This window comes from Cygnus olor, chromosome 1 (assembly GCF_009769625.2).
Source record: "Cygnus olor isolate bCygOlo1 chromosome 1, bCygOlo1.pri.v2, whole genome shotgun sequence".
NCBI classification, from domain to species: Eukaryota; Metazoa; Chordata; class Aves; order Anseriformes; family Anatidae; genus Cygnus; species Cygnus olor.
This window is the reverse complement of record NC_049169.1, coordinates 65,631,786-66,785,218: the sequence shown is the minus strand read 5'-3', so window position 1 is coordinate 66,785,218 and position 1,153,433 is coordinate 65,631,786. Positions and strand designations below refer to the sequence as shown.

Below are 1,153,433 nucleotides of genomic sequence, written 5' to 3'. Positions count from 1 at the left end.
TTTCATAAGTCTCATTACTTAAGCCAAGTACTGAGCCTGGGAGGAGCCTGACTCATAATATCAACATGTTTAGTGTTGTCAGTATTTTTACTGTATTCAGTATTGGATAAGCTCACTGTCACACCTACCTTTTCTTTCATTTTAGCTTGAACATCAGAAGTCTTCAAATCTCAATTCGGATTTTGAACCCAAAAGTCCAGCAATGATTAAATTTTAATCAGGTCCACCAAGCAGATATGAACCATCTCAAGTGAACAATGAAAACCCCTTCACAGGTAAGCAACCCAATGCAAAAGGAGCTATAAATAGCATAAAAGCTCCAATTGTTTTCTTTTAAAAGTAAACACGATTGTTTCAAACCCAGGCATTTGCCAAAATGAACCAGAATACCCGTAATTACATCATAACACAAAAGGCAACACAAATACCCCTTTCCTGGGGTAATGTCATCTAATCGATTTAATTTTACATTGTTAGTTGTGCTGCAGTAGTAGAGGCAGAGTATCAAGGCATTAAACATTACTTGTCCTTACATAGCTTTGAAAATTAAGCACTAAAACTGAAGTCTGAAAACTTTCTTCAGAACTCTGTGGAAGAACAGAATCGCACTAAGGCACATATTTCCATCTAGGCACGCAGATCTGCAAACCCACATTTTAAAGAAATGAGTTTCTTGTGAATTATATTTCAGTCCTTGTCCTTTTTGTTTTCCGATGAGGCACAGTGAGCTGCAGCTGCTGCCAGACCTCTGTTTATGCAAATGTGAAGCAATTCCATTTCCCATTAAGTAAATGCCACAAAAAGTGACCCTTTTAATTAGCTTCAGGTTCATTTCCAGAGGACCAGGGGTCAGAAGAGCAGAAAAGCCAACAGAAGAAAAAGCGTATGGACAGCTCGGTTCTTGAACCCGTAACTTCACATGAAGTAGTTCAGACTGCCTTTTTCAGCAATGTCTAAGCAAGGCCACAGAGATAACTTGCACAAGCCATCCTGGGCATACGGTCAGTGCAACTCCACTGTGACAGTCCACGTCTCTGTGAGTCCAGGGCCATCACCAAAAGGCAGGAAGGTGCACTTGGGCATTATCACTCTAGGTATTATGAATGGAGCCTCATCACCAGCAGTCAATATGCTTTCTGCCATTCTAGCCCTGGAACAGGCTCTCCTCACTAGATCCAAGATTATCTTCTCTATTAATGACAACTATTATTTGTTCATTAACATGCTTCAGTAAGAACAGCCTTCAGCTCTGCAGCATGGGTATGTGCTCTGAGCAACAGAGGCATCTGGGAGAAGCAACGAGCTGTCTGGAGTTGTCAGAAGAAAGATTACAGCAGTGGGACAGCAGATGCTGCTGGTAAGAGGAGAAAAAGCAAACAAAACTCCCCTTCAGTTAAGCCATTTGTCTTAAGACAGTGATCCTGCTTTGAGCCTGTTTTGTCCCTTTACTTCTCTCCCAAGGTTCCCTGGCCCATTTCTTCACTCTACTTCTCTACATTTGATAACTCTGCATTGGCCATAGCCTCAGCACGCTCCTTACTCCCCATATCTAAAAAGAAAAAGATTCTGCTAGCTTCTAATGAATTCCACCCAACTTTTTCTCACTAAAAGTGCAGATATGCTTGTCAGCCGTCTTGTACAGAAACAGGCTGCAGACTTCTGCCTATCCATTCTTCTTTTCATGTAGGGAATTTTGTATCTCAAAAATAGCCAATTTCAAATCAATCTGAAAGAATAGCTCAAAAGCTGTTAAATTCTTTCAAGTTTAAAAAATAAATGTAAAAAAATGGATCTAAGGACGGAGGTGTAAATCAGCACCCATACTGAGGGCAAGGCTGTAGCCTGAGTTTAGAGGTTAACTGTGCCGTCTGACCTTCCAGGTAGCCAAGCAGCACATCACATTATTCTCTCTCACTCAGCCAGTAGCTGGGCCATACACAGAGACTGCTCAAGATGTTTTTCATGGGAGAAAAAAAAAATATACATATATATATATGTGTGTGTGTGTGTGTGTATACTTTTTAAAATACTGAAATTATAAAATCATAGGGGAGAAAAAAAAAAAGAAAAAAAACCAGGCTTTACTAATTCTATCATAATCAGGCTAATTTCAATTTCATATTTTTAATTCTGTTAGTAGCCACCCATTCTCAACTTACCTCAGCAAAGCACCTAAGCACAAAATTCCCAGAGAGCAGGCAAGCCAGAAGCTGAGCGGAACCCAGCAGCAGCAGCCCCACAGGGCTGATAACAACATCCCCAGAAGCAGCCCCAGACACAGCAAGCAGAAAACCAAGTCCAAGGTCCATTTGTGGAGTCCCCTCAGGAGCAGGGAGGGGACAAAGTCAGGCAAAGGACTGCAGACATGCAGAAAGGCACACTGGAGGTCCCCATCCAGGAGAGAGTTACCAACAGCACAAATCTAAGGTCCACCCAGGAGGCAGAACCAAATGCAAGGCTGACAACCAACACTCCTACAATGTAACCTGGCTGGGGCTGAGCCTAAATGGGGCTCCTGGATGTGCATGGAGGCCTCAGACGAAGGTGGTCTGGAAAATTATAACCTATTAGCGCCCTCAGGGCCCTCACAATGAGCACCTGTTACTACCTTTTCTAGAGACTATCACAGTAAGTAATACGTTGGAGAGAAGGTAATTTTCAGTATTGTGTTATTTGGAAGCAAATTCACTCGTTCTAACCATAAAAGTCATAGCTTTAGAGCTTTCACTTTAAAGAAGCAAGAGGTGCTCACCTCTACATTTTAGCCAAGTAACTCCTTCTTGGAGCCTCACAATTAATGTGGGATGACTTGCTTTTATTGCACTGATAAACACATTCATTGTCAAAGCATGCACATTAGATTACTTCGTAAACTCTGAAAACAAATTCATACACAAGTCTTATCGCAGATAGATTCTCTAGTAATCCATCAAGGATTTCAAAATTAAATCACAAAGACAGTCTGACCATGCGGCACAACTTCTGGAGGAAAGCTTTAAGGTGGATCACCCCTAAACCAAGCCATCCTGTCCAATATATTCGCATTGCCTCCACAGAACTGGATTCAGGAGTTTATGAGAGGTCTTAGAGAAAGAGAGACACAAGTCTCTTAGGAGTAGGATCCTGTTAATAAACTGCCATGGTCACTAGGAGCCCTCCAAAATTACTCAGACCCACTAAGGAGATCTGACCCCTCCAAAGCCCCTAGCCCCACAGCTCTGACTCCCCATCCTTTTGATTTCAACCCTAAAGTCACTGAGACTTGCATGAAAGTTGACGGGGAACAGATAATACACCTTCATATCACGCTGCAGTGTCATCGTGAATCAGGCCTCTTTTTGTGATAACCAAATGAGCACTTGGAGAAAGAGAAGATGAGTAGGGGATGGCAGCCATGCTTGCAGGAAAAGGGATGCTGTTCCTCTCAGAAGAGTTATTTAGATGTGTATCTCCCATTTCCAGTAGCATCTACTGTGAAAGTGGCTGTTTTGCAAACATTTTGTAGTGCCAGTACTGTGAGATGCCCAGTAACTATGGCCCCCTTATCGCTAGTAGCAGCTGCCTTGATGAGGCTCTATGATACAGAGGAAACTGCTGCTCTGCAGTTTTCTAGATCTACTCCCGCACGTGGGACTAGCACGATAGGTGAGCACAGCCCATTGCAACACACATCACTGGGGAAAGGCTGTCACTTGTACCGAACCTAAACTACGGCATCCATCTGGTGGTTGAAGCCTTGCGTGGGCTCAGCTCTGCTGCGGAGGGAGAACTTCTCCCTGTGTGCACCCCACGGGAGTCGTCAAATGGTGGCTTCCCAAGGGGAGACAGCACTTGAGCACTTAGTGCCGATGTTAGGGCTGAGAACAGCACTGTGCCTCTCCTCTCCTCCATACTGGGCAGAAAGTTGGGTTTGGCAGCAAGTCCTCTCAGTGCCTTCTGCAGACACACACAGATGCAACAACACATTCACTCACACGCACAGAAGAAAAATATGGAGTTATTTTCATTAGGAACAGGGAATGTCTCTTCGAAAAAGATGGTGCCAATTAGAGAGATTTGTCACTGTCATTTCAAACAGAGCCTAGGACAAGCTGTGCCGCAGGAAGAGGACAACACAGTGAGGGACCAGAGCTTGAGTACCTAGGCAGAGTCATTATAGGGCCAGTGAATACAGGAAATGAAAGATTTCCCAACCAAATCCTGGGAATTTTATGTTTTAAGCAAGTTCTCAAGCTTCAGTTTTAATTGTGCTTTTACTTGGTGCAAAGCAGTTTTAAAAAGCAACTTAGGGGGAGAAAATGAAGAGACACAGTTATATGAGGCTTGGGACATTTGGAGCTAAAATGCTGACTGTTGTCTTGGGCAGCTCACAAACAGTACTTACGCAAGCTGGGAACTGTGCACCACTGCCAGTGTTCCTTTAATTCCTGACCTTTTCCTGGACGTCAGATGGGAATGATTTTTAGTCTATCCGGTCTGGACTGAATTTGATCCCGAGCACCAGGGCAAGGGAAGAAAAAAAGTTTATTCTTTAAAAGTTTTACATACTGGATGCTTAAAATTTAACGCTCGCCCCTTAGAGCTATATTCCTAGTTCAGAGCTGGTAAGAAGCAACATGTTTTTTGCTTTAATCCTTTCCAAAGACACATTCCATAAATCGTTAGCATCCTTGCCAACCACTCAGTCTCTTAGTGAGCCCACATACCAGCTTTAAAGTAAGCTCTTCTAAAACCAATGCAACAGTCCTGTGGGTTAAGTTTATATTATTTCCAGATTCGTATAGCTGCAGGCTCCTTTTTAAAGTTGCAAATGATAAGTCATCTCTTTGTTGCCAGTACTTTTCTTTTTTTTAAAAAAAAAAAAAAAAAAAAAAAACTTTGTTTAAACGTTGTTCACTGATGCACGTAGTGAAAAACAGACTGTACTAGCTGTAACATAGCTGTACATGCTGTAGCAACAGGGATATAGTAAGTATTTTGCAGCAGGAGGGGTGAAGAATCCCTGCTTGGACAATTCAGTCTATTAATAACTCCAGTATAGGTACCACTGCTTAAAAACAAATTGAAGCACAGCAACAAAAGCAATATATTGCACTGACACAGCACCTCTCATCTCGAAATGCACCAGTCGCATACTCTCAACAGCATAACCACAAGCTGGCCAAAGCAGCTATTCTAAAAAATACAAGGGCATGAGGGACTTCCCTATCCTATCATGCCAGCTACCCACAGAGAATAAAAAAAGCATAATACAGTCACTCCTCCTTCTGGCACACTGGGGTTAGGTAAAACGTTCCTGTCTGCTCACTGATGCCTTCATCTCTCCCTGACCTGACCAACACAGAAAGCAGGGAAACTGGAAGCAAACACTTTAGCACACTGAAGTCCTCTTTTTTTTTCCTCTTTTCCCCGATAGACTGTAAAAAATTATTGTAAAAATGACACCACATTAAAATTAAAGCGTAGAAACATTAATGTGTGAAATGCTCCTCTTTTCACCTGCCTCGCCTAGTTTTGTCTTCTGCTGTCTCCACCAGTGCTGCCATGGCTCACCAAAATTCAGGCTGGGTTTGAGAAACATTTGCTTCTCTCCACAAGGGGAGCTCATTTTCTCCTACCCTCTTGGAAGCCTCCAGCTTCCGCGGGTTTGAGAATCAGGTGCTTTCCCCAGCCTCTCTCAAGAAGTAGGTACCAGAAGCAGAAAAAAGGAAAAGCAATTGCAGGAAATGCAGGGGAGCGATGCTAGCCCCTGTTTTCAGATCTTAGTCCATGGGGCCTCTTCCACTCCTGCATGCTCCCACAGCCCACACCAGCACTGATCCTTGGCTGTCAGTGGGAACTCTTGGTTTACTTAAAGAAAAATCTGCTTTTACACTCCCAACTGTCTATCTATGTGTAGAGCTGGGCAGTGGTACCCATAGACGTGACCAATTTTTTTTTTTTTCAACAATATATGCTGCAAACTTATCAGTCTCCAATTTAACCTTGAGAAACAACAGGGAATTGGTACTGGGAGCTCCAGTGAAGACTGGACTGGCACTAGATGGCATTTGTCAGTGTACTGTGGTTATCAGTATGCTGTGTTTGACCCTTTTTTATGGATCAGCTGGGAAACCAAAGCTCCCATGCCTGCCTGTGAACTCACACTGTGGTTCTGCAAACATTTATATAAACAACTTAATCCCGCATACTTGACTGGTCTCCTAATTGAATATTTGCAAGACTTTGACCTTCGTGTAAACTGACTTCGCAGGAGACCAGGCAGCAATTTCCATGCATTAAAAGACAAGACTGGCATTAAAATACCAAAAATCCATTCTCTCCATGCTTAAATTCACCCTGAGTTTACCTTTTATCCCTTGAAACAGAGAAAAGAGAAGAAATGACAGGATGCAGAAACAGAGGTAGGGTCAGACATGAAAGCAGAGCTGACTGACAAGCACGCAGAGTGCTTCTTTGCTCACCCCGTTGTACTGTCTGATTGTTTGGGGACCTCAAAAAATCAGGAATGGAACATCTGTTTCTAAAATTCAGATCTCTAAGCGAAAAAAGTCAGAGGGTTTCTTTCAAAGTCCGATTCAGCTGATTCCAGCACAAAGCAGAAGGTAGAGCTTCCATGCATAATTAGCGTGAATATTGATTGACCTTGGGCATACACAGGAGCTGCTGGAGAAAACTACATTAGCGTATTGTAAAGGTAAAGCATTGCTTAGCAGGCTGTGGTATAGCAGTGAAGTCGTGTAATTATCTTGCAGGAAAAACGTGTGAAGAAGCTTGCAGACAATGCTTCCTGCCAGTGCCTCAGGCCAAGCACTGGAATGCTTCTGGGATAAGGCCGGAGCTGGAATGAAGCTATTCCCCTCTCATTTCCCTTAAATGGTGTGTCTGACTCACTTCAGTTGGGGGACATGCCTTGGTTACTCACCGACTGTTTATCTAAATGTTAACCATGTGATTAAAATAACTGCTTCATAAATCCCCAGATCACCAGGAGCCATGCCCTGGTATCTCTCATGCTGATGTAAGTCCCAAGAGCAGGCCTTGGACACGCACTCGCTTGCATGAGTGTTTGCTGTCCGTGCTGCGGACGCAGCTCTTGCTACTGGCCACGGGACGGAGCAGAGCCACCCTTAGCCTTCTTTTGGTCAGCCTGGGATGGCATCAGGTCTCCAAAGGGATCTCATGGGTCACCGTGTGAACAACAGGAGGGTCCTGTGGTTAACCCGCTGAGGCCAAATGGGCTCAGACCCTTGTTGAGCCATAACTTCAGGCTGTAGGATGGTGCAGAAAATTCTCTTGGACTTTCCGTTTCAGTTCTCTAGCTGCTCAATGGAGAGAAGATCTTTTGTTTCCTCCTTCCACCCCTGCAGGCTGTAGCTTCCCCATTAGCACCAGTCTCTTAGTCATGTGCGAGCACGGCACGTCCGGGTTGGGGTTTCAGACGGGTTTTTGCTGCAAGTGCAGTTCTAGTGATGGTGTTCAAGACCCACATCTGCCTTTGTAAAGCATATAAAATATATGGGCCCGATATTTTTGGCTTCATGTTCTGCTGGAAAATCTGTAAATTTGGTGCCAGTCATTTCTCCCAATGCTACAGGAGGAGAGAAAGCTCTCCTAGCTGCAGGATGCTGACTTGCTGTCCTGCTGTTCTGCCACCAAGGTGAATAGCAGGGCAAAAGGCTGGGAAAGGGAGTGCTCCCCGAGCTGCAGCCTCAGCTGGATGCACGGTGCCACTCTCCAGAGCTAACGGGGCCAGGACCCACGAGCGCATGTGCTGGGACTGAGAGGGCACTAATTTGTTGACAGTTAACAAAGCCGATATCCGAGGGATGTGTCATAACATTGCAAGGAGTACAACTAAAATAATGGAATGTGTTTTCACTTTAGATGGTGTATTTTTGGCTAATGAATGCAGAGAAAAACAAAGGATGAGTCCTTATGAGAGGGGGAAGTAAAACCCACTGCTTTGAACCCTGAGGCTAACCCTCAGAGAAGGGTATTCAGTAGTATTCGCCGAGACTTAAATCACAGATATCCAGACATGTGGAGAAAAGATAAAGGCTCATTACCAAACCCAACCAAGTCCCAGTGCTGGTACGAACTCCCAGTGACATCCATGGGTTTTGGATTAGGCCCCTAATGAGCTGCGTTTATCCCTTCAACGCTGTAGTTGCTGGAGGTGCCAAAAGTGGATTGGGGGAATATAAAACAAGAGAGAAATTCCCACAGCAGCACTGAGCTCTTTAGCTGGTACTTGTAGAGAGCGCATTTCTTTGCCAGCTCCATAAAGCAGGACTGCTACAGGGGGACTCATGACTGTTTGCTTTATCCATACTGCACCACGTCAAACGGCGCGCTGGGTCCTTGTTACTTGTATGTCAGCTTCTCCCCAGTGGCATGACCTAAAATAAGGCTGCCAAGGCTGTTCGGCATTTTAAAGTGACAGAACACAACATGAACACCCGTTAAGCTCTCTATTCAGCTGTGTTTCTTAAACGTGTTTTAGATGGTGGGTCTGGCTTACTTAAGGAGGAGGAAAAAAAAAAAAAAAAAAAAAAAAGCCGTGTCTTTGTTCAAGTACTGTTCTTCATTCTAAGCACAATGGGTTGTGGTTTCTTGTCCCCACAGTGCAACAGGTTTTTGACACAATGGATGGAAATACTAACTCACGGCTTTAAAATGGTAACAGATCACACTCTTGGGACTAGCATTTGTTTTTGAACTCAAGCAGCATAGACATTAAAAAGATTCATATCTCTTGACTTTGTCAGGTACGTGCAAAATAACTGTGTTTGTCCTGTCCTGCAAGATCTCATCAGGAAACACATCTGACACTTTTATAAAGGACAATATTTGCTAAATTTTCATTCAGTGTGCACGGTGGATAAGCAAGCTCTGGACCACCTTTCACCTATGCACAAAGCTGCAGCTGAATGACAAAGCCCCATAGTGTTGGTTGAGCATCACCCAGCATTATCTGTATTGACGTATCTTGAGTTCGCTCTCCAACAGCTGTAGTCCCGAGCAGCGTGCGTGGTGCAGAAAGTCTTGCCTCACAGTGCTTGCGCAGTGCAGGCCTGTCAACATCAAGGAGGTCAGATACCAGCATGGAGAACCAGCCTGTTCATGCATAGCCAGCCAAATGCATCCATGGTGGGATCTTCATGAATGTGCAGCAGCCACTTTTCAAACTTAAGTGTGCCTGGCTATTGTAGGTGCGCTGATTGATCTGGTATTATATAGCAGCCAGATGTCTAGAACTGACTAGGTCACTAAATTGCCAAGATAAACAAAAAGCTATTTCCAGAAAGTAACTGGGTTGGCAAGTCTACAACCTGCAGTAAAGGAGTCACGAGTCCAACCCATCTTTTTAACATAACTGCTGATCACCATCATCTCCTGCCAATGGAGGATGAAAGAAATTGCTCATCATCTTTTCAATTAAGTTATGCAGCTACAGTACACACTCTACAAAGTCTCTAACAGCAGAAGTTGCTGTCACAGAGAACTGCAGGGCAGCAGGCATTTCAAAAGTGCACATATCTGTCTAAGACCACTTTAAGAAATCTGGGAGAAATTCATACTGCACACTACTGAGTCTACTGACTTGAAGTAACCAGTTACCACCCTGCCAACTGCAGTTAAAAAATACACACACAAAAACAAACCAGGAACCCCTGTCACACTCATCCAAGGATGCATTACACCGAGGCTGGCAAATTCACAAACTGCTGTTCATCATAACATAAGCAGAAAAAATGAGTCATTATGGGGGAAAATGCAAAACATCATGGACAGGGGTTCCCCATTTAAAGGCACCTTTCAATCAACCAAACTTTTCTGTGTGGCCTGCCATCAGGTGTTGTGTTCAAGAGGGTGGTGTGATCTCAAAAGCATCCTGGTGCCCCCCGCCTGGTACCAAACTCTTTCTGGGGAGGGTTAAACAAACACACATATGGGCAGTCTGCTAATACATGTAGTTTCTGTGGAATTAGGCTGTTGGCAGATAAATGCAGTGCAAGAGATCCTGTGTTGCTGTGTGGGTATACACAGGGTGCTCTTCTCTCCTAAAAATGCCCCATACCTGCAACATCATTCACCGAAGATGTAAAACCACAGCCCTACATCTGTGACTGCGTGCAACCCCACGTCCGTGACTGCACACAACCCCAAATGTTCTTTTTTGCCCAAACCCATGGTTACAACAACACACCAGAACAAGTCCACTGCTTCACTCTGCCTGGTCTGCGTTGCAAGGCCAGCGCAGCGCAGCCAGCGCACACCAGTGAATTTTACACACAAGCTCACTCATAGTCATCTTACTATTTTGAGCTGACCAAAACAGTTCAAACAACATTAATCTCTCGGGGCAAAGCACACGTTGAGGTTTAAAAGAAAAAGCACTTTGGAGTCATCCAAGCACACACAAAAATGCGCTCAATTGTGCACTGTTGGCCCATCTCTGCAACCAGGGAAGGGCTGACACCACCCACAGAGCCTGGATCAGATCCTTCTCCTCAGGGCTCAGTTTATCTTCCAAACACAAAACCATTTTCCTGACCAAAACAGACAACAGAGACCTTTTTTCAAGTTGCTGCTCCCTGTCCTGTCCTCATGTCACCGCTTAACGCTCTCCTGCCCACAAACAGCACCTTCTCACTGGTATTCCCTCAGCCCTTTCTAGGAAACACCTCTCTGCTGGGTTTGATGATGGAGCAGGACTGGTGGCCCCTTGGACCTCTAAGGGACATATCATCAGTTACCTTCTCTGTTTGGAAGCTCGCCCATCCAGCAGTGGATTCGGTAAGGGAACAGACAGGGCTGGAAGGCCCCATTTCCACACAAATCACTATGTACGGACACTTGCCTACACTTTCTGCTTGGGGAGATGCTGGGCAGCCCTCAAGACAGCTGGGGCTCTACCTGAGCCTGTTTTCATGAGGACATGGACTGTGACCCCAGTTACAAAGGGCCCTCAGCCCCTCACTTCTGCTGGCTCATGCCTGACTCCATGCCAAATTTTGACAGGATAACTTGGGGAGCACTCTACTGCGTGCTGCTGCTGGATGCAGAGGGGTTCTCACTCCCCCCATAGATTTCTACTATTGCGTTGTCCCTGTGGACTGCATTTTACCTGTGTATCCTCTGCCCTTCATCCTGTGGAAAGTTACCAGGAGCAAAATTCAGATATTCTCATCAGTCCTACCTGCCTTCTTCCCCCTCAGATATGTGGTCTTTGAACACAGTCCTTCCTGTAGCCCCTGGGCTCTTGTCCTCTCCCCACTTATATTTGTGTGATGCTGCCATAGAGTGGACATTATCACACATTTGAGTCTCTGGACTCCCTCTTGAGTGCCTCTGGACTGCGGTCAATACAGTTGTGGCTGCTTGCTAAGCGGTAGGCTCCCTGCACCAGAGTCATTCCTCCTCAGCTCTGCCCCCAGGCTCGGGCAGTCTGTCTGGTCACCAGCATTTCTCAGGTCTGCCTGGTGCTCAGTGCTGCTACGTGGTGCTGGGAAATTGCAATCGCTTTAAATCAAATGCTGCGGTAGCTCAGGATTAGCAGGGAGAGTTTAAATATTTGACTGCAGAGAAAGATATTTCCACCCTGAGCTGGGAACTGTTTCTCTTCATCAGTGGCAGGCCACATCAGACGGAGTGTTGCTCACTTCCCCTGGGTGCCTCTTGTCCAGAGGACAGCCCTTGCGGTAAATGTCCCTCCTATAAATACCGCAGGTGTGACAGCAGCTCCTCCCCCATGAAGGTGTTTTGGCCTAGCGGAGCCTGCTGGGTGGGGTGCAACTGTGGTACGGGGCAGCACCACCGCCAAAGAGGGAAGGGGCGAGCAGCCTCCCTGCCTATGTAGAAGTGAACAAAAAGCATGCAGAGGGTTCAGTCAAACCAAATGCTACAGGCACCTATTTCCTTCATAGATGCTTTTTCTTTCCTCTCCACGCTGGCCTGCTGCCTCAGCCTCCCATCAGGCACCTACCACTGCTCCTCACCCCAGCCAGGGCTGCCTTAGGCCTGCTCCTCAGGCCTGTTTCTGTACCCAGACACAAAGCAGTATTGGCTGGCTCCGGACACTCTCAGGCAGTCCTTTCTGTCCCAACAACCTTCTTCTCACAGAGAAAACCACTACCTTTTTTTGTTTTAATTTGGTAATTTTTATTTTGCCCCCATACCTGGCTTCAGGAATAACTGATGAATGACTTCAACATTTCAAACAATCAATTTTGGACAGAGATCAAGTAGGAAGAGGGACAGTAAATCATCAGGAAGGTTATTGATGATGAAATACATATGGTTAGGGAGAAAGACTAATACCAGAGTTACCTCCAGCATCTTGGCCCCGCTGACCCACAAGGCAGCATTTCATGCAACCATCAGAGCATCAAGCTGAAGATCAGATATACTCACATGGTGAATAAAATACTTTCGCAAATAGCTGTAATGCTTACTGTCCTTTGATCCTTCTCCTGCCTCCCAGTATGCTTATAGCTATTTTAAATCAATCCCCTGATGACTTCTCAGGGACAGGAGTAGTGTTGCCCTATAGCCATGGCATTCAACAAATGTTCCTCCATAAATAAATAAGCTAACATAAAGGAAAGGAAAAGCAAAAATTCAAATACACTTTGGAATGAACAGGAGAGTAGAAAATAAAATAAAGAAAGCCCTAGAAAGGGACAGGGAATATACATGTCTGTAGGCAGAGACGCATAAGAAATAATCATAATACAAACAGAGGGACTGGAAGGAAAGAGGCAGTGAAACATAAGATGCCAGGGAGCAAATGAGAACCAGAAATTCAATCAAGATTAGAAAACATTTTTATTATATTTGGCATTAACAACGCAAGCCCTGTAAGTGTGGTTAAGATATAGAAGAAATATCTATAATACTCCATTGTGCATTAATTTAATATCAAGAAAAAAATTCACATTCTCTGAATACGATGCCCACGTGCTGCCAGCTACCCGCTGAGCCAGTAGGGTTTCTTGAAGTCCTTGCCCTACTCCAGGTCAAGCATGCTTTCTGAAGACGGTCTTGGTTCATAATGGAAAGGAAATAGGAAGCACAACTGTCATTCTTCCTACACACACCAGTTCTCTGGTCGTTAGTATTGGCAAGAGTAGTGGTTCCTCTGCCTGTGCAGTCACACAGGGCACTGAGCTGGAAATGGCTTGACAATGGCAGTGAGGTCTGGGGGCTGGAGAATGCCATACCATGAGGTCTTTGGGAAGGGAGAAGCCAATATCCCCTCCTGGGTACAAGCCCCTGCTGATGGGGGCTTCTGCAGCAAGGGGCTGGAGCCACAACTCTGAGACACTGCAGGGGGTTCCCTTCATCGAGGCCCCATCAAGGGCAGAACATTATCCAACAGCACAACTCTGGTGCATTGTGTGTCCACACATTCAGTGTTTTGGCTGTTCATACACATGTGCACAATGAAAGTGTGCACAGAGGTACAGGACTGCAAAGAGCAGAAGCAGAGAACAGTGATGGACCACCAGCATCCAGGTGGCATACATGTGCCAGGTGCATTTACCAGGTGGTGTGTATTTCAGTATGCACTCAGCAATTGGGCTTAGGCGATTATCCAGTAATCTGTGACTTGTGGTGCCCCCAAATGCTCCTTTGTTGTAATCTCCCAGTCTGCAGGAGCTAGCCTGTGGCGACTCAGAAATGGGGTTTGAGCAGATAGCACTGAGGATTTCTAGTTTTACTAGCTAAATCTTTACCTTGGCATTTCAAATGCTCCCTCCATCAGGCCTCTGCCACTTGAGCTAGCGGAGGAAAGGAGACATGGTGGTGGAGGACACAGCATTTGGGAAGGGAGGATGTGGCAGCAATTCCCTCTGGCTTCTGCATTGTCTGTAAAGCTGCCCCTGCCTTGTAGACCTGACTGCAAACAGCCAGAGATGGCACTTTCCTGCAAAGGGTGCAGCAACACCTACAAAGGCACCCTGCTAAGACACCTCTGCCTATGACCTACAATACCTTCACTAAATACAAACATCACAGCTTTAAGGATTATTTGAATGTCTTCCCAAAGCACAGAGTCCAAATGGGAAATGAAAGAATCTCACTCACTTTCTGATGCACATAAACTTTCCCTCCACATTTCTAGCTTCACAAGAAGATACAAAGCACTGGATTTCGAGGTCACTGCATTTTAATACAGAGAAATCTGGCACCAGCCCTGAACTTTGCCCATCCTGAGCATCACTGATAGAAACCCATGCCTGGATAAAGCAGCAGCAGCCATTTCTTCCGCGCTTCCACCTAGTAAAATGGATTTCATGCAGAGGGATCCTTTGATGTAGAACATACCCAAAAGAAGTTTTTTTGCTTTTAATGTTTGGTCATCGCAACTCCACTTTTTTTAAGTTTCCCTTACAGGGAAAAGTTCTGAATGCTTTGCATTTCAGGGCTTAGTAGGCAAACTTTGGACCTCAGCTAGCCAGTTAAACAATGAGTGAATGGTATTCTCACTCTCTCTTTCTCTCTCCTGCCCAGCTGATGAACATATTATGTAGGATCTTGAACAGTGGTTGAAGAGAGGTTTGATAAATGCAGAGCTGAGTACATAGTGGAGACTTTCAAGTGGTTGTGCTGATGCAGTAATTTCATAGCTTGCTCAGTTCCAGCCTTTAACTTCAGTGCCAAGAATCAATGCCACGTAAAAATGAAAAGTCTAAAATAATTTTAAAATACATACACACAGAAATGCAATACAAAATATAGCTAAAAATAAAAGAGCAAAAGTAAGCAAACAAGGAATGCTCAAAATGGGCACGGCATTTTCCCCTGGATCAAAATTAAGCCATACTTGCCACCCAGTCCAGTGAACCTGGAGTGGATCTGGAAAACATTAAAGATTTGGAATAAAAAATAGAATTGAAAAATTATATTTAAGTTTGGTTACTAATTAAAATAAACTGCAAAAATAACAGCAAAGAGTTGCCAATAGTATTTGTACTTTTATACTGCTTCCAATACCCTGGGCCAAATTGCCCTGTTTAGTCCTTTGAAAGAGTAGAACATTTGAATAAGAATGCATAATCAAGTTTAATACTGTAGAAACAGTGCACAGGAATAAAACCATCTGCTCTATGTTCTCAAGCTTTAAAGCCAAGTACCACTAATATTAGCTCTTGATGTTTTAAATGATCGTCATGGCACCAACTCGATCTCAGAGAAAGGATGAGCCAGGAGCAACCTCCGTGCAGGCTGTGTCCTCACCAACAGGCACAGTCCTGGGGGGCTGTGACCACCACGGGCAGGGCTGGAGGCTGGTAATGGGGTCCATCAGCAGCCCCAGGCAGGGTGAGAGATCAGTCAAATGTGGGTTCATCCAGGCGGTCCCTTTGGGAGCAGCAGGAGATGGGGACGGAGACAGAGCTGGAGGTGAAGCCACCTGCAACATCAGGCCAAGATCCAGGCAAAAGTCAGGGCTGATGGCTTGCATGCCTGCAGTATGGCTCAGGCTCAGACCTGACCAGGCTGGAGCTGAAATAGAGCCCCTGAACCCACAGGCAAAGGGTGAGGGTTGGAGATCCCAGGTGAAGTTGGTCAGGGCCATTAAGGCTCACTTTGTGCCCTCAGGGCTCTGGCACTTCCTACGCTATCTTAATTTAATGCATCTTCTGGCCCTTCAGCTATTGAGTGGGTAGATGGTCATGGCAGGGCTGCCCTTCAGCTGCAGCCACCACTCCAGCAGCAGTCAAAGCATCTTTATCCCTGCAACGAAACAGAGGAACATCTTCAGCATTGGTCCTTTCCCACATGCCCCAGCCCAGACCCTCCCCTGTACCCATCTGTGTTCCAGGTGCCAGAGTCCGGCTGCCGTGCCAGGGAAGCCACGGCACCAGCGCCAGGGTTGGCACATGGGCCTGGGCTCTCCCTCCTGCTGGTGGGAGCAAGGAGCAAAGAGCAAGGAGCCACAGCAGTGACCTGCAAGGGGTATTGGAGGGAGGGTGAAGAGAAAGGATACAAGCAAGTAACTTGAAGAAGGGGTGTCATTGTACTGATTTTGCAAACATGAAGGATTTTTGCCTCCTCAGCCCTGCATATTTGGAAGTGTTGTTATAGTCTTTGAATTCCCAGAAATTTTGGGTTCCAGTCATGTAGTTCCTGAAAACAAACTGAAATATAAGTCTCAGATCAGAATAATCAAAATATGAGCATGTATGAATACGAACCACAACTTTATAGCATGGACACAGTTTTGTCTGCAGCAGTTGCCATACAGGCTGGGGAAGGAGGGATTTTGCATCAGTCATGTCCAGAGCCAGCTTGTTGGGCACTTTCCCTCCAGATAGTATTTCAAGAGAAAGAACTTTTTAACAATGCAGATGATTTGTGAGCTCCATAAAGTTCCTTTGGACTTGTAAGGAAATGTCGTCAGATATCTAGTCTTTCTAAAATGGATGTTTAGGATACCAAAAGAGAAAATCAAAATATCTAGGGTTTTTTCTTATTTATATTTTTTAAAGCACATTCTGAACGAAGTGGAGTTCTGCCTACTGATTTTCTGTAGACGGCTTGGGGCTGTGATTCCATCAGCTCAGCCAAGGTCAGAGAGAGCAGGGCAGAGCCCAGCTGAGAGGTCTCCCAGGGGAAACCCTGGTGCTGGCAGACACTTTGGCAGTGATTCCCAGGCAGTCCGGATCAGAAGTCTGTAGAGCATCTTGTGGCTAGAAACTGGGTCTTTCACATGACATTAAAGATGGAACTTGTGGTCCACAAAGATCCCCTCAGATCTTTTGTGACAAGAGGAATCTGTCCTGATTCCCATTCCCACATGGCAGGACTCCAGATAGCACAAGAGACACAGAGATCTCAAGCTGCTGCTTGATTTTCAGCAGGACTTGGATTTCAAGATACCTGGCCTATTCTCTTTTCCTGTATTTGTTTTATTATTTGTCCTAAATATCTGATATTTCCAGCCTGTCCCATGCAGAAGAAACCATATGAACAGCTTCTTCAGATGCTCTGTCTCAGCACTTCCATTGCCAGGTCAAAATATCAGAGAAAATGTTCCCGAGTGGTCTACAGGGTAGGTTCGATCCCAGGTTCATCCAACTATGTCAAGGGAAGTGAACATCCTCCAACACAAAACCTTCAAAGGACCAGAGATTCAAAAAACTTATCTGACGACTGGTTAATTTTTACTCAGGAAGCAGAGGTATGTTTTAAAAAGCTCCACAGACAGTCTCTTTTGCCCTTGATGAATTACATGCTCTCTGGTACATTAGCCATTCCAAATGTCTGCTCAGTACCTGCCACCCCAACTGTAACATCTTGCTTTCTTCTCCCCAGGAGCTCTGTAAATTCACTGTCCTTCTCTTGTAATCCATCTTTCTCATTGCTTCTGTCAAGGAACCACTTGAGCTTCTTTAATTCACCCACTTTTTCCCAGGCACAACTAAAAGCCTTTGGTTGTGTTCCTGACAGGAAATGCCTGGTTATCTGTTAGGTAAACTGCAGCATTAAATACCAAAAGCTTCCAGGATAGTTTTCTGTCATCTAAAGGCAGTTCTCAGTCCAGTCCTATTGTCCCCTGTTTCCTTAGCACAATTGGAGCATCTCTGACCTTTTTCTGAACCCCATGGCATCGATTCAAGAACCATCCAGGCAGCAGCGACCACAAGTGGCACAGATCTCCCCAGGGTTCCCACCAACTCCTGTGCTCCAGCAGAAGGCTCCAGCAGTCAGATCATTTGAACGCTTCTCCTTGCAGTTCTTCACCACAGTGCATTCATTCCTCTACTGTCAGGTCAGAAAATAAGCACTCTGTCAACTCTCACACTTTGTTTTAAGCTGCCTGTCTTTTACACTCTGAATGCATTTTGTGCTGCCTCGCAGGAAGCATAACACTTCATAGACAGATTTCCACAATCTCTATTTCATCCTGAACTTTTCCCCATCTGTATTTCCTTCCCTCTGTTTTTCTCCATTGATTCCTTAGCTCAGGAAGGCAGATCCTCAGTATATCTTCTGATTATTTTTTTTTCTGATATCCCTTAGGCAGATTTCTGATTTTTGTCTTTTTACCTGCAAATGTTATTCTGCTCAATAAGACAGCAATGCAGATCTGGAGTTTTTGATGACAGCATTAAAGACCACAAAGTTCATGACAGTCCATAGGTTAGAATATGAAAACCCCTGATCAGGCTCGTATAGTCAGGGGACACATACAGTGAGACCGCAACATTTTTGCTTTGAGCTGTGAAGGTCACACAAGGCCACCAAACCGTAGAATTGAAGAAAACATTATCCTTAGAAATAGTAAGCCATGACCTCCTTCCACTGTGATGTCTGCAGGGACGGTATCACTGACAGATGAACTAAGCTACCTCATAGACAGAGCAGTGAAGTGATCTAACAGCACGAAATAACAAAAAGAACTATCTCAAGTGGAAGAAGCCAAGAAGCAATGTCAGTCCAAAGCTGCACAGTATGAGAAACCCAGTGCCTGGCCTGAAATTTGGCTGAGACAGGGCACCAGGACAAAGACTGCAGCAAACATCACCTGGATGCTACTCAGCATTTGCTGTCAAGAGGTTAGTTTTGTCTCTGTCACGGAAAGCAGGGTTTTAGCACACAGTTACAGTCGATAGCGCTAGACAAGACACAGCACCATGTCCTGGACTGGCACATTTCCTTCAGCATGGTGTGCCATAGGAGTCTTCCAGGCCAGCAGTGGCCCAGCTCCCTCCTCCTTACATCAGGACAGCTGCCAGCACTGCACTGTGCGCAGCTGAAGGGGGAAGGTAAAACTGGGACCAGGCTTCCTGTACCACTGCTTCCAACCCTTCCACCTCAGAATTTATAAAAATGAAGTCTTGTTTTTCAAGAAAGTGGGAAAATGCTACTGTGCAAAAGAATTGCTCTAAGGTTATTTAATAGCCTGGAGTACTGCATAGGTACTGTTATGCCATTTAGTGCTAGACTAATAAACAAAGCCACAAAGGCCCTGGCAAAAGCATTGAGCTAGTCCTTATAAGCCCCGTATAACTTTGGCCATAACAGGCACAAAATAGTACTGACTTCTTTTTATGCTTTTTATTTGGTGGGGGAAGGGAACGTTCCTTATTAAATCTCATCTCAAAATAAAAAAAAAATGTTTTCACTTAAAAGCAGAAAATCCTGTTAGCCATGGAAGCCCTATGTATTTAACTTGTATACTTTCAGAATACATATATTTTTTAATATATGGCATATATATATCTATTACATGAGCTTAACCAAACTCAGAAGTAATAACAGGAGTTTTCAAATAAAATTAGGAAACTTCTACCCAAAGAAAATGGCACTTACTGTGCAGTCAAGTGTCCCTGCTGCTACCATGCTACATAGCCATCACATCTGGTTGAAATATGCACATCATGTTGTCACCACTCCTTAAACCACATGCATGCTCAGATGGAGCAAACGGGTCTTGATCGTGCTGCTTCCAGCCTGACTGTGCACAGCCACACATGAGGGAGGAAGGAAGGTGAGCCCAGCAGCAGTTTTGGGCACTCCACCAGCAGAGACACCTCACCAGACACAGCTACCAGCCTGGATGATGCAGGTAGAGAGAAGGCTTCAACGCCCAGCAGGACCATGATGCGCAAGCATGGCTGCAGGGAAAGCAATAGAGAGAGGAAGGTGCCTGGTGTAGGTCAGGCCATGGGGTGCACCTATGGGGTCTGCCAGACCCCTGGGTCTGGCCCAGAGAAAGAAAACTGAAAAGAGCAGTTTTCTTCCATGAGTATCAAATGGGACCCCAAAAACAAACTCTCCTTCTATCTACTTTACAGTCACAGTTTTAATGAATTTCTTGTGGAAACAGGGAAAAAGAAAAGCAGGAATATGACATGAGATATGTCTGGCAAGGGTTAGGCAAGATGGTCTCGGATGTGGAAAGGCACAGCAGGAAGGAGGAAGGAAAGGGCAAATCCAGACCTCTCTGAGCCTCCTGGGGTGTTCAGCAGGCACCAGAGCAGCTCCTGAGCATCCCCACGCTGGCACATCATGTCTCTGCTCTCATCAGTGCCCAGTAGGATGGGGCCTCTCTAATATGCCTCTGGACAACTTTATTGCATTAAAGATCTGTGAGCTGGTGCCGTTGTGTTCCTTCTTTTATAAAAGAGGAATGCATTTTGGCTGCTGAACAAGAACAGTAAAGATGGGCTGTAACAGGTATGGTTAAAGTACTTAAACCAGCTTTTCTCATTTTATCTCTTCCCCCTCATTTGCTTCACATAACAAGTAAATCCACCCACTGAATATAAACACAAATAGATTTTCATGGGAAAGTTCGTTAAAAAAAAAAAAAAAGCTCTTCTAAGAATTTAAAAGACATGTCAACGAGCATCTGTGAGGTAAAATCACTGTCATTCTTACCCTTCCAGCAAAATCAAACTTAGAATCTTCCTGGGTAATTCCCATCTTTGCATAGGTCAAATTCATAAATTACATTTATTTTCCCCAGGCTCTCTCCACAGCTAAAGCTAAGCCAGGATGAGCAATAAATTTACTCACTAGATAGAGCAAAAGTATCTAGATAGTAGAAGGCATGTCAAAGTACAATAACGTGAGTCTCAGCACTGGGACAGTGAAACTCTGTTTGCAAGGTTTGGAAATCCACAGGCAGTGTTTGTTCTTGTCTTTGAGGCTTATTCCAGCAATGTCAATGTCACACTCAAGTAGCTAAGCAATGATCAAAAATCAGGGGGGATTCCCTGGGTAATACTCATATGGTGAAGCTCGTCAAATAGAGCCCAAATCCTGCCACCCATTTCCTCCTTAGTTCCCACTCTCAAGAACGGTGTTATTGGGAAGTCCAAGTGACCTTTATAAGGCAAGTTCCCACTGGCTTTGTTTCCTGAGGAACAGTCATCTTCTGTGGTGAAAGCACTTTTCTTCAGAGCAGCCTCGCCGTGCAGGGATTTCTCCCTGTTATTGGTTACAGACACACTTCATGTGCTGCAACCCCACGGCAGGGAGTTACCTTAGTTTTTGCTTGAAGGCATGAAAGGCACCTCTGTGTAGCCATTGGTGACTCTCCCTTGCAGGGATAAATGGTATTTACTGTCATTAAATAAAGCCCTCTTCGTTATTACCAGCACAAAGGGTGCAGCATGGAGTAATGTCGGTTCAGAGGTAAGAAAGCTGAAGGATTACAGTGCCTCTCAGGTTAGGCACTACTGATGCTGGAGTGAAAATTTCTGCAGGTTCTCTGGCAGCTGCAGGTCAGCACAGGCAGTCAAAGCCACCGCTGGGGCTTGCTTCTGTTTTGCTGAAGCATTAGGTCTACAGTGAAGACACACACCCCTGAACCTAAAGAAGCAGCTGCCCATATCCTGCGAACGTAACATCCATGTGGCTGCAGGAGGACAGCCCCAAGGCTACACCCAAGAACAAACTCATTTGCCCTTCAGAAACAGCATCAGAGCTCTGGCTCTGAAGCAACCTGCCTGCCCTGCACGGGGATGCACGTGCCTCCTGCTTCATACACACAGATATTTATAAGAAAACCTTGGACTTTGGAACTCGCTCATATTCACATGGCTGCTGTGTGGCACTTCCCATGCCCATGAGGATCTGATAAATGACTGGTGCAGGTACAGCAGCATCCAGTCCTTCCAGAAGGGCCCAAATATCAGCTGTCACAAGGACATACAGGATTTTACAGGCATCTCCCTTTAAGCTGCCCATGACCCACACAGACATCATAGGCCATGCCTGGATAGAACCCTCAGCACCATGCGCTCCGCCAACAGGGGGGCAGCCAACGTGGCCACAGCCCAGGGAAGGACAAAACCCACTCTAGAGCCACTTGTTGGCCTATAGAAAAGAAATGCCAAGCCTCGGGATCTGTGCTGGCTCCTCCAGCCCAACTTTCTCTGCCTCAGTGGCAGGTCAGCTGCCACCTTTCTCTCAGCCACTAGCTGTCACCAGTCTACTGATCCTGATGCCACCCCCCTACCCATGTTCCAGGCTAACTGCATCCTCCTCCTTCTCCCCTTTTTTCACATTGGCAGAAATTGCGGATTTCCTAACTGGAGACTCAGCAAGCCATTTGTCATTTGACTTTTGACACTCCAGTCTAAGACAAACTTCTGGTATGGAAAATATCGTTCTGCAGGGATGAGGTTTAACAAAAATACAAACAAGTGAAAACAGGATCTAGACAAGACTATTTGTTATTTTTTATTATTTTATTTTTATTTTATAAATGTTAAGCAATCTTAATTATTGGCCTTGTGGTCAACTTCTACTACCTGTGTCTGCCACAAAAGGAAATAACAGGACAAAGAGTAACCAAGTCTACTAGCACAGAAAGTCATAAAATCCTACAGAGTCTAGTTTATACAGAGTATAAAACCCTACCGTCATGTTCAAAATAAATTACACACTGAGGTTCATTCCTCCCCAGTGTTTGACAACCCAAAATTAGAGTGAGTCCGGTGAAGAGTGAAGAGAAAAAGCCACCTTTGTTCCCTGACCATAGCCATGTGTAGAAACAGCAGCTTATTCCATCCCAGGGCCATCTGACCTTTCAGCTGTCTTTGGAAAGCTGCAATTCTGCAGAAAGATATGAAGTCCCTCAATATGGAAAGCAGTTGATGTGAGAACAATGTTTTGGCATGATGACGTATATGCTGCACTTTTAAGAAAAGAAAAGACAACCCATTGCAAACATTCTTTGTGGGATGAAGATATTCTATAACATATTTATCTGCCTTGCAGGGAGCTTTAGCAGAGAGACTTGCACCCAGGAATGCTGTTTTGCAACAGCAGCCTTCCTCTTTGCCACCTTCCTGTGAGAGAATGACATATTTGACACAACTCCTTGATAAATAATATTGCATCTTGGGAAGGCTAAATTATAACAATTAATTAACATGCAGAACAAGATGCAAACAAAGACATAGAAATGTTGAAAAAATGCCAAGTATTTTTGTAAGAGATTACAAAACCTTTTTTTTCCCCTTTTTTCCCCTCACAAAATGTTTTCCCTTTGGACAAAAAAGCCTGGACTTAAAAATGAGTTTTCTCCTGTTTTCTTAAAACCATTTTCTATTAAAAAAGAATCTTTGAAAACCACTTCCCAAAATCGTTTCCAGTTTTTATAAACAAAATATTTGTACCCCAAAGTTGTGGTTTCTCATTTCATATTTTTTCTCCATGAAAAAAAAACACTTTTGTCTCTGAAACACTCTAAGGGGAAAAAAATTTAATCAGCTCTTGACAATAGTAGCGCATGCTGGTTTTTCTTTAAATATGCTTGCTCCTGTCTGCTTTTTATAGAGCCAAGCACAGGTAGGCTTGTTGAGAGACTTCCAAGTCACACAGGAGATCGTAGAAGAGGACTGCTCCTTCTTCAGCATCAGGCAGTGTGCAGACCTCAGAGTGCTTTATGATCTCTTTTATCTCAATAAGTATCTGTATAAATAATGAGACGAGGTTTCCGACTCGTGTTTGGTTGGCTTCTCACTGGCAAAGTTTATATTGCCTTTAGGGGTCATACAAGGGGAAGAGGTACATATATTCAGTATAGTATGGCCTTTGGGGAACTGCTTTTTATCACCAGCTATTACGCTTTTGCCTTGTTTTATGATTGTTGGTCATGCATCGTGCCTATTCCTCTGATAAATTTAGAACCCACTTAAACTCCTGCAAGGGTGAAGGATTCACAACTTGGGCTTAATTGCTTGTGACCTTGATCTCCAGCTTTGCATATGAAGTTCCCGAGCCCCGGTGAAAATACTCTATGGGAGGAGAACTGAAAAGAGACTGACCCAGAAGAGGAATTCTTACAACATGTTCAGAAATCAGATAAAATCTTAGCAAAACCAAGTGTAGATGCCAAGCAAGCAGGATTGAATTGATTTCATATGGAACCTGCTGTTCTTCCATTCTGCTGCTTAAAGTGCTTGTCTCTTTTAGCTCACTCCTGCTGCCCAGGAGCTACTTACAGAATACCTTGCTTGGTTGGTTCTTATTTGTATTTACCTAGCTTTACAGAAAAGCCCTGAGAAAGGAATCCTCCCATCTTGCTGCAGGCTCTCTTCAGCATGTTCCCATGAACATGCAAGAACCCACCACACCTGGAAACATCCCAGCCCCTTACAAAGCACACAGCAACTGCTCCATAATCATCAGAAGCAAAAAAACTGTGCAAGGCTTTTTAAAGGTCTGCCTGGAAGACCAGTAAAACAGTTATTTGGGCTCAATAGCAAAGCAAGGCAAGTGCTAGTAATGCCAGTCATTTCTCACAGCCAAAGAGCTCCAGATTGCCTCCCTGCTTCTCCAGCCCAAAATAGATGGGATAATACTCAGGGAGGGGAAGAGGAAGCTACTGGTGTTACTGCTATGGCTGGCACGGTACAGCCCCTTGAAAACCCTGCACTGCAAAACTCTGGAAGCTTCTTATGTACAGTGTATAAATGCATGTGCTGTTATAAATATGCATATATAGAGATAATTATCTGTTACCTCCCTTGACATTTTTCATGCCTGTTCTTAGCCTCCCAGGAAAAAAAAAAAAAAAAAAAAAAAAAGAATCCTTTGGGTTTTGAGAAATTCAATTCGTCTCTGCTTGTCAGTGCAGGGAGATGGAAAGTGTTAAAAGGCTTTGTTTTGTTTAAAAAAAGGGGGGGGAAGAAGGGAAAGGAAAAGAAGGGAATGGAAACAGGCACTTTTAATGGAGTAAGAATAGTGTACCCAAGACATATGATTTTCCATTACAATTAGTTGTAGTGTTATATATACAAGAGTATACTATATATATATATACACTCTTACACTGTAGACTAGAATTCTCATTTCAAAAATATTTTAACATTGAATATCTGGAAATACTTTTCTGAGAAGAAATTAGCAGATGTTATAGCTGGACCCATCTCAACAATTTACTAAAGGTCTGAGGAGTCTGGGGAGGTCCCCGCTGACTGGAAGCTAGCCAATGTTATACCCATCTACAAGGGCACAAGCGGAGACCCAGGAAACTACAGACCTGTCGGTCTGACCTCAGTACCTCAAAAAATTGTGGAGAAGATAATCCTGGGTGCTAATGAAAGGCATTTAAAGAGCAAAGCTTTTATCAGACATAGTCAACGTTGGTTCATATGAACGGAAAGTCCTGCCTTAGTAATTTGATCTCCTTCTGTGGTAAGGTCACCCACTTAGGGGGTGAAGGGAAGGCAGTGGACATAATCTTTCTGGATTTTAGTGAGGCTTTTGATACCATCCCTCACAGCATCCTTGTGGACAAATTATCCAACTGTGAGATAAAAAGGTTCATGCTACACTGGGTGATGCGCTTGGCCCAACAGCAGAGTTTCAAGGTTTGTAGTGAATGAGGCTACATCAGGCTGGTGGATGGTCACAAGCAGTGTTCCCCAGGGCTCAGTTGTAGGGCAGGATGTGTCCAACATTTTTATCAACAACCTGGATGCAGAAGTTGAATGCATACTCAGCACACTTGCTGATGATACTAAACTGGGAGGTGCTGTTGGCCCTCTGGAGGGATGAGAGGGCGTGCAGAGGGATCTGGATAAATCAGAGCACTGGGTGATCACCAACAGCATGAAGTTTAACAAATGTAAATGCCAGGTGCTGTGCCTGGGACGGAGGAATGCTGGACACAGGTACAGGTGGGGAGACGAGTGGCTAGGAGCAGCTCGGCAGAAGGGACCTGTGGGTGCTGGTCAGCAACAGGCTGAACAGGAGCCAGCAGCATACCCTGGCAGCCAAGAGGGCAAAGTGCATTAACACAGCACAGCCAGCTGGTCAGAAGAGGTGGCTCTCCAGCTATATTTAGTATTGGTGTGGCTTCGCCTTCAATACTGTGTACAGTTCTGGGCTCCACAATACAACAGGATGCTATGGTACCTGAATGCATCTGGGGGAGGGCACCAAAGGTGGTGAAAGGGCTGGAAGGCACGTCCTGCGAGGACACTGAGTTGTCCCATGTCTGGAGAAGAGAGGCCAGGAGGCGACCTCGCTGCTCCCTGCAGCTCCCCGAGGAGAGGAGGTGCAGAGGGAGGCGCCGGTCTCTGCTCCCTGGGACTGAGCACAGGGCGCGCAGGAACGGCACAGAGCTGCCAGGGGAGGGTCAGGTGGGGCATTAGGAGAAATGTCTTTACCTTGAGGGTGGTCAAACGCTGGGACAGGCTTTCTGCAGGGGTGGTTGATGCCACAAGCCCCTCGGTGTTCAAGAGGCATTTAGATAATGCCCACAATAATATGCTTTAACTTTTGGTTGTCTCTGTGGAGGTCAGGCAGTTGGGCTAGATGGTCTTTGAAGGTCCCTTCCAACTGAACTATTCCAATGCCTAAAAGAATATAAGCCTCCAATTGTATTATTTGTTCTCTCAGGCTAATGAAGCGAGCCAAGTATCCTCTTCTCTTTCTGCTGTACTTTTATATCACCGTATGTCCCATCGAATAGTGCTGTGCATGTGAGAGCAGTGTGTGCCCCAGGGTGCTTCTGCACCCTCATTGCCATATGGGTTTTGTAAACGCAAAAGACCAAGGTTGTTAGTGACCCAATGCAGAAGATTCACCTTCAACTTTTAAGAAGTTCTTTCTAGGACCTGTCACTGCTTGAAACAGGACAGTTTGTGGATTGTTGCTTATTAACATCAGGTAGGTATTCACCATCTCCCCTGAACAAAATCACCAAAGATACAAATGAAATGTTACTGTCAAGAAGATTTGAGCTTTCAACATGCAAATCTCTTACCTGTGTACACACACTGCATACAAATAGCCACTGACAGACTGTAAATTTCTAAAAGGATCAATGGAATCAGGATTGAGCCTTTAATTAATAGATGCATCCAATTATACTGACTGCAGAGCAATAGCAATGATTGAATGCTGACATTAATACTGTACAATGTTCTGCAGCTACAATTACATCAATGAAAACCTTAATACACTAATTTCCTGAGTCAGCTTTATTTACTTAAAGTGGTTTGAGCTTGAGAAATGTAACTGAAAAACCATAACAAATGCATATTTCTTGGTGGTTTGCCTAGATTTGTTATGCAGCTGAATTCTAGACACTGGTCAAATGATTCTTCATGGGTATTGGTCATAGGCCTTTCTTTTATAATTTCCTGTTACATTTTTATTTTGAATTTGAAATTGTCTGTCCTGAGAATTTCCCTTGTGGTTATTTCATTTTAATCTGAGAAATCCACGTGGGCATTTTCTGGAAGCTAAGTACGCAGATCTGAATGCTTTCTCCATTACTCTGATGGCAGCTTTCAACACAAGAACTTTGTAAAACATGTAGCATGTTGATAACGAGAGAAGAAAGCCCAGTTCCCTCTGCCTTGACCCATCCCCCCCAAGCCAGGGGACTACCAGATAAACAGCGACGCAGTAAAAAACATTTGACTTCCTAAGAAGAAATGTGGATGTGTTGCTCTCCTGCATCACCCTGTACTCACCTTAGCTTAATTCTTCTGACTTGTGCAGTCACAGCCTGGAAACAGGAGAAGCATCATGTCTGCAAGACATCTTTTGACATCTTTTTTGGGTTCATGCACGCTGTAGCTAAGGAGCAAGAGTAGAAGGGGGCCTGCGGACATCCCCTTGGGTGTGTTTGGGCAGCGTATGAGGCTGCCAGGCACACTGGAGCTGGCCTCACGTAGGGTGGAAGAGAAGCTGCAGCCATAGGATCATAGAGGTTGGAAAGGACCTACAAGATCATCAAGTCCATATATGAGACCAAGTTTGCTGACAGACAACAAATACAGCTTTGGAGCAAACAGAGCATTAACGTACCCATCCATGGCTTTATTTGTGCGTGTACATGTTTCACCTACCTAAATGAACTCTGCAGCTAAGAAACCAGCTCTAATCAGGCAGAGGGACGCCTCTGAGCAGATGTAGACCTCTGTGAAACAGATGCTAAATCAAACCTAGTCACACTGGAGCTCCCTTAGTCACTAGCAAGAGGTAAACAGCAGGAAGACACCATTAATCTTACCTAAATGAAATGTCCAAAAGAGGTCTGATGACTCACATCCTGAAAAGGCCTGTTACTCTGCTGTCAATAAAAGGAAACAAGGGAGATCCTTGCTTAAGTGGGGATATTTAGACTGCAGACATATACAAGGAGGTGAGGTGAAGCCTGTCCCACTGGTAAAGAAAACAGCATTATCAGGAACATGCCCTGAAGTGCTGCATCGCAGCAGACAGTTCTTCCTCCAGATCTAGCTTTGTATCATGGATGTTTAACTTGAAAAAGTCTCTGGCCATTTGTAAGAGCATTACAAAGATTTGTGAGAATGAGCTGCGTGCCTGTTGCAGAGCTGGAAGTGGTCAGACTGCCCTGTTTTAGGCAGTGTTCAGATGTTCACTCAGTTGTGTGAAAAAACTCTTGAAGCAATATTGACTGGCTCCCTCAGCATTATCACACCAAACGTAACATAAATTGTCACCAAAGACTTCTAAGCTTCACCCTCTTTACATTTTTTTTTTAATGCTTGTAACAGTTCTTGTGGTGATGAGAGGGGACACAAATGCAGTATGTATGTATATATAAATATATTTATGGATTTCTTCACCATGTCATAAGTGCTGGTCCCTGACTCCCAGGCTCCCAGGGGATGCCTGCTCTCTCCACTCTCCCGTCCTGCTCAATACACCACAAAGCAGTTTCTGGTGTTATCCACTCCTAGCGGGGCTCGTAGAAAACCCTTTTGCTTGCTCTGATTAGTGGTGTTTCTGTGGAATGGGGCGCTGCTGACAGGGCGCAGGGTAGCACGTGCTCTGACGCAGCGAGCAGAGCCCACGGCAGCAACTGGAGCCCCAGGGTGCACGCGCCTGGGCGAGGAGAAGGGCACAACCCCACGCTGAAAACAAATTAATCTGCCCTTCAAGCACACGCACAGAACTGCTGCAAACAGGTGGAGTGGAAACCTCGAGCTTTCTCAAAGGCCTCTCTTCATTACTCATGGCTTTGTTGGGTGAACAAACGAGCTGGAGTTCATGGCTATGCAACTTCTGTGAGGTCTAGCCCTCTTCCTGTCTGTCCATCGGAGGCTGCCGTCGTTAATGGGACAGGAATCTAGAAAGAAATGCGCTGACAAGATACAGAGGTTGCATTTTAAAGTGGGAAGTCTGCGGAGAGCCTGATCCTCTGCCTCTGTCAGTGGGACTTACACCATTTACTGCAAGGAGGAGGATCGGGAGCCCAGGTTATAAAAACCGATGTGAATGCAGCAAAATACGAGTGCAAAACACTAGGTCCATTATTACACTTTCAGTCAGGAGTCCTGTCGCCATCAGTGTGAACATTAAAGCCACGAAGGCGAAGTGTTTAGGAGCTGGACCTGCCTGAGAAAGGCAGTTCCTTGCCTCATCATTCCCCTCCCACGCTGCCACCGGGAGCTGCAGTAGGTCACGTTTCCACGCTCTCTGCATCTAGTCAGACAACTCTTCGAGTGACCTGTTTTTTTCAGAAATGCTGAGTTCAGTGGAAATCACTGCGTGCAACGCTTAAAAACAGGGACAGCAGAGGCAAACCTAAGCACCTTTTGAACCAAAACCAAACAACTGGGCTTTCTGCAGCCTCTTCCCTTCTCTCCATGAAAACCAAATGCAAAGCTATGCAAAACTGGAAAATAGATTGCATGATGTTTTTACAGCCCTTTGCTTAGCCTTTTGGGAGTGCAGGCACATCTAATATAGCACCACTAATATTTCTGTAATTGATTTTTCCCTTCATTAACTCAACCAATTCTTCTTCATTCCTGGCACACTGTCCTTGGATCCTGAAGGAAATAATATCAGGTGGCGTCTGTAAGCAAGCGTGACACATTTTCAGCGACATTGTTAAAAAAAGACCTGATCCATGAGGTGATGAGCAACCACAAATCTCACCAGTGGTGGTGGAGGCACAAACTGAAGTCTTTGGCAAGTCAGAGCAGTAAAAATCATTTGTCACGTAGCACCGCTGAGCCCACACACAGCAGAAATGCATTGCAACATACCCTCATGCTATATCCAATTGGTCCTGCTACACAAGGAGTTCTGCTGTCAGCTCTGGAAAACTGCTGTGCATGAGAGGCTGCTTGTGGGACAGCGAGTTTCACTGGAGTAGCAGAAAGAACAAAATGAGTAGAGAAAAATTAAGGAGATAGGTTCACTTAATGATTCTCTCACGTGGGTGGCTTTCTCCACGTAAAATACAAACTCCTCATTTTCCCCTGTGCATCACAGGAATGCAGACAGGACCATACAATGTAAAGAGTTATCCAACTGGAAATCCCTAACAGATCACAGCATCTCCCAGGCTTTTTTGGCCACACGTCCCTTTCAGACGCATTCTGTACTCCCTCCCATCTCTCTCCACCTGAGCACCTCTCATGAGCAGCTCTGAAAATGGGGGCCACAATGCTGAGGAAGGCGCTGTGGAGGTGTGAAGCACAGGAGCTGCTGGAGGAGGTGCAAGGAAGAGTGGCTGAAGGAAGAGGTTTAGGGCAGGGCCATGAGCCTGTGAAGCTGGGAGAAGCACAGTAGCCAAGGGGATCACAAAGCCATGCAGTGACTCTTCCCCTCAAACAAATGTAAAGGACCTCAAGAGTTTCAGACAACTGGTATTAGTTTCTTTACTGCATAGATAGCAGCTTTTTACCCAAACATTTTTCGCACTTGCTGGTGTTTTTCATTCGTGTCCCATTCTGAACAAAGATGTAACAGTATTTCCAGGGGGCTCTGACCAAAACTGTTTAATGCTTTTCAAGCTGAGAAATCCACACCAAAATCCAAGCTCCTTTGGAGTTCAAGTCCTAAGATGGCAGCAGGGAAGGGCACAGAAGCTGAATGAGGACTTAGAGGAAGATAGGAGATAAAGTGCTTTGAGGGTATCTCCTCATTTGGCAAACCCTAACATCCTCCCTCTCCTGCTAGCTACGTGAGTTTGGTGAACAGTGGCACCTTCTGGAATATTTCTGTTTAAAGCCATGTCGCAGTCTGGACTTGGACGTTACAACTCTTGAAATTGGATTATCTGTATTTCTGAAGACAATCAAGTTTTAAAGCTTAGCTGAACATTTCTTTTCTCTTTTAAATCAGGACTGGGAAGAGGGGAAAGATTAACTGCAAGCATCGCTTCCTTACCATTTTATGTACAAGAAGTGAAAATTACATCCATAAGATAAATGCAATTGCAAGTTACACTAAGTTAAAACCTGGACGTTGTTGACAATGTCAACAATGTCAACTTAACATTACTATTGAAGGTCATGCTTCATTTCATAAATAACTGCCTACATTTCTCAGGGTGATGTGAACCCAACATATTTTCTTTATACACCACCAATATTTATTTTTTCATGAGCATCTTTAATGCCCAGTCTGGGACGTGAAGATAGTGCCAAGATGGCAGCACACACACTTGCCATACGACCGCCACTGCTCAGTACAGTGCCTGCTCACGTTAAATTGCCAGCTTAACACAACTGCAAGGCTGTCCTCTGCAGCAGAGGGAGGGAACTGCTGAGATTCCTTCTATGCCAGCAATACCCACTGCAAAAGCACTTGCAAGGAGAACTGAAAGCCAGAAGCAGGGCAACAACACTCCCATCAGAGAGAACCCTGCTCATATTGTAGGTTCAGGCATGTCTAAAACACCTTTGTATTATACTAAATATAAAGAAGGTTTGGATTTACCAACATTACTATGAACTGTCAAAAAGATATTTAGTCATGGAAATGATGGGAGACTTCAGCCCCAAACTGTCAGATTCTCAGGCACTTATTGAAGAAATAAGAAAAAGCTGAACATCGATATTACTAAATGCTTGTAGGCAAGTGCTCTCAAAATTGTAGAAATTTTTTCAGAAGAGTTCCACTCATATTTAGGCACCGAAACAAGAGCCAAACTGTAGAAGCAAACCCCAAGCTAGAACTTCCACATCCTACCAAACAAGTCCTCTTGTCATATACTGCAGCCCTTCAACTCCGAATGAAAGCAGCACAGCCATGTGAGGCAGCAAAGGTCTCATCTCCCCATTTTCACAGGTGAAAGAAATAAGTGACTTGCCTGTGATAGGTACTTAAGGCAAAACTGAATCCATAACTTCCAACTTTCAGTGAAATACCAAACCCCTAGCATAGCCTCCTAATGAATAATAATTTGCTCATATAACTTAATCCACTTGTTATGCTTAAAGCCATGTCTTACTGAGTCCCTAATTTAAGAAAAATCAAAATGCAGGATTCCTGTGCTTCAGAAAAATCACACTAACAAATCACATGTCCTAGTTAATTCACAGCAGGAACCCTCACTGTTATTTTTCATCATCTTTCTTAATGAATCAAACCCTCACAATCACGTATTCTGATGCACTAGGGGAAGTAAAAAACATTGAGGTTACTTGATATACCTGAAATTTCAGTTCTAAGGTCTAAACAGAAACTCTGCCCACTTCAAATGTAAAATACGTTTGTAACTTTTTCAACTAAAAATACAAACTTCGCCACCAAAATGTTAGCATTTTATAGGCAAATACCCAAATTTCAGCAAAACAAACCAGGATTATTTATAAGAAGTGCTGATATACTCTCACTTTCTACTTTATGAAGAGGACTTTAGAACAGGAAATTCAGATGTACGCTAACATAAAACCGACGTGAAGAGAACATACCACCAATATACAAGTTATATATTTTTTTTCAGAAAGTTTAAAGAAAAGAAGAAAAATCAAGTGCAATTTAACCACTTATTTATATATGCAAAAAAATAACCATGCATATTTGTAATCATGATTTGTATGTTTGCCTCTGGTATTGCCAACATATGCTACTTAATCATAAAACATTGTTCATCTACTGTATAAGACAACCTCTGACTAGGTTTAGATCAAGCCCAGTCTGGCATCAGGGAGAATTAAAATTACGGCATGTAACGTGGACTCAAGACAAACAAAACGTACCTGTAAATAAGAGAAAGTGTGCAGCTCTTAACAAAGAGGAATGTGTCACCTTATATTACTAACAATCACCTTGCATAGGTACCATAGTTATCCCCAATACTGAGAAGTGGCATTGAAATAATCACTAGGTCTTCTCAGAAACCTCTTATCAACAGCGCGTGTGAAGGATTTACAGCTTTGCAGAAGGTATTCCTAGCTGCTAGCTGTGGAAATTACTTGAGCCAACCACACCAAAGAGGAAGCACAGAACACAAGGTTTTCAGTACTGAAAGACAGTACCTTTTGTGTCAGTACATCTCCTAAGGCTTTCACCTCAGAAAAACGAGACCAGTGAAAGTTTATTTTGTTTTATTACTGCCTGACAATAAATGAGTATCAGTTGCTACAACAGTTCATTTGATCTAGAATTTATTTGTGCACATACATAAAAAAAATCTCTTGTAGGGAAATGCAAAAAAAAAACCAAAGCTTGCGAGTTCTGTATCACACTAAGCAGCACTTTTCCACGCTAACATGATGCAGAAGGATGTGATATTGTGGCCTGTAGTACAAGAGTGGGAATTAGCTTTGCTGAGGGCTTTCTACCAGCTACACCTACAGACTCACTCTGCCTAGGTTTGTCATATCTGTCAACATGATCCTTTGGAAAATGAGGACAAGAGCGTCTGGAATCAAATCTATGAAACACACTGCACCCTCCAATTTTTATTTTTAAGGTATTTGGCACCTGCTCATTGCTGAGCTTCCTTTCTCATGCAACAGTGACTTCCCCCACCTCTCCTGACACAGGAAAAGACATTAATATATTAGTATATTGATATGTTAATACTAGATCTATTAATACTATGATAATACTACCACTGACTGAGATCGTGTGGTTTGTTGGGTTTTTTTGGGGGGAGAGGTGCAGGAGTGGTGTGTTACATGTCTGCTAATACCCGCCTTGCTCTTGTTGAATTTATCTAGTCCACTGAAGCTGCTGATGCAAGAAGTAGGGCTAATCATCAATTTGTACAAGCATCCTAGATGATTGCAATTAATTGCACACCAGAACTAAGCCACCTTTGCACCATTTGTTAGACTTCAGGGTGTTGGCAAAGCCAGAAGGTGCTGCCTTTCAAGAAAGGTTGAATATTCCCTTTGCTCTCCCTACAAGCATGTAGAATTAGTGCAGAATTGCTGCTGCTGCTTTCCCCACACACTTACCACAATGCACTTGCTCCACCTGTTGTCCACTTGCATTTCTGCACATCCATCTATGGTGGTAATCAGTGTAAGAGCAATTACTTCGTCTTTAGGGATAGTTATGGATCTTGACACCTGTTTGCTCACTCCTAGCTTAGCCAGTACCACTGCCTCCTGTAGAGATCCCAGAAAGCACAACCTGCAGCTAGGAAGAGCCAGACCGTTGCAGATGTGAGCTGTATAGAGAACTAGCTCAGCTTTAACTACAGCAGTGCATGAGCACACAATGACCAGGAGACTGACAGGCATCTGTCAGAAAATGTGACTATGAGGCAACTCCTCAAAGCATCCCTGGTTTAGAGGATGAGATTAATGGCAAACACATGATCTTCCCTTCCAGCACTACTGCTTCTACTAGGTTAGGAGCAGGAACAAGGACACTTCCACTTCACAGCTTTGGCAGCATCAGGGTCCCCCGCAATGTTCAGTTGTGCTGCTTGATCCTAACAGCAAGAAATGACTGACAAGGGAAGGTTGTACTTCAGCATTTGATGCCACTGGGGCTCAGACTTTCTCTACAAGAGAGAGTTTTCCCATCCAGTTAATACATACTAGTACTTTTCTTTCATGCAAGTGCCAGACAAAAAGCACAGAAAAGCTGATGTACAATGCTGAGTGAGCTGGAAGAAAAAAACCAAAGTGATATTATGGTAGACAGCATCTCTAATGCCAGAGGTCCCCACAGCCGCTTCCCCTGGAGTCTGACAATTGCTGTATCTACATTGCCACGAGAGTTGTGGTCGATACCTCCTTTCAAAACCAGCAAGCAGACATGATCTTCAGGCCACTTTATTACTGCAAGCTCAGCTTTACAGCACAGCAGTATCTACTGTCTGGCATCTGCTGCCCTCCCCTGCTGTCAGCATAACTTGAAGAGCAAGAATAGAGCCTCTTCTTCCTCCCTGCTTCCTTCTGAGGGATGGGAGACACAACAGGACTGCTAAATTCTGCTGGAACAGCCCTGAGAAGGCCTGGGAGCTAAATAAGTTCTTACACTCCTGTCACAGACAGCCTGCCAAAAAGACACTGAAATCGTCACGTAATGTGAAAGTCAAGCTCCCTTTTGTACTCATCCCTACAACCTTTGGCCACTGTAACAGAACGAAAACACAGCAGCCCCTGTTTTACACAGCTCTCAAGGGGGAAGGCTTACTTCTCCCCAAACCTCAGCAGTCCCCATTTGAATCCCTGGGGTTTGTTTCCACCATAGCTCAGAGCTTTGAGTAGCAGCAGCACTGTTGACACCAGTTTTTTTTTTTTTCTGCTGGTGGGAATTTAAGGCTGAGGAAAGGTTGTGGCCAACACAGAAGACAGACAAAGCAATTGCCAAGTGCCATTTATTGTGAACTTTGCAAGCTGGCAGCTCTGAAACAAAATGACAGCAAACCTGGGGAGGCAGAACTGGATTGGTTTGGCATTCAGTTCTCATCAATGCCAGAGACTAAAAAAAGCTTTGTAAATTTTGAAAACGTGACTGAACAGTCTGTCTCCTCACCCTGTGCAGACTCCAAGTTGGCTGCAGCAACTCTTTCACACTAACTTTGAATAAGAAGGCAGGTAGGACTCAGCCAAGCCAGTCTTTAGATATAGTCTTTTCCCAACACAGGAAAGAGTGGGCATAACTCAGGAAGAGTTTGAGGTATAAGTAAGGCAGAGTTTAACCAGGACAGAGCAAAGTACAAAAGGTGATTGGTGTGGAGGATAAAGGGTGTGGGGAATGTTTTAACATCCGTACACGTTCAATTAGTTGGCAGCACTACCACACCAACTCAAAAACATTAAATAGCAGTATGCAAATAACTGACAGGTTTGCTCTATTCCCCACCCTTAATACCATCCTAAGACTAGCTTTTAAAAGGTCATGTTCGTCAGTATGCTTCTGCTTTAAGCCACAGTTGCATCTTCCCCATTTCTACCTGAATGTTCCACCTGTAAGGCCTCTACTGCCTCCCAGTGCAATACATAAGGCCTTCTGCATGAAGATCAACAGCAGACAAAAGCAGCCCTGCAGTCCCCTGCACTTTTCTCTGGAGCCAGAACTGTGCTTGACAGTCTTTGGAGAGTCAAGGAGCTGGCTTCACGTCCAGAAGCTACAATTTTAGGCACACCATCAAATAGTGATTATTATAAAAAGCAAACATGGACAGTGAACATTTGTTTCGCTCCAGTGCTCTGGAACTAATTATGTTTAACTTGCTATTCCTATGCAAATGTCCACATAGTTTCAAACAGGTATGTGTTCCCTTCCAGCCGGACTTCTTCACACATAAAGATGAGGCAGTGTTTGCTTTAACTATTTTTATCCAACTGACCGCATGATATGTGATCAAGTACTGCTTGATATGAGCTCCAGACCCCTGAAGGTCACAGCTTTATTTACCTATCCATCCCAGAAAGGTGGCAAAGTGGAAGGCATTAGAAGAAAGACAGACTGAAGCAAAGTTAAGTTCTATTTCAGGTGAATTTATTGAGTTATAAAGAACCTCTCAGCTCTACCATGAAAACCTTTACAAAAGGTTTTCAAAAGTTATTCTACAGCTATTACTGCTATTGAACCACAAGTTAAAAATACATAAGTCAATCCAATCAACCACATCCATAGCATCCATTGTAGTGACACTGGTTACCTCCACAGGACTTCGAGGCGTACTCAAACATGCAGAAGAGTGTTTTCCAACCACTGATTTATAAAGCCAGCAGCAGCAAGATTCTCAGTTCTTCTAATGTAGCTATGCCTGAAGAGCAGACATCCTTCCTGATGCAACTGTTGAAAGCTGGTTTCTTTTCAATATACATGTGTTTTATGAATCAAATTTAATTACAAGACTACTCAGAAACAAGTACTGCAAGGTGTTAAAATAATCTTAAAGAGTACAATGAAATCCCCAGTTGGTTCCACCTGATACTTTTGGGAGGTGGTATTGCTGCCAGATGTACATGTAAAATCCTGGCATCACAACCAAAGCAAATGAAGTCCAACCTCCCAGGGCACTATCACTATTCCATCACTATTCCTGTCTTGATAAGCACTGCAGAAACAGCACTACCTGAAAACATCACTGTTCTTTTCTTACCATCCATGGATCTGGAAAGGCTGTTTTCAGTCAACTCCATCCAGCTGCAGAAAGAAATGTAAATGCTCTTCACAATGATCCACCTTCCCATTCCCCAGTGCACTCTCAGAGGATATCAAACATCAATGCTCTCTTCTGTTAGAGAATATCCCAGTTCAGCTGACTTTTTCCACATATACTCCCAGCTGTTTCAAGCCCTCAAGAAGTCCTACATTACAATACCACAATGCCAAAAGGATACAGGCACTCACAGCCATGCTCTGTAAGCTCACACATCCTGATGCATGCAGTTCCCAATGATGACACGTGGCTAGGTTTGCCTTGTTAATGATTCTACAAGGAATTTTACTTGGTAAGAAGATTTCATACATTATTGAATGTTTGAGGAAACATTCATCACTTCAGTGCCAGTGGTCCTCCCACACGGCACTGACAGGTAAATGTTTTCTGATCAACAATGCAGCTCTACAACACTGACTCAAAGTATCAATTAAGATGAGTAACTATGCACAGAAAGCTAAAAACCCAGAAAGAAGTCAACCAGTGTCACAAATCTAGTAGCAGGAAAGCTGCTAACAGGGTTTCAGAGAAAAAATGAATATCCTGACTTGTACAAAAAAGGCAACCTACCAGCTTTATGATCATTACCATCTTTATGTTTAAGAAAAAACAAGTAGTTTGTTCCTATTGCAAGGGCTACAAAATAAAACAAGTGAAGCCCAAGCATTGTTCAGGTAAGAGAAGCTACAATCTAGCCAATAAGTCTTTCATGGAGTACAGGCTACACTAAGGTGAGCTGGTATCTGACCTGGAAAGGCTCCCTCCATATAGCAGGGAGATTGTTAGAAGCACAACACCATCACACTGCTCTCCTCAAAGAGCAAGAGCATCTTCACACTCACAAAGCAAGCTACAAAACTGCTCACTACAAATGAGCTACTCTAGGATTTCTAAAGTGGTTATACCATCATAGCAAAGAAATTCTCATCAGCTTCTTGGATTTGTAGCTGGGCCATGCTGAGGACACATTCAGTTCATACTGCATATACAAGTGCCACCCATGCTGGTAACTGAGATCAGAATTCAGATGCTCAAATGTTGAGACATTGAGTCAGACCTAAATATAAGTAACAATAGTTTCACATTTGCAAGTGAAACCAGAACTACCCTGCCTGAACACTGTACTACACCCAATAACAGTGAACCGCTCATGCCTAGCACCAAGCAAAGAAGCAAGGTCACTGTAGGAATCCAGCTATGACTGTGAGGAAAACTTTAAAAGAAACTACTTCCAAGCACTGCAGCATAACCTTCCCTGCTAAGCTTGATAGCTGTATGAGCTGCCCACAGTAACACACCTTACACATCTTACCCATCACTTCCTGCCCTCCAGAGAAATCAGTACAAACAATGCCACAGCTGTATCACTATGGGACAGATTTATCTGTTCCTTGCAACTCAGGAAAGTTTGGAGAGGGGTTTCATACATAAAGTTTCACTGAGGTAAACATGAATGATTCTAACAACTGATCAAGTCTCTAATACATGTTATTTATGTTTCAAAGCTATTCAGGTTGCTCATTAAGGACTAAGTTATCATTTAAACATAGAGCAGGAAAACTTGTACTTAGTCTGTGGTTAGTCTGAGTTGAATCTCATTACTGCCATCTGCAAAATGCAGTCATGCTAGGCTTTACAAAGATGGTGAAAGAGGGATATCTTCTAGATTCCTTAAAAAATTGAAGCATAGTGTAGTAAGAATTGTGATAGCTGTAACAGTCACAACACATTACAAAGTTCACCTCTGGACCATGAACTGGCCTTGGGAGACCTCCAAAGGAAAGAGGGTTGTACAGTTGAAAGTGTTCTGAAGGACTGCCATGGCCATTGACAAAGAATCATACTGGGTTACTGTTACTTGACACCGCTCCGTCAGTGAAAAAGTGTCAGTGCCTATAACAATCTGGACTTAATTAGTCCAACAAGCTGGTGCTGTACAGCGCTTTTCCCCTTAACAGATCAGCTCTAGTTATGGGTAGATGGCAATATCATATCCCTTTTTTCTGCCCTGGGCCTTCCTCAATTCAAGAACTAGGGCAGACCGCCCCACAAGTTTCCATTACCCAAATGATCTCGATTTCATTTTTCAGTATCCATAACCTCATGCTGAGATTTCAATTCCAGTTTCTGAAAGGCAGACGGTTCATCTGCCAACCTGAGACTCAGTTATCTCTTCCAATTACTTAGTTCTTGAAATTGAGACTTTCACACAGTGCAACCTAGCAGTCATACAGAAGTCACTTACTACCATACACTTCGAAAATAATTGTGTTCATCAGTAGGATTTTACTTCTCAGTAGATTTTACTTTCCCTTGATCTTCCACTTTTTTGATGGCAGCTTGGATAGCTTCCTGATCACCAAGAAACTGGTGAGGGCCCAGAGGTTGCAGATTCTCATCAAGTTCAAGAAGTATGGGCACACCAGTGGGGAGAGTAACATTCATGATGTCCTCATCGGAAATGCCTGCCAAAGAAAAAAACAGTTACAGCTAGTGAACACGTTCCTAATTGTATATGTGCTCAGCCTTATTTCCAATATTAACCCATCTTAAAATGATCAAGAACTGTTTCCAGCCTCCAGCAGCACCAGCAGCTGCTGAAGGGTCAGTTCCCAGCTAGACCCCAGCTTGGTTAGCATTTTAAGAACAGCTACAGGAGGGAATTTCTGACAAGCCAAGGACAATTACCTCATTTTCTCATCTACATGTGAACTGAACAGGAAGAAACTGCCCTTTAATATAGGGCACTGGGGACATAGGCTCTCCTCTACATCTTCACAATTCATACACAATTGGAGAGATTATAGTCTACATGTTATTCCAACATAAAGCCCTCTGATAATTAACCAATACAACTATCTTTAAAGACACAGGATACAGTTAGTTTGCATGAGAAGCCATTGGAGAGAGAATTTAAGAGAAGATATCTTAAATCAGTTATCTTAAATCAGTATTTAAGTCTCCCAGTATAGGGATCACTGCTCACACCTGATTTCTCAGAAGCATGCTTATGACTGTTTGCCTACAGTATTACCACCAGAATTACTAGATCAGGTCACTCATTTCCATTTTCATATGAAGGAAAGAGGAAGAGAAGGAAGAAAGTCAAATTATACAACTTAATGAAACAGAAATGCAGGAAAACTAAAAATAAGGTATACCTGTGGAGAAAACTCCATGCATTTTCTGGGGCTCCAATCTCAATGAAACCTCTGATTATGTTGACATCAAGCACAAGTCTAAAGCATCCAAGTGAGTTTTGAGACCAAGCCTCTAGTAAAATTTTAAAAAGTTTAAATGTTCGCATTAAAGAGCAATGACTGGAGACATTACTCCTGATGACATCAACTTCCTTCTGTCCAGAATTGAAGAATATCAGCATTTCCCCTTCCATCTCTGCTTTAAGAAGCACTTGAGGTTTCAGCCTGCCTGCTGTTGAGAAGTAGGACACCTTCAAGTAATTCATGCTTACAAAAAGCACACAGGCTTCTAAAAAACAATGACTCCATATAAACTAAAGGACAAGAAAACATTCTCTTGCGCAGCTGACAAAACAGGTGGCTCTCTGAACACATGGGTGTAAATTTACCAGTAATTTTCACATTAAAAGAGCAGAGCCAACACATTAAGAGAAAAACAAAATCTAGCCATTCAGCAACAGTGGTATGACAGCAGGTCAGAAAAAACAAGTAATCAGGAGGTGACAATCATTTTATGCCACCACCCTGAGACTACACAAAACATTTGCAGTGACCTGTTCTTGTTTTGGTTAGACCAAGCACTTAGTTTAGCTGCAGATCAGCTGTTTCAGAAGGAAATGGAGCAAGAAACAGATAAACCCCTGCAAAAAGCTCCTTGTTTTGTACTGAGCCACCAGTTCATCAAGAAAGCCACATACTCTGCCAGTTGAATCGATCCCTGTATACAAGGGTAAATTCACCTGTTATAAGGAGTAGAATCCCAGGCCTACATAACAGCACCAAGGAGCATCTACAGTTTTGTAACCATGCGCAATGGGAAAGTCCATCTACCAGGCACAAGCATTTTGCTCAAGGACTTTGGTTTGCAAAACAAGCAGCCAAGCTGAGATCTTATTTTCAGGATTCTTAAACACAGATTTTAACATATGTCACCATATATCCACACAAAAAATCTGGCCCTAGGAAGTGTTCTGCCCACCTCTCATTCAGCCTCCCAGACTAAACCATCCAGATTTAAACAAAGCAGATGAAGTCATACGGGAGAATTTAGGCAAACCACAATGCGGTCAGCTGTCAGGATATTTAAAGGTTTCCTCTAAATCTGGATTAAATAAAAGTGGCTGTTGCTACACAGACTCAGAAATGCATTTTACCTTTGTAGCAAACACAGCGACCACACCAGAGACAACTAGTGTGGATGTACAAATAAGAAGTACAGCCTGGGATAAACAAGTTGCAGCAAGAATGTTGGCTTTCTCACTGGGATTTTTCCTCCAGCGGAAGCATTGCCTCACAGGCAGAAGGCTGGAGCTCTGGGTTGAGATGGATGAAAATCCTAAAGAACCAATAATGTCCTGCTGCTTTATTTCAGCATTGTTACTCTATTTGTATAGCACTTCTGTCCAGCCAGAGAGATGTTGATCAGGCTTGACACAAGCCCCTCAGTTGCAAGCAAAATGCCCAGAGAACACCCCCTAGCAGGCTAGGAAGACAGTAAGAGATCACATCTTGCTCTTGGAATGGCCAGAGTGTAAGCTAAACTGCTATCTGGTTACTTCATGTGCTTTAACTATAGCACAGTGACCTTTTCCTGCATTTCACTTGACCTGGCCTGTGTTACAACTGCATCCAATCTCATACACGAAGAGTGAAGTGAGGACAAGAATTCAACTGCTGACTACAAGGTGCAACAGGAAATGAGACCATTGAAGCAACAACACTCTTCCCTCTAGTGTAATACTAAAGCCTAAGTATCCTTCAGCAGGGCTGAGTCCATGCTGCTGGAAGCAGATTTTCCCCCAAAGAGGTTTAATCATTCCTAAGGAAGTAATCATGAGAACAGACACTACCAAAGTACTCAGGGAGCCTTCTTTAGGACCCCAGATAAAATGCTGACTGGTCAACTGCATTTTTCAAGTGGACATTCTCCATGTTCTCTTGAGCACCTCTTAAACATTGGTTCTTTATTAGCTGTACAGCAGGAAGCAATTATGTACATGATCATAAGAATTTGTTATAGCACTTAAAGATTTGTCAAAGTCACATTCAAAACTATTCCAGCTCACTTAAACTTCATTTAACTGAACTGGATGATCAAACAGGCTCCTACTTTAAGATGTGAAATACACAGGGGGAGACTTTCACTGGTAGGCAGTCCTTCAGTATTAACTTCACAGATCTACTACAAAGTACATTTCTCCACAAATCTCTTCAAGCTTCAAAGTTCACTTGTATCTTGTAGCTCTAAAGTACTAGCACTCTGGCAAGTCCTGCAGAGGCAAACCACATGTGGCTTAAGTTTAAGCACCTACAGCCAACTCCCACAAGAGATGGTTCTTCTCCCTCCCCCTCCCATGTTCTTCCCAAGTCTTCCTCCCATTCTTATGGTCAGAGCAACAAGAGAAGCACAACATAGTTTGAAGAGCTGGTCAAAGACCTTGACTGGAAGTTGGCTGAATGGCTGAGCTCTGAGGGTGGAGACCAGTGGTCTAAAGACTAATTGATGATCAGTAACTAATGGTGTACCCCCGGGATGGGTCCAGGCCTGTTCAACATCAGTAATAATCTGGATGATGGGGCAAAAAGTGTACCATCAGATGACAAAACCTGAAGGAGCAGCTGATAAACCAGAAGGTCTTGTTGCCACCCAGAGGAACCTCAACAGGCTGAAGTGGGCCAGCAGAAGCTCATCGAGTCCCATGAGGAGAAGTGCAGAGCCCTGCCCCTGGGGAGGAACAGCCCCAGGCACCAGGATGTGCTGGGGGCCGCCCAGCTGGAAAACAGCTTGGCAGAAAAGGGCCTGGGGGTCCTGGTGGGCACCAACTGAACATAAGCCAGCAACGTGCCCTTGGCTGACACTAAGCTGGGCTGCATTAGGCAGAGCATTGCCAGCAGGTCAGGGAGGTGATCCTTCTCTACTCAGCACTGGTGAGGCCGCACACAGTTCACTGCTGGGCTACCCAGCATGAGACACATGGAGATACTGGAGAGAGTCCAAGGAAGGGCCACAGATATGGTTAAAGGACTGAAGAATCCCATCTCTCCTCTGATGAATGGAAGAGCGTGGTGCAACTATTTAGCCTGGAGAACAGAAGGCTCAGAGATGATCTTATCAACGTACATAAACACCTGAAGGAAGGGTGTAAAGACAGAGCCAGGCTCTTTTCAGTGGTGCCCCGTGCCAGGACACTGAAGGTTGTCTGAACACTGGGAAGCATTTTACTGTGCAGGTGCTGGAACGCTGGCAAAGGTTGCCCAGAGAGGCTGTTGCGTCTCCCTCCTTGGAAATCTTCAAAAGCCACCTGCACATGGCCCTGGGCAGCCTGCTGTAGGTACCCCTGCTTGAGCAGGGGGCTGGACCAGATGACTTTCAGGGTGCCTTGCAACTCAACCCATTCCATGAACATCTGTTGAGAACAGCAACACCCCTCCTTCCTTGCCTGTTAGCTACACTTGAGGACAGATGATTCATCTAACAGATGAAAATTCATCTACAATGGGATTGCTCTAGAAGTGCTTTGTATTTGAGATCCAGATCAGGTCCTGCATCCTTCCCACAATCTTAATGATAATATTGAAGCTGTAGTCTGAAGTTAAATACCCAGGACCTGATGCTGCCCTCCTTAAAGGGGTGCCAGCTGCATGCAGGCTGACAGAAGACCTAGCTTCAGTGAAGTAGCAGAAGTAGGTTGTGTTATAATCTAGCTCTTGACCTTTACAGGATCTAATCTCACTGTGCAGACTTTGGGAACAATAGGTGGGCTACCACCATTGCTGCAGCATATCATCAACATGCTTCACCCTTACATCTGCCGACCTTTTCTCCTATGTCAATAGGAAATGAGATCCTGATCATGGCCTGAATTTGACAGGGGCCATTACTGAGGCCAATCCCATGAGATAGATCCATGTTTCTTCTTACACTACAGTATTCTCATGCAGTAGAGGAGTCACAGCCTGCCTTAAACTCCTCAAGCAGTCACAGATTAGATCTGATACCAACAGCATTAGCTGCCAGCTATGCCATTAGGGTGAGAAAGGCCCACAGTCCTTCAGAAGTGACCCAGGCCGCACTACCACAGCCAGGAACTCACAGCAACACTGTGACCAACAATTCTGAGCATGCAACTCTGGAGCCTACCAGCATACACCTTGTTCTTGGACAGGGCTTTGGCAAAAGACCCCATCTCTGGCTGAAGCACTGTTCAGAGTCCCTCACACAAGAGGCCTGGTATACTAATATTACTGCCTTTCTGTCAGGTAGCGCGCTATGATGAACTCTTCCCTCTACTGGCCTAAGTTTGTGGAAAAGATCACCGCCTTCTCACAAATGTGCCCGAAACCAGTCTGCTCAAGAAGACGCGACTCCACAGGTCCTCCTCACACTCCACCTTTGGAAGTCACTAACAACTGGTCTCTGAAGCCATGCCCTCGCAGCTCCAGATCTGGGTCAGGCTGTTCCAACCTTCCTGTACTACCCACAGGCACTTGTCACACTCTTCCCTGAGCAGACTCAGCCACCAACAGGGCAGAAAGCTACCCACTCCTTGCTGGTTTTGCCAGTTTAGAGGCAAAGCTAACTCAAAAATGCCCAACAAGCTCACAAGAAAAACAGGAGCACAGCCAGAGAGTGGGATGATGCCACTCCTTTGCCAACTTAATTGGCAATGATTACTAGCATCATCACACAGATCACCTGCAGATGATGCAAAGATGAGTATTCTGAGAGGACTAGACAAGCCTAGTCACTATGACTGGGATCTGTCACCAATGCTGTATCTTTGTGACACAAAACAGCCACGTGTCTGTCTCCTTGGTGGCATTTATCATATTCACAGGGCTTTTACCTACAAGGACCACTGCCCAGCATCCTCACCGGAGGCCACCAGCACCCTCTGGGACAGGTCACTCAGCCCACAGGGACCAAACAGCAAGCTCTGAGAGCAGCTGCTGTTTCTGATCTGAGTGCATACAACATGACCATCCAGTTGCTTTTTTTTTGTTAAATACTGTTTTCAGCAAGGCTACAGCAATTTTACTTTTAAATCTTCTCACATGGAAACTGTGACAGATCCCACAGACATCTCACTTACCCTACTGAGGTCTACCCTGAGCACTGAGAAAACAAAGTCCAAACCTACAATCAAAGGCTTGTTCGCCTGACATTCCACTGCTCTGATGATTTTTGTGTGCAAGGGGAAAACAGCCGCTTTTTCGATTAAAAAAACATTCTGATTCAGAAAACTGAATGCCTGTTTTGAAAAAACACTTTGAAATAGGAACTTCAAGGATAACTTGCAAAACCTTTGAGAAAAGGCATGAAGTTTCACCTCAAAACAACTGAAGTTATTTCATCAACTCTAGTTGAGTGAAAATATTTATTGCCATTTAAAGCTTGAGCTACAGCTTCCACAATTAACTTGTTACTAAGATACCCAAGCAGTCATTTATGACTGCTTCTTGAAGAATTTGAAGCCCATTTTCTCAGTGCCCCAAAAAACATGGCTCCAGTGAAGACAGAGGAGCCAAGGCACTTCCCACAGGTATAAGACAGTTTGTTATAAAAAGCCCCCACAAAATAAAGCCCACTCCACAGTGGGTGCTACAAGTACAGCAGGCTAACAAACTTTAAACACTGTTGGATGAGGTCCAGCTCCAGCAAGGCTCCAGAGCAGCTCACAACCTTTCAGGAGAAAGAGAGTCATGAAAACAGACAAGGCATCTCTTAACTAGACATAGACTGGAGATAGGCAAAAAATGCAGGTGGCAATATCAGGTCTTAAAGTTCTGCTCACACCACCCTTCAGGACAGCTCTGCAGCAATCCAGATCCCCACTGCTTAGGGCAGAGAAGAGCCAGCACATCTCTTGTAATTGCTCCTGTGTGGGAGCTGAGGTAGCTGATGGACAGTCCTTGGTGAAAAGAACAAGATCCTCTGCCAAGGATTCCTCACATTTAACTATGCAGGCATGCACTGGGAGGGATGAGGTATGGTCCAATACACAAAAATCTGTTTTGTTTGGTTGTTTTCTCGTTTGTAGTTGTAATGTGGGCAGCTCTTAAGGAATTGCACCTAATTTAGGATATCCACAGAAAAGCTTTGCAGCTGGCTCTAACTTACTGCTCTCACTGACCTCAATGAGAAGAAAACCAGGCACATTTTAAAAATAATGTTTATCAGTTGCTGATGCTGTCCCCTCTAGTTTTGGTACATAACTGCATGAAGAGTTGCCCAGGGTTTCCGCAGAAAGTGGCATCTCACACCTAGACAGCTTGGCCAGCATGGCTTCCTGCACTGCTTCAGTTCTTAGGGGGCAGGGAGGGGGCACTGGTTGGGAGTCCTCCTGTCCCTTTATCCCCTCTATTTTTAAAATCATTTCACATACGGACAGCCATCCTGACCACATCAGTGGAACCAGCTGAACCAGCCTTCCTCCCACATCCGAGGGACCAGTACCCAAGACAGAATTTACTGCCTCTGTAGACCTGGAAGCCACCTGGGTGTGCTTATCCTCTGGGCTTTTGACTCCCACTACAGCATCAGCTGCACTGACTGTTCCAGCATGCCTGAATGCAAAACATGCCTTACAGAGTCAGAGCTATGAAGGTACACGGAATTTAGAGCTAGAGAAAACTGAGTGGGCACAATCCAGTTTGCAAATATTCACAGCTATATCCCTAGCAGACTGCTCTCATGCACATGGTAGTCACTAAATTCTACGCTGCCCATAGAGAAATGAATACACTTCCTTCCAGTTCAGGATTGCTTATACTAGAAGCCATGTTATTATAAAGAGGTGGGAGAGAAGGAATAATCTAGAAAAAATAAATCACTTTCTTTCCAGGTCCCAAATAATCAACTTCATGCTAAGCTACTAGCTTAGCTGTTGACTGGCAGGCATTTTCTGTATCTGGAAATATTACAGTACATTCATAAGCTTCAGCAAGTACATACTTCCTACAGAACTCCCTGTCACAGAAGCTTTTAAGAATCACCAGGACTGAATCCTTAGAAGAAGGAACACCACAATAAAGTCAAGAACACATCCTGCAACCCAAGAGAGTTTTTTCCACCATGTTAAAGCAATGCTTGTTTAATAAACAGATTATGACTTCAACCCTTCTGGCAAAACAGCTGAATAAATGCAAAAACCAGTCTGAAGAGTTTGTCTAGACTAACCACAAAGTTAGTCTGAATACACTTGTTTAAAATGAGCAGCAATAAGAGGGGGAAGTGGGGTGCTCTTCAACTATGTTAACCCAACTGATTCTTCCTCACCACTCTTCAGCCCCTAGTTTGAGTCCTGTTCCAGTAGGTCAACTTTTCACTTTCTCCTTGTAGACCACAGAAATTAAATGTTACATTGTCCAGATGAGCAATACACTGCAGAGAAAAATGCAGAACTCCACACAGGTGTGTAGGGGGAAGAGGGGAAGGCTAAGAGGAAGACCCTTACCTTCCACGTGCTTGAGCAGTGCCCTGCTGCTGTTGCCATGAGCAGATATAAGGATCATTTTGCCACTTTTGAGTTCTGGCACTATCTTTTCATTCCAATAGGGAAGGAGTCTATCAAGCACATCTTTCAGACTTTCAGCCTTTGGAAGATTATCCTGGGAGACATCACCACATTTATACCGGCGGTCATTGTAGATCTCTTCATAGTAGGGATGAGATTCAGTTATGGGAGGCGGGGTAACATCATAGCTTCTCCTCCAGATTTTCACTTGCTCTTCCCCATGATTCAGAGCCATCTCTGCTCTGTTGAGACCAATCAGCGCACCATAGTGGCGCTCATTCAGTCGCCATGAGCTCTGAATGGGGACCCACTCCTGGCCCATCTCTTCCAGAATCAGCCATGCAGTCTGGATGGAGCGCCTGAGTACAGAGGTGAAGACAAGGTCAAACTCAAAGCCCAGGGCTTTAAGGTGTTTGCCGCAGTTCTGAGCTTCCCTTATCCCATCACTGCTCAGCTTCTGGTCCACCCAGCTGCAGAAGCGATTCTCCTTGTTCCAGGCTCCTTCCCCATGTCTTAGGAGAACAAGCTTGTACTTAGCCATGGTGGTTGCAGCTTGGCACAGATGAACACAGGTCTGGCATCTAGCAATGAGGCATCTGGGCATAGATGAGACACACAAACACAACCCACAGATAATGCATTACAAGTATTAATATGGCAGAAAAGAGCAGACAACTATCAGGATCAAAACAACCAAAGACTAATGTCTGATGAGTATGTTTTTACCTGTAAGGTCTCCTGGATTTGAATTCCTTTCCACCCTCGCATGTGAGGAAAAGCACCATCCTCCATGCAGCTTGCTGGGACAAGCCCACTTACCCAATTGATTAGTGGTAGATTTGTGCAAGGTATTCCTGCCTACGGATTTCCATCAAGTGCTTAAATAGAGCCTCATTCAACAGCAGTGGCTCCCAATCAGAGAAGCAGACCTCACTCTGTGGTGACTCATGAAATTAGAGGCAAGACATGGAGACAAAGGTTGAGAGCTGCCCAGGCCCACACCAGCTCCAAGGGGATGCAGGCACACAGACACCAACTGTGAGACTCAGCAATTGGAGAGAGCCACCACAGAACCTTATTAGCTTTCTCAAATGAAATTTGACCATAATTATGCTCCACATAACTTGCTTCGTCACATTTTCTCCCCAGCACTCCTCATCTGCTAATCTCTCCTCTATTTTTCTCCAGGCTACCTCCTCAACCATTCCTCCACACTCAAATGCCACAAGACAATCCTAGGATGCGATGCACAGCTAGTGAGCCCTCATCTCGTGGAACCCAGAACGCATTTCACAGTGTATTCCATCCCTCTGCCTGACTTTAAAGCCCATTTTCCACTTCTGTTCTTACAGGCTGGGATTTATGATTCTACTTTTTCCCATAGGTAAAACTGGCATTTTGTCTTCAATAAATACAGCTACACATCCATGAGGTCAAACAGCACCTTTCTCTATTTCAGCTGACTACACAACAGGAATTCTGGGTTGTCTTCCATGGGTGCTAGACTATGACCTAACTTAGGACTGGATTCCCAGAAATTAAATATTTATGTAATATTTATAAATCAGTTGGAGCTGCTTCAGTCACACTCCATGTGGCTCAAATTCAGACCCATCTGTAGTATGAGTTAAACCCACACAGCCTGGGTTTTGGAAAGCACCCACTACAATATCAGCATTCATTTTTACCAAACGCTTTCAAAGAGCATATAGAGAAATTGAATTCATTACAGCCAACATCAAAGTATTGAGGCCAACAGCATCTCAAGCTCTCCTTTACACCCACAATCACAGAAAAATCTAGGTTGGAAAAGACATTCAAAAGAATCCAGCTACCAGCCTGACCCCATCGAGTCCCATCACTGAACTACGCCCCTCACGTAAAGAGGGCGTCTCTTCTCTTAAAAACCTCCAGAAGTGGCAACTCCACTTCCTTGGACAGTCTGTTCCCATAACTGACCACCCTGTCTGAGGATCTTCCCAATGTCCAGTCTAAATCTCCTCTGGAGTAACCTGAGACAGTTTCCTCATGTCCTATCACTTGTCACTTGACAGACTGACACCCTCACTGCAGCCTCCATTCAGTAGTCATAGAGAGTGATGAGGTCTCCCTCAGCCTCCTCTTCTCCAGTTCCCTCAGCCACTCATTAAATCTTGCTTTCTCGTCCCTCAGCAGCACTGAGTACAGAGGAACAGTCACTTCCCTGGTCCTGCTGGCCACACCATTGCTGATGCAGGCCAGGACAATCTTGGCCTTCTTGGCCACCTGGGCATGCTGCTGGCTCACATTCAGACAGCTGTTGACCAGCACCCCCAGGTCCTCCTCTGCCATTCTTCCCCAGGCCTGTACCACTGCATCAGTTTAGGACCCAAGTACAGAACCCAGCACGGAGCCTCGCTGAAGCTGTGCTCGGATGCGGCCCATTGATCCAGCCGATCCAGATCCCTCTGCAAAGCCTTCCTGCCTTCAAGCAGATCCACACTCCCACCTAACCTGATGTTGTCTGCAAACTTACCGAGGGCGGATTTGGTCCCCTCATGCTGAGGATTGTGGAAAGCGTTAAACAAGACTAAGGCCTAGAAAACACCCCTGGTGACCAGCCATCAGCTGGCTTGAACTCCATTTGCTGTGGCTTTGATTTCTTCACCCTATACACCCATCCAAGCCATTCACAGCCAGTTTCTCCAGCAGAGCACTGCAGTAACTGGTGTCAAATGCTTTACTACAAGCCAGGTAAACACCACCCACAGCCTTTCCCTCACCTACTAAGCAGGTCATCTTGTCACAGAAGGAGATCAGGTTAGTCAGGCAGGACCTGCCCTTCATAAACACATGCTGCCTCTTTTTGATCATTCAATTGTCCCATATGTGCCATGCAATGGCATTCGAGATGATCTGCTCCATAACCTTCCCTTGTAATGAGGTCACACTAATTCCCTGGATCCTCCTTTCTCACTCTTCTTGCAGATCAGAGTCACATTTGCTAATTTCCAGTAAACTTGGACCTCCCCAGTTAGCCAGGACTGCTAATAAATTACTGAAAGAGGCTTGGCAAGCACCTCCACCAGCTCCTTCGGTACCCAGACTTAAAAACATTCAAAGATGTAGTAGGTCACCCCATTGGATTATAGGGATTATTACTCATCTCCTTCCCTGTCAGTCTTCCAACTGAGGAGGCTGGGTACCCTGGGAACAAGTGGCCTTTCTAATAAAAAAGAAGGCAAAAAAAGACATTAAGTACCCCAACCTTATCTTTCATCACTAAATTTCCCCTCACATCCAATAAAGTATGGAGATTCTCCTTAATCCTCCTTTTGTTGTTGATATAATAAAAGCATTTAATTGTCTTTTACTGCACTAGCCAAACTGAGTTCCAGCCGGGCTTCAGCCTAATTTTCACCCTGTGCAACTTGACAATAGTTCTACAGTTCTCTCGTGTTGCCCATCCCTTTTTCCAGGGTACATGAACTTTTTCGTGTTCAGTTCCAGAAGCTCTGTTCAGCCATACTCATCTTCTCCCCCACCAGCCTGCCTTTTCCCTGACTCCCAACCAGACTCAACCCTTTCATCACCACCACTCAGCTCCATGCAGCCAAGGCATTCCCTAACATACAGGGCTACCCCACCTCCTCTCCTTCCCCATCTCTCCTGAAGGACCCCAAAACCCCCACCCCCACCTATCTCCAGACAGGCAAGCCATCCCACCACATCTCACTGAGGCCAATGATACCACAGCCCTGAGACTGAAGTAAAACTTCCAGTTCCCCTTATTTCCCTAGCCACATGCATTCAAGTAGAAGCACTTCAGCTTGGTTCCTAATGAAACTTATTTGACAGAGTAGCTGACATTCCTTTGTGCTGCTCTTTAGGCACTCTGCTGCTGGTCTGACCCCTTCCTTGGCTCTGGGCATCCATTGCTGGCACTGGCATCAAACCACTGAGTCAGTGGATTGAGCCACCTGTGCTCCAGAGGCTCTTACAGAGATGCTCCAAATGCTCTGTAGTCCTCTATGATATACCTTGGACTGCTTGACAGTGTTGTTGGTGCCCACACTAAAATAACAGTGGACAGTGATCTGTGGGTTGTACAAAGCGCAGCAGTCTCTTGGCATCAGCCCTAATAAAAGCCCCATAGGCAAACCTCTTGCAAGTAGGTCAGATCAACAAAGAGCCACCTCTGATCCCTGCAGAAGAAAGTTCCCTACTACTATTATCCATCTCCGTTTCTTGGTTGGACTGGTCATTATAGAGTGAACAGAACAAGCTGGCTCAGTCAACACCCGCATCTCCCTTGACATGACTGCTCCTCCTCTGCAGTCCAGTGGTTCTGCAAGGGCAGAACATAGGCCATAGAGTCACACTGACAACGGGGGAAATCTCTTCCTCCTGCTGCTCTTTGCTGTAAGAAGCTTCCATTGCTGTTTTTTCAGTTTAACTCCCTTCTCTAAGGGCTTGAAGACAGGTTTCTGAGTGAGTTTGCTGCAGATGACATATGGAACCACCTAACTCCTCCTCAGCTTTCCTGATATTGCAGCCTTCTCACCACCTCCTGCAGGAGGCCCTCTACCCAGAGAGAGATTTTGCAGGCAGGTTTGCTGCCCACCCCACCAAAAGGGAAAGGTCTGGGCACTTTCTGCAGTCTGAGCTGCACACTGCAGCCTGTCCCTCCAGCAGCTCTGTCTGAGTGGAAGTATCAAGCAACTCTGGGGGAGGTGGAGGAAACCCCAGACGGAGCTGCAGCCTTTACCCTCAGTCAAGTGCCCACCACTCTGTCCAGACAACTGTGACCCTGCAAGTGCCAGTAAATACACAGGGTGCCACACCTTCCTTATGCTTGTTTGCGGTCACTAGCACACCCCAGAGCTGCCTATTCTTCAAGTGGTAGCTTTCACAACCCATGCAAGGGTTTCCAGGAGGTCACTCCACTACCCTGGGGCTTCCCCGGCTCAGGAAATCACCCTGGTCCAGCACCCGAACTGACCAGCTCCAGAGCAACATGCCTCACCATGTGAGGAAAGAGCATACATCACACAAGGACACCATGCAACAGCTTCCAACTACTGGGACAGCTCAAGGGCTTTGTGAAGCTAAGGGCTACCAGAGTTTTACATAATATCAGCAGGTGTTGTCTGATAGACAACAGACCGTTGGTAAATACAAGATGAAGTCTGATCTCACAGTGAAGAGACTTGAGTTTTATGTAGCACAAGGAGCATCTCAGTTGAAATCCCTTGCACGTCCTGCTTTTTCCACTCAGTCATCAACTGCACACTATGCAAAGAAATCAACTTATATTAAGATGTAGTTGTCATGTTCTATCAGTCAGATATAGTAGTGATCCATACCTTATCAGATACCAGCTTTACAAGAACTACAGACAGCACTTCCATCCAGAGCCAAGGTACTTTCTCCAACAGCCCACAGGTACCATTAAAAGTTGCAGCATCCACAGCAAAAGCTAAACAAAACACAGCCCCCTAGAAAGCTGCATCTCTGCAAATACCTCACTGTTCAGATCAACTGTATTATCCACAAGAACAAATCAAGTCATTTGCAAGACTATGTTAAGACTGAGTACAAAAAAAACAAGATCCAACAATAAAGGAGATGCACCTGTTCACACACATTCTTATTCAGGTACTTTGGGTCTGAAAAAAAAAGCAGCTCAGTGAATTTAACGAAGAAAAGCCTTATACAAAGACCTAGGACCACCTGAGGACTATAAACTCCAGCTCAGTTATATAAAGGATTGAGAATCACCACCCTTTAGAAAGGACTGGCAGTCACAGGGCTGCTTGAACATCAGTACACTTACGGAAGCGTTTAGCTACAAAGCCTGAGAGCCAGGCACCGAAACAACCTTACTCACCTTCCCTATGGCAAAGGCACAGCCCCCACAGATCCCAGCAGACTCGATAGCTGCTCTGCTTTTCACAGGGCCCCCAGACACTGGGCTGTTACCTGCAGGAGGAGCACACACCGACCGCTCGCACAAGGGAGCCACAGACGGCCACGCCATGCCAGCCACCGCTTGCTTTCGGGGCTGTACGAAAGCAGAGCGCACCCCACACACGGGGCCGCACCGGAGCCCCCGGCCTGCCCCTCACGGAGCCCCCCGACCGTTAGCTGCCCCCTCAGGCCGTTAACGGCCGCCTTACCCGCAGGAGAACAGGGAGGCAGCGGCCCGCCCGTACCGCCTCGGCTGCACCCCACAACTCTACCCCCACCCTAGCCGCCCTCCTCCCGCCGCTGAGCAGTTGCCCCCCGAGCTCTTCTATAAACCCCCGGCGTCCGCGCGCCCGTGACGCCGGGGAGGGAGCGGAGGGCGCGATTGGACGGCCCGGCGGATGAGCGGCACCCAGAGCCAATCGGAGCGCGCCGGTGGGCGCGGCCGCGGGAGGGCGGGGCGGCGGGGCGGGAGGTCACCTGTGCCGGAAGCGGCGGCCTGGGCGGGCGGGCGGCGGGCGGCCCCTGCACGGCCCCTGCGCGGCCCCGGGGCCAGCACGGAGGGAGGGGAGGGGCGGGGCGGGGCTTCCCTGAGGGGTGGGCTCGGGCCGGGAGCAGGCCCAGGGATGGGGCGGCCACGGCCTGTGGGCAGCGCGATCCGGGGCCTCACCGCTCCTGAGGGGAGAGCTTCCCCCGACCTCTCGTCTAAAGCTCCGCTCTAGTAGTTTGAAGCCATCCCCCCGTGTTCTGTCACTGTCTGGCCAAGCAAAAAGTCCTCCATCTGTTTTATAAGCCCCCTTTAAGTACTGAAAAGACACAACGAGGTCTCCCCGGAGCCTTCCCTTCTCCATGCTGAACAGCCCCAGCTCCCTCAGCCTGTCTCCATAGGAGAGGTGCTCCAGCCCTCTGATCAGCCCCGTGGCCTCCTCTGGGCCCACTCCCACAGGTCCATGTCCTTCTGGTGCTGGGGGCCCCAGAGCTGAACGCAGGGCTCCAGGTGGGGTCTCACAGAGCAGAGCAGAGGGGCAGAATCCCCTCCCTCCCCTGCTGGCCACCCCTCTGTTGATGCCGCCCAGGACACAGTTGGCCTTTTGTCCACCACCCCTCAGCTCCACCTGGTGAAGAGGAAGGCTGGTGCTCCACGTTGTGTGATCGCACACCTGCCATCACCCTGCCTGCCCTGGATCACACCCGACGCCTCGTGCACCAACGTGCACAGTTCTGGAGGTGGGTCCGTGGGTCCAGCACGGGCAAACCAACCGATGGAGCCCATGAGGTAAAGAGGCAGAGATACTAGAGAAAAATAGGTATTCCTGAGCCTGAGGACCTCAGTATCTATGGGCTGTACTTCAGTGGGTAAGAATGCAATTAACAGAAAGATGCATTACAGGCCAATATGCAGTCACAGCCACAGGACACAAGCCAGGACCTCCACGGCCATTAAATGCATAATCTTATTACCGCTACTCTTTGAACAAGATCGTTTCATTAGCATGGCAAAAGCAGCCAAGTGATTTTGATTCGCATTTCAAACTACACAAGGACCGACAGTCCAAGCCATATCCTGTTCCCGACTTCTTGCAGACAGCTACGCTCCTTTGGCAGCAATTATCTCGTGGACCAGCTGGGCTGTGTTTTTCAGGGTCTCTGCTCTGGAACCCTTCCAGGCCGTAGCAGATGCTTTTCACTGGAATGTTTATTGCAGAAGCAGCAGCTTAGGGAACTCCTTTCCTCAACACACAAGCTTCTGCTTGGGCACCAGAACAACTGCATCGCACTGAAGAACGGCCAGGATCTGAGCGAGGCAGACACAGAAGAAAACAGGGTTGGAAGGAAGAAAGGCAGCTAAATGACTGGCAAAAACTGTGGCAAACAGGAGGATTCTGTACTGATTATGCTCAATGCCCTTGATACGTTTTCAGAGAACAGTTCTTTTGTTCAAAGCTAGATCGTCTATTTGCCATAAAGCACTGCAGACATCCCCATAGGAATTTCCAGAACACCCTGAGCTCATTGTTTAGTGCTATTTGATATATGAGCTGACTTCCTTAATAATTTCATCTTCAAAAGAAGTTTCTGTAATCAAATCCTCGTATTCTTTAATAACTCTAAACCTTCTCTCCAAAGCTTCCTCCTGGGTGTTTTTCTACTATGTGAAATCGTGTCTTCCCTCCTAGGTTGTCCCCACTCCCTTCCTCCTCTGGTTGCTGCCAGCAACATGACCTTTCTCCTTGCCACCCAGATGTGTGCCCAGGAAATCCTAACCCTTTATTTCTGCATGTGTGCGTACATTCAGGCCAGTTTCAACACTTTGACAGGTTTTCCTCTACGCAAGTTCCAGATCCTGTCTTTTTTTGTCTTTTATCCATGCTATTGTTGTCTCACATTTCTAGGACTGAATCATTTCTCTGCCACTTATCTGATGGTCCACTTCCATACAAGGCCAAATTTGTATTGAGAGAGGTCTGGGAGAGGTCTGTGTGATAACCTCCCTGTTGGCAGGACAGTGCTACCCAGGAGGGATACCCTTCCTTACAATATACCACAGCCATCATATCCATACTTGCCTTCAGCCTCCTTGCCTCTTCTTCACATCTCCGCTTACTCAGTTATTCTGGTTTAAATGACCACTTTATTCACTGCTTTCTCAATCACCTTCATTTTCTTTTCCTATCTTGCAGGAAGTCCACAAGCATCACATTTTCACCCAAGCCTGTTCTCTAAACCCTCTTATTTAGCTGAGTCCCATGAAAACCTGTGTGCATTCACATACTTGAAGCTTTCCCTTGTCCCTGAGACCACAGCACATTCCCGTTGGCCTGAACTTTTTCATACATCTCTAACACACCAGGTTCTGGTCTATAGTACAAGGACAACAAAGTCTTCTCCATCAGAGCTCAGAGAGCACATACTGAGTAAGGACACACCAGTCCTACACCTGTCTTTTTGTTACAGCCACTCACCGCATCTTGACTTCATCAGACAAGTGGTTCTCAACATTTTTTTGGCTCATGCATGCATGCCTATGCGTCAGTAATTTTTCATCACACACCTACCCCTATTTGCCAATATATCACACAACCACATCTTAACCCAAGCCTGTTATTAACTAAAACTTGGGGGTATACCTGACAGAGCAGTGAGGCTTCCCCCACACACCAATTAGTCACTGAATTAGAATTTAAGCTCCTCAGCAAATGGCCTCTTTCACCTTCTGTTTTGCTAGTGCCTTATACAATGGTGCTTTCAGTTGTAAATACAGTGGGGCTTTCATCCTGTTTGGGTATGGAGGCAATATATAGCTTCACGCATCTGAGTGGTTTCTCCTTGTGTCAAAACCAAAAGCGTAAATCCATGTGGAAGACAAGTAAAGTATTCTAGTTGGTTGGAGTTTTTTACTTTAACTCCATTGCCTGGGAGAAAAATCTGTTCAAATAAAAGGATTGAGTGGGTAAGCACTCAAAGTAATCTCACATTTGTTACCAGCATTGTAGCTTTAGTCTTTAAGTGAATGTATATGTTTTTCTGTATCATGAAGTACGGAATAAGTGATAGACTGATAAAAAGGAAAAAAATACATCAAAGCCTTCATTTCATTATATGCAAAACAGATGGAAGGAAGCTGCTATGTGCTGCATCGTACTCCAAATCCAAGACAGGGAATTGAATTTATGTAACCCCTATTGCAAGGCTTTGGTAATGTGAGTCTGAAGTATTAATTGGTTGTGCTTTGAGGAATGAAGGGAGTCCCTGGAGATGTTCTGGAACACTTTTCTGAAATAAAACATGCCTTCTGTCTGTTCATCTGAAATCTTAACTTAAAAAATTATTTTATTTCTGCATATCCCAAGTTGAAATCATACACATGGGGAAAACCTTACATTCTCACTGCCCTCAAAACCATTGCAACAGTAAATGAGAACAGCCCTGAGACATCTTCAGACAACCACCTTACCACAAACACCAGGTGCCTAGATGCTACAGTAAGGTGTGTGCATCCCAAGGCTCTGAAGGAAAACATTCAAGTTTAATGGCATACGTTCCAGCACTTTTCTACCTTGTCTAATTTCTTTTCCAAAACACATCCTATATGCCTAGATACACTTGATGTATTTTCTAAAGTAAATGTAAGATGATTAAAACACCGATTTAGAGAGCTAAGGAGATTACAGCAACTCCCCCTTGTCTCAGACACTGGCCTGGCAATTGCTTTTGTACTCCTTCAAGGCAAAGATATGCAGGTATCCAGCCCACATTAACAGGTACAGTTCTAGCCCCAGAACAGCTCTAAAATAAGTTGTACAGGATGCCAACAGCTGGGAGAACAAAATTCTTTCTCACAACCAAAAGTTTTCCCATTTTTAAACCAAGAAATGCATTCTGAAGATCTACAAAGCTCATTGAATTTTTCTGTTTTTGGAGAGTTTTACATTGCAGCTTTTGGTTTGGGGCATTTCACTGTTTTCTAGTCACAAGACTGTACAAATTAACTTACTGTATCAATATCAAAAGAGAGGGAAATCCCATGATGAATCTGCTTTTTTTCCCCGCCATGATAAACAAAGTGCTGCAGACATCAGACGTCAGTAAAAAACTGTCTATGAAGAGATAACTCAAAAGGGGCTCCTCTAAAAAAAGAAAGCAGCAGGGTGGTGTCTAGTGAAGGCATGATAAGTTAGTTAAAAAACAAACTGGATACTGCTGATACTAGAGCATGGTAACAGCACGTAGGAATCTGGGCAAATATAACCAAAAGAAAAAAAAAAAAAAAGGATCTCCAGTGTCGTAGGGAACAGAGAATGTAGAGAATGTAGAGACATATTCGAGTTTGCTTGTGCTAATGTCCTTTTGTTAGAAATTAGCGGTTCATCTTTAAAGAGCTGCTTAGCAGATTTTACTTCCATGTTACAGTGACCAGTAGGTTAACCAGGAACTTGTGGGTGTGCTTGTGCCGAGCTGTCTCCATCTCTAATTATAATGTCTGTTTTCTCACAAACACTCTAAAAATCACAAAGATTTGTCCCGTGCTGCTCTAAGTTTCTTTCCATGGTATGTGGCTCTCTTGCAGATACCAGTTTACAAGAAAAAAAAAAAAAGAAAAAAAAAAAAAAAAAAAAAAAAAGCCTGACTGATGTTTAGTTTGGTTTTGAATTGAGCAAAAAAAAAAAAAAGAGTTTTCAATATAAAAAATCTGCCCTGTGTGTCCTGGTTGGAAAAAGAGCAGGACTGAGTCACTGCGTTCTACCTTACTGTAACTTCTCAGAATGCTGTGGTGTTGCCCCTGACTTACAAAAGCCAAAAAATCAGGCCTTTCTTTTGCAGGACTGTTTCCCAGGCAACTTTAGGAGTTAAGTCCCTAAATCAACAGCTGTATATCACAAGTTAATTCATGCTCCCTCCCGCCCCTTCCATTTCTTTAATGAAAAAGCCGCATGAGTGGAAAGGTAGCTGGGACTTCCCTTTCATGCAAAAATATCATGCTTGGATGGGGAGCCAAGATTTCCAACTTCCCAGAATTTTTCAAGTCTAATTTTCGTCTCACACCTGCTTTGCTCACATGGAGATCTATTAATTTAAATCATTTTGTGTCTGACTTTTGTTGTTTTTTAATACGGGATCACTCTTTTCCTCTCTATTGCCATCAGATCCAGCCGTCCACAGAACCTGGAAAAAATAGTTTGCCTATATTTCAGCATCTCCTTTTTTTACATTAGAAAAAATGCCAAACTTTTCTGCTTCCCAGAGACACTAGGCACAAGCCAACATTTGACGATATGAATGGGTCTAGTACTTACTTAAATATTAAGTAATGCTGCCATTATTCTTTCTGTGCAAAACATACCAAATAGGTTACTGAGCTCAACTCAGTGGATCTGTGAAAATAAATCCCAGGCAGTATGGTCCTGCCCTTCTTAAGAAGGCATTTGCAGAAGTAGCATGTATCTGATAAGGAACTATTATCTTTTGTTTGTTATAGTACCTCTAGAAGGATACCACAAAATGAGGCCTATGCCATCTGACCAAGGTCTCATGTCCTTTCACAGGTATTTAGAAACTTTAGACACAGAGAAGCCACTTCCTCTGGTCTGCTCAGTTTCATCTAGTTCACCAGGGCTGCTGAGGGCACACGCAGGCCAAATTTACGTTCCCAGCTTCTGCAGCAACCCACACCACGTGTGGCCATCACCTCTTCTCAGCCCCTCAGGTTCCTCACATGTTCTGGTTACGAGTGAGTGTCCCCAGGCAAAACAACAGCTGGAAGCATCCTGCCAGAACAATTTGCAGTGCGTGGCCTCCTCCCTGCACACCCTGGAAAAGACCAATGCTGAAAGAGCAGAAGCCCATCTGACCAACCCTGCAGCAAGCCTGGAACACAGAGTGAAATTAGTGAAGGACAATGAGTCAAAATTTTCTGGGAATCACTGGACCTTCCACATGCCCACTAGATGTTCACGTTGTCCATGGGTCCTGCCGTGTGACAGGAGAAAGACCACATGAGGCTCTGCCCACACATTCACAAAACATGAGTGACTTACCTAAAACAGCCGGGTTCCACCGTTGTGTATCAGTTCAGGTTATAAAGCAACTTCCATACAGCTCTAACTGAACAATTACACAGTGGTATTTTTCGTGTTGTTCCTAATCAAGATGAACTCATTGTTTTTACTGTGGGCTTCGTTTTGTTTTGGTTTTCAAACATGAGGAAAATATTTTCAACACATTTGTGTTTCACAAATGGAAAACATACCTTCCTCCGCTGTTAAAGCATTCTAAGCATCCCTTTTCTTGTCAAAACTAGATGCAGCTGATTGCTAAAACTTGAAATGGAGCATGAAAATATTTTTCCACGAGGACAATAGCCTCCACTTGGCAAGAAAAATAGCAGACTGTTCTCAAAAGTGACGAGTTTTGGAAAACTTACAGTCTGTGTACATGAGAGAGGAAAATCTCATTCCTTTGATAACCATGCCTACCGACAGACATTTACTGGACAGGAATGTAGGTGTGGGACAAGCAAATTTTCAATTTGTAGATGAACTGGGTTTGGAGTCTGGCCATGGTGTCCTCCTTATTGTCCTTCAGTTGCTTATACCCTCACTGCAAAGCCCACTCTTCCACGGAATGAACTGAGGAGGTTTGGCCTTTGCTGATGCTTTGGCACCTGCTCTTTTCACAGGGATTGACTTGGAGAAGATCAGGAAAGAATCTGCCGGTCTCACATTAAGCCACCTCTCCAGTCTATTATCAGGAGCTTTATTTTTATGAGTTTGAGAAAAGACACGCAAGACACTGGCATGCTTGCCTTCCGCGGCAACCAGTCCTGGCCTGTGCAAGGAAGTTGCAGTTTAATTAAACCAGCTCAAAAACTGATGCTACTAAATTAACGCTAACTCTGTGGGAGGATAGATGTTATTTTACTGAAGAGTGCTTTCTACTGTTTCAACTGAAGTGGTAGGAATAGATTTAAGTTAAGGCAATATACAACGTACTTCAACTGATATGTGTCCAAAAAAGGCATTTGCATCAGCATAATGAAACAGCACAAGATTTTCATGTAAACAAGACTCAGAAGAAAATGTAACCATATTATACTTTGGGAATACTGTGAACATGCCTTGTTTTGCCTTTCTCTGCTGTCAACACCTCCTCCGTGCCTCCAGGGGTCTGCTCCCTGCTGCCTGACAGTTTTATTAACTCTCTCTTCCTGCCTCATGTGCCCTCAGGTACCCACTTGTTGGCAAGTTACACCTCGTTTTTAACACCGAGCTAAAATTTTAGCTTCCTCCAGTTCTGCTAAGTTAAAAGGCTTCTCTTCAGGATAGTTACAAGCTCATGTTCCAGAGTTCCCCTGCTTCCTCTGTTTAAAGCAGTATTCTCTAGTACAGCCTCAGAGCCAGACTTGTTGGAGCTTCCTTGGAAGCCGAAACATATCACTTGAAGCTCTGTGTGCTGTGGTAGTGTCAGAATGTGTCTGCTGCTTCTTGGAAGTTCATCTCTCCACAGGGTCACACAACGGCACCAAGGAAAAATACAAAAAAGGCCATAAACCACTGTAAGCAGCTCTGCTTTCTCAGCCTGGCACAATATCCCAGCCCCTGATCAATCAGCTCTTCAATTGAGCCTTCCCATTTACACTACAGAGTGGGAAAAGTGCTTGGGAAAAGGTCAGTTCTTACTTTTCTTGCTGTCCTTGGTTCTTTCCCCCAGATGCCAGCATGCACAGGCCAGCACTGTGATGGAAATCCTGTGCAATTTTGTCTTTCTCACTGCTGGAGCCATCACCACGACTGCATTGTGCGCTGCAGAGGGAACAGGGATGTCTGGTGCCAAAGCGCTGGAGAACAGACACAGTACTGAAATCCTGACATCCATCCACTCTGAGGACATCAGCGCCAATATATAAAGTAGGTGATACGGAGTTTGGCATTTGACTGGCTGAAGAAAGGCACAGCTGATGCTCTTGGTGTACCTTTTATCAAACGTACTGCTCCAGTCCCATTGAATCAATAGCAGATCTCCCAGCAGAAGTAGGCTCTGGACACAAATGTGTACTTGACACCCCAAGTCTGTAACATGTGTGTTCCTTTCTAACAGCTGTAGACAATCTACAATCCCCATTGATCGCTGCAGTCAAAACAAGCTGGAGGTGCTGAACACATTCGAGTGCTATCAGTTATAAAAAAATCTAACTATTCCAGATGTTGGACAGTCTTTCTGCTTCCCCTGGGATACACGACATTCCCCTGGGATATTGTAAGTTAAGTGCCTGGTTAAGAGGAGGTGGAAAACAGACTGGATTTCCTCCCCACGCATAACAATTCCTAGAAGCACTGTTTGGGAATATTTTTCCGACAGAGCAATGAGTTCAAGCAGGAGAAGCAGTCTCACTCATTTCAGTGGAAAACACAGCAAAGAAAAGAATTTTTTTTTCCAATTTAAGGATCAAACAATTCAGAAAGTCGGTATGTTAGTGATAATTGCTACTTTCCTCTTCAGAACTCAGATTGTGTCTCTTGAGACCCTACCAGAAAATTTTGGTGCCTTATATTCCTTACAAATGTAAGCCACCTTCAATTCTTTTTTCTTTTTATTCTCTTTAGCAAAAGGACCTAGGAAGAGAGATTTCCACCTTCTCATTATTACAAAATCTTCAGAACACAATATGCAATTCCATCTGCTAAGATATTACTGAAGAAATTCAAAAGCAGCGATTGTCACACACAAGTTTAACTCTGCCCCCATGTGTGCAAACATTAAAATACACTCTCCCATCCATTATCTGGCTCCTGTGTTATTTTTGTGCAGAAGGATGCATTAGTCTGTGACGCTAATTCTATGTGACTTCTACAACGATCCTGTAGCTATAGATCACCTTTTCTCTTCTACACTCATCTCTCTCTGCATTGTGAAACTCTCCTCTATGAATGCACTGGTCATTAAAAACAACCCATAGTGATGTGCCTGTAGCCTGTACAAATAAAATGGCAAAAATTAAAACTGAAAAGAAAAGATAGGCCACTCTGGAATTTACCAGAAGAAGGATGGGCCTGTTAAGATCCTAAAAAAACAGAGGACCTACTTTTCCTTCCCAACTTCGCCACGCGTGCCCTTCAGCACGTCACATTTCCCCCATGCCTCACGTCCCAGTCTGTAAAGCGTAGATAACACCACCTCCGGATGTCTGGGTGGAAAGGAACATCTTCTTCCCCTGTAAAACCATGCCGAGGTTTCTCTCGCCGCCCAGCTGCCCCAGCACATGGGGTCTCCGGGCTCTGCCGGGGGGCCCAGTGCCAGGCACCGCCACCGCTGCGGGCTCTGGATGGTGGGCCCGGCCCTGCCTCGGCCTTTGGTACCCAGCTGAGGTGGCCTCGTGCCCTGCCTCAGGACTCCTGTTTGCTGACTCATTTGAGGGCACCCCCGGCTTTACTATAATGCCAAGTCACGGGGTGAAGTGCCACTGACTCAAACACACTCTCGGTGAGGTAACCAACAGTGTGAACTTCAAAAGGGTGTTGCAAGAGCCCCGCGTGTATCAAGAGCGAGGTACACACGGGCAACAGTGGCATGGGGACAAAGTGCGGCAGGGGCAAGCCCTGCACAAACACAAACCCGAGGAGGGCACAGCTGCCCTCAGCCCTCATCTTTTGATAAGGAACTGTACTGGGAGGAAAGGTCTGCAGAGCGTGCTGTAGCACATCCTGCCGAGGTGATCACCACAATGATTTTTATTTGATATCAGCTTGCACATTAACTGGGGTGAGTTGAGTTTACAGTGAATAAACCACAGCCTTGTTGCTGGATACAGGAGAACCTGGAGCGCAGGCGCAGTTCCACCGTCTTCCCCCACCCTGGGCCAGGACCCGTCACTATTAAAGGCCCTGGGCAGGAGGCAGCTGCAGCAGCACCTCCAGACAGCACACAGAGCCATGGCGACCTACGTGCAGCTGAACACCGCGGCCAAGATGCCCCTCCTGGGGCTGGGCACCTGGAAGGTAACAGCCTCAGAGAAAAGGAGCCGCTTTGCAGAGCCCCCTGCACAAAACTCGGTTCCTCCTGGTCCAGCTGTGGAGCAGTGTCCTGGCGTTGGGGCATCTGCTCTGCCTGACTGCGGGGCTGAGCCTGTGCAAGTGGGGCTGTGGAGAAAGGGCTGGGGGTTGGCATCATGCCCAGGAGCCCATGTTTCTGCAAGGAATACTGTGCGGTATTCCATTTCTGAAAGGAATACTGTTCTTGACACACACACAAAAAAAAAAAAAAAAAAAAAAGGAAAGAAATGGGGGGGGTTGCTTCCCGTAGGTTAGGGTAAGGTGGTTTTCCTATTCTTATTTTGCTAGGAAATTGATATTTAACATGTATTGTTTTGAGATTCTTAAGATTCCTTTATTATTTTCAGTCCCTACCAGGTACGGCAAAAGCTGCAGTGATGGCTGCTATTGATGCTGGGTACCGCCACTTCGACTGTGCCTACGTTTATGACAATGAGAGCGAAATCGGGGAAACGATCCAGCAGAAAATAAAGGAAGGTGCTGTGAAACGAGAAGACTTATTCGTCGTCAGTAAGGTATGGATCAAAGCAGGAATGAGGGAATGCTTTGCCTATGCTATTTTCAGAGTAGGAAGCTTAAGCGTTAGAACAAACTTTACAGTGTAGGATGAAGCACCTCGCTGGATTGTGAAGTTACCTCTTACTTTGGTTAAGGCCCATTTCAACCACTGTTTTGTGGCTTGTCTTATATTTTCATGACTTTGACATCTGAATTTTTTACAAGAAATGTATAAATGGTCAAATCTGACAGAAAACTTCTTTTGAGCAAATCCATCTTTTTCTACACAAATGTAATCTCACAATAAGAGGTTTTACTACAGACCTATCTGATCACGTGTCCTGCCGTAGTGGACACACTTACAGCCTGCAGTGTCAAAAGCCAGTCCTGTTCACAGAGCAAGCCCCCTTTGAAGAGCAATAGGATGTCCTAATTCCCCATGGCCTCCCAAAGACAACAAGTGTTCCTGTCCTGTGTAGGACAGCACACGACAGCTTTAACCCAGCAGCTCATGGTGTGGCTTGGCTTTTTGTCTCCAGCTGTGGTGCACATTTTTTGAAAAACCTCTGGTGAAGGGAGCCTGCCAGAAGACTCTTGCTGACCTGAAACTGGATTACCTGGATCTCTACCTCATGCACTGGCCTTTCGGCTTAAAGGTACAGCAACAGCAACTCCATTGACTTTCTTTCTTACATTGAATTTCCCACATGGGGGAGCACTTCAGAACTGCCAGTCATGCTTACACCACTACTGCTGTTTCAGTCCAGAAAGATCACGCGTCTGTTGTGTACGTGCACCAGCACTGCTCTGGTGCCTTTCATTCTGCTCTACTCTGGCCACTTGAGATAGGCTCTTGAACTCTAATGCTGAGACTGCTGCTTGCACGGCATCCTCTACCCTCTTGATACTGGGAGAGGTGGACCTAGCACTCAGGTCAGATATTCTAGCTGCAAGCATGAGTTACACTGCTTTCCCTTTTACAAATCCAAAGTATTTTAATCTCAAAATTACCCTGTGCAGGAAGGAGGCTACACTTTGCTGCCTGACAGAAATTCTTTCTTATGCAGGTTATAGAACCACAGAGCAAGAGTATTTCTGTTTTCCATATCTGTCCTTAATTACCGAGTCCTTAATACTGCATGTGCTTCAAAGGATATGTCACTTTGTGTATATACCTAGCATTACCCTCTCCTTTCTGCTACAGCCAGATGAAAACCTCTGTTCAGTCTAATGCTTCTGAGCTCTTCAGCTTCATTTCGTATGCTCAATATTGTTTAAGTTTTCTTTATGCAGACAAAGCAGTCCAGTGAAACTGCATTCCCGCATAATATTGTTGCGTCAGTAGAAAATTCCAATCATTCAAAACAATCTGTCCATAGTGTCTACTTACAGGCTTTTCAAATTTTCCTAACAGAGCAACTTAAACAGTGAGCCTCCCAATAGAAAGTCTGTGCGCACGGTCCCTTTTTAGCAAATCTACTTAGAACTTTAAGGTTCGCAGGATCAAAACCAATCCTCCATACACCTTTCTAAAAATGAAAAAACAAGCTATTATTCCTAAACATTTCCAATAAATAATGGAGCAATATATGAACTGAACACATGTAAGGCTCCAGAATACTGTTCTGAGTAAATTGCTTCCCTGCATACATTTTATTTATCATCATTTTGATGGATCCAGCAGGAACACCTGCCTTTATTGGATCAGATGATGGCAAAAATGCCATGACCCTGCATAAACTAAAAATATATGACTGAAAACATAATTAACTTATGATGAGAATTAATGTGTGTGGGTTTTTTTTGTTTGCTTGTTTGTTTTCATGCACTATTAGTTTAACTCCTTATATTCCTATTTGATTTCCTTACAAAGCTAGCTTCCCAACAGAGATTGTTACAAGCATTTTTGTTCCTCACTGACAGGCAGGAAAGGAGCTGTTTCCCCAAGATGACAAAGGTGTGTGTATACCCAGCAACTCTGATGTTCTAGAGACATGGGAGGTAAGTTCAGCCACAGCAGGAGTCAAGCTTTCTCTGTCCTTGACAGTCTCTTCCACATTTTCATTGCGTTCAGCAGTCACTGAGCTGTCATCTCATGCGTGTAATTTTTTTTTGGAAGAAAATCAAGTAATACAAGGTAGCTTTTCAAAACTTGCATGCTTAGTCAGTACTACTATTCTCTGAGCACCTTACCCAAGTGCCTAATCCACAGTGAACTAAACAATCACTTTGAGGGGAGCTGCAGACCAGTCTGAAATTACAAAATCTTCTTTGCTTGACCATAACAATTGTAAAATTGCCTTCACCGCAGTCCTTGCACAGTTCTTGAACCGCTCAAAAGCATTTTGCAGGAATAAAGACATTTTAGGTTGTGATCTCGCCTACAGCCTGGGGCATAACTCTCCAGTTCTTGCACGACAGCAGATTACTGAATATCACTGTTCTTTTCCTCATGCAACCTGGTGTGAATTGGAATGACACTTTGAGCTTGGATAAGATGGCACCCATTCTTCCCTTAGTGAACATAGCAAGCCTAAATAGTTATTTTGTTCTTCTCCATAAAGGGAAACAATCCACATCAAATCATCTTCAGGAATGTCTTGTACACCAGATGATGACTTTGCTCCTCTTTCTGTTAGGCCATGGAAGAGCTGGTGGATGCTGGTCTGGTAAAAGCCATTGGCATCTCCAACTTTAACCATGAGCAGATTGAACGAATCTTGAACAAACCAGGACTGAAATACAAGCCTGCAAACCTCCAGGTAAGCTGGTAACTGACCTCAAGTGAACATTTTTCATTGACTATGAAGATCTGATCAGTTGAATGAGGATACGGAAAAAGGGAGAACAAAGTGGACACAGCATGTACTCTAAATCCTGCTCTATAGATATTTCTGGGTACAAAAAGGTCTTGAATACTTCACTTTTTTTCTCTCACCTTGCTGAACCACTGTTTATAAATGCTGGAGTATTTTCTTGTGAAACATTATTTCTGGAAGAATAAAGAACCCAGAGCTATGTTTTGTGAAACCCCTGCAGCCAAACTGTATAGAAACTTCATATAAACATAGGTGCCTTCAATACTAAGAATGCATATTATCACCCACGCCATTGGCAACGATGATAAGCCAGGGCAAAAGGCAGCCTCTAGCTGTATTACAAAATAATCTTTGGCGCACAGCAATACTACAACAGTTCTGCCACTGTCAATCTCTGTACTCTTGTGTTTCAGATCGAATGCCATCCATACCTGACCCAGGAGAAGCTGATCAATTATTGCCAGTCCAAAGGGATCTCTGTGACAGCATACAGTCCTCTTGGCTCTCCTGACAGGCCATGGTAAGACGCACTTCCATTTTGCAAGGGAGCTGGCAGGGATTACACTTGAAGCATTGAGACTACAAGTGCTCCATTAATCATTCATCAAGATACAGATTCCTGTTGCTGGGTTGGCTCTTTCTATGGAGGTTTCTTGCCACTGGTCTTTCTTTCTTCTGTGTAGGGCTAAACCAGAGGATCCTTCCCTTCTGGATGACCCCAAGATTAAAGAGATTGCAGCCAAGCACAACAAAACCCCAGCACAGGTGGGTGGGTGCTGAACTCTTTGCTTATCAGGAAGTGCTACCTAGGCCACAGAGACAGGAGTGATTTGAAATGCAGCTCTGTGAAAGTAGCCATCGCTCAGGCAAGCAGCTTTTGAACAGGCTCAGCCTCTGTGGCAACAGGAGCTGCCTTCTGTCTGACTCGGTGGTCTCTTCTTGCAGGTTCTCCTTCGCTTCCAGATCCAGAGAAATGTGGTTGTGATTCCCAAGTCCGTCACCCCCCAGCGCATTGTGGAGAACTCCAAGGTGGGTGATTACAAGTGGCCTGGGTACTGCCCTGCAGGGATGGCATCCCTTCCCCCTGCAGATTGAGCAGGGATCCTTTCTTAGTTTTCCCAAGCTGACCTCCTCAAAAACGAGGACTGTTTTTTTCTCTCTCTGCATGTTTACCTATACTCTGCTGAGGGCTAATCTATTGCTACAGTTGAAGAGGTGAACAGGGCTTATGTGAAGATTCCTATTCTGCGGCTTTGTGGTTTAAGGATTAACCAGAACTTGCTTGGAGACCAAGAGCAGTGAAATGGCAGAAAAGTCTCATATAGAAAAACCAATCTTCGTAAAATCATTCTTGTGTACATAAAAAAGTTGTTCCTCTATCTTTTAAATCATTCATCCATGACTGAAAACCTCCACAGTGGATCTGCTGTCTAATCTTGTTTGTCTTCACACTGTTCAATTTGTTCAAAGAGGTGATTTTCAGCTTTTTCTCTTGTTAGGTATTTGACTTTGAATTGACTAAAGAAGAGATGGCAACTGTTCTCAGTGTTAACAGGAACTGGAGGGTCTGTGGGATGGCACTGTAAGTGACACTGATTGTTTACTTCCAAGTCTTACATTTTGAATAACCGTTACAAGAATGTTTACGTCACAGCTACTGGGAAGCATAAAATTAAGTTAATTAAAAAAAAAGAAATCATTAATTCAAACCATAGTTGGTTTGTCCCAAAAAGTAATTTTTCAAGAGAAGGTTTAATATTTTCATTTTAAAAACAAATACCAAAACAACAACAACAAAATACTCATTTTGAATTCAGTTTTCCAGAGACTCTCTATAACTTGAACTACAAAATATGGTGCTGGGTGAGCATTTTGCCTTTGTTTGTATTAGAGAAATGAGGACACATATCTCCACATATTCTTTCTGCAATTACACAATTCAGATTTTCCCTTGGTCACTCCTCCATGCACCAAACATGCCTCTTTCCAACATTTACTTCATCCGTGAAAAGAAACTTCCCTTTTTGATTTCTTTCAGGGCCAAAACTCACAAGGAGTACCCTTTCAATGCAGAATACTGAAGATGTTTGTAACATGGCCTTCACTAGACCTCTGGTGTCTCCTCCAACTTTGAGCTATGTATCCAGCTTTCTTACTGCATCTGCCTTGCTTCTGCCACTGAAGTCAAAGGATACTTATTACATCGATTTTGTTTATTTTTGGAAGAAGGAAAGAGTAGTGTTCTACAGAACAAAATGTGGGATGTAATAATTTCTGCTTATCAGAAGAGATGATTATTACTGAAATGACTGGGCAGAACTGCTAAGCAGAAGATGAGGAGCTTGAACCACCATTCACTGAGTGCCTTCAGCCTTGCACCAGCACAAACCAGAGGCTGAGAAACCACAAGAAAAAGCACACATCCAGCATTTCATCAGAAGTGTCCCATGTTTTAAATAAAAATAAAATGTGAAAACATTACTGGCTGAAAGACTGGTCAAGGAAAAAAAAATTCTTTTTGGCGTTAAATAAACCATATATGAATGTTTATGCTCTATTCTCACCTGCCTACCCAGGGACGCATAGACAGGTCTGACCACAGCTAGCGGGCAGCCAGTCCTCACAGAAGCCTTGCCAGGCCTTCTCCCACTGCCCTCTTTGGCCTCTCCAGCCCCAGAGGACGTATGAGGAGCCACAGGTCTCAGCAAGCCAGGGACAATGGAGCCTGGCACCTCGTTTCACCATGCACTCCTGCTCCAGAGTATTCCTGGCAAGGGGAGATGGGCTGCTTGTGGGTAGGTCTGAAGGGATCAATTGCACAGCCTCGTCACCTTGCACTTAGAAGCTGTCAAAGCAGTCAAGGTTTCCTGAATAACACTGTCTTGCACGCATTTTACCCCCTTTAATTTCTGACTTAAGAGGGGTGCTGAAGGACAGTGTTTACTGTCAGTTGTTCTTCCTTTCCACTGCATCCTGCTGGACAGGTGCCCAAACACGGCTATAAAGTTCTATACTGGGTTTAGCGGGAAGATCGTAACACCTTCTGTTAGAGAAAAGAGGCACCTTGAAGACCTCTCCCACATTTCCACTTTCAATTCAGAAACATATAATCCAAGACCCCTTGTTTCTCAGCTTCCTGAAGGAAGCAGCCCATGAAAACCTCAGCTATCTCCAGGCAGAGGAAAGACATCCGTCCTGTGAAAAAATATGCCATATTTTTGAACCCAGAGTACAATATTTACTGTGGTGTGGGAGCCAAAGACTTAGAGAATTTCCACCACCCTTCACAAGCACCCTCCTTCTCTTGGAAAGCTCCTGCTCAGACTCTTGCTCCAGCTCCCTGTGGATCCATCGCTGCTGAGCACAGCCACACAAACCCATCCAGATGCTCCTGGGCCAGCATAGGCATTTACTGCCCGGTCTACCCAAACCCAAGGGCCTCCCTGCTCTCACGTGTAGGGTCTATTCTCTCACCTCTGGGCACAGACAAGAACCTACTGAAGGCAAGGACACACCTGAGGGGTTCAGGCACCTGGCTGAACCAGGTCTGGGTGTCAGAGCTGCAGGATGAGGAGCAGAGCTGCTTGCCTAGGGCTGGCAAATTACCCTGGGTCTGCCACAGACAGCAAGGGCTTGTGCTCAGTCTCATTTCTGGAGTTTCAGTTTTAGTACGCAGTTTGCCACCAGCTCACCAGATGAATAGCCAAATACTGGAATTATCAGGGATGAGTCTTCAGCAAACCTCCTGGCAAGAGGCTGAGACGCTTGTAGCAGTGCCTCAGAGCTTGATCCTGATCTGAGCTCAGTGCGTGAAGGAGGCCAAGGCCTCAGTACTGCACTCAGCCTCCAGCCTCCTGTCTGTGTTCCTGCCTGACAAGCATCCAGCTGAGGCACACCATGTAGCGAGACAGCATCCCTTTATCACACGCTTCTTTCCCAAAGGCCTGCCTGCCGTCTTTGGTAACCCCAGCGACACCTTCAGGAGGGAGAGAGCTGACCGGTCCTGGGTCTTGGCATGATCAGGGGAAAGACCCATGCCTACAGGGCTCAGACAACAATGGAAAATGCAAATTTTATGCCCAAAGCGCTCTGTTAAAAAAGAGATGTCTCCCATTCAGGAGATCACTGGGGAAAGCCAAGCACTGGCCTTTGCAGGAGGACATCGACAGGCTGCTAAGGAGGCAGCACAAAAATCTCATTATAAAAGGTCAAATCCCAGCTCCCAGCCGTGCTCTCCACAACTCGCGTTACCATTTCAGTTTAGGCATTAGCAAAAACATCTTTAATAAGGGTAAGGGGCAGGCAGGCAGGCACTGCAACTCCTCCCACAGTGATTTGATTTTGGGTTGGGGCTGAACCGCCTGAGTGGTCTGGCAGCTGGACTTGAGGATGTTTGTATTTAAAAATAAATAGAATAGAATGAAATGACATGAAATGAAAATAAAAAATAAAATAAAATAAAATAAAATAAAATAAAATAAAATAAAATAAAATAAAATAAAATAAAATAAAATAAAATAAAATAAAATAAAATATAAAATAAATAATGGATTGGGCGGCGATGGCAGCGGGGCGAGGCGCGGGCGGCGATTGACTGCCGGGCTCACGGGGCGGGCCGCCGCGGGGGTGGTGCCTCCCGTAAAGGGCCCGTGCAGGAGCTGGGGCCATGGCGGGCTGCGTGAGGCTGGGCGCCGCCAGGCTGCCTGCCGTGGGGCTGGGAACGTGGAAGGTGGCCGGGGGGGACCGGGTCCGGGCGGCACCGCAGGGAATGGGGGGGCTGTGGGGGCACCGGGCCGCTGCCGGCCTGCGGGGTGCTGCGGGGAAAGGCGGCTGTCTGCTTGTTTCTCGTCGTGGTCTTGGATTTCTGGGGGGTGGGCGAGTGGGGTTTATTTGGGGGGGGGTAAGGGAGGTTGGGGGGGGTGTTTTTGGTGGGATGGCTGCCTGGCTTTCTGACTTACTGGGAGCAAGGCCTGCGTGTGTTCTGGTGGACGTTCCTCAGGCGCTCTCCTTCCCCTTCAGTCCCCGCCAGGGAAGGTGGCAGCTGCGGTGATGGCCGCTATCGACGCTGGGTACCGCCACTTCGACTGCGCCTACGTGTACCAGAACGAGAACGAGGTTGGGGACGGGATTCAGCAGAAAATCAAGGAAGGGGCTGTGAAACGAGAGGAGCTCTTTGTGGTCAGCAAGGTAGGGGCATGGGGGCCTTGGGGCAGGCCCCCTTCACCTGTGGCATCCTTATGGTAGGAGACCAAAGGCTTGGAGACCCCTTACAGAATTGTGGTCGGGCTCCCAGTACCACTTCTCGTTCCACCCCATCACCACCACCACAGTGATGTTGCTTGAGTCTCTGCTGCCCACTGGCAGTGGGTTTTTGTTGCAGCCATTGGGTTGGCAGAACCAATGTGGCAATGGCACCTTGCTGAGGTTTGGGACAATGTAATCTGTTCTGCATGTGTCCCAAGGAAGGTGTGATTGCTGGGTTTTACTTCCCATGGTTATCAAGGAAAATGGGAGACTTAGCTGGATTTCAAGACACTTTCTTGCCTGGGTAGAGTTGGTTCCATCTTTGTGACTTTTCTGCATTTTCATGGCATTACCTGATACTGATGCAGGAGTTTCATGCATAGTCAGGTCTGACAGATATCTGCATTCATTTAAAAGCCTCCTACTGTAAAGGCAGACCTTGCCGAAAAGGGGATGGCATAAATAGTGTCTTCTCTAATAGAAACAGAGGTTTCCTTGCCTGTGACCCTATTCAGTTACATGTGGTGCCACTGTACGTGCTGCCCTTACTGTTATGGTCCAGTCCTGCTCATAGGGTAAGCCCTGTCTGAAGAGCAATAGGTAGCTTTAATTCCACATTGCCTCCCAAAGAAGGAGTGCTTTTCTCTTGTGCAGGACATCAGAGGGCTTTAACCCAGCAGCTCATGGCGTGGCTTGGCTTTTTGTCTCCAGCTGTGGTGCACGTTTTTTGAAAAACCTCTGGTGAAAGGAGCTTGCCAGAAGACTCTTGCTGACCTGAAACTGGATTACCTGGATCTCTACCTCATGCACTGGCCTTTTGGGTTGAAGGTACAGTAACAGTAGGGTGCTTTTTCGTGACTGGTGTTTTTGAAGACCTATATGGCTTTATAGCCCTTTAATTGCTCTCACTAAGTGTTGCATGTACCAGTACTGCTCTGGTGCTCAGCTCTACTCTGGCCATGTGAGCTGGGCTCCTGATCTCTATCCCTGAGACTGCTGCTTGCATACCCCTGTCATCCTAGGAATGACAGACCTGAAAACTAGGGCATGTCTCCCAGCTGCACGCATAAGCTGTGCTGTTCTCCTTTTTTCTTTTTACAATTCCCAAGTATACTCTGAAAATCATGTTTTGTGGAAGGGAGGCTACGTTTTGCTGCCTGACAAATTCTTTACACTGCATGTTACAGAATTGGAGCAAAACAATGTTTCTGTTCTCCATTTCTGTCTTTAACCACCGAGTCCGTTGTACAGTATAGATTGTGTTGACCTTTGCTGTGGGAGCCCTAGTGTTGTTCCACAAACCTTGTGTTTCAAAAGATGAGACTTCGGGGGGGGGCAGCTAAGTTTTTTCAGATAACCAAAGCAGTAGATTTCTCAGTTTAATTATTTCTAATCTTAGCTTTTCCTTCCTGCTACAGTGTGAATAGCCTCAGTCCTACCTGTTGCTTTGGAGTTGCTCAACTTCATTTCATATTCCTTTTTAGCTTTGTCAACAAAGCCATGAAAGTGAAGCTGTCTCATGGCAGCAGCAAACTCAGTTGTGAAACACAGTTCTGCCTAGGTGTCTTTATGTAATTTGTACACAAAGGCTTTTCTAACTTTCCGGCATTAGCAGCTTTACACTGAGCTTTGCTACAGAATAACTGTCACAGTACATAATACCTCTTTTCAAAATATCTAATTTAGTAGAGACCAAAGCTACATGTACTCAGTACCTAACGAGGCCCCACCTGATGCCCTTCTGGAGGAAAAATAAATCTTCCTAAGAGGTGAAAACGAACAATTCATGAAGTGACCATGTATGTTACTCTAGCCCATGGTTCTGAGTGGTTTCTTTCCCTGCAGGTATTTGGGTGAGTCATCGTTTTGAGAGGCCCAGCAGAAATATCTGCCTTGATTAGGGTAATTGCTGGGCAAGCATACCTTAAATTCCTCGCTTTCTCAAGCAGGAAGAAATAATTATAGACAAGAATTAATATTCTTACCTGCACTGGAAGTTTAAGCTATCATGATCCTGAGCTCTTATGGTATTAGGCAAACTTGTCAACAGATTTGCAAGCATTTTCTTCCTCTCTAACAGGCAGGAGAGGAGCTGTTTCCTACAGATGACAAAGGCATGTCTATACCCAGCAATGCTGATATTCTGCATACGTGGGAGGTAAGCACAGCCACAGTGTCAGAATCACGTCTGCTGTCCTCAGCAGTGTTAATTCAGTGGTCACAGAATAGTTAGTGCATGGATGCAGAATTAGTTGTAAAGAGTTTACAGAAGTACATTGAAATTACTTTCATGGGAGCTACAGAGCAGGCTGAGGTCAGAAAAAGTTCTTTGCTTGGCCATAACAATTGTATGATTGTTCTCATGCAGTTCTTGAACTGCTCAAATACATTCTGAAGAAATGAAGAATAGTTTGTGATCCTGCCATTGTCCTACAGCATAGGTCTCCAGTGCTGCCACAGTAGTGGATTGTAGACTAGGGGTGCGCTTTTCCTTGTGGAACTCAGAGTGAATTTCTCAGTCTTCCCAAATGAGATTTGGGGCTGGGTGCAATGGAGGACATGGTGCAAATATTACCAGTACCTACGCTTCCCCAAGAGAATCAAGTTTGGCAAGCTCAAGCAGTTCTTTTTTGCCCTTCATGAGAAGCAAGAAGGAACATCAGGAAGAATGTATTCAGGCCCTGTCTTGAAACCTGAATAATGACTTTATTCCTCTTTCTGTTAGGCCATGGAAGAGCTGGTGGATGCTGGTCTGGTAAAAGCCATTGGCATCTCCAACTTTAACCGTGAGCAAACTGAAAGAATCTTGAACAAGCCAGGACTGAAATACAAGCCTGCAAACAACCAGGTAAGCTTCTAAGCAACCTCAGGTGACTTGTTTTCAGGGATTATAATTCAGGGATTATAAAGATCTGATTACAGTTGAACAAAGATATGACAAAAAGGGAGAACAAAGTGGACGCAGCATGTACTTTAAATCCCACTCTATGAATACTTCTGGGTATGAAAAGAACGGGAATACTCTTCTTCCTCACCTTGCTAATCCACTTTTAACAAAGTTGGAGTATTTCCTTGTTTTCCTGGTGAAACACTATTTCTGGGAGGATAAAGAACCCAGACGAGAGGTATTCTGTGACTAATCAATATTTGTGAAACCTCTGAACAAAATCCAAAAAGCAAATAAGGACTCAGTGTAAATGGTGGTGCCCTATAGAATTAGAGGCTTCTGTTATCACACAGACCACCTGCAGGGTGAGATGAAGGCAGCCTGTAAATGAGAGATTAAGATTCAGAAAAGTCGCTGGAGTATTGGGGACATAACAGTAGTTCTGCAACTGTTGGTCTGTGCTCCTGTGTTGGCAGATTGAGAGTCACCCATACCTTTCCCAGGAGAAGCTTATCAACTATTGCCAATCCAGGGGGATCACTGTGACAGCATACTGTCCCCTTGGGCGCCCTGACAGGTAACTTATAAATGTGTTAGTGTGTTCTTGGTTCAAATCATTCAGATTAATTGGAAGAGTTATGGTGCATGTATGTGTACATACACACATCTAACAATTACACATCTCTCTCCCCCCCCCCAAAAAAAATCATGCTGGGTAGAATCTCTCTGCAGTGATTCTTTGCAGTTCCCTACTTATTCACTCTTGTAGGGCCACACCAGAGGAGCCTCCTGTTCTGGATGACCCCAAGATTAAAGAGATTGCAGCCAAGCACAACAAAACTCCCGCACAGGTAAGTAGGTGCTAGACAATGGCTACTGCTTCCTGTAACAATTCTTAATGAAAAGAGACCTCAAGAGAGGCTACAGAGCCTGTGTATGTTCCCTGTGAACTATGGATGTCTTCTGTAGTGTTAATAAGCAATATCGCAGGCTGCATAGTAAGCAACCTGCATATGGCTTTAAAGAGATCTTTTTCTCTCAACAAGAAAGATTTTTGAGCCCTCTTAAGGTGTTACTTCCACTCTCAAGCCCTGTTGCAGATAATGAAAGCCTTACATAGGTTGCTGAAAGTCCACGAGGTAAGAAAAGGAATTGACTGTCCCAAAGCTGAATGGGAAAGGAGGCTTCCCCTGTGGGGCTCCACCATTTCTCTCTTTGCTTGTTAGGAAGTGCTACCTAGGCCACAGAGACAGGAGTGATTTGAAATGCAGCTCTGTGAAAGTAGCCATCGCTCAGGCAAGCAGCTTTTGAACAGGCTCAGCCTCTGTGGCAACAGGAGCTGCCTTCTGTCTGACTCGGTGGTCTCTTCTTGCAGGTTCTCCTTCGCTTCCAGATCCAGAGAAATGTGGTTGTGATTCCCAAGTCCGTCACCCCCCAGCGCATTGTGGAGAACTCCAAGGTGGGTGATTACAAGTGGCCTGGGTACTGCCCTGCAGGGATGGCATCCCTTCCCTCTGCAGATTGAGCAGGGATCCTTTCTTAGTTTTCCCAAGCTGACCTCCTCAAAAACGAGGACTGTTTTTTTTCTCTCTGCATGTTTACCTATACTCTGCTGAGGGCTGAACTAGAGCTAAAATGAAGAGTGCAATTGGTGAAGAGAGGTTGATGGAGGTCTTGGAAACTGTGCTGAAAACCTTGACATGCAGTCTCCTATTCTGCAGACTGTAGGTGAATTGGCATCAGGGCTTGCTTGGAGCCCAAGTGCAGTAGCATGCCAAAAAAGTTTTGTATAATATCAGCAGTGTCAAGAATACTGGTGTCAGTAAAGCACACTGCTCCTCTCACTGCTAAGTCAGTGGTGTCTTCCTGATGTTGGGACGTCAGGATTTCAAAAGAAACATAGCTGGATGTATTGGAATATGGAAGTCTTCCAGATGTTTCTTTGGAATTGGAGAGAAATGCAACCCACAAGTAGAAGCATCCTGCAACACCAAGTGCACACCAAGCTGCTTGGAACAGCTGATGCATGTAACTGCAACTTATGGTTTTTTGTTTTCCCCTCTGTCTTGAAAATGCAAAGAGAATTCCTTTTTCCCCACACTCGTGAAGCCATTTCTAACATCCCTTCCCCTGTGGACTTGTTCTTTAATTTTGTGAATCTTGCTTCCAATCTGATTTGTTCAAAGAGGTGATTTCCAGCTGTTTTTCCTTGTTAGGTGTTTGACTTTGAATTGACTAAAGAGGAGATGGCAACCATTCTCAACTTAAACAGAAACTGGAGAATATGTGAAATGGTCATGTAAGTGACAGATTGTCTCCTTCAAACTCCTCTCAATACCCTTTATTCTGAACTCACAGGTGCTTGTGTAATTGTTTAAATTGGGCATGTTTTTGAAATCTGAATTCATAAGGGAGACTAAACATCTATTATTTAGCATCTTAGTAGCTGTATATCTTCACTGTATTGCCTGAAGGATAAGCCTAAGTCATAGTATGTACTTGTGACTTCTTTCTCCAGGAAGTGTGTAACTGGAATTCTAGAAGGAAGGGTCTAGTTAATAACTTTGGCTACCTCTGTATTAGAGAAGTGAGCATTAGGCAGTTTTAAACTCATGATGATTTTTCTGTTGTTGAGATCATAGTAAACTGATGTCAGCTTTTCATAGGTGGTTGGGGGAGGGAATGACTATCTAAACTGCAGTATGAGCTGCTGCTTGCAGATGTGCACCATGGAAACTTATATCCAGACAAGGCCTTGGTTGAAAGGCCACAAACTGCTATCTTATCTGTAAGCAGTGTGAACTTTGTTTTTTTTTTTAATCCAGAAGTGACTTGGTTCCAGGACTTCTAAATGCTCACTGCCTGAATAACAGGCAAAGACTTGCATATGTTGTTTGTGTGCCACTTGCACACTGGTAAAAGCAGAAGACATTCAAATTAATTCTGCTGTTGCGCAACAAGTGACACATCTGCTGTAGTTTTGTACAGCATTTATTTTATCCTTGAAAGTAATTTTTCATCTTTTGTTTTCCTTCAGGTGCAAAAATCACAAGGAGTACCCTTTCCATGCTGAATACTGAAGATAGTTTTATCCTGTCCTCCTGCCTGCAGGAGAGGGCCTAACAAGCTTCTACCACTGCCTGGGGTGGTCCACCATGTAGCTTACACACTGTATCTGTCCTGTCAGCAAAGACAGTATATATATTCAGTGACTGTTTGGGATTTTCTTCTTTGGTAGAAGAAAATAGTAAAATTGTTCTAAAGAACAAAATATGGGCTATAATAACTGGCTGTGATAATTCTCTACTCATTAGATAAGTGTGCTTACCTGGCTGAAATAGCAAAGCAGAAAACATTAAGAATGAACTAGCAGTTGATTTTATTTTATTTTTTTTAATCCTGTCTAGTATCAACACTACTTAACCCTGTAGGGTAGGGATATGTGAGCACAGAAGAAAGATATATCCTGAAAGAATGAACTATATAATCATAGCCTGAAGATGAAAGACAATGATTAACTTCACTTGCAGAGCACAGCCCAAAGCTCTTTGAAAAGAAGAATAAATAGGAAAAATGTCTGGACCTACAGATGCATACCAGTTTATACTGGCTGTATTGCAGTCACATCCTTTACAGGCCAAAACTGAACACTGATTGGATTTGTATACTATCACATTTGGATTTGTATACTATCCAAAATTAAAATAAAAAAAGATTACAGATTACTGATGGTTTGGGAGCTCTTGTCTAACATGAAAAATTGATTTATTTTTTTTTTATGCAAGGGCATTGGTTTGCCATATGAAACAATTATACATTTTAAACTATGTCATTGGAGCTCCAGGATCTTATCTTGATCAAGATTTGAGTACCTCAGTATAGTAAGCTTTGGTTGACAGAACAATGCGGACAAGATCAGTAGAGTATGACGTGCCTTAGTATGGGCTGCATAGCAAGAAGCAACAGGAGACCAAAACCTGGAAGGCTGTATGGTGGTACTGCTGCAGACTGATTTGTTTGGTAGCCTGTGCTGACACTTCCTATAACGAGTAACAGTGAGGGAGGGAGAAGAGAGAAACAGAGGAGGCAGCATTATGCTGATATCTAACACTGCATAGAAGTAGAGGTTTCAAGGTGGAGTGAAGTGTTGATGCTGAGCAGCTGCTCAGAGCCTGATGCACTCCACTGAAGTGAGTATCATGTTCCCTCCAGGCTACACTGGCATGGTAACAGACAGACCTCATTTAACTGTAACTCATTTATGCACATGAGTAAGGGTGGTTTCCTTGAAAAAGCCTGTCCCTCATGGCCACATGCCCCCAGGCAGCCTTCCTGTCGGTAAAGATTACAGGGACTTGCCTGCTTCTGTCATCTTGATTCTTGCTCTTCTCTGATACGAACCACTGCTCGTCTCCTGAAGCTATGATTTTTGGTAGTTCAGGATTATTGAATCCAAATGTCAGCAAACTTGAATAAGCATCCTGCTTCAGTACAAAACTGCACTTGATCAGATAAGATTCTTCCTCACACGCACACAGACTTCCTTATCTCCAGCATTCATTGTAAGGAACCCTTGGGCATTTTACCAAGCATGCAGTTTGCATGATTTCCCAGGCCAGCTGATACACAGTGACATGTGCCGTACTTCTTTCCCAAAGGTGTACCGCTGTCTGACAACCCCAGCCATGCCGAGAGAAAGACCTGATGGCTCACGTGTCTTGGCATGATGAGGTCCCACACCAATAGCCCCAAACAGCAATGCAAAATGGCAAATCTTCTGCATCAAATCCTCTGTTAAAAGGCTGAGACATGTCTCATTCAAAAAATGATTGAGGAAAAAATGAATCAATCAAAAAATGATTGAGGAAAACCAAGCACCAGTCTATGCAGAACATCAACTGCCTGCAGAGGAAGCAAGACAAAAATCTCAAGAGAAAATAAGAGGAAGATCAAATTTTATTTTCCATCTGTGCTCTCCACCTAGTCTCATCATCTGTCTCTTTGGCATCACCGGTTCACTTTGGTACTGCCCCCATACAAAATCTGACTGACTCTGGGAGTTCCTACACCAAGAGTTCCTACACCTGGCACTGAAGCGTGACACTGCTGGTACTAACAAATCATCAGCAAAATACCACTAGTTCAAGCATTCAGAGGCAAACTGGTACTTCAGCTGGTCTTTCGGCTGCTCTCAGCAGATCACAGGCATGGCATACCATGTCGTTTTCAAAAATTTTTTTTCTATGTAAAAATTAGCATTCATCAGCAAAAAAAGGGATTGCCTGTTAAAGATATGGATGCTCATTTTGAAGTTTCAGACTAGGGTGACTTCTCTGGAGGGAGATTATCTTTGTCAGGATAAGTCCGTATAGCTCCTGCCAATAACTAAGGTCAAGCCAGAGGTCAGGCATGGAAAATTGTTCTCTTCGAGCCCAGCTAACACCAGTTAGCCCACCTCCCTGGCAGTTCTCACTCTTGTGCAAACAGCTTGCTTTTAATACTGTTGGCAGAACTGAGGAACAGGCTCAGGCTAACTGCAAGCTTTCCATTGATTTCACTGACCCCTGAACCAAACCCCAAGAGACTGAGCACACACTGAGCACATTTACAGAGAAGGAATCCGGAAAATGGAAGGGTAAACACTGCATTATATAACTGTTTTCTGATACAACTGAAACACATCGCATCCTGCTGGGGATGGCTGTGGTGCTGACACAAACCAGGAAGAAGATTAAAGAGACAACCAATTAGCATGTCTGCCCTCAGGTAAGTGGAGCAAAAAGCACGACGCTGCAAAGAACCTGGACATCTGCTGTGGGAGAGGCACCCAGAAAAAAATGCAATATTATACTCCCAAATAATGGACTAAATTCTGACTAAATGGATTAATGGACTAAATACCTGACTAAATTCTCCAAGTGCGAGCAAGCAGCAAAGCCTTCCAGGCAGCCCTAATGTAACATCCTGGACTATCTAGTGGATCCTGCAGGTAAATGTTTGTTTTCCTCACTGTGCTGTGACACCTTCAACGGAATGGCATACTGTTATCCACAACATTTTAAAGCCAACTTCTAATGTGCAATTACAGGCCACCTATTGTTTATTTATACACTTGTACATTTTATTCTGAAACAGTCTGCACCTGCCTGAAAACAGAGGGACAATGTGATGAACATCATGCCACTCATTAAAAACCCAGTAGTCTGCAACTTAAAAAAAATAATAAATTAGAAGAAACGTCTCCCAACATTCAAAATAAAGTTCTTTTAAAACAGTGTTTTCTATATTACTCCCACAGAACAGCCCACTTTTCTCTCCTGTGATGATGTACAAAGGCTGAATTCATCCCACATTTGTGGGGGAACGGAAGGCTGAAAGCTCCCAAAACCACACAGGCTGCATGTGCTGAGGTTTCTCTGCAGGAGGCTGGTCGGCCCCCACTATTTTGGGGGACACGGTGCTCCCCCGGAGGGCCTCTCTGAGGCTCTCTTGGCTGCCAAAGGAGCCGCTCTGACAGCGCAGAGAGAAGTGGTGCTTGCCATGGGGCCAGTAGTGGTGGCAGCAGCCTGCGGCCTGTCATGGGGAGGCACAACCAGCGAGACTCAGCACTGCTGAGTGCTGCCTCTGTGGCAAATAATCTAAAATGTGGGGCAAGGTTACTTTGAGTTCCTTGAGTTGTCGGCTTTATGAGACAATTTGGGTGTTTCAAGCAGGTTCTGACAGAGATTTGCACAATTGTTAATAGAATGCAAAACCAAGTGGTGATCTGTGCAGTGCCTGAAAACAAACATTACTGGGTTTGTCTAAACAAGGCATGCTAGGGTTTCTTTGTATATAGTTCTTATATACCCTTTCAGCGGCATATAGATATATATCTCATAGATACATACACAAGTGCATCTCTAAAGGAAGCAGCTGGTGTAACCGTCCAGCTGCAGGTGGGACTTGCACAGCGGAGGAGCTGAGGCAGAACAGGGCAGATGGCTACGGTACAGACCAATGCCCCGCTCCACCAAACTAAAATTCTCCAGCAGGGCAGTTGCTGGCTGTTTTTCTTCTCAGGAATGGCAGCAAGGAGCCAGAGCTCCCTGGCACAAAATTCGGTTCCTCCCAGTCCAACTGTGGAGCAGTGCCCTGGCGCTGGGGCTTCTGCTTTGCCTGCCTGTGCGAGTGGGGCTGTGGAGAAATGGCTGGGGGTTGGCTTCAAGCCCAGGAGCCTGCATGTATAAGATGAATATACTTTTAAGAGCATTGTATGGCAGAATTCTTCTTAAAAAAGCCTTTGAATGTGTTTCTTTCGTAGGTAACTAGGAGAGGGCACGCGTGCTTTGATTCGGGATCTTAACTATCTTTTTTCAGTCCCCAGCAGATAAGGTAGAAGCTGCAGTGATGGCTGCTATAGATGCTGGGTACCACCACTTCGATTGTCCCTGCATGCACCAGAATGAGAATGAAGCTGGAAAGGGATTCAGCAGAAAATCAAGGAAGGTGCTGTGAAACGAGAGGAGCTCTTTGTGGCCAGTAAGGTAGGGAGCAGGCAATGTAGAATCCAGGGGAGGACCTGCTTTGTATAGAGCACATTCATAGGAGGGAATTCAAAGTGGTAGGGAAAGACTGTGCTGCAGCATGGAGCAATTCAGAACACAGTTCAGACCAAAGCTGACAAAAACTTCTTATTTTCACTTCATCATGTAGGCAGTTATGCAAGATAGGCTCCACAGTCTCTTTTATTCCCACAACTGTTCAAAATACATAATAAACTCAAGCTGTCGCTGTCCCAGAATGGGTACTGTTTTTTTTGCTGTTGTTGTTTTCCTTTTTTTTTTTTTCTTTTTTTTCCCCCCCATATGCGAGAAATATTAGATTTGGCTCATCACAAAAACTATTAACTAGAACACTATCTGCCTATACTAAGTGGCTTGTATATATCTTAACTGATGGAACAGGATTGTTTTTTCAGTTTACCACCACAGCACATCCTGCCTTCAGTGTCAGAGGCCAGTCCTGTCACAGAGCAAGCCCCCTTTGAAGAGCAATAGGATGTCCTAATTCCCCATGGCCTCCCAAAGACAACAGAGTGTTCCTGTCCTGTGTAGGACAGCACACGACAGCTTTAACCCAGCAGGTCATAGTGTGGTTTGGCTTTTTGTCTCCAGCTGTTGTACATGTTTTATGAAAATCATCTGGTGACGGGAGCCTGCCGGAAGACTCTTGCTGACCTGAAACTGGATTACCTGGATCTCTACCTCACGCACTGGCCTCCATTGACTTTCCTACGTGGGAGAGCTCTCCAAAACTGCCAGTCATGCTCACAGCATTACTGCTGTTCCTGTCCAGAAAGATCATGTGTCCGTAGTGTGCACCAGCACTGCTCTGGTGCTGTTCATTCAGCCCTACTCTGGCCACTTGAGGCAGGCTCTTGAACTCTGATGCTGAGACTGCTGCTTGCACGGCATCCTCTGCCCTCTTGATACTTGGAGAGACAGACGTAGCACTAAGGTCAGGCCTTCCAGCTATAAGCATGAGCTTGCTGGTTTACTTTTGTCTATGTATTGCATTCTACAAATCCAAAGTATGCTCACCTGCCAATGACTTAGCTCCCTCTTTGTGGGAAGGAGAGCTGTACTCTACTGTCTGACAGTAATTCTCTCCTCTGCATTTTACAGAATCACTAGAGGAAAGAAAATGTTTCTGATTTCTGTCTCTCTCTTTAATCACCGAGTCCTTAACACAATACAGATTGACCTGACATTTGCTGTAGGAGCCTTCGCATTGTTTCACAGACCCTGGATTACAAAAGGTGAGACTTTCAGACTGCATGCACTTCAGAGAAGCTGGCGCCTCAGCCTATTTCTAGCCTTAGCTTTTCCTTTCTGCTACAGCCAAGTCAAGAGCTTCATTCTATCTCTTGCTGTTGATCTTGTCAACTGTACATTGTACTTTCAAAGGTGTCGTGGTTAGCTTTATGTGAACAAAGCCACTGAGTGAAAGTGTCATGGCTTTATACTATGACATCTACAGAACATACTAGGTGTAGAGCAATATGGAGATGTGGAGATACAGCTCTACTCTCATACAGTGGGATGTGATTTTCCTCGTGCCACTGACATGAACTGAGGATCCCCACAAAAGAATTGCATGTGTGCAGAGTGTATCTTATTCCACAGGTGTGACTCACCACAGACCTAACCTACATGCTCTTCGTACCTAAGCATTTCCTTATATTTGTTTTTAAATAGAAAATGCCATAACCCTGCATGAAGGATGCAGACAAGTACTAGTGTTTCCTGTACTAGACATTTAAATTATCATGGTCCTCAGCTGTCTCAGTATTAACCTAACCTCCCAACAGGGAATGTTTCAAGTGTGTTCTCTCACCGACAGGTAGGAGGGGACCCTTTCCCATAGTTGACAAAGGCATGTCTATACCCAGCAACACTGATGTTCTACATACGTGGCAGGTAAGCTCAGTCACAGTGGCAGAACCAAGTTTTCGGTCCTCAGCAGTCTCTTCCATGTCTTCATTGCCTTCAGCAGTCACATCTTGTGTGTTGATTTCATGGTATACAAAGTAGCTTTTCAGAACAAACTTGATAATCTTCAATGGAGCTATAGACCAAAGGACCTGACTAATGATCACAGTTGACTTTACCACAGTCCTTGAACTGCTCAGATACATTTTGCAGGAATAAAGACATTTTAGGTTCTTTTCATGGCTACACAAGAGCAGGATATTGAGTGTAGCTGCTTTCCACATGTAACTTGGCATGAATTTCACCATCTTAAGACAAGAGCCTTTGGGCTCGAGTGTGACAAAGGACATGGCACAAATGTAGCACAAGCCCCTCTTCCCTCAGGCTTTCCAAGTACAAACAGTTGTCATTTCCTCTCATGAAGAGAAACAAGCCGCATCAGAACATCACCTTCAGAACCTGTCCTCTATTCCAGATGACGACTTTGCTCCTCTTTCTGTTAGACCATGGAAGAGCTGCTGGATGCTGGTCAGGTGAAAGCCACTAGCGTCTCCAATTTTAACCATGAGCAGGTTGAACAAATTTTGAACAAGCCTGGACTGAAATACAAGCCTGCAAACAAACAGGAAAGTGACTGCTAAGTGACCTCAGGTGACTAGTTTTCAGGGATTATAAAGATCTGATTGCACTTGAAGCCGGATATGGAAAAAGGGAGAACAAAGTGGACACAGCTTACACTCTAAATCCCACCCTACGATTATTTCTGAATATACATAAGGATGTTTTGGATCTCCTGTATCCTGACAGGGCTGAAGTTGAGGGACACAGGTTACAACCAGAACTTCTCAAAGGTCCTTATTTGACCTGCTATTAGTGAAAGAATCAAGCTCCTACTATTAGCAGCTTACTGCTTACACAACGCATGCATTTCTTCCTTCTCGTGTGTGTGCACGCACACAGGCACATGCACAACTTGCTGAGTCATGCTGCTGGAATAAAAAATGGGAAGTCAATTTTAACTATATGTGCAGCAGCAGAGCATGTATTGACACTAGAGGCATCCTGGTATCTGCCCTGAAAAACTTATAATTATACAATATAAATAATATATATACATATAGTATTTATTAAATATAAATTGTATATATACATATACATATATTAAAATCATCCTACTCTTTATCTACCTATAGCAGTCCTTACCCTCTTGGATGCAGGAGCTACACACCTGCTGCCGATGCTTATTTCTCCAAGTCACCTTGTACAGATTCGACAGAGTCTTACAGTTCTGAATTCACTAATTCTCGTAGCTTTACTATGAGTACTAGTCTCCTGAGATTTTCAGTCCTAAGATACATTAACATAGACTTCCTCGGCTTAGTTACCAAAAAAAGAGCAGGCTGAAAAGACAAAATGCATCTTCATCCAAACCTACAGAATCCCTTTACACAAAGTCACAAAAAGGGGCTTTTATGACAAGAACAGAGAAATTGAGATAATAGCAGATGCATCATTCCCTTATAATCTCACTCTACAATTATTGCAGTATGTACAAGGCACAAGGGTTTTCAGTATTGGCTAAATACTGCTTAGATATCTCAGAGAACCACTTCACAACATTCCTTCCTGGGGTGAAGGAACCCAAAGATAAGCTCCAGGAAACCCTTCTTCCCCAGCACAAAGAGCCAGAGATGCAGGAAGCCTTACTGTAAGTAGGCGCTATACAAAACTAGGGCTGTATAATATCCTGCAAAGACTGGCACACTGAAAAAAATCAGCCTGTAACTGCATTGGACAATTATCCCTGCAGCAAGTTACATCAGTTGTATTATTATCAATGTCTGTACTTCTGTGTTGACAGACTGAATGCCATCCATATCTGACCCAGGAGAAGCCGATCAAGTACTGCCAATCCAAAGGGATCGCTGTGACAGCATACAGCCCCCTTGGTTCTCCTAACAGGCCATGGTAAGACTGATTTGCAAGTAGCAAGGATGTTGGCATGGATTGCGCTTGAAGGATTGATACTATAAATGCACCATTGATTGTTGATCTAGATACAGGTTTGTGTTGATGGCTTTTCTCTGCGTAGGGCTAAGCCAGAGGATACACAGCATAAAGGACAGCTAATGACAAGGGATGCAAAGGACAGCCGCGCTCTTCATTCCCTGCGAACTACGTTGCCCTCCTGTGGTGTTAATCGGTACTGCAGGTACTGGCCATCAGAATTTCACGAGATGCTTACTTGGATTAAGTGGAATATGAAAGCCTTGTAAATCTTCCTTTGGATCAGGACAGGAAGATGCAACTTTGAGAAATGGAAGCATTCTGCAATACAAAGGGCTCACCAAGCTTCTTGGAACAGCTGGCACATAAAACTGCAACTTCTGATTTTTATTCCCTCTGCCGCTGAAGTCTTGGAAATCCAGAGATGCCTCTTTCCTTTCCCTCCTTCGTGAAGCAGTCATTTCTTCTCACTAGCACACTCCAACGCGGACTTGTTCTTTAATTCTGTGAATCTTGCTTACAATCTCTCATTTGTTCAGAGGTGATTTCCAGCTGTTTCTTATTGGGTGTTTGACTTTGAACTGACTAAAGAGGTGGCAACCATTCTCAGCTTTAACAGGAAGCGGAGAGCCCACATGATGAGCACATAAGTGGTAGTGTTCACTATTATTTTTCAAAACCCTTAATTTATGAATACCATATACACATTATGTCTGAACACTGCCTAGAATGCAGAGAACCTGAATGACAAAGGGACACAGGTGTTCCCAGCATAAAAAGGGCTCATACTTTCCAGTAAAACAAATCTGGAATAAATTAATTCTACAACTATACAGTTTGGATCCTTCCTTGGTAGCTCCTCTAATCACCCAGTACAGCTTGATACAAATAAAATAAAATAAAATAAAATAAAATAAAATAAAATAAAATAAAATAAAATAAAATAAAATAAAATAAAATAAAATAAAATAAAATAAAATAAAATAGATGGCTGAAAGGAATTCCTTTCATTTCAGGGGCAAAACTGATGAGGAGTGCCATTTCAATGCAAAATACTGAAGATGGTCATATCCTGCCCTCCTCTGGAGCTTGACCTAACATTCTTCCTACCAATTTATCCAGCTTTCTTATTGCATCTGTCCTCCTGCTGCACATGAAGTCACAGGATATGTATTCAGTGACGTTGTCATTTTTTTTTCCTTGAAAAAAAACGACACAGAAAGTTTGTTCTAAAGAACAAAATGTGAGCTGTTATAATTTCCTGCCCAAACGTGGAGAGACCTTGAAATACAAATTCACATTTGTACTCAGTCTTGCATCAGCGCAACAGTCAGAAGACAGCAGCTGGGAGTACTGGGTAAAAACCTCCTATGAGGAATGTGAAGTAAAGATCAAATTCCTGAGGATGAGGGAGACAACCAGGAATTTCACCACTTTAAAACTAACTTCAAGAGTTTGTTTGTTTGTTTTCCCCTAGTGTACCCACCCGCCACCCCCTTTAGCCCTCTCCTAAATTTTCCTCATGCAGAAAACATACAGATGCATACTGGGCAGTAGTTTACACAGGCTTTCTTCTGTGTGTCAAAATACAACAGAGTGGTGACTTTCTTTTGGATACAACTACTTCAACATGTGTTTCACGTTATTGTTATCTGTGAAATTCTATCCTTACGTAGAAAACTATTAATGAAACCAAACTTGTGCACGAAATTTCATTCAAATGCCCCTATTTAAAAAACAAAAACAAACAAAGAAAAAGCCGCAAAATTAATCTTTAAATGCAACAATGAAATAATTAAATTTTTGCCTGATCAAAAAGATCTTCTGCTTTGAAAGTCTGAGTATACATGCTTTTGCCTAGACTAGAGTTAGGAGTGAGACAGGATGCTGGACCATGTGTACAACTTGGCTGCAGGAATTGAATACTTTTCAATGGTCAATTATTTTCATGAGTCCAAGATTCTGCTTTTTGTAGACAGAATTGTTTTTTTTTTTCCCAACTAAAACTTCTTTCCAAAAAAAAAGTGATATACACCCCCCTAGGCCAAGAACAAAATGTGACTTTTGCTCATAAGTCACAGGCAGCTGCTAAAGGCTCTGTGTGAGATTCATCTTGCCTAACTTTAGGTGCCTAGACAGCACAGGTGCAGACACTCAACAAGCACCTTGGGGTCATCCTCCAAGCTGTAGTCACAGCTGAGGGATGTCTGAGTGAAACAAGGCAGCAGTGTTCAGTGTGATTCATCACACCCACAGTACCAATACCGCAGTCCCTGCATAACAGCTGGGAGCATGGAGAATTTCCACCCATTTCTAACACTTTTTCCCAGGTCAACGATACTACTGGGCTCCCAGCATTATCCTTGGCCATGCTGCAGATTTCACACCTGTCTTCTGGCGTGCTCCCCTCAGTACAATACACAAAGACAACACACAACATCCCAGCAGCTTATCAGGCAATGCCAGAGGGGCGTTAGTAACTGCCCAGCCTTTGGGGCTTTTGGGCCATGGCATCAGGGATCACCACTTTTTCAGGGTCCTTTCCCATTTCCCTGTAAGCACAATCCAGCAGTGCAAGCAACTGCAGTTAATTACTTCTTTCTTCCCTGTGAAGGGAATATACAGCACCTGTGGGATGAGTGGGATCAGGCCATTGCCCCACACAGCTCTTGACTAGCAGATCCCAAAGCCCTCCTCTCTTGTGCAGGGCACTGCTTGCAAGCAGCACGCAGCCCAGACTCCACAGGGCTCTGCTCTCCCATTACAAAAGCCACGTCCCAAAAAATCTGCAGCAATGGCATTTCCTCAACATTTGGCTGGTCCCCAGCATTTTTTTTTCAAGCACACACAGCACTTGGGATTAACAGACAAGCCCAAAGACAAAAAGCCTTGTTAACTCCAAGGAGATGAGAAGCAACCACAGCATGCTGCTGGTCTGATAGGAACTCAGTACGAGGAAGAGGCCAAGGTCTTCTCTTTATGCCAGAGAGAATTTCCCACTGCCATTGGTGACTTCCCCCAGGCACCCACTTTTGCTGAGATTCCAGCTGGAAACTGACATGCTGTCACTTCAAACCACTGATTTTGGCTTTGTTTGCACCTGTCAGTGCCTACAGCTGCAGACCCTTGCAGCTGTCCTCCTTACAAGCAGAGATGGTTTGCACCTTGTGCCCTTGCCACCCCCTGACTTTGTGCTTTTTCAGCAGGCCACACAGCCTCTGCTGGTGAAGCCCACCATCTCCACAAGGACATACCCACTTCCTTTATTTTGGGCCCGGTTCTTCCCAGATACCAAACACTGCTGGTCTCCGAAGTCTCCGCTTGTGGTGAAATTACTGAGTGCAAAGTCAGCCAAACAAACCAAAAAACTCGTGATACTACACATCCTGTTTTAGTGAGAAACCTTGTGCACAGATCAGGGAAAAAAGAGAAGCCCTTCCTGCAGTGTGCAGCTCGGCATCTGCAGCTGAGGAACAGGCAGGCACGGCACCAAGGACAGGACCTGCAAGCTTCGCCAGGCTGGCTGCCACCCAGTGACACAGGCAGTGCTTCTTCCTTCCCCAAGGCCCTGCTGCCTTGTGACAGCCCCAGCAGGGCCTCTGGGAGAGACAAACAGCTGGAAAATGATTTGCCTTAGAGGCAAGGGAAAAGCCTCCCACTCACAAGAACAAAGAGCAGGGCCCAGTGCAGAACTTCAGCCCGAGATCTTTTGTAACAAGATGGAGACATCTCCCCCAGCTGAAACCACCAGGGAAAAGCGAACTGAAACGGTAACACACAAGCACAGGGTTATATAAGTGCCTTGTGATCCAAGTGAAAACACATCACATCCTGCTGGGGACGGCTGATGGCACTGACACAGAACAGGAGGAACATTAGAGAGGAAAACCCATTACCTTGCCCGCCCTTAGTTAAATGGAGCAAAAAATTCAGTGCTGCACAGAGCATAGGCCTCTACTGTGGGAGAGGCACCTGAGGAAACTCCCCACGAGCTCCTATGGCCAAGGCTGGCTTTTTCCACTGTGCTGCAGCCTCCACCAGAACAGCACGCGCTTGTCCTCAGGGTTTCAACACCAATGTCGGACGTGCCACCACGGGCTGCCAGCACATATGCGTGCAATACAAATTCATTTTGTTCTGCAAGGCACTCAGCACCTCCCTGAAGACGGCGGGGCAATTCAGCTACGTTGTCACGTACTAAAAACTCACTGTTCTCCTGCAGCTTTCAAAACACGTTAAAAAAATAAAAATCCCAACATCCAAACAAAGCTCTTTTTTTCTTAAATCCTGCTTTTCCTAAACGACCCCCGGACACCAGCGGGAAGGGAAGGGAAGGGGGCCCCAGGCAGCGGTCCTGGGGGCTCAGACCCGGCGCCGCCCCCTGCCCGCCTCCCTCCTTCCCTTCCTCCCTGCGCTCCGGGGCGGGCCGGGTGCTATTAAAGCGGCTGGAGGGAGGCTCAGGCGGTGTGTGTGGGGCCATGGCGACCTATGTACAGCTGAACACGGCGGCTAAGATGCCCATCGTGGGGCTGGGCACATGGAAGGTGACCGGGGGTCCCGGCCCGGGCGGCGGCGGCGCGGGGAAGGGGGAGGCCGCGGGGGCACTGGGCCGCTGCCTGGCCTGTGGAGAAATCTGCTTTTTTTTGCTTTGTTTTTCGTTTTTTTTTTTTTTTTTTTTTTTTTTAAAGGGTGTTTTTGGTGGGATGGCTTTCTGAATTTTTGTCCTTACTGGGAGCAAGGCCTGGGGTGTGTTTCGGTGGGCGCTCTTCAAGCGCTCTCCTTCCCCTTCAGTCCCCGCCAGGGAAGGTGGCAGCTGCGGTGATGGCCGCTATCGACGCTGGGTACCGCCACTTCGACTGCGCCTACGTGTACCAGAACGAGAACGAAGTTGGGGATGGGATCCAGCAGAAAATCAAAGAAGGGGCTGTGAAACGAGAGGAGCTCTTCGTGGTCAGCAAGGTAGGGGCCTGGGGGTGTATGATGTCCAGGGAGAATGGCTTTTTTGTGGTAACCCCCAGTTCTAAGCTTCTTCCTTCACCCCCACCTGCATGGAGAATTAGGTGGGATACTGTGCTGAGTACAGGAGTGATACTTTGAGCTTTTCCTAGCGCTGAACTTTACTGTTGTCTTTTATGCAGCACCTGACCCTGTAGTGGGTAGCTTTTAAATAATGTCTTAATTGGTTGAGGCTGCTTCTGCTGCCTGCAGTGACCCCCTTCAGTCCTGTGTGTATCCACTGCCTCCACTGGTCTTGCTATCGTGGGTTAGTCCTGGCCACAGAGCAAGCCTTGTCTGAAGAGAAATAAGATGACCTAATTTCACACTGGCTTCCAAAAGAGAGATCTCTCCTGGTCAGGACAGAAGCGTTCCAAGAACTTTAGCCTAGCAGCTCATGGCGTGGCTTGGCTTTTTGTCTCCAGCTGTGGTGCACGTTTCATGAAAAACATCTGGTGAAAGGAGCTTGCGAGAAGACTCTTGCTGACCTGAAACTGGATTACCTGGATCTCTACCTCATCCACTGGCCTCTTGGGTTTAAGGTATGGTAACAGTAATGTACCTGGCTTTCTGTTATAGCTGGCAGTTTTGAAGAGCTATACAGTGTTACAGCCCAACAATGTCTCCATCTGAGAAAGATAATCATGTGCCTGCACATGAGTCAAGCTGTTGATTCCTGCTTCTGAGATTCTTGCTTGCACAGCACCTTCCTCTTTTGATTGTAGAAGAGGTAGACCTAGTAGTAGGGGCAGGTTTCCCTGCTGCAAGCATAAGTTATGCTGCTCTCCTTTTGATTACTGCCTCTGTGTTGTCTCTTACAAATCCAGAGTATGCTCAACAATGACTTGGTTCCTGCTTTGTGCAAAGGAGGGTGGTACTCTGCTGCCTAACAGAATTTTTTTCCTCTGTGTTTCAGACGCAGAGCAAGAGAGTATTTTTCTACTTCCATCTGTAATCACTGTGTCCTTAGTATTAATACAAATTGAGTTGACCTTTGCTGTAGGAGCCTTAGTGTTCCACAGACTTTGCATTTTAAAAGGTTTAAGCTTTTTAGGTCCTCACTTTAATGTGCTACATACAAAGGAATTGATGTCTGCTTGAAAATTTCGAAGCTTAGTCTTTCTGTTACAGCCTGATCAAAATCTGTTTCCTACCTGTTGCTTCTGAGATCCTCTGCTCTTTGTGCTTTTCACAGCATCTGTATCTTTTAAATTAGACTAATGTGAACAGAATTATCAAAGTGAAAATGCATTGTGGTATAGTAAGGTATCACTAGAAAACAGCTGCTTTTGAAAGTTCATAAATTATAGCCAGCCCTAACTGGGACACAGGCTGTTGCAACATTCCCTTTGCCAGCAACTGAAACAATGAGTCTCCCTGTGAAAGACCTGTCAGCAGATATGGTCCTTACAGACTGATGGTCCTAGGTCTTAAGTGGGTCCTTACTACAAAAATGCACAGCTCTTATGTGAGCATAACAGTGTATTTTATTAAAATGCATAACACAGGAAGTAAACTTGTAAGCTGGAAATAATTCTACAAGAGAACTGTCATGTTTCCCATATGTATTTTGGTGAGCCAACGGACTTTGCTGTGTTCAGTAAAGTACTTCTCTTTGAGATGGCTGCTGACAAAAAATACCACAAACACACGTGAAGGCAAAAGAAAAGACTGAAGAATGTAGATTGAGTGTTAGTATTTCGTGCGCTAAGTTTGTGATATCACATTCTTCAGCCAGTGTTAACCAAACTTTTACAACAGAACGTTTCAAGTGTTTTCTCACTGACAGGCAGGAGAGGACCTGTTTCCAACAGATGACAAAGGCATGTCAATACCCAGCAACACTGATATTCTACATACGTGGGAGGTAAGTCCACCCACAGCAAGAGTCACGTCTTCTGTCCTCAGCAGTTTCTTCCATGCCTTCATTATCTTCAGCAGTCTAAATTGTCTCTCATGCAGAACTACTTGAAAGGACTCACTGGTACAATGGTGGATAGTTAAATGTTGTTTCTCATTTCAAGTCATCAGGAATTCCTGCAATCTCAAAGAATGAATCTTTGGGCTTTGAGATTGGAGATGTGGAATAAATATATCAGTGCTTTGTTTCTCCCTCAAGACATGAACTCTTCATATCTAAACACTTATTTTGTCCTTTTCACAAAGAGAATAAGCCATGTTAGGAAAAATGTCTTCAGACCCTTTCATGCATATCAGATGCTGATTTTTGCTCTTTCTATTAGGCCATGGAAGAGCTGGTAGATGCTGGTCTGGTAAAAGCCATTGGAATCTCCAACTTTAACCATGAACAGATAGAAAGAATCTTGAACAAGCCAGGGTTGAAATACAAGCCTGCCAACAACCAGGTAAGCAGTTAAGTGACCCAAGATGAAATTTTTTTCTGTTTTTTCAAGGATTACTAAAATCTTATGGCATAAGGTTGGAGTTCCTGCACTACTGCTTGGAAGTCTGGCAAGGAGCAGCTCCAGAATATCTTATTTTGGAGGTGGAAAAAATCCCCTGAGTTTAAATCTGCATTTCAGTTGAGTAAAACCCAGGATGTGTACAAAAGCTTGGTAGAGAATTGGATGATTTTCCAACTGTTCTGTGGAGAAGCCAGTTCCTGTTGTTGATGACTTGGGACTAAAGGAACTGAACAGGGAATGCTTTTTGGACTGCTTACAGATTTGAGGAGGGTTGGGAGGAAATGGACTTGGAAGGTAGGCTGTTAAGTAAAATTGTTCAGGTATATGGGCAATACTTAAATAAAATCTTAGGAAAACTCAGACTGCAGAAGACTCCAGGATATAGTGTAATGTACAGCTTGGAGCAATGTTGTCTGTGACACTAGATCAGGTTACCTTGGGCTTTATCCAGTCAGTTCTTGAAAATCTGCAAGGCTGGAGACTGCACAGCCTCTCAAGGCAGTGTGCTTGTGCTCTACTGCCTGCTCCCCCCTTGGTAGGATTGGGGAAGCGAAGGGAGTTTTCTTGTATCTAGTCTCAACCTGTCTTGTTTCAATTTATGCATGCTGTCTGTTTTCGTCCCACCATGCACCACTGAAGAGCTTGGCTTGACTTCTGATGACCTTCTTGTAGGTATTGGAAAACTGTTACTAGGAGCCCAGAAGCCTTTCTTCTCCAGGCTGAACAAGCCTAATTCCCTCAACCTGCCCTAATACAGTAGGTGCTCTGGCCCCCAGCCATCCTGCTGTCCCTCTGCTGAATTTATGCCAGTTTCTCAATCTTTCTTCCTCTGAGAGGACTGGGAAGGGGGCAACCTGGGCACTGTATTCCAAAGGTGGTCTGACAGATGCTGAGTAGAAGGGGGTGATCACTTCCCATGACCTACTGGCTGTGTTCCTGTTGCCAGGGATGACTACTGGCTCATTTTCAGGTCAGCCTGCCGTGGCTTCCAGGTCTGGCTTCCGGGTCCTTTCTAGCAGAGCTGCTCTTCAGGCAGTCAGTCTCCAGCCTGTGCCATTGCTGGGGGCTCTTCCTTCCAAGGTGCAGGGCTTTGCATGCAGCTTTCTTGACTTTTATAAGGTTTATGTAGGACTTTTCCTGCTGCCTGAGTAGGTCCCTCTGAAGTGGCAGCCCACCCTTGAGTGTTTTGTCTGGTCCACTTCTCTCTACTGGTCAGTTTGGCATCACCTGCAAACATGACAAGATCATAGCCCATCGCAAGTTCTTGAGGAAGACAGGTCCTTTGATAGATACCTGTGTTTTTTATCTAGTCTTATCTTAAACTGCTCCAGTTATTGAAGGACTGCAGTAAGTTCTTGATACTGAATTACAAGAACTGGTTAACTTACTGTGATAGCTTGAGCATATGTACTAAAAAGAGATCATAACACCTTTCTTCAGAAAGCTAATGGGAGTGTTCTCTGCAAGTCTGTCCAGTGTCAAACAAGCCTTGTGACAACTGCAAAATTCATAATTCTGCACTAACTTCATATTCAGTCCAATCTACTTTTAGGAAGCTTAGTCTTATCAGACCTACCACACCTCATTGCCAAAGAACCTTTCACTGTAGTTGGTAATTACTCTTCTGTCACTTGTATAGGGGATGTTGACCTTATGTCTCTTCCACGCTTCTAAGTCTGCTCACCAATGGATCTTGGTCTCTGTCCTTCAATACTTACTGCTTCTGAAGAAACAGTTGCAAGTCTGAAACTCGTCTTAACTCTTACCAGTTAGCCTAATATAAGATTATAGTGCTTCCTGCAAACCATTTCTCTTTGAATAGTTGGAATTACTGGACTCTAAATGAAATGTCTACAGTGTTGTTCTTAACTATGAATGCAGTCAGTATACAAATTGGTTTCATTCATGGTGAGATACCAGTTTGGCAAGCCAGTAATTACATTATGATAATATTACTAATTAGTCCATGAAGGAAATCTGAGTCAAGTATTTGATCATTGTCAGTGTGTATTGCAATATCTTAAAATACTTATTTAAATGTATCAGAGGCTTTTCACCATGGCCCAAACATAGCACTAGATAATGCAACTCAGGAGTTTTTCAACTAGAGTTTAGGTGGGCAGGTAAGGATGATTTTGCCTCACTTGTATGGTCTGAAGCTTACCTATTGAATAGTGGAGAAAATACACAACTTGGCTAAATGCTCTGTTATTCTGAGTAGATATTGAAGTACAATAAATATGTATAATTTGCCTAAAAACTGAGTTGTGCCCTGTTGTGTCTAATATTTCAACATGCTTCAGAAGAGAAGCAGCCATGCAAGCTTCTGATAACAGCAAGCACCCAGAACCATAAATAAAGCAGGCAAGGGTGTAATCTAATCCCATGATTTACACTGTTGCCACCTGCCAGTAGCATGTTTCTTTGAAAGCTTGAATGACAGTGTAGTCAAAAAAGATTGAGTTTGCCTGCTAAAAGGAAAAGTACTGCTCCCTGGTGTGTAATTATCCTGAAAGTCCATTTATGTAAAGCAGCAAAATTTCATGTTCATTCACTGCTGCCAGATACTTGGATAATGTCTGTTCTGTACTGCATATCAGTGTATTAACTTGCCAGAACACAGATCTGGTACACTAAGTCTGTATTTTGTTACGTAGATAGTCTTCTGGAAACTAATGGTAAGCACAAATGCATTTCTAAAAATTACATAACAAAGAGTAATCTGAAGATCTAAAGTCTTTAGCAATTAGTGGCTACTTCCAATATTTGCAGACTGGAAATATTCAGCATGCTTATTGACATAAAGCAGATAAAAGGAATGAAACAATGCCTGTATTGAGGCAGTATGGTAGTTGTAAAAACCTAATGCTTTTACAACATTTAATTAGGTAAGAGATCTTTGTACTCTGTATCGGTCTGCTATCCCATTGCTATGATTTTATGGTACTTCTGTGTATCTCATTGAACTGAGATGAACTCCACTTCAGGAGTTATGAAGATGATGATTCCATGTTAGAAATAATACGGATCAGGAAAGTTTTAAGAAAATGGTGTTAGTTCTTGGACACCTGCACTTGCAAGGAGAATTACTACAAATAACAGAAAGGGAATGGGGATATACGGAAACAAATGCCGCATAATATCATGTGGACTATAAATTACAATGAAAATCAACCCTTGGATTTTAAAAAATAATGAAACATATGAAAGTAGCTGTGCCACTGTCAATCTCTGTACTCTTGTGTTTCAGATCGAATGCCATCCATACCTGACCCAGGAGAAGCTGATCAATTATTGCCAGTCCAAAGGGATCTCTGTGACAGCATACAGTCCTCTTGGCTCTCCTGACAGGCCATGGTAAGACGCACTTCCATTTTGCAAGGGAGCTGGCAGGGATTACACTTGAAGCATTGAGACTACAAGTGCTCCATTAATCATTCATCAAGATACAGATTCCTGTTGCTGGGTTGGCTCTTTCTATGGAGGTTTCTTGCCACTGGTCTTTCTTTCTTCTGTGTAGGGCTAAACCAGAGGATCCTTCCCTTCTGGATGACCCCAAGATTAAAGAGATTGCAGCCAAGCACAACAAAACCCCAGCACAGGTGGGTGGGTGCTGGACAGTGGGTACTGCTTCCTGTAACACAGGATTTGTTATTCTTTAGAACAACTAATGACAAAGGATGTAAGATGAAGAGCTTGACTCTTCGTTCTCTGAGCTGCGGTGTTATGTAGCAATGCAGCTTATTACATGGCCTGAAATGCATTCTTGAAAGGGTTATTTGACTATCAACAAGAAACGTTTTCTTGACCCATCTTCAGATGTTTGTCTTCCCATCTTAAGCTGGTGCAGAGAAGTGAACACTTGTATAGACTGCTAACCTTCTAGGTAGGAAGGAAACAAGCCTTGTATCACAAGACTGGATGGGCTTCCACAGGGCTCCACTGCTTTTCTATTTGCACTTCAGAAGGTGCTGCTTAGACTCAGGTACAATTTGAAATGCAGCTCTGCTGTAAGTGGTTAGTTGTGCTGAATTGTACAGTTTACAGCAAACAGCTGTTGAAATAGCGTCTACTTTTTTGCAGAACAAGAGCTGTTCTCTCTCAGTGGTATGCTCTGCCTTCTCTCTGACTTAGTGGTCTCTTCTTGCAGGTTCTCATTCGGTTCCACATCCAGAGAAACGTGATTGTGATTCCCAAGTCCGTCACCCCCCAGCGCATTGTGGAGAACTTCAAGGTGGGTGATTACAAGTGGCCTGGGTACTGCCCTGCAGGGATGGCATCCCTTCCCCCTGTGGAGCAAGTGGTCCTTTCTTAGCCTTCCAAAGTAATCCTCAGATGAGGACTAGAGTTTTTCTTTCTCACATTACCTATAATGAGGGCTAAGCTAAAAACTGAAACTGGAGAGACAACGAACAGAGATGCATCCTTCACAAATAGTGTTGCAGAATGCCTCCATCCTCTAAGTGCTCAACAAGCTTCTTGGAACAGCTGGCATATAAAACTCCAGTTTCTGAAGCAACTTCAGAACTTTCAAATGCTTCCTTCCCTCCTTCTCCCACTGCTAGTGGAGTCTTGGAAATCCAAAGGTGCCTTTTCCTCTTCCTCCTTCTTGAAGCCACCAGTTCTTCTCACTTAGCACCCCTCCAATGTGGACTTGTGCTTTAATTCTGTGAGTCTTGCTTAGTCTGGTTCAAAGAGGTGATTTCCAGCTGTTTTTCTTGTCAGGTGTTTGACTTTGAGCTGACTAAAGAAGAGATGGCAACTATTCTCAGTTTTAATAGAAACTGGAGAGCCTGCGCAATGAGCACGTAAGTGATATTTTTAAACTGTTAAGTTGTGTCACAGTTTTGTATACTAGACCTGTTTAAGGTTCAGGATACTCAAACTCCATTTCCAAAGGGTTCATCTTCAAAATATTTTTTCACAGTAAAATTTCAGATGTACTTATGAACCAAACTATGATGATCATAAAGTAAACTCAACGTTCATTTTGAGTTCAGTCTGCAAGAAGCCTTTTGTAGCTGGAATTCCAAGAGAAGGATTCTTGTTCATAACTTTCATTTTGTCTGTATTGGAGATAGGAGTATGAGGCAGACTCAAATTCATGATCAACTTTGCTTGTGGAATTTTACGTTGTCTGTCCTAACTTTTAGGTATGTTATAAAAAAGGCACACTATGAGCTTAATGGGTTATTGGGGAAGGGGGTGAACATTCAAGAAGTAACGTGAGGATTTGCAACTTAAAAGCCTAAAGCTAGATATGAAGTCTTTGAAAGATTGCAAAAAAGATCCTCTAGGCAGTAGACAGTAAAACCTTGAATTGGTGATCTACAAAGTGTCTAGGTCCCACAGCCTGAAGTGCTCAGCCTGAACAACAGGAAGGAAGATACTTGAGAATCTTTGTTTACAAATGAAATGCATCTCCAAAGAAAACAGAAGTCTGAAACTGACTCTGTTTATACAGTTCAGTTCCTCCTCTGATGATTCTCTGCAGGGATTACAGCTGCATGTAGTATTTTTCAGCTGTTAGAATAATCTTTGATTTCTTTCAGGTGCAAAACTCACAAGGACTACCCTTTCAATGCAGAGTACTGAAGATAGTTTCCTGCCTCTCTCCAGACTTCTCAGATACACTTCTGCTGTTGCCTTTGAGTTGTCTATCTAGCTTTCTCACTGCATCAACCCTCTTTTTTGCCCACGAAGACGCAGTGTGTGTACCCAGTGACTTTGGGTGTGGTTTTTGTGGCTTTTGTTTTGTTTTCTTTTGAGGAAGGACATGCTAAAATATTTCTGAAGAGCACACTGTGTGGACTATAGTAGAGTGTCTTTGCCAAACTGCATGTCTGGAATTGGTAAGCAAAAAAAGTTGAGAAAGTTTGAGCTACTAGTCACTCTTACTTTGGAATATTGTGAATTGTAGCTAGTGATGTTTCTTGTCTGGATCTTGTCTGGAAGGACCAGGATATGACAGATTTTGCATAACTAAGTTGAGGTCAGATATTTTCTAACTACTTCTGGGTTTGATTTTGTCTTTTTTTGTAACACTCCATGCTTTTTTTCCTCTAATTGGAAGTACCAATTGATTTAAGTATAGCAGTTGCTACATGGGTAGCTCTTTGAAAAGTGTATAAGTCGTGTTTCTTGGTGTTATAAAAGCTGGGTTTGCTTATAATAAAATATAGTTTCATTACTGCGTGTAATGAGATGGTTATTTCAGCAGTGCTCTTAATGGTAGTGTAGAGTAGCTGTATTATGTTAGCTGTCTGGTTACACAACTGCAAGGAAAACTGTCCCCCCTAGAAATCACTGCAGTTGACGTTAGCTTCTCAAGTGTAACCTGCTAGCTAGCTATTGAACTCATGCTACTGCTTGTGGAATGCATGAGTGTTATGCATTAGTGTGTATCAGTGGCCACAGGTTTACCTTTGGCTATTGAGTAACCTACTTGAGCCTCTTTTTAAATACTGCTCTTCCAATATGTCTGACAGTTAATATACTAATGTTTAAATTAATGTTTAAATCAATCTTTATTTTACTAAACTGGCAGTATATTTGGGCTAGTAGAAAACTCATTCCTTTAAAGACATTAAGCCTACACAGAATCCTATGGGATGTTTTAGGTAAACAATAGAAAACACGCACCTTCCAGGCAGGCAGCACGTGATGCAGGAAAGACTTCTGTGCTTGTACAAGCAACAGCTGCAAATAACACAAAATGGATTTCCAAGAAACCTCCTGCATCATGAGCTGGCAGTTCAAAAGCTTACTACCATGTTTTGGGAGTACAGAAGTAAGCTTATGGCCACATTTTGACACATGAGATATCCTCTGCTTTATTTTTTCTCACAATACATGCTGGTAAAGATTCTCAAGTTGTTGCCTTCTGAGAGCTGCTTAAGTCTATTCACTTTAGACATTTAGACAGATGTAAAAATGGTGGCTAGTGTTGGGGTGACTTTCTTGAGTGTTCTCACAAATTTCTTTACAAGGTCTGAGTTGATTTAGAGTGTGAACCTTCCTCTGAAGGAGGGTGTGTAGTCCTGACAGGAAGAGCATTCTTTCTGAAGGGATGAAGGAAGGAGATAACAGAACTGTTAAGGCATGATTACCCCTAAGCAGTGAGCGTAAGGTATGCTGTGCAATTACGGAACCAGAATCCTACCTTCAGGTGAACTCTGCTAGCTTGAAAGGCACAGTAATAAAACATTACTGCCCAGTTAATGCAGCTGTTCTCAGAGTATTACCCTAAGTAAGCTTGTTTCCTGGTTCTGACAAAAAAAAAAAAAGGTACTGAGGAGTCATGCTAATTTAAAACTTGCCTTTCTGATGAATTGAAACAACCATTATATGGGGTGGGGGGGGAGGGTACACCACCTTTGTTATCCTCAAATGCTTTTTAAAATCTTTCCAGTATAGCTGAGGTCAGACTTTGTGCAATACATATTTGGTCAGAATAATTTACAACAGCCTCACCAGACAAGATTGAGTTAACTTTAAATGCAGCAGGGAGGGAGGAGAGAATTAGTGTCTGACTCTAAGCAGTATTCTTCTCCATTGCTGATTCTCCTAACATAAATTGATTATAATCACTGTAAATTCTGGTCTTAAAGGCAAATACAAAAAGTTTCAGCTCCAAAAGTGGTTCTGTGTATCTATAATGCAATAAATAAAAGCCTAGAGGCATCAAGAAAAAGCAGACCAGCTAATGTTCTTAGATTAGTCTGAGCTGTGACAGAAAACTGTTTGTGGCGGTGTTGACTTGCTTGGAAATATCATCTTTGTGCCAAGTGTTCCAGCAAGGAGTTATATTGCGGATAAGGGACTCCAAAATAGTACATCAGGCTCTGTTCATTTCCTCTGTTTTCATTTCACTGTAACTTTATGGAAGTTTGTGCCTGGAATTTTTCCATTCTCTGAGTAGGAATTTTTCCATTCTCCAAGTAGGAATTTTACTGGAGAATACTTTCAGACAGACAGCCCTGCAGCAGAGGGAAGGACCAGCAAGCTCTCGGAGAGGAGTGGTATTGTAACAGGCTTTCTCTGTATTTTGCTGGATGACCTAAGGGGGAAGAATTTGGAAAGGGTCGTTCTGGGACACAAGGCAGTGCTTAACTAATAGAGGACTTGGATGCTTGGTGAAATATGAGTGGGAATAGAGGATAAACAAATATCCAAGGGAAGAAACAATGATGCCTAAGCTTGAACAGAAAGCTGGCTGTTGACAGAGGATGAAGAGTAGGAAGGGAGCGAGAGAGATCAATGACAAGGTTTTCTCTTTTCTAATTTTTAACTTTCTATAATCTTTCTATAATTCTTCAAGGCCAGTTATAATTAAACAAGGCTGAAATGGGAAGAGCCATTCTTCTAGACTACAGCCAAGTCTTCATTTAATTTAAACCCCATGCTTGGGCCACTCTTTCTACATAGCAGGGTAGAGATTTCCTTTCATCTCCTAAAAGGTAAAGTGGAATGATCAAAGAATATGATATCCGGAGCCTAACATTCCTGCTAACTGAGTTCTTCCTGCTATATCTGTTCACAGCATTTGTTTTTCTATTGTGACTTGACGGATCTCTGGACTTCTGATCAAAGAAACTTTTAAGAACAAATACAATCTTGTAGCTCTTACAATGAAATGTTTTTTTTGTTCTTTCTCAATTTAAGGACTTGTAGTTCAACTCCACCTTGTTGACATTTTTAACTAGATTTTCTCAGGACACCACTGCAACAGCTAAGCTAGTGTGGTACTGTAGGACCCCTAGGAAGGGAAGTCCAGCTGGCTCACAGGAAAAATTAAGAACAAGATGTGATCAGTCCTAGGACCTGTAGAATTAGTACTTGCACTCAAAATTCATGTTTTTTTTCAGTTGCACTCTTACTACTTGAAATACTAGACTAGCAGGTCTTTTTTCATGTTAAAAGAAGATTTCTCTGAGAGAATAGGTGCATTTCAGTAGTAGCCAAGAGCAGTGGTGAACTGGTTTATTGGGGAAATGGGTACCTTTTCAAAACCCAAGTTTTGTTTGGGTAGCAGAGGAGAATACAAGAAGCTGCCATCAGTATCAGATTTGAGATGGGATACCACCAACAGTCTTACAGGTACAGTATATTTCAGCATGCAATTAACATTGCTTTGGGAGACAATAGCTTGACTTTTGATATTGGAACACAAGCCTGGCTGGTTGGAACCACTCCGTATATAATGCTCTGTAACTTAGTCTTTACTTTCCTCTGGGGAAGACAAGGCTCTTCCTGCTGTTCCTGAGATTGACCCAAGTGCATATTGTAATGCTTGTGCAGAGCTGTGAAAACTGGGCCACAGGAAACTCCTCAAGATACTCCTTGTATTCATGTATTCACCAAGGTGAAGGTATTACTAGAAAACTGAGGTCTTTGGGGCACAGAACAGTTGACTTGGGACAAATAACTTTCTTTTTAATCACTTAATCCCTAGTTTATCAACTGTAAACTGTCAGTAGCTATTTGTAACACACCAGACATACCCAGCCTTGTCCTTGATCACTTAAAGTATAGAGTTGAGTCTTATTCTGGCAGGGCCTTGCTCATTTAAATGGAGAAGCCACTCAAAAACCCTTTCACAGGTCACGTTGCTCTCGCATTTTAATTCATTAAAGTGTATGGCATGGGACCATCAGTACAAACACTTGCAAGACTACATTTTGCTCAAAGTCTTCAGAAAATCTAGACTGCATATTCACCTTAATATAAGTTTTCTTAACTGATTGTTTCCTTAAACTGTTTTACTTGACATGCAGTTATTCTGCTAGAATAAGCCTGACTACAACTGATAGCTGTTCATAAAAACAGCTGAACTAAACCAGATTAAATGTCTACCAACTGCAGCATCCTATTCAACTATGGCCAAAACCAGTTTTCTAAGGTGAGTAAGTAGAGTGTTATAGTAGTGTTCACTGAATAGTCTGACTGCAGTTTAAGGTATTTAATGTTTAACAGCCATTGGTTAACTTCCTTTTTCAGTTACCTTGTGAATCTTATACTCAAAGGGAATAACTTTTACAACCACATGCTTTTGTGAAGAATTGCTGTCTTATTTGTTTGGAAGTTGTCTGCTGCAAGATTCATTTGATGCTCCCGACTTTTGTGGTGGAGGAGATAGCAGCTGGTGATCTCCTTTCACATTTTCCAAGCTGCTCCAGACTTTGTAATGTTCTGTCATAATTCCTTGCATTGGTGTCTGATCAAGAAGAGTCTTAGCCTACTTTAATTGCTCCCTATTGAAATTACTCCTGTGCTATTGATCATCCTATTAAGTCTTCTATAAATCTTTCTGAGAGGGAAGTATGGGCTAGAACTCTTTGTGCAGGACTGAATGCAAAAAAAGTTCATAGTGGAACAGATCTGCCTTAATGTTTCTTCTCATTCTGGTTGCTTTTGAATGATACTGAGTTCAATACAAATTGTGGAAAAGCTTAGAATTATATTAGATGGAAAACCTGAGCAGCAAAATGTTCTGAATTTTACCTGTTGTTCCTTAGCTATGTTCCCATGTTTTTCCTCTAAAACATGGGCATAATGTTATTTTTTCACCCAGCCCCTTTGGAACTGTTAATGAAGGGCTGACTATACTGGAACAGATGAACTGCATAATAAAAGCTCAAGTCATGGGACAACATGTGATACAAAGGCAAAATGCTAAGCTAAGCTATCGTCCATTCATTGGGTTCAGTGTGGTGCTACGGATAACCTCACTGCTGACTCGCAAAGATGTAGCTGAAGGTTTGCTTTAAGAGCACTGTCATATAGCTGATGGAAACTGATAATGATTTGGGATAATTTAATCTTCTTGCTGTAGTTCCAACAGAAAGTGGGTGACTGTGTGCTGCTGAGGAAGTAGACACATGGGAAGAGGAACTGCTAGTCCTTCAAGGATCTTACTCAACTTCTTTCCTCTCCTGTCAATTGAATTTACAATAGCTCTAAAAGAATCTTAAGTTTTTCCTTGCCTGTCTTGGCGATTCTTATTTTCTTCACAAGCAGGTTCTATGTAAAGCAAAGGCTGAACTTGCAAAAACAGAAGAGAACAGATTTTTGGAATCCTCAAAACTGAAAAAACTGAATACAGGGTGATCATGCTTAGTGGTTTCCTCTCTACAGGTCTCTGTAATTAGAGCAATGCCCTGGTGACACCTGTTGGAATAAGGGAACTGGTGAAGCAACGAAAGTGTGCTTCTCAAGCAGCCCACAGCAGGCTTGCTACTGTTGTGGGCTGCTGTGAGGCACCAGTAGTCTGACAGAAGGATATCTTGTCTTTAAGTTGTATGACTGCAGCTGTGCTGCAAAATAGAAGATACTTTATTGTCCCATAACAGATACCACCCAACTTTTTTCTCCTACCTCTGGTAAAGTCTCTGCAGGTGGAAAAAAAAACACAAACTATTGTCTGTAAAAACAAATGAACAATCTCTGGCTTCTAGCTTGTTTTGAATTTTTTTTACTATTATATGGCTGCTGTGATCATGTAGTCTGACTTCCTGCCTACTACACTCTATAAACATCCTGTAAATAACTTTGATACTTGTGATTAAGTTGGAATGTTGTTAAATTCCTCTGAAGCAGAGTATGTTTCAAGATAGGCTGTGCACCACAGCCTTGAGTGAGCATTGCTCCTCCTGCTGTGGATTGACAGCCTGACTGCTGCTTCAGAAAAGCTCCAGCTCTCCTCTCAGAGTATTTCTGACAGAAACAAGGCCACAGTCTTCAATCCTGGGAAGCACGGCCTGTTCCATGCAGCTTACTTTCTAACTGGGGTTATGATGATGTACTGTAACTGACCTTCTCAATTTAGCATATTGGGGCAAAAAAAAGTCTGTTGCAAGCATCTTTCTGTCCATACTACTACACTAAACTGTTTGGGGTCAATGGCTGATGCATGTTTCAGAGCAGCACTTTAATTTCCTACAGCAACTCTTCTAATTTGACAGAATTGCTTTCCCAGTTCTAGGGCACCTGTTATTACAGCATTTTGTAAGTCTAAAGTAGCTAAAAGATATGTCGTCATTTCCTTTATAGACTTAAAAACCTCAACTTCAAAGAAGATCAGCTGGCAAAGGATATCCATGAGGTCTGTATCCTAGCCCTGAACCTTAATTACATAATCATCCTTCCTCTCTGCAGGCAGTGCTGGTCCACATTGTCCTACTGGACTGAAAGAGCCCAAGGGGCTTACAGGAGTTTTGTGGGTGAGAGTTCAAGAGCAAGAAGTCTTGATTAACAGATACTTCATTAAAACTTGAGCAGATGCATGGGCTGCAGCAACACTGACTCCCCACCCCAAAACCAACGTTCAGTAACATCCTTTGGGTCAAAACTCAAAATGGTATCAAGGGAATGATATAAGGGTGAAAACCTACTCCTGGCTTCTAAAAGCTGCCCAAATTGTGTTTGTTAAATAAGACTGCTGCCAAACAAAATAATTCCTGTGTCCTTTATCAGACTGAATTTGCTGGGAGAGATTCACACTCTGAACTGCAGGTATTCTACTGATAAAGGCAGTATTTATATACTAGTGGATACAATAAACCAAACATACGGATCTCCTAGTAGTTTGTTAGTATTTAGCAGTTCATAAAAGTGGAAACCTCATTAAGAAAACTGCTCCAGAAATATAACTTAGTGTCCTCTGAAGTGTTGTCAATCATTTACAATGAAATTACTGAACTTGGTAACAATCTAAAATCACATTGTCTACTCATAATTAGTATAACATCAGAAGACTCTGTTATTAACAACTAAAAACTAGTTAGCATGTTTTGACCTGTTGTCCAAAAATATAAGTACTAGGAGAATCTTTAGGTTTCTTTACAGTTTGTCATGATTTGTTTATGATGAAGGCTGCTTTTCACATGTCCCAGGGGTTGAGGATTATTAAACTTCTTTAACTGTCATTACTAAATGCTAATACAATATGTATTTTGTTACAACTGAGAACAATTACAAGATCAAAGTAAAGATACAGATAAAGGAGGGATAGAACTGTAGTTGATACTAAAGAAAGCAAACTCATGCCTGCTTGAAGTTTACTCCTCAGTAGTCCCATGAACTATGTTCTTCCATCTTGTGCGATACATATTCAACTTCTGCTGTGATTTAATATGCCTGAAGCACTACAAATCACTTCAACAATGAAATATAGTCCTTCTGATCCCTGAAGGATCTGAAGATAATGCCCACATTAGTCCTCCAAAAAGATGGTCCTTGGGGTTTTTGCATCAGAAAGAGAGCATATGATTAAAATGCTCATATCATATAGTCTTAAAGCTGAGAAAAAAAGGCTTTCCCCCCTGCCCCAGTGAAAGCTCTCCAGAGCTAAAACTGTGAACTGCAATAAAAACAAACCCTGCTTACCTTACGTAGGGTAGTGCAAGTTCATGCTCTGTAACCTTCACATATGCCAATGACCTCGTTCTCAGAAGATAAGATAACGTTTGCATAGTGGAAATTGCCAAACTTCTCTGCAATATATATATACTCTCTTGTGATGAACTGCAAGTTTGCAGAATTCTATTAGATAAGCGAGTAAACCTAGGGAAACAATAAATGGCAGATCTTGCTAAGTCTGTATATAACTGTTCTGATATCTAGATGCTGCCCTAATAATGTTGGCATAAACACACAGGCACAGCTTTTCACTTCAAAAAAAAATTTGCAACTCATTCTTAAAATGGAGTTTATTTACAGTGACTGTCTGTTACATAAAGTAGCCAAAGAAAACAAGAAAAAAAAAATGCCCTTTTTTTTTTTTTTTTAGAATTTCCAACTGATTTTGATTTTCAGGCATTAGTCTGAAATCCATTACAGGTGTCTTAATATACAATGTCCCCGCATATTAGAGCATGGACAGTGCTCTAATAAACGCTGGTGCTGGATTCCAAAAGATACGGATGTGTCAGGTATTGGCTAAGGTTACCCCTTTCTTTAAGCGAGGCTATCAAAGTATGTCTGTTAAGAGGTTATGCAATCCAACATCCAATCCTGCTGAAAGACAGAGGAGGAGGGGAAGAGGGAGGTACTCGCTCACTTAATGCACAGATTCGGTATTGCTTCTTGAAGGTGAGGAAGGTTTTCATCTCCTCTTTAGCCAATTCACAGTCAAACACCTGAAAAAAAGATCCCAAACAGCTGGTTTATACCAATTTGCAAAAAGACAAATATAAGTTCATTTGCAGAAAGAATACCAAAAACAGAAGTAGAAAAGTGTTGTATTTGTTGAAGCACTAGAAAGCATGTAATGGATGGGTGTTTGCAGTGAACAATGAAATAATGTCAAAGTTATAATGCTGGTGGGAGCCTAATTGCATCATTTTTACATCACCAGGTGGAAAAGTTACTATTTCTTTCTTGATCTGTTTTAATGATAGAGTCTCAGGTCCTTACTTTTAAAATAATATCTATCATTCATAAAGAAGTAACCTGCATGGTATCTGACAAACAAAAGTTTTTTGCAGTTCTAGGTGTGAAGGGGATACTTTGTTCCACTGGCAGAATGGATTTCTCTGTGTAAGACTAACACCGCTAAGAATTTTGTATGGTACCCTCTTACCTTAAAATTTTCCTCAGTATGGTGTGGAGTGACAGATTTAGGAATTACACTCACATTTCTTTGATGAATGAGCTGGATGAGCACCTGAAAGAACAGAGAATTAAAGCTGAGAAGTTCTGCCCATCTTCTGAAAGCTGAAAATCATACTTGCCTACATGGCTACAGGGAGCAGCTCTACTGATGATCAGAGATGATTTACATAGGAAAAACACAGAAAAAGCACTAAAATAAGCACTTCCTAATTATTGCATGAAGTCATTTAATTGTTGTTTTTCTCAAGTTGAGATGACAACATGGGAGTGCATTGAACAAGAATTCATAATTGCCCAGGGTTGCTGTGTGTAGAAGTGGCTAGTGTGCCAATTACAGCCCACCAGTTAAAATCCAGACATTGGTGATCATTAACAATCATCTAACACTAGGTCTTTAAAACTAGTCTTAGAATATTTTTAAAGTGTTACATTCCGGATGAGACAGCTGGAACTCAACTTTCCATAAAGTCTTTGTAAATAGTTATTTTGGCACAAGTTGGAAAACTACGTGTTGCAGGGGAAAATACAATGAGCAGTGGGCAGTTGTCCCATCATTCATAAGCACGGTTTCTCTGGTAAGTCCCAGGTCAGAGAAAGCCATGGAGACTGGAATAAAAGCAAATTTCTTCAAGTCAGCCATTTAAAAACCTCAGGTCTCAGCAGGACATCATGCTTCCTATTTTTGCAAGTGTGTGGCGCTTTGGCTTTTGTTTGTTTGTTGGTGTTTTTTTAGATCAGAAGTTTTCTTATGTGTTTAATAAGCTCACCAAAGTTCAATTAAGAATTATCTTCACAACTTTCACCAACCAAATGATCCTTTTTCTCCTAAACATGAAGATCTAGTAACAGCACAGGAGCGAATTAGTGGACTGGATATCACAATAAGCATGAGAAAGGTTTCTGTCTGTCCTTTTTAAGAAATTGTCAAGCATTTTTCTAGTTATATCAGTTTTACTCTGTAAGGGCTTATCAACACACTGATTCTGGTCATTATATTGGCTCCAATATATGTGTGAGAAGTCGTCTCACAAAGCATTCTTACCATGGCCAGTTGGGTGCTCCAAGGGACTGGAGCGTATGTAGTGACAGAGATCCCCTTGGACTGGCAAAACTTAATCAGCTCTTCCTGAGGAAGGTATGGGTGGCTCTCAATCTACAAAAATAAGATAGTTTCTTCAAACACAGAAGAGACTTCAAGGTTAAACATAGGTATGGTGACCTACTAACTCCACATCAGCTTTGAAAAGACTGCTCTTGTGCAGTTACATGGTTTTTAAGAGTGTCAGCCAGTATTCCAGATTGTTTCCCCTTCTTCTCAACCCTGCCCAGAAAGGCCCGATCTTCATACATTAGTTTCCCTTTACAGCTCCCTGCCACACTTTTCATAACTTCTCACAGTCCCATATTAATGGACTCCAAGCTCCAGGTGTCCACGTCCAGCTGGAGCACCCACCCATCATCGTATCCAGCCCTACCTATTCCAGTCCTGCCCGACCCACCAGTGGTGTAGCCAGCTTCGATCCCTGCCAGCACATGGGATGCATGTGGGGGCACCAGGAGCAGAGAGGGGCAGCCTCCTGCCCCACAGCCTCAGCTGCAGAGCTCAGCTCCCGGCCCGCAGGAGCCTGGCACTGCAGTCAGAGGTAAGGTGAAGCTTTGTAAGCCAGCTGCACCACAGGCTTGTGTAACTGCAGCTTCCTGTGCAAGTGAGGGCACAGAACAAAAGTCCTGCATTTTCCATTGCTTGATAATTCAGCCAAATACAGGTGTATTCTCACAGGCATATCAAAAAGCACACCCCTGACATAAAAGCATGGCCAGACACGTTCTGCTAAATGCAACACCACAGATGGGTATGATGCAAGTACTGACGAGGTGAAGAAGAATTTACCTGATTATTTGCAGGTTTGTGGTTTAAATCTGGTTTGCTCAAGAGCCGATCTGTCTGTCTACAGTTGAAGCTGGAGATTCTGATGGCTTTTACCATTCCTACACATCCACCACCTCTTCCTTGGCCTAGAAATAGCACAGAATCAGATTTGTTATTGAATTAGGATTTTTTTTTCCCCATAAGGAAAAAATGCCTGCAGAAAGACTTCAGTGAAAACTCATCACAGCTGGGATGCTCTTGTGATGTGGCATTTGTACAGCACAGTGGACATTGGGATCCTGGTCAAAGACTCAGAGTCTCACATCAAGTGTCATCATACATAAAAACAACAGCTCTATTCCTGATTAACAATTATTACACTGTAATTATTTTAGTGTAATGCAGCTATTTTGAAATGCTATCCCTAAGTAGAACTTCTTTTCCAAAATATGAGTGTTTTTTTTTTTTTAGAATAATTCCTCAGCTAACAAAATAAATATCCCGTAATAAAAAGCCTGTAGTTGGAACAGAGTGGCTGAACAAGGAGCTATTTCGGGAGAGCCAGAACAGAGAACCTGATCCTCACTGCTGATGAATTTCCCAGGGGAGCCATACCACTTAGCTGTGGCTGTAGAGCACAAGCAGAGCTACACTCCTGCCACCTCCTATTTTCTTTCACACTAACAATAAAACAGTTTGACAGCCTTAATTAGCTTGGCACCTCCAACATAGAAGAAGCAAGAGAAAATTTATTTACTGCCTTCAGAGCAGAAGATACACCTCTAGCAAAACAGAAATCCTATTCATTTGAAGTTGCTATCATAAGCAGCAGCCTGACATGACCAGGTTTTTCTTTTAAGTGAGAAACAAAATCATGCTTTGTTCTTGGGGTCAGACAGACGACAGAAGGGGAAAAGCATCGCTGAATTCTTTTGACTGGCGAGTCTCTGGTCCTCTTTTGACCTGGCCATGCTGAGCACGGGAGGGGCAGAGGGCCCAAACCAACAGCAAGCAGAAATTGGTGCCTGCGCCCAGGTCTGGACTCATGCACCCAGCCACCAGGACCGGGCAGCTCCAGCTGCTGCAGGGCGCATGCGCACAGCTTCCCTCCTGCCATGCCCACCCAGCAGTAGGCAGAAAAATACCTCAATTTTGGCAAAGTGAGACAAGAAGAAGCCCCAGGGCACAGAGCAATCGGCAATCTGGGATTCTTCACGTTGGAAATTCTCCCCAGGCGACTCCCAGTGTGGTCAGTGGGAAGTTTTCAGGCTGTTATTTCAAACTAGCAAGAATTTTTCATCATGTCAACAAACATTCCTCCACATATTCAGAACATCTGTACCACTGGGAACGATCATACCATTGCCATCTGCAGGAAATAGCTCCTCTCCGGCCTGTCATTGCAAAAGAAAAGTGTGTTTAAGGTAGACTGAATCATAAGTAGTTAAAGGAATCACATAGAAGTCCAGCAAGCAAGTGGAGCTGGAGACGGTGGATATCCTGGCTTATGTTTGTGCTGGGGAGAGAAGTGGCCAAGAACACTAAACTGTATGAGCACGGTAATCTTCAAGAAAATCTGTCTCTGGAGAATCTGTCCTGCAGGCAGAGGAAGGGCAGACACTTTTATGTGCTCCAGTCGGGTTGTGGGAAGTCTGGGGATGTGACACAATGGGGAAGTGAGGATTTATTTAACCCGGGGGTAGAGAGAGAAGAGAAAAAAGGGAATTCACAACTGTTTGATCCTGGATAAGCAATGAACAGCCAAATCCCAGGCTTTAAGAGGAATGTGATATGGATGGCGATTTGATCGGAAATGCTGTGCAGGACATGGAAATGCTGTGCAGGGGAAAATAAGGTGATTTTGTACTACGAGACCTATCTTCAGCAGCCATGACTTTACCTTTCCTCCTGGGCACGCCGTACTGAGGTTCATCATTATGTCTTAATGAGGTTTAACAATGCTCTTCATTAGAGAGCAATAAGGACTCATCCAGTCCCAAAAGAAAAAGTGGCAGAGCCCCGACAGGGCTTACGGGAGTTCAAGCCTCATACCTTGAATCCCATGGGCCAGTGCATCAGGTAGAGATCCAAATAACCCAGCAGGAGGGCAGCGAGTGCTTTCTAGCACCCCTCCTTCACCAGGGACTCCTCATGGAAGGTGCCCCACAGCTGGGGGGACACAGAGCCCAGGAGCTCCTCTCCCAGCCTCAGGGCTCCAGAGCGTCCCAGGCAGGGAGGCCACAGAAGCAGCTCACGGTACGGGACAACTCATTTTGAGGAAGGTGCGGTTCTGTGCACCTTATTGTATTTGCAGCAATACCTGTCTGCTAAGTAAAATAAGACAGAGAGGCTCTAAAATTACAACAGTTTAGACAACAATCAAACAAAACGAATTAAAAAGCAAAACTGGTTTTGATTAAACCAGTTTTGATTAAAAATCAACCTGCCAGTTTCCAGCAGATAGAAGTTACTTTATTTTTCCTACCATTGTTGTCGGGGGGAAAACCAAAACAAAACATAACACCCGGGAGTTAACAGGCTGAGCCCGGCAGCGCAGCGGGAGTGACGACAAGTACAATAGCCAGGCTTCCTATCTCAGAGGCAGCTGAGAGCATGGCCTCAGTTCCTGTCTCCATTGCTGACAATGGTTATCGACTACAAAAAAATCTCTCCCACATCAAGCCATTTTTTTCAAGAGTTGACCTCTCCCTTCTCTCCATCCACAAAAGGCTTACACCTGACAGAAAGGAGTTAACTCCCAGCCTGGCTCCATTTGCAGGCTGGGACCTTGTCTCTCCTCCTGAGAAGTGGCCTCATGTGAGATGAGTTACTCAAGGACGCACCTTACTGACAATAAAGAGGTCTTCTCACCTCAAAACGCCCTCCTCAATTTTTTCTCATAGTGCATCCTTGATCTCACTCTCATTCTGGTACACGAAGGCACAGTCAAAGTGGCGGTACCCAACATCAATAGCAAACATCACCACATCTCTTGCTTTTCCTTGCAGAGACTGAAACAAGAGGGGAAGTCACCTAGTCGGTATGTAACAGAAAAAGAAGTTTGCTGTCCTCCAAATCTGGAGACTTTAAACCCCAAAATGATGAGGTGCTCTATTTTGGATCTTGCTTTTGTTGGTTTTCCAGAATAAGGTGAACCCTTTGGCACTTGCCACAGCAGTCACAAGAGGTGCCCAAGCTGATCTGCCTTTTTATGAGGATTGAATGCTCACATTCAGACAGCAAGGTATCTTGAAATAAATTCTAACTTACGCAGAAATAAAAAGCAGTTTCAGTCTGAGATACTAGCAGCCTAAGAAAATGAGCTGTCCCTGGAAAGGCTGCCGGCCTTGCACGTGAACAAGACGCCTCTTGTTGCCACAGAACAAGGGACACAAGAGGACTGCAAACCATTACAGACAGTGCCACCTCCCGGGGAAAATACACAACACGGGATGTGAGACCGAAGTAAATTACTTCAAGTTCTTGGCTCAGAGACACCGAAGAGTTGTTTGATGACTGCACACCAGTTCTGGAAAATGGCACTTGAAATGGAAACATGATTCAAAACCAGAACCACTGCCTACATTTAGCTTAATAACATCACCTTTTAAAAATGATTTCAGTTTTCCAGGTATTTCCAAACAAAGGGTGCTTGGTTGGTCCACCTTAATTCAAAATGATATCACACGGAAACCACAGCAGGATTTGGGGTTCTTGGTTTTGCTTGTTTGTTTTTTGCATGAGGCTACACATGACCAAGTACCAAGTTTAAAGTTGCACAAGTTTTCATTTTTGCAGCCTTTCCCAATCCCACCCCTTCTGATGTATAAATAATACTGCTCTTTGTGTGTCATGGGAAAGCAGACTAACAACAACACCTTGTAGACAACACAGCAGGGAGTATTTATCTCTGGGTGCTGCTGGAGCACGGGGAGGCTCTTTGCTGTGGATGCCCCATCCCTGGAGGTGCTCAAGGCCAGGCTGGATGAGGGTTTGGGCAGCCTGGTCAGGTGGGAGGTGTCCCTGCCCATGGCAGGGGGGTTGCAACTCAACGGTCTTTAGGGTTCCTTCCAACCCGAAACACTCTGCGACACTGTGCAGGAGAGAGCTCCCTGGGAGAAACCACAACAGCAACTGTGCTGCTTTTGAGTGGAGGTGAAGCCAGTGGAGGACAATGGTGACAATACACCCTGTCATTATGTAAAGCAAGATGTTTTCAGGAAAAATAATCTATTTTATATTACAGTGTGCTCACTGAACAGGACTTCAAATTTGTGAAATCAGGGTGACGGGGTAAAGAGGATGCCCCGTTGTTCCACCAAAACACAGGGAGTTGCAGCACAGGTTGTGTGGGTACCTCGATATCACAAAGCTTTGATTAATTAATCTCAGTAGGTTTAGGCCATGTTTTCATTGCAGTAATATAAGAGATTTTGTGGTGACAGAGATCACATGAACAAAAATTTCCTTCTGTTAGTGTCCTAACAGGTTCCTTCAGAGAGTTCATGAATCCTAGCATTAGCGGCCTCACACAAGGCACTTCATTTAAAATCTATTTATTTACGTTTAGGCTTCTTAGTATCTGCAGACCAATCAAGACTGAAAGGGTTAAACGAACTGAGCCCTATTTGCACTTAAGTTATGCAATAATTAGCATCAGCTGACCAAAAAATATAACAAGAAGAATTTAACATACTTCCATGGTAACTTAACAGTGTGTTATAGACTTGGCAGCTTACAATTCAACATACTTAGTTTCCAGCCTCAAGTTCAAGGGACAATCCACTTTTTTTCTCTCTTTCTTAATAAGCTCACTTTCACCCCTTTTAAATGCTTCTCTCCTTTTATATTTATAATTCAGTACATCCTTAAATATTCTCTCTTACCTAAACCAAATACATTTCCACAGTATTTGCAAGTAAAGAGCTACCCAAACTATTTTTCTGCAAAGTGCTATGTATTCATCTGTTGTCATATGGAAAAGTTATCCTCGGTCTCTAAGGAGTTCACGTAGATTCCCATTTCCAAATCCACCACTCATCACTTAAATTCCCATATTTACATATGTTCGTCAAAGATGATACCTACACAGCATGCTAGGATACTAATACACAGCACCAAGAGCAAGAACAAAGACAAATAGGCTAGACAGATTTTTTTACTTCTGCAGTATGTTTTTTTGTTGGTGGTGGTGGTTGGTTTTTTTTTTGCCTATTTAAGAAAAAATCTCCTTGTCATCACTACCTGCTCACTTCACAAATTTTCTGGAGACAGGTGTAAAAAGCCTTCAATACCTGAAATATTTAAAGAGGCAAGAAATACCCTGTAGAGGACTTGGTGCATTTTCCTGACCCGAAGAGAAGATGGCTGGAAAAGTCTTCTGCCTATCTCAGCCATTTATTGGTGTCACCTGTGTGACCAGAGGCATTGCCCCTCCCTCCTGCCTTGTGGTTGGCTGCAGGCAAGGAAAAAATGAACAGAATGAATATAATAAGTGACAGAAAAAAAAGGTATTTTGCCTTTATCTCACCCTTTGGAGAATGTCAAAATTTACTGCAGACTTCTTCCGTGTATTTGTTGGGTGAATTTGTTGTGCGAGTTACACATATTGCATTGACTGAGGTTGCAGCTTTTTGTATACCTCATAGTGTATGCTTTTCTGCAAGAAAAGTGATATTTGAGGAGTTCACACACCCCCGAAGAGCCATTTCTGGTCTCATCTGACTGCTCCCAAACATATCACCAGAAGGCGCCACCAAGCTGTTTGTCTTAGGAGGAAGCACAGTTCTGCCCACAGGAGGGATCAAGTAGCCAAACCTTACCATCAAAATCACGGGCTTTGAAGGGTTTCTGCCTGATCTAAAGCCCCTCTGTAGTTTTTGCCCTGCCCCTTGACTGAGGTTTTACTGTGGAAGTGTCAGATTTATCAACATTATCTTTTCTCTCAAAGAGGAAATAAAGTTTCTTTGGTGTTTGCCATCAATCACTGCACAAGAGGTGTTCACTCAATTCATACATATTCCATTACAAGCAACTTTTTTCTCAGCTATCCATCATTACCATTTTTGTCATTCTACAGATCTTGGAATCTCCAACTCCTTGCTTACCATACAAAAGTAATTTCTAATATCAGAAAATACAAAATTTTCAGCCTCAATTTAGGAATATATCAGTCCAGTGATGATGTGAATTCACACCAGTGAAGGTGCATTTACGTTTTCACTAGGATTTCTTCATCTGCTCACAGAGCTTCATGCCTACAGATAATATTTCATTTTGGCATAAGATTCTGAGATTGAATGATGGCTTATCTGTACTATAATTTGCTGCATTACACAATATTTTAAAGTCAGATATTAGCTAAAAATGGCTTTTCCTCTTCCCATTCATTTATAATCTTCCTGCATTTCTCAGGATTAATATTAGCATTCCCAGGATGTAATATCATCAAAAGTCAAACTACTTGATTGTTTGACACATTTTAAATGTTCTGATAATTGTTTTTTTTGGTATCTTTAAAATAATCAAGTAAACAATGGATTATTTACCATTCAGCTGTTAATGACAAACTTTTGGAGCATTTTGACATTTCCACTATGCGATTTGTCAAGAACCACAGAGAAAAGATGTTCCTTTTAAGCAAGCATTCCCCCCACTTGAAAGAAGAGCTAAGGTATAAATAAAACTTTGTCTTTTCAAGATCCATTGTGTTAGCTCTGTGTGATTCTTCAAAATCAAAATTATTTTATCTACAAGACAGATGATCAATAATGGCAGGTGTCGTGATCCTTGATGTTGTGTTAGTGCTACTTTATAGCCTTATCTGTTTGTACACTGTCATATATTGGATAGTTTACCATTCACAAGGAAAAAACTTTTGCATAAATTGCATAAAAAATTACAAGGCTTAGGAAGAATAGCAGTCTATTCTGGAATACCACAAGCTTCTCATTTTTGTAGAGTGGTTTTGACCCCAGCCTGGAGGTTTCAGAGCACTACCCAAAATTTTGCAAGAAATTATTTCAAAGATATGAGTGGTAAACACTTATTTTTATCCAGCTATTTATGAACTTTTCCTTCCTTGACACTTCTTTGCCTATTACAGCAAAACCCAGCCCCAGGGTAACACCACATTTCAACAGGCAGAGATGCCCAGAGACCCAGTGCAGGTCACTTCATTCAAGCACCTTTTGCTGCACGCAGATCCTGCACACAGCATATATTTAATCTGAAAGCATAAACCCATTGTCTTGCATTTAGCACACATAAAAGACAGCAAAGTCTGAGAGGCCATGAGGTTGAGCATGAGCACATTCAGCACCCCCAGGACAGACACCCACAGAGCCCCAACAGGCCAGCAGCCATGAGCCAGGTGGCCAAGCTCAACCCTGCTGCTGCCTGCAAGAGGTCCCCAGTGGCACCAAGCTCCAGTCCTCCAGCACCAGATTTCCTTGAGGACTTTGTACATTTGTACATTTTTGCATCTGGTAGTTCTCCTCTTGTATCCCCAGTCGTTGCTGGTGCCCATCTCAACCAGTAGCGTCTTCCTCTGCCTGCAGCCTGACATTTTCTGCACAGCTCTATGCAGGAGATGTTCTTGCAGCTCCTTCCTACACCTTGATCTTTTCCACAGCAGTCAGCACCTCAACCCTATGTCCAAAGATTTTAATCAAGATGTGCGAATCACTGCAGCTTTGGGACAAGCCAAAGGATAGCCTATTAATGAGAACCCCTAACCAAAAGAGAAGCCCTAATGAGAGGGACTCCACCTTGACCATGGCACTGCTCTTCCAGTACCAGCGCAGGCCTGGGGAGCTGCACTGCTGCCCTGGCAACACCTCACTCAGTGAGGCACATTTCCACACTGAAACAAACTATGCATCCCACCAGTGGGAGGGCTTTCAGTCATGAGTCTATTTTGGAAAACAATACTTAACTCCCTTTCTTATTTAACACCCTTTCTTAAGTCTGCCTGAAGGTTGTGGTTCACTTTGCCTTTAACTTCTTCTTCCATTTTTCACCACCCATATTCCTGTTTGTTATGTTTTCTTAATTCAGGTAGATTTACCTCACAAACATTTCCAGTTTCTTGACCACATTTGTATCAGAAATGTGTTCTCTTTTAAGCTCTTTAAAGCATTTGTGACTCCTGGGCCTACTTTTGCAGGCAGGTGCCTGTTGTCTGCCAGCTTCAAGCCAGTAAAACATAAACCAGCCAGTGTGGGAAACAGCAAGGGATCAGAGCTGAATAGCCCTATATTGAAACAAACTGCTTCATAAAATACCTCTGAAAGGTTGTCTGAGGTTACTGTTTGCACTTGAAAATGCTGCCCTCCACCTACAGCTTCAGTCACAAGCTGCGTTGCCAGAAGAAATGCCAGCTGCTGGGTTCCCTTCCCCTCAGGTCCTCACAGCTCTGGGAGACCATGGGCTGCAGAGGGACAGCCTGCACCACCAGGGACCTCTCCACAGGCCACAGGGGAACTGCTGCTGCATGCCTGGAGCGCCTCCTGCCCGCCTTCTGTACTGACCTGGGGGGCTGCAGGGCTGGGTCTCATCCCTCTCTCCCAGCTGTGTTGCACGGCAGTGTTTTTTTTCCCTTTCTTCAATCTGCTCTCCCAGTAAGCCCATCCAGTGTTAATTACTGGCTCGTCTCTGGCCAGCAGTGGGTCACGTTGGAGCCGGCTTAAACTTGCCCCTATCTGACATGGGGCAGCTGCTGGGCCCTGCTCACAGTGGCCACCCAGCTAATACCAAAACCTTGCCACGTAAACCCACTACAATACATTGCTACGATTTCCCTGGGCCTGAGTTTGGGCAGGGCAAGAAACTTGGGTCCAATGAAAGGAGGGCAGTAAGAAAAAGCTGCCTGAAAGGAAGAGCTATAGGAAATGCCTGAGGGCTGTGGCTGGCTTCAAGAAAGGCAAAAAGTAAAGCTGCAGTTCAAACCATAGGCACCAGTGTGAACCCCAGGTTGCTGACTGAAAGCTGGCTTTTTATGTGACATCCCTCTGAGGACAAGTGAGGACTGCACTTGAGAGCTCCTCAGCAAAGGAGAACCCTGTGGGAAGAAGATGCCTGAAAACTACAGCTCGTCCCCAGGAGTGCTATCACGGGATTCATTACTGGGCTCTATCAGTCAGACAAAACAGGTTATTGTGGTCTGCTATTAGTTATCAGTAAAGCCATTGTTATTAAAATTATTAGTAATGCTAAGTCCAAATGTGTATTACAGACTTCATTGTAGTTTAGAGTAACTACAATCTTATTAACCCCTGGTTTTTTATTCCATATTAGGATGGCTCCTTTCTTGCAGACCTTTTTTAAACATAGAACGCTTCTGTTCAATGTTTCTGTGTAAACACCAGTGATAAATAGTTAATAAGTGACTCCTGTGAATTAAAATTATACTGGAAGTAAAACGTCAAGGATTGTTTCTCTTTTACTTCCATACATAATTTGGGGATTTGCAACATATAGAACCTTTAGAGACTAGGTATGATATATCATCATATAACATCAATACATACATATTTATTTAAAATTTTCTATTTTTTAATGTGTTTGTTGAAACTGGGGAATATCTGGATCTGGGCATGAGTGCCAGAGATGAAGCAGATAATCTGTGTATTTTACTACTGCTCTATTGCTATGTCACAGACTCTTTCCCTTAAGACTCAGTAATCCCAAAACAAACAAAAAAAAAAGGAAATGAAGATTTACCAGAATTTAGAGTAATCTCTCCACCCATTTATTCCCGGCTTTATCTTGCTTTTCAAGGACTTTGCTACCTGTGCTAGCTTTCATTTGCACAGTGACTCTAGCATGGGGCAAATAATCCCAACTCCTTTGAAGGGACTCTATGGCTGTGTTGGCACTTCTGGCAGAAATCCAGGAGGTGCTTTTCCATACCCTGCCCCTATGTAATGTGGACTCCACATTTTATATATATAAATATATGTATACAGCTATTTTGCAGGGTATGGAATCTCAGCGCAGACTGTTTTGCCTAGCATTTAATTCCATGTACTTAATTAAGAGTCATTCATATGCAGTTTATCTAGCGCACAAACTTTGCTGTGGATGCAGAGGCATCCATGGTGACTTTTTACAAAAGCAGCGCAGGTCTGGCGGAGTTTTTGAATCTATATGCAACGCATTTTGCACACTGTCACTCCTCTCATGGCCCGGCTGGCTCTGGAAGCAATATAAGCTGACAAGAAACCTGACAATAAAGCCCTTATATCTCCAGTGCAGGGGCCAAGTGCCCTGGGAAGGTTTAGTCTCATTTTCTCAGCTGTTAGTTATATCTTGAATACTTCTGAGGTGGAATTGCTCCAGTGTATGAGCTCTGCAAGTGTGGCCCATAGCCTCTCAGCAGCACTCTCTGCTGTGTTGTACAACAGAGTGAAAAGGGTGGAAAAGGAAAGCTGTATTTTTTACACAGTGCAACCCTTATTTTTCTTCAAATGCAGTTGCTGTATTTTAGTTTCCACACACCTTCCAGGCATAGCAGTTTTTCACAGGGCTCACAGTCAGTCTTCCTCAGCATATGTCTCCCAGACACAGTCTTGTAAGCAGTGACCCCAAATTTGCAATAAAGTGAACTACAGCATTGCTTGTTATTAAGTACCAGTAACGAGCTCAGCCTCTTTCTGTATATAATGCTGTGGACAAGCAGCAAATCTGTGTCATCCTGAATTTTGGAAAGGGCAGGCAGCAGTGAAGAGGTCAAAGAGGAACATGATATTTAGAACTAGAGAAGTTAATCCTCTTCATCCTTAGAAACGCACAGTACCTAAGATTGTGTTTACTGTTAATTTTAATGTGACTTTTCATCATGGAAATCAAAAGGAAGGAGACAGAGGTTTCATATCAAGCTCAAATAGCTCAGATTTGATCCCACTCATCCTTGGGCTGTGTTTCAGAAAAGCAGTCCCGAGGCCCTGCTATGCTGGCAGTAGCAGCGTGTGCATGTCGGGGAGCAAGTGGGAACAGAAGTGTTGTGGCCAGTGCAGAGCCTGTGCCAGGGCTCTCAACATCCCCTCTTCTTCCTGATCAATCCACTGCATGCAGTGTGTGGCTCCACACCTGGTAAGAACTACAGGATGTGTTGATGCTGATCAAACCTGTGTTTGCTTTGTGCTGAGCAATGAAGCCTACCTGTCAGGTCCACAAGTTCCCCTGCCTATGGGTTGACCCCAGAGGTTGCTTCTTCCCCTCCCAGCCTCATGAACACGATGTTCAAGGCCAGAAGTGATATAGGGCAGCTGTAATTTTGGATCAGACAACAGTGAGAAGAGACAAATCCTGTGAAAGAGCTGTGCAAAGCTCTACCTGGAACCTTCACTCTGTTTTGAGGGCTGCCTTTGAACTGAGGCCCCCACCCATAGTTCCTGCTCCCTGACGCTTCCTTGAAAAGACTGCAGAAGAATGGTTATGGGCCAGAAAACCTCTAACCTCAGATGGCTCTGATTCAAGTTCAAATAGATTTATTATGATGATGGAAGCATTTCAACTGTCTAGACCTCAAGGACTTGCAGTCTTTGGGGACCCTCGGTTAGAGCCTGCCATGGTGAAGAGAATCAGTCTCGGTGTTTGTTAATCCAGGCCATGAACTTGGACAGTCCTGACGTGGGTACAGCGCTCATTTTACCACTTCTGCTCTGGGACCGGTACCACAAAAAGCACAGGGTGGAGAGCTTAGGGTTACTGCAGAGTTATGGTAAACTGCTAAATCTCTCTGTCTTTACCAGCCACAGCCTCTCTACATGTTTAGAAAGCCAGCCAGTGCAGACAAATCACATAGCATGTGTTGTCTCTTACAACATCTCTGTTCTCCCCCAGGTGTTCCAGCAGTTGATACGAAAATGTCCCCAAGGAGCCCTAATTGTTAGAAATACCTCACTGTGGCTTCCAGTATTAAAGATGTAAGCTTTGTGCCTATTTCTGTCTACACCACATTTGGGACTTGACAGCTCCTGGCTTCCAGCACGTAAGAGAACACCACACTCACAGAAATGCCTGGTAGTGGGGTTGTGCTGTTGCTGGGGATAAGGCAAGCTAATAAGCAGTGGGAACTGAGTGGCCCTTACTGGGCAATTTATGATTTGAGGGAAAAACAGACCAAGAACAATCCAGAAAGCTTATTTTCTAGGGATTTTATCCCATCATGTTTTATTCAAAGAACAAAAAGCATAGATTTGTTTTTATTGAGAAACTAACTAAAAAGATTCTTAATATATCTAAGCAATTCCTTCCCTACCAGGTGCCATACCTTTAAAGTCATGTATGATACATTTGAGGCATTTTTTTCATAAACATAGCTTGTTTTTAAATTTCAGGTTATATCAAATCAGAAATGTTCTTTTAGTCTTTTGACATATTCTCAGTTTCTGGAATTAAACAGTCTTTCAGCTACTTCACATATACAAAGTGATGGATAAAGCAGACCAGAACTTGATTTTCTTATTCACCAGTCACAAGGTATTTTAGAAGGAGTATAAATCATTCCTGAAAGAGAACAGGCTGGAAACTCTCATGCTGGTGACGAAGAATAGATTAGGATTTCTTAAAGCAGAATGAACAGTGTAAGTACAAGAGAGTTAAACAGAATAATGGACCTTGCCAATACGGTGAAATAAATACCAGCCAGCTCATAATAATTTAATTCTACAGCTATGATCAAAACTGTTGATTTACCTTCCATATACCAACAGAAAACGGACATGATTTGGGACTTTCATCATAATCAAAAAAAAAGATTATATATAGCTGCTGAATAAATTAGTAATTTTTAAATGCGCCCAGTCCCACAAAAATAGCACCCTTGTAAAGATACAGTCAAAGAATACTGCTAGGCTAGAAGGTACTTTTAGGTATCAAACTACGGGAATCACTGACCCTTTCACACTGTGGTAGGTCAAGACTTACCATGACAAGCGCTTTAAAAGCATTGTAACCAAACTTTTTAACTTTCCTCACAGATGAATCTTATGATGAGATTTTAGAACACCACTCTTCTGATTGCTGCGTGATACTGACCTTCCTTTCTAACTCTTCCTTTCTGCATTTTTCTTCCAGCTGTGTAGTCTTCCCATGGGAGCACAGGCTGGACCAATAACACAAAATGACAGGATTCAACAGAAGATTTTAAAATGACTCATTTTTTTACAGACTTGCTCTCTACAGAATATTTTCTGCTTGGGGGACATTTCCACTGCATGGGCAGAGAAGGAAGGGAGAGAGCAAGACAATTCTTGCTGGCAAAGAGCTGAAGAAACACAAAAATTCCCAAAGTTCAAGCATATTAGGCTTCTCATTTCGCCTCTTACCACATTTTATCAAGTGTATTGCACAAAATCACTAACTACCTTCAAAATTTCTGGATGTCACTATGAGTATTTTCCTCTATAGAGGAAAAAGAAGGAAAAAAAATGCCTGATAGGCATGCTAAAACAATAATCATCTAAATAAACACATACAAACTCATCTCCCAAATCAGAACTACTACAGTAGCTCCTGATTTAAAAACACTTTATGCTGACACCAACTTTCAGTAACATCTCAATCCCTGCAGTGATGCATTTCCTTGAAAGTCTTTAGGAGCAAACATCACTGACGCATGTGTGATAAGGACCCTGGTCCCTGTTCCATTTGTTTCCTCAAGACTTTGGGGTCCCCTCCCCATCATGCCAGCATCTAACAAGGCCTTAAAAGGGCAGAGTAAGCCTCAAGATCACATGACCTTATGGCTATCATGGCTCTCTAGCCATAACATATGCCTTCTTGGAACATCATGAAGACTTTCAGGACAAAAGATTCCTCTGTATTGGAATCTAGGCATCAGCATTCAATAAACTGCTAAATCAGCAGAGACAAGGACTATCTTTACTATTATTTAAGAGGAAATTAATATATAGAATTACACAAATATCAAGGATACAGTAAATAATCACATGACATGAAAGAAAAAATTTCTAGATGCAAGAGCTCTTAGATCCTTCCTCCAGCTGAGTTTGTCCTCCATTTCCCTTATTAAAAAAAAGGTGAAGGCAGAGGTCATAGGCTGAGTGCAGGTCTTTCCTGTGGAGCATTTTTACCCATCCATACTGGTACACAGATGCTGAGCTTCATGGACAAGGAACAGCTTTCCAAAACACTCTGATAAACCTGGATAAACCTATTGGGGATGCTTTTTCATGTAAATCAAGAGATAGGCTGTTTGTCCCCTGTGGAAGAAAAGAAAAAGCATAGCAAGGATGTTTGAAGATCTTGGTAATCTTAGTTGCAAGCAACCTCCCAGGTTTTCTCCTAGTCATCCTTTTTGAGATTTAGGTCAGCAGAAGTGGTTCTCCCCAGTGTTCCTATGGCAGCTTATAATGCTAACCCCCTGGCAGCGCTATAGCTTATAGGAGGAATTCTCTCTCTCCATGCTCATTGTCTTATGATGCATCAAAACACAAAGCATTGAGAAATCCTGACTGATGTACCTAACTTTAGTCAGGATCGAGGGCGACACTGGTGACAATCATAAGTAACAATACCGCTCCTGCAGCCCCATTTGTGACTACCCATTAATCCTGCAGGCTCAAGGTACAGCCGTATACAGGTGTATCAAGTAACCCGATTGCAGCAATGCCCCTTCTACACTTCTGTATTCTCAGCTCATGCTAGGCAATATACAGTTGAAATAATTTGTTTTCCCTCCCTTTGCTACATCATTTTCCAGACGCCAGAGAAACATAGGGTAAAAACACAGAGGCTCTCACTTACCAGTTGAGGTCCGAATGTCCATACGTACATTTAACATCATCCCATGATACCTGAGGAAAAACACACAAGATGAAGGTGGTAAAAACTCTTAATGGATGGGCATACAGTGACACAAGTACAGCAGTCCTCATGAGGGTGACACAAGTCATACTTTCAGGAACTAAAAACATTGTAATAAAGCGGTTTGCTACTCCTACTTATGAGGAAAATCAGTTCCTTTGCCTCTATTGAACATACATGAAACAGATCTAGAGTACATAATGCAGGGCATATGGTCAATGGCTGTTTCTGCAAAACGCAGGCCAGAGCCTGAGGTCTTTTTTGTACAGAAGCTAGAGCCATTTTGCCCTTAGCTCAGAGTATGCTGTAGCAGAAGAACAAGGTGCACAAAGCTTTGCAGCTTCAGCTTTCTCTCCTGGTTCTCTTTTATCAGCAGTCAGTCAGACTAAATAAGATCTGGAGGAGTGTCTGGAAAGCTACAAAGGAAATGTGGATTTGTGTCCTCACCTGACAAACGGTAGAATCATTGAAGCAATACCATTTGCATTCTGTGAGGCTTCGAATATAGGCACAGTAATGTCCAGAATTAGTTGACCCTGAATGAGCGACAACAGCGAAAAGCTCATACTGCCAGGTAGCCTGTAAAGAGCCACAAAGAATAACTTTCAGTGAAGCAGTTTTCATTTATCGCTGCTGAAGAAAAGCAGCAGCCAGGACAGCAAGAACGTGCGTCTCATGAGCAAAAATGAGAAAGATTAGATCTGCCTAGAGTACCCTGTCTTTTATACTGTTACCCTCAGCGTTCTGCCCGCCTGCTGTGGACTGGCAGCCTCCCTGGAGGTCACAGCAATGTAGAAAAGGCAGTAGGACAGCAAAGAGGCAGTAAAGGGGTGACAAAGGTGCTACGCTGCAGGCAGCACTGCACCAGCAAGGTTTTGCTGTTGCCACACTTTCCCTTGTTACTTCTTAGTAAGGCGAAGAGACCCACACTGTGGCAGATCACTCAGCTGCTTGGCAAAGCTGTTGTCTCCCTGCTAACTTCAACTCTGTGACAAACAATAACGTACAGGAAACCACCAGGAGTGAAATTCCCCTGTCTTGGGCTGCCAACCTCTGCAGATGGTATGTCTGGGGCTCACTGAGGCTGTCTTGCCACAGAAGCCGAACCCCAAGTTGCCTCTCAGGCAACATCTGGATTTGGCCCATCCAAATCGACTGTGTTTAAGTATTTTGGTAGTATATTTAGACATGGAAGAAAAAAAGTTATGCTAACCATTCTCGGAAAAAGAAAAGGTTTTATTTCCGTAAAGCCTGTTTTCTGTCCTAATGGCAGAAAGCTCCAGTTATGGTACCTTTGGTGATTTAATCTAAGCACAGAAACTTGAATAATGCCTGAAATAGCCAGAACCATGGGATGTGAAACAACTCCAGACACGGGTAAAGACTGAGATGTACATTTCTAAGACAGGTGCTTTGAATTGAGGTGAGCACTGGTCTGATCTCAAACTTTATCAAACTTGAGCAAAGGGGAGAAGAAAATCTACCTCTTTCAGAGAAGGCATTGGGAGTATCTCACCTTTTCACTGTCATGTGCTTGGCTCTGCTGTTCCGTCAAGACTGCATTGAAATCAAGTTCTTGTGGGAATGGCAGACAGTGACTAAGTTTGTGGACGTCGGTTGATCTTTCAAAGCAGAAGCGCTTTAGGTGTATGGTCAGGGTCTGTGGCAGATGTACTAGCTTCATGCTCTGTAAAGCAATAAATAATGCGATTTAAAACCAAGGAGCAAACCCAGGGGAGCTTGGATGGAAACAGCCATTACCATCAAGTGAATGTAGCATAGGGAGCAGCTGGTGCTACAGTGAATGAAAACCAACTGCACTGGACAGCAGGTGCCAAACCTTAGTAGCCCATCTATTCAGAGGAGACATACATGTAATAAAGCTGCGATGACCAAGTTTCTCAACTTCAGCATGATCAACACTGAGCCTTAGGTGTCTCATGGGCTGCTTCATTTCTCATCTGCTTTCCCAGCTTCAGGTTGGTAGCACTCCCATGCCTGTTCCCTCGGATCACTGACCCATGGACTGGAAGATGATGGTGCTAAAGACTGTTTAGGCAACCAAAGCAGCCACAGCATATAATACAGATGGTGCAGCATGCTAGATAGCTGCCACAGCCAGCAGGCTGTTCCTACACTGGAGTGCTGCAATGTCTGGCTACAGGCTCTTCAGAAGGGACAGGCAGCACAGAAGGGGTGGTGGTGTGGCTCTCTATATTAGAGAATGTTTTGATGTTGTGGAACTTGAGGCTGGGAATGATAAGGTTGAGTCCCTATGGGTTAGGATCAGAGGGAAGGCCAACAAGGCAAGCATCCTGGTGGGGGTCTGTTATAGACCGCCGAACCAGTAGATGAGTGGTTGGAAAGCTGCCTGGCAGAGAAGGACCTGGGAGTACTGGTTGATAGTCGGCTGAATATGAGCCAGCAGTGTGCTCAGGTGGCCAAGAAGGCCAACAGCATCCTGGCTTGTATAAGAAGCAGTGTGGCCAACAGGGCTATGGAAGTGATTGTCCCCCTGTACTCGGCTCTGGTGAGGCCGCACCTCGAGTACTGTGCTCAGTTTTGGGCCCCTCGCTACAAGAAGGACATGGAGGTGCTCGAGAGAGTCCAGAGAAGGGCGACGAAGCTGGTGAGGGGTCTGGAGAACAAGTCTTACGAGGAGCGGCTGAGGGAGCTGGAATTGTTCAGCCTGGAGAAGAGGAGGCTCAGGGGCGACCTTATCGCTCTCTATAGGTACCTTAAAGGAGGCTGTAGAGAGGTGGGGGTTGGTCTATTCTCCCACGTGCCTGGTGACAGGACAAAGGGGAATGGGCTAAAGTTGCGCCAGGGGAGGTTTAGGTTGGATATTAGGAAGAACTTCTTTGCTGAAAGGGTTGTTAGGCATTGGAATGGGCTGCCCAGGGAAGTGGTTGAGTCGCCATCCCTGGAGGTCTTTAAGAGACGTTTAGATGTAGCCCTTAGTGATATGGTTTAGTGGAGGACTTGTTAGTGGTAGGGCAGAGGTTGGACTAGATGATCTTGGAGGTCTCTTCCAACCTAGACGGTTCTGTGATTCTGTGATACACCATGAAAACTGGTCATGTTCAGAAGGAATTTCTCTCTTGAACATCTTGTCTGTGAAGATTACTTTGAGTTGTTTTGCTATCTGCTGGGTTGGCTGTATTCTTCAGTGGCAAGATAGCTGATGTGTTCATCGCTTCCTTAAACCTGAGCACCACAACACCACCAATAAATAGATAAGGTCTTGGGCAGGTGGGTCGATAGGCAACCACAGTGCCTGGTGGGGAGAGGCAAGCCAACATCCTTGTGACGTGGTCAGCAGAGTTCTGTGGAGGATGCCAAACTGACAGCTCACTCCTCCCAGCACTGCCTTTGCTGATATTACTGCTGCTACCACCAAGACATATGTATGCACCGTGGCCTAGGAGGGCAACCCACTCCTGAAAATATTGTGTAAAGTCCCCTCCAAGTCTTGAGCTGAGGTACTCTCCCCTGCACATCTCTCTCTTCAACGTGCTTGTCTCTTCATGAAACAGCTAATTCATCTGCTGGCAGAGACCAATACTGTAAGTGCAAATCCCAATGGAGAGGAGGGGAGAAAACAAATCACCCTACGGTATCCTACTCTTAAGGGTATGCACAGCACCAGTAGCATATTCTTGTCTAACCCTAGGTGACTTCTATTAAAACCCAGGAAAGCATTCTTTTGTCACTAGAGCTACATTCACAGCACAGATCTTCCTAATCAGAAAGATGCACATGGCCTATACCTAGCTAATGCTGCCATGCAGGCAAATCTTTAGGTTGCTTATCTCCCCTTAAATTTATATGGTTCAGTCCTTTCTCCACCCTTCCCAGTCCTACAGGGAGTTCTGGGTACAAGAAACATACGGGGAAATACTTCTCTGATTACCTGCAGAAAAGGTGTTTTCTTTTCACAGTATTCACAGAAACACATGTTGTGACCAGTCAACTCTTCTGGGTGGAGAAAGCATTGCAGACAGTCCTCCTGAGAAGACAGAGGAGATTTCTATTTCTACTTTGTTTCACAGGGTACATGCAAACAGCAAAGCTACAGAAGGCCTATTTTATTCAAAGGACAAAAGAATGCAAAATACTTTTCTCTCCTTTATCATGAATTAGAGTGAAATCAAGTACTGCTAGTTGGATTTTTCTGCTCGTTTTTCATGTTAAAAAGGAGATTTTGCCTGCCTTGCTTTCTTCTGATTTGTATACTATAAGTTAGACTCCTTCTTGAACAACTACACAGGCAGTTAGAAAATATGACATGTTCAGTGATCCGTACACTAAGCAGCAAGTGGCACTGTAAAACATGCTAGTCACAGTAGCATTAACACATTCAATTTTTTAACCAAACGAAATAGGAGGAGGATTTGGTCATGTCAGCCCATACAGGTACTTCAGTTTTCCTTTTTTGTTTAACTTGAGCTCTAACAGCACAGTTTATTTTGTTTTCCTGCACACAGGAGAGTGACAGAAGCAAATCACCTTTATTCTTCTAAATACAAAGATGGAATTCAGGAAGGAAGTTTGCAGGAAGAAGACTTACTGGGTATGAAGACTGGCTAAGGCAGAGCAGGGAAGTTTAACCAAATGCAGAAAATTAGACTGGTGGACATTCTGACCCATCTGTTTATAAGTGACTTGTGACATTAGATGCCTTAATTTCCAAAAGGCCCTGCTTAAGATACATTAGGACTGGAAACTCTCATTTAGCACTTAACCTCCAAAACCAAAGAGCCTTTAAGTTGGGACACCCAAAACCAAGAGATTCAAAGTCACTAGTGACTTTTGAAAATGATCTTCATTAAGCCACAGTTCTTTATCTTCCACCATCTGAAGTCAGCAAACAAATGACTGCAAAGCTTCCCTTTATACAGTGATCCTCGTATTATAAGTGACTATACAGTCACAGTCAGACTATACTGACTAGGCATTCACATATGTACACATGCCTACACATATACTCTGTGCCAAATCACTTCTATTGCAGTGTGACCGGATGTCCCATACAGGCCAGGACAGTCCTAAAATAGACACTTGTCCCATTATGTCACCATGGGAAAGAATATCTTCTTTGTATCAACAAAAATATCCCCAAAACATCAACAAAGTAACACCAACAGAAATACACTGTTCTAGCTCCAACTTCAGAATGAGCATGTTTGAGAAATAGTTGTGCGCCTTTCACCCAGGACACGCATTACACCCTATCTCCCTTTTCATACTCTAGCCCTGAGAGGTCACCTGTTCTTACCCTTGCATTGGGTAAAAGTGAGGCTAGATCCCAGATTAAGTCCTTACCCTATATTCTAGCCCAATGCAAGACCATAACCCCACCGTGCAGCCTGGTACTGGATCATCCCCACCATGTTCATTTTCTTTAAATTTGATAGTGGTATATTGTGGCAAACACACTATAAACAATCAGCTCCCTGTGTATCCCCTCTTCCCTAGCTCTGGGTGTTACATCATGTGGTGTTTCAACAGCAGTTAAAAAATTAGTATACTGCATTGCACAAAAAAGGCACTGATGCATGAGTGTATTTTACACCTATTTAAAAGCCTCAGAGGTTCTGAAGGAGGTTCCTTTATCTTGAAACAGTACAAAGTAGTCAGAATAAGGTTCAGTTGTCCACTGAAGCTGAAAACATCCACTCCCTATTTGTTGCAGCACCCACACTGCCACCAACACTGCTCTATCTGGATATCAAACAGCAGTACCAATTTAACAGTAAAAGGGCACTACACTGGGCAAATGCAGTGTGTCTGGCCAAGGATTACAAGTTGTCTAGGGCACTTCACTGCGGTAGCTAAGCTGTCACAGGTGTGCATCACTGTGTAAGTCTGAGACTTATATTTAGCCAACAGTCTTCTCAAAAAGAACTTTCAAGGACTTGGATCTTCCAACCCCAAAATCGAACAGATTTTTTGGAGAAATTGAGAACCCCTCAAAACAAACAAGAAATGTGAATGGGAAAAGGTCACCTCAAAACCCCAGACAGTCTGCAGAGACTCTAGACGAGCCCCAGGAAACGCCAGTCCTGCAGGGAGAAGACTCCCACAGTGAATAGAGGAGAATCTCCTTCCTAAGGAAACAGCACTGCCACTGATCTTACCAGCGTCTTCAGCATGTGGGAATTGGAATCCAACACTGGAAGTGGAAGGGTTAACATGTTGCTATTCCTCTTCATTTCAGAAAAGCATATCTGACAGGCCAGGTGCTCCTGTACACAGATAGTGTACAAATCACTCAACTGTGTAACCTGGAGAGAGTAAACATAGCCAAAACATGGTTGGTGAAGAACACAACAGAGGTATTTCCCCCTGTGGGTGGGAAGGGCCGTGTGGGCATGTCACTTCACTCAGTGTCACTGCTTTAAGGCTTGAACCCAGATCTGACATTGACTTATGCGGACAGGGCACTTCCCACCATTTAAAGGAGAACAACTCCTTCCCCTCATCCCCTAGCAGAGGGAAGAGATACATCCTATAACAAGGACGGACAGCTCAGTGTCTGCTTTAATGCAGTTTTATTGTTTTGTTTGGAATTGCAACAGGAGCCCATCTTCTGTATGAAGGGAACTGCGACACTGGCTTGAGGAAGAGTCACTTTTCTCTTATTTTACACAGCTCCCCTGGGAGGAACTGTCATATACATAACGTACCAACAGTGACTAATACTAATGAAATGCACATAGGTGACTTCAAAGAATGAAGGAACTGTGTCAAGACATGCCAACTAATGCTTACAGAAATTTGGGAAGTAACGAAATGCGTGTTGAATAAATTTGGTGTTGCACGAAGATCAACTGTTTTGTTTATTAATAAACTCTCCCATTAGAAAGAAGACCCTGACACGCTCTAAAGATAGGATGAACAAAAGTTAACCGTGGTTCAAACTGATGAAGCTTATGAAATCAAGATTGTCCATTTGAAAGATGAGAGGGAAGATCCAGATGGGAGATAATTCCAAAAATTTCATAGGATAATTGACAATGGATGGGATTCTTCTTAGAGAAGCAGAAGAAACCGCACATGACAAAGGCTAAAGAGCCTGGTGTTCATTTCAGTGACTGTCCTTACCAGGTCTTGGTCTTTCATCTGCCTCTTTACCAAGTTCCAGAGAGTCAGAAAGAGGTGGGCAGCATCATGTTGCATAAACACTGGACAAACAGAAAACACAACCTTGATCAATATTATTGACAGCAGCAAGCACATGCTTCCCACAGATGGCAAAGGTAGACTCATTCTCTTTAACCCCATTAATCCAGTGTCCTGTTCCATTGCCACCCTCCACCAGGGACAGAGCTTAGACTGGAGACAAGCTGTGGTGGCTTCATGTGACCTGAGCAGGCAGGGGGAAAATATGGGAGGGCTTGAGTGCCCCATTGTACAACCCAGTGCAAAAGGAATGTCCCTGTCACTTAGACACAGAGCCTAGCATATAACGAGTACCTACTGCAGGACAGGGCTTTGATGCCTCATTGAGTTGAGGGGTTGCATTTATTTGAGTCCATCTTACAAGCAATACAGAGAAGCTTCTGTTCTCTTTCTCATCTTCGCTACTCCACGATCTCCCCCAGTCCCTTGCTAAGGCTATTACACTCCTGAGTGATGAGACAAATGATATGGAGACCTATCCATACATCTCAAACACAGAATTGTACAAATTACTTAATTCCTACCCAGGGATAAAGCATACAATTCCCACGCAAGAAGCCAAGGATGATACAGTAATGTTATGCTTTGGCTTTCCACTCTGGCTAAACTGGCATATTGAGAACCAAAGATGGTGGGATACAGCTCAATGAATGGGTTGCTATAAAATGTCTCAAAAGAGAATTACTTCAAAATTCAACTTAGGGAAACAAATCCATGTCCATGAATACAAAGAACTAGTGTTCTCAGCTCATGAGGAACACAAGCTCTGGGAACTGGGCAAAAACTACACATGGTTTAGCAAAACCTTTATATTTCTGGACTACCTGAATGCTTGATAACAGGTGAAACAAATTTTGTGGAATAATTCAACACCCTGAGATGGAAGTGCTTTCAACTTCCCTGAAAGTCTGCAAGACTTGCCAAAGGTATTGACTTCAGCTGGTTTCTGTTAAGATTACAGGCATCCCTGAACAAAGAAATCTCAGAAAATATACCTTTTCTCATGTCTACTAGCACATCTGTCATCCATGCAAAGTACCACTTGCCAGGATATATAACTTTATGAATCACACCTGAATTTTAACGACGAAGTGTCAAGCTTTACAAGCTCTGTTTGGGCATCTCTCTTTAACTGAAAGAGAGAAGGCAGAATGCAGAGCCATTCAGTCTCAGATGGAATTATATAAACAGAAATATATTAGCTCATGTTCCCACTTCACATAGATCTGGGCTGGCTACTGTCTTGTCCCTTTCAGTGTTGCCCTGTTTTGTCTTTTATAAGATAAAGATCAGGGCATTTGTATGCAAACTACCATCTTTATTTGTACACATAAACAGACCCTCGGTATCACATCCTCACTGGTCACCTGTGCATTCAACACTCTCTCTCCTTCAGGCCCATGTCCGGGTGGGAGGGTAAGCCAGCGAATTCTTCTCTTAGCATTTATAACAACAAACAAGAAAGGGATCCTTGGGAAATTGGGTGAGCTCAGTATCTTTTCCACATGAACCCTTCATTCTAATAAGAAATACTATCTGTTTCACTGTTACCATATCAGTACTGTAAGACAAATCAAGCTGTAAGCTGTCCAGCCTATGCTCTGCACAGCCCTTTCATTCTCGCCAGCATAAATAGCTGAGTCTTCTCATCCTTTGGACATCAGCAAAGATATCTGGCAGGGCTTTTTTTCCCTTCTTCAGAAGTAAGACACAGCACCTCACTCACAACTGGGAGGCAGCTATAAAAAGCACTACATCATCAGCTACTTATTCCTCATGTTTCTGAATCCCTCAATGAGATAACAAAGTCTGCACTGCTTGCTAATGCTTGAAAACTAATATCCCCAGTCTGCAGAAAGAGGTAGACATGAGAGGGAGGTTGCTTACTATTCACTCTGTGTGTTGAAAGACAGATAGCAAGATCTGTGGGAGAAACAGCTTTCTGCTTGCCAGACTGCATCTTCTCCAACAGCAAAAGCATTTGGTATGGGACATTCTTCCTCTTCAGTGAAGCATATGGGGGCACTGTGATCCTATAAAGAGAAGAAGTAACATGAATGGTAATCAAGCAGCACAATGGAGAAGTATTAGACACCACACCTGAAGGAGCAGAGGTGTATGGCACAGATAACAAGCAACTCCAGAAGAATCAGAATGGGCACATTTTTAGCAAAAGAAGGAAAAAGGGAAAGCCCCCATTCCCTGTTCCTCTGCACAGCCTGGGGGGAGGACGTAGAAGAGGGTAGATGTGGGAAAGGTGTTTTTAGTTTGCTTTTAGTTTGTCACTATTCCAGTCTGCTAGAGATAGAAAATAAATTATATTAATCTCCCTATGCTGAGTCTGTTTTGCCTGTGACAATATTGAGTGATTTCCCTGTCCTTATCTCAACCCTTGGGCCCTTTCCATTGCATTTTCTCCCCCTTTTCCTTTGAGGAGGGGGAGTGAGAGAGCAGCTGTGGTGGAGTTCAGCTGCATACCAGGGTAAAACCACCATATCCATTTCCGAATAAGAGGCAAACTGAGCAGGACCCGAAGTGCCTTCCATGCTCTAGAAGCAACGTTAGTTACAGCTGTTTTCAGAGCTGCTCTTGCCTCCCACCTATTCTTTCCTTCATTTTCAACATACCCCTAAAATTTCATGGACAGGTATATCATAATGCTTGTATTTCAACCATATGCCAACTGGGAATCTCTTTATCCTCTCTAAATTTATTGCAGTCAACAGTTTTTTTCTGAGCCTTTCTTCAAATAACAATGGTAACCTACAGCCTACATTATTTAGCTTTGCCCATTCATGACATTTATCTTCTATGCATGCCTGTAAATTTTCTTCTTCCCGCTCTGCACACTGGCGAGTGTTCGAAGAGTGAGGTACAAGTCATAAAGGCTCCATTCAGGACTGCAGCATTCTGATGTGCAAACATCACAGGAATGAAAGATGACTAACAAGTCAGACTGCAGCCTCTACCTTTGTAGGCCCTAGTCTGTACAAGAGAGGCACAACAGGCAGAGACCTTGCTGAGTGAGTTGAAAGCACCTAACACTCCTGATGAGCCAATCTTTCAAATGTACCTCCCACACAAACAAGGCACAGAGACAACAGTGCAACAGGAGAGCTATCTCAGGTAGTTCAAACAGGTGGTACCTTCGTAGTATCCTAGTGAAGTGTATGTTCATGAGGAACACTTGGAGTAGAGAGTTCAGACAGCAGGTCTGCCCAATGTTGTAAAGTCCAACAGCTCCTGTAGGCACAGAAAAGAGGAAGTGAGTTCAAAGATAGGTACAAGAAAAGAAAGTGAAAATCATTTAAGGGATGGTAAACTCCTTTTTGTACATATTCACCCATCCAGTGCACAGGTCCAACATCTTGCTCAGACCTTAGAGAGGGTTCAGCCTACGTTCAAGTAGATAACATTTACTTTTGTTTGGCAACTGACAGGAAAAATCCAAGTAAGCAAGGATCCTGATACTCAGATGTCTTCCTTTTTTTTCTTTTGTCTCAGTTTTGAAGAAAGGAACTAGCCTGAGAGAAGTGGAAAAAGTCAGCTAGAGCTGTTCACACTGCATACAAAAGAAAAGGATATTCTGTGCCCCAAAGCAATATTAGTAAATTACAATCAGAAATTGTGAAGTCATCACCAAAGAGAGAGAGGGTATGGAACAGAAACTCAGAACAACTGAATTGCATACAGCTAGTGGTAATGAGGGATATATCTGAGACAGAACAGCATGTACACCTGAAATACTGATGACAGCCTTTGGGAGGCCAATCTAGTGATGCAGCAGAATAACCAGGACCTTGTCCATGGTTTAGCAAATCTTGAAGCAATGCTGGCTGTGTTTGGAAAGGGGACAGCATCTAGGTGTTTTCAGCTGCAGTAACCAAAATGAGGACTTCAAAGGGGAGAAAGCGCTGAGATCCTCATATAAGTCCTTCTCAAAAAACAAAATGGTTACTTGGCAGTACAAAATGAGAATCATCTGCATATTCCTCAGCAAAGAGGTAAAGAATAGGAGAAGTTGAAGCCTAAGGACAAAGAATGGAACAGAAGGCACTACAGACAGAAAATATGAGTGAAAAATAGGCAAAGCTTTATTACCATTTTTTAAGTCTGCCACACCAAAGACTAATGGTAGCCTCTGGTCTTTAGTCTTCAGCTCTTTGTTTTCCTCTCTATCATCTTCTTCTTCTGCCTTCATGTTCTCACTTAGTGACAACTCTGGCTTTTTGCTCCTTTCTTGACGTCCACTTCTTTGGCCCATCAACAATACGGTACTACGACAAAAGGACTGCAGAAGGACACAGAAAAATGGGGAACACCCAGAAACACAAGATTTGTCTTTGTATTCGATATTTTCATGATGAAAAAGCTGAAATGTCAATAAAATTAGTATGATTACTGCAGTGACATTTGGTATGTTTGAATTAGTATGGATATAGTAGCTGTGCAGTATATCAGCAAGGTAAGAGACATGGAACTGGATGGCAACTGCACATCCTGTATTCCTTGTATGACTAAATAAATGGCCTTTCAATTCCACAGAAACAGCCCCACCTAACCTGGGAACTCCAGATATACCTGTTCAAGAATATTTGGTGAATAAAATAATTAAAATTGTTCAAATACCAGATGATGCAAAATTTCTCTGTTCAGTAAAAGCAATGCCTAAAGTACCCTAAGTATTCAAAGGGGCAAATTTCACCTTCTCTACCTTTTGATCTGATAAGAATTTGTGGTTTTTTTCTGGTTGGGCTCTTCTCTGCATTGTTTTTAAGTGCCCTAGTCACAGCTCTAGAGGGGCACCTTGCACTCTAATTTTTAAAAGCATTTAAGTACCTAAGTATCATTTTTGTTTTACAGTCAGGCAAAGGAACTGTTTAAGAGAACCATTATAATGCCTTGATTTTAAGGGGAGTATTGAATGGACCATTATTCTGACAGTCTCTTATGACTCGGCTACTGGCTCTTTAAATAAAACAAAAAAAATCACTAAACTAAAGCAAAGTAATAATACTCAAGCAAAACAATATTATAAATGCTCCAATGCAATTAAACAAAAATGAAACATTTTTAAGAGCCCACGTCCAACGTGGAAACTGAATCAGGAAAAAAATGGTATGCTTATATGCTTAGGGAAACATTCACAGAAGGAAAAAGAAGGAAAAAGAAGGAAAAAGAAGGAAAAAGAAGGAAAAAGAAGGAAAAAGAAGGAAAAAGAAGGAAAAAGAAGGAAAAAGAAGGAAAAAGAAGGAAAAAGAAGGAAAAGTCCCATATGCTCAGGAATCATTATTACACAAATACTGAACAGCATGTAAAATGAACCTGAGGCCACTCCAGGTGCAAAAAAAATGAAGAAAAGCTACCAAGAAAGGGAAATTACCAAAAAATCCTGGTTTTGCTTTTCATGAAAAGAAATTTTTGTTTCCAAAGCTTGTTATTTTTCAGGTTGACTCTACCTAATAATGTTATATTTCAAAGTTTATGAAAAATTTATGATGGAAACTAGAAAACTAGAAATTATTTTTTCCCCAATTACCATTTTTAAGCTTAAGTATATTTTTCCCAACCATCCTTTATCAAAATTACTTTTGAACTCAAAGTGTCATACACCCAGATACACTAGATAAAATCAAATTTGCTGAGGAGATTTATTTGGGAAAAAAAAAGAAAAAAAAAATCAGGCATTCAAAGATAGATTCAAAAACATTGCTCTTTGTATTGAAAAGCAACAATTAGGATGGCTATGTGGGAAAAGTAAAACTGGATTTCAATTTCTTCTTCTGCAAAACACTCTGAACTCATGCTGCCTTTTCCCTGGGAAGCAATTTAACCAGGCATTCAGGTGTAGCTGGTGTAGTATCAGCAAAAGTATCAGCAAAAGTAATACCCACAGCCAGGGGGGACGCAGGAGGAGACAGAAAGGAGGGGAAATGGTCAGCAGAGGAGCTGAACAGCAGCAATGGGTGTGCTGGGGATGAGCAGAACTTGTAAAACACAGTTCTTGGTAGAATTAAGGGCAGGATGAACGAGCAAGCTCAGGGCTAAGAAGCTTTGGGTGATTTGAGAAATAGGTAGAAAGATAGTAGGGCAAGAAGGTGCAGGGGTCTACAGAGATGGCAGGATTTGAAGGATTTGGCTCTGCGGTTCAATGGAACTCTCCCCCAGGCACCCTGGCACCACTAACAGGAACCCTGGGTTGGGAGCAGGGATGGGAACAGAACTTTCCAACCCTTGCACAGAACCGCCTCATTTCAGCTATAAAAAATACAGTATTGCTAAGATTTGCCATGACCTTCCTTTTCTGGCATAACTGTATAAAAAATCTGTTGCGTGGGCATGGGACCTGGGGAGCAAGCAACCCGATTTCTCCCCTCTCACTGGAAGAGCAGGGACCCTTCTCAGTTTCCTTTGCAGACGAGGGGGGTGGCTCAGTACCACTGCCTCAGCGCACGTGGCTTGGCCAAGCCAAGCGACCATGCTAACTACGGGCAGCAAAAAGGCGGCAGTGACATCCACCTTGCATCCTCCACCCCGTGATCAGTGAGCCCTCTTGCCCACCCTCTGCTCAGCCCAGCGTCCTCCATTTCGCTCTCGCTCTGCGCCAGGTCGCTGGCCTGAGGAGGGCCTCTCCGTCCCTGGTTGTCAGTTACTCTTTCCTAGCGTCACCACTTCTTTCCCCTCACAGTTATCTCACAGGGCAGGCTGCCAAAGGCATGGACCTCAGCCCCGAGGAGATGGTGGTCCCCGGGTGCTCCCCAAAGAGTGGCTGCGGGGATGGGATGGATCGGAGCCCTTCACCTCCATGCTTCTCTTCGACACCACTGTGATAAGACTTTTCACTGTTCTGTTCAACTACGTGCTTGTCCAGCTCCCTTTTTTATATATTTTTGTCCATTAAAGAATATTGGTTGAAACAGAAAAGAGAAACCATTCTGGCCACTACAAACGCCCATTACTTGCGCTCCCTTGACGACATGCCCAATACCCTAGCAGATTCACCAGCTCAAAAGTTATTTTCATCAGTTAAAAGAAATACAAATGACCAAGCTGACGCGGTAAGAGTTCAGAGTCACCAGAGCTCCGACTCCGTGCGTGCGGTCATTTAGCCGTCCACCCGCGGATCGGGCTCCCCGACCCCGACAAGCAGCCACAGAGCTCTCTCACACCTCCTACCTCGCGCGTTTGGAGCCTCGGCCGACCCTCAGCGACCCCCCGGAGCCGCGGGCGGACCCTGGGGGCCGGCACGGCGCACATCGCCCCGCTCACCTGCGGGCCGGCCGGGCCGAGGGAGGCGCTGCCGGTGCGGCTGCCGCGGCGGCGCTGCCTGAGGGAGACTGCGGGGAGGCGGTGGCGCCTCGCCGCCCTACTCGCCGGCTGCGTCAGAGGGCAGCAGCGCCCACTGGGCCGCTTAGTTTTGATTTCCCGCTTCGCTCGGCCCAGGGACGGAAAGTGAAACTTCGCGGAGCCGATCGTTGCTCTCCCTTCTCGCCGCCAGGGACGGCCCCGCGGCGGGCAGAGCCGTGAGATGGCGGCGGCTCGCCGACCGCGGCCCCGTAGGAGAAGCGGGGCCGAGCTGCGCGGACACCGGGCTGGGACAGAGACCCTGCCGACCCGGGGCCCCTCCGCTACCTTCGCTTGCCAGGCTGAGCCTGCTTCGGTTGGGAAAGAGTGGGTTTTAACGGCACGGGGAGAAACTGAACTCTGTAGAAAGCAAGCTGTTCATCGTCTTTGGCTGCTCCTCAGGAGGTGTGTGCTGCGTTCCTCACCTCACAAAACTAGGCGTTTGTTAGCACGGTGTTTGCTTCTTGTAGCAGTAAAAGCAACAGGAAAGCCAAACTCTTGTCAAGGCACAGAAGCAAGAAATAGCTCGTTTAAAATAACCCCAAATAAGTAACCGTCTTAGAAACTTAACCCACATTCCAACCTAAAAGCCTCAGGAGTTTACTGCTTATGTGGGCTATGGTCCACAGTAGGATAGCTGAATGGCAGCACTGTGGTAAACAAAAATACCCCAGCAAACCCCTGTGCCACGTGATGTCTGGTTTCAACAAGGCCAAGGATGTCCAAACCAGCAGAAGTGCTTGGGTGGCTGCTCCTCTGGTGTGTGTCGGGATTCCTGGCCTTCCCCTTTCTGGCTGTCAGCAGGACAAACAGAGGGACACAGCGCGCCCTGGAAGGGGGCTTTGCTTGTTGGAGGATGGCCATCAGCCCGGCTTTGCTCCACATGAGGAGGCAGGAGAGTTTAGAGCTGAGTGATGCTGCCCTGCAGAGTTCTGCTGACTGGAGAAATGGTACAGGTGAAGTAGGGGATACTGCTATGCGTGTGAAATAGATGGAGTCTCTGGGACCCCAGAAGTGAGAGTCCCCTTGCGATTTGGCAGGGCATACCTGCCTACCCTTTATCCAGGAGCTCCAGCAGGCTGAGACAGCTGGACAGTCTTCAGAGAGGGCCAAACCCTCAACCGTGCCTCTATCTCCACCTGTAAGATTGGGTTGGCAATCCCCATTCCAATGAGGGAAAAGGTGTTGCTACCTTCCACAGGCTACAGGGAGCTCCTGAAGGCCTCTGTCTCCCTTTCTTTGCTTCCTAGAACCTCACTGATGTCTTTGGTATGCCCCTTTACCCCTCAGGAAAGCCCCTTCTTTGAGCTACTAACAAACTGAATTTGCACATGCTGTGCAAAAGCCTTCAGCTGTTGTTTTACTAATTTACTAAATTCAGTGGATGTTACAGAAAAAGAGAGAGAAAGAAGGGAAGGAAGAAAAGAGAGAAAGGAAGGAAAGAAAGAAATGGTGAGGAAAACCATGGCTTAACGTACCCCTGCCTTGCAGGCTTCTTCCTGTGCAATAAAAATATTTCACAGTTAGAGCCAGCACAGCTGCTGAGGAGTCAGAGCTCCTCAGCTATGGCAGCACTGGCAGTAAAAAGCTTCCTGACCCGCCACACAGACATATATGGGTAGCTGTAGAAGCTGCAGGCAGAAGATTACAAATGACTCAGCATCTTTCTTGTGGCCCAGGTGGAGCCTGTTGGGAATGATTTAGTGGTGTTCACTTTCTATTCCTAGCTTGCGTGGAGTCTGCCTGATAGTAAGGAGGAAGAGAGAAAGAACTGTGAAGCCATAAATTGCCTAGAGACAGGTAAACCACCTAAGCAGATTGCAGATTGACACCAGAGGTTAAATAGGAGCTAGGTCTAACAGATCTGCATAAACCAGTGAGGAAGTGTGCAGGTGACATGGCTTTTGGTAACGATTCCTCTGAGAGCCTGGGTACTAGATTAAGAGGGCATATGTCTTGTTTAAGAATATTTTAAGGTTTGCCTGTGGAATCTGGTTGTGACACTCCACTTCCAAAACGGGTATTGGGCAGAAATCTGAGCCTGGGAGATACTTTGAAAAAAGCTGCTTGCTTCTGATAACTGCCACAGAACTTCTACAGTAGATAAAATAATCCATAAAATAGATAATCAGGATGTGATTTAAAAAGCACTCAGGGAGTTAGGAACTCCACCCCCATTGTTTCAGAACACATGAAGTACTCCGCACTGGATCAGTAACTTCAAGTTCTTCATTGCATCAATTTCAGTAGTTTTTCAAGGAAGAGGGCAAGGACTTCCTCTGCCATTTTTTTTGTCACTTTTTTTTTTTTTGTCTTTAACTGTGTTTCATGTACAAAATTTCCTGTTTCTGGTCTTGGTCCCAATTCAGGAAAGAACTTTGAGGGAATCCATTTAAGAATCTAAATACCATCAGTTTGGGTAATACTTAATCATGTTGCTTCAATTTAAGTACATAAGCAAGTATATCATGAATAGGGATATTCTTCTAAAGAGAGGCATTTCTGGTACTCCATAAGTACCTAGTTTATTTTAATGATTTAGATAATTAAATGCATGCAATGCATATAGCGTGTACAAGTTTTATGTGACGTACTGCAAACTGTAACTGCCAACAGAAATAAAAATCACAGAATATCCTGAGCTGGAAGGGATCAATCTCTACATGAGGAAGATCACATAATCACAGTACAGTTAAGGTTGGGAGGGACCTCTGGAGGTCGTCTGGTCCAAACCTCCAGCTCAAACAATGCCACCCAGAGCAGAGATCACTCTGGATGGCAGCACAACCCTCTGGCATATTGACCATTCCTCCCAATTTTGTGTCATCTGCAAATTTGCCAAGGGTACACTTTGTGTACAGTTCTGTTCAACATTTTCTTTAATGATTTGGATGATGCTGCCATCCAGAGAGACCTCCCTTGGCAGGCAGGAGAAATGGGCTAACAGAAGCTCATCGAGTCCCACGAGGAGAAGTGCAGAGCCCTGCCCCTGGGGAGGAACAGCCCCAGGCACCAGGATGTGCTGGGGGCCACCCAGCTGGAAAGCAGCTTGGCAGAAAAGGGCCTGGGGGTCCTGGTGGGCACCAACTGGACATGAGCCAGCAACGTGCCCTTGGCTGACACTAAGCTGGGCTGCATTAGGCAGAGCATTGCCGGGTGGTCAGGGAGGTGATCCTTCTCTACTCAGTATTGGTGAGGCCACACAGGGAGTCCTGTGTCTGCTGCTGGGCTACCCAGCATGAGACATATGGAGATACTGGAGAGAGTCCCATGAAAGGATAGTTAGGGACTAATGAAAGGCTGAGACAACTGGGACTATTTAACCTGGACAACAAAAGGCTCAGGGAGGATCTTATCAATGTACATAAATACCTGAAGGGAGGGTACAAAGAAGATGGAGCCAGGCTCTTTTCAGTGGTTTCCAGTGACAGGTCAAGAGGCAATAGATACACACTGAAACAGAAGGTTCCATCTGAATGTTAGGAAACTTTTTTATTGTGCTGGTGACGGAGCACTGGCACAGGTTGCCCGGAGAGGTTGTGGAGTCTGCCTCTTTGGAGATATTCAAAAGCCGCCTGGACATGGTCCTGGTGACTGTGCTCTAGGTGTCCCTGCTTAAGCGGGGGATTTGGACCAGATGGCCTCCAGAGGTCCCTTCCAACCTCAACCATTGTGTGATTGTCAGGATCATTAATGAAGATGTTAAACACAGCTGGACCCAGTATTGATGCCTAAGGTACACCACTAGTTACTGGCCTGCAACTTTGCATCTCTGATCCCCACCCTTAAGGCTTGGCTGTTCAGACAACTTACAACCCGCTTCACTGCTCATCCAGCCTGTACTTCAACAGCTTCTCTATGAGGATCTGACCAGAGACTGTCAAAAGCCTTACTGAAGTCTAGGTGGGCTATACTCACTGCTGTCCCCTAGTCTACCAGGCTAGTCATTTCATCATAGTTTATCAAGTTAGTCAGGCACGACTTGGTGAATCCATGCTGTCTACTTCTGTTGGTTGTCTTGCTGTTTATGTGCCTGTAAATGGTGTCCAGGATTAGCTGCTCAAGGATCAAGGTGCCACTGACCAGCATGTAGTTCCCTGGATCCTCCTCCTTGCCTTTTTTGAAGATAGGAGTGACATTTGCTTTCTTCCAGTCTTTGGGCGCTTTCCATGATCGATCAAAGATTATCCAGAGTGGCCTCGCAATAACCTCTGTCGGCTCCCTCGCTTGTGGGTGCATTCCATCAAGACGTTATATCTAGATAAAAAGTTGCTGAGGGTTCTCCTAGTCAAGAAAGATTGTCATTGCCTAGGATGTGAATCCTATCAATACAAAATCTTTGATCACTACTTTGAGTGAACATTCAAATGTCTGTATTGCATACTCGCAGGTGGTCTGTTAAGTGAACATTGCCACAGATGGCAACATGGTCTGCTGGGTAAAGTAGAGAATGCCGCTTGCAGAGGAAGAACCATTCAGGTAAATACTTAAATGTGTTATGACTCAATAGGGATAATGTAAAATAAAATAGTGTTTTTTTGTTTGTTTTAAAGAGGCAATTTTCTCATTTACAGAATTTCAGAGACAGAAAAAAATATTTCACCTGCTGCAGCCGTAAAGCCTTGGACCCAACCAAAAGGGATATTTGTTTCAAAACATAGGTATTTATCCTCCAAATCTGGAAAAAACACACTGCTTTAACATTTCTGATTAAAATGTTTGTTTTATCAGAAATGGTGTTTCAAAGAAACAGAGGATAGTAAACCACAGAGCAGAGGATCCATTTCCCCGTTGTCATTATTTTTTGCAATGCCAACAAGCAGAAGGCAAAAGTATGTCAAATTTGAGATTTGTAAACTGTACTGTTTCACTGTGCTCCATTATAAGCTGGTATATATTGGATTGTAGTGTTTTTACTGTATATTAGAGCTTGAAGAGGCTTACATTAAATGTGCAAGGAATAAGAGCAACACTTTGTGTATTGCTGGGAGTGGTGGGACATTACTACAACCGATCATATCTTACAGTGCAATTTACTTGTGGTTTATGGAATAAAAAATGTCCTTACATGACCCCTTCTATATTTCTGTATATTGCACACAAAGGGGTGACGTAATGGTAGAAGTGCAGTACAGTGATACAGAGAAAATTCTGTGCTCAGTAGGAGCAAAGTATATTTTAAAATTACTCCCCATCATTTTCTTCTTCAAATGAGTCAGTTCCCACTTCTTCATAGTCCTTCTCCAGGGCAGCTAGGTCCTCACGAGCCTCTGCAAATTCTCCTTCCTCCATACCTTCACCCACATACCAGTGCACAAACGCTCTCTTGGCGTACATCAGATCAAACTTGTGGTCGAGCCTTGCCCAGGCCTCTGCAATGGCTGTGGTGTTGCTCAGCATACAGACTGCTCGCTGAACCTGGGCAAGGTCTCCGCCAGGAACTACTGTGGGAGGCTGATAGTTGATCCCAACCTGGAATTAGGAATATAAGAGAAGTAAGAAAAAGTGCAGGAAGCAGTCACAGAGTAGAAGAAAGTGTGAGTAAAATTACGGATGCTGCAGTAGAGGGGTGCCACTATCAAAACTAGTGAATGGCACCTGCCAAAAAAAAAAAAAAAAAAAAGGTTATACATAGTTTGATACGTGATCATTTTAATAGCTGTTTAATGCACACTGGCAACTTCCTAGCTTTCTTAACAGCTACACAACACTGAATATACAGTTTTACCAAGATGCTCTGTACAAACTAATGCAGAAAGTTGGTACCTGGTTAAAAGTGTTCGGTTTCTTAAACCAGCTATTTGAATGACAAATGTTTTCCAATGTTAATGTCCGTATTGTTGTAGAAATTATGGTTCTCAGCACTACTAAGTACCCAAAGGAGACACGCTGTATAAGATTTCTGTGTGGGAGGGTTAACTGACAGCTTCCATAATATCAGTATTACCTTTATCGAATGTATTAGTTTTGGTATTTCCTTAGTTTTAGTTGCTGCTTCAGAGGGGACACTCACTGTCTTTTTCACATTCAGGTCTGAAAGCAATACTTCTTTAGATTTTAACTCATACACTTCAAATATCCACTTAATTAAATATTTACAATTCTGTGTCAATGGGATGTCATTAGGAGAAAGGGCACATTTTATACACACACACCTTTCTTAAGTTCATTCTTCTCACTAGTGAAAAGCATGCAAGATCTAAAACTTTAAATACAAGTTTTCAGCTAGACTTTAAACGTTAAAGAGAAACTCATGGCATTCTCACCTTGAAGCCTGTAGGACACCAGTCAACAAACTGGATATTTCTCTTGGTCTTGATGGCAGCAATTGCTACATTGACATCTTTGGGAACTACATCACCTCGATAGAGCATGCAGCAAGCCATGTACTTCCCGTGTCGTGGGTCACACTTCACCATCTGGTTGTTGGGCTCAAAGCAGGAGCTGGTGATTTCAGCCACCGAGAGCTGCTCGTGATATGCTCTGTCAGAAGAGATGATGGGGGCGTAGGTCACTAAGGGGAAGTGGATGCGTGGGTAGGGAACCAGGTTTGTCTGGAATTCTGTCAGATCCACGTTGAGGGCACCATCAAAGCGCAGCGAGGCAGTGATGGAGGAGACAATCTGGCTGATGAGTCGATTGAGGTTAGTGTAAGTTGGGCGCTCAATGTCCAGGTTTCTGCGACAGATGTCATAGATAGCCTCATTGTCCACCATAAAAGCACAGTCTGAGTGTTCCAGGGTGGTGTGTGTGGTGAGGATAGAATTGTATGGTTCCACCACAGCGGTGGAGACCTGAGGGGCTGGGTAGATGGCAAACTCTAGTTTGGACTTCTTTCCGTAATCCACAGAGAGGCGCTCCATCAGCAAGGAGGTAAAGCCAGAGCCAGTGCCTCCACCAAAGCTGTGGAAGATCAAGAATCCCTGCAGTCCAGAACAGGCATCTGTCTAGAAACCAAAAGAGAAAGGTGTAGGAATACGGGCTGTAAAATAATGAAAGATTACGTTTGCTTATTCTGAGGTGAAGGAGAGAGCAGTCATCAGCAATATACAGGACATGTTTCAGGTCCTTCTTGAGAAAGAGTTGGTGATAATCCTGTTCTTTGCTTCCTTCGCTGGTTCAATTTTTGACATACAAATTAGCCTCTCACCTATAAAGCTTCTTTTTCTGAACTTCACGCTTCTTTTAGTTATTCTAACTGAAACCAGCAATGTACCTAATCCAACCTTCTATATCAGTCTTGGTGCTCTAGTCCTGTGCTAATGATGAAGAATTACGTATTCAGAACCATCTTTTAAGAATATCTGGAGCCATACAGCCGGGAAGTGGACTTCCTTCTCTTGGATTAGTAAGGATGCCTCTGTATGTCTTGCAATTACTTTACTAAACTGTTAGTTTGATTTGTAGCTAGCAAGCTTCCTGTTCTGCACTTCTTCCTTCAGCAGAACCAAACTGCTACTACAAAACTACTGGGACTTACCAGCTTACGAACACGATCAAGTACCACATCAATGCTTTCCTTGCCAATGGTGTAGTGGCCACGAGCATAGTTGTTAGCTGCATCTTCCTTTCCAGTGATCAGTTGTTCTGGATGAAAAAGCTGCCGGAAGGTGCCAGCCCGCACTTCATCTGACCAAGAAAGAAAAATTGTAAGAAACTGCGTGGCTGTGCTCCCCTGCCAGCAAGTTGGCAAGCTTTCAGTCATGGGAGGTCATGACCCAAAAATGACCAAAAAAAGCAGGTGCTGGAGAAGGGAAAACTGTTTCCTAAGAATGTTTTCATTGTTGCATTCTGTTGGTTTGTTGTAGGACCTGTATCCATCTGCAAAAGCTGTTCTTTTCTCAAGAACTTTTGACCAGGACAAATCACAAGAAAAACAGTGTGACTTGGAAGAAGAAATTCAGGTTCTTCCCAGGTGCCCCAATTTTTAGAAATCTCATTTTTCCTGGAAAGAAACTGTCAGCCTCACACTTTGAATCCAAAGTGGAGAAAAAAGCAGAACTCAGACGGCAAAAATATCATGATAAACAAAACTAAGAGTTAAAGGTTTTTGCAAAGAAAAGTCATAAAAACCATGAATACTAGCTATTGAACTGCTGGTGATCCTTTCTAGGTTTGTAACACCTATAGAGATAACAGAGTCATGACAGAATCTGGCATTCATTGTCACAAGAAAAATAATTTTATTCTGTCTGATGGTAGAACAAGATACAAAAGGTGTGCTTCTTTCTTCTGGTGGAGACTGGTGATGCCATGGTGACATTAGGAAGAGTAAGCTCTTTTCCATTTTCCAGGAATGTAAAAAAATGTTTATTTTTATACTGACCTACTACAGTTGGTTCCAAATCCACCATTACAGCCCGTGGCACGTGCTTCCCAGTGACTGTTTCATTGAAAAACGTGGTAAAAGAGTCATCGTAGTTGAGTTGACTGTTCTGGTCCCTGAAGGTGCCATCCGCCTGAATGCCATGCTCCAGGCAGAAGAGTTCCCAGCACGCATTTCCTATCTGAACTCCAGCCTGGCCGACATGAATAGAGATGCACTCACGCTAGGGAGAGAGAGCAGAGAGAGGGTCAGGAAAACTAATGTGCATTAATATTCATTATTCCTAACAGTTACTTTTTCGCAGCTTTTCAAAAAAAATGTTTGTCACTGGCAGCGTTTCATTTGTTTGTTCGACCTCATGACTACAGTGAGACTGTACGCATACAGACGAAAGGTTGGGACAATTCTTTAAAAATGGAGCTCTGTGTGCAGTAGTAATACATAAGTACATGAAAGCAAGCTGAAAAAAATATATAATTTCAGATACACAAAACCCACCTTTCCTCCTACGGATTGGCTATGCTGAGGAACACGTCCCAGCTGAGTTTATTTTTACTTCAGGCTGGAACCTGACACAGCCATATGGTATTTTTCAACCGTATGTAACCCAAGACAGGTGATGTCTTTGGATCCTTTTACCCTCTGATAGCACACCAGAGTGGAAACTTGGAAGAACTCCTTTCAGAAGTATTCACCTCAGGAAATGATTTCAGATTCTCTCAGTTGAAAAAAATGTTCTTTCAAGCTCCTGAACCAGCTGTGAATTTTACACTGCGGGTGCACTGTTTATTAAGGCAGTGTCACTGCATATAATGTGCTTATTTACATAACTTTGAACATAGTTCTTGTGGTAGTTTGTAACGTTAATGAAAGGGAAACAACGTATGTAATACCAGGCTAAACTAGGCAGATGCCAACTGCTGAAAAGCCTTTGCACTTAGAGTACAAGACAATGAAGAACCTGGTGCTGGATTTCATAAGTTCGGAAAAAGAATCATAGAGCAGATACTTCTGAGTTGGTCCAGACTTTTATGACATTGAGTGAAGGGAAAGGAAGTTTTGTAAGTAAGGCAGTTTCAGACCGCATGGAGTTTTTCAGCCTCGGTTTCTGCTTTGGAGCAATTTTAATTATAGTCTTCTGAACTCCACCTTTGTGATCTCAATAGCCCTGTCTATACCAGTGAGTGGAAAAGTCTGGGTAGCCTGTACTGATTGATAATTAGCACACACTCCAGCACAGTTTTGGCTTGTGCCAGTTCATACTTAACCAGACAATGCTTAAGCACCATTCAGAGGACAACTTATTGTTAAGAATTGTTTCCAGAGAGCAGCTCATTCACCACTGCCTGACTTTGGAGGGGGAAAGAGATGCGTAAGTATGAAGTGGAATATGCTACCTCATCTCAAGGCCAGAGAATGGTCCCCACTCGTTTTTAGTTTGTAATGTAGATATACCCAATGACGTAAGAGCAGATGTAGCCAGTTAACTTTATTATTATTATTATTATGTAACTGCTTATCCTGCAAACTCATCCTGTGACCTGACAGTCAAATATATCTTCCCCAAACACTAAATCCTCAGGCAGAATGTATGACCAGCAACGTCTCTGCAGCAGTTTTCTTCACAAATTAGCAATAAATAAGCACATTTTTTTCAGAAGCAAGTGGAGTTTTAGAAGTCACCACTGCCACACGTAGTCATCCTCAGAAGTTCACGTGAATGTGGAAAATCAATCTAAATATTTCATTCAAGGAAATATATTATTTCTATTCACCGCTCATTTTTAGGTTGCTGACTCTGAGAATTCATTTGCAGCAGCATATGCAACATGCTCTGAAGTGTACTTGTGCAACCTTGTTTTTTTCAATTCAGTTGTGCAAAAGTATCCGAGTTATTTGAGTACTGATGAGTATTCATCGACTGGTATATTGCAGTAGAGTCACAATCTGGAGGATTACTCAGGAGAAACTGAAGGCAAATTTGTGCTTAGCGAGTTCAATTAATGCTGATTTTGCACAGTGCAAGCTCTTGCTCTTTGTTTAGATCCTAATGTGAATCTACAAGGCTGACAGCAAGAAAAAAAAAATCTTTCCTTTTAAACAGAAATGAGGCAAGCTGACTTTTTAACAGAATATCTTTTTAGAGCAAAGCTACGATTAAAAGTCAAGCAATACTTGGAACCATTTTTTAAAATCAGTAATCAATCTTTTTTTTTTTTTTCATGGATGGAATAAGTGAATGTTGCCTTAGAAAGTTGATATCGTAGATCCTAGTATAAGACTAGAGTCGAAAGCTGCAGAACGAGTTCCTTTCCTTTTAGACTGAGATTCCAGGGGCACTGGTTTGAAGCAGTACCTCAACTCTGCCTTTTGAGCCAGGATTCCTGCTGTGACTCTTGGTTTCAGCTCCCACCTTCTCCTATCCCAGCTATCATTTGGAAATATTCTGACAAGTAGAGAAGACAGTTACAAAGAGATTTAATTTTCCATAGTAAATGGCTTTAAAATAGATGTCAGACTTTTAGCAGGAAAAAGCGTGGGCCTTCTTCAGAGTCACAGGCAAAGTAAACCGATCTCTACGTGATATTTAAATTTTGAGCAGACTCCAAACTCGTATTTCGCATTGCATCACTAATGTGCTGGGACCTATTTTACAAATTGTGGACCTGACCTTTTATCCACCAAGAGACAGTAGAAAGGGCCAGGTCTTTTGTGAAACTAAACCTGTGACTGCTTTGATTGTTAAAAAAAACAGATTACTACCTGGCCTAAGTATTTACTGTAAAAAGACAGGCTTTAGTCTTGCAGATGTTCACTGCTATTCCTGAACCATACTCACTACCCTAACTCTAGATGGCTTGGTCTGTCTTAAGGCATGACAAACATACAGAAGTGCGTACCTTGCCTGTGAAATGAGCGCTCTCATTTTGGATCTAAAGCTGTACTGGCAGAAAATAACATAATTCTCCACACCAGAATAAGACTCAGTGCTAGGCATAAATCTGTACAAGGTGATTTTTTTTCCACTTTATAAGAGGTTTTGAGATATTTCTATGGATTTATTAAAAATCTATTAAAAATATTTTTTATTTACTTCAGCACATACACATATAAAAACCTTCATGCACTCCAGAAACACACGTATACGTTGTATAGCTATGAACAGTACGGCCATTGGGGGTGAATTAATATAAAACAGACACAAAGGTAAGTAACCTTTCTGTTTTATTTCTAAAGGATTATTTCATACAAAAATTAACTTGTCTTGAGAAAATATAGTCACAACAGAGAATACTAGAAAGCAAAGACTCCAGATCTAATTTATCTTATAATTCTACTAATTAGAGACTCTCTGAAGAATACGGTGGATCGGCATGCCTTACTGCCCCAGTGAGGTATTCTGACACTCCTGTCCTTTATGTTGTGAGTAGTGAGGGAGATCAGACTTTGTGGCACAAACCACTGATAATGGCAGATCCCCCTGATTGCCCTTGCCCATAATCCTCCCAGTCCCTGTATGGGGATGTGGGTGATCCCACACATCCCCCCTTACCATGGTGTCTCCAGAGGTGTTTCCTTCCTTCTCGGATCAGTGATGGCAGTTCTTTGCAGGAGCTCAGCTTTGAGCTGCAGGGCAGGAGGCAGCCTGGGCCAGTACCGGGCACCTGCTGCTGCACTTCAGTGTCACAGTGCTGTGGGGAATAGGTCAGAGACTCCTCAGTTCTGCCTCCTGCATCACTGCCTCCTGCCCTCCCAGCCACCCCACGTATGCAAATTCATCCAGATAGGCAGGGCTCAGATCTACCCCAGATTTCAGATTTAGTCCCATCTGGTTCTGCATGATTTTTAAATTTGAGTGCAGCCATGTAACACGCCTCACACTATGCTTTCTAACACCTGAGTACTATACACACACGTCACATACAAGAGATATGCCATCCCAATTCCCTGTTCTGACAGCACACCAAGAATCATTCCTAAATTCCAATACAGAAGATCAAGAGGGCATAAGGAAACAAATGAATGGAAAAGAGAAGGACAGAAGAAAAAACAAAAATTGAGAACTGGAAAATAAATATAGTTACCATTTTGAAGTGTGCTGTACCAGTGCTCTTAAATGCCGGCCTGAGTTATTTCTGCCCATACTCCAGCTGCCTCTCTGTTAGCGTTTCAGTCCTTCTATTGCTTCTCTTTCTATGTACAGCCATCTGGGCTCTCAGCAGTATGGGACAGCTTTCAGTGTAGAGTCTAACTTGTCTGTCGAAACACAGAAAGAAATTTGATTCCCATTGCAGTGCTTATTGCAAGAAATAGCTGGAGGCATCACACAAATGTTCAGACACCAAATTAGGGCAGTTGCCTCCACCTTTTTATTTCGTCCTGCATTAGCTCAGCACTGGGAAGAAGAAGCTTCTCTCAGTGGAGAAATCCTCATGATTTCAATCAACTCTTTGGTTACAAAGAGAGAGGCACTCTTAATTACTTGAATCTGAGTATTATGTATCCCATCTTTAGAAATATGCTATTTAGTATGATGTTCGATCAGCACAAATTTAAATTTCCAATTGCTAAATTTTAGGTTAATCTACTTTGATATGATATTAATAGATTGTTCTGCCGCTGTTGACAACCAGCATCTAAGTATATTCTGCTTTAATGCCTACATTTTAACAACATGAAGTAGTTCGTGCTGTTTTTTATAAACTCACATTTACTTTGATATATTCTTTGTGTGTGTGTGTTCTTTACAAAAACCTGCAAATCCCTCCTCTGATTTTGGCTAGGAAAAGCTACAGAGCTTTCTGGAGCCATAGATGTTTTTTACAGAGGAAGAATTCTCACGATAATTTCTGTCTGCTTCCTCTCCAGAAAGCCATCAGATCGTCATAGCTTTAAGGCTGAGGAATAGATTGCTCTAACGTTCTCCCAGTGGAACTTGTAACATTCCAGTCCAGCTCCAGTGTGCTAGGCAATCTGAAACGTCAATGCTCACAGCACCACCAGAGGTAGAGCTCTGTTCAGAGAATCATCTCAGGAAAAAGTCTCACAGCAAATACTTTAGACAATCCACTACCCAGAACCTCTTAGGCATTCTTTGAGTCAACGTGTCAGATCTCACAGCTACAAAAGCACTCTGAATTACTAAATCATTCGCAACTTAGTCCATGTCTGCACTTTCTCTGGTCCTCCATTGCCCTTCTCCTCTCTTCTGAAGTAGGCAGTGAGAGCACCTCTTTGAGTCAGTGTTAATCACTGCTCTGCCCATACCACTCAAACTCAACTGTCCCAAGACCACAGACTCGCCAATCTTGTGTTGCCCAACAGACTTGGGCGTATCATTTTTCACGAAGTGTGGATTTCCTTATGTTGTGCTGTCCACCTGTGTTTCTGAGTGCTTAGGCAGAAAGTCCTCGGTCTTGAATTAGAGGGTAACCTGAAAGCACGGCGTGGGACTGTGCTCCCAGGTACCAGTGAGTTTCTTTGACTCCAGAGTGGGCCTCTAGACTTTCCCCAGAGAAAGACCAGGCAAATGTCCTGGGCCTGGATTCTTGGAAAAAAGTTATCTTGCTCACTGCTGTCATTCAACCTGTGTGGGCAGATGGTAACCTGGCCTCTGGGCTTAGCCTTCCTCACACAGGGCATGTCCCATACAGGCCTGGTCACAGACTGGACTCAGCTGGAATGTTTGGACATGCCTGAAGGGCTTCTTGTGCTGTGCCATAGGTGCCCTCCAGAGCCACACAACAGAGCAGTGCACTTGGGAGTTATCATCTCCAATCATTTATGATACTAGCAAAATCCACCTCTTAGAGAGATTTTAAAAAATAAAATAACACTCTCATACAAAACCCTACACCTTTTTCTCTATTTAAAAATAGCTACCTTTCTGAAAATAGATTTTTTTTAATAATCTAGAGCTTAGAAGTACTGTACAACAGATCCTGAGCTGAGAACCACTAAGTCCTGTGATCTATCAGTTCTCTTCTGACTAGAGAGCAAAATAAGTTAACAAGCAAATGAAGGATAGTAACTTCTTTATCTCATGGAAACCATCTCCTCTGCCAGATGTGCAGCCCTCCCTGCAGATACAGTTATCTAAGTGGCTCGCTCAATAGTGGAAGAATTGTAGATCAATTCAGAACAGTAACGTGCCATCTTACAAAACAGTGCCCTCCTAGGAAGTTATTTAGTGATTATATAAAAACCTCTCTTGTTTTTAATTTTATGCGTGTGTAGACAGTACATGGTGCATGAAAGTCTTTGCATTTCCCACACACTGTGATACCTTCCTAAGTTAGATGAATGAATCATACAAAGGCTTCCCTGTGTCCCTTTTAGAACTGTATCCTGTCGTTCTGTTGCCACCTACTGGGAGAATGGACAGCATCTCGTTTCAGGGTTTTGTGGTTTAGCCCGGCTGGCAGCTAAACACCACACAGCTGTTCGCCCACCCTCCCCCCTCCCTCTCTGGGATGGGTGAGAGAAACGGGAAAGTGAAGCCTGTGAGTTGAGATAAAGACAGTTTATTAAGACAGGAAAAATAATAACAATAATAATAATAATAATAATAGTATTAATAATAATAATGTGTACGAAATAAGTGATGCACAATGCAATTGCCCACCACCCGCTGACCGATGCCCAGCCTATCCCCGAGCAGCCGGCCCCCCCTCCACCCCGGCTAGCCACCCCTATATATTGTTCAGCATGACGCCAGATGGTATGGAATACCCCTTTGGCCAGTTTGGGTCAGCTGTCCTGGGTCTGTCCCCTCCCAGCTCCTGCTGCATCCCTAGCCTGCTCGCTAGCAGGACAGAGCAAGAAGATGAAAAGTCCTTGGCTTGGTGTAAGCACTGCTCTGCAACAATTAAAACATCAGCATGTTATCAGCGCTCTTCTCATCCTAATCCAAAACATAGCACCCTGCCAGCTACTAGGAGGAAAATTAACTCTGTCCTACCTGAAACCAGGACACAGGGGTTTCTGGAATCCTAGTCTAGTATTTCAGTATCTAAACAGGAATCAGCTATATTGATAAGAAATTGCAGAATCATCTCCCATGGTTTGGGAATTTCAGAACTACAGTTTTTAAAATAAAGACCAACCATTCATTTTGCAGATAAAAAGACAAATTACATCAATTATGTTTCTGGATATGCCTGCTTTTCTTTAAGACCTTTTAGCAAACCTAACAAACTGAGCTACCAGAAAGGAATCAACATTTCCTCTTAACAGTTTGGGCAAAACATAAAGCAGTTCTGTAGCCCTGCTGGAATTGTAGGTAATGAACATATGTTTCAGTGAAAATACTGTTTTTTAAAAAATAAATATATTTATTAAAGTTCAATAATAAATCCAGCATTAAAGAGTGGTATATATTAAAGGCCTGTCCATCCCCTCCAGGTGTCTCTTTGTCAGTATTATGGGAAACCTTCCAGATAACCATGGAAGCAAGTCAGACATGCATGGCAAGACAGACATAATGTCAGCACAACAGGCTTATTGTCTTGCTTCAGGTGTTGTTCAAGCACAGCATTGCTTGTCAGGCAACCCAAACATTCAGGGTTTGCTTTACCTTCTATTATGCTTTTCCTCCCCTCCTAAACAGTTGCACAAGCCTCTAGATTTTCACCACTGTCCCTGTTCTCCTGACTTTACACCTTTATTTGGTAATTTCAGCTTTAGTTACTACCCCCAGCAAGCTAACAGCCCCTTCACTTTCTGTTGATTCGAGCAGAGTCCATAGAACTCCCCTTTCACTATATGTAAGGTCTAGTAGCTTCTCCTGCCATTGCCTCATTAGTTTAGATGTAGGTTAGTGCTAGGCAGCCACTTTTCTTCTTCCGTTGTCTGCAACATCCAATAGTTTCTCTTGTTATCTTGTTACCGGTTTTACCTCAGGCCACAACTGGCCATCTGCCGCCTGAACAATATATTGTTCTAAAATCCATGAAGCCATAGCTGTTCTTAGACATCCCCCCTGTATCTATAACACACATTCTTTGTCATGGTTCTGTCTTGTTCTATCTCAGTAAGTCTGAGGGAACTGGTAATGCTTCTGTCCAGCATGCCACAAGCTGGCCATTTGAAGGCCTTTGACTGTGTCATGGATACTATTCATTTAGGAATTACAACAGAACTGTCTGCATACTTTCACCTCCAGACCAGCCTAGTTATGATGGCTACGCAGTTGCTGCACAAGCATATAGCGCTCTAAACCCCTGCTCCAGCAAGGAGTCATCCAAGTTGTGTCCCTACTCTTGGCAGCTGGCAAAATCACACCTTCTAACCACCCCACACTGTGGATTGTGTAGAAGCAAGGGAACTCGGACTAGGTGTGTGTTCTCAGCACTGACAGAATTCTCATTGCATCTTAAAGTATGACAGCTTTACAAGTGTATGTTTAGAATTAATATGAAATAAAGACTGAGAAGTTCAGGTAACTCTTCTTCACATAGCGTATGTAGCAATTTTGTGGGAAGTTTTGAAGCAACAGAATTCCTCAAGTAATATTACAGCTGCATGAATGTATCTTTGTGTTGAATAAATGACAGTACAGAAGACAGAGGGACTCTTCCTTCCACAAGTAAACCTCCTTTCAGGATATATTAGCAAGAAATATGATGGCTGTTGCGTTCTAAGGCAAAGTGACTAATGATTAGCTAGTTATGTATCCTGCACTTGCTGTCTTGTGATCTCACAGTGGACAACTCACTATTTACAGTCTACTAAGGTGCCAATGGACTTGGTATGTGTGAGAAAAGTTAAAATGCAACCACATGAAATAAAGAGACATAGAGACAATCTTATGCACAGAAAAAGGCAGATTAAATTTTAAGGTTGCCCTGCATCGTTTTCTTCCTCAAATGAATCGGTTGCTACTTCCTCGTAGTCCTTCTCCAGGGCAGACAAGTCTTCTCGGGCTTCTGCAAATTCTTCTTCCTCCATGCCTTCACTTACATACCAGTGCACAAACGCTCTCTTGGCATACATAAGATCAAACTTGTGGTCGAGCCTTGCCCAGGCCTCTGCAATGGCTGTGGTATTACTCAGCATGCAGACCGCTCGCTCGACTTGGGCAAGGTCTCCTCCTGGCGTAGCCGTGGGAGGCTGATAGTTGATCCCAACCTGCAAACAACAGTAAAAAAGACAGTTGCAAAAAAAGAGTTACAAGAAAAGGGATAAAAAGAGAAAATAAACAGGTTAAGAAAATTGTAGAGCCACTGCTGAGCGGAAGAAAAAAAAAAGTAAGGAAAAACCCAAATTATGTTGGTGAAATAATCCCTGTCAAGTCTAATGTCATTCAAGACATGTTTTGTGTGCAAGTCAGTTCCTACTCTCACCCAAGACCCAAGTAAAATAAAGAGCCACTGACCAGAACAGGATTCTCAATGAAGAAAAACACAAGAATGTGTTGATATGCTTGACAAAATTGGCAAAAGTGTCTGTTCATGGAGATACTGTAGAAATGTTTCACTTACCAACAATGTATTATTGATACTGTTATTTGTTTTTTTTTTTTTTTTTTTTAAATCTCATCAAGGACACTCTCAGCAGTGTCTTTAGAATGTAAGCCTTACCTTAATCTTTCTTTTAGAATGCAATATTTTAAGTTTAGAGTCTTACAGGGTTGACGTTGTCCCAGTAATGAATATAAAAATAGTATATACACTCCCATTTACTTAAAGGTTTATAAGTCTGTGTCAGTGGGATGTCATTAGGAGAAAGGGCACATTTTATACACACACACCTTTCTTAAGTTCATTCTTCTCACTAGTGAAAAGCATGCAAGATCTAAAACTTTAAATACAAGTTTTCAGCTAAAATGAACCTGCTCTTAAAACATGAAAGAGAAGCTCATGACAACCCTTCTCACCTTGAAGCCCGTTGGACACCAGTCAACAAACTGGAGGGACCTGTTGGTCTTGATGGCAGCAATTGCTACATTGACATCTTTGGGAACTACATCACCTCGATAGAGCATGCAGCAAGCCATGTACTTCCCGTGTCGTGGGTCACACTTCACCATCTGGTTGTTGGGCTCAAAGCAGGAGCTGGTGATTTCAGCCACCGAGAGCTGCTCGTGATATGCTCTGTCAGAAGAGATGATGGGGGCGTAGGTCACTAAGGGGAAGTGGATGCGTGGGTAGGGAACCAGGTTTGTCTGGAATTCTGTCAGATCCACGTTGAGGGCACCATCAAAGCGCAGCGAGGCAGTGATGGAGGAGACAATCTGGCTGATGAGTCGATTGAGGTTAGTGTAAGTTGGGCGCTCAATGTCCAGGTTTCTGCGACAGATGTCATAGATAGCCTCATTGTCCACCATAAAAGCACAGTCTGAGTGTTCCAGGGTGGTGTGTGTGGTGAGGATAGAATTGTATGGTTCCACCACAGCGGTGGAGACCTGAGGGGCTGGGTAGATGGCAAACTCTAGTTTGGACTTCTTTCCGTAATCCACAGAGAGGCGCTCCATCAGCAAGGAGGTAAAGCCAGAGCCAGTGCCTCCACCAAAGCTGTGGAAGATCAAGAATCCCTGCAGTCCAGAACAGGCATCAGCCTGAAAAAACAACAGGAAAAGTGAAAGAATAAGTGAGCGTATCTTAAATTACACCTCAGATAGAAACAGCAATACCCGTATGGATGCACAGCAAAACGGTTAGCAGTTTTACCAGGAAATCCACATCATCTGTTTTCCCCTATAAATCTCAGGCTAGTGTATCACTAGAGCAATATATATATATATATATATATATTTTCCTAACAATAACAATGGTACAGCAATATTTGAGGTTTCCCATTTAAGTCTTCCACTCATATGAAAACTAAGCTTGGACATTGAGTAAACACATTTTTCTGTTCTGAGCCAATGACAGTAGTAAAAACAAAATGAGAGCCACTATCAAAAAAAATGTATGACATGTTACATCCCCTCCCACCCACCAAGTGTCTTGCTTCCAATGTAATAGTGCATACCAGTTTGCGGATACGATCTAATGCCATGTCAATTTTGTCTTTGCCAATGGAGTAGTGGCCACGTGCATAATTATTTGCTGCATCTTCTTTTCCAGTGATCAGCTGTTCTGGGTGGAAAAGCTGCCGGTAGGTGCCAGTCCGCACTTCATCTGAACAACAGAGAAAATGTACAAGCTTAGAAGAGAACCCTCAGGTGAATTATTAGAAAAGATTTGCAAGAGTAAAACATCTTTCAGGACACTCCTGCTTTCTGATTCTCCACGCTCCTGTCTTACATATGAATATGAAGAAAGCATTTTCCACAGTTAGCAAAAGAAAAATAAAATCACTCACACACACAAAAGACTAGAAAGGAACCTCTTTAAGTAGGTTAAACTGTACTCATAACCAGTGTGGGTTTAGACAATAGCAAACTTTTGATTTTATTATTAGTTAAGGCATCCATGACAGAATCAGTTTTCGTCTAGTTGAAGGTGTCCCTGCCCATGGCAAGGGGATTGGAATTAGATGATCTTTAAGATCCCTTTCCAACCCAAACCTTTCTACGATTTTATGATCATTTCAATTGAGAATAACATATTTTAGTAATATTTGCTATTAAAATCTTTGAATATTCTACCTGGAGGTCAGGATCATCCCTAAAGATAAGGGAGAGTCCTGCTATTCAGTGATCTGAGCTTTGCCACACAGAAGAGTTAATTCATTTCAATGTTCCAAGATTGGTTCCATACTGACCTACTACCGTTGGTTCTAAGTCCACCATAATAGCCCGGGGTACATATTTTCTAGTGCTCGTCTCTCTGAAAAATGTGGCAAAAGAGTCGTCATTGCTGGGTGGGTCGCTGAAGGTGCCATCTGGCTGAATGCTGTGTTCCAGACAGAAGAGTTCCCAACACGCGTTGCCAATTTGAACTCCAGCTTGGCCAATGTGAACAGAGATGCACTCGCGCTATAGTGGGAAAATAAGGGGAATGGTGAAAAGAAACAATGAGTATCCTAACAGCCTATAAATTGATTCTATCTGAAACCCCAAATAAACCAATGATTACAAAAAATTTCCACAAGGCTGGAATTAACAAAAAATGTTCTAACATTTATTTAAAAATAGGTAGATAAATATTTTGTCGTGTGCAGAAAGAAACACTAAGGACAACAACTAGAGATTTGCAACTGTGTCTACACATGATGTAGAGTATGTACATGGCCTATGTGTAAATGCTTGTAAGCCCACACAGATAGAAAAACTGTATATAAATATACAGAATAAACTATAGTAGGTCCCAGATGAGGAATAGCAGCCAAATCCTGTTGTCTGGGACAAGGTACAGCTATGCTGCCTTACTGACATATAGAGAAAGCAAAGGGAATGAAGTATCTTCTAATCACTAACCTTCTATTGAACGTGTGTTAGGTGCAGAATAAATAAATTCATAGAAATTAAAGTAACTGGAATTAAAGTGTCCTTAGTAGCTTAATTCATTCAACTCCTGATTGTTTCAGCTCATTCCCTGGGCAATTTTAATTCAATTTAAGAAAAGTTGACTCTTATTGGAAGAGTTTTCTACTAGATTCTCAAAACTGACTATGCAATCTAGGGAAACAGTGTTTTCTGTAGTCACAGAAACCCATCAGTTTGTAATCTAAGTGTACCACTGTGGCACTGATTGAAATTAGGATCAAGTAAAAAGCAATGAGGAGACCAAAGTTATGCAAATTCGAAAATACTTTAGCACGGTAATTGTCATTATGCAATTAATTTCATTATTGTGCCAGCTGCATCTATTTGTAGTGTTGTTCCATAAGGGGGAAAAAACAAAACCAAACAAACAAAAAAAAACATGCCTCTGCGTGCTTGAGGAGAAACAGGACTAGAAACAAACGCTAAGAGAGGTTCTCCTAGTGCTTACTAACCTCACAAGAGGTTGTGGTAATCTTTTCATTTCTCAAGAACTGCTTTTGAAACCGGGCTTGACAGGCTTTTAATGAGATTCACCCAATCTCTCAATTGCAAAATCTTGGACACAGTACAAGAATTACAGATTTTTCCCTGGTTTAGGCTACTCAAAAAATGTAGAGATGCCTAGAAAGATCACAGATTGTGAACACCCATCTTTGGTCCCCCTCCTTTAGTCACGGTTCTAATGCTGAAGCAAAAAAAGTCCCTTCAGCCTTCCCACCTTCACTCAGACCTTGACCAGAGTAGTGAGGAAACAAAGGCTAGACTCATGGTTCCTTATCTCATAAAATAACCTGATTCTTTTCTTACCATGGTTTCTCCTGTGTGTTTCTTTTCTGGATTGGATGCAGAAGCGGTGGTTACTGATGTTTCTACTGTTGTACAGGCAACCTGATGCAAGGGGGGCAGCGCATTCTTTCTTTGCTGGCGGTGGCCTGCAGCATCACAGTGTAGGGAGGAGAGGTCACAATCTCTCCCAGGCAACCTTCCCATGGCACCCGCTCCAGTTACACCAGTAGCCTGCTTTCACCCAGCCCTATAGTCTGTTGTTAAGAAAGTCTTCCCAGTTAGTTCTCCATACTAAACATTAGTAAAAAAATAAATAAAAAAAAGTTGCAGCTGATGTTAGCAGCCAGTATTTTAACAGATAAGGCATGTCTTCACAAATAACTGTTTTCCTTCCTTAAAATGCTTGCTTACAACTGGTGAATATGCTACTGGTAACTCATTGTAAAGAGTAATCGTTTCAGAATTTCTTCACTAATACTTTCAAAAGGTGGCATTTTGTGTCTTTCTGACAAAGGTGACTGTGTCCTCCATTCAGCTGCAGTCAACTTGCGTAACTTCCCCCGATTGAAATGAGTTGGGGAACAGGTTAGACTGTAAGGAGTTCCACTTGATTGGCTATTTCATCATCTGTGGACAAAATACACAGGATTATCTCCTGGCCTTCTTTTCTTTGTGACACCTGTTTAGCTGATCATAGACAACTGTTCTTCAACCCTTCAGCTGCCTACAGTATGTGCCAATACCAGTTCTTTGCATCCAGCAAGAGGATGAAAAAAAAAAAAAGCAAAAGACTATCATTTGCTCTTACTTCTGGAGATACGAGCAGTAAGTTCACATACACATGGCAGGCACGCACATTCTCTCTGAACAAGCCTTAAATCGTAGGATTCCTGTGGAACTATGCACGGCTACATCTTTTCCCTCCATGTTAGAATGACAGCACAGAGAAAAAACGCAGCTAAAGATAAGTAACAGGTACTTTATTCTCAGTAGTACTGATCTTGGCCATCCCAAGGTACACAGAGACACTTAAATATTAAAAATATATATGCTGCATCTTTCACGGAAAGTAACTATCACTCTCTGAACTCCTATGAAAATGCAGACCTGTTTCTACTTAATTAACAAGTCCTCTGCTTAATTCATATATGCCCGTACAATGCAGACACATACTGAAACATCTCCAGAAATTATTTCAAAAATCTCTAGTGTCAACACATTAAGTACAAAAGCTTTGATACACTTAATCACAGCACAAATAAGCAACTCTACAATGACGTAAATAATTAGTCATTTTATTGTGAAAATTAAATATTGCAGGCTTAGTATTAATTGCAAAAAAAACAGATTGCTCATTTCTGCCTTCTTCCCTCTCATAATGAACTAAATACAATACAAATGCAAAATCAGCAGTACTCAAAAGAAGTGAAGGTTGCTAACCTGCAACTAAAATCAAGTTGAAGGTTAAAGTTCTGGTTAACGAGTGGCTGTGATATTTATCAGAATTTTAAAAAATAGCGTATGGTCTGTGCAGACCACTGATCCCAAGCCCCAAAACGGGCAGCTCTGCCATGTAACTGAAAGTATTAATCGAAATCTGGAGCAAACATATGTTTTTTATCTAAACAGTCAAGTGTTGTTAACAATTTGACCTGACTTCAGAGGGAAGCTTACTATTTTATTGACTTATTATTAACTTATTTATTAACATAAAGTATGTAGAGCAAGGCCTTACAAAGCAAGTGGCCAGTAGATACAACCTAGTCACTTTCTGGAAGAACTCAACTCCAGCCAGACCCTCTGTGTTTGATTCTACCTGGTTTTCCTGTCAAGTGTTGGTTGCAAGGAGCTGTAGCCACACTGACAGCTGGATTACAAAAATCACCTAGCAGTATCAAGAGCAGCTCTTCCCTATCTACAGAGTGTATAAGAAATAATGCTTCACCATATTAAAAAGTTATGTGCTGCTTATCCTGATGTAAAGTCCTACTGGAAACAAAAACGTTGAGGGGAGGGGATAACTCAAGGAGGGGATATCTATTGGGATAACTCAAGAACTGGACAAAATTATTTTAGCAGAGGGCACACAGCATAATGACACCAACAGGCTGCTCTCCTTGTAAATGAAACAGAAATAGCTGCCACCTCAGTGTATAGCTATTGCCAGAGACAAACAATCCATTTGAAGGGGGCTACTGTTGTAATACACTGCAGTGGGATACATATAGGCTACTTTTCACAAGTTTGGTGTGTTGGATAGGATTTGCCTGTCAGAAAGGTGGCTTTGTTTCCCATTTTGTAATTTTGACTGACGTCAGCGAGCCTGAATCCTCTTGGCACAGATGCTAGGAAGGCTGCCTATGTTTGCCACAACGGCTCCGTGCCTCTAAGTTGTTCTCTCCAGCACACATAGTTTGCTTCAGCAGAAGCCATATTTAAATAATCTGCACTCTCTCCTTTGGCATTACTCACTGTCAATCTATGATAGGTGGATGGAGAAGAAATCAATTGTTTTACTGCAAATCTCCAGTCTCTGCCTGAGGTGGTCAGAAACGGGGTCAGTCTGCTAACAAACCACCTGCAAATACAGCAATTTTCTTGCTACAGTTTTGGGAAGGTTTGGGGGATCTCAGAGAAATCTCTTTCTACCTCTTAATAAGCTTTTGTTGTGAATGATAGGACATTGCTAAATGTTTACCATGTAAATCATGACTTTGGATGTAGGGGTGGGAAGATGGGTTCTAGACACACAGAGACTTTCTGACATCTACATAAACAAAGCAAGAGGTAGGGAAAGAGTAAAACAATGCAACAACTTCAGTTGTTGTTCAACTAGACAATAATATGGAATACAGTTTAAAAAAATAAATCTATTTCCTTACCACTGCCACGTGCTCCTAAGGATTACTGCACATCAGGCAAGCACAAAGCACTGTCATTTGCATTTAAGAACAGCAGGTGCAGCACCACAGTATTTGTGGCACACCACCTAGGTTTTCTGGCTTAGATATGACTAAAATCTAGGGCGCCTGTATGAGGAGGTATCAGTCACAAGAGAAACCATGGCGTTCAAAATGCAACAGGCTTCATCTTCTGCAGCGTTTTTCTTCCACAGGCTTGTCCTACATCCCATGCTGGATGAACTGGGCATTTTAGATGTCTTCAGGCCAAACAGAATATTCCCCTAATTACTGGTACTCCACTGCCTTTCACAGTCATGCTTCCAGGAATGTGATTTCAGTTGTTCAGTGAACTGCCTGGTATTTGCAAGGATGGAACCTTCTTCCAAAACATCTCAGGGAGCATGCTTCCTAACCGTCCATACAACTCTCACTCAAGAGCTACATCCAAATGAGTGCCTTAATCAGTTATAGATTATGGAAGGCGTGGCTTTACCCTAGAGTTGGACTGGTGTTTAACAGACAAGAAAATGTCAGAGATACTTGGCGTGGTTTCAAAATTCATATACCACCGTTCCCTGTCTGAAGAAAGGAAGGTACTGCTACACGGGAGTTCACAGGTAGTCATCTCCATTAGGACACAGATCTCAACAGTCCTCGAAGAGCCTCATGAAGTCCTCGAGACAAGCTGACACTTCCGCAGCAGCAGAGAAAAACATGTTCTGTGGTGAAATACACTTAATCTCGAATTGGAGGCCTATGGATTGGAGACAGTACAGCTGCCCAAGCCTGTCGGAAGAGCTGGACCAGTTTGCAAAGGAATGGCAATGATGTGGGAGAAGCTGTGGAACAAAACACAAAGCAAGACAGTTTTACCTTTTATAATGAAAGGCCAAGAAATACCAAACATACTGAGAAAGAACTAATCCAACTAGAGTTAATGGAAACCTTGACATCTTATTTCCTCCTGCTCAGTTCAGTACTTGGGCCTTCACCCCAGGCACTACTCCCATCCCCAGCAAGGTCTCTTCAGTATTTTCCAGTGGACTATCTGCAGAATAGCCACGGAGCGCCCACCACACAGCAGAAGGAGTGTCTCCAGCCAAAGAAAACACCCACCCCCTCCACACCCCAGCAGCCACATCTACGTCATGGGACCAGCCCGTTCTTCAGTGACAGCTCCAGCCACTGCTTGCAAGGCTCCAGCACAAGCAGCTCAAAAGCATGACTACACTGCTGCCCTGGGCAAGTCTCCGCTTTCCTGACAGGACAGCCCTAGGAGGCAATCACTCTTCCAAGAGACATTCACCTTGTAGCACCTCAAGGTGGCAGAGGCTGAGTCTAGGACAGCCCAGCCTGCCTCTCGCAGTCAGTGCCTCGTCTGTTGGAAAGAACTGAGGATGGAATAACGGTTGATAGGAAACGGACTCTTGTAGAGCTGCGTCTTTCTAGATGGATTGCAACTGGAAGCGTTTGAAACAAGCCCAAATAATAAGTTCCTAGCCAGTTTTTGTGTCTCCCAGAGATGAAACATTCATACAGACCAAATCTATTAAAATCAACAATTTTCTTCTGTAGCCATTAAGGGATAAAAAAAAAAAAAAAGGAAATCTTAATACCGTACCCGGATCTAATCTCACTACCACAAGGTACAGCAGAAAAGTAGCCAAGAGCATCTTTTTGTAAGGAAGTAAATAGAAGTGGCTTGACATGGACCTGAGTGCTCTTCGTAGCAATGTCAACATGGTTAAGAGCTTTTGGGACAGAGCACCTAGAAAATGAGAACAGAGAAGCTGTTATGGTAAAGTTAAAAAAAAAATCATACAGATACTAGGAAATTAATATAAATAAGGTAAGACTATTCATATTTTAGTTGGCCTGAGATGTTTTTGTGGTTTTAGTGTTTTTTGTTGTTGTTTTTTTCTTCGTTTGTTTTTTTATTATTATTATTATTTTGGTGGTTTTAAAAAGGGAACAGAGAAACAGTACAACTTTATGATACAATTCTCCATACATTTTTTAAGCCATCAACTTATACCACAGTAGTTGCAGCTTCTCTCCTGGGAGATAAAGTGATTTACAGTGCTGGAGAAGCAGAGCTTTAAATGCCAGATGTGGATTCTTCAACATGGACTTGACTTCTACTGCAGAAGTAGTAGAGAATACAAAGAGCCAACAAAGTGCCTTTATAGGATGGCTAGTTAGATTTGTTTTCCTTGGCACAGCTTTTTTTCTGTATTTTTTTTAATATATAATAAATTTATTACTAAGCATTTCAGAACCTGGAAAATAATTCTCATCTCTGAGCATTGGTTAGACTAAATAGGTTTTTTAATTGTCAGCAAACATAATTGTCTTCCATTTCCTTCAGTGATACCGAGCAGGACTTCGTCATGGCTGGTATGGCCTGGCATCATTATTAACACATACTTAATTCTCACTACCTTTGTTAGGGAGGGATGAACAGGATTGGGTAGGTACTACTGCAAATCAGTTCGAGCCAGATGTGAAGAGTCATTGCACAACTGTATGTGAACTGAAGCCACTCACTCATTTAAGGACGTGTTCCATAAGATGGCTTCGGTTGCCATCTCACTGGTAAAAGGACACCACCGCTATATAACCATACTTAAGGAAGAAAAAGCAATGGAACGGCTGGTAAGAGACTACATTGCTTCTTTCCAAAGCCACTGCTCTGACTCTGGTTTCAGACAGCAGCAAATGAGATGGCTTCAATGATCACAGGGCCTGCAAAAGCTTTTACTTTTGGAACTCACTTCTCTTAATGTGCCAGTGAGAGTTTGCGGTCTGTACACACTGCAAAGTCCTGAGTGCTTGTGAAAGCCATCTCACCAACAGCTCTATGGCACAAACAGATTTTCTGGGATGGACCATCACAGACTATAAGGAAGAGGGCAGACAGTTCATAGGTACTGACACAGAACACACAGATGTTGATGACCAATCATAGTCCAGATTGAACTATTCTGGTAATCTTTAAGATATGTGTATCTCTAAAACTTTAAATAAATTAAAAAATAATAATAATAAAAAAAAGGAGTACAAACAAGAGGGAAAGCCTACCCAACACAGTCTCTGTTGCTTTGTCTTGCTTCTCTTCATCAGTTGAGTGCATCTCTTCCTGTTGAGTCCACTGACATTGGCATTCACAAATGGACTTGAAAAATGCTAGCTTCTGCTCACTGTTTAAAACATCACAGCTGTCTACGAGCTCTTCTGCCCCCTTAAATAGGCCAAGTGGAAGCAACACACGCAACAGATAGAGCTCCAGCAATGAACCATACTCAGGAAGGCTCTTATTGCTTAGGTCTCTCAGCCAGCTACTGCCAACCTCCAGCATCACCTGGGGCTCTCCCACTTTGCTATACAACAGGATACTGCAACACAAGAAAGAAATAATAGAAAACAGTAGCATTGTAAAAGTTGAGATTGCTTGCAGTTACTACCCAGAAGCAGCTATGGTCACAGCATGTAGCAAGGTTTGCACTTGAGGTACAGAGACATTTCCCAGGGGAGCAGTTCTCCCTCAGAATCACCCTTTTTGTACTTCATTGCCTTCAAGCTGCCAGCTGGCATGCTCCAGCACACACTGGCCCAGACGTTCCCAATGGCAGCGAGAGCAGGCTCACTACATTTAGCACCTGATTATGAACCCAGAGTAAAAAAAAAAAAAAAAAAAAATTCTGCAAAAGAAACAAACTCAGTTTTTTTTATTTTATTGTTTTTCTTTGTGAGAACAGGTCCCATGTTCCACTTTCATCCTTGCAACCTGCAAGGTGAAAACATCACACAATATTCAAGTCTGTCCCGCTTTTAAACTTAACTAACACAGGCCCTCTGCATGCGGCAGCCACAGACCCACACTCACCACAGCTCCATAATTTTTGGAGGCAGACGTTCAGGGACGTGGTAATACCGCAGGAGCCACGACAGAACTTCTCTCCACCGGTTCATCTCAGCCAGAGCCTGAATGCCCACGACACAGAGGGAGCACTTCACTTCTGCAGAACTGGTAACAAAGACAGACATGTAAGTGCTTCTTATAACCAAATTTCCCATTGCATCCCTTCTTACGAGCTACTTTAGCTAGCACTTTATGGTTCTGTACCAGCAGTTTGCCCCTCCCTTCCCTCCTCTCCTCTACCTCTACTCCCCCTCAAAAAGGGGAGCTCGATAACGCTCTATGTGCCCAGTCTGTACCTCTAGAAGCAAGCAGGGAAGGTTTCTATGTATGTTTGAGGGATGACAGGCATGCAGAGTCTTTTATACAAAAGACTGGGTTTACTAAACGCAGAAAGCCCCTAAAACCGCAGACCACCCCCATGAGCAGCCCCGGACACCCCGGCGGGCAGGCCCGCAGTTACTCCCGCGTCCCGGAGCCGCCCCCCTCACACCTCTCGGGGCCGGTGTCCATGCCGGGGCCGGTGTCGGGGCCGGGGCCGGGGCCGGGGCCGGGGCCGGGCCCCAGGCTGCCGCAGCCTGCCTCACACCGCTCCAGGGCGGCGGCGAAGTCGCGGTGCAGCACCAGCAGGTCGGCCGCCTCCTCCAGCAGCGAGGCGGCCTGGGCCGGCAGCGGGGACCAGCAGGCGGGCGGCACGCTGCTCATGGCGGCGGCGGGCGGGCTGCCGCTGCCGCCCTGACCGAGCCTCGCCGCCCGCCGCCCGCCCGCACCCAGATCCGGCTCCAGCGCCGCCACCACCGCCCCCCCCGAGCCCCCCTCGAGTGGGACGGACACGGGGAGCCGCCCGGGCACACAGGGGCCGCCCTCTCTCCCTGGGAGGCCGGCAGAAGGCGGCCGCCACCGCCCCCCGGCGGCGCGAGGGCTGACCCGGCAGCCATCTTCTGTGCCGCTCGCCGGGAAATGTAGTTCCTGTCAGCCTTGGGTCGCGTCGTGGCGAGGGGCGGTTTCTGACAAAATTCTGGCTAGAGAGCGACCCAAGGGTTGTTTATTAGGGCCGCTCGTTCAGCAGCACCCTGGAGATAGGTGCTGCCCCAAGGGAGGACCGCTGTGCCACAAGCATGTGCCTGCATGCGACAGCTTTATTTAGGGTCAGGGCACGTCTCTGGCTTTGTCTCGGTGCTAAGCGTTAAAGGGGTTAACCGAAGTGAAGGGGAAGCCCTTCTTACTCGTCTGGCTGCCAAGGGGAGAACGACTAAACCCAAAGAGCAACCCTCCACCTCGGTGTCGTAAGCAGCAGGGGGTCAAAGTGCCCCGAGAAGGTCACCGCTTTGTCCCCTCAGCGGCCGCAAGGTGTCACAGCAGCACAAGCATTGCCGCCTGCCAAATTCAAAGGTTTTCAGGTGCTGCTTTGGAGCAAGGCGATAAAGTTGTGGTCCTGTGGTTTTCCTCAGCATAAACAGCCAGCGGGAGAAGGGCTTTGGAGTGCCTGGTAGTGGGGGAGCACTCCCTGTGTGCTCCCGCACATGGCTCTCTCTGAAGCTCGGCTTTGCCAGCAGGATCCTGTGTTGGACAGGCATGTGCCTTCCTCTGCTCGGGTTATAGAATCATTAAGGTTGGGAAAGACCTTCAAGCTCATCTGGTCCAACCATCACCCTACTACCATGTCCTGAGCACCAGGTCCAACCTTTCCTTGAACACCCCCAGGAATGGTTATGCTCCTCTGGCATCTTTTCTTCAGCTACCCAGCGCCCGCTGCTTTAAGCAAATTAAACTATTAAATGGAGTTGGGTAATCATAACAGTATCTCCATCAGTACCCTACAGGCAACAATATAAAATGTTTCACATTCTTCTTTAACTGGTATTTTAAAACAATAGGGTGTCTTGGTTGCAAAATAATTATTGCACTCTGTGAAAACTCTCTTCAGAAATGAATGTCTACAGAAGAGGCAGGATTTATTATACTGTTTTGAAATGCTGATCCCCTACTATAATTATTTAATTAAATAAATCAAAGTTACTAATGCAAAACATGTAAAAGAGTGAAGCACAGTTTTTAAAGGAAGTTTCCATGCCATTTCAGTGCTGGATATAGCGAACAAAGTGTGGGGAGAATCCATAAAAATTGGTGCTAACTCTGTAAGTGGCTGCTTACAGGTGGCAGGACCGAGTGCTGGCACCTCACGGTGATGGGACGAGTGCTCTGCAGCAGCAGCAGCTTTCACAAGGCGGTGCGTGCTTGTGTGCTGTGCTACGAGCTGTGGAAGAGGCCCCAGACAAATTCAGCCCATTTAAGCCACAGCACAGAAACGTTGCAGAAGGCAGGGCCGAGCAGTTAAGCAAAGGCAGGGATAAAGGCCGTTCGGGCTTCTGTTACTGTTGCTTGGCTCCTGCAATTTGGAAAACAACATTCCTTTTTGGGAACTACAAGTCCCAAAGTGCACTGTGGGAAGACTCTGGCTTGTACCAGCTAGTGCCCAGCACAAATTCCCAAATATGGATAAGGAATCAATTTTGAAAAAGCCTCACACTCACCAAATACTCCTCACTGAGATGCTGAAAAGGAGCGAGACGGCATGAAAATGAGGTGAGTCTGCAATATGCAAAGATTTTGTTCGAGAATGTCTCTTGGGGAGAGCAGCCAAGAATATTCTGTTCCTTAGAAGGACAGCACTGCGGTGCACAGGCGATACAAGAACTGTGGCAATGGAAGGGACTTGGAAGTGGGATTGTTGTTTCAGGTGGGAAAGTAAGTAGCAGGAGCTGCTGTGCTGTGGGGTGAGTCAGATCCTGTTTTCTTGCAGATGCTCTTTTTTAATAAAGAACTATGGAAAGATACATGAGCTGCAATAACACTGCGGTAAGTTAGAGGCAGAGAAGGGCAGGGGAGAGGTAGGAGCTGCTCTAAGCAGCAGTTGCAGTGTGGTTGGTTAAGAAGCTATGGTGGAACAAGTAGCCTTCTAATAATGATAATAATGGGTAAAATTAACGTCTCTGTAAGGCATGGCAGAATGTTTTTGTACTTCATCCGTCTTCCTAGAGGGGACAGTGTGGTGCCTTGAAGGCCCAACTCTTACCGTTCCCTGGCCTGCAGAAGATGGTAACGCACAGAATTGTTTAACTTCAGGAACAGTTACCCATTTACTAGCAATCTGTTGATGAGCCAAACAAAATTCTTCCACAACAGAACCGTCCCAGGGGAGGTGAGGGATGCTCGACCTCCAAGCCTCAGAAGAGCGAAGCCCCAGCGGCCTCCCTTCATTTCCCTGGCACTCTCCTTGCAGTCCAGGTGCAGTTTGTGGCCCTTATTTCTCGCTGCGATTGGGCACAGCCGCTCGGCCGGCCCCACAGCCTCCTCCTGCTGTGTAGGGCCATGGCACGGTGCTGCAAATGCAGGAGGTTCGGCCGGGACGGGGAGCGAAGCGTGAGGCGGTTTGGGCTGGTAAACTGAGCTGTCACGTGCGGACGCTCATCACCAAATCAGAATGACGCTGTTTTTCCAGCCTTCCCTAAATGAGAACGGCACAAACTGTTTTTAAACTGGAAGAGTCACTCTTATACCTGAATTAGCCTACGCAGGAGGACTATTCCCCTACAAAAATATTGGAGGAAGTCAACATACTTGACTGTGCTCCTGCTTCCTGGATAACCATTTATTGTAACCAGAAAAGCTAAATTCAAGCAAACTTGCCTAAGAAGGAGCATCATGGTGGATTTTGTGTCGTGGGTGATGAGGCCTGGCTCCTTGCCTCTGGTCTGAAATCTAGGATTTTTGGTTGCGGTCATCCTGATTTTATACTGGAATAGAAATGAAGCGAGTTGCAGAGGGGCCTTGTTTGTGTCTTCATCAGCTGTGAATTCACAGGTTCCCCTCCTCCCGCTCCTGCGAAGCAGTTCAAGGAGAGTTTAGAGTTACAGGCACCTGGAGAAGGCCTCCTGAGGCAAATCGCCTCAAGTATTAATCCAGATCTGACCAGCACGCGGTTACAGGGTCAGGGAGCTGGCAATCAGTCTTTTCTGCGGTCTCTTCTGTGTCAGTAGGTTGTTAATACAAGATTAGCAGCATTAGGGAGGCTTGGAGCTAGAAACTGTGAGGCCCTATGATTTGATTTGAAGCGAAAGAAACACCTTTACATCCATACAAAAGCACACAGCAGAGCTGCACGTTATAAAAGGCATTATAAGCACAGCTGAAGGAAGCACAGTCTCTAGGAAAGCTGTGGAGTTTTGCAGGACTTCGTAGCTATATATAAGGCAACAAGGGCCACAGAGAGTGAAGGTCCCAGCGTGCAGCGCTCCATCTTCACCACCACGTGCTTTTGTTTGGGTCTGGCTAGACCATTACATGCTGGAACCTGTAATTTGCTTGTAATTTCCACGAGCAGTGCACCCCTATTAAATATGAAGATAGCTGGCTGCAGTTCCCTTCAATTAGCCCAAACTCAGGGCTCCCTCTAGCTCTTGGCAGGCTGTCATTAGAGCCCCCGGTTGTGTGAAGGTGAACACTTTCCGCCTGTGCATTGAACAGATGGCCAAGCATGACCTTCTGCTTTCTATTTTACTTAGTATGGGACAGAATCAAATGTATTTTTTTGTTTTAAACATAGAACTACTAAGAGGTGACTCACCTGATTTTGAACCCCCCTGCTGGTGTTCCTAGCTACTGTTTTTTAAAGCACTCGCCTCTTATTTTGGCTGCATGAAAACCCATATAAACAACAGGCAAGGATGGTAGAAGACAGGAAAGAAAACTACAGGGGTACTCGTAGCTACAGTCCGGCTGGGGGTGTTGCATGGCATTGAAGTGTGAGCAAATCCCCGCTGTAACCTTCACCGCTGAACCACAACCACTGTGTAAGGTGCAAACACTGGAAACCAGAAAACTGGAAACGCAGAGTTGTTTCCACAACTTGTAGTAACTTGAGTTTTTCTTAAATAATGGCAAAAGCTTCCCGAAACAAAGGGTGATTTTGAATTGATTACGCCTCTTTCTTTGTTCCATGTGGAGCAAAATGCCAGACTTGGCAAGGCAGCAGGCAGATCATAACAGCTGTTACTTTTTATTTCATTGTTACTGTTATAATAGTAATAATTAGTGCTGGGTGGGGCATTTCATAGCTTTAAGGTGACCAGTTCGGTTAAAAGCCTAAGGCTTCTTCTTTTCTGCAACCAGTTATTATCTGTGAGAAAACACTGAAGGCTGTCATCAGCGTGGGTCAATTAAATCCTGTGTGCCTGGCAGTGCATCTTTTTGCTCAGATTCAGAGTTGCATGCCCTTCTAATAGTTAATATCTCTTCGTTGAGCCCCACCTGCTGAAATCAGTTGTTATCCATTAATCTCTATCTTTCCTCTTTTTCAAAAGTGAAGTGTGCTCTCATGGTTGGGAGAAACACTTGACAAAGTGAATCCTGAAAGTACTGATACCATAGGGCAAATAGGAAGAAAGAAATGTATTTTCTCAAATAACCTATCATATCATTTTGACTTAGCTTCATAACTCCTCAGTACGTGTCTTTTTCAGTGTTTTTAAGACATCTGTCCCCGATTTGAAAGTTTACTGTGACCTCCTGTCAATTCCCGCTACGAACAGATCCTACATGTTCTACATTTTGAATTGGAAACTGCAGCAAACATTACCGACGTTAACAAACTTGTTCGTGTCTCAGACGGCTGGTCGTGGCTCTTATTTGTCTGGGTCTTGTGATGCCCATGGAAGTTGCAGCTGGAGGTTGTTTTAGGAAAGCTGGCAGCACTGCAGAGTTGCCTGGTAACAGCATCCATCGCTCTGGAGAGGAGAGGATCGGCTGGGAAGGGACCGTTCACTGATGCAACCTCTGCGTCTGCTGTTCCAGGGCAGACGTACCGCTGTGCACCCCTTGGGCACCGGGGCCGCGGCAGGCAGGACGTCTCTGATTGCTGTTTCACAAACTTGAGAGAGTAATTAAGAAGCCACTGTTTATTTTATTAATTTGTCTCCAAGCTTTTTTTTTTATGTAGGTAATGAAAAAGCACCATCTCTCTTTTTTGGGGTGGGATTTTCCCCGTCCTTTGGAAGATCTGCATGCTATTTTAGGGCGTTACTGGATTGAGAGGTATGATTCTGGTTTATGTAAAATTAATGCCTAGAGCAGCATATTACCCCCATTTCTCCTGCGAATTGATGTTCTCTTTACCTCTGCCCCCTTCTTACTTGCTGGTCCTTCTCATCTTTCTCAGCAGCGTCATAGCAATACTGGATGCAGACGAATGTAGGATCAGGTGTCCAATTAGTTTATGTCGACTTAAACATACTTGTTTACTTCTCGGCACTGGGGGAAGGGCAGCCCGCAAGGAATCCAACGGCTGTCTCTCCTGGAGGTTTTCAGCTTTAAAAGCAGCCTGAGCAGCCTGAAAGGGCAGGCCAGAATTTTCTAGCTACATTTTCATTCCAGATGCCTGTTCATGGAGGAAGTTGAAAACTCAGTCTGTATTACCAAATCTGAAATGATTTCTCATTTAGGGTTAGATCCAAAATGTTTATTTCCAAAAAGTGACTCAGTGTAGGCAACCTGAAAGAACTTGCTTGAAATGTTATGGAAAAGCTAATAAACTGTAATTACTATATTTTGGAACTCTACCATAGATCAGGACAGTTGCGTTTCAAATATTTTTGGTTTAGTCAAAGTGAACTTCAGGCTATAACTTTCCTGTCTCCAACTGCAGTCACCCTTTGGCAGATCTAGCTGGGGGAATTCAGCTTGGTATTCCCACCACAATTAACTCTTACCCCGGATCAATGCTGGCTTGTCTCTGGAAAGCAGTAACACAACAGCGTTAGTGCATGTCAGCCACTTCACTGTAGAGACAGCAGCCGCTTTTAAACTACTGCCGAGAAGGGTTTGGACCAAGGTGGCTCGTGGCTCTGCACTGAAGTGCTTGCAAGATCTTTCCCAGCATTTCCAGTGTGAGAGCGGCCTGGCTGTGGGGACAAGGGCTTCGGGGAGCAGCAAGAGCGGGGCTGCTCCGTGGAGGAGGACACGTCGCGAGCCCAGGGCAGGCAGGGGCAGTGCCCTCTGACCAGGGTGCAGTCACACCCGCGGGATCCAGAGGGCTGACAGCATCAGGCGCTGATAGCAGCACCAGCACCAGAAGGATTAGGATCAGGGTCCACGCCAGGAGTCCAGTGGGGAGCAGCTGGAGATAGGACTGCAACACAGGTCCAAGGTCTGCCCAGGGGAGAGTGACAGCACCGCGGGCTCGTACAGCTAGAGCAGAGCTCAGGCCAGACCTGGGTGCCCAGAATGGAGCTTAAATGGAGCCCGCATCCCTGGACACAGGGAGCAAGGGGCAGGGTGGGAGTCCCCACTGAGGCTGGTCGGGGCATGGAAGGTCTGTCAGTGCTGTCAGGGTACCGGCCCTGACACTGACTTCCTAAGCTGCTCCAGGTGTCTCCAAAATGATTGAACAGCTATATAGTGTAGTCATTTTTAAAGCAGTTCTACTGATTAATAGACTTGTACAAGTGTCTTGATTTAGCTGAAAATTAAATATGTCCTGGGAAGGTACATGTCAAGCATTAAAATTATCCCAAGTCATCTTAGACGCAGAGTTCATTGGCTAGAGATTTCTTCCTGTACAGTTGTTCTCTCTCTGAACATCAGCTTCTCTTTTCATAAAACAGAGATAATATTTTCATTGTCTTTACTACCTGGTAGAAGGGTTATTAGTTTTGCAGATTATGTTGTATTTATGAAGTGTTCTGAGAGCTTTGGATGAAAAGAAATGAATTAAGGTAAAGCGAAGAAACAGAAGTATGCTGTGGCTGTGTGTACTAGCAAAAGAAAATTACTCATGAGCAAAGTAATGGAAACGAGACTCACCCATAAACATTGACCAGTCCCATGGGGATGGTGACTGGGGTGGATTCTGCCAGAGACTCAGAACTTAATTTTTGCACTTGGGGACAGAGAGTATCCGCCCTCATGTTTCTCATGAGGTGTATTTGTGAGGAAGCACCAGAAGGGTAGTAGACAGCAGAAGATTATAGCTGCATGCAGGTGTGTCAGGCTGGCACCAGGAATACAACCAAGTCATGAGGGTGGAGGTCACTGCAAACAAGAGGGAAAGTTTAGAGAAACAGGGGAATCAGGAGATCATGCTAAGTTTGAAAGGGAGAGTGGATGGACAGATATGACTGCTGGCAGCCTTGGCAATTGGGAACAGAACCGTAAGTAGCTCAGATTTGTTATTTGTGTTCAAGAACACTTATTCATGCCAGGACTCAGCATCCTGTCTTTCTCGTGTACAATTAACCAGCAGTTAACATTCCCTATGTGCTGTAAGCTGCCAGAACAATAGGCCTATTCTAAGCTCCCCTTGCAAGAGTGTCTCATGCCAAAAGGTGTGTTCACCAGAAGAAACTCAGTTCTAGAAAGATACTCAGATAATTTTAGGAGATGGAATCAGTGCATGCTAAATCCCCAAAGGAGGTGACTCGCAAAATAGTCTTAGCTCTGTAAATCATTACCAAAAGCTAGGCTAGACGCATTAAAACACTTTGCATAACACACACAAACTTTGTGACTTCATCCTCCAAACCGCTGTTTTTTGTTTTCCTAAGTTTGCTGTGATCAAAGCTGGTTCTGTGCTCTCACCGCTCATGTGACAGTGGAGGATTCAGACTGGCCAGAAATAGGACAAACATGGGACTAAATTGCTAGAGCTGCCTGAATCATAGGGTTAGAAGAGAACTGTGAAGCACTTACTAGGCTGCCTTCACCACTGCTCAGCAAGTCAGAGGTTAACAAAGAACCTTATTCTTTGAAAAGATAATTGACACTGAAAACAAGTCAGCCATCCCACAGCCAAGTAAGCCCTGGAGATCATCAATTTTTGTGAACAATAGCTGCTGATGTTCAGGATTCAGTGGGTTAAGTGGTTAATCCTATACAGAAAGCTGCATTCATAATGGCATTTAAATGGGGGGAATCCACCCAATTTGACCCCTAGAGAATTGCTTCCTGCTGTTACACTGATGGATATGTCTATAAATACCATGGTAGCCATCGGCAGATAATATCTTGCAGAGTTGAAAAGCCTCTTTCTACTAAGTGATACATTGATCTTCATGAAACAGCAGCAGCCTGGGTTATTGAGCCACAGAAACCAATCCCCTTGCTTTCACAGGGTGACTAGCCAAAGAGAAGGAAGATCCATATATTATTTCCTTCTTCATTTGATGAAAAAAGTCAAAACTGTTACATACTGTTTCTTCCTCCTGCCCAGTCATCCCCAACCAGGCTGTTTCCTTGCATTATGTATCAGGCAATTGTGGATCAAATCATCAGCCTTTTGCTGCAAATCGATCCAAACTTAGCATTTGTTCATCAGAGGAATCCACCAGTCCTGACAGTTCTTAGCATAAGTGTTGATGGTCATGTTTTTTGTTGTTGTTGTTTATTGTTTTCTTTAAAGATCAAAATCCTAAGGTTTTTAAGCCTATCCTGTCATGATGCAAGGCCTGACTCATAAATGTGTACGTCTCAGAGGTGCTGGTACTGCATATGTATGACGTGCTTACGCATAGCACGTAGACTTCAGCCCCATTCTCCATGCTGCCTGTTTGGTCTCCACGCCTGCACGTGCAGACAGGCCTCAGGGCAAGCATGCCACTTTTCTGGTGTTTAACCAGCTCTCCTGGTGTTCAGAGATGCCAGCAAACCAATGAATTAAAATGCATTAAGTGGCTCAGAGAGATTTTGCTCTGAGTTTTTTTGTGTATTTCTTCCCTGTACTTGTCCACTTGTTTCCCTCTGCTTTTCTTCCATTTTCTTCTCTGGCTCTTTGCTCCCAAGCTGCTGGCTTGCTGCAGATCCCATTGCCTCTCAGCACTGGGGACTGTGCCCGCACCTGTGCTGGGCAGGCTGCTGGACATCACTGCAGGACTCACCCGGAGAAGGTGCGAGTGGTCTTCCAGACATGCCAAGGGCCAAGGTGAGAAGGATTAGAAGAAGCCAGGACTTCATGGTCCCCCCAAAACCGTGCTCAGAGCTGCTCACAATGTGAGGATATGGAAGAAAGGGGCATTGTGAGGGCAAATGCTTAGGGTACTCTCCTCGCCTCTCTCCCTTCTCTCACAAGTTTTGGCCTTCCTTCCCCTCCCCACGGCCTGACAGCAGCCTTCCCAGAGAGCTAAATTCTGTCTTTAGCACTGTGCTTGAGTGTTTCTGCTTAGAAGTAGTCCTACACTTGCCTGGCAGTGAACTAGGCAAGGGAAAAAGGAACATTACAGGGACTTTGTTTCGGGACTAGTCTTTTGCAGCTTCAGTGTCTTTGAATGCGAGACAGCCTTTTGCTTCAGAAACTTGAGAAGGAGTTAAAGTAAACTGGAACATCAGAGGATGATCATGCGATTCAACAGCTCTGCCTGCCCCAGTTGCTCTCACAGTTGGGTCTGCCGATCTCAGAGACTCAAAGAAATGAGCTGTCATTAGCTCTGAGGAGCCAACACGCTAAGAAAATGGTTCTCCATTTTCAGCAGTATCAACAAAATTGTTTACCAAGTTCCAAAGAGATATATTTTTGGCATCGCTGTGGCCTGATTTGGCCTGCTGAATGTTACTTATGAGTAAGGAGGAAAGAACTTGACTTGACTCTCAGTTATAAAGCAGAATTTGTATGGTTGACAGCTATAGAAAAACAAAGCAAACCAAGTTTTTGTATGTTTACCTCATCTGATCTGGAGAGACAATGACGATGGGGCCCACTGCTTTCGACTGGAGGGATACGTACTGCCATTTTTGTAAATCGCGTCTCTGGTCTCTCAAAACAACCACAGCTTGAGACACCCAGGATGAAACATCGCTTGTACGTCTAATTGTAAGTGGCCTACTCAGAGTCACACACGGCTGTGGAGAAGCTGGAGGGGGGCCTCAAACCTCTTTTCTAAGGGTGGAATTTCTGTCACAGGCAAGCTTCCTCTTTGTCATTTGAGGCCGCATCAACTGCGACTCTGCAGTGGTTTGTAGTCTCTTTTATGTCAACAGAGCCTTGGTTTGGTTTTCTAAAGAAACGGCAGAACTGAAGGTATTTCCAGGACTCAGCCTGGACACCGGTCTCTCTTTGGGGGGAGCCTCAACCAGCTGTGGTCTCTGCTGAGGGAGGAGAGCGGAGACCCCTGCAGATGTGGTAAGGGAACAGCTGCAACTAAGGCTGGAACCTGAGCCTGGTGGCCTGGTGAAAATGCTGCTAAGTGGGTAACCGGGCACAAGATCTTCACTCAGGTTCCGTAAAAATACACGTGGCAGCACCAGGAAAGCTACACTCTTCAAAGAGCCAGAGATGCATGGTGTGGCTGACTGCACAGTTTGGGCTAGAAATAGTAACTGTGGTAGCACTGGCTTCACCCTGGCTGCTGCCTAGGAAGGGCAATATGGAAAAGAGCAAGAGCATGGAGAGCAACAGCAGTAAAATAAATAGTAGCCTGATGAATCATTCATGCCAAGGGTTTATACAGTGCTTTACCTATCCAAAGCACTGTGCAAAACATTAGCTGGTTAACCTTAGTTAATAATGCAGGTCATTAAATGAAGTGGAATGAAAATGGTTAGAGGAAGTGTGGAGTATGAAGGCTTCCTGAAATGATTAAATGATTTTGCTGGCTTTGATGGAAGGAAAAAATTTCTTCCTTTAGGGTTTCAGTGTGTTCACAGTGTAGGTGTTATTATTGCAGTTTTAATAACCACCTGCTTAATTCCCTGGAATAGATGACATGCAGCATAGCCAAAGGTGTCTTGTTCGCTTGAATAACATCTGCAGTTATATGAGACTAATAAAAATAAGAATTATCACCAATCCTATGTTTCAGGGGAGAGAATGATGGCCAGCTTCTTGGAAGAAATCTTATTCCTTCAGCTGTTCACTAGCAGGATTATTTTTTGCACATTCCTTTGCAAAAGTTAGCATTTGCCTTTGCTGGGAGATGGGATATGGTTATGGCATGACCTACTGCTTTACCTTAAGCAGTAGGGGAAGATGAAGCTGTTCTGTCACTCAGTGCAAAGGAATCATCAAATGAGCGTGGCAAGCAAAAGACTGAGAATAGTGCAAGTGAAAGCTAATGTTTTTAACGGGCTAAATCATTTCCCTGCAGCACGAAGATAGGAGTCTTTGGCAGAGAATCACTATGCAACTCGATTCCTGGCTGTGACATATTTAGGCTTGCATTATCACCTGCTGCCCACACGTATGTGGCATAAGCTCCTCAGAGAACCTGCGAAGAGATGCATTTTCAGTCAGCTGACCTGAATCACTTCTTTGTTGATGAGCCCCTGAAACTGCTGGAAGGAGAAACGTTTCATGCCAGACCAGTATAACCTCAGACCAAGCACGTAGCACTGATTTCCCAAATTCAAAGGTTGACTGACTGTATCGTGTAAGTCAGGTTTTCAATGTACCTGCAACCTGATAACTTGGTATCTCGCACAAATACAATGCAAGCAATTGGTGCTGCAGATAAAGCCAACAACCTTCAAGAAAGCAGTGATATAATAGACTACTAATTGCTTTGATACCTTTGCTACCCTCCTTATATAGGACTACAAAAGTTTGCATTTCCTTATCACCCGGGATACTGTCACTGTAAGCAATGAAAGCTATCAGACCTCCTTTTTTCTCCTCCTTTTCCTCTGTCTAGCTCTCCTGGGGATGGACAGTCCTGGCAGCTAGACCTGCCCCGGGCTTTTGCCTTTTGTTTTCCTGTACTTTTCTTTTGGCACAATTCAGAAGTTTTCAGTGTTGTGCTTCCACAATCACATGCTAAAATATTTGCACAGCTGTCTGATGACAGAAAAGGGGAGAGAAAATCCATTCCTCTGTTATTTGAAAATTAAAAAAACAACAAAACAAACAAAACAACCACCACCAACAACAAAACCACCACCACCAACAACAAAACAATCAGTCAAAGAAAACCAACAAAAACAAACCCACAACCAGAGTTTAGCACAAGTCAATTGTAAAAAAATCTTCAGTTTGTTCTGCCCTTTCGCCCTGTCTGGTTTTCCCCATGTCCTTCGCCTTTCTCTTCTCATACATATAAACCCACCCTTTAATGCTTCTCTTAAAATGCTCAGGGTTCAAAAGCCCGTGGGACTCCACTGCCCACCTGTGTGCACTCCTTTCAGCCTGCTCCTGGAGTACAGAAATAGGACCAACTCCTACAGGCTATCATTAGGCATTCTTCAGGCAAAATTCTGACTGAAGTTGGTGGAAGTTTTGGCAGAAGGACTGTAAAACTAATTACATTCCTCCCCCAAGTATATATATTGCATGGTGATGAGAGATGAGAAAATACTGCCTAGAAAGAAAGTCCATTAATAAATGAGAACTAGATGTGAGGAAGAACAGTTGATTGAATTATTTATAATGCAGTTATAAAATTGCTGAGTTGCTGGGCTTTCCAGAAACCTATCAATAACAGGCATGACCATAGCAGCAGTTAATAAGAGCACAGACAAGCAGGAGCAAGGATCTCCATGAAAATCAAGTATGGAAATGTTTTGCAAAAAGCCTAGCATTGCTAAATCATTTAGCACAGAATGTATTTTAGAGAGGTGATAACTCTCCAATGGCCTCGAAAACTCATTGTGAGTTTTTACCAGCAGCGTACCACAGAATTTCAAGCAAAAACTGAGGAAATGTGGTCCCCTCTTTTAAAAATAGAAAAACAGCATAGGTACTCCCTGATAAGGCTAACTATAGATCACAGTGAAAAAATGAATTATGTGTAAAATGTGTGTAAAAAGTATCACTTGGTAGTGACACTAAGAGCAAAAATGAACGTCAGTATTTAAAAGAACAAATCTCGCCACAGATTTTTTGTCAGAGTTACCTAATTAGCGACCAGTGATGACAGCAGATACGCTATGTTAGACAATTTGTTGCAATGCCTGGAAAATTCAACTTTCCAAATCTTTGGTGCCTAAAAGAAGTAAAAGTGAAAAGGCCAACAAGACCTTTTCCAGCCTTGACATCTCTAATTCACATGCATGCACTCCCACTGCAAACAATCCACTCCCTTCCTACACGCATAAACACACTCCCTGCCTTTATCCTGCCCTTGGACCACACACACGTCTCTATCCGCTTTCTGCCTTTCGCATCAGGCACCCTCCTCCCCCAGACACAGGAACCCCTTCTCTGAACCAGCTCCTCAAAGAAAGGTGTGTTTCCACCCTGGTCCACCAAGTTTGAGGTTTTTTTAGGGGCTTATTGATGTCCCCAGTCACAAACTCCAGACAAAGCAGTCCTTTCTGTGAGGGAACTTCACACCCAGGAATGTGGTCTGGACATTTATGGACAAAGGGACATTCATGTTCCCGCTCCTGTTGCCTCTTAATCCTAAAGGAAGAACAAATGTGCTGACGTTAGCCTTCCAGCTCGGTTTAGGAAATGTGTCCTGCTGCAGATGTATGTTTACGGTAGCTCTTTTTTTGTTTGTGGTTTGAGAATGAGGTGCATAGGCACAGGGACACGCTCTCTCTGTGCTGGCCTGCATTCAGCAGTCTGAATGTCATTTCCAGCCCGTTAGCCTCTGCAGCGTTCCGCTCGTGAAATTAGCTTGATGAGGCAACTGATGAGAAAATGGTGCTTATTAGCTGCTGTCATTTTTATGCCCTCTTCCATAAGTAATGGTACAGCAACCCTCATGATCCCATTAAACACTTACTTATAGCTAGTGCTCTGACTGTGAAACGATAAAGCCAAGGCTTCTCCGTGCTGCAGGCCAAGCCCAGCCACCTCCTCTCCCCTACATCCCTCTGCAGCTTTCATAACCCCTGGTAACCCAGCACTCTTCCTTCTCAGGATTGTCTTCTTCAGGGGACAGCTTCATTTTGAATGGCTTCGTGCTATCACACCCAGGGGCACCAAGACTCTTCCACCAAGCCAAGCATAAAAATGTCTGGGGGGGGGGGGGGGGGGGGTCAGCAAGACAGATATATTTAATTATATGTGCCAGCCAGCATTTCCCCTATGTAAGATTAAGTGTGCAGTTCAGTTTCTGATCTAATTCCATTCTCATTTAAAATCACTGAGGAAGAAGGCATAAAATGCCCACTGTAATGCAGATTTTTATAACGTGCTTTCATAATTTCAGTAACCTCCTGTCTGTATGGAACCAGATGCTCGTAACTCTGGATGTACTCGTAACTAATTTTTGAACAAGCCACTAAGCCACCATGCAAGGACCGGGGGGGTGCTGTTAAAGCCTAGCATCTTCAGTGTGAAGGCTCCAGACTTCCTGGGACCATCCCTAAATGGGCTTACCTGCTTTGCAGACATACTTCTACACTGCCCTGTCTTGCAGCCCTGTCATGGCCACCACTGTATTTGGTGATGTTCTCCAAGTCCCATGTTTTAGAATCACATAAGCACAGGAGAAATGTAACTTCTCCTAAACCAAAATAAATTACAATTTTCTTTTAGCGTTGGAGAAAAGCTTGACAACTGAGTCTGAGGGCAGAAGCAAAGATGAGTAACAAGACTTTCATTGTCACTGTTATTAAAGTTGGAGATTTTTGTAGCCCACTCACAGTTTTTTGAATTTGGTTCAAGTCTTTCTAACCCTTCTGTCTGATACTGCTGCTCTGAGCAAGTCCCATCTCTGCTGCTTCAGATTGCATTGGGAAAAAAATGTACTTAATCGCCTGCCATGGTAGAATCTTTAATATCTGGATTTTGGCATCGGGAGGCCTGTTCCTATCCAGCAGGTTATGATGAGCCACCGTCAGGGAAAGCTCAAACAATTTGAGTTAAAAGTGAGGACAGGAAAGTTAATGTGGGTTTTAACTGCTGCATGTTTGTTTTTGTCCCTACCACCTACGTGTATAAAGAGCTGTGTTTGTTATGGGCATCATGAGACAGGAAATCTATCACCTTAAAAGAAGCACTTGGCATTAGGAGAGAATAATATGGAAAGCAACAAAGAACCATTAGTGACATTTTATTAAGAAGATGAGATAAATAGTCTCTCGCAAACAAGTGGTATTATTTAACTATCCAAGGATTTGCTTTCCAAAACAAGCCTTCATGAATTGTTCATTGTCCAGCAAAATAATGCCTGCTCTGCAGTCCTGACTTCTCCTCTAAATAGAGCACAGAGTCTGTAGTCTCTGTGCCTGCGGGCTGTCCTACCACATTACTAATAATATTTATGTCAATGCTGTAATAAAAAATATTTTAAATAAGTAGAAAACAGCAATGTTAAGACTGAGAAAGGATAACGTGAGGACGCTTTAGTTCAGGAGACAGGAACAAAGGAACTCTGCCTGCCCTACAGATTCCCCGTAGCTGTAGACGGGGCCTCACAGACACACTTGCACTCACTCATGTTGGCAGAGAAAAACCTGGCAGAAAAATACCCCATTACTGCCTCAACTGCTCGTTCACCTGCTCAGAGACAGAATTATACCACCCTGTCCTAGCTGTTCTTCAAACACTGGTGGGCATGCATTGATGCTCAGATGTTTACCAGAACAAGGTTCCTTTTTCCCGTTTCACATGACACAGGGTTTCCCAGGGGAAGTGACGGCTCCCTGGGGATGCTGCCAGCTTTGCTACACCATGCAAACGAGATGGGGATCCGTGAGGGGAGCAGCCAAAGGTGCGCGTGTGGGGAGGAAGCACTCGCTGTCTAGAACAGCCTTCCTTGAGAATGGGTGGCTTACCCTGGTCGGAGGCCTCGGAGGAGGAGGAGGGGGGGGCAATGCAAGCATCTGGGGCTCCGTTGCCGCTCGGCTCCCACCAGAGACCACTGCTGCGTTGCCATGGCAGTGGTGACGAATTGGCAGCCGGAGCCAGCATCGCCCATCTCCCCCAGCCCCTGCGCGATGATGCTCTGGGAAAGACGCGCAGAAGGAGCTTTGCATCCCGGTCCCCATCTCCTTTTTACTTCGCCTTCGCCTTGCAGAGCTAAAGAAAGAGAGAATTGCCTGTGCAGGCTCCCCAAGGAGAAACCCGTGCGGAGGCAGGGCCCGAGGAGCGGCGAGGGGCTCTGATTTGGGCGCTTGCCCTGGCAGAGATGGTCAAACTATGAGCACCTGTCGGGGAGGAGCTGACTTGTGCGAGAAGAGGGTCACTTTTACAGCCTTGCTCTGTGAGTACTGACCGCACTAGCCTCCCGTGTCTTCCACTGAAAATGTTATTTATCGTTTCTTAGCGACTATAAAATTCTGTTTTTCCCTGCTTTTAAGGGGAGGGGTTTTCTATTGTGCTAGCTCCTTTAAATAGTCTCCACACAAAATCTGTGAAGGTGCTACTGCTGGATTTTCTCCCCTAGGCATGAAGTCCTGCAGGGGCTGGCCACTTGCAGCAGGTTTCTCACCTGCTGGCACCAAGCAAGCATAATGAAATCCGCATGGCAGTACCTGCAGTTTGCAGTAACAGCAGCACAATCCACGCCTTAATGCGTTGGTAACAGGTTTTGCATCCTAGCCATCTGATATAGTGCTATCCAAAGATCAGCTGTTTCATTTAATCCACAACTCCAGCCTTTGTTATACATACTCATTTGTTTTTGTTAAGATGAAGAATTTTAGCAGTAAGCAAACCAAATGCTGCTTGGAACAGGTGCAGAAAGAGTATTCTTCATATGTAGGATAGAGTTACAAATAATTTCTGTCCAGTGAGCCAAACAGATGCATCAGATAAACTGCTGATAAAAAAGAACGATTGTATTGGCACAGATCCACCACACTCCACTGTAGCACATGGATATCATAGGCAAGCATACAAACAGACAGTAGGAAACATACAAAAGCCATGTGTGAGATCAATCTAGTATAGCTAACAATAGGCATCTCTAAATGTATTAGGGCTACAGAGCAGTCTGAGAACCAGTTTTAAATTCACACTAGCAAAATATTAATTGAATCTCAAGATCCATGAGAATAATATGCTGCTTTATAAAAAACAATTATGCATTGAAAAAAAAAAGGGGGGGTTAGGAAAAAGAAATCAAAGGGATCTGGCACACCATAGTTCTGAAATCTTGGTTAAACTGCAACCCACTCGCATGCAAGCTAAGGGGATTTTTTTTTTTTCTCCAGATGAATTTGATGCTTGTTCTGTTCCTTGGCCAGACAGCAGCACTGGGGCATCTGTAGCTGTAATCTCATTAAGACTATTAGGCTGTGCTTGTGCTTGTGTTCTGTTGCTGGCATGGATTTAGGCAGACAGATGATCCTCAGAGCATGGATGGCTCTCACAGTTGAGAGGGGATGGGCTACACTGTTTTTCATGAGGTTTGAAAATATTACAACTTCTGCTTTGGAAAGGCACTGTTTGCAATCCAGCCGGAAAAGCAAATAGCAACAGGTCCACTCAGTCCACACACAAAAGGGAAATTTATGAACATAGTTTCTGTTTGTGGTAATGGGAGTCACATGTGTAAGTTCTCCACACAATGAAGGCAGAATACACTCCCTTCAGTGTGTAAACAGCATAAAGATGTGCCTGTGCGAGTGTTGGCATGAGATGCTGGACTACAACAAGAAAAACAGAAATCAGAAATGAATTATTTGTTCATTTTTCCACCATGAATTATTTGTTCATTTTCCACCCCAAGAACCAGTTCTGTGTTCTGCTTTGTCCACTCTGTTACAACTAACACAAGCACTGTAGCTTTTGCTTTTTTTGGAACATTTCACCAAACTTTGAAGTATTTTGATGGTAAGGTATGTTTCTAGGGTCAGACACAAATTCTCCTCATTCCATTTAATTACATTACTCTTCATTACAATTCCTTAGGACTTCTTAAATACCTGTTTTTCCTTTTTGCGTTCCTGCATCACACAGATATTAGCAGCTGGTTATGTTCCTCTTCAGCAGTGGTGTTTAAGTACTTCTGCATGTAACAGGGTTTCCAGCCCCTCTGTGAACTCTGCACATGCAGACCTCCTGCACATAAGCCAGTACCGGTTTATGTCATTTGTGCATGAGCCTCGGGAAGCCGTCTTCGCTGAATGAATGCCAGTGTACCACACAGTTCATAAATATGTAAAAGTAATGGGCCCTATCCCAACAAGCTCAGATTCAGAAACGTTTAGCAGATGTTCTGGCTGTGGGGGAGGAAAACAGGAGATGAATAAATACAATACTGCAATAACAAATACTTGGTTGATGAAGCCGTACATGAATTAGAATGACAAACACACCCTACCAGGACTTTGACCTACCCATAAAACAACATCAACATGTTTTATTAATAGTAGTTCCACGTTTTCAGGATCAATAAAGTGACTTCATCGATTTACTTTCCCCTTTTTATTAATACTACTCTAAACAGTGATGAATTTGGATGGAACATAGGTAGAGTCTTTTTTATAGCTTGCCAAAGGACAGATCTAATACTACTCGTAAAACAGTGAGGTTCTCAACGAGGACTCCAGAGCCTTTTGCTAGAGAGCCTAACCGTGGGTAAGTTAAGAGCTTGAAGAAAACTTCCAGACTTGTTTGAGAATCAGGCCTGTTGGTTATTTCTAGACAGCAACACAACGGAGCTGCTCTACACAGCTTGTTTAGAGGAATAAAATGATGTTGTTTTAAAAACAAGTATACAAAACATTGCTCAGGCTCTTTCCTAATCCAAACTCAAAATAGTAAACATGCCTTATAGACCTTAATGCATGCTGTGTCGAGTAAACCAGACCCAGGGGAAGCCCTGCACAGGCAGCTCTTGTGCAGGACTTATGTAGCCCAGATTAGGTCAAGAACCAATGAGGTGTCTCGGTGATGATGTTGCAGGCCTTGCTTTCTATTCTGCTCGACCAAGATATGTTTAAATCCATTTCTTTAGTCCTTCTCAAGGACTAGCTGAGTAAACGGAACTGCTGTACTCATGATTTTTTGTTTAATATATTAATTGCATAGCATGACAACAGTTGTCTTCTTGCATATTTACATTTTGCTCATTAAAAAGCCCTTGTCTTTCTGCTTTAGGTGATCTTGTACCTCTTTACACATCCAGGTGTTCTATAAGCAACCATGAAGTCAAAATCATCTGGGTTACTCTTCCTTAGTGTCCTGTACAGTTCTGGGAGGGATTTTTCTGCCCTTGTGTAGCCTTTCTTTTTTCTCTACTTAAAAAAAATTATAGTACGGTGTAGTGAAGTGAAAGTTGTGTGTTTCTCATTAGCTTCTCATATGCCCACAGCCCTGAGTAGTAGCAGCAAACCTGACTGCAATTTTAGATTTTACTACTTGGACAATCTATGAACAGTGAAATTACCTGGAGTGTGTATGGACAGACCCAGAACCTCTAAATTCCTAAAATACTCCCAAATGCTCAGTTTACATTCAACATTCAGCAGATTTGCATGTAGCTGCAGGGAAACTTTCCTTATGAGTTCCTATCTGAATGTGTATTTTCTTAGCCTGAAGGATTAGAAATGTTTTTCTAAATGCTCAAAGTTTACTGGATCAGTGGGCTGGCTTTTTATTGCCCTGTCAAGCTGGAGGAGTTTTGACCTAGAAAAGCCTTTACGTTTACAGGGTGAGCCAATAAGTACTTTTTCAAAGTGAATTAGACTTGTATTTGCTTTCCTGTAATGAAACACCACTAGCAGTTTATTTGGAACTCAGCTGCCACCCTTGCACACAACATCACTCCAGATTAGTGTGGACTTGTGTGTTCAGGTTGGCGGAAAGGGTTAAATATTTTCATTTTATAAATACTACAGTTACTCAAATGCTCATGCGATAAATATCCACTAGCATGCAGGAGGACGTAGGGTGCATGATGACTTCTGCCTTGTATTTCAAAGACAAATTGAACACCTGTGTTATTGCTTAGGGATTAAGCTCGTTATGTTTTCCCCAGAATTGGGCAATTTTTCCTGCTAACGGTTGCAGCTGATGCAGAAGACAGCAAATTTTAAGACCTCTGTAGACTAGATTTTCTCTGCTGTCCCTTGGTTTCTTCGGGAAACATTGCTTCTTTTGGAAGCATTCAGCAGCTGGTTTGTATACAGATTACTTTTACATAAAGGAAACATGCTTTAGCTATGCAAGTAGATGTAAGCATCAGAAAATAAGGCAATATAACCCATCAAGGAGATCCCACATTAAATCACCTCCAGCAGGCAGCAATTTAAATGCAGTGACTTTTAGCAGAAACACTTCTGTATAGGAGACAAAAGTTCTGGTTAATGGAGAGCATTTCAAATGCTTCAGCAGTGCTTTGCTTTCACATTGTTGCCTTGACTTTTACAAAGTGACATGGACGTGGAAAGCGCAGGAAACCCTCTAGCACCGTAAACATCACGCTAAGATGTACTAACTGGAGGGGTGTTTGCAGAACACACCAAGTGCTCCTTCCGTTCAACATAACGGTGGTAAGGCCTCATCTGGGAGCACGCTGCATGCTGTTCCTGGCAGTGGAATTCAGGACAGACATGGACTAAAGTGAGAGCCTCCAAAGATGAGCATCACGAATCACCAGAGGTCTCACAACATAACCTAGGAAGACAGATAAGAAGAAATGGCATTTAGGTCTGGAGAATATAATAAGTGACACAGTAAGTCTTCATGCAACCAAAAGGCTGCTGCAAAGGTTAAAGGAACAAATGTTTCCTTTGTCTTTGATGGGTAGCATGAGAAATAGATTTAAATTATGGTAAAAGGGATCCAGGTAAATCACTATGGAAAAACTAAAGGCAAAAAGAGTGAATCATGAGAACAGAATGGCTCGCCTGGATAGCCTGTGGTGTCTGCAGCGTTGGAGGTCTTTAAGGGGTAAAACAGATGGGGCAGAGATGCTTTCACAGGGATGGAGTTCGAGGACTTCTCAGTAACCCTTCCAGCCCTGGAATTCAGTGATCGCCTCCTCATCTGAAAATTCCCTTGCTGTTTTTACTCGTTAGTTCTCAGTATTTGAAGAGGTTACCAATTCCCACAGGACTGGCCATGCACCTGGCAAGTTCTGAGTTTTGGAAGGCTGTCAACAGAGAATTCAAGATTCCTTGGCCATTTTTACTGTGAAAATAGCTTTGATATCATGGAGAAACTAAAAGCTTCTTTGGATTTTCTTCTGTAACTTGCCTTCCTTGCTATAATCCTTGTCTAACCGGGAGCAGCAGCTGGCCCTTGTGAACCTTCAGTTATTTTAGAACCTGAATATATAAAGAAGGCAGGCCCTATTTTTGTATATATTGATTTTTTCAAAATGGGGCACTGTGCCATAACCTGACCTTATTTTGAGCAGCTGCAGCTCACCTCCTTTTAAGAGCTGAACCCTGAGCCACAGTGTTTTTCCCTGGGTTGGTTTGGGACTGCTGCCTCGACTGCTGGTCAGCTTACTGGAGGTGATTTCTGGAGCATGAGGCACCCAGTTTTATGGTGCTTGCAGGCACTTGTTCACAGGGAATCGCTGCTTTGCTGACGCGAGGTGATTGTTATCTAGCCCAGTGCAAAGCAGCAGTACTGTAAAGGCCTCAGGGAACAGACAGCGATGGGCTCACCTTGCACATCACAAGCCTGGAACATCAGAATTCTGCAAGGCTGAGCTGCAGGATTTCAGTTTTCTTAGCTTGTTTATACGGAGTAGCCATTTTGTACCGATTTCCCAACCCCTTGCTTTTGTGTGCTCTCAAGGGTGTGTTTTATTAGCCTAAAGTTCTGTATGGTATTGCCTTGCACCCTCCTCCCCCTCTGAGCACCACGTGCGCGCAGTAAAAGGAGACATGCAAAGGAAGCACAGTGCTTTGTTTTTGCTTTAGTTCTACTTGTTTAAACCCTTCCTCTTACAGTGCATTGTGAAAACTCCTCTGGGAATCTGACAGCATAATGATGCAAATAACCCTGTCATATGACTAAGCCTCTCTGTTGCTGGATTCCAAGACACCAAGGCAGAACGTTCAAGTCTTGCTGTGGATGGCACAGGCAGCTTCATTCTTGAGTGCAGATGGATCTCCAGTTCCCTAATGGGAATTGTTTGGGTCCTAATTAGCATTTTACAAAATTACTGTTAAACTGACAGCCCTCCTGATTGTTCAGAGGCAAAGTGCCTAGCCTGTAATTAGTGGACACACTGCATGCAATGGCCTCTTTAAGAACATTTAAAAATGTCTTCTATATTGCCATCTGTGAACCCTCTCCTCCACCTACTTCCATCTTGCAGTAATTTAACACATCCTCAACCTGCATCTTTGTTGAGAAAAGCACCTCGATCTTTTGGTTATCAGCAGTTAATATGAGCTGCTGCCTCCCCTGCAAAGAACTTGGGTGACTTCAAAGGGGGGAATTATCCACTAACTGCAGGTCTTACTGCCCCTTGGCACCTGCACGTGGACGAACATAGGCACCTGCTCAGGTAAGGACAGACATCTTTGCCAGATTTTCCACCATGTAAGCTGAGTCAGCTGGCTGTGGCTCTCAAGTGATTGCAACCGGTAGCTCTAATTTCTATGCTCATGGAAACTCCATCAGTAAATAGGGTGGGCTGAGCCAAGTTTGTATCAGCCAAAGGCTTTCCTCCATCTGTTCTCAGACAGGGATATAGATAGTGATTTGGGAATTGTGCACTTCTGGCTGATATTTGTCACACCACAGCACAGTAAGAATTTCCTCTGCCAGGTCATGAGCTCATTTGGTGCATCTCTTATGAGCGGTATCATTTTGGTTTGTATCACATTATTGCAGTACCTGACTGCTTTTCAAGCCAAAATCAAACCCCAAATCTTTAACAGATTATGGAAGTCAAAAATTCTCTTAAGGTAGGGTTGGAAAAGTGTGGCTTTGGTATGAGATTAGAACTGTATGGCTCTGGATACAAAAGGCGTTTGAAATACCTCTGCTGGAAAGGCCTACGTAAAGGAACATTGGTGTACTTTCATATTACCATTGCTATTATCATATAATCCTGGGTTTGTACCCAATTCTTAATTCCTGGATTATTCACAGTGCTTCTGTATTGGTTTGCATTCTTGCTCTGTTCAAGTGCACGTTAGCTGGCTCCCCTGGCTCACGGGCATAGTCAGCTGAGTGTAGCAAAGACAATTTATATACATGTACTGCTTCTATACAGTAAGTGGTACAGACAGGAGTGAAATATATGTAAGTGGTACAGAAACATGTAAGCGCACACAGATGTGGGTGTATGTATATACTGAGTGAAGTGCTCTTCCTGACAGCCAGTTCAGATACAGAGCATCCAGCCTGGAAGAAGTACTTTGAAAGCATTTAAAAAAGCAAACGCGTGTATACCGATAAACCTACCTATATGCGTACTAAACATCAGTAGGTTTTCGGTGCTTTCCTGCAGGGCAGGATTTTGTCAGCTCCCTGCCCACCCAGCACGTCTGCTGTACCAGTGTCACCCGAGGGATTAGGCAGTACTTGGGTCTTCCACGCTGACTCAGTGAGCGGGAGACAAGGTCAAGGGAGGCGGCACGAACCCTCTGACGCGATCTCACTCGCTCCATAGCGCGCACACGAGGCCCAAACGGGAGGGTTGCCATGCCCACGGCTCCGCGCCTCTCCCAGCCGGCCCCAAACACAAATATATTTAACTCTTTCTCGACATGACCCCGCAGGCATCCACCCGGCCATTTTGAGGCCCCCTTTGCCACCGCCCCGCGCGCCCAGAGCCGCCCGCAGCGTTTAACGTCGCCGCCGCCGCTTGGGGCCCTCCCTCAGTGACCCGACCGTCAGCGCCGCACTCCCACCCCTAACGGCCGCCGCGCGCGCGCCCCCGCACGGGGCGCTTTAAACGGTCGCGGCTTAGCCCCGCCCTCTCCTCATCGCCCCGCCCCCGTCGCCCCGCCCCGCCCCCTTTTTTTTTTATCCCCGCGCCGCCAATCCCGTTCGGCGCGCCCCGCCCCGCCGCCAATCACCGCCTGGTCCCGTCCGATTCGAGCGCGGAGGGGGGTGGAGGGCAGTACCATCGGCACGGCGCGGGTGGGAGCGCGGCGGGGGGAACCTCGCCGCCCGGCCGCGTGGCTGTTACCGTCGCTGCCTCCCCCCCCGCCTCCTCCCGGTGCCTTTCGGAGCTCCGCGTACCCGCGGGTGGGGCGGGAGAGGGGCGGAGCGCGCGCGGGGGGAGCCCCGCCCCACGCCCTGCCAACGGCCGTCGGCGGGCAGCGTCCGGCCGCGGCATGAGGCCGAGGTGAGCGGGGCCGGGTGCCGCGGGGTGCCGGGAGCCTCCCGGGGCCTCCCGGGGGCTGGGAGCGGGTCCCTGCCCGGCGCTGGGGTGTGCGGGAGCGGGCTGCGCGCTCGCTGGTAGCTTCCTTCTGCCTGGCGCCGGCACGTCCCCGGGCGGCTGCCGGGTGGTGCGCTGCGGGGCTGCCTTCGGTAGGGATAGCGCCGCGTGGGGCTGAACCCCTCGGTCACGGGGTGTCGGTGCTGGGCGGCGGATCGAAGTCGACGTTGTCGCTTCAAGCCACCCGAAAGCCCACCGTGCGCTCGTCGGCAGCTGGAAATGAGCAGTTCGCGCTCTGGTTAGGAAGTGGGTAGGTTTGCTCCCAGCTCGGGGCCTGCTGAGGTACTGGGACTAAGAACATGGGGGTATCTAAGTGCTTAGTACATTGCGCTCGTTCGTACCCCAAATTACAACTGAAAGGTATGGCTAATTGGTGAGCTTGGAAATCCGTTAGTCCTTCAGGTAGTGGTCAGGGAGTCTCCTCCTAAATGATACAGGATGACCATGAAGATTTTCCTTCCAAGTTGCGTTTCAGTATTTATGGAGAAAACAACTAACAGTTACGGTGATCGTGAATGACAAGTATCCGAATTTCCATCTTCAGTAGGTTTGAATGTAAATCCTGTTCCTGCCTAACACTCCGCGTTGGGAAAGTGTCCGTATGTGATTGTATATCCTCGTTGTAAACCTAAACACAGATGGCTGAGGTCAGGATGACGTTTTATTTTAAGCTCACCTCTCAGGGTTTCAAATGTCCTGCTTTTAACCTCACTCTGCTCACGCTTAGGAGCATTCTGCAGGCGCGCCGCGTGTGAGAAAGCCGAGATGGTTTGCAGGTGCAGGTTGCTTTCGATAAAGACTGCAGCACTGCTGCTTCTCTGAGCGAGTCAGCTATTGGAGTGCGTGTGGTGGTGCTGAGCTGGCGCTGCGCTGCTCTTGGAGAAGGCTGAGCCAGAGCTGGTCCTTAGTTGGACGTGCTCCGCTCTTGCAGGATTCCAGAGTGGCTTCAGTCACTTAATCCACTCGTGGATTACCTCGCTTTTTTTATTCCCCGCCCCGCTTCGCAAACACAATGGCCGTACTGCCAGCGTAATTTTAAAGCGGTATTCGGAGTAGCCTGAGTTAGAGGCAGAGGGAGAGCCCTCCGTGCTGGTGCCGCCTTACTTGGGCAGCAATAGAAACTTCTGCTCTGACTGTCCCAGGAAATGGCCAGCGAGAGCAACAGCGCAGCTAATGCACGGGCTTTCTTTGGTGTTACAGCTTTAATTCAATGCTAGGACTATAGAGAGGGCTTCGGCATTTTGATCCTGGTGTCATCCAGCTGTGACAACAGGCTGGTCAAAGCTTGTTTCAGCCATGCAGCATCCAGCACTGATGCTCTAGGAGTCTGTTCGCTGCCTGTTGATCTACATCTAACCAGCCTCGGGTGGAAACATCCTTTCACTGATGGCTAAAATCTTCCGTCGGTGCAGCTCTCAGTCAAGGGTCCTCGCACCAATTCCCACATACTAGTAAAGCACGTGTGTGCTATTAGGGCTTGTCTGAACTACGTGTTCTGTTATTACATGGGCGTGACGTGCGGCTTTGCCAATACACTGTACCACCGCTCTGGTACTGCTGAAATACTCCTAACGCAGATGTAACCTGAGAGAGTTTTCCTGGGCAAGCATTTTTACTTCCGCAGATGCTAACAATAATCTCGCCTTTCGTTTAAAACGGGGAGGAGGGGGCGGCTTCCAGTGCTAACTCCAGGCTTTTTGTCCAGTGGCTTTGGACACGAGCTCCATCAGGTGAGCGTTTCCTGCATTTTTCTAGGTCTCCCAGCAGTGCCAGAGCCTGGAGCTGACCTTAGGCATGCTATCTAGCAGGCTGTAACTGAGATGTCAGCTGTAGAGATAGAGATGCTGCTTGTAAATTCGTGGGTGGCAGTAAAGCAGTAATGGTATCGATCCAGTGTTCATTCTGCAATGTGGAAAAGATGTGATAAGGCGCAAGAGACGGGCACTGTTTATTTGTTAGGAGGGGAGCCCAAAACAGCAGGCAGAGCAGACATAGGCACATCAAATCACCACCCTTTCCTTCCTTTTTCTCCTCCTCCCTCCCCAGCTGAACGACATGTTCTGTTATAATTGCACAAGGGAGGGAGAGAAAGGGAAAAGCGCATTTGGGAGGATGCAAGCACATGCTCTGAGTGTATGTGAGAGATTGGCACATAGCCGGGGTGTGAAAGCATTCGGAGTCCAACTGAGTGTTTGGGACGCGCAGACACTGAATTACTTGTTGTCTGTTCCTCCTAATTTTGAGGTAGTTGGGATGGGTGGTTGGTAGGGCTCTAGGAGCATTTGGTTTCTTTGAGTGAACAGGAAATCATGACGTGGATTGTACCTGTACACGTTCTCCTGCCCATATCGTATCTTGAAGGAGCGCTGTGAAGCTCTTACGTGTCTTGTGACAGAAACTCAGTGCCCAGACATGGGAAGCAATTTAAGGAAAGGAAGGTTGCTCACCTCTGTGGACAGTCTGTCCTTTACTCCCCCTTCCTTTCAGTTTATTTCTTTTTTGGCTTAGCATCAAGAGGAAACTCAAATATGTCTCTCCTTTATGTTCTGAGGTACTGGAGTTGTCTCCATTCAAATGTGTTTGGTGCGACTAGGAAAGGAAATGCGAGTTTGCTGATCTTAGACAGCAGTAAATTAACAGCAGAACTGTCTCAGTTTCAGGAAAGAGGAGTCTATTTCATCCCACAGTTCTCAAGGAGAATTCATAATCTTTCTGCTAGAGGTGTGCAGTGGCAGCACAGCTTCTTGCTGAAGGCAGAACATGATTGCTCCAGCAGAGATCAGCTGTCCTGAAACTGTTGTTTTTGCAGTGGACAACATGAGAAACTGCCTTGCATTTTTGAGAAAGCATGCTGACGAAAGCTATGGAAATAAGGAAAACCTTTTTACCGCGTTCCTTTCTATCAGCCTGCCATTTCTGCCTTCTCCCTAGATCTTCATCTGGGTTATATGTTAACCTTTCTCCTTTCTTTCCCCGATAGTGTCTATGAGATACGATCTTTTGTGTCTAGCCACATGGTTAAAACTAGTCTAGGCTGTCCTTGCTGTGTATATGGATATTTTTTTTGACACTCAACCATTCAAAACAACGACCATTTTTACTGCAAATGGTGTTTTTGCATTTGTTTGTTTGCCATTGAGGATTTTAGCAAAAAAAATGCTAAATGGTACGTGGGTCCTGCAGGCACTGGCACAGGCCAATTTTCTTCTTGGTCGCTTTCTGCTGGCACTGACAGTGGCATACTATGGAGAATTTGACATGTAGTCCCAGCTGTCAACACTGCCAACCTTCAGGCATCTGCTGAAGCCTCCCTGTTTTCTGTCTTCACCTTGCTCATCCCGAAAGAGGAGTGGCAGGTACGGGTGCTTTTCTCCCACCATGCAAGCGAGTCGTGTAAACGCCTCTGGAGCTGTCGGCCCCGAGATCTCCAGGGGGTTTCTTCCTGCCGACCCTGCCCTGAACCACAACAGCAAGGCAGCTGGCCGAGCGGGCCACTGCGTTCTGTCCTGAACTTGTTTTTTTTTTGTTTGTTTGTTTTTTTGTTGTTTTTTTTTTTTTTTTTTGCTACACTCCCTTCTTTCTTTGAATCCACTTGTCTGGCAGTCATCCCATCCCTTGAATTGGAGCCTGTGTGCAAGAGGTGTTTTCTTGCTCTGCTTCTGTGTAGCATACCGCACAGGGGAGTTCTGATTTAGCCTGATCTCATACGTTATTGTAGGGTACAAAACAAAACTTCAGTCCTGCAGTTTTCCCTTTTTTTGTGCAGTTTCTAACATTAGGAATGTTTGTCTGATAGTATGGGTCTTTCGCTGTGTTTGTCTGCAGCAGTATTCCAGTCATACAGCTTAATTAAAATCTGGGAAATAAACCACTTATTGCATCAACTTCCTCTTTGGCCAGCAGGAAAATTGTTCTGTATTACTGCTTTCTGCCCTGCTGTTTGGAAATAATTCCTCTGAATCTGCAGTGCTTTGAAGTGAGGCAAGGCTTGCTGGGAGCTGCTGTGGTTGAGGGAAGAGGGCATTTCAGAGCATTGAGGACTTTATATTAAAAAAAAATAAATCTCTTCCTTTCAAGCTTTCCTTTAGTTACATCCTTTCTCGTTGGCTGCAATATGCTTTGGAATGAACTTCATGTGATGTCTAAGGAAGTCTTAGGGTATAATCCTCTACTCTACGTAACTTTTGAACTGAAGTGGCTTAATGGAGGGTATAACTTTTAGTGATTTCCCTTTAAATTATTAAGATCTCTACCCTAAATCTGTGGGGAGACTTATTGCTGGAAGTTAAAGTGTAGGCAGAACAGCAGCATTTTTGTGGTATCATATCTTAACTTGCTATCTCTGCCATGCAAGTAAAAATGCTTGTGGCCACGCAAGCCCTATCTAACATCTCTATCTTTTTATGGCCTTGGTAGAAGGGTGGTGGTTGTAATGGGATGGTTGGGAGGCCCTTCTTGCCCTCCTCTTAGTGTCTCTAAATGTGCAGTGTGGACTTGCACAACTGTTAAAGCAGGCTTCTCTTTTGTTAGGTCCTATAAAAAGGTTGATATCAACTGCTTAATTTCTGTGAGATGCTACAGCTTGCAAAGATTTGCATCATTTAACACTTGTGTTTTTTCAGGGCGCAGTAAAGAAAAGAATCTTGAGGCACCAGAATTGGCTCAAACCCAGTTAAAAGCACAACTGGTACCCACCCAGTGATACTCATGTAACAGACTACCCTGGATCTGGTGTTGCTAAGTATCCTCTTAACACTTGCAACATCATGGTCTTGTGACGGAAGGAATAGAGGGGAGATGGGAGACTCTTCTCCTCTGTTGTGTGATCATCTGCACAGAAATAAGGCAAGTGTGAGCCTAGGAGTCTTGCTTTAAACAGCCAAATGGAAGAACGTTTCGCTGATCTTTTCTGTAGAACAAAGTTATTTCCAAAGTTAGGCAGTCTGTGTGCATTGTGGATGGGACTCCATCTGCTGGGAACAGCAGAGAGAGAAAAGCCACCTTAGGCTGTCAGGAAGGGTAAACAGTCTGGGGACTGTGGCCGGATTCCAATGACTCGCTTAGCCAGGGAAATCACTAATTAAGTGAGGCTCCCGTTGAGATTTTGGGAGAGCTGTGCCTCTTCCTGCACTGATAGTAAAGAAAGATGAGCTCAGAGTTAGTTGCCTTTGTGTATGGTTTCCTTGGTGAGCCTGGGGAGGTCAGTGCCTTGCACCTGGTATTTCGTCTGGATCTCCAAAGTGTTGTTTGACTTCCTTTGGACTTTGCAGGGAGAATAGGACTGCTCACGCGTCCAGATAATGTAGGGAAAGGCTCAGAGTCAATGACACCTGGTCTGCTTCCAGTACTTCAGAAGAAGAGAAGTTCGTGCATGTGAAGGTAGATGGAGGAGTTACCCAGAAGCAGACAGCCTCAGTAGCTGATCTCTACTATTTTCCACAGTGATGGTATTTGGTGTTCCCTCAGAAAAGGCAGGTGGGCTACAACTGGCACCATCGCTCTATCTTAATACTTTTCATGTTGCTTTTGCATTGCATGTAAAGCCTGTTGCATTACACTTATGCCTGGAGACCCACCCAGGACTCTGCTGTGCCAAATGCTGTGTTAAAACATAGTAAAAATGTCCCTGCTCTGAGTATTTTTTTGCTTAATAAGGCATATTAGAGTGGAAGAAAGCAGATATGATTTTCTGTTGATGTTTAGAGCAGTGAATGCTGGCAAGCTTTGAATTTGGTGCATTGAGTAGAATATTATTTGATAGTGGATTTATTTCAGGATGTGAGCCAACCTTCCAATCATCCTGTGGGGCACTTCTGAAGCTGCCGAATGTCAACTCTGTGGGCTTATGGGGAGGTGTGTGTCTATGGGAGGTGTGTATTTCTGAATGGTCTGGGAACCTTTGTCTTGTAATATCTGGTCTGCATTCAGTTCATATGTCCCTGCCACATTCTGCTTGTTGTCTAGCTCCCCTCAGCTTGGTCACCCCTCATGACATTGAGTGGACTTGCTCCTGAACTGCTCATCAGGCAGCTCTTTGTGCTCATAGCACACTTCTCCTGGAGCTAATGTCCTTCCCAGACAGTTAGCGATGGGACTTCCTACAATCAGAAGAGGGTACGGTATTCCAGCTGGCTGGCTTGTTCCCCGAGCCAATGCCACAGTCTACTGATCCTATCCTTGATGCAGTTGTGGTTGTCAGTGTGTCCACCGTGTGGTTCGTGAGAGGAGGGAGGAATCTCCTGATGCACGTTCCTTCCCTGTGGGACAGAAGGGGGATCCTTCTCGTGGTGCATACAGCGTGTAGCTCCTCTCTCATCTCCCCGGGGTCAACTTGTTTGGGTTTTGACTCTCCTGTACCCTCCCATCTCTTGTTCCTTCGCCACGCAGGGACAGCCTTCTGGCCCTGGTTGGGCTGAACGTCAGTAGTGCTGAGGAATGGAGTCTGGCATCCCAGCAATGGTGGAGGGTTTCTGGTGTCTCACCCTTGCATGTCACGGCACGGTGGCACTAGAAAACTGGCTTTTTGGGTGCCTCCAGAGCAGAGTGCGCTGTTTAGGTTCTTTACTTGGTGCTCCTTTTGGTTTTCTCCTCTTATGCGTTTTCCTTCCTTTAACCTATTGTCCTCTTTTCTGTTTCTGGTCTCCCCCAGCCACTTGCTTTTTCCCCCTGGGCCGTTTACTGTTCTACCCTTCTTTGGTGCATGGAGGAGAAACTACTGACTTTTTTTTCTTTAGCAATATCTATAATCCTATTTCTAACTGGGGGAGCCAGTGGGAACATAAGAGCAGGGTATGTCTCATGGACTGGATTAGCTGTGCAGCTTGTTGTATTATTATTATTTTGAAGTGAATCAGTTAATGTTAGTTTAGAAATGGTATAGTCCCAACTGTGATCTAAAACAGCTAAATTGCTTGGAGAGTGTCACTTGAGATGTTTGCTTCCTCTGTAAGAGAATTCTTCTGGTAATGTGCCCTTTTGTGGACGGTTGTCTAGATGTCTCGTCAGTCTGGAGAGGCTTGTTTTTAGTGCTATCTGCTCTCTGGAGAGTTTATTTTTAAATAGTTGCTGAAGCAACAGTCTTGTAAAATGCTGCAGTGTTAGGATAGAAAGAATTAAAGTGTTTAGTAATCCTTCAAAAGGGTAGAAATAATTGTTTCTATCTTCCCTTCTCTAAGGCTAGCTGAAAGCATTGGTGAAACCGCGTTCTAGTAGAAGACTAATTTCAACATCTTCTTCCTTAGAGCCCCTCTGTTTCAGTTTGGGAATGTCCACCTTTTAAACTAATGTCAAAACCAAATGTTTGAGTCCAGGAACTGCTGTCCACTGTCCTTCGCTCCTGCTATAAAAACATGGCTTATCTTCTCCTGTGACGAATTCTGCCAACCTGAGATGGGCTGTGTCTTTAGACAGTCACTGTGGTCCTTGTAACTCCTACAAAGCAGTAGAGTGGCGCTTCAGAAGCCAAATCATTTACTTTTTCCAGAAGAAGTATTTTGTAACCTTTCCTTCTTTGTGCCAAAAACCCGGGGTCTTTGCTGTTTACTCTGTGCCAGAAAATCTCAAAGAAAACACTTTTCAAAGAGGTCAAATCTCCTTATGCTCTGTTCCTGGGGCATTGTAGGAGCTTTACATTATATCATTTTCTTGATCTACAGTTCTCAGTTTGGTTGTATCAGCACGACAGTTATGCTTAATGAAGCTGTTGATTTTATTTGGAATCGTGTCGTGTCACTGGTGAATCAGATGATGTTTGCGATTGCCTTCGATTAATCAGCACAGACTGAGTGATGAATGGACTGAGAGCAGCCCTGAGGAGAAGGACTTGCGGGTGCTGGTGGATGAAAAGCTCACCATGAGCCGTCAATGTACGCTTGCAGCCCAGAAAGCTGACCGTACCCTGGGCTGCATCAAAGCAGCGAGGCCAGCAGTGCGAGGGAGGGGATTCTGCCCCTCTGCTCTGCTCTGTGAGGACCCACCTGGAGCCCTGCGTTCAGCTCTGGGGCCCCCAGCACCAGAAGGACATGGACCTGTGGGAGTGGGCCCAGAGGAGGCCACGGGGCTGATCAGAGGGCTGGAGCACCTCTCCTATGGAGACAGGCTGAGGGAGCTGGGGCTGTTCAGCATGGAGAAGGGAAGGCTCTGGGGAGACCTTACAGCGGCCTTCCAGTGCCTAAAGGGGCCTGCAGGAAAGCCGGGGAGGGACTCCTGGTCAGGGAGTGTAGTGATAGGACAGGGGGAATGGCTTTAAACTAAAAGAGGGTAGAGTTAGATGAGGTATAAGGAAGAAATGCTTCGCTCAGAGGGTGGTGAGGCACTGGCACAGGTTGCCCAGAGAAGCTGTGGCTGCCCCATCCCTGGAGGTGCTCAAGGCCAGGCTGGATGGGGCCTTGGCCAACCTGGTCTGGTGGGAGGTGTCCTTGCCCATGGCAGGTGGGTGGAACCAGATGGTCTTTCAGGGCCCTTCCAACCCAAACCCTTCTATGATGATTCAGTGATGCAAAATGTCACCTCCAAATATAAAGGGTTGTCTTTTTTCCAGGTCTTTATTCCTTTGCTGCTCTATTCCTGTGGTCTTCAACTATCACAAAAGGCCCTTTGTTGTTCATTTGGCTGTTAAACTGCATTTATTTTATGCTTCATCAAGCTCTTAACGAGCTCTGGGTTTGTAATATCAAAAGTCTGGATCTCCAAGGGTGAGAGAAGCTGACAGGTTTCATAAAATTGTAGGGAAGAACCACCGTACGGGAGAATATCCCAGGCAGGCAAGGCTTTTTTGATGGTAGAGAACAATGGTGGTAAATTCTTTATTATGCATTTATGCAAACTTTGATAACTCACAGGCATGATGCTTTCTCACAGTCAGAGTCTCCAGGTGGATTCCTCTATGAGGCATAGTTCTTTGGTCCTAGGCTGTTAAGAAAGCAAGGGATTTCAGAGCCATGACGTACAACAAAAATGAAAAAGAAGGTAATGAAAACAGAGGAAAGAACAAGCACGGCCGAGTATGTTCAGGACATGGAGGTTTGACTTGGCCCAGCAGGCCGGTGTTTGGTGCACACTTGCCAGTCTTGGTTCTTCCTTTCCTTGTTGGTGTCACAACAGAGATGGATCTTGAAGGGAAGACTCTGCAATGGACTGGAAATAAAGTGCTGTCAGATGAACACAGTAAATCAAGATGAGTGCTAATTTCTTCTGTTAGATTTGAGGATGAATTGCCTTACAATGCTGTGCTAATTATGGCAATTGAGGAAATGATTCACAAGAGTGGGCAGCTGAGCGTGGTCCTTCTAGCAGCTGTCTTAGCTTAAGCTAGGTTGACTTATTTACTAGAATTGTTTCATTTGCTACAATGACAATTGCAAGATCTCTGTTTTAATTTACATGGCTTAGCTGGAGTCCTTTGACACCTGGCAGGAGAATGGCACATCCTTCAGCCTGTCTGCAAAGTCAGGCATCCAATTTGGCTGTATGTGGAAAAGTTTCTGTACAGGGGTGTGGACTAGAAGTTTTTTTCAGTGCTGTAAGTTAAATGCTAGGCTGTGTAACACAACCAAGATATTTAGTGTCAATAGTTTCACTGCATGCTGCTTCATTTTACTGGAGCTTGCTGCTTACTTCGTTGTGGAGGCAATAGCCTTGCAATATCCCCGGTACTGGGGAACCTGGCAGTGGGTACATTTTGTGATCGTGCTCTCAAATGCAGTCATGACTTAAAATAAGTAATACTTAAAATGCGTTTCATTCAGTTATCTCAACTCTCTGCCCCTATTTCCCCAAGTAGAATGCAAAAGATCAGTGTTCCCCTTGGACGGAATAGCTCCTGCTGTGCGTTACACAAGTTGCTCTGACCTACTGGAGCTTATGCCACAGATAGGCACAGCAAACACATGCAGGGTCTACGGAGTTTCAGTTATGGCAGCGAAATCTTTGGGTATCAAGGTCACAGCCATGAGATTAACTTGTGTACAGCAGTCCCTTCCATGGAAAGGAGTGGTTGGTAGATATTAACTTTTTATAAGCTGATGACATTCATGTACTGCAGAAAGATTCTCCGTTCCGTGAAGGTCTTAAAAACGGTGTCGATGTGAACCCCAGCCAAGCCCTTCAGCTCCGGGATCAGAGGGGCTTTTCTTTAGGAGTAGAGCGGGGGGGGAGCACGATGGGCTGGCCAGGCTTTTGGTAAGCATGCTCTAATTTGTGTCAGTCTGCTGGGGCACTGAAGCTGAGCAGTAGTCCGCTGCTCGAGCGTGTTCTCACCTGCACACCAGCTGCGGCAGCTTAGAGTGGTGATAGGATGTTGCGGGTGGAAATGACCTTACTTTTCTGCCAGGCAAAGCCCTGACAATCAGGAGTTAAAACTTGGAGAGGAATGAACTGAGGTCAGCAGCACCAGCAGTCTGTTCAGTAAATAATTTTCTTTGTATACTTACTCCATTCTTTCACTCATTATTTGCTCCACTTATTCTTTTCCCTTCCTACACACACACACACATGACTTTTTCTGGCTTCATTATTCTCTCTTGCCCTAGTTATTGCCTTCCAGAGGCCACTTGTCACTGTGACCCTCCCTCTGGCCAAGGAGCTGCCGATGATAGGTTTCCTGTAAAAGAACCACCCTCGAGCTGGGATGGACACCTACATTCAGCGCTGGAGATGCCAGGCTGTTTTCCAGCTGCTCTTGCGAGTCCTCTTGCTCTGAGCACTGCAGTGGTTGCACAGAAGGCAGCGCGCAGGAGGCAGAGTACTGTTCAGCCAGACACAGAGGAATCAGGAGCTGTTTCCCATCTCTTTTCCCCCCTTGGGGGCAGGCTGTGAGCTCCAGGGTGAGTGAGCATCTGATACGTGGCATGTGATGTTCCAAAATGCAAGGGGAAATCTGTTAAAATAGCCATGCTGTTACTGAGAATTTAGGTGGTTGTAGGACAAAGCATTGGTTAATGGTGGAGCCTGCGAAATACAGCAGGCTGTGATGCTAGTGCTTGGACGTGATGCTATGAAAAGAGAAAGCTTTAAGGGTCACGGATCTGAGGATCCACAGAAAACAGCTAGAGGAAAAAGTGTGATTTCTGGGGTGGGGGTGGGAAGTGACCTTGAACGTTTGTTCAGTGAAACAATCCAGGTGTGACTGGTGTTTAGGAAATTATTTTTTGGGAGGCCCTTTTGTTGGGGTGGGAGCAGTTCAAATGTTCCTATAAGTGTTCGGAGATCCATTTTGATTTTTCACTGCAAGTGTAGTACCTGCATCTTGTCACTTTTGCACGTGATGCTGTAAATGTTCCTGTCCCCAGGCTTCTGAAAGGTGTGCCAAATCTCTTTTTGTGGGCATTAAATTGACCTAAGGCCTCACAAACAGGAAGAAATGAATGTTTAGCAGGCATAGTGTAGCAATTGCATGGCAACTATTAAGACGATGGCCTGTGTATAATCGTACATACACCGGGGGCAGGAGGGGGGCTCTGGTCTGCGCTGCTCAGCCACCTACAGCCTAATATTCTTGCCTGCCGTTGGAGCCTCTGTGTACCTCTCCTTTAGGGCACTGTCGTCTCCTTCATTCTTCTGAGATTTTTATGCTTTCCATTGTGTTTTCGTAAATGAAAAGGCAGCTCTAGAAACAAACAAACAAAATTCCTCTCTTGCTTGCCTTGTGGTTTTCACTTATAAGAATGATTTTCCTTTCACTGGTATGGCAGTATTAAAACCGGGACTCTTCTCAGCTAGACTCTGTTGCTGCAGAGCCAGTGGGGTCAAATGAATGTAGTGCTTGCTCTAAGAGTTTGGTTTTTACCCCCCTTGGTTTAAATACTGATAGTAGTGAAGTTAGGGATCTGAAGATACTAAATCAAGACAACTGTTCATTGTTCTCTAAACAGACTTTACATGCAGCTTTCCTATAGCTGCATTGTTCAGTGAAGTGCTTTACTTTTCAGTAAATAGACAGGCTTTAAGGCCCTCAGGTTCTTCACATCTGAAACAATAGACGTAATCATCAAAGCTAAATACAAAAGGAGAACAATTACAAAGGGCGTATTTTTTAGGAGTGTCTTGGGCAGCGCTCCTACCTCCAGCTGCTTGTTTTTATCCTGGGGTGCTGTGTCCTTTTCTCCTCTTGTTGTCACACAGCGCAGCTGTCTGGGCACGCATGAAAAGTGATCAGAAAACTGATCTCGGTTTAAAAATAGCCTTGCTGGAATAAAAGATAGCGAACCTGGTCAGGTTTGCTGTGCAGTCCTATGGCTGTTGTAGCGGCATTCCTGGTCGGGTGGGATGGCTTGGTGTGGAGTGGTGATGGGGCTACTGTCAGTACTGCCTGGGGGGGGGTGGTGGGTGACAGAAGTTGGGGTTGTTGCTTGATGGTATGGATTGTATTTGGGGGGATGTGCTTTGGATACCTATGGAGAAAAGGAGGTGTGGAAAGGCTACAGTGTCTATGAAAGCGTGAAGCAACAGATGCAAACTAATATGGGAGAGAAAATATGGCTAGTGGTTGGATGAGGGACCGCAGAAATCACTGTTTCTCTTGAACCATTCCTATTTTTCTGGTTTAGGGTTTTGGTTTCAAGGCTTGTGTTGCAACCATGTTCTGTCTTTCTAGGGTCCAGGCTTCTGCGACACCGTAGCTTCCCTGTTAGCTGGTGTCTGCTTTCCCTCGTAGCTCAGTGAGCTTCTTCATCCGTGCTTGTGCACTTCGGCTCTTATCAGCTGGTTTTGTAAAGAAAAATCCCTCCTCCCTGTACATGACCTCATAATAATACTAGTACTAGGAAAACGTATGCTGCTTGCTTATTCTTAATTATTACCAAATACGTGGAAAAACTTGAGGCTTCTAATAACTGAAGAAATAACTACGTTTTCCTGTGAATTGGTGATCAAAAGTGGTTAGGCAAAATGATTGGAATGCTACCAAAAAACAAATAAACAAAAAAAACCACAACTAGTTCTTAGATTCTTGATACTCAGTCTCTTTGGGTTACTCTGAGACGTTTCTAGCCAGATAGCTCCTCTTTGTGATCCTTTCAAAGGGCTTTGCATTGATCCAGGAGGACACGTGCTGTGGTGAGGCCTTAGGATGGTGCTTTCACGTGAAATTAAGTAGGAGCACCCTGTGTGTCAGAGGACTTGTTTATAATGGGTAGGGTAGAATGGACGAGAATAAACTCTTGCTGCACTTGGAGAGTGAAGCGAGGTGGTATGTCTCGCTGATTGAATGGAGTAGCCTCTTTCAAGAATGGGGTTTCTTACCTCTGCCAAGCAACTCAAAGCAAGATCCCCAGTGGCCCCGTGAGGGAGGAGTCGGTGCACTCGTGAAATAAGTGCTAGTGAAAAACTGAGTCTGAACCCTGGTGGGTCCGAGTGTTACTCAGATGTACAAAGTCTAGAAGAGAAATTGAAAGGAAATAAGATTGGAAAGGAAGGATCCAGCTGTCTTTCCTGTTTCACAGCAGTTGCGTGTGAACCAGGGCAGAGTGCACAGGAGATACTGATAGTTGCTTTTCTGTCGTCCTCCTGTACTTCGCTCTCTAGTTCAGATAGACATTTGCAGCACTGCAGGATTTCTGTGCGTAGCCTGTTCTTATCAGGAAAGTAGTGTTACCTTTTAAACTAGTGAAAATAGTATTGATCTGACCTTACGTTGGAGTTCTTTCATCTCCAGCTGTTCCAGCCATTTTACGAGGGGAATAAAAGCCTGCGTCCCCTCTGTTTTTGAAGGGAGGTGAATGAAGTGCAGGGTTATCGTACTGTAGATGACCTTCATAAGCTCAGATACAGCTAGGATAAGCATCTACGTCTCTTCCTGTTCCTGGGATCAGTACATTAGGAAGGAACTTCTGCCTTGCAGATGTGATATACGTGTTTGAGGGCATGAAATAGCAGCTAATGCATATACTAACGAAGCCCTACATCTGTTTTTACATATGCATATGGGTATGAATTTTCAAGATAGTGTGGGTGTGAATAGATGCAGGCCTGGGAAAATTGTGATGGCTTGTAACTGTGCCACTTGGCGCATACAATGTGTACAAACAGAAACTTGTAAAATAGTATTCAAAGTAAAATAATTTCTACCTTCTCTTCCTGTTTGAAAAGAGTCGTGAACCCTAGTATGCTTTTTGTGTTGTTTTTTAAGCATAACTAGCACTTGCTGAGAATCTCAAACACACACACCTGCACCCACCCTTTGTGGTGTTGGGGACTTTCTGAATGGGAACTGTTGTGTGATGTTGTTCACGTCCCCAAGTAGGCAAGCCTTGTAATGGTACAGGCAGGAAAGTGAACAGCATTAGTGAACGCAGCAACCACGCTTAATATACACTGTGATGTAGAATGAGTGGCTGGTGAAGTTGGCATGTTGAGAAAGCTTCCTCTAGGGGTGTATGCATTGGCCTGTTTTGTGACAAGGCTGCATCTCCTCTTAGTGCTTGGTTTTGGTGGTTTTGTTTATTTGCTTTTGAGATTAGTGATTCGTAGTTACTTCATAAAATCTGATCTGCTGAAAGCTGTAGTTTGATTACAAGAATTTTTCAGAAATCAATAGTGTTTTATTTGCTGTTAGATCTACAGTGTTATTGAAGCACCTCTTTAACACCTGTAGCACTTCTGAAATTTCCATCGTACTTGATGGTCTCTGTGAACCACTTTTACTCCTTTAACAAAGAGCAAGAGTATCAGTAATTGATTCTGAAGTCTTTCTGTTGGTGCTACTATCACTGATGTAAATGTTGAAAGGCTACTGATTCACAGGGAGGAACACAGGCCGTTCGGTAAATTCCTTGATTTTACTACCGAGTTGGTAATTGCAGAAATAGGAATGCAGTGTTCTGCTCTCTTATTGACTCTTGTATTCTTGTTTTTAAAGGTGTTTGGCCTTTTATGAGGAATGACCTAGTGGAGACAGCTTGTTGTGCTTCTAGTATTCACAGTATCTTTTTTTTTTTAACCTGTTGGTTCGGTGATATTTGTCATTTTTTGTCTGAAAGTTCCTATTGTTTATGCTTCTAACCCTATCTCTGAAAGCTTCTGCTCCTCAGGCCAGCTGTGAGTAATTAATTAGGCAATTCTGTAATTATGTATCATTAACTGCTCTTTCAGGAAACCAAGAACCAAGCATTTCTGTTACTACTGACTTTGTCAATGTAATACACATTGAACTTGAGTGCCAAGGATGGACTCAATTGCGATTCTTCCCTCTGGGGTCCTGTTCCTGCAAACTCCCAGCTAATGCCTCTTAAAAAACAGCTGTCAGCTATATGCAGGAACTCAGTCCTTGAACTCCGTATAAATTTGCCAGTCTTCTCAGCTGAAACTGGGAGCTATACTGAAATATGAAGTAGAGCAGTTTTTGTACAGGACTAGTTTTGGCAGCAACGCGTGAGCCATTTTCATACTGTAGAAGCTAGTAAATTAATAGGCAGTCAATAACAGGAGTTTCAAACTTGAACTGAATTGGAGTTGATATTTGAGGGTCAATATATGCCTGCTCACCCATTTTCCAAGGCAGTGAGTGATCCTGTTGTTATTGCAGTACCTGCTCCTGGTGTAAGACAGCCCGTGCTGCACCTGGCTGTGGTGTTTCCTAGTGGATGGATTTCCTCTCGTGAAATTGCTATGCCCTAGGGGATACTTTTTCAGTGTTGCCTAGTACAATGGGAATAATTTCTTCCCTGTTTGTTCCTGTGTTCCTTTTTTTTCTGGTTGCACTGAGTTATCTGCTTCCAAATTAAATTATGGAGATGACTTCCACAAGCTGTCAGGTGGCGTCTGAGAGACCTTTCTCTGTGTGCTTCAGGTCAGCCAACAGAGCAGAGGCAGCTCAGTTGGCCAGGGCTAATGTATGGAGACTGTTAGAGCTCTTGCTGCTCCTACTCAGCAAATTAATAGGGATGAAATGTAAGAGTAACGAGGAAAAAAGAACTAGGTATTACTGCATTCAGAAAGGGAAGTGGCCAGAACAGCTGTATGTGCCTTCTGTCTTCTCATGCCAGCTCATTCATTTTAGTAAACCTGACTTGTTGTCTCTTATTTTTATCTCACTTTTGAAAGACTCCAAATTTTTATAACTGTTTTTAACACTTCTGATTGAGAGATGTAGATTTTCCTATATAAGTGCTCACTTCTGGTTCTGTAGAAAGATAGCTAGTGAATCATTCCTAGAGTAGTATTGACACTGGTGATGAGGCATGAAAAGAAATTAAATGACCCATAGACTGATGACTGTGTTTTCTTATCTGAAGAGCACAAGGGACAAATATGAGAACGTACAGTTTGACAGCTGAAGGAAGTGCGTATGGTGTGTTGGGTTTCGTTTTTTTTTGTTTTTGTTTGACTCAGCTCTGTCTTTTTAGAGCACTTAAATGAGCAAATGACTTGCTCTTTTTCCTGACCTGGCTTTTTTGTTCAGTCTCAGCTGAGGTGCATTTCACAAACAGATTTTGTGGAGGATTTTTTGAATGGCTGACTTGCCAGATGTGAAAGCACAACTTGGGCTGCTTTGTTGGTAAACAGTATTAAAAACAAAACCAAAAAAGAATAAAAACTATAGCAGCGAGGGCACACAAATTTTTTAACTTCTCTCCTGAAGACAGAATTCCTTTTCTTCCTCAGCAGCTAGAAAGGAGGCCACAAATCTAAGCTGGAGCTCGGTGTCTTGACTGGAGGCATATGAGGTATTTGTTCTGCACTCAAGATCTCTGGTTAAGGGCAGGTGAAAGGCACCTTTCCCAATTCTTTCCTGCTCTGATGTAGCAGCCCAAGAAGCAAGAATGTTGTCTCCCTGTTTGATAGGGTTCTTCATCTGTCATAGCCCCTAGGGCTTTCTGGCATGAGTAAGTTGTGCAAGAAGTCTGTGAGACCAGGCAGTGGGTTCTGTGGGCAGAAGATAGCTTCCCTATTCCTTTTGAGGATGAGTTTCAATATACTATACTGGTAGTCATCTCTCTCCAAGTGGCGTTCCTCATGAACCTGGATTCAGATGATCCATTGAAGTTGTTTTGGGACCCTGGACAGACGTCAGCTTCATGCTTCCTCTCTCTTTCTGGTATTGAGAGTGAGTTGTGACTTTTCTACATCCCACAGAAAAAGCTGCATGACCAGAAGTCCAAGGCTCTGGCCCAAGTGAAGTGTGAGGCTTCAAAATACAGAGAGAGAGCCTATGGTTGGTTAACGGGAAGGCAAAGCCCCACCATAACAATTTGTTAATTGCTAGACAGCTTCCTTTCTGCAGAATGCTTATCAGAGAGAAAGTGAGTAATTTACTTAGTGATTTTCCTCCAAATGCCAGTTCCATGACATAGCGGAAGCAAAACTTCAGACCTGGGCTCTGAGAGGAGAGAGCTGCAAAGAGCTTGCAGCGTTTCAGGCCAAAACTCAATTCACTTTGGTATTTCCTGGTATTCCTTCAGTCTCATGGCAATAGGAACTTTCTCAGACGGTCCAATTCTAAGTTGAAAGCTTTTTTTTAAAAAGCAGAAAACCCCGTCAAGTGTTATCTTTCCTTAGTCTTTAGTGAAACACCTTTGGCATAAGAGGTTATCTCATACACAGTTGCAAGTTTCCTCTACCTTTCCATGAAAAAAGCTACTTAGAAAATGCTTAGTCTTTGTGATGTGTTCATAAGTCGTACGTTCTGACTGTGAAAAAGGCAAGATACTGCCATTTCCTATTATTGTTGCATAAGAGTCCAGAGCAGCGCTACCCAGTGCTTGCAGCTTGCATCCCTAAGGCTTTTTATTGTTTTCTTTGTGTAGTTGTATATGTGCAGCAGCAGATGCAGCTTGAACTTTGATTGCTCTACTCCTTTCCAGACCACTTGTGTTTTTGGCTATGCAGTGGCCGTTCATTTGGCACATTGAAATAATGCACTTATCTCGGATATCTTGTTTCTCTGAGAATGTTGTACTGCATACAGGCTTCAAGTAAATGTGTACTGTGCTAACGGAGAGAGTGAAAACTTTCAGTTTTATACTTGTCAGCTTGACAATGTGTCATGGTTTTTTTGTTCTTTTGCATAGTTGGTTTTCTCCTGTGCTGAAAAGGTATTTACAAACACTCCTAGAACAAGTGAGCGCACTGAATTTGGAGAACTTGGAGGGCATGCGCGCCAGCTCTACTAGCTTCCTTGAAGCTTCTTGTTGCAAATCATTGCTGCAGTCTGGTTTGTGGAAAAATTATGTTCTTTTCTGCTTGCAAGGTTCAAACTTTACAGCTGGGGAGAGCTCTTCAATACCCAGAGGCCTGGGGCATGTAGTGCTGCTTGGTTCTCCCACTATGAAATAGAAGCAGAGGCACCAAACAGCTTCGTGTGACTTTGTAAGGTTACTATTCCCTGTGACTGAGGACAGGCCTGTTAATATTAGCCCAGTTCTGACATAAATGACCTGTTTTTAAGTATTTCTTTTGGCAATAATGTGATTTAAATCCTGTCTAAATAAACCTTGTCTACAAGCCTTGTTTCAAATCGGAGAAATAAATTTCAAGCATACACTAAAAGTATCGTTTTGAATATGATGGGACAGAATAAGTTGATGCTAAAGAAAGCTTGTGTGTACCTGATTTTGTTCAGCTATTCCTCTAAATAGGAAGGGCATGACCACTTTTCTTTGTTAGTAGCGAGGTGCCAAATTGTAGCACATAGCATCTTGCTGACTGTGCAGATAACAACCCTTTCTTTTCCCTTCCTATTCCTAAGGAGTACCCTAATGTTTGTGGTGGTAGCTTATGTGCTAGGGCTGTCTGCTTTACTGCACCACAGCCCATAAACCAAAACAGCTGCTGTGCATCATGTTCTCTTTTGTCTTTTTCCTACCGTGAGAGGAAAAGTCCATGTTTGGAGCGCAAAGCACCCTGTGCAAGGAAGATAACAGTAGGGTTGATGTTTTTAGGAGAGGGCTTGGCTCTATCGCCAGCTGCTGTCAGCTTGCCCTGGACTTTGTTATGAGACAGATAGTGCTTTTGGAAAGCCCGATCTCTGGGTCTGTATGTCGAAGTGCTGCAGGCTGGCTGGGGAGAGCTCCATTTGCACAGAAAGCGTTGTGCATGCCTGCTCTCCCCTCAAGTGGGGCACCCTGTAACTGTTCAAGTGAATTTGTGCTGCTAGGGAGGAGGTCAGGACTGGCGTCCACAGGACAAAGAAAGTAAGATGGATGGCATGGGCTGAGGCATGGGGTGGTATGCAGAATGAGAACTTCATGGTGGGTGGTTTTACACTGGAATTTGAGGCAAATGTCCTTGATCCTACTTTGCCAGAAACCTTCCTCTCGGTAAAATAACGTGGATACCTGTGTGGTTGGAGTTGGTTCTCACACAGATCAGGTGTATTGATGTCATCCCAAATAGTGAGGATGTGATGTTCTCCACTCCCTCTTGGTGCACGTCCAGCACCTCAGGGGTAGCCTTTCTGGGAATAGGTGCAGTTCCAGCAGGAGCGGCCTCCTCTTCATGGTAAAACATTTCCTACAGGACTTCCTAGAGGGCCTAAGGAGAATAGGATTCAAATGGTGGTGAGAATTGGTGGAAATTAGGTGTGCAGAAATTTTAGGCTCTTCAAAAAATACTAGCCATGTAGGCTTGAATCCTTGGAAGTCTGGGACTCCAGACAGATCAGTTTAATTAGGAGGTAACTTTGAATTAGGAATTGAATTAGAAAGAAACTTTTAAATTTTTTTTTGGGGGGGTTAAAAAGTGCTTTCACAGCCTTTATATTAGGTGAGCTTGATAGCCTCTCGAAGATTTTTGTATATGCAATAACTTAACTTGAAATTTGTTTGGCCTTTGAAGGCCATAATAGCCTCATCAGGGCACTGTTAGTGTCTGAATTTAATATCTTCTGTCAAACATGACAAGTCTAGCGTTGTGTGGTAGTTCTTGAGCAATGAAGGGAGGAGAAGGGTTCTAGAGAAAGAGCAAAGAGTCTCTGTATGAGTTCCTGTGAAACTGTTACTTTGCAGTTTAAGATGTATGTTGCAGGAAGGGCCACCTATACAGGCACTCTCCTGTCTTGTTTTCCATGTTACCTTGGATATCTTGTTCTGAATGCTGGGGGCCCTGGAAGGGAGACTGCTTTGTAAGGTGCACTTTCTGAAATTATATTGCTGATAATACCTAGTGGATAGAAATAAATTGATCCGTCTAGGTAGAGAGATCTCTGGACTTCCTGGTGGGATTCTGATACTGTAAAAATATGAGGAGCTTTCTGCAGAGTTGGATGATCTGTTTTACGGTAATTGTCTCTGCTCTGTTTGCTCAGTTATGGATGGTGTCCTGCAAATTGTTGCCAGTGAACTGACAGTCGCATCCTCTCTGCAGTTCAGGAGGCAGGAAAGGCTTGCTGAGGGGAGAGCGAGGAAGGAAGCAGAGCAGTTCCATAGGAGTTTGTCCGAGCTGAGATGGCTGTAGTCCTGCTTTGCATGCTCACTTCAAAAGGTCCCAATTCATGTCCTGGTCACAGGGGTTCCAGGGTAGAAGGTAGAGCTTGAAGCTCTTGCTTATAACTCCTGCATCTAATCGTGAGTGTGCTTACGTTCTTTGTTCCATATTTTTTCTGACATTGGTGCTAGTCATTTCCATCTGAATGTTAGGTTAATGTTCTCTCCCAGGTTGGAGAGATGTGCTCCTCTTGGATGTGGCCAGCTGTTAATTCTCTAAGTTCTTGATATAAAACCACCTATGTAATTCAATACATTATGAAGGAGGTCTGCAAATACCTCGTCTACTCATTGCCTAGGCAACTTCTGGTACCATCCCTCCTCTGAACAAATCTTTAGCTAACAGTTCTTTAGATGTTGCAATTACTTGTTTTGAAAATCTTAGGGAAGATGGTCTTTCGTGACTTGTGTTTAAGTACAGGCAGAGGTTGAGTTCCTGCCTCTCCCACCTCCCCTCATCTTAGAGCAGGCAGAAATACGGAAAAGACAGTACTGTTTCACTGCCTTCCACTTGGACTGTTGATATAATCCAGGGCTTTGTCCTTCTATTAAGGTCTTATCACTCTTATTTTTACCACTTTAGAAGGTGAAGTAACCTCTTAAAAGCACCTCCGGTCCAAACTGTTTATTTAATGCTTCCTGTAAGGCCTTCCTTTCAGATTGAGTAATGCTACCAGAAAGACCCTAAAGTTTAGGGCACAGTGTCACAGTTGTGTGGGAAAGTAGCAGGTTTGCAGGAAATTTATTGAGGGGTTTCCAAGCACTTGTGGTACTTCCTGATAGAAACGTTTGGGAGTTGCACTGGATCATGAAGAACTGGGGAGGTTGGCTGTGCTCTCCAAAGACACTTCTTTAGAGCATCACCGAAAAAGGCCAGGCACACGATACCAGTGGACCCCATCTTTTAGCTGATTGCTAGCTTTTTTTCCTTCCCAGTTTGATCTGGGCTCAGGCTGACCTAGAGACTGGCTGTAGATCGAGCTTTTCCTTCCCTTTTGAATTCAGGGAGGCATATATTTGTCATTTAATGGTATTAGTCAAGCAAAGTCCTTGTCCGGATCCTTGACTTAGTTTAAATAAATAAAAGTAAATATGCCCCCCTTAAGCTTCTGCTAGTCTGCGGGAAATGTGCATTAGTGCAGGGGAGGCTATGGAGGCCCTTTTCTGACCTTAGTACTAGCTGCAAGTTGATCACAGACCTTTGTTTTTATGATATTTAATATGAAGCCAGAGGTTTCGTTTAGTTGATAGCCCCTGGGTTTCTTTGGCCAAGCAGTAGTGAGTTCAAATTTTATATGTAAAAATGTTGGCTTTTTTGCTGGTTGAAACTAAAAAAGGAGTAATGCAATTTTCTTAAAGTATTAATATAACATTTGTTAGTGGAGCTTGGTAGCCAACACTGGCATACAGTGATTCCTGAATTATGTTAAGTCTTGTTTTGAAGAGATTGGTAAAAATGCAGATCTTTCTAGCTTAATGCCTTAATTTTGAAACTTTAAGGTGGTTCACAATTTTGGCCTTTAGACGCAGTTTCAAACTGTTCAGAAAGAGGAAAAAAAAAGATAAAAGGAGATAATCTTTGGGTTGTTCAAAAGTAGATGCAAGATTAAGATGTATAGTTCTAACTCTGAAATAATTATAACCTAGAGTTTGTCTACCATTGCATGGAGACACCTTACTGAAGAAATCACAGAATCATAGAGTGATTTGGGTTGGAAGGGACCTTAAAGATCATCTTGTTCCAACCCCATGCCATGGGCAGGGACACCTCCCACTAAACCGAGTTGCCCAAAGTCCCGTCCAACCTGGCCTTGAATACTTCCAGGGATGGGGCATCCACAGCTTGTCTGGGCAACCTATGCCAGTATCTCACCACCCTCATTTATAATGTTGAATATGTCTCCTTGAGACTGGTTATCTTGAGTACATCTCCCCTGCCTGATGTGGCCAACCATTCATAGAATCATGTAGGTTGGAAAAGATGTCTAAGATCATCAAGTCCGTTAGTTAACGTAGCACTGCCAAGTCAACCAGTAAGTCATGTCCCTAAGCACCACATCTACACATCTTTTATATACTTCCAGGGATGGTGACTCAACCGCTTCCCTGGGCAGCCCATTCCAATGCTTTACAACCCTTTTAGTGAAGATTTTTTTCCTAATATCCAACCTAAGCTTCCTCTGACATAACTTCAGGCCATTTCATCTTGTCCTGTCTCTTGTTGCTTGGGAGGAGAGACCAACCCCCACCTCACTACAAACTCCTTTGAGGTAGTTGTAGAGAGTGTTAAGGTCTTCTGTGAGCCTTCTTTTCTCTAGGTTTAATAATCCCGGTTCCTTCAGTCACTCCTCATAAGACTTGTTATCTAGACCCTTCACCAGCTTTGTTGCCCTTCTCTGGACATGCTCTAGCACCTCAATGTCCTTCTTGTAGTGAGGGGCCCAAAACTGAACACAGTACTTGAGGTGTGGCCTCACCAGAGCCCAGTAGAGAGACACAATCACTTCCCTAGTCCTGCTGGCCACACTATTTCTGATACAAGCCAGGATGCTGTTGGCTTTCTTGGCAACCTGAGTACACCGCTGGCTTATATTCAGCCAGTTATCGTCCAATAACTCCAGGTTCTTTTCTGCTGAGCAGCTTTCTAGCAACCCTTCTCCCAGCCTGTAGCGTTGCATGGGGTTGTTGTGATCCAGGTGCAGGACCCACACTTAGAATTGTTGACCATCGTGGAGTTGGCCTCAACCTATCAATCCAGCTTATAAGTGCTGAGCCTTACACATAAATATTCGTCATGGATGGGGAAGAGACTTGAGCTTCTTAGTCATATGGTGGAGCTGCTGCCTCTCAGCTTGGTTCCTCCCTTCAGGAGTTTTGTGGTGCCCAGGTAGCAACTTCAGCTCTAACACTGGTTTAATTCTGTGCCAGTGATGCAGGTACACTAGGCATATTCTGGGCTAGATCCCTTAGCTGGGTGCTAAGATATAAGGTAGTAAGTAATGCTGTTTTCTACTTACGCATGAAATAATTAGTGATAGCTTGAGTCTTTGATTCTGCAGCTATGGCAATCTTTATCTAGTCACGTTCTGGAATAAGTTGGATTCATCTCAGATGAATAACGGTTGCAAACTGCTTGCGAATATTATGCCTTTCATACCATCAATTATTCTTAAATGGTAAACAGTTATTTAAAAGAGTAACATGCTTAATAGTTGCATAAAAGCTTGTATGAAGGACATAGCGTATGGTAAACGTGAACTGTGGTTTTGCAAGGTTTTGAGTCTTGGAACTGCTGCTATGATTGGTATTTAGCCCCCCAAGTAGCCAGGGTAAGGGGTCTGTGTGGGGAGCAATCTTAATAAAGTTCACAGGGAGTAAATATTTGATTCTCAATATCAAATAGCCAAGGCTTGTGCTCTGTAATATGAAAAAGGGGTGTATGGGGGTGGGGGATCCACCTCCAAAAGAATACTTTGGATATTGATAGCATCTCCAACCACCCCCAAAAACACGTTTCAATGAAATGAAAATAGTTACATGGAACAGCTTTTGACAAAGAGAACAAGCCCAGAAATATGACCTTTACAGAGATATTTTTGACAGGACATTTTCATGAGGCTCTTGTACTAACCTGTTCTTCCTTGCTGGAGTAAAAATGTGAGGTATGCAGACCGTTTTTTTTGTTTTTTTTTTTGGAAACACTCTGCTGAATTTGGAAGCTGGAGGAGATGAATGTTTACTCTTTGAATCCCAAAGTGTCCTTAACACAGCAGGGCTAGTATAGTCTTACCCGCTGAATTGTGCATCAAGAGGCAAAGATTCAAGGTACCAGCTCAGCTGTTCCTGCCCTGCCCTGGCAGCAGTGGGAAGAAGGCTGCTGGTTGCCAAACAGCCCGACAGGAGGGTCCCTGGGGCTGTAACCACCTGAAGGCACCAGCCTCCTGACGTGGCTGTGGTGAGGGGCAGCTGTGTGTGTGTATCTGTACATGCACATAAATGTGCACACCATGAGCTCTCGTGATCTGCACGTTCCCCATTGCATGAATTGGAATTGGGGTTGTGTCTGGCCATGGAAAGGAGCCATCCTGCCTTTTGTTCCCTCTCACTTCCTTGGTGTGTTTCCTCCTTTTCCTCTGTCTCTTCTAAACACCCCTATTGTGCTGAGCTTCAGATTGGGGAGGGTTTTTTTTTCTGTCATTGTCTTTTTATTCTGGAGTCTTGCTCAGTGCCTGTGTCTGGTGCTCTGGTGTTGCAGCTGGATTTTGTTTCTAGAAGCCAGCAGCACCTTCTTAGGTGTAAAATACGCCTTTGGCTAGACAGATTGTGTAAAACTTTCTTGTTAAGTGCCAAGTGACTTGTTTTGAACAGCAACACACTCAAATTCAGATGTTTCCTGTTCTAAAGAGCTTATTTGCAAATGACATTGCTCTTCTCGTAACCTTCACTTTGTATCCCTCAGTCTAAAAATGCTTACTGCTTGTGTAGTATTCCAAGGACAATATTTTACTTCTTTTCAGCAGGAGACTGATTTTTTTTTTTCCAAATTGCGATTCATGTAATTGTTTATAAATGAGAAATCGTGGCTGGAGGTTGAACACTTGAAAAGATTACCTTTGTGAAGTTTGTTACGTATTTCAACACTTCTTTTTTTTAAAACATAAATATTCATGTGGTTTCTTCCCTGACCTGGTAGGCCAGTTTTTCTCTGGGTCAAGAATGGTTCAAAATGGCTCATAAGCTGCTGCAAATTAAGACATAACTCATGTGCTGGTCGTCTTTAGGCCCCTGAGGCAGCAGTAGTGAACCCAAACTCTTTATACTGTGTTTTTTCCTTCTGCCTTCAGACTGTTTTCAGGATCAAGCCATTTCTGTCTGCTTGTTTCTGTACACTGATCAAACAGTGTCAGTTCCAGCATCTAAACAGCTCCTGGAATTAAGACTTGAAAGGCTTGTTCATTTACCTTGTTTTGTTTAGTTCTGTCAAGGTTAGTAACACATCAACTCTGGAGAAAGTGAATTCACGTTTGTATTCACAGCTTTGGAGAGAGCAAGTTCATGTCTGAATGCTTTTTGGAGAGACACTTCAGAGCAAAGTGCTTATGTAATGTGATTTGTTTTATTTGCTGTAATACAGAAGAAGGAAGAAACTATGCGTGGCTCTCTTGTAACACCCCAGGCTTAGCATCTCTGTGCATATAAGGTGTGTTAGCAGAGAGCTTTTGTATGTTGGAGTAACCTCCAGGAACATTATCATGGGTGCATTTCCTGCTGTGTTTGGTGTGCTCATGGATGGGACTGCCTTTGCCATTTACATTTGTAGAGCTCACCATGTGGCCAGGCAAAAAGCTCAGCCTGGAGACCAAGAGTGCACAAACTCTGACACTTGAGTGTTCTCGGTGTTCTGCTGCCAGAACCTTTTGGGTTCGGGTCTTTTTGAAGTGTCCTCAATCTTACTCCCCATGCCACCTTCAGAAGCTGGTGAGGCAGCTGCGCATCCCTGTGCTTGAGGATGGTGAAAGAGAAATAACAAAGGTGCTTGTTTGAAGGAAAAAGAAATGCCAGCAGTCTGATATTCCACTTCCTTAGGCCTAACAGAAGAATTGATGAGGTATTTGAGTGGCACCTTTTGATCAGGTATTCAGTGTAGTGAAGTGAAGCCTGTAACTGGGGTTTTGGTATTAACCTGAGCTGAGACCGCTGGCAAGAGCCTGAAGAAGAGTGCTTTCCAGTTCACAGGGCTGTGGAGTCTTGATAAATCACTTGTTGGCAGACCGCATTGCTATGGCATGGGTGGAGCCTGTCTCGCTGCTCTGTTGCCAGTGTCTCTTTATTTCAGGGTGCTAACTAGGTCTGTAAGCAGCCTTTTCATGGTTTTTTTGGTCCTCTTTCTGTTGCCGTTTGGCAGGTGATCTGCAGTATGATGGCGAGAAGAGGTTTTGTAGTCTGTTCCAGGATTTGCCCAACCCAAAGAGCCAGAATTGTGCTGGCTGGCTGGCGCTGAATTCATCCCACCTCTCCCCGTTGTTGATCATTCCTCACTTTACAAGCTATTTGAAAACTAACATTTAACATCTTCTATATGTCTAAAGACGATATTAAAAGTGCATTTACTAGCTCTTCTGTTTTTTCTAGGGGAATAACAGCTGCCGCAGTTAGAGAAGGCTCCATTTTAAGAATTCCCCCTATTCACAGGTTACAGGCTGACTTGGCACGGCTGCTTGTTGACATGTGGAGCACTTCATTTTAGGGTCATCAGTTCAAACGCAGCCATGGTCAGCAGTGGAGGAAAGCTGTTACCACGGGAGGTTTTTTTTTTTAATGAAGTGAGCTGGCAATCTGTCAGGCTCTTAGGGCACGAGTTTCTGCAAAACTACCATAAATGGTACTTGCAAATAACCTCGGAGTCAAAGAATTAAGCAGGTGTCAATGATAATCCAAAGAAACGAAGTAGGCACACAGGGAGTAACAGGCATTGAGCAGTCATGCTTGTACAGCTGATAAATGAGGTGTTTGTACATTCCTTCACCAACTTCAAATAAGAAAAATCTAGCCAGTAAAGCAGCGAGAAGCCTGTAACTATATTCATCTACGTTTTACTGTCCAGATAAAAATAGAAACCTCTAATGATAATGTTGCCGGGTAAGCAAGGCACCACTAGAGCTGTGCTTTCGTGGTCAGAATAGGCAGTCCTTGAGTTCCTTTCGACTTCTAGACAGCCTTTTCTGTGTACCAACATATCATTTTATTATTATTATTATAAGTTCCACTAGATCTTGCAGAGCTCCACTTAGCTCTGTCTTGTATGCCCTGTTCATCGGAGGTGCTGTTTGTTGTGGTGGAATTAAGGCTGACTTTTCTTCATTGTAATTAACTCTAAAACCTCTGTTGCCCTCCTGTGAACTCTGCATGGAACTGCCCTTCTGTGTCACTCCCCTTCTGCTTACTGGGGACTGAAGGGTGTGGTGGGACTGTTCTTCTCTCCACCTGTTTCCATTGTTTGGGGTTTAATTCAACAATTTGCTTGAGAAGTTGAGGAGGCTACAAATGCTTCACCACACTGACAAACGGTATTTGCACTGTCATTTTCTTTCTGGAGGCTGCCTCCTCTGCCCCACTCATTCTTTTTCCTGCTTACCCCCACGTTACTCTCTAAGCCTAGCTAGACAACTCCATTCATACAAATCTAGCTATTCCTTAGGGATTAAAAACAAATCAAAGTAGCTGGCCCTGAAGTTTCTTACTGAGAACAGTGATTCTAAAAGCTGTGCTGGCTGGAGATGTGAACTTGGAATAGGTCTCAAAACAATTTTATTTTTCCTCTTCTTCATCCCAGTCTTGCCACATTGTGGTCAGAAATCATTTTTTTAAGTTCATGATGATTTGGGATGTTTTCTTTGACTGAAATCAATGTATACGCTGAAACATACACTCCTGGCATGAAATCATCCACTCTAGGGAGAGCACAACTGCCACATCACCAGGGCTCTGTCTGACCTCACCCCGTGTGTGTGTGTGTGAGAGATGGGGAGAAAAAATAAATGAAAGCATTCAGTTTCCACTGAATGCGTGCATGCTCTAAGAACTTGAGCTAAGAGTCCTTAAGCTCACTCGTATTACGCTTGAGTGCTGTTTCTCTTGATCTACCCTTGCCCTTTAAAATCCCAGATGATAGATTCCTGCTTTACACCTGCACCTCTCTCGTTATCTGCCGGAGGGTGCGTGCTTTAATGGCTGAGCCAAACCCTGTGCTGCTTTGATTGGTAGGCGGTGACGTAAGTGTGCATAATTCAAATGCATCAATTTCCCTGGAGTGCAGGACTGAAAAGCAGGAGGTTACTCAGCAGGATGCATGCTCTCGTTCTGGGGGAATAGTGAAGAAAGGGAGCAAAAATGCTGGAGCAGCTTGCTTTATTGTACCACGTAAGTGACAGCAGCAGCGGCTGAGGAGAATTCCGGCATGCTCAGGGAAGGTCAGATTTTGTGCTGCAGTCAAGCAGAGCTCCTCTTGATGAAGGCTTTGTGGAGGCTGCAGGATCTCTCCTTTAAAATGGTGGCAAGCTGGCAAAATGTGGGGATTAAATAGAGACTGGGAATGCATATAGAGACTTGAGGCTGAATACTAATTGTACAACACTAATTGAATGTAGTTGTTGCTTTATTGTGTCTAGCACTTCTTGCGAGTAATCCCTCATCTTGCTGCTCTGAAGATGAGTAAATAGATTTTACAGTAAGGACAGAATGTGCTTTCTTGGCAGCAGGCTTGTTTCCCACTGAATTTGTCTTCCTGTTTCTATAGAACTTCTTTCTGGATCTTGGGTGCACTTTTTACCCCATATTGCTTGTCTTTCATGGGCACATGAAATGCCACATGACAACCCCTGCTGATTTGAAGAAGAAAAAAGGCTAATTTGGATGTGTAACTGACTCATAACCCTTTAAGGGATCTGGAGGACCATGTATTTTGGCTTTGGAAAGAAATGTGAAAGGCTCTTGTAGAAATCGTAGTTGTTAAGCAGTGGTTGCTTTTTGCCTGCTTAGGCAGAGCTTAATTTTCTACTTCCTTACAAACATATAATCACTGCGCTATCTTTAGCTGCTTTGTGGTACAACCTCACCTCGTGAAAGACAGAACATCACAGACAGTTTACATTTTCCCGAACAAAACATACTCAGGAGAGTAGGCTTGTTCCAGAGCTCTGCTCTTTGAGCAGCTTGCTGGCTGAAGGTGGTAAATCAGATATGTTTTAAAGCTGAGTGAAAATAATCTATGGAAATAAGATATTTTCTTTTTTACCTTTTGAGGGCCAAACTTGACTCTTTTGTTTAGAGAAATTCTCCACTGTGAATAAAGTATGTAAACTTCTGAAGCCTTGCTTTAAATTCTCAGAGAACCAGATTGTCACATTGAAAAAGGACCACGAGCCAGAGCCTTAACCTTGGTCCTCTGAAAATTTTCTTAACTAGAATTGAGCATAGGTCAAAACTCACCATGACAAGGTCCTATAATTCCTTCCATTTTACTGGTCCTGTCCCTGTTCTAAGTATTGATTTGAATGCTGAAGAAATGCTTCAGGCTTAGTCTTCATTCAGAAATTGTGTGGAAGTCTTAGTTAAGACACGATATCAAGTGAGAACAAGAAAAGGAAAAAAAAAAATTGGTGGGAAGTGCTTTTTTTCTCCAACTGAACCTGTACATTTACTTAAACAAAACTACAAGTTTTGTTGAAAACTTTCATGATACTTGCTATATTTTTGATGTGTGGGTAGAAATGGCCTTTTACCTTTCACTATTCTAATTCCTAAAGTCTCTTCTGTTCTAACTAAAAGACAAGACATGACATCTGCAGTTAACAGGCAAAGGTAAGTTGCTCTAACTTGCTCTTTCCTGAGGTACTATGTGATTAATATTGAATACAAATGATTACACTGAAAACCTGAACAGCTACAATAACCTTTTGCTGACACCGTTCCTAATTTAAGTTGGCTTTATTTGTTACAGACAAATTAATTCTCTACGTAGAACAAATGCATTCCCAATAGAAATGTGTGGATTTTGCGTGGTTGACCCTTAGGGAAACTTCTAGGAGTCTTTGAAGTGAGGACCTGAATGTCCAGTTATTGTTGGAAAGCTGTTCAGAAAGCTGTGTCACGTAAAGTAAAAGCATGGATGCTGAAAAACTGACAGGGCTGTGGAAAAAAATACATATATGCAAAAGTCTGTGCTGTTACTTGAATGAGTAGTGGCAGTGGCCATGTTTGACTTAAGGTGAGATGTGTTAATGCTCATCAGCTCCTGGGATTTAGTTATAGGGTTGGGTCGACCAGCTGTGTTCACATGCAGTTTTGGCATGCTTTCAGCTGCCAAAAGAAGACTTTAAATAAATAAAAAAGGCAGTGACTGGTAAACCTGTGGTAATTGCATGGGAACTGTTGTTGTTTGTTGCCATAATTATACTGAATTGTGGTTCCTGGCTTTGAGTGGTGGAAGGGTAGGCTGAGGAAGGAGGGCTGTTTGGTGTACTGACGCAATTAGACCAGATCACAGTGGGTGGTATGGTACAGCTGTGATTTTGGCGTCTTTTGACTTCTGAATATATGGTAGGTGTACACCTTTATGATTCATTTTGTCTGACAGTATAAAGTTTTTGTGTGTTTTTTAAGTTTAAAAACCTGTTGCTTTGGTAGCTAGTAGACATTTTTCTTTCCATTTTACGGGGTGGGGACACAAGCTCTTGCAATAAAGTGACACAGTCATGAAGCTAGTAACTACTTATAACCTAGATAAAGCAATTCTTTTCCTCCATGAGCTCTTTACCCAACATAATGTATGCCACCGTAAATGGGCTATGTAGATAGTCTCTTGTATGCCTGCTGTGCTTTGACTTTTCCTGTGCTTAACTCTACCTCTTCTTCTGAACAACTCGCATGGAAAGCATGCCCATCGATTGGCACAAATACCAAATATTCCTTGTCTTGATATTCCCAAGGAAATGGGAGCAAGATTGTCTCCCATCCTGCTCTGTAGCTGTGTGTATGAGGGCTTGAGGGAGAATGGCTTGGGACACTCAGGTAGGGAAAAGCTCGGGTATTTGTGCTGACCTTTTGAACTCATCTGTTCTGCCAGGCACCCAACCTACTTGAGCTCTAAAAATGTTAATGGATGGTGTGGACAATATTGGAGCTCCAATGTGCTGTGTAAACACTTAAACATCTAACATTGGGATGCTTTACATCTCACAAGCTTATTGCCCTCGCACGAAAATAAAGCTGTGGATATATGTCTGATTTTCTCGCAAAATTTTAGGAAATGTAATTTGGACAGCTAAGGTTTATTTCTATTGTTATTTCTTTAAACAGTCTAATTTTAAATGCCTTGAACAACAGACTTCCACAACTTCCCTTGAGCGTGTGCCAAGTTGATATGAGAGCGAGCATTCAGTTTGTTCCCCAGTGCTTCTGATGTGGGTGTGAGCTTTTCTTTACTGCTTTGTCACAGTTCCTAATAGCAGCCCTTTGGATCGCCCGCATTGATGTTCCTCCATGTTTTTTGGGAGCCAGTTAGCTGGAGTCCTTAAAAGCCAAAGTAAGGTCCTGGAATGAAATTCCGGTTACAGTGCAGCTGGTCTGTGCGGAACAAAAAGACAGTGGTGAAACTGCAAGTTTTTAAAGCTGAAGTACAATGTGGCGATAGTAAGAGAGTAATCAGAAACTTTCTTATAGAAGTAAGGAAGATGAAATCTCTGAGTTTTTAGAGGCATTTCCTTAAAGTGTCCTGAGTGGCTAAACTCAGTGGGAAGTTCTAGGCAAATAATTCATATTCTGTCTTTGGCAGTAAGCAGGCTGGGTGTTCTTGGCTTTGCTTGTACCACTTCTAGTTAGACTTAGTGGCACTGCAACTAAAAACAAACAAAATATTTTCCTCTGACAAGACATTGTTGATTCGTAATGATTTTTATCAACTGTCACTGACTTTGAAAAATCAGAGACTACGCATCTTACCCTGTGCTCCCTAGGATGTAAGAATATATCCATAGGGTGTCTTTTCAAGGTGTGCATAAAACAGCTGAAGATCACGCTGTTGCCCAAGGGGTGGTTCCCATCTTGTCACAATCCTTGTGTTTCTTTTCCTATTCTGTTTCTGTTATGATAATTGCACAGCCCTGTGGGAGTTGGATCAAATCTCAGATCTGACTGAACAAGCCAGTCTTGTTTCTTAGGTTAGGGGGTGGTGGTGGTGGTGTGGTCTTCAGGTGAAACTCTTTGTTAGAGCCAAGATGAGGGGCGGAAAGGAGGAAAGGGAAATGAATCCCTTGAATCAACGGTAGCACAGCCCTAAATAACTTGAGGCAAGCATGGATCTGTGCGTGTGGAGATGCTGCATGCATGTGCTGTTAGTTATTGCTTTGAATTGTGCATTAACAGGAAGGGCATGTGGCTAGATTTCCGACCGCAGAAGTGGTGGAGTTCTTTTCTGCAGTATCATTATGTACTTAATACTATTGAGCGATATGGTTTAATAAACCCAGTGAAACCACAGGACTCAGGGAGAAAGCTGTAAAAATCAGGAACTGGTTTTGATGAGCAAGCATGTTGTCTTAGGGGTTTTTGAAGGCAGAAATGTCTGTTAGCACTTCTGCTTTTATTGCAGGTTCTGATTTTTTTGACACGTTTGAGATTATATTTGAAGGGTTCAGTTTTAAGAAATGTCCACTTCAGTGTTTTGAATGAATATTGAAATTTAGCGTGAAAGCATATCAAGACATTAAAGAATGCTTAGTACGCTGTATTCCATATTCTCTTTTTACAGTACTATGAATGTAGGAAAAGCAAAACAATTGATTCTTCTAAGAGATATTTACAGAGTTCAGCGTAGCTCACTTGCTGGTGATGGATAACAGAGCTTTTACCTCAGGAATCTCTAGTGCCATTCCAGGGCGGTTACTGGTGACTGAAATAGCCTGAGAAGAGAGTCCTTTAACTCACAGAATCAGCAGCTGATTTGGGAAGGTTTATCTGCCCCCCTCCTAGAGACTATTCCCTGTTCTGTTCTTGGCAATCTCAAATGGAGAGATGGTACTGAAAGGAATCCCTCTTCTGTCTAGGAGGGTTCCCACTTCACTGCAGGATCTAAAAGAAAAGGAAGGAAGAAAAAAAAGAAAAAAAAATGGCTGTGACATTTCCTGCTATTCTGTTTGTAGTTGATTTAAGACTAGAATCTGCAAAAACCATTTTGGTTACTTTATCTCAAAACTGAACATCGTATCGTTATGATATATTAAGCTATACCTGTGCACACTATATAAGCTATGTAGTTTATTACATAAACTGTAACTATAAATGCCATGGCATGTTTAACTCTTTCGGTGAGATTTGCAGTGCTTTTAATAAAAGCTGTAAACAAATCTGTACTCCTAAAATCGGTATGCTTTTGTCTCAGTAAACAATGAACTTGAGAACTCAAAGAAGCATTGAAGTCATTAATTTGTTTGAACTTAACTGTGGTAAGGAAACAACTTTTTGAAACTAAGCACTTCTGTTCCTTTTAAAATCTTAATGGCATATTCAAAGGCCAGGGGTTGAAAGGGGGCTTGAAGAGCTATGCCAGGATGAATTTTAAGGATTGCAGGAGCTAGGAAGTGTTTAAGAATTTGCAGAGCCCTATTATATCTCTGAGAAGTGCTTTTTATTTACTTTTGAGGAGATGGGTCACTAGAGAAAAAACTTAAGTCTTGAGTAGAATAAATTATTTGATAATTACAGACTCTCTCTTTAAATGAGAACAACCTTGTTTTTAAAAATCAGGTCCCTGTGGTAAGACTGCCTTACCTTTTTATCCAGAGGGAGGGTGGTTATCGTATGCAGAAGTTCAGTGAACGCTTGCACAAGCAGCAGCTGATCTCTTTAACCTAAAACACTTGAATTATTGTGCCATAACAAAAGTTTTGGCTAAAAAGTGTTGTTTGGGATGTTTTCTTCTAAGTTTCAACATAAAGTCAGGGTAAGTTTATGAACTGGGCAGTGACAGTGTATGGTAATAGGGCAGCTGAACTTAGTCTAGCTCTGCTACCTGGGCTGCGTGCTGTGAGAAGGGAGACTGATCCTGGGCACCACTGAAGTTAGGAAAGCTTTCACTTGGTCAGTGCTTGAAGTCTCGTCTAGTAGAAGAAGGCTGAAACAAGCTGTGTGGAACAGGGTAGTGAAGTATGTTCTGTATCCCCCAGCATCTGTTGCCTCAAATAACCACTGCCCAGGGCATGTTCTCCCATGCAATCAGAGTTGTCATTTACATGGCACTCAATGAGTTTCAGGCTAGTTAATGGAAGCAGTCTGTCTGAATCCTTCTTAGGCCTTACCCCCTTAGTGGTGCTGAGGTGATTAACTTCACTTTTAGACTGCTGGCTGGAACTCTCTTCCAGCTTTGGCCTGATAATCCTCTCAAATCCTGTTGCGAGACCCTCTTATAAGGGTACAAGGAAAGGAAGAAGGACCAGGGATGTATGAGAGCTGACCTGGTAGAGTTTTGTCAGGCCAGCATGTGTGTAATAGATTTCCACAAAACTAGGCTTTCTTCTTAATCAGCTATTTGTAAAACTGGTTTCTTAACCTGCCTTCCCCCATAATTGACCCCGTTTTTTCTCCAGCAAAATGTCTTGTTTTCCCAAGTACTTGTAAGTAGCTACCATTAACTGCCACCAGAAACAACTTCTCATCCAGGAGGTGAACCTCATTTTAATGAATGCATTCTTCATGTAGCAATATTAAAATAACAACCCTGCAAGAGCTACAGCCTGATTGCGCTAAAATTGAATGATGGGTCTTTGAACAACCGGATTCTATATCTCTCCTGTGTTTTAACTCATCTTTGCACATTGCAAGTCATCCAAAATCTGACTTTACAAAGACAAAGGTAGAGAATTTAACTTTAAAGGTAAACATTTTTATTTCCTGTCTGTACATCAGCATTACATTTCCTCACAGCCCTGTAGCACTGACAGCACAGGATAAGAGAATAATCTCTGGCTTTGAACTATCTATTTAAAACCTTGTGGTTTAGTTGCCAACTGAGAGGCTATTCCCTGTAGCCCCACTGCCAGGAATTACACACTACCCTTGGAAAATTGGCGGTGTGGTGGTTGTTGTTGTTGTTGTTGTTTACCAATATCCTTTTTGATGTCATTAGGTGTCTTTCATGCTGTAACCCATAAGAAACTCCATGTCCCCTGTCAACAGCTGGAGCAACGTGATGGACTCAGTGGTTTCTTGAGGTTCTTGTCAATGTTATTTTTCTGATTCTTCAGAGCTTTTTTACTGCAAATTCAGATGTCACCAAATTTGACCAGTAAGAACCCTGTTTGGGGAGAGGGGAGGCAGTTCAGTTGAACCCTTGGGCTATATGTTAAAGAAGAATGTGAAATGGGATTCAAAACTTCAAATCTCAACTACTAGACAGTAGTTTTGTGTGTTATCTTCATGGGTTAAGCTCTTCTGTTTAATGTTCTATGAGACATGGGAATAAATACTTCACTTTGTTTCAAGGTAAGAAGGAAATCTGAAGAGGTTTTGAGTTTCGTGATTATAGGGGAAAAAATGACTTGCTGCTTTTGATTCTCTTGGCTTTACCTTTTAGGGTGATGTGTGCTGGGAGCATCTCTGCTGTCTAGTATTGCTCCCATTACATAAAAATTAATCTGCCTGGAGGTTAAATATGCAGTTCTGTCTGCAAGGGATATTATGTTAGGTTTAAAGCGTTCCTCGTGACTCCATCCTTGAGGTGCTCAAAACCTGACTGGGCACAGCCCTGAGTAACCTGCTTTAGCTGACCCTGCTTTGAGCAGTGGGATTAGGCTAGGCAATCTCCAGAGGTTCTTTCCAACCTCAATTATTTGGTGGCTATTTGACTCCCAAATTTTTAATTTGACCCACTTCTTAGGAGTTTTAAACAGGACAGATCAGTGCACTGCCTTAATCAACATCCAAATCAACATACCTAATTTAGAAGAGAAAGGAAATGTTTCTTCTCCAGCCAAACGTGCTGGTCCAGGGAAAGGTATCAGCATGGCAGGCTTCTAGTTACACACTGCCAGGGTCAGCATAGTACCAACTCCTGTTGTAAAACTCCTGGAAGTTTCTCTATGCTAAATCCTGTCTGTAGGAGAGTTTCAAGAGAGTGAGCCATCCTGCCTGGATGCTCCAGCCAGATAGCATCTTTTTTCTTGTGAAAGAACAGCTGCATCTTGTTCACTTCATGCTGTCATCACCCCTTGAAGCTTGCTGTGTCTGTGGAGATTTATTTATACCCAGAACTTGTTGGGTTGAACTGAGGTAGGGCTGAAATGATTATGGGCACAGGTAGGTGTGTGATGTCTAGTTATTTGGTGGGAGAAGGAAAAAGAAAAATCAGCTTAGATAATGGATTGAGCTTGTTTGCAGATGTTTTGCATCCACATCTACCTTAAGGCATGTAGCTGTTGTATGGTAGAGTCAACTTCTTCCACAGGTTCCCTGCACTGCTTTGAATTCTTCCTGGGAAAATAGCATTTAATAGCAAGGTACCTATCTTGGCCATTTTGATTAGGCCTCACTTTGCTATTAATTTACTTACCTATGCTTATGTTAATGAAATGTGGTATAACTAATGAACAGCTCTGTGCTGAAAGTGAACTGCCTTGTCCCCAGGAGTGAAGCTATGTGGGAGTCTAATGCGTGGATACTGCCACACAGAGACAGGGAACGCTAGGTTAGGCACAGTGCAGAGGTGTGTGGTTACCGCTGGCATTCTCTCCAGTGTGCCTTGCGAGTTACCCAAATACTAGGTGTTGAGTCACCTTATACACAAAGACAAGCTCCATACATCATGCTGGCCGCCTGCTTTCTCCAAAGGTAGTGAGTGTGGGCAGAGGGGCGTTCAGAAGCACTTTGAACAGGTAGGAGCCCAAACTGCAGAAAGGATCACCTGTTGTATCTGGTGGACACTACTGTGTTATGCTTGTCAGGGACATACTTTCATATCTCTTACAGCTGGGTACTGTAAGCTGTTTGCTGTTTTGTTCTCTTTCTCTAAGATAGTAGCACGTCTCAATCTATGGCTGCTTATAAATGTGCCAGCAACTCTGGACTGGAATAATAAAGACGTGTAAACACTGATCTCTCTTGGTAAACTTGGGACCCTTCCGATCTGCTTCTTGGCTGTGTTTTTGTCATATCTGGTGGGTTGGCCAGGAGACTACTGGAAATGAAGTCGCTGTTACGTGGCATATATGGAAAAGGGAAAGTCGAGCTCATTTCGGGTCGGGTTGGAGCAGTCCAGAATTAACTACATTGTTAGTGTATGTTAGCTGTTCTTAAAAGCAAATCAAAGACACTGAACAACTTCTTTTTTCTTTGGAGATTATGGACTCTTGGCCACTGTAGTACATGCTTGGAGCACCAGAACAGTACTTATCCCTTAAACTTCCTGATGTAATGTGGTGAACTCATCTTACTTGTATAGCTTGTAGTCGTCTTACATTCCTTTATTAGCTGCAGGAACACGCACAGATGTGGCATAAATTGCCTGTAGTGTTTCTTTGCATAGCATCTTTATGCCTTTGGGGGAAAACAACACTCAAATTTTGTCATCCAAAGTAAACAACATGCAGAAGTGTTTAGTATGTTGCTTCTGCATCCTGGTGAAGTACCAAAAGCACGGGGATTTTTTTGTTTGTTTTTAATTGAGCTTTTTGAATCTTTCCTGTCTTTCCCAATAACTAGTTTGTTAACAGCACTGTTTTTTTCAGCTTTACGCTCATGAGAAAAGTTCTGGAAGTCCATTGCATTCTTCAGCTTTCAAGGCTGTTATTTTTTAAAATAGAGGAAGAAGTGGTATTTCATCCATCCTGGCAAGGAAATGGGGTTTCAAATATACTAGGGTCCCCTCCCTCCCACTTCTTCCCTTCCCACCCCACACAACACATGCATCAGTAAGAGGACAGGCAGTTACAGAAATGGCTACAACATCAGCTTCTTTGACAGAGAAAACTTGTCTTTACGGAGCTAAAGGCCTTGAAAGCTGATAATTTTACACAGCATTATGAATCTTTAATAAAGCTTTTCTTTTTTGGCTATACATAAATGTCTGTGGTTGTGGTTAAGATCACTTGATTCTGGGTTGGCACATTAATTGTGCATATATTGTCACGTCTGTGTATGTACAGTAAAATGAAAGCACTGGACTGGTTTGTGTGGTGTGTGTTCCTTTTCAGTCTCAGAAAACTGCATGCTATTAATAAACTGAGCAAGTCTTTTATTGCCTTGGTCATTTCTCATGGGAGAGCGCTCTAGAGCTTTGTGTCTCTGGTTTCAAACATTGATTGCAGTCTAAAACCTAACACACATTTTTACTCTCCTGGCAGAAATGGGTCAGGAAGCAGGGAAGAGCTGAGCTACACCTTTGTTAGTTTGATGAGCCTGCCAGCCTTCCCCTGTCCCTGTAGGAAACAAAACTGTAAATACTTCCAGCTGAACCCTTGTCTATCTCCTGTTAATATTGCACCTCTTCTCCAGGGAGTTTGCTGCAGCCAGCTGTCATGCTTGTTTCTTTCCCAGTCTGCTCCGATGGATTTCTGATAGCCCTGCTGCTAGGTTTCAGCCTACTCGTGTTGCTTTAGTTAGTGCTTGAGGTTAGCCAGTCTCCCATGTATGGCTTCTTGCTTCCCACAATAAGCTCATGCAGAAGTGAATCCAGCGCCCTTCTTGCTAACGAACATGCTGTATGGTCTGTATGGGGCATCGTGTATTCTACTGAATGCATCATGCTCTCGTCATGTCAAACACAAGTACCTATACGTGAAACTACTTATCCTTAATGCTGCTCAGCTGGGAAGATGAGTGGTGCTTGAGGTGCTGTACCATCTCAGAGCATCTCTCTGGAGCAGAAGGTAGCAAATTGTAGTTGAAAGGGGAAGGAACTAGTGTCGGGGGGAATGGGGGTTGTTCACCTCCTTTAAGGATGAGGGGCTGTGGTGATACTCTTTTGGGACTAGCTTGATCTTTATATTGATATTCTGTAGAAAGAACTCAAGCATATAGGATAGAAATGAAATTAATGAATTGTCAGGAAAGGGGTGTGCTGTGCAGTAGTCATCACGTTGTGCAATATCCTTGTGGGAACTCATCGAGCCAAATGCACATTAAAACTATAGCCCTTCATAAAATGGCACGCACCCCTCACAAAATCTCACAAGAAAACAGCCAAAAAAACAACTCCTCCCACCCCAAACATAACAATTGTGCAGTCCTGCTTGGGAGGCCGGCAGGTGTACACATGGGGAAGGATGAGGGAGCAGGCGGGTATGTAGATTCCAGTGGTGACTTCCAACCTAATTGGGAACAAATTCTTTATATTACTTAGTCTTTAAATTGGACAAAAGCAAGCTTTCTTAATAGGAGCGTGTACTTCTGCTAAACTAATGGTAAATATATAAATACTACTTAGTTGCTCACTTGTGTTAGACAGTAGGAAGAGTGGTTTCCAGATGCCGAAAGCCCCAGGTTGCTGTGTCTGGGGAGGAACTTGCAGCTAACCTTGTGGTAGCAGCACAGGATCACTGAAGAGATTTCTAGGAAAGCGGCCGCTGCCGCAGTGAAGCTCTGCCACCGCTGCTGGCCAGTGCAGGTTTGCAGAGGCGTGCTGTGCTGCAAGTCTGTGCTAGCTGACTGAGCCTGAAGGCAGCGGATGAATGAAGCTGAAGGAAGTATCTCTTAATTTCAGTCTTTCTCTTCTTAAAGCTACCTCGTTGGTCTGATTCTGAAGTTATTACCTGCCCTCAGGTAAGCCAGCAGCAGCTTCTTGGTATTTCTCCCGGAGAGAGTCATAACTGTTACCTTTAGTCTCTCTTGCCCCTTCTTGCTGCATTTAAAAGCAATTTGAAAAAAGGCCAGTCTGGCTAGTGCTCAAATACCAGATGGGGGATGATGTTATGAAATGAGGAATTATGGAAATTATTCAGTTTGAGCCCAAGGTCTAGAATTGAATCATCTGCCAGTGGAGATCCTGGAATGCCTCGTAAGACAAATTCCAGCCTGCAAACAGCAGAGTGCAAAAAGAGGTGCATTAGGGCTGTCAAACCACAGTGGACAGTTGTTGTTTCACAGTAGGTAGTTCTCTGTGACCTATAAAGGTGGGCTGCTAAAGAGGCATGTGTCGATATCTTGCACAAGAGGTAATTGTAGGTCCCTCGATGGGGGCTCTCAGGCTTGCATTAAGTGAAAAGAGTGCTCACGCCCTCTCATATCTCTGCAAGATCGCTGGGAAGTTCAGCTCAGGATATCTACCTCAGACCCCCAGATATCCTTGCAGAGGAATGGCCTTCATCCAAAGAAGGATGGAATTAAAAAGACGATAGAGAAGTCGTTGAGGATGAAAGGCAAAGAGAGAAGCTTTTATGTGTGCTTACTACTAGGAACAAATTCTGCTGAATGGCATCCTTGCACTTAGATTGGATTAAATCTCTGACTAATTCATACCAAGTCTTTTCATGTCCCCACCAGTGCAGCTGTATTTGAGCAGGCTAGTAATGTCTGCCTCTGGAAATGATGACTGCCATCTTATTTCAGAAACCGTGCTTGCCAAGGCCTCAGGGAGAGGAGAGCAAATCACAAAACCGCCTCCACCTCTTCCCTCTGTAACTGATTTCCTAACAGATTTTCATCTGCTCTAGGCATTGAGCTTGGCACTGTCTTTGCTGAGGGAGGCATCTCTTGTGTGTTCGGTGGCTTGGGGGGAATCACTCTGGCCAGTTGAAACGGGTTCAGCATTTACAGAGAGTCAGATGTCCAGCCAAGTGGTGAACATGCTTCCTGCTTACTATTTTTAAGCTATGTAACAGTATGTGCAAATGATACTTACTTATGTCCAGAGTAAAAAGTTCGACGTTACGGGTTTTGGTTTTTGCTGTACTTGGAACTCCACCTATAACGGGGATTACCTTGAAAAGTTTTGGTATGTCTTATTGCATGAGAAAATTATAGTTTAGCCAAAACGTCAAATGGGTTTTTGCATACAATGTATTCCTGTCTCCTAGTAAAAGCTTTCCTGTTAACTATGAGGTAAATGAATGATGGGAAGCATTAGACACAGGATTGTGCAATAGAGAGTTTTCATTAAGCTGCTAGATTGGAGCAGTTGTTGACAGGCTCATAGTGAAGTTTATTAGTTGATATGGGTTGGGATTTGTTTGATTTTATTAATATTAATGTTTATTGTTCTTGTTAAAGATCGTGGTGTTTACCAGAGTGCAAAGGGTTGGGTGTTCTTACCTTTAGAAGGGGAAAGGTTTACATGGCTAGGTTTATCAAGGATTAATACTAAACTAAGTTTAAGATACTGTCCAATCAAGAGCTCCAAGATGCACGTACAGTAAGAAAATGCTTTGAGAAAAGGGTAGGATTGAGATTTTTTTTCTTGTCTATGGGAATTCAGCCTGGGACAGATTATAGAAAATGTTTGGGGTACCTGTGGAAGAGAGCTTAGTGGAAAGGTCTAATTTATGAAATAAAAGCTATGGGATTATTATGTATGTGCGTGGTTTTCTTCCTGTGGGCTAATGAATTGGGCTTTAGCATTGTCTGTTGAACGTGTTCAGTATCTTCCCTGTTATCTAGAAGCCCCATGCCCTAAGAGTCTAGACAAGTAAGTTCCATCATTAAAACCGGTGTAGCTCCGTGTTGCATCTGCTGGGCATTCCCAAGAAGAACATTCAGAATTTACTGGGAACCAGGCTCTTCCTAGTTCCCTTCCAGTCCTGCTTTGTGGCTCGTTCAGACTGCTCAGTCAGTGCTGCTGTTGCCGAGGTGTGTAATTCTCTGCTTTTGCAAACCGAAATGGAATTGCCTGTTAGCATATTATGGTCTAATCTAGTGTCTAAAGTGCAAGGACAAAGCAAGCCTGCAGAGCATCAAGAAACAGCCTGCTGCACCTACCCTAGGTTGAGTCCCTTGCCAGTGCTGTTTCTGTTCTTAGATATGTAGACAAACTACACAGCACATATTTTTGTGCACAACCTTTAAGGAGAAAGGAAAGGTAGGTGTGTAGTGATCTGGGCTACATGAGCAGGGTACACAGATCAGTGGTTATAAATATGCCATGGGATGTTCTTTGGCAGCAGTGAAATTTAGGGAGTCAGCCTGGCTGATGAGTTCGGGTTTGTCGGGGGCAGTGGCAGATCAGGGCATGCGATAGTTGGATGTATGGACGATAAGTGACAAGTGAAAGCATGTGACAAGTAGCGAGTAAGATGCTGGTCCTGTTCTGCCATGAGCCCTCGAGATGTTGCTCTTGGTTGGACCTTTGTGGTCAAGGGAAAGGAGGCAGCAGTTCTGGAGAGCTGGGGTTAAGGTCCAGTTCCTTAGGCGTTTTTTGAGCTCTGTGTAAATTTTGCCTCACAATTAAAAAGGCTAGGGTTGCACCCACGGGTTACAGCATGGTCCCAACCCTTCCTGGACTTTTCCTAGAATAAGCTTTGGGGTTTGTTTTGTTTTTAAAGTTCAACAGCCTCTAAATGAAGTGGTTTGTGGGTTGGAGTAATCTTTATGGCTCTTTTATTCAAATGTCTGTTTACTTGGGTTTCTTGGCTCCCAAAATGGTCTTGCAAGGTCTACATTAGGAAGAAAAATCCAATTTTTTTTAAGTCACTCTGCTTTCCGTATTCAGCATTCCTCCACAGAAACAGGAGATAGATCCATTAAATAATTCATCTGAAATGCTCTGTACATGTACTCAATCTGTGGTGCCTTAGCTAGTTGTTGAGTGTGCGTGTACGATGGATTTATGAATCTTTTAATCCTGTTTCCTAATTCCTTTCTCCTAAACCACTTCCTTTGAGAAACTGCCTGCCTCTTTTCCACACCCATAATAGCTGAAAGTTGGAAGCAGCACAAATAAAACTTGCTTTTCTGTGTACATTTTTAATGTCTGTAACTGGAGTATTTGTTCTTTGATTTGTGAGAGCCTGGTATGTAACAAACCACTGGGGAGTGAGCCTTGGAGTTAAAAGTCCAGGCATCCACCTGTCTTGATTAGAATAAATGCTGACACAAATGATTAATTTTTTAGTTTTTTTTCTGAGCTGCTAAGGTGTCTCTCTCAGTGACCTAAATGAAGGAGGCTTTGGTAAGTTGGGCCACGTGGTTCTTTGCAATTAATAATCTTTACTGACCTGTATAAGGCAAAATTAGAAGATAAAAGGAAGAACTGAAGCACATAGGTGGAGACAAGTGCGTATAATAGGAGGCATAAGCTTTCTGTAGTTCAAACATGCACTACATTAGATGCTAGGCTTTTTAGGTTTCTAGATTTCATGTGAAACATTGTATGTGCTCTTTAAAGGACAATATTTTTTTTTCCTTTTGTTATTGTGGATCATATGTATATGTCTTTTTGTCTATGTCAATTATCTTTCCTGCATTGTTGTTTGTGATTGTTGCAGTCTGTTTTGGTAGAAGGTTCTGGCAAATAGGAACCTTCACTCATATAATTAAAAAAAAAAAGTTCATATGAGTCTTATTAGTTAATTTCTTTTATGAGATTTCTTATGTTCTTTAAATATATATATATATCCAGACTCTATCTGTACCACTGTGTTGTGGGATAGCTTGTGGTGATCAGAGTGCTGGTACAACCTAAAAACCTCTGAGGACTTGGATCCCCGGGCTGCAGAAGAGGTCATTAGTGTGTTTTGTAGCCTCCAGTCTTCTTTCTGCTCAAGCGTTCTAATGGGGTCAGAACAATGCTCCTGTTCTCTCATGTTCAGCAAAGCTTTTCTGAAAACTTCTTTTCCTACTGTCGTAGAATGTTGGCTCAGAAAGATGAAAATCTGTATCCTGTACCATGTCAAAAGCTTTTATGTCTGGCTGTGCTAAGCTGACTGATTTGCTTTTTCTCCATGTGGAGTCTTAGAAGTAAAGTTTTGTGAAAGTGTCATTCTAGTCATTTCTTATAGGCCTTTTTTGTATAGGAGCTTTTCCTCAGATAGCATTTGAAGAACTCCAGGGAGGAAAATTTGCAAAACTAGGTAGGAACTAACTTTAGGATGGGTTTCCTTGTTGAAAGGTAACATCAAGAACAGCTTCAAAGTACTTCAAATGAGGGAATGACGTTCAACCTCCTTACCTTGTGAAGCAGTGGAGTAGGAAGACTCCAGGTGTTTCAGCCCTGTAGTGAAGTCACGTTCACCTAGTGCAAAGCCATGGCACGCAGCGTAGAAGTTGGGTTTGTGTTGCTCATCAAAAAATACCGGCGGTCTGCCTGCCTGCAGGGGTGGGGTATGGTCTTTATGGGAATGATTTTAGGGCTCCCTATATTGAAACACAAGGATTTGAGTTTTGAGGGTTTGTCCCAACAATTTGTGGGAGATCCATGGATTTTACCACACAGGTAACGAGTGAAGCTTTCACTGTCATGTGTCTTTGGCTTTGGGAGGCTAGGAAAAGGAAGTGTTGCTCTCATCGGCCTAGTAAAGCGTTGGTGCCTAAGGCTTCTGAGGCAGTTGTTCACAAGGGAAGGGTGGCAAGTTGTGAGATAGGTGTGAGTCTCTTGGCAAGGGTAGCATCCTCCGGTATTTACTGTGATAAAATCTGGGAGGAGGTGGAGGCAAAAGCTGGCACTGTGTTGTAGTGGGTGCACCAAGAATGAGTCTTCGTGAAGAAAGATGAACTTGTGTCCTGGAAGTGCATGTTGCCCTTTCTCCCAGAGCAGGAGGCTTGTCACAGAGCACCTCGTTGCCATGCAGTCTGTGAAAGAGCGATGATGATGTGTAGCTGCCTGTCTTTAGTGCTCTCTCACGCTAGTGTTTAAGATGGTCTGTGCCAGGAAGAATTTCAGGAGGTTTTGTGGGAGATGCATGGATTTCACCATGCAGGTAACGAATGAAGCCTTTGCTGTGAGATGCCTTGAGGTTTTGGGAGACTTGTGAAGGGAAGTGTTGCCCACATCATGTGTGCTAATGGGCATGCTCCAAAAAGTTTGTTGTGACAGTTTTGATTCTAGTGAGAAGTGCTACTGTTTACTGAATAAAGGCATATTTTCTTCTTTGAGAAATACATTTTATTTTGCTGTGCATTTGGGGTTACAGTGCGGTTCTTTACAGCATGGTGACAGTTCCAAGATGTGTCCCCAGCTTCTCAGTCACACAGTTGACAAGTAGGTTCTAGGTGAGAAGGGATCACTGCATTGGTTACTGCTGGCCCCATGTGAAGGTTTGTGCTGTGACGGATCTCCCTGGTACGTGGCTGTGTCACAGGTATATTCAGGGAGTTAAGCTGGTCCGTCCTGAAGCTGGTCTTACAATTTGACAGCCATCCGGAAGGCCTACTATTTCCTTACCCATTCGATAAGGGGGCAGTTACCTCTTCCTCTTCCATGGTGTCATTTCTTTGTCTTCTTTTATTTTGTTTGGAGTTTTTGGTTAAGCACCCTTTATGATTCAGAGAAACTGGCTAAAATGGTCAATGGGCATATAGGACTTGCAGTGCCTAAGCTAAGCAGCTTTCCCCCAAAGACCAGAGGGAAAATCCTAGGTAGAACTTTTTGGGACATTGATTCTTATCAAATTGAGGAAAGAAGACAGCTGATCTGTTTCTTGGCCTCCTTTTTTCTATGTTGGCATTCATTCAGTATAAGGACTGTGATTTGATCAAAGAGAAGTGTGTGACAGAGCAACAGAATATGTTTGCTGAATTAATGTAAATAAAAGGTTTCATTTTGTAGGTCTAATGTTTTTGGTAAACATTTTATGGCACTTAAGAACTGGCTAGTAAAGAACAATCTACATATTTTTATTCAGTACCTTCATATAAAATTGGGAACCAAATATCTGTAGCTGCCACTGTATTTGTTTCCATGTTCTTGGATGTAATAGTATTTCTTTTCAAATCATTACTGGACTGTTTTCTCCATGTGACAGTTCTGTGTGACCTGTTCGTACATATGCCTTGATCTTCTTATTAAGAATGGGTTCTTGTATTTGCAACAAGTTTGTATCTGATTTCTCTTTCTCCTACTCTTGCTCTGGCTTGATGGGATGAGGAAGGAAACAGATGGAGACCCAACTGATTCACCCCATTGTGGTGGACAGAAGCCCACTAAATCAGGTTTGATAAGTGTATATAACAGAAACATTTATTGCCCAGTGTATTTGCTTGAATGTCAAATTTTATGAATGAGAGCAAATCTAAATACCATCTTAAAACTGTACTGACATTCCTTTTTTCCATCTGGTATAAAAGGGGAAGCTGCAGACAATGGCAGCCCCACCCTTTTGTCCTCCTGCTTTCTCATTTCTTGTCTGCACATAATATGGAGCTAAAATAATTGCTTTTTTTTTTAGCTTTTCTTGTCAAAACTGTCCTCTTTTTGCCATCTGTTCCACAGCCTTGCAGCCACCCTAAACCTGCACTTTTTGATATCTGTGATGACTTAGAATGTGATGAACATATTGTAGCAAAGGCCATTTCTTTAATTTTAGCTAAAAGTAAAAATAAATCAAATCCTGGAAATGGAAACAGAGCTTTTTCATTTGTTGGAATAAGGACTTTCTTTAGTGTGGTTTCCTATAGAAGGGAAGCTTATGGGATTGAGTTGTTCGTCCATCTGCTTTTCAGTTCATCCTTAATAACTTTGGAACGATTTCATCCAGAGTTGACAGGGAATAAAAGTCTTGAAGGTAATTGATTTCCTACAAGAAAACTGGTGGCTGGGTGGAGGAGTGGGACAAAAATAGGTGTCCCCACTGTCTGCAGCATAAGCTTAACAATATAATCTGTTCTTAGGCTTTTGCTAGCCAAGTTGCAAGTGCGTGCTGGCTGCGGTGCTACAGTAAGCTCAGAGTTTCCAGAGCGTGTTACTGAGCCTTGCTTAGGCAGAAGGTGAGGGGCCATGAAGGGGAGGCAAGGACATGGAAAGTGGCTGGGCAACTGGAAATATTTTGGAAAGGATGAGATCAATGGGCAATGGGGCTCTTGGAGCCACTGGTAGTTTTACAGTTGAAGGACCAACTTGCCTTTAGGTTTCGTACAGTACCACGCTTTGTTGATCGCTGCCTTCTTAGAGCTTTGTCTGTTGAGGGTACATCTGCAGCATTTGCCCAGCTGTGAAACAACCAGAATATAAGCAAGTACTTGCATGGTGCTCAGAGAAACTCAGCACTCAGAAGTGGATCGGGGCAGTTACTTTGGCAAACGTTTTATCCGCTTGAAATGCTGTTTTGAGCTGGACAGAACAATCTGTGAATTTAGATGGAATTAAGTCAGTAGTTACAGCTGGAAAAAATGGAGGAGAATGCTGGAAAATACATTCCCATACTAAAATATTTTACTTTTCCAGGACTAAGTCATTAGTTAAATGAGCACTTTTAACAAAAATCTGGATTGAAAGTGTAAGGGAGGTGATTTCTAGAATGGCACCGTATTTGTCTGGAGTATAGGAGCCCTGGATTTGCAGGAATTTGAATGTGTACACGCAAAATCACCCACGTGTCACTTTCAAAATCCCTTCCTGTTCCTTCCATTTGGTAGAAGGAGGGGGTGAGCATTGCAGGCACTGGACTTTCTTTCTCATGCATGTGTTTGGTAAAATATTCATATTCATGCATCTGTGGTGACTGTGGGAAGGGGAAGGAAGCAGCACCTGGAACTATTCATTGTCTGTTTCTCTGTTTTTCATTGGGTTCCTTTGTCCTGGGCAAGAGCTGGAGATCCTGAGCGTACTTGCAGGCATGAGTCAGTGACAACCTCTTGCTATTATTGTAAATAGCAACATGAACGCTGTTCTTGCATGCGTTTTTTCACAGGCTTTGTCTTTCTCTCCCAGCGCTTCAGCCAAGGAATTTACAGAGCTTCTGAGTCAGCAATCAGCTGCCTCGAGACAAAACATGCAGGATACTGCAGGCTTGCAGGAGAGCCAACAGGGCATACAAATACCCTGGAAACCTGGCAAATAATTCCTGCCTGCCCTTGCTTTGCCTCCTGTAATTTCCATGCTCTCTAACATGTTGCTCATAGGTTCCAAGCGCTTTGGGTGTTTACATCAAGAATGCGGAGTTCTGAGGAGTGACTAATTGCAGTCACTGAAGCCTCTGTACTTCACCTGTGGGCATAACTGACTTAACAGCCGGTGTGAAATGGGATGTAGGCAGTATAGTGAAATTAACGTGCCGCTCTGGTTGCGCCGAGTAAAATGACCTGCTTTGGCAGGTGTGTCGCCTGGCTTGGCAAGCCTTGAACACAGAGCTCTCGGGGTGGATTTTAACTTGGAGGCCTCGCTGTGCAGTGCAGAATCAGCGCCGCTTCACTCCTCTGCTGAAAGTACAGCAGGAGCAAGAGCAAGAGGTGAAACCAAAGCTGTCATCACACCTGGATATATCAGTAATGGACTGTGGCCCAACAGGCTGAAATTGCCACTCCACTGAATTTAGGTCGTGTAACTTCTGTTGCTTATTCTTAGGAAGAGTTGTGTCAGTCATCTGAAGTGCTGGTGTAAAGTGAGCGTTCGGGTGGCAGAGTGCAAGAGACAGGAAATATAACACAAAATAGTATTCAATGTGAAACATTGTGCTGGTGGTAAATGAGGCATATGGCTTTAGATTGTAGGTATCTTGTTACATCTCTGTTACCAGATGCACTTAAATTACTCCTTCAACATAAGAGGGGATTTGTTGGGGCTCTTTATGACATTCTTGAGAACTGAAGAGGAGATGCAGGCTTAAAGCACAGTGTCTTAGAGAAGTGGAGCAGTTGCCCTGAGGTGCAAGCCTGGAGTACATTTCCAGCTTCACAACAGTGAAGTTAAGATCAAAAAGAAGGAAAGTATTTCGTTCCATACTGCTTAGTGAGCAGTGCTGATGTGGACATGACACCAGTATCAGCCAGTCAGAGAAACAGCTTTGTTTGTACTGAGTCATCTAAGGCAGTTGACCTGATAAAATCAGAATCACTTTCTCTGGTATAACCAATTGTTATCCCGTGACTTTTGCAGGAATTTTTATTTTTATTTTTAATAATGAACGGTTTGGGGATGTAAAGGCTTCCAGGTCTCCTTTGCTATTTCTAAATTTAAGCAATAAATACCGTGTTAGGTTGGAAAACAGGAGTGCCTACATAAGCTGCTGCAGAGCTGTCATACTAGAGGGGAAGAGACATGAGCTGTAATGTTTGACTTGGCTGCCTGTCTGCTGGAAGCAGGAAAAGAGCTGGTGAGAATCTAAAAGGTTTTATCCGAGTCCACATATTTCCTTTTTCACCTTAATACCCTTTGAAAAAAAAAAAAAAAAAAAAAAAGGAGAAAAAGCACCTCAGAAATGTTTTCACTTTCATAGTTCCAGTATACGTTCCCATGCTGCCCTCCCCTACCTGAAGATTAAACAGAAGTATTGTTTCTTAGAGGGCAGAGTAATTGTTTATATCTTATATGTATGTACTTCTACATAAAAGGAAGAAAAAGCTTTATTATATATAAAAGATAGAGAGAGAAAAATAGCTATTCTTTAAACAAAATCTGCTGTTTGTGATCCAAACAATTTGTACTTCTGAGAGATCCTACAAAAGCAACTAAGCATAGCAGACCTCCTGTTAGCATATTTCATCTGCTGAGGACACCAGCTACCACCTGAAATGCTGTAGGGATCTGCATTTCAAAAAAAGTTGAAAACCACAAAATTGAGGAAATAGTCTGAGAATTCCACACAGAAAATGCAGCAGACAGTTTGCAGTTTGCTTTTAGGCTGCTTGCTTACTGAGACAGGAATATACCCACAGACTCTAAGTGAGGCAAGTGTTTATACTGCTTGATGCAATGCAGGTGGGCATTTTTTTCAGTCTTGATATCTTTTCTTAAGCGTTTGATTGCTGTTAGGTCTAACTTCTTTCTAGGATTGCAGCAGCCCTCATTGCATTTGTCATGTCGTGTACAAAAGCACTGTTTGCAAGCACTCTCAAACAGAAATACCAGTTGGTGATATGCCATTCTGTTTCCTCTTCTCTTTATCATGGATAAAGACATGTTGTTTTTGAAGGAGAGGACCAAACCTTCTTTTACTGATGGAAATCTAACTCCTAAAATACTTGGGGGTAGTTGTGTTTTCAAGAGCAGCGTGTACCCATTGCTGTGGTATTAACACAGTGATCTTGTTATCACAGTCACTGCTACGTTATTAAGTCTCTATCTTTTGTTTCAAAACTTCTGTCTGCTTCCAAAGATACCTAACATCTGCCAGTTGACTTGTAACTTCTCTGCTATTTATATGTAACAAGAGTTTTAATAAAACTTTTTAGGTGTACTGGCTCAGGTAAAGTATTCTGTGATTTAACAGAGAAGAGATGTGCCACTGCCTGAAGAGAGCCTTGGTGGGCTTTGGAAGGCCATGCTTCAGTGAACTCAGTCAGGACTCCTTGGGGTATTATTGATCAGTTGACTCATTTAGGACTTTCTTCATTAGGTACTGAGAATCTGGGCTCTGAGTTTAGTGGGCACAGACATCATTTTGGAAAGAAAAAAAAAAAAAGCAAAGAACAAACTCAGTTACATTTTCTTCTTTTTATTTCATAGGTTGATAATGCTCGTAAGCCAGAGGTGAAAGTGTCTCAGCCGAGCAACACTGGGAAATCTGGCAGACTGGAAGAGAACAGCTGCCCCCCAGGGCAGCTGCTGCGTGTGAAGCATGGAGGAAAGTAAGAACGAGAAGGTGAACCAGGCTCATGTTCTCTTCGACAGATTTGTCCAGGCTTCAACATGCAAGGGGACTCTCAAGGCTTTCCAGGAGCTCTGTGACTACCTAGAACTAAAGCCCAAGGACTATCGTTCTTTCTATCACAAACTCAAGTCCAAGCTAAATTACTGGAAAGCCAAAGCCTTGTGGGCCAAATTGGATAAGAGGGGCAGCCATAAGGACTATAAGAAGGGGAAAGCATGCGCCAACACAAAGGTAAGGAAAGTGATCCTCTGTGGAGATGTATTCATGGGAGTCAAAATGTGTTTTATGTTTTTTGTGGCATCAATACTATAAGTGAGATTGAGTTATAAAATCTTCTTTTGTAGGCTTGTATCTTGGTAGTTGTTTTTTTGTTTGTTTTTGTTTGCTTGTTTTTTAAACTAGATAATAACTGGGTTATGAAATTTTCTGTTGGGGTTTAGATACAAAATACGTATGTCTGGATTTTTTTGAAGTGCATCCCTTTTAATTTCTAAAAGTCTCATGTCTCTTGATAAATGCTAACTTGCCTGCCAAATTGGCAAAATGTTCAATTTAGCATTATTTAGGAAGCAATTGCTTGAATTTCAGAGAAAAAAACAAAACCACAATGTGGAAACCATACCAATTCCTTTTAAAAGATTGGTATGTGTGGTATTTACTGTAAGGAATTTCTGCTTTCATGCACCTCTTCCAATTTATTTTACCTCGATTGTTGTGAGCTGGTATTTGTGCTACATACACCCTTGTTTGATGCTACAGTCTGAGCTTACTTATTTTGCTACTGAAAGACATTTCTTCACATCATTAAAAATGTTTATGGAGTAAGTTATTTTTGCAAGTAATCATACACTTCTTTTAAAAAAAAAAGGAAGATAGTGTGGAATATAATAAAATTATAACAGGCTTCTGTCCTCCTTCATTGAAGTTAATATACAAGAGAAAGAAAAGCATCTATTAACTTTTTTGGAAAAAGAGATATCTTAATTGATAAGAGAAATTAATGACTAATTCACCTAGTAGAGAACTGAGGGGGATATAATCCTGTTCATGATATAGTCAGTTGTTTCAGATGTGAGGACTGAAGTTTGATTTCCAACTAGATATTAGAAAGTTATTTCCTTGATTGTTTCACTTTCCAGTTACCATTTTCATATAGATGGTGAAATTCATAATTAAGTACTAAAATAACACTTGTATAAATCACTGATGGACCAAGGTCCATTTGTCCTGGCTGTTGTGGAAATAATGCGGAATATAAACTTAAAAAGTTTATAATTGTTACTTCAAATTATAGATAGCAGATGCATATAGATCAACTTGGAAAACAATGAAACAATTAGGCGGTGTTGGTCATCATTCACACTGAGCTGGTTCCTTCTAGAGGAAGGGGAGGGTAAGCAGAAGAGAGAAAGTAAAGGAGAACAGAACAAGGAGGGGAGGCAGGTCGTATTTGCCAGTGTTTCTGAGAAGCCATTGGTGAGATGCTCAGTAGAAATGCAGGTAAAAAGGGTGGCACCTGTCTGCCCCAACCCAGAAACATATAGGACGGTGGAGTTGGGATTCAAGTCATTTTGAGCAGTGAAATTAGGTAGCTGAGGGGAGGTGAAATTTAGTTTAAAATAACATTTTATTTGTTAGTACATCTTAAATTTAATACATACCTTTGATGATAAATTATTTTTGTATGGCATTAAACATAAACTTTGTTGAATATTTTTATATAAAGAAATTATATGTGTGTGTATTATTTTTATATTTTTCATATATATTTCTGTTAATGACTTGCTTCCTACCCTAGTGGCATCTGCCATTAAAAGTTTGTATGTAATTCTTAAGAGATAATCACAACTATTCAAAGTAGAAGCATTCTGGGAACTGAATAATGTCTGATTTGATGTCTCCTGCCTCACTTAGTTTTATTTTCCAAATTTTTAATGTAATTTACAAACCACTAATTAAAAATACAGAAATATAAGTGGGCATGTGGAAATGATAGAATTTTAAACAAAGCTTAAGATTTTACCCATGTTGTTAGAACAGATACCGATCATTTCCTTAGTAAGATTGGCTTCTATGTATTTCAACATATAGCAGTTTTGAAGATCTCATCCTCTGGCGCTTAGTTCCCACTTGCCTATTTATAAGTTGTGTTGGGGTGAAGTGCCATGACCAGAGTTGGGCACTTTGTACATCATGTGGCCAGTGTCCCGGTTAACCAGAATTCAGATAATTGGGGGTATAGTTCATGAAAGCAAGATTTGCGTGTGATGCTTTGTTCAAGTGTAAATAATTGCAAACATTTACACTAGTCCCTTTATTCATTTAGCCTGAGCACCTCAGAAGAGAACAAGAAGATGATTCTCCATTCGTGGACTTCTTTCTCTTTGTTGATTATACAGAGAATACAGAATTTCAGTTTGCCTTTTATGTTACATTACCATGGTGTTGTTACTGGCAACTAAATATAATTTATCTGAAGGATCTTGAGCAAGATGTGTTTGTGAAGGGTGAGATTGCTTTAGCACTCTGCAACAGTTGTTTGGAGTCATTGTGGGGAAAGGGAAGAAGGAACGACAAGAACTGCCTTTATTGACTTGGCTGTGCTTGGCATCTCCTGTGCCTGCTGCTGCCTGTGAAAGAACCAGAACTTAGGTTTCTATAAGGGATTAGAAACTGGAGGAGTCACGAGAGGTGGAAAAGGGAACAGAATATTTTCTTCTGATTTTAATTGTCCCTACAACTTGCTGTGTTTTATAACAGCATTTTTTAAAACAAGGTGGCAAACTTGGCCATGAGTGGCTTTGCTGAGTATCATGTATTTTACATCCACAACATCTAGAGTCCTAAACATAAACTGGATATTAACCACATCCTTGCGCGTGGGGGAAAAAAAAAAAGCTTGTAGGAAAAAATGGTCTTTACATTTCTGTGACAAAATTACAGGTAATTAGTTTTTAATTTGATTACGTAGACCTGAGTTTGAATAGTCTGATTTTAGTATAATTCATTTTGTGTTGTGTTCTCAATTGTAACTATTTTATACTGGGAAAGTTATCAAAGAATAGAATTCGCCCATCTCAGTGTGGTCGTATTGTTATTGAATGCAATCTCTTTGAAGATTGTAGTTGTCAGATTAGCAAAATTATTACATGGTTAAATATGACACAGCCAGTTTTCTTACAAGTTTTAAAAACAAAATTAAGTGATGTTGGGGAGTTATACTTAACCCACAGTATTGAACTGGAAGAATGCACTAGATCTTAGCTGATTGTCTCTTTAGAAATTCCGAGTCGGACACGTGTTCAATATTCAAGTCTATTTTTGAATCGCATTGCTAATAGTCCAGTGGTTGGGCTGCCTTTTTGACATATGCCTTCAGGTCCCCAAAGCTACTAAATAAATAGTGCCGTTATCCTTCCCTTCTCTATTCTCTAGACTTGGATCTCTGCCCTTAGGTTTGTATGACCTGTTACATGATACAGTAGCCCTGTTAGAATTTGCATGTCAGTTGTTAATTCTTTACTGCTGCAACCTGAACTGTTTGATTATCATTTAGGCTTTATATTTGTCATTTCACTTCATTTGCAGAATATACGTCCTAGCAAATAACAGGTTAAAATGTGGTGACCTGTAGAAATTGACATATGAGGACTATTAGAGAACAAAGATCTTTGTTTTGGGATAGGCTGTTTAATCAGAAGGTTAGGTTCTGAGTAAGTTTTAGCATCTTTAAGAATTTCTCAAAGAGTTTTCTTGTCCAGCTGTAAGGGTATGTAAGGATCTGGAAAATACTCACATGACAGCAACAGTCACCACTTTGGTGGCTTTTTATTTGGTGGGTCTGGCTTATAGTCAATAGAAAAAAAAAAGTACAAAACTGGTACAACAAAATGGACTGTGCCCTATATTCATGTGAATACATACGGACATGCCATCTCTCTCTGTGGACTTCAGTTCCCCTAGGTGAGAAGTGTCAGCTGACTGTCTTGGATTTTTAATCTTAAAATATCTTGCTGTATTCTTCTGTTTCCCAGAAAGTACTTCCAACACTAGGTATGCAAGTATTTTACATTCTCAAGTCATGTATTAGCCTCTAACAGTGTTTGTGAGCAGAGTGGAAAAAGATGTGAGGTGAAAGACCTTTGATATGACAAAGGTTACATTGAAGAAAACGTATTTTGATAAAAATGCTCTTGTGACACAAAGTTTGTATTTACTTACCTGGAGGTTCCCTTGCTGCAATAATAGAAGCACCAGCATACGCCTAAGTTAGAGTGCTTTGACTTGCCTGCTGTCTGTGCTACTCTAAGTGATGATGGTTATAAAAGCATTGTGTTTTTCTGCAGTAACCGTTCCTGTGCAGCTCAGTGTTGATGAGGAATTTTTAGTGTTCTTGAAGACTTTCTCAAGAAAGGCTAGCTCAGGCCTTGGAAGAAGAGAGGAAAAGGCTACTTTCCTCTCAGAGCAGAAAACGTGGTTGGAAAGTGGAGGAGAAGCCTTCAGAAATATTGCTGTTCTCCACGTGCTTATATAGCTTGGAGAGCACACCTTGGCAGCTCTTCTTCAAAGAAGGGTTGGAAAGAGGCAGGTTACTTGCCTGTTTCTCCAAACTTTTCATTTCTCTGTGATATATTTCATTTTCAGGTTGCAGGTACTGCTTGAACGTATCCGTGCCAGAGCATGGCAGGTAACAATAGAAAGACTGATGCTAGGATGCTTTGAACCTATGGTAAAAATACCTTTTTCCTCCTTGGACTGTGAAGTTATTGTGTACTTGGTTGCTTTGCAGTGTCTGATAATTGGGGCTGGACCTTGTGGCCTTCGCACAGCCATCGACCTGTCATTCCTAGGAGCCAAGGTGGTGGTCATAGAAAAGAGGGATGCCTTTTCCCGCAATAATGTCCTGCACTTGTGGCCATTCACAATACATGACTTGAGGGGTCTTGGCGCCAAGAAGTTTTATGGCAAATTCTGTGCAGGATCCATAGACCATATCAGTAAGTACAGCCGCTGCTAGGTATGGCAGCACTTCTTCTTCACAGGGGAGAGGTGGCTGAGGGCAGGGGGTAACTCATTGAAATGCATCCTGCACCTGCCACTGCTCTCACATCTGTATGGTGTAATGCAGCATTACCTTTGCGTAGCACAGTTTGGGCTAGACCCACACGTGAAAGAAATAGGTCGTGCCATGGAATGATCAAACGTACAACGTATATCTGGTATCTTTTATAACTGCTAGTTTCTGAGACCTAACTTTTTCATATACTGGAAAGTACATCTAAGGTTCAAAGCTTTTTTCCCCCTGATGGATCGCTTTCCTATTTTTCCTGTTACATTCCTGCAGCTGCCACATTATTCTGTTGCTCTTGAACATTGTGTGTGAGGTGTTTTGTTTGTTTGTTTGTTTTTTAATTACTGAATGTTTTTGAACATTCTTTTGAATGTTGATCTGGAAAATGGAGGAGCAGTTTTAACATTGTTAAATTTTGGAAGAGTGGTGAAGACGTTTTCAAGAACGCCACCATCCTCTGAATAGATTTTAATTAAATAAATGTTTGCACATTGAAATGGAGAATAATTTTGATAATTCTCAAATTCTGAGAAAACTTTCTCTTTTGAAAGCTGCACAATTCAGTAGGGCAAGAGCTACCATTTTTCACTTCTTCTTTCAAAAATTTACCAGACGGGTTAGTTTGCCCACCAGTCTGTGTTCACCACAGGGCATAAGTGGAAGTATAAATTGAGACAAACATAGTAGGTAAGATTTAGCTTCTTGTTCAATGCAAAAGCTTTTTTTTTCTTCTTTTTTTTTTGAGGGGAAATGAATGCTAAAACTGAAAGACTTTTTAACTTTGGTCTTGCAGATTTATTTTTCTCTTCCAATTTCTTGTTATTTTTATTCTGCCAATACTTTGTCATCTTCTTTCGTATCTCAGCACAGATGAAATTTGGTATTTAGGTGGAGCACTTCTTCATTTCAGTATCTGAAATGTGGCAGCAAGGTGTTTTCCTTCAAGTTAGTCGTTTGCCACACTGTAGTTTTTGTACCTGCTACCTACGCTAATTTACGTGGAAAGAGGTGATGAGGAACTTGTTATGCCCCCACTAACCCAAAGGTGTTAGGAGTAAGATGCAGTTCAATATTACAGCTAACTTGGTCAAAAGGCTAATTATCATCGGTGACAAAAGTGCAGTCCTGCTTGTGCTCTCTTTAATGCCTCTCCTGCAGTGCATGTTCTGGTTATTTCCCTTGTTGTTGATTTGGGGGCTGAAACGTTAAAAAAATATTTGCTTTCTTGGGGAAGGACTGGAATTTCCGCTACATGGAAGTTTCTTGGCATGCCGTAATACTACACACCAGTGCTGCCTGGATGAAGTGCTGGGAACACAGTGGGAAGAAGAAAGCAGCAGCTAGCCTTTAAATCAATTTATCAGTAACATCAAACAGAGATGTGTGCACTTGTGCTCTTTCCTTTTTCTCTTATTTCTCTATCATCTGCTTTTTTTCAGGTATCCGTCAACTCCAGCTTATCCTTTTGAAGGTTGCCTTGATCTTGGGAATAGAGATCCATGTCAATGTGGAATTTCAGGGGCTTGTTTACCCTCCAGAGGATCAGGAAAATGAAAGCAAGTAGCGTTGAAATGGGTACTAGAGAAAGGGGAAATTGTGGTAGGGGGCACAGATTACCACTCCTTAATGTTGCATATGACTCTGAGTCTTTTCCTCATGCTCCATTAGTGAAAGTAATCTTCAATACACTTTTGCTTGAGTTTTTAATAGGCTTTATTCTTTCTAGTAAGGCAAAATCACCTGAATTACTAAGCAGAAATAATCCAAAACACAGTAGGTTCTAATTCCTCTGAACATATTTAAGCCTATTACACTTAGAAAGTATCTTTTTAAAACAACTCTTTCATTTGCATTCACGGAGGATATTTATATCCGTGAATGATCTTTGTTATGCTGTTTGCATCGCTGTGAAACCCACTGTCCGATTGCTGTGAGAGATAGTGGTTTACTTGTCTTTTGGCATCCTGTTAATTGAATAACTAGTAGAGAACCTATAAAGGTTTTAGTGATCCTTAAAGGTAATAATCAGGGAGCGGTTACTGGGGATGTCACTGCCTAGCATAGTGCATTCTCTGATTCACACAGAGTGGCTGTGCAAGTCAGCAATAGCTCTTGTCAACAATATAGCTATCCTGCAGTGTATCTTTATTGACAATGTGAGAAAGGGATTATGGATGTGTTTTTATATATTTGTTCTACTATGTGCATTGTTTATTTTGTCATTAACCTGGAGTTTATCAACAGGAATAGGTTGGCGTGCATTGGTCCATCCAAAAACCCATCCAGTATCAGAGTATGAATTTGAAGTAATCATTGGAGGGGATGGCAGGAGGAACACCTTAGAAGGTAAGTGTCCGTAATTCTCTTTAAAATAGAACTAATCCTTAAATTAGTTAGAGCAGATACGAAGAAAAAAGACTTCAAAGTCCTGATCAAAATCTAGAAAGACATTTGACTAGTGAAAGGAAATTAAAAGTCCACGTAGAAATCTGTTTTTATCAAGACATGTGGGTCATATTTTTCTTCTATCTATCCACCAGCAAAAGAATGAGATATTTGACCTGAATAATTTTTCCCACCTTCTTTCTTTAGCTAGTGTTGTAGCTCTTAATTTTGAAAGTAGGAGTTGAAGTGCTAAATATTCTTCTGTGTAGTAGAGAATTTTATCTAGTATTTTGATGCAAATTACAGTTTTTGGGAAAGAGGTAAGAAAGAGAGGGGGGAGCTTTTTTCCTAAATAAGAGCCTCTATTTTTCTGATGAAGCAATTGTTGCTTTCTCGGTGGAGGAGTTTGTAATATATCAGATCCAATCTCTCCTTTATTTTGTGAGGACACCTATCTATGGCATGCTGAGTATTCTCTGAAGCTATGCTCTATTTTTCAGCATTACTACTTTACCTTTCCCATAGGGTTTCGCCGAAAAGAGTTCCGTGGTAAACTAGCGATTGCTATCACAGCAAACTTCATCAATCGCAACACCACAGCTGAAGCCAAAGTAGAAGAGATCAGTGGTGTGGCGTTCATATTCAACCAGAAGTTCTTCCAGGATCTACGAGAAGCCACAGGTTTGTCAGCAATTGCCAAATTTCCAATGAAAACTGTTTGTCTTTCTTACTGCAACTTTGTAACTCAGGTATCACAATGTTTAATCAATAAACAAATGACTTGTGCCAGGAAGTAAGTCATTGCTGTCTCTCTTTGAAATCTCGCTTCCCTCATTTTTACAGCTGTTCTATACATCTGTACAAAGCAGATGTGTGTCATTCAGATGTGTGTCATTTTGTTCAGAAATGGAGGACTTATTTCCGTGAGGGTTTTCAGGAAATCAGATCTGCTCTTAAGAAAAGCCTGAATCCTGAGTTTAGCTTCCTGCACTCCACATCTGCATACAAACCTTAATGTGATGATAAATGTATTTTTGAAAAAAATTACCTATATACAGGTGAAATGCTCTGTTTGTGGTTTTGTTGAAGATGTAATTTTTAAACTCATCAAAAGCATGGGAGGAAGTTGCTTGGCACTCTCTCTAAGGTTTTCTAACCATGTAGTTTCAATTTTCTTTCTTCCAAAGAGCTCATTTTTGCACATACTGTGTAACATGTTCCTTTACTATCTTGTTCTGTCACAAGGCATTGACTTGGAGAACATTGTCTACTATAAAGATGATACACACTACTTTGTCATGACTGCCAAAAAGCAGAGCCTGCTGGATAAAGGTGTAATACGGCATGTGAGTATTAACTTTTATATATTCTTTATGTACTAAGATTGTGGGACAGCTTGCTTTTAGTATGCTAAAAGAGGGGAAACGCACTCTTATTTCACCACATGATGTTTTTATACAGGTGTAATTTAGAAACAAACATATGTGATTAATGCCCTTCTGAAGTATTTTCAGCCATGAGAAAAGTGCTATAAGACCTACCCTGTCTAAATTTGTATCCTTTTGTCAATTTGAGGGTTTTGTTCGCAATAAGGTAATATATGTTTAAAGAACCTTTGGTGGCTTATTTGAACTTCTCTCATTTAATGAAAATGAGAATGCAGGGAGTGAAGAAATTCTTGGACATTTACCTCCATCTTATTCTGACAGAAGCAGATTTAAAAGTAGTTTGGCCACAAACGAATACATAAGGAGTGAGGTCTTGTGCATTTTGTGTGAAGAGAAATGCTCAGAAGTTTCTTGGCCCTTTCACACTCAGAAATGCCAGTGGGACTGATGACTGTTTTCAATAAAAGATTTACAAATTTTTCCTTGGAATTAAGAGCATTATTAGGGATGTAAGAATTAAAGGGCAAACCTATATCAATGAATTTGTAGTGGATTTTTTAATGCCAACAATTCTATGTCAGTCTTAAAACAACCTTTTAGATTTGGCTGTTTCACTTTTACTTGTCTCTCTTTGGCAGGATTATGCTGATACGGAGTTACTACTCTCTCGGGAGAACGTGGACCAGGAGGCTTTGCTAAACTATGCCAGAGAAGCAGCTGACTTCTCTACTAATCAGCAGCTGCCTTCACTAGACTTTGCCATCAATCACTACGGGCAGCCAGATGTGGCAATGTTTGACTTCACGTGCATGTACGCATCAGAGAATGCAGCTCTGGTGCGAGAGCAGAATGGCCACCAGCTACTTGTGGCACTGGTTGGGGACAGTCTCTTAGAGGTTTGTGTTTTAAACTTAATGTGTGTAAACAGGGAATTGAATTGTAAGCATAAACCGTTGCGCCCATCACTGAAATGTGTGCTGCCTATAAGACAATTACTATGAGGAACACTGCTGTTTATTATATAATAAAGTGGGAGGTTTGAAAGAAGGGAGGCATGTTGGGAAAACAGAATATTTAGGATGGTAATGATCATGCTTAAGAAAATATGTGCAGAGATTTTTCTGAAGTTATATCTATTCCATGTGCTTCTTATTGGGACAATTATACTTGCTGTGGGAACCTACTCTAGGCCTGTTAATAATTAGCATTTTGTAGTTGGTTAAAAAGTACAGTATTGAAGAGTAGTTCTTAAGATACTCCAGGCTATGAATAGCTGTTGGCAGTAGAGGAACATTTGGCTTTGAGGAAGCTCATGGACATTCACCATGCATCTAGCTTCCTCTAGCCCAGTGGGAGTAGAGCTTCAAGCTAATTACTGAGCAGTAATTTCCCAGAAGATTACCCTCTATATTCATGGTATTCGTTTAAAATTTTCTCTAACTGATGTTTTTCCTTTCTGTTCTTCTTTTTGGAAACTATTATATTAGCCATTTTGGCCAATGGGAACTGGAATAGCCAGGGGATTTTTGGCTGCAATGGACTCTGCTTGGATGGTACGAAGTTGGTCACTCGGAGCAAGTCCTTTGGAAGTTCTTGCAGAGAGGTAGTAGAAAAAATGCTTACACTTTCAGTTCTAATCTCATCCTCCAACATCTCATCATTTATTCCAATTCCTTCTAGTGCAAATATATTGATAAGAGAGGAGATACAGATTTTCACTGTTTTTAGAGGGTGCTTGTGCCTATAATTAAATTGAAGAAAAAAATCCAAAGGAGCTGATAAGCTGAAGTATATTTACAGAGGAATAAGAAATGCTGAAGCTGTTCTTGGTCCTAGTTTTACAAAGCAGATTAGGTGAAGAGTCTTTTCTTGGTGCTTATTGGTATTACATGGAGAAAGTGAGCCTGACTTACTGTCACAAGCCTTTCAATAGCAAACTGGATGAAGATGTAGGTGCCTTTAAAGTACCAGAGACAACAAAACTGTTTGTCGTTCCCTATTATCTTGGAAATATCTCTTATGATTTTCTTAGCAGTATTAATAGTGATGCATCTTTACAAATAAACTTTTTTTTTTTTTTCCTAAGGGAAAGCATTTATAGGCTACTGCCTCAGACGACCCCTGAGAATGTGAGTAAAAACTTCAGCCATTATAGCATTGATCCAGCCACCCGGTATCCCAATATCAATGTCAACTTCTTGCGGCCACAGCAGGTAACTAGAAGAATTGTGCTTCTGAATATTTGTAATCTGCATTGTCTTTTCGTAGGTGAAACTATGCCCTTGTTTTGGGACAGATAACGACCTGACTGTGGCAGTATAATTTGGAAGCAGTGAGATGCAGATATATCAGACAAGAGTCAAGCTCTTTAATTCCTCTTTTGTCTAGAGTTTAGGAGTTGTAAAATGTGCTTTTAAATCATCTGTATTTTTGATTTTGACAGTTTTAACCATGCTGTGATAATACTTGAAATCTATAAACATGTGTGTCTGTGCATACATTTTCTTTGTACTAAGTCTAGTATACCAGTCTATCATTGCAATTTGGTATCCACTGAGCAGCAGCAGTCATCCGAACTATTCAGCACTGACAAATTGTCCCTTGTTCTGGAGTTCTTGAGCTAGACCTTTCTGCTACATAAGAATACTTGTCTTCTTTCTTTTGCCTTGGGATGACTCCTTCTTATCCTCCTGCCCTTTCTTTGTGGATGTTGGGTACATAGCATGTTGGTCATTTTAATTTTATTTTTTTTGCATCATTTTAGGTACGCCACTTGTATAATACAGGAGACTTGAAAGACATTCACCTGGAAATAGAGAACTTCGTGAACTCCAGGACACCAAAGCTGACTCGGAATGGTAGGCCTTGTTACTGCTCCATTCCTTTTGGTATTCTGGGGCTGAATTAGTGCAGGGCATGTGGAGCAATGTCACTAGTATATTGTTTAGTCAGGCTCTTTTGCTGTAGAAAAAGTATCCAGCAATTGTTTTGTCAGCAGTCTGATTTTTTGCCAATCTTTCAAGTTTCAATTAACATGCAAATATATTGTTGTTTACCTAGTTTCCTTGCTTTATAATGCTGCAATATTTCTAGAACATGTCATCTTATACAAGCATTGCTTTTCACCTCCCTTATCCCTATAACAATGTCCTTACTTAGAGTGCAAGAGGCTTGCCTGAATTCACTCTAACAGTAAACACAAAATTCTTATAAAAATAACAGAAGTTATTTCTAGTACAGTCTTTCATGTTTATGCTTTTCTTTACTTAATCTCATCTCCTAGCTTAACTAAATGGAACCTCACTTTACTTATGTTATTCTGAAAGCTAGTTGCCTTCTGAGAAGCATTTCAGTATCTGTCTACTTGGCCTGTACCCTGAGGGGTATGTTGAACATTTCCATTTGCACATCTTGCCTTTGAATGTCCAGATAGCATTGGGGTCTCTCTGAATGGTGCTTTGCTGCTGAGCCTGCTTTCACTGCTGAATATGTAGTCTTTGGATTTATTCTTTGGCCTGCAACCATGTCCCTTTAGGCTGTAATCTTGTCAGATCTTGCAGTAAGGCAAGGTCAAAACAGGTCAGCACTTCTAATGGAAGGCTTTCAATAGGAAAGAAACAATTGCAAAAGTACATTTGTAATTCTTGCATTACAAATAGTGTATCTGGACTTCAGAGAGCATTGTACTACTGTTTATCCTTTTGATAATATTTAAAACAAGCCTTTGTGACTGCTTTATAATTCCTGGGGCTCTTATACAAGGGCTGGGGTGAAATGTCGGGCAAGATATAACTTCTATAATTACTTTTTAGCAAATGAAAAATCCGTTCGTGGATTTAAAATAGATATCATAGCCTTTAAAAATAGTAATAATTTTGTCCTGTTACCCGTTGTAGACGAGCATATTGTTTACACGAAGGTTTTATTTGCCTATTCATATTTTTTATGATGTAGTTAAGATTCATGTAAGAGATTTTGTGTGTTTCTACTTAACAACATGATTTCTTACAGAGTCTGTAGCTCGCTCTAGCAAATTGCTCAATTGGTGCCAGAGGCAGACAGATGGGTACGCTGGTGTAAATGTTACAGATCTCACGATGTCATGGAAAAGTGGCTTAGCTTTGTGTGCCATTATCCACAGATACCGTCCAGACTTAATGTAAGTAATTGGCTCTTTGAAGATCTGGGAAGGGCAAAATGTTAGTTATATTTCAAGCAAATACGATTGAGAGTGAGGCAATGTGTTTGTGACTTATGAAGAAATGGATTGAAATTAAGTCAATTAAGCCTGATAAAAGCTAATGTGCAGTGATTCACCAGCAGAGTGAAAGGTCATAATAGCTTGATGAATATGAAGGTAAATGTGTTGTCATTTTCTTTTCTGGATGGTTTGACAGAATTAAACTTCAGACTGGTACTGTCTGGAATTCATTATTGTCAAACAGCTCTTCTCTGTGAAATTAGTCAGGAATAGTTGATAGCTTCAGTTAAATTTCTTGTGAACAAGTCTCTACACAGACCTTTAATCTCCTGTTTGACAGTAACTTCTTAAAAACTTTAAGGCTGCCCTTTACAGAAGTAGTGACTCACTACCTGAATGTTGCTGTTTGTAAACTAACATGTTGTTTGGATGAAAGAGAGGCCGTCCTCTTACACTATATATTGAGTAAAGCAGTAGCCCCATTCTAGAACAGGAAAACAGTGGCTGGCAGAAGTATTAGTAGCAAAGACTCTGGTAGTTCAATTGAAATCTGCAGTGACTTCAGCTTCCCAAAGGGACATTAGAAAAAATAAATGCCAGAGATGTAATTAAAGGCATAATCCAGTAAAAAGCATGCTAAATAATTGTGTGGTTATTCCCTTCCATGTGCACTGAATTGCTTTACTACCAGTGCACTCAAGTTAACTGAGCTACTCTTTTTAATAGCTATATAACTTGTGAAGGGTTCAAGTGAAAGTATTCTATACTGTGTTGCTTTTCAGATAGTTCATATAACTCTCCATAAGCTATGTAACTTTTTATAGAGTTTTAGCTTTGTTTATATATATATATATATACACACATATATATATATAGTTCTACAAGTTTTGGAAAAAATAGAACAAAATAAGGGGTCAGTCGAGAAAAATGGGGACAAAGAGAAACTTCATTTAGGACTTAATTTAGTTCCAAGCACATAAAAGATTTTACATACAGGAAAGCGGTAGAGTTTTCCAGCAAAGGAGGAAGTGAAGATGTATTTCAGGAAATAATCAAGTTCTTAAGAATTAAAAATTAGGTTTATTGGAGGAGCAACAAATGAAAAAAGAGTTAAGTTTGAGTCAAAGTTCACCATAATTAAATAGCATCAACTCTGCAATACAAAAGGTATGTTGACAAGTAAATTTGGGAGATTTCAGAAAAAAATGGCAGTGGATCCCTGATTTCTTTCAGAAGACTGATTTCCACTTGATTGAGTGCATGCCCTCTTCCTGCCCTTTGCAGAGACTTTGATTCTTTGGATGAACACAATGTGGAGAAGAATAACCAGCTGGCCTTTGACATTGCTGAAAAAGAGTTTGGAATATCTCCCATTATGACTGGAAAGGAAATGGCATCTGTTGGTGAACCAGATAAACTGTCGATGGTGATGTACCTCACACAGTTCTATGAGATGTTCAAAGACACCATCCCCTCTAGTGGTAAGGAGTTTGGGGCAGGTCTTTAAGATTTAAAGACAGCTGCAGAATGAATGTGTGAGCTTAAGTTGTCTTTGTGCTTCTTCTACATGTACTTATACTAGTCACTCACTAACTTTACATTACAATAAGATGTCTTATTGGTGTTTATAAAGACAAGAGCAAAAAGAGGAGTTAATAAATACAAAGTAATGGTCTTAAAAGTTTAAACTCACTTCACTATTTGACGACTTCTCTGATCTCTTGCTATTATTTAGGGGTTCATCTGTCTTCACTAATGTGAAATCCCTTGATAGTATTTGTTTAGTAGGTAACTTCAAAATACTGGCCAAATTTTATATCTATTTTTTACCATCCATGAGTGGTGAGAGTGACTTCAGGCCAATGAGAGGCAGGAATGAAAGATATTTGATTAAAACTGTAGGATATAGTTGCTTAACATAAGTGAATATTGCCCATCTCTAAATCTTAATAATGTAAGAGCTTTTTCTTTATTACTGATGATCTTAATTCAAATTCTAAGATATATCTGATTCACGTCTGTAATTCTGGGGGAAAAAATAAAAAGTGTGTTTAATAGCCATTTAAAAATACAGTCTATATCAGTTAGGTATTATTTGCAAAACTCTGAACTTTTGTTACTAATACTGATAATCATGATGCTCTTCAATTATGAAAGTAAATACAGTATTTATTCTGGGTGTTTATAAAGCCTAGAAGTAGAACTGATTTTGGCAAAATGAAGAAAGAAACATATCTGAGAAAGCTATTAATTTGGGACTCTTTACAATTATTTTGTGCAGAGTGCTTAAGGAAAAGAGTGGTATATTAAAAAAAAAATTGGTGAGTCCTTCAGTTGTGTTTTTAATAATACCACTGCAGAAATAATTTCATGGCATTTCCTTGTCCTACCTGTTTTTGCTAACAGATAGTGTGGACCTGAATGCAGAAGAAAAAGCTGCCCTAATTGCCAGTACCAAATCTCCTATCTCTTTTCTCAGTAAACTGGGACAAAGCATCTCTCGGAAACGTACTCCAAAGGTAACCATACCCCGGTCTTGATAACAGCTGTGTCTATTAGGCTGCTGTCCAAGTAGGTGGTACTACAAATGGATGTGTCTGTCTGCTATGTATCTACAAAAGACCATATGTTCTTCAGCTCTTGTCATGAGACAATACATGACTTTTAGAATTACATTGGTAATATGCACTCTCAATTGGTGGTATACTTCGGTCTTAAAATCCTAGCTTTTTGGTAGAATGTGGGGATATACTTTGTATTGGAACACAATTGATTGCTCAGTTCCCAGTTTGTTGGAGGTGTTGAAGAATGTCAGGTAGAGTTTCCAGTATGTGAAACCCCAAAGTGTGGGGTGGGATGACGCGCAACAGAAAAAAAACACCTTTCTTTAAACAAATGGGGAATGACCTAGAGAATTAATCAGTTACAAAACTTATTTAAGTGCACTCATGACATTTGTCTCAGACCAGAAAGGTATGAGAATCCTTATCTTTGTTTTCTTTCTTTCTTACTCTGTTTTCAGGACAAAAAAGAAAAGGAACTGGATGGTGCAGGAAAGAGGAGGAAAACCAGCCAATCTGAGGATGTAAGTATTATAGTAAGGAAGGTGTCAGGGAGAAAAATATACCTGGTACATTTCTTTGTTACCATTTCAGTCCTTTCATTTTCTGTATCCAGACTGGGCTTATGTGGGAATTTCTAAATTAAAATTAATTCTTCAGATGTTATGCTTTGTTGTATTTATAGAGGAAATATTTTACTGATGCTTATGAAAGAAGAGTACACTACAAATGAGATATTGCAGTTGCTCCGTATTCTATTTTTATTGTAATTTACTTTGATTTGGTGAGTGCACCAATAATAAAGTTTCATTTAGTAAAATCATGCAGTAGAGTCAGGGATTTCATTCATAGTTGAACTGTAGTCTCAGTTAGTGCAAAAGGCATACATAACCGCTATGCTCCGCAAGGTAATCCTTCAGTTCAAGTGCTTATAGCCAAATGGGTACAAGTGAGCTAAAAGTTAGTACTTAGAATTGTCAGTGAGGGTTGAAGATATCACTTTGCTTTATGCCAGCAGATTCATGAGTGTTTCAACTGTGGTCTCTCGGGTAGTTAACTGTGTCAAGTAAGGTTGGAAAGATAGTTTATCAGAACATTTGATGGCATACCAAAGACAATTAAAATGTGAGCTTGCAAATGCATACCAATAGATTTGTTTTCTACACTGTTAGAAATCTATTGCACCAAAGGGTAAGAGAGAAAAAGTCGTCTGGATGTATCTGTTAAATTTTGATCTCACTGGTTGATAGGAGGACGTCCCTCGAAGCTACAGAGAAGAAAGACCTACATTGGTGAGTGCCCTGACGGAGAGGAGAATTGATGCTGCCATTGGGAATCAGAACAAAGTCAAGTCCATGGCAACCCAGCTACTGGCCAAGTTTGAGGAGAATGCACCAGTGCAGTCCTCAACCTTACGAAGACAGGTATGAGATGGTTAATAAAACACTGTATTTTGGAATCATGGCAGAAAATCATGAGTAATAACATACATTCCTCAAGACTGGATGCTAGTGGTGCTCTTGTACTTCAAAGGCTGTCCTGGGGAAGAATGAAGGTTACTCGAAAGAGAAAAAAATTACATTTAGGAGTATGGGATGGAGAGCTTCCTAATGAAAGTCTACTTTCCTGTTACTGACAGTATTATGTGATCTCTTTCAAAAACACCTTACCAGCAATTAAGTTTCTTGTATAACTACTTTTGCTGTTGAAAAGCTTTCCAGGAACATCCCATTTCTCACCTCCAAGAGCTATCATTTAATTTCCGATTAGAACATTTTCATGTCAGGTTATATGTTTGTTCTTCTGAACTGTGATTAAGTATTTTTATCTTTATGTAAGCACAGCAGATAAATGTCTGGGAATTTCATTGCAATCAGGATATTTATATCATTTCAAGTGAGGCTTCCTGACAACTGCCGGTTATTCAGGATATTATCTGAACTACTGCAACTGCAGGGTAGTCATCTTTGAAGTGATGCCGAGTCACTTCAAGATGTTGCTAAGCTGTGTAGTGTCAGCAGTATAAGGCTCGGTATGGTTTAAGTGCCTGAGTTCGTGCTCTGCTGCATAGTCTATCCTGTGCCAAGCTCTGTGCTGCCCTGGCCAGATTGTGAACAGGACGTTATCTAGCTACTTTGTCTAGTTCAGGTGTATGTATGCTACATTGCACAGTGGTGTTGGTAGCATAGCATAATCTCAAAACGGTGACATTTATTTTACTGTTTACCAGTCAAATGTTTCCTCAGCCACTGCATATTGGCTGGAATAACCGGGCTGAATTGAAGAAACAATGAAAATAAAGTGAAGGTCAAAAAAGAAGTGCAGTTTCCCATTTGTTGATGTCTTTTCCCTTTTTATATATGACTGGCTAAATGAATTCTCCTCTACCCTATTTTTTGTTAAATGTTTGTCTGTCTGATTCTGTCTCTCATTCCTTCGGCTTTCTTCGAGTTTCCTTTGCTATTCTATCATCCCTCCTTGGTCCCAACCCAATTTCCCTACAACCTGCATACAGCAACCTGTCCTGCCTTATCAAGAACGTGTTCACAACCAACCATCCAGCAGACGAGAGCAGGGCCGACTAGCTCCCATGCCCCAGTGGAAACAGGTAAAGAAATTGATTATGAATATGATATGTTGCCTGCACCCAACACCAGCTATCACTATCCTGTTTTTAAACCAGTCCTTTTCCAGCAAAAACATCCTTTTTAATGTGTGAGTCCATTATTTTAAATAGTTTAACTTATAATGAATAAAATCAAAGTCTGCCTTTGGTAATAATGCATGGTTTGTTGTTTCAGGAGGACTTAGTCAAACTTACCTTGTTGTCTTTTGCTAGTTTCATCTTCCTGGGTCTTCAGTGGATGTTTCATCAGAAGCCTTGCCAATAAAGCAACGTTGTATTGTCTGGAGTATTTCTAGATTATTCTCTTAGAAAACAATAGAGAATAGAGTAGACAATTATTGCAGCCAATGAGGTTAAAGATGTCATGCCATCTGTGGTATTAAAGCTCTTCATTGGTGTAAAGAGTAAAATTGATTGTCAGTTTTGCTGTTCATGTGAAATATTAAGTGTTCTGCAATTAGAAGAGACATTTCAGTTTCTGTGGTTTTCCTTTCTCTGTGACAAACTTAGCTTTCCTTGCGAGCTTCTCACCTTCATTGCATTGCAGATTCCTGTATTACTGTGGATTAAGTAAATTTTAGATTCTCTGCCACAAACAGTGACAGAATAAGGAACAACAGAAGAAAGATCAGTGGGTATCATATTTTATTTTCTCTTTTGTATGTTTTAGCCCATTGTCATTACCGGTATTTTTCTTTCAGCAGTGCACTTTGAAAGCAAGGCGTGTGACAAACAATCTTTTCAGGCAAACAGGGATACTTATCTCACTGGCTTCCTCTGCTTCCTCTCTTTCCCTGTGCAAATCACCTCCTCTTGTTTCTGAGAGTGCTGAGATATATTTTCCTGGCAGCCATAATTTAGAGAAACATCTGTTTCTTTCTGGTTGCAGTTTAATCATAGCATGCTTTTGGAGTCAAGAGGAAGAAGTTTGGAAGTTCACTTTTTTGTGTGTTTATGGATTCATGGTGAACTTTATCCTCAAGGTATTCAGCACAAGTAGTGCTTCATGTCACGACCAGTGCCATGATCTAGAACATTTCTCTCCAAAGAAGACCCAAACGAGGGGAATTGTCAGTAGGACTGTCAATAGAGTCTTAAAAATGTCAATATTACATTTAGGTTTCCAGAGTCATTCTTTGTTCTTCAACCTTCTCATCAAAATCTTCTTTATAAGCTAATGAGGACTTTCAGGTGGATACTCATCATCCATGATTAAGACAGATTTCAATTTTTAAGAATACTTCCAGGTATAGGGGAGAACCCAAAGAAGTGATACAGAAGAAGTGTATGTGGCTGTACATTACCAGGTCAGTTGATGAACACGGCTTATGTCACCCTCCTTTTATTCAGCAGAGACATTGATGGCTGTCTGTGGGTGCTTTTTCCCTCAGGATTGGTCCTGAAGTATTTGCTTGACTTTTTTCTTTGATGAGCTTTACTGTGTCAGCAGAAGATGGTTGGTTCTTGGATCCAGAGTTCATTCTGGATTTTGCAGTGTTTTTCATCTAACAATGAAATGGAGAAGAATAAAAGCGGGCCTCAAAGATGCACAATATGCAGAATACATTAGGATCGAAGAAACAGTTTATATGGTCCCTATTCTAAAGGTTCCTTAGGACTTGCCCAGGGAAATAAAGGACATCAATGGTCTTCACATAAAAACTAATTGGGAATATATAGGACCATTTCTTCTGGACTGATCAGAGATCAGCTGAGGCTGGAAGCCATGCACTGACCCAAGCAGCCAGCTTTGTCAAGCTTGGACAGAAATCCATGCTGTGGGAATTTGTTGCTGAAGCAGTGCTTCAGCTGACTGCTGAAGATTCTTAATTCTGTTTGCTTAGGCACAAGGAATCTGACTGCTGTGAGACTGCGTGTTACTTCGGTACTAAAACAGCTTTCTACAGTGACGTTAGGAACTAACTACAAAGTTATTTCCTGGGCCACAGATCACCAGCAGTGGAGTTGGGGCTGGGTACCAGTCCATGTTGTTGGAGATGCTGAACAGCAGTGGTATGGCTCCTGACAAGGTCTTCAGGGGGGATTTGTGTTTGCTAGAAAGATCTGCTCATGAAGGTATGGTAAAGAGTCTCTTGTTTGGCACAAATGTCAGAGTTCACAAGCAGAATCTTCTGTTCAGTGATTCTGCATAAGATATATCACATAATGAAAGACTTCTACTGAGGAGTCCTTTGAAGAGGAGCAAAGCAGTTCCCGAAGGGGACAAAGTGGTGACCTGCTTTTGAAGAAAACAACAAGTTGCCTCATATACTTGCCCGCAGGCAGAATGCAGTTGAGGTCCTCAGGGGTTCTTGGGAGAAGGACAGTTTCCTGTCTTGTGATTGATAGGTTTGGTCCTGCATCTTGGAAGCTGCATGGAAGAGGAAAGTGTACTGCAAAAGCAGCAAGAATAATTATAGGAGAGAACTGGATGTTTGTGTAGGAGGTGGTCTGGGTTGGACCACCAGTTTTTTTGGAGAATTTACATCTGCCTTAGGCTGTGGCTTGTCAGTGTCTGTCAGGTGGACTTCGTTAGCTGTCCTTGCTTATCAGTTTAAGTCTGGAATTTTGCTGTTCCGTGGAGTTAAAGAGTTACCAGCCAAACAGTTTCAGTTTATAATACAGAGTGTCTCTGTGTCTGCTGTAGAGGTGGGATAGGGATGGCTTGGTATGACAGAATTCCTAGAAAGAGTGAAGTCTTGGCAGAATCTGTTCTGAAGTGGTTTTTACTTTCATCACAAGACCTTCTTGTTATCTCTTCTGAAAAGGGAAAACCTTGAAAGGATCAAGCACGTTAAAAACCTCCTCAGTCTACTGCTGTAAGCATTCAGTGTGGCCTGCATTTTCCTCCTGAATTAGATTGTAGTGTTTGATTTGTTGAACTACAATTTGGGAATGCTGATCTATGTTGTCAAAACTGGGTTCATGCTACTGTGAACATCTCAGCAGCAGCTGGTAATGCGTGAAGGTAATGTTTGTGTATGTGCACAGGAGAAACGTGCAATTTTTTATGTGATATGGTATCTCCTAAAAAAAGCTGGATTGCGTTTTGTGGTATGGTGGATAATCTCAAATTAACCTCTAGTCGTGCTAAAATATCTTCCACGTTGCGTTCTGTTGCTTTCCATTTTCACTGCTTTTGGGAAAGAGCATCTCATCAGGGATCATGAAGCTATTGGAAAGCCATGTAGTCTATCCAGAAGAGTATCTGACTGGTTATGGTGTGGGAGACTAGCCCTTCAAACTGAATTTTGTCCTGGATTCCAGTCTTTGAACTTATGGTCTTCGGCATTTTTCTGCCATAGTTTCATAGCCTCCTAATAACAAGAAGGTATGTGTGTAATGCACAGGTGTAAATCACTGATGTGTATGAAGATGCTTGTAAGATAGAGATCACGTGTTGCACAGCACAAATCTCTTCTGCCTCTGGACATCTGATGCTTGTTCTTTCAAGAGGATTTCCTGATATGTGATAAAAGTGTGTTGGTAAAAACCCTTCTCAGTAATTCTATTGGAATTGTGATTTTTAAAGATATGTAATATGTGAGATGACCAGTCGGCTGGAGCTGAAATCTCAGCAGAAGAGAACTTATACCAATGATTTCTGCAAATACTGTTTTCCTACTTAATTTCTCATTTAAATATGTTAATAAGTCTTTCTTTCCTTGTTCCTGTAGCCATCTTTGACTTTGCATGCTTAGAGGTGCATCCTACTGGAGGACTGAATATGTGCTTCATATACCCATACAATGTTATATTCCATGATCTGCCGTGGAAAATTACACAAGTTTGGGAATATACAGAAATTTCAAATGCAAACTAGGCCATGGTCGGATGACAGTCTGTGAACAGCTGTAGTGATTGAAAATGTTACCTCCCTTTCTACTAGAGATTAGTGCCTTCACAGCTGAGTCTTTTGAATGCTCCTCATCCACTTCAGTGCAAAATCACGTGGCTTAGTTTAAGTTGATTGTAGCATCTGTTTGAATTACAGTTGACTTTTTTGGTGAAGGGGAAGAGAACACCCAAACAGATGTTAGCACCAGCTCAGCTGTCAGGACCATAATGAATATCTATAATATCTTTACACAGCACGCTGTTTCTTTGGAGGCTATCTAGCAGTGATTCTGGATACACAAGCATTTCTTTTTTCAGTGCAACAGTTTCCAGATATGCTCCGGTGAAAAGAAAAGGAAAAAAAAAGCAAGCATAAGATACATTAAATATCTAGAAATGGTGGAGCAAAGACTGTACGTAGCGGGGACATAAAGAACTAGCAAGGCATGTTCTTTCGGTATATAAAAATGAGGACATATATGCATTGTATAGTATTCAGTTTATTTAGTATGGCTACATACTGCCTTGAAAGCAGCTGTATTTCTCTTCTAGTAGAATGGCAAAGCACAGTTTAACTCGCCTGAGACGGTTTAATATCTGTAAGGTAGAGAAGCTGAGAACGGGATAATGTGACTTGAGTTGTATTGCTAATAAGCTGCAAGCAAGAGTAATCAGGTCAACAGGACGGATATTCTTAAACATTGCAAGGCACAGCACTAAGTAATTTTTCACGAAGCAACAAGAGCAGTCCAACTCTGCTACCAAGAGTTTCAAGTTTTACGTTTGACTGAGCATAAGACCTTGACTCAGAAACTGTTGGTTGAATTGATTATTGCTATAACTACATGTTTATTAGCTGTCTCTAGAATTATCTGTCAAATGGATGTGTGATCATGTGAATATGGGTGAAAATTTTCTCTCTTTCAGCTTGGATAAAATGTGGCTTTAGGTCATTCATAAGAGCTACGAGCATAGGATCACGGTCTCTAAGCTTATGCATTCTAGCCTGTCTTACAAAGTCAAGGGTAATGTTATCGTAGCTTTTCTACCATTATTATGATTTTTTTTTCTTTTTTTGTTTTAAAAAAAGATGAGGAGTAAGGAACGTTGTCGGACCTGCCCCAAAAAAGTGATCATGCTCTCTTCTTCCACTCCACCTTCCTCTCCACCGTATCCCAGGCAGCAGGTGATTCCCTCTGCATGCTCTGTCCCTCTCTCTTCATTACTGCTTTGTACAAATGACTAAATCAGTTACCAGACATCCCACTTACAAATATATTTCCAATTTTCTTTTTTCAGAGGGTGATAGGGCTTCTTCAACCTCTTAGAATAGAAACACAGGTCAGCATTAGCTCAGAAGAAGCATCATTTTGATGATTGTCTAATGCACTGGAGATTCTGAGACTTTACTCTAGGGTAATTGGTAATTACAGTAGCCTTCTTCAGTTTTGAGTTGCAGCAAAATAGAACGGAAATAAAAGGGCCACGTCTACCTTTAAGGTATACATACGCTTCTTAGAAATTCAGTAGGTGTGCTTTTGTCTAAGTATTAGAACTTGATCCTGTATTACATATAGATCATTCACTGGCCAAAGGCTCCTTTTTTCTAAACAGAAGTTAGTATGTTTGGAGTAGTTCAGGGTTGGAAATTGCAACTTTTCTCCATCTCTGTTCTTTGTTTATAGAAGTGTGACTGAGAATTCGCTCTTGTATCCATGAAACTCTTTCAGATTTATTGTATGAAGTCCTTTTTTTGAATTGTTGTTGTGGCCTGCACATGTCCAGTTTGGTCCTTCAGTTTCCCCCACATCCAGGCCTTTGTCTCGAGTTTGTTTTCAGTCTGTCTTAGTTTGCATTTGGAGTTGTGTTGTTCTGAACACAGTATATACATGTGAATCAGATGTGTGTACACATGTATTTGTTGTCCTTCTAGTTAAATATTACCTGAAATCTTTAAATATCTGTCTCATTTGTTATACATGGTCATCCTGCTTCTTTGAGTTGTCTGTCTTTATTTTTGTTCCATCTTCCTACTGCAGTAATAAATTCTCCTCCTTCCTGATCAGCCCTTAACTAATGTTTAGTTGATAAAAAGACAGCTACAGTTCCATAGACCCAAATAGATTTCCCCAAAGGTGGAAAATGTTTCTTTGCTGAGCACTTGTTTTTCTATAAACTCTACTTTTAGCAGAGTGGAAAAGGGACATTCTTGAACATATTGTTTGACTTGTCTTACTGCTGTGGTTTCTCAGAGTACAGTTACATGTTGCATTTCAGCTGCCCTCACTACAGCCTCTGGACCACACTTCCTCTGCTGCTTCTCCTATGTCAGATTTGTGCAGACTAGTTGGGTCTGCTTACCAAACTGATTTACAATTGTTCTAACAAAAAAAGCAGTTTGTTTTCTGGCACACTGTGGACAGCATGGTGCAAGGAAGGATTCAGGAATGCACATCTGGGTAAAATAGGTGGGGAAAGCCCTTTTCATTAGCAAAACCCACATCTAAACTGAGTTGAGTGTAATGAGAAATTGTATCATTACAGAATGATTGTGGTTGAAGGGACCTCTGAAGATCATCTGGTCCATCCCCCCTGCTCAAGCAGGGTCACCTAGAGCATGTTGCACTGGATGGTATGCAGGCAGGTTTTGAATACCTCCAGAGTAGGAGACTCCACAACCTCTGGGCAGCCTGTTCCAGTGCTCTGTCACCCTCACAGTAAAGAAGTGCCCTCTCATATTCAGCTGGAACCTCCTGTGCTTCAGGTTGTGCCCATTGCCTCTTGTCCTGTGGCAGGGCACCAGACATTGTGATAGATTTTCCCCAAGCTTATGATAGAGAAACTAAGTTAAATATTGAGATTTATTTTTTAATCTATGGTGTGGCAGTCACTTTCCATATTTAAAAAATGGGCTTTCAGTTTCTGAGGACCCTTTAGCTCTGTATTTTCCCTCCCTGTCTTCTCCAAGTATTTTGTTTGTTTGTCCCGTGACTCTCTCATACTTGCCTAGTTCAGTCATGAGAGCTGACTGCTGCTGGGTCCAAACGTACGTAGACCATTTTCTACCTCATGTCCTATAGGAAATGTTTTTGCTCAAATTAAAAAAAAAAAAAAAAAAAGGCATTGTCAGCTTCCTCCTTTTAACTCAGAGGAATTTTTACCTCCTGTGTTACAGAAGTAATCTGTTAGAACCAGTTGAGGAACCTGCCTTTGGAGACATTTTCTCTTCCTTATTCTTTTTCTGAAATAGTCTTGGCCCACACCTCATAGCGAGTCAAATGGATCTATGTGCTTGTTACACTGATGTCTTTTAAAGACTCTGCACTTCTAATGCATTCATTCTACCAATTCCTTTAAACTTTCTATTTCTTTCCTTTGATCTAACATCACAGTAGATGTTGAGTGTCTTACCATCTTTATTGTACTAATTTTATTACACTGCGGTTAACAGATTTAATATGAATCTATATGAACTTTTTTTTTTTTAATATCTTCCCTATAGGAACCAAGTCATTATTGCCATTTTTAAAATATTCTTCTCAGTAAACTGTTTTTCTATCATTATGACTTCTTTTCTGCCTACTTTTTAAGAAGAATCAAATTCAGTCTGTTTTGACTAGGAAGTTGGTCTGTGATTGTTATTAAGCTCATAATTTGTTGCCTGCAGAGAAACAGGGAACCTGGTGCTGACTATCTTGGGGAGCAGAGTCCCAGACAAGGAAGGGTAAAGAGCATGAACAAATGGCATGGATTCTGATGACACAGCTGTGTGCAATACACGGAGCAAATGTACTGAGTAGTGAAGCACTTATCCTAATGCTGCTGTTAACACGCTGAAACTGCTGAGAGTCAGTTAGGAGCAGTCAACTATTTCTGCGTGATGCCCACACGAACGCATAACAAGCCTTCATCAACAGTTTGCTATATGCTTGTATTTTGCCATAGATTTGGCACTTAAGCTCTTCCTATTCTTCTTTTTCTCTTACACCTCTTTTTGAAGTATGCTGTGGCTGTAGCAGAACAAGAAGAGTTATGTTTTGTGCTAATTCATGCGTACATGGTTGCACTGTGTTCACTGCTTGCTTTCTGGATGGTTAAACAACTGGCATTCCATCCTGCCTCCTACAGGCCAAAGTAAAAGGAAAAATGATTAGGCATTATTTAGTATAGAGGGTTGAAGCCTTCTTAACAATGAAATATTCAACAGCCTGTCTTAATGATTCAGTATTATCCAGAAGCATGGGAAAAGGAAAGATAGGCACTCAAAAGAATTGGTTGATTTGAATTCATATTGACAAATTAATTGACATTCCAGTAAAGGCTTTTAATGAATTAAGTCATAAATGGTAGCCAACTATAAAACTGTTGTAACTTCAAATATGTATTCTACACAAAAGACACTTGTGGGCTGAATGTTTTCTGACAGGCAGTAGAAAATGAATAAGCATGTGTCTGCAGTGACACAGAAGCCCACAGCTTTACAATAGGCCCTAGTTTTAGTGAAAATGATCTAGTAGGAAGGAGTAGGTGGAACCGAAAGCAGCTGAAAATAGAGTATTATTAATGCGTTTGAATGGGAAAAGTGCTTCTCATTGATTGGGTGTGAACCCAGTTTTCTGTTCTGCTTTGGAGAACAGTTAACAGCATGTAGCAGCACTTGAGCTTTCTTGACAGATTAAGCCTGAGGTTTCTTCACACACACAGTTGTAGTTCCTGGTCCGTTTTGCTTTTGAACACTACAAACAAATTAGCTGAAAGCTGTATGATGTTGCAAGTGATACTCTGTCCTGTACAGCAGGCCAAAAGTCAGGTCTTTGTTCCATGTCACTATGTGCAACACACAACAGTTCAGCAAGATTGATATGAAAGACCAGAATAGCAGAGGTGTCAGATATAGTGCCTGGGGTGTGTTGACACAATGGTGCAGTAAGAACAAGTTACTAGGACAGAAGATGCAGAAGTAAAATCGGCAACTTCTGTGCTAGTTTGATTTTGCTTCGAACAGCCAGTCTCATTAAACATCCTCTCTTTTATAACCACAGCATTCTCTTTTTATATACAAGCATCTTTAAAGAGCTTATTTAATTCTTTATGAACACTGAAATATATTGCCCTAAAATGTGTGTTTCTGTGCAGAAAATCTGAGAAACACAAATATGTGCAGGTGTAGATGTGTAAAGGAAATCCTCAACAAACAAGCACTAGGGTGAAATAAATTGGTGAATAAGTTCCTTTGTGCATGATAAAGTCACATCTTGATGAAGAGTGGTTTTTTGTTTGTTTTATTTTGGGTTTGGGTTTTGTTTGGTTGTTTTTTTTTTTGTTTGGATGGCAATGCCAGAGAGAGGCTAAGCGCTTGTTTGATTTTGGCTGCAGCTGTCCTAGGTGGGAAAGTTGTGAATAATGTCTAATTCAGCTGATTTTTTCTTAGCCTGGAGTGTCAAAATTTAGCTCTTCATTAGAACATTAATGCAGTACACAGTGGAAATGAAAACAGTCTTCGGTAGGGAGCTTCTTACTGCTCTGCATGTGAATTTCCTACCTTGCGTCTGGCATTTTGTTGTCTTTTCCTTTGGGGGATTTTTTTTTTCCTGGTTTGTTTACTTCTTCCCTCCTTCCTTATCTCACAGAGATCTCCTCGTTTTTTTTCTGATGACCAAGTGCCTGAGAATGTTGAACAAAGGGCATGTCAGCTGGCTGCCCTCCTGGAGTCCAGGCCTGCCGCAAGGCATCAGGTGACTACAGCCCTGCCTGTCTGGCGTCCTGCATCAGGGGGTGATTCTGGGTACCACTGATATCTGTGCTCAGAGGGGTGGAAAAATTCACCAGAATACAGGGACCATTGCCTGTACACAGTCACGTGGCTAAAAAGAGAAGATCATGCTCATTTTGTGTAGTATTTTTATCATGCTTGCTGGTTTTTAACTCTTTCCTTGATGAATGAGAATGTTTCTGTTTCACAAAATAGTATAAACAATAAGGTAAAAAACAGCCGGCAAGCTTCAGAGTGCATGCTGAAAAGCAGCTGGACCATGGATCAAGTCTTCTCACAGTGGTCATTTACCAGTCAGTTGCTCACCAGATTTACTTGCTTCTGGAAGCAAGAACATCTGCGTTTTCCAAGCATAACTGCTGGCTCTGAAGTACTACTTCTGTGTCCATATTTCCTGTATACTTATTTCCAGCAACAGAGTTGGCAGCTTGTGCAGATTTTCTTTGATTCTACTGTACACTTTTGGTTTGGTTTGGTTTTGTGTTTAATATTCTCTCCTGTTTGTCTTCTCTGGCATAGGGGAGCATGCCAGTTTGAACTGTGCCTTCTTTTGTTTCTCGTTCCTAGCTGTTTTCTGTTACCTTCAACAGCCTTTGGCAAACTGGAGAGTGCCTTTGGAAAACACCATCTACATAAGTGATTATTGTTTCAGAATTTATGGTTTTGAGTTAACTATCCAAAACCAAGCTGTCTTCTTGAGCAGGAGTATAAACAGTCCCAGAACTTTTGTTGGTGGGCATAACTTTTCCAAGGGATGTCAAAAGGGAATTTATAACAATTAGGTCACTTTAAATTGGTGTTCTTTGGGGATGCAGTCTTTGCTGATGATTAAAATCAGTGAAGCTGTTCTCCAGGAAGGCAGAATAAACCTTTGGCTGGATTTGAAATAGGCTGTTGGGGACATAGAAGAAACAATGAAAGACCGGGTAAGAAGACTCCTTTAAACATATTATCATCTATTTGTTAATGGGTGATACAACCGAAGATCTCAGTCACGATCCAAGGACAGCATGCTCACATGTATTTCATTACTCAGTTGAAGTAATGATACAGAATTAACACAGGGACCAAAACATTTACTTCCTACCTTTTGTGTTGCTCTCTAGTACTTCTAGGCTCTTTTTGAGGATGGAAAAGATTAATAGGATTACACTGCAAAGAAAAAAAAAATCTTATTGCTGTATAGTGCAGAATTACGGATGAGAGAAAATAAAGGGGAGATGTAGAACACAAAGTAGAGGATAGGATAAAGCGGGTAAGGCAGAGAGGAAAAAGAAAACATGTTGGAACACTGCAGACAATGATAGATTATGATGTGGGATTTAAGGAAAGAAATCAAGAAAAAGTAGAATAGTAAGAGAGAGAAAGCAAAGTAAGAAATTTTCAGAAAATCAATTTGGTTAAATGTTGATGATCTTAAGTACAGAAAATTGGTGTATAAAACAAACAGTTACATTTCTGAAATCCCAGCTATTTTACATTTTGCCCAATAGATTTAATCTTGAAGCTAACCTATTCTAAATTGCCAGAAATAGCTGTTTTTGTGGGTCAAGCAGCTATACGACATTTAGTTTTCCTTTTTATAACCTAAAGCATAATTTTCTTTTTTAAAATTGAAAGTGGGTCAAATATTTGAAATTTACATAATTTTTTTCTTCCAGATAGAAACTGTACATTCCTATAAATTGCTACCAGCACTGTCTGATATGTTTAGCTCCCAATTTTTTTTCCTATTTACATTAAGTAGGTTCTTGGGAGATGGGCATTAATGAACTATAGAGATAATGAGAGAGGCCAATTTTTGGGCTCTTCTGTGAAAAACTGGTTTCAGAAGGATGCGCATTCTCAGTTTGGGATTTGCTGTTTGCCATTTGATGAGCAAATCATTGAAACAGCATTTAACAGCAGATTGCATTTTATTGTTTCATTCTTTTTAGCATGATGTTTCAAATCTGCTGACATTAAATGTTATGTTGGAAACTTGATGCTGATTACTGGCAACGCATACAAGTTAATTTCTTTCTCTTCCACCCCTAAGGAGAGCAGGCTTTTGGTTTATATAGTTAAAATATAGAAGAGGTCTCACATGGCCTGAAATACAATCGTAGTGTCTTGAGCCAGTAATACAGAATAATGGGAGGTTCAGGAGGAGCAGAGGAAATTGATCTGGGATCTGTGCCAGTGGTTTAGTTGGTTGGGTTATAGGAGGCTGGACATCTGTGGAAGTAGGTAACTGCTTCCAAATGGCCCTAAATAACTTAAAACCAAATAAAGAGCAAATTAAGAATAACTTACTCTGGCTCACTAGGGAGAAAAAGACCCTTGTAGGACAACTTGGAAAAAATGTCCAGTGCATCTTCTCTCATAATTACTTTTTTTGCTCATGGGAAGAAGGGCCTGTTTTTGTTCTCATTTTCTCCTGTTTTTCCTTCATAGTCATGTATGATTGCTTTGATTTTTATTTTATTTTTTAGCCTGAGACTGAACCGTCTCGTCGATTCTTTGTTGACCAGTGGGAGCTCTCCCTTAGCCTCCGTTCTTCTAATCGCCCTTCTTCACCTTCATCTGACTCTCTTCGACAGGTAGCATTAGCCTGAGCATTGCAAGGTGCACTCAGCTGTGTCTGCTTGCCCCACCCAGGGACCTACCACAAGAGATGGCTAGGCTTGCACTGCTTCACCTGCAGAATGCAATATCTGTGCATATTCATGCACAAATGAGAAACCAGAGGCAGCCTGTTACATAGCTTGGTTATTGTCAACCCTAAACCAGTTTGAAACTAAGTATATTTAACATTTGGTGCAAATGACAAGGCTTCTGCTACATCCCACTCTCAAATCAGATTTTTGAGCACTAATGGTCTAGCTTTGGAGTAAAGCTTTCTTGTTTTGCTTGCTGCTTTTCTTGAGAGTTTGGGCCAAACTACAGAATATGTTGGTGTGTATATGCCTAATGGATAGTATGAAGTAGAAAGTACTTTGGCTTTCTGAAAAATCACTGGGAATTTGAACTAGCTGCAGTTGTCATGTGTAAAACAAACAACAGGAACTTGATTTGACCTAAGCTGAAGTGGGTTCAAAATGTTTCAGAACTTTCTACATCTTGAAGGCATTTGCCCAAGGGAGGAAAGATAAAATGCTTCACTAAAAATCCAGTATTAGGCCAGACGTCATGTATAGTAAAAAAAAATATCAGAAACACAGAGCCCAAAATCAAAAATTCAGCAACTAAATTTCTCACACTAAATAATCCATGGTATTGTGAGTTAATATTAGCATAGTCACTGTTCAGGCACAAAACTTTATATGTGTTGGTCGAAATTTAAAGATCCTGAAACACCTGCAATTAAGGTTGGATGAAGGTTTCAAATCAAAACTTGTTCAGTAGAAACCCAGTTTCAGCTAAAAGAAAGTTTCTGTTAAAAGCACCCGCTTCCCATGGAAGAGCTTGAATTGTCTTTTAAGAAAACTTAAATATCCTCAAAGGTTTCCTTTTAGAGGAAAATGGAAACCTCTTGGCCAGACGATCATGGTTGCCAGTTTCAGATCAATGCTAAATGAAAGGAAGAAAAATTTTCCAGTGTATTCCATTTTAAATGTAATATTTGACAAAATACAATATATGACATTGAAATACAACTGCACATGTGTGTGCACATAAACTGAGGAAGAATATGGAACCCTGAAATTTTTGAAAGACAAATCATGGTTTTTCTTGTATATATAAGTACTGCAAGTGATCTACATTTTGGGCTTGAATTAGTATACAAGCCTGTAAGAGCAGTGAGTGTAAGTTCTTCATGGTGAGAAATAAACCTTCTTTACAACAGTGACACAACGTAATGAATTAGGAGTAAAGCAATAGCGATGATAATCTTTGATGGCTGAGCACACCATTTTTAAAACCATTTCCCCCACAAGTACCCATTCTGTGTGTTTTGTTTTTTGTTTTTGTTTTTTGTGATGCATCCTGCTTTTCTCTTGTCTGAACATGTGAAGGTTATATACGTTTCTAAAAGGCTAATAACCACGCTCATGAAATTTTTGCTCTTACTAATTGTGGGAAATAACTAGTGTGCTTCAAACAAGTTCTACTATGGGTAAAGGGGGTTTTGAGATAAGACTTCAGCCTTTTCCTTCAGGTTACTGTTATATCAGAAGCCAGTGTGTGTCTCTGCTCTTTCATTTGCTGAGGAGACTCCAGCTAGAAACGTTCATAATACTTCTTAGTCTGGAAAAGGAAAATTGCTTGACGTGCTCCTTGCTGCTCTGAGTCAAATACATGGTGTTTGCAGTGTGATTAAGCTAACACGGATGTAACCACATAATTTTCCTAACTATGTAATTACTGCTGATGGCTGATTATTTCCTGTGAAGAACATTTCCTCCGCTCCTGCAGTGACTGAACTTGGCTTGCAAACACTCATTTTGTACTGTGTAAGGTAATAGCCAACCTGCCTAGATTTCTCGGAATACTGGAGGGTTTTTAAGTATCCAATTCTGGAGACAGTCAATATCCATGATGGAGAAAAGCCTAGTCATAAAGCCATGTTCACAGTTCAACAAATGCGTGTTCCAGGTGTATGCAGGTATGGCTTTAATGTGTTGGATGAGGTTCTTGCCTCTTTTTCCCTATAAACTTCTATGTATTTTTAGCATTGGAAAAAATTGTATTCTTGAATCACTGTGAGTTCATGATTTAAGGATTTTTTCCTGCTCTATGAATGCTCTGTAAACGAGTCCTTTCCTAAGGATTCCTAAGGCTAAGCTTATAAGTATATTGTGCTAAGCATATAAATATGTTGCAGTCAGCATGTTACATTAGACTCTGTGACATGTCTTCTAAAAGATTTTTGATTGTGATGCCAATTTTACCTGGAACGTAAAATCTTTACCTATATTTGCTTTTATCTTTGAGAAGTGTATATGTTCAGGTTTCCAGGTATGAAATACCCCACAAGCAAAAGTAAGCTCTGATCTCTTTATCATCTTAGTATTTCTACAGCACATACAGAACGCAAAATGCAAACCTTCTTTTTCATGGTTGCAGTTGATATTGGACTGTTCTAGTGATTATTGATGACACTAGCTTTGCTGTTACTACCTGTCACTTCATATTGTCCACAGTTTTGGCATGATTTCACCTCTCTGCACCTTTTCACCACCTAACCTATTATCTTTTCAGTCATTTAAAAATTTTTTTTTCTTTTCTCACTTCCCTTTTGTTTCATTCCATCCATCTGGTAGAAGTACATAAAGATGTACACAGGCGGCGTGAGCTCATTAGCTGAGCAGATAGCCAATCAGCTTCAAAGGAAAGAGCAACCCAAAACCCTTCTAGACAAGAAGGAACTGGTAAGACGATGTACAGAAGGTGACGTGTGTTTGTGATTAGATGTTCTGTAGATCCGAAGTATTGTGAGTGTCTGTTTGTTAGCACAGCTGATGGAATCTATAGTAGCTTTGTGAAAGGCTTCACTTCCCTTTTTCCATCCCCCCTCACTCTTGTTCTGGTTTTCTTTGCAAAATGTTTGAATTTAATCTCAGTGTCTAAGGATTGTGTATGAACAGTTAACAAACTGCCGGTCACATTCATGAAGATGTGTTTGGTCCACTGGGGCTACTTCAGCATTATTGTTTTCTGGAGGAGATACCAACTTTGATAATGAAGGTCTAAGAACTGCTGTTTGAGGGATTTCTAATGTTTTTGCCTTTCCGTCATATGCCTCCTTCAGTTATTTACTTCAAGGTCATATTTAATAGTACTTGTGTTCACTCCCCAATCCAGAGCTTAATTTACTCTTCACAAATGTAGGTGTGGTGTCCTAGGACTTTCTTCACTGGACTTCAAGGTTAGTTTTTGGTGTCCTGGCTAAAACTGATTTGTGTCAAAGAACTGCAGCACCCATGTGTCAAAGAACAGCAGCATCCAGATGCTCCTGTATCTGCAAAGATGAGGAGAAGATATGACGACACAATCTTGAGAGACTGGACATGCACAAATTTAGTCATGCCTATTTCTGTCTAGGGCTCACTCAAAAAGGAGTTCCCCCAAAACCTGGGAGGCAGTGATGTCTGTTACTTCTGCCACAAGCGAGTCTACGTGATGGAGAGGCTGAGTGCTGAAGGCAAGTTCTTCCACCGCAGTTGCTTCAAGTGTGAATACTGTGCCACCACTCTGCGATTGTCATCTTACGCCTATGATATTGAAGATGGTAAGAGAAATTGCTTTTTTGTCAGAATACTTTTAACCGTCTTGGAAGTTTGGTGAGTTAGGGAAGGGAGTAACTTCAGTTCCAAAGACACACACTCTTAAACTGTTGAAACTACATGGATAGATATACCTAAGAATATAATCAGATATACCTAACCAGAAACCAGAACAATATGTCAGGAGATGTAACTCATTTTGTCATCCAGAAATTGTGCATGTTGAAAATAATGATTTGAAATCACACATCACTTTTGAAAAGTAACTTTTGTCAAAGGGTAGCAATGTGTTGCATTTGTTGCTTGAACAGGAATTAACAGAAATTTCACATTTTCTGAAGAAAGAATGAAGTAAAAAGTGTCTTAGATAAACCTTTATGTATATCAACAATATTCTTTCACGGCTGTCATTTATCTTTACTCCTATCTCAATAGGAAAACATGTACAAAATGATGTAAAACTAGTCAGATATTAGATGGAAAGGATTCTATACCAGAAATGATTGTGTATAAACCAAAATAAGTGAAAAAAAGTTCTAGAACTAATCCTTTTCCACATTCGTTGAAGCTAAGATGAAGTAAAAATTTCAGTAAGCTGTATGCCATGGAATGGAACTCCAGAGTATTCTGTGCAGACTGAAAAGTTATGAAATTGATAGAAACCTTCTGTCGGTAGCTTGGAAGATTTTTTTTGAAGATATTGGGTAGGATAATGCCCATGGAAACATCAGCTAGGCATAAGGAGCAAAAAAGAACCAAAATAATGTATCTATTGATGATGAATTTTATAACAACCCTCAGTAATGGACTTGCTCTGTCACGAAGGATTGAGGAATCAAACCAGTCTCCCAGTAAGAAATAGAATGCATTATTCCTTGGTCAGAAGGTCAGCAGACTTGGTTTATGAATTTAAAGGGGCCAATGATAATTTCAAAGTCAACACGTAAAAGTAACAGCTTCATCAGTAATCAAAGTTGGGACAAAGCATTTTTGAGCACTGCTGTTATTTAGTGCATTCAGAAGTAATGGAGTATCTGATTAAATGTTTAGCAATAACAGACGGAGTTCTGTCAGCTCTATGGGCTGAAACAGTTCTTGCCACCAGATTTAGTGATTCCCTCTGCCAACAAGCTTACATACATAGTTATGGCCAGATAGCTTCAGTGAAGCAAACAGAAAGCTTGGAGTCTTAGCACACTTATAGCATTGATTCTGAAATAATAAGATGCTTAAGTTCCATATGCATATGTGTATGAAGAATATGTCCAAACAGAAATATGTGGTATCCTATCCAGTCTAATCATTGTGAAAATCCAGCTCATATTTCAATCTGGGTTTTCTCTGAGAGAAAAATAACAAGGTATGTGCACATAGTTGCTATTCATCTAGTTCTTTTCACTGAAGAGCATTCAAAGTCTGAGAATTTTTATATAAGAGCCTTTCTGTTGTTTCTCTTTTCAGACATTTCCCCCTGAAACAAATTGAATGAGCAGTTTTCTGAGTCAATATTAACAAATGTTTATTTAAACATAGACTTCTCAAAAGATAACATTTTCCATTTTTCTGTCATAAAAAAAATCATTAGAAATTACTGTGCTAATACCAGTCCAGAGAAACTGGGGGAACCAGCAAAAGTCAAAGTATTGAATTGAAATGCATTAGTAAAGTTGTAGGAGTAGGAATTCACAGAAGAAGGGGATGCTGTGAGCTGCAGACATTGAGCAGGATACAGTAACAAAGGTACACTGGCAAATAGCTGTGCTAGCAGTTTGCTCCTATTGTTATTATTTGCATTAGAGTATCACTAGTGCTGCTTTGGCTTCCTGATAGCGTTCAGATAATGGTGAAAACCTATCTAGGCTTCTGGGGTGTTACTAAATCAGTAGTGTCACAAAAGGTTTGTGAAAAAGAATTGTTGCTTGATTGTTCTTTCCACAAGTAGCCACTGTGCATTTTCAGAGATGGCTCTTTGGGAGTTAACACCATCCTCTCCCACTTTCCTCTGCTGGTTGTATTCATTCTTGCTTTTTCCAAAAGTGCTTCTGCCAGCTTTTCATGTGATGATTTCTTTGTTCCCCACACACAGCCGCATTGTTAGCATGTGATACCACACAAGCCTCACAGCTTTGCTTTGGTGTTTGATAGGATATTAAGCTAAATGGCTGTTAGGCACCCAATAGAAAGGAGGCTAGCTAGCAGGGGGAGAGAGGAGGGCTAGAGTTAAAACTTCAGATAGTGTTTGTCTCCATGCATACTGATTAAACTAGATGAAGCGAAGGGAAAGGCAACAGGAAATAAGTTGCAGTGAGATATACATTTATATTGTGTTAAGCTGCTTCGTTTTCATTGTTGACCATCATTTGTATTGTATCTGCAGGTAAATTCTACTGTAAGCCTCACTACTGTTACCGACTCTCCGGTTATGCTCAAAGGAAGAGGCCAGCAGTGTCAGGAAAGGTAACTCATTATTTTCATCTAAAATGTCAAGTTAATAGATTTTGATTCTTAACATTGAAAAAGTAAATGTTATTTTTTATTATTCAGAAAGCAGAAAAATTCAGAATGCGTCAAGTTGCTTTATGTCATGGTGTCTTGCAGTTCTATAAATTTTACTTAAAAACAGTTTCTGTAATTATCACTTCTCTTTTCATGATTATTATAAAATAACATACTGTGCCATTCAGAACAGTATTTTGATCTGCTTTCTTGTTAAACAGAAATGCTTATTCAGTTCATTTAGAGATTAGAGGAATTCTGTTAATGGTTTTATTTTTCCTTAAGATGAAACATATTATTTGCATTTCCTCTAAAACATGAAGTTCTGACCCATCTGCATAGGCTATAAAGAAGACCTTTGGTCTTTTCTAAATGTTTGCTATCTGTTAGTGGGAACCTGTATGGAAAGAAAGGATATCCTTTCTACTACACAATTGTAATGGAAGCATTTGTGCTTTAAACATAGGACCAAGACCTCCCCTGTATTGCAGAAAAATGTCCCTGCTTTTGTCTATACAATCCAAGGCATGTTAGACTTAATTTGTCTCTTCAACTCACTTTTCAGTATTTTTGTGGTACTCCACGTGAGCAAGAGTGAGCAAACTATATGGTAGTCTCTTTGCATTCAAGTTCTGTTAAGCTTGCATGACACAACCTGTCTTTCTCCCATTAGATTATATTTAACCTCTATGGTGGTGATGGTTGTTGTCTTTCTGCCTGTTTCTCGGTTGTTTGTTTAGTACATGCTAACTTTTGGGATTTATCCCAAAATTTGTGCCATAATGTATGCCAAAAAGAAAGACCAAAAGTGAAACTTGTATTATATTCCAGATAAGCAGACTTCAGGAATCTCAATGCTTTGGCTTTCTTGGATATACAGCTTGTTTTGGGGGGCTTAAATAAAGCAACATATTGAGAGGGAATGTATTTGGTTCAGACCTTGCCTTATGTGATGATAAAAGGGTATTTTAGTTGGAAGAGGGATGTCTTCCTAGTTCAGTGTTTTCAGTACATACAGCCTCATACGAAAAAAGAGGATTTTTGATGTACTTCCAATTTGAATATGAATTTAATCCTCCCCTCTCCCATTCTTATAGGACACCAAAGGACCTCTGCAGGACGCTATGGCAAGTGATGGAAGTGGACGGGCAAATTCCATCTCCGCCTCAGCAGAGAGGGCCCCAGGTAGCTCCGCTTCCTTCTTTAGCAGGGTGGTGCAGTACTCTCTCATCTTCTTTGACAGAGTTAGGGTGGCAAGCCAGCGCCTGCAAAGCACAGTTTCCTCGATTGGGCACCAGGTAGCCCAGAACCCTTTGGACTCCTTTTTCATGTGTCAGCTGATGGCTTTTGGGGTTCCCTTTCTCTATGTCCAGTCAGAGGTTCTTGTGCAGATCTTAGGGGAATTCTGTGGGCAGTCTGCTGACCAGTAAGATTTAATGTGACCCAAATTAAAAAGCTGTATAACTTGTGTGATTTTGGGGTGCCATGTGAATTTTGTGCGTTATGTGAAAGTCTCAATATATTATTATTTTGCATTGTGGCTTTGAGGGCCTAGATTTTCAGTCCTTTCAAGGTCATTATCTGAAATAGTTCCAGGAAAACACAGATGCACAGTTAAGGGTCTCCTCTGAGTGGGCCCAGATAAAGAGGCTTTGTCTGTAATGTATGTATCTTGATGTTAGTCAAGTTAAAAGTTCTTTTGATACACTGGAATGACTTGCAAACTGGATTTCTGTGTTTGCTTGAAATCTGGGAGTGGTTTCTCATTCTCCCAAGCTTTTCTTCATTAATCTGGTACTTGAATGGGGAAGATCCCATTATCTTGGGACTGTGTCTCCTTTGGAACTCTGGGTATCTGTGACAGCTAATGGGATCGGATTCCTTAAACTTCTTGAGTTTTGTGGTGCTGGCAGGTCATGGTGCTCTTCCCTTACTGCCAGAATCTGTGCTGCTCCTGGCCACGGCTTTGGAAATGGGGTAGTGAATGTGTGTGTCTTACTGTGAAGTATTTTTGCCTTTTAACTTAAAATTCTAATTCCTTCTAACATGGGAGAAGTGTCTCTGCTACAAATGCTCGTTCACCCAGCCCCTAAATGTTTATTTAGTGATGTAACAAAGAGATTTGATTTCTAGTATTGGTTCTAGAATACTATGGAAAAACTAAATCAGTTGCTTTTAGAGGGAGCACATACTTCTAGCAAAACTTTGAGAAAAGAATGTTTTCACAGTGCTAGTTGAGAAAAGATCTTAAAAACATACAGGTGGATAAAAATCATGCTTATGTTTGACTTTAAGTATTATTCTTACAAGCCTTTCTAAGATGGAAACTGAATGCAGTCAGACTGAAATTCATTCTTACTGCGTGCAGTTGATTCTTTAAGTAGTTATTTTCACGCCTTCCTCTGTCATTGGTGTGGAATTTCCATAGGGCGAAATGGAGGAAAGCAAAAGCATTGTGAAAAATGACATTTGCAAAATGCCTTGGACAGATGGGATAACTATACCATTTTTTGTACTATTGGCTAGACAATTAAAATTGTTTTCTCTAAAGGTGAAGAGTTTTTTTGTTTTTTTTTTTTATGTGAAGCATATTCTTTAAGATATATGGAAAAGATATTTCTTGGAGCTGTTATTCATAGAGTATCTCATATGAGAATAAGGCAGCTTAATGGGATAAAGCTACTGGTGATGAAAAGTAGAAAAAAAGCATTTAACTGTATATCAATTAGTTTTTCAATACAATTGTTGTCAAAGTCTCCTTCTTCTGATTTAGTCCTTCCAACTAATCAAATTTAATTACGTTTATAAGTGAGCCTTCAGTAAATAGCATCTGAGTGATCACAAAGTAGGACAAACAATAGGCCGTGGTTTGCTGTGGTGGCACAATTACAAGAACGGTAATATTTCCAGAGAAGTAAAATAGAACAGACACTATTTTATCAAAGAGCAAAACTTGAAATCTAGGGCTCCTGTTTGCTTGCTGCTATTCTAAAGCAGTGCCTGACTGTAGCATCATTTTTAATCTTTTGGAGCTTTTAAAGCTTTGTCTTTTGTAGTGCACGAAGTCCAATAGGGCATACTAAGCTGGATGAAGCTAGCTCATCTTTAAAGCAGTGTAATATGTTGCATTCTTGTGTGCATGACAGAAATACCTTTAATGGTAGAAGAGTGAGTTCTGGCTCTGTTGTTCTCCCACTTTCTGCTAGAAAATTGCCATTTGTAGCTGAGATTTAGTTTTCTTTGTGAGGCAGGTTCTAAATGTATTTCAAAATTTCTGGCTTAACAAGTATTAAGAAGCAGGAGGAGGCTAAGTGTAATGTATTTTAAAAGCAAGCTACAGTGTCATTAAAGGCAGGTCAGTTCACCATCAGTCAGTTTAACAGTCATGTCCTGTAGGTACTTATCTTTAGCTCCAGTTCTTGCTGGATAGGCCAGGAAACTGGAAATGTGTTTACAATTCTATATGGCTTGGGGGAAAAAACAGAAGCAAGTGAAAAAACACCTCACCTTTTGAATTACAAAGCTTCATGATACAGTGGAAGAATATGGTACTATTTCTGAGTAATCAAAGGGAATCTGTAAGATTACATCTCTGTATCTCTAGTCCTGACTTCAAACTATGTGTGCATAAGCTTTCCTGAAATTTATTAACTTCACTATGTTAGAAACTATAGGCATTCTGTGTTCACTGAAGAGTAGATTAATGCCTTAAGCAAAAACCTCTCTGAATTAGAGATAGAGGCAGAGCTGTTCCAGTGCTCCACTTCAGCCATCTGGTAGATTCACCAGTTAACAGGTTGTATATCTGAAACTGTTTGACCTTTTTCAGGAAAGTGCTACTGAATGAAATTTGGCAGTAGTAATTTCATACCTTGAGGTCTGAGCCAGTCTAAGTAGTGAGGCAGATGTTGATGAGGAGTTTAAGTTGCCTCTAAAATGATTAAGTAAAACAAAAGTGTAGAATGTGTAGGTTTCATTTCTGATGGAAATCTAAAGATACCTTAGAATACAAAAGGAAGGTGTACAGCAGAAACATCAATTCAACAATATATAAGACAAAAAACCTTTCTGTTCTTAAATTTTATACCCTCTGAGTTAAATTCAGTCCTGAATTAGCTTGTTCAGTGACCATTATAATGACTTGTAAAAGGCCTGCTTTTTAGTTGCCACAGAATCCCAAGTGAATGCATGGGGTTTCCCCCTGCACTCAGTGTCTCCTTTACTTTGCCACCAAATCTGGTCTCTTCTTTTTTAGCCAGATTAGTAATTAAAATTCATTCAAACACAAAATAACATTCAGCATATTTGGTCAGCTGAGGTAAGATTGGTCACAACAAGCACTTTTTTGTGATGTGTTACTAACCTGATTGGCATGTATTAACTTTGCTAAAGACGTCAGTCCCTCGCTGGGTGGCCACAGGCTTGCCTGGCATTAAATGTGTTTCGTCTGTCCCATGTAATGACTATAGTTGTAGACTACAACCTGTGATAAGCAAGCTGAGGTTTTTTAGCAGTCAAGCAGAACCACTATTTTTGTGAAAGTCTTGCGTGGTTTGCCAGAGAGCCTGCGTGACATCTTATGTAGTGGTTACAAGGGATGTTTTCAGGGAGGTTATGTTCAAACTGCCTCTTGCAATACTGATTGGGGAAGGGACAACAAGCTTTTGAGTGAGTGATGCCATTCTCTCCTGGAAGGGAAGTTGGGAAAAGCAGTTACTATGCTTTTGGTCCTGCTGAACTGTGGCATGCTTGTCGTAGATTCTGTAACCCTTCTCTGTATTCTGTCTGCCTGTTTCTCTCTTCTGCGTTTGCCTTTGTTCCAAAGTTGCTGCTATTGCCAAGGGAAAAAAAAATACTTTGCTTCTCAACTGTCTCTCCCTTTGATAATCTGTAACCACCATGTCTTGGATTTTTTTTTGAATATTATTTACAGTACTCTATATGGTTTTAATGTGCTTTTAATGCAAATGCTGTTTTTTCTATTTGTTCTAAAGGTCTGTAAGAACATATTTTCAAACTTCCAGCTCTTTCTTGACAGATGGACTTGGAACAGTCTTTACCCATATCAGATTTATGATAATGCTCCTGGGGGTGACTTCAGGTGGTGATGTTTTGTTGTAAGATGTTTCCCATTCAAAGCTTGTCTTCTCACAGCAATGCATTTCTGCCCACTTCAGCAATAGGAAGTTCATAAGGAAAAGACGTGCTAGGGAAGCTCATACTTCAAAATATACTGCAATAATATGCAAGTCATGAGGTCTTTGCAGTAGGTACTTGACCCGTGAAAGACTTAAGAAACCAATTATAAGCCATAGTATGCAAAACTGAAAATTTAAGTACAAAGTAGAGGCATTAAGTCTCCTGCTTTACAATCACAAAAATATATAGTATATATGATACAGGTGTGCAATATGAAAAGAATATGAAAAGTTAAAAAAAAAATCTTCTATGGGTGGTGTGCCTTAAAAGTTTTTAGGGAGCAATGTTATGAGCAAACACTTTATGGCAGACCCTTAAACATGTAATCAGTTGTGTATAGTGAGCAAAGGTGGACTTTACAGGAGGAAGTTCTTTTGCTGACTTGGAGAGCTAGAAAAGGGTGAATGTTTCCTCTAAATGGTGTACCCTATAAAGTAAATTAACTGAGCCACGTTTTCAAAAGGATCTTAAAACTGTGATTTTCACAGTCTTTATGAATGCATACAATAATATTTGCACACACTTCTACTTCTGTGCCTAATGAAGTACAAATACGTTTTGTATAAATTTCTATATATAAATCGGCAGCTTGCTTATAATCATTGTCCCTTTCCAGTTCCATTAACATACATTGAACATGCCTTGTGAAAATGATTCAGCTCAAAGCAATACTGTTTGCTTGTACATACAAACACATCTTCATGAAATCCTCCATTTGGTCACTTCTTTTCATTATTATTCAGCTTTGGGTTTTGTTCATTTTAATTTATTGTGTTATAAACACTAAATTACAGATGATACAGTAAACTAATTAATTCTGTGACAGACTCTTCTGTTTGTGGTGCCTTCATTTTAAACCACTAAACTCTGCATTTACGAACATCCATACCCCTTCCCTCCCCACCCCAAAATAAAATTTTAAAAAAAGGTACATCCATGTTTTGGGATGTATCACCAAACTGGGAGGAAAGATAGTTCCTCTTCTGCTGTGCCTTGAAGGTTTTATTTTTTGTTTGGAGTAATGGTGGTGTTGTGTTCTGCAGGACAGGGCACATAATACTGAACCCTTTTATGGGGTTTCGTACAGCTCTAAAGACATCTAATGCAAGATTTATTTCGCTGCTGGAAGATTTAAAATGTAAACTTAAGAATCAGATCCTGTGTTTTTGGAAACTGAGGAGAGTGCGTAGGTTGCATGATTAGGACCAAGGTTCAGTGCCCGGTGAATCATTGCTCAATAGCAAGCCAGGAATCTCTCTTAGGAGATGTGCTTGACTGTTCCCAGTCCATCATGTTCCTTGTCAGTGTTCTTATCAGGATTTGTGTGGCTTTGGTGTAAAAGAAAGGAGAATGCTAAGGGACTAGCAATTTGAATCCCAGAACATTTGGAAAGGCAAAGAAACGACTGGAAGGTTATTTTTTCTGAAGAGCTGAGATGCAGCTGACCTAATAGAGCTTCACTGAAAAATCCTAGAAAAAGATCTGGGGGCTGAGGAAGAATATACAAAATAGTGATGTGGTTAGTTCATGCTCATGGCTGGATCCTGCTAAGAACACTTTTTCTAGGGAGCAAAAGGTCTCCCAATTCCACCTTTCTCTCTAGCTTTCAGACCTGTAGACTTGTTCCACTGAAATATTTGTTTAATGTTTGTTATGTGTATATTCTGAAGGGTGATATGAATTTTTCTGGGCACTTTTAAGAGCTTCATTAAAAGTTTATGCATCTTAGAAAAAGAATATTGTGTAAAGGACTTGGATTCTTTTAATTGTAGAATTAAAACATCTGTGTTTGGGTTTTGTTGTGTTTTATTTTTTTTAAGTAGAATCTAAGAAATAATTGTTTTGAGGAGACTGTTTCCCTCGGAGAAATTGAGGGAGTTTAAATGAAATAAGCTTGGTGACAGAAAATATTTGTGAGACAATTAGTGCTCAGAAAGGCTTCATGTCTCCGTTGTATAGCTTCTTTGAAGATTTTTATTTATGCAGTTGTTTTTAACCTGTTTTTGTTTTGGGTGTGTGTCTCTTTAAATTATGTACTACTTGGTTTTCCTGTTGCTGTGGAATCAAGACATTATTTGTTCAATTGTGTGAAATGTTCAAGGGAATAAATTCCAAACAATCTTCAGGTTTCTGAGTTTTTCTTTGTCATCCCCCTTCTTCTTCCACTAGTTCCAGGTGAGGAATGCTGTGGGGGATAAGTATTTGGGGGAGAATGAAATGAATAGATCTAGCAAGCTTGAATACTCTTCCAAAGATGTTTTGGGGAGCTCCATGCACATGTAACTGCAAAGTACTACAGAGACTTCTGAGGGCAGTTCTGCTCTGGCAGACACTGGATCTGGTAACTTTTCTGTACCTTTTTTTTTTTTAAGTTTTTATTTTTTATTTCTATTTTATTTTATTTTGCTGTTATGTTGTGGTTTGCTCAGTGTGCAGGGCATACACTGCCCAGACAGCATTACATATTTCTGTAGAAAAACTGGTAAGGACCCCCATACCAAATATTCTACCTCTTTGCTGTAGATACACTGTTAGTGTTGTGGCTTCACTGATTTTTTTTTTTTTTTTTTGATTTGGGAGGCTGTTTTGTGTGCCTTGCTACAGGCCAAAGTTCTTTCTAGCACTCTGTAAACAGGGCAGTGAAACACATCTGTGAGGGGAGAGGAAGAACGTGAGGGAGTGTAAGTCAACACTGAGGAGCAGGGAGGCATAGCCTTTGCATCTGGTGCAACAGGTAAGCTTTTGGGCAAGATCTGTTTCCTCTTACTTGTACAGCAGCAGCTGAGATGATGGGATGTTAGAAATGATGGAAAAGCATAAAATAAGTAAATGCGAGGCCTTTTACCCAAATCCCGTGTCTTATATTCTAGCTGGATGGTTCTCTCCTCTCAGGAGAATGACACGTGAGATGACCTCCATTCCTCAAGACCATTAATAGACTATTCTGTTACATTCTTATGACCAACATGTGGAGTTGTTTCATAGTTTTGAGCTACATTTTCCTGTTCTGTAAGTTACACTGGGTGAGCCTCCGTTAGGGAATCATTCTGTTTCTTATCTCAGATGCTTTCTTATGCTTCCTACTGCACTATTGGCAACTGAAAGCTTGTAATAGCAGATGACTTTTGAGCATCTAATTGGGTTGATGTGGGTTGATTTGGCCAGAGCAGTTAGGTTTAAATGGTAGATCACAGAGCTGTAACGTGAAACCAACTCTGTTAACACATTAAGGTTTCCTTTTTTAGAGGAAAGTAATCACTTTATGCCTTTGAAATTGCCTTTTATTTTTCTTTACTGTGATCAATAGTCTTAATTTTGAAGCTAAAATGGACCTTCATTTCTGAGAAGGAGCTGTCAGTGTCCAGTATAAAACTTCATATGCTGGTGTGTGAACTAGAAATGTCATTTCCATGTACCACTAGAACAGCCTCCACTGTTCTGTATCAGGAAAGCTGTTAACTTTACAGGTACATATATTTTCTTCAGAAATCAAATTTTTGCTTCACAAAAAAAAAAAAAAGGATGGAGGGAGGTGCATATCCTGAGCTCATCCCCATCTGTGGTGAAGTCAGACAGTCCTTGCTGTTCCCAGTACAGTAGACATTGGTTTCTCCAATTTTTAGCTGAAAACAAATATTTGTATAATGGGGTGCTTCCAGTCACTCTCACCGTATTCTTTGTGAAGTCTACGCACATCTCTCATGCTTTCTGTTTCTGTCCCTGTGGTTCTTCTCTAGTCTGATGACTTCATGGGTTCTCTTACTAATGCCTCAGGGAAGGGTTGAGCTCTGGATCCTGCTCTGGCAGAGGGGTGCTGCCAGGGAACTCCTTCCATGACCCTGCCACTCAAAAGTCACTTTTTGTTAAAGACACCCTAGTTTTGCTTGTGAAGCAAAACTGAATCTTTGTCAAGTGTTCTTCTCTTCACCACCACACTTTCTCCTCACTCCCATTCCAACCTAGGATATTTATCTTAAAATTATTTAATCTAGGGGAAACTTTATTCTGTAAGTAAAGCCCCAAATAACACACTGTGTCAAATACGATTATTTTTAAACTTTGTTGAACAAATGAACTGGCCTAAAAATGAGGAAGGAAAGTAGAAGATTTGGGGTGGGCTATGCTCTTGCTGGGTGTGTATGCTTCTTTGCCTTAGTTCTGTAAAGAGAACACATTGATTTTCCAGAATATGTTATTCTAGGGTCTTGACTCTCACAGATTTGTCCCTCACTTGCATCCATTGCTTTTGAGAGTCTTTAACATTATTTAGGACTTGTTGTACTTGTTAAATAGATTAAATATGATCTTTGTCCTACAGATAAGGAAAACGAGCTGTCGTGTACTTTTTTGCAGTTACTATCCTCACTTGTAGTTGCCAAAGAAATAATCTGCAGAAAATCTTACGTGGATGATAACTACTATTTATTTACCCCAGAGATGAAATTGAAGGACTGAACTTCACAATATAAATAGTACTATATTAAGTACAAGCTTTAAAAGTAAGGTAACATACTTAGCGTGTAAATCCCTTCAAAACATTGAGGTAGTGAACCATTAAAAATGCACAAAAGTCTGTGGAGAATGTGAATGCTATATTTCCTTGAAAATAGAATTGCTTCAATTGAAGCTCAACTGAATTAGCCTTTACAGGCGTTTGGAAACTTCCTTGTAAGATTTGAGCTATAAGGAATATTAAGGTGTTTTCCACCATGCATCCCAAAACAGCTTACTTCATCAGATTAATTTTGGTAGCAGTTTTGCCAAGAGAAACACTGGCATAGACGATTTCTTTTGCAACACCCAACACTAGGGTAGTGTAGAAAGCCTGCTGTGTACAAGTTGTTTCACATTTTAGACAAAATAATCTTCTTCATCTCATATGGTAGAAAGTAACATAACTGTTTCATGTAGATTTTTTCCTCTAATCTTCTGTAGCAGTGATGAGAAGGCATGAGGTACTTCAAAAATAATAAAATGAGTGAACAAATGTCTATGTATATAATAACTAAGACAGTAGCAGTTTTACCACCTGTTTGTGGACAGCAGCATGAGATACTAAGATATGCAGTTTGTAATGTATCTTCAAATACAAAGGGGAAACAAGGGGACAAAAGCAAACTTAAAAATAAACAAAATAAATAAAAATTGGAAGATATTTGAAGAGGAGGAACATACCACAGAGTCAACAGTGAACCCGTTTTCCTGCTTCTGTGAAGTGTGATAAGGAGAAAGGTAGAGTAGTAGTTGTTGAGCTGATCATGGCAACATAGAGCTTATCTTAGGCTTTCAAAACAAAACAGGGCAGATACTCTTTAAGGACAAGATGGCACTTCTATGCTCTGTTTAGTTACTTACATCCTCTCTCAAAAATGTATGTTTAGTCTGACATTTCTCATGTTTGCTGTCATCCCAGAAGGCCGTGTTTTCTTTTTTTGGAAAATTTCATAACTGTCGTTTCTGCTGTTACAGAAGTTTATCTGATGGCCTGGGGGTAGTAGTGTTTAAAAATAGGACTTTTTTTTGTACCCAACAGATGTTTCAGATACTTTCAGGCTTCAGTAACTTGGTGATTTAAAACATCAGAACTGATGTGTATGTTATCTTTAATCAGTTAGGTCTTTTGGAAGCTTTGTTTTGGAACTGTCATAGATTTTGAATATACCTGGCTATATACCTATGTAATAGAGTTTTCTTAGCTTCAGAAAAATTCCCACTAAGGTATGAAGCTCTGGATTGCTTGGAATATTCAATTGCTTTACAAGTTACAGAAGAGTAGGTGGGATAAGTGCAGATACTACGAAAGTACGCAAGAGAATAAAGGGAGCAGATGCTGATGTTTATTGGAGTGTATGCAACTTCTACTTAGGACAAGTATTCCTCAATACATTTTCCTGTAATTGCCAGTGTAAGATTTCAACCTGTTCCATTAGCAGCAATTCGTAATCTTGAAAAAAAAAATGGTAGAAATTCAAGTGAGGACATGGTTAGTATCTAAATATATTCTGAGATCCAGTAATTATGAAATTCTGTTGTAAATTGCAGCAGAAGAGAGACTGGTTAGTTCAGTAGTTGAAGGAAGATATTAATTCCAAAGCTATGTTTTGAATCTGATTGCAATTTGAATGGGAAATTGAAAATATTTGGTATTCCAGACTTTATTATTATGTATGATTAAATTTCTAGTTCCTGATTGCTCGTTCTTTAATGGTGAAAACATTTTCCAGGATCCGAGATGGAATTGAAAGAGCAGACTTCTATTTTTAAAAAAAAAAGGGGGATGCCTTGTATTGATAGATTCCTCTGGTACTTTTAGATGGAAGTGTTCATGGTTCAGCTTTTTGTTATTTGCACAATGGGAATCACCTTGTCTGATACCTCCTGGTGAAATGAGAGATTTCAGAAGGCTGCTACGTACAAGTGGTGAGAAATGGATGCCACTATGAACAAGCTCCCTAAAGTCTTATGTAGTAGAGGAGAAACTTTCTTTCTAACAACATAAAAGAGGTTACTGTTTGGATAAGATAATTACTGGACAGTCACTCTTAAATATTAATTTCAAAGGAACTTAAAACAAAGAACATACCTCACTTTAAAAAGGCGAAAAACCCTGAGCCAAAGTCAAGGTCATTTTGCAATACAGTGTGGCCTTTCTCTCTTTTCCTTTTTCTCCCTGGCAGTTCCTGGGTGTGCCTCATCCCAAGTGGCTTTTTGAGGTAATATACCTTTAATCGTTTCCAGGACAAAATTTATCCCTGCAAAGTAATGTTATCTTTAGCTAGATTATCCTTTACTGCTCTTCATCCTTCCCACACTAAGTTTCTTTCAGGAAATGGAAACAAGGCCAGGCAACAAACGATAGAGCTGATCAAAATGCTTGGAGAGAGCTCAGACATCTTAGATGATACCAACAAAATGGAAAATGATAGGTAATACATTATTGACTTACCAATATTCCTGGATAATGGACATACCAATAATTAACCAACTTAAAAAATATAAATTGATGTAGGCGTTTCATCTCCCTAGTACTGTTAACCTGTTTAAACAGAAGTAAAAATTGAATCTGTGCAAATGTTAACATACTCTGCTAGAAAAGCAGCATTAAGGAGAATGAAGCTTAGCAGTGTACACTGGGGCTTGGATTAAGTGACCTAATATCTCCTTTCCCCAGTTTCTTTTCTCCACCCACTGTCTACAACACTGGACTCTTTCCAGGAGTCCAGAAATATATTCCTGGATTGTTCTATACCTCTGCTGTAGTGAAGACAGCTTTTCTATATTGTTAAAATATGTCCTGAGCTTTAAACTTTCATTATGTAATAATACAACCTCATGCATTTGTTACAAAAAACACCACGTATTTCTCAAACATAATTTATGGTTTAAGCTGCAGATGAATTATGACTTGTTTTCAAGTCAAATATGAATTAAAGATGACCTTGAAATAAAACTGATTAATATATTTACTTTTGCTGGCTTCCACTAAAAATGAAGAAAGATCGATCAACTTGCCAGCTGTTTTGCTCTTGCTCTACCAGTGTTGTAGGAAGCAACATTTTGTCAGTGTCTTTTTTGATAATTCTACAAGTTTGTTTTAACTGAATAGTGTGGGAGCAGGGGGGAAATATTGCAACATCAGTAAGATGGATTTCTAAGTTACTAATTCCATTCAATAGTCAGCCCAGTTCACGTTTGTAAGTATGAAGAGAATGGGCTTCCACCTTTACTGACAGTATCAGAGATATGAAGAACTTAGTTGTAGCTGCAGGTTGTGGAGGAGGACTTTTATCTTCTTAAGTTTGTTTCTACGGTATCTATGGTTTCTACAGTTTCAGAATTCCTTGAGTATTTTATTGTCAGTTATTCCCATACACATGGTAGTGGTTTTGGGGTGCCTTTGAGTGCTTCTTCTCTGCTCTTCTTTGCTTAGGAAGCCAGTATTATATCAACAGGAATCTCACTGATTTTTATTTTGTGTGCTGTTGAATCAAGTAAGACTATAAAATTTCTTGGTCTGTTGGTTCTTTAATAACTCTCTATTGGGTACTTCTGCATCAGAGGATATTTAAATAAAACAACTTTGTCTGTACAGCTTAATCTCCCTGTTTCTCTGTTTAGTTCCCAGATTTGCTAGGATGAAATGGTTTGGTGACAGTTTGAGGACTGAGATTTGAGGGGTTAGTAGAGGTCTCAGGCATGTCTTTTAGAAAATTTAGTTATTATTTATTGTTGAGACTGATGCGTGTGCATTACAGACAAATATAAGTAGGGTCATCTTCAGGTTTGAGCTCATTTTGAATCCTGTGCATGGACACTTTGGATATCTTACTTATGAATAGATTTTGCTTTCTTACTGTACTGTCCTCTTTGAATTCAGAGCTTTTATGTTTAGCAGAACATGGTATGGATCAAGCTGGAAATGCAGACATCAGAAGATTCAAGATTTGACAACTTCCCAATATAGCTGAGTAATTCAGGCTCCCTGAGGACTTGGGAATACCGTAGGATAGTAAGAGAGAACATTGAGACGTTATATCAAAATAACTTTGACACTTGGTGACTATTATGTATTTATGTTCAAATAAATGCATTCTCTTTTCTGTTTGAGCAGGTATTTTATTATCCTTTTGGCTTTGTGGATGTTGCTTATCAAAATCCAGGGGATGCAACCAGGAAATACGCGGTTCTGCAGTTTGTGATGTGAGGCTTTGTGAACAAGCAATGACAAGAATTCACCCATCCTGAAATGGCTCTTTCCACTGGTTTTCTAGAGACCTTTCTTAAAAGAGAAGATAAATTTTAAAGAGTGGATGCATCTGTTTTTAAAAACTTCAAACTTCTTCCTAGCCTTAAAAAACTCTATTTAACGTACTTCTGTAGGTCATTTTAGATTTACCAGCTATATGTTTTGTATATTTCATATTGTGCAGTACCAAAATTCTTAAGTGCCTATATACTAATTTTGGAGAGGATTAAGGAAAGGATTTCTGGCCATGTCTCTCAAAAGAAATCAGTTGCACTTAATTAAATGGGATATCTTAATTGACTTGCTGTTTCAGCATGTACAGCATCCAACAGCGTGTGTGCGTCAGTACTAAGCACTCCGTTTTAGTGCACACTGTGCTGTGAGCACAACAAGCATCTCATAGGAGGTGCCTTTGCTCCACTTGCTCATGTAAACCATCTAATTGTGATGCTTAATATCTGACATTTGTTAGTCCCTTTCTTATTTCAAAGTCTTCTGTCTTCACTTAAGGTGAAGTTGAGAGAAAAGGGTTGGAGTTGGGCATTCTGGATGCTGTTTCTGGCACTGCCACTAATCTGTTGTGAGACTGACTTGCTGGTATTTGATCTCTGTGTCTGGACTTGTGCAGTGCCTCTGCAGTACTTACCTACTTCCAAAATCGTTTGTTTTAATATGCTAATACTTGTAAAACATTTTGAGGCCCTTAGGTGAGGAGTGGAGCTGAAGTACAAAGAGACAGTTAAAGGAATTAAAGTGGGCAAAGGTGAAACTTTTGGGGAAAAAAAATGAAACTCAATCTGACATTAAAACAAATGAAAAATGAGATGCCAAAAATGCTATTATAGATCATTTGTATTCTTCTACGTAACTCAGTAATAATTTTTGTTGAACTGCAAGAAAACTTCAGAAACCTTACCCTCAAAGATATTTCTTACAGATTAATGACAATGGAATCTGAGGACATTTGGCATACCTGACTCTGTGTTCACTGCATTACTTTTAAACTCCCACAGAAAAATTCCATCTGCCATCTCAGTATTTTGTCGTATGTGATATGATGATGTATCCATGGCAGTTGCTTTATCTGATATAGATAGCTGTGTTCTCAAACATTTGTGTGGAGAAGGAAGTAATCCAAGGGATTGGAAAATAGGATTGAAAACAAACAGGTATAGCGTTTCAGACTATTATAAAAGCACAAGATTTGAGAAATCCAGAATGAAGATTCTCCTGAGAAATGTATTAATTCATTCCCTCTTTTGCATATGTTTTCTCAGTAGATTCTTTTATTTGAGTTGCTGTGCCTCCCTGAGGCCCCATCTGAATCTGTGCAAAATACTAAATCCACACTTCACAAGACATGACATTTACCTTGAAGAGCTTGCAGTCTTATCAGATTTGACTAAGAAAATGAAGTGCAGAGGTACTGCATGATTAATGAAAAACAAGTTCTAGTACAATGACACAGAAATGATTTAGGCAAAGGCAGGTAGTTTCCCTTGAGGGAAAAATTAATTGTTCTCAGATTCCCAGTTTTGTCCTATGTCTTCAGCAAGTGTTATGTCAGGGAGTAATCCTGGCAAGGTTTCATCTGGTTCATGAGAATAATCTGGAGTTTTTATAGAAATCTGGGGAAAAATAGAGATGGGCTACTCTTGCAAGAGGAGATTCTCAGACCTTCCTGTAGTCTCCAAAGTTGCTGAAATCAGGACGGAGAAAAGGACACATGTGGGAAGGCAAGGAGCAGTTCAGTGTAGGAATGTTATCTCTGATCATACGACTTTCTTTACAGGAGGCAGGCCGTGTCAAGGCTGAGAATAATTAAAGGACTCTGGCAGCTTTCATGCAACAGCTAAGCAGACCGTCCTGTTAGGAAAAACAGTTCCATTTGGATGATCTATGTAGTGTTCGTGGCCCATTGCTCTTCCAAAGTAAAGAATCAGATTTTAAAATGTATCCTATTTTGGATGTTGTTTGTGGATTTTTAACTGATCTGTTGGTTGCATGAGAAACTGCTCTTGGCTTTCAGGTAGCTCCCCTCCCTAGCTAATAACATAGCATTTTTCTGGCACATGTAGCCTCATCAGCCCCTTTTCTCTCAGTTGTGACTGATTTCAGGCTTTTGGCTCTGGGCCCAAATGTACTGACAAGGTGGAATGTCAGATAATGGATAATGAACGTACTCTGCAGCTATTTCCTACTGGCAAGCTATAAAATAGCCTGGGGAATACAAGATGACAATTTGAGAGAGGGACCTTTCCTCTCCAGAGGAACATTAAAAAGCAAAACTTTAGCATCTACAAGAACTGCATTGAAATTGACTTTGCCCATGCATACAGCACCATATATACTTAGAAGAAATAAGGGTAGGACATCCACAAATTTCCCTATGCCAATTTTTTTTTTTTGGTAGCTTCAAATGGATTGACTCTATAGCATGATGTGGAGAAGTTGTTCATCATTTTGTAATGTTAACTAAACCTGTATCTCCTGCTTACTTTTGTCCCTTAGCTAGGTTTGCGAACTGTAATGCTTTCCTTCTGATAGTTGACGACTTCATGGTGCACACAGTTGGCTATCGGTAGCATTTCTCCCATTTCACATTTGGTAACAAGTTTGACAGTGGTTTTACGACTAGCCAGATGAGCCTTCAAGGCATCTTTTAGAAACAAAACCAAGTCTTGTGTACAAAGTGCATTCACATAGACCAAACTTCTACAGATCCCTTGCTGATGTTGGTAACCAACTGAGCTTCTGGATTATGTTCTCAAAGTAGAGCTGGTTTACGTGCAAAGTAAGGTGGAGGCGTGTGACCAATCCTGTATCTGAAGTGTGTAGATATATAAATTAATTTGAAAATTGCTGGGAATTTTCTTCTTACTTTGTTGGTGTTTTGAGACAGAGAGCCCTTACCAAGCTTACGGGATATCCTGGCTTGACCACATCCTTTTACCTTTAAGTTTAGGTAGATTTTTCATCTTTTCAAATTTTTAACAGTTTTATTGATTCATTTGCCCACACTTAACTGTTTATACTGTGGCAGAATTGGTTTGATTCTCTTTATACATGTTATACTGATACAGGGTCTTCATGATTAGAAGGTTAATGATAACTTGTTTTTATTGAATAACATGCCTGAAAGATCATATATGCTGGTGAAATGCATATAAGCAGATATCAGCTTGATTTTCAGTCCTTTTTTACCTTAGAGTTATTGCTACTGGTCTCTGTCCCCAGCCCAGGCAGTGAAACAAGCATCTCTTTTTTTTCTTTTTTTTTCCAATACTCCATTCATGTGATTTAACTATATGAAAATGATATTATATATTTTACTTTTCCTTGAAAAGGCTGACCAAAAACAAACAAACAAAACACACACACACACACACACAAAAAAAAGCTTAAGATTGTTAAAAAAAAAAAACATAGGACTGAAATAATGTCAGGCAAAAAAAAATAATCTAATTCTTCTCGTTTTCATCCATTTTTTCTGCTTGTGGACATTCCAGCTATGATGGGATATGCATCAGAAGAGAACAAGTTAAAAACAGTCTGTGAAAAGATATTTCTATGGAAATAGCTGAGCCTAGCTGAGCGCTGTGTTGTGTAGAAAGAGTTCCAAGTAGAAAAAACTCTCGATGTATGATGATTTGGTGAATTCTTTCTTTGTTTTCCTTCACCTTGATGTTCTTCCATTACCCAGAGTCCTTGGTTTTTCCAAGTCAGCCAGAACTGGCAGAACAATATTCCAGGTCAGTTCCCCTGTTACTGTTAACTCAGGGCTGGGGAATGTAACACAGATTACAAAAATAGATTTGGCTGAGGTGGTATCACCATCTAGAGAGAATGAAATGAAATGTGAATCCCAGCTGAGGAGGCAGTTCAGTTCCACTAAACTTTGAAAGGACTAATACAACATAAGGCTTAGCAGCAGGAAACGGTAGAAACCATTGTGTGCCTGGAAATGGAAGGTAATGCTCTCTCCTTCCACCTGAGCAAGCTGCGGTTTGTACCATAAATAACCCCGGTAGTTACAGCCAGGGGCACAGCAGCCATTTGGCAACATCATAGAAAGGTTCAAGCAAGAGGGAAAAGCACTCCTGGCAGTTGTCTCCATGAGATTTTATCTTTCTGGAGAGGGATTGGAAATTAACGCCACTAATTATGGCAAGGCCTAGGTAGTCTTTTGTGTGAGAGACTGAGATGTTACTGGGTGAATAATTGTCCAGAGTAAGGGCTGTTACGGGAATAAACTGATAAACTACAAAGAACAGAGAAAGAAAACAGAAGTTGTCTTGGAGGTCAAAACATGTGAGGATAAAATAAATGTTGCCAAAGCTCATGCTGGGTTCGAATTTGTATAGGAGAGGAAAACAAGCAGCTGTATTCTTTAAGTATGTAAGTAAAAGCAAGATGAGGAAAAACAGAAGTGGGTCCACAGAGGATGAGTCTGAGATTAAATGCAGTTTTTGGTACAGCCAGGAAAGCAAGTGGATATTTGGCCTCCAATTTCAGTTGGGAGGGTGGCATTGAACGTGGGAGCAAAATATGTTAGGGTATATATAGCAAGGTTTGGAAATGGAAATTAACCCAATGAAGCTGGAAGCAAAATTTAAATATTAGTGTACTATATGTGTGGAAGTAAAATGAGACCAAATAATCTTTGTTTCAGAAAACTGGAAAAACTGTACAGTGAAATTGTGAGCTTTTTGGTAGCAATTTATGTTTAAATCAGGCTATCCGATGCACCCTGACTATCAAATTCAGGGTAATGATATGTGACTGCTGGGTGACAAAAGTATGATGTGCATATAAAAAATAAAAAAAATAAAAGGAAAAAAGGTGATCTGAACAAGTACAAATCTGTTAATCTAAACAATAGATAAAACACCTTCTTTGAGGGGAATAAATAAGGACTGCTAGTTCTGCAAGTGAAGTCTTTTGACCTCATGAAGGTATGTGGCATAAAATGTGACATGGATTCACGAAAGACTGTGCCAGACTAGCCTGACAGCTGTTATTGATGAAGTAACTGATTACCTCCATGAGGGAAGTGCAGTGCATCCAAAAATTGGACTTCAGTAAAGTACCTGAAAGCTGGCACATGGAAATAATTATTTAAGCTGGGTAAAATGTGGGGGTAGTACATGAAGTGTCAAGTAGCTGAGGAGCTGGCATAGATGAGAGTTTAGAGGTTTTATTCAAAACTGAATTAATGGAGTTGGGTAACACCCACAGACTATGGAGTTTCAAAAAAAACTGATCTGGGGACTGATCTTTATATTGCTTTTGCTAAGGTTACTAGCCAAAAAGGAAAAATCTGCTAATGAATTTCATTGCTGAGGCAATGTTTCAAGCCCTCATCAATGCAGAGGAGGATAGGCATGTCATACACTAAGAGCTGCATAATGTTGTGGACTGTAGTATTAAAAATAGAAATGTAATAGTAGAAAGTACCAGGTCATGTACCAAGAAAGTGATTTGGCTACCAGCAAGGTGCTTATCAGTTGAAAGCAGAGAAGGAGAAAGATCTGAATATCAGTCAATAAACAAAAGCCACCAGTATTATGTGGCATATAAATAGGCAAATGTGTTCTCAGGGTGTATCAGATGAGAGATTTCTGGCAGGGCTGTATGTTACACTGATAAGACCTCATCTGGAAAGCTGTGTACAATTCTGATCGCGCAGGTTCTGGAAAGATTAATCCAAACAGGGACAGGTGCAGAGACCTAGGGGGTGATCAGTGCACTGAAGAGCTTATCTCATGAGAGGAATGCTCGGTTTGTTTAGCGTAGCAAAACAGAAGCTAGGAAAGATTAGGCTCTGTAAATAGTAAGCTGTGTAAGGGTAAACAGTGGCTTGCTGTTTAAGCTAAAATACTAGAATTTTAAAAAGAGATAGATGAATGCAGGTTAGAATTTAATTAATTGAGTGCTACGGTGAATGAAGCTTCTGTATACTTTTCTCCAAATGTCTGATTCACATGCCCTTGCAATTCTCTGGGACTCGTGATGTTCGTGCTTGCGAACATATCTACTTTTTTCCCTGTGGTTCATTTCATCTCAAACTCTGATTAAAAAATAAATAAATTCAAATCCAAAAGAAGTTTGAAAACTCACTCTAAATGGGACTTTTTCATCCCCTCCCTCTCAGCATCTTTAAGCATTAGCGATACTTGCTTGCTCTCTAACTATGTAGACCTACCTGGCTTGACCAGTAACAGTTTTGACATCATGCAGCAGGCTTGCCCCCTGGCATTCCTACTTGGTCTCAGCGAATACGTCCAGCCTGTGGCCAGGCCTTCCCCAGTATTTATGATGTAGGCTCCAGCGCAGTTAAAACACCCTTATTTCTTCTCTCAGCGAGGACATTTAACACTCTTCAGCATCTGTTAGCCAAAAACACTAAGATTGCCTTTTGCAGTCTGGCTCCCCAACAGGTTCTGCCAGTAGTGGTGAACAGGATAATGGCATAAGGTATTCTCTTGCTTTATTTACCTCCCTCTGCCTCAAGCCCCATTTCTCCCAATTGCTCAATTTCCTTAAAAAATTACAGTCCTGACTGTTGCATTTATTGTTTATTCACTGACTTATTCTTTAGGTTCTAATGTAAATGGGCTGGAAGAGCCCAGCCTTGCTAAGCGGTTGCGTGGCACGCCTGAGCGAATTGAGCTGGAGAATTACCGACTGTCACTGCAGCGGGAAGAAGAACTGGAAGAGGTTCCTGAAGAGACGCTAGCAGAGCATAACCTGAGCAGTGTGTTGGACAAAGGAACAGAAGAGGATGTGCCCAGCAGGTTAGTACACAGTGACCATAAGCTTTCTTATAACCATCCCAACATACTTTTGCCTGTTGTTCCCTTAGCTTTTTTTGTTTTTGCTTTTCACGTGTTGTTTGCCAGGTTGCTCTTCCTAAAGTTCTTGAAAGTATTTCATGTATGTACACAAATATTTTACGTTGTAGTTTCTGTTCTTCTAAATAATTTACTACCATTTTTAGAAGATAACTGTAGTACCATAATGCCATGGATAACTATAGTACCGTAATACTTCAGTCCTAAGTTGTTCAGTCCTAAGCTGGAAAGAAATTTTAAATTTTATTTATTTATTTATTTTGAAAATTATATTAAAGACAAATGAGTCTTTTGAGCAAGCAGAACACAGGTTCAAATGGGAGTGGGTTCCAAAGTTAACTTTACTTCTGTCTATTTTGCATCACAATTTAATAACATTTTTAGTTCAAAGACTCAAGCTTGACACACTGAGCATTGTAATCCTGACTGTCTGCTGATGCAAAGCCTAACAGACCTTAGTTTGAAGCAGTACTTTTGCCTGTTGAAAAGTATATTACACCTTTACAAATTTTCCTTTATCTGCGAAGGGATGTGTAAACACATTAGGATCCAAGTATTTGCAAATAGAGCTGATGGAAATAGGTGCTGCAAGAATCAGTGAGAGAGAATATTTGATGAAGAATGCTTCTGAACTTTAAAATTAATCTCACACTTTTGAATTCTCAGTCTCTTAATAATGGTTTCTAATCATCTACTTTTCTTTGTAGCAATAACAACCCTTATCTTTTCAGCTTTCAGTCTGCCCAGTAGTCTTCTTGAAGTAAACTCGGATAAGCCTGTAACAGCATTAGAGCCTACAAACATATTCAGTGTATGCATTACCTACAGGAATAGGGCTGTATAAGAAATTCTTTACATTTATGCATGTGAAATTGAACCAAATTGAATTGGTGTAGTGAAGAATGCTGCTATGTTCATTAAAATGTTTACAGGATTTAGGTTGAACAGCATCTGTCATTTATATATCTTTTAAGGTAAATTTGAAGGGGCAGCATCTGAAGACTAACTACTAATAGCCTGAACTCTGACACTCTTGACAGAGAGCATGTAGATTTGGATGCATGAAGATGTAGCTCAATGGGACCTTCTGGGCCTGGGAACTGCTAATAACTTGTACAGCAGTTTTCTCCAAAACTTAAATAATACTCTTTGGTTAATTTCTTAACATAGTAATTTCTTTAGAATATGCTATTTTGACATATTTTACACAATTGGGAACTGGAAGTGTCTGGTTGAATAATCATGGGACTATTTAATGGGAAATGCAAACTCTGCTTGCCTTACTCATCCCTCCTTTAGCTCCAGCTCAGGCCTAGGACTTAAATCAGTTGTGACAGTTTAGGCATTAATAATATTGTGAGGTTCATGGTTCTTTATGTTTATAGCTCTAAACCAAAATTCACTAGTACGATGCCCTATTATTATTGGTCATGATTTCAGTAAATCAAAACTCTGTAGGCCTGGTCAGTGAATGGCAGAAAATTTCCAAAGGAGAAGAGAGAGTTAAAAAAGTGGAACTTTGGTATTTTGGGATACGAAGGTCTTGGTCATTTCCAAGAGTTGTTTTGTAGAATTGTGGAAAGAATACCTACACCATTAGGTTCGGTAGCTTAATTTCCTCACATCAGCTGCTACCTTTAGCTGTCTTTGTATATGTTCATCTACATAACTTGAATTGAACTAGGTATTTCTGTCTGTAATAGACTGAATTATTAGATTTTGCTTGTGCAAAGCAGTGTTTAGTGGGCAATTCACACTCTATTATAGAAAGGAAAGAGAAAAGTTACTAAATTGCCTGTCAGTTTGACTTGGAAAAAAATCTGTCCCAAATCCAAACGCTGCAAGCAATTTACTTACAGCATTGATGAAGCTGTGTGGGCAAACATCAAAGAGAGAATTTTCTAGATGATATAGTTATCTGTTATCTTCTGTTCAGCTGTATCCACTCCTTGATATTTCACAGAAAGACCAGAAAACAAAGGGAAAAAGTCTCACCACTTTTTCAGCAACAAAAGAAAAAAAAATATCCCTGCAACAAGCGAACCAAAGCCCTGATTTGATCATCTTCACTGTCTCGGTGCAGAACTGCAGGGTTAGGAGCAGGCTGAGGAAATGCAGGACTTTTTGTTCCCTCCGTGTCTTATGGAGCAATGGATTGGGCTTCAAGGTTCACCTAGGTATGAACTCCAAATCAGACTCTACACTGGGTGCCCAGCTTCCCTACACACATACATGCATGTACACATGGGCATACACATTGCAGAGAAATTTTACAGAAAGTAGTATTCAAAGGATATCTTTTCAAAAGAGAATTAATCTTGCTTAGGCATCAACTCCTCAAGAGGAAAAATAGTTTAAGCAACCAAACTCTGACTACACAGCATTTGAGAAAACCCTCTAAGTGCCTTCATTAGCTTTAACGTGCAGTAACTTTCAGAATGTCATCTGCAGTTTTGGTTTAATACCCTGTTACAGCAACCTTTCAAAAGAGAGTGGTAGGACAGCTCATGCTGTATGGCAAAGGAATAGAAGAGGTTCGTTTCCAATTTAGGTTCCTTTCCTCAGTGCTACCTCTGTGTAGGAAAATCTCTTTAAAGAGGTATTCAACTGGTTATCCAAATTCCATAAAGTAACCAAAATTAGTCTTTGATCGCTGCTTTATAGAAGGGAGGAAAAAAAGTGTCAGCTGTTGAATTATTTCTTGTGGCAGAAAATCACCAAGCTGAAAGGAATGCCCACTATACCACGCCATCTCGCTGCTGCCTCTGAGCTTCTCATTTCTCAGTATTTGAAGGTCAAACAAAAAGCAGGTTATAAATAAAAGCCAAAGAAGGTAAAGTGAGCTATGTGGTAAAGAATGTATGTCGTCAATATTACGTGAGATAAGCGGGCTGGCTGAAGAGCAGCAACTTGTCCCATTCAGCAGTCATGGCAACAGTTGGACTAGCAGTAAACCTTATTGACAGCACATGAAAAAGCTAGCATGCAGCACCTGTCAGGTTTATTTCCATACTAAAGGGTAGGAAAGTGTGCTGCTAATCGGGGAGGAGGGAGAGAGGGAACATCACTTTTTATCTCTGTGAGCATATCTGTGTAAAGCCTTTGGAAAATGCTCCAGTGTCCTGGAATATACACCAAGTCCATGGCATGCAACAGCATTTGTATTCAGTTTTTACCGTGGCCTGATAAAAATAAGTATTCAATTTATGCTGTGAAAATGTGGGTTATAACTTGAACATTTCACTTTTGTCAAAATCATGTTATATATGTGCAGAACCATGAGGAGAATTGAAGAGCCAATGGACATAAGTACACGACAATCAGAAAATGAAAAAAAGTGTTTTCCTTATTAACATCACTATCAAAAACAGTCTCTCGTTCTAACAGATTAATAGAATTATATGAACATTATATATTCATGTAGTGGTAGAGTAATTTGATATTCTGAGCCTGGATATGTTTATTTGCAATACAAAAGAAAGGGCGCTGCTTTGTATCATTTTTTGTAAAGTGTCGGTTTGTCATATAATGACTTCTTATGTAATGAAAACCTTGTGTATGGGAAACAGAACTGCAACAACTGGACAAGTTTTATAAAATATATCTTATTTTTTTATCCAACTGTTGTTCTAATGAATGCAATTCTTTTTTGACAATGATCTATTATGGAAAACAAAGAAGGAGTACCTTTTCACCCTGAAGATGCTTTCTCTGAATGTGGTATTGTTCACATTCATTTTTCCAGTGACAAATGCAACCATCTTTCTTCCCAGTATCTCTAGGTAGTCCAGAATGTAAGAGTGAGCTAGTTTAAATGTCATTGTGTAGACAGTTACATTTCTTGTCCCTGCTACTTATACAGAGAAACTGCTAGAATTAAACAGAGATGTCTAATAAGCACTAATGATTTATTGTTTTGCATGTTTTAGACTTTCCTGTGCAAATAATAAGCTCAATATTGTAATTATCCTTTTACTGCTTCCTATAGTTTCTTACCACTATGTACACTGTATACTTAAGTGAATGCATACAGTGATTCTATCTGTGATGTAGAAAAGTGAGGAATTTTGCGTTTTTTTTTCTCCTGTTCTCCTTAGCTCATATGCTGTAGTGCTTGGCACCTGGTAGTTGTGTTATGTGATCTTTCTACTCCTGAAGCCTCTTGTGGTTGTCCCCAGCAAGTGCCAAAAACATCTTAGCTATCCAAAATGCTAGAAGAAGCTGCCATTATCAAAATATGTGACCTTCTACATTATGACACTGCCAAGCACTCTTGCACCAGTCTATCCAAAGCAATGTGGTATTAGGAAAGTCACTTCTTTCTATGATATTCAAGTATGGTCACGCCTGTAACAATTAATACTGCACAAGTATTTGGACATGGCTTTACAAGCACTTTTATGCTGCTTCACCCGGTTTAAAAAAAAAGCAGGGCAAGGATCATACTACAGGCCACAGATTGTGCTGTCACTAAAATGCCTATGAAATACTGAAAGCAGAAAATTAAGTATTGTGGTTTGCATTGTATGTTTTGGACTTCTGTTTATTGTAATGACTTGTGAGTGAGTGATCTAAGACTGATCTAGGAAACATTTGCTACTTGTTTCTTTTTCTTTTTTTAAACCCTTACAGTAGTTCAGAGTCTGAGATGGAGGAGGAAGATGAAGATGAAGATGAACTGCTGCTGCCTCAGCAACCTCCTTCAGACTTGGGTGGTGTGCCATGGAAAGAGGCTGTGCGCATCCATGCCCTCCTGAAGGGAAAGAGTGAAGAAGAGATTGAGGCTGAGGAGAATCATGAGATTGAGTACAAAGAAGAAGAGGAGGAGGAGGACGATGAGGAGTATGAAGAGGAGGAAGAGGAGGAAGAGGAAGAGTCTAGTGAAGGTTAGACAGATTGATTTGTCCTTTCTTTCTGCTAGACAGCAGGGAAAACTGAACTGCATATCTGCCATGCAGAATAAGAAAGATTTGCCTTGGAAAACTTCTCCTTTCACTTTTTTATTACTTTCTTTTTTGAGGGAGTTACTGTCAAGGGAAGCTTTGGTTTGGTCATTCTGGATACAGAAGATCTTTCCCCACAGGGCAGTTGCAGCACTAGTACCAACACAGTATGCTTCCCATATACCCTGCCAATATGTGCAACTCCCAGCTTTCTGACAATGTGTTGCTTTATTGTTATTTATTATTATTATTGGGAATTGGATTTGAACAGGCCTTTTGTTATTTGGCAGCAAGAAGTAGAAGCAGTGTGGAGGCAGTGTTTTCAGTGCTGTGGGGTGCTTCACCTCAGGGTAGTGCCCTAGCTGACAGTAGGGCATGCCTGAAGAAGCTGCTTTTAGCTCTCCCTAGAGCTTTTAGTTCTCCTCTCCTCCTTGAGAAGTCAGGGAGTTCAGGGGATTCTCATTTTCACTCTGAGGGATTTCTGTGGAATATCTTAGGGAAAGACTCCTTCCCCTGTGTGTTTGTCTCAGTCATCAAAATGCAAAGTTTGTGCTAAGAATAGACATTCTCAGTGTTTCACCACCATTCCAATTTTCTTACTGATCTTGTCTTTTTCTTTTTCTTTGTCTTTATACTTACATTTCCCTTTTGTGAAGACTAGTAGACTCCAAAGAGCTTCTTCACAAAGGTCTTTGGCTGCCTGCTGCAAGCAGAGGTCCTGTTATTTTGGGTCTTAGTGCCAGTTTTTTTCATGAGCTCAACAGGCTGTTTGGCTATTTTTTCAACGTAGGAGCTGTGAAAGTCGAGACTGCTTTTTAAGTACGGTAACGTGCATGTTTAGTCTGGTAAATCTTGGTGTTCTCAAAACGATGTTTTTTCTGTTGAGCAGTGTTCCTGCCATACAGCAGGAATAAAGAAGGGTTCTTGGGGAATTTCCAGACAGTCTGTCTTTCTGATGCTGTCCTTTCTCTGTTTCTTTCTGTCTTCCTCTCTCTCTCTCTCTCTCTCTCTCTCTCACCATTGCTTGTGTGTGTACACACGTGTGTCTGATGCGATGTTACGGATGTGTGGTTCCCTCTGCTGTAGAGGGGGAGTATTGCCCTTGGGAGAGAGAGCTGCAGCAAGGTCTCTGGCTTCAACGTCTCTCAAATGAAGAGGACACGGGTACATTTAAAGGTACCCGTATATCATTTCCACTTCCATTTCCCCTAAGCAGGGGAAACTATTTTAAAGAGCAGGTCCCACATGAGAAGATTCTGTGTTTTATGTAATTGCATTACCAGCCTTCTAAAAACTGATTTGATAGCTGTTGTTACCTTCATCTCCTGATCAAAGTGCCATATATCAGGTCTGATCTTGCCACTGCTTTTAGGAGAAAGATAAAGTTTCCTGGTATTTCAGGATATCTAGAAAATCTGGACAATTGGTTAGTGTAATGACCATGAACAGTGACCCCCACATATTTAGGAGTTCCAGATTTGGTCCATACACGCAGACTAATTGTACCTGTGTAATAGGTCAGACAAATAGGACACATCAGAAGTACTGCTATTAGATTGCCTGTGTGAGCAAACTTGCATTTTTTGTTATTGTCCTTCGTGAATGTGTGTCTGTGGGGAGAGTCTGTTGGGGAAGCTAATCAAACTGTGGAGATCCCTCAGATTTTTCAGTCATAAAATGGGCATTAAATGAACCCGACATTCCTATCTAACTAGCTGTGTTATTTTCCATAAAGCATTTTGTTTCAGTTTATTTCTGATGGTTAGTTTTGTTTTGTTTTGTTTTAAGCACTTGGTCCTAATAGTTGTTTAATCCCTTAGTCCCTCAATGTGGTTCATTAGAGCCAGAATACATAGGAGGAAAATCCAAGTGCCTTCCTGCAGGTAAGAGGGCATACCCAGTTGTCAAATTGCCTATTTTGCAACATACGGTTGTAAAAACAGTAGCTTAGCTTATGACTTTTTTTTTCCCCCAAGGGGAAAAAAAAATGAAATGAGATTTTTTGTTTGTTTGTTTGTTTGTTTTATCCAATTTAACTTTTCGGGTGGTAAGTATGAGAAGTATTAGTAAGATGGCTAAAGAGCATAAATGAAGAAGTTTCCCCTGTTGTAGCTGCTAGTGTTCTCTAGACTTGGCTTCCAAGGCTTTGATTTGTGGGTGGCTTCTCGTTCCACTGAAAGTTAACCATTGAGACTGCCCACTTCTTAGGAAGCTCTGGTAGGTGCCACAGAGGAACTGGAGGGGAAGGCTACCGTTCCAAATGTAAGTGGAATTAATGCCCAGCATCCTGTAAAGCTTAGCCAGCAGTTTTCAGGGAGGGCTACACAGCTGTCATTTGAAATTCTCAAGCATTTAGATCTCAACGAAATGTTACGTTTGCCTGTCAGCCAAGAAGCAGTCCTTCACAGTTGGCTGTGCTGTTTAAGCTGCTATTTATTTACTGGAAAGGGTGAAAAGGGCCTATGTCCTAACCAGGACAGGCCTGGGCCTCTGTCTGGAGACTTGCAGGGTAACTGATGGTGTGTATGTTACACTGATCTAAATCCCAGAGAAATCCATTTTAAAACATACAGATCATGTGGGACCTGCTCTTTTCTAGCCTTGCTGAGTGACTATATACTTCTCAGCCATTGCTGGCAAACTTAAACCTTTTAACACAAAATTTTGTGTGGCAATGCAAATGCTAACTCTACTCATCTTGGGGCCTGCATGCGAGTGCTTTGGTATGCAGTGAGAAAAGCCCAGACTCCTGTCCCTGCAAGATGTCCAGTAGCTCTGGTTAGACCGTGCGGTTATGCTGATTGATAAGAAACTCTCTGATGAGGTAACAGAGACATAAAAATGCTAAATACTTGGCTAAATTGTGAATCCTGTTCTGCATCTGAGTTTGTGTGTCTGAACCCTTTTTCTCTTCAATGACCAGCTGGCGATTCTGTCCTTCCTGCAGTTCCTTCTGCCTGTTTTTTTCTGCAGTTTTAATGGCAAATGTCACACAGTCATTCCTGAAGCAGAAGTCCCAAACAGTTTGCCATGACTGAGGAAAACATGGCCAGGAGAGAGGACCTTCATTAAAACCAGACAGCAGAAAATGATGAGTGCAGCCTCTAAATGATGCTAATTCTTTTTGTTTCCTTCAAACACTAGTCCAGCATATGAAAATCTAATTGCTTTTGAGGCTTTAAACTGCTGAAAAAGCGTTTTGCCCTACACAGTGGTAATCCGTGTGTTTTGAAAATTGACTTAACTGCTTTATAAATTAAGTGGGCATTTTACTTTTCAGGAGGAGTCATTTGCTTTTGAAGATCACTCCTGCAGGTGCTGAACACTTTGTCTCCTGTAGAATGAGTTATTTTCATATGGTAAATAAAACCTGAGCTATAGTCCCAGAACAGACAGCAATAGAGACAGGGTCTATCAATATACTCACCTCAGGTTAGATGCTCCCAGCATGGACATTCTGCAGCAGTTAAGCAAGTTGCTTATCAGTTGCTTTAGTGATGTGCCCGTTGTTCCCTTTGACTATCCATATATATCTGAGCTTTGTGTAGGCAGGTAACTGAGGAGTAATGCAATGTCTTTTGAACAAATTCAGTTTTGCAACAGGAAGTCCCTTCAGGGGAGGTGGAGGTGCTGTTAAGTTATAATGAAAATGACGATATTCTTCAGAAAAAAAATGTACCCTTTGAACAGGTCATTTTGTGCAAATTAGCAGGAGTGCACAAAGTGCTGTTTTAAACGTGAAAGTCTGTGCTCATGTGTGCACATGCACATATACACACAAATGCAACTCTGAGATTCATCATGTAATTTAATTCACAAGGAGATATTTACCCAGCATAGAAAGGAATACTTAACCTGATTGTAGGGCATGAAAGACTTTTTGTTTTGGTGAATCAAACTACTAGTTGTTCTTTGCCTTTAAAAGCAAGATGTCTTTGGCAATAATCATGAAGAATAGGCTGAAGGGGCTGGAAATTTCTACTAAATTGGTATTTACATATCACATATCTGTTGGACACCCAGAGAATGACTTTCATTTCAGCGAAGCTGCTTGCAATAGAGATAATCTACAATGAATTTTTTAGTAGCATCTCTTTGCCTCTGGAATGGCATTATTCAGCTTTGATGGGGAGTCTGAGGAGCGCTGTGTTAGTGTATGTGTGTACACAATGCTGAACTTTTTCTGCCTGTCTTGAAAACTGTCTTAGCCAGTAATATTATCTTTTCTTCTTTTCTTATTTCCTTTCCTATGATGTGTTACCTTTCCTATCCACTGTTGTCCCACGTTTTCCTCCCTGTCCTCCATGCCACTCTGCCCATATTCTGGTATGCCATGTCCTCCTGGTAGCTGGAAACCTTAGGCTGCAGCAGATTGTAAATCCGGTTGATCCTCTGGAGATCCTGGCAGATGTGCACTGGACACACATCCGTGAAAAAGAGGAGGAGGAAAAAATGGTGCCAACCTCAAAGTCCTCCACCTCCAGAGGTAATCTTCCCCTGTTCTATGCCATCCGTTCCTAGATCACAGTTGCAGCTGTGTAGCTCTGTTGCTTCTGTGCCCTTGAAGAGCAGCGTCCTTCAGCAGGGGCAGCCATGATCCAAAGGAACTACTTTCTGAAATTACACTTGGTTAAACATTTTGCTTTTCAGGTCAGTGCCCACTTAAAATGACTGCTTCCTCAGCTCTTTGGTGGTGGTGACTTCCTCTGACCTGTTTGTGTGCCTGCTTTGACTGTATAGCATTCTTCCTCACTGTACACAAGATTTGGTAGTAATCAGCCCACGGTAACTGACTTTAGGGGTAGGTGCCAAGTGCTTTTTGTGGCAGTGAGGACTATGCCTCTTTTATGGAAAGTTAAAAGATAATGTTACATACATAATACAGCAAAGATTGAACAGGGTCGGCTTCTTTATTGGGCCTGTTTCTCTACTGCTGGTTCTCAAATTGTGTAACTTCATCTGGCGTTATTGGGGAATGATGGAGTTCAAAGGGCTTGCATATCTGACCACTGGTTGTTTTGACTTCCTGTATTTAAGATTTGACAGTATACCTATTTTGCCAACAGTCTAGCCATTTTATAAACGCCTTGTCAGTCTCTACAGTCCTTGTTCTAGACTATATTACAGTGTGTCTTAAGGTAAGTATTTTAGGTCCTTTACCTATGCAGAACCTAAGCTTAGTAAAAGTTAATGATGCTGTCACTGGGTGGTAGTCTTCTATCAAAGTCTATAACCATTGTGTCAGAATTGTAGCGGGGAATAAGTATATTATGAGAAGGGGTGTCTTCCACAGAAAATGTTCATGATTGATCTGTATTACAGAAGCCTAGGGCTTCACCTCATCCTGACTGATCACATTCCACTCCAGTTAATTATCTTTTCGTCATAATTCTAGATGGCTTTTCTTTTGTGTATTTAAATCATGGTCCAACTTGATACACAGTTCCAGTTCATGTCAGCTAGGCTTACAGTTGCAGTTTGCACTGGGATTTTCTGGTGTGAAATTAGCTCCCTACAAGTGAGAAGTAGGCTGTGTTCCACTGCCTGTAACATTCAATATTCCTCAAGTACTTGCTTAATGTTTAAGAACACTAAGTAAAAGAAAATGTTAACACAGTTTCATAAGCTTACTGCAATTGAGGTTGCTTTAGCTTCTGCTTGAGGGTCTGTGACCCGAGAGTTTCTGAGTTCTTTCTTTTAGTTTACATTTTATAATTCCTGTTTTTCCATAGTGTATTGGTACAGCTGTGCCGGCAAACTAGAGGAAAACCTGTGTTGATCCTTCCAAATTGATTTTGTCACCTTTCCAGCTTCTTTTGGGAGGCAAAGCAATATTTTCTTCTGTTCCCCTCAAACTAGGCCAAGCTAGGAAAATCCTGATCCATAGATCAGCTGCTTCAATTACACTCTTAACACAGTACAGGTATGTGCAGGCGTATCAGCAGTTTGTTTTTTAAAATGAGCATTGCAAATAAGCATTTTTGGACACGCTCTAAGTTTTCAATCTGAGTTCAGTAGACAAATTTGTTCCTGGCTGAGCTGTGATACGAGGTGTTTGGAGAGTTTATCAGAGTAACAGTGGCGGTGAGGTTTGATCTGAAAGTTTAGGACAGCATGGCAGGACAGAGAAGCCCCTTGCACTCTGCATTAGGTGCTCCTCGTCGTCTGCTGGCATTCAAACCCAGGCAGCTCAGCTCCATCTGTTAGTTTCCTTTCTATACAAAGTTTCAAGTGCAGCACAGCAGCGGTGACACGCTGGTCAGATGCTGCATTTTTTTCACTATGCCACCTGTATTTCCTCTAACATAGCAGATCCTAAAGGAAGATTTGGCCCTTGTTATCTCAATTTAAATCCCAAGCCTGGAATTGGTTGTTTAACATCTCATGTGTTTTGTTCCTGTATTTGCTGCTGAAAAATCTCCCTTTGTCACTCTTCTGTTTTAGACACTTACTGATGGTCTAATTTTGATTTCTTACAATTTATTGTTTTTTAAATTCAGCATCCGACCTTCCCTCCGTACGCCATGAGGCGGTACAGGCGTGGCTGGAGACGGTCCCTGGAGGTAGTTTGGTGATGTTCTATGTATTCCAATGCACAATAACCCTGCCCGTCTCTTCTCCATGCCTTCAGCAGCTGAGCTGGTACTTTAACCCTGGACTTACGGCCCTGTCGCTACTGCATGACTGGAAGTGGAGGGAGGGAGGGAGGCAGAGGGAGTGTGCATGCACGCCTTGCTCAGACAGTCCGTTCTTGCATGAACTCGACGTTTGTTGTAACCCTTCTGAAGGCAGGCCAAACAGACAGGTTATCTTTGGTGTAACAACGGAGGAGGAGGAATCTAGCTAAGTGTTTTGCTTTGTAAACTGAAAACTGGACCAGTTGGTACTCCCCTAGCTCCTTGACTAAAAGAACATGGGGCTTTCTTGCAGTCAAAGATTAGGTGACAGACTGCTGAAAGCAACTGCAGTTATCTGTAGCAACTACAAACTAGCTATGTGGTGAAGAAAACAAGAAAGAAGATTAAGGTTGAAGCTGGGATCTTTAGGGATAGGGATGGCTGTTGTCTCCTTTGACTTGGGGATGCCCATACTTAAGAAAGGCTCAGGAAAACTGAAGGATGGCAGAGCTCAGTTGCTTTTGTTGTGTGTTTCTCTAAGCTCTATTACAAAACCAGTGATTCTGGCATCAGGGTAAGGGAGCACACCTGTGTAAAGCAGTGAAAGTCAGGAGTAGTTTGTGGATACATAGTTGATCTACAGCGAAGTTGCTTTGGCAGATGAGGATAGCTAGCTCGCCTATAAAACCTTGCTTCTGTTGCTGCTTTGGTGAGGCAGCAGTGGTTTACACGATGGCTGCACTTGGTGCAGTCTGCTCCTGGCTGCTAGCTGATAACGAGTGAAATGCCGATCCCAGTTTCTGGCTGCCGTAGTGCGTAGCTTCTCAGTTACTGTGTGACAGCTTTTGGCCTCTTGCTCCTTATCCTAACTGCGTATACGTATATGCACAGTATATGTATAATGTAACCAACCACCTGCAAGCTCTCCACGTTCCTCAAAATGGGATGCCCTTTGCACTGAGTTGTTACTCATCTATGCACCTGTAATCTTCTGTTGAGGTTTGTATTCCAACCTGTTTAAGAGTTGATTTTCTCTTCTCCTTCCAACACTCCCTATGTGCGTCATGTCACCTTACAGTTTCTGGATCTGAAGACACCTGTGTGCATAGGACTGTCACATATTCCTAATGTCAGTTACATTTTTGCAGGTTTTGATAGATTGTTCACATTTGTTGTTATCATAAAAATATCCTGTGATGTTATTATTTCCAAAACAACATAGGTTAGTGCATACTTAACCAACCAGCAGACCAGGGCACAGTTTGTTTTGTTCAGTACATTTGTATATGCCCCTGAGGAAAGTTTAGCCTTTGCTGCGTGACTCAGTCTCCTACGCTCTAGCTCTGTAAGGTTTTGCATTTTATAAGCTTCTGACGTAAGGAAATAGGCCAGTGCTCTATCACACGTACGTGGAACTGCCTTTTCACAGTAGTTGACAGAAAACAAATTTACCTTTACGTTTGTCTGTCTTACTACTACAGAGGGGAAAAGCATGGAAAAAGAAATTCTTAGCTCGAAGGAAGAAGACAAACCATCCTCAGAAGGGTGTTTTGAAATAAGCAAAAACCTGTGTTAGATAAAGAAGAGAGGCTGTAAGACCTCAGTTTTTGGGAGGGTTGGTTTATTTTTAAGATTGTCATAATTAGTAATGCTAGCATATAAATGGTTCCAGATGCCACATCTTCACTAGTAAATAAAAAGATTGATGCCCACTCTCTCACTCTGAAGAAAGTTGGCACAGCATGATTCACTTCCATGTGGCTAAACTTCGTTGTCCAGAATCGGGGGATCTCAGATGGGCTCATTTTGCAAACAGCCTCCAGCCCTACCATGGGGAACTAACTGCCAGGAATCATGCCAGGAGCCCTCCTAGAAATGACAGTATGACACTGTATGCATGCAGGTCTAGAGGCTTGCAAGGCTTAGTTTACTGGTAAATGGGTGACCAAGAAGGTTGTCATCATTATAAGACTGGATGCTATGTGTATAGTTAGCAAACGTTGTGGATAGTAATACATGCTGACTGCGTATATATTTGCAATAGGTGGAGATACAACAGTTATATGTCTGCGTGTTGTTGTACAGGTATTGATGCTAACTTGCTGCACAAACCCAAAAACGTAGTTGATTGATTCTACTGTGGGAAAAAAAAAATGTAAAAAAAGTGCTTTTTAATATTTAAATTATGTTTGAAATTATAACATACTATGAGAATGTGTAATGAAAAAAACCTAGTGAATCATCCTCTATCATTAGAGATGACTCAGTGTTTCTTAGTTGTTTTTAAATTATTTTTATTTAAGTATCACTTGCTAATGAAATTTAGTTTTCTTTTTTCCCCTGTAATTAAATCCTGTCATGAGTACTAAGATCAAATGCCCTTTTCAGGATTATAAATTCAAGAATATTATCTTTTTTTGGACCCAGCAAATCACATTATGATTTGTAACAGAAAAGGAAAATTTTACATATCTCTTTATTTCCTTAAAAATATCTTTATTGATTTTTGAGTTAATATACAGCATATCAAGTCTCTTAGACCCTTTTACCAAAGAGTACTGTAGCTGCACAGCTTTAAACAGTTTCCAAATGTAATAATGATCAATCCTAGAGCTAGACTGTTTGTCTCTGATTTACACCCTCAAAAGCTTATTTCAATTTCTAGATGAACAGTTGTGATACATTGTGAGATTTCAGTCTTCACCTAATACACATATGTGATAAAGGGATGGTAACTCTTCTGCTCTGGAAAAGAAAAAAAAATTGCTAGAAATACCATAAACTGTTCTGTTTTGATGGCCTCCCAGTGCCTTTCTTGTTGAATTTTACACAAGGCCAGCTCCTCAGAAAAGTCCTGTCTGCTTCCAATGCTAAAAATTCTTAGAGAATCCCAAGGGGCAGTCTCTCTTTGATTTCTGGGAGTCTGAAAGTGTCATTTCACAGTATATGTGTTTCCAGCTGACACACCTCAGAATTTCTTGTTTTGGCAGTAATCAGTAAATATATCCACTATGAATAATCAGTGCAGTTTGGAGTATACCCTTTTCACTGTATAGATTTTTTTTCTTTTCTCTCAATATTTGAATATATTCTAGCTCCATGTGAGGATAATGATGTGGAGGATGAGCTGGGCACAGAGCCTGCAGACACAGAAGGGCAGGCAGGTGAAGAGGGAGACACGGGTGCAGAGCTGGATGACGGTAGGGTACCACTGTACATCGTTTGAGCCTCTTCTGTGAAAAGAAATTGTATTTGTAGAAAATACTTTGTGTGGGAGTACTTAAGCGTAATCATATTTTTAGTGATGTAGGAGTTTCTTTCAAATAGTCGAGAGGGAGCCATATGTGAAGGACAAAAAGAAACAGAAGAACCTCTGTGCCATGCGTTGTAGAATAAATTTATTGCATCTTTTCACCATCTGCTGTTTAGAGGGCTCAGTCTTGAGTCCATATTCAGTAATTAATACTGCTGAATAACAGAAATAGAAGTAAATTTGTGAAAAGGTCATAGTATTGTGCCAAATATCTTCCCCTGCTAGTGTAGAAAGAACTGCATATGTCAGAAAACATTTGAAAAATGTCCAGAAAACTGAGAAGCCATGACATCAACTACCTATTTAGTACTTTTGATTAATGATCCATCATTTACTGCTTAAATGACTCTAATAGCATGCAGGAAGAAGTGAAGCATTTAGGTGTTCAGGATAAAAGTGATTAGCACCATGTGAACTGAAAGAAAAGATTATGAAAGATTGTGAAAATAATAAACACATATTGATGGATTTGTATCCAAGATCTCTTGTTTTTCTCCCCTCCTCCACCCAACCTGTGTGATTAATGATCAGATGACATCCCATCTGATGCAGAAGCCGAGTTCCGCTTACATCAAGGTGACACAGAACAGCCAGGACTAAAAGTCTCTGAAGACGAAGAAGATGAAGAAGGAGCAGAAGGTACTTCTTGCAGTGCGACAGAAGGTAATAGCTTTCCCACCAGTGTTGGAATGATTGTAATTGCATTCTGGATGGTCTATACAGTTATTTGATTTTTTAAGAGAAGACAGTCTGTTGGATTTGAACCATCTCACTACTCTCAGTGGCCAGGCATGTGCTTGCATTAACATTTTGAGAAGAATGTTCCAAGTCCATTGATTACAGCTTCCTAAAGTGTGAGAGCCCATCTAACTGCTTGTTCTTGTAGAAGTTTTTATGTAACATTTTGTACTGTTTTGGACAATTACAAAGTTTTGACTAGGTTCCAGATGTCCAATCTAGAATTTGTAAAAAGCTGAGGACTTTGTCATTTCTAGCTGTGTGTAACATTAAAAATTTAGAATATTAGCAGTCTCATTTGTTTTGTTAAACATATTTTTGCTTTCTGTAGATCCATGCAAGCCACCCATCCCTATCCAGTCAGCTAGTGACAATGTTCTTCCTCTGTCTCCAGCAGATAGTCCCAAAGCAAAACAAGTAGAGGTAAGAAAGAGAATCCTTCAAGTTTTCTGTTTAATACCTGAAGTTCAATAGAACAGTTGGATAAACTACTGAGAAATGACAGCAGTGCTCTTTTCTGCTTTCCTGTCTCTATAATTGATGCTGACCTTCTTGAAATCTGACTTTATTTAGACTTAAGTCTTCTTTCCTACTTTCAGAGTGTGGTGGCTCTATCACAGTCACACAAGTTCCCATCACAAAATCAAAAAAGAATTATAGGATATTTTCATTTCAATGCACAGTTAACAAGAGATATATATAAAGCATGAAGGGAGTCATAAGTATGGTGTTTCCTGTTTATCCTGGTTTTACTATCCTTTCTGTACCAAAATCAGATTCTGTACAGCTGCAATTCAAAATTATAATTGTATTACTTACTTAGTAGTAACCAAGGCAGTGCTTATTTATTCTAGAGTAACAACATATTTTAGCTCAAGAAAGCTAAGTTATTTACTGATGTAGTGTCAGCTCTGGAGTCAGCATGCAAGCTTACTGTGGTGTTTCCAGCTAATAGGATGTAAGAATGGAAATACATGACTCTTGAGTTGTTTAATTCAAATATTTCCCCCCCAGTGTTTGTTTTTAAGGAGTTGTTAAGTGATTAGACTTTCCTAGAGAGTTTTGTCATATACCAGTTTACTCGTACAATGGACACATTATAGGATAAGGCCAGTTTCCTGACAGCAATTGTTGACAACATTCTCTTTTTATTAAAATTGAGGGTGATTTTTTTTTTTGAGGCCTGTCTAACGATTCTGTTAGACAAAGTTATTCTTTATATCAGGACAGTGCCTAAATGCAGTACTTAAGACCTGGGTGTTTAATGTCATACAAGCACACAGAGAGGTTTGTGCTCTAATGCTCATGTATCAGTTAAACCAAACTTTCTGCATGCAAAAGAATACTGGTGTGAAAGATGTCATTGGAAAGATAATGCCAGAACTCAATAAGAAGAGTCCTGTGCCAAAGGCATACATGTTAAAGCTAAGAATTGTGCTACTGAGTAATGTGGCAGTCTCCATATAGGAGGTAAAAGACAAGACTTCTCAGATCATTAAAGGTCAAGGGAATTGCAGCCTAATTTGCTCTTAAAAGAGAAAGCACCACTTGCTTTAAGACAACATTCCAGCAGATGCTAGCCAGCAGGAAGTGCTGGGTTGATATGAGCTTGAGAGACTTGAACGAAATCTATCTGAGATGAGGGACCACCACTATATACAGAGTTGGATATTGAAAGGGAGAGCAGGAGAAGATAGAAATGGATTTCTGGAATTTAGCGCAGTTTTCCTTCCAACAATTAAATTTGCTTTGTTGTCATGTACAAAAGACTGTCTACAATGGGACAGAAAAACGATCCATTCCTGAGGAGGAATCCTAAGCGACATTCTAGGCCTAGGAGTGAGATGTCATAGGTGTTTGGCTTTTTTTCATATTTTGATACTTGGGTGGTGTAGCAGCAAAAAATGGAACAGCATTCTAACATGCCCAGTGACTATTAATATTTCCTTTATTTGTATTTTGTAGAATGTAACAGATCCCCTGGCTGCAGTATCCTGTGCAATAAAATCTCCAGAGGCACGCTTCTTTCCTGAGCCTTTCCTTCTTGAGGAAGGACCAAAAGATGAAATTCCCAAAGACAGGAAAGCTAAAAGCCCTTTGGTGCCACTCTCTCCAGTGTTGTCACAGCCAGCTGCATCACCAGAAGCCATTGCACCTACATCTCCAGCAGAATCTCAGCCAGCAGCACCAACACAGGCTTCATCCCCAACATCTTCTCAAACACCTATCTGTTCCCAGCCTTTGCCTTCTTCTGAAACCTCTATTCCATCCCCAGTGGAACCTCCAGTGTGTTTCCAGCCTGTCCCAGCCTTAACGTCTACTCCTCTAGCCAAACTGGTTCTTAGGAGTCAGGATAGTGAAGTGGAAAAACTGGGGAGCCCTACTACTGCAGAAGAAGCTCTGAAACGTAGTAACCTCGTGGAAGAGTTCTGGATGAAGAGTGCTGAAATCCGGAGAAGCTTAGGACTCACCCCAGTAGACAGAAACAAACGCTCAGAGTCAAACTTTACTGTACCTGCCCTTGAGACAACTCCCCTGAAGGCTTTTAATAGCGAGAGTATTTCAGGGGATGAAAGGATGCATCTTGTGAAGCCCCAGCCTGCCCCAAGAAGGCAGGGACTGTCCAAGTTAGAAAACGAGCAGATTTCTCTGCTCACTCCAAAATCTCCATCAGAAAAAGAACTGAGGAGTTCCAATGAAGTAAAGAGAGATGTATCCAGCAGTTCAGGACTTGGCCTCCAGGAGAGCTCATCTAACATGAGAACTTTGGCTAGCCAGAGCTTCAACACTTCTGACTCTACCATGCTTACTCCTCCATCAAGTCCACCACCACCACCTCCTCAAAATGAAGAACCTGCCACTTTGCGTAGAAAGAGGCATCAAGCAGTTTGGCAGAATGAGGCCGAATCCAAGTCACCTCCAACACCAGCATCAACGCCTCCTGTTGCCCCATGCCATGAGCCAACTTCTGCTGTCAAAGAGTCAACCCAGGCCAAAAAAGATGACGTGAGGAAGTCTTTTGCAGAGAGTGTGGATGAGATTCCATTTGCTGATGATGTAGAGGACACATATGATGACAGGACAGAAGACACAAGCCTTCACGAGAAGTTCTTTACCCCTCCTACGAGTAGGCCAAGGCCAGAGAAACCACTTGTTTTGCCACTGGTCAAAGAAAATGGTGGTCTGCCCTCATTGGAAGGAGGGGTTAACCAAAAGAAGAGAGCATTGCCTGAAATTTCTGCAGAGGCCAAGGAGCTTGCTGAAGAAAGAATGAGAGCCAGAGAGAAGTCTGTCAAGAGCCAAGCACTACGTGATGCCATGGCTAAACAGTTATGTAAGATGAAAGATATGGAGATGGCTGCAGCTGCTGCTGGGTCCACAAGGTCACGAAAGGCATCTTCTATGCCTTTGAAGACCAAAGAGTTGTTTTATGACTCTCCAAAACATTTGGCCTTGAAAATAGCAGAGGGGTCCATGCTTAAGCATGACGCTGCTAGTGAGAAGTTCTCCACTCCTGCTGCTGACGTGGCTGGACCTGAAGGTTCTGTCACCTCTTCAGAGGGCTCCAGTGGGAAGAGTAAGAAAAGAACTTCTCTTTTCTCCCCTCGTAAGAACAAAAAGGAGAAGAAATCCAAAAATGACAGCAGGCTTTCTGACAAATCTAGTGGTGGGACAGAGGAAACAACAAAATCCAGGTCTTTATGGAAGTCTGTTTTCTCTGGGTATAAGAAAGACAAGAAGAAAAAGGCTGATGACAAATCCTGCCCAAGTACTCCCTCAAGTAGTGCTACTGTGGATTCTGGCAAGCACAAAGCTTCTCCATTGGTTACAGCTGCAGGTATAATAGATGTGTGATACAGCTGGGTATCCTTGAAAGAATTTGGCTGTGTGATATTGTGCTGAATGACACTGATCCTCATTGTCAAATGAGAATATTGGAATAAGTAAAGCAGCTAGAATTGTATGTTTTTGTGTATTTACAGAATTAGTTGATATGCCAATGAAAAAAAAAAGGATCCTTAAGTGGAAGCTTCACTCTAGATATGTACAAGGCATGTCCATTTTGTGCCTTCCGATGATTTGAAAAATAGGCACCGTTTGCTGGAGTCAGCTTACTTGTGACATTCATTTCATCTCTGTTTTAAATCTGATCCTCAAGTTTTCCGTGGGTGATCTGTTTATTTCAACCTGGTTCCGTGGATACTGCAGACTGCAGAGATGCAGTCACTCCTGTGTTCTCAGTGATCTGACAACTGTCTGCTGATCTAAATGTGTGGATTCTCTGGTCTCGTGTATGTCTCACATGCCATCAAGTGTAGACAGGGATGTTTAATGGCTACATGTGATACAGTAAATAAGTTAGCCATAAACATAATCAAAACAAAACATTACATTTCTGCAGCCTTGTAAAAATAGCCAAAATAGTGCCTGCTGCTGTCATCCAAATGGTGTATCTTTCATAAGAGCGTTGATACAGCAGAACGGAAGAATTATGGCCATGACTTTTTAACACTGTTTGCAGAAAGTGATGCATGCGTAGAATGAAGCTTCTAACTAGTATTGATCATTTTGTGAAGCAGTGCTTTTCCGATGACCGTGTAATCCCAGGCAAAGCAGCTGAGACTGCTTACGGCTGTGTATTTTTGAAGTTGAGTCAAACAGCTTACCGAATTCTGAAATGTTTATGGGGAGAAATGCATTGTTGTAGTGTCACTGTTTTTCTAACTTCCCCTTTTTATTCCTGGCTTCTCAGATTTGCAGCTCCGTCGGCACCTGAGTTTTTCGGAGGACTCTGACCTCTCCAGTGACGATGTTCTGGAACGCTCCTCCCAGAAATCCAAGCGAGAGGTAGGCAGGGGCGAGAATGCATTTTAGAGGGATCCTGTAATCATGTAGATCAGAGGCTCAGAACCATGGCGGAAAGATGTGTGATTCATTTTGTCATCCTTACTTTTTCTTTTGTGGAGCAGGCTTTCCTGGAAACTGGCTGTTCTATCCCAAATAAGTTGGTTTCACTTGTTTTCACAATTACAAGCTACTCCCTACTGTTACTGTATGAAGGATCTGCTGTCTCATTGTGACATTACTTTACAACTGAGTATCACAGTCTGAATAGTGAATTTTGTCCCTGTTATGAGCATGCCAATAACCTATGGAAAACAAATTTAGTGTCAGAAGAGTACTTTCACTAGCTGCAATGTTATTGCAAAAAAAGTAACAATGAGATAGTCCTCGCTTGTTGTAAGGGTCCAATTTTAGAACATTGTTTTATCAGCCTCTTTGATAGATTGATGTGGTAGAATTCCAAGCAAACTGCAGGCAGGAATATACTTGTTCATGCCTCAAGAGCACAGTCAAGACAGGTTGTTAACCAAAAGGTAAGCTGTAGGTTGCGGTTTGCAACTCATGCAGGTTGCCATATTTTTCCTGGGAGAAGAGAATGTGTACGGTGTAAATTAGTACCTTCTCTTCTTAGAGGACAAAATCACTTGTCTCTCCCGCTTTGACCCTGTTGTGTTTGAGGATTTCTTGGTAGTTCCTGAGTGTTTCCATATGTCTGTTTTGAAGATAACAAATGTGAAGATGAAATATGTAGTGATTCCTTATGAAATCCCAGTATATAGTAATTGCTTTTAGCCTGGTGTCTTCATTCCAGTGTGGTCTGTTGTGAACTCTGCTTCTTCTGAGGAAGTTTTTTCTTATTTCTGAGTGACCTTCCCTAGCTAGTGCAATGATGTGATGGTGTAAGATATATCAACGGCTTTCTAGCCAAAATAGTTTCACTTTAAGTGGTGCTTTAGGGAAGTTATTGAAGAGAACACAGGAGACACCAGTACAACCTCATAAAGGCCAGAGAGAAAAATACATTTTTGCAACGTGGAAAAAATATGGTGAGAGCTAAGTGCCAAAATTAGATGCTTTTAAGTTATTCATTTCATTTTTAGAATGGCACTTTTCATTTTTAGAATTCCACTACTGGTAGAAAATGTAAGGATCTGCTCTACTTCTTCCATTCTTACTAGCTTCTAAGCTCTGCTAGGCAGACTTTCCAAGGTTTAGAGGAATACATTCAGATTTCATTGGCCCCACAGAATGCTAAGGCCTAAGAATGAAAAACTGGTTCTTCCTATCCTTTCCTGGTGGTGCCTGGTACACCTGTTAAAAATCACAGGAAGAAGAGATTATCTCAGAGGGTAGTGTCACGAACACAGTGGTCTGTACCTCCTGTCTCAAACCTTTCATGCATTGTTACAGAAGTCAGTCTCAAGTAGCAGAATCTAGTTGATACTTGTCTCAGATGGCAAAGGTATTGGAAGTACTGCAAATGGAAATGTCATAGGAAAGGCTTTCTATGTACATATAGTGGAATGAATTAGTAAAACTAACAAATTTAAGACTGGTAGAAGAAATTGATGAAATAAGTAGGAATTTTCTGTATTTACTTACCTCCCTTTCAGTCTCTCTCTCTCTCTCTCTCTCTCTCTCTCTCTCTCTCTCTCTCTAGTTGATCTGAGAGGAAGATTATTTTGTTTTATTTGATTCCCTTTTTTCTCTCCCCCTTTCATTCCTCCTTGCATGCCCTCAAGGCGTTTCATGAGAAATTCTGCATTTTCCAAGAGATGCAGAAGAATGAGGTACCCGTGGCTAGCAAAGAACAGAAGTGCAATACAGGGGGTTCAGATAAGAGTTACAGAGCTACTGTTCTGCCTTCTATGCTCCTTCAGGAGGAAGCGGGGCTTCAGTAAGGCACATGTCTGTTTTCAGACTTGGGTATGCCTTGATGTTGCCTTGGGTATTGCCTTTTTTTTTCTGTGCTGAGCTACTTTCATTTAAAATGGCTTTTGCAGAAAAAGATACCGTCACTAGGCTTTGTGGGGATAGCTGTCAGATAGCGAGAATCCTAATACTCGAAATATCTTACCAGTTTTGCCAAGGGTATGGCAGCAGCATCTCATTTTCTCCTCTTTGCTGTTGCTGAACTTACAAAGAATTTCTGTGCTCAGCATCTGCCTGTTTTCTAAAGGAATATTTTTTAAGTATAAATTTATTTAGAGAGAATAAATATGAGAACTCCACTTACCTAATTTTACTGCATCCTGTCGAAGGATGTAAAACACACGTGCAAACACTGGAATGCGTTGCTGTCAGAAGAAATGTAACTGAACTTTGGGACTGACAAAACTGTGTCTGTACAGATTTGGGGTGGGAATGTTATGTTTTCTAAGTTACAAACTACCTGCTACTTATTGTGGGTAAAAGTCTACTTCTTCTGTGGAGCATAACTTTTATGTGAACCCCTTCACTAAACTGAAATTTTGCTTGTGCTGCTTTTTCAGTAATTATAGTGAGCTTGCTTCCCAGACAGCTTGCTCCGTTTAGCTTGTTCTTTGTGATCAGCAGTGAATTACTTCAGTGCTGTTTACTGTAGTGTCTTTCAAGAGAAGTATCCTGTAATGAATTCCTAATGTGAATGCCCTGTGGGTTCCTTGTGTATAGGTGTGTGTCATTGTGCCTGTGTTTGTCATTGTTCCTGTGCAGTTGTGATACTGTTTCACTACCGCAGGTAGTTTGTTTTTTTACTGGTGTTTGCATACGTGCTTAAGTTGTTCTGTGGCTTTTCATTTGTGACTGTTTTTAGTTAATTGAATGTGAAAATGCAAAATGCTGGCTGTTTGCCCAGAATGGCACAATGCCCTCTGTACTTCATGGCTCAAGGGAAATTCACCTCTCTCACAGACCCTAGCTAGTTTACTTGCCTTATATTCGGGTACAATGTAACTTAGAATGTTCTTGGGTAGAGAAGGTAGTAGTCTTCTCCTCTCCTCCTTTCCTCATGAACATCTCATGTTTTCTCTCTATTTTTTCACCTTCTTTTTTCTTTTCTTCTCCTAATTTTAGCTCCTCAGGCTCTCTGGAGGTTCTCTTTTTCGACAGTGAGATTCCCCTAATGTGGGACATGTAACCCACTCTGAGCCCATTTGGTGTTTCTCCAGTCAGAAAGCAATGAGGAAAATTATTTCTATGAAGTAGAGATTATTTAAAACCATGAAATAAACACAGCTTCCAGAAGAGGTTGTAAAAAAGTCTGAATGGAAAAGTTGTATGACAGAGTAACATGTGATTGAATGAGCAGGTTCAGACCAAACATCCCCCAGCAAACAAACCATTATTCCAGATCGTAAGCCAAAACTTTGTATGTGTATGTACGCTTACTTCGTCAGCGGACATTAAATCCATAGGTGGATAAAGGCCAAAGCATTCCTCTAGAATAAAGTATTTTCAGGTTGACTGCATCTTGAAAGAGGCTACCAAAGCTACTTGCCTGGAGTGCTACCTTGGAGGAGCGCTAGGAACTTGATTTTGTGGACAGAAGTTCCATTGTGCTTAACCAGTCTGGGCCACGTTCAGCATTTGCACAATTCTACATTGCATTTAAAAATAGTTTTGTCTTTTTCTTTTTTTTAACTGTGCATCTGTTTTCAATGTTGAACTGATTTTGCTTCATTTTGTATGTTTTTTATTTTTATTTTTTTTCCTTTACCATTCCCCCTTTAAAGTCGATTTATGTACCACACGCCTTGGCATTCAAGAGATCATATTCGTCAAAGGTAGTGTCTCCATTCCCACTAGTTGGCCATTGTTGCATGTATGTCCCTATATTAACCCATCGAATCCATAGCTACCTGTCACATGTACACTAACATCACAAACATTGACTGTGCATGCGTGAGATGTTAGCAGACATGGGCAGAAAAATCTTTGTAGAGGTTATCTACCAAAAATGCATTGAGCTCCAAATTGTCTGACTTGTTAGAATGCATGCAATTACCAGTGCACAACAGTGCAGCACTGTACAGAGGGATGTGGGTGATCTTTGAGCTTCAGAACAAATTGGGTTTCTAGGCTATTAAAGATGAATGTGTTTTGTTTTTAATATTTAGATCATGAGTTTAAGTGAATTTTCATGCTTTCCTTCAAAATTGTCCTTCAGAATTCTTGAGTTTACTGAAATCTCAGTAAAATTTTGTATCAAGCTAAAATCAAGATAGAAATTACATTTCTATTTCAGGAATGCTGCTGCTTTCTGAAATTGTTATCGTCCTGTCTTCACAGTCACACCAGTGTTAAGGGGGGTAGGAAATTCACACCCTGTGTGACTTTTCCTTCTGATTTGGATATCATTGTAGATCTTGCATTAAAAAAGAGAAAGCGAAGATTTAACTTCTTGGAGCTCTAACAATAGTGCTTGCTGATCACACCTCTCTTAGGAATTTTTAGTAGAGACGTGGTCCTATGTTAAAAACCTCTACTCACTGAGAACAGTAAAACAGAGATAGTGATCAGTGTGGTTGTGCAATAACTAGATAAAGGAAATTTATGGGGTGGTCTGTCTTAACGTTTTGTCCTTAAACTTGGCTATCAATGGAGATCTCACCAGAAGTGGAAGACATCTGTGTCCAGCTGTCCCATAAAGACCACATACGTGTATGTGGGAAGAGAAGAGAGTTCTTCTCTTCACCATGGTTTGTTTAATGCAATTGTGAAGTTCCTTCAGTGCTCTTGAAATATATGAAAGGAAGCCCACCTTAGATTACAACACAACAAACTAATTACCTGAAAAGGTACTAAACTCCATTTCAGTAACGTTAAAAAATTAGATTTATGTATTTTTAAACTAGTTTTCTTGGGAGAAAAGAAGAGGAAGAAATACCTTTCTATCTCTATAAACACAGGATTTCTCCTATTGAATGGCTTCTGGTGTTGTAATATTCTAGTTTTAGTTAAGAGATTGTTTGCTCTGTTTTATACCGGACAGTTTTGTGGCATGGTTCTTGAGATGGGATTTCTCCTCTCACACCAGAACATCATTCTGCTTTCAAATGTATTTTTGCCTTCTTGATTCAGAGAAAAATTGCACAAATTTACACAGGCAGTCATTACCACTTATATCAGCATAACTCTCAAATACAGATGTTCTTGCTCCAGAATAAAATATTTTATGTCGGAAGAGTGGAATACCTATGTAGCTACAATAGTCTATATTAATTTCTTAGCTTATACTGGTGTAACTGTTCATGTAGATATGCCTTATACCCTCTTCTAAAATGGAATAAAGATGACTTACTTATATGGTAGTCTTATTGATTTAACTAAGTTCATTAGGCTAAATCTATTGAGAAATAGGTTAAAAATGTATTTGACCTTTGTGGAGAGGTTCCATATAGCAATGGTAGACAGAAATGGGACATCATAGAAAATCACAGCTTTGCAGTTGGCTTATATGCTTCTTCACTCCTGATTTGACCCTGAAATTTTTGCTCACTGCACTGTGAACACCTTTGCTTACAGAAGCTTGATTTTTGTCACAGTCATGGCAAAGACAGAACACCTCCCTTCTGAGATTTTGGAAGAGAAAATGGTTTTCCCTCCCCCCATACCTCTGGGCATGGAAATAAAATCTCCTGTTTTTTCTTCCTTTAGAGAGCCTACACAGAAGAAGAGCTGAATGCTAAGCTGACTCGGCGAGTACAGAAAGCTGCTCGCAGACAAGCCAAGCAAGAAGAGCTAAAGAGGTTACATAGAGCTCAGGTAGTGTCTCACAGTCTTCTTGTCATGGCAGGAAATCAATTCCATATGAAAGCACCATGATCCTGACATTCCTCTGAGTGTATCAGAAGAGGAACCAGAACCAGAACTTTCCTCTGTTTCTACAATTGCCTCTACTCCTACTCTGTCTATCAAATGTGGTACCATGTCACAGACATGGGAAGAATTACTGAAACTTGTCATAATAGTTTTGCAGCGAAAAAAAAATGACAAATAATGACCATAGCACCTTCCTACCGGGAGATGAGTGTGGTACCGTTCACTGAATCGAATAGTGGTAGTAAGATAATACCTGATGAGTCTGCGCCAATGATTGCTTTGCTAAATTATGCTAGCGGGTGCAGCGTTACCGAATTAACCTTTAATCACTAGAGAATCTGCTGGCACCATCTGTAGGAGATGGAATTTGTTTAAAACTGAAGGTAGGGGATCAGCTGACTGGATGGCAACACCTTTCACTTTATTGTTTAGGAACGGGATTCCAGTTGTAACAATAAGTGAGTATCCAGGTATCTGTAAAAACAAAATGCTAGGATGCAGGGCGTGAGGGTGTCCTCACCGGAGGGGACTGTGATGCTAGCTTTCAAAGCACTGTATTGTTGAATGCAAATACTTGTTTTTCAAAATGCTGATTTGGCTGAAGTCACTTAGTGCTAGATAAGTACTGCTGACAGATCAGAATCACTGTTGGTGAGGTTCTACTCCCTTCTTTTCTGAACAGATCATCCAGCGGCAGCTTGAACAAGTAGAAGAGAAGCAGAGACAACTGGAGGAGAGAGGGGTTGCTGTGGAGAAGGCCCTTCGGGGAGAAGCAGGTATCCAGCAGAGCTTGGTTTGCTCTTTAATGTGTTCTTATCGAATGCTTGTGCAGTAGTCCATAGCTGCTTGGATTTTAGAGGTAATTGGACCATTATACCCTAGAATTAAGAGTCCAATGTGAATCTGTTCTCCCTTTTCTTCTATCTTTCTGAGGCCTTGTTGTTCTCACATTTCTTCTAATCTTGAGGCTTACCTGACAGCAGAGACTTAGTTCACTTGTCTTTGCCTGAGGCTCAGGAGGTAATCCTCCAATTATTAGTAGTGGATTTCTATTTCTGCGTATTAATGGATATTACAGCTAGAAAACTGCAGAGGTTTCCTAGCTGCAATTCACATAAAGCTGTCACAGTAGGAGAACCCTGTTTGTACATTCAGAAAGTAATTACAAAATTGTGTGTGCTTTCTCTACTGTGTTGGATTATCATGGCAGTGTCCTTACAAGGGACCATCACAGAACATCTTCCTCACTGCACAGCCCAGCACACTGGCTACTTTTGACAAAGTTTTGCAGAGCAGAAATGCAAATGTGTACTGAAAGATATCCATGTCAAGCTGTTAAAGGAATGCTACGTGTACTTGAAATTATACTGAATGAGTTTCACCTGATCTGGCAAAACATAAGTGGAGGAGTACTTGGTTGAGGTAATGCTGATAGTAGCATAATAATCTGGAAAAAAAGAATCCTTACTTTCACAGAGTCAAATATCCAACAGGCAAATGCAGTGTGCATATATCTGACAAGACCAGGATTATGTACCTGATTACAAGGATCAGAAATCAGAAATGGTAAAAGTGGAACAGGTACTGGAAAAATGATTTGTCTTGTTGCTTGGATTGAAGAGTGACCACTATGCTTGTGAAGATGGTACTAGATTAAGCAGTGAAGGTTCACCAGAGAAAATGTCTGTTGAGACGTCCCACTGATTACTACTTCGCCAAGTTTGTTTGTGCTTGGTGCTCCATAAAGGCATGCCAAAGCAGCAGGTCTGAATGGTTACCAAAGCAATTAAGTTCTACACGTGTGCAAAACAATCTTGATGACTTCAGTGGTTTTGTGGTCTGACTGGCTTTTTAATGTGTGGGTTCAAAAAGTAACCTTGTGCAACAACTCTTTCTCTGTGGTGGTGCCTCCTTCCTTATGCTGTGTATTTCTGTGTAGCTTGCCCCACTCTGATGGCTGGCCTGCCAGTTACTGCACTTACTAACACCACCGCTTATTTCTAATCCTTCGTTTCACTTTTCTTCTTTCCATCTGGAACTCCATCTTGATTAGTCAGCTGTTAAATGACATTCATGTAAGTAAGACATGTCAGCACAAGTGGAAAATCTTAGCAGCTGAGAGAACATTCTTCACAATGATCTAAAAAAAGTCCAGAAAGGGCAAAATACGGCCAAGAGTAAGAGTTGGTATTTTGTATGGAAGGCTGCAGACTTAAACCCTTGTATAACACCTCACTTCCAGCTCTCCCAAAATGAAGCAGTCTTAGATGAGCTCGTATATTTGTGAATTTCCTAGCAGAATTATTAAATTGTTGGTCACATTGCAAAATGAATCTCTTTTCTTCAGGAAGGCCATAGGATATGTTTTGCTTCTAGTTACGGAAGCTTAACTTCATCATAAAGAATTCACAAGCTCCAACTCTTACAGTTATTTCCAGCGATTAACAAGAAATTTTCCCACATTCTGTTGAGAGAAAAAAAAAAAAACGTTATAACCTATGTTGACTGAAACATAAGATTAAAAATGAACACCATTCTTTACTTCTCTAGCTAATCTTGCACAGACATTTTAAATATGTTTGCAATAAAATAACCAAATTTCTTCTTATTTTCTAGTCTGTGACATCACTTTCCATAAGTACAATTAATTTCTGCCTCCAATATCCATTAATTGTTCAGGAGGGCATCATAATTTTCTTCTCATCTGCATTGTCTTAAGATATTCACCTAACAGTGACCACTGCATTCAGCAGGACCCTTGTGTGAAGGTGTGGAGTAATGCTCTTGTCCCTGATCAATTCTTCCCTAATTAAACTGTGTAAACAAAATCTAAAATAGGGGAAGGGCAGTGTTGTTGTCATCTGAATATACATATATATATGTATATGTATATATGTGTGTATATATATACATTCCTTTTAATAAGCTTGTGCAAGGGGAAGAAAGAGGGGAGGGTGGGAATTGTGTGTCCCATGCACGTTCTCTGTCCACGTAAATGGAAAAGGATTGCAATGCAGGATCAAAGTAATGGCTGTCCCATAGAGACCAACCAGTATTAACTGTTCTTGGAGATGATATTGGGCTCTGTAATGAATAGGTTATTTGGCTTCCCTCCCTGTAGGGAAAGAACCAATCTCATGCATTTAAATATGAAGTTTCTTGCAGTATTAATAGTAGTTTCCTCCTACTAGATATTTGAAATTCCTAACAGAAGAAACATAATTTTATATTTTGTAATGATTCTTTTCTTTTTCTATTGTAGAAACAGATAGACAAGGCCATCTGAACAACTTTTCAATGTCATTTATTATCTTTTATCAAGTTGACTGTTAGTTATCTTTTCTCTCAGTAAAGCATTTCAGTTCTTTATTTAGAAGTCTTCCATCAACTTCAGTTTTTCATATCTCTGACCTCTGGACCTTTTCCCAGTTTTACAAAAATATGTCTTTCAGTTGGACTGGTAAGAACAAAAAAATGTACTGTGGGTAAGAATTTGTTTACTTTTGTTTTGTTTTGTTTTTTGCTTCTATTTTCCATCCATTTTGTTTCAACCTTAGTATGTTTTGATCAAGTGACTTATACTGAGCAGATAGTCAAATTCTTCACAGCAGTGTCTTGTGAGACTACAGTTAATTTGGATCCTAGCAATAGGTACAAATAGCTCAGTACTCTTTCCAGGAATGTCAGTCCTTATCTGATAGCTTTCAAGCTGGAATATGATGATACTAGCTGTTCAACTAATCACACTCAGAAATATTTTGGAGTTCATTGGTGACTTTAATTTTGACAAAATAATCGCACCTTCCTCTATAACTTCTTTTCGTTTTTAAATTGGCTCAGCCTCAGAGAAAGTGCAGTTGGCCTTCTGTTCTTCAAAGAGCTGAATACTCAATTTAACATTTAGTTTCTGATTCAGAAAATAGTCTCACACCCTATGATTACTTAATTGCCTTAATAAGTTTTTTGTTAATGTCTTTGAAGATCTCACCCTTTGGCAGTTGCATTTATAGTAAGAATGATCTGGAATATAAACTATTTAAGGTGGCAAGTTTATCATATACAAGGTGTTCTAAGCTTTTGTCATCCCTTCTTTTTTCTTTTATTTATTTTTTAACCTTTCTTTTGCATCATGGCTTTTCACTGCCAAGGTAAAGAAAAATAATCTCAGTGAAGAATTTTCCTATTTTTCTGCAGTGTCCCAAGAGTGGGATTACTATTAATGTAACAGTGCTTTGTATTATAGTGCATTCGCCTGTCTGGACATGGTTATGACTTCTGTTTTCCTGTGTGGATTTTTCACTTTTTCAATTATTACCTTGAAAAAATATGTCAACTCTGAAATTTCGTGAGCCTTTTTCTTCTTCTCCATTATTCTCCTTTATGAACTTTGATAGTCATTTTTAAGAGCTAGGAAAATGTCTTTTAGTGTCAGATCAATACTGAAAAATTTAAGAGCAACCTCTTTTCATCAAGTGAATCATATGCAGTGAGAAACAGTGCTCTCTGTACTCCCATGTGTCTCTTCCCTAAAGAATAATTATACAGTGCTAGACTCGTGGCGTACCTGTCTCTAGCAGCTGTGGACATGCATGTCTGTTTCACACACACAAATGGAGGTTCTTCTCTGACACAGATACTGTGTCATTAGCAGAAACCCATCTTCCCACACTTAGGTATTTGTCATTTGTGTCAGCACTCAGTGCCTTTTACTTGTTTGCTATACACACGCATCCTCCACTCACTCACTGCCAAGAAATCAATGCTTATACCTGTCCTGCAGCTTACCTAAGAAATTAGTCTTTCCTTCTGATGTTGCTCAGCATGAAAGCAACAAGAATAGCTCTGCTTTTCTCAACAAGAACAGGAAAGACTTCAGTGTCAAGTACTGGTGCAGACTGAAATAAGTGAAGTGTCTGTGTGTAGACCTCTTGATTTTTCTCCATGGAAGTCCTTGCCTGCCTGCTGGGAATTTTCTCCTCATCTTCCCAATATGTTTGTGACACATATATATATGTGTATGTGTATGTTTGTGATACATATATATGTGTGTATGTGTACATATATGGATAAATGAGACAATTTTATATATATTCTATGTATGTGCAAACGTATATAGCTGCATGTTTCGTGTTGTTTGTCTTTTTTGTTTCTGTCTGTATGTCTTTCTCATATATTGCTTTGATTGTGTGGGGCTAGGGTGGGTATCTGATTCAATAACTGTCTTCACCAATTCCTTGTTATAGACTATTGGGGAGAGTCTTATTACAGTGACCTCATCGACTTGCATCTGGGTGGTATGTATAGCTGAACCTCTCGCTGACACTAACCCTGCTGACACTCCTTCCCACCCCTCCCTTTACCTACTTCTCCCATCCTTGGCTCACAAACAGGAAGAAACAGTCCTTGCACATGACTGGCAGAACCCCTTTTGCAGCTCAGGAAGAGGAGATCCTGGCATATTCCACAAACCATGTGTAAGGCTCCCTCTTCTATTTCCCACAGTGCCAATTATTTCAAAATGTATTCGCTGTTTTCACTCCAGTCACCTTCCATGCTGGAAGTAGAAAGTCATTCTGGATTTTGCTTCTCCTTTGCCAAGTCCAATTCTACCATCCAAATACTCTTCAGAAAAATATGCTAATACAATGGAAACTGCAGAACTGACCATCTCCCAAGAGCTAACAGCACTCTAAAGTTTTAGTTATGCCATTGCCTCCCTCTTCCCCTTTTGATTCTTCCTGAGGAAACAGAGTATTTTGATGATCTAACAAAATGCTTCCTCAAGGGACTTCGGAAACAGTTGTAGATGACTTCGTTCCTGTTTTGTCTTATTGCAGGGTTAGGAGAGAATCTACTGGTAGAGTTCCAGTCAGTTTTGGTGCAATCTACTACCAGTTTCCAGTCAGCTCAATTTGCAGCATTACACATCTAATAAGCTTCTTGCTATGTTGTTGTGTTTTGTGTTTTTGTTGTGTTTTTTTTAATATCTCATTTAAGTGCCAAACTTGTGAGTGTTTAGCCCGTTTTTTCCGCTCACTTGATGACTATAATGATGTCATCACTCTGCGCTGTCATTCTGCATTTCTTTAATTAAAGCTACTTCCTGAATCCCTTAGTAAGTGGATAACTTTTGGTTTATAAGTGGCATTTGTTTAGCATTTGTCCATCTGGAAAATTGAAATTCCCTTTGCTCATTTAGTCACCCCAAATCTATTCTTCTAAAATGAGCAAATCTGTCAGTGTATCCAAGAGAAGGCAAACTCTGCTAGGTTGCATTGTCATCTGAGTCTCTTATTTCATTTGTCTTCTCCTCCAGAAGGAGGAGAAAAATCTGTAGCCAGCTGTTGGGAATGACTCCAAATTGTCCTGACGCCACATGCCATTCATTAAGAATACCCACATGGGCTCAGGTTTCAAAATGGAGGACTTTTTCTCCTTAGTAGACCTGATTTGTTGCCCAGTTCCCCTGTGGTAATTTTGGTGTGATAGGCCTCCATTAACCCGGTGCTTCGTTCACTGCTCAGTCCTTCTGGCATTCCTTCCTGGGGTGTCTTCTGCAGAGAGGCTCTGAAATTCTCTTCCTAGGTATGCCTATTATGGCTGGTCCATATCCGTATGATCCAGAGTAGGAGCTGTAAAAGGGTTGATGCTGAATGACACTTAACAGATCCTTTTCCCCATCTAATGCTATTTCCACTATACCTCTCCATCCTCCCCTTCCTTCTCCTCCTAATGCCTCTTTAGAGATAACAGTTCCATCAAAATCACTGATGGTGGCTTTAAGAAAAGCAAAATAATTCTTACTTAAAGGGACACTGTCACTTAAAAAAATACCGTGTTGTAGAAAATCTCAAATTAAAACTGAGTTTACTTTTCATCCTTTTTGCTTTTTACATTTCTCTGAGCTCAGACAGTCACCTTAGAGTGGTCATTTTTAGTCTTCTATTACAGGCTGTTTTTATTTATATGGTGACTTAGTCATTTGGGCTTCCAGCAGTCAGAGACAATGTTCACATTTTTTAAAAAATGGTTGATAGTTTTTAAAACTATTTCAAGTTTTTGCTCATCTCAAAAATACCTTTTTCTAAGAAAAAATTAAAAAATGTATTGGGCAGTATCCCTTTAAATGCAATGAGCCAGTATAGCCTGCTGGAGTATGTGGCTTTGTAATTTAGTTTTGTTGCTTCTGTAATTTGTTTCGTATTTGCTTTGGAGGCTGCCAGATCACTTTTGCCAGAGTGGATACAGTACTCTGATGATACTTCTCACTATTCAGTGGCGAATTTAGAGTTCAGCTCTCAAAGTAACACATCTGTGCAGGCTGCTGCATCTGGGTGTGGTGCCATTAAAACCCCTGGAGCCGAGTGTGACTGCATGGTCCTTCCGGAGCACTATAAGCAGTTAGGACGGCAGCGTGGATTAATTGTTCTACTGGCAATTTGTGTCTCTGAGGAACAGGCATGACTCTGAAGTCATGCTGTCAGTAGAATGATAAGCAAACCACAAATTCTTTGAAAAGTTATCTTTAAGTTGGTGATAATTTTCAAGTGATTAGGGCTTTAATTTAATCTGGATTTTCTTTATACTAATGAGAGTTACATTTCATTTAGTTGTTAGAGACTACACAACAACTTCTGCAAGGGTGTGGTAACTTCTGACATCCTGGTCAAGTCCCAGTTTGCAGGATTACAAATTGCTATCCTAACTACCCCTGTTGCTCTGCTCACATGCCATAATTCTCTCTTCCTGTCCTAAAATATCATGTGCTGTTGCTGTGAAGCAGATGTTTCATTTCGTGCTACAGATGGTCCCATTTCAATTCTGAGTAATTATTCCTATGTGTATACTGTATGTTATGTTATAAAAACATTGCAAAGGTTGCAAAGTCAACTGAAATTAAGATAGTGTATTATGTTGATTTATCAACAGATTTGTAACATTTAAATCCACTGCAGAGAACTGTACCACTTACCTTTATGGAATAACTGATAGCAACACTAGGTTGTCATCTTCTGTGTAGATCCTCGTGGAGGGGAAATAGGACACGGTCAGTGGATTTCTGGCAGCTGTTGAATGGTGAGACTTGAAAACATGGATTCTGAGCCAGACACTGAAAGAATACAGTACTCTGGTGGATGCATATTCTTTTTTCCTTTTATTCACTCTTTGCAGACAGTCCTTGTCCTAATCCTATCTTTTTCCATCCAAAGCTCCTTACTCCACTTCCATTTTCATTCTCAGTTCCAATTTCTGCTTCTCAGGTATTTAATTTTAATCCCTACCTTCTTGACAAAGAAATGCTAATGTCTACCCTTCAGACCTCCTGTTCTTCCCCACTAGTCGTTCCTAGTCTTTTACTACTGCTTCTTATTTAATCCTGGTATTTCCACTGACTCAGTCCACAAAGATTCCATCCCTGCCACTGGCTTTCTCACAAAATTTTTGGGTTCTGCTGCCTTTTCTACCCATTATTCTTTGTCTGGACGATCCTAGGTCATACCTTCTCAATGGATCTGTTTTCTTCCACCCCTTACCTCTTGTCTTTTCTCGTCCCTCTCTCTTCTCCTTTAGTGGTTAGCATTCTTAGTCTCCTTGCTTAATTCTTAGTCTCCTTGCTTAATTAGTCCCAGCCTCAGTTCTTCATTTCCCACCAGTTCCTTATTCCAGTTTACTCCTTGTCTGTCTGTGGAAGGTACCTTCATTGTTCCCTCTGCATTCAAATGGTCAGTTTCCTTTTCGTTGCACCCAGCAGGGAATTGTTGAGGGAACAGCCCCCACACTCCAGTCTTGCTTTCCTCTTGTCTAGATTATGCCAAGATACACGAGATGGGTGTAAGGAAGAGAGCTGATATGTTTGGTAGTGCTGATTTCAGACATTCATTCTTTCTTGACAAGGTTAGACAGTTAAAAAAAAAAAAAAAAAAGGCATGATTGTGTTTTTAATTTTTTTCACTTTGTTTAAAGTGTACTCTACCAGAACTGTACTTTTTATTAGCTTATTTAAAATATTTGAGCTATGTACTTTAAAGTCCTGCAGATCTACTTCTGCAGGGCCAGAGTCTGATACACTGAAGTGAGAACAGTCCTAATTCCTGTGATTGACAAAAACAGCTCTCCTGCAAGAGGGTTGGAGTTTTAAGACAAATATTCTTTCTTGGTTTGCAGCTACTTTTGACACTGAAGTGAATTGGTAACATGTTTTCTTTGCAGTAAATTTGGAGCAGGAAAGAGTGTTTGATAAGCAGAACTTGTCAGAGTATAATTAGAGTACTTGTTAGGTACTGTAAGCAAACAATTATCATTTACCTGCTTCTTTCTGCACACCTCTCACAGCTGCACACAAAAGCTAGCAGTCTTGGAAGACAGGGCCAGTGTAGGACTGTACTATTTCTGATTACGTTTTGAAGTGCCTTGAGATCTAATAGGAGGCAGAAGACTTCTGTGCAGTCATTTACGTGTGTATTCTGCTCCAGCTATTGCTTTGCCTAGTTTTCTTTAGCCTCCTCACCATTTTTTTATTATTTTTTTTCCTCTCTTCTACTGGATAAGTAAAGATGGTGTTCAGTTTACATGGCAATTCAGTGGTCCATGAGTTTTGCCCAGGTTTTTTACAGTGATCTTTAGAGCATATTGTTATTGACAGAGTTATAGTAAACTGCTGTCAGAAACCTCAAGTGACGTACTTAGGAGATAGTTGTCAGAATTCTTTCCTTCAACTTTATAATACCTGTAGTTGTGTGCGATATTATTGTCCAAGAGGTGGTTTTCTGTATTTATGCTCTTTTGCAACAACTTTATCAAATAGTAAAGCTGGAGTGCTTTATTTTTCAGCCACTTAAGTTTCTGACCATAACTGATTTTTAAATGGTGGAAAAGAGAATATTTCCTGTTATCGCTGCAGTTTGTCTTACTGATCTCTGCTGGACTCATCTTTATGTTAAGCACTGAGGTAAAGTTAGAGCTCATCTATCTGTTAAATGATTGATGGAAGTTGTAGTAGAATAAGAATTTCTAAAGTGTCATGCTCTTAGTTTGTGAGGTTAAGTGCTAACTTAATGGTGCATGAGAATGGAGATTAGCCTCAGAGATGGATTTCCTACATGGTGTTGCCATATGCTGATTTCCAAAATGCCCTGTTTAGTTTAGTCAGCAAAATAGAAATTGAAGCCTATCAGATGCAAGATTTGCAAAGGATGTGATTCCGTTTGGTCTGTGGTATGTCTGCTCAAGTAATTTTGATTTGCAGTGACTCGCCATGTCTCAGAAATCGTCAGAGCTCTCATACCATAGGACATACACAAATAATAAATAGTAAGCTATAGGTTAGGGATAGTGGTGTCTGCTACCCTAAACTTTTCACTGTGCTTTCTTCATCCTCATTGAGTGTTTTTACTACTGTTCTTCAGATTATGAAGAAGTATTAAGTAGCTACAGCAAAAAAGGATAAAAACTGTCTTAAGTGTTGATCTTTAAACAAAAATAAAAAGTAGAAGAGACAACAGTCCAGTGTAGCTCGAGCAATGAAAAACAGCATAGAGTGAAAAGAAAGTGTGTTTTCATGGTAGTTGTACATTTTTTATACCTTGTTTTAGAGAGATTTAGGAGCTATGGCATTGATTCTTGTTTTGGCTCTTGATTTCCACCGTCTTATCAAAGTCTGTAGTCTTTCAAGTGTACTATGGCAAGCAAGGTCTTTCTAGTCATGGCTGCATGAACTCAGAAAGATGCAGGGAATGCTTCATTTCACATAGGCAAAATAATTGCAGACATTTCACTGATGGGCTGTGGCTAAATTGTTAGGCAGGGTACACTTGGGAGCTGGGATGTGCTCCTTCCCTCAATATACTGCAGCTCCTGGCTCAGCACTGGTCACCCTATGCACCTTTCTGAATTCCTCTGCTTGCTGTCTTTGGTACTTGGGCTGTGGACTGCTGACCTCTGCTTTGAAGAGGTCAGCAGATTGTTTTACAGGCACTTCAGAGAAGTTGGCCTGTGGCATTGAAAGGGAACAACTGGTGATTAACACAATCTGTTTGTGGCTCTGCCTTGGTGGGGGGGAGATGACAGTTTTCTGTCCAGAAGCTGTGGTTACATGCAGGACTGTGGCTGACAGCACAGAGGGAACCTAAGAAGCAAATGGTCACAGAAATGGCTCTTCTCTTACCCTTCTCATACCCCTCAGCTCCTTCAGAACAAACCACATCTGTGGGGCAGTGGTTTATTGGGTTTGCGTGGCAAGGTTTTGGTAGCGGGGGTCTGCAGGGGTGGTCTCTGTGAGCAGAGCCCAGCAGTTGTCCCATGTCAGATCAGAGACAGCTCCAGATGGCTCCAAAAGGGACCTGCTGCTGGCCAGAGCCAAGCGAGGGAGCAACCCTGGGTGGGCCTCTGGGAGAGCAGATTTAAGGAAGGGGAAAAAAAAAATGCTGCACAACAGCAGCTGGGAGAGTGAGGAGTGAGAACCAGCCCTGCAGCCCCCAAGGTGAGTGCAGCAGGAGGGCAGGAGGTGCTCCAGGCACGTAGCACAAGTTCCCCTGTGGCCTGTGGAGAGGCCCCTGGTGGAGCAGGCTGTCCCCCTGCAGCCCATGGGTCCCACACGGAGCAGATCTCCACGCTGCAGCCCGTGGAGGAGCCCCCGGTGGAGCAGGTGGATGTGGCCTGGAGGAGGCTGCGGCCCATGAGAGCCCCCGCAGGAGCAGGCCCCGGGCCGGAGCTGCAGCCCGTGGAGAGGAGCCCACGCAGGAGCAGGGGGTCTGGGGGGAGCTGCAGCCCACCCCTGGGGGACCCGTGCTGGAGCAGTTTGCTCCTGGGGGATGGATGGACCCCATGGTACAGAACCATGTGGGAGCAGTTCTTGAAGAGCTGCTGCCTGTGGGCAGCCCCTGCAGGCTCATTTTGGGAAGGACGGCATCCCGTGGGAGGGACCCCACGTGGAGCAGGGGCAGAGAGGGACCGTGAAGGAGCAGCAGAGACAAAGTGTTAGGGACGGACCACAGCCCCCATTCCTTGCTCCCCTGCACTGCTCAGAGGGAGGATGTAGAAGAGGAAGGATGGAGGGGAAGGTGTTTTGGGGTTGCTTTTAGTTCTCACTAGTCTGCTAGAGATAGACAACAAATTATATGAATTTCCCTGTGCTGAGTCTGTTTTGCCTGTGATAATAATTGTTGAGTAATCTCCCTGTCCTTATTGCAACCCTTGAGCCCCTTCCATTGTATTTTCTCCCCTTTCCCTTTGAGGAGGGAGAGTAAGAGGGCAGTTGTGGTGGAGTTCAGTCGCACAGGGGGGGAAAAACACCACAAGCTCGTATTGCTGCTGCCTGCAGCACTCTTCCCATGCTGTGGATGAAGACCTGTGCTGCCAGACCTAATGTGTTTTTTTTCAGTAGTGGGGGACACTACCAGAAAGGCTGTGGGGTTTTATTGTTGTTGTTTTGTGGTATTGGTTTTGTTCTTGTTGTTGTTTTTAATTTCTTTGACAAGAGTTTTTTCCATCTGGCCTTGACTCTGTGGTCAGGAAAATTTTCTTGCAGTGATGATGATGTTTTTAATTTGAGCTCATGAAATGGTGATTTTTCTTCTCTAAACAGTCATGAGAAAGCTATGCTATGTACTGTAGGTTTAGTGATGGCTTTGAGAGAAATAAGAAAACACATAAAGATTTACGTACTGTAATTAAACAAGTGAAGGGCAAAGTAAATGAGACAGTTTTTAACACTGTACGGTGAACTAGAGTCTGCCTTTTAATAGTACTGAATGAGATGCTCAGCCTTTTCCGAAGAGTTTGTGTAAACATAAATGTGCACAGTGAGAACTCTTGTATAGTTGTATGTTTTAAAAATTATCTTTCTCAGGAATATGAATGATCTGATGGTGCACTCAATATCTGAACGTATCAGTGTGCTATAGGTGATCTTTTCTCTGGATCTCTTTCTGAAACAGTTAAGAGGCTTTTTTTCTTGAAAGCCTTATCTGAAGGGATAGTGAAATATATGGCATGGAATACACTTAAATATTTGTTACTGAAAAGATTGAAAAATCCTTCTCCCTTTCAGGAAATTTGATAAAATCTTTCTCTCTTTAAAATTAGAAAGTTCCTATTTCAGTCTGCTTATAGTATCTGTACCACCTGTATGAATACGTGTGTTAGCAAGGTTGGAGAGGCAGTTTTCATAAATGTCACTTTAGAGAAGTTTTTAAAAAATATATTTAAAATTCTACTGCATTATATGTTTTATATAAGGTGTTTTAGCACCTTTTAGATCATAATTGGTATAGTTTTCACAGCTTTAGAGAGCTGTAACGGGTAAGTTTTCAGGTTGCAGTTCACTCTGTCCTCATTATTTAGTAAATAAGGATCACTTTAAAGGCTTGCTAATCATCCTGGGATGGACAGAAGTTCTTTTGAAAACAACTGTAATGATCATGTAACCTATATTCACTGATGCAACTATAATTTACATCTGGATTAATTGGAAAGTGTCTTAATAGTGCAGGTTATGTTCAGTATCCCACTGAAGAGCAATATTAACATTTCCAGTAGCAAGATTATTATAGATAATATGGACCTTGTAACTTGATGCAAGGACACATTTTCTTAGACAAGAGTGGGGAGGATTATATTTCTGTTAAAAATAGAATAACTAAAAACAAATGAAGAAAACACAATTATAGGGAGTGTGGGGGGGGTCTGTATTAGTCTTCTGCTATGCAAGTCTTGTGGCTTTTTATCAGAGACCAAAGGTGTTATCTTTTCCTAGGATGTGGCATTTTGCTTGTTGATGACAAGCATTTTGCTTGTTGGTAGTTTGTGGCCATGTCACAATGAGATGAGTGGTGTTTTCCTATACCAGGTATTTATTTTCAGATCAAATATGGCAAATTGAGAATTCTTCACCAAGTCTCTAAGTCTGTAGTTCGAAGTTTAGAAATGTAACTGCGTTTGAGTCAGCAACATCCCCCACTCCCCCCAAATTGTGAATGAAATCTCAAACCCTGAAAAACTGAAGTGGATTCTTCCATACAGTTAAACATCCATCTCCCAGTCTCCCCAAAAAGGAACTGGTAGACTATTAATTAAGAGTATAAAAGCTTATATGGTAAAATATTGATGTTGGATATGATAGGATGTGAAATAAAAAATGTAATGGGTATCATGCACTAAATGCTATGCTTTGTATGGAAGCTTATTCTTCATGGTGGGTAGCCTGTGTGGTTTGGTGGGTCTGGGGCTTGGTTTGCTTTTGTAACCTAGGTCTGTGAAATGGCAATCATAGAAAAAACAGCCCTAGCAGTTTTTCATTTTAAATGAAGAAGTTGGAAAATTCTGAACAACTAGAATTAAGGCTCTGGTACTGTCAACTAATGTTGGTACGATGCTTTATTTGTAATTGTCACATGGCCAACTGTGTAACCCCTCCTAATGTTGCCCCTTCCTGCCCCCAGTACAGAGGCTTCTGCCTGCCTGAGAAAGCCACGCTGCTCAGTCACAGGCTTTGAAGCCGACGTACTCCAATGTGTCCTCCGTGTGCTGGTCTAGTTCTGTGATGGTCCTTTCTAAAGCTTTCCCAGTTTGCCAGTAGTCTGGAGTTTTGTAAAGATGTCTCTAAACCATATATATATATCAAGCTTTGCTGACTTCTCCAAATTATGAGTTATTCTTGCCATATTATTGTTGTGGAGTTTATGCTTTTCCCAACACAGAAATCCCTTCTCTTGAATGCAAACTCTATTCAAATGCGGTTGTGCGTTGAGAGCAGTGTTTCATTCTGATAGCTTTGATGTTTGAGGCTCTTCACCTTCTTGGTGCATATGTTCTCCTGTAACTGTTAGTGATAATGCTTATTTTTTACCGTTTCTCTCTGCAACATGAAGTACAGCTGAAAAGCAAATTCTCAGTGTTAAAACAGCTGAACCACTGTAGAGATGATAAATGTTTATTCTTCGCTGGGTGACAGAGATGATGAAAAAGATTCAGCAAGTCACTGATACTAACAGAATTTGTAAGTTTTGAAATGAGAATGTCAAGGGACAGTTTTAAATTTACTGTTTTAACCACACAAAGTCTTTAGTTGATTGTTCTTCCTACAGACACTGATGTGAATTTTTTTTTTACCCATGTAAAAGCTGATTCCCCTTCTAAGCACTGCAGTCCAACTGAGTACATGTGTACTCACCATGCTTGACACAGCAGATCCTAGCAGACGGGTTGCATGTTAATCAGATTCTCCCTGTGACATTCCCTGTCTGAAGGAATTATTTTCCATTAAAAAGGACACTTTTACCATCAGTGGATGCTGCCCTGGTGATAAGAGCATGGTCCTGATAAAGATTTAAGGTAGAGTGGCTGTTTACAGCTGATGTCTTATGCATGCAGGCGAGACTTTTTGTAACCCTGCTTGAAATTTGCCATTTATCAGCAGGAGTTAAATGTTCATCTCTGCTCATCCTGACATCTTGTTCACAAAGTTTTTGGTTAAAGATGGTGTGATTGAAAATGTATGTTAGGAAGAAGTCAACAATAACCTCCTGCCTGGTAATTGTACAGCTCAGGAAGAGTTCACCAGTACCTCAGCCTACCTCTTATCTGTTATCTGTGCTTACTAGGGACATTATTCATCTGTAGACTGTATCCCTTGTTTCTGCTTCTCCATTTCTTGTATTTTTTCGTTTCTTTTCTTTTCTTCTTGTGTTTCCTTTCTTTCTCACCCTTACGCTTTTTGTCCTTTGCTTGTCTTTTATTTCACCCCTTTCCTCCTCTTCCGTTCCACTTCCAACTTCCTCTTCCTCTCCTGCCTCTTCCTCTTCCTCGTTTGGTCCTATTGAAGTTGAGCCCAATGCCGGGACACCACGTCGTAGACCTCTCTCCTTCTGCCCTTGCTGTGCCCATGAAGGTAACGTAACCTCACACGCTCCCCATTCTCCTTGACCACAGCCGGGGTTTTGTAGCAGAAGTAGTCAGCGAGTGACCACAAGGTCCCAGCCCTGTCCCCACCCTTTTCTTGCTGTTACCCCAAACCATCCTTCTCGGTAGCAACCTGGTAACCAGCTTTTATGGGCCTATGGCAAGTTACTAAAGGTACAGTATCCCTTTGGCTAGTCCCAGCTGTGCTAGGGAGGGTGTAGAGACTGGGAGGGACGTTGGCCAGCAGCTGTGGGAGCAGTAACGTCACACTCAAGTTTCTGGTTTCGTTTGGTGGCTTCAATTTCTCCATTCCTCCTGAAAGATGCTTGGAAGGAGTGGGGTGAGGGAAGAAAATCTTCTTCCTTAAGTGACCTTTTAATCAGTATACATGGATTAAAGGAATACCGTGTCTTTATAAGGACTGGTTTGCAAAACATCCTTGAACTTTAAAAGCCAACAGACCTTAAGCTAGACCAGTTTTCCCTCATCTATCTTGCTGAGTGCATTCTTTAACTGTCCCAAATGGAGTTTGCCATAGAGTTTCCATTGCCAAGGCATGGGGGAAGGGGGCTGTTTATGTGTGTTCGTGGTGTAATTTTGCTAACCACTTACTCTGCTTTCCATGGTGCTCCCTCACATCAGTTGTCAGTGCTCCCTCTCCAGTCCTTCCATTATTCCTCTGCTCATTGGCTGTTTAAAAATATTTATATATTTCATAGGTCAGTAGTCTTGTGTTTTTTTGGCTTTTTCTTAGAGGCATTTGTTTTCTATACATCCTGGCATTGGAAGGGATGGGGAGACTTCCCAGTGCTCTCATGGCGCCACGGCACTGGACATCTGCATGTACGGTCTCCCTCTCCTGTCGCCATATGGGCATACTGTGCAGAGATGCTCAGAAAGGAATGCTTGGAACTGAGCAACACACTGGTATAAAGCCCAGAGAGCCAGAGGCTCTTAGGGTGGTACAACTGGGTATGGGATTTCCCAAGGGTCTGCTCTTACAATTTTTGGAGGGCAGGCATTCTCAGACTAAGCTGCAGTGTACAGGAATTGTAGGCCCACCTTTGTTTAGCTCCAGTGCAGCACTTCTCTGATGAGATCATAAGGGTGAAGGCAGGTCACAGATGTGAATTAACCTAGCCATTGATGTTATACTTGGGTAGTGTTTCCCAGAGTTAGTGTATTAAGCTTGCTGCATGATTATTTTGGCATCAGAATGGCTATTTAAGAGGTTTTTGCTCTTGATGGCATGACTCCAAAATAACAAGCTTAGACAGGGATGTTAGTTACGTTAGGGTGCCTAGGTTACATGCAAGCTGGTAGGATGCAGCAACCAGAAAATGCTGTAGAGCTTGATTTGAGGCCCTGCTCCCACCTCCATTTCTGTGCAGGTAGGCGGATAGCTAGTGTCCTTGTCGGTGTTTGGTAAAAGTCATGGCACTCATCTGCAGATAGTTCAGTGTGGATTCAGTGGCCCAAAACAGGAGATTGCTAGGAGGAGCTTCCCTGGTAAGCTCTTGGGTTTGATAAATCTCAACAGGAGGCTTTGGGATCAGCACTCTGCAATTTATTCTACATAACTCCTGACAGATAGGAGATTGATCAGTAGCCTACTGAGTAAGCCTAGGAGTTGGTTTGGAAATAAATGAAATAGCAACTGAGAGTTCTGTGTTAGCCCAAGATTTTTTTGCTTTTGCTTCTACATTAGCAAAGGTGTCTGGTGGTTCTCTTTTTCTTTCCAGTGCTGATGTGCAATACGGTAGAAGTAGTTTCTGTGTTCACTGTGCAGAGGGAATCTTCAAGGTGGCTAGATGTATGTGGCTAGTAGGGGAAGTCAAAAAAGATTTATTTAGCTATGGAAAAAAGAAAAGATGAGATGTTTCTTTTTGCCAGTAAAATAAAGATTGAGGACGTGCAATTGAAGCAAATAAGAGTAAAACACATGGAGTGGCAATTGAATCTATTTCTGATGAAAATACACTTAAGGAACTGGCATGAGGAACTTTTAAGACTTTTCTTCTAATGAAAGGAAAAGTGAAATATTTAACAGAAGTCTGGGCTTTCTGCAGTAAACATGAGGAAGAAACAAGCAATCACAAGAAAATCAGAAAGCAAACAAAATCAGGCTCCAAAGACAAGAGAATCCTTTTGGAGGTGACTTGCACTCTTCCGTCTGCTCTAGGCAAACTGATTGGACCCGGCTTGGGAGTGCTCTGGCAGCATCTTGCTCGGCTTTCTTTGCACATTTTGCCCCATTGCTGTTTTTGCCATTTGGACTTGTAAGGATTACAGTGTTACCTGGAAATTTAACGAGTTTCTTTTTTTTGCAGGCATGGGAAAGAAGGATGATCCCAAGTTGATGCAGGAGTGGTTCAAGCTGGTGCAGGAAAAGAACGCCTTGGTTCGCTACGAGTCCGAACTGATGATATTGTGAGTGAACGTGCAAAGCTTCAAAAGAGGGATTATTTTAGAAATAGTAGTAGCAGATCTGTCACTGCTGTCTTCCCTGTAATGCCTGAAGGTCATCAGTCTCTCAGGTTGATTCTTGGCTGAGATATGAATCAGACTATGTTTCAGAAGAGTGCTAGAAGGAGGAATAGTAAGGAATGTAAGTTCCAACTATTTACGTACATGCAGAAGTACGGTTGTTTGTTCAGCTCTGAGCCTTTCCCAAGATGTTCTGGGATAAAACATAAGTTGTTCACACAAGTGTCTTGAGTTACACAGAAATAATCCATGATTCTTCCTGGTTTTGGTAGAGTCCACTTCTGAGTGTAGCCAAAACTGTTTAATTCCATCTCCTTTGCCGTGTGGGCCTCTTCTCTGCCTGTAGAGGGACTCTGGTGCTTCTCATTTCGGCTCAGATGAAAAGTATTTTCCCTGTTAACAAAATAGGGAGTTTTTTTAGTCTCCATGGTGCAAATTCATTGAAATTAGATTCTGAGTATGTCAGCTGACCTGGGTAGTGTGGAAACTCAGTGTCTTTTTTGGTGCCTGTGTCAGAAAAGCCCCAAGGTGCTGTCTGCATTTGAATCTGAAAAAGCGATGTCACGGCTTGTTCTTAGTTGATAAATAACTTTTGTCTTTAGAGTGGGAAATGGGAGGAGATACATAGAGGTAAAGTATGATTTTATGGTGATTGCAGCTTTGTTTGTTCCTTCACACTGTTTTAAATTTAATCAACATAATATTGCTCAGCTTTGTGTATTGCACTTCCTAGCTGAAGGCAAATAACCTGAGATACTGAAAGTACATTTGCATCTTTAAAATATACAGTTACATATGTTAGGTATCTTTAAAGTTGTTCCAGAACAGATTGATAAAATGCATGACAGATATCTAGAGGGGGGCAGAAACTGAGAACAGATATGGAGCAATTGTACAGAGTATTTTAATACTTGGACTTAATAACTTGGACTCCTGGTGTGTTTCCCTTCCAGTGCTCGGGAGCTAGAGCTAGAAGACAGGCAGAGTCGATTACAGCAGGAACTCCGGGAGAGGATGGCAGTGGAAGGTGAGAGCAGTAAAGAACATTTCATAGTTTCTACGTGCATATTGCTAGTCTTGTGTGTGCTGACAGTTTTTGATATCTCTGTAGATCATCTAAAGACAGATGAGGAGCTCTCAGAGGAGAAGAGGATCCTGAACGAGATGCTAGAAGTAGTGGAGCAGAGAGATTCTCTCGTGGCTCTCCTCGAGGAACAACGGCTTCGAGAAAAAGAGGAAGACAAGGACCTGGAGGCAGTCATGCTCTCCAAAGGTTTTAGCTTGAACTGGTCCTGAGCTTGACACATTTACCTCTGCTGGTCTGCGTTGTCCGGTTGGCCTACCCTGAATTCGCCAGAATTACATGGATAGGAAGATGCTGAAGGGGAAATCTCCAAAGGGTCTGCCAGCATGCAGTGATTCAGTTTGAAGCACTCAGAAGCCTTTTGATAAGTGTGTTGGTTCCAGAAGCTTAAGTTTTACATGTCTACAAGCCAAGTTGAAGATAATGAGTTGAGTTTGTGGAGTCTCCTCGAGGGTCCTATACGATGGGCCTCATTTTTTTTTGTGTGGTAGGAGGGAGAGGAATAATCCATGTGTGGGGAAGGAGGTTAAGGGAAGAAGTACCCTTAACTAATCTGGATTTATGGCAGTCCATTCCTTTCCCATTTTTACTACACCAGTTCTAATAAAAGGGAGGGAAGTGGCAACCCTCTCTGGAAAACCACAGCAGCCTGTAGCAGCCTGTGTGGTGGAGTCAACTATCCAGAAGAGCTCCAGAAGCCCAGGGCAGTACCTTCTTTGCTTTAGTCTTCCTCCCCACCAAAGAAACCTGCAGTTGGCCACGATGCATGGATATGAGGAAATACGAGACAGAGAAGACACTACTAGCATTTGTGATGGAACTCTCTGCCTCCCGGTTTTTAAAGAGATTTGGGCATCAGAGGACTCGCTCCCTATCATAGTCTCCTAAATCTTTATTGTTGGGGAAGAAAGGGGAGAAGAAGAGGGAGGGAAGATGCCCTTCTGCTTTGCTACACACTGGAGAGACAGCTACTGCTGGCCTTAGTCTTCGTGGCCACGGCTCAGAGGCTGTTGGGCTTCTTTGTTCTGTTTTTGTTGCGACTGTTTTGACACTGGAAAATACGGACTGTGGGACAGTGGTAACTGTGTGCTGGGGCAGGGGTGTTACCAAGCAGCATTCCCTGGCTGTTAGGCCCCTAAAAGGGAGAAGCCCTTAAGTGACTGAAACCACCATTAAGACTTTTCAGTGTTTTTATTTTTTCCTCTGTATTTTGTTTTTGCACATTGGAAACGAAGCTTAAGTCCTGCCTGGGCCCTCAGTCACTTTGACCCTTTTATGTCAATTAACTTATTTTTTTAATACTTGAAAGAAGATTCATTTTTGTATCTTTTAGGAAAAAAAATGGACGAGTGATGGTTGTGTGTGCCTGCTGCATCCTACAACTTCCACTTCGAAATTACTGGATGTTGTTACCTGTGGCTATTTATTAGTGTTCTTATTAATAATTTTAATGTTACACATATTTGAGTGTGGAGGGAGTGTTTTAACTCTGTTAGAGGAAGACACTACAGTGGATTGTTCCCGGCTTCACAGCAAGGGCAGCCTTTGTGGACCCCATGGATGTATCCTGCCCTAGCAGATTTCCTTTATGACAAAATCCTGCGCTCTCATGGAGTTGTAAGAATCTATTTTGTGCTCCTAGCATACTTTTCTTCTGCATCCCAGAATCCCTCTGTTGGACTAATAAACCTATAATTTATTTAAATTTTTATAACGAGAAAGCCAAAAACGTGAGGTAGAAATATCCCATAGATCTCTTTCTCACTGAAAGATGGGACCCTCACACTCTTGAGATACAGCTAGAGGGACTTCCATGAAACAAAAATAGCACATTTCCTGCTGCAGCTGTTGGAAGAAGCTCCTTTTGGCTCAGCTAGCGAAGCTGCTGCTTTTAAGCCATGAGGGTACTCATTGTAACCGTACATTAAGTAACGAGCAGGACATGCACTGAGCAGTTCAGTACCATCCACTGTTTTACAGCTTCTCAGAGCACACTACATCCTTAACTTGTTGCACAGAGGTGAAATAGCACTGTGTGTTGGCTCTGTGTCCCATCCTTAACGTGATGTGTTAAGAGGTTGTTCTTTGTGTTTTGAGGTTTGTTTATTTTTTTGGTTTATTTACCCTTAAGTTGTTGCCTATTCTCTTTTCTTTAAAAAAAAAAAAAATGTACTAAGCCTGCTCACCAGTGTCTTTGCGGAAATGTCCCATTCCCAAGCGTATTCACACAGCATGCTGGCTCTTTCAGCTTGAATATACGCTGTTGGTGCAAGATACCCCAGCAGGGCTGAACATCCTGTAATCTTTTGTCTCGGGATAGAAGTTATCAAGGTTTCTTGCTGTTGACTCTCTACTTTCTTCAGAGAGGTCTTCTGTAAGCCAGCGTCTACAACCTGAATTCACCTCTGACTGACGAGCATATCTCAGGCCAAGCAAGAATGGGTCGGACTGCCTCCAGGGTCTCTGAGCAGGGCTGGCCGTTAGCTGTGGAAACGTATTTTATCACCTCAGGAGTTTCCCCTTTGCCCCCTCTACTGTTTTCTACTAAGGCCTTACAAATTAAACCCAAATGCTCATGAAACAAAGCAGATAGGCAGCTGCACTGCTAAGGTTAACTAGGCGTGCTAGAATGTGGTGCCTGCTCTACCGGCATCACGGGACAAAACTCTTCAGGAGTGCTGGCCTGCCAGCGGGATGGCCAGCAAACAGTTGTCCCTCTTTGTCAGTGCAGAGGCCAGCAGTGGAAGCCACATTGGTAATGGGAGTTTACGGTCTGCTTTTGAGGGGCCAGTGGAAACTGGAGAGGGAAGAAAGAGGGAAATGAGATAGTTTACAATAAACTGTCTTGCACAGAGAATTGGCCTCAGTCCATTTTATAGTGCATTATGTATAAGGACCACATCTAACTTTTAACAAAAGATCACTGAATGTGAGCTGTAGAGCAGAAAGAAATCCTAAAGAAGAAATACCAGATTACTGCTTTTCCCTTTTCATGCTGGAGGACACTGACTAGATTTTTGCAGTGCCTAAGAGTGATATCACTTGAGGGTGTAATGCTCTCCTGCAGGGGAAGACCACCTTTTCTAAAACTGAACTCTTTAGGTTATGCTAAAGTCCTCCAGCACTGAGAATAAAAATGAAAACCTAACATTGCACACACAAATTAATTGAAAATACATGAAAGGGAATCTTAAAAGGCCTTTTTATATCAAATGGTTGTAAAAGGCACAACTTGTATTTGCTGTTCAGTTGCACTTTAAGAATATAACTTGCATATCAGATACTGGGTTTTTTACTATCTGAATATTTTTAATTCAAATTTTATATTTTTAAAGCTGAAGAAGGCTCTTGTGACCACAAGATTCCTTATTTGTATCAGAATCCAAGTCGGATGTTCTAGCTCCTCGTGCTATCCACGTGGGCAGCAGCACGTGACTCAGCCATGTGCACGCAGTGATGTGCATCCGTGTTGTGTATGAGGGAAGAGAAGAGGCCCACAGCTTCGAGCAGGGAGCACGAAGGGGTATCAGCCTGCATGCCCTGATGTGGCGGGGTCCCGGTCCATACCAGGGCCTGGGCCCTTCCTCCATGCAGGAGGAGGAGAGCTGAGCTTGGAACCTAACCTGCGTTTGGTTTTAAATGGGCACGCTGAGGAGGGGGCAAGCACTTCAGTCCCCTAAGGGGAAGGAAAGGGATAAAGGGAGGGGATACCTCCTGGAAACACTCGGGAGGCAAATGGGGATGGGGGAGTGAGGACTGCCAAAACAACCAATCTGCTGTTTTCACAGTACTTTTTTTTTTTAAACTGTTCTGTTCCTTTTATCATCTTTTCATTAAAACTCACAAATGGCTGTAAGATCCTGAGCTTCAGAGAACTATGCATGGGGAGATGAGAAGTATCTTCCAGCTCCAACTTTCAGTTAACCAAAACCCCATGGTCTCGCTAGGGCACGTTACAAACCACATTGCTGAACATATTTTAGAGCAAACTGCAAGTTTTAAAAGTCCGTCTTACTCTCTATCTGTCTCTGCATTTTATGTAAATATTTGTTTGTATGTACAGACACCAGTGGGTCCTTGGGTTACCCCTGCGGTCAAGAACCTGAGTTTTGTGCAAAGCCTAGGCCTCTGTTAGAACAACACAGTGCTTGCATAGACCTAGTCACCACATTTGTGCGCACTCTGGTGGTTTTTAATATTTTTATACATCCTAATCCTGAACTTTATGAAGTATTATAAGTGTTCTAGACTGCATGATCTAGAGCAGCCAGCAGTTCCATTTTCTTAGCAGCTATTCCTAAAATGTTCACAGCTACACCTTGTTTGGTTAACATTCTTTTAAAATGAGTTTTCAATTAAATGTTTACACCAAGCACCAGTGGATGAGAAAGGTGTTGCATTATAAAATCTCCTGTGTACAAATTGAAAAGCCACCATATGGCTGTATGGGAATCTAAATCATCACTGTCTGCAATAAAGAGAACTCTTAAAGCGTACTAAAAACCAGCCTGTATATAGTTGACAGAGAGAGATTGCTTGCTCTTGACTATTGCAAAATAACCGAGATTAGAAGCTTTCCAAAAGCCTCCACTTTTGAATTGCTCCTGAGTACTGCTGTAGGCAGGGTAGTGGGCAGACGAGGATGTCACTGAAAGTAGATGTGAAGGGGAGGATGCCAAGTTGTGATGGCATTGCAGTAATTTAAATACTCTCTGTATCTGTGCGTGCATGCGTGTGTGTGTGTGTGTAAAGTCTATTCCAGGTGAAGGGATCTGCTTTGGCATCTTCCCTTTTGAATGAAAGTAAACTCTGATATTCAGATTGGTTAAGGCTTTTATGGTTGGCATTTATGGATTGTTAACAGAAAAGCGTATACCCTACCTGTAAAAAAACAACAAAAAACAAAAAAAAAAAAAAAACAACAAAAAAAACCCTCTCTGTTCCAGCCTGTTTTCTCCTGTTTGGTTGTGTTTCATCATTTGTTTTTATGCACACTTGCTTCGTTGGTGTTGAGATTTTAGCACCTCAGATGGCCAACTGAACTAAAAAAAAAAAAATAAAGTCATTAATTATTTTTTCTTTTTGTTGCTGGAGTTACCATTTGTTTCCCTTGTGTTCATTCCCACAGTTGATGATAGAAGAGGAAGCCAGGAGCCTAAGGGAAGGTGATCTTGAGATGAGATAAAAAAACAGGTGTTACAGGACTTGACTTAGGCTTTTCTATTGTCAGAACAGTTTGAGCCCTGCTGAATTACCTGGAATACAGATGGATCTTGACAAAGCCCCAATACATGGTCTTCCTTTCTCCAATTTTACATTGCTGCTTCTATGAAAAGAAATTTCAACAAATAGCTAAAAAGGGGTGAAGGTAATCAAAATTCAATTGCAGGAACTACGATTTACTTTCTATAGTTGTAGTTCACTTCCTTAGTTTACAGTACTGGTGTGAGCCCTGGTATAGTAGAGTTCAGCATAACGAGGAGTGAGTGACACCGAGTGCCTCTCTGCTGACTTCCCACTTTGCTTTAGGCCTCCACCACTGCATGCCCTTGCTTCACCTGCCCTGTGGCAGCTCAGGAAGGTCAGCTAAGCTCTACGCAGCTCCAGAGCGGTCTCTTCAACAGCCTGGAAGGATTCGGAGGTGAAACCTCACCAGTGGGTGTCAAGAAAAGCCGTTTTACCCAGGTATCTCCTGTTTGAAAAGAACAGATGTTCAGCTCGAGTGCTGGGTGTTGCATCCAGTAAATGCCAGGAGTTTAAAGCCCAGAGGAATTACAGCTGCTCCACGGCACTGCTGTGATCGAGTATGTGAGACAAATCATAAGACTTGTGCCTTTTATTTAGCAGGCAGAGAACACGCAGGATGTGGGAAATCCCGGCCGGGGAAAACCGAAATGATGAATCTTACTTTCCTGCCCGCCCACCCATCTTCAAAACAAAGGATAAACTCTGGTGTTTGTAATGCGGCTGTTTAAAAGCAGACCTTCCAGGGCACCAGGAAGGGGATGAGGGGCCTTAGGGATTCCTCGATAGCGCGCATGGCCTGGAGGCTAGGGATGGCAGGCTGTGCTGCGGGTGGCAGCAGTGACATGGTGCTCGCCTTCATTTGTGCACCTTGGTAGGTGGGTGGGCACTTCTCTGAGGACATTTCAAACCCTGCAGTTGTTCCCCTCCTTTTTTTGGTCTCTTGTTCTCAAAAATAATGAGAGAAAGCTGAGTTACCTGGGAGGGATCTCTGGTGGCAGAAGGCCGTGATTATTTCTACTCTGCGCATGTCTCTCCCTTGTTATCTAATAAGAAGTGGGTGTATGGGAAGTGACCACCGGACCTCCAGACACAGGAGCTCAGCTCCCGTTTGTGGCTTAGGGAACACGACATCCTGCCTCTCTAATTACACTGCCATCTTGACACCTCAGGGGCTTCCCCTCAGCCAATGTCCATCAAGCACCCAGGAAGGCTGTCTGATTGCAACCAGATAGCCACAGGTGCTGCTGTTTTATGAACGAACAGCCAGGCCCATGGGGAGACCGTCCTGCCTTGTTTACTCCGGCCAAGAGCTACGCTGACCCTGGAGAGCCCTGAGATGAGCGGGGTCATACTTCCTGTACAGATTAGCCATGTGTGGGTAGGAAATAACACCAGAAAAAGGCTCTCTAACAAAGCAATCCTGTCTCGGGAGCCCTGCACGGTTGCAGCTGTTGCTTTCAGTTTCCATGTCTGATGAACATAGCCCTCAGGAGCCCCGGCCCTTCCACACGTGGCCTTCCTTCCCTCGAAGCTGCCTCATGTTCTGTGCAGAGAGGGGTGAGCCAGTGGTGGGGTGGAGAACTGGGACCCTCCCCAGATCCTCGGGCCTAGCACCGAAAAGCAATGACCACAGAAGGAGCATGAAAGCACTGCTTTCTTCGAGGAGCAGCATGGGAAGGAAGATCTCAATGGGTTCATTAGGAACACACAAAGTCGAGATGTGGCAGTGCCTTGTTTTGGAAGCAGAGGAGAAAGATCATGCAATACAGCTACTTTGCCTGGATAAAGGCAAAGATCTTTTTTTTTTTTTCCCAGTTCTGTGTATTTTTTTCTATATTATACAACTTGCCACAAAAAAAATAGCTAGAGGGGAGTTGTGTCTAATAGTAAGAGAGAACAGCAGGTGAAAAACCTGGCATTCTGGCCTCATATTGAACAGTTTATGGAAAAAATGCTGCAACTGCTGCCTACATTAGCAACTGCACTTGAGTGCAGTTCTGCATATATAAGTTCTGCATATAGGAGAATGCAAACCTAATCCTCCCAGTATGTGACCTGCCTGCACATCTTTCCAGAAAATGGGACTGGAGGAGATTCACTTTAAAACTTTGAGCACGGCCTGAGCGTGTCTTCCTCCCTCAAATCCTAAGCAGCAGCAGCAGCAGCGGAGCTGTCACGAGAGAGAGAAGGGTCCTACAAGTGGCAGCGGGCAAAACCCGCAGTGCTGGCATGTGGGTGCTCGACCGCATCCTCCCAGAGAGAGGGAGGGGGCCTTCTGCTTCTCGTTAAGAGACATCACTTGATGGAAATAATGAAGTTGCCTCCTTCCTCTTACACAGCACTCAAAGGAAGAAAAAAAAAACCTGTCCAAACCAAACCTCATAAAAAGTACCATTTCTCTTGGCGTGTTTGCTGTAGATGCCTGTAGGCAGCAAGGGAATGAGTAAACAAAGATTTCCAAACCTGCTGAGTATGTGGTGCTTTTCTGAATGTCTCAGATACGGAACCACGTGGTTTCTTTTAAATGAAAGATAACATCACTTTATTATTAATACTTTGTATAAAAGTACATGAAATAATCCGAATTACTCAGATGCCAGAAACCAAAAAATATGCAGATTTCTGAGGAAAAATATACAGCTACTTTGACTAAGAAAAAAGAGAAAATAGGAGTTTTGCCTACGTGGGGCTAGCAGTGCTTCCTTTCCAAGACCAAGTTCAGCAGTTTGCAAGAAGGAAATCTCCCTGCAGATCTTTGGAATTTAGAAAACTTGGCAGAGGCCTGGTCCGGTTTCATTTCCCTGCATAATTCCTAGTAGGAAGCCATCCAATGGGTGGACGAGCACATTACTGAACCCTGACTCAGAACCCGTTTGCCCCTGATTTTGCAGGAATCCCGAAAATACCGAGCCCTCCGGCGCCGCAGCCTCGGGATGCCCCGCGTCACAGAATCACAGAATCACCGAGGTTGGAAGCGACCTCCAAGGTCACCGAGTCCAACCTCTGACCTAACGCCAACAAGTCCTCCACTGAACCATACCACTGGAAGCGGTACACAGGGTGACTCGGCACGCTGGGATGGAGAGCGAGCGTGACAGGAAAACTCTATGAGAAAGAAACGAGCTTTATTTACAACGGTGCTAAAACCGCCGGGACGGATGTAAGCGCGGCGGGACGAGCTCCTAACGGTGGCACAGCCCTGACGGCGACCTTCTGTCGGTGCCCGTTGTTGGCCGATGGCGCCGGCCCAGCGCCCCCAGGGGCGGTCCGGGGCGGGGCGGGGCGGAGCGGGAAGCATGAAATGGCGGGCGCGCGGCGGGGGCAGGGTGAGAGCAGCGCGGGGACGGAGCCGCGAGGGTCGGGGCTGTTGCTGCTCCCGCAGGGTGAGTACGGCGCCGTGCCGCCGCATCGGGAAGGGTCATCTCCGTACCCGGGAGGGGAGGGAAGGAGCGGGAAGACGGCGGGGCCAGCACCGGCTCGGGCCATCGCCGCTCCCCCGAGGCTTCCGCGGCCGGGCCGGGCCGAGCCGGGCTGGGCCGCCCCGGGCGGCCGCCGCGGTTCTCGCCCCCCCCGGTCCCTGTCCGGCGCCTCTCTCCCTGCGGTTCTCCCCCTTCCTTTGTTCCAGCCCGCTGAGCCCTGCCTTTAGCCGCTTTTTATTTTTATTTTTATTAACTCGCCGCCCTCCCGCCGCGTGCTGCCTGTCCACCCGCTGTCGCCGGTATCGCGATGGGGCTCCCCCCTTGCTGGCTCTGACCGGCCGCCAGGTCACCCCCGCACCGCTGCTGCTCCCGCAGCCCGGCTTTGTCCCCCTCGGCTGCCCTCTCCCAGCCCGTGTGGGGCTGTGCCGGGCGCTCTGAGAGCGGAGGGCTGCTTACCGGGGAGTGAACCCTGCGGCAGGGACCCCCGAGGGGCCGCTGCTTTCCAGCAGGAGGGGTGGCTGCGGGGACGGGGGGTGACAGCGAGGGAGCAAGGGAAGAGCGGTCCCTGCCCGCTCCTGCCTCTCGGAGCAACAGTTTGCGGTGACTTTATTTCTTTAAGAACAATATTCTATAGCCTTAACTAAAAATCGGGGCACCAGCGCCTCAGAACTAGTTAAACTATGCCAGTCTTTGTGCAGAAGGCCCGGACTCCTTTCAGAACAACGTGCCCACTGCTCTGATGTTTCCTGGGGTATCTGGGTCAAAATCTCATAGTACGCTTCTTTCACGGTCTCTCCGAGTTGCTTAAAAGCCCTTTGGTGGAGGAAGGAGCAAGGTGGTTCCCCAGCAGGAAATTATTTCTAAGGTGTGCTTTCTCTTTCCTTGTAAAGGACTTTTTGCAAAAGTCCACTTTTGTGTGTGTGGGGGGGAAATGATTGGGGTTCTCTTGTGAACTTTTTTTTGGTCTGTAGTCAAACTGAAACTTTTTTTCACCTGCTTATGAAAGCATAACATTATGAAAGATACTGGTTGAAAAGGAGGTTTTTCTGCATGGTCTTTTTTTTCCTGGCTTTTTTTATATAATCTTAAACCTTTTAAGAGCCTTCTTTAGGGTAAAGCAGCATCCCCTCCTTGTCATCTCCTCTGGGCTGATGGTGATGTACAAAACCGCTGGGGAATGCACTGTATAAAAATAAGTCAAATTAATAGTTTATTCACTGGAATTTCTGCAACCTGTCTCTTCCCATTATCCTGCCTTCTCTTCTAGCTCTCCTCTGTCACTGAGTAACTGATTGGCAGTGCTTAAGGACCAGCCAGGACAAACTCCCATTGTGCAGGTGGAGAGTGTAAGATTTGACTGTAAATCTTCTGAATAGGTTGCCTGTTACTAAGAAAGATGTGAAGATCTTGTGTTCTTACTTGCTTTCTCCTTCTAGTATATATCTGGTCATATCTGCTGAATTTAGGAAGGAAAAACAAGGCCATTTAGTTAGGTGGCTGTTGGGTTCCCACTAGCCCCTCGCCAATTTCTTATGACCACGTTAGGCCAGCTGGAGCTGGCACAGCTGGGCTTGCTGTGAGTTCAGCTCCATGCCTAACCACACACCGTCAGCAGGATCATGCTGCCTGTGCAAGCCTCGAGTCTCTGTTCTCGGGACTCACGTGCTTGCACCCAGCACTAGAAGGCTGTGTTTGAGTAATGTGAGTGCCTTGTAGAGGTGCTCAGTGTGGCTTTTGATTTCTGTTAACTCCAGAGCAGTAAGAGCTGTGGTAATTATAATTAGGGAAGGCTGGTGTGTGTGTGTAGTCTGTGAGCACTCCTAACTGGGGTTGGTTAAGCCAGGTTGTTTCCTGGTATTGTTTTTCCTGTGTAACAGGATGGCGGGGGTCATCCTCGCTCCTCAGAGGTCTAAGGAGCTGGCAGATCAAACAGACTATCCTGTGATAGGATGAAAATGCTTTATCTGGAAGCAGGCAGGTACATAAATCCTGTGACTGCCACCTCTGGAGACCTTTCCGGAGTGGCTTGGCATCTAGAAGTTATTGCTTCCCTAATTGCAGGGTGCATGGGCGAGTAGGACATAATACCTGTTACAGCCTTAAACTTGTGATAGCTCCACACATGGCCTGCTGACATAACTGTGGAGTCGTGGCTGTGAGAGGTAGGTTCCTTGATAAAGCTGCTCCTGTTGCCCCTGGATATGAACTAATAAGCAGCAGGGGGTTAGGGGAATCAGTTCAGCCGGTGGTTTTCTCTATTGAAAGGAATTGACTGCGAAAGAGCAGGTTTCATTTCGACCGTTTAGCAGTTCCTCAGTTGAATTTACCAGCAAATCTGATATTTCTTTGCATAGCACCTTCCTCTGGTTTTCTCTTAGCATGCTGTGGCTTTTTGTCTGCGTCAGATTGCACATTATTTGGAGCTGGAGTTATCTTCATATCTGTGTGCTGTATCAAGCCAAATGCATGCAAATATTTCTAATTAGGGAGTTGAACTTGTAGATTGACTGAAGGTGCAAAACTCCTACTTGAAGTTTGATCCCATTTTAGTTTTGGATGGCTTATCTTGGGATGAGGGAGCTGGGCTAGTTAAAACTCGTCAGTTAATGATTACAGGATGGATATAGTTGGTCCTTTCCCCAAAGATTTTGAATCTTTTTGACCCAAGCCAGAGAAGGGTAGAGGAAGGTAAAATGTAGAAAGAAATACTATGAGACGTGTGGAGCATCAGGTCTCCCTTTTGGGATTTGAAAGCAATCCGTTCCATAGCTTCTGTGATTGCCTTGATTTGTACCAGATGCCTATAGGGGAAGGTGTCCTGGCATCCTGCTGTTACCCTGACTGTAATGGGAAGTGAACCGGACTCTGTAGCTGCCAGTGCCAGGCATTAGACACCTTACACCAGGATGAGATGGCATGGGTTGTTCCCAGCATGATTTTTGGAGCAGTTGCTCAAGGGTAGGGCACAGTAGTGTGATAATGTCTTTTTTTTTGTACCCATTTTTGCAACAACTACTCTTAAGAGTCCTCTAGTCCCACCTCCCTTCGGTAGACCCCTGGCTTAGTTATAGTGTTGGGACTGCTTTGGGTGTGTAGTAATTTCTGTTCTTGATCCAGTCACCTGGCTTTCCTCGCTTTGCACCCATACAGCACTTCTTGGAGATGACAAAGTGTGCCTCCTGGTCATGGTGGGGTTTGGCTGGGCTGTCCTTGGTGGTGAATAAGAGGAAAAGGTGGTACGCTGCAATATATCCTTATATGTGACACTCCCCACAAAAGGGGAGAGGGGTCACTGTGGCTCTAAACACCTTTTACGTTGAGTGTTTTGCTCAAAACTTGACTTCAAAATCCCAGGCCTCTTACTCAGCTTTGGCTAAGGTGTGAGCAGGGAACCTGGGCTGGATTTTTGTTAGTGTCAGCAAGCCTGCTGTGTTTCCTGTCAAAGCACCCCAACCTTTGGTTAGTTCCTGCTATGTCCTCACTGGTGAATGAACAGGCAGTGACCGTGTCTCCCTAACTTACTGGGGCGTTTCTTTCATCTCCTTAAAGGAGGAAAATAAGTTAATTTATCAGCGTAACCCCCGGTGGTTTGGTTTAACTCTTACTATACCCTTAGATTACCAGCTGTACAAAGCGAATTTGCTTGGATCAGCTAGCTGCTGTATTTTGGTTTTGTTTTTACGTTCACTTTTACACTTGGATTTGGTTTTGCATTCACTTTCTGGGACAAAACATTAATCTGTTTCCTCTTAAGCTAAAACTGAAAGTGAAATAGGCTGCGTTATTTTGTGCACAGTCATGCTTTTTCTCTTAGTAAAATCCACGCTTTTCCGCAGCGCTCACAGACCTACAGCCAGAGAGCCCGAAGCAGTGTCAAGGAGAAGATTGATGCGGGTGCCGAGAAGTCCTGTGCGGCAGTAAGAAATGGTGTTCCCCGGGCAGCTGCTTGGTAGTCCTGCTGCTGCAGTTTCTAAACAGCTCCTGTTGCACTCCTTTGGCAGAATATTCTCTTAGCTGTGTGTTCTTGTTTAAAGGTGCTTAACAGAGATTACGCTTTCTTTGTCCTCACAATGTTGATGAGGAGTTGCTGTTAAAAGGGTTTAATTGGGTCTGTGAGTGCTGTGTTGTTACCATTGCTTTTGATTGCACAGTTTGATGAATGGTTTGCTCTCTGAGGTTCTGGAGGATGCCTTGGCTCCTGTCTTAAGAGATTCCATCGAGGTGACTCCTTTTTTTTTCTTTTCCCCTGGCTTCACCTGTTTAATTTCTGTGACAGGAGTGAGAGTTGGAAATAAAACACAAGCGGACCAGCACACTTCGTGTCACCAAAGGAATGTTGTCAGGCTTCTCTGAGGATCGTCTGCTTGTACTGATGCATGGTTGCTTTCTAAAAGACAGAGGTGTTTATAGCTGTGGTGTACTTGACCTTCAGAAGGAAGGAAGCCCGTTTAAAATGCATCGTGGTGTTTTGCAGAAGTTCTCAAATACTGAGGTGGTGCTGTGCATGCTGTCAGAGCAGCTAAGCGTGCCGTTGTGAAGATCTGTCTTTGTACCTCTTTTTCTGTAACCGCTTAAGACCCTCTCTTTATAGAGGGCTTTCAGAGCTGGGTAAGGTGAATGGGCTCCACTTAAATTGGCCTGGGGTGTAGCAGCTGGTCTGCAGGAGGGGTGCTGAGAGGAACCTGTCCTGTGCTCAGCACTGTTGCGCAGTATCTTGGCCAGTGCCCTGCTGCCGATTGCATCAGCAGGCTTGTTTTTGTTCAGCAGGGAACTTTGGTCGGGTTCCCTTATGACGTACTGTTCCTTGCACACCTAGTCCCAAATGTCCCCTGCTGATCCAGCATTTAAAATTCTGTGCTGGGAGCATCTTTGCAGCTTCTGTTTTTTAGGAAGCACCGTGGATACTCCTTGTACTGGAGTCTGGAGTTCTTGTCCGGTAACATGGTCTGGAGCGTGCCACTGGTAGTGTCCCTATGTCTGTCTTTCCTTACCAGTTCCCTTCCTTGCTCATGTGATGTCGCAGTTAGGCAAAGTCAGCTCACTTGCATTCTTTACTGGCGGTATCAGCTGTGAAATGTCCCTAAGTCGCAAGGTGAAGTGGCACTGCTGACTTTCTGACTGATCCGTGCTCATGCTGGCACGTGTTAACAGAGTATGGGTGTTCAAAACGAGGAGGTCTTGTCCTCTAGTTGGCGTGACAGTTTCTGTGTCCAGTCCTCCTTTCCAAGGTCTCTTGGTTGCCAGCAATTGTCTGAGCTTGCCCAGGTGGCACCTGAGTTTGTCAGAGCCATTGCTGCCAGGTGGCAGAGGCTGCCTGCTCCGTCCCTGGGGCTGGGCGCTTTGTCCCTGCTCGGCTGCAGCGGCAGGCCGGAGCGCAAGCAGCTGGTGCTCGTGCCCCCAGCAGGGCCATCTTCTAGATCTGGAAGAAAACCTCTAACCTGACACCGCCATCTGCACAGGCTCAGTCTCAGATCAGCATAACCACATGCGCTGCAGCAGTCAAGATCCAAATCTTGCACCTTCCTTTTTGGGTGTAGAGGTCCCCAAAACACCGAGACGCGCAGATTCCCTTTGGGTCCAGCTGAATCCAGGTTCTGGCTCTAAGCGTTGGGGCAGTCCAAGCTGCAGACTTTGTGCTGACTAAACCCGGCCCTGGTGCATCCGTAGGCTGGCTTCTGAGAAATGCTGAACGGTGTTGTCGTGCTGCCTCCAGCACTGGTCTGATAGAAAAACCACAGTCATCACAAGGGCCTACTTCTTCCTTCTTTTCCTCTTTAAAGAGGACTAGCAATGCGGCAGTGCTCCTTCCTGTTCACTGACGGTGCCACCTAGGGACTGGGTGAGAGCATTTTGAGCTGAACGAAAATTAAGGCTGATGAGGAAGTGGGATGGCTTTTCCCACTAGGAAGTCACGGAACTGCCTCTGACAACTAGAGGATTGCTGTAACTCGTGTAGTCAGCATAATCTCCAGCCAAAAGCACAGAATTAAAAATAATGCGAAACCTCTGGGAGACTAAATGTATCTCTAATAAAAAGGTCAGTCTAAAACTGCTCTTTAGAAGGTCTCCAGTACAGCTTTTCTTTCAAAAAGGGGAAGAAAACCCCCACTGAGCCAGCTGCAGTGTGTCTGAGCCCACCTGCACAGCTGGGGATACTTACTGTCCAGGCTGAGGCGTGCCCTTAGTGCTGTGTGAGAAGAGAAGAAGCCAAAGAGAAACTGTTCCAGCTAAGGAGCTTCTGTTGGTGCCAGGCCTTGGTGTCCCATTTACAGCACCAGCGCCACAGACTGCTGGGAGGTAAGTATGCAATGAAACTGTTAGGAGCAAAAGTATTCAACATGTTTCAATGTATTTTTTTATCAACAGCCTTATGGGCAAACAGCAGGCTTCTTCTTTTCCTTTCTTTGCTAGAGTGCTTGGAAGTGGTGTTGCTCACAAATCTTAGAGGAGGAAGCAAGCTGAAGCTGAAGGCGAGAGAAACAAAAGCCGACAATCTCAAGCAGTTGGCACTCGTGCTTGGGAGTGGGAGGGATGGATGAATTTAGGTGTCTCCTGTGTTCCTGACGGGCAGGGTATCTTCCCAAAGAGCCTAGCAAATAAATCACAAGTCATGGGGTTTGTCCCGTGCTGTGCCACAGACTTGCTGGCATTTCAAAGTATTCTGCCCCATGGCTTGCCAGCTTTACCACTTCTGAAATGAAGCCAATGATATATCCTCCCTCTGAGACACGTGCATGGAAAGCGCCTGTAGTTTGGAAGCTGCTGCCTATGATGGGAAGTTCCCGAGAAACCCGAAGCCAGTAGCTGCGGTATTAGCCAGAAGGTACCAAGCAAGTGATTTGGTTTCGTGGTAGCACGTGTACAAAGGCTTGTTCAGCCCCTCCTTCACCTGGCTGATACTTTGCGATATCTGTCTGCCCTCCCCAGCCCCTCACCTGAGCTCTTCTTTCCGAAGCCTTAATGAAATCCTTACTTTAGGAGGACAGCAGGTCTCAGGGGGGTAAAAGCTTGGGGCCTTCTAAGAGCTGTTAGAGGCTGGCATGTGCTTTGCAGGCTGAGCAGTGATGAGGATAGATCTTTGGTGGTCAGGATAACATGACTTGTTAAACTTGGTACTGCCTCATTTAAACTTTTTTTTCAGATCGATAATTTTCCTTTTTACTGTGGATTTTCTCCCTCTCCCCTTGCAAAGCCTGAGGTGCGTGTGCAGCTGCTCTGTGAGCAGTCAGGCTTCTTCCACAGCTAGAGTTATGGGGAAGGAGCCTGGTATCAGCCCCTAGCTGGGCCGTGCAGTTCCTGTTGGATTTGTGTGCTAGAAAGTGTGTGTGGCAGAGCGGTGGGGGATTCCTGGGGACCTTGGGCTGTACGATGTGGATTTTGTTTACACAGAAATGGCTCTGGAGGTGTAAAGGACAATAGTCTGGCACAGCTCAGAAATCCTCAAATAAGGAACTTGGTAGATCTGTGACATGTTTGACTTTGCAGCACTGACTCATGTAAAGCAGTCGTGCCTGTGGCATGCTTTGGGGAGCGTCGTGAAATCGAGTGGCGAAGGTTTGAAATGTGGATTTAAAATGTCAGGAGACAGGGCAAGTTGCATCAGCTCCAAGTGCCCCAGTGTCCCTGTCTGTAAAATGATCCCTCCTTCTGTAAAGGGCTCTGCAGCTCAACAATGAAGCGTTTGCCTGCCAGACAGGTAAAGGCCACCAGGTCCAGAGATGGACAAACAGGTACTGTTCCCTTTACTCCACAATGATGTCATCCTGACTGCCAAAAATAACTTCCTTATCTCCAGCTGTCAGGCAGAGAAATCAATGCGCAGGCTGTAAGCTCTCCCCTTCTTAATGACTGATGCCTTTTCACGGCTTCTGCTTTGGAGGCTTGAATTTGCTCCTAACCCAAACGTGAAACAAAGATAAGTATCTTGACAGCTCGCACAATAAGTGCTTTGACTGATGGCGGGGCAGTCTGGGTGTTTGTACAGGATGTGTCCTGGAATCTAGACAAGCTGTTACAGGAGTCAGTGCCACCGACTGCGGCTGAGAAGTGTTTGTAACCAGGCGGTGTCTGGTACAGCTGGGGGTGGCTAACCACAGGCCAGGCTGGGAGGAGAGGTGAGGGATCCGAGGGAAAAGTGATGGCAGGCAGGGGCATTGTTCGCGGCATGGATTCCTTTCTGCCTCGTCTTGGGGGTGCAGTGAAAGTGTGGAGGGGGGATGAAAGCTGATTTTGCTCAGCGCTATTGCTGTGGGGGTTCTGGGACCTATTCATCTTTATGGCTGCCCTGAGAATAATGGCTGCTACTGAGAATTTCCCCCAACAGCAGAACTCTGTGCTGCTCTTAGAGCAGGTGAAACCTTTGTGCGCTTTGCGGCTGTATCATGTCTGTGCATAGCTCCTCCCCTGGGAAGAGGAAGCCGTGTGCTTGCAGCGGTTGCTCTTGGATTAGCTAATGTGTGGCAGTGTACGACCCCTCAGGATGCACACAATACCAGCTGAGAAGTGGCGTTTGCCTTGGAAGAAGCCTCAGAGGCTTGCTGTGGAGGAAGCCACCACAGGATTCTCTTGTGAAAGCTGGGATGTGTGAGGTGACGATGTGAGCTCTGCCATCCTGTGCTGGCAGGCAGCTGGTGATGGATGTGCTGCTCTGCCTGCAGTCGTGTTCGTGTAGCGCTCAGCCTGTGTTGCGACAGACACTGCTTAGGTGGGCAGGAGAGGATCGAATGTGGAGGTGTGTTAGCAGGTTAACAGTTGAGTATTTGTGCTGGAAGTCGTCATGGGACTTAAAAGAGAAGTGCCTTGGGAAAGTGATCACCGTGGTTGTTTCCAGCTGTTGGATCCCAGGAAAAGCCTAGGGTGCGTGCAGGTACATTTACATCCACAGAGGCCCATGCAGCAGCTTTTGTGCAAGAGCTACAGGGAAGCGATGCCCTTGCTATTTTAGACTCTGAGTTTATCTTTTGAGGTCAGACCCCTTGTGGGAAATCTGTTAGTCTTTCAGCACGTTTCAGTTAGGAGAAATGCTTGTTGTGTCATGTCCTTCATAGCCCCGCAAGAGCACACAGTGGCTTTTAGGAGGAATTTTGAATAACTTTGCCTCTCTATGCCCATGTGTTTTCCCCTTTTGAGCAGTGAGACTCCTTGGATGCTTTGCTCTGTGTTAACACAGGACAGCTTTTTCTTCTGGTGCACAGTTTGAATAGGAAGGGTTTCTTATGCTATTTTTTTAATGTTTTTGCTTGTTTTGTTTTCCCACCCGGAAGTTACCTGCCCTCAAGTTTCAGTGATTCAGCTCTGCTGGTCTGGCACCGTTTCAGTGCACAGCTCGTAATCGAGCAGGCAGTGGCCACTGAGGTATGGAGGGGAAGGAAATAAGGAGATGAGAGAGATTTGCCACTGCATAAATGGTAACAAGGAAGATCAGCAGACTTACAACTGCAGCTCTGTTTATCAGTGGCTGTTCTGCTGAGTGTCTTCTTGACACAGTGCTGAGCTGCAACAAAGACTGAAAGAATAATGCATTTCAAATACATTGGTATTTTAACTCAAAAATCATCCTCCATAAAATACTGTAAGACTTCTAGCAGTTGTAAAGCAGCCTTAGCAGGTGATCTAGTTTTACTCTGAATCTGAGTACAGACGGAGTTTGTAGTCTCCATCTCTATCTTATTTTCATTTTCCTACTAAAGATACTGTTCATCCCATAATAGGCAACTTCTTCCATCCATTGGGAGACGTCTTAAAATCTTGATCTACAGCTACCAGGATTCAAAAGCTTTAATGAATTAAAATATTCAGATGGCATTGGTATGATTGCATTTGATTGTTCAGGGGGTTGCTCTTTAAGGGTCTGATTTTTTTTTGAGATGCCACTAAGGAGTTTGACTTCTCAGGATGAGCTCTGTGAATATCAACCCCTTGTATTGATTCAAGGGAGTTACCTAAAATTTGAGGCCTCTGGAACTACTAGTTAATTATTTTTTTAAAAAAGCTTCCTATCTCTATAGTAGAGAGCCATTTTGTGGCAGGAAAGAAGTTATTTTTTCCTGTTCTCAGGTGTGTTTTTGACCGCCCAAGTGGAACTTGTTTAGCCAAAGGCTGGAACCCCTCGGGGGCTTTCACTGCCTGGGTGGTGATTGCTTGATGTGGGAAGAGCTCGTGAAAGTACCAGCTTCAAGCTTCTTTGTCTCAATTTTTTACCATATAAGTACTCGAGCGCAGTGGGGGGATTTTGTTTGTTTTGTCTGTTTTCTTTTCTCTTTATGGCAGTCCCTTGGCTCAGCCCAGTGGACAGGAGTGGACAAACCTCTCAACTTGCAGTTAGGACAGGTGATTTTATTTTTGTGTTTTTTAAATATCTTTATTTTTGTGGGTTTGCCCTGATGAGCGTAACTTAGATAAAGTGGAGATGACTCCCAGAGGGAAAGGGGATGAGATGATCCTCCATGTATTGCAGGTCTCTCCCTGGGAGGAATGCCAGGGCAGGGGCTGCTCAGCCCTCTTCCCCCTGCATTGAGGCTCCTGTCCTTTCTGCCATGACCAGCTTATGTGCTTTTTTTCTTTGAAAAGCACAAAGAGCTTTCCAAATATGACGATAGGATGGTCAGAGCTGTAGCCAGGGAAGCGAGGCTTGCTGCAGCTTTCCAGGAATTCATGCGAGGAGCGTGCACAGGCCAGCAGGCTCCAGCGCCCCTTGCTGGCTTTGTGCGCTGACGAGGAGCGGTGCAGGCAAGGTGCTTGCTTGGGCATGCCCCAAGCTACTGTGCCCTGCCTCTCCAGCCCTACCCAGAGAAATGCCTATGGGCATGCTCGGGGGGGGAAAAAAGTCTGTGTGTGTCCAGAATAGATCTTGGTTCTGCTAGATTTGTATTTGCTGATTTGGGGGTGGAGCAGGGTGCCTGGTTTCCTTTCCGGACTGGAGTAGTCTGTGCCTCTCTTTTAGAGCAAGGAGTGGGGGAACACAGTAGTGCGTTTCTCTCAGGCTGTCTCTTTTTTATGAATATTTGGATTGTGCCAAGGGGCTTTCCTGTCAGCGTGAACTAGTGTGCCAAAAACAAATTAAAAAAATCTAGGGAATCCAGATTTTTTAAAGCCACAGTTTGAGCTTTCTGTAGAAAGTTGTGACAGGTGACAAACACCGCAAGGTGTCTCGACTCCTATTTCCATTCCATCCTCCTTTTATAAGTAAGAAAGATGGTTTCTGTTCAGGCTGACACCTTGTTTAGTCTATCATCTCCTGACTGTACTCAGCTGACCTTCCAGCGGATTTCTGGAATTCCTCTCCGTGGGGAAGGAGCAGGTATCCTGTAGCGCTTTGTCTAGGTCACGTGGAAGCAGTCTTCGTGTAAAGTTTTGCAAGAGAAGTCCCACTCAGCTAGTTTCACTTGCACATCTGGATGCTTACTTGTGCACAGGCTGTAGCTCCTGGGGCTCGAGTGGCACCGCACGCCTGTCGAGCTGCAGGACACCTGCCCTGCATCTGCACTGCCGTGCCCAGCGAGGATGGCCTCGCCTCTCCCCTCTTGAAAGAGGGGGAGATTTGTTCAGCATGTACTCGTATTCCAGAATTAGAACCTGAGCCCAAATTAGTCAGCGTGGGTTAGTCTGACCAGTTGTGCAGTACTGCTGTGGTCCCATGTGAAGCTTTTGGCATCGGCTGGAGCTGGGTGGGGATGACAGTCCTGGGGGAGCCCACGATCGCTGCGGGTGAATGTGGGATTTAAGGCAGATGTGATGTGGGCAGCACAGGCTCAGTACTACTTCAAGCCTCCTGTGGTCTCCTCCATGACAGTTCAGGAGGTGGTGTTTAACTCGGCAGGCATTTGTGTCAAAGGATATCCTCTTTTCCCTAGTGGTAACACAAATGCCTCTGTTGTGGGCTGAAATGCTTTGAATGGAGAATGTTACATAAAAAATCTGCAAGTTGAGGCTTTGCTCAGCTTACAGGTAAGTTGCTGATCTGGATGACTCCTGAGGAGCTTGCACAAAGCCAAGGTCCTGCCGCTGACTTAATGCTAAATTCCCAATTTCCTCTTGATTCTGGGGATGCTTTATCAAATTCTCCAACCGTAATCAACGTCTCTCTCTCTTCCAGCAAAGACAAAGCCCAGGAGAAGGGTCACCCTGTCTTGTTGCAGAGCTCCTGTCAGGTCCCAGGAAATCAGAGGGGACTGCGTTCTAACCAGGCAGCACCTCCTTAGGTGGTAGAGGTGAGTGGCAGCAGTATGGATTTGAACCGAACAGAGAGAAATGGCGTGGTGCAAAGCGATCTGTTTTAGGAAGCCAGAAGTTTAGCATAATGATTAAGTGAAAAGAAGAGCCGATGGCTAAAAGGCTGATGTGGGCTACTGTGTTTTTTAAAGTATGTTTGAGGTTGTGTTTTGGTTCTGGGGACTTCTAAGAGTCTTTGAAAAGCTGGGAAATTCCTGGTCTCTAGAAGCTGTTACTGTAGTTTCCTTCAGAGTTTGAATTCATTTCTGCTTTCACTTCCTCCCTATTTTCCCACCTGCACACTTACCCCTCCACAACTGTGTTTTAAATAATTACTACAATAAATTAGGGTCTGTCATTGTGAGTCCAGATTTTGGTGGCTAGCTGGTGATCTGGTCAGGTGGGCTCTTGGGTGCTTTCACCCCGTTTGGGGTCAGCAGGTACCTGTGCAGCAGCCAGGCTATTGCCTGGGGTGAAGAAGGCTGGGTGGGAATGCAGTGCCTGTTTTCAGCCAGGCCCTGCTCGATGAGAGTCAGAATTAATTCTGCATGTGGTTTTGGGGCTGTTGCACATGAGGCAGCAAATGCAGATTTCGAACTGCATTCCTCCCCTCTTGTCTTGGCCTTTGCTAGGTAGTCCTGTGTGCCTGGTGCTTGCTGTGCTGCTCCAGCACCTCTCTGCCCTGTGACTTGGGCTACCAGGTGTGGCTTCTTGGGCTGCCGGTCTGGCCAACCAGTAGCCACACCTCTCTGGATGAGAAGGGAGCACTGCGCTCTTACCAGGCCCCTTTTTTTGGCGGGTGAGGGAGGCCACCCCTGAGCATGCTCTGAGACCCCTCCCTGCACGCCTCTTCCCTTGGCACTGCCTGGGTGTAAGACAGACTGAGGGCTGTCAGCCCTGAGCACCCACCCTGGGGGCAGGAAGTTGTGAGCTGTTGTTTTTCCCACTTCTGCCAATCAAACCTCTCTGGAGGCCTAGCAGAGTTTCGTTGGTGTGACTAAAAGCCTTTGACACTTGATGCCCTCCGTGTTCCTAGATATTTGTTGGAAAAGTGTTGAAACAAGCCTGAGTATACGCATGTATCTCTGCGTGTGGGGCCTTCTTCATAGGCAGCGCTTTCCAGAGGCGTGGATGTGTGTGACTGTGAGACAAGGGCGGACCCATAAGCAGGACTTCAAGATACGTGTATGTGGGAGTTATTTTTTGCCTTTCACCATTCATTCTCACTCTTGCAGGGCAAGGACTTTGATCTGAAGCAGAGGGTGACAAGAGTTGCTTTGTTTCTGAACCTATCATGGAACAGGTTGGTTTCAAATGTGACTGAAGTCAGTGGTTCTCTTGTGCGCTTGTTCTGAGATACCTTGAAGGGGATGAGTTTCAAAAAGCATGGGCTCATCTTCCTCAGAGTTCATGCTGGGGTTTCTGGTGCTGCTCTTCTCCATCATGAATACAAACAAAAAGCAGATGGAAACATCTAGTTTGCAAGCTGCTTCCTCATTACCTCAGTGTGAGACTTGAGATGCAACTGACTTTAAGAGCCTACAATGTCTGATTAAGCAGCAAATTATGAGAACTAATAAACCAACTGACACGTTGCTGCGATCAAGTAGTGTTTTGTGTGATATTAAACACAATCCTGAAGCTACTATTTATCTCACACAAGTCTTGCTAAACACTTAAAATAAACCACTGTTGAAATGTCTGCCACTGTCTGTACCACACCTTAATGTTAAGGTACAATTCTAGCCCTCTTTCTTCTGCCTTTCCTTAACTCTTCTGACCATAAATCTGATGACAAGTCCAGTGGGTTGTTCGGGGGATTGTTGCTGGTGTCCCAGTGAGCATTGCTGCTGTCTGTAGACACCCATGCTCAGATCATGGAAGATGTGCTTTCTCTTGATACTTGATCGTGCACCTTACTTTCCATTTGTTTCCATTTCCAGATGTGTTGCCCTTGTTGTTCCACTTCTTTGCCCAGTCTCCTCCCAAGTAAATATGATGCCACAGGCATCTGAACGGGTTTATTGTGGACCTTGTCTAGATCCCTTTCAAAAGGGAGAAGAAATGCAAACTGTAGATTTGGAGGCTTATGCTGTTCTCTCCGTTCCCCACCTTGTTACTGCTCTGCTCTGATATTTAAATGGGGAGCTGTTGGCTTCCTTCAGTACAGGAAGCAGAACGCCCAATTCCCAAATACCTTTGAAATGCAGATCTGTGAAAAGAAGCGGGTGACTTGTACTGAGTACACAGCTGTGGTTTAGAAGAAGAGATCTGATCAGGGATTTAGTCCATGCCAATGCTGGAAACATGCAGGAAGAGGTGAGCTGATGCCTCCACTGCGGGTTGGTAAGAACAGAGCCATCTGGTGTTAGCCATCAGACAGTTCTGTGTGCGCGCACATCCAGGAGTTGGCATCAGTTTGCTCAAGTCTTGTCAGTTGGGCATCATTATGCAATGGGCCCAAAGGAGGCCAGAAGAAGGTGCTCACCAATTGGAAAACAGAATCTGCGCAGACCTACTGAGTGGGACATGGGCTTAACAGTGATTCCTTTATGTTTAGGATATCCATAGCGATGGATTTAACCAGATGGAGCGCATGCTATTGTTTGCTTTCCTGGAGGAGTCCTCTGGTTGTGAGTTTAAAGAGCAGCTGCCATCCCTACGAAGCCAGGGGATTGTGTACCCTCTGCAAGACATTCTCTACTGTGATGGTGATGGCGAACTTCAGACCGATGGGAATCGGAGTGGCCACTTTCAGAACGGTGAGCAAGGTGAGTGCTCTTTTCTCCTTCCTACATGCCTTCTCTGAAGGTCGCAGGCTTTTTTCCTTCCCCTCTTTACTCTTCTGCAACAAACCATCAGTAACGTTCTCTCCACTGAGAAACTTCAGAGTTGATGGCTGTGTTGGTTGGAATTTTAATCCTTGGGGTTAGACAGCTAGTGCAGTGTATCTCCCTGTGGATTTCAGGAGCACCTGTCACCCTGGGCAGCCTGTCTGCAGCACATCAGACAAGGGGCACAAAGCTGGCAGTAATGATTGCTGCCCTTGCTGTGATCTTAAGCAGTTCTGCTAGCCTCACGCTGCTCCTCAAGGAGTTTGAGCACTTGGGCTAGGCTTTTGGAGCAACTCTTTCTGGTACTGAATGAATCCCTTTGTGCTGTACCAGTGTGGCAGAAATGGCTTCTCAGTTTCTTGTGCTGCTCCTGTTTCACTAGCCATGAGCAGCGTGGCGGCTGCCCCTTGCCCAGGATGTGTCAGCTGGCACACTGATCTCAACCCAAGTAGCACAAAGAGTAACTGCTACAGTAAATATGCGTCCATCATGTAAAACTGTATTGATTTCACACCCCAAAGCAACAATGGGAAGCTCTGCCAAAAGGAGATGCTATGTTTCACACTCTGTTCCCTTTCCCTCCCTAGACAGGGTGTTGGCTGTAGCTGTCCTGCACAAATCTTGGCTGGATATGTTCTGACTCCCCTTCTCAAGTTTTTTGTTTAGGGTAATGCAGCACTTTGCTTACACTACACCTTAAAAAGCTATTTGCTTCTTAAGCAAATGTCTGGCAAATGAGTTGTTGGCTGCACAAGCGACCTGTAGTACAGGCAGCTGTCACAATAAGGGAGAAGACTGGAGGTGGGTGGGGAGGAGGCTGGTAATGGCGATGGGCAAAATGCCATGGGTCAACTTACCTGCACTGAACCCAGTCTGACTGCAGCCTGTGAACTAAATCCTGCTGTCTGTGTTGGCAGTGTTTGACCCTGAGGTAAATGAAGAAATTGTCCGGACCATTGCTGCTCAGCTTGCTGAGATTGGAGACCAGCTGGATAAAGAAATCAAAGCAAAAGTAGTAAATGATCTAGTGCAGCACTTCCTGAATGAGAATCTGTCTAGAGAGGTGAGTGAAAAACAACCTGACTAGTAGATCCACTTCCAGCTTGCAGATCCTTCCTGCTGTAACTCAGAAGCATCAGGCTTGTAATGTATCTATTTGCTGTTCTTATGCCTTAATTATTGCAATTTTAACATGCAGCCCTAACACTAACCTTTGATGCGAAGATTTTACTTGAGCTGATGCTGTGATGGACCTGTATGCTGTGGCAGCCTTTGCCCTGCTAAGTGGGTTACTTGTGCTCTTTGTCCCCTTTCTGCAGATGAGGAAACAGAGGTAGTTGTGGACAAGGACTGACTTTCAGAGGTAGCTTGTCCTTTATTTTGTTGTCTCAAGGGTTTATCTTTAAAAATCAACTGTCTGGTTAAGGTTCAGTATTTGTCCTTAAGATCTTTGAACTCATGCTGGGGCCTGTATGTCTGTTGCTTGTCACATGCTCAAAACTTGAGCACTCCTAGAAGCTTGGTTTGTGTTTATTATGGTACACTGTGAGACAGCAAGTAGTGAAACCCAGTGCTTCCTTCTATAGCGCCTTAACCCTTTAGCTTACAGGCTGTCAGTGTTGGGAGTAGCACTGGGTTTGGCCTAGATGGGTGACCTGCTAAAGAGGCCTCTCTGGGTGGCACCTCCCACACTTCAGTGCGGTGTCTGTCCCACCAAATGGTGTAATGTGGCTTGGTCCTTGGCCCAGCATCTACCGTGCCTCACTGCTCTGCACGGGAAATAATTGGAGGCCTGTGGTATTAAACCTTCCTCTTAAGGATTGGATCCACATCTGGATCCAGAAGCACAGTTTGCTTCCCCAGAGCCTTTTTGGCATCTTCAAGATATAACTGGTTATTTGGTTTGTTTGTCTTTCTCTGCCTGTGATGAAGTTTCCTATGCTCCAGAAGCTAGTGCTGCCTTTGATTTGAGGGTATGCCTTTTCTGAAAAGGCAGGACTGAATTTTTTGGGGTGTTTCTTTTGTTCTGACCCCTAGCACTTGGAAGTACACAAACTGATAGCATTCCCCACTCCTTGGGTCTTGCTGTCCACCCAGTTAGGTTCCAGGCTTCATCTTTATTGCCTAAGCTTTCAGTCCTTGATAAGGCAGAGACAAACATGACCAGGCAGACCTTGATTTTTTTTTCAAACTAGTGGTGTAGCTTGATGTGTGCATGCACACATGTCCTGCTTGGGAAACTGATCCTGGGAGCAAGAGAGTGTTCTGTGCCTGGACCCTGTCTCCAGCTCTTGCCTGTTTGAAGGCTTTTCTTTGAAACTTGCCTTGTTGTCCCCACCTGAGCTGGTGCTGCTGATCTTCCCTCTGTTTAAGGTAGGTTCCCCTCACCTGGGAGCCCAGGAATCCTGGGTCATTTCAGGACCAGGCAGGCTAGGTGCAAATCCTGGGGAGGCGGGGTGGCTGTTCCTCCCTGAGCACCTGAGGCGCTGTCTGAATCTTCCAGTGTTGTTTCCGTTGTTTTTTGTCTTGGGTGAGCAGCTGAGCTCTGAGGTACCATCCTTACTGCCACCAGGGGGATGCCTGGGAAGGAGCACAGCACCTCGTGGGGTGCCCCTACAGTCATGTGGGTCACTGGCATGGTGCTGGCTGTGCCAAGACCCCTTTCTCCCACAGCTGCTGCACTGACACCCTCTCTTCCCTCCACACAGGAGATAACCCGGTGCCTGTCACAGGCTGTGGAAGTGCTTGCGAGAGCCATCCCCTCAGACCTGGAACGAGAGAAGGCCATGTTGGTGCTAGCAATGGTCTTAACTAAGAAAGTGGCAAATAAGGTGCCCTTCCTTCTACAGCGTGTCTTCAGCACCACTGTGAACTACATCAGCCAACACTTCCACGGCTACGTTGCCAGAATGGTGAGTGCTGTCACACAGCCCTGCGGCTCTGAGAGTTACAGCCAGACTTGAATGGCTTAGGTCGTGTCCCACGGGAGTAACCAGCTGCCTGCGCTGGGCTCTGGAGGCTTGGTGGGGAGGAGCTGCCCGTCCCTTGCAGAGCTCTGACAGCCTGATGCGCTGAGCAGGGTGTCACTTCTGCTTGCCCCAGTCCCGCAGCACCAAGCAGACAAGGGATTTATTTTGTAGGGCGGAAAGATGTGAGGGGTTGCCTCTCTTGTCCATGCAGTCACCCTAGTGGCAGAGAGGTGGCCTGGGTGTGGAGTGCTGCAGGGCAGTGGGACAGCAGCCCCCAGAGCGCCTGGATCGTGTCTGCCTTGCAGTGCTCATGTTACCTGCCCGGCAGGAAGGGGCAGCGGCACTTCAGTGTTGCTTGGCGCTGCCCTCCCCTTCGCTCAGCTTAGCCTGAGGGGGCTGAGCTGCTGCAGGAACCTGTCGCTGCTTTAAGAGACCGGCCCCTGTGCTGTCACGGAGCAGGGCGGGCAGGCAGATGGCTGCATGTTAATGGGGAAACAGAAGCGGGGCCCTGCTCCCCTGGGACTGCTGGTGGCCCCACACCCCTGCCATCACAGCAGAGAGCAGCGCTGGGGTGATGGCAGAGGCGCAGCACAGCAGGTGGCGGAGTTGAGGCAGGCTTTGTGGAGCTGGAGAGGCAGCGCTGCAACAGGCCCCTGCCTGCTCCCCTGCAGCACAGGCCGTGCTGCCTGCAGCCCCCAGGGAGGGTAAGGCAGCAGCACAGGGCTTGTGGCTGGGGCGAGGCTCTGCGGCTGCTGATGCTGGTTCTGTTTCTTTCCCTCCAGCTGCACGAGTGAGAGATCTCCAGCCCTTGGTGTGGAGAGCGGGTTTCTGAAGACTTTAACATCTGGATTTGCTCAAATTACTTCTGTTCTTAACTTCTGAAATACAGCTGTGAAAGGGAAGGCAGAGCTTTGTAGATAGGCTTTTGTAGACTAGCACGGCAATGATGGTAGTGTAGGCTGCATGACAGGCCTGCCAGTGCCTGTAAGGTAGAGTGCTTACCCTTGTCTATTTCACCAGCTTGGGTTTTTTCTTCTCCTTTTCTTCCCCTGTCCCTGTTGGTAGCAGATGTAGTGCAGGGAGGGTGCGGTGGGCACTGAGCTGTCCCTCCCTGTGTTTCTCCTCGCCAGCTGATGGGTTCTGCAGGCTGTTGTGCTGCAGCTGGGCCCTGCCATGTGTGAGCCCTTCCCAAGAAGGCAGCGAGCTGTAGAAGGGGTGGTTTATCAGCACAGCCCACCATGGCCTGCGTGTGTGTGGGGGATCAGCTCCATCTCAGAGGGGTGCTGGCAGCAAGCAGCCTTTAAGAAAGTAGGGGTGTCTGGCTGGGGATGGCTAAAGTGAAGGTGCTACATAATCAATCTACATCAACCCATGGTTGCTTGAAAAATCAAAACAAACTTTAGGTACAAGGGTGAATTGTCGGGGGGAATGCAGTCTGGCTATGCTGGAGGAAAGGTAGTCTTTAGCTTTAGCACAGCTTGCCAGAAAGAGAGAGAAGGTAACAGCCGTGTGCCCGGCAGTGTACCTGGCATCTCTTGTCAGCAACCTCTTGTGGTTTGTGTCTCAGGTTCAGCTAACAAATGTGGACTCAGGGTCTTTGATACTTGTAGCAATCACACACAAGGTGGCTGAGGTTTTGCAGGTGATTCAGCTGCCCCTGAAGAAACTATGTAAATACTTTAGTGTTTTTGCTCATTGTTTTTTTTAAATAAAAATTGTCTGTTCTCATAGCAGTACACTTAAGAATGTGAATTTCTACCTGTTTCTTTCTCAGAAGCTGTCAGTCTTTTGCATGCATTCTTGTGCCATTCTCCTTATGATGCTGCTAGTGGTAACACAGCTGCACTCTGGTCATGACCTTGCATAATGAAAATGACCTTTATATTTCGTTAGTGTCTGCACTTGAAGAGGGGGAAGGAGGAAAAAAACACAACCTAGGTTTTGTTTTTGAAAACTGTACCATTTATTAAAGTGCAACCTGGGGGCATGGTCTTACAGCAGTGTCCCAGTGGCAGAGGGAAAAAGGTACATACCCCTTCCCTTAAAGTGAATCTAGAACAACGAAGCTGGAAAGAACTTCCTTTTAAAGGTGGAAACACTTTTATTAACCAAATGGCACAAGAAGCTTTAGACAGTTTTCCCTAAGAGGGCTGCACTTGCATACTAAAAGGAATAATATGACCAGTTCCTTGGGCAAGGGGTGATGTCAGGCCCCTTCAGGGTCTCTTCCCCCAGGCAGTCCTCTCAGGAACAGAACCTGACATCCCTTAAGTCAGCCACTGCCTCCTGATACCCAGCAGAAGCCTAGTGGAAGATTTCTCCAACATACACGCATCAGAGTCAGTCTCATTAGACTTTGCTACTTCAATCAAGTGGGTTTTAGCTTGATGCTTGAATAAAAGCTTATACTGCAAGTTAAAAATGGGGAGATACCCCCTAAAGGTATAGCAATAAGATGCATCCTCTGCAGCTTGTTCTGTCCAAATCAGTAGTGTTTCCTTGCCTCCCCTGCAAATACTGCAGGGAGATCAAAAGCAGCTTCCACTGGAAGCTCACTGTAGCTCCCTCTCCTACAGCATACCCATAGACTTCTAGCTAGGAGGAAGCAAGTCAGCCTACCTAAGAGACGGAGACAGGGTCAGCTCTGATTAGAGAAAAAAGCGATCAAGTCATCTGAGTGGGGCGGTGAAGCTGAGCGGTGTGTTCTGGTTCCTCTGGATGTATTGGTAACACCACAGCCCATCCCTTCCGAGCTGCTGCAGGTTTCACTCCCCAGCCGAATACACAAGCTGAGAGCATTCACAGCAGCAGCCCAGCCCAGGAGCCATGGCATAAAGCCAGCCCTGTGCTCCCTGCTCTGGAGGGGGCTCATGAGCTGGTGGTACTAGTGTGAATACTGGTGGATTAAATGCTAACCCTGCCCGCCCCCCCCCCCCTTTTTCTTCTTTGCATGGCAATACCTAGCTCACACTTTGAAGCGCAGCACAGATGCACACAAAGCGCCGCTGCTCCTGTAACCGCCCTAGGTCTGAAACTAGGCAGACCGAGCCACGTGGCAGTCCTGCACAACTTCCACCATCAGCAGGAACAGGACATAACGTGCCTCCCCTCACCATGTTTCACTGGAAACACGCTCTCCTCTTGTGCAACCTGCTGGAGTACAAAATGCATACAGGTGGGTCACCTTTCACTGTGGGTCTGGAATGAGGCGGCCTGATGAAGGCCTGTGCTATACATACCCACGGCCGCTGTGGGGGGAAGGGTAGGGGAGGTGCTCACTTCTCTCCCTCCCCCCAAAATGTTTCACAGCAAAAGACTAAAGTACAGGCTCAGATACAAAGTTTGTAGCATGAGCATGTGCTGGTTCAGTGAACGAAAGCCTATGCTGCCAGAAGCACTTCTACTTTAGCCAGGATAACAACATCTACCTTACTAGGGCTTTGCTACTCCTACCACACCACTGTGGCTACAGGTAGGGAAGGCTTTATGCTCTTGGATCGTTTTTGTCTACTACAGTCATTACAATGAAAAAAGACTAAGCTGCTCAACTTCACTACTTTTTTTTTTCCCCTCCATTTGTGCCCATCAGAAAGCCTAGGTTAGTTTAAAAATACAGTCCAAATCATTAGGCTAGCTGCGATCAGAGCTACATGAAAGGAAAACAGGCTTCCCGCAGCACAACATGCCCTATGCAAAAGTGCTCAGCACTACAGCTGCCAGCCTGCCCTTGAGCTGCAGACCCCAGAGCACAGACCACCCCCCCCCAGCCCAGACGCGGATCAGGCAGGTTGGACAAAGCCAACTGTGAGCACCACACCAGCAGGCACAGCATCATCCATCCCACACTTAAACTGGCATCCAAAACCCAGTACGACACAACAGCAACTGCACTTCTGCTTCGTCGGCTGCTGTTCAGGCAGGTAAGTACCAGGAGCAGGCAGGTGCTTAACGGGTCAAAGCTGAACAGTCTGCAAGCGTGTGCTGCTCTCCTGGCTCTAGCTTGCTCCTTCATTGGGCCAGCTCTAGTACTTTAAGCAGCAGTTCTCGTCAATATTTAGGCAGCCACGTTATCCCTAGGAGCCTCTCCTGCCCTATTCAAGGGGCGCAGGAGCCTGCCCTGCGCTCACGCAGCGCACAGCTGCCCGCTGTGCTCCTTACGTCCCTAACTCGGGCCATGCTCCCAAGCTGAGTCTCGGCTGTGTCCAGAGGCACTCCAGAGGGCAGCATTTCACACATTTTGCAGCTCCAGCCCTTTGTTTTATCTCAGCTCGATGTGCTGCAGCCCAGGATAAGGTGAAGAAGAAAGAACGGGTCTAAGGTAGATACTTCGTTAAGGTACAGGCCACTCAAGGACATAATCGAGGCACTTTTGGGAAGGGGATAAGTAACACAAATGGGAGCAATTCTATATGCCTTTTCTTAAGTATATAGCTACTGCCTTTGCCAGCTGCAAGAGAGGTTGCATCATGAAGTTCAGGGTAAATAGACCGTGCCATTTAGGATTACTTTACTATACTCAAAGATAGGAAAAAGCGCTTCCATTTTCTAGTTCATGCCTGCAACAGAGCATGGAGCCTGGCACTCAAGTCAGTAAGAACGCTGCTGTCTGAGCCTACACAGCCCCGCTGGTGACTTCCAAAGGGCCTGTTCCAGCTCTGACCACAGGACTCCAACCTCAGTAGAATCCAAGTTCATAACCAACCCTTCTAGCTAGTGGAGTGTTCCTAGAGGAAAGAGAAATACATGACAGATTTTCTTTCTAAACACACAGGGGGACGGGGGAAGAAAAGGTACAAATGCTTCTTGAATTGTCAAATCTATAAGACCCTAAAGATGGGAAGAAAACAAGAAGGGGCCACTCAACCAAATTACAAAGCAGTGCAGCTGATGCAAAACACCAGGTATTCAAAGCTTTCACACCACCATGAAAATGCTTAACAACAACCACAACATTTCTTTTCCTTACTACCGCTGCTGCCTTCTTCAAACTACTGCGTACAGAAAAAGATGCTTACTTAATGTCCCATCAGGCTCCTCACATCAGTAAGCTAGGGACTTTTCCCTAGCAGATTTATTGTCATCTGTCCTGTACTCATCTCCTACACTACTAGTAAAATAACCACATACAGAGAAGAGCCAAAGACAGAGAAGAGCCAAAGGAACAACTTGCCCCCCCCCCCCCCCCAAATTGCACACAAGTTATCCATCATATCCAAAAAAAAAACATCTCTGCTTCAGAGTGGATTTAGGTACTTGTGCATAACCCACTGAGCAGCTGCAGATGGGGCATTTCCCAAACAGGTGCCTCACCTTCAGTAAGGAGATGGGGTTAAGAACAGCCCCATTCCCAGCAGCAACGTGCCCGGCAAGGACACAAAGCCACCAGCAAAGCAGCAGGCGGGGAGGCCTCTCCTGCCTCACCAGGCAATAAAGCAGCCCTTTCCACCTGGCACCAGCCTTCTACCCTCAGAGCTCACACCACTCATCAATAAACACTGTTGTGACACGTGAAACGAAGCAAAACTGTAAACACTTGCATGTCTGTGACAAAAGGAGCATAAAGACGCCTCTCCCCAGAGAGGAAAGCCCCCATGAGGTACCAAGAGGGAGAACTTCGATGGAAGAAGGCCGGCACGGCACAGCAATGAGAGGGCACATGAAAAGATGCAAAAAAAAAAAAGCCAATTCTATTTTGCAACCTAGTGTATGTTTAGTTTTTATGCTGATTTTTTTGTTTTGTTTTAAGGATAACCTGCTACCTCTTACGCGCAAGCAAAAGAGCCATCTATGATCAACACTGGAGTCCAGAACACCCGAGCGAGCAGCAGTACATATGTAACACTCCCTCCTCTCTGCATTCAACCTCACACAGTTCAAAATCCAAGTTTTCTACAAAATCCACTCTCAAAAAAAGCTAAACAAAAAAAATTCCCTAGACTCTGCCAGGTTCTTACTGACTTACCAGCATACTGGGATATGGGGTGGGATAGGAAAATGTGGCAAGGATATGCTAAAATAGAGAATATGCTAAAATCTCTGGATTATCAGATTACTTAAGAAACAGGCTCGTTACAAGAAATACTCTAGACAACGTTGTTTAGAAATAAAGTACCTTGTGTTTGTGCTTTATGAAGAGTAAGCTTATACAGGAAGCTCACATTTCAATTTCCGTATTATCCCAAGTCCCCTTTCACCTACCTCCATCTGTTCTAAGCCACAGTGCCAGCATAAACCCTCAGAGATGCATCAGTAATTCTGCCTGGAAATCTAAGCTCCGGCCCAGAGAGCTGCAGCGCAGACAAGGACAGACACAGACGTGCGCTGGAAGAGGACCACTTGCAGCTGGATCTGATGTGACTTGTGCATGGTAACACGTTCCGGATTTCTCTTTACACACATTGGAAATGTTGTGACTGCAGGAAGAGGGGGTTGTATTTTTCCAAAGCAACTTCCTCATCATTTGTGAACCTGCAAATTTAGCCAGTTACAGGTTTGGAATCGCAAAAGAAATTGCACTGAACAACACTGCAGGTCAGCTCGGGAACGGACAAACAGGAGACGTTTAATGCTGTTCTGCGTAGTTACTAGAACCCACTGCTCTGTGTACCTGGGATTCCGTCACAGCCAAGACCGAGTTACGACTAAACACACTGCGCTTAACCTGGGAACGACAATACAGACCGCAGCAGGATACGGGGCAAAACAGCGTTTAACCTCTGAATTTCACAGGGGGCACCAGCGCCCCTTTCACACACAGTTTTCCAAATCTTTGCTGGATATACTCTGGTGTCAAAGCACTCATCAGAATGGCACCGTGTCCAGCATGAATTTGCATCTCTGGTAACTCGGGGGTGGCAGTAAGGTGGGCAGGCAGGAGCATAGCAAATGGATTCTCAAACCAGCGAAGCGCAGCGCAGCGTCCCTCCCGCCCTCCTCAGCAGCCAGAAGCGCCCTGCTGCGCCTCTCCCCCAGGGACACCAGGGTGCTCGGAGAGAACACAGCGACAGAGGCAGCATCTTTATAGGACGGGGGCTTCAAGAACTGTTAGGGGCCAATCCAGGTGTGAGCAGAGAGGTAAGAATAAGCACTCTCCCACTTGGGTTTAGGGGGAACCTGCGAGGTTACGAGGAGCAGTGCAGTACCTGAGAGGAAGCCGAGACAAAAGGGAGACCAGCCTCTCGCTACAGGACTCGGGTTCACTAACGTTTTGTTAGGGAGGGCTCGGGGCGCAAAGGGAAGTGACAAGACAGCACAGCTGCAATAGCGGTCAGTCTGAGAAGCCAAAAACTCCAGGGGTTGGCAGCAGCTGGCTCTCCCCTTCCCCTGGGGATTCTCCGTTCCAGTTCCTAGAGTACAAGCACCCCTTTCTTCAGCACCTGCACTTAAGTTCTTAAATTTGCAGAATTTATTATTATTATTTTAAAAATACCCCTGTACTTTAATCACGAAAAACCAGTCCCCGCCCCAATTCTACTAAAAACATGATTGTCCATAGCTGGAGGCTTATTGAATGACCTCACCCCGTCACCATTACGTTACTCAAATGTCCAATTAAACAGCAGGCGGCTCAACCTTTAGGTAACACAACTACAAAAATTGGATCGTGCTCTCTTCTCTCTCCCTCCTCCTCCTCCTCCTCCAGAGAGCTCTGTTACTTTTTTCTAAGCGCCAGCGCTACTCCGACCGCCACAGCTAGTATCGCCACTGCAGCGGCCCCACCGTACAGCAGTATAGATTTCCCTTCTGGCAATAAGATAGGCTTCTCCTCTGCAGCGGAAGATTTCTCTTCTATTTCTTCCAAACGGCCCTCTTTCCCCACTTTTTTTTCCCCTGGTAGCAGTATTTTCTCAGGTTCTGGTGCAGCCTTTTCTTCTGATGGGGCTAACTTTGGGACAGGTTTACTTAATATGGGGATTTCAGGTTCAACAAGCTCTTCAGCTGCTTTTCCCTTTTCCTCCTGTTTTGTACGCGGAAGCACGGAGGGATGTGCTTTTTCAGCCACAACTTCAGCTTGAGGTGGTTTTACTTCCTGTAAAGAAGCAGGGGGTTCTGGAAACGCTGCCTGCATAGTCTCCGCAGCAACTGCCGACACCACCGCTTCCTCAATCCCCTCCGGTATCTCTTCCTTCTCCACGTGAACAATATCTGAGTTGGAAGAGTTGTTCTCGCTCCTCTCTTCGCCCCCTCCGTTGCTGTCCAGGCTTTTGACTTCTTCAGGATCCATGGCCACTTGCTGCCAGGACTCGGGTCCCAGGGAGACGGGCAGGCTCTCCGTGTGCCAGCTCTGGCTCGCTGACAGGGAGACGGGCAGGCTCTCTGACTGCCACGACGTGGTCACCGTGGGGGACTCCGGGGGGCTCACCTGTCCTGAGTTGTCGCTGGTCAGGATGTAGATGTCATTGCTGTCCTCTGCGATGAGGCCGGGGTACTCCTCCTCCTCAGATTCCAAACTGAAGACCGTCCCCTACGAATGAAAAGGAGGAACAACACATGAGCAATGGCTTCAGCATCACGTGCCCTGCACGGGGAGGAGGAAGACACCTGGGAATTTAGTAAGGCTGGCAGAAAACTGAGAGGGCCTCTGCAGGAGCAGGATTTGTCTGACCTACGTTACGGAAGAGATTACAAAACCCAGCCGGTGCAACCGGGACTTGCAGGGAATGGAACCCCTTTGAAGAGCTTTGCTGTGAGCTCCTCCTCGCCCTGCAGTCACCTCATCACTGAGTACATCACCAGAACACACCATTTGGGCATTATTGCTCAGAGAAGAAGAAACTGAAGTCCAACAAGCATGTGAGCACAGCTGAACACCACTTCCCTCCCCGTTTTGTGCACATGCTCTGTATTGCTTCTCTGTCTAACAGGGTTTCTGTACGTTAATTTTATTGCATTTCCTGTGCTATCTGAAGCCTGCATCCCTAATTTGTACCAGCAAGCTGCAATCTACACTAATTCTAGTAATTTACTAAGAACTGATTTTGCTGTTCTTAAAATGTCACTTTCAAGTCTGACATTACAACTCTGGCCACGCAACTTAAGTTAAACCAGACAAATGAGCACAGACATCCTAACATGCAGACAGGGTTTCTTGGATTTTATTCAGCTAGGTGAAATCTGTAGACACCCTAAAAACCAGGCTCCAGTTAGAGAAAATGCAAGTGTAAAACACTGACTGATTCCCTCCCTGTAGAAGGAACAGCATTGTTGAGCCTAGTCATGTATAGACTGCTGAATTTGTAGCACGGAAGAGATATGCCTTAGGGGGAAAATTAAAAAGTGGAAAAAGAATTATGTGCAGAAGAAGAACCTAAGACGTGCACGATACCAAGAACATAAAAACAACAGCTAGGGGCCAAGAGGAACCCCAGAGTTTGATATGCCATATAGTCAATGTCTGTGAAACTAGAAGCAAAGGTTAGATTACTCCCTTGTTCCTAACAAAAATGATTTGAACATTTTACCAATCGCTGCAGTACTGGGAGCCTTTCCAGTGCAAATTCCTTTTTCAATTACCAAGCTTTCCTGTACAGTCCCATCATAACATGAAGCACTGGAAAAAAAAATCCATTATTTTTCTTTCTCCCTGATCCCTTCTGCAATTAATAGTTCTCCTGTGCAGTTGTCCCCCTCTTTTTTAAACCCCTCCTGACACCTATGTATTTGGGCTTTGGTTCCAGTCCAGTCTCCTACCACTGGTCTTCCTGTTCCAAGATACCTCGTTGGATCTCCCACAACTTTTTTTGTGGATCCATGCGGTGATCCGTATGAGGAACTGATCCAAATTAAACATACTATTTATTTTGGTGAGTTGTTTTTAACCCTGATCACCTTCCAGTTAGGTTTGCTGAGATACCCCAGTGTGCTAGTGTGAAGGTAGAAGGCGGCCAGCAACTGCTCTTGCTTGCACTGATGCCAAAAAATGCTGTATTTATCCCCATGCCCGGCTTCCAGAGTAGAAGGAAAATGTATTTTGGCTTTGGAAACTCCCGGTTATCACTTTGTTCCTAATATGCTAAGAATCTAGTGCCTACAAGGGAATGGTTTCTAGCTTTCAGTAGGCATATCAGCAGGGCTGATAACGACCAGGCCAGAAGCAAAGTGCTCTTCTCACAGGGAAGCGCGAGGGGCCCAGGCTCTGCACAGACAGTGGCGCACGTTCCCAGGGCTGCCACACACACTGCACTTCTTCGCCTCCCTAGAAGGGAGAAGGATCTCCACACAAACGAAACAAAACCAAGTATACAGGCACAGCACAGAAAGTTCATCACTTGCGCTAACTGAAGAGCACATGAAGCAGGAACAGAGCCCTGGCAAAAGCACTGAACTGGGACTTGAGAGATCTGTGGAGCTTATGGGCAGTAACACTTGGCTCTTTCACAGTGTAGGCTATCACTGTATCAATAAACTTGTGTTGATTATGGGAGCGAGGTTTCTCCATTCATTCCCCCCAAACACACTGACATTTTGCAAAACTAGACGGACTCATTCCTGGACACTTTAGTACAACAGTGCTATCCTGCACTACAGCCTACACTGGGAACATAAAGATTTCATAACATGTTTTGATCAGGGGCAGGATCTGAATCTCCTCAGCCCATTGAGCTTTGGAAGATATTTGGAAGATATTTACACACTAGAAGAATAATCTTGCATAATACTTTGAAAGGAACTTCTCTTCATAAAGTCTCTTAAATTGCTTGGATATGGATACTGGTCACTTCAATACCCTCTTGAAAGTCATGCTTCACTACAAAAAAAATACTCTTTTCAAATGCACCACACACCATTAAAACAAAATGGAGCTCTGTGACCTAGGAAGATGCAACAGGCATCGTACAGTAAGGACAACGAAAGAGAAGATCCAAGAAGTAAATGCAGAGGCTACTGTATCTGCAGAGACTGAACGCTGCAGGCGAAAGCTGCCCTGCAGTGTGCAAGGACAGAAACCCGCACAGCACCATCCGGTCCTGATCCACCAGGTGCTCAGGAGCAGTGGCACTGTGGTTAGCTTCTTGCATGCCGCCTTGCGCTGAGTGTGGAAAGGCAGCTTGCTGCCTGGATACACTCAGATCATACACTTGCTCTTCTGATCATCCAGATTTTCTCTGGATGTTGATTAAGAAAGAAATATTCTCACTGTAATGCAAGCTGCTAACAAACACCTGTGATAATGGCATTTTTTTTTTTTTATTTCCACAGGTGATACAGACTCAGAACCACCACAATTAAACAACAAAATAACTGCAGTCTCATGAACCTCTGATGTTCCCCTCCTCTCCCCTCAGCACTACTCTTCAACAAATCAAATCAGAGTCAATGATTCTTTCCTGGCCTGCCCTCAGCACAACATGACAAACAGACTGCATTTGTAATCTGATGCTAGCAAAAAGAATGGGGAAGAAACCCCACACGATTGGTAACAGCTCTTTTCTTAACATACTGCTGGAAGGGCACAGACATTATTATGACTGGTCAAATATGAAGCACAGATAAACATTCTGAAACCACACTCTCCTACAGAATTGTGAGCTGAGTGGTTGTAACAAACTTCTTTTCAACAGCAAACTAAAAAAAAAAAACCACTAACTAGGCCTGTATTCGGAGGGCCAAGTTCCCCTGAAGTCTCTGTCTAGATGATGGCGGAAAGTCAAGTGCCTTTGAGCAGTGACTCAGCAGCCCACAGCAGAGATGAGGGAGCCACCTATACTCCACAGGCACTACAAAGACTAAGGTGAAATTTAAGCTGTTCTAATGTTCCTCAGTACATGTTCCTCTAACCCCTTGGAGTGGGTTTACATGGCAAGGTTGTGGTAGTGGGGGGCTATAGGGGTGGCCTCTGTGAGCAGGGCCCAGCAGCTGCCCCATGGTAGATAAGGGCCAGTTTCAGCCGTCTCCAAAGGGTCCTGCTGCTGGCCAGAGCCAAGCCAATAAGTGATGTTGTTTGCATCTCTGGGAGAGCAGATTTAAGAAAGGGGAAAAAAATATGCTGCACAACAGCAGCTGGGAGAGTGAGGAGTGAGAACCAGTCCTGCAGCCCCCCGGGTCAGTGCAGCAGGAGGGCAGGAGGTGCTCCAGGCACGCAGCAGCAGTTCCCCTGCGGCCTGCGGAGAGGCCCCTGGTGGAGCAGGCTGTCCCCCTGCAGCCCATGGGTCCCACATGGAGCAGATCTCCACGCTGCAGCCCGTGGAGGAGCCCCCGGTGGAGCAGGTGGATGTGGCCTGGAGGAGGCTGCGGCCCATGGAGAGCCCCCGCAGGAGCACGCCCCGGGCCGGAGCTGCAGCCCGTGGGAGGGACCCCACATGGAGCAGGGGCAGAGTGTGACCAAGAAGGAGCAGCAGAGACAAAGCGCTAGACTGACCACAACCCCCATTCCCCCACTCCCCTGCACTGCTCAGGGGGAGGAGATGGATGAGGGTGGATGGGGGAAAGGTGTTATTAGTTTTTCCTTTGTTCCTCACTTGTCTAGCTTGTTAGTAATAAGCAATAAATTTTACTAATCTCCCTATGCTGAGTCTGTTTTGCCTGTGACAATAATTGTCGAGCGATCTCCCTGCCCTTATCTCAATCTTCGATCCCTTAATGTATCTTCTCCCCTTCCCCTTTGAGGAAGGGGAGTAAGAGGGCAGCTGTGGTAGAGCTCAGCTGCCCACCTGAGTAAAACCACCACACCCTTGCTTCTGCTGTTCCTGATCCACCACTCAACTCCCCTTCCTCTCACAAGGAAAATCAGAGTTGTTCTTTGATGAGAAAGAAAAGAAAACAAGATCAAAGATGTTCTTTGGAACCCACAGATGGGTTGACAAAGATAAAATGAACAAATGATATAGACAAAGCACCACCACAGCTACTATGTGGACCAGTAGCTTCCCAGACCCAGCAAAGTATCTTAGCTCAGCATGATATGATGCCGGGGAGTCAACACTGATACATAAGGATCAGGCATTAGTTATTCTAATTATTCCCACACATCAGGGCAGTTTCCAAATGTGATGCGGTTTCCTGGAGCACTATCACTGGAGAGGTACTTCTTACAAAATACAGGTAAGATCTTGGCATGCGTTGAGGGCAACACGATAAACTCTTCTGGAGAGGGTAAGGGAATGAAGGGAAGGTATATGGGAAATACGGGCAATTTTCAGCATTTCAAATTAATGCATGTGCAAACCAAATGCTACACACCCATCCTACCTTCAGCAGAGTGGAGGGCCCAAGAGGCTCAAGCATTGTTCCTTTCCCACACTGTACAGACTGGACTGACCTCAAAAGAGTTATCTGTCACTGACTCCCCTATAAACCAGGCCCTTATAAAACCCAGGTGAGCCTTTCGGTAGCAAGTCTTCACAGACAATTTAACTTCCACTTCAGTGCCTCAGGGACAGAACTCTACAAGCTTAAAGAAACAGACTGTCCAAGGTTGAAAACCAGGGGGAAAGCTTACGTAATGAGTGTCAATGCATAATTTTGCCATGTTTACCATTGAAAGCATATGAAGTTTTAATTGAAAAGCCAAACAGTAATAGGCATTATTTAAAATAGATGACTTTTCTTGAGCTGAATTAAGAGTTAATTCAGAAAGTCAAGAGGACAAAGCTGTGCTTTCCTGCTGATTTGGTTGAGGTTTTATTTTGTTTGTTTTGTTTTTCTTTTAAAGCAGCTGCAATAAAAAATGAACGACATTTAGAACAACTCTCTTGATTTATCTACAGATGTGACCCAGAAGCAAAGCTTCCACAGACAGATTAATTCAGGACAGGATGGAACATTTGGGAGGATTTTTAGTAACCCGAGGTCTTATATAAGCCATACTCTTTAGATTTAATGGTAACTAAGGAATGTATGTATTTTTTTATTTGCTTTATTTATTGTAAATAGTCTACTGCTCTAGACCAGAAAAATCAGAGTTGATTTTTCAAATTTGGGACGGGACATTTGCAAACTTGGAGTGCTTTTCTTATTCTTACAGAATACCCATTATTCTTACAGAACTACATCACGTTTGCCCACAAAAGCAAGAATAAGTCCTTCACTGCACCACACTGCCACTTCTGACTCCAACCACTGCCACTTGAGGCAAGAGTTGGCACAAGTCATGACAAGAGGAAGGAGAAACAGATAGTTCCCTTCTTAGCCAGCACACAAGGATGGTCCACAGCACATGCGGCTGTCTTGAGAAGGTCAACTTAATTCTGTTGAGGTGGCATCTGCAGATAGAAAAAACAAGCTCCAGAAGTCAATCACTGTCTTCAACCTACTGGTTGTAGAACTTTTCCACAGGACTTCTACAAGTGACAGAAAGCACCTTCAATAAACATGCTAGACTATTCCTCAGGACAGGCCATGGCCATTATGCTACAGGCCGAGCTACACTAGTCAACTGTAAACCAGTAACAAAGCAATGATCTAAGACCTCCTTCTCTAGGCAGAACCTATCAGTTTGGATTCAGCCATAGCCCTACTAGCATCAGTAACCTGAACTTTGAAAATCTATCTCAGCAGGGAATTCAAAACATTACCAACCTTTAACATATAGTCAGAGATTGCTACTTAACAACAGTTGTCAAGTTTCAACCATGACTTAAAGACAATGAAAAGCAAAAATATAAAAAAAATCAAGATTTGGAAACTGACGCTCGTGACAACTATACTATTTTACAAAGTGTTCTAATAGGTCTGTTATTAATTTCATACAGACAAGCTGACTTACTAACTAAAGAAGTTATTTTTGCTATAGAACAAAATCTTTAACTATACATAATGGAACAAAAATATTCAATAGAATAAAAATTACATTTGGACATATGTGAAGCTGCTTCTGATAGAAATAGGTATTCAAATTAAAATTCTGAATGCCTCAAAATACAACTTTTTTTTTCCTACAAACGTAGTGTTACATCTCTAACAAAAACATGTTGATATCTGGGTTTACAGATTATCTCTGCAATTAGCTTGCTGAGTTGAGCTCCTCAAAAGTCAAGCTAGTAGACAAGGAAGTGCATCTCCCTGCTTCCAACTGAACACATCCTCTGTTTCTCTCCTAACACATCCCCAGAACAACCTGTTATATGATGCTAAATGAACTCTATGAGTAAGAGTTATCTAGATGTTAAGGTTTGCTCTAAAAACATATGAGGTTATAATAAAAGTCTTCCAAAAACAGAAGGTGGGTGGTGTTTTTCATTTATTTATATTTAAGTGTTCTGAAAAGTGTGACTGGTCTCTGGTTCAGTTCTTACAGAAGTTTAAGCAGGCAGGTAACAGCTAACTGTTCACACAAGGAATGATTTGAATAGGCAACTCATTCAAAATTAATATCTAATGACACAGACACAAAAAAGCGATACAGCCAAATGAGCCAGCCATACACCCCAGATCTTGATTTTGTCTAGAAAAGGCAAAACTTCTGTACACCGGTCAGAGAGGAGTGCCACCTTCCAGCCAAAAAAAAGTAAATATATGCTGCCTGAATCTTTTTTCTCCTGCAACTGAACAGACTCACATCAAATGGACTGAGAGCAGCCCTGAGGAGAAGGACCTGGGGGTCCTGGTGTATGAAAAGCTCACCATGAGCCGTCAATGTGTACTTACAGCCCAGAAATCCGACCGTACCCTGGGCTGCATCAAAGCAGTGTGGGCAGCAGGGTGAGGGAGGGGATTCTGCCCCTCTGCTCTGCAAGGCCCCACCTGGAGCCCTGCGTTCAGCTCTGGGGCCCCCAGCACCAGAAGGACATGGACCTGTGGGAGTGGGCCCAGAGGAGGCCACGGGGCTGATCAGAGGGCTGGAGCATCTCTCCTATGGAGACAGGCTGAGGGAGCTGGGGCTGTTCAGCATGGAGAAGGGAAGGCTCTGGGGAGACCTTACAGCGGCCTTCCAGTGCCCTGCAGGAAAGCTGGGGAGGGACTCCTGGTCAGGGAGAGAAGCTGTGGCTGCCCCATCCCTGGAGGTGCTCAAGGCCAGGCTGGATGGGACTTTGGGCAGCCTGGGCTGGTGGGAGATGTCCCTGCCCATGGTAAGGGTGTGGAACCAGATGGTCTTTATGGTCTCTTCCAACCCAAACCTTTCTGTGGTTCCATGTAAATCCCCAAGGAAACACCTTGAAATACAGGAGGAAACGCTGACAGAAAGTGGAACATTCCAGAAGAGCAATATTTACAATGATAAGAAATTCAAAACACAACACAGCCAGAAGTTTCTTAGGCTAGAGTACTCAACTTTACCTTGTAACATAATCTGTCTAAGACAAATGAGGCTCAGTCATTTCTTTCCTCGTCACAGCAATGAAAAAAGTACTAGGAACCCATTAAACACTTTTGTGCATAAAATCTAGTGTCTGAAAAACAGGAGGCAATGAATTATGAACTGGCCTGCATCCAGGAATCCCAAAAGATCTCCCTCTGAAGAAATACGCAAGTTTCCTGCAGTAACACATTTCCCCAGAGCTGGGAGTACACTTGTCATATGATTTCTGCTGTAACAGAGCTGTAGCCGTACACTGGTGAACCACTGAAGTGCCATCCATGCCGAGGGCTGAGCAGGAAAGGCTGTGCCTGCGGAGTTGGTGCAGCTTCATCCCCACCCGAGCCAAGAACTCAGGCGACAGACTCCATCCTGCCTCTGCATTCATAGCTGTGCTATGCCTCTTCAGATCCTTTCTGAATTCAGACTTAACAGCATTACCGTGCCCGTCCTTCAGAGAAACGGATTATTACAGAAGGGCAGCTCACAACACCCAGATCCAAGATAGTTCCAAAATAATAAAAATCCCCCAGTCACTCACTGTTGCATTCATCTTTATGAAACTCGAGATAGGTGGAGCCAAGAAAAAGAAGAATTCACAAATAGGACTGTCTGACTTAAACTTTCTATCAAAATACAAGAATGGAAAAAAAAGAATGCATTGTTCATCTGAACCAAATCATATCACGCTGATGTTACAGCCATTGCTCCTACCCCTTCGACGCCTGTTTGACTAGAACACCCTTCAGAAATTATCCTATTGATTCCCCTGTCCTCCGGCATAACCTCTGCTACCTGCAGAGTGGCAATTCCAAAGCAATACCCTATTAGGTTTTAGCTGTAGCAATGAAAATTGAAGTAAATTCATTAATTTAAAGACCATTTCGTTAGAAAGACCGATCTGAACTTGTTGAAGGACAAAATGAAAGGTCTAGTTGCTCAGTCATTCACCGTTTAAGTTCCTTTTCCTTCAGCCACAGTGCCTAAAAAAAAAAAATCTATTACTGTACTAAAGAACTTACATACACAAAAAAGTGGATATTTCATTGCCATTTTCCATGACACAAATACAGAGTATAATTATTTTGAAAGGAAAACTCCTTTATAGAACTTCTTTAATTAGGTTCCCCTTTCTTGCACCGCTACCGTATTAAACTTACTTATCTTTCCTCCAGTGTAGCAAGTCTGTCTATTTTTGCATTGTCATTCTTGAGGCAGACACCTGGACTGCTGCAGAAGATTTTGATCTCCAGTTGCGCATACTGACTGCCTTGCTTGCACGGGATGACAAGTGCCTCTTTATCCTTTCTCTCCAGATTGTTAACAGACTCTAGTACGTACATTATTCAATAAACAGCAGCAAAGAAAATGTCAAAGAGCAGAAAAGCCCAAACCAAAACACTGGAGATAAAGAACAGCCCTTCTGAAGCTGAGATAAACTGTAAACATTATGCACGCTTCCAGGAAATTTACTTTATCCTCTTCAACACAGGCAAATGACTAGTTAAATTCAAATCCAGGTCTGAACATCCTAAGACATGAACCCTGGGAAGGCAGAGTCGATTTCAGCTATGGGTCATAAATACAAACACAAGCCTCCTACTGAGAGAAGAAAGGTTACTGATTCCTGATAAACACCAACTGCATACATTTATTTCACCCCTTTCAACGATATGAAAGGCAGATGGGCTTGTAACATGAGAGTGAATCTGAGAAAAAAAGAAACATCACCTAGCCTCCAAGTAATCTTATACTTTTTCCCTTTTACAGACATCCCCAGACAGATGAAGTCTAACCACTGAGATCAGAATATGCAGAGCTTGAGAAGAAATAAATTACTTAGGAGGAGGGATGGGAAAGGAAGAGGAAAAAATCCTTACCAACTGACTGGCCTTACTGTGCACTTCTCCAGGAGATCAAGAATTGCTTCTGATGCAGCAACATTCAGCCCTGGAGAAGTCAGACAGAGGGAAAAGGGAGGGGAGGTAAGAGGAGGGGAAGGGAGGAGACAGGAGGAGAGGGGAGGGGAGGGGAGAGCGTGTACACCACACGTCAGTTTGTTGAGCCCTAACATTGCCTTTGGGAAGTACAATGAAATTACTGCCAAATCAGACTGGGAACGGGCTTGTGATGCTTCAAAACAATACAGAAACAAGATCCTAGCGTGACCACTGGGGTTCAGAACAGAATCAGAAGAAATGTATATTCTCACATGTAGCTATTCAGAGCACTTGAAACACCAAACGTGCTTTTTGCTCCAACGAGAGATCATACTAAAATTTAAAATCAAGCAGAGTAAATGTAAGAGCTGCAGCAAAACCTGTCACTGCAATTAGTGAAAGAGGGAGACCATCCAGAAGAAAGCAAGATTACCTTGCTTTCCTAAAGTCTTCCAAACTCAGCTTGCAGCTACTTGCAAACCTATGAGATTGTAAACAAGATGGAATAGTTATTTCAGCTCTTCATACACAGACATTTCCATGACAGCTGCATCCAAACACAGCATGCAATGCGCTGAAGGCAGACATCCCTCTTCAGAAGACTTTTACCCTAAAGCAGTACAGCAGACTAATAGGAAAGGGATCAACACACATTTTGATAGCATCAGAATATGATATACACTTTCACATGCACAAATATGACAGCGATTCTCCTACCAACCAACCATTACAACCCAGTCCCACTCTACCATTAAAAGCTAACAGAATTAAAATTTTAGAGCCTGAAGGAAGAATGGGAGGGGAACATTCATTGTTCAACTCATCTCATCACCACATCTCGACAGAACAGAAAAAAATCCAAAAGTTACTTCGCACCTTAGAGGTGCTACCTTTAGTTTAGTATCCCAAATTCCCCATTCCTCACAAGCCTGCTGATTTCCTAAAATACGTTGCCTCACTATCCAATTTCTCAACATTTATTCCCTTGAGCTAGCAATTTTGCTTCTAATAATTGTTGTCTACTGTCCTCTATCAGATGCTTTCCCAGACCTACAAGACGCCCAAGCCCACAAAATAGTTTGAAACCTTGTAGACTGGCAGAATCTCCGGAGCTCTACAAGCTGTACAGTGGCAGCACAGCGTTACGCAGCAAATGGTCCCACTGCATGATGCAACACCATACAGTTTTGACTCCACAGAACAGCAGTTTGTATAGAGGAAGGGCTCATCTAGCCCCTGCTCCTCCAACTGACTACTTTTCTTCTGGCAAAGGTAGGCTTCAATCCAAACACCAAGGAGGATCCCAAATTATACAGTGCCAAGGGAATAGACAGAACCTTAAACACTACAGATTTTATTCAGGTTTAGCACTGAAAACCAGGCTCCTGTAAAGCTCTCCTCTGCTGCTGATCCACAGAACACCAGACATGCTGTTCCGATACCTTTTCAGTTTTAAATAGAGCTCTTGCCAGCTGCAGGAAAAACTTATCTGCACACCACTCTGGAATAACAAAAACCCAACCTCTTAGTGTCCTAGCAGTGTAATTCACTGGAGACTCTTAAGTTTATAGATCACCCGTGGCTCTAACAAAGCATTACTGATAACTTGATCTGGCACACAGCACTCCTGTGGCAGATGCTTATCTTAAAAAATGCAAAACACTTGCATGATAGCTAACAGCCTGCCATGTGGCTCTCCCAAATCCTTCTAAAAAAATGAGTATCTTCCACTCCCTGCTCTCAACATTGCCGTCGCCAGAATACCATTCCCAGTAAAACCACAAGCAAAGCAGGTCCCCCAACCCCAGCCCCACAGCAACTCACAAAGGGTTAGCGCAGCTATGCTAACTCAGTTGGAAAGGATTTTTGTCACCTTGCCTCTTTCCTCGCCTCTTCTGCTGTTTCAAAAATAGCTCTGGCTTGTTTGCTGTACTGCTTATGTCAGTCTGATTTTATGCCTGAGTGGATGTATACAGACAAGTTCGTAGCCCATTAAACACTGGCTACCCAGACCTGTACATACATGCACAGTCACACAAACACAAAGCACACCCCCTCCCTTGGAGGCCATTCTGAAAAGCTGCTTGTTTTCAGAGGCTTTGCGCTGTATTAAGTATGTTTATAGCAGGCCTCAAATAGGGGCTAGAAAACAGACCACAGCCTCTTCTGAGGTTTAAAAAAAAGAAAGAAAAATAACTCTGACATCTATCCCTCTTAAAGTTGTAAGTAAGGGCCTTCCCTGTGATGAAAAGGCTTTGAAATGGAAATGCATTTATCAAGTGACCTAAGGTCATTTGGATGCATGCTGTTCAGTGTTTCTGTCCATTAAACACAACACCCCCCCACCCCGCCCCGAGGTTTTGAAAACCATTATCCACAATTGCCAGGAAGTGAAAGGATTTAGGTAGGTGCAGAAATACAGAAATTCTGGAACTACTGCTAAAGAAAATTTCAGGTAACATCTTGAAATCCGAGAAGTCCTTTGAATGAGATTTTTCCTACTAACACTTTTTAATCACTAGGTTTTACTGAATAGCTTTTCTTTTTACAATAAATCAACTTGCATTTCCCTAATCCCAGATTAATCCCATTCAAATCTGGTATTCTTCCCAAACACAGTAATCTAAAGATCAGCATCCTTTACCAGAGCTCTGCCTTCAAGACCCAACTCATCACCTGTGAGTTAACTGATACATTTTTGATATATCTTGCTCAGTATGCCATGACTCATGAATATTGGTTATCATGAATTTAAGATTTCCATAAGGAAATGCAGCACAAAGCAATTTTGCTTGTTCCTATATAAAAACCAATATGCATTAACTATTTAATAACTAGTAATAATAAATTAGTACCTACTGACATTTCTGTACTACGTGCTCCCCAATTACTTATCTGCTAAAAACCCTTTGAAATTTAAGAGAAGAAAAAATAACATTTCCAGCAGTCACTGTAGCATGAAGACAAGATTAAAAAGATGACCCTCTCAGACACTGTATCTCTTTTACTACGAGTCTTTGCATGTACATGTAATTCTATATGTATATTAACAGGAAAGAGCATTCAAACAAAAGCTCAACCATTAGCATACACAAAGTATATGAAAATTAGTTATTTTACTTCAGAGGACTTCTTCTATTTCAACAACAGTCCAACACATGAGACATGCAAAGAACTGGAACAGACCAGCTGGGGAAACTGTGGGGTCCAATCACATAGGACTTCAATACCAACATCAATAACAAACAGGTAAAAGTCAATTATGCCTTGGGGTAGAGAGGTAAAATACATTATTGCCCAGCATCTCTTTCCAAGTATATGGTCCTGACCTCCTGATTCTTTTCTCCCTTTTCTGAGGCATCCCTTCTCCCACAGGCTTAGTGCTAGCAATTCCTCTTAGCTTTCTGCTTTACATAGAAATAGCTTTTCTACTATTAAGACCAGTATTACACTTAGAAATAAGCTTTGAACAAAATATGGAAATTAAACTTTGTCTTCTTACCCATCCTCCTTGTTGAATGATATAGTCTGCAGAATAGTCTTCTAGATATGTCACCCCAAAGTTCACAAGTGCACTCAGTGGTTCCTGGCCTCTTCTGGTTAACTCCATAAGGAATTGCTGTAGCAGAACCAGGGGTACCAAGACCTTAAAAAAAAACAAAAATTATGAGTAAATACAGAAAGCCTTATCAATACTATTGTGTAGGTAAAACGAAGAACTCATGAGGTCTATGGAAAAGGTCTGAATCTACAAGTTCAGCGTTAGAGACTATACACTGTTTTTATAAAAAAAGAGGCAGAAATACAATACAAAACAGTAGGAAATGTGACAAGCAAAACACCACAATGTAACTTCGGAGTTTCACAGAAGAGAACTGCAGTCATTTCTTGAGCCCTGTGTTTCCCCAACATGAGATACAGGTAAAGAAGCACAACGGGTCCAGAACTTACTACCCCAGAAGTGACAAAATGCAACATTAAAAGTAATTTGAAGGGATATGCATCAAAAATATATTCAAACAGCAAACTCGTTTACAATCTTTAATAGATGCACTGTGTTTTAGAAGTTCACGCTCTGCTTTTAGACAGGACAGAAGCAAACAACTTGGGCTTAATGGGTTATAATAAATGGGGTTACAACAGGCTGGTCGGCAATCACTAGTGGGGTTCTGCAGAGCTCAATTTTAGGATTAATTCTCTTTTGTGTTTTATAAGTGAATTGGACACAGGACTAAAATACACATTAAGTTTGCAGATGATACTAAATTAGGAGGAGCTGTTGAATTCCTTGAGGGTAGAGAGGCCTTGCAGAGAGATCTTGATAGATTAGAGTACTGGGCAATCACCAACCCTGTGCAATTTTATCAAGAGCAACCACTGGATTCTGCACCTGGGTTGGAGTAATCCTGCATCCATACGATATGAACTTGGGGATGAGAGGCTGGAGAGCAGCCCCACAGAAAGGGATCTGGGGGTTCTGGCTGACAGCAACTTGAACACACGTCAGCAGTGTGCTATGGCAGCCAAAAGGGCCAACCGCATCCTGGGGTGCATCAGGCACATCATTGCTAGCCGGTTGAGGGAAGGGATTGTCCTGCTCTGCTCTGGGGCAGCCTCTCCTCGAGTACAATTTATAGTCTGGGGCACCACAATATAAGAAAGGCATCAAACTATTAGAGAGTGTCCAAAGAAGGGCTACAGAGGTGGTGAGAGTCTGGAGGACAAGATGTATGAGGAGTGGCTGAGGTCCCTTGGTTTGTTCAGCCCAGAGCAGGGCAGGCTGAGGGGAGGCCTCATGGCGGCCTGCAGCTCCCTCACGAGGGGAGCGGAGGGGCAGGCGCTGAGCTCTGCTCTCTGGGGACAGCGACAGGACCCCAGGGAATGGCATGGGGCTGGGACAGGGGAGGGTCAGGCTGGGGGTTAGGGAAAGGTTCTGCACCCAGAGGGTGGTCGGGCACTGGGACAGGCTCCCCAGGGCAGTGGTCATGGCACTGAGCCTGCCAGAGCTCAAGAAGCATTTGGACAACACACTCAGACATAGGGTCTGGTTTTTGAGTGGTCTTGTGTGGGGGTCAGGAGTTGGACTTCATGATCCTTGTGGGTCCCTTCCAACTCTATATATTCTATTATTCTATGAACTCCCCACAGCAGCATAACATTACAGGCATGGTTAAAGTGATAAACACGTACCCCTCTCTACGTTTAAACTCTCTCTCCTGTGCCAAATTTACCACGTACAGGATTTCCTGCTTCTGTTCTTACTCCTATTTCTCCTTCCAACTTTTTTAACTGAATGTTCAGCCTTAACCCAAATGTGAATTGCTCTGGAAAATGCAGTAATCTGTGAACTCACCTCCTTTATATAACATAGTTCTAGACACTTCCTTCTGAAATTATGGTTTTGTTTGCCTAAACAACATGCAGTTGAACTTTTAAACTCTAAATTTATTCTCCTAGAGCAAGCAAGTGGCCCTCTGGGCAATGTTTATATGCAATACTTTGCCAAGTTCAGAAAAAACTGGTATGAATTGAAATCATTAGCATCTGAAAAAAATACTATTATAACACAAGAGAAAAATAAATATTAATTTTACTGCATCTAGTTTGTGACAACTGCATTGCACTTCTATTCTCTGTAAAGGCTGAAGAAGGTCATTAGAACACTGTGCAAATCAGACCACTGTTTCCTGCCCACACAAGGTAGATACAGGTTAATACTACTGCACAGTTTGAACTCTAAATGCCTCCTTTCTTTCCCAGTCTTCTCCTCCTTTAGCCTGATCTTCTTTTCTGTAAATACCCTCTCTTACTATTCCCAAAAATCACACCTTAGGAAGCACAGCTAGAGGAAGAAGCATAGGAAAAGCAGGCTGAGTTTGCAATTAGTACTAAATCCATGGTGAAGTCAGACTCAGATGGACCACTAAGAACAGACAGGGCCTTAAAAATGCCTGCAGTCTGATAAATTTAAAATGTTCTAGTTGATTAAAAACAGATAGAGTCCAATACTATGAAAAACAGATTATATTACTGTTCTGGGAAGAACAGTAAACACTTCATTCACTTAACTAGGAATGAGATGGTGCTTGAATTTTAAAAGCCTTGTGGTTTTTTGAGTTTGAGTTTCTTATAATTAATTGCAACCCAGAGGCAGAAAAGATGCAAACTCAGTTACATGCACAGGCATAAGGAACAGGTCAAGGTGAGATAAGTGTCAGAGGAAATTGCAGTCTTTTTGGATTAAAGAAAAAAAATCTGTCAAGACTAGGTATCTTTCAAAGGCTTTGAACACACCCACATAATTCTACAAGGTGAACATTTCAATCTCAAAATATTTGACATTTACTTTAAGATCAAGGGAGGAGAAACAAAGGCAAAAAAGAAGCTGCTTAAGAAATGAAGGGAGTTCAAATTATTGCCTTCTTCCTTTGCCAATTTAAACATCTAATCCATCTACTCCTCCCAAATTTAGCATGTCTTGCTGGTCCCTTACTCTTAAGGCCTAATTCAGATGCTGACATTCAGTTCCATGCAGACCAACAAACAGCCTGATTTTTCTTTCCCACTGAAATTACAGACTTCTACCTTTGAGATCAGTAGGAGCAGGACCAGGTTTGCACAAAACTATCCCAAATTCAAGAAAGAAAACAAGTTCACAGTACTTCCATTAAGGCTAACAACAACTTTTTGTACTTAAGTGTAACTACAAGAATGGTGATAAGATTTAAACTAGACATAAGTAAAAATACAGCCTTAAAAACTCAAAGCAACTGCAATTCACTCCACCATTGCGCATAGAAAGGAGTAAGAGGGACCCTTTTTACTTTGACCGAAGAAAACAAATACAGTATCAAGCAGAGCATGCCAGAAAATAGTTGATGGGAGAAAACTTCTAAGGAATAATTAAAATTAAAATATTTTATGATCAGAAGATTTCTAATTGTGTATATGAAAGATTTCTGCCAGTTATACTATTGCAATCCCACACTACAATATTACAATTTTGAAGAGAGACCTTGAAGTTTTTTTTTATTTTGAAGTTATATTGAAAGTAATTGCCATTTCTGGGTAACTTTTTACTACTCCAACACAAAAATTCACCTATTTCTTTACATGATTAGTTCGTACATTTTTGTTTTATTGCCCTTTAGCTCCCATTAATCAGTAAAAACGGGACACTAAGATAACTGCTAACCTACCTACCAGTTCAGTTGGCTCTCAGTATCGGTATTTTTTATCCTTTTATCTGATGTACAATAGTGGGATTATGTAAATACTCCAAAAGTACATAATTTTCAATTTCAAGCAAAGCATAAAAAACAGTGAAGTATTTTGTTACCAGATTTTCAAATATATTCATTACAAAAATAAGATCCTGTTTAAGCTTGTTTTTAGCAGTTTTTAATTTGGTTTGTTTTAAACAGAGCCTTATCCTTTTCTTTACAGAATCCATCATATCTATTATTCTCACATCACAATTTCTGATAAATACATGAAATATTTTTTTCTCCTGTAATTTACTGAGAACCAACACTTCAAATATCTACAGGTAAACTTTGCTTCTGTGGGATGTTAGTGGAAGAACTGATGTTCCTATGCATTTGTTTACCTGGCAATATTTTCTTATTCACATGAACGTTGACGTTTTAGTGACAGAAAACATTCTTTTACATTCCATCCCTTGTAAGTTAATCATATCTCTTCAGCAGTTCAAGCATACCACTGCACTCTAGAAAAGGTCCACATTTTTAAATGGAAAAAATACCAGCTACATTTAGAAGTGTCTTCTTTCTGCTTATGCTTGCATAATGAACAGGTTCTGTGAAAACTGGTGTGACTAAAAAATTGACACCTTGCCAATTGTAAAACAGATAGATCAAGCCTTTGTCCATATTAACTTGCAACCAGCTAACTTCACTATTTTAATCCAATACTTACCCAGAATTGTATGCTTACCTGTGTCTCATATACACCTAACTTCAAGCAAGATTTACAAAGACTGCTTTGAGTCTGCTTTGTGCCACAGAAGTACTGCACCATTAGGGGATCAGTGACACTCTCTGAGCTCACGTCATTCAATATATTAAATAGGTGGAGCTTTTATATATACACATATATGATAATAGATACCTATATACACATACACACACACAATATGGATCTGATAACTTGTCAAATGTGAAATCAGAGTAGAAAAACAGTTCATTCTGACTTGGGCTCCTCACCAATGTCCAGGTTGCTGAAAGGGACCATGGAACTTTCCCTTCTACAGCAAGGACTCAGAAATTTGAGGTGAGATCTTATATATTAGTTTATAGGATACTAAAAGTAAGAACATCTTGCTGCATGAGGTGCCACTACTGAGCACAAGAGATGCAGCTTACCTGAAACTAAAATATATATTTAATCTATTAGATTTAGTAATTTTATTTCTTCTAGTCTGGATCAAACCACAAGCCTTGATCACAGATGTACCGGCCAAAAGTCTGTCTGTGGGAAAGCACTTCTACATTTTTAACCCTTCATATCTGACAATTGCTGTGTCTTCTCAATTTCTGCTCCACCCAAGCAATTAAGGATGTGTGATGGCCAAAGCTTATAACAGGGAGTGATTTACTATTCTGCTTAGCTAGCTCAGCTTGTTGTATGTTTTCTTAACTTACACAGTTAGTCATCATAGGACCTAAGCTTCAATTCAGCAATACTTCTCATTAGAGGGATGGAAAGTCTTCCTTCATCATTCTTAGCAAACTGACAAAACCAAATTCAGTAAGAGACATCTTTATGGAAAATCTGAGAAAGTGTCAAGAAACTAACCTATTAAAGAGCTATCTATGGAGTATTGTATTTCTTGCTTTCTCTTGGGTTTTTCATTATAAAGTACATTTAACAAATTTAATTACTAAGTATATTTAGCAAGGAAAACACTTTATTCATTGTAAACTACTATTCTTATTAGTTTGTCTTTCCCCTTTTAAAGTAGTCACACCATGGGCATCTTCACTGCTTCCCACAGTCCTTTTTTCTTACAGAAATATATCAGTAGATTTATATATCAGTAGATTTGCAGGAGCAGACAAGTCTTCTGATAGTCAATTTAAATACAAATCCTTCATGAACCTGAGGCCAGCATGGCCCCATTTTGCTGCATGTCTACTAATTAGACCTAACACTGTATGTCTATTTATAGCTACTTTTAAAAATTATTTTACAAACAGCTTCTTCTTAGAGTGAAAATTAAGTTAGACTGAGGCTGGAGGAGAGATACCTAGATCTCTTTTGTTATAAAATATGATGCTGGTTAAGACAATAAAGGAATTTAAAAGGAAATGAAACTAACACAAATGTATTCCATCTCCTCAAAACAAGTATTATTAAAGGAACTGCTAGGCATTCCTGAAGTATCAAGCTACCACAAAAACAATATAAATGGATGCTGTATTACTATACAAAGTTTCTGTTCTGTTTTGATTGTGGACTAAAAGTTTTGTAGCAACGAGTATTATGGGTAAGTAAAGATGACGGCAAAAGACAACGTCTGACTGATATTCTCACTTAAAAGCTAATGGGGACCAAAACCCATTAATCACAGAGGTTGCACAAATGTATCAGTAATGGAGGAATAATAAAACTGAATCATAAAACTCTCAATATGGATGATCGATCTACCCAGTGCTATAGCTGCAACAGCTGTGTACCAACAGCACATGGAGATGCAGTAGAGAATAGATCTCCATCCATCTCCCCCGGCCATCTGAGCCATAATGTCTAGTTTTATGCCCATTTATAGTTTACACCAACTGAAAAGAAAAACATACAATCTTAAAGAACCTTCTTGATAATCAGATTTCATGGTTGTTTAAGCTAAAACGCTATGAGTCACAATACAATAAACCGAAAGCAAACACCAATTATAATTGACATAGCCATGGGCAGTAACTTGTCAAGAAACATTAACAAACTGCTTTAAAAGTGCCCCACACCCTTGCTTAGATGATCAGTTTCTGAAGCACGCAAGGAAATCTAGTTAAGGAGATGAAATATTTCTTTTAAAAAATTAAAATAGGAGAAAAATACTTTAAATTTAAGACTAAATTTTAAACACTCAATTTATGATTAAATTTGCAAATATTTCATTATTTTTCTGATGCATACTGAACCTGTCAGAGAATGATTAAGATTACAAATTTGAATGGTTAATGAAAGATTAATTTTGGGGGCAGTAATTCTACTCATTTTACATTAAAACTATTACAAGACAGGTCACTTACAAATTTACATGCTGTTCTACAATGAAGCTTCATACCATTTGAGACAACTACTTCTGAAACCAGGTATGCACACCCTCCTCATGTTTTCTGAGCAACTGATGCAAGAGATATCAAAGTGAAAGGCACTTATTTGGTACCTTGTTCCATCCACTGGCATGAGCAGCTGTCTCTTGTGTGCGCTCACGATATTCTTGGTATGTCACTGGCCTGCAGAAGTTAAATCAACACTGAAAGTTATAAAGGGAAACAAAAGAACAAGAATAAAATAAAACTCTCAGTTACCAGAGAACAAAATATTTTCACGTATATTAAAGCAAATAATTTTCAAGAGCAAACAAGACTCGTATTTCAGGGCATAAAACACCATCACCAGACAGGGGAAGGAAGATACCACCTTTTCCCAGGTACACAATTTCAAATAATTGGTTAGGTGAATTTTATAAGAATTTAATAGTCTACAAATTGAAGGACATTAGAAAAGTCGGTTCTCTGACATACAGACAATATTTCTGATCTCTTGCACATCGCTTTTTATAATCTAAGACTTTGAAGATAAAAAAATCACTACGAAATTCAACTGTGAGATGGAGGTCAAGGCAGGGTAAAATTTTTATAAACAGTACAGACTACGAACCACCAACGTATGCTTAATAGTGTTAACATTATTTTAAAGCTCAAGCTTCTAGTTGCAAGAAACAGTACTTTTGATCAAAAAACTTTTTATTTTAGTAGACATCTCAACAAGACTTCCCATTTTAGAATTATCACATCTCTACTTCTCTGAATTCAGATGATAAAATTCCTCTTCCATATTCTTTCTTCCAAGATCTAATAATATCTTACAGTCAGTAACAATAAAGACTTTCTGACAAGTGACAACAGAAAATACACTCTTTCAAAAGCAGTTGTCCTGAAGCCAGACCATGATAGCAAACAAATTTAGACTTTGGCTTAAGGGAGAAAGTGGTAGCTGGTGTTGGACAGAAGAAAACTATAACTGCTTATTGAACTTTAAGAATCTGTCACAATTTAGTAGACTTGCTATACTGTAACACAAAGATACTTGTCTATGTGCATGTAAGAGGAGAAAATATCAAATATAAGCAATATAAGTAAGCATTGTGCCAAATAACACTACTGTAGGAAACATGAGTGAAAGAACAGAATTAAAGGACGCTGGGTGAAATATAATTTGGGCTTGTCATTTTAAGTGCATTCTCTTAACTCCCTTGGTATATTAGTTCCTTTGGAATGCAAATCCAAATGAATCAGTAGGATGAGAACAGCAACAACAGCTGGAGGAAGGATATTATCAAGAGATTAAACAGCAGTTCTGCTTCACCTTATAAAAAGGCATGCATGTCACCACATTTACATGTATACACACACACACACAGAATGACAAAGTTTTCCTATAGAAAATACAAAAAACCTAGAACATCAGGCTACTACCAGCCATAACCACTTCATTTTCAAAGGCCTCGTCTCAGGAACTCTCCAAAGAGATCAACCTAGAATGCACCAATACCTGCAATGGGCAATACCCCCTTATCTACAATGTATAAGACCTTAAAATTTTAAATACTGTTATTTGAATTTATTACTTTAGAAACACAAAACAAAGAGGTTGCAAGGCTTACTGCTGATTTTCCAACTTGTTGCCAGTATGTTTTTTTTTTTTAGTGTGCAGTAAGGTATTTTTCAAACCCTTCTCTCTTTATAAGATACTAAGTACAAGTTTAAGGTCACATGGGACAAATGCCTGGCTTGTAAAGGCAGATAAGCTTCCATCACTTTTGGAGGAATATCTTTTGCCACTTAGGAAGAAATTTGTACCCTACATAGTATTTTCTGTGGTTACATAATTTCTAGTTTACGCAACACTGAACTTACTGTTTGACCCTATGAAACCTGCATATAGAAGCAGACAGTATATGTATTTATTTCTGAAAGCTAAATGGTGAATTGGCAAACTATTTTTCCTGTGGATAACTCATAGAGGAGACAACTGCCTCCATCAGTCTGGCCAGATGTTACACAGGACCTTTGATATCGAATGCAGGTTGGAGTTCAGTCTTAAATAAAAACAATCATACAAAGTCATCAACCATTATAGTTTCTATAAGAAGACGATCTAGTTAAGGAATCACAGGATCACAGAATGGCTGAGGCTGGAAGGGACCTCAGGAGGTCATCCGGTCCAACCTCCCTGCTTAAGCCGTATCTCCTATAACAGGTTGCCCAGGTCCATACCCAGGCAGCTTTTGAGTATCTCCAAGGACAGATGCTCCACATACTCTCTGGGAAACCTGTTCCATTGCTCAGTCACCTGACAAGAAAAAAGTGCTTCCTGATGTTCAGAAGGAATGACTTCCACATTCATAATCCCTCAGAAGTCTGCCATAAAGGGTATTACCTTCACAAGAAGGCGAGATGCCTCTTCAAAGCCTGCATGGAATGCTTATCCCCATCTATGAGATCAGAAATTTTTGCTAGATGCTGATATCTAGGCTTACAGTGATTCTCAGCTTCCTTAGAGCCATATTTATTAAACCAATCCACAAAACAGATTCAGATTGCTATTTGCTAATGCTGTCTTCACAACTGCATGTATAAGTGCCCGTAAAGTAGCACTTTGCAACTCGAGCTCTCTACAAATACACTTTGGAGGTCATTTATAAAAGCCAGAAGTGACTCCACTAAAATCAGACTAGTAATTCATATCAGAAAAACAAGCAACCAAGGCAATTTTACAAATTCACCGAAGACATTGAGACACTAGCATGCCAAGTACTGTGTGCTATTTAAACAAGAAGCTTAAACTGGAAGGACAGCTCCTAATACACCAAGGTTAGCCCAGGGAGCTACGTTTGCTTCAGATGTGTGTCCTGAATGGTGGCCATAAAGTATTCTACCCTACCTTCCCTTCAGGGAAACTCTCCCACTCATCTTGGGTCAGACAATAATCAAACCTCTAGCTCTGCTCTTAACTATTAGGTAAGACAAGCTAATTTGTCCACAGCACAGCATTCATTTAGTTGGCAATGGCAATTGGCAGCTCTCAACTGCTAGCTTCACCAGCAACTCAAACTACTTAAATTAGTCTCATAAGTTCAATGATAAAAGCTTAGAAACCTTTCAGAATATACACTTGTTCAAACAGAATAGCACAAAAAAGTATTCACACATCACAACACAAAACAAGAAACCAAACAGAAAGGGATACTGAAAAAGAAAGAAATGCAATACAAAATGTTGTCCTGTCTTCAGCATTTCAGCATCAGTCACAACGCAAAACAGGAAACACCTTCCCTTACAAAAAGGGAATGGAAACTCACTTGCTAAGCAAGATCTCCAATGCTTTGTGCAGATGCTCTTTCATTTCCTGGGACACTTTCTCCCCCAAATGAGCCAGGCAATCTTCTATTGAGCTCTCTGGATTGGCAGGACTGAACACTGGTGAAGTGTGGCAGTCAAATCCTGTAGTGGTAAATGCTGAAAGAAAAAGCATACAAAATAAAGTAAACATACATATGAACAATCTCAAATTTCTCATCCCAACAGTTAAACACAATTCACGTAATGGAGGAAGAAATCACAACTCCATAGTCAAAGTATGCTATGAAGAAATTTTAGTAAAACAAGTATTTTCCAAATATATTCTGGAAGTGGTACTTAAAAACTATAGATGATGTTGAGCTACATTTCCCCCTCTAGCTCTTATCTCACAACTATATCTTAACCAGCAAGTTAGCCGATTGTGCAACTGTTCTCAATTATAAGCTAATTTTTAAGCCAACCCTGATGGAGCACCAAGAGACTCTTTTCTGTGGTAAAATTTGCTCATTTACGGATGTGTCTGCAGCAGTACTACAGCATCACTTAAAAACTATATTCTGTTCATACAATCTTTTCCTTCTCTGTTTAAAATTTCTCAGAAAGGTCTATATGGATGAACATAAACAGATCTAGAGTTGTTCTGCTTTGTATTTCCAGTCCGAAACACACATGCAAAGCAAAGATTATTTCCAAATTGTCCCTTGCTGCCAGTCCCACAAAGCCATATCTATTGATCAAAGCATGTCACAAAAAATAAAACCGGCGAAAGTGAGAAATCTGATGGTTAAAGTCCACACTACTCTGAATGTTAGCTGCTTGAGTATGTTTCCACTTCTGTCATCAACCGGAGCAGCTTTAAGGCCTGCTTACATTTCATTATTTATAGTAGCCTATTAAGTGCAGTTCAATTGCTTGCTTTGGCTAGACTCCACCACTCTACACCATCACATTTAACTATTTTACTTCATGTGACAATGGGTAGAAATGCTAGCTGGGGTGAGGAGGGGAGAAGATATTCAACCCATCCAAATATATCTGTAACTAGAGCACCTGCTACAAATTAACCACTATTATATGGCACAGAAATTCTCAAGTGAAATGGGAAAATCTGAACAGCACCTTCCAAGATCTCTTCATCAAGACGTTTTAGCTCCTCCTCGATTTCTATTTTAATCTTCTCCAAAGCCTCTTTCTCTGAAGCATGTTGTGCCATAGGCTGTTGAGTCCCTAAAAGAAATCAAAGAAATGTAGTATTTCAAGTAAGGTAGATAATGGAACACGCAATTTAAACATTAACTGTAAAGGAATTCAAGGTGAATATTTTATTTCAAAAAGCAACATGAAATGTGATCCCTTAAGCGCATTTATTATAGAAGTTTTATTATATGAAACCAGAAACACAAAATTCTAGGCCTGTTAAAGACAGAATATGTGCTTTAAATGCTAATATTAAAAAAAGGTCAGAACACTTAACAGCTTTAAAAACAAATTCATCTTAAATTTAAGACCAAAATCAAACAAAAGGTACTTAAGCAAGCACTAAAACTAACGCACTCGTTAACAAACTACTTCAAAACAAAGTAGATGTCTTCAGAACTTACAATACCCAATCTTAAGATAGGCATAAGGTTTATTTTAGTAGGAAAATACAAAGCTTATATTGAAAGTTTATACTCTCTGCAAAGTCTACAGAAGTACTCAGAGTAGCTACATCAACAAAGTGTCCTGAAATCTATTAACTGTGCATCATTTCATTGTTTGTGGGAAGCCTACAGGCCACAATTAAACCACTTAAGACAGGGTTCACAAGTGACAGCAGAGACAAAGGACACCACAATCGTCAGCCAGCTGTCAATTCTCATTTCCTAACCAAGTCATTTAAGAATATGAAATGGCTGCTATTCCCAGAAGTACACATGCTCTGGTTTGGGATCACAAATACACCTTCTGTGTGCTGACTCTCAGAATCTCGTCACAATAAATTGTTTCAGCCATATCACCCAGGATTATCTCAATCATTTTCGTTATTACACTGTAGAAAAAGAGAGATACAGACCTGTTTCCAAACAGGGAAAGGTATTTAAAGCATTTGAATCTTTAAGGTAATGCCTACTGAATGTCAACCTTTCCAATACAGGGCAGTATGGCAAGTTACTCAAATAAATGCTCTCTATGACAGGTACTGGTGCAAAGGCTAGACGACTGGGACAGTTCCAGCTAAAAACTCTTGCATCTAATAGATGCTTTTTCTTTGGGTTTGCTCATCTACAGTGTTTGCCTGGGTTTCTTCCAACAGCTTTCAAGCCCATCTTTAAATACTGTTGTTAAAGTACACTACAAAAAACTGTTCCACTAATTGCTCTCTTATTTTCACTATGTATCACTAAGTAAATAGCGTACCACTGAAATTTTCTTCTTTCTTTCAATTCCTTAAAATGTTCTCTTTAGAGGTAAAATAGAACTCTGTTATATCAACATGTATATAACAGTGAGTTTTGCATCAACTTACACCTTAAATACTTCAATAAAATTGGCCACAGAACTTCCCTTTGCTAATCCCCTTCTGGCCATTTCCTTCCCTAACTTTTGGGCCAATTATCAGTCCTCACTAGCCCTGCTCTTTGCTGCTTTCAGCAGTATCGGTGACTTGGTTACCCAAAGCACAGTTTCTTAGCTCTCCTACTTCTGAACATTCCTTAGAATTCTTTTGGGGGACTTCACATCCTCTCACATCTGTGCTTTAAACACCACCTCCTGGCTGAATTTCCGATCACACTGCTCACAACCACTGTTCCTCACCCAACCACTGACAAGCCTCCAACTTATCTAACCCTTTCTACATCTACACCAACTGCCTGGAGCTCTACCTGGATGTAGAGACACCATTCCACTGTACACTAAACCATAATCTGGTGCTATATGAACAACCGCCTGTTTTCTTTGATTCGTCTCTGTTTAAATCCACTTAAATTCACTATAGGCATTGTATCACCTTTCCCTTTTCTCCATAATGGGCACACAGTGTGTGAAAACCATAAAAGCAGCAATACCGGTTAACACACAATATTGTTAGTTTTCACATCAGCAAAGTCTAGCTTGCAAGGTCACCTACATTTGAAAAATAAGTTAAAAATCTACAGAATCAACCCACCAGATGTGTACTAATGTTTACACATGCAATGTTCTCTCTAACAAGAGATTTGTGAGGCAAATTCTTGGTAACCAATGTACGGGTCAGTGTAAAATGTTTACATTTAACTGAACAGTTTAAAGGAACAACAGATAATCAGTCAAATTCCATTTTTCTTAACCACACAATTTTATCATCGTCACCACATGCAGAATAACTTTAGCTTCTGAAATCCCCTCCCAAACAGTCTGTCACTGAACCATAAATTCCAGAGGGGAGCAAAGTGTTCCTCTTTTTGGTTAAAAAACAGAGGCTTACTAGCGCCTTGTCGATCCCCTTAAGGCTGCCTCTTTGAAGGACCGTACCACAGCTTCACAGCAAGCGCAACATGTATACGCAAGCACTAACTCTTATCTTAACCTGCACTTCACCCTGTATATGAAAGGGGTGAAGGTATTCAGAAGAGTTCCCGTTCTCACAGGACTGATGTGACGATGATCACACATGACAAGCTGTCATACTTGATAATAAGTCACCCAGAAAATGGAAGGAAGAGAAATTCCATTGCTACCAGCATACAAAAGAGCTGTTTAGATAATCAGTGCTGCAGTCAATGGTTTCCATCTCGTAACACCCACAACTTTGCAGCTGCTGCTGATTCCAATAGCACCTGACTATTCAGACGTGCCAAAACATCAAAAACCTACCCCTCGTGGATGAGTGACTTTGCACTGTTTGTCCCCCTAATTATCAACGGACTTGAATTTGCTGCATCTCCTGTACGTTGACCCCTGGCAGCAAAAATTGCACCCAGTATTGGGAGAATAGTGTATTCCAAGAGCAAAGTTCCTAAGTGGGTAGTATCTTTCTCCTCCTTTATACATCCTCAAAGTCTGTTGGCAAAAAGGTAGAAGAAAACAGTAAAAATAGCTTCTAGTAGATAAAAAAATCATACGTTCATTCTTTAATATTGCAAATGGTCGCACCAGAAATGATACTTGTAAGATACACAAATGCTGAATGCTTTCCTACGCTGAAAATACAGGTTTGCCCATTAAAAGCTTTTGCTAAACTGACTCTGAAAAGCCTCTTCCCAACCCAAAGACACAAACTTGTTACACATTCTTACAAGAAGTTAATTTGTTCTACTTTCTATTTATGGAAAAAATGTTCTGTTTTTGCACAATTTTGTTTTGTTAGGATTTTGTTTTTCAGGTATATGGAGGTAACCTGCAAAGTAGGGGAAAATGTCTTCTGAAAGTCCCTGTCTGTGCTTGATGATCACTGACGATCAGACACTGTTAGCAGCACTAAACAAATGCAGTACTTCAGTAAGACTCCGCCACTAGGGCCCCTACAGGTCAGTCCCAGTTCAAGACTGACCTGTTCCCCAACCTTCAGCCTCCAAGGAGGAGGGATGGGAAGCCATGCATCACTTGGAGAGCCACCACACCTTATTTGACAGTTTGTGTTGCACTAAATCTAACAAGAGACAACAGGAGCTACAGTGAAAGACTATAATGGTGTTTGCCTTTTTTTTTTTTGTCTTTCAACAAGAAAGCCTTTGATGTCACAGACTGCTCCCAATTTTTTTTTTCTTTTATGCCTGCAATTGTAATGTACCACTATCTCCATTCTCAAGTTTTTCCTGATATTTCTACATCAACTTCTATATAGTAGACATTCAATTAAAAACGTATTTTCAGCATGGCTCCAGTATTTCTCTAATATCTCACACTTTTTAAAATGACAAGAAAAAACACACAATTTCTGCAGTCACTGAGAAGTGACAAAAATGTAAGAAATCTCTTTATAAATGTATTCACTTTTTTCTTTTTAAAGGAAAATATTTCCATTACCCCTGCAAACTCCAGAATCCAGACTGCCATACACAGAGGTAGCCCTTGATTTTAAAAGGTGTTTTAAAGCATCCCTTTACAAACCGTAGGAAGGCTTTGCTTTAAATAAACTGAAAGAGTTCAAAAACAGTAAGAACCAACAAGAGATGAGACATTGCCAGCTAGCAGTCTATTTTTCTTGTGGACAGTGAGGAGGCTTAACTAAGTGGGAATTCACATTCCTATCAGGACTAGCTCTTTCTTGTCCAATTCCCACCCCAAGACCTCCCTTTCCTTGCCTGAGCTGAGGAAATAGCTCCTCCATAGCCATGGAGTGGATTGCTCCCACATACAACGTGTGGCATTTCAAACTGTGACTTTTCAGCCTAGGTACGTATGTTTTGCCATAAGAGTGAAGTTTCTAAGGAATGAAAGTAAACACTTAAACTTAAGATACTTCAAAAATGCCTTCATTTGTTACAGACCAGCAATAGGTGCTACGAAGGGTAATATACTCTGACAGCCACTCCAACAGTTACCTGAAGATAGAAAATTGTGCAACAACAGCTACCCCACCCGTAACGGTCAAACCACATAAGAGATAAAAATGTTACTACATTTGGGATGGCCACCAATGAGTCTTGAGATCACCTAAAATGCACAAATCCTGACCAACTCTGCATACAACAACAGTTCTGGAAAAATAACAAAGCATGTCTTTGCAACCTAATAGATAACTAAGAGCTTCTACACATTTTAAATGAGTACACTCATCTGTTGCCTCAGACTGAATGAACTTGCACAGATGATATCTTATCATGTACATTACATCAGGTTTCTCTGACCAATTTATGTTACTCACCCGTCTGAAAATCAACCAAAAAGGAACAGAATTTACTGGTAACGGACTTCAACTTAAAGAAGCTGAACTGGGTGCTATGCAGAATCACTATTCTGCCAAAAGTAGAGAAGAAGCAATCTCTAAAACTATTCCTCAGTTAAGCGTGCTGGATTTTCCTCCGGAGGCACCGAAATCTGCTGCAGAAGACTACCTGAAATCAACCATGGGATACTCCAAAGCTGTAATATCTAATGATTGTTTTGTCCAATAAATCACTTTCCTTCAAGAGCCTAGAAATCTGCAGATGGTTCTCTCCTTAGTCCCTGCACTGAACAGCGGTTATCTAAATGAAACTTTCAAACTAGTAATCAGATGTTAACTTAAGGATCAGCCTTCTTTGTCTGAACTGGGATGTGTTTGTAGCTGTTGTAATTGAAGCCACATTTCTTGCAACAAAATCAAGACTGAGCAAGAGAGCCCAAAGGAAATATAGTGAGGTAATTCTCCATGTAATTTGTCTGAGATTTCTCTTTACTAAATGAAATGTCTCTGGAAACCGCCACTCTAGTAAACTGTATCATGTCTGCAAAAATTGAGCAGCAAATCTTAAAGATTTTACTCTTAGCTGTGTTTTGGAAAAGAAAGACATGTCAGAAAAAGCACTCTAGCACAAAATACAAGAAAGCAGAGGTTTTAGGGAAATGACTGTAGCAGGGGAAGGCAGGTGAATGGACAAAAGCATTCGATTTCTCCTACCAGTTCTAGCAGAGATAAAATAGCACCACTGTTCTTAGGAAAGACATGTTGTTGTTGGCTTTTTGATCCAGATGCATTCTGTAGTTTAACTGGAGTGTAGAAGGGAGACTGCTGTAGGAGTCTCAAGAGAGGTATACAAATACTAACTACACCTGGTGTATCTCATTTCCCCATGTTTTAAATATATATGCAATGGAAAGAGAGAAGATCCTCAACGGGTGATTCAAGGTGGCTATAATTAGGATCCTGTTCTGAACCGCCCTCTAGAGGAGTCTCTTACTCTCCAATAGGGAAGGAGATTGAAGAGATTAACATAATAAGAGTAACGCCAGCCTTTCTGAATACTCACCATAAATTTATTATATGATACAGAAATCAGACAAAGAGTAAAGACTTACTTGGATCTAAAAAAAATATACGCAAAAAGAGCGTATCATGTACCAGAGTCAGTATTTCATACAAATGACACGCATAAAACAGAGGAGCATTCTGCAGCTAAACTGGAAATCACCAACAGTCAAACATCACTACTTTGTTTCCCATGAAAGGTCTATCAGCACAATAGCAGACTAAAACTAAACAAGGTAAATGACAGGTACTCTGTGTCAGAATCCTCTCAACTCATAAATCAGCCACAAAGAAAGAAGCACAAGTGACTGGAGTTATAAAGTGCCACAAAAAAGCATTAAAAGAGAGGAATTAAGGGTCAGTCAAAATTTCGGTTCTATGATAGATGACACCACATGAAAAACACACTGACAAGAATGATGTAGTGTCATATTATTGCTATGCCTCATGTCTTCATTAAGAAAAACAGAAGTTTTCTCTTCCCAATGGGATCCTAAACAACAACGATTCATTTTCATTTACTGGCTTTCACATCTCTGCTCCAAGCAGGTTTCCCATACCACCCTTGTTACTGTAATACCCAACTACCTTCCAGCAGCACATTAGGCGGTGCAGGTAATATCCATTACAGGCTGCTTGTTCTCTCCCTGCCTCTCCCCAGGGGAGAAGCACGCAGCAGACTGCTTTGGTACAGCTTTCACCAACTGTGCACCAGCCACGTGCTAGGCAACAAGGAGACACGGACTGCATGTAGCTACTTAATATTCAAACAAGATGCATACAGCACTTCAAAGCAAACACATGGCTGCTACCACACAGAGCCTGAGAGTGTAGCTGGCTGCTCAATTACAAGCAATGAGAAAAGAAGCAGGCAAAATGATAAAAAGTAAGTGGTGGACAAATTAAAGATGTTGGAAACAGGCAAAGCAGAAAAGTAGCAGGGAAAGTGAGTTTGGAAAGAATGGAATAAATCCTTAAACAGAAGGGTAGTCTTGGCATGGAGTTCAATAAGAGCCTGAAGTCTATCCAAGTCATTCAAAACAGAACGAGAAACAACATGGAAGATGAAAAGTAAGGGAAAATCATTTTATCCACAGTTGTTGATCATGAAGTGGTAAAAACACTGAAAGGGAGATCTAATTACAGCAAAAGATGACTAAGGGAGGAAAGGTTGCATTCACTTTCCGGTCTGGGGAACGAGGGTGGGGGGATATACAGAATTTCCTGTTTAGAAGGGAAGGTTTAGAGCAATGGGGATTACAGCACACATTTGGAAACAATTAATACTTTTGAGTATTTTAATTGTATAGTTGTAACATATATTGTTGCAAATTGTATAGTTGTAATATATATTATTGCAAATGCAACTATATCCTGCTGTAACACAAGCAAAAAAATCTAAATAGTATCTGAAAAGTATATTTGTTATCTTTACTTAAGAGCTTAAAAGTCCTCTTAACTGATAAGAAATTTTTTATTTAGGCATTTGTAGCTTCGTCTTTATAGTTTTATTATTGCTCTTTAATTCAAATGTTTCCTAGAGGTTTCAGTACTAAGGAACTGTCAAAGTGCTTCCTCACAATTTTCAAACATTTCAAAGGTAACAAGAGCCAAATTATAAAAAGAAAGCCTTAAGACTAATTTTCCTTTCTGAACCTTGCACTTACAGAAGGAAGCAGACTCTTCCACAATGTAGCTCTGTACTTACTTGATACATTATCAGTTATAGACCACTTATCCCAGATGGGCTGTTCAGAATGAGATGTTATTACTAAAGCGAGTACTTTCTCCAGCAAATGGTTTTATGAAACAGCATGCTGGCACGAAGGTGCCTCTTCTTTCATGGACTGCAGATGCAGTCAAAGTGGAAGAAACAGACATTTCTTAAATGTATAAAGTTTAGTTTTACACTATAAATAATATAACCAGTACACACTATATGCTATAGTGCCAAACTGATAACATTATTTCTGTCATATCTTTGATGCTCTCTTTTCAGGCATTTCTCAGTTCATAACAGATAACTTCAGTAAATGACAGCATACTTTCTCAAATGCTTGCTCAAGAAAAAAATATTCTGAAGACTGTCTTTTTTTCCTTTTTTTTTTTTTTAAAATATGCCTTCATCAGAATAAGTTCTGAATCACAGGAACTAGTAGCAATTGAAACATCATCAAGAACTGACAAGCAACCAAAACAATCTTGACAAACAATGTTGTTTAAGTGTTTGCCAACACAAAATAAATGAAGTCTTACTACCTAGAATATGAAACACCATCTATCAAACTTTTTATTCTGCTTAACCTCCTGTACGTGTAAACTACTTCTCGAAGAAACATCTGACTCCATGCAGTCCTTGACTCCTTAAAAATAAATGAATAAATAGATGGAGTGTAGGCCAGATTAAGTCTCACATCTCTACGCTACCACTGACTGACAACAACAGAAGCGTTAACATAATTGGGCAAAACTATTTAGTACATGAGATTGCTTAAGTAGTCACTCCAAGTTTATGCTGGTAAACACCACCTCACCCCTGTTTAATTCTACTTGCCTCCAAAAAAGCAAACATGGCCTGATTCTCAAAATTGCTCAATAAAGATAATCCATATCTATCCTTCCTAATCTGAAGACAACTAACAAAACCACTTATTTGCTTCATAAACACTGATCAGCCCTGGCATAACTCAAAATAAAACAGCAATCTAAATAAAACATCTGTTTCCATCAGCATCTCTTCCCATTATTTTAATGGAATAACACAATTAGGAACTAATTGCAAAAATAGTTTATGTAAATAGGTACACGTAAATGCATAAATATGTAGATATTACCTTGAGTTGAAGCAGGAGGATGCTCCTGTGGCTTCTCTTGTGATAAAAGCCCCAGGTAGCTGAGAACTACATATTTTGTTTCATAGTGAAATCCTACAGGCACAGCAGTAGAGGACGCCATCAGGTTGGCTTGCAATGTGTCAGTGCTCTTATTGGGCACGTAGGGTTTGCTCTGGGTTACTGATGAAAACTGTAAGGAAAGAATACAGTGAGGTTTTTTTTGGGTTGTTTTTAAAAAAGTTGCAATGGGTCATGAACTCGTACATAACAAGGAATTACGTAACAATCATGAAGTAATATCCAGAGTTTTGCCTTGATATCCTATGCATTCTCATTTTAATAAGAACTATGCAGAGTAAAACCAAATGCCCTCAAGTCTAGGGCCCTGTCTGACTGTTGTTAGCAGTGGAATTTCTCACTCCTGCTTGGCATACATACTCTCACATTAAAGCAAATTAAATAGTTCCTCGCCATGTGTTAGCCTTTTAAATGCCTCCCAACTCAACCACATACAAATATGTGCACGCAGCCATGCAAAGAGGTTTTAAGGATTCTGAAGCCTCAGTTAACTACAACTGAGAGTAAAAACATCAGCTTTAGGGGAATCTCCCCTCCCCTAAGCCTCAGATGAGTACTTTTCCAATTCTCTGTTTTCTCAAATTCTGTATTATGATGCTCAAGCATTTTAACACAGAAAAAGTGTCGATTATCTCAACCACGATTGTCTCCAATTCATTTTATTGTTCCAACAGCAATGGAAAACACATGGTCAACACAAGAAATGCCACATTCATTGTAGGGACTGGAAGAACAGATGGTCATGTGTCCTGGATTTCTCACCCAGACATTAAAACTCATAAAACAGAAATCTGTATCTAACAGCAACGTCTGGTCAAAGAATTTCCCTGTTTCATTATTTGTTTAGTTGCTTCTTCAGACATGCAAATAACATCAGGAAAAACTAAGGCAAAGAAAAAAAAGTAATAAAAAATAATAATTAAAAAAAAAACATAAAAGACAAGGGGAAAAAAAAAGAAAAAAACTCAGAAGCCAACATAAGTGAGGAAAAAAAGCTATACAATTGACCGAAACAAAGTTTGAGACTAATAAGGAGCAAAGGCATGTTGATATTAGGAAGAGTCTGGATAACTACTTCCAACCAACTTGGTACATCAAGTAACAAACAGTAACTGGATCTTGCAGATGAATTTTCAAAATTAAGTTCTCCGTCACTTCAAAGAGTCAGTCCCAAACAAGTAGTAGCTCACACCTGGCCATCAGAAGGGATGCCTAACTGAAAGGCCAACACAAGTGTTCATTCTACAGAGCAGATACTTCACACACACAGAAAGAGCTACAGAGTTTACAAGTGTCAGAGTGCAGCTGTGTTTATAAGAAATACTTAAGCCAAGTTTACAACTTAAAGCAGTGAGGATGAGAAAAACCCTATAGGTACATAGAACGTAAACTGGAACATCCCAAGAGGGCTCCTGATTATACTGGAAATGCCTTGATATTAAGAGAGAACAAGGTTCCCAAACCAAAGTGCAAATGGCAAATGAAACCTCAAGATGAAAAACAATCATAATAATAAACAGAGCAAGCAAAAGAAAAATGTTGATCTGTTCAGCTATGCAAAATTTGTAGGCTAACTTTTAACTCCCCTCCTCCCTGGAAAGGAATCCAGCTTAACAGCAGCACAACTCCTTACTGAGCATAAACAGAGCCTCAGCTACACTGCAGCATCGTTACCTTGTGAGTAGGTAGCTTGGCACAGAAAAATTGTCTGTCAAACTAAAAGCTCTAACAGGAAAAGAGTTGGTGGAAAATTGGCTAAGCATTCCTTAATCTTCAGTAACTCTACTTTCTGAAACTCATTCAGTATTGAAAACAGGAGGACTCTTTCATGAAGACTATGCTTTGGGAAGCTCTGCCTCTTCTCATGTATTTCAAAATGCTTGAAATGCTTCACCAGGAAGGTTCACTTCAGTCTTTGCTACAGCTTGAACTGAAGTAGTCATTCATACAGGAAAGAACCAATGTCAAAACTTTAAGCCAACGCTCAATGTATCATGCTTCAGAAACATAAGCAGCTATAGCAGAGGATAAACACAGCTTTCCTACAATATACAGCTACCCTTCAGCCGCTGTCACAAACTGAGATTTTAATAAAGATGGGAGATTTGGAAACAACAACTGCTTGGGAGACGATAGGATCATAAACAATAGATGTGTTCTTCAGAGCAGATCAACAGCTGTGATCACCACAGCACCAGATGTAAAAGATACCATTCAGCAAAAAGCGAAAGCTCCCCACTACAGCTTTGTTTTGTTCAGCAGAGATCCACAGTCCTGAAACCAAGGCACTTCCTGCGATGCCTACAAAATGAATGGGAGCCCTTCAAGGCAACTAACAGACCTATCCGGGAAGAGGCAGCCTGTGGGTGGGCCACAGAAATCCAGACACTACGCTGTGCATCAAAGAACAGGTCTGAATACATAACAAACACCATTCTTTAAATCAGAATTTCAAATCAACACAGAGAATGAAAGGAAAAAAATACAGTCTGTCAAAACAAGAATGAAACTCCATATCAGCACAGTGATCTACGTACAACAATGAGGCCTAATTCATGAAAATTTTGGCATGCTTAGCTCAGCACCTCTGGGGGGGGAGCAGGAGGGAGGGAGGGGGAGAGAGAAAGAGAATCAGACCACAACTTATTTAAATAGTGTCTAATTTTTTCCCTGGGAAAGAGTGGAGAAAAAAAGCTTCAGACGTAAAAAAAAAAAAAAAAAAAAGCGACCAGTTTGGTTGATGTATTTGGAGAGGTACTTTTATACTGAAATGACAAGGAAGACTTAAGGAACTTGAATGGAAGAACTGTCTTAAGCTTCACGTAACAGCATATCAGACTGGGAATGTACTTCAGAATTGCTGATCTTCCTTTGAGAGGAGCCCACAATGAAATAACTGAATTACTCATTTTAAATTGTGAATGATTATTTTTGTTTTCAAAAAGAAGTAGACAAATATTGACTCAGATACTGTAAATATTGCAGAAAAGACCATTTTTCAGGAATGAGTGGGTTTAGAACAGGACACACACAGCTTGAAACACCAGACCAGAGGAAGGAGAGCTTTCCATTAGTGGAGCAAAATGGAAAAGAGTCCAGAAACTGTTTAAGAGAATAAGACAAAGGCTTGTCTGGGAGGTGTAATGGAGCAGGGGAAACAAGGCACCGTAAGAATACATAAGCCTTCAAACCAAGTACAAGGGGGCTACTTCTGGTTAAACAGATTTATTTATTGCCTCTTAAAAAAAAGCTCAAAAATATTATTAGTTATTTACTACAAAAAAAAAAAAAATCACCTTTCTTAATTCCTGCACCCTTGGGGGAGAAAAACCTACACTTGTTTGAGATCACTTAGCTCTTTACTCCTCCAGCCCTGCTGTTATTTGTTTTATGTGGGCTGAGCTCTTCAACTGACCCGAGCATGGGAGTTTCAGTCAGACTGACATTTCCTCACACAATCTGTCACATCCTAATCCACAGGAGAGTTACACGTTGGATAAAGGGCAACGCAAATCTACCAATGAACACGGTGAATATAATCCCTTAGTGAGGGGGCCCAGCTGTGTTTCAGTCCTCTCCTGAAAAATCCTAGTGTGCCCCAAGCTACGCTTACTGTGCATCGTTCAACAACCAAAATGCAATGACGCTGACCAGCGGAACAATTCGCCGACTGCCACTAAGGACTACTGCACATCTATTTGACTGCAGCAGATGAGGGACTTGCTTTATGAGTTTGGAGCTGTAGCCTTACAAATTATTTCGTTTATACGCAAAATACCAGGTGGTCAATACCGCTACCAGTTTCTATCGGGTGCACTAAGAACAGTTCCAAAAACAACAGCACAGGCAGAGATTGCCTTCTTTAAAACACCACTACCACATCATCATGACTGTAGCGAGCCCCACTTGAAAACAGTCATTCCAGGGCTGGAAGCAGTTCCCATCTATGGCCCGGGACGCTGAGCCTCACTTACCAGCTACAGACTCATGCCAGACCGCTGCTCAGAGTACGTCCCGCTGCTGGAAAGTTATTTCAACGTACGTGTGTTCTCGGTCAGCGAGCGTTCACCCAAGTACAGACAGCAAGGTTGAGGGAGGCAACAAAACCGCCGGAGTTCAAATTGTTTTAGGGAAGCATGCCACTGAAACACACCCGGGTTTGGGTCATCTTCCTGATACCAGTCCCTATAGCAGGTAACCTCACTCCCACTTCTCTCGGTTCACCGTATCCACTCTCCCCTACAGCCTCACGTTCACACGGTGCTCTTTATTCACACGCACCCCATTTCAGAGAGTCACTTGCAGGACATGCAGCTACATAACCACACCCCGCACCAACACCATGGGAAACGCTTGGGCGCCCCGCAGCCTTACCAGGAGGGCTGTGAAGGGATTTCAGGCGAGACCTGCGTGCGCGGGCTCGTCCAGCCGCGCAGCACTTTGCCTCCCGCCACACCTCACAGAGCAGGTAGGGCTTCCAGAGCACCCGACCGCGACCAGGTTGGCAGACGAATCCCTCGGCGTGCTCTTCCAGCAATACACGCCGCTATGACTAAGAGATTGTTTTTAATAAACCGAGGACGACGGGGTTGAAACGTGCCAATCCCTGCTGGAAAGGGATCGATAACGTGTCCATTACTGATCCTCCAGCGGCACTTAACGGGTGCAAATACTGGAAAACAACGTAGCCCTTGATCTGGGCAGGGGCATTAGCTGACTGTAAAAGGAAACGTTAATTAAGCAAGTTTTCTAGACAAATAGCTCGATGTCTTTCAGGAACTAGCCCAGAAGTGTACGGGTTCCCCATTTTCCCCAGCCGCCCCGCCCCGCCCCGCCACGACACCCCCGAGCCCCACAACACCCGGGCACCGGGTAATGGCCGCCCCCCCCATAACCGCTGCGGGAGGGGGCGGCAAACACAGGAATAAACGCACGCCAATAAACCGCCCGCCCCCGGCCCCTGCTCACCTGCGGCGGCGGCGGAGGGGGCGGGGCCGGGCCGGGCCGGGCCGGGCCGGAGCCGCCTGCGGGGGGCGTGGGGGGAGGGGGCGAGCGCCCGCGCCGGGCGGTGAGGGCTCGGCCCTAATTTGCCGCCGCCGCCGCCATGATGGAGGGGCGGGGGCCGCGCGTCACGGCGCGCGCGTCCTCTGCGGCGTGGGGGCGGCTGCGCGGCCGCGTCATGCGCCGGGGGGGAGGGGGGGAATGACGCAGCGGCACGGGGCCGGGCCGCGATGGGGGGGCTGCCCCGGGGGGCGGCGCCCTGCGTTACTGCGCTGCGAGCGGTTACGCGGGTGGGAGTTAGCGGGTTTGGGGCTCGCTGAGATGAAAAGTTACGGGTTTTTGTGTAATGCGTGCTTCATGCCGAGGGGAAAAGGGCTCGTGAGAAATTGAGGAAGCAGAAATAAGCCGGGAAAAGCGTGGATGTGGCGCACACGACGCCTGAAGCTGGTGTGTAAAGCACAGTGTGGTTTGCTCCGGTGAATGTGCCCGCAGAATGCAAACAGAAGCGTCCAGCCAGTCAGAGTCAACATGTACTATTTATTACAGGTTACAGAGGTTGCTCTAAAACTTGTCATAAAGTGAACAACAGAAGCAGTAACGAAACCCAGATGAGTCAGCACATCATGTGGAAATGGTCCTGAGTCGTTCTCGATCGGAAAATGGCAGGAGGCGATAATACAGAGGCTGTGACCCCCCCCAGTGTACTGTAATGAAACTGGTGCTGCAGTCGCTAACCCTAGAAGTGCGCCCAGCCCCAGAGGCCCATCACAACGCTTCCCATAAAACACCCCCAAAGCCCCTGACCTCCCACCCCACTCAGTAACCCAGTCCATCCCCTCACGAGGGCTCCCTGTGGCCTTGGGGTTTTCTCTTTGTGCTCGTTAATCCTACACCGCATCTCAGGCACACATGAAAGGACAGCTTTGTTTTACGCTGCCAGTCCAAACCTGAAAAATGTGAGATTTCATAAATAGTATTTCCCAACTTTATACAGCTGGCAGCTGAAAGTGACCTTGAGATACCGAAGCCTCCTATGATGAGCCTAAAGCATTGCAAAAAAATAAAAAAAACACACACACACAACACTTCAGGGTTTTCTAAGCACGCTTCTCTCAGTGTTTAATTTGACTTGAGAGACTAAATTAATTTTTCTCGGAAGCAGCTCGTTTCTTAACGGAAGCACGGTAAATATTTCTGTTCCGCCGGCCACGAAGCGCCCCCACGCCGGCAGCGGGGCAGGGCGTCCCGCACCCACCACAAGATGGCGACCGGGAGCCGGCGCGCCATGGCAGCGCACCGCCGCAAGCCCCGCCCCTCCCCGTGACGCCAGCGGGCTCCGGGGCTCCGATTGGCCTGGCGGAGCGGAGCGGGCGGGGCGGAGCGACGCGGCGGTGGCAGCCGTGACCCGAACCGGATTCGATTCGATTCGGTTCGGTTCGCGTTGGCCGCCGCCTCCCTGCAGCCCCGCCGGCTCCCCGCCGCCCGCCGCCGCCATGGCGCTCAGCGATGCCGACGTCCAGAAGCAGGTGGGGGCCTGGGGGGCTGCTGGGGGCGGGGGGACGGGGTTCGGGCCCAGCTCCGAAACGGGGGCGGGGGGAGAGGTTTTACACGGGGATCTCGGTGGGAAAGGGGGGTGATGAAGAAAGTGGGTTTTTATTTTGTTTTTCGTTGGTGGGGTTGGTTGGCCGTCCACTGATAAACTTCAACTGAAGCCTTTTGAGGGTGTGTTATTGCCAGATCATAACGAGAGGGCACGTGAGTGGTCATCTGTACCATCCACAGTGCTTAATTGTGCTTCCAGGCAGATAAATGCACTACCCTGCATACATACCGTCTCGGATATTTCTCTTTAAGGCTTTTTCACCTTTTCTACACATCTATCCTAAACCAAATTAGCGGTCACTTAGCCCTTTTGTGTGGCCTTCAGCTCTCAGATGCCCTTTTCAGTTCTGTGTCCCAAGCAGAGCAGTGCAAAGCAGCTCCTGTGATGGAAACTTCCAGGGCTGAAGGCCGGCTGCGGACGCTTCCCCCTGGGTGAGGGCACTCTGTCCTTATTGACAGTAAACAGGGCCCCTGCCTAAAAAACTGCTCCTAGCCAGGCTGATGACGGCGTGCGCTGTTAAAGGCTGCACGGATCCAGTCGGTGCTGGCCAGTGGGGCTCCTGCAGGTGATGGGCAGATCTGCCAAGTTCTACATGTCCTTTGCATCAGAAGTGCTTCGTGTCTCACTTTCTCATTCAGTAAACATAGTCTCTTGGCAAGGAAGCATCACATTGAAAGTAAAATCAGTTGGTCATCTATCTCCAAAAGGAGAATTGTGGCGTTACGTTCCCTTGCATTTTATTTGCAAAGCTTGCTGCTTGTATTTTTTTACTTTCTCTCCCATGAAGATTATAAAAATAAAGGTGACTTGCTGTGGTCTTGCTCAGCTGCCGTGGGTGTGAACTTCAAAGGTTATTTCAGGATCTGTGGATACACTAAACACCCAGTGCCAATAGAATTTCACACCTGCAACTTGCCTGTTGTTCTGCACTATTGAACCTGGGGTGATCCTGTTGACTGGAAAAGAGAATGCTGCTGATAGCACCACAGTTCTACATGTGCATAAATCCCGGTATGAACCTACCAGATGATCCTCTGAAATCTTAACTACTGACCATGGTGCTTTCAGTAATTTTCACATTGAAAATCATCTCTACTTATCAATCTTAGATTTACTTGCTTTCTTTCATCAACAGTGTTTAATCGATTGTTACATCTAATATCTTTAGGTCTGGAAGCCTCACTTAATACCTCTTTTCATTCCTATGAAGAACAAAACGGGATTTCAGTACAGCAGACTGCAAAAGGAATAACAATGTTCGGTCTCACCAGACATGGCAAAACAGATGACATACCACCTTGCTTCCATCTTATTCTGCTTTGTTATACAGAGGACATTTCTTGAACATCTGAAACTGTTTAAAGTACTCTTCCAAAATTTGGAAACTAAACTGGAGGAAGTCACTCAGTAATAGAAGGGTTACTGCTGCTGTAGGAAAGTCCTTAGTTTCCTTCCACACCAGGGTATTCAGTGAAATTATTTACATGTTTTGTCCGCCTCTCTTGTCATTTCTGAAATGCAGATAGATCTAAAGCTTGATTTGATCAGCCATCAGATCGGACAAGTGGGATAAGAAACTGACCTTGAGGTAGACTCACACTTAGAAGTGTTGCAAACTGGAATTAAAATAAAAATTGTTGACCTGATTTTGAGGATGTAGATACTATCATTCACTTCTTCCACTGTACATGCCTAAAATCTTCCGCTTGTCTGTTCACTTCTGGTTTTTAGTTTATATGGGCATGATGCTGTCAGCGCATTGGTTCAGTAATCAAACTGGCACCCATCTTATCTCTTTAAAATGTCTCATTTCAGATTATATGAATTATATATGAGATTATATGAATAGAGTCTTTCATGCAAGTTTATTCAGACCAGATTGAAAAGTGTCTCACCACTAAGTGCGAGCAAAAAGGAGGGTTTCATGGTCCACTTGAGTGTACGGTTCGCTCCATCTGCACTTGGAAATGGCTGTACAGTTAAAAGTTGCCATTTGGTTGGGCAGTGCTCTAGGTTTGAACCTAAATTTAAGCCTGGTCACAGAATGGAATAAGATAAATAAGCAGAACTTAGTATAATTGGTTTCCCTGTCTTTGAGCTCTTGGACCTGTGCTTTATAAAAGTGTTTCAGGATGCTTTCAAAAAGTTTCTTCAAGCTGAACTTGTTAGTGTGTATCTCTCTCTAAAGCAGCATGTGATATTCTTGATGTGGTCTTGATCAACTGGTGCTGCAGGGAATATATTTCTTCCCATCAATATCCTTTCCAACAGAAAATGTTTTCTCTCTTATTACAGATCAAGCATATGATGGCTTTCATTGAACAGGAAGCCAATGAAAAGGCTGAAGAAATAGATGCAAAGGTAAAAATGGAAGTTCAATGTCAGTAAGTGCAAAAGGAGAACTGCCTCTGATATCCTGGTTTAATAGTTGCAATCTGAGCAGTCTTAGAACATTTCTGTAAAGTACAATTTACTTTGCATTCAGTTATTATATAGCAAAAAATGGTGCTACCAGATAAAGTTAATGTTTGCTAACTTCTGTGAAATCAGAACAAAACTACTGAGTTGGATCTGCTCTTTTGTCCAAGTTTTCTTCGTGGTTCTTAAATGTGAATTTATTCCTATCCAAGTTCACTCACTGTTTTCACACAACCAGGAGCACTGAAGGGTAATGTGGATAGACTAAAGTAAGTGGAACACCTTTCCCTACCTCCTATTTATAATTCTAATTTTTGCTTGATTTCCATAGCATGTTAGGCAGAGACATGAGTAAGAAATTGAAGCGAGGATGCTAATAATCTAGCACAAATGTTCGTTCATGCACAAAAATGAAAAAGGTGAAAGTTAAACTGTCTGAATTGTTTTGATGAAAGCTTGTTTTGTAAACACTTTCATAACTGTACCTGAACCTGCGTAGCCACCTGCAGACTTCCTTCTAGGTGTGTTTTAGTAGGTGTCCTGGGAAACTACATCATAAATTTATATTTAAGGCACAAGTTGAACTCTTTGCGGAGTTCTTCACTTAGGCTAAACCACAAGACAATGAGTTTGATATTAACCTGGTGATAGAATATGGTTGTTCATTGAAGTAGGAGTAATGGTGCCTTATGACCCTAACAATCTGCATTATACCGACACTAAAATATATGCTGAGTCCAGTACAAGTAAGATGTATTACTATTAATTTTTATCTCCCATAAACTTTTTGATCAGCAAAACTGTTTAATAAGTTCTAAATCAGGTATTGCTGTTTATCTCCAAAGACAAGTCAGAAGTTGAGATTGGATACTACAGTATAAGAAAACTTCCCATGTGTTTGTGGTTTCATATGCTAACGGGCTACGTTTTATGAAAACGTAATAGCTATACTGTCAGTCTCCTTGTGTAAGAATTAAGAATTACTTACAGTAACATACTTTGTGGACTCCAAGCGCTGGCTGGGTTATTTTAGGTAGAATCTCTTGTAGACAGAAATGAGACTAATTCTGTTTAAAAAGAAAAAAAATCATGCCTGGAGCTCAGATAGAATGAATTGTATTTCCTGACAGTGCATACTGTATCTGTTTTGTAATTGTATGCCTGAGGAATAAATAGTGCAAGGAAACATGTTAATCAACAGAGATATACTGATGAAAAAATGTATCTTAGCAAGGTTTGAGCTCAGAAGTTCAGTGGGACACATACTGAGTTCCCTTTGGCTTGCATGTTGGTTGAAATGCTTTGTTTATGTGGAACCATAAATTGTATCACCATACCTTATCTGTAAATGCATTCTTAAAGCATGGCCATTTCATTTGATTCTGTTTTTTTCAGCCCATGGAATCAATTTCCGCTTCAGTTATTTAATTTTTACTGTAGGCAGAAGAAGAATTCAACATTGAGAAGGGTCGCCTTGTTCAGACACAGAGGCTGAAAATCATGGAGTATTATGAAAAGAAGGAGAAACAAATTGAACAGCAGAAAAAAATGTAAGTTACTTAGGTTAGATGGTTGGCTTCAGAGCCTGAGCTCTCATCTTATTACTAATTTCATATAAAACCATTTTTCCCTTGCAAATGGGCAAATTGTAGCAAATGTATTGAGCTCTAATTGTGAGGTTCTAATTTTTCTGGGGAGTAATTATCCAGGGTGAGCTACAATAGTATAACTGGTAGGAGGTGTGGTGAAAGAATCTTTCATTTTTCTTTGTGTGGTTAATGTCTAAAACTCTACCCTGGTTTATTACTGTGGGAGAAATGATTGTGTTAGGTTTAGTTTTGGTGGGTCTAGTGCAGTATGGGGTTCTGCATTATAATCGTTTGCATGGATTCAGAAACAGGTTCAGACGGTTGAACAGGCTTTGTTATTAAACAGGGTGGTATTGTTATCTTTAAATGTAAAATATACAGTTGAACACTGACAGAACTCCAACGTTTAAAGTCTGATGGACTGATTCAACTTTGTCATGAAACTTGCAGTCAGATGTCCAACCTGATGAATCAGGCAAGACTGAAGGTCCTCAAGGCAAGGGATGACCTTATTGCAGTGAGTATCTTTGTAGTAAAGACACAGAGGTTCTATTCCTACCACCTGTTGGGAAATGATCTTATCCATATTCTAAAGAAAAATATGATTTGTGAGTAATATTTGCTTCAACATATGTTAGCTAGCTTTCCCAGTTAACCTGAAAAGTCTTTAAAGATTTAGTCTGGCTTTACTAATCTGCTTTAGCTTATTTTCAGTTTCTATTGCCTGTTCTTTTCGGGAAATCCAGCTCTCTGCCAAGAGCATTGCACTTACTAGTTGTATGTATCATTTAGACAATAGCTTATTTCATTAAAGAACAGAAACCTCTTGCACGGTTTGTGGAACTTGAAGTTCTGTTTGCATGATGTAACATCTGTTCATTAAAGCTGGTGTGGCTTAAGCAAGTAGGTTTAAAACACCACTCACTGTTTTTTTTTTCTGTCACCTTTAGTGGCCCCTAGTATATGGAAAGGTTTGCTTCTTGTTTTAGTGGGTGACTGATCTGTGTGTGCATGAGTAGGGTGAGTGATCATTTACCAGAGCAGGCTACCTTTAGTCTTAGTTTAGCCTTACACCACGTGTAGTGTATTCTCATTTTGCTTATTATACAGCTTGCAGGTTTCCTATCACTGCTTTTCTTATCCTGTCTCAGAAACAGTTTGAGTGTTCTGTATTCTAGCTAGATGGTGCTGTTGAGCTGTTGGAAAAACTGCAAGACCTGTAGAAACCAAGTATTAAAAAAAAATGGTAATGTTGCTCGAGTCAATGCTGCTATGAAAAAGGAGAGTTAGCAAAAGAAAATGGCCAGTTTATTGGTTCTTCAAACCTAGTTTCAAATTTTTAATTGTATTTACAGTGGGAAGAAAAGTGGGTGGCTAAAGAGCTAACTCTATTGTGACAGTCTCTGCTGGGTAATCTCTTCCTCATTTATCAGCTGACTCAACCTCATGCTTCTGAGTAATGCATAACACTCTTCCTTATTTTAAAACCTTTGAAGTCACATGCTGCTACCTCTTTCTTCCCTTATCAGATCTTTCGCCTCCTTTGTGAACAATAGAGAGGAGCACTTCCAGAAATGCTGTGTTATTCTAGAGTGGACAGTATAACTAGATTTGACCGCGAAGTTGAATTGTGATAGTCTTATATTTTACTGCTGATTGTGTTAACATGCACTCTTCTCTTAAACTCCACAATACAGGACAGTAAAGAAGGGTTTATACCAAATTTTAAAATTCCTTTATCTGAAGTAATTATAATTATGGTTCAGTTCTAGGAGCTTTCTGAGTCGATTCAAATTTCTTCAAAATTCAGTCCCATCTGATGTTGATTTGCAGAATAAAGACATTCAGAAACAACTACTTCAAATTAAAAATAAGCTTTCAATTTTGAGTTTCTACTTGCATTTACTTATGATTAAAAATATCAAACCTGAATGTTGTTAGATGTAAAGATAGGTTAGATTTCTTTACTTGACTACAAAGCTGAAAAGGTTAGTTATTTGGACAACTATATTAGTTAACATTAGGCAACCATTTATAACGTATTTAGTTTGTGTGAATTAATGTTATAAATACCATCATTTTACTACCGAGGTCCCCCTTTTTCATGAAGAAAGAATTGTTGTCTGGATATATTGGGTTCGGATCAGGGCAGGGAGGGGGGAACTGTTTGGAAAGGATGTTGTGCCATGCACATAGATGAAGGTCTAGCTTGGATGAACACCAGCTGGAGTGTACGTTTACGTGTTGGCAGGGTGTGATAGCTATAATAGGAGTACTGAAAGTTGGTAGGCATGAAACCAAATGCCAAACAGATGGGCTCTGCTGATCTGATTTTCTTCTGAATGTAGGATTTGCTGAATGAGGCCAAGCTAAGACTTGCCAAGGTGGTGAAGGATACTGCCAGGTACCAAATACTGCTGGATGGACTAGTTCTACAGGTAAATATTTAAATCGTACCAAATAGATGATTGCAGCTCTGTCCTCCTGTGCATCTTTCTTCAAACATAACCAACTGTAGATGTTACAGTTGTATTGGAATCTAGATCAAAAGTTGCTGGATGATCTTTGAGTTTTAAACATCACTTCTGCTATATCTTTTGATCTTAGATTCTGAGCAGATAAAGCTGCAGTTTATTTTGTGGTATAGAACCTAGTAGACCAAGCAGCTGGCTCCCATTATAAGAATGGTTGCAGATGTGCACACATACATTGTAACATGCACGTTTAGGATGCACACTTTAAACTTCTGTCGTAATTAGTTGGAATGAGTTGCTCAAATGCACCTTTGACTAAAGCTGTTCCTTCAAGCCTAGAAGTCAGTAGTTATCTGCAAAGCTAGTCCTGGCTGTGACAAATTTACTACATTATGGTGTGCATTCGTGACACATACAAAGATAAATCTAAGCTTTGCTTACCAGTCCATCCTCTAGCTCTGGAACTTCACTGCTGGAAATCTAGTAAGTGTTGGCTAGGGTCACGTGTGCAACCACTAGTGCCACCCTCTGGTACGATCAAGTCCTTTTGCCATAAACTCACAGAAACCAGCCACAAACTCTCCTGTCTGTAGTTTAATGACAGAATGTTCTTAATAGTGTTCCCTTCCAGCTGGTGCTTCCAATTCAGTATTTTTGTTTCCTTGTCACACTTAGGTCTGCTGCTGCTGTATATCAAACAAACCTGTCTTGTTCGTGCAAGCTGGCTGTGTCTGTCTTGGCTCATTAGATTTGATCCACTGTAGTACTCGCATGTTGCTACAGGAACTGCAAGGCTGGAATTATTAGAACAGGCACCTGAAATTGCAGCCTGTCTTCTCCAAGAATGAGCAAGCTGGCAAGCTGACACTCTGGTTGGACAGCAACGATCCTTACACACACATGTACATTATCTGGGCAACTCACTCCTGTGACAGACACGTTTAGTTGCACTTGAATTCCAAACTTTAAGCTAACACAAGAAAAACGTGATCTGTAGTTGTAGGCTCTCCCAGATATCATTGCCATCCTCTCAGAATGTCTGCATGGGGTGCACTTGCAAGCAAAGAACTCATTAAAATGAGTTAACATTGTCAGGTTTTGTTTTTCAAATTGATCAGCTCCTTTCCTTTCTTGGAGTTGAATAATTCTAAGACAATTAAAATGTCAGTTTTCTGATACTGTAACGGTTATCTTTTGTACAGGGATTCTACCAGCTGCTTGAGCCCAAAATAGTTGTTCGGTGCAGGAAACAAGATCTCCCTATGGTTAAGGTAAGACACCTAGAATTATGACAGTATCCTTGCTCATGAAGGCTGAGACCTGATTGCAAATATTTGCTGCTCAGATCCCATCTGTGTGACAGGAAAACAACTGAAGCATGTTTTCAAGCTGCACTTCTGTTGCAGGTACAATGCAAGACAGCAAGTATGTGCTTCAAGTCAGGGATCATTTCCTTGCTTGGGTATTACTTAGGAAATTTTAGACATTGCTGCAGCATTAATAACAATTGTTTTTGGCTCAAAAGCTGTACTAAAATTTGCTTAATTAAAAAAAAAAGCCCCAATTCCTTCATTTTAATTCCTACAAATGAATAAGCAACCAAATCCAAGCGATGTGCTATTGTTTATCAATGTTAATTGGAGGTTTATCTTGTGTCGTAGGCTGCTATACAGAAGAGCATTCCAATCTACAAAAATGCCACAAAAAGGGATGTGGATATTCACATTGACCAAGACAACTTCCTGCCAGAGGAAATGTAAGCAAAATGGGAGTCCCTTATAGACAGTGCTAACTTAAATTGCAAGCCACAGCTCTTACTAGGACAGTCTTGGAAAATTATGTATGTAATATCCCTGAAGTGTCTACTGCTGTTCTAGTGGAATTTGGCACTTCTTTCTCTTAATCAAGTACAGATTCTGTAGCTTCCTCCAGAGAAGCACTGTCTCAGTCAAAACTGTCAATAAAAGTTTTGTGCAACCTCCAGCCTGTTCCACAGTATTGAAGTATACAATAACTGTGTGTAGAAACTTAACTAACTGTTGTTTTTCTTTAGAGAGGGAGAATGCAAATGTAGCTCTGCTTTCTGTCTCAAGAGGAAGCAAACTGAGTCATAAGGAATTATGTTTGGTGCTGCAGCATAATGACTTGACGGGGTTTGTGTCTGTTAGGTCTTGCAAGGCTTTATTTCCATATAGTATGATAAAGAACATGGAACAAAACTGTATATTCTGAAAGTCAGGGATCGTTTTTTTATGTATGAACAAGCAAACAAAGCTTCTAGCACTCTTCTTCACTTCCCAAAATCTAAAAGTGTTCTATTAATAATAAAATACAGAGTCTGAAGCTGTTTTGATGTGACAAATTTCATAGCGCTGTTTGTATTTAGATCATGCTAATGAGTATCCTCGTATGTAGCTATGGTACCCAGTAACTGAAGATGCTCTGCACTACTACTTTGCTGCATCACTTTGTGCTTACTCTCATTAAGGCAGGATCAAATGTATTTATTTATTTAACAAATGAATACCTACACCTCTGGCTTTTCTATAAGAACTCATTTGGGGTAATGTCTCTGCCAAATTATAGCTTTGAGACATATTATAGCTGTCATGACTTTTATGTTTACTTTCCTTTTCTAGTGCTGGAGGTGTTGAAATTTACAACAGTGATGGTAAAATTAAGGTTTCTAACACCCTGGAAAGTCGGCTGGACCTTGTAGCTCAGCAGGTGAGTTTTTCTCACAACCAAGGTGAACAAGATGTAATTAGCTAGTTTTGTCTTGTAATTAAATCCTTGTGTTTTCAGTGCATGGTAACAGTCCCAATCGTGTGTGGGGTCAGATTTTCAGTATGGGTGACAAGAAGTTACTTTTGAATGGAAAGAAACAAATTACCTGCTGCTTGCGCTTCTCTACAACAAACATGGCTTTTCCCAAAAATGATACCTTTTGGACTAAGCATCAGCATAAAGCTCTAGAAGTTATGGTACCAAAAGACACTGATGACTATACTGCAGTCAAGATGTTGAAATACTGAGTTTAACTTTAATTTCTGAATTCCGCTTGAGTACTAGAAACGTTGGCTGAAACCTTGTGTTATAGCTGAAATTACTAGATCTTGCATCTCTTCCTTGTGATGCAGTATAGGTAGTCCTTTAATCTATAGACTAGCAGGCAATATGTGATCAGATAAAGGCTTCAGAAAACACAAATGAATTGACTTCTCAATTTAGAAGACTAGTCTAGCTATCAAACTGCCCGCAACAAGGAATGCTCGGCAATAGTATTGCATATAACTGATGTATTCTTCCTCAACAGATGATGCCAGAAATCAGAGTGGCTCTCTTTGGTGCTAATGCCAACAGGAAGTTTTTGGACTAAACCTCTATAAGAGAAGGTGGAATCTGTTCCACTGCCATACTGAAGGGATGCAAAAGCATCTGCTAATTCGAAGTCTTGAAATGTAACATTACTGTGTCATCCAATATCTCTTCTTCAATGGAATAATTTCGCGTACCTGCTGTGCTTAGCCTCTCCACTTGTGGTTAGAATTTATAGCTTAAAGGATGTGAAGACATGTATTCATCCAAAAGTGACACTAGAAAATGGAGGCATTTGGGCTCTTTGCTTTCCTTGCACTGTTGTGGCCCTGTAAAGACCAGTGGTCCGTTTAGGGTCACTCTCTTTGCTTTGGCCTCACCTCTTTCAAGTTGTCCAATCTGTGACGTAAATTACTGCGCTGCCCATGGGAAATCCCTTTTCATTTAAGGTCTTCAGTGTTACAGAGGGCATGCATTCCTTCCCAGGGTTAGTAGTTTGATTCATGTTACTTGATCAGGCAATTTTCTGTTCTGTATATGTGATTTAAAAAAAAAAAAAAGCCTGAGCCTGTAAAACTTTATTTATTAAAATAAAAATGCGTGTGTGTATGGAGTTCCTTGTAGTTTCTCTCTGGAGGATTGGCAACAGCCTTTGAAAAGTGCGCTTGTGTGTATAAGGACTTACTACTTGTAGGTTCTCTGTAATAACTATTCTGTGAAGCTAGAAGTCAAGCTTGTGGAGACTGTAAAGCTAATTGCTTGAGTAGTGTTGGACTGGAGGCAAGTCTTTTGCATAAGACTCTACTATGAGCTCCAGTCTTCCTAAAAATGAATCAGTAGTTTTGCTATGTGATCCCTCAATCGTCTTTCACAAGAGAAATACAACTGCACTATTTTCATACAACAATCTATTTACATACAACAATCTATTTCCAGTTACAAGTTTGTTGATTCTGTGAAAAAAAAAATCCAAACCATACTCCTGTAGTAAGTATGACTGAGGACTCAAGGAACAGCACTTGACTCTGTCAAAACTATTCTCTTAATTGTTAACCTTTAATACCTTAAAGTTTAAGTAACACAACTGTCTTCACTACCTAAACTGTTAAGATTTATTAACGCTTGTCCTTTGCTTCTGCAGTGATGACTAGTGTTGTCTCCACCTCCTCTGGTGTAGGACAGAAAAATTCTCTAGGTGACTTTCCACACTACAAGCCTCTATCAGAGTACCTGGCTCTTCACCTAGTGTTCAGTTCTGAGACTTGCTGAATGGAAATAAGAAACTGCACAAACAAATTACTGCTTGAATGTGTTGCAGTCATCTTCTCTAAATACAGCAGTGATGTAGGAATTCTATATTGTGCCATGAAGAGTACTTGCCAGGTTGCAGCACCACTGCATTATGCAGTGTTTTTAACCTGAGGCCCTTTCCTCTTAAGCTGAGGTGCATGCTCTCGTGTAAAGTATGTTAAAGACACTCAATGCTAGATAAACCGTTTACTGACGCTTCTTCAAAATGGTGATTTGACTGCTATGAAAATCCTGAATCCTAACTTAATTTCTTTGTGAAAGAAATGCTTTCAATTTTTCTTACAAAACAAGAAACATTAGCAAGTTGGTTGGTTTTTTTTCTTTGCTTGTTTGTTTTTTAATTCTTGTTTATTTTGTACTGCTCCTTACTTTTATGTTTAGTACTTGTTTTCCATGTAGATGGTTGTGGTATTCATTCTTTCAGTGCTGTGCCTTCTGTTGCATGGTTCTACGAGTAGGCACCGAGTATATAAGACTAGAGGCGTACTCTTCCTAGATACTTGGATAACCGTTACAGCTTTCATCTTTGCATGTCAGTGATCAAGCTCTCTGACTAAGTACTGGACTGGGGTTTTGCCACACCTGTAGTGGAGGAAAAGCCTTCATGCATGCATGCTTCACTCTTTTGTTTCTTGGTTCATGTAGCACCGTTCAGAACAGATTTGTTTCAGTCCTTTCTGATGGATTCATCCCCCTCACCAATTGGCTGTCTACCAGTGCTTAGAAAATACACTTGAACTTATCTGGGTCCTTATTTTATCCACAGCTAGAGCTAGAAAGAAATACTCTAAATGTTGGAATAGAGTGCAGTGTATGGAAATAAAATATTGGGCTAGACAAGAGGAGGTTATTACTTCCTGGCAGGTGATGTGTACTGTAAAGATTTGCTCCAATACTCAATGAAAAGACTTCAGTCCACAAGATCATCTCTGAAGAAGTGAATGGCCCACATTTTGCTGTCATGGCTGGAAAGTAGCTGTAATGTTGTCCTGGTGCTATTGCTTCCCTTGGAAAACTGATACAGGCAATAGTGTAACGCATGTAGGTGAAGTCACAGGCAGAATAAACTAAAAGTCAGCACACACAAGAGACAGATGGCTCTGTTTGTTGTACATTATTCCACAGTTATGGGCAATGTTGAAATGTGATCTTCAGGTAGGTTTTATTCAGGAAAAAAAATGTATTAGCAATTATCAAGACTTTCTGTGATACCAGTAACCTAAACATTCTTGGCAGTGACAAAAAAGGATTGTTTATACAGGGTCTGATGGTCTACTTCTTTCATGAAGGAGTAAGACCTTCACCAATCTCCATCTTGCATGTTTTTGAAAAGGAGAATAACAACTCACTGTCTGACTCTGGAGCTCACAGTGGAAGATAGTGGAGTTTCTATTTAGTGTGCTTTCCTCTGTTCATTTTTCATCTCCTTTTTGTATTGTCCTATGCAGATAAGAGGAAGAAGAAACCACTGTCATACTTGCATACGAACATTAGCAACAGTAAGAATGTTCTTAGTTTGGGGGAGTGTGTTTGTTACTTAATCATATGGGTAGCAGTGGTTCAAAACAGGTCCTTAAGAAATGGTCTGAGCACTTTGTGTGTATTGCATCTGAAGTCTGAGACTAGTGGTTTGGTGCCCACCACCCACCCGAACTAAAGCACTTATGCTTACCGAGTTTGTTAGCAGAACTGCATGCACTCTTAGCTTTAGCAATGTCAGCTATGACAAGAACTTCTGTCTGCGACAGCAGTTCCCTGCAAGTGTGTTACAAGAAAGCGCTGACTACCTTTAATATTGAGATAACACCACATGAGAATTCAACTACAAAAAAGTGGCGTCTGCATTACCAGGAACATCTTTATCCTTCATCTCGAGCAATAGGGGCAGTTATTAAATTTAGCACCTTAAAGAAAAGGGGGAATATCCAACCAGGCTTACCTAGTATAGTTTGCAGTCCTGTTGGGTCTTCGTCCAAGCCTCTCTTCAGTGTTTGGATGCCGGTTTTTAGAAATAAAAAATGAAACAAAAGCTGCATTTCAGGTGGATTTCAGAGTTCCTGCTGGGGTGTCACTGCAGCGCTATTTTATTAATTGACCGGTACTACTGATTTCAGCAAACAAATTAGGATATACAATTTTTGTTGTTGGTGGTGATTTACCAGCTGACCTTGGTCAAATCAATGAGAATATTGATCTTTATCCATCTCAGTATAAGCATGCAAAATAATCCAGTTGTGTACAGTAAACAAGCTGCATCAGCACATTAAGAAACTGGACAAATACAGGGAACAAAGGAGGAGTTAAATCAGAGTGCAGGTAAAAGAATAAGTAGTGATGGCAGAAGCAAGCGTTGCAAATCAATGGAGAGTGCAGAGCTGGCTCTGTCTAGTGTTGGGGAAGGAGTTAGGGAAGGAGGTAATGTTGCACGTGTTCTGCACAGCTGGCAATGGAAAATTTAAGAGCAGGTTAGACACTAAGTGATCAGCAGAGGACTTAAAATGTTACTGCACATCTGAGTCACAACCCTTTTTTAGTATTTAGTTTTCACACTGAGAGGTATTAATGTTAATCAGCGAGAGAGACGCTGTATGAATGGTCCCTGGAGGTGTGCACAAGTGTCAAGGTGAGAGAAAGACTGGAAGAAAACAACAAGAAAGTACCTGAGAACTGAGGCCTCGGTATCTTTATTATGGCAGTAAGAGATGATAGAACTATAGCTTTTGAAAGGAAGCTCTGAGATGGCTGCCAGGGTGAGTGCTGCCCACCAGAAAACGGGTGGTGAAAGGGAAGGTTAAGTGCCCAGCACCCTTCTGAGAGGCCGTCTCAGAGGAAAGCACGGATGTGTTTTCCATAACAAGCCTTGTCTAAAAGCTGAAGTTGAGAATCCAGCTTTTGGGTGAGTCCTGCAGTGACAGCCTGGCTGTGGCCCTTCGGGTGCTCGCTGTCCCCAGGGGTCGGACATCTCCGTGCACTGCCAGAGATGAGCTGGCAGAAGGGGGGGTGCCTTATGCCCCTGCCCTGGTCTGCTGATGGTAGCAAGCTGTGGGAAATAAATAACAGAGAATGCACATCCCTGTTGGAATATAGACGGGTGTTAGGTAAGGCTTTACACAGGCCAATAGTGCATGCAGTACAGCGAGGCTGGAGCATCTCCACGGTCCCAGAATCTGCTCCTAAACCAGTCTGGGAGATTATGAGAAAATTATCTATTTAATTCCAAAGAAACTGATGTAAATGAGAACAGAAACATTTGGAAATAAAAGAGAACTACCCCAGAGGAAAATTCAAAGCAAAATATTTTCCTTGGTTAAGTGGACTCTGAGCTGCTATTCTGGGGGGGGGGAAGACTGAGGCTGCAGTAAGGCAACTTGGCAAAAGGTGTTTAGCCCTGAGCTAGAGGCCAGGCGGGCTGCAGCAGCATTTGGCCATGTTTGGCTGTTTGCTGTTTGATATGGGCAGCTCAGAGGTGCAGGAGAAATGAATGGGGGCCTCAAACATGTTTGCAGGAACAGGCTGTGCCGAGATGACCCTTCCAGAGCGGGGAGGTTCCTGCTGGTTTCAGCCAAAGTAGAGCGGGCTGGGAAAGCCAAAATCTGTCTTCCTAGGCATCTCTCAGAGCATCCCACATTGTTGCTTTGGCTTTGTTAGAGAAAGTAAGAAAAACATCTCTAAATGAGCAGTCTTAGGTTAAAAACCGTGCTGAACTGTGCCAAAAATGTAATTTCCCAACCCATGTTACACTATAGAAATAAAAAGCTGCAGAAATCAAGGATCCCAACATTGTTTTAAGTAGTTGAAGGCTGATGTCTTGTGAGAGGCTCAGGCTGCGTAACGAAACTGTTCAGGGTGGTCCCTCATGAGCTACTCATTCCGTGCGTCTGCTCTTGGCTCCAAATACTGTGAGGGCAAACAGTAGCATCGCTGGCCAGGATGGGGATGGGGGAGTGGGGTGGCTCCCCTGCACCAGCAGGATTTGTGCCAGCACCAAGTGACCGCATGGAAGTCTCTGCATGCATACACCGAAGCAACTGTCACCTCACCCTCCAGGATCCTGAGCGCTGAATTTCCAACATCTTCAGGGAACAAGCAACTGCAGGGCATCAAGTTGTGACTCCTCTCCCCGGCACTGCCGTCTCAACTGTCTGCAGAGGGCAACCCAGGCACGAACACACAGAGCACATGGTGCTCTATGGTACATGACAGCTGCAAAGACACCGCTGCCCAACCAGTGCTCCCAGTCCCAGCCCTGCTCCCCAGTTCCCTGCTCCCAAAACACACTCTCACCCATGCACACCAGACCGAGGCTGCCCAGCAGTGGTGTTTCTTGGCTAAAGGCACACAGGGAAAAAAAAAAAAAAACAACCTCAAAGTGGTCCTGAGATTTGGCATCACAGAAAGAAATTCCCTCCTGACTTCAGCTCTGATGATCAGCTTTAAGCCATGGTGCTCGAGGTACCTCTGTGAGTGTTTTTAGCAGTTAAAAATACAGAAGCATTGCCTTGTTCAAACACAAACAAAATGGCTTCACAGATGTCCTGCAATGACTGCCACAGATTACTTACGTACTAGTTAAAAGGGCTTCATAATAAATATGTCTACTGGGATCATATCATTTGTTGACACTTAGCTAAACCTGTGTCATTAAAGCAACTATTTAATCGTGTACCTTCTAAGTTATCCTCTTTATTTAGGTCTAAACATTATCCAGACAGACATGACCCTCACACCCCGAGCATGCAGCAGCCCCACATTATCCCTGTGTGCTCGTGTCCTGATCAGCATGAATCCAGTACTCTGGAGGGAGACAGACACTGCAGGTGATACTGTTGGAGCCACAAACCAGGAGACACCCCAAGATCCCTACACACAGCCCAAGATCCCTACATGCCACCTGCACAACTCACAAACTCACCTGTGCAGCCAGCCACGTGGCTGTACAAGTGTCGTTGCATATACTCGCTATGGCACACTCATGGCACAGACAAAATAAAAAAAAAATATGAATTTGTGCAATCTCGTTCTTCTCAGAACAAGCACCAGCAGAGCGGGGAGGTCTCCCCGGGTCCTGCAGCCCCACTGGAGGTTAGGGATAGGCGCATGAGAGCTGGTTCCTGCCAGAGGACACCCACGGCCTCTGTAGCAATAAACCAGGTGGAGGCAGCTCTGCCCTGCTGTGTCCTGCAGGAATCCTTCTTGAATGAGAGTATGATCATCACTCATGGTCTAAATCCTCGCACTTCTGCTCTTTTCATCCCAGAACAGCTGCAACTACCGCTGCAAAGCAACTAAAGGTGAAAACCTATTAAAACCAATTAAAATCGTTATTACTCTGGCTTTGTCAATGCCATCCTGCAGCAGGACATCCTGCAGCCTCGTACGCATGAGGTGGGAAGGCACGAAGTGTTTGCTTTCATCCAGCCTGAACCATTTGTCTTTCAGCTCCACTAAGTGACCTCTTGCTAAGTCATCTGGAGCTGTAAAGTAAATTGGCGCAACCATCTGGCTCGGTCCTGTTCCTTATTTAATATATTGCTAACATATCTGCCTGCATCTGATCGCTTTTATTGCTCTTTACTAATTGTTCCTTTTTCAGCCTGTGTTTCCCTTTCCCATTAAGCGCCAGCTACACACGGCAGCAGGGAGCGAGGGCTGGCACCGGGCTGGGTCCCGTTTTCCACCATGGCCAGGGCATTACCCAGGAGGAGAACTCAGCAGAGATGGAGGTCGGGGGGGGGCTCCCGGTCACTGTGTGGGGTGTGAGGTGCAGGGAGGCCACAGAGCCGATGGGTCCCTTCACCTCCCAGCCCAAGCAGGGGCAAATCCAGAAGGGATGCAGGAGGGAAGCCCCCAAGGCACCCCCTGGGTGCTGCCAGCCAGGGCAAAGGGTGCCTTCCTGCTGCGCCAAAGGGAGCAGGGCTTGGAAAGCAAACAAAGGGAGCGAGGGGAAATATCTTGGAGAGGAGATAGAGAGCGTGAGTTATAAGTCTGAGGGGATGTGTGTGCGCGAACAGGGGCTGCAGCGAGCGGCAACTTTGATCTCCCAGGACATCTGGCATGTGGGCATCCGCCATACAGCTGCCTACAGGGCAGGCCCAGGGACATGCGTGACTGGGAGAAGGGGCTGAAAACCCACAGCAGGAGGGTGGCTGTTTCCCATGCTCCACGCTTCTGATCCTTCAAAGCAGGCAGGAGGCATCAGCCCTGGAGAAAACGCCGGCGCTGGTGGGCACAAAGCGGTGTCCGGCTCCACTCCCACGGCTGCCAGGGCTCCGAGCAGACACATCGAGGAGGCACCGGGGTGCTGGGCTTGAGGGAGATGGCGTGAAATGGCCGCCGGGACAGGCCTGTGGCGGTGAGGGGCTTCCCAGCCCTGGCGGTGGTGCTTACCATCAATCAGGTGTCAGGCCCACCTGAACTTGTCTCACACCCATGGGCTCTCGCTGCTGGAAAATGCTTGTTTGATCTAGCTTTGTTTCTCTTTTCCCACCCCAGCACGCTGATCCACACAGTGGACGAATCCTGTGGCTGCCCTGCTCTGGGCACAGCCGGGGGTTTTGGGGTGAGGTTGGTCTCCTATGGACTTTCCAGGGGGCTCATGCTCCCCCCCCCCCACAAGTTGGAGGAGCTGCTCTGCACCGTGGTCTGCTGGGGCTGGACGTCAGCACATGGCTCCTTCACAGGCAAAAAGCACCCTACCTCCTGGGCGGGTGGGTGGGCTGAGAAGGATGGCCTGGGTGTTGAAAGCCTGTGTGTGGTGTTACACATGGGACCAGATGAAATCCTGAACCCTCCTTCCTGACCTCAAAATCCAGGGGCTCTCCCAGCGCTCGACCAAGGGGCGCTTGCAAAAGAGGCGCTTCCCAAGGGAACGCGCGTTTGGAGGCAGGGAAGCGCAGCGGGACGCGTTTCCCTCGGGAAGCAGAGATCAGAGCAGGGGAGTGGAGGTGGGCGGCCAAGGGAAGTGGAGAGGACTGGTATGCACAGGCTGCGTGTCCTCGGGGGAGATCTGTTTCATATGCAGGTATGTCTTCAAAGGCGACACCCTGGCGCAGGGGAGCGAGTGCTGCCGGGATGAATTTCCCCTTGGGAACCTGAGCTGAGAGGCAGATGCCTGCGGGAGCTGTGTCCCAGGGCATGGAGCTGGGTTGCCGCTTATTTTCCTAAGGAAATGTAGTGGTGCAGGATCTTCCAAAAGCCCATGCAGCCGGGAAACATCAGGGACCATTGGCAAGCAGGGCCATAGAGGTGATAAAAGGTGCCAGCATCTCCCATTTTGCCCACGCTCCTGCTGGAGCACGTCCCTGATGCTGGCTGCAGGCACAAACCGTGCAGGACGTCTTCTAGCACTCTGCCAAGCCAGCACACCATCGCCCTGCAGCCTTCTCAGGAAGGGCAGCTTCAGCAAACTCTGGCAAATCCCCTGGGCAGGAGCACATTGTGCCCCAGCCCCCGTGCCAAAAATCGCTGTCTGCAGCAGCAGCTGGTGCCCCGTAGCTTTACCCGTCCAAGGCCATGCGGGAAGGAGCCCTGCCCCTGCCCCCAGCCCGCAGCAGAGTGATGGATTGCAATTCTCCTCCGTCATGGCCAAAACAAAGGTCACGGCCCGAGGAAATTGCAAACAACTTTTGCCCACTGGCCCCGGAAGGATCCGTGCAGTCGTGACAGGGGGGTGAACTTTTTACGATCCCTTCATGCTGGCAGTCTCGCAGGGAAAGGAATTTAGAAACCACAGCAGGCGCTGGGCAGGGAACATGTGGCCGCCTGGTGCTGACAGAGGAGGAGCAGCCTCACCCAGGGGCAGGAAACACCGTGGCAGGCCTGGCCCCTGCCCACCGCCTCTTCTCCAGCAGGGCTTTCTCCATCTCCTCCCCGAAACATCCTCCTCCTCCATCAGGCACCCCAAAGGCCCCTTAGCTCCAGCAAAGCTGTCCCACCCTGTCGATAGAAGCTCAGTGCATGAGCTCTCTGCTGGAGCTGAGTTTGTTTTCAGGCGCTGAGCTGATCCCCACTGCAAGCCCCCATGGGGCAGCTAGGTGCCGTGATATGGCTGGGGAAAAAGGGAGGGAAGCAGCCTAGTTCTTGGGGAAAGAGAGGCTAGAAAGGAAGTCTGGAGTTTCAAGCCTCATCCTAGGATCTCAGGAAAGCTTTCTCAGGGTCAGCTTTCCTGACCCATGGGAGGAAGGAAGGAGCAGAAGAAAGGAGAATCGTGGCCAGCAGAAGATAGGAAAAAAGGTGAAGAATGAGGGGGAGACGTGGGCTGGCCTGACGCTGCCCGCCAGGCTGCTGATAGCATCTTGTCAAGGTTGGGACGTAGCATTTCCTCCAGCACAGATAAGCTTTGTCCTAGACATAGCTGCGAGGGCGCTGCGAGCGCAGCAGCTTCCCGCCCCCCGGGACTGGTTCCAATTAGTGTCAGCGCCGCGCAGCGCCGGCTGCGCCCCAGGATTAGAAATCTCGCCCTGCCGCCAGCCCCCTCCAACCCACACGCTTCCTGGGACTGGAGGAACGGCTGAAGTCCAGCCCTGGCGCTCCCCAGCCTGCCCCAGGAGCAGGGATGCACTGCGGAGTCACCATCAGCTCCTGACCAGGCCCTTTATTTTGTCTTTTTCCTGTCCTCGTAAAATGCTGGCAGCCTGACTCGCTGCTTAGGGCACACAGGGGAAAAGAGGAGCTGCAGGAAGAAGATGAGGTCCTTGGTTTGGCCAGCAAGCGTGGGGTCCCCCCTCGCACATGTCTTTCGTGAGCATCCCTTTGCAGAAGCAGCCCGGGTGCCCTGGGATCTGGGTGCAGGAGGCGCAGATGGGCCCCGTGGCGCAAGCTGGCTACCCTGTGAAGCTGTTTTGGCAGGAGAGGAAGATGTGAGCAACAGCATCTGCTACCAGCCCGGGAGGAGACAGAGGGAGCTTTCACCAGCCACAGCCCAGGAGGGCAGGGGGGGCACGCAGCGTGCCGCCGGGAGCCCCCGTGCCCCCGCCTTCTGCCATCCATCCCCTGTTCCACATTTGCTGGCACCAACTTTGAAAGAAATCACATTAATTTTGCCCTGATGAAAAGCTGCTGGATCAGCAAAACGGAGCCACTTATTCAGGGAGCAGCTGAGCAGGAGCCGAGTGCAAGTCACCCCCGAGCACCTCCAGCAGCCGCCTGCAGCAGCACAGCCAGGTCCTGGTTTTGGTGCCGAAACCCCTGTGAGAAAGGGCTGGGTCGGCTCTCAGTGCCCCTCTGCTCAGAGGGCTGCGGCCACTGCCACATTTCACACAGGAGGTTTATTAAACTGCAAATGGTCTCCATAGGGATGCGGAGCTGGCCATAGGCTCAGGCAGCTTCCCGCTCCTCTGACGGCCCCCGAGGGCCTCCATCCCCTACCCTGCCTGGCACTGAAACAGCACAAAAGGGAACCACACCAGCTCGATCAGTTCGTCCTTCACAGCAGCGTGACACCATGGGCTTCACCCCGGGGCAGTCGCCCTTATTAAAGTGAAGAGAGGCTGCGGGGTGAGCGCAGGGCACCTGTGGGAAACCAGTGACACCGCCTCGTTCCCACAGCCGGGCTGCTGGTAGGCAGACAGCTGTGCTTCAGAAGGGGAAGCAATCCCAATTAGCTTCCCAGGTGCTCTCCTGTAGATGGGTTTCAGGTGGTCCGACTACCTCTGACCACAGCCCAGGGCTTTGTCTCTCTGAAAAAGACCTCTGTGTTCCCTTCCCACCCCTCTCCAATCCCCCCTGCAAAGGAAGAGGGAGGACATCCCAGAGACAAGAAAACACACGCACAGCAAGGGTGATCGCTATTTTAAGAATGTACTTTATACAAAATAACCAATTCATATGGAAATAAAATCTACAGACCTCCAAGGATCAAGCTTTTAAAAAAGTTCTTTAAAAAAATTACCCAACACACAGTATTAAACTAACTATTGAGGTAACTGTCGCTCTTGGGGAACAAAGGTAATCAGCAGACCAAGACAAAATATACACAATATAAAAATAAATAGCATTCCCCTTTCCAGTATTGACCAGGAAAGTTCACACAACTTTGCAGCAGCAGGAGAGAGAAGAGGATCCCTGACACTGTGCTCTACGGGACGGGGAGGGAGGCAGGGGGTGAGAGCAAGGAGCAGGGTGATGGCAGGGGCAGCAGCTCCAGCCCAAATTTGTTCTTGCATGCAGAAATGTGCGCCTCCCAACCTGGCCTTTTCTTGGCTCAGCAGCACGGGCAGCTGGCAAGCCGGGTTTCTACCTGAGCCGAAGATGAGCAGGACCAGCCCTCGGGCGTGACGTCCCAGCAGCCAGAAGATGACCCCAGGGCAGATCCCCCCCGCCGAAGGATGCAGGCAGGGGTGGTTTTCACAGCTTGGGGGGACTCGTCTCTGCTGCAGCGCCTGCTCACCCTCCTGGTGCCCTGGGATAGCTGCGATCAGTTGATGGGGTCAAGCTTTTTCCCCCGTGGCTGCTGGGCCCCTCCCCACCAGCAACAAAACCCACAGCAATGTAAGAACAGCCTCACCCTGAACGAGAAAGGCCCCCATTTCCTCCTCAAGCCCCTGACAGACAGATTACATTCTTTACAAACTTACAATAATACAAAACAAAAACAACAAACCCAACCACCCATCACCACCCAACTGCAGAAGAACAGACGTAGTGGCACAGGCGCCCGCTGCCTCCTGCCCAGCGCCAAGTCAAACAGCAGTGGGTCGCTCCGGGGTGCGCCCACCCCTCTCCTACCTGCTCTGAACCCAGGCTACGGACAAGGCTCAGCTCCAGCTTGCTCCCTTCCCACCCGCAGGAGAGTGACCGGCTCTCTCCTGGCCACCTAAATCAACCTGACAGCCACTGGGAAGGCAACGGGAAGCACCTTGCTCCCCCAGAGAACTCGGGAGTCCCGCAGCGCATTTTATGGCCGTCCTCTCCCTGACACAGCAGGGGAAGGTCGAAGCTGCACCGCTGCACATTATTATTGCTCAGGAAAATCAGGCAGCAGTGTTTGTTGAGCTAGCGAGGAAGAGAGGTAACAGGTTTCAGGGCTGTACACAGTGTGTATTTTTAACCAAAGCCACCTTGGAGGTAGACATGGCAGGGTCCCGTGCCACAGCGCCACTGCACGCGGGATCCCCGCAGCAGGGCCGGGAGCAGGTCCTTGTGCTGGCAGGGGGACAGACATCGCCATTCCAGGGTGGTGAACCCCGGGCGCACGCAGGGGAACGCTGCTTAGCCACCGAGGACACCTTCACGTCACAAGGAGGGCAACGTGTGCTCCCCGCCTGCTTCCTACATGCATATGCAGAGACAGCTGGCAAGCTCAGCCGCCTGCCCTGCCCTGGACAGCGAGCTCTCAGCTCCGCATCTGACAGCCACTGACCGCAGCAAAGCGAGCAGAGGGGAAGAAAGCGAGGAGAGGGGAAACGTCGGAGCATGACACGAAGGGCGACCAGAGGACTTTCCGGAGTAAAAGCTGAGGCCCAAGCTCCTGTGGCTGCCTGACTAGCTTGGGAAGGGGAGGTGGCTCCTCTGACATGCTAGGCAGTGCTCGATGCATGAGGTGTCTGCTGCCCCTCACTCGTCTGAAGGCCAAAGGAGCCTGTCACAGCCACCTGGCTCAACTTTGTCCACCGCAATGGAATTTTGCCCACACACTAATAAGCGTCACTAAGTGTCACTTCTACTTAGATTTTTCCAATTCCTACCTTTCTGCCAGTGAGCCATGTGTTTCCAAATAAAGAGGCAAAGGACAGAGGCACCTGCTAGAACCGGTGACAATCCCAATTATTCCTTAGCCCTAATTAGTCCTTCGTCCCCTCTTCCACTGCTAGATGTAGCTCTCTCTCACTGGCTCCTGGATGCACTGTCCTCTGATATCCTACTTTTCAAAAAGAGGAAGACTTTTTCCAAAAGAAATCTAGGCCACCATTGCAGAATAAGGAGAAAAAACCCAAGTGAATACAAGGCCAGCTGCAGTAAAACCACAAAGCGCTCCATGGTCTCTCAAATACCGCATGTGAGCAAAGGCAGGACAGCAGCCAAGAAGGGCACAGCATCACGCAGCTCACTACTCCTGCGCTTCGAAGGAGCATTTGGATGTTACCTCCTAGCTTCAAATACATACAACCATCCTGAATTATCTTCTCTAGGGGCAGACTGAGCTTTGCTCTTGCCATCCCAGCAGCTCCTATCCAAAGGGTCCCCCCAACGCCTTTTCAGAGCAGTGTGCTGGAGGGAGGTGGGCAGCAGAGTGAACACCAGAACGCTTAGTTCATTATGTGCTGGTTAAAAGCGTTTTCCTTCCGCATGGGCGGCAGGGGTCCTGCCAAGCCAGAGTGTGCTCTACCCCCATCTGTATGTTAAACAGGTACAGATGGGGAAAGGCTGGAAGGTCAATGTTTGAGATGCTTTCTTGGTTACAATAAGCACATGCTCTTAAAGCTTGTCACATGGCCTGCAGCTGCAACACCACTTTCATAGCCTGCTATCTCAACCTCGGCCGTGCAGAAAGGATACGGCACTCACACACCTGCTGTTCAACCACCAGCACCGGCCTTAAAGCAAAACAGGAATTCTGCCAGAGCCGACTCCTCTGCTTCCCCTCATGTACTGCGGCACCTTCTCCAAAACTCCACAGCGCAACACCGAGGCGTCTCCTTGGGAAACAAACACCGAGCAAAGCCACAGAGAGCAAAGCAATAACCCTGGCTCCATGCAGAGATGCACTGAAGACTGACAGAGATCAGCAGAAGAGAAAAATGCAGGTCGTTGTCTAATTATACTTTCATTTTAAATGGAGAAGTGTTGGGGTGTAAAGAGAAAGGAGCTGCAGGGAAACTGCCTCAGTCAGCAGAATGAAAGGCAGCCTCTGTGACTAGCTTTCAGATAAGACATCAAGCTGATAGCTCTCCAAGACCCTGAGAAACCACACTTACAAAAATATACACAGGAGATTTGCTTCAGAAAGTCTGCATGGGAAAGGCATTTGGCAGACGAGAAGGAATTAGAAGCTCTTCCAAGAAAAGTGTCTTCATGTACTTCAGAGTCACAAATCAAGCCAGTTGGGCCTTGAAACTTCAAATTTACTTTCCTCTTTTGTCCTCCTCATTGCAGACCGGTGTCTTGGACTGCTACCAAGTGGTTTGGTGGGTCACACCATGGAATTTATAAACTGCAAGCTTCTGCTGGACACAGCTAAAAATCACTGTGAAGCCTGAGCTACTGACCTTCTTAAAATACTTAGTTGAATTGCCAGGGTCTGTAGTGCTCAAGATGTCAAAAGCCACCAGAGTCCCAGGGGAAGCTTATACAATGGCATTTATAATGACAATCGAGCACCCAGGGAGCCTGTGAACACCACACGCCACTCGCAAAGACAGAGGTGGTGGGAAGAGCGAGAGGCTGAAAAGCCAGAAGACAAGTACAAAGCTGCTCTGGGAATACTGGGAACTTTTGGCATGCTCGGCATCGTATTTGTTCTTCCTATTATACAGCCTTGTTTAACATGTATATCCATAATTACAGCAAAACACATCCTCCATATGGGAAAAGTAAGGAAACTTTGCAAAGTCACTAGCTCAGTATGCTTTCTGAAAAGGGTCCAACTGGTAATATACTATATTACAACAACGCTGGGGGATGAGAAAGAGGGGTTCCAATCAGAGTCCAGAATATCTCTATATTCTGTTAAAATGTTATTTGAGAGAGTGATGCAAATACAACAGTCAAAAGCAAGGATATTTTAAAACGCAGTTCCCTTGTTCCTGCACTGTAACACCAACTTATGGGAAAAAAGTACCATCCTGTGCCTAAAGGGCTGCCATTCCTCTCTTCTAAATCTCTACTTAAACCTGTCTCTTTCACAATATCTACAAATCATCCTGCACAGCATAGGTTAGGAAACCATAAACAATGAAATTCATGTTTTCTGCTTCTCTCCGGGTACTTTTGCTTTTGTTCTACCTTAGCTATCTGCTCCCAGTCCCTGGGGGATTTGAGGGGTGCAAATTTTCAGTGGTTTGTTCAGATTGTACCTAGCGAGATAGAGCTCTCATTTTTGGGGGATGCCTCAATGTCATCACAAAATCACAAACAAACAAAATCAACTAAACCAAACCAAAAAAAACAAACCCACAAAACATTTATGAACAAAGCATTTGAAAGTCTGGAAACTCAGAGCTAAGGTTCCACAAGCAGCTCTTGATCTGAGCATGCCCTGTCCCCAGGATGTCCCCACAGCCCAGCCATAGTTCCCCCTACGCTACATTAGTACTTTTCTAATACAAACCATGTGTCCTCCCAATAGCAGCTTGTTAGTCGCTTTAATAAGAATTACCAACTACATCAAAAGCCTTTTACCTAGAAAACCTCCCAAGGGGAGGGAGTCAGTTTCACTACCGTTTCACCTACCCTCTGCAAGTCACCTCCTCCCCGGTTTTCCATTAGGTCAGGTAAGGGACTATACCTTCACATCTCATACTCCACGTAGGATCCTCACAGTATCTATCGTTGTCTAACACTCCACTACCCTCTCTGCACAGGCCACAAGCAATTCCTGCCTTTCTTATTCCTCCTGTTTTGATCTAGGGTTGGTACTCATCCAAATGCCATGACCACTAGAAGCATGTTTTCAGTGCTGGTTCCAGCTGAAGACCAAGAGTGCTTTGGCTTGTTCATTTTGTATAGCTTCAAAACCTCCTGTTCCACAAAGCTGACAACGAGCTGAAAGGCACTTCAAATATTTGAGTAGCTGTCCGTGATACAGAAGACACAGGCTGAAGTATGGCAAGGGTTGTTTGCAGAATCTATGTTCACATTTCCAGAATTTCAAATACTTTGCTACAAGCTATATTTCACAGTTCTTCCGTTTTTAGTGAAAACGAACCAAATAAAGTAAAGATTGCTTGAAAAAGAGATGCAATAGTTTTCTCATTTGTCCCAGGTTTATTGGCCTGAATAGCAGTTATACTTGCATGCCTTTTCATAAATACCTATTACTGCTTCAGTGAAGGAAAGGCTAAACCCAGACTTGCATTTCCTAGCAGCTGGGGCCCCTCTGAAAATCCACTGCCAACTGATAAGCCAGCAGTAGACCCTCAGATCTGGGACAAACTCAGATCAGCCACAGCATAGTTCTTGGCCAGGTAGAGCAGTTACCAGCTTCTCACTCCAAGGACAACCTTCAGGATTATCTATTCCAGTTTATACCAATCCACCAGTGACAGCTGTTCCCTGACTGATGAACACTAACAGGGAAAAAAAATCTCCTTTTAGTAAAGTAATTGACATTATGCTGAAATCTTCTTTTTGGCAGGAGCCTGCTAAGCCAGGCAACTCACTGGACTGAACAGAGAGCAGCTGTAGTTCACAGGCTAGCTGCAGCAGTGAGTAAGGAGAAGTGAATCTATAAACACATTTGTGGGACTAGCATGAAGAAGTTTAACTCCTCTCAGGCTTGGAAAATGCCTTGGCTCTACACAGCTCATCAGAGGCAAAACTGTAGCAACAGGGACTGAGACTCATTTGTAAGGGTGGCACTAATATATCAGTCTTTCCTCTTTCTTTTTCAAGAAAGATCATTTCTCATCTTCTAGGCCTTTTGTGTTTCCAGAAGCTGAGGACAGAAGGAGTAATGGCTCAGTCAGATGCTACCTACCATTTGCTCGAACAACTGTGCCAGCACATGGTCGATATACACAGCAGGACAAAGGTGGTGTGGCCGTGCATGCTAGTGCAATCCAGTTAATAGGGGTGAAAGCACCATCCAAGGTGATGGAGCAGTCAAAAATTCTCCAGAAACTTGGAGAATAAAACCTTCCCCTGGCTGGTACTGCTGACCAAAGGGCATACTGCTTTGTCCTCACGTGCTCACTTCCGCTGCCACTTGTGCTCCTGCAAGCACAATATGGCCAGCACATTGGCACGTCCTTCTTAACTATATATATACAACGCTGTCCTTCCAGAGCCAGCCTGCACTAGGGCTCTGGTCCAACAGACCTTGCTGCCCAGTCTTACAGTGTAGCAACTCCATCTTGCTTTACCCCGGCTCCCCCAAGAATATTCAGCTGTGCTAGTTTCAAGATATGGATAAATAGCTGGAGAAATACTGAACTGATTTGTCAATGAGGCGTTCCCCGTGCAGTGCTGCTGCTGGTGAAAAGTGCCTGCAAACCAAGTATTGCCTTTGATGGAAGCTGCCACTGGCCCCGTGGTACTTGCTGCTGCAACATCAAAAACAATGGAGGTAAACTGACTCAACTCAAGCACACAGCTCTCTCATCACTCACTGCCCAAGCTATTCCACCTCAACATCTGATTTCAAAATCAGTGCTTTCTGAATCACTGGCTTCTTGTAAACACCAAGCCCAACTATGCTGGCCAACAAACAGCTCACACTAGCAAACAAACCATCCCCCAAAGCAGCCTTATGCTCCTACTTTCACAAGCAACTGAGAGCTGTCAGGAATCCTGGTGTGGTTTCTGCTTTGCTGCTGCTAAGTGGTGAAAATAGGCAAGGAAAGAGAAAGAAAGGAGGGACTTGGTTCCCCTCCTCGGGCAGGGAGAGGTACAGATCTGCACATTTGTTCTGCTGGACAGGTGCTGCTCCACACCCAGCTGCACTGGTTTCACTGAAAGAAGTCTAAGATGACCAATTGTGCCATTTTCTGTTTTCTAGAGCATAAATTACTCCTACAAGAAAGGCAGGGAGGAGGGTACTACGCTAACAGAAGGGACAATGCCATGAGTGTCCTGTCCTGGTTTCAATTCCTGGTCCTGGTTTCCTTGTTCCCCCACGATGACAGGGAGCTGGAAGTGCACTCAGGCCCTGGATCCAGAGGGGTGGAGGCAGGGGTGAGAGGGGAAGGAAGAAGAGGAGAAGAGAAAGAGGACGACGTGTTATGCCCCTGAGCAATTCCTGCTATTCAGTCAAACAATTACCAGTTGGTGTCTCAGTTGCAGAGGACAGCAAGTCATCCATTGCATGTTCCCTCACCTCTCCCCACTCCCACGAAACCCTCACCCTTATCCTGAAAGATTTCAGTGTGATATGATTGTAAACAGTTAAGGATTCCTCCAGTGCTAAGCCCACTACAAGCTGGGCCCACCCCCTCCCCCATTATGTACAATACATTCACCAACAACAGAAATTTATTTAAAAAGGCAACAGGTTAAATTCTGTAAACTGGATCCAGCTCCAAAACACACACGTTAATACTACAAGTAAAATTCCATCATCGTCCTCTTCCACCCTGAAAAATATACCTGAGTTTAGCAGTCAATGAAAGTTTCAGCCCCCACCCCCGCCCTCCCCACCCCAAAAATCCCTCAAACCCTGAACGAGACGCAGTCTTCGGTCACGGAAAGCCACTAGTTTGGCGATGCTCGCCCTGTGGTGGCGAGCCAGCTGCTCGGCCGGCTGGGGCCCTGCACCGCTCCAGGTTTCCAACACAAAAGCCGCCGTGGCACCATGCTCCATCGACCTGAGAAGCTACGTGCTGCTTGGGTGAGGGGAGGGTGGGAGGAAGGCCTGCCCCTCCTCCCCCTTGTCCAAATCACGTGTGGCTTTCGTCTTCTTGAGGTCCTTCCTTCCTTGGACTAGCTCTAGAAAAGGAAGAAGAAGAGTTGGAGACTTTAACTGGCAGCTTTAGGACGGAACAGTCTCACGATTTCATGCAATTACTTCAAAGCTAGCACTGTCAGCCCAGGTTGCGTTTTACAGAGACATCCCCAATTCCTCTACCTAACAGTGAGCTCACTTCCCAGCTTCCTCCAATGCTTCCCACTCTTAGGAAATATTTTAGTCCTTTAACTGTCAGAAAGGAAAAAGGCTCTCATCTGAGCCCTACTCTCCTTGGTGACCCTTACTTGATCCAGAGGCAATGCTGATGGTTTTTGTGGCGTCAGATCTTCCCGGGACATGGTTGCTGTAGGCATCTTCGGGAAGGGAACTTGAGCCTGATGCATTTGCATTCTGGAGCCAGGTTGAATGGAGAGAGTTTTAGCACATGAACATCAAGAGCAAACCTCATCTACTTGACCGAATGCATACACACACAACTTTCACATACAAGTACGCATTTTGCATGTTTCTTTTTTAAGGCTTCCCCCCCAAACACAAACGTTAATTCCTGTCCCCCTCCCTCAATGACACAGCTGTAACCCCTCAACACTAGAACACTAGGAGAAAAGTCCTTTGGGTCCTTTTTCTCCATGTCTGCCTTACAAGATTTACTGCTCAAGTCATGATGGAACTATGGCAAAACAGTAACAGCTGAAGCACATTTATGAAGTCTGAACAAGGAATTTTTGAAGTAGCAAAATTTTCCTTTTGGGAATAAAACATAATATGCAAAATCTCTATGAGAATTGATTTTCTTTAAGGGAAATACGAGACAGAGAGGAAGGGCAAAGAAAGAAGAGGGTGACATTAAAGTAGAGGAGTTCATAACAAGAGGCTAACTTCCACTTCAGTTAGGTACTCTGTTGCACTATGAGAAAGATGTAACAAAATTCTTGCAAAGAAAATAGTATGAGACCCTTTGATTAAGGGATGCACAACACTGGACAACACATTAACAAAATACTGTCAGATAAAACAAAGCACTGGTGTGGAGATGGACAAGAGAGGCTAACAGATCTCCATGATCTGGCTAAAATTGTGTGTTTTAAAAAGCTGCAGCAAGACTCTCTTCGTTTCCCAGAAAGGTCTAAGGGACCTCTTACTCCAAGAGTCTAAGAGTAACCTGTTAGCCTTTCATAGCACCTGCCAGCTCCTCCGACTTCAGCCTGGGCCTTTCAAGAATACCCAGCACACATTGTTACCCAGGCATCGCCCCCTCCCACCTTGCCTTCTCACAGAAAACACGCTCTTACCCCGATGATCTATACAAGTCCTGGGGTGGCCCCCCCATGCCACCTCCACTGCCTCTCTGCTCCATCAGCAAGGCCTGAAAGTGACCTATGTTCTCCTCCCGGCAGCGGTACAGGGGTCCCTCCTGAGAGAGGCCGTTGGCCTGGCCAGAGGCTGGATGATGATGAGACAGGTGGGCATTCATGGGCGATCCATATGTCCTGGGTTGGAAATGGCTGGCGGGATGCCGGGATGCATAGGGAGAGCCAGTCTGTAGCATTACCCCGTGGGGAGGGAAAGCCGATGGCCCAAATCCCATTCCCGAACCCAGGTGAGGCGGGGGAGCTCCGTAGAGGAACTCTCCCGCTGCCACTGAGCTTTGCCTCTTCGTGGCCGCGTTGTGGTTGTCCAAATCAAGGAACTCTTTGGGACTCTCTGGCCGCTCCTGAGATTCCTCAGACTTCTCATCTTCAGGCCCCAGATCCTGCCCGTCGCTCGGAGAAACCTCTTTGGCACTCGCTATGTCCATGCGGTTGGGAGAAGCCAGGGCAGCACTCAGTGCCTCACAGCCCTGCAAGCTGCTCACATTCCCCCTGTCGGAGAACGGGGGTCTGGCCAGGGGCGGGTGACCACTGGGGCTGGCCTGGGGGTGCAGAGGCCTCTGCCAGTCCGAGTAGCCCTGCGGACAGGCGTAGTAGGGCGGTCGCTGGTAGTGGTGGTAGGAAGGTTGAGGCTGGGGCTGGTAGGGATAGGGCATGCCCTGGTGGGGCCGATAGCGGGGGAAGACCCCGGGGTGGGCATTGCTCGGCTGGAAGCCCCGCGAAGGAAAATGCTGTGGGTGGGACACGGGGGGAGGCTTCCCGCCCATCACCGGGCTGAAGCCTTGCAGCCCTGGGTTGATGTGGTACCGTGCGGCCGAATTGGGGTACTCCAGACCAGGCATGTAAAGAGGGTGGAACTGGTTGGGGGCAGCCCCCACGGCACTGGTGTCCATGGTGGGGAGGCCAGTGCCCTGCCCCATACAAGGCACGGCTGCTTCGGGCAAAGCCTTCCCCCCGCCGCAGAGGGGCTTCTCCATCAGGCTGGCGGCCAGCCCCTTCCCCTCCGCCGGCCCCTCACCCGCTGCCCCGTTCTCGGGCACGGGCCCCCCTTGCTCAGAGGCGGGCGCCAGGTCCCTCACGCAGCCCTGTGGGCCAGCATAGCTGCTCTCAGCCGACCAGGCACCCTTGCTCTGCCCTGCCTTCAGGTCGCTCTTCAGGCCGGAGCTGTCCCCCTCCTCTGGGGGCAAGGCATGTCGGGTGCATTCCATGGGCAGGGGTGGCTTGGGATGAGGTAGGAGTTTGGCATAGGCCCCGTCGGGAATGCCGATGCACTGAGCCTTCTCCTCCACGCCCGCCTGTGGCTCCACTGGAAAGAGAGGGGGGAAGCATCAGGTGCTGGTCTTGTTTTGCACGTCAGCCCTCCCCACCCCACATGCATGCTCACCCAAGGCAAATTTGCCAGAGTAACTCCTGGTAGCTTAGCCAGATGTGCCAAAACAACCTCCTACCATCTCCTTTTGACAGCAAGAACAGCAGCCTCAGTCGTGCTGGGTCTCTCTCCACTTTGGCTGCTGACACAAAGTCCCAGCCCTGATAAATTTCCAACATTTGGATGGAGAAAGGATGGAGAAAGTACCCCATCTTGCTGAACTATTCAAAAGAAGAGGAGTGACTTTCTAAACCAAGAAGCTGATTCCATCAAAGACTTTGAAGTACTCCAAAGCCTACAACATCCCATCCTCTACTCAGACCTCTTCACAAGATGGCTGGAGCAAAGCATCATGCTAACTGTGGGCTTTGTGGGGCTGTAGTCCCCTTCTACAGCCAACACAGAGTTGCTCTTTCAGAGACCCATAGCAATTCCAAACTTTGCAAAGTTGGCTGATCTTTTGAAAGAGCTCTTTTAAAAGTTACTCACAGGGTTGCACACCTCTCTTAAAAAGATGGGGCATGTGAACAGAATCCTTATGATTTCCATTAAGATACAGCCCCACTGTAGTTTGCAAACCACTTCCACCAGAGAAACGTGGCATATGCAGGTTTGCTCTGACACATGGGTGTACAGAGGCTGCCCCATGGAGAGGCAGCTTTGGGAAATACTGCAGAATCCACACGAGAGCAAGCTAAGAGACAGGGCTTTTTTGACTTTACACTGTGTTGCCCCCCCTTCTGGTCCACAAAGCCTGCTTGCCCACAGTTGGGCAAAAGCACTACCACACAGCAAGGTACTGTGAAGCTGATCACAGCCATATTTTAACCAACTGTGATTTGGAGATGCGGCCACTCTGCCCTGTAATCACTCAATGTCCTCTTGCAGTCTCTGTTCTATATCCAGCACAGTTAAATGATAATGAGTTTTAAGCAATGCCACACAAGGAAAGAGTTTCCTCTTAGTCCAAGGCACACAAGGGATCGATAAAAGATACAAGGTTTTTGATCTCTAGTTTACCAGCTAAAATTAATGAAAAAATTTGTTTTTGATCTCTAGTTTTTTTTTGGTCTCTACTTTAGGTTTGTTTGAAGTGTTTTTTTTTTTTGATCTCTAGTTTACCAGCTAGAATGAATGAAATTCAACTAGAAAGAAACTTGTGGTGGCACACATGACACGCTGCCATCTCATCTGAACTGACATGACTTTTCAGTGCCTTTCTGGCAGTCCTGTTCTGTGAAGATTTTGAGATGTAAAGCTCACAAGGCACATGTGCATTTCAGAGGAGAAGCCATATTGACATATATTCAAGGAAGTGTATTTAAACCATTTATTCGCATAATGTCTTCTCTCCTTACCTAACTCTTTGCAGATTCAATTTTTATATTAAATCCAAGTGAGTTCTAGAAGCATTACAGACTGTGCACCCAAAGGCAAACTGATAACTTGCAGGCATAAGTGGGCTGGAGGGGACCTCTCGCAGGTTACAGTAACATGAAAAATCTTAGAAAAATCTAAGTGATGGCTGGAGCAGAAAATATATTCTGATTTAGAATTTGAAGGAAAAAAAGATGTGTATAAACTATGTGCCGCACAACTATTTAAACAAAAATTTAATCTTTTTCTAGAATAAAACCTGCTTTTGTTGCTGATCTTCAGCCAGTGTTTAAAATGGACCCCAGTGAGCCTGGAAGTTAGAGCATCTTTCACACTTCTCTAGTGGTGCAAATCCAAATAAAGCCATGTCTGCAGATACAGGCTTTGTGCATCTGCAACACAGTTAAGCTTAGAACCCCAAGAGTCTGGAGCAGCAGAGCTAAACTGTGGGGTGTTCCCCAACTCCTCACAAACACCCACCCACCATGCGTGAACTCCCAACCCCAGGGCATAGCTCCTCACTCCCTGTGGCTGCTTGTGCACCCTTGATGTGTTCAGGACAGGCACAAGGCTGCATTCTCTGTTGAGGTCCTACAAAGAGCCCAGCAGCAGCAAGAACTGGGGAGAAGCCTCTGGGTGGCTTCTACTCAGTGCCATGGGGAGTTACCTTGGTTGCTCTCCGGCTCCATGGTCTGATCCTGTGAGCTCCCGTTCCCCATGACCAGCTTGGGGGGTGGCATGCCGGCAGAGGCAGCGTGAGCCAGCTGGGGAAAGGGTCCTGGGAGGTGTGGCGGGGGCGGCTGGCGAGGGTGGTAAGGCACGCCCGGCGGGCACACACGGGAGGACAGCTGCTGCATCGCGATCATCTCTGGGCTGTCCATCATCGAGTCCCCACCCTGGCACCCCCTCTGAACCTGAGCCGGTCCCCCGAACAGAGCAGCTGGTGGCTGTGGCATCTTCTGGCCTGCGGCTTTTCCGGGTGGTCTGATATACCCTGAGGGAGGCACCCCGTGAGGTAGGAAGTTTGATTGCTCAGTCCACTGGCTGGGAGGCAGAGGAGGCCGTAAGGCCCGGGGCTCCATCATATGGCTGATGGCACGGGGCTGGAGCGAGGGCGCTGGCCCCATGGGTGCCTTCTCCTCTGGCCCCACAGCACCCTGGCTGGCAGCACTGTGGCTGCCATTCCACAGGGCCGGGTGCCCGCGGTTCAGATACTTGTAGGGCCGGTACATATGTCCAGGGGGCACCTCTGAGCCTTCTGGTGGCCTCACCGGAGGCCCGTTGTGCCTCGGAGGGAGGAAGCCCTGCTGGAACTGGGCTGGTGGGTAGACGGTGTCCGGAGGGGGGCCGCTCACACGCCCCAGCTGCAGGGTGCCAGGACGGGGTCCGAGGCCGGTGACGTGGGTCGGCCCTGCACACACCTGCTTCTCAGGGGCAGCCAGCCTGTGCCCACGGTGCTCGCTCAGTCCCACGGCCGGCTGGGGAGGGAAAGAAAGAGGGGTGGCAGTGAGAGGGAGGTGGTGAAGGACTGACACTGGTTTGCCAGCAGGTTGATCTGAGGAGAGGCAATGCCACCGCTGTGGCCATCGGGGCATCCCCACACCATGGGGAGCAGAGGGGACCTGCAAGGCACTGGGTGCCTTGCTTTGTTGTTATGAAAGCAGACAGCAGCATATCTGGAAGCTTTTGTTTGTTAATTACCTGCATGGCAAAGTGCTGGTGCTGCTGAACCGGGTCTCCAGGATGGGGCTCTGGCACTCGCGGTGAGCCATACAGTTTTGTTGGATCTGATCCGCGCAGGGGACCAAACGTTCCTGGTACAGCTGGTCTCTGGGGGACAGGGAAGGGTGAAGGAAGGAGAAATAAACCCATTTGTGAGATGTAGAAAAGCAGCTGAGCTGCTTCAAGCAGGGGGTAAGCCAAAACCAAAAGAGCCACACAGAAGAACAGACAGGCTTTTTTTGGAGATACCATGAAAAACCTGTAGGCCTTTCTACAAGATGACGTGGCTCCCCTGCCAAAGTCTATCATATATCCCTGAGCTCAGGTTGTGATACACTCACCTACCACCCAGCTATTCGGAAGCAAGCAAGACAACTGGAGGGGACAGTGGTTTATTCCTGTCCTTGGAGCAAACCACAAGAGCACGTGAGCAGAACAATGGGGAACATGCTGGATTTCTTTCAAAATACTTACTGGCTCCAGCTCTCCTGCTGGCTTCTGCTATCTGCATCACAAGAATCACTCTAAAATGTTTGATTTCCAGCTAAAAAAGTGAGGAGTAGCCTGGATCTCAGAAAAGCAGCTGTCACACTACACCACAAGACATCATGGGTTAAAATGGAAAAGACTGTAAAGGATGGGTGAGGAACAGCCCATAGAAGAGGCAGAACAGGTGGCCCTCGGAGAGGAAACATCAGGCTAAAGGGAGGTCACTGCTGCAGCCCAGGGTGGCCTTATGTGTGGTTTTGTTTACTGCTTTTATAAATATCAAGGCACAGAATGCAGTAGTATGCAGATGGCACAAAGTTACCAGGCATCTGCAAACAATTGAGACAAAAGAAGGCTGGCTTGTTCAGCATCATAAACTGGAGGTTAAAAGAGGAAACGTGACTGCTTTACATGCACAATAGGGTACCTCTCTCCAGGGAAAGAAAGAACTGGGGGAGCCAGGACTGCCCAACCACACATGGGTACTTGCCTGTCAAAAATGTTAGCAGACCATTTCTAACTAGTGTGGTAGCGATCTAGTACAGCCTCCAGTTACAGAAGTAGCTACTCTTCTAGCTCCAGCTGCTCTTAACGTAGAGTATGTTATTTCCAATCCTGTCTCCTCAGCCAACTACACAAAGACCAGGTAAGACTGAACTGTATTGGTTTAAATTTAAGGGCTGAAAAGTTTCAGTTTGAGAAACCACAGCTCCGACCCTCAATCTCTGGGAAAAGATCCTTGCCACAAAGTAGGGATTCCACAGGAGAGAGTTTAATTCCCTTTTCCCTCCCTGCCTCCCTCCACAGGCAGGATTGATGAACAGCAGAAACTACTCCTTACCATCTGGCTGGGATGTGGCACAGGGCTGGGCATGCTGCTGTACTGCAGCGAGCGGGGGAAACCTCGCCCATTGGAAGGGCCCACTTCTCGAGGCGGCTGCATGGGGTTGCCACTTGGATCCTCTGCAGAGGACGAGGAGAAGGAGGAGGAGGAGGAAGAGGAGGAGGAAGCGGGAGCCCTCGAAGTAGCTCGATATGGTGGAGGTTTCCCTCCATTTTCCAGGCGCTGCTGCCTCTTGCCTGTTCCCTCTGGGTCTCGTGACCGAGTCCAAACACTGCCAGCACTGGAGCGACCAGCCCGCCGGCTCCTCTTCTCCCGCCTCCCGTCTTCTCTGATCCAAAACTCCTCATCTGTGTCTCCATCTTCCCCAGGGAAGTGCTTCATCATTGCTCGGTGGAAACACCTCTCCAAGTTGTAAGCCATCTTGGTATATTCTGCCATCAAAAAAACCACACCCAGCAACATCAAGAACAGAGCCTTACAGAGAGGAACAGTTAAGCAACACCAGACTTTCCTCATTTCAACAGGCAAATCATCTCTCCGCACAATTTTTTTTTTCAGGGAGGACTTTTGTTCCTAACTAGTTGACAACTGGTCTATACTCTTAAACTCAATAAGCAATGCAGCATCAGATTTGTTCAGTAACCCCACCAGAGGACAGGCACACAGGCATGACAAAGTACCATTAGCAGCATGGCTTGCACAGTCAGCATTAACCTAACATCCCAGAATAGTACCAAGAATTACATTACGGCAAACACCACCTCTGCTTGCAGAGATGTGTGTCCTGCACTGTTAGCCAGCAGTGCTGAGAAAAGAAACGTTAAATTCCAGCAATGTTATTTGATTCTGTTCAAGAGGCTTTTGCTGTACTGGTTCAAATTTCTGCTGTATGTTACAAGACAGAGGAAAAATCAGCAAAGATCATTTATCCATTTACAGTTTTTAAAGCACTTGCTGACCATGACAAAAGCTACTGCAAATACCAGGGTCACAATTGTGCCATTTCCACAGGACAGTTCTGATCAGAGGGGCTCCTACTTTTCATTGGGGTGGATAAGAAGGAAAATACATGCGAGAGGTGTCAATTACAAAGGCTTGAAGCAAATGACTTTCCAGTTGTTTCCACTGAACTAAAAGTTCCTTGGACAACAGAGTTCTCCCACTGGCAGTGCAGAAATGCTTTTACTTAGGGCCCACTGTGACAAGCTCTGTTTTCACTTTCAAAGCGGTGCTGTTGAGACATGGTCTGCAGCAGTGACCTACCATATGGGGAGTGACTTCTTACCTAAGCAACGTGCAGAATTTTAATCAGTGTGGCAATTAAACCCAGGGTTTCCCATTTGTGGGTTTATGCTATTCATTCAATAGCCAAGGAACCTAAAAAATACATTTTCCATCTAAAAGGCTACAGACGTGGCTCATTTTTCACTTTTTTTGGGGGTACTCAACAAATACTGGGGGCTGACCAGACTCTTATGTTCTTTAAAATGTGTTAGATATCATGAGACAAAGGAACACAGACACATGCAAGCACACAAAGGAATGAGCTTGTAAAGAAACGGAATTTCTTCTCTTTGTATGTCCTGCCTTCACCACCTATCAACATGGGAGTCCCTTAGTATGACAGGCCACATGTATCAGCATAACAACTGTGCTAAAAACCTGGCTAAATCCCCAGGCCTTATTACTCAGGAGCTTTCCTCCAGCCTCTCAAAAATATCCTGAAAGAGTGTAAGCACAAATCAAGTTCTGGTGAGTAGGTAGAGATCAGTGCCTGCTTTAACTCAGCACTGGAAATAGATGAACTTAGCATCTTACTGCTCTTACCACTGCCTTCACCATTGTACTTAAGACAGTTCCTGAACATGGTCTTCATATCGCCCACAAATTCTTCCTTGGTGCAGTACTGACCTCCATTCAACTTCTTCTCCATGCTAGAGATGTCCATGGGGGCCTGAAATTCAACAAAACTTCCCTTGAGTTACAGCAAGAGCAATGGGACTTACAAAGGTACATAAATTACTAGCTTCCTCACAGAGAGGCATGCAGAGCAGAGGCTGCTCTCCTGAGGGGCAGCCTCTCTTCTTGCATTTCCTACACCCAAAGGGACTACTGCAGCTTGACTGTGAGGATAACACAGCTCACAGAACTTCAAAACACTTACAAATAATTGCACCCCAGTCAACAAAGAGCATCAGTCAAGCACGCTGGGCTGCTTTCCCTACCTTAATGATCTGGTAGTAGTTAGGAGCATACGATTCATCAACAGGTTCCAAGAAGGGCCAAGAGTCCTTGTGAGCCTTTACCACATCTAGAACTGGTAGCAACAAAAGACAGGCGATTACACACACATGCCTGGGGGACTGTGTCACTTTGAAGAAGTCATGCAAAGAGGAAAACTGGGACAGGTGGACTAACCTTTGTACATGGCTGTGAACTCATCATCCAGTTCAAAGCTGTAATTGGAAGAACAACAGTGAATAACAGAGACTTAGGACATATAAGGCATTCCCTCTTACCTCATCCTCCCTTCCATGCCACATGCAGTGCCACGAAGTTAACAAACAGGCCTCATCACAAACACTCCTCTAGCGTGGACCAAATCCAGTTGTTTCTCAGCTTACTCCTTGCTGCTCTCCAACCTCACTTATCCCTCCTCATTCCTGTGAATGACCACACTCCTCTCCTCCCCTCCCCACAAAGGCTTCACTGCACGGGTGTGCTGCGTGCCCAGCTGTATACTCACAGATCCTTGGTCCTTCGCTCTTCCCTGGTAGGGGAACTGGGATCCAAGTGGGAAAGCTCAGGGGGCAGCTCCTTCCCCTGTGCCAGCAGCCAGGCCCGCTCTTCACGAAGCTTCCTCCTCCTGGCTCGCTCTGCAGCGGGAAGGGGAGACAAGCAGAAAAAGCCATTCAGCACTCCTCGTCAACAACATCTTGCAGAAAAAACTCAGACAGCTCCTGCAGCTCTCAAGAACTCTCTGTAAAGAATTAGAGGATCTAAGCATACACAACAAACACACCTCTTCATTTTCCCTTGACTAATCCATCAGTGATTTTGGAGCATTACTGTGATGCAGATGCTCCCCATGCCAGCTTTCAGACAAATTCCTGACCACGGTTTGGTACAAAGAGAGAAGTTCAAAGCAAAGACCAAGGCATAGATCAGTTAAATGGAAAGAGATGACTTATTAAATTACCATCCTTTATCTGCTTGCCACCAGTCCCCATGCTGTCAAAAAGGCACAATAATTCCTCAGCCAGGTGAACTCATGGCAGCTGGTTTTGCACTGAGGTTGATGAAGAACAGTGCTGAAGGAAGGGTGAACTTTTACCAGCTGGGTGGCAATGAGTAGTTGGGGTCAATAATATCCTCCATCACCACAGCTAGCTTTGGGAAGATTGTTCAGGTAGGCCTTCACAGCCAGCAGCCAGAGAGAGCAAGCTACCACACAGGAGGGCCACTGGGACAGCTTTGGTTTAAGAGGTGAGAGACAGGAAGAAGCAACGTTAGTAATATAACCTGTGGGTTGCAACCAGACAGCTGGCTAACAGATTGCTTCATAATAGAAAGTTTATGGACTCTTATGAACCTCATTTCCTTTTTGTTATAGGAAATCTGAATTCATTTGACTTGCTAAACACCTGTACCAACTTTCTGTTGAAGCAGAATTCTGTGAAAATGCAGCTCAAGGAGAGATGTCATAGATGTAACACCCCAGGAAATTGGCCACAGGGCCACACCAGGGAAACACCCAAGTGAAAGAAAGATTGGAGAGACTTGGCCAAAATCCTCTAACAGAGGCTCCATCTCTGGACAATGACATGGAGTTGAGAAGTACCTGATCTGGTAGAACAGTATTAATATGCTCTCCTACTCTGCCAGTCAAAAGAAAGCCTGTGATGAGGAGTAGGAGCACAAGAAAACTAGGAATGAGCATCTCCAGGATGACCCTATCTGTATGCATTTAGTCTTTACTCTTACAAGAGAATCACCACTCAAATAGACATTCTACTGCTAAATAAAGCCTTCCATGCTTCTCCTGTAGATACTGAGGAAAATGCAGGTACTCCTTCCCTGAAGAGGAGTTGACAGCCACACCTCATGCCCAGTCAAAAAAAGTGATGGATTTCTCTTCTGGAAAGGAACCTGAGATGTCAGAGTCACCAATGGCACCACTGCAAGTCATGGTTTTACTCCAGGAACAATACCCACATCTGAAAGCATGCTCTAATAGGATAATGGATATTGTTTAGCAATAGCTACAAGGTGTATGTTTTCCAGAGAGGTCCACAGCCAGATATATCAAAGATTGGTAAAAAAAAAAAAAGTCCAAATTTTCTGTTGCAAGACTCCGGGCTTCACCTGAAGTTGGGACTTTCATTTAAGATGTCGTACAGACATAAATCAGCATCTGTTACACCATTTAATAAGGAGAAGTCTAACATCAAACTACAGTTAGCAGAGATTATCAGTCAGTCCAAGCACAGTTCAGTATTGCACGCTTCTTTAGTAAAATTAACCTCACTTAGATGACATTGTTATGGATGCCTAAATGAAAAAGCTGAGAAACACATATGGTAATGACTTGGGCAGCAAGAGGAAAATATCATGCCAACAGCAACCAAGAGGTAAGGTCACGTGGATATTAGAAATCCATCAATGCCTGCCAAGCATCTGATGTGGTAAACTGACAGGAATTGCAAAGTGCTACCCCATTACCAGGCTGGAGCTCAGTTGGGATTTATGACAGGTCCCAGTACCACAGGGAGTAATTAATACAGCATGTTAAAGGTAGAGTTTGCTGCCATGCTGTTGGCCTGGATTGAGAGGCCACCAAATACCGAAAGCTAACCAATGCCCTAAAGGAGTACCTCAAACAGATAGAAAGTCATGTATGTGAGAGGTAATGTTACAACAGCATCTGGAAGAGAACTGGAAGATTCTAACCTGCTGTTCTGGAAGAAATCTAGAAAGCTGCTTTAACTTGTAAATTCAGGAAAGTCCAGATGGGCCCAGCAGGAGGGTCCCTAACTGGGGTGTGCATTGGAGTGAAGGAAAGTGAAATCCCACACTGGAAAGAGGAATGTGATCTAAAAACAGGCATACAGTCCAAAACCAAGATGCAGGTGAAGTGCTGATAAAGTCACAGAGAGCACAGATATTCCACCCTGTGTTTCATATTACCCCTCGACAGAATACCTTACAAAATTGTTAAATCCTAAGCAGAAGGCAAAATACAGGAAAGTCTTTGTTACCCTAAAAATCTGTCAATGGATGTCCAGCTTTAACAAGTCTGAACCAACCAAAACAAATGACTTCATTTTCAAATCACTTTCTGTCCATCATAAGAACTATCACAGTAAGTGTTAACAGAGGGTATGCTTGACAGTCATAGAACCATTAAGCAATAAGGAAAGGTGGTTAAGAAGCCAAAGTCTTACCCAGATAGCTGCTGTTTCTATGGATGAAAAATGTAGCACTGATTTAACGGAACAGATCATCCATTTAAATAACCTTTCCAAACAGCTTTTGCACCAGTTTAAAAGCAGACTTCTCTTGACTTAGCCTAAACTGACTGGGAACAAGTTTGAAGTAAATTGAAAGAAACTGCTCAAACCAAAATAAAAGCATGCCTGCCAAGAAAAGCACTAATGTATGCAAAATGGCTTAAAAACAGCTTATTGCCCAACCCCATGCCAGTTTTTTGAGTGGCTCTGGTACGTTTGTATCAGATGACATAGTCATTGTATTTACCCCCAAAATTGACAAGACTTTTATCAAAACAATACCTGACCAACTCTGAATACTAGATTTATCTTTGCAACTCTTCTGGATCTTGAAGATTAATTTTGTCTATACAGATGGAGAGTTAAAGCACAGAGAATACGCAATTTGCCAAGGTGATACAGATATCTGTAGCAGATCTGGAATCTGGATGATTCTGAGTTTAAACTACCAGATTAGCCAAGACCGGCAACCAGAAATATCCAAAGGCCAAGCAAGTAATTGGATTTTCGAAAGGTTAGAAAGTAAGCAGGTAAAAGAAACTATTCTTAGATAACATCTGGTCTGCTACCAGACATCCGGTAGCAGACTTGTTTCATCTTGGAAAGTTTACAGGGTTTGCATGAGCTCTTTTTTCCCCCCCTCCTTTTCTGATTCTTTCTCCACCTAAGGATTCACGATAGTGATACTGCCATGCATTGTGAGAACAGTTTTCTGACAATATTCAGCATTTCCCTGGAGCTGCAACAGCCCAGCCAGCCACTGTGGCAAAAGCAGCAAATACAGAAATCTCTGTAAGGGAGGCTAAGAGAGGTGGTGGCTAGATATGAGACACCAGTACCTACATGTACAGGCTGAATGTCTCCAGTCTGTCTCTCAGACTTATGTATTAAATGCAAGACCATTGTTTCTTGCAGAACAGCCTATATTTGTGTTAAACTTAAAAACGTGAAAAAACAAGGCCAAAACTTGAATTTGCTGCCTGCCAGTGCTCTATTTAGTCTGGTTCCCTCACCTTTAGTTCTCCAGCTGATGAGGTCCAGAGCGATACAAAATTACTAATCACTACTCCCATGTTGTCCCCTTCCCTTTCTCCCTGAAAGGAATCCTCCTTTCATCATGCAGTAGGCCAAAAGGACCAAATACTATTCAGTAAGAGTTAAGCCAGCTAATCCCGCGCAGAGGGAAATCTATGAGAACCCCAGTGAGGAGACAAAAGAAGGAAACTGAGGAACAATATGGATAGCAGGAGAAAAATACAGCTACGGCAAGGAAAAAATGAGTACGACTTGAGGAAGAAGACAAAACTGAAGGGAACACTAGAGAACAGCCATCAACACAGAGAGGTGGACAAGGCAAAAAGAAAATACAGTCAGGCCAATTTATCTAAGCCAAGTCCAAGAAGAGTTATTCCCATTAGCTTGCCTGGCAGGGGAGGGATACAAATAGCAGATCTTAATTCAAGATCTCAGACTCAGCTTTGAAATCTCCCGCCTCTGCTTCACACTGGCCGCACATACCTTCCACTGCTTTGACCTTCTCCTCCATCTCTCTTTTTCTCTCCTCCTTTAGCAGCTGCTCCTGCTCCCTCTTCTGCACTGCTATAAGGATTTGGCGCTCCTCCTCTTCCTCCCTGCGCCTCTGCTTCTCCATCGAACTGAGCACATTCGGGTTTACCTGTGACAAAACAGTGCACAAAAAACTGTAATGCACTGGCTTATTCAAGTCTGAGCAGAGGCAGGTTTACTTTGTGCAAGTATTAAGGTATACCTACAGGGAATAGCTGGAACAACAAAGATGTACATATGAATTCTCAGATAATAAGCAACATGTGAAGGAAAGTTACTTGCCAAGCAATGAAACCCTACTGATTGAAAGGCAAAGGAAGGAGAAGTGATTGGTTAGGCAAACTGCTGCTCCACCAGGGATGTACCACATGGACTTCCCTTCTGGGCAAAGGAATCTGGCTGTTGTCACCCCTATGCAACACCTACACCCCTTCCAGCTAGCTGAGTCCCGAGTTACAAGTGCAAGCAGAAAGAACTGCTATGCTGAACCTTGCTCTGCTATAAAATACTCAGCACTTAGGATAGAAAAGGAGACCGGTACAGCCTTACGTCAAGGTATCATTTGGAGTGTTTTTCTTTCCCATTCAAACTAAGGCCCACCATATTTCTATGAGCTAATCTCCCATGAACTAGCTCTCAGTCATTTGTTTTGTTTCCTGCTGGGTCCCCTGGCCAGCTTTCTCATTCAAGTACGCCTGGCTCTTTATTGCCCCACTTCCTTACCTCCCCATGCCCAGCAGGCTGTAAGGCTGTGTTTGATCCCACTTAGACTGCACACTTCTCAGACCAGGAATTGCCTGCTCCTGTTTCTCCAATAAAGTGAGAGGTATGTATATGGCAGTGTGGAATTACCTTTATTGGCTTAATTTAATTATAAGACAAATGAATCAGCCATCTACTTCCACCTCTTTGACTTCTGCAAGATCAAGGTATGTGTGCTTTATCAGCAAGGAATACTGACCAGAAAAGAACAATGCGCATACAGTTTTGTCCACCTTCATTTCAGGGACTAACCGGCAACCACCACTTAAGCAGAAGGTATTTCCTGAGGATTAGCAATCAGCTGGGGTCCCCTGGCTGCTGCTCAGACCATCAACTTCCCTAGGCCTATTATTAATCCCCAGAAAAAATCTGGCACTATGATTACTATTTTGTCCTTGTTTTGTTGCCTAGAAGGGGAACCTCGGGGTGTTTTGATAAATGCCTAGAAATGTTGTCTGGTTTTACTGCACATTCATTCCCTCTCTGCCTTTCCTTCCCCTACACAATGCTGCCCTACAATCTCCCCCTGCAGCTCTCCGTGGACAAGCACCACGTTATTGTCCTGTCCTCAGCAGCAAAAATACATTAAGAGAATTACACTTCAACCACCAGCAGCTACAGAAAAGTGTCCAAGGGAGCGCTATAGGATTCTTCACAATATCAAGTCCATATCCTGCCTTTAGAGACAGACTGGACAGCAAAAGCACCTATTCTGTGCCATCTTTTTAGGTGAAAGCCACAGCATGATGTCACCACAAGGAAACTCTGCCTATGTTCTTTGCCAACTATTAGTACTTAATGCTTCCACTGCTTTCCTAGGGAAACCATTCTGCAAGTCCACACTCCTTTAGGTTAGCCAGCATCTCCTCACATTCAGCCTGAAGTTAATTTTTCATCCCCTCATTCCATCCAATTATTCCTAGTTACTCTTTTCTAGTTCAGCATAAATTCCCCTCTTCTTCAGTCACATTCCAATGTTTATGGGCTTCCTCAGACACTTGCACAAATCTTCTGTTTCTGTAATTAGGTTAAATGTTTCCTTACAAAACAATCCTTCCAGCTCCCTAATCATTCCAGTTGTCTTTCTCAGATATTTCCTTCAACTAATCAATATCTAAGCACCAGGATGCCCAGGACTGACACTGGTATGTCAAGTAGAAGAAGATAACTTAAAGAATTGGGTTCTACATTTTTGCTCTTTATTCTTTTTCATATCCCTTTCCTATCTTATTTTCTGCTCATGCACTACAAACTTCTTTTCAGGCCTGATCCTGACAGTCTTTAAACATCTTTCGTCCTAACTTTCCTGTCCAATCTTTAAACTGCAATAGAAACCAAACAAAACCATCAACAGGAAGAGAAAGAGGTAAGCAGGAACCAGCCCTCAGAAGTCAGCAGCACACTAGATATTTAATTGAGGATGCGACCACCAGCCTTTGGACTCTCCAGCCAGTAGATCTAAGCCAACCTGACATGCCACACTAATTTGTGCAAATGTTGGCGCACAGGTAAGACCTCCCCTTCCCTTAGATTCATGCAGCATCCACCATTCACGACCTACATAAACACGAACACAACACCCAAGTCCCACCAGGACCTCTCCAAGCCTACTGGGTGCATCGAGCACCCCATATATACTGTAACGGCGCAAGACAGAATCCATAGCATGTTCCGCATCAACCCTTCACAAATATCATGCTGACAAGACAACGAGACGATTTTAGCAAAGGGGAGAATGTCAACCTGGCAAACCTAGGAAGAGAAGGAAAAGGGAAAGGCAGAAACCACAGACTGCAGCAGATGCCCGTAACAACTGCATTTGCTCACTGTGGTGCTTGCAGGGCAGTGGCAATGCTGGGTGGATTCTTCAAGACACGTCAGACACAGAAACAGCCTGAATTTCAGAGGGACCTACTGCCTGCTGCTGCTGTCCCAATTGAAGCCCATTGGAGCTGAGGGTGTTCATCTCAGGGTTAAAAAATAAGCAAACAAACACAAACAAAAGATAGATAGCAAGTTTCAAACTCCTACTAGATGTGATAGAAGCAGACACCCATTGGCACAACAAAAGCAAGAAACCAACACAAGTTAAACTTCCTTCTTGAATGAAGAAGCAGCAAAGAGAACATTTCTCCAGCTTCATTCCCACTTGCACGAAAAAAGCCAACAACAAGCAAACCAACTCTCACTTCTGTGACCACCACCTCCTTCCCTCCGCCAGAGAGCACTCCAGGACACAACATTGCTGCCTCCCCCCGGACCCCAAAAGGGCCAAATTTCTGCCTTTTACTTTGCTCTCAGACAGCAAGTATCAGACTTCAGGAGCAGGAGGCACGGGCACCCTGGCCCCTCGCCCTCCAAACCTTCCCTGCTCCAGTTTCCACAGCACTGCCCTAATGAGGGTGCTGCTCAGGCAGCTCTTTAATGAGGAGCTAATCTGAACCACCTGTTGAGAAATCCCCCACAGGATTAGGAGCCTACGGAGCAGTTGCATCTCAGACCAACACGGCATCCATCTAATGGGGCCGGGAGGCAGGGGTCACCCCTGCACGGGAGACAGTTTTCTCCCTGAGGCTTGCCTGCTGCCCAGCCCTCACTCAGCCAACAAGCCATCAGATGCCTGGCACCATCGCTGGCTCCCCTGCGTGCTGCATCCCGCTGGGTAGCCGGCACAACCACCCAGAGATTCCCCATCCTCATGCTGGCTAAGTCCCCACTCCCCACTGCAGCAGGAGCCAGGAGGGCCCCCCGCTCACTGGAAAACATTTCACTGGCCCACAGGCAGCAATTAACAGCCCTCTGCCGCCACAGACCTGGAGCACCTGCGGTACTGATTAGCATCATTCAGGCTCCATGTGTTTCCCACTCCCCTCCTCCCCTGGGATTTCTGCTGCCTGTGAACAAACACGTGGCCCTGTGCTTCCTGGACGGTGGGCTTTGCAGAGGGCAGTGCTGGCCCCAAACTGACCATCGCCAGGGTCTTATTTTCCTCTCTGCAGGCTTTTATCTGCAGCATGATGAGAGGCTCTTCCTTCCTCTATGTATTTTAAGTAATCGTGTTTATTGTGGGGAACTGTACTTTCTCCTTTGTTTTGCAGGAACCCCTGACTCACGTGGAATATTCCCTGCAGTTCAATTTCCCAGGGTTTGACAACATTCTGGGACAAAACAACAGGTAACTATGTTTTCATTACATCTGCAGTGACGGATTATGCCATGGCCTGATAGAATCAAGCCATTTTTTCCTCTAGAGCTAATCCTGTGTTGCCTGACCAATTTCTTTGGGTAGCAGTTGCCAGTTCAAAGAACCCCCATCTCCACCGCACCATGCCCCTGGCTGTGCCAACGTGACTGTTGGGGGCTGTGTGGTGAACTGGATCGGAAAACTGATCTATGTTCAAAAATAACTGACCAAAGAAAAGGGTTATATTTAACTCTAGCCGTTTTTCTGGGTCTGGTTCACTGCACAGACCCGCAAGCAGCAGCGCTTTTACACCAATGGGGTAGAGAGAAGATGAGGGTGAGGAGGCATGGAGGGGCTGTTTTAGCAGACAATACTACAGTTTGATGAGCATTTCTTTAAGCAGCCTAAATTGTGACTTCCATTTCCATCTGACCCCCTCCTAGCTCAGCTCTGTACTACATCAAGTCATTCTTCTCTCTCTCTGCACTATCTACACCCTCATGTGTTTGCAGCCTCACGTTTTCCCCTTGGCTGAATTTCTGTCATTTCCCTTTGTAAGCCAGTTCTTCTAGCCCTCTCATCCTTCTTCAACTTTTCTTTGAACTGCCTCGAATGTGCCAGCACTTTCATTGAAGTGGAATTCCCCAGGCTGAGTACAGATTTCCATATGCAGCTGCACCAGCGTCTGCGGCAACGCCAGTTACCTCTGCGATCCAGAGGGCAGCACCTCCCTGCTCGCCATAGAAACCCCGAGTGTCAGCCTGCGTTTGACGGGCATTACCACCCATCTCTCTTTCAGCACAAGCACTTTCAAACTACTCCTTCCCACTGAATAGCGATGCTGCGGTTTATTTTTTCCCCCAGGAGGCATCTGCTCTCGCCTCCCTCCGTTGTCCTCCCCCTCGCACCCCCCCTCACCTCCTGCTTGATTGGTTTGATGGGCTGATGGTCAGACATCCACCTGGGAGAAAACTCTGTCCGCTGCAGACGCTTCTCCTGAAACAGGGTTGAGAATTGAGGGAAGGAAAAAGAGAGTGGAGGAAATTAGGGCACATCGGTGATACTGGCAGGAGAAACTCTGGGGGCTAGAAGTGACCATGAAATCCCTGTTAGCTCTACAAGGCCAGCAAACAAACAAATCGAACTCAGTCCAAGAATATCACGCTGACTGCAGAGCCCATTTTACAAAGCCATCCAGACGAAGGATCCTGTTCCTGCTGTCCCACCTGAAAACGTTCCTTTGATGGACAACACCCTTTGGAGTCTAAGGGCTCTGACATACCATCTCAAGCAGACTTAGCTGGGACAGCTAAAGCAGCAACTGCCCCTTTAGCAGAGCCAGCCAAGAAACCGCAGTAAAAGTGAAATCAGAGGCAGCTTGCATAGAAAAGCCAGGCAGTAAATCGCAGCAGTTCAGAAGCAGAGTTTCCCTGCTAGCAGAAAAGGGACACACAACATGGATGAAGACAGTAACCCCTGCAGCCATCCTACCCATGCTACCGTGCAATCACCAACCAGATCTCTAGCCCTACCACTCCGTGGGGAGAATCCTTCTCCCCATGCGTAAGCTAGACAGCCCCTGCATCCAGGGCACTTGCAGGCTGGAGAGGGGAGCAGGACGGGGTGACAGCTGCTTGGATTTAGCTTTCCTTCAATTAGCAAACGTCCATGCTCTTGGAAGCAGTCAAACAGAGGTAAACAGGATGTCATGTCTCCTCACCTTCTGTGCAATCATGTTGCAGATCTCCGGCAGGAAGTCTTCACTCAAGAGTTTGTAGAGCTGCCGCTCTCTAAGGGAAGTCCTCTCTCTGAAGCTCTCTGTGACCTGCCTCCACTCCTCTTCCGTCTGACACAGCAGCCACCATGTCCCACGGCCTGGCCCTTGGGACCCTTCAACAACATGAAAGGATGTTATCTCCACAGCAGTTATGACTAAACTTTTCTTTATCCCTTCTCTTCTCCTGCCCTCAGGGCTTGGGAAGAGGAAAAGATACTGCCCATGGTCACTGTTATGGGAAACATGCTCTAGCAGGGGAAGCACTGTCAGTGTGCCTAAAAACTGCACTGCTAGAGACCCAAAACTCTCAAGCTACCACAAGTATGGTTACTTCCCCTGGTGACACTGAAAGTGATGCCAAGACAGAGGAATTACATAGGTGAAGAAGTAAAGGTGGTGTGACATCCCTGCAGTAACCCTCCACTCCAGTTATGATGTACCAGAGGGAAGGATTTGTTTCTTGTAATGGAGGCTGTCAGCCAGAGCAGGACATAGGGCAATGCAAATGCCTGATTTAGTCTGGCAGCAGAATAAAAACAATGAAAATGAACATTATTTGAAAAAATACTTTTTTTTTTTTGTACTGCAAACCTTTGCTGCGGTGAATAAAACCTTCCATTCTACCCAAATGAAACATTTTGTTTGCAAGCACTTGAAAGAACTGAAGAGGAAGTGAAGGATGGGGTTCATCGGGCTGCCAGATGCTGGGGAAGTTGCAAAAGTTCACATCCCATCCCTGCTTAATCCAGAGCTGGATCTGAAGCAGATCTCCCACCACTCTGAAGCATGTCCTAACTACCAAGACATTCAGAGCTGTTCCACTTTGTGTGAAACATTTGAATATTAATGGTGAAGAAAAGGCGCTCTCGCATGGTGGTTGGAACACCCACCTGGAAAGAGGGAACGCAGTTCCTGCTGCACAAATGTTTACACAGAGCAGAGAAGCCTCATCAGTTGCAACTTGCATGCTTTTGCCCCAGGATGCTCTCTAAGCAGAGAGCTTGTGGCTCACTTTTGGAGAGGGGAAGACGTTGGCTCAAATCCTTTTGGGTTGAGGGGTTCTCAGCTGCCTCAAGAAAAGTCAGGCTAACCACTGTCTACTGGAAAAAAGCAATGACCTCCCCCCCCCCAACAGCAAATGACATGCAGCTTCTCACTGCATTTTCAAGAAAATGAACAATGAAAAATAAAAACAAGCGAAAAAACAGAGCCCCTCTCTCTCTGAACATGACCCCAGGCCCTCTGTGGATTTGAGCTACCAGTGGCTCCTGCATGTGAGCTATCAGGTTGCCCCAGGAAGGACGGAGAGCTGCAGCCTCCCTCCGGCCACCTGCCCTTGGTCGGGAACCTCAATGCCATGGTAGCTGCAGGTCACAGGCCAGCAGACAGCTTAACCTGCCATCGGCTGCAGCTCATGTTAACATACCAGGGACCAGAGAGGGCAAAGCAGCAACCATGTGCTATAGCTTCTGTCGCCCTGGCTCTGTGATACTGTCTCCTTTGGCCGAAGGAGGCATCGGATGGCTAAGGGCTGTGACATCTCAAGTTATTGCAGCTAACCCTGCAGTGGGGAGCTCACCTGCACGCTGCCCTGAAGCCTGCCCCCTCTTTTTCCCTTCCCCTGCCAGCTGCCTGTGGCTGACTGGCTTCAAAAGCAGCCAGGGCTAATGCACTGCTTTGTGCCACCAGAAGATTACTCCACAGCTGAAGCGGCACAATTTGCTAGAAAACAATGATCTGATAAAACCCAGTGTCTCACGCGCGTAGCTGCAGCTCTGCCTCCCAACTCCAGAGCAGCAGCCAGGAAATCTGAGCACAAAGGCAGAAGGGAATGAGGCATGGGAAAGACAATGCCACAGTTGCCTTTTATTGTGGAGGAACGGGCAGGCTGAGCCCGTGAGTTATGTGGAAGCCAAGGGATTCGCATGTATGACAAATGAGCCCTGGCCTCCTCGGACTCAGTTGCACATTATGTTGCCAACTCTCTTTTCCTGCTTGCCTCATTAACCCTTAGGTGGGTATCCCCAAGTCGTCATTTACACAGCACCAAGCTCAGCCAACAGACACTGGAGGGAGAGGTGAGGAGAATCAGAAAGGTCCTTCCCTATCTTGGCATCACTGACCCAGCTCTCTTCCCAGCCCATGCATGCAGCATGAAAGAAAAAATGTGCCTGCTACAAACAGGGGCTTGTGTTCAACTCCCTCCCAGAGAAGTGAGGGCCATTCACAACCCATTTCTATCAACTTTAGTGAGTAGGTGGGCCCCTAAGGCTTCATGTAACCCAATATGTTGCGTTTGTTCATCCCAAACTAATCCAGGATAAGATAGGAAGCAGGCAGGTGCCCAGGCTCCCAGCTGCAGGGCAGCCTGTAACACTAACCCCTCCTTCCAGACTCAGCTGGACCACTGACAGATGGACTCCCCCTTTCCTGAGAAAGGCAACTCCCTGAGCTTTGATAATTTTGGAGTTGTGTTAGCTGATAATATCAACCCTGACCCCAGAAAATCTCTTTACCATTTCTTATCTGAGTCTCACGGATTAGCATGTTCTCTTCTGCCTTCTCCCTACCAAAAAGAAAGAGAAGTGATACAATAAATACAATACTTCACATCACTGAAAACAAGACACTTCTGAGAAGAATGGGGATACAGCAATCACTGCACACAAAAAACATGCAAAAAGCCCATCCATTATATTTATGTACATACAAATACACACTTGTCATAGCTTCATAAAATTTTAAGAAGTGAAGGATGCAGGCTAGAATTTGGCAAGGACAGTATCTCAATTCTCATGGGAAGTATCCCAAAATCTATACTGACTCAAGCAGCCAAGATTTTGGCTTCGAGCACTGCACACTGAAAACACTCTTTATCAGGAGCGTATCCCCTAGCACTGCACAGAGGAACTGCATCAAGTGAGGCAGCTGGAAGAGCGATACCCAGTGTTTCACCAAGCTTGGCATCCATCTCAGTCAGAATTTTCTTTGGAGAGCGATCAAAGCACCTACCAAGCCTGAGCTTGCTTGACTTCAGAGATGCATTGAAATTATGGCTGCATGATATATACATACTTACTGGGGGAACCCCAGAAGCACATTATATTACTAATTGCGAGAAATATCAGAGAGACTTCCCTCTGGGAACACATGCATCCTATGTCTCTTGCAGGAACCACCTTTCCATACCTCAGCAAATTTTCCTCCAGTAGTTTTTTCCGCTTAGGGGGTCGCCCTCGTCTCTTGCCTGTTTTCCCAGGAACATTTGGGGTGTTTGTCTGCCCCCCACACCCCCTGCAAAACAGCAAAACCACCATGAAATATCTACTGAGCACAGGAACCGCGGCTGGCAGGGAGAGAGAAGGGCAGGGAAATTGGAACAGCTGCTAGGAACCAAATCGAAGGAGGGATTATATCAGATGGGGAGGGAGGGGAAAAGACGAGGGCTTCCCCCTTGCTGGGAGCCTGCTCTGGGAGCCGCCGGTGTGGTGCGGGGCAGACAGCGAGGAATGCGGTGGGGCAGGCAGCATCGCTCCGCAGCAGGCTCTCCTGGTGCCACAAAGGCTGCAGGCTGGCTCCGGCACAATGCGCCACGCGGGGCAGCTCACAGTCTGCTTGGCAACTTCGCTCTCACCCCGCACCACCGCGGCCTCTCGTTCCCAGCCGCCCCCGCCGGGACAACAGCAGTCAGGCGGAGTCCCCTCCGGTCGGGCTGGCCTTGCCGCCCCCCTCCCACCATGCCCCTGCTTGGGCACAGGGGCATTTGAGGGGCTGTTACCTGTCTGGAGCCAGCTCTCCGTTGGTTTTCGCCTGCACCGGGTCCTCTTTGTACATCCGTGTGCCGTAGAAGTACCAGTACAGGGCACCGCTGCTGTCCTCGCCCAGCGGCTCCACACGGAGGCTGTCGGCGTCCAAGCCCTGTGCCCACAGGGAGCCCCCCGCCAGACAGTGACAAGTTGAAAAGCGGCCACATTGTCACACAAAACACGATGACACCCCTCCACAAACACCTCCCTCCCTCCCACCATGCCACAACAGCAGTACAGCTGCTCCTCCAGGCCGATCTGGGAAAATGTTACTCCAGGGGGAAGGCAACGTTCGCTCTCCGTCTAAGGAGGGATTGAGATTGGCATCTCTAATTTGAATGGCCTCCCTCGTTTTAACATTTCATCTCTGGTGCTCCTGACAGCGAAGGTCTAATTAGCTCTGGCGACAGTCACGCACAGCCCTGAGAAGCTCCCTCCCCCTCCCCACCACCCTTCCCCCAGCCCCCGGTTCACTTCAGCCCCATCCTTTCATCTCACACCATCCCTCAGCGGCACAGCCCCAGCTCGCCCAGCCCTGCCATCGCAGTTGGAGCATCTCCAAATTCAGTCTTCTTAGGAAGAGTAGCCAACGAAACCAATTTACTTGTATTACAAACACATCCCTGTAGAACAAGAGCCCTGGGAGCAGTCCTGCATGTTTGCCTTGGTTCACCTGCAAGGTAAGGGTTGGGGAACGAGATGGGGAACCCCTTCCCTACAGCACCACCAAGTACCTGGCCTAAAAATTCACTTAACAGTGGCATCCTCTCCCTTCTCAAGAAGATTCCCTAATCTGGCCCAGCTCCTGCAGCCCCATGTTTTCCTCCAACTGCCCAACACACCTTGAGGAGGTCGAAGACATCATCTGCATCGAGCCGGTAGTCGCAGAGGCGGTGCAGGATCTCGACCCGGGTGCGCAGGGGCAGCTCCTGGAAGGTGGACTCCCGCAGCGGGTTGGGTTTCCCTTCCTCCAGCTCCCAGCGGTAGTTGATGATGTCCTCCAGGTAGCTGTGAAACGTCTGGGATCTGACCAAGGAAACAAATGCCCACACACACTCACTGTAGTTTGCCTGGAGCAACTCGAACACATGCACTGCAAAGACAGGTAGTGCTTGAAGGAGAAGCGTGCCCTGCGATGGTTACAGTTAACTGCAGCTCTGTAACTCAGGTTTTCAAGACAGAGCGATCTAGTTGCAACACCATGGGATTTCACATTATACACAGACAGCTTAGCTTGCAGGACTCAATGACTTCCAAGCTGAAAGAACAAGCTAAACATGATCCCACCCCATCCTCTTTCCGTCCCTGCAGGCCCTGCCTTGTGCTAGCACCAACATCGACCCTTTGCTAAACCAGGATGCAACGAAGTGCATGAGTCTGATCCCCTTCTGCCTCTCTCCATCTCATGCAGATACCCTTATCTTCACTTTTCCATTTGCTCCTCACATCTGCCATTGCTAAACCCTGCTCCTCCCTCTCCCTCTTCAATAATTTTCCATGCGCTAGTTCTGTGGTTTGAAACTTCTTGTAGCTGATCTTCTCTGCCACCACCACTTCCTCCCTGCTCCATTACCATATGCTTCCCACACTCCTGTAGCAGCCCCTGTTCCCCTCACCCTTGGTCCCCAAATGTGCTGACATTTTCTGCCCATTCCACCACCTGTGGCTCTGGCAGGACAACTGCACAGTTAATGCACTCGGCTCGGGCCCTGCTACACAACAAGGTTTGCTTCCAACACGAGTGGACCTCCTGAGCAGGGTTCAGCCTACAGGACTCTCTTCTCTCAAGTCTCCCAGGTTATCAAATTGAACATTTGAGCTCTTCAGCACTACCACGAAAATGGTCTCTCTCATTTGCCAGCTGGGCCACATTAAATCCTCTTTTCTTTGCCAGCAGTTCACCACATAACCCAAAGAAACACATATTTCTTACTCTCATCTGACATTGAGGATAAATGTTCCTATCTGACATATATCAAATTGCTGGTGGAGCTTAAGGCTAAAAGAGCTCCTGCCTATATTTTATGGAGAGCTTATTCTGACTGCTGAAAGTTTCAGGGGAGGGTATGAAAAAGGGCTGGGGATATGCGTCCCTAAACATAAAATGTGTCCCTAAACATAAAATTTTATGCCAAGATCTTTCCATATGACTTTGACACCTGAGACTTTCCAGTCTCTTTTAGTCTGCTAGCACTGTGCCCTGAGCACAGAGAAGGGGACCCCCCCCATACCCCAGCCATTCCTGCACACACGGGAAGTCCATATGCCGGCAAGAACACCACTGGGTACACATTCCCACCAGCTCTCAAAAAGGCAGCTCAACTTGATAGGTTTTTGGCACAAACTGATTACTCTATATGATTAATGGAACTGTGCCAGCACTACAGAATTGCATTTGCCTGAGAAATTGCTAACTACTACAAAAGCTATTATTTTTAAACAAAGAGATAGAGGAGCATGATCCAACTGGAAGAAGATCGTCAAAGTCAGTATGAAGTTAGCTATTAGACAGGGGTGTTCACACGTTTGGTAAAGACTGGACTTCCTTTACAAGGACCGTGACTGGACAGTGAGACTGCAAGAACGAGGGAACAGATGCCACATGATTCCTCAAGCCACGTCCACCTGGCAGCGTTTCCCTTCCTCCTCAGATGGAGAGAAGTTGATGTTACCACCCCGCAGATTGCTCCCCACCAACCTGCTTCTTTCTGACGTCAAATGGAAACTTACCTCCCAGAGCTAACTCCTCTCACCGGATGAGTTTTATCACCCCCTGGTTGTATTTAACAACAGATGCTCAAATGTACCTGGATCTAGTGCCTTTTACAGCCTGGAGTTTGTTCTTTTCTGCATGACACGAGCAGATTGTTGGTATTTCCAAGTGTCATTGTTTTGCCCCACTAATATCAGCAATCAAACGCAACTTGAAACAATTCACAGTATTTGGTCAACACAATAAAGACGACTGCTCCGTGAAATGATTTCTGTGCTGTCTCAAGTAATAATTTTAGGGAAAAAATACAGAAACTATACTTTCTCAAATGAAATATTCAATGCACAACACATCTACCTTAAGTCGCTGTGCATTTCCACAGTGACTTCCTCATACCTCAAGACCTAATCCAACTTGCCAATGACTTCAACTTGGCAAAAAAAGTGTGATACTAGATTCTCTGTATAATCTTTTTGTCTTTGGGAGTGCTACTTGATCACAGAGAGCTTAAATACAAAATATTTACTGAAACCATCGCATATATGTATAAAGACACATTTGACTCAAGCTTTCAGAACAGAAACAGTGAGAATATCCTTTCCTGAAAGAAGGCCAACACCCATATTCAGATGCTTAGCCCTTTGTGGAAAGGGTATGTAGTATCTCCAACAGCATCTGAGTTACAGCACCCTGAGCTCATTTTGGCAGATCTGATACAGAGTGTCTGTTTATTTCCAGTAAAACAGACTGCAAAAACAGTTTTCCTAGGATCCTGAAAAACTAGTGGTGACATGGGATGCCAGGAAGAAGCAACAAAGGGAACAGAGCTTTGACCTGTTAGCCTTCTGGCTAAATCTTTTCCCACAAAAAACAGGGGAAAGGTATGCATCAGACATATGCTCTTACCACTTGCATGAGTTCACTGATCTTGCTCTACCATTTCAACTACTCTCAAAGAAAACTGATCCAGGAAGCCCCTCAATTCCAGAAGATCATCTGAAATCTTTGCCCATGTAACTCATTTCCCCTGGGGACAGGCTCTGTTGACTTAACCAATTTGGTTTGAGTTTGACTTTCACATAAGTGGCTAACACTAGAAATTTCCGCCATCCACCCAGTGTCCGATACATTACAAGCTCTGTTCTCAAGAGTACTTTGAGTTCCTACCCCCATCAATTTTCAAAGACTGCTACTGTGCATTTGTCGCTTTGAATAAGGATAGAAATGAGAACCAGAGATGGGAACCAGATGTCTCAAGGCATTCCCAATCACTCTCAATCTTACCCAATTTATATTTTCACTCTTCATGGGGGCTGGCTTCTTTTCTCCAGACAAATGCGGGGTGCTCGTCTTCAACCTCTCTGCCACACCTACGGTTAGTCTCACTTGGCTGGTCTCTATTAAATTTCCCTTTGAAAAGGGTTTCTGAAACAGACCCCCTGGTTTGGAGGAGAAAATCTACAGGAAGCATAGCAATCTGTGAGAACTCTGCCCTTGGGGTTCTTCCCCATACAAAGCAGAAATGCTTGCGACTAATTGTTTAGCATTAGCCATAAAATCTAAAACCAAGAACCAGACAGACAGGGTCCTGGAGCGGAATGACGTGGATGCAGGCTGTCAAATACTATTTTTCAAGCTCTCAAAAAAGACAGTGACACACCTGCATATTTGGCCAGTCCCACAGAGTCTCTGCTGCAGTTGAGAACCTCCAAAAACCTTTTTATAGGCAACAAGAAGGCAGGGAGGAGATCGCTGAGATGAGACAGAGGTCTCTCTTCTCCCAGGGTTCTCAGCATCACTGGGACTTTTAACAAGATTCAACCAACAAAAGCAATGTTAAACAAGCAATATCTTTTCTTTTCTCTGCAAATCACATGGAGGAATGGGTTGGTGCATGCACACGTTCTGTCTCAGGAAACATATCCAAAGGAAAATCAACTCTTCCCTTAAGTAAATTGGAGTTCCTAGAAACTACTTGAGAGACCATGGCCCACAATGACTGTCACTGTTTCTCCCCCTTCTCTCTTCCCCTGCCACACAGCAATAACAATCTTCCACACAGCTCATTAGCAAAGGAAAACTATTAGAGAAATCACCTACAAGAGGTCAGAAGAGTTACTTCAGAACATTCTGTGACTAAAATTTCTTCCTTCCCCCAGAGAGGTATTCTCCCCGTCCCAACTTCACTAGCCTCTCTCTGCACCTTTAATGTTTCAGAAAACAAGGCAAGGTTAACCTCACTTGTCACTGCATCCCCTACTTTGCAGTTGCCACCCAACACACAAAGCAATTTGGATAACTGCAGTGGGGAAGTGGTGGGATGGTAAATATGTATCTATGCAATACATCTGAGTGGATGCAGCTGATTTCTCTCATGAACCCAACATAATTTTCATCCCTGACTGTGAAACCACTGGGCTGTTGTCATAGGTCCCTACCTTTTTTGCAATGATTTTCAAGGGGCTCAAGCTGAATTGTACCTGTAGTTGAAAGTTTTTATCATACATTGTGGACCTCTACACATATAAAGGAAATCTGGGACACAGGGAAGGACACGACCTAGCACATCAGTGTCAAAGGGGAGGAATAACTGCAGACAATCCACAAGAGTACTGGCGAGGCTGCAGCTCAAGTTGCCTGTGATCTTTAGCAGCAGCTGCAAAAAAATCAGGGCATAAAGACGGCAGGAGCAAGGCTAAGGAGGGGCTCCTCCCCAACATGGGTATCAGCGTCCAGAACAGTCGGAGAAATTATACACCCCCCGAGAGCCCAGCGCCGCAGCCCGACCATCTGCCGACCGGCTGCCTCTCCGAAGAGGGAGGTTTCTCTGCGCTCCGGGGAAGGGGAGCTGGGGACTCCTCCCCCCTGGCCGTCCCAGTTCTGCAGCCTGTCTCTGTGGCTTGCCCTGCTCTCGGAGGCACCCTTCCCACCGCACGGGGTTCTGCTGCTCTGGGCCATGTTCTGAAAAGCGAGGCCAGCGCATGGAGCAAGCCCCCGTCCTGGTGCTTACATGCCTCCCCGAGGGCCTCCTTTGGAGGCTGCTGAAAGAGAGTGAAAACCTCACGGGGTTGACGAGATACGTAAGAAAAAATTGTTCGGAGCTTCTGGTGAGCTCTGTTGGGAGAAGACAGCTGCTCGCAGGGACTCCAGCCCCACAGATGCCCTGTAGGGCAAATGCGACGTGAAATTCCTCCTGAGTGAACCCAGTACAGTTAGGGCTACAGCTACGCACATACACACACGCACACTTGCTTGTTTGTTGCTTTTTTTTTTGTTGTTTCAATCCTCATGCTGAAAGGAAGCAAAGTCACTTGTGCTTTTAGTTTTAAAGTCTCCAAAGTACATCAAATCTTGGCTAGGAAACTGTAAACAAAATCAAGCCAAAAAAACAAAAGCAAAAACAAACACTGATTCAGTAAGAGAGTCCCCGTGTCAATCTGCACTTCCCGCAGGCAGGGTGCCACGGCCCAAGTATGGAATTACTGTCACAGCATACTTCCCTACGCGGTCTACTGCTGCCAATTTTGTTACAATTTTGTTACTCCCCCCCCTCACCACTTCAATTAAAAAAGAAAACAAAAAAAGAAAACAAAACTACAAAACAAAAACAAACCAAAAGAAAACCCCACAAAATCCCCGACGCCATGAGAGCAAATATTGGATAAAAAGAAACATTAGGATAAGGAGCTGAAAACACTGGAGACAAAAATCTCTCACCGATGCTCAGATACTGCTGGCACATGCAGATAAGCCTTCTGAAAGTTCAGATGCCATATAATTGCCTGGACCCACTAGCAAGAGTATCTATCATGTTGACAGTGTTTTAAGTTTCGTTTCATTTAATTTACAAAATGCAACGGAAGAGTAAATACTGGAACGCTCTTGAGCTAAACCTGCTGGGAAAATGGCAAGCCTGACCTATGTCTTATCCCAGACAGTGCATTGTTCTGCACTGAGATTAAAACCAAGAACCCTGACCAAACCAGAGGAGGAGAGAGAGCAGAAACAATAATAGGCCACCTCCACCTTCTACCTAAGGTATTTTCAACGTAGTATGTGGGAGGGAAATGGAAAACAAGACTGGGAGAGCTCAACCTTTCTCTGAAAGACTATTTATTTGAACAGGAATAGAATTACTCTTGTAGTTCCCTTTACAGAGTTCACCAGTAAGAAAAATAATAGAGGTGATACATTTATCCTATAAAAGCTTTAAAAGCTAAAAAAGGCTTGGATTCCCTCAGCCACCCAGCATAACCAATGCTTACAAGGGTCTCAGTAATACGTGAAAAAAGACTTATAGGGTATCTAATTCACACTGCACGAGAGAACTGTTTTTGCCTCTGTGATCTCTCTAGTTAAAAGAAACAACAAAAAAATCAAGGTCTCATCAGAACAGACGTTTTATCACAGAATTAATTTTACGGACTGAAGATATTTCACCTTATGGGCTGGCACCTTTTAAGTTCTGAATTGGCAAGAAGGCACCAGCTTGGTGTTGGGAGTCACTCAGGTGTTAATGAGAGCACTAACTGACAGATGGCATTCAGGATATTCCCCCCTCTCCAGTGAAGACAGTTTCTTTGCTACAGTAGAGATTGGGAAAGCTTAATTCTTAACAAGCATACAATGCTTCGGCACAAAGGCAAGCCCACTAGAAGGTAATGGGAAGGATTCAGGGTTTGCTGGGATGACCTCAGTCAAACATCATTAACAGGGTCAGGAGAAGCAAAGCCTATTTCAGAAGAAAAAATAATGTAAGGGCCCCCAAGATCAATCTATCCTGGCTTGTCAGAAAGAGAAAGCTTAGGCTGACCTCAGAAGCAATATGAGTTACTACTACCAGCCTGACCTTGAGCTCTCATGTAACAATGGAGACTTTTTTTTTTTTTTTACTGTATTAATGAGCTTTCTTATCTGAGGTGGGGGAGGAAGGCTTATGGACCGGTTTGTACTTTACCTTCAAACCATTTACCTTACTCAGAAACTAAGTCAGGCATGATGCAGTGGGGAAAGAAGATACTATCTCATCCTTCTGGTAGGGAAAAAAGGGTTGGATAAGGTATATTCCCTATTTCCTTCCAAGCCCTCTGCGTGCAGCTCACTTGGAAGGTGTGCAAGCCAACATAAGGCACGTACTCCTCAGTCCATGGGCCAACTTGTCATCTGGGCAATCAGACTGGCAGAGACTCAAGGACAATAAGCACCTTGAAAGGCCTCTCCTCAAAATGTTTCACCGCAGCAGAGCAAAGTGACCGAGGAGATGGAGTTCCAGGACCCACGACCTCAAGCTTTAACATCCATGTTTCGTTTCCAATCCAACCAGTGGCCTTCTGCATTGCTGGTGGGGACAGACCTCATGAATTCCAGCCAGGGAAGGAGTAACTCGTGGCCCCACCAAACCTGTGGCAGACCTCAGCAAGGTCCAAGCCTGGCAGAACCCCTGGGATAGAGGAAACAAACACCCAGCCTTGCTCTGCTTTTTTCAGCGTCCTCTTGAGTCATGCCTTGAGAAAACCAGCTGACCTACAAGGGGCTGTGAACAAAAGGAGGACAGTTTACATTAATGGGCCCTGAATAAGACCACAAAATAGGAAAAAATAAAATAAATCAAACTGGACTGATCAAACCTCCAGAGTGAAGTTTCTTCTCCTGCAGTCAAAAAGAGAGCAGAGATTGCTGGAGTACGAGGCCATCACAGGCATGTATAGGCTTGCCTCCTCTGCTTACTTTCAGCTAGAGCTAGTTTTCTGAATGCAGACACTGTCCAAACCTCGAGCAATTCTGTGGCTTACCTGTGTGGCCATTCAGGAGCATTGGCAGTGAGGGAGAGGAGAAAAAATATTGAAGAATCGGAGTATGGATTGCACTGAGCTCTAAACACACTGGTCTCTGTCCTCACCTTTGCTGAACATGGGAAGACATTCTTTCTACACTAAAACCACAATTTTGTCTCAAACCACAGTGACAAAAAGTAGCTGGTTAGTAAACACTATGTAGCAGCAGCTCTTCTCTAAAGTAGTCTGGTTTAACCCTGTATTGGGCAGTCTGAAGTATGAGTGATCGGAGGTTTCCACATCACCAAAAGATACAGCTAAACTTTCCACAAAAATACAGGACAGCAGAATAAACTCAGCATGTCCTGTTCCCTGCCACTCACCTGTCCATCTCACAACCTGCTCAAATGCGGCACTGAGACCACCACCATGAACAGGCTGGAGAAATGCCTAGAGGTGACATCACGGTTCTCGTGTAATTTAGGACCTTTCCTCCCACGTAACAACACAAAGCTAGGACAGGAGGTTCTCCAGCAGAAGGGCTGCTTGATCTTAATAAGGATATCTAATTGACGTGGTTGGATGCTATGGAACCCACCGTCTTCCCAGGTGAACTCAAAAGCTATTCATATTCAGGAGAAGAAAGAATATGCTCAGAAAAAAAAAAGCTGTCAGCAGCTATGAGTACTCCAATCCTGCTCCTCATCTTCCTCCATCTTACTCTGAGCAATCTTCCATAGAATAAGCACTGGGGAAGCTGGAAGGGGAGCTGGCAGATATGCCGTATCCCACAGAGAAGCAGAATAGGAACAGCTATGGAGCGAGGCAGTGTCTCCAGGGAGGCTGAGAGAATGGAGAGCTGATGTGGGCTGTCTAGTCTAATAAGGGATCACACCACAGGAGCATGTGCTGGCTTGACAGAAGCAAGTGCAGCCACTTAACCTGGATATGACAGCAGAAGTGGGAGCGTTGCTTTGCTACCCCCTCAAAAAGGGGAGCACAAAGAAAGAAGGAGAAGCCACAAGGTCACCCCAGCTGTTCACCCTCCAGGGAGGTTCCAGGTCTGCATGTACAGACTTCTCCTCACAACCATGACAGGGAAACTGAGCAACCAGGGAAATTTCCAGCTTGGCCTCTTTAGCACTACACTCACCAACACCTGGATTAGATGGAGATGTCCCTTACCTGCTGTGAGACAATGTGCTGCCTTCCATCTCATACAGACCCATTTTCCCCTCGTGTGAGAACCATGAGGCAGTAGGTCCATCCCTCAAAAAAGAAGCCAGATCTAAGAACTGAACTCATCTCACAAGCCAATGCAGCAATAAGGCATGCTCCTCAGCTGTCTACAGTCCATGCTTTTCCTGTGATTCTGCCTTTATCTAGCAGCCACCCTATGCGCAACACAATGGCTGAGAGTGACTTGCTTGTTGTTTTGCTGAGGGGAGACAGAAAAGCAGCAGAGATACTGGAGCTGATATAATGCTGTCCCATATCAGCGAGCTCTGAAATGGCCCTTCCCTTCGGCTGGCAAATGCTGGGACAGGCAGGAGTGCTGAGATAAGTGTCTATTTGATCTTCTCTCCCCCATTCACCCTGGATTTCTCACTGCTTTATGTTCACAAACCGCCAAGGCAGCTAATCAGTGCTCTGTGACCCCTGTTAATTGGGCTGTGAGAGAGAAAGGCAACACCGGCAGGAGAAATCACACATACCTGTTACTTTGAACTGTCCTGCCATTTTCCGTCTCCCTGCTTGCAGAGGCTCCAAGCACCCTCCTGTGAGCCAGGGCTGCTCTATTTTCATTGCCAACCCCAGGAGCAGCAGGAGGGGCCACAAGCATTATGTGTAGTTGTCCTACCTCTAACATCTCAACGTACAGGGAGGCAACAAAGAGGCATGCTCTATCTCCACCCCAGCTCCTCCTTCTAAGTGAGAAGGTGAAAGCAATTTTTGGTGAAGGAAACAATCCAAAGGCATTGACAACTCTTATTCCACCTATGCCAAGTTGCTCCTCACCTATGCCAAGCTGCTCCTCACCTGCATCCTTGTTGCTCACCCTCTCCACACCAAAATATCAGGAAGAAATGACTAGATGCCCAGCATCCATTTCCCTGCCTCAAGAGAACAGCAGCCTATTTGGTCAAGTAAGCCACAGAAAGAAAGCAATTGGTTTGAAGATGTGAAACACTGAAGGACAGATGGGTTGGATTTGCCAATTCCAGTGGATTACACAGCATTTGGAGGATGAGGAAGACATGTATTGCTAACTAGATGCACACTGGCTGTGGGGGGACTGCATTTGAATTTTAAACTATGAGCAAGGGTTGCTTGCACGTTTTTGTTGTTTGGCTAGGGAAGGGAAGAAATACAAATATGAACAACAACAAAACCAGAGCAGCCAGGAACACCCCAAGCAACAACTAAAAGCATATGGTGGCAAAGGAAGAGAAAGTCCTGGGGGCAAAGGGGATGAACAGGAAGATGTGTACACTGCCCAGACAGAGTAAGAGAACATTAACGAGAAAATAAAACGTAATGACTGTTTTTCACTGCCAGCTCAACCTTCCACTCAGACTCAGTGAGTCTCTGCACAGTCTCCACAAAGGGAGAATTTGTGCTCTCAACTTATGCAGGATTTTGGTATAGAGCTATGGACAGAAAGTAGTACTGACCGTAACTGAATACAAAGAGATAATTTGAGACAGTTTTAAAAATATTATTTTTCCTTAATTGTAATGACTGCATAAACATGGTCAAGTGTGATTATGCTATTTTCCACAGGTATTGCTGGGTTTGATTCAGGATGACTATGTTCAACCCAAAGGCATGTCTAAACTCACCTGCCCAGTTTTGCTCGCGTACTAACCCTACATATATTCTGTACCTCGCAGTTGATTCAAGTTTACCTTTAAGATACCACCCTGAAACTATTAGTCAAAAGGTGCAATAACAAGTCAGTTGCGTTCAAGCATGATGATGTACAACCCATGAGAGGAGCAAAGAGAGGTTTAAACTCCAAAAAGGAAATCAACTCTGTAATCAGCCACTAATACGCATTTCCCTACCACCCAAAAATACAGATCTCATTTCCTTGAGATATGGCTGAAATTCTAAAATGTGCATCTGGAAAGTCCTAGGAACCTTCAGAAAACTCCTGGTAAGATGGTCTGTCAGATATCCTGCCTGTCTGAGAGGGAAGAAGACTTGAGTGCCTGCCAAGCAATGAAAGGTTTCTGCTTCTTTATCAGGGTTTGCACTAAGAGCAAAGATCATTCCCGGAAATGAGCACTGGATATTATAAAACAACAGTTGCCAAAAAAAATAAATCTAGTAATTGATAGAGGCAGGATACTAGGCGTTGAATAACATGGGATGCTCACTTTGATGGACAGTCCATCAGTCACAGGGAAGACGACAAGATGCACATCCCCAACAGTGTCTGACGCACTTTACCAGCCTTAAAGAATCAATCTGTTTAGCCAAGGGAGCCCAAGAAAGAGGCAATATCAGTTACTGAAGCTTTACCCAGAAAGGGAGGCAGAGCTGATACTAGAACAGGGGGTTACCATCCCGCATTGTGTTCAAAGTGGAAAAGGACCGAGGAAAGAAGTTATCTCGGCCCAAGCGCCTATAGCAAGTTAATGACAGAATTGAAAATTTCTTTTTATTGTGCCTGAAGGAAGTTTGTTGTTCAGGTGGCATGTAATACTGAGGAATATCCCAAGGGAGATGTCTAAGTGTATGTCATCTCTTACTATGTGAAGACATGGATCTTGGCTGGGAAAGGGGCCAAGATCCAAAATTAAGCAATTAATTCCCCGGTATGCTAGCAAATAGGGTTGGAGAGATGAAGAGAGCCAGAACCCAGTGCTTCCCCACCTGAACAGATCCATCACTGCAGCTAGACTAGTAACATAATTTTTCCCTGACAGTGTGGCAAGATAAAGTAGCAAGAATCTCCTGAGACCCTAAAGTGCAGAGTTTTCTGCCAGGCTCAAAATCAGAATATGAGTAACAGAATGGCAGGAGGAAGAAGAGATGTCCAGAGGCACAGCATCAGCACCAGGATGCATACTGGAGGCACTGGTGCATATACTGGTACTGACGGACAGGAAGGTAATGGTGCTGCAAAATCACGATGACCAATGCTGAGGTTAGTGACACTGGTGCACAAGGCAGAGGTACAGAGTAGGAGAGTGAGCTGAAGAGAGAATGCACTAATCCGTAGGGCACAGCTGGGCTCCTGGTGAAACATTAGATCACCAAAAGAAGATTAAGCAATACTGATGCCAAATTGGAGACTTTACAGGCGCATCAGCAGGCAGTAGGCTTGACAACACTGACAGACTTAATGGTATCAGTAAATTATGTCACTTTTGGATGCAACTGAAAAGCAAAAGAACCTAGGTTCTCCTCAGAGCGCACACACACGAAGCAATAAATCTGAGACACAGCAATTCCCAGGGTCAGTCTTAGAGCGTAAGGAGCAATTCCTAGGCTTTGAAACAAAACTGTCCGACCTGGACATTTTTGAGCACAAAGTAACAAAGGAAGGTATCTTCCTTTTGCAGATACTAGGCCAGATTTTTTTTTTTTTTTTTAAGGGAGTCAGACAAAGGCAGAAAGGTCCCTAAGCAGAGTGAAGTTCTGATCTTGAAAGTCCCTGAAGCAGCAGGTGAGAGAGAAACTCCTCCAGTCTCAGCATGGACGGATGCCTCCCAGCACCCCCCAGGAATTCAGAATGCTGCATTCTTCTCTGTGCAGCTTATCAGACACAGAGGATGGGAATCACTTATAGGCAAAAGTGATGCCACCACCAGGACAGTGTTTGATGCCTGGGGGCTTCTGCATTGCTTCTCTGTCAAGCACCTTGGGCTTTGAATAACAAAACAGTACCTTGAGGGATCAAAAAGAAAAAAGGGAAAGAAAGAACCAGTGTTAGAATCATTTATTAATCAACCCAAGAATTATTTATAGGTTATTAGATACAATAAAAAGGGAGAGAGAAGGATCTGGGTGCTCAAGAGGCAAACAACAAGTACCTTGGAGAAAGCTAGCTCTGTCCATCAGTGTTGGGGTGATGGATAATGCTGGGGTGGAATGGGAGGCCTGGTAAGATGCAGCCTGACAGCTACCACCTTGAAGGGTCCTGCTAAGGCAGGCTTTGACTCATATCCTGGGTGTATAGCCAGAGCATACCAAGCTGACTTGGAAGAGATGCTCAGTCCTTAAGGGAAGGATCTCTGCTGCCACACAGACACAATTACATGTGAGAATTGCTGTTACACAGTCTGCTCTTCTTGCACTGCTTTCACGTGCATGCTTTGACTCTTAAGGCATCAAGTTATTTCCTCCTTTTTGTGTCTTACTGTGTTTGATCTTGACAACCAACCACACGCTGCGTACGCGCAACAACAAGCCACTCCAGAGGTTATGAAGATTAAGCCATAGTAGCTTCTATCTCAGGAGGGATGAACACAGCCTTCCGGATGGTCCGGGATAAAGGAACATAGCTAAAACCCAACTTTCACCTGCTGACTTGATATGACAGCATAGGCTTTGGTCCATTTATGATTTCTCTTCTCCTACCAATTACCTTCACCTGCACCTAACCATGCTTCAGTTCGTGCTTGCTACTTTTTATCTGTATACTTCTTTCTTTCTACAACTGTTATTTGATGGTGACACTCTTTGCAAAGAAATGCAGATCAACTCCTTGGAGCTGATTAACTGAAGACCAACCCAAATACATCTCCTATATTCTGAAAGAGCAAATAAGAATAAGGCTCACTGTGCTCCACATTCAGACTGCAAGAGGATCATTACTTACTATTCATTCCTGGATCCTTGAAGAACAAGTGAAGCCAGCTTAATGCTGCATTGTTTATTCTTAGTGCCCATCAACAGAAAGCATGCTCCCAATTCATAGCCATAAGGAAACACAACAGTACTGCTGCACCATAAGCTCTTCTGATTGTTTAGGGGTTGTAGAGAGGACCTTAGGGTGTTACAGTGATGATGGAGCACTGGGGGGAAGAAGCTGGAGTTACTGTGATGATGACGATGGGGAAATAGGACACATGCGTGTATTATGGCACAAGTCCATAGGAAACAAATCATTATTTGCCTTGCTGCTCATAGAAAAATATGCTTAATGTAGGAGAAAAGTGTCTCTTTTGGGGTAAAATTACCTAGCATGGGGTTGCCTTGTAGCAAAAAAGCTTAACAAATTCATTTCCTAGAACCAGCCAAACAGATTAATGATTTTGGGGGACAATGAGTAACAACAAGCTTTTACAGATAAACAAGTGGGTCCTCAAGAAAACCCGTTCAGGATTTGTTTCAGAATGGGTTTTTCCTCCTCTTTTCTCCAAAGTTTCAGCTACTACACTGCTTGAGCCAGAAGAGAACTGAGTAAGGATGGAAGATAAAATGAGATAAAACTAAAAGCATAGATGACTTGGAACAGAGACTTGATGTGACACATCAAATCACTGTAGCAGCTTCACAGCTAGGCAACACCCATCCCAGCTGCTCATCAAGCTCACTGAGGTTAAAAGCCTTCAAGAAAATCTCAGAACTCCTCCAATATTCAACCTTGGGCTAAAGATTGGTTTCAGAACCTGGCTGAGGTACTGGGAGGTGGTCTGCAAAAACACCTGTGCACAAAGCAAGGGCAAAGGTTTCACATGGAGAAGACTTCCACATTTTGTCCCTCTTTTTCCATTATTCTTTTTGTCTTTTCCCTTCTGCCTAAGCAGCAGTTGTTTTCACATGCTTTCTCAATTTCCTTTTGTCATTGCTTTCTTCCTCTTGTCAAGGGTATTTAGTTTGCAGCATCAAGAACTTAAACATACAGCTGTCCATTTCATATTTCAAACAATGACAGCAGCATGATGACATTGCAGTCTTTAAGACTCTTCACTGACTGTTCTTTATTCATCCTTTTAAGTTTAGCCACATATTCCTTCTAGTCAATGTTCTGCATAACTCCCTCTCCCCAGCTATCCAATCTATTTGTCTCTCATCCATCCATCCACTCTGACAATAACAGAGCTTTCACACACACAACACTGCCTTTTATTCCATTTTCATTCTTTATTCTTCCCCCTACCTATGGAATAGCACTTCCAGAACATGCCACCAACTTTTCTTCAAATTCTTCTTTAAAGATTCATTCTATCCATCTGAGAATCAAAGACATTTACTTAGCTTTATTTATACTTGAACTGTATAATTTTATTCCACTGTGCTACTCATTAATCTCTGAATGACCGTGTTATTTTACTGCTGTAATCTCATCCTTCCTTTCCCAACACCTGCCAGCTGCCTCATTTTCACTTTTTACCCTTTAAAAGGCTCACCTTGCATGGCTTGGCTATTATTATAATAAATATTAATATTAGATTCAAGATGAGCAATGTAGCCACTTCATCTCCCTTGCCCCCTCAAGATATCTCCTGCACTGATGATACTGGGTCGATTCGAGGGGCCATCCACCAATCTCCATGATGTATGCAAGGCAGCACTTGTTAAAAGTCAGACTGTAAATAATGCTGATCTTGTTGATATTCACTTAGCATTCATGAATATGATTCTGAGTTAGTGAGGTGGTTTGTGACTGGGCCATTGAAACAGTTATAATCAAGGTCACTGGCACAAGCGTTGGATCTTAAAACTCTTCCCAAGAGGTATTGCTCCCCAGGTCTGCTGTGATGGAGCTCAGGCTGTCTGCCCCAGATGCTATGGCACTGACTAAGGTGTTGGATCCGGTCAGACTGTCACAGTACCTTAGCTCAGGTATTTCTGCAGCCTGCTTCACCCCAGTATCCATGACATTGAAAATCTGTCACTGGTCTGCCAGCTATCCCAGTTAACCTGCAACGTTATTCCCTACAGCAGATCAATACACAGCAGTTCTTGAAAAGATGCAACTCAGAGTCATGTGCAGAAAGACAACTTCAAGATGTTAACCATTCTATTGAGGGCACTTTTACCAAAACACAAGACCTGAGGTAATCCTCAAAATACCCTTGAAAGACACAGTGCACACAGAATAAAGAACAAGGATGGGCAAAAGTGACAAAGTAGAAGCAGGAAGCGAAATAGTCAGAGCTTTAAACAGTCCTCAAAAACAGGCATTCTGCCTGGACAGGCTGGCAGATTTCAGATTATCCCTTCTCTCTTTCTAATGATCACTCAAATGAGTGATCAGAGAACAAGCATTAGAAAGTAAGCAGAATAGAGGCAGTATTCTGGATTGACAATTCAACAGATAGGGAATACAGTTCTTCAGAGGTCACACTGGGAATATTTCTCAACACCAGAACTAAGGATAGGAGAGAAATAATTAAGTCAAATGGGGGCGGGGAAGGAGTTAAGGAATGTCCTCTTGGTATTTACATTAGAGCAAAACAAACACAAACTACAGGCCAAAGACTGCAAGGTTAGTTTACGGATCCAGAAAGAGCCTAAGGTAGGCACAAAAGAGATGGTCCACTTGGGAAGAAAAAAATCCCAGGGAAGAAATGACAAGAAAAAAAATAATTGAGGTTCCTAAGTAAGCAAATGCCTTCTGTGATGCCACGAAAGTCAATTAGACAGTTTTCAGCTACAGCGATGGGCCAATCTCCTGAGATAAAAGAATCAATGTCTCATGGGGCATAGGCAAGAGAAGAGATTGTTTTGTTCCTCACTTTCTGGCACCTTTGTCCACGTTGAAAAAATAAGAAGTAAAACGTGTTATAACAAAAAGTAATTAAAATGTTTTTTCAAGAGACAACAGCAGCATACAAAACATTTCCCAATGAGAAGTATGATAAAAGTCACTGAAACTTTTTATGCCATCACATTAAAAAATAGCAAAAATACAATAACAGAGCAGTGAAGAATGAGTTTCACCCAAAGACATGCTGAACAGCAGGAGCTTTTCTGGATTATTTTAGTTGAGTGTACACATCCATGTCACACCATCACTTCTTACTTAAAAACAGCTGCAGAAGGCTCCTGCTGTGGCCTTTGCCGTTAGCTGAAGCTCTGATCTTCCTGTCTTGATACAAGTCATCAAGTCGCATTTCCTGCTGGAATTAAAGTGGCAGCCCCTAGGGACTATGCAGCTGCCCAATTTATATCAGAGAGATTCTGAAGCAAGCATGAGTGTTTTTTCAAACTACTTAAAAAAAATTGTGTATAAACCCAAAATTCTATAGAGACTTCTCTCCCTTGTCACTCCCCACTTTCCAGGCAGCTGCATTTTGAAACAATTAAAAGAAAACAGACACTTCAAAGTCTGTGCTTAAGAGCTAGAGGTCTTAAGAGCTAGAGGTTGGAAAAATGTACAGGTAAACTCACTGACATCAAACCAAATTGTGCCTATAGCACAAAACTGAGCAGAGAGATTGTAGAAAAGCTTCAAGGGTATTAGTTATTACATGGTTAGTAGTTAAATGATATGGATGGTATATGAATCCTACGAAGGACATTTAAAAAATAACAAAAGCCGAAGATCATGGCATAAAATTATTTGGATCGGAATGAAGAGAAGAGAGCAAAAGGGAAACTGTTCTGGCCAAGTCCTCTGACCACCCGGTGCCAGACAAGAACAGCCACTGGGTCATCACTAAAGATGCGGGAAACCAGAAATGCAGACTACCATCTTTTAGGTTCTTTACTTCTACAGTGCTTAACACACCAAGAATCGGGTCAACAAAGGGTGCTCCTAGCTGCTATCATTATGATAAGTAACAATTTGGAGAATAACATGTGGCATCTCATTAAGGAATCTCAGTAGTTAAAAGCAGATATCCATAACTCAAATAAAGCTCTAAGCAGACAGTCAAGACGCCTTAACCATCAAGCAAGGCAAAAAAGTCTCTCTCATATGTAATTCCTTTTTAAAAAGTCTGTCAAAGAATATCAAAACCAAGGCAAAGCTGCAAACTACACTGCTCTACTTCAAAACCAAGAATCACAGAACCCTATAGAATATTTTTTTCCAAGTAATAGGCAAATCAAATTAAAGTATGTTAAATTGTGCATTAGAAGGGCTCTCACAGCTAGGTTCCACTTCCAAAATTACTTGAGAGCACATTATAATTAGCAAAGGTATGTGACAGTTTTATACCCCTTTATGATGCATGATTAAAGCCAGGCAACCCAGCTCAGCCGTAAGTTCTGCATGCCGTCAAAACAGATGTGACAAGAACTGCAATCTACCCTCAGACAGACTGTGAGAAAGCATAGACAGATAACATTTTGGCCATCAAAGAGGTAAGACGCTACACAAAACTAATTAAAACTCAAAAACCCTCTGAGAAGTAGCTAAACTGTATTTTATATGGAAGTTATATTAAGCATCTTGTGCTTGAGCCTCAGTGCCCCAGCCCAAAGCCAAGAATGAAAACAAGCTCCTACCTTCCCCTCCTAGGTGCAACAAGGAACAAAGTTTACAGCCTAGAGGTTAACAGCTCACAGCCTCAGCATAAGGATACAGAGCACAAATGACTGTAGAAATTGCTCTTGTAATGCCACTGTGATGGTCTGTGAGATTGCTGATTTTTCCCACGCAAGAGAAATACCTACCATTTGCAACAGAAAAATACATTGAGTCCTGGCCCATCTAAAAAAAAGCCAGATTTAAACTCATCTTCCACACAAATTCTGCCTCTTACATTTGCACATCCTTGTCCACTGAGCACTCACTCAAAGCTCAGTTAAAGGCTCAACTGCTTACCATTAAAGGAGGACAAATTTAAGAGTAGGAAAGCTGTACATGAGCCAAGGCTCTTGAGCTCAGCATAGAGGGAAAAAGGTTGTTAGAAATAAATGTGTAAGGAACAGTGAGAATTTTAGGCTTTAAAAATGCACATTTATTTTGGATAAATACTCCATAGCTGGTTGTGTAAGCATGAAATAAACAGCTGGATAAGTATGTTTCTGAGAAACATAACCACGCCATCATTTTCACTTTCATTTATCTACAGATTTCTGACTAACAATTAGTCTAAGCTTAGACTAACTAGACTAGGATTAAGATTCAGACCAAATCTTAATACTACTTCTTTCATAACATCCCTCTGCGTACGATACCTTTCCTTCTGTTTCCAGGTACCCCTCCTATTGCTTCCATCGCAGGGCTTCCAAACCCACCTCCCCAGAGTCCCAGTAGCTCCAGACAGTTTTCTTAATACATTCCTTCAGCCATTCCCACCACACTGCTCCTGCTGTGCTCTGTTCCCATCTCCTCTGGGAGAAATACTCTTCTCATTATTCCCCCATCCATGGGTTTGTCACCTTCTGCAGGAGGTGCTGTTGAAAGGCTTTTGCTGGTTTTGCCTTCAGGGACCCTCATGCTTTCCCTAGCACAACTTTTTGGGTAAGGCATAAGTTCTCTGTAACTCTGCACTCCTCCATCCCCTATACGGCACCTCTCATACTTGGACAGACATGGAGCAACAGCTCCGTGGGTACCTAGCTACGCTGCACACACACTGCCTAGGCTGCACAGAAACACGCTTGGGTTACCATCTCTTCCTTCTGCAATGACATTATCTCCTTGCATCTTTTGCACCTCATTGTTAACCAAGGCTGTATTTACACACACACTAACTGGGACCTACACACAATATTGAATAACTACACACTGCTGAGCTGCTGGGTGAGTCATGTTACTCTGCATGAGTGCATACGCATGTGTACGTGTGCAAACTTCCCCAAAAGACAAACAACTTGCCAATGCCTAACAACTCACTCATGATTCATGCCTGATTTTTCGTAATTAAAACAGCTTAGAAAGGGGAGGCAATTAAACAGTGCAACTGCTAAATGGACAGTCTTAAATCTCAAGAGTTAAGGAGAACCTGATAATGCTGAACTTATCAAATTCAAATACAAATCTTCCTCTGCTTCTACAAGGGTGAGCTGGCTGGTTAAGGTTGGGAAAACACTTAAACCACTACCTTTCTGGTGTTTCCAGTGTGAAGAAACAAACTCGGCATGTTTATAAGCAGGTTTGTATTGCTCTGTGGCTATCTCAATGAAGAAGCCATATACATGATTGTATATATTGTGATACATCACTTTACAATCAAGCTTCTCATCACATCAGTTTCATTCACAGACACTAAATGCAGTGCAGCTGCCTGGTTCAGGCCCTGATATACACTCAGGATGACTGTCAACACATCAATGCAAGAGAAACTACTTAATTGGCAGATATATATCTTTTTTGGTTCAATATCATCCGTTAATTCCAAATTGCATTTTCAGTGCAAGCACCTATGGTTACATCTAGGTACCAGCCTAAGCCCTGCACAACAGGGGAATGTTACACAGCAGAATTGCTTAACACCTCTTCTAAGCAACAGCAACTGTTGCCAAGCTGTCTTCATCTCCCCAGTTATGCTTTGCTATTAACATGATTCACAGGAGAAGAACAAATGAAAAGCACTGCAACAGGCCTTTATTATCACTGGAAGCACGTTGCACTGTGTGAGCAGTGACCCTCTAAAGAATGATGTTTTACAAATGTCTCGTTTTGGGAAACTACTTAGGTGGACACTAACAAAGTGTCTCTGAATGTTGAAACATCAAGAGAACATGTCAAAGCACTTACCAACATCCTGCAACTGAACTGTTTTCAATGCTTATTTCCAAGAAAAAAACTACAGTTGTCTCTCTGTAAAGCAGAGAGAACTTCCACGCAAGCGAGGTGGCTGCACAGCAGCAAGTGTTATTCTACACAACATATATAAATTGTTGAAGACACATGATAATTTAAATTCTTACTGTGGCATCACTAAATTGACCAAATAGAGTTCAGAGCATAAGAGCAGTTGTGAATGTTCTTCGTATGCTTTAGTGCTACATCAGAGCATCAAATAGATTTGCATGAGATACGAAAAGTTTTTTTCTCTCAAAGAAGTTTGCTTAACAACGCGTCTGTAAAATTGAAAAACTGCAACTCAGCCTAGGAAGAGCTGGAATTCCCTTCCACTTAGTAAAGAATCTGGCCTGATTGCTGGTGACTGCCGATCACTGCTATGTCATCACTCCAAAGCTGTGAAACATCCCCACGACTGTGCTAATTAGCTCCCCTTGCAAAGCGCTTAAGCCACAGAGCGAGGTTACTCACGTGATGTCCCTGCGCTGATAGCAACCTTGAAGAAGGCAGGCGATCAGGTCGCTGATAAACTCCACATCATCCCTGTGAAGAGCAGCTTCCAGTTCCTAATGAGCAGAAACGAGAGAAAAAATGCCACCCATCAAACTAATTCCTTAGAACATGCTCTTAGTTTATTAGGACCAGAAAGAGCCAAACGGCCTAAAATACACGCACAGCAGCAGGGCGTATGCTGGGTAAGCCAACCTTCCCCATCATTAAAAATACTGCTATTACCTCCTCACCACAAGAGTTTATGGGGAGACCTTGAAAAGCTTTTACTGAATAACACTCTCCAGCTTTTGTCCGTAAACAGAAAAATATGGTTCAGTGAGGTTAAGATACTATACCCTAATAAGAATCCCATGATTTCTGCTGTGTTCAGCTGACAGGCAGGAACCAACAGTTTAATTCTCCTTTGTTTTCCACTTACTACAACTAGTGAGTTCATTTAAAAGATTTGCTCAGAAAGCGCACCCCAAAAAGCCACTCACACAGAGAAGCACAAATTTAGATGGGTACGCAGAAATGGGTGAAAGCTAGCAAGCAAGTGCCTCAAAGAAATAATCAAAATTGCCTGCTTTTAACTTATTTCTCTTCATTTTTTTTTTTTTTCAATAAGGGAGAAAGAAAGGGTGGAGGGATGTCAGACCTCATGACCTGGCCCCAAAGCCTCAACCCTTCACAGAGCAATGGAGAGTATTACAGCTTATTTCAGCACAACAGAGTTTGTATAAAGGTGTGATACAGAAACTCATCGATAAAAAGGATAAATTTCTGAAATGTAGTTGTTCAAAGTTGTGCAAAGTTTGTGTTTTTCAGTTAGCAATTTCAAGCTTTTCATTTTTCATAATGCTCATAGATTAGCTACAGTTTTATTCATATTCAAGAAGAAGCACTCACAGTAAGAAAATCTACTGCCTGTAAGTGTGATCATCAGCAGTTACCTTCATAATAAGATTTAATATGGATAAATAACATAGCCATAAGAAGCTATTCTTTTTGGGTTTCAGAGTAAATAATGGATTGAATACAAATTCCTACTTGAATGTTACTCCACAGACTGTTACACAAACGGCTAAGCTAATGGCTACAGAATAAAGGTTAATGGCCAGAGAATAAAGGATAAACGTTTTGGCACTTACCCAATAAAGAAGGGAAAGTGCTTTTTTATTAGACCGCAGTAACTGCGGTAATAAAATTATTGATAATAGATTGCAGATTAAATGCTGCTTGTAGTTTTTTTTATTGGAAACATATTAATGGCATATTTTCATTATCAACAACACTCTTATTTACCTCTCGCATAGTACCCAGAGCAATTCATAACCAGAAGCCTGGCACCTGCCCTGTGAAGAATGTATTAAACATATCTATTATAAGGGAAAACTTAAGGCAGAGAAAGGACAAGGGGCAGCCCAAGCCTGACACAGCATATCTGCCACAGAGGTAGGAAAAAGGTAGGAAAAGTCCCAAAAATCTCAGTTCTGGCCTTGAGATGACTATTCCGCCTAATAAGAAGTTAACGCAAAAACTACAGTTACTGCTTGCCATCACTTAGGTAGAGTGATGTTATTGCTATACAAACAGCAATCATGCTATGTAAATAATAATTACCAAGTGAATTCACTTGGTAAGCAGATAGTATTTTGGAGCCATTGACTTCTTTTGTTTGTAAAGGACTTTGGTGGTCATCTGCACTCTAACAAAACATACCCGACAGAGGGGGAAGAAAGGTATATGATGTGCTAAAGCATCTCCGGTTATGTTCAAATAAGTTATCGCAATGAACTTGTGCAAAACGACACACAAGGAAACAGAATAAAGGGGAAAACAGTAAGCCTCCAGTTCAGGATATCCCTCCCCCTTTCCCTCACCCGCAGTACATTTGTGCACTAAAGCCGTCAGTCACCAGCCTGCCTTTGCCAGGATGTGACAGCCTTTTGTACGAAGGGATATTTAAATTGCTTCCCGTGAGCCCTTTCAGCCTGCTGTTTGACTAGCACTCATTAAACAGCAGCCACAATCCCCTCAGATAGCCCTGTATCACCAATGATTGTTTTCCAGGCCCGGGGGTGACCTTTACATTTTGGGAGCCTGCAGGTCGCTCGGGGAGATAGGGGACATGCCTCAGGCGCTGGGCAAGGATGGACACACAGGGTGGAGTGGCCTCAGCTGCCTCGCCTCCCCTTGGCCACCTCTGGGTCATTATTTGGCTGGGGTGGTTAATTGTCTTAGAAAATGGTGCTGACACACCGTCCTGTGAAGCTTCGGTCTACTTCTCTTGGGTTGCTACTTGTGATAGGACAGGAGCAGAGAGGTGCCTTCATTTCCCAGCGATGGGTCCATTGGTTCCATTCAAATCAGTGCCAGTGCCACCATTTTCTATCCACACACATTTCTCTGGCTTTCTACTCCAAAAAGGTCTAAATGCTGAACTTTTCCCACATGCCCAGGGTGCTGCAGGAATGCCGTAGAGCATGACACAATGCAGACCTCAACATCTCAGGACCATGAACAAAGAGTTGGGATCCTCTTGCTTGGGTTCACAGCCCAGATTGTGGAGGAGGAGGGATAAACCTTGTTTTTCCAGTCCTCCCTCCAACAGCAGCCAGCAGAGTGGCATGGAGCAGAGGTGGGCAAAGTACTCCCAGGAGAAAGAGGCGACCAAGCTCCAGGTCCTGAGGGCAAGGCCTGCCCCTGGGCGCGAGTCCCTGCGCTCTGGCCAGGCCCGGGCGAGCGCCTGGGCTTCCTCCCTGCCACCATCCCTCCCCCCGGCGCCTGCAACCCTTTTGTTTTTCCCCTTTCTCTTTGAGCACTGAGCTGTGAGCGCAGAAATCTGAACCTTGCCAAAACGCTTTGGGGACAGAACAGAAAGGAAACAGAAGAGGCAGCAAATCAGCGGAGGAAGGGGGGGACACATCTCCTCCTCCTCCCTTAGCTGGAGAGAGCAACAGACAGGAGAAAAGCAGGATTCTCCCCCTCTCCAGCTGGCGTCACACCTCATTAGGGAAAAGCCTGTTTAACGTCTTTCCCTCCCCCAGCCCCGACTAAATCCCCTCTGAGTCATGCAATGGCTGTTGGGAAAAGGCGGCTGCAGGAGCAAGGGTGACCACCTCGCCCGGGAGGAGCGCTGGCCCACAGCAGGGTGAGCCGGGCCGGGCAAGAGGCCACGAACCCGTCCCTCTGCTCCCTGGGAAAGGAGCCGGCAGGGTGGGCTCCAGCTCCCGGCACGCTGGGGAGGGATGGCCTCACCGAGCTCCCGGCCCCGCTTTCAGAAAACCGCCTCCAAAATCGCAGGGAGGTCCGGCACGTGTCGTGGCACAGCTGGGCATGGAGGTGCAGGGCCACGGGTTTCAGCTCTGTGCTGGAGCTGAATCATCCATGGCTGGATCTGATGGACATAAACAGTTTAAGCATGGCTAAGCCTCGTCCAAGTTAGCCACCAGTTTAAAAGCCCAATCCCCTCAGCTCTATTTCTATACAGCTGCCATTATCAGCTTTCCACGGCAATGCTCCCAAGTGACTCAACAAGCTTTTGCTGAGGGGTTTAGCAGATCGCCGAAAGCCACCCGTGTGGCCATGCTGAGACAGCCCCAACTCATGTGCTGAAATTTCTGCATTGCTGCTAAATGAAGCCAGGACATCCTCTTCCCCTCACAGATAATTAACGAGGGCAGGTACCCAGGCAAGAGTCTGGCAAATTCATGGCTTTCAGGAAGTGTGAAAAGAAGAAGGGTACAGTAACCTAGATGGTGCAAGGAGATGAGAAGTCAGCTGCAGGTCTGAAGCACTTCCAACAAGCGCCACGTGTCCCTACTGTCCCTGAAGAAGCAGCAGCTCAAGATGCAGGATGCAGGGGTTCTGGGAGGGACCGACTGTCCCTTCTCAAGGCATCCCAAAGAGAAGAGCATGATGCCCTCCTTTTGGTGCGAAGGGCACCCAACTGATCCGCCTGAAATGGCAGCAAGAGGTCAATGCAACAGCAACCAGGATGCAGTCCCAAGGCTGAGGTGACAGGCTTCAGCTACACCACAGGCTGCTTGCTGCGTCAGCCCCATAGCAAGCCTGTTGGTCTATCCATGGTGCTTGGCCCCTACAATGTACTCAGCCTGCCTAAACCCCACCCCCCCTGCAGCCAGATCCCTTTCTGCAGCCCAGTACCATGCACTTCTTGGCTGTGATTGCTGCCGTTGTATGGAAATAGTGCTCAAAATATGGACCCTGTTGAGGCTGCCAGCCTGAGGTGACAAACAGAGAGGGTGTTGCACTCTGCCCCAGAAGTGCACACAGCGGTGGGTTTAGATGGCTGCAGTAAAGCAGCTATGGTTTCTGGTCCTGATGGAGTCTCCCAGCCACATTATCTTAATTTCAGCAGCTGGTTGGAGGCATCATCCATTATTCAAGTATTTGAGAGATTACACTCCCAGCCTCACCAGTCCTGGGCACAAAGACACTGCAGAAACCTGCATGGCTCCCTTTATGTGCGATGCTCTGGGACTATATGGCTTCCTGAGCAAAAAGTGCCTCTGGCTCCTCCAGTCTGTATTTGTATCTTGGGGAGAGGGTTGGCAGCTCTCCTCAAGGAAACATCATCATCTACTTGTCCCCAGGGGACCACAAGCCAAGCTGGTCTTCTATGGTAGCTTCAGGGGTGCAAGGTGAGGGGATTCAATGATACTTGGCACTGCAAGCAGCCTCTTATCTGAGACATCATGGTGAAAAGCACACACCTGATTGAGAAGAGCTGCCCTGCCAGAAAGGGACTATCATTTAGGGAGGGGAAGGCAGGCACAGCAAAGGTCTTTCATTTTCCTCTTTCTTAGGTCAGTCCTTAATGTCTGCCAGTGTCTTGAGAGACCTCTCTACGTTCCTCCCTCACCTTTCTGTAAGCAGGCTTTGAAGGCTATTTCAAGGCCCTTGTAAATAGGAGCATAATGTTACGCCAGGGCCAAGCAGAGGTGTGAGATGACAGCTTTATACTAGGGAGATGGTTATAAACAGAAAGCCATGGAGAATTTCTCGTATTGCCTCCACATTATGGCTCCTTGCAAAGACCAAATCCCAGGTTGCTGGCAGGGCAGTAGGTAGCCATAATCTTCCTTTCCCCTAACAGCTCCCTTTGGCTAAGGGCAGGGCTGCACAAACACTGAATTCCCTTCACTTCAGCCCAAGTAGGTTTCAAAATACAACCCCTTTCCAATTCTGATGAGCATATTTGGTTAGGCTACAGCTGTCTAGGTTTGGTTTTCAGACATACTCTGGTTTTGTCCTTTAGCCTTTCTATCAGGATGCTTAAAAATCTGGGATGAGCACTAGAGTGCTGGTGACCCGAGACCACTGAGCTATCATCTATCCCACAGCCCCAGAATGGTGGTGTCATCTTGTACTCTGTGTCAACCTGCTTGCCTCTGATCCCCCTTGGGGACTGGGACTCTCCCCTGTTTGCACAGCACACTACAGCTTGCTCTGCAACTGGGATTTTTCACTACTGTGCAATACAAACAAATACGAACAGCTCACACTGGGTGGCTAAACTGTACTGAAAAGAGATTTCAGAACGATCAGTCCTGTCTCCCTCACAACCCAGCAGCCTACTGTTAATAACAACACTTTCCTCTCCTCCTAGCTCACCTTGCCTGCAGGGTAACTGATTTGGGACAAGAACTACATTCGTTATGAGTTTTATGCACTGTCAGCACTTATATGATGTAAAACTGCTGCTCATTCAGTTTCTTCAACCTACAAAGTACCTTTTCAGATGGACAGGGTATATCTGAAGGTCTGAAGTAACAACTGAGTAGTTTCTGCTTAATAGTTACACATTAGTACTTTATGCCTCCAGAGTAGCTTTCATCCTAGAGCATCAAAGCATTTCAAAAACATTTAATAAAGCTTTACAGCACCTGTGAAGGAAAGGGGGGCACACACCCACATACAGAGCAATTTTACAGATGGAGAAACTAACACAAAGCCCAGCATCCTCACCAGGGACACATTTCATTCAGCAACAAAGCTAGGAGAGAACCCATAAGGTCTGACACTTGATGCCACTGCCATCTTTCTTTTTGATCAGTTGTATTAGCAGCCAACGCATTTGGAGATTGTGCTATTTTCCTCCACAGGATCATTTCTCCTTTTCAAAATAATCCCCTCTTCCTTCAGAGCAGATAATCTACATCATTTACCATAAGCCAGTTATGCTGGCTGAGGGGCAAGCATCACACAGGGCACCAAACTGGCTTTAGCATTGTGGAGAGACAAATTTCAGCCTCAGTAGAACAAATGGTCACCAGCCTGTGGTTTGCAGACCCTACAGAAGACTTCCAAGAGGCCCATGAAGGGCAATTAAGAAAAGCAAGCTCAACACCAGCATGCTTAAATTTCTCATCAGAGATCTGAGCCTTTATGGGAACAGTACTGGGGTCATGCCCTCAAACAAAACACAACACGAACAACCACCAAAAAAACCCCACGCAACACAAAACGCTCCCACATCGTAGCTGACCACTACGGCCCAAGCCACAAGTTCAGCTCCTCTAGCTGAAAATAACCTCCAAACACAACAGCATGAGAGGAAACCAAGTCCACTCAAATTGCATCCTGTTTGCCTCTCTGTAAGAAAGGTACCATTTGTTACTGCCTAAAGACTCTCTCCTGGTAGCTGCACAAGTATGGAATAACATGCATTCAGATTGCTAACTTACTTGTAGACTTCACCATTTTAGGCTTAGAATTCCCCCCAGATGGGATGTTTTAGACACCCCGACCCCCTCTCTCCATAAACACTGGATTTTAGTGTCCCCATTTACTAAGTACTACCAGTGGCTGAAGACTAAAAATTTTAGTAACTGACATCGCGCCTTGGCTGAGTGAAATCAGGTAGGCAGGAACAATGCCAGCACAGCTACCTGCTCTTGACATTGTTTCTGGAAACAACATCGCCAGGCTGGCTATGGCACCTCCCCGGACAATTCTGCTGCACGATAAATAAAGAACAGCTGATCCTGCGATGTCACCGTCTCCTAGGGTAAGAGGCTTCCTGGGCACCTAGTGGGAGTTCTGCTAAGCTTTTAAGCCCATTGGCAACGTGGTGAACAGTCTGTAGCTCCAAAGCCAAGAGGCTCGAAGTAATAATCCGATTTCAAAGCTCCTCCTCTTCTCCAGCCAAAGGCAACAAGGGAGGATGAGATCAGACTGTAGATGCTCTTCATTTTAGGTCTGGCCATTGCGCTCATCTGCTCAGCATGAGCACAGGGAAGAGAAAGGACGAACGCCAAAATCTGGAATGGATTGCTTGGTGAAAGTTTCTGCAAAGATGTCAAGACTGACTGGGAAAATAACTTTTTAAAGGGAATTTTTGCCACTCTCAATATCTCTAGACTGAGGCATTTAGGGCCAACCTCCACTTTTCTAGTGCACAACCATCCAAAACTCCCGGGCAATTTGCTCTCTGCCAGCACGCGCTGCTAATGCATGGCATTCAAGCTATGCAGCTGTTTTGCACTTGCGCCATCAAAGTTTTCCTGCAACAGTGAAGAGTGATGCTCCGGTACTCACATGGCTCCCCCCACCTGCCAGGACGCTATTAGCTGCTGCTAGATAAGCACATCATGGAAAAAAAAAACAAAACTGTTTTCTTGTGTGCTGAAACAAGCAAAAAGCACAGATCATCCTCTAAGAATTCAGGTGATTCCCTCCCAACCCTTTCACCCCTCTAGTGAAAACAACAGCCTGGCTTTTGAATGGGGAAAAGGTTCCTGCTCACCCTTGCCTGAAAAAGCGGGATGAAACGGTGAAATGCATTAAGATAAAAAAAAAAAAAGGCTGTAAAGCCTTGCTTTTCTCTTTAATCTGATCTCCCCAGCCAGCCATTCTTCTGACTCCCCTTCAGCTGCTGCGCTGAGTGCAGTCCACAGAGTACCCATCGCAAACAAACCCTGGCTTGTGGCTCAGCGGGGAGATCGGCCTTAAAGTGCTATCAGCACGAAAAATTCTTCCTCCTCGCTCCGGGTCAAACAAAAGAAAAGCTGGAGAGAGCCTGTAGTGACACACAGATACTTTGTGGATTTCTACCAGTGCACGTGGTTGAGAGATGAATCTCGCAGTGGTGGTATGCTGAAATCCAAGTTCCAGCATTTTGTTATTCATTAAGCAAAGAAAAAACAGCAAAAAAAGAAAATAGCTGCCAACTGATATCCATCCTGATGATGTGGTCAGCCAGCCACCCAGATGTATAAACTGCCTGTTTGCAACAGGCCTAGTCTCAAGTCTAAGAATAAGCTTTAAAAATACACATCTATTCCTTGGCTTATCAGTTTGTGGAAATGGAACAAACAGTCCGCGTTTGTACTCTTAGATAACAGCCGACACTACTCTGGATAGCCAAAAGCAGCACCTTGCTTGTCTGTCAGAATCCAGGAGTTTCTTCCAAGCTTGCACAGTGCAGACACTTCAATAAAAATGAATGGCTTTTATACATTTTTATTATTATTATTATTATTATTATTATTGTAAGGAACACAGATGCTACTGTCTGAATGAGAGCTATATACTCCAGGGGATAGGCTTGTCACAGGAAATGGTGTTCCAAGTCTGTTAAATATCGCAGTGTGAGTCACAGCTCCTCACACAGCACCGTCTTTGCCATCTTTGTAACGCATGGCGCCGCAGAACCCAGTATCAACATAAATACAAGAAGTTACCTCTTTCAGTCCTCATAAAATTCAGTCCTGTCCAAAAACTGTATTCCATCAGACATGAGGAAAAGCACCCCCAGAGCTTTCAAAGCTCAAAGCATCCCTCCCCAGCAGCCGCTACCTAGCCCCCATCCAGCATTCGCTCCCAGCCGGCCGCACAGCTCGGACAGGAATCCCACGCTCCCCGGGCACTCCTGCTCAGCACACAGACCTGCCCTGCTCCACTGAGCCCTCATCTTCCAGAGGATGCTGGTGAAAAACCCAGGGGGACCCAGCAGCGTTGCCTAGTGACCAGGGCGGCTGCCTAGAGCAGATGAGACGAGAGCCCCGGACCCACAGGAATTCACATCCCACTCGCGCAGCCGGGGGAGAGGCAGGAGGGAGAAGGGCCTGCTTGGAAAAACAAAGCCAAAAGCTGGGAGCATGCAGGGGTTTTAAGTGGAAAGTCTCAACAGCTGTTTCTTGCGACATACTCCGAATAACTCGACGCTAGTACAGATGGGAGAAGCGCAACCACCCTGACCATCGCCCCTTGGCCAGAGGTGGCAATGAACTACCAGGTCTGGAAGGAGCCCAGCTCAGGTTCGTGTTTGCCGAGGGCAACGAAACAGAGCCCATCGTGCCTTCAGGGGACGGACGCTCCATGTTTTACTCCACATCTGGCACTGCTGCGCTATAAAGAGGTGATGGAGTGTTTGTAGCTCTGCCTTTCCAGCGCACAGGATGAATATCGTCTTCAACATACACACCATACAGGAATTCCTCTCTAGCTCAACTTGATGCTGCATTTACAGCCAATAAATTTGCGGACTGTTACAAACACTTGGCTATTTATGTAGTAATTGTTACTAGCCAGAAATGGCAAATTGTTGCTAATGTTAGTAATAATTATGTATATAAACGTTAACACTAACTACACTATTAAAACATATTATAAACAGTGCCAAATAGTGTCATAATTGGAGAGGACAGTAAACCATTGCCCAGATGCACAAGAAACTATGTCTATCGCTGTAACACTTATCCTACAGACTGTATTTCAGAGTACGTTTCTCCTCTCCCAAATTCTTTCTTCACATTCAGAGTAAGAAGAAAAATGCAGACTTGTTCCATCACATTTTTAAAAATGAAACAACGGTCTGTTATCTCTCTTACACCTAATAGCCAGTTTTGTTCCTGAAATTCAGTGATGACCCTGGATTATCCAAAGATCCGCGCAAAACGCTTCAGTTGGATAAAATAGCTGATCTGCCTGAAGCAGGGAAAAACAACGGTAACAGATAATTACATAACCATCTTGTAAAAGTGTTATTAGTAGAGGATGGGATCAGGAAAGCCCTGGCCTTTATTCTCACTTCATGCATTCAGTGATGAGAGCTAAACTTGTCTGTCTGTCTCTCTCCTCCCCCTCAACCAAAAGGCTGGATAATCTTTACCCAACCCTGTAAAACACTTGCAATCTTTGAGTAAAAGCAATGTTGAGATTAACTTACTGCTACTTCTCAAATACGCTGTGTTCGATGGAGATAACAGAATGATACTGGAATTTTTTTCCTCTCTGCAGTGTGTTCAGATAAGGTAGCTCTAGTACTCGGGGGTAAACCCTGAAGTTCAACGTTTTGGTTTGAAAGGACATTTCCAGTCACTGGCTACTGGAATTCAGATCTTCAGATCTCGACTGAGTGATAAAATACAATAAAAAGAGCTTTGCTGGTAGGTATCTCTTTCTTTCCGTCTCTTTCTTTCAAGGAAGGAATGGAATCATCAGCCATTCTGTATATTAACTAGGCAGAGCAAAAAAACACACGTGGACCTTGTTCTCGGTTATCTGCAACTGGACATCTCTGGAAATCTTTCCCCACGAGTACAGCTTTTTCCTCCTTTCTTAGAAACGATAGACAGAGGCAAATCCAAGCAGGAGAAAAATTAAACTAGTGGCAACAGACCTTGAAGGTCTGACAGTGACCTGCAGCACTAAGGTCTTCGAAACTGCTTTCATTTGCCAGAACATAAATTAGATTCTTCACTAGGTACGGCACCAGGGTTAATGGGAGCTTTATAAAGCCTTCTTTGAACATACAGATTATCCTTTTCAAAAAAGACTAATCTTGTGGTTTAAAGTACAGTACTGGGAGCCAGGAAACCTATTCCCATCTTTGTCAGGCTGGGTGACTTCAGGCAACCCACTTGACTATTCTCTGCTGTATTTCAATACACACAAAATAGGGACAAATACCTAAGTCTCCCATGAGGCTTAATATTTGTAAGACAATTAGAACCACCTTAGCTATTCACAGATCTCCCTAAGCAAGAGAGGATGGCAGGCTCTCTTTTATACAGGCTTGCTCCAAACTCTCCAAACAGCAAGTCCCGCAGATAACAGCGAGGACAGCTGCACCAGGCAGTTCATACACTCAAGAATCCAAAATTTCAACATTAAAAAATTAAGATCTTTCAGCAATCTCATCCTGTTCAGCACTTCCATCCAAAGGAGATGCTCAAAGGGAGCAAAACTGGGGAACAAAAAATCATAGTTTAGAGAAAGCCATGCCGGCCAAGCAACTCTCAGAGAACAGCCTTCCTCTGCGGGACAAGATTTCACTGCAAGCACATTACAAACAGCTTAAGAAGGAAAAAAAATTCAATTTTTTAAAAATCAGGAGTTTCAAAGGAAACGTACAGAAAAATACCAAGAAATGCAAGATGAAGCAGAGCATTCAGCACATGGAATACCAATCACTAAGTTTTGGAGAATAAATTCATCCCAGACATGTACACTATGAAAATCAATACTGGTTTAGAGTATCCTTGCAGAAGGCACATAACATTCCTCCCCCAAACTTCCATAGCCACATACTCTTTGTATTGTGGTTTTGATACATTTGTGTCATTTAAACTCTTAAATAAAAGATGGGAGTCTAAGCCATTCATAAAGCTGGTCCACATAAATACTGTAACTTTGTCACACTACCTTGCTTGTTTAAAATTAGACTGTATGCTGCATGAGCTAGGATTGACTGAAATATGACAGAGTGCCCAGCAAACACTTTGGTATAAAGAAATCCTACGATTTCCTTAAAAGAAAGCTCCTTAAAAACTCCTTAAAGGAGGGCATGCACAGAGCCTTACTTGTGCTACACACCACAACATCTGAAAGACTCACATCTTTCAAGACTGACTACACCTGTATTCTGCATACATCAACATTTTGATCAATGCATTTGTATGCTGCTAGCATTCAAAATATCTACTTGCCCATGGGCACAGGTGACTGTGACTTGGTCAGCCCCAGAGGACTGAAGCCCAGTGAGGTGATGGGTAAATCCAATCCCACCGCTGATGGACTTTGCATCTCTTGTAAATCAGCCTCACCAGTAAACCTTTAGCAACACAAGCTCCAATGACTGCTCTTACCTCTTCTCCCTTCAGAAAGATACAAAAGTCTCAGGAAGCCATTTTAACTCGACAACCTCCATGCCACTTCCACCCGATGGAAAAAGCAAAGGAAAAAAATCACTTTGTACTCCACAGACCACAGAATTTGCTCGTTGCAGGATGATTCGTACAGAAGAAAGTTATCAAACCACAGCAACAAAATGTCACTTCCTGTTCCTCTGAAATAAGTTTTGGGAATAAAAATCCCTCTTATGCATTTACTGTGGGCAGCCTTAATCAACACAGGAGCATATCCACAGCCAGCAGTCAAGGAACAGCATCCAGAACTGTTTCTGTACTGATTCCTACCCCGGATGCAAAGAATTTGCTTCCCCGAGCCCATAGACCTAAGAAATAAAAATCCCCCAAAAGCCAGACTAATTTTTGTGTAAACTGAGGTATCATAGCTGTTTTACAATCAAAAAGCAAACTTTTTTTTTCTCCTAGCAGCACTTGAAGAAGAGCTAAAGCAGATGCGGTGCTATTCTTTCTTTCAAACACACACCCAACCTTCCAGCCCCTGTGTGCTTATTGGCTATGTGGAAGGTAAAGCAGTGAGGGACACTGAAGGATTAATTCTCACAATAGCAGAAAGCAGGAGTCCCAGCTCCTGGGGAGGGGTCGGGGGGAGAAGGATGAGCATGTCAACTGCATCACCTACCTTCGGACTTCCTTTCTGTGATTTCGTATCTTAAAGCTACCTTAAAAGGGAGCTATCCAAGGAAATGGTGCCCCAATGACTCAGATGTAAGAGTGTTATGGGAGTTTTGTTAAACCCACAAAGACCTCGAAAGGGTATTATATGCGAAATAAATGCTACGCGCAGAACAGCCTGGAAAAGAATAGCTAAGGCACAAACAGTTTGCAGTCTGTTTGTTGGGAGTCATATAGTATTGGAATAGATTTATGATTTTGGTGTTTCAGCATTAGTTAACACTGATTAGCTCAGACTCTTAGAAAGAGAGAAAGATTAAGCTTTTGTCCACCCCCGCCCCTCTCATACTTCCCTTGCCTGGCAGCAAGGGTTACCAATTGTTTCTGTCCCTTTCTTAACATCAGAATGGCTCTGCACCACATGTATTAGAGGCAGATCACACTACCAATACAATCATAAACATTAGATTCAACAGATAATAATTTAACTGTAACATCAGATACTCAGGTACAACATTCGCAAGCGTTTTAGTGAGATATGGTTAAATAGGATTTTATTTGTTTATTTATTTGCCCCCACCAATAAAGATTATTTGGGACACAGAAAAGCTGACAAAAGGCTGAACTTGTTAACTTGGTCTTCAACCTCCATATAAGCCTGGTAACACATGTACAAGAGGACTTCATGCATCTTTACAGTATGTAAGCTCACAACCACCACATGGGCTTCTCACAGATACGTGACTTGCCCAAGATCACACAGAAAGCCCAACGCAGAGCTGTAAAACTGTGTCTAACAGCTCTCAGACCAGACTTCTGACCATCGCAGCATTAATCTACTTCTAATTCAGCTTCATTTAGCTCAGCTAACGTTTATTCCAATGGACTACGGTACATGGAATGAAGCTATACATTAGGGGAAGACATCTGATTTGGACTTTTCTACGAATCACATCTCTAAATGTAAATGTAACGATGCAGCCTTACAGGCAGTCATCGCCCTCAACCAGGGCGCTTGAAATACTGCTGACCTGCCAAACTGCGCCACAGCTGAGCTTGCTGGTCATGGAGGACAGGGGAGGACAACACTGATCCTGCCTCACTGCACCTGCAGAATGCACACTGCCAGCTCCAACCAAAGTCCAAAGTCCACAAGGGAGCACCTAAACACAAAACCCAATTTTGCAAGCACTCAGAGCCCATAGAAAACCCTTTTTGTTGAAACTGTAAGGGATGCTACACTTTTAGAGGACAGAGGGAAGGAATCAGAGTAGTTTTGCCATTGTAACGGGGATATAGCAACTACAGGTTATACTGCTGTGAGCAGAGCTCCCCTGCAATTCCTTGCTTGTGTTTAAAAGACGTGGCAATACAGGACTAGTGCAGAAAGGCACCCGATAGCAGATTCCTTTACAACAGACCCAGCCAGCACCACTCCTCCAAGACAACCCTGGACAAACACTTCTGAGCTGACAAAACGTACAACGTAGGCAGCAAACATGATGCACTTGGTACCTCTCCAGCACTGTGTGTGTTCGCCACTCGCAGAGCCTACGTACAATCAAGCGCGCGCGTCTGGAAGGCAAACACGCTGTACATCTGCACATCAGTGGCGCAGTGGGTCCAACACAGACAAGGAACAGGCTTATTATGCATAAGTTACACAGACCATCTGAGTGATTTCTATCCAAAAACTCCCAGACAGGAACACAGGAGGCCCCAGACTTCCCTGGACTGTTTCTTTAAAACCTGCAGTATTGCTTTCCTTGGGATGCTACTCACACTGCGATCAGATTAAGTTCTGTTAATATAAGACACTTAAACAGTGCAAACTGGAGCTAAACATGGAATTATCTGCACTAGTGTAAAATTATACCTTAATGCACACAGAAACCAGATTAGAAGACAGATGGTGAAGAGGAAAAGGAGAAAGAAGAGTGGATTGGATATACATATGTGGATTTTCATTCTGTGAGCTTGGCACAAATCTTGGAGGCATTTTTTATTTCCAGCATAATAGAAAGTTGCCTGACAGTGCTGGTACACTAGATAAGGGGAAAAAAAGACAGCAGATGCTTTTGAATGGCTTTGTAGTAGTATGAATCTGGCAGGAATTTAGAGATCAAGGTGGGTAGAAGCAATGGAGGAAGGAAGCTCTTTCAGATAACAGTAGAAGCGTAAAAAGGGAGAAGCAAGAGGAAAAAGGAAATTCTGGTGAAGCAAGAGTAACTCTGAGTCCAGATCATAGGCAAAAGTGCATGAGAAATGCTCAGCAGAGATGCAGCTTGGGCAACAGTGTGCATAACTCTGAAAGGGGCAATAGAGTGGAAGCTGTCAAAAATGAATTAATAATAATAGGCAAGCCTAGGAAAGACTTGTAAAATAGCATTGTACCTCCGTATAAACAGAGTGTATCCTACACCTTGAACACCACACGCAGTTCTTGTCACCGCATTTGGAAAAAAAAAGAACTGGAAAAGTTAGAGCAGGGCAGCAACAGTGATCAAAGGCATGAAAGCTTCTGCAGGAAAAACAATTACACAATAAAGATTATAAAACCAGAAATGGCATTGAGAATGAATGCTTGTAGTCCCTTCTGAAAAATGAGTGGACAGACATCAGATGAAATTATCAGGTAAAAGAGACACACTTTGGATGAGCAATAAACCATCTATCTGTTTCTTTGCCATGGAATATTATGGATGCTAGAAGTGTATTTGCTTTCACAGAAGAAACAGGAAAATTATCAGAATAAAAAAAAAATCCATCAAGGACTGTTAAATACAAAAGGCAGTTGCTGAGCTGCAAATATGAGCCAGAGGCTGAGAGCAGTCTAGGGAAGTCTCATTGCTCAACTGCCCTACTCTGACACTCTTCTCTGGGTATCCGCTGTACAACAGGAGACAGGATGCTGGGCTAGACGGACCTTTGATCTAACCCTGCACATCCATTCTTGTGCACAAGGCAGAAAAGGGTTTGTATTCCATGCAGAATCAGACTGGGCATAGCAAAGTTCGAGCAGGAAAAAATGCGATTTAAATGGCAAATGCAGAAAACACTGGCTGTCTGGAGTTGAATGTCACAGGGGAGGAAATAATGTGAAGGTCCTAAAAAATCTTATGGCATTAAAACTGTAGGAATACAGTTTTAATAGGGATGAAACTTTTCATGGCAAGTATATATATGAACATAGAAAAATTCCTTTCAGATGTAGAAGGGAATAGAGATTTGATTTCACATGACTTGGGATGTAAGCAGGTAGAGGGGAAAAAAGAGGGGATAAAAGAACGGTATTGAAGAAGACTCCCAACATGTAAAAACTCCACTCTTCTCCAGTGCCTCAAGCTATAAGCAGAGACGAGAGAAAGATGAAAAATGCAGTTTGACACGCTCGTTCAACTTCAAGAGACGAATTTCAGATGAGGCAGTGGAGATGATCATGTAATTAAGGTACTGGACAGGCACAGAGAGATCAGAGTTCATTTCCCAGCTGCACCACAGACTTCCTTCATGATATTGGACATTCCCCTTTGTTGTTCCATAAAACTAAGAAAATATTTTCTTAATGCAGAGGAAAGCTGCGAGGCTGAATTCTTTAAACATCTGAGATGCACTGCAGTGTCTGAAGGAGCATAGCTGGGATAGCAAATGCTGAGCACTCGCATTCCCAGGACCTTGTCTCACCAGCTACGGAGACCATGTGCAGCATGGGATGCAACCACAAGGGGTGGAAGGACAGGGGAAATAAGGGCATCTCAAGGTGTCAACTCAGGGAAATTACACCTCCTGAGGTATGAGGGGATGGGATATTGAATCCAGTTAAATTATAAGACACTGAAAGCCTGTCTATGGAGCTGAAAAGTTTGCAATGCCTCTGAAAAACAACACTGCAAACAATGGGAAGGAGTCAGTGTGACAGCACAAGAGTGGGAGATGAATAGGATGATTGGGCATAACGTGACAAATACTGTAACATCCAAGTCTACACTCAAGATGCCCTTGAGTACTTAGCAATAAAGAAACAATGCTCTGCCTAACATTTTCAAAGCTTTCTGGTTATTCCTCCTCACCCCGTACAATCTAGAATATAAGCTTTAAGTCATTTGAATATTAACCATATCATTAAAGGAAATATAAATAGACTCTGACTTGGGATAGCAACACTGGTGTAAGTTTATAAAAATCAACAATAGTCTTTTAATCTGCTGAAGCACTACACTCAAACACAGAAGATACAGTAATATCTTTAAAACCATTATTATCTAAAATGAAACTTGAAGTGACTACTAAACAGTAAGAACTGAGGTTTTCCCCAACTTTACCAATCATCTAGATTATATTTAAAAACAGACAAAAGAAGTATTTGCCAAGAGGCACAAAAAGACTCCCAGGCTGGCAGGGAACACAGGAGAAGACCCCAGACCAGATCTTCCCAACTGGATAACTGAGCCTTGACACGCATGGATCCCATCTGCGAGCAGCACAGAATACATTTCTTCATTTCTGCTGATTCCCCTCACCACGGATGAAGTTTCACATGTAACTTGATGGCAACATTGCCAGGCTGGTGCCACCTTTCCTGCCGGTGTCCCCCCTTTCGGCTTGTTGGCAGCTCTGCAGCAGCCGCTCCCCATAACTTGGTGCAACACAGCAGATCGGCCATTTCGTTGACCCTAAAACTCATCGGCTGCTTGAGTTTTCTTGGCTGTGCTCCTTCACAAATGGATCAACCTTTCTCCACCCAACTCGTGGTCAATGGTGGCAAACCAGCACAGTGCATGGGAGCAGGTGCCGGCTGGCACCAGAGCTAACTCCAACCCAGGCACCACACCGAATGCACAGGAGAGCACTGAGCTGCAAGCTGAAAACTTACTGCTTTCTTCCGATTTCTGAGTAAATACTTTATGTGAGAAGCTGAGATATTGGCTTCCTACAGATCTGAAGGTCCAGAGGATCCAAAAGCAAGCAGGTCAGCTGACTAACTCCAATGCCATCCTTTTCATTCCGATTTTACCCAACAGCACTTCCATATAGATCACAAACAAATGGTTTATGCTGTAATTATGAAGAAATGGTTCTGATTTTGTAACTTAAGCTATTAAAATGAATCCAAGTAACTGTACATTAACGCCATAAATTGCTTAAACATGTATAAAGAAAAAAATTGAGTTTTATATAAAGCCTGAATTGGGCTATAAATCTGCAGTTCTTAGCAAGATCTGGAGATAATGGATCTCTGACTAACGTAAATGGTAAAAAAAACACATTAAAATCATATTTAAATGAAGATTTACTGCTTGCTTGTTTAAATTAGGAAAAAACCCTACAATTTTAACAAAACTGCTTATGCTTCTCAAAAGCTTGAAGACATGAAGGGGTTATAAGGATACTCAGAGAACCTTTTTAAAGCGTATCCAGAGTGAGTACCTTCAGAGGAAGGTGGCGCTGGCTGAGCCCCACAGGTCAGCGTGGGATGCAGAACCCGCCGGTGCCGCGTGCCCTGGTTCTCCCCACTACTACAGCAGGCGCCTGCAGCCAGGGGTTGTAGAGCAGGCGCTGTAAGCACACAGGGCAGCCTGCCTCTGCTGCCTGGAGTCACATAAAATTAATTTAAATTGGAAACAAACTGGCCCAGGTAGCAATTGCCTGGCTTTCAAGCAACATAAGAGCGAAGCGACATATTACATATTTTGCTGGTAGCCCGATCGTTAAAATTAAATAGAAGGTGGCAAAGCTGCAGGGCAAGGCAACGCTACAAGTTCGTGAATAAAAAGCAACAGTGAGCTTGGGAATTATGGACACATAAACCCTACTTTAGCACCTGGTAAAATGGCTCAACTGGGTAGTTATAACAGTTATATTAATGTGATACAGGAGGCCCAGATTAGCATGGCATTTACATAAGAAAAATAGGTACTTCCATATTTTCTGTAGGGAGTATCAAGACCAGTTAGAGGAAAACCGGTAGATATAATTAATTTGAATTTTTCAAAAAGCCTTTGGTAATATTAATCACCACAGCCTATTAAGGAAACTAGTCATGGGGTGAGAGGTAAACATCTGTCAATAGATTAAAGCTAATTTAGAAAAAACGAACAGCATGAATAAATGGCCAGTTTTCAAGAGGGTTAATGGGGGAAGTCCCAGGGGCGGATACTATGATCAACATTTAATATATTAAATGATCTGGAAAGGGGCACAATATGAAACAGGGAAAAAGAAATGTTGACAATACTGCTCTACGCTAGTTAAAAGCAGAGAGAATTGTGAAAGAGAATCTGAAGGATCTACCCAAGTTAGAGCAAATAAATTTTAGTATATACAAGTGCAAGGTTATGCAAATTGGCAAGAAGAGTTTGAGCTAATTGTAGACATGGACGGGTTCTACATTAATTGCAACCATTCAGAGAAAGATCTAAGTGCTCTCGTGGACAACACAGGGAAAACATCTGCTTAGTGTCCAGCCATTGTCAAAACCACAAACCAGATGTATAGTTTTGTATTAGAAAGAAATAAAAAATAATATGGAAAACAATTTCAGTCTCAAACATTACGTTCGATCCCTTTGTCTTTGTAATGAAACATAATATCAAAATTGCAGAAAGAGCTGACAAAAATTAGAGCCCCAGAAAGGAGCTTGTCTAAGGATTTATTTACAAAATACATGCATTACAAAACAGACCTGCTGGACTCCAGTGAATTTGGATGGCCTACAATCCATAGAAGAAGGTTACTGAATAAGAACCCTAATGATTTTCAAATTTCTGGGCTATGTTCAAGGGTGATAAGTAAGAGGTGAAATGATCCAAGCATACGATACATAAAGCAGGCAAAGAAAGCCATCTGGATGCACTTATTCTCCATTCCCACCCCCCTTTTTCTCCCAATAAGACAGGAGCAAGCAGTTGTCCAACTAAATAAGAGACAATAGATTTAAAAGTGATCGAAGAAAATACTGCTGCACCCATACAGACAGAACTCTTCTCTGCAGGGTACTTACTGAAGCAATAACCTCAGTAAGACCAAAAACCACAAAACATCAACAATGCCAGCAATTGGAGTAGAGAATTCTGTAGTTTTCCCACTTGGAAGAAAGATAAAATCCCACAAAGACAAGGTATCTAATATTAGGCATTACTCAGGACAGGAAACGAGAACAAGCTGGGCCAGTGGTCTCTTCCAGAACCTGCTTAGAAGGTTCAATGCGAGGAGGCAGACAAATCCTGGACATGAAAGTACCTCAATGTGAAAGAGGAAGGAAATGCAGAAGACGTGATTTTAACTTCATTGTGTGAGCAGCATTCAAGGAAAAGATGGTTTAAGTCACCAAAAGAATAGCCGAAAAAATGCTGAGAAATGGAGCATTTCATGTCCAAAACCTTCAGCCTTCTCTAGACTGGTAGGTGATATTAACCCTTTCTGCTGTCACCCACACTTCCATCCGAGCCAAGTAGAAGGCTTTTTTTTGCCTAGGTCTTGCCTATACCTGCACATTTATTCAGATCAACGAGAGGACTTTCAAGCAGCTGTTGCTGATCTGCATCATGCACGGACAAAATTTGGAGTGGACATGGTCACAGTGCTAAAGGGGTGACGGGCTGCCTAGGGCAGCAGGGAGGGCTGTATTTCTGCCCTGCAGGTCACTAACGTGGCCCACATCACATGAGTTCAGGCAAGGAGAAAGCTAGCCTGCATCCTTCACAACAAACACGAAGGACTCTCTCACATAGGAGGATCACTAGACATTTGCCATCTAATCCCTTCTCACACCTTCCAGTAAATCCCAAGTCACTTGTTTAGTACTTAGTCCACTTCTGCCAAAAGAAGGCATGCCCAAAATGTGCCCACTCTTCTACTTTGTCAAATAATCCTGATGGCTGCTCAGATGAACACACTGCTGGTTCCTAACACTAACCATCCCCTGCTTTCCAACTCACTTTATTATGCATAAAACTCAGAGACAGAAGGCATATGAGATCCCATTGCTAACCCCGGACCATTTTGGGGATATTCTCTGTTACTTCTCTAACTATTTGCCTAGTACACATGCCTTGAGCTTCCTGTATCTGCTTAGGAGCACTTCCTTGTGTTCAGAATCACTTTTCCCCCACTTTCAGCTCAGCCTATGATTTCCATCACCCAATTTCCTTGGCTCCCTTGGTGTGTCCTTTACATACAGTTAAGCACTGAATATATCAGGGCCTTACAATCTTTCTCTACAATAGGATCATTCTTCTATTATTATTATTTTTAATACCCTATGACTTCCAGTGAGCTTTTAAATTTTTGGTATGGATGTTCAGAAACAGGCACATCACACACAGGTGTAGTCACAGAAAAGGACAGGGGTTACTGCCAGTCTTAAATAAATTTTATGGTATAATATTCCTTTATATGCAGCCAGTAGCTTTCCTTTGTATTAACAAATATTTAAGATTAAAACATCATGCAACATATCATGCTGTTACAGCCTATCTTGAGCTGCTGGTCCGCTTTACTGCTCTAAAACATTCAAAAATAAAATGTCAGGCCCACAACAAACATGACCTATTAGATTCACAAGATTTTTTTTTTTTTTTATCTTTTAATGATAAACACTGGGTTAATTTTGATTCTCTACACTAGAGATAGATTTAAATCATATTTTCAAAGCATCTTCAAGAACTGAAATTTCAAGTAAAATAGTAAGTACTGAGAGATTTTGGATAAAAGTCACAGGACATGGCACACTTGTTCTCACTTCTTGAACATCCCCACCAACTAGCTCTGGTTTAGATTATTTATATCCAAGTAGCACAGACTTTCCAACTTGAATTTCTTTTAATTTTAACTTAAAAAAATAATTTCTAAAAACAAATTTTTTTCTTTTTTTCTAATTTTTAATTTCTAAGCTCTTACACTTCTGAGTAATACTCCTTCAGCATTTTAAACATCCATGAATTTGATTAATACACTGTCAGTTTCCTTCTCTGAATCATTAGTAAATTTAAGAAAAACTAATTGTCATCCCTGTGGCACCCTGATGTATATCCTCTCACGGTGCAGCTTGGTTACAATTACAGGTTTGCCAGGGTAGGGAGGGAGGACCTGAGTTTTTTTTGGTTATTGCTTTTTCAGTTCAATATAAATTAGGCAACATTGAGACAAAACAAATGCTTTCCAGTAACAAAGTAGCATGCATTATCTACCTTAAATGACAGCACTAAATACAATGTCATATTAACACTGCTTTACTTACATTTCTGGACCAAAGGAAACTGCACGAAGCATAGAACTAAAGGAAAGGCTACAAGCCAAGTTATTTTCCATCTGAAGAATTACTTTATCTATCTACATACTATTAATCAACATTAAGTCTCATTTTAAGTCCATTATAAAAGGCACTGCTTGTGCTTCGAACATACCAGAGAAAGCAGTTGGCAGACGAGGGCAGGTTACTGGAAGACGGGACTCACGCAGACACGCATTTTCTGGAAGCACACGAAGTGTCTGCAGCCCGTCCACAAACACCATACCACGCACACTTTGCGTAGCACGTGATGTGGCAGCAGGACAGAGGTTGAGCAGTCCATTTTATTTTACTTGCCTTCCCACTGCTCCCCTTGCTCTCTGCCTCCCTTCCTTGTGAGGGCAGCTCTGTCACCAGAAGACCTTGCCCTGATTCTGCTTGCTGGAAGACTCCACAGGGACACATGAATCCCTACAATCTGTTAGCATTTCCCTAGTAAAAACGTAGCACTGCATGATTCGTCTACAGCACAGCAGATACACTGCCACTGAGTCAGACCAAAGGTCCATCTAGCCCAATATCCTGTCTTAGACAGTGACTAGCAGCAAATACTTGGAGGGTGCGTAAGAATGGTACAAGCATACCATAAGGCTCCCCCCGCCCCCCAGCTTCCAGCAAGCTGTGGCTTAAGACTTCCTGTGCCAGAGATTGTATCTTTGTGTTTAATTGCCCTCGATGAACTTCTCTTCCATGAATTTGTTTAATTGCTTTTTGAACCTATCTAGACTTCTGGCATCCACAACATCCTGTGGCAATGAATTCCAGTTTAATCATGTCTTGCATGAAAAAATACTTCCCTTTTGTGTAGGAAATTACTTCCTTAAAAAACAAAACAAAAAAACCCTACCACTAAGTAAGTCTACAACTTCTGGTAAAATACTGCATGGGCTTGAAAAGAAATCACTGCATTCAGCTGTCCTCTCTGGCCCTCTGTAGAAGGTTACTGCCTGAATATTAGACAACGCCGCTGGTGAAAAAGGTGAAATGTTGCATGGTGATAGTAGAGCCCTATATGAACTGGGAACCTACAGTCAATGAAAAAACAAATAGGTTGCCTGCGTTCCTGACTGTTGAACTCACTTGCAAGAACCAAGATTTGTTCCTTACTGGATGGCAAGAAAAGGTCTACATTCTAAAAAGTTTCTGGTGTTACACTTTTATAACTCAGGTGCTGCAACGCGGTACAAATGATCATGAAGAACATTGCTCTCTGCCTTGCTTGTACTGTTATTCACCGTTGCGTTCTCCCCCATTAATTACCAATGTTTCAGGCCCACAAGAAATAAACTGAAGTATAGAGAAAGAACATAGAGACATTATTACATGAAACCTCTTCCTATTTACCCCTTCTTTCCCAATAACAACTCAAACAGCACAGTCTTTCTACACACTGGGTTTTTCTAATAAAAGGCAAGGTTGGCAAACTGTACCCTCTTTCCAAAAGTGAAGTCCGAGGATGCTACCAGGGCTGATGATCATCTCTATAACGAACCAAAGTGATGATGGTCTTTGCAGGACTGAGGAGACACTGTCATCAGCAGTTCCTCCTTTCTGCTAGGTAGAGCATTAAAAGAGTTGACTAATTCCCTATCATCTATCTTCCTAATCTGCAACATTGCTTGCACCAGAAACCAGTTCACTCAACACTATAAATAGGTCCTTATTTATATCAGCTGAACATTACTTCACTTAACGCAAAATGAGCAAGTGGCTACCCTGCAAGGTTACACACAAATTGCTGGATTCTTGCAGGGGCACCTCTCACAGATCTTATGCCATACATGCTGCTGTTCCAAAATCATTTCCCTATAACCTGAGGGAGAATTTGTTAATTTTCTGTAGACACAAGATGAATATGGGGAGGTGCTGGGAGGCTTTGAGCACTCAAGTTCTTTAGCCTCTACCTTTACCGCCAAGTCAGAGAGTTAGCAGCCTAAGTGAATGCAATGCTTCCACCATAGGCGAGTCTTTTCTAAATGCCCTCCTCACAAGCAGCCTCCACATTTTAGTTCCTTTTGATAACACACACTGCCGACTTGCTGCAAGAGTGAGACGTGGGGCCAGCTTCTGCTTGGGTGGGTGACAGTAACTCAATAGCCGGAACAAGAACAAAACTCAGCCTTCAGTTCTCAGGAACCCAGGCCCTTCCCCTCCATCAGCTGGAGGCAGAAGTACACCCCAAACCCATTTTATTTATAAGCGTGGCTGTGTTCTCTATTCCTGACAACTGGTGCTCGTGGCCGGTATCCTGGGACAGGCTGGAGCAGAGCTCCGGGTCACCTTGCAAGTGGTAGCAGCAGCTGCCTCCTGGATCAAGCGCTTGCTAACCAGCAGCTCGGGACCGCTCTAAATTAAGTCCTCTGCTCCAGTCCCACAGCGGGGAGGGACAAAACACCACAGCCACTGCTGGCATCCAGCAGGGCTCGCTGACGTGTCCCCTCTGCCTGCTCCTTGTTGGGACAAGCCACCCGAGCCTAGCTTCCCTGCGGCAGCCCCTGGACCACACTTAGGCTCCAGCTGCCATGATTTCCCACAGAAATACGAGGTAGTAAATCAAACCCTCGGTGGGCCACTGCCTCTTTTTGTGGTAGTGGCACTCAGCTTCTTTCTTGGGAGGCATCCACACCTCCAAAATCCCTGTGGGCTGGGCGCTGGGGGTGCTGCAGGCCCGAGTGAGGAGGCCGCGCTGACGGCTGGTGCACACGTACCCCAGAGGAGCAGCAGGGGAGGGAGGGGAATGTGAAGTGTTGGGCCCCAGCTGCGAGCTCCTCTTGGTTTTGTTTTAGGGTAATTAATGTTCCCTTGAATAGCGCCAGGCCCTGGGCTCCTGTTTCTCTAGCTTTCAATGCTATCAGCCAGGCTGGGGTGGGGGGGCTATGTTTCCTGCCACCCCCATTACAGGAGGCAGAGGGGGCTGGAGCCCTCCCGCAGCCCCTCACTCTGCCGGGGACCGCAGCCCTCCGAGGGCCACCAGCCCCTGCATACTTATCGATGTCGCTGTCCCCGAGACAGCAGCACACCGTCCCCGATCCCGCCGCCCCTTTCTTCTCCCCTCTCCCAGCCCGAGCTCCCCGCGCGCCTGAATTGGACGCATTCCCCCTGCGCTCCCAGACGTCTCCATCCCCGCGTCCCTTGACAGAGCAATCATTTATCAAGTTGTTTCACGCGTTGTCGGGGAGGGGGGCCCCGGGGGACGGGGGTTTGTTTCGTCCCTTTGTTGAAGCTCCACAGGATCGTCCAGCTTAGTCTCCAGCCAACTGCTGAGAGTTGCCGGAGTCCAGGAGCAAATGTTAAAGGGGCTGCCTTTCATCTGTGTGCTGATCCTGCTGCCTTTTCATTTTATTCTTCCAGCTTCTGGGATGTTACTTGCTTGCACGCCCCCACGCCCGCCCTGCTATCATTCCACATGCATGTTTTCAAGGGAGCAGGAGTTTATTTTCTGTGTGCTTGTCTCTTCGCCCCCCTCCCAGACCCGCAGTCTCTCCTGTCACCAGCTCGCTCAGGCTCTGGGAGTTAAGATTTACCACCAGCCCTTTCCTCATCCCTGAATGTAAGATATCATAAGCCAAATTTGGTTAAAGGCAAGTCCTGCCCAGGCAGCTCATCTCTTCCTTGAGTGCGCTTAGGACTACTGCAGGCTTTTATCCCCTCTCTCTCCTCCCATGTGCCTGAGAGATGAGCAACTTTCTAAACAGTATCATCAAAATACTTTTCCTTTTTTTTTTTTTAAAGGAAAAAAGAAGAGACTTCTGGCAAAAGAACTAAGTAACACTAAAGAAAAAAATGATGCTTCAAGCATTCTCGAGCTGTAAAAGCTCTTGTGTTTTACACATGTAGGACTGGAAGGCAGATGATCTGGTTTGCATTGCGAACTGCCCAAGGTCACACAGGAAGCCTGCGGCAGGGGTCACGTAACCCCTCGGCACAGCACCGCACCTCACCTGCCAAAAGAGAGCCCTGCCCAGCTCCCAGACCCTGCCTGCACTCATTAACCAGCCACCAACACCCACAGCATTCCTGGGAGGAAGGAAACATGGAAAGACAGAAGCGCATTAAACCAGGGACATCTACCTGTATCCCGAAACAGGGTTCATCATTACCTGCCTGCAAACAGATGAATAAGGAGAGCGGTGCCCAAAAAACCATGAATCCAAACAAACCGTTCCTGTCCTTACACCAAAATGCATATGAAGTGCTTGCAAACCTTATGGCTGCATGCATTTTTGGACAACTGTAGCAGTTAGTTACAGTTTGTTTTCTAGCAAACTGCCAAGATTGCCCTCTGTGCTCGAGCATCAGTATTTCCCGGCTACAGCTTACTGTTGTCCTTAATTTAAAGGCTTGACAAAACCTTCAAGGCCAAAAAAAATAATAATCTTACTTCCTTAGTAGCTAAGTAGCCATTGTAAATTCCACACATTTCACAGAAGAGAGCAGGAGCTGCCCAAGATCTGATGTATTCCTCTCACCACCTTGCCACCATAACTCTTTCTTGCGGAGGAGAGCTGGATTCATTTGCTTCCCAAGTCAATCAACAGAGTTCATGAGTCAGCCAAGGGAATGCTGAAAAGCAAGAGGGTATGCTCCTGCCCCCAGGAACTGATTACGCTGCCTCTTAATTGTTCCCAGATTCTATTATTCCAAGGAGACGGAGCAGCTCCAGCACCAGCCAGCTTGTTGAGAACATCCACTCCACACAGCCTACCTCATCAGGCATACAGAAATTTGCATTTTTCCAAACCGCAGACCTATTAAGACTACAACAGTTATTAAAGAGAAAAAGTTAGGTCTGAGGTATGCCCATCAGAAAAATAAAGCCATCTGTCTTCTGAATCAGTGCTGCATATTTTATAAGTCTGAGTCTTTTGGTTATCACATGATCAGAAAGCAGGACAGTTCAGATCTATAATCAGTATGATGTCTAGATCAGTGATATGCAGAGTAATTCCCTCCATTCTCATTCTCTACCAATTCCAATAGCTTTAATGATTATTTTTCCCCTGTTCCCTCCTTTCCTCACCTAAATGAGCACACCCTAAGCTGCATTTCACTCTTAACTCATTGTTAACTGGAGTACTTTTGGTTTTTACATTGCCATACAGCCTCACTTATTACTATTACTTTCACATCATCCCTGCAGGCTTTTGCCCCTCCATAGCAGTTCAGGTGACAGTGTGTGATGCAAATCCTACATTTAGGACTGCAGAAACAACCTGAGGTCTGCCCCATTATTTATACCATTTATAATAGCTATTAAATGAGTAATCACATACTTCTCCATTACACTTCATTCAGTACATGGGAGAGTGTGACTAGGAAGGAGAGACAGCTGTTCAATATTGATTTTTATCCTTCTCATTCTTTATGTATCCCTATGTCTAATTTACTACAAGCCCTGCCACCAAATAAGCTATTAATTGCTTCATAGACCTTTTCCTGTGGTGTTCCTCCACATAGCATCTCAATCAAATGAGCATGAACTCTTTTCTCAACCTATTTACAAGTCAATGATTTTTAACCTGATTTGACGGATGAGAAATCAAAAAAAGATAATGACCAATTGCTTGCAAAATTCACCGCTCAACTTAAACATCCATCAGCCGCACCTCAATTTGAGATTTTGGGGCTGAAGGAATGAGGACCAGAGTCCCTAAAACCCCATGCGTGGGGGTTTGATGGCAGCATTTAGAACAGCACAGACTTTAAACTGTTGGTCTTCTCAGGACTGCGAGAGCGTGGGAAGGTAGCAGTATACCCCAGAAACAGGGAAAGTAAGGAAGAGAAAAGCACCCTGACCAAAGCTGCCAGGAGGACCTGCGCTACAGGCAGGCTCTTTCCTGTGGCATCTGGCTATCGTTACCAACTTCAGCAGCAAGACCTCAGTGCTTTCTAAAGCTACAACATCATTAATACAGCTTCAGAGAGTTTAACGCTGAACCTTAAATGCCACCAAGCACTACCTGGCATAAACTCACTCTGCCATTTTAAATTAACAGGTCTCACCATTTCAGCTTTGTACTGGCAGGTACCCACTGTTGTTCTTCAGCGGGCATAAACACTGGCTAATTCAGCAAACAAAAACCATGCCCTGTGCAGAGGGAACCACAGCCCCAAACTTCTGCAGCACAGCTGGGGGTGGAGGAGTCTTTGTCCTGTCTTCAGTTGATGCTGTAACCTGTAGGGCACATCCGTGATGCCACCTGGGACCCCTTGCCAGCCTCTCTGGGCACCCCCTATTCTCTCCCAGCTCTCACAAGATCTTGGTAAACAGCAGTGTTACCACAGCTGGGGTGGAAGCACACATCCAGAGCTGCTTCAGAGAGCACTGCCACCAAATACATGTAGTGGGAATACACCTTCAAGAGCGTGAAGTAGGGCAAATGAAGGTTTCTTGTCAGAAAACTGGGCACAAAGCCAGACTCAGAAGTCAGTCTGGGTCCCTGCAACAGAGATGAGTGCTGAGACTGAACATCAGTATGCTTCTGTCAGCAAAACCCTCCCTTATTCCTTTATGCCTCTTCCATTCCTTTGAGGGCTTCATTGTAAGACTAAAACAGACCACCAGAAATATTCCAGTTAAAGAACAATCAAACAGGAATTTAGCTTGAAACCTGAATTATTTTTTTCCCCACTTCATAAGCATAGCACCACAAAGTAAAACTGGTGGACAAAAAGGGGATGTAATCTCTTGGGTGAGGAGCAAGAGTAAAAGAGGGGAGAGCCAAGGACCTCAAGGCTGCTTTGCCATGGCACTACACGTGCACTTAACCAAAAGACAGCCCTTTCTTTTCCTGTAGCAGCCCCAGTCTCTCATTTCCTGCCCACCTTCAAACTTCTTCAGTAAATGAGGTGAGAACCATATAGCTAACAGCTTCATTCAGTGCTCAGCCTTGATTTATACTCTCAGCACCATCTGTCCTACAAAGTGAGCACTGCCATTCTCCCATGGAAAAAGCACGTGACCCTGCAATTAAAAATGATCATCATCTGCAGGTACAAGGCGATGGATTAAAGGTTGCACAGGCAACTGTAAATCTATAGTTTCCTGTCAAGTAATTGAATTTGTAATCGTTTAGCAGATTTAACACAGAAAACAATAATGCACAATAAAACCCTCACTATCGAGTCACAGCAGCGTTTTGAAACAGACACCTTCTCTACCACTGCTACCACTTGAGCTCAAGTACAAATTACATTAGCAGGCAAGCAGAGAATATTGCTCTTTGAAGCACTCACTACAGGACACAAACACTGAAAAGCATTCAGGAACAGCTCCATTTAATGTGCAGCCTACCCAAAAGCAAGTAGTTAAGAGACTCCCCCCCCCCCCGAGAGCTAACAGTTAGTGCATCATGATATAGTTAGCAGTTGGATTTTCATGGTTTCAATACTGCTTGCACCTGCCCTGTTAGAAGTTTGGGATTCTGTTTCTAGCTGGTGACATTTTCTATACTTGCAACAGCAGTGAAGGAGAAGCATTATGGACATTAATTAGGCATGCTGATATTTTCATTTTTAAAACAGAATCAAAAAGCAAGGTTTAAGTTTGGTGTCTTGTGTGAGCTGGCTCATTCAGTTCCTCTCCATCATCCACGCAGAAACACCTTCAGAGTGATTCATTCTAGTCTAAAATAGACTCCTCTCATCTCTCAAAGATCAATTTCTCTCCACTGACAATGACGAAACCCTGCACAATCAGTCTGACATGACAGTCCACTTTCAACACTAAGTTATTCTTGCTCATTTTCTCATCCCCACCACTTAGTCCAAATCCTACACCATGCCATGACTGGCACAACTGTTTGTTGGGCCACTCTATAAGTCAACTCATAAAACTAACCCAGGTGAAAAATAAACTGGAGGGAAGGGAAGTTGAGTGGATTATTTATTTATTTTAAATCCACTAGCCAAATCAGCTCCCGACTCATTTGAGTGTGGCCCCACAAATATTTGTACACACCTAAGAGGTCCCACTAGGGATGCAAGGACTAAAAATTAACAGCCAGAACTCCTGGGCTATCTGTTCTCAAAAAATAAATAAAATAAAAATCTTCCTGTCTAGTCTAAGTTGTTTCTAGCAAGGCAACAGCTGCTGTTTCATGTGCTCCTTACCCACAGGTCCCATTTCAAGTGCTTGCATGATGACTCCTGAAGTGAGGTGTCAATGCACAGGCAACAACCGTCCCTCAAAAACAAGTTATTCCCTACAGAATGAGAAAGAACTGGCAGTTTCCAACTGCCCCTTATTACCAGTTCCAGTCTGAGGCAAGTTTCAAGAATCACCAGTCAAAGGTGTACCACCACCTCAGAACTAAACACCCTTGTTTCCCAGCTCCTCCCCAGCCCAACCTGAACTTTAGCATTGTTTAGCTAGTTTTAGACCATGCCTTGCTAAATGTTCTTTTAAAACAATTGTTGTGACAATTCTGCTCTCTTTTTGGGGAGGTGGGAGAAGGGAAAAGAACAGAGAAAAGCATTATGCATCCTCCAGGCCACGGTTAACCTGATCTACTGTTGGCAACAGTCTTGATCCAAGCAGAAGGTTACACTAGAGACTTCCAGATATCCTTTCTATGTATTTTTCATGATTCTACATTGGAGTTCCCTTATCAGTCTTTCCTGAAGTTATCTTGACAGGCTTTCCAGTCATAATGCTCTTCACAGATTATTTACACCTTCAACATCTCAGTCTCCATTTAGCATCACCCCTTCCTTGCTCAGCTGCCTCCGCTCTCTGTTCTCCATGCTCCACATGTGACATAGCACAAAGCCAGTGGCACACCGCAAAGGGTTAAGGCCAAGCGACAAGCACAGCCGTTACACCCAGGGTAGGACACCAGTGTGACAATACTACACTCCATCACGACAAGGAGTGTGATGAACAAGCATTTGGAGTTGGATGCACGTGTCTACATGAATGCTAGGAGGTTCAGACAAAAGTATGGCTCAGTAATGTCCAACACACCTTGAACCTTTTGATGGAGGAAAGGCACAAATGTACCCAGGCTGAAACAGACCCAAGCTGCAGCACAGGGTACTCGCCATCCTGCCTGTTTTTGTAACTGGAAAGTAAGAAAAAACACATCTGGAAGATCAGGGTGGTCCCAGCTATGTCTGACAGAAAGGCCAGCAGGGGACAGGATTCCTCCTCTTCAATGGAGGAAGAGCAAGCTACTCTTCTGGGGACACACGTCAGGCCTGTACACCCTTCCTGCAGGGTGCACAGAGACTCTTGCTGGCCCTCACTCTGGGCAGGAGTCCCAGAGTACAAATAAGAGGTTGTATTCGGCAGCTGGGTATTTCTCCCACAGAAGGGCTCTGCCCTAGATAATGTCAAGCATCTGTCCATTAGCCAGGAAACGTCACAGAAGGAAACATCACCCTAGTACATTTGCTCCTCTGCTTCTAAGGAGGCCAGAAACATCCCCAGGCAGTTCAGCATCCCCTAGCCATCCTGTGCTCCTCACTCTGCCCTTGGCAAGCCACCAGGCTAGGAAGGCCAGGGTTCACAAGTGAAGCTATAACTATCGTGCAGCCAACTCCTCAACATCCAGGCTCATCCTCCTGACTCAACCATGTGCAGCGCTGCTCAATTTTTTTAAATTTTTATTGGAGGGTGGTAGAGGGGAGATGCATGCTCAAGAGAAGATGGTGGAACTTGCAGAGCCCCTACCATTTGTTTAGCCCAGGCACAGCTTCAAGCACTGCTGCAATTGTCTAGAAATCAAACAAGTGGCTGATAGCGCCAATTAGCACCTTCCAGCAGAACAATACCTCCATCGCAGCTCACCCCATTCTCTCAGGAGCTTAACATATTGGCACCCTGAATGACTTCTCTCGCAGACAGCAGACAAACAGCAATGTGGAGGGAAGAGAGGAATCAAGGTGTACCCAGTGCTCTACCACCAAGAGAGAGGCAGCACACAGTATTAACAGTTATAAGATCACATACTGGAATAAAAACTTGGGAGTTGACTTCAGACAACGAAGAAAGCAAAACTAGTTTGCAGAAATGCTTTTTTTTTTTACTCAGACTTGAAACTTTTTTTTTTGCTAACAGCTACAAGCTAAAGAATTTTTCTGAGATGGACTTTTCACCAAAGATACAGTGCCCCCTTCAAAGAGGTGGAAAAAAAAAACCACATGACCAATCTAATCAAACAAATGGGAAGATTTAAAATTTCTTCTGCCGAATAAAGAAACAATAAGCATAAGAAATTACTTGCCTGTAAGTCATCCTCTTTAAGCTTCTTATGTAAACTTATATTTGCAAGTTCAACCACATGCAACTGCCTTGCATTACAGGGCCATACAGTACTGTTTCTACAGCACTCCGTATTCAGTGTACGGATTGGATACCACATCAAGCAGAAGTCATCTCTAGTTAGCAAATGGGATATCAAAGATAAAATTCAGCTTCAGATGAGAGGCTGTTTTCTGCAATTACAGCATGAATCTGGAGTACATCAGCTTGAAACTATTGGACTTACCCCGGATTTGCACCACTGTGCAGCATTATGCCTCACAAAGAGCAGAAAGGGACAAAATCTGTTATACTCAATATCTTGTTTTATTAAAGTAATAGGATCGTGGACGGGAGATTCCAAGGATTAAAGCAAAGGCAAGTCTGTGGAGAGTAATATCTGGTAATATCTTCTACTAAATCAGCAGATTCTGGATCAGAGCCTTTTTTTTTCCTCCCACTCAAAACTTGTTCTACCTTTTAAAACAATAAAAGTTACCCTTGCCCAAGAATAAGGCTAATTACAGTTCAGGGTGACATTGCCCATCTACCCTAAGACTTTGCATCAGTGCAGCTGGATTGATGGCTGCAATTTGGGCACATTCCCAACACAGACAAGGCCTCGGGCTTTGCTCCTCACCAGATCCAGGGAAGTACCTCTGCTAGGACAGACCAGTAATCCCAAACCAGCTCAGCTCCCCAGCCTTCCACCACACCCCAAGGGCCCTTGCCTCAGAGGTACAACATTGAAATGCTAATCCGACTTTGTAAACCCATAAACAAAAACAAAGAGGAGGACAGAAGAGGTAAAAAGCCTCCCTGAGCTCCATCCCCAAACCAAATCTCTGGCATTCAGGCTCTGCCCAGTAGAGCAGGATTTTCCCCACATGAAGATGCCTCAAGGACTGGTATCAAAATTGCTGGCAGGCAATATCTTTATGGTTAGATGCATTTAAATGGCCACTTCTACCACACACCAGAACATTCTTTGTTTCAGAAGATCTCCTCAGAAAATATATATTTTTTTGCAACAACAGACCAGGCACAGACCCGCTAGCCTTACTGCTCTTTTACAACAGAATGACATCAAATATTAATACCACTAAAACCTAAACGGTTTCTGCAGCTGGGCTCAAGTCTGACCCCACAATGTGCTAACACTTTTTCTCCACCTCCCCCAGAACCCACACTTTTCCTTCCTACGCCTGTCCACAACTTCCCAGGGCCCCAGGCAAAGAGTAAGAGGTGGATACTGGGGCTTGGGGTCTCCTCTGGATGGCATGGGGTGCATGGAAAGGACAGGAGAGGTCAGCCCAAGAGGCAGGCAGGTCTGACAGCCTCCTGTGAAAGGGGAGTATCAGGGATCTGATAATAGGGACGTGCTATCTCCAGGCTCTGTAGCCATTCTCTGGGCTTACTCTGATCTTCTTTCAAACCAAGTCAGCATACCCAAACCTGCAGATAGTCAATGTGGGGGGGATCATTTCTCACAAACAAATGCTCCCTACTGGACAGGTCATCGCAACCATCTAATTACCCCAAAAGCTGTCCTTTTGTTTTCCACCATCCCTGTTTTCTTCTGTCTCCTGACCTGCTTTCACAGACATTTCGGGCTGCCTGTCGTGTGGAAGCCAGGTTTTACGGACAAAACAGTGCCTCAGATATTTATCCTTCCACTGAGAATTGGACAACTCTGAGGGCACCATCGCTACCACCGGGGAGAGGAAGAGGACAAGTCCAGCAATGGGGACTATAGGTAAGGGAAAAGCCATCCTACGTGCCCCGAATGGAAGAGCAGCGATTCTTTACTGGGGTAGCTGAAGCCAGCCATGGTTAACTTGGGCCAGAAGGTCCAAGGGCTTTTTACTGCCAAGTTAAGTCTTGGATGACAGTGAAATGTGCTTAATTTGACAGTTTCATTTTAACATGTATGGGCAGAGTCTAGAAGGCGACAGCAGTAAGGGAGCAGCACTGCATTACTATAAGGTGGCTTTCCTGCTGCATCAACCTAGCATTCAGGGCTACAAACCGAAACAAAAAATTATTATTGGTGTTCACTATTCACCCTAGTAATGAAACAATCAGTATTCAATGGTATAGCAATATTCTCACAAGTATAGGCAATAGTTATAAAACATTAGCATTTCACTATAAATTTCGAACTGTGCCACACCTCTGGCATTACAGAAGCTGAGAGCTCAGGTACTGCATTGGGGTTGGAAAATGCAGGGAAACTCTCTTTACTACTCTTTGCACTTTCATTTTTAAATCTTCAATAAAATTGTGGTACTAATATGACTGCGTCCTCCTCAAACAATAGGAGATACGCTTGCTTGTATTCCTGTAAACTTGAGCAAAGTGCAGTTCTTCAAGCATCCACTGAAGAGGTAGAGAAAAATAGTTGACCAACAACGAGTTTAATTAGTAGAATCCTGTCAAATGCATGAGATACCTGGCTTGCTTGGGGCTGCACATCCGGGGGGGGGGGGGGGGGGGGGGGGGGAAGACCACTTTGGAGATGCAGGAGACCATCTTCTGATCTCTACTTGACTGTTTCTCCTGAAGAACTGCAAAGTGCATCATTTGTCACTGATCCTTTGCTCTTCATCAGGTGAGACAAAGCTGTGGCTGGTTTACAAAGCATGCCTGGGCACCAACTTCCATAAACCCAGGGCATTCTTTGGTCTGTTTGGGGTTAAGACCTTTCAGAAGAACACTGCCATACATACGAACGGATCACCGACCCAGTAGACCAAACCCCAACTAAACTGGAGGGTAAAACTGCCTATCATCTTCTCTTTGCAAGGCTATTGATAAGAAAGGACCACCTTGGCTGTCCAGCACTGACTGCATCACAGCCATTTCCCCCTTCTGCTCACTGTCCCCCCATTGGAGAAGCTGCCCTCTCCATTTCACACAAGTGCACCCCAGGCATGCAGGGCAGTGAAGGGTTAATTTAATTAGTTCTCTGTGTGCTCAAAGAATTACAGGCAACTTCATTTAATTATTAAGTAGCCAATCAGGTAATCTCTGTATCTGATTAGCACGCTAATGAAATAATGTCTTCCAGTTCAAAGCTGTCATTCCAATCAGGAGACAGCCCTTCAGCTAGAAGGAAAAGCTGGCCAGGTTTCCATGGGCTCCAGGCTTTTGGATTTTGGGGAGGGGATGGGAGCAGGGAGATGGAAAACCCTTCCACCTTCCCTCTCTCGCCTCTGCCTTTGCAAGGAATATTGCACAGCTCTCCCTTCCAGACAGGCGAGCACATTTGTTCCAGAGAGGCTCCCTGATGCTCCAGGCAAGCGTCCAGCGTCACCACCACGCGCCCCTTCCCTCGCGCTCCCCGATGCCCAAGAATACCCCAGTTGGTCAGGAACCAAGAGCCCGGAGAGCGCAAGGCCATTTGCATAGCGCCTAGGCACTGCCAACCGAGAGATCTGCTAAATATGTGGGGCATGACTCTGCTATGGTCCACATGGGAAAAGAGTCACACAGCAAAGCCATTATAGCACTAAGAGGAAGCCAGAAAGCCTCCTCCCTCCCTCCCCCACACCGCTCTCTGCTCCTGTGTCATATGCAGTTATTTCCAGCCTGGGGAAAAGTGCAAGGCGGCAGCTGTCACACGAGGCAAGGACTTGCCCCTTTTAAACAGGGATTTCAGGACTAAATGACCCATTACAATTAACACAGCTGCAAGAACTGGGACACTTCCACACAGCCCGAGAGGGGGTTTGGCGGTGGGGGAGGACAGGAGGAGAAGCAGAGGGTTAGGATCATACTCCCAAGACCTGGCATGGAGTCTCCAACCCCTCTGCTTCTCACGTATTAGCTCAGCTGTCCTCTCCCAACTGCTGCAGCTCAGCCTCTCCCCGATGCCAGCAGCCCAGCTACGGCACTGAGCCATGGTGAGCAGCCCAAGCCCAAAACAACACTTTCTGGAATGGCCCCCTGCACTCCAGCTCCTGCTCGAAGCCCTTCCACTCTACTGGACTGGAGTAGCACGGCTGCGCCCATGCTAACTTTTAATTAGACAGCCCAGGTTTATCACAGTAGCTGCAGCAGGATGTGGTTCAGCACAACCAACCCACCCGACTATTTACCCGAGGAGCCCAGCAGACGATGCTGTCCAAGCTCAAGCCTACGCTGCTGCAAGTGTACTTCTGCATGTCCTCTGCTGCCAGTTTAAATGCTAACTCAGCTAATATTGTCACAGCTGCCAGCACACCTTTGCTTTGCAGGGCGAGCATCCTCATTTCTGAGAGCAAGATCACCTTCCTGGTGACACTTGCCTTCTCCCGGCGCACTTCCCAAGAAAAGAAACAGCCTCCAGAATGCTCACACCAAGCAGCAATAGTTTTGTTAAGCCACCACACCGAAAATGAATGTGCTTACAGAGAGAATCCCAAGAGGGAGCAGAAAAATTGCAGGCAGTCTCCAGACAGCCAGCTAGACAGCTGGCTTTCTATGAGAACGCTGAAGTGTTGACACTTTTTGTTGACCCTTTTTTCCCGAGCATATCCCATGAACAAGAAATAGGACTGCCAAATGGGAAGATGCATCTCCCTCTCTCCTCTCTGCTGACCGCAGCCATTCCAAGTGAAGGAAACTGGTTAGATCAAGAAATTCAGGCTTGGACAGCACAATGAAGCATCCACTAATAATCAATCCCTTCACAACAGCCTTCCTGCCAACTGGCTACAGACTAGGCAGTGATTATAAATTGTAGTTACTTCTCTGAGGAAAAACAACAACATCATATGGCGATCCTTTAATTCTGAAACCAGTCCCGCTCGCAATTACCAAAAGACAAGTTTTCCTAAATACCCATTCTGAAAAAAAAAAAGAAGCCCTGAAATCCAAAGCTGGGATCCTCCTGGCTCATGCTTTGCTAGCTACAAAGAGATAAAACTTGTGTCATTAATGTTAGCCAAAATTTCTGAAGATGCTGAGGGGGGAAGTTTGTTGGCTAGGAAGATACCATCGTTATCCTCGTATTCCTGAGGTCCTGCTACCTCAGGAAACACACACAACAGGGCCTGCCGAGGCGGTCCCGCTTTACCACTTATTAACCAGCGTGCAGATGCAATTCGAGCCCGACTGAAGCACAAGCAACTGCAGCAGCCACCTGGGGACCAGCGTTCCCTGGCAGCCGGTGGCAGGGCACATTCCAGCCCGGGTCCCCCGGCGCTGGAGTGGGGCGGCACAGTGTGACCTGATCTCCACCTCCGATAGCACCAAGCCCCTGTACCAGCCCCTCTCGCCACCCTTGCCACGGTTGGGCCACGAGGAGCAGGATGCAGATACCCAACCACACACATGAAGGGACTCCCTTGCAATGCCATGGCTATTTGTGGATCAGCCGCCATCCAAAACTCCCCAAAATGAGAAAGTCCAGGCATTTGGCAGGTCAGACACTTACTACAGCGAGTGGTTTGTTCTGCCGAGGGACTCGTAACACCCTCCCAAATTACACATTGCCCTTTACAGGACACCGCAGCAGCTGGAATCGGCTCCCTTCTCACATTCCTTAATAAGCACTTCCATCAGAGAGCAGGGTGGATGTAGGGCATCAGCTGCAGTTAATCATAACCAAGCACTGTGCTCCCTTTCTCCATGCTCCACAACACTATCTGCAGTCTAAGAATATCCAGCACCACCCTGCCGGGGCGGGGAGAGTCGAGTGCTCCTAGCTCCCCAGCACTGCAGGTCTCCCTGTTACAGGAGACTTTCACTCTGCCTCCCCTAAGCAACAACCTTCAGCAGGGCCCCCGATAGCTGGTTGAGATCCTACAGATCATGGAAAGATAATCCATTGCGGTACTAATGCACTACTGCAGCTGTCCATGGAGAAAATCCCCTTTCAACCAAAAAACCCCTCAAGCCCTTTGATCCTCTCCAACACACAATTATCTTAAGGGCAAAATAGTCTTCTGTGCCTCGGTACCTTGTATCAGGCTGAAAGAAAAGAAACCGAGACTGCTATTCCGTGTTTATTCTACACGACTGCCCTGTCCTACAATCAGGCTCCTTCAGCATGGGCAAGCAAATCCCGATGGATAGATGCCTGCATATGCTGGATGACCAGTGCCTAAGAGAAACTTTGGGGGGGAAAATAAAGTGTGGTTTGTGTTTCTTTTTTAAAAAAAGAAAAACCTGAATTTCTAAGAAGGACTATCAGACAAACTTTTCATGACTGTTTTTGTGCGCTACAGTCAGCTACACTGAGATTAAATTAACTGATTTCAACTACATGGTCAGGTCTGACTTTAGAAGGAGCAAAAAACCACCATCAACTTTTAACTTAAAAACTTTTTTTCTTTAAGTTAACATTCTGGTTAGAAAAGAAATACAGCAAGCTTTCATTTAGTGCCAAAAACCAACCCCCAAAACCTTTCACAGAGGCTTGTCAGGGCTCTTCCCCAGGTGCCCCCCTTACTGCGTGACCTCTTGCTACCTGTGCAGTTTCGCTCCACCTGCTACCCCCGACTGCAGGGCGATAAGCATTGCTTTCAGCAGAAGGGTCAGCTATAAAAAGCCCTTCCCCTCCCCACTGCCTGTTTCCATTCCTGTGCCACTGCTTCAGCCCTGCTGGTGCAACCCTTTGCAGGGCTATGCACCAAACCATCTTGGGGAACTGACCCCAGTTAAACATAACTCAAAGAAAAGCTGTTGATTTTTTTTTTTTTTAACCCCAGTGAGCCATTTTACCATCATCAGTGAAGAATAAGGGACAAATGCTTGAGAATTCACATCATCAGCTTTTAACAGACACCATGTGTGAGCCCACACTAACAAAACAGCGAAAATGGCCATCCACTGAACAACACAAAAATAGAAAAACAATACAAAGTCCACTCTCTAACCCCCTGAAATCCTTCAAATTTCAAAGGTACTCAACACTAGACTTTATGTCAAGATTTTCAGAAAGCTTGTCTAAAAATCCCAAAGTATTACTGCCTGTGCACATTTCTCCATCCATCAGCCATGAATAACATCTGAATTCGTCTGACTCAGCCATGAGTGATGGGAGTGCAGAAGTCTTGAACACAGTTTCTATACAGGTTGCTCACTGTATCTACCCCCTGCGCAATCACCTCAAACACATGTACAAGCCCGCTTGGCTGCTCAGGGCTTGGCTAACAGGTGAGTTGCATGGGATGAGTAATGAGCTTTACAGGAAAGCAATGGAAGAGAGGAAAAGCAAAGAGCATTGGAAAAAGTTGGTTGTGGGGACATACGAGGCTGTCCAGACTGGGAACCTGTATGAAACCATGACAGATTTTACTTTTAAGTGCAATGTCATTTGCCTTTCCCTTTTACAGTGCCCTTATTACTTATTCGGGTGTCTTGATGCAAGCGATATAGTGGGCCTAATTCAGCAAGGGTTAGGCCCAAGTGAGGTCTTAAAATACCACAGAAAACATGGCAGGGGTCTTGCTTACTGGGCTTTCTTCCTTATTTTTTTGTGTTTGAACCTTCACAGCACACCAGAAGAGGGAGCCTTTCACTCCTGTCCCATGCTCATCATTTGTTTTATATTAGCAACAATGACAAGCTCTATTAAGAGTCAAGCTCTTAAATTAAACTCTTACCCTTTGCCTCCTAAAACAAACAAACAGAAAACCCAAGCAAGAAAGAAAAAGGTCTTTGCTTTATGTTATGGATATATAAATATTTTTTGCTTCCACAACTTGCTGAGTACAGGGTTCACCAGAAATGAAGAAGCCAGCTTTGCCTTCCAGTCCTTTGGCTGAACAAAGCTCTATCTCCGTTAGAGCAGGCTTCACTGGAAAGAGCCAGATAACTATCTAATGGCTTTACCAAAGAGGAGGAAAAAGACTGTCCAATGATCCTTCTGCATCACCAGCCCCAGGACCAAACTAAGCTAAGGCTGCAGTTTTAAGAGCCGTGGTGGATCCACCTTGGCAGCTGATGGCCACCAAAACCATGAGGTCCTGCTTGCTGCTGCTGTGTCCCAGTATCATTCCAGAGCACCGGAGAGCCACAGCACCAGAAGCAGTGCTAGGGCAAGAGCTTGAAAGGCAGCAGGATCTCCCTTCTGGCCGCAGAAGCCCACTGCACCAAAGCTTCAGGTCCCATGGCTGCCTTAGCAGTGCCCATGCCATCCTTCCTGCAGGGCCTAGCGCACCAGCTGAACCACAGCAGCTACAAACCAAAGGCCTCATCACCCTGTCACTAAGTCACTACTTCAACACAGTTAAGAGCTGAACCAGTTTAAGTACACCTAGCATGAAGAGGTTGTGCTGTTCAAACCACCCTTAAGATGGTGTTAAACTGGTGGCCGGTCCCACAACAGAGGTGGTCTAAAACATACCCCTTGTGGCTCACATCTTTCGGTATTCGCTACCATGGAGTATACTAGCAGCATTGTTTTTTATTGAGTGGAAGGCTGGCATTTCAGCTAGGCATTTATAAAATGTAAAGAGTTTGTAAAGGAGTTGCCTGCCGCGTGTGGCTGTTGGGCCACCTCTGAGCAGCGCTCACAAAGCAAAGACCTGGGCTGCAGTAGGCCTGTAGTGTCGAACTACTCCCCCATCCCCCATAAAGGCCAACTTAAAAGCACACACATACACAAAGTGCATGAAAACACAGTAAAAACGCATATTCTGGAAACAAGCAAAATGCACTAAAATCACTTTTCCCTCTCAGCTGTTTTCTCCTCCTCACACAAAAGGCTGCAAACCCCTCCTAATTGCAGGAATACTCCACCTCACAGAGCCTGCTAGCCCAGCCCTCCTTCCAAGGAACTGGGGAGAACTGGGACACAATAGGAAGGAGACTTGCTAAAGGGAATAGATCTGTTAAATTAACACATTTTCTGTCAACCAAATCAGCTGCCCCCAGTGCCATTGTTGGTGAAACAATGGAGACCCCAGGAATGGGCACCCATTAAAAGGAACAAGCCTGCTGAAAGGATACACTCTAAGGCACAGTGTTGTGTGTTTAACAGGATTCTCTACTGTAAGGAAGGAGAAATCACTGGGCTGCATTGTTCTCACCATCACAGCAGATGCTGTTTCTGCTGGTAATGAAGGGGAAAATTAATTTTCATAAATACCTACAATAAGACTTAAACTATAAACTTTTAATTCAGGAACTTTTAACTCCCTTGCTGTTGTTGTTTCTCCCCAGCCCTTTTCTTGCAGAGATTTTGCCTGAAAGAAGTCTATGAAAGCATCCATTGCCATTACAAAAGTTAATTCTTCACCCTTCATGCAGGCACTTAACAGATGCCAGGGGCAGAATGGCACAGCTCTGCGGTATTATTTGTAGGGAGAGAAAGACCACAGTTAAGCAGGTCTACACATAAAGCTGCAACACTTTTAAGGTGTTACTTTTAGCTGGTTTAGTTGGAGCAAATTCCAAAAAGAACAAACTCGAGGCCTAATTTAGATGCGGTATGCAGAAGTTTACATCAGCTTCATTAAATTGGTACAGGTTTGTGGTAGTCAAGACTCTGTAAACAAAGCAAATCGCTAAGTCAGATTTAAGCTACTACACAGAGCATATTTTTTTTTTTCTAGCAGGGAAAGATTTACACCAGATTATCTTAAATTGGTTTTAAAACAAATTCAGCTTAAACCATTTAACTTGTGGGCACACAAACATTTCAGCTAACAGATACAATTTCCAGTCAGCGATGTTGATGGAAGAGGTAGTTAGTTGCCTCCAACTAACAACACCGTAGAAAATCTGTGATTATCAAACTCTATGTACTCTATCCAAATCTCTGAAATTTATACTCACTTCCTCTTTCTCTCTGCCTTTGACTGCTACAGTCGTTCTCTGACTTCCCTGTCACCTATCAGATCCATTCAAAATGTTGCTGTCAAAATAACCTTCCTTACCCATTGTTCAGACACCCTTTTTTCTGTGCCCAGTCACTTCTCATTTCTTTTCAGGGGCTTAAGATAATGTTTTAACTCATGTATCAGCCTCCTAAACCACCTATTCCTTTTTTTTGTATCCAATTATAGTAGAGTCTCATTATACAAAATGTAAACACTTGTTAAAAAGTTCAAGATCTACAGTTGTGAAAAATGTGACTTGCATTTGAAATGTAAACTGATATAATGCTTTCCAATTTGCAGACCACTTGAAACAACAGCTCTGAGAAGTATCTCTCTGCCTCCCCCTCCATTAATCTCAATGAACTCTAGAGCCCAATACTGACATTCAGAGTGCTAATGATTCTATTATGAACAGAATAAGTAAGGCAGCAAAAGCCAAGACCAGCAACGTAAGAGCTGCTGCTGGAAGAGATGTGGTAAGAGGGATGAGATGTTGCAGAGTCATCAAAACCAAACGTCAATGGGACAGGTAGGAAGAACAATAAAAACAGTACTCACCGTGCATTTCATTCATTTTTTCCACTTGATACTCAAATTTCTAAGATGCCTACCACCGATGGGCAGATGGCAAGAGGCACATCCTGATGCCTGAAATACTCTACAAAAAAGGTGCTTAAACTAGCTCGGACTTACCTTGTACAAGTAGAGCTGACCTACACAAATTCACTTACATTTCAGTCAGCTTGTTACACCTACTTCTCACATTTATCTTAATTAGATCCTAAATTCTCCCGATCAGAAACTACCTGGCCATCTCAGCCATCATATGACATAAGGCAACAGTAGGTTCTGTAGGTGCTACTGTAACACAAAGAACAATGCAGTACTGGGCCAGAAGAGCCACCAAGGAGCAAAGGCTTAGCACTCTGTTTCGGTAGCACAGTGCATACACAGTTGACTCCATACACACCACTGACAGGAGAGGAAGGCTGTGCAGTTGGTGCCATGGATCTCAAGGGACCCACACAGAGGACAGAAAGCGAGGGGCTCCAGAGAAGTTTCAGTAGGACCTAACAAAACAGGACAGCAGAGGTCAAAGTGCATTTGGCCATCCTCTCCTCACTAGGAAAAAAGGGCACATTTTCCAAAGCACTAAAATTTGAGTGCACCTAAAGGTTAGTGACTTAAAAGTTTTTGGCTTTCCAAGCTGTATCTGGTTTGCGGGGGTAGAAGAAATCCCCTGTTCTGTGCTTACTCCTTCACACAGCCACAGCCTGCAGGCAGCAGCACAGATCCCCCTTCTCTCCACACTCTTCCTCCTCCCCCTGGGGACCCACGGGAGCAGTAGTAGCCACTGGTTTGTAACAACCACATCATATTCCCCGACAGAAAGAGCCTGTTCATGGGCTGGTATGGCAGATACTGCGCTGCAGGAAAAAAAAGGTGTGCGGATACTGCGCTGTAGGAAGAAAAAGGTGTGCAATAGCAGCAGTGCCCTGTCGTTGGGCAGCAGGAGCGTAGCTAAAGGTAGAGCTAGAGCCTGAAGCATAAGGAAGGGAGAGCAAAAGAGGAAAAGCATCTTAGAGCCACAGCGAAGTTAGCAGCAGAGGCAATTTGCCCAAAGGCGCTTTTAAAAACCACAGGAAAAGATTTATGTTTTCCCTACGTAATGTGGCTTTTCCCCTTTTCCAAATAAACTGAGTTAACAACAATGTTTTGACTATTTTCAAGCACGTTCTCAAAAGTCACCTCCCCTCGACCTACCAAGGCAGAAGTTCCCAAATGTTTTAGCCCAGAGCTCCCAGGAGCACATGCCAGAGAGCTGGGTGGCCGCACCACGCTGGCTGCTCTCCAGTTCTCCTGTTCTTTAAGTTGTGCTGAAACACAGTTGAAAACATTAAATTTTCTCCTAATATTTTTCTACCCAAACAATCCCTGCAGCTGCCAGGATGATATTTCTGTCACAGAGGGAAGGGCACGCGTCCAGGAGACGCTTTGTCACGAGAGGTGTCCCGCATTACAGCCCGGTCTTGAAGAGGAAAACAAAACACTTCCTATCATCACATGCACCGACCTGACTGTGGAAAGCATCCTTTCTGTCCAACAGGGCAGGCCATACGAAATAAATGTATTTTTTAAAAAATGCCCAGTATGAACAGACCCTCTCCCAGCTGGAGCACTGTTGGAGCAGGTAAGGACAAACCCACCCCATCTAGGTTTCCCAAGGCACTGAGAAGGAAACCACAACCGAAGCAGCACGGCAAAAAGTCCACTTTTGAAGCGGCGTGGAAGTTTTGCATGGCAGATGGCTGACATGGCGGCGGGGGGAGACTTTAAAAAACAAGTCTGATGACAGCAGCACTCTCTGCCACCCGTGCAGACCCATGGGTGGACCCAGCCACGTCCTGGCACACACGCGTGTGCTCGCGGCTGTCCCACTGAACTTTTGACCCGGTGTCGGCTGCCCCCTCCCCAGCCCACCGCTGCGGCCGAGGTTTGAAAAGCGCAGGAGCCCTGCGCCTCCTCGCCAGGCGCCTGCATCTGCCGGAGCCAGCATGGGGGCCGCCTGCGCCCACCCCCTCCCCAGAACAATGCCCAGCGCCCGGCCTGATGGATGCGCTCCTTTATTCGAGTTTTGGACACCCCTTCCCTGGCCGCTCGCTGGTCCAGGGGAAAAGAAAAACAAAACATCTGCTTCCCAGGTTTCTGCTGCGTGCAGCTGCGGATGGCAGCCCACATCTGGAAGCTTCACTTTCTTTCGGACCAATAAGTGTAGGGCAAAAGGGCTGCGTTTAAAAAGGAAAAAAAAAAGAAGAAAGAGCTCCGCGCTGCCTCACTGTACTGAAGTCCCCAAACTTCTCAAATACCATAGGCAAATCTGCTTGGTATGAGAGGGATGGGTCCAGATGGCCTATCATTACCGAGCCTTGCAACAAAATATGGGCAGACCTACCAGAAGAGAAATCAGAAAGAGGGAAGAAAGAAGAAAAATTAGCTACAGCTTCTTTTTATTTTTTTTTTTTAAACATATGGAAGATCAGGTTTTGTCTGCTCTGGGGACTGCAGTGATTGCGGCTGAGACACTCTTACAGCATACTAACATCAGCGCAACGGGAAGGGCAGGGGATACTTGTTACAAACAAATCAGGGTTTGTTTAAAACTTTTGCCTTTGCAATAACGTTTTTAAGACTTCAGAACCAAAGCCACCTGAGATACAGTAATATCGGCAAAAAACAGATCCACCAAGCAGGTTTTAACTAGAGAGGAGAGTTCAGCCCTCCCACCATCAGCAAGAGCTGACAGCACCCATCGATAAGTCATTAGAGATGAGGGACACAGTCAGACAAGTATTTGCCATGAACCTCCAGCAGTCTGAGCATCAGCACCCTTCAGACGAAACCCCCAGCTGCGTGAGCTTTCCATTTCCAGTTCAACATAGAAAACAGGCTTGCTCAAGCCACCTGTTTTACTTGGCATTAAAGCAGACCGGGGCTCGCACCCCTCGGTTGCCCTTGGGGGACGGTATCTTTTGAGGGAAGGGGCAGCAATGTCTCAAACCACTTCCCTTCAGCCACAAGCGGTCCCCTCAAGAACCAAAGATAAACCAAGAAAACTCCATTTGTGCACACAAGCACAGCTTGAAGCCTGTTGGCTGGCCGTTTTGTTTTCCAGCACTGCCTCAAGTTGTAGCATTCCCTAAATGCCCAGAACAGCCACCTCCATTTCATTCGGGCACCCCACAACGCAAAGCCCATCTCAGACACCAGCGTCCCCAGCTCCAAAACCAAGTGGGGAACCTCCTTTCCGCAGCTGAGCAAAGTACAAACCAAAAGTCTCCCACAGCAGCGCTCTCAGAGAAAAGCAAACAAACAAACAAGAAGCATTATAAGTCCCTTTGCTGGCCACTGGTTTCATGCCACGAACCGTTGGTGTACGCTCTCTGTGGAGCATGCTGTTCCTGTATCCCCGAAGCCACGGATGGGACTGGAAGAGACACCAAGATGGTGAACTTCGAGAAAGAGCAAGCCCTAAAGCCGCCCGTGGTGGGCTGCTGGCGGCATGCGGGGAAGAGGGAGATTCACTCCCCGTGCCTTTAGATGCCAGCTTCCGACAGCTGAATCTCTCCTCTCACAGCGTATCCCGATTTTAACTGTGGTTTCCACTGTCCCTCGCAAAAATCCCATCTTTTAAAGCCCGTTTGTGCAAACCACCACAGGTCATCACAGGCGCGGGTTCTGGCGATGTTGTCGGTGGGCCAGTTATGCTCTGCAACACCCCGGTGCCAACCTGCGCCCACCTCTCGTCCCCCAAAAAGCAGGCACAATTTGTTCCAAGCGATGGCAACTCCCCCGTCCTAAGCATGCTCCAGGAACCAAAGGGGAGCCCACATTTACTTCGCCTGTGAAGCAAGCCAGATGCTAATTGCCTCCAAAGGTGAAAGGCTAGTGCCTCGGCCCTTTTATCATTGTAAATTCAGGTTCCTTCAAGACTTTGCGCTGCTGGGCCCGGAGAGCCTCCCCCTTTAATGGGTTTGCATCAATAGGAGGGGGAGGGGAGTTCCCTTTCGCAAGAAGTTGCATCATTGAGAGACCTTATCCCCTTTCAAGATTTCGCACCGCATAAGGGATTCCCCCTCTTCAGAAATTCACATCCTGCTCCAGGAGTTTTGCTCTTTAGGGCTTCGCACATCCTATTGAACTTTTAAGCATCTTTGGAATTCGCATTCAGGGGGCAATTACTGTCTTAAAAAACACACGCCACCATGTTATTCACCCGGTTTATTGCCAATGTGCCGGCAAGAATAGCTTTTCACAGCCAGCACAAAAGACTTCCCACTACCAGGACGCACTTTGTTGGTAACATTTGCAGCCGGAGCAAAAAACACTCGCGGCGCGCGTACCCACACGCGCAGAAATTAACAACAACCATCCCAACAAAACAAAAACACGCACTCGCGGAGGAAAGTTGGGGAGGAAAAACGCGCAAAAGCGCCCCAAAACGCGCCGGTCCCTCGGGGCGGAGGGCGGGCGAGGTGCCCGAGCCCCCGGCACAAAGCGCAGCCAGGCGGGGACCCCGGCCCCAACAAAGGGCACGGCCTCTCCGCACCGGGGGGGGGCCCCGGGGAGGTTGGGGCGGGGGGGGGGCACCGTGCCGTGCCCTCCTCCCGCCTCCAACGTTTGGGGCCGGGCACGAGGACCCCCCTCCGGGCACGGGGACAACCCCAGCTTTGTGCGGCCGGGTGCCCGGCGGAACAATGCGGCCCCGCCGGCACCGGCACCGGGCGGGGGGGCTCGGGGAAAGTTTGCGGAGTTGCGGCACGGGAACGGGACGGGTCCCCCCGGGGGGGGCCGGGTGGCGGGGTCTCACCTCTATCTCGAAGTCGGGCAGGCGGAAGGCGGTGCGGAAGAGCGAGCAGAAGTGCGCGATGGCCGGCACTTCCCACCACGAGCGGAGCTCGTCCAGCGCCACCGCCGCCTCCGAGCCGCCGGTACCGGCCACACCGCCGCCGCCGCCGCCTCCTCCTCCTCCTCCTCCGCAGCCGCCGTCCTCCTCCGGGCACATCTCAGCCGCCCGCTGCCTGCCGCTGCCTGGCTCGGCGGCCGGCTGCGTGCCGCCGCCGCCGCTCGGCGCTGCGCTGGGCTGAGCTGAGCTGCGCCGCGCTCCGCCCGCCCCCCGGCGCCACGCCGCTCAGCGGCCGCCCCCCGGCGGCACCGCGCTGCCCCCTCGCTGCCGCCCGCGCGCGGGGCGGGGGCGCTAGGGCCGGCGGGGGCGCTGCTGCTGCGGGTACTGCTGCGGGTACTGCTGCGGGTACTGCTGCGGGTACTGCTGCGGGTACTGCTGCGGGTACTGCTGCGGGTACTGCTGCGGGTACTGCTGCGGGTACTGCTGCGGGTAGCGCTGCTGGCGATAGCGCTGCTGGTGATAGCGCTGCCGGTGCTGCTGCTGCTGCTGCCCCTGCCGCGGGCGGCCGCCACTCCGCGGTCCCATCCTCCGCCGCCGCCCGCCCGCGCCCTGCAGGCAGCCGCCGCGCCGCCGGGAGCAGATGGGCGCGGGGAGGGGGCGGGGCCTCGCGCGGGGTGAGCCAATGGGAAGGCGGCGCTGGCCCGGGGGGCGGGGCGAGGAGGGCGCGGAGGGGCGGGGGCGTGGCCAAGGGGGGGCAGCGCACGAGGAGGGGGCGGATCCGGCGCTCATCACAACAACAGGGCACCCGCGCCCGGACGGCCACGCCCAGAGGGGGCGGGGCTAACTGTGGGGTGGGCGGGGCTAGCCGCTGGGTGGGCGGGGCTTCGGCGGGTGCTGGCAGCACGTGGCGGCGGGGCTGGCGGGAAGGGCTAATTGAGGGGGCGATTAATGAGGAGCCGCGCTGCCCGGGGGGGGGGATGGGCAGCCCCATAGCGGCGTACGGCGGGGTGAAGGGCACCCAGTGGGACTGGGAGGGAGCACGTCTGAAACGGTGCAAGGAAATGGTTGTACTGCATGTAATTAGCACAAGCGTTCGTTAGCACGAGGCTTCGTTGAGGCTGGGGGACTAGCAGCGCTCAGGGACGGATGAGGCGTGGGTACGGGCACCAGGAACACCATGGTCGCATTGAACAGGACACCCATGCGTTATTTAACACCATGGTCACGTTAAACGGGACGTCCGTGCGTTATTTACCTAAGTACAGCACCTGTGCCTGTTTCCCCAGAACTACCTAAATTTCTGACAGAGCAATTTATTTTGTATGGGATGCCATACGTTGCACCAAAAGCCTGACTCTTGCAGGCACGGTGACTCCGAGACCTGATGCCGAGCAAGGCGGTGCCTGATCCCACAGGCAGCGCAGCAGCTCCAGCTGCAACACTGCTGAGGAACAGCGTCCAGGCTGACTTACAGCACTTTAACACCACATAGGAGGATCCCTGCAAAATGCCAGAAATCTCGGAGTGACAAATCCTCAGGCACAGCTTCCTTTGGGCCAGCCACAGCGCTCTGCAGCATTGCTTGCCGTGTAAATAAATGCCTGGTTCTCCCACGGAGCAAGCTTTTTTGTCCTATTGCCATGTAAGGGGAGTTTGTGTTGCCTTTGCTCGCTCCCTGACATTCCTCCCCGAATTCCTGCAGCGCCCAGCCGTGGCTTATCTTACTGCTGCATCGCTGCTTGTTCTTGACACTGGGTCAAACAGCTTTGTAGTATCCCCACTCTCTAGCCCGTTAAGAATTTTGTGAACCTTAATGAAGTCTCCTAATCTCTCATTTCATCGAAAAGGCTACAGTCCTATTTTTTTTTTTTTTTGAATTAATTTGGCTCCCTCTATCGTCCCTATTACTTCTGACAGGCTGTGCTTTCTCTGATACTATTCTTTTTATGCAAGGATGCTGGGAGCTGCCCAAGATCACTTAAAGTAACTTAACATTGCCAGATTCTTGCACTGTTTTTAAAGCACTTCCCTGAATTTATTATTCAAACACTACATTCTTTGCTCTCTGACTGCTATTCAACAGGAGGCAAAAGACCTGGTGAGTACAATACAGCTTTTCCTCCTCTTTAATAAATATCTCCATTCACAAATCTGTGTGCTTCTCCCCTTCCATGCCACTTCTGGCTGAGTTTCCTGTTCATAACCAAACAAAACAGCATACTCTAAACACTGTCCTTTCCCAGCATGCTATATTCTTCCTCTCGACCATTATTTTTCTAGGCTATTGGTGAGACGTCACCTACACACTGATTATTCAGCTCAATATCCAGTCCTGGCTGCTTGCTTCCCTCCATACGTGCTCTCCTCCCCTTGTCTCTTCTCTTCCTTTGCTCCCAACCAGGCTATAAATTGAGTGCTTGCACCACATACAGCCATTCTGGGAGGCTGGTGTTCCAAATTAAAGCCTCATGTTTTTGCTGTTTGAGATCATCTCTGGGTTTCTGAGCTCATTTCCTTAAGAAAAAATGCCAAATTCCAGGTGCCAAAACCAAATAAAAATATTGTAGGAGATAGAGGTTCCCATTCCTGTTGGACAAAACCTGTCACCTGGAAGCTAAAAGAAGGCAGGAAAGCTCTCCACTTCCTCCCAAAAGACCTGAATGATGTGTCTAATTTAGCAAAGATGAAATGTAAAACTTGATTAACAACAAGTAGATTTCTCATAGCCTGCCTCTGGAAGAGAATGGATTACTGACAGTACAGGTCAGTTGCAAGGCAGCCAAAGTGACTGTTAATAATGATCTCTTCTTAAAACAAAGAAAACTCTTGCTGGCATTTCCATGTCACAGCTTGAAGCTGAAGCCCCACTGACTAGGTTTTTACAACCAAGGTAGAGGAAGACCTGCAGTCCTCTCTCACGAGGACTCAAAAGCACTTGCAGAAGGACCAGCCATACCTTAGACCCTATCCTCACTGGGAGCATGTTCCCAGAAGCTTCAGGAGTTCGTAATTCAGGGGAAACAAAGAACAGATCACACCCAACATTCCTTCAAAACAGGACTCCTGCGCTTCTCTGTGAGAATTGCTTCAGCTCCCTTCTGTAGCACCTCTGAATTTTAGAGCTCCCTTTCTTGCTCCCTCAGAAGTCTAGCACCTTGGCTTCTTTCCGCTCTGAGTTAAGTACTGATTTAGTCTCCTACATTCACCTCAAGCTGCTTCTACCTGTTAGGATTCTTCCCATTTTGATCCATCTTGAAGTTCCTCTTTCCCTTTTGAAGGCCTCCTCAGCTGAGGGATTTCGTGGTTTGTGTAGCACTTGCAAAGCCTCCCTGAGCAGAGCAAAGACTGCAGCTGAAGGGGAGTGCTTAGCAGCAGGGGGCTGGCTTTTATCCCTTGATCTGACCCAGGCAGCAAGTCAAGGAGATCGAGGCATGCACAGTGAAAATCAGGGCAGGGGTTTTCCTGGGTAGTGCTGGGGCTGGGGTCATAGAGGCAGCTGGAGGAACGCAGGAAAGGTGCGAAAGCAGATGAGAAACTTGCCCTCCTGTAAGTAAAGCAGGAGAAAAGAGAGAAGAAAACCATGCTGGGTTTCTTATTTCTTACTTATTTTAAGCCTCTGCTTGTGATTTTATGGGTAAGGACAGCAGCGGCCCACAGGAGGCTGAGACAAGATGCACGAAAGCCAAGGGAAGGGAAGCAGCAGTAAATGCTGCGGGAGGTGCTACATGGGAAGGGGTCTCTGTGCCTGCTGCACGGTTTGGAGGCAGCGTGGCAATTTGTGCTCGCAACCACTCGGGGCTTGGAAGCAGTGGGAATGCTGCCAGTTGCTGTAAGTGACAACCCGGCATTACTGCTTATTACACTTACTGCCATCGGTGCTCCTTGCAGTGTCCCAGACAGTTACTTCACGACACACCAGCAGTACTTTTGGCTAAGCAAACTGTTGGAAAGTGTGAGCAATACCACTTACTACTGAAGAGCAGCCACCCTTTCCCTGAGCGCTACAGCAGTCACACACAGCACCGGAGGTTTAGGCAGAAAATTAGCAGCATTGTGCTACTTTCGGCTTACGATGTCTCTCTTAGGTAGTTGAAAAGCATCTGCTTGCTGGGAATTTGGCCAGCACTGCTGTGGCAAAGCATCTTCCACCAAGGCTGCTCCCCTGTATGCTTTGCTGAGCTGCGTATCAAACCTGGAGATCTAAGCCTTAGGTCTCAACACATTTTCTGCTCTTAATCCATTGGGGCTGAAAACCACAGGTTGTAACTTGATGTTTTGTCCCCTGGAGAGCAATCGACAGGAGCAGGATAATCTGTGGCAGTGGATTTAGAGCTGAGGAACCTGGACCTTTCTACATCTTCCTCCAGGAGCAGCACTGGGGGCTCCAGCCGTGTTTGTTTGGGGTCGGCTAGGTGCACAGATGCTGCAGGGCACCCATGCACACATCTGGCATGGGGCTGAGCTGGGTGCTGGCTGCTCCTGCAGCCACAGAGCGAGACGGGGAGCAGGTGGTCCTTGCAGGAAGCACAGTGCAGGACACACGAACTCAAGTGCTTTTGAGGCCCTCCATCCCCGCTGTCTCCACTCCTGCAGTCCGCAGCTATTCGGCAGGCAGTGGTGCTACAGCACAAACAGGTATGGTAATCGCAGTCAGCAATGGCACTGCTGTGCATGCTGTGTGCTCCGGTGCTGGTCCCTACAGCTGGCTTCCAAATGCCTGGCAAGGGGCTCACAGGTGCAACAGGCAGGCACGAAGAGAAGTCCCAGGATGAGGTGCAGAGGGTGCTTCATGGCAAGGAAGTGCTCTGCCAGGACGAGCTCCTCATCACTCACTGCAGGAGAGAAAGTCTGTGTTTCTTTAGGGGCATTAAGGGAACAGTTTGCTTGCAACCTGTAACCACTGGGTTCTCTGTCTCAACACCTTCTTGGATGGGGGTTTGAGTTATCAAAGCAGCTCTGGCGGTGCTGCTGAAATTTCCTTTGTCACAGACAGTCTTCTCCAGTCGGGACCTAAAGACCTGATATGAAGGAAACCTCGATTTCTTATCTGCACCAGCTAATCTCAGAGCTACTAAAAGTTTTGTTCGGCACCTACCTGTGCAAAGCGAGAGGGCTCCCGTTCAGCCCCAGTGTCGCAGACGTGCTGCTTCCCACAGAGGTTTCTGGGCCAGGTCCAGTGTTGATACAAACTGCTAAGGCTGTGCAAACTAAAAGGGGGGGCGAGCACCTGCAAAGCAATTGCTGCAACCCTTGTGGGGGCTGGAAAGGCAGGACACGGGATGGTTTAAGCCAAGGCAGCTCTCTCCAGCACTGTGTTTGGTGCCCACCTGTCAGCTGCTTTTCCTGCTTCACTGCTTCTGTGGTGAGCGCAGCTCCTGGATGCCAAGTTGCTGCAACTTCACCTGCATCCATCCCTAGCCTGACCGGTACCTCTGCCTGTTGCTACTGAATTTGGCTAGGGAGGCAGGGATGCCCCACTCCTTCCATAGCAGTCAACAAAAATTAAGAACACTTCATTTCTAAATCCTACTAAGAACGGGATGCGAGGTTACACTTCCTGAAAACAAGGCAGAGCCTCGCGGAGGACAGAGCCACCATCCAGGCATCAGCAGTGCTGAGCTGTGATTCCAGCTCTTTCTCTGGATTGCTCTGTGCCTTGGAGTAAATCAATTCAGATAGATTTTCCTTGTCTATAAAATGGAAACCATCACATTTAGATACCTCAGGGAAGTTGCGAGGCTTAATTAGTTAATGGTAGTGCCTTGTCAGCTCTCATTACCATGGTATCTTAGTGTTTATTGCTTTGAAATTATAAAATGCTATTTATACACTAAACATTATTATTCTAGGTAAGATGGAGAGACTTAATCCCATTTCTCTGTAAATACAGGGAGCTGACATTCCCAGCAATGCCATTGGTTTGAAGCCTGTCCCACTTGGAGAAAACTTTCCCTGGCATAGAGCAAAATTGAGTTATTTCCAGATCCCTGATGTAGATGCTCTCGAACCAGTTTAAGCTGCACTTTTACCGGTTTGCTCAATTCAGTACGTGCAATTAAACTCACCCAGCATAAACACAGCTGAAACAGGAGCACCTGTGTCTGGTGAGGGTGGGGCATGCCTGGGGGTGCAGGGCAGCGTGGCTGCTCCCATCACATGTGCTGCAGGGGACAGGGTGTGCTGAGTGGTGCCAATGGCCACGTGGGGTGCTACCGGCTCCCCAGGTCCCCTGGCTCACCCTTCCTCTTGGCACCACTGTATTGTACGTGCACCTGCCAGCTAATGCTGAATCTGAGGTGCTTGGGCCACTGGTAAGGTTTTGTGTGTGCTTGTGCAAGGTTTTGGCTCCAATAGCCACAAAAAAACACCTTCAACACAGGCCACACAGTGACAGCTCCTGGTCATCCCTCTTAGTCACCAACCCAGTTCAAACCAGCAGCATGGAGGTGGACAGGACAGACCTGTCTGAATAGGATTTGGGCAAACAGCCACAGCCAGGTGGGAGAACACCCCTGCCAACGCAAGGGAGGCACAGCAGAGCACCTTTCTTCTCACCTCTGTGGGGAGATGTATGGTGCACAGCCCACACACCACAAGACCTTCTCATCCTGCTGCTCCTCCGGGCAAAGCTCCACAGACAGCAGAGAAGCAAAAGCCACCCTGCTCTTTGTAAGCATCACCTGCAAGAGGCACTGCCCAGCTGCCAGCCACATGGGGCATTCAGCTCTCTTGTGCTCTGCTCTCAGCCCCATGGCTGCAAGCAACACCTTGCCCACGAGCTGTAGGCTGAGGCGACCACCTAAATGATTTCTGGTCGTGTGCTCAGCTTTCCAAGGCCTCAGAAAGGGGCCCCACGAGAGGCCACCGTTTCCTGAGGAGCCTCTTTGGTTAGAGAGGCAGATCTTCACTTTTGCTTTCCTTGCCCTCCCCTCTCTTTCTGATGTAAATAGAGTTTCTAAATACCCATCACAACTCTACCCACACCTTACCAGAGCAAGCACTTTTCTCAACTAATTTTTCTTTCCCCACAAGAGACAGGTACTGTTGTTGTGAAGCAGCATTACAGCAGTAAGGTTAAAAGCAAAAACAAGCAAGAATCCATTTAGCAAAACATTCAGATACCATTACAACAGTAATATTACATATAAACCAAAGTGACAGCCAGAATTCCCCTGCAGCCTTCCCAACCCAGACTTTGAAGACCATGGTAGGGAAGACTAGCAAGCAGAGAGAAAGGGAAGGATGACTTGAAATAAAACAGAACCAGCCAGATTAATTCCTTTGATCCAGCTGAGGAAAAAATACAAGAGTATAAGTGCTAAACCCTTTTTTAATCCTGTCAGGTTATGTAATCCAAACTGTTAATATGTGATCTCTGTTCCCCAAGATCACTGTCTGTGAAATGAAGATACTAACATTAGTTACAGCTACCTGCAGTTTTATTAACAGGTCTGAGTTAAATGCCCTTAGCTGCTGCAGGCAGACTACAGACAGAGGCAGCATGTGCTGTGACAACCTGCCCGATACGACACTGTCCACTGCAAGAATTGCTTCACTGTGTGAAGTGGATCCATACCTCTAATAGCCGTGCTTTGGATGTCGGGGGCCTCACTGCTGGTTCCTTGCTGGAACACTTCCAGCCAGTTGTGGATCCCACCCTGGGGAACTCAGGGGCATCTCCTGGGCTCGTCAGCACCCATTGCAAAGGATGAAGGGGAGGCAGAACAGCATATAGTTGGTATTCCCAGTATAATTACCAGTCCTGGGATGGGTGTTTTCCATGCCAGACTCTATCACTACCTTTCTTCTCCCTGTCCTCCTCCTATCTGCAGGCTGGTGGGTACAGAGGCAGGCAGCACTTCTCTCATCCTTCATGAGGGATTTTAAGCCCCTCTCCATCCTTTTGCTGCATCCTCATCTGCTGCAGCTGCCATGCCCCATGCTGTTTCTTTGTACCAGGAAGCAGGGCCAGGGAGAGCAGCAATGTTTTCAGCACTCACTGCCATTCCGCTCGCATCACCACCTCTGGTCTGCAACCACAGGAGTTGCTCCCATTCCTCTCCTGTCCTTTCCCGGATAGATGCCTTTTGTGGTTTAGCACCAATTTCCTAAAAACAATGACCTTTGCTGGATGAGGAACCATAGGCTTATTTCTACTCTCCTACTGACTCAGAATGGGCAAGCAGGGTAAATCTTATGTACAAATGCCTTTACTTAAAGGCTACGAGCCGTCTGGGGCAGTGATTGATTCGTCTTGCACATATGTGCAGCACCCCGCTCCCTGGGCTCAGCTGGAAGCGCCTCATCCAAGAGAAGCTGTGACACAGGGGGAGAGAAATGCTTGTGTGATAGCACAGGGAGTAGTTTTGGTGCTCACTTACCCCTTGTGACCTAACATTAACAAAAATGTATCTAAGATTTTATGATTATTATTAAGCCAGCAGCTGGCTCCCTGAAGTTACAGCTACAAAACATCCAATCAGTGCCAAACTGAAGTTTGCTACTGTGGCTGTCCCCACCGTGCCAGAGCCTCCCTCTGTTCACATGCAGAAATACTCTGGGATGCTGAAATCACAGCACTGTGCTTAGCACTACTGTGACACATCACTCCCCTCCCAAATCTTCCCCACAGCCAGTGACACTACCCAGGGAAAGCATGCTCGCCATGCCAACAGCCCTCCCAGCACAGCCACTGCCAAAGGCACCCTGCTTCAGGGCCAGGCTGCCTGGATAGTCAGCCCCAGCACAGCCATGCCCCCCGCCTCTTTATTCTGCAGCCGTGTGGGGGTTAATGCTCTGCTTTCCCAGTTGCAGAGTGACCCAGGTGGGGCTAATGAGCACTTGCCTTGCTTAGCTAATTAGAGGCGCTGAGAGCAGCAGACTGCACTTCTAGGCGTGGGGTACTTACAGAGGGAATATGTGTGTGGGTTTTATTTCCAGCTTTTTTTTTTTCTTTCCTCCTTTGGTCAAATAAAAACCTCTGGCAGGAGTAGCACAGCACAGATGGGAAAGAGCAATGAGATGAGGCTCCATAGCACCCTTCTCTCCCTCTCTTTCCTAATCCGCATTGTTCTGGGGTTTCAGGAGGAGGCAGGAGCACAAGATTAGGAAGGCTGGGCCATTTGCTCCCCTTACACGTTAGATGCTCGGTATCTGATCCAAATAAGCACAATCCTTTGGAGTCTAGCCTACGTCTCCCCACTCCCCAAACTCTCCTTTTTATCACCTCTGCGGTGTCTAGCTGAGCCGCCCCGCTGTCACCTCCACCAGCTGGTGGCCGCCCCCTCTGTGCCCAGAGGCACCCCAAGCTCAGCCTTTGCTTAGGGCACTTTCAGGTCCCAAAGAGCAGGCAGGCCGGGAGGAGCTTCACCCAGCCACCTGCCTGCAGTGCAGCTGCCCACCAGCCATAGCAGGACACTTCCTACCTGTGAAAGCAGAGCCTGCCCCCCAAAAACAGAGGGCGATGCCCAGCAAGCCCTGATACGGCTGCTGGGGTCAGCACCCCTGCCCTGTCTCTCTCCCGTTTGCACACCCCGGACAGAAAGACAGACAGACAGAGGGATGGGGTGTGCATACACCTGCAGCTGGGCTATCCTTCCTTGCCTGCCCAGCCCCTGACACACAAACTGGAGTCCAAACCAGCTGCTGCTGGAGGGTGCTTGTTTTGGCTCTGTCTTGCACGAGCTGCATTTCCCTTGCCTCGTTCTCGCTGGTGTTTACTTCCCTGTGCGTTGTTTTCCCCAGGCTTTTCCTTTGTTTCTTGCCCAGGGAAGCAGCACATCATTACGGCCGGTCCTTCTCCAGAGCACTCCTCACCCAGGTCATTACTTGGCCGGCGAGCCCCAGCGAGGCTGCTGTTTGTCTGGGTGTGAGCCCTGGAAAGAAGCAGCTAATCAATTCAGCAAATCATCCGGGTGGTAACCCCACTGTCAGCTTATTTTCTTCCCTTCCACTTAGACATCAAACCAGCTGAAGAGGGCTCTGGGGACCACGGCGCACACAGAGAGCCGCTCCTCTGCAGGCACATCTGTGCCTTTCATCAGTGGGGCTCGGGGAATACCACTCACCGGAGCTCTTTGGAGCCGAGAGGCTCGCAGCCTCCATCCTCACCATCTGCAGAGCCTCTACCCAGCGGGGAAGCGAGCATTTGAAAGGTGGCCTGCACGCCAAGGTCCTTTGGCAGAAACCTTCAGGTTGCACACAGAGGTGAGGGGACAGGGGCAAAGAACACCTCTGAGGCACCAAGCAGAACCTGGCTGCAAAAATAGGGTGGATACGTGGGGTTGCAACTGGCAACATGCAAATGGTCTTCTGCCGAATGCACTGACTGTGGTTGCCCTCTGCTTTCACCCACTCCTTTTCTGCTCTCTGTCTCCACGGAACGCACGCTCGGAGCAGCAAAGCTTTACCTCCAGGTCTGGCAATTAGAGGTGTGGATGCACAGCACTTTGTGTGCTGGGACGCGGTGGTGTCACGACCGGTTCAGAGAAGTTAAGTCACATCTGAAAGTCATTCCTTGTCACCAGCTATCCCTTTGAAGGATGGGGGCAGGGGGTGTGCCTGTGTCCTACCCGTGGATTTGGCCAGCAGTCTGGAAAATGTCAAGGTTAGGAAAGGCTGAGCTTCATTTGCTTTTCACAGATCTGGGTAATGAATTTTTCATTTTAAAGTATTGTTCTCGCTTGAAAAGCCAGTCTGTAGCACTGGCATCCTGGGGTTCCACATCTGCCTCTCAGTTACTCTGGACCACATTTCCTCAATTCTTGTGTTTTGCAACCCTGCAAAATAAACGAGAGGCCTGAGACTTTAGTAGGGTTTTCCGCTTCACATGCCTTTTTCAGCGTGGCAGATTTTGCTAGACACCCTTCATATTAACCTCTTACACTGGTGTTGCTTTTGCAAGGGAGACCAGGCAAAACTGAGGTGTGGGAAGGGGGAAAGCATCAGGAACTTACTTTTGTCCTGAGACAGAGTATTTGTAACTCTGAATACAAATAGGAAGTATAACCATGCAGTAAAAACAAAGGCATTTTCCTCCCCGGCCATAGCTGCATCAAAGGCCCTTCTCTGTGTTTGCAGTTTGATAAAACTCCGTAAAAGAATGAGCAACTTGAAAAAAATCATTGAAAACTCATCTCCCTTTTTCATTGCATGAAATCCAGAGATGCTCAATTATGTTAGAAATAATAGCAGAACAATAAAAGGCAATATTCTTTCACACTGCTCCCAGTTTGCCCATGGATCTTGCCTCTCCTTTGTACGATGGAGACTGAGTCTTAGTCTCTAAGAAAGAGTCTTTCTTAGATTCAGAAAACACTTTTACAGACCATATTAAAAGCTATAATTAAAGCAACAAAAGCTTCTAGTGATGCAAGCCCTGGTTATCAAAGCTGTGGATTCGGGGCAGTTTTTCTTCAGCAGGCGTGCTTCCTTGCTCCTACTTGCAGGAAGCTTTTCTGTCCCTGACTGCCATGCTGACCTCTGGCAAAAATAAAGTGCTGGAGGAAAGGAAGAGTCGATGTGATCCAACCCGAAGCCCAAAGTTTGTCTGCTTCTACTATTCTTAGTCCACATCGCCCTTGTCCACATTGCACCTTCCTTTTGAGCTGCCCACTTGTCCCCCACCCAACCACTCGGCCAGCCCCGTGGTGGCTGTAGGGACTGAAGGCACTGGGGAGGAGGATGCAGGTGAAGGGGCACCCTGACAGGTGGCCAGCGGTATTGATCTCTTTTGTGCCTTGCTGCTTTTCATGTGGCAGGGAAATACCACGCGGAGCTTTAATTTGTCCAAATGGCTTTAGACAAGGTTAATACAACTCATCGATAAATGCCACTTTTTATTAAGTTTTAATTACAATGTCATCTCTACACTGGACTTGTCCTGCCTCCTCAGCATAGGTAGCAGGGTTTTTGCTTCAGGTGTGCCCCCTTGAGCTTCGCTGACTGATTTCCATCATGGACCTAGGAGGTGGCGCACAGCTGGAGAGCCTGATGGTCCCCAGTGTATCCCCGTTGGCCCCAGTCCCTGTGCTGGCAACTGGAGCTCAAATCTTTGAACTTCTCACACTGCTGTCCCTCCTATGTCCCTGCCTTGATACATCTTCACCTCGGCCCTAGAGAAGAGTCCAAAAAGGCCGCTGGTGGCTGCTTGCACCTCTTCTACTCAGAGAGTGACTGAGAATGAGCTGAATTCTGTTTAACCTTCCTGCCTCCTCCTAAAAGCGGGCTTTAAGCGTCTGAGAGAGGTTCAGAGAGGGCCTGGTCCTGGTCCAGCTCACAATAGGAAGAATAAACAGAAACTGTTAGAATCACTGGAGTCAGGTAGAAGTTCAGCTTGGTTTACAGTGAAATCAGGAACACTGTTTTAGCATAAGGAGGTGCATGCATGCACATGCTAAAACACAGTTCCTCCCTATGCACTACGCTGCTTTCTGTCCCTAGCACTGCTTCAAAACTTTGCTAAAACATGGATATTTTTATGCCGTTGTCAGTTTCTCTGCTCACTCCCTTTTTCTGAAGCAACTTGCCATTCTAGCGAGATCTTTAGAGCAGCAGAGAACCTCATTGCTACAGAAGGCGCCATAGTGAGGACCCAGTGCTTGTTGCAAGGCTACAACCCACCACTCCCTCCACTGCCCTCTGCCTTCAGGAGGAGATAGGGAGGCAGCATCAGTGTTACCCAGCCTTTATCTCTGCCTTGCACAAAGGGGCAGGCAACTAGTGCTCTAAGCTGCTAAAATCCCACAGACATGGAAAAGAAATGACAGCCAGCTTTAAATGGTACCTACTCCCAGATCAAAAACAAGAGGTTAAGAAATAAGAAGCAAGGCTTGATAAAACCAACATCCCCAGTTTTTGCTGTGTGGTTTGCCTCCGGTTGCATTACAGCAGGGTCCGGTGTTGTTCAGGAAGGCAGAACCGAAGAGGAGGGTGCTGTGCAAAGCCTGGTTACAGCATGGCCCCATCCCAGCCAGGCAGTGAGCTGCTGCTGGGGCATTTCATTAAAACTGCCCATTGCTGCTATCATGGGCATTTGTGCTGGTGCGGTGCTTGGGTCTGGAGACTGTCAGCAGATGCATGAACTCCTGACATCTATAACTGCTTTGGGCAGGATGGCGCAGCATGGCAGCGAGTGGCAGGGCAACGGGCTCAGGGCTGGCCTAGGTAATGGTGTAGGTGTCTGGTCTTCCTTAAGAGCTCTCTTCAAAAGCCCTGCTGAGGGCCTGTCCTGCTGCTCCCTTTCAAGCTGAGGGTCTCAGCTTGGTCCCCACCTGGGCTATGTCGCAGCTGTGTTGCAGCCATGCCTGTGCCATGGACCCTTACGCAGAGCTTGGCCTGTGGATGTGAACCCCTGACCTGAGCTGGGATCCATCTTGTCATCAGGGACTTGCCTGGTGATGACAGCACCCTTGGCTGGAGGTGGCTGTGGTCACCAGACCTGCTCTACTCTTCGTGCTCAGGTTCAGTGGGACTCTGCCTTCACCCGTGTGGCCACCGCCCTGGGCCTGCCTCGGTGCTGTCCTCAGCTCCAGGCTCTGTGGGCGGTAGAGCCGCCCTCAGCAGAGGGCCTGTCTGTCAGGATACAAAGGAAGCTGCTCTCACATATCATAATGCATGTGGTAATGGCTCCCCAGAGCTCCCGCCACATCCCTCTGGAGGGGCTATGCTGGATGTGGAGTAGGACGCCAGGATAAGCCAGAGGGATCGGTCCTTACAGCCATGTATCCTCCTGCAGCTAACGATCCAGGGTAGGCAGCGGCGCTTGTAGCAGCACAATCCCAGCGCTGTCGTACGGTGTGTTCCTCAGACAGGAGCCACTCCGAGAGCTGGCAGTGAGACTCCCAGGGTGTCTGCTCCCAGGGTGGGGAGAGACCCGGCTGTATCCCCTTGCCTACCCGAAGGCACGGGCTGTTTGAAGACCCAGCACAACATATTCTCAAAGCCTCTGTCTGTGCCTTATTTTGTGAGGTCAGCGGTAATGTTGCATCTTGCTGCTAAGGGGCTTCCAGAAGCAACTGTGGGCTTCATGCCCTTCTTTTTGCCTTTGTCAGGATGGGAGCATGGAGGACTTCTCTGCTAACTGTGGTGGTGCAGGCAGTGCTGTGGTGCCTCAGTGAGCAAATGTATGGCAGGGTGATGTAGCAATTTAGGACAGGGTAAGATTGCACCTATTGCACTTGCAGGATGGGGCTGGGAGTTGCCAGGGGATAGCAAAGTGCTATGAGCCGGGCCACAACACCTCTGAAGAACAGGACGAACAAGTATAGGCATTCAGGAAATGCCCTGAGCTTTTTCTGTACTGATCCTGAGCAGCTGGGCCTGCATGTGCCCTGCACAGGTGACGACTGCCATGGTGAGCACCCCTTGCCTTGATTTCAGCTCTGGTGCTCAGGTGCTGCTGTTCAAGACAGCAATATGGATCACTGTGCGGTGCTGCCCTGCCTAGGAAGCTGGATAAATGCCCTGAGGGGTGATGTTTTACGCCAGTGCTGCTAGCACTAGCTGGCTTGAGGCCAGCGTCTGCATTTGCTGTGAGGGTATATGGAGCTATTTCCAAAGGGAGCGAGGCAGAAGCCTTGTTTTGACATCTTGAGGCTTTAATAAAGTCTGGAGGATTGCCTAGGCAGGACAAAGCTTGGCTACAAGACAGACACTTTGGGGAGAGCACTCAGACTTTAACTCAGGAGCTCCTCACTGCTGTTAGTTTTGCAATATACACCTGCTCTAGATGTGGTCTTGCTTGCCTCACGCACAGGAGGAAAAGAAACCAAGGGTGTGTCGTGGCCAAGGCCTTGTGTTTCTTACTGATCAGGCTTGGAGGCCACTTGATGGTGGAGCAACACAGGTAATGTGGATGCAGAGAAATTGAGAGACAGTGAGACGAGGAGATGGTTGAGGCTGTGGAGACACTGGGTGTCCTGGCCGAGGTGACACTGACAGTAGCAGAATGACCAGGGACAAACTCAGCTCCTCTGCACTATGGCATGAAGGCCTCCTGTGGCACAGGGCAGGATGATGAGTCTGGGCAGAAGTGTGGTTTGCTTCAGGTGGTTGATGAGAGGGAGAGGCAGAGAAGAGAGCAGGCCCTGGTTTGGGAAGCCATGTGGATCGAGTAGGAGGCAGGGAGTGAGGGGATGGACTATGGCTTTTAGGAAAAAAATTTTGCCCTGTGTGTTGTTGTAGGGCTAGCCCCCTCAAAACCAAGCTGATCTGTGGGAGGCAATACAGCCTGGTGATGGACAGACACCCCAAGGCAGTCAGGAAAGCCGGCGTACCATTGGTAACCCAGGACGTTTCCATTGCTTGGTCTGCACTCATTTCTGCTCCTAACAGGTAGGAGAGGGAGAGAATCCAAACAAGAGACTCAATTTGTTGGAGAGTTCAGCTCAGCAGCAGCGCAGTGCCAGGCCGGCCTGCGTGCAGGCTGCTGCAGGTGAGTGCTGCCAGCTTCACTTGCTAGCATGGGTAGAGCCATGGGGCTGCCGGAGCTGTGAGACCTGCTCTTGGGACCAAGAGCTGAATTCTTGTGCCTGTGCTGGGAATAGCCCAGAGCTCCTCGTCTCAGTCGCTGGTCAGAGGAATTCACGGCTATTCTATTTGGGAGGCAGGCAGTGATTGCAAATCAATGACTCCACTCGCCACGTGATTCACTGGTAACCTGGGAGCTGAGCTCTTTCCCTGGCTCTCCCCATTACCAGATCCAGCTCTTGGGGCATCTTGAGAGTCTTACTCGTTTTAAATCATCAGAGAGTTGCAGATGTAGCCGAGGAGGAAGGAAGGACAGATGGACAGAGGCACGGCTGAGCAGCTAAGGGTAAGGCAAGTTCCTGAATGCAGATGGGGCATCTTGTGGGTGAGCCGAGTTTGGCTGTAGGCTGGGGAGCAATGCTGCCAGCATGACCCACAGCAGCCCAGCTTCCCCTCTGCTGCAAGTCTCCAACTGACCTCCTCGCTTGGCTGGTAAATGGCCCATATTTTTGCCTGGCTGGGCACAAAGGGGAAGAAAAAAGGCAAATAAAAAACAAATACCAACATGTGCCCAGCCAGACCAAAGCTGAGGTTATTTAGCAGGCCAGTGGGGAGGTTTTAATCATCCCAAACAATCTGGGCTGGTATATTCTTAACAACAATTTATAGCACTTAGCACTTTTGCATGTCACGAGCATTCACAGGCATCAGCTGGGGGCTGGAGACCATGTGCTGGGAGCAGGGACTGTCCTGTGAGCTCACCCAGCTCTAGCAGGGAGGATAGGGTGCCAGCAGCACAGGCTGCCCCTGTTCAGCACTGTCTGCTCACACACAGCCATCTTCCACCTCCTCGCCCCACTGCACAGTTTTCATTCAGAATTACAGGCAGACCATTGTGCCTACTGGCTTTAAAACTGCGGTCATCTGGCCGCTGGCTGCAGGAGTGCGGCTGTTTCACCAACAGATACTGTAAGTAATCAGTGCTGTGATCAAGCAGGGTAGCTAGGGAGCTGACTGCTCCCTTTTTACAAACGAGGCAGCTGGCACAGAAAGGATATCTGACTGGAGAGCTGGGAGCACATCTCTCGGCTCTGACCTCCTCTCTCTGGCCTTACAGTGATATTTCCACCACACAGCTTCGATGTCAGCAAGCTCAGGAAGGCTAAGGAGCTGCGAGGCACCCTGACCCTCTGGGCTATCAGATATGCTCCCTGGTTTGGATCTGGCTTGCGCAAAATGCGTTGCCCACACAGGAAACAGCTGTGCCTGCGCTGCCCTTGGTCCGCTCCTTGGCTGGATTTGTCACTACTGTAGCTTTTGAAATCACCTAAATGTGTTGTAGGACCTTAATTTGGGGAAGGTAACTGCAGTGGCACACAGCAAGCAGAAGGGTGGACTTCACAGGATGCTGCAAAGCACTGTGTGATGTGCTGAGCTGGAAGATGGAGCGAGAAGCACGAGTCCACGAGCTCAGTGCTGCTGCTGCCTGTGGTCCTTCCCCTCTGCCTGCACCCCAGGGTCTGAAGGGTGGGAGCAGGCAGCCAGATGTGCAAACGGCTGGGAGGGTGCAGGAGGGACCGTGGGGAGACACGGGGGAGGAGAGTGTCAAAGACACTCGGGAGGTTTAAAAGAAACTGGTTGGAGTACAGAACTGAAACTGCACCAGGGAGAACTCACTGCGAGCACTGTGTGGTGGCCCCCGGCTAATTAAAGCCCCGCATGCACCTGATGTGCAGCTGGGCATTAAGGAGCAGCATGCCTGCATCTCACACTGCCATACCCACAGCAGCTTTGAGAGGGGCTTTTGAACCCACCTTCGCACGGGAAAAGCCTTCCCCCACCACGCCTTGGTTCCCAGGGAGGCTGAGCGAAGCATCCCGAGCACCTTCTTATTCCTTGGCGCAGTGCTCCAACATCTGTGCAGCACTCTCCTGGCAGTGGCTGAGGCTGCTTACGTGGCAAAGCCCCATTAAAGAAGTGTTCTAGCACCGGACCTCAGTTTTGTTTCTCAAACTTGCTTTGACAGGATGAGCCTCTGCTGCAAAACAAGCAAATGTCTGAGGCCCTGGCAGGCATTTCTAAGACTACCGCCCAGCTATCAACTGCTGCTTAAGGCCCTTCGCACGGCATTTTAACCCTTCTCTGTGCTCTTCCCCTGCAACCTGTCTCCGGTGCCCGCTTTCTCACTGCAGAGACAGCTTTCCAACTGCCTAGCCTGAATTTAGTTTTATGGCCCCAACTCCAGGCTTTAGTGCTCTGAGATAATTTGAGCAATTCACTTCCTTCCTTTATATTGTTCCTCTAAGGCATTTACAGGCAGAACACTTGTCCCTGCCAAACCATCCCTTCCCACTCCCCGTCCTTTGCCCTGCCCTCTCTCCCCAAACCTCTCACCCTTGGGTTGTTTAAATCAGCTGATGGTGGCTGCAGAGCATCGCGTGGCTGGGCTGTCTTGCTGCTTCTCTGTCTCCCTTGGAGAGCAGCAGCGTCTCTGGGCTCCAGAAGAATCCTGTCCTGCTGGAGGGGGTACCGCACAGCCACCCCCTGGACATGCCAAAACTCTGACCACGTGGACAGAAGCAGCCAGCCCTGTGGTGTTTTTTTAATTTTTATTTTATTATTATTATTATATTTACCACCAGGGATGATGTTGATGACAGCAAAAGGTGAGCAGATCGGAAGGGGCAGGCAGAGATCATGGGCATCCCACCGGCATGCTGGGGGACCTGTGCACCCCGTGACTCAATCCATTGCAGTGGTCCCAGCTGATAGAATGGCACACGTCATTGACCAGATTTGACTTTCTATGCCTTGGAACCAGTGTCTCTGATTGCTGCAGGTTGTTTTCAATAGTTCTTGACTTACAAGATCTTTCTCTTATTATTAAAAAATTAAAATAGAATTTGGATTAAATTAAACCAAGTGGACTTTGTTCTCCACTGGAAGCTGTTTATGTAACATCTGTTTCAAATAACTTTAAAGCTCAGTCCATTCAACTGTGAGAAATAAAACGGTGAAATCACAGTATTTGTTGGGATTTTTCAAGAAATCAGCGCATACGCCCCCCCCACCTGGCATAGCCCCCCAGCCTGCATGCCAAATGCAGCCCTGGTGAGTCCGGTTGGGCTGAGGCCAGCCTTCTTCGCACACCTGGCAGAGAGCAGGCAAAATGACTTATAACTACCTTTACAAATATCTATATAACTTTTTTTTTCAGTTAAAAAAAACATTAAGTACAGCTTGCAGTGCTGTTGGCACTACACGTGTGGCGCTCTGCATCAGGTCAGGCAAGCCAAGCTGGAGCAGCCCAGTGGACATCCCTGTGTTGGGAATGGGTGGCCAAGAGTTTCTACAAGGATATTTAAAAGCCATGGAGGCATTTCATGGCGTGCAGAGGGTCTGCCCAGGCCAGCCCCGCTCGCTCGGCAGGGAGGGGTTAATGAGCCCACCGTTGCAGCAGCTGGAGGGGCTTGGTGGACAACCCTGCTGCCTTGGCCTGCCGCACGCCTGCGCCCCGCTTTCTGCTGGCCTCCCCGCGGCCTCCCTCCTCTTTATATATTCATGAAGCAGCAGGGAGACGGCGGGTGGGGCGCGGGTAAATAAAAGCTGAGCAAGCTGAAACTGCAGCACAGGAAGAGGAACTTTCCGCGCAGTGCCTCGCCGGGACGCAGCCCGCTGCTTATCGCGGCCGCGCCGGCTGGCCGGAGAGACGATAACCCTGCCCTGCTGCCTGCACGCTGGATGCGAGGAGCAGGAGAGCTGTCTGTGAGTGAGTCAGCCTGCCCAGGGACAAGATAATGCCTTTCGGGGTGGCTGTTGCTCTCGGTTCAGAGCCAGGCCCAGCAGATTTCTCCCCCGGTACCTCGGGATGGAGGCATCCCAGCGGGAGAGGCTGGGAGCAAGGGGCATGCGTGCAAGCGGGGAGATGATGTGGGATACATGCAGAACTGTTCCAAAACATTCAGACTTTTCCAGCCCGCTTTGGTCTGGAGGGATGGGCATGGAAGGTCACTGAAGCCTGGCATTGAAGGATTATGTTGCAGCTGTGCTTTTTTGGGAAGCGCAGAGCTCTCCAAGTTCATATGTGCCTGCCTCCTGTGATCCCTTACTGCCCCCATATTCTCCCTTTCTTCCGGGACTGCAAGGGAGGGACATGCCTCTGTGGCTGCAGTGGGGCTTTCTGCCTGCAGATTAACCCCTCCGATAGCTGGAGTATACTATAAAGGCGCAACAAGGTCTTCTCTCAATAGCAGAGATCAGCCCTACAGTTTTGTGCACCCCATGTGATCACAGGCTCACCTTGAGCACTGTGGCCTCGCTTCCCCTTATCGGGCACTGGCAAGGTGCTAGCATTACTGCCACCAGTACCCCTTGCTCTGAGGTGGCTCCATCCCAGCTTGCAAGCCAGAGTCCTGACCTCAGCTATCCCCAGCTCCAGGGTTAGACCTTCCCCACCCCACAGCTCTGTGTGACATGCTGACAGCCTGAACCAGGGACTGGTATCTTCTCCTCACCCTGCCCACAACCTTGCCCCATGCAAACAGCATCACTGGGGTGTGAATACAGATGCTGTGTATAGGGGACATCACCACCAGATGCGCCCTCCATTGAGCACCCAGTTAACCCACTTTTGCAGACTAGGCCAGCAGTTTTATGTCCCAGTGGGTCACTAGGAAGATGTCACCTCCTGGCTTATGCTAACACACTGATTTCCTTCCCCACATGCACCAGGTGCAGCTACAAGATGAAGCCTCCATCTGGGCAAAGCATAAGGTTGGCATGCCTTCTCCTGAATTTGGCTTCTCTCTGCCTTCCAACCCCGCTCAGGGAGAACCGAGACTCCCTGATGGAAGAGGAGAAAGCCCACCAGACAGGTGGCAATTTGGTGCTGAGCAAACAGGAGCAGCAGCTCAGCACAAAGCTTGTCAGCCTCAAGAAGAAGGAGGTTGCAGCAGCCATGAATGTGGGGCAGTTCCCACCAAGTATGCACTTCTTTCGGGCAAAAAGCCTCATTGACCAGAGCACGGTGTTCAGCATCTTGAAGCACATGCCAAAAGGTAGGCGTCGGCTTAACAGTTGCTCGTCTTACTCACCCTCCTCTTGCCTTTTGCTTTCTACGCCAGAGCAAGATGCAGCAGACCTCTGCAGGCAAGCTCATGAACTGGGAGTAGTGCTGGCTGGGTCGCAGGAAGAGCCCTGCCTGTCAGCTGGGGGCAGGGGGAGAGAGGAAGAGGGGTGTGGGCTGGATGAATACATGTTTCCAGCAATTGTACATTTAGTGTGACCTGCAATGTGGATCTTTCAGCCTTTGAAAAGTGAGGCAAGCGCAGAGGAGGTGAAGACAAGACACCACAGAGGTCCATGTTTGTTCAGCATGTTTTAGCCAGGGCCTTTCCTTTATCCACACAAGCCACAGCCATGCTAACAACCTTACCTTATCCCACATCTCAGCAGGAAGTGCCATATACCCCAACATGTTTTTCTGCATGTGGTTCTGTACACACCTGAAAGACTGCAGGCACTAGAAGAGGAAGGTGCTGCCTCTGATACTGCACGATTTTTACTTGTTGAATGCAAGTCAGAGCCTGTGTTATGTGACCCATAGAATACAACACAAAAGGCTATGAGAATACAATAAGCTTTCTTAACCAGGCTCTGCTCTGTGCACTTGCATGAGACTTCTGCTTATAAAGGCAGACATTAGTCCTTTTGTCTTTAGTTTTGAGACCTTGCCTCTCCCTCATCATTCAGCATGCCCTGTGATGATGGGCTGCCGTGCCTTATACCAGAAGAGTCTCTTTGTACTCTGCAGCACACACTAGTTTTAAATGCATTTTGGAACCATTTACCTTCGATAACAGCATGAGATCGTCCAGTACCTTCAACATGCTGTACTGTGCATCCTCTGACAAGCAGCCTGGGACACAGCAGCATTCAAAGGCTCAGTTCTCTGGGTTGCACTGGAAAGGGGGAGAAGAGAGGATACTTTAGGCAAGTGCAAATCCAAACCACCTAAACTGGGTAGCAGCAGCAAGCCCTATGTCTCCATGTCTGAGCTGCTGACAGTTCAGTGGAGAGGTTGAGGTGATTGCTGGAGAAAGTCATTGACTCCTAGCTGGCTGCTTTCTCCCTCTGCATCTCTGGTTCAGACAGAAGCATTGAACAAGGTGCCTTCTTTAACTGAATGTAAGAGACAGTTGCAGTGAAAGTTGTCCATACCTCCATATGGCTGAACAATATATCCACCTTTCCAGTTGGTCCCTTTTTAGATGCTGAGGCCCATGTTCCTGTTAGTCATATTCTCCCTTTACTCCTAAGGGCATTAAAACTATTTAGATTATGACATGTCCCTTAGACTAATAAAGCACATACCTGTGAGGCCTGAGTTCTCAACTTCTTTCCTTTACAAAGGAGAAATTTAGTTCAAGCACCAATAGCACAAAAAAATCTCTGCAAAAAAAGATTTCACCAAAATGAAAGGATGGGCTGAGGAAGGTGAGTATGCAGAAGCTTCCTATGCCAGGAAGACCGGCCAACACACCACACAATAACAGAGCATCCCAAAAGCCCACGGTGCTGGCCAGCAACAGTTGCAGAATTTAAGTAAACCTACATTTGGTAAGAGAGAGAGGTGGGTGCTACTTCTCTATCTGACTGCAGTTCCCCACTGTGGCATGGTCTGTGATTTTGGTGTATGCCACAGTTTCAGAGAGGAAGGAAGACACACAGACTAGATGCAAGAGTTGAGGCTGGGAACAAGCCAGCTAAGATGCAGAGGCTTGCCCCAGGCCCACCTTGTAGACTGCTGCCCACTGTGAGCGCACCTCTTTAAATCAGGTTGGTCTGAGCCAGCTCTCAGCAACACCAGTCTGAAAGAGCATTTTCCATCCCAGCAGGAAGCAGAGATCCCTATTGATTCCCCTTTTGCTCCCAGGGAGCCATAATGCTCTGCTAGCCCCACGCTTCGTGCAGAGGGGCCACATCCCCAGCATAGGGAGGCAGTCTCTGCTGGGAAAGGTCAGTCACAGCCATCTGGAAGCATCTCCAGATGCCCCTGGCTGGGCAAACTCAAGCTCTCATCACATTAAACCTCCTTTCTGCTCCAACTGCCTTGTCTCAATAGGATCGGTTCTCCTCTCCCCAGGTGCTGTCTTACACCTGCACGACTATGCCATGCTGAGTGTGGACTGGCTGGTGTACAATGCCACCTACCTCCCGGACTGCTACGTGTGCTTCACCCGCACGGGCACTGTTCGCTTTCGGTTTTCCAGGCCTCACCCTCCTCATCCAGTGCCAGCCCAGTGCTCCGAGTGGGTTTTGCTAGAGACTTACCGAAAACAGCTGCACAACGTGACTGAGTTTGATAACAGGTGAGTGAGCATGAGGTGTGAGCCTTCCAATACTCTGTGATAGCACTGCCAGGCCAGCAGGACTGTTCTGGTCCAACTCCCCCATTTGCTTGCTGCTCTGGAAGCAGGGAGCTCCTTTTAAAGCTGTGCATACAAAGCAAGCAAATAGACACAGACACAGATTTCTAGGTTGGAAGAGACCTCAAGATCATCGAGTCCAACCTCCGACCTAACACTAAGCACTCCACTAAACCATATCGCTAAGCTCTACATCTAAACGTCTTTTAAAGACCTCCAGGGATGGTGACTCCACCACCTCCCTGGGCAGCCCGTTCCAATGCTTAATAACCCTTTCGGTAAAGAAGTACTTCCTAACATCCAACCTAAAACTCCCCTGTCGCAACTTTTGCCCATTCCCCCTCGTCCTGTCACCAGGCACGTGGGAGAACAGACCAATCCCCACCTCACTACAGCCTCCTTTAAGGTAACTGTAGAGAGCGATGAGGTCTCCCCTGAGCCTCCTCTTCTCCAGGCTGAACAAGCCCAGCTCCCTCAGCCGCTCCTCGTAAGACTTGTTCTCCAGACCCCTCACCAGCTTGGTCGCCCTTCTCTGGACTCGCTCGAGCACGTCCATGTCCTTCCTGTAGTGAGGGGCCCAAAACTGAACACAGTACTCGAGGTGCGGCCTCACCAGAGCCGAGTACAGGGGCAATAGCAATGTAAGAACTTGAAGGCTGTAGCATTAAGTACACCAGAATTAGAGGCTGCCAGCATTTAGGTTTTCTGTGCACCCTCACTGTGGTCCATTGCACAGACATGCTGAAGACAGTGGTTTAAGCTGTATTACATGACCTGCCCCACCCTTCCTCAGCACCCAGGCTGGACGTGCTCCCAGCATGGGACAGGGTTGTATGGTGAAGGGCCTTGCCTCATCCGTTGAGACAATGAAGAACAGGATGAAAAGGTCAGGTAGCTGAGGAATTCATTCTCAACAGGGACCTCAGGCACCAGGGGCTGAGGATTGCCCCCAAGTAAGGGCGGGGGGGCACATCTCAGCCTGGCACCCTCCTTCACACTCACCAACTAACAGAGCTCCTCTCCCTACGGGGCAGACCTCCCATAGCCACCTAGGAGCTCACACCCCAGGCTGCTCCCCAAGGCATCACCCTCCATCCTGCAGGAGCTCCCTCCCTGCAGGCAGCTCCTACCTCAACTGCTGGCAGCCTTTTATCAGGACCAGGTGTTAGCTGGCTGCCCAACAGCCACCCAGCATTTAATTACTTGCAGGTGGGTGGGAAAAGCCTGGCTCCCTCTCCAGACGGTGGTGACAGGAAGACCAAGCCCTATCTCCCCGTCCAGGGGCCATTCATCCCGTGACAAAGCCCTGCTGAAAGGCCGGGGGAAGCGTGTGGTTCTGCGTTGTGTTCAGGGGCTTGATAGCATGCACTAAATAATGCATGAAGTCAGACACTGAGTGATGAGGACAAAGAAAAATATTGAGTTGTGATCTGTTCAGAGAGTACCACTGTCTGCTGAGCTCGGGGGGCTGGGGTCCTGTGGAAAAAAAAAAAGCATGTGGTGTAATGTAGTTAAATCAGTGTCACGATGCTAACGTACACGGAGAAGGCGGGATGAAGGTGGTGAGGGTGACCCTAATTGTGGCATTTCCTAAGAGAAACTTCATGGTTTGGGCTATGGTGCTCTGCAGTGAGAGCATGTGCATGTGTCTCTAAATAAAGACCTATTATCTCTGGTACCGCCTGCACATGGAAGCAGTCTGGGCTCCGTGCCCTGCAGATCTAGGAAGGAGGTCGGGCTGGGAAGCTGAGGAGCTGTCAGATCGTTGGCATGGTGTGGCCTTCCCGGCCCGACAACAGCAAGGGGAGCTCTGCCTTGCGAGGGCACACCCAGAGCACCCACCGCTCCTTCCCTGCAGAGGTCTGAGCACTTCCAGAAGGGAAGGAGAAGGCAGTGCCAGGCCCAGGGCTCCCAGCCTTTCATACCCTCAGGCACTATTGCTCTGACACGGGATGGAAGAAATAAGATCCAGTGAGAAATCACTTACCCACTTCTTTCAAAGAGAAAACCGGTTCCCCATTATCTCCCTTCCATTCCTACTGGGAGCGATGAGGAAAGACCATGGCACCAGCACTCTTCAGCCCCACCAAGAGACCCATAAATAATGTGCAAGAGATTAGATGTTGAAACAGCTTCACTTTCTTAAAGCACAAGCAATTGCACTGGGCATTTGAGGCCCTTGTCAGGAGCAACCCATCACTGTATTTGGTTTGACATCCCCTCCTGGCTGAGCTAGAGGTGATGGCAACCTGTACTCCTATGAGGGTGGGGCTGTGCATGGCTTTGTTCCCAATAGTCCTATTTGGGAACGTGACTTCTCAGAAGCATTGTTATCCCATTCCTCTCCTTTTGTGCTACTTATCAGATGATGCCACAAGTCAGAGCAGGGCTTCTGAGACACAACACAGACACAGCTTCAAAGATCTTACAAAGGGCTGAAGGGGAAACTGAGGAAAAGACCAATGAACGGATTTTCCTCAGCAAATGAGTTCCAGAGCCAAGTACAAACCTGGATCTCTTACATCCTGGGTGCTCAGACTTACCTACTTATATTGTCCTTCATTCCTTGCCCTTTTGTGCTCACCACAAAATTGCAGAGAAGTCATTGCACATAATGTGCAAACACAGGAACACCAGCCACGTTGAGGCTCTTCCCCTCCCTATTTTCATCTAATCCCTGGGTACTAGTCTAAGGGTTAGGAATGTTTTTTGGCTGCCTGGAAATAGGTCTCTAGCCAGGAATCGGCCCCAATCTGTTCTGCTTCTCAGTTTCTGGAAACTCTCCCAGTCTCTTGAACATGTGCATCCCAGGCTACCTCTTTTCCTGCACTCCTCTTTGCCCTTGAGCACTGACAAGCTGAGAGAAAGCAGATGTCAGAGGGAGGAACGGATGGATAGTTGGGTGGTTTCAAGGAAGTATCAAGGGAGTATGGCTGCAGGGAAGGGTTCTCAAACAGGATAGCGTGGATCAGCAAACACAAAGAGAACAATGAAAATGTTTCCCAGGGGCTGCACCTCTCTTACCTTACCATGTTCCTGACTGGGAAGGCAAGAGGGAGGGAGATAACTACATCACGTTTTTGCTGTTTGTATATTTATATATATATATACATATACACACATTTATATGTATATGTGAGTGCATCTGTTGGAAGTAAGTCTTTTTGTTCGTTCACCTCAAAAGAAGGTTTTATCATTCATATCCAAAACACAAATTGTATGCGCCAAGACCCTGGAGTATCCTCTTACTGGTAAGCTTCCAAATGATGCTATTAGGAGAGTCAAGAGACCATGGGTTAGGAGACAGAGAAAGGCAGGGAACTTTGCTTTGAAAGTTTAAAAAAAAATAAATCCTCACTTATTTACTTGGCCACCAATTATGATACAGAAGAATGCCATTTTTTTCCTCAAGGAGCAGCATAATTGCCACAGCCTCTAAAGCAAGGGCTCCCAATAAGCATGACCCCCGATATTTAAGGGAAGCAGTGCTGACATTCCAGATATTTGTAAAACCACCCCTGCCCCGATTGCCTGGGGATGGAGGCCATGCCCCGCAGCGCAGCTCCCACGGTGGCAGCGCTCCTTGTCGCAAGGATGAAGTCATCTGCGAGCGAGCTGACACTGCGGCTGGCTGAGTCCCCAGGCACCAGTGGACCTCCATCACCTTCCCCTCCCTGTCCTCCGACTGCCTTATCTAATGGGAAAATAGGGCAGTAGGCACATTGCGCAAAATATATTAAAAACCCCAGTACAGAAACAAAGCGCTCCACTCCCTCTACAAGTCTCCCCTTGGGGAGAAGAATAGGGGAAGAGAGAGAGAGAGAAAGCAAATGAACCACATGTGACAGATGTTAGTCACACTATTTAATGCACCACTGGAAGACATTCAGATACTATGGTGAGGAGCGGGGTATAATTACCCATAGAGGATAGGAAAAGAAGCAGGAAAAAGATACTCTTTAAAAACAAGAAACTGTTCACTTTTGCATTATATTGTGCGAGAAAGCAAAAGAGAAAAGAAAGCTGGAAAAGAGAAAAGCAAAAGCATGGTTGAAAATAAATAATCCTTAGCTGGTTGTTTTCGTTGTGCCCCTTTGGGCATATGCATTGCAATAGCATTGTTCACTGCATATATGACATGACATGGAAGGCTATTTGTAGTTTGCACCTGATCACTGGCTAGGGCCCATTCCAGAAAATAAGCAGAAATGCCTTTATGAAGCTTTGCTTCATCTGCATGACCTCCTTGTGGCAAAAAAATTACCAGCCTAAGCCCTTAGGAGATTATCAGGTTATCAAGGCTGGATCACCGCTACACAATAAATCTCCAACAGTTATAGGGATCAATAATCAGTCTTAAAGGAAAGGAGATTATAAAAAAATGTTATTTGATTTATGTGCTTTTAGGAGCAGGGTGGTGTGTGGATTTATTGCTGTATCTAGCCCAAGAGCACGGGCTAGGTAAACAACGTTGTGTTCATACGGCTCGAGTTTAAAACAGGGCATGGAGCAGTGTGCGCGCTCCTTGTTGAAGGATACAGGGAGAAAAGCGCTGGAATCCCCTCTGGATGCTGTTTCTTATCCAAGGCGAAGCTGTGTGTGGCAGCGAGCATGGGCTTGTGTGGCCTTTTGATCCGATCTGCAGGGAGGTTCCTCCTGTGGTGCCGCGGGCTGGGGCAAGCAGTGGCGGGGAGCTCCCCTTCGGCCAGGGCTGGGGCGAGCTGGGCGGGATGGTTGGCTCAGGTGGCACTGCTGCATCTGTTTTCCTAGGGGCTTGCTGTGGAGCCGGGCTCTTCCCACGCCAGATCTCCTCCAGCACACCCTCTTGCTGGAGGCCACTGGTAAATAAGCTCCTTAGAGGTGCCCCTGGCTCTTGCATTCCTGGTTTCTGCGGTGATGCTCTGGTGTCCCTTCCCATGCCGCGATGCAGATGAGATGCCGCATGCCACAGCGGCATGGAGCATTGACCCTGTGCCTCCCTGGACACAGCTGAGCTTCTCCATTGGTTCGCGTTGTTTCCTGGACAGTATCTGGGGGTACCCAGCCTTGCATGATACTGCAGAAGAGGCCCCTTTGTAATGTGCAGAAGGGCAGAGATGAAGGTGGTGTGGGAACCCGAACTCTGAATTTCCTGACTGGCCAGCATTTAATAACTCATCCTTAACGTGGTACAAATATCTTTGCTTATGTACAGTTCTGTTTCTGAAATTGTTCCCAGCGAAGAAATTAGCTGAGTGAAGAAGAAATGAAACTGCAGCTGCTGGAAGAGGGCCTGCGGGGAGGGGAGTGGCAGCCCACAGGCAGGTGCTGGGGGAGCTGGCTCCATGGCATGGTCAGGATGGAGGGACGCAAAAGGGATGTCCCTGCGCGGCATGTCTTAGTTTACGGGTCTGGACCAGGTCACATTTTGAGTCTGTGGGAGGGAGGTTTTTAATTCCATCCACAGAAGCCTCCTGGAACAAGATAATAAGAGCTCAAATCAAACCCACATCTCCCGTATAGCAGGAGGAAGTACGGCACTAGGATGGGGGGCAAGACTTCAAACACCAAACATTATTAAAGATCAGTAGCTTTATCAAGGGAAACAACATACTTGGACGAAAGATGAAGTGTGGCCAAAGGTATTTCTATCTGAACATGCTTAGCCTTCAAGCCTAGATAAACATCAGGCCTGGTCGGACTGGCAAGCCCACCTGTCTGCAAGCACCCATCTCCACACCTCGCTGTGGTGGCTTCAGGCTGTCCATCCAGGAATGAAGTTCATCACCCCCTGCTCTGCCATTCAGATGTTGCCCCCCAGCCTGATAAACTTATTACAAACCCTTCTTTGGGCGGCCAGTGGAGGAGAGCTGCTGCCAGAGGCAATGCTTTGCATGGGACAAAAGCTAAAAGCTGGTCAGAAGACAGCCGTGTGGTTGCCCTGTCCTGAACACAAGCTATCACCGCAGCACTACCCGCAGTGGTCTTGCAGTTGACGACTGCCTGAAATTCTGCTTGATAAAATGACCTGTTGCCTCTCTGGGTTTCTTAAAGAGGCTTACAGACCAGCAGATTCAGTGAAGGACATGCATGTTTCCGTCCCAGTGAGAGAAAGCCATGACCTGCGATTCCTACCTGCTGTTTCCCAGCAGACAAACCTAAAGAAGTTACCAGCAAGGCAAGCAGGATGCTAGGTTTGTTTCACTGGGGAGGGGGAAAAGACTTCTGATTCTCAGTCATTTCCCCTCTGCCCATGTTAGATGACACATTTTGACAAGGTGAAGATACCAGGGAGAGTTACAGGTTAGTAATCACATTGGTGGTAGCCCTAGCATCTCCTGGAGATCGTCTAGTGGTGAACAGAGGGACAGGTGTCAACATCTCTTAGATGTATTTAAAATGTTTGGGAGAATATATTGTCTGTACGAGTAATGTACTAGCCTACTTCTGGATTAAGTGTACTCCTGGATAGCAGAGTGTAATTCTTATGATGTAAAAACGTCATGATTGCTTTTCTAAGTCTCATTACTTCTCAAGATTTTGTCCTCAAAATGGTGGGCACTTTGAACATCAAGTCTTACCCGCCTTGTAGCTCGACATGTAGTCTATGGCTTTTTACTTGTCAGAGGATACAGGTATTATCTGTACCAGCCATTAGAGGAGTAACTATAGGTGGCAGAAAAATGACCTGCATGCTTCCTAGTCGCACCAGTCGTTACACCTATATGTATTGCCCCGTCATCAGTCTCTGGGTTAGATATTGGGCCCCTGTTGTGGCAGGCACTGCTCTGCTCCTGCTCTTGGTCCTCCCCAGAGAACATGACCCTCTTGAGCACAGCTGGGTACTGCTGCCCTACATCACCCCACAGCATACAGATGGGAGAGTGTCACATCTGCAAAGCTTGGCCTCCGGGAGCAAAACTCACAGCGACCTTGAGGAATCCTGTTTCCTTCTGTACCAAACACTAAGCTGCCAGCTGGTGCCTTTCTGCATGCTAAAAACCAGTAAACTTTGCTCTCCTTATTCTTCCTCTTCCTTTTACCCTTTTCTGCAGCTTGATGAGGAACTTGACTCTGGTGACGGATGCCCCTGAGCTGGCCTACCCTTCCCAGACTTTCATCTGGAAAAGGTTTGAAGAAGTCTTTCTCATTGCCTCTGGACTTATCTGCTATGCACCTGTGTTCAAGGCCTACTTCTACCAGGGGCTGCTGGAGCTCTATGAGGATAACGTACAGTATGCTGAGATAAGAGCTATCCTGCCTCCGGTATGTATTTTTTGGCTTCTCTAGTATTCCTTTAAATCCTTATTTCTCCCAAACTTGTCTCAAGCCCTAGCTTGAATTCAGTTTTTGGATGTTTGCATACCTTGCCTTGTAAGGATGCTGGAAAAGCTTGATCGTATTCAAAGGTCTCTGCTGGAGATTTGCATGCTCAAGGGCTTGAAAGCAAGAGACACTTTGTTCTTAACGGCTAAGGAAGATACTGACTGTGGCACCAGTACAAACTGCCTTGGACCACCTGGCTGGGAGCCGTGTCTAATCTTGTTGGTTGGGAAGATGCACCTCAGCTCCGTCTGCGCCAGAACCACCTGTTGTGCTGTACCTGCTCGGGAGTAAGTTCCCACCTGGAGCAGAGACTTATCCTGGAACAGATGCATTGTTTTAAACCCACAGCTTATTTCGGGATGACTTCTCTGACCAGCATACTATACTAACTGCTCCAAGCCAGGGAGTGTGGCCGTGGGGGCTCTGCAAGGCTGGGACAACAGCACCAGTGCTGCAAAAGCTTGCCTTGCAGCAAAGCCCGCCAGAAGCGGTCACCAAAGTAAAGTAAATGAAAGCTGGGATTTAACACGAAACAGCAAACATTGCTGAAAAGCACCCTGGCCCCAGCTGTGTTTGCAAGTTCAACTGTGCAAAGCCCCAGGTTCCTATGAGCGGCAGTGGTGGTAACATCCCTGCGATCATCTGCAGCCACCCCGTGGCCCCGGGTGCTGGCAAGGGGACACCAGGAGGTGACGGAGCACGGGGGCTTAGCCAAGGGCAGTGCAAGGCAGCAGCACCCAGGGGCAGCAAGAAGGTGGGCTGAGACTGCTGGAGGGTGCAGGGGGAGGGCGAAAGGCAAAGAAAGGAGAGAAGGATAAAGGGAGAGAGGACAGAGCGATTTCAGCCTCTGTGATGGATCCAGGCAGGGCCTACATGGGTTAGTATCAGCTGGGTCATGCAGAGTCTAAACCCTGCAGGCAAAACCCTGCGTGTAACCCTGCTAGCAAGGAACTCGCAAAGTAAGCTGATGAGACAGAGTGTGCAAAACAGATTATTTTCCCCAGTTTGCAGCCAGAGAACTGGGAAACCGTGGCAAGACTAAGTGACTGATGGAAGGTCGCACAGCACAGCCCTAGCCTGGAGCTGAAGCTCAGCCCTTGCACACGCAGTGGCTGCTCTTCTCCAGCATGTGTGAGCAGCCACGTGGCTGGGAAAGATGTACCAGCATCTGATATAGACAAAAGGCAGAGGCTGCAGTCTCCTTGGGATACTCAAGAGCGCTTGCTTGCCGTGTCTGAGCATGGGGAAACTCGTTTCTTGCAGTGTTTCTAGGCAGGAAAACTGCTCCTTGCTCCTCACCAGCCAGTAAATGCTTCAAGAAGAACATGTCCTGAACAGTTTTAACTGCTTTTGCTGCCCCGTTGAGAGGACTGCAGAGCACTGCTTCTCCAAAGTTTTTCTTCAGTTCCTTTCTCCCACCTGCTAACAAAACTCCTCTTCTAACTCCTGCTTGCCACGTGCTCTTTGTCCTACAGGTGTACGAACTGGATGGCACTCGGCACAATAAGTCTTGGTCGGTGGCGACATATCGGGAGGTGACGCGGCGCTTTGTGGAGGAGCACCCCGACTTTCTCGGAGCAAAGATCATATTCACAGTGCACAGGTAGAGGCTGAGCACGGCTGTGCGTACCTGGCTGTGCAGTGGTGGTGGTGGGAAAGGTGTCCAGGCGGTGCCAGGAGAAGCGGAGTTTTCTGGGGGGCGGGCTAGAAGCACTACCATTGCTTAGCCATGCCTGTGCACATCATCATACCTGGGGTTTTGACTCCTAAAGCATTTCCCTGGCACGTGGTAAAGGCTGGGGGTGAGAAATCATCTATATAGATCTGCATACGTGTGAAACGACTGGGGTCAGCTCGTGGCATATGCCCAGGAGACAAACATCCACGTTAAGCCCCTGAGTGCAGGAATGAGCAAGGGGAAGGCATTTGCTTGCCCCAGCTCCCATGCCCAGACGTGCTCTCCCTCCTGGCGGGGGCCGAGGCAGGGACAGCAGTTCCTGAGCGTGGGCACCGAGCACTGCGGAGGTCCTCAGCGGACCCTGCAAACGCCGTTCCCCCGACAGCCTTTGTACGGTATGTTCGTGCTGCTGTTCACGGGCAGACACAAGGCTGCTCTCCAAGTCAGCCAGATGCCACAAAGTCATGTGAGGTGATCCTGAGCAAATATAACATACCTCTCAGCAGTACTTGCTCACTCTGGCCCGGCACGGCATGGTTTCCAGTTCAGAGCTTGCCTCTGGCCGGCTTGGGTATGGACAGAGCCTGCCTGCAAAACACACTGTGATGTTCAAGTCCAACAGAGCTGGGGGAAAGCTAAATGTAAAACGCTATTGAAATGCAGCGGCTGTCCCACCCCTCAGCGTAATGGTAGAGAGGAAAAAAAAAATTGAAACATTTTCTCTCCATGCTGTTGCATTCCCTGCTTGGTGTATGGGAAAGCCAGCGAGTCTTAGACAAGCATGCCTCACCTCAAGTGACTGAATTGTCTAGCCAGGCATTTCCTGGTCATTCAGGGGTTTCCTTTCATAATATCAATTTTCTACTGCCATTACTCTGGAGACCTGAAGCTGGCTGTCAGATTCAGGAGCAACTTGCATTTTGGAAATAACCCTGAGGGCCCCTGTTCTCAATTCAAACAAACCCAAAGAAGGCAGGCCTGTGGATGCGAGCCTCTGCACTGCTTTCTCTCTCTTGCTTTTTAGGATGCTGAATGTTTCCCAGATTAAAGAAGCCATCGTCACTGCCATGGCACTCAGAGCCCGCTTCCCAGACACCCTGGCAGGCTTCGACCTGGTAACTGGATTTCTTCCGTGGCTTTGAGTTAACCCCTAGAGGTGAAATATAACTACATGCATATATGGCATGTGTTATACCAGAGCTGGATCTGCTGCTGTCCTGAAATCAGTGTGAACAAATCAAAAATCCTCTAGCTAAGGATTTTACTGGCAGTAATTAACCACAAAAAATAATAATAATAAAATAAAAAAAACACTACCCCATCCTGAAATAACCATCCCCTTATCCGACACCTGAAACACAGCATTGTACTTTCAATGCAGTTGGCACTCTGTAGTGATTTCTCACTGTGAGACCCACCATCTTCCAGAGCGTGTTCAAAAATACTCTTTCTCCTCCCCAGGTTGGCAATGAGGATGAAGGTCATTCTTTGTGGGAGCTGAAGGATGCTCTGACCATCCCATCTTCCTTGGGGGTCAAACTGCCATACTTTTTCCATGCTGGAGAGACCGGTAAGCATGAGGGCTCAAGGCTTGTTATTGCTTACAGAGGTAGGAGCTGAACTCTTGCAAAGCACAGAAGCAGCAAGTCTGGCCACATCAAGATGATGGGGGTGCATGGTCTGTTTTCCCTGTGCTTCTCCCAGCATCAGCTTGTTGCTGCAGCTTTCCTACATGGCACCTCCCCTACTTGCTCCCTGCTCCTGAGTGTAGGCTTCATGTTGGTCAGCATCTTTGCCCCGTGTATAATATGGAGTCATGCCACAAGAGCTGTTGCTGCTGTGGGTCCCAATATATAGTTCAGTCCATATGGGTGCGATTTATCTTAAATATGCATGACAGTTATATCTGACTAGTGTGTTATGCTTATTAAATTTTGACATCTACAGAGAAAATGTCTAAATCTGAACTAGTTACCCTGGGCTCCCTTTATAGCCATGCTGAGTAACAGGCACTTCTAAGGTATGCTGCCTCTCCATCTAAAGCACAAGCTATTCCTCAGAAATGATTACTTCTCTCCCTTGACTATGAGCAGAGACCAGCAAGGTTAGCTTAGCTGTGAGAGCAATACTGCAGACACCTACAGCTAGGTGAATGAGTGGCTATCTCCATGCTGAGCAATGTCCTCAGCAGATCTGGATTCCCATTTCACTGAAAAAATGAACTTGGAACATGAGCAATCTTCTTACCTTGCAACTGAGACACATATTAACAAAACCATTTAGCAGTTTGAGAAGATGTGTTTCCCTATAGCACTGCAGTGATTCTCATCTGTCTTTGCTCAGACTGGCAGGGCACCTCTGTAGACAAAAATGTGCTGGATGCTCTGCTGCTGAATACCAGTCGGATTGGACATGGACTTGCCCTCATTAAACACCCAATAGCCAAAAAATTGTCTCTGAAGAGGGATGTTCCTGTAGAAGTCTGTCCCATCTCCAACCAGGTATGTTGGTAAAAGCTTTGGGACTGGGACATTGGAATGGGATCTGCCTTAGCAGCGAGGAGCAGCAGGGAGCTGGGGGGCAGCCAGATGTTTTCTTGCACCCAGGCTGGCTCAGCTTCCTTTGCACCACATTATGCTGCAGTCTGCTCTGTAGATGCACACTGCACATGTATAAGGCTTGTGACACCAGTTAGCTCAAAATCATTTAAATTCTTATCCAGGGAAACCTGGGAAGGCAGTCCTCCCTAGTGGAGATGAGGCCCAGAGCCAGGGAGGTGCCTAAAGAGACGTAAAGAAAATACTTTAAAGCCAGGAGGGCCAGAGGCTGAGAAGCTGGGATGGCAACTGAGAGTCCTTTTGACTTTGTAGAACTCATAGCCAGGAGAAACTTTTGCAGCACATTAGCGTGGTGCACATTGTCCCCTGGGCACAGCAGGATGAATGCTCTGGGGCAGAGAAGCACTGGAGTGGGCCTTGAGGGAGAGAACCCTGATACCAGCTCCAGGTGCCCTGGGCTAAGCGTCAGGGCAGAGATGTAAACAAGAGACCACTACTGAAATGCTCAGTTAAATTATTATAGATAAACAGATGTTATTTGCACCACTGGCCTTGATTTAGGTGATTAATTTAAGAAACCAATCTCCTTGTATAGTCAGTGGAGAAAAGTAGGCTCCTCCTGCAGCAGTTCAGAGCATTATGCCCTAATGTGCTCCTAACAGCCCTCTGCTGACTCTTCCCCCCCTAATGACTACCTGGTGGCCCAGGTAGCTATAGCAGGTATACGGAGTGATGGGTGCTGTAATGCAAACGTGGCTACAGCAATAACCTGACGTGGTGTTGTCTCCTGCCCTTCCCCACTGAGGTCCTGCTGTTGGTATCTGACCTGAGGAGCCACCCCGCAGCCAGCCTCATGGCTGAAGGGCACCCCATTGTGATTAGCCCCGATGATCCCTCTGTCTTTGGGGCCAAGGGCATCTCTTATGACTTCTATGAGGTATTCATGGGCATTGGAGGGATGGATGCCGACTTGAGGACCTTAAAACAACTTGCACTCAACTCCATAAAGTAAGTCCCTCATCTCTCTCATCTAGCCATAGCAATGCTAAGGGGAACATTAGGCTGCTCTCTGAAAATCCACCTTATTTGTGTCTCCTCTGCCACATAAACTGGGCTTCTGTTTACCCAAAGCCTGCTCTGTGTGCATCTCCTCTGAGAGCAGGACACAGGGACCCCAGATTCTTCTCCTGTCCATGCCCTCGAGTGCCTTTCTCTAATCAAGTGTCTCAGTTTTCTTCACCCTTTTTCATCCCTTGCAAAGTTGCCTCCAGTGCCTGACTCTGCATAGGAGAGAAACGTTATGTCCTCATACCATTTGCCTATTTCTGCACGAATTTGACTTTTTCTGGTGTTTGCCATGGCCCTCTTGGGAAACACAGGAAAACAATTTACTAGCATGTAGTTCTAGTGCATTTAACCACTTTTTCTGTTTACCCAGACAGCTATGAATGACCCAAAAGAGTTTAGCTATGGTGCCCAGGGAGTTTCTCCACATTCCTAGAGTTCTGACTGTTTGCCAAATCCCATGCCAATCCCAAATCCCTGCATGGCCAGGGAGACAACAAAAACTCTTATTTCTTACCTATTTGGACCAAGTCCATGGGGCACCTCAAACAACAGCAGAGCCTTCTCTTCTATACTAGGCACTCGGTGCTCCTCAGCGAGCCCCTAGTTTAAGGAGGCTGAGCTGTTTTGTTCTCACAGTGCAAGACTCAGTAGCTGTTGGTATGCTGGGATGCTCAAGGCTCTTTGTATGGTGGTACTCTGGGCAGCCTAGGTATGTCCTGAAAGAGTTAATCTGTTGCTGCTTCCTGCCTTTTCATTGTGGTCACTGATCTTGAAATAGCTGCCCCCTTGTCTCCTGGCTGATACAGGCTTTTCTTCTCCTCACAGATACAGTGCCATGCTACCGGATGAGAAAGCCAAGGCCAAAGAGGTCTGGCAGAAAAAATGGGACCAATTTGTGGCTGACCTCTCTGATAGCTTTTTGAGGGAGCTTTAGAAGGGAAGAGACCCATCTCAGAAGGCATTTGGCAAGCCAGAGTGAGCCAGGCTTATTGCTGAGAGGGAGCCTGCTTCTTCCATGTGACTTGAGCAGACGAACAAACCCCTAAGTCTCATCTGGCCATGGGTTACTCAGGTAAGCTAGGCATGAGCTGCATTACCCTGTGAAAGTCTAGGACTGGAGGTGAAATGAAGCAGAGAGCCTTTGTAACAACAACAGCAGAATACGCTGCTCAAAATAGTCAAAAAGATTAAAAATTGCCAATGACCAAATCCTGACATCGTTATTCAGGAAAAACATGCCTTCTAATTAGACTTAGTGGGAGATTGCCAACATGAGGATCTCTGAATTTCGCCTTATCATTACAAAGCGCAGACCTTGTCCGGAAACAGCTAAGACAAACATCCAGCCATTTGGGCCACTGACCTTCAGGAAAGCAAGGACTGAAAATGACTCTTGTTATGTTTAACCCTGGGCCTGCTGCCAAAATAGCACTGCTGGGTCGAAGAACCAGTCATAGGTCTGATGTCTGCTATTTCAGGACTTACTATGGCTGGAAACAGGCAGATGGACCCGTACAAATGTTCCCAGATTGTCTAAGCTTGGTCATACAGAGATCACAAAGCCAAAAAGAGGTGCCTCATTTGATGACAGTTGTTTCTTTTTCTCTTTTTTTTTTTTTTTTTTTTTTCCCTTCTTCCCTGTCCTCTGGTCATAGGGAAATTAAAACAGTTTTCAGCTGAGAAAAGAACTCCCTACCTTCCCAGATCCAGCTTAATTAAGCTCTCAGCCTGCCCTGGGATGTGCTAACATAGGCCTCTCTGTTTATAGGAAGCACCTTTTGATTCTAGGGGGTTCCACTACCAGCTTTTGTTACCTAGCTCAGCACACAAACGTGCCCTTATTCAGCACATCAGACAGATACTCACCTTGGCGGAGAACTACTTTCAGACTATGGATATCCAGTATATCCACTCAGACCTTTGTAATTACCAGTTCTTTCACAAAAAGGTATTGCAACAGCTGCATGATAAATAGTGCCTAGACAAGCAGATTCCCTTGTTTAACAAGCCCCAAAACATCAGGGAAACATCTCATTTCAGGGAGATTTAAAAATAAATAAAAAAAATCTTAAGTGGGGTGCTAAATAAATTCAGCAAAATCCATCAGCACACATAGCTCAAGCACACAGCCAGGATTGACCAGCACCTGTCTGACGTCAGTGCAATTGCCCTGGTTACATCAGCTAAGGGAGAACTTGCAAAAGTTCTTGCTGAAAGATGTCCCTTCTTAACATGGGCTGTCATTTCCTGATCTGACCATCTTAAGCAAATTGGCTCTCTTGATGTTTCCTGCTAATTTTCCCAAGCTGCCTGGTCACAGTGCTTATTTCCACCAACCTCAGTTAAAACACCTTAGCAGGAGACAAATGTACTCACTACAGAAGTGGATCAAGCTTCACAACCTGTGCATTCCTTGTGTGCCCAGCATTCAATTGCCCACATTTCACAGCCTGTAAACTTGTGTCTGGTTATCCCATGCAAAAACAACAAAAAGACACAGCAAAATGAAGGTGTTTGGATTTCAGAAGCCAGCAACATAAACCCAAGATAGCAGAAGTGAGAAGGCAGTCACACACCTCAGACTCAGTGCCACGCTCTGCTTGCCCCTTCCAGCTACAGCTGCCTTCACTCTAGCTCTCTGCCCACACGACCCACACCTTCCTCTGATCTGCCAGCAGCTGCTCTTTGCTGGCAAGCCTTCCGTGGGCCTTCATGCAGATTTGGTAGTGGGATGAGCTTTATACTGGAGGAAGAGCCAGTGTAAAAGCACCTTACCTTTCCTTCTCCTCCTCAAGTACACAGAGCTCAGTCCCTGATGTAGGCATTCCTTGCAATCCCATAACCACTGACTGACAAAATGCCTTATGTGTAATCCTGCTGAGGAAAGCTGCTGTAAACAGGTAGGATGAATGACTGCTAACCAGTGACCTAAAGCCAAGTCCCTCTGAGTGTGTCCCGCCCCCTCCCCGATATTTCAGCTCTGCTGTATGTGATCGGAAGAAGATCTTGTATTTACCATGTGTTGCTTCTCCCTTAGTCAAGCCTTTGTGCTGCCAAGGTGAAGCTAATCATTAGAGAGTTGGTGTGGGAGGAGCTGAGTTCCCTAGCACAGGTTGATCTGTGCCTCTTCCTTTTCTTCTGCATTAGAAAGGTTTCAGATGATCCTGCATATGGTGTCTTGATGGCTTGAAGCACTGGTGGCCTATTGTTTACCTGTAGTTCTCCCTCCTCATTACCTGCAAGTGTTAGCAGCAAGGATAGCTCCTCTATTTGCCAAACACTTGTTGGGACCAGTATCACCTTCCTAGAAAGTGCCTGTTGTGCATTAGGTCATTCGCCTACTTGGCATCAGCAGCTGTGACGTGACATGGCCCAATATCTGGAACCCCCAGTGGGTGATGTTTGGGATTACAGCACAGAAGTCACTGCGGGTTTCAGATTGTACAGGTCTGAAGAGATCTGCAGAAGAGTCATAGAATGGGTTGGGTTGGAAGGGACCATTAAGGATCATCTATTTCTAACCCCTTGTCATAGGTCATGGCACCTCCCACCAGGTTGGCTAAGGCCCCATCCAACCTGGCCTTGAACACCTCCAGGGATGGGGCAGCCACAGCTTCTCTGGGCAATTTGTGCCAGTGCCTCACTACCCTCTGAGTGAAACATTTCTTCCTTATACCTCATCTAACTCTACCCTCTTTTAGTTTAAAGCCATTCCCCCTGTCCTATCACTACACTCCCTGACCAGGAGTCCCTCCCCGGCTTTCCTGCAGGCCCCTTTAGGCACTGGAAGGCCGCTGTAAGGTCTCCCCAGAGCCTTCCCTTCTCCATGCTGAACAGCCCCAGCTCCCTCAGCCTGTCTCCATAGGAGAGGTGCTCCAGCCCTCTGATCAGCCCCGTGGCCTCCTCTGGGCCCACTCCCACAGGTCCATGTCCTTCTGGTGCTGGGGGCCCCAGAGCTGAACGCAGGGCTCCAGGTGGGGTCTCACAGAGCAGAGCAGAGGGGCAGAATCCCCTCCCTCACCCTGCTGCCCACGCTGCTTTGATGCAGCCCAGGGTACGGTCAGCTTTCTGGGCTGCAAGCATACATTGACGGCTCATGGTGAGCTTTTCATACACCAGGACCCCCAGGTCCTTCTCCTTAGGGCTGCTCTCAATCCATTCTCCGACCAGCCTGTATTTGTGCTTGGGATTGTCCTGGCCCAGATACAGGACCTTGCACTTGGCCTGGTTGAACTTCATGAAGTTCACACAGGCACACCTCTCAAGCCTGTCCAGGTCCCTCCAGATGAAGCCTTTAGAAAGGTGAAACCTGACCCTACAGGCCTACGTTCAGACTTGTGACTCCCCTTCTGCTGGAGGTATATGAGGGCTGGCCAGCTGGAAGAAACTTTCCCATCCTGATCAATTATGTTTAAATGTGAACCTAAAGTGAATGGAGGTCTCTGACTCCACTGGTATAGCCTTCCTCACTTCTCTTCTTGAACAGGGCATTGCCTTATGTGGGGCTTCCCTGGAGTCCTCTTGGAAGATGTGCTGTAACCACTTTTAGGGCCGTAGAGAGTCGGACAGGAGGAAAGGCTGGCCTGTTTTACGGCTAGGGATCAACTCTTCTTAGGGCTGTGACTCATTTCAGAGGAAGGTGATAACAGCAAAACCCAGACTGCATCCTCACCTCTTCAACTCTAGGTGTGCAAAAAAGGAGGGACTGCTGCAGTTAAGAAAGATGAATCCATTCAGATAACCTCAAAGCTTAGGGCAAACTTGGCTATGGGACTTGGCTGAGACTCAGCTTTTAAAACTTGCAGTAACATTTTAAGGATTTTGCTGCCAGTGCATTTCCTTACTCTCAGTACCTTAGTTCCTTAGTTCCCTGATCACATTTATTGTGCAAATACATCATATATAATGCTCTCTTCCCCATTTCCTTCAGAACATAGGACTTATTTAAATCTTTAAGCCTGTTTTCATTATTGGGTTCCATTATTCTCCTTTTTTTTTTTTTTTTGGGTGGCAAAAGTGCTGGGGATACCAGTACTTCATGTTAAGTTTTTATTCTGGAATGTGCAGTGGAGGGGGGGATGTTCCACATCACCCAGTGGAGTATGATTACGAGGGAGCCTGCAGCATGGTGCAAAGGGCAATTTGACCCACAGGGCTAACACACTGTGGAGCTAAGCCTCGGCCACCTGGCAGAGATGTGACACAGCACTCCCAGAAACCTTTCCCCACTCCACACGGTAGCTGCACTCAGCTCTGGGCCACGGTTTCATACAGCGATCACCAGATGGATGTGATCTGCCTGTGCCACCTCTCCTCCTCTTATGGCTTTGTACCATCTCTGTGGTAGCCACAGCATGAGTGGCTAAAAGGAATTACTGCAGGTCATTTTACTTGCTTTTAGCATGATTTTAGCAGAGGAAAACAAGGAGAAGAGTAAATACTGTGTGACCATCCCATTCTTTTCAAAGCTGACAAGTGCCTGCTAACTACATGGTACAGTCTGGGGCTCTGTTCCTCATGTCCTAGTGGTGGGCATGGGAAGAAAGGGCCAGCCAGAGAACCTGAAAACACTGAGATGAGGGAGGCATTGGGATGAACAGGTCTAGAGGTAGCCACGAGGGTGGTGGGAGGCTGCACTGAACAGAGCAAGAGCTAATGGGGCAGACAGAGACCCCCTTCCGTGTCCATCTGGGCTCAGGAGCAAGGAAGGAGAGCAGAAAATCCCCAGAAGTTTCTGTACTGTTTACTTCAAGTGGTCAAAGGAACATACCAAGCCTTATGCCTGCTCCCTCCCCCACCAGTCACTCCCTGTGGCCTCTTCAGGTTTGATTTGTGTAAAGGGGAGGTGGACGGAGCTTTGTTAGCAGCACACCCTGTCACAAATCCATCGCTGCTTTGTTCCACAGCAGTTTAGACCACCTTTGGGGCACTCCAGTAAATGAAATGTTTACCTCCTGCTCATTCACTGGCAGGAAACGGCTGATCCAGCACTAGAGGTTGCCGTCAAAAATCACGTCAACAAAAACAGAGAAGTAAAATAGTTGGTTGAAAATAGAGGTAGGCCCAAGAGTGCTGCTGGGGCTATATGTCACGTGAGCCTCCATCACCGCAGTGAGACCACGCAGAGGCCAGGTGCAAAGCCCTCTATCTGGCCATAAAACGCCAGGCTGGAGAAGCTCCTGCTGCTCAGCCTGCTTTAGGTTCTTCTCCTGCAAGTCTCTGAATTAGTCTTCTTACAGGTAGCAGAAGGACGTTTCCTTGGCCAAAAACTTGTAGCTTTAATCGACTAAGTACTTAATTCCTTTCTTTACGGGCTTGCAGCAGTTGCAATCACAGCAAGTGGATCAAGCATTTTCTGTCTGCTGAGGAAGAGGCAGGTGAAGGGTCTGGCTCGCAATTCTTCTGGCTTGTCATTTTTATCAGGCTGTGTCCTCCCCCTTGGTCATTACAGGATAAGAAAGGCATTTTACTGTATTTTCTCAACCTTTAGGTTGTCCATCATTCCACGAGCAGGCTGTAGCAGGGAAAGAAAAGAGATAAACTGGGGGGAGGGTTGGCTCAGGCCACCAGAGCCTCTGCGGTAAGAAAAGAGACTGAAGGTAGGGCTGCTTTCGAGGGGGATGTTAGAAGGTCAAGAAGGGGGGTGGGTGGGAGGGCGTTGGTGATGACAAGGCTAAGAGTCCAGGGAAAACAGAGCTGCAAAGTTTACACAGGAACCCACAGGAGAAGGCTGCGGGCAACTGGCTGTTTTGCTTGTCTTTAAAGCCAGCTCTGAAAGGGGGTGGGGGAAACTCTGAGGTCGGGGTAGAGAGAGGAAAAGAGAGTCTCCTGTGGACTGGTGTGAGAAGGGCAGACAGGCCGTCCCTGGGGCACTGGGGGTGTTAGGGCATGCAGCTGTTTCCAGATGCGATGTAGAAGAAATCAAAAGGCGCACGTATAACATGCAAAACCTAGTAGCGTTGCCGATGAAATTTTCCTTTCTTGAAGGAAAATGACGTGGCTGGGTGTTTAGCACAGGGACGAGTGGGCTAAAGGCTGCCTGCTGGTGCTGGCAGTGCTGGGCTCAGCAGCCAAGGCAGGCGCTGCGGGGTGCAGTGCTTGGCCGCCCTCAGCTCCTGCCGCGTGTGCCAGGCTCAGCCTGTGCCTGACCGCTGGCAAACTCCCTCCGCGGTGGTTTAAAAATAAACACTTGAGCCTGTTGGACAGCCTTCCTCGTAAAAATAAATACGGCATCTCTGCCAGCCCCCTGGGAGCTGGGGCACACGCGCTCTTTGGGGGCACCTCTTCACCCGCCTGGCCTCCGCCGCATAAGTCACCCCATGCGGGGAGCTCAGAGGCCGGGTGGGTGCAAAATCCCCCCACTGACCCCAGCCCCAGTGCTCCAGGAGGGCAGGCAGCCCCAGCGACATTTTCTGCTGATTCACAGGAAGAAAACAGCCCACAAACCAAACAGCAGCAGCAGGGGCAGCAGCTCACCCCGAGCCAGGGTGTGGGAAACCAACTCTCCCATGCACCGGATCTCCAAAAGTTCACTCCGGTTCCCCGCTATCCTCCCCCACCCCTTTTTTCCCTTTAAAGCAGAACAAGCCCTCCCTCCAGCGAGGCCCCCCTGCTCCCCCCGTGCCGAGAGCCCTCTGCCAGCCGGACAGCAGCGGGCCCGTGGAGCAGCGGGGACCCCTGCCGGCCTCTGCGGGCGATGGGGGCATTTACACGCAGTTGTGCTGCTGCAAGCGGATTTAAACCCGGTGCTGCAGGGCGTGCTGAGAGGCTGCTGGAGCAGGGTACTTTCCGTAATGTCTCCGGGCCGGCATAAGTTTTGCCAGGGCAAGGAGGAGCTGCAAACGCTTGTAGGAAACTAAAGCGGTGCTGGCAGGTTGTGGAAACGATGTGAAATAAACAGTAGGTAATTCAGTTAAGGCAAAGGCACTTAAGGAGTTATAACCATCTGTACAAATGCATAACCCTGTGTTGCCAGTGCTTTAACAGTGCTGCAGAAAGGGCTCTGGGTGCTAAAGCGGGTCAAAAACTAACAGTGATATTCGTGGTGATGGAAATGAACACAATTCCAGTCTTTGTATAATTGATGCTTAAAGTTGTATGTGTTAAACCTGCCGCACTGCAAGAGTTGGGAGATCTTACACCTATCCAGAAAGCAAGCAATCATTGTTTCATCTCCACGGGCACGGAGTGAACCTTTTGCTTTTCTCAGGTTTGAAAAGGCCTCAGCAGAATTCAGCGTTGAGATTTCTGTCCCACGCTGGAAGAAAGAGGGAGCCACTGGGACACATCATCGGAAAGCAAGGAAAATGATCAGGTCTTTAGAAGATTTTATGATCTGTAGGCAAAAGACCATAAGACTTGGGTTTCTATAGAAAAGACTGAGTGAAGGCAGGGCAGCAGTTCTCATAGGTGTAAAAAATGGTCATGGAGCTCCTTCTTTGCATGTGCACTGCAGGCAGGGTAAGTGGCAGCAACCTCTGACTGAACTCAGGTGGAGTGAAACCTTTGTAACCCACAAGACCAGACCACACAGCGCTGGAATAGGCTCAGCAACAAAACCAAGAGCCTCCCACCACCGGAGCGTTTGGGAAGGGATTAGACAAACCACCGTGAGGCTTGGTATAATTGATGTGGAGGGGTCTAAGCCTCTAGCTGTCCTCCTGCCCTTGTGACTTTGCACACCTCTCCCACAGCTGGCGCAGGCTGCACCTCTGGCTCCCCCGCACACCCCCGTATCACACCCAACCCCGGCCCCCTCTCGCACTGCGGGGCCGCGTCCGCCGCCGCCCCGCCCCGCCGGCCCCGCGCCCGCCGGGAGCTGTAGTCCGGGAACTACGAGCCCCGGCGTGCCCCGCCGCCGTGCCGAGCCGAGCCGTGCCGGAGGCAGGCGGGCGGGCGGGCGGTCAGGCGGGGCGGCATGGCGCTGCGCGGCTGCCTGCGGGCCGGGCGCGGGGCGCTGCGCGGTGCGGGGCCACCGGGGCCGCCCGGCCGGGGGTGCAGCGCCGGGGGCCGGGTGAGCGGCGGCGGCGGAGGAGGCGGCGGCGGGGGCCGGGCTGTCCGGCGGCGTCCTTCCCGGGGCCCGCGGAGGGCTCGGGGCGGCCGCTGGGGCTTGGGTGGCGGCCGGGGTCGGCAAATGGCGGCTTGGCGCTGACCGCGCGCTCCTCCGCTCGCCTTGCAGCCGCCGGCCTTCGGCTTCCTCTTCGACATCGACGGCGTGCTGGTGCGGGGCAGCCAGGTGGTGCCCGCCGCCCGGGAGGCCTTCCGGAGGCTGGCGGGCGCCGGCGGGGGGCTGCGGGTGCCCGTCGTCTTCCTGACCAACGCCGGCAACTGCCTGCGGGCGGCCAAGGCCCGAGAGCTGTCCCAGGCGCTGGGGCTGCAGGTGAGGGGCGCCCGGGAGAACCTCGGGGCTGCGGACGTCGGCCCTGTGTGCCCCCCGGCAGCCTCTCCTTGCCTCTCCCCGCAGGTGTCTCCGGAGCAGGTGATCCTGTCCCACAGCCCGCTGCGGCTCTTCAGCCAGTTCCACCAGAAGTGCATGCTGGTGGCCGGGCAGGGGCCCGTGGAGGAGAACGCCCACAAGTATCCTTTGCTGTGCTTGTCCCGCTTCTTGCTGCTGCTTCCCCGCTACATGCTGCCATTCCAGCTCTGCCCCTACACATAACATCTGCTTGGTCAGCTTGTGGAGGTGCAAGGAGACAGAAAGGCCTCCACTCTTGTCTTATTGGGAGGCACCTGTGTGGAGAGGCTCACATGTAGGCACTTACTGTCGATCTCCATCTCAGTCTCTTCTTGGCTTTCCTTGGTCAGCGTTTCACTTCTGATGCTGATTGCCTCTCCTGTGAGCTGTGTTACTCTTCTTGCTAGCAAGATGTCATCGGGGGGCTCACAGCCTTTGGGCCTCTCTCACTCTTGAGATAAAGTTATGCTCCTTCCAATTCTGGCAACGTGCATTATAGATCACTCCCAGCACTTCCACAACAAAGGTTTTCCCCAGCAATTTAAAAGCAGTTGAAGCATCTCAAGTATCATTAGAGCCAGAGCATCGCGGTACAGACATGGTTTAAAAGACAATCCCACACACATACTGCCTTCCCAAGGTAAGGGTCTGACATAGCTCATACCTGCAAGGAGGTAAGAACTGCCTGCAACATCTACAGCATCTTGGCCCATGCACCTACTCACCATTTCAGCCCGTCAGCTTCATCATTGAAGTGCTTTGGGCAGCTTCCCCTCATTTGCACAGCCCTGTTCCCTGGGCCTTTGAAGGCATATCACCTTCGACGCCAGGGTTAGCTCTGGAAGGAGAACCTCATCCTAACCTGCTCCTGCTTGCTTAGCTTCTCTGAAGGGGTGGATTTGGATCATGGTTCTGTCTCTCTAACTGAGGGCTTTAATGGCTTCTTTGAGTTAGCTTAACAGGTCCCACAGAGAACAAAATGAACTGGAACAGGGAACACACAGAACAGACCCTCCCCTTCTGTACACGTGTGCAGTCACACCTTGTGCTTAACCTCTGACTGCATTTGGTACAGAACTTTGGCTTTGCTGTGCTTCCCCAAGACAAGCAGGATGAGCTAATGGAAAGGTGTTCTGCAAGCGAATGCAACTTAGCCTTCCCTTGTGTCTTTTTACCAGCACGAACCATTGTCTTTTCACCAGCTAAGCTGACCAGAGCTTCACTGATTCTGCTTCTAGCCAAGAAGCCTGACCTGCAGTGCCTCAGTACTAGAGCGCTGGCCTTAAAGGTCTCCTGAAGCACATCCATTCTGTGTTGGAGCCACCTCTATGCTCTTCCTACTTGCAGGTGTTCCTGATTACAAAGTAAATCACTCCAGTCTGTGCTTTTTTTTTTTTTTTTGGTAAACCTTAAGGCCACCTTTAGGTTGAAGCATAACCTACAGTTTGATTGAAAGCCCTGAAGTTATGCATTACCGGGTTTATGTAACTGCTCTGCTACTAGGACTAGCATTTCTTAATCCTATAGATGCCTTTGCTAGTAACTTAAAAAAAATAAATAACAAAACATAACCAAACAAACAAAAAACAGAACTCATGTGATTCCTTGATGAACTGAAATAGCCTGGGGTTCAAGCATGTGGTCACCATAGAGGCACTGAGGAAGGCATATCCCCTATTGGACATGGTGGATCAGAGCCGGAGGCCAAAGGAGTTGGTAATTTCTCGACACATCGGTGGAACAAGTGGTCTGGTGTGGTGTTTCTTAAAGGATACAACATGGGGTGGAGAAGCTGCAAAGTCGCAGAGCAGACTTCGGCTGCTCGTGACCTTTAGCGAGAGCCTGGGATTGGTGCTGTGCAGTCAGCATCTCTCTGCTGTTCCCTGTGTTGTCTCCTGCTGGAAGGACAGTCTGTTTCCCCCTTGCTTACTAATGCCATGCCTATGTTTCACTACTATTCCTTGCAGTGACTGGTAAAATGGCTTGGTTGACACCTCCAGGTCTGAGAGACAGGAACGCAAGATCTGCGAAATCCAATCTGGGATGGGAATGGGGGGGAAATCTTTCTTGGGATTCAAGGTGGCCTTGTCCTGACCCTTTATGGGACTGCCTTGGCAGTTTCAGAGGAAGCATTTTTAGTTTTGTTTTGGAGACTGCATTAGACTTTGCATTACTAACCTACTCCTTTTTTTTTTTGGCAGCCTCCTCCAACCACTGGCTTCCCCACTATAGAAGGTAAGCAGTGGCCTTTGTTTACATATGAACAGCAAGCAGAAATAACAGTAAGGCAAGCCAGCTGGGATGGGAGCTAATGACGTGCTGTCAGCTTGTCGGTATCTGCGGGCAGCTTATTCAGAGGGTACAGCCAGGTGGCAGCCAGGCAGCCCTCATGCAACGTGAAGCACAAGCCAGTAAGAGTAAAGCCAGCTTTTATGTGTACTGTGCTTCAACATCTGGAAGCAGTGGTGAATGTGATCCAGTGCCATGCAGACTAGCACTTTGGCATCAGCTGCGTTTTGATGGTAGCTGTATGAGCCAGGACATCCCAGCAGAGGGATTGTAGTGGGTAGCTTTTGGTAGCAGGTCGTGTACATGGACACTGAGTTTCCAAGCATCTCTTGACATCTTCCAGGGGTGATTCTGTTTGGTGAGCCAGTGAGGTGGGAGACAAGCCTGCAACTTATTATTGACGTACTCTTGAGCAATGGGAGCCCTGGGGCAGAGCTGGAAGAAATACCATACCCCCACCTGCCTGTCCTTGCCTGCAATATGGATCTCCTGTGGATGGCTGAAGCCAAGATGCCCAGGTAAAAAGCACATTTAAAAATTTTAGGGTGGTTCGTACAGCTCTCCTGCAGACGGCCTTTTTTGACACAGTATTTTTTTTAGTGTTAGTCTGACTGTGTGACATAATTAGCAGCAGAAACACAAAAATTGCATGAGAAACTAAGACAAACTTTAAAGAAGCAAGAACCAGATCACTGCCTGTGTAGGAGTCTGTGGGCAGATGCCACGTCCAAACGCTGCAGTATCCTGGTTACAGCAGATGGATTGTCCTCCTCTCTGAGGAGTGTTTGCCATGCAAGTGGTGTGACTGGGAACACTGATGACCTTTCTGGAGCAGGTTTGGCCATGGCACTTTCCTTCTCTGCTTGGAGAACATCTACAAGAAGGTGACAGGCCGGGAGCTGAAGTACGAGGCCTTGATTGGCAAACCCAGCACAGTCACCTACTGCTATGCCGAATACCTGATAAACGAGCAAGCCAAAAAGCAGGGCTGGAACTCTCCCATCCGACGCCTCTATGCAATTGGGTAAGAGACTGATTTACTTTCTGGTTTGCTTAGGGAGTTGCGTACTGATTTAAGTGGTTTTATTTAATGGAGATATCTAAAACAAATACTGAAATCCCCGTGGTTAAGTGTGCAGCCTCACATCTTAGAACAGGGGACGTTATCTTTTTGCACCCTACACTTCTAATTTGAAGGGCACCATCAGCCTAGCAAAGCTGTTACTGGGGGTGCAGTGTGCACGTAGCATGACTCATTTAAAGAGCAAGGTAAAAGACCCAAGTGTAGTACCATTAGCCCAGTTAGGCCAAACACTTGGGATTGTAGGGAATACATGACAGTAGTGGCTAAAATTGCTTTGGACATGACCTTTTCCCTTTGAAAGAAGATATTTATGAAGCACGTGGCCTTTACCACAGCCGAATGGGACACACCAGTAAGTGGACTGCCCACCCAGTCTAGGTGGCTCTCCTGGTGTTAGCCAATATCTCGTACCCCTTCCTCCCTCAGTGCTGCCTTACTCCCAGACTGCCAGAGGCAGAAATCGTTGTGTGGGTTGGTTTCTCATTTCTGTTTCATGCTGTGACCTTACCCAGGGACAACCCTATGTCTGATGTCTATGGGGCAAACCTCTACAACAACTACCTCAAGTCAGCTCAACGGAACCAGGTCCAGGCTGGGGTGAAGAGGAGCCCACAGGCAGCCAGTCCCCAAACCGAGGACTGCCTTGCAGTGGAGAGCTGCAAGTCAATTCTGGTCTGCACTGGGGTCTACCGCCACAACGCAGAAGTTCCCAGTAAGCCAGAGGAGCGCAACACAGAGACTGTGTTCCACGGCCATCGGGACTTCGGCTTTGACCCCAGCCTGGTGGAGGCATCATACATTGTGCAGGATGTGAATGAAGCTGTGCAGCTTGCTTTCAAGAAGGAGAACTGGAGCTAGGGTTGAGACAGGTGTGCCTAAAGATCTACTGTCAGGAATTATATATAGTGGAGAGGGGAGGAATGGGGAGAGACCTGGGGCGATCTTTTAACCTAGCCAACATGAAAGAGAACTCTCCATTTCAGCACTAAAAGCCCCTCACTTTTATTGATACTCTTCTGCAATCTTGCCAGCAGGCTTTTAACTGTGAACTTAAATTGCTGTAATCACAAATTGAGCCATAATGGAAACAGGATACAAGGAGGACTCTTGCCCCAGCAATCCCAGTTTTGTTCAGCTATGAGAGTTCTTTCTTTTCCCCCACTTTGTCTGTGAGGCTCAGGCAAGCCCACCCTCTTCCTTGCAATCTATTTGGGGATGAAGCTCTTCCCTGTGCAGGGAGCCACCATCAGTCAATGTGCCATTCATACCATGTGCCATTTGTCCAGCCAGAAGTTGTGTTGTGGTGGCACTCTGCCAAGGGAAGGCTTTAAGTCTTAGCATTCTCTCTATAAAGAATAAGTGCCTGTGGACTTTAACAAATTCTTGCTTGGGGATTTGCCGCTGTATCACTGTCGTTCTGAAACAAAGTCCCATTTTGCAGTCCTCCAGCAGCTATGGAGGGGCTGGGCCCCTTGAAGCAGCAGTAGCCAGAGCAGCTTGCTGCAGGGCCACGTGGGAAGTCATGTTATTCCCACCCCCTCTTTGGCATTTGTGAACACTTCTGCTGTGTTGCATCCTGCCTAGGGAGCCGTTAGCCTGTTCTCAAGAGCGGAGGAAACCACTGCAGAGCCTGAGTTTCCAGAGGTGTCCTTGCCCAGTACTCAGTGTTGAAGAAAGAGTGTGTTGTGGTGCCCACCCTGACCCCAGCTGGTGCAAGGGACATCCCCCTGCTCCAGCTGACAGCTTCCAAAGAGGGGCCCCTGAGAGCAAGGGCCAACCAGCACAAGTCACAGCCCAGCCGTGTTCCTTCTCTGCATGCAAGGATTGAGATAGGAGATCATCAAGCCAGGGCAGTACCTGAACTCAAAATCCCCGTTCTTCATCTCTGATAGTACAAATTTATCTGTCCCTCACTTTCTTTTTTCCTTTCTTCCCTCATGTGGTTTGCAACTCTGGAATACCCCATGTGGTCTGATCCCTATTCCCTCCTCTTCCTGTAGCATGCAGGTAGAGTCCCCCTAACATGAACTGGGACTTCCCTGCTGAAGAACATTTCCATATCCTTAATGGCGTGCCCCTTCTACTGCCTCTGTTTTCCTAGCTCAGGCTATCCAGAGGAAGATCAGGCCCTGTGTTTCTTTAGACAATGCAAAGACGTTAAGCAAGTACTGCTTGGGAAATCCATGTGAAAAATTGGATTAGCAAGGAGCGTCTTAATTCCAGAGGAGCATCATGATTTTAGAAACATGTCAGTTTGCATATGCAGTAGAAAGCCTTTGGAGCCAGCACAAATGAGTCAGTGTTCCTAGTTATATCCAGCTCACACCACACACAGATCAGAAATAGGCCTGCTCTGCCCTCACTTCCCTTCTTCCTTCTTAGCCAGGCAGCTCCAAGCACATGGTACAAGCAAAATGTTCTATGCAGAAGAACTGTGTAGATCTTAATATCTCAGCATCCATCTGCTTCAGCAGCTTTCTATCCTCTTGATACTGATGTGTCTTCCTAGGAAGGTCACACTGCAGAGCAGGCTCTTTTCTTAAGTTATGGCAGGCTCTGTGTCTGAAGGGGACTGGGTGCACTCAGTGACCCTGGCAGAGAGGCCCTTTTACATGGCTTATTTCTCCAGGCTTTATTTTCTGAATAGGAGCAGAAAAATACCTCTTGGGGTGAATTTACCTCTTGTGAAATCATAACAGAAAAGAGCCTCTTCACTAGCTGGGATTCTTCTCCTTTGTCTTACCAGGACAAGAACCATTTGGCTGCTTCTAAGAGCAGCTGTAGTGTGTGAAACACAAATTTAGATTTGAATCCTTTGCCTTTCACTGGAGAGGAAAAAATAATTTCATCATCTTGCACAAAACAAAGGCTTATCTACAGTTCCCAGAAGTATAAATACAGGGAAGGACTTGGCATATAACTTAGGGACATCTTTTAGATTTCAGAGCATCTCCAGAGTCACAAATGTGCTGTGGACCCACTGTGCAATACTGGAGGCCCAAGTCCCATTTATTCATAAACTAACTGTTGCGTCCCTCAGCTTTTCACAGGTGATATCCAGTGCAGGAAGAAGAATGCTCCTTTTCCTTGCAATATTTGCAAATTTGGGTGATAACTTTCATAGGATTAGTTGGGAACCGTCTTTTAGGCCATAATTAGGTAGACCTCAGAGAGCTGATTGCTGGTGATAGCTCCTGGCCATGCCCTCCAATTGTTAGGTACTCCTCTGCAGAAATACTGGGGTCTGTCCATCTGTGTGCGCAGTGGCCTTTGGTAGAGCTCTCTTACTATTCATTAAGACCAGGTGCTGCTGAACCAACGTTCCCTGAGGGGTGTAGTGCTACCGAAATTGCTGTCCCAAATGGAATCTGGTACACTGGTGGTTGCTGATGCCAGTGATAGCTTGTGGAAGGAACACACAGAGGGATTTTGAGAAATCACAGGCAGTTTGTAGTCTCCTTTCAACATGCGTGGCACTTCGCCAGAAGTGGAGTAGGTATCAGGAGGAAGGAGGTAGGGCCCTGTGCAACAAGGGAACAGGTTTGCATTTGCACAGAGAGTGAGAAGGCACCTCCATCTTCAGAAGAGTAGCGATGGAGATCTGACTGATGTGAATCTGCTTTGGATTAGCTCCAGATTTTTTTTTTTTAAACTATGTTAGTGTTGAAGCAGTGCTCTGGGAGTCTTTAAAACGCGTAGGAGGAAATTCACTGGTAGGGAATTCAAGCAATACTTCACTTACAAGTTGAAATCGGGCAGAGGGGAAGAGAAGAAATCTAGAAAAATCTTGTAGCCTTTCTCCAATTCTTACCAAGCAAGGTTGTATCAAAGGCTCTGCTTGTTGGTCTGTGCACTAATTAGATAGGCTATCCGTGGTCTGAGCAAGAGACCTTGCCCTTCTTCCCCTGCTCAGCCCCTTGAAACTGCACTTTGTCAAAGTCATTTCCCAGGAATTGTATAGGCACAGTGGATGGAGTAGGAAATCTGGGTTCTCCTGCTGCTGTCTGATACCGACTTGGTTACTTCTGTTGAGGAAAGTGCTTGCCAGATCTCTGTTCCATTAGTGTTGGGGTAGAGCGCTGTGCAGGCTCCTAGCTTATCTGCAGTTCATCTACAGGACATGCTAGTGCTAGAATTCAGTGAAATCCTTTTTCCTTGGAAATGCAGTTTCCTGGAATTAGCTTCAAGTTTGGCTGGAACATATCCTTTCGTTTTTCTCATGTATTGCACAGATGTGGCGTTTCAGCTGCTGTTATTTCTCTGGTTCAGAGTAAGCATACTTCAGTGCAGATTTTTGGACCAAGAAGGAGAGGGGACTTCACTTGTTCTCCTGATTCCTTAATGTTTATATGGTGCACTACCCTATGCAATGAACAGGGTGAAGTCCTGATCCTAACAACTCCATCTTCCACAGATGGATCGCTTTTAGTCAAGCTTAAAGGGGATATGTGGTAAGAGGAGACAACTGAGAATAGCAGGGAGGAACAGACTTCATTTTGGATCTGAAGCAGAGAGCTTTTACATCATGTAATAACATGGTGGACAAAAGACAATTCCTTTATTCGACAGGGCACATGCAACTATTAGCCTGGCATTCAGGGAATCATATAACACTACTGTACCCTTCCTTCTAATCTTAATCCTGGTGTGTCTTTCTGCCCTTCCCTCCCCTTACTCCCCATAAATGGATAATGTTTCAGATTATGTCATGTGCACTGTAGCAGGGTGATTATGTATGGTACAGAGAAATCACAAGCTGTGATTGTTTTACCTTTCAAATTAAGTTTAACCCAGTTCCAGAGCTGCTTCTTTTAACTAGCACATATAAAAATAATAAAAGAGGCTTTCTTTGAAATAAACTTTAGCATGTGGTGTGTGCATTTCATGAGTGTTGTCCTGGCTTCTTTCATACCTTTGCCCTAGAAGATTATCAGCACCAAACTGTCTTTTGTTCCGTTCATCAAGGCAATATCAGATTGTCTTGAGGGAACCGCCCTGAAAGATACCCCTCCAGCAATGCTTTTGATAGGACTGATCTGTAATTCCCTGTAAACTGTACGTCTGCCATACTCAGATGAGATGAGCGTGACTTTGACCATTCCTACTCTGTAGGGAGGAGGGGGGAGAGGACATGTCACGTCGCGTGATGGCCTGATTGACTCTCCGCAGTCGATTTTGGTATGCCACCTGTATGAGGTGCTTTCACACTAGGCACTTAGCTGTGACCTGACCTAACCAGTTGTTTGTAATGATAACTTCTACTGGGTGGAGAAGCAACAAGCTAGATACCACCAACTTTGTCTGCTATTGCAGATGAAGAAAAAGCCTGAGGGCATATTAAAGCCATCCTTGCCCTTGGAAGCTTCCTCGGCACTGTGTGTTAAACCCTTTGTGATCACCTAAGAAACCCACCCTGTTTGACAAGAGCTCTGCTCTGGTACCTTTTGAAGAAAGTGAGTGAAGTTGAGACAGATACTGAGAGAAAGTCATGTTAGAGCCTAAAGGTTCCACTGACTTCAGCAGGTGGAAAACAAAAGATCCTACTAGGTGAAAACTATCAGCTTTAATGGTCTAGAAACTACAGATGTGCAATAGTTCACTTGTGAGCTTTTCCACCAGAAGGTTTTTTACCTACAAAGCTCACTGCTCGCAGGAGGCACATTAGACCACAAAACATGCACGCACGACTCACAGCCCTGAGAACTTGATGTTGAAAGGAACAATCGGTTCCTTGCAGTAAAAGCAGTTGTGGAGGGACAGGACAAGGATTCCTGTTCGCAGCAGGGAAGGAATAGAGTAGTAGTCCACATCCTGGAGAAACGACCTATGGCTTGGACTTCAAATAAATAAATAATAATAAAAAACATGGACCAATCCCCTCATTTTATCCAGTACTCTAGTAGTTGGAGCATTCACCAAATGTAGGGCAGACCAAGGTTTAGAGATCGAAATCCAAACCTCTCAAATGCATGCTATTAATCACTGTACTGTTGTTAAAACACAGGAGCAGATCAGAGCAAAGGTGTCCCTTCTTGAAGGAGATGGCTTAGCTGCCAGCTAGGGTCCCACAGACACCCTTAACCAACATAAAGAGCACAGTTAAACATTGGCATTAGGAAACACTGAAGAAGGAACAACTCAAACAGGAAGGACTGAGTGCACTGTTCAAGTTGGAGTTGCCTCCCAGGTGGATGCTGTGGGAAACACCTACTAGAGTAAGCCCTGAGAAATGCTTAGTCTGTAGATTTTGGTGGGCTGTGAACACAGACTAAGCAATTACCTCCTCATAGACCTTGGCCTTTCAGGGGCATGCCCACACCCTTTGTCCACTGAATCTAACTTCATTTATAAAAATGCAAGTCCACATGGACAAATCATGCAGCCACACAAACAACGTAAAGACGTTTATGGATCCAGTCTGCAACACTTTAAAACCCCACACCAGCAAGACAGCTACACACCCTCTCAGAACCAAGCTGCCTCCATCAAGTAACGCCTTTTTCAGTGATTCACTGTAATAAACCAGTTCAACTACTAAGATATTTCACTTTCTCCTCAAGGCTAGTTCCAATACACACTGTATGCTAAGACCTATTAAGCACAAAATACTGAGAACAACCCTCAAATTCTCTTCACACCCCTAACCCACTACAATAAGCATGAAAAGAAAAGGTCTCCACATTTTATGCTGGTATCAAAAGCTCTTTGAACTGAAATGTAATTATCAGTAACAGATAGTTACACCTTTATCCCTTTTTGAAGAGTATCTGTATTCCTCAAATCATAATTCTGGATCAGCAGTTTAGTTACAAAGACTCAGTGTTTGGAGGTGGAGAAGCTGAGGAATCTTTGAATTTTGGTGCTGGCCAGGTGAAACTGCTCTACACTCGCTGTAACTTCAACCCTGAACATCTGAATGGACTAAGTCAGTGCAGTACAAAGCCTGTGTTGGAGAATCCCAGAACCTTCCTTTCCCACACAGAAGGCGTTTTAACCACGGTTACAGCAGATTATGCTCAAACTCACTGAAATCAGCTTTGCCTCTTTCCCTCCCTCCCACTGCTGCCAGTTACTGACAGCTTACTGCAGGGTATAATTAGGGTTTTAGCTTCTAGTCTTTCTTTCAGGCATATATTTGTCCCCCCACTCCTTTTTTTTTTTTCCTACCAAGCAATTGAGTCATTATTTTGTTTACTCTTGAGTTCTGCCCTCAAGAAGTTTTTGTCTTTCCCCCAGCAGGGGTATTTTTGAGGGCACACTACTCATTTCTGCTGGTAGTATAAACTAGAACCAGGAGCATTTTAGATACTCACTACAACTATTTCACAAAGCTGTTGTCTGCTGCTTGCCTTTAAATGTATACATACACACACACACACCCTCTATGTATTTACTTAAATGTATAAAGAAGCCAGAAACATAGCTTTGGAGCTGCTGAAGAGTAGAAGCTATTTATAGTTTAGCTTTTTAATGTTTTAACAGTAATGGTTAAGCACTAACACTTCCAAGGGCTGCATATTGCATTAAGTAACTGGATCACACGGGAAGCATCAGCTTGTCATATCTCAGCCTACAGTGTGCTACAAAAACCTCTTCAGTGCTTTCTCAAGTAGAAGACATTTCTCTCTTCACTCCCCTTTTAAGGTACAGGCACAATTTCTGCTTCTTTCCACACAAATAAGCTCTTTTTTTGTTATTGTTGTTTTTAATTCTCTTTGTTTGGGTTTCATTTGCCCTGCTGAAGCCATACTCAGCCCAAGGAAGCCCTTGAACTCCCACCCTCCCTGCCAGCACCCCCCATCCCTGCTCACTGCAGGGCCCCCTTCCCACTTGCCTACCTTCAATGCCGGGGCCTTATCCAGTCCATCAGGGATCCCTCAGTCTCCCAAGATCTGTTTCCAAAGGCTCCCCTTGCCCTGCTCACACAGCCCCAGGCCCAGCAGCCCCAAGCTCACAGGGAGGACACGGTGCAGGTCCCTCCATCTTGCAGGTGCTCAGCCAGGTGGGTCCACTTAGCACCCAGCTGCCCCACTCTGGGATGCTCAATTTTCATTCCATGTCCTGTCACAGAGGTTGAAAATCTTTCTTGTGGTGGAATAGGAAGTGTGTTAGAAGCAAGACTGATACACTAATCTTCAGGACTGACCAGTCCCTGTCACATTAATCATGCCAGTGACTCAAATGTTGGCTTACCCTGAGAAGGACCAGGTGAATGTACCCACCTTAGATAAAGCCCAGGATTCAGTACGTAAGAACGTGACTTCACCCTCCGCCTTTGATCACACACCCTTACACTGCCACTGAACCTAGTGTGTAAACCAAAATGATGAGGCACAGCTGGCGACATTGCCAAGCCCTCATGGCCTCGCTGGGGCCGAGCCAAATCAAACTGTGAGCCATGGCCGCAGCGAGGGAGCTCCAGGTACTGCTCACAGAGGAGCAGCACTGGTCCCTACCTGAGCCAGGAACAGCAGCGCAGACAGCAAACCTCCCCTTTGCCCATGGTCTCAGGACTCATGCTCTGTATATAGCAGGATAGCCACAGAGTCCTAAGCAAACTGTTTGTGCACTTGTACAAAAATTGCAGTCAGAGAAATCATTTGGACATCATTTTCTTCTTTGGCAGGCAAGTCTCTCAAAGGGAGAAAGCCTTGCAGGTGAAACAGTCAGTGCCTGGTGTTGGAGCCCAGACGTGATGCTTTCAGCTCCAAAGTCACACACCTTGAAGGGCCGGAGTGCAAACATGGTGGGAGCGTATCTGGCAAGGGAAGGAGAGGCGTCTCTCTGCTCACTGTCTTCTTGCACGTTGAAAGCCCTCAGAATAAGCTGCTCAGCTGAAAGCAGCACTGCATTATTTCTGCCACTTAAAAGCGAGCGGTTTTCCTGCTGGGGCCACCGGCTGCCTGGCCTAGATACGTGTGGTGATGCCCAGAGCTGTCTGGGGCCTGCTCTGAGAGCCCTCAGGCTCAGAGGGCCACGCGATTCATCGCCTGCTGGAAAACGAATGGTGACAGCCCTCTTTGGGCTCACTGTGAATGCCAGTGACACTTGTGACAGTTACAAGGCCAGGGGTGCCTCCTGCTGCACCCAGGCCCTCTGCGAGCAGCAGCACGGGTGTCGTGCTTGTCCTGTGCTGGGATCAGGCCCCACGTCCTCCATCCTGGCACCATCCTACATGCACAACGTCCTACTCACACACTCCAGGCTGGACTGCTACTTTGAACACTCCTATTTCACATGATATGCTACAGTTACTGACCTTCTTAAAATGAGTATTTTTTACTTGCCTGTAGAAATGTGGAATTAGAGAGAAAGGGCTGGTAAATAGCACCCGTGTGCATGCACGCTTGGTCTCATCTCACACTATGCACTGTGACAAGGTGAGTTAGAGGAATGCAATGGACACAAGTAGCACAGGTGCAACGATGAATCCTGGCAAGTGTACCTGAGCACTGAAAACACAGTGTGAGCACAGCAGAAAACAGGTGAAAACAGGTGACCCAGCCATGCAGGTAAGGGCAGCAGAGGTGCGGCAGCATGGACTTTAAAGCAGGACAGCAAAGTGTGGGAGACCATGGGAACACCTGAGGGTTGCTGGCCCAGTTTAGAGATTGTACCACCTCTGTACTGTGCTGCCAAGGAACTAGACTGAAGCTGCATGGCCTACAGTTATCTTAGCTGGTTTTCTTTTTCTGCTGTCTTGACCATGCTTTTAGAAAACAAATTTATCTGTGCCCCTTTGCTCCAGTCTCCATTGAAAGTAATACTTCTGCTGTGATTCTTCTTCTTCCCCTCCTTTTTCTCTTGATTATTGTCTGTGTAAAGAAATCTTCCTGTCAACCCACCCCAAATTCTCCCCTTCCCTTGCTCATTTTTTTTTCCGGCATCCATACTCCTGGAAGCCCCAACTGGTTTTAATTTGTCATCAAGAGCACCCACTGGTATTTACTAGGGCAGATCTCCTCAGGGAGCCTGCACCAAAGTGTATTAGATGGCTGTAACTTCTGTCCTGGCTGCCCTTCCCCAGTACTAAGCACTGGGGTCTTGCTCGGACCCACACTTTGATTAGCATTCACCTGCAAAAGTCAAGCCACTTTGGCTCTTTATCAGAAATCATAGTTAATACGACGTTTGTGGGTACAGCTTATTCAGGAAGCTTCACAGGGCTGACAGGTGATGGCATGGGGAGGAGTGAGGGGCTGATGATGCTGAGCACTAGGCCACGTTGGGACGCGGTGTGCCAAGCCATCAGTACTGGTGCTGTGGCAGACCCTAGCTCGTTTCGAGGGCACTGCTAGTGGTTCAGTAAAGGCCCCGAGAGGTGCTTTCAGTAAAGCAGGAACTTGAGCGCTATTCACATCAATTTGAAGCAACTGCCCCATCAAGGCAAGCTGGGCAGAGCCCTCAGTACTTGGCTTGGCTGAACTCAAGAAATCCGTGCGGTAAAAGCCACTTACTTTGAAGCTCAATTACTCACAGCAGACTGAAAGCAAGCACCCAGCACCCAGCACCACGGACGAGGAGCCTCAGCTCCGTGCCCTGCTGCAGGCTGTGCATGCCAGGCCTCGTCTTAGAGGCACGGAGGGAGGCCAGCGCCACTGGAGCACCTCCAATTTTTGGGGGGGCCGGGGGCTGTGGCGTGTGGCCCTCCCAGGGGGCTCCGCTGGCGGGGGTCTTGGGACAGGCACTCCGAGATCAGGCGGAGAGGGGAAGCCTTCCCCCTCCCCTCTCCTCCCCTCCCCTCCTAGCCTCCCCGGCGCACAGCCGCCCTCCCCTCGCCCCCCCCAGCCCCAGCCCCAGCCCACCCCCGCCGCCAGCGGAGACGCCCGCTCCGGCTGCCGCTGCGGTTGCGGCTCGGCGCCGCCCCCCGCCTCCCCCGCCGCCTCCCGGGCTCTCCGCGCCGCCGCCGGTGCCGGTGCCGGTGCCGGGGGCGGGCCGGGGGCGGGCCGGGGGCCGCGGCTCGTCCGTCGGTCCCGGCGCGCCGGCTCGGGGGCCGGCTCGGACCATGCACCGCGCTGCCTCCAACCAGCGCTCGGTCTCCTCCTCCTCGGGCTCCTTCCAGCCGCCGCCGCCGCCGCCGCCGCCGCACGCCGCCGACCGGCAGCCCCTCTTCCCGGGGGGCTCCAGCAGCGGCGGCAGCCGGCGGGACTCGGGGTCGAGCTCGAGCTCGGCGCGGGCCCGCCGCCCCCGCAGCCCCCGCAGCAGCCCCGGCGAGGAGGAGGAGGAGGAGGAGGAGGAAGAGGAGGAGGAGGAGGAGGACAGCATCAGCATCAGCAAGCCCCTGGTGCCGCCGCCCGCCGCCCCGCCGCCCGCCGCCGCCTCGCCGCTCCCCAGCAGCAGCAGCAGCAGCGGCAGCAGCGGCAGCAGCAGCGGCAGCAGCAGCAGCAGCGGCAGCCCGGGCCGCGGCATGACGGCGGCGGAGCTGTACGGGGCGGCGGCGGCGGGCGGCGGGGCGGCGGGCGGCGGGGCGGCGGCGGGGGCGCTGCTGGGGCCCGGCGGGGCGGCGGGCGGGCGGCGCTGGGGCTTCCAGGCGCTGTCCCTGGTGCTGCTGCTGGGGCAGGGCGCGCTACTGGACCTCTACCTGATCGCCGTCACCGACCTGTACTGGTGCAGCTGGATCGCCACCGACCTGGTGCTGGCGGCCGGCTGGGGCATCTTCTTCTGCCGCAACAGCCGGGCGCGCCGCCGGGAGCGGCCCCCGCCGCCGCCCCCCCCCGGGCCGCCGCCGCCGCACCCGCTGCTGCTGCACGGCCCCCCCGGCGGCCGCGGGGCCGGGGGGCGCGGGGCCGGGGGCCCCCCCCGCGGCGGAGACTTCGCCTACGCGCACCTGGCCTGGCTCATCTACTCCATCGCCTTCACGCCCAAGGCGGCGCTGATCCTGGGCACCTCCATCCTGGAGCTGATCGAGCTGCGCCTGCCGCTGGGCACCACCGGCTTCCGCATCACCCTGGCGCTCTCCGCCCCGCTGCTCTACTGCCTGCTGCGGGCCATCGGCACCGAGGGCTCCGGGCAGCTGCTGCTGCCCCCGCAGCCGCCGCCACAGCACCGCGCCGCCGCCGCCTTCCTCGCCACCTGCCTCGACCTCCTCGACAGCTTCTCCCTGCTCGAGCTGGTGCTGCAGCCCGGCCGCCCGGCGCCGCTGCCCGCCCCGCTGCGCTACCTCCTCATCGCCGTCTATTTCCTCTGCCTGGCCTCGCCGGTGCTGTGGCTCTACGAGCTCAGCGCCGCCCGGCCGCCCGGAGCCGCCCGCCTCGCCCTGCACCTGCTGCTGCCCGCCGGGCTGCTGGACGCCCCGCTGCTGGCCCTGCGCTGCCTCCTGCTCCTGCGCTACCAGCAGCCGCTCTCCCTCTTCATGCTCAAGAACCTCTTCTTCCTCGCTTGCCGCGGCCTCGAGGCGCTGGAGACCTGCTGCCTCCTGCGGCCTGCCGCCGCCCCAACGCCCGCCAAGTACGGAGTCCCCGCCATGCCCCCCGCCGCCGCCGCCCCGCTGGCCCACGGGCTCTCGGATGCCGACGTGGGTCCCCACGGGTATGTCAACGCCTTGGCGGTCACCGCCCAAGGCTGAGACCCCACCGCTGCCGACAATGCTACCGCTCCTCACCACGAGGCTTCTTCCAGGCCTCCTGCCCCTCCGCGACGCTCGGAGGAGCCCACCCTTTCCCCCGCCAAGACACCGGGTTGCTGCATGACCATCGGGGTCCAGTTTCCCTTTCCTCCCCTCAATGGCAGGGGCCGTTGAATATTTTCCCCCTCGTTTGGGAAATCCTGCTGACTGTGGCGATGGGATGGGAGTGGGGCCCAAACGACAGCCACGCGCCTTTGGGGTGCACGCAGGGCAAAGAAAGCGCTCCCTGGTTCCAGCAGGTCTCCCAGCGCCGCCACCTCTGCTTCAATGCAGAGCCTGAGGGGGTTGGGGAGAAGCAGCAGCCGGGGAGCCTCTGGAAGCAACCTGCTCGTTTCAAGCCTAGGAGACCCTTCCTCCTAGCTGAAAAGTCTACCTCTGTGCTCCAACCTGTCACGTCTTATGTTGACTTCACATGCTGTGGACCAGGTCCGGGGCTCACACCCCATTTCACTACCCCCGAGACATTTATTTCTGGTGAGAACAGGGTTTTACTGCAGCCTACTGCTTATTTCAGACAGCAGCACCCACTCGCTGGGGCTCTCATTTCTCTGTGAATATGCATGTTTACAGGATCAGTGTCGGTTTTCTTTTATGCAGAGTGTAGGGGTTCATTTGATGTAGGCCAGGAAGGCTGGAAAGATTTCCTCCGCCCCCTCTTTCCACGTCTGTTTGAGTGCATGCTGAGCCTGCAGGCTGCCCCTCTCTCAAACCAGGGGCCGGGTGCTGCTCAGGGTGGCCCTGCGCTCGATGCACCTCGCAGCATGGAGAGCAAAGCGCTACAGGAGTCTCTGAGGGGCTCATGAGCCTTGGCGAAAGCCCCCGTACCAGCATCCTGTCCTCCATGTGCATGGCCTTGCGGGGGGGGGGGACAACAGTTAATCATAGGCAACCTCTTGTAGAAACAGAGTTATCTTTGGTTTTAAGCTCCATGGATGTTTGGTGCGGGTTAAGGCCTGCTCTTCCGCCTGGCTCATGCAGCTCCTGAAATCCTGTGTGGAAGCAGGAGCACAGAGGCCACGCTTGGAGGAAGGACTTTGTCCCTCACAGGCTTTTATTTTGTTATCCGGGCAAGGCTGCATGCATTGGAAATATGGCACAGTTTTCTGTCCAGGGCCTTTTTTTCAAGCTGTCCTGATGGCAAGGGGACCACGAGCACAACCAGCTCCTGCACAGGGCCCACAGCAGGCCCGCAGGCCCTGCCCGGAGCTCTGTGCCCATACCCACCCTCTTCCAGGGCTCCAGCTTCAGCAGGACAGAGCCCCAATCCCACCCCCTTCCCCAGAGCAGGACCACCACCACAACCTGTTTACAGCCTTGCCAACTCCCAGCTCCTGCGGGCACAACCGTGGCTGCCGTGGGGCTCTTCCGCCAGCCCTGGGGGCTGGACAAGATGGGGCGACGGCGCTGTCCTGCTCAGAGCTGCAACTAGGAGAGCCGGCTTGCTGCTCTCCCCCTGCCAAACAAAGAGCCGGCAGAGACTGGGCTTAACTTTCCCACCAGTGCTTTATTTTTAACCTGAGCCCTTGGGTGGGCAGTTGTGTGAATTTTGGCCAGTGGCCATCTCTTCTGTAACTTCTTTTTGTCTGGACAATCTTGGTGCTGTGAGTGACTGTGATTGTAAAACTAAGTACTGTAAACTTTTCCTATGTGATGTGAGCTGTGTCTAGGGGATGCTAATTTCCTGGCCAAAGGGGGTGTAGTCACAGGTCTGTTATGGCTGTACAGATACTAGTTTCCTCACACCTTCCTTTCTCGGTGTTAGGCAGGTAACAAAAACTCAGAGCTACAGTACTATTCAAGAGAGAAGGAGATGCTACCCGCACCTAGAAGTACTCCCTGCTTCAGTCAAACAGCTGAATGATAATGATAAAAATATGTGCCCAAAATAGGGTGAAGCAAAAAAAGCTATTCACCCCCAGCTATGTTTTGCTGCTCCTATGATATGGTTTGTGATAGCACCAGAAGTGAGTGAAATCCCTAATACACTGAAGCATAAGCATAGTTGAGACACTAGAAGAATCACAGCAGAATTACTAATGAGTAATTCATGCCCCTTCATAGCGCACAAGCTGCCGTTTCAACAGGGAGTGCCTTTTTTTTTCATTTAAGACATTAGTGAGAAAATTGCATAACAGAAACTTACGTAGCCATGGCATATTCAAACCTTTGACTATATTGAAATTAGAGTTCAAACTTGTCTCCAGATACAAAATTTGCCTGGGACAGATGACACTACAAAACAATGCTTCTATTGTGTCAAGTTCCTCTGTAGTAGTAGTTCTCTATAGCCCCATAGTTTCTAGGTTGTTAGTAAATATGTTGTTTGGAAAGCGTAAAGCTCTTGTAGCAGCTGGCTGTACCAAAGCCTTCCCCTGCAATTAAAAGGGCACCGCTGCTGCTACTTCAATTACTTATTACAGGGAAACATTTAAAGCTCTGCAATGCCCAGTTTATAAGCCTGCTCCACCTTTTGAATTCCCTTCCCTTTGGTAATTGAGCACTTCCATTTACACCCTTCTGCCACAAAATAGATCTGTCTGTAGAAGAAATGCATAGTGGCACTGTCCAAGTGCAAACAATACCTCACCCAATGCACCTTGCACACCTACTGTAGATTCTGCCCAACATTAATTACTGGTCCAGGTCAGTAACACTTTGCTAAGGTTGTGCCACACAAACACATACGTCCCTTGGAGTCCTGTTACAAGGCCTGTAGCAGAACTCAGCTCTTTAGCATTTTGTTGCTGTTTGCTATCCTGGCAAAAGAGATGGCTACTCCCAGAATGAAAAAATGAAATGAAAGATGAAGCCTGTGGCCAGTGCACATTTGGCATCCCCTGGCATTAATCAGAACTTGTATTTTTTAAAAAGCAAGATTGTTAAAATAAAATTAGAAACTTGTGACTGATTTTGCGCTTTTATTCCCTCCTTTGAGTCTTGCTGAGCTTTTCAACTTTATGTTCAGGGACCAACAGATGCATTAGAGTTACTTGCTTTCCTCACATTGGATTGCTAAAATAATGTCTGGATTTTTCCGTCAAACAAACTTCTTGCAAGTGAAACCGAATCCTAAAAGCTGCAACACCATGGGGACTACTTGAGAAGGGAAAGACAAAGGCAAAAAAATCCAGATGACACTTCTGAGCTTCCTACTTAAATGATTTACAGAAGTGAATACCACTTGAAAAGGGCTCATGGGAAAAAAAAATATATTTAAATGCTAATCGCTGCAAGATAAAAAATTTCAAGAACTGGGATCAGCAAGATGACAATTATTTACATAATCTGAGAAATGGGTTCCCACTGGAGAAACACCGAGCTCACAGTTATCACTTGCTGAGCTCCTGCTGGATTAGGTCTTGTGTAGACAGGAAATGAAAGTGGCACCGAGTCTGAACTTTGGATGTGTGTAGAGACTGTCCCTCTCTTTGTTTTTCTAGGCATTTAGCTGCAGAGAAAGCTAGCTCTCTTAACAGCCCTGCCTTGCTGACAAGCCCTGCACAGAAATTACAAACATTCCACTTCTGTAACACCCATTTTGCAGGGACACACACTCCCCTCCCACAAGAAGGTCTGCAGCTGTATTCATAAGCACCTTGCAGGCACGGTTTGGTGTTTGCCAGCTGGTTCAGTTCTGGTTCTGCCTCAGGTTTGTCTCAAATTTCTAGAAGAAACACTAACCTAAGGAATTAGGCAGCATTGAGGACATGAGAGTAGTTAAGTAAATATATCAAAAAGTATTCTTGTTTTTAATTTAAGAAACAAAACACAAGTTATAAACAAATACAATTACAAAATATGCATAATACAATATTGGCTGCAAGTCAAAAGAGCAGATTATTTTCTGAGATCAGACTTTCAAAATCTGAAATAAAAAAAAAAGCTCACAAGATTTGATAAGTAAACATAGACAAGAAGACAACAAGCTTGTCTGAATGCAAGGCAGAAAGGCTTTGTGTTCAAACCATTATCCAGCAGGCTGGACTGCAGAAACTGGTAACAAGTAAGGTAAATGCTTGCCTCGACTAGCCCACTGCCCAGTCAATGCTACGGGGGCCAACGTGCAATTACTTGCAGGGAACAACTCTTTTTAGTGCATCCAGCCCAATCTTTTTGAAAGATTGGGAGTTACCATCACTGCTCCGGGAAGATCAACCCCTTAGTCTATTATTAAGAAGTTTTCACAATGGTTAGCCTGAAATACCCGTGCTTGAGTCTATACCCACACAAGGAACATCTCACTCATTTTCGCTAAGCCACTGCTAACTCCGCTCTCAAACAGTATCTGCTCAAGGTACACATTCGCCTATCCTAGCATCCCAGGGAGCAATACTGGCTCCAGTCCTGTTTAAAATTTTCATTAATGATCTGAAAGATAAGGCAAAGCTTACCCTTGGCAAGTTTACAGATGACACAAAACTGTGAGGAGTGGCTGATATACCAGAAGGTCTTGTTGCCACCCAGAGGGACCTCAACAGGCTGGAGAAGTGGGCCGACAGAAGCTCATTGAGTCCCACGAGGAGAAGTGCAGAGCCCTGCCCCTGGGGAGGAACAGCCCCAGGCACCAGGACACGCTGGGGGCCGCACAGCTGGAAAGCAGCTTGGCAGAAAAGGGCCTGGGGGTCCTGGTGGGCACCAGCTGAACTTGAGCCAGCAACGTGCCCTTGCTGCAAAGAAGGCTAATGGCATCCTGGGCTGCATTAGGCAAAGCATTGCCAACAGGTCAAGCTTCCCTCTACTCAGCACTTGAGAGGCCACACCTTGAGCACTTATCCAGTGCCAGTCTCCTCAGTACAGGAGAGACGTGGACATATTGGAGAGATTCCAATGAAGTGCCACAAAGATGGTCAAGGGCCCTTAGCATCTCCCTTATGACGAGAGTTAGGACTGTTCAGCCTAGAGAAGACTTGGGGGGGATCTTATCAATATACATAAATACCTGAAAGAAGGGTACAAAGAGGACAGAGCCAGGCTCTTTTCATTGGTGCCCAGTGACAGGACAAGAGACAGCAGGCACATACGAAAACAGGAAGTTCCTTCCGAACATCAGGAAACACTTTTTTATTGTGTAGGTGACTGAGCACTGGCACAGGTTGCCCAGAGGTTGTAGAGCCTCCCTTCTTGGAGATATTCAAAAGCTGTCTGAACATGGGACCTGTGCAACCTGCACTAGGTTGCCCTGCTTGAGCAGAGGTGTTGGACCAGAAGACCTCCAGAGGTGCCTTCCAACCTAAACCATTCTGTGATTCTTTAGAGACAGCCCCAATCTAGCTGAAGTTTAAGGCACGGATCTTTAACACAGTATTTACAACAAAATATTTAAAATATTTATTAAGTTGGCAATGCAAAGTTTGCCATCCTATGTAAATCTACTCTCTAACTCCTGGCCTTGATTTCTGTCCAAGTACAATAAAACCAGTACAGTCGTAGGGAGTTCTGAAGGCACAAGTGGATGAACCGCAATAATTTTTCTGCAGTCAGTGAGTGAGGATTCAATACAACACATTTCTCCATGTAAACTGCCTCTGCTCTCACAGTGATGGCTAGTATTTGATGCTTCTCTCCATACAGAGATTAGAAGCAGAGATTGTTGCCCACCTGCCAGGCCATCCTACCTCCTGGCAGCAGACAGGAAGAGCCCACCAAGTCATTTGTAACACCAGGACAAGAATGATGCTGGAAATGCAGTTTCAGCATTGTGTGCGGTACTACCTTCCATCTGTGCATTTCAAATGGAGCAGATCTCAGATAAAGCCTAACAGCCCTCTGAAGACTGGCTCATGTCTATCAGCTCAGCTGGATAACCCCACTCAGAGCTCCGCTGAATGTCCTGGAAAAAAAGCTGCTGCTGGAGGCTCTTTAGACTGTTCAAGACCTCTGAAGAGAGTTCATGAAAGGCCACCTGGTTTTCCCGATCTTCCTCTTCCTCCTCCTCATCCTCCTCCTCCACAAGGTCATCGGGAGGCAAAGGAGAACATCTAGAGATGTAGCCCTGGTCTGACTGGACTGACTGTCTTTGGTCTTTGCACTGGTCATCGAAGACCAACTGGTGCTGCTTGTCAGCCTCCTCTTGGCAGAAAGATGGATCTGAAGGAATGACGTTCTGCTGATAAAAAGAGTACATGAGTCCATTCAGATGGTGCCTCAGTTCACCTGAGAGGTTTGCATGACTCTGGTCATCTCTTGCTAGAACTTCACAGTCATCATGGAGGATGACGTTATTCCTCATTGGAAAACTTGCCTCTAGAAGAGGAACTCCTTCCATGCAGTCCTCGTTACTCAGCACATGATGACCAAGTATATTTTTATCTTCCATGGAAGAGAGAGGCTCCACTACGTGAACTTGAGGGGCCTCATCCATAGGAATGACCATCATCTGAGAAGTTGGATCTCCACACAGATTAAGCTGAGGCTGTAGTTTACAGCCCCTGCTCTCACCTTCATGCATGTGGAGGTTGACGACATAACAGCAGTTAGGGTCAGGCTCCCGTAGGTGCAGCTGCTGTTTCACAATTCCACCTGGTTCGCTTAGCAATGAATCCACCTGGCTCTCTCTGTTTAGGGACTGCAACTCTTCTTCATTATCCAGGCAGATGCTTTCAGCCTCAAACCAGTTTGGGTGCTCCATCTGCCAGTTCCTGAATTTTTGTACCGCTTCTTTCAATTTCCTCCCACTAGGGGTATCAATGTAATTTTCAGCTGTGATTTCCTGGATTCGATGGATGCGCCCAGGTTCAAACTTCTCTAAGTCCTGAATCCGAAAATAAACATCCTCAAACTTGTCCATCAGTTGGTACCTGGATGTGACGTTGAACAGATCAGGTATATCCTTCTCACTACTTATCCCATCAAAATAGCAGACTATATACATTCCAAAACAGGCTGGCTTCTTGAAATCTGGCAAGATCAAATTCAAGGCAGGGGTGAACAGATCTCCCATTGGCTTTTGCTGATCTTGCTTGAGACAAACAGGCACACTCCCAAGCATGGCCTGCCATTTGGCCTGGGTGCCTCGTGAGCATAAGACGATGATCTTTGAAGATAGGTCTTCCATTTCCTTCTTCTGTCGAGTAAGCCAGGGTAACGGCCCCAACTCTGAGATCTGATGATCTTCTAGCAGGTCTAAGGCTACAGCGGTGCCACAGACAGTCATCAGAAACTCGGCAAACTTCAGTACCACATCCACATACAGCAGGTGATCGGCAGAGTACACAATCCAAACTTTTCGAGGCTTTAAGGGTGGCAGAGGAAGGTCAGTAGATGGTACTGCTGAGAGACAGAAAAATATCAATCCCAGCCACATTCTTGAAATTGTAATGATGCAAACCAGTAGCAATCAACACAGGAGGATATTAACAAAAGGTTCTAGCAACTACCAGTTTTGAAGCTATTTTAGTAACATATGCAGGCAACACCTTATTGCGGAACTTTTGTATTAAAGCCCAGACAGTGGAGCTATGATTCATAATAATGCTTGGGTGGTTCATGGAATTTCACCACACAAAAGTAAAACACACTGGCTTCAAGAGGCTTGAAAATATATGTTCCCTGCTAGAGAGCTGAGTGCACCCCAAAACAATCTCCTGTTCCTATTGCTTAAATGATTATCAAGGGTTCTTTTGCCAGTACAGCCTCAGATGTGTCAAAAAACCCCATCACTTTACAAAACAATTATCTCAAATCTGCCAAAGACAGCATTCCAACTTCCATATCCTCTGTCCAATGCTACAGTAGAACCCCTTTTCAGACAACTGCCCAAGACCTCCAGAATATATTACATGCATGTGATAGCACACAAGCAGGACATCTTACCAGTTTGCAAATCACGGTGGCTGCATTTCCCTTGCTGGTGTCCTGGAAGAGAGAGAAAGTCACTGTCAGTTCTGAAAACAAGAAATAAAATTAGCCCCTTCAAATGACAACCCCTTCCAAAGGCTACATTCAAAAACCAAACTCTTTAGCAGCATGGGGATGAAGAAGACATGGGGAGGGAGAAGCCTAATAAGTATATTAAATGAACAAAGACTCTTCTACAGCCAATTTTACTTCACTACATTTTCCCTTGGAGAGAAGAAGGAATGCACACACAACCCATTTTCTCCATCTTCCCCAGATCTGGACAGCCTCTCAAAAAGTACAGAACCTCCAAACATTCTCCTACTTCTCGTTAAAGAGAAGAGGCTTTTTTTTTTTAAGAGAGAGTTTTTTTCTTAAGAGGCTTCTCTAAAGAGGTGACTAAAATGTCCCCAGCTAAATGTTACAGTTAGATTTTATACTAAGAATTTTTCCAAAATATCTCCAATTACTCCTCTCAGGTGAAAGCACAGTTGCGCAACTCACAGTTGTGAGTTGTACAGTTTCCCTACAATAACTGCCCCCATAGTTACAGTACAAAAGACTAGGAATTAGTTCTTAATCACTCAGTTTTCCAGCCTGCACAAAGCATATCTTTGTGACCTATTATTCTTCTTCCACATTCACTGAAAAACATTACTTAAACTCAAAATAGTATGAAAATGAATTTTGCAGAGACTTTGGGGGACAGGGGAAAGACCATGTTCTGGACAAACAGGAAGCTTCTGCCTTGCAAAACTCTTACAAAATGCAGAAGAAAAATAAATGGAGAGGAGATCTGTAGCAATCTGCAGGAAACAAAGGGCTGAACTATGAAGTTTATTTTTCCCCTTATGAGCTCTTAAGCTTTATGAAAACGGAGTATCAGACAGCATAATTCACTGACAGCTTTACTTAACTTGGTGGATGGTATTAGGCTGCTACAAGTCCCACGATATAGAACAGAATAAAGTGTTTACATAGGCATTATTTTAGTGGCAGTACATCAGAATGGCAAGGAAGAAAATAGTAAGAGGAATAATTACGGAAGTAGGAAAAATATTTTTAGCACTGAGTCTTTTGTTTCTAGGTGGTATGAGTCTTACCTGCTCGCTTTTTGGTCATACAAATGACACCTGTTATGACTGATCCCACAAGTAATACACAGATCCCAGTGATACACCAGTAGAGCCATATAATCATATCATCTGTGGTACAAAAAGAGCACTCAGACATTGCTTTATACAAATAATGAATTTCACTCAGGAACAGAAGCTTCTTGAACAGCAGGGGCCAAGGCAGAAGGACCACGGCTTTGCCCAAACCAATGGGTAATCCAGTACTTCACCCTTACAACATACCGCAGGTGGTATGACATCCTGTTTTCATGATGATGCTCTGCACCACAGACTTGCTCCACAAAGAACCATATGTGCAACACATTGAAAACACAAACCAATAACCTTCCTCTGTACACAGCAATCAGTGTTTATCCAGCTTTGACAGGCATGCTGCCCATGTCCTGCCTATTTCACGTAATACATCTTCAAAAAATTTTTATGATTTTAGGTGAAGCATTTTTTTTCAAACTCAGGTATTTTTTCCTTTTTACATCTCTAGCAAAACCAGCACCTTACAGGTCTTGGTGCAGCCAAAAAAAGATGTTAAATCATTATGCATATGATTTATCTTGACATTCATAAAAATGAATATATGCAAGCTATTCTCTCCAAGAGCTGCTTTATATTATGCAAAATTTTTAACACTAAGCAAAGTGACAGATAGTGCTTCCTATTAAGACTCTTCTTGTCAAAAGTGTTTCTCAAAGAATTTTATGCAAGTGAAGTACCTCTGAAAAAAATTGCTCTCAGATTCATGCTGCATAAAAAAATTCATGCTGCATACAAATACTTGCCTTCTTCAAGCATGGCGAAGTAACTCTAACACAATTCATTCTGAACTCAGTGGTACAAGGGGACATTTCCTGCTCATTGGGTCAGGGAGGATCATTTGGTACTCTATATGACAGTAAAAGAGAAGCAAGAGAAGTTTCAGGGTACTGGAGGAGCTTCTTACCTGATGGGTCTGTACCTGCAAAAGATTAGAGTTTCATTAAAAATCCAGCTCTCATCTGTAAAACAATTAGAATCTAATTTAGAGAAAAGAAGTACTCACTTGGAGCTGGTGTACATGGGATGAAAGTAGAGTGTCTCAGGCAGTCTGTGCCACAGTTTGCAAAGAATGGCTGAATCTGCAGTCAAAGTAAATTCAGAATACAGAAGCTATTCTTAAAAGCAATTCTGTTATAACTTGATTTTCCCCTTACCTCTGCAATCCCTGTGTTTTAGCACAGGTACACAGAATTCCCATTTCCACTTCAAAAACAAGATTAATCAAGAATTCTTATGTTATTCACTATACATTAACAAGGCAGTGAGCTCCTGGGGTGGCACACCTGCCATTCCCTGACTTGGCAACCCTACACTAAGAAAGGCCACTATCTACAGAGAAGACATTTATATATAAAAAATAAAATCTTTTTGATAAAATCATTATTTTCCTGATGTAGACAACGGCTAATCTCCAAATCTCAGAACAAAACACTGGACAAAACCGTAACATTCCTAAACTGCACACTGCCTTGCTGAGGAAGGAGGGACATAGGGACAACAGTAAGACCCCACCTGGACTTCATAGTTGCAGCAAGCTTTTAAGTTCTTCTCCATTTTGATTGTGACATTCACTTGTGATTGTAGTTCGCCCTGCAGAAATCAGATGTGAGTTAACAGGTGCAAGAAGAAAATGGGATGAAAGCAGGAAAAAGAAAAGAAGTTGAGATGAAAACATGGAGTGTTACAAAGAAGCATAAATTTCTTTCCTTTTTTTTTTTTTTTTTTTTTTAAAAAGGGAACAACAGACCCACAAAGAATGAAACAGATAAATGGTCTGGCCACCATCACTGCAGGTGTCACATATGACTGATATGGTTACGGAAGTGAGAGAGCAGGCTAAGGCTGCACAGGTAACAGGAAACATAATTAAGTTTATACACTGCATAACTTCAAATATGTTAAGCTTACAGTTTCTTAACAATGTTAATGTCTTAAGTTTTTAAATGTGTAAATGTATGATTATCAAAGTTCCTCATGTGTTTAATTAAAAAAGCTGTCAACACTGATGCCTCTGGACACTTGAACAGAGGACAAGTTGTCCTTGTTACCTGCAAAATAACAAAATAATAAAATGATAATGTAAATACATTCTTTACAATGCTTAGTAGAGATACTCAAAAATGAGGCATATTACTCTCTGCCAGGGAAATGTGCACACAGCAGTACCTGCTTGTGTCAGTAACAACACCACCTATCAGTACATGGAATACGAAAACTTTGAAGTATGGAAGGAATGGAAAGATTAATTAAGCTGAATGCCAGTTTATTTGCCCTCCCCCAATGAAGGGTGGGGACTTGTAACAAATATTCAGTATCCCGCCTCCCTCAGATGCCTGAAAAGGGAGTTTTATGTCAGAAAACTGCATCTACTTTGAGCTTCTCAGCAACACAGGCTGTAAAACCTGCAGGAATTGATTGTCAGTTTAAGTGAAGCACCTGTTACAAATGCTCATTCTTGATCCAACCTCGCTGCTGACAGACTGCTCCATGCATTAGAAAACATATCTTTGAGAACCTCTTTTTCATCTTTTATCCACCAAATTGAAAGAAATTTTCCTTTTCCAAAGGCAAGATGATAATCTGAGAAGAACACCTTGAAAATTGCAGTTCAAGTGCATTCAGTAGATTTTGTACACCTTGGCTCCAACTCCTTGTTTAGCAACTCTTACAGAAATGCTTAAATTACCACAGAAGATATAATTGATATCATTTATAAGGTAATTACCTCTGTGACTTCGCGTGTGATCATTTTACATTTCTTCTCATTCAGGAAACTGGTCACATGAATTTGGTATCGGGTTGACTCCATCCATGGGTTAAAGCTCACAAGCAGAGTCATATCATCTAGACTTTTAGCTTGGATCCTGGGCTCCCACAGGCTGCCTGGAAGTGGTGCAGATATTCCCGTGTTTCTTAACTGTCAGAAGCATTTCAGCAGGGCACTCATGACTACACGACTCAGACAAATTCTTACCTGTCTTTATACACGGGGTGGTTCTTTTCATCAGAGAGTCATTGCAGTCTGCAAGACATAACACCAGTGACCAGTCAGAAACATTGTACTGCCATTTAGGAAAAACACCCATTTTCTTATCAGAAGCCAGACACCTAATTGAGCCTTCCTTGATGAGTAGACCTTTGTTTCAAAGCAGTAGAAAAATTCTACAGCAGAATAATATCAGTTTCCAATGTATAAACTAGCCCCTCCACTGATTTTTTTTCCTAAATAGAGATATTAATAAGAAAAGTCTAAAAACATGCAGTATTTATTAAGACAGTAATATTTGACAAGCCCTGCTGATAGAAGACTTGTACAGAGAAAGTCACAGTGGAATGAAAACTTCATACTGAACTCTGGACCCTGAGTGTTGCAGCCATAGTTTCCTCTAAAAAGCATTCTGCCTCAGGAAAACCATGAAGTTGGAGTCTTTCTTGATCCCAAAATACTTTTCCACATTTACAATTCTGAGCTTAATTTAGCAGATTGGCCCTGCTCTTCGGGACCTTTTTCAGATTCAAATCTGGAGTCACACATTCAACATTTAGCAATGTGGGATTTACAAGTCTAAACTTAAACTGTGTCTCTCCTCCAGGGCTTGGACACAAAGGAAAAGAAAGAACTCCCTGCAATGGCTTGCTTAAACAGTTGAAAGAAAACATTACAGATCTTAGTTTCCAACTTTCAAGTTCATGCCCCTGTAATTCACAGGTAAGCACTAGCCAGCAAAGCTCCCTGCCACTGCTGACCTTGACACAATGCATTAGGTTTCTGAGGAGCAGCACAGGACAAAACCAGAAAGCTCAGTATGACCATGTATGATAAAATACAGGATGGCTGAAAATTGAGTGCCCCCTTCTCCTTTTCCAGCTGACACCGACTGACACACCACATATACTGTCATTTTATAATGAAGTCATGTTGTCAACTATAAGCAAGAAGAAAATTATGAAACATTTTTTAAGCTGTATATTGAATGTATTGATAAAGTAGTCAGTGCAGCCAGAGAGCACTGCAGATGCTCAGCATCTTCAGGGAAAACAAGGTCTTCTTTAGTTACAAGAAAATTTTCATATACACAAGAAAGGGTCAGGCAGTCAGCTCTACCAAGTTTCTCAGTAAGTCATGCCCAATTGTGCCTTTGAAGTCAAAATTCACGTGCCTAAAAACTGGTATTAGGAGCCAAATTTAACTTATTCTTATTTGGACATTTTGGTCTGTACTTCCAGTTTCTACAAGCAGAGGGGCAAGTCTGAAAGATTTAAAATTAAATAAAAGCAGTGATGATAGTCTGCAGAGAACATGAGAGATTAGTCTACAGCCCTACTCACGTAGGCCAAATATCTTTGTACCTTTTCAGTAACAAAATTCAGGAGATGTAACCTATCTTCAATGAGCCCTTCAACGTGGCACCTGTACTAGTTTTCAGGTTTACTTACGACTTTCTGTTTAGACATAGCTGTAGCAGAAATCTTAATGAGCTACAAACACAATGTCTCAATTCAGAGCCTCAAGTCCACGGCTTTGTCTAGCTTTCTATAGAGCGTAACACATTTTTTATAGCAGTATCTTCCATGCAGGAACTACTGTCAAACAGAATCAAAATGTCTTGTCTTCACAGTATTGTCCTTCCATGTGCACCTTATTCCAAGTAGAGATTTGACAAACTGCTGGACACAGGATCCCAGAAAAAAAAAAGGACAGTCTTGTAGCCCAAATGATACATGCACTTTGGATATAAAACAAAGGAGCATTGTAGAAATATTAACACCACAGACATTCAAAACAGCAGCATTCAGAAAGGACACCAAGTTCTTATAACATTATCACCTTATTACCAAACTTGCTCACAGTTCATGGGCTTGGTCTGGAAAAAAACAGGTCCATAAACTATCAAACAAAGCCCTAAGTTCAAGGCCCGGGAAAACTAGAGCATCTCTTACCAGGCATTGTGAGAGATGTGGACTTGCAATTGTAGTCTCCATCTACGCTCAATTTGGGCAGGTGGTAGACAGTCACTTGATAAGTTTGGCCGGGTTCCACCTCAAAACGGTTAAAAGTGAAATTCCACTGAAAACAAAACACATTCAAGGATGTAAATTGAGAATGCTGCGCTATCAAGGCACCGAAATTAACAGCTGAGGGGTACAGTCCCATCGTGTTGCCTCATCTTATATGATCTTTTTTCTAAAGCTTGACTGTAAGAAAAAAAAAAAAGAAAAGGAACTGAAATTCATTAAATGTACCAGTCCTCTGGTCTGTCTCAAATTCTTGTGTTTGGAATGAGGAGGGGAAAAAAAAAAAAAGCAAACAGCTATCTCTTGGGATCCCTGAGCTGATACAAGGGTCTCATGCCAAATAACTTTGTGCAGTTCCCATTGAACTACATTCTGAATTGATGTAAGGAGATTAGGCTAGAATATGCAGTTTTGAGACTAAAAGTTTAGTCCTGTATAAATCTTGCCGTGCTGTGCAAGTGCTAAGCATTTAGAATTGCACTTGCACATGCACTGTTCTGTACTTGGCCTTTCCATATATATATATTGTTAAATTTATATTGTTTTCCATGTATCAGCAGTGCTGTGCAAATTCTGGGAGAGGCAATGGCTCCATTGGGTAAGCCAACCTTCATCCACTTCTGGGTGGTAAAGACCCAGCTCCAAATTCCTCTTGTTCATAAGGGGAGCTGTGGATGCTCAGCACTTTCCTAAGCATCCATAAATCCTTCCAGCTTATGCTCTCTCCCTAAAGAGAGCATAAGCTGGAAGGACCAGGTTGGCACTTACTCCACAGCAAGAGAGTACATGAGAGAGAGGATAGTAAAAGGAAAGACCGAGTTACAGAGGCTGTTAAGTGTCATGATGATTAAGCAGAACACAAAAACTGCCACAATCGTTTGCTTTAAGCAACACCTAGAACAGGCACCGAGAGCAACAATACTTAAACCCTGAGAATGGTAAAAGTAAAAGAGAAACCAAGGTAAGCAGGCAGATTGTACATTGTTACATGCAAGCATAAAACAAACTGGAAATGAAACCAGGTCTCAAGGCCAATATCCTGATCGTTACATCAGCTCTTCTGACTAACCAGCCTGTACTTAATGGAAAAAACAAAAGGTAGCCTTGCTATAAAATAGGGAAAGCAGAACCAAACCCCTGGACTAGAATAAGTAGTTTGAGGTCCTTGGCACTCACCCGGCCTCCATCCGGACGGACCTGAAGTGGCAATTTGTTCTGAAACTCAAACTGGGCGCAGATCTGTTGATTGCTGCTCACTTGCATCACAGCCAGCTCTGCCCCTCGGAGGTACCGGATGCTAGCTGCAGGCACAGGGCAGAGAGAGAAGTTTTCCTTTTCCTGTCAGCTGCACATGTACAGGTTGCAACCCCCACAGAGACCACCACCGTGCTTACTCTTGTCACAGTCTGACTCCTTTTGAAGCGCTGGGAACCCCAACACAGAGATAACTGGCCATGAAAACAGCGAGTGTGCAGGGCTGACTGACACCACTGCTGGTGACTAACACCACTACAGGTTGTCCTGCACAGCAAGAGCTCCACCCTGTCAAACAAAGGGACAGAGCAGAAAGCAACTGTATCTTCCAGATGTTCTGGCAGTTCACAGGTTTGGTGCCCTGTTTAGCTCTGCCTGTCAATACTGCTTTACACAGTTTTGGCACCAGAGCAAATATTGGGATTGTTTGTACCAAATAAAACAATGAGAAAGTTCATAACCATGGCTACTTCAACTGATAGCGTTACCTGAGTCATTCCTGCTTCTGTGCTACTACAGCTATACTGAGATAACTCTATACCGCCCTCAGACATAGGTCCTGCAGAAGCAGGAAACAAATGTGCTTAATTCTGTCTTGAATCAGTGCAAAAATTATGGATGAGAGCACGCAAGCACAACACCATAAACAAAAAAGCATCAAATTTATTTGGAGAGTAAGAAAACTTGACCAACTGGTACTTGTTAAGCCTCCAGTAAGACAATTAATCCTTTACCAAGACACATGCATATAGGAAATTTAGAAGTTACAAGGACTAGATTGCCCTAAATGGGAGGCACTTGCACTGGGTTAACAGCACATAAACTACTACAGGCATGCTCTCAAATTAATTGTCATTTGTTCAGTTTGTAGATGTAATTCAACTGCATGAGAATGCTGCAGTCGCTATTATTGCCTTGAAAGGGCACAGCTTGCACTGCAAACCTCCTTTTTCCCCTTACTACTGTGGGAAAGGTACATGCTGTTCTTCATTTTGTTTTTATCAGCCCTTCCCATTTTAAACGTCATTATCCCACATGCATGGGAACATTTTCAATTCTTGAATACCCAGCATACTCAAAGCTCAGATTCAGTCTTCAAAACAAAACACAACCAAAAACAAAAACAAAACCACTCCTCAAACGAAACCAAAACAAATCAAAGCAGCCAAACACCCAAATTTCAAAGTTGTCCTTCCACAACTGGACCAGTGAAAGTTTTCACATCACAGTTCTCCTCCCTGTCCTTACTAGACCGCACCTCATTGCTCTGCTCCACATCCCACAGCCACCTCTTACCATCGGTGGCCACTTTCCACTCTATCCGAAGCACGGGGAGCAGCTCTCCATCCGTCTGACGGAAAACTTCAGAGGAGACGCGAAGACTGCTCGGGGCAGAAGGTGTCCAGGTCTGATTCTGCAGCCAGCTTCTTTCTATGCAGGTACCTGCCCAGCAAGCAAAAGCTGTTATTCAGAGCAGGGCAGAGGGAAGCCTGCTTAATTGCAGTTATTGTCTGCCCTTTTGGTGAGGGCAACACGGAGGGCAAATCTGCATGACAGACTGCTTCACTGCTCAAAAAAGTAGTTTTCAGCATGCAAATACTTTATAAATTACCTGTAATATTCTGAACTCAGTATCTCCTGCAGCAAGTCAATATCTCGTTGCTAAAACAGATCTGTGTTAGAAGACCAGTGCTAATTTCAAGCCTTCCAATGATAATGTCAGATGCCCAAGCAGTTTTTAAAACAACGTAATTAATTTTTAGAACCTTCCAGTGACTGCTCGTTACACCTCGCCTAAACTAATGAGCCCGCTGGACAGAAAAATGATTTATGTCCGTCTGTACAGTACTAGGGAAAACAGGTCCCGTAATCTCATCAGAAATCAGGTATGACAGGCATTAGACACGATCTACTTAGACTTTTGTCAGACATTTCACTTATTACCAGAGCACATTAAAAATAGCTCTGCTGAGTATCAGTGAAGCACAAACACAGAAAGAACCAGGCTGACAAACCAAGGAGGAGTTGCAAGTGGGAAACCATTACTGTTTGGATGTTTTAAATAGCTCTGTGGAGGCGAGCGTAGGCCCAACGGTATGCATTTTTCTAAAAAAAAGATTTAAAAAATAAATAAATCTAGAAATAAATATCAGATGCTCCATTATTAGGTATTTGATAACTGTCAGGGTGGGAGAGGGGCAGAACTGTCAATAAAAACATATCTGCGTCATTTGGTATACAGGACCATTCAGACAAAACACTTCCTGGTGTACATCTGAGCACATGTAGGGTAGGCCACACCTACCTAACAAGAATTTATAACAGTATTTAGTTATAACAGTACTGCTGAAAGACTAGCAGAAGAGCTACTGAGCATGAGCTGTGCCGTGTAGTCTATGAATCATACGAACAGGCAAGTGTCATCACTGAATATATCAAAAAAGAAAAAAGGTAAGAGGTGAAATGATTATAGAGGCTTTGCAGAGCTCAGTATGTAATTCTTTAGCTATTTCGTGCATCCACACAAACACTAAACCTTCTCATGACAGCCTGGCTTTAGGCTAAGGAAATAGACAATCCTCACACGCTCATTTTACCAAAGAAGATCTAGAGAAAACCTGTTAAAATTGAAGTACCTTATGGAGAAGTATGTTAAGCACTAACAAATCTTTTCCCTACAGGAAAAAAAACATAATATGAATGAAGAGACAGAATTTAAACCAAATCCTCAAATAAGGCAGCATTTTAATGGTGGAACTGCAGTTTGGCTTCGCTGTTGCCAAGCTGTATTCTTACATCTAGCTGCCAATGGGAAATATGACCCAACTCGATCCCACCCAACCTCTCTCCTGCCTAAAACATTAAAATCTGGTTATTTTCAGCAGTCAGCTCCCTGGTCTGGAATGCCAAGCATGGCTCCAGAAATACGCGTGCCAATACCAGAACACCAAGGAGTTCTGCCGCGCCCCCAGATGCCTCCACATACCTAATGGAGGAATGCTGAACAGGCTCTTTTTTTTTTTTTTTTTTTTTTTTAACATTAACAGAAAAAATATAGTGAAGTGTATCAGGTCTGTGCTATTGGTAAAACTTGACCCCTTATGCCTGGTATGTCCGCTGACACCTGCGTTCAGGAGGACCTACAATAACTCCTTTCCTTTTCCAATTCACTGTGCTCCATGCCTGACGATTTACTCATTGCTCTCAGTTGCACTCCTTTACACCCCCTTTTCATTTGAGTTCATACCTTACCTTTTCATCAAGTACTAACATACATGTAGTAGTTTGTAATGAACATATACTGACAAATTTGTCCTAAAATTCCCATTTCTTTACAAACGGACCGTCCTTCTTTTAAATACAAACTAAATGAATTGGGTTGTATGTTTTCCACACACCCCAACCGTACCCTGGAAAAGAGACTGAACTTCCCATTCTTCTTTTAGCTGGAGCTGACCATGGATCAAACTGAAAACTCCCAAAGCCAGGCACGACAGCAGTGCTGTTGCACGACAGCGACAGAGTCACTTTATATCTCCCCAACTTCAGTAGAAAGAGCTTGCTGTATGAACCCAGGCAAAAGAAAGAAAAAAGCATGATCTGATAAGAAGACATTAACAAAGAAAAATCATAACTTACTATTTTCTACGAGGCAGTTTAAATCCTGTTGGGGAAAAAAACAAACAGGAATATTACTCGCAGAATAGAGACTGGGTTGACAATAATTTGCTTCTGTTCGGTGGCAGAAACAATTTAATAGCAACACTCCCTCTCAAACCTTGAGCAAAAGCTGGCAGATGTGGCATTAAGGTCCTGGTGCTTACAAAACAAGTGTGCCACCCAACCAGCCAACTCCCCCTGCTCCCCAGGCGTCAGCAGGTCCCATGCAGAGCCCCCGCCTTCTCCTGCCCCATCTGGGCTCACAGCCTGCTGCAGGACCCCCAGGACAAGTGGCACTGACAGCCCTGCAACCATGCCCTGCGTTGGGCGGAGGAGCTGCCGTGTAACCAAGAGCAGAGAGCATCTGCGTGCTTGCTGTCGGCCTGTGAGAAACACATGGGGAATGTGACTGGTTTTGTCGTGTTCAAAAGGTCACAGCAGCCACAGCCAACCCGATAATTTGAATATCAGGTACCAGGTTGGTCTGAACTGTACTCTTTCAATTACACCCCACTTAACCATTGCGGAGAAATCCTCCATCGAGCATTTATATCCTGAAGCACTGAAAAACAGGTTATGCATATTTAACAGAAATTAAGAGTCGCAGCCTCTGCCTTCCCAAGTAGCTGTCACACGTGATGAGGCTGTGCTTTCCTGGAAATGGATAAACATCTGCCTGCCAGGGGAAACTTGTGAACAAAGTCCTTATTTTGCTTTGCTTGCTTTGATTTACCAGTTAATCTGTCTTTATCTCAGCCCAGGATTTTTCTTGCTGTAACCCTCTGACTGTCCCCCATCCTGCTGTGGGGCTGAGCGGCTACCCAGGGCGAGCCCACGGCAGGCGACAAAAATAATGGGCTACTAGCCATGTTTTTTTGTTTGTAACTTAATGACTTCTGTTAAAAACTGATAATATTCAGTCATTTTGTCCTTCTGCTGTTTCAGTTATCAGCAGTTATTGTAAACTGCACCACGATACGGCCCTTACATAAATGATGAGGCATTATTTGCCTGGAGGGCAGCAGTATCTGCTTTCATCTGTGTGTCAGTGTCTCTGTTTATTAGCAGACAAGACAAATAACCGAGCAACAGTTACAATTCCTGCTTTTTGTTTCATTATCAATGTGAATACTGAACCAGCACAGCACACCAGTGGATTCTCTCTCCCTCCAGGTGTATTGTTCCAGGTGGGGTGTTTGCAGTGATGTTCCCAGCATAGATGAGACTCTTTCCTATCTGGCCACATCTGCCACCAGAGGTGGAAAGGATCCTCCCTCCACAGGGCAGCTTGCACCAGTTCAGCTGTTAGCCCACTCCCTTCCCAATCCCCAAAGCCTCACAGGGGCGACCCAACGACTCCAAACACCTAGAAGAATAATTAATCCAGCCAGGAGGTCCTCGCCGTTGGCATAAGGAAACCGAGCGAACAGAAGATGAAGCGACAGTGCAGACACAACTTTACACTAGAAAATGTAACTCCAGAGAATGGCAGCCAGAAAACAGGAAGGAACTAAAGACAAAGACAAGCCTGTTTTGCAGTAAAATAAGTCAGTTACCTCTAGATTTGCACTGGCTACCTCCTTAGCGCTGGGGAGAATATTGCTGACTTTCCCTTGTAAAGGTCCACCCGACCCACTATCTGATGCACTAGCTCATTTAGGCTGCATTAACAAAGCTGTGGTCAGCAGAAACAATTAACCTAGTTTCCCTCCTTGAGCAAACACAAATTTAGATGATACAACAGAAATCAAGTTGCAGTGGTGATTTTCTGCTCGCCCACGTAGAAGTGGAAGCATGTCAGAAGCATTGACAGAGTCGAGACGTGTGCCAGGCCGCACACAACAGACAGGCGAGCTAATGGGAAGAAAGGGAACAACAAATGCAGAGCTCTGCATAAAAGCTGAAGATAAAGCCCACAGTCACACAGCGTGCTTGCTGTGCACGTTGTTACAGAAGAGGCCTGAAGCGAGATGTTCTCTTCTCAACATTTTCTTATTGTCTTTCAGGCCCGACAAGCAAAGCTACAGACATAAGTATGAGAGCAAGAAGGTTGTGAGGCTGAAACTATTACTGGTAGAAAAGGACAGGCACAGTCAACTCCTCTCAGTTACTTGTCTTGTTTCCACAGAAAGCTAAACAGTTGTTTTGTTTACTTTTTGAAGCCTTTTTCTTCTTTTTGACGTTAGAGAAGAACAGGCCATATGTCGTAGAGATCATACGAATGTGGAAAAAAAAAAAGAAACCGATTAACAGCACCACGTCATAACAATTCAATTAAATTAATTGGAGGCCAAGATTTCCCAGCAGGATGCTGTGGTAACTAGCAAGAAACTGAAGCAAGCTGGGCAGGCATCCAATTTTCCTTTAAAGAGCAACTGCTGAATGGGAAGGGCTCCAGCTTCCCAAAATCTGCCTCTCACCTAGGAGCCATTCTGCGTATCTCCCGAGGCTTGGCTGATATGAAGTTTACTGAAGTTTCCTTGTCCGGATTGATCGGTTCAAAGAAGCAGAGATCAATAGGACATGAACACATTATATTAATAATTACTGGAAAATGATTTGTTTAAGGCAACCATCTTCTGCAAAAATGGTTTGTGGCTTTTTTGTTTATTTGCTTTGTTGTTGTTTAGTTTAGAAACTATGGAGAAAAATGCCCTCTCGTACATGTTCTCAGCAAAATAAAAACCAAACTCAAAAGTTGAAGTTCCTTCACAAAAAAATATAAATAAATAGGGTTTTCTTTGTCATGTTTTGGTAACTTTGATCACTAATCTTTTTTTACGCCACGAAGTCCAGAAATATTTGAAAGTTTGCAAAAATGGACCAGGAAAAGTCTTTCACACATATATCACCACCACTCATCTTCGTGAAAGATGCTGCATCCATTCTTCTCTAGACTAGTAGTGAATACCCACCAAGCCAGCAATACCGACTTCCAAGACCAAAGCAGGCACACACCTCGCCAAACCCTTGAAGCTGGCGGGGCTGTTACAAACACGGCATCCCTCTGGGACGTGAGGCATGCCCCGTCAGGAAGCGGTTACAGCCCAGTGGCTGAGCACCGTGATTAAACACTTCACAGTGAACAACCAGATGGGTATTTAAGTGTGGGTTGATCTTCCCTGTGCCTACCAAGAAAACCCAGCCCCTCCTCCCTGGAGATGACACATCCAAGTAACAGTTACTGGAAAGAGCTGGGTTTGCAACTGTGTTATTCAGCCTTACGGCTTGGCAGGTTTGATGGAGCAGTAGTGAATAAGGCCCATTAAGGTCATTTGCTGGTGTTTTAATAAGATGAGCTCCTGCTAACGAACACTTTGTTTTACTTTTGTTACAATTACAGGTGTCTACTGATACAGACACGGCACTTTCACTCCTCAGCTCCGAAACAGCCTCTGCCACATCAGAGTTTGGCTTGAAAACCGCTGCTGCTTGCCCTGACCTACCCCGAGGCAGCGGGAGCAGGAGGGAGCGGTCTCACCGCCCCTCGCCACAGCCACCCGGAGGGGGCCCAGAGCCTCCCCGGGTGGGGCGCAACCGTCGGAAAGGGAAGGGGAAACGGCTCTCAGCTGTCGCAACTTGGGCCGATCACACTCTTTCCAATGTGTGTCTGCAGCTGTGCTGGTCCTTTCAAAGAAGCTGCTAGAGGGTTTCTTTCTGAGCCGACACATTTCTCACACGCCCGCCTGCATTTTGGAAGGCGGCCTGTTGAAATAACGAGCACAGCAGCTGGCTGACATCGCCACTGATCTGCGAGCGCACCCTGAGCGTGGGGCACCGTGTTTCCTCAGTGAAAGCTGGTGATGTACTGGTGAACTCCTCCCTGAGTTACAGTGGTTAACGTTCCCTTTAAAAGGGAAAGAAACACAGCCAGGAAGAGAGTGTCAGTCAAAGCCCAAGCACCAGGGACTCGCAGGAACTCCACGACGTGCGACTGACAGGCTCCGTGTGACGAACAGTGTTTGGGATACCCACTGTTGTGTTAAATGCCTAAGCAATTTTGTAATATCCTCTTTCCCCTTTGCTAAGATCTTGCACTTGGTAATTTCACAACACCCAGCCTTAAGTAAAATTGCAGAAGTGGAACACATTCTGGAGGCGTTTTTAAATAGGAGTGAAAGCAGCACTGGGGAGGTCAGGTAAAACCAGCATAAGTACGTGGCCCAGCTTTAGGGGAGTGGACAGAGTAGACAAAGGATAGGAAACGTGTACAGGAAAAGGTTGTAGAAAAAGAGTGTCACAGTTTAGGAGGGGTCTTGGCCTCTTGCAAGGACAGGCAGACGGCACAGGACACGCTTGTCAGCTCAGCACCCTGTGGGTCAGAGCTCACCAGGAAGGGAGGTACTTCTCTGGCACACTGCCCGACAGCAGTAGTGCCCTAGGCTTCACCCCGTCACATACGTACGGGACTCTGAAGCGGGAGATGTGCCAGCTGGGATTCGTCTGTGCTCCTAAGCATCACATTTCCTTCACGCAGCTGGCCACGCACACCCCGATTTCACACAGGGGGAAATTCCTTTCTCAGGAGAGCTAGGAGTGCTTCCAAGAAGCGAAAGCAGGCGGACTGTGCTACACGAAGCACACCACTTCAGTGCTCGTTTACAGCTCCACCACCCCACAGCGAACAAACACTTTGGGTTACACACACGCGCGCAGCCACAGCTGAGCGGTGCCCCCCGCACTGCTGGCAGCGCGCCGTGACACGGGAGGCTGTCCAGCCTGGGAGAGAGCTGCTTGTTGTCCAGTCCTTACGTACGCACTGCTACTGTTAGCAGGGAAAAAATGGAAAAAAAGGCAAAGGCAGACCTTCCCCTCTTGTACGAACTCTTCACGGGCACCGTAGCTAAAAGGGAAGAAATAAAACCAGAAGAGCAACGAGCTGTGCTTGCAGCCAGCTCGGTGGGCTCACTCCCCACGCCAACGCCTCCCCGGCTCCCCTCTCGCCCCGCAGCGCCTCCTCCTGCCTGCCGGGGGGCAGCAGCACCGGGGGCCGCCCCGCGCCCTCTCCCGCTGCCCGGCGGCGCCCCGCAGCCCCGCTCGGAGCCCGCCGCGCCCGGCCCCGCCGAGCCCCGGCCGCTCGCCGCGGAGGCGGCCCCGGCGCCTCGCCCCGGCCCCTCGGTGCCGCGCGGGGCCTTGCCCCGGCCCCCCGGCGCTTACCGGCTGGGAGCAGCTGAAGGGCGGCGCGGCGGCGCCCAGCAGCAGGCGCAGCGCGGCGGCCGCCGGGAGGACGAGGAGCAGCAGCAGCAGCAGGAGGAGCGGCGGCCCCGCACCCGCCATGGCCCCGCCGCCACGGCCTCGGGGCTTCCGGGCTCCGACCTGGGCGCGGGGCGGGGCCGGCCCTCACCTGAGGAGGGGCCGCGGCGGCGGGGCGGGGCGCTGGGACGGCCGGGGAGCCCCGCAGCCGGCCCCGCAGCACGCCCCGTGCCGCCCCCGGCCGCGGGGAGCTCGCCTCGTTCTGCTTCGCGGCCCCCGCGGGGCTCTCGCACACAACCCGAGCCCGGCCCGACCCGTGTACCTGGACCAAGTACTCTCTGATTTACAGTGCTCTGGCAGGAAATGCAGCGCTCAGCCGGCACTACAACGTTATTGCTTGATAACCGTGTTGTGAGAGCAAATGTAGTCAATCGAGAAGTAAATGTGTGATAACATTACTTATTATTTTCCCATTAGCTTCGTGGCTTACGGAGGGACTACTGGCGCTGTGTTTAGGCTGCAGGCATTCCTGTTTTTGATGCACGCAGTTAATAAAAAAAGAATCCTATGGAGAAAATGGTAACTGGCTACACGTGAGTCACGCCTCGGACATCGTTGCAGGGTAGCATTTTTGTGGTGATAACAGTACAAAGAGTGACTGGGTTTTCTAAGTTACTGTTTAACAGGACAGTCTGTGACTATCCGAGGCTGTTCTGCAGCCCCTTAAACACAGGAGAGACCCCACGAACTGCGAGGGGACCGCCGCTGGGAAATGAGGGGCTGCAGGATGCCAACTTAGTTTGCAGCCACCGCTGAGAGAAGGGAGCAATGTCAAAGGAGCTCTGATAACATTTACAATACTAAACAAATCTGGACATTGTTTAGAAATTTATTAGCAATTTTAAAATAACATCATTCCTTAGATAAAAATGCAATCTTACAGGAATATACATTTGTCCCACACAGAGATGACCCTATAGCTCGCTTGTGGGCCATTCGCTCTAACTTTCCTCTGTTGACTTTAAAACGTGCGAGAGGGCAAGACGGACTCTGGCACTGATGACAGGCTTACATGACAGTTACAAACTGTACAGCATTATTTACAAAAGCATTTCTGTGGGTTCATGAAAACTAGATATAAAACTGTGGAAGGAGGTAAAGACTTGAGAGAGGAACAGGCTCGGGTGGAGGTGCAAGGGAGGGCTGGGGCGGGTAGGGGACGTAGGGAAGAGTGGGAGAGGAGGTTTATATCTGGACTGCTTTATACTTGAGAGAGGTCATTTTACAGCTCTGGGCAATTCAAATGAAGGCAAAACACTTATATTTATCAACAGTTATAGCTGATGATCAGAGCAGGAAATGATGCTCCAGGGCCTGAACTGAAGAGGTGCTGAGGAACCCCATCTTCCCTGAAGTCTCTGGGAAACGTAGGTGTGCAGTACCTTGCTGGGCCAGACCCGTGCCGTACAGATAAAGGCCGGATACAGCACCCCCCATGCCTTAAACAGTTTTGATCCTGCAGTGCTCAGTCATTGGTGCAGATGTGAAGTCAGACTGAGTGAGAGATCAGCTCCTAAGTTACATTTTCACTTCCAAACTTGGACCAGATTCCAACCACTTCTTGCCAGAATTCACCCAAAGTGCCTTATCCCTTGATCTACCGGTTGGCAATCATTTGGAGGGAGACTCCATCATTCGGAATTGATTTTTAAGGCAGTTTTAAAAGTATCTCCCCCCTCTTTTTGTGTGTGATGCAGCAATGTTTGTCAGAGATATTTACAATCCCACTCCTCCTCCTCCTCTGAAATTTTCCCACATTCAAACTGTCAAGACTGAAGAATCCTGAACCAATCATTCCTGTGAGCGATCATGAAGCTGATGATGTTTAGGTAGTATTGGTTGCCAGTCTACCTGCTTGAGATGGGAGCGGACTGGCTTAGGATGCTTAAAATATTAAAAGCATTACAGCCCGTTTGGGGAAGAACTCGCTTTTTGCCTGACTGGACAAAATGCAAAATGGAATGGAAAAACGCAGGTATTTCACCACCTGAACAATGAGGCTAATGAATGGTGTCTGAGCTTGTGGGTCTGTCTTGAACAGGAAAATGCTTTGGAAAGGGGCTGTGTGAACACTGGCAGAAAAAAATATCGGTGGTGGGGTGGAACCACGCCTGGGCTCACCGCGGCCCCGTGGGGCTCGGGGTGCAGGCCCCAGCCCCTGGACATGAGGGCTGGGCTGCAGAGGTTACCCACACGACGTGGCACCGGAGAACAGCGGCATGGGGGCGTGGGGGTGGGCTCCTGATCACGCCTCCCTAAGCCCTTGGTAATGCTAGAGAAGATTCCCTTATTACTTCAGCCATCGGTGCTGCTCCTCTCAATTAGCCCTTTGGAAAGGGACTTGGTTAAGTTGTCTAATTGTCCCCTGCCACCTGAGGTCTGTGCCACCTGTGTGGGGCTGGTAGACGAGACACCAGCCCCAGGGAAGAGCTGCGTCCTTCTGGACCTGCGGCTGCAGGCCAGGCAGAATACTGTAGGGTACCTCAAATGGCAGGAGATGCACAGTTAGGCAACTGAATCGAGCCCCATGCCCCTAAAGAAGGCCTGTTTTTTATGCTCAAGTGTTAACAGTTAAGTCAAGTTCCCTGTAGGGGGTAGGGGAAGAATGGAGGATTGAACTAGAACACTAAATTCTATCTCAGAAGAGCTTTTTTTTTATTATTTTATTATTTATTTTTTATTTTGTTCCCCATTCCAGTGTGATGCTACTCCTCTGAAAGCAATTGCAGCCCAGTGTTTCCAGTACAGGACATCTCCCTCCGCTGTGCTTCTGCCCTCACCCACCCCATCTCAGGTGCTGTAGCAGCGAGGCCACAGTGGTTTCAGCTGTCCAGAAGCAAAGCAGCAACAGAGAGCAAAGCTCAACAGAGAGCAGACTGAGAATCCATTAGAAACCTCTTGGGCCCCGGGCTTGCTAACCCAGAATAACACTTTAATAACTTTGCAACATTCAAAAGAAGAGAAAATAAACCCTGTGCAGCTATTTAAATTTATATTTCTTAGTCTTCTTTCGAGAAGAAAATAAATGCAAGAAAAATATAATCTTTTTTTTTTTTCTTTTTTTTTTTTTTCTGGGCCTAGTTCTGTTTTCCACATTCTTTACATCGACAAAACTTCCCTGGCCACTAGTGCACTCTATCCTTGTGTTAGCAAGATGGGAACTGGGGCTTCTGATGACCAGGCATATTTTCCTCATACGCACTACAAATTTCATTATCAGAACTAACAAAATCTCACTGCTACCAGAAGTCCCCGACTGTATTCTGCTTATTTCAACAACTTCATTGAGCTCCAGATTTCCAATTCAGTGTTTCCTCTCCCCCCCCGCCCCTGCCACCAGGACAGTCCCAACGGGACCGTGCGTGTATCTCAGGATACTCAGTTCTGTCCCAGGGGGGCTGCCTTACTTCAGCTCGCTGGTTGGGGTTTCTCATCTAGACGTACGAAGCAAGGCCTCCAACTTCATCTACTGCACAAGGCAACAACCCCACGGGCTCGTGGTGCTGCCACCTTGTGCAATTGTGTCTGTGTGCAAACGTGCATACATTTCGTACAGCGATCTGAAACTATCAGGCAGAAAAGACACAGGAGCCTGGCTGAGACCCATACAACTGTTATATTGGCGTCAGTCTAAAGAAAGCAATGATACATTGCTTTGGAAATTATCAAGAAATGTAAAAAATGCATTTGCCCTTTTTTTGTTGTTGTTGTTTTCGTCATCGTTGTCATAGTCATCGGGGGCAGGGTTCTGAGTCAGAAAACAAAGCAGAAATAGATGCGATTCTGTACATGGCGCCTCTCTGGCTGTCCCTCCTTGCTGGGGTATGGTGGACAGGGTGACAAACCAGGTTGGACCCCTGCAGTAGCAGCAGCAGCATTGAAACCATCATCATTCGTGTGTCCAGCTGAAAGAGGCAGATGATGCAGAAAAGGTCTGTGGATAACGAAACTCCAGCTCCGGACCGTGAGTTCCACTTTCTTCTCCGTCACATCAGCCACACAGAATAAGGAAGAAAAAAGAAATGCACCCGGCGTGGCTGGCCCAGTACTGCCTGGAATAATGAGCAGGAGTGATAAAGGGAGGAGGTTTGTTGTTTTGTAAGAAACGTCTTTAGGCTGCAGCATACTCTTGCAAGTCAGAGATGCTCAGTGACAAACAGCAGATCATTTTCCCATTCTTTCCTTTCCTTCCATGCCACTCCTCGGCCACCGGTTCCTCCACAGCACAGTGATCGAACCCACCGTCGGCTCCCAGGCACGGGGAAAGGAAGGACACTCCAGGAACTGCACCTGCCCCCCGGCCTTCCCACTGTCCCCAGGCTCCACCTCACCTACAGGAGGCAGTAGCTCTTTGCTCAGGCTTGTCACAATGTGCACGTTGGAAGTACCTCAAATGGAAAACAAAAACAAACAAGCAAACAAAAGCCACCCTCCCTGGAAAGAGGAATTTGCACAGCTGGCACCAGCAATTGCTGAATTTAACACCTGTCCCTCAGACCCACAAGGCATTGGCATGCTCTGCTAGCCAAGTTTTCCCCACTGCAGGGCCCAAGCGGTCCTCCAGTGGAGCGGGGATTGTCCCCGGCCACTGCTGGCTCTCATCCCTGAGGGAGTTACAGCTTTCATGGGGAATGCGTGCGGTGTAATCCTTTCCACCCTTTTCCTTCTCACCAGGAAAAATCCTAAATGACAACACGCACCATCAAACATCCAGAACACCCGTTGCCTTTGCTAATATAGATCTGTACTTTGTTCATCAGGTGGAAGAGCACCTCTGTCTCCTCCTGGAAGGGTCCGGGGGGCTTTATAGTGGAAGAAAAAGAGAAAGGGAGCCCTTACACTGCTTCCATTTTCAGGCACGGCCAGGCACAGCGTTACTTCCTGCCATGCTAGCTTTGGAGCTCTGCAGCACTACCAACAGCCAGCTCTCAAAGGGATAGAAAAGAAAAGAGACAGGCTGACATCAGGTGGTTGCTTTCTCCAGGGAATTCTTGGATTAGGACTTTGATGCCAGATTGTTTAAACGGATTCAACTTTCCCTAGTTTAAAAGGATTTGTTTGCGAGGCATCTTGAGCTGCTACTGGCCAGATCAAAGTAACACTGAAAAAAGAACACTGTCAAAAATATGTTTCACTATTTCTGCTTTATGGCCCCAACGGAATCAAGAAATAAACCCAAGGGCATTACAAAAATAATGTAATCAGCATATGTAATAAATGATGTTCTCAAACATCTGTGAAGCTCAAGATTGGAAAGAAAGTTTAGCTCTGAGTCAGATCACACCTCCTAACTCAGCATTGATCTGCAAGTTTGTGAAACAACTTGAAAAGGGGGAAAAAACAGCAGTAGTCTAGACAGAAATCAGCCGCGTAAAATCTAATAATAGCTCCCTGTTTTTCAGCCTCTGCCGCTGGTTAGGGCCATGCACCAGCGTGAGGAAAATCAGTAGAGGTTCACGCTCAGTGGTGGGGAAATACGTCTGGGACACGCTGTGCCATCAGATGTTTTGTGACTTGAAGCCTGGCCTGTACGCTAAGGTCTGGGAAGAGGGAATGGGACCACAAAAAAGTCACTTGACATCTGCATCTTGACCTGAGGTCGGCCATTTTCCTAAGCAACAATCCAGAGCTCCCTCCCTCACTCCCCCTGTGATTTCAGTCCAGAATTAGGTAATTTTATTTTGCTAACGGTTCTGCTTTTTGCATTTGCTTATCCCAGGATCCTGTTCTAGTCCATCAGGATGAGCTATTTAATAACAGCAATTTGAAAGCAGGTATTTTTCCCCACTCCCTGAATTGCTGGTGCCAGCTGAACATGCAGGCTGGATCTGCCAAATGGGCTTGGGGATCTTGCCACCCTCTAGTGGGAAGAGACCTTTAGAGAGACTGAGCAATAGGATAGAGGACAAAGCCTGAATAAAATGTCCTGGTCTCAGGAAGAAAGATTCTCTACCAATAAAGTCATCGTGCGTGTTTAAAGGGGGTGAGGAGGAAGGATAATGAACACAAGATATGCAAAATCAGTAACGTTCAACCTGTCAGTGGATTGCAGAATAGTTACTTACACCAGGTACACTTTGTTCATTGTACAAATTAAAAAAGGAAAAAAATAAAATAGTACCCCTTTCCCCCAACCACACGTAGAAAAGCACTTAAAAGTTCAAAGGTAAAGCTTGGCACATTCCAAATACGAAATGATTCACTTGACATGCAGCAAAATATACAAGAAGTGATTCTGGTTTTTGTTGTCTTTTTAAACAAACTTAATTCGATTCATTATATTTGCTTGGCACAATTGCAATTCATTTTAAAAAAATATTTGAAAAATACTGAAACTGACCTGAATTCAAGTATAACGGTTTCTTCAACAGAAACATTATCAATGCAATAAAACATCACACAGAATATATCGAAGCGTAACGCCTTCTGTTTTTTTTTTTTGTCCCCCCCCGCCCCCATAATTTTTTTTGTCTATACAGTTTTAATGCCAACACGACTTACAATTGTATTTTTAAAATTAACATTATTGCATTGTTTTTGCATATCTTGTGGAACAGAAAATGCAAAGAGTTACTGATTCCCCTTTCAAAGCACAGACAGTGGCTCATTTTCGCATCTGGACGGCCCCGGGTAGGGATGTCCCGTGGCCCAAGCCAGGATGCGGAGAACTGCCCGACCTTACACATGCGTGTGCATGCTCGCTCGGCACTGCTCCCACGCTCACAGCCACTAAGCGTGGCACTAAGAGGAACCCAAACCGACCACTCGGATGTGCAAGACTACATCAAGTGCATTGCCTACTGCCGTTAAATTACAAAACAACAACAAAAAAAGGAGCTGCCGCTCGCGAGCAAATCAAGTTACAAACTCCCGGTGTACATAATGGTTGGTAAAACGCAGCTATCCTTATACTTCTACCGAATGCCAATGGAGAAAGAAAACCAAACCAAACCCAACCCAACCCGGTTTAAATAACACAAGCCGGCGGAGGGCGCGGCTTGGGAGTCCGTGCGTGGGGTGGGCGCGGGGCGTGCAAAGGAGCTGTACAGGCGTGGGGCGGTGTCCTGCCGGCCTGTGGGCAGGCGGCGGTCCTGCGGCAGGGACTGGGAAAAGGGGAGCTGCCTCTCCTCCTCCTCCTCCTCCTCCTCCTCCTCCTGGCTCTTCCTTCACGGCCACGTGCCGGGGATATATCCGCTCCTGCAAAGCTCTCTGACACCACCCAACTCCGCGACTCGTCCCAACAGAAATGAATGAAGAACGCTGTTCCGGTTACTCCAGGTCACGAGAACAGTGAGGCACTTCTGAAACAAACCCATTAGGAACATTGAAACAAATAAAAAACCAGCATCGCTTCCAGCCCTGGCAACTACAGGCTGCTGATATAAATCCTGCTGTCCTTGAGCTCCTCCTGACTTTTTCTACAATCCGGGCTCTGCACCTCTTCCTCTTCCTCGCCTGCACTGTCCTGCCCTGCGTCCCTGCAGTTAACAAAAGGCAAGAGGTTGCCATTGGGGCTCTGCTTGCTGTTACCATTGAGAATGTTGTCTGCTGCATTTTCCATCTCTTCTATCGTCATGTCGCAGGCGTCTGCGAGCTCCTGGGTTGTGACCTCAATGAATTTTGGATCTTGAGCAAACTGCATCAGTCCTTCCGAAATCAAGACCTTCAAAAGGAGGCGGGGAACCAGAGACAAAGACATGTTAGCACTGTGCACCACCGGCTCCGTCGCGCCCCCGTCATGCACACCCCTCCGTGTTATCCCCGGTGGTCCTCCTCCTCCTCCTCCTCCTCCTCCTCCTCCTCATCTTCCTACTCTTCCTCCCAGCCACCCTGCAGACCCCTGCATCGAGGGGGCTTCCCCCCACGCCACCCGTGTCCCTCCTGCCGCAGCGGCCTTACCGCTTCCACCAGGCTGCCGGCGCTGCCGTGAAACTGCCTGCTGCTCCCTGCGCTCTGGCTGGGGACGGTGAGGGAGACCGGCCTGGCTCTCCTCGGGCTGCTGCAGCCGGTGCCATCGGGGAAGCCGGAGCTGCAGTGCACTGATGGGAAGCTGCTGTTGAGCTTCTCACTGGACTCTGCCCCCTCGAGACGCAGTGTGGGGATGGCCTGCTGCGGCCAGCCGCGGCTGCAGGGCGTGGCGGGCGGCGTTGCGCACAGCCGGGAGAACATGGTGGGGGAATGGCTTCGCTGCAGGAGGGGGCTCAGGCCGGCCACCGCTAGTGCCTGCGGACACAGAGGAGCAAGGCGAGTGAGGGACGGCTCCCGTGGCAGGGCCGGAACCGTGAGGTGACGGAGAAACAACCCGAGAAAGGCCTGGAGGGCCTTGAGGCCTGGGAAACAGCTTCTGGAGTGCCTCAGATGTTTCTCGTGAACTCATTTTGCAAGGCTGCCTTTAAGCGGTGTCAACTGCGCTCGTGCCTGACCTCATGCCAAGCACCAGGCTGAAAACTCTCAAGGCCTCTTCAGCCCTGATCCCACTGCCCTGGCAGGAAGGACAAAGCCCCGTTCCCCACGGCCCTGCCAGAAACACCGCCTTTCCTCCAGCAGATGCAACAGCCATTCAAGTGATTCCTTCTCCCACCCCTGCCACCATCTATGCCGCTAGCTTTTACTGCCAATTGCTGTTTTCTCTAAGTATCTGCTGTAGAACCTGAACGGATACCAGATGTGAATTTTAGATGTGTCTGCAGCTGGTGATAACTGTAAATCCACCACTGGATTTTAAGGCATCTGCTGTTGGTGGGAGGATCAATATCTGATGGCTATGCATTAAGCCATCCGCTCCTTCCCAAAATCATGCACACAACTTCTTAGTCATCCAGCCTCCTTTGATAACGTAAATTTCTCAAGAAGCCCCTTATTGCAGAGGGATGATCGGATGCCTCATTCATGGCAACCGCTGCCTTGTTCTGTAAGCAAAGCCATCAGAGTTGGGAGCTCATCTCACAGAGCTCACGGTTGTCTAATATGAGCAAAGAAATAAAGGCACAGAAAACACAAAAGTATGTGGATGTGTTGCAGAGAATCGTCTTGTTTGGGTTTGGTTGTCTTCCCCAGCTTCAGCTATCTACAAGCTCTGTGTTTAGTCTCAGCTAACTGTGCAGAGGGACACCAGCAAGCCTCTGGCCTCTTCTGGATACTTGAAAATGCTCTCTGGAGGATGAGACTTAGACAAAACTCACACTTGCCTTTTGGAGATGCAATTTCCCTGTTGACCACACTGGACTGAGCTGACCAGTTGAACTAGACAGCTAACTTTTAGATACCTGAAGTTCAGTGAAGCTCAATCCATCTGCCACTGAAATTCTGTACAACCGCTATCAGCATGCTGTGCTGATAATTTCAGTGGCAGGTGAAAAAAAGAATCAGCTGTTGGTCACCAACAAAATTCACCAAAATTTTCTGAGGAATTAGGTGTCAGACTCCTACCAAATTTCAATGATGAAGAAAGCCCTTAAAAATTAATCTATATAAGTCACTCCCTGCAGGCTACGATGGCCTCAGCACATCCCTTAAACTGCTGGGACTTCAAGGAGAGCCTTAGATCTGTCAGGCAGGACAACTGAACCAGTTTTTCAGCTTGTTGGTAGAAACACATACAAGGTGTTTATCCCAAGTGTAAAGTACTGAGGAGGCTGAAAGAAGCTCGTAGATATTGCTTCAAGCTTCAGCTGCATATATTTACATATCATTATGTATGAGTATTTCATGAGTATACCCCTTCAAACTCTCCTGAGCAACTGAATTCATCGCGCTTAGCAGAGGCAACCTTTCTGCTTCGTGTCCTCATTTTAAGCAGTGTTGTAGGCTGATGATTTTGTAAACGGACTGACACTGCTGGGTGTTGCTGGCCAGAGGCCAGATGCCTACTTCAGGGTAACCCTGCAGTCCAGCTTAATGATGCTGGGGTGGGTAGAGCCCCGTCCCTCTAGGTTTGGGGCTTCATGGTAGGATGAGGAAGGGTGTAGTGACTCCATCCTCTTTGTACAGGTTGGAAGGAGATGACTCTGACAGCTGGGTGGGCTGAGAGGGTAGGAGGCACATGTCCCCTCTATCTGCACTACTGTGGGAGGGCAGGAGGTCTCAGGAGGGCTGTTAGTGCTATGGGGAGGGTGGGAAGCTGTTCACAGCCCTCGTGCCCCAATACATTCACTGCTTGTCCCTGCCACAGCTGTAGCTCTGCGGATCACTGCTTTCTGGAGCTTGATCCTTACAGTATAACTGGCTGCTGCTGCTGGGAATGGAGGTGAGAAAATGCAGAGAGTCTCAGGCGTGCTCATCTCTCACTCCTCCAGCTGCTATGACTTCTCACTCCTAGCACCCCTGCCCTGTGGCACTTTTTGCCCCTGTGCCACTGTCCTGCCCTGCCCTGGGGGACTGCACAGAGCAGGATGCCCCATGTTGCAGGACTGGTGCTGCCACAGCACCTGTTTCTTTTATGGTGACAGTGGTGCCATCCAAATAGAAGACATAAATCTACTTTGGACCATGACAGCTGGTTAATCATCTAGATAGGTGCCAAAGCATACATTTGGTAGGCTGCTGGATGCAGTTATAAAGGGCTTAAGAGGTTGATTAATTACATGTAATCAGCTATTTTTTAAATGATTAATTCCGTTACTGGCTACCTTCAATTAATATAAAAGTAGACCCTGCACATTTTATTCATATGTGTACTACCATCAAAGCCAGTGTAATTGCACTTTAGAGTGCAATTGCAATTGCAATTTGAGTGGTTATTTTTATCCTATAGATAGGTTTTTATTTTGCTCTTTCATGGACATCAGGTAATGATAACTCCAAAGGACATGTCCCTGTAGCATTCTTCCGGGAATGATAAAAATCCTGAAATCAGGAGTGAGTGTGATGGCAAATACAGTTTCTAAAAATTGGACCTTTGATATGGGTGAGAAGCTATCTCAAATGGCGTTTCAAGGTTGTCTGGGATGGAATGGGAGGGCAGACAGTAGATTCTCAGTTGCATTGCCGGGCCCTTTGATGTTATTAATGCTTACCTGATGATGTACCAGATGTAAAGGCAGAACTGTCTTCTGCGAGACGTCTACGCCCTGGTTTTTCTGTCTTTTCAGACACTCTAAGTGAAAAGATGCTCTTCGACCTGAAACACCAAACACAAACAACTATGTCCATCACTCATACTACACTACAGGTAATCTGACCTCAATTTCATTTAGTGCAGTCCTGCTGGAGAGACAGCAAAGACACCCACATTTTAAGCTCTGTCTGCTTCCGCTAGACACCTTGCCCTTTCCAAAGTACTTGTATTTGCAAAACAAAGTTGAATATTATGGACCAACCAACACTATCTTCCAAGCAAGCTGCGAGATAAAACTCTGGATGATGATTTTTATTTTTCTCCCTTAAAAAATGGACCTAGCAGATATTGTGCAGCTGACTTCCCTCCTAAGCAGTGAAAGTGTTCTCAAACCTTTCTGGTTCAGGTAAAGCCCTCGGCAGGGCTTATAAGGGCAGCCGAGGTTCTGGCACTGTACCTGGCTGTACCCAACATGCAGGAGGAGATGTTGGGTTGCTCAGGTGACATCAACCTCCCACATGCATGTGATCTGGGCCCTTAACTGCCAGACATACCACAGTTTTTGAGGCTGTGTCTATACCAGGATCAAGCGGAAGTGAATTAATTAATGGTTACATTCATTGGTGAATGGAGGCTTGGGTGCATACAGATGTGGTGCTTTCAGAACTTTGGAAATGGAAGCAAAAAAGTCATTTAAAAAAAAAAAAGGGAGGAACTATTGAAATATCCACATTGTTTGCTTGGTATGAAATTAAACTTAACTTCTGTAATTATGAGAAGTATACTCTCTATAAAGGAATTTAAAAGGACTGCAAGGTATATTTATGAAAAATTGCACAGGCTTTTCTTCTGAAGAATGGCAAATAAACACATTATTAAAGATAGAGCTGCATGGCACATGAAAATATTTTGTCTACTTCTTGATCCCATTGACATTTTTGTAAAGTAAGAAAGAAAATTCAAATTCTGAAAATAGTAGGTATATTATTGACTTGTTGAGAAAAGGGCCTCTCAGGGAATGGACGAAGTATCTGCTACAGAGCAGTGAACCGATGCTACAATGCAGATAAAAAGTATTTTCTCCATCTTGAGGAAAAAAAAAAAAGTATTACATCATTCTATTAATATTCATTAAAATGTAGTTAATGCAGCATTGTATCATGGGCTGACTGCAAATCTGACCTTCCAGATAGATATAGGAATTCTCATTGCCTAATATTTTAAGTGTTGGAATGAAGTAAATGCTTTTAACATACTCAATTGCATAAGCATCTTGAAGAGGATTTAAGAGGTTTTAAGTCAAGTCTCACTTTAAACAATACACTACATAGACTGTCACTGTTTTTTTTTTTGTAAAAATCAACACCTTATATACAGGATTCTTTTTAGCTTTTCCCCCAAATGTCTTTTTTTTTCTTTTTTTTCCTCCCCACAGGAAAAAGGATGAAAAGTTTGTCCTGATACCTTCATAAAATCTTGTAATTCATGGTTTCCACCTGAGCATACTTGCTCACTTGAAACGCTTGAAAATCTCCAGGTACAATCAAAGCAGAAAGCAAATTTGCATTGTGTTAACTTAATCTGAAATTCACTGTTTTCCTTGTAGCAGACAAAAGAGACAACCTCTCCTTTTTCCCCGCTGAACACACACGGAACAGAACACCATATACCCAAGGCTAGTCAATACAGTGACTCCCTGGTGATTGTTTGGAGAGCCTACAGTGCTCTAATAAACTCCCCTAATCAACACACAGGCTTAATCAAACAGACCACATGGACTATCCAAACAACCAGGGATTATCCAAACCACCACAGATTCATCTACTGACTGAGCATAAAGTCAGTAGAGTCACCTGCCTGGTCAGGATTGCATGCACGCCATGGGATTCCTGGTTTCATGAGCTAAATGCAGCAAGCATCAACACCCAGGTCCACACACCCTGGGATTTCTCCAGCAGGATGTGAGAACTCAGACAGGGCAGAGGAGAGCACAGCCCACATGTCACACTGAGATGTTACCTAGTGCTGAGGAGCGCAGAAACCCTTTCTTTGGAGAGTGCCGGGTGTCCTCTCCTTTGTTGTTTTCTGGTGGAGTAAGTTGTCTGTTTTCATCGTCTTGGTATGAAAGCCTGCAAAGGAGACAACACAGGGATTCTAGAAAAGCAGCTCGTGTTGGACAGAATAACCCCTCTTCCAGCAGGAAAGCCAGGAAGATCATGCTATCAAATGGATGCAGCTACTGAGCTTGCTAACGGGTCCAGGAGAAGCAACTGAGACCATGAGACAGGAGATCTGGGAACATTAGGCCGTGGAAGTGAATGTGGAGTGGGGGCTGCACATCCAGATGTGTCATTCAGAGAAGCAAAATCCTAGACAAAAGATCTCCCTTTCATTTTTTTTTTCCCTCAGGGCTGAACTGCTTTTTTTTTTTTTTTTCCCCATTATTATCTGATATTTGAGTTGTCTGACTAAAGTGTTCTGGCCTTATCCCATAAATTGAAATAATTGAAATTTTTGTAGAGAAATGTCACCTCTTCCCACCTCTCCCCCTTAACTCAAGAACCACCCAAACACCTTGACTAAAGCTGCAAAGCTCACATTTCAGTAGAGAGCAGACTTGGTTCACTACAGTACTCAATGTCTTCATTCAAATTTTCATCATAAGTCTCATCCTGAGACACTTCCTCTTGGCAAACAATTGCCAGCTGGCTGTCTCTGGAACTGGAGCTAATGAGCAAAAAAGACAAGTCAAGATACAGAGATGGTAAAGAAAATCTGTTATAGAGACAAGAATGACAGGTTCCATCTGTCTTGGTTTATTATAATGTTGAAGAGCTACCATAGAAAAATCAATGACTGAACAGAACTGCAGAGTTCACAAATACAAAAGCAACAACCATTGTCTGTGCCCTCTTTCAAAGGAAGTTTCTTATCAATGTTGAACAATACTGGAAACATATTACCGTCATTTGTGACTATATGTACTCTATAAATGTGCACATCACAGTGCCAACTTTCCCAAAGTTGTGAACTTGAGGTAAAACTTGAGATGGGCTCTTAGAAATACAGCTGTTTTTTCTTGTAGCAAAAACCTTGGTTACAGATTTCAAAGAGAAGCTTCCATGACACCGATAGTACGCTCTCAGCTCTGTGTAGCATGGCCTCTGCCTCCCAAATCCTTTATTCTGCACCATCTTTCCCTTCTGTTCCTGTTCATGCTCTCATTCCTGTTCATTCCTTCCTGTGTTTTCCACCTCTGGTCCCTTTTTTCTCATCAATAACTGCAGAATGCTTCTGCTGCATTCAGCAGGATCTGTTCAAACTCTTAGGCATGACTGCCCTTATTTCCCTGCTTGCCTTCTCCTTGTCCTTCTGGTTCAAGCCTCAGCCCTCAGAATTCACTTCATTCTGAGTTTGTGTTTTCTGAGGAGTAGAGTGAAAACTGAAGGTAGCACAAATCTTCGAAATAGTGACATGAAGGTATTAGAGTCATTTTGCTACTTGCATTCACAGAAGAAAGCAGTGTGACAGAGTTTTATTATTATTATTATTATTTTAATCTTTCAGGGACCTGATAGAAAACATTATTTTCTCATTTGTTTCAGGCAAAAAGCACCTGGAGGAGTGTGTATATGCATAGTACAAAACAGTCTGAAGGACAGTGCTGGAATGACCTTCCTGCTGAGATGGGAGACAAGTAAAACTGCTAAGCTGCAAGGTGAAGAACTCGCTACATGGCAGCTCCCCCTTTTCAGCAACCTGTGTTTAGCCAAAACCATACATAATTTTGTGTGAGCATGCCAGGGTGTACTGCTCTGTGCTGTGACCAGAGAGTGCCTAGATGTGTGAGCCCAGCTAGAAACTCTAAAAAAACTCCACAAATCAAGAAACCAGCTAGAAATGGTCTGTGCATCGCTATCTGCCAATGGGCAGAAGAGCCCTAAATTGGGAGTATGTCCTGGAGATGTCATGGCAATCATTAAAACTCTATTCCAGCTTACTGACACCAAAAAGAAGAGCTTATCTTCAGCATTAATTGGGATTTGGACTTTCAATGGGACGAACAATGGGTCTACACCCAGAGAGTGTTAGAGCATGAGAGAGAACACATACCGTCCCAGTGTTTCGTAGTAATGCGTCCTAATTCGAGGAAGGTGCCCAAGGAAGCAAGGAGAGAAAAGAACACCATGTTAACAGTGTCACAACAGCACGAATCAGCATGTGGGGGACAGATGATAACACAGTGTGTTATCAACAATTCCTGCAGCCTCCCTAAGGATGGCAGGAAATAAAAAAGCTATTGGTTTGTTTACTTGAGTAATGCTGCACCCACTGAATTTCCTCCATCTAATTGCCATATTCTGTCCTATCCTGGAGCAGCATTTCTCCACCTTTTCACATTGCTCACTGTCTGCATTGGAAACAAATTTCCATCTCAATCCTGCTTTTACTGAAAGGGTTAAAAAAACATCACACTGATAAAAGTGATATTCCTCTTATATTAGTCATCTATGTGTAGACAGCCTGAAGGATGTCAAGAGAAGGGGATTTTCTTTGCTTTACGTGGCATTGCATGTCTGAAAGCCTTGCCCCCCTTCTCCCAGAAAACCTTATGTGACCTCCTTATGGATGTGACGCACTAAATGAAAAACGCTGACTTCCACAGAACTCTCAAGTGGGCTCTTAAGAGATGAAATGCAGTTGCTTTTCCTTTCAATTACCAGTTGATAAAACCTTTGGTGAAGAAAGGGTAAATAAGACTTCCTTTGGTCCTTATAAAAGGTTTTTCAGGATAAAGCCCCAAAAAATCAAGTATGCTGGTCAGTGAGAGTGCTGCTTCTTTGCAGTGGTCAGTGCATCTGCCACACCGTGGGCTTTGGCACCAGTGGAAAACCAAAAGGCTCAGTCCAGGCTTCAGGCAGGGCAATATCTGGTGGGTGACTTTAGCTAGGCAGCTGTGCTTTGGTGTTTGCATGCACGTTCCCCTCCCTGGTCCCTCAGCCAACGTTCTGCTGTGAAGCTTACCTTTTGGAGGGTAGTTTCCAAGGAGCTTCTTGCACACGGATGGTGGGTGACAATGGGGCCCCGTGGCCTTCCACTGTGCTGACAGTGCTGGGGTAGCTGGGTGGGCTGGGGAAGCGGCACAAGGCAGTGTTGTTGGCATTGTTGATGTTGGCATTGGAGCCTGAAGATGAGTAGCTGCTGGGAGTGAAGGTGGAGTCCACCAGCTTCTCGTGAGATGGAGACTCAGTGTCTCCCTGGTTGTTGCCAGACTTATTGATGTGCAGAGGTCGCTGGGTGGTGAATGTCTGGGGGAATGCACTCCTGCCATCACTTTGGTAGTAGCTGACATGGTTTCCAAACAGGCCTCCAGCTCTCTGTCAGAGAAACACAAACAATTTTTTCCCTTTGTCAGTATAAAGGTATGTGGGGTGTTCCCTGTCGAGACTGTTGAGGGAAAGAAAATGTGAGAACCAAAAGTGTGGACTATGGACTGGTGCTCTCACTGCCAGAAAATGCAGTGCATAGACTTCTCTGTCAGAGAGACTAGGTACAGGCAGGCTGTGAAAGCTTCATCTTTCTAAGATATTTCAGAGGACTGGCCTTAAAGAAATGAACAAGTGGATAGGTGAGACAATCGTGTCCAAATAACTCCCACCAGCCCTGGGAGTGTATGACTGGGTGAGGTGGCAAGAACGAGGTTACTGCTCTCTGGTCTTCACAGTGCAGTTGCAAAACAATATCTAGACATAAGAGGGAATTTGAGAAGAGCACCAGAAGCTATTAATCACCTGGAGGAACAAATGAAGAAAGATTTAATAAGCCAGTTATCTACTGTTTGGATGATGAGTTATGAGAGGGACAGACAGCATCTTTCTGTAGATGATTTGAAGGAGAGAAATGCCAAAGGAGAAGAAATATTACCAGAGGATACAATTAGAAGGAACAGGAATGAAATAAGAAAGAGAAGATTTAGGCAATTGCCCTGGAAATTTCCTCCAGGACTATAGGGTCTCTGTTCGGCTCTGGGGTGCTTTTTGAAAGGACACTACTTGTGCCACTGAAAGGAGGACTGAATAAAAAATTGAAGTGTGCCTGGCTGCTGCTCTATGGACTGGAAGATGGCTTAACTTTGCAGTTCTTCTGACTCTTTGGCCATTGCCATTATGATTTTGTTTAGGTTTAATACAGAGCAAACATCCATTGAGAAGAAAACGGGATAAAAGTCATGTAAGATTCTCAGGATCTGGCACCCTGACTCCAACAGTCTGTTTTCCAGTAGGGTGTAGAAAACAAGAAGGAGGGGCCAGCTGAAATACAGAGTACATGCAAGAAAACATAGGACTCTTTGAGCTAAGCTACTGATCTAACCTCAGCTTGTAAATTTGTTCTACACCTACCCGGAAAATATCATCTTCAGAGGCAGCAGAAACAGCTTCTTTCATGGCCTTATCTAGCTCTTCTTCAGCTGTCAGGTCTCCCGAGATCGCCCGTCGGATCTCTGGCCCGATGTCGTGAAGTGTGCGCAAACCAGCCTGCAAAACAGCAAACTATAGAGCTTCATATCTCCGAGTGGTTATGTGAGAAACAAAAGCGATGTTATTCTCCTAAGAACAGTGAGGCCTTTCTACTTAATATAGCATCCACAGCTCCTAGAAAAATACTAACAAATTCTGCTCTTTCATCTCCAGTTTAGAGAGGGAAAAACTCTTAGTAATCCAACCCAGGAATGCTCATTGCTAGTCCCTCGGCTTCTTCAAAGCAGGTCATAGCCATAAATCCATGGGCCTGACTGTGCAAGTCTGCATGCTTTCAACTTTGGGTTCTCAGATCCACTACCAGAAGCCCTAGAGCAGCCACAATTCCTGCTGAACAATGTACTCAGCACCTCTGAAAAATATGTTCTTTTTAATCAGCATCTTAAATACATATTTCATAGCTAAACTTCTGGCATCTGGATCTGGACAGTCCTCAAACCCCTCACTGACTGGAATCCACTCCAGGGAGGTATGCTGTGGGTATGTGGAGACCTCAGCCTGTATCTATGTCTGTGTCATGACACTTCTTGGCTTGCTGCAAATCCAGAGTCACCCTTCTTCCTTACTCTACAGTTGAAGGACAGAAACGGACAGCCTGTACAGTCAGGGGGGATTTCTTATTGTTTCACACAGCCTGGCAGTCCACCAGTGAACCTGTAGCACAGTGATGAACAGATCCCAGGCACTGGATGGGTTTGGCATCCAGGTATGCTTTTTGCTTTGTAACTGATTTTGCCTCCTGGCAACATGCTCTCCCTGGTCCTGTTATAGCGACTCCCTCTGAAAGGGTCAAATGAATGTGGTAATAAAAAAAAAGTCTGATGGACACTTCATACCAGCTCTCCAAAAGAAAGCCAAATTTCAAACATTACCAGTGGATTGATAAACAGTGACTACACCTCACGTGTGCCTTCCACCTCCAGAGCTAAGGGATGAGGCCCCTGGCAGATAACCACCTATCCAAAAAGATTGATGTGGTAATTTAAAGAGTCTACAAGCTCCTTTCTAGTGAGAATAGCCCATGGCAGCCCCCAGAATGGCTGAGAGGGAAGTGGGGTCAAATGCCTCAACCGTACCACCCCTGCCCATCCTGTGCCCATCTGTCACCTGTAAGGAGAGGGCATTGCGCTGGGACGGCTTGCCCACCAGGCCCTGTTCTTTGCGTTTCTTGAATTTCCGGAAATATTCTTGAATCAGGAAAGTAGCGTAGAACTTCCCGACGGTCACCTCATCATCTGGAAAGGGGTATTTAAAAAAACAAACACAACACACAACAAAACAAATAAGCAAAGGGTTTTAAGCAGCGTGTTTGCTAATGTGAGACTTGCAACTCAAGGCAGAAACACTAGGCACCACAGTACTTCTCTGCTTTTTATGGCTTCAGTACACAGGGCTGAATGAAGGAAGGGATTGCTCCACAGCCAGAGCTTGCTGTAAGTAGTCCGGAGGTGAGGTACATGTGGCATTTGGATAGACTGGCTCCGCTGGCAGAGAACACCTATAGCTATGCACCTCTGAACGCACTTTGGTTTTGGCGAAGTGCCTCTGTGCCTCTAAGCTTTGCAGTGTCTGGTGCTGGTTTACTCATGACCTTGCTATAGCAGTATCCTCCCAGTCTGGGTCAATGCATGCTGCATTCTCTTGTGACAGCCTTGGGTAATGCATACTCCAATTCTGGTCTCACTAACATCACCTGACTGACTATCCACCCCAGATGTGATCTGGCCCTTCTCAGTACTAAAATTCTGTCTGGTTGTGTCTAGCATGGGTGTGAGAGGACCAAAGAGATCACCTCTCCCCAGAAGTGCAGTTATTGCTCAGTCCTTGCTGTATTCTCACTCAATACAAACTGTTGATGAGCCAAAATGTGCACCCAGCTTTTATCCAGGTAACTCTCCTTGCTTCTCCAAACCCGCTGTAAATTTTATAAGATACTGTCCTCTGACTTCAGAGGAGGCTGAGCAAGGTTTCAAGGTCTGGCTGCAGCTGTTAACTAGCTGCCAAGTGCTGTTTTGTGCAACAGTCCCTAGAGCCACCTGGAAGGCCAGTGAAGGTCCCACTAGATGCCCATGCATCTGGGCTTCTAAGGAGCATAGCAAAGAAGGAGCCTGCAGGCCTGATAATTACAGCCCACCAGGGATGCTGCATAGAAATCTACAGCAATGAGACAAGGGACAACCCTCAGCCAGTCTGAACTGGTGTAACTAGTTGCTGGACACTATCTTACAAAATTTCTACTTAGACAAGTAGAAAGCAGTTACGCGAGTAAAAAAAGGAGTTATATGCCATATATGCCCAACAAGGCACTAGGTAGTGTCCAAGGGAACAAATCCTACAGCTGAAGTGGGTGAGATCTAGGAATGAAGATTTCTCACTCCTATTTAAACACCTTTTCTTCCTCCCCTGATTTTTCAGCAGTAAGAACATGATATATATGTTCGTACAGGCAAAAACAGATCTCAGCCTGATGAAACATCCAGCCAGGTAAACAGGTAATAACAGCTTGTGGAAGAAAGCCTGTCCCCTGTACTCCACTTGATGTTCACGAGGTGCAGTAGGACATGTCAGGTGGGGAAAAGACAGACATTCACAGACTGGGACAGGATCCTGCACTCACCACCTGCGGGGGGCACCACCTGGTCCAGCAGCTTCATGCTGGTGCGCTTCCAGATTTTCTTAATTATTGCTCTAAGCTCTTCATTGGCTTGCTCCAGGTTACCTGCAGGGCGAAAATCATCAGAGACAGGAATTAAGCCAGAGCCTGTAGAGGAGCAATTTCGCAAGTCTAGCATGGCAATCTCAGGAGGAAAATACCAGGGCTTTTGCAGTACTGGAAAGTTTTGGGCAAACAGGACCTCAGACCATTGCTGAAGTCCCCTCACAAAGAGAGTGACTAAATATGCACAGTCATCTCAGAGTAGGAAGGTGACTGTGTTACTGTTTGTCTCCAGAAGCCAGAAACTAGGCAACTACAATGCTACTTTGTCCTGAAAAGTGAAAATCTCATCCAGTACTTACACATTCTAACTGAGATCCAGTGAAGGTTAAATATGATGAGAAAAGAGGTCAGTTAATGGGAAAACACGGCTTGGGGAACAGAAATAATTGTTGGCAAAGATGCAGCTAGAAATCTGAAGACCTGGGAGTTACCTTTCGCAATCCCTGCATCTCAGCATACATCAACTTCTTCACATGGTACTAAGAGACTTCCTTGGAGAGAGTCTGCACAGGCATGTGAGGCACATGCAGAGCTTCCACCCTCTTGCTCAGAGGGCTGTCCCAGGACATTTGTGTTTAGTCTCTCAAGAACAGCATAGGCTATAACAAGCGTTATATATAACCATTTGAACTTAGACATTACGTGTTCCTCCATGGGGCTCTAATCTACTGAGGTATTTATTAATCAAGCCACACGACCCCTTTGAGAGTGAATGATTGAAACAGATTCAGTTTATATTCTTTCTTTCTAGATACATTTCCTCTCAAACTAGTCACCTTTGATTTCTTGATTTATGTACATTCAAACCCCTTATACTTGAAGCTCTCTTCTCTCTGGGTGTACTACACCATTATCTTCTCCTTCCAAAGGTGCTGTTTCTCCAACTTTTCTTATTGCTCCCCAAGCACTAAGGCTCCTAAATATGCTGCACAGAGCTCTGCATGCCAGTAGCTCTCTTAATATGATGCAGTGAAGACGGTGACATTAAATAACTTGCTGAGAATGAAACAGCTGGAAAGCATCAAAGGCAGAAATATGACTCAGGAGGGTGAATTCCAAACTCCTGCCATAACCACTTACAAGATCCTGCAGAGGAAAGAAACCAAGCAGTTTGAGGCTTCCCAGGAAGGCTGATGGTTTCCCAGCAGTTCACTGGCAATGACTTTGAGAGTTTGAGGCTAAGACAAACAAGAAAATCTTGTCTTTTTTGGGTCTCTGTTTCACAGGACACAAGATGTTCTACAGGGGTTGCAGTTGGCTTTCTTTCTCAGGAGAGCCTCTTTGGCTCTAAAAAAGAATTTTAGTGAGGTGAGGCCTTCTAGTCCAAGCTCTTTTGCCTTCCATGGACTGGAAGATTGGTGGTGACAGTGGCGAAAAATCCACCCAGCTCTGGAACCAATTTGCACAGGGGGAAGCTTCTTTGCCTCTCTTACTTCCCCTGATTGCCATTTCAAAGGACGTTGGTCTAAAATGTTTAACTTGCAGATCATCATAAAGAACATGATCAATAATCTGAGATGATACCATGAGAAGCACCAGCTTTCTAGATGATACTCAGCTAGAAACACTGTTCTCTTCCTAGGACACTTTATTCCTCCAAACATCTTTACATCGATTTTTGTACCATGTGCTGCATGTTAATAACTGGTATCATTTTACACAAAATGTCCTTATTGTTGCATTCCAGCTCAACACACTTGTGCGTTGAATGTCACTCAGCTACCCGTGCACTCAGCAAGCTTGTTACCTTCTGTCTTGATCCTCAGTGCTGTTCTGACCAACGCAAAGAGAGTGGCATTGAACATCACAGTTCCATCACTGTTCAGTGGCATATTCATGGAGACAAGGCGCTGTGGAGTAAGGAGGAGAAAGACAACAATCACACTTCATCAAGGACTCAATTTTGTTCTTCCTTACACACTCATGACGTTCTCCAGATCTGCCACCCCTTTCACCTCAGCATTTGTGACCTGTGGGTTTGGTTACACAACTTTAAGAGTACTTCTCATATCCATCATTTGTCCCAGCTATGGTGAGAGATTGCCCTGGGGTCTCTCTCCCACTGGTAGATACTCTTTCCTTCAATGCGGCTATCACTTTCTAGCCTTTGTTTTCCTAGTTGCCAGTAAGCACTTGAGCAAACTGATTTTTCATACCTCACAAGGCACTTGCAGGCTCATCTGCACTAAATATGTGACTGCTGCAAATACATATAGAGTCAGAATCTTTCACTGAAAAAGGGGGCAGCCTTGAACAAAGGGGATTGGCTGGACCTGAAAGCTGGTCTGCTTTATCCAGCTATCCCTCCTCTCCCTTTTAATACAGGGCTGTGTCCACCTTGCAGTAATTCGGTAAAGCCAAGGACAGGGAGTGGGTGCTCAGTACTGTTGCAGCTGCAGGGTGAACTTCATTGAGACCAAGGACGTATACCTGAGGCAAGATGTAGCCATTACCAGATCTTACATCCTTATTTCTGTCTCAGGAGGTGACAGACGCCAGGGACTTGGTTTGAGCTTTTATGCTTTAAGGGGCTGATTTTGTCTGAGCTCTGCCTAATGCCACTTTCACGCAATGGGCCTGCTTCTGTACTAAAGTGGGGAAAGGATGTCATCCCCCATCACTATCATTGCTTTCATAGACTGTGGGGTTTGAACCAGACTGAGATAACAGACAGACAGTTCCTAGACAGCAGACTGAAAAGGATCGGCAGTAGACCACAGAAGTCACATATTTCTGTGTATATGCCCCATATGCCCCGGCCTTTGTGTTTTGCTCTGAGATTGATAAAACAACTACATGAGTCACATACAAACTCTGGGACTTGTGAGGAGGTGAACAAAGAACTTCAAAGCAAGGAAGCGTAAAGGTTATAAGAATGTCATTATTCACTAGAGAGAGTCTTTTTCATAGCTGGAGTCTCACAACAGAAGACATGAGTGAGACGTTTTCACAGAAAATGTGTACTTGTTCTTCCTGTATTTTAATATTTTGCTCACACTAGGATTTTTTTGTGTGCACTATTTAGTCAGAAGAAAATCTTAGAGATATATTTGCTTGCCCTGTTATTTCTGTCCACCCTGCTTTGTCTTGGTATGTGTGTTTGATACCACAACCACGACTGCTTGTGACTCCCAGCCTTCCCCGAGCCGCGGCGTGCCTTACTTTGCAAGCCACTCGGTGGGGGCAGAGCTTCCCAAAGCCCAGGGGGGGCTGAATGCGCCGGAGCAGTGTCACCACGTCCAAGTGCTTGATCCGCCCCCTAAGAAAGAAAGCACAGTGAGGGTTGCATCCTTACCACAGGGTGACCTGCTGATCCCTCTGCAGAATGCAGTGCTAGAAGTCTCACTTAGATCTTTCCAGGCCTGCCACTCCCTGTAACCTGAACATATCTGAGAGGGTATTTCAGACCTCTTATACTTGGTGCATTCCTCAGGACTTGCCCTATACTCACATAACTCACTAGCTCAGTACAGAAATCACAGTTGTCTGTGATTCACAAGTCAATACATTCAAGAATTGACATCGGTGTTTTGAATGCTGCAGTTCCCCTGTGCACGAATGGACACTTTGGGGTTGTCCCCCCACCACTGACATTCTCAAAATCTATGTCTGCTTGTTTGCCTCTTGGCCACAGGGCTATGGCAGTTACAAAGGTACAAAGCGTCTTTTTTTTTTTCCTTGCCACTTTCCCTCCCATACACATAGCCCTGAGCTACTGTCTTTTGATACTTGTTTATGTTTTGGTCTGTCACTGGAGCCAGTGCAAAATAAAGTCCTGAAGTTTCTCAGCTGAGACAGCAGCAGTTGGATTTCTTTTAAATTTTATAAATGTTATCTCAAAAGAAGAATTCTCTCATGGAGGGAGGAGCGGTTCAACCATGGGACACTGATGGGGAAGGGGAAAAAAAGAGCACATTTATAGATGGGAAGGAACAGAATGTTATCTGGAGTGAGGGGTTATCTATTATATGGCTTCCCCCACTGCAGTCTTGCCTTCAAACCAACACAAATAGTAGCATCTGTTTTGTTATTTAACTGCATATTTATTAGAATGCTGTGCTTACCCCCTATCTATATTAAAAGTCTCTCTGGACAGTCACCCTGAATGGGAAGAAGGGTTTCAATTTAAGTATCATTCTGATAAAGTGATATGGCATCACATACTGCAGAGCCTGAGCTCAGATTAACCTTGACACTGTTTCCAGATCCAGGACTAAAGAGACTAACTATAGAGACTAACTAGAACTAACTGCTCTTCATTCATGCTAAGGTCTCTTTCCACAGTTTTTGCATTATGAAGGGAGCTTTGCAATTATCAACTAGACTGTAATGCCAGAGGGATCTAAACGTACTTTAAGCCAAAGCATGTGTCAAGCAGAGCATATAATACTGGATGTCAGTTAAACTCTTGTGTGAGTTGTTCTTGTGTAACTTTAAATCCCTGCAAGTCTGCTGATGTGAATAACCTTGCAGAGCATGTAAAGCAGCCATGTGAAGCTGCAGGTTGTGATGGGTCTATATGACACATGACAAAATGGAGATATCAGCACAGCAGCTCTTCTGTGAGTAGAAAGCCAAACAGAAGAGTCACAGAATGGATTAAATATCCCTAAGACATGCAACAATAAAACAACCTGCTAACCTCCTTCTCTAAATTTTCTCCTGTCCCCTCCCTAAGCAGTCTATATCTCCCCTTGACTGAAAGTGAAGCAATGTTCAACCAGGTAACAGCACAGCCTAGATGCTGTGATTTTTGTGTGTATCCTTGCATTGCTGGCCTCTGGATTCACCAGTAATACTTTGTGGAGGTATCTATTGTAAGATATTTGCAGAAAAAAGGTGTTCCTACAGGAGGAACATGGCACTTACTGCACTGGGTCTAGAGAACAGAAAATAACAGGCCTGTTCTCCTGAGAGGCTCTGCTGTCCAGGCTGGGTTACTTACTTGGCTTCAGGGTCATACTCTGCCCAGATCCTTTTAAACTCATCCAGGTGGTGTGGTCCTAAATGGACCAGTCCCGCGTCAGGTAATCAAAGTTATCCATTATAACAGCTACAAAAAGATTGATGATCTGCAAACAAGGATAAAGATGACTTGGTGGATGAGGCAGGTAACAGAATACTTTACCGTGTTCTCAGTTCAGAGTCTGGATTTGGACTCATAAAACTAGAAAGTCATGGGGGGTGGTTTCTTTGTTCCCCCATGTCAGCCCCACAGTTTAAATTGGAAGATCACAGAGGCAGGATGTCCTCAGCTGGTCGTATTTTTCTCCTTGCAGCTAGATGGCTGAGGCTCAGGTTTGCTGTAGGCGTGCTGTGATGGCTTCTTATTTACCTGTCTTTGCCCACCAGGATGGTACAGCAGTTGGAGAACCTGGGATTTATCCTCTATGGGCAGTGGGACTGGGATAAAAGTCCTTTCTTCTGGCCCAAGACGAAAACTTTTAAAATTTTGCTGCTGTTCACTGGGAGAGTTTTGGGCACTGATGCCAGCTGCAGAGCATGTGCTGTCGCTCTGAGCAATGCCGCATTGCCAGCACGGAGCAGATGCAATATGTGTATTCTCACAGTCATTGCTGCTGGCAGGGGAGGAAAAACCTGCTCAGCAGCCAGAAGGAAGGTAGGAGGGAAGGTGGGAAGTGTGGCTGAGGCGTTGCTAGCCTCAGCACAGCCCACAACACGCTAATTTGGTTTTCTCATTCAGGGGGAGGAGGGAAGAGCACTCCTTTGCTGTGCTCAGAGGACTGGATTGGAAGCAGAGCATCCCCCAGAGCTGCAGGGAGAGGCAGGAGCTGCAGAGACTGAGGGGCTGTTGTCACAGAGAGGGGGCTACTGGGGAAGGCCCCACGGGGAGATTTCCCATCTTTGAAGCCATCCTTCTGCTGTGCAGCGCTGAGGCAGGGGGGCAGTGTAAAGGGGGGTGGGTTTCGGGTGCTGGGGTGGACTCACCAGGAAGGCACAGAGCATATAGAAGCTGATGAAGTAGAAGACGGCGAAGCTGCTGCCACAGGAGTGGTCGGCTTCGGTGGAGTTGGCTGGCTCCGACTCCGGGTCGCACTTCTTGTCTGGGAGACATGCCAGCATGATTTCCTGCCAGGCCTCGCCAGTGGCACACCTGGGCACAGCAGAGGGTGAGGGAAGACAGCAGTGACCTTTGATGTAGGACGGGAGGGACTGGCACATTAGCAACTTGCTCCTGCTCCACTGAGGTTGATTACAAGCCTGTCAGGCTGACAGACGGGCTCTGACATTCATTGGCATGTCTTGCTCCTCTTTGTTAACTCTGTTGCCATTATTGGTGTGTACTGACTGTGCCTAGTCTGGGTATGGGGCTGTTGTGGTCTGGCCAGTCAGAGTCACTGAGATGTGTGTGACATGGCTACGGATTGCAAGAAAAACCTCCATGGAAAGAAGGAGCATAGACTGTTGCATTTACGCCAACTCCCTGCCATCCTCTCACCACCTTCAGAACCTCTCCCTGGCCCTGGCACACCTGGCCACAGCTGGAGCAGGATGATGTGCAAACTGAGCTAGGCCAAAGCATGCGTGGGAGTTCATGCCCCCCTCCCTGCTAAAATTAGCTGGAAGTCATACTGCCTCGATTTGAAATTAAGGAGGAGTTCGGGGTGAGTATCAGCGCTTGAAAGCACTGAACAACTGGCCACCTCTTTTGAGTGGGAGGACTTGCCTCCCTCCCTGGGGCACTGAGGGCTGGCCAGCATCAGGTGGCAGGGCACGAGGCTTAATGGACTATTTGTTCCACCTGACGTGGCTCCTAGGCTCTCCCACTAAGGAACAACATGTTTCCACTCACCTCGCGAGCATGACATGGTAGAAGGAGATAAGCTGTGCCCAAGAGCAGAGGAATCACGCTCGCGGGCTGACACAATGCAGAGCTGTCAGACACCCACCTGAAAAGCAGCAGCACTGCTTGGGGGAAGGTCTGGAAGTTGTTGTTGCGGTTGATTTCTGTGGTATCGTTCAGTGCAATTTTACCAAACACCTGGCAGAAAGCAGAGGTCTTTTCAGGTTAGCCTTGCAAAGTCCCCAAACCTCTTGTTGCCTGTAGCTCTTGGCCCCACCCTGACTTTGGAGACCTGACATTTAACAGAAACTGCTCTTCTCTTAAACTGTCTTTCATATTTACCGTTGCTTCCCTTGCTTGTGCTTTATCACCAGAAAAGCACTCATATTTTACAAGAACCCTCTTTCCTTATTTCATATACTGTGAATGTGTGATATGGGGTCTTACGTTAACAGGCACTCACAAGGGGAGGGGGTCCGGCTGAAAGAAGCTATGAACACAGAAGGAAAGTCTCCTTCCCTCTTCGCTTATCTGTTTGCACCAGGAGGAAACGATAAGCAGAAGACCAACAGCTGCAAAGCCTTGAGGTCTGCGTGATGCCTTGCATCTTCCCAAAACAATGTAAAGCATGTTGCCTTGGATCTGGAAATTATCGAAATGCCTGCCCTTCTAATAACCACGCTTGTCACCAGGAGGTGTCTCAGGGCCACTCAGAAGGCAGCAGTGTGAAGATGATGACTAGAGTTGTCCAGAGAAAAAGGGAACGGAGCATTGGAAGCGAACAACAGATGAGAAGTAATCATGTGAGGTGTATGACAGAGAAGATCTAGTTTAAAAGCTTTATAATCTGACCGAAAGAAGTGGCTCTCCCTGGTGGAAGTGAAACAGACTGGTGGCTTGTGTGCTGTAGAAGCGATGCTTTTGCAGAGAAGGTAACTTGAGAATTACAGCCTTTGTGGGGAACTTGGTCTTAGGTACAAAGTGATGGTAACAATTTTAGTGACTGCATAAGAAAAAACTCTGCTGGCTATTTCAGCCTGCTTGGGGCTCTCTCGGCACCATGCCTGAGCTGCTCTATATTATAATGGTGATCTGACAGCCCTTTCCTTAAAGCCGCGAAAATGGCCTACAGCTTCCTCCCAAGCCCAGCCAACCACTGCTGCACCAACTCATTCATCCATCCACAGCATGAAGCCTGCAACATTGGCCAGACCTTTTAGAGTCTGCCCTCAGATGCGAAGCCTCCGGTGCAGTAGAGTTTCAGGCTCCTTTGAAAAAATCTTACATCGCTTTTGTACTTGTGGGCGCTGGGGCTAAGAGCTTAACAAACCTTGCCCGGCAGAATAGTCTCTGCCCAGCACAGTCAGTCAGGACTATTTATTGCCCCTCGACAGCAATGTGACAGAGATCTCAAGGACTGAGCTCCGTTATCTCATAGCCAAAATGAGCAACAGGAACAGAGCAGCTCCGAGAGAACGTGGAGCTTCTTTTCAAGCAAATGTCACTGATAATTAACACCCCAAGACAAACAGCGATGTGGAGAGGAAGCCTGTGCCAAGAGGGAGGGAGGGTCTGAATGTGGCAGGCTTTCTGTAGGGGTTCCTCTTGGACATGTGGGCCTTCCTCAGCCCCGACCGCCCCCATGCCGTGGGTAGCAGTGACAGCCCCAGCTGCACTGAGGAGGAGCAGGAGGACAGTTTAAATGCTCAGAGGCAGCTCGAGCTGAGGCAGCCCATATTTTTCATTTCAGGCAAGTGTAGGCAAGGGAACTTCCCATGCTGGAAGTCTGATTTTTCCTTTCTTCCCTGCTGCTTCCCTCACACTTGATGTACCAGCAACAGCTTCCATGGATGTTTTGCATTAGTCAGCTGCAAAGAGCTGCAGGTAGAGGTTCCTCTCTCATAGCCTCTTCAGCCTGTGCCTCTTGAGCCATTATGTTAGTGGCTCCATCTGTCACCATCACTTTGGATTTTTCCCCTTGGGCATGTTGGATTACAAGGCTCAAATGTTGTTAGGTTCCAAGTCAGGGGAGTAGCTGAGATAAAATGGAAGGTCTTGTTCATGTGGGTAATTCTTACAATTCCATCAGATCTGGTACCTCTCAGCCTTCAAGGAAGCTGCTCAATGGAGTGGGGAAGGAGTTTCCTTCCTACGTGTCCCTGTGTGTGAAGGAAGTCTACCTGTCTGCAGGTTCAAGAGAGCAGCACACAAAATGTTAAAATGCCATTTTGACAAAAAATAGAAGTAACAGGCCTGTGGGTTACGAGCAAAGAGAGGAGATGAGAAGAGCTGGTTTTCTTATTGGAAGGCAGGAGGTCAGAAAGCAATCTAGTGACCTAGATCCATGTGAAGGAGAGATATATGATCTTCAGGCTGATGAGACTGTTAAAACAGAGGTTTGAGCATTTGCTAAGGATTAAATAGCCAGCTCAGAACTGGCTGATAGAATTATAGAATTACAGAACAGTCTATCTAGCTCTGGCAGTGCCATGATCATTGTAACCCCGTCTGGGTAGGTGCTGGGAAGTCATTTTTAATGCTTTATGTAGCTACGTAACACTAGCATAAAAATCTCAAGTGATTTTCTGTATAGCATAGGTAATCCTGTAAAGATCTTGTCCACTTGAACAAGTTAGGTATTAAAGGCAAACCAGCAAGTTTAAAGAATGAGCCCAGTAGATTAAATGACAGCTGTAATTACTAGGGGCAATTGAGATAACCTATGATAGTTCAAGAAATGATTAGTTTTATTTTTCAGACTGGGGGAGGGTGGATGGAGTCTGTGAAAAGATGTGATTATAATAACAGGAAACAAATTAAAATAAGGTCACAGAGGTGAGATGAATTTTGTTACAGATTCTTTCTGAATCATGAAACTAAGAAGCCTGTCATGTTTAAAGGCCTCTGGAAGTAATTATGCCTTGCCTTTCTACAGTTTGGTCTCTCGTCCCAGATGGCTGACTTGTCTGAGATCTTTGATTAACACAGAAGTGGAAACTGAAGCTTAGTTTGAAAAGCACAGCAAATGAGGCTAGGACTGTCACAGACTGTGCCTGCATCGCATGCTGTCTTCAGTGGTCTGTATGCAGCATCAGTTCCTTGCACAGATGAATGCTCGGGCTGGTTCCAAGTTCATTTGCAAACTGAATAGGATATTGTATTGATGCAGCTTCCTGAAGAACTGGCACAAACACAGGGTTGGTACGTTGGTTCTGATCCCATATTTGCCTTCACGGGTGTAAATCAAACGCTGCTCTTTACAACCCAATGGAGTTAGGCCAGTGTGAAAGTGATGCAAGAGAAAAATGAGGTTTGTTCGTTGCAGCATGGCCACGAGCCCACTGAAAAAACTCTTCTAAGCCAATGAGCAAGGCACTAATTCACCTTTGCCAGAGCTGCTGGGTGTTCCTTTGTGAGCATGGAGGGCTGGCACATTCCTTTTATTGTTTGCATATTGTATTTTGCCATTAAATGGATCGATTTTTTTTTGGTTTTGTTGGAGCGTGTTGTGATCCTTTTGGCAGTGCATAGGCACACAATGCATTCCAACCAAGTAGCTGCCTTCTTACCTTGCTCGGAGAAAATGTTCTTGTAAACCTTTATAACCACACATTGATCAGTGACATTATAGATCACCCCCCCAAAACTCTAACAGGAGGAGAAAGACGCAGTTGAACCTTTAGTATCACTTACCTGCATCCCGATCACAGCGTAGATGAAGAATAGCATCACTATTAAAAGAGCCACATAGGGGAGAGCCTAGAAACAAAAAAAAAGAGAGCACCGTGTCTCCACCAAGCCTGGCATTACGGAGCCGGGTTCTGGCTCCTGGCTTTGGGAAAACCGGGCAGACTGACCGAAACGTGGAGTCTGTAATTCATCCAGGTGGCCACTAGATGCCTCTACAGGCCCATATTTGCGTGCCCTCCGCGCCACCACCCTGCTGCCACCCAGCCCAGCCAGGCTCCCACTCGCGATGCTGTAGCTCTGCCTTTCAGGTCGCTCCTGCCCTTGGCAGTGAGGAAAGCCAGGGTAGAAACAGCGTCCACAGCTGCTTACCATGACGAGAAAACTATTGTAACTAGTATGATTCTGTCCCAAATGGCAGTGCCCTTTGACTGTGTTTTTCCTGGGTCCAGTCTGGTGAAATTGAAAATGCAACAGCTGCCCAGATCCAAATTCAAGGCTTCTACAACGGCTGGTGCCAACCTAAGTATCTAAACCAGCATCAGCTTTGTCTTCTGCTCAGTGTTAGGTGTCTGTGATGGTGTCTGCAACTCACTAAGTGTCTGTGATCAGCTGTTGAAGAGGAAATGCAGAACCCTGATTTGCAGAGCTGCCTCAGGAGGGAGAGGCCAGTGCAATCAGCAAAGTGTTGAGTGCTATCAGTTTCCTCCACCACTATCAGGAATCAAGGGGACAGCCCAGGGCCTCGCTGTCTTGGGTCTTTGAGAAGGAATTTTCTACTCTGTTGCTTTTGAAGTATAGTGCTCAGGCCAGAGATTTCCAGACCTTACTTCAGAGGCAATGGGCAGATGTATTCATCCTGAGAATGCCAGTACAGCCCCTGGTCTGGATTTTGAACATCGCATTTCATGGAGTATAAAAAGCCTACAACATCATCATTATTATTTTAAAATATGATGTTATTTATACATTTCCAGTTTATGTCTAAATTGACAATTTTCACTGACCACCATGGGGATTTGACTAAGACATGCAGAAATCATCTCAAAGAGATCTGAATATCAAAACGGCCATAATTTAAACCTTTAAACAGCATCTGTAATAATCATCTCAAGACCCAGAGGCAGATTCCTCTGTGTTTTATATGGTCAGATGAATCTACATGGTTACCCCACAATGCCAGTGGAGATGCACTATCTCAGAACTGGGCTCCATACATTTTGTGATGATCTAGTTGGAACTTAATTCACAGAGAACCTCAGTAGAGCTCCCAAGGTAGTGTCCAGACAGGACCTCAAGGACATAACCTTACCAGTTCTGTCTTTCACACGGGGCTTGGAAGAGCATCTTCCCTCCTGCCCTCCATTTTCTTTCCATGTTTTTCTGTTCAACCTATTGATGCACCTTCCCACTCATGTCAGCTCCTTATTCCCCGTGGCTCCTTCAGCTCCCCATCTCCCACATTCCACTCTCCTGTCAGTGTCCTCCTCCAGCCCCATCTTTCCCTGGTTTTACCATTCTGTCGTTTTGATTCCCATGGCCTCGCCTTGCTCTCAGCACCCCTCTCGCTTCCTACTCCTCCCACTTGCCAGCCTGCTCTTTGCCGGCGGAAACCCTGCCGAGTGTTTTCCCACCACATGCTCCCCTGACCAGTGCTGCAAGCTACATGTAGGGTGTTATGTGCACAGAGCACATGGCAGTTACGATGGGATCTGAACTCCTGCATGAGTCCATTGCTTATGAGGCTGCCCTGTGTGAACGACAACATTTCCTGGACATGGGAGAAGAGCTTGTGCCAGACACAGTCTGCAGGGATCCCAGATTTTCATGGTGAGAGTGGCCGAGTTGAGAGCTCTGTGCAGGGGCTATTCTTAGCTACTAAAGCAAACTCCCAGAATTTGCAAGAGGAGGAGCTCTAAGCAGAGAATACCATGTTATAAACAGCTAAAGGCTTTAAAGGGAAAAGACACTTGCTCGCAGTGCTTTTTTATTTTTATTTTTAATTCCCCCCTGCTGTGGAAGATACCTCCCTTGATACTTTCTCCCACCACCTTTCAACCCTGCCTAAAAGTGACTCTCCAATCAAAGAGGTCTGGAGGTCACTGGAGGGAAGTACCAGGCACTCCCTTTCCCATCCATCTCATCCTCTCCAGCCAAGAACCCTGGCAAGATGAGCTCAGGATAAGAGCGAGCTATTGCTAAGGAGGCTGGAGAAGCGCAGGGGGCACGGGGAGGGGAAGCAGGAACTGGAAAGTGTGACTCTGTCCCCTGCATTGGGGATGCTGAGCTGTGCCAAGGGAATCTCATTCCTATGCATGCAGACAAAATGGTTCCCACTGCAGCTGCTCAAATAACATGAAAGTTAGCAACTGTGTGAGCAATGGAAAAACGGCCACATGGTGCAGCTGTGTCAGAAAACTGCTGCGCCATATCAGATCCTTTGGCAGTCAAGGAGTGAGCAAAACGAAAGTCATTTGCACAAGCCCAATGCTACAGCTACACCTGAGAACTGCACTAGAAAAGGTCCAGATTTGATCCCCGGTGTAAACATGTGCTGCTCCTGCTGACAGACAGAAGTCAGGGTGATCCACAGCACTGCAGGCTCTGGTCTCAGCTTGTGTCATAGCTGGTGAGGTTCCAGTTTTAAAGTATTGGTCAGTTGCTTTCTCATTTGAGTCAATAAAAATGCAATCAACCATTTAAAGCCTGAATCTGAGGGATATGTGGTAGCTCTTTCAAGATTGCTGTGTTGTGCAAATCACTCTTTCATGGTTTTGTAAAGTGGTGTGTCCCTACATCTTTCCTCATGTTTAGATCACCATTTGTATTACTGTGCCATCCTTTCCTGATGCTTCCTCCAGATCTGCCCCAGCTCTCAGCCAGGTTGTGCTGGCCCACGTAGTCTGGTTCAAATACTTGCAAAATGCAGGAACATGCCATGCTTCATCTCTGCCTAGCATTTTTCTGCAGGTTAGTGGCTGGTTTAGAAGCATTTTTTTCTAGAAATTAGCTATCTCTTGGTGTTAGTTTCATCTCCAGAGGTGATGATTCTCATCTTGTCTGGATTCCTTTGCCTTCTGCTATCTACTCTGGTACTTCACCTAGCACTGAAATGCACCTGCTGCCAGGGCAAAAGCAGCATCAATTTAATAATTGTCATTGTTACCAAGGCTAAAGGTTTAGGGTCAAAAAGGTGAAATTCTTCATCGATGAAAACACGGGGGCTGCACACCTATAATATCAACTGGAAAGCCTCAAAACAAGGCTTAATGGAAATTTAATTGAGGCCCTTGCCTTCCCCATAGCTGTGAATTTCACTTAAATAAACAGATATAAAATACAGCTCAAATGAAAAAAAAAAAAAAGATTGAATGGTTACAGTCAGACAGTAATTGAGCTGAACAGAACTATCAAGGCAGTTCAGGAAGGTCTCAAGCAATTACTCATGCTTTAAAGATGAAACACATCCACCCTGAGCCCCATTTACTCGAGGCTCACTCGTGCCATATGTAGCACTAATGAGCGTCCTTTCAGCTCGGGCAGTGGCCACGTCAGTGAAAACCCTCCCCAAGGGGCAACTGAGGGGAAAAAACAAAAGGGTTATGTCCGACTCCGAAACAAGTGAAGGGATACCTGGAAGGACTTGATGAAGGTCCAAAGCAGCGTCCGGATGCCCTCCCCTCGGCTCAGGAGCTTCACAAGACGCATCACGCGGAAGAGTCGGAAGAAGGTGATTGAGATGCGAGAGTTTTCCTCTGCGTTCTGGAAGCCATTGGCACAGAGGCAGGAGTTACAACAGCACGGGAGGAACAAGGGCCCTGGGCCACAGAGGACGCTACGCCGAGAGCTCACTGCACTGTTCCTTGTCCTGGTAATGCTCCCTGGCCTTGCACTGCCCCAGCACGCCAGGGATGGCCGAGGCCACTCTCTCCTGCCTTCTCTCCCACGGTGGTGAGGCTACCTATGAAGGCTACCAAGGCCATCGGCCTCTCCCTTCAGCTTGCCTGGACTTCTAAGGATCAGGGGTTGATCATGCTCCCTCCTCTACATTCCCCCTAACACGGGAAAGATGCGTTTCTCCTTGATATTTTACTGGAGGAGAGAGACACTTTCTTTTTGGACCTGCCTTGGATGTTTTACCCCAGCAAGACCCTGATCCAGCCACTCTGCTGAACCTGCTGTGGGCACCAGCCACGTGCTGCTTGCTCTGCTGGGAAGCAGTAGCAGGTCCCAGGCCTGCTGCAGGGTGCGAAACCCCACCAGGGCTAGCCATGTGCTGCCCCTGGCCCCGCAGCCCTGCTGTCCCTGTGCCACCGCGGGCATGCCGCTGGGGGCTGAGCTGTGGTCACCAGCTCCCGCTGCTCTGCTTCTGGGCCTTTCACTTTTCTCATGACCCCTTTGTACTTCCCACAGTCTGTGCACTGCCTTTTTTTTTTTTTTTTCTAAAGAAAAAACACAAACGTTTTCTTTTGGCTTCACTGCTACTGTTCAAGCGTGTGGTATTTTTAAATACTCTTTTTTTTCTGGCTTGTTTTTTTTTTTCTTTTTTTTCTTTTTTTTTTTTTTTTTTTTTTTTCCTCACAGCATCTGCTTTGTCCCTAAGCATTTTCCCTTGGGCTTGCAGCCGGCCCTGAGACTGAGTGCATTCCTCAGACTGCACACGTGTGAAGGCAGTCTCCTCCCGAACGTTGAGCTGCCAGCCCGTGTACCTGGGCCTCTGCAGAGGACTCGCTGTCTAGCTCGAGGGGAGGCAAGGCAAAGAAAATGCGATGCTTCCCAGTTCCCTAACCCCCTAAAATGCTGTGCAAAGCCTGTGGAGCTGGGGGTTTCCGCTAGGAGCACTGTGGGAATGTAACCTTCTGTCTTGTGGGGAGATAACACTGTCACCCTGCCACTTGACCTGCCTGTGGAGCAACGGAGTGCCCAGAGGCCTCCTTCTGTCCCCACCCAGGCTGCAAAGACCAGAGTTGGAGTCTAAACACCAAAAGAGCAACGTTTCGGAGGAAGAAACAGTGCAGATCACCCCCTGCTGTTAACTACTCACCACTGTGTAAACCAAGAGAGAACAGACCCTTGGGATTTCCTGCCATGGGGCAGCAAAAGCTGCATCTGCCTCTGCATTTCTGATAAAATCTGAGGCACAGAAACTGCCCGGATGTACATTTCTGGAATTAAAACTCCAGCTGTGCAAATGAGGATGTGTACCTGTGCTGTAAGCGTGCTCCCATTTCCCACCTGGGACGTGCAGGTTTGTGTTCGGCTCCATCTGCCCTGGCTGCATCTCAGGCCTCTCTGCTGATGTGTGTGCCTGTAATACTTCAGGACTGCACTACAGCTGCAGTTTGTCTGTCTATCCATGTGAATCACCAGTGGATATTTTGGGTAGCTTCCTCCAGTCTGCAGCAAAGGCTGACGCTAGCTGCCCACGCAGTAGCGGGGCGAAAAAGATTAGGGGAACAGGCTGTGTCACAGAAAAGCCTGAGTGTTCCCTAAATCTCACATCATTCTTATTTTTCTGACTTGGACAACAGTCTGGAGGCTTCAGTGAACTGGAAGGAATGGTTCTGAGGTAAAGGAGGGAATGTAGCTACCAAGAAATCAAAACTCTTGGCAAGTAATATCCTCAGAACTACAGTCCTAGAGGGCTGGCTGTAAGGTCTTTCCCAAGCCTACAGAAGTTTTATGGCCACCTTTTGACTTTCCCTAAGGAGCTAAATTCCAATACTACCTAAAAGAGAATTGAGGTTGAAATTTAAAAATTGTGTGGGCGTCACTACTGCTATGGTTGTGACAAAAAAAAAGAATTTTTTTCTTATTCTACCTGCTGCTTCTCCTCGTGGGCTTGACCCTTCGGATGGCAGCCAGTTGGGACATGAGTCTGGACAGATGTTTTAGTATTGCTTTGTCTTTCCTTGCTGAGAGGAGGCAGGAGATGTACACAGAAAACTTCCCATGCCCTCCAAATGTCCTGTGATAGACAAAGTCTACACAGTGGACAAAGTGAAGCAAATTCCTCCCTGACACATCTCTCTGCAACTCGCTGGCATCAAAACTCTTAGTCAAAAATATTCAGTGATGCCTCAGGAGATTACAGTCATTTTCAAACTAGGTGGCTACACATTAACCACTGTCCCCGTAGCTTACTTTCTCCTGACTTCCATCCAGCTTTTTGAAGGCACATCTTTTCCAGAGGAGGGAAGTTCTCCAAGGTGGCAATCAGAGAATGGAGTTACTGCAGTGCTGTTGGTGTAGCTTAGGAACAGCCTTGTACACCAAAGCAGCATAATTTGTGTGTGCCATTGCACAGCTTATTCTTATTTGTGCAAAGTATGAACTCAAATGTTACATTGACAACATCTCATTGAAAAGGAGCTTTGGAGTTTCAGTCCTTTCTAGTCTGTAAGCTTGGATGTGAAATCGCATTGCAAACTCATTCAGCATCACGTTGGTCGTGATGTAGTGTGTTGCTAACAAGAAATCTTACCAGGTCTGGTTCTCTCTTGGTGATTCATTAGAAGGCAGAACGACAGTTAACTTGACCAAAGGAAAGCTCAGGATGCACAAGAAGTACACATGTGCAGCATATTCACAGCTCATGTGAACACCAGACTCAAACACCAATACACAACATGGCAGCTTCATGCACAAATAACTAGGCTGGGCTTGGAGAGAGAACTCGTGATCGGGGGAAGAGAATAAAGGAGTGTGTTAGAAAGAGTGTCACAGAAGCTGGGAGGGTGGTCTGTATTTTTGGTCTTACCATAGAGGAAGAGCATTGGGTATGTTCAGCTGGCTTTAAAGAAAGGCAGACAGAAATAAGCTGTAATAAGTCTCCAATCAAGAGCCCTAGTAAACTAGGTCTTGGCTAACACAGGAGCAACAAAATGGCAGAAGAGGGCAAAAGGGAGTGTGAAAGAAATGCACAAGAGGCTGGGCTCATTTCCCTGGGATGCCCAGGATCAAAGCTGGCCATGGCATTAGTAGGTACAACTCCCACTGAATTCAGTGACGTGAGCTGTATCCACTAATACCACACATGAATTTGACCCAGTATCTTCTGAGTGCTAGACATCCTGGAATCCAGGCAGTGGAGGCACTTATACTATTAAAATGTTTCTTGTATCACTACTACCAAGTTCAGTACAGGGGTTGATTTAGCTCCTCAGCTCAGATCCAGGCAATGCCTGCATAGGGAGCAGCCAGCTTCTAGTGCATCAATCTGATCTGTAAACCCATAATATCCTGGTACTAAAGCAACACTTTCTATTTATATACCCCTATTCCTCTACACATAGTTCTGGGTGATTACGTTGTTGTTACTAAGAAAATGGGCTGGGACAGTGTAATCAGCTCTTGGCAACCCTTCAATACCCACCACCGGCTGTGGAAAGTGTGTTGGTAAAGCTGGTTAGCGTGCTCTACCTTCACCCACCTCACACCAAAGCTCCAGGGACCCATCGGATGCATCCTTTGAGGCCAAGCGGAGCTGAACTGAGCCCCAGTCATCCCTGAAAGGGTCTAGTTGCTGCAAACACTCTGCCTGACACTCCCTGATCAACTTCTGGGGGCCACTTCCACTACTGAAAGCAATTCTTAAAAATACCCAAGGCAGCAAATACCTTTAAGTTTAAAAAGCAGAATTGAAAATTAAATAAAGGCAATGTCATCAGGAGTCCTTCAGTTCAATGGTAGTGTAATCCTTCAGGCTTAAACCTCAGTCTTATGCCAAACTGGTCTGACATTACTTGTGACTATGCTACCAAAGCTGAAACTGATGTACTTCTGCCAATGGCAAAAATCACTTCTAGTGCCATGAAGGACTCCTGCAGTGTGCTTCTGCTCTCCAAGGACACTGTACTAACTAAGCTGGCACTGTACTACCTAAATAAAACTGTATGTTGGATGGCTAGCCTATTTGGTGATATAGGCAAATGAGACCAGTTAAAAACCCAAGCTATTCCTAACCATGCAATATTTGTTTGGATTAACTCATTGGTTGGTAGTGTCAGCTTCCACTGCTTTTATCCTCCTCTTTCATGTGTTTGCTCTTATGTTTTCTTTTCAGAAGAAACTTTCAGGCAAGTGTTGGCTTGAATACCAAGTAAAGGAGCAGTGTCCATAGGCATGTTTCTTACAGATTTTGATTTTGTGTTGCTGGGCAAACCTCTCCTTTCCACCAGTGTGTTTCTCTGCCCCATCTCCCTTCCTTTTTCTATGAGTTTTGCCAATCATCTTTTCTAACAAAGGAGGATCCTTATTCTGCTGGTTTCTGCTTTCCTGGTACAAGGTACAAAGCTCCTTCAAGCTGACTGAAGGAAGTCAAACATTTTTCAGCACGTTTCAGGATTCAGGATCTTTCCTGGCTGACAGTGTCGGTGCATCTGTGACCGATTGTTTGAAGAAGCCTTGTAAGTTACCGTGGAATACTATACCTTAATTGTCACTTTGATATTCGCAGTATTTCATCAGAAAGGGAGGATAATAGTAATGTAACAGTAAAAAAAATCTGTATAAAACAATATGTCTGTGTAATGAGCTAAGATGACACTGTTGATATGAGATGCTCAACTTGGAGCAGTTGGCAACATGTTGAAAAACTAGGAACCACTGTTAATCTTTGGCACTACTAAGAAAGGGAAGTAGAGGTTGACTTACTCCACTCTTATTCCCTTAATTAACTGGCCTATATTTTAAGATGGGGTCAGATATGTAGCATATTATATCACTACCTACAATAAAGGCTCAAAAGCAGTGCAGGAAAGTTTCTGCTAATGTTGGCAGGTGATAGCTGTACAAAGTCAAGCAAAATGGGCAGAGGTTCTCGATGTGCTTGTGCTCATACAGTATTTTGTGCATGAGTACATGGGGGCGAGGGGAATCAATCCCCAGTTGTGGGTTGCTGAATACATTTTCTGACGTCCACAGTAGTCTGAAAGAGGAGCCAAGTCCTTCCATTTTCCATGAGTGCCAAAGAGTCACCATTCAGACCTGAGCACAGTTATCTGGGAACTTCTTACTGGGACTTTAAAGTGTGGCCATTCCTAATGATAATACAGAGAGCTATTGCTAGATTTTCTGAGAATTTGTAACATTGCAAATGATGAGGGTATGCTAATTTAAGGACAAGGACAGGCACCTGGCACCTGAGAACTTAGTAGGTCACATTTGTTCACAGGGATAGAGACATGGTGATAGGTACTTGGATTTGAAGTCAGTGTCCATTGCCCACCTGAAGTGGATTTCATTTTTACAAATCTCAGAACAATGTACAGAAGCAAATCCTCATCTGTTTATTATATTTGAAGGAGGCTTTATAGAAGCAATACCACTTAACAGAAGGTGGCTTTGGCTGTACTGTTTTACTTGCAATCACCTCTTCCTCTGCATGTGGTTCAATCTGCCAAGGAAATTCACCTATTCTACCCTGTTCTTGTCATTTGGGGCACAAGTAGCATGCACAAAACTGAATTAAGAAAAGGCAACAACAATAACAGTGAGATCAGCCAAGAGATGATGCTCTGAGCATTTTCTATCATAGAGGAAAGGGACCTGAAGTATATGTCACAAACACATCCAGGGACATGGTAAGACTGATATAGAAGGGGACCTACAGGTTAAGATGGGTAAGAGGAGAAATATCTGAGGAACGATGCTTCTGTTTTTTTTTTTTTTTTTTAATTCTTTATGTTACCATATTTAAAAAGGTAACAGACATTAAGGAGCAGAAGAGGTCAAGAAACAGAGAAGCAGGTACTAGAAGCCAAAGTAAAGATTGAGTAGGACAGTGACTGAGGGATCCCTGAAGCATGTCTGGAAAGCTCCTCAGATTATTGTTGCCCACATGTACCTCATTTTAACTATGCTCAGTGTGTGTCAGAGCACACACGGACACATTGCGTGAGCTGCTGCTCACCTGTTCACATCCTTAAAGCTCCTGCAGGCACAAAAATGAAAGGTACAGCTTATGTCTATCATGAATTCAGGATCCCAGGTAAGGAGGTTTCCAGGAAAGAAGACATGCTTATTCAAGAGACAGATACTTAAAACCTCAGAGGACACAGCTCAGAATAAGGTAACTATTTTGTCTTCCCGCCAGTCTTGCTCTCTGGTTAACCAATAAAGAGTGCTCCACCGGGGTAGGTGGGAGTGAGTCTTACTGGTGGCTACTCCCAAAGAACATACCACCTCCAATTGGGTACAGGGAGCATCAGTCTCCTGGATATCTACACTGACTCACATATGAGTCATATCTGATCATGCCACAAGTCAAGGAAATATTGCTTAACAGAGGTAAGAGGACTACTGTGTTTAGGGGCTTTCCAGATGCTGAATATAACACAAATGTTTTGAAAAATAGGAGAGGATAACATTTGCACTTCAGGAGATCCAATGGTTTAAGGGTGATGTATAACAGTCAATATTGTACTACAAAATGCTGTTCTGTAATCCATTTTGAAATTCTGAAAATTTTTGAGAAGGGGTAACTTGGCCATTCAGAGCCATAAAGACAGAAGCCAAAACATGAGCAAAAAGACCAAAGATTGTACCATCGTGGTGTTTTTGAATTCCCTTGAAATAGCCATGACTTAGAATATCTTCTGGATAGATCAAGATTTGGAAGATAATAATAAGGTGAGTTAATAAATTCAAATGAAATTTTCAGTAGAAAAATCCTGAGAAGAGGCATAAATCCCTCCTTGTCCCTGTGGAACACTAGAGATGGAGGACCAATTTGAGAGGTTTGAGCTCCCTGGTTTTTTTCGTTTTTTTTTTTTTTTGGCTGGTTTGCTGACAAATACAGGTCTTTTCAGAGAAACAGCACCTAGAAAAAGGGAAGCTGCACAAGGTTGGTAATTAATAAATCCAAGGAGGCTCCTTAAATGCTCAGTAAGTATGTTTCAGTACTTGTAGGAGCCTGACTATCATTGGGATGACAGGCAGGTGGCATTCCCGTTACCAGCACTGTTGATGGTATTGATTTTTTACACCATAGGACACACTGAATCTATTGAGCACAGTCGCAGTCTGTGCTACGAAGTCCATGATGAATATTCCCCCAGCTTTGAGGAGTAAAACTTCCTACTTTCTAGTAAGACTCATTCTATGTGTAGGAAGGAATCCCCTTTTTTGTAATTTTTGTAATCCCCTGCAAGGCAGAATCCAACGTTAGGCCTGGCTTGATCTAGGGAACCTATAAACAACTCGAATGCAGTTACTATTGCTTTGTTTGCCACAGTTGTCTCAGTCAACACAGTGCTATAATGGCCACATCCTGATGTTGCCTGGTAGCCTTAGATCTGAAGAGATGAGAGGAAATCTGTTTAAGACTTTAGCACGGTGATATGATAGAGCATCTTCATATGCCTCAAGAAAACAAGTTGGTGAGATGCTTACGTTGCCTTTTGTGACCAACAATTGCTAATGGGATTTCTCCATTGAGGAAAGCATAGCTTGTGGATGAAGCTCCTAAGAGACCACTTGCAGTAGTTGGTTGTTGGTGACAGTTGTCTCCTGTTTCCTTGATTGGTGTTGATGATTGAAGAAGGAAAAGTTACCCATGAAGATGCTGTATCTGTTGGAAGCTTGTCCATTGGTTCTTCAGTGAGGAAGGGGGTGATAGGTGATAACCTCTTGTTTTTTTCTACGTATTGCAGGAAGGATGCCTCTGAGAATCTGCACTGTAGAGTTCACGTGAGCAGGCTGCAGTGCTGTGTAACTCATTTGCCATTCTAGGATATCAGTCTTTTCACACTCGAGTTCTTTGTATCTTGAAGTCCTCCAAGACTGCTGCCTACCATAGCCATACTGCAGCTGTGACATTCTTGGACACAAGGTGAAGATGACCACATCATACAAACATGGATAAGATTTTGAGGGGAATTAAAAGCAGTTTCATTAGGAATAGCTGGTGGGCAAAAGCGCTTTGATTTTGTTGCTACAGGGAGTGAGAAAGAACTGAAGGATTGTTTCAGATGGTTGGCTACTTTTATCTTGACTGGGTGTAGAGGCCACAAATAGGGCAACTGCAAGCCAACAGCACTGCTATTCTGGGGATTTTTATTTGACTCATGTGGGTCACTTACAAGCAGAGACAGGATCTGCAAGGCCATGAGCTTCAAGGAGAACATGACTTTACTAGGCTACAGGAGAAAGAGAAATTTAGAATTTATCAGTGCCACAGAGATGTGATTAAAGACAAGCCACTAGACTTTGTCTTGTGTTTGTAGTGTCAAAAGGCTGAAGGACCTCAGGAGGCTGAGTAACACAAGTCTTTGTGGAGAGAGAGAAAAAGTTAGGGTTTCAAAACAAGCTGGCTGCTGGCAGTACACCGTGGAGTTACCACAACCCCCCCAGAGTCATCTGTCTGCCACTGCTGTGTGTGGTTTTATTAACAAACACTCTAGAGATAATCTACCTGCCACCAAAGTCTGTGAAGTTATTATAAGGCCAGGCAGAAATGTATCTGGTATTTCTCTGACAAGGAATACTATTGGATTGCAGATGGCATAATTCTCAGTTCCCACAACCTTACAGTGAAACCAAATTATTAGCTGGAAAAAAAAAAAAAAGCTAGGCAAGCTGTTCAAATGCTGCATTCTTCCATTAAGTGTGCATTTCTTGAGAATTTCTGGGAATATTTTGAATAAAACTAGACAGAATTATTTTCTTTGCTACAAAAATATTTTCTGTTAGAAAAATGCTGATGCTGAAAGTGAAATGTTCTGTAGAAACATGTCAACTTTGAAAAAAAAAACACATTTCAGAAATGTTAGTAAGACTGCAATCTCACATTTTATCCTCGCACATTTCAATTTGAGTTTTCATTTCAATTATAAATGTTATATAACTATGAAAATAATCAATCCTGGACTGAACTGTTTTTACTTTACTGAAACAAATGTTTTGATTTTCCCCATCTATTTCTGCTGGAATGTTCTTTTACTGGAAATCTTGTAATTTTTCATTTGTATTCTATTTTAAAACAGAAAAGCATATTAGAATTACAAGGAGATTTTGTGAAACAAAGAAAAAAAATCAAGCCTCCTCATAGCTCTAATTTGGGTGAAGCAACAGAGCGTTTTTGGATAATTTCCATAAGTTGAAGTTTGGTTTTAGCATCTATTGGAAAAGGGCACCATCTTACAGGAAAACAGGGAATCATAGTGTATGACACTGCCTTTACTGGGGCAAATGGTGAACACCTTGCTGATTTCCCTGGGAAAAGCAAAGTAACGGGTTTCAGACATCTCTGCAGAAGAGACTAAGATCTCTTGCACTAGGGGATTAAATTTTTTTTTGGTACAATGTGGGGAATTTGCAAGAAGATGACACCTGCAATGAAGGTTATCATTACACTTCTGCTGGCACTAAACCATGTGGGTCAATACTCATTCAGGGCTAGTTCATGCAAATACAACTATATATTATAGTTTCCACAAAACCTCAGATCTTGGAGAAGACATTAGCATCTCCAAGTGAACAAAAGCCTATTCCAAAAATAGTTAATAAGTTCAAGGTAACTTTTACAGCAAGCGAGTCTTGCAGCTATTGTGCGTGTTCTTTTTTTTCCTTCATTTCCTATGTATTCTAAGATTTTGAAATTCTAGAGCTTGCTTTTCTAATTAGCTTCAAATATGCAAATCATACCAATTTGAATAGCTTATTAATTAATTTCATATATATATCCATGAAATTGTGAGACAGTAATCTTATGGTTTCAAGTGCTTAAGGTAAATATAAGGGAAGTCAATTGCATTAATTCGGTTATGCAAATTACCTTAGATTGACAATTACTGGACCATTAATGAAAGAGTCCCTTTTTATACAGCTGAAAGCTCTATTTTTTTCATGACTTTCAGAGGAAAACCAGAACAATTGGTAAAGTATGTCTATGCAAATTATTCTTAATTTTCAGGATGTTTTAATAATCCTTCTCATTAGCTCTGGGTAAATGATGAGTTCAAGTCTTATGGTAATTAGGCCTAGGGGGTTGTTCCTGAGAAACAAGTAGATATTAAACACTGTCAGAGATGCAGCGCTCATCTCCAGGCACAAGGACTGGTCTGACTCGGAGAGGCAGGTGCGGCTTGCCTGTGTATTGTTATTTGCATTTTGTGGGACGGGTAATCAAAGAAAGGCCTAGAACATACAGATAATGAAGGCTCCGAAGATAGTGAGCCATGAAAATAAATGTTGAAAGGCCAGCTGTGTGCAGGACTTTTTACTTTTCACTTTAAAGGTGGAGTGATTTTAAAATTTTTCCAGTATGAATATCAGCTGAGGAGAGGTTTTGCTGATCTGAACACCATGGCCAGGTGCCATGTTTGACAGAGTGGACTTTTCCCATTCTTTGCATTTGCCCCATCCTTGATTCACAGGACGAGGGTTTCCATGGAAGGCAGTGAGGCTGTCCCAGCCCAGAGCAGACTGAGGGGGATGACCTTGGGAGCAGACCAGACCACTGAGCAAGACGGAGACAGTGCGAGTGTGAAAACATGGAGTTCACAGGTCTCCAGCTTTCCTCTGCTCCATTACCATCAATGCCAATGGTTTCCTCATTGCTGTTTCTAAGTAGTCCAGTGGGTCTCACTATCTTTCCTATGGCAAAATTAATATGGCTTTTAAACACCAAATTCATCACTCTGATGGAAAGGACAGTCTTCTTTTCATGCACCTCTTTAGGAAGATTTTTGTTCTCTCTTACATTGATCCTTTTTCTCTTTCTTTTTCTTTTTCATTGTCTGGGAGAGAGGAAGGAAAATCTGAGGCTGGTATTCCACACGGAGCACAGCCTGGTTCTGTTTTTGACTCATTCCTAAGGACAGTTCATTTTATCTCCAGGTTCTCCCATCCCAAACACCCAGATAAATCCATCACCTCATCTTCTTCTTTGTAGCAGTGCTGTGAAAGCACTGCTGCTCTAGAGGGCTGCAAGTAGAGAGAGGACTTTCTGACATGGCTTGTCTGCTAAGGGTCTTGTAAGACCATGCCACTGATTTTGATCTTGAACTGAAAAAGAAAAGACTGTTCAAAGCATTCGTACCAGTCTTAGCTACTTTAAAGAGATGCTGTTGTGTACTGTAAAAGATGTGGTCTTTTCCATTCTTCATACGCCTTGCCTTGGAAAGGGTAATAGCAGCGGAGTTCTTCTCTGAGATGAATTTGCTGAGGAGCTTTCCTTGTCTCCAACACCTTGCGATACTCCACAGCATTGAAAACATGCATATCATCTACGGACTTCATATTCCTTGGGGGATGATGATCTGATGAATTAAGCAAATTCCTAAAAGCATGTCCATCTTCTGTCACAGCTGTGCTTGTCTTCAGTGCACTCAGCATTTCATCCACTTCTTCTACAGCTATTTGTTAATTATTTATTTATTAGCTGATAGGATTGCATGGTGCGGGAAGAGGATTAGGAAGAAGAAATGATGAAGAACAGATTGAAACTTGATGCCTTCTGCATAATGGTGTCACGGGGGCTTCTCTGAGCAGCCTCAACTGCATATAGCAGAAAGGAAGAGACCTTCATGGTCTCCATCTGTGAAAAGGTTTGCTGGAAGCTCAGTATGAAGGGTTGGTTTACTGAGGTGTGCTTGGCAGGAACGCATGAACCCAGTCGGCTGCATCTTTACAACTCCTGTGCAACTGATGGAGAATTACACTGATGGTGTTAAGGCCAGAAGCAGACCTGTGGTTTGCAGCAAAATCTCCAGTTCCTTCATATGGTAACTCTTCCGTGCACTAATGGAGACAGATGCAGACTAGATCATGAGTAGGTTTTCCTGAAGAGGAAGGCAGACAGTCTACCAGCTCCAAGACTCTGCATTGTTGCCAGGATCCTTCCTTTGGCAAGCCCAAAGGCTCTTGGGCAGGGTGAAGATGAATGACCAAGTTACGCTCTGATGAATGTGCTGAAAGAAACTGCACATCCCATTGACACCAGGAGAAAACCCAATCCACCTTTGTTCAAATGCAACAGGACTGTGCATTGCAAGAGGCAGTGGATACAGGTGAAAGGGCAGCCCCCGTTACTTCTGAGTAACGAATCTCTGCTCAAGGGATGCTGGCCAGAGACACCAGCAGCCCAAAGAAACACCAGCAGCCCAATATGAGAGTTTGTTATGGACCATTTTCATTCGAGATTTGTAGCAGTTAGTATTTAATTCACAGGCTGTGCCTTTTCATTGCCTTTTCAATTAGAAAGTTATTTAATGTTGATGCAGAACATGCAATTTCCTAGAAATGTGGTGCTTTCAGAGGCATACTGGATCTCTGTATGTTAGTGTGTGATACAATAGAGCCTGTGAACCATTCTGGGATTGGAAATGCCAATCACAGGCATTATCAGAGCATTTTAGAGGTGGTCATATGGAGATTGCAGCTAGCTGTTACAAAACTACTGAGAAACATTTTTTGTTCTGCACCTCTTTCCAAGAATAGATGATTACTGATTTTATGAATTTGTCAGTTAAAAAAAAATAGTAGGGATGGTTTGGATGAAATGCAATGCTCACTGTATGTGATTTACTATGTTCAAGTCTGAGCAAACTGATGAGACTCAAAATCCCTAGCTCCAAATATCAATTTGTTTCAGTGTCTTTGTATTAACAAGTTCTCCTTTACTGCTGAGGCATCTTTGCCTTCATGTCTGTTCAGCTTAGGAAAAGAAGACACTTGAACTGGCTTTGGGTGAAGCAGATTTTCTCCTAGTCACTCAGACAAGGCTCAGCAGATAGCACCGATGACTGGCATCTCCCAGTTTAAAAATGGATTTTGAGACAAAAGACTGGGATGGGACCAGCTGGGATGTCCCACTGCTCTGCGACATGGTCAGTTTTACTAGTAATTAGAGCCAGACACACATTTTTGGCTATCAGTCTGCTGACCATAAGCAGCAACCCAGCATAAACAGCTAGGTCATCTGGATGCAGCTGGGAATGGGTCCCATTTAGCAGATGTCTAGGAAGATATATAAAGCAGAAGTCATTTTGTTGGCATGTTGTGCCAGACAGTCCCCATGAAGAACAGACCAGTGAGGGAAGGTAAGAGCACAGCTATTTTAAAAACAGTTGTCTAGTGAGAAATAAAAAAACAACACCACCCTTATGTTTGTCTGGTTGGTACATATGAGCATGCATGGAGGGGTGTTGGAGCTAAAAGAGTGTTATATTGTCTACATTAGAAAGAGTAAAACTAGTTTACGTATGTTTACCTTCGATTACAAATCTGGCTGGGAGGTCACATTCTCCTGCCTACCAGCCAAAAAGCACAGTGACAGCTTTATATAATGGGAACCTCAAAAATTCCTGTTGATCTGGGCATTTGGGTGTGCAGAATGGTACCCATCACCATGCTGAACTGCTGCCGCGTGCCTGGCACAAAAACCCTCACAAGGGGCAACAGCCTCTCCTCTGGACTGATCGTATCTTGGCTGAAGAAAAACAGGGAAAATCACTGATACTGTAGGCAGAGGGAAACTAATTACTGCCTTAATGAAAACTAATCCCAGTGCTCCTGAGAACGGGAAACATGATCTCTGCTACCCAACATTTTACCTAAATCTGGGGAAAGTAGCTGGGTAAAAGATGAGGGAGAAGAGAAAGTTAAAGAGGAAAACACATAAAGTGCTTTTTTTTTTTTTTTCCTTCTCCCATCACCTTTGCTGCTTTCATTGCAACTGGCAGTGCAATCTGGAACCAGTTAGCAGATCTCTAGCTATGCGTAATAGTAAGAGATAGTGCACGCAATGAGGTCTTGGAGAACTGATGTTAAAAGCTCTTGTAAATTGGATGAAAACCAGAAGCTTTTACAGCAAAACTGAATGAGTAAAATACAGGGGATTGTGCAGCCTTTAGTACTGCAATCTGTATATGCAGATCAGCAATGCTGAAAAATTCCTTGGGTGTTCTAAGCAAAGTAGGTGTTAGAAGAAGGAGAATAAAATGCCAGAAAGCATCTTTCACTGCTTCAAGAAATTGCCTTAGATGAGAAAACTAGCTGGGTCTGAACTCAGCCAAGCACCTTTTTGAACATCTAGCTTATGGTGCTTATAACATGAGTATACTAAGAGATGATCTGAGTCAGAGATTTTCTGTGGTTTCATAGAAAGATACAATCTCTATGAGAGTTCAGTCAAAGTTAAAAGAAACTTCTACGCAAAAGGAATGATTTATCCTGGCTAGCAAAACAATGGAAAATATAACGAGTTTGGGGTAGTTCTAATGTTATTTACTATTTTTTTCTTTTGAACATTTTAACTAGCTTTGTAGAAGAACATATTGGCATTAAAAGGAAAATGAAATATAAGCATATCATATTGCAAATGTTGATACCAGAATAATGTACAATTTTTTTTTTAAAGTGATGTGATAGAAAAATTACAAGAAAAGATAAATATTGGTCAGAAAATCTGGATATAGCTTTTTAAAGAGCTCTTTATACTTAAATACATGTGCCACACACTTATGTCACCATTGAGCCAACAGAGGACAAGGCCTCTAGTACTTTGTGTTCCACCATTAGCTATTATTGCTATTGTAACACTAACTTGCAGTCAAATATGAAATCAGGACTCCTTCCCTAAAAGCTTTAAAACCCACAAATGTTTTGAGTATGTGAAAGCCTGCAGTAATTAAAAGCATGACCCAGTCCCCAGTACAGCCAATGAGACATGGTGCCCTACCGTTTTAAAGTGAGCTCTGAACATTTTTACTCAGAAAGATTCCAGACAGGATTGTGCATCAGGCCTTACAACTATAGGGCTATCTAACTTTCCTTTTACTGCTTTTACATTTAGGTTACAAGGATTTGTCCTCCTATGTTCTGTATCTTCTGTTTCTCATATTTTAATTAACTAGCTTGTGTGTGGTTATATTTACACAGCAAGGCAAACTTAATCTTATGCTGCTCTTATAAGCAGCATTAAAATATGTCCTGATTATTCCATCTACCTGGAATAATGTTTAAAGCAAGTATAACTAGAAGTTTTGTGGAAATCACAGTATCAAGGTATTCCCTCAAAACTGGGTCGTAAGGAGAGTCTTTCAAAGTGGGAACTACATGCTTTATTCTTGTGCATTGCTAAGATTGGTAGTCACTAGTAACAGCTTGAATACTCAGGTAAACTGAGGAAGGAGCCATTGGCATTCATTACTCCCTTTTCTGCAAAAAACTCACATTTTTATCTTTTTGCCCATATTTCATATATTTTTTTTTTTAAACAGAATTTATGCAGTTACCAAAAGCAGTCTTTTGAAGGGGCAAATCATATTATAAACTCTGGAAATGCACTCAGAATACCAACATTTTTTAAACCAAAGGAAAAAAAAAAAGGCCCCATGTTCATGACAAAAATACATAAATAAAAACAAAATAACCTTGTTCAAACATGGTTGTGATCAGACAGTCTCACCATGCTTCTTTCTCACCAACACAGGGTGAAAAACATGCACTGGAATTGTTGGCTAGACATGGAAGGTGGTCAAATTTTAATTGATGTAAGTCTAATTTAGGGAAGAGCTGAGGGCACCTTTCCTGATGCTCACCAGAGGCAAAACAAAGCATTGTGCACCAGCATTTGCCACTGCTACAGCTCACAACCATGCTTCAACCTGGCTTCCTACACAGAGAAGCTGGGGCCACAGTGGTGTGTTACCTGCATTACTCTAGTGATAAAGAACACCACCAGACATTAAAAAAGACAAACCTAATCCCCCCCACCCCCAATCCATTTTATCAGTAGTTTTCCCCAAAAGAAAACAGGTCATATATACATACATATACACGCACACAGGGATAGCTCAGGACTACATACAACTTCTAGGATGGCAGCAGTAAGGGTATGACAACACGGATGTCAAAAGAAGCCGCTGTGCTTCTCCAGCCCTTTGCTACATAATTTGGAGGCCTCTACTACCCAGATGGCATTTGGGAAAGAGAGAGAGGGAAGGAGAGAGGGAAGGAGATCTTTTCTGCCTTTTCCAGAAGGCAAATGAACTTGCAGGTTCTAGGAACTGCAAAGGTTTGTGTCTGGTGGCAGCTGACGGCCAAAATCTGAGCAGCAAAGGGCGTGGAAGCGAAGAGAACCAGACAGGCAGAGACAGAAAGACAGACAGACAGACGCAGCGACAGAGATGAATGCCAGTCCCAACTGAGGTGCAGGCTAGATGTATGTCGTCCTTCCACTGATCCTTGCTCCCATTGCGGGGTGTGTGTGTGTACAGGACCGTGTCACTGGGGCTGCCTGCTCCAGGCCTTGCGCAGGCCGAACGCCCTGCGGCAGTTCTGCCTGGATAAGGACTGCAGGGTTAAAGCCACTGGTTCTCTGCCTTCAGACACATTGATTGAGGGTGAAAATGAACTTGTGAGGTTTAGTGTGGCTGGAGATGAGGGAGAGGAAAGCAAGGGAGAAAAGGAAGAAAGGAGGGGGGCAGGTTAAAAGGGAAGAGTGCAGGAGAAGGTGATAAGGAGACTTAAACATAGGCTGTCAGATATTCCAAAGAATGGGAGCAGGAGCCCATGACAAATCATATGAAGCCTCTTGACACCAAAAGCAGGATGACTGTAAGGAAAGGCCTCATGCGTCTGGTTTAAGCCTGAGCTGTTTTACTTCAGAAATAAAAGAGACTAACGGGAAAATCAATGTACAGGTCTCCAAGTATCCTTGGGATCTGAACACCCTCCCTGGCCTTACTTCACCAGTACTCAGGAATCAACAAAACTGCAGCCCTCGGATGACTTCCTACCAGTAATTTGGAAACTTCTACAGAAATGCAATATATAAAGTATTCAGCCCTCATGAACCTGATGCATAAACCACTACCCAGCAGGCCTGGGCACAACAGACCTGACCAGCATTATCCAGGGGAAGAAATACAGCAAGAAGGGTTTTGGATCTCTCTAACCTTCTTCATAGGGCTGCAATTTCCTGAAACCCCTAGGTACTACGTCTCCCAGACGCCACCATGGATCAGATCACACACAACATAGTACCTCCGTGTTTTCTCCTCCTGTCACCTCATTAAAAAAATAAATAGAACCATTTCTATTGACCCTGACACCTGATGCAATGCTCTTTGTTCAGAAAACACGTACTGCTTCAACAGGAGGGCAACGTACACAGGGAAATACTCCATTATTTCACACAAGCCACAGGTCAGCAGTTCTTTATCCCCGGTAGTGCTAATCTTGTATCTGTGCTCACCCCCTGGCTCTTGTCACATCTGCTGTATCACACTGGGTACCTGTCATGCATACATCCTCCTCTGTACATCCTCCAGCATCCACAAACACACTCAAAACACACAAGTACTTTTATGGCCACTGAATAGCACAGGTGGGATGTATACCAGTCCAGATGTTCTGGCTCAGTCATCCTCATGCACTCCCAGACATACACAGCTGATGTACACAGAGGTACCCATAGATGCAGACACACTCAGAAGCACTGGCAGAACTCCTTGGCAGCAGGCTCACAGATTGGCACAATACCTCCCTCCCCAACATCCTTTCAAGACAGACAGAATCAAACACAAGACATCCCCACTGTCACTGGTATCCACACTGGTGCTCTGGAGACACGCATGCTCCCACCCGACCATGCCTCTGTAACTCACACATCTGCATGGGAGCTGCCCGCTGCAGACTCGGCTGGCCACAGGAACCCATCCAGCTCAGCAGGCGCTGCTATGAGCATCGCTTTGGTGGCAAACAAAGATTCAGCCACAGCGAGTCTGGTCTGACACTGGCAGGAGAAAGGATGAAGGAAAAAGAACCCTATTGACCAGAAAGGTGTTGGCTCCTCTCTCCAGCTGAGAGGAAGGACGTTGCATTAGCAGCTTTCTCAGTGGCTCAGGGTCTGGTCATTTTTCTCCCATCACTTTGGGCACAGTAGTGCAGAGCACAAATCAGACTTGATTTCCCCCTCTGACACAGCACAACAAATTGGAATGAGAAACTTTATTTGCCTGGAGGAGGGGACAGCAGGCTGTCAGTCAGCTTCACAGTACTGAACTCTGGGCTGTGTCTGCTGATGTGGAAAGGAAGGAAGTGCAAGCCTGTGCTTGGGGCTACTTCTGGGATGATATAATATTCCAAATTTGCTGTCTTTTATTCAACTCCTGTAACATTTTCACTCCTATTATTGTTATAATAGATAGTAATCATTTTTTTATCACCATAATGTTTTCCTCTGAGGAACTTAAAGTGTTTTGGAAACAATAATGGCAATCTTTTCTTAACTGAGGGAATAATAACAATCTCCAATTTACTGATAGGGAGACTGAGGAATGGGGATCTAGGCAGAGCCCAAGGAATGCAACCCACAGGCCCTACCTCCCAGGCTCTATATATTACATCATCTTTAAATTTATTATCCAAACATCATGCTTGGTCTTAGCACTTAGAGAGAGCTGAAGCATGGTAATGTGCCTCAGTTTTTTTTTTTTTTTTTAATAGCAGATTAACACCCTCCCCTTAATTTACAGAAAATTCTCAAAACTCTTCATTTTGTGGCTAGGAAGTTAGATGCACAATGCTTACTGAGAAGCAAAGTTCTGAAAATGCAATTATGGAGCAAGTTTGAAAATAAAGCAACTTACAAGTGAATTTGGCAGAAACTGCATCACTCTCTGAAATTTTCATATCTGCCAGATTTTAACCTGTGCTTTGCACATTATCAGTGGTGTGAGATGAATCTCTGTGTGCCTGTGGGGCTGGCTGGAGGGACCTGGGAGGTGTTCCCAAGTTGCTGTAACCAAGTGGGCCTAATGTGATGCAATTGGACTTACCATAGTTCCACGCCATTGAGGTGTTAAAAGTGAGAGCTCCCCAAAGGACTCAGAAGTGCTGAAGACAACCTGGGGACCTGCCTGATCAGTACATGCCTTCTCACTGTGTGTGAATGCACAGCCATGCTAACAAACATATGCTGAGTTTGACATGCAAGTCTACACTCACCCACAGGCATGCAGATGAGCATGCCTGCATACAGAAGACTTTCAGATATAAACACCCACCCATGAACAAATCAAACTTGCGCATTAGGACAGCCACAATGGCTCAGAAAACATGTTCATACACTCGGTTATATACAAAACAACTCGTGTTTCCACCAGCAACCGCTCACAACACATATACGTGTGCTTGCATACACACACTCTCACATACAAACATATTCATATCTGTACACTCTCCTATGGATTTGTAGCCCATACACAGGCATCCAGACACATTCAGGAATATGTACTACAACCAACAGAGTACACACACAAAGACCCACACATGCACACTCACATATATCTTAACGAAGGTTTTGGTCTGGGAAATTCCTTTTCAAGAAACAGAAATAATTGTCAGAAGGAATAAAGGGGAACTGCACAATAGATGCGAACACGTACCTACGCACACACCGTGGTGCCTGTCAGTCAGGGTTCCCATCACAACTACAGCTATGGCAGCTCAGCACCAGCTGGGCATGCTTCCTTTTAGTGCAGACGTCTGATTAACCTCATAGAGATTCCTGTCAGACAAGCCTGAGCCAGGTGTCTCTGTCTTTGCTGACTGACCTCAAAGAAAGCTGTCCCTTAGCTCCAAGAGCAGCACCTTCCAGGACACTACCACAAATGTCTGTCAGGTTCTAATGCATTGGGCAGAAACATCTTACCTGCACCTGAGCAGGCTAAACATCTCCAATTAGTGGAGTTTGGTGGCATTTTTTTTTTTTCCAGACTCCAGGTCTACTGGAACAAGACAAGACAGTGTACAGAAACACAATGCAGGGTTTGCTCAAACCCACAAACAGCAAGAAAGCAACAAGCTCCTGAGGAGAAGGGGAGAAGTGTGTCTGATAAACTGCCTCACACTGCTTGGGAAGATGACAACTGTCCATCCAAGATGGGCTGCTACTTCCAAAGCCCATCTGCCACTGATGTAACATATCAAGTGCTGCTAGCAGGAAGGGAATCTGACAGGACAAACCAACATACAATACATTCTCTTATTCAATAAGGGTTATAAGTGCAAAGGGATTTCAAAACATTTCAGAACAAACTCCATCCATAGCTGCTGCTTATTTATCAGTGCATCAAAAGATTGTGCAAGTTTTTAGTAACAAACGTTAGAAACTAGTAGCAAAGGATTTGCCTAGATAAAAAGAGAAGATTTAAACATGCCAGGTAACAAAAAGACGTGTGCAGAAATCTGTAAAAACTGTATAGAAGGAAAGGATTCTTTAGAGGAGACACAGGGACCATTATGAAATGCTGTTCATAACCCCTATTAAAAGAGTCAGGGCTTCTCCTGCTGCCTTCTCAACTAAGACAGGCATTGGGAGTTTAGACAGAGGCACACCCTCATTCTTCCCAGACATCCGTAACCAGACACTGGGTTCTGGGCTTTGGTTGACATGAACTTGAATTTAGACAGGGAATGGAAAAGAGAGGGAGTCTTGCCAGTGGTAATTAAACACACTAGTATGGATAGCCCTGGAGACTGAAGATGTGAACATAGCACAATTAGCAGCAGAGCGACCTTCTTGACAACATGCCGAGCATGAGTGTGACTTATCTTGCTTAATTTAAATGTCTGAGAGCTGGGCGTCTAGACAAACCTAACAAACCTAGACAATCTCGAGTCACTGGATGGGCACCTCCAGAAAGCAATTCATTTCCCCTGTCATAGACGGGGAGGAATCAGTTGGCCTGGGAAGGTGTATTTCTCTCCACAAACTGCAGAAGGTGACAGTCATCCTCTCAGATGACTGAATATTAATGGGACGTATATCAAAGTGATTTAAACCATGATATAAAAAGTTCTTGAATTTACACAAAATTACTGTGAATTTCTTCAAAAGAATCCATTAGATTTTCCTGCCATCAGGTTGCCCAGAGAAGCTGTGGATGCCCCATGCCTGGAGGTGTTCAAGGCCAGGCTGGATGGGGCCTTGGCCAACCTGATCTGGTGGGTGGCATCCCTGCCTACGGTAGAGGGCTTGGAGTCAGATGATCTTTAAGGTCCCTTCCAACCCAAGCCAATCTAGGATTCTATGATAGGCCCCAATTTATTTGGAAAAACAAAAGGATTTCTCTCTCTTCTACTTGGAAGTCTTTTCTGCAGACTCAAATATGAGGAGACTCAGGAAAATCTTGCTGATGTTTACTGTCATTCATCTCCTATTAAATGTAGTTATTTCCTCACCTACCATGTACAGTTCTGCCTGTGTGGATGAGAGCTGAACATTTCCATAGTCTGAAGGCTACTAGCAGGTTCCCTGTTTAGTTTTCTTGCGACAAGTGTGGCATAAAAAGACTTTTATGCTGTTCTTTTAAATTAACAACTTTGACCTGCTGATCATTGTAATTTCCCTCTACAAACTTGGCCCAGTCCTAATCTCTCACTAGTAAAAGGGTAACCAGTATTGTTTCCAACATTCTGGGTGAAATTAGAACAGAAAGTAGGACACTTAAGAGATGCAAAAAAGAAATAAGATTTAAATGTTACAGTTAGAAACTATCTTCTATTCTCTCAAAAGACAAGAAAAATCTGTGTCAAATTAAATATTTAATTCGTTCAATATTTCATTTAATTTCTTTGTTTCAGAATTAAAAAAAAAGGAAGTTAAACAGAAATTAAAGTAGAAACAAAATAGGAAAACATTTTGTTTGAGAAGTTCAAAGCAAGGCATTTTGACTTTTCCAATTTGTTGTCTACATTTTCTCCTAAAGACAGCACTGAGTGAAAACTGCTGTCACTTTTCTGCTTGTGATGGATTGCCTCTACAGTACACAACAATTCCAAGCTGGAATGTTTATTCAACAGTAACATCATTCTGCAAATTGATGATTGATTTGCTCTTCATTAACATCTTTACAGCAATTTTCTTTCGATCTTGCTACTTTCCTGTCTTTACTAAGCTGGATTTTGTAAATTTTTTTTTGCCTGTGCTCATAATGTCAGTGGGTCCTTTGTAGTCTTTCTTTCAGGAACCTTTGTACATTCTGCCTGTCCTTTGTCTATTTATTCAGTAATTCTATTCCCATCCACCTCCAAAGAAAGAGGAAAAAGCTTGCCTGATGTGATTTATTCCCTTGAACACCAGCTGTTCATTTCAGTCTCCATGGCTCATTCAATCCTTCACCTGTCTGCTGAGATGGGCACCACTGGGGCCAATCAGTGTCAGTTGTTCTGCTGGAGTTTGTGAGATGGAGCAAACCAAACTGGGCTGAAACTCTGGTACTTTGTTTTCATTTGGGCTTTCTGCTTTGATTTATTTTATTTTTTATTTTTATTTTTCCAAATTAGAAACTAAACATTATGAGCAGGATCCTTTAAACAGAGGTGATTTGGTCTTTATTTCTTTTGGAGGAAGCCTGGGTGAGGAGGCACCAGGAGGACTGTTGGTTTGGTTCCCGCAGTTCCACCTCGAAAGAACTGACCTTTAGATCTCTATGGGGTGGAGGGTATTGAACTGCCATGGGAAGCAAAGCATAACACTGGGTAGACCAAAGTGCTGGCCTGGGACTTTTCTAGAAGCTTCCCATGGCAAAAATAGCTTTTTCACTTACGCTCCACATTTCCCATCACTTTTCCTGCTATACAGTTTAATTCATGCCAGGCGGATTATGAAGGGAAGAGAATGATGCAACAGTCAAAAAGTCCTTTAAGTCGTTCCAAAAATTAAAAGAGAATAAAACCAAAACAAAACAAAATAAAAAGAGAGAGCTTCAAAACTAAACAAAAAAACCTCTGAAAACAAACTCAAAAGAAAGGAGGAAGGGGGAGGAAAAATGAAGAACCCGGGAAAGACAAATGAATGTTAGAGCAGGCACGATCATGGACAGACGCCAGCTACTTACGTTCACCTCGGTGATTGCTATATCAACAATGCTACCCACAACAATCAAGGCGTCAAATGTATTCCATGCATCACAGAAATAGTGCTGCATGTGGCAGAGAAGCCAAGGAAAGAGAAAGAAAGAGAAAGGAAGAGAGAGAAAGAGCGAGAGAGAAAGAGAGAGAGAGAGAGAGAGAAAGGGAGAGGGAGAAAAGAGGGAAAAAAAGGAAAAAGTAAAATAAATTAAAATAAAAAACAAAACAAAACAAAACAAAGCATGAAAGAGGGAGAGAAGAGGAAAAAAAATAAGAAAAGAAAGAGGTTACGTGGGCATATTAAATAGTCTCTTACCACTCTACAGTATTGGTTGCTCAAACCTCTGTAATGTTTCACATGATGGAGGGTATCAACAAAAGCCTGGTTAGTCAGAAAGTTACTCTCAAGCATGTCTACCTTTTGGAGGGAAAAAAAGCACACACACCCCAAACTCTGTGCGTTTTCACCAGTCACAGCCTTGGGGCAAGCTATGACAAGTGAAAAAGAAGGAGGCGTTTCCCCCCCTCCTTTTTTTTTCCCTGGGAGAAGGAGAAGGACGACGGCAAGTTCAATAAAAGCATGACTAGAGGGAAAAAATCAGAAAAAAAAGAGAAAGAAAGAAAGAAAGAGAGAAGGAACAGCAGAGGAGGAGGAGGTGGTGGTATCCTGGGGAGGGTAGAGTAATACTCACATTAGTTTCACTGAGAATGACGTCTATAATGCTGCCAATTACGATGAGGAAGTCAAAAACATTCCAAGGATCACTAAAGTAACCCTACATAAGGAAGGGGCAGGCAGGATGGGGATTAAAAAGGAATGTTAGACAGACAAAAACAGTTCAAAATTACCATTAGAATTACTGCCCTGATACCTCAAGGGGTTTTCCTCTTAAGTCTACTTGCTGCTTCTCAAGCCGTAGCCCAGTCCTGGCATCCCTGACTTGTGTGACCAGCCCCTATCCAGGCAACGTGATCCCAGGCCAGGTATCCCTCAGCTCCGACTCTGAGATAGGGGAAAAGGGGAAACCATGTAGATCACTTTGAGCATGGCTCCTCTCAGGAGTAGGGGTTGCAGGTCCAGATCCTCCAGACATCTCTGATTCCCAGCAACATAGGTTCCACATCTGGTTTAGATTTGGCTGAGGGAAGAGGGCAGGGATGGTGTCATACTGCTTTCTCAAAAAAAAGACTCCACTTGTGCCAGGGTGAATATTAATTCACCAGTCTGCATTCCAGATACACTGCTCTGTGCTGGTGCTGAGAACAGCCAGGTGGTGTGGCACGACAGAGCAGAGGGCACAATCAAGCTGGGGATGTGCTATTTAAACCTTACAGGTTGTCGCCTTTATCTTTACCCAGCCACAATAAGTATTACGACAGCCATTAGCCTAACAGTTTACTAATGCTCTTCTATTACTAATGCCTTTTTTGTCATAAAACTACAGAGCAGGACTGGTATTTATGTTACTCTGAAAGCATATCTGCACCACAAAATGGAAGTGTGAATGTAGCCTGTGATGGTGCATGCCACTAGGAAAGGGGAAGGATGGGAGCAAAGTCAGTTTTAACATGTACTCAGAGTGAGACCTGCTCACTCACTCTAAAGACAGTGCCACAGCATCACTGTGACATTAGCTGTGTAGGACAAGCTATGGCAGATCTGCTAGCACATGCTAAACTCATACCTTCACGTTACCTTGCAGAATTACTTGGAGAGCTACCTCAAACATCTCATCGTCCTAAGCTAATCAGCACTGCTTGTCTTCCCCAACCTGCATGATTTTTGGCTGGATGATTCATAAGGATACAGGACCTTTTGAGAAAAAGTCCTGTTCAGCCTAGAAAATGAGTTTCTATATGTAAACTTCCTGTCTAACTTAATGTCATGAGCAAAGAAAATGTGTCTTGGCCCACTGAACACCTGCACCAACCTCTCCCCTTGTTCTGCAATCCTAAAAGGAGGTAAGTGCTCCGTTTGTGTTTTGGTTTTGTGAGCATGGGCTACTCTGACCTCTCTGTTTCCCAGCTGCAGCATGTCTCCAGTGAGACTGAACCCAAGTTGCACTGCTCCTGCTATTCTTAGCCAGAGAGTCAGGTCATGGGTAAAGTGTGAGTCTGTGTTCCCAGGCAGTGTGTAGAAAGCAAAAAGGAGAAAAGAAAAAAAATCCCAGTACTGGCACTGCATAAGCTAGGCTTGGGAATCTTAAAATACTCCAGGCTCAACCATTATACGGAGCAGGCACTGGCAAAAAGTGTCTTTCTAAACTCTGAAACACTGCCTACCAGGATGCTTTGAGACTCATATTTATTTGAGTGGGGCTGGGAAAAAAACAAACAAACAACAACAACAACAAAAAAAAAAACAGAGAAAGCCACTGCCCACGTGATTCCACAGCAGTGAAGGGAGCTGACAGAAAGGACTTTGAAGTCTTTGCAACACCAGAAAAAAAAAATCCCTTTAGCCTCCAATCTGAAATTGGCAAATCTTAGCAGATCTACACTGGGAGGAATAATCATCCCATGGCTAGTCATTACTACACAATTAGCTACAACAGGGAAGAAGGAAACAGGAGCAAAAGCAAATTCAGAGAATATTATTATTCAGCGTCCAGCCTAGAAAATACACAACAAATATTAGAATGAATTCAGCAGTGATGTCCAGCATCATTAGCAACCAGATGGACCTGGAATAAAACTGTAATTAGACTTCACCAAGAGGAAGGGGAGGGAGAGAACAGCAGATTAAATTGTAGAGGCAAACGCATTTTGAATAGATAAGGGACAGACACAGATCGTACAGAGTTGCAAAAAGTGCCTTTGCATCCTGATGCGACCTTGGCAGAGAAGACACTCGCAGGATCAAAGAGAATGGAGTAGAAAACAGACCCAATCCTCCTGCCCCATTCGTGTGCACATTCCTGCTGAAGGCAATGGCACCACTTACATGCCAAATTAATACATGCATTGAATAGCATGGCCATCTTTCCCTTTCCTTCTCAAATTGAACAGTTTGGGAACTATTAAGGATGTCAACAGGAACCCAAACAACTCCAAAAAAACAGAGTTTGCTTTTGGGCAGCTGCAAGAGTGAGGATTCAAGACACGTTGGTCATGTGTTGCCCATGAAAATGATGACTCTACTTTAAAATTTGTGATGATGGATACGTGGTTATTTTTACTATTTTTGTAATAATTGGCATCATACTGTAAAAAATATTTTGGGGATAACCAAATTCACAGTTTCTTTTTACTGAGAAACTTTGGACATAAAGCCCAACAGCCATTGCTGCTGTTAAAACAGCATTTGCTGCTGGTACAAAACCCAGGCAACAAGCAGCAGTGAATCCTGTCCTCAGATGACCACTGCAACCAGTGAATTCAACATTACTCCCAGCTGCAGTAATGTAACCTCACCGGAAGCAATGACATTGCATTAACATAGTTGGCACATCTCAGGAGAGATTCAGGCCTGGAAAGAAAATGTCCCTTTTTCATTGCTGTCACAAATAGCTGCTTTGGACTTTTGTGAGACCACAGAGTATCTGGAGTCACTGCTAAATTCTGTGGAATTTCTCCAGATTTACACTGTGAGCTCTTCCCCCTGGGATGCTCTGCTGAGTCTCATCAGCCAGCTCCTCACTTGAAAGTCATGGGCTGGCCTGCTCTGGGGTCACAGAAAGACCAGCACAATTGCATGTTACTGTGTGGCTGTGAGGTGGACTCAGAGAGCTCTTCTCTTCCTCCTGTACCTCTTAGATGAATGATCAAGAGGAACCACGGATATGAATGCAGTTTTACTCAACCCCACGTCCAATATACTAGTGTTGAATTAAAGAAACACATGAATTTAAAAACCTTCCTTTCCTCCTCACCTGCTCCCTCTGTTTCAAACAGAAGGGTGAAAAACAGGAAGATATTATTCACAGTAAGAGAGCTTAAAGAAAACGGAGAACATAGATGCTTCATTTGTGTGCAAGGTAATGGAATCCTTCCTAAAAAGCTACCCTCTTTGGAGACATTCATCTACGAATGGCCATTACTCAGGTTTGATTCAGACCTCATAATCTTGTCAGGAGTTATGAGCACATATTAAGAGTGAATTACACCCCTGGCCCGGGGACATGCTTCTTGTGACCTCAAAGTACCTCACTGGAGCGTACCAGGGTGGCTAATGACAGACAAGCTGAATGAAGGGAGAGCTTTCCCTCTAGTAAAGAGGTTGTATTTCTAAACTATTTTTCCCACCAGAAAGTTCTGTATACTTTTCCCAAGGGGAAGGAGGTCTGACTGGAAATGAATTGATGGCACTGTTTGTTTTTGCAGTACAGGAATTTAGAGTGCAATACCATATTTTACCCTTAAAGGGAGACACTTCACCCTGATTTAGCTGTATAATTTCATGTCACATTATGGCAGCCCAAGGGGCATGCTGGGGAAGGGTAGTCACCCTCTCTTGTGGGAGTTCTCTGGAGGTCTATGAAGCTTTCAGGGAGAAAGGAGGACAGAAAGAGACCAGGAGGATTGGATTGAATATTCAGGAAGCATGAAATAACCCCACCGTTAGAGCACTTTTTTTTTTCTTCCCATTTTTTGTTTTCCCAAAGGTAGCAAAGAATAGTGAATCATCACATGATCCATATGTTAATGAAAGGCTGAGCATAAATATGCAGTAGCTGACTGGAATGGAATCTCATTTGTGTGAGGGGAGCAGACATTGTAGCATTTCAGAATGAGTATGCCAATCATTTTTCTGTTTCCTAGTCACTGAGATTAGCTATCAAAGAAGTTGGGGTTTGTTTTGGTACTAATGGAACCACTGAAATCTCTGGAGACCATTTCTTTTACTTTCTGCGAATATGAGATCCTAAATGCAGTATCTAAGAAGCCTCATTAACAACAAGGAAAATCACCCACTGGAGCCTGTCAGAAGGTCTGAGCTCAGAGTCACCTGGGGCCCATAATAAGTACAGGAGGTGGCTGGAGAGCCATACAGCTGTGCTGAAGCACAGAAATCCTCAGTGGAAGGGTGCTGTTTGAGTTGTGGTACCAGCTAGGTTATGAGCATCCAGGCCTGTGGGAGCTGCAGGGTCATTTCTGTATTAATTAACATGGAGTTATTGGTCTGCTTAGTCCCAGGTTTTCATTTCTGTCTCCTATGAAGTGGTTGGCAAAATTAAAAAAAAAAAAAAACAACAACAAACAACACAAACCCTCTGAGAGAAAAGCCTCTAAGGATGAAGAGCACAGCAAGGGCCAAGGGTATTCATTGGGTGGGATCTGAATGCACTGGAGAGCATCTGAAAGGGTCAGATACTCTCCAGTGGAAGAGGGTGCCACAATGTCATAGGATAACAGGGAAAGATATGCATGCATGCATGTATGTATGCATGTATGAATACAGAAAGGACGTATCAAGGCAGAGAAAATGAGACATATAGATAACTACAGGGCCTAAAAGGAAATTAAACCTTGCCACCACTTATCTGAAGTGAACCAACATACTCAGATGACAAAAAGAAACATTAATCTTAACGAGTAAGAGTATATAGGAAGGAGAGAAAGGGGTTGATTGATATTCAGTGTGATTCCGTATCAAAAATATCCTGCTGATCATAAAGGGCACCAAAGCATACTTTGCTGGTGACTTGAAAAGTGGGATGAACTGCCACAGTTTGGCTGATGCTTAATAGGGGAATTATTTTCTGAAAATGCAGCGCACTATTTGGAGTTGTGAGAGTCAGTTTTCAGACTCCATTAAAAGAGGATTTCCTGGACAGAATTTTTGCAAGGGACAGTTTCATTGGAAAACAGAATAAAAACAAATGACATTTACACAGTACTGTGACTTTTGGCATACCTTCTCACAGCAGATTGGAGAGATTCGCATATAACCTGAGAAATCTTACAAACCCACTATAGCTGCTACCAAATGGAGATAATGCAAGTACAAGTTCTGTTATGCTGAGATACCATTTAGCCATAACAGCAATCAGAGAAATTAGCAGAAGCTAATAGAGAAGGAATAAAGTGGAGGATGCAGCTGCTTGAAGCTCCTGACAGGCTGCGGGAAAACAGCATCTATTTGCATACTATCTATCAGCTCTCATCCATTGACGGATTAATTCTGAGACACAGGCTCCCTGCAGTTCACCTACCAGTCACTGTAATGAGTCACTGCTGCAGGGAATTGCACAACTCCCCCTTGTACTCCATCAAATCTTTCTGCAGACAGGGAGCAAGGAGAGGAGCTTTTCAGCTCCCCAGGCAGTTCCAAAGGTTTGCTTCATTCTGAAGAGGTCTCCTGCCTCTCTCTGCTTATTCCATAAGAAAATAAGACCAACTTGTAGAACAAGATAGGTGCTCAATAACGTTGATATTTAACTTTATCCTCTCTCACTCTGTTTCATGCTCTCTCTCACAACTCCCACATAAAAATGTCAGTAAAAGCAGACAGGTGTCCCTTGGTGCCTGAAAGCCTGTCTGGACATACTAGACACTGACAGTAACAAAGGAGTGGTAGGACTTGAATGGTTCTGTGATCTGGATAAAGACCCCAAATGTTTATTTCAAGGTCACTGGTACAAATCTAAGGTGGCTTGTTACTGGTTAAAAGTGACCACCTACTGATTATCGTGTGAGAGCCTGTAGGTCCTAAAGTGAGTTATCGGTCTCACAACTTCTAGTGGACAAATATCTCAACCACACACAAACAAGAAAAGAACTAAAAGAATAGAAAACCACCATTGCCTGAACAGAGATTCCTAACTCCTGTTTTACAAGCTTAAACATTTACAGAGGCTGGAGCTACATAATCTCTTGTGTTAGAACATTTTTTTATGCTCTCTACACCTACAGTTAATCAACAATATTGTGGAGACATGCTTAGAGAAGTCTTCATCATATCTGTTCTGGGAACTGGGAATCCCCATTTCCAGATCTTGCAACCCAGATCATTCCCCTAGAACTGTATTTTCTAGATGTTCCTTTGAGCCCCTCCATTCCCACCTATGTGGTGGTACAGTTATCTCACACCTCTCTGTATTTCATCTCCTCTAAAATGGCTAGTAGTACGCAGCACTCAACCACATGGGAGGCTTAAAGTGCAATGTTATGGCCACAGGTCCTCCAAAGACTGGCACAGAAACAGCATGAAGGCAATATGGAAGCATGTATTATGATGTATTATGGAAGCATCTCTTATTGTTGGGACAGATTATATTTCAAGGCAACATGCTGGGAAGGCCTAAGGAAATGATAACAGCAAAACATGCTGAAACTGGATGATTCAACTAGCTGACCCTGATGTCAGAGCTAAGAACCTGGGTCGCTCTTAGCTGCCTTTGAAGAAAGAGTGAGCTATGCCTCAGAACAGTAATGCCTAAGGCCTCCTTGGTATAAATGCATGAAAATTAAGCCAAAATAAAAGAAAGCTCTCTTATCAATGCTGCTGGCCACCTAGAAAAAGTGAAATAAACTTAGTTTTTCTACAGGTATGTTGTGGCACAGTGATACGCTATGAGGAGTTGGGCCCTTTTCCTTAGGAGCAATAATTACACCAATCGTTTAGCAATCACTGCCCCGCAATCAAAACCAGACTTGCTCTCAGCAAAAGGAAATGAAATCAATAACAGTCTTACTGGAAAGACTGAAAAGTGAATGTGATGGCTTGCTATATCTGAACAGATCATTTATCACAAAATGGATTCTGTGAAAATTTTGCTGTCAAATTCCATTAGGAAAGAGTTGTAAATACTCAAAGACTTTGCAAAGTCTATAAAAAGTAGGTCTTAATGAGAATGAAAAAATAACTTCTGAAGGCAATAAACCAAACCATCAACAAGAAAAAGTGTCATGAAAAGAGCAAAAGGATAGGCTTTGCTATCTAAGACAGTCTGTCTTCTAAAGTAGGACTGACATCCCAGCTTAAGGAAGAATGATTCAAAAGAAGTAAAACAAAACCTGTAAGAACATAATCTTTCAGTCTGAAGAGCCATTTACTGTGTGGGAAGATGAGACAGTGGCAGGAAATGGTTGAAGAGGCACTCTGAATACAGGGCTGGACTTGGAATAGTTTCTCTTGTTTCTGTATGCACCATGGGAAAAGGCTATGGACTGCTCTGCTGTGGTTGCTGCGTGGATAGTGGGTACTCACTGGAAGAAAGGCACAGTCTTCCAAAAACAGGCTAGTAGATATGACTGATAAATATAGATACATTTTAAGGTAAATTTAATGCAGGTTAAGTTATCTCCATTTTCAGAAAGGCTTGATGTTATATGGATTAGAGCAGTTAGTAAAACAACGCCTACTTTCATGTAGTCCATCAATCACAACTTTCAGAAAGAGTGTGGTTACATTCATTTACACTTGGGGAAACAGGAATATAGAAAACAAAAGTCTCCAAAATCCTACAAAAGCCAGGTGGATGGCAGAGAACAGAAGTCAACCCTCTTAGACTTCATTTCAGTGACCACTTGGCAGTGGAAATGTTGTTTCCTAAACCAATGAACAGTTCTTAACAGGGGCTGCATCACAGTCTGTTATCTGATACCGTTCTTACATGAAAAGGGGATTCACATCTATGAGAACTTTTGACCCTTTAAAATAACCTTACATGAAGCGATAGAAGATTGGGATTTTTCTTCTGTGAGTGAGAGCAAGTCACTTTTTCCTGGATCTGTTCCCTTACATGCTGCTGCAGACGCTGTCTGTGCTGTTGTGAATGAGACCCCAGTGCACCATCCCACTGGGCTTTTAACACTGTGTGAATAATTTTCTATATTAAATAATTAAGTGTAATAGCTAATACAGCACTTCCCACACTGTTGCATTGTGCAGTCATATCATTATTTTTTGATCATTTATAATGACATTAAAACTCTCAAGTGCCAGACTGAAAATAAATCTGTCACAATGTTGCAGTAATATGCAAATTCTCTGGGTACATTTGCTGTGAAGGAAATGGTCCTCTCTCATTGAAGCTCTTATGAGGTTTCTTTAACATTTTTTTCTGCCTGCTGAATTCTCCATTGATCCTCCAGAAAGCTGGAGGATTACACAGCTCTAGCTGATGAGTGTTAGAAATGTCATACATCCTATAAAACAATATTTAAAGAATCTATTTGCGTGCAGAGAATTGTTGGCTTCCTCCTCCAAGAAAGAGAACATCCTGCAGTTAAACAATGCAACATGGGAAGCAGCAGATCAAATAGTCTTTTTGTCCCTCATCAGTTGTTTCTACCATGATGTGAAAGGACCACTTTTTTTGCACGAAGAGGGAAATTTGTTCTGTACACTTATTTCATTCTTGGCCTCTTCTTTGGGGGCGGCAACAAAGAAGCCAACTGGGATCAACTCTGCTGGTGCCCTTCTGTGATGTACGTTTTCCAGGAGGAAATTGGAGAGACCAGTATACTTCATTCAGGATGCCAACCAGCCCTCAGAAGGAAGACTTTGATGCTTCCTGACCCAGATTCCACAAGAGGTATGAGCTAGGATTTACTGCAAAATTCCACTTCTCATCATCAGTCTAGTTTCTTCTGTTACATTCACCTACCAACTGTTTTCACACTGCATGACTTGTTTAGGTGGAGTCACGCCTATGCCATCTCAGAATATAAGCATATGCACAATAGAAAAACTTTAGTCTGACACTACTTTCCTTTCCTTTGAAGTGTTGGGAATGGCCAGACTTCCCCTCCCACACATACTCAGGAACTGGTGAGGGACTCAGTGAAATCTGGAAGTATCAATGAGGATTTGCTGTACTTTCACAGCTATTTGCTTGCTGACTCCTCATTTGTGGAAATTGTTACTAAAACAACCAAATCCCTGAGCGTTCTGATGCAAATTTCTTTTTCTGTACTAAACTGGAGAATTTGTTGTTTAAGGCTCTACAGCTACATCAGGTACACTGTTTAACTTAATGGGTCAGCACAGTAAAACACCAGGATGTGGTTCCTTTTTTTTTTTTTTAATGTCACTTCCATGTCAGATGTCTCCATAACAGACTCCCGAATGGTTTCAGTTTAAGGCCTGGAATAACAGCAGCGTTGTGGCCCTGGGCTAGTGGGATGCCCTTCCACATTCTGCAAGAGTCTCAAGGCCAAGCTGCTTAGAGAGGGCAGTGGCACAGAATGTGCTGCAAAGACCCACTTCCTTTCTGAGCCTCTCTTTTCTCTCTTTTGGATGAAATTCAGATAGAAATTCCATCAAGCAAGCAGAATCAAAAAGCAAGTCTACCTGATGACCCTCTGTTCCAACCCACAAATGTGTATAAAGGATTGAGATAACTTTATCGTCTATGTCCACAATAATTATTATGAATATTTCTTGACTTTACATCAAAGTCACCTAAAAATGATGCTCTGACATACAATATTTTCGGTATCACTTAGCGAAGAGGCTCATTCTTCCTCCCAGACCTACAGAAATGAAAGGCTATATGGTCCGCTCTCCACGTGACATATATGCCATGCAAGATGCATGAAACTCCTGGCAGAGAAGTAATCATAGTAAAGACAAAGCAGAGGACTAAGTAACGAAGAATTAAGATTTTTCCCTTTTCTAGTGTATTTCTGAAAACCTTGGTCCTGAATCAATGGTTCTTTGGGAGCCTCAGACTGACTGCATACATACTGTGCAGTGTCTGGACATGCATTTCAGAAATGCCAGGGACTTCTGGTCATGTAGCTGCAGGGTTTATTGAAGCAGCTGGCAGTAATTCCAGCTGGGCTACTGGCTGTATAAAAGATGCAGAGGAATGTTAAACATATTCAGACTTCACCCAGAAAAAAAAAAAAATGGGGTGAAAAAGAAAAGCATTTCTGGGGAATCATGCTGTTGTTAACTTTTTGCAACAGAGCTGAGATTATTCCAGAGAGGTGGGGAAATACACTGCACCTGATTTTTATTGCAAATTATTTTGATGAAACAGTACACAGGAAGGTTCTGTGGTTGAGATACTGATGTGTTTGAACATGGAGGCCTGGGATGTCTGCCAGAGAACTTCAGTAAAACGTTGAAACACAAAGAGATGTTCATTAGCTTAAAAGCTATGGATTTTAATTCTCTTCTTCATTTTTAGAAACCTCTTTCCATGTCCACTTTTCCTTTCATCCCTGTTTCTGTTCTTCTTTTCCTTCCATTTGTTTCGCCCAATCATTTATTTCTCCATTTTACTAATATCTTCCTCTGCCTGGATCTTTTTTTTTTTTTTTTTCTTTTTCCTTCCCCCTCTTTTTTCTTTTTCTTTCTGCCTTAAGGAATATTCTGTCCTTTCCCACTTTCCATAATCCGTGTATGGCTTTTCTTCCCATCCAGATTTGGTTTCCCTCTCCTTTTCCCCCAGACATTGTTCTTCCTGTATATTTAGTTCTCTCACTTCCTTCAGTTCACATACATTATTACCTGACTATTCCTAGTTCTCTCCATGCTGCTTCTTACCATCATTATCAAACAGAGCTCACTCTTCCTATTTGTTGAATGAGGTATATTTTTCCCAACCACAGATCCCAAAATATATTAGCTTTCTTACCCCTTCCTTTGCCATTTCATACTCTAACAGAGGCAGGGTTAGAGACTGCCCTTACTGTTGCGCTGAGTAGACGAATCAATCAGCAAATGCTCTGTCTAGATGCTGGCTGCCCGAGACAGAAAGGGTAATACTGAAGCCGAGGAGATGAAACAATTAGAAACCAATTACTTAGGTTATGAACCTGCCAAAGGCAGCAGACAAAATCTACAAAAAGACCTTTGACAACCAGAATTGTGTATCTGAAGCCCATGAGAGGGAGGCAGCTATCTGCACCGTGGGATCTGCATGGCTCTTTTTCTGAGCCTGTGGATAACCCAACAAAAATTAAGGCTTGCTTATACTACCTAAACATTTACACAACCTACACTACTAATTTATACCACTATACTTCATCCTAGACCATGTGATTTTTAACCAAACATGATTCCTATGTCTGTTGGATGGAACTGCAGTGCTTTCAGCAGTGGGCAAAAGTCCACGTAATTGTAACCAGGTTTCCTGGTATTTTTATATCAGTGCAGAATGTCTTCGTTTTCTCCATATAAGCTGGAGAAATAAAACATTGTGATGAATGGTGCCGGGGCAGCATCCTAAGCTATTTGGGTATTTCTAAAGGTACTAGAATGGAGAACTACACAAAGCATTAGATTTCCAAAATTAACCCAGCTTGTTTCAGTGGTGCAGTAAATAGATTGAATATAAATCTCAGCTGTTTGGAGCCTCTATCCTGATCAAGGAATGACTGATTATGATCTTAGTGAGAAAGAAAAATGTAAGTAGTATCAGGCAGCCAGTGTGACTTCAGGAGAGACTGCTCAGAGGTCTGTTTATAAGCATAAATGTACTAGAAATGGAGTAGTAAAAAGGGAACAAAAACAGATGAGTCATTGTGCAGGTTTGAGAAGAGATAACAGCGCATCAAATGCATGATAAATGCTGAGTGAGAGGTGCTTAACGAGGAATAAAGAACGGCAAATACATCAGGAAAGAAAGAAACACTAAGGACAGGTAGATCCATCCGTAAGCAGAGACTAAGATATAACCATGGCTGATATCCATGACTTCCACAACTCAGAGGGTCATAGCCCTTCCTGGGATCACATAGGATTATCTGCCTTGTACTGAATGTGAAACTTGTTTGAAACAGTGCACAGAACTCTGAACTCTGCTGCAGGAAAATGACATTAAAGAATGGCAAGAATTCGGAGCAAAGTAGCAGTGATAAATGAAGGACTGAGCTAACTATCTGAGGAAGGACAGATGGCGTCGTTACAGGCTGCTTTACAAGTAACATCCATAAACACCCAGGGAAGAAAGGTGCTGACAGTGTCTGGCAAAGGGAATAGACTTGTGATCTGTAGTCCCTCTGATAGTCATAATTCCAAAGAGGAAATCCCCAAGATTCCCTTTCCACACACAGACCTGGATTTGACAAAATATATGATTGTGTAGTTCCACTGGTATATCTTCTATGCTTTGAGATGACAGAGACAGTGGTAGAAAATCCAAAATTCTCAGATTACTAGTCCTGCCCTTGCTAATAGGGGGATGTATGAAATATTTCCCGAAATAAAATTAGATACGGTTCATCAGTAAAACAACCCATTCCAGGGAGCTGGAAAGATCTGAAATTCCTGCAGGAGGATCCATCCCCATATTAGCACTTGTGTTGACAGATGGTGCAGCTTCATATGAATAGGAATTTTAAGTCATTTTTTGTAAGCTGAAAAGATAAATTCCAGGCAGATTTTGTAGAGCAGCTGGTCCTTTGTAGACCGCTCCTTGTGGTGACATTGTTAAGAAGCTAGGACAGTGGTAACTGTGAGCACACCAGACAGCAGAGCACCTCTCATTCCCTTCAGTAGTTTTCTTTGGAAAATGCATGAAGTAGCAGCAGCTTTCGCCATGCAGAAACTGGAAAACAGCTCACCAGATGGGCTGGAGAATTTATAAAATTAGAAAAACAAAGCAGCAAAAGGCCTTGGCTCAACAGCATTACTTCTAGACTGTCTCTTTGAAGTAACTACTTTTGAATCAGTTTATGCGCTTTAGCCAAGAAAAACACTCAGGTCCATTTGGGAATTTTGCTTCAGAGCAGCGCGTTAATACTCTGTAAGGAGATGGAGGGCATGTAGTAGATGTTTTCTATATCAGCAGCCCTAATCAACCCAAATCTCTCTTGCGCATTGTTAGCACACCCTCCTGCCAAGACTGCATCAGACACAGATGAGCTGTCTTATACTGTGCTTATATTTATCCTGCAAGAAACCTGGGAGAACTGATCCTCTCCTCCACAAAATGCACCACACAGAAACACGTGGGCTCTCAGAGGCTGGCCTTGTCCCTGCCCAGCATGTGCTACCTATACTCACAGATAGCTACTACACTTAACATACCTTTCTTCTCTACAGCCTCCCTGGAGACTAAACAAACCAAAACACTTCACAGAAGATGGCCCATAAAAAGCTGACTAGGGCAACCAATCCCAAAAGTAACAGTATGTTTAGTTAGGAGAACCCTTGCCTTTCTACCTCCTTCACATATTTTCTCTAAGTGTTAGAAGATGAGCGCTGTCTCAGACGTGGCTCCTTATTCCTACAGCTGGCTTTTCAATAAGTAAATCTCTGCTCTTACCAGAACGACTAGTTGCAGGGCTGGATTATCCCAATCGATTCTTTGCAGTCAGGCAGATATGTGCTCCTACTTAATGTCTATGCAACTGACTGTGTATTTGCTTTTTTCCACCTTCACTATCAGGAGCAGCAAATAAGCAGGACATGTCTCTTCACAGAATATGAGCAAAGAAATAAAAACTGTATGCATTGAAAAATCTGTGCACTCAGAGACTGCCAACTCTTCCATTATTACACAGGTAGTAAATAGCATTGTAGTGGCAATAAACTGCTACTATTTTATATAATACTGAGCACCACACCACTGCCTGCAGCAGGAATTCTGCATATTGTGAGCTCCAGGCTTCCCTCCAAGGCAGGGCATGGGCAAGTCCCCATGGTGACTTCTGTAAGGAGCTAGGGTGGTAGCAGCTCTTAGCATCCCAGAGATCTCTCCCAGTTCCCTTACCAATTCTCTGTAGTAAAGGTATGAATAAACAGCAGCTTGTTCTAATTTGCACAGATGGAAAAAAATGTGATCCCATATTGCTGCTGCAGACCATTCATTCCAAGGTGCCTTTAGGAAGCGACTGTGCAAAGAAAAGCTCTGTGGCAGCTGCTTCAGAGTTACAAGTCAGTTAGAGTGCTGCTTGCTGTAGTGGAGGGTTAGCTGCAGCATCCACTGCTGGGCTAAGCACTGCAAAATCGTGGAAAATAGAGTGGAGTTCACCACCTTCAGTTCTGTGTTCAGTTCTGTTCTGCCACTTTCTCCTGGGCATTGTCACTAAGGCAAGAACACAACACCTTCAGTTACCTAAGTTTCCTGCTTTTTTGTCAGTTTTACTGACAACAAGCTTACAGCTTCTTCATTTTAGGTACTCTTCAGACAGAAAAAAAAAGTGATGGTGGAGCACAAAATCAAATTGAGCAAAGGAACTTAAAGTCTGGTTTGTGTTTTACTGCTCTGGAAATTGCAGACGATTCTGCATTTCTGCATTCAGCATTCTGAAATTGCCATTTGGTACCTGGGAAACACTAAAATACTGTTTTGCATCTCGTTTCTTTGTTTGGTGAACTTGGTTGGTTAGAGGGTAGGGGATGGTGACTGCCAAAGTGATGTTCACCCAGGTGACACAGTGAAATCTTTCTGGACTTTTTCAGCTGTTATTCCTAGGAACAACCTCCATCTGCAAATGTAGGTAGGTTATTTTATATCTTGTGTGATAGGAGGACACAAGGCTAGGCCAAGCAGAGGGCTGTGCTAACAATTTTCTTCTTGCTGAGAGATTCCCACATCAGAACATATTCTAGGCAGGTTCAAGTTCAATACAAAAGGGGAAGCCTAAATATGAGCAGACTGTGCCCCCAAGTGTTGGTCCACATTGGTCCAAATAGTTTTCTGAGACAGGTGGTTTGCTTCTTTGGAGAGCAGGTTCAGTCAATATGGAGCACGGAATGAAGGCTGCAGGCCAAATCCTTGTACTGAATGGCAAGTTACACAAAGCACTGGTGCTCAACACAATCCAGTGTGAATACAATACTGGTGACACTACTTTTTGCTGTACTAGTTGTTTTCACAAGCTCATTCCTGTTTTTCTTCCCTGTAAAACCTGTGGTCCCATTTAAAAAAAAAATATTTTCCCAAAGGTATTTAATTAAGCTATCAGTTTAAGACAGTTTAATTAAATAGATTTGAACTACTTTTGGCATACAGTCCAGACTGCGGTTTTAAACAGATTTATTATTTTATGTGGCTGTTCTTTCAGGATGGGCAGGGCCCAGTCTGAGCTTGGTGTCTCATACTTAGTTGAGAAGACTTTATTAATAATCCACTATTCTGGTCACAAGGAAAACTTCTTTTATATATTCACTTTTACTACACTGTAGTAGCTGGAGATTTAAATTGGAAATTACAAAATCATGGAAAATTGGGCTGAGAGGAATCTTGTGATATAATCTAGTCCATCCCCCTGTACCAAGGCAGATTATACATTCCTAAAGTGATTCTAAGGAAAAGTTCAGCTAACTTAATCTTAAAACCTCAAATGATAGAGATTCCACAATCTCTTTAGGCAATCTGTTCCAGTGGTTTTCTATCTGGAGGATACACGTTTGCCCTCAGCTGATTTTGCTTAACTCTTTGTGGTGCAGCAAAACTTGAAAAGGAGATTGAACACAGGAAAGTAAGGCACAGGAAGTAGAAGAGACCTCCAATATCATCAAGTCCAGCTCCTTACTGCTAGAGGCAACCATGTCAGGTAAAGCTTTTCCTGCATATGTACAGAGCTCAATATTTGAAGTGGTTGGACTCCTTCCCTAAATGGTCATAACAAATTCTGCCACAGAAACTCATCTTTCTTAAAGTTAAGAATCTCTTGTAAAGTAGAACCATGAAATCAGAAGAGAATTGCAAAGCCTGTGAGATATAATCGTGGGTATACAATGTGCAGACAATATTTTTCTCTGCCAGAAGATTTGCTCACTAATAGACCACGCAAAATGTCAAAAGTGAAAAGTAGATCCCTCCTGAATATTGAAATCCCATCTGAAACAGATGATAATACTTCTAAATTTCCCAGCGTAGTGCTTGAGATCTCACAAAAACGTCAGTCCTTCACAAGGACAGCATGAGATGTTTCTAACCTTCAAGACAAATACATTTCAGAAAGGAGATTGATACTGGGTTCAGGAAAAAATACAAAATTGTGACTCTACTAAAAGAATTCCTAGATGCTGTGGAAGAAGGTGAGAGGCCAGGTAGAAGTAAAGTCAACACAGAAATAACAAGAGAAAGACTGAGTTCAGTAGAATGGGAGAGCAATGTTTCTGAGTTGAGGATGAAAAAAATATTAGTTTAGAGCTGGGAGCTCTTAACTTCAGTGAAACCCTACATGTTTAATGGGAAAGACATCTTAGTCACAACTGATGTTTCAGAGAGTATTTGCCAACCTTAACATTTCAATATATCCTTCAAGATACAGAATGCCATGGCCCAACGGACAGGACAATACTTTCAGACAGGACCTGCTGGGCTGCTGAATATTATCAATGAAGTCTTGAACTCAAAACTAAAGGAATTCAAACTAGCATTAAGCCACAGTCCCCCCAGAAGAAACATTTTTTTCAAAGGCTCATAACCCAAAATGAGTCATGCTTGATTAGCTTCACTTAGGCCAGGAGACTAATCGTAGGATGATATTTCTATTTCATTTTAAGAAAGTCAGAGAGAACATCAGAATAATGTTCAGCATGGAAAACATGTTATAGCCTTAACATAGTGTCACTATTATAGCTTAATGAAAACAGAGAACTAGGAACCTTCTCTATTAGCAGGTGTCGCTGTTTTTCTGTATTTATTTATTTATTTAGCATGTCTACTCTCCAGTGAAAAAGTTATTAAATACACATGAGACTCCAATCCAGAGAGCAACTGTCCAGCTCATTTTTCGGTGGGGTGATAGATCAGAGAGTTTCACCTCCTCCTTCTCCTCACAGCTGCCCCGCACACATGCACACACACACAGAGGCTGGGAAACTCTACACCTAAAGCACCTACCTTAGGTTTGAAGGCGATTAATTTCAGAACCATCTCGACAGTGAAGAGGCCAGTGAAAAGCATGTTGAGGATGTTCATGGCTTCCTTGAACATGCAGCTCTGACCATAGTGCTGAAAAACAGTGTCCCGGCAGCAGTGTGAGGAATGGACATGCCAGCTAGTCGGTTATCCACAGGACTACTACTAATCTCCTTCCACATCAAGGTTATCTAAAGGAAACCCCAACATGCTCCATTTTTTCAATTTAGAATTCCCATCTCCCTTCAAACATAAGCATTTCTATACCTCTAGCCATTTCTGTAATCTGACTCTGGATCTCTTCTCTTTTAAAAAAAATCTTTTTGATTGGGGGCTACCAAAATCACATTTATCATTCCAGTTGAGGGCTATAAATCTGCATAATAGTACAAGACAATTTCCAATTGTGTTTGTTATCATACCCTTCCCTAACACCTGGGTTACTTTTTTTGTTTGATTGCTAATGTGCAGTGAACAGGGGGTTTCACTGAGCTGTTCATAATGATACCAAGGCACTCCCCGAATAATTGCACTTGATTCAGGATTCTGCAAAGTACATCAACAGCTCACATCCTATCTTTCTAATATGCATTATCTTGCATTTGCCAACTCTGAATTAAATTTGCAATCATGCTACCATTCACTTAACTTTATTAAGATCTTATGAAGTTACACTCTGTAATCTATTGATTAATTCAAATAATGTCTTCTGCAGATTTTGCCACCTCATTTTTCATATCCTTATTTCAAAATCTTTATACTTGGGACCGATTACCTTATTTTGAAGTTGTCTTTCAGTTCAAATTACAAGACCTTGTTTGTAGTTGCTTAATTTTGACAGTTTTAACCACCTGGACTGAATTTTCCTGTTCTGCATTGGATCAGGGTGATTTATTTGAAGGAGCTTTAGTTAAAACAATTCAGATACAGATGAAGGACAGGCTAGGGAAAAAGTCCGTTGTCGAGGAACTTTCAAAATTGCTCATGACATTTTCCTTGAAAGACTCTAGTACCTGCAGGTCTTTGGTTAAAAACTTGTAATTTTACTGGAATGTGGCTTTTCTAAGTTTGAACCAAAGTGTAAGTTTTTGAAAAACTGTGCTTTTCTCGGGATGGATATGGACTTCCTAGAATCTCTGGAGATGCTGTCCTGCCTGTAGGCTCACAAACATCTCACCAGCTTCTAGATCTATCTGCCCTGTGCATGCCCCAATGTCATAGTAGCTGAGCATGCTCCAAAGCTTCCAAGTGAACATAACAGTTCCCCTCTGTTGCTTCATGACAGTATAGGAGTAGATGCTTCAGCTGAGAGAAGAGTGGGACTGACTCAAAACAAAAAGGAAGGCGATAGAGACCAAGGGCAAAGGCAGAGTGGAAGGAACAAGCCAGAAAAGGACAGGCTTGGGTAAATGTACAGAACTGTTTGTGTCTATACAGGCTCATTCCCGGCCTGAAAAGAACATAGAACTTCCTTTTTGTTAACTGACCACTTAGTAAAGGTTATGTCTTATTCCCCTTTACTGCTCTTCCACCTGCACATGTTAATCTACTACCTTTATTTGCTTTTATTTTATTATTTTTTATATTTTATTATTTTTTATATATTTATTATTTTTTATATTATTCTCATAGATCCAGCTGCAGATGTTTCTTTGGTGGATTCCCACTAGATGTTTGGAAAACCCCCACACATTAAGGAAAATGAATGCACAGTGTAGTGGGTAGTAGAGCAATCAGTAGCATCACTAATGAAGCAAGTTAGGCAAACAACTATCAAGAAATACTTTAGGTGGAGTTGATCCTACTTTGTGGTGATGGAGTAGAAAATACAGCTTCTAGAGGTTCTTCCTTGACAAATTTCCAAGATTCTTAATGTAGAACAATGGAGATAATAGGGACCCTCAATTCCCACTTTCCTTGATTGCCTTGTTTACCAACTTATTTGCTCCCTACTTTTTAACATAGAAAAGGCTAAAATTTGAAATTCAGATCTTAGGCGAGTGACAGTTCAAGGCTTATTCTTGCATTTCATAGGAGACAAGTCAGAATTGAGAAGTCATGTGTTACTACAGAGGCCACTGAATTTGCAAGTGATATAACTTTTTAAAATTTTGTTTTAAAACAAGATAAACAGGATTGTTGAAAGCATCACATTTTAGCACAAAGAGGAGAGGCAGATTCCTAATTCTAACTAAATATCATCATGAGTGAACACAGTACAATGCCTTTTATCATGTTCCTCTCCCTCAACACATGGTGTGAAGGTGAAATTAGGTTTCAGCCTCTGTTATTTCTACATTTCCCCCAACAAGGTCTAATAATTCACCACCTGTGAGGTTTTCTGCTTGCTTACTTACTTGCATGGCCAGGCAGATGGTGTTCAGCAGGATCAAAACGAACATCAGGTATTCAAAATAGGTGGAGTTGACCACATACCAAACTTTGTACTGATACTGGTTTTTAGGGATGTATCTCCGCAGGGGCCGGGCCTTCAGGGCGTATTCTACACACTGGCGCTGTGAAAGAGGCAGGGTAAGTTTAAAAATCAAAAACAAAATACGGGATTGATCAGATACTCCCAGATATAAAAAAGCACAATGTGTTTCAAGTTATTTTCTGAAATGACAATGCCTGGAAGAAGATTTTCTAATCTTTCTAATCTGAATGCATTTATTCTACCTGTTGTAGAGATCCATATGTATTTACTTTGACCACAGAGTGCTGTCACTCTCATTTAATCTCAGTGAACCAAATGGGACAGCACACATTTTTAAGTAAATACTGTCCTTTGTGCAAATCTTACAGCAAGATTTTTTTTTTTTTTTTTAAGCCAGATTTCTTAAAGATGGTAGTGAAGCCAGTTTATATTTTTTTGGCACTTTCACATGTTCCTCTATGTTTATATTTCTCTCTTAAATGCTTATTCTCAATTCTCAACGTATTTTCTATCCTTAGTGGCAGTAAGTTATTGTAAATTACCTGGTTCTTGTCCAGCTCACAGTTCTTGTATTCTTGTTCTCCTTGTTCCTGAAATGTGACGATGACGAAACCAACGAAGATGTTCATCATGAAGAAAGCAATGATGATGATGTAGATAATAAAGAAGATGGAGATCTCAACCCTGTGATTATAGATGGGTCCCACATCCTCCATGTGGGAATCAATGGACCTATACAGCAACCTGAAAGCAAACAGGAGCCCAATGCAGAGAAAATCTGCAGCTGTCATGAGACCTTATAGGTGATGTTATAAAACTCAGTTTTGTGATTTTCTTAGATTGTATCAAAATTACCTCACTCACAGATGCACTGACTTGCACTGATCTGAGTATAAACTCTTGCAAAAGAGAGAACACAGCTTTTATTAACTTTATATGTTTGAACCTGTTCAGCACTTTTAACATTTGTTAACACTGCTGTTGGCATCACCCTGTGACCCATTTCAGGGGCAACCCCATGATAACCTTGCATGCCCATGTCACTTTGACTGAGTGGAACTGTGGGAGTCCTCAGCCCCTGTGACAAGGAGAGGATAGCCTGGTGAGATATCCTGTGTCTACCCATATTGCACAGTTAGCAGTGCTGTGTTTCAAAGTGGACCACTGGCTCCACGGGGAAACCTGCAGCACCTAGCAATACTGGTAAGTGCCTGACAGGTGTTTTATATCCCTTTATATACATAATGTTTGTATCAAGAACCAGAGACAGTGCTATACACTGCTTACAAGTACAGGAACCACAATTCCTACAGGTCCTGAGGAATTTACTACGTACCTAGTACTACAATGACTGCTGCTACTATTGCTACATATAATGTTTTAGACTTTTTAAATACTTAGAATGGGAAAGTCTGTTCTCTGCATTTGAGTTTCCTCTTTTGAAATGTATGAGGACATTACTAGTGTTGCATCATCTCAAGAAGCACTCACTCTGGCCAGCCCTCAAAGGTCGAGACAGTGAAGAGGGCCATCATGGCAGTCAAGACGTTGTCAAAGTCAAACTTGCTGTTCTCCCAGCTCCGGGGCTGGATCATTGGCTGGTTGACCTCACCATCCTTGTATGTAATGTAGTACCCTCTGTGGGTGGAGAGGAGAGAGAGAATGTGACAGAACTGCACTTCCAGTGCCAGGCCCTGAGAGCGTGTGGCCAGGGAAAGGGGCTGAGTGGGAAAGGTCAGACTCACCTGCATTCTGCTGCTGTCTGCTTGGAGCTATCAGTGCAGCTATAGAGTTTGCCCTTGAAGAGGAAGAAAGAAGAATGAAGCCTCCTTTCCTGACAGTGCAAGGGTTAGGGCAGGTCATGTACCAAGGTGGCTGCACTTACTACTTGCTTAACTACTATGGGTATGTTTACATGCTCTTTTGCAGGCAGATGTGAACAAACTGTATCAAGAGTTGCCTGCATCTAGGTAGTTCAAGAGCACAGGCTTTCATCTGCTTGCACAGTGCTTTTCTGTGTGTGTCCTGAGGTGCATGTGCCCTGAGTGCTGCCAAACACTAATTGTCCGAAGGGTGGTGAAGGGCACAGAAATAAAAGCAGATGTAAGAAAGTGAATGAGTAACCTCCAGTAATTAGCTGGCATACCCCATCTTCTGTAAAATGGAAGGTAGACAGCCTGTAATTACCAATCCCTTAGAACAGCCCCCTTCACTTGTCATGCCACGAGCAATTTGGAAAATAGGTTTACTGATGTTACTGGTGATTTCTTACAGTTACAGGTGAAGCACAGCAGTTATGAAAATACCTGATCCAGTTTTGGGGAACTCCTGGTAGCAGGAGCCCAGGTAACTACGATGGTGCCCACACTTCCTTTCACACGGGAAGATTCCATCTCCCCTCCTCAAGGTTTTTCATATTTTTCTTCCCACCCGAGAAAACAGCTTAGTGTGATGGTTGGATGAACGGGTCCAATGGTTTTACCTTGAACAACTGAACTCCAATGCAGGCAAACATGAACTGCAGCAAAGTTGTGACAATCACAATGTTTCCGATGGTTCGGATGGCGACAAACACACACTGGACCACATGCTGCAAATGGAAGATAGGAACAAAAGTAACTTGCAGGACTGTTCTGAGCTGCTCTGGCTAGGAGTGAAGCCCAAGGCTACAATGACAAATACAAATATTTCATTTAACTATTACCCATTAAGTAATGTCTCAGGAAAGGGGAGAGAAAACGAACTTGTTACTTTTATCATTGTAGAAGCAAGCAAAGAGTGGTAGGAAAATTCCAGAGCTTAGCTCTCTGAATGGTCCAGTAGCAGAGTCTTACATAGTTGGGCACCCACCAGGCCCACAGGAAGGAATTTAACTAATAGAGTAAGGCTTGTGAGCCCATCTGTAACCCTAGAAAACAACATCATATAATCTTTGTGGTGAGGCTTAAACACTACTTGAACTGTTGCAAAAGTCCTTGCAGCCTGAAATAACTCAGATTTATACTCTACAGAGTGCATTGGGACTCCTCTAACCTTTAGCCCTTTGGCTCTGTTGATGGCCCTCAGTGGTCTAAGTACTCGCAGAACACGCAGGATCTTCACCACATTGATGGCACTGGACCTGGAAGAAAGTATTGGAACGCTTGAGACAGACAGCAGTATAGGGGGTGTGCTGCAAGGACAGATGGATTTCATCCACTCTTTATCATCTGAAGTCCTACATAACCTTAGGATGCTTAGGATAGCTAGAGAGTAAATTCATTTCTACTTGCTCTGGCATCTCAGGAATAAGGAAATCACTCGCTGGTGCTACCTTCGTAGGTCTTGCTTCCTGATCTCTGCAGCATCAGTATACATTCTCCTGGCTTTCACCATCTCTGTTGTATTACTGAAGGGAATGCAACGTGAGCAGGGATTTTTATTTATTTATTTTTATAAACAGGGCAAGTTGCCAAATATTCTATAGCTTTCTGATGGAAATTGTGCCAATATGTAGGCATTGCAAGACATTTTCAGATAGGGCTCATAGAGAGCTTCTCTGCTGAAATATTCACAGAAGAATGGACAGTCCAGGTGACTCAGGCATTACAGGTATACTGTCCAGGTAGGTCCTATAACTTATTAAGCAAATTAGCAAATCAACCAATACGAAGTGGAGAGACAGAAGCAGGCTCAACCGATGCTGCCACCAGTGCTCTGCAGATTCTTACGTAGCTTTTGAAGCACTTGATGATCTTCCATTGACCAAGACTTGTGGTATATTAGGAAGTAGCAAATCACTATCACCCCATTTTATAAAGAGGTAATGAGAGCTCTGGGAAGGAACAGTAAGTCACTTAACTGCCCTGAACTGATAAAGTGACTCAGAAATCTTGGAACAAAGCTGAGTGTTATGATTCCCAGTGGATCAAATTTCTTGTTCTCATTTGCTCTTTCTGGAAGATGTTCCCTCCAGGTCATTAGTATAGCATTTCCCAATTATCACATCCCCTCATGAGAATGAATTTTAATGCATCTTGAATCATCTGAGAAACATACCTCCAGGCTCATGAGAAAAATCTTACCCAGATAAGAGAATGAGATTTAGGTATCATCTCCCAGCCCAGCCCTCCTATCCCAAAAAACCAACCAATTGAAAACAGTTCACTCACTGGATCCCAAAGGAGATGAGAGAAACGCTGACCACCAGCAGGTCTAAGATGTTGAAATAGTTTCTGCAGAAGGAGCCCTTATGGAGGAAAGCTCCATATGCGGTCATCTGCAGGAAGGCACACGACACAAACACACTTTGCCGTTAGCATCTGTTCAGAAACCAAACCCATCTGGTTGTGCTCAGAGTATATATTTGGGTAGGGGTGGTATTTCTAACATAGACAAGACAATCTACCCTCAGGCCCCAAAGGAGAAGTTGAGTCCCCATGGAGAGAAGAGAGAGTGAAGAAGACAGTAAGATAACTATGAAAGACCTAACTATGGAAAGCCAACACTAGGTGCAGTGAGAAAAATATGCACTTAAACTGCACAGAGTATATAACATACTGAATCAGTAAAGCAGCAAAAAGAGTGTTTGCAAAAACTACTCATTGCAATCCTATGCATTTATTTTTTTTTATTTTTTCATTTTTCCAATTGCAGAGGACACTTGTGAGTATGATACTAGTATTATATAAAGGTCTCTTTAGTTAAATTGAATAAAACAAAAAGGGCTCTTTTGTGATGTTTTTCAATGCTTATACCAGCTGCAGTGGACAGTTGAGCTCTCTTTCTTCTTTGAAGAAAGAACAGAATCCCTCCAGGATTTCATGCTTTAGAGCTGCACTGAAGCATCAGGCAGAATTCCTGTTCTCTTCAGTTTACTACTTCTGTTCAGCTCAATCCCATATGCTTTTTCCTACCTCTACCCAGTTTCCTCCCTTTTTATTCTAGAAGCAGTTCCATTTTCTCCTTTGTTTTCCTAACAGAACCCAAGGTAATGTTCCCTGAGACCAAGAAGCCTCTTTGTGGACGTAGTCATTATGAATATCACCCAGATGAGGAAGGGAAAGATTTTACATATTTTACAAGGGAGGCTTTGCCCCTTCTCCATACAAAGGGTTATTGAATACTTGCTGGCGCTGAGGAGGATGTCACAGCTCCAAAACTGGATTAAGAACCAGTATAAACAGAAATGGGTCTCAGCCACAATGTCAGACCTAAACCCTTCTGAGCTCAGGAGAGCAAAGGTCCTGACTCTGAATTTTAGAATGAGCTCAGTTTTAGAATGCGACTAGATGAGTCTGGCATGGTGAAAGAGGGAGAAGTGATAATCTTATTTTTACCACCTACCTTAGCATCAGTAAGTGATCTAACAGCTGCTTTGCAGAAACCCCATTCCCCCAACTGCTAATCTCATTTCATTACCTGGGTTAGGAACACAGGCTTGTAAATTCAGTCCTCTGAATCTCATCTAAGTTAGATGTCTAAAGTAACCTGAAGCAGATGTCATTAGACTGTTCCTCAATGACCAGACTCTTCCAGCTGAGAAGTATGAACTAGAAATTAAAACGGGAGTTTTCTGGCTAGTAGCTCAGGATGGCATAACTACTAGTGGCTTCCAGCCTTGCCTACCTGCGACAATTAGGTAGCCAGAGGATGGTGGAAGGGCAAATGGTATATCAGATAATTTTTTCACCAAACATCCATGACATCAGGAGCCAACTATCAATCAGTCAGACAGAACTGAGAAGGGGAGGAAGTATAAACTCATCTTGGTTTAGAATTTATACTTATAGACACATTTGATTCGGGAAGGGGGGGTTCTTGCCATAACAAAGGTGATAAAGATGCCCTTTACTGATTATATTTTGTATGGCAAACTTGAAAAAAAGGAGACACCATTGAAATCAGGAGGGGAAGCTCTGTTGAATTTAAGTTCTATACAAACTGTAGTTGGGAGATTTTTTATTTAAGAAGAGACTCTCAAAGAGTATGTAACCTGTGTCTGCCTCCCACCTGGTACACTGAACAAAACTCTTAGGGTGCCATTTAAAACTAAACCATAACTATCTTCAATGGCATGTTCAAAACATTGCAAAGTTGGTCACCTCGCTAACGTTCATCAGACTCCACCATGGCAGCGTGGGCTTGTAGGTGTTGTCAGCAACATGGGGGCAGATAAGTTTGTTTCTCTACAGTCTTGATAATCATATAGTTGTTTGTTCTTTTGCTTCTTACTATTTACATCAACTTTTCTGTTGTGCAAAAGATTGTGCTTAATGAAAGGTAGCAGAGAAACAGGCCTGGAGAAACCCAGAAACTTGTGTGGCAGGAACTGATGGGGTAAGAACAGAAGAATTTATTAAATATTAGTATTCTTTGTACTCCTCTCCCACTTGTACTTGGAGTAAATCCAAGGGTCGTGACCTAAATTAATGGGAGGGCATCAGGAAGCTCGGAAACAGGTACTATGCAGTACGCTTTCCTGATGAAAACAGAGCAATACACCAGTGGGTTAGGTTACGTTCTGATTCCCCTAAAGTCGTTAGGAGTGTTACCATTTGCTTCAATGGCAGCAGAATTGCTACTGTAAATTCGAACAGGTGGGAAGGTGCCCTGGTATAGAAAGCTAAGACTTGAACTACAATTTTGATTTTAAGTGTTGCTGTTAAGATGTTTTCCTTTTTTAACAAGCCTTTTTGATAGGCCATTTGGTGTGTGCACATTCAGATTTATTGTGTAAACACAGATGCACACTGCACAGCAGCATAATATGCACAACTCTTTGGAGAATATTATGGCTTTGCTGATTTAAAATCATGTCAAAAAGCATTCCTCTCTACGAAAATATGTAGGGGCCACCCTACTTGCCAGCCTCCAGTATGGATACTGTTATTAGGGTCTTGAGTTGCAAGATCTGAGCAACTCTAAGGTGCTGCAGGCCAGTACTTAGAACTAGCCTGTTGAGAAAAATAAACAAGCTGCCAAATGAACCTAGTATTTAGGAAGCCAGAACTTTGCCCAATTACTGTTATTTAAATTATTAGCCTACAAATTTGGGAAAATTAGAGTTAAGAATGAGGCAGCCTATTTTTATTTTCTTCTGAGCTAAAACATTCTCATGCACATTTCCTTTGGTATAGAGCATGTTTTCTGGGAAATGTGAAGCCAGGTTTTAAACAGGCAGTGCAGCAATTTTCATTTGTAGCCACAGTCCCTCATGTTTTGGTGATTTGTACTCTTGGTTAACTCTCCGCTCCTAAAACATGAGCTTTTGCACTGTACTCCCTCGTAGAATCACTGCCTGGCTCCTATTTGGCTGTGCACCCTGTAACCTTCCATAAGGCATTGGCTGCTCTTTGGCCCAGCCTCATGACTTGTGCAGAACTGAGACCTTCTCTTTGAGTTGTAGCATGTATAACAGGAGCATGAGCTCGGGATTCTTTGTACAGCAAATAAGTCCTGTTTTGGAAAGACATGGTAGTGAGAACAGTTTCTGGAGTGAAGGCCTTTTTCTTGGTCCTCTTACTTCATTGCATTTCCCCTAAAAAAGCATTGTGTTGATATTCGCCTTATAAGTCTGAATATCAAAACTTCACATAAGACTTCTTTTTAAGCAACTACCAGAAGCATAAAACCAAAAGATAAGCAATCTTTTGTGTACTCTTTTTACTGGAGTTAAAAAAAAATAAAAGAGAGAGCAAGAGAGGGCAAGAGAGAGAAAGAGACAAAGAAAGAAGGAAAGAAAGAAAGAAAGAAAGAAAGAAAGAAAGAAAGAAAGAAAGAAAGAAAGAAAAAGAAGCAGAAAATGAGTTTATTGCTCAGATTGGTTACCTTAAGAATAATTTCTAATGTAAAGATACTAGTGAAGACATAGTCTGCATTGCCTAGGATCTGAAAAATAAGCACAATCGGGTTAGTTGTACTGAGCGTGACCCAGGAACAAACAGGCGTGTGTGTTAGCAACAGATAGTGGCAGAAAACTAGTAAGCTTGTGAACAGGTAATGGTAGAGAAGATGGGCACTTTACCTTCAGAGCAATTTCAATGGTGAAAATGACAGTAAAAACTATATCAAAATAAAAGAGAATCTGTAAAAACAAAAGGGAATAGGAGTGGGGAGGGTAGATCAGTGACTGGCCACCAGAATGGGAAATCACAGTTCAAAATCAAATGCACAAGTCTCCTAACAAGGAAACAAGGAGGGCTATATAGGAAATGGTTTTGTAATGATGTCCTGTTGAGTGCAGTGAAGGTCCTGGCACATAGGACAAGCAGCACATTACATGAAATCTTTTCTGAGTTAAAATCCCATAAAGGCTGTGGAGGGAAAACAAGCTTTTGGTTGTTGTTGCAGGATTTTTTTTTCTATTTTTTTTTTTCTTAATGTGATAACGCACAGACAATTCAAGTTTTTTTTCACAAACAGATTTCCAAACTGAGAATACAAGAATATCTGGTCTCTCAGTGGAAAACATGAGATTTTTTCTCATTAACTGCCATTCAGGCTTGTTTTGTGTCTCTTGTGAAGGAAGAAAAACAGACTGCAAATTGATGCTCTAGCTCATTTTTTTCTATACCCTGACTTGCCCTGGATTAGGATGAATAACAAATACTCTGCCAATTGAACAGAATCACAGTGACCATAATTTGATCATGCACTAAATGTGCCTAACTTATATCTTGCATCTTTCTATTGGCATTCTGTGTAACAGGCAAGCTGAAACACCCCTTGTTCCAATGAACTTAGACCCAGTGGTGGGCATACCTATGGCATGCATAGCAGACCACAAGAAGGGGCCCTAAAGTGTCACAGAAGGCAACAGCAAGTCTGGAAGGGTTAAGTGATTTTTCTAAGTAACAGCATCAAGGATGGAGATGTCTTTCACTGCCCATTGACCTACAGCTCACAAAAGTAAATGGAAACTTTTAAACTTACTACTGGGACCAGAATTGGACTCCATTTGTTACCAATATATTCCAAAATCCCAAACCATTTTGACATTATCTATACTGAAAATGGTTAAAATCAAAAGTATTGTGCCCTTGGATTACTGTTGTTTTAGCTTAACCAAGTTCTAAACCTGAAGGCCAATATAAGGAAGCAGTAGAAACCTGATCATTTTCAAATTTAATCCTTTAGTGCTAAAATACTAGTAAACATACAGAACTACCCTTCCCATCCCACATCTCTTTATTGTATCTAGATGGTCTTGCTCTAATACAAACTCAAAGGTGGCTAGATTCTTACAGCTTGGTATGCCATGGGCAATCGGTAGCTATTGCAAACTACAGGGTTAATTTATATTGCCCCATTTAAGCATGACCCCAACCTAGAGTGATTTGCTGACGCTGAAGGTCAAATGGGGACATATATCATTTACTGCTACTGCACAACCTAAAACCCCTCAGGTTACTGCTGGATTTTTGACCCCAAGACTTATGCAGAAGTTTTCTCTTCTTCAAGGATGGCTTAGGGTCTATAATTTTTTTTGCAAATTAAAAAAGGCCATTTCAAGGATGGACAGACCTCAGTTGCATTCTATATTAATTCCCACACATTATAGCTGGAAATGTCCCCTTGCATTGCTGCCTTCTAGGTCCTGACATTTGGTTATTATATCAATGGAATAATTTTATAATGTATGTGCCAAATTCATGGGTACTCTAAGGCTGCTTTGCATGACTCCATTGACATAAAGAAGCCATAAACTTGATTAAAGTGGATGATTAAGCTGGGCCTGCAGCTGCTTTACATCACCAGAGCACTGCAAAGCAGCTACAGCATACTGGTGAATCTGGCCCCAAAGCTGCAGCTAGTAAAGACATTCCATATAGATGAAATCACGCCTAATGGAAATGATCACTTCCCACCTGTGCAGGTGGTACCATTTACCAGCAGGCATACTTATTATTATCTAAATATATATTTAATCCAGAATATATTAAAATGAAAGAGCACCTTGCCAGGATGCAAACAGGAGAATATTGTGAGACCATAAAGTTTTATGTCTTGCTTCGGATTTGAAGGCTGTTTGATCAGACTGGAGAGGCACTTCCACAGACTTGCTGCCTGAGCCCTGTGTGACACAGGAAAGATGCAGCCACTAGCCCACCCCAGGACAGCTGCAGTATCCAAGCCTCTTTGCTAGCCCTCGCTGGAGGAGGTTCTCTCTGTTCCTGTCTTCCTGCTCTGGGACAGTTTGTATCAACAGCAGTACAGCGCCACAGAAGGTGAATGCCTGATTATGTTGTCCCAGCATGAGGGCAAGGCAGTGTGTTTGTATTCATCTTGCTTGTTTTCCCTCCCAGGCACTGAGCAGGATCCAGTCTTACTGTTCTACTGTCAAAGTGTAAAGGCAGACAACATTTGCAACCCAAACATCTTGTCAGTGGCCCCTTGCATGATACATTTTAAACACCCATACCTGTAAAAATTAAACACATCAGTGCAACATCAGTGGGTTCAAATACACAAGACAACACTTTGCCACTTTGCACCAAACCTTCAGCTCTTTTATCCAGGACAAACAGCTTTCACTATTCTCTTTTCTTTTCTTTTCTTTTCTTTTCTTTTCTTTTCTTTTCTTTTCTTTTCTTTTCTTTTCTTTTCTTTTCTTTTCTTTTCTTTTCTTTTCTTTTCCTTTCCTTTCTTTTCTTTTCCCTTTCCTTTCCTTTCCTTTCCTTTCCTTTCCTTTCCTTTCCTTTCCTTTCCTTTCCTTTCCTTTCCTTTCCTTTCCTTTCCTTTCCTTTCCTTTCCTTTCCTTTCCGTTCCTTTCCTTTCCTTGTTTTTTTTTTTTTTCCCTCATTTAAATATCTCTGCTATAGATTGTACAGCAGATTCTGTGGAATGTCAGAAGCCCATATGCCAGCTGACATCATTCTGCAGTGCTAATACATGTTGACATACATTTAGCCCTACGTGGTGGGCGCACTCAGCCATGCACAAGTGGATCATTACTGACACGTTTGACTACTATTTAGTACTCTTCTTCAGGACAAAATGCAAAGCAATGCTGAGATAAGTTCAGGAATCAGCTTCCATTAACACCTTCTCTGCATGCACATGTGCATTTAAATGAAGGCTCAGGCCAGAATTCTTTTGCTAGGTAGAACAATGAGCATTAAATTAGAGTTTTAATATTAATAAGTAAATAAATGGCCCATTGTTTATGCCTAGAAAGTTCCTCCATCTTAAAGGCACCAAAATGCCACTGCAGACAGCAGAGGTTGTAAGTCTCATATATGACTGCTGACAGTTGTGATTTCTGTATGACCCCAGATAAATGGAAACTACCACTGGCAAAGTTAAGTACTGAACATTTCAAAAGGCTAATTTGAATGGTCAGGAAAAAGGTGAGAATGTATCTATGTGATGAATGCCTTCCTCTTCTTCCCCCAGCCTGGCAAGGAGAGGAGCACAGCATATTTTCTGAGGATTATCTCAAACTCAGTGATAGCTTTGCAGGTTGCACTCAAGCAGCCTGATTCTAAACTTGATGACACCAATTTCCTCCAAAGTGACTGCATCAAACTCAAGAATTTTACTCCTGTAAGAATGTAAGAATGTTACTCCTGATTCACAACCAGTGTGAACAAAGAGAAAATCAGGCCTTGGGCTTTTTAGCTCAAAAGAAAAAAAAAACAAAACCAAAAAGAAAACAAACAAACAAAAAAGTGGCAGGAGAGCAAACATTCCAAAGGGAACTTGTAAATCCCCTGAATTTGAATTATCTGAACCCCAATCAATGTTTCTACAGCCCATTTTTAATGCCTTAAATTCCAGGGAGCAATAATTTTGCTTCAGTCTCCTGTCCTTCTACCCCTAACAGACACTTCTGAAACGAGCTAGACGCCAAATTCTGCACTGATTCATGTTCCCTGCAAAAAACAATGATTTTAAACACAGTGTACAAAAGGTAAAAATCAGGGCAGAGAATCACTCCCAAAGCCTCTGATGCAGTATTTTCTGCCTTTCCTGGCTACGACTCATGATCTGCTTGTACCACGCCTCTAATACACAGCAAGGGAAGGAGTATGGTAAGCATACTTGGTTCCTAAAGGAGAGGTGTCGGACGGGGTCCTCAGCCGCCAGGGAGATGCTGCTGAGCAAGATGAAAAATAGGATCAGGTTGGTGAAAATGTTATCATTAACGATTCGATGGCAGTGGACACGAAACCTGAAAGAGAGAGGAGAGGCATAACTTTATCTCTCAGAGAACAGCAAAACCTGGGAAACATTTCCCTCTTCCTCTTTTGCTGGCAAGACTGGCCCTGGAGGATTGCTCTGCAGAGCAGCTTCCCTCTGCCCCAGCAGCAGGGAGACCAATGGCCTAGGCAGCTCTGCTTTGCCCTGCTAGGTGCTGGGCAGCCTTGGCTCTCTGTGTCATGCAGGGATGGTGACTGGCTGCCTGCAGGACTCATGCTTGGTGTGTGATTTAGATATGTGCCTTCCATACAATGATAGCAGGATATGAAGAGTTAAACTTCATAACAGTCCTATGGATAATTCTAGAGGCACTTCATTAATCTATTTACCTCTACTTTTGGCTGTTAAGCCTCCAAGCCCCTATTATAGCAATTTTACAGATGATTGCAGAGGTTAATTTACTTTTCCAACAAGCAACAGTGGGTGGGTGGCAAAGCTGACATTAGAGTCCATGAGTCCCAATCATCATCAGGCTCTCCCTGTTGCACATACCAAGGAGGAGTGGCACAAGCCCTGCTGTGGGAAGACAGGCTCTGAATTCTGCTGTGCTTTTACGGCCCTGCCTTACTTTCAGACTGTTTGGAGGCAAAGTCCCCAAGGGAGACATTGGGATACATGACACTGTACAGACCACTGAACAGTGAGATAATTTCTGAACCCTTAAAAGATATATTCCCTTGTGGGCCCTGCTCAGCCCTCCACTCATGGTACTGGTCTCACACATTGGTATTGGAAAGAGAGGTGGGGCAATGTGAAGCCACACTCCATGGAGAAGCCTGAGGGAAGAATGTGAGAGAGAGAATTCTTCTCAGCCTCCCCTCAGTTCTATGGACTCTACTCCTCCTCGTTTCTTTTCTTGCATGCTTGTTCTTGGTCAGTGACAAGCAGAAAGACAGGAACTCCTTACTGGGAGTATTTTTGAGAAGATATTAGGACAAGAAGCTCCAGCCTCATGCTTGACTGACTGCACGATGACTTGCTTGCAGTTTGGACCTGAATTTGTTGGGTAGTTCCAATTACTGACTTGCCTCTGAGTCTGTTATTTCCAAAGCTTTGATGATTTGTGTCTTCAATCAGACTTGCAGGTGCCCTGTACTCCCACTTAATGCTGTCAGAGTGCTTTCTACATTTGTGCTTACACAGAGATTTTATGCCAGGGTGAAAGACAGAGTGGTCAAAGGTGGTCTCTGATATTAACTTTTGGAAGGGAGTTCTGCACAACATAACCTTTGGGGACCACTGTGAAAGGGGTACCTGCTCTTCTCCTCCTTGCTGCAGCTGAGCAGCCTCTTAAATACCTGTTGTTAGGACTGAAGATGAAAAAAGCGCTGGCATCAGGCATGGGCACAGCCTTTTCCTTGAGGTGCAGTTCAGACATTGGGCGAGGTCGAGGGCCAACAGGCATCTCAGGTTCTTCCTCATCTTCCTCTGCTGCAAGAAACATTTTTATTTTTTATTTCACACAAAATGGTTTTATTTTATGCATAATACTACCCCTTATGGAATACCGTGGCATTTGTTTCTGTTGGAACTAGAGCTAAAAACTTAGAATCATCAAAATAAGATGATGAAAGCCTGAGGTTCCTTGTCTACTTCCCTTCTCCAAGGCACCATCCACTGCCCAGGGTCCATCCTGGCAAATAGAGATCTAGTCTGTTTGCAAAACCATCAACGCTGATAAATCCACAATATCCTCACAACAATCTCCTCAGATGCTTTACCGTCCCTTCTGCAAAACAGCTTCCCCTAATGACTAACTTTAATCTTTCTTGCTGTAGTCTAAATCCATTATCTGTTGTATTATTTTTTTAATGGACACAGAAAAAGAGATAATTCCCTTCCTCTTGCAGAAGGCTTTTACATAGTTGAGGACCATTACTATGTTTCTGCCAGGCTTTCCTGTTCCTAGACAAAAACAAGTCTTTCCTGAGGTGCTTTGTTTTCTAGATCTCTGATCATTCTCACTACTTTCCTTTGGATTGTCTGCAGGATTAACCTGCAGTTGAGGTCCTACTGGTGCAAAGGAGAGTTAATTACCTCTTATATCTTATAATACTGTTTTCCTGTTTAAATGTTCTTCATGGACACTTCTTCACATTCTTGTATTAATTTGCCATCAGTTTCTGATTTTCATGAACCACAGATTCTGTATCACAGAATGGTTGCCTAGCCTGTCACTTCCCCCTGCATTTGTGCTGCTGACTATTCCCAAGAGTGACACTTTGACCTCATCCTTATTGAACTGCATCTTATTTTCTTCAGACCCTTTCTCCAGCTTATCAGGACCTTTCTTTCTCCTCTTTGTAAGAGCTCTTCATGAAGCCATTGCCACATGACTGAGTACCCTCAAGGAAGAAAATGTAGAGATGGAAGCTAAGTGGTATGTGAAAGAGAACCTTCCACCTTTGAGGATTTCTTCTACCTGCTGAAATCAGATGCTGTTTTGTAAATGATATGATAGGGTTTTGATATTTTGAAGTTTGCAATCCTCTCAATTAGCAAGACAGGAAGAAATATTTTAAGAAGGGTGCCTGACAGGTAAGATACAACTGATTCATCTTCCAGCCAACATAAAGGCGGAAACACTAGTTAAAAAGGTTTATCTTAACTCCGTGAAGTGAGATAAATTCCAGAAAGAATCTATTCCTTTAGGATTGGATATGGTACTTGATCTGGTAATGGATGCATCAGAAAGATGCTGGTGCGTCTATCAACATAGATCCCAAATTAGATGTCAGAGACAGGAGAAAAGTGGCCTTTTCAATGCATGTCATTATGGCATGCAAATAGGATTCTTTCTTTACACTTCTGGTAGCAAGAGTTCAGCTCAAATTCACTTGATAGATCTTTGAATAAATGTTTGATCTGGTACACAGAGTTTGGACTTTCTAAGCAGGTCCATTTTTTAACAGCTCAAATTTCATGTTGTAAAACACTTGATAATACTCATTCTACAGACGTTATTCTTTCAGAAGCGCTTTTGTGCATATTACTTGAAAAAATGTTGTTAATGTTAATGCTTATATTTATATAATATTACAACACTCTGCACTTGCACCTCTTATCTATAGACTTCAAAGTGGGCTGACAAGGACCGAGGTAAGCACATTCCTTTTCTTTAACAGTCTGGAGTACTTATGTCCATGATCATGTAGGACGTTTGAGAGCTTTCACTTAAAAGACTAATATTCTGAGACCCAGTTCTGTGCATTCATTATAGGATCACTCTTTTTCTTAAAGAAAGCTTTTCTCAAAGTGTTTTTTTTTTTTTTATAAAAAAACTTTTTCAAATGGGTATGAAACAATGCCTCAGGAAAATGGACTCTTAGCAGAAGGATCAGCCTCATAAAGACCATAAGGAACATTGCTTCTCTCCTCTTTTTCTAATGTCTGTCACAGAGCAAGAAATATATTAATGATTATAACAGCCACCTAGCTTCAGACTGGAAAACACATTCAGTCCCTCAGTTATGGAGCAAGAATAATGTTCTAAATAATTTTCATATAAAGTAGGGTCTAGGGCACATAAAAAGGCAAAAACTGAGGGTCAAATACAGAAAGGATAACATGATTACAGTTTCAGCTCAGGTCACTGCCTAAGCTATCTACCAGTATAAAGAAACAGCATGCTGCACAGTTGCTGGCATTCATACAAGCAAAGGTCAACACAGTATTCCCATGTTGGCTGGGGAACTCATTATCTGCAATCTTACACTTTTTCTGTTTTTTCTATACCTAAGGGATATTAGTGTTTAAAAAGTGACTTTTCTATTCAAGCCTCCCATGGAATCATGAAGAAACATGACTGTGAGCTTCCAAGTTCAGTTCTAGTTTTGAACTCTCCTGAAGTTCAAGGAAATTTAAATCTGGGACTGTCATCTTGAGTTATACTTCATTAGAACAGTTACATCCTTTGGTTGTGAAGCCATAAGCACAAACAAGCTTCAGTGCAGCATCAGTGATATATTCAATGATGAGGATTTTTTTTCTTTTTACTATACAAAGACCAGAACTCTTGGGCAAGGACATTGCTTTGCTTCAAGCTTCCATGAATCATCCCAAGCTTTTACCTTCATCTGACGTTCTGAATTCTTTGTCTGTTTCTGTACCAGACTGCAAGACTTGCTCCCTGTCTTCCTATAATAAACATGTCATCATAATAATCCTTCTAGTGTACACAAATCTCTGGAAGAACTAGTCCCTCCCTCCAGCAAAGTGGCTAGGTGAACTGATGAGCTGCAAGTACACAGTGTGTTCTGGGGGCTAAGAGCTACACCATGCAGCAAATACAGTCAGAAGAGGTTACTGAGAAAAGTCTGATTGAGGCAATAGAAACTTAATAGGAAATTGAGTGGGGTAGATTCAGAGAATAAAGGGAAAGCAAATAAATTGACCTTTTCAGTTGTTTCTGTACCCTGGGTTAGTTTGAAGGTTGTTTTCAGGGGATGGAATGATACACAGCCATGGGAGGGTTAAATCATAATCTGAAAATTGGTAGAACTTGCTCACTGCATCTAAGAAGCAATGAGATGTTTCCCTCCAACAACAGTTGAAATGGATCCACATGTGGGAAACGGGCAGAAAAAATGTTTTCCCAGGTGGGCCATATGTGGCTGCACAGCAATCAGCAGAAGGATTCTGGGCTGGTCTGTGGCCACAGGGGAGCTGATGAAGGGACAGGATACATGTGGGATCAGGAAATTCTTGCTTGCTAATGCCAGAGAAAGCCTTAGAGCTTTGTTCCCCAGACCTGATTACGCAAGGCAGATGTGACGTGCTATATCAGCTCTGAGAGGGCCTTGGTGTTTCTGAGTTTCATATTGCAGAATGGAGTAGATGACTATGCTAAATAGTATCTAACAAGTGATTTACAAAACTTTACTCCATCTGAGACTTATGGTAACTTCCGTGAACTCTGAAAGAAGTGGTCAGGCAATTGTGTGAACCATTAGAGATTATTTTCAGGAAAATAAAAAAAAGAAAAAAGAAGTTTTTCAGAGTTCTCTTTTCAGGTTGGAAAAGAGAAAAAGTAAGTTCACTCTTCACAAAGAGTAGAAAAACAATTCTGGGAACAGCCATGGGGGCCTGTTTAGAAATGGCATTATAAAAAGGCAAACCAAGATGCTGTCCCTTTGCATTGATAATGCTTTAGGAGATAGGATCATCCATTCAAATGTCAGGTTCTGTTGAAAAATATGCCAGTCCAAGGATTGGTACTCCAAGGCAGGAGTTTTAAAATGTCTTTACTTAATTTTCTGCCTTCTAATCCTACACATGGCTGCAGATAAAACGTCGATGACATGAATTGTAGATATAGCTTTTGTCAAATAGACAAAAATGTAGAATCAGCTTTTGTCATGCTAGGCTATTTCTAAGCTGTCTACAGAAGGTAACTAAAACATAATTCTATTATCAGTAGGCTTAAATTTGCTATACAGGTGGGTGTATCTTCACTTGAAAAAATATAAAGGTCTGCAAATCCAAGCCAGCTGAAAAACAGAAACAGAACTACCTCAGCCTGTTTTAATTTATGCTTGTGACTAAAGACTCCCCAGAACACATGAGCAACTGGGGATGGGTGTGCAATAACTGCCCTGTGCCTACAGAGGTGCTTGGAAGATTAAAAACAGTGAACTGCTTCAGGAACTGCTAAAACTGTATTGCATGGTATTGGAAACAGTCTGTTACTGATTAATAGGCTACAAATATGGATCAATACAAGTATAGCAAATGCACAGATCTTTTGTACTGAAAATCAAATTCAATGACGTTTTCCTTTTTGCCTGTCTGAAACTCTTGTCCATCTATTTAAAGTGAACTATTGTGTCTTTTTTTCACTCTATCACATCGACCTATTAACAGACATTTATTAGGAATCACACAATAGAAGAGAATGTGATTTATTACTTATTACAGCCTGTTACATTATCATAGAAATGAAGAAGGGCAGAGCAGGAAAGGACAACAAAAGGCCCTCCCGTTCATGCTTCTGCCAAGCTAGGATCAACTTACTATTATATTCAAGCTTTTTCTGGCAGATTTTTTGACTTTTCTGACCTGTTCTTAACATGCAGGGTTTCCACAACCTTCTTCACAATCTTTTCTAGTCTTCACTGTTAGAAAATCCTCCCCAGGTGTGAATCTGTTACTTCTCTTATTCACAATGGAGATGGAGATAATTTCCCTCCTGCCTCTAACAGCCTTTTATGCATTTGAAAATATTTCTCCTGTCTTTCATAACTCAAACAAGCACAATTCTTTCAATCTTAGTTCCTGTTTCCTTCCTGTATTGCATTCACCATGACCTGTTAGACTCTTTCCAATCCAGCCCCACTTCTCTTTAGGAGGAAATTCTTCACTCAGAGGGTGGTGAGGCACTGGAACAGGTTGCCCAGAGAGGCCGTGGATGCCCCATCCCTGGAGGTGTTCAAGACCAGGTTAAATGAGGCCCTGAGCAAACCAATCTAGTGGGTGGTGTCCCCGACTATAGCAGGGGGGTTGGAACTAGATAATCTTTAAGGTCCCTTCCAACCTGAGCCATTCTATGATTCTCTTAGGTAGAGCACCCAAAATCAGACACAGAATCTCAGTTGAGATCTTACCAATTGCTAACAGGAAAATAATTGTTTTGCTCTGGTTAGCTTTCATTGGCCTGTTAGAAGAAATCCATAAAGGGAGTAAAGAGTCTTGTTTTCGCTGCTTATAATCTCAATACTTGTTTGCCTTTTGAAAGACAGTAAAATGTTGTTGACTCCTGTTGAGCTTGTGATCACAGGATTTAGATTCTTTTCTCAAGCACTGTTACCTTACTACTATCACCTAAGATCCTTTATTTTTGAATTATTTACTCCTGCCTACGTAGATCCTAGTACTTTCATTTTATTTAGACCATTTATCCAGTTCCTCAGCAGCTCTTTGAATTCTAATGCTGTCCTCCAGCATGCTTCCTGTCCCTCCTAGCTTCATGTCATCTGCAAATGCAATAGGCATATTTCCTCTTCAATCACTCAGGTCATTAACATTGAACTGAACTGAACTCAGGACAGGCCTTTGAGCCATAGTACCTCACTTGTGCCATCACTAATCTCCACATAAAGGGTCTGACCAATTTCTCTCCCAATCACCTAAGCCATGCTTACCTAGCTGGTTTATGAGAATGTTATAAGAGACAGTCAGAAGCCTTAGCAAAGTTAAAGCATATGATATCTATTTCTCTCCTGTCTTCAAGTTTTTTCAGCCCCTTTTAGAAGAAAGTGGTTTGATGTGATTTGTTCTTGGCAAATCCATGTTCCTGCTAGTCTTCTTCTTATCTTGCAATCTTATACGTTGTTTAATCATTTCTTCCAACAATTTTCCAAGAATGGAAGTTGAACTAACTAGTTTATAATTCCTCTGCTGCACCCCTACCCACTATTTTAAAGACACAGCCTTCAAAAATTCTCAGAGAAAAACTGCTCCATGTTCTGAGATTGCTTCAATCATTTTTTTTTAAAGTATTTGAGGACAAAGTTAATTAGGTCCAACTGACTTGAAAACTAGTCTAATGCTCTAGCTCATTTTTTTCCAACTTTAGGCTAAGAGCTTATGCCTTTGAATTATATTAATAGTCACACTGTCCTTTTTAATTAAAAAAGTGCAAAAAGGCATTCAGCACTTTTCCCTTCATAAGTATCTGTTGTGGGTCTTCCCTGACCTCAGAGTAATGAAAAAGTAGACTGAAAATAGAGTTGTAGTCATGTATTGCACGCTGAACAGAGAATCAAATCAAGTACAACTAATTCCTATAGGGATTCTGAAGGAAACGTGGGCAAGTGAAGTGTAGCTAGCAGGTTGAGGGAGGCAATTCTCCCCCTCTACTCTACTCTTATGAGACCCTACCTGGAGTACTGCATTGAGGTCTAGGGCCCCCAGCACTAGAAGGACACAGACCTGTTGGAGTGGGTTCAGAGGAGGGCCATAAGGATGATCAGAAGACTGGAGCACCTCTCCTATTAAGACAGGCTGAGGGAGTTGGCGTTGTTCAGCCTGCAGAAGAGAAGGCTCCACGGAGACCTTATAGCAGCCTTCTTTTACCTAAAGGGGGCCAGCAGGAAAGCTGGGGAGGGACTCTGTCAGGGAGTGTAGTGATAGGACAAGGGGGAATGGTTTTAGATTATAAGAGGGTAGATTAAGATTAGTTTTTCAGGAGAAATTCTTCACTCAGAGGATGGTGAGGCACTGGAACAGGTGGCATAGAGAAGTTGTTGTTGTACCCTCCATGGAAGTATTCACAGCCAGTTTGGATGGGGCTGTGGGCAACCTGGTCTAGTGGGAGGTGTCCCTGCCCATGGCGGGGGGGATGGAATTAGATGGTCTGTCTTTAAAGGTCCCTTCCACCCAAACCTTTCTATGATTCTAAGTGCATCATCTTGTCCCATCATGAAGGCATTATATGTTCAGCGTGCCTGTTACCACAGTTTGGTTATATATGCACTAGCAACTGGAGCTTCAATTCTTTGAATCAAGAATAAGAGAAAACTGAGAGATACCTGGTGCTTCTGTTGTGGGATATGGGCTCTTTTCTTCGTTTTCATTGGGCTGATAATCATCCATATTGATCTAACAGAAACAGAAGAAGAGAAAAAGCCTTTATCAGACAAGGCAGAGAGTTTTCATTCCCTCAGAAACCCAAGCTGTTCATGCCATCACTGCATAGAGAGTGGTGGCTGGCAGCAGACCTTGGTAGCAGGCGGGGATTCTCCATCAGCAGTGATTGATTTCAGCTCAATTTTCTCCTCCTTTGTCTCCTCCTCCACAGCTGTTTTTTCTATCTCCTGTTTCTTTTCAGGACTAGCAGTCCTAACAATTTGACAAGATAAAAAGCAAACAGTTACAAAGGTGAAAAGCTGTTTCCCTTTCAGGAACTTCATGTAGTACAGCACACACCATGAAAACGATCAGCTGGCTGGCACCTCCATTCTGAGTCCAGCTTATATATCAGTGGCTCCACCTTGTCCTCATCTGCAGGCAAAGGCAGAGACTGCTCTAATTTCATTTATTTTATAGCTTTCTGGATGGCTTTTGTGGATGTGTGTGTGTGTACGTGCGTGCATGCATCTGTGGAAGTAAGTGCCTGTGTGTTTGTGTATATGCATACTTAGGTCTATGACTAGGTATCTCCTCTTCTTTCATCCAGCAACAATGGCATGAAACATTTTCAAGCCCCCTCTTGTGGACTTCCACTAGGTTGCCTACAAAGTTTTGCCCCTCACTGCATTTCCAGAGGGAAGGAAACCCTCCTGACTGGTGTGCAGGACAGAGCAGAAAGATCTGCACAAGAGAACCCCTCCAAGCAGCCTGGAAGAAAGTGAGGAGAAATAACCAGTAAGGAGAGGCTTCCCCGCTGTGGCAAGCAGAGAATGGAGAGAAGCTCTACACCCAGCTCATGTCTCCTAAGAGTCTGCAGAAACACTAAAAGAACTGGTCAGAGTCCTTTGCTAGCTTGTGGCATCAAAAGAGAAGGAAGCCTCTGAATCCTGTGTCATGGGAATCTGAAAATATGCCTCGTGGTTCTGAGCAATCAAAAGGCAAGAGGAAGATTCAAATGGGGTTGTCACACTGAAACCACTTCACACTCATTATCTACTGATGCCCTGAAATCTCATCAGTCACCCAGCCTTCATTTCCTCTGCTCACATCTTTGCAACTGTGGAGATTCCCAACTCCTAACAACATGTCGTCTTTTAGTTTGAATTCTTTTACTTAAAAAAAATTACATAATTCTATACATAGTTTTATTAATCATATATATGTAATCTATATACATTCACAGAAAAGTTACACATGTTACATATATGTACATACTTGCACATATATATGTGCATAATGTGTGTATATATATACATGTACAAATGTATGCATATGAGTGTAGATAGATGTATGCATATGGATTTACCTAGCTAACTTTTTCCTTTCTTTTTCCTCTTCCTCCTCTTTCTGTGCAGATGTTAAACTCTCAGCATCAGCAAGGTTGTCCACAGCAATAGCCAAAAATACATTCAGCAGGATATCTGTGTGCTACTTAAAGAAAACAGGCTTTGAAAACTGCAGAACAACATTATACCAAAGGTGTCTTAATTGATTTTTTTTAGCAACTTGTCATCAGATCTTTTCGCTTTTCCAAACTTTCAATTCACACAAATGTTCAGAGCACACATATTGAGCATGCACAAACCTACACCTTCCAACCAAATGTCTAACACACTATGTGGGGTTTCCAAATTTTACAACAGAATGACTGATAGGAAAGATCCAAGTCCAGACTTAAGCACTTACATTTCAGTTTTTGGTTTCCCCAAAGAGCCCTGTTTTGTGCAACAAATCCCACTGAGGAAGGATAAGGGGAGCTCTAGATGCTTTCCATCTTTGAAGGCTCAGGTAATTTTTTATTAAAGCACTCATACTAAAGAGCCTCATGCCATTAGGCACCTGGGTTTTCCAATTTTGGACTACATATTTGAGTTGAACAACCTCATGATAGCCTTTCCCACAGTCATTGGTAGGTTTTAAGGACAGTAAGGATAGCATTTCTGAGGGGACCAAAAAGAATTTCATTTGAGTTGAGTATTAAAGTGTTGAGCTGGCAAATCTGCCATTTCCTAGCAGAGAGCCCATGTATGGGAGCCACATTATAAACCAGCCAAGCACATGCAGCTGAAGGGTAAGGAATCAACTGCTTTCTTGTCATGCCAGTCATCGTTCAGATCTCATGTTACAAATCTGAACACCAGATTCTTTTATAAATTTCTTGATAGTGGGTCTTATTACACCATGATAACTTCAAAGTAACCTCCAGTTTAAGGCTTAGCTTGGAAATATAGCCACTGCCCTCACTGAGATCCAAGGTCTAATGGCTACAAAGTCAGCCAGCATTTGAAGCTGGCTCACATTTTCCCCTGTAGTTCATAAGGAGATCCAAATTGTAGCTTTTTTAAGATGTCAGGCAGACTGCCTCCCTTGACCTTCAGATAAGTGGAATTGCACCATCTCACTTTGAAGAGAGGGCATGCAGGTCAACTAAAATGTCACATAACAGGGTTTGAGAGATCTAAATTATGAGGAGAGGCCAGAAGAGCTGGGCTGAGACTATGAGGTGGCTTTATAGAAGAATCGGTATAAAAAGAGATGTCACCTCTGACACAGGAGGGCTATCTGTTAGGGAAGCAGAAACTAAACATGAACAAATTTGGAGCAAACAGATATGGAACAGAACCATAGCACTATGTTATATACAAATTCCTATGAAAAGACACTCATAGCCTAATCATGCAATGTGCTTTGTACCTCTGGGTTATGTACAGTGCCCTCACTTCACCTTGAAGCCAGAGAGAACTGAAGTTACTTAATATTATTTCAGGCTGGTAGATAACAGAGTACACGATTTTCTGTTTGAAGAACACACAGATTGCGGTAAGTGAAATGGAACATGGTTCCTGTTCGTTTATACATGAGTTAATATATGATCTCACATAAATCTATTATGTCAAACATATGTTACTCCTATTACAGCATTTGTATATAGCATATTGTAGATTATACATATTTTTATTCCACATAAGGTTTGGATGAAAGCACATGGAATATGTTACTGAAATGGCAATTGAAGCAAAAATACATAGTAAGTACCGCAGGTAGACAGAGAGATTAGTTTATGAGGAAGGCAGGAAAGGAAGACCTATGAGTGAATTAAGGGGAGTAAAAAATAAAAACACTAAACACGTAAAGATACTAAATAAAAGCTGGCGTACAGAACTGGCATGTAGTTGGCTCTTACAACTGTTTATATGCCTGAAGACTTAGCACTAGCTAAAATTAAACAAACTTGTTTAACATTTGGTAGTGCAAAGCCAAAATCCAGAGCTAGGGAAAAGGTAAAGATGTAAGGCATGAAATTCATTATTTTCTAATACAACAAAGTAGTAAAGGGTGACTTTAAATTCAGCCCCACTTGGAGAAAAGAGTAGCATCAAAGGATACAGTTTCCACAGATGAAGAGGATGATGAAGTAAATACAGACCAACATTCCTGGAAAAGAGGGGCCGCCATAAGCCATGATCCCATCATACATCACCGAATTCCAGTCCTCCCCAGTCAGGATCTAAATGACACATTCCCACCAATAAGGGACACAGTGTTAGACCACACAGAGAATTTGAAAACCCCATTAACACAAAGATATCTACTATCCTAGAGATCACCCCCTCCCCCAAGATGTTTGGAGACTCTGGCTGTATCCATTCAACAAATTAAAAACAAAAAGAGAGAATGTAGAAAGGGCGCCCAAAGTGTTAAAAAAAAAAAGAAAAAAAAAGAGATGTTCCCTTGAAGACTGATGGTTGAAGCCAAATGGCTCTCCAGGACATCTTTGTTTAAGTCTCCCCACCTCTCCCAGGCACTTCCCTCCCACGTGTCTGTTGTTTTGGACAAGCTGTGCAACCTACAGCTTTGAGGACAGCACTCAGCACAGCCTGACACTTCCCTTCACCTTGCACGTGAAATCATGATCCTGATGCTGTTGTCTGATCACTCTCAAAACTACAGTCAGCTTAAAGGCTGTTTAATTTCTTCTCCGGTGCAGTGAGCAGATATTTTTTCCCCAGAACCATGGGAGATGAAGGGTTGGGCTTTGGCATGCCGGAAATGCGCTGGGACATGACAATGGCCATTCTCTTGTATGACGCTGATAAGCCCTGGTGGCCTTGCTACACATGGGCCTTAGCTTATTTCCCCACTTTGGGAGGGAATATCCCCATGTTGGCAACGTAGAGTGGTGCCATGCTCCCAGAGCATGGTGTACAGTCTCTGGGACTGCCAGGTGGCAGAGGAATGGTGCAGGACCTGGTCTGTGTCTCTCCGTGTAAGCACAATGTCTTGGTCCCATCTGCACTGCTTATGCTCTTACCTGAAACACAGTGAGGAGGGATTGGGGGAAGTTGTCAAATGTACTCCTCCTGGTCTGCATTTCGTCAAAGTTAAACTTGCCCCCAAAGAGCTGCATCCCCAAGAGTGAGAAGATGATAATGAAGAGGAAGAGGAGCAGCAACAGGGAAGCAATGGAGCGAACTGAATTCAGGAGTGAAGCCACAAGGTTGCTCAGGGAGTTCCAATATCTGGTAGAGAAAATAGAGGCAGTTAAAATTTCTTCACTCCAAAACAGGTGCTCATGGTCTGCACAGGATATTGGTTCAGGCTGCCTTCTGTGTATAAGCAGGCATTTCCAAACACCCTGTTAAGCAGTGAATCATTGATGTTCTTCCCTAAGATAATGAGACCTACCACAGCTAATGAGTAATTTTACTACCACACATGTACATGCACAATTCCCTCCACCCCCACCCCATACGCACACCCAGAAGATTATTGCAGCACTCTCCATCTAAGTCTCTGCAAATCTTATATCAATATACAGTGATTAGTTCTTGCTGCTTCAGTGAGTTACATTCTAACCAACTTCATTACAACACTCACAGATGTTATGGCATGCCAGAATACCTCACTCCAGAGAATGGCCTGTAATAACTAGCAGGAGCAGATGGGGAAACAGTTTGAATGCAAATACAAACTTGTCCAAAATCTGGTGTGAGTATGCGCTTGGGCTCACTCACAAATAGAGGTTGCAACACTTTCTGGGACTGAGAAGAATGAGGAAGATACTAAAGGTCCTTCACATCCTGCAATGCTTGTTTTATATGGACGCTTAAAGGGAGACTCCACATGCCTAAGGACGTTAGTTTCTTTTGCTGTTGGAAGAGCACACTGTCACTGCTTTTTTGGGTACCAAACCCTTTATACTTTCTCAGGCAGGCTGCAGAACATTTTGTAAGGGCTTAGAGCTAGATTCAAAGACAGCTGGCCAAGACATTTCCAGGATCCCCAGGACACCAAGGTACCAGCTGATCACAATGACCAAAACTAGGAGATGTTTCTTCTGTTCTCTGGGACTAGCATTAATTTATTGTATATGACTAAGGTGAAGCCCACTCAGACCAGCTCCTGAGAAAAGGAAAAATGATCTTTGACCTAACACAAATGACATACAATTGACACTTCTACCTTTGGAACAGCTTCCATTAAAGAGAGAATATGGCTAAGACCTGCTCTCCCACAGTTTATTCAGGCTTGTGCCCAGATCAGGCTGATGTATGCTACAAGGAAATGATCTTCTTGCCCTTGTGGTCCCACTTAATGGTTCAAAGAGACACCAGTAGCATGTTCTACTTCAACATGTCCGTTTGCTTTCTTTGCCAGCCAGCACAGAAGCCATGTGTTGGAAAAATGCCGGATTTTTTCTGAAGAATCTACCATATCACCCATGGAACAACTTCCACTTCAATCTTGCATCTGCTTGACCACTCTCACCCTGTAGCTTACTATGTCATGAACACTTTTACTGTATGCAGTTTTGAGTCTGACAGAGCTTTCAGACTAGGTTTAAGATTAGCAGTCATCTCCCAGTCACCTGATTTTGAATGCACATTACTAGCAAGCTTTGGTGGCTTGCATGACGTCAACAAGCCAGTAATGTTTCCTTGTGATCCCTAAGTCTTCCTTCCAGCACCATCTCTTGTGGCCTACCACCATGATATGAGATCCCACCATGGTCAATATCCCCTACTTCCTTCTCCCAAAGCCCATAACAATGAACCCTTCCGTCCTTAAAAGACTCTGAATTTTTAGACATATTTTCCTTAGAGAAATAAGCTCTACTTAAGAAGGATGGCAGACATATCTAACGCTCCCACTCCCTGGAGGAAGCCTGATAGTTCTTACATACAGATCTGTCTTTTCTGAGGGCAGTTTAGTCAGTAGAGACAAGGTCTCTTAAAATCCCCCTTAAATTAGTGTTTTTACAATGTTAGTGTAAGAAGGTTTTCCTTGTCCCCTTGCAGAAATGTTTGAGTGGCCCAAATACTTTGTAAAGGCTAGCAATCTGATGTGCAGAGGGGACACTGCCATGTCCTCTGAATTTCAGCAACTAGTTCATCTCCTAGAGCTGAACTTCGGAGAGAACCGTGATGACTCCCTCCAGCCCAGATTCTCTTCTGAAGCACTTCAGAGAAAACAAGAATGCTTTAAAGTTCAACTGCAATTAAAGAGATGAGCAATGTAAAACTACAGAGCAAAGGTAAGGGCGTGGAAGCTGTGGGCTCAGTGGCACCAAAGGCCTGTATTAAATGTGCAATGTGACAGCTCACTGTGTCTGTGTTTATGCTTACAGCTTCACACTTGGGGAGGAAGGGAAAATGACACAGAAAAAGGGAAAAACAATTTCTGATGAAACTAGACTGAATTTAGCATCCTTAAACCAGAAAGGGATGGGGCCCAGAACATCTTCAAGCCCTCCAATGTCAGCCAGGACACACATTTTTCTAGATCTTTCTAGCAGTGTCCTTAAGAGGCATACAGTAAAGCTGTTATACATCTGAATAGTCTCAATGACTCACTTAAAGCTTAAATGCCTTGCTATCTCAGAGCACAACTGCACAGACTTTTATCAGCTTTGCATTTCTTACAAATGGCTCAATACCTGAGATTCAGTTTCTTATGTAACTTACAAACTTTAAAGCAATTAACTGAGATGACCTGGTGATAAGATTAGTGCTGTTTTACCTGTGCTCTGAGTGCTACCTAGAAATACAGCACCATTGGAAAAGTAAACAAACCAATAAGGGGAAGAAAAAAAAAGAGAGAGAGGAAAAGGAAAAAGGAGAAGATAAGGAAGGCTTGACTTGACTAGGATGTGGAAATAACGATGGTCTTATCTCAGCATTCTTGAAGCCTGAACTGAGGTTACCATCTGCAACATTAGGTGGTTGCAGAGCTAATTTGAACACCCCCTCAAAGTGAGATCCGGGGTTACTCAACGAAACACAAGGCTCTTAGGTCAGGAATAGTAAAAGTCCAGACAAAGAAAAAGTCTCTGACCACTCTGTTGTCTTTAGTTAATATACTACAAAGAAAACAAACAGACAAAAAAAAAATAAAATAAATCTCATGGCACTGCAGGGTGGAATTGGAGAATTTGGACCAGGCAGCATACAATGGGAGGTAAAAAAAAAAGAAAGCACTGATGCTTCCCCAGACCTATAGGGAAATGAATGTGTTTCCTAGCATCTCCCAAGATGCCAGTGAATGAGGCACTGCAAAACCCCAGTGAGTAGGACATGATTATGATCCCTGTTTCAAAATGGAGAAATAAGATGCAGAAATGTTAAATGGATTGTTCAACATCTCACATAGAAATCAATTGCAGAACTGGATTAGACCTTAATGCCGTCTTTAATTCTCTTCCCTCTCCTCTTCATTGCTTTCCACTGTGGCTTTATGATACTGGCAATCACAGATGCAGAGCTTAAAACAGTAGCAACAGCTGGCAGCCTCATTGTGGGAAAGCTTCCCACACTGTTCATCCAATATAAAACCATTTTGAAAGCAGGTACATAAAAAGGTGCCCCGTCTCTCCTCCCTACAGTTAACAGTGACATATCTAGTGACAGGATTTAGGTTTAAAATAACAATTTTCAGTACACTGTTGCAAACAAGTTGATTTATCTTCAAAGTATAAAGGACTAAATACAAGGATTTATAAAGCAGTAAAGTACTATGTATAAAGAGAAAATCATTTGTGTTCTCTCAGTAAAGGAAAATTTTCCACACAGCACTGTAAAAATTAGGGAGAATAAAACATAGATTATATTGACTGCCTCTCTAATGTACAAGACAATGATTCAAAGAGTATTTATAATCTTGGAAGAAATGTTTGCTCTTGAAATTCTAAATGTGGTTTCTAAAATTATGTTTTGTTCATCTGATGGTGTCTTTGTTTCTTTTATATTAGGGAGTTGTATTTGGACTTTTTCTAGAAGTGTATCATCTGAAAGCACCCAGAATTTGTTTGCGCTTGGTGTTTACCATGGAAAATCCGCACAAATATATAAAGATTAGGCTACCTACTGACATACTCTCACCAATTTCCCTGCTTTGTGCCTTTTTAACACAGCTGCTGATCACTACTTCCGTCTCCGCTGTATGTCCACGTCACTGCTCCTGAATACACATCTGACATAAAACATTACACTATCATCCCTCCTATTCTTCCCACCTTTCCAGGACTGTATCGTTCTGTATTATCATTTCACTCAGGTGGCATTTTCCACTAGTATTGATGATGTCAGTGTCACTAAATTGCCATTGTGTTTAAAGCTAAGTGAATAATGGAAAAGATTATAATTTACTGGAGAACATCAAAAGTATAAGTTTTACTTTAATGTCAGAATATTCTCTCCTGCAGTCAGATATGAGTGGGCCTGAAGTACTGCTTTGGAGGCTTCTGCTAAGGCCTTCCACATGAGCATGAACTTCACCCACGGAGGCAAAAAATCATGGAGAAAATTATGAATAATTAAAAAACAGATAAATCTGAGACTACTGCAACCTACTTTCCAATATTTTAGGAACAGGAAAGAAGGCAAAATACGATTAATACATTATTCATTGCAAGTTATTCCTCAGCTCTGACTGTGCTTTACACATAGACCCCTGTACAAATTACAAGACATATTCCAGGTAACATTTTATTCCATGTAAAACTGGATTTCAGATCTGCTACAGAATGAAGGTAAGTATAACTACTCCTATTGCTGGCTGTTTCCTACATTACATCTCCGCCAGAAGCTTTAGGAATATTTGAGTATTCGAATAGATCAAGCTTCCTAAATTATTAATGATATTCTCTCACCATTTGTCTTTCTACTAGCTAATTCTTCTAGCACGATTATATATTTTGTGTAGGAGTGGAGAAATGTCTTGAAAAAACAATGACCTCTCCAGGATGCTATGTTGAAGCTTACGCTTTTATAGCTATTGGTATGTTGCCCTGGGTGTATCTGATTACCCAATGCCTGAAACAGCTACTAGTTCCCTCAGAAACCAGGCCTGGGACTCAGTGACGATAGCTTTCAGACCCAAAGATCCAGGAAAAACAGTCCCTGGACCAGAGATCTCCACTATTTCTGAAAGGGCAAAGATGCGTCTTTTGCTGGAAACTCTTGTTAGCTGGAACATTTTTCCTCACCTATTACTACATGTCTAAATAGGCCGCTTTTTTTCTTTTTATTTTCTTTTCTTTTTTCCCCTCTTTTAGTAGTTACAAGCTTGCTTTTGCCACTCCCTCTGAGATTGCAAACTAATTTTCTGTCTCTGCCATCTGACCCTGAAAACAATCCACCCTGCCAGAGAATCAAGGCTCAGAGAAGCTTTAAAGGCAAATGTACGATGCAAGAGTCCAAGTCTGTAGTTTTTTCTGCCTCACAGCTCTGCCATCTTGACTGTCTTCCAGTTCTGGTCTTGTTTTTTCTCGTGCTCTGTGTTTTTTATCTCATATTTGTCAGAAATTTTCTTTGAGGGAGTTTATAGCAATTCTAGGGACATTTTCGTAGCTGAGCCTGCAGAAAACTCACTCTTTCACCACCTCAGTTAAGCTTTTCATAAGGCACTGTCTGGTGCCCACATGGGAAAAGGCAGGCCCTGGGCTGCTCTGACTGACCACACGGTCAGATTTGTTCCAAGAGCTCCAATCTGGGTAAGTCAGGAGCTGACCTGTCTTATAACCTCCCTTCAAGCTGAAAAACTCCTGCCATACCAAGCTGGTGTTTTGGAGGTATGTGCATGGAGGAAGAAGGGACTATTAAATAGGTACCACTGTGCCTTTATGCAGAGGGAGAGGAGGAAGGAAAAGGAAAAACAAGGGAGTCTGGAGCGTGGAAAAGTCTGTCTTTGTAGAGCTGCTACTTTATGCTGGACTTCTCTGAAGGAAAAGGGCTGGCAACATCTTTTGCCCATTGCTGCTGGTGTTGACACTGTCTCCCACTTAGGCCACTGTTGAGTCTGCTGGAGCTGGCATGGGCTCCTCAGTGTCACCATAAAGCAACAGAAAAGGTCACAAGGCTATCTCCTGGTTTGTTTTCGCTTTGTCTTTTGCACAGAATTTAAGAGAACAAACTCAGCTCATGTTATTGTTCCAGATTCCAGCTAATCTGCATGGTATCAAGTGTCTCCAGAACCCTATACCAGATTTCTCCCCAGTCCTTACCACTCATATCATGGACACCAATTCTGTTCAGCCTTCCCCATCCTGCCCTGGTCTTCAGATGACAACCAGCAACCTAGCACTCTCACTACCCAATTAATGTTAAAAAAAAAAAAAAAAGTAAAGAAAAAAGAAAAAGAAAAGGCTACCATGTGAGTGACTTGAAACTATATATGATGTGCAGCCCTCTTACATTCCAAAACAAGCACAGAAGTACCTTGTGATTTTAAATATTCTTAATAGCCGAACACATCTCAACACTGAAATGCCCAGTGGTGACATGATCTTTGTCTCAACCAGAATCGTTTCCAGGATTCCTCCACACACGATGAAACAGTCAAAGCGGTTGAAGAGGGACACAAAATAGGCCTGCAGACCAAGGCTGTACATCTTCAGCAACATCTCTGCCGTGAAAAGAGCTAGCAGCACCTTATTGGCAGTGTCTCATGAAAAACAAACAGAAACAGAATGAAGAAACTTAGTTAAAGGATCATCACAGATAACTATTGACCCTTGCCTGTAAGAACTCCCTTCTGGGATCAGCCTGAAAGAGCAACCTTATCTAAGCTTGGGTCAAAGAATGGACTTCAAAAGTGTGGGCAGCCCATTCACAGAAATGTTTTACAAGGATGGTTACAGCAATTCTTATGTATTGCACATACAGCTGTGATGTGTTACACAGCCTCCATGGCAGGGATATGCCTTCCCCAGCTCAACCTCCCATTGTAGTTGTCATCTGCAGATGGAAGCGGGAATAGAAGAGCTGCTGTGCTGCCTGCTGTTGCTTAATTAAGCCTTTCAGCTGCTCTCACCTCCAGTGAGGATTCAACTGCTCTGCAGACTGAAGAACTTTACAAATCTCTCTTCCTTCCACACCTCCTTGGTAGCTAGAATTTATCATAAACACCATGTCAGGGAAGACCTTGGAGATCTTGTGGCTCCCACTAGCCATCCATAAATTGGAAATCCCGTAGCTGCAGATATATATTCAGCATAAACTCCTGATTTCATCTACGCCCAGCAGAAAACTGCTTTGGCTAGAAACCAGAAATTTATGTTTTCCCTGAAACCTCTCCTAATCTAGGCAGATATTTTCTTGTATTGGTTAAGGTCCTCCTCAGAAAAAGGACTATCTGCAGCCGTGTATGCTCCTTTTACACTGTGTGGCCCAACACACCAGCTCCTCCCTCAGCCCCCTTTCTTGACACTGACCATAATAAACAGCACCATCAGACTCTCCTCACCTTGAACCTCAGTGAGCCAGTCAGGCTGGTTGTAGTGTTCAGAGGCAATAGTAAGGGTGTTAAGAAACACGAGGAAGATCACCAACCAGTAGAAAACATTGGACTTGACAGCGGCACGGCACTTTCTTCTGCAGAATCGATTCCACCGGCGCCAGTAGCGACTTCAAAAATTAGAAAAGAGAGAGTGCTTTTCAGATAGGGAACCTTAGGCTACTGCAAAGCTCTGTCAAGGGAGACTCTAGTCTTGATTCATTGTCCAAAACTGGTAGAGAATAACTTTGGATTTCACCCTGAGAAATGTTTTCTCCCTGTCATCTGAGTCAACAGTAGTGATCATGCTTTCTTTAGCTCTAGGAATAAAGTTAGTCCTAAGCCAATTTGCAACGCTTAATGGTGAAGAAACCTCTTCAAGCAATGTCTTAATCTGATTAAGACATCCATCACGGCTATCCTGAGGTCTTTTAGCCCAGTTCTCACTGAAATCTTTATTCTTCCTGTACTTAATGCTTGTGGCCTGAACTCAGAATAGTTGATGAAAAGATGTCCACTATATACCATGGACCTCTGCATCAAGCCCTTGGAGAGGTGGGATCAAATAAGTTCTGTGGAAGGTTTCCAACACTCTGCAAGGTTCATGACCTAGCCTAATCCCAGAGCTAACTCTGATCAGAAAAACTTAGGGGACCTCAACATCTCACCTTCATGCCTGGAACTAAGGATACCATTTGTTAATCAACAAACCTTTTAAAGTTTGCCTGCCATGAACACATCCTCTTATGTCACTGATTTCTGAGGGTAATTACTAACCACAGAAGATATTTAAAGCTAATTACACACCTCCTACTCCTCAGAATTTAACTTGCATAGCAACCAGTTTCCAGGCAACATTTGCCACTGTATAATAAATCTAATAGTTTTTATATAGATGGTATATACATAGGTGTGTGTGCTCTGTAGAGATGCACACATACACAACATTACAGGACAAAGGAGGAGAGAACTTTTCTTGGCTAGTCTTCTCTTACATATCATTTCCAGAGATAAGCTGTGGCCGTGCTTCATGTCAGGGTTCAGCATCTAGATAAACTAAAGCCAGGCAACGTGAATGTTGCACACTGGCCAAGAACTTTGCAACATTTTAACAGGTAATCAAATACAAGCCGTTTTAGCTATGTAATTTGTAAGGGCATCTAGTCTATGTAGCTCAATCATTTAATCAATGTTGTGTGTTTTGCAGTGAATTGGAGACAAGAAACGATCTTCCAGCTTTCAAAAGTCACAACACATATGCATATACATTGGCCTTAAATCGTCAGCAATCCCCCACACTTGTGTGTACTTGTGCATTAGTGTGCATGCACATCACCACGTGGTGATACAAGTGTTTTCTTGTGCTTACACTTAATACTTTAAAACCATGGATTGTACAAATGTGATCATGTATGTAATGCTCTGCACAGGGATGCAGATGGGCAATATGTACACATATGTGGATTCCTGAATTGACCTTACTGTTTATTATTTAATTAAGGTGAAGGACAGAGTTATTTTCGTGCCCCAGTTACTGTGAAAGTTTATTTACTTTTTTTTTTTTTTTTTTTTTTAAATAAATTTGAGTCTGAATTCAGAGTGAGGAGGGCAGCTGCTCCTACCGAAGATGTAGAAGTGGACTGGACATCAACAATCTAGTTACATGTATTCAGTCAACCCTTCCAATGGACGCCCACAAATGACCACCTGAGGACTACTTCACATTGTTAAGAACTTTAAGTCAACAGAGAAGGAAATATCACCATCACAAGATTGTGCCTCATGATAAAAGGGAACACTTCACAAATAACCTGAAGATGCAAACTTCATCAGTTGAAAGATTTACAATCAAGCAGAGTAGAGTACTGGAACAAAGTGTAGAAAACAGAACCTTGAGCTGACAGGGTTGATATTGATGAGTGTAGTATAATTATGTGGTTGAACTTTTTTTTTCCTTTGCTTTTATATTTCATGGTTCAAAATGTGCAGATAGCAATCAGATAGGTACTTCTGAGTGAAAATATTCTCAGTAGTCCCTGCGCCTTATTTCAGTATGAAATTTAGAAAAAGCATGTTGATATTTGGTAGACGATTGACTAATATCTACCAAGTTTGACAGCATGTCCTAGAATCAAGATTGTGTCCAACAGATGCAGGAATAAACACTTCACAAGGTAAGGTGCAAAACCAGTGGAAAGAAAGAAAACAAAAATCAGTTTTACTTACCTAAATTTAGATTTGGAGATCCGATGCCTGAAAGATAAAAATTGCCATTAAAGTTTCTGAAGCTGTCCCATACCTCCTAGACTTTTATGAGAATAGTGACAGAAAGAAGCAAAGTTAAGCTCAATTATTTTTTTTTAAATGCATGCTGTTTTCCTTTTGAATCCCCTGTGAGGCAATATAGGCACTGGGCAGGGCTAGGATTCTCTGATATCTAAATCTTGTTGTTTGGTGGGAGTCATGAAGAAGGAGTCATGCCACGATGGGATTCTACCACTTACGGATATTAGTGAAATAGCCTTTCTCTTGGGTAAAAATCTGGCCTAATGCTAGGGGTATTGTACATCTGCTACCAAATTTATTTTTCAAGTATAACTCTCTTTTTTTCCTTTTCACCACCAGTTTTTTTTTTTTTTTCTTATATTAAAATATGTATGACTTTATACAAACAGACTTGTTGCTTTCACACATCACCTGTCACTTCAGGATATATAAGCACATTATGAAACCATGGGGAAAATAATGCTTTCATTTTTTTTTTTTTCCAGCAATTGAGGGAAAAACAGTATATGGTGGATATTTTCATATTTACATACCAATGATCATATTTATTTGTCCTTATTATCTACGTAAAGTGTCTTGAAATTAAATAGGACTGAACAATCAGCAATTCTGTTGCTATCAATGAAATTTGGGGTAACAAGCATTCCTGAAAACTGGGCCATGTTCCCACTAAACGTATTTAAATATTTAATTCCATTCACTCAGGTTCATTCACCTAAATAATCTCATTAGCCTTACACAAGAAATCACAGGCAAAACTAGGGACAGATCCCAATTCCCAAGCATGTGTCTTGCTCTGCTTAACACTTGTCCTTTAAGTCCCTCAAATGTCTTGTGGTATGTACACATTGGTGCACAGAGAGAAATAAAGGTATGTGTATGCAATGATATTACTCAGAGTTGATTTAAGAAGCTGCAAAATCCACTACCAATAACAAAAGAAATGAAAATCTGGAGAGTGACTATGAATAAGATATTTCTGCTGAGTGGAAGCATTTCTTAAGGTTCCCTCTATGGTAAGAAAGTGATTGATTGTTGACAACAGTCAGGAAAGGTCTTCCTGTACTGGCTTAAAAATGGATTGACTGTTAGCTGACATAGGAGAAAGTAATTCTCAAAGCATCCAACACTACTTTCTCTAGCAGTCTTAAAACTGGTCATGTCCCTCTTTGAGGACATCAGTCACTGACGTGTAGTCCATGATGGGCCAGTTTCCTTACGTGGAAGACATTTTAGTGATAGAAACATTTCACCAGCAGATAGTCCAAGCAAAAAAGAAAACAAACAAATAAACAAAAAAAACAACAAAAAAGCCTTTGCACTGAATTGTTGTGTCATAGGCAGCAGCATGGTTACAGACATGTGCAAGAACTCTTTCAAAAGAGAAGAAGAATGCACTGGCTGCACAGATGATTGCTAAATTATACTGTAAAGGCCATGGAACTTTATTAAAGGTGCTTCACTAGTCATCCACAGAGCATATCCTTAATGTTAATACTATCCGAACATCATACTGAGAAGTCTTGCTTAATAAGCCCTACCTACTGTAATGGATCAGATTGACAAGGAACAGGAAAGAAGGATCAGACAAGGCCAGGAGAAAAAAAAAGAAGAAAAAAAAATGCAATGACAGAGAAAGCTTGACACTGAAAATGAGATGGCGAGGACTTTCACAGGAAGAAGTTGGGGGGGAGGAAAAGAGAGCAAGAGAGATGTCATGGGGGATTTGCTCAGTGTAAGGTGAAGGAAGGACAGGAAGTGTGAAGTCCTCTGATGACCTCTCTGGCTGATGGTTTCCCAGTAAGGGAGCTCTGCTCTGTTGCATTTAAGGAATCTTTTGTTTATTTAGGCAAAAAGAGATGTGGCAGGTGTAGTACTCATCATGCATGTGACAATTATCTTTGGAGCATTACGAGCAGCAGCCAAGTGCATTCAGTGCTCCAACAGGTTAGCTACAAACCACTGCCCTCCCCCCCAGCGCCTTACTGCTACAGCAGAAGGCTCTATCACATGTGGGTGTGCTGTATATATAGAACAGAACAAGGGAGGAGGAATAGATTTATATTTAGAGGCAGAATCCAAGAGAAAATTTGAATTCTGGAAACACGAATTGTACAATAACTGGTTTTGACAACATTATGCCCTACTCTGAAACATATTTTTCAAGTGACCCTTGTGATCCAAGAAGCCTTTGTCTTTCAAAACCAGTATTAACTACATAGTATACAAAAATGTTCTTAGAACATTTTTCAGACAGTCAAATAATCTGAATTTGGGGCCTTGACACGGCCTCTTTGTGACACTCCAAACTAGCACTAGCCAGGGATTTGGTGGACCAGATTCTCTGCTATGGGTTTAAACAGGGATCTCCTGCACCCCTGATATTCTGGATGCTTTATGTATTTGGAAGAAAGAGAGCTTCTTCACTTGTGTCATGCTCTGGAATGTAAATTTTTTTTTTAATGTCACGATATTGGAGTCTATAAGAAAATTATTACAGATCACTACTGAGTGTTTTTGTCATAGAGACCACGTAACTCAGATTATGTTTTAGAAAGGCAAACACAGAAATCAGATTTTTATCATTTGACTAGATCTCTTTAATTCTCTAAAATACTCGTCTAGCCTTACCTGGTTATATACCACATACAGATAAGACAGTGAAATTTAAAGATTTTATAAGCATAAGCTCAGGATAATCAGTGTAATTTAAATGTAGTGAGATAGCCCATATTCTGAGAGATAAAGCAACAAAACAGATCTTTGGAAAGCCATCTTCCCTTTCTGTCTTCATGCTGATGGAAGGCTATTTCATTGCTTCTCGTCGGGATGCTGGAATCCCTGAAGAGAGCATGCCCACCCTGAGGTCCTTCCCCCCTGCCCTCACATTCCTAGGACAAGAGCATATAGTGACATAGAATCAGGAATTCTGAATTCATTCTCATTCAAAGGAATCATTTTCAGGAATGCATGCTGCATACCTAATAATCTCTCATCCTAATAAAGTCTTAGGGCTAAGTTCTACCCTCAGCTACTTCTCTGCAATTCACACTGAAACAATGGACCTCCATCCTTCCACCTGCTCTCCTCTGTACAATGCAATTAATACCGCAGGGACATACAATGACCATTTCTAATTTTTGACCATTTATTAAAAGCTCTAGCGAAACAGAACAGAAGACTGGCCCTGGAGAACTTGAGCTCTGATGTGGACTGAGATCCTTCTGCTTGCCCTTCTTGCACAAGCACTGAAGAACATACTGACCTGAACAAGTGATGCTGGTTTTAAGAGAGGTGGTTGTTAGCCAGCAGCAATAAGAATCTGCAGAACATCCTTAAGAAAACTGGATCTATCTGTCTTAAAATTGAGCTGCTTTGGTATTTATCAGGCCTTCTCGGGCTGGGAAACAGACTGGGAAAATAAGCCAGCACTTCAGAATTTAGTGAATAATCTAGCTCTCCCTGTGGCAAGTCACAGGTAAAGCCTGTCACAGCACCTGATGCAGGAAGAAATTTCTCCTCCACAAGGGCATGCTATTGTCCTTTAGACACATACCTAGAGCTGGCTGTAAATATCAAAAATGCCGTGCTTATAAATAAATTGGAGAACAGCAGCTAAGGCTGACACACAAAAGTTGATGCTGTGTGTTTTCTGCTGAAGTCAGCACTGGTGTCAGAGCTTTTGGCAGACTTTTCTTATCACTGCTCCTGATGTGCTTGGGACTTTGGTCCTCAAAGGAGGCCATCTTCTCATTTAGGTCAAAAACATCAGCAACTGTAGTGAACCTGCAAGTAAACTGTCTCTTTCCCCTTTACCATTGGCTCCTATGTTGATTATGTCAAGAGCTGCGTAGGAATTATTTTACCAGAAAAGCACCAAGTGAAAAATCAGTGATGGTTCAGCTGCCAGGGAAAGCTTCCATTGTTCATAATATTTTAAGGATAACTTTTTTTTTTTTCAGTTAAAAAGCCAGCGTAGGCTGTTCATTTTGTTTTATCATCTTTTATTGTTTTAACTCTCTTTGGTGGAAAAAACAATTGAACTGTCCCCTAAATGTATGGAAATCCCAGGCAAGGTGAAAATACCAAATGGCTTATTGTTTCAGTGAAAGCAGATCATTTTAAGCTGTCTTTCCCTTTGAACTCAAGTGCTTCAGTTTTCTACTGTGGCTCCATGGAACATTAGTTTCCACAAAGGTCTTTTTTTTTTTTTTTTTTTTTTTTTTTTTTGCTAGTACATATGTATAAAAACAAGTTCTATTTTGGCACTCCAGATCTGTATGACTGTATTAGAAAATTAGCATTCTGGTTGTATTAGAAGATTATATACACTGCCATCCTGCACAGAATAGATTACTGTTGATTATAAGCAACAGCCTGTCCACAGGAATCTAAGACCTGCTGAGCAGTAACCATGGAGGTTTGGAGAAATTACTCGCTACTGGAAAGTATTGGGTATAAAGCTATCCTGTAAACAGAAACCCATTGCTCCTAGTTCTGGGTTTATCTCACTGATACTTTTAGAGGAAATACATTTCTTTGTACCTGGAGGCAACAGGTTATTAGAGCTGTGATACATCAGAATTAAGATAAGTTCCACTTCCAAACATTGGCCTTGAGGATAAAAGCTGTTGTGTTTCTACTACAGGGCAGATGTCAGCACAGTACAAGGCAATATCATGACAGGGATGATATACTGTGGATATTCTTGGACATTTTTCAATGTCCAGTGGAACCCTACAAAACCTCCTTCAAATTCAGACACCTGGTAAAGGTAGCACCCACCTTAGGAAGGGAACTACTCTTGGCCACATCTCACCTGATGGCAGCAGAATTAAACTAGGGATGAATAGGAATGAAGCTTTTGTTTTAGTTTTAAGAAACTGGATTTACACAATAAGCAAAGAGATTAGATATTATATACCTCCTGAAACTCCTTCTGCTGGTTTGAAGGCTGGCATTGCTCCAGACAGCACAGCTGATGAATGCAGTTTCTATAGTATGGATACTATAGAAATAAAAGCTTCTTTGAAACAATTCATCAGTAGGAGATAGCGTGTGTTTGAGAGGTATTCTCTTGATCTCACATAGCATATGTCTTTGTGGAGCTGAGAAAGGCTGTCAGGGAAGATCTCCTTTTCTAAAAGGCATGCTTGAGCCTAGCTTCTCAAGCAGATCTTTCTGTCATCCACAGACCAAGCCTTTCAAAGCTCTACAGCTTTTTATACAAACAAAAAGAACAGCCAGTAATTCTAAGTTATCTTCACTAAAAATGCTTTTTCTTTCAGTCGCCTAGATACTTTTTATCATGAGCCCATTGCAAAGGCAAGGTCAGCCTGTAACCATGGTGGTGGTGGCAGTGCTGGGGTTAAATGCCCTAGCAGCCTGATGCCACTAAATAAAAAAAACCTTTGACTTGAAATCTCCCTGTTGCTTCAATCATGTCTGGTTGCAGCTTGCCCAGTGCAGTCTCTGCCCTCTGGGAAAAAATGTGTTTAGAGCGACAATGGGGACTCATGGCCACTAGGTGATTTTAGCAGGCTGGTAAATATGAAGACTCGTCTGCAATACATGAAACTCAACAACTGAACAAAAAACTTGTCTAGCCATTTCAACTGTAAAAACAAATTCCAGAGGGCAGATGACTGCTCAAAAGTCCAGGCCTAGACTTCAACTAGAGTAAATCAGGATGGCATGACCATAGTTGTTAACACTTACTGAAAGTCACTAGTACTACATGAGGAACTTATTTGAAAAATTCAACTGACTTCTGCATGAACTATTCTTATCCTTAAGTGACCCTGAAGAATTATTGGAAGCACTGGGCCAAATTCTAATGCTCTGAGTCAGGTTCCATTGAAGTTACATACTATTTAAACCAATTCTGAAATCCTTGCTTACATTTCATACGTTCCAGCAAAAATATTGACCTGTGAGAGGTTTAAATGAAGGCTCAGTGAGAAGAGGACATAATAGTTCTTGAAACCAGGAAAGCTGATTTCTCTGTCCACCTGACTGTGTGATACGTGAAACAAGCAAGACAGAGAGGAGTCCAAGCCTTAGAATGCTAGGCACGTCTGAATATACCCACAACTGCAGAATTTGGAGCTCCACAAGTTTACAAAATCAGAAAGCATTGAAGAAATTTGTATTTAATTCCAGACTTTCAAATACAATGATAGTCATTCATTTTCCTGGTTGAAGGCTCCCATCCATCTCTGAGAGATCAAAAGCAATCTCAGTAAGGCCTTGAGGATCTTGAAGGTCCTTGGGTAAGGAGTAAAAAAAAAAAACAAACAAACACAAAAACAAAAAACAAAACTCACCCTTCTCAATAACAGACTTCAATTTCCCTACTATGCACCACCCATTTTCAATGGAAGTGGAAAGTGGCAAGGAAACTGTTTATCTCCCTGAATCTTACACGTCCTGCTCTGGTGAAACAGGGTGCTGTTTTAAGATTTACAACACAGGAAGAAGAAATGAAGTTCTGTTTTCCTGTCATCTTTCTATGTTCTCTTCCCCAAAATGTATCAGACATAGCTACCCCTTCTCCTAATAATGTGGGCATGGTGATCACTGTGCCAGACCACAGTACTGTTATTTTCCTGTGGACATGTTGGACTGTTTTAAGTAAACTCCATTCTAAATCATGATTACATTTAGAGTTGGGTTAAACTTCGGCTCTCTTGGCCATATTCCAGCTAAGGTAATTATGTTCTGCATGCCAAAAATCCCCATACAGTTCTGGTGCAAAACAAGCTACCCTTCTTCTACATCTCCTTGACACTCGTGTCCTTTCTCCTTAAGCTTTTAAACACCTGTCACATTTTACCCTGAAGGTGGCTGAACTCTAACACTATGAAAATAATCCTTGCATGTACAGCTCATAAAGTGTTTTAGGATCCTTTGGGATTAAGGGCATTAAATGAATGCAAACTGTAATATTAAAAATATATGCAACTTTATAGTAACAGTTGACATTGTTGTTGGCACTGTGTAGCACCAGGGGACCCATTGTGTTAGGAACTGTAACTGCAGAATAGAGACGGTTCTCCAAATTAGATCCAGCTGGAAGATGTGGTCACATATCCAGCTACTGCTTCCTACAGAGTGACAAGAGCACAGGCATCTCAGTGGGGTGCTAAAGGGAGCGTTACAACTGCCTTAGCGCTGTCAGTAGACCTAGCCTGGCTCCTTCAGAAAAAACTTCCTAATCTAAACTATAATGCCAGACTCAGCAGGTACACAACAGCAGACAGGTGAAGGAAAGCTGTCACAATTTCTTCTGGGGTTTGTAAGTCACTGGCTGACACTTCCAGAAAAGCAGATTGAATTTATAACATATTTCACATATCACATCGTGTAATGCAGATAAGAACCCCTCCTCTTCAGTTTGTAGAGGAGAAGGCCAGGGGTGTGCGTGGGAGACACAATCAAAGTTTATGAAGTCATGAAAGTGATAGATAAGCTGAATGCAGAACTGTTGATCACCGGATCTCACAGTATAAGAAGGAAAGGGCATTGACTGAAAGTGGCAGTAGATCAGCTTAAAACAGATACACTAAAGTACTTGTCTACACAGCAGGTAGTGAGCTTCTGGAAACTTGTTGTCACAGGAGATTGTGAGGGCAGGCAGCATTAGCAGTTTCAGATAAATCCATGGCTGACAGGTCCATAGATCGCTGCTAAAGGCAAAAAGAAGTGTGCCCTCTAAGATCTCTAATATGATAAGCATGAATTCAGAAGCAGTAAAAGCTGAATGAAAGGCAGGAATTGATCAGGCTTGCATACTTGCCCTCCTGTCACTGTCAGGACTTGAACATTGGAACATAGCAAAAATAGTATTTTGGCATCAGTATTTCTTATGTCCTTATGTTCACCAATTAATCAACACTGAAGGGCTCAAAGTACACCCAAGGACAGGACAGAGTCCCAGAATACTCCAGAAGAGTGCTTTGTCCATTTTTCAAGGAAATTTTGGGAGATTAACTTATTTCCCTGCAGCATAAGGTCCATTCTTGTTCAAGTCATGCAAAAAGCAAGAAAGCATTCCTCTTGTCTGTTCTTGCTCTCTGTGGTGTTAAAAAATGCACCATAAAATATAAATGTCTTCTATAACTGCTATCTCATGTTCTTCAGCATGTCTATTAACAACAATGGTGTGATTTTGAGGAGGCATTATTCCCTCCCCAGTGATGCATTTCTTTGTCACTATGATGTTGTGTTCAGCACTTAAAGGGTGTAATTCAGCTGAAGGATGAGAGTTACCATATGAGTATTTCTATTACAAGATACCATAAAGTGTAGAGGAATCATTAGTGAAATTAAAATATACCAGTCAATTCCACTGCTTGGTCTGTATATTCTGGATTTGATTATCCATCACTAAAGATAAATTTTAAATTAAGAACATTTATCCATCAGTTCTTTTAGCTACTACGCAAAACCAGCTCTTCTTATTTTGGGAATTCTATGATTTATTTGTATCTATGTAATCCCAGAGGCTCTCCACTAATGTCCGGAGTGAGTTTACATTGCAATTAAGATAAGAAGTGGGATCAACAGATCGTCTCCATCCTCTCCTTTCACCCATACTGTGGTGTACTCCCCCTTAAAGAGACTGACATTTGCCTTGGCTTTAAACCCACCAAGCTCAATCCAGCACCTACATACATATAACTGCGTATATGTACTCACGCTAGCCTAGCACCGCAGTTTTCGCCTTCAATATCTGCTCCAGGGACGTTGTCTGTGTTCACGGACTCGGTCTCACTGGTGGGCATGCTCACTGTAAGAGTCAAAGGGAAGAAAAAGAGAGGGTTGGCCATTAGAACCTGACACATCTATTAATGAATCACATCAGTGAAGGAACTGGTGTAATGAAAAGACCCTCAGCTGCAGCTCCTGAGGATTAGCTGATCAAGTCTGCTGCCTCCCTGCACAGGCCAGGCTGGGCAGGTAGACTTTAGGAACATACATAGGTTACTCGAAAGCTAAAGGAAGGGGAAGAGACAGCTGCTTATTTTCTTTCTGAGTTGGCTTCTGGAAATGTTATGAATGAGAACCACTGAAAATTAGAGAACCTTCAAAACCAAGAAAGAAGCTTTTGCTTGATTCAGTGAACGCTTAAGATGATTCCCCCTTACTTGCAACCAGCCCAGCCACCTTAATGCCCTCCCCAATCTCTTGTGGAGAGGAGTGCAAATAAAAAGTACCAGTGTGATAGGTGTTCAAAAGACTTCTGTTAGCCTGATAGCAAGTACCACAAATAATACTGATGGCTCATCTATCATATACTACCAAGATGTGTTTTAGCCCTACAGTTAGAAACTGGGCCTATAGGGATAAGAGGGAAATTCAGACTCCGACTCTTTCAGACATTATCAGCAAAGGAACTAATTAATATGGACTGTGGCAGAGATTTCATGTTGACACCCATCAACCAAGATCTGGAAAGAATTTCCCACACTTTTGCGGAAATGTCATGGAATAGCCGTCAAATGAAAGCAACCTTAGCCATCAAATGAAATGAATGCAAACCTACTTCTTCTGAATTCGAGGAGGTGTTATCTTCTCTTATGAAACCTTAATATTTTATTTGCTTCTGTTGATCACAAAGATTCATGGTTTCCATTCCATGAATTGCTCCCAGCTCCTATATGAGCTTTAATAACTCCTTTCATATACAAACATTCAACTTAAGGTAGAAGAAAAGAAAGGATAGGATACAATGTGTCCTCTTCCCTTCCCTCCTTTTTTTTTTTAAATTTTACAAAAGTATACGGAAAATGTTGCTTCAAACTGAATAATGGAGGAGTTAGATCTCTCAGATGCCCAACAGGACTGCAAAACATGACCTGCACTGGATGTATATCTCAGATGAGATTTGACAGCATGCACTATTAGCTGTTGGAGAGGCTTCTAATAGCTTGTCAAAACAGGTTACTCATTAATAAGAAAATATCTATTTTGGGGTCAATGGTGCAAAAAGAGACAAAACAGAATAAATATGCTCTGCATTCCAATTGGACAGATGTTTAATGAGCCATGGGTGCAGGTCTTCTTTCAGAAACTAGAAAGATATCAGAAGGTTCTTCCAAAGATCTAAGAAATCCCTGGGTTTCTGCTTTGAAAGCATTATGGTAGAAAAGCCCCTCAAAATCTTTCCTTCACCCCATCCCAATGATGCAAGCGCTTCGGATGTGTATCTTTGGAAATCTAAAGCTCTTGGACAGTTTTCTGTAGGAACACAGCCCATAGGAAATAATGGTCTCTCTACCTCTCTTGACATCATGAAATACTGTACTCTAATGGTGCTCATTTCTTTGCAAAGATTAGATGTTTTAATAACATTATCTGTTTAGAAAGATGAATTAAGAAATCAACTGAATTAATATTTTGATGCACATGGAAGAGTCAAGTAAACTGTAAGAAAAAATGACATTCGTAATTCAAATTTTCAGTCCAGATTAAGCCCTTCAGAGAAAAAAAAAAAAAAAACAAACACTGATATTTAGCAAGTCATCTTTGAAGATGAGGTAAAGCACTTTCAAGACATATTTGAGCTTATTTGCAAATGGAAAACAATCTTGAAGACATTAGCAAGAGATTGATTTGCAGAACAGCTTATTATCTTGAGTGCATGAAGAGGACACTGCACAAGCAATAGAAAAAGCAAGGCACGCACATGCAGAAGTATACAAAGATACATTATGTGTCAGTCTGCATAGAGACATATAGACACACACACAGACAAATATACGCAGTGTGGGCACAAATTGCAGTCGAACATTACCATGGGTTTCTGTGGAGTGACTAAACCAAGCAAACTTTCCTTTCTTCTTATCAGGCAAGCCAGACGGAGTGCTTCCTTTCACAGACAAGATGGTCAGTGTCAAGTACCAGGAACAAGACATCAATAGAGAACATGCAGCCAGTGACAGGCAAAAGAAAAAAACAAGGAACTCAGCTTGCACATGACATCCACTTCTGTCTGAAAACTTCATCATGTGAATTAAAAGTACAAAATCAAAAACAAAAGTATACGGAAGTAAAAAATATTATAACAGATCATTGGAGGATAATGTTCCCTTGCTTTCTGCTATTTTTTATATTTGTCTTCTGAGAACATGAAGTGGCAGAATTTAAGTTTATGGGTCAAATCCTTTTTCCAGTGATATCAATGGCAAAACTCTTCTTGTTTGACTGCGTGACCTACTGAAATCAGTGAGACTAAGGCAATCACAATTTGTCCCAAAGTTATCCCCTGATCCTTATTAGACTAGCCTATTTTTGAATGATATGTCTTTTTTTTTTTTCCTAAACTTTTTCAATATCAAGAAACTCTTGCAAAACTGATGGAGCTGCTAACGGAAAGTAGTTGGAATAATCACATTTCTCTGTCTTTTCCCATTTGTAGAGATTAACAACCTTCAAGCACTCAGATTTACCATGCCTTACTCAAACTAGGACACACCTCAGCTATGCCTCATGATTTCCATTTGAGTTTACATTTGGCATTTACCCTCTGATGTTCTTCTGCTGCATGGCTTTTCATGGCATTACTTAATGTTGATCCTCTGCTTATTATGTATGCATGGAGGTCCTCAGCCCACACATATCAGAGGTGTATGTGCAAAGGTGTCACAGAGCATACTTTGCACTTCCCTAATCCTACTGCTGTGGAAGGTCAAATTAAGGTGAGGGATACAGGTCCAGTGACACACAGGCTGAAGAGCCACCTCCTGTGGTTTGAGCTAGCTCACTGGCATTAACTCCCAGGCACTTCCTACACTGCACTGATGGAAAATGTTAAGGACAATAAAAAGTATTAAGGTATCGCGTATAAGAAGAATGATGGCCTAGAAGTTAAAGGTCATGACAGACAGTAGACTAGGACTGTATTCTCAAATGTGATATGCTCTCAGCAGGGCAATCACTAATTTTCTGTGGCACCTCACTTCACCTTCAAAATCAGGGGATAATCATGTGCAGAGCTGCTGTGAGGTTCATTCAGGCCAGCTAACAAATCCTAGAAACAAAAGATGCTGCAGAAGATGTGTGTATAAACTAGGGCTGAATATGAGATGAAGTAAACCAAATACTGCCTATATGGCTTTCTTACCTGATTCAGTTCTCAGGGACACAGACCTTCTGCCTGCACCCTAGCTCCAGCACAGAAACAAGGCAGGCATTTTTTGCAGTCAGGGTAATAAATTACTGCAACCATGTACTGAGAATGCTGGTGGTGAATCTACCACAGGAATGTTTTAATCAGTAAGAGATGTTTTTCTAAATGGTGGGCTCTAGTCCAGACCAGAGTTATGTTCAGGCTCATACTATACAGACTATGCCATCTCAATGGCCACTTCCTCCTTGTAATTTTGGAAGCTGAGACAAAAGCAAGAGAGAGATAAATGCATATTTCCTCCTACCTGGGCGCAAATGATTCAGGGGGAGAAATCCTGGTGCCTTTCCTCCTTTCCCATGAAGTATGCACTCTGACAGAAGTGGTTCCCTGTCATCTTCAAAAATCCTATTGCTTGTACCCAGATCAGAGGTCCCCGTAGGGCTGGGTTCTACCAGATGCAGAGGACATATTGTTTCTGTGTGGGACCCCACCTCCCTGGCCTTCAAGCAGACCAACAGATCTTCCATCTACCACATGCTTTGCATTGCAGGCACTTCAGTGTCCAAACCGCAGCACAGACTCTACCCCTGTGCGTGTGATTCAATTGTCCACCTAACACCTGAGGGTATTAGGTTAACATCTAAATGCCGATGTCATACATAGGCGACTCCTTGGCACAAGTGAGAGCAAGTTGTTAAAGGAGTGAGACGACATTTTCACTGGGCAGTTTGCCTTTGCCTGGCTGCACCAGGAGTAGCAGTGCAGCTAACAGGGCAGTGAGAACAAATTGCGGGCAGCCTGCTCCAACCAAACCAGTACAGTGAACTGCTACCAACAGCACAGGAACAGGTCCCATAGAAGATATTATGCACTTCCTTGGGGCAAAACACAGCGGCTTTGCTTACATGGCAATCTTTTTTTTTGGATTTATCCTTAGTCATCACATCCATAATTCTCTCTGGTTGATGAAATCTATTAATTACACATTCTCAAAGTTGTATAGCAATTTCTTTTTAAAGGGAAGTGAAACAACCTTTTAAAGGCATGAAAGTATTTCATGGTTTCAACAGAATGCAAACCTTAAGGACCAGTATGTTTTATACTTTACAGTCGCTTCTGAAATGTTTGCACTTCTTACATCTCTCCACAGTGTGGCTCATCTCTGAATACAGAATTTTCCTCCTGGACTGCCTAAACTCTGATTTCATTTTACTTACATAGCGTTCCTGCAGCAACTGAAGTAGCAAAGGCTATCTAGCTGCTTCCTTAAAAATAAATCTGAGATATGCTTCATGTTGTGTTAATTCTAGCTCTGAGACCCAGCAGACAGAAGTAAGGACAAAGAGTCTGCAGTCTGTGACTGGCTAGATAGACAGATGTGCAAGACCCTTTGAGAGCCTCTGTTCCATGTCACTGGCATCAAGCTTTGATACCAGCTCTCCACTTGCACTAACATATGTCCCTCCTCCAACCAGTGCCCTGTGGACATGCAATAAATTATTAGATGGCAGGTTGCCAAGAGACAGCCAAACACTCAAGCAGAAAGCTAGCACAAGCAAGTACCCTTCTCTGTAGCCCTGAAACTTTTTTTTTGCTTTACACACTTAGAGAATAATATATGCTCCCAGTTCGGGAATATCACTACCACTGATGCATATTGCTTTTATGGCACTTTTGTTATCTTGCCAGTGGAAGTAATTTTAATATTCAGATTTAGCTCCATGGATTATAATGTTGCCACACTTTCTTGTTGCTGAATCTGACTTTAATGAACCTCACTGTGAGAACTTAAGACACAGAGAAGATGAAGCCTGGGCAAAGGGTGTCAAGTTCCACAAACATCGATGAAGCATATACTTTTCTCAGGTTTTAATGGGACACACTACTAAATGACTTTGCAGACTTGGTCATTAGTTTTAGAACTGGATATGTTGGAGACTATTCACTTTGCCTGACTTCACATCTCTGATTTAGCTGTTTGAGTTAAGCTCCAGAGGCAGAGAGGTTCCTATCACAGGTTTTCTGAATGGCTCACTGATGGCTCCCTCAACCACATGGACAGGCTGGGCGTTTACAGTAGGCCCCTAGTTAGGTACCTGACCAAAACCAGTGTGATTACTCAACAGTGTGTTCATCCATATTCAAAAAGACTTGCCGTGGGTTTTCGGATTAAGAAAAGGAACAATATACTTGATTGTGTATTCTGATCTGTTCACCTGGACTACAATTTCCTCAACTCTCTAATTTCTGCTGGTATTGAGTGACATTGTGAAATATCGACCTAAATCACCCCTTTTGCCCGTGTTGGTATTTGAAGTCAGATGGACCTGATGTTACTTTTTTGTGTCACCTTGCTCATGTGATCAAGCCTTTCTACATATCTGTTCAGTTTCTCTGAAATGGGGATTATAATTCTGCTCTCACCTTGCAAACCTCTCTGAGATCTGCAGATGAAACACATTACAATAGGTGCTAAGTACTATAGTTATTACTGATGCTAATGTCTCCCAAGTGGGACACTGCAGTACTATAAAGCAAATCTAAAGAGCAAAGAAGTCCTGTGAATTCTCCAGCTGAGATTTAAGATTTCTCTTTTCTATCAAGCACAACAAGAATAAATTGCAATATGCAGGCTGCTTCCTTTAACAGAATGTGCATCAAGTGAATGACTTTGTCTCCAGTAAGAACCTTGCTTCCTGTGGTGCCTCTCATGCCCGTCATTTCATGAATGAGTTTATGGGCAGCTGTCAGAATATCAATTGACTCTTTTTTTTTTTTTTTTGGTGGAGAGTTCTCATTTTAATTAATACGTGAATATTGTCTAGCTTTCCTCTTCTCATTGCCTGTTTGGAAATGCTATACTCATTCATCATATTTATTAATTTAAATTAGATACAGCATTTATTCTGATACATGCATACAGTGTCTTGGGAACAATCCGTGAGTATGTTCTTAAATGGAAGCAGCATGCAGAGAATAAACTGTGCAGAGGCAAATGAATAATTTTCTCTAGATCTCTTCCTGATTTTTTGACTGGGGAACATTTTGGGGGTTTCTGTTTTGAAAAGAAGCTCTGCAATAGGAAGGCTTCTACAAGAGAAGAGGAAAGGGAACTTAAACTATCTGTAGGAACTTGGTGGTTACACACCTCCCAAAGACAGACAGAATGCATCAATGAATCTAGCACAAAAAAAAGGAATCCAGAAAAATTGTGAAAATGCTTTCAAAATCCTTATGGAGGGCTCAGAGGTCAATGCCCATACAGACAGTATTATGCACACAGTACTACATAAATATATGCAATACATACACTTTCAATAACCTAATTTTGGGTTACATACAAATGACTGCAATTAGAAGGAGAGAGCTTGAGTTGCAGTTTCACACAAGGTCGAATTGAGGATAGCAACAAAGAGCCATAGAGCATCTGTCAGTTGCATCTGCTTCAATCAAAAACAGAGAGGCTTTTGGTAAAAAGACCTTTACACCAGCAAACCAGCAGCAAAGGTGGAGCAGCTAGTGTGTAGTAACAGGGCTTGTCATTACAGTCATAAAAGCAGGCTGAGAAGACTAATGCAGTGTAGCACAGGTTACCGACTTGAGCAGAAGTAGGAACGTTGCCAATACTGAGATGGAGTATTGTACGTCCAACATTTCACTTACATATACATTATGCATTTTATAATAAATTGCAATATATATCTTTCATATAAAGAGACTTGCTTTCTCATGTTCTCCTCTCCTGGAGTGTCACCACAGGCACATATACATCCCATGATGTTGAGGGGATGCAGTCATGGGCTAAGTGAATTTATACCATACACAAAGAGGAACAGGAGACGGAGATCTGTATCAGCTGTGCAGGCATGTGATTAACAGATCTGTCATTAACACATGCAGATTACTGCGCACCTATGAATGCATTACCTTGCCACTACTTAATTTTCCTGAGACTTATTTTAGTACAACAAACACCCCAGCTACCTTAAACAGCTGCCATTTCTTTCTACTTTTTTTACAGTAATATTGACAGTAATACACAGCCCTCCACAAATATTTGTTCATTTCAGCCATCGAGTGGAATGCACATTATGCACAAGACACATAATGAGCACAAGTGAACTTCTGGCCCTGACGAGAGGTGGCCTTGCAAGTCTCTGACATGCTCTGTTCTGTATTTGAAAGGAAAAACTTAAAATCCTCTTTGCTCTTCGCTGCATGGAGGGCAGGGGTTATTTTTGCATAACTGTGGTATCTCAAATGTCTCAGAAGCACAGGATGTAGGACCTTTCAGAAAGGAGTCTAACTCTCTGTTAAAAAGGGCAAAATGAGCAGTTTCCCTGGGTAACAGCTTGTTCTGCTGAGCTAACATCTGAGTCTGCATTAGGAGCCCATTCACTGCTCTGCAGAGTTTCTGCCTGCAAGGGCTGTGGAAGTAACCTGCTTAATCCCTGTGGCTGAGGAAGGACAGATGGGCCAGGTCACAGGGTGACCAGAACAGATCTTCTACCAGAGGTACCAGAAGATTCTGGTACCAGAATCAGATTCTGGTACCAGATTCAGAATCAGAAGGTACCAGAACAGATTCTGCTACCAGAACAGATCTTCAAAGATGTTTCTCTCCTAAATCTGGGTGCTCCAATGACATCCTAAACTTGTTTTCTTTTTTGATAAATGTCTTGTATTGTTTGTCTCGCTAGGAACAACACCTAATGTGCCAAAGTGCAAGGCATTTACTTGCCAGGATATGGTTTATAGCCTAAGTTTCTGGTGTCAGTCTAATACTCTAGTTCCCTATAGACTTCTGGAGCCATTCATTAAAAAAAATAATTAAAAAAAAAAAAGAAAAAAGAGAGGGAGAGAGAAGAAAAAAGGAACTGAGGCAACTGAGGATATATAACTCTTTCAACGGTATTTTTTGATGGTGAACAAATTACAACAGCACATTCTGAATGGTTCAGCAAGATCTCTTTCATTCTTTAAAATTTTTTTACAGAAGAAGTTGGGACAAGCAGCAGCACCATCAAATGTTCTTGATTCTACGCCATAAATGATACAAGGACACAAGAAGCAGGAGCATCTCACTTGAAAATCAAAACGATTCTAGTATTGCAGTGTGGTCTGGCAGCCATCTAAGAAATGGGTGCATGAGAGCTACTATCACACTAGGTGTTGGAAAGTGATACAAAGACTGATGAAACAAAACAAATAAAATAATTAACCACAAAGAAAGTGCCCTCAAGACAGTATAATCAACTGAAAAAATAAAATCCCTCCCCCTTTGATCACTTTTGTTCATCTAATAATCACACAGCTACTTATATTTTGCTCACTAGCATTGTTATAAATGAAAATTATCAGCACATGAGCTTCAAGAACAAATGTGGTTTTAAGGCAGGTCATGTGTTTCCTTAAATATCTGTGCATGGGGGAACTTTTGCATCTGCCCATCCACACAAACATACACCTGGGTGGTGAATCAGTAACTTTGATGAGGATCTCTACTTCAGCAAAAGCATCTTTGTTCTTTCAGTTCACAGCCCTGTCTTCCCTGCAGAGTCAGGGAGAAGCAAAAAAATTACAGAAGCTAGTTCTAACCTGATCTGCTTAGGTCATCAGAAACTCTCTGGGGAGTGCTGCTCACCACCTCGATTGCTAAGCTTCAAAGTGGCTGAGATGCAGCTCTAGCTGTTTTATGACATCCCTGTCTGGCACCAGCCGTTCCAAGGTGGGTGACACCTGAAGACTCAGCAAGTGGCCTACACTTCGTGAGCCAGAGCACATAAGAGGATGTGTCAGGACAGCGGCGACTGTATTTGTGTTTGGATGCTTCAGTGGGTCAGGGGCTCACAACGCAAATCTTTCCCCAGGGAGCTCCCACACCCTGCAGCCAGGAAGCTTAGGCAGGGATTGTGCCTGGGCTGAGCCAACAGGGAGGAAGGTGTCTCTGAGGACCACCTCCTGCAGAAGGAGGAAACTACGCCCCTGGAGGCTGGCCCTTGTTGGCAGAATATCACACAAATAAAAAGGAAAAGTGAACGTGGGGGGCAAATTTTATTATTTCAAAGGACAGGCAGGGCAGCTGGGCAGAGGCCGGGTCATGGGTGAAGAAGCTGTGGGAAAGAGCAACAGTGACTGAATATTTCATCTGAAATACTGCTCTGCAAGCTGGAAGAGTAGCATATGGTTATTGCATGATGGAAGGCATAATTTAGGAGTGACTTACTTAAAATATTTGAGCATTAATATTACCAAATTTAGAGAACAGCAAGGCCCCATCCATCTGAGCAGTCTCATTGCACATGCAACACCTGAGACAGATTAACTCTCAGCAAGTGCAGGCATTTTCTAATAGCGGTATTCACGTGGGATGTGTAAGAAGGCTCCTGGGTGATGCATTCCTGATGGTAAACGATCAAGCAATTCAGTTCACTGATCGACAGGTATGGTAACACACACATTAGGTATAGGTCACTTTCAAGCCAGGGCTGTGTGAAAGTGCTGGATCCTTGGAATTGTACTCATGGATCACACTGGACAGATTCTATTCAGCTCCACGATCTGAAATGGAAATCACCTCTTCTATTACAAAATGCACATAAAATTCTGTTTTTAACCCCCGGTCTGTTACATTTCTTCTGTCTTCTGTGCCTAGTAAATAAAATGCTTGTGATTTTGTGTGCTTCTCCTGCATGTGGTGTTCTTTCAGACACTTTTGCTAACATAATGACTAGTCTGATACTAGACACTATTATCACAATATCATGAGTCAGAACCATGAGACATGCTAGCTGGGCAGGCTGTGTGTTACTGTGCAGCCAGGAGAAAATCAAAGAATTCAAGTTAAAGAGTTTTGCCCTTAAAATCAGCTTGTCAAACCTGTAATTAAAGCTTTTACACCTCTTGAGTAAGGCATTGAGAATAGGTCAATTACCCCAATTCAAAGAAACAGGCAGTTTATAGTGGCCTTGAAATAATAGATTCTTAGTTTGCAAATACTTCTAGCATGCAGGAGAGCGAGGGACTGATAACAACAGCTTGAGTTAAGCTTAGTGTGGGCAGGTGTTATGCAAGCTTCCCTCACACAGCTGTGTTAAAAACAAGTCATTCGTGACCTGGCATAGCCCTGTTATTCTGCTTCTGGTTCTTCAAACAGCTAGATAATACACTTACATTTTGATCAGCACATCTGTGAGGATCCATGCAGCTCTGCCACTGCAGCCTTGCTCTGGTGTTTAACCCTTTTGCTACTTCAGCCTCTGGGTTTTAATGCAGTTGATAACACCACCATTCTGATCTCCAGTGACACCTGTATATATATACCTAACCTTGGGCCCCCTGCAGACCTCCACAGTTTGCACTTAGAGGGATGCATCTGACTGCAGCCCTTCCTCAAGCAGACAAGGAGAAGCATGCACCATGCTGTGGCTTGTGAACTGCGTGAATGGAAATAAGGATGTGAGCAGCACTACAAACACCCATGGGCCCTTAAGCTGAATTGGAATGTAGGCCTCAAGATTTGAAAGGCCAGTTGTCTAATCTGTTGACTTATCTCCACAATCCTGCTAACTGAAGAGCTGCTGTAATCAGCAGGCAGACTCAGTGCCACAGCTATTTTCAGTTCAGTTCCCCAGTTGGAAACATTTTCCTTCCCCCGCCACCTCTACAGGCTTGATGTTGTTTATGAGATAACTGGAATGGAGAGACCAGCTTTTCTTCCCAGGAGCAAGTACAACCAGAGATTTTTACCCTATTAGCAGACTGTACTGGAGCAGATGGGAAGTTTCTCACCCAGTAAGTAGAAGTGAGCGGTCACAACGCGAGAGTGTGACTGCTCCTCTGTCAGAGCTGTACCTGTACAAGGGTCCTGCTGCAAGCTTTCCAGGCTTCCCACCAAAGCACTGAGAAACGCTAGGTGCCACTCACAACTGTCAATCCTCAGCTGTGCCAGCACTGGCTATCAATTGGGTAAAGTACACACTAGCTCAGCTATGTAATGTTACCCAGCCTCCTTGTCTCTGTGCTCTGCTGCAGGAAGATCACAGCATCACAGACCGTCTGTCAGCTGCAGCTCATCGTGCTGCTCTACTGCACTGCCATCACAACAGCAGGGTCAGCTTTCGAACCCTACTTGCATTTAAAGCAAAATATTACTAATTTTGTCTTTTTTTTTTTTTTTTTTTTTTTTTTTTGTGGGTCCATTTAAGGAAGCAATGGACTGCTCGAGCTATCTTGCAGTTGGGGTAGGGAAGGTGGAGGATACAACAATTTCCCCGTGAGAGCTTTGCTAACAACGCCCCTCCTGCCTCTCTCCACCTGTCCTGGCATCTCAGAGGTTTTCCAGTTCCATCCCACATAGCTCTTGGTCTGGGCCAAGGAACACAAGGTCTGGACCTCAGTAATTATCTTCCTGTACATATATCTTCAAGCTATAATACAAAACTCAAAAGGAAAGAAAAAGACAGGTAGATAGTTCCAATGAATATGAACTTCGACCCTGAGGAAAAAAGCTCATAGCAGAACAGCTTCTGCTACAGTTGGTCCTACCACATTCTTCTCTCTACCAAAAACACTTTTAGGATGTCGAGCTTACAAGATCCATACTGAAGTTTCTAGCAGTACTAACTTTTTTCACATATGTCATTGGACAAACCACACTCAGTGCTTATCAGGCTCTGGATGGCATTTTTTATGTCCCACCTCATATATGCCATATTTTATCTGCTGGTCTACAGTGAAAGTCTTGGGTACCATGAAGTGCCTAAAGTGGCATTCCCTTCTGTACCAGCTTTGCTTTCCTGTTTAAAAAAAATAAATATAGGAATTATAATACCACCTTTTGTCTGTTCAGACTGTAAACTCTTGGAGCCAAAGCTTTGATTTGTGTACATACACCTAAGTTTTATTTGTGTATATAAGGTGTCAGGCGTACTGTAGCTCTGATGTCATCTGGCACTGATGTAATACAACTAATTCTCATCCCCAACAGTTGTTCCTAACTCCAAACACATGCTCCCTGTCCCTCTGCCATCATTACTAAATGCCTCAGCCTCTCTCCTGACAGTTTGTTGTATCACATTGAAGAGTCCTTGGGGTTTCAGCTGCTATCAGTCCTGCTCACTAATGCTTTTTCTCAATGAAGAAGGCTACATCTGCGATGATAACATTTTTTTTCAAATGTTCATCACTGGTCTTTCTCACTGTCTTCAGCAGGAAATGCTGAATACTCCACAGTTTGGAAAACCATTCTATAAGTGTCCTTATAAAAATTTAAGGGCATGTTTTAGGCCTCTACTTAAAAAATTGGCCTTGCTCTACATGTATGCAGTTTGGGGGGTTTGTGATATTTCTTAAAATTTTCTGTAGAAATCCTGGCACTGAATGCCTTCTATATCTCTCTAACTGTGGGAAATAAAGCACATACAATCTGTCACAAGGTATGGTGACGGCAGTTTTCTCATAGATGGTTTCCTTTAATGTCCCTTCATGAGAACTGGAATCCCAGTGTCAGTGGATGAATCTTGACAGCTTCCAGAAGTGCTTCCTAACAGGGCAGTTGGAGATTAATTTATTTGCACAAAGGTGTCTTCCCCAGCTATATAAACAATGGATCCCATCTAAACCCATACCTTTAAAGAGATATTTCTCTGTAACACATTAGTACTAAAGAGGATTCCTACATCAACGTAAGTCTTTCTTCCAGCAGGCAAAACAGAGGTGTTATCTCACCAAACATTCTTTGCTAGGGAAATAGCTTTTATAGCAGATAAACTTAATGCCCTATCAACATTAATGCCAGCCTCTATATGCTGTAGCTGGTCACACACCACTGCTCTAGCAGTACTCAGCATAACATTGTGCTCCAGGCTACAACAATCAGGGAAGGGAGAAAAACTGAAGTTGAACAACATTAGCCAGATCTTCAGTTGCAAGACAGCAGAGCACATGGATATCACCACAAAACTTCTTCAGTCACAGAGGATCTGACAGGAAGAGCTTTATCCCAGGCATGAACTACAGCAGCCTGGCAGCTTATCTAGTTTATGTAACTTTTGATAGTGTAAGGGAATAAGAAGAAAAATTGAGCCTACAGGCAGAAATTTGCACAGTTTTGGGCATTACTCTCCACATTGCCCTCCCTTCTTCCACACAACAGTGGCAACAGCAACACAAAAGATTTGTTAGCTGCTCCTGGCGGTAGATTTCACTTAAGGAGCTGGCTGCTGGGGTCAGTCGCGTACCTGAATTTTTCCCAGCTCCCCCAGACTGAAGAGTTACTCCGCTCTACTTTCTGGAAATGCTTTTCCTGCTTTGCCAAACAATACCAGGCCTTCTGATATTACGTTGGAACAAATTACTTCAGAATTATAGACCGTAATGCTGGCCATAGCTTTCTCCTGAGGCTTCCTGAATACCAGCAGCTCTTTCTTCTATTTGCTCTCCATTCAAAGGCAACAATTTGTCTTCTCCATACTGTGCTTTGACATAAAATGCAGGCTTGAGCTAAATTGCTTCTACATTACATTTGCTTAGATGGGATTTACCTACCCTCAGCAGTAACTATCAGCAGAGAAGGAAGGGGAAGAAGGATTTCAAACAGTTGCTTGCTTTTTGTTTTATGATCAAAGCTTTCTTTCAGTCAGAAAGGGAGAAAGAGAAACTGGGAAGTTGCAAAATCTGCAGAACTATGAACCTAAATGTTGCTTTTTCATAAAAGCTGGGTTGTTACATTGTACTACTAATTAAAAACAAACCTGTTGATTAACTTATTTACAGACTGAACAATCCATTCTTTCAGGGAAACAAGAAAAGTGTGTCTACTAAAGTGATTAATATGACTACAGTGATTTCCCAAAGAAGGGAAATAGTTCAAAACCACCCTGATCAAATCTGTAAATGCCTTATATGATACGATACAAGGTCAAAATTCTGGTATAAAGGGCTGAGCAGTGCTATGAGAGACTGGCACTGGCACTAAGGGGGTCGGTGACCTTCAGAACATCATTTAGCCTTTCTGTGACTTTTTCTCTTAACTAGATGAAGCAGGCCAGAACATTTCCCCTCTCCAAACCTGCATACGTATTTTAAGGAATCAATCTAGTAGATGAAACATTTCTAGACAGAGCTTAAAAGCAAAGTTTTAATTTCACTTCGTTCAGCAAACTAATCTTGTTCTTCTTTTTAAGTTTCTCCTTTCTCCTTTTGGAAATGGTGAGGAAGACAAAACAATTAAGGATAAAGGCCCTACAGCTTCCTTGCTTTGTCACTGGAAAAAAAGAAGAAAAAAAAAAAAAAAGGCAAGCAACATGTGAAGACAGTCAGTAGGGAACTCTACTCCCATTTTTTTTTTTTTTTTTTTTTTTTTTCCCAATAGGGAAAAAGTCAAATGTTGACATCCTAGTTTTGGTGACATTGATGAAACATGGAGCAAAAGTGAAAGTAAAGTCACCCTAATATATATACATACATATATATATATTACTTTTAAATGGCAACATTACCTTGTCTCATTTAGAGGGCTGAATAGGTAGCTACCACACTACCTCACTACGGAGTCACTATGGAGTCTCACAATGTCTTCTCATTCTTTTGTGATATCTGTCATTTCTCCATTTCAGGATATAAAAGTTTGTCTGGGCGTGACCCCATATTTCCATATACAGAGCTGTGGAATCAAAATGCTAGTAATGACAGTGGGTCAAATTCATGACAGATACAAAGGCATTTTAGCCAGTGGAATTATGCACTGGGCAAACAGTACTATCTGGACTATCAAGTCTTGTAAGTGATTTCAGATATGAAGTATCTCATGTTCTCCCTTTGGTGGATGAGAGTTACGAAACAGTAGAGCCATGTGTGAGCATACACAAGCCTCTGGTGTATCAAGACCTAATATTAGGCATTATTCTCTAGTGTTGACACTTGCCTGTTTTGTTACTGACCTCAAATAAAACAGGTTAGGACCCAAGTCCTTTTTGTCTTACCCAGGCAAAATCCCCAGCAACTCCAGTAAGATTTTTGCCCAAGGACCGCGGGAGTGATTCAGCCTCGTGTGAGAACTAATGTCCCAGAAACTTTTTCTAGGCAGCATGCTAATTATAGACTACAGCTTGACATCTGAAGCACAAACCCATGCATCATTTTGCAACCTGAGCTTCTCTTTCCACACAACAAAGCTGACTTATCATTTAACAAGGCCTTTTAGCAAGTGTGTGCAAACTGTAGTAGTATTTGTATTAAGAGCAATGTTTGAGCTACTCTAAAAGATGGCGAGGTACAAAAATACCACTTGGACTGTTTTCTACAGTGCATGCTTTGGGCACAGCACACAGCTGGGAGCTGCTGTCACTCATACCCAAGCAAATCATGGTTTTGGACCTCTGCAGCTGAGTATATGGGGCTTTTTTTGTTTTTGTTTTTCTAGGAGAATAAAATTTGTGCAAACACCAGAAAACACTTCTTTTGTCCCCGTCTCCAGGTGAAAAAGAATAAATCTATCACAGCTGCTAAACTCCTTGTGAAACACTTATCAGGTGCCCTTGTGAAATACCCACAATTGTTGGCACTTCAGCTAATCTTTTCCTAGTTACCAGATGATTATTTTCCGCATCAGTGGACAATGATAAAACAAGATGACACTGTGCTTTCTGCCTCTTTAGATGAGGTTTTGACAGATAATAAATCATTTTACAACACTGACTTTTATTTCCTTGCATTTATGCATGGAAAGCAAAATGCAACCAGGTTGTATGACACAAGTCAAATCACCAACTGGTTTAGGAGTAACTAAACTGATAAAGGTTTCACTTTCCAGACTGTGCCTCTTACAGCTTTTGCTAAGATGATCTTAAATCCCAAGTAAGCACCCTGTGTTTTTTTTTTAACTACTTTTTGATAACAGGCAAAAAATACTCTCAAATATCAAGCTGTACATGCCTGTTAAGGAGTGGTTGCCCATGTCCTTCCATGTGTATGTGAGATACACTGGGACAAATTCTGTAGGTGAAACTAGAATAAATCAAGGTGAACTGAATTACTGTCAACAGACAACTTCAGGTGTTTCAAGTGTGTTCTGGTTAAACAAGACATAAAAATTAACTCAGCACACCACCTTTTTGCTTGTAGAGTAAGAAGACACGAGTTTAAAAGGCAACAATGATCAAGATTGAATTTAAAATAAGTATCTTGTAAATATACTCCCTCTCATTTTCCACTCTGAATCTTCCATGTTAATTCCCTAACTGTGTAATTCCCCATTAAATTTCATCATAGAAAGCAGACTAAGAATTTTTTAGGCCACCCTGAAATTTTACCCTGTAACCAGGTCTCTGAAAATCCTGTTATGTGCTTTCTGCCTCAGACATTATCCCACAGTACCATGCTATTTTTCAGGCTGAAAGTAATAAGCCACTTCCTTGTCAGTACACTAAGCACAAGATTCAAAACCCACAGAGCAAGCTGACATATGAAATTACTAAATGTGAAATTTGAACAACTTGGTGTTCTTTTATCTTGGTATCCTGATTAGATCCGTAGACAAAACTCACCCTAGCCAACAGCTTCAAACCACAATATTTTCCAAAGGGCTGCATAGGATTTAGTGAGAACTTTCACTAAAGTCAATGGGAGTTATTTAGTACATAGCCGCACTGAAATCAGTAGAGTCCCCTTATAGTTTAAAAGTTGACTTTGTAAAAGGAAGTCAAGTCAACAGGAATTGGATAGATAAATCCTAAAAAGCCTCAACTTTTAGAGTAAGGTGTTCATACTTTTATCCCTGTTATGTAACAGAGTCAAACTACTATTGGAGCTCTTGGGAATAAAACCCTGTTTGGGCTGAAATTACTGAGGCTGCTATTTCTAGAGTTCTCAATTTTTATTTTATTTTATTTTATTTTTTTCCTGTTTGAACCACCAGCTCTCCTGTTCTCTGTATTTCTGGCCCAAATTTCAGAAGCACAAAGTCTTTCTGTGAAACACACAGATTTTCCAAATGTTCTAATTGTCCATAAGCTCCCAATTTTTTCTAAAAAGTTTTCCTTTGCAGCTGAAAACTTTGTCCCTGTTTCAAAATCATTTTCACCTAGGGAAGACTCTCACAAGTCTGAGATTAAATTCTGCCTAGTCATGACAACATAATGCTGTTCACAAGAAACAGTGATTGTAGGCGTAAGACAAAATCTGTGGTCCACCTAAAAATTAGGCTGCAGCTGATTCCTTAGAGGCAGTGAACTCAGATGTTAACAAATATTTCCAAAGGTCACCAAGACGTTGCAATAACTGCTCTGAAAGTGAAAACTGATATTATTTCTTTTTTAACAGACTACTTTTTACATATTTTAGAACCTGTCTGTATTTCTGTACTTTTTTTTGCCTTCCATTGTACATTTTCTATTTCCACTTTAGCTGAGGCATAAATCTGAATGTGCAGTCAAGCCTCCCTCCCCTATACCTTTCATTATTTAATGTACTCTCTGAAGTATTGCTATATGTTTTGATAGGCAACATACCGCCTAGCACTGTTTTTACTGCTGTGTTACATGAAAACCTGATTATCTACAGCCATCAGTCCCATTGAAATAGAGCCCTGTAGTATGATTAGACTTTGAACTGTTGTAGGGTAAGCTACTTGCAAATCAGCCCTTAAATTTGCAGTACCACCTTGGATATGACTTAACTAGAAGAATGAGTTGTCTTGAATCACAGAATGGCTTTGTTATCAGACCCGAGGCCAGGCAGTGAGCTGTTACTACTAGAGATTCTCTTGATGTTAATGTGGACATGCTCACATTGCAGGCAGCAGCACCAAATAGGACTGAAGCACAGGAAAACAAAGGGAGTGCAAAATCTGAGCAATCAGAAACATCAAATTACTTCTCCCTGCCCATTCACAGCTTTTTACTGACCCTGATGCAGTCAATGGGAATTTTGCCAATTAACTTCAATAGGAGGAAAATCTGGGTTGGATTGAGGTTTCCTGTTTCTGCCCACAACAACACAGATGCATTCCAGACCACTCTTCGGAAGAATAAAAAAGGGCAAATTCCCAGTTACTGTGACAACAGAAGGGGTGATTCTCTTCACTATCATGTAATTTTGAAATTCAGTATCTGCTTTGTGCCATGACATGTGTTTCTCTCCTCTGTTAAATTAACGTTTTCTTCCCTTGCAGAAGGCCCATCAGGGAAAGAGCATAGAAGAAAACCATCAACACAAACAACCCCTAGACGCCTTTTGACATTTCCCACCTCATATCTTCCAAAATGGAAAAATCATGTTTTTAAATAACAAGGGAAAACTGCCTTAAACATGCACTTCCCAAAACACAGAGGATGAATTCAGACTGAACTGTGAATGCTCCTCAATGAATGAGAGAGGCGACCGGTATTAAACTGCCTCAGAAGAATGCTAAGACCACTGCTATGGAGCACATCAGCTGAAGGCTGCACAGATTGTCCAACCCTGGCTACATTTATCTTCTTTTCTCATCCTTTCTTCCATGAGGGCTCTTGCTGCTGTAGTACTTGGGCTTGTCGACCATTTCATTAAGGGCTGTAAACACCCAATGAGACTTGGGTCAAGGTTTGACCGCTTCAGGAAAGCTGTGGAATATACAATATACAACTGATGATGCCCAAAAGACTGGCACAGGCAGTCAAACCAAAGGGGATGCAAGTGCAATTCTCTTCCCTTCTGCCTCATGTTCTCTGTCTTACAGGAGGCATGTTGACAGGCAGGCAGTCGGTCTTCTTTACAGAGAAAGAAGACGGCGAAACCTGGCTCCGCAGCCAAGGGCAGAGAAGAGACTGGAAACATATGTTCTCTGTGTCTGGGATGATCCAGTTTAGGTAGCCTACCTGGGCCAGAGCCCAGATGGTGTAAACTGCTGATTCTCAGAGTTGCAGATTTACATTAGCTGAGACTCTAATTTAGTAAGTATATATTAAAATGCTGAACTCTTACAATATTATTTATTAAAAAACAACAACCAAAACCTGCATACAGCTTCCAAGGGGAAATTGAGGAAGTGAAAACTAACATGACTTCTTTAAAGTAATGGTGTAATTCACTGGCTGGAACCCAGATCTGCTGAGCATCAGTGTGATATAACTGAAACAAACCTTTCCAGTATGTTGAACTAAAACAACCACTTTAGGAGTACCGAACTGCCCTATGTACTTCAGTGAAATGTTATTTGAAATGTTCAGGGCTGATACCTTAAAAGTCAACACTGTTAATTAATTTATCACTGAACAAAGTGTGTTGGGAAGGGGCAGAAGCACTCTGCTGTGGACCTCAGGACATTATACCAGAAAGAGAAGGCAGTGAGCTTTGAAGAAAACTCGAGAGAGAACCACACTGAAGCTGTATGTGAGGCATCTGTGCTCCTTCAGCAAGAGCTAAACACAAGAAGACAAGGAAGACATTGGAGCCTCAGCAATGCAAAACCAAGAAGCTCAGCATGGTTAGTAGGTGTGATTCAGATGGGCTAAGGGCAATCAGGCCAGATAGATTCCTGAGGTCATTTACAACCATGTCTGAAATGCTGTGCCATCTGTCCTTTATAGTTGGAGCATGTTCTGTAGATGGTAGTTGGAAGAGAATTAATACCAATCCTGAAGTCCAAACCCTACTGGTGATTGATGGCTGGCATGAATGCCAAAGCATTCAACACAGTAGAAAACACACACACACAAATAAAAACAATACCTTATCACTTATGGCACTTTTTCTATGGCGTTATCTTAAATGGAAGCCATTAAAGAAAAGACCTCTATTTCTATTTGATTTGTTACACAGTGCTCCTTCACCTTATTTTCTAGCAGATCCATCAACCCCCAAGAGCAGCACAACTTGAATGCGATTAAGCTTCAGGAGAGCAGATAGGCCTTTTCAGTGCTGCTCTCCATCAGTGTATCCCAGGCAGATATTGGTCTCCAGCATCAGAGTGGGTTGAGATGGTTCTGCGTTAGGTATGTTTGTACGCAATAGGACATATAAGATGTGTAACCACATAGGTAGATACAGTAAATATACAGTGAGTTTCTTCCTATGTGGTATACATGACGGATGAGCATGTCAACAAATGAAGTGAGCATGACATCTTAGGAGAGGATGCCTGTAAACTATTTTGCTTTGTCAAGAAATACAACAGAGATTAAACAATATGGTACCCATAATTTGGCAAGAGTAAATACAACAGCCTACTAGGAAAGAAAAACTAACGTGGTTTATAAAATACAAAAGGCCAGAATGAAAACTCCTCAACTCTGCTGGGTGGGGGCATGGATCCAGGTATTTTTGTTGGCTGGGGGGCTGGACCTGGGTGTGGGAAAGGGGGTGTTGCTCTTTACCATCTGTGTCTAGAGGCTATTTGCTTCCCCATCAGAGGAAGGAAGCACAAAGATCCTTTACTTCCATAGTTAAAAAAGCCTTTGGCAGGAAGGAGGTCAATGCACAGCACTGGAGAGTATGGAACACTATAGAATAGTTCAGTTGGAAGGGACCTACAAAGATTATCAAGTCCACCTGCCTGACCACCTCAGGGCTGACCAAAAGTTAAAGCATATTATTGAGGGCACTGCCCAATTGCCTCTTGAACACTGAGGGGCTTGGGGCATCAACCACCCCTGCAGAAAGCCTGTCCCAGCGTTTGACCACCCTCAAGGTAAAGACATTTCTCCTAATGCCCTGTCTGACCCTCCCCTGGCAGCTCTGTGCCGTTCCTGTGAGCCCTGTGCTTGGTACCAGGGAGCAGAGACCGGCACCTCCCTCTGCGCCTCATCTCCTCAGGGAGCTTCAGAGAGCATGGGACAGCCCAGTGTCCTCACAGGACATGCCTTCCAGCCCTTTCACCTGCTTTGGTGTCCTCCTCTGGACCATTTCAAGAACTTTAACATCCTTTTTATATTGTAGAGCCCAAAGCCTCACACAAGATCATTGTTATCAACAGCCTGTTCTAAATGGAAGAAAAAAAAAAAACAAAACCACAAACCAAACCAAACCAAACCAAACAAAAAAACTTTTAGAGGAATAAGAAAATAAACTTCATAGAGTGACCTGTTTGCTTGGTCTCTCCTATTCTCTTGTTCAGAGACTTTTGTTAGCATGACTTTTGTCCCTTGTACATGGCCAACATCAGTCCACAGCCTTTCTTCACATCCTGAGCCATTCCTCTCAAAGATGTGATTCTGCTATATAACACTAGGCACTGCAGACATCTGTTCCCAAGCCTGGTCTGTCATGTAACAAGAACTGATTAAGTGTCCCACAATGATGTCAGAGAGAAAGATATGCTGTGTGGTTGGGACTGGTTAACAACCACTGTCCTTAGACCTGGCTCTTGGAACCAACAGCACTGAAGACACTGCATTCATAAACAGTTTGGAGAAGAAATGGGTAAAAAGTTAGTTTGCCATTAATAGCCGACTGGGAGAAACTCTTGAGAACTTGTCAGATGCAATATTACGGATTTTATAAACCCTGTCTTACCAAACTCACTTTATTAATCTGAAGAAGAAGCACTGTAAGCTGAAGATATGTTATCTTTCAGTTCTTAGTATCACCAGTCAGAAAAGGAGCTTGTTAGCTCAAGTTTGGACTGATCCCACCCTGTTGCAATGAATACAATGAAACTACATCTGACCTATTTCAAAACGCTTTTACCAGAGCAGCATTATTTTCATGTTAATTAAAGAGGAAAAAGTTCAAATTAGCGAGTAGCTTTGGCAGGTTCTCATCATACTATCTCAGCAATGTGGCTACACTTTTTTTTAACAGGCATGTCTCTAGCAACTTCCCACTGAAGTCAAGGGAAAGCCTCCTGGTGACTTCAGTAGAGTGGTGTGACAATTGGCCTCCCCACTCAGATGTCATATAAGGATACCAGAGTCCATTACAGTGGTGCTTTTTTTTTTTTCTTTTTTTTTTTCTTCATAATAGGAAATTCTGCCTATAAAGAAAGGAAATGGGATCACCAGACATGATCTTCCATTTATTGTATGCCACACAGCAGCAAATTTTGTCTATGAATAACAAATTACTGAGGTTTAATTGTGAAAGTAAGCTATGAGCACTTGAAGGCACCAACATAAAAAGAAAAGTAACCTGATCTGGGGAGGTCTGAGCAAGTCCCCCCAATGACTCCCTCAAATCCAAATACATAGGTATCAGGGGTATGACTTGATATTCATGACCCCACAAGTGATTTTTTTTTTTCTTTTTTCTGAAAGAACTTAAGTGTTCTGGCAGCTACAGGGAGTAGTGCTTACTTCTCCAAAATATCATGAGCATCTGATAGAAATCTTGCTTTTTTTCTGCAGGAATAACTTTTCAGTGTCTGGTCTTCCTGTTGCTGGAATATATGGTTCTGATCAGATCACCCCATAGATTTTGTTTATTTGGTAGGAAGGGTGATCTATAGGGAAATGCTTCATGTCTTCTCTTCCAAAATCAAACTGGGATAATGCACATTTCAGCAATGAAAGCTGAGTAGTATAGGTGTCCATTAACTGCATAACTGTCTAAAGGTTCCAACTCTGACATTTCCCAAGCACATGACCTGTAATGATGACTGCTAGGTGTTTCTGAAGTGATACAGAGCCTGTACTAGTAAAAGATGAGGTGGAGTGAGAAGATTCAACGAAGATAATGAAACACAAGGAATCTCTGCTTTCTTCAAACCCGTCATTCTTCAGGATTTGTAATAAGAAGAGATAGTGAATTCTCACTTTGCATAAACATCTTCTCAACTCCAGAACAGAAGAAAAAGAGGTACTTCTCTTACAAGAAATGCCTGAAAGCTTAATTCCAGCCTGGCAAAAGCAAATGCAATTCCGCTGATTTCAATGGAGTTACAGATGGTGCACTTAATGTACAACAGGGCTGACTTGGCCCTTATCCCATACTGTAGCATTGCTTTGCCTAGAAACCTTTGCTTTCAAAGTAATTAACCGTGTGTCAATAGCCTGTAACACTGAACTACAGTTAAATAAACAAATAGGAGACACATGTATATTTTAAAACTTATCCCAGTAGCGAACTTCCAATGGCAAGTATTGATCTTTTTTCCTGTTTAATATCAGGTTCTAATGTCAGTATTATAGACAAGAAACTGAGGATCTGCAAAACAATATCCATTATTTTACACATATTTCTCCCTTCCATAGTTTCCAAAAAAGCATTAAACTTGGATCACGTATAAGCATAGTAAGAGTCTCAGAAAGAACCTGTTCTGCCCTATAGGCAATCTCAGCGCTAGAGCAGGTGGGCACAGGCTCTCTTGGTAAAAGCAGAGAAAGACAGACAGACAGAATAAAATTGCTTACTGTTTCGAGGCTTCTCCTCATCCATGCCTTCATCTTCATTTTCTGGGTCAATGTCTTCAGCTTGAGTTATCCAGTCTAAATATCCCTTCAAATCCTCCTCCAGCTGTTGTTTTTCCCGTAACTTCTGGAAATCACCACGAGCCTTAGCCTTCTCTCTTTCTTTGGAAAACTCCCTAGCAAGAGGGAGGGAGGAACGGGACGTGGGTGGAGGGAGAGGAAGAGATTGAAAAACAATGGGTTAGATTGATTTCCACTAGAAAGTCTCCATATCCTCTGTAGCACACCCAGCTTTCTCTGTTCTGTCAGGACAGACACATGTAAGGAGTATCCTTGCACTTGTAAAACAGCTGGAGTGTCCACATTTTTACCAGTGCTTAGGAGAACACAATTACCTTTTTAATCCTTTCATTCTCAACATTTGATTAATAATTAAAATAAAATTCATATATAATGTTTTTGTACAATACCACACACTTTCTAACATTCTTTACCACTTGATATTCTCCAAAAGCTATCCATAAATATCTATATGGATAGTGGTTAATTCGAGACAATGATGAACTGTTTGACAATAATCTGACATCTGGAGAGTGAGATGGTAGCTGTAATTTTTAGTCAGGTCTCAATCTGTCTTTAAGATTGTATAATCACAGCTAAGTTGTACTAATTGTAAGTGTAAGTAATGATACTCACAATTCTCTACACAGATAATTATGGGCAATTTCACCCATAGTACTGAACAGTATACTTGAAAATTTAAACCTCAATGTTTTATTGCAGGCTTTCAGTATTCAGGCCTGTTATCTGACATGAAATTTATTTTTCAAGTCTCCAGCTGGGTAGACAAACATGAGCAATAATAGATTCTGCCAGAAAGTGAAACAGGGTAGGTGTTTGATTGTGTGATGAAAAACCACTATTGGGAATATGGGCTTAAAAGAGAGGGCATAGGAACAAGAATTTAATGTTGCTTAGTTATGATCCAGGGTGTCTGCTTTGCCTTCTTTTTGACTGTGATTCTTTTTCTTCCTATCTGTCAGACATCTACCCTGCACTATTTTTTTTTTTCTAGAAATGCCAATCTACCTCCATTTAACAACTCTCCTGTGGTTCTAAATCAGGTTTTAATGTTTGTATTTTTAAAAGTAAGCTTAATGATTGTGAAAAACATTGCACTAAGAGTACTTAAGCCTTATATCTATTGAAGCAGATCACTACACAAGGTGCACACAGCAGATAACACGGCCCACTGTGTCTAGATATGAGAGGAAAAGTCATTCTCTCAAATACAACATGCATTAGCCTCGCTGATGATTGTCAGCAATGAGTGAAATTAAAAAAAAAAAAAAAGCCTAATATTAGTCTTTGTTTTGCGCCTCCAAAAACAAATGGGAAGCCTTCCACTAACTTTGGTGGGATAATATCAGGAGTATGAAAATCCTAATCAAAATATCAATGAGTGCCACATGAAGTGTTCTCAAGCAACTGAGACAGGGATGCATTTCCAGTAGTGATGGTTTAATGAAGTACTTCTGTCTGGTCAAAACCTGCTGAAAGATTTCCATTGACTTCAGTCTTTTGATCAGGCTTTTTATATTACGAACTGTGCATGATACCAGCACAGAAGCAGAATGAAAGTAGGAAAAGTAGGAAGATATCTTTATTTCAAGCCAAACTATGTGACAAAGGATGCGTGTGCGATCCTCACCCTCTGTCACATTACTGAAGTTTCAGGCTGTCCCATGGGACAGTGATAATGAAGGTGCAAATGATGAAGAGAATCACTGGTTTTTAGGCCTGAAGTTAGATCACAGTCAACCCTCGGACCCAATAGCCACAAGGCCGAGAAACAGCTACTGCAAATATGGCAAGAATGACCCCAGCAACAACAATAAAATCTGTACAAAAGATTTTTAAAAAATCCAATCAATTCCAATTGTTTTTGTTTATAGCTTCAATAACATCTTTCCTCTGGGTCTTACATAGCACCCTATCCAAATTAATGAATGAACTCCAGAAAAATCACTGAATGAAGCTATGCACTATTAAGGCTGTTTGAAAAATCAAATCCTAGTATTTCAATAGTTGGCTTGTAAATTGGTATTTTAGAATCTTCAACAAATAGGTCCATTTTTAAAAGGGAAAAGGCTTTCAACTCCAAGTGAGAACTATGTATTTGCATTGCTATAACTTGCAAGGGTCAGTTTTAGAAACCAAAGTGTGGAAAACGAAATGATCCAGCTAACAGAAAATGGAATTTCTACCGTGCACTGAACTGGATCATTTATATTAGATGCATCTAAGCTGCATGCCTGCTTGGGTCTTGTCAGCTCCATGTACTGTCCCTCTCAAATGTGACTCAGGCTGGAAGAAGAGCTGACTAAACTGAAATGAGCTTTTAGCAGCATGTCATTATGCTGACTGTCTGCATAGAAGTTAACTTGTTACCTGGCTTTTTCATGGCACAGCTGAAAATACTGTGATCCCCCAGTCTAAATGATATGAATTCATCTGTCTCTTTCCTTTGTACAATGTATGGGTTTCCAAATCTTGTATGACTCTCCAAAGAAGACAACTTATTTAAATTATCTTAATTTCTATGCTCTGCGAGCATTAAACTATTGAGAACAGGTGGCTCAGGAAATTGCTAATACAATTCCAACCACTTCCCATGTGGAATGCCAGCCTGTATTCAGGCAAATGTAGTTCACAATCAAGAATTACTATCCATGTCATTTACTATCCCATGTGAAATGAGTTGGTGACCTCAGTCCAGTTCCTACTGCAGGCAGGTGTGCACATTACCTCTGCCACCATCACAGTTGGCAGTAAACGTTCATTGTTTGCAGTTTCAGCAGGGAGGCCAAGGACCAAATAAGCTTTCTGATAGAAGTGCCATCTTGAGTCAGGAGGTGGCCTTCTCAAAAAAAAATTGCAATATCATGTGAGGATAAGGTCAACAGAGGCTTGCAGAACTACCAAGCAATCTGTCTCTTTTCAGTGAAGAAGACAACATCTGTTCACGAGTTGGCGAATCTCATTGTTTTCCCCAACTCAGTTTGCTTCACTTTCTTTCACTTTCCCAGGAAACTCTAAGACATCTGCCAAAGGAAATACCAATCCTTTAAATAAAAATATGAAATATATCTGAAATATAGACAATATATATATATAATCTAATATAATATATATAATCTGAAATATAGATAATTCATGTCTATATCTGATCTCAGTATGAATTCTCTCATTCAGAGGAGTGTTGGAAAGTGAGGAAAATGGCAGAATTCTAGCAGTTCAAAGCTCTTGCTTAATGCAGCACGAGGCTTCAAACCTCATCCACCCTGACAGATACAGCAAAGAATGGAAAGGGTTGGAAGAGGGGACAGAAGACTAAAGAAGAGCCCTGAAATATCAGGAAAACTACTTCTGCTGTCCTCAGGAGGAGCTACAACTACAGACAGCCTCCTGTTCACTCTGATCTCTTCCTTGGCAGTAACAGCATCAGAAGCAGCCAACTGGGTTTGCAGGATCCTCTCATATCAGAAGAAATGGCTGTTCTCTGGCCCTCCATTTGCCCTAGGAAATTGCTTGTTTGGCCTTTATCTTGGAATTTGGATCACTGATTGGCAAAATGTAAAATAAATCTGAATCTATATGCATCAACATACAGGTCTGAAAGTTAAACACACACTGCCATTTTTTCCCCTTACTAATCAACTGAAACAGGTAGCAGATGTGAACATCTCTGGTCTCAGAAGACCTCTAACAGTGGCTTCACTACTTACAGCAGTGACGTGGACTCCTTTTGCCTAGACTTGAGGAGGTCCACTGTGTTATCTGCTGACTAGGTTTTTCCTTTGGAACACATCGATTTTATAGTGTGCTCAGTCAAAATACAAAAAGGATTATAGCTCTACACACTAATACTCTGTCATACTATTTAGCTTAGCACTTGACTAGCAAATTCACCAGAAGAATCATGAATGGGTGAAATACCTGAGGAAAAACAAATTACAGATGAGATCTTTAGGCAGAGCAGAACTCGGTATTTGATTTTGCAGGTGCAATCAAAGTGTCTTTGTGAGTACAATTAATTACACTTACGTATTCAGAAGCGATTAAAAAAACCTAAGCTAATCTGTCATTGTCGAAGTCTACCTACACAACATGCTTGTTGACGTTCCTGAAATAAATGGGGAGAAATCAGAGGTGCCCAGAATGGATCTACAAAGATGCCCAGGAATATTGCTTTGTGTACTACATAGAACAGACAGGTGGATCATCTACACAAAACAGACTAATAGCAAGTTTATTAAAAAAAAAAAAAAGCTGAATCTGCAAAGCAAAGACACTTTGCAACTCAGCAGAATTTAGAATTGCTTTAGAAAGTTAATTGTTTAAGAACTGCTTATTTAGCCCAAAGAAAATTTAGAACATTTCTGCCATCATTTCTATTTTTTTTTTTCATGGATGCAAATTCTTAAGTTTCTTTTTACTTTTCTCCAGTTGGGAGAAAAACTGCAGAAACAGTGCAGCTGTCATAATAGTGTGAACACAGCCAGAAATAGTGACTCACAGATTAAGCAAGGTGAACTTCATCTTTGATTTCAGTTCTCCCTACAGACAGTTTCCATCTCTCACCACTAGCTGTGGTGCTTTGGCTGCAGTATCTCAGGAGATGGAGTATCTAGGCCCCAAAACACTTTCTTAGGTTAAAAAACAAAAGAGAGAGGAAATGCAAATTTCCACTATGTACAGACACAAATCCAAGTGTCGGTAAATTGAATCAGCAATGCTTCAACAATATGCACTCCTCAAGGCTGGGCTCTCAGGCACTGTTTTATCAAATCAGATATTACAGAATCTTCAACCACCGTCTTACATGATCCTCGAGTGCATTTCTGATACAACAGACTGCTTACCCACTGTCAGCTGGTCATCCTCCTCCTCTACTGCTGACATCCTTACCTGCTGATCTGAGCATCCGCATGGAGAAATGAGGAGCTTACATTTTAAAATTGTACCCAGAGTATCACTCTCCAGAAATCCAAACACAGACTATTGCCTGACACTTCATTACTGGGCATTTTGTCCCTCTCCATTTACTGCTTGGAAACTCTTCTCTTTTGCAGCAGCTTTCTTAGCTGCATGTCTCCTTTAATGAAGTAATGAAGACAATAGCAACACCTTCTGTAGATCTGCTATTATCTTTCTCTTCGCAGGGTGATCAATGGAGGATTTTCTTCTCTAGTCCTACTACTGCCTTTCCTATGTTGTTGGCACAAACACTGAGGACACAATTTCTGTGAAGCATCAAGGCTTCCCTCCTGCTCAGAGATGATATTCCCCCTCTTATGATCAAAAGACAGGAGATTTAAGGGTTTCCCACTGAGGCAACAAGTACAGGCTCTGACCAAATTCATTTAGAACTCATTGAGAGAGGCATGATGTTAGAAACAAAGAAAAAGAGGATGCATAAAAGCCCTCACACCATATTTATCCATCTACGTGGAATGGCTATAGGCACCCAGTCATGCCCAAATACAGAATTCGAAGCTTAATTCTAGGAGATCTGTAAAAAAAATAATTGTGTGAGGAATGTTGACTGGCTTGATTCCTCTAATTATCTGGCTCCCCAGGGGCAGTAAGTTTTTATCTACAGGGGACAATATCAATTGTTTTTAATCATATCTACCAAAATGATGCTTCGCAGTGAGGGTTATACAGCAGAACTGAAATACAGCTACATGTCTAGATGACTTAGGGATGTTTAAACACTAGAAGAAATTATCCTGCTTCTCTGTTCATCCTTAGGAAAGGTCAGAGAGAAATGATCTTTCCTCCCTGCATAATTTTAGGCTTGTAATCCGCACAACAGAGAAGATGTGCTTGTTGAAGAAGAAATGTGCCCAAGACACTCTTCAGGGAAAATAGTCTCCCATTAGGCTGTGGTTTAGAGATATTAAGCAATGTTAAAATATCTCATGTGAGAAGACATAATTTGGCAGGAATCTCATCCCACAACTGTGAAGGGATTTGTCTCGTGCTCTCATTCCTCCTTCAGTCCCAATGACTCTTCTAGAGATTTTACTGTAATCCCCTTCCATGGTGAATGGTATGCTTCACCCACAGGCAGTTAAACAGTGGAACATAGTATTGTCCTCTTCCCACAGAGAATAGGTAGAGGTTTTAGGTAGAGGAAAGTTACAGTCATAGTTTTTTTTTTTTTTTTTTTTTTTTTCCTTTGGTTTAATCAAAAGACTCTTTCCATGCCATTAGGAATGCCATGTTTTGCTATTTGCACAGCAATAGCCCAGGTCTTCTATAAAGATTCCTGAGATCAACCCACCATTGCCCGTTGTTTTGGTAACAACAGAGTTGGAATAGAAATACAAATTTTTAAAAATAAACAATAACAAAACATTTTCCTGGTACTGCTTACCCGCTAAGTACACCGAGAACCAAGTTAAGTACAAAAAATGACCCTATGATGATTAGTGTAACAAAATAGATCCAGGGCCAGTCCCTTCCTATGGCATCATTGACCTGGAAGAGTGGAATGATAATTAGTGAGACAAGCTCAGTTTCTGAGCATTGCAAGGCTCCAGCCAAAGAGATCCCAAGTCACCAGCAATAAAATTTTCAATAATCATTTTTCTGGAAATTTATGGAAGGTTGACATTAGCAATTTTGGATGCCCAGACATTAAATTTCTTTGTCAGCATACCTATTCTGTTACCTGCATTGTTATTTGCCAAGTTTGAATATTTGGTCAAGATTTTTGAGAGCTGATGTGAAAGCTTCCTTGGATTCAGATTTTTAATCCCTCCAAAAGAATCCTGGTGACAGGGAAGAACCCTTATTATGGAGTCTTGCCCTGTAGCATTGGAAAAAGGACACCAAAACTGTCAGCTTACCCGCTCAACACACCAAGAACCAGATTTAGAACGAAAAAGGATCCAAAGATGACCAGACTGACAAAATACACCCATGGTAACTCATAGCCCATAGCGTCCTGCATCTGGAAAGACGAAGGAAAGTTAGAAGACAGAGAGGGAAAGCAGAAATGATTAGGCAAAGGAACAGATGGAAAGGTTTGTAAACAGAGCCTGTGGTTGGTTTACACATAATCATAGCAAGTGTTTCTGTATGTTCTTTCTGGTGTGACCTCTGCTTTGATTGCTTTTTTCCTCCAGCTGTTTCTTTACAGGCAGTGATTAATACAGATTGAGAATACAACTATGTGCTGTACTGGCACTTCTTTGAATGCTCAAAGTTGCAGACTATCACTTTCTGGAGTTTACCCACAGCACCACAAGGGTCCATCCAATGACTTCTAAACTTCTGTTCTAATCTCTGTGCATGTGCTTTCTGCTTGTGAAAAAGTTGCTAGGTTTTGCTAAGCATTACCTCAGTGTGTTGTCAGATTATATTTATTTCCCATTTGCAGCACAGGTACACACACTTTAGAGAAAAGTGTGTGGTAACTGTGGACATATACTTACCTTTCCCTGGCAATTCTCTGGTAATCTTTAGTTTTCCACAGTCAGGGCAGTAGCTGTATGCTTTTGAGAAAAGTCCTTTCAGGACTTAAAGGTTGGACTAGACAATCTAAAGGTTGGACTAGATGATCTTAGAGGTCTTTTCCAACCTGAATGATTGTGTGACCTAAAGCTTTCTCACAAACTTCCTTTCTCTCCTTGAAGGATGAATCTCTCTTTCAAAATGTGACTCCTACACAAGTGAATACTCAAAGAATTTGAGACTGTAAACTGAATGGCATGAACATAGATCTGTCTTTAACACTACTACAAAAATCTGCAAATGAAGCCAGCAGACTATTATTTTAGCACCAGAACCTGTATTATGTGTACAGCAACACTAGCACATATTTTACATATTCTAAAAGCATGTAGCATATAAACACCATTTTATCTTGAAGAGTCCTCTGAAGTTCAAAATTTTGGAAAGTTGCTGGATACCTCAATATCTCATTTTCATGATGGTATCAAAATACCAAAACCCCTTCTTCATTACTTTTCATAAACACTTATCTTCTGAGCCAGACACAGCATCATTAAAGAAACAGATGGTGGTTAACATATTCAGGAGCACTAAAATGATTTATGAACTTAAATTGCAGACTTGAAAGTACCTAAAAGGCATAAAGCAACTTAGGTTCCTTTGTTTTCCACACTTGTAAAATTCTATCGTATGTTGTTCTCTCCTTCTAGGAAAATGCTCTTGTCTTTGCAATCTAAGCATTTGTTGTGATCCCAGAAGAAATATTCTTCCATACATGGGCACTGAGACACACTTTAGGGGAGGTGAGCTGACTCAAGATTCATAACAACTCAGGAAAGGAATTTCAGACCTTCAGCAAGACAAGGCAAGAGAGTAACACTAATATAATCAGTTCTTTGTGGATGGAGGTACATCATCCATTTTACTTTCAAAGTACAGTCATTAAAGTCCATGTCTGGCAACAGTCCACAGTCAATGGGCCAATACAGAATTCTATCTCTGGGCTCTTTCAGCTGCAGCTTCACTGAAGGAGACTCATTAAAAAGGAAGTTCAAAATCTACCTCTGTGAAAACAGTTCATCAGCTGCTTCCTCACAGGACTGATGGATTTTGTAGTCAGAAGAGAGTACCTGAAACACCTCTCTTCAGAAATTCAGCAGTTTCTCTAACAGTCCCTAAGTATATTACCCACTTTCCCTTTGAATACTGTTGTAGAATTGCTCAGTTATTATGGGAATATCACTAATTATTCTTTATGTTTGCAAGACATATTGCATCCCACATGACATGACCATCCCACAGACACCTCTGCTGTGAAACACAGCAATGCATTAAAGAAAACAAAACACTATGATACAAGATGGAAGCAAATATTCACCCACAATCACAGCAGATAAATCAGGCAGGCAAAGCATAACTACCTAAGCTGGAATTAGGTCAAGAAATTGGACTTAACATCCTCTCTCTTCTACAAAGAATGCAACTATCTATATAAAAAATTCCACACAAACAATGATTAAGAATGACTGAGAAACTGCTATAAGAATTTATGCAGGCACAATGACGACTTGACTTCCTTTTAATTATGATGGATGGTGATAAAGAAGTCTCAGCTATGTGGCACTTATCTATTGGCAGTATTTTTCTTCATCTGGGAAAGTCAGCTGGAAAAGTAGAACTTTTAGAAGTTGTGGTATGAGTGAATCTTAAATAACAAATGCCAAAATTTCTGGTAGAGAACTTTCTACTGCTCTGGCATGAAGAAATTTCCAGATGACAAGAAGCTTCCTCTGTGGTCTGGTAAGGTATATAAGTAGAATACAGTGTACTCTGGCTAGTCCCAGTGCCTGCACAATTGCATAATGATTACATCAGCTAGCATCAGCACAACTTGGTCCTGAAAAATAGACCTACTTCCTGGTATAGCAGAGCATTTAGGACTTCTCAGACTGAACATTTGTGAGGTCCATTTTTCACCTCTTTTTTACTGCTCAGCCATATATGTAATGGGTAAGCTGAGAAGCAGAGACAGTGGTATCTTCTCAAGAGCAGAGAAACCATCAGTACTTGGCAGATAGCTGAGTATTTTACTCTCTCTCTTTCTTGCTGGACTCCATATGTAGGATACTGTCACATCTTGTTTTATTTAGCAGAAGGTGAGATCATTCCAAATATTGTGAAACTGACCCACAGGTGCTAGGAATGTATGTTATATGTTGATGTAACATTAGGTATTTGGTAAACTATGTAAAAACACAAAAAGCTTTGGTATGGAGACAGCACACTGTGAGTTTACTATTTGATCTTGAAAAACATTTTCAAGAGAAATGCAGAGATGTAGGCTGCTTGGCAGAGGTTTGGGGAAAAAAGAAGTAACACTTACTCAAAACAGTAACGTATCAACATTTAAGAAACGTTAAATTCTTGGCTAAGATTTTATCCTTCCAAATATCTGGAAATGCTTCCTCTAAAATGGAAGTATCCTAGAAGTCCAGGATAGACTACCCACAACTGAACAATGCTCCCATACAGTTATCATTAAAAACCTTGCATCTGTCTTTCATTGAAAACGCTTCTTGGAAACGTCATTATTCTGCAAATAAGGAGCTATTAATCACATGTGCATGCATACACGTGTCCTGTTGACTGAAGCTGGAGGCTTTCACTGAAAACATAACTTAGGTTGTACAGATGATTTTTCCTAATTATGCTAATGAAATAGAGAAGCTGCACAGGGTCATGACAATCAGAAGGAGATCTACCATTTACACATTACTGAGTGTAGAAAATTAGGTCTACAGAATATTTTTTGTAGCGTTGCCTACAGTGAACACAAAGGGGATCTCTTATAAGTTACATCACTAGGATAGACAGTACAAATGCTGATAGCCAGTTTAGCTCCCTGGTTGCTGAGTGCACTTTTTCTCTGTTTATTTCTCCCTGGGGTGTTTATTATTAAACATATGAATCTCAACAGAAAAGGAAGATCATTTACAGGTCTGAACAAAGACTATCAGCCAGTGTAGATTTGAGTGACAATATTCCAGTTACAGCAGTCAAGGTGATTCAGCTTGGTGTCAATTTAAGTATGTGTGGGATGATTGCTAGGTCAGCTGGAAGCATAGCATTAGTATAGATCTACAGATGGTCATTTATAGAAATAATTCTGCTTTCTGAGTCAAACTGCCTGACCTTTTATAGCTCACTTCTCCATGCTTACATCTCACTACTGTCAACAGTGAGAAAGTTGGTACAATTCTGAACGCTGCTGATGTGTCACCTCTTAGGGGCACCTCAGAGATTAGGGTCTTAGATTCCTTCTCTTGATTTGCTAGATACCTTCTCTAGCACTGTGGGACATCATTTTGGCTCACTACGCTTTAGCCTTCCAATCTACAAAGTGAGATACTGCCTTGCCTCACTGGGTACTGTACAACAAAATGTCACCATCTCATCTCAGTATTCAGGTGCAGACTCAAGATCACTGAAGCTGAATTAGGCTGAACCTCTGTCCCCTCTAGGAAGAAGTTTGCTCAGGAGACTCCTTAGTGACCAAATGGCCTCTGAAGAATCCAGCTTAGCCTCTCATACAGCAGCGCTCTAACTTTGCTCTAGGCTCATGTGGATGGGATTGGGACTAGAACCAAATTACTGCACTTTGTAAATGCCTGTTCATACTGTAGTTTACCTACTCACTTGGGCTGAAAGGAACAGGATAGGATTTTTCTCTGAAGGGCTTCTAAGTTTTCCCTCTAACATCAACATTGTTTTGGATAGTTTCTCAGTTTTGCGGTGACAGAAGGGACCACTACGGTCAGTAACACTCTGCACCACTTCTCAGCCTTAATGAATGGATTTACTGCCTGGTCATCCTAGACACCTACAATAAGAGGACAGAGATATGCATTCCCTGACATACAAGACTGTGTCCTGTTTTCTGAACAAGTTACATAATCAGAATTAAGAAGATCTTTAGAACATTATATTTTGAGCAGGTCTATATAATTAGAGTCCTGCTTGTTATGCTTGGAAATACTGTGATTAAAGGAACACACCTGGCATTCTCTTCAAGCATTTCTGGATCTGTGTCATTCTTTTGCCTTGAGTCCAGTCAATAAATACTCGCAAGAAGCAATGATTGCTCCTATAGGAGGAACTATATTAGCTTTAAGTACCGTGAACCAAGTTGGGATGGACATACACAATTTATTCTTTTGTCAGAGCTTGAGAAGTAGCCTGTCATATGTTGGATACCCACTACACACTTAACTGCCACATGACCTGGTCTTTGTTTTGGTGTGTTTTGCTAAACTATCTTTCTGGGAAAACCCATGTCTCCCATTGCATTGGTTGCAACACATATCCCTTGTTATAAACAAACTTGGAGTCATTTTTTCCTCTCTGGACAAAGCAAATAATTTCACTACAAACAATTTCACCAAACACAAACAACTTCACTACACACAAACCAAAGGAATTGGATTCTGATACTTTTTTTTTTCTTTTTCTTGCAAGTCAAAGAAACTGCTCAACATCAAGATGAAGAGAAAGCATTTCAGCATATCTCAGGAAGTCTGATGAACATTGTGTATTGTGGGAGACCTCTTCTTTTCCAAGCATCCTTAATTGCTATGACCTTAGCATTGCAACCTTCAGTTGAACGCTTTTTTCTCAATGACACAGATAATCGCCTAGCAATAGCACCAAGATTTTTAATTCTGTCGTTTGTTAATCACAATTACAACCAGCAGTTTCAGTATGGGCCAAGGAATGAAAAGTCGATTTGTCTCCATAAATTCACTTTTATGCCTATATCTTGTGGTTCTTCAGAACTAGGTGAAGACATATTATTAGAGCTACATGAGACATGGGTGCTCTGGTTGTTTAGAGTTTTTTTTTTTTTTTTTTTTTTTTTTTTCCCCAGGAACAATAGCTAGGCACATTTTTCAAGTTTCTCGTTCATTACACTAGCATCATAGTTCAAAGATAATGTTAGAGGCATATTTTCTATTAATATAATGGTCCAGCATCACCAAGCACACAGTGGACATCTTTCATCCAGATAATAGGAGGGGAAGACACAATTCACTAAATTCTGCTGACTTGGCAATTCACATACCCACACCCTTACACTTTGTGCCAAATGTCTTTCATAAACAACTGACAAGCTCAAGTTACAGCAGAATTTTAATCCATTGTAGAAGGACAGCTGTCACTGGAAAGCAGCAAGCCACTCATACTAAATGGACAGTTGAAGAAAAAATCTGAAGTCTATCTTGTTCAGTGCACAATACTGGAGAGCAACGGCTTAGCAAGTTAGCTGGGACACCAGGGTTAGCCTTCTATTTCTTGAATAAAATGCTAATTGATTTTTAATGACTATAGAATGTTATGATAGCCTTTTTTTATATACAAGTCGAGTGCTTCAAGTATTCTATAATGAAGTGTATAACCTTTCACAGAGTGACATTAATCAAGAAGAGCAGAGTACTCAATAAAATTAAAGGGCAGTAAATTGGGAAATTTTGAGTAGAAATGCTATTTTTTGCAGGCTAAATCCAATCTGTGGAATTCACTGCCTCAGGAAATTATCTAGCCATACACAATGGTTATGGCCAATAGCAAGATCTCTAGCTGAAACTAAATATTGCTTGTAATCATATAGGGAAATAAAATTGGAGAATATATGTAGAAGGAGACAGCAGAAAGAAGAGGAGGTACAGGCAACATTTAACTGTCTTTGAACATAGCTTCCTGCTTGAAGCCTTCATTTTTAAAACCCTCTCTTTTGGGAAAAGTATTTAAGCACCTTCAGAATTTAAGGATGTGTAGAAGTTGTATCCTCGGCTTTGATTATAGATCAAATGGTACCCTACTAACAGGTGATACATAAAGGACCATGTATATACATACTAACATGAGACCTAGATATTTATCACTGATCAATTACAAAATGAAAAGCTTTGTATTATTTTTTTCCCTTTTCCACTCCCTCTTTCCTTCTCTTCCCGCGAATATTTAGGTAAATGCAATTTATTCTCATATGCTTATGGAACTATGACTTTAAACTCTGCTCAAACAACATTAGAAACTTTTTTATTGGATAATGCATTGCCTTGCATTGTGAGGGAAAAATGTTTCCCTCAAACTTCTTTAGTCAGAATTCAAGCACAAAAACAATTAAAATAAACCAAGGATGGAGCCTCACCCTTCACAGCTACAGCTGCGTTGAGCATATTCAAAAGGAATCTACATTATAGGTAGTCAGTAAACCCTAGGTCTCAGGCAAAGGCTATGTGGCCCATAAAGCAAAGTACTGTTACTCTTCTATTATTTCTTCTTCTTCCATTATACTTTCATACTGCTTCACAACAGTTAAAGGTTTACTTTTTTTTTTTTTTTAAACTTGACATTGACTGACTAAAATGCTTTGCATTCATCCAGTCAGTGAACTAAAATGATCTGATAAAATTGATGCAACCCTTCAGAAGTAATTAAGGCAGGGTGATTTGCTAGAAAGTGTCCAGACAAATCAATACAGTGAAGAAGCAAAACTTTGAAAGATTCTTTTTGATACCTTTCCTCATTCTAGAGATATCACATCTGCAGAAATATCTGCGGAAAAAAAATACTCATCCCAAATGAACAAAAGGATATTGCTAGCAGCTCCTAACGACATCCAACTAACGACTGTAAGTGGTGATAGCATGATTTTTGAGGCTGCTCAGCAAACAAAAAAGAAACAATTTGTTCAATAAATCCTTCTTTTCTGGTTAACTTTTCAACTGCAAAGCTGATTCAGGCTTAGGAAAACCTTGGCTCTGACGTCCTTGTTCTCTTTACTTTAAGAGCTCTTGCTAGTAGACAGAGCACTCTGAGGACTTGTGATGTGAAAGGTCTGATTCCTTCCTTTCTCTCAATGTCTCATTAGAGATCTAAGTCATCTGACAACTGGGTCTTTAGTGGTTATGCTCTTCTGAGCATGTTCTTCTAGTTAATTGGTCTTTGACCATTCAGACTGTGACGCAAACAAACCAACCCCTGCATTTGCAGGAATTTAGCTTTGCTGGTTAAATCTGGTAACAAATCCTGCACACTGTATTCTTCTTTGACCTCTAAACAGTCATAGAATCACAGAACAGCTTGGGTTGGAAGGGAGCTTGAAGATCACATAGTTCCAACCCCTCTGCCATGGGCAGGGATGCCACCCACTAGGTCAGGTTGCCCAGTCCTGTGTATGTTATATGCTTCTTCCATGTAACGTGCTAAATATATTAATTATGCATTTTGCAACTTATTATAAATCACACTAATCTAGCGTTACTTTTAACATGGAAATTACTCATTGTTATTCACAATTCCTAACTTTTTCACAAAACTATTAATGCTAAAAAGAAGCCCCAAGAAGATTTGAATGAGGGATTATAAAGAGACACAGTACGAAAATTGGCTTTCTATATATGTCAAGTTCCATAAGCACTTCTAACTTGTGGGACAAACTGTGGGATTGATTATATAGCACTGAAATCCTACAGATTCCGAATCTGCTATTGTGTTTGGAACCTGAATATTTTAAGGCTCATACACAGCTTGTCAATAATGACATGAAAAAAAGCACATTTTTGCTTTAGAAATCCCTGGTTGGTCTCTACATACACCTCAAGTAAGTCTATATACAGTTTCTGTCTGTCTGACTTCACCATTCACAGAAGGAGCAAGAAAAGGCACATATTTATTACCCATCATATGTCTTTAAAGATGGATTTAGACTTACTGCATTATTATCCTAAGGATGAAGATTCCACCTTGCAGATCCTTCAATATTTGAAATCTAATTAGTTGTCTTCACTTGGTTGGTTTTTAATCCAGTACTCATGTATGTGCATAATTTACAGCATATGAGTAATTCCATTAAAGCCAATGGTCAATATTATTGTTACCAGCAGAATTGAATGGATATGCATAAGTGCTCTGCTTGAATGGGATGAGGCACAGGACTGGGAGAAATATATGATAAAGAGCTCATTTTCTGAAATTCCCAGAGGAAAAAAGCTCCATAAAATTAGAAGTTTTGTGTACACAGTGACTAAGAAATTACAAAATCATTGGTTCAAGCAAAAAGATTTAAGCATTTCAGTCTAGACATTCTAGTGCATCATTAGAAGTATTATCATTTATCTTGTCAACTTGAAATACTTTAAGCCTTCCTGAGTCTTAAAGACAGGTGATAAGGAGTGGGAATTGAAGGTCTCGGAGCTGACTCAAGGTAAAGGAGAGAGAAGGGGGTGAAAAAATTACAACCTCCCCAAATAAGCAAAAATATATATTAAAAAGGAAGAAAAAACAAAGGAACTAGACTTACTTTTATGGGCTTGGAATCAATAGAATAAAATTTCTTACGAATGGCATAAAATATAAGCAAAGGACTCCAGATGCCTTTGCTCTTATTCTGGGTAGAATTTCTTTCTAAGCATTGACATTCTAATGGTCTTAAAAGGACTGTAGGCCACAGGTGCTCCTTACAACCATTCTGAAATACTCTGTATTTTGTAGCTGATGCTGTCAGATGGATGCAAAGAAGAGACCGGAGTGTTCATCCCAGGCTCAGTCTGATGACACTCAAAGGAAGGAGCAGCACTTGATCAGTTGCTCATGCTAAAAATTATTTGTTTTGACAATCACATTTGCTTTATTTTGAAGTTCTTAAGGGAAAGGCAAGTTTTAAGCTCAGCTGTCATCTCCAAGCACTTATAAGTCTCTTCTTACTGTCTAACCTCAATTATGGAATTTTACAAATTTTGTATGTGCAAATAGACAGCTAGAATCCTTTTGCAGAGTGTCTTCAGGACACAGGCAAGACAGAACTGCGTGAAGACAAGTGCACAGGGATCATAAAACAGAGCAAAAAAATGCTCCAGACAGGTTTTTCTGGTATATGGTCACTGTAGATAAAAGCAAATAATGTAGGCAATAGTCATCATACATGGCAGTGGGAAGAATAATATGTAGTGTTCCAAGATTCCTACATGCACCTTGGTTCCCCAATTGTTCTATGTGTTGTGTAGTGACAGAAAGAGCAAATTGAAATTCCACCCTGAGCCAGAAATATTAGCTGTTTGTTCAGAACTCACCACAGGAGCTAAATGGAGACATTTACTGAGAAAGGACTGCCTTGATAAAGACAACAGAAACATCAAGGGAAACAATTCAAGATGAGTACAGAAGAGAGAAGGGGAAGCAAGCAGACATATGAAAAGATGGAGTCTGCAGAGGTTGCCTCTTCAACCCTGTCAACAAAGACTATGTTGAATCTGGTCTAGATGTCCTCACCAAAGGACACCTTCTCTGATCCAGAAGAACATTAATTCGTGATTCATTTTAGAAAAAAAAACTTTGGGTATAGCTATAATTCACTGCTATACTGCCCAATTTTCTTGATAAGACATTGAAGTATCCAGAACTGACCAAGCTTCCCACACTGCTCTATGAAGAAGACAATTGAAAGCAGTGCCAGGCTCAATTTCAGAGTCACAAGAGCACGCGCTCCAGAAAAAAGCACACCTTGACTGGCTTGAAATTCTTGGTCAGTGTAAAAGCAGGAATCCTGCAGAAGGGCCCTACCAGGCTATGGCAATCTGTGCAAGAACAAGGCTAGAGTAGAGATCCTGAAGCACGACCTTCTAACTGTCAGCTGCTTGATGGCAGACAAACTGAAAACATGTAGAATAGCTACTTGAACTTCTCTGCAAGTATACAATCACAGTGGAATGGCATTTTGTCTTTATATGAACTCCCTCCAATGAAGAAAACATAAAAGATATGAAGCAAATGGTATTTTATTTTTGTTGCACATAGTATGCAGGAAGTGCATTGCTACCGATAGAATATGCCAAGCTTGTTTCTTTATAGCAGCACTGAGTTATATTTTCATCACTCATTAAATATGGCCCCACCTTTCCATGGATATGCCCCCTTCTGCAGCGGGAAAGGCTGTACAAAGTCTGAGACATAAAAAAAGCAACAATTCTAAATCATCTAGCCCCAGATTGCTGATACCGTAATGTTGACAATGAATCCTTCCACTGCATTTTTTACCTGCCACTGTATAGCCACTGGACTCCATGATATCATTTCATTCTTTGGTAACTTTCTATATTCATATTTCATCTGTTTTTGGTCTGGGTGCACATTGTTTTTTGCAGCTGGCTGTTCTTTAACAGGCTGAGCTATTATGGGAAATATGAGGTCTCTGTCTGAGAGTGGGAAGAGAATTAAAATTTGCATTCAAATACCGGCAGGTCAAAATGTCTGTGGTACACAATGATTGAGCTGAACTTTTTCCACTGCAAGCTACTTGTTTTGAAAATGCTCACTGATCCCATATTTCTATGGCATGGTAGTTTGTGCTTGCAGAAGAGGTAGAGGGAATATTGACATGGGTCTGTTTACTACTGTCTTAATTAAATCCATAATTTTAAGTGGCCTTCACACAAGTCTACTGTCCTTCCTTCTACTGCTAAAGGTTGCTGGCATTTGACTTCACACTTATCATTTCAAATCAGATAAATAGAAAGTTAGGCTCTCCCTTGATTTGAAGAAAACAACAGTGTTACTTAGTTTTGATTTCACCAAGTTGCAAGATCTATTAGTACCAGTAATGTCCCAAAGGGGCACAGGTTACCATGGCAAGTCAACAACCTCAAAAGTGGATTTTGCTGACATAACCTAAGCATATTGAAATGTTAGTGCAAGTATCACTGGGAAATTCCTGTAGTCAATTATACTAAGGGTGGGAAAACAAAAATAATAGTGGGATAATACCACCTGTGCTTTTAATTTTTTTTTTTTTTTTTTTAAATGGAGGGCATTATGTACCTCTGCAGAGTGTTTGGCAATACAGGGATTCTGAACTCCTACTGCAAACATTATTTACACAGCTAGAATTTCTTACATCAAAGGCAATTTAATTCAGAGCTCCAATAAACCTCCTGCTTTGCCACCTTACCCTCTTTCTCTAGGTTTAATATGTAAAAGAGGGGAAAACAAAAAGCAAAATAAAAACCAAACAACCAAAACCAGAAAACCACAAAAACAAACAAACTTTTTTTCAATATATTTCAATTCAGTTTAGCATAGAACACTTGTCCATGGACTTTAGAATCAATCAGACCATGTCTTCCACTGAGATTTAAGGAAGAACTGTTGGTATCATAATTGATTACTCATGGTTGCTTCTGTTCCTAGTTAGCTAGGAAATAACTGCTTCCTTCTTTAAAGTTCATTTTGGAAAAGTAGTATAGAAAAGTGACTCGTGTGGTCACCGCCAGTCCAGATACCCTGACATTCCAGAAACAAAGTAAGCTAGATGGGAATCAGTTTCAGAAAAGCAGGCCTGAGAAGGATTTTGCTATCAAAGAGGCCATCAATGTTTGTGGCCTGGCCAGTTCATGTCTGTTCCCCCTCCAGTTTCAGCTACATGAACTGTTTCCAATAAAACCTATAGCACTGCATAGAAAACACAAGCAGATTCATGGTGTTCTGTATCACAACTGTCTTTGCAGCCCTCGGTTTCTGTGCTTGGATATGTAGACCTCTTTTGCCAAAGTGTTAATTCTAGACTAACTTCACTGAAAGCAGAGAACTGAAACTGTGCCAGTGGAAGATCAGAACTCATCCTTCAGTGTACAGAGCACACTGACATCCTTGAGGGCAACACTGGAGAGAGATGAATGAAAAGCATTTAAAATGAGTCAGCCATGAGCTGATTCTAGTGCTTCTAGAACAAAGTAGGAGGTTGAACGAAGTGGCCCACTGATTTCAGAGTATTCACCCCTTCTGAATTACTGTTCTAGCAGCGATAGCAGCCTAACAATAATTCTTTGGAACCCAACTTCCAAAAACCCCAATGCAAACTTCCAAAACAGAAATGCAAACGGACAACTAACTGCAAATCAAAATCCCTCTATATAGCAATATCTCAGCTATATATTTGCATACATGCATTTTAGTTTTAAATTTTTCTTTGGCCTGTTTTTACCCAAAGACAAATCTTGATAATCATTTATTGCCAAGTTATGAAGCAGCTCTTATTCTGTAGTGCACTGGATCTGTTGCATTTTGAGGATGAAAATAATCACCTCTAAACGAAAGTGTGTTTTTTTTTGTTTGTTTGCTATTTTATTTTTATTTTATTTTATTTTATTTTATTTTATTTTATTTTATTTTATTTTTTAAAGGTGTTTCAGGTCACCCTCTGTCTGCATTGAGACTGACTGGGCCATACAGACCAGCTGCAAAAGAACAGACGATACACTGACCCAGGCAGAACTCCGACAGATAAAATGCCCAGACTGGGCAGGTCTCCATGACTTTCCACAAACATAGCCTGGAGTCCAGTATGCCATGCCCCTGCTCTTGATCCATTTTGCTCGTTGATACAGGTAGCTGACAGACCATTTTTCCTTATCGTCCCTACTGAACAGCTAACATCAACAGTGGCATTACCTTTGCCTTCTTATTGCACTACTCTTTTTGCCTCCTGAGCAGTAGATCTACTTAGAGGAGATTCATGTTATTGAACTGTCTCCAGTGTTCTGCTGAAGTCAGATCCCTGTACAGAAACCATCACCCATTAAGGCTCCCCATGCTCTCATGCGGCTGATTACACGACTGGGTTAGCTTGTTGGGTGAATTTACAAGTTGCAGAAATGCTGTGTAGTGACCTCCAAAAATTATTTTGACTTGTGTGACTTAATCAGGATTTGAATTTAGGCCTCCTGAAGCAAAAGTAACAGAGCTTTGCATGTGTTGCCTTGTTCCTACGTTAAGTGCATACAGCTTTTTTTTCCCCTTGAAAAGGAAAAGGTTGATCTTTGAAAAAGTCATCCAAATGCCCAAAGGCTATTTAACCACAGGGCTCACAGTTCTTTCATTACAGCTACTGCAGCAGTTCCATCTCTTACTGCTGCTTAGTTATTTAAAAACCTTTTCATCTTTTAAAGGCTTTGGAAATTCACTCCAAAAGAATAAAATGCTGATTTCAAGCATGAAAATATCCCCGATGATGGTGGGTTTCCAAATCTGAAGATTTCATTTCATCTTAGAATTCTGGGCTTTCCCTTCCTGTCTCTGTTTATTTTGTATTTACGTTTGCAGGGCTGATTATCCAGAAAGGATTTTCTGCCTGTTTTATTGTACTGCTATTTAAGAAAGGCTTCTATTTATCTCAGTGCAGTCTGATAGCAAATTCTACCACAAGTATATCAGAACAGCACTGATTGCTGCATGCATGGGAATACACGAACACATACTGTTCATTGATTTACATAGTCAATTAAGTCCTTAAAAATAAAGATAATGAAAAACAGTACTGTAAGCTGTAGATAATCACTACCTTCTTTACTAAGGGGAGGCACCACTATTGATTCTTTTTTTTTTTTGCGCTTGATCAGTGTATCCCACTTGCATTTGTAGCCAGTTCCCCAATTTATGATATTGCTAGAAACCCGTTCTATATTTCAGATGATGAATCCACCTTTCAGTCGTGAAATCACACCCAAAAATCTCAAATAAAATGCATGATATTTAGATCTCATAGCACACAGCTAATAAGTCTTCATCTGATAGGCACACTACCCACTTATGCACTAGAGGTATACTGAAGAAACAACTATCAGAGAATATGAACAAGGTGCAACTGTATATCAGTCGACAAGGCTGCCCCTTCTCTTTTCCTTGTGAATCTTATCAGAAACACCATGTAGACAAGATGAGCACAATGTCCAGGACTGACTTCTAGATATGCTTTAAAAATCCACAGTAGGGATGTTCTGTGGCAACAAGTCCCCTGACTCAGACCCAAACCCTTCATTTAGTAATTCTGGTCACTTTGCATCTTCAGGGAAACATGTCTGACATTTTTAGCCCTTCAATTTGAACACAGTTCATAGAATTGAATTTTGAAGACAATGGCTGTAGAGGATGCCATGAGAGCAGCTAAACTATATGCTATGACATCATGACCACCTATCAGAGAGCCTGCAAGTTCTGTTTAGGCAGAAATCCTGCTGAAATCAATGAAAAAAAGACAACAGTGGTTAACCAATTCTCTGCACAGGCAGGAAAAGACTTATTTTTTCATAGTGAGATTGGTGAAGGACTGGTTGTATTGCCTTACATCTTGAAAACAAGATGTTGAAACAAAATTAAACTCAAGGATTATAAATCTTCAATATTTGAGCCACCACTTGGGTTCTGACCTTAGGCATATCCTCCACACTTTTTCTTTCCTGTGGACTAGATAATGAACCAAAGCCTGTTATTTGTGAAACTGCCTAGTGGATCTGGGTCCAAACTTAACTCCTCTGAAGATGATTACTTCAGAAGGCAGTGATAATCAGTTCTTGAAAAACTGGTAGTATGGCCCAAACGGCGCACCCACAAACATAGGCACTCAAAATCCTAAGACACTTAGAAGTGTCCCAGTAGCTTTGCTCTTAATTTTATAGCTCTGGGATAAAAGATTAAAGAATAAAGACAAGAAAGGTCTGTGTGGTGATTAGATAGCAGTAATTAGGAAAGAGCCTAAGGAAGAACAAAAGAAGAAAGAATAGAGAAAGGGCAACAGAAAGACAGAGCAATTAAAGAGGTCCTTCCCACGCAGGAGCACTGGGCAGAGGTCTCCACTAACACCAGTTTAACCATCCCATGAAGAAGCTTATTTTTAATAGATAGCTTCTTTTCATACAGAGGAAGAGGGCTGAGAGGCCCAAAGTTGAGGCCTGAAGGGCTCATGAAAACTTCATTTCACAAAATAAGTGTCTCTTTTGCATAAAGCAAATGTTCAGCAGCAGATTTTTTGTGGCAGGTGGCAAACAGCAAGTCACTGCTGTTATGTTCAAGGCAGCAGTATAGGCAACCATGACAGTTGCATGTGCAATTGTTCATGAGAAAAAGGAAAAAAATTCAGGTCAGCATTTATGCAAATTAAGGATGGACACTGCTTTTTTTTTTAGTGCATTAGTGCTGTGGCCCTTCAGTGCTCTGAACTATGGTCCCTCTTCCCTTACCCACCACTGTTACAGCAGAAGGAGAAGAAATAACCTCTGCAATCCCAGAGATGGGTTGCTCATACTTGCGTGCTTATTCTTTGTTAATTTTTCACATCCATGCCAAAGCCTGCCAAAAAGATGATTAAAAAACCTCAACCCCACAACAATAAAAGCCGAGCACTTTCTTGGAGGGATGGGGGTGGATGGGGAATAAACGCCATGGAAACGTAGACAGATATATTCTTAGAATCAGATCATTCTCTTGTGTGGAAAGCCTTACTAAATCAAGACTAAGCGCTGCAAGAATAAATGGTTAGAAGGAAAAACACAGCTGGCAAAAATTGGGGGTTGCAGCTCTGCGTTTAACATCTTCCACTTTGTGGCAATATCACTGCATTCCTCATATCTTCCTCATTGGCTGCAACAAGCTGTGGAGGGATGAGAAAAGCTCAGGATATTTCAATGCTGTCAGCAAAGTAAATTATACCTGTTGTCCAGTTTATTTCCTATTTTAATTTAATCTCAGGTATTGTAAAGGTGACCATGAGCTCCAGTTTCAAGTTCCATTTAGTGACTCTTGGAGGTATGATCTCTCAGAGTCAGAGATAGAAGGGTCTTCCAGTACAGCCTGTCTAACCCACTCCATCTAGCATATACAACACTTTGCTGTCTTTGGGGATGTGATGCTTCTGAAAGCTTTGACTGATTCAGTCTCACTCCACTGTGGCGGCTCTGCTGTCCTATCTTAGATCACTAAAATGTTTTCTTGTCTAGGGACTGGGCAAGTCTACCAAGGATTGTACACTTAAATTTGAGGGAGTCAATCTACTATGTGCCAGTTCAGGCATTTATTCCAGAGACAGGTTAGTGCTCTGGATCTGATCCAGAGCTGGCTCTAGTCCATCTATAATAATACCACAGTCTTTGGTTTACAGTCAGAGCCTTGAGGTAAACTGTCCCTGGAGGCACTGCATGTTATTTTCAGGGACTCAACCAAGCATTCTGATGAGTTTCACAAACGACATGGGACAAAGCCAATATTCCAGAAACGATAGCAGGCTTGTGGCTGCTCATTATTAATATTTAATAATCACGGAGTAGATAAAGTAGAATTATTCAGTCCTAGAATTCAAGGTGCAATGGCCAAGCTGTATGCAAAACATCCCAGGTCAAGGTTCTCCATTACCCAGCAGTATGAACAGCCCAATGCAACAATGTTCTGTTGCATTTTGCATTTGCTCTGTACTCTGTTTTCATTTATGTATGTGATTGCTTAATTGCAGGGGAATGGAGAGACCAGGCACTTAGGATTGAGGCGGCAGTAGACAGTCTTGCATGCAGTGTCACAGGGCTCCAGCTGCAGAAAGCAGATTTCACACAAAGATAAAAGCCTTTCTAGAGACAGGGCACAGTCCAAGTTGTATTTAACTCAGAAGTGAAACTTCCCTGAAGGACAGTAACAAATTGATTAAAAATAATTAAAAGGAAGTGCCATTAGGGAAGGTTGAAAGAACCAAATCTGCTCAGATTAGAAAAAGATTAAGGGGACACAACAAATGCCTACAAATACTTAAATAGGTTGTTAGAAACTGCACAGGGATTTATTTTCCTCCTGAGTCAACAGGACAATAAGAAATAACGGACTGCAGCAGAGACTGATTACTAAACACCAAATGACTCAATTTGTAACATTTAGCTTTACACTTGCTGCCAAAAGCTCCCAAGGCTGAGGGGTCCTCAAAAATGGGCCTTGGTGCCTGCACAGGGGAGCAAGCTGTTGAGGCTGGCTGATCACACTTTAAGAAGGGTCTTGAGAATAATAAATTCAATCTTTCAACAACGCTTAAGAAAAATCATGATGTGTAGAGGTGTCTGTCAGCTCAAATGATTCTATGATCTGACTGCATGTGTGACGAAGCCACCCGGCAGTTATATTGGGACAAAATATGCCTCGAAATGTTGAGGCAGTGTAGTAGATGTGCTCCTACAAACACTTAACACCTCCTTCAACAAAGATCATTTCTTTAGCATAAAGTAAATGAGGTTGTTTTGCAAAGATTTTCATCTTGTCCAACATGGTTATTTTACATTTAAAAATTGCCTCCTTATAAGCAATTATCTTACGTGACACTATAGAAGTGTCAAACCGTTTTTCCTAACATTTTTCTTTTGCATTTCAAAAGAAGCCAATCTATTCACAAATCTTATCTGTTGACTGAGAGAGGAGATTGGAAAGTGTATTGATCTTATTGATGTCAAGTCCTTCTAGGGAATAAAAGTTTATTGCTTTCCTGTCTCTGATCACCTTTTTGTTAGTATATGGATCACAGGCTGGGAAGCAGTACTCCATGAAAGAGACAGGCTTCACTACAGATGTGAAAAGCTGAAGGAGGCATGAGAGGAAGCGTGAAGAAGGAAGCAGAAAACTGAAGGTAAAATTTGAAATGCTACTTCAGTGGATTAAGAGTCCAGGGTTTGTGGAAGGTCATACAGCTTTCTAACTTTTAAACATGCAGGCTTAACCTTGAAAAGTGTGGCATAAGACAGACATGAGTTTCATGACTTTACTAGTTTATTTTTCAGGGTAACATGCTGAAATATTCTAAGGTATCTCCATTCTCACTGAGAGGAATCTAGGTATCTTTCAAAAGCTGTATTTCAGGAAATAGGAAGATATAATTGAAAAGCGCTTACAGAAAAGTTCAAACCAATGGAATTGCTCCATTGGCTAAACATTTCCAGCCAAGTAATTCAGTCCAGAACCTTCTCTATGGTTCTACTGAGTTTTAGGTCAGGGTCTTATTTTCAGATTTAAGGAGGGAGCAAAGAAAACTCCCTGCATCAACATGTATGTCCTTGGAAGACCATCAAAACAGCCACAAAGGTCAGCCATCTGTAAGTCCTCATGTTGTACACATGACTGCATGTGGAACATCTAGACAGCATAATGAAGATTTTACAATGTAGAAGGTGAGATCCTGACTTTTTGAAATTGGAAATTTGACACTGAACTCAGCAGTATTGGATCCAAAACTTGGTGTCTAAATTGAATTTCAGAAGAGCTAAGAACCTAACAGTCAGCTCAAAATTTGAATGCTTAGAACTTTTAATATTAATCCAGTAGTTTATATCATTAAGTTTAAGGAATGACTTCTGAAAATCACCACCCAAAAAATTCAGCCCCATAATTGTATGAATTGCAGAAACCCTTTCTTATACCAACTCTCTAGCTCAGGGCGCAGTTGGAGAGGGGAGATATATGACTAGATTTTTAATTTAATTAATTGTGCAGATATATCTCCTAATAAAGCAAATTTTAATTTCCATGACCTCGCTGTGGACGCAGGAGAGCTTTCAAATTGTTGTTGACCTGAGAATAGAATAGTCTCCTGTCTCTGCTCTCTTGAGGAGACGCAGCCCCCAGTGGGTTTCTACAATGAGTCCACTCTTACTGGCTTAAAAAGGCAGAGGATGGGAAGTAGACTTATGAGTGAATCAGGCTTCACTAAATAAATGGTGGCTCACACAAAGTTTAAAATGCATATCTATATCCTACCCCACTTACTAAAACTTTTCATTCACTCTCAGAAATTGAAATGCTGCATCTTTTGTATTCTTTATCATCCAGAAATATTATTTCTGTTGATCTGGCTAGCTTAAGCAGGAATGCCCTTTGCATGGACTATAAAACTTACTGTATAAAACGTATCAGAAATGGTTTGAGAAATCCACATATGAATTGCTGTGTGAATGCTTAGAGATGGTTTCTACATATGAATATTAAAGCCACAGTGCTTCTCATAGGCATGCCCTGTAGTAACTTTCCAATCAACATTTGCCCACAGAGTAGCACAAACCTCATTGCAGAAGGAAATACTCATCACATCTCAGATACCTACTCTACTGTATGGCAAACACTGATCAGTGCTGTCTTCTATCCACTTTGTCAATATATAAAACAAAGAGGTAAAAAGTGACATGGGACAATAGGTTCTTAGAATTATTTACAGCAGCTTAAGTATGTTTTTCATTTTAGGTGTTCAAGCATTTACTCAAACTTGGTATTTCACAGCTTTTAAACATAGATGATATATATATATATGCATATATATATTTTAAAAAACACAAACTGAATGTACTCCTCCTGCTACTGAAATTGTGTCTGCAGCATTAATTCTAGCTTTTGTGGTATTGTCTAGGAATAACTGGGAACTGAGGATAGCAAATATTTTTGTTTCCACGGCAAGTGTTCTATCAAAGCCATATCCTAAAAGTCTAACAATATGGTTGCCCTTAAAAATAATGACCATCAATTTGTATTAATTCCAGGTCTCAGTTTACCATATCGTCTCTTAAGGAAAAAGAACCACTCAGAAAATTAGTGAAAAAAACTGGCTAAATATCAAACAAAATCCAACAGCTAAAATCCAGGTTGCTGCAGGGACACCATAAAAAATCAGACCATCTGCAGCAGTCATGGTGGAAAATCATTTAGCAGTGAGTATATGCTTTTGGCTTCTCGTATTAGATAACTGATAACTGAGTTCTGAATGATTCACATCCAGTCATGTAAATGACGCATGGACCCAAAAGTGCAGGGATTGGCAGGGTCTTTTGTAAAAAGTGCCCTTGGAGAAAATTACGATAACTTGTGGATAGCTTTCACAATACTAAATGACATACACTGCCAAAGCTATTTTCTTGTTTATTTCTGATATCTTTTACTCTCTCCTATTTCCTCTGAACTACCCATAAATCCTCTCAATCACACAAAGACAGATGGTGCTAGGAGATTGGAGGAATGTGAGCTAAATGTGACAAAAAGACAGGTATATCATATACAGCCACAGTAGAGCAGTAGAGTAGTTTTGCCCAGTTCCTATTCTGACCTAACCTCTATTCTTCTCCATTATTTTATTAATTTATACCCTTTCTTCAAGTAAAGCTAATTTTTATGTTCCGAGCCTTAGACTTTCCTTGTGGTTTGATCTCTGCACTTTATCTCAGGCATTAGAAGGAAACTAGAATCACAGTTCTAATCTAAATTTAAGAGGATAAAGAGACAACTGTTAGCTGTTCCACACAGAGAATATCTATTGCAGATAAGCTAAATCTTCAAAGGAAAGTCTTATAAACCCTAACCCACTGGTGGGTAGAATACAGCTTCAGGCTCATGTTTAAGAAAGAAGCTGATGTTGATTAACAATGCAAGCCTGCTTTAGTCCAGATTTCCCTTTCACGTGTTTTGGGTCTTCAGCTGAACTCCATCATGCGTTGTAGCACAAGTCCTATTTACAATGGAATTCCTATCATCTTGGAGAACCAGGTGTCATAACATGCCAGTTGTCAGATGTAGTCATAGTCCAGGGTTACCCTTATGCAGTCAGGACTCAGCTGTATGTGGATTAAATGCCTGGACCATAACATATTGCTGCAAAAGTTGATGGCAAGAGCTGAATACAGGAGTGTTTATATCTGGTTTACAGGTAAAGGCCAAATCTGATTTTAACTCCTATAGTATAATTGTATTGCCACTGAATTCCTCTAACAGGTCAGGGATTACAAGGGAGAAACAAAAGCCATTGAATTTTCCAGTTTTAGTGTAAAGGACAAGACGAGATTTAATTTAAAAATCTGCATTTAGATTAAAGAATGTAATCTTTTGGCTAAAGATGTAACAAAGATTTATACTAATATCAGAGTAAGGAGAGAGTTAAGAATTAGTGTTAGGATAAAAGTCATAATCAGGAGTAGTGCTGGCATGAAGAGGGGTTTGTGAGACCTGTGAGCTGATCAGCATAGTGCCTTTGTTACAGTAATGCCACGGGTAAAGCACCCAGTTGCCTTTTACAAATACTTCAACATCAGTAATCTGGAGACGTAAGGAATAGTTCACCCCTGCACAGAGGATCTTCATATGGCATTCTGGTCAACAAAGGTACATTGCGTATCTTCAAAACAATAAGCCATGTGCCAACTAGTAAGCCATGTGCCATCTTTCAACATTATAATTTCAATGGAAAGTCAATGTTTACATTTAACTGCACCATATAAACCCTCCCATTTCTCTCACTAATATGCTGAGTTAATTAAAGCTCCATGCTAGCAACCATGCCTTCACTATCTAGAACAAGCATGAAAAACAAAGATCAAGCTAAAGCCCCAGAGTTTTGACACAAATGGAGCACATGAGCATGCCTTTTAGCTTATCATTTTCGGATACGTACCCAGTAGAGTACATCTGTCCAGCCCTCCATCGTGATGCACTGAAACACCGTCAGCATGGCAAAAGCAAAATTGTCAAAGTTCGTAATGCCGTGCTTGGGTCCCTCCCAGCCTGCTTTGCATTCGGTGCCATTCTGACACTGCCGCCCATGTGCAGACTGGGGGGCACAGGGAGACGGATCATCTTCTGCGGGTGTATCTTAAAGGAGAGGAGGGAGAAAAAGGAGATGAAGAGAATTGATTGCTATTTGACACACTGATAAGCAAGTGAAGGATATCTGATTTTAACAAATGTATTTTGCAGTGAATTTGACAGCTTTCTCTTGAAATACACATGGAACTGTTAATTTTAATGGGCATAGGGATGTTTTGTTGTGCTTTTCTTTTTGTAAAGAAAAGAGAAAATGGCCATGTTGTCAAATTTTACAGTCAAAACTGAAATGTATATTTTTTTAATATGTCCTCCTAGGACGAAGAAATAATGCCTTCCAACATGAGAGGGAACATTAGGTCAAATCTATTACATTTCTTTAGGCTGCATGTTATGACCAGTGTTTTCATATTGCAGTCACCTGACCTCTGGGTTAATCTCAGAAAGGAACTGCAGCACTGACTGGCACTTTGTTGAAGAAGGCTGAACCCCTGCAGCAGACAGGCTTCAGTGCTCTGGAGATAGGATGATATGGTGCTGGGCACTGCTAAATTACAGCTTAGAGTCTCTGGAGCTCTGCTCTTTTGGAGTTCAGAAGCTATGTGGCATTTTATCAATAGCCCAGCGGCACTCAGAAACTTTATGACTCTAATGCTCGATTATCCACCCTTTATTCTGTATAGGTGTTACCAAAGATCTCAGAACCTGTCCAACAAGCCTGCCTAAATCCCTTGGTATATGAAAAATGCTACAAAAAAAAAATATATTCTTATAAGCACGAAATCTCCCGTAAGTTTTTTTGTTTTGTTTCGTTTTTTTTTTTCCAGATATACAGACTTCAGAGTCTCATGCCACATCTATAACAGAAGCAGATATCTATGTGTGGGGGAGCAGATAATTACATTTTTTTTCTTATTCTATATGGCTAAAAAGTAAGTTTCCAAAATTTCTGATCACCAAGGCATGTCAGCAATAGCTGTATTATAATTAGATGCTGTTGTGTAATATTGACAGTATGGAGAAAGATATATCCACTTTAAAGATGTAAAACAAGACTGACAATTCATTACAGTTCTCACATTTGTAGAAAATGAAATTTGCCAACATTAGAAAAGCAGAAAATATAGAACTTCTGAAGCAATTTCCTGTTGTACAATATTCTCTTGATTATGAGCACAACCAGGTCCTAACATTGGCGCCCACCACCACACAGGGAATCATTGCTGCTCAAGTTGAATAAATCAAATGAAAAAAAGAGCAGATGGTTAGATGAGTGAGTGACAATACAAATTAATTATTTTGAAATTCGAATTATCATTTCTGTGAATAATTTCAAAGTTCTTTCCAGATAGATTGGTGAAAAAACTTTCTTTCTATTAATATACTTTTGTTTTCTTATTAGCAGTACCTCTAATGACAGTCACAGACTGTGATTTAAAAAGATGGGTACTGTTGCTCAAGTAGATATTCCTTCATAATGATTCTGGTTTAAAACAGAGATGTGTTTAGGTACAGGATTAATAATAAAATATAAGCATTGATCATTTCCATGATGCCATTTCATTTCCAGCTCAGTCTGCTAGTGGTGAAATCATCGTAACTTTATTGTTGCTTGAGACTGAGGATGGCTTTTAGTGGCAAAGGGCCACATTAAAGAATCCACTACTATGTTCAGCAGGAACTGTTTTTCTTGTAGCCTTGACAGACCAGCCAAAATCTGAGTGCTCAAGATGAGCAAACTGAACTCTCACCGTTACAGACAGTCTCTCTACATCAAAGGTGATTCACATCCAAGGAGCAGAGCAGAAAAACCACTACTGTGAAACCCTGAACAGGTACACAGCAGGGAGCAACAGCCACCCATCTTCTCTGCTAGCACAAATACTCCATTGTGCCTGGAGTCTCCCTCAGAAAATCTTTGTATGTTACCAACCTTCCTTTTCACATATACACCTAAGCAAAGGGCATCTATGATCTTGCTGCTTCATCACTTTTTAAAAAATCTGGACCTGAGGGGTCTTCATCTGTCTTTGTCTGCCTTTCAGCAGAGCACCTCCAGTTTCTGCCATTGCTGCTGCAGTGCATCACTCTCCACACACTGGCATAAGTAAATGACAATGATGTCCCCAGCAAACACAGTGTCTGCATAATGTCTCAGTGTCTTCTGTTTCTACAGATATGAGCCAAGAAAGCTGTTCAAATGGTTTTTCTTTCACTGAGAGGGATAAAGTTTGGGAGAAGAAATGAGATTAAAGGCAACAAACCAAGTATTCAAGCAATGAAGGAGCTAGTCTTGTGAGAAAGGACATTTCCATTCATCCTGGAGATTTCACTTCACTGCAGCAGGTAGACCAGCAGCACCAAAGTACTTTTTCTCCCACTCCCTGCACTTAAGGATCCTAATAAGTGTTTTTTTTCATACTTGGCTGTCATTTGCACTAGGACATACAGACTGTCAAATGGCTGCATAAACCTTCCCTCCTGTCAGAACATCAACACCTGAAACTCGCTTTGTACTGGTGAAAATCTTCACTTGAAAGATAAAAAGCAAAGGAACAGGGCTCCATATCACAGAGAATTCTCCTTACCTATCAGCCCCCCTTGCACGTGGTAGCAGGTCTTATGCATCTTTCCCATGAATAACTCCAGTCCAATGATGGCATAGATGATAATGACAAACAGCACCAGCAGGGCAATATGCAACAAAGGGACCATGGCCTTGATAATGGAGTTTAAAACCACCTGAAGACCTGCAGAGAGAACAGAAAGAAGCACTTATTAGCAAGTGAACAAAATTTAGAGGAAGTACCTAAAAGAGAATATAAGTTGCACAATAATTTCATTTTTAACTTGTTCCTCCTCACCTGAACTCATTTTCTTGATGATGCAAAGATGTACATTTACAGAGCATCTTCCCTCCAGAAGATTCCCAACACTTCACAAATTTATCCCTGAAGCCTGAATTGCAGACTAAAGTAAAACTTGTATTACTTTCCCTGCCACTGAAATTCCACCACTCTGGAAAAGGAATACCTTAGCTGTTTTGCCTGTTCTTGACCTAAGGTGTTTCCCAGATTGTATTCGGGAGAGTTAAAGCATGGGGAAAAAAAAAGAACAACCAGAACTGAGGCAGGACAAGAACAGTGAGACATACAAGAGGGCAAATGGTGGGTTGCCACTGAGCCCCACCGGAGAGGATGGGAAGAGATGGGAAACTGAAGTCATGTCCCTGCTCTGATTCTGGGTTCTTCCAGAGGTGAAGCCAGTCTCAGGCAGAGTCTGAGCTGCTGAAAGACCACCAAATCCATACTGACTGAGAGTTTGTGGCCGTCTTGGGATCTCTCTACACTTCAAATCCACCTCATCTTACTTCAGTCTGAACGAAGGGAGAGTCAGAACCAGCAGTGCTGCTTTTGCCCCAAGATTTAGGTGTCACTGTAACAGAGGTGGTCAAGGTCCCCAGCAAGGGGTATGAACAAAATGTTATTATACAGATATCATTAACACATAAGTACTGTTCACAATCAAGCCATACATTTTCAGCATGGCCTCGTGACTTGCAAACAAGGTGACTCGTAGCCTGCTTTGCTAAAGTGCTAAGCAGCTGCACTCTCAGATGTAGTTGACACAAGCTGCAGAGTCATGTGCCTCTCTGCCTCCTTCTTCTCATTTGTACAACCAGAATAACAAAGCCAGCCTCAGAAGCTTTTAGTAAGGATTTGCATTTACAGTGTCTTAAAGTTATCATTGCTGGTGGCAGTGATGGCAACCACTGTCATTGGCAAGTTATTAATGTTGGAAATATCGAGACCTCTAGAACTCCATAGTCTACAAATAGCCGGATCGGAACAATTAGAAGATCATGATTTTGCAATGACTGAGAGCCAGCAGCCATTAATGTCTCCTGCAAATGCTGTCATCTCCTCAGAGAAGTTGATATTAGTTGTGATTTTCGAAAAATGTGATTCATGAGTTGGAAATGTCTGTTTTACTTCTGCCAAGAGAGTATGTGATAACAATTAACTTTTAAAATCTATCATCTAAGATCTTAGATTCTGTTTCTCTCTCTCTTTTTTTTTTTTTTTTTTTACAAATAATTTTAATACTTTCTAATAAGAACGACATGTCTCTTGACAAGCACTTTTACTCACAGGCAATCCGCTCGTCAGCTCACAGCTAAGGCTGAGTCTTTGTGTTTGGTCCCCAGCCATAATGGAACTCAACAGAAGCAATCAAGGGTGGTGTCAGCTCCCAGGCAAGCAAGATCATTCACTGCCTGCTAGTAGTCCAAAGTGGGCTACTAGCTTCCTCCAGTCAGAACATTTTTTCAGGTGTCTGCAGTCAGTGCATCTACCTGTTAACAGGTCATGCTAACATCCAAAGGGGGCAATATTCTACATGAAATATTCTGGATTTCACAAAGAGATCCTTACACGAAGTATAATACTGACAGGATCAAAACTCATCCTATACAAGAGTAGGATGCTCTGCTTGCTCAGTTACCTCAGGGAACTTACTTTGAATAGGTAATGTCACTGGGAAAAAATCTTGCTGTGATTACACGAAGCAGTCAACCTTTTCCCCTAGCTGCTCACCTCATTCAGCCTATTAATTCTAAATATATACAGAAAATGAACTGCAGTGTACATCAACATTTCTCCGATACTTTACATTAGTAGAGAATGTGATGTTCACCAGAAAGTTAAAGCAACGTCCCACCTTCCCCCCAGACAATGAAAAACAATACAAGGAAGTTAAAATACTGCAGATGTCTATGAACCTACAAAAAAAAACAACCAAACTCTGAAGATTAAAATATTTGTGTCTTCAAATAAATCTATGCAAAAGCACAGAAAAGCCTTCATTTTCAGTGATTTTAGGAACCTTGCTAATCTAAAACATAGCCAAGATTGCAAGGTCGAGAGTGCTAATACCAGGTCTTATGTAATTTACACTTAATTATTTTACTTAATTGATTTAATATTCATCGTAGGATATACCCAGGGCTCTTGAGAGGGTAGCGAGGACACATACAGTGATGAACAAAAACCTCTCTTGTTTTAAATATAGCTTCATTATTGCTCATGCCATGAAAGTGCTTCATCGTACTACGGATGTCCAGAGAAGATAATATCTGTACAAACCAATGCCCTTTCTGTTAACAAAGCAGTGCCTGTGAAATCAAAGGCTTGCACCAAAAGCATGAGAAGACAAGGTGTTCATACAGCCAAGGGAACATGTACCATCAGAAGATTTACAGATGCTTCAGCTAGACTAATTAAAGAAAAGCTTCTCGAGGATAATAAATCAACCTTGTAGAAGAGATGAGCTACTGAACACTGTTAGCATGAATCGATGTGTGTGCTGTGCAGCACCCGATTCAGGTACTATGGCTTCAAATCCTGATAATTCCAGTAATTAGCAAGCATACATATATTACCATTAAAGCATTCAGAGAGTTTCTTAAACTTAAAACCACTAGCTGTGTAGCAGCTTTAGAAACTGTAGAATGCCCTCTCAGATGTACTAAATTTTACTTGTAGAAGGGCAACGGTTAGATGCGCATGACCTTGCTCGCTGCATTGTAGTCAATGTAGTTGCTGCAATGTAGTTGCTGCGAGTAAGTTGCTTCATAATTCTCAGTTCAGGCAGCCACTTGCAACATGAATAGCTGTTGCAGGGAATGGCATGAGGAACTGGGCCCGGACAACCAGAAAACTCTATGTAGTGGCAAGGGAGGAGAACAGGGAGAGCAGATGAAGGAGGATGAAAGCACTGGGGAAAGAGCCATAGGCAAGCAGAACAGAAACACTTTTTTTTTTTTTAATAAAAAACACATACTTCAAAACACAACAAAACTGTGTTCTGAAAACTGAGAGGTGCAGATCAGTGTCTGAACTAAGCTGCAAATATGTGGCTGATCAAACTCATTTCTGATCAGGGTAAATCAAGGTGAATCATCCTCTTACATGGAGTCACAAAGCCTTTTCTAAACAATGATGAGAACTTCTGCACACATCTATATGCTCTTTCCCTGTGCAGAGGAAGAAAAGACAGCTGAACTTACTAAGAAATGAATTCTCTGTCCCAACCCATGCATGCTCTTAGTCTTTGCACACTGCAACACATAGATTGCATCCAACATTGGTGCTCGCGGCAACACAGTCCCCATGGCCTGATGCTCTCTGTAACAAACAATGACACACCTTCTGCACTTCATCCCTTGTGGAGGTAAGGCTGGCAGTCTTAGGAATGAGCTGTGCAGCTTATAATCGTAATTAAATCAGAATGCCTGCTGACCTGCTCAGACCCAAAACCTGGCCTCTGGATTTCAAGTAGATGATGCTAATAGCCACCTTCCCACAGCAGAGTGAAGGGCTGTGTTTTCACACTGCTTCACAAAGGCTGGCAGTGCTATCGCTGGTCAGTCATAAACACAGAGCCCTGAACTTATGTCCTGGCAAGTAAATATAGAAAGAAATGTTTTTCAAATATTTGGCATTCTGAATGTACTTATTCATTCGTGGAAGCTCTCTCCATGTGCTAGACACTTTCCAGACATCTGAGAAGGCACAGGATCTGCCTTGGGAAGCTCACTCTGGGCTGGACAAAGAGATAACTGAGCAGGGGTTAGGGAAAGCACCACAAAAGGGATTGCTTGCCATTTTTCAGCCCATGCTTTTCTTCTGTTAATAATTGAAGATCTTAAACAGCTCTTAATATTTATTTTAAAAGCACTTCAGTTTACCTTTTAAAAAAAAAACTTCTTGGCTGCATTCTGTTGGCTGACATTGACTCCATAAATGTTTCAGTAAGCCAAACATGTTAATGTCATTCCCTGGGCTCACAGAATTTAGCATTTATTTACTCTGATAAAATGTTTTAAATATTTATTACATAGGAATGGCATTGCTTTTTATGCCAGGTCAAGCCCTTTTCAGCCTCTCAAGGACTGTGTCAACCCAAAGGTTTAGAGCACAGCTGGGGAGTAGGGAGGATGGGGAAGAACGAAGGAAATGAACTTGTACCAAGCAATATAGATCTTTCTCAGAGCTATGGGAAATACACTGGTAGGGATGCTGCGGGGGGTTTAGAGCTATTATATGGTGCTGTATTTTTCTCTCAGGAAGACAATCATGTGAGAGGCTGGTTGGTGTCTTGTCAGTTCAGGCAGTTATTGAAGAATGCACTTATCTGTAAGCATGCAGCTGTTTGTACCTAAAGCAATGGGATTGCCTACATACCCTGTTGTGTACTTACAAGCTTTTTTGGATTTCGACCAATGCTCAGCAAGATGGCACAAAAAAGTGCACTGGACCCAGCTGCTAAAATGTACTTGGCATTGTTGCGCTCTGGAACATATCCAAGGAAACTAATGGTAGGTTGGTCTCAGAAAAAACATTTGGGCCTTTCCAAGCACAGCTCTATCTTGCATTTTCACGTGCCTTTAATTTTGGATCAAACTTGGTTTGCTGGAGAGGGTGGTTTCTTCTTCTAGTCATATTAGCAGTCCAGATCTTCAGAGAAAGCATATTCTGAGTCTGCTCCTTTGGTTTTGAGAGGTTATATTTTGTCAACACCATAATGTTGCCTGACCCAGGAGTACAAGCAGAGTCTCATACACACGACGTTCTGGGAATAAGCAGGAATAAAAGGGAAAGGAGAGGACTTTCAACTCTATCCATCCCTCCCCTCCCTCCTGAGACACACACTCAGATTTCTGTACTTAAGCCAGTGCCAAGGGTGTGGGAGGTAATGATTTCTCTGCTAATATAGTTCAGAAGAAAACTACTACTTTCTGAGAGCAAGGAGGAAGCAGAGGAGGATTTGTGACTCAGCACAGTGCCTGAGTCAGACCACTTCTGGGAACCACTCTCAAGAGGCAGGGTTGATGCACCGCTCCCCGTCGCCAGCCGGGCCTACCCGCTAGGCGCAGCTTTGCCTGACAGTGTGCCAGGAGACGGCCACCACGGTTATCTCCATTTCCACAGCACAAGCTTTAACAACCAGCAGTATTCCCCAAAGTGGATGTTTACCATTTAATAAACATAGGCATTGGCTAGGAAAATTGAAAAACATTCAATATTCATAAATATGAAAGGTTTTATACCAATTTTTAAGGCAGCCTGGAAAACGACAGACATTTTGTCACAAAATGGTCCACAGTCATGGCAAGATATCTGAGATAATTGCATCTGAAATGATTCACGAGGGAAAACATTGAGAATTTCCTCACCACTGTTACAAAGGGAACTCAGATGGCACAGTTCAGTTAAGGACAACTGTACAGTAACAATTCAAGGAGGTATCCTTTCCTGTCTTGCTGAAGTCTCAAAATATTAGTGGCAGATTGCTGGATAAGGCAAACTCTGTGGGTGTAGTGTAGTGTTCTTGGGGCTGCAGACATCGTTTCTATTTCAAGAATAATAAAGAAGGGCTTGGAATAGGAAGGAAAGACACGACACTAGCTAAAGTGCTGGTAGCAAAGAAAACCTAGGAAAGACACTTTTCAAGCTGGAACAGTGACTGTTTTGGAGTAGGTTATGCTATTTAAACATATATGCTATTTAAACATATACTAACATATAATTCACAACCATGTGCTGGAATTAATAGAAAAAGAAAGTTTTGGCATCTGCTCCTAGTGTTCTCTTTGCTCTGTTTTCAAACTGTTTTCATTGACTTTACAAACTGAAATCCACACACACACAAAAGGGAATTCATACAAATGGGCATGTGTTTGTGAACACAATTGTTACATATTTGTGAAGTCTTGCAATACTACCCTCGCCTCGTCCTTTGAGGCAAGAAAGGGATAGCAGAACAAAAACAAAAGCCACAACAAAACCCATCTCTTCCTTCTGGACCCTTTTCTCTTGGGAAGCAATTCATCTCCAGTATCCCCAGCTTGTCAGAGTGACCTAACCTAGACAAACAATACAGCTTGTCTTCAGCCCCAGCTTTTGGCGGCCTGAGGAAGATGACTGGATAAATGTATACTCTGCCTTAGGCTCTTTGCCTCTCTGCTGGAAGAAGCCTCAACTTCCACTCATGGAAGCATCCCCGTTCCCTCCTGGCACGGGCTTTAACACTTTTAATAGCTTGTTGTTCAAAGCATCTAAGTATTCACTTTCTTATAAAGTTGCTTACTGAAAAAAAGACCTTGCTCATCTTTCCAGCCCCAATAATAGTAGTCGGCTTCTACAAGCTAAACTTAATTCTCTAGACATTTGATCCTAGCTCAGTTTAGCTGAGGGTGTGAACATGTAAGATCTACAGATGTTCAAGATAAAACAAATGAACAAAAAAAAAACCAACAACAACAAAAATAAAAATGTTGTAGTGTCCCTCCCATGCAGTTACCAGTGTACACAGAAGAAGTATGGGGAGAAAAGCAGCAACTAACTGCTTACTGAAAATTGCACATCACAAAAGAAAGCGCTTGTTGGTCAAAAACACAAATGAAGTGCTGTGAGTTAATTTTGAGGCTACCTTGAACTCCCCAAAACAGGCTGAAAGCAAGGCAGGTGAAAGGCAGTCCCCAGGCCAGCAAGAATCAGCTATCACCTTTTACCAAGAATTATCTTTGACTTTCTGCTGACTGGATGATAATGGACTCTCCAAGAAAACTGTTTGTGTGCTCATTGTAAAGGTTTTATCTATACTTAAATCCCCACAAGGGATCAGAAATAGGGAGAACTTTTATTCATCCTGCTCTCTGCACATCTATGCAAAATCAAAGACAGTCTGGACAGAAGATTGTACTAGTTCTGAGTGAAATGATCCATCACAGTTACACTTTTTAAATTTCTTCCCACTCAAGCACAGCTGTGATGAAGATCAGCCTTTCAAACTCCAGCAGAGGAGCAAATTCTGGTCCATTTCTGTGCCACTGGATTCAGTGGGAAAACTTGTATATGAATGCATCAAAAAGCTGTGCTGCCTAAGTCTGTTCTAGTGTACATAAAACAAACAAACAACAACAACAAAACAAAACAAAACCAAAACCAAAAGAAAACAAAAAAACAAATAACCACACCACCAATAGTTAAGACATCTCTGATCTGAGATAATGATGAAAAAGCTTTGCTTCAGCATGACGATTGCTGTTTGAGCACAGCTCTGGATAGCAGCTACACACATTACTGTGCCCTAAAGGATGTAATTTTTGAACCAAGGAACTACGGCCACCTGTAACTGCTAAAGCATTGTGGTAACAGAAATGGGCTCAAGGCACTTCGGTCTGAACTGTAAATACATCAACATTTAAGTGGAGGACTAATGAATTTATGTTACAATTACCTTTCCAAAGTTGCCAAATTCTCATGGTCATGAAGGGTGTTATTTTTACCTGCTTATCCTAATGGCTCCCCAGGTAAGTGGACATTATCCCTTTTGTTCACCACTAAATAATCCTTTCTGTCTTCTAAATAATAAGGATTCTTTTAGCTGTCTGAGCTTCTCCTAACTTACCATTTGTGAACAGGTTTATAAAAGGTAAAAGCTAGGGAGGTAACAAATGTTAACAGCAATCCTGCAAGTGCAAGTGTGTCCAGGGATGATAACATTACTTTTTTTTTTTTTTTTTCTTGGAGAAAAATATATTGATGACAAAAATAGATCTTCCTGGGGCCCTGTGAGAGCTAAATGTTCCAAGCCTATCATAACTGGCATACCATGAGCTACACTAAGTTTTACCTTCTCGTGAAAGAAAAAGTCCATCAAAATGCTGAATAAACCCTAAAGCTTTGTCTTTAGATGGCTGTCTATGTAGAAGTGCAGCATCATCTATGCCAAAATCAGGACGTATAGCTCAGGAGAAGAAAACTCACTCCATCTCTTAACTTGAGATAATGTTTAATGAGCATCACTGGGACTAAGCTCTAGATAGACATAGCATGACATTTTCAAAAACACCATGATATGGGGTATTCAGGAGTATTTGAAGAACATAAAAAACAGAAAGTTACTTGATCAGGTAATGAAAAAATTATTCAAACCGCACAAAGTGGGATTACTGCTGTATTACTGTCTTCATGCACTTAAAGGACTTGTTTCCACTTTTTTAATCACTGAAAATGCTGTCAATGAAAGTGCATGGTATGATGATAACATCCTTGGAAATATATGGCCAGACAAATCTAAACAAATTTGCCTCTTAATTTTCAGAAGAGAGTTTGGATTTAGGGACTTATTTGTTGAGTTGTTAATTAGCCCCATCTCAGAATACCTAGAAATCTAGCTTTTTTTTTTTTTTCCTTTTCTACACTAGAAAGACTGCTGCTTTTGATTTTTATAAATCTGATTAGACTTAAAATTCTGTTTGAAGGCATCAGATAATAAAAATGCCCTTGGGGAAAAAATGTCTTCTGATATAATAAGCAAAACTTCCTTCAGCTCTCTAGGTAGCTCCAGTATGTTTGGACACAAAAATTAACGGTTGTAGTTTTTGCAAAGACATATTTGTCAGAAAAAAGAGTGGTTCTTTATTGATATTTACTTCCTTTGTAACTTTCTTTGTGGCTTGCACAATTCAAAATATTCCTGTGCAAGCTGTGTATGTATTCTTGGAATGCATTGGTACTAAACATTTATTTATTTTGAATTTCCTTTTACATATAATAAGCTGTCAAGAGGGATTCATAAGGCTCTCCTGCTGCAAGAGTAGTGAAAACTAAAAGGCTAAATTAAATTCTTTACAGATACAGACATCTGCAAACATAAATCTGGATGGCATTTGGCCTCCTCTGAAGTAAAGATTTTAAGTGCAATTAAGATCTCAACACTAGACTGTTAAAGCAAAAGATGGGCTAAAATCTAAAGATTTATTTTCACCTTCACTGTGAAGACAATGGTGAGACTCAACCCTAAGCTGTTTCATTGGGTGCTGTTTGTACTAAACAGCTGAACTGCTAGGTAAAAAACAGGCCTTCATAAATCTTGTTTGTGTAGATACATGGACACGTTGGTTTGAATTCTGACCGAGATATCAAAGTTGATTAAAAGGAAATTTACCTTTTGGCAACTTCCAATACACATTAAAGACCAGTGTACAGTAACAACCTATGAGAAAATATCAGCTGCAGAAATATGCTGAACAGCAAGGAATGGCAATTATTAGAGAAAAATCATGAAACCCAGCACCCAATGCAAAACAAGATAGAAATATCAACTACACTCCAATTTAATGTGTTAACAGTAATAGAAAACAGAACAACAGATGATAATTTTAAGATATATAGCTTGCTATGTCCCAGTTCCAAGTGTACTACTGCCTTCAAGAAGGGGCACCCTCTGCAAATATCTGACTGAAAGAGAAGAAGGTTGAAGAAAATGTACAGAGGAGGTTTTGTAATTTGATTATGAAGTCGAATTTCTAAAGAGATTTCCATTCCTAAGGCTTACTAAATTTTGTTTTCTTTATGAAAAAGTGATGTGAATATAACTTTGATAATTTCTTCTATTTCTTTTATTCCATGAGCTACTTCCTGTCAAAAAATGCTTCTGTTGGAAAAATGTTGAACAGCTTCAGCATTACTAAAGTTGAAAAAAGAGATTCTTTGCAGAGGGCTAGCAGATGTTTTCTGAATTGTGATTGATGTGGCAGGACAAACCAGGAGAACATAATCTAAAACTGAAAAAATAAGAGGCATAGCTACTCAGACAACTCAGAAAAAATAATTGCAACAAAGGGTAAAACACATATGGGATAGGTTATTGTTACATGTGTTAAACAGGAATTGGATTTGCTTCTGGGAAAAAGGGAGATTAAGACAGACATCTGATCTCCTTTCCTTCTACCCAGTAGAAACCAAACTTTGATAGAATGTTAAGAAACTAGGCAGGCTAGGTGGGCTGTTGTTCATCTTTGGCCAACAGTTACTTCCCCATTGCTTCCTTCAGAACAAGAAATTACCTGTTCTATCAGTGAACATGTTAAACATGGAAAAGTTCCTTAGTTGTTCATAACAGCTAATACTCCTGTGTACTCAACAAGCACACTAATATCAAGCAGATATAACTCAGAAGACAGTAGCTGATTTTGGAGAAGAGGGAAGGTCTCTGGTAGCCATTCAAATACTTAAAATATTTCCTCAAATTTGTCTCCTCTCAGTTCTGTGTACTTTCACATTTTTCCTCTGATAGCACTTATACAAGAGGTAATATCGATATAAATCTAGATCAACACTGAAAAAAAACAACAAACAAATACCTTGGCTAAACGGAGACTTAAAATGCATTCACTGGTTGAGGCAATTATTTGGTCTGCTGCTCTGTACTTTGTTGATAATGCTTTGTGAAAACCACAACAATGACCACAGGCATCTAACAATGCTGGGATAAACAGAATTAATCCAAATGATGCCAGAGTCACTGGAACATCCATGTACCTCCTCGTGTCCTGAGCTAACAACCCTTCTACACACTCTTGTGCCTTAATTCCGAGACAAATGCTACTCTGGGTGGGTTAGTCATTTTTTCCCGAGAGGATGGGAAGGTTTTGGGTCTATTAAAAAGTCCCAAAACTTCATTTACAAGTTAGCAGATGTACACTGATTTTAGAGAAAATGAACAAAGGATTTCAAGCCATTCCTTACAAGTTCTTAAATGAATAAGCAATGTAAAATTTAGCCAATTAGGATCAAAATATAAAACAACACTTGATGTAAGCTTGGGACGACATCAGATGTGGTGGAAATGTCAAGGGGGAGAGAATGTAAAAAGAAAACAGGCTAGATAATATCCTTACTATTTTAATCTGGAACAGCAATATCTTCCCTCACCCATCAAGGAGGCAGCAACAGCCAGCAAATACAAGTGAGCAACTGGGAACCCAACGCACTCCTGCTGATACCGTTAGCTACAACCTGTACATATACTTCTGCTTCTTTATGATCCAGACAACAGCATATCTTAAAAACAATACAAATTGTTCTTGGGAGGTGATAGATGACATTCCTAGATTTTCAGATGCTTCAGAACAAGCATCCTAATGGCATGGACTCTTACACAGACATGCCCTACTCCCATTATTCTGAATGAGACCTTTGGGCACTACCTGAAGAAGGAAAAAGCGGTGCTGGAAAGAGTCTGATCCATCCAGAGCACTTCTGACAAACTTCCTGCTAAGCCAAGCTACGATTCTTCGACTATCTCCTTATCTTTGGTGTCAGTGTGGGGTTTATTTTCTTTGGTTGGAAGGGATTACCTACACTCTGATGTAGTGGTCCCACATTGATGGTATTGGGATTTTTTTTTTTTGAAGACATGCTGAATAATCATGCCAGTACACATGCTTATGGGTAGGATAAAGGCTAACAGTTATTGGGTACACTCATAGTGCTATTTTTAAAAGATCTGCATAGCAAAGATCAAATAATAAATATTTCCTTGTTTTCATTGGCATTCCTTAAATATGAGAGAAATCTGTATCACAAGACGTCTGTACTTCTGTGAGTAACCTTTTCTAAGACAACCCCCTTTTTTTCCTACACTGAGTTAACCTCTTCTGTCAAAAATAACAAAATTACATCAGTCTGCAGGTTGTAACACCCAAAGAAACATGCTTTAGGTCCTGATTATGTAAGCCCTACTCACAGGAATGATCTTTACCTATAAAAGATGCTGTGCTGGAATTAGATTACTCCCTTGAGTAATGGTGACCTAAGTAAATAAAGGACTTGCAAGCCTGCCTAGAGTTTTAAGTTAAATGTGAAGAAATAAGCTTAATGAGGACATTTGGTTCAGACTGTTCTCTCCTTTTTTCTCCACACCCTTCCCATTTATAATGAAAGCACAACAAATTGGCCACTTGAGATTAAAAACAGCTAGGCAATGACATGGGAAAGGTGGTGCAACTCGTCCTCACATGGTGCTGTATGTGCTGGAGAGATGGTACAGATGGTTGAGAAGCCTTGTTCAAGAGTAGAGGAGCATGTAAGAAATCTGCACGACAGCACGTTTCCTAAAGCTTTTAGAGCCCAAGAGAAAAGAAAGGAACTGGACTTGGCAATAGCTGACATAATTAAATGCAACAACAACAAAGTTTAAGACAGAATTAAGATTTGGAAACCAAATTTTGCCTGAAGGTATTTGCAGCAGTTTCCTTTATCATGACCTTGGCTTTGGTGGAAATAAACTGTTAAGGATACGGTCTCCTTCAGCTTCCTCTACTCCTTTGTATCTACGCACAAACCTTTCACGTGTTGGAAGCTTTGATCAGGCCACTTCTCATATCTTGTATCCCCTCTACTGAAGGCAACAGAGAATTCTCCATTCATGTGGTATTTATACCATAAACTCATATGCACCAGGAGGATGAACTTAAGCCCCTAGCTCCACCAGTGACACTGTATAAATGCAGAACAGATGACTGTCAACTTCAGTTTGCCAGAAGAATATATATTTTGAAAAAAAAGTTATCTTCCTAACTGCTAGTTAGTATTTGCATAAAACTTGAGACTTACTATGTACAATTCAACATACAGAAATAGGCAATGGCTCACATTTCTTTGCCATATTGCAAAAATGTCTGCCATCTCAAAAGAGATGTCATTTTGGATTTCTTGAATTCTGTGTTTATTACCTCAATTACATTATTTCTTCAACTATATAAAGTGGTGTTAATTTTCTTGAGCTGTCTGGAAAACAATGAGAAAGTACAGTTGAAAATTTGGATTATGCATTCAAAAAAACAAACAAATAAAAAACAAATGCAAGCCGAATAACTGCACTGGGTGTGTTTATTTCAATGACTGCAAAGTAGCCATTGCAATAGATTCAGCTGTGATGTCTCAGTGGCGGGGTAGGGAATCAAAGGCTCAAGCAGAAGAGCAATCACAGGTGAGAAAGGCATGTGCAGGGCATGGAATAAGACAAATGTCACAAGCTGAATGCTGAGATACAGAAAGAACTAAGAACGTGTAGAGTTGCTGTATGCCCCATCCTCACCTTCCTGAAAAGAGGGTTGGCATGTCCAAATTGACACAGCGCTACAAATAGGAGGAATGAATTTCCTCTTGGAAAGGAGGAATTTGAGGGTTATTAAAAATCACCATTCCATTCCCCCTGTTTTATACAGGACAGGCAGAACATGGGGGTTCAGTAGCAGCGTGCCTGCAGCAGGAACTGTGCTCTCTGCATGATGCTTGATCCTTATTTACTTGCATTGCCTTCTCCACGCATCAGCTGGCATGGCTTTGAGGCTGCTTCTATTACTCTTGAGCCCAATTTGGTCTGTAAACAGATTAATTTTTACAAAGATTGCAGCAGAGAGGAAATATGATGCCTGTTCTCCCTCTCGTTAGGTATACTACCTCCAAACCAGGTGTAGCTGAAGACTAAGCCTTCAAGAACCAGTTTCTAGCTCATGGCACTAAGAGGTCTTTCCATTTACAACAAGCAACAAAACCCCTTTTAGTTTATAAACAGTTTATAAACAGTTTATAACAGTTTATAAACTGTTCCAGAGCAAATTCAGCTTCCTGGGTGAAGATCAAACATGAGACAGAGGATTTGCTTAGACTTACATGAGGAGGACTACCATGGTGGTTTGACCTGTCCTTATTGTCTTAAGCCCTGTAAGTTACATTTTGCCACAAGTCCTCTCATATTTTTCTATCAGACAGTGGGATCTCTGAATTAAGAGACCACACAAATGGATTTCAATTATGATTTGAAATTATTAGATCATACGCCTTAAAAAAGCAGAAAAAAGAAATATTTCCGGTTTTAGAGTTAAGAATAATATTAATTGGAAAATGTGGACTATAGCCTAAATACCTTATAAGCATACGCAAGCTTTTTTTCTCTTAATTCTCCCCCCAAAACTGACTGTAATTTAGTATCCACAATGTACTTAGTGCAGCATCCCACACAGACAAAAACCTAGATGGAAAAAAATTCAGTGCTGTCACTCTAGGGTTTCCTTGCTTCACCTGCCTGCTGCAATATGGCAAATTAACAACAAGCACAGCTGGATGACTTTGCCAATCCAAAGTTAGTTATTTAAATGCATGTAAATAGTAGCCATCTCTAGGCACTCATGAATGAAAATTCTGGTCTTATTTCATTTTAACTAAAAAATATACTCAAGCCCGTTACACGCTGTTGTCTCCTAGACAGAAAGATGTTGCACTGTCATGAGAAGGGTGAGGAAGATCTGCCTTAGGTTCTTCTACTCATATTCTCTGTTTCCCAGTTTGCAATCACTGCAGCTACGCTGTAAGTACTGCAGGTCATGTCAGTAGTGGTGATAAAGACCTACCTATGCTGCCTTTGAGTAACTCACAGGCTTAGCTTTCTACAAGAAAATTAAATACAATAAATGGTTGAACAGTTGGAAGTTTTTGTTCTAGTGGAACAAACAAGTTTCCTCTCTAGCCCTGGAAAAGATATCATGTTTTTCTGCCACATAAATTGGGGTGGGGTCAGCAGAGGATCTCATTGAAAATACAAGTATGGAGCACAACACTTACTGATCAAATTCAACTTATGTAGAAGAGCATATAAATTAAGTTTGGCAGATATCAGATAGGCAATAACTAGTGGCAACAATGCAGTTACATGAAGACGAAGTACAAGATAAAGAGGATGAACAGAATGTATGAGGTGATATAATTGAGCAGCATGAATAAAGGAGATAGAAATGGAATTTAATAAGTTAAATGGGCATGAGTTAGCATGTGTGGGAGTAACTGATTGCCCTTTCCAATAGTCAGGAGTGATTTTCTTTTTTAATTGGATCATGCTTCTTCACTGCCAAATTGGATGTTTCTTTTTGCCCTCCTCTAGAACAAAATGTTTAAAATAAGTTTTAAAATACTTAATAATGTAAAATGGATATAGAAGAGTAATCGACAGAAAACTCCTGCCACAAAGGGCTGACTTGATTCTGTCCCTCAAAAGCCTTGCAATATTTTACCTGTGCCAAAGGAGGTAACGGGTAGCAGTTTCTAAGACACTTAAGTGATTAAGTTTTGGTATACATGCTGATTTTGCACTTGTCTACTTATGTCCATCAAGGGAACTGTTTTCCTTCTCTTTCCTTTCTCAAACCAATATATTGATCTTACTGCCACATTAAGATAGATGCTCCAATGCACATGTGAAGTGTTTTTTTGTTTTTTTGTTTGTTTTGTTTTGTTTTTAAACAAGAAGGCTGTGTTGGTACAACAGGAGGTATGCTGAAATAAAGTACATACTACAGAAATGTATGTTAGTATGACTGTAACAGAATAGTTGAACAGCGCAGTCTGGCCTATGTATCGAAGATCTAAAGTGCTTATGTCTAATTTTTGGACATAACTTACCACTTTGAAATCTAAATCATCCATGTGCTTTTGAAAATATGCACCATTCATTTAAATGTTAATTCCAGGCTAAACAGACTGGATGTGGATTATATTTCTAGAAGCATTATGACTTTAAAAAGGGTTAAAAAAAAAAAAGGTTGCTCAATGATCCCTTTTTATTTTTATTTTGTTCACAAAGCAACTGCCAGCACTGGGATGAGAACTGTGGGAAGTACCTGACCTACTGCCCTGCCTTACACCTCACACAGTCACAACAAAACCTGTACTTCTCACTCCGAAATATGTTTTCAAGGAAGGAACTCAAAATCCTTATTTAAAAAATAAAAACAACAACAACAAAAAATCAATCCCTGCTGCACTTCTTGGAAATGTATAGATACTTAACAGCAATTTTAAAAGTTGTAATGTGAACCCAAAGGCACTAAATTCAGTGCCCCTGCAGGCTTCTCCCATGATGCTACAAATGTTTTTGTGACCTGGGTACAAAATGTCTATCTCATGTTTTAAACAACTGTCCATCTCTTTCCTTATGACAAGTGGTCTTGTGAATGTCCATATAACTAAGAAGAATAAAAATGTCATCTGTTCTCTTGAAGATTATGGAATATTTATGTCCCCACAACAGTCATCCTGACACAGTCTTCAGGCTTTGTTGAATTCATGACCTCAAACCCTTTTGATTTTAGGAGGCACTAAATTAATTTGGCACCTGGAATAATTTGAGCTTAAAGACTGTTAGTGGCACTGTTACCTGTCTGCCTGTGGGTGAAGTGACTTGTCTGCTTGCAAATGAACCACTTCCTGCGTGTGACAGTCCCTGAATTTTCTGCTACGCAGCTAAGAGTTTTTCCAGCAGGAAGCAGCTGAGTCCCAGTCCATAAAAGGGACTTAGAGAAAAGGGATTCTTAGCTCTGATGCTAATGTCCTTTACCCACCTATCTGAAACTCTCAGATACCTATGTCAACCCAGGTGTCTAGCACTGGTAGCCACTATGAGGCATATAGAGTTAGAAGACACTTAAAGTGTTAAACTTTGAACTTTTGTTTCAGTTTCTCCATCTGCAAAGCATGGAAATTAGTAATTTACTTCAGAGGCCAATTCATATGTTGTTTCTCCCACTTCTGGCAACACTTACATGGAAACTCTCTTTATTCTCAAACAGGTCACTGAATGCTTCAATCTGAATACAAAAGGTGTCCCTCCTAAACTGGATTATTTCTTATGGACTGAGCCAGAGGAAAAACAAACAAACAACAACAACAAACAAAAAAAACATAGAAAATCTTCTTGACTTAGAAAAAAATTATTCCATCCTCTCTGCTGCCATGCCACAACCCAATCTCTTCACTCTACCTCAGACAACCCATTTCCTAACCCCAATACAGATGAGCTTAAGATTTGCATGCAAAAATTCACCATGTGCTTCATAATTTTATTTTAAAAGAATCATTGTGCTTCAGAATTTCCCCCTCCCCCCCAAACAGTTGTAAGTCGACTTGGACCTCAATCCAAACAGCAGATGTTGGGCTTTCCATGCAGAAGAAGGCTGCCAATGACCCAGAGGATCCCCTGTTATTAATCATGCTGTTGCCACACACATACAGAGTCTAAGTGACAAGAAACTGCAGTGCATGCTACATTCATGTAATTTTAGAACAAATCTGTGCAGGTAGTCTCCTCACAGTGAAAAAGTCTGCTACATTTTGTGAGGCAAATGAAGGAAAAGACAATTTTTTATGGATGGCAAAACACAGCAAGTACAATGCTTATAACCCTTTCACTGATGCTGACAATATCTCAGGGACAGCACTTGAATGGGACCTAGAGATCTAGCTTCCAAAACCTTTGTGCTAACTTGTTATGTAATAATGTAACCCTGCAATGTACTATTTATGGTTGGCTCAGCCAGTCTTATCTAAAGACCTCATAAGAAAAGTTATGCTCTAATACATATGGATTTGATAGCATCTATCTAGGCTAATCAACAGGCATTTTTACAATTCAAAAACTCACAGTGAGGCTGTGTTAGCTAGAGACCTCAGCAGGCTTTCTAAAAGCCACATCAGCCCCATAGAAGCCTGGTTCAATAAACATGTCCCTGTTCAGAAACATAAAGACTATAATAGAAGATGTCTGTCAGGAACTGTTGATGGTTTCCCTGTTTCACGCTGGACTGGCATCTTGTTCTCTAGAGCAAGTATTTGTTAGCATGCACCAGGCTCCCTGGCTCTGTTTTGGTGCAAACTAAATACTTCTCTTGATGAGAAAAGCCACAAATGGACCATTAGATAGTTTATGCTAGGACTGAGGTCATATAAGCAATACGGATATGAATTATGTGAGATTTGGCTCCCTCCCCAAGACTTCAAGAGAAGTAACAAAAGCCTTTGTCTTGAAGAAAGAATGTTGTCCCCAGGAGAACAAGAAGTTTAAGGGCAGTTAAGCTCAGCCCATGCCAGAACAACTCTCAGAGCGCATCCCACCATCAGCAGCATCTCACCAAGAGTGCCCCAGTCCACAGACTTTTAAATCTGAGCATCTTCCCCTTACCATTAGGTGGGCACACAACTTGTAAATACCAAAAGGCCTAGACTGGAGAAGGACTAGAAAGAACAACAAAACCTTGATTTACAGCCAGGAATTAAGTCAGTGCCGGTGCAGACTACACTTCATGAGACAAACCCTGCCACAAGGAGAGCTGCGTTCTGCACTGCCTGCAGGTATTGCACGGTACATGACTGTCTGCATCAAACAACACTGCAGTAATCCCTAACACAGGTGGCATGAATAGTGTGGATCATGGTGGCTACGTATCAGAGGAAAAGTTTTTTTTGTTTGTTTGTTTGTTTTTTTTAAATGCTTGCTACATGCCCAAAGCAACCCCAGGTGGGCACAAGCTAAGGCCTTCCATCAGGTTACCAAGCATGGCTCTTTTGTGAGACCAATTAATAGTGCTGTTAATTACTTTTGTTAATGTTCAGCTCCTCTACAGAGATTCTCACCGTCCATTTAAAAAGTTGCTACTTTTCGTGCCTGAAAACATGTCTCTGATATAATCCATTGGGTCAGAAAACAAGCCAAAGAGCTTCACAATTCTTTTTAAATCAAATACATCATAATTTTTAAGCTAACATCACAGAGGGTATGGTAGCCTGACTTAAGGTTTTTGAATGACTGTGGTTAGAAGTACTTTAAGATATCAAACTAGTGGGCTCCCCAGGTGAAAATAAACACAGCTCTCTCCACAACTATTCTGGAGATTAACTCCTTTCCTGCTAACTGCATCTCTCATTGCTATGAACATGGAAAGCAATGGCAGCTTTCAACTAACTGCCTCTCTGGAAGGCCAATAGGCCCCATCTAAAACTCTCAAGCCAAAACAATATAAGTGTCCCACACTGTGATGGCCATATTCCACTTCCACAATAGAATTACCAGACTTCCAGTTACTCATACCTTTACTGTAAATAAGAAAATGGATATTAGACTATCAAAAGCTGCTCAAGGGCTTTCTTTGAGGCATTACAAATAATTTAAGAAAATAAGACTAACAGGGAACATGACTGTGTCATTGCCTGATGTCCTGTTGATTCTAAATTGTTCCCAGCACTCTTGATGAGAACATCACGTGCAAAGAAAATGCAATTTTAATGAAACATCTCCTCTCCTTCCCAAATCAACACAAATGATCATACAGCATTTCCATCAAGGTCAAATATTTATAATACCAAAAATGCACCATGACTTCACAATTGTTTAAAGCATCTTCCGCTTGAAATCTTGAAAACCTTGGATCTCCCACTTCCACTGTTTACTAAGGTTGCACAATCGCATCTGACACGCACAAAACTTCCATTCCCCTTCGGCTCTGGGTTGGTCATCCTTTGATTAATACCATGTTTACCATGAAGCTATGTTCAGTTGAAAAAAGGCCTCCTCCACACGCCAAAAACAATCTGCATCATGTGCCATCTTCAAAATTGTTACACGAATTACTCCTGCTCTGTGCCGTGCCACAGACATGCATATAAGAAAATCAATGATGTTACTTACTAGGAACTCCAGACACCAGCCGTAACGGACGCAACACTCGGAAAGCCCGCAGTGCTTTAACATCAAATCCGGCACCTTTTCCTCCTATTGAATTCCCCCCATCTGCTTTGGTTGCTTGTTCTAAAATTGCACTAAAAAGCCTGTAAAAAGAAAGAGGAAACAAGCTGTAGGCAGACAGCAAGGCTTGGGCTAAACAGGAACAGAGATCATCATCATCATAGCACACAAGCTATCTCACAGACCTGTGAAGAGTGTCACACATCTCACTCGACATTCGCATATGGTGGAGGAGAGACAGACTCTTCCCATATGCAATAGCCTAATGGTGATGTCTATACCATTTGCAAAACACTTGTTTCTGGAACAGACATAAACACAGCATGCTCCTCCTTCAGCCCAGTGGCTCCTTGCAGCCAGCTACAGACTGCCCCAGCAGCCAGCCTGCCTGGTGGCACCTAGTCGTGTGCTCCCTGCCCTGGATGCTTTGAGATGGCCATTCTGGCCATGCTTCATGACGAGTTTGAAGGCTCACCAACTACAGAGCATGTGGGTCAGGTTCTGAAGGCAGCCTCCAGGCTGCCCTTACCAGACAGTCAGGACATACTCCCTGGGAGTTGAGTGGAAAGGCAAGAAACCACAAATTGTAGGGTTTGCCCCTTCTGCTGCCAATACTTTGCTATCTTTATTAACCAGCCATCCACCTTGGGGAAAAAATCATCATTCATCGTTAACCCAATCGTTAATTATCTGTCACCCACTTTACAAGAAATTTAGATTCACCAAGGTCACTGCAGGTAGAACTGGATTTAAAACTCAGGGATTCTTCAAGGTGCAAATGTTTAGATAAGGGAGTGTGCTCACATTATGTGCTTGTGTATCCATTTGTAAATCCCTTGATGCGGTGGCTATGGAAAGCACAAAACTGTAGGAGTCTTATTATTAGAATATCTTATTATACCAGTCTTAATGTTTTATCTTGCTAGTAGGAGTAGCTGCTTTAAGGAGAAGATGTCTCAGTCAGAACATATTTGAAAAGGCAGAGCAAGGCAGGAAAGATAATGTTCTTCTGTGAAAGAGCTGAAGGCTCACCCTATGTGTTAATAAGAACTTGATTTAATAAGTTAGCTTTCTGGAAGCAGCTTCCATTTTTCTGGTAAAACATTAGTACCTTTGGGGGAGAACGGATTCCTCATGAATTTGCTAATGACATTGCTTTCAGCCTTGAAGTCATCAGCTTGAACCCAGCCAAATTCAGTAGAGGTTAAAAGCTGTTCCAGCCTAAATGGATGTTTGGGGCTCTGTAGAAAACCTTGCCTGTGAGTGGCAGAGCCCCTGTGACCGGTAGCATGCCATGGAAGTACCAGATGTAACTTCGAAGAAGCTGTCTGGGATGCAAGGAACAGCCTGGTTGGAGTGCCCTGGATTCAGCACTGGCTGATTTCTCTCAGATGCTACAGTCTGCAGTGCCTCTCTCAGGATCTCATCATCCATGTTCCCTAACTGGCAGACTCCACAAGAGCCCCCAAACTGCATATAAAGCAGAGACTGAGCTGCCTGGTTGCTTTGCAAGGGGCTCCAACCCCTGCAGTCTGTGCTTGAAACCTACTGATAGGGCCACAAATATAGGGAGCTTGTCCTGGATAGAAAAAGGATTCATTTACTGAAGCATCTAAGCCAGCACATTTCCCCAGCACTAAATCCACACAAAAACATGGATTAGTAGAGTGCAAATGTGAAATTAGTTTCTTAAGCAGTTGGTATTTTTTTTTTTTAATTTTTTATAGAGAGTCTTATAAAACTTGTCAGCTGTGACTGAGGAACTCCTATCTGAATCTATTCAAAGCCTCAACTTCAAGCACTGCAGAAAGATTTAACAACTAGGTAACAAGTGTGGGAAAAACTGTATGTGGGGAGGTTGGATGCTGAGTTTGTAGGTGTTGCAGACAGAGAAGCAGGATGCAGAGAAGACAAAAACAGAGCCTATGAGAAATACTGAGTTGACTACAGACATCACAGAGAGATAAACAAGGGCTGATGCAAGGAACATGAATTATTGGAACATATGTATTCCTTGAGCTATGTATACAAATTATACAGAGTCACAATTTTCTGTTGGTCCTCATAATAGAAACACTGTAGGTCAAATTTGGCCTAATATATTTCCAGAAATCTAGTGATTAAGCTCTAGCAATGTGCTCTATTTTGTATTCAAACATTTCTATCTTCCTAGTCAACACAATTCCCATAGTAGATGATGAGTGACATTCCCATACAACAGTCCCAGTCTTCTGGGATCTGCTGGAGGAAAAAGAATTCACTGTAAAAGGTTTCCTACACTGTTTTTCAGCTCTCTTGCAATGCTGAAAACAAAAAAAATCTCAAAGAACTGAGTCAGCACTTTCGCATAACTGAAGGTCTGGTCTCCTGCTCCCCAGTATCACTGGACCCCTGGTTTTACCAAACAGCAGCTCTTGCCCCTGCACCAAGGGCATTTCTCCTGCCACTAGTGCAACGAGTAAATCACTGGCTGCTCTGGAATTCTGCATCCTAGGAAAAGCTATGTGTATCCTAAATTAACTCCAGGGAAAAAGAAACACAGCCAGAAAGGCCACTCACTCCAGAGGAGCTGGAACCTGCTTTCTGAGACTAATGCAGATCTGCTGCAGGCCAGTTAACCCTGTTTGTGTGCTCCAGTACCAATCTGCTAAATGTGCTATCTTGAGGTATCCACAGTCATCTGCCTACTCCTTCAGGAATAATTTGCATCAATTCCCGCATCTCCTCATTTAAAAACCCACATTTAAACTTGAATTGCATTACTCCTGCTAATCCTGCTTTAATGCATTTAACCCATGGTTAATATCTCCCTCTATACTAATCCCGCTTTTGTACTATTGCAATACAACTTCTTGCTTCTCTTATGTAGTATTTCATGTCTTTCCCTTTTATATTGAGGTCTACACTGTGTCCAATCTGACCTACTGGATCTCTATTCAATATATCTCTTCAAATTTACAGTACATTCTGCCTATCATACTTTGTTGTCCATATTGCCTCCTGAGTTAGGGCATGGGCAGATCTATGATTCATAGGTTACATCTACCACATACTTTTTTGGCAGTAACTTCGTTATGACCCAGAGGAAAAAATAAGTCCTCTTCCTAAACACTACAGGTGATGAGATACAGAAGAAAGGTAAGGCTTCTGACTGTCTCTTCCATCATCTTCTTTCAGGAGAAAAACCCACAACCACATACAACTGGTACTTTCTAAAAGATCTATAAAATCTTCCTAGTTTGTCAGCTAATTGTTCTACAGTCCTAAAAGAGATGGATGGATGTTAAGGTACTGATATAAAATATGAGGCCAGAGTCCTTCTACTTTGTATTTATATGGCAAAGTCTGCTCTTTGATGAAAACCTCTGGGAAAAGGTATGGTGGAGAAAAATGCTGTTCTTTCTTTTCTCAAGTAGGTGAGTTAGCTGAAATACATGCTTCAAGCAAGGTGTGAGAGAATTCTGTGCTCACACAGAAATCAAAGTTTGGATGGTATAAAAATGCAAGGGGGTTAATCTCTTGTGGCCACTGAAAAATCTCACTTTTTTTTTTTTTAAAGAACACAGAAATCAATCTTATTTCTTTCCAGCTACCTACATCCTGCCAGCCTAAATTCATTGGATTTTCATTTTCACTTGGATAAAATACTTTCCCTTGAAGAAGCACAATTAACAACATTTTGATTTCTGAATTTCATCCATGACATGACTACACCTGAACTAAATTCATTTGACAGGCATAAGCTATAAAGCAGAAAATAAATTTCTGTCACACTCAACGCATGTATGGGCACAGTCCAGTTTTGTTTGTTTGTTTCAGATTTACTTGTGACATATGAAGCCAGCCTCACTGTTTTTCTTGCTCTTACTTTTCTGTTTCTTTTTTGACATCTGAAACATCTAAAAGGCTTTCTCTTTGCTAGATGATTCCAACAGCAACATGGCAGGGCTGTAACCTGCTCTACAGCTCTTCATTTCCTCTGTGGGGAAGGCATGCTGATTTTTATAGCATCAAATAGAACTTGTCAAGGGCCTCCCAAAAATAAAAACGAAACAGAGAGCTTGGTATTTCTAAGGCCAAAACTCAGCAGAAAAACACTGCTGAATGAATCCTCATAGGTATAAATAAATAGTAAAGTACAGCGATTTTTTTTTTCACTGTGCTTTACAGTTCACCTGTGATTTGTGAATGTGGAAGTGTTTGGGTCCACCCTTTAGAAACTCCCCACAGGCCTTTGGAAAGACATATACTCTGAACACATTTTCCAATATGTTCTTAATTTCAGATCCTTTCTAAATATCTTCACTGCTTACCTTTCCAAGTAAGAATACCTTTCAAATTATGACACCTCTTTTTCTGGCAGAAGCTATGGGTCCTTGGAGGATGACTGTACTTGGCAGACAAACCACAGCACTGACAGGAAAGACATATAGTCTTCTAGAACAACGTTATCAAGTTAGTCTTCTCTCACGAGAAATTTCCTTCAACAGCCCAATGTTAAAGGACATCACTGTTTTATCTGAAAGTTTTATGTTTTCCAAAAGAGGAACAGTAAAACTGAAAGAAGCAGGAAACAATTTGACTAATAGTCAGTGCTTGTGGGTTGTGCCTCATTAGGCAGCTTATGGGTGTGATCTCTACTCTTAACTAATAATGTTCTTATCCACAGAGCCTCTGATTGATACCCACACACAGACATTTTTCTTCAAAGCAGCATTTAATGGTACTGCTATAGCAGGGTCATAGACTATTTAAAGATAAGCTAGAATCAAGCTTTAAAAGACTTAGCTGATGAATAAGCAGATCTCCCACACTGCAAGAATGATAAGCTGTTACAAGCCTGCAGGTCTAAAGTGCATCCTTTCTCCAGAAAATGTAGCGGTTGTCTTCAGTTTCCCCTAGAATTTACACTTGGCCCTATATATGCCCATGTTCCTCTTACTCTACTCACTTTATGTTAAAACATACAAGGAAGCCAATTATGCTGTATTATCTCTTCGAGACATATTAAACTGATTAAACTGACCTAAACAGAGAATCATTTAGGTTGGAAAAGATCTGTAAGATCATCAAGTCCAACCATCTACCTAACATTACCAACTCCACCTTCAATCCACGTCCCTAAGCATCACATCTACATGTCCCAAATACTTCCAAGGATGGGAACTCCACCACTTCCCTGGGCCACCTTGTCTGTGAAGAAATTCTTCCTAATATTCAATCTAAACCTTCCCTGGCACAACTTGAAGCTGTTTCCTTATGTCCTATCATTTATCACCTGAGAAGAGACTGACCCCCACCTTGCTACAACCTCCTTTCGGGTGGTTGTAGAGAGCAATAAGTTCTCCCCTCAGCATCCTTTCCTCCAGACAAAACATCCCCATCTCTCTCAGACACTCCTCATATGTCTTGTTTTCTGACCCTTTCACCAGCTTTGTTGCTCTTTTCTGATCATGTTCCAGCAACTCAGTATCTTTCTTGCAGTGAGGAGCCCAAAACTGAACACACGTTACCCAAGCTGTGGTCGCACCAGTGTCGAGAACAGAGGAACCATCATACGTGGTATACTAGGTATACTAGCAGTGTATACTAGGTGGATTGAGAGACAAACAAGTATATAAAACCTGTCTTTTTCTTTTCTTTTTTTTTTTCCCTTCCTTAACTTTCAACAATACTTAAAAAGGTATTTCACTTGTAGCCTTTTTATTTTTTGTAGCAAGAACAATCACTGAAAATGAAGGTGCTGCCTAAGGCAGAACAAGCATGAATGGCAATTACCACAGTCATTTTTGATGCTTCCAGTATTAGTTCCACATCTTCCCTTCCCTCCCAGACCAAATAACCCTCTCTGCCCAGTGCTACAGCTCAGTCCAAATCACTCAGCTTTCTTCAACAGCTCCATCAATGGTCAGAAAAAGGTGTCACGACAAAATGTTATGAGCCTGTATTTTTGCACCTTTCTTCCACCTCTCCTTCTCTCTCTCTCTTTTATTTTATTTTATTTTATTTTATTTTATTTTATTTTATTTTATTTTTTATGGGGCTACCTCTCTTACAAAATATTCAAACATGCTGAAATTTAAATATGATGTCACTGAGGGGTTTCTGACAGCCCCTGGGAAAAGACGACAGGGCAGAACAGGAACAGATGGTATTGCCACATAGATTTTGCAGAGGGGTTGTGGAGAGAAAAAGCAGTGCACAAGGCTAGTCTGCAGTAGTGTATGAGTGAATTTAAACAGATAAACATCAAAGGAACCCATCTGGCCTTGAAGTGGAATCTGTCACTTGAGATTGTTACTATTTAACAGAGACCTTGGGGTCTTGGCCATGTTTATTATACTTGTGTAATCCCTCCCCAGTTACATTTTTTGCTCCCCATCTAGAGACTGAGAGCTGCTGGAGGCAAGAGCAGTTAGAAAAGCTGAGAGATGCAGCTTCTATCATTGGCAGGGGAATTAATTTCAGCCTGCATCTCGTCTTGCTGATTAACTGCCCTAGTAGGAAAATTGAAGAGGACTGTACTTAAACTAGATATAATGCCACCCTGTGATTTCTGGAGCCTTGCTCTCTTGCATTCCAATGGAAGAGGAAGACGTAACACATGCCCGCTCTTTAAAAGGTCTTTCTCATAGAAATTAAAAGGGAACAATCATATTCATAGGACTTCTGTTTTCCAGTCTTTCTTCACCTTAAGCAACAATCCCCAAGCAGGTGACATGTCTGAGGGCTTTCAAAGGCAGAACCAGCTACACAATCGGACAATGAAAGGGGAGAGGTTGGGGATTTAACAATTTCTAATGACTAATTTGCTGTGGGATCCTCTGACTGTGGGTAGGAATGAAGGGCAAACACAACCATATACTGCTGCAGGTGGAAAAGTTATGCCCAAGTAGGAGATGACTTGTCCTCTCTTCCCCTCACTGGAAACTCTCCTTCTGCCCACTTTTCCCCAAGATGCTGAAAAGCAGTAGGGAACACATAGCACAAAGCAAAGTTTGCTGACATAATTATTTGGGACCATCATTAAAATAGTCAAGATGGACTTTGATTGGGAGCAGAGATTATGAGGAGTGTTGATCACTGGGACTGTCCCTTTTAATGCTTTTCCTAGGACCTGATGTAGGATTTCCTTATGAAAAAGGTGAAAAGACGGAAAGTTTTTGTGAGCAATGAAACGTTTTAACAATGGAGTGGTGGAAGGATGGGACAAATTCCCCGGGGAAGAAAAACATGTTCTCTTTGTATTCAGGGGCAGTTTATTCTTCATTCCTTCCCTTCAACAACCACAATTCAAAACCCTTGTTTCTCTCTTACCCTCGGCTAGAAAAAGTAGAAGGTGGTTTATTCTGTTTTTATTCAAATAAATTAAATGCCAAGCCTGAAAAACACAGAGAAGAATAAGGGGATCAGAAAGTTGCATCTTAAGGTGGCAATTTGATCCACAATAGTACAATTAGTCTTTAAAAAGGTTAAAGCTTCAAAAGGGCCAAAATCAAAAGTGTTGAGATCACCACCAGAACAGTGTGATTGAACAACAGAACTTATTTCTGTATGAGTATGAAAACTTAAGATTTAAATTTTTCATCCTTCTTTGTGAAAAGTTTGTAAGATGGCAGAATTTATTTCTCATTCAACTCTAAACTTAATTAAAAGATTGCACCTAGATGTTCTTAATACTCACAGACATGCAAAAAAAAAAAAAAAAAAGAAAAGGGATTTTCTTCCACCACAGTCATGTTTAAGCACTTTACTTTGCCCAGTAGTTTTGCACTACTCCTGTTTTTATTCCTGTTACCAAAGAGCAGTTTAATTTCCATGTCTCGCAAATCACTAAAAGACTTGGAAAAGGCTAAGCAGCAAGGGATACCAGAGAGAAAATGTACATCAACTGAATGTCAATCCTTATGAATCAAGTTATACCTGCAGAAAACCAGTGGGAGTTACCTGCATTTTTAGATTGGACAGTTACACTTGGTAGAAGGTGTGAAGTCTGTAGGGGGGTTAACAAGGTAGGGACAGGCAGTGGTGGTCATGATGGACAGCAACCCCTAACATCACCCGTAAGTAACGTTCCAACCCTCATCCACCCTCATGCTCCCACAGGTTCCCGGTGTCCCCATGTGTGCAGTGCATTCAAAGACAAAATGCTGGTACTCACCCTACGACCACGATTATAAAATCTAGTAAATTCCAGCCATTGCGGAGGTAAGCGTTGGGGTGAAAGAGAAGTCCATATGCTATTACTTTTAAAAATGCTTCCACTGTAAAAATTATGAGAAAGAGATATTCCACTCGTTCCTGGAGAGAAGAGAACAAAAATGACAACCGTTAGCATGAGTTACAAATGCCGGACAAGGATGTTTTCTTCTCCCACATTCCACCCATGCAGCCTCCAACCCACTGACTTATCACTTGGGTACATCTAACATGCATGACTTGCCAGAGGACTTCCCTCCTCAAACCTGCATATTCAGCAGCAAGTTTGACAGGACAATGGCAGCAAATTTTGGTTTGACTCTGAAATTTGCTGCCCTTGCCCTGGCAGAGACCGACCACGACACAAGTGTGTGAAAAAGAGGAGGGCAGAGGGCCTGCAGGCATGTTGCAGCACTCAGCTCTCTGCAGAGAGCAGTGCCAACTGCTGCCATCCCTGCAAATGAACCGTATCCAGTCCTCTTCTACCTCTGGAGAGGAAACGCTGCTGGATGCAATGTTGCAGAGAGGGGCAGAGAGAAATAGAGGGGCATATCTGAGACTGATGGATGTGTCAAACTTTGCCTTCTTTGGGATTCCCTTTTCTTTTGCTAGGAGTAGGTAGGCTGACTATTGGTGGCAAATGGTTTACAGATCAGGCTGACTAACACAAGAGGCATTTAGTCATTCCATCAGAAATGTACATGTCCCCCTGAAATGCGGGCTGCAATTAAGCACATCAGAACAAAGTCACTTCCAGTGACAGTACAGTCTGATTCAGGACAAGCACGCAGCCCTTTGGAGTCAGTACACAGGCTCGCTGTCTCTCATCTCTGGGTTTTTAGCCCCAGTGTGGAGTGAGAATAGCAGCACTGCAGAAGTGGTAGGGACCTCCATCCAAGTAGGAGGGAAGTTGCAGCATTAGCTAATCACTACTAAAGTGCTGTGTGAAAAGCTGAGTGGGAAAGAAGTATGTGAAAACAAGATGACTGCTAAAGGAGACTAGGTCCCTCCAAGGTTAAACTGAGGTTATTAGAAGTTATTAGAAGTTCCCATTCAAGAAACAAAAGTCTGAAAGAAATACAAATTTAAACAGCCTAGGAGGCATTCTTAGTCATATCTTGTACGACACCCAGCAAGACAATCAGTCAGCTCACTTTTTTTTTTTTTTTAAGCTCCAAATTGCAGTTGCCCTTTACCTCTGACCAAAAGTGCTCCTAAATGCATGCATGACACTTTTCATATGATACAGCAATACCAAATGTGCAGGTTTATGAAAAATCATTTCATCATTTGACTGAGTTGTCCATTTAAACCTCATCCACTCAGCTCCAGGTAATTAACAGGATCTCGCTAACAACTCATTAATCAAAAACTGTAATACCCAGTTCATCGGCATGTTTGCATTAACATGTTATTTTACATGCCTGAGAAATTCCACCTGATCGTAGCAGACACGTGCTTGCACTTTAAAATATTGCTGTCTTCCCTGACATAGTGCTATCACAATGGTTGCAGTATTCCCCAGTGTTTACTATGGGGAATATCTAAAGAAGAAAAAGTATTGCTCTGTAGTCATCTGATCCAGTCATAAAACTTTTGAACATGCCCTCAATACAGAATTTGCTCATCCTTGTCCTACATAGAGATAGATCAGGTCACTAAGGATTTTTCTCCATTGAAATCAGAGAAGGAAATAACAGCATATAATACTAATGACTACTCAGCTCTGCTTATAGTAAGTGCATTGGTGTCTTAGCTAAGGAACTGGCATCTAAGTGCTAACATCCAGCAGTCCAGCCATAGGCTTGGCTGCAGAAAAGAGCTTTCATACTCCTAGAAAGGACTGACCTGGCAGCCCCTACTTCCTCCGCTGCCCCTGACAACTGAACATGTACTAAGTGATGTACTACTCGTAGTAAAACAAACACCACCAATCAATCTCGATGCACCCATTCTAAAGTAAGCCAAGCTGTCAGGAGATCTCTAAAAAAAAAATCAGACCAAATCATTGTGTGATGGGAAGCCTTGGTGCAGCATTTTTGTGCTGCTGCACCTCTCTATCAGCACGGCAGGACATGGGGCCAGGCTTCGACCTGTGGGGCAGGCAGGCAGGCCGGCAGCCCGCGGTGCCTGTGGGACCAGTGCTGCCACCTGCTCTGCTCTGGTTTCCGCATCTTCTGTGGCTGCAGCATCCTGCTGTGCTGGTCTGCCTAGCCAGAAGAGCCTTTCCGCTCCATGAATTTCATTGAAATTCCTATAGTAATACAATCAAAAGACCAAGGAAGCAAATGCTTGGGAAAATTCTGGATGAAAAATCTTTTTTTTAAATTATTATTATTATTTAATATTGCACACAGCAGCCAGTATTTCAACACCTAACAGGTTCCATTTGGTTGGGTTTAGGAGCCTCATACCTTTCTGTCTCTGAAGATGCCTGTGGGATGATAGGCTCCTGTTTTGCTATTGCAATAACACTGTTTGTTGAACCATGTTATTGAGGTTATAATATGCTGAAATCTTACACATATGCATATGCATATCTATACACAGATATATGCATATATCCATATACAACTATGAAGTGTTTGAATAAAGTCTTTACAATGCTCTGGTTAAGGGGGAAAGATCCATGAAAATAACATTCTATAAAAGCCTCTGTAATGAACATAGACACAGAATGCTGGGCAGGGGAGAGAAATTTTATGAACTTCTGCACTTACATTACGATTTCAGGATCTAAAATTGAAGGAGAAATACTGCCCAACTTAAACAGTGCAGCTGCTCCAAGACCATTTCAAGAAGCTATTCCTGCTTGGAATTGAGGAGAATTTGAAGAGCCTGCTAATTAATTTGCGTTCCCTTTCTTCCGAATACTGTACAACTCAAGAGCTGTAGAACTCCGTGGCGAGGTAACATCAATGGGCTTGCAGAACCTTGGGCGCATCCCAGTTCTGGTGCCACCTTGCCTGCCAAACTTACTGGTGTGACTCAGCTGCTCCCTGCCTCAGGTTAGACATGAGAGGCGCACCTGAAGCACTTGGCAGCCTTAAAACCATGGACCCGTCTCTGCTAAATGGGATTCTTCACTTCTGGCTGCTCATTCAGAGCTCTGCTCCCACAGATTAGGCAGACTGGGCCCCGGTATTTCAGGCTCCCTTCATGTCCCACAGCATCACAGTGTCCACGACTCCAACTCCTCTAAGATACCAGTTTGGCGCCATTTCAAAAGAAACAAGGCTAAAGAAATATCAGGGCTGCCTCCTACCTTCTGGGCAGGAAAGGAGATACCAGCAGCTCTGCCCCTTAAAGCTTGTAACCAAACCACAGCATCAAAGGAGAGCAAACATTTTGGAGCTGTACGAAAGAGGGTACAACATTTTTTCAATTGTGTTTTAGAGAAGGGAACGGTGCTGATGTGGCTGGGACACATGAAAAGTACTGTAGGTTGCAGAATTACAAAGCAGGAGCTTCCTGCTCGGACAGTAGCGATGAAAACGTTTCAAAAAGGAGAGAGAGAGAAAACAAACAAACAAAAAAAAACAAAACAAAAAACTATGAGTGGAAGAAGAGGAGGGACAAAAGTTTTCTAAAATTGGCCTGTCTCTGGAGCATACACAGATGTCTGGGGGCTGGCTCCGCCACCGTTCCTTTTTGTTTTTGTTTTTCATTAGAGATACAGGACATGAGCATCAGCTACCCTGGCTGACAGACTAGCCAGCACTAACACTGCCAAGAAACAAATTGTACATTGTCTTACTCTTAACAGAGAAACAAACAGTAACTTACTGTTGAGCCTGTAAGACATATTTCTGAAAGAGGATTACTGTGTTAAGTACGAAGCCTCCCTAATCCCATGTGCTTTCTGAAGACGTCATTGGTTTGTTTTTGTTTTTAATTTTTAAACTGTACCTAATAACATCTTGGGTTCATAGGAGTCTGAGAACAGGAAATCCCAGTAAAGTACTGTAGGGTGCCATGAGGTTTTCCTCCCGTCATGACAGGGGTGAGTAGACCAGCGCTGTTTCTGAAAAAACAGCCTCCAGAATCATTCGCTCTATCTTGATCCTTGGCTCTCCAAACCCCAACCACACAGCAGCACTGCTAGTTCATAATATTTTCTTTGCAAGAGTCACTCAAGGCTCCAATCAGTCACGTCCTCGCATTTCATACACCCCAGTCTAGAGAGGTGGCAACCTGAAATTCAGTCACTACAGGTTTTCTCAAACATCGCTGTCTCTCTCTGCTAGCACCCAGCTCTGCTTGCGACAAACCATGCTTAAAAAACTAGATCTTATATATTTGAAGCAATGCGCAGCAAGTCCTGCGCAGCTAGGACCTTTACAAAGCTGCCTGTTTGACCTTAGACCAAGTTACGTCAGTGTCTGCATTATTATTCCCCAGTGTTTCCCTAACATAACGGAATACATTTCTTCAGTAATGCAAATACTCAGTTATCCAAGGAAAACAACAGTATTTTAACAGCCTCTGTCATATAGGATGTTTTGGCATTAATTGTATAAATAGGCTCTGAGAGCACTCAGATGTTTTCCTAGTAGGGAAAACAAACTTTTGCTGATTGGAAGTAGGGAGACTGAGCTGCGGAGCTGGGAAAGATGGTCCAGAGGCTTTGCACAAAAGGTGCCTTGTTTTTGGATTACAAATTATCATTTCATCTGAGCTATGGAGACCCTCGCTGTGTGAATATGCTGACCTGAAGGCTACCGTTAGCATTAATATATGACCTTCAGTGCGGAAGAGCCACATACGTGCACTTAAGGGATCAGTTCAACAAACCAGATGTTAGGACAGGTTTGTTGACACCATGTTACTTCTGAATGTGTCTGGTTACTCAGGAGACATTTTCAGCTAAGTATGCACGAAAATAGTACAAAAGCACATGAAGGAATAAAACTTAGAAGAGCGAACATGTTTGGACTTTTTTGACTCCTGAAAACTACTGTCACTGCAGAAAGCACTGAGCATTTCCAATTCATTTGATAAAAAGAAAGGACTGATAAGATAGCATATAGCTGAACATAACTTGTTTTGCTGTTATACTGTGGTTCCTAAGACAATGTCCCTGCTCCCCAAAAAATCAAGCAAAAGAACACTATCTAATTTTACCTGACAAGGACAACAGAAACCTGAAGAAGGAAGCTGGTGGCTATCACTCCACTAAACATAACCCCCTGTGCTGGTGAACAGAAGTCAGAACAGCTTCTGAAAGGCTAGATTTCCAAATATGATCAGCTCTGTCTTCGGTCCATTCCAACCAAAGGCAGTGCCTATATGACAGGCTTTTCTGCAAGCAAAGTTAAACACATACCGAGTGCTGCAGAAATACCACCTTCAACTAATAGCCGTAAATGGGAGATACTGTCATCTGCTGTGACTTTGAAGATGTACAACGTTAGAAAAATAAACCAGATGAGTGCAGAATTCTTGCTAACCTGAAATAAGCAATTATAAAACAGGTATGTAGTGCAAGCCAGCCTTCAGTAGTTGGTAATTCACAACATGCCCATGATCCACTTAGAGAACTTCCATGGAATTCAACAGAAGAGAGGATATTAATAGTTTTGAATGATCACAGACCTGATCCACATGCACTATATCCAACTGTTCCTTGGCAAATCAACAAATACTTCATGCATACGCCTGAAGGATTGAGTCGAAGCTCAGGATCGAGTCAAAGCTCTTTTCTCTCTCTCTCTCTTTTTTTTTTTTTTTTCTTTTAACACAAAATTTTGGCTAGGATCAAATGGACGTTATATATGGGTTCAGCAGAACTACATTTTGTGTCAGAATCCAATTGTAATACAAAGCCAAAGTACAAGGGGGTCACTCCCCTCTGCTAGGCAACTTGCAACAAATACACTTCCCCTTTCAGTGAGCCACACGTACCTTATAAATGCAAAACAAAATACAGATGATAAATGCCATTACTGTTCTGTTTTATCAACATTTCACCTACAGTTTTACTAATAGAAGTGGAGAAACAGGCTCTGGCTATACAGAATAATGTAATTATTGGGAATCCTACATTTCTGAAGGGGTTCACATGCCAAGATTATTTGGACCACAATAGGAGGAGAGAGATTTTGAAGCCTTTATGCTGGAGAAGATTCTGAGCAACTTTTGAAGACAGCTCTGCTTTGAGCAGGAATTTGGACTAGACAGGCCCCCAAAGTCCCTTTCAACCTAGAGTTTTCTAAGAATCTATATGCATATTCAATCATTCTAAATGGATCTCTAGTCCTCGAAATAACCTAACAAACCAGCTATTTCCTTTCCAGTCACACATCAGTGCTTCCTAGCTGAATGCCTCATTCTCTATCGTCGAGATGGTCAGACATATGCCTTTCTGGGTTCACATAAAGGATTACACATTCAATTGGACTTCAAATTTGGACTCTGGTGCTGATTAAATGATGTCTAACCAATAGAAGATTTTTCATTATGGTCTTTGGCTAGCAATAGCAGAAATCTCTTGGGTTTTCTTGCTCAAGATTTTTTCTTTTTTGTACTGAAAGAGAACAATAACATTCTACCTATATGTGAATGAAAGCCAGAGAATATGCTCCTTATGGGCTCAGTTTTATTTTGGTGCAACAAAGAATTAAAGCCATCCAGACAACCTATGTACAAACATTCAAACCTGAAAGGCTCTGAAGAGTCAAAAATAAGTCATGTCCTAGTTCCTTTTGTTTTGGTCCACTGCTCTGATTAAATTGAAATGAACTGTCACTTTATATTCTGATCAGACCAATAAGAGATTACCCTTCCAGGGGAAGCAACATTAGGGAAGGCAGCATAAGGTTTATGACTCATTTTTTTGTGAGAGCCTCATTTAGGGTCTCTGGATAGGAATTAAAAGCTGGCTAGGTGTTGTGCTGTTACCATGCCTAGGAACAAAATTCACCCCCTAGAAGAAAGTTTTTTACTAGTTTCCCTTATGCAGTTTCAGAGGCAGTCTGGCACCTTTTCCCAAGGTTAAAAAAGCCATTTGAAACACCACAGTCAATTGTCCATCTACCAACCACTGATTAAGGACAGGGTACCAGAAGCATCCATTTAAATCAGAGCAGCTTCAGCATGACAGCTACATCTAATAGATCATCACAAGGCATATCATGTCTCATTCAGTTCCTAAAATGGCTCAGATAAGTTAGACATTGACTATTCAACACGCTCAGGTGTTTGCATTTGCTCATGTGTGCAATAAAATATACAAGTCTATCAGCCATAAAACATTTCAGTGTCCATTTTATTAACTTAAAAAAAATATTATTAATATTTAAAAAACACAGCTCCGTCTAGCCTAACCTTGCTGTGCTCAAAACCATGTTAGTGTTAAATTTTGAATACTTTGTTGGCAGGCAGAACAGTAAGTATACATCCCACTTCAGGGGGGATTCTAAAAAAAAAATCCACTTAAACAACATCGGCTCATTAGGAGTGTTTCTAAAAGCCCTTTCAGCACAAGATACATGAGCATGCTTGCTTTTGGAAATAGGATACATGATCTTAGAAATGACTATTGTAACGATCTTATTGCTTTGTTCCATATACACCCTGAAATTCCAGGTGTGGAGTTCTTCTCATCCTATATTCATAATCTGATCATGATTATATGATCAGTGCTTTGAGCACATTATTTTTCAATGAGTTTCTAAACTTTATTGCGGCAGTAAAAATGCTTAACAAAGGCGAATCCCTGTCCCCAAGAGATTTATTAATTTTAAGTCAATCACATGGTTTCAGGGCCAGACTGATGATGTTTTAACTGCCTGGAATCAACGTTATCACAACTACAGTTTGCCTACCTTGCAAGTTTAAGCTGCTATCACGTGCAGTGGTACACTGAGGAACCTTCAGGTTTGTAACTAGTCAACTTTTCTAAGAGCCCACTAAAAATTGGGCTGCAGAACGAAGGACTGAATTTCCAACAGAACTCAACATGTGAACAGTGAATTCCTTTGGAAATGTGCCTATAAATAAGACTTTCTTTGTGCCAAGGGTTTTTATAATCCCTTCGTGGACAAGTGGTGTGGAGTTGCGTTCCATGATATTAACTTAATGAAGCATCTTTTCTCTTAGAAAGATTTTTTTTTCTCTTTTTTTTTTTCTTTTTAAAAATGATATGGACCTACAAGATTTTGAGTAATTCCAGTGCATGCCAGGTTAGACTAAAATATAGACTAAATCAGGTAGAATTTTGCTACTAATTTTAACACGGAAAATACTGTCCTCTTACAAGCTGAGTCAGTAATTATCCACAGACTGAATTCCCCATTTCTCTAACTTCTCAGGAAACCTTCCTGAAATGTCCTTGCACAGGCGGCCCCTCCACACACCGTGCCGTGCGCCTCTGGTGGGGGCCCTTGCCACAGGGTGTGCTTTCAGGCGAGGACAGGGCTAGCAGGGGAAGGATGAGGACGGATGTCAGCAAACGTGAAACCACAGCCACATCCAGCACGATTTAGACCCTCTCTGAGCTACCCCCAACTACTGTATGCCCAGACTAGGAACTACAGAGGCACAAGGGACCCCCTGCAGAAATCCTGCCCTGAGCCTCTGCTGGAACACACCACTGAGCACAGACTTTTCTCTGACTGACCACCCAGAAGAGCTCCTCAAATCCCACATTTAAAAGATTTCTGTCAAATGCATTTTAATCCAATCACTCTTGGGCATTTTATGATTCTCTAATTTATATTTTTAATCTACTACAATTCTTTTATAATTGTTTGTGCAATGCAGTGACGCCTGACAGAGAACGCTTTATAAATAAATTGAATTTATGACTATTTATAACCTCTCCCTCTTGAAATTTCTAAGCTAATAGATGGGTCCCACAGTTCAATTTATCGTGCTCTGGGGTTGGGGTCTCTCTGTGCACATTCATATGAACACACAAGAGACACACAATAGAGAGAGAGAGAAAAAAAATAAGAGATTGAACGTGTATGTGTGTGACCTTTTCTTTCCATGAGTAACTTAAGGGCATATTTAACATTCTGTTCACACTGCTCATGGCAGACAGGAAAAACACAACTGAAGGGAATGAAAAATGAAAAGTCCTTGCAGCTTCTCCGTCTCAGCCTCTATCTTTCTTTCTGTGGGGCAAAGGATTCGAAGTTTTGTTTACTACCCCTGAGTAAGTTTCTGTTCGTTTGCTTGCTGCTTGAATGGACAGGGCACATAAAATGAGGCACCTATAAGGACCTTTGACAACCAGCACATAAAACTCATTTTATTTCCTTAATAGAAGTCTAATTGGTGATTAAAAACATGACTGTGACCTGTGCAGTACCCAGAGAACAGAAATGAACTTCATTTTAAACAGATAAAGCTCACAAGGCTATACAGCTCTGCATAGTAGCAAGATTTCTTCTGGGCCAGAAGTGAAAGAAATGCTTCAGTTTCCTGCAGGTTTTGCTAATTTAGGCTTACCAAAAATCCCAAGCAACCGATATTCGTTGCCAGTTCTCCTGTTCCTTGGTTTGACTGCCACCAGCCACTCTGCCCACCCTCAGCGTAGTGGCTGCGGGCATCGAGACAGGCCCAGGGCCTGGAAGCTGGGAACCAGAATTCAGATTCCACATCCCTCCTGTCAGACTGAGGCACTTATTTTCATTTCTTGTAAGACAACCATTTATTTCATCCTCACACGTGTGTGTATTGCAGGCGTAAAGGGGACGAGTAATACTCTTGCCAAGCAACACCACCTTCCATCCAGTTAGGCCAGGACTAGGTGGCAATGAGGTGCGACCTCAGCCTGTGGCAGAGGCAGGACACCAGGTTACCCTCACACAGCTTGCAGCAGTGCTTGGGTGGGTGCAGATTAATGCAGGGTCGTGTCATAACAAAGTATCTGGATTTGTTTCAGCAAACCCAAACACATGGATAAGGAATGTTAAAACATTTTTGTTCAGTAAAAATATTTAAATGTAATGCTCTGTTATTTCTGCACTAAAACTAAGAATTTCCCTTTAAGGATGGGTAAGAGGGCAATATCACACACAGAATACTTTAACTTATCATTCACGTATTCAGCAAAACCAAATTTTGAAATATCAGAATTTCCCAGAGAATGCAGATTTCCACCAGTCTGACTGGAAAACCAGCAAAAAGCAAGACGGAAAATGGAAGGAAGAGAAACATCTCTGAAATGGGTTAGTGCATGCTAATACATTTAGTTTGTTAAAATTAAGGAAAAAGGATTTTAATGAAGTTCAGGCATTAATAAGGAATGAACACTGCACTGGTACCATCTTTTCCAAGCGAAAAGTCTGAAAAGAACTGCAGTGAGCTACCAATTTTCATGCTGCTCTGAGAAGAGAGGCAAGCAATGTACTTGTGTTTTCTCTTGCTATGATAAACCCTTACAACAATATTTATTCTCATGTAGATAAACTTAAAATTAAAATTGAGAAAAATATTGCACTCTGGACAGGTAAAGGTCAGGAATGTTATTAATATCCTATAATGCTCTTTAATTAAACTCAGCTTGATTAGCTTCTGGCTAGTTTGCAAACAGGCGTGCTCTTCCTACATTCCCTGGCTTCAGGGGTGGCTTTATCCCCTGCAAGTAATGCAGGCTGCAGGCTCTCTGTCTAAAGGGAAAAGTAGGTTTCAGCCGGCCTGTCTGAAAAACCTAAAATCCCACCCCTAACCAGAATTCCCTTTCTTCAGTTACAGGCAAATCTTTATTAAGCCCATTGCTCAGGAGGTCACTCCCAGTGAAATGATCTTGAAGAACTCAGCCAGATTTCCTCTACGTCAGACAGACCACTGCTCCGGGCTGGCAAACATTTTGCCAAATGGACTTGGATTTCAAAGATTTTGTGTTCACTTGATGAAAATAAGATGTTACACACTTTGTGTTTTCACTTACTCTTTTCCCAAGGCTCCCTCTCTCCTCAACCACCCTCAGGCTCTAAGCAAACAGGATTCATATTGATCTGCCTGAAAATTATTTTTAATGCTATTAATGTTATAGGCTGCTGTACTGGCTGTCTCCCAAGTTTTTCATCCTTACTAGTTTTTCTGACTGATCTATAATACACTAAAACCATCACTTTTACCTTGCTGCTGGCCAAATCCCTAATCACACCGCTGAAATAAAAGACAGCCGATGCCTGCACTGGAACTCATTTTGGTGGGGCATAAGTGTTCTCTTGTGCTCAGTACATACTCTTCATGGCCTTGCAGACTCTGCACAGTCTCATCCTATGACATTTTTTGGCTTTTTATCCCTCCCTTCCCCCACTCTGCTTTTTGTACATTTTAGGTCATGCATATTAAAGTTGGGCTCATTGCTGCCAGCACAAAAGTGACAGAAGCTGGATGAACTCCTGGATGCTGTTTTAAGACAATTACTCTCTTATCATACCGTTATCGCCCAGTCAAACATGCAATGATTACTGTGTTTAAACAAAGACTAACATTTTAAATTCAAAAACATCAAATCAAACTATACATTTAATATTGGAAAAAGTAATACCTTAAAGAAATGGTATGATATGGCATGGCATGGTGTGGTAAAGCTTTTAAGGTGCATCGTATAATAAGCTTAACCTCACTTTTCAAAAGAAAGTGGGGGGTAAAAATACAGATTTTGCAAACACTTAAGAAATCTGTCATGGAACAGATAAAAAATAAGTTCTTATTTGGACAAAATTTTCGCCAACTTCTAGCAGGTCTGCATGATCAGGAACCAAGTAGGCTTTGGTCCACTAACACCAGAAATATTCTCCTATAGAGACATTAAATAGAAATGCATAGTTTTGAGGATTTTGATGTTTTCTTATAATCATCTACAAACTGTGCAAAGGCAGTGTTGTGCTAATGTTTGAGAACTCAATGGTGAAACTGCCTAAAAACTAAAATTAAATAGAATAAGTTGTTATTATTTACAGAACAGCATAAAGGTTCTGAAAAGGAACAGACACAGAAATGGTGAAAAAAATTTGATATAAATTTCATTCTGTGTTAACTAAAATTCTGTGGTACCAGTAGTAATGTACTAATAGAAGGAGAACAAGTTGTACAGATAATAAGCATTGCCTAGTCTAAGGTTTCTTGTGATCCCTTCAAAGGCTGTAGGAACAAATTCAGCAACCTTTTTTTTTTTTTTTTCATAGAATATTTTATTGATGGAAAAGGACTTTGTGATTAAGTTTTACAAACATTTTTGTTCTGCTGAAATCTTTTCATTTTAGCCAAACAGTCTAAAGTGAAATTTTCCAAAACTATTTCTCTCTCTTATAACTGTTCCCCCCCTACAGGATAATCAGGCTTCGCAAAGATGAGGAAAAACTTTAGTAGGACACCATGTCACAGGGACTTGTCCCATGCCCCATGAGCTTGACTCCACTAGCTACATTCCACAACTCATCTTCTAGGCACACTATCTGTCTTGCATGTATTTTCTTTCACTTTCCCATGAAATGCAGCAAAGTGAGACAGCAAACTACGCATTTTCACAAGGAGATGAAACAAAAGAAGCAAGTGCAACTATGAATTCAGTGGTCTTTGGCAAAGGGGATAAAAAATAACTGAAGAGAATTTTTTAATTTTAATGACAGACATGAGGAATGACAATGAAATCTCTTGTATAACTTCACAGAATCACAGAATCGTCTAGGTTGGAAGAGACCTCCAAGATCATCTAGTCCAACCTCTGCCCTACCATTAACAAGTCCTCCACTAAACCATATCACTAAGGGCTACATCTAAACGTCTTTTAAAGACCTCCAGGGATGGCGACTCAACCACCTCCCTGGGCAGCCCATTCCAATGCCTAACAACCCTTTCGGTAAAGAAGTTCTTCCTAATATCCAACCTAAACCTCCCCTGGCGCAACTTTAGCCCATTCCCCCTCGTCCTGTCACCAGGCACATGGGAGAATAGACCAACCCCCACCTCTCTACAGCCTCCTTTAAGGTACCTATAGAGAGCGATGAGGTCTCCCCGAGCCTCCTCTTCTCCAGGCTAAACAACCCTAGCTCCCTCAGCCGCTCCTCGTAAGACTTGTTCTCCAGACCCCTCACCAGCTTCGTTGCCCTTCTCTGGACTCTCTCGAGCACCTCCATGTCCTTCTTGTAGCGAGGGGCCCAAAACTGAACACAGTACTCAAGGTGCGGCCTCACCAGAGCCGAGTACAGGGGGACAATCACCTCCTTAGACCTGCTGGCCACACTGCTTCTTACGCAAGCCAGAATGCTGTTGGCCTTCTTGGCCACCTGAGCACACTGCTGGCTCATATTCAGCCGACTATCAACCAGTACTCCCAGGTCCTTCTCCGCCAGGCAGCTTTCCAGCCACTCATCTCCCAGCCTGTAGCGCTGCTTGGGGTTGTTGCGCCCCAGGTGCAGGACCCGGCACTTGGCCTTGTTGAACTTCATGCAGTTGACCTCAGCCCATCGGTCCAGCCTATCCAGATCTTCCACTTGACAGATGTGAGACTGGTAGGGCTAAATTATCCCACGTCTTCCAGAACTGATTGAAAGGATGGGATCACTAGGAATAAGTTTGTCTCATCACCTTAGTAGTGCTTTAGACCTTCAGAAAAGGCTCTAGAGTCTACAGTTGATTACAGACTATGACTCAAAGTCATGCTATTGCAAAACAAATAAAAGCACACATCATGCTGGGATGCGTAAACAAACGTACAAACCACAAGACGCAAGAAAAAATCCTGCTGTAGTCAGAGGTGAAAGTTCTGCTGAAAGTCTGTGAATGAAGGAATACAGGGATGGACTGGAGAGGGTGCAGGGGAGAGCAATGAGCACAAGGGGACCTTGTGAAGCATAGAAAAGTGACCTGAAAGATTGTTGTGAGGCTGATCTGCATAGAGAAGATAAGACAAGACAAGGCTACAGACTGCTGCAGAGATGCAGCAAATAACCCTTTTCCCTTCATTGACTTTACACATGGCAGAAAGTAATGGCTTTACAATGGGACAAGGGAACTTTAGGATGGACAATGAGGAAGCCTTTCCTTGAGATGCCAGTACTGGTAATAGGGCTGTGCCAGAGTACAACAGCCAGGAAATTCATGGAGTTTAAATCACTGGAGGTTAAATCTTCTTTTGGTGCCAGAAAATGGACTAAACGGCCTCTCAAAGTATCTTCTAGCCTTAAATGTTGCAGTCCTGAGGATCTAATAGGCCGCAACCCAGCCAGATTTGTCTCATCAGGGAGGCAGCTGTCTATTGGTTTTGGACAGAAAGACACCAGGGACAATCCTTGTATTCATGAGTAAATAGCCTTTCAAAAATGTCTTTGACACTCTTACAACTACGCAGATCTATGCAAGAAATCTGTTAGTCATTTGGGATTTCAAGGAATGCCTCCGTATGTCATAATTTGAAAAAGTAGCTCAATAGCTCTCTTGGGGGAAACAGAATTCAGGCTTCTCCCCAGGGCTGATCAGTTTAGAAATGCCATTGCCATCACACTGGAATGGAGTATGCTTTTCTGTTCTTATGGCGTAGTTTCACAGTTTTCTAAGATCACATTGTAGAAGTCAATTCAACTGGAGGGATATTCCCTCTCTGGGAAGATGCTCCATTATTATTGTTCTGATTGATTCTCATCTGGACTGCTGATATTCATGGTGGAAGGTTCACTTCCTTAGAAGATCTGCCTCTGAAGGGCTTTTGGGAACATGACCTTGTGAATGTTTAGTTGTCTTTTGATCTCTTCTGCTTTGGGTCCCCAGAGCCCCTGTAGCAGAAATATAGGAGCTTTGCTGAGCATATTTTTAATTAATCTTGGACTTAGAGAAATTTGAGGATTAGTGGATTGCTGAACTCCTTATGTCTCTGGAGCAATGCTGGAGTTTCCCTGTTACAAACAGCAGAGAAAAATCAGCAGTTGTTGAGAATTTGGCTTAGGCCATTGAATCTACTGATTTCTGTAGATCTGAGAAGCCTTCAAAGCAGCATACTACTGGCTTGCATAAACACAGTTTCCTTCATCCAATGATTGCACTAAACTTCACAGACTGTAATGAATGAATTAAAATATAAATCATACCACATGGGCAAGACAGAAACTGCCTCCAGTTCATAACTGGGAAAATTGAGAAATACACAGGATAAAGGTATCTGAAGATTTGAGGTCTTCAAGTTCCACTATGGGACAGGCTGATTATTTATTTATTTTAGTTTTTCGGAGACACCAAGTGCTTTGTTGACTAATTGGAGTGAAGATGCCTCAAGGGATAGGAACTTGGTGCACTGGCTTGGCTGACTTAACCAGCTAATGAGCTAATAACAATTTAGAGAAGATGAACTTCTGACAAGCATAAAAAAAACTTTGTCTACATGTTTGGAAATCTTTGATTAACTCCTGGTGGATGAAAACTATGATGTTGCTGTCTTTGCCCCTCTTTGTCCCCCTCAGTTGCTACCACCCTACATTTTACCTCCTGTTTCTGCCATCTTTCTCTCCTTTTACCTTTTGTTGTTGTTGTTTCTGTTTTGTATTCCACTTTTCCTCACATACAAGCATTTCCAGAGGTTCAGCTGAAACTGCAGGCATTTGGGTCTCCTAAAAGCAAGCTGTCCAAAGCAGAAGGACAAATTTGGAAATTGAACCTTCCTGATTACCGCCCTTGTGACAAAATCACGAGTGGAGTGGATGGGAGCCTGGGGGAATACACTGCTATTCCACACTGTAGATGAAGTCTACGTACCAAGGTATGTTTGTGAGGTGTCAAAGAAACTTCATTATCTGAAAATATTTTTTTGGGGGGGTCACTTCTCTAAGCTATTCTGATCTATAGTGCTATACCAATACATTTTTAGTGACGTTTGCATTGTTACAACAAAGGATACCAAGACATTGTAAGTGCAACTACAGTGCTGATAGAGATGAGAAGCACCAACATTCCTTCTCAAACAGCAAATTATACATGACCAATACCAAGGACCAACATTCCTTCTCAAACAGCAAATTATATACGACCAATAAAACAATTGACTGTTTTCTCAAAAACAGTCTAGCAGCCTTCCATTGCCATGCTGGTTGCTGGTTAAATATGGGGAATATATGATAATGATATATGACAGCATAATAATTTTATCATATCGTAGCTGGTATGTAGTTTCATTTGCTAAAAACTTACTGCTCTTTAGTCCACAGCCAAATACTGGCTGGGGTGCAGAAGGTGTAGATAAACCCCATTTACCCTTGCCAGGGAGGGAGCTGTAGCCCTTGTTGGCCCAGCAGAGCTCTGCCACTCCATTTACAAACCCCGCCTCGGATGGGCTGCAAGGGTCACAGTGCAGTTCAGAGCCAGACCCTCTGTGTCAGTCTGCTGCTCCTTCTGCCTGTGGTTGTGTGGGATTTTTGCTGAGAGACCAAAATCTCCCTTGCAAAATTATGATTTGGTTCGACCACAACAATATCTGATGGGATGCACTGTCAAGGATTGCTACAGTGTTGTGGTAGGCCTTTGCTCTTCAAAAGGCAGAACAAACAAACAAACAAAAAACAAAAATGAAAACAAACAAACAAACAAAAACAAATAAAAAGAAAGCTCACATCCCTGGATCTCTGCTGAGAAATAGGTACAGTACAGCTCCCTCTGCTAAGGCCTTGGCACTTCTCTTCAAAAGCAATCAGAAGAATTCACGATGTGGGCGAATTAAGGAGAAGGGGAACCAGAGATCAAGCTCTGTGCAGGGTCACAAATGAGAGGGTGTACTATTGACTTTCTGTTGACGCCAAGCTTCCTTCCCTAGTGCAAACTCACCAGACCTCTTAGAGACGAGTCCTGGCAAGCCTCGTGGGTCCAGCACTGCATGGCGTAACTGTGCAAGTGAGGCAGGACTGCACCAGGGGAGCATGGGGGCCCGGCACCCAGTGGCGGTGCCTGAGGAGGGGGAAATGGCGACCTTCCCTCACCCAGCTCCTGCTCCACGCTCACCCAAGGGAGCTTTACAGCCTCCGAAAATAATCTTTATGGGGCTGCGCTTTACAAGGCAGTAATTTCTGAGTGGAATGCTGCAGTTGTAGCAGTTCTTCTTAGCTGTTTAAGAATATGCTGGTGTTCAGGAAAAAGAGCCTGAGAGTAACAGGTACTATCAATTTCTGACTTTCACTGTCTTTGAAATTCAGCCCAGTTAGGAAGGAGGAAAAAAAAAGTGTGTGCTGTCACACATACAAATCTATCCACATCAATATATTTTAATGGATACTTTTTATTTCCTCTTACAGCTTTTCACCTCTGAGCAATGCCTAAGAACATACAACACCCTTGGCACTGCTCTGTAAGCTGAAGCCCCAGGCCTCCCTTGGAAACTTTCCTTTCAGAGCAGTTTGATAAGACGTGATATGAATACCCCAACAGCTTCTTCCTCATCGGTTGGAAGTATTGCACATGCTGTTTTGACTGGATTCTTGCTAGATGAATACAGCCTACCTCTACGAGAAAAATACCCAGGCCCTGCATTTTTTATGGAAAGGCTTTCTTTCCTTTGGACCCTGAGTAATTCAGTGGCTTTGCCTCCTTTAAAAGCTGCATCCGCCTGCCCGGTGTGCTCGCATGCCAGTGGAGAGCTGCTTAATCCCTCTGTATGCTCCCCATCTTCCTGTCAGGAACACAGAGCATTCCCAGGCCTTTACATGGATGCAATGCAAAAGTCAATTTTTTCTATTTTTGTTTTTATGCTAAAGAATCCCTGTACCGTTAAAAAAATAAGACCCAAGTCCCCTCTTTTTCAGTATTATCCGTTTTCCTGCTTTCCTTAGTTATGGCTGATTGGTTATTAACTGCCATGACATATGAGTCATGCGGGATCTAGGACACAGGATGTATTCAGAGTTGCTTAATCATGTTCTCATATTTAACATGTACACTTGTTTATTAAGTAATAGAGATGTGCATGATATTTACATTGCACTATATTAATTTGGGATGTTAATGCTAGAAAGGGCCAGAGAATGGTAAACAAAAATGATACAGACAAATGAGGAGGAAGAAAGGAAAGCAAAAACAAAGCACAATGAGAAACAGACCCCCAGGGCACAGGAAGAAAGGCTTCAAATTCAGAGTTCTCTGCTGGGACACTTGGAGGTCTCTTCTCAGCTATCCCAATTTAAGTTCAGAGTGATTTTTGTCTTATGGTGCACTTCTAATTTTACCCTGGAGTAGCCAACCTTTCTACACCTCAAACTTTCCTCAAAAACACCTAGCTTTCAGATGTCCCTACAACTACTTGAGTGTATGAGGACAACAGTCTGTGCACCAAATCATAACTTCTGCTGCCTGTTACGAGAAGTGTTCACATTGGCCTTTAATTGCATAAGGAAAGGGACATCCTATATGAATATATATGTTTTCCTCTCTTCACTCTCATTCCAGTAGTTAGCTCTCGGTCAGCACAGCAGACACAGCTTTCGCAAGAGCATGCAGAAGGAAGCCAAGCTGTCTCAAGGTGAAGCAGATGATCACATTGTACTGAGTGCTGGTGCATGAATGTAAATGAAAACACAATTTAGCCTGAGGGGTTCTACTCTAAAGAATTACTAGCTTTTTCATGGGGAAAGAAAAAATCTAAATAAGATTGCTTGGTTGTGAAACATATCCAGGAATCACAAAGCTATATAGATAAGATGGAAGAAGAGAAAAACAAGATGTGCTTAGTATATGCAAGGGTATTAGAGTTCAGGATACTTAAGAAAGGTAAAGAATACATGAAAGAAAAAAAATGCTATTTGACCAACTTCTCCTGGAAGCACTTGACAGCTGAATGTGGTTTCAAAAGACCTGAAGGCAGTTTACTGTAGGGACTGAGTCAAGGAAGCTTTGCATCAGAAAGGAGGATGGCATTCTGCAACACACCGAGGGTAGACACCTATTTTAAGGAGACTTTGCTGTCTCCAGAGACGCTTGATGTGGATACAAGACTACAGGGAGGACTGCAGCAGGAGAAGTCCTAGAAGCAGAGCCTAACTTGGATACTGTTTTACAAATGAATTCTGTGTTACTTCAGCTCTTCTTTGTTTTTGTTCCTCATGCTTGATGGTCTTTGTCTATACTGTTCTCTTTCCTGTGACTTCTCTCATTTTCATCCCACTTTATCACCACCTACTTAAATGCTATTGTTTTGGCTTCTCTCACACACTGACAGTATTCCTAAACCACTGATAAACCGCTACAAGCACCTATGGTAACACTGTAATCCCTAGACTGTTTTGTTTAATGAAGGCCTACAGGAAAAATGTATTCCTTAGGAGTCATCACAAGCTGACAAGGAGGCAAAAAAATTCCAAACAGTACAGTACCAGGAAAGCATAAGGTACAAAAACAGACAGCCTGAAGAAAAACAAGTGGTCTGAGAATCAGTGGTGCTCTGGCTCTTCTTTAACAGCACTCATGGACTGCTGTTCCTGGCCCCTTGGCTCATTTCAAACCTTCTTTCCCTGACTTGCAGAGAAATGCTGTGATGAAATCATGTTACTCGTCAGCAAAGAATTTCAGCAGAGGGTACACAGACAGCAAAGTATTCCCAACTGCTGGTCTGGACCTTTGGATGCAAGCACTGCTGAACTTCTAACCTGTATTATGGTCAAATGACTGCCTAGCAATTGCCAGAAAAAGCGATGACCCCAAAGTCCCACAGCCACGTTTTCCCATGCTATTACTACTGCTGCTATGGACACAACAGTGAATCAGAACCAATGTTTTAAAAAACACCTGTCCGAAGCCTAACTTCTTTGTTTGCACCAAAGCACATACCAGCATATCCTGAACTATTTAGTAGCTCTCACGGTCTTCAGTAGGAGGGAAAAAAAAAAAAAAAAAAAAGGCTGTTTTCCATTTTCATTTCCATTTTTTTCTCTTTTTTTTTTTTTAACCTTAGCCACCGAGCAGTTTTCTCATTAAGCAGTTTCTAAAAAAAATGCATTTTCCCTTTCCTACATTACAAACATTTCAGTGACATGGCAGAAAAGCTAAAACACACAGCAATTATGATATCACTTCAATTTATTTTCTGATTCAAGCTATCAAGACCCACACACCCCATGCAGTTCTCTCATAAAACAGGATCTGAAGGGGACAAAACTCATACCTCATCTCTGCAACACTTGTCCAGAGATGTTACCACTTTAGTGCATCACAAGAGATTGTAAAAACAGCAGCATCTCCAATACCAAAATACAGAGGAGCGTTATAAAAATTAATTAGATTTAAGGGAGGAAAGACAACCGATATCTGTGTCCTCTGCCAAACTGCTAAAGGAAAAAGAGTAAAGCAGAGTGGTTTACAACATTGGAAAAGAATTAATCTGACTCATACAATTACTGAAGGACATTTGTCTCCATAACCCAGTAGGCATCTGCATTTTTCATCCTGTTGAACAGGATTTCCAATTTTTTATTTCTTTGCCTTGTTAGCAAGAAGTCCTTTTAGTCTTGTTGCTTTTTAACAGTTATTTGGCTAAAAAAGAAATATGAAATAACCAGAACGCCTATGTAGGATATTTGCTATATAAGGTGGATGATGGAGGGGAGACACTGAAATCCCTGGTTCCTACAAGGAAAGAGGAGAGAAACACTGCTGTCTTGAAGCTGAGAGACGATGTTCAGATACAAGTGCAGAAAGGACTGTGGAAATATAGAGAGGATGCAGAAATTAAGGCATGTCATTTACCTTAGGTATGTCTATGGTAACAGAAAATAAGAGTACATAACGTTTTGAAGCTAGTGGACCTTCTTACTGCAAAACACTTGTTCCTTAGGTATGCCAAGAGTTCCCAAATGAACTAATTTGTCTATATGAGATTAAATTCCAGCAGAAGTTTGGTGTTTTGCCTGGACTTTAGAAACTGTCATTAAAAACTCAGCATTGACATGCAGTCACCAGGGAAAGATGACTTTTTTATTTAAAAACAAAAACAAAAACTACAAAACTAGTTTTTACCAATTTGCAGAAGATGCACTAAACTGTAGTTCAACTCTAACGGCCACATTAATCAGGATGTTAAGATCCTTCATAACCTCAGAGTTTTCTCAACTTATATTAAAAGAAAAGGGGGGGGGGGGGGGGCAGGGAAGAGGGGAGAGTGCTGGGGATTTCTTCTGTCCTAAGCTACAGATGAGCAAAGGCTCGTTAGCCACACTGATGTTTTAAATGGGCCACTCAACCCACAGCAGCACCAAATTAGGGCAGCTACTCTATCTACAGCAGAAAATAGCACCGCAAGGCTGATTTTGTGAGCAGCTTTTCTGCAGTTCTTCAGGCCCACTCAAAAGCTTCACATAAACGTGGAAATTGTTGCTTTAAAAATGGGCATTAAACTATAAAAACTCTGGCCTATGTGATTTACCCAAAGAGTACACAGTGAACTGAAGCTATCAGAGGGCACAATCCAGAAGTCCCCTGCCAGTCCCCTTTTCTGCCGGGACCATCTGGAGAAGTGCTGAGGAGGAGGTAAACATCTTCTCACATGTGGCCTTCTACCAGCAAAACAAACATACTGGTTGGCTTTAAACTGCAGATATTGTCAAGTTAATTATTGCTGTCAAGTTAATTATTGTTGCTGTTCTTATTATTTTCCACCCATCACCTCTCCTGTAACGATTCACTAGCTTACTTGGAGAAAGAAGTGTGTCTGTGGGTAATGATTTCACTGCTTTTCCTCCTCTGCCCGCCTCTTGATCACTCTTTTATATTGAATAATCATTTATATGGTAGTTTAATTAGCTAATTATGAACGTGTTTGGGTATTTTAAGGAGGAAGAATCATTGTTTACTTGCTAGTAATTAAGTGGGTTGCATCTGATTTCAGTGTCGGGAAATTTATGAGTATTATTTTTCTGGGTGGCAGTACCAAAATATTAAAAACATAATTATTTGCTTATATCATGGTACCCTGAAGGGGGAAGTAAATTTCCATGACTGTAGGCTTTCAGCTTCTGGTGGATTATCATTAGTATAACTGATATGGATATACTTATTAGGATGTAGAAAGAGCAGCTGAGAAAGGGACACCAGTTACAGACAGAAAGCCTTGCTGCATTTTAAAGGCTTTGCAGAATACTCAATTCACCTGTCTGCCATCAACACCCACACAAACAGCTTCTGACTCCTTCCTCCCCCTTCAAGGGTATAGGCACAAGCTATCATCCAAACAGGTCTTCCACGGTCCCTGTGATCTGTATGCAGCAGCTGCGCTTGGAAAGTCAACATTCATCTTGTGAGCCCAGGAGAAGCTCTGTGTACAGGAAGGCTCCGCTTGATTCTCTTGACACTAACAAACAAGACAGGTTGCCACAAAACAGCAGCAGGCCTGAGTGGAAGGGATGGGTGAGAGCGGTGGAGGCCAAGACACAGCTGCTCACACCCCTCACCTTTTGGCACCTTCCCGAGAGAGGCAGCAGTGCGACTGCTGCAATTCTGCTCTGCCACAAATGGCAAGCCAACAGATTTTTAAATGCACAGACTATAAAGCAGAACTTAAAAACAAGCAAACAAAAACAACATGTGAGGTTGCTCATGATGTGCCTCTGAATATTGTTATTAACTTCCAAGGACCAGGTCCTACGTGGGGCACTCATCCTTCCTTTCCAACAGGTGACAGCACGTAATGAGACAAATGGTGCAGAAACAATACAGTATGAAGGCTCTGGCCTCCTCAGCCTTTCCATTTGAGAAACACATTACTCAGTCACTCCTACTTAATTGAACATGCTGTTTAGACCTCTGCCACCTGCAGGGAGAGCAGAGCAGAGCAAGGCTTCTGTCACAGGTGAAGCCCCTTCTATCCTCTGTACTCCATAGCTTAGACCATGAAAGCACTTAGGAAACAGCAACAGGAGAAATATTAACTTCAATAATGCAAAAATAAGGAGCAAAACATTTAGTGCATGCACACAAGGCAAAAGAAACAACACACGTTCCTGCCGGGGTGCTTTATAAGAGAGCACCAAGAAAGAAGAGATGCTTGGAGGATACCCACAGCTGAGTTCCCTCCCAAAGGCTGCTTTCTCTTCCCAGTGGGCAGAAAACCAGCACAGCTCCTACAGTTTCCAGTAGCACTGCTTCCAGCTTCATTGATGGATAAAAGGAGGGCTCATTGCTTTAAAAGCAAACAAACAACATTGGCATACCCCCACAGACACATACTAACACAACTTTCCCCATTTTCCTCCTTTTCAAGGTAACTTTAGAGGAGGTATGCCAGCTCTACCACACTCCATTTTGTGCTTACTTCTATGCTGCTCATTGCTCTTTGCAGATTTATTTTTTCTAAAAACTCTGTGTCTATTTCAAACTAGTACATACTACAAACAAGTAAGTGCACAAGCCCTGAATTTGCCATAAAAGGACCTATTAATAACAATAGTAATGGGCTTTTAGTTTTTTGTTTTTGTTTTTGTTTTTTTCTTTGATTTATAGTTTCTTAGGCTTTAGTGCACAATTCTAACTTTGCTCCAAAAACTACACAGGCTGGAATTTTACTGTATTTCAGACCAAAGCAAAAGACAACTTCAGAAGACTGGACTATCATAAAATAATCAACTACTGTAAAACCAGAGGTAACATTGTGAGATATGACTAGATATGCAGATTAGAATAAGCATGCAAGAGAAGTCCATCCTAGCCCACCAGAATTCATCCCTACTCAAATTCCTGTTTCTGAAAGGTGTCCCAAACAAATCCATCGTGCAATGCCAACTGAAGGTCATTAGGAGTGGGCCCAGCTGCACCACCAGGGCAGTGAGTCCTGGAGCCAAGGACCCAGGCTAAATATAACCTGCCACCAGCTTCATCCTGCCTTAACCTTGAGACTATTATCAAAGCATTCCAGTGAATTACAAGTGCTTTGGTATCACGTGAAAAGAAAGTTGCTCTCAGGTATTCGTGCCAGTGTAATTCACAGCTTCACAGTTTATTAATGACACATGTGCCGTGAACTTAGATGTATGAGCCTCAAGCCTCTGGGCCCCTACACCACTTTGTCACAAGTTTGATTATCTTTTTTTTTTAACCCTTCAGTGAAGTAAACTGAGAGCAGAGCCTGTTCCAGCATCTCATGGTTAATTAACATCTTGGCCATTTACTACCTAAGCTCTTTTAAAACCTAGTTTATGTAACATTTTCATAATCTAATGATCAGTTATTGGTATTCCCAGTCATATGAACACCTGAACTGACTAATGAATATTAAAGGCTAATACTTGATCAAACATCTTGAGGCCATATATCATTGAGATCTACAGCAGTGACAGCTGCTAAAGTATGCAAACCACATAAGCATACATCTAGTAGCTTTGAGATATCAAGGGGCTGGCCAGAATTGCACAGACACAACTGTAAGCTGCAAGCTTACAGCTGGAGTTTCATTCAGATTTGGGGCAAACCCCTCCAAAATTTAGAATTGCTTGGAATCAAATAATGACACAGTTACCTTGTGCAGAGCCCCAACCCTCCCCCCCCCCCCCCCCCCCCCCCCCCCATTTCTGTGGGATCACTACATTTCACAGCAGTAGCACTACTTGTATATTTGAAAAAATCATTTTGGAACAGGAAGAGCAATTCTGTAACTACTCTCTCAAAAAGAGATGTATGTGAACAAGAGTCAGGAAGAGATAAAATTAATGATATAAACTTTTTAAAGCTTCAACCTCATTAAGAACGTTTCTCATTCTGTCTAATCAATATAGCCATGGTGTCCCTTATGTTTCACCCTGGGCATTACAGTCATTATGGCTTGAGATTTGTAGATTTCTCTCAAGTCTAATGTCTCACAGATATTAACACTAGCAGCCAAGGACAGAGACATTTCTACAATGCCCCATTAACCATTGTTTTTGAGCCTCAAAACCACAGAGAATGTGCTGCTGAGCACAGAGGCCCCACAAATGCTATATATAAAACTTCCATTTCTGTTCCTATTATTGACAAAGAGTAGGGGAGAATGGGAGAACAAGAGGAGGTGGGATGCCTTCAGAGATGAACACACAAAAGAAAGGAGATATTTCCCAGTTTTTCATCCTTAGCCCCTAAGGAACCCCATTTTTCTCCTTTGATAGAGAACACCACACACAGACATGCACTTCTTATCTTGGCAGAAGTCAAGCTACTAACAGCATGGAAAGGAAAGTCAGAAAAAACTTAACAGTTACAGATGCAAGAACAGGACTGAGCTCTAAAGCATATTTTCCTCAGCAATGTCCAGTCTAATTCTATTACGGTTATATTATACAGATGGAGCTTCTACTATTTCTCTTCCAAATCTCTTCTATAAGCCAGGAGGCCTCACAGTTAGGATGTTTCCTAATACTTGAGTCATCATTTTATTTGTTAAATACTGCTAGTTTTTACTCTATTTCCTTCCTCTAAATGAGTTTCCAGACTGAAAGAGTTCTCTCCTTTAAGTTTTTTGAGAAAAATAAGAGCTACCCAAATGCTTCAGAAGTGTTGTATTTTTTCTGCACTGAGAAACCAGTCCTTTTTTTATTCAACACTTAGTAGCAAAAAAAGAAGTCTACCAAAATAGGATAAAAGATTTTTTAAACCAGGGCGGGAAGGGGAGGACAGATGCATCCCCTGAGTATGCAAAACAGAAATGAGATTGAAAAGTGAATTAGGCTCCAATAAAGTCACCTTGATTCAACAGACACAAAGCAGTAGCATTAGAGCTGGGGCCCTGAGCTGTCTATCCAGAAGTTATCATTCCCTTATTAACACAGCATACTTCCCTGCCAAAAATATCCAGAGATGGATATCATATCAGATGTACTAACATCCCCCCAAAGTGTCCATACACGCAGGTTACGGCCCACATAGCACCAGCAGCCACATGGGCCAGCCCAACTGATAGCTTGCAGCGAACTGCAGCTGAGCCCAGGCTGCTCAGAGGCAGCCCACCTCTCAGGGAGGAGAGGAAATACCATGCCAAGGGAAAAGATCAGTTCTGCCCCAGCAATGGACTGTAGGATTTCTTCTTGACTCAAGGTTCACCTACCAGTGCAAGGGCAAAATTGGTGAGAAGGTAAGCAAGACCCAAAACACAAGTGGTTTTGCTGCTGCAGCTAGAGGAAGCTTAGCACCCTCCAAACACGGGGCTGCAACCAGGGCGGGATGTATCCAGCACAGAAGGCTCGACCATCCCTGGGCTATAAGAAAACCACGATGCCCTACATAGCATGCCTCGTTCTTCTGGTCCTGTGTTGTCCACATCAGAGCATGCCAAAAGCTCAATCCTTGAGCCTGGATTTCCTTCCCAGGCAAGGACCACATGCCTCCAGGCATAGGGGTTGGGAGCAGCCAGGGAATACATTTAGACCCAAGCAGTGCACAGCACGCTTGGATCTAGCCGTTTGTTTATAGCTGGAGTGAACACAAGGACGGATGCACATTGAGCAATGCCCCGAGGACTGGGATTCAGCCCAATGCACTTCTCCTCTCCCTCCCATTCCCAAAAGAACAAGAGCCCCTTGGATCAAGGCTTGTCGTGCAGTCTGGATCAATGGTTATCCTCAAAAGTATTTCTCTGTACCTTTACACGCTATGAACTTGTTATTTGGGGTTATTACTAAGTGGAAGATATATGAAGCTGCAGATGAAGCTGCTATGTGCAATGTGCGAGTATTTTAACACAGAGATGAAAACAGTAGTTTATAGATAAGTGCATCAACCTTTTCCTTCTGAAGCTAAACCCTGCCTCTTCAAAGACAACAGGAACCTGGGTCTGGGAGAGCCAAATGGCATTCTCTGATGTGGGCAATAAAAGCATTTCAAAATTTTAATCAGTCTCAGATATGCACACCTCACAGCTTGTACAAAAAAAAAAAAAAAAAAAAAAAAAAAAGGACACATAAAAGAAGTCTTTTCCATGCAGTCGCCTGTCATAGATTCATCTTGAATCCATTTCACTTGGGACCTGAAGACCGGGTGGTTGGAAAAGGTTGCACAACTAAGCATAGTGCTTTGGGGACTGCGACTTTGCAGCCCTTCAGTCTCTGCAAAACCTGTCACGAAGCAATGCTGCGTTGCATACACCAGCACATCACAATACAGGGACACTAGGCAGCTCTTTGGTGGCCTCAGGCCAACTAACCTTGTCTGGATAGGAGGCAGCAACCTCAAAGTGTTAAAACCTCAAAGTCCTTACCCCATTACTAGTTCTACAAACAAGCCAGTCCTGCATCCTTCTTTTCAAATTGATTTTTTGGCATGTTTAAGTCTGCATAGACACTGCAGTTATGATTTGGTGATACAAAGGTTTTTCAAAATTCTCTTTTAAATAAAAATCAAATCCAAACCAATTGTGACCTTACTACTGGACTGGAAGGAACTTAAAAAGGGGCAGGGCTTGGTTCCTTAATTTGTCTTTAGCCTCTCCAAACCAGTGTGTTCTGGACAGTCATCAAAGGAAGCAAGAAGCTGGATTTAAAGTTGTTATGGCTTCCAGATGGGGATAGAAATGAACCAGAGAAGATTACTGTGTGTCATTTACATACTATGGAGGGGGGGATGCTTGCAGTGACATGAAATTTGGTGAATTTGTCAAAGGATTGCAGTTTCCCATGACAAGCTGAGGCATCACACACACAAGGCTGAAAATGTTTTTTGCCTTGGGGTTAAAGTTTACTCTGTTTTCAGCTGAAACACTGCTCATGGTTTTTCAAGGTTAAAAGAAGTGACTCTGTGGAGTCCCACATGTGAGGTCCCACTTAACCTACGGACTGCTGGGGAGGCTGGAAACGGCTGGCCTCCTGCTCTGTGGTCACATTTTCTGCAGCATCTTCCATGCAAGTAGGCATCCATGTTAGCTGGCTCACCAGCTTCAGTGGGTGGTTAGGCAGCACTTGTTGGCAAAAACTGCGTGTTGGGGGATCTGGAGCCTCTGGACTGACTCTCTGGGGCTGTCATAGCTGGTGAGCTCACTTCCCAAGTGGCCTGGCTACAAATCCATGTCTGTTCTCTCTACACTTACACGCATGCATACTCACACCGACATTTTCTTAATAGGCAGCTGCCAGGCGGGCAGATTATTTCTAATAACTTGGTTTATCATCACAGCTCCTGCTGACATACAGCAGCCTACGTGGAGAATAGCATGTTCATCCATGATCTTTACCTACGTCAGCATGAGGAAGTACAAAACAACCAAGTGCAAGGACAGCAAAATGCAATATGCAGCGCTTTAGACCTAAAGTGCAGCCTGGAGGGAGGGAGCTCAGGTGATCTAACCAAAGCATCACAAAGCAGAGACAACCTGGACTTTCCTTTGGCTCGTTGCTAATGCAGCAAGTGCCAGCAATTTAATTCTGGGAATGCTCCAGGCCAAGCCTCACGACAAGAGATACCAGACCCAGCAGCTGCACTGGCAGAACATGCTGGCATGCTGTTCTCCTTTTGCTGTCCCAAGGTGGCTGGGTGAATGCAGTCAGTCTTGTAACAGAGAGAATTTTCTCAGGACAGTTCAAACAGATCTAGGACATTCCACAAGCCAAGTTACTTAACTCCTGCTTGCCCAGTCTGTGGCCAGCAGGTGACCTTCTTCTTCTCAATTAATCCAAGACAATCCAGCCATGTCAGATGTTGGGAAGGTTTCAGATCAGCCTTTAGACAGCAGAGACCAGGCTCAAACAGAGGTATGTGCACTTTAGAAAGTACGACTTATCACCTCCTCCCCAAACTCTGACTCGCATACCTGGGGGGAAACCAGCTGGGGCAGGGGTGCAAGCATCTTATGAGACAGCCAGCACAGAAGCAAAACCAAGGTCCTTTTTCAACAACAGCTTTGAGGTCATCTTCCTGATCTGCTTTTGCTCTGTCTTGTCTTGAAAAGGCCCCCTTTCTGTCCTTCCTGTAATGTCACCCATCATTTCAATATTGTTCACTGCGGCCTTAGCTAGCTGGAAGAGCTACCCAGTATCTCCCCGCTTTAGTGACTCCTTGCAAGTCACAACACACCGAAATGTGTGCACGAGACCTTGAAAGTTGGGGAAGGTGGGAGAACAGTGTATAAACAAGTAACCAGGGAAACTGGCTTGCTGGTGCAGAAACAGCAGACAATGACACTTTCTTTCTGTCATGGAGCTTAAGCAAACGGGGAAGCTGCTAGCTGAATACAACCTGGGGAAGTACGCCTCTTCCCCTCAATGGGAACTCAGCAGGAGCTAAAAGTTCAACAGGAAAGGATGCCAATGTGCACTAAATAAATCTCTTACGATTGCAGTAACAGGAGCAATAATATAAAATTAGAGATACCAGCAGGTGAAAAATTTACTCAGAAAAACACAGGGTGGTAAAAAATAAAGACACACTGGTTCCCAGCTGAGGACAGCTAACTGGGTCAGAGCCATATAAAGATATTCTTTATGTGGCTATCTTATCTGCCCTCACTTGTGAAAGAATTTGTGCATTATTTGTTTTAATGGAAGACAAAGATATGCTAAGAAATAGTTTTCTCCACGTCTCTAAATTTATTATGATGGCGTAAGATTTTTTTTTGCTTATCTAAGTTATTTTTACAACACTAGTCTTAGGTCACTAGTTTACTGATCTTTGTCCTAAAAGGGGCTTTAAAGAACTGAAGTTAAGAGTGAGTTTCACTGACAGTTCTTGGAGGATATATAATGAAGAAAACGAGGGATTACAAAGTCAGGCAAAACTTGTGGTAATCATTTGCAGTAGATAGATCTTGCAAAAATACCCTGTCCTACTTGGGTGAAATGGAATAAAATATCTACTGTAAGCATGAACTTGGGAGAGGAAGGTATATCTGTGTTCTGCAATGTGAGATTCTGAAGAACAACTTTTAGGTGAAAATCTCAAACAAACAAACAAACAAAAACAGATCCAAAAAAAATGCAGGCATATAGAAAGATATGAGAAAGCAAAACTTCCAGTGTTTGAAAAATCTTGTATCAATTTCTGGAAAAGGTAGAAAGAAGGACAAAAATGGATGAAGAAATCTCATATTCAAGCTGCCCTGTTTCAGTACGGGAACTTTTGATTGAGTTCGCAACATGATTTCAGAGTTTCAGGAAGCATTTTGGGAAAAAATGTATTGATCTGGAAAAAAAAAATATTGGAGAAAGTCATAGCCAAAAATGTGTAGTGAAATATACCTACAGCCTGCATCTTACTGCCTCAGCAACAGTCTCCAGATCAGAAAAACACAGAACCACCAGAGCCAACGTTTCTTTCCCTTTACCATGTCTTCCTTACGGGCATCATAGCACTGGTCTTCTGCAAGGCTTTACTTGCCTCCATGATAAGAATGGATCAAGGGGAAAGTTGAGGAAGATGGGACAAGTCCAGTCAGTACTTGAGAGGTTGAATGACCCTCCCTGTGCTGAAAAATGGAGGGCACAAGAAGGGAAGAAATGGAGTTGTGGGCCCCTGCACTGAAGGAAGGAGCGCCTGGAGCCCGGAGCGCCTGCAGCCCCTGGTGCAGACAAATCCAAGGAACAAGCTGGTATTTGAGGGAAAACAAGGATGCCAAACTACAGATGTAGGAAGAAAGAGTACAGGAAGGTGCACTGAGCCCGCAGCCGAAGGGGACTGAAGAGATGGGCAAGTTGCAGAACTGAAGAGGTGGTCAAGTCACCCAAGTTTTTCGGGGGGGCAGGAAAACAGAAGAATGCAAGAAACCCTTGGAGTGTGCACTGCACTTACAGAGCTATAAAGCACAAGCTACGTAGCTGCACTGCCAGTTACTCTGTTTTGTTCTGTATGCCAACATACCCCTCAGATGAAAAGAGGAAGTGTTAAAAAAAACAGTAGGAAGCAAAAATCACAATGACAAGGACAGTATCTCACCCAGGCAGCAAGAAGAACTCAAGGATGGAGGTATCTGTAGACCAGCTAGCAGAAGGCCAGCATGGTGGTCTTTGTTATAGTTTTCTCTGCTCTCCAGCACCCAAAGAAAAATATGCAAGCCTCGCAATGCACGGAGGAAGAAGTCCCTCCATGCGTAACAGGGGAGGGGAATTGCAACAACTCCCAGCAAAAGCAGTGGTTATAAAAAGTGTGGAAAACTCCTTTGTAGCTCCCCCTGTACATCTTCAAAGGTCAAAATGATGTTGAGCTTTCTTATCAGAATGTATATTCCATTCTGCAGGGAGGTCAACAGTTTAATGCAAACTAATTAAGATGCAACACCATTTCCTCTTGCTATTATACAGATTACTTTCCCTTTTATTGGTGATCACAGTCCTGTAGGATATAGAGCAGGTTATGCATATGACTAACATTAAGAAATGTGTTTAATGTACTCTAACTTCCTGTAAAAAAAATTAGTGTCTAGGGGAAGAGACTGCACTTTGTGACCAGACAATTCTTTGCCGACCACATGAAACAAAACTTGGCTGGCAGACCACAGTCAGTCAGCTCTAATCTACAGAATAATAGAACCACTCTTTCAGCTGCACTGGTTTCTAAAGGATAAAGACTGCCTGAAAAAAAAAAACACAAACTGAGCATCTTTTACAGAACTATAAAGTTAGTGGCTGTAGGGAATATGGGATACATGACGTATCTCAGTTACAAACATTTGACAGAGCATCTCAGGAAATATTACAGAATTAATTCACTTCAGTCTCGATAGGAACAAAATCATTCAGAGTGAAAACAGACTGGTAGCAAACAAAATCCAGTCATTGGCACTAGACCAAGTTTGCACACTCAGCTTACTAGGAAATTACAGGGAAATATGTTAGCCCACTCTTTACCTAACATCTTCATCATTGTTCCAGAAAAAAAATAAAATGCCTATTAATAAGAACGACATGGTTATAAACTAAAAAATGGTTGAAAACATTTGTCAGGTCAGAAAGCAGAAAAAGAGAAGAAAGGTAGCTTTAAAGGCTGGAGGCACAAATGGAAAATGGGAGACTGAAATGAGCTGTATACCAAGGCATTAGCCACTGTCACAGACTGGCTGCAAGAACCATATCTGGTGCTGTGGACTGCAAGAGTGCGGGATATCACTGCCAGGCTCTCTTCTGCCTATGCTGCATGAATGTCACTGCCCCTCCTGTAACCTTGAAAAACAGCTTTAGGGCTCAAGACAGGCAAAGTAACCCCGGCATAGCTGAAGGACTGGGGTACAGCTTTCTTAAGGGTCTTGGTGGCCCATGACACAACCGTGATTAAACACCTCCAGAACTCCAGATAGATGCATGCAGACAGAAAGGCTGACTACGTTCACACAGCATGTGACACACAGCTCAGATGAGCCTCCACGGTAAATTCAGCATGCCAGATTTGCTCTGCATGCATAATTTATTTGCACAGGTACATTAGCAACCTTTGCAAACCATAAGTGCTGGCTTCCCCAGAAACAAAGGTAAAATGATATCGAGTCTTTTTACACAATGTATTTTATATGTATGGGAAATTCTCTAATAGGATATCTGGGAAAACACACATTGGTTCAGGGATCTTGTGACCTTCTTTCAAGCCCATGCATTAAGATGAGTTTGTACTTGGGGCCAGCACACCAGAGAACATGGAGACTTAGTTCCTATTTCTAGAACACTCAGGAGTATTTCATTCACTTTGAGACATCTCATTAACTTAAACAAAAATCTAACGTAGAAGTAGAGGAGAAACAAGAACATCCGGGGGCTGATTTAAAAGGAGACGCTAAGAAAATGAAATACACAGACCTTGGCTCAGAGACAATGAAGAAGGAGAATATAACGAGAAATGACAAATACTTGAAGGCTATAAACACCAAGAAAGGAGAGGAACTTTGGGTTGTGCAAGAAGTAGTAAACCTACGAGTAATGACATTAATTTTAAAAAAGATAAACTTGCATTGAAACATCAATTTGTCTTTACAAGTACTTCTAGTATGCTATCAAGCATTCTTCTAACGGAGAGTTCAGAAGATCCATTGCTTTGAGCATTTAAGAGGATTTTGGACAAATACTTGAAAGTACTCCGTAGGGAAAATATTCTGTACTGAGAGCCAGAAAACTTGCATGATTTAGTAAGCTTTTTTCTTGCTGTGACTTCTCTGAATCTCTATTTTGAAACAAAACATTGGAATGAGATTTTTCTAGCACACAAAGACGGTGAAAGTTAATTTGTCTTGTTCTGCTAAAGAAATCCTACAAATTATAAAAGTATTATACATTGTTTATTGAATACTGTTGACATCATTGCATATAATCTCAATGCCACTGATTTAAAAGGAAAGACCAAGTAAGAGCTAACTATACAGACCTTAGCAAAGAGACACTGAAGGAGGAAAACTCAACAGATGACAAATATCTGAAGAATATAAAATGCTAGGAGCCAGAGGCAAATGAACCCAGGCAGTGGCAGCTTAAATGATTTCCTCTGAGTGCAGAACTAGATAACGGTGAAGCCAAGAATCAAAGTCAAGGGTCTCTCAAGAAGCTGGGCACTCTGGATTCCCTCCTTAAATAAATGGGACATACGTCTGCTCATATCACAACTAAAGTTCATTCACTCTAAACAAAAGGTACTTTGGGTAATTCTAAGCTATAGGGGGTACTAAGAAGCACGCGAGAAATCAGAAAATGAAAGACGTGTTCAACTCTGAACCAGTCACATGGTAGAATGGACACATTGAGCTGCGCTGATGTAATGCAATAACCAAAGTACAAACATTTTTATATTAAAAGCAATTAACAGAGCCTTTCAAATGAATGGAAGCTTTATAGCCTGAAGGGTAAGAATAAAGGACTTGTACCATGTACACATGGCCAAGGTCGGAGATACGAAGCACACTGTCATTCAGATATTAAAATACTTGGAGAATTTTTATATCTGCTGGAGAATGGAACAGACACCTTTCTGACCTTAGATAAGGTCATTTATGCTTTGTACCAGCAAAAACAAACAGTGTAGCTAAAGAGCACTTCCCAAATCTCTCATTCTTATAGAGAGAGACAGTATGTTTGCAAGTGCAGCTGAATGTCAACCACATCCCATTCTGCTAAAGTTTCTCCTGACAGTGTCAGCAATGGTTGCAGATAATCCAGGCAGCTAGACTTGGAAATCTTCTTTAAAAGCCTAATGATTAATTAGGCCTGCTTTTGCAGTATTAGTATTGTCAGGGGTCACAGACAGGCTGACGAGAAGAGCCCAATCCCTCAGAAATTAATTCAAGTCCCTCAGAAGGAATGAAGCAATTGCATCACTAACAGAAACAGAAAGCATCAGTTGGAAGTCAGTGCTCAATGACTGAAAAGAGGTGCAGCAGCTGGATCCCACTGGATCCCTTTCCAGTGCCTGCAGTTCTGATGCAGTGTTTAAGCCTCCAGGGTGATGATGTGCAAGTACCACTGCTGGATGCTATGAAGCTATGGCAGCTTAAAGGAAGCTCAATCTCCCAGGGAAAGAAGTTCAGGCCTTGAACTTAAAGGCTTTCTCTTGTCTGTAAAATTTGCCTTTTCCTTTAATTTAGCGTTTTTTACAGGGAAGTTGAATGGATGGGAGGGTGAAGGGAGCAGCACTATTTACATCTGTTGTGTAAAACAAACAGAAAAGGAAGCATCTGAGCTGTTGGGGTCTCATTAACACACCAGAGCCCAGCGCTGGCAATGGTGATACCACACAGTGTGCCAGCCAGCTCCTCTTTGCTTCCTTCTTACCCTGCACTCATCCTCAGTTTCCCCTCCACATCACTTGTGCTCGTGTGTCCTTCATGATGCCATGGGGGGGGGGGGGGGGCTGTCATGATGCCATGATGCATGTCATGATGCCACGGGGGGTCAGGGGGCTGCCACGCTGAGCCTGTGGGGCAAACCAACCCAGGCTGCTTTTATTCCTCGAAGCTCCTCCAAGATGAACAACCTGAAAACGTGCAGCCACAGGAGCCTCCCTCCAGCACAGACCTGTCAGGGGAAGCCCAGCTCCAGCCCAGCCCATAGCTGCCCATCAGGACATGGCCAGTGGCTGCTCTGTGCGGCAGGAAGGGGAGCAGGGTGATGGGGGAGCGAGCTGAGGCTGAGCTCTGAAATCAGCCTGTGAGCAGGGCACAACCTCTAGGTCCGACAGTGAAATCCATCATGAAGCTGGGGGCTGACTGACAGGCCAGGAAGGTGGCAACTGCTGCCTCTGTCACCCTGTGGAAGGGCGCTGGAAAGTGACCGAGCAGGTCTTTGGCCAGCAGGGCTGATCGCAGCCACCAGCCACCCCCGTGTCGCGCCTTGCCTCCCCTCCTCTCCCTCCCCAGCAGTGCAACACGTGCCTTGCACAGGTCGGGGTGGGCAGCAGGGGCAAAACACGACGTATCGCCCGATTTAGATAGTGGCAGCAGCTAAACGCAGCAGTCTTTTTAACGAAAAGGCTGTAAAAGGCTGAAGGCCAAGCGTTGGCCAGGGCATGAATCAGCACCAGACTCCCTCACGAAGATCCCCTTATAAGGCAATCTGAGCCATCCTCCGAGCCCCCCGCACGCACGGAGCCCCCCAGGCTCACGCGCCGGCCGGCCTCGCTGCACCACATACATGCCTGGCTCTGCATACACGTACACAGGAAAATAATAAAAAGGGAAAAAGAAATCAGGGAAGAACACAAGAGTAATGCTGGGCAGTAGTGCCAGAGCGGTGAGCCTGTGTTACCACCCTATTCAAGCAGGAAAGTCATCTATGAGTCTTGGAGAAATCTGCAAAGTAAGGCTCGTCCCCACTGGGTTTCTGTGTAACTGTGCACTCGGAGCAGCAGCAAATGAGCTGCCTTGGTGTGAGCTCCCCATGCCACACTCACAGCCGCTGGGGGAAGCCTGTGCTGAGCAGTGCGGAGCCCTAATGCAGAAGGTGACAGCACTGCGCTCGCAGGGAGACTGAGCGCAGACACCGTGCGGCTTCTGCCCGCTTTCTTCCGAAAAGAAGATCCCCATATAAGGAGAGAGACCCGAGGCTTCCCCTTGGGGCTGAGGCAGTAGGTGGCTGTGCAGGGATTACACGCACACACCAGCTCTCAGCTCAACATTTTAACTCTTTCCTTGGTGATGAGGATTCGAAACTGCTCGGCTTCCCAGTGGAGGAGGCCAGGGAGGGAAGCAAGCAAGGAAGGGGCAGCTTCTGGGGATGCTCACGGGAAGCCTCAGGCTTCTGCTGGACAGCCTGGCTGCCCTGACCTACGTGGCAGCAGGGCTGAGCAGAGGGCACAATGGACACAGCCACCTCACGCGCCCTCCACCCCATAACGGGGGCTGTACGCTCATCTGGGTGCTCAGAAGAGCCCCAGTGTACAGCATCTGTGTTTCCTCTAAACACAAGGCAGACAGAAGGAGGAGGTACAGAGATGCGCTTGATTCAATACAAACAACTATTATTGGAAGATGATTTCATTAATGAATTATCCCAATTGCAGCTTAGCTAGTGGGCATATGAGAAGTACAAAGTAATCGGGTAAAGCTGAAGTGATTTGCTTTATTCTGCAATTTAGCTCCTCGGGAACTGCCAGTCTCCCAACAGTGTCTGGTCGCACACGTGCACACAGACCTCACTGTGCATTTTGCCTGCTGACTTCTGCACACAAACTGCAGGTACCTCCTGTACTCCAGATGATTTTCTGATAGAAAGCCGACAGCACGCATGGAAGAAGGGAGGACAGCCACATTACCAGCGTCAGGGGAGGGGAGGGTATGAAAGCAGGGTGAATAAGAAACAGAGAGCAATTGATAAGAAGTGAAAAGAAGAGAAATTCAGAAAAAGAGAATGAAGGAGAAACTAGTAAGGGAGGTATGTAGAAAAAAATAAAAACTGCTAAAGAAAAACAAATGTTTTAAGGGTGGGATTCAGTTGTCTGAACAGGGACATTATGAAAAACTCGTATTTTCTGAGTCACCCATGCTGGGATGGCAGATATGACACGGAAGTTGTGGAAGAGCCAAGCTCTCCTGGAGGCCAGGCAGGATACACTGGGCACCTAAAATAGCACAACACGCCCGAGCCTACGCAGATGAACTGCAGGCTGAATGTCAAAGACCAGAAGGTAGAGCCAGATACACAGTGAGAAAAGGTGAGAACCAGGACTGTGTGGACCAGGGGCAGAGACAAACACTATCATTCACAAACAACCTTTTAAGAAAAAAGCCTAAGCTACATGGAAGTCACTAGCTACTACCGCACAAAGGTGGGCAACCCTCAAAAGGGTGGGTCAGAAAGATCATAGTAGCTGAAAACAAGGGAAGAGCATACAAACACTTGAATCAATTATCTGCCAGATGTGGTTGGGTGTGTAATGAAAATGTTGGCTTGAATCAGGAGCAGCCATTACATTTTACAAACAGGTTCATATTGTTTATAATAGGAGTAATACTTGACAGCATTGAGGGCTTGGGAAAGAGAAAGCAAAATACAAATACAGCAAGCATCATAGTTTGCAGATCAGTGAAAGAGCTGTCTAGATCTCATGGTCAACAACAGCTGCTGCTCAGCTAAGGTAAAGGCATGCCTCCACAGATGTGCTCTGTGGAGTGCAGCTTGTAGCGCCGCAGTCTTAGCTTAGGGACTTTCGAGCCACAAGTAATAATTGTTTGCATCTAATGGCCTTTGGTGGCCTCTCAGTATCCACAACATCCTGTGTGAAGGAGCTCCACAGATAAATCCCAGGACATATTAAAAGCCAACTCTCTTTTTGACTGCTTTGAACTTGTTAGTTTCACACAATCCTTCATCTTCCACAATTTATGTACAGGAAGAGCTGGTGAACAGTTATTCCTTATATCCCTTTCTGGTGCCACTCCTGATTTTAAAGACCAAGCAGAGCAGTTATACAGAGGTCTGGTGTTTATCACACATACTTTCCTGAATGAGAAAGCTACTTTATCTTTTCCTTCTGTACAGCTGATATTGTACATCATTAACAAGTCAACATAGAGGGCAATCAGAAAATCATGTTTGATGAAGCAGACTGCGGCAAGGCAATATAAATATATTTCCTTACACCTTCCCCCTTTTCAGTGGACTGATCCTTTCTATTAACTACAAACTTCACTGAGCAGCTTTACACAGACTTCTATGTCCTTTGCTAATGTTACCCAATTCAAAAAGGTTTTGGTTTTTCTTTTTTTTTTTTTTTTTTTTTTTGGACATGCTATAATGCCATACTTTGCCTGTGGTAGATGCATACTCTTGTACCCAGAATCTATCCTGAACAGAGGGTAAGGGAAGAGCTGCTACCAGCACAGCCAGGCAAAAGAGATTTTCCTCAGCTTTAGCATCAGCACCTGCCATTTTGCTACAACTTGGGTGGGAAGGGAAAAGTATGATTTATCATTGACTGAGCCTGCTCACTGCACAGATTCACTAGCTTTCTGGGCATTCCTGGAAGAAATATGAAGGGCAACCTTCATTCCTGCCACCACACCAACATACATGTGCACTCATCTCTGCACAACACCACTGCTCCTTTAGTCAGAATGGATTGCACTTCGGGGTGAATCAGACCAGGCATATGTATTTTCTGCACATCCCACCTCAGGAGCAGGAATACAGTATTTCCCATGGAAAGAGAACAGTAGAGGCTAAGATAGGACATGCAGGCATTAACAGGGCAGAACTGATAGATCAAAGGAAAGGAAGAAAAAGAAGTAGAAGGAGTCTGAGGAAAAGGATAAAGTGGAGAGAACGGGCAGGACTGCTGCTCACGTGATGCAGAACAGCTCGCATTTGGAATTAGGTCAGCTGTATGAGGAGGCAAATGACAGTCTGTTTTTACTGTGTATTTTTGAACTTACGTAACCTTAGCATGCTCCCAAATTACAATACATTTTATTGCTAATCATTTCCATCTGCAAAACAATCTCTTTCTGAGACAAACTGCATGCAGCATACTGGAGTTGAAGTTGCAGCCACTGATTTGGTAACTGAGTCTGGATTTTGTTGGCATTAGATAACTTGATTTCTTTTTTTCATTACTAAGAAGAGAAATTCACAATTTTAAAATTGCTTTAAAAATAGATCCATCAAAAGTATTGTTCAATACCTACATTCATGAATGCAAAGTCTTGAGAAATATAGTAGGAGTTAATTTTTAATGCTTTTAGACCAAGGCTAGGTGTGATCAAGCAGCAACATAAATAGCCTAAGAGTTATAAAATTAAGACAAAAAATACATTGTTAATGCATGCACAAATACGGATGTGCATAAAGGACAAGCTTCCCCGGAAGACACTGCTTTATCTTTAGTCAGCTACTACTAGTAATGTATACAAACACACAAACATCAAACACGCTGTGGAAGAGCTTTTGAAATCATTACCCATCAAAACCCATGTGAGCATGAAGTTTAGATTTTGACTGCACAGAAGTCAAGAAATATCTATTCTGTAAAGCTGTTGACCTGGTAAACACCGATATGAAATACCAAACATCTTTGTTGAAGGTATAAGTGAAGCTGCTTGCCATGCAGCTGCTCCCCTTTGAATCTGTCTTGTTCATTTGTTTGTGTCTAGAATAGCTCACTTTTTTCCATAGACATTATTGTTATAGACCTTTATGTCCCATCTGCACTTACGTCTGCTCACTGAAAACCTTACTGGTTTGAAATAGCTAGGACAAGAGAAAAAAATGAACCTCCAACACATGATGTGTTAGTATAAATATGAGAAGGAGTCTCCCCATTCTAAGGCAGGCTTCCTACACAGCTCTCTTGGACAATGTTTATTCCTATATATTCCACCAGCTCAACTTAGAGCAGCATTAGATCTTATTTTTAAGCCATGTCAGAGCTCTCCCTGGATGCTTGTATCAATGTAAGTAGCACCTGTTCATTTCCTGATGAGTGATAAACTGCTATGTGCTGTGTTTAAATGTGCCAATGCACAGAGCCAAACTTACCTAGACATATTAAAAACAAACAAAACCAATTTTCCACTCAGTTTCTACTGCAGAATCTATGAAATCTCACAGCAGTTAATGCAGCATAACCCTCAGAAACACAGTTCAGCTGTGGCTGAGTGCTGCTGGCTACGCAAATTACTGCTTACCTCCTTTTGCACCTAGATAAAGAGCCAGGCCATGACTGTGGACATGAGCTGGCTCAACAACCGAGGAAAACATTTTCTTGTGGGAACACATTGCTGCTAAGTGAGAGAAGGAGGCTCCTTATATAGGAACTGAGTTTGGAAACTGCAGCTGTGTCCTAAAACTGAGCCGCAGGTCCTGTGGCTTTGGTGGTTAGACCACTTCTAGCACCGGTAGCCCATCTGCCTAATTAAGGACCACAACAGAGAGCTCATTCAAGTATACCTACAGGTTCAGGTAGAAAATAGAAAAATAAATATTCCTGACCTGATTACAAGGCCCCTAAGCACTTTCAAATCTCGTTTGACATTAAGAAAGCCATAGGTGATTAAGTCTTCAGTAGCAGCAGATGTTTGCAGTGACTTGTTTCATACACCTCAGACTAGTTGGAGAAGAAAAATAATTTGGAAAACAGCTGCCTAAAAGTGAAATGCGGTCAGAAATATGTGCGTGATGTGTGAGTATAAATATATACCGAATGAGTCTGAATGAAATATTGTTGTTAAAATACAACTGAGAATGACATTAGTTTGCATCCTGAGAAGAAACTGCATTCCTTTGTATTTTGAGCACTAGCAATAAAACTGTTAATCAAGGTCTAATTGTGCCTCAGAACAATACATTCTGCTTGAACCAAAAAGAGCCCAGCTTGGCACTCAGATCCCACTTTCAGAACTGACTGTTATGTCAGAAACAAAGAAAAACGTTTCTCCACTTACAGATCAGAAGATCTGATCCTGAGGAGGGGCTCTATAGAACCCACATAATACGCCTTTGAATCTTTTTCATTTTATACCCAAATACAACACAATGAGGTTCCTCTTTAAAATATAGTACAAGGCATCAGCAGAACAGGGACTGAATATTACTGGGAACCAATAATTAATTCCTAACGACTTCAGAGAAATTGCTAGTGCCATGTATCAGGCCCAAGTCAGTTCTCAAACTGAAGAAACATGATGTATACAAGAACTATGCCGGAAGAAAGCAGCAATGCTAAACTCACAATATAGTTTGAATCCCTTCAGTTTTCCCTTTAGGATTTCAATAGCCACGTGCCCTAGGAAGTCTGCAGCAGAACTAGAAATGGAAAGAAGCTCCCCAAGAAAGCAGGCTCTTTTCTTAAATTACAGTATCTTTTAAATCTAGTCAATGGGAGGGAAAATGAGGTGCATAGAATTATTGATTAGTGAAGGAGGAGCTGAAACTAAGAGCCAGGACTCATTTTTGTTCTTGGATCAGCCCTCTCCTCGAGCAGCCAAGGGGCATTTTGCCGCTGCTCTGTTCTCGCCTGCACATGCCTGCTCTGGGACTTGCTTCTCCTTGGGAGCTGGGGAGGCCAGGAGCCTGCTTGCTGTGGCTGACGCTGCACTGCTCAAGGAAACTTAATACGGAGAATAACAGGGGATAGAGATTTTCAGTACAACCTCCTAAGCAGAAGCAAAGTGATCCAGTAGTCTAGAGTAAGTTCTTTCTGAACTTTCATAGACAACAGATGTGAGCTTCATCTACCGATGTTGTCATCTTAACTAGGTATTTGAGATCACATTTCCTAGTAGCCTCAAAAGAAACCACGACTTTTCCCAGTATCTTTAGATGCTTTCAGCTCACATATGCAGAAACTGTCCCTTGTTTACACCTGCCTAGTATCTGGAGAGACAGCCATGGCCTCCTCATGTGCAAACGTGCACTTAAATGCATTCAGGCACTGCACTGCAAGCGTGCTCATCTACTGACATTCTGCACAGTTTTGGCAACTACCTGCACATTTGACTTTAAAAAGTCAGTGCCAAGAGCAAAAAATGAACTTGGACTGAAAGGTCTACATTAACATATGTCCTTACTTTATGTCCTGGCTTGTCTAAATTTGGGGGATAGTTATATATTAAAGGAAAAAGAATTAACAGCTAAAAATGTATCAAAAATTCCACAAGTTCACATATTGTAGAACCACAAATTTGATTGCAATTTATGCCCACTATAAACTTAATGTTAATAATTGTAGCTAATCCCTCTCTTCACAAAGGAAAAATGAACATTAGAATAAGAAATGCGAAAATAGTTAAGAAATCCTTATGCCTGCTCTGTACGCAGCACACCCTTCTAGAAAGCACACCCATTCCAACTTGTCTGTTCTCATGGGGGCAATTTTGTTTTAATTCCAGCCCCTTGGGTCTTAGCATACATAGTACCTCCTGGTACTCCTGTCAATACACCCATACTCTCCTCTCGAACGTGGATGTCCCAGTGTCTGAGTGTCTCTAACCAACACACACAGCAACAGCATAGAAGCAAAAACCTGGAGATAAGCAGACAAAATCCAAGACCAAAATGCATCCTGCAACTCACCAGTGCCTGAGAATTTGAATAAATATATGCTTAACCTAGAGGGGTCAACATCTCCCAAGCAGGAGGGCTAAGCCAACTCTTAGAAGGGGCTGCAGTGCACCAGGATGAAGTGGAGGGCTCACGTGGCTTCTGGCTAACCTGAGAGATGATGTATTGGGACCACAAAGCATCTAGTGCACAGAGCTGTTCAGTGAAGTGTGTGCTAGAGGAAAAAGCATTCTTGGGGATACGCAGCCTTGCTGAGCTCCTGCACAGCCACAGCTGTGAGCCGAGGCACAGCCTCCCACCAGCGGGGTGGAAGGATGGATGATCTTGCGGAGCTGCTGAGACAGAAGTTGCAAGAGCGCTGCAGGGCATCGCTGACTCCCCACAGTGGGTGGGCTCATCCTTTCCCTATGTGCCGTGGGGAAGTCTTTGCACAGATGTTCCCTAGAAGTCACCAAGTCTGGCAGGGAGCTTTGGGCTGGAATTTATGCTGTACGATTAAAAAGATCTGCATAGAGAAAAAGCAAGTCAGAATAGAGGGACAAGTTTCAATGCCATCCCTTGCATGTAGGCTCTGCTTCGGAAGGCCAGCTACCAACATTCCTGGTATTTCATCTTTAACAGCTTTATTGAATCCTGACATCTGTGGTTTTGGTTATTTATCCATCAGACCTATTTACCTCTTCTCTAACAGGGAGCTTTTTAACTCTGCAAAATTCCTTCTCTCTCTTCAGCTTCAGTGAAGCTCAGAGTTAAATGCCATGGTGAGCTGTAGCCTTACATTCCATGACTTGCCACCCCAGTGCATAGAAAATGCTATTTCTCAATCAATAAAAATTATATGTATCCAGTTAAGTAATTCCTGGCTGCACCATGCACTTCCTTGCAACAAGAAAATCGATTCTGCTGCCTAGTCCTGTGACTGCGAATTGGGGGCAGATTATTTAAAAAGATTCAATAGGGGAGGTCTACAGATACTCTGAACGAGGTCTAAAATATCATGTTACTCAGTCTCAGAGATAATCTTGCATCAGCTGGAGCTATCTATGAGCAAAAAATGCTTTTTAAAAGAATCTATGATTGGCAGGGATCTTCAAGGAGTTTCACATAGTAATTCAGATAATTTACGATTCAGCATAAATATGTTGGAACAGCAGAACCCTGGATACATGTATGGCTGCCCAAATGACCTTTGGAGTTCTCTGCAGACAAGCACGTACAGCCGTTTAGGTGTCCTAGCCAGTCCTTTCTTGATACTTTGTTTTGAAATATCAGTCTCAGCTCATTATCCTCATATTTTTGGATAAGTAGTAGTCTTGCACTATTTTTTTGTTTTACTTTGTTTTGTTTATCCTACTCAAGCCCCCATTCAAATTCATACCCATTTATCAGATTAAATAAGGAAACTTAGCTGATTATCTCAGGCTCAAAGGCCCGAGATTTTTTCAAACTGAAGGCAATTAGTATGGCATATAAAACAAAAGTGAGGACAGAAATGAAACACCTCCAGGAGTCTCTCATGAACCACAAGAAGACCTAACCATTGTTCTCATAACAGACCCCCCCATGAGAGCCACACACTGCTCTGGTATTTGCCTCCAGAAGAGCAAAATGAATATTAGAGTACAAAGAAATCAGACGTTTGAGGGAGTCACTTCAGAAAGGACAGGTACAGGATGTGGTCATAATATTACCAGAAAAGGTAATAAGCTACTTGAGCATGTTTTGGTTTCAGTCCTGAAAACTGCATGAGTTTCTAAATCTTTAATTCATGTCCTGGGCTGGAAGTCAGAGAGCTGGAGCAGCAGCTGCGAGAGAGTTTGAAGAGCCACAAGTAGTCCACTGTCAGGCACTGGTACCTGCCGATTCAATGATCACGCTATGTGCACCTACAACACCTACAACTGAGGTAACTGCCTGTGCCCTTCCTTCTCCTTGGCATTTAGTTTAGAATATACCTATCAAGATGTACCACTTCGGGACCCGTGCACTTCACATCACTGCCTCTCCAGGGCAGGTATCACATCCAAATGTGAATTTGTAAATGACTGTAACATCATATAACCCCAGAAACTGCCTTGTAGATCTTGTGCTTCCTTCAATTTGTCCCCATTGGGCTGTACACACGTACACAGCAGCTCCTGCTGGTGCTACCTGCAGCTCTTGAAGACTTCCCAGTCAGTGACACTTACCCACATCTTCACCAGCAGTAAGGAACCCCAAAACCCTTGAATCTCCCCACATAAAACGTTTTTTGTTCATAGCAAACAAAACCATTCATTTGAATTTTGGCTTGTTGTATATTATATTGGGTAACATCAATGTAGCTGTTAAAAACAAAATAAACATCTCAAAATGAAAAAAAAATCAAAATATTCTATTCCAAAAATCTGGAAATAAAATGCTGGAATGGTCTGCCTCTGTTCTTTCTGTGCTTTAGCTATTTTGTCTGATTTAACACATATCTTTGAAGCATTTCAAGTTTGCTGAAATTACCTTTATAAAAGGGAAATGCTTCCAGAAAATGTCCAACCATTTCTAGCAGCTGTGTCAATCACTAGTACTTGTGTCTCGGCACAGCTGGGTAAAGATACCCAGTGAGAGTCTGAAAGCCGCGAGTTTCAGATAGCTATATTGGTTGCTTGAGATTAACTACTGTTGATTAACCAGAGTACAACATTTAATTATCAGCTGACTTGGTGCAAGATGGAAACTCCAAAAAAAGCTCTTTGATCTCTAACTTCTTTTTTTCTATCTAGTAAGCTGAGATTTTGCAGAAATTTAGAATGAATTTCACAGTGATATTTAATATCTTATCTTTTGTGTTCATCTTTGCATGGCAGCAGTTATCCTTGAAAGGTACAATGAGTATTAGATTGCTCAGCAAACAAATAAAATACATTCCTGTATACGAAAACAGCATGAACACTGAATTTGGGGGGAGGAGTTGTTTAAATTTCCAAATACACCACTCTCATTTTTTATTTACTGTGCTTGTCCCTAATCATATAATGCCAATGCATCTATAAATTAACTTGTCAAAGAGTGACTGCTGAAAGTGATAAAAGCTGTCACTTAACCCAAAAGCCTAAATTAATCAAAAGGAAAGGAAAGCAGACCCAGCACCGCCATTAATGCTATTTCCTGCTCCACCAGGGATGACAGACATGACTGAGGGAGCTGCAAAGTTAACAGTGATGACAAAAGGAGACGGAAAACTTGCAGGCTTTAACGCAGAAGCAGGTACACCAGCTGTGCCAGCATCTCCTCCAAAACACCTAAGTCTACCCCGCTGTTTCAGGTAAATTTGATCTTTGCCTCCTATTCTCAGGGTGGTAACAAAATGCTCTGCTACAGAAGTGCTGCATTCCACCCCAGAGACAGGGCTTCATTTCAGGAGTGGACAAATAATCCTCATGTCTGGTTTGAGCATCATTTTGCAAGCTGCTCTAGGACTCTGCGAGATGAGCAGCACCATGGAAGTGAACAATATTTCTTCAAAACCGATTCTCTCCTAGAAGCTGCTGACAGGCCCCAGGACTGGGTTGGCACAGGAGGGTGACTCATCACATCTGATTAGAGGAATGAAATAAACACCACTTTTATCAACATGGGAAGTTTTACCACTTCAAGTCCTTTAACGCACAGTTCCTAATTACAGGGCTACGTTGTTTTCTCTCGTAAGGGATTGCATTTCCACTAATGCCAGGGTGAGCTTGGTATGTAATCTCTTCACCTGAGGCTAGCCAGTAATAATATTGTGCTTTGCTGCCTATACACAAATCACAGGAAATACTAGGGAAGGAGGAGACTTAAGCAAAAAGCACACTGTGGCTCAAGCAACAGCACGTGCGTGTGTTTCAAGCAGGTGTTAGAAAAATATTTCTGACCAGAACTGAAGTGAGGTTCTAGGATGGCCTCTCAAGTAAGCGTTGTCAAGAGAAAACTATTTTAACATGGAGCCGGATCAGTTTATAAAAGGTATTTTTATGTGGCTTGCCTGCAGCATAAGGAGACTTGGATTCAGTGGTCAGGAAGGTCTGAGACATTCCCAAATTTTTCTTTCAGTCTTTCTTTCGCAAGAACAGCAATTAAACCTACCCAGACAGAAACTCTCCAAAAACAAGGTCAGCTACCCTGTGTGCAAATGCAATAAGAGCTTTGGAAAATCCACATCTAATTACTTGACCTCCACAAAGCCTTGACTATTGCAGTACTGTAAACCAGCTGCATACATGCATGATTTCTTTCTAATGCCAGCTGAAAGTTCCTTAAAACACAGAGAGCTGACCTGCTTGTAATCTTACCCAAACCAGATTAATCATGGTTTTTATTCAAATGCAAGTCCAATCCTCTCTACCTTACTAACCTATTTGCCTATTTGTAACACAAGTCAAATTGCATGTTGCACAGAAAAGCATCTTGTTTTACTGTGTTAAATTTGCTTCCTTTCTTCTAAGCCAGGACATCCACGCTCAAGTCTCTCTGACATCGAACTAAGATATTTTTTCTATATGGGTCTGGCAGCGACGGCGCTGCTGTGTGATGCCACATGCCATGGAGAGCCAGCCTGGGTTTTGGGGCCCAGAAAATGAGCTCAGCTTAATCAAACCCTAAAGGAATACAAACCAACCCCCCACTGCTCGCCCCTTTCAGGATACTCTGGGAAATAAGTCTCACACAGCCGATTGCATAATTTCAGTAAAAGAAGCAGAATGCTGGCAGATGTGGGCCAGCTCTGTGCAACATGCATCTGCGCAGGACACTTGATTACATGATTCATCCAGCACTTCATTGTTTTAAAAAATGATGCATGTTAACCTCTCTCCAAGAAATACAATAAGCAGCAAAATCACTAATGAAGCCTCGAGTCTGCCATACAAATAACTAAGAATGCCCCAACCTCCCTATTCCCCTGGACATTTTCCAGTCAGCTCATCCTCTCTGCTTCCTGCTCCTAGAGATTTTAGCCAGAAACCCCTTTTCCTGAGATTGCCTTCCCATTACTCAACTATCTCCTTCATTCACCTCAGGCTCTCGTGCTCTCCTCCGCTTCCACTCGTCCCGCAGCCTCCACCCCAAGCCTGTCAGCATTTCTCAATGAGGTAGCAGTGACAGCACAAAAAGAGCGCTCCCTCTTCTTTACATATGTGCCAGATACACACTTTTCTATCACAAACCTTGCAAGAGGCTGATTTTGAGTCCCACTAGTACAGAAAAAATCTGTTAGCTATTCTCTGCTTTCCAAAGGTGTCACCAATAACAAACAACGTGGCATCTGCTGTGTGCTTGCTGCTAACAAAGCCGATGGGCTACCAGAACTCAGAGTTTTCGCCATACAGATTTCCAAATCAGCAACGTTCTTGTGTTTCCACTGATAAGTGATAGACTATCCAATTATTTGGCGTATTTTCTTTTGGAGATATCCTACCACGTGATTCGGCAATATCATTTACCACTTCAATTCTGCATCTAGAGGTTGTTGGTTGTTCCCTTTACAGAAACTGGCAAAAAAGAAATGCTCTGCCTGTAAAAGCTGCTGTAGTTTTCAAGCTTCAATCACAGTATGCCCTGTTGTGTCTGCTAAGGAACTCTCTCATATCGCCGAACAGAAAAAGGGTATTCTCATTCCCTTTTGGTTCCCATGCCATTTGGGTTAAGGCTATTTAGCAGACCATTCCCCCCACACACACCCAAGACTCTGAAGCTGTGTTGCGCATGAGCTCAAAGACCCTCCTAAGGGACTCCTACAGCTCCTATCATATCTTGCAGCCAAGCTAAAAGGACCTCCTGGATTACAGGGACTCTGTTGCAAGTTGTCACTTGGTGTTGCTAAAAACAGAAGAAAGCCTAGCTGCTAGAACGGCCCTGACAAGAGAATGCTGTTTCTGACAGCCAAGCTACATGCCTGAATCACCCAAACCACCCTGCTCAGGAGCGATGACGACATGATTCATGACTCTCTCTCTTTTTTTTTCTTTTTTTTTTTTTTAACTAGGTATTCAAAGCTACCTCCCAAACCATTCTCCCTTTAGCAGAGAAAACCAGAAGAGCAATGTCTAAAACTGTTCTTCCATCCACCCAATGGATAATCTGATTTACTAAATGTGTTGCTCTAAGCTCAGAAAGACAAAGGTGTTGCTGAAGACCCCACAGCCTCGGGTAAAACTGATTGCGTGACTGCAGATTTTGCTCTGTGGGTTAGAAATAACCTACTAAAGTAAAGGGATTTTAATTCATTTGAGACTGTATTTTTGAAAAACAAACAAACAAAAAAAACCACAAAAAAAAAACCTGCAAACTTCCTATTTTGAGGGAATGTTGTTTTCTGCTTGCAATAAGCCACCTATAGCAGGCAACAGTAATTCAAATGTCTTTGAAGAGCAATTTTGCTCTCCAAGCAACCGAGAGACTGAGGAAAGAGGATGTAAGAAGTGATTGTATCATCTAAATACTGAAAGCAGTCAAGGCCAGATTTCTGCATACAGAGTGTAGAGAAGCAGCCTTGGAAGAGACAGTGTGGAAAAAGGGAAGATCAAGGCCCAGAGCATAGGGACATTTCTCTGGCTGCAGGTGACCACCAATAATGTGAATTTTTATCAGCTGAAATGTCAGCAAGTAGCTTTAGTTTTACTATTTGTATTCAAAGTAAACAGCACATGAGCATATAGCTCAAATCAAAACCAAATGATCAGAACAGATCGCCTTCTCTCTTCTGCACAGACACAAATATGTATGGCTCTCTTCTCCCCCAAATCTACCCCTACCAGGGAAAACATGACACTGATTACAGAACTCTGTGGTTCTGAACCACTCTTGTGACTCGGTGGTTCTGAACAAGAAAGCCATTTCCACATTGAACAGCCAAGCAGTATGGGCAGAGAACTGGGAGTTTCACATCTATTGTAATGCACAAACACACCTAGCACAGAAAATATGCCCTGAAGTAGCTAAATTTGGTGACAGAAATTAAAACCGCTTTTCAAAGAGCAAATAAATTTTTTTCTTACTAATAATTGTTGACAGAAATCAGAGTCTCTGCCAAAATATTTACACTCAATTTGATTACAACAATGATCAGAGTATTGTCAAATGTACTGTGTTCGCTTGGTTTTGGCAACAACAGAAATATGACATAGCTCTCTCTACAGAGAGATGTGTATTTAGCACACTTTGATTTATATATTTGTGTGTAAACATACATAAATTTTTATATAGATCCCAGTTTGTTCTGTCTTTTCATTTAGCAAAGGTAGAGTCATCCACAGCGTTTCTGACTTGAAGCAGCAAGCACTCGGGGTAAGTTAGCAGGTCTGCACCTTCACCAACCCTGCACTATCCACAGCTGCATATGGTCCACAGTTGTTGCTTTTACGTTGAGAAGAAACGTGTTGTAACTACATGGGAATTTCAGCTTCCACAATACTACTGTACAGATCTATTTGAAGATTATAATAATCTGTTACGTTGCACAATATAAAATAGCCATTTGCATGTAACCCTCTCAACCTTAACCTGACTGCAGACCTCACGTTAATCCCTCTGGAATATGTGAAGTGAGTGAGGTAGGTAGCTCATTACCCCACCGACACACTTGGTTGGCAGCAGTTGTCCTGCTAAAAAGAGCCTATCATAGACCGGAGCCAGCTTTGTGAAGAAACCTAAACCAAGAACTGAGGCAAGCTTCGCTGCGTCGCACTGAAGCTCTTTATAAACAACCCAAATGCCAGAAACAGACTTTGACTGGGTGCCGCTGGGTTGCTCTGACTCTGAGGTAAGTGATGGGATTCACCTGCCTGCTCAGAAGGCAGAAAGAGGAAGGAGACTGCTGTGGGGCTGCACGCTGCCCTCCGAGGTGGCTCCATACCATGTGCCCTGTGAAATGGAGCCCAGAACTTAATCTCAAACACCCACCAGTATCAGAAATACCGTCTGGTTAATACCAACCTAGCTCACTTCTGAAAAGGTTAGCTGGCACACAGTGACTGATGAGTTGACGCATACTTTGGACTTCAGGGGGGAAAAGGGTTGGCGAGTGGGAGGATTAAACAAACTGTGAGGAAAGGGAAGCTCTGGGAGAGGAAGGACTTTTCTTTGGAGCTCTTGCAGCAGTCACAGAGCGCTGCTGCAGAAACAGTCCAAGGTGCTGAGGGGTTTTCCTTCATCATCATCAAATAGCGGCTGCCAAGACATCTACCTGGCTCCAAATGATTTGGTCATTAGAGGAAGCTCTGGCACTTCTCCACCGCCACAGCAGAGTAATCTTTTAAAGAGGATTTCTCACCTTGGGGTGCATTTTCTGCTCTGTTTACAGTAACAGCCTGTTGTGAGATCCTTTGCTCGGGGCCTTCATTTCTCATTAGGATTCTCAGCTTCATGGAAAAGGTTTGAGCAGCAAAAGCTCCAGGCTCTGTGCATGTCACAATGGTTTCATGGCACGTTAAATTCAAGCGCAGCCATAAACTGAGACTTCTCTTCAAGCAACTGGAGTTTCTATTAACTGCAGCGATTACCGAAAAGTGTCTGCAAACGTTTCAGTGTCTGGCTCAGTTCTTTTTTCTGGCTGGAAGGTTCATATAGGATGACAGACTAAAACAGCATGTGGCTTCAGTAGCTTGCAGAAGATTTTTTTTTTTAATAGTTACAAAAAAGTAGAAATAAGGAAGGTATGTATGTTGTGTTAAGAAATAATAGCAGCACTTTACTATGTCTCATATCTGCATTGTCCAGAACATTTTTGAAACGCTAATTAAACACTTCAGCAGCCTGGAGGATGAGTAAGAATTATTCTTATTTATGGATGGTTAAACATAGGCTCTGGGAAGTTAGATGTCTTCTCCTGGTAGACAAGGCCAAACAACTGCGAATGTGGGCCTTGTTTTTTTCAGTACTAGATTCTTGTGTCCAAGTTAATCTTATGTCTCTTGGAAATCTAAGTGCTGCAACAAAATCAGTTTTGCCACGCTGAGTTGGGTGATCCCCTCAGTAGGACAGGAACCTGCTACAAGTAGTACTGTTGATAGACGTGCTATTGCATATTAAGGTGAAAAACTGCAGCAGATCCTCCTCTAAGTGTTCTGCCGCATGACTTCAGAATGAGCATCTTCCCCAATCAGAAAAAAATCACTTCTAGTGGATTCTTCCATGTCCTTGCTTTTAAATATATTACTCTTTGGCCTTCATCTTACCATGCCTTCAGCTATCCCGGACATCCACACCCACCCACCCACCTCCATAGCTCCCTTAACTTTATGAAGGCTTAAAGCTTTATCTGCTGTTGTCCCTGCCCCATCACAAAGAAACACAAAGAACATCTCACACACAAGCAGAAAGAAGAATCTGAATGAAGAACTAAACAAAACAACCAGCATGGATTTGACAGGAAAAGAAAATATTATACATAGTTTCAGTTTTCTTACATAAAAGACATAGTACATCAAGGTTATCACTGAAGGCACTACACTGTGGAAATAAAGAGTAGCTTTGTGAAGATAAAGAGTAGCTGGCGGAACAGTATGAACCTCCACATCATACCACATGAAAAAAAAACAGTTCAGAAAGCATTGCCTTAGGAGCTTAGTGTGTCCTACTGTTACTTGCCATTGATGCTGCAATTTTGTCTTAATTTCATATGATCAGTGAAAATATACTAAAGTAGATAGGAAAATGCAGACTAAATTCCATAAAACAAACTTATTTGGCAAGGATGAGTGAGCAAGAAGCTAGAATCTATAGCCATGATTTCCAACTATGCTTTTGAAAGTGGGGCTTGACAGCAGTTAACTGCCTTCTTCCTCCCTGTCCCCCCACCACCTTTTTAAAAGCAGTAACAACAACAACAACAACAAAAACTGTTCCAACCTTTATTTTCACTCCTCATCCTAATTCCAGGATCCTCGCAATGTCTCCAGGACACAGACTTCAGCTTTTAGCTACATAATTAGCAATGTTGTCTCTTTCAGAGTTGAGACCTCGTGAACATTTAAGATATCTATCCATGTACAGATTATTAATTCTGTCATTTGTGACACATGGAAGGCATAGACATACCAAGAGTCAGCTATATTGTTGTGTGCCTCCCATGCCAAGGAAAATGGGCGCTCATTAAATCACTATGTCTCTGTTGGTGGAATGACTGAAAGGAGCCTCCTCCAAACTTCATGCAGTATGCTGGGACTTCAACAGTATCTTTTTGTTACAGAAAGTAAGAGCACATGAGCAAGGAGGCTTTAGGTGCTAGGATCAACATACAGCAGCTTGGTAAGCATTCGTATGAGGAAGCTCTACCAGGGCTATCTGAGGCCTCAAACAAAAAGTGGGTATTGCACACTGGTGAGAAAATACAAGACTGAATAAACATGGTTTGATGTGCAAAAGAAGTTTCACGTCTTCTAGACACAGTGCATTGGAGAACCTGTGTTAGTCTTCATTCTGGCAGATGTTGGGTAAGTACATGGTTTTGGAAAGCATAGCAAAAATAGCTGCTTGTTTGCTGTAAGGTAACTGAGTTCATCTAGAAAAGCTTTCTGCAACAAACATTTGCATATCTTTCTGATACTTATTTACTCTGTAGACTGAGCTCTTCCTTTGGTTATCCCATAGGAATTTTTCAAAACATTAATACATTTGTGCACCACCTCAGCCCACGGCTTAATAAGCACTCCCAGAACACACATGAAATCTCATGAGAAAGCGTGGGAGAGGAAGAAAATTGTTCTTGAATGTGTGTGCTGCAGTTATGGCAAGCGTAAGTCCTGATTTAAGGTTGGGAATGTTTCTGAAGATGTTGCTAGCTATGTTTGTGTAACTATAAAAAGGCCACAGTAGTTATCTTGTTGTGCAATGAGTCTCCCCCCGAGGTTACATAAGCGAGTAGAAAAAGACCACAGGCTTCTCTCTGCGATATCCCCCACCAAAATGTGTGTCCTTAAATGCAAGCTTCTAGCTTCCATGCTGGTTAGTGACCAGGCAATACATAAATATAATTTTCTGTCCCAGGATAACTAGGAGGATATATATATATATAAAAAAAAATCAGTTCAAGTTGCTTAAGATCAAATTCTGATTTTTTTAGTTTTAAAAAGTTTTTAATGATAGTTGGTTTAACTTTCCAAAGGAAAGGGCATTTTGAAATGAAAAAGCACTATTTTTTAAACCTAAAAAAGGTCAGAATACATGTATTGGAAGTTCTGAAGCTTTCCTCTCCCCAAAAATATTTGCCTTGAAAAAATATTCAAAAATAACTTGTGCCTATGAACTGATTCAGTTTTGATGAACACTTTATCTGAAAAATACCAGTTTCATGGAAATATGAATGACTATCTCCATGGTGTCATTAGTACAGTACACGCTGTAATGTCTCAAAGCTGAAGCCATCAGTCTAGGTGGCCTATGCTTTGTTGACCTAGGGAAAAAAAAAAGATTAAGGTATTGGAAAATGAAAATGTTTTTGCTAATTTGGCCTTTGCCAACAAACTGAAAACCCGTTTTCATTGAAATCATCTAAGAAACTTCTTAAAACTGCTAGATAGGTGAGAAGCTTGATTTCTCTATTAATTTAGGTACTTAAATAATTTACCTAGAAATATAGCCATTAAATTGTACTAACACGACCAACCAAATCCACAAAGCAAGAAGAGAGGAAAGTTAAAGCCCAAGTATTTCTACTATTAAAGTCAAGGAAAAAAAAAAAAAAAAAAACAATTGCTCAAAAACTGAATTAAAGCATCAGTAAGAGAGCCTTAAATTTTGCAATGAGAGATTACATTTAAGCTTCAGACCATACTGAGGAACGGAAAGCATTCTGCTATTACAAGTACTCCAGTGGAGACAACCCACCCCTCGTCTCTCTCTCGCACTGGTCCCTCAAGACTGCCCATTAATAATTTGGGTATGAACAACTGAATTTAAGTAGCTGATAATGCAGGCTTAAAACTGAAGAGCTGAGTTAATTCTCTTCATTTTTTTTTTTCTGCAAGTTAGTTGCATGGCCCCTGTGACCCTGTCAGCCAATTTTTCATTTGAAAGGAGCCCTTCAGCTTGTGTCGTGAGGAAGCGACAGGGCAGGAGACAGGGCAGCAGGCTGTGGAGCAGGCACTGGGACACTGCTCCGGATGGCACTGACCGCAGGGTGCAGGGACAATGACAAGGTACAGCACATGAACATGCAGTGTGAAGACATATGCCATTGCTGAAAGGCTGAGAGAACTCCATCCAGGGAAAAGCCAGACTGTTGCTCTCTGGTGGCACAAAGATCGGTCTCAGACGTACGAGAGGAAAGGCAGCCTTCCTTTTCGGAGCATTATGCGACATTCAATTAACTGTAGTCTCTTGCGATGCACAAAGACAATCTGTCGCTGCAAACAGCGCTGATTATTTTTCTTTTCTTAGATTGCCTCTTAACATGATCACAGTGAAACTCTCAAGGCTAAAAGCTTGCTCCATTTATGATAAAATGTGAATAAAAACTGACAAAGAGATAAGAACTCTTTTTTAAGACTTCCCTAAAAGGCTGAGGAATCCAAACAAAGGGGTCTTGATTATTAGCTCGGGACAGCCTATCATCACTGCTCCACGGACAAATTGCACTGCATGCCAGAGCACACTGAAGACACAATAATTTATCAGTCAGAGTGCAGAAAATTGTAGAGTGCATAGTGACTTTCCAGATCACATTTCTCCTCTGCAGGTCCTCCATTTCTGCCTTAAAGAGACAGTGCCACACCGCATTAGGCTAAAACGCGCTTTGGGAGAGAAAGGAAGGAAGCAATCACACAGAAAAGTGCCCAACTTTGAGGACTGGGATTCAGCCTCCCCTTGCAGGAGAGGTACCGGGGTGAGACACCCCAAATGGGGATGGACCCCCTGCCCTGTCGCTGTCAGGCAGAGGGTGGCGACCTAGAAGTTGAGGAGGGATGGAGACAGGTCCCTGCTCGACCTTTCAGGCAACGCCCCCCCCTACCGGCCCCACCTTCCCAGGTCCCCTTACGCAACAGATTTGAGGCCCTGGAGCTTGAGAGGCCGGTGGGTGAGGACGAGGTAGAAAGTCTACCCAGGAGGATGCCTAGGGCGAGGAAGCCGACCCCAAGCCTCAAGACTGCCTCCACCAAGAAAGACAGAAGGGTGATCGTAGTAGGCGACTCCCTTCTCAGGGGAACGGAGGGCCCTATTTGTCGACCTGACCCTACCCATAGGGAAGTCTGCTGCCTCCCTGGGGCCAGGGTCAGGGATGTTGCCAGGAAGCTTCCCAACCTGGTCCGCCCCTCTGACTACTACCCTCTTTTGATAGTCCAGGCTGGCAGTGATGATATTGATGAGAGAAGCCTGAAGGCTATCAAAAGGGACTTTAGGGGACTGGGACGGTTAGTGGCTGGAGCGGGAATACAGGTGGTGTTTTCATCTATCCCTGCAGTAGCAGGGAGGGGTACCGAGAGGACACGGAAAGCCCGCCTGATTAACACGTGGCTCAGAGGCTGGTGCCAACACAGAAATTTTGGGTTTTTTGACCATGGGGTGCTTTACTCGGCACCCGGCCTGATGGCCGCAGACGGGTCCCTATCTCTAAGGGGAAAACGGATCCTAGCCCAGGAGCTAGCAGGGCTCGTTGAGAGGGCTTTAAACTAGGAAAGAAGGGGGATGGGGCTGAAAGAAGGCCTGTTGGAGCTGTGCCAGGGGGAACAATGGCAGAGCCGGGGAAGATGGCAATGGCCCAGCTGAAGTGCATCTACACTAATGCACGCAGCATGGGCAACAAACAGGACGAGCTGGAAGCCATCGTGCAGCGGGAAGGCTATGACTTGGTTGCCATCACGGAAACGTGGTGGGACCACTCTCATGACTGGAGTGCTGCAATGTCTGGCTACAGGCTCTTCAGAAGGGACAGGAAGCACAGAAGGGGTGGTGGTGTGGCTCTCTATATTAGAGTGTGTTTAGATGTTGAGGAACTTGAGGCTGGGAATGATAAAGTTGAGTCCCTATGGTTTAGGATCAGAGGGAAGGCCAACAAGGCAAGCATCCTGGTGGGGGTCTGTTATAGACCGCCGAACCAGGATGAGGAGATGGATGAGGAGTTCTACAGGCAGCTGGCAGAAGCCGCGAAATCGTCAGCGCTTGTTCTTGTGGGGGACTTCAACTTCCCAGACATATCCTGGAAGCACAACACAGCCCAGAGAAAGCAGTCTAGGAGGTTTCTGGAGGGCGTGGAAGGTAGCTTCCTGATGCAGCTGGTTAGAGAGCCTACCAGGGGAGGTGCCCCGCTAGACCTTCTGTTCACGAACAGTGACGGTCTGGTGGGAGATGTGGTGGTTGGGAGCTGTCTTGGGCAGAGTGACCACGAAATGGTTCAGTTCTCTATTCTTGGCGAAGTCAGGAAAGGGACCAGTAAAACCGCTGTCTTGGACTTCCGGAGGGCTGACTTTAAGCTGTTCAGGTCACTGGTTGGCAGAGTCCCTTGGGAGGAGGTTCTGAAGGGCAAAGGAGTCCAGGAAGGCTGGGCGCTCCTCAAGAAGGAAATCTTAACGGCTCAGGAGCGGTCTGTCCCCACGTGCCCAAAGACGAGCCGATGCGGAACTAGACCGGCCTGGCTGAGCAGAGAGTTGTGGCTCGAGCTTAGGAGAAAAAGGAGGGTTTATAATCTTTGGAAAAGAGGGCGGGCTACTCAGGAGGACTATAAGGATGTTGCGAGGCTGTGCAGGGACAAAATTAGAAAGGCCAAAACTCATCTGGAGCTCAATCTGGCTACTGCCGTTAAAGATAACAAAAAACGTTTTTACAAATACATCAACGCAAAAAGGAGGACTAAGGAGAATCTCCATCCTTTACTGGATGCGGGGGGAAACTTAGTTACAAAAGATGAGGAAAAGGCTGAGGTGCTCAATGCTTTCTTTGCCTCAGTCTTTAGTGGCAAGACCAGTTGTTCTCTGGATACCTGGTACCCTGAGCTGGTGGAAGGGGATGGGGAGCAGGATGTGGCCCTCACTATCCACAAGGAAATGGTTGGTGACCTGCTACGACACTTGGATGTACGCAAGTCGATGGGGCCGGATGGGATCCACCCGAGGGTACTGAGTGAACTGGCGGAGGAGCTGGCCAAGCCGCTTTCCATTATTTATCGGCAGTCCTGGCTATCAGGGGAGGTTCCAGTTGACTGGCGGCTAGCAAACGTGACGCCCATCTACAAGAAGGGCCGGACGGTAGACCCGGGGAACTATAGGCCTGTTAGTTTGACCTTGGTGCCAGGGAAGCTCATGGAGCAGATTATCTTGAGTGTCATCACACGGCACTTGCAGGGCAACCAGGCGATCAGGCCCAGTCAGCATGGGTTTACGAAAGGTAGGTCCTGCTTGACGAACCTGATCTCCTTCTATGACCAAGTGATGCGCTTGATGGATGAGGGGAAGGCTGTGGATGTGGTCTACCTTGACTTCAGTAAGGCTTTTGACACCGTTTCCCACAACATTCTCCTCAAAAAACTGGCTGCTCGTGGCTTGGACTGGCGTACGCTTTGTTGGGTTAAAAACTGGCTGGATGGCCGGGCCCAAAGAGTTGTGGTGAACGGAGCCAAATCCATTTGGAGGCCGGTTACTAGTGGAGTCCCGCAGGGCTCAGTGCTGGGGCCGGTCCTCTTTAATATCTTTATCGATGATCTGGATGAGGGGATCGAGTGCACCCTCAGTAAGTTTGCAGATGACACCAAGTTAGGTGCGTGTGTCGATCTGCTCGAGGGAAAGAAGGCTCTGCAGGAAGATCTGGATAGGCTGGACCGATGGGCTGAGGTCAACTGCATGAAGTTCAACAAGGCCAAGTGCCGGGTCCTGCACCTGGGGCGCAACAACCCCAAGCAGCGCTACAGGCTGGGAGATGAGTGGCTGGAAAGCTGCCTGGCGGAGAAGGACCTGGGAGTACTGGTTGATAGTCGGCTGAATATGAGCCAGCAGTGTGCTCAGGTGGCCAAGAAGGCCAACAGCATCCTGGCTTGCATAAGAAGCAGTGTGGCCAGCAGGTCTAAGGAGGTGATTGTCCCCCTGTACTCGGCTCTGGTGAGGCCGCACCTTGAGTACTGTGTTCAGTTTTGGGCCCCTCGCTACAAGAAGGACATGGAGGTGCTCGAGAGAGTCCAGAGAAGGGCAACGAAGCTGGTGAGGGGTCTGGAGAACATGTCTTACGAGGAGCGGCTGAGGGAGCTAGGGTTGTTTAGCCTGGAGAAGAGGAGGCTCGGGGAGACCTCATCGCTCTCTATAGGTACCTTAAAGGAGGCTGTAGAGAGGTGGGGGTTGGTCTATTCTCCCATGTGCCTGGTGACAGGACGAGGGGGAATGGGCTAAAGTTGCGCCAGGGGAGGTTTAGGTTGGATATTAGGAAGAACTTCTTTACCGAAAGGGTTGTTAGGCATTGGAATGGGCTGCCCAGGGAGGTGGTTGAGTCGCCATCCCTGGAGGTCTTTAAAAGACATTTAGATGTAGCCCTTAGTGATATGGTTTAGTGGAGGACTTGTTAGTGGTAGGGCAGAGGTTGGACTAGATGATCTTGGAGGTCTCTTCCAACCTAGACGATTCTGTGATTCTGTGATCTCTAATTCCAGTGACAAAAGAACAAGAGCCTTTGAATAGAGAAAACAACCTTCTCCCCCACCTCCCCCCCCCCCAAAAAAAAAAATAATAAATTAACAAATATTAGTCAAATTAGATTTTTTTATTATTATTATTATTTTTTCCCAAATTGCTCAGACCTAATGAGCTTCATCCCAGACTAACCTAAAGGTTTGGCTGATGAGATCTAGAGATTTTACCAGCTGTTTTGAGAACTACTTGAGAATGGATAAGGCATTAGACATCAGAGTTACCTTTCTTTTATTTTTTTAAATACATGAAAGGAGAAGGAAGGGAATTAGAAACAGCCAGTTTAACTTCAATTCCTGGAACAAATTATGAAACATTTGTAACTATATGGGAGGTAATTACTAACATCCAGTAGGCATTGGTTGTGAAAAAAATCATGTCACACCAATCTAATTTCTTTTTAGGACATGGTAACAGGCCTTGTGGAAAGAGGAAAGACATTAGATGTTGTACAACTTCACTTGTGTAATGCATGTAATGTGCTTTTATGTGCCATAAACGTAGAAAACTAGGGAAGCAAGGCTTCAATGCAAATAGGTATAAAACTGGTAGGAACACTGTTTTAGAGATTACATATCAATATTTCACTCTCAGTGAAAAATACTGTTTGTATATTGAGATGTATAATAATGATAGCATGCATAATCAGCCTTCCATTCTACTGAAGTGGTTGTGTGCCCATTTGTGGGTTCCACATTGGGTCTGATTAAAGAAAGTTCAAAGAGAGCAATGGAAACTATGGGAAGACTAAAAACCACCATTCACAGAAACCTACCAAAGGCATGGGCGGTGATGGCAGATTCTAAGCACCTTCCACATCAGAAGTCTCCAAATAATAACAAATACATTCTTACAATAAACTGAAGATACATAAGTAGGGACAGCCACTGCTTTTATTTTGTATTTTAAGGTCAATTCTAGTTTATCTACAGGGGAAAATTAATCTTTTGCATGACGTGTTTGAGTCAATAAGCCCAAAATGATTAGATGCTATCTTGGCAGCATACAATTTTATACTGTATTTTATATAAATATGCATGTATATATACGGACATACAAAACAACATAGGTTGGTATTTCCTCAGAATAAGCCTTGTGTGTTTATATTTCTTATAACCCTCCTTATTTGTGCTGAACTATTGATGGTCAGCCTAAAATAGCTGGATGAGAGAAAATTGTGGCCACATATGCTGCACTCTGGTATGAGGGCTCACACTTCCCATTGACAGGAACATCCCAAATCTCTAGGAACAGCTTCTGCCTCGTCCCCAGAGCTCTGCATGGTTAAAATCTGCTGCTTAGCCCTAACACTACATCAACATTCAGCTCATGAACTCAGAGCTATGGGAGACCTGCCCATCCTACAACTTGCAGCTCTTTACCCTGCTCTCTCATTATCCTGGTCTCCATATCCCCTCCACGTATTGCAATCTGTTACACCCAGCAGGAGTCATATTCTTGAATTTACCATTAGCAGTTATTATTAATAAGAATAAAACACATAGGTTGTTATGGTAATCTACTTTTCAATATTTCTGGACTTGCAACAATGCCCCTTCCTCTCCCCATCGAAGGGTCAGAGTTCCAGGTAGAAAATCTTCCCTTCCACACCCCCAGCTACCCCTGCAGTTAAAGCACTGCCTGCTAGCTCAAGCATCGCCCCCAGCCTAGCTCTTTGCCCCTCTGGCAGCGCAGGACCACGGGTTTTGCCACCCCGAGTTATCCCCGGCAACACCGATCTGGAGGCACCGCTGTCACGGAGGATGGCAGCAGAGTGCAGAGCATGGCAACAGCAGCAGCAGGTGGGCAGAGCAGAAAAGGCCAGATTACCGTCTCTGTGATTACTGTCATTTATCTCAAGTCAGGCAGAAAGCAGAGCATGCTCTGCCTTTGCTTGTTCCTTCCCCCTGTCACTACAGAGCGATTCCTGAAAACACTGCACAGAGCTGTTAGGCAGTTGTTAAGCATTGTTTTAAGCACCGAAAACCATCTCAGTCAGAGCAAGTAATTGCCCCTTACAGCAGGCAGACATCTCTCTCAAAGGCAAGTACTACGGGAAAACAGACAAGGAAGCTTTCAACGTTAGGACCAACTTGAAAAGCTGTTGGATTTTTACACATGTAGATATTTCTCTCCCAACACACTGGGCAGAGCGACGTTTGAAATGTAAGCAAGACCTTGATCCTCACGGCTCTCCTTCCTGAGGCAGCAGGGCCACGATGCTGTCAGGGCAGCCGTCTGCAGGGAAAGCCACAGGGAAGCTGCTGAGCGCCAGTGCAGAAGGGCCTGCGCAGGGGCGAGAGAGGAAGCACTCCCCTCCAACGCTGGGATCAGTCCAGAGCATGCTCTTGCATCTGGTTCCCATCTTTGCTAATTCTTCTCTTTTCTCCCTGATATTTAACAGGGTAATCTGTCATAGCTAAGTGTTTTCAATTCTGACTGTCAAATCTCTAAATGAAATCCATATATTCAGAAAGTATACAGATTTATGTATCAATGCTTTGTACAAAAATGTCATTTCTGAATCTTAAAGCAGACTTTCTAAATTTAGCCAGAAAGCTTAACACCATCACAAATACAGCCTTCATCGCAACACATACTTTCCCCCTCCAAAACTGGATCCAAACTTTGCTCCTTGGCCTCATCATTAGGTTAAGAACAGATGATAAAATAAGACTCAGCTAAAGCCCATGTCCATATGAAATATAAATCTATTCTGAGGCCTGAAAATATTCCATATGCCCTCATTTTCATCCCATTGGTCTTGAAGTAGAAGCAAAATTGAGAAGAGATTTGATTCTGGGGGTAAAGTTTTTCCTTTCACCATTAAGGGAGCAGAAAACTCCATAGCCCAAATGAGATTTAACAAGAGTTTACTGAATAAATCCATGGATCTCTTGAGGGTTTTTTTTTTTTTTTAATCACCCACTCAGAGGGGAAGAATCAATGCATCTCAAAAGGCAGCTGCACAAATCCAAGTCAATACATATAAAAAATGGAGGTGTATTTAAATGTATTGTAACACTCATTTGTCTATCAGCTACCCAAAATTTCCAGAGCCGGCAGTTTCATAGGAAGGCTCATGAAGTCTACTCATCAAATTAAAACTTATTTGCTTCTGCAGTTTATAGTACGTTCTGCTTCAAAGCCAGGCAGTTAAGCTCACAATTAGATTACGAAGAAGGAAGTTCCTGGTAAGATAAACCATTCAGAAGTGACTGTTAATGTGGGTTAAGCATTGGCCTTTTTTAGTCAACAGTGTGAATAGAGTGGCTTCACCTCACACTACCTATAACTGCTGTTAAACAACTTTTGGTTGCCTATGCCATTCTGCCCTGAGGGCACACAAAAGCCCTGAGAAGATCGTGAGGAGTTTTTGGTCTGTTCTGGAATTGGAAAACATTCCCTTAAATCCTGGCTCTGTTGTCAGTCTTCCTCACCAGCCTGCTCTCACAGCTGGTACAATTCTAAGGTGAACAAGGAGCAAAGGTACGGAAGCTCACCTGAAGAAGCTCTAAGCACTAGATTGCCAGAGCTTCCCGGCTTGTTTTCACCCAGTAACTCTTTTGAGCTTTCCAGGAACAGGACCTGAATGTCACCAGTCAGATTTTGCCAGACCAACCCAAGACCTCAACAGAGGCAGACTGCCCAGGGCCTTCCTCTGTTCCCCCACCTTTTGCAATAACCATCCCCTAGGCATGGCAGCCTCCCATGGAGATGCTGGTGCATGCAGTGGTGGTAGGCTTGCTCAGATGGCAAGGCCCTGTGCTCTGTGGGGCCAGGCAGCCCTTGGACCACAAAGGCAAGGGGCAGATTCTCCCTCTGGCCCTGGATTTCACGGCTACAGAAGTCCAACTGTAACAGCAATAGCTGTGCCTACAGGTGTGTCCTGCTCAGCTCCTGTGGGGATAAGCAAGGACAAGGTCCTGTACAAGCACAACACGGCCTGCACAGCTGGGCCAGAAAACCAAGGGGTTCCCCAGTGCTCTCTCATCTCACCCTCCTTCAGTGCCAAGGCTACCCCAACCCTCCCCTCACTGCACCGAGGCAGCAGACAAACACCCACCGACACCGCCTCGGAGTGGTGGCGGAGGCTGAAGCCACGAGGGAGAGGAAGGCCAAGGGACAAGGCCGCACACCGGGACACTAACAGCAGGGTCCAGAGTGCTCACTACCCACAGACAGAGACAGCTCCCGAAGGAATATTACACCGCAGGGTGAGCAACGAGCCGCTGGAGCAATCGGCTGCCAAGGGGTCCCAAAAATCATGTGGAGCCATGGCTTCCAGCTCTGCCTGCTGCTCCCCAGGAGGGTAAGGGCAGCCCAGAGAGGCACTGGGAGATCGTCCCCTGCCCCCGGAGCACCCAGCCTCCTGCATGTCCACCAGGCAGCGCCGCCAGCTCCTGCCAGCCGCCTGATTAGCCGCAATTAAAAGCGTGAGGGAAAAATCCAACAACCCAACACAACCACCAACCACCCCTCCGGTAACATATCTGCCTCCTCCTCGACATATTAACTCCAGATCACACAAGCTGCTACTTTCAGTCTGCATAAGATAAAAGGTGCGACAAGCAGACCTGAGGTTGCCATGGAGACTGAAATCTTTCCCAGTGCCATGGTAACTGACTCCAGGATGTGCTATGAAAAGCTCACTGCATACCCTAGTTGAGCGTTTTCGTATTTTTAAACCAATTAACTGAGAGTTCAGTTAAATTAGTTTCTGTTTAAAGAAAGGCACTGTCAAAATGGAAGATACATTTGTTGGTATATTGTGCTTAGCAAAACAGAAGAAAACAAAACCCTAGGGATATTACTGAGGTCCGTCTGATTGTTTTTGAAAAGCCAAAAGTCTTATCTTTTCACATAAGAAAATCAATTTTTATATATTTATACTGAATTATAGGGGTTGAGCAGTTCTAAAACAGCATCCCTTGCGGCTCTGTCTCTTGCATTTCCAAGGCTCTGACATCACGAGATGTTTTGAATGGACAAGAAATAGGCTTCAAAAGGAGAAAAAAAAATGTTTAACTGAAGCATTTAAAATAAACATCAGAAATCTGTGACAGCAGCTGGACATGATACAGCAGGCACACGTACCCAGTTGAGTGAAAATGGGAATCCTCAGTCAGCCCTTTGACTGCTCTATGCCTTGGTTTCCCCAGCGTTAGTAGGCAGTGGCTGTTCCCCCTCTCCACAGCACACTGTGATATCAAGGACTGAAAACTTCAAGATATCAGGTATTTCAATTTTCTTCTTTTCTTTTAACTTTGAGCACATGCATCACAAACATACGCTTCTTAACCTGGAGCTCTCTGCACATGAGGCTGCTACTGCTGAACCCGGAGCTCACACACATGTGGAGCGAAGGTGCCGTTGCTTCAGGTTAGTGAGCAAGGAACACAGCACAGCTAAATCTTTACCACATGATGGTGAAAGGGAGCAGGCACAGGTGAAGTTCTAACATGACAGTCATACATCCTTCGGGGCAATTCTGAGAAAGCTCAGCTATGCCTGGGGAACTCCTGCCACAGCCACACGCAGCATTTGCGATGCTGTCGCAAAAATCAAAGGTGAACAGAGCTCACCTTACAAGCCTTGTTCCCCTGGGTGGCAGAGTGCTTCCCAGAAAAGTCTGCTAAATCAGAAATTTGTTTTAAATCCAATTCTTGTATTTTGGGGGTCGGAAATCTGGCCCTTGGAATTGAGAAGAGTTGCGAAGAAATAAAGAACATGTTGTTCATTTGGGGATGTAGGTGGCAGAGCTCTCCTACTGAAATCATGTAAAAGACTGTCCTCATTTGACCCAGTTGTAAATGGATACCTGGTCATTTGTGCTGTGGACTGAAAGCTGGGCAGGCGCAACAGCAGTCCCAAAGCACTCCACAAAAGGAGAGCACAAGCCTGATCTTGTGGCACTTGGAGGTTTGCCTTTTACTTGCTAGCTTGTTCTTCAAGCTCGTTTTTACCCTAGCAAAAGCTTCAGCGAGAAATGTCTCTGGGATGCAAGAGTCAGTACTGCACAGCTGCTCCAGCCTGCCAGCAAGTTTCATGAGAGGGGCCAGGTAGAAGGTTACTGATCCTGCAAGTTTTAATAAATATGAAAACTGTCATTGCTAATAAACAGCCTGTAACAACTAAGAACGTCTTCTCAGAGTTTAAAGTGAGCAAACTCGGCTTTCTATATAAGGCATCTATTGCATCAGGAGAAGATGTACTGGGTAGGCTTAAAAAAAAAAAAAAAAAAAAAAGAAAAGAAAAGAAAAGAAAGAAAGAAACCCACCCTAGAGCCTATCTTTGTTCACAACTAGTACTTTTAGTTATACTGAAAAAAAAATAAAAAATCCCATTGCATTAGATACAGAGAAAGGTTATTTCATCAGAATTAGTTTAGGTTACATTCCTGTGGTATCACAAGAAGCCACGCAGAGAGAGAAAGGGACATCTTACACAAGAAAAATACAAGACAGATACTACAGTAAACATGTTGCAATCACCATGGAAACACACTCCTAAAGTTTTTGACAGGTATTTGAACAGCAAGAGTCTGGGCAAAAGGCATCCAAGAGTACAGGCTAGAATTCATAGGTCTCCTTCCTCAAAAATAGAGTGAAGGCTTGCTATGAGATAAACATTATGGACCATCAAAAAGGAAAAAAAAATAGGTGGGTAAAGAGTGCCAAGGAAACAGATAGAAGATATTTTGATGGCAACTACTGGCAAACGCAGCATTGGCTGATCAGCAGCAGGAATCCATTTCAGAGTTTTTCAAGAGATGCTAAAAATACTCGCAAGTATAAGATGCTAAACCAGCCAGCTAGTCAAGGAGAAGCAAGAACAAAAGAGGAAAAATCCCCACATGCTAGAGGCAGCTTATGAAGAAGAAGCACAGAGAAGAGAAGGCAAACAGAGTGAGAATGCACTCCCATCTCCAGCTCATGCTCTGTCCTGCATTATATTCAGTGCATAATTTATTTAGCAAAGGCTTTTTTGTTTTGTTTTGTTTTGTTTTTTTAAATACTTCACTGAAAGTAAAACTGTAGAATAGCCTTTTGATGTTAGAACAGATTCTGTAAAGAGGTTCCACAGGACAGAGACGAGTAGTCTAAATACAGGGTTTAACCACAAGGCCTAAATATGCTTAAATGTAGTCTTATCTCACCAACCTGTACAGTGTAAGTCCAGGACAAGTTTCAGTAGTTATCCTCAGTGATGCACATTCCTAGTTCTATGAAGAGAGTGAATTCTCATTCTGTGTGGCTTTCCTTTTATCTGTCTAGGATGCTAGTGAAGTTTGTCTTTAATCAAATTGCTAACCCAAATGATTAATAAGAGATTTAAGCATGTCAGGCTGAAGTACAGGTTGAAATATTGGCTGGGAGGACGGATCTGTGCTTCACTAATGAACCTACAAAAATCAAGTCTTATTTTGTACTGTAGATAATATTTCTTGAGATTCAGAATTAAATAACAGACGGAGATAGATGAAATACGCCTGTCCCTGAAAATAGCTACCCATTCTTTATCATATTATAAAGTCGAACATACTCTTCTGAAAATATCCTGTGTCCTGAATTGCTGTAGCTATGTGGGGAATTGCCTGCAAGTTCTTTGTGTACTATGAATGTTCTTGAAGTGGAAACTTTCCAGATGTAAGATAAATGACCAAAAAGAGATTAATAAAAAAAAAAAAATCACATCTCCATTTCCTCCTCTCCTTACTAAATGCAGTGCTAATTGCTGGTCAGGAACAGCTGGACGAAAGCACTACAGACTTTGAAGACAGAAAGTTCATTTTAGAGTACTGTGAGTTTGGCATTGGCAAATGCTGTCATAACAAACAAACAAGAAAGCCCACTACCTGCACCTTTGTTTTACCCTAAGGCAATCTCAAAACTTCCACAGCTGTTTTATGACCAGTCAAGAATCCCACATTTATGCCATCTGAGTTTCTATGCTTCTTTATTCGTCTTCAAAATACCTTTATATTCCTCAAAAATACTACTGTCAAAACACTCTAGCCTCCTTAGAAGGAGGCAATTTCCCAAGTTATTACAGGTGAGTTTGTTCCTTGGGATCTCAACCATATGAAAATCAGTGGCAGAAGCAACCAACTATAGTCTCTTCTGAGAGGACCCTATTCCTGCTTGTTTTTTTTTTTGACAAAATACCTCCAGGTATGGTCTGCCTCCCTTTACACCTGAAATCTCCCTAACACCTGGGTGCTTGGTCAGGCATGAATAAGAGTAGAATTTCCCTTGTAGCTTTTCCATCAGAATTACTGACTTTACTGCTCTTTCCTTTTCAGTTACTCTGACATTTTACCTGTTTACATTAAATACATGTTAAGAGCTGTATCAACAGTAAAAGGGCAGCTAGCAGACCCTTGTATTATGCATCAGCAATCCCTATCATCACTTTAAGCAAGCAAATGAGCAGCATCAGCTAAGAGAAATAACAGACTTCCCCTCATCTTGGGTAGAAAAAACAAAGGAATGCGCTGCAAACTGACATCCCAGAAAGGGGAAGAAAATTTTCTTGCAGGTCCGTTTGGTTAAAAAAAAAAAAAAGTACCACCTCCAGGTACAGAAAAATTGTCATCCTGAGCTGCTCCCTTCAGAGCCAGCCGGAAATTAGTCATGGGCAAACCACTAATACCTTGAAGGTTCAGACAGGCATTCACAATGTCTGATACTTATCATAATCTCTTGAGTCGGCAGAATGGTCTTTATTGTGGTTTCTTGATGCTTCTGCACAGAGATATGAAAAATACGAAGCATTAAGGCAAAAAAGTGGTCGAACATTTCTGAATGACAAAAAGAGTTCCATCTGAGTTCTGTGGGAGGACTGCAGCTAGCTCTTTTATCTAGACCGGCTTATATATCCTGAAGTACTTTCATGGCAGGGCAGTTTGGAGCTCTTATAAGTCTTCAAGCAACATACACTATCCTAATCAGATTCTAACGCGATCTCTCAAAACACTGAAGTACCATTTTTTAATACAGAAAAACAAAAAATAAATGCCCATTTGTGTGTGCATTGGCAGAGAGATTTCACTGAGTTAAGAAAAAGGTGGGGAAAAAAAGTGTTCACAAAAAATCAGTGTTTTTTTTCTTTTTAACTTGGGAATAAAAATATAGTGAAATAAGTCATAGCAGTAAATCAAAAGAAAGGATCACTGCTGTGTGCAATGCACTGCAGCATCTTATTATAAGAAAAACGAGAAATAGTCAGACTTCTACAGCCTACAGCTCAGTGCACAGAGACACAAAAGTGAATATAATAATAACTGTTCTTATTACACCATCCACATACTAAACTTCACCCACTGGACTATATTCAAAATATTACTCAAGCAAAAGAGGCTTCATAGAAACATACAGCACGGACACATTTTTTCCATGGTTTATTGAAACTGTAGCAGCGCTCATGGGTCTGAGAAATGAACTAAAACATTATGTGAAATGAGGGGGCAACTGCAAGTTCAGAGCAATACTGAAGTGATGGGAAGTGGGGTGGCAGGTGACTCTAAGCCTAATGGGCCAGTCTCCTAGACAGAAATATTGATATGTATGCTCGTAAGAGAAACCTGTATTATGAAGAGGAATGTAAAAGCAGAGAAAATGCAAAGACATGTAGTAAAACAGGAATAAGGAATAAAAGGAAAGAGAAAAGAGCTATCACAGCAGGCCAATCTTTTCTTAAGAAAGTTTCTCATATAAAAAATTATGTTCTATTTCTTGTTCTGTACAATGGAAACAAAAAATGTTTTGCTGAAAACAAGCAAAAACAAGTTTTTCTGATTGCATTACTGGGTTTCTAAAGACATTCCCTCAAAGAATTCACAGAAGAAGAGAGACTGACAGTATTCTGAGCCACACACACAAAAAATTCACACAATATTTAACTGCTTGTACTAAATATACTTACTCACCTAGTTTGGTATCTCTGCACCCTCCATTTACTCCTTGCAAAAGATTTGTTAAACTTACCTGAAAAGAATATTTTTGAGGAGGGATCTCTTGCTTTTTTGGGAAAAGCCAAAACATTTTAAATGATTCTTTACCTAGAAACTGCCTAATTTGACGATTTTACACGGAAAGGTCAGAAGAGCAATGAAAAAAAACCACACATCTGAAATACAGACAACATTATCTTCTGTGTAGTTCTACTGGTAAGCTTGCCTGTGCTGAGTGAAGTGTTGCAGGTACATCCTGAAACCCATTCCACATCCTCACAGTTTATAACCATCATGAAATAAAGTCAAAACTTTTCTCTTTAGGATCTAATATTTAATTTAGGAAGCAATACTCCAGATAATGGCACAAATTTAGAAAGAGATGTTCCAGAAGACAGCAAAACCAACTTAAAAAAAATAATAAAGTATCTTTGAAGAAATTATTTGCCTTCACTGTCATAGTACTCTTTCTGATAAGTAGCAAAACATTCAAAAAAAACAAACGTGTGGTAGCATCTTGCTGCTATTAGGCATTTTTCCTCAAACAATGACAGTGATGTTTCATTCAAAACGTTGGTGTGTTTTTTTTTTTCTCTCTGAATCACATGATAAATTAAAAGAACACACTCACTACAGACTTGTATAAAATCAGAAAGAGAAGAAGTAGGCTGCAATATTGCTGAACTGCTTAAAATACAATGGTGCAGTTTTTCCTCATGCTGATTTAACATGAGAAGCTCAAGTGAAGTTATTGCAAAATGGACAACACACCCTGCCCTATTGGACTAGCAAAATGAAGATAAACATCTTGATACTAAATGCCTTTGCTGAGAAAAGAATGACCAGACTTTGCTTCCAAGCACCAGGAGAAGTTTATGAAAAACAGCAGGAAAAAAACAGAGTCTATGACAGCAAGCCAGCGTGAGTTTGTGCGTAAAAAACGTTTAAGAGCTTTTAGCTCCTCGAGCAGTTAATGGTCCTGTGTCCCAACTTTGTGGGTGTTTTTTCACGTTACTAAAGCAACTTGCAGTTTATTGAAAAGTTCAAAAATTCAAGTTCCAGAAGAGGGCTGAAAAACATGCAAATCAAATATTTTGACACCAACTAACTCTATGACAAACTGCCGAGAGCTTGATAGCAAGACAGATTGAGAGAAAGTACTAAGCACAGGTTATTTTGACTACAAATTGCTAAACCAGTGTTTCCTTCAAAGACACAGCTGCACCACGTGGGACAATTAAGAATAGTTTTGTTACTTCCTGAGCTTAAATTCTGCAAGTGTCAATGAGATTATCTAGGAACAACTCGGGGCAAAGTTTGGTTCAGGCAATTTTTACTTCAGATGCCTGTATCCAAAAGGCATATTTAATCGTAAATCCACATCCATCCCTACATTTACTGTACAGGAAATCCAAAAAGAAAAACAACAATTTTTATTGTATTTGAAGTATGCAAAAACAGATGCCACAGACAGTTGAGTAACGGCAAACTCCTGCATTGTTCAGGAAAATTTAATTATAAACAACCCAAAGACCCATTTAAGCACATGTTTTGATTTAAAAAATTGGGATAAAAAAAAGATATTCTTCTTGCTACCTTCTTGCTTGAGGCCACATTATCTAGGGGTAATACAATTACCATCTCAGGACTAGAGTTGATCAGAAGTTTTTATAATTACATTCAACCCTCACAAATCAAGTGCCTTTTTCTGGGTTTGGTGTTTGGTTTTAGGTTTGAATTTTATGGTGTTATTGCTGTGATAGCCTCCACACACACCTCCAACCCCCAACTCTGTTTTAAAAATAATTGCTATTAGGTAGTTTCTTCTTTCTTTCTTTCTTTAGTCCTCATTACTACAAATCCAACCAGCTAGAAAATCTTATATGTAGCAGAGAGACTCTATGTATGGTTGGCTTGGGATTACTTTGTCTCTTTTTCTTTGTCTCCTTTGATCAGTAACATTTTATTGAAAAAGCATAACTCAGTATTATAGAAACATAGCACAATGAAGGGTTTTGAAGGCTTGTCTCATCACCTCTGCGATTATGGCATTACTTCTACTGACCCACAGACTCATGGGATGGCCAAAATACATGATTTTCTGTCCTTGAGTTTTCATTCATTATTTAGCCCTTAGTATTTGTGGCTTTTACTTCTAGTGCTTAAGCACTCATGTCATCCATATAATTCCCTTTTATAAAGGGATATCCATGACCAGTGCTCCTGGGCCAGGATCGTGCATTGCCTGACCTTATTAATGAATAAAGAAAATAATCAGGCAGCTTCCTTCAGTTCCAAGCAAACATTGACAAAGTCCACACTAGTTGACAAGTCCACACTAAGAATGGAAGACTGAATTGAATCCGTGATTTACAAATAAGGGGAACACCCCCACCACCACCACCACCCCCATTTATACCAGGTACCAAAGTCAGAATTGGAGAATACGAATGGAAACATCAGACTGCCTTTGACTGCTCCCTGGTTCGACTGAGAGCCAAGGCAAGAACAGCTTGGGAAGGCCCAGGTTTTAGTTTCCCTGTGAATTGCTGAGGTGCAGATCAAGTGAAAGCAAGTTTATGTACTTATCATGCTTGCTAACTCAGTTTTCCAGAACCAATAGCATATCCCATTTTCTTATGCCTGCAAATTGGTTCATATGAGAACATATGTACCTCACAAAATGGTTTACTACATCAAGCAGATACTATAAAAACACAAAAGAGAGGGAATTCTTGGCTATCATAATGGCCTGCACTGGAAAACATGCCTATAAACCAAGAGGACAGATAACTAAATCTGCCTGTTAGAAATCACTGGAACTTCCCCAACACACAGGGCATGCGGGACTTGCCAGGTTTCTAGAACAGAGAAAACAGATTTTCAGCTCCCTGAGCCAAAGTTTTAAAGCTATTGAGAAGACTCAAAGAGCTAATAGTGCCAAGTGAGATTTTCAGACACAACTAACCAAGTAAGGCATACATCATCTCCCAGGCCCTAGCCTCCTTAGGCACTTTAGAAAATGTCATTAGGCGCATATCTGCATTTTCAGATACGTATGGTTTGGAAGTCTGGTCTCCGTTCTCTGACAATTCAACCTTTTATCTACTTGTTGCCTACTTGTGCTTACACCTAGGCTTTCACAACAAATGCAGTAGATTGTTGACCTTGGAAAAGGGATCCTAGAAAGCTATTTTTGCTGTGTTTTAAAGGAGGAACTAAGCACAGAATAATACCTTTGGAAATAATAGACTGAACAGCATTTTTTTCTGTTTAACCAGCACAGCCATAGATTATAGGGAGTTTGGTTTCATTATATAACAACCCATCATTGTTCCCTAATACATTATCTCATCAGGAGGTCCCATTTCAGAGGCTACAAAGACACACATTTCTTAATAGCAGAGCTAAGTGGCGCCATGATCTAGTGGATTAATTATATAACTGGCAACTAGGCTTTCCTGGTTTTAATACAATTTTAAATATACATCTTTACATAAAGCTTTTGGACACCTAAAAAGCACTTTAAGTTAAGAGATCTGTATCTAGCTCCTTTGCAGAAAAAACATTCATGTTCTTCCTTAGGAGCTCCATTTCTTATATTTGCATTCACTGCAATATTTGGGATATCAGTTACTTGAAAAGCATACTAAAAACACCTCACAAATATCAGATATGGAAGCAGGAGCTAAAATCTATGAAGTAAAATTAGATATTTGATAAAGTTACTCATAAGGAAAAGAATAAGCAAAACTAAGTTGAATCCTAAAGCGTTCTTACCATTTTTTTTCCTTCAACAGTAATTTGTCTGTAAATGTCCAAATAAAAAGGAATTCTATCAAAGCTACACTCATATGCTGAGGGGAGTAAAAACAGTGATTCTCGAGACCTTCATGTAGCGCTTTTCCTTCCCTACCTGGAAAAGCTTCACATTTTTTGTTATGAAATACTGTATGAGATTATGCATTTAGCACATCCTTTTAAATCTTCTCCATATGGTACCAATCACTCCACAAATACAGACCATGTGGCTATCAGGATTTATGAACAATGTGTGCAGGCTGTCAGACCACTGAAGTGGATTCTGAAATAAAGCATGGCAGATAAGTAGATCCCATACGCATTCTTCCCCAGGCTTGTACTTTTTCTAAGATTTTTATTCAAGCTCTGCTAAGAATCAATGCAGAGAGGACTTTTACTCTTCTGGAGTCAGAGCACCTTATCAAATTATCCTAAATGGTTTTGCTATAAAATTATTTTAGTGCTCAAGACAAGGTTTCATGCTGGTATTTGTGAAGGCTTACAAGAAAATTTCACTTTTAAATCAATGCTATGATTTACCTTTGCATATTGGGAGTGGAAGAAAATACAGAATATAGTCCACTAATTTTTACAAAATCAGTGGTAAAGCCAACCACAGTTACAAGAGTTGATCCAGTTTTGAGATCTGAAAGCTTTCATCTCACTTTTTTCTGACATACATCTTATACCTTTGCTGATTCTGTTTATTACCTCTCTGCGAGTGTAGAATGATGAATGTACTTTCACATCTCTTCTTGTTGCCTGCAGCTTCCATTTTGTTCTCTCCACATTAGCAACTGAATAACAATAATTTCATTCATTGATGCATATGTCCTATCTAGACAAACCTATGAAATGAAATCAAACCAACAACTCTCATGGTCAAGGTAGCTGCTGCCAAACAGTCTGCAACAATCCACACTCCCCTACTTTCCCTAACTCACAACCAATGCTTGCATATTCATGACAAAGATCATCTTGTCTCCTACCTAGGCATAAATTAAGCCTGAGCTAGATTTTGGATCTGACAGGAAAGAATCATTTCCATTCCACCTGATTCTAATCTCATTTGCATCAACTTTTCACTAGTGTCCATTCTACTAGTTTTATTAAGGGTGTTTTTAATAATCATCATTATAGAAAAAAATCAGGAACTTACATTTCAGGTTTGAAGACCTTGCATCTTAAAACATTTGCACTTCTCTCTAATTCTATCTATATTAGTGAAAACCTGGAGTAACTCCAGCTGAAAACTATTGACTTTTTGGCAAGCAAATAGTGAAGGAAATTTAGCAACAACTTCTTTTTCTCATGTAACAGACTGCAGCTCCAGTAAAAGAAAACAGTATTAATGGTCGTAACTGTAAATTCTAAAATCTTTCATCTCTTTCACCATGGAAAAGTAGTTATATTACATGATAAAACTATGGAAAGCAGATGCTTTTCCATTTAAAGACTAAATTGACATCAATCAGGTGATAATGAAACTTCCAGAAGATACTTTTCCCAGATCTAAAGAGTACTAGCACAGCATATTCAAGAAGAAAACTATGATTATTTTTTTTTAAGCGAGAATTTTGATTATCTCAAATTATTGATGTGTCTGTTAGGACTTGGTGCTAAATCTTGCATAACGGAGGGGGGGAAACGTTGGCTTAAATGGAAAACCATCCCTCCTACAGAATCATTTTAGATAGTTAAGATTACACACAGCATGAGTTACAGGGTTAGTAATGTAATTTGAATAAAACTTAACAATTATCTCTGAGCTACAGATTGTCACAAAGCAACGCTTGATGGACAGAAGAGAAGAGACATAAGTGATAATATTTAATAGCAAGGAATCCTCTACTTGTCTAATATTTGAAAATAATCTATTAGGTCATCCTTCCTTTGAGCAGGTATATTGGTTCCTGTCATTACTATTCCAATCTCTCCCTTTTAGACAGAGAATAGTTTGTCCAGGGAATCTTGTGGGTGTTGGAACAGATCCAGGCTGGTTGCTACTGAAGGAGCAGGCAGCACACATGCAATAGACCACAGACCAAAGGACCCAACCGATAGGGTCTGCCCAAAAGAAGAGGAGGAGAGAACAAGCCCTAGCCTGAGGTCCTAGCCCTCTGGCAGAAGTTGGAGTCCATGCCCATTTTTTTTTTCCTCCAGATATGCTCTTAACATGTTCATTTTCTTAATTTCTCCTAAGTTGTGCCACCCCGTCCTTCCCCCCCGCCTTTTGTTAATTTACATTTGGCTATGAAAGCTAAGGGTCCATGTCATTGCCTTGACGGGAGTGCAGTACAAACTAGTGATGGCTCATTTCCATAAGCTTTTCTCTCTGAAGAACTTATTCACAACATGCAAGATCTAGCCCCCTGAAAAGCGTTCCCCTACCATTTTTTGCTATGCCACATCAATATCAAATATTAAAGTTTGTTCAGGTATAGAAACAAGAACCCTTGCACATCTAACCCTGTGCATTCATACTGTTTTTCCAAAGTACAACAGCCCTGAGCTCACTATCACTACATCCTCAGCCCTTGTTCAGTACTATGCTGACAAAAATACATAGCTCTTTTGAAGAGGTGAGTTTAGGATCACTCATTCACTGGAAAAGTGATTCCAATTTGACTGCTTTTGCAATTCTGTATTACTGCTCAGGATTATTACAGACAATTCATTCAACAAATTGAGCAGTTGTTCTGAATTTTATCCCACAAAGATGACAACATTCACACTTTTCTCAACTGTTCAGTGTATTTCAAATCCATGGATTACTGGTTATCCACACATCTAATATCAACCAACTTGTGTTGTTTCTATTCCCAGATGACCTGGAATATTAGTATTATAAACTAGTTACCCAATGGTAAATTAATCTTTTTTTTTCCTTCCTGCTTCCACCTGAAATTATCACATTTAAAATTAATTTTATCTCTGAATCCAAGATTAGTTTTTTTTTTTTTTTTTTCCCCAAATATCCTTATGAATAAAATTTCACTATTAAAAGAGTTACTAGCTTTATTTAATGCACCTATGAAGATGTACAGTTTAGGGATGAACATGATACTCTGCAAAAGAACTTGTAAAGAATATTTCTTATTGTTTTCCCAGCTTTAAATGTTTGTCTTTGCTTAAGTCTGTCTTTGACATGGGCATTGTTATGATTTAAATAGCTTTGGTTTGAGATTGACTGATGGATCAACAGGAGAACATCAACAGGTAGACAGATGAGGGCAACAATTTTGAAATTCACCAGAGGATTAAGTGTCAAACAAAACAAAAATGTGACTGGTCTCAGTGTAAAAGCCCAGGGGAACTTCTAATATTCCTTGTATCAATTTCATTGTGTTGGAACGTGAAGTCAGATGACACATTTGTGATGAGATGATAGACTGATCGACCACTCCTTGAAGAAATGACCATGCATTTATACAGAGCTCATTTCTTTTCATTAATCTCTTTATATCTTATGTTGACAAGTCATCAAAAATGGGCATCCATTGGCTCAAAGCTGAAATGACTGCCATCTTTAAAGACACTTTTCATGAGACGTGCCATATTACAGCATGTATGTGCCAGAGGGTGTATACAAAGCACAAAAGTTCCATTTATGGGAACAATACAGACATGCATCACTCACTGTTGTATCGACCCTTCTGTTGGACTTGCACACTCAGCAAGATCTTTCTGAAAATGCTGGCTCTGATTAGTCTTCTTTACAAAGGCAATGCTTTCTAGATTTTTTGTTGAGGGGGAAGACAATTGAAATTTAGCTGAGGTTTATCCAGTGAAGTCTGGATCTGTGTTCCCTATTGTTATATATGTGGGAAAATACTAAACTGGAATGAATTTTGTCATACATCTTGATGCCTCCAGCAGTGAAAAATTTGGATGTACCAACTGTGTTGTTAAGAGCAATCTCTTTATCTCAGCCTTTCAGTTTGGACATTCCTGCATTACCAATTGCAGAGCTCACTGTACTGTTGGAAATAACACCCAAGTGACCACAGGACAGAAAAGGAATGGCTCCCGAAGAACACATTAAGAACAGACAGCTCCAGAAATGTAGGCAGTTAGGACAGGTTTTCTTGCTAGTAATCTCCCTGTCACATGGAAAATATTTGACTGAAAATAAACAATACCCCACAAGTCCTAAGAGAGCTTAACAGGTAATATGGGCATTACAGGCATCAAACTAAAAACTAAATTAAAGATCAATTGCTTTTATTTTTCAAAGACAATTGGACTATTTTACCACAAGTTAATTCAGTTCTGCTTCATTTACAGGCCACTATTTCTCTAAATAGAGAAAGGTAATAGCTCCACGAGTTAGCTGTACAAATCACTTCATGAGCCTTGTCTTGAACCACATACAAAGAGGACTCTGAGCATACTAAACTTTCACTCAGCGTGGAGTGGATGGTGGAGAGGATGTGGAGGTTTTCAGAACTTCTCTCTAAATATACAGATATTAGAAGATGCTTTTCTTTTGCAACCCTTAGTAACCTACTCTGGGTGGGGGGGAAAATATTGAATCCTAGAGATTCATCTGCTTTCTTCATCCAAAGAGCGGGTAACTTATTTTTATCCTATGGCTTCTGCTAAAGTTGACCAAGAGGCAACCAGGTGATGCTTTTTGAGTTCCCCATTGGTCTAACGAGACCTAAAATCAGTAATGTAAAATCAGTTATCCTCTGAACAAACATGACACCTCTATGAATTTTAGACTCTTGTGATTTAGGTGGCTTTAAACCAATGACCTTTGAGTAATGGTATACTTGTTTCATTCCAGAACTGTTGAACTGCCAAAGAATTGATGCTCCATCACTAAGCATTCTAGAGTGGATTTGTATCTTGCATTTACTTATTAAACTTGATCCTCAGCTCAGAATCCACCAAATTTTATAGCTGGTTCAACATTCCTGCCATCCTCAGGTAAACTCTTAAGAGGCTGGGGCTGACCTGAAATACATTGCAGAAGGAAATGTGAGGACCACATATACCCTTTTGTCTTTGCTGCTTTAACAGTTTGCCCTTCCCAAAGAGCCCTTTTTCAGAAGATAAATTTAAGTGATTATGAAATTCTCCTCCCTGACCCACACCCCTTTCTCTAAGCTTCTTACGTGTCCCATCTTTTACTGTGGGAATAGTTATGTCACAGTGAGAGGATTGTGTGTCCTAGAAATACATTAACTAACCAATAGAGAAAGGATATGAAAAGAATAAGAAGGGTGACAATCTAGCCCTTCTCATATACAAATAGATAGCATAGTAAGTAGCAATTTTGGGACAAGAGTTTCCTGGGAAAAGAATCCAATGTGAAGGGTAAAAGGATTTCTATTTATACATTATGTTTCCATTTGTATTGTTCACTAAGTATGAAACCTCCCTTTAAAATCTATGTCTCCTGGTGTCTTGAAGAAGAACAGACTATTCCTGCCTGTCTGACTCATGTATCTCTGGGCACTCAGACCTTCTGACTCATTGGATAATCAAAAATCTCAGATTAACAATAGTGCGTGGCTGCTAAAAATAGGAACTGTAGACTCTGGACTGAACATAGACAGAAATAAACACGTTTCTTCCGAATATGTGCAATCAGTGAAACATGAGCAGAACTGTGAGCTTTATGCTTCTTTCCTCGTATTTCATTAATTTTGTTAGAAAACAAGATAGATCTCAAACTGCCTCTGCAATTGTTTCAAAACATCAGTAGAAGAGACATCTCAAGAAGCAATGACTGTGCCTTTTTGACCTGTACACCTGGAAGTAACTTGATTATGTTTAAGAAAGAATGCCTGGACTGACAATGCAGTGGTACCTTACCCTACCACTAAATCCTCAGTACCTTTTACAGGTCTTTCAGAATATATGTTCGAATGCTCAAACATATAAAAAGTCTCTTTACTTAAGTCTTCAGAAAAACACACTAAAGAACATCTGTCTATACAGTTTGTATATTTTGCTGCTAATCTTTTTAAGTGATATGATCATTATGATATAAAGTATGAAAGCAAATTAAGCATCATAACCTGGAAAACAGTCCTGCAAAATTTCCAAGAAAGTTCATCATGAAAGGCAAAAAACAATTCAGACTACCTTTTATCCTGAATCTGATGTTGATGTCAAAAGTGATAGTTAACTAACTTGTCCTTCAGCATGATAATTTTGTATTAGTATTTCTAGTACTCTCACTTTAATCAACAACAAAAAAGTGACCCACCTGTATGACAGAAATTTTACAGAATTGAAACTGCAATTGCCTCTGAAGTGATATCATGAAAGAATTCTGCCCAGAGTTTGGGTGCATGATCAGCAGGAACTCTTAAATCTTTACCTTCTGATCTCCTGCATCATTTTGTTTTCCTCCTCATACTAGTTTCAAGAATACTGAAGCTGCTAACACGCTCCTATCTTGTAAAAAAAAAACCAACCCACGACTGACTTAGAAATTACTATTACCAATGCCAAACAATATCTAAGCAATCAAATTCATGGATGAGAAGGCTGGAGAATGACTTCAAATCATGAAAGAACGCAGAAGAATTTAAGTCACTTCCAAAGAATCCAATCAGATTGCCAGTCCCGGGAACCAAAATTTTAGGCATTAAAAGAGATTTCAAAAGCTGTCAAAATTCAACAGGCAGCAGTTTTTTAATCATGTTTTAAGCTGTAGCCTCAAGAAACAACAGGAAAAAAAAAACTGAGCAGAAAAACTCTTCAGTCTTTTTAACTTTTCCTTATTTTATCTAATGTAACTGTTCGTACTCATGACTGCCTCAGTTGGGCAAGCCTTTCTTTTATAAAAGATAATTCCACATTGTTTTGAAGAGTCTATTTTTTGGCTGTAATTAGAAATAATGCTCTATCTGGCAACCCATTTTTGCTGGTCCCTGGAGTAGTGCTTTAAAGGAGGCTAGGCTAGAGAGTAAGAGAAAGAATGTGATCATGCATGGCCAGCAAGCTGGAAAATAGATATTAAAGAAAAGGTGGAATAAAATCCATAGAATTTTGAAAAATGAAATAAGATTGGCAGGGATTAAGGTGATTCAATGCCAGAAAAGAGTTCTGCAACCCAATTAGTCCAATCTTTGACTGCTTTCTCAACTCCTGTCAAGTCTAGGCATCAATGCAATGTAAAAGAGTGCCGAAAACTGCCAAAAATTATCAGAGATTGACTAACAGGCTGAAATCACTTCTATTCAGTGCACCACTGAACTGGCTCTTGAGAGATGTAAGTAGACAGCTATTTGGACATAGAACCTTTGGCAACAGCATCAGTTATTGTATTTATGTCACAAGTAACAAAAAATGAGGTGCTCCTTCTTGGAGTGCTGATCTACCCCAGACAAGAATGTCACCTTCGTAAAGAGTGTTCATAGTTGATTAGAACATCAGCTTTCCATCGTCTTTATGTGGAATTCAGGTTGAAATTATAATCCTGCTGAATTAACTCAGAATTTTATCAAGGAGACTCAAGGAATTAAAATCTGGGAATTAAATCTTGCTCATTCTGACACAGTCCTTGTTAGAACTTGAGCATGTGCTCTCATGTTTTGAAACTTCCAGGGGTTCCAGTATCCAAATGACATTCAAATAGACCTCTCTACCCCACCCCCAACACACAGACACAGTTTCTGCTGAGAAAATTTGGAGATTACAACCAAGAAAACAAGACGAGGTACCTCTAGAAATTACTAGATAGCACTATTGATCAAATTTGTCCATTTTACATTAGTCAAATGAAGTGACAAGATGATAGAAAAGAGACAGGTGCAGAGGTCCACAGAAAATCATTCATTAGTTATTCACAGACAAACTGATGGCTGGAAACAGCAAGAAGTACTATCATTCTGCCAACACAACTTACACCGTATTTATAAGAAGCTTGAGCTATTTCCTATCATCTTCTATGCCTGGGCCATATATCGAAGGCTTCCGTTACAAAGGGCTTGTCTAAAGTTGTATTACTATAAACAAATAAGTTGAATTCTTGGTTTCGTTTCAGTTCCTACCAGACTTTATCCATACATCACAGTCATCGTTATTGCCAAGTGGCCTTCTTCCTGGCAATCTTAGCAAGAGACAGATGTCCTAGGCCAGTAATGATACTTTCTGTGTGATTTATGTTGAGGCAGTTTGCACTATTGCATGCTTGTCCTGGACCCTTCTTATTAAAGCACATGTTCAGCATGAAAAACTCATGTCAATCACCTCTACTAAGCCAATGTCAAAATATACATTTCAAACATTTTAATCTTTAAGAATTCTTAAAGAAAAAAAATCAGTTTAGAATGAAGTCTTCTTTGTAGTTACCACTGTTTAAGACTATAAAGCAAAATTTTCACAAAACACACTGTTGCGAAGACTAGATTTTCCAGAGAACATCTTTGCAAAAGTATTAAAACAGACAATTAAATTAAGCACACCTTTAGTAATAAAAATTCAAATGTATCTATGAAATTATGAATCTCTTCTGAACAATAATCAAAAGCAGCTAAAGGGGTTCACATGTTGATAGCTATAACTAGGTTCTATATCAAACATAATCAGTGCATAGCCCTCTGGCCAGGTCGTCCACATTCAATGGTTCAGACTTTCCCACATCCCAAGATTATTAAACAGCTCCTGTTGTCTTCATTTGCATCAAAGTTTTGTAGCATTTAAGTATAGCATTTAATTTGGTGTGCGTTTCTTTTTTTTTGCAAACTCTCTCATTAGCTTTTGTGTGTTTCATACAACTTGTTGTTGTTGTTTGTTTGTTTAAAAAAAAGACAATTGTTAGTACACCCTTTTTGAAGTCCAAATCTCTGACTACACCAGAAGTTGCAGCCATGCACCTTACGTAAAATGTGACTGGTACATTGTTAAGGGTGAAAGCAGAACATAAGCAGATTCTGAATTTCAGTGGTGTTTTTTTTTTTTTTCCTCTTTTTTTCCTGTGGTGAGATGACTAGACATTAATGTCTAGTGTCAAAAATTAGCAACTCTTGACAAGAAGCCCTGACCATTGCTCAGTTATCTTGAAAACCTTACAGAATTAGAAGCTTTCTGCTGCTTACCTGGACATGCAACCAGGCACAGCTGGTGATTTACTAGCAGTTATGAATCACTACACTAAAGCCAAAGTGATCTAGATGTCTCTTTTGGAGGAATCATGCTAAAAAATTAGGAGGGAAGTAGTCATTTCTCCCTTTTCAGGGCTTGTGGGGCTACATTTGGAACACAGCGCCCAGTTTCGGGCTCCCTCCCAGAGATCCAAGAGAGGTGCTGACAAACCAAAGCATTCCAGCAGGGTGTTAGTACGATGCTCAGGGGGCTGGGGCAGATGATGTACGAGGTGAGGCTGAGAGAACTGGGCTTGCTCAGCCCACAGAAAGCTAAAGGTGGGGAAGTGCGACGAGATCTAGCTACTGCCTTCATCTGCAAGCACTCAATGGGAGTGGGGAGAGACAACAAAGCCAAGCTTTGCTCAAAGATACACAACAGGACAAGAGACAATGGAAACAAAATTACAGCAAGAAAAACTCTGATTAAAGTGATCCCCCCACACATGCACACACTTCCCCAGGATTTTCTTCTGTGGGTCATATGTTAAAAGCTAGTAATAGTAATAGAGATAAGCCATTACTACAAAATCCAGATTTAAATGGTCTAAATAAATACATGGTATTTTCCTAAGGTATGGGCAGTGATCAGATAAAGTTCTCACACCAGCATTGTTCTACTGAACGAACTGACTAATTTTGGCTCACTCATGCAGTCTAGAGATGCTTTCATTTGCATCCAAGTTTCAGAACTAGCCAGCCTTTATTATTCCTTCTAAGGAGAAAGACTGTCCTGTCTGGTGAACTCCACCTCTACTATTGAGACGAAAAGGAGATTTGCTCTTGGTAGATTTTCTAAACTTCCTACATTTAGCCATGCTCTTGTCTTACACAAATGCCTTTTTAAAGAATTCTCTAAGATAGAACATTTAATTATTGTTCTTTGTCTACAGCAGTGAATTAATGTTTCTAGATGTTTTAAAAATTACTCGGGGAGAAAAATACAATATTTTTGCACATTTTTCTGGAGAAACATTTTGACTAGCAATAGAAAAATGACTCCGACTTTAAACACCAATGGCCACTTAGCTTAAATTTTGACAGCAGTGACCATTATGTACTTTTATCCATTAAAAATGATTGCTAGAGATTAACCTAGATTGAAATCTGAATTTCAGCTCTGCTCTGCCCACTTTGCTTTGTGTTGCTCTAGTGGCAGTTCTGTGGGATCACAGAATCAGAAAGCCAAGAAAAACCTTCAAAAGCCATTTATTACAGTGATTTTCATCCTTTGAAAAGCACAACTCCCTTTTGGGTTACATGTCCTGTCACAATAATTATGTGAATAGGGGGCAGAAATTTCAAGGTCAAATACTATTAGATATAGCCACTACTAACACTTTATGGCTCCTTTCGATTTAAGAGTAGCATGACCCAGAGTTTGAAAATCACTAGTTTATTTCATCTCTTTAAGCATAATTTACTCCTTCCCTATGTTCCAAGGGAGAATTGAATATACTTATATCATTCCTAACAGATATTTGCTTAGTCTATTTTGGAAACCTTCATATGAAAGACACTCCACAGCCTTCTTTGGCAATGTATTTCAGAGTTTCACTATCCTTATTGTTAGAATTTCTTTCCTAATATCTAGTCTGCACTTCCTAGACTAAACGTTCCTGAACTGCAGGTTATGCTTTGATCATGACAAACTCCCAACCAACCCTGAACATGTGCGGGATTTGCTGCTCCACCTGGATCCATACAAGTCCATGGGTCCAGACGGGATTCATCCCAGGATGCTTAAAGAGCTGGCTGATGTCATCACGGGACTTCTCTCAATTATTTTTCAGTGATCTTGGGAATCTGGAGAGGTCCCAGTAGACTGGAAGCTGGCAAATGTTGTGCCAATTTTCAAGAAGGGTAAGAAAGAAGACCCTAGCAATTACAGGCCTGTCAGTCTCACGTCAGTGCCTGGTAAAATTATGGAGAGGATGATCCTTGAAGTTATTGAAGCGCACCTGGGGGACAATGCAGTCATTGGTCCCAGCCAACATGGGTTCATGAGGGGTAGGTCCTGCCTAACAAATTTGATTTCTTTTTATGATAAGATCACCCATCTAGTCGATCAAGGGAAACCAGCTGATGTGATCTTTTTGGACTTCAGCAAAGCTTTTGACACGGTTTCCCATAGGATCCTACTGGACAAAATGTCCAACATACAACTTAACAAAAACATCACACAATGGGTGAGCAATTGGCTGACGGGCAGGGCTCAAAGGGGTGTGGTAAATGGGGCCACATCTGGCTGGCGGATGGTCACTAATGGGGTCCCTCAAGGCTCCATTTTAGGGCCAGTCCTCTTCACTGTTTTTATAAATGATTTGGATGTAGGACTAGAAGGTGTTTTGAGCAAATTTGCCGATGACACCAAACTTGGAGGAGTTGTGGACTCGGATGAGGGTGGAAAGGCCTTGCAGAGAGATCTGGACAGATTGGAGAGCTGGGCGATCACCAGCCACATGAAGTTTAACAAAAGCAAGTGCCGGGTCCTGCACCTGGGACGGGGCAACCTTGGCTATACGTACAGACTGGACGACAAGATGCTGGAGAGCAGCCCTGCAGAGAGGGATCTGGGGGTTGTGGTTGACAGCTAGTTGAATATGAGCCAGCAGTGTGCCCTGGCAGCCAGGAGGGCCAACCGTATCCTGGGATGCATCAAGCACGGCATCGCTAGTCGGTCGAGGGAAGTGATTGTCCCGCTCTACTCTGCGCTGGTGCGGCCTCACCTCGAGTACTGTGTGCAGTTCTGGGCACCACAGTACAAAAAGGACATTAAACTGTTGGAGAGTGTCCAGAGGAGGGCGACGAAGATGGTGAAGGGCCTAGAGGGTAAGACACATGAGGAGTGGCTGAGGTCACTGGGCCTGTTCAGCCTGGAGAAGAGAAGGCTGAGGGGAGACCTCATTGCAGTCTACAACTTCCTCGCAAGGGGGAGTGGAGGGGCAGGGGACCTATCCTCCGTAATCACCAGTAATAGGACCCGTGGGAATGGTGTTAAGCTGAGGCAGGGGAAGTTTAGGCTGGACATCAGGAAGAGGTTCTTCACCGAGAGGGTGGTTGCACACTGGAACAGGCTCCCCAGTGAAGTAGTCACTGCACCAAGCCTGTCTGAATTTAAGAAGCGATTGGACTGTGCACATAGTCACATGGTCTAAACTTTTGGGTAGACCTGTGTGGAGCCAGGAGTTGGACTTGATGGTCCTTATGGGTCCCTTCCAACTCGGGATATTCTATGATTCTATGATTCATTCTTCCTCCTCAGTTGGTTCACACCTTTCTTAACACGTACTACCTAGCATTAGCCTCAGCATTTCAGCTGAAGTCTTACCAATGCCTGGTAAAATTGAAGGGCTCTCCTTTCGACTGCAGGCTGTTGTCCTGACCTTGCATCCCAAGAGGGCATCTACTCCCTTTACAACAGCATGATGGGCTCTTATTATAGCACTGCACTGGTCTCCTACTACTGGCTTCCTTGCTTTTCCTTTGCCTCAACAATTTCTCGATGCCGTAATATCCATTTGGGTCCTCAGCCATCAGGGATATAATTTACTCCTGGTGTGAGCTCTTTACAATGGGAACTAGAATAGTTCCCAGCTTCTACCAGAGCTGGAGGACTACGCCCTCCAAGAGCTCTGAAGAAAAACAGCCTAAAATGCAGTGGAGGACCTAATCTTTGTAGCCCGTATCAACAGCAAAAAACATGAACATGTTTCCAGGTACATTACTCCCCACTGCACTTCTCTAGATGCGAGGAAAATAAAATGGTAAGTTGTACAGCTCCAGGCTGGGCTGGTTGGGTTCTTCCTAAACCTACAGGTGCATACAGGCTACAGAATTGCCAAATAATGATTGTGTCACTTCCCAGTACTAAACCTGTGAGTGTTCTTAAATCATTCTTTGCATTGAATTCTTTCAAATTTGCTTTTGGGAAGTTAAATGCAGAAATCTAGGATATTATAATCTTATTTTCTTTATTATTAAATGTTCCTTTACTAGAAAATACAGATATTAACTGTATTAAGGTAATTTGACCATACTACACGTTTTGTTGTGGAAGACTGGTAGCAAAGTGAGAGGTGCAAGATAGGATATAGTCAGTGCTGTGCAGGGAGCTTGATGTTATAACAGAAAACAACTTCAATGTTTCCTCACCTGCTGGATTCAATTATGGAATCTTAACATGAGTTTTGGCAAGATATAAACATTCTCCTCCTTTTCCCTTCCTTGCTCCCTGCCCTGCTTTCATCTCTCCTCAATTCTTTCCTTTATTTTGATTTTTTTTTCCCAGAAGGTGGAACAAATAAGTCTTCTCTGGCTTGTTCTGAACAATATAGCCACTTGCTCAGCCGAGGAAGGCAGCCCTCTCTTGACTTCTATGGAAAGTAGCTGTTGTTTTGCTTATCACACCTTTAATTTAGAGTAATGAAGCACTGTAAATATGTGATTACGGGCTATAAAATCAGCCCTTCCAATGCTTTAAATACCTGCTGGAGCCTTTTTATATTCTTAATGCCTCTTATCACATTAAGAGGTTTAGCTGCAGCTCCCATCAGAAATGGAAACATTTCAACAGCCCCAAGCAAGCCTTTGGGATGGCTGCTGTCAGACTCTAGAATAATTTTCATACAGCACACATTCAGTAAAATGGCCACTTTATTTATTTATTTTTTTTTTTTAAGTTTCTGAAAGGAAATAAGGAGCTGCACTGTAAGCAAACAGATGTAAGTAAACATTCTCATGGGAGGTTAGTGTATAGTGCACAAGGATCAAGAGCATCTGCATACTGTAAGTAATGATGGGAATCTTAACTGTTTTCATAAGCAAATGTGACAATAATTCCTCAATTCCTTCATGAGTCACCTAGTCCTGTTCTTGTGAGCAAAATTTCATAGATATTAAGGGCAAATGCATGAAAAATGTTCTTTATGAGATAGCTTGGAAGTGCCTACAGAGATATAACAATTCCAAGATAACCAATAGATGTAGCAATAAAAAGCATAAGAATAAACACCTTTCTATAATGTGCATGTAATCCAGAGCAAATCTGGCAGCTACACATTTTCATCCTGCCTGCAAGAAGTAATGATCTGTAATTCTCCACTATTTTTCGATTTCTGCAAAAAGAAAGCCTTCTGTACAATCCAAGGGACTATTTCCTATTTATTGATAGCTTTCAGCATGCAGGAAAATGTTAGCATTGATTTCTTGAAGTGAGTCTGGGACAAAATTTCTTTTCTACCAAAAGCTTTGAGACCTGTATGAATAATAAGTACCAAACAGAGGATCTCAAATCAAAATAATTACTATTGTGGAAGAAGGTTTTAGACTTCCCTCTAGTGCATTCGTCAACACAGAAGAGACTGATGGCTTTAATCCTTCCAGAATTTACTAAAGAAAACAAAGGTCTATATCTCATACTTACTCTACAACCATTGCCAGAGAGAACTAGCAATGATCAATAGCAATATTGGTTTGCTTCACTTGAGCAAGAGGTCTTCATTTCAGAAGAGATCTTGGAAATTGCTCTTTCAATTTTAGAGTCCTCATCAGAGGAGACCTCAAGAATCAGATCTCTCCTCCACATTACCCACTGTCTGTATGAAGCTGCTGGGAGAGCTGGTAAGATAACAAACACTGCCGTGTTGGCAGTCTGTGAGCCAACCCACAGCTCTAAAACTCCTTTTTATCACATGTAAACAGCACCAACCCTCAGCTTTCTCAGTGCCTCTATGAAAACAGCATGTGGAGGCATGGTAGCTACCTACAGCTGAACAACCTACACAAGACTGAGTAACATTGGTAAGAAACAGCTTTTTCTCTCTCTCCTCTCAAAGAGATTTGTCCTCGGATTTACCAACTGGGTTTTAGTCTCATCTGGACTATCACCCAAATAGCCACTGAACCAAAAAAAAAAATATATCCACCTTTGTAAGTGTCTAGAGAGAAAGATAAGACCTTCAGCCCTTCAGAGAGGAGAATATCACCTAAATATCGGTAGATACTGCCATGTTTTTCTTGGAAATTTCTGCAGCAACTGGCAACACAAATCACAAAGACACTTCCCTGCAATACTCTGCTTCCTATCCCAATGCTGGATATAAAGGTGAAGATCCATCCCTGTTCAGAAAGACAAATCTTCTTGGAGTTATTCCTTAGGCCACCTTAGAGGTGCTCTTCTCCCTTTGTCCAAGCCTTCCCACAACACCTACTTTTCCCTGACAGAACCACAAACGAATGAGCAAACAACAACAAAATCCTATGACTGAAACAAGCAGTTCCCTTATTCAAACTGGAAAGGAATTGACAGTACTAATTTTTAAACATTTTGTACTTATTCAGACATGATGGTCATATAGGCTAGACAAATGTTCAGGTGGACAGTCTCCAAATTGCACTGCAATAGATAAGAGCATAAAGCCCAAGTAATCTGCGCGAGTCCCACCGCAGTGGTCCCAGAGGAAAGACTGGCCCTTTCATTCTAGAGAAATCAGTTTATAGTAACTAGGTCAGATTAGTGGCTAGCAAGGGATTACTTTTAGAAACCTTATGAAAAACAGAGTTGTAAGCAGAGCCAGTGGTTGAGACTTATGCGTCCCTCATGACAGGGATAAGCAGGGCCTCCACAGTGCCCTTCACTGGAGAGTGTGTAAGCTAGAAAGAGAGGAGCCAAGGAGATTTGCCATTATTAAAAGGTTTAGGGAATACGCAATTCCATAGGACCAAGCTGCAGTCACTTTCAGACTCAACCATGCTGCAGATGAACCGCCAGCTACCAAAGCTTCCAAATAATGACTCAACTCATTAAAAGAAGCTCAGTCACTGTCAAAACCTCTGAGTAAGAGCTCAAATAGCTGAAGACACCCATCTCTTTTTTCCTTGTGGCTTTCCAAATATTTGAAGCTGTTCACGGCAAATGATGGTTTGCTCGTTTCTTTTTGTTTTGAAAAGGTAACATGGCTTTGACCAGGAGGTAGAGAGGACTATAGATGTACCAGGCAGCATGCACAGCTTTGACTTTTCCTGATGAGAACCAATCTGGTCTGGGGACAACTCTGTGGGAAAGTGTTTTATTTATGACTGATTCATGGTTATTATATAAAGCCTTCTGCTTTTCCAAATGGTATTGTGAGAGGATTTTAATAATACATAGTGACCCTAACAGGGATAGGTTACAATGCTATTAATACCTCGGAACATGAACATCTTTCGTATAGCAATGGGTATTGTGGACTTCTGTCTGTGGAGTGCCAGCTGGGTAACAAATTGAAGAAACCAAAAAGGAAACATCATTGTTTTGTAACACAAACTTCTGAAACCCCCGACTAATTTTTCTCAGCTGTTTTTATCTTTTATAGATAAAACTATTTACAGATTAAAGTAATTTTACATAAATATTTGATGCTAGACTTCATTATGAATCTGGGTTTAGTAACAGAGACTAAGACAGAACATTTCACAGGCAGCATTTTCCAATACAAAATCATTTAAGCATCTGCCGGCTGCAAGAATAAACGTCTCTACCAACTTGTCAGAGCCTGTCAGGCCTATAATTATGTTCTGCAGCACTAAGGAAACTACTTTTGATTGTGTGGGTATGAACTGCAAAAACAATACCAAATTATGAAGGCTACAAGCAGAAAAGGCTCAGTGGCAACATGCACACTGTTCTCTTGACCAAGGGCTCCTTATCTGTTGCCCCTCTCTGACATGTGCATGGGCCCTGGCAACCTCTCCTACACCATCCTACAGCAAAGGATTTTTAATTGCAGAGCTGATCTGCACCTCCTCTGTTACAGGGACTCCAGTATCTCAGCATACCACCGGCAGCCTACAGACATCCCACCTGACACCGCTGTATCACGAGGTCCCACGAGCTGAAGAAAGTCATATTAGGTCAGCTGCCTAATGGAAGCCCTCCAGAGAACATTTAGCACCGGTGATTTAGGAGGCAACTGTTTTCTGTACGTGGCAGCATGGTCTCTGTTCCCACTCACTTGATTAGAGAGTGCTTTTTGAAATCCTCACCGAAGTTTCGACTGTAAATGGTATTCAGCCTTACCTCTCATCCCAAACTCTTGGTAGTGTTGCTTTTTGTTGTTGTGCAGCTTTCATATTCATCTCCCTTTTCACCTCAGTCCGGTGGCTATGTTTAAATAGCACACAAGCAGCTTTCTTATATCCTATTACTACCATAAGAAGGAAGGGTTACAAGTTTCACTACTTACTGACTTTAAAGAACATGAGCAAATATACCTTTTAACAGTGTTATTTTTAAAACTGAATGCACTTCTAGCACACTAATCCAAAACGCCTTTTTATTCCAAAACTTTTTGATTATACCTACACACATCTGCATTTCTCTCACTTGCAGTAGGCAAAGAGAACGTACTGAAAGAATTAGTAATTTTTTGCTTGTAATTAGCATAACACTGACAGTACAGATAAATGGTACAGTATATGCTAATTATATGGGCAACATAAAGCTACTCATACACTAAGCACTAATCAACTTTAAATACTTTACCTCCTAACAACTTCAAGGGAAAAAGGAAAAAAATATATAAAAATATTAACTTTTACCTAGTCTCCAGAAATACCCATTACTTCTAATAAAAAATGAATTTCAAAACTATGCTGTTAGAATGTATATTATTTTGTTTACTATTTATGCCTTTTTAGAAAAATTAGCCTACACTTCAAAGAGAGAAAAAAGCCCCATGCTGTCAGATATTAAATGTCACTATAGGAGAATATATTGCTCCAATGCACTTTTTAAAAAGCATGTAACACTATAACACTATGTTAGGCAGCAGACTGAGTTTAGCTTTGCCGAAGCCCCCACAACACTGTAAAATGAGCAAAGAAAAACCCTCAGGAAGTCCCACCAAAGAAAACCACTCCCTCTAATCTCCATCCTCAGAGTCATTTATCTGGAGCCTGATTCTTCTTGCACAGAATTCAGTGTGTGTGTGGGGGGGGTAACAAAAAAAACACCACCAGTTGACTTCAGTCAAAGTGGAATTAGACTACGAGCATCCAAGATCGGAGAGTAGTCATTTTCTTCCAAGAGACAATTATCATTCAAGACTGGGTCCATATGGTCTTGTCTTGTTTTGTTACGATTCTGCCTGTCCTTAAGGAAGTTCTGTTACAGATCAGAGTTCTTATAAGGAGATAAAAAATAGCGTTGCAGGGAAAATAATATTCAAGAACTATAATCGCTATTGTGAAACAAATGGAAAAATCTATATAAGTAGCTGCAAAAAATTTGCAGTGTGAGAATTTTTTCTTTCTGAGAATTCTTTCATTCTTTGCTGTGTTGGCTGTTTTTAGTCTTGGCATACAGTAGAAACACTGTTCATGGCTACATGATCTCAATTTCTTTTTGTTGTTTCATCACCTGCAAAGACTTTTTGTGGCTTTATACACTCCTGAACTGAACAATGCCCATTAACTATTTCTAGAAAACCCTCAGAACTAAAAATGGACAAGTATGCTTTTAGAAGCTACAGTACAAACTGCTAAACAAGTCAGAACTCTATGACCAGCTTAAGGGAAATTATACTTAAATGGAAACAAAAGCTTTTGTCCATTACTTTTAACAGCAGCTGAAAAAGAGAATTTCATCAAGCAGCCTGATTGCTATAGCGATCCATATGGCTGCAAACTGAGTCACTAGTCAAAGGTCATTTGAATGGAAGCCATCCTGCTCTGCCTAACACAAGCCTGCAGCAGCACAGAAACGGGCAGAAGCAATCTGTAGGAAGTCAATGTTTTCTGTATTTCGCTTAATGGAGAGTTAAGCTCATACTTAGGCTATTTGCAATCATCCAGTCACCTCTTTTCTCAAAAGTGTTTCTTTTACACAGAAAAGAAGGCCAGTCAATGACCACCCTGTGACTGTCAAAATGAGGGACTTCACAGGGTACAGCAAGGTCCTCCATCCATGAGTGCAGGTCTGATGACCTTCTCTTTCCCCGTACCCGCTCCTCCTCCATCCATACTCCCTCCTATAGCATCTAATGCATCCTGCCCAAGCCTATTCCCATCTATGTCAAGCATGGTCAGCTACCAAACATATCTCCTACAACATCACAAAGCTGTGCCACTTCTGGGGACATGGGAAATACAGGGAATGCTTACTGATGCTGTGTGTGCCATTTCCCCTACTAGCATCTGCCCTCTCTTTTTTAGTCTCTCCAAGCTGCAGCAGAAATGGCAACAGCAGTAGCAGACAGCGTGCTCAGGCGGGCAGGGAGGAATTGAAGCGCTATATAATGTATTCAGCTCAAAGGGCTCTGCCCTGTCCCCATTGAGGGGGATTTAATAGGCTGAATGGAAGTGTTTTCAACCAGTGATCAGGCTTGCTGGCATAAGCAATCGGTTATTTTATTCTAGGAAAGAGTATTCTTCCACTTTCTTGTAAGAGATTTACACAAAGTGCGCCCTGAGATTCTCAGTTTTTTGGTAGAGAATGGTTAGGATTCATCTTTATTACAGGTCAGCATCTGAGACAATCAACCTCTTTTTTTTTTTTTTTTTTTTTTTTTTTTTTAAGTTAGTGGCAAGTAAGAATCACTCCTGTGATTCACCCAGTCATTTGGGACATCTACTTTCAAGTAGGTGATTCTCATCTTAGACACGGTCAGCTGAATTCTGCTCTGCAGGAGTTAACCACAGAAGTCCACATGTGTATGGTTAGAGAGGCACCTGTGCTCAGCTCTGCTGCTTGTTTAGACAACGCAAGAGATTAGGATTGCAGTAATCATTCAGGAAAAAAAAATAAGGGGGCAAGGGAAATAGCTGAATGTATCTTGGATTATTGGACAATCTTGGATTATTGGACAGCTGTTCTAAATAAGGATATTTTTCTAGAAAACCAGGAATAAAAGCCTTGAAAGATAACTTTTTTTTTTTTTTTTTTTTGTTAAACTGATTCCATTGTATTTCAGATAGGTCAACTGAATTGTGAACTAGCATCAAAAGACAGTCAGGATTTTGAGGAAAAGTTATATTTTCAATTAAGTCTCTTTAGAGCTGTTACACTATACAATTAAGAGACCATTGTACACAATACAGCATTACAACCACAGGAGAAGATCTCAGTGTTAAAAGAGTGCTGCAATCAGACCATCAGTACGTAAGAAGATGCAATACGAACTGAGAACACAACATATGCATCTCACATTTCACTGCAGCTGCACCTTGTAGATATTTTGCATGGGACCTAGAAGCTGTATGTTGTTTTCCTACTACATGTCTAATTAGGAAGGTAGAAAATGTACTGGCCACAGAAAATAGCACCATCTGAGCAGAACTTATTTCTTAAAATGAACTGTGGCAATTAAAGCAAAGAATAGTGACCTTGACTGAAATATTTGACATGTAAACATTCAGGAAAATACAGTCAGGGAGGTGTACAACTCCAGTATGGAAGGCTTCTCTGTGGGCCTTTGGAGCACTAATACACATCGAGTGACAGAAACAGACATTAAGAGAAAGTGATGCAATTTCTACCAAAGGAGAGAAGAAGAAAAAGAGAAAAGTAAAGCAAAAGCAGTTTGGTTTAAGAGATGGGAGAAAAGTGAAGACAGCTATTTGAACAGTTATCTATGAAATCTTCTCTTCTGAAGAAAGAGACCACCTATGTTTAAGTCACTTACATGGGTGTGCTACTGATATAACACTGAACTGAGGATGCCACTACTAGCAGCGCTTGTTATCTGCTACTATTTACTTTCTACTACTTGGGCAATACGCATTTCCTTCTGTTGTGGTAGGAGGTATATATAAGTTACTGCACATACTGAAGTCTTGATGGAGTTGATTAGGAAAGTCTGCTCTCCAGCATTACAGAGAGCCATGAGTACACTAAGGCTGGAATAGTGTAAACAAAGGCTAGAACTATTCAGGAATGGGAAGTTCAGTACTGTCATCTGATATTTCAGCATCGCTTTTCATCTAAGATTTGTGCCAAAGCTCAGTCAAAGCCAAAACATCACGCATATTTTGTAGAACATGAAGTTCCCGAAAATTTCAACTGGAAATGCCAATATTTTTCATTTAGACATTAATGTCGTATTGAAACTCAAAGCTACACTTTGAATAAGATTTTTTTTTTAGATGTGGAATATGACTTTCATAATATATTGCAGTGGTCAAACAAAGGCTATCACAACAGAGAGAGCACCAAGGAAAGGCCCAGCCCAGCAGGAGAAGAGGAACACAAGCCACCCAAATTAGAACAATTGCAAGGAATGACACAAACTCAGGTGAACAGAAATTAACATCAAATTGACCCAAATTACATCCCTTCAGTAGCTCGAATTGATAAATTGAAACATGTTTTTGGATTACAAAACGAAATCACATGTTGGCACAGTTGTAGTTCCTTCCCCCCCCCCCCCAATAAAAAAAAAAAAGAAAACGTTCCTAAAAAATTGATAACACCTAGGGAAAAGAAGTGTGTATATGTATTTACACACCTATTATGTATACACACAATCTAGCATTTTTTTCTTCATCTCTTCCCCTCTACATATCATTTTCCCCAACATCCATAGAGCAGAATTGTTTCCCAGCTGCCATGGAAGTAGGTAGCAGAGGAGGGACCAGCAGAGGCATCAAGGGGCTGTTGCTTTCTGCTCTGCCCCCAGAGGCACCCTGCAGGTCGCCTGGCAGGGAGGGGCAGCAGCAGCACCAGGCAGCCTTTGACCTGCACCACAGCGGCTGCTTGCTCTGGGGGCGGCACCCTCCCAAAAGGTGGCTGCTGTCTGGAGCACCTTCTTTATGGAGGGCTTGTGACTAAAGCTGCCGCTGCCAAAACTGTTGTCTTTGAAACGGTTTATCTCTAGGCACCAGCAAAATGAGTTTGGAATTTGCTTCATCTGATGCATATTGTGAGTCACACAGCAGCTTATGTTTCCTCACATAGACTTTCAGAAGCAGGCTGATGTTCGCTAATTAGTGCTAAGCCCTGTTTTTTGTCAACATTTGTTTTCCATTGTTTTCACTAGATGTTATTTGATCCTGTGTCTTAAGATTTTTAACCTTTTTCTTTCCCTGGAAGACTTGCTGTGTTTGTTTTCTGTGGAAACGCTGTGTTTTGCTTCCTCTGCACAACACGCTGCTTGCTGGACTTGTGTGGGTCCCCAGGTAGGTTCTTTCATCTTTAAGAAACGTAATGGGAGGCTGCAAGCCTTCTCTGGTGTTAAGGTAGAAGTAGTTTTAGTGGGTTTTACCCAGTTGGACCCCCTTAAGTAACCTCAGATCACACCACCCCACAGCCTGAGCATCTCTCAATTCCAAAATAGAAGTGAAATGCTTCAGATTTCCACACTCAGCACTCTATCTGCAGCACGGCACAATTAGAATGATCATGTTAACGGGGAAAAAAGAGGTTTTTTTTTGTTAAGACCCACCATAGCACATCAATTTACTTGCCCCTTGCAGGTAGAGGAACAAAGCCACTCCATAGTGTTTATTTTTATAACAATTTATTTCCCTTGCTTGGTATTAATCTAAACAATTAATTGCAGGTTTACAGGCCTAGTCCTGGTGACAGTAGTTAAATCCTGTGTGCACCCTGTAATAATCACATTGCACCTCACCAAGTCAGGCACATGCAAACCCAAGTAGGGTTATGGCACAGGAATATTTAGGAGCACTGAAGTTCCACTGACCACTACTGGCAACACCTAGGAGATGTTATGAACCTAGCCAAGGACATTTCCTGTTAGAGAAAGCAATTTCCTTTAGCAAAGAGGAAATAATTTTTCCTTCTCCCATAGTCTGTGGTACCTTGCAGAATCGGGTCAGGAAGCATGCAGACGCCAACGAACAGGATATATGCATTGAGCTGCAGCAACATGAAGACTAGGTGGGCAGGGGGAGCAGCAGAAGCAATTCCCCCCTCCCTCTCCCAGATCGGGAGAAAATAGGAAAAGGGATTAATATTCATGAGGCACTTGTTCATTTGCAGTGCCAGTCTTTGCCTGTTTCTTGAAAGGAAAACTATTTAAAATTATTTAGTTTGGCAAGGATGGGAAGGCTTTCTTTGTTTTAAATCTCTCCAACGCTTCCCCTTCCCTATTATTTATTCCGTGAATGCTCAGAAACACTTATGCAAGGCTGGCTTTTATTTCTGCCTGGAGGAAGCAGCACATGAGGCAAGTAGCAGAGTATCTGAGACCTCCTCTTCTCTTTCTGGAGACAGCAGTGAATCGCTTAGCACTGCAGATCCGGGACAGCAGTTTCTCCTTCCCTACACACCTGGAGACGGCCCTTCACTGCACTAATTGTTTTCAAATTTCCTAGTCCAGTCAAACTTTAGCCAGCCACTGCCTGCAGGTAAAACAATGTCTGGCAGTGTTACCTCAACACTTAGTCTGGTCCTTATCACTGCTGGCAGCCATGCACTGGCGGTCTGGTTGTGCAGTACTCCCCCCTCAACATTTCTGAATGTGCTGTCATCCCGGTGGTATTTCCAGATGAAGCACCCCCTGCCACAGCCCTCCGTGCAGCCTGCAGCAATGAGACCTTGCTCACAGGGCCTCTGCCCCAACCATGTAGGAAAGGTACTGGTCCAATTGAAGTTACGGACTTCAGAGCCCATGACTTATTTTGTCATTATTCAGAGCTGTTAGCAAATAGATGCTGAGAATTTTTTTATTTTTGGAAACAAGAGGGAGAGGTATCAATATTTTTTTCCATATGCTCTAAAGTGCTGCATATGAAGGACAACTTATAGCAAAAAGACACTTTTAAAAACTAAATAGACTAGGCTGATTTTAATGTCACTGCAGTATTTCATAACACAGAGTGAAATCCATTGTCCCAATATCATATCTCCTCAGATCACCCCCCATTCTCTTTGGGTCTTAGTCTTCAACTGTATATATGATCATACTACAGTTATACCTAAAATTAGTAGGACCTGAGAAGCAGCAAACCAATTAAGATATATTATACCCTTTTAAGTATTCATTAGTTTTCAGTGGTCATGGAAAGATGTTCCTTTCTTTGAAACTGCAACTATGTTCACATAAGCATTAACTATACTTGTGCAAAGTCAAGCATCATTAGTGCACCCCAACGTCTCTTAGCAATAGTGAGATAACATGGTTGCATTATGTTACCAGAAGGCTCAACCTTGCACTTGAGACCACAGTCCCTCAGGTGTTTCATTAGGCTCAGCTTTTCTGTCTACTGGCAGAGAACCTCAGGAGTGCAAAGCTGTGTTCATGTGCAACCTCTGCCTCTCTGGCCAGTAGGATAAAAAAATCAACTTGTGTCTGTGAACCTGAGCATCCAATAACAACACAGATGCATCCACAGTTAAGTACATCATGGAGTAAGGTGGCAATCAAGTAGCTGTAGTGTAGCAAACAAGACAAAAAGAGCAACACACTTATTTAATCAAGAAACAGAACCCATATATATGCGCACACACACAAGCACACACATACAAATGGTATACATCTCTCTTTGCCTAAGTCCTGACTTCCCTGCAATGTTATTAATACATGATGTAGGCTTATGAATCAGTGCTAGAACTTCATGCAACTATTACAGAAATATATCCAAAATGCTCCCATGGCCTATTTTAGAATGTGAAAGACAGAAACAAAATGGATGAAAATATGACTCTCGCATTTGGGAATATTTACCGAATAGTTTATATATTCTGAATGAATCTTATGTAAGAGTCAACATGTTCAAACAACTAAAAATAGGTCTAAAATTTTGGTGAGCAAATTCACAATATTTCTTTGAAGTTTTATTTTAACTCATTAAAAGCTTTGCATAGTTTGCCCATTTCCTATAGTTCTTTTCGCCTCCTAACAGCCTTGAAAATATATTTTGAAGGATTTAAGCAGGATGCTGGGTAGAGGTCTGTATCTCAGTGTCTGATCTACCACCCTGACAATAATAGGATTAATTCCACTTACTTAAAGTTCAGTAAGTCCCCCGAAGGAGGCATTTCGAATTTAGGGAAAGAAGAGATATACAGGAACTTCTAGTTATTCTCTTATTAATGTATTACTAGAGCAAATTAATGGATCACACAAATGAAACAAGCTAGATTAAAAGGAAACCATTGGACATGTTTCTTGCTCAAGGAAATAGGTGTTACCATATAAAGTCAAAAAAAGAAGCAACACCATAAGTAAAAAAAAAAAGCTGCCAAAAATCCATGCGAATGACATAATTTGATGTAAAAGTCAGTGTAGCTGGAGGTATTGTTTCTGGTTGCATTACTATTAGTTAGAAAAAGGAATCAGGTTACCAGCATTCTGACAGGCATGAATGGATGTCATTTAGAACCACAGAATCATGAAGGTTGGAAGAGACCTCAAAGACCATCGTGTCCAACCAATGTCACCCACTAAACCACGTCCCACCTTTCCTTAAACACCCCGGGGACGGTGACTCCACCACCACCCTGGGCAACCCATTCCAATGCCTGACTGCTCTTTCTAAGAAGAAACTTCTCCAGATTTCCAACCTGAACCTCCCCTGGCACAACTTGAGGCCATTTCCCCTAGTCCTATCACTAGTTATCTGTGAGAAGAGGCCGACCCCCAGCTCCCCACACCTTTCTTTCAGGTAGTTGTAGAGAGCAATAAGGTCTACCCTGAGCCTCCTCTTCCCCAGACTAAACAACCCCAGTTCCCTCAGCCGCTCCTCATAGGACTTGTGTTCCAGTCCCTTCACCACCTTTGTAGTCCTTCTCATTTACGTGAAAAACAGAATAGTAACCAGAAGCTGGAAGAAGTAACAATCATTTCAGATTGGTACCAATTTCAGTATAACATTCAACCAATGTCCTGGAAACCCTTTCCAGTGTTTTCCCAGATCCCGGTGCCATAAATTGAATAACCAAGGAGCAACTTAAGCTGTCTTACAGCAAAAACCCCAGTCATACACCCAGGACCAGGGTCACGGCTGAATGACTAGCAGGACATGAACTCCCAAGGCAGTCCAGTGATGAAGTGAATATTAAATTCGGATACATAGGAAAGAGTATGTTGAGAAGCCAGAAAGAGTTTTTACTGCTGTGAGACTAATGTTAATTAGATCATTAACAGAGAAGCACATTCAGTTGTGATGCCTACACTTTGAAAAGGACACAAAAATTATAAAGGATCCCCCCGCCCTAAAAAAAGAAGCTCCAGAGATGTAGAAAGAGAAAGCCTGCCTTTTTATGAGAGTTTCAAGAAGAGGAGGCTATAAAAAGAACATAAGCAAAGGAATATTTCTGACACTATTGCATCTACCACTTAAAGGCCAGAAGCAGATGACAGAAGTCAGACCACAGTAAGCTTTTAAACAATGCTTAAAAGAAAAAAGTAAAATACTTAAGCAAACTACTGAGAGGTATAACATAGCCTTTGTCCCTTGACTTCATACATCAAGCCTGGACACATTTTCTAGAAGTTATGTTCTAGTTTAAGGTTGCCTTGATAGAGGAATTCCCTCAGTGAAACTGTGGCCCATGTAATTCAGGAGGTCAGAGTAAGTGTTCTCAATTGATCTTAATCTAGCTACCCATTAATATAAGTATGATGGACCAATATTCCCTCTCACAGTTACTAGAGTTCTGAACACCTGTGGCAGACCTGCACATATTGCCTCGCTAGCAAAATCTTATGGAGAGAGAATGTTTTTAGACTGTAGACTCAAACTAGAGAAAGTTAAAAACATAACCAAACATTTCAAAACAAACAAGGGAGTTCAGATTGAGAAGGACAGGGCTAATATGTTCATTAATGAAACAACAAAAATCTTTCCTGCCTGCAAATCACTGCTATCCTCAGTTTTACAACGTAGCCTCACCTAGAGGTCAAAACAGACTGTTCTCAAAGTGACAAAGGCATTAGCAGACCACACACCTCACCTTCTCAGTTTCTATTTCTAGCCCCACTAGCAATGCTGGGAAGAGGAGGATTTATAGATATTCTCAGAAGATCTTGCATACTTTCAGATAAGTACTGTTCATATGGAATTGATTCACAGCATAGACAAAAGAGAAAAAAATATAATGAGGGTTTACATTCCTCTAGAAAACAGGGATTGCATTACATAGAAATTGGCGTGATGTGATGCCCAGACAGGAGACTTACCAGTAGTTTTTGAAAGAGATGAAAGAATATTTTCTAATACTTTATGTTAGTGGTAACACTTGCTGTACAGTAAACAACAGCTTTTACTTTCAAGGATTTTAGATTACTTTACACGACATACTTCCAGAAATCATTGCATTCTTCCTTGAAATACATACACCCCAGGGGTACAAAGTGACTGTAGCACAGGGGATTAAGTGCACATACATGAGGAGCTGGTACAAGGCAGACTGAGCTGCACAGAGGCAGGAAGGAGGTCAATAACCTCATTAACATCATCTCCAAAAATACCTGAGATGCTGCAAAGGCTGTGATCATGGTTTAACCCTGTACGGAGCTAACCAATATACTACTCTGCTCCCAAAAGGCAAGGAAGAGAAAACAGCAAGGTTTTAAGGCAAAACTCTTGATCTGTGGAGAGAGCAATTTCCAGAACACATTCATAGGGAACAGGCCGATGTCCCCAGACATTTCACTATGATTCTCAAGAAATGTGCCCCTTCTAATGCTAAGGAGTTTTTACGAAGCTCAGGAAAGTTCAGTGTGCTGGAACATCTTAAGTTATTAAAAGCATTTCCCTCTTACACTCTTTTCTCACCCCCCCCCCCACACACACACACACACTTGGTAAGAAGCCTTTGTTTAAGGAAAGCATTACAAGCAGTGGGAATAGGAGGGTCAAACTCAGGAAGAGAAGCAAGCAAAAACTTGGAGGAGGGGAACCAACAGCTTCTTTGCTAGAAGGGATCTGGGAGGCAGAGGGGCCTTCCCAGGCAGGGCACACAGCCAGAGGACAGGGGGCCTGACCCAAGCTGCCACCACCCCACAGGTATGGGCACAGCGCTGTAGGACTAGCAGCAAATACAATGCCCTGGTGCAGCTCCACAAAGAGTCAAGAAGGGGAATTTAACTTCCCAAATTAGAACACACATGCATACAGATCTCCTACCCTTGTGAGCAGCTCCAAGGAATCTCTAATTGCCAGAAACTCATCTCTACATCCTACCAGGTCTCTGACAACTTGGGGTGCCCAAAAGCACTACAGAGACCACAGTTTAGTAGTAACTTAAAGCTAACAAAAAGGCTATCACTGACACGGCTGTAGCCAATGCACTGAGAGGTAAATGTTGTGTTACTTCTAATTTTTTATTTTTATTTTTTTTCCCCATTGGGACTATAAAAATAAAATCAGAAGCTAAATAAGAAACTATTTAAGAGCTCCGATCATCTGCCTGCATTCCCTGCATTGCACAGGCCAGTGCTGCTCTGCTTTGGCTACCTTTACGATGTGCCTAAACTATTCACGACAAACTTTTGAACTGTCATTTATCTGACATGTCCCAATGTTAACCTGAGGACAATTTGTAAACCAAAGGGCACTTTCTGCTTATATTTAAAGTCTTTATAAAAAGCAACTATTTTAGGCTACCAAGGATAAGAAACTAGATAGTTTATTAGACAGTTTATTCTCTTCAGCCATAGCTGTGTAACAAGGGAATTCCTCTAAACAGAAAGTTGAATGGAAGAGCAGTTAGGACTGCTTTACTCTATAAGGCTTGAATTTTTTTTATTTTTTTTTTTGTGGAAAGGAGGGGGAAAACATTCTGGTTCACATTAACGGCTTACGGTAGTATTTCTTCCATATATTTTATTGAAACAACTTCAGACTTGACTCTGATTTCCCCCTAACTGGTCTTATAAGCAGCCTCCTCCAAAGCTGTCATCATCACCCTTTGTTAAGCATTTGCTTGCACAGCATCAGTGCGGCTTCTACCAGGAAATGTGTTTGCACATGCACACACTGATGGGACTTTGAGAAACCCAGTAACCGTACGCCCTGCATTATACCCCTGGTTCCAAAGGCACTACCTTCAGGACAGTTCCTGGAGCTGAAAGGCGGCAAGAAGCCCTGTCCTTGTTGCCTGGGCTGCAGATTGTCTGACCCAATTTCTACACTACCATTAATGGTCTTTTAATCCTCCCCGACACCTGGATGAGCCCTTTCACTTGCCACTCATGCAAAGTATAATCTTATGGTATCCCTGTAAGCTCATCCTCTCAGGCTTCTTGTTAAATCCTTTTCACTCATCCTAACACCTCAGAATAGTATAAAAACATATGCAAGATCCACACTCATGGATAACATACAGAGTTTGCTGATTTTAGGTGTTTTTGCAGGCTACATCCTTCAGGTAAAGATCTAATGCTGTTTGCCCAAGTCCATAGGAAGTTTCCTACTGGATTCTGAAAATTTTAGGATAGGTCAAGCTTGTAGTCTCAGATATAATACCTGACAGCTCAACTTGAATAGTTGTGCTGAGGTTTGAAAGTAAGCCCAACATGAAAAGAAGTCTGATGAGACTTTTAGAAATACTGCAACCCAGTACACCCTAAATCCCTTGTGTGCATAAAGTATAAGCAGGCCAGACTCATAACTTACCTTGCAACTAACTGTGGAAAAACAAGATTGTAGCATGGACCAAGAGGGTCTCCTGAACCTTGAGGGCAATTTATTCTGAGAGAGAGTGACCATGATAAGGACTCCCACTGATGCACGGGGTCAGATTTCTTTCAGACCCAGAAGGCATGCTGAAAGAGTCCATTACAGCAGTGCTCCTTCTTTGCCAAGCCCCAGTGACTCCGGGCTTGTTCTGCACACCACCTTCCTGCCCTGGCAAGGATAAAGCCTGTAATCTAAGTCTGCAGCCTGGGCAGTCTTTATTCTCTTGAAATAGGTGATATCATAATAAGAAAATCCTGCTACGAATGTGTAACCTAATAGCAGTGTCTGTTTCCGTCAAAGGCTTTGTATTTGTCAGTTTTAGCGTGTGTGAAAGATTACTGTATCTCTTTTATAACACAGCCAATGTGGCTGATAAAGCAAACAACCTTTAAACACGCCTGGTAAATGCTCCTTGTCAATAGCGCAGCTCATTGTGCTGACAGCTCGGGTAATTTCCCCTTCTTGCCTTCCTCATCACTGTGGGTAATTGACATTAAGAATTTAGACATGTCAACGGAGAGGAAATAAGTGAGCTCAGAAAATTTGCAAATACAATCAAAATTCAACTTGCTTACATTACATTATCCGTGTTTGTTTTCCCAGCAACTAACATGTCTCTTTCCACTCCCATTCCCTTCTTAGCTAGGGGATCACCACACCATTCAGAAGTCATCACAAGGAAGCATTGACACAGGTTTTGGGGCACCCTAATGGAAACATTACTGACTCAGGCTCCTTCCTCTATGTTCAGAGCAGCCAAGTTGCATGATTCTGGTTTAGGCATCTCAAAAGTCTTCTAAAAAGAAAAACATCTGACATTCTTCTTCCCATCTTTGCTGCAGCAAAAGCCTTAAGGCTCCCCAGCTATTTAGAAGGGCAGTTTCACTGGTTGCTAGCTTACTTAGATACCTTTCTTCAGATTCGTTTACTCATATTCTCTAAGCTATGTGGCAGAAGAATGATTACAAGACCTAAAACCTACTTCTTTTTGTGAGTCCTGCTGTCTTCACACCACACTTCCCACATTTATAGACCACCATGCTGGTCACAGAGGGTAAGGATAATTTGATATCTTTGCATACTGAAGCACCCATGTTTTTGGGGCAAATGTTTCTACTAACTCCAAAACAAACCTTCATTTCAGTAGGAAAATAAGGATTACTTAGTGAAAAAGCTCCAGCTTTTCCAGCAGACGTTACTGGAATAAAGGATTTTACCACCACCTGGCATAGAGAGGATTTACAATGACAAAGCAAGCAAGCATACTGAAAATTTCTACACATTAAAGTCTTAAGCAATATTTTTACATCTACATAGATTGAGTACCTACCCTCTCAGGCACCCAACACTGACAACACTACTCCCAACCTTTTAGCACTGGAGTTGGAGTGGTTTCCTCATCTATTTGCCAAGAAGCTATTGCTGTTTCTTGGATGTTTAACATATAGGCAAAGTGCCAGATTCATCACCAATGAATAAATCAGGTGAGACAAATGGACTAGCTCAACATAATCGAATCTTCTTGACAAGAAAAAAGGAGCTCACCTATTCATTCGTATTTGAGATGCTTACACAAATGCTTATGTCCTGGTGACAGCTGTCTGTGCACACACAGCCACACACAGTCCCAGGGAAGAGGCAGTTAAGCTGCTTTTAGCACCTGAGACAGACAGGTCCTCTTAGAGGGTAATTCATGCCGAGCTTTCTTTCCCCTAGCACAGCCAGTACTTAGTTATCTCACTAGGATTAGCTCGACATTAAATAATGGAAATTGTCCTCTGCAACATACCCAGCTATTGCATATTTTTGACCAGCACCTTGCATCTCACAACCTGTACCAGCTAGAGAGTCACTCTGCAAAGATTAATAGTAATGTATTTTACTAAGATTACTGCCATTATTTCCATACCAAAATACACACATTAAAGACAGCACTGCTAATAAGGACTAGTAATTTTGCAAGCTCATTAGTGCTGGATTGCAGAGGTATCCAGACCTGCAAGCCACTTCTGAGAACTCCAGTTTGCACGACTGGACAGAGTGCACTGGAAGGAGGCATCTGCCACAGCCATCAGAACTAAAATGTCTCCCCTTCTCTGTTTACATTAATTACAAAAAGAAGGGGGTCACCAGTAGATTTAGCAGAGCTAACTAGGCACATCTTTAGTTATAGCCAACGTACTGTTTCTTATTGCTAGAAAATTCTGTATCAATGAAGCCAGAAGTTATTCATAGAAGACTGGTTCCAAATGTACATTTTTGAGGGCCTGGATGTAATTTCTACGTCCTTGTGTTTATTCGGGAAACCATTGATAACTTGTGAATAGATGAAAAAGAAGGATCTCCAGGGTGTAAGTCAATTTGCTTATGGCAAGGAAATTAGAAGGGTTCTCTCTTTGGTAATGAAACTAATAACTTCAAGTAGCCAGTACCAAAGTCCACTAGAAATTCAGAGATTAATATCATCCCACCCCAAACAGCCTAATAGTTTTCCATGAGTTGTGAGTACCCCTATACAGAATCTAAACATTATAGTAATATAGCAGACATCTGTAGTTTTCTAAGTACCACATATAAACATGCCCGATCAGCCCGAGGAATACGAAAAAAGCTTCTCAGCCATCATAACTATTAAAAATGGTAGAGCCAGGTGGATTTTGATTATACATTATCAGAATTTTAAAGCTAGAGACAGTGGGCTCTTTCACAAGAGTTCTGTAGAAGAAAAAGAGGTGGCACATGGTCCTTTTTTTTAGTATATTAAGTAATACCTCATCTGAATATATGCTTATACGTGAACTTAAGAAATACTAAAAAGATGTACCTGAACATTTTTAGGTATTAAATTAGAATTAAAAGATAAAAAAGATCTTTGAAATTAATTGAGCCAGAATTTCTCCAACGTCATTCATTTCAGGTACAGGGGTCGTGTTACACCTGGCATCAATGAAGATCGAAAACAGAAAAAAAAGCAGAGAAAAGATGGAGTGGGATGGGAGGCAAGGAAGGAAAAATCCATTTTAAAGAGTTCACCATTTAGGGTGGGACATCACAGACAGAATTCAAATATATTTAAGCAGCAAGACACTAAACCAACTGCAGTAACTGGCATATCACAGACAATTCATGGGATGTGTTACCAAGGAGATAGTGTTAATAGGGAAGAAGCAAGAGAGGAGGAGTGGAAATAAATAACTATTCTTTATGCCTTTCGTGTCAATTGTGTTCTTGTATATGGAAGGATAAATAACCTATTTAAAAAAGTGAAAAGCAGAGCTCTATTTTAAAAATAGTTACTGAAGAGCTAGAGCTCTAGCTCAGCACAAAGGCTTTTTCAAAGAAATCAGCTCAGGCAGGCTTCCCCCCAAATGCCATTTATTTAGGAAAGGATGAGCACAAACAATTTAAAAAACAAGCACATTTTGTCAAAAATAACAGATGCACTAAGCTCTGAGTACTGCCTCACGTCCTCCCCCCAGGTGATAGCTATAGTACTTGCATGCACAGCCCAAGGATTTTCTAAGTAATCAGCAGCATTGGGTATATTCCTACCATAAGAAAGCTCTCATGCTGCAGCAGTGAAACCCTCATCTTTCTCAGTTCTGACAACTAATTATTAAATCACTATTTATTGGAAGACAGACAAAATGAAATGTCCTGTTGAATGCTGTCTGTTTAGATATATTTCAGCTTCAAATACTCCTTTTGTACAAAAATTAACGGGAAGGATATAGATTTAGGAAGTATTTCTCATCCAATAGATGGTGCTAGCATTTTCTTGTTATCTACATAACTGGCATAAGTAACTTAGAAAAAAAAACTTAGTAACTTAGGGAAAAAAAAAAAGTCCCATTAAACAGAACCAAAACCCAATGCTCTGCGAACAACAGATTTTTGAACTATACTTATATTTGATATTTTAAAATTATTAATTTCCTTTAAAATGAGTTAGTTTCTTTTAAAAGTTTCTCCAGTGTTTTCAACAAAAGTGAGCCTGATAATATTTGCCTGCATGGATGCATGCTCGTATTCCAGCAAACTGCTATTCCACTTCCAAATTTCTGCTGGTATTTCCTTAAAGTAAACAGAAATTTGATGGACACATAAATGATACTATAAAATTTGATTTCTAGCTTGCTAAAATACTATATCCTCTTTCCATGCACTTTTTTTTCCCCCCCAACCTTCCAATTGCAACATTCTTGAAACAAGAACTGCCTTCTTGACAAAAGCGTTAAACAGGGAAAACTAGTATGCAGTTGACTGATTTTTGTGTCTTGTCATTTTGTTCATCTTTCCCCCAAAAATAAAGGCACAAGTTTATTTAGGTACAAGGCCAAGACTACAGTATGTCTTTATGTAAGATTATTCACATAAGCTGTGTGCCACATGTTTTTGTTGTGCTAGTGAAACCACTAAACCTGGTTTGTATGAAATCAGAAAGAGGGGTAAAACAAAGAAGACAAAAGTTAGACAGAATCAGTTTTGTGGCAAAAACACTCAACAAATGATTGGACAAAAAAAAAAAAAAAAGAGAGCCACACACCACAAAAAAGCCACATCAATAGCTGAAATAGAAAATTATGTCAAATATTCTATTCTGCACACAGAAATATTTCATCTTCTCATTAACTTCCAAAAAATCTCAAAAAAAAGTCAGGCCTACAACACAAAATATTTTATTATAAAGTTTCCTGTTATTGGAGGAAGCCCAAAATAACAGTTTTTCTTCTTCTTTTACGTCTACTTATTACCCATACACAAAACTATTTAATCACAGAGGTTAGTGGAGCTACCTGCCCGTGAGGTCAAACTGTAGTCTTCAGTCTCAAAATTTATACTTTAAATTGTCATTTTGCAAATCTTTCATTATGAAACACATGGAAAATTCCTGAATTTTCTTGGGTACTAAGTAAACAAACAATACTAACACAAACATGAGCCTAATGCGTCACATGACGAGCACTGTTCATTTATTTTGCAATTATCATTGATAGCATTATTTATAAGATTTCATAACATAGTAGTGTCCTTTGGCATATTTCTAAAAGCAACGAAGTCTTCAGTAATGAAAACAAATAAAAAACCCACAGCCTCACTGCAGCATTTTGCTCTTACATCTTTGCTAGAAGTGACAGGGAAATGGGCATTTTCCTGCACGTACATTAGCAAAAGGAGCATTAGTGAGGTTCCTTGCATCTTGTAAGAGCACTCTGGATGTCTACATTACTTTAGATTCACCAGTTTCCGAGCATCCTTGAATCATCAGCATCACAACACCCCTGAGACACAGAGATGAGAGACAAAAATCATTATTTCACTCATTACTGAAGCCCTCCCCACTTGAATTCAGAGAGAAGAGTATTTGTAAGAACACTAGAAGATGAGATGCAAAGCTTATTGTATCCAGACAGAACAGCAATTTTGGGAAGAGGAATGCACGTACTGAAGTCAGAGCAGTTAGCATTCTACTTCTTGCAGAGATGCAAAATTCTTGACCGTAAACAGACAATGCTGTAGCTTTCAAGCTCTTGTCCATGAAGCTTATCGCCAATATTTAAGCCCAGGCTGATAACCAAAGGGGCAGTCCTGCCCCCTTAGCTCCTGATCCCCAGTCACACATCCCCAGACTCTCCCCATTCACCTGAACAGGGATCCACTCTGCTGAAAACCAGCCCTGGCTCTCCTGCAAGTTTAGCTTTCACCCTGCTCTGACTCATCACAGAGCTGCAAAAGCAGTAAGTTCTGGCACAGAGATATATAGCAGAAATATAGAGGCAAGAAAAGAGCAGGCCTTCCTCCTTGGTGAGGACCACCAATTACCATGGAATCACAATTTCGCCTTTTTTGGTGTATTTTTAACATAAAAAAAGAACAAGTTCTTCCACAGCTTTCAACCTGTCCATTACCCCTCGATGTTCTGAGTTTGTTTGTTTTTTTTCCTGTTTTGTTCAACCTTTCTTCAAGTTCACAACATAGCGATCTCAATAACACTTCCTACATGAGAAAACAGTATCTTGATCTCTGCTTCGCATTCCCCAGCTGTTGTACACCTACGTGGCCACTTGTGGGCCCTTCTCAGAGATGGCAGGGATTCTCCAATGCCAGGGTAAGCAGAAGAATCACCTTCCTTATAGCCACGAGTTATGACATTAACTCACAGGAGAAGCTGACTTTGCTTGTAAGTACAGGGAATGTGACCTAACAATATTATGTGATGAAGTGGTGGAAACTCTAAACCTGAGCAACTACATTCGGTGTTCCCAATAGTTCCCTTTCTTATAATAAAGATACTGGTAGAAAACTTTTTAAATAGAAAAAAATGGATGCAGCTTTAGTTGACACTGGTAGGAGCACAACTGCTCCAACACAGGTGGGAACACATTCACACTTCGTTCCTCACAGCTGTAACAGCTCTAGCAAGCACATACTGAGCAGGCCAATCTTTCAGATGTTCTTGATAGCCTGAAATTGCCCCAGCATTTTCAGACCAAAGCCCTGAAAATGGGTTGGTATTTGTATTGCTGGAGAGAAAGAAAGGTCCAGTAGTCAGAGTACTGGCCAGAAACCAAGACACCAAAGACAGACTTGGCTACTAAACCAGAGTCTTTCTGTGCAGCTCTGATCATTTGGTTTCCTGCTGTTTATAAAATGGACAGTGGAAACGTGCAAACCTGAGAATATCCTTCATTTGAAACATCCACAGCAAGAACTGTTACCACAGTACAACAGGCATTTTGCTCTTTCATTTTTCTTCTAACTTATTGCTAACACAACAGTTTTCTAGAGCCCCGTCCTCTTAAGAAGATCAGAACACAGTAATACTCTTCCTCGGAGCTGTTTAGTAAAGATAAAACATATCAAAACTGTCACAGTTTGATACCACTGTTAATATCAGACCTATTAACAACCTTGAGTTTGTAAAGGTAAGACAGAAAAAAGTGTTTTCAGTTACTAATGGGCTAATTAATTAAATCCAGAAGTGATGCTGTTGATTTCCTTAGACCTCTTTGTAAATCAGACGATGTTATTTTGCACAGAACCCAAAGAGCAAGCTGAAAATAACTTGTAATAGGTTAGATTTGCACTTCCATACCACCATTAAAATTCATCTGCCGCAGATACTCCCCTGGAATTACCTTAAATCTATAGTACTGTCATACTCCTGTAAGCGACCCAAATACAACATTACGTAGCCATATCTGTAGGCAGCCCCATCACACCTGCACTAAGCCGCTGATGTCCATGAGAAATCTCAAAGTTTAGAGTCCGAAAGAACTCTTTAAATTGGCAGCGATCCACACAGTGGTGACCTTGCACATCCAGCCCATTTCACTGTGCATCACCCCACCTGCCCCTTGCCTTCAGGCCCTCCTAACACACAGCCTGTACTTGCCTCACATTGTTTTTCTTACCTAGGGAGCTTCAGCTCCATCCATGGTGGTGTTTCTTCACAGGGCAGACACGTAGCACATAAATATTCAAAGGCACTGAATTTCAATAAGCCCTATTTTTCAGATAGGTCCACTTTGTTAGATGGAAACCCTTTTAGTTTGACTGGCAAGTTGACAACTTGGCATCCCTTCATTTTAATGAGCTACATTGCTTTTGAACAGAGTTTAATTAAAATTGTCTATACTATATACACTGCCCAACAGTTTATAGTATAATTTTCAGGTCAGATGTACCTCTTAGCACTACCTTTTGACAGCTACAGTTCTTCCAACCAAGTATACTAAACATTGCTCAACAAATGTTATGAAAGCCACTAGATAGCAGAAAATCAAGCAGCACTTTCATTAGTATGTACAGCATCTTCTCCCTGACCCATTTGTTGCATACACAAGCAGCTGTGCTGTTAACATTCACTGTGCAGCCTGTACAAAGGAATACTTGTAGATAGAACAGAGCACACAAAACATACAGGCTTTCCATAAGCTAAATCTGCACCAGAAATACACGTAACAGATAACAGTCCAAGCCAACTAGCAGGCAAAACATCAGCAGCCTCAACAGGAAGAGCAAAAGCTGCAGAAAGCATCCTAGCTTGCAGATCACCAGCCAGGTGCTGTACTCAGCTCACGCAGAGCTCCTGCAGAAGGGCCAGGGAGTGCTGGGAGCTGCCACTCAGCACATAGCTTCTCACAGGGGAAATGTCCCCAGAAAAAAGAAGGAGGAGACTGCCTGCCCTTATATCCCACACTGCCCCAGGGAGAAACAGCTCTCACACACCTCTGGTGGGAACAGAGATCACCTCTGCAGCCCCTGGTCCTCAGCACAAGCCTGCAGTACCCCTGCCCCAGCCTGGGCTGCAGCAGGAGACCTCTCCTCGGTGTGGATTTGCTCTTAGTAGAGAAACCTGTGTTGGCCAAATCATCACAAGCTCCTGTGCTCATTTCAACTTAGCAAGGAACGCAGCCCTCTGAAGGTCAACGCCGTGACCTCCTGTGATTTCTAGAACCACAGAAATGAAGATAGAAGTGTTTCTTTGCCCTCGTTTTTCAGTCCTTTAGCTACTCCCAATACTGTGCCACAGAGGGCAGCAAGCAGACTTTCACTTTCCTATTTTACCAGACATCAAAGCTAGTGATGTGCATGTAAAATCCTTGTGAAACAAAGACAGCCACAAGGACTCTGGTAACTGGCATGTCTTAGCAGGTATGACAACAAGAAAAAGTAATGTGCAGCAGGGCTATGACTCTGGTACCAAAGAAAGGTCAACAACAAGCAAACAACAACAACGACAGGGGAATTTCACTGGCTTCCCCAAGATGTTGCAAAGAGATTAGATCAAAGAACCAAACCCAGTAGTGACATTATATAGTTCATACCACCTTGTCTGGGACAGCTGGGTCAGGCCTGCCTGCAACCACCTGGTCAGTGCTTTTTACCTCTCTAGGATAACTGCTCAGGAGACATCAGACACTCAGGACTTAATTCATCCTAGGTAGATAGTCATCATGAAGTAATGTCAATACTGGCTTTGAAATAGTCAGCTGTATGGCGGGCGAACCCAAAGGTGCATTTCTTCGCTCCACTGGAGGGAGGAAGCAAACTGCCAGAAAAGATCAATGAGGAATGAAATGTTTCCTGTTAGGGATGTTTACAGCATGAAATATTTAAGATGCTTTGACCATATTGGAAGTGGCTTAAATTAAGACTGACATACACTTTGGAAAGCAACACTTCCTTAGACGAGAGCCTCACCCTGAGCCTCTGCATTTGAAGACCACTTTAGCTGCCAAGCTTCAAATCAAATACTTGCTTTTTCCAGCTTCAAGGTATTCAGATCTGGACTTTCACTTCAAGCAACTCCTCAGGATGCATCTTTGAAAAAGCTGGTATGCCATTATGCAGAATGATTGGCATGTGAAGATAAGGAAGACTTTCTAGCAGTTTCATCCACAAAAAGAATTGTCTGTGTGCTCATGCAGGTGCCTTTGCTGTATGCAGGTGGGTGTAAGAATGCATGGGTGACTCTGGGTATAGGCAAGCAAGCAAGTAAAAGAGATAAGAAAAAGCTATTGTTGCTAGAGAAAATAATTTACAGATGTTTGTCAATAACGTAGAGCATTATTGAAGAACGCAACATAATCCTACAAAAGAAAACACAGTAGCATTATGAAATGTGCTAGACATGGAGGAATAACGAGAGCAATTAAACAAGAGCAGAGACTGATCTCTGTTCCATGCCCTATCACTCATACAGGTTCTTTTAACCCCTAAATAAATGATTCAATGAATGAAAAGCTTCAGTCTCACTGCAGGGACCACAGACCCATCAGTACATGCAATACAGTACTAAATTTCAGGTTACCTATCAACAGCCATCAGACCACATACTGCAAATGCTTCCTACTGAAACTATTTATTAGAAGAAGCAACTAGTAAGGCTGCAGTATGTTATATTCACATCTTTGTGAATTCTACCCTCAGTCTTCAGGAGACTGAAGCAACACATAAGGTGAAAATAATCAGTAAGCTGAGGATACAAATACATCCCTTCATGAACTCAAATCTCAAATTCAAAATGACTGATCGTGGAAAGAGATACACACACTGGGTAAGGCTTTTTTGATGTTTTGACAGCAAAAGTCCATCTGAGTCAGTCAACTAAAAATATAGCTTAAAAAATGGAAGAGGTGTGACTTACTGACAAGTCTTCTCACCCACTCTTTTATAGACTTAGAACATGATAGATAGAAAATGGAAAAACGTTTTGGTAAATTGTAATTAGGGCTCCACACACAAATTAGTAATAGAACAGGGAGGGAGCTCCTGCAAGGCAACAGCTCAGGTCCCAGCCAGGAGACACTGCGGCAGGATGGGAGGATGAACCAGAAGAGGTCCCACAGGGAGAGGGGTTAGAAGGAGAACTCCTTGATCCCGCTTTAACTCTAAAGCCGACTGTCCTGCCACAGCAGTGATCTGAATGGAAGAAAGATCTCTTAAAGCAGGAAGGAATATAAAGGTGAAGCCAGAAGGATTAGGTTTCTCACACAATTATTTTTTCTCTCCTCCCTCCCTCCTTTTTTTTTCTTTTTCTTTTGGACAGCTTTTAACATAGGACTTTCAAAAACAACTGTTCTAGGACTCCAAATCCCTCTGACAACTTGAAAATCTCCACCTTGCTATCTCCTTTGTTTACTTTAGCAGCTATTTCATTTGTCTCATTCATAAAGAGGGCTAATAACTTGGCTTCTTTTGCCCAGTTAAAGCAACTGAAAAGCTGGAGTCCACTCCCAGGTGTTTCTGCTCAGCTTGAACACTTGGAGAGCAGCAATATCAAAGAGGACATTGCTTCTAAACTACACCAAAGGAGGACATTCTCATTCCAAACACCTGAATTAAGTCTGATCCTTACGTAACATATAAACCAAACAGATTTCTTGTCAGTGGATTGAGGAGTTTCCCAGTCGGTTCCTTTTTTCCTAAATCTTTAGGGAAGCAGGAAAAGTTCTAGTTTTCCAAATAACCTACTTGGAAAGGAACACAGTCACCAAATTCTACTTTTGCAAACAATCCTTGTTCACTAAGGGTAGAATCATGTCACTCTGATGGTGAAAACAGTTTGATAACAGCTTATGCAAGAGAACTGGAAAATTAAACTGAAAAGCAGAGAATCACTTTCCATGTCTGTTAAAACAGAATCAAAACTAATATACAGGATGCACTTTGTGCTAGCAGGAGTTAAGGCAGCTAACCTTGACAGGGTAAATTTTAAAACAGTAGTGAAAGCTATAGAAGACTGAAGGAAGATGAGAAAACTTGACAAGTATATAACTAGCTCAGGAATGTTGTGATAAGCAAAAGACATCTAAGCTGGCTCATATGCTTTAGAAAAGGAACCACCCTAGCTGCATCCATTGATGTTTTAAAGTGAAGGCTATACATATCTGTACCTGAGCTGGTTGGCCTTAGGATCAGCTGGAAGCTGTCAAGCATTCTCCTTAAATCTGCCTCCCTGGGTCTAAAGAAGGTTACCTACTAATCCCATCTGTCCTTACAGCAGGTGTGTTTGGCCTTTTTCCAGAGGACCACAGGACATCTCCTATGACTAGCATCAGTGGTACTACAGCATGACAATGACAGATGGATAACGTGGAGTTACCTGGGTCACGAACAGTGTGGTAGTTGTTAGCGCATATGACAGCTAAATGCATGGCAAGCCATGCTCAATGTTTTCACCCTTGAATATCAACTGTTTCACCCTAAACCCAACCCTGAATGTAATTCTTGTCTTTAGTACCAGTTTTAACTTTGGACCAGAACCCAAAGCAACTCTCAAAATGCAGAAAATATTTATTCTCGGGGAATTAGCAGTTTCATTCATCTTTCTTTTTCGGTGCTAGTTGAAAAGCTAGATCTGTTCCAGAAACATCATTGAAGAGTTGAATAAATGGGAGAACTTAATTAATATACAACAAAAATAATGTTGGCAAATATCTGAGGAAAGAGGAAAGTCCCAAGGGCAGCTAGTTATTGAACTAACCACAAAAATCAATACACTAACAGCAATTGTGTGCTTCAGAAATTGCAGCCTACCTGCCAAGGCAGGGTGGTCAAAGGAATTTGAATTATAGTCTTCTAATAGATGTTCTAGTCTGTATTACAGTATTTCATACCAAGAAATGTGGTTTCTCTTGCTTTTTTTTTTTTTTTTCATTCTTGTCCACTCAGAATGACAACCGAAGCCCACCTCTCAGGCAATCTAGTATATAAGACATGGTGAAGCATTAGGCTGTAAGACTTAAATTTTCCAGCAACTGTTTCAAATAACTTGGAAGATCTTAAAAACTGTTTGGAACTATTGAACTATTTCAGTTTGTCATGTGCCAGTGAAATGAAAACTCTTCGAGTTTCATTTAATGTTAGTGTGAACTCTTGCAACTTGTCAGATGCTTCTTAGATGGGTTTCTGGTATCTCATGTCAGTCACACATGATAGCCCATACCTAGGGATTACCTCTCCCATGATGGATGTTCAGTATACAACCAGAGAAAAGGCTGGGAGGCATGTTGTAGACCAAGGCTGGTCTCTACAGGAGCAGAGGCAGGAGTTATCTCAAATACCTCTCTTGTAAGGCATTAAACCAGCTCAAGAAATTTAACAGCGAACAGACTTAATAGGAAGATGTTCCTGTTAAATTCAAAACAATGAAATACTTTGTTTCAGGTTAACCAGATTCAAAATAAAATATTTGTTTACTTTTTCTTCCAAGAAAAAAAAAAAGGAAGTACAGGTAAAACATTACTCAAGGAAAAAACAAGTTTTTGAAAAAGCAAGTTTCTTGTTAAAATGATATTTGCAGGAAATGTTGTAATAAATAGATATGAAACAAAGAAATCCTCTTTCATTTGCAACTGCTTGCAAGACATAATCCGCTCAGGAGATATCAACAAAAACAAATCACTTGTGTCATTTTCAAAGTATTTTAGCTTCCAAGTTCAAACCAGAATAACAAAGAGAGTTATTCCAAATTGGAAGCTGTAAGGACAGTGTAGTCAAAATTTTAGTTAAACGGTATCTCAATTTTTATTCTCTTCTAGGCTGGGTCAAACATATTTTATATACTGTCAGAAAATTTCAGATATATGTCTTATCAGATACCATACCATCAGCTTTACAATGTGTTCTCAAATCACACTTTTTAAAAGCAGGCCCAAACTTGAAATAAAGGAATGTGTGAGATGTTCACTGCTATATTAATATGTGAATATCCAAACAAATGTCCATGATGAAATATTGCTGCTGAGACATCATACTACAAAACAAAACACAAAGATGTCATGTATAGAAACAGAACTTAGCAACAAAAACTAAGTGGAAAAAAGAGGGCATGCTACCAAAACCTTTTAAACTGCTGTGGTAATAGTTGTAATAAATAGCAAAGCTCTCCTTACAGCCACAGAAGGACAGACCTAACAGGAGTCCCTTCCTTTGCCATTCCTTATGTATCCCATTGTGAAAACTTTCCTGTAAACTTTGACTTAAGCCTTTCACCCAAAAGCAAATAATAAACAAAGTAATATCTTTTCCTATATATTTCTGCATTACATCCACCTTTTAGTTATGCACCCACAATTTCCAGAACCATATGCAAAAAGCCTTCTATTCCTTCAAAAACAGATTCTACTGAAAGATGGTCCTCAGAGCCATGAGAACATTTAAGGGTGATTAAAGTATGCTAAGAGAATTGTTTTTCTTGGTTTAGCTTCAACTTGGATTCCAGCTCTGTTCGCTTTCTGAAGGGACATTACAGACCAACTACTTGAACAGAAGAAAACCCCAAATAAAGCTTGTTAGGAGGAGCTGTCTCTTTGGTTCAGACATTTTGACTTTAGCATACTCACAAAAACAATTTGTGCCAGACACTCTGGGTATAAACATTTCAAAATCAATCAAATCATAGTTTATGATAGGAGTTATAATAATATTTAGGTAACATCATTATGGTCAGATTAAGGGTTGACTGTGCATCTAATTTTATATTTGGAAGGTCCCTTAGCTATTCTCACTTTTAGTGCTGAGGTAATAGGATCTTTTTGCTAATTAAACGTTAATATGCAACAAAGGAAAAGTACTAGGAAACAAATCCATTTGGGGGCTTCAAATAAACAGCTCTCTTTGAGTACAATTAAAATGTGAGAAATCTAAAGACAATCTTAATGCACTAACAAGAGAGGAGATAAAGCCACAGAGCAAACTCCAGACCTACTGTAACCTAAATGCTGGATGGGCAAACCTAATTAGCTTAATAACCAGATGCAGACCATCAGGCCAGTAGACAATCATTTTCTAAAGTGAGTGCTTCCCATTTAAAAGGAAAACTCTCAGGGTATGGTTCCTACTGCAGCCTGCCCAAGGGAATGAGCATAGCCCTGGAAGCAGGAACAGGATCTGAAAATCCATCTCTATCACTAAGTCTATCACCAAACACATCTTTTTATTTCTCTGACTCAGTGTCTCTATTTATGCTAAAGAGCTAAGAATCGCAGAATATCCTGAGTTGGACAGGACCCACAAGGATCATTAAGTCCAACTCCCGGCTTTGCACAGGACCACCCAAAAAACAGACGCTATATCTGAGAGCATTATCCAAACACTTCTTGTACTTGGTGGGCTCGGTGCCATGACCACTGCCCTGGGCAGCCTGTTCCAGTGCCCGACCACCCTCTGGGTGCAGAACCTTTCCCTAACTCCCAGCCTGACCCTCCCCTGTCCCAGCTCCATGCAGTTCCCTCGGGTCCCGTCGCTGTCCCCAGAGAGCAGAGCTCAGCGCCTGCCCCTCCGCTCCCCTCGTGAGGGAGCTGCAGGCCGCCATGAGGCCTCCCCTCAGCCTGCTCTGCTCTGGGCTGAACAAACCAAGGGACCTCAGCCACCCCTCAGGCATCTTGTCCTCTAGACCCTTCATCAACTTTGTAGCTTTCCTTTGGACACCCTCTAATAGTTTCATGTCTTTGTCTATTTCGTTCTATTTTATAGAAATAGTGTCAGTGATATAACCTGAATATTAAACATTGTTAGTATAGAACTAAATAAATAATTGGTAAAACATGGTATTGTTAATTACTGTTAACATTACAGTGGCACCCACAGGTCTCACCTGGGTTCAGAACTTCACAAGGAAGGGCTTCCAACACATCACAGAATACAGTTTCTTATTAAAAAAATACTGTTTACAAATATTTGAAAACAAGTGGGAAAGGGAAGATATAAGTGAAGGTTCACCATGAATGTAAGGAGGTTTTATCATTACATAGACTTAGGTATATAAAAAAGGAATGGGGACATGTTTTAATAATAAAATATGTATTTAAGTATTAATGCCTCACATATATGAAGTGGAAACTGATCAAATATTTAAAGAGGACAAATTGAGCCATTCCACCTTTATGACATAAGGAATCATTATTGTTTTTATAGGAGTTAAGTATAAATGCAGGTAAATAAAGACAATAGATTCAGATGAAGGAGCCATGGCTGCTGAACTCAGTAGCAGCCCTGCCACCAATTTCAATCAAAGCTAGGGTTTCACTCTGTACTGTAAGGCTAGAAGGGTCTTTTTATAATAATCAGATCTGTCCTTGTGGATGAACTCAAGCACATTTTTCCCAAAGACATAATGATGAGTTGCAAATCAGCATGACTTTGGGATAATCATATTACTGAAGACAACAAACAGTGCTTTGTTTTGTTTCTAAGCTAGAGGCCTCTTAGTGCCATTGGCTTGCTGAGACGTAGGTTTTGGTTCTCTTCACTCTGCAAGAAACCTCTCACTGGAGTTGGGCTCCTGCTTGAGGGGCACCCACCTGCATCAAATCTGTCCCAGAGAAGTATTCCCCAACTGGCTATTGCTGTTTTTTACCATGGAATATTTCAGATGTCATCTTTCTAATAATCTTGTGGAGCTGCAGAGCTCAAAAGTCATTCTAATACAATAGGAAGATACAAGGGGTAGTTCAGTACTTCTGAAAGTGCGCGCACATATATATGTGTATAACACATGGAAGTGTATATTAGAATGACAAAGTTATAACTTGATTATAGTAAACAATTCTAAGTGTAGGAATCCTTTTGATGCTGCACTAAAAGCAGATTTCACCAAGTAAATGATAGCTGACAAAATATCTTTGTAGAATGATTAATGAAAAAATCAACAGAGAAATCCAAAAGCAACGCTGGCATTGACCTGTTTAATTTGGGAAAATATTATATGGGGCAAACGTGGCAAGGTGTAGGGATATGAAGATTCCTTTGCAGGAGTGAGCAGCTTTTTGGAGGCTCAAGCACATTTGCATGGCCAATGTTCAAGGAAATACTACATTAGAACATGTGGGATGACCTTAAAAATGCATGCAGTGAAATTTTTCATCAGTTTGCTTTTTTGTTTATTTAAAGCTGTTTAGGACTCTGTTTGGAGATTAGCAATTTTCCCAGTATGGGGTCAGCTTTCAACAACTTTTTCTACGCAAACACATGTTGCTAGCAACATAAACATGCTAAGCTTCTTTAGCTAGAAGTTACACATTTCATTTTTGTAATAGTGATGAATACTCCTCATCTGTAGAAAAATAAAATAAAATAAAAATGAAGTAACTCACTCCAACTGCAATACCTATTATGGAATTTCATAAAATATATTACATTTCAGAAATAAATCAAAATAGGAGGTTGAATGTGTCCTTTATTATTTGTAGCTTGCTTTCTTAAAGAAATATTAGACTTTTGCAGCGTTTCAGATTTATGCTCTATGAGTTATGAAAGCTCCGATATTCCCTTGAAGAGAGAGAAAATGCCAGTAGATCAGTCATTTAACAATCTTAAACTCCCAATCCAGATTACTAAAATCTTTCCTTTTTTATATATATATATTAAAACAGGATCATTTACATGTTAAATGTTGAGATTATCCACAAATAATTCCCTTTATTTTAATAACTACATTAATTTTTGACCTTTTTCTACTTTTAATTACAGTTTTCAGTTATCTGCAGACTCATAGATCTACTCCTGTATTTCTTAAGAAAACTCAGAACCTGCATAACATGTAACTATTATACCCATTGAAGGAAACTAGAAAAGGCATATAGTGTACTCTTAATGTTTTAAAAGATGGATTGGAATAATAAAGGATTTTCATCTGTTCTTCTGCTTAAGCATCACAAGACCAGAAAAGTTATTTTCCCTTCAGAGACCTTGCATGGATATTTCAAAGGGACAGACTAGGATGGTATCATCTTAGTTTCCATTTATTAATTTTACAAACTCAGAGTTTTAGAGACGGCCTGAAACCCAGGTTTACGACATTAATTGCTCTGCTAAGGAACTGTGGCTTGGGCTGCATGCTTTATAACTGTGGACTGTTATCAGCTTTGGCAAGACTTGACACATGTGACTAAGTCTGTTCAAGAAAGGCCTGAGATTCAAATAGCAAAGCTATTACACAGGTCAGAAGTGAAAAGCATTAGGGACACAATATGAGAAGCTGTAAAAGGAACAGAGAAGGATTTTGCAGATTACGTATGGTAGACGTAGTGCACATATCTGGAGCAGTGGCAATGAGGAAGTTTGAAACCAGAATGTGAGAGATGGTCACAGAGCCGGGTGAAGGTCGCAGGCCTGCAGCAATGAGATGTCATGGGCCATGGAGAGCTGCCTGAGTAGCTCTGTCTGACAGCAGCTTTGACTACATAATAACCCAAGCCATTGCAAAAACATATTTACCCTAAAAATGTCACGGAGGAAAATCTGAAAATGTTGTTAAGTCTTATAGTCAAATGATGACTGTTGAACAGCAACACCAATTCTACTTATAGAACATATGGCAATAACTAATTCATAGGCAGATCAAAATAAATCAAAACAAAAGATATATTCAAAACAAAGCTATCAGAATCTAGCAGCAAATATATTAAAATAAAATTATATCATATTCTCTCTCATTTCTCTTTTGTGAGTTTCTCTTCTCCACCTAGACAGTCACTGATAAATACACAGTGTACAGTGAGGCAGCTGTATACCCCAGCCTGACTTCCAGAATACTTAGTCATGTCAGTACGAAAGTGTCCAGAGCAATACTAAATCATACCTCCCCACTCAGCCACCCACTGGCACAATAAGACATCCCAGGTCCCAAATAACAAATTTAATATTTTTCAGTATCCTAAATCATCACATTACAGTACTAACATGATCTAACAAACTTTCAACAACACAGAAAAAAAAGCACAAGTACACAAGCAAAAAGTTCCAATTGACATCCAAGAAGAGACTTAGAGTTCAAAGGGTATGTAATCTCCCTGAGTTTTCATGAGCTCTAAAATCTCTGTGATAAGATTGTTTTCTGACAAAAAGAAAAAACCCTTTAGATATGCCCTGCAGATGAAAGTTGAGAAGTTTTGCTCTAAATATTGATAATATTTTAAAAATGCTTTGCAACAAAAACTGAAGCATTCAAAGTACTTTACAAATGAATTGTCTACTTTTTAAGGAGAAACCGAAATAAAAGAATGGCAGGATGAAAAAAGTGAGGATGGAAAGAAGGAAATCTGCAAGTCATTGTTGCACAAGTGACTCACAGATTATCCTTCCCTCTCCTGACTCTTTTCTGTAAAATGTGGCAGAAGAAACATTGCAAAGCAAAAGAGCAGAGGGATGAGCACGGAGCATGTTAGACAACCAAAATTAAAAGAGGGATCAGCAGTATTTCAAGGCTGATATGCCAAAGTGCAATTTCCTTTTCCAAACTGGAGGTTAAGTGGGCCCATAGGAACTTCACAATAACTGGAAGATGTAAAGGATGGAATGGAAAGAGAATAGAGACATTTATTTATGGAAGATGCATCCAAGCAAAAGAGCTCAGGGTGGCAAAGAGGACAGGAGGATTATCTGCAAAGAAACTTTTCTAGACTGTAATGAGAGCACTCTCTACAGAATAGAGAAGATTAAAAAAAAGAAAAAAGACTCAAGTGGGTTTTACATATTATCAGAGAGGAGGAGGCACCTGGGACAACAGCTGCAAATGATTAACTCAAGAAGTTTTCAGATTAAGCAGAAAGGGTACCAGGTGGAAATGAGAGGGACAAATGAAGCCATAGAGAAACTGTTTAACCTGAGGCAGAAAAGAATTCAACTGCACTTTGGGCAGAGGAAGTTGGAAGAGGACAAGTTAACATTAAGGAATGGTGGACAGTTAATGTCTTCTTTTTCTGAGTTTGACTGTATACCTACATGCACACACAGGCAACAGTTTTGGTCTAGTTTCAAGACACATTATAAATCAAGTAGTAATCCCTGTTACTATCTCTCTGAATTAGCATTCCCTCGGGGCATCTAAATTTCTTCTGTGTGTTGAAGTCACTTTGCTCATTGCCTGCTCTCCAACAAGTTACTGGCTGGAGCATTTTGTAACTGTCAGGATTTTGACAGCACATGAGCATTTAATTATGTGCCATCCTTACCCTAGGGAGTAAACTTCTCACTAGCCTCTAGCACGTTGGCCAAGAACCCACCAGGACAGCAAGGAAGAATGTGCACACACACATATACAGCAGCGTACTTGCTCTTTTAGTAGACATACAAGACACTATTAAAGCCAGAATAAGTGAAATTAATCTATTTACTTACATGCTGAAGTCAAGTTTAACTAAAAAACAGAAAAAGATCAACAGTTCTGGAGAATAACGAAGAGCAGGTATTGAACAAAAAGCTCGTGCAACTTTCAATTGTTTTCTTCTGCAGCTCATGGGAGATGCATCTAGGGATTACTTATGAAATCTCTTCCTTCCCTTCTGAGGCTGCCAAGAAGAATACCTTCTTGTGCCAATAATGCTGGTGATTTATTGTAAAGTTGGTACTGGATAGAAACCACTAACTCACATGCCACGAACTGCCTGACAGACTTGTCTCATAACATCCAGTCTCAGTACCTTGACATGAGTCTGGAAATGTGCTACAACAGTGTTTGCTGCTATTATTAATCTAAGCTTCAACAGCACAATGAAAATTAATGAATCAATAAGACAAAAAAGCATTTTGTGTTAATAAATTATATGTTGTACTCTTTAAAATATGCTTATTAAATTCTAAAGAGGTTAATAAAAATATTAAAATCTTTCATAGCAACAGGTAAAGATGTTCCAATAAGCACACAAAGGTTATTTTTGTCTGTGCTTCCAACTCTGTTGAAATTTCAGGCCACATACATGTTTGATGGATCTCCTCAAAGATCCAGTGAATCTCTATAGGGACACCTTTGTAGCCCTTACTCATTTCTCACAACATGTCCTTGAAAGTGAAATTCCCAATAGCATAAATGATTTTTCATTATTGTCTCTGTACCTGGTAGGCAAAGTTCTTTAAAATGATTCAGGGTTCAATGAGGAATGAAAACAATATACACCATTTTGAAGGGGACACCTTACACTGTGCAAACAGAAGCAGCATACAGGCTCAGACTCAAAGAAATAAACATCAGAAGAAGACCTTCTAAATCAAACATTGCATCTCACATTTTACATGGACTCAACTCCAGAACAGTTCAAACACTCATTTTTAAAATATTAAAATGCCAGTCCATTTAACATGATATTAATCTGCAAATTCTTCCTGCGAAATTCCCACTAAAACCAAAAAGTTTTCTTCCTCCAGATTTTAAAGTTGTGGATATTTGAACTACCCTAATTAAATACAATTTCTGAAATCCTCTCTCTCTCTCTCCTCTCTCTCTCTCTCTCACACACACACACACACACAAAAAAAAAAAAAAAAAAAAAAAAAAGGATTTATAAGTGGATTCCAGCAGAGCAGAACTAGGCAGACAGAAACAGAATCAAATGCCTGTATCCTAGCAAGAGGAAGCTGATGGTGCACATCATAAAACTGCTTTTTTGCAATGTCATTTACAGGTCGTTTGTGTATATTGCCCCTTACCTATGTAGTAAATCTCCGCTGATTTGGGGCAAATAGGTGTGCCTCCATTCCCTGGCTGATGGGAGCCCTATTAATTTTATGTGACAGAACTGGATTTAGGAAGTTGGTATTTCTGCACATCTCCCTTACATAGGAAGCATGCTGCATTCTTACAATAGGATTTTCAAACAGCTGATTCAGAAGGCCTCCATTAGCAGACAACAGCATAAAACCACTGATTTTTCTGAAAGCAGCACTCCCCAATGGGTGGGATTCCCCATAACTGAAGTTGTCAGCCAGAAAATGTTCTGTCTGTGTGTATGGCTTTTGAACTGTCTTCATTCCTTTCCTTTAGTTAGCCAGGCTTCAATATTTTAATTATCTTATTTCAGGCACCTTTATTTGAAAATTCTGGAAAGTATGATTTACCTGAAGTTATGGAGCAAGTTAGTTGAAATACCAATTTCTGTGTTTTTCACACTTCTCACACTGGAATACATTGCTCTCTATAGAAAAAAAATACCTTTTCCCATCTATTTCTTTAATTCTCAAATGGAAGCCACACACTACCAATAAACAACATATCAAAACTGCCACAGGAAAAAAAAATAATTCTGCCACTTGTTTTGTAGGCTCAAGTCAATGTAACAGTATAAGCCACTTATCCTTTAATCTTCTTTCACAGTAGCAGAACACTCAGAAACCATATTATCCTGAATTTCCTTTAGGAGGTGTTCAGTAGCAGCAGGCTCCCATTAAACCAGGCTACCTTTTCTTCATGCTGCAACTGTACTCGCACCAAGGACAAGATGGGAGCATCTGTATTTTAATCCTGAATGACCTTCCAGAGCAGGAGTAGTAGCAATTACTTGTTACCACTATGAGCCCTCCCACTAGGAAGACAGGTTAGCATTTTATATGTCATTTAATTTCATTCCATAGTGGCAGCTGATAACTGTTCTTTGCCTGCAGAGTTGGAAGGAAGAAAGACTAATTGTCCTATGAAAATATTTCCCATTTTGATCTTCTACGGCATACTTTACTTTCAACCATCAAGTGCAGCTCTAGAATGCAGTACAATATCCTATCACGCTGAGGTAGAAAGAAGAAGAGGATGAATGGAGATAGTTTTACAACAAAACTGAAAAACCACTGATTCTGAAAATGATTTCTTTGACTGTATCTACATGACAGAGTTTTCTAACTCAACAGAAGAAGATCAGTAGGGCAGAGCAGTTGGTACTGAGGTCCCTACATCTCCAATATATGTAGTTCTAAAGTTACTTCAGATTACATGTAATCTGTTTTTCCTGGATCAAAATAAATAATAAATAAAAATCCTTCCCTACTGTGTATGTGATGTGAAGGTGTCTAGCAAACTGATCCTTGGTTCAGACTCCCACACGTTCACTGGAGTTGAATTTCTCTTGATACATACCTGGACTTGAGCTTGGGGTTGCTTTCTTCTAAGAAGAATCTGTTTGGCATGAACCAAAACCATACAAATACCAATCAGAGAGAAGTGGGGACAACCAGAGGACTTCAAAACCACACCACTTCTCTGAATCAAAATGCTAATATAGGGACACATTTTCTTTTGGCTGTAACAATTATGGAACAAATAAATGGAACAATGGAACGATTAAAAGGAAACTAATAGGATTGAAAAGAAAAAACACAAACACATGGTTGCAGAATGGGGATAAGACTGGATTGGATATGGTGAATAGAAAGTCATATAGCTGTGAAAAGATGGACTTACACCTGAACACTGTGACAATTGCATAGATTTATTCATATCACATGGGAAACCTGTGGCCCATCACCTAATTGTAAGTTACGGTTCACTCATTTTTCTGTTAGAATGTACACACTAACTCAGATTGTTTGTTCCATTTCTTCATCTGAAAAAGTACTATCTAAGAGATGCATACAAAATTTCACAAATATATCTTCTGCATCATTTTATAATCAACAAAGAAAGACTTTTATGACCTGAAAGTCTGACCAACCATTATAGTCCCATGAATATGCTAATGGGAATATTATTTTCCCAGCCCTGGGATCCAGCAGTTTTCAATCCTGTTGGTTTTCGAACTTGTTATTTTTTCAATCCAACAAAGCCGTAATATTTGCTAAGGGCATTCAACCCTGATGGGCTAAGACATTGCAGTATGTAAGAGCTAAATTATTTGGCTGAGTTTCGGAAGTGAGTTTGTGGTCCCTGGGAGTAACTAACTGCCAAAATATTTTAAAAGAGTTGTCTCTACCAAAAAAAAAAAGTGGGGGGGGGGGGGGGGGGGGGAGGAGAAGATGTATCTATCAAAAACTATTCTTATCTACGAAAAAAAAAGTCTCTTTGCCATTAAACACATGAAATTATTTCTTTAAGATACTTTGTAGATCAACAAGAGAACATGGAAATTTTTTGTTAATCTGAGGTCAAGCTGATGCTTTATTTGTATATTTTAATGTTAGTCAAGAGTACTGTTATCAGAGTTTATGAATGGACTTATGTAAATGCTTATGTAAATGGTATTCTTATATTCTCAAAAGATTGACAGTGGTTTTGCAGGATGTAGAAATCGTAATTCATACAATACAGTGCCTAACACATCCTTCCACAGACAGAAGCACTTCAGCTGAAAATTAGAGCTTTTAAATCTTTTAAAATCAGCTCATATGCAGTAATGTCATTAAAGACAGTACTGGAAATGCTAATGCAAGAAAGACCCATTTTGAGTAGGACAATGAGATAATTCCCTTTGTAGAAACACAGCATAAAGCTTGAGCCCTTGCACTTTTTTGGCTCTTCTATAAGCATTATAAGCGTGGTGGATGTGATGTGCAGTCCTAGGTTGGCTCTGAGCACTGGCTGAGGAGATTCTGGAAGTCAGATAACTTCTGTTTAGAACTTCAAATGACCTGCAGAGGTCTCAAAAATATTTTCAGGGAATGACTGAGGTTCTTCTCAGTTTGACAGTTTTGCAATAATACAACATACATAATACATACATAATACAACACATTTGAGTCATTCTCAAGCTTATAGGGCAACCAAATCACTAAGGACGGGACAATATGGAAAACATAACATCTTGAAAACCATTATGATAGAAACACTATATTGAAATTTGCACTTAATACCATAACAACTTTCCAAGAAGGAGAAAGAGAGGTGAAGTAACAGAGTACAGAGCTGTAAAAGGCTATGATACACTTTGGTTCCAGCAGAGGTGTTATCATTCTTAGTTGTTTGGGCTACACCAAATGCAAATAGAAAATCTACAAGAGCTTGGAGGTCTCTAGACATTAAATAATCAATTAGTACATAAATAAGAGTTAGAAATGGAAATACAGAGATTTAATGATATTTAGGGCAGTCAAACCAGTTCAAAATTGCAGTCAAGAGCAGCACTGAAAACAGAAGCATGGAACAAAGTATGCAGGTCTATAGGGAAGAAAGCCTACTGGTCCGAAGTTCTGGTCTGAGCTGATCCAGATCTACAGTTCAAGTCATTGAACTTTGAAATAGATAATGCAATGACAGGTATTACTCACTGCAGACGTGCGGCTCCTAACACCATTTTAAAATTAAAATTCAGTAAAATCAAAAGAAACTTCAGTGTATTTTCTCTTACTCTTCTATATTAAACTGAGAAAATAATTCATCACAAGAGGAGGCCAAAAGATATGCAGTAGAGACAGATAAGTTTATTAATAACTTCTGAAAAAATGCAAGCTAATATCAGCATCCAAAATACAGCTTTTTGGAGAACGGGAGTCCCATTCCTCGCCCCTGAAAGACCACCACAACCACTGAATATATATATTTTTTAATGTTCCTCTGATAAATCAAAATGATGGGCCACTCCCAGGTAAAGGTCTTAGATCAGAGGAACCAGCAACTTGATTCAGGGTGGCAAATCCAACCATAACCTCCTGTTTCTTCAGAAATAGCTCCTAATTCTTACAAAGAAACTTAAAAACTAAGGGAGACATGAGATCCAGATCGCTGGTGCTGAATTCTGTCATCACCTGTTCATCTAGACACAACTATCCCTTCGCTTCTCTACCTTTCCCAGAGCTTCAAGAAGGCTTTTTCGAAGGTGGTAAATTCCTGGGGAAGATGAGGTTCAAAGCAACGTGACCACATCCAACAGATTCCAGATGTGGGGAATACACTTAACAGCCTAGCCAGGATCTATAAAGGTCAAGATAATTTGTGGTGTTCTTCGTTACATATTTGGGCATATTTATTATTATGGTCCCTGCTTGGGGTGTTAACTGAGAGACCACCAGGTGCATATTAACTATGGGTAAAGTACTTTCAAACTGTTTGGCCAAAGCAGCAGCTTGTTGCAGCTTTCATCTCACTGCTTTTATTGTTATTTGTAGCGATAGAGAAAAGTCAGAGAAAGGGCATGAGTCATTTTCCAGAGGGACCTTACAGGTTTGAGAGGTGGGCTAGCGTGAACTTCTTGAAGTTCAACCAGGCCAAGTGCAAGGTCCTGCATCTGTGCCAGGGCAATCCCAGTACAAATACAGGCTGGGCAGAGAATGGATCGAGAGCAGCCCTGAGGAGAAGGACCTGGGGGTGCTGGTGGATGAAAGCTCACCATGAGCCATCAATGTGCGCTTGCAGCCCAGAAAGCCAACCGTACCCTGGGCTGCATCAAAGCAGCGAGGCCAGCAGTGCAAGGGAGGGGATTCTGCCCCTCTGCTCTGCTCTTGTGAGGCCCCACCTGGAGCCCTGCGTTCAGCTCTGGGGCCCCCAGCACCAGAAGGACATGGACCTGTGGGAGTGGCCCAGAGGAGACCACGGGGCTGATCAGAGGGCTGGAGCACCTCTCCTATGGAGACAGGCTGAGGGAGCTGAGGCTGTTCAGCCTGGAGATGAGACGGCTCCAGGGAGACCTACAGCGGCCTTCCAGTGCCTAAAGGGGCCTGCAGGAAAGCTGGGGAGGGACTCTTTGTCGGGGAGTGCAGTGGTAAGACAAGGGGGGATGGCTATTAAACTAAAAGAGGGTAGAGTTAGATTAGGTATAAGGAAGAAATGCTTCACTCAGAGGGCAGTGAGGCACTGGCACAGGCTTGCCCAGAGAAACTGCGGCTGCCCTATCCCTGGCGGTGTTCAAGACCAGCTGGATGGGGCTTTGGGCAGCCTGGTCTGGTGGGAGGTGTCCTTGCCCATGGCAGGGGGTTGGAATTAGATGATCTTTAATGTCCAGTCCAACCCAAACCATTTTGTGATTCTTTGATAGCTAGAAGACTTCTTATATCTAGTTCTACAAAGGTTAGGAGGACATAATAAGAAGACAAAGCTGTTTACAAGTGGCTAGGGTAACAAATTCCCCTGAGATGCCAATTTCCAATATAGTTAACAAACGCCATTTTTCAGAAAGAGAAGCTTAAGTTGCCGGGTCAAACAGGCGCCCAAAGTAGAAGCCTGGGCCAACAAATATCTTGGCACAAAAATATCCTCATTGCTACTCTCCCAAAGGAGTGTTTGTTAGTTGTGAGCACATGCCTTCTGAGAGCAGAGTGAACAGAAATGTTTAATTTTCACTCTTGAAAGGGTTGCTATTCCATATCCATCCTTAGTTTTCTGACCAAATGTTTTCCTCTCTCCTAAGAGAAACACTGAAGCTTTCTTATTGAACTCAAAAAGTATTTGAAAGTTTGTAGCAAATTCCATGTTTTGGAGCAACAAAACTAGCTACAGTACATGATGTTTAAACAATATATTATTCGTGCTTTTTCTAGACCATTTCTATGTCTTGCTCAAATATAACTAAGCTCTTTCTAATGTCATGAGGCATTCTCATCTATCTTCTAACCAGGAGAGCTGGTAAGTATAAATTCCATGTCATGGAAACTTCTGGTATTTCTCCCTATTTTGTCCCAGATCAGAACATAACACAGCTCTTACCTGCTGTAATTTTTGTGATTATACCACTCACACGCATAGGAGACACCCAGGTTTGAATACATAGCCTTCATCAGAGAGACGGAACCTCAATCTGTAGTTTCTTCATCAGTCTGAGAAACCGTCAGAAACCTTCTTCAATAAAAATGTAAATGAGGATGGACAAATATAAAACAAAAATTATGCTGGAGGAATGTATGGGTCTTACATTCCCCACCTCAACTTTTGTTTTTACACCTAAGCACAGAAGACAAGTTAGTGCTCAGGTAGCTATATAAACGCACGACCAGGCAGAAAGATTCTGGGAAATGATTCAGCAAGCTCCATGTAATAGATTCTTATTTAACATCATTTTTAGTGTGTAAGTTTAAACCCTTAAAGATGGAATAGCACACAGTTTATCTCTCAGCACCCCCAGGCCCAAGGAACTATTTTATTGCTAGCTGAGAGGGGCATGCTGTTGGTTCTGAAACACTCCTTACAGGCAGAGCACCAAATATCACAGCAGAGGTGGCAGCCAGGCACTGGCACTTGAGACAGAAGATAAAATGGACTAAATTCCACAGCATTTTGTCCTTTGGCAGCAGAATAATCAGTTTTTCAACATAATCTAAGAGGATAAGACTGTCACAGAGCAGTGTTAGATATCCAACAAGAAAATTGCTTATAATGACACTGTCATTAATTGGCACCTAATGTGTATGTTACACCAATGCTTTCTGCTGAATAGAACCCACATTTTTTATGTGTGTGCAACAGCCCTTCCACTTCCACCAATAAGAGACAAAGAGTCTCATTTAACACGTGCTCTGTGCTGTTGGAACTACAAGATATTCTTGGCCAGTGCCATGAAATTCTGACTGGCCATGACAGGCAACAAAATTAAGATGGTGAGGCCCCAGCGTGATTAAAAACATGTCTGAATGCCTTCAGGTTCTTCGCCAGTGACTACCCTGCTGGTCATTTGTATAACTATGTAGAGTTACACAGGAATCCAGACAAGGAAAGAAATATAAACAAGAAATAGTCAGAGAAGAAAGGTTTCTGGAGACCCTGATGTTACACTGTTGGTCTTGTATCCTAACTTAGGTATTTCATTTTCATTTTTCATAAATAAATCATACTCTTCCTTAGAGCTAAACAAATATTTGGGCTATTTTTTTTTTTGGCTTGGACATTAGCTGTAAGTAATTTTTTTTTCACCAAAATTAAAATCTGAAACCTTATTTCATGTTGAGTGAAAAGTTTTCCATCATTTTGTGTATCAAAACACATACAACATCTCTTGAAAAGATTATGATTTTTTTGTAGTTCTTAAAGTTGAATCAATTTACTGAATTCAGCACAAATGCAAGTAGATTTTGGAGTGGTTCAAATCTAGCTTTTTATAGGCTAATACTGACCAAAATTTCAATCATTTATTTCATTTACTGTTTCCTCTGGTGACCTTACAAACTCAAGACTATGACTCACACTTGTAGCAGGTATATGTCTGTGGATATAGTGTAAAGACTCTTGACTAATTCCCTATATAATTATCTGGTCCCTCACTGCCCTGAACACTGCGTAGTCTAAAAGATACATTACAAAAGTAAATCTGTGGATATGACACCACTTTCAGTACAGCTAAATTAAAGCTTTAAAATTAAACTTTTTTATTTACCATGCTTTCTTTACATGAACTGTTATCACCAAAACTAAGACCTTACAATATGTATAAGCAATATTTATAAAAGATTGATAGAAAGGTAATGTTTCATAAAAAATTTAGCTCTCTGAAACAAAAGTCACCAATTCAAAATTAAATTTCCTGACTTGATGTAAACAGAGGCCTCAGACTTCAGTTAAGAAAAGAAAAAAGGCTGAAGGTTGAAAATCTAATTTTTTTTTTTGTATGTGATTGTTTTGAAAAAACATTTTCCTTATAATTGTATTTTTCACTTTTGCAAAGATTGGAGAATTGAAATGCCTTTTCACTGCGTGGTAGGTTATTTTTCTATCAATTAGCTTCCCAATAAGGAAAAGAAAGTTTAATATAAGAAAAAAAGGAAGGAATATGCCTTTTCCATATATTTTCAAACTTTCATCATCAGAAAAATTCAAATAGCACATGAGAAACTAATTCATTTTCTAACCTTTCAAATTTTACCTTACATTTTTTTCCATTACTAAAAGATGGAGAGTTTCCCATCCTTTAGTAATGAATCGTAACCTTCGTTTTCTACTTCCTTTCATTTTCTCTGTTTCTTGGTTGAAAAGAGGAGTCAGTAGCTAGCAAGGAAAGGGAGAAAACCCTAAAATAGTCCTGTCCTTTACTTCTAAGCACAATGAAAATTTTAATTTAAAAGTAATTCACGTGTAAGTCTTCCAAATAAAACAAATACTACTTTTTTTTTCAAAAAAAAAAAAAATTACCCTTTAGAATACTCTAAAGCAAGAGAAAACCAAAGACTTAAAAACAATTGCAAGCCTAGATTTCTTCTTGATGTTTGAAGCATTGCCACAGACTTTTTCAGTAGTTTTGGCAAATCACCCTAACCATTTTTAATTGTCCTTAAAACAGACGTAATATATTATCTTGTCTAACAAGGAGATGATAAGGTTTAACATATTAAAGACAGTGAAACAGTTGAGGAAATTTGTTTTGAAGTCAAACTGCTGGCATTATAGATACTGAAGAAGCTGCAAAGTAGTGCCATCTTTGTTGAAAGGGGGAATAAGACAAAAGTTTGCATCACTGCCTTATGCACTTCAATCACCAGGTTTCAGAAAATAAGCTTTAAAGTCATATTTAAATATTCAGAAAGGCAGCCTGGTTTTAAAAGGCACTGATCTCAGTAGCTCCCTGTCCTAGATGCTGAAAGATGTAGAAGCCTAATTTTCATCACGCTTGAATTTTACTTAAACAGACCTAGATTTTTTCTAATTGTATCAGTTGAGTTTTCCATCACCTGAGCATCTCAAATATTTCACTAAGCACAGAAGAACAGATGGACATCCTAAAACCAGTTAGCCTTTCCACTGTGCGTAAGTGCATTGTTACTTTCAGACTTCAGTGCGGTGGGCAAGATGTGCCACCTGCCATGACTCCTTGCCCCAGGCTCCCCTTTGTGAATATCCAGAGACCAAAGGCACAGCCTGGGTGTTTCCGGTAACTCTCATCAGGCAGAGTATACCCCGTATGTGGACAGCAGAATCTGTGCGGTAAAGGAAAACACGTCTCATTCATCAGACAGTGCCACCACCTTTCTGTTATGATCTATTTCCTCTGTAGGATGCCAACTAGCAACATATATCACCTGTCAGTTTCTATGGTACCAAGGACCCAACTTTCTGCTTGCAGCTAGAAGCTAAATATATTGAGGAGCGTGAGTGGAGGAAGGGCTTCAGCTTTGTTACAAAGGCAAGGAAAGTTTTCCTGCTCAGCCATGCCATGGAGAAATCTTCCTTGGAAAGAGATCAGAGGGATTCCAGGCATTCCAGCACCAGCACGGCTGGGTCTGCTCACCCTTGCACACACTTTGGACTAAAGGTGGGAATAGAGGAGAGAACGCCTCGAGCCTGATTTATTATTTCTTACAAAGAAGATGGCACTACAGTGAGTGAGATTAAGAGCATGCTCAGCATAAACAATCTGAGGAGGAATGCAAGATGCGTGGATGATTATCCTGAAATGGAGACTCTGCCTGAGCCATTTTAGGTACTTTTGGATTTCAAAATAGCTCAGGAGTGTTAAAGTCTAAATCTGAATCTTTCCTGAGACAGGATTGTAGGAGCTAAGCCTCTGTGAGTAAGGGATGCCCTGGTAAAATCTGAGAAGGGGAGAACTCAGGGCCTAATCCAGAGCTGAATTTTAAAGAAGGTTTCTATATTTTTCTCTTCCTTATTTTTGCACTGAATTTCAATAGTGGTTGCATTTCTGAAAATCAAAGGAAGACGAGGACAGATGGATCTAAAATAACACAGAGCTCTTACTTGTTTGTGAGAAGTACACAGATAGCTGAAGGCAGAATCTGTACCTAAATTATTGAAACCTGTAAGTTTTAATTAATACTATCATAGGATCCATTTTCAAGCAAAGCAAAAACTATTGCAATGCTTGAGGTCTGTGACCATTAGCCAACTATATATTCACTCAGCGAAAAAGACAGCAAGTGCAGCTCTGCATAATGAAGCATCTCAATGCCCCAACATCAATATGATGTGCTGTCATACCTTCCTGTAAAAAACAGAATCTAACCAATCCCTGGTGGGCATTAAAAGAACTGATTTGGAAAGCTCACAGTAAATGCTTTGGGACAGATTCTCTACTGCCAAACCACTCTTCTGCTGAGAACAGTCTTAAAACGAGGAAGCCACAGCAGGCAGAGAATTGCCCTGGCTGGCGTCCACCGCCATCCCGCGGCTGAGGGGGCTGAGCTGCAGCAAGTGGGGGGAAGGAAATCATTGTGACACTTTGTGTGCCAGATAGTGTGCGAGCCCCTATGAGCCAGAGCTATCAGAGGCAAGTTAGAGCAGCCCCAAAGTTGCTACACTCTCTATCAAGATCACCACCAAGATTCGGTGGCACAGAGAGCATACCTCTTCATCATCATCCACTCTGAGAGAAGGAGGCAGGAGCCAGGAGGGGGAGAGAGAGGAAGCAAACTCACCCCGAGATGGGTTTGAAGTATAGAGGACAGAGGAGTTCCCTACTCACCTGAGCCCCTGGGCAGACCTCTGCAGACAGGGGCCAGCAGCAGCAGCAGGTCGGGCACTTAGGATGCAGTTTGCAGATGGGTTGTGTTTTTAGCTGTTGGTCTGACTAAACCAAACAGAGCTGTCTTTGACAGCTGCAGCTAGGAAGGCACAAAGCTGCACAGCTCGCTCACAGGTTACAGTATCCCCTGCATGCAGAATGGGGCACTCATGGGAAACAAATGGGGAGTCAGCGCTTTCTAATCTCTCTGTAATAGTGGAGCTGATCTGGATTTTTCACTACCAAATCATCAGGTCCAGTTCAATAAGTTTTATTTCCCATTCATGATCCATTCAAAACACTCCTCTCAAACCTCATCAACAGTGTCACACTGTTGATCCAAAGGGCACTTTCCAGAGGAACTCACTGGGTTCAAGTTGGCTTTGTCAGCCCCCAACCAGCTGATTACCAGCACTAGATGGAAGTAGAAAGTCTGTTGCTGCCATTGATCCCAGCCAACAGCTTTTTTAACAGTAGGAGAAATTTTTCAGGGAAGAACAATACACAAGGTCATATGGAACAGCTGACCAGAAGCTGCCCGCCCACATAAAAGTGGTGGGAGAATTCACAACTGTTTTCAGCCTACCTAGAAACTCAGATTGGTCAGGACAGATTTGATTTAGATAGCCTAGTGATCTGTTTTGCAGTCTAGGAGATTCTGAGAATCTGACACTGAAGAAGTTTAATCACCTCCATTCTTTGAGAATTTGTCCAGGATTCATGATAGGGAGTTAACTTTACTTGCTGGAAGTTGCCTATAAAATTAAGGCATTTCAGAAGCTGAAGAAATGTCCAGATTTTAACTTTGGAAGAGAAGCGAGAGGACAGAATTAAAAACTCAGGAAATCAGGGTTAAAAACAGAAAGAATAGGAGACCTTTTCTCGTTCTGACAGTTCTGGATTCATACACCCTCTGTTAGCCATCACCCAGATATGTGTCAAACCCAATTCTATTAGGCCATACACCTCTAGAGGCTGGCATCATCAGACAATATATCTTTTGAACAGAAGATAGGCAGCAAGGAGAGAATGGAATAGTATAAGTTCACAAAGTCAGGACTTCATTAGAAGGCAAGACCATCTCATTACCCGACTGTTAGGACTGAATCATCCTAGCAGCTCTCACGTGACTGACATTAAGAAAGGCCTAAATGTCACATTTGAAATATATGTTCTGAAGATGTAGCTCCAAATAGGACTTAGTTTCATTGTTCTTGATAAGCACATCTCAGTCCTCTTATTAGATTGTTCCTGTTTGTTTTGATTTTCCTTGTTCATATACAAACAAGGAAAATATTTAAGAGCCATGCTATTCAAACATGGAGCACTGCAATGGGGGGGGGGGGGGGGGGACGACACGGACACGACTTTTAAAATCAACTGTGAAATATTTTTATTAAGCAAGGGAAATTAAACCTTTAGAACTAGGAAAGTCACTAATTCTGCTTGTAACAGGAATGTGGGATTGAGATCTGTTCACAGCACAACCATGATGGAAAAATGTTGTTTATTTGTGCATTTTGATCTGTAGAGGTTGGTTATGATATTCTTAGACTCCTCAGCATCCATGAACATGACCACCTAGCCATTTTATCCTTGGACTCATTTTTGAATATCTCAGAGCTTTTCACCTGTAAACCAAGCTGACAGAGATCTTGGTATACTTTTACTTTAAAAAAATCTCTCTTTCTTTGTGGATCAAATCCTGTACCTACTGAAGTGTATGGAATTAAACTCAATAATATCAGTAGGATTAACCACAAACCCGTGAAACAAGCTTCAGAGGTCTGAAGAAACTGGTGACAGGTCTTCACTGGAAAGCCAAAACAAATGCACAAGAGAGATGAGCTAGCAAATCACTGTTACATACCCCAATGGCTGTGGATCTTCCAGTTCAGTCATATTGTTCTCACTGTATTAGGTGAATGAAGTAGGAATAGGTCACTAGTGAAGGGAGGCAGCCAGAAAGAAAAAAATAAAATAAAGTGCCACAAGAATTGATATGGCCAGAAATGTCTCCTTTAATATTGTTCTATTACTAGTAAGTACTTTAAAACAATGTCATTGTTTCACTCTACAGGTGACTTCACCTGCGTATTTGTGTTAACAATGAAACCCAACTTTTGCTAACAGTAATTAACCTAAGAACTTTGTTGGGTGAAATATGAACATATGCTCGTCACCCTATGTTGCCTTGGATTATACAAGTTGGGGCACTGAAAGGACAGAAAAGACAGAAAGACAGAATTCTTGGATATCTTTAGGCTTGAATGAAAGTGATTGCATGATGTTTTGCTGTCTCCCCACTGCATCTTGCTCCCTATTACACCCAGTCTGAGATGATGAGCATCTGCACTCCTGTGATTACAGAACTTGGCGACCACCCATTGGAGCACTGATGAGCAGCAGAAATGTGGGAAGGGTGGAGAAAGAAAAAAGCGCTTTATAGATTTCCTATCTAATACCTGGACGGACAGGCAAACTGCCTGGAAGGGTTGTGGCAGAGCCATCAGCATGAATACAAAAGAGATGTTTACTTCAAAAGAAGGAGAAGGGAAGGAAGGGAAGGGAAGGGAAGGGAAGGGAAGGGAAGGGAAGGGAAGGAAGGGAAGGGAAGGGAAGGAAGAAGGGAAGGAGGGAAGGGAAGGGAAGGGAAGGGAAGGGAAGGGAAGGGAAGGAAGGGAAGGGAAGAAGGAAGAGGGAAGGGAAGGGAAGGAAGGAAGGGAAGGGAAGGGAAGGGAAGGGAAGGGAAGGGAAGGGAAGGGAAGGGAAGGGAAGTGAAGGGAAGGGAAGAGAAGAGAAGAGAGGAGATGAGAGGAGAGGAGAGGAGAGGAGAGGGAGAGGGAGAGGGATAGGGAGAGGGAGAGGGAGAGGGAGAGGGAGAGGGAGAGGGAGAGGAGAGGGAGAGGAGAGGGAGAGGGAGAGGGAGAGAGAGGGAGAAGGAGAGGAGAAGGAGAAGGAGAAGGAGAAGGAGAAGGAGAAGGAGAAGGAGAGAAGGAGAAAGAGGAGAAGGAGAAGGGAGAAGGAGAAGAGAAGGAGAGGAGAGGAGAGGAGAAGGAGAGAGAGGAGAGGAGAAGGAGAGGAGAAGGAGAGGAGAAGGAGAGGAGAAGGAGCGGAGAAGAGAGAGGAGAAGAGAGAGGAAGAGAGAGGAAGAGAGGAAGAGAGAAGAGAGAGGAAGGAAAGGAAGACAGGAAAGGAAAGGCAAGGAAGGAAAGGAAACAGAGAAAGGAAAAGGAAAGGTAAAGGAAAGGAAATGGAACGGAACAAAGGAAAAAAGGAAAAGGAACGGAAGAAGGAAAGGAAAAGGAAAGGAAAAGGAAAGGAAGGAAAAAAGGCAAGGAAGGAAAAGGAAGGAAAGGAAAGGAAATGAAATGAAAGGAAAGGAAATGTAAGGATAGGAAAGGAAAGGAAAGGAAAGGAAAGGAAAGGAAAGGAAAGGAAAAGAGAAAAGGAAAGGAAAAGAGAAAAGGAAAGGAAAAGAGAAAAGGAAAGGAAAGGAAAAAAGAAAAGTGATACAGTTGTGTTGTTCTATCCATTAAGTTACATTAACACAGATACAAAATGTGCACTTCAGGACCTTGCTGGCACCAAGATCTTTTATTCATTAATCTTCTTAATGTAGCCCATGAACTTTCGAATCCAAAGAATATGCGTTGGGTTCTCTCATTCCGTGACTACTTTTTCCAGCTCCACACAGCACTTTATCTGATCAGTACGTATAGGCCCCATACCTATGTACGTACACTTCTTCAAACTTTTGGTGAGTGAGGAAGAGGTCAATTTGCCAAAAAAAAAATGATCCATACACCAAAATGATGCTCCTGATCCAGACGAATGAGAAATTAAGAGCTGGGAATACCCTAAGACTCTTTGGCACATCAGGTGCAGGTTCAGCTGTTGGGACAAGATGGGAAAAAGCATACCCTGTATATCAACATCCTGCTATCACTGCAAGCACATATGTTAAATTCAAGTTGTTTTTTCATGGTTAAACAAAAAAAAAAAGTCAGAATAGGGAGATCAAAACAAATACACCATCTCAAACCTACTGTAACCTACATATTCATACACTTTCTCACATGGATGCTCTTATTCCCATCTACCCCAGCAAGTTTCCATCTACCCACCTGAATACTATCCTCACTGCCACTACAACATATATGCACCAACACACACATATGCTCACTTTCTCTCTCACCCACAAACACACGTGTAATCCATGGGCTGTCCGTGTAACTGTCACTGTGCCTTAGCCATGATGCAGTGATTTTACAGCTGCTAAAGGACAGAGAAACATTTGCAGCGATGCAGCAAATTGACTGTAGTTGTTTATGTGTTAGAGAGCAGGGGCAGCAAACAGAAGATACCACACCATCCTTGTTCATCCTGTGGTACCACGGGACCAAGGACACTGGCAACACCCACATTCTTCATCTTCTGCACTAAGAGCCAACTTTTCTGTCTGTCAGTGAAGAGTGAACCAGGGCAAAACTCATGCAGAGGAGGCCCAAAGCACTGAGTTCCCTTAATCAAAGTCATTTTTTACTACAGACTGCCCAAAGATTTGCCTCCAGATCCAACCTTGCTTCAACCAATGTAGTAAGGTCAGCACTGACAAGGCTCTTTGAAAGTGCAAAAACAGTTCAAGAAAAAATGTCCCAGCTCTGAACTTCCCTGCAGTCACCAAGAGGCCAGCTTTAGAAAGCCTGACCTACAGAGAAACTGTATATGGCATTAGCCTAAAGTCAGCTTAGGATTTTTAAATTCACTAGTAGGAGATTTGCAACTGAAATGACAGCAACAGAGAAAAATTCGGCATTGAGAAAATATGCTTAGGAGTAGAGCAATCAAGCATTCCAATTGTTGGTATTATGTCTTCTTTGTAGACTATAGATCAAGCAGAGCAAAGAGTTATCATCCTGAGCTATTTGTGTTTCATGTAATAATGCCTTAATGATTCAATTAGCATTGATTCTTCAGCTGCAACAATATTTTCTGACTGATCTAGTAATTTAGCTCTCACTGTTGATTGATATTATTCCTATGAGTAATAACGCAGTTTGAAAGAAATTTATTTAATAATTCACAAATTGCTTTAAAGAAGATTTTTATTGCCTTTGCCACTAGTAATCCCTAAAATTTCAGAAGGTGGGATATTCCCTTTAACAGTTCGGCATTTGTAATGGTGACTCTTTCTTTTAAGCAGCCTTTTTCCTCACCTGACCTGGCTGTGATAGCTGCCTCTCAGAATACTTACCAGCCTTTAGGTGGAAGAGATTAAGACAAGGATGGGTAATTTGAAGATGAATGTGCAGTGCATATAAGAGTTACAGATCACACAGAAACAATATGGCTAACATGTACAGAGTCAATACATAAAATCTGTTTTTGAATCTCAGCCAGAAGTCTCATTAGTTATAAAAAAAACGCCTTAATATTATGTGTAATCAGGTGTTAGAACAGATCCCCAAAGAGAAAGGTAAAACTAGCACTGAAGGTTGTCAGAGAGATATATTCAAGCCGTATGGCACAGAGAAATTCTTCTATTATGGAAATGGTAGTATATAAATTAATTACAACATCCTCGTAAGTGTTTTGGGGAATAATGACTGCTTCACAACTTCTGTGGCACACACTGAACCAGTGACAGTTTCGTGGTCCAATGGGCTACCTGACACAGTTGCAATAAATAAATAAATAAATAAATCACAAGGAAAACTTCATCAGCCTTTCAAAATAGCATTCTTCCCATAATTTGTGTTTGTCTACACTCTACAGTGCCTTACAAATTTCCACACTGATAAGTAGATCCTGTCCAAATGAAATTGTCTTAATGGGTTTGTATGTATCTCTTTGTGCACGTATTTATACACACTTCTTATTTCATGATGGCTCCATAGGCAAAATCCCTCATCCTGTTCTATTAATTGGCTAGAATTTCCTGGGGAAAGCAGACAGTTCTGAAACACATGGATTTTTCTTTAAGTCATATTGTTTGACACTTATTTTTAACTCTATAGTGAACAATCCAACTGAAGAGACAATGTGAGAAAAAAAAAATATCTAGCAAACACTGAAAACAAATCAGAGAAACCTACACAAAGCTCTGAGTAGGATTAATCCTCACTGGGATGTATCAGCTTCCCTGTTAATTTTAGTCTTTCAAGGAGGATGAATATGTTTAAATGTTTAAAATTTGTTTAAAATACTGTACAGGGAGACTTCAGACGTCAGTTCTTTTCCTTGTTCCAATTAAAATCATTATGTGACCTTGAAGGAAACAGGTTTGAAACTACACTCAAGTTACCTGCATGTACATGTATCAGCCTTTTGCAAATACACATATTCAAAAGTTGATTGCTACTCTGTGAGATTGGGTTTTCATGATGTGGGGGCAAAATCCAGAGCCTTAATCTGCCTGCTCTGTAATGTCCTATCTTGTCCCAGCAAAACCCAGAGATAACGACTCTTACCCAGTTGCACTTCACGGGCATGTTGCGAGGCTCCATTCATTCATACAAAATTCATAAAGCTTTCTGAGATCCCTAATACAAGATTCTACATAGCTACAAATTATTATTTAATGATGGAAAATTGAAACATGGCATGCGGAATGCAAATGAGAGGGCGATATGGTGGTTTTGCTCTGAGAAACTGAGGTTGTCTCCTCAACTGAATGTCGACCAGCATGCAAACATGAACGCAACAAAGATCTGTCTAAGTGCTGTGCTACAAAAAGCCTGTTATCACCAGGCTCTCAAGAGCAGCAGCAGTTCTTTCAAACAAGAATGTACAAATGGCAATTACACTATCAAAAAGGAAAGCAAAACTGAGTATCCATTGTAGGTTTGTTTGTCCCTCTCCTCCTGTCAGCTAAGGAATTCACACATAGGGTCACATTCCCCCTCCTTTACTTTTAATTGATATTATTAATATATCTAGGTCACTTAATAAAAACATTTCTAGATCAGGCCATTATGCTAGGAGCAGGAGGTGACACAAAGAATAGGCTGCTATACAGTTGCTTCCACACATTTTTAAAATTCATGTAAAGTGCAGAATTTTAATTAAATAAATTTTATTTTTTTTCTTGCTTTTTCCTCAACTTGTTTCTGTCCCTGCTACAGAAATCACTATCTGGCAATGAACAGCCTTCTATTTTGTCTTGCTGTGTTAAATACAGTGCCCTGTGAACTCAGGATGTCCCCAGTTTCCTGCACTTCCTTCACTACAGCTGCCAACACTCACCCGTCCCAAACATTTCCCCTCATTCTACCTGATGTCTCCACAGAGCAGAACTGCTCCTCACCTCCAGGTCTCTTCCCGCCTGCACAACTTTCATACTTGGCAGTCAGTCACTGCTCCTGAGCAGTGAGGCATCCTCAAGCCTTTCTCCTCCCCTTATGTAAAGCTAGAAAAGAATCAAAAGCATTGCAGTACGTGCTTTCAGATTCCCTGACACTTGCTGTGGTGAGTGTGAAACTGCACACCTTGTAACCTCTCCATCCATGCTTGCCAAGGCAGAAATCCCCATATAAACCCACAAAAGAGCCTCTACTGCTGCAGTGGTAACATGCACTTCCATGCATCACTTGCACCATACAGGCATGACAGCAGTGGGGCAGATCTTCCTCCAGCCCTCAATGCTGAAATGTCCCAAGTGAAAACAGATCCAGAAGAGCCATTATCTTAAACAGACTTCAGCTGCAACCCCGACTGTTTAAAAGACCGTAGAATAAATGTTTACAGAGCCAAAGCCCTTCCAACACAAAAAATGTTCCTTCCACATTGGAATTGAGGCATGGGATGCTCACTTCATGAGAAGTGAGAAAAGCTTAATATTCACTGCTTTTCATGTAGGATTAGCAACTCCTGCATTAATGCTCAACTCAGTTTAAAAGAAGGAAAAAGTCTTCAATACCATTATTTTTAATCATAGGACCTCATCTAAAATTCCCTCATGGAAAGGTATGACCACGAATTAGGTGAAGAGCACTGTAAAGGAAAAAATGAAATAAGAGACAGAGTGTTAGGTTTCCACAAGTATGCTTCCAGTGGATTGTCTATTAGCAGAACTGTAACACTGAACATTTTCAGTGCTTGGTTTCTTCAAAAATAAGCTCAGAGGAATACTATGTTTCTTTATTTTTCATCTTGGATTACTACATACTAGATACATCCTATCACGTATTTGATAAATATTTTGTCTTTTCTTGTTTCTTTCAAACAGGTTTCCTACCATGTAATCTAGTCAAGTATTTTAAGAAAGAGAAAAGATGTATGGAACACATTTTTGCTGTATATAATTTAGAGATAATAAAAGTTATATACGAACAGGAGAACACATTTTCCTCTTTAGCACTGTGACTACAAATCTTGAAACATACAATATCACAAAAAGGTGATTCCCTTTGATTTGCTACAAAGTTCTCAAATATCATCTATAATTTACTCTCAAGATCTCATATGACTGTAAAGCCAAGCCACACATTTTCAGAAAGGTGGCACTACTCTGGTTGATATTAAAGTGATTTGGATACCTTATAATCTCTTTTGAACTTGTGGACTCCACCTATGATCTGGAATGTTCCACATTCAACGAGGCATGCAGCAGCCTCCCAGAGGAAGACGCCAGCTTGGTGGCAGCAGGAGACGGGGGAAGAGCTGGAAGTATGTGCTAAGACAGAGATGTGAAAGTGAGCAGCAAGAGCTAGTAAGAAGGAAAACCCCAAGTTAAAACAATTTTAGTGAGCTGCGGCAAATACATTAGAGAGAAATATTTTTTCAGACTTGTCAACCTCATTGGATCAACCTCGTTTTAGCATAAGTCTCTCTTGCTGCATTCTTGGTATTAGCAGACAAACTCTCTGGATGATGACTGACTTCTCTTTTATCTATAGGATATTGAGGGCATTTTCCATGCCAACAATTTATGAACAATGCATAACTATTAGTGAGAAGTGGAGACCTAGTCAAATATATGGTAGCTGCAAAATATCTGGACATTCTTCAGGATAAAAAACCATCAACAATATAAATTATTTTTGTATGCCATTTAAAAGCTACTTTTCTGTAAATTTACACTAAGATTTTACGCTTGACCTACAACATCAATGTCAAGAACCATTAATTATCTTTCAACATGTTATATGAAAGCAAACACAGTTTTCTGAAGATTTGCTTGAGTTCGAAGGATAAACTAAATTAGCACAATTCAATCATTTAAAAAACATATTTGTTTGAATGTATCTTTTCCCAAGATGGCAGCTCCACCACTCTCACACAGTGTCTTACCTGCAAATTAAAAATGACCTTTTCGACAGTGCTGATTGTTTTCAACAGCTTAGCACTGGTGGCTCTTGACTGTGGGACACTGAGAGGAGGTTCAGAAAACACCAAGACTAATATCTAATGGATCCTTCTGATTGCTTCCATAAAAGCATTCATCCTTTCCACACTTCCATTGGATTTTTAAATACAGAGGAATAAATGTCCAAATGCCATTCCCTTGTCTGCAGCTACTTCTTGAGTGATTTACTGAAACCAAGCAGTTTAGAGCCTCTAAGGTACAAAAAGATAAATTACTACTGTCTCTGCATTCACTAGGTGCAAGTCAGCAGAGAGTCCTATGCCCTACAAGACAAGCAAGGACAGTGGGCTGAGCTCAAAAGTGTAATGTTTGAATGAATTAAAAAAAAAAAAAGTGTAAAACTTCCTTTGATAAATAGGACAAATTTGGCTGTATTTATGTTATGTACAAATATGTTTAAAGTAAAATAAGGTTCACAGTAAAGTATGTAAGACAGCCTGGCAGACCTTTTTAAAAGACTCATTACTGCATCCTCTCTGTCTCCTTGAGCACAATGTCAAATTGTTCCCTATTGTACATTTATTAACATTTTGTCCAGTCTATATTTAAATGTGTCAACAATAGGGTTCCCACCATTTCTCTGTTCCACAACCTATTCCCCTCAGGTCTAAAATTACTCTGTTATAATTTCCTGTCATTATCTCTATTTAACCCTCTAGTTCCACCCTAAAAATGTTCTCTCTGGTGTTAGATTTATATCTTTACAGTGTGTTCCCACTCTTCCTCTACTATAGGACAAACAAGCTATCAGAGGTGGCAATATCCTTTTCAGCGATATCTATTTAAGTCTGTTAAGTGCTTCTTATTAGATTTTTTTTCCACTGCTTATTACTGAAATAAAACTGTTTTGGTAGAAATTTTTCATCCTGCCTCAAGCTGAGCTTGTGGAACTTTTTAAATTTCAGTTGAAATAATTATTCTGTTGGCCAATGGGAAAATATTCTTTTCGCTATGTCTAAAACTCCAGTGACTTTTCCTTTGAGCAGCCCTAGCACAGCTGTTTGAGAGCTGAAACTTTATATTTGAACAATCTGCTTTTTTATTATTATTATTTTTGTATATAAATACTCTGTTCAAATAAAACTTTTTTTCAATCTCTCAAGACTAACTCAACATGAAAACCTGTATTTCACAGACAGCCACCTATGGCTTTCATTAGCACGGTGATTACCCTTCTGCGCTCCAGTTGCCTGTAGCCTTCACTTATGGCCTGTCCTGCAGGGTACTGATTACCCTCAGCCTCCACTGAAATCAATGGAAGCCGAGCACACTACGCACGACGCAGGAGGCCCTCAGCTACTGACAAGAGCAGGTACTTACAGATTAGCAACATATTGAAAACATCACAGGAGCAGCCACTTGCTAATATTAAAATGGCCCATTTAAAAAAAAAAAAAAAAAAAAAAAAGGTCTTATTACTGATGCAAGCAGTGCCTGCTGTATTTAAAGCATATTATTAAGGGCAGTGAGACACAGCCAAGCTGTTAAAGCAGCAATGAACTTTGGGGAAAAAGCAAAGGAGAGGAAGTGTGATATATAGCATGTGCTTTGCATGTTGCATCGGCCCATCCATTACGGGATGCAAACTCTTCCCTGATCACGTGCAAATAACTACAATGCAAATCAGCTGCTGTGCACAGGGAGAAGGGCAAGTTTCAAACGAAGCACGCTTCCGCATACCTTATAAAGCAATAGCAACAACGTGAAGTACCATGGGACAAAAATCAGTCTATGGCCCATCAAGTCCAATTCAAAGTTTATTTGAACAAATTCATTCCTGCCTACAGCTGAGTATTTCCTTCAGACCAAGGTGACCTCATGTGGCTGTCCAAATATTGTTTGATCTAATTGAGTCACTTTTCTACAGCTCCTGATCATGGATGATTTATTCACTGGGAGAGACAGGATAGGCTGATGGACTGCTAGTCCTTCAAAAGCAGCAGAGATGGATAAGAGTGAATATAAGACCTGTATCCAAGTCTTGCAGCAGATAGTTCATCTACTATTCAGACTGCGTGAGAATTATTTATTCAACTGCTGCTTTAGGAGTATGTGCAAGGTTGGACATGTTTCCCACCAGTTGTGTAATGGGTTTCAGAAAACTAAGGGAGAGAAATGATAGCCACTGTTGTTCCACATGAAATGCTCAAGGCAAACCACCATGGAATTCAAATGTTGCATGCATCCCAAGAGACTGAATAGAATTAAATCTGCATTTCAAAAAAAATACCTTGGGATAGTTCTGTTATTACCTGATTTTGCTCCATAGGGTAAAGAAAAAAATGTTCCTTGACTTGCAGAATAGTTCAGGTAAGTGAAGTTGTTTTGCAAAACATCAATGTGATCTTGCCAGTAGAATTTTTGTGGGGAAAGTCAGGAAGATTGGGTTGTGATGCCTCCAGATATTACAGAAGACTAACTATTCTACTTTAAAAACTGTGATTCATGTTTGTAGTGTCCTGATGGCTACTGACTCATTGAAAACTGTGGGGACCACATAATTTGCAGGCATGAGAATCCCTTACATTTGTTAATATTTTACTTTTTAAGAAATGATTCAGAACTGCACAAAAAGTAGGAATTATAAAAGTCAAATTCAATGTAAAAAGAAAAACAAGAAACTACTGCAGCAACGGGGGGGGGGAGGGGAGGAGAGGGGAGGATTCTCATAATCTCATGTCACTGTTTACATTCTCAATACCTAATTATAAAAGACAATCAAGAATTCTCAAAAGACATAAAATAGAAAATTGGCTATCAGTCTTATAAGTAAGATGGAGATGTTATTTAATGCATTTCCATTTTGGAGATACAATAAAAGTCAATTAGATGTAAAAGGTGTAGAATAAATGGATGGTCTGGATTCACACCATCTACAAGCAAAAAGTGTTCTCCATCACCAAGTATTGCCAATACAATGCCAGGAACACCACCAACACATTTGCTTGGAAGAACTTTGAGTTTCCACTACATATCAGCTCACGGTAACTGCAGAATATTACAACCTATCTTACAGAGGAAGAGAAATGGACAAGCTAAACTGCTTTGTTTTTGCAGTAGAGAATGAAAGCATACATAAAGATACCACTCTTAAATGGTGTTAAATATATGAACTGCATTTTCAGAATTAGATAAACACATCTTTTCAGTAGCTTCCATGCACACAGATATACTCATAGCCACATGCACAGAGTTATGACTGAGCACAGGTTACAGCTGTTCTGCTACCAGCACAGCCGGGGAATCCCAGGACACAGAACAAGCTGTAAAGATTTCCTTAGAAGCTCAGCAAACACTCGGGCAGTTAGCTTGAGCTGAACTCTGTGCTGCTGTGGTTAAAGAGCTGTTGCTAGCCAAGCTATTTAGTTTGAAAGCTGGCTTCACTGCAATTACACAAGCTGCTGTTATATATATCATTGTCCAGAGATCTGTCAGCTATTTAGATTAAATAGGCTGCTTTCCAAGTCATTTATAACACCTGAGAGCCTTCACATGTGCATATTTGGAAAATACTTCCCCCTTCACAGCCCTCAGCAAGTCTAGAAGCAGGTATTTTTTTTTAAAGCTGCTGCTGATTTGAACATATCAGGCCAGCACTTCAGTGTGGAGCTAGACAATTTAGTAAGCTTTACCACTTCCCTTCCTGACTCCCTCTTTTGTAATCCTCCAACATCTCATCTCACAGAAGCTGGAAGTGAGTGAGCTGAATCCTGACGTCAACTTTGACTCTTTCTGGAAAGAGATGTGAATACATGATTGAAAATGTTTATTCTGTTGCACAGTTTGCCCGTGCTGTGCCCTTACTCATCCCATGGCAACCTCACATCAGCAACATGTGCCTCAGTCACCACGTGGCTGGAGGTGCTGTAATTCTGTTTGCAGAGCAGCTCCGAAGCGTGCAGCTTGTTCATACCAGATTAGCCCGTCTGTTCTGTTCAGCAAAGAGCCAGCAGATTTAGCCTGCCCTGAGTGCTTCCCAGGGACTGCCCGGAGTGGTATTTTGACTTGAAGGTGATCTCATTAACTGCTAAAACCCTGTGTAACAGAGAAACCTTTGTGCTGCCTGGACTCTGTCCTTGTGCCAGGGCCCCTGCTGCTGGCTGTGGAAGCGGTGGGTCTCTGCACTTTGTCACGGCTGACTTCTTGACAGTGGAATTCACTACTCTACCGCACCCGTTTTATCCTAGATTCCTACCCATTTTTTATTAAACAAAAGCCTCCAGCTTTTTTGAAATATCAAGGGGATTTATTTAATGATATTTATTTAATGATTGCTGCTGGCCTTATGTTTATTAATGCTGTGTGTTTCCCAGTCTCCCTCCTGAGCTTGTGCATGTGTAGGAGACAGGGATAGCAGGATGCTGCCTTTGTTTTCAATCTGTTTGCATTTTAATACTATGTTATTTATTTAGTGTTATGAATTTTTATGTTTAAATGAACAATTCATTGTTTAAACAAACAGAATAAAACAAGAAAAGGAGTACTTTATAAATAAGAGCATGATTCTAATTCTGCTGGCATCACAGAGATAGTCTACGCGGGACAGGGCTGCTTGTCTTCAGTGTTACTGTATATAAATAACCACATCTAATGCTGGTAGTGGCCCCGAGGCTCCGAGGCAAAGCTGAGTGTTTTGCCATCAAGAGCTAAATAACACCTGCGCTGAGTGGCTCCTTTCAGAGCTACAAGGTGGTCCTGAAAAAGAAATGCAGCTGTTACCCAAACCAGGGGCTCTAAGAGCAGTTCTGCTCTTAGAGCAGGAAAGGAAAAAAAAAAAGGAAAAAAAAATCCTGTTGGAAGCCTAAGGGGAAAACAGGTAGACAAATTTTAAAAACTCAGGGACTTCAAGGGAAGGCATGGAGAGAAATACATCTGACAAGAGACCGCTGCCACCAAGATCAAGTGGATGAGCAAGCACAGCCAGGGCTGAAGAAGTGACTGAAGAAGCCACCTTCGTCTTCTGTGAGACCCCAAATTCTGGATGAAGTACCCAGGCCTGTGCAGGCCACAGGCTGCACAGGTTCTGCCTTCGGCCTGATTCTGCAGCACTGCAGGGAGTTAACTGAGAGCAGGTTCCTGGGTGCAGATATTTTGCATGACAGCTGCTTTGTGAGAAGGATCTTTCATCTCCTGCCACACAAAAGGCTGGAGCTCTGAACGTACGGTACTTTTGACCGAAGCCCTCTCATAATCTCACAAGCATGTTTCCATTAGGAGAAAATTCACAATATATTGAGATGTTTTTCAGAAATATTCTTATGCCTAAAAGCTCTTCAGATCTACAGTGCAAGCCAAAATGAAGGCAGATGAATTATGGTACAAGCTAAATCATTTGCAATGATATAATGCATTTGATTTAGCCATTAGGTGTTACTACAGCGTCAGTGCGTACATATACCCTATCTGTGCTTGTGTCCACATACATAAATACAAATATTTCATTGCATAGTAAAACACATAGGAAAAAGAGAGTAGGAGAGACGACAGACTTCCAAGATAGCAATAAATACTGCTGAAACAACTCTACCACATCAATTTAGAAAGTAAATGTAGAGCTGCACCCACCCTCTACAGCACATCGCGTGGTGAGGGGACACACTGAGTAGGTAAGAGACGTGCATACAAATGCAGACAGCCAACACCCAGTGCTCAAGCTGTGTGCAGCGCATGCTGTCCCGAAGGAGTTAAGCCCAGCATTGATTTTAAGGGATGCCACACACATCTGTTTAGCACACACTGACTAATTGCAGTGTTGGCAGAGCTTGGCCGGACGCCAGCCCTTGCGCTCATGCGCAATTTGCTGTTTCATACATTGATCTGCTTGTCTTGTGTGGGCTTTAAATATCCAGATAAGCCCGCAAAGCTGCAAGAAGATCACATCGATATATTTACCCCACAGGCTCCCCTCTCCCTTCCCATCGTTCTGTTATGTGTCTACCAAAGGTCTGTTGTGAAACAATCTCCTGAGCCCTGTCGTGTTGTAGCTTTTCCTAACGCCAACCGAATTTCCCTTGGTAACAGAGCTACAGTATCTCAGCAGTATTCCCACTCTCTTCTTTCAATAGCTTATCATTTGATAGTGGAGCTATTCAAAATGGCATCTAGTGTTTTCTTCGTACGACTTCACTGCTGAATTATTGATGAATTACAGTGTAATTTTAAAGGAGCTGCAATTTAGCAAAACAGCTGGGTAAGTGATAAATGGAGGGTTGGCACATTTGCTCTGTGGTGAGTTTTGCCTCTAACAGAACTGCATCCAGTTTCAACGTCAGGACTCTCATTCTCAGGCAGCATTTAGCTTTAGGAAGAATGCCTAGCAAGTCATGAACATAAATTCATTCACCCTCACAACTTCTCTATGAGGCAGGCAGGTGTTAAGATCTCCATTACACAAGAAAAACATCTTCTGAGACATAAAGAATCCTGTCCAAATTCTGACTCCAGTCATCAGAGAGAAGCCATTTCAACCATCGTACCTTTGAAAGCTGGCTAAAAATTTTCTAAAGAAGGACTTGCTTTTTTTTTTTTTCTTCCAGAAGACGTTGGTAAATTGAAGTCAAAACTTCAAACAAACATCTATGTCTGAATCAAAAGATGGGTTCTCTGACCCAGAAAAATAGAAAGGCTCAACTAAGTTCAGTTTGGCAGTAAGAGAAATCTAGATAAATACGAAATAAATGGGACTCTACAATGAGAACACGAGAGAGAAAGGTTTAAGTCTTTGTTCCCTGCAAGCACAGACCTCTATATGGAAAGCGAGCATGTTGTCTGCTGCTCTAGCAGGAGCATCTTTTTTACTTTGAAAGACTTGTCCAGCTATAGAATGGGTCACTATCTAAAATGTTTCAACATCTCACAGGATGTGAAACAGCTCTTTCTGTCCAGTTCTACTAATTGTTTCTGAAGTTCAGATCAAATAATCTCCATAAATATATAAATATATTACAGACATATATAATATCAGAAAGTATGTAAGTTATTAAATATATATAATATCCACAAAGATAAATGAAGCTGGCATGATTGGAGAAGAGTTGTCTTAATATGAAACTTATAGACATATTTTAGAAAGCTTATTAAAAAAAAAAGGGGGGGGGTGTAAAATAAAATTGGCTTACTTCCTCCAGCAAGTGTTGTGGCACCGGATCAGAATTAAAGCAAATTCTACCTCACTGTGAAGTGGGGTAGCATTTGTACAACAGCGAGGAAAGTATTAGGAGATAGGGATTATTTCTAACTAAGAGAATCTAGTTGTAGAGCATACAGACAGAATAGAGGTAGGAAAAAGGCTGATTTAATTTCATGCTAATGTGAGCGTACAGTACTCGAAATTGCAGGTTTAAATTTATCGGCATCTATTTTTAAGTTATAAAGTAATAAATACACTTAAAAGTACTCTTCTTGATCAGTTTTCTAAAATATAATTGTTTAGGTTATGTATTTAGCAAAATTGTGTACATTTTAACTCTTGTTTAATTCATCTCTTCTTTTGATCAACTTGTAGAGAGTCATCATATTTTTAACTTGTTTTATTCGTGGATGAGTTAAGTTAGAATAAAGAGTCAGAAGTTCTTCCATCTCCTATACCAAATTATACAATTTTTTAATTTTATCGAGTATATCTTTTTTTTTTTTTTTTTTTGAAATGAAAAGATTTTGTAAAGAATTTTCTGAACTACGCTTACTTATTTTCCTGGGAAAGGGTACCAAACAGGGAGACACTGACATAGCTTCTTTTAAGCTTATTGTGTTAACAAAGGTCGGTCCAAATCAATCCTGTAAACTCTGCCATTTGGCACATGTCATACAGTCCCTATTGACATCCTCGTGATCCACAAATATGAGTCTCTGTGTCATCCTCTCCCTATAGACTCCTGAAACTGCTTTGTTTGAATTACTTCCCAATAAGTGACAACAGTACAACATGGGAGACATGTAGTGAGCATTTCTATACCTCAGCTTCTTTGTCTGGACTAACTTGCCAAGCTGTTTCTTAGACAAATTGTCAAGTTTCTTAGATTTCTTAGATTAGGTAGTTTTTACTTTAAACACTCAATTTTAATTTATTTGTAGTTATTTGTTAATATAATTCCAGAATATGACTCTGGTAATAGTATGAAGAGAACGGTAATGGCAAAAGGAAATCTTAAAAATAGAACAAATTCTGTTGGCTTTAGTTCCTAAGTTACCATAGCAGTAATTTCAACACACTACCTGTAGACTGGAGAGCAACCGATAAACAAAAGCTAGAGATATCATATTAAATCCTAAAGGTCTGTTCAGCAGATTTTCTATTTGTATCCATTACAACAAGCAGATCTGTGTATGGTTTTGATTCCTGGCACCCCTAGCACGACAGAATCATGCAGAAGGTCTCATTGGACCTCATTTCCTGTGGCAGTCGTCTGCAGGCATCCTCTGTGAATTAATTTCTGGTAGGTTTATGTAATAATACAGCTCCACAGAAGCCATCCTCTCTGATTATGAAAGAGCGTTTCTTTTCAGTTTCCCACGAATGAAAAAGAATGCCTAATCCCAGATGCTATCAGCTCACTAAGAATAACCCAATCTTACGTGAGATCAGGTTGTTCTCCAAGTTGAATGCAGACTGCTAATGCTTATCTAATGACAAAGTGATATGTGTTTACAAGACCGGAAGGATACCTCATACATATTTTATATTTTACATCCAAATTTATACGGAATTGAAATCCGTGATACATCTGAATATCATCTGGATATACAGTTTATCACTGATCTTTTACATACTGATCTAGTTTGTTTTAACACTTCAAAGCCCTGTGGCCTCGTTCAAGAGGCAGAATTGAGCTGGATGGTGAAGCAGATGACTGACTACAATCATATCATTGTAAAGTATGTCATCCAACAGATTAGCTAACCCAGATTAGACCATGGTTGTATCAAGTTGTTTGAGCCTATAGCCCGCCCATAGTATTATATAGTTATTATATAGTAAGTTATATAGTAAAATAATTCTATTTCTGAAGTCAATAAAAATAACAGACTAAAAGCAAAGGTAATATCAAACAGCCATTATTGATGCATAGCTCAAACACAGTTCAGTTTGGCTTCAGAACAAAGTTCTTGCCCAGCTTCAAACACATCCACAGTACTGTGGATTGATCCTTGCTTGAAGTTTGTTGTTTTTAAGAAGCAATTTCCTCACTGTTACTTTACTGGGTACAAGTGAACAATACAGGGCATAAACAGACCTTCCCAAAGGTTAATAAAGAAAATACTGAAACTGCATGGCTGAGATTCTTCTCTGTTACCAATGTACACGACAGCTCTCTCTCTGTGCAAAATGAAAATCAGGACAGAGATTAGCCAGTTCAGTTCTACAAGAACGTTAATGAGATTTTAGTCTCTGTGGGGCTCTCTCTGCATGTTTGTCAGTTATGCCACTTTACCTGTCCTTTTGGCTTTTATTTCTCCAGTGACTTCTCTATGCAATTTGCGAAATAACAAAGGATAATAGTGATGAAAACTTCTGTTTTAATGCAGGTTTTCATTTGAAAAAACAATCATGCAGCAACCAAATATAATTCGTGCTCTGGATACAGAAGATTGCTTAAGAGTATGATTAACTTTAACTTTAGGCCTGTGCAGCAGGCCTAAAGTGTTTAAGTCTTTCTTGAGTAGGTTTTTCAGAAGTTTTAGTCTGCACACTATTTTTCCATATCACCTAAGGTGCAGGAATTATTACTTTCCCTGAAGCTTTATCTTTTTACCACTGAGAGTGCCTATGGAAGTTCAATTTCCCTCTCTTCAGAGATCATATTTCTACATCAGATGAGACTATCCCTGCTTCAGAGATATTATGATGTTAAATGGACAAGGAAGACAAATGCAAAAGAACTGAAGGCAATAAAGCAGTAAGTAACCACCAAAAGAAAGAGAGCTGGAAAAATGTAAACAAACAAAAGAAATATAATATGTTTTCAGGTGAAAGAAGAGAACTGAGCTGAAGAATGCATCTAATGGTGGGAAGGGAAGTCCAACCTGCTCTCGTGCATTCCCATTGACTTCAATAAAGGTTATATCTGGGAGTTTAGACTTAGATTTTGGCTCTTAACTTTTTGCTTCTTTGAAGAGTTAGATCTTCCATATTGCAGTGTGAACTTGAATCTGAAAACCTCTGTTTTTGCACAGCAGTGCTGTGCAATTGCTTAGCAGGACACTGGAAGTATGTAGCAAGCATTTCACTTCTCTTGACAGATTCAGCTTCAGCCACTCTTAGGTAAATTTATGCAACTTTTCTTCTGTGAAAATTAGTGACAAAAATTTTACTAAATTTAATAGTATTTGGGGATACTATACTCATAAAAGATGCATTGAAAAACTCGTAAGTAAACCTAGGATCCATTAGAACAGTAAAGGAAAAAAATAAAGCCCACATACAGAGGTCAAGAAACCACCCAAGTGTGAATCTGTTCAGTCATCCAAAAGCATTGATGTCTGCCCAACAGCACTTTGAGAAGATATAATTGCCAACTAGTCCTAAATCTCAGTTTGTGCCATGATTGCACATTTGCATAGTTAAGAACAGCCACCACAAAGCCCAAATGGCTGTCAGTGTAGAAAAATCTCACTGCAATCTGCTAAAGTTTGTGCGCTAAAAACAAGTGTCATAAGGATTGGCAAGATGGTCTTGTGGTTTAACTGGAAAAAGAAAGTATATTTGTGAACTTAGATATGCCAGCTTCATTTGAGACCTTAGACTTGCACTTCAAATACTATTTAATTCAATTTCCCACCTGCAAAGCATGGATAATAGTATGTGGCCTTTTTCATAAAGCACTTCATGATTCTTGACCAGACCTATAGAAGTGTAAACTATGTATTATTATGCAAACTATTATTGGGAATGACCCTGTGACACCTAACTGTACTTCTTCATATGAAAAATACATCAAAAACCTTCCAATAGAATTCTCTAATTCTAAACCACTTTCATTCTGTGAATTTATCATGAAGAAGCCTGAAGGGGCAAGACCCAATGTTTTTACCCATTTGTTCTTCAATCAAAATGAAGTTAGTGAGGTCTCTGTTTAAATAACTACCAAGTCAAAGCTGCTTAAGGACATCAGGATTGAGACAAGAGGAAGTATTTTGCTGTGCATCTGGAGAGGAAAGAGGAAAGGACTGGCCTTCTTAAGAAATTATTTTAGTTATCATGCAATAAAATGGATTTGGTAATTTTGATTATTCTTAGTCAAGAAATATACACTTCTATGCAGCACACAATATGCATTCCAGCTGTCATCTAACATACCAAATGTATTCAAATAGATTTTAAAAAGTGAAAATGATTAACTCAGAAAATTGAGTTTATCACAGAAGCAAAAATGTTTTTATTCTTAAGATCTTTGGGAGGCTTCTCTGGACAGATTGATAAAGAATAATCAAGATTAGAAGATCTGAGTTGAAAATGCATCAGGAAAAGCACAGAAGCACATCCATTATAACGTTTTTATTTTGTTTCAGTCTGGCACTCCCACCTGAAAACAAAGCATCTTAACCACAGCCCTCTAAAGCTGATGAATGTCTCTATTTTGACTAAACTAGATTTGATAGCTAGTCCCCAATGCCTTTCAAAGTTCACTGGAATTCAGAATTTTATTTGAAATATACAATCATTACTCTATTTCCCATCTCTCATTTCAGTACAGAGGAGCCGCTAAGCAGATGACAAACACTAATAATTCCCTGGTACATAAAGTTCTACCAAGTGATAATCCACTCGCTTTCTTGTCTAATTTCATATACTCTAGCAGCCATGCAGAAATGCCTTGAATTCAATCTTTGATCTTCATGCATTCAGATTAAAAAAAAAACGAAAAAAAAACTACACATCACCAAGAAGCTTTAAAGCTTCTTCCAAGACATTAAGACATTCAGCGCTGCAGTTAGCAAAGAGGAAGAAACTGCAGATCTTCTTTCTGCAAAAGATTCTTTTCTATGAACAGAGTTTACTTCTGCTCCTGGATAGTAGGTAAAAATCCAAAATTTCTTGGAAAATAATCTGTCCTCTTGCTTCACAAGAAAAGGTAGCAAGTTCATTTTAGTCATAAAACTCACAGAAGGCTCAAATGGTCAAAAGTCAAAACTCACAGAAGGCTCCAGCCAAATTCTGCATGTTACAGCATACAAAGAAAGGCCCTGTTTCAAGTGGCCTGGAAGAAAATGGATATTTCCACCAACCCAGCACTTTCTGAGGGGGGTGCGATTTGATTAGTAGGCAGTTACTAGGAAATTCTTCCATTTTGTTTCGTTCGCTTCTTTCCATGCAGCCTAAATGGTCTGAATGGTCCCTGCTCCCTCAATCCATTGCTTGAATGCAGATCATCACTGACTGCTTGGTTGCTTCTCCTACCCTGCCTAAGCCTACCCCAGTGCTTGCAGACGGTGGGAGAGAAAACAGGCCTTCACAGGAGGGTGGAAGTGAACAGGGTCTTCTAGTAGCCTTGGGCTAGGCACTGAGATACAGACCCACTTCCTCAGATTGGGACAGCAGCCAGCAATAAATTCTCAGCGACATGGCGGGACTGGGTTTACTTGCTGTTGATTAGCAGACGATGGTCTTTTTCTTCCTGTGCCCTCCCCAGTGCTTGCAGTTTTCTCCCAGATCCAGCCTTTCATCTCTCCATCTTCGGACCTCTGATGGCTCTAAATTTTTCAGACAATCCCCATTCTGGGACACCAGTTGCGATCTTACAGTATCCAATATATGATCTCTTTGACATTTTATTAGATACGCATCAAAATGTGTGTAATAAACACATTTCAAGATACTTCACTCCTCTGAAAACATTTTCTTCTAATCTCCCTGAGAATACTGTCAACCCTTACTGTGTAACATTTCACTGTAGTCTTAACTCCTCAGTGTCAGGACCTGTTGTTTTATTTGTCTGTAGAGTGCTGCAAACAGCTGTGGCTCTGTACAAAATCTAAAAACTCATAAAAATACAATATTCTTGTTTTTTCTTAACAGCTTCTCATCATCTCTCTCTCACCTGTTAATGCACCAAAGCTAACATGACAGCTTATCACAAGCAGCCTGACCTTTGCCTTAGGATTTGTCTTAAAATAGGCATGGAGTGCTGCAGAACAAGTCAAAAGCATCGCCCGGTCTTCTGCTGGTTTGCTACATGGCGATGGCTCAGATGTCTCACTCTGCTATTTCAAGTGGTTAACCGTATTATCTAAAGCAAGCCTTGATTGTCAGAGCTTGCGCCCGTATTCTTCCCTGTTTTATTTGAAGGTAATGCAATTTCAGATAACTGATTATTTCATCTGATGAGAAAAAAAGAATGACAATGCTGTGTCTAATGCACTGAAACGATCTGAGCACTAATGTCTTAATACACTGTAATGAACATTAAGAAAATATCTTTTCATCTTGTGAAAGGGGAAATTTTTGATTGTTAAAACGCATCTGTGATAGCAACAGTATACAGCGTTGTACATTCAGTCTGGCTTGATGATACTTAGAACACACACAGCAAAGCACTTTTCTTTTCCTTTTTTTTTTTTTTAAATATGCTTTTGTCCCTGGATTTTAAGTAAGACGTTCAAGGAAAGCACAAGGGCAATATTTTGAAGTTACATAACATACTGCCAACCCTTCACTGTTAAAAATAAAAGGATCCAGGCTCTCTTCTGTAATTGTAATTTACAATGAAGAATAGCATGGACATGTTGTCCTAAACAATTTCAGTATTAATTCCCTTTTTTTGGTACTTGGAATCTTAAAAGCCCACTGGCTCTCTCTTTACGCAAATTACACACACGGTGACTTTAATGGATTAGGAATTAGAAAGAGCAGTCCCAATGTATCCTTATTTTCTTCTTTTGTTGCATACAGACAACTGAGAGGAGGTTAAAAACCAACCTGTAGATACACCCCTCACAGTTACTGCTGGAATGCACCTCACCTTCTGTTTCTGCCCAAAAACGTCCTTTACCCTTCTCCTCTCTCAAGACCTCCCCCGCAGTTTCAAAGCACTGTACATTTGTAAGCTGTATTTAACTCTCAGCTATGGTGAGAGATTTCAGGATGTGAGAGGCAGAGTGGGCCAAAATGGAATTCTGAAAGAAATAGTAGAAAGCTGCATGTAGCTGGCAGAGCAAACTCCTAGCAGAAAGGTCTGTAGAAATGAGACAGAAGCAGCTTTTCCTATTTTTCAAGCATCCAGTTTCAGGATCCAGGGTGCTGAGAGAGAACACACTGTGGCTCATCCACAGTTACAATACTGAATATATTACTAAAAGCCTACCTGGACAGCTGGCCTTTCTCTCAGCACCAAAGTCCTGTTTGTAAGAGCGATATTAATTTTTTTTTTTTTCTATAAATTCTTAAGACTTTTGTTCTCAAAGGACCGACGAACTACAAGGAGCCACCTGCAACAATACTATGACTGCAACAAGAGGTGTAGCTTGAATGTATTCTGAAGCATCTTCCTTCCTGCCAACAGCTTGCTGGACAGATTATGTTATTGAGAGAATAAAGGATTTACTATGGCACCAGGGTAACTATATCCAGCAAAAAAAAAAATACATGATGTCATAAAATTTATCCCCCAAACTGATTTATGTGCAAAAATAAAGAATGATGGTTGTATGAATAATCTCAACTTTAAAAGAAGTTTCTCTTCCAAAGCTCACAGCAACCTATCTTTTCCTCCCTATCTTCTGAAGGTGTCAATCGTCATCCTCTTATCACTGCGAACACAATGCAGCCCAGTACTGCCAACTTCTTACCCTGGAAGAACATTTCAGTGATACAGGTTTTTCTTTTGTACCTCTTTTGTTTATGTATAATTTCCAACAGCTCCCTCGCTCTTAAATATTTAGAGAGAGATGTATTTTTTCCACCAGAAAGTTTATCTATGTATGGCCTCCAGTGACAACTTCTACAGATATCAAAAAACTCCTAAAATTCCCAAACCTTGTGTTAACAAGGCCTTAAGCTGACTTCTGGAGCCCTGAAACTGAAATAGAGGCAACAAAAACCATAACCCCACGTTTTAAGTCTTGAAATGGAAAGACTCTTGGTAGTATCTAAGGAATGAAATACGTCTTTAACATATGACAACCTTCAACATTTCCAGTGAACTGAATAGGATCAACAAACAGTAAAATTATTACTGAGCTTTGCAAAGACCACCCAGTAGCTTCAAGTTCTAATGTAATTTTTTTTTTAGATCAGAGAGGAAAGGAATCTCTTCATAAATATTTGATTCAGCCTTTTAAAATCTATTGTACTAATTAAACTGTTTTAATCTTTCTGGCTATTATGGCTTCCACAAACCCTTACATGAGAACCTCAGCAATCTACCAGCAAAATCTAGACTCAGAGTAAATTTCTGATGGAATGAGAGTGTAACGATTGCTATATGACATAGCCAAAAAAATTAAAATAACTCCATGTATTCACAGGTTTTGTTTAAAAAGTAACCTCTCATAAATAAGCCACTATTTTACTTTAGGTAATACTTTCAACTCACAGGGTTCAACAATGCAGAGCCCACCAAGAACAAGAAACTGGTTTTACTCTCACTGATGCCAAACACTATACTCACAACCAGCGAATATCAACCAACATTGTCAGTAGTTTTATATCAATCTTTAGTTTAAAAATAATAATAATTAAACTAGTAACTGTAGCTGTGAGGACACATAATCAATGTATCTCACATATAACATAAAACATTTCATCCATGAACTATGAATGATGAAAAAGGAAATCAAATGGTACAATATTAGATCTCAATTTCTTTAATATATATGCATGCACATTCAAAATCCCTTTCAGATATTAAAATGAGATATCCCCAAAATTATCTAAATAAGGACATGTACTCTACCAATTCATTACTCCTTAGCACCAATCCAGGAATTTCAGTCAAGTTCAAGTACTGAATTGAGCATTAAGTATTTTACTACTGCTAATAGAGGTATTACGAGATGACAGTTACTACAGTACCAGACCAGCCACAGAATATTCTATTATATTAACAGATATGGAAAATAATTATACAACAGTGCTTTTTTTTTTTTTTTTTTTTTTTTTTTTATGCTCTCAGTCATATGGTCTGAATTTTTGGGTAGACCTGTGTGGAGCCAGGAGTTGGACTTGATGATCCTTGTGGGTCCCTTCCAACTCGGGATATTCTATGATTCTATGATTCTTTTATGGGCAACTACAGGCCTCAAAGTGACATGACTGGAAGCATATCTGGGTTTTAATAGCGCATATTTTGGTATAGTTGGGTAAAAATGAAAAATTTTGCACTTCTACGTGATCAAGACCCTCGGAGTGGTATTATTAAAACATTACAAATAGTAACATTGAGGAAATCTAAGACATGAAAATGGAAAGCTATAAAGAACCTACCAATCTAGACTCACGATGAGACATTTCAAGGCAAACATCCGTTACCTACCAGCTAAGAATAGCATATCAAATGGCACGTTTCTTTCCCAGGTAAGATGGTGAAATACGCTGGTGGAAGCTCAGCAGGACCTGAGAAACACTGCTTTTACTCAGTTCATGCACTGAGTTCTGAAAGCAGGACTGTGGAGGCTTTGACCCCCAAAAATGTTTTTGGAGGGTACCTGTGTGCTGGTCCCACTCTGTGCCACTTCAAACCTGCTGCGTTTGACTATTAGCATGTGTGTGACAGGCTGCTCCATTGCTCTAAGGACACTTGCTTTACAGCTCACTTACACACTCAAAAAGGTGGTGACATCACCACCAAAGAATGTCATGATACATTTTTTGATTGATTTGATTATGCTGACATCAGTCCAAAGAATGGCAAACCAGCATGTATTGTATTTAAATGAGGACTGTTTAGAGTAGTCATTTGGTCCCCATGGAAACTTATGTGAGGAAAATCAAGTTTTGAATCCAGCAAGCTTTCCAGGAAAGAAAAGAAAAAAAAAGTCTGATTTTCTGTAGGTAACATTGGTTCAGTTTGGACATAGAGTACTTAGGTTCAGTTTTTCAGAAAAAAATAAAATCAGCTTCTAACCAGTTTGAAAGCATTCTTGAATTTACTTTTTCTCTATGATTACACTAACTATGCCTCTCCATTTCCACACTACAGAAGACAAAGCGTTGCATGTTCCAGTCCTCAGGAACCTCCCCCAATTGCCAGTACCTTTTGATGATAATCGATTGGTCTCACAGTGACAGTGTCAGATCCCTCAGCTCATGAGTGCATCCCATCAGGTCCCGTGGACTTGCATCCTTTTTAAAAACTCCCTAACCCAATTCTTCTCTAATGATAAGTCTTCATCACTCCAGACCTTCCCACCAATCTCACGAGCCTGGGAGTCTTGAAGGTGGTCTCACCAGTAAAGACTGAGGCAAAGAGGGAATTTAGTGCCTTGGCCTCTTCCTGTACTTTGTAACCAGGTCACCCACCATATTCAGCAGTGGACCCACATTTACCCTCTTCTTCCTTTTGCAGCTGATACACCTGTGGAAATACTTGTTGCCTTTCACTTCCTTCTCCAGATTCAACTCCAGTTGGACTTTGGCTTTCCTGACCGCACCTCTCCATGCTTGGACAGTGTCCTCCTGGAACACTTGACCCTGGTTCCACCTTTTGAACGCTTTCTTTTTAAAATCTGGGTTTTGTCAGGAGCTCCTTGTTCATCTATACAGTCCTCTTGCCACCTTCTGTATCCTGCACATTGGGATAAATTGCTCTTGAGATTCATGGAGGTGGTTCCTGGGAAAAATAACCAGCTCTCCTGGACCCCATGCTCCCCAGAACTGTCTCCCATGGGATTCTTCCAAGCAGATCCCTGACCAGGCCAAAGTCTGTTCTCTCCTGAAACTGAGGGTTGTGGATCCTGCTATTTGCCTCATTCTCTCCTCTCATAATCCTGAACTCCACCACTTTATGGCCACTGCAGCCAGTGAAGCTCCCAGCTTTAACATCCCTGACCAGTTCTTCCTGCTATCGCCTCTGGCGGTAAGTTATTGCCAATGCATTCCAGAAATTTCCTGGTTTGTGGTCTCAATTTTTACCCTTGCTGCAGATGTTGGGCTGGTTTAACTCCCCAGTGAGGACCAGGGCCTGTAAACATGAGACTTTTTTCAGTTGTTTGAAGAAGACCTCATCTACCTCTTTGTTCTGATCAGGCTGTCTGCAGCAGACACCTATTGAAAGGATGCCCACATTGGGTTTCCCTATAGCCCAAACCATAAGATCACAGCTGGCTCATCATATATTCCTAGACTAAGCTCCATTCATTCCCACTGCTCCCTCACATGAAGAGCAACTACCCTCCTTACTGCTCATCCATCCTAAAAAGTCCGAATGCACCCACTGAAGCACTACAGTTGTGTGAGCTATGCCACCGTGTCTGTGATGCAGATGAGATGGTAGCCCTGCGATTGCACACAGACCCCTAACTCCTCCTTGTCTGTTCCCTATGCTGTATGCATTAGCAGACAGACACTTCAGATGGGCATTCATGTTGATTTCACAGAGAAGGCATGAAAACTTTTCCTATAACACTTTGCTATAGGCACTTCCTTACACATAGGCTTGAGGTGGTCCCCCTTTACTTTTGTGGATTAAGAGCTCTCTCCTATCTACAAAACCCTGTACTCTTTGCTTACAAACTCAGCCCACCCCTTGACTTCACTTGATTGTTGGTCATCACCCCCATTCCCTATGGTTTTTAGTTTAAAGTTGTCATCTGGTTGGCCAGTCTGTTGGCAAAAATGTTTTTGACCCGCTTGGTCAGTTGGATCCTCTTCCTAGAAGTCCTCAATACTCAAGGAAGATCCTGTGGTCATAAAAGCAGAATCTCTGCTATTGACACCAGTTGTGCAAACAGCCATTCACCTGCAGGATCCAACCCCCTCCTCCTCAAGCCACATGGAAGAGGTTTGCAATAAAAATACATTTTTCTAATGCAAAGAGTCCAATCATTTCTAATTTTCATTAACCTTGGAAAGAAGAGCAGCCAGGCCTGAGTCATAGCCTTTTCGCTGAGTTAAAACCAAGATATGGAAGTTGGAGCAATCCAAAGCTGGTAGCAATGCTAGCAATATGTCCCGACATTCAGGGGAGAGAGCAGGCTTTCTCTAGAAGCTTAACTAGCATGTTGTCTTGCCAAGGTCCCAGAAACTAAAAAACAGTAATTTTTGTGTTTTGAGTGTTTAGTGAGATAAACACTCACAATAAGAAATAAATCTAACCTCTCTGAACTAGTATATTAATTTACAGAAGGATGAATAGCTCTTTCCTGTTGTGCTAGTCCAACCTCATTACATTAAATGGTCAAAATGATGGTCAGTGATAAAACTACCACCAGTGTCTCGCAGAAGGTACAATGCCAGGCGTGGACCACCCGCACATAATCAGGACAGGTTCTGGCCTTGTGGATTGGATGCCTCTGGCTGAAAGAAATATTCAGAGACAGTAAAAGAAAAAGATATTTTCAATAAGCACAGTAAGGAACACAAACAGGCACCGGTTGTGAAATGAGCACAGTAAATGCACACATTGAGCTCCTGGATAAGGACTCCAAACAGGAGGTGAACTCTGCAGGAATAGCTCGCTATTCCCCAACAAAAATATGAACTCCAGGCAACAAGCTCCTCCTTCCTGCTCCTTCCAGCTCTACAGCATGGACGAGGTGCCCAAAGTGAGCAAGTCGCACTGTGCTGTGGGGCAGCCGCAGGCCCTGCAGCCTCGCATCTACCAGGAGGAGCAGCCTGAGCAGGCTGAGCTCCAGCCACCAGGCCCGTGTTGCCATGGCGATCAGCTGTTGCCAGGTAGCCAGCAATGAGGAGAAGGCTGAGAAGCAGCAAGGCCTAAAAATAAAGATGTCGGGGTTTTCCTAGATGTTCGTGTGCAGCGCGCAAAATAATAACGAGGTGCCCTCATGCTCTCCACAGTTATAGGGTGCTTATATTCCACAGACTTCAGTCACCTTTTGAAATTAGCACATTTTTCTAAGCAGCAAAAACAACCAAATCATGACAGTCCAAATCAATGAAAGCAGAAAAGGAGAAATATTGTCCTGAATATTCTAAGAAGCTGAGAGGTAAAAGATTAAAAACCTAATCAGAGTTGGAAAGCATGGCAGCTCTACTGGTTTATTCCATCTGGGTCAAAAGCATCCCATAGTTAAGGAACAGGGAGAGGTGGATCTCATTTCCACACCTAAACAATCCCAGTTCATAGGGACCCCACAAAATAAAAGAAAATGCAACCAAGAATACTGTTCAAATGAATACCTCAAGGACATTGACATTCTCAGGCTGATGATTATGGGAATGCAGTGTGGGCCACATTCTAATTGGAACAGAGTTTAGGAAAGCAAATGTTATGAAGCCTCATCAGCAAGGAACGGAAGGTGGTCAAAGAGAAAAAAAATTCAACAGAAGTCAAAGCAACAACTATGAAAGCAAAAGGTGGCTCTCACTACTACTTCCTGGTCACCATGTGAAAGCTTGACGAATAAACAAAAAGTAAAACAAACTACAACAACCCACCCCAATGTAACATAGAAAGACAAATCTGCAGCACCTTTCTTACAAGGAGCAAATACTTTAAAGGAGAGAAAGCTGTATGAGTTCCTGTAAACTGAAGTATCAAAATCAAACCTCATCCTAACCAGTAATGTTTCACTGTTAGATTCCAAGACCTGGGTGGTTTTGTGCTACCAAATTCTAAGGAATCATTCCTCTGAGGTTTCAAGGGAGAGGTCAATGGCAGAAACACAGCTGGCTTGGGCCAAGCTGCTTGTCCAGCTGACTCCCTTCACAGGGAAAGCTAGACAGAGAATGAAATATCAAGTCTGAATCCATTTTTACATACAAAATAAACAATTCTTTTGAGTTTACTGAAAAAGGATCCTCCCCCCCCATTTGTAAGTATGGAAAGTCTGAAGAAACATTTTTTTCTACTATGAATGATATATTTTTTCTTTTTTTTTTTTTCTTTTTTTTTCTTTTTTAACTGAAAATGAAATGGAATGACAAAACTAAACAGAATTGCAAAATAGGAAGTAATATCAGATTAAAATAACAAATCTTCAATGTCTAAAATGATAAAACAAAAGAATTGGTGTTTTTTGAACATTGTTGCTTTTTCTTTGCAAATAAATAACTTGGCAACATAAAATGATTTTCTAAATCATCTTGATGACGCAAGATCTGTATGATCCAGTAGTAGCAAAACACCTGATCAAATTACTGTCCTCTTCTACTCTGAGCACCCAGCCCAGAAAACATTTTCCCCCTAAACTCCATGCTGCACATGACCCAGTGATTAGAACAACATAGCACTTAGCGCATCAGTTGCTATCAGTTGTAATATGATGAAAATGGTTCTCTCATTTTCCCCTTTTTCTCCATATTTCAATAAAGAAGATATCCTCTTCAGAGTATATTAGGCAGCAACGACAAATAGAAAATGTCATAATAAATGCTTAATAGTGGTATGGTGGATGTGAGAAACTGGAAGAACATCCTTGTGCATAAGGACCTTTCAAACAGTGACATAAAGAAGCTGTGGATTTACTGAGAATATTCTAAAAATATATTTTAGACACCCTGAAAAGTCACTAAATAAAAATAGGCCAAATTTGAGTGAAAAATTACTTTTTTAAAAATGAGAGAGAAAGCTAAAATAATGAGAGCTGGATTTCTTTCTTGTGACTGTTTGTTTCCAGAAAGGACTTAAAATTGAAATGTCTCCTTTAGTTAGGAGAATCATTCTTATCCTCTTCCCTTTGTTCTGGCACACATCACTAAATCTCATATATTTTGACTTGCTGAGTATCAGATAAGATTAATTTGTACAAACATAACCAGACACACAGAACACTTAAAATAACTGTATCTTAATTCTGCTGATTTCAGCCCAGAATTTGATTTTTGTCCGGATGGGCTTCAGCTCTAGAGAGAGATGAAAACAAGAAGGAAAAAAAAAAAAAGTGGAAAGAAAAATGGGGAAAAAAATCAAAGCAATTTCCCACATGATGATAACCTTTAAAGACGACAAATTCAAATACCAAAAATGCTGGCTTGCTTTTTGCCTCTTGTTGCCCCTTGGGAAGTACAAGTATCCATTCAGGCACTGTTTCCAGAGATACAATGTTTTCTGAAGTTCAAGAGAGTTATTTTGAACTCTGAGTTACTTAGTTTTGTTTCTAAAATCTAGTTAGCGATTCTCTGGCCCCAGCCAAGTTCGTGCATATATGGAGGTGCCAGTTAGCAGCTCCCCTGAAGAGAAGCGCTAAGTGGCATGACTTTATAAAGGCATTCTGTTCTCTGTGACACGTGCAAGACCCCATCTGCCCCCATTAGGCTTAACTAGTTGGAAATGCTTCCCCTGATGAGTTTTCCATGGCAAATTCCTTAGCAGCACCCAAACGGAGAGCCTGAACACTGCCTTAGGTACAGGGAGCAGTGCCAGCAACAAATGATAGTTACACCAGGGCAGAGGCCCCTCTCTTGGTATTATGGAGGTGGCTGTGAGGGTTGGGGGCTGAAGGGAGAGGTCATCTCTTATTGCATATACAATACTAATGGCAAATAAGGGAACAGGACAAAGCCAACAGCAAGTGCTCTCATTGTGCCTTATTTTGTTTCTGCTGTACTACTTCTGCTACCTATACTGAACCTTTCTTTCCATATATTTTAAAGCTAACAAAAAAAAAAAAAGGAAAGTTCTCGTTTGAACAAATATAATTTTATCAAAACAGAAATGTTTTGCAGATGTGTTGTTGGTATCGACTGAAGTTTTTGACAGAAAATTGTCAAAGCTTTCCATTTCAGGCGTTGAACATAGCAATTAACCTACTCCTGCTCATATTAAACTGTTAATTGTAATCATATCTGTAAAAATAATATATATTATACTTAGAGAGAAAATACTGTACAATAGGGGAAACAAATTTAATCTAAATGTTTTGACACAATGAAATAATTGCTCTAGTACGATTCATTCAAAATGTTGGATATATATTCCAACTTCAAATTATTTTCTACTCAAATTTTGGAATTTCATACAGAAGAAAACTGGTACTTCAGTAACAAACAAGCATCAGACATTCATATGAATCTTTTGGGAAACAGAGTAGCAACCCAGGAATGTTAGCCAGATAGAATACACACACAAAAAAAAATCATTAATTTACCTCCAAAATACAGGCATTAAAATGCCATTTAAATTCAAGGATTTCTGCATGTATTCTTTTAGCCTCAAAGTGTTTTAAACATTTTTCTTCATATTGTTATTATCTTTTTAATCTGCTCTATATTTTATGGTTGGAACAACAGCTACCCCAGAAAATATTTGAAAAAGAGTTGCCATAATATTAACATTTACCTACTCCACCGCAAGAGAGAAATGGAAGCTTTGCGTTCAGCTATCAAATGGGGGGAGCTGTTGTGGAGCACCTGGCAGGAGTTAACACAAACAAGCATGCAAAACACAACAAACATCTCTCTACTATTCTGAAATTTGGAGGTTGTGCACTGAAGGAAGAACTGCTGAGACCCGTAACAAAAACAGAAGATGCATCACATTCTTGTGCAGCTCAAGAAGGAGGATGCACTGATTACATCTCAGATTGTACCTGAGAAACCATTGGTTTGAGAAACTTCACCTTAAACAGACAGTAGAAGTTTTGGTTTTTTGTTGTTCTAATTATGCTGGAATTGCCTTCCAAATGACTATTTTTGTTTTGAGCAATTAAGTAATGTAACCAACTCTACACCATTAGTTAGGAAGAAAGGAGCATATAGTCACTAGAAGGCTAAATCTCTTTAAAATGTCACCATTTGCCTATGCGCAGAAGTTGAACAAAGTGCCAATTTAAAATATAATAGGTAATTCAGAATAGCTTCCCGTGAGACTACATTTCCCATTTTTCTTCACTTTTCTGTATTTTTGCTCAGTTGTAACTAATTCAGTAAGTTATAAGATTCTCTTGTCCCTTGACTGGATAAGAAGATCAAAATTTCTGACCAAAAAGTACACATCTAAATCATTTATTCTATAAAACTGTGTACGTTTAGATGTGAATGCATTTTATGCCAGTTGAACTCTAATAAAACCTAGAACTTACAGTAAAATCCTCCCCAGAACCCCAGAATTGCAGCTAATTTTCACTAAGAACTTGTAATTGATTCAAATATACTTGAAAGATTCACAAATCTCTTTATGCTTTCTCCTCTACAAAGTAATCCATAAAAATAATTCTATCAACATGAACACCATCTATATAACCCTGTTATAATGAATTGCCTTAGGTGTTGCTTTAAATTTCTTTTCTTCTATCAATGAGGAAGAAATCTGTCCATCAAAGTCAGACAGGTTCTATTTTGGCTTCTATATCAACTTAGAAGTTTCAATTGAGGTGCCAGAACTGGCAGTTCCTAGCACCTGTAAAACTACACTGAGACAATGGGCTTGTATAAGTTTCACTGAGAGTCAAATTTTGCTGCAGAATATTACTGGTGATGATGCGCAAGGAGGAAAGAATCAGGTTTGTCTTTCTTCACCAAGTCTGCAAGGCTGACAGCAAAAATATCTGTAATCTAAATATATTTGATCTGAAGTTATATAGAGAGAAACATGACAACCTATCACATCTTTTTTCTTTTTAAACAAAGTCACATTTTTGAGAAGAACTGCAATTTAAAGAGCCTTTCAAGTTTTTAGGTCTGAGTCAGTTATGAAAGCAGAAAGCGAGCATAATGAACATGCAAGGCTCCAGAAGAAATATTTAATTCATGTTAAATGAACAAATAGAACATTTTAGGTGCCCTTTAGAAGTGTGGCTTTCCCTCAGAAATATACAGGAGAACTCAACATAACTGTCCTTCAACAGTGATCAACGCATCCCACCTTCTGGGAAGTTTTCTAAGATGGGCTGGAAATCAGCCTGTTGATCAGTTGTAGATCTGCCTCCATTTCCTTCCAAGAGCTACTATGTAAGAGAGGCCAGGAGACCCACCAGCCTCCAGCCAGCCTCCCTCTTGTCTCTCCATCCTATGGCTTCAATCTAACTTCTTCTTGAGACCCCCAGTGCTACACAGTCATTTTTTTCCTCTATTATATATAGCGTGCTACAATAACTTAGAGAAGAATGCACTTTAAAAAACAGCTACACCATTTTGAAAGACTAAGATCACACAGAGATCTATACTTTCTAGAGTTTGTTCTATTTTTTAATTATTCAAGACTCATTGAAACAGGCTCATCACTTTCAAACAACAGACTCTATTATCTGTAAGGAATATGGGTAAGGCTGGCTGGAAAACAACAAATTTACATATTGAGAACATTTGAAGTTTTGATTTCTTTTGTTTCTCCTTTGATCTGCAGAAGAAGGACTTGATCACAAATCTCCCACGCCTTGCGTATGCACTAATTTACACTAATCTGTACCTGTTTTGCTGAAATTTTATCCAAGATGTGATGTAATTGGCATCAAAACCAAAAGTGTCTTACTTTTGGGGGGAGAAGGTAAGAGATTTAACCAGCTTTAGTTATGACTTTAAGAAGGGAATAAACCACCAACGATAAATTTAACATGGCCTTCCAAGTATGGCCTCAAAGATTTAAAAAGGAAAGAAAGGAAAAGAAAAGTAGCCTGATGCATCTTTTGACTTCAACTAAGAAGAGGCACAAAGAAAAAACAGATGTTGATCAGCATCTGGAGGACATAAGGGACATGGATATATGGATATTATGGATATATGGATATGGATATTTATGACTTTTCATAGGTCTCTGACATAGCATAATTCTTTAATTTATGATCTTCAAAGAAAATTTGAGTGTCAGAAGCAAAATAGGACCAAATTACCCCCCCCAAAAAAAAAAAAAAAAAAACCTTCTATGTCAATAACACAGTCTGCAAATGTGCATAATTTTTAAAATAAAAGTGGTAAAATTCAAGTCTGTCTTTGGGATGAGCACCCTCACGCAGAAATCCAAGTACTAAGAGTCTACCATATCCAACTCTACCTAAAAGGAGGGGCAGTGCACAACCTGCTCCCACCCCCATAAAAGGGCACAAATGGCTTCTGAGGCAGGAGAGTTAATGGAATAGGCTTCCAACAAAATTTAAACCTCATGTCTTCTGCCTCCTTCACTTCCATGGCAAGAAGCTCAACTCGATCCGTCTTTCCCATTGTACTTGCAACAGATCTTCTGCATTTCACCAGCAACCTGCAATCCCAGCTAACTGCAAAATACCTTTTGTTCCTCCCTATATTCTCATTGTTTCTCCATGTTGTTCTCAATGTACTCTCCCTCTAGCACTCCTTGTTTGCTCCAAGCCTCATTGACATTTCTTAGTTTGGGCAAGGCATAGCATGAGCTTATCTGAAGCCATACATGCTCTTTACTGATGCACTGCACATGTGCTTGTACACTTGTGCTGACTGACTGCCAGCTGGCTGTTGCCAAACTCAATGGATAATAACAGAATTGTCTTTGCTGTTCTCTCAGTGGGTCTGTAAATGGGATTTCTCTCCTTTAATCAGCTCCCCTTTTTCAGAAGTGTTTTAGGAACTTAACGTCTTTGAGACCTCTGTGTCCATGCTAATTTTGATTAAGATTTGCCAATGAACTCAAAACTTAGCAGAAGACTGACAGAATGCTTTTTTTCTTGAAGAACCTATGGCAAAAAAAAAAAAAAAGCAGTTCAAAGAGCTGTCATTCATGGTGTTATTCTTTCTTCTACCATGAAACTCATCTCAGATTCAGTACAACTTTTCTTGCTATATTACACTTTTTTTTCCTGACCACATCAGCTAGAACTTCATACAGAGTTACAAGAAATTGAAAGGTATTTTGTGCAAGGTCGTACAATATGCTACTGACTCAGGTGCGATTAGAGTTTGTATTTCCCTATTCAGTCTCCCTTCCCCTTTTCTTCTCCTTTCTCTCCTATACTAAAAATCATCAATTTTCTTTTTTTAAGCACTGGAAAAAACAAGGTGTAGCCCTGCATTGTTTCTTCTAAGAGGACATAAATTTCACCTTTATAAAACAAAGGTAACTGTAACAGTGTACTGGAAAAATCAGGATAAATGTGCCAAGAAGATATTATAGGGGTGGTGGAATCTTTTGAAACTATTGAAATGCTGCTGCAGCTTTTGGATTGGATGTGCTCAGGTGTTTTGTTTCTATTAATTACTACTTTTAAGCACTTCAATTAATGATTCAGTATAAAATCAATAAACAATCAAGAATGTTGGTCATTTTCTCCCCCAAAACTTCCTGCAACCCTTTAAAAATAAATAGTTCTCCCTTTTACTTCCAAAGTGGCTTTGACTCCAATTTCAACAGATTGAACATGTAGCACTGTCTCTTTGGATTGAACACACTACACCTTACAGTCCTCAACAGAGCCACACAAAAAAGTCCCAACATTTCATATCCTTCCTTGCAAAACAGTCCACAACATAAATTTCTATTGTATATCCATCGAATACAAACAGAATGAACAACAACAGATGAAAATACTGAATACTCTCCCAGTTTCATTTTATCTGATTTATTTTTGGGGGTAAATACCTCATATTTAATGGCTAGATAGTTCCTAAAGTTTATTATTTTAACTGCACTTGTCATAGGATTACTCTCAGTTTCTGTTACTCCAGGCATATAACTGTTTTCTGGCTAGTCCTCCTCTCTGTCCTTGTTGATTCTCCAGGTGTAGCACCGATAGAAAGTCTACAACAGCCAGTACTGAAAACAGTAACTTGCAAACTATATCCCACAGGCCACTAATGGTCCCTTCAGACTATTTGTGGAACATTTTCTGACTCAGGTGAAATATTCTTCTAACATGCAACACTTCACCTGTAGAGAATGACTTTTTTTTGACAAGTCTTTCCTGCTGTGTATAATTTTTAAGATTTTTTAAATTGTCTTAAAAAATGCAAAAGATCCAATTTTTAATTTAAAAAGAATTGTAGGGCTACAAGAATTGTAGGGCAGTAAGACCCTCCTATGTACTGGGCAGAGAACGCCTCTGACATGTAGAATGTGAGAACTGAAAGCTCTACCCACAACCAAGACAAAGTTTTTAGTCCTACATAGTCTAAACTCAGCTGAGGACTTATCCATAGCTGTTCCTTTCCAGGTCCCTCTGGATGGCATCCCTTCCCTCTAGCACGTCAACTGCACCACACAGCTTGGTGTCCTCAGCAAACTTGCTGAGGGTGCACTCAATTTCACTGTCTGTTTCACCAACAAAATGTTAAACAGGTCTGGCCCCAATACTGACCCCTGAGGAACACCACTTGTTACTGATCTCCACGTGCACATTGTGTCGTTGGCTAAAACTCTTTGAGAGCGACCATCCAGCCAATTCCTTACCCACCAGGTGCTCCATCCATCAAATCCAAGTCTCTCCGGTTTAGAGACAAGGATATCATGGGGGACAGTGTCAAATGTTTTAAACAAATTCAGACAGATTAAAAAAAAAAAAAGACCCGACCAGCCCTATTCACAGTACTTGTGCAATTCTCTTTAAGGGATTTGCAGACCCTTATAAGAAACAAGAGTCTAAAAAGCAAGCATTTCTTATCGCTTTGCTAAGTTTAGATATCTTTTAGTGCTCCTTTAACCCTGGCCTTATTTGTTCACAAAATGAAAGGACCTGGAAAACCTAGTAAAACTTCAAAGTGACCTCAAGATATTAATGTCTCAGAGATGCTATCACTACTAGCAAAGAAGAGGATACTGGAGAACACATTCAAATTTTTCCATTTTTGTGGAAACCTATAGACCTACAGAATCTACTAGATGAGCTCACTACAGTTGTGACCCAAGTAAGCAGAGAGATCTTGTCTAAGTTAACTCAAGTTAAGCAGCACTACAAGTAAACCAAGGTTAAATCAAGGAGTGGGTCCAAAAGATGCCTAAAGGGAGGGAAAGTTGTTTGGCTAGAAGAGTCTTACTAACAAAACCAAAATATAGAAGACACACATCTCCATTCCTTATTCCACAGAAACTGGAAAATACCATGAAACACTGTTATAAGACATCCAAACCATAAAATAAATGTTGTGTGTGTTTTTTTTCCCTACCATTTCTTACCTATATGTGATTGTAACCGGAAGTGACACATTCATCTAAAACCTTTGGTTTAAAAAACATTAAATAGGAATAATCTGAAACAAAAATTGCAAATTTAATTTCTAGCTCCTTACTGCCTACATAAAGGTGTTAAACATACAGATATGTCATTTCTGGCCCATTGAAAAGGTATTTAGATGATTTACTCTCTACCTAGACTTTGTTGCTGCAGAGAACAGTGTGATTTTCAGGTATCTATTAGCATAAAAATATTAAGTATTCTAATTGCATTGGATGTTTTTCATCTTTTCAGTGCAATTTTGGGACCATGGGACCTCATATGTTCATTAAAAACTGGTGCTAATGAAAAAGAACCAAGCTTTTCTGTAAGAAATAATACCTTCCATCTTGGAATCCCAAAGAAACATATAGATGTTGGGGACTAAGAGCGAAAGAAAAAGCTAGGTATTTCTGAACAGTTCAAACACATCATTTGCTTTCTCTCTTGACTGTCATGTGCATAAAAACTATTTAGAATGTATTTCCTCTACTTTTGTAAATATAGTTTGCCAGAAAAACTGGAATGGGATGAAAAGAAATTAGTACTGAAATGTTCAGACATTACAATAAATTGTAAACAATTTCAGACTGCATATATATTCTTTCTGTTATAGCAGGATGCAACTCAGACCAGATTTTACATACATAGAAAACCTCATCACAACAACCCTGATATTAGCAGGGGAAAAAACAGAAAAATAAAAGAAAACCATGTCACAAATGTGGTCAAATTGGAGCAGTTTGCCCTGACAGGTTGTGGAATCTCCATCCTAGGAAATGATCAAAACTCCCTGGACATGGCCCTGAGCAATCTGATCTAACTGGGAACTTCAATCTAACCTCAAAGTTGTTTCTGACTGAGTAGAAGCTTAGACCGGATAACCGTAAGGAAGCCCCTACCAACCTAATTTATTCCGCAATTCTATTTTCAAGGTCAAGCTTCTCAGGTTAAGAACAGTAGCATCTTATGATCTCGTGAGTACAGGATGCAGTTACCACCCTGCTACAATGGTTCTTCTTTGAGTTTTGCCCACTGTTCTTTCACAAGGCCTGTTTTCAAAGCACATCTTACATTGTGCGACCATCTCCCCCAGCCAGTCATTATCCAGTCTCCCGCATAGTGAAAACTCCTTTAGCTTTTCCTATGAACACCCATCATCTCATACCCCTTCCTGAAGGTGGAAGGACCCTGATGGGGGAGCTTTTGTCCTAAAACAAAACAAAATAAACAAACAAAAAAAAGCACCCCACTTTGCACTAACTGGTGAACTAATGCCAAAGTTCATTTTCAATCATTCACCTTCGGATTTCTGAACTTCTCCTAGAATTTGCACTGAACCTGTTCTCCTTCCCAGTTCCTAGGCATTCAGCCAACTGCATCTGCACCAGATGTGTCTGTGCTGTGGTTCAAATGCTGACATGTAGGTGCAGAAGTAAGAAAATCCTGAGTTTGAAGCTAGCTGGTGTGCACTTCATCTCCATTTCTGCACAGCTCCTAGGCTTCATTCAACTACATTCATTACAAATTTAAAACCACGGGAATCTCTTGTAAACAGATTATGGGCTATAATGTAACTGAGTAGACATGACTGAGTTAGCTTGCTGTGGTTTACTCCAGTTAAGCCTATATGACCAGTGGTATTGAGCAAGAAAACAACCATCCAAAATCTAGCCCTTAAGTATTTGCTATGGAGTGGGTGCCCTTGTGCAATTCCCCTTTTCTCCTTGTTCTGATTTTCACCTGACTGCCCCAATTAGACTAAATATGTTCATATAGTAAATACTGAAATAACCTAATCAAAGTACCATTCATAGCATCGAGTCTGTCACACCACTCTGAGTCTTACTCATTAATTATCTTGAACAGCATATGGAAATAAAGTAGCATGAGGCCACACAAAAAGTACTATGATTTCAACCAACTCCTTTCTAATGCCTTAGCCTTCAGATACCTCCTCCAATGGCTTTATTCTTTTAATCTGCCATAAAGAAAAAGACTATACAAATGTAACCATCATGGGCTTTGCTGCCACTGTTTCCTAGGCACGTGTAAATCACAGATGCTTCTTCATTAGTGTTTCAAGAGAACCAAGCAATTCTCATTTCAAGAATCAATATTACGTTTCTCTGTGGAACCTAGCCTTTATGGAAGTGTCACGGTGTTTAAAAAAAAAAAAAAACAAAAAAATAGAGATTGACTTTCTGATCCAGATGCACATGCATGCATGCTCACCAAAGAAAAAAAAAAAAAAGAAAACAAGAAGTGCCCTTTCCTTGGCACTGTGGAAGCATCAGCTTTGGTTTTATTTTGTTATCACTGAGGGTTATGCTTCTCTTCGACTTCATCTGACCTTTAAGAGAATTGTCTGCTAATGCTAATAGCATGCTACTGTGTCTGAAGCACACTAAAAAAAAGAGACTGGCTGCTGGATATACATAGTACTCTCAAGCAAGGAAAGTCTTTTTAACTCTGAACAGTGACAGTCAAACCACTGGAGGCTTGAGGTTCCATTAAGTATACCAAATGGATGATTACCCAAACCTTTACCAAACCTCTTTGGCCTTTTAACACAGAAGGAAGCCTCTCAAGAGCAAGTACAGGAATTTATGCTTCCTGCTTTGTTGCATTTGGTTGGTTTGATTTTATTTTTTCTTTGGGGAAGTTTTAGGTCTCTCCACAGTCTGGTCTGGCTGGAATAGCTACCCTCCCATGACGCAGATTTTGCACAAAGATCCATCACTAGAACAAGGCAGTGCAGAGTGCATGAAAATGAAAAAAAAAAAAAAAAAAAAAGAGGAAAAAAAGAGGATTAACTTGAAGAGCTTAAAACTGCAAGATCAGAGTCCTGAATGACTGATTCCAATTAAAATCTGTGAGAGATTTGAGAGTTACCTCAAAAGTAGTCTGATCTAGGTTTAGTTCAAGGACTTGGTAAAGAACAGACTCAGTTCTAATTTTATCTGGACTGATTGGCCTATTTGTAATAGCCTGTCCTAAGTGCTCTGTTAACACAGCCCTGTGGATCTTATACCCACACTGATACTCAGACATCAGATTTTAAGATCCTGCAGAGCTCCCCCCGCCCCCCTCCCCCCTCCCCCCCCCCAGTGACAAGCTGGCAGCTTGACCAAACATATCTTACTAGCTCCCATTAAAGAGAACATACTGTGGAGATTCCCTAAGGCAAGCAATAGGAAAGCAGGCAAGACAGTACGTATCATAAGGAAAACTTAAAGCAGTAGCCAACTCGGAACAAAGTACGCACAAGTCTTACTGTATTAAATGTAAGGAAAACACAAGCAAGTGATAGCACAAAGTACAAAATTGCAGAACGTTTTCTGTGAACACCCAGAAATGGAAGTACTACTGATAGCACCATCTATACCATTGATGAGACAACAGTAAAAGAATGATTGAAACAACTGCTGTTAGAACAGGAAGAAGCCAGGACTGTATACTCCAATGCCTTTCTTTATGTTCCTCCACTTCATTTACACTGAATTTTAGTTTGGACAAAAATGAAACTTTTGCAGAAATAGAAATCAAGGTTTTACCCAAAGAACATCTGCAGCAATACTTACCAAAATCCCCCAAATTCCTTGCCAAAGCTTATCAAAATTACTGGGGGGGGGGGGGGGGGGGGGGGGGGGGGGGGGGGAGGCAAAAAAGAAAAATAGAAAACCTCCTTTCAAAGGCATTGAGGACAATCCTGCATGAACATGTTCACTCAGCCAATTATGGTCAAATATTAGCAGTGAGTTTTCTGATGTGGGCACTACTGATGATTTATAGAGAGACTATTACTGTAGCAGCGAAACATTTACTAGAAACTGGACAGAGGCCACCAATTCATTTCACACAAGCTATTGAAGCAGTAAAATGTTCTCGTCTCATTACTAATTTGAGCCAAAGTTACTCAGTTCCTTTAAATCAATGTTTCTCATTAGCCTGCTTTAGGTTCAAAAAGGCTGCTTACAATCTTTGTGACTATTTATATGGCTTTTAAGCACTTAGTTTAGTGTAGTTCATTAAATAAGGCTTAAAGTAATTGAAATATCCTTGTGAAACATACACAGGCCTTTTTCTAAAACTTTTCCTATTGCTGTACATTTGAAGCATTTTGAAACAATGAAGGCAGTTTTATAATGTGAACAGTATTGCTGTTATTCTTGTCTTTCATCATTCTTTCTGACTGTTGATGTGGAGAACTGCAAGGAGAAGCCAGCTACGAGAAGTCTGGGACATAGATGCACATCCTTTGTCCAGAGGTTCATAATGAAACAACAGCAACAAAAGAACATGGATATAAGATGCAGTAGAGCCACCTATTACCTTTAACACCATCATGTAATGCATCATCAAGACCCAATTGGCTGATTCTAAGCATGAAATAATTTCAAACTTTCACATTCAGAAACTAAGTGAAACAAATTAAGATGTTATAGATGAGGGCATTCTTCAGACTACAAGAAAAACACAGCACCCTCACTCACTGCACAACCACTAGCTCTTCAGCTAACTACAGCATTCATCTTTGATTTGGGAAATCCTGATTCAGATCTTTACTCTGCTTATTTATGGATGTGAACCTTAATTATTTTTAAAAATAATGTCTTAGCAACCAGACTATACAATTATTTGCTCCCAGGCTTTCTTGTTGGAGATGCCTCATCACATATAAATGAGTAAATGGACTCTTTGCAGCGCAGACTTGAATCTCGTTCACACCTCTCCAGTTGTTGCCCTAACCGTGAACATAGATTCAGTCACCCTCACATTTTGTCACTCTTTGTTCACCAAGAAGAATAGCCCTGACAGGCAAAAAGTCAGGAACTATTCTGTGATTTGGTATTTGAGACATTTGTTGGGAAGGGGAGCCACTGCTTAAGCTGCTGACCTGTATAAAGACTTGAATCTAAATATCTCAAGTGAGCGCCCTGGACACTGAGCCCTCAGTGGCTGTTTCAGGTCGCGTTTGTGAGATTGTATGGTTGTGTGAGATGTTTTCTCATCTTAACCATAGATTCCACCCTGAACCTGAAAAGCTTTTATTGCAGAAACTGGTAGCATACTTTACTATACGAAGTGCCCATTGTGATGCCTGTGCTAATCAAAATTCCAGCCCGACGTTTATGCAACCTGTATGTTGGAAACTCATGTTTCTCCGGGGTGGATCTGAGTTAGAGGACACTGCTGCTGATGGCACTCTCTCAAAAATGAGGTTTCCAACACAAAATTCTCACTTCCTGCCTTGGTTCCTCCCTCTTTGTATAAACACGTTGTTGCAAAAATCTAGGTGGCCCAGGCAAATGGCTAGCAAATATAACGATGCTGTGTCTGGTGAATTCCCCAAACTTCCTTCTACTCATCATTTTAACACACATACTCTACTGAACATGTTATTAATCTCCTTGCTCCTCATGCAGAGAGGAATGTGAGGAGTATGGAACTGCCAAAAGGAATTACCTCCTACCTACCCCTCTACTGCTTAATTCTTTCTCCCCTGCAGCCCATACCAGGACAATAGACCAACCCAAAAGCAAAGCTTGCAAGCAAATCAAAGACAGGTTCAGTAATAGATAATGTACACGTATTTCTCATTGAATAAGGCAAACTTTAATACATAGCATTTTATTTTACAGATGCAAGCATTAAATTTGCTTAAAAAATACTGCAGCCCAGTTTAGAGTATGTTTTGGAAAAGGGAGATAATCAGCAAACAAATGTCAATTCTCCACTTGGCTACTACGTTCAGTCACTGTCTGAAAGAATATTTGCAGATCTTTTCACTCAAACAGCACACTTCATATGACTCAGGTTTATGTTTGTACTTAGTTTATGTTTGTACTGCATCAGCCAGTCTCTGAGGAAAGTCTCCTGAAATGTATTGTAACTGTGCAAATAGATTTTGTTTCTTAGTGTGACTGTTTAAGAAAGACGACGACTACGTAGGTGGGGAGACTACAGAAAAGAAGTAAAATAAGGCAAGTCCCAGGGAAAAGGAGTTTATAGGGATGGTGTTCTCCACCCTCACCACGGTTGTTTGTTTTTAACATGACAGCCATATTTTCAAATGGCTGTAACCTAGTCCCATCAAAATCTGTGTCATTATACCAGTTTGCAGAGGCTGAGGATCTAGCTCCAAGACTGATACTCTTTTTTATTTTAAACCACTTCATCTTCACAAATAGCTCATCATCATAACAGTCTCGCATGGGCAGAAAGAATCTCATCTCACTAGCTTTCCATGAACTGTAATCAAATACCTTATAGTAGGAATTCAGAGGCTCTGGTCTCGTCTTAATTGTGTTTTCATTAAAGCTAGTATTGTCATTGTCCAAACAAACTGCAAGCTCTACAGTGTGGCCTGACCTGCCTCTGCAAAACCCATGCAAACTACAAGTTCCAATATACACTAGCTGGAATACAGTACTGTAAAGAAATTAAATGTGATGGCTAGAAATATAGATGGTCAAATTTTAAAGCTACTTGATTAAAAGGAAAGCAACACACAGTCGTTATTGCCAGCAGAAATAATAATGCTAAGCCACTACTGAGGAAAGCAGCCTTATGCAATAGACAAATGGCACTTGCAAATTCATACACAAGCCTCTCGATGCTGCCCAAGTAATACAGACACAATGCCTTCCCAAGAGATGAAGAAAAGGACAATAATTAACAACATACCTTCCAACTGAAACCTGGCAAAGAAAGCAAGTACTCTGCACACAAGGTCCAGGCTATGCAGTTTTGGTTTGATATCTGCTGCAAGAGTAGATTTTCCCCTAAAGCCCCTGCAGTTATTAATATTGAGAAAATAGGATTATTGTCTGAACAGCGTGGAGATGAAAAACTGTATCTGCAAGCTGTTTGCTTATTTAGAAAGCAGTGAAGGATTTTTTTTCACTTGATAACACATTTGAAGAACAACTTGGGAAAATAAACCTTTTGGACTATTTTTCACTTTCTCCTCCTCCCCACAGATGACCTGTGATATTTTCTAAGTGACACGGAGCACAAAAATTCTTGCATCTTCTTACCGCATGCATGGGAATGGTTTCTAAGAGATTAAATCGAAGGATTCCAAATCATATTAGAATAATAAAGAATGATTTGGAGGGCTTCCTACCCATGCAAGCTGGCCCTGAAGTACATAAAATCAGCCATTGCCATTACGCACAGAGGTAAGTGTCTCTCAGGTTTTTATTTTGTACCCTAGCTAGAAGAAACTGGAAAACACTTCAAAGGGAGAGTGGATGAAAATACTGGCCCTGATGACGGTTGCTAGGCACCAAGCAATGCGGAGAGGACTACAACATGCCAAGTTTCAAGCAGATTTAGATATTGTCCTAATGAACATGGAGTGCCATTAAAAACCAAGGGTTGCTTTAAAAAATTTTGCCCAGACTATTCAAAAAAGAAAATGATTTCATCTTAGCTTCCTCTTCAAAAACAGATACAAAGCCCATGTAGGTGAACACAATGACAATTGCAAACACGCAGCTCATCATACTTAATTTCCAAATAAAGGAAGATTAAATGGCCTTCAAGACTCCTGCTGAGCACAGGCTCAGTGGTTCACTTGCAAAGCATCTGTCACAGATGGGAATCTAAATCCTAACCCACCCATCCTTGTTTCACTCCTGAAAATATCCACATCTTCATGGCTCTTGGCCATACATCCAAGCGTTCTGGGCCCCTACCCACCTCGTGTGGGGTTCAGGCCCACTTCTGAGAGACCTCCGCTACTCCTAGAGCACCTGAGAAGAAGGCTTACATGTGGCACACTGTACCTTACAAAAAGGCATTTCCAGGGGAGCTGCCATCCCTTTGAGTTCATCTGGCAGGAGTCCAGAGTACAATGTACCTCTGTGTCTTCTGTAAAACGTACTAGAGGGAATCAAAGAATCCTAAAATAATCCAGGGCGGAAGGGACCTCTGGAGGTCGTCTGATCCAGCCTCCCACTCAAAGACGGGCTCTTGGCTCAAAGCAGACTTCAGGTCTTTAAGCACTTCTATCCTTAGATCAATTAAGCTTCAGAGTCTACAGAGTTTGGGGGAATTTTCTGTGGGGGTAAGTTCAAGTCTTTGATCACAGTTGTTTTTGTGGATGCATGACATTTCCTCACCCATATCTGCCATTCTCTTTCATACTTTAGATCTAGACATTGGTTGGAAATAAAATAAGATCCTAAATCTTCCCAGATTTTGGAATATAAATACAATCTTTCCAGTTGTTTTCCGTCTGCTTAAAATGTTTCTGTGAACGTAATTCTAGTGCTTTCATTCCCTCTACCCCCATGTGCTTGTTATTACTATTGGTACTTAAAAGATAATTAAAAATCAGAAAACCACCATCACCCCCAACACAAAACACTCTGGACAAGCCCGAATCAGTCACAGAGCTGATCAAAATGCAGATACATAGAAAGACATGAGCTCTATTCCAGAAGTTTTATGTTCAGCTGAGGCCATGCTAAGTTTCTCTATAAAAATGCTCGAGGATCCTCAATATTTTTTGCAATATAAAGAATTCACCAGGTCATCTGCTACTAGGGCAGAAGCCTCTGCTTATACTCGCAGTTATCTTGCACCATACCTTCAGAGCATTTATGGTCTGTATTTATCTTCCTATATTTTAATAAATCCTATTTTCAGGTTGTATCAAATCTTGTGTTTCCATCTTCTAATGATATTTGGACAAAATTTCCATTATTTAAAGGGTTTGGTGTTTTTGGTGTGGTTTTTATTTTTTATTTATTTATATATATATTTTTTGGCTGTAATGAATTAGTTCTTTTCTGTGATTTATTGTGTCAAACTTATTACCTCTATTTTGTTACTCAATTTACTCTTGTAGCAAAATGCATTTAAATAGCCTTCTCCAGTATGATTTTATGGCTGAAGATTTCTCTTGCTTTTCCATAAAACTTTCAATCTCATCTTAACTATTTTCCTTCAAGCCTCACAATAATGGAACCATGTAAATTGCCATAGAAACACCTCTGCTAATAAATTAGACCTCCCCTCACTTAATAGCCAAATTACTTTTAGCCCTCTGTAAAGAGAACTGGTGTACAGATTTCTGCCTTTATAAGCTGGTAAAAATTACCATCATTATAGGAAATACTTATCATCCTACTATCTCCAGCTCTTCTGCCAGTTCTTCAGTTAGGTTGTGATCCACATAGCAGCAGCATTAGCACAGGGAAGAGAAATAGGTGATAGTGCAGTTTAGAGTAGCTGAGGGGAGGTATCCCTTGGGACCTGCATGGGCTGGAGGACTTGAGGACAAATGGATCCTACTCACTGCTGCCCCAGGTGGGGAGAAAGGAGAGGGTTTGATTTCATAGGCAAACCTGGTGACAGTTGAATTTGGCAAAAACCTGGATTCATCCAGTGTAAAAGCCACTGCTGCACCAAGCTATCTACCTGCTCTTCCATTTTCTACAACTGCAGAAAACTTCCCCAAGGGTTTGGGCAACAGCATGCAGAACATCTGCCAGTTGCGTGTCACTGTGCAGTACGCTGCCATGATTCCCAAGGCAGGCGAGCTCCCCTTCACATCCCAAATTGAAATGGGGTGGTGTGGCCAAGTGAATGGCACATTTTGCTACCATTTGGTAGCTTCTGTCATGCCCTAATTACCTCCATTATTCCCAGTAAAGGTTCCGAGTCTTCCTTCTCTCTTTATGTGCACCAAAGCCAAATATTTGTTATTCATACACATACAAAAAAAAAGTTTCTTTAAAATGTACCCTCATGTACCATTCAGTGATTTAATAACATTTAATAATGATCATCATAACATTTCCTTGATGATTACATTATAGGTTTTAGCGTATTATCATATAAGTCTTTTCATGATATGGGTTCTGGCATGATGTGCTACACTTCTGCTATTACCTGTATTCACTGATGTTAGTAACCAAAGCCAAGAACTCGAAAAGCAACTGCTTGAAGTTAGCATTCTAAGCCTATATTTAGGCTTCTAAAGCAGCAGTTTGATTTTCAGAAGTGCTGAGCATACAGCTGCTACTTTAACTTTCAGGATAAAGGCCACTGAAATTTGTATTTCTTTTTCCTTTTTTTAAAGAAAGTGGTTTTTCATAGTTTATCTGCTTTTATTTTCATGATACAGCTAAAAAATTTGACAGGTGAAGCAGAAAAGTCTGACTAAATAAATAAAAGCTTTTACAGCAATACTTGAATTCATTGCCATAGGAAATGAGGGAGTTCAGAACTTCAGTGAGTCTTAAAAGGAATGCACATAAATAAAATGTCTTTTAGAACCTCACTTGGCTTAGGTTCTAAATGAACCTAGTATGAGCATTTTCCTTCTCAGATAGGATTGCACATCATTATGTATTTTCCTCTTCAGCTCTTCTATTCAGACACCACCACACTCCTCCATCAAAGCAAAGATAGCAAAGAGACCCAGTATGTCTTTGGTAACATGGGAATTGCCATGTTCTCATTAAGCACCCTAAAACTCACTTTTAGCACTACTTTATGCTCATTTTTAAAATCCCACTTTCCCATTCTTTAGTTCACAAATCCCTCTTAGATTGCATAATATAACCACATGAACAATATTAGGTGTATTCTTCATTTTTGGACTTAATACAAATGTATATCATCCAGGAGTTTATGAAGAATACAGATTTGGCATTCCACACCAAAGGTAACAACATTCAGACTACTGAATTTCAAGCATAACCACAGTATGATAGCTCCACCATGCCGATATGTAGCAAGTCAGAGAAGACAAACTAAATACCCATGTAATATCCAATACGATAATCACAAATCTAGTCCAATAACCTATATTTGGGTAGAAGCCAGTTTCTGAAATTTCATAGGAAAGCACCAAATCCCTATCTGATGCACAGCCAGTAGAAATCTGTAAACATGCGGGAAAGTGGAGGAAGTAGAAGAACTTCATTGATACCCACAGGCAACCCTCTAATGTCAAAATATGTGGCAAAACTAATCTGTGATAGTCATTATTTTATTGTATTGAAGTCCAGCCACCACACTGTTTTATCAGCAAATCCTACAGATTAACTTAAATCTTTATAAATGTTCCATAAATTTCTGCAAACTGTCATACACAAAGCAAACAAAAATACCTGTGTTGTTAGCAATCATATTTACCCTTGATATAATCATATACTATGAAGTCTGTGGAAAACAAAAATAAGATAAATCATACTCAAGGTGTTCTTCTTTATCCTGGCACAAACTAGAAGTTGCCCCTAGTCAGTCTGCTAATTTTACCTAACGTAGCTGGAAGAGTGTCAAGCCTGTCAAGGAGACAGACATGCTCACACCTCTTCTCTGCCAGCTGCGCAGTTCTTCCAAATGACTTGTCGTGCATGAAGAAAAGATGGAAGACTTTCTGCCTTAATCCACTACTGTGTCAGAACATAAAGTCTTCAGGACAGTGACTCACTACAATGACTGAAATTGCATTATTACTTATTTTAAATATATATTTGATTTGAATAACTTTACATCTAGCAGAAAGTTCTCATCCTCTGTCCTGTTCCTACATCAACACTTTATACCACATGAATTTGTAATAACAAATATCACTGAATCTTAGACTTCAGTACTTTTTCTTTCAGGAATGGAATGCAGAATTTAAAACATACATATCTACTTTGATGTGAGAAAAGGAAGAGAAAGCAAAACTGCAAGGGCCACACTATAAAGGTGGAACTTGTCTCAATGACATAATTCCAACTTGTTAACTACAAATGTTTCTCTTAACATCAGAAATTCTCACTATTTTTGAACAAAATTATCATGACCCATAGATCACAAGAAACTGTGCTTCCTCCAATCATGGAATTATTATGCAACTATAAGCTATCTGAAGGTAACGAGAGACTACTGTCTTCTTGCCCATTTTTTTTTTCTTTTCTCCAAATAGAATGCTTCCTTTATTAATTTATTTTAATTCCAGCATTACAAAATTAGAAACTTCTGGTAAATGAACGGCCATAGTTTCAAGACAACCACTCACAAATTAACCTCAAAATACAATGGCTATATCCATGATTCTTGGAGCTTAGCTGGTTCAAGTTATTAAATCACAAAAATTAAGGAGGTTTGGGCACAAGGGCTATCTTAATACAGAATATAAGCAGTTTTTTTTTTTTTTTTTTTTTTTTTTTTTGTAGGAAGCAGACTGGGTAATTATAGTGGGAATGCTCCTTCCTTCTCAGTGAGACAGGATAGGACTAGAAAAAAAAGCAAGGTTCTGCACACTTGTCAGCAATGTGACAGAGTGCAGTCTCATAACATTTACTTCAGGCAGAGAGATAGGGTCAGAAAAGCATCGGCAAAATCCCAGTTTAGTGGAGTTTTGTATTTATATTTTATTTATATATATGTATGTATATACTTTAAATGTACTTCATCCTTCTTCTGAAAATTAAATACAATATTTTTTCTTCTGCAATCCTACCACATTGTCCTATCTGTACACAAACTGAGTAAGTCTGCAGAGTACTTCAAGGAAATCCTAAGATGAAAGCAAGGAGATATGCCCATCTCTGCCAAAACTCACTTCATGCCAATGGCCATGGGTATCATGCTACCTTTTCAGAACAGCTGATAATTGGAGAATTAAACATCAGAGAAAGCATGTGTAAACACAGAGGAGAGCAGGTTCCCACAAATACATATCAGCAACTTCAAAGCTAGCTTTATTTACAACAAGATGGGAGCAACTGCACTTGCCACTGGCTGGAAACTCAGGAGCAACAAGCCCAACGGTGCATGGAAGCAATGCCCTCCATCAAATCTCAACCTGCTGCCTTTCATTTAAAGATGAAATGCTGTATAGGTGGCAAAAAAATTTCTCTGTGGAATACTAGGTATTACAACTAATAAGGATTCATCTTTTGATGAAAAAAAAGGAAGAAAATATTAAGCATGGACTAAAGATAACACTAGCACCAGTTTCCTTCTCTTCACAAAATAAAGAGTGACATTATCTACAGGCTATTTCATTTGAAACAATCTAAAACTATTGGAGCAATGTTGTGTATTTTCTATTAAAAAATTTCTTCCCCTAACATTTTTTATTAGATTTTCATTAGATGTACATGAAAATCTTGATTCAGAACTAACTTTATAAAGCTCAAAAAATGCCAGTGAAATTCTTATTCTCATATTTTGTTTCAAGGCAACAGTACTTTATTGTACTTCTAAAATGCAAGAACCACCAGACACTCTTCTTCCAATTGTACCATATAAGAAAAAAGTAGCTGAAAAATCAATATTACACTGATAGATCTAGTGCTGTGACAGAGGAATCCTAACCCCACATCTCCTGTTCTGGTAATTTTGCACAGTTAAAGAAAGTGAAAATGCTATGTAAACTCACACATTCTTAGGTACAGACATGTAAAACAGTAATTTGCTATGATAAATGCCACTTGCTTTGAGAAAGCTCTTGATACTCAGATACCAGCTGGTGATGATATATACATTTTCTGTTCACATTACAGAAAAGGAACCTAGTATCTGGAGAAAACTCAGCTAAGCAGGATTGCTTCTTCCAAGCAAGGGGCAAGATCGTCTTTTATTCTTAGCAGTGCCCAGCACAATGTGCACTGAGCTACCACTAAGGCTCCTAGCAGCTTTAATTCTTTAAATAACGTTACTGCAATCTAATGGCATAGATGGCACAGATCAATCTGACAACTACTCTGAGCTGCTAATACAAATGCTGTGTGTATCACTCAAGTGATAGTGCACTATGTGACTGCACTACTTAAGATAGCAAACCCAAGAAGACAGCTTTACCTAGATCGGTATGGAAGATATTTTCATAAAGATACACAAAATGCTTCTAGAACCAATTCCAGCCTATTGAAGTTCAGCCCACCCCTCCCCTCCAAATCTGAAACCTATGTCAGAAGAAGACCACTACTATACTGGACAACAATGACCATGGACCCTGGCCCTCCTCCATCCTCCCAAATGCACATGCAGACATGCTATCCTGAACAGCAAGCATGATCAGAACCGATACCTTGACAACTGATACGATTCAGTTGGAAGGGACAAAGCATCTCTGAAAACACCAATATCACTTAAACCTACAGACTCGCTCACATTCAGTGGTAACAACTCAAAAATCAGTATTTGTACATCTTGCTCATATTATTTGTTATAGTTCCATGTCACTTAAAAATAGTTCAGATAAGTATTATTAAATGCAGCTTCCTTAATTTATCCAATAAAATTCTTTCAAGGAAAAGAAAATTTACTTTGCTAACGATTATTTCTCTAAGGACATAGTTTAGAGAGAAAAACAAAAACATTTTCTACTACAGTCTTAAATTAGTCTTAAAAATTGGTTGGCAGCGCTCCTCACATAATATGCTTCTCATATAATAAGTATTATTCATGTAATTTAGACAGTATTTTTACAGGATTTATTTGTGCTGGTTGAATTAGCACTATCAGTTTGAATCACTTTGCAGAAAGTTTCAACTCAAGGATTTTTATCTTCATTTTATACCTCCTTTGTTTTATGTACAACCAAAGTCTGCTTAAAAATGTATAATTAGCGTTCCTATTAGGACTGAACTGCTTCAAATCACTATATTAACTGTTATTAAAATGACAAAGGCATTGTCATGATACATACACTTAAAATCTACAAGTGGAAAATAGTATAATACCTCACAGATCATACTTCTATGGGCTTTGTGACCTTCTCTTGACATTGCTAAAATTGTTCTCATGCAGCAGTAAGTGTCATACAGAAGCTGATATCTGTCCTAAATTCAGGTATCCAACTCAAATGCTGGAAGTGGAAGCAAGTGTGGTAAAAGAGTTAGCACACCACTCATTTTCTTATTAACTGAGACTGGATCGCTTTTTTTTTTATTGTTGTTGTTTTAACGCCAGTATTATACTTAGGAAGAGTTGTGAAAACAGCAATGAAATAACAAGAAAGGTTCTCGTCATATTTCTAGGCAATAAAAAGAAAAAGCAGTTTCATCAACATTTTCACATAAGAATTGCACCTAGGGTAGAGTCCAGGAAGAGGATCTGGTGACCTGAAGCCACTGTAGGATCCTCTTGATCCTACGTTACTTATTTCCACGTTCATGTCCTATTTAGAAGGTGAACTTAACAAAAGTTCACAGGAGTTCAGATCTGGAAAGAGGTTCATACTAGTCACCCTCCACATCTGCTGATATAGAGAAAATAATGACAAATTAGATGTCAAGTGGATCCAACCACAGATTACATTACAAACAGCAGTTTTGCTTCGCCTGGCTTTAGAAATTCAAAACTGCAATTCCAAGTTTCACTAAATTACTTGAACACCCTCAGGAGATCAGTAGCAACCACTAGTGGTCTATAAAAGAAACCTTATCAACAAAAGATAAATGTAACAGCAAAAGTCAATAAAACCCTGGAAAAACAGAAGCATGCATATAAAGAAGAGATCTCAATTTTGAAAAGCATCATGTGTGAAATCTAATGGCATCTGGGTGATATGCTAGTGTGCTTAAGAAAAAGGCAAAACAAAACAAAAAAACTTTTAGCTTCTTTTTATTGTCTTTCAGAGTAATTTTGCTGAACTGTCTTCCTAGAGAATCTGAGAAGTGCCAAAACAAATGCAAAACACAGCAGGATATTTTCCAACATAAAGTGCCAGCATTCAGACAACACTGGAGACTGACCTAGATGCCACAGAGCTCATCCCATGCTAGCTCTTGGGCCCAAAGAAATTCCATTTCATTACTAATATAGACTGAACACAGTTACCTCAAAACTCACACACTGGTTATTACATACTCTGGTTTACATGGGATACAGTATCTCCTCTGTACAGTTGGAAAAATGATTCATGCACCTGCTTTACCTAATTTATCTTCAGGTACCACTAGCCATCTTTTGGAGCACATTAGAAAAGTCAACTCAAAAGGCTTAAAAAAAAAAAAGTACAAAAAAGCAATTTTTTCAGCCACTTGAAATTTAGCACCACTCTAAAACTTTCAAGTAGTGAAGCATCAGCAGTAGAACAGCACAACCTTACATTGCTAAGCCACCTTAGAAAGTGTCAAATTGGTGCTCTGCTTCCTTTTTTTAGAAAGCGGAAAGGCTAACAGGGAAGCAGATACTTTGCTAAAAGTGGGTAGAAAACCCACTTGTGATGAGAGATGGCACTTGTTGTTAATGTGTCCAAGTAATAAACATAGCCTGTTTCTGTAACCTGTCTTCTAAGGAAGTTTCCCAGCAAGGAACTTTATTGGAAAGTCTGTGAGGATTCTGCTCTGATAAGGTTTCTGAGGCCTTATAGAGATCCATTTTTCTAATATCTGGGACACTTATATCTGGACTCAAATTTGCTAGGGAATTGATGAAAATAGGGACAGTATCTAGACCATGCTGCTAGGTTTGTTTTCCTCAGAGAGAGGCTGAAATGTCTTGGGCCCTGCCATCTCCTTTATAGTCCTTATATATGACTCTCCACTGAAAACTCCTTGAAATAAAGCTACCAAAGGACATCATGAATAGAAAAAGTATCACAAGTCTGATGCCAAGTTGTCAGCTTCTCTGTGACACTACATTGCCAAGATTCTAGTGCAAGTTTCATTGTGCCATTTCACAGATTTCCAATTTCTCCTGCTTCACACTGCTGTTAAAACGAAATTCGACTTCAAAAGAGATGTTTTGAATAGAGAGCTATATCACAAATAAACCAACATGCTGATATTTTCTACCTTTTCTCCCCCCCTCAGTTTCTAGCTGGGATTGCCATCTCAGCTTAGTACCACTCTTCTGGCTCTCTGCCACCCTGAGATGAAGAATTTTTGCTGAATGCTCCTTCACAATTACTGAACTCTCAGCAATGAATATTCTTTATAACAGGACAACTACTGGGGGGTGCTTTCAACTCCAGGGTTCCAGATTCATGACAGCTTCTTGAAAGGTCCAGAAAAGCACAGGATTTAATTTTGCCAATAGCAAATAGCACTTTAAATGTATCTGCACAGCATTATTTCATAGCAGTAAGCGCCATTACTTTGGGTTTACAAGCCACAGCTTTAACGGCCAGCCTAATTAGCAAACCCATAAGAGGGGACTAAAGTGATGTTCTTAAGAGGAGTTCTCCTTTATGAAAGAATAAAATTCACTATGAATACTTGACCCAGTCAAATTCAGATTTTCAGATTTTCCCAAAGTCATACAGATCCAAGTACACAATCTGTATGAAGCCAAAGATTATTACCAACTAAATGGGCAATTTGAGGCAAAAATGCATTTTCAGATGTCTACCTGAGTTTGGCTGTTCCTACATTACTGTCTCAAGGTGAACTTCTCAGCTGAAAACCTTGAACCTTCCACTTTCCTTAAATTTAATTACAATAACAAGATGTAAGTCTTCAGCTTCAGTTGTTTTCTTTTAAATCAAATCCAGTAAAAGAAGAAGACTACTGACCAAAAAAAAAAAAAAAGTTTCAAGAAAAAGCGTTGAAAAAAAACTGTTTCAGCATTATGAGTCTCAGGTATTCCCAACACATTAATTGATCTCCTTTATTTCCTTCCCCTCCAAGCCAGCAGATGACTGACCACAAAACCATAAACCAAACAAACAACATCAAAAAAAATCTCGTCTTTCTGGATTTTGAATTCCAAAGTTCTGACTTTCAGGTTTTGCTTCCCACCCCTGAATGAGGTTTCATTTAATCCACTATCATGCTTCCAAGAGTGAACATAATCAAATGCCAAAGGAAGATCAATTACTGGACAGGCATGTAGTTCTCCCAGATTCTCTCCCAGCTTTCAATTATTTTTGGTTTAGGGGGTTTCTTGAGCCTGATGCAGTGTGTCTATTTATTAACCCTCAATGGACCTCTCATCCAAATTCTTCTTCCATTCTCCCCTTGAGTTCATGTAAACTTTCTCTATTCCTATAGAACAGTCATACTTCATACCAAACCTCTTGGTTGTTCATGAAGTAAATGTCAAAGGGGAATGATACAAAGAATGAGTCATTTCTCTCTCCTGACTCAACTTTGCCTGGGAATGCTATTTTCCTGTAAGGCTACAGGGAAAAGGTGGAAACTACTGCTCCTTGCACAAATCAGTTAGATTGCAAGTACAAAAACTAATTTTAATAAGCCAGCAAAACAAAAAGCTTTACTGAAAGTCATAAAAGGCTTCTATGTGTTGGTCGTTTTCCATCTTTAAAGCTTAGACTATTCTATGATTCACTGAAAGCACGATGAAAAAAAAAACTGAACATTTGTTCACTAAAACATCACTGAAAAGCATGAAAAATTCCACCAAGAACTCAAGTCTACTTATCAGCAGTGTAGTCTAAGCTTACTTGACAAACTAGATTCTGTTGTCACAGGATTATGAGTATTTTAGCATGAAAAAATTAGTTTAGGTTGAGGAGTCATCACAACCATCTTATCTAATCCACATATAACACAGATTCTATAACTGCATTTGAAGTTAGAGTCTCTTTTTCCAGAAAATAGTGAGAAAAAAGGTTTTAATTTTTAAGTAAATAATATCCCTGTAAGAATACAGTGCTTTTACTTTCCTCCTTCCTCCCTCTCCCTGTTCTAGCACTCAGTGATGGAAGCAAAGACAAGTATAAATCACTATATGCCATCAATGCAAAATTGTCCCTGAGAGTCTGGCTACATGCCCAGGTTTTCACTTGCTCCATGATAAGTGGCATTCTCTTCAGCTAGGATTTATCCAGCCTCATCAATAAATACCTCGAGCATGGTCATGTGATGGACATGATGAGATTAGATTCCAAAACATTTAGGGCTGTGTGCAGTGTTTCAAAATTTTAACAAAGATGGTAAATATCCTGAAGCACAAACATATTTTTTTTTTCTGGCATTAAATGCCTGAACAAGTTCTTGTACAGTCCTTATTGGCGAGCCATAATAAGAGGGCTTTTTAAAATTCACTTTTTTTTTTTCCCTGTACATTATTCTGTGGACTGTTTTTCCCTTGGTGTTTGCTTTACAATCACCATTTTTCTTACCTATGCATGATGAGGGAGGATACATTATCATCTGCTTCTTAGGAAGCCAGATCTGGATTTGTTTACAAGCTTTCAGTTCTTTCTTTTCTGATTTAGACCAGGGGATCTAAAATAACAATTTTTAATATGACAAGTAAGTACAACAGATTTAATGCCACAATCAGTCTATCTCTCTCTAGTCCAATTAAAATGCGTTTGCTGATAACAGAACAGAATAACTACATAATTATTTCTATACTATGTGGGGCTCCAGCAGGTAATGCAGAGAGAAGATGCAGAGACATGACAGAAGTATCCAAACAGCAGAAGAAACACAACAAACTGTTTGCAAGCCGTTCAAATGAGACTCACCAACAGAGCTCAATTTGAATGCTTCTGGTTTTGCTAAAGCAATGCAAGCTTAAAAGTATTTATCAGAACTCAGAACAATTGAACAATATATGTTTCAATATAGTCAGAAGCAAAGGCATATGTCTGGAACCAAAGAACGCAGGCCAAACTTATCAAACTCTCATTACATATGAGAGCAGCAGGTCTTCAGGGTGGCTTCCAGATCATGTGCAAGGTCAGCTGACCACAAGCATCTGGGCAAAGCTTTTGGATAAGATGGTTGATAAGATTCCAGGATGTCCAAGAAAAAACACTGAACCAGAAAAGTATTATCAACTTTCTATGCCATGTTAGTGAAAGCATCACTGAAAATTTGATCTAATGTCCTTCCTTCAAATATGGATAGAATACTCATCAGTATTCCTCAGTATTCTTCCCTGGTTTTGTTTTGTTTATTTGTTTTTCAGGTAAGAATAACAATGCCACCAAAAATCAACAACCAACCCCCCCCCCAAAAAAAAAAAAAAAAGAATTATAAGGAAAAAAATAGTGAAACTACCGAAAGGTTATGGTCCTTATCACAAAGACAATTAAACTATGACTCAAGCGTAATCTGTCAGAATTTACATGGAGCTAGCAAACGTTTTCATTCTTGATGCAAATTTGTAGTAGTAGTAGGACAATGTATGGAGGGATTAAAAGGATCCACTATCTTTTTTTTTTTTTTTCCTCCAGGTTACATTATTCCTAAACAGCTTAAAATTAGAGCTGAGGTTATATTTACAAATATGCTATACATTTTTCCTTTTCTTGATAGGGGAATCATTACATGAGATTATAAAATCAGTGGAAATCAAGATTAGACGATCACCTTTACAACATAGCCTGATCACTTTACAATATAGCCTGATCAAGGCTGGACTAGATGATCTTAGATGTCTTTTCCAACCTAAATGATTCTATGATCTATGGAGTTTGGCTCCAAATTTGAGCTTGTGCTCACCTCTGGGTCCTGCAATTGTTTAGTTCATTTGGTCTCTACCTACTCCCATAGGGTCAGACAGACTTTCAGGAGGTCATAGGCCAATTTATTTTAAGCTGATCATGGAAAGAGGCATTGTGTTAAGCTCCCTATGGATTTTCATTCTTCCAAAAGGCCAAAGGCTCTGCTGAGGCCAGTTTCCCTTCTGGGCTGGAATGGTAAAGGCACATCAGCTTCTGTAGCCAGGGGCACACAGAGTGCAATGTGGTTATCATTGTAGCTTTCCGCATTCAGCCCTCTGCTCTCACTGACTATATACACTTACGTATATGCATCGATTACAGGCAATTTTCAACACACTCCTAATCAAAGCTTAGAACTGTCACCCATGGGACAACAGCGAAAAGCCTTACCTGCTCTGCCACTATTTCAAAAGCTGAACAGCCTTGTCTCCTGCACAGGCTGTCAGAGGGACCTGCTACCCATCCCAGCAAGACAGAAGGGAAGGTGCAAGGAAGTCGAAGAGGCACCCCTCCTACACACGCAGCTGCTGCTCTGTCTGCACACAGAGACAAGGGAGAAGCCTCCAGACGGGTGCCTGCTACCCAGAACGCCTGTGTCAGTACAAGTGCGTGCTTTTGTTATAGATGTGGAATGACAGGGACAAGGCATACCTCTGACAATTATGCAGCCTCTCAGTGATGTGAGTTGCTATCAACACCACCCAGAAACATCCACAACTCTGGTCCCCAGGAAGATCTCAGAAGTGGGATGCAGCACTCCTGTCAAGGGCAGAACCAAGCTCTTATATTTCAATGTATTTGTTCAACAGAGGCTTTGACAAAAAGCCAAAACATACTGAAGAGCCAGTGATTCAGAAGTCCTTCTTTGGCAATTGTTATTCTTTTAAGAAAAGGAAAGCTATAACAACTTACACACTTTATCATCCAATGAAACCTTTCTTTGTATTCTATTGAACAGCATCAGCAGGCACACAGGCTAGGAGCCATGTCAGTTCAGGCCTGGATAGCAGAGGGAGGGAATTAACCATAAAAAACACTGACTGTTTTAAACACACTCCTATAAATTCATACCAGAACCCAACAATGTCACTTGCCTACCATGGAAAATGACTCAAGTAACTGAGATGAATAGAGCAGAGAAGCACATGAGCAGCAGCTTGAATACAAACTGTGATCTCTGTTCCTTTGAAAGGAGGATCTCTCTGTGGTAACCTTTTTCAATACACAATATGAAAGCAAAAGTAAACACTTCCAAAAGGATCTGTCAGCCATGACTGAATTTATTTAAGGAGATATTTATCAGAAATATTTCCATAGTAGCATCAACACTTACTTCTCTCAGACACTGCATTACATTTTCCCTAGATTGGCTCCTGTTCTTAAAACCTTTAAACCTTATGTCCCTCATGTAGCCATACCTTCTGTAAGGTGACTACTGTCTACACACTCAGAACTTTGCAGAACTAGACCTTCTGAGAGTTACAAATACTTTTCAGCAATTTTTCCCCTCTTTTTCATTCACTCCATGAGATTTAAGTATGTAAAGTTCATCTGAATGACTCAAACACATTCTCATATTTCATAGCCTCTGAAAGGCTAAAACACTCAACTTCATCTGCTTTTTCTTTTTTCCCCTGTAGGCTGTCAAATATTTTCATACAACAGCCTGATGCTTCAGACTGAACATAAAGTAGCTGCAGTGCTGGTTTTTATCATAGGAAAAATGGAAAATGGAGACAAAATAGATTGGATGTTAATATTTATATCCCAGATTAAAAATAATTCTGAAACTGCAATGTAGTTTTAAAGAGTGTTTTAAAATATATTACACACTTACTTGTAGTAAACAAAAGGTAATGCTGAAGTTCAGACTGCTATAAACAACAACGTATTTATGCCAGGATGAAGCCATCACACTCTTGAGACTGATAAAAGTTATATAATTGTCAAATGAGAAGTAGAATGCAGTGAAAATATTAAATAAGATTAGAGCTATAAAAGACATCGGTGACTTGATTCACAGCTAAATTTTGATTTTGGGTTGGATAAGTGAAAAACAAATTATGGTTAATGATTTATAAAAATTAGGATACAAGTTGTTTGCTTTAAAGGAGATGTATCCATTTTTTGATGGTAGAAGTCAATGCAACATCAAGTGTATACCGGCTGTCCTGGGTGGGATGGACATGCCAACTATTACCTACTGTTCTCCCTACTTTGCGTGCTTGGTTTTACAGTAAACACCAAGTGAAAATACAGTACTGTTCAGTTAGTACAGTTGCAGATGATTATTCAGTATTTGCATAAACAGATGCTTATTTAGCTTCTAGGACTCAGGAGACACCTGAGGCATTTGATAGAAGTGGGAAGCTGGAAATCCTTTCTTTCCTTCCTTTTGTTGCAAGGACAGCAGGGACTTTTAAGAACGGAGGCAGCTGAATTTCTTATTCTACAGGAAAACAATCCTTAATAGTTAAATGCCCCAAGATCTGTCAATACAGTGGTAAAAATTGTGTGCTTGAGATCTTAGTTTGTCATTGTTATGATCCAGTGTTAACAGCTAAAGAAGGTGAATAGGAACTGTTCATTCTCTTCGAAGCTATTTTATGTTACAGTCTTTCATCTCAGTCAACCACTCCTGAAGGGCATTGATGTGTCTTTTGTTCAGATTCAGACATTGTCTTGAAGACCATAACGAGGAGAACCTTTCTGTTTGTTTGTTTTTAAATACAAGTTTAGATTGTGAAACAATTATGAAACCAGATCTTTAAAAATTTTTTGTGGCCGCATGTTCAGCTGAGTAATCTCATTTAAACAGGAGTTTTTGTTTTAAAGTTACTCTGACAAACAACAAGGCCACACAAGGATAACACTACTATAAGTGGCTGTCAATGAATAAAAAATAATAATAAAATAACATGCAAGTTCCGCTTCTGTGTGAGCGTATGTATTAGAAACAAAATATTTTTAAATGTCCATGTGAAAAGCATTCATCAAGCTTCAGATCAAGGAGAAATAGTAATAAATTGGCTTACTCTGTTACTAACTAGAAAAACATTTCAACATACCAGATGAGGATAATCGTATGCAAAACACGATTGTGTCAGTTTCTAATATAAGCTACCGACAAATACATTTTACAAGCAGAAGACAATAGCAAGCCAGCATAAAAGGAAGAATTCTAAAACCCCAACCTCTCCATCAATGTAACAGGACAGCCTGAAAAACAGTTGCACAGCTGCCAACACAGCTAGCTGGGGAACCACATACATGCCACTTTTGGAAAGCATATACCATGGGACTTGAGCATCTGCTCCTGCCATCACCAAATTTAGTTCATGTGGCTAAAGGTGTTGACACCACTGTTACAGAGACTGAAAAGCGACTGTTGTAAGTACTATCAGCAACAAGAGGAGGCTAACAGTTTTACCTGTAACAAGTATGTGCCTCGGATCACGGGATTCTGCATTAGAGACCAAGATCTGCATGCATAAGCCCACTGTGAGGATCAAGACATCAATTTATGCCATTCATGTATATAAGTTCTCAGGTATAAATCAAGTGGTTTAGCTAAGCAAATACAGCTGGTCTAGCTCCCTTGCCTAGGTTTAGGTGCAACACAACTTACTAAGGATGTCGTAAGGAGAACATGCTGTGCCAGCTTTCCAGCATCTGCCAGAAATGCAACATACTGAAGAGATGTTAATGAACATTTCCCACTGCTTACTGGACATCTTCCCCTAACTGGAGAATGTCCAACATTATATTCTTAATAGAAAAGTATCATTGATAAGCATGAGCTTTTCGTGGTTAGAATACTGAGCAGAAAATAACGTTTGTTCCATTGGATGCAAACAGACTCATTTCCAGAATTGTCCAGCATTTATCAATAGTGAAATTCAAGGATGGTCTTAGCTTGCTTTGGACTACAAGCTGCCATTCAGCCAGCAGAACTGAAGAGCTGCAATGGCACAAGAACCCTCAGATTTTAGGAAGTAGAAGACAGAGAAAAAGAACGAATTGTCCCTAAGAGGAAGAGACAATCAAAACTTTGATGGACATACAAAACATTTTCTTCCCTTCTGGCAATTCTGCCCTCTTGGCAAGCAGCACACCCATTCTTTTATTTCCAAGGGAATTATGCAAAATTGTTGGGGGGGAGGGTGGGGTTCTAGTTTGCACAAGTACAGGGAGTATCACCTTTACAGTCAATGATTTTGCACATGTCAGCAAAGCCTGAGGTTCCAACAATTGTTTGTCAATAGCATAAAATAAATCAGTGGATAGATGTGGGTCACTTAGTCAAGCAGACTCCGGTGAGGTCAATGGGAGGTACTCCAAACCATAGTATAATACTAACTATACATGAAGGAATCTAAAACTATTGAATTTCTAGGCAGAGTTACTTATTTCCTAATATCATTGATAGGATTCTGATGAACTCAGAAACAAAAGTCTAACATCCCACAGACTTGCAGAGGGATGATGATACTTGTACCAAAAAGACAATACAAGTAGTACCTGCCATTTTGGAAATTTCCACTGTTTTTAAAAGACTCTGTTACTTTTGCAGGAACAGGAATTAAACAGTGAAACAGTGAAAACAACAGCACTTAAAATCTCTTATTTGGCCTGCTTCCATATTTTTCCTATCTTTCCTGAACAGCATAACAAAAAAGGCATCCCACAGTGAACTTGAGGTTTGATAAACAGGAATAATTACCACCTGGAAAAGAAAAAAATTTGAACATGCACTTGATAAGTCAGATTTAGAAAACTTACACAAAGAAAGGAAAATTGGTAATCAGGGCTGTCTAGAGAAATAGGATAAATCACTGTTTGGACTAAACCAATAAACTTGCCATCAATCAGAACCAAAACATAGTTAACATTTCAAAATATCTTACATAAAAACATACAGCCTGTTTCAAGTGAATATTTCAACGGACTTGGACCAGTTTGTGTAACAGAAATGTTCTTCCACAACTTCTCTTCCATAGTCCCACTGTAAGCGAATAGGAGTCTGTTTCTTCTAACAGTCTTGCAGCTGTCTGTACAAAGGTCCTTCCTCTGCAGCTCCTCTAAACTAGAACAACCCTTTTTGAATAGTCAAATTTTGTCTCAGGGGATTTGAAAGATAAATACATGCCTATCTGAAACCCACTTTTTGCCTTGGTCTGCACCTCTTAAACCTCCTCTCCATACTACTTTATATGCTGCATAATGTAAATGTACTTGAATTGTTACAGCATTATATATAATTCATTATTTAATTCTGAAAGCCTATTATGACACTTCTCAGTATCTTACTGATTCAGTGAGGCACTGTTACACTTTAATAGGGAAGATGCTAATGGAGGTGAATCTCTAGCATTACTTCTGTTAAGGCTAACCAACTCTTTCCATTATTAAGATACTGTTTTCAGCTGCTTTTAATTGTGATATTCTCAAGAGTTAATACAACAGTTTTGTAGGCTCGTTTCTGCTTCAGGCTGAATATCTGTGCACTATTTCAGCCAAAACAGTTTAACAATATCCATTGTTCTAACCCAGTCAAAAAAAAAACCTCATCACCTATTTTCTTTAGTGACCATACAATTTGCAATAACATCATAAGAACTGGCAAATTAATGGCCTTTGTGTCAGTGCTGCATCTTTTGCCTTGCCAACCCACTTAAGGTTAGCCAGATGGGCTCTTAACTCCATCTGCACAGGCTTCACAGAGACTTGCTAAAACTTAACACTTAAATTGTCATTACAAATACTAATCTGGCATCTTACAGCTTCTGCGGAGCAGCATGCATGCGTCACACCCACAGAGCCGAACAAGGGCTACAAAGGCGTACAAGGACTCATGTAATAACTGTTCTACACTGGTCTGAACCAAGGTGGAATAAAGCAACCAACCTTTGAGTTGGGCCCACTCTCTGAGTATTTCTGCTGCTGGCATCCAGACATCATTGGGAAGGACACAGCTGAGTTCAAAAGCAGAAGGGCTAAGACCAAATCAGGGGCAGATTCAGACTGGGAGAACAATGTGCTGACAATGGAATTGGAAAAGGAGAAAGAGGAAGCTGGATGGAGCACTGGGATTGTTTGGTTACAGAAATGAGGCCTAAGAGCTGAACGGAATATCAGACCAGTGTTAATTAGAGAAATGGTCAGGGGTCCAAAGATGAGGACGGTACTGAGATCAAATGGGAAGATGGGCAACATATGGAACTACTGTGGAGGGGAGACCATACTTAAAAGCACATAGGAAAAGGGAAAGGTCTAATGGAAGTTTGACTGGAATGAAGAAACTAACTTGGCAAAGCACAGGTAATGAATCTTAAAAAGGACAACTTCATCCCCCAAAACAAAAACAAAACAGACACAAAGATGAGCGAGATCTCAGAGCAGATCAAGAGCTGATAAACAAAAACAAAAGTACAGGGTGGATGAGGACAGTGGGACCACTAGTATAAAGAGAAGCAGAAGACTGGGATTTGACTGAGATGTGGAGAAGTTCAGAAGGAAGCATTTTTGGAAAAAAGCACTGGAAAGAGCCCCTTTTACAAAGATGCAGAAGTCCTTCAGTCCCTTCCAGACCCTGGAATAGAACCAGGCATTCCTCTGCTGTGTGCAAACATCTCTGAATCCTGTGAAAGCTTTCCCAATTATTTTTTCACCTGGTCCACACAGAACAACCTCTTACTACTGCCAGTTACCACTCAAGTGGCAGAGGTCTTCCCAGGGAATCCAACATTTTTAGCCCTGCTAATAACACATAGAGGTGTTAATCTCTGCTTTACTAGATTCTTCCTCTCAAAGCCTAGGAAATTACACCACTATGTCAGGAATGATAGAAAGGCTGTAGATTCAAACATTCAGAAGAGGTCCCCTCAAATAATTCATCACACAAGATGAAATTGTGATGACGTAGTCCTACACACTTCATAGAAATTAAGATTTGCTGCACCCAGTACAAAAGAAATGAAGGCTGTCCTACCTTTCACCCATCCTTTTTGATTAGAGTCCATGGGCTCAGAACAGATCGCTACAGATTTTTTTCTTGTCTTGACAGTCTTTCTACAACATTCCCCATAACAGTCTGGATGATGTAAGACACTGACTAATTACATTCACAGTGGAAGCTGTAACCGACTCACTTTACAGATGGGAAAACTGAGACCACAATTTATCCAAGGCCATACAGTTTGCTAATACCAGAACCAGCAGATGGGCTTGAATGTCTTCCTCTCAACATTCAGTGCTTATTCTTCCACCCCTGTGCTTCATTACTGTTAGGGATGCTGAGTTGAGATGACCTCCCCCTACCAAAGACAGGAATTCTGAGGACTCTTCGCAATGTTGAACACAAATTCCATTGTCTTCAGCTTCCTTAGCATCATACACAACAGCAATTCTCAATCTTTCGAGAGCAAGTCCTCAATGATTTTTTGAATGATCTCTTATCTTCTCCTCACTCCAGTCCCTTTCCACACTCCTCAAGTCCTCCCTTCCAGCTTCTGTTGCTTACTTCTCACTTTTCAAATTACATAGCATCCTCCAGCTGTAGTAACACTGGCATGGGGCCCAAGCTAATAAACCTATCAGAGCTTATTAGCTTGGTATCCAGTCTACCCCATCCTGCACCTCACCTCTAATGTGAATGTATCTCATTACTGTACAGTACTATACTTTTTATTACTATACAATACTATACTATTACTATACTATATATTACTATCACTCACTGGTTGGGAACTGTCACACAGGAAGATGATAGCAATGACAGAAGAGAACCAAAAGCTTTTGAGTAGTATTTTTCCTTATCTTTATGCAGATAAAACATCCCTTCTTTTCTTGACCCCTCACCCCCATTTTCCTGTCTAACACTTTCTGGCTTTGCACAAGAGAAATGGTTACAAGCAAACTGCTCGATATGCTGACTTCAGAACTCATCAATACAGAAAATTATGAAGTTTGTTACGCCGTTATGTTTGTTATATTAACTATAAATACAATAGCTATCTAGCCACATGCCCTTCTACTGTGCCGGTCTGTTTCAAATGCAAAAAGATTTAAATTTTTTTTTTTCTTTTTGTACAGGAATCGCCCACTCAACTGGATACTACCATAGTCACCAGTTAATAAAGCAGCCACAGCCCCCTGAAAGGCAAGTCCCCTTCCACACGCAGGTATTCACACAAACACCTCCTGGCACAAGCACTGACAAACAAGCACAAATCCCATCTTCCCTTTCACAAGGTCCTATTGCAAGTTTAACAAATTAGTCTGAAGGTAACATCCAATTATAAACTGACATAAAAATGCAGAAGATTTTTTTTTTTAAATTTAAATATTGTACAACAGGATTTCCTTCCTGTAATAAGTATAAGGGAAAGTAGAGCTATCAAAACCACACAAGGAATTTTCTCCTGTTATTTATCCAATGTATAAACAACTGACTGAATTGCCTTCCATGGAACGTGCTGTAAACCTTGGTTTTAACCTCGTTATGTTATCGCCATGCTGTGACATTGACCAGGCTTGTGCCATTTGCGATTGCCAGTAAAGTGACAGAGGCATTTTCCTCTCAGCTTCCTACCTCAGGCAGTCTATAGTTTTATTCCTAAATGTACATTATCTCTGTTCTAATGCATAATTGCAGGGATAACAAGCAGAAAGCCTCCATATCTGTCACAGCCTCTCATGCAGGCTAGCTTCAATTCCCTTCCTACTAGCTCCAATTTTTCTGACTGCATCAAGAGAATACAAAATTGTTATTTGCACAGGGTCATGCATGAGCTTTTCTACTTGCAAATTTAAGCAAAACCTCAGCAGAGTTCATTAATACTAAAACAACATTGCACCTAATACAACTTCCCTCCATTTCTGCAGGTTTAATAGTTTTCCAGACAACACATTGTAGAAGTAAGACCAAAAACTGCCAGATCCAATTTCAAGCTTTTGTTATTACTACATGATATCATTCTAACATATTTCTTAAAGCAAGTGGCAGAAATAACTCCAGTAAGCACAAAAATACAAAATCTGGGTTTTAGTATACATATGTGCATCTTGAAAATGAGAGTCTAAGCTACCACCCCTAAACTTGATATAAGCGGCTCGATAATTTATAGGAATTATTATGGAAAGTCAGATTGCAAAAGAACAGTCAGTATGTGTGTGGTTTTTTGGCCTAAACTTCTAATGCATTACAGTTAATCACAATTCCTCACTAACACAAAAGACAAGGGATTACTTATTGGAAACTTCTATATTTAGTTCCAATGCTTATGTAAGTTACTGTGGCATAGTAACAAATAGGTCTTGCACCTAAAGACAAGGTTTATGAAAATGGAGATATGAACCTATATTATCGGTTTTTCGTACACATGAATGAAGTATATATCTCTTCAAGACTCCTATGGAAGACATACGACAATAAGTATGCCCCATTGGACCAATGGCTGATAACATCTATGAAACTGACAAAGATCATAGTTATTCATCAAAACATTATTTATTTATCATTTTTCTCCTTCTACAGAAAGAAAACAAACCACTCAGTTCAGAATCTCTCTTCTCTCACTACCCTTTACTCAAGGAGCTTATTCAAAATGACTTTTTTTTTTTTTAACCTCAGACCTGAAAGAAAACATTGTTTGAAAAGTTATGATGAACACTTAGAAGAGGAACTTTTGGACTCAAAGGGAAAAGTGACGGATTATTGAGAAAGTGTTGTTCTGTCACTTTCAGATCTTGTAAAAACAGTTACTATCCATCATATGTTTTCCATAGATGGTTCCTCTGTGTCTCAGAAAGTTAGGGATGGCTCAGGAAACCAGGGATGTGGGAATTTCTGTGGTAGCTTTACTGCTTAAGAATTAAATTGTAAAATGGAAGTGAAACAAGTTCTTACACAAGTGAAAGTTTCTTCTGGGCAGCTATATGTTCTGTCAAACTCCTGTTTCTGCACAAGACACACATGTGCATGCTATTAACTCAAATGCATGCGTTGCAGACACACTCCATTTCTGTTTCAGATTAAAGCCTTTGGAGCTCTAGACTTCATGGCTACAAAATACCAAAATACATCTGATTGCAAAATACATGCTCACAGGTAGAAAAAATAGTCTTGCAACTTTTGTAAAAGCACCAACATTTAGAAGAAGTTATCACCAACCCCAGCTTCCTTCTAGTCTGTTCCATGTGTAGTTTGGCTACTTGAGAGTAAGGCCTCACTCTTCTGCAGTTCTTGCCATCTAGAATAGCTTTCCTTTCACTCTGAGTTTCATCTATTCTTTCATCTCATTGCAAGACTTTTTTTTTGTTTTTAAGAAAAAGAAAAACTTTATCACATCCAGTTGCCTCCGCTTTCTGTCCCTATTGCTCAGTACTTTACTCACTGATCACTATGCAATCCTGTGAACAGTTTGGTAATGCAGTGAATGATATACTCAAAAACTTTACTTCCTGACAGCAGGATATACCTGCCAATACATATAACACCCTGCGGAAAAAATAAAATAAAATAAAATGAAATAAAATAAAATAAAATAAAATAAAGGCTGGGACTAACAGGAGATAATGCTGAATTGACTCCAGTGGAACATGAAGCATAATTCAATGTCCTGGACAAACCATGTTACATCCTGTCACCTGCACCTTTTTCAAATCACAGGACCAAAGGCTAGTGGGCAGTCAGATCTCTAGGGTTTGATCTATAACGTAGAACAGAGTCTTAATTCCACTAGTGCAAACCTCTCCTAGGCCAGTTGATATTAAGTACCCCATTTGCCATTTTTAATCAGTTTTTCATTGAGATCCAAAGAACAAAATGCAGTTGAACAGAGTCCCCATTTCACTTTCTTATCCCCTTACTTCTATGAAACAGCTAGATAGATATCTAAGATAACCATGCCGCCTCATCCTCAAAGCCATTATACTTCTAAAGTCTCCTGAGATTGTAAACATTTAGCTGTTTTGGTTTTGTTTGTTTTTAAATCTAACTCACAACTAACATGGATGTTTTGATGGATTGACTAAATGACATAAAAGATGCAAAAGATGCCTTGGAAAACAGATTCAGAGTAGCAACTCAGCTCACAAATTGCATATATTTTCTAGTAATAGAGAAGTTTCAGTATACCTCATTCAGTTATGAAGTTATTTGAACATACTTCCAACCTAGTACTAGTTAGCAGTAACTGAGATTAGGAAATACCCACACCCAACTAAACTCAAGACAAATTAGAGCTCCCCTAAACTTCAACTCTGCTTCATTTTTCTCTTTCAACCTTGTAAGATAGAATGTGCAATAATCAACATATTATCTTCGTATAGCCAGAGGATCAATTGAAACTGTGTTTTTATTAAAATATACTAATTTCTGAGAGATTCCATGCTGAGGTGTTCTAAACATACACACTATGGTTCATCATTGTTAAACACTATGTCAAACTAGCAAAGAGATGGCAGCAAAAAAGAAACAACAAACCACAAATTCCCTTTATAAAAAGATAGTATGGGTGTGAAATTAAATGTAAATATTATCTAATATTTTAAAAGTTAACAATTGCTTATCTCCTCCTGCTACTGTTTTTAAAGTTCTACAGAGTTACAGTGGAAAAGCACTACACTAAGATGAAAAAAAGTTCCAAAGAAGTCCTGAAGTTTGCAATTTCTTTTATGCAACTTCAAGAGATATATAATAAGATTATTTTCTTACAGAGAACAGCATAGATCATTTCAATTATAATGTCTGTCAGCCACCCCAACTATCCCTACATTGGAAGTATGGCTCTTACTCCCTCCTCTGTTGCTCTAAAAATTCTAATGCCTAGGTACATTTTAAATCAGGAAATAGCATGCCAACTCTTAAACTCTGGGAGTGAGTTTTCATTACAATCCAACTGCGCAAGTAGCAGATTTGTTCACATGTTTGGGGGGAAGAAAAATGTCTTCTGCTAATTCAATGAATAGCATTCCAGAACTGTTTTGCATTGTGCCCTTACTGAACAGAATTATTTGCTATGACTTCATACTACGCCAAAAGCAAACACTCTCTCCCCTTTATCTGTGGTAAATATACTATGCTCTATCCTAAAGTACCAGCATTAGCATCTGTGGTGACACAGGAAAAACTATATTATCCCAACAAGAGGGATAACATTCAACAAGACGTGTCTCTGTGAAATGCAAGCATTAACACACTTCCCAGAAATTAGTCATCAGGCTGTGCTCCCATGCATCACCTGACAGGAGGACGGTATCTATTTCACAAAAGCACTTTATAAAACAAAAAACACCATATAATCCATGATTAAAGGATTTCTTCCACAAACACCTGCAGTTTAAACTTACCAAGCACTTTTGCAGCATGCAGGAATTCGCTAGCCAAAACATCACGCACAGCACCCGCGCAGTTTTTGGAACAATCTCTTCTAAAGCCAGCTCAACTGAAACAGGTGCTCACATGAATAGAGGAGACTTAGCACTCAAAACCAATTTTTACTTTATTAGGTTATCATCTTTGGTGGATATATTTACATTCTGTAACTTCAACAGTCTCTCTGGTGACTTCTAAAAAGGACTTTCAAAGTAATGAGATTAGACACCATCAAGGACTTACCAGATTGGAATTGGTGGCATTGGAATCATCTTCTGGAAAGGGGATATAGATAGCTAAGGCCACACAATTGGCAAAAATAGTCAGTAAAATAATTATTTCAAATGGTCTGAGGAACGGAGTTAAGGAAATTGTTCTGAAATGTGCACACAAAAAAAATAAAAGACTTATAAGAATTCTGTTTAAAGAAAACATTCCAAGCCCCTTATATTCTGAAAAGAAACATATGCCTTTTTAAGTGCTTTTAGTTGCTCCCAGCCAAGAATCTTCCTAATATGTCAAAAGCAGTGTAGGCCAGTCGCGTGCCAGAGTAAACACAGATTTCTTAAAAGTTTTTTCTTCTTTTATTTATTTAGATAGCATTTTCCCTATTTTCCTTCAAGTGTGGCTGTACTATTTTTAATAACAGAAGCCTGTTCTAGAAGGACCATCATCTGTCCTCTTACAATTAGTTTCTCCATGTCTTTTCCATCTGCATTTTCAAACCTTGAAGTAATTTTTAATAGAAGCTTATACTTTTTTCAAATTCTCTCGTACCTCAAAGTTAAATGCAAGGGCCCAAAAATACATGTACACATTCTGCTAGAAGACATTTAAATAATAAAATTTAAGGGGATAAAAAGGGTTTTATCCAAAGTGTGCTTATACTGTTCATAGCCACATATACTTTTTTTTTCTTAAATTATTTGAGGTAGTACTTCTTTTTCTTATGTTTGCATCCTGTCATCAACCTCCTTCAGTAGAGGAAAAAAAAAAAAATCAACAACAATATTTGGGATGTGCAACAAACCAACCCTGCACAACCTCTGCTGTCCCACTGTCTGTGGAAAAATCAAAGAAAATCAAAGGACTTTTGTACTGAATTCAGTTTGCTGGCACTGTATTTCCTTTTTTTTTTTTTTTTTTTTGTGGACTTCTTAACCTTAGTAGCTGTGAAGTATCTCCAGTCAGACTAAAGACCAAATTTACAGTCTGTCTATATTTACTTGCCTGCAAGAATATCCTGTAGGCTAGCTCTGGGATACCTCACCAGTACTCTGGAGGGGAATGAAAAGCAGGAGAGGACAAGGAGAAAGCCAGGTAGTGCACTCCATGACACAGAGTGTGTTTGAGCATGAGTTTATCTACCACAGGATTGGTTTTGCAGCATTGCCAAATGTCAACAGAGTATGCATGCTTCTGGTCAGCAGACTACCATTCTCAGCAGGCTTTAGCAAGAATGAACTGGAGATCAGGACGTCCAGCAGCCTGAACTGCAAGACACAAACAAACCCCAGGCACCTGACCTGCTCAGATACATTCTATATTTCACTTGTGGAAGAGCCAAAGGCTTCCAAAACCTACTGAATTATCCTGCTTAAGCCTATGAATACTATGAGATATACAATAACATGGAGGAAGACAACAGGTAGGATCCTTTCTAGAAGGAGATTAATTCAGATGTCATTGTGGCAATTATGGCCTGTAGTCAAATAAAAAGCCAGAACAAACAAAAGGATAATGTGACAACTACACAGACAGTCTTGGGAAATTCTGGGCAACCTCAGAGATCTGCAGATCAGGGTAGATACATTAGAGGTGAAATCAATGGGATTTCTCATATACCTCAGGTTCGATCCATTGTACTTACTGCATAAAGACCTCAATGTCCATAGGCTTTCTTTCTCTTAATTGCCTTTTTGCCTACATTTTTTTTTTCCTCCTAACAGGAATATTATCCATAAGCTTATTACTGTTTATGCATTTGTGTTTATTTTTCACTTCTAGTCTCTTTATACATTGTAAAAATACAGTGATATAAAAACTGTAAGTGCACTGCAAATCCAGCAGAATAACAACATATTTTGCAAAGATTTACCTGTGTATTCACTTCATTTCACTTTTTCTTACATGCAGTTGTACTTTAAGGCTCTTAACACTATAACGTTTGGGTATGAAACACCATAGAAGTGCCATTTGATATTTAATATCTACTGTGCTTAGATTTCAGAGGTTCAGAAAATTAAGCTAAGTTTTTCTCAGTAATTTTCAGCAATTAGGAAAAGTCTGTGTGCAGAATAAAATTAAATCTTATCACAGCCCTTTGATATTTTTATTCGTCATTGAAGTGCTTCGTGTTTATAAACACTGTACGTCCAATGAGAGGTTCTGATGAAAAAATATTTCCACCAACTCACCTAAAACCAAACAAACAAAAAAATGCAAGCGTCAGCATCTTTGGATTGCTTTAATCACATTGTTTGGCCCTCCTCTTGATCTCAGCAGTGCTGTATCCTGTTTTACAACACATCATTCCCATCGTTCATTGCTGATCTTATTCATTTATCAAATGTCACTCTGCTCTTTCTCTAAAGACATGGTCACTGGGGTGCTGGCAAGTAAACCAATATTCAGCTTCATCCTGTTAGTCATCATCCATCATCTTATGCTTAAATTATGAGAGCTATGCCAAAAGGAATGAACAGTAGCAACCTTAATCAAGGGGATTAAAAATTAGCATCAGAAGAAAGGAATAGGCAGGCAGGAACTTTAAGGATATCTAACAATTGACAAGAGTATTTTTAACAAGTTCTTCTGAAAAAAGATATCCATGTCAGTGAGACCTAATATGATCATATTCTGCTTACATCTTTATAATGTCCCACCAGATCCCCAAAGGAATAATATTATCACATTGTCTTAAATGACTTTTTTTTAATTAGTATTTATATATTTTTTAACATATTAACTACTGCTGAGTTCTGTACGGCCTTTCCCTGAAGTGCTTATCTACCCCTAACAATACTTTTGCTTCTCCATTTACTGAAGAATCCTATTAGCTTGTGATTTACTGATGATTACTGTTCAGGGTCAGTCTTGGTTTCTCTTTGGGGAGGCAGGAGAGGTATATTTTTATTTCTGTTTGTATTTCGCACAAAATTCACAAATTCCAGCTTTTGTTGATCAGCCTTGGCTGACTAAAAAGACTTTGCTCCTTCCACATGATGAAGCCAACAGCCAAACTCTCATTGACTTTCCAGGAAAGCAGCACTGACCCTTGCCTTCTGCATTTCCGTGTCAGTGGTTATCATCCATCATCTGTGACAGTCTGTCTCTTGTTCAGCCTACTAGATCTGGCCTCATACTGCATTTGAGCATGTGGCAGGATTACTTTAGCTATTTTTCTTTTTCACTACTTTCTACTTCCCTACTTCGTAGTTTAACTGGCTTCAGATACCTCACATATCTCCCACTGATTTAAGGTTCAGGCACATGTTCTTAAAAGAGTAGAATTCAGCCCCTAACCATTATCATTTAAGCTTCTGGCAGTTTCTTACACATGGGTATGGTTACAGTTTCAGTCCGAAACATTTTTTCCCCAGCATAAAATATCTCAGTTAAAATATCAGATACTACTCATGTACTTTACGTTCCCAGTGGTGCCTTTCCACTTAATGTATTGATTTCCTCATACTTATGAATAGCACCTGACATACACTAACAAGTTGCTGTTTTTCCAAATATGATCATCAAAAAGGATATTTCCATTCGACGATGCTGATGCATGCCCTCCGGATGGGATTTTTCAGTGTTAAACACAGCAGTGCCCGGGGAGGACGTGTAGCTGTGGTGGTACCCTGTTTTTTCTGTTTCCCGTACTGCTGCCGTTTTCTCTGCGTGGAGCTAGCTGTGGATATTGTTGCATTGCCAGCACTACCCATCAATTTGGCTTGCCTGGCAGCATCAATTGCAGCTTGCCAGGACAGAGCTGCCCCTGGAGTAGGGATATGCTCTGGGGCAAGCCCTGCAGCTGCATTGGCATTCATGTTGGCATGAGCTGGACGGGGACTCCCATAGTTGGAACCTGTGAAAGGAGAGGAGAAAAAAATTGTGATGATTTTTTTTTTTAAACAGCAGAAAAGAAAACCGTGCTTTTTTGTTTGTTTTATTTTTTAAATCATAAGTATAAGTAAAATCAAACTCTGAGGTTAAGGGTAAGTGTAGGTTATCTGCTTACTAGGAGCTTGCTCCTCCAATTCAAGCTCCCCATTTTAAAGAGCCACTACTGTGCAGTCATTCATCTAGCAAGAGTTTCCCAACAAGACCCAATGGGCACTGCTGTTCAAGTGCCTCCAATCAATACACACTCCAGAGCTTCAACAGAAAAGAAATTGTCTCTCTTTTCATTTTTTAACCATACTTTCGGCAAGCTAGATTGTTTGAAAGCTCAAAAAGTGAGGCTAGTTCTCATCACTATCACACAGGCATTGAATGCTATGCTATTTGGTATGTGGCAAAGAAGCCAAATGATACTCTCAAATCTATCATGAAAAAAGTTACGTTTTCAATATTACTTTAAGATAAAGTGAAATTTCAACAATGAAATTGTCTCTGCAAACAGTGCATACGTATAAGCCTGACTAGAAGGAACACTGAAGCAGTAACTGGAACATAAAGGCAGGGTTCACAGCTTCTATGTCCTAAAAGGATGCTGTACATATAGCTTAGACCAACCAACATATGTTGGAACTAATTCCTTATCCTGAAAACTGATTTTAAGACAGCTGAACTACTGAAAAATCAATAGAGTAACACTCACTTAAAAAGCATGTATTGACTCTTGTCATTCTTACGCTGTGACCTGGCAGCCCCATGTATTGCACCTCTTTTGGCTGAAACTGAACAATCATATGCTTTCTCACAATCTTAATAACAGAATATATATGTCAGCTGATGTGTATGATACGTCTAAGGTCTTAACAGTGCAATAAATTAAAAGCACCTTCTCAAGCTACTGCAATCATTCCATTGTTTCAGTAAAGACAGTTATTAAGCCACCTGTGCCTCTTCAATGAGAATGTTTCCCTTGCCTCTGATCAGAAGAGACTACACTTCAGAAAAGTGTGCATGGACAGGATGAAAGCCAGGGAAGGAGACAGATCACCTTTTATTTCAAAGCAATTCAAAGTCTACTATTGACTGTGTTTGACTTTAGATTAATGTAGAAATACGGTGCTATCAGATAGATCAGATGGGCTCCTATAGACCAGTGGATAAAGCAAACAGAAGAATACATGACTATCTGCTTTCCTTAAACTCTTGGATGAAAGGTGATCAAAACCAGGGGAACAAGCACAACATTTCAAGGTTTTGAAATAAAATAACTACCCAAGATGAATATTTTATAGCCGGATGTGCAATGCCAAGAAATCACAGCAGTGACTGCATTACAAATAAATTAAAGCAGGTAAGATAAATATAATTAGATTGACAACCACAGTGCTACAAGAGATTTCCCTCCCCAGAAAGCATGCAAGATCTTGAAGTTCATCTCACTGAATTGCAAGGAAGGACATGATAGAGTCAGACGTTATTTTATGTCACGCACTGCCTTGAGATTTGCAGGCTGTCGAAGTTTCACTGCATAGCGAGAAAATCGAGAGCTTGTCTCTGTCACTGAAAAGCCTCCTAGCTGCAAACCAGCCAAAGGAAGCTAGTGAATAATACGACTGATATGTGAAAGAGAAAGCTGAAAGAAGCAAGAAATGGGAAATAGTTAATTCAAAATTTCTCAGATTTTGAAACTGAAGAAAAATAGCTTTAAGAATCACATAGACTAAGCAGATTTCCTAGATGAAGCAGGCAATCAACTGGCAGACAAACTTAGTTAGTTTTCTAAGACTAAGCAAATTGTACAGAGCACTGCTACTAGGATACATATTTTTTTTTCCAGACTAGTTCCAGATGCAGTTTTCCTCTTTAGCATCCATTTGACCTTCCTAGCCTGAGGCAGGCTGGGAAGAAATAAATGGAAAATTACTCTAATTATTCTCCCAACTCCAGCTCTTCTTTAATACTAACCCATTAGAGCAGATAAGAAAGATGTGTGTATTTTCCAGTAAAAGTAAGCTTGCTGATCCATAGTCACTGTGCTGACTATCATGCTGACTAGACCATGTGGTCCTGAAAATAAACAGCTGCTGCATCTTAATGAAGAGGTTTTTGCAATTTGGGAACATGTTAAGCTTCTCCATTACTATTGCTTATTAGTTACGTTTCACACGAGGATACGGGTCTATGCGTTTTGACTTTGATGTGCCAGCAAAGTTAAGGATACAGCTTCTGGTGGTTCCGTTACTTTTGCTTCTACCACAATCACTAGTCCCATAATAAAGTGCTTTATCTCAAATTAACTTCAAAAGATGAGCCAGTAATGACAGATTTATATAAACAAATATTATAAATATTGATTACTGATAAAGATCTGTCTGTTTTATGAAGCTCAGAGGCTACAGACTATCTACTAGATAACTAACAGCAGTGACAAATGACTTGATCTACAGGCAGTTTAGAGAAATGGATTAAATTAAAAAGAGTGAAGCTCACACAGCTCCACAGAAAGTACATTGAAGAACTGAGCAAACTATTTTCAAGGACGGCATAGCCAAACTTGCAGGGAGAAAACACCACAAAACTGTAGTGCAGCTGTAACTTGAGAGCTGCACTTACTGGAACTGCTATTTCATTTTGCAATGTAGCAGTTAAAATACTTCATTCTATTTCTCCACAACAAATAAAGTTTCAGTATACCTAAATCACTTTAATCACATTTATTTATGCTGTTATGAAGCTGGAAGTTGACCAGAAATGGGAAGTGGAGATTCAGCCCCCACTCAAAGGGAATAACTCACTAAGAACTGGGATATGCAACATCACCTCCCTGCTAATCCCTATCAATCTTTAGCAAGAATTTGTGCCATTGACTGTGTCCAGCTGGTGCACAAAACTTTTCTCTCTCAAGTACTTCTGTTATGGATCATGAATTTAAATGTTTGAATATTAATTAAACAGAAAAGTCCATATAAATGAACAAACTAGATTCCAAGGTCTTTGGTATAGACTTGAATTTCTGCAAAGACTTAGAACCATTTCAAATGTCAAAGTAACAGAAATACAGCTTTCAAAATCAGAATTAAGTCAGAAAAGCATCAGATAAGGTTGCTATACAACAAGAAATGAACCATGTTCTACAAAATGCCTGACACTAAGCCTACAACTAAATAATCAAAATGTTGAATAGTGATGACCATTAAAGCCTTTAAGTGCCATTTGCATTCTAATAATGTACATCTGTTATGCCACCTATTAATTAACAGCAGCATTTAAAGAAAAAAAAAATCTAAGCAGTGACCATTCTGTATGAGAAGTGGTAAAGTTAACGGCGTGATGGAATCGCAACTTGTAAATTTGTTGAATTTATCTATTTAGCCACACATTTATTATAGAGAAACTTGTGCTTAGATTAATTCTTCAAAAGAAAATAGAGCAGTGCCAGTGTGGGGCTTTGCTGTTTTTCCCCTGTCCCTCCATCGCTAGAAACAGCAGAATCCTAAAAATGCAAACCTTGAAACAATGATGTTGCACAATTGTATTTTTCCCCAAAGCAGAGGGAAAATGAGTACAGTAAAAGACAAAATTTATTAAATCAATACCTCAGCTGAACACCAAGAACAATCATACACAAAGTAAGAAACTGGTAGCACTACAAAGATCATGTAAGGCGAACTCAAGCACACAGGGGAAATGTTTACGAGACTGAGGTAAGAGGTGCCTAACGAGGAACACGAAAAACAAAACTATCATATGTTATCATCTGTTAATAATACAAAGAATGTGTAAAACATTGATCCATTAACCAATGGAGACAGAGAGCATTCAAGAGATGATGTCAATAAGGCTTAAGTGTTATATGTCCTTTTTGCATCAATTTTCACTACAGAAAAAAGACTGCTGAAGAGCTGGTGACTAGCACAATTAATTTTCAAAATAAAACAGGTATAATTTCCACCTGTAAAGGGAAAGAATAAGTTCAGAAAGTGCTTAAATAAGTACGATACTAGCTGAAAGCCTGTACATTAGGTACGGCATCCTAAAATATTTACGATTTCTGAAATAATCTCAAAGCTGTTAGCTGCAGTTTTCATCTCAGAGTACAGGAGAGATCTGAGAAAGGGCAAACGTCAATCCCATTTGAAAAAAAAAAGTGGGGAAGGGGCACAAATTTATATTCAGTTGAGCTTCAGTATCCAGAAATAAATAATAATACAGAATAAGTAGAAAGTGTTAGCAAGTGCCTGGAGGACAAGGGAAAAAAAAAAACAGCAGCAGACATGCATCTGTCATGAATACACATTAATTTTCACATTGCATAAAAGGAAACTAACTCCTTCCACAATAGTGTAACAGAATTCACAGGCATGACAGAAGCAGCAGTTGCCACGTCTCCTGACTTTATTAATAATTTCATAAGCTCTTGTATAACAATTTGACAAGGATGCTAGGAACATATGAGTAAGAAAAAAAGAAATGCTACAGTACAAGTACAATGACCATACAGTGGGTGCCTGAGAGCAGTTACCAATGGTACATAGTCTAATTTGGAGGATGTCATATGGAGATACCCAAATGCCTGCCCTGGATTTAATCCTGTTCAATGTCTTCATTAATGATCTGGATGATGAAATAGTGAATAGTGTTATTAAATGTGTATGTAACTGTGAAGCTCGGAGGTACAGCAAATACACAGAAGGACAGAATTTGAATTCAAAATAAGCTTCATGAATTGGAGAGTCTTAAAAATAGCATAGAGTTCAGCAGGGGAAAACATAGTGCATTTAAGCGGAATGAATCATCTACCCAAATTACTTTCAGAAAGGCCTTGGGGGTTATATTGGATGCCAAAAAGAACAGGAGTTGATACTGTCATACTGCTTTCTCGCCACAAAATGCAAACATCTCAGTGTAGTACATATAAGCAGGTATACAATCTATGCAACACAAGTGATCCTTCTCTTCCTGTACTCAGCATTGTCAGGGCATCAGCTGAAATTTGGTGGGCAGCTTCAGGTTCTACACTTCAGGAAGGATGTGACTCAGTTCAGGCTGTCTAGAAGAGAGCAATGAGATCAACCAAAGATCAACCAAAATATGAACTCTAAGGCAAAGCGACAGAAATGAGAATGCCAGAACTTGGACTGATGGAGAAGAGGACATGGTAAGTTAAATATTATATATGAAACACATATGTATAAAAATATTTTTAAAAACATACATATGTTGTTTCAAAAAACAGAAGGGGAATAATCTATCACTATACTCACAGTGAGTTTTCTTGCTTAAGAAGCAATGCCTTTTGCAATAAGAAAAAAATTAGGATATACATTAGGAAAACACTTCCTAACAATAGTGACAATATCATCTATGTATTGATCTCCTGGATTGCTGGTAGTACCTCCCACACTCTAGGTCTTTTAAACCAGGCCAGCCATTCCTCTGGCATCACATACGTGAGTCAAGATTTGTAGTGAGTAGTCATTTCTCCTGTTAGACTTGCACAAATTTGACTGACGAAGGGCCTTTGCACAGAAATTTTCTGTATTTTTCCCCCCCATTAATTATCTATCAAAAAGAGAACCACCACCACCTTCTGAACATATCCTGCTTGACTCAAACCTTTAGGTAATCACAGCTCTGTCAGCACACTGTAAGATTTATACGTGTGCTCAACCCTCAGAGAGAGGGAGAACCCTGGAACTTCATTTCTTTGGTTTTAAGACCTCACTCTACAAACATATTTTTCTAAAATTCTTTCAGCATCTCAGCACAATAACTAGCCATGCACAAAATTTAAAATCCTGAAGTGAAATAAGCCAACTTATTTTTATTGAGAAAACAGTCTTTTTCAGAAAATTAAATCATTAAATTGTCTGTTGACTTTCCTCATTGATGCAAGGCTACACACACACACACACACACAATTCAACCCCCCAAAAAGATGATTTGTATATTTTGCCTTTTTTTTTTTCCCAGTGGCTAAGAAAAGAAAGACATTAATTCTGACAGTTAACTATGAAAGTGACTTTTTTTTCCAGAAAAAAAAAAAAAAATCTTTTGGAAGTAATTTGCAAGTAGCCATAGCAGATACAGCGAAAGCTGAATTGCAACCTTAACTGTGGTTTTTGCTACAACAGACATTTTAATATACACGTACACTTTTAAACATCACGTCAGACTAAAATTCTGTGTGTAGTAGTTAGCCCAGATAAGAGAGTTAAAGAATTTTTGCTGTAAATTGTTTTGGAGTTTCAGAACACACACAAAGGATACATGATTTAAGACAGTTCATTCACTGTATTTGAGACTAAACATTTTTTAAAATCTAAACAAAAGATCTTATTCAAGAACCATACTTCATTTGCAACTAGATCTTTGTTTTCCTTTATCTCCCCCCTCCAAACTGAGCTTTCTTTTTGCTGCACACCATTAATGTAAAAAAGATGCTGTGAGCTACCAGCAGTGTGAAAAAACAAGTCCATCTCAATGAAGAGAGCAAGTGCACAAGCTCCTTTCACGTCAAGTAATGAATGCTTCTAGGTTAAATATTTACACTTGGAAATTAACTGGGGATTCTGCATGGTAAATTTTTATAGCTTTGCCAACTTTATTTAGATTATGAATTTTCTAAGAAAGGGACAGACGTTTATTCTACATTGGTAAAACATCCAGCACAATGGATTCCTAGGTTGGGAATAAGCAATAATAATTCCCTATCAACATCAAATTAATCTTAGGACAACTCTTCCCTCTAAATTCACCCTATATACATTCTTTCCATGTGAACATATCTTGTTTCACTAGAGTTTACTGGAAACCCTCTGCCATCCTGATAAGATCTTTCCTCGATATGCACTCTCTTAGACATGCAAAAGATCTGGGCACTGGAATAGAGATTTCTATGATTTCCCCTCCAAACACTGTGACCTCCAAGATTACTCTAATGCAGATGTGTGTGCACAACGACCCAACTGTTCCTTCTGCTATACAGCTTGTTTGCGGTAGGAAATAATTAACTCAGGTGAGGCCCAGGAGAGCCCAGAGCACAGTATTCTTTGCCACCACTGTAACCAGCAGGCCTTTATGTAGGCAGTTGTGCTATCTGGACAATACCCACCACTCTGAAAGAGGTTGGACAGATTTGAGCAAAATCTGACAGATTTGAATGGAAGTATTTTGAGAGCCAAGCTCAGCCTTATAAGATAAATATATGCCTAGTAAAACTGATCAGGCGCTTGCAAGGCTTTTCCAGTATCATTTCCCTGTATGATACAATTTGCCATCTTCTGATAAGAAAAGGATGGAGAAAACACAGCAATAGGAATAGTGTTAATTAAAGAATATGATCTTTCATACTCCAGTACAACCATAGTATTTTTTCCAGGAGTACAAAACAATGTATTTTGTTTTCAATTACGACTTCTATTTACATTTAAAAGAGGCAATCTATGCCTAATGATTAATGAATGAACAAGTATGAAATTCACTATAGTATTGCTATAAAAATCAGTAATTTATTCAGCAGAACAATGACCTGAAATAATAGTTATTGTCTGTCAGTCACAGAATCACAGAATCACCTAGGCTGGAAGAAACCTCCAAGATCACCTAGTCCAACCTCTGACCTAACACTAACAAGTCCTCCACTAAACCATATCACCAAGCCCTACATCTAAACGTCTTTTGAAGACCTCCAGGGATGGTGACTCAACCACTTCCCTGGGCAGCCCATTCCAATGCCTAACAACCCTTTCGGTAAAGAAGTTCTTCCTAATATCCAACCTAAACCTCCCCTGGCGCAACTTTAGCCCATTCCCGCCCCCCCCCCCCCCCCCAAAAAAAAAAAAAAGCACTCACACAACCCCCGAGAATCAGCAAGAGTTGTTTATTGCCGAGACATCTTGCAGGTAAGCCTGCAGGATGTCCACGGTGTTTGTTGGCTTGAAGCTAATGTTTGCGATGGAGCCTGAGCAACGAGTAGGGGGCTCGCTGGGCACTCCTGCGATGCTGTTGGTGCTCTCAGATGGCAGAGCACAAAGACATGCCACAGTAGTCCCAGGTCCGTTCTTGCAGAGGTGGATCCACTTCCATCCGTTCCTCCACAACTGGTGGATCCAGCTCCATGGGCTCCACGGTGTTGGGCAGAAGGCTAAGCCAGTCCTTGCCCGGGACTGCCCAAACGGGATGCTTTCCGTCCAGAATGTTCTCAGGCCAGGGTGCAGAACCAGGGGGTCGTCCAGTTCCACGCCTCGGTCCCATGCCACTGTCGGCTTGATTTTCATGCATGGGTCTGACGTTGCCCTCTGGCTTACGGCCGTTACTGGGTCCCGCACTGTGCTCCAGACTATGGGCACATCTCTGATCCCTGCAGCTGTCTGCCTGATGCTCCCACCTTCGCCCCACGTCACGGTTGCTCCTATGGTAAGGCCCAGGCCCCCTGTCACTGAGTGTTTGAGGGGCCAGCCTGTTCCCCATATCGTTGTGGTGCCAATGGTACCATCTATACGTGTCTGTGGGCTGGGCGCCAGAGGTCCCTTGGGCACTGGTGTCTCTTGTGCCGCTGGTGCTATCCCTCCACCCACAACACATTTCCTTCTGGTCAGGTGCATTCCTTCTTGGTGCTTCACCGGACTGCATTGCTGTCCTCACACACCAAGGAGGCCTGCTGCTCGCCTTGCTCTTCTAGTCTTCTTCCTGCCACACAAGCAGGCAGTCAGAGGGCCTAGATGCTCAGCGAATGGTGGGCCAGCTGCAGGGGTCCTGTTTTATAGGGCCCGCAGCAATGGTGGGGCAGTGGTGGCCACTGTGACCTCAGCAAGCCTCTGTGATGGAGTGGCCCACGCAGTCAGTATGTTTCATTTGAAAAGTGAGCCTTTAATACACATGGGCTCAAAACCCCGTGGTAGAATGTTCAAACATGAAGTAGGCAGAACCACCACCAGTCTTCCATTACTTACTTCAAAGAAAGCAATCACAGAATCACCTAGGTTGGAAAACACCTTCAAGATTATAAAGTCCAACCATCAACCTGACCCATCAAATCCCATCACTAAACTACATCCGTTAGTGCCATGCCCACGTCTTTAAATACCTCCAGGCATGGGGACCCCACCACTTCCTTGGGCAGCCCATTCCAATGCCTGCCTCACCATCCACCCTCTCCGTGAAGAAATCCTTCCTAATGTCCAACTTAACCCTCTTGTGGTGCAATCTGAGACAATTTCTTCATATCCTTTCATTTGACAGACCAACACCCTCACTGCAACCTCCATTCAGGTAGTTGTAGAGAGCAATGAGGTATCCCCTTAGCCTCCTCTTCTCCAGACTGAGCAGCCCCAGTTCCCTCAGCCACTCATTAAATCTTGCTTTCTGGTCCCTTCACCAGCTTCAGTGCCTTTCTCCATGCATGCTTGTGGAACTCAACAACCTTCTTGTAGTGAGGGGCCTGAAACCGAACACAATATTCAAGGTGCATCCTCAGCAGCACTGAGTACAGAGGAACAGTCACTTCCCTGGTCCTGCTGGCCACACCATTGCTGATGCAGGCCAGGACAATCCTGGCCTTCTTGGCCACCTGGGCATGCTGCTGGCTCACATTCAGCCAGCTGTTGACCAGCACCCCCAGGTCCTCCTCTGCCATTCTTCCCCAGGCCTGTACCACTGCATCAGTTTAGGACCCAAGTACAGAACCCAGCACGGAGCCTCGCTGAAGCTGTGCTCGGATGCGGCCCATTGATCCAGCCGATCCAGATCCCTCTGCAAAGCCTTCCTGCCTTCAAGCAGATCCACACTCCCACCTAACCTGATGTTGTCTGCAAACTTACCAAGGGTGGATTTTATCCCCTCATGCTGATCATTGAGGAAAATGTTAAACAAAACCAGTTCCATGACTGAGGCCTAGAAAACACCACTGGTGACCAGCCATCTGTTGGCTCAGACTCCATTCACTGTGGCTTTTTGAGCCTGGCCATGCAGCCAGTTCTTCACACAGTGAACCGTACTCCTGTCTAAGGCATAAGCTGCCAGTTTCTCTAGCGGAATACTGTTGGGAAGGTGTCAAACACTTTACTAAAATCCAGGTAAACAGCATTCTTACCTACTAAGCAGGTCACCTTGAGATCAGGTCACTCAGGCAGGACTTGGCTTTCATAAATCCATGCTTCTGGTCACTCAATTGTCTCGTACATGCCATGTGACAACAGAAGCCTCTAAAGACTATTTTTCTTTTTGAAAATGCTATGCTTTTCAGTGAACATAATTCAAATTGTTTTTTTTGTTTGCTTGCTTTTGTTTTTTGTTTTTTTTTTTTTAAATGAGACATGATCCTGTACTTGTAGTAAAAGTAATTTATTTTTTTTTTTACTGACAAATATTTTTGTTTTGCTTGTTTGTTTTAACAGCTCAGTCTACTATAACAAATGATAGAATCCCCCTTATCCCCCCTTCTAACTAGCAGGGCGATAACAAGCTATCATCTAAGATTTCACCACTCAAGTGCCCCTTCCTTTAATTCTCTAGTTTTATCTTTCTGTTCTGAAAGAAAACCAAAGCAACAGTCTCTTTCTCCTCCTTCACTAAAGAGGCACCTTGTCAAATTTTGCTCAGAATAATCTAGGAAGCCACAAGTTTGAAAACTTTTAGCACTCACAAAAATCCATCTAGCTTCTTCTTTGCTCTTCTGTGAGTATGGATTCAAAGAGCATGGAAAGAATCAGAAGCACGGTCCCTTTTTTAGGAGGAGGAAGAGGAAAAAAAAGCAAGGAGCCTACTAAATGTTAAGCTACTTTCTTCTACCCCAAGGCAAGTGTCTAATAGGAAGTCTGATAATTGATACAGATATCAAGAGAGACAGAAGTCCATAGGATAATTCAACTGGTTAAAACATTCTAATTGGAGATAATTTTATTGGTGGGGAAGATCAATTTCCTTTGAAGGACTTCCATTTTCTTGTAGCTTTTAAGCTATAGTATACAAAATGCAAAGAAACCCACAAATAATCCTTTTTGGTTTCCTGATGCACACTTCTGGTGGAACCTAGATTAAGTTCTCAGAAATCAAGCCAGGGAACATTTTCTTTTCCTTCAACCATAGCTCACTCATGAAACTGAAAAATAGCAATGGGAGACCAGTGACGTAAATATTTTTTTCTTTTAAACTAATAACGGTTTTGTATTCATCTCAAACAAGTCTGAGCGAACCAATTAGCTACGTATTTGAAGGAATGGTGAGCAAGAACTTTTACACAAAACTGGAGTTCTGCTGTGATAATGCAATCTCTCACAGAACGCAAAACACAGGCATTTCTAACACTAGATGGAATATAAATTAAAAGCCATGTTCTTCACTTATAGCAGTTATATAGAACCTATCAGGACAAAACCTGGGCTATAACATGCATACAATGTCATGGTAAATTTCTTGGAACGACATACTGTTTAGACAAACTTTAGGCACAGTTCCTCAAATAGGGACATCAGAGCAAGCTTTCTTGCTTAAATGCCTCTTTTTGCACCATTCATCCAAACTAAAGCTACCACCATGAAAGATGTTGAGATCAAGTACATCTTCAGTAAAAATTTCCTTGACATCAGTAAAATTCCTCTGGAGATTAACTGTAACTCAGTAGAGTGGATTCTTCTGACAAACTTGTCAGCTTAACTGCTCATCATTTTCTTATTGGTGAATAATGATTACTCTTCACTTAGCAAGTAATCTAAATATAACTGTTTTAAAAAGCAAGAAGGTTCTTATAGGTTTAAAATAGCCTTTACTGTATTAGATGGCATCCAAATTCTTTGTCTGAGAACACACAGTGGGATAGCAATCAATACAGAAAACTGTTAATGTGATTTGCCTCGCCCTACCCAAACCATCAGAAAAAAAGTGATCTTGTCTAAGCTCCCTCTGGGGTCAGTGCAGAGGACCATTCCTTCCACTCTTAAGACAGATGTCTGAAATATAAGTGAAACCAGCCTCTGGAAGTACCAATCTTTTCACGTTGTACACAACTAATTGAAAATATAATTTTAATTGCACATCAAATTTAAGTGGATAAAATGAGATGAAATGACTCCCACATGTGTGGGGAGTTACACGCATGCACATGTGCTTGTGCATAAGGTACAGAGCAACTCTATTGTTGCTTTTCTGCAAAAAGAGTATGCTAAATGTTGTTTTTATTATGGCCCAAAACATGTAACATGGTCTGGAAAACACAAACGTGTGACATCTAAATAATTCAAAGCCTGCTGTTTCAATGATTCTTTATCCTAGAAAAATCAATCTCAGTTCTTTATAAACTGATACCATTCTCAGTCCCAAAATAGCAGTCTCTTCCCAGTTGCATCAGGTAGATGACTGCTAAAAAATACACATATAATCACAAAAAATAGGCCTATATAGAGATGTCTAAACTATGAAGTATGAATTTCAATAAAGACCTAAAAAAAAAGACAAACACTTTTGCATACAGAACTAAATGGAGATCAGCCCTGATAAACCATACACAGTGCAAATTCTTCTGGCTTTTCAGGTTGAGATTTTTGCTTCCTCTTGTTGTTTATGGGGTCAATATTCACATGTGTAAAACCAGACAGCAGTCAAAGCTTGTTGGAAGAGACTTAGCAAGTATGTAAAAGAAGAGCACACATCTGACCTTCCTTTACATGGTATAAGTACTCCCTGCCAGCCCTCTCTCCCAGTGGTAAAACCCACATTAGGAAGCCATTAATCCACGCTATCATACAACAACTTAGGCTAAAAGGGACCCCTGAAGGCTATCTGGTCCACACCCTGCCTCCTTTTTTGCCCCCCTCATTTGAAGTGGGCAGATTTCATCAACCCCTGTGGCTACCCATGACCATACTTTGCACTAGTACAGTCTCTGAGTCTGTGGGACAGGTTGCAAGGGCTGAGAACACAGCAACCACCCGAATCAAAGGTACATGAATGAGCAAAGATTCATAATACAAATGATACAGATGAAGGACTCATAATATGAATTATCATAAGATAATATGGTGCATAAGATTGTGTCAAAGTATTTTTCTCCCAAAACAGATAGGGATTCTCAATTGTTCTTGTATTCCTGTTTAATCCAGCCACCTAGTTTTCAAATTCACTTTCTGTTCAGTGGCATATGTGTTGTCCTCTCAGAGGATATGGCTAGCTTCTCATTCTACCCACACTTCCCCACAAAACATACATAGTTTTAACTTCTCTTACTCTCCTGGGAGATACTGAATCAGATAGCTTTCTCCATAAAGCTGATGACATTAACTTTGAAAGGAGGGATCCTAAGCACCATTAACTTCTTAGGCAAAATCAACTTTCAGATACATTCCTCTTGGGTAAAGTAAGTTTGATCTAAGTTTTGAGAAGTGACTACTGATTTTAGATGCCTCAGGCACTGGGCATAAAACTTAAGAGAATAAAATGCATCTAATTTTCATAGGTACCTACAACACTGTACTTTGTGAAAAACACATCTGTAAATTATATCATTAGCACCCACACAAAACAGAGTTCCCTAAAAACTATTTGTTGCTCTTCAGAAAGACAAAGCTTAGAATTTATTTTAAGCTTCATTTACCTAATTTTAGACTATGTACGCAATATCCTAATAAATTAAAGATGCACTCACTTCTTGAAATGCAGTCAGTTACAAAGGAAAATATGTTAAAAGATATTTCAAGTGTCAAAACTGACTTTGATTTCATCTATTAATCTTAGCATTCTAACAATCACATTTTTCTATTTTTAAAATGTGCTTTTTCCTTGCTGCTTGGAGTAAGACCAAACACCAGAAAAAAAAAGCAACAGTAGAGGAAAGTTTTGAAACCAACCATACAAAAAGTTCTACCAAATCCACAATATTAAGCAAGTGAAGATAGACACTTTTTCCCCCTAATTTCAGCACTCCAACTAATGTAACCTAATTTTTGAATAATTTTATACAAAATGAGCATTTCAACAGGAGGGCTCTTTTTATATTGGCAGCACTAAGGTGCTAGAAAGAGATCATGAAAAAAAAAAAGACAAAATGTGAACTGAAGGAAAAAATGCTGCTTCTGTCACATCATTCTATTTCCTTTCTTCCACTGCATCTCAAGAGGATGCTCCATGTGCTATGGACTCTGCAAAGCAAGAAAAAAAAAAAAAAGCCCTTTTGCTTGGGAGCCCACATTACAACAAATCTACAGAAAATTACTAACTGCAGAATTACAAACCACGATATACAACAAAGCAAAACAATGTCTTGTTTCAACTTCACAGTGACAGTGAAAGGCAATTTGAAAAAAAACACTTTTATTCAAAGTAGGAGTTTGTGATCTAGAGGCATTTCAGCATTAACAGATTTATAGCCACATTTTTATAGTCACTTAGAAAATAATTTTATTGAATTGTTTGGGTATCTAAAGCAGTATTTTCCATCTCTAACATACAAATGTTCCTCTACCATTCTTTTTTATTTACTGGTATCCTCTCAGAGAACGTTCCAAGTCTGAATACTAAGCATTTGCAATATCCAGATGCAAAAACAAGCACTCGACTTGCTCGGCTATTCAAGAGCATTCCCAGGCTAAATAAGGCACTAAATCAGAAAGTTGCAACTGCAGAGAGGAGAAAAAAAAAAAAAAGAAAAAAAAAGGAAAATCGGCAAGACACTTTATATGCACCTTTATGAGAAAAAACAGCATCTGACTTGCATCTTATGTTTAACATTAAGATGCAACACTGAAATAATTCTTATGTCACTGGCTGTCTATACAAACATTGTTAACCAGCTTCTCTTTGACCTTGCCTCGAGTAGATGCAGACAAATGTTTGAGACTGGCTTCACAGATTCTTTCTAAAAATAAGAAATCCCACTTACATAAAAGCAGATCATTATTAAATTTACACGTACCAGACCAAAGGTGGCAAGAGCAGATGTACACCGAGTTGGTAGAACCCTCGTTTAAAAGTCAATGGGCAATATTTCTGCACTGCCACAGAGGTAGGGCTGCAATCACTGCTCCAGCTCCCTCCTTCTGACAGTTCTCAGATCATGCTGAAGGAGAAGAAAGCTAAAGCTTTTGCATCCCTTTCTTGGGGCACTCCGCATTTCATAGGAACAACATCACAAAAAAGGCAAGAAATTTCACACAAGCCATTCACTCTGATAATATCTGAACACTGGTTATAAGATTGTTCAGTTTTACCACTCATTAGTAAAAAAAAAAAAAAAATCCAGCCTGTTTACCAAGGAATAGGCATCTCTCATAACCTCTGGAATTTGGCATCAGTATCGTGCCCTCCCTGTTCGGAGGCAGAGCTTGCATGCGAGTTCTTTCTCCACTTTCCTTCGCAAAGCTCCTCTTTCATGACTGCTTTGGCCTGAGAGCAGGTTTGTTGGCTCTAAGTGATGATGAGAGAGAGCCAACACACAGACAACATGGACTCCAGTGAGTTTCAACCTACCCGAGAGCCTAAAAGTCCAGGTAATGGGACTGTACAGACAGAGCCAGAGCATTACTGTGGAACACAGCAGTACAGCCTCCAGTTCTGGAATCCATGCCTCAAACAGAAGAATACAATAGTTTAAAGAACTCAGAAAAAAAGACATACAAGAATGTTTAGACTGGGACAATATCTTACAATGAGAGATTAAAGACATATGAGTCATTGAGTCTTATATAAGAGATGATTTAAAAAATTGATCATAATTTCCCAGCATGAGCACATGAAAGATTTTTGACACCAGGCAACTTTTGCACCTAACAGGGGAAAAAAAAAAACAGCCACTTATAGATTAAATATTTGATAGCTGTAACTAAGCAAACTCAGGTGTCTAATAAGGTATATTTTGCTAATGAGGAAGCCTAACACCAGAAAACTGGGTAATGTCAGGGGTCACATACACTTTGTCTCCCACGCCAGACTTGGATATTTTTCCAACGCCCACATTGATGCTTAAACAGGAGGATTTAGAAACCACTGGGTGAGATTCTTTAGTTTGGCAGATGTCCCTTCTGCCCCTAAAACCCACTACCTACAGACAGCCCAAGGGCAGTAGGAAATGCAAGACTATTATGATGATATTTAAAATACATCACTTGGACATTTTTCTGTAAAATGATGTCTTGTGCAACATATTGAGACCTGTAGTGGGATAAATTCAACATTTTCACACATAGACTGGGAATCCCCATTGTTGTCCTTATTTCAAGTTATTTGCAGCACAATGGCTTAATCAGAAAACTAGTGTTACAAAAACAGTTATGATATTTTAAGCAAATTGCTCCCACTTAAATCTATGCATTTCCTGAGACATTCTCTTGTCTCAAGTTTTGAGTCATTGTATCATTACCAAGCACTGGCAGTAAAAGAGCATTCAAAAGCAAATGGTGAAATGATGACAGAAAACATTGTAGACAATCCTGTGCAAAATTACAGAATAGCTTCCCATAGAGGCACAGCATATGTTTGTGATTTCTATAGAAAGCCCAAACTGGAAGCCACTGACAGGAAATACTACATTTTTTCCTTGTTATTGTTTGTGGAAAAAACTCCCCTCGCTTCTCATTTTCAAAATTCAGATTTCAAACCTGAACTAAAAAAAGGCAATTGTTTTATGAGCACCTCACAAGAAAGAGCTTATTTGAAGAAAGGCAAGCATCACATTGAACTGGTCTACTACACTGCAGTTGACAAGTTCTGTGAGCAGAATTTCCTGCTGATGCCCTTCAGGAAGTCATACCTGTTGCCTCGCATGTTGTTGTTGTCACAGCACACCCCTTCTCCCAGGACAGGGCAGGTATTCCATCACTACACAGCCCGTGCAAAGGGTAATGCAATAAAATCAGCATTCTGGGAAAGAGGCTCTGAAGAGGTAATAAGATGGTACATAAAAGACTTGATATCCCTGCTTGTGGCAATGAGGGGGCACAAAATTTCAAGAAGTTGCGTATTCTTTGAGATAATAAAGTATTACATAAAAAAAAAAAAAAAGCGTGCGACCTTTTGGGAGGGGTGATGGAGAAAAGCTCACGCTGCCAAGGCAGGTTAACCTTTTCTCCTTATGTCACCAGAACAACGTCCTTTCCCATTCCTCCTCTGGATGCATCCTAGAGGGATGAGGGCTTTCCCTCTTATTTGGGTCAGAGACCTGGCACACTCTTCCTGGTACTCCAGGCAGAAACATGTTTGCTAGCATTAAGCCCAAATGAATTTTGTACCACAATTTATCTTCTCTTTACTGTATAAGTTTGCAAAGCCTCAAAAAGGGCACTTTCAGAACTGGGCATGCTCTATTTGTTCACCTAAAAGCACAAAGCACACAAACCAAAGAGTTAAACTCTCTCTACATGACTGTTACCTAACTGCTAATCTTTCCTTGTAAATTTTGTACATTCCAGTCAGCCCAGTTAACCGCACTTGCTAGCTAGAAGAAGCAGATTGAACTGATTACAGCACAATTTCTCTGATGTTGTGTCTTCTGGCATGCTTGTCATCCTTCACTGACACTGCCTGGAAAGTCCCGTCTCCTTCCTGAGGCTACCTATTTGTGCTCACAATACTCTCCACTCCTACCCAGTCTAGGGAGAAGCTGGTTGTTCTCACCCCAGATGGAGACAGAGATACTCCTCAAAAAACAGTTTCCCTGGATTTCTATGAGGAATCTTTCCTGAGTTATTGTTTTTCTCATCATCCATCGCTTTAACCATCTATTTTATATAATGGCATGCATTCATGCAGGAAATATGCATTTAATGTATTTGCACTCACACAGGTCACCAGAGGGACAGGTGACATGAAAACAAACTGGAGGCACATAACTCTTTTCTCCACACTATACTTTTGTTGTTGACTGTCAAAATTAGAAATCAACACACACGCAGAAAGTGGAGTTCATTTCACTAGGTCTAGCAATCCAAAATCTAGCATTTATTCTAGCAGCCATAAAATCTCTCTATATACAGTCAAGGGTCCCCAAGAAAGCAATCCACCCCAACAATCTTAGACATCTATAAGGTTCTGTGGCCCTGACTGCCTTCCTCTCCACTGACTACTCTTGGACTCTAGACAATTAGGTCCAACTAGACAATTTAAACACCTACAGAGAAATAAGATGAAACCTATGCCAAATTATCAGTTTTACTACATGAATAACAACAATCTGAAAATACATCCCTAAAAGCCTTACGTCTACACCTTTGGAGTCCCTGGAGTGAAGGCCTTCCCACTGTAAGATGACCTGGATCACAGGGACCACAGCTCATTTCTCTCTTCTTTCAAATCATTTGATTTCTTTCCAGAACATTCACGACAGCTAAATCCCTTCCAAACACAATCACTTATTCTCTTCCACTGAGCAAATTATACTTCCGCTTATATATACACATACTTATGCACAGTGCAACCACAGATGACTCCACGATGTTCTAATGGTTCCAGAGCAGAGATTTTTTTCCAGCTGTTTGAAAACAAAAACACAAGTGCCCCCTTGCACATGATGTAAAAATGGCAGATAAAACCAGAAATGCAAGATTGCTATTCAAGCCCCAGTGGTGCCTACTGATAAACACATGTACTGCTGGGAAGGAAAAGAGAGGCATAGTTCACCTCAGCCATTAGCACTAAGCCTTCTGTGTGCGCACCATATTCTACCATGTGGAGTCTCCGGAGAGAGACCAGAGAGCAGTTCCCTCTTCTGACAGATTCACATGTGATCATGGTGACATCTACGCTTGAGAGAAGCACACTTGATCTCTGCAGCTTGCATCCTTCTGTGAAACCACACACACTGGTGATAGAGTATCCAGTTCAAAACTCACACTGACATCTCTGCACTAACTCCTCATAAATCCAAGGCTCTCTGACCATGTATTCCAGTCCTGCCTATTTGTTTCCATTTACCCCAGATACTGGTTTCCTTCCATGACCACTGTCTCTTAACTATAAAGGTGCATTAGCAGGAAAAGATCATAAGTACACAGACAAGAATCTTTTATATATATAAATATATATATATATTTATACGCAAGACTCGCTTCCCAAAGTTCAGACTACCTGGAATGCTTGGCATTAGGCTGCAGGAAGATGACTATGTCATGGCCTAGGTCCTGGCCTGAGGCTAAGGTAACTGAACAAGACAGGGAAAACTACTTGATACAACAGAAGAAACTTCTGCACATGACAAATAGCTGAGCGAAAAGTGGATGAAAGTTTCCAGTGATATTGCAAGGAATGGCCAAATTTTCCACACACAAGTAAGGGGGAATGGAGTCAGAGATGACCAAATTTCATGTTTAGTCGAAGGAAAGTACTGGATTGCTTCTGAGTAGTACTGAAAGGCCAACAGTGCCTCAGTAAATGTGTCAGTAACGCTGTATCAGGCCAGGGTTACTGGTACCAGTATAAGACATACCAAACTTGGTTATGGATGTAGAAAAGCTGGGACCAATGGGGACAAAAAGTAACTGGGCATGGGGGTGGTTCATTCTGGAGAAGACTGAGCAGAGAAGAGAGTTACTAAGGCAGAGAAAAGGAGAGTCAGCAGAACTTAAAAGGGATAATGCAAGTCATGGGGCACCCATTGGGAGCCCTGTACTTGACCACCCCAGCTAGAGGCGTGCAACAAACCAACAGGCATACTGTTGTTCTGATCACAGCACAAGATTCAGACCTGCTTGTGCAGCCAGGAGGACCAGAGCACAGGGTGCTCCCCATGGTCTGCACCCAGGCAGATGGATCGAGCATCCTGCTGTCACCGTGCCCATGCCTGCTCAAGGCTTGATAATAGCTGTAACACCACACTGTTTCATATCATCCATCTCATTAAAATTAAATGCCATATTCATTTCTTCACCTGCGTCTCCCAAAGTAATATCTTCACATAAGCACCTACTCACAACATAGCTTATAAAGAAAAAGAAAATAAGTTTTCCAAGCCTATTGGCCTGGTAGGTGTGGAAGAGTAATAGAGTGTTTAAAATACAGATGTTCATGCTACAGGGATCAGAACCATGTAAATATATAAGGACACAGATAAATAACTTCAAAGCAAACATTTCTTCGTCAGTCTTCCAAAAGGGAAGAAATACAGCCTTTGTGGAAAAATGATAGACTTTCTGGAAGTCTACAATCAAACATAAAAATAAATTAAAATACAGTCTGATCCTCTAAGTGTACACACTCCAGTCTTTACATTAATCTCCCAAATAGCACCTGACAATCTGTCAAATCTCTCTGGTTGGTGTTTTGAAGCTGTGGAATCAGGCCTAGATAGTTTCTATCACTGTTATTAAAACGACTAGCTACACAAACTAGAGGTTTAGATCCCAAGATGACAAGTGGGGCTTTCCATCTTCTACAGTAATTTTGTCTTTAAAGTATTTTAAACTTGTATTTCAACACTGACATAGGACGATGAGTAATAAAATTCACCAATATATTAAGCCATCTGTGTGAGCTTACATCACACTCCTTCTGAAGTATGAAAACACTGGTATGTGCTATAAGTTTCCTGCCCTCTGATGTTTGTAGAATGGGCTCCACATAGGATTTCCCCAGACATATTTGGATGCATCCACTGACCCCACAGCATTCATGCCAAAATGCTTAGCAACTTTCAGTCAAACCCACCTCTGTATTCCATACATTAACATTCTCCATGATAAGCCCCCTTAAAGCACAGCAGACAAAACCTCAAAAATGCATGCCCCAAAATAAAAACACAAAGATTTTCTGGTGAAATATGAGCAAAATCAAGGCAAAGCAAGGATGACTGAAGTTCTCAACAAGAACGCTAAGTACTAGGGAAAAAAAAAAAAGGTAGAAAACTGGGCCCAACTGTACCATCAAATCTGAAGGAAAACTTTGCACTTATTTCAATACAAGCTTTGCATTAAGTTAGCAGGATATATATATTCCAGTCAAATATTTATTAAAATACTCTAAGTTGTGTAACTCACATTGCAAATTGAAAGCCCTTAGGATGTCTAAGCACAGTCTTTCGTAAGAAATGGTGGACATTGCATTATCAGTGTTAGAAGGGTTTTAAAGTATGGTGTTGAACATCTCATATTCTAAAATCTGATCCTTTTTAAAGTGATTCCAGTCTGATCACATGCCAAGACACTTCCCTAGACATGCTGCCAAGCACCTGTAGAGCTCAATACTTAACTCTTCTGATACCCAATTTTTCTTGTTTTGTTTTAAAACATTTAAATAGTTGGTTTTTTTGGAACCACCAGTAGCAAGTACCTCTAATTATTTTCTGACTGACTTCCTGGTATGCATAACAGCTTTTATCACTGCATATGAATTAGGACACAAGTTTCCATCTCTTATTTTCTTCCTTGACACCCTTTGCCTTAAAGCAGATAAAAGCCTTCAAGTCTTGTTCACCTTATTCTTTCACTCTCCACTTTTATTTCTGACTTTTGCTATAATGGCCACATTAACTAGAAATACTCTCTTTATTCCTGTCACAGTGATGTCATTTCATTTGCTTTCAAATACAAAATTAAAATCAAACTTACTCTTTTGGTCTCAATACAAATCCAAAAACCAGGTTGAGGATTAAGCTTCAACATAGTTCCTCCTGAACTTCCCACGAATTTGGCATTCTCCCATATGCAATTTAATCAATAAGCTCTATTCCATTTAACAGATAACCATCAATTCTCTTCAAAGACAACCACAGAGAAATGTGTACGAGAGCTCAGAAGACAGCGTGCTGCCCTGTGCAGTACTAGGACATCCCAAACACCTACTAACACTAACGCTGCACATTCATAGGATTTGTGCAATAGAACCAAAGCCAGTGAGATCCTATCTGACAGACAAAAGACCTTAGAGTTATATCACTCAAGCCACTCAGCAATTCATGAACTCAGTTTCAACTCCACCTGCAGCAAAATCATGTTATGAGCATGAATCTCAGGTTTTTCACTTAAATTTTTAATCAATGTGAAAGTGATATAAGTGTCACATAATTTACTTGTACCTGTTGCTCCCAAATAGTCATACAACAGTTCCACTCAAATCACAATTAAAACCAATTAATTTTAATTTTCAATGAACAAATGCATTTTACTTCTCTGAAGACACCAACTCAAATGTAAATTACAACTGAAAACACTCTGTTCACCTACACAATTCAAAGATCAGCAGTAATAGGCAATTTAAGTATCAAATAGGAATAACAACACACAGGTGAAGTTTTCTTCTCTACACACAAGTCTGTTTGTTCACCAGTCAGGAAAATAACGAATGTTATGGATTTCCTCTGCTTCCTTAATAGCAGTTGGGTTTATCTAGCTTAATTTGCTAACTTTGCTGTCAACATGTTAAATTCATCCCAAGGAAATCAGATCGTTTAAGAATTAACTAAATCCAAACTTCTAATATTTACATACAGTGCCTGCACGGAAACTGTGGTCTTTTGTAAACTATATGAAAACTACAACATAGAAATCACAGTAAAGTTTGAGATTGCATGTCAGGAAGCTAAAAGTTAAGACTGTTATTTGACAATCTGTATCAAAGTTCAACATACTATGCAGTATATTTAAGTGCAACCTTTTTCCCCCCACCCCAACATCTTCAACAAACATCATTCTCCATTCCTGAATTTACCCAGATTCCACTGCCTCTCACACAGTCCATTGTAGTGTTTCTGCATCTAAAATTCATGAAATCTACTGCTAACAACTATATTATTTAAGACAAGTTTCAATTTCAGAATAACTATTGTTGTCAATAATGCATGAAACAGAATATAGCTGGTACCTAACAGAGTTGGACTGACTTGCAAGAAAAGAGGCACAGGTAGTCTCTTTGTATATTTAAAATCTTAGTTCATCTGAAAAAAGTGTTAGAGAAACATCTGATGTATCAAAAATACGTATTAAATTTAAAAAGCGGAGGAATCCTAAGAAGTGTTGCATCCATGCAGATATATTGAACAATATAAGTCTTTTTTCCCTTATTTGGAATAAAGGATCTGAAATCTGATCACTAACATGAATCCATTCCTACAATGCCTGTAGGAAGAAATGTTGAGTTAATTACTCAATTAGAGCATATTTACTTTGTAATTATAATGTCATGTTCAGTCATATTTAATTGTTTTTTTCCAAAATACCCAAAGGCAACCATCCACATCATGGGCTGAAAACCTGAAAATTTTAAGATAAATAACAATGCCATCTAGAGAAGATATTTTAAACATATGATAAAGCATCCTTTAAGGTTGTATGGAACTCAGATAATATTTTCCTTAAAACAATTAACTCTAAGATTTATGTACAAGATGCAAAGAAAATTCCCATAGGATTAGACAGGTTTTTAGTCTCATTTCTGGGTCTGGTTTGAAAGTCGTTAAGTCTCCAGTCACCCTTAAGAATGACTTTATTTTAATCTTGCCTTCCACCAAAGTGGCAGAATTTCCCACTCTCGTAGCTATGCTGGCTAAACATGTCAGCACCCAGTTCAGAAGACTGATGAACCCTATGGATTTTTGTTTTTCCTTACAGGTGCGAGGATGAAAAACTTTTATTCCCCCTCACCATGTTCAGTCAGCCACTGAGATTTAGAATGTAATATCTGGGACTAAACACACACACAGGGAAAATTGCTGAAGTCATCTACCAATATTTGACAAATACATAATCTTTGAATCCTGCATAAGCTTCTAACATCTCCTAGAACATCCATGAACAGTTATCTCAATTTCCTTTAGTCAGCAGGAAAAAAAGGAGCCTAAATAGAAGTTAGGACTGCCTTTTTTTCTTTAAATCCAAGCCCTACAGTCATCACTTCCACAGTGATTTTATGTGTTGGTGTATATATATATCCCAAGAGTACATAGATTCAGCTGCATGTTTGTAAGTTATAGCAGGATTCATCTATTGACTGGATGCATTAACAAGTATTGGAACATTAAAGTGAACTATTTATAGATTTCTACTGCCTCATCAGTATGTGTGTGCTGGTCACAGTCTATCCACAGTTCAGCATTCATGCCAGTGCAGGAAAACAAACCACTTACAAATTCAGTGATCAAAACTCCAGGCTTGTCTCACCTGATCTGTAAACTCTAACATAAGACTTCTGCCCCAACAACAGCAACAAAAAACAGCCCACAATCTACTCTGAATTTGGTGTGAGACATTGAAGCAAGAGCCCCTCAAGTCCCCCATTTCAACACAAAAACATGGTTACAGTTTAACTATTGGCTTATATAAGTAAATTAGCTCTCAATCTTAAAATATAAAGTTTAAATATACAGACTTAATCTTTAATTTATTTTTAAACCATAAGTGCAGCTAAATACTGGAATGTTCTGCCCAGAGCATTTGTAGAAGCTCTGAGATGTCCAAGACTTGGCTGGATGTGGCCCGGAGCAACCTCATATAATTACACCTGTTCTGAGCAGGGGATTGAACTAGCTGGCCTCTGGAGATCCCTTTCATCCTACATTATGATTTTACTTCATTCCCCAATCTTTAGAAATACAATTCTTTGCAGTGAAATATATAACAGTTAGGGAAGTGTCTCAAAACTATCCTTTACGGGAAAGACAACTGGAAAGGAGTTTTGCAGAGCAGATTGGTTTCAAATCCATTACCAGCAGCTTCCCCTAAATCTAAGCTTCTCTTGAGGAAGAACCATGCTAATAATCTCTTAATTGTAGATCACAATAATTCATCTTTATATCTGGACAAGTGCCGATATGACAAAACCAAGACAAAAATTTGATTCTACCAAGTCTTCTGCTACCTTTTACCTTACATATTTTTTCTTCATGTTTTCCCCACCACCATCACCACCAGAGCATCAAATTCAACAATCCAAACAGTACAATCTATTAATTGTGTATTTAGCTATCTGTGAGAAACTCAGCTAGGTCTTCTGTTCTGGAAATCTATATACATAGCACAGAGACAACTGCACTCTTCTAGGTGAAAGAGAGCTACCATGATCCCCGTCAAGTTCTTAACAAGGTTTACATTGCTATCACTGGTTTCTGTCAGTTCCCATAGAAGGGCATGACATTTCAAGGATTCTTCTGGACAAAGATTCATATATACCATTGACCTCACCATCATTTATTCCATTAAAGCCTTACAAGATAGGTCACAATTGGTACTCTTACAACCATAAGACCTAGTATTTCAGAGCTCCCAGCAGGACCACTTTACCACCTAAAACTCTTGCTGACAGCTGCAAAACACCTGTTCTCAGGCACAAGCACCGTATGCTCATCACACATGTCCTCTGCACAGAAGGCTAACTGTCTCTTCCTCTTCCATAAAAAACAAGCAAAAAACAAAAGCCAACATACAGAAGGAAGGGGAAGAAATCCTCATAGAATAAGCATGCAATGTTTCATTTACTCAATACTGTTGAAATGATCTTTAAAATGATAAGTACTCTATTTTTTCAACTTCCATTTGTAAAAGTTACAACAGGAAAAAAAAAACAGTTTTATGTTAGGTAGCAGATAAACTTTGTTGAAAGAAAAATAATTTGGGGTAATCAACATGTCTGCGTGCTCGAAATTGTCTTTTCTTACAGTTAATGATACTGAAACAATAATAAACATTTTAATTAATAAACTCTCTCTCAAATTCATCTTATTTCCAATATATAAATAAAAAATACAGTGTTTCAGAGAAATGAAAATATACTGAGTTGGTCTACAGGCTTTAAAAAGATAGGCATTTGAATGATTTAATGACATTATGTTTTGTAAAGCATATATCTGCCATTGGTAAAAGCTTTTTTCCAGTGTTGATCTGATTTGTTGTTTTCAATAATTTAAAAGAGACTTTTACTGCACATAGTCACATCTGTTAATGTTGGTTGATAGTCAGTAAATTTAGAGGAATCACTTGCACAGAGGAGGTCTTGAGTTTGCTATTCCTGAACTTCAGGAAGCGTGTCCTTTGAGTTAATTCCCAAAAGGGGTTAAGCGAGACAGTTTGTAAAAAATCAAATGGCAAATTGATATTCTCAACTGGCCTGTACAAATGATGACAAGTTGCACACATACACGCCCACAAGAAGTAAATGTAAGAGCAATTACCATTCAGATGAATATTATTTTAAGTATGTATGCAGACTCATGTTCAATAAAATTGAAAGAAAATAAGAGAAAACCTAAACACAGACAGGCAAAAGAAAAAAAAATAAACATAGACAAGCAAAAGAAAAAATAGATATCAATAAATAATTCAAAGTAGATATCTTGGTAGAATAAATTAATTCCACACAGCAAGAGTGCGTCACATCTGCTGACAAGAATTATAAAGAGGTAACCCCCAAAACATATTAGATTGCAGAGCAGATATGCAACCAAGAGGGTGTTCACAATGGTGAACAGGATACAGAGAGCTCCAGTGAGATCTTTACAAGTAGGTGCTTGTGATGGGAGAAACTCACAAACTTCAGGAAGAACCAGTCAAAAGCAATGCTTCGATAGTGACCTGACCCAAATCAGCCCCTATGACCAATGACCATTTAAAAGAATCTTTCAAAAGTATATACGTCAAATTCCATGTTTCTAACAAAGTACTTATACTTTGAAGGATAGGAAATGGTTGAAAGCACTTAAATACTTTTCTGAAGGCTCTACTGGTAACTTTCAAAGTAAATGCAGTGCACTGTATTATGCAGAACACTTAAGTACCATTATTTAACATTATCTATTATATTTAATATTTTTATATATTTTATTTCATATCATATTGAATTAAACACTTAATACACTGAATGTTCCAAGTACTTTGAGGTAGAAGATCATATTTTATAAATGCCAACATTTATTGTTAAATCAGTGGGGTTGGAATTTTAGTGCTTTGTTTCCAATGAGTGATTCCGGGTTTTTTTCTCACCACAAATCCTTGTTTTCCAATTCCTTACTTCAAATCAATTCCCAGTATACTTTATGCCCCACAACTACTGCCTAATGTGATAAACCTTTACAGCAAAATGAGAAGACAATACAAATACTCAGAACTGAAGATTCAGTTTGCCAACCTGATGACTTTGTCACCAAGGAAAGAGCACAGTTTCTCCTACATGTCTAAGAATTGCCCCAGAAAAATACAGGAAATAGAACTGGCATTCTGAAAATGAAGTATAAAATTACAACAAACATCCAATAAATTGTATCTACAAGGGTTTTGTCTTCTAGCACAGCATGAGACAGATTTCTTCCCTTAAACTGAAGTCAGCAGTGAAGTGTACATAATCATCTGTGTATTTATACCTGCAAAGTTAAGGGGAATATTTATGGTTTTGACCCTCACTTCAGGTCAGAAAACGCATTAGGAAGTACGCTTGTGACTTGACCCTCTCACTATCAACAGGCTTCTGACAAATAAAGGGAATGCTAATTAGCCCCATATCTGTAAAATTAGGAAGATACGAGGACTGCAAAGAGAGCGTCTTGCAGAGGAAGACTTCAAGAACAAAATACATGCGGGTTAGGAAAGGAGGTTGCAAGAAGACCTAATTATGGTCGACAAACACCCGAGGGGGTTCTTTTCACAAGCAGCAGGTAGCAATCCGTTCAAAATACGCAATAAGGACAAAGCCCAAAGGCATTCGCTGAAACTGAAGGAAGGGGTAGCTCGGTCGCGCTGCTTTCGTCTCGGAGCAGGGTGGCTGGAGGGAACGGCCGATCCCACCACCACCACCATCGCTCCGAGGCCCCGTGCCAAAAAAACGCCGCCCGCTCCAGCCTGCCCTGCGCCCGGCAGCCGGGAGCCGGCACCCCGGAGCCGGCCGCGCCTCCGGGCAGCCGCCGCGGGGCTCATGGCCGGCTCCGCGGCCCCGCACCGCCACCTCCTGGGGGAGGCAGCGCCCAGGGCCCCGCGCCCCTAAACCCCGCGGATCGAAAGCAGGGCCGGCCTCCCCCCAGGAAAGGTTGGAAGAACGAGCAGAGGGCTTTAGCTAGGTGCTGGAGATGAGCTGGACGTCTGAGGTTCAAACTCGCCACACCGAAGGCCAGGTTGACTCATGCTGTTCCCTCCCTCGGGAGGGCTGGGAAACGTGATTTTGCAGACCGATTTTCCATTTTAAATTGCGGGAGCAGGTTTTTCAAAATATTATGAGGGAGTGCATTAAAGACGCCCATCTAGGATTACACCAAGTCCCACATGTGCATTAAATGTAATGTAGTTAGTTTTGAAAGCTTTTTCTGGGATTGTTGGGTGGGATTTTTTTGGTTTTGTTTTTAACATTTTCTAGATAAACACATACTCTGTGGTAATAATGAATAATTAATCGTTATCAAAATATATTCCATTGTGCAGCAAAAATAAACGTTGAAAAGTATCTCAGCATCAACAAATAATACTACCAAGCTCCCTTTTCTTTGTGTAACATGATACTGCACTGAAAACACAGCAGGCTCATATTTTAGCATCCAAAAAAAAAATAATAATAATCTTACTTTTGTGTAATAGATTTCCAGTGTGCTAAGTGGCATCCAAAAAAGTGCAAAACAAGTATATCACAAGCCTACTCATATTAGCAGTTGAGGAGTCAACAAAGCATTTTCAAGCATCCTCCCTGCAGCCTTCACCTTCTAAATAATGGTCTGTAGTACATCTTATTTATTTTAGGGAAGCCACTGTTGTCTTGCCCCCCCCCCCCCGCAGTACGGACTCCTGAGCATCAGACTGCCCAGGTAGCCTGATAAGCAGTTAGCTATAAACAGACATGTGCAGAAAGCAATGGCTGGCAGAGGCCTAGCTATGTCGCTCACAGTTGAAGAACAGATACAAAATTGTCTTGCATCAGTAGTACCTGGAACATTCATCCTGCTGCCAGCAACTGAGAAGGATGCACGAGTGAGACACTTATCTTAAATCACTCCTCCCCCTCATATACGAGGAGCAGACCAGCACCACAGACCTAGGCTTGCCTTCTGCTCATCTTTTTGATCTCCACCTTGCAAGTGGAAATCTGTGGTTGCTTTAATTACTCCGTTCCACATCCTGATTGGCTTGCTCTGATCTCCTTGCCACCAGGTTTTCCTGACTACTGATCAATTTAACCTTTCAAGCGCTGTTTGCACAAAACAAAAATAGATTGTAAATACATGGCAGCCTGAGCACCACCAGGAAACAGAACTTTCTTCCACCTGCCTGATTTTGTTTGCTTTGGAAGTTGCCCTTTCACCTGGCAGAAATGACAATCCGCATCAAGAGACAGATGCAAAACTGTTCCTCCAATTATATAATCACTGCAGCTGATAAGGAGGGAGCAGAATTTGGGTTGCCATAGCATTGGCATATTGCTATGGAGGCTGAGCTCTTCGTCCACTTTATCAGCTCCGGTCCAGGAAGAGCAACCCAGTGGCGGCTGCCGAATGCATGTGCTGCGGGCTTGCTCCCGCTTGGCAGGAGCACTCTGCATCGGGGGCCGCTTCCTCCTTTCCCCTCCCACCTCCTTTCCATAGAGCGGCTAGGGTGGGAGTGCCGGGCTTGGGGTTTTTCGTTTTAATCTGTATTTAAGTGTGGGGGGACACGTTCTCGCTGAACGCTGTTTGCGGGCAGGCGAGGTGGCCCCGGCAGCGGTGAGAGGCTGCCCGGGAGGGGAAGGCCGGGGGCGGCGAGGGGGCAGCTGGCTGCGGGGGGGGCCCCTATGGAATGAGGGGGGCTCGATGGGATGGGGTGGGGGCCCGGCACCCCATTCCCTCCGGAGGGAGGGGAGGAAATGGCTCTGGCGGCTCCGCAACACCGCCGTGGGTGTGCGGGTAGGGCTGGCGGGGAGGGGAGGGGGCGAGAGCACGCAGGTAGCTAGCGGGATAAAAATAACTCCAGGAACAGCAGGTCGAGGTTGGGCGGAGGAGGGTGGCGGGGAGGCTCCTGGAGTTTGGACAAACAAAGTTGTACTACGGGGAATAGCCGGCGACGTTCGCTGGTGCCGAGGAGCAGCGGCGCGGGTCGGAGTCCATGATGCGGGCGGTGCTGAGCGGAGCCGGGCGAGCAGCCGCTGCCCCAAGCGGAGCCCAACTCTGATCCCCATCCTGCCGCTACGTGATAATTCCCCCTTCCCCTCTCCTTTCGTGCGAGGGATCAGACGCGGCGTAAGAGCCGGGAAGGGCTCCTCGGGAAGCCGGACCCCGACGGCGGCAGCGGGCACCGGCCCTAAAGGCGGCTGCACCCCGAGTTCGCCTTCCTCCAGCACGGCGGAGCGAGCGGCTCCGCAGCTGCACTTCGCCTCCGGCCCCGGCGCACGGCCGCCCCTGCTCGCCCCTCTCCTCCCGGAGACGACGGCGGCGCCTGAAAGCAACTTTTCTTCAGCCCGGTGACACGGCCGCCCCCCGAGGGGCCGCGGGGGTCCCCCCGCAAAGCGGCCGGCCCCGGGTAGCTGCGTGCTCCGCAGGGGGACGGGGGGCGAGGGCCGTCCTCTGCCCGCCCCGCGCCTGCCGCCGGCGGGGGCAGCGGGGCCGAAGCGAAAAAGATCACGGACAAAGGGTAGGGGAGAGATGGGCGGCTGGAGCCTCCGAGGTGGATCTCGAGCTTACCTTGATGGTTTTCTTCGGGAATGTACATCCTCTTGTTTTCATTGACCATTTAAAAACGAGTCCAGATTAATCCCTCCGAAAATCGGCTTGGTAAGATTCAAGGAAGAATGGAGCTGCAGAATTTCCCCTTTTATTATTACCTGATTCCCATTATTGCATCAAACACCAAAAACTGATCCTTTCCACTACTGCCTCCTTTAGTGAAATTGCAATGCATCCTCAGTACATCCGGGCCCCTTCCAAGAATTTAGCACAGCACCTCTGGCTGTTAAACCATAAAAAAAGAACAGGAAGGGGGGAAACGGGAGAGAGGGGGGGGCGGGGGGGGAAAGAAAGAAAAGAAAACCCAAAAGCATCCAGGACAAGCCTCTGAGGGTTAAATGTCTTTTTAAAATCCACCAACTACAAGAGTAAGAAAAGGAGGAGGGGAGAAAAAAAAAAGAGAGATGTTCAAACGCTGCTGCTCCTCCTCTTCAAAGCCATTCTGAGCGCGTTGTGTTGGCAGGGAGCTGTTTCTGCAGAGGAAGAGAGCACAGTCCCAGCCCCTTACTCCCTCCCTCGCTCCCTCCCTCTCCCCCTGCCTGCCTCCCTCCCCTCCCTCCCTCCCCGCTGCCTGCTCGCCGCCTCCCGCCGGCAGACAGCCGCGCTGAACGCTTCCAGATGTTCCAGCTGCGGCGGCAGCGCGCAGCCACCGCCGCCGCCGCCCCCCCCCTTCCCAAAATTGCGCGCAGCCCGCGCTCACCGCCACAGACGTGACGTCACAGGGGGAGCGGGGGGACAGCGGAGGGGAGCGGGGCCGCGGCGACAACCGGCGACACGGCGGCGACGCCGCCACCGCCCCCCGGCCCCGCTCCTGGGCGCCGCTGCGAGGACGGGGCGACCCCCGGCAGGGGCGCAGGCGACAGCGGGTGGGGGCAGCGGCAGGAGGGCGCGGGGAGATGCCCAGAGGATGCGCAGATGTTGGAGGAGATTAAGCAGGGAAGGATTTGCAAAAGCCGTGCCGGAAGCACCGAAGCGCCCCGGCGCCTTCGTTATCCCTGTCGTTCGGTCCGCCGTGCCTGGAGCCTCTGCAGGGAGCCAAGAGGACTTCTTCGAAACCAAATGAGATGAGAAGGCAGCCCCCGGTCAACAGGGCTGGAATCAGAGGTGCCATGTTAAGGAGAGATGCGGGGCTCGCCGCCCAAGAAGCAAAGGGCACTCCAAGTCCTCCAAGGGTCACCACCCCGGGGTGTCACATCACCTGCAGGGCCCGGGCTATTGACTTCTGGGTCAAGAGAGCAGCCCTCAGAGCCCTCGAGCACCCAGCACCCTGTCTGCAGCTTGACGCAGGGGTTCTCCCCTTGCTCACGGTCTCCTCTCCCACTTACACGAGAAACAGATCATTTTTCTCCAAGCATCGCAAAGGTGGCAATACCTCTCCAAAAGAGTTGCTTTAGAACGAGCTTAGCGCCTTCCCTACGACTGGACTTCAGTGGGATTTATCAAATATGTCTCTTTCTGAAACTGTTTCCCCCACCACTTTGAAGTAGCTGTCTCACAGCTGCAACTCAAAATAGAAAACAGCAACACCTAACGTAGTTAGCCAAAGCAGCAAGAACACAAGTCCACTTGGAACTACAAGAGAAACTGGAATAGGCATAAAGCACTTACCAAAAACTGGATGCAACCAAAGCACTTGTCCTAAAAAGAGGCCATTTCTGTTCCTAATAACCACTGGCCATCACAACTTCTGCTTTAGATGGTATCCAAAAGGTAATTTGGCAACACATTGCCATTGACAGCACGTAAAGACGTGGCTTTGTTTCTGACAGAGGAGGAAGAATTCCTGTGAGCAATTAAAATACTCTGTTCTCTATTGTCTAGTTTTTCTCTAGTAACGTCACATGCACTTACTCCATTTAACTTACAGGATCAAGCAAGATAGCAGCTAGAGGTGGAATGGCAATATATTGGATTTCATTTTCAATTCTGGTTGCCTTTTTTTGTTAAAAAAAAAAAACAAAACCTTCTCCCTTCACCATTATGGAAGGACAGCAAATCCTTCCCTACCTAAATTTGCTGTGTAAATACACATTTTATTTTTCTCCTTGTGAACAGAAACTCTTGTCATTTTGAATTGTGCTAATTCCATTTTTTTCAAGCCATGAGTCAACCAAGAGTTATATGATTCACCCTTGCATGGACATAATCTCTGGGGAAGTAATCAAGTTCACGCTGATCACTCTTGCACAGAAATCAAACACCGGTGGGGCACCTGTAAATACATATAAATATATACATATATATTTTTGCCCTCCTTAGGTCACATTCTCAGCTAGCTAAGGATTTATATACTGCATTAGTTAAACAGTTAACATCCACATAGCCTTGCCTTATGCCAGCTTACATACGTATGCAGCCACATACACAAGCTGTCCCTGCCACCTACAAATCTTTTTCTCCAGTCTTTCTCCCTCTCTCTGCCAAGCTCCCACAATGGGACACAGTTGGGCCAGTTACCAAAAATCAAATCCAGAAAAAAAATAGAACAAGAAACAAGAATATTAGCTAGCATTAATTTCTTCAGCATAAATAAAATTGTACTACAACTTGAGGTTTTCTTACTCAGCATTTCTGATGCAAATAATTTTCTATATGGAGAAGCAGAAAGAAACTTCAGGATTAAGATGGATCCTGCTAATGAAGGAGAATCAGGTGATATAACAGCAAACATCATGCCTTCCCCTAAAGCATTGGTACTGTCAAAGTACACTAAGAAGCAGTTCATGAAAACAGGTTTGGTAAAGATGAGGCATTTGAAGTAAAAGGTGCTTGTAAGATTTTTCTTAACATATTACTGAAATTCACATTTAATAATAATTCTCACAGGAGATAACCCAAGGCTTTTTCCTCTGCAGAAAATGGGAAAAGTCAATTGGCCTAAAATTCATTTCTTTCCATTTTTTCCTAGAAATAGTGCAGAAAGGATTTCATTAGATGCCAGAGCAGCAGCTCAGAGACTTCAGAGAAGACAACAGCCCTTCCCTGCACGGTCTCTGAATCCTGAGTTCTCTGACTGGGTACGTTCAGGGCCAGTACTCCAAAGGCAGAGCACACAGCTGAAGCAAGTCAGCAGCTTTCCTATTGCTTTTGGAGGACTGATGCTCTAAAAAAGCTTTAAGGCCTTCTGAAGGGGAAGCACATTTAGCCCTCATCAGTCAGATCCCTCACACACAGCCCAAAGACGGGTATACAAGTGAGAGAGGTCTTAAATTATGAAATAATACTTCAGTATTACACTTCAGTACAATAATATTTCAGTACACACACAAAGAGAAAGATAGAAAGATCTTAGTCCTTGCCTGATACAGCAACCAAGAGTCTTAGAGGTAGGATGGATAGGGTTATGAACAGACACAAGAGTATCTCACACCAGCCTGAATCTGTGCTCTTGGACTTCCTCTACGCAGATGACCCTAGCTTGGACAACCCATCCAATGCACATCTGGCCTTAGGCCAGCCATAAAGCGGAGATACTAGTTCTCTGATCCACAAGAATGCTAGGAGGAGAATTGTTCTGCAATTGAGAACAATAGTAATAAGGGCCATATAAAGCACCAAGACACAGATTTCTGAGGAATATCTATTTAAAGTTACAAAGTGTCAGAGATGATTTGTAGAGTCATGATGTTCACATGCAGCAGCCCATTCTGCATATGAGGACTTTTTTTTGTTGTTCTGTGTACGATGCAACACTCCTTCCCTCTTAACCAGCCATATATAGAGCGCACTGGGCACAACAGCTTCTTCAAAATCCAGCATCAGAAGCCACATCCATCTTCAGAACAGAAATCTCCCAAACAGGTTGCGGATGAGAATATCTTGAAGCAAAAAGGAAGAGCTCCTGTCTTGCTCTATATATTTAAAGCTGGGGCTAGAAAGTAATGGGATGAATACAGACAAGGATGTATAACAACTCTGCATTGAACTGCTTTTATAACTTACAAAATTATTTGAAAGGCTCTTTTCAGCAGTCTCAGTACTTTTAAAATGATGTAGGGTTTTCATTGGGCCTGCATAAGTTATCTAGCTCTAACATTGCAGTTACGTTCACTCTATTTTGGCAGTTGTGCCTGTTATTATAAAATAAGAAGGTAAATGATTCAAGAGTAGAACAGAAGCATATTTATCCCCAGAAATAGTATTAAGGCTTACAATACAAATGTGATTATTTCACATTTGAAGGGCCAGCTCAGAGAAACAGTACCAGAGATGTCCACTACCTTGCTGAACATGATTTCCACACACACACACACCCCAGGTTTAAGGCTTTGCACCTCTAGCAACTAACAGAGATGGCTTCCCTTAAGAATCAGCACATTCTTGCACTGAAAGTGATGGGATTTTTTGATCACCCGTTTAAATAGATGGGATACAAACACAGTGCAATCTTTCCAAAGACACTGACCTTCCTTTTTTCAAGGGTTAACAAGTTAATAATTCTGAGTTCTATCTAGTGTCTGTTCCCTTTACCCTTTAAGCTCTCCAACCTAAAATGATAGGCTGATCAGTCCTGGATACATTAAAAGAATTACCATGCATGAACAATATAATACCCTTAACAACATCTGTCACTCTGACAGCACCACCTTGCTGATCCACAGACAGTATAATGGAAACACAGGGTGTGTTCTGGAGTTGCATGACTACAACATATTTATTGTAAATCAAATACTGATGGTAGCAAATTCTTCTCCTATATCAAGACCGCTCTGTTTAGAATTGTTCTCAAAGCTACTTGTGATTCTTCTGAATGCCATGTCACCTAAAAGCGTGAATATCATATTCTATTTGTCTTTACCAGTTGTTACTGAAAAAAATTCATGTTCACATCTATGAGTGTGGATTTCTAAAAATATTATTTATCTGACAATTTTGCTTTAGTGGCTTAATTTTAATTGGAATGCAAGCAATTGATAGTCCTGTCTAGGGGTATTTCAGAGTGCGATCAGGAAACTGGAGACCTTTCAAAACTACCAGCTAGCTGAAACAGAGGGAATTTCCTCAAGAAAAAAAAAATAATATATATATATATATATATGGGATGGAAGAGAAAAGGAAGGTTTATGATCAAGATCTGTAGATGATTTCATTTCTTAAAGTCTGGAACAGTGCCATACGCACAGGATTTTTTGATGTTTTTTAGTCAGAAACATTGATTTTCAAAGGCAACTTGGAAAACTTAACCATATCTTTCATATTGAAGTTTTAGTCATTAGCTTTTATATGTACATTAAAATGTCAACAAGCAACAACAAAATGTTAAAAGGAAAATTTATCAGCATATTGGTATGGTCTAAGGCCTAGTATTGGTAAACAACAGAAACTATTAGACCTAAAGGGAAATAAAGGAAAGAATGAAAACACTGGTAACTGGATAGGAAAGTTGCTAATAATTACAATAAATTGTCATTAGACACAGAAGAGGGGTAAGTAGAAAATAAGTAGAAATTGAGAATCTTTAGGTAGGTTTTGATTTTCTAGACTGCAGAAGCTTCTAGAAAGTAAGTGGGATATCTAAAAGTAGGATTTTATTCAAATCATGTGAGCTATCTTAGTTTTCAGCTGTAATCCATACAGATGATTTCAGTAGGTTTTGGCAGTGGCAATTTTTTAATTCCAATTGCAGGAATGAAAGAACTTGCCATTTATCATTGTAAATAGGTGATTAGTCTTTAATGATTACCGGGTAGTGTTTAATGAATTCATGGACCAATTTTGAAGTGTAGCAGCAAACAAATGCTTAAATACACTGAAACAGGAGACATTTATCTGAAGCAAAATGTAAATGCATTGCGTTTCTCGGACTTGAGAATGTGACAGTTTTCATGACTCTGTAAGGTAAGATTCATTATGCCATGGTCATCACAGACATCTGGCTATAGCGCTAATTAGTGACTAAGGCAGGTCTAACAGCTCCTCAGAATTTTGATACAGAAGTCATCCCTGCTCCTCAAAAATGGAAAAGGTCAGTTAGTAACTGTGCCATAAAAGCTTAAGGGAAAGGCTTGAATTTAACAGTGCTGTACTGCTTCTATTTTGTAAAAGAGAATCACTGGGTCTATCCAGATTGGGATATGTACAGATAGAAAGATTTAAACCCAGCAGTTCATTATTAGCTATTAAAATAAAAAATTAAAGAGAAAGGAAAATAATTACCATCAATAATAGCCTAAAATCATCAGTTAAACAAAAGAAATGACCTAATAATGTCTACAATAGTATCTACAAAAAGAAATGTACTTTTAATCCAATCAGCCTACCCTTGGGCCAGAAAAAAATCACCCTCAACAGTTTGAATGATATCTTAATTGTCATTGCTTACACAACAAAGATTAGAATAGTAATATTTTATTCATTTTCTAATGTAGTTCTACAAACTACATATTCCTGAGTATTGTGTATCCTACTCATAACCAAGTTCCACACATAAACTGAGATCTATGGCAAATATGAAGGACTTTTTTTTGAAGGGGTGGATTATTCAAAGAGTAAATTTACACAAGCTGTTGAGGAATACTTCGCAGTGACTAGAAGGATTACAGGACATTGGTGTTTTGAAACCACTGTGGATCTAATTATTAAACAATGAAAACCACACAAAGGCAAAATAAGAAGGCAATGCAGAAATTACATTTAGACAGTACAACCAATTCCAAGTATAAGAGTTATAAGCTGCGAGGGAAAGGAAGGGGGATATAGGAGCAGACTATAACACCAGGTTCCTTCTTTTTAGCATCAAAAGTAGATTTTTGGAACTCCTAAATCTTCTTTGTCAAACATAGGAAGTCATTGACAGACTCGCAGAAGGTAAGACTTGGGAATTCTGACAGATTCTGGAGGATCTTCAATAGTCACTAACAAGATGAAATGCTCTAAAAATACATGGTCTTATGTATCAGCTGCAAGGAAGGTGATTAGTTTAATCTATTAGTATAGTCAGTTACTGAGATTTTGGCCTTACATACAATGTCAAGCATTTCATTTTGCACAATGGATCTTTCTATTCTATACTGAAGGTCTGAATTTGTTCTGTAAGTGAATGCGATTATACTGCAGCCTTTGCGGTGTTCTTCTGTGTGTGTGGTTTTTTTCCCCAAAAATTGTTTCTTTCAAAAATGGAGACAATCATAACTCACCCAGCAATCAGTCTGTTTCAACTGCGGCACCTTTAACTCATGTAATCTTGAACCTGGTCTAAAACAGTTCTCCTACTGCATCCTGTTTAAATGATTGGTAATCACATTTAGCTGAATAACAACACTAAGCTAAAGTTTTATTCCATATGCAGCCCTGTGAGATTTCAATCCCATTTTCCAGAACCGTATGGTTACAGACTATAGTCAGTCCAGGGTTATTTCAGCACTACCTAAGCCTTGCACTGAAGTGAGCAAAAGCCTTTCCTTGCAAACCATTCTTTAAAACAAAATTAGTTCCAATAAATTGCTCAGAAGAGCTCTATTTCCATAAAAATCATCATCAAAACACCACAAGCAAATGCAATGCAGACCCTAATTGAATTGGTTAAATCATCAGCTATATAACTGTACATTTCATTATGGTTTCATCTTAACTAATTGTTCTCCTAGGACATTCAAAAGCTCATTTAGTGGGACTTTATTAAAGCATTACAGAAGTTCTGAAAGTGTAAAACGAAGTGTTTTAAAGTGTATCTTGCTGGAGAGATATTAAAGACATCCTGGAAAGATTCCTGAACACTGCATAAATTAAATCCTCCCCAACAGCATGGATTTGGGCTTGCACAGAACAGTTGTTCAAATTGATTTAATTTTACATTGATTGTGTGGCTATCACTGTTTGTAAACTCTATGACTGCTGCAGAATATTCCAAATGCTTGTAGCAATATGTAATGGGTGGTCTCCTGAATATATATATATATATATATGTATATATGTATGTATGTATATATATACACGTCCTCCAAAGCTTCCTTAGCTCCAGTGGAACTCTAACGGAATGGAGGCAGTAAAATAGGTGGATTGCCAGGCAGCAAAGTTGAGAGTATTATCTGATTTGGGGAATAACACAGTTAGGTAGGTTTTGAATCAACACAGCATAAGAGATGTTTGTTATGTTTACAGTTTCTCAAAAAAAATCTGTAACTTTAGAAGCTGAGAAAAATGTTCTACTATTATTTAAATGATCCTTCCAGCATGCAAACAGAAGAGTTTATTTATGTCTCCCCTTTCGTTTCTTCCCATCTTCGCTAAAACATGTAGACAAGCAAAATGAAACAAATAAACAACTCTTCTCTAAAATCTTCACTCACTCACTAATTCCACATGGTCTGAAGGAAATATTTATATTTCCTTAATATAAATAGTTAAGAGTTCAGTTATTTTATAATGCCATCAGAGGTGTACACTAGTTTGAGTTGCTTCTCAAGAACTGCATGAGACCAAGAATGACCAGGTTCCTAACACACACGCACAAAAGAAGGCAGGTTTATCTATGAGCAGCGCTTTTAGGGTGAGAGTAAGCAAGAGGTAGAGGAAGACCACTTTCTGCTGGAACTTAGATAGTAACAGAGTTTTACACAGTGGGTGAAACTCGTTGCCTTCTTACCAGCTAATCAAGACTACAGTATTCTGCAAAGTATCAAAATAGGCAGGGTTCAGATTAGGCTACATGAACAGCTAAGGCTGCTTGAGCTATTACTCATAACAAAACCTTTTTCAGAGCACCATAGAATTTTTCAGTCCTTATTTAGTTTCCTCTTTTAGACCTTGGGAAAAAAAAATTCATAAGAAAAATAGAAATCAAAAGAGAATGAAAAGATTATGCCAATCGTATATATAGCATACACATGTAAATACATTACCTCATTCCTTGCCTTTATCCCTCCTTCCCAGTCCATGCTCCTCCCTTTTCTACATTGTTTTTTTAAATCAAAAGAAATAGGAGTCACATCTTATTCTTTTGTAAAGAATTCAGACCTTGATCCTGATTCAGATTTTTGGGCATTAAACCAATAACCTGATAAACTATGGTGATGCTTATCATTGCAATCTTACAAATGAGGGGGGGGGGGAATGTCTGGCTTGAAGTTGCACATGGATTAAGTTGTGAAGAAAACAGGAACAAAAAGTTGAATTTCCCACTTTGTTCTCCTATTGCTTCCTTTCCAGATGTCCTTTATATCCCATATATTCGTGCTTTTATGAGACAGTCTGAGTCTTCCAACTTCAGAAGGAGGTTGACCAAGTGAAAGCAAGATGAAAATTTCAGGCGTAGCTCCTGAATGACGAAAGCCCTGAAGAAGTCTCCCTATCCAGTTCCTTAGTTTCTTTTTCTAGATTTCCAGAGCAACACAGAGCTAGGCTCTTTACACTAGCCACAAGCAACAACGGTCATAAACTAAAACACAACACGGTCCAAGCCAGCAGAAAGAAAACTTTTTCCACCCTGAGGACTGTCAGACACTGGATTCTCAGAGGGGCTGTAGCATCTCAAAGATGAGCCCAAAAGATGAGCCAGCATGGAACTAGACCGGCCTGGCTGAACAGAGAGCTGTGGCTCGAGCTTAGGAGAAAAAGGAGGGTTTATAATCTTTGGAAAAGAGGGCGGGCTACTCAAGAGGACTATAAGGATGTTGCGAGGCTGTGCAGGGACAAAATTAGAAAGGCCAAAGCTCATCTGGAGCTCAGTCTGGCTACTGCCGTTAAAGATAACAAAAAATGTTTTTACAAATACATCAACGCAAAAAGGAGGACTAAGGAGAATCTCCATCCTTTACTGGATGCGGGGGGAAACTTAGTTACAAAAGATGAGGAAAAGGCTGAGGTACTCAATGCCGCCTTTGCCTCAGTCTTTAGCGGCAAGACCAGTTGTTCTCTGGATACCTGGTACCCTGAGCTGGTGGAAGGGGATGGGGAGCAGGATGTGGCCCTCACTATCCACAAGGAAATGGTTGGTGACCTGCTACAGCACTTGGATGTACGCAAGTCTATGGGGCCAGATGGGATCCACCCGAGGGTACTGAGTGAACTGGCGGAGGAGCTGGCCAAGCCGCTTTCCATCATTTATCGGCAGTCCTGGCTATGAGGGGAGGTCCCAGTCGACTGACGGCTAGCAAACGTGACGCCCATCTACAAGAAGGGCTGGAGGGTAGACCTGGGGAACTACAGGCCTGTTAGTTTGACATCAGTGCCAGGGAAGCTCATGGAGCAGATTATCTTGAATGTCATCATGCGGCACTTGAAGGGCAACCAGGTGATCAGGCCCAGTCAGCATGGGTTTATGAAAGGTAGGTCCTGCTTGACAAACCTGATCTCCTTCTATGACCAAGTGATGCGCTTGGTGGATGAGGGAAAGGCTGTGGATGTGGTCTACCTTGACTTCAGTAAGGCTTTTGACACCGTTTCCCACAACATCCTCCTCAAGAAACTGGCTGCTCATGGCTTGGACTGGCATACGCTTTGTTGGGTTAAAAACTGGCTGGATGGCTGGGCCCAAAGAGTTGTGGTGAACAGAGCCAAATCCAGTTGGAGGCCGGTTACTAGTGGAGTCCCCCAGGGCTCAGTGCTGGGGCCAGTCCTCTTTAATATCTTTATCGATGACCTGGATGATGGGATCGAGTGCACCCTCAGTAAGTTTGCAGATGACACCAAGTTAGGTGAGTATGTCGATCTGCTCGAGGGAAGGAAGGCTCTGCAGGAGGATCTGGATAGGCTGGACCGATGGGCTGAGGTCAACTGCATGAAGTTCAACAAGGCCAAGTGCCGGGTCCCGCACCTGGGGCGCAACAACCCCAAGCAGAGCTACAGGCTGGGAGATGAGTGGTTGGAAAGCTGCCTGGCAGAGAAGGACCTGGCAATACTGGTTGATAGGCAGCTGAATATGAGCCAGCAGCGTGCTCAGGTGGCCAAGAAGGCCAACAGCATTCTGGCTTGCATAAGAAGCAGCGTGGCCAGCAGGTCTAAGGAGGTGATTGTCCCCCTGTACTCAGCTCTGGTGAGGCCGCACCTCGAGTACTGTGTTCAGTTTTGGGCTCCTCGCTACAAGAAGGACATGGAGGTGCTCGAGAGTCCAGAGAAGGGCAATGAAGCTGGTGAGGGGTCTGGAGAACAAGTCTTACGAGGAGTGGCTGAGGGAGCTGGGGTTGTTTAGCCTGGAGAAGAGGAGGCTCAGGGGAGACCTTATAGCTCTCTATAGGTACCTTAAAGGAGGCTGTAGAGAGGTGGGGGTTGGTCTATTCTCCCACGTGCCTGGTGACAGGACGAGGGGGAATGGGCTAAAGTTGCGCCAGGGGAGGTTTAGGTTGGATATTAGGAAGAACTTCTTTACTGAAAGGGTTGTTAGGCATTGGAATGGGCTGCCCAGGGAAGTGGTTGAGTCGCCATCCCTGGAGGTCTTTAAGAGACGTTTAGATGTAGCCCTTAGTGATATGGTTTAGTGGAGGTCTTGTTAGTGTTAGGACAGAGGTTGGACTAGATGATCTTGGAGGTCTCTTCCAACCTAGACGATTCTGTGATCTCTATGCTTGAAAGTTTTCAAAGGCAACTGGATAAAACCCTGAGCAAGCTGGTTCCTGCTTTGGAGGGGAGCTTGGAGTAGGTGACTTCCCAAGGCCCCTTCCAACACAAACTGTTCTCTTTCTATTTAGTGAAGGTGGTAAAACTGCCTTTTTTTTTTTAAGCAGACACTGCTGGTGTCTATTTTATCATGATCAGTATAAAATGTCTACTGGTTTGCTGTGATTCTGAAACAAGAACAAGTGAAACAAGGTTCATTTGCTTTCAGCTGGACCTTACCATCTTCCTTTAGTCTGGAGGGTGCTTCTCTTACATCAAAGTAAGAAAAGTATCAAAATCTCAGTTCTGTCTGTATCATAATGCAAAGTCTTGATCGTTCTGCTATTTAACTGAGCATCCGTTGGGCAGAAATAGGGTGTGTTTGGTGGTTTGTTTTCTTTTTTTCCCCCCCTTCCTTTTCAGTCTCCTAGGCGAGCCTCTTTTACAATTACTGTATCATCTGCTGCCATCTCCTGCAGAAACACAGCTTGAACTTTGGAAGATGGAGTTATCAGTGGTCTGAACTTTCTATGCATCAGTGCTGTCTGTCCATCCCAAAGGAAAAGTATTGCCTGCACGTTCCAGGCTGGTACAGTTTGAGGACATAGAAAATGAGTAGTTAAATGCTACGGGACTACTATGTCCCTTTGATTCCATTTGTCTTCCATTCAAGTCTGTAGTGCTTATGGCAATAGCTGCCATGCACAACAGGGGCTGCTGGTTTTCCCTGCAGCCTGAGGAAGGAGCGCTTATCAGCACAAGCACAACAGCGAAGCTTACGCAGTATATAACAGAGCAAATCCACAGTACATGGGATGCACAAAGAGTACGTGATTTAATAAGACATGTGACTGTTGTTCTAACATGAGCAGGTATAGACTGGTACCCAAGGGATGGACTGACAGATTTCACATTTTGTACATCTGTATTTAGCAGTACATTACTGTACTGCTGCTTTGCAGCCTGACTGATGTCTAGAAGTGAAAGACACCAATGAGTTGAAGAAGGAAGAAGCTAGAAGGGAAATTTTGCTCTCAAAATCGGTGGATAGAAAAATCCTAAAGAAAAAAACCTGTATGACCTAGTGACCCAAAGACATGGCAGTAAGATTATTCTGACCACAGCCAGAAATGACTGTCTACTTACATCAATCTTCCCTTTTATGCTACTCTAGGGTATCAGATAACTTCAGTTTACCAGAAATAGCTCTACAGAAATAGGTCTATAACCATATATAAACATTTTTTTCTTCTGTGCTACTCCAGTTTTCAAAAATCACTTTAAAATCATACCGCTATTTTTAAGCCAGATTTTTGCAGCTTAACTGGCCTAACATATCAAAACAAGGTAGTCATCAAGACAGTTCCAAAGATGGAGGATCGAGCACACTATAGTAGGTGGTATTAGTGTCAAAATGGAAGCGGGCTGGTGGTCAAGCCTGATTGTTCACTGACAGCAACACCGTGCCTGAACTTTCACACAGGAAGACCACTTGGCTTAAACATGCTCAATTAAATTATTTTGCAAATATTTTATTGGAGAATAACAGTCAGGATCCACATTTGTTCCCCAATCTGTCGGAAACATGTACTTTTCAATTGAACTAAATAAATGCTTGCTGAGAGCAAACCTATTTCCAGTGAAGCTGTCAAGTGTGACAAGAGCTCACACAAAGTGACACTGATGTAGGTCTATCAGTTCTACCAAGTGACTCCCAACTTACTTTATTATAAATGAGATCAGGATCCTTTTTTAGTCTTCAATGGAAGTAAAATCTAACCCATAAAGATGCATCTGCACTTCAGTATTCAGCAAAATGGAAGTGATGAATCACACTCCTGCCCTAAGAGTGACACAAAGGAGCAATCAGCTTGAGCTGATGTTCTGGCGCTAGTAAGAACATACTCGTGATTCCCCATGTTGTTGGTTTCTCAGTCTTTCAGAGAAAGATGAAAAAGATGATGAAAGATGATGATATGGGAACTTCATAGTTCCCATAGACTGCAGTAGTGTCATATACAGTCACTAATAATATTCACAGTGCCTTGCAACCAAAAAACTTCAAAGCATGGAAAAAAATGTTTAAAATCATTTTACTAGTCATAAAGATAGAACTGACACTTGAGTTACAGCTTCCTTTTGAATTAATACCGCATGGTACTTTGAGACTTGGGAGTGAGAATGCCTTGTGAAGTTCTTTAGCTATTGCAAAAATTTAGTCAGAGTATAATTATGAGAACAGGAAATCAGGTTGGTCCTCTAAACTTGACTAAAAAGTTCAGTGATATCTATAACGACCATAAATTGAGTTATCAGATGTATGTGACAGTTGAAAGGTAGCACATTAGGCAGCACAGAGAAAACCAAAGCATATAGGTCTGTTGGCTCAGTACTTATTCCAGGAGAAAAATGCAACCTGCTCACTAGCTTCACTACACCTGGTATCACCCTAAATCCTACTTGAAGTCTCATCTGATTAATAAGTCTCAACTGCTTATTTTGCAAGAGTACAATTCCAGGTAATGCAGCAAGCAGAGAAACAAAAAGCTGGACTACACTAGAGTGGAAAACCAAGTCATAATCCCTATATAGTATTTTAACTCTTTTAGCCCGTGCCTTGCAATGCTTTATTAATTTACAGCATCTATGAAGACAGTGAATAAGATCTTGTTCTTCATGTTCAGATTCAACCAGACCAAATTGCAGGGATCATGGAAAAATCGCTTATAACAAGGCCATACTTATGATGGTAAGATCAAATGTATTTTCAAAGAAAGCCAGGGTACCAGTTTGATTATGTGTTAGGAAATGAACAGATGAGTAGGTGGCTGCCTAGCAGTACTCTTATCTGCTAACATTCCCGTGTCCATAAATTACCTCTGAGAATAAATGTTAAATGGACCCTCACAGAATAAAGTCATTCATTTCTTCAATTCTGTAGTTTAAAGAGAGACAAACACTCGTGTGTGTATGTTTTTTGTGTGTTTTTAAATTATTTTCTGCATCATCTTCTAACTAATCTTTGTTCTTTATATACTTAGTGCTCCAGCATACAACAAATATTCTCTTCTTGCTTAATCAATCAATACAGTTAGAAGCATTAAGGCTTTCAAAGACAAAATGAATGGCAGACCATGGAGATTCAAGAGTAAGGGGTAAAAGGTAAATCACAGTTGTAATTCCAATTAATTTGCTGTTTCCTGTCAGCAGTGACTAAAGAATACAGGCCATCATTTCCAAGCTGGCATAGCCAGATGGTGTGATGTGATGCAGCTAATATTAATGGTTGCATGCTGCCTTCTCTTGACTAATCAAGAACGCTGTGCCTCACTCTTTTTGAGGATAGGGCTGCAGAGCCAAGGAGCTCTGTCATTCTAAGGAAACCTGACATGGGAATTTCTCTGTATTCAGATAGGCTTTGGTGTCCATACTTGGTACCTAAAGTTTTAGAAAGACTCTTTCCTTCAGAATGTTTCTGAGACCGCTATCATAATACTGGGAATATTTTCAAATATTGAAGAAAGTGGAGCAAAAACCCTCTTCAAAACAGATTCCAATTTAAATTTTTTTATTCGGGGCTGTGGGTCTTTGCTTCAAGGGCACTTCCCTTCTACACTCCAAAATATGTTCTAAGGCAGTATTTGGAAAGCCAAAGCAGAACTCACAACAGTCATCTACTTTACTCCCCATCACAATTTGACACTTTACAAAGGACGAGGAGTTTCTTTCATTGTGCTGGAAACAAACACAGTATGTTATGTTCTTCACCTGATCCTTAAAAGAGAATTACAGGATTCTTTTCAACTCTTTCAGTCCCATCAGCATCCGACTGCTTCAGTCAGGAAGCATTTCTAATATCATAACTCAGCAGCACCTTATGCTATGAAGCCTTAACACACATCTGGATTGCACTACACTAATAATGGATAATTGTGGGAAAATGAAAAAACCCTGTTAGAGTATAAGCCTTGCTCATTACATCTGCTGTATGTGAAGAATATACCAAGGTTCAGACCTTCATTCCTGTCATTACTTACTGAACATCCGTTCTGATGAACAGCAACTCAAAGTTGGATATATTTTTGATACTACAGCTCTACCTTAAATGAATTGGGCCAATCCCTCAGTGCTTAGCAATCAGATAAAATATTAATCAACTTCAACAGTGACTTCAAATCCATGACGACCTCAGGATTCCTTGTGTTATTTTCCATTTTCAAAATCCATCCTTAATATTAAAAGTCCATGTAAACAACTACAGGCAATCAAGGCAATTTTTGATCTTAGATAATACAGCTTTTAATTTTGATCTATTTCCAAGACATATTTTCTTCTTAATTTAGAGCACTTCACTGGTGGTAGATGGCAATGCCATCTGCCCATAGTAAACAATATTATTTTTCTAATATCACTTCCCTATGTTTTAATTTGAAAGATTTAATGTCTATGGTATATGTTCTGATACTCAGCATATTTTCTTCTTTTGTAAACACTAAGCCAACAATGTCTTTGTAACCTGTACCTATAAAACACAAAAAATGTATAAAGATTTTATAAAGATTAAAAAAAATCACATCATTTTTTTTTTTAAACACCATTTAGTAACAAAAACACTCCAAAACCTAGACTAGAAGAAAATATTTTTAACTAAATTACATTATCAAATTTTGTGCAATTTCTATTAATAATATCAAGTAAAATCTGGTTTTGTTTTTCATACTGAAGTGGTACATCTGATCTTCTCAGGCACAAACGCTATTTTTAAATAAAAACTGCTTCTATAAATATTTCAGTTTTAAACACCCATAACTCAGTTTCTCTGTTTTTTTTTTTTTTTTTTAAACATCTATAACCGCAGCAGAGCCTTTGAGAGGTTAAACATCTACAAAAAACGAACGTCCACATAATGACCGCTAGTAGCATTTCCCCATGTTCAAAGCAGACTGTCCATAATTCAAAGGACAAGACAAGGTCACTAATAAACATCAGTGAACTGTGCCTGCTTTTGCAAGTTTCACATAAAAATCGTGCATCCCTAAAAACACAAAGCAGACATGATAGATTGGTTTAATTCACATCAGAGCACACAAACACAAGAAACTAATCATCTTTCAATTGCAACAGGCTCTGACTCAATTATTTTGCAACACTAGCAGCCCCATCCTTTGTATAGGGTTAAAAGAAGGGAAAAGAGATGTTTTGTAACTTAAAACGATTAGAACTAGTGCCAAAGACTAATTCAGCTTCTTTCAGACAAAAGTAAAGACTATTTTGCCTGTCATGGTCTGCACATCTGGCAAAACTGGACATGGAAAAACTAAAAATGCACATCATGAACATGTCACCAATTGAATTATCTCCCACTGGAAATCACATAGGTAAGCAGGATGGGACTAAAGATTTTTATTCTTAATTTATTCTTATTCTGAATATTATTTATTCTGAATATTACATGTGGCTGAGGGGACCACTTTCAACACAGCTGTGTCACAGAATATTGGATAAAGAAAAATGCACTCCATGTTCCTCTAAGTAAGCTATCTTCAGTTCTGAATGGAGGAAAACAAAAACAGTAACAACAAACAAACAGGAAAAAATTAACAACAGCAACAAAAAAAACACCAAACAAACTGAGCCATGAGTTAAAAGCTGAAATACTGGGGGAAAACACTGGGTACTCATGAATTCATTAACTATAATGTTGGCCTATGAAGTGCCAACACATGGAAGTTACTTAGAAGTAGTACAGAGAAGGTGCTCCTGAATTATTTACTTGATTAAAAACAGAACAGCGAGGCAGTGGAGCGTGGTCATCCTTAATACCCAAGTGACAACTACCATTAAGTAATCAGACAAAGATCAATGACCTCTGAATTACTTAAGACCTTCATTATTACAGACACCTTCTCTTGTTTTGTAGCTTACCAAACACATGGAAACTGCCAAAGTTCCAAAGGATAAGAGTATATCTTACAATAGGCCAGAGTATATCTTACAATATAGTCAGTGCATTTGAATAAAAGAGATGTACTAGACATCCCTCCTTCCCCCCGAAAAAAAAAGAAAAAAATGTTCGATATATTTTTGTGTTTCTTCAGTACTTGACACTATTTAAGGTACCATAATGTTTGCATCTTCTGTATACTTTCTTCTTAGTCTTTCATTTTTATCCTTACTTAGCTTTCCGGGTTCAAAACACATTCAAAACACATTCAAAGTACCCTAAAGAAAGGACAAATTCTTCCTTAAATATTGGTTTCAAGACACACCTTGACTTAGCTACTGCCATGTCCTCCACCCGTTCCTCCCCAACCACCGCACAGAGCCACTAAGGATGTTTGTGCCGCCATCTCCGCACCTTTCTCCTCCCTCTGTGAGGCAGGCACAGTGGAAGCTGGTATCCTCTGGGATAAGCTGGGAAGCACAGACTGCTCACTGCAGAGTAATTTTAATATTGAAACGTGCAGAAATAGGAAAAAGAACCACTCAACATCTCCTCGCTAACTGCATCTCTGCCTAGGTACACCCCCAAGCTTTTTAGTCTCTTGTAACACTGAATCAAGTCAACTCCTCTCTCTCCGCTATGCTCTGCATTCCTCTCCCCAAAGACCCAGGTGTCTACATTTCAGGGGAAGGAGAGCATCAAGGAGACAGTTACAGGACTGAAACCTGACCACAGCATCCGTGTGGCTTTCTGTGGCTAAGCCTATGCTCCACTAGAGGACGTGCAGTCTTTTTGCTAACCTCAGGTGGAAGAGATTTGGTTTGCTGTAAAAGTTTTAAGGCTCTTTAATGTAATGTGGTACACAAGGCTTCGAGCACTCTTAGTCTTCAGGCAGATTTCCTCATGACTGGATGCAAAGAGCACCACAGTCTCTTTGTATTGCTTTTCTCATCCATCACTTCCTCTCTGAGACTGAGTTTTGACTTACCAGTTTTGTAACTTTTTGCTAACATCACCCAGCTATTTGTATAAACAATGACAGGGGCAAGCTCCTCGCAAGTAGGCCTCCCTTCCTCAGATTAGAAGAATAATGATCAGAAAATAGATTTTTCAGCGAAGTAACATACATCCTAAAAATCTTTGAAGGCACCTAAGGATGATTTGGGAAAAACAGTATCCCCACAAATTCCAATAATTCACTAACATCTCAGTGAGGGAAGCTGCATTGTATACTTGCAATAAAGCTTATTTTTCTGTGAAATATTGCCTTCCTGAATCCTGAAAATATTTTGGAAGTTTTCCTCATTATTTTAACACCAGCAGAAAAATGTCCAGACAGATGATGTTTAAGTCTCTTGAGAGGTATTTCACCAACACAGGCAAATCCATGTATGCAGAGAGGTTAAATAACTTCACCAAGCTACAAGGAATGAAGAAGCACATAAGAAATAAAAGGTGGAAGTGATTATAAATGAATAATGGCACTGATCAATAAGATCTAATAACTGATGTAATAATAGAGAAAAGCAAAAGGTAAATAGTATCAAGTTTTGTGTTTTGTTTTGTTTTTTTTAATTATTTCTAAAAGATGCAGGTCTATGGCCAAAACACATTAAAGATTCTCTCCATACATTTTTTTCTCTGGTAACATTAACTTACAGTCATTGGATTCTATTCAAAGAAAGTGCACCAGAAGTGTCCTCTACTAGGAAGTACCCAGAATTATTTCTAAGTCAGTCTGTGTGTTGACAAGTGCTTTTCCAGACAAAAAGAAGTCACAGGTGTTCATGGGCTTGTACTAACCACCCAAAATGTTAGAAGTAAGTATCCTAAACTACTTGTAGATACACTGGCAAGGCTTCTGGGCAGGCCATAAACAGCACTACCTAGAAAGGAACATGTGGGGAGAAAAAAAACACAGGTTCTTGTCACTAAGCAAGATATTGCAACTGTAAGAGACCTAATTCAAAACTTCCTGAAGTCAAAGTCACATTTACTTCAGTGGCTAATGCAGCAGCACTAAACAAATAGGGAACTACCAAATTTTTCTGGAGATCCTTTGAGAAGGAACGGCTGCAAGTTCAGAGGTTAACAGGGAAGACTGGGTAAATTGTTTCATCTCTAACCTCCAAGCTATCTTGCCTCTTCATTCATATTGAAGAATTGTGTCTTCTTTCCCACCTTTTTTTTTTTTTAAACTTAATAATAAAATGAGTGTAATATTTCTGCATCTCACTGAGACTGTTTGTGAAATTATTTTCGATCTTGTAATAAAAGAACTAAAATCCATACTAGTACTCTAGGCACTCAGCATCTAAGGTATTACCAAATGTCTCCCTGTAGTTTGATTCTCATTCAAAAATAAGCCTGTTCTACACAAAAAAAAAGTAGAAGGCAACACTACCTTAAGACATTCATTTTAGATTTTGATAGCAAAGTTTTAAACAGCTAGATTTAAATTTCTCAGGTTGAATTTTTTCTGCAAGTTTCTAGGGTAGAAAAAAAGAGATCAGTCATTTCTAAGGGAAGGCTGAAAAGTGCTTTTTCCTGCAATGCTCAAAAATTCATATACTATAAATTCCCAGCAAGAATGGGTAATACATGTTTCAGAGCTAGAACTTGCAATCCAACAAGCAGAATAGCCCAGATTTCAAGGCCTTCAGTCATATATACAACTTATTTTTTGTCAAATTAAAGTTATATGAAAGAGTTGTGGTTTCCATATGCTCAGGATGGAAAAAGAGCAATATATGGGGCCAGAAACATCCCAGATCAAGAGTCACTGACCTAAGAAGCTAGCCTAGAACAGCAGCAGATCTCTGCCATTCCTCTGCTCAGAGAGAATAGCTCCAAAATTCTGTGCAGGTGCTATCCGTGTTTTCTCTTTAGGACTGACATAACAGAATAATCACCTACATTTGTTATCAGTTACCCCCGTTTTCCAAATGGGAAAACAGGTGCTATGAATAGAAGTGTTTCAGCTGTTTTAATAAACAATGCTGCAATAGCATTCCATATATTTTGACTTAGGGGTGGTGAAAGTGTGCATGTTTTAGCAGATGCATACCAAGAAAATTACATCCAAAAGACTCCATGAAAGAAATGAGAATTAAGCCTGGCTGAGTAACCTTGTAATTCTGTTTCCATGGAGTTATGTCTTACAATATTTAAATTATGTTCAAGTACTACTTTCTGACAGGACCAGAGGAATCCCTTTCTTCTGTGATACTGATTTATCTTCTCTGCCTTTAGAACCAAAGGACTGAGCAAAGAGATCATATTTCCAGCAAAATCTCTGCCCCTACGAAAAAGATGCATCTCCACACAGAACTAAGCTAGTGTTATTGTAGCTCCAGGCAGACATCACATCACAGTCTCTGTTGAAGGATGACCAAGCAAAAGCATTCTGTATACAATTATTTTTAACTATGACATGGTTGTTTGGAGATAGCCACCCTATTCTCTGATACTGCATATCAAAATGCCATCCTTCTCCATAAGCAAGATCTTCATGATCCTCTAATGAAACTGAGTAACAACAGTGAATTCTCCATCAATTTTAGTGTGATAAAGACTTTTCTTGCCTTTATATTTCTAGCAGAGCATGTTTCTCTCTTTGGAATGGCATCATGATGGACAAGTTCATTAAACATTGAAAAAAATTGGAATGCAGGGTTTGGGAGACAGAACTCAACTTTTACAGTCGTCCTGAAAATGTGACTTGTCATTTGCAGATTATCAGCTGTTCTTCTGGGACATTAAATATCTCTATGAGCCTGGGCCTTTATGACCTAATTAATTCAGTCATATTTTTCAGTAATCTGCTGTTTTTCTTGTCCTTTGGTAGGATAAGAAAATGTCCTACTTTTCAACAGTACCCTCATGAATGTCCTGTCTTCAAAGAGGGATAAAAAATAAAAATGGAAATACTTCCAATCGTGAATGTGTATATAGATGATGTACCGTAGTAATACATTGAATGCTGTTTCCCTTTTATAACTTGATATACGTTCAAGTTTTTAAACATTAAAATGAGTACATATTTCAGTTATAATGTTGAATGTGTAGAACTTTAATATTCAGTGCAAGAAATAGCATTACAAGATTGATATGGCTGTGTTAAGTATACACTTAGTAAATCTATGAAGCTTTTTTCCTGAAGCTTTACATCCTTTTAAACATGTGCTAGTCTGCATTATATCATGTCCTAATTTTTTTATCTGGAAGTATATAACACGTGTATAGTTGACATTTTTCCCCACAAAACAACTTTCTCGAGTGCGGGGGGATGTAAACTTCATTTTTCAACTCAAAATATCAAATCCCTTCTTCATTTGCTTCCCTTTACTTTGTTTAGAATGAAAAAGCAAAGCAAATTGATCATTTTCATAATGCATTCCTTTTTCCCTGATACAACACATGAAAAAATATCTTGAAGAAACAAATATTTGCATAAAAACTAGCACATGGCCAGAGAAACATTTGTAATCTAGTTGAAAGAGGGTTACTAACTGCTCTGAACACGTGTATAATAGGATATTTATATAATTGTATGACATTTCTTAGAATACTATGTGAAAAAAAATCTTAATGTTTGATTCCTTGGACCTCTCTTCTCTAAGGCCCCTATCCTAACAGGATGCTGGGTCTGCACTCCAGAAAGTCACCTTTTGGATGTCTCCTTGTAGTCCACTTGCCTGGGATAATGCCCACTGATACATGGCTCAAAAGCAGGTGCTAAGTTACTCCTTTGTTGGGTAATTCAACCGTTGACTATGAGCAGTAAAGTCAGTTCACTTCCACAGAAGTGACAGCAATACCTGATCTTATTAGCCTTTTTACTCTCCTGAGAATCTTTATGTAATGCTGCATTAGTAGCCTTTACTAAATTAGAAAACCAAAAGGGAAGATAAATCAATATGAATGTACATTTGCTGATATCGATTTTTCCCCTCATAGTCAGCATGGGAATATTGTGGCTCCTATTAATATAAAGAGTGGGAGAACTTTAAACAGTTCGGTCTGGCTAATTACCCAGTAGCTTTGCAGGCTTATTCAAACTTCTTTAATCTGTGATTTTGAGCTATACATTTCATGAAATGAAAGCCTCCTCATGAATAATCACATGAAGATCCTGATGACAATTTCCTGATGCAGATTATCAACGAGATGACTAGGACAAGCATTCAACCCATTACTTGTGAAAGGTCAAGGACAGCCTAGGCTGTAGCAAACATGATATTCTGCAGTCTGAAATCCTCAACAAGTGAGCAAGGGACAGAGTGGAATCACAGCTCTGGATTTCAGGAGAAATTTCAGCTTGCTTATCAGTCTGCTGGGCAAGATCCTGCAGGAGACTGTCTTGCAAGGCAAAGTGGCCCAGGCCTGTTGGTTGGTGCTCATGGGCAACCTTCTCAGTGCACAGGTCATTCTGATAGGCAGGAATTGAGCAAGTGTGGCAGAAAGCTAGCATGGATGAACAAGGAGCTCATGACTCTGCTCAAATGGGGGGGGGGGGGAGGAAGCATGCAGAGGGTGGAAGCAGAAAGAGGGTGTTCAAGAGAAATATACAGTCATTGCCCGAGAACGCAGGGATAGAGTCAGGAAAGCCAGCGTTTAGAGGCAGCTGGAAACAGTGGGAGAGGTGAAGGGCATGAAGACTGCTATAAGGCACATGGAAGGCAAAAGGAACACTAATAAGAATGTGGACCTACAGCTCAATGCAGCAGGAAAACTAGTAGCACATTTCCCTAAGGTACTGAAATTGAGGCCAATAACGTGTAACACATTTATTAAGAATCAGGTTTATTGGAGAGTGCACTCTCAGCTACCTTGTGGAGGATGCCAGACTGGGAGAGCAGTCTGTGCTGGAAGGCAGAGCTGCTGTTCAGAAGAACCACTTGTCCTGGTTTCAGGTAGGACAGAGTTAATTTTCCTCCTAGTAGCTGGCAGGGTGCTATGTTTTGGATTAGGATGAGAAGAGCGCTGATAACATGCTGATGTTTTAATTGTTGTAGAGCAGTGCTTACACCAAGCCAAGGACTTTTCAGCTTCTCGCTCTGTCCTGCCAGCGAGCAGGCTAGGGATGCAGCAGGAGCTGGGAGGGGACGGACCCAGGACAGCTGACCCAAACTGGCCAAAGGGGTATTCCATACCATCTGGCGTCATGCTGAACAATATATAGGGGTGGCTAGCTGGGGGGGGGGGGGGGCCGGCTGCTCGGGGATAGGCTGGGCATCGGTCGGCGGGTGGTGAGCAATTATATTGTGCATCACTTATTTCGTACACATTATTATTATTAATACTATTATTATTGTTATTATTTTTCCTGTCTTAATAAACTGTCTTTATCTCAACTCACAGGCTTCACTTTCCCGTTTCTCTCCCCCATCCCAGAGAGGGAGGGGGGAGGGTGGGCGAACAGCTGTGTGGTGTTTAGCTGCCAGCCGGGCTAAACCACAACACCACTGCATCAGGCTGGAGAAACGGGCTGACAGGAACCACGTGAGTCACAGTTCAGCAATGGCAAATTCAAAATACTGTCTCTGGGATGGAACAAGAGCCCGGGAAGCAGTTCTGCAGGAAAGGACCAGCAGATCCTGGTAGACAACAAGGTGAACGTAAGCAAGCAGCAGGACCTTGCTGTGAAGAAGGCCAACGATATCCTGGACCGTATTAGCACGAGTGTTTGCATCAGGTCACAGGGAAGCTTTTCTCAGAGACAACTGGAGAGGCCAAAACTAGACACAGTAAAAGACACTGACACACCAGAGGAAGTCCAGAGCCTTCAAGAAAATGAGGAGGCTGAAGCACAAGAGATATGAGGGCAGGCTGAGTGAACTGGGCTGGTTAAAGCCTGAAGAGGTGATTAAGGGAAACCTTGTCACAATCTTCAAGTATGCAAGGGAAGGATATGGAGAAGCAGGAGCCAGCTTCTTCTCAAAGGCACAGAACGGTAGGACAAGAAGCAACAGACAAGTCACAAAGAGGAAACTTCAATTAGACAAAGAAAATAATTCTCACTAGGAGGGTGATAAAACACGGAAACAGACTGCCCAGAAAGGCTATGAATCCTATTGCTACTATTTTTGCTTTAAATCAAAGGTCTGTTCAGATTCAATTATATGGAAAGGGCAAGTGTGGAAGCAAGTTTTTGTTGTTGTTGCTCTAGCAATTCATATACGGTGTTCTCATTCACAGAACAGAGATGATATTCCTCAGCACCTTAGGACACCTGAGAATCAATGAAACTACAAACTTAACACAATTATAATTCTAACATAGCAAGATGGATTTGCAATGTGAAAAGAAAAACCCATAAGCCAAGCCATCTTACATAGTTACATTAAATGAAGGTGGAGTTGTCATTTGTGGACTTCATGCATATAATTAAGTCCTAGAAGGAATCAAACTTCAGAAAATCTTTATATCATTACTTGATGTGCTATAAGGACAGGTAAAATTAACACCCCCTACCCCCACGCCTCTTTTTGATTAAAAAACACAAATATACTAATTAAAATTCAGACAAAACAACTTGATTTATATATTTTTGCAAAAAGTAATAACCAAGATATGATATTAAACATAGCATCTTCCACTTTTTTCTCCCTTTACATCCTTAATCACATTTCAAATTCCAGTCTGAATTTATACACAGCTACTTTTAGTACATAATATAACTGCTATTTATCAGTTGGAATTAATGACTCTATGATATTTGAAAAATGCAGAACTGTCTCCTGACATCGTGCAGGGGGCTTCTACATCTTGTGGCAACTGTTGCCAACTAGTAGGAAAGACAGAGAGGCTTTCTAGCAGGCCTTATCCTTTGACATGCTCCCCCAGTCATCATTACAACATTTCTCTCAATGATCCAACTCCTCCTACAACTATTAAGTCTATGTCCCTTTCCTCCTCAAGCTGTCAGAGCAAATGCCTGTCGTTCTGTATCCCTCAGAAACCACTCAGACACAAAGACAGAAACGTACGTGATGCAGTAGCTGTCTCCTAGTTGCTCAGCTCTCGGTGAGGAGAGACTCTCCATACATCCTGTTCCATAACAGAAACTGCTTCCAACTAGGTCATATCACAAGCAGTGATTAAAGTGACCTAAAAAATGGTCATGGCAGAAGGGCAGCTTCCAGTAGTGACAATACATTGTTTATACATCCTTGTGCTCAGCATTTCATTCCGCCTAGACCCCAAAACATCCCTCTTACTCTACTCAGAGTTAAACCTACCTTTTTTTTTAACCCAACACCTTTACCAACTCTGTCCTTTGCATTTCCTTCCTTGGTTGTCTCTCCCCTGCCACAAGCCTCCTTCACTGTTGGCCCCATGCTAGTCCTGCTGTCCACTCCACCTCAGCTCTGCCTCCCATAGTCCAGCCGGCTCCTCCCTCATGTCCTGTCCCCTCATTTTAGCAGCTGGGACTGCCATCTGTATGCTTGGACACTGTATCAACAATAACACAGTACTATCTCTACTTCTAATCCTGCTCTCTCCTGTATAATCCAGCCAGCTAATCTGTCTCGCACATTTCCTCCCCCTCCCTCCCACCCACTAACTTCTCCTTTCCCCTCTCCTTCGGGCTCAAGACTAAGATTCTTTCAGACTCAGAAAGAGATGTGCTGTTTTTTCCATTTTTTCCCAAGAAAAATCTTATTGATCAGAACAAGGACCAAATGTGTTTCCTAATGTTTTAACAGGTGTTTAACATCTTCATTAATGACCTTCACAATGGGGCAAAGTGCACCTCCAGATGTCAAAACTGTGAGGAGCAGCTGATACACCAGAAGGTCTTGTTGCCACCCAGAAGGACCTCAACAGGCAGGAGAAATGGGCTGACAGAAGCTCATCAAGTCCCACAAGGGGAAGTGCAGAGCCCTGCCCCTGGGGAGGAACAGCCCCAGGCACCAGGACATGCTGGGGGCCGCCCAGCTGGAAAGCAGCTTGGCAGAAAAGGGCCTGGGGGTCCTGGTGGGCACCAACTGGACATGAGCCAGCAATGGTAACCTGGGCTGCATTAGGCAGGACATTGCCAGCAGGTCAGGGAGGTGATCCTTCTCCACTCAGCGTTGCTAAGGCCACACTCGGAGTTCTGTGTCTGCTGCTGGGCTCCTCAATACAGGAGAGACATGGACGTATTGGAGAGAGCCCAATGGAGGTCCACAGAAGTGGTCAAGGGACAATCTCCCTTGTGATGCAAGGCTGAGAGTTAGGACTGCTCACCCTAGAGAACTCTAACAAAGGTGTCCTCAATCTCTTTTGGGCTTGTTAGGTTTACTACAGTTTAAATGACACAGCAATTTCTGTATACATCACCAAGCAAATTCAACTGAACACTGTAGGATTAATTTGGGATGATAATAAAATTGACAAATTTGCACAAACCAGCAGGAAAAATAAGAGGAAGAAATAAACCCTGTCTCACTACTCCTATGGAAGGTTTTTGTTGAGAAATTCTGTAGTTCACATTTCTGCCAAGCAAGGTAATATGCCTCTAAATTTAATCTGACAGAAGACATAGCACAGCGTCACTAGAAAATGACAAAATCAGATTGTAGAAGAAGGACTGCCAAACACCTTCAGAGCTCTCAGAATTCACCAGGGGAAACAAATTCACAGAAGTGTAATAAGCCCAGACTCAGATACCCACTGGAGTTTTGTGGCGCTAATACCTTTAGTTTCCACTTCAAAAATCTCATTCAAAGTGCTTATATCTTCTATTGGATGCCTGCTGGAAGCTGCCTTTGCCCAGATCCATCCCTCCTAAAAAAATGGATAGATTGCATTCATTGTTTCCAAGTGAAACACTTCAAATGTTACCAAGTTTTATTGTCTGGTACAGTTACACAAACGTGAATTCCTTTTTCTACACAGGCCTTTCTTCCCATACCCACAACTCCGGATCAACACAAAATGGAGAAATAAAATCACAAAGAAATATTCTTAGCTTTAAGAGGCAAGTAGCTGCATTTAAAGCATAGAGGTAATTGTAGATCTTGCCTAACGAAAGAAAAAATAAAAAAAGATAATTTTCAATTTGAAAAGAAGTCTACTTTAAAACATCTCATTTACATATGCCAGCCAAATACAGCTTGTAACAAATAAAAGCGATCACCCAAACTGGTAAACAAAGTAGAAAGATCACACTGTTACAGATCAGGTGATCTCATATTATGAAACACATACAATAGGTATTAAGCCTAATTTTAAATACAGAAGATACGTTTTGGGGAACCTTTACAATCTCTTATCACCTGCAATAGCAGGTATTTAGTAGCATTAGCATCACAAGCATCTACCTATGGGAATTTTTGCAAGCAGCTATCAAGTCCACAGAAAACTAGGGTGGATACTACAGAAGACTTACCTTATTGCTCAAGTATTTTAGCTTTAAGGATCTGTGATTATAGAACCATTTGTATTGACTTCTAGAGAGCTATAACAGATTTATTATAACACTAACTGTCTTTATTCACCCATCCTACATCTAAAAAAAAGCTACAAAATCCTTTATCGGAATTCTTAATAAGCACCAACGTTCTTCATTAACATGAAACATACATAAATATTTTTGCCAGTCAACAATATAATAATACAAATTTCCTTCATAAAGTAATACTGCAACAGCTACGTGTATAGCAGCTGTTGCTACTAGATATACATGCATATAGCAGCATATATGCTATACTACTATAAATATATAGTAGTAATTCAGAGCTTCTTTTTTCAACAGTTAACTCTTAAAAAAAGATGATTTGAACGCACAGCACACTTTCACAAAAATATACTTTGGTGCTAAGGACACATCCCCCTCCTCCCAAACTTGCTGCCCACCTCTATCACGCTGACCAGCCCCAGTGCTCCTTCAGGCTTACTACCAGCTTCTTAACAGCAGCAACACAAGCACATCCTTCTGCTGACTCCATTTCTTTAATATGGCAAGAGCTACTATGCCAGGTGAGGTGTAAAAATGAGGTCTTGGCTTAATGTAATTACCTAATGGAACTTTTCATATTAGGAATTAATTAAATGAGGCCATCTTCTCTGTAGCTGGTTGGAAATAACCCTTTTAGAGCTACAGGTGTTTGATTCTGCCAAATTAAATGGTGATTACCACAAAGATGTGGTTGGAAAGGTATTCTCTTAGGCAAGATATAAATACTGTTACGTGTTATTAACTTATGGGGCATAGCAGGTGTGTCCTAACCTCATTGGTATTTTGGTAGTTTGTCTGGTCAATCAACAGTGTAAAGAATGAAGTTGATGGATCAAATCAGTTTATTAGGACAGCAATAAGTTAACAGAACAACTTAGCAAAATATGTGTCAAAGAAAGAAACAGGCTTTTGGTAAAAACCCAGGTTCTTAGACACAGGAGAAAAAAAAAAAAAAAAAAAAAAACTTCCACTGAAAATCATAATAAGTGATAGGTAATTATTTCATGCACAGTATGTATAATATCAGAACTTCAAAACCAACAATGCCAAAGAATACAATCCCATTTTTCTGTGGACTAACATTTTGCAGAAAATCTCAAGATGGTCTCACAAACTTCACCAGGGAGCAATGTTACAAACACACGTGCATGCTAATAGCTTACATGCGCTGGGGTTTATTTGGGGGCAGAGGGAGAGTTGTTTTGAATCTGAATGAAAGTAACCAGATTTAGTTTTAATCTAGAGATGGATTTTTTGAATAACTGCACCAGATGAAACTAGGTAGTCACACCCTATGCTCATTAAGGAACTTTTAGGAAGTAATATGTTGTTAACAAAAAGACTGAAATTGCTTAAACCATTTAGGATTGGAGTTAAAAAGTGGTCCAAAAATACAACCAGAAATTTCAACCTCTGAGCATGAGGGAAGCATTCAAGAGCTAGCTTCTGAAAGCCTGTAATAAATGTGGGCTAAAAAGACTGTACCTTTCTACTGTGCCTGGGAAGAGGTGCAGACAGCCTCCAGCATGAACCACTGGGTTCCCAGGTGTGAGGGGTACCAGGCTGCAGAGCTGCGAGCATGTCCCCAGCAGTACATGGAGCACGGGTAAGCAAGTGCTGTGGGATCAGCCTGGCTCCCCAAGGGCTACCCGCTCTTCCCAGGAAGACGGCACATTGGAAAGCACCCTACGAGGATCCACTGGAAGATCCTCAGGTAGTTCTTGATGCAGAAGAGGAGCCTACCAATGCTACCTCAGCACCCTTCTTGCCAGCAGGGGTGCAGCAGGGTTGCTGCCAGACAGCGAGAAAAAATTATGGCAGCCTTGGGGAAGGAATAAAAAGGAAAAGGCAACTACTGTGCAATAACAACTCCAAGGGGGCTGGAGATGAGGAAGTGGAGCAAATGAAGTGCTCAACACTACATTTTCTCAAGTGAGTCCTGCTGTTTATTTTAAAAATTGCTGCTCAGAGGAAGGCCTGAATGTGAACAGACAGGAAAGCGGTCAGTCGAGGCTGTGATCACAGCAGCAGCATGAAGGCTTGTTTTTTCAATCAGTTCACTTCCCTGGTCTGACTGGTTCATGCTGTGGCCACAAACACACTCTTGCCAGTACCACACGGAGGTGCCAGAATAGCAGGAATGAATGGCTGGGACCTGGGACAGGGGTGGCGTATACCCAGCACTGACACCAAACACACTCACATGAAATCACACTCTCAATGTCGATAATTTGCTGTAGGAAGCAAGCCTTAGTTCTTACAATTGCATAGATTCTTGAATGAGAAGCGAAGGCTGAATGTCTATTTGAAGAATCCTTGCAAAAAGGTTTGAACTAAGCATGTTTATGTTTATCCTTAAAAGAGACCTTAAGAACAGCATGCTGTGTAGATTTTGCATTAAAAATAGTTTGGATATTACCTACGCAAAAGCCCTTTTATACAGTGGCAAAATCAAAGTTTTTTGTTTGTTTGTTTTAACAGAGTACTATCCAGGTGGGTGGGAGACAAAAATGTGACACTCTAATTATATACTTCATGAAATTATGACATTTTCAAAGCTAGAAAATGACTTTGTTTCATAAACAAGTTACAGCAAAATCATTCTAACTTTGATAGTTATTATGGACTTATTATTTGATAGTTATTATGGACTACTGAATTACTGACTGTAAGCAAATAACTACAGCTTAAGGAATCAACCTTTTCAACCTGTGACATTTTTGCTAAAAAGTCCTTAGCTTTAGATGCAGTGAGAATTCAGAGTCTTTCTCTATTTAACAAGATTTTGTTTCACTGGAAAATTTTTAAGTCCCCTATCAAGTGGTACCATAATGCATGCCAGAACTAATGGTTTTATTAATTACCTTTTTACTTCAGGCAAAATGAAAGGAGCAATTATGGCTCACTTACACAGCAAAACAGTTGGAACCAGCAGAAAGGACCACACAGTGCAACAAAATACACAAAGGCATGATCAGAAGCTTGACGGGTTTGCTGACTCAAAACGCAGGGCTGGGGAGCCGTCTGCCTAGCTATGTTAGACAGTAATCCAGGAGGAAGGCAGTACCAAAGAAGCCACAAGCTGGATACTGAAAACAGCCAAAATTTTTGTCAGGCTTACTTCAAGATATTTAACCTCACAGGTGTTTTTGTTTGTTTGTTTGTTTTTTCCACAGAGTTCAAGGAAACAGAACCATCTGCAATCTTCGTATGTCAAGAGAAGGGCACAGGAGATGCACTTGATCCAGTCAGGCTCTCTCGCTCACATGAAGAGGAATGTGGTTATGAGTGCCTGGAAACTGGTAACTGAAAACTATTTAAGAATGATAATTTTAAAAAAAAATGTGCATCTGTACACTATTTGATCAATGTGGATTATCTTTCCCACTTACATATTTTTCTCTTTTTGCCATCCTACCCTGTTCCTTTCCAGACCAAGGACAACAGTTTCCCTTGTCTACCATAAGCCTATGCATTTTCCTTGCTGTTACAGGATAAGCCAGCTGGAGCTTTGCAATGGAACTGGTTAGAGCCTTTTTCTTGCCACATCTATACCAAAACCACCTGAAAACTTCTAAACTCCAAAGCTGTGTTTCATTAGAGGCCCAGCTGAAACAAGGTGGCTTTAGAAAAGGCAAGCTAGGAGTGAGACCTTATTATAAGAGGGTATGTTAGGAGTTTTCTTCTTCCACTATATTCTTGTCAGGCAAGCTGTAGGTCCTTATTCTTAGGAAGACAATTTTCAGCAGCCTTTGGGGCTGCAGCAAAACCTACGCATTCTCTCCTGGGTCCCAGAGAACATTTTCTCTGTGTCCTCTCTGAGAACGTGTCCGCTCCTGACTCCACTCAAGAGACTCGCTGTCCCTACATTACATACTGTGAATTCTCATACTGTGTATTCTCAGCTTGCTGCCTCTCAGTTCTCTTCTGTCCCCACTTTGACACTGAAAGTTTTTACATCTGGGCTGACCCAGTTGCTCTTGGAGCAGATGCCAGGACTAGCTCACTCTAACCCACAACCTTCATCTGGCCTGGAGTGCAAAAGTGCCCTTTTAAAAATGTCACATATGGGATACTGCAAACAAGCAAAATAGCATCCATTACATTGGCCTTTCGTACTTCAGGCTATCCCATCTCTGGAGGGAAATATGTTGCCCTACTGCTTCCAGGTACACATGGTGGTAACTCCTTCCAAAACTGCTACATGGGTCAGGGGGTGAAAAAAATATTTGCTGTCGCAGTGGGTTCAGGCTGGACTCTTAAGCAAGTCCTTTAAGTATAAATGTACGTATTGAGTGTATCTGCACGCCACATAAAGCTGATATACCCGCTGTAAACTGTTGGCATCGATAGACTGATAATAAATGTGTACATTTGACAGGAAAATATGGTGACTAAACTCGTGGTCCTGTCCATCTGTTCCTCTGCAGCTTGTGTATCTCCGTGTCAGGGCACACTTGTTTATGTTTCCTCTGCTCATGTCATATGTATGCGTGTGTAAATATATATACATGTATATGTATATTTATTAAAAGGTTCCCCCCTCAGGCTAACGGGGCACCCCTCGTGACGAATCGAAGCGCTCGGCGCTCGATTGCGGCGGCTGGGGGCGGGAGGAGGAGGAGGGCGAGGGGAGCTCCGCTCGCTCCCCTCGGCGCTGGATTGGCTGCGCCTACGAGGAACCCTGTGTTGTTGTCGGGGGCAAGATGGCGGCGGCGGTGTCCGGGGCCGCCCTGCTGGGCAAGGGGCTGGACATCAGCCTGGCGGCGCTGCAGCAGCACGACCCCTACATCAGCAGCATCGTGGACGTGGCCAGCCAGGTGGCGCTCTACACCTTCGGGCACCGCGCCAACGAGTGGGTACGTCGGGGGCCGCTCCCCCCCCAGCCCCGGGGAGGAGGGGGCGGGGCGAGCGGGAGCCACGCCCACTGTGGGTGGGGGATGGGGAGGCCCCGCCTCGCTGGGGGGGGATGGTGGGGGGTGAGGGGGTGTCCGCCATGTTGAGGTGTGAGGGCTTTGTGAGGGACCCTGGGGTGCCCCAGAGGGCTGTGTGTGCATTAAAAGTCCTGCTGAAGGGGAGGTGGCCCGGGGGGTCGTCTTGGTCTCCTTGAGGGGCGGTCAGCACCTGGCTCTTGGTTGAGCACTGCGGGTTTGAAGGCTGGGTGCTGGCCACCACCCATGTGCTGTGCCCTTACCTGGCTACATCCAGGCTGCTCCCGGGGTCTGGCAGCAGAGCAACCCCACTGTTTAACCTTACATCATCTAACCTTTATCCCGTCCACACCTCCTCACAAAACTGGCACCCACAAACCCTGCTTGCTCACCACCATCCCATGGAGCTGTGGGGCTTGTTTCATGGCTTCACTGAGAGATGTAACACTGTCAGGGTTAGTAAAACAAAGAAAAAGGGGGCTTGCTTATGTTTGGCAAACCCTCGCTTGAACTTTTTTTGATGTCCTTTTATTCAGGAGAAGACAGATGTGGAGGGAACGCTGTTTGTTTACACAAGGTGAGAGTGTTACGTTTTAACATCTGAAAGTAATCTGTGGATGTGGAAAAGCTAGCTGGGATGGAGCTTGGCTGAATGAAGGAAAATGCTCTGAATCACCTTATAGTCAAAGGTGAAACGAAACTGACACTAGCAAAGACAAATGCAGGGAAGAAAACAGGGAAGTAGGCATAACCGTTTATGTGGATAAGACTAAATCTTGATATGGGTGAACTGTAGAAATCTGCACAGCTATCTTAAATAGAACACGACATTTGCAGTTTTAAGGTGTCCAAACAAAAAACAAATAGTGAAATAAATAACGATACTCCTTAAAGTAAAGGAATAGTAGAATTTCTGAAATATTGTGCTCCATATTTAGGAGTTCACGTTTCTTGTCTCTGATTACTAATTTTTTGTGTATATTTCATCCAGCACGCTGTTTTTTTTCAATGCTCGCTTTTTGCATGAGGTATGGCTGTAACTTTTCAGAGCTTTTATTTGATCACTTACTCTACCATTTACCTCTGTTGTAAAGCATGCCCTATGTTTGGGTTTCCGAGGTAGTACCCTAGCATTTCCGTGTCACTAAAGTTAAAATCAGAAAAAGACTTGATGAGCAGATCATGCACTAGCTGCTCAGATGGGACACTGAAGTAGGAACTTCATCCTTCAATGTTCGTGCTTTTGAGGATCCAGTGGGAGAACTGAGAAAGCAGAAGATTGTTTTCAGTGGTCAAGAGGCGTGTGTGAAGTGAAGTGACAAATAGACAGGGAGGCCCAAGAGACTGTGAGCTTTGTGTGAAGTAGGAAAGCCAGTTTTAATATTTTTGAGCTCTTTTGTGCCAGCAGTTGAAATAATCATCAATAACTTTTCTAAGCTTCTCTTAGGTAAGCGGAAAAGAATGAAAAGGTGAGATAAGATGCTGTTACAATTACCACTACAAAATTAAAGAACTGGCCCCTGGCTGTGCTAGCAGTAGGCAGAGGTAGCTAGTTCCGTGCTGCAAAACAGAGGTAGTATTTCTCTGGTATGTTGGATTTAAAACTCCAGAAGTGACAGCATGTAACCTGGCACTTCTATTATCTGTGATCTTTTATCGTTATTCTTGTTGGTTGAGGAAGTTTCCATTTACAGCCAGAGATAGCTACCCTTTCTGCCATGTAGGCAACTATACAGAACAGGTTGTGAGCTGTGAGCAACATTATACAGGGCCCTCCCCATCAATTTTAACTTTATGTCCTGTGGCTTTGAACAATGTCATAAAATCATGTGGAAAAAAACATTGCTAACAGACTGCAGGTTGGAGTCTACTGGTGTTTTTGTCGCTTCTTATTACTGTTACGACAATATAAAGTAATGCTGCCCTTTCACTGGAGTTGATTTTATCACAGATTGCAAATTCTGAGGAAGAGTCAAAAATCAGACTTCCCACTGAGTTAACACCAGTGGAAGTGGACTTTTTTTTTAAGTACTGATTGTTGCAAACAAGGATTCTTGTTAAGGGTTCCACTTGTGTTTAATTTCATGTTGCTTCCTACCCTCTAATGCAGGTCCCTGTGCTTTGGATTTTGTAGAGATGTCTACCAGCAGGCAATTACCGGAGATGGCAACATTACCAAAATTTCAACTATCATTTTCTTTATTGCCATAACATTGTTTGAAAGTAATGTTTCCTGTCTGGATGGTGATAGGGTTAACAGCTCATATTAATAGAAATCATCTAACTGGCTTGAAGTGTAACCCTCATGAACAAGCATAATGATACACATACTTATGTAAGTCCCAAATAGGATTTTCAATACCATTCTCAATTGTTAGCTGAACGTTAAAAGTAATAAAACACTGTGCTCTTTGCCCATGACTGAATCTTACTAATTGCTGTTTTCTACACTAGCAGGAAACTATCAGGTAGATGGTGGTTGGAAAATATGGTGCTAGTGATCTGGAATTAAGTGGCACTTAGTTACATCTTGCCTGTTCAGAAGTTTTGTAGGCCTTATAACTTGAAACAAAAACTGGACAGGCATATATGATTAATGCTATGACTAAAGCATTGCACCTCAAATGGTAGTATCACAGTTGCTGCATGCTCTCTGCAACTATTGTGAGACTGTCGTGGTGCTTCTGTCATTTCTCAAGTAGAGTATAGGGTTTTGAAAAAATTAAAAAGCATTCTATGAAAGACTATGAAACTCAATAATACTTTCCTTGGCAACAGAATTAGATTTTTATAGTGTCTCTGAGAAAAGAAAAATAATTTTGGAGAACTATGCAACGGCAAAAAATAGTAATTTTTTTTTCCTTGACTTGATGTGATTTCTACTTGATAATTTTCAGATCAGCTTCTCCAAGGCATGGCTTCACAATTATGAACAGGCTGAGCATGGAAAATCGAACAGAACCAATTACTAAAGACCTTGATTTCCAGCTGCAGGACCCTTTTCTACTTTACAGAAATGCCAGATGTAAGTGCGTGATATGTTGGGTTAAATGCTAAAGAGGTGAACTCTTCTTCAGAGTCTATTCTTGGTTAAGGTAGTACAAATGATGAGACTGCAGATTTCAAGGGCTGAAACTAGCTGGTTAAACAGTTAAAATTGAAAGAATACATCCTTTTTGATATGCTGAAAAAGTCGTTCAATGCTACCTGAAATATCACTATTCAAAAGAAAGTATTAGAATGCGTTCAACAGTAATCTCAACACTTAACTGGCTAATAGTGGACTTTTATGGCCGTGTATACGTGATGGGTGTAGAGGCTCGGAGATAACTGTGTGTTCTGAATATACCCTGCTCAGTGCTGGGAAGTCTCGTCATAAAGCAAATCCACCAAAGGTTAGAATAATACTTGTGATCTCAGTGTTTGTTCTGCATAAAGTTAAACAAATGCAGCTAATTCAAAGCTTTGTTCTTCAGCTCTGGTATGCTGTCCTTACAGCAGACTGGAAGGTGTGTAACTTCTCAACTGTTACGGGAAACTCCAACGCCATAGTGTTGAGCCTAATTTAAACCCTGATGAAAGATGAAGATACTACTTTGAGCTCTGTCTTTATCCTCTATCTGAGAATTAGCATGCATCAGGCAAACTCAGACATGAGTGGAAGCCATGAAAGCAGTACTTTTCATGCAGATAAACACACAGACCATTACAACATGCGATTATGTAAGAATGAACATTTATAAATATGCAGTTTTATATCTGTACTTGGAAGTAGAGCTGTAGTATGATCTGTACTTTGTGCTTGATGCATAAAAGTTGATTGCAAAAATTCTTTATGTATATATACTGTGTTGCAGAAGTGTTCCCTCTGGATGAAGTAAAAGCAGAGAAAATTCATGGCATACAAAGCAGCACAGTTTAATAATCTGCTAGACCTTTTTATTTTATAAACTTAATTTGGAGTTGGAAAGTTAATATCAAGAGGGAATTCTGTTGCTCACACACACTATGTGGTAGAAACAATAGAGATACCATTTTAAATAATCTAAATAAAACTTCTATTTTTGAGAGTATTAGATAGGCTGAAAAAGAGTTGAAATTCTCTCTTTGAAAATCCATAAGAAACTGAAAATAAATACAGCTCTGTCCAAACTAGCCTAGGCTAGACCAGACATTAGGATTTTTAAGTACCATGAGACTTATTTCACCCGTCTTTTTTTGAAGAGTCTTTCCTATGTATATGTAATTTATTTTTACCTCATTTTGAAATTCCTTTAGGAATTATATATAAACTAATATCTGCTTTTTGAAGTCTGATCTATTTATTTTTCATTTTTGTTGAGACAATTGGTATAGAGTAATTAGAAGCTGTCATAACTATACTGACATGAAGTAAGATAGTCTGTAGTCTGAATACTACATAAACTGATTTATTTGGGAGAGGAATCTGGTGTTTGGAGGTGGGAGCATGAGCCATTTGTTCAATAAGAGATGTCAGAATTTAGATTTGCAGTGTCTCAAATACAGGTACTAACATGCTTCTGAGCAGCAAGTCTGTGTTCAAGTAACACGTTTGGGGCTTTTTGGCCAATTGTGCAACAGCAAAATGCAAAAAGCTTCTTTTCTGGGTTCTTCTGTCTAGACAATGGTTCTTGTAGGGTAGGATTTCCATCTGGCAACTTAGAGATGGATTTTCTTGAAAAATTAATCGCCCGTCTGTCTTTATGAAATTTGGAGTGGTTTATTGATGCCTCTTTGCATTTCTGTGCAGTAGAATTTTATCACATCTTCCTTTGTTCATAAACACACCAAAAGATTCCCCTTTGCCTAGAAAAAATAACACTCCCTTCTGCTAGAGACTTTGTAGATCTATACTAGGAGGCGCTACCATAAAGAATTTTGACTGTGCATTAAAGAACAAACCCAACAAGTGTAACAAGTGAACTAGGGGAGTTAGGGGCAGGAGGACTGGAGCCAGGGAGGTAAAAAGGAGGTCTTTGGAGCCAAGATAATGGGCTGGTTTTGGCTAGAATAGAGTTAATTTTCCTCATAGCAGCTGATACGGTGCTGCATTTTGGATTTGCGACTGCAACAGTGCTGATCACACAGGGATGCACCAGCTACCACTGAGCAGTGCTCGCACAGCATCGAGGCCTCATCTGTTCTTGTGCAGCCCCACCAGCAAGGTGCTGGGGGTGCACGGGGAGCTGGGGGGGACACAGACAGGACAGCTGACCCCAGCTGGCTGAGGGATGTCCCCAGCATGTGGTGGTAAGCTCAGCAACAAGCGCTGGGGGAGAGCCCCAGAAAAGGGGGTGGAAGAAACATGGTTGGAGCTACAGTATTTGTCTTTCCAAGTAACTGTTACACGTGATGTGCCCCTGCTTTCCTGATGCAGAGGGCTAACTTCCCTGCTGCTGCGAAGTAGTGAACGAATTCCTTGTTTTAATTTGCTTGTGTGTGCTGCTTTGTTTTACCTATTAACCTTTCTTCATCTCACCCCATAAGTTTTCTCAATTTTGCCCTTCTAATTTTCTCCCTGGCCTCACTGAGGGGAACAAACAGGTAACCCCAGCAGGCAGCTTGCACCATGCAGCTAACTCACAACACCCACACGGACAATTTGCCAGCAGCAGCATGAAAGTACCAGAATTTTTCTTTCAGTTCAGGATCTCTCAGCCACAAGGTCTAGTAGCTTTTTGGCCTCGTGGCGCTCTATGCTGTATCATGCCCTTGAGTGCAGGCATGAAAAAGGGTGTTACAAGATCCTCAGCCACTGTACTTCTTGTTTTAAAAGTCTTCAGCTGGGCCTGTATGTCTGTTTTTTCCAGTGTTAGCTGCACCATCTAATCATGGAGAAACCTATATCTGCAATTTAATTGGATAATTTAATTTTGTAAAAGAAGATTCATATCTGCTTTCCTAAAATAAATAAATAAATTAATTAATTAAAAATCTACTAGCTCAGGATTTTTGTTAGTATCCGATGTGTTCCGTGTTACCCCTAAATAAGGATTTTATTTTCATGAAATATTCTTATAAATGCTTAATTGTTATTTCTCCAATAACAGCTCCAACAAAGCTCTTGGTACTTCAAAGGAAAAACTGTTGTTTTCATAGATTTTTGTGGAAACATCTCTGTTTTCAGAGCAAACTTGGATTACAAACCCATAAAAGAAAAGTTATTTACCATCTCATTTGACTTTTTCACGTTTACTGGGCCCACTGAAATAATTTACATGGTGATTTCTCCACCGGGACGCAGATAACTCTAGCCCTTCCTTCCTTACCCTGTATTTCAAAGCCTTTGCTACATAAAATAACTTCCTCAGCATTATGGATCTGTTTCCACTAGGGTCTTATCCAAATGTGTTGCTGAATATCTATCTTGAACTGTCTGTATGAGTATTTTCATTGGGTTTTGCATTATTATACTTTCGTTTATCACTTTTACAAAACGCAGGCCTTAGGCTTCTTTCTGGGGTTTTCATCCCAAATTTTTTTTAGGCACTAATGTTGTAATATTGCTTTTATTTTCCCGCTTCTAGATACTAACAAGGAGGATTCGGTAATAGCTGCTTTTGCGGCAAAACAGTTGACAGGTTGCCAGTAATACTTAATCTAGATCTGGAAAGTAGTTATCTTTTTCTGTTTGCTTGATGTTCCTTACTCTATTTTTTTGTACAAATTATTAAGTATAACATAATTAGGTATATAACAGAGCTTTCCCTGCTTTTCTAGCTGGTATGGTTGCTTTCTGACATAAGAGGACTTGTATTTGTTTTTTGTGATAGTGTAAATTTCAGGGGAAAAACAAAACAAAAAAAAAGCATTTGGAGGAGTAAAGACATTCTGCCCAGTGTTTTGTTTGTTCTCATATTCTGGATGTTTGCTGAAAGCAACTTTGTTTTAGTACAGCTGAATATGTGTGGCTGATTGCATTACACAATCTATAATAAATATTCTGAGCAGCAAAAGGTGGTACTTGTGTACTGGACAAGTCCACCAGCATCTTTTCAGGTTATACGTATCATTTTGGAAAGATTGCTTTGCATCCAATACATAATGACAACAGGAAAAGCTTTCCTCACCTATATACAATAAAAGTAAATTTTATGAATACTTATAAAAGGAATATTTGATCTTTTTACTTAATTGTTCTTCATATTTCTCCTGTAGTTCCATATGATCTTGGTAATCTAGACTCAAAATAATGCCTAAAAAGCTTTTATGCAGATACCTACAGTCTGTTCCCACAGTCTGGGGCTAGATTTCGGTTCCGTGCCAGTTAATGTTTGCACTGATCCCCTATTTCACAGAAAAGCTTAGTTTAGGAAATGTGTTTGTCTGGCTAGCACTAGGGTTATTTGTGTGAAAGCCAGGAGGGGAGCTCAAATTACTGCGTGCTTAATGCCAGCAGAAATCCATGTCTAATTACACCAAGAAACAAATGGCTTATCAGTTAAATAAGTATTTTCAATGTGATCTCTAAGCTTCTGTATTTAACTGCAGTTTTAGGCGCTTTCTTTGTGTGACCAAGTAAGAGAGTACTTCTCCTTTTTTTAATCATCTGATGATTTTAAAAATTAAAAAATTTCCTGGGTTTATATTTGAGTAATCTTAACTACATAATTAATACTTTTTCCCTTATATTTATTCCCTTGTATTTATTGTGAAAAGCACCATTTGGAACCTGTTGTTTAAAGCTTGACGCTGGTTAATATGAAATAGTTCAGAAGAAATGCATAACTGTAAAACATTGGTTAAAATAACTTCAGTTTCTTCTTTAGCAATGGTCAGCTGTATAATAATTTACTTGCAACTATTTCCAACGATGTATTTGTACCAGAAGTATATGGATGTGTGCTGGGCCGATTAATTATTTCTTGAATTGACTGATTTATCATTTCATCACCACTGTGATCAACATCACTTAGCTGTTTTTCATGTTTATAGGATATGGAGAGCTCGAGGAAAATTAAGTTGCGTATCTTAGAGCTCAGTATACCTTGTGCGTTTCAGCTGACAGAAAAAAATACAAGATCCTAGCTTATAAGGAGCTAGTATGCTAATTCTCACAACAATCTGTGTCCTGGTTTTGGCTAGGATAGAGTTAATTGTCCTCCTAGTAGCTGGTGTGGGGCTGTGTTTGGGATTTAGGATGAGAAGAATGTTGATATCACACTGATGTTTTAATTGTTGCAGAGCAGTGCTTACACCAAGCCAAGGACTTTTCAGCTTCTCGCTCTGTCCTGCCAGCAGGCAGGCTGGGGGTACAGCAGGAGCTGGGAGGGGACAGACCCAGGACGGCTGACCCAAACTCACCAAAGGGGTATTCCATGCCATATGGGATCATGCTGAACAATTAATACGGGGTGGGGGGGCCGGCTGCTCAGGGATAGGATGGGCATCGGTCAGCGGGTGGTGAGCAATTGTATTGTGCATCACTTGTTTGTACACATTATCATTATTAGTACTATTGTCATTATTATTATTTTCCTTTCTTTTCTCTCCTAATAAATTGTCTTTGTCTCAACCCACAGGCTTTCATTTCTTTCTAATTCTCTCCCCCATCCCAGAGAGGGAGCGGGGAGGGTGAGCGAACGGCTGTGTGGTGCTTAGCTGCCGGCCGGGTTAAACCACAACAATCTGATGCAGGTTAATTGGGTGCTTTTTATGGTACAGGAAGTGGAGAAAGAAACTGCATAAAAGTGCAACAAATAGTCTTTATCTGACCAGGCTCTATACCTGTTTGTGCATAGATCTTGTTTTTCATTTCTGTGCCACATGTGTAACAAGACCTTTGATCACATCATCTCCTAAAACTGAAACTGAATGAAGCTTTCTAGCCAGATATGACACATTCTACCGAATATGAGCTTTTGCAGAGGTTCAGGAGTTGCTACGCAAGCAGCCCAGACGTGCCTGCTTTTGGTAAAGCTGTCTAGACACATGGTACGTGTATAACCTCATACTAATTTCAGTTGTCCAGTTTAACCTGCCACCCTGTGTTCATCAGAACCATGAACAGGGAATATCGTTTTCCCAGATTTCTATGCTGCAGAGACTTCCAGTAGGTGAGATTGGAGGGGAAGAAAAGTTTCCCAGTTGTCCAAAGAAGTAGCCTAAAGTTTGTTATGTGGTTTTTAAGTGTATTTTTTTCCTATTTTTTCCCATAATTATTTATGTATGATTTTATTTTTCCAAATACATGTTTGGCGATGATTGTAAAATGTTTAGGAAAAGATAATGGTGTATATTTTTCTAAAACTATTATTTTTCACTTCTAGATTCTGTTACAGCATCCTAGAGTACTTGCAAATAGAAGAACTCGTCTTCTTGGAGACTGACGGGTTCATTTTGGTTTACCCTTCTAATAATTTATTTATAGTATATAAATATATACTAAATAATGTTGCAGTTCTGTAGGCATGTCGGAAGACCCATTGATCGTGCAGGTACACTAATAGTAACATTTCTCTTGTAAGGAGCATCTTAGTTAGAAGAAGAAGTTTACATTTCAAGAGAAATGAGGAAACAACAGTGATAGTTTGAGCAATGTATAAAAACAACATAGCATGAAAAAGATCTTTTAGATGCCAAAGTGTCTATTTTTACCCTGAAACCTATTTGTTGGTCTATCCCACATCATATATTCCAGAGGTTGGACTAGATGATCTTGAGGTCTCTTCCAACCTAGACGATTCTGTGATTCTGTGATATATTCTATAATTCACTAGTTAAAATCTCTTCTCTCAAGTGTTTTAAGAACGAAGCCAGCATTTGGTTGTTAAATTTACTTCATGTGCATGTTTAGATTCAGTATTATGCGTATTGATCAATAGACAACTACTTGCTCAATTATTTTCATTTAGATGGGCAAAACAGGTATTTCGGGCTTTCTTTTTACGATGTAATACAGTTTCTGTTTGGGTTTTGGTTTTGGTAAAAATGTCAGCTTACAATAGAGAGCCTAATTTATCAGTCTCCTACCTGCCAACACACGGTATCTGGTCCAATCATGGGAAGAAAAGAAAGCTGAACACAGTAAATTGAAATACGTATTCAGCTGATTATTCTCCAAATGTTCATTGGACATTTTGAAACAAATACCATTAGACGTTTTTGATTTCATTCAATTTGTATTAGTTTCCTCTAAACTAAGTGGTCTGCTGATTTAAAAAAAAATAGTTTGTGGCTTTCTGTTACTGCATCAGTAAGCAAAATGCAATGTTTCTGTCACAGCTGAATAACTGAAAAACAATGTTGTTGAGACTAAACTTGGTTACAGAATTATTCTGGCCTGCTGGAATCTGTCGGTTCTGCTGAAGAAAATATATTTGTAGTGTAAAACTTTGAAAAACTATTTATCAGTTTGGAACAAAAGTGTTTGAGAAGTGAAAGCTCAAACCATACAAATTCAAAGCAATTTTGGCAGAGGGGCCTGCCCTCATTAGAGGTATGTTCTTGTCAGCTAGTTTGCTTGCTAACCAGATTTGGCTAAAGGTTTTCTAAAAGCTTGTCTGCACCAACCGCTGCCATTTGTTCAGAATACAAATGCACGTGTTTTACCTGAGGTGCTGTCCTTGGGAGAAATTTTTGTCTCACAAAAATAAACAAGTAGCTCCTCCTTCTTCCCCTTCCACCATGGCTCCTTTAATCAGCCTGATAAAAATTCATCGTGCCTCTAGCTAGCCAGGAACAGCAGAAGAGGTCAGGATTGTCTTCTCTGGATGTTATTCACCTCTAGTTGAAACCTCAAATTTGCTGAGAACGTTTTAATCCTAATACTCTTAAGAACATATACTACTTTTCCTTCTTAAATTTAAAAGGAAAATATAAATACTGAAAATGCATCAATGTTGTAGTAAGACTTGATTCTAAAATCAGAAAATAAAGTTGACTGACAATTAACTTTGTCAGGTTGCATGCATGTTTTCCAAGACCTGTTTTAGTTTGTGTTCAACTTAAATATTTTATAGTTTGTCATGTGCAAATTTTCTTGAAGCAAATTCCTTCCTGCTTCTAGTTATTTACTTATCTGATGCATAGTGGCTATATTTTTTTTTTCCTGTGAAATACTGTCTAGTGTTCAGTTGGGTGACTTCTTTGTACCTATATGCAGAAATTGTGTTCTTAGACTGGTTTATAAAAGCATATATGAAAGTATTGGTACTTTACTACTGCATTTCCGATATAGTGCCTACCTTTGTGTTCTATACTTCGGTCTACTAAGGACTTTAATGTACTTGAAAGATAACAAAAATTACTTCAGAATGTCAAGAAGAGTAATAATCCATCCCTTTAGAAATGGCATAGGTATTGCGTTACATTTTTATATGCAAAATATATATGCTTATATATTAAATGTCGGCCTTTCTGTCTCTTATTCTAATTTTCAGGGAGACCTAAAAATCCTTAATGTTTACCTGTAAAGATATAAAAATAATGTGATAATTTTATGGTGTAATTAAACAGTATTTTGGTGTAGATGGATATGCAGCAGTTCTGGCTCAAGGCAGGAGATTTTTAAGACTGGGAATCCTGATCTTTTGTTTGGCGGTTAGTTAGTTTGCATGTTGTAGAATATACAACCTGATGCGTTTGGTTTTGAGATCTGTAACTAAACTCTGCTTGATTCTTTGGAAATAGGATTGGATTTTTAACACAATGTGATTTCTGAAGGGGACAGGATCTTTTCTTTTTGTAGAGAAAGGTATGTATATATGCAAATCACTGTAAAAAATAAATAAAATGGAAAAGTGCAGTAGGATATACTTTTGTTTGGTAACTTGTAGTTGATAATAATTTCTTTTATTTTCCTAACTCTTTATCTTACTGAATTTAGCCCTCTTTTGAGCAGAAGGGTGGAGCGGCTGACCTGCGGAGGCCTCAGCCAAACTGAATTGTTGATTGAGATTTTAGGATTATCAGATGTTGGTTAATTCTTCTTTAGGGTACTTGAGATTTTTTTGTGCTTACTGTGACGAGTAAGTGTAATTCTGTGATTTTTAGGTTTAAGTTTTTAGAGTTCAGATCAAAAAAGAGGAGGAACTGTAGTATTCCGATGTGGTGGTTTGTTTTCTGTTTTAAAACAAAACTCTTTGTACTGGTAAGTATTTCTGAAGTAATCCTTTTTATTTTTCCCAGCTCAATCTTATTCTTCATGCGTTTCTTTAATTAAAATGTATGTTTTTGAGTGGAAATCAAAGGCCTTGATCTTAAGACACCAGTTTTGATGAGTAAATCCATGTCCCTTGTCGGCCCGCACAGTTCAGTACGGATATATAAGGTTTCGGTTCAGACCTGCCTAAAAGAATGCTTTTGTTGTTTCCTCCTCACCCTTCCTACCCTGAGGAATTGGTCCCAGTTCTGGAAATCTTTGACTGAGAAATGCAAATGACATAGAATGCTTCGTGTTTGTGAAGTGGATTTTCTAAGGGTGGCAGATCTTGTAACTCTGATGACTGCAACCATCTCTTTGCTCTAATGATGAGTTTCAGTTGTGATGAAGGTGGTAAAAAAAAATACAGGGGAAAGAAATGCAGTACTTCTAACAGATTTTCAGCTATGTGGAATGATGGATTTCAATTTGAATATATGTCATGTGAGGAAAAAACAGCCTAAGGAGCTAAGAGAACAAAGCTATGCAGTTTTTTTTGTGGCTAGTTTTTATTTTGAGTATGGTGGAACCGTATCCCAGCCTCAGCAAGTGAATCGGTAGGAAAAGTGTATGGAATAGAATTAAAGGCATCTCTCAAGCAACCTGCAGTTGTATAGGGGTTTCTGAGCAGAATGGAAGGAATATAATGCTGCGTATATCTGCTAAGCACAGTCTTTGCTTCCCATTTATGGATGTCGGCACATAAGCAACATATTAGCTTGTCTGGACGTTTACTGCTGAGAGTGTACTGCCAGCACTGGCAATTCCGGACATCTCTTCGAGATAAGATAGGCATATGATGTGGTAAAGCTCAGGAGTTAAAGTTGGAACAGATTTTTTATTTTTAAAGAGGGTTATCTTCATGTGACTACCTGTACACCCTCTCCTTCATACACACCCTCTTGTACAGCATAAAATATTAGATGTTTCCAGACAAGTGTGAATATATATGTGAATGCCTACATACTTATTCTGCAAATATTGCAAAACTAGTTTCTTTTTAGAAATCACTCACATAACCCCCTTTTTAAATTAGTCCCTTCACACACACATATGCATTTAATATTTTGAGCTTTTGTATATTCTGAACTTCTTAGCCTCTTTTTGTCTTTTCTTTCTTGTTTCTTATACCTATGTGCCTTCCTGTGCCTTTATTTTTTGCTCCGCTGTCAAAATCCAAGTGGGAAAGCAATGTTCAGTATATGCTCAAAAGACATACCGTTGCCGAGAAAAGCTGTCCTTCTGCTTAACTCCACAGATTAGAGAATTACCAAAATTCTCTGAATCCTGCGGTAGTGTGATAACACATACAGGGCTTCACAGTACATTATCCCCAACTATTAGTTTGTTACTGATGTTATTTCATACATTATACAAACTGTTCTGTTTAAATAGAAATGCAAAACTTGTCCCAGCAGATAGACACCAGTATAGTTTGCATACGCACTAATGTATAATGCTGTCTTACCTCCAGGTTTGATGTAGAAACAGTTAAGCTGAGTTTCATGCACCAGCTTCCCCTTATACTTCGTTTCAGGTTCCCCTTGCTGGTGGCTGGATAGTGGTTGATATGCTTGCCGAACAAAGGCTTGAAACATTTTTAAATTCCCAGGAGCGTTGAAACCGCTGAACTTGAGTATATTTCCTATGTATACTGAAAGTAAATTCCTTTTGAGCAATTGTTTCTTACTTTAGAGTTACTTTATATAATAGCCTTGTACAGAAGTTAAAACCAAAAACCAGAACTACTGACAACTCTGTCCTTTCATCTAGAAACTACTTTCCAGCTCTTTGAAACCTTTGCAATATCTTGTGCATTATCCTTCCTTTCCTTGCTCTTCACTCCTGGTCCTTTCTTGTCCTCTGTGCTTTATGCTCAGTTGGAGCCTTCTCCTCCCCCTGTGGTTTTTCAGGAAAACTTGGATTGAGAAGTGGAGATAATGGGCGCCATCCACCCGTCAGCTCATCACCTCACCGAGCCATGACGATCTCTGGTTTCTGTATATCAGCACGGACTTCTCTGATAATATCCTCTTGTGTTTGAAAAAAAATAGGTTTGTCTAGCAAGGGGTGGACTTCGGTCCTGACATAGCCAGAAAACTTCTCTTGGAATGTGAGCTTGCTCGCTCACACTCTTTTATATGTGTGTGTATATATATAAAAATATTTGTAACCTTCTCTCAAAACATGAAAGATAAATATGGAACAAGTGTATCCCACAGTGCATATACAAGCTGCCCACTTCTGTCTATTATTGATTTAATACAAGCTCTTGAGTGCCTCATCAGCTCTGTCTTCATCAAAACAAGCCTTAAATCGGCAGTAAACAATACTCTTCAATTACAGGAGGAAAAAAGAAAGAAATCCTTCTGAAGTATAAGATAGCATACCCTTTAAAGGACAAGGAATGCGTTACATACGGAAAGGCAGTGTAACTGTTCCAGTGGAATTCCACTAGGGCTGCAAATGCAGTGTTGCTTTTTTGTCTTAAGTGGCATACAAACTGCTAACAGCATTGGGCTTAATATTTGGTATCTGCTCTGCAAATAGTGGTTATGGTTGCAGCCCAGTTGTTGGTTTTGCAGTGCAGAGCTTGCTGTAATAAAATTTAATAAAATATAAAGTCTTCATATAATAATATATTTCTTAAAGTATATTAATATAAGAAATATATATTAATAATATATTTCTTAAATATATTTATTTTCTCCACAAAAAATGTGGTTTGTACCTGCTAGCTTCGTTGTTTTGGACACGTACTCTTAAGTCTTTTAGAGCCTCTTTCAGTAATCCTTTTGCATAGCAGAGATATTATTTATATGAATAAAACCAGCCAGAGATCCTGTAGCCAAGAAGAAAAAAAAAAAGTGATATAATACACATGCTTCAGGTCAGAAGTCAACAACAGAGGGACTAGGAAGGTTCTTCCTGTGAATCATCTGGTGCTGGTCATTGTCTTAGACAGGATATGGACTTGCAGTTTGATGAGCTACACCAATTCTTCTGTCTCTGTCAAACGAACTGCCTTTCTGTAAAATTTCAAGATTATTTGCATAACAACATACGGCATTAAATCTTCTTCACAGGAATGTATAGCATCTCTCAATGGAAAGGTTCATGAAATTTCATAATTAAAGAAGCAACAGTGGATTTTTATGTAAAGTATTGCATACCTTCTTGCAGTGCTTTGCTTCTTTTTTAGTTGTCATCTCTTCTGTTGTTTTTTTATGTCTTCCCTCAAATTAATATTTTGTATGTCGTTATCGTAAAGAAAAAAAATGAGGTTCAAATTTGCACTGAGAGTTAGATGGAGGGGAGAGAACAGGGAAGCAAAAGATGATAATGCTTTATTCCTAAAGGATCATGCGTATGGTAAAATACTGCTGACTTATGAAGCAAAATGTAACGATGCACTTTCACTTTGTGTGAGAATAATGCAGTTGTTGTAATGAAAATTGCACAGCGCGCAACTCCAAATTTTGGTATGTATTGAAATGTATCTCTATAGTTAGCAATTCATAAATTGCAGGATATGTCCCAGTGCTGTTTCAGTATTTTGAAACGTCTAGCTTCTTATTTAAAATTAATTTGATAAATACAGATTTTTCTGATGTTTTCATGTGTTGGATTACAGTTTTAAAATAAGGAAATTTTTACCATTCAGATTTAATTTTCATGGTGACACACTTCATCTCAGAAGTACATTCTGTTTCTCCCTCTGTTCAAGTAAACACACAGAATGCCTTGTGGTGGAAGAAAAGTCAGTAAACTGCTAATGTTTATAGTAATCAGAACACTAACTTCAGTAGTTAAAATTAATTTTAAAAGATACACAATTACTTTAAAATAATTACACTAAAAGAAATAAGTAAGGTATCTCAAAGATATTTGAATCTTTATGAAATAAGTTACTAAGTCGCAACTTTCACAAGAAAAAATAGGTCACAAAATATGCTTTAAACACTTTTATTAAAATCTAAAGGATAAAATGTAATGATCCTTCAGTTTTCAAGCAAGTAAAAATACAGTGGTCGTATGTGAATGATAAAAGGTGCAGCTATCCACTGAAACTTAACCTGCATGAACCTAAGTTAACTAACTTAACAGCATGAACCTACTCTCAGTTGGAATAGACTTAATACTTTTCACCTGCAATTAATGAGAACAGTAAATGTCCCTTCTGTTCCAATAGAATTGTATTGTATTCCTAAAAGTCATAGGTACTTAGTTTCCAACAGCAGCTCGCTCTACAGGTGAGCAGATGTCATGAAGTCAACGTAACATCTGACTATAACAGAAGAAGAATTTTTTTAATGTATTTAATATAACTTGTTACGAGACTGTGGAAAATCAACAAGAGAAAATACATAAGCGGTGCTGTAAATATGAACTAAACATTTGAAATGTCAGAAAGAGTAGTTCACTTCACAGTTGCCTATTTTATATTATTTTTCTGACCATTTCAGTAATAAAGAGATGGTGTAGGAAACAATAAGAAATTGTCTGTCTCCAAAATGTTAGAGCGTACAGAGTGTAAAAATGGGAAAATACATTTTTTTGAATTATGTTAATATTACAGTATTTTTAGGTGTCACTTACTACAAGAACAAGTGTGAATATACATTCAGACAACATAGGTTTTTGTTGTTGCAGGTTAACAGCTTATTCCAGATCTGCAAATGTATTTCCATTACTTAGGATGGGAAGCTATGCAGTGGAGAGATAAGAGATGAAATCACAATTGTTGGAATTACAAGTATCTATAGTTGAGGTTGCTTATTTTCTTCATGAAGCCCATTTTCAAGTTGTTCATTCTTTTTGCTGGAATCAAACCATTTGGAGTAATAGCTCATCAGACTGATTATAGTAAAAATACAGAGTTCAGGAAAAAAATACATGCTATTGAACACTTTTTAAAGCTAAAATATTCCTCCTTTTTTTTTTCCCTTCTTTTTCTTTTTTAATGGGAGAAAAAAAATGCACTATAATGGACACCAGCAGAGTTTGGAAAATTGCTTGCCCTTAAACTTTACTGTAGCTCTGGTATTAAAGATGTACTTAGACCCATGGCAGGTATGTCAGAGATGCACTTTAAAATCATTGGAAACATAATCTTATATTTCACTAAATTATAAATGAAAACTGCAATATTCAAATCCTGTTGAGTCCTCTACCACACAATCATGTACGCCATTTACAGTGGAGGAGGCTGTATCCCCAGATAATGGGGATGGTAATAAGGAAATGGGAAGTAATAGAAATGTATTTACAGATCTGGAATTAGCTGTTAACCTGCAACAACAAAAGTCTTAAGTTGTTTGTATGTATATACCCCAGATACTTGACAAGAAACATAACAGAAGCTGCCACTTTCCTTAACCTTGAAAAGCGGGATGTAAATATAAAGGCTGGACACTCAGAAGGCGAGGGTAGAACTCCTTCCTATTCTTTAAAATAAAAGACAGCTTTTTTTCATTCTTCAGAATGGGGAGAGCATTGTCGCTGCCTCCTTGACTGTGGAGCGTTCTCATTGCTTTTAGCTACGAGGTATAATTTTGTACTCAGCATCAAGAAGAGAGCGTTTTCTTGTTTTCCTTCTTTCACTTGTGGCAGTGTTATGTTGGTGTAAGCTTTTCTGCTAAGTTATTTATATATATTTAGCCTATATTTGCATGATGGCATTTTTGTATTATGTTCAGATCATTCATGTAGACGAGGGCCTGATTTAATTTCAGTGTGCATTGGAGGCCTTTTTAATGGTTTGTAGGAGAAATTGGCAGAGATAATAGGGTAAGCTGGGAGTGCTAATAGTTTCAGATTTTGGGGAGTTACACTTCCTTTCCACTGAGCCATCCTCTGACAGTTTTTTCACAGGAAGGATACTTTTGTTGGCTGAGGATATATGGATTTTGTTTTCAGCCTTGCTAAAGACTTCCTCACTTCTCAAAGTCAGCATCTATCACTTTTCTGTATCAAAAATGGAGTGAATGGTACTTTCACCCACAATTTGTTTATCTTACTATCTCTTCACTTAGCTGTTAGGTTCCTTGAGTGAGACTGTGTAATCATTTCTGTTGTAAAAGGCAGTGGAGATCTAGTCTGATGTGGATGTTTCAGAAGTCCACTGTGAAACAGTAATAAGAACCACTTTTTACTTATAAACAACTTAACAATAGCGGATTTATTAAGAACAACTTGTTATTTAAAAATTGATAGCCTGGCCCCTGTGGGGGTTGTCTTGTCTTAATTTCAGAATCATGCATCATCATGATTTTAAAAGTATTTGGAACTGGTGATGAAATGACAGGGCATGCAATTGGAAACCAGTGGAAGGGGAAAAAAAATCACTAGGCTAGATGGATCATAACATAGACACTATTCCTGCGTAGGGACTAAAAAATTCTTGTTGTATCAACAGAATGTAATATTAAAGGAAATCTTGCAAATTGAGTTTGCCTTTGGGATATTTTCCAAAAAATAACCTGCCGATGGACTCTTGCATCTGTTAGGCTTTATGGAAATAAATGCATCAGTGGGACTTGAAGTTTCCTGCAAGGCTAACGTAACTTTAGCTTTGAGGCTATTTAGGGGATATTCTTGTCAGACAGTCTCTTTTTTGTTTGTTTGCTACAGAGTTGATTTTTTTTTTTAAGGCATTTCCTATATATTTTGATTTAAAATCTGCCAGAAGTTAGGCTGTCACCGTGGAGTTGCAGACATGATTTTATAAACAATCCGCTGTCTCAGAGTTGTCCCTTTTTGCCTCATGAGATCAGAAATATTTGCTGGCTCTGTATCTGGAAGTCTGTGAATTGGTCAGCCAACTTTCATGACTGTAAAAGATCACAAGGTTATTTCAGGGTCCATTACAAAAAAAAAAAAAAAGTTTCACGTGTTTAAGGCATAGTTCCAGGTACAATTAAACAGATGGTGGTGAGGAACCTATTCTTGACTTCTAGCGTTGCCAGTCCCTGCCCACTCTATAACCATCCCTTTTTGGGGAAAGAGGTTTTCAGGGGCTTTTACATGATGTGGGTTGGTTTTTTTTTGTTTGTCTTTTTTTGAGAAAGTGACTTGAACAGTTCCTCCTTGCTTGAATTTGACTGGTAAAGCTAAAAAACAGCTTTTTTCACTCTCCAGATGTGATTATTTGCATTAAAATGTCTCTGAGCAGGATGCTTTTCCTTTTAATAGCTTTTTTTTTTCCTGCTTGTTTCGTATATGAAGTTTTAAACATTTGAAATAATGTAAAGACCAAGCCATTCTTTTCCTTGTCTGTGTTAAAAGATACATAAATAATGGAATCAGAAGCTTTATCAACCTGTAAACAAAGGAGCAAGTATTCGGTGATTTGACAGGTTTGTTTCTTTTACCAGCTTTTTAGGAAAAGTTAAGCTCACATCAAAATACAGTTTCACATTGGTTGGAAAATTCTTGCATTGTTTTAGTTTGGCATTTTTGTGCCTGGGACATCATAAAAATTTTGATTCCTCTCTGGGAACCTCCAGAAATAACAGGATATATCTAATCTGAATTTCCATCATTTAGAAATACATACATATATATATATATATATATATATATATATATATATATAATAGTGTTGTTCTGCTTTCTACAATGTAGAGAAAAAAGAGACATGAAAGTTCAGTCCTGTGGATGAACCACATCACTATCAATATGGCAGTTAAATAATGCAATTTTATTTTTTTTCTTAGCATTTTGTTTTAGCTAAGCAAAATGTTGTGTTTAAAAGGCTGCAAAATTGAGCACTCCTAAACAACCAAAGAACAAAGTTAAGGTTGCTTGTGCAATCTTTTTTTTTTTTCCTCATGGAATTTTTAATTACATGTTCATAATCATTTGCAGTACAGTCTTTGCTTCAGTCATCAAATAGTCTGAATGACATTCAGGTAAACAGTGGCTACTTGGTATTCTGGCTTTTCCTCATTACTTATGTGTGGGCCTCTTGCTTTTTTAGGCACTGCAGAAGTTCTGCAGTAGGGGCAGAACTCTTCATTGTTGTTTTTCTCATGTTGTTTTGTGTGATACTCATTGATGTAATAGCTGGTGACTTAAAATAAGCAGAACTGTTGCACCTTGCTCAGATTAGAAATATTATTTTTCCCATTTTACAAATTGGGATCCTGGAGCAGAGTGGTTACAATTACAAAGATCCGTTAAATGCAGAGTGTCTGACTTCAAGTTACTCCAGCGTAACTTGTCCAATATATTTATCGTTCGTAAGTTCAAAAACACTTCCTACAGACTTCAGCTGTGATTATAAGTAGCCGGCGTTTTTGCAGGTCATGCACTCAAATCTTACACCCAGGTCTGGGATCTCAAATCAAGAACCGGACATGAAATGTACACACTCAATGACAGCCACTTAAGATGACATTTCACAATTCGCATATCGTTGCATAATATCTCTGGGACAGCGTCAGAGATGGTATTTGTCTTTCTAAGATAGCATGCAGCTGTCTTAACTGCAGATTTTTCCTTTGTTGCAATCCTGTCTTGCTTTGTCCTGTAGAGCAGGATGTCAAACTTGAACAGACAGGCCACCTTCACTACTTGAACCTGAGTAAAGTGGAAGGAACATCCTGTGGTTGCATCATAATTATGAAGACTTAATTGTGGACAAAGGGATCACATTTGCATTAGAGTAGAATGGTGCAAAATTAATATGGCATGCCTTAAGTCATGCTTTAAGTTAAGAAGGCATAGATTAAAAATACTATCATGGGTATAAACTACTTCGGGTCTTTTCTTTTTCTCGGTAGGTCCAGCATCATAGGTCCAGCAGAATGGATGCTGCAATTTTTTAATGTGTAGCACAAGAAGCCGCCTACCTGTTTAAAAATCTGAAAATTCTAAAGATCGATGCTCTTTAAGTGATTGCAGTTAGATGATTTAACCTATGTAGCTTACTCCAATTCAATATTAACTGCATCTTGTTGATTTGATAGCTGCATTATATCTTTATAACTTTGTTCAGTCTTGTTAACAGCATCATAACTTTTTGTGCCTTTTTTTTCCCTTTAATGGGATCAATTCATTACTAAATCTCATTTCCTTTAGTAAATGAAATGAGTTGGGAACTGTTGAATGTGGATGACTAGATGCATGCCATCTTGTCTGGATAAAACTCTCTCTCCTTACTGGTGTTTTGTTGGCTACTTTTCATGTAGCTGGCTCACTTGGGGAGCAGAAGATACTTGATTTTGATTTGTTCTTTCTTTCTCTGTTTTTGACAGTAATCTCTTGTTGGATAACTTGATAGCTGAATCTGGGCCTAAAAGTGAGACAGTATTTCTTCAGTGCTGCAGTGGAAGAATTATTTTTGTACCTCTGCTGTTCAATCATTCAGTTTTAACATGTAAACGTTTACCATTACCACTCTATAGATGATACTTAGATCTGAATTTCTGTTTTTGTCACACACAGCCTAAGGATGGAGGGTGAAGAAAAAAATAATCTGCTTAATACCAATAAGACACAAGGTGTAATCATGCTGGTAGAAAGTTTGCAGTGAAATTTGTATTCTATGTATATTTATCTTTTTTATTAGTGGAGAGCATGACAGGTTCCTAGCTTGATGGTTGCAGTTTGTAATCATCTCAGGTTCTCTGCTGGTCCTGGGTTTTTATGTGTTGGCATACAAAAAAAAAAAAAAAAGAAAAAAAAAGTTTTTTAAGGCTTTTCACCAGGATGCTATATTAAGTAGTTAGTTGAACCATTTTTAGCTGTATAGAAGACAACACATGGCTGAAAGTCTGAAGGGGGATAGAGATAAATATTACACTTGCGTCTTGCAAACAGCTGCACATTCAGTTTCTTTTCAGATGTTAAGAAAGCCAGCTTGTGCTTTGTGTCTCGTAGTTTCAGTTCTTTGGAAGTGAAGAAGAAATGATTGTTCTTGGACTCCTGTGATTAAAGGAAATGTTACATGATCAGGGTCGGTGTTGCAATTATTTTAAAATGGATACTCCATCCATTTACGCCACTTTCAAATAGAATCCAGCCCCTACTGTGTCAGAAGGCATGCTAGGAATTGCCTTATCTTAGGAAGATTAAGGGAAATCTCTTGCTGCTGTAGGAGGGGAAGAAGGGGAGAAACGTGGTGCCTACCCATTTGCTACCGTATCATAAAAGGGGAACATGGACGTTGCACAACGTTGCGGGGGGGGGTTGCAGGGTACAGAAGGGAAGATCCATGTTTACCGTGTAAGCACTTCTTCCTTCTCCTTCACAGCAAATTTGTGCGAGAGGTTAAAACTGAAAACCGTGGATGGATATTTGTGAAAATACGGCCAGACAGTGTTACAGATTGATTCCCAGGCTATCTTACCAGAACTGTATTATACAGTTATGAGTGGAAAAAAGCTTCCTGCTTATGATGTTTGTGGAGGCTGCACTGACTACAGTTGCATTATGCCTATTACCGTCATGGTGGTTTCACTAGCAGTGCGTGCGTTTGAGAATTTTGAACTACTGGTAGATTCAAATCTGTTGTTGCTGGGCAAAACTGCAGGCACTTACCTTTGTGAAGGACAGATTCTGAAGTCTGAATTTAGATGGAGATTTTCTAATCCTCGGGTTGGCTACAGGTAATTACTTCTTTGGGGGTGAAACTAATGGACATCGTTACAGGAAATTTGCAAGGAGGCAGAGGTTGGTTTGTACTACCATAACAACTTTGATGATGTGTAAGATAGGTCTGATCGTTGTTGAAAACTAAACAAATCTTACCTGCTTATGTTTGCGTGCAACACAGCCTGTAGTACACTAGCCACTGGGGTCCAATGCTTATGGTATGACAACTGGAAAATTGACAGAAGTAAAGTTTTTAAAGGAGAAAACACACAAAAAACAAACCTCTGGTTTAGTATTTTGAAGAAAAGGATCAAACGCCTTTGCCTGTATCAAAGGTTCAGAGCTGGTGACATATGTCAGTAGAGATACACCTTTTGATCTTTTTTGATTATACTGGAGGATTTGAGTTGTCATGTTTTTAGAAGGGGAAAACACAAGACAGAAATAAAATTAAAAATTGCTTTACAGGTCACTTTTAAATATCTACCAGGTAGAATTGCTGTTTGAGAAGATTCTCATAGTTTGTGTTTGATGTGCATTTGCAGTGTCCATATATGGGATTTGGTTTTATGATAAGGAAGAATGCCAAAGAATTGCAGAGCTCATGAAAAAGTAAGTGATGGGTAAACAAGACTTTTTGTGCTTTTTTATGTATGTATTTCTGTACATACATGCACATTATATTACTAGGATGGTTTCTACTTTAAGCCTATTTTCAGAGAATTTGTTGCAAGTAATATTGTCACACACCTGCATTTTATATATACAGAAATAAGTCACTGTATTGCAATACTTTTTCCCTAATTTGCTACGCAGGTTTCCAGCTACATCATAATATAACAGTTCAACTGATATGTTTCCTGATGATCCAACTCTACAAAACAGATATCTGAATTCTTTGGGAGGTGGGGAGGGGGGTGGTGGTGCTAATGAGTTTCTCAGTTTGGGGAGATTTTCTTTTTCAATGTAGCTGTTACACTGATATGAGAAGAAAAAGGTAAGTATGGACTATTACAAAAGCATATTACAATAATACAGTTTGTGTTTTTTATCTTCTTTCTACGCCATGGCTCAGTTCCTGCTTCCTGCTTTTTTAGCAATATATATAGAATTCACTTGGTTTTGGAGTATAAAGCAAGACTTCAATTAGCTTTGAATTTATGACTCTCATATACATATTAAGGATATTTTATATATGTTATACAGGTCTAACTCTGCAATGAAATCAGAGATTGACATTTCATAAAAAACTGTATTCTCAGCTGTATTTTAATCTAACAGCACCATGGATAGTTTTTTAATGAACGTTATCATGGATATTTTTTTCACTGCCACTGCTTTCTCCACGTGTCCAGGATCAAGGGCTCATCCTTCTGCTTTACCCTCTGCTTGGTCTAACAACTGACTTGTTTGCAATGATTCCTTTCTTATGACTACATTCTGCAGGTTTTTATGTTTGTTTGGAGGAGGAAGGAGCTGAAATCTTGAAGGTTTTATCAACATGTACAATCTACATTTTTTCAGAGGTATAATATGGAGGATATAGTAAAGGGACATGATAGGAATGGGCACGTTAGATTTACTAGCTGTCTGTGGTATGTAGGGTTGGACATACCATTGTGTCACAATTCTTGTAAGGGATAGGAGGAACAATGATGTATAGCCTGGTCTTTGCCATCCCAAGGAAAGCCATGGGAGACCGATGCTGTCAAGCCAACAGCATTAGGTAGGAACAGAGTGCAGCGCAAAGGCACAGTCAGAGCTGTGAATCTCTCCTTTTCAGGTCATCTGTACCAGTCTTAATAGCCTGGTTAGCAAACGTTTCTGTAGCCAGAAGCGTGCTGAGGAAGCAACATCAATTCTGATTGCTAAAGTATCAAGTGCCCATTTAGATGTCCTGCAGTACAAGTCCAGCCAAGGCTCATCCTCACACATCTTGATCCACAGCCAAGTGCTTTAACTCTTCTACCAGTATGATCCAGGTTGGATTTGTTACAAACTACTGGATGGAAAGTTAGTCATGTTTCCTCTCTGTCTCTTTTTAAAGAATTACCTGCTGCTTTTCATTTTGCAGTGACAAAACATTGTTAAACAGAGACTGTGACAATGATGGGGTTTTGTTTGGGTTTTTTTGTTGCTTATGCTGTATGTTCTGCAGCTCTAAAATGAGTCGATTGTGACCCAAGAAAAAATTGATGGGGATGAATTTACAGAAATAAGCAATGAACCCTAGGAAATCTAGTTTTTTTGACAGCTAATTTTAGTTAACTAGCTCAAGTTGCAGTTGGTGGTGATTAGCTACTCTCAAACTGGTAATTTACTACAATAAAAACTAGTTTTCAGAGGGTTCATGCTATTGTAAACCATGTGTAGTGGTTTATAATAGCAGTGTTGCATATAGATATAAAGAAAAAAAAAACACAAAACCTGTCGCTCAGCCAATTGGCTGTGTGTTTAAATTCTCAGCACTCTACAATAATAATAAAACAGCTGGGGCAGGAAATTGGTCATTTGCTAGTAGTTAATGACTGATTTGTGTGTGTTTGCCATCCTCCACCACCAGCCAAACTGAATAACTCTACAAATTCCCTGCTTCTTCTGGGAATAGAAATTGTGACCGAGAAATGGAAATTTTAGTCTATGATCTAGAGTATTCAAGATTGGGCAAAATGTTTCTCACACCTGGTCAAATTATTCTTTGATATAGATATTTAAATAGTGGTGTGTTTTTTTTTTTACTGTTTGTTAGTATAGTTGTGGAGTGAAAATTGGGGTGTTGTGTTTTTTTAGTTATTCTAAAGTAGCTGTAGTTAAACTTTTTATATTTTATGGTTTGTTTTTTTTGTTTGTTTTTTGTTTTTGTTTTGTCTTGTATATTCTTCTCTCATCTCCTACTTTCAGCCTAACTCAGCAGGAACAATTCAAAGCACAGCAGGGCACAGGAACAGGAGTGTCCCCAATGATCATGAATTCTGCTAATAACAAAGAAGTGGATATCTTACGGATGCTTACCAAGGCCAAAGATGAGTATACCAAGGTGAGATTTGCTATCTATAAAATGAGGACATTTGTTTTTGGTGATACTGTAAAGTCTGAGTAAATTAGCATCACATTTTAGAACATAAAAGATTTTTTGTAAAATAATTTTACTCAAAGTGAAAATGACAGCATAATCTGTCGTTTTGTGAAAGAGCAGCGGGTATAAAAAGTTTTTTGTCAGAATTTTCTAAAGATTCGAAAGAAATGAATGTTGTCAATAAGAACTTGTGAAAGGAGAACATGTATGTGATTGATTATTTGCTGGAGGCTAGGGGGTAAGAACAAGTGTAAATTTGCTTTCATTTTGACTCTTAGGGCTCCTGTGCTTATTGCTTATTGAATGGTACCTGAAAGTTGTGTCCTCTTTTTGGGCGAAGTATTCAAATCTGCTACTAGTTTCTGTGGTTTGCACAAATAATTTACCTTAGGGAAAACATCGAACATAGAAATTACCATTTTTGTTGTGGTTGTTATCTACTTCAGACACTACTGGAAGGAAATGAAAAGGTTGAAACCTAGCATGATTTCAACCCATGTGCTACTTTGGTCTTCTGAAGCTTCTGAACAAGGAAGTAACTAATGGACTAATAATGTTCTGTATTATTGAGCAATCAAAAATGTTTTACTTTAGGGAATAAAAGTCTAATAATTTTAACTAGTCATATATATACTGCAAATTGTTTCAGAGCCTGCAGGTTCCTACTGCTGTTTCCTGTATTTCATATGTGTTGTCATGCAGTAATAAAGCTTACATAAGTGTTTTGAGGCTAGAAATACGTATGTCTTAAGCAATCTAAAGAGAGGAAAAAGTTATTTTTTCTGAAATGTGGCTACTAATAAGATCCTCAGAAAGATAATAACTATTTGAGTTATGGTGAAATGTATGCCTTTTTCACGTTGGTATAGCTTCTTTCGAAGCTAGGACCTTCATATTTTCTGTAATAATGCAATGCATTTAATGTATTATAATCAACAAATACTTCCAAATCCTAGTATATTGTCATGTTTTAAAACTGGACCAGTATGAAATCTCGAAATAAGAGTGTGATTTGATTGATTAAACATTTCTTAAAATAATTTCATTAAATACCCCTAAAATACTGTAAATGGAAAACTGGAAAATATTAGGCTGTCTTCAGATACTATGAGATTGATGTAGTACATTTTTAAAAAGTTACCTTCCCCTTCTACATGAACACATAGCAAATCAAGACAGAGGAAAAGATTCTAGAAGATCTGTTGTTTAATAGTTTCCTGATTTTTTTTTTTTTTTTCTGCAGATAAGATATTTAGCAAATTTGCTTATTACCTCATCTTTAATCTTTCTGCATATGAGTGATTGCTAAGGAAATAACAGGAAAACTTCCTCCTTGTCCAGGACATGTGTGCTAGGAGTATCTGACTTCTTAAGAACTAGATTTGTGTTTTTTCTTGTTTGGTTGGTAACACAAAACTAGGAAGGGCATGAGAAATAAAGGCGATGACAGCCATTTTTGTATTTTATGTCAATATGTTTCAGAGCAATCGTGCTTTTTGGCTGCTTTATAACAAGTATTTCCTTGCCAGCACACGTCTTACAACTTACACTGCTAACATGTTGAAATCAGTTATGAATTATGTTGTTCTCCTTTTCGAATTCTGTGCGGCTTCATAAAATAAGATATTTTAAAGTGTTGTGAACCATAAAATAAGAACATCAATTTTGAAGCATCTAAGGGATTCTGCTCAACTAGCAAGTCCTAGGATAAGTCCATTAATGATCACCCATTTAATGCACTGTCCTTTAGTCTATTAGAGGTTGTATTAGGGGGACATCCTTTGTCTCATTGATAAGACCAGAGTAACTGAAGCTTCCTGCTTCATTACTGAAGACACACAGACATTTGATAAGAACATCATTTCTGATAGGGCACGCATGGCCTCTGGGCGTTTATTTCTGTTGACTGCTTTTTCACTGTCTTCAAGCAAAAAGTTCCAGTGGTACTGCCCTGCTTGAACAGAAATATAGTTTCTAAGATGGCAGGTGTCCTCTTAGATTTTGATTTGTTAACTGTATGAAAGACTGGATAGTACCTTATCACCTCCCCAGAAGGACGATCTTTCTTGAGGGCACTGTGCCATACTCTGGCTGGATGACACAGACCGTGTGCTGCTATTCTTGTACAGTCTGAATTTTGTCTGAATGTCTCACTTAAGCAGGGCTCTGGAAATCCTTTCTGTTACTGCTTGGTTTGAGGTGGTTGCTGTCCTCTCCAGCATCTGTCTTTGAGAACACTTTGTGCATTTTCATTTGTCTGTTCAATAATGTTTTCTTGTGGCTCCTTTAGATCACCTAGATTGAAATCCCACATTTCCAGGGCTTCTTAACTGCGTTTGAATTCAAGCAGCTTTGAAGTTCTCTGTGTTGCTTTCAACATAACCATCCATCCATCTATAAAGCTCTACTAAGTCCTATCAAGTATTGGCCAACCTTCTTTACTCGTATCAGGCCTTCTAGCATCTCCTTTTTGTACTTGATAGGTCTTTGCAACTCACGTTTCTCAGTCAGGTTTCTCCTACAGAGCATGACATGAGGATATGACGTGGAATTTGTGTCAGGAAATCTGTGCTGCTCTGGTCCCTTGCTTGTCCATTGTCCTTCCTTTTGGCAACATCCTGTTCAGCTTGAGCATATTGTACAGGTGGACTATGAAATCTTACAACATGGAACAGTTGTTTGCCTTAAATGTCTCTGACTATACCAGACTTGCCTAAAACATCCGTAGTGGTGTTTTGTTCATTTTGATGAATGTTCTTCACATGTGTCTTAAATATTGCTTAGCCGTTCTTTCACTTGATCTTAAAACCTTTTAATCTCTTACGCATCCTTTGTAGGAGCATAGCTTTGAACAAGGTACATGACTAAAGGACTGAACTGTGAAGCAAGATGTAGTAATCATCAAGTATTTTAGCTGATCAGTACTCTGCTGGTTCTAGGACTAAAGAACACATTGATATTTCTTTCATACTTCTTTTTGCTGTTTGTTGATGATGATGGCAGATGATACCTTTCCTTACCTGTCCATGCAACAGTGGCTAAAATGTCATGCTGCCTAATTTATTTGTCAGCTAGGCCATGCTACTAGTGTGCCAAAATGACCTTATATTTTAAGCTCTAATAGCTACAGGTTCCTTTGAAATCAGCACAGTGTATGTGTGTACTGTTCTTCAGTATGCATCCCTATATCAGATGCCAGCCGGTTAGTCATGTTAGCAAATCATGGGAATGATACCAAGTCAGGTTCAAGTCATTCATTATATACCTTTGTGTATAGTTAGTATTTTTTCATTTTGCTGAGGAATTTAATCCTAAAAAATGTTCTTAATGGTGGTAAACGTTGAACTCTACTACTGCTTTCCTCAGTTGTATTCCTTTAGGTCTGGCATCCTGTAAAGTATGGCAGTGGCATCTAAAGTACTCATGGTTTCTGAAGAATTCAGCCTATTAAAATACCCTGGAGAAATAAGGTCCTAATGCATTTATTTAAATTCTGCTGAACTCATAATGAAATATACAAGAGTATGTTATCTGTCATGTTGAAGAAGTTTAAATATGTCTTTATATGATTTTTCCCCAAAAAGCTATGCTGAAAAATATCAATGAGAAGGAGGCATATTGAAGAAAAGGCAGCATCCTGTAGAAAGAGAAGATTCAGGAGAGAAAAGATTTAATCTTACTAAGTGTGTGTTTGTCCTATGTAACAGCATAATGAGTTAGGCTATGTGTGAACTAAAAAAAGAAAATGATCTCCACTTGTTTTAATATAGGTCAAATAGTGGCTACAGGAAGCACTTAATTTGAACTATGAAAAAACTTTCATCTGATAATTAACTAGGTAAGATGCCTATTTGTCATTAAGCGAATAAGAGACAACAAAAGTCACCAGTCAGAAATTGACTGAGACAGTGAGGTAAGAAAGTGATTTAAGGATAATTCAGTCATTTGTCCTAGTGTATTTAAAAAAAAATGTTAGTGAGTTGCTAAAAGCTCAATACTAAGGCTGATATTGTTGCGAGTCCTTGAGAACTGCCTGGAAATAACGAGAAAGGTTGGAGGAAAAAAAAAAAAAAAGTTCCTCAGATTCAAGGATAACAACATGTAAGCTCTGAAGAACCAAGAACCTAAGAAAATACTTTTTTTTTTTTTTTTCCAGAGAGCGGAAAAATGTAGCTGAGTTTAAATATTTTTTCGTGTTGAATGCAGTCTACTCAGATTAGCCATGAAGAAGCACTTGATATGCGATTTTGTATTAAATGAAATTCAGTTTTGCATTGCTGGCAAAGTCAGTACTTTTTACTCATTTTTTCCAACCTAGTGCTTGAGGTTGTTTCTTGCATTATGCAGTAGGGGTACAGCTGGAAAGAAGATACAGGTGCTTGTTTTTTACTCAAATTGAAAAGCAGACCACCCTGTGGCATGATTGTCTGGTGCATGTGTTAAAGTTATTTCTAAAAGCAACATTTGAAACAAATTCATTGCAGAAGTCTGAGACTGTTCAAACGCCCATAAAATGATTTTTGGGCAGAGACTGGCATAATCGCTGAGGTTGGAAGGGACTTGTGGAGACAGTGTTGTCCAGCGCCATTGCATTAAAGCAGTATCAGCTATAGCAGGTTGCCCAGATCCATGTTAATTCAGGTGTTGAGTATCTCCATGGACAGAGACTCCACAACCTCTATGGGCCATCTGTTCTAGTATTTGAACATCCTTACAGTAAAGTGTTTTCTTAAGTTTAAACAGAATTTTGTATGTTCTGTGTTTTGTCTATTGTCTCTTGTCTTCAGTGGACAGAAGTGTCTGGCTTTGCTGTCTTTACAGCGTCTCATCAGGTATTTTGTACACAGTAATATACCCTGAGTCTTCTCACCTGGATGCTAAGCAGTCCCAGCTCTCTCAGGGTCTTCTGGCATGACAGATGCTTTACTCCCTCAAACAACTTCATAGCCTTTCAGTGGACTTCTGCTGGTATATCCTTCTTGTTTTGGAAAGCTCAGAACTGGACATAGTACTCCATTACTCAGTAGACATAGCACACACCAGTGCTGAGTAGAGGTGAAGGATCACCTCCCTTGACCAGCTGTTAATGCTGTGCTTAATGCAGCCCAGAATGCGGTTGGCTTTCTTTTGCTGGCTTGTGTTTGACTTGTTGTCTGGCAAGGGCCTTGGGTACATTCCTGAAAGATTGCTTTTCAGTCAGGCCCATCCTGTACTGATACATACAGTTATTCCTCCTTGGTTTCCTTTTGTTGAAATTCATGATGTTCCTGTGAATGGCAGCACAACCATCTGGTCTATCAACTGCATGTTCCCATTTTATGTCCTCTACAAGCCTCCTCTCTTCCATCATTTAGGTCATTAATGATGTTAAACAGTATGGACCCAAGTATCAAGTTCTTGGATACATGATAGCAACTGGCCTCCAGTTGGGCTTCATGTCAAACATATCTTGAGTCCAGTAGACCAGACAGTTTTCAGTCCACCTCACTTTCCAGTTATCTAACCTGCATTTTATCATTTTTTCTTAAGAGTACATTATGGGAGATAGTGTTGAAGGCTTTGCCAAAGTCAAGATAAACAATATCCACTGCTCTCCCATCATCCACTGAGTCAGTCCATCTCACTGTAGAAGGCTATCAGGTTGAGCAGATGTGATCTCCCCTTTCTAAATCCATGCTGGCTAATCCCAAACACTTTCTTGTCCTTAACGTGTTTGTTAGAAATGTCTACCAGGAGGATTTGCTCCATCAAGTACCCAGGTATTAAGGTGAGGAAAATTGGCCTGAAGTTCCCCAAATTCTTTTTCTTGCCCTTCCTTGAAGGCAGGAGCACTACTTGCTTTCTTCCAGTCCTTAGGAACCTCCCTCAGCTAGCATTACCTTTCAAAACTAATCAAGAGTAGTCTCACGAGCTCAGCTCTCAGGGTGTATTCCTACAGGTTCCATGGACTTGTGTCCTTTTGTTTGTTTGTTTTTCCACATGCTCCCTAACCTGATCTTCCAGTGCTGAGGGTAAGTCTTCATCACTCCAAACTTTCCCACCAGTCTCAAGGGCCTGGGATTCCTGAGGACAAATGTTGCAAAAAGGCACTGAGCACATCCCCAGGACCCTGTCAGGACAGCACCCCTCGAGTCCCTTCAAGGATTCAGCTTTGGTTTTACTGAACAGTCCTGGAACCAGTGTGTATTTTTTGTTGTGGTATGTATTAGAAATGGATTTAACAGTAAGTTTGATATATTTGGGGAGATAGAGGAAGTAATTATTTTCTCACCTAATATATTTGAATCCTAAGGATTTTTTCTCGGAAGGTTCTGGAGAGGGCACTGATGTTTTTATATCCAGACAGCAGTGGCTCTGCTTTGTATCCAAATGGTAGCAGAGTTCAGTGATGCACAGGATGGGGCTTTTAGCTGGAAGGGGTGTGAAACTGAAACTGATCGTTCCTTATCCAGTCATTAGTCCCAAGGCATAAAATTTTGAGCCCTTCAAATTCGGTTACTTAATAGTGAATATTCTTGCTAAATAGTATTAACTTTTTGTTAAGTAACTCTTTAAAAAAGAAGGTCTTCTCCATTTCTTGGTTTCAGTCATACCTAACGACAACAACTTCCAGCATACTATTTCTTTTCTATTGACAGTAGCACTCGTTGTATACCCATTGTTTTCTAGTTTCATTGACTATATCCTTATTTTTGCTACAGTGTAAATAGGACTTAGTCATTCATGTTTTTCATTTCTCTTTCATGCGGTGTTTCTGCACGTTCTTTCTGAATTATGCCCTTCTCTCTTCATACATCAGTCATTCCGTGTCCCTGACTTCTTTTACTCATCTGTCTCTGCCTGCCCATCACTTTATAAATACAGTTTTTAATCCTGTCATGTTTAATAAGGTAACATACCAATTTGGCCACTTAATTAGCTCTGTAATTATTGTTCTATGTGGGTATGCAAGTTCCCGCATTGTGGAATGTTTATATAGAAGAGTTTGAGTTAGAATTTCAGTTTTTAGTAAAAAGCATTTTAAATGTTCTTCGAGTGCACATGAATCCTTTATGTATCTAAACTACTTAAGGCTGTTGAAGGAGTAGCTGACTACTGATGCAGGAAAAGCATGCATGGTTCCTTGGTTTCTGAGGTGTCAGATTGATTTTGTGTTAAGTGCAGGAAAAGCAAAAGATGAGAACTGAGATTTAAATTAAAGGGAAGCCTCATACTCAGAAAATCTTGGAATCAAGTGTTTATTTTTACGTATGCTTTATGGTTTTAGAAAATTAGCTTGTAGATATAGTTCTTTCAATAGCGTAACACTTCATAGTCAGTGCTACAACTGTTATTTTTGGTTAGTGACTACCTAACTATGTCTGGATTTTACTGTGGTGGAAAGCTAAGGGAAAAAAATATTGTTGCACTTAACTAGAAAATACTTCTTTTCTGTTTCAGTGTAAGACCTGTTCGGAGCCAAAACAAATAACCAGCTCCTCTGCAATCTGTAACAACCCCAACCTAATCAAACCAATTCCTGTGAAGCCTAGTGAAAATCAGCATCAACGAATATCTCAGCAAAACAAGGTAAAGCGTTTTGCATTGTCTTCTGACCAGTGTCGCTGTAATCATGTAGTGAACTAGGAATACTTACTTTGGTTGGGAGGTCAGTGCAAGAACTTGAGGTGAAACCACAGTAAGGAATTTTTTTTTTAATGCAAAACAAATCTATTTTTGTAAATCTGCTCCCATCCCCACCATCTGATGTAGAAGCACTTAAATTACAGATAGACTGTCCTTATGCAATGGAAAAAACACTAGTCTTTCGATGTTGGGGTGCTGCTTTGATCCCAAGCCGGTCTGGTCAATTGCTGAACCACATTTTTTGTGTTCTTTGCCTTCAAGGGAATTCAGGTAATCTAAATAAAGTCTTTTGATATATCTTCAAACTGCATCACATTGCAAAATCCTAAAAGCTGAATTCAGTCAACTGTGAGAGGGAGATGCGTTAAGAGTGGCCCTACTTTGCACAAGGGGAGATTTTTGTCTCTTATTAATATTGTATGGATGACTGAAAGGAAAGATGCTCTTTCATGGTATTTAAAGTGAAACCACTATCTTCCAGATTCACTGGTTTTCTCCCACATTAGCAGCTTGACAACTATTTTCTTGCCCTTATGATGTGACAGAACTATTAAAAATTGTCTTGGGAGAAAAGAGCAGTTTTCTTGGCTCTTCCTTGAATACTGCTGGCTAAATATTGTCACCACTTAATGTGGCTTTTCATGCATGAGACAACTATGCTTACTTCTTTTCTTTGTCCCCTCACAGAACGTGGATCCTGAACCACAACACTTGTCTTTGACAGCGCTGTTTGGAAAACAAGAAAAAACAGATGTCTCAGAACCTCTTAATAAACAGCATCAAGAGAACCTTCCTGTTAGGCAGGGTGTGGTACGTTCACTCTCCTACGAAGAACCTAGCAGACATTCTCCCTGTGCAGAGAAACAGCTTTGCCCTGCCATTCAAAAGCTTATGGTGCGTGGGACAGACCTTCACCCACTTGCTGAGTTTCCTGAGAACCGACTCTGTGAAAATGGCAATATCCACCCTGTGGGTGAGACTTTCACAGGACTTTTCCAACCTGTGACTTCTCGTGGTATTGCAACATCTCATGTAGTACAGGATGCTGCTGGTACTCAGAGTTTATTACAGAAATTGCAGAGTCAGTCAGGTTCAGTGACGAAAATGGATCCCAGTGCAACAGGATCTGTGAACTCAACAGCTTCTGTGTTCAGCAGGACTCCTGCTGCTGTTGGAGCACCAGCAGCACAGATAAATAATATGACCCAGCCACCTTTGGTATATTTCAATGGTACCCTGCCAGGTCAGACTTTAGAGTCTCAGACACTTGGTAAAGAACAGCCCAAACTTCCTAGACAGCCAATTTCTCTCTCTGGCAATCAGTCAGCCAATTCTGGGGTGATATCACCTCAAGAGCTATTGAAAAAGCTCCAGATAGTGCAACAAGAACAGCAGTTGCATGTATCCAGCAGACCAACGTTGGCAGCTAAGTTTCCTGTTGTTACTCAGAACGCCAGTACACTGAAACCACTGGATTCCTGGATAGAAAAGGCACCGGGTACAGAAAAACAAAACTCTCTCTTTCAGGTAAGTAAGCAAGTTCAGATTTAAAAAAAAAAAACAGCAGTTTTCTAAACTTGAACTTTATAAGGCTATTCTCTGTTTCTTTTGGCCAGTATATTCATGTTTCTGCCTTACTAAATTTTGCTGTCTAACATGCATTTTTCATTTTGCAAGTGACAATTTAAGAACAACATCAAGTAAGTTCTGATTTACTAACTGTAAATTATTGCAAATACAAAGGGGTATGTCTGTTGTACATCACTAATGACCAAAAATACTGCAGTCCTGTTTTCTGTTTGTTTGTTTTTGTGTGTGTGTGTGTGCTTTTTATCCAGACATATTTAGAAAAGTCGCTTAGTTTTCAGTTGCCATACTTTGTCTCAGGCTGTTGTGAGTAACTGCAGGTAATTGAGTGTAATGTTTTGGGTTTAATAATGTTTTTTCTTATAAAATTAGTCAAGATTTTCTGTGGAGGTATGCTTTTCTTTGTATGCCAGTTGCTAAAAGGACACTTACTTCAAAAAACTGCTGTTAGAAAGTATTTTTATATTGCTGAATTATCTTGTACCATAACAGCTACTCCAAGTTATTCAGTAGTTTTGTTTTTCCGCTTGATACATATTGTTTTGAAAAGTTGCCTTGTATCTGAATGTCTTCAAAAAAAAAAAATCCCCCAAAACCCTGAATTCTGTTGACTGTGACCCTAAGATTGGTGTCACAGAAAAATCAGGATATGAAAAGAGATTGTCTCTCGAAAGAGTACATTTTTCTATTTTTCAGGAGAACCTCAAATGCAATTACAAAGTCCTCCATCCTAGACAACTAATATCTTTGTTTACAATTTCATTCTTTGTAGGAGCTTCCACACTTGAATGTCTTCCTATGTCTTTTGGGGGGATGTACATGCAAGCCCCTTTTAACTTCCTTTATTGTGGAAGACTATCCACAAGCATTATGTTGTGTTGGAGTCTGACATTATAAAGCAGTCTAGAAGTTACTTACCCAAATGATAAACTATTCATCTTTTCAGCATAAAATTCCAAAGCTGCTCTTCTACTGTTACTGAGGAATGAAAAACTACAGAATGCTTCAATATCCTCCTTATTCCTAGGAAGTTATTCTACACCTGAGGAGGCTGAAACAGCCATTTAACAATTAAGGGCCACATGAGCACAAACACTGACAGATCAAAATTTCTAATTCCATGAGAGAGGTCAGGGAAAAATGAATTTGACAGAGCAAATAGCTATCATTATTTTTATTCTTTAAATTAAACTAGTATGATGTTGAATCTGTGTGAAAGAGTGTTTCGTGGTTTAGTCACTAAAATTATTCAGGATTGGTTGCTCACGGATGGTAATCTGACTTTCCAGTGGAGTGCTAAGGAAAAGAAAGAAGATCCAGAGTCACAATAATCTACTGTTTTCATGGGGAATGGAACTTGCCTGCTATAAGTGAAAGAAATTTTCTGATTCACTGGTAAATATGCATAGCATGGAGACATAAGACATTCCTACTTTGAAGGTAAAAGTGCAATGAGGCAATTGCCAGGATATAAGCCAGTACGCAGAATAAAAAATGGCAGAAATCTTGATGCACTTTCGAATGAAAAATCCATATCGATGCTGATGAGGTTAATGATTTTGTGTATATTTGAAAAAGAAACTGATTCCAGCATTAGTTGCAATATGGAAAGGGAATTAGAGGTCTGACTGATAATGCAATTCCGATAAATTTACTGCTTGAGGATAAACAGAACAATAGCTTGAGAGAAGAGAACAATTTTCAGTGGAAGAAGCATCATCCACTGGGATTATTGCTGCAATTTTGCTTTAACACATACAAACAAAACAGGAAAAAAAAAAACAAGCAAACAAGTAAAAAAAATAAAGAGACTCTTAGTCCCCTTTTGCAAGGCTGTGAGCAGACCAAGAAGATTGGCATTGCCTTGGAATGACTTTACTGACACAGCCACAGCTGCTATAAAACAGTATTAGGTGCAGTTTTTCTGACATATTTAGCGTTGTTTGTAAGACTTAATACATAGAATAAAAATGATGAACGTGTGACTAAGCATTGTTTAGGACACCTAAAGCTCTGCAATCTGGAAGGAATGCACCCACCCCCAAAACGAAACAAAACAAAAACCTGGCAATGAAGGAATGAGTCTTTATTTCTGTAGAATGCAATGAATTAGCCATATGAAAAAAAAATTGAAGATAAAAATTTGAAACTTTTAAAACCAACATTAATCTTTTTATAATTACATCTTTGCTGTAGACCGAAGGCTTTAAGTGCTGCCATGCCTGCAGACAGACATTTGAGTGAAATTGAGTTGGCACAAATATATCCACACATGCTCATGCAAAATTGATCAAAGCAAATTCTGATGACAAATGCAGCAAAAGGTTTGTTCTCTGTAATTATCTTTTGGTATTGCATCTTTTACTGTAATGTAGCATACAGAAAAAGCAAATTCTAAAAAGTCTGACAGGAATAGAAATGTATCTGGACAGTGTCTTTGTTATTTGGAAAAATCACGTTAAAGGAACATCCCAGATCCATCAGCAGTGCTAAGAAAATTAAAGCAATAGTCTTCTGCACAATTGACACATTACAAGTCCAATTTTAAATTGGCTTGTGCATCTCCATCTGGTGTAAGAACTGCGATCTCCCACGTGGAGAGGAAGAGACCAGTTACAAAAAAAAAAAAAAACGCAACCACACAACAAAAAAAGCAAACTAAGGAATAATACTCGGAAGCATTCAGTCTGGTGCCAGCCCTATTCCGAGAAGTATTCCTTATGCAGATGATGAGTAACGCGTGCTTAGGATGCAATAAAAAAGCATTAATCTGCAATGGGCTTTTAAACATGTTCTTAGTATTAAGCATAAGTTATCCTGATTATAGTTACATGCGTGCTTAAGAGTTTATGTTAATCAGAATTACAGTTTTAAAAGCGCTTGCAATAACCTTGACACAAATCTATATTTTCTTCAGAAGGCCACTTATATTGCTTGCCACTTACTTTGCTTACCACTTATTTCTTGGAGCATTTTCCATCAAAAATGTGTTTTCTACCTAGTATGTTACATACTCTGAACAAGTGTATAGTACATAGTAGCTAAAATGATATGATGCTCTCATCAAAGATACCTATTATCTTAACTGCTGTTTCATCATGAGATTATAAACGTGTGCAGGAGGAATACAGTAGCTATGTTAAACTTGTCTTGAAAAGTAATTTAAGATTCTGTAGTTAAGCATCAATAAAAATGGTCTGGATTGTACTTGGGAGAGACAAAGCAACGTTAACATTAGCATTATAGTCAGCTGTATTTTAACAGCAGCTGTCTTTAAAGTTCCTGAACCATTCCTAGATTAAATGTTCTTAGTTCTAAATAATGACTACAATGAGCGAGAGGCCCACAGCATCCGCTGGGTGCTGATGGTCCAGAGGAGCACCTGATGCGCCTGGAATTGTGCACATGTGGGAGGCAGCACCAGGTCCCAGTGTCCATTACAGGAGATCCACGCACCAGGTCCCAGTCTCCATTACAGGAGATCCATGCATTTCTTAGTTCATAGTGTTAGGGGAATTTGTCAGCTCTAATTCTGTCTAGCTGCCAGCAGCCATGAAGAATATCAAACATATCGTAGTGAGCATTTGTGCTTCAGAGAAGGTATACTATGTGCTGCAACAATTATCTTGCACAGTTTTCATTGTTCTTACTTCATTATGGCACAACTGGTGGTAGACTGCTACGCTGTTAGTGACTCAGAGATTTAAGTATTGACCTGATAAAGCTGGAAGTAATCCAGGGAGGCTGCAACCCACAAGCAACTCGGGTTAGATTCTGTGAGAAAGGAGTCGATCAGCACTGTTTTGGAAGGGCTGTTATGTCTTGTGAAAAATTACTCAAAGCTAAAAGATTGGCTTGAAGGCCATATGCCCCTACAGAGCATTTTCAGTACTTGCAGCAAGAGCTTGCTGCCATTGGAATTACACTAGTAATGTCACTCTAGCGTCCCACATTTCCTCATGGGCATCAGTTGTCCAAGTGACTAAAGGTGATCTGAACTCTGAATCTGAACTGAAATTTTGCCTTTATGCTTTAAAAAGCAACCATCCTGTTTATGTAAAAGCTTGTTAAGTGTCAGAAGCTTTGAGCACAAATCTTAGGAAAAAAAAAAAGTGCATTTTAATGTTTGAACACAAAACCAAATAGTATGCACTGAAAAAACGCCTGCATTTTCTATTTGTCTCCTGAGGCAAATGCTGTTAATTATAGCAGTAACCTGTAGGCATTAGCTGTGTCACCAGTAGATGGCAATATTGCTTATTCCATATAGCTTCCATAAGGTTGGCAAGTTCTACCAAAAAGCTGTTTTTATCCAGGAAAAGCAAATAATATTTGATATATGTGTTGTGGTTTAACAGATGTGTGTTTGACAGTAGTAACCATTTAGTACTAAGAATGTGGTTTGTCTCAGGTTTTGTTTATTTGTCTCAGACTAGAGAGAAGTGTCCTTTGATTTCAAAGGACGTCATTTAGGTCTTTGACATAGTCTGTCTTAAACTGTCTCACTAGTATAAGACAGACCTTATCTCCTCCAGCTGCTCAGCACCGTTCCTTTGCTGGAGGTTCCTACCCTTGCAGGGCAGTTTGTATACGCATTCTTTAAATCCCATTAGGAGAAATCAACTGGTTTAAGCTAACCCTGCCAGTTTCACTTGAGGTAAATTAAAGAGGAGTTACATGAGCTGCATGGATGAGTAGATCAGAAGTGTTGCAGTAAGTGTCTGGAAGCAGCCAGTCTTCCACGGGTACTTTTACAGGAAAACATGCGTGCACAGCCTGAAGGTCTCGCTCTGCAGAAGTATGTCTCTGTGGACTTGTGATGGTTTTCTTTTAAAATGAACATTGGTTTTGAAGCATAGGTGCACAAACGTACATACTACCTTACTGTTTTGGAAGCAAACCTGCAATAAGTTAGGAATATCTTAACTCATTCAGGAACTTGAAAGGCAGACTTGATGATTTCGCTTGTGATCGCATGTCATGGGGTAGAAAAAAAGCTGTGGGTAGAGAGTTTCATTTCTAAGTAGTACTCTGTATTTGAGAAAAAATATTAACTTAAAAGCATACTTGAAGATTTTTGCATAAGGTGCCTATTGCATGCTTTCTATATATGTGAGTCTTTCCAGGCCCCTAGTCTTTTTGCTTCCTTTAATTTAGCATAAATGAGCATGAGATCTCATTGATTCTCATTGATTCTTTCTATATCTTTTATATTGCAGCCAAACTAATATTATTCAGAAATGTCTCGTGTAGAGCATTCAACTAGGGGTAAGAAGAGCTACCCCCAAAAAATGTTTTTTAATATTGAACTACATTGTTTTGCCTACCTAGGAAATCAACCTCCGATTTATTTCCTTAGTTTTAATTTTTCTTGAAATGTTTGAAACCCGGGAGACAAAGTGGAGTACTCCTATAGGCTTTTACCTTCATGGAGCAGCAATAAATCATGCTTCAATTCCAAACATGGTGGAATTTCTTTGTACCTTTTGTTCTTTGGAACAAAAAAAAATTGAAGATTGGGTACTTGAATACTGAGGAGATGGCTGATTAGATTAGGATTTATTACTAGTTACATGCAGAAAGCTCCAACATCTACGAACTTAGTGAATAAACTTTGTTATGTCATATGTTATATCTGCTACTATTGATCAGTCCTGCATGTTTTAGAGTTGCAAGATGTATCGCAGAATTTAAACATAAAAATTCTTTGACACCTATATTTGCAGGTTGGCATGGATATGACACAGAGAGAACTTGCAGAACTACAGCAGCATCTGGGTTTTCCTTCTCTTTTAGGGTCTTTTTGACTTTCTGAGCTGAACGTTGGTTAGGAGTCAGTTTTGTTTCTGACAGTGCCACCAGCTCACTGCAGCTCTTATAAATCACTTACCTGTTTTCTTTTCCACTCTCCTTATATAAAAGGAGGACATGTGAGTGTGTGTTTGTATGTATATACGTGTGCTTGTATGTACATACATATGTGTGTATCCACATATAAAAAGTAATCTGAAAGTTAAAGTTAGCAAATGCTTTCTAGTACTGGGTACAAAGATTAGTCTTTAATATTGGTATTTGTATGTAGGCAAGCATATTCTCGAAGATCAAACTTAAGGACTTACTGTCCCTATGTGGAAAACTTTACGTATGCATTTTCTAAGAATGCTGATTATTTAATAGTAGTCTGATTTCTGTTATAAAATGCTACTGTACTCAGATTATTTGCCTATCAGACTGTATCATATTTGAATCCATTATTACATTTTACTGCGAGTTGGATGGAAGACCTTTTAATTGGGAATTGGACCATATAGGGGTCCTGAACAAGAGTTTCATGTAACTGGACCAATCTCCAGCAATTTCTGTACCTGTTGCAGTTTTAATCATCTTAATTCCTTTGGAATTAATTAGATGAGTTAATTGGTTACTTGGTTTTTATATGGACAGGTAATCTCACCTCAGCGCATTCCTGCCACTGTGACTCCTACCTTGTTGATGTCCCCAATGGTGTTCACTCAGTCCACACCTACTCCAGCAAAAGCAAATGAAAGTGGGCGGTTAGCAGCATCAAACCAAGAACCTGCTGCTAGCTCAACCAGCCTTCTCCTGCCACTGCAAACCCCAGAGCCAGCTGTGGTCAACAGCAGCTCAATGACAAAGATACAGCTGCAAGAAACACTTTTACACCTGATCCAGGTAAAATGCCAAGAATTCTTCTGCTTTGCTTTAAATCTTTATTCCTATTTTGCTGTAAGCACCTGGACACCTAATCAGTTGCATCCATCTGTCTAGAGGCTAAATGGATAATTAAAATATATGCTGGAAGTTGTGCTACTTACGGCTGTGCGTTAATGGAGCACTATGACATATACAGGGGAGGTAGTAACCTCTCTTTGCACACTGCTGGCTTAACTGCATTTTGATTAATGAATGTAGTTTGGGGATCAGGAAAGATAATAAATTTGAAGGAAAAGAATAAAAGTGACTGAAAGCTTCATAAGGCTGGCCTATGAGCCAGAGAGATACCTGTTATATTTTTAGCTAAGGATAAATAAAGGGTGATTATTCTAGCTGTCAGATACTTCAGAGATGCATCTTAGCAGGGAAAGAAACTAAGATGGGAAGTGTAAGCAACTTTAAAATATGGGTTAGATAACCTAAAAATATACTAGTTCAGTCTACTCAGTATAGTTCTCTACTTCAAATGCTAAAATTCCTCTTGCTGGAGTTATTCAGGTTCAAATCCAACAAAACATGTCAACATATAGGAGATGATTGTTACTGCTCTGAGATGGTATGAATGATTATGATTTATTTTTTTCTGTGACTTGCTCTGAGACGAATATCTGAAGAGCAGAGGTTGAGGAGAGGCTGTATAGCTAAAGAACTGGCTATAACTCATAATGAATAGAGACACAGGTTTAAGGGTCCAACTTGTAGGCCAAAGCTGTGCCTATATGGCTTGGCATTAACATAAAAGTCTTTATTGGAATTCTGGTTTGTCTTGCTTAAAATGCAGTTTAAATTATAGACCCAGAAAGAAAATAGTATCTTTAAGAAATTAGAGGTTTTTCTCATTTTCTCCTGTGTTTTTAGTTTGCAATTAAAAACCAAAAATATCACATTATCCTGTCTTTACATACTAAGAATATCTGGATAGTAGGAAAACGATATATAAAGTTAAAAAAGAAATTAGTCAAGAAAACTTAGATTCTGCATTCTGAAACTGTATTTGTAAAATGTATATTCAATCCTGCTGTTCTTGATAATAGTTAGGATTAACTGCATTACCTGGAAATTACTTAAAGTTTAAAAATGTGATGCTGATTGCCAATTGTTTAGGTGTTACTTTCAGTTGTATAAAACTACAATCTCAGATGCTCATGATTTTCTTCAAGGGGTATCTTGATTTTAATCATCTTCATATATTTATGTAAGCTACATAAGACTTTCTCTCTTAATGTGAGTTGACCAGTTCTTGCAAAATGATCTTCAGAAGGCAAAAGTTAAACAAGCATCAGAGGAAAAGGAGCAGCATCAGTTAGGAGAGTTAAGTCTAAAAGAGCTAAACAAGGTGCAAGGATTGGCTCAGGTAGGATTTGGTGTACCCAGGGTGTTTCACTGTTCCTTCAGACATACTTGGAATTATCACTGAACTAATGGGGGAAACTACTTAAGGAAATCCCTAGGTAAATGAGGAGAGAAGAAATGAGAGTGTTGTATAATCACTGCAATATCATGCAAGAATAGTATACTCAAATCCAATGAGAGTTTGGAATGTCTGCTTTCTGTGTATTCATTACTACTTACAGAGATATTCATGCTTGCCACGACAGAATTTATATTCCCATGCAGTTCCTCAAAGTCTTGGAAATAGTACATGTATATATTTTTGGTAAAGGAAATAGACTTCCTATTGCTTGCTTCTTAAGACAGAGCAAGGTTGAAAGGCGTTTTGTACATAAAACTGGAGAAAAAAAAAAAGAACAAAACCGAAACAAAACAAAAAACTATACTCAGGGATGTCTGCCTTGCAGTAACAATTGTGTTTTGTTTTTCAGAATGATGACAACTTCTTAAATATTATTTATGAAGCATATCTCTTCAGTGTGAGAAAGGCGGCAATGAAGAAGTCTATGTGAAAGATGATTTTTTAAATTAAATTTCTATTATTTCCTGAATCCCAGGAAAAAGGTTTCAAAATTTTCGAGTGATGCTTTGTTTAAAGAAACAAGTGGTCTTAGGCACTTTGCATACACACAGATTTTGCTTGTTGTAAGGTACATGCTGTACTGAGAAAGAAGTGGGCAGAAACGGATTGTGCCTTCAGGGATGAGAGTGTCACAATGCTGAAGACTTAATCAAAAAATATCTTAAATTATTTTTCTTAGAGCGGCCCATGGTTAGAATTGGTTTTCCTGCATAAAGTCTCTGTTCTCAGAATTCACTTTCCTTTTTTACTTATAGCGTGGTCACTTACTGACAAGGTATTTGACATGAATTCTCTGAGAAGTCATACGCCACTTTCACAGTAAACTATGCCCGTTTCTGACCACATGGTGGCAATGTTGGACTATTTTTAGGAAAGTGAAAATGCTGGTGAAATTCTGGAACTGAAAGTCGTAGGTAAACTGTTATGTCATCTTACTTAGTTGTCTGCAGAGCAATTTAGAAGAAATGTCATGACTTTTCCCAAAATTTTTGTAGAAAAATCTTTTTCTATTTTAACAAGAATATTTTTAGCTAGCCATAGAAATGGGACTCTGCAGGTGTTTTAAAGAATTGGGGGGAGGGTTTTGTTTGTGAATGTACTTGCTATCAGCATAGCTTGGGGGGGGGCACTGGATTCATGTTTCTATTATTCTAGATCCAATCTGTATTATAAGCAATGTGCAACTTTGTTAAGGGGGAGACTACATGGTGTACAAGTCTTATTAATTTTTTAGTGCGTTCCTGGAGCACAGTGATTTCATTGACCCATTTTTAAAGAAAATAAAATGGATAATCCCTACAATGTGGTGATTTTATTTTATTGTACCATGGACTGTATATTTAGAATTGTTGGGATCACTTATATTTCTTTGACTCTGAAATGTTTTTACACTTGGCAGAAGAGACATTAATGAGATCTTAATTAGAATAAATGACTGAAAGAAATTTGCTGTATATTCTTATTAACATCTACTGCTGAAGTGCGAGTTTACTACAGTTTAGGAACCCCAAGTTGTTGCTGAGGAGATGTTTCTTTTATGGGTGCCAGGAGCCTGACATGTAATGCATAAATGAGTATATGCTCTTCGTGGCTTTAGGTAATGATGTAGGCACAACTCACTCGCTTTGTCTGTGAAGAAAAGGTTCTTCAGTGTAAATTAAGATGTAGGTTTCAATTCATATGTAACTATGGTGGTAAATAGTTGCCCCTATTCCCTGTATATCATGCCTTTTTCAGGGCAGGATGATGGTGGTATTACTCACGTTCTTTGGGAAAGCCTGTAAACTAAATTTAAAAAAATAATTAAGAACTGCTCTCTTTATACAACACAAGTGAATAATCCCAAGAGACTCGTGCCTATGATAATGCTAGACTTTTCCTACATGAAGTAGCTCATAGAAAGCAAGGTGTATTCTGGTTCTATTTGTTACCAAATCGCTCACAATTCTTTCAGATTCAGTGAAAAGAACATGTTGCGAGGGTATCAGCAAGGGCAGGCCTTAAAGACAGGAAGCCCTGCAGCCATTATGATTTATGTGATTCTACTGAACTAATTCAAATAACTTCTGAATGAACTGGTGTGAAAGAAATTGGAATCTGCACAAAGGAGTTTTTGAGATACATAAATACGTGCCTAATGTCTGTGATCATGGATTATTTGACAGTACAATTTAGAGATGATGGGGATGCATAGTTAAGACCTCATTTGACATGTAGGACTTCTTGTAAATGGTGGGTAAAAATAATCCCTTAGTATCTCTGACTGTGTTTGTGATTGGTTTTCTGCTTACGGGAGAAACACTTATTTACCAAAAAAAAAAAGCTATTTTGATGCATGAATTTTAAGAACATCCTTATTTATTGCTTTTCAGAGTAAGGTGTCATTTTAAAAAACTTATAGGAATTTTTTTAAAAAATACCTGTTAACTCTTGATGTGTATGGTGACAATAGTATTGGCACTACACTGAACAAGCTGAGGCATATCTTAAAGCAGACAAGGATAAAGTTAGTTCAGGGTTTCTACTTGTTGCCCTCTCTTCTGGTTATGGCTACACTGAATAACAATGATGGAACTGTTTTTCTCACATTCTCACTGCTCTAAGGGGTATCTGGGATTCTTCAGGTGGTGTAAACTTGCCTTTTCGAGGTTTACGAGGATAGTTGCTACGTGAAGGAGATGTCATTTTAGTTGACTTACTTACCAAGAACAACAGAGGTAAGAATGTAGAACAGGCTCATAAAGAAATATTCTCAATTCTGTGATAACAATCAAAAGGGGAAGAGCATCGAAACAGCTGAATCGAAGCCAAATTTGTTGCCTAGCTTTCTATTTCAGATAGC

The 1,153,433-nt window shown here is 42.6% G+C and overlaps 20 protein-coding genes and 3 long non-coding RNA genes across 54 annotated transcripts; 12 read left to right on the top strand and 11 right to left on the bottom strand.

Annotated features, from left to right (window-relative positions):
* Nucleotides 1–36,647: 36,647 nt before the first annotated feature.
* On the bottom strand, nucleotides 36,648–54,431 carry BPGM (bisphosphoglycerate mutase). 3 transcript variants are annotated; one of them, XM_040563690.1, is made up of 4 exons: nucleotides 54,215–54,431; nucleotides 53,926–54,017; nucleotides 47,997–48,652; nucleotides 36,648–39,804 (listed from the first exon to the last, which is right to left on the bottom strand). In XM_040563690.1, the coding sequence occupies exons 3-4, from the start codon at nucleotides 48,595–48,597 to the stop codon at nucleotides 39,626–39,628; spliced, it is 780 nt and encodes a 259-aa protein (XP_040419624.1). In that variant the 5' UTR covers nucleotides 48,598–48,652; nucleotides 53,926–54,017; nucleotides 54,215–54,431; the 3' UTR covers nucleotides 36,648–39,625. The 3 variants fall into 3 exon arrangements, with proteins under 3 accessions (XP_040419624.1, XP_040419633.1, XP_040419643.1); XM_040563699.1 differs by lacking the exon at nucleotides 53,926–54,017 and having other exon boundaries at nucleotides 54,215–54,371; XM_040563709.1 differs by lacking the exons at nucleotides 36,648–39,804; nucleotides 53,926–54,017 and adding an exon at nucleotides 43,885–46,222 and having other exon boundaries at nucleotides 54,215–54,371.
* A 9,983-nt stretch (nucleotides 54,432–64,414) lies between these two features.
* Nucleotides 64,415–79,719, top strand: LOC121073078 (aldo-keto reductase family 1 member B1-like). Of its 2 annotated transcripts, none has more exons than XM_040563667.1 (10): nucleotides 64,415–64,495; nucleotides 72,886–73,053; nucleotides 73,822–73,938; nucleotides 75,191–75,268; nucleotides 75,836–75,958; nucleotides 76,474–76,574; nucleotides 76,767–76,848; nucleotides 77,373–77,456; nucleotides 78,214–78,296; nucleotides 79,035–79,719. In XM_040563667.1, the coding sequence occupies exons 1-10, from the start codon at nucleotides 64,430–64,432 to the stop codon at nucleotides 79,075–79,077; spliced, it is 945 nt and encodes a 314-aa protein (XP_040419601.1). In that variant the 5' UTR covers nucleotides 64,415–64,429; the 3' UTR covers nucleotides 79,078–79,719. The 2 variants fall into 2 exon arrangements, with proteins under 2 accessions (XP_040419601.1, XP_040419612.1); XM_040563678.1 differs by lacking the exon at nucleotides 64,415–64,495 and adding an exon at nucleotides 72,455–72,595.
* Nucleotides 65,712–67,747, top strand: LOC121073124. The gene is made up of 3 exons (XR_005821519.1): nucleotides 65,712–65,980; nucleotides 66,971–67,048; nucleotides 67,687–67,747. It is a non-coding gene; the product is annotated as an uncharacterized LOC121073124 (long non-coding RNA).
* On the top strand, nucleotides 67,872–70,338 carry LOC121063498 (aldo-keto reductase family 1 member B10-like). The gene is made up of 6 exons (XM_040543966.1): nucleotides 67,872–67,955; nucleotides 68,199–68,386; nucleotides 68,550–68,631; nucleotides 68,812–68,895; nucleotides 69,366–69,448; nucleotides 69,905–70,338. Exons 1-6 carry the CDS (start codon nucleotides 67,872–67,874, stop codon nucleotides 69,945–69,947), a joined length of 564 nt encoding a protein of 187 aa, XP_040399900.1. The 3' UTR covers nucleotides 69,948–70,338.
* Nucleotides 79,720–91,739: 12,020 nt separating the features above from the next.
* LOC121073072 (aldo-keto reductase family 1 member B1-like) lies at nucleotides 91,740–101,088 on the top strand. Its single transcript, XM_040563653.1, has 10 exons — nucleotides 91,740–92,021; nucleotides 92,269–92,436; nucleotides 92,898–93,014; nucleotides 94,262–94,339; nucleotides 94,716–94,838; nucleotides 98,149–98,255; nucleotides 98,419–98,500; nucleotides 99,049–99,132; nucleotides 99,624–99,706; nucleotides 100,451–101,088. The coding sequence occupies exons 1-10, from the start codon at nucleotides 91,956–91,958 to the stop codon at nucleotides 100,491–100,493; spliced, it is 951 nt and encodes a 316-aa protein (XP_040419587.1). The 5' UTR covers nucleotides 91,740–91,955; the 3' UTR covers nucleotides 100,494–101,088.
* Nucleotides 101,089–108,280: 7,192 nt separating this feature from the next.
* On the bottom strand, nucleotides 108,281–113,795 carry LOC121073114 (aldo-keto reductase family 1 member B1-like). The gene is made up of 5 exons (XM_040563763.1): nucleotides 111,403–113,795; nucleotides 110,554–110,664; nucleotides 109,480–109,563; nucleotides 108,958–109,036; nucleotides 108,281–108,461 (listed from the first exon to the last, which is right to left on the bottom strand). Exons 1-5 carry the CDS (start codon nucleotides 111,496–111,498, stop codon nucleotides 108,346–108,348), a joined length of 486 nt encoding a protein of 161 aa, XP_040419697.1. The 5' UTR covers nucleotides 111,499–113,795; the 3' UTR covers nucleotides 108,281–108,345.
* Nucleotides 113,796–123,530: 9,735 nt separating this feature from the next.
* USP18 (ubiquitin specific peptidase 18) lies at nucleotides 123,531–140,952 on the bottom strand. 3 transcript variants are annotated; one of them, XM_040563085.1, is made up of 12 exons: nucleotides 140,578–140,595; nucleotides 139,015–139,056; nucleotides 137,503–137,692; nucleotides 136,548–136,644; nucleotides 135,289–135,434; nucleotides 133,324–133,403; nucleotides 132,357–132,503; nucleotides 130,130–130,225; nucleotides 127,733–127,903; nucleotides 126,664–126,795; nucleotides 126,157–126,206; nucleotides 123,531–125,612 (listed from the first exon to the last, which is right to left on the bottom strand). In XM_040563085.1, exons 3-12 carry the CDS (start codon nucleotides 137,663–137,665, stop codon nucleotides 125,564–125,566), a joined length of 1,131 nt encoding a protein of 376 aa, XP_040419019.1. In that variant the 5' UTR covers nucleotides 137,666–137,692; nucleotides 139,015–139,056; nucleotides 140,578–140,595; the 3' UTR covers nucleotides 123,531–125,563. The 3 variants fall into 3 exon arrangements, with proteins under 3 accessions (XP_040419019.1, XP_040419004.1, XP_040419013.1); XM_040563070.1 differs by lacking the exon at nucleotides 139,015–139,056 and having other exon boundaries at nucleotides 140,578–140,952; XM_040563079.1 differs by lacking the exons at nucleotides 139,015–139,056; nucleotides 140,578–140,595 and adding an exon at nucleotides 140,671–140,948.
* A 4,857-nt stretch (nucleotides 140,953–145,809) lies between these two features.
* On the bottom strand, nucleotides 145,810–149,114 carry LOC121072854 (tubulin alpha-8 chain). Of its 2 annotated transcripts, XM_040563017.1 has the most exons (4): nucleotides 149,072–149,114; nucleotides 148,226–148,374; nucleotides 147,012–147,692; nucleotides 145,837–146,217 (listed from the first exon to the last, which is right to left on the bottom strand). In XM_040563017.1, the coding sequence occupies exons 1-4, from the start codon at nucleotides 149,097–149,099 to the stop codon at nucleotides 145,930–145,932; spliced, it is 1,146 nt and encodes a 381-aa protein (XP_040418951.1). In that variant the 5' UTR covers nucleotides 149,100–149,114; the 3' UTR covers nucleotides 145,837–145,929. The 2 variants fall into 2 exon arrangements, with proteins under 2 accessions (XP_040418961.1, XP_040418951.1); XM_040563027.1 differs by lacking the exon at nucleotides 149,072–149,114 and having other exon boundaries at nucleotides 145,810–146,217; nucleotides 148,226–148,465.
* An 8,530-nt stretch (nucleotides 149,115–157,644) lies between these two features.
* Nucleotides 157,645–165,961, bottom strand: LOC121072848 (tubulin alpha-2 chain). The gene is made up of 6 exons (XM_040563006.1): nucleotides 165,173–165,961; nucleotides 162,312–162,917; nucleotides 160,781–160,994; nucleotides 160,046–160,194; nucleotides 158,949–159,629; nucleotides 157,645–158,200 (listed from the first exon to the last, which is right to left on the bottom strand). Exons 2-6 carry the CDS (start codon nucleotides 162,492–162,494, stop codon nucleotides 157,907–157,909), a joined length of 1,521 nt encoding a protein of 506 aa, XP_040418940.1. The 5' UTR covers nucleotides 162,495–162,917; nucleotides 165,173–165,961; the 3' UTR covers nucleotides 157,645–157,906.
* Nucleotides 163,570–170,030, bottom strand: PEX26 (peroxisomal biogenesis factor 26). Of its 3 annotated transcripts, XM_040563051.1 has the most exons (6): nucleotides 169,654–170,024; nucleotides 169,606–169,623; nucleotides 169,080–169,220; nucleotides 168,275–168,588; nucleotides 166,815–166,961; nucleotides 163,570–166,032 (listed from the first exon to the last, which is right to left on the bottom strand). In XM_040563051.1, the coding sequence occupies exons 1-6, from the start codon at nucleotides 169,815–169,817 to the stop codon at nucleotides 165,929–165,931; spliced, it is 888 nt and encodes a 295-aa protein (XP_040418985.1). In that variant the 5' UTR covers nucleotides 169,818–170,024; the 3' UTR covers nucleotides 163,570–165,928. The 3 variants fall into 3 exon arrangements, with proteins under 3 accessions (XP_040418985.1, XP_040418994.1, XP_040418975.1); XM_040563060.1 differs by having other exon boundaries at nucleotides 166,907–166,961; nucleotides 169,606–170,030; XM_040563041.1 differs by having other exon boundaries at nucleotides 169,606–170,023.
* Nucleotides 170,031–184,944: 14,914 nt separating this feature from the next.
* Nucleotides 184,945–353,142, top strand: MICAL3 (microtubule associated monooxygenase, calponin and LIM domain containing 3). 14 transcript variants are annotated; one of them, XM_040562860.1, is made up of 42 exons: nucleotides 194,043–194,254; nucleotides 244,841–245,216; nucleotides 249,775–249,982; nucleotides 251,496–251,612; nucleotides 252,301–252,402; nucleotides 252,967–253,122; nucleotides 253,687–253,787; nucleotides 254,468–254,725; nucleotides 255,317–255,432; nucleotides 255,916–256,042; nucleotides 256,594–256,687; nucleotides 257,841–257,988; nucleotides 259,315–259,511; nucleotides 260,437–260,549; nucleotides 261,053–261,115; nucleotides 261,842–262,015; nucleotides 263,107–263,199; nucleotides 268,145–268,240; nucleotides 270,722–270,778; nucleotides 272,685–272,789; nucleotides 275,302–275,409; nucleotides 278,074–278,181; nucleotides 278,855–279,041; nucleotides 281,414–281,493; nucleotides 282,630–282,717; nucleotides 302,079–302,274; nucleotides 306,964–307,217; nucleotides 308,361–308,450; nucleotides 311,623–311,760; nucleotides 313,775–313,837; nucleotides 316,987–317,091; nucleotides 317,736–317,867; nucleotides 318,274–318,365; nucleotides 319,908–321,780; nucleotides 322,696–322,790; nucleotides 326,501–326,551; nucleotides 328,425–328,532; nucleotides 329,272–329,365; nucleotides 333,833–333,883; nucleotides 346,817–346,916; nucleotides 347,927–348,000; nucleotides 348,085–353,142. In XM_040562860.1, exons 2-42 carry the CDS (start codon nucleotides 244,953–244,955, stop codon nucleotides 348,267–348,269), a joined length of 6,861 nt encoding a protein of 2,286 aa, XP_040418794.1. In that variant the 5' UTR covers nucleotides 194,043–194,254; nucleotides 244,841–244,952; the 3' UTR covers nucleotides 348,270–353,142. The 14 variants fall into 14 exon arrangements, with proteins under 14 accessions (XP_040418920.1, XP_040418794.1, XP_040418801.1 ...); XM_040562867.1 differs by lacking the exons at nucleotides 308,361–308,450; nucleotides 311,623–311,760; nucleotides 313,775–313,837; nucleotides 326,501–326,551; nucleotides 333,833–333,883 and having other exon boundaries at nucleotides 194,044–194,254; XM_040562887.1 differs by lacking the exons at nucleotides 268,145–268,240; nucleotides 270,722–270,778; nucleotides 272,685–272,789; ... (3 more) ...; nucleotides 311,623–311,760; nucleotides 333,833–333,883 and adding an exon at nucleotides 344,410–344,475 and having other exon boundaries at nucleotides 194,045–194,254.
* LOC121072845 lies at nucleotides 185,080–190,610 on the bottom strand. Its single transcript, XR_005821413.1, has 2 exons — nucleotides 190,431–190,610; nucleotides 185,080–188,210 (listed from the first exon to the last, which is right to left on the bottom strand). It is a non-coding gene; the product is annotated as an uncharacterized LOC121072845 (long non-coding RNA).
* Nucleotides 353,143–356,244: 3,102 nt separating the features above from the next.
* BID (BH3 interacting domain death agonist) lies at nucleotides 356,245–380,402 on the top strand. 3 transcript variants are annotated; one of them, XM_040562838.1, is made up of 7 exons: nucleotides 356,245–356,464; nucleotides 368,818–368,932; nucleotides 370,169–370,236; nucleotides 371,494–371,704; nucleotides 372,685–372,830; nucleotides 374,476–374,679; nucleotides 375,519–380,402. In XM_040562838.1, exons 3-7 carry the CDS (start codon nucleotides 370,228–370,230, stop codon nucleotides 375,528–375,530), a joined length of 582 nt encoding a protein of 193 aa, XP_040418772.1. In that variant the 5' UTR covers nucleotides 356,245–356,464; nucleotides 368,818–368,932; nucleotides 370,169–370,227; the 3' UTR covers nucleotides 375,531–380,402. The 3 variants fall into 3 exon arrangements, with proteins under 3 accessions (XP_040418772.1, XP_040418765.1, XP_040418781.1); XM_040562831.1 differs by lacking the exon at nucleotides 356,245–356,464 and adding an exon at nucleotides 356,529–356,687; XM_040562847.1 differs by lacking the exons at nucleotides 356,245–356,464; nucleotides 368,818–368,932 and adding an exon at nucleotides 369,676–369,693.
* On the bottom strand, nucleotides 377,682–421,490 carry BCL2L13 (BCL2 like 13). 4 transcript variants are annotated; one of them, XM_040562786.1, is made up of 7 exons: nucleotides 421,314–421,490; nucleotides 416,268–416,457; nucleotides 407,640–407,747; nucleotides 406,520–406,676; nucleotides 403,319–403,388; nucleotides 396,413–396,556; nucleotides 377,682–383,200 (listed from the first exon to the last, which is right to left on the bottom strand). In XM_040562786.1, exons 2-7 carry the CDS (start codon nucleotides 416,386–416,388, stop codon nucleotides 382,388–382,390), a joined length of 1,413 nt encoding a protein of 470 aa, XP_040418720.1. In that variant the 5' UTR covers nucleotides 416,389–416,457; nucleotides 421,314–421,490; the 3' UTR covers nucleotides 377,682–382,387. The 4 variants fall into 4 exon arrangements, with proteins under 4 accessions (XP_040418720.1, XP_040418731.1, XP_040418740.1 ...); XM_040562797.1 differs by lacking the exon at nucleotides 421,314–421,490 and adding an exon at nucleotides 420,720–421,313; XM_040562806.1 differs by lacking the exon at nucleotides 421,314–421,490 and adding an exon at nucleotides 420,320–421,235.
* A 1,215-nt stretch (nucleotides 421,491–422,705) lies between these two features.
* ATP6V1E1 (ATPase H+ transporting V1 subunit E1) lies at nucleotides 422,706–433,357 on the top strand. Its single transcript, XM_040562770.1, has 9 exons — nucleotides 422,706–422,872; nucleotides 425,245–425,310; nucleotides 426,808–426,917; nucleotides 427,407–427,473; nucleotides 429,305–429,394; nucleotides 430,633–430,701; nucleotides 431,092–431,186; nucleotides 432,070–432,157; nucleotides 432,747–433,357. The coding sequence occupies exons 1-9, from the start codon at nucleotides 422,840–422,842 to the stop codon at nucleotides 432,807–432,809; spliced, it is 681 nt and encodes a 226-aa protein (XP_040418704.1). The 5' UTR covers nucleotides 422,706–422,839; the 3' UTR covers nucleotides 432,810–433,357.
* Nucleotides 433,358–443,823: 10,466 nt separating this feature from the next.
* Nucleotides 443,824–544,793, bottom strand: LOC121072794 (cat eye syndrome critical region protein 2). The gene is made up of 19 exons (XM_040562754.1): nucleotides 544,545–544,793; nucleotides 497,018–497,112; nucleotides 476,238–476,421; nucleotides 475,368–475,507; nucleotides 474,779–474,883; nucleotides 474,106–474,155; nucleotides 471,533–471,702; nucleotides 470,731–470,808; nucleotides 465,819–465,975; nucleotides 461,537–461,666; nucleotides 461,209–461,246; nucleotides 461,016–461,107; nucleotides 460,618–460,744; nucleotides 458,788–459,221; nucleotides 457,437–457,565; nucleotides 456,403–457,213; nucleotides 452,912–454,295; nucleotides 451,904–452,009; nucleotides 443,824–451,639 (listed from the first exon to the last, which is right to left on the bottom strand). Exons 1-19 carry the CDS (start codon nucleotides 544,737–544,739, stop codon nucleotides 451,634–451,636), a joined length of 4,431 nt encoding a protein of 1,476 aa, XP_040418688.1. The 5' UTR covers nucleotides 544,740–544,793; the 3' UTR covers nucleotides 443,824–451,633.
* An 18,812-nt stretch (nucleotides 544,794–563,605) lies between these two features.
* Nucleotides 563,606–581,669, top strand: ADA2 (adenosine deaminase 2). Of its 2 annotated transcripts, none has more exons than XM_040562732.1 (10): nucleotides 563,606–563,813; nucleotides 564,780–565,105; nucleotides 567,193–567,418; nucleotides 574,510–574,720; nucleotides 576,256–576,383; nucleotides 577,483–577,573; nucleotides 577,920–578,028; nucleotides 578,802–578,959; nucleotides 579,822–580,024; nucleotides 580,910–581,669. In XM_040562732.1, the coding sequence occupies exons 2-10, from the start codon at nucleotides 564,793–564,795 to the stop codon at nucleotides 581,016–581,018; spliced, it is 1,548 nt and encodes a 515-aa protein (XP_040418666.1). In that variant the 5' UTR covers nucleotides 563,606–563,813; nucleotides 564,780–564,792; the 3' UTR covers nucleotides 581,019–581,669. The 2 variants fall into 2 exon arrangements, with proteins under 2 accessions (XP_040418666.1, XP_040418673.1); XM_040562739.1 differs by having other exon boundaries at nucleotides 563,667–563,817.
* Nucleotides 581,670–589,001: 7,332 nt separating this feature from the next.
* Nucleotides 589,002–597,791, top strand: HDHD5 (haloacid dehalogenase like hydrolase domain containing 5). The gene is made up of 8 exons (XM_040545253.1): nucleotides 589,002–589,097; nucleotides 589,263–589,463; nucleotides 589,548–589,660; nucleotides 591,161–591,254; nucleotides 591,740–591,773; nucleotides 592,171–592,345; nucleotides 592,663–592,851; nucleotides 593,424–597,791. Exons 1-8 carry the CDS (start codon nucleotides 589,002–589,004, stop codon nucleotides 593,767–593,769), a joined length of 1,248 nt encoding a protein of 415 aa, XP_040401187.1. The 3' UTR covers nucleotides 593,770–597,791.
* A 6,125-nt stretch (nucleotides 597,792–603,916) lies between these two features.
* TMEM121B (transmembrane protein 121B) lies at nucleotides 603,917–608,381 on the top strand. The gene is made up of 2 exons (XM_040545252.1): nucleotides 603,917–604,065; nucleotides 604,432–608,381. Exons 1-2 carry the CDS (start codon nucleotides 603,917–603,919, stop codon nucleotides 605,474–605,476), a joined length of 1,194 nt encoding a protein of 397 aa, XP_040401186.1. The 3' UTR covers nucleotides 605,477–608,381.
* Nucleotides 608,382–609,253: 872 nt separating this feature from the next.
* On the bottom strand, nucleotides 609,254–629,823 carry IL17RA (interleukin 17 receptor A). 4 transcript variants are annotated; one of them, XM_040562723.1, is made up of 13 exons: nucleotides 629,629–629,822; nucleotides 624,451–624,475; nucleotides 622,108–622,254; nucleotides 620,734–620,858; nucleotides 619,483–619,609; nucleotides 617,516–617,563; nucleotides 617,267–617,424; nucleotides 616,054–616,131; nucleotides 615,545–615,620; nucleotides 615,446–615,460; nucleotides 614,476–614,577; nucleotides 613,349–613,390; nucleotides 609,254–612,805 (listed from the first exon to the last, which is right to left on the bottom strand). In XM_040562723.1, the coding sequence occupies exons 1-13, from the start codon at nucleotides 629,746–629,748 to the stop codon at nucleotides 611,292–611,294; spliced, it is 2,577 nt and encodes an 858-aa protein (XP_040418657.1). In that variant the 5' UTR covers nucleotides 629,749–629,822; the 3' UTR covers nucleotides 609,254–611,291. The 4 variants fall into 4 exon arrangements, with proteins under 4 accessions (XP_040418657.1, XP_040418658.1, XP_040418659.1 ...); XM_040562724.1 differs by having other exon boundaries at nucleotides 609,254–612,802; XM_040562725.1 differs by lacking the exon at nucleotides 614,476–614,577 and having other exon boundaries at nucleotides 629,629–629,823.
* Nucleotides 629,824–636,168: 6,345 nt separating this feature from the next.
* On the bottom strand, nucleotides 636,169–1,124,401 carry CACNA1C (calcium voltage-gated channel subunit alpha1 C). Its single transcript, XM_040562696.1, is given in 49 exon segments — nucleotides 636,169–637,387; nucleotides 637,624–637,947; nucleotides 640,740–640,843; nucleotides 642,800–642,909; nucleotides 643,379–643,507; nucleotides 644,894–644,920; nucleotides 645,806–646,158; nucleotides 647,182–647,316; nucleotides 648,427–648,554; nucleotides 649,937–650,038; nucleotides 651,786–651,888; nucleotides 653,201–653,297; nucleotides 654,984–655,047; nucleotides 655,050–655,110; nucleotides 655,988–656,153; nucleotides 656,950–657,041; nucleotides 660,537–660,602; nucleotides 664,164–664,292; nucleotides 667,291–667,323; nucleotides 688,091–688,174; nucleotides 705,101–705,211; nucleotides 707,476–707,634; nucleotides 708,098–708,299; nucleotides 709,047–709,193; nucleotides 709,301–709,353; nucleotides 710,038–710,145; nucleotides 710,589–710,676; nucleotides 711,707–711,813; nucleotides 715,561–715,620; nucleotides 719,580–719,709; nucleotides 721,037–721,169; nucleotides 728,267–728,336; nucleotides 728,456–728,576; nucleotides 729,673–729,787; nucleotides 731,754–731,874; nucleotides 732,679–732,886; nucleotides 739,082–739,307; nucleotides 740,109–740,269; nucleotides 742,365–742,391; nucleotides 751,125–751,215; nucleotides 774,885–775,057; nucleotides 781,802–781,905; nucleotides 803,686–803,882; nucleotides 806,423–806,584; nucleotides 826,203–826,342; nucleotides 834,421–834,560; nucleotides 1,040,031–1,040,136; nucleotides 1,043,550–1,043,871; nucleotides 1,120,963–1,124,401. Coding segments are annotated over 49 exon segments (6,516 nt in total). The 5' UTR covers nucleotides 1,121,093–1,124,401; the 3' UTR covers nucleotides 636,169–637,090.
* On the top strand, nucleotides 844,556–845,353 carry LOC121072725. Its single transcript, XR_005821387.1, has 2 exons — nucleotides 844,556–844,636; nucleotides 845,157–845,353. It is a non-coding gene; the product is annotated as an uncharacterized LOC121072725 (long non-coding RNA).
* Nucleotides 1,107,066–1,151,890, top strand: DCP1B (decapping mRNA 1B). 2 transcript variants are annotated; one of them, XM_040562711.1, is made up of 9 exons: nucleotides 1,107,066–1,107,259; nucleotides 1,107,868–1,107,908; nucleotides 1,110,229–1,110,356; nucleotides 1,130,639–1,130,705; nucleotides 1,132,995–1,133,130; nucleotides 1,140,610–1,140,738; nucleotides 1,141,483–1,142,322; nucleotides 1,148,827–1,149,075; nucleotides 1,150,941–1,151,890. In XM_040562711.1, exons 1-9 carry the CDS (start codon nucleotides 1,107,107–1,107,109, stop codon nucleotides 1,151,019–1,151,021), a joined length of 1,824 nt encoding a protein of 607 aa, XP_040418645.1. In that variant the 5' UTR covers nucleotides 1,107,066–1,107,106; the 3' UTR covers nucleotides 1,151,022–1,151,890. The 2 variants fall into 2 exon arrangements, with proteins under 2 accessions (XP_040418645.1, XP_040418655.1); XM_040562721.1 differs by lacking the exon at nucleotides 1,107,066–1,107,259 and adding an exon at nucleotides 1,107,436–1,107,786.
* Nucleotides 1,151,891–1,153,433: the final 1,543 nt, after the last annotated feature.

Bases quoted from the DNA above. Each gene is read 5' to 3' on its own strand.
- BPGM (XM_040563690.1), bottom strand. From the start codon at position 48,597: ATGGCTAAGTACAAGCTTGTTCTCCTAAGACATGGGGAAGGAGCCTGG. The intron at 39,805-47,996 runs GTAAGGGTCTTC...TTTCTTTGGCAG, and splicing joins ACTGCTCAAGCACGTGGAAG to GCATTTCCGATGAGGACATC.
- LOC121073078 (XM_040563667.1), top strand. From the start codon at position 64,430: ATGGCGACCTACGTGCAGCTGAACACCGCGGCCAAGATGCCCCTCCTG. The intron at 73,939-75,190 runs GTACAGTAACAG...CCTCTCTAACAG, and splicing joins ACTGGCCTTTTGGGTTGAAG to GCAGGAGAGGAGCTGTTTCC. The intron at 75,269-75,835 runs GTAAGCACAGCC...TCTTTCTGTTAG, and splicing joins ATATTCTGCATACGTGGGAG to GCCATGGAAGAGCTGGTGGA.
- LOC121063498 (XM_040543966.1), top strand. From the start codon at position 67,872: ATGAGGATACGGAAAAAGGGAGAACAAAGTGGACACAGCATGTACTCT. The intron at 68,387-68,549 runs GTAAGACGCACT...TCTTCTGTGTAG, and splicing joins GGCTCTCCTGACAGGCCATG to GGCTAAACCAGAGGATCCTT. The intron at 68,632-68,811 runs GTGGGTGGGTGC...CTCTTCTTGCAG, and splicing joins ACAACAAAACCCCAGCACAG to GTTCTCCTTCGCTTCCAGAT.
- LOC121073072 (XM_040563653.1), top strand. From the start codon at position 91,956: ATGGCGACCTATGTACAGCTGAACACGGCGGCTAAGATGCCCATCGTG. The intron at 92,022-92,268 runs GTGACCGGGGGT...CTTCCCCTTCAG, and splicing joins TGGGGCTGGGCACATGGAAG to TCCCCGCCAGGGAAGGTGGC. The intron at 94,839-98,148 runs GTAAGCAGTTAA...CTTGTGTTTCAG, and splicing joins ACAAGCCTGCCAACAACCAG to ATCGAATGCCATCCATACCT.
- LOC121073114 (XM_040563763.1), bottom strand. From the start codon at position 111,498: ATGGTAAAAGCCATCAGAATCTCCAGCTTCAACTGTAGACAGACAGAT. The intron at 109,037-109,479 runs GTAAGAGGGTAC...TCTTTTTTTCAG, and splicing joins ATACTGAGGAAAATTTTAAG to GTGTTTGACTGTGAATTGGC. The intron at 108,462-108,957 runs GTGAGCGAGTAC...TTGTTTCCCTAG, and splicing joins ATACCGAATCTGTGCATTAA to GTTTACTCGCTTATCTAATA.
- USP18 (XM_040563070.1), bottom strand. From the start codon at position 140,658: ATGTGCGCCGTGCCGGCCCCCAGGGTCCGCCCGCGGCTCCGGGGGGTC. The intron at 132,504-133,323 runs GTAAGGACAGTC...TACTCTCTCCAG, and splicing joins AGATGAAAGACCAAGACCTG to GTTACACAGTTGAGTGATTT. The intron at 126,207-126,663 runs GTGAGGACACAA...GTTTTTCCTCAG, and splicing joins ATGATTCTACCGTTTGTCAG to GTATCATGGGATGATGTTAA.
- LOC121072854 (XM_040563027.1), bottom strand. From the start codon at position 148,450: ATGACTGAAAGCTTGCCAACTTGCTGGCAGGGGAGCACAGCCACGCAG. The intron at 147,693-148,225 runs GTAAGTCCCAGT...TTTGGTTTCTAG, and splicing joins TTGATCGTGTTCGTAAGCTG to ACAGATGCCTGTTCTGGACT. The intron at 146,218-147,011 runs GTGAGAATGCCA...TCCTAATTCCAG, and splicing joins GGTGTCCTACAGGCTTCAAG to GTTGGGATCAACTATCAGCC.
- LOC121072848 (XM_040563006.1), bottom strand. From the start codon at position 162,494: ATGGGAAGGTTGCCTGGGAGAGATTGTGACCTCTCCTCCCTACACTGT. The intron at 160,995-162,311 runs GTAAGAAAAGAA...TTCCCACTATAG, and splicing joins AACACACAGGAGAAACCATG to CGCGAGTGCATCTCTGTTCA. The intron at 160,195-160,780 runs GTCAGTATGGAA...TCTGTTGTTCAG, and splicing joins CTTAGAACCAACGGTAGTAG to ATGAAGTGCGGACTGGCACC.
- PEX26 (XM_040563041.1), bottom strand. From the start codon at position 169,817: ATGAGCAGCGTGCCGCCCGCCTGCTGGTCCCCGCTGCCGGCCCAGGCC. The intron at 166,962-168,274 runs GTAGGCTTTCCC...CTCATTTTCTAG, and splicing joins AGCAACAGAGACTGTGTTGG to GTGCTCTGTCCCAAAAGCTC. The intron at 166,033-166,814 runs GTACGGTATTAA...TTTGTTCCACAG, and splicing joins GGTAGTGAGATTAGATCCGG to CTTCTCCCACATCATTGCCA.
- MICAL3 (XM_040562860.1), top strand. From the start codon at position 244,953: ATGGAGGAAAGTAAGAACGAGAAGGTGAACCAGGCTCATGTTCTCTTC. The intron at 256,043-256,593 runs GTAACTAGAAGA...GCATCATTTTAG, and splicing joins ACTTCTTGCGGCCACAGCAG to GTACGCCACTTGTATAATAC. The intron at 259,512-260,436 runs GTAAGGAGTTTG...TTTTGCTAACAG, and splicing joins AGACACCATCCCCTCTAGTG to ATAGTGTGGACCTGAATGCA.
- BID (XM_040562838.1), top strand. The intron at 371,705-372,684 runs GTGAGTGCTCTT...CTGTGTTGGCAG, and splicing joins CTTTCAGAACGGTGAGCAAG to TGTTTGACCCTGAGGTAAAT. The intron at 372,831-374,475 runs GTGAGTGAAAAA...CCCTCCACACAG, and splicing joins ATGAGAATCTGTCTAGAGAG to GAGATAACCCGGTGCCTGTC.
- BCL2L13 (XM_040562786.1), bottom strand. From the start codon at position 416,388: ATGGCGTCCTCTACTGCTGTGCCTGTAGGATTTCACTATGAAACAAAA. The intron at 407,748-416,267 runs GTAATATCTACA...GATTTCTTTTAG, and splicing joins TCCTCCTGCTTCAACTCAAG to GGACTCAACAGCCTATGGCA. The intron at 406,677-407,639 runs GTGCTGTTCAGA...TTTTTCTTTCAG, and splicing joins TGATGAAGAGATCTTGGAAG to CATTTACCACTACAGGATTT.
- ATP6V1E1 (XM_040562770.1), top strand. From the start codon at position 422,840: ATGGCGCTCAGCGATGCCGACGTCCAGAAGCAG. The intron at 427,474-429,304 runs GTGAGTATCTTT...TTCTGAATGTAG, and splicing joins CAAGGGATGACCTTATTGCA to GATTTGCTGAATGAGGCCAA. The intron at 429,395-430,632 runs GTAAATATTTAA...TCTTTTGTACAG, and splicing joins TGGATGGACTAGTTCTACAG to GGATTCTACCAGCTGCTTGA.
- LOC121072794 (XM_040562754.1), bottom strand. From the start codon at position 544,739: ATGTGCCCGGAGGAGGACGGCGGCTGCGGAGGAGGAGGAGGAGGAGGC. The intron at 470,809-471,532 runs GTGAGGAGACAT...ACCCTGTTTCAG, and splicing joins GCAACATGATTGCACAGAAG to GAGAAGCGTCTGCAGCGGAC. The intron at 461,108-461,208 runs GTTAGTCCACCT...TGTTGCTACCAG, and splicing joins GTTCACAGCCATGTACAAAG to TTCTAGATGTGGTAAAGGCT.
- ADA2 (XM_040562732.1), top strand. From the start codon at position 564,793: ATGAAGCCTCCATCTGGGCAAAGCATAAGGTTGGCATGCCTTCTCCTG. The intron at 578,960-579,821 runs GTATGTTGGTAA...TTCCCCACTGAG, and splicing joins TCTGTCCCATCTCCAACCAG to GTCCTGCTGTTGGTATCTGA. The intron at 580,025-580,909 runs GTAAGTCCCTCA...TTCTCCTCACAG, and splicing joins CTTGCACTCAACTCCATAAA to ATACAGTGCCATGCTACCGG.
- HDHD5 (XM_040545253.1), top strand. From the start codon at position 589,002: ATGGCGCTGCGCGGCTGCCTGCGGGCCGGGCGCGGGGCGCTGCGCGGT. The intron at 591,255-591,739 runs GTAATTTCTCGA...TTTTTTTGGCAG, and splicing joins GCCGGAGGCCAAAGGAGTTG to CCTCCTCCAACCACTGGCTT. The intron at 592,852-593,423 runs GTAAGAGACTGA...GACCTTACCCAG, and splicing joins CGACGCCTCTATGCAATTGG to GGACAACCCTATGTCTGATG.
- TMEM121B (XM_040545252.1), top strand. From the start codon at position 603,917: ATGCACCGCGCTGCCTCCAACCAGCGCTCGGTCTCCTCCTCCTCGGGC. The intron at 604,066-604,431 runs GTCGAGCTCGAG...CGGGCGGCGCTG, and splicing joins GGCAGCCGGCGGGACTCGGG to GGGCTTCCAGGCGCTGTCCC.
- IL17RA (XM_040562723.1), bottom strand. From the start codon at position 629,748: ATGGCGGGTGCGGGGCCGCCGCTCCTCCTGCTGCTGCTGCTGCTCCTC. The intron at 619,610-620,733 runs GTGAGTGCCAAG...TTTTGTTTTCAG, and splicing joins TCCGTCCGGATGGAGGCCGG to TGGAATTTCACTTTTAACCG. The intron at 616,132-617,266 runs GTAATTACCTTA...TGATTTCTGCAG, and splicing joins TCACACGCGAAGTCACAGAG to GGCGAACTACAATCACAAGT.
- DCP1B (XM_040562711.1), top strand. From the start codon at position 1,107,107: ATGGCGGCGGCGGTGTCCGGGGCCGCCCTGCTGGGCAAGGGGCTGGAC. The intron at 1,110,357-1,130,638 runs GTAAGTGCGTGA...GTGCATTTGCAG, and splicing joins ACTTTACAGAAATGCCAGAT to TGTCCATATATGGGATTTGG. The intron at 1,149,076-1,150,940 runs GTAAAATGCCAA...TTTGTTTTTCAG, and splicing joins CACTTTTACACCTGATCCAG to AATGATGACAACTTCTTAAA.